The following is a 1,047,239-nucleotide window of genomic DNA, read 5'->3' as shown; positions in this document are numbered from 1 at the left end:
CGAGCTCAAATTGCTCCTCTCGGAAAATCCCCTAGAACTATACCTGGCGACTTCTGAGAATTCCCATTTTTGTCCGTGGGGCAAACAGATATTGATAAAGGACACGATAATTCTGTCGACCACGCTAACTACAATATAATACACTAAAAGGATATCGGCTTTTCTAATTTACAATCAAAAGACATCAAATAGACAATTACAATCCAAACTGGCACAATCACTGAAATAGGCATTTATATGCACAATGAAACCAATTATATAAAAATACAACGCCCCTAAAACGGATTTATATCTCAAAAACCTACGTTATTGAATACAGAAATAAAATAAGCAAATTCCCATCTCTAGCAATGACAGTACTGAGTAACTGTACCATCACAATCCACTGTCATGACAGTAGTGTGACATGTACCTACACAATACACTGTAATGACAGTACTGTGACACGTACCTACACAATACACCGTAATTACAATAATGTGACATGTACTTACACAATACACTGTAATGACTGTACTGTGACACGTACCTACACAATACACCGTAATTACAATAATGTGACATGTACCTACACAATACACTGTAATGACTGTACTGTGACACGTACCTACACAATACACTGCCATGACAGTAGTGTGACATGTACCTACACAATACACTGTAATGACTGTACGGTGACACGTACCTACACAATACACCGTAATTACAATAATGTGACATGTACCTACACAATACACTGTAATGACTGTACTGTGACATGTACCTACACAATACACTGTAATGACTGTACTGTGACACGTACCTACACAATACACTGTAATGACAGTACTGTGACACGTACCTACACAATACACTGTAATGACTGTACTGTGACATGTACCTACACAATACACTGTAATGACAGTACTGTGACACGTACCTACACAATACACCGTAATTACAATAATGTGACATGTACCTACACAATACACTGTAATGACAGTACTGTGACATGTACCTACACAATACACTGTAATGACTGTACTGTGACACGTACCTACACAATACACCGTAATTACAATAATGTGACATGTACCTACACAATACACTGTAATGACTGTACTGTGACACGTACCTACACAATACACCGTAATTACAATAATGTGACATGTACCTACACAATACACTGTAATGACTGTACTGTGACACGTACCTACACAATCCACTGTCATGACAGTACTGTGACACGTACCTACACAATACACTGTAATGACAGTACTGTGACATGTACCTATACAATACACTGTAATTATAGTACTGTGATATGTACCTACACAATACACTGTCATGACAGTACTGTGACATGTAATTACACAATAAACTATAATAACAGTACTGTGATATGCAACTACACAATATACTATAATAACAGTACTGTGATATGTACCTACACAATATATTATAATAACAGTACTGTGATATGTACCTACACAATATATTATAATAACAGTACTGTGATATGTAATTACACAATACACTATAATAACAGTACTGTGATATGTAACTACACAATATATTATAATAGCAGTACTGTGATATGTACCTACACAATATACTATAATAACAGTACTGTGATATGTAATTACACAATACACTATAATAACAGTACTGTGATATGTAATTACACAATACACTATAATAACAGTACTGTGATATGTACCTACACAATATACTATAATAACAGTACTGTGATATGTACCTACACAATATACTATAATAACAGTACTGTGATATGTACCTACACAATACACTATAATAACAGTACTGTGATATGTAATTACACAATACACTATAATAACAGTACTGTGATATGTACCTACACAATATACTATAATAACAGTACTGTGATATGTACCTACACAATACACTATAATAACAGTACTGTGATATGTAATTACACAATACACTATAATAACAGTACTGTGATATGTACCTACACAATATACTATAATAACAGTACTGTGATATGTACCTACACAATATACTATAATAACAGTACTGTGATATGTACCTACACAATATATTATAATAGCAGTACTGTGATATGTACCTACACCATATACCATAATAACAGTACTGTGATATGTAACTACACAATACACTATAATAACAGTACTGTGATATGTACCTACACAATATATTATAATAGCAGTACTGTGACATGTACCTACACCATATACCATAATAACAGTACTGTGATATGCAACTACACAATATACTATAATAACAGTACTGTGATATGTACCTACACAATATATTATAATAGCAGTACTGTGATATGTACCTACACCATATACCATAATAACAGTACTGTGATATGCAACTACACAATACACTATAATAACAGTACTGTGATATGTAACTACACAATATACTATAATAGCAGTACTGTGACATGTACCTACAACATATACCAAAATAACAGTACTGTGATATGTAACTACACAATATATTATAATAACAGTACTGTGATATGTAACTACACAATATATTATAATAACAGTACTGTGATATGTAATTACACAATACACTATAATAACAGTACTGTGATATGCAACTACACAATATACTATAATAACAGTACTGTGATATGTACCTACACAATATATTATAATAACAGTACTGTGATATGTACCTACACAATATATTATAATAACAGTACTGTGATATGTAATTACACAATACACTATAATAACAGTACTGTGATATGCAACTACACAATATACTATAATAACAGTACTGTGATATGTAATTACACAATACACTATAATAACAGTACTGTGATATGCAACTACACAATATATTATAATAACAGTACTGTGATATGTACCTACACAATATATTATAATAACAGTACTGTAATATGTACCTACACAATATATTATAATAACAGTACTGTGATATGTAATTACACAATACACTATAATAACAGTACTGTGATTTGCAACTACACAATATACTATAATAACAGTACTGTGATATGTAATTACACAATACACTATAATAACAGTACTGTGATATGCAACTACACATTATTCTATAATAACAGTACTGTGATATGTAATTACACAATACACTATAATAACAGTACTGTGATATGTACCTACACAATATATTATAATAACAGTACTGTGATATGTACCTACACAATATATTATAATAACAGTACTGTGATATGTAATTACACAATACACTATAATAACAGTACTGTGATATGAAACTACACAATATACTATAATAACAGTACTGTGATATGCAATTACACAATACACTATAATAACAGTACTGTGATATGTAACTACACAATATATTATAATAACAGTACTGTGATATGTAATTACACAATACACTATAATAACAGTACTGTGATATGCAACTACACAATATACTATAATAACAGTACTGTGATATGTACCTACACAATATATTATAACAACAGTACTGTGATATGTACCTACACAATATGTTATAATAACAGTACTGTGATATGTAACTACACAATATATTATAATAACAGTACTGTGATATGTGACTACACAATATACTATAATAAGAGTACTGTGATATGTACCTACACAATATACTATAATAACAGTACTGTGATATGTACCTACACAATATATTATAATAACAGTACTGTGATATGTACCTACACAATACACTATAATAACAGTACTGTGATATGTACCTACACAATATATTATAATAACAGTACTGTGATATGTACCTACACAGTATATTATAATAACAGTACTGGGATATGTGACTACACAATATACTATAATAACAGTACTGTGATATGCAACTACACATTATTCTATAATAACAGTACTGTGATATGTAATTACACAATACACTATAATAACAGTACTGTGATATGTACCTACACAATATATTATAATAACAGTACTGTGATATGTACCTACACAATATATTATAATAACAGTACTGTGATATGTAATTACACAATACACTATAATAAGAGTACTGTGATATGAAACTACACAATATACTATAATAACAGTACTGTGATATGCAATTACACAATACACTATAATAACAGTACTGTGATATGTAACTACACAATATATTATAATAACAGTACTGTGATATGTAATTACACAATACACTATAATAACAGTACTGTGATATGCAACTACACAATATACTATAATAACAGTACTGTGATATGTACCTACACAATATATTATAACAACAGTACTGTGATATGTACCTACACAATATGTTATAATAACAGTACTGTGATATGTAACTACACAATATATTATAATAACAGTACTGTGATATGTGACTACACAATATACTATAATAAGAGTACTGTGATATGTACCTACACAATATACTATAATAACAGTACTGTGATATGTACCTACACAATATATTATAATAACAGTACTGTGATATGTACCTACACAATACACTATAATAACAGTACTGTGATATGTACCTACACAATATATTATAATAACAGTACTGTGATATGTACCTACACAGTATATTATAATAACAGTACTGGGATATGTGACTACACAATATATTATAATAACAGTACTGTGATATGTACCTACACAACATACCATAATAATAGTACTGTGATATGTACCTACACAACATACCATAATAATAGTACTGTGATATGTACCTACACAACATACCATAATAATAGTACTGTGATATGTACCTACACAATACACTATAATAACAGTACTGTGATATGTACCTACACAATACACTATAATAACAGTACTGTGATATGTACCTACACAACATACCATAATAACAGTACTGTGATATGTACCTACACAACATACCATAATAATAGTACTGTGACATGTACCTACACAACATACCATAATAATAGTACTGTGATATGTACCTACACAACATACCATAATAATAGTACTGTGATATGTACTTACACAATATACTACAATAAGAGTACTGTGATATGTACCTACACAATATACTATAATAACAGTACTGTGATATGTAACTACACAATATATTATAATAACAGTACTGTGATATGTGACTACACAATATACTATAATAAGAGTACTGTGATATGTACCTACACAATATACTATAATAACAGTACTGTGATATGTACCTACACAATATATTATAATAACAGTACTGTGATATGTACCTACACAATACACTATAATAACAGTACTGTGATATGTACCTACACAATATATTATAATAACAGTACTGGGATATGTGACTACACAATATATTATAATAACAGTACTGTGATATGTACCTACACAACATACCATAATAATAGTACTGTGATATGTACCTACACAACATACCATAATAATAGTACTGTGATATGTAGCTACACAACATACCATAATAATAGTACTGTGATATGTACCTACACAATATATTATAATAAGAGTACTGTGACATGTACCTACACAATACACTATAATAACAGTACTGTGATATGTACCTACACAACATACCATAATAACAGTACTGTGATATGTACCTACACAACATACCATAATAATAGTACTGTGACATGTACCTACACAACATACCATAATAATAGTACTGTGATATGTACCTACACAACATACCATAATAATAGTACTGTGATATGTACTTACACAATATACTATAATAAGAGTACTGTGATATGTACCTACACAATATACTATAATAACAGTACTGTGATATGTACCTACACAACATACCATAATAATAGTACTGTGATATGTACCTACACAATACACTATAATAATAGTACTGTGATATGTACCTACACAATACACTATAATAAGAGTACTGTGATATGTACCTACACAATACACTATAATAACAGTACTGCGATATGTACCTACACAATATACTATAATAACAGTACTGTGATATGTACCTACACAATATACTATAATAACAGTACTGTGATATGTACCTATTCAACATACCATAATAATAGTACTGTGATATGTACCTACACAATATACTATAATAACAGTACTGTGATATGTACCTACACAATACACTATAATAAGAGTACTGTGATATGTACCTACACAATACACTATAATAAGAGTACTGTGATATGTACCTACACAACATACCATAATAATAGTACTGTGATATGTACCTACACAATACACTATAATAAGAGTACTGTGATATGTACCTACACAATACACTATAATAACAGTACTGTGATATGTACCTACACAACATACCATAATAATAGTACTGTGATATGTACCTACACAATATACTATAATAACAGTACTGTGATATGCACCTACACAATATACCATAATAACAGTACTGTGATATGTACCTACACAATTCACTATAATAAGAGTACTGTGATATGTACCTACACAATATACCATAATAACAGTACTGTGAGATGTACCTACACAATACACTATAATAAGAGTACTGTGATATGTACCGACACAATATACTATAATAAGAGTACAGTGATATGTACCTACACAATATACTATAATAAGAGTACTGTGATATGTACCTACACAATACACTATAATAACAGTACTGTGATATGTACCTACACAATACAATATAATAGCAGTACTGTGATATGTACCTACACAATATACTATAATAAGAGTTCTGTGATATGTACCGACACACAATATACTATAATAAGAGTACTGTGATATGTACCTACACAATACACTATAATAACAGTACTGTGATATGTACCTACACAATACACTATAATAACAGTACTGTGATATGTACCTACACAATATACTATAATAAGAGTACAGTGATATGTACCTACACAATACACTATAATAACAGTACTGTGATATGTACCTACACAATACACTATAATAACAGTACTGTGATATGTACCTACACAATACACTATAATAAGAGTACTGTGATATGTACCTACACAATATACTATAATAAGAGTACTGTGATATGTACCTACACAATACACTATAAGAACAGTACTGTGATATGTACCTACACAATATACCATAATAACAGTACTGTGATATGTACCTACACAAGATACTATAATAACAGTACTGTGATATGTACCTACACAATATTCCATAATAACAGTACTGTGATATGTACCTACACAATATACTATAATAACAGTACTGTGATATGTACCTACACAATATACTATAATAACAGTACTGTGATATGTACCTACACAATATACCATAATAACAGTACTGTGATATGTACCTACACAATATACTATAATAACAGTACTGTGATATGTACCTACACAATATACCATAATAACAGTACTGTGATATGTACCTACACAATATACTATAATAACAGTACTGTGATATGTACCTACACAATATACTATAATAACAGTACTGTGATATGTACCTACACAATACACTATAATAACAGTACTGTGATATGTACCTACACAATATACCATAATAACAGTACTGTGATATGTACCTACACAACATACTATAATAACAGTACTGTGATATGTACCTACACAACATACCATAATAATAGTACTGTGATATGTACCTACACAATACACTATAAGAAGAGTACTGTGATATGTACCTAAACAATATATTATAATAGGAGTATTGTGATATGTACCTACACAATATACTATAATAAGAGTACTGTGATATGTACCTACACAATACACTATAATAACAGTACTGTGATACGTACCTACACAATACACTATAATAAGAGTACTGTGATATGTACCTACAAAACATACCATAATAATAGTACTGTGATATGTCTCACGACGTAAGTAAAGGTGAAGAGTGTTAGCACGACCAGGGATAAATAAATAAATAAAGGAAATACTTACAATTATCCCAATTAAAAGGCCGTCGCTGATTGAGGAAGCTCTGGACACAAGAGGCCTAGCGAATCAACTAAAAATTAGCTTACTAATTGACTGAAATAATAATTCCTTGATTCATTTAAGAAATCTTTAATAATACCAAAACATTAATAATTTACCGACCTCAAAATTAATTTTTTTTAACTGTTTTAAAGATACGATAAATACTGAATTCTATTTAGATCAATTAAAAGAATAACGCAGTAGAAGGTAAAATCCTTATATCAATAATTGCTGAATGAAAACAGAAGACCTCTTTAGAATAATAAATGAACGAGGTTCAATTGAAAATTAAATAATTAAATCCACCATTATAGAATGGATAATGAAAACCTATCTAATAGACTATCTCGGTTTTCGGAGGTTGCGTGAAAACAGTAAGGATCAACCAAACACACTATATCACCAAACGAAGAAATAATTCAGGAACATGCAAAAAAATCACAGAAGTAGGATAAAATAATTCAATATTCCCCAGAGACGATAACTAAAATCGAAGGAGTAAGTCAAATACAGCAGAAAAGATCCAATGCACGCAACTATTTCCAATACAGATGAACGTCAATACTACAATAATCCGCAGATTCTCAAATGTCAGTTTCAACACAGCAACGCCCCCCATTGCGTTTGCATTCTATTACACAGGACAACCGCCATGATTAAAATGAGAACACGATGTACCGAGTAAGTCAATAGATCAGCTTTCATTTAAAGCACAAGTTTACTTTTAACAGCCCGAAATGGTTTGAAAAATATTTTAAATAATAAATATTTAATTATGTTTGAAAACAGGAAAGGAATAAAACCAGGCTTTTAAGGTTATAAAATAAATTCGTACATCATCTTGTCGGAGCTCCTTGGACATAATCATTCCTTTCGTGCACGAAAGCTAATATAACTGAATGCTGAAGCCCAAAAATTAACATATAATTATCTTCTTAAATTAAATTGAAACCTCAAATATTTTCACATTACAAGTTAACGACAATGACCTGTTTTCGACTCTATTTTTTTTTTTTTTTAACCCACAAATAATCCGAACATCACCTTTAGAAATTCTCACATATCGTAGACTTTAAGTACTTAGCATCTTAGCACAACAAAATAACAGGATAGTTCCTCAGTTAAAACAGTCATGACATCCAATGAAGCTACTTACGAGGTCGGTGTTTTCAAAAATTAAATCGTTTCAAAAAACAAACCACATCTTTGGCGCTTATGCCAGATGGAGAATCCATCAACCGGGATCAAATATCCGCACCATCTTCCCTTCTTGTAGGATAATTTGTATCTTTAAGACACAACCAGCAGAGATTAGCTCAACGCGTCTTCCAGTTTAAAAGGCAAGAAGTAGAACAACTGCACACGCTGATTGTTAGAGCACGGTTCATGGCCAAGCAAGCTTATCTTCTTGGCGCCCAGATAGCAGCACAACTACTCACTTCGAATGGTAAGTACTAAATCCACCACTAGATGGCTCACCATCAGCAATTTAATGAAAAGCTCATACAGTTACGATATTCAACACTCGGAGATGCGGACAAATGATGTGAAGGCATGAATGTAATAGAGACAACATAGTACCATGACGAGTAGTTATTCAAACTCCATTACAGCCTCCCCCCAGAAACCATCAACCTGGGGTGGCGTATCACAAGCAGTCATAGTTGAAAACCATCTGTTGTCTCAAGAATATGTGTAATAAAGGTTCCATCTTCGATAATTTAACATAAACACTTCTCAATATGAACAGAGATATACTAGGGTGATATATAACAGTGATCAGACCACTCACAGTTGTTTAGTGTTCAATTAAGTCCATGTTTTCACGCGCAATATCATCAGCACGCCAATTTTCTTTAACATGTTCAGATAATACTAAGATTACTAAGGTAATCGGAGTTTGCTTAATCACAATAAATTTTCAGACACATAACCTACACAAGAAAACAGGTCTTACAAGGTTTAAAACATAGCATAATTCTCATTCGAACATAATTCAGGGCTTCAATTATAGGGAATGACAAGACTTCAAGAGTGATAACCATATTACCACATAAATACCCCAAAAGGAAAACACAAGAAGAAGAAGAAGAAGAAGAAGAAGAAAAGGACCAAAATAAATAGGAAAACATAAGCCTCTACAAGAAGTAAGTCAGTGCAACGAACATTAGATAATTCTTCAAGTAACTTATCACACTAATCACTTTATCATCAGTTTCCTCCAATCCGATCAGAATACCACAGCAAGAACCGAAACCAGAATATCAGATCATTCACGATAATTATCACATCAAGGTTAAGTGTAGCAAATAATCAATATATCAATAAGGCTAAAATTTTAACAGACATATCTGTGAAATCAAAACTCCCCAATCAATAGATGCTAACCCTTTTTTTTAAATTTTCAAATCATTTCTTGGCTTAAATTAATATTCCTTTCGCACAGCTTCAACTTCCATAGGCCTACTACACATATACTCATTCCAAGCAGAAGGTGAAACAAGAAACAATAATAAATAGAAAGATACTGAAAAACACGTTTAGAACAGAAAGCTAAGCAAGAGTAGAAGATATGAATGTTTAGAGCAATGGTAAAAGGTTAATTACAGTTGGAGACATATGTACAATTCAGATGTAGGGTACGCGTAAGGTGGGTCATCAACAACCGAACTATCAGCAATTACCAGGCAATCAACACACAATATCAACACTTACACCGGGATAGAAAATGACCAGGAGAAACACCGGAGACTAACTAACCTGAAATCACATAGTCCTACTACAAGCTCCCATATGCAGGTAGAGGATCGGTGACTGCAATACCGACTGTACAAGGAGAATAATCCCATACTTATTCTTCTACATCACAGAACGATAAGTTACGATACCAATGACACTAATCCAGGAAGACTCCAATTTTTTTTTTAAATGCGCTAGACAGGCAGGTTAATCGAAATGAAAATTAAGATCGTAGGATTAACAAGATGACTTCAGAAGAACGGTTTATGGCAGAGAATATAAGAAGTTGAACCAAAAACAAGACGACAGTCACCAAGATACCAATTAGCTAATAATCATTTCCAAAAGAGTTGTAGGTGCATAGATTAGTTCAATTTAAATCCCACTCGACACCAAGAAATCACATCAAAGGTCAAGTCCAACCTTCTCTTGATGTCCATCGAAAACTCCCCCAAACTAGATTACCACAACAACAATCCAACACCACTCTAATGATTACCAGTGCCGATGTGTCAGCCACAATGGTAAAGGACATACAAATCCTCGTCAGCATCCCACAAATCACAGAGTGCCCACCCAATATCATTACAACAACCGCAATAACCACCATCATGACTTCAGAGGAACAACGAAACCATAATGCCACCCCAACATAATTCCCAAAATCAAACCCATAATTCCAAACTTCACCGATACACAAGGATCAGAAACCATACCATAAGGTCAAAAGGATGTACACTCCTTAGGTCATGAATCCTATATTACCCAAACCAAAATCTCACAATAACCCATGAAGCCGACGAATGCCAGTTCTCTAACATGACTCTACAACTCTACACCAAATCAGTACAGCAAAATAGGTTTAAATTTCCCTAAAACCCACAGCAGAAAGAAAACAGATGTACAGGCAAGATACTCGACTGCAATTCAAAATAAGGCCACCCGATTACAACTTGCATAGGCTCAGAAATAACGCTACAAGATATAACGGACCACCTACCTTAGTAGTTCACATGCCTAACCAAATTAAAGAACACCAACAAGGGGTTCATTAAATAAACGCGATGTATACAGAGAACCAAATTACTTCAAAGAAAAACGTGAAGTTCATTTACCCAAAAAAAAAAGAAATCCATTTTTCCCCAGAAACCAAGAATTAAGATACAGTAAGAGCACAAGGCTCATGCACACAGCAACCAGTAACTCTTCTCCAGCTCCGGGCGACAGGATTTCACCCAATTAACTTCACTCGGATAAAGGCAGAGTATCCAATACCCTCAACACCTTTCCTCAAGTTTTCATAACAAAACCTTTAAGACCCATAGCTCAGAGAAACACACTTTTCTTATTATCACCGCAAGTAAGAACCCAGACAAGGAAATATCTCGAGATTACAAGATACATCAGAAATTTTACTGTACTACGTTATGGAACGCAAACACTCAACATAGGTAATTAAAATCATAGAATTTTTCTAATAGACACTATATCAATACCAATATCACCAAAAAGAAATTTTTTTTAACACAGAAGGTTCTCTTATAATCATCCATCCTGCACCCTGCTGAATCATACTACCAAGGCCACATTACCAAAACTGGGAACCACCTCAATTCTCAATTTTCAATCTCCCACCACAACAGGTCCCAATTAAATTCACACCGATCATACGTAACGATGATAATAACATTATTTTAAACTTCCATCTATTGATCACTGAGTATTAACTTCACAGATATTCCCTACTTAAACATGATGAAACATCAAATACAGTCTTTCTTACATTTGTCCACTTCAACAAGATTCATACTTACCAAGGATGAAAATTATCAAGATACACACGCCCCAATACATAACTTCCCAACCTCCATATGGACAGCACAATTTCCGCACTTCCATTACCCATTTTAATCAAACAATAACCCGATTCATTATTACCAACCACAAAAAAGATTTTGAACTCAACCAACCCCCCACAATATATCAAGTCGCTTTCACTTGGGATAAATGAACTCTCCGAATCCTTTTTGCCACAGGATCACTGACAAGCATAGATACAGGGCTCAAAAACTGCAATATCGTACAAGGTCCCTGAAATCTAGGAGCTAATTTTGAAGTAAATTTATTTATAGCCTTGCTGACAGGATAACATTTTACGAGGACTTGGTCTCCAACACTTAGCTTGGTGGGTTTTCGGCCTTTGTCATAGTTCTTTCGTACCTTTTCATACGACACAGCCAACCTCGTTTTGGCCTCATCCCACACCTTTCGCACATCGCGAGGAGTAGAGACTTCAGGAAGCAGTTCCTCAATTCGAAGGAGATTAGATAGAGGAGAAAATGGAACAAAACTCAATATTAATTCCATAGGAGTTTTGCCATGAGACTCATGAACAGCAGTATTAAATGCATATGACAACCAATGAAGACAGGTGTCCCACTTGGTATGATTCGAGTGGTGGTAAGCTATGAGAGCAGATTTTAAATTTCTATTCATTCTCTCGGAATATGAGGGATTGGGATAATATGGAGTAGTGGTCACATGGGAGATGCACAAATCAAACAAGTACTTCCTGAATAAATGACTAGTAAAGCCAGCAGCATTGTCAGATACAAGAAACTTAGGAGTTCCAAAGGAGGCAAAAATAGAATTTAAACAAGAAATAGTGGACTGCGAATTGGTTGATCTAGTCGGGAAGATCCAGCAAAACCTGGTAAACCCATCAATGCACACCAATGCATGAGTATTTCCTCGACTGGAACGTGGAAAGGGTCCAACATAATCGATAAACAATCGTTCCATAGCTCTGGAAGCTTGAGTCGATGACAACAACCCCGCACGTTTGTTTAGATTAGGTTTACTAATAGCGCAACTTTTACAAGACTTAACCATGGATGTGATATCCCGATCCATGTTTTTCCAAATAAAGAACTCCCTTATTTTTGACCTAGTTTTGAAGTTTCCCAAGTGTCCACCAACAGGACTATCATGGTAATACTGAAATATGACAGGAATTAAAACCTTGGGGACAACGATCTTTATCCTTTTATCATAACGAGATTGACAACAGAGTACCCCTTTCAGCAAGGAATAGGGTTTGATAATTTTACCAGAATTAATCTTTTCCAGAATTTCCTTTAACTGAGGATCATCGTTTTGATGCAGAGCAATATCTTGATACAACACTGGAAGATTAGTCAAGATAGAATTCACATTTACCGAACCAATTTGAGGTACACTCTTCGCTTCCAAGTTTTCAGAACCATCCTCCTCATCAAACATACGACTAAGCCCATCGGCGATTACATTTTCCGTTCCACGAATGTGCCGAACATTAAATTTAAAAGCAGAAATTCTCAGCGCCCACCTAGTTAGTCTTCCAGTTCTTTTGGGTCTTTTCAGAACCCAGGAAAGAGCTTCATTGTCTGTCTCTAAATCAAAATTAACATGCTCCACATAAACACGGAATTTCTCCAACGAAAATAGTACCGCTAAACACTCTAATTCATAGACAGAATATTTCCTTTCCAGCGGGGAGAGAGCTCTAGATGCGTAAGCGATAGGACGTCTACCCATTTCCGACTCTTGCAATAAGACGCCTGCAATAGCCTTCCCTGAGGCATCAGTCTGGATAATGAATCTTTTATTAAAATCAGGAATAGCAAGTATAGGGGCATTACTGAGAGCTCTCTTCAAGGTTTCAAAGGCTCTTTGTTGAGGGTCTTCCCACACAAATTTGACATTCTTTCTACGTAAGGAATTCAAAGGGGCAGCAATTTCAGCATAATTCGGAACGAATTTTCTAAAGAAATTAGTCATGCCAATGAATCTGGCAATCCCTTTTACATCTTTAGGTGGTTTAAAATCGTGAATAGCTTGAGTACGGGCATGATCAATTGAAATACCCTGTGACGATACTATATGTCCCAAGAAGGAGATTTGAGATTTGGCAAAATTGGTCTTGGAAAGCTTGACAGTTAAACCTGCTTTCTTCAATCTTTCAACTACCTCCTGTACATGCTTGAGATGATCTTCGAAATTTGCAGAATATACAACAAGATCGTCAAGATAATGAATAAAGTACTTAAATTTCACATCCCCAAACACAGAATCCAGTAATCGAGTTAACACAGCCGCTCCCGTCGACAGCCCAAAAGGTATAACGGTGTATTCATACAGATTCCAGTCAGTGGCAAAAGCAGTGAGAGGAATAGATTCCTCATCAAGAGGTATTTGGTTGTATGCCTGATTCAAATCAAAGGTCGAAAAATAATTAGCACCATGGAACCAAGAGAAGCAAGTATGCAAATCCGGTAGGGGCACAGACTGCATGACGATCTTACGGTTTAACTCTCTATAATCCGTCACTGGCCTGAAACCTCCAGATGACTTGGGCACCAGAAACATCGGAGACGAGTACGGAGAGATAGAAGGTCGAATAACACCATCCTGAAGCATCTTATCGATGATTTTCTTTAATTCAACCATCTTAGGTGGTGATAACCTATAGGGCGGAGATCTAACAGGAATCTTGTCCGTAATATCAATGTGGTATTTAAGCACATTAGTCAATCCCAATTTATCAGTGAAAACTTCAGGATACCTAGCACAAAAGATCACGAATTTTACGAGCTTGATCGAGAGGCAGGTGATCAAGATCTAATTTATTACCTTCGCCTTCCTCAACATCCTCATCCAATGCACAAGCAGAATACCTTTGTAACACTACATCTTCATAAAATTTGAAAATTCTATTAGGACAAAATTTGAAACTAAGGTTCCTATCTTGTAAATTAGGGAATCCTTGTTAGTTTCTTTTCCTCCGCTTAATAATATGCTTAAATTCAGCGGGTAGTCTCGCCTGCTCTGAGGTCGTGTTTGGTTTGTGCGTGTCGCACAAAATGTTCGGTCGCTGCACACACACAGCACACACTTTCGAGCTTGGTCGCGGAGCAAGGGCGGCGAACCGGCGCCAGCAGACACAAAGACGCTGCGCGGACCAACCCTCCCGTCTCACACACTCTCAGTGGTGGTGTCGACCGGTCCAGCTCCACCGGGGTGAAGCTCTTTTCAGGAGACGCGGCGGCGGCCGTGGCCGCACGAACCGCGACGCTCCCACCCTCCGAACGCAATGTCGCGTTCAGTTTTAGCAACCGACCCTCAGCCAGGCGTGGTCCGGGAACGGAATCCATGGACCGCAATGTGCGTTCGAAATGTCGATGTTCATGTATCCTGCAGTTCACATGTCGACGCGCAATTTGCTGCGTTCTTCATCGACCCACGAGCCGAGTGATCCACCGTTCAGGGTTGTTTTTTTCATTTTTCGATCGTTCTCTCCACGGTGAGTGGAGGAGAAGCAATCATTTTCATGGGTTTCTCGTCACAGAGCTAAGTAAGTGTTTCGAGCATGGGCGTGGCGTTCATTTAAAACCTTCCCGCCGGGCCGAGGCCGCGACGGGTACCCTCCACTGAGCGAGGAGGTAGGTACCCAATGCCGAACGTCTGCGTGGTGGGAGACGCGGACCGCGACACTCCCCCTGTCGGCGACGGCCGGGGCCGCCGCTTACACAGTACGAACAGGACTCGCCTGAGCTCGCAACAGCGGGCTCGGCAGGAGTCTCCCTCCTCGAGGGAGCCTCGCCGGAGGAGAGGACCGCGCGGGGCCGTCCGACTCCTCCTTCTCGAAATGTTTTTTGTTAAAAACAATTTCGGTAATGATCCTTCCGCAGGTTCACCTACGGAAACCTTGTTACGACTTTTACTTCCTCTAAATAATCAAGTTTGGTCATCTTTCCAGACACATCGGAAACTGCGCGAAGCAGATCCCGCGCACCGGTCCGAAGACCTCACTAAATCATTCAATCGGTAGTAGCGACGGGCGGTGTGTACAAAGGGCAGGGACGTAATCAACGCGAGCTCATTCCAACCTTGCCCATAAAATCCGTCCCTAAAATTACTTGATAAGATAAATCAGAAGCCACGAGACAATCTGTCTTCCAAGTAAACTCGGCAATTCTAATTTTGACAGATATACAACCTAGAATTCTTAATCTGCCTCCATTAGCAGTCACACAATTAAGTTTAGAAGTCCTAATTTCAGGTAATTTGCAACAAACCTTCATCCTCGAATACCAAGTCTCACTCATAAGTGACACAGCACTACCGGAATCTATCAATCCCAATGCAGGTTCGTTATTCACTTCAATACAAATGGTCGAGGTTTTAGAAACAACATTACTAGAAATACCTAACATTCCCGGAAAAGAACACTCATTATTCACATGACCTTCAACCAACCAGCTCTCATCATCTGCATTGGGCATACCACACGGTCATTGAAAATTCCTATTGTTTACCTTAGGGCACTGCCTTTTCATATGTGACTTAGATCCGCAAACATAACAACTACCATTTTGTCTACGACACAATGTATCTTTACTTCTCTCGGAAGGGCAATTATTCCTCAGGTGATCTCTAGATCCACAAGCGTAACATTTTTTGAAGGAAGAAGAAGGCACAGGGTGAGCGGAGACATTGTTAGACCGAAAAGAAACACAGGGAGGGGGATACTTAGTGTGCCGGGACTCATCTCCATGTTTTACATCCTCGGCAAATGTACAAGCTTGCTCGAGTTCTGCAAAACTACTCGGGCACTTAGTCAAGGATAAAAAGGACCGATATTGAGGAGTAATGCCTTTAATTATACGACCTACCATCTCTTCTTCCGGTACCATGATTTTAAAAACCTCACAATAAAATTTCAAATCCAAGACATAGGCCAATAGATTTTCATGCAAGAATTGCGTTCTATAACAATGTTTTGGAACCAGACTTTGTAACGCTAGGGACGGAATAAACCTTGTCAAGATTAACTCGTGAAATTCATTTACACTTAAATTACTGCTAATGGCCTTAGAAATTTCTCTTTTAAGTACACCTTGACAGTTGGGAAATAATACTCTAAAAATTCCCAGAGCATCCATGCAATACACATTAGCCGACTCAGATAATTCTACTAGAAACCGCAGGAATCTGATGGTTTCGTCAATGGAATCTACAGAAAAGGTCATTACATTTTTGAAAAGATCCTTAATAGAATTGGGAGCCGAACATGACCTAATCAACAAATTCTCAACCGCAGGACTAAGTCCGCAGCAATGAGATGAGGATGGATTATTGACGGTCTGAGGAGTAATTAACTCATTAGTGGCACCAAGGTTGTTACCTTCATTAGTTTCAATCTCATCACTTAATGATAACTGACCAACCTTCTTCATGTTAATCATAAAATCGAGTTCAACCGAAACATTAATTACTGAAGTTAACAACGAAGTGCATTGAGACATCAATTCACCTTCAGGTCCAAGAGAAATCAAATCTTGCACCCTGTTAATAAGGTGATTGGTACGAGCTTTTAATCTTTTCAATTGGTAATCTGATGGATTACACCCTTTTAACTGTTTTATAAACACTAATAATTCGTTAATAGAACTGGACATTGCGTGCACTGACTTACCCAAGTCGATGCTCATGTTACCTGGATCTACAGGGGAATCAAGGGAGGCTAGAAGCAAGGTAACATTGCCTTCCATAGAACCAGTGGACACCAAACCCCGAATATCGAGCTCGTACAACAGCTCACCCTTCCTCAGCATTCTTGGCAACAACACAGCACGTGCACTCATATTGATATGAAACAGAAAACACCAAGGTTAGCACTCAATATAATCCTGTCTTTCCCTTCACAAGTTTAATTAACTAGTCTCAATTGACTTATTATTTCAGTCAAGGTGATATCAATGGCCTGACGAAATAGCCAACAGTCACAAGAAACAAGAAAGAAAAATATGCTTTCACAAGATATCAGAACGTAGCAGTACAAAAAACCACGCAATCTGATACCAAACACACTCTCACGACGTAAGTAAAGGTGAAGAGTGTTAGCACGACCAGGGATAAATAAATAAATAAAGGAAATACTTACAATTATCCCAATTAAAAGGCCGTCGCTGATTGAGGAAGCTCTGGACACAAGAGGCCTAGCGAATCAACTAAAAATTAGCTTACTAATTGACTGAAATAATAATTCCTTGATTCATTTAAGAAATCTTTAATAATACCAAAACATTAATAATTTACCGACCTCAAAATTAATTTTTCTTAACTGTTTTAAACATACGATAAATACTGAATTCTATTTAGATCAATTAAAAGAATAACGCAGTAGAAGGTAAAATCCTTATATCAATAATTGCTGAATGAAAACAGAAGACCTCTTTAGAATAATAAATGAACGAGGTTCAATTGAAAATTAAATAATTAAATCCACCATTATAGAATGGATAATGAAAACCTATCTAATAGACTATCTCGGTTTTCGGAGGTTGCGTGAAAACAGTAAGGATCAACCAAACACACTATATCACCAAACGAAGAAATAATTCAGGAACATGCAAAAAAATCACAGAAGTAGGATAAAATAATTCAATATTCCCCAGAGACGATAACTAAAATCGAAGGAGTAAGTCAAATACAGCAGAAAAGATCCAATGCACGCAACTATTTCCAATACAGATGAACGTCAATACTACAATAATCCGCAGATTCTCAAATGTCAGTTTCAACACAGCAACGCCCCCCATTGCGTTTGCATTCTATTACACAGGACAACCGCCATGATTAAAATGAGAACACGATGTACCGAGTAAGTCAATAGATCAGCTTTCATTTAAAGCACAAGTTTACTTTTAACAGCCCGAAATGGTTTGAAAAATATTTTAAATAATAAATATTTAATTATGTTTGAAAACAGGAAAGGAATAAAACCAGGATTTTAAGGTTATACAATAAATTCGTACATCATCTTGTCGGAGCTCCTTGGACATAATCATTCCTTTCGTGCACGAAAGCTAATATAACTGAATGCTGAAGCCCAAAAATTAACATATAATTATCTTCTTAAATTAAATTGAAACCTCAAATATTTTCACATTACAAGTTAACGACAATGACCTGTTTTCGACTCTAATTTTTTTTTTTTTTTTAACCCACAAATAATCCGAACATCACCTTTAGAAATTCTCACATATCGTAGACTTTAAGTACTTAGCATCTTAGCACAACAAAATAACAGGATAGTTCCTCAGTTAAAACAGTCATGACATCCAATGAAGCTACTTACGAGGTCGGTGTTTTCAAAAATTAAATCGTTTCAAAAAACAAACCACATCTTTGGCGCTTATGCCAGATGGAGAATCTATCAACCGGGATCAAATATCCGCACCATCTTCCCTTCTTGTAGGATAATTTGTATCTTTAAGACACAACCAGCAGGGATTAGCTCAACGCGTCTTCCAGTTTAAAAGGCAAGAAGTAGAACAACTGCACACGCTGATTGTTAGAGCACGGTTCATGGCCAAGCAAGCTTATCTTCTTGGCGCCCAGATAGCAGCACAACTACTCACTTCGAATGGTAAGTACTAAATCCACCACTAGATGGCTCACCATCAGCAATTTAATGAAAAGCTCATACAGTTACGATATTCAACACTCGGAGATGCGGACAAATGATGTGAAGGCATGAATGTAATAGAGACAACATAGTACCATGACGAGTAGTTATTCAAACTCCATTACAATATGTACCTACACAATACACTATAATAAGAGTACTGTGATATGTACCTACACAATACACTATAATAAGAGTACTGTGATATGTACCTACACAATATACTATAATAAGAGTTCTTTGATATGTACCTACACAATACACTATAATAACAGTACTGTGATATGTACCTACACAATATACTATAATAACAGTACTGTGATATGTACCTACACAACATACCATAATAATAGTACTGTGATATGTACCTACACAATATACTATAATAAGAAAACTGTGATATGTACCTACACAACATACCATAATAATAGTAATGTGATATGTACCTACACAATACACTATAATAAGAGTACTGTGATATGTACCTACACAACATACCTTAATAATAACACTGTGATATGTACCTACACAATATACTATAATAACAGTACTGTGATATGTACCTACACAATATTCCATAATAACAGTACTGTGATATGTACCTACACAACACACTATAATAAGAGTACTGTGATATGTACCTACACAATATACCATAATAACAGTACTGTGATATGTACCTACACAATACACTATAATAACAGTACTGTGATATGTACCTACACAATATACTATAATAAGAGTACTGTGATATGTACCTACACAATATACTATAATAACACTACTGTGATATGTACCTACACAATATACTATAATAACAGTACTGTGATATGTACCTACACAACATACCATAATAATAGTACTGTGATATGTACCTACACAACATACCATAATAACAGTACTGTGATATGTACCTACACAATATACTATAATAAGAGTACTGTGATATGTACCTACACAATATACTATAATAACAGTACTGTGATATGTACCTACACAACATACCATAATAACAGTACTGTGATATGTACCTACACTATATACCATAATAACAGTACTGTGATATGTACCCACACAATACACTATAATAAGAGTACTGTGATATGTACCTACACAATATACTATAATAACAGTACTGTGATATGTACCTACACAATATACCATAATAACAGTACTGTGATATGTACCTACACAACATACCATAATAACAGTACTGTGATATGTACCTACACAATACACTATAATAAGAGTACTGTGATATGTACCTACACAATATACCATAATAACAGTACTGTGATATGTACCTACACAATATACCATAATAACAGTACTGTGATATGTACCTACACAATACACTATAATAAGAGTACTATGATATGTACCTACACATTACACTATAATAACAGTACTGTGATATGTACCTACACAATATACTATAATAACAGTACTGTGATATGTACCTACACAACATACCATAATAACAGTGTTGTGATATGTACCTACACAATACACTATAATAACAGTACTGTGATATGTACCTACACAATATATTATAATAACAGTACTGTGATATGTACCTACACAATATATTATAATAACAGTACTGTGATATGTAATTACACAATACACTATAATAACAGTACTGTGATATGTAACTACACAATATATTATAATAGCAGTACTGTGATATGTACCTACACAATATACTATAATAACAGTACTGTGATATGTAATTACACAATACACTATAATAACAGTACTGTGATATGTAATTACACAATACACTATAATAACAGTACTGTGATATGTACCTACACAATATACTATAATAACAGTACTGTGATATGTACCTACACAATATACTATAATAACAGTACTGTGATATGTACCTACACAATACACTATAATAACAGTACTGTGATATGTAATTACACAATACACTATAATAACAGTACTGTGATATGTACCTACACAATATACTATAATAACAGTACTGTGATATGTACCTACACAATACACTATAATAACAGTACTGTGATATGTAATTACACAATACACTATAATAACAGTACTGTGATATGTACCTACACAATATACTATAATAACAGTACTGTGATATGTACCTACACAATATACTATAATAACAGTACTGTGATATGTACCTACACAATATAATATAATAGCAGTACTGTGATATGTACCTACACCATATACCATAATAACAGTACTGTGATATGTAACTACACAATACACCATAATAACAGTACTGTGATATGTACCTACACAATATACCATTATAACAGTACTGTGATATGTACCTACACAATATATCATAATAACAGTACTGTGATATGTACCTACACAATATACTATAATAAGAGTACTGTGATATGTACCTACACAATATACCTTAATAACAGTACTGTGATATGTACCTACACAATATACTATAATAAGAGTACTGTGATATGTACCTACACAATATACTATAATAACACTACTGTGATATGTACCTACACAATATACTATAATAACAGTACTGTGATATGTACCTACACAACATACCATAATAATAGTACTGTGATATGTACCTACACAACATACCATAATAACAGTACTGTGATATGTACCTACACAATATACTATAATAAGAGTACTGTGATATGTACCTACACAATATACTATAATAACAGTACTGTGATATGTACCTACACAACATACCATAATAACAGTACTGTGATATGTACCTACACTATATACCATAATAACAGTACTGTGATATGTACCTACACAATACACTATAATAAGAGTACTGTGATATGTACCTACACATTACACTATAATAACAGTACTGTGATATGTACCTACACAATATACTATAATAACAGTACTGTGATATGTACCTACACAACATACCATAATAACAGTGTTGTGATATGTACCTACACAATACACTATAATAACAGTACTGTGATATGTAATTACACAATACACTATAATAACAGTACTGTGATATGTACCTACACAATATACTATAATAACAGTACTGTGATATGTACCTACACAATACACTATAATAACAGTACTGTGATATGTAATTACACAATACACTATAATAACAGTACTGTGATATGTACCTACACAATATACTATAATAACAGTACTGTGATATGTACCTACACAATATACTATAATAACAGTACTGTGATATGTACCTACACAATATATTATAATAGCAGTACTGTGATATGTACCTACACCATATACCATAATAACAGTACTGTGATATGTAACTACACAATACACCATAATAACAGTACTGTGATATGTACCTACACAATATTCCATAATAACAGTACTGTGATATGTACCTACACAACACACTATAATAAGAGTACTGTGATATGTACCTACACAATATACCATAATAACAGTACTGTGATATGTACCTACACAATACACTATAATAACAGTACTGTGATATGTACCTACACAATATACTATAATAAGAGTACTGTGATATGTACCTACACAATATACTATAATAACAGTACTGTGATATGTACCTACACAACATACCATAATAATAGTACTGTGATATGTACCTACACAACATACCATAATAACAGTACTGTGATATGTACCTACACAATATACTATAATAAGAGTACTGTGATATGTACCTACACAATATACTATAATAACAGTACTGTGATATGTACCTACACAACATACCATAATAACAGTACTGTGATATGTACCTACACTATATACCATAATAACAGTACTGTGATATGTACCTACACAATACACTATAATAAGAGTACTGTGATATGTACCTACACATTACACTATAATAACAGTACTGTGATATGTACCTACACAATATACTATAATAACAGTACTGTGATATGTACCTACACAACATACCATAATAACAGTGTTGTGATATGTACCTACACAATACACTATACTAACAGTACTGTGATATGTACCTACACAATATATTATAATAACAGTACTGTGATATGTACCTACACAATATATTATAATAACAGTACTGTGATATGTAATTACACAATACACTATAATAACAGTACTGTGATATGTAACTACACAATATATTATAATAGCAGTACTGTGATATGTACCTACACAATATACTATAATAACAGTACTGTGATATGTAATTACACAATACACTATAATAACAGTACTGTGATATGTAATTACACAATACACTATAATAACAGTACTGTGATATGTACCTACACAATATACTATAATAACAGTACTGTGATATGTACCTACACAATATACTATAATATCAGTACTGTGATATGTACCTACACAATACACTATAATAACAGTACTGTGATATGTAATTACACAATACACTATAATAACAGTACTGTGATATGTACCTACACAATATACTATAATAACAGTACTGTGATATGTACCTACACAATACACTATAATAACAGTACTGTGCTATGTAATTACACAATACACTATAATAACAGTACTGTGATATGTACCTACACAATATACTATAATAACAGTACTGTGATATGTACCTACACAATATACTATAATAACAGTACTGTGATATGTACCTACACAATATATTATAATAGCAGTACTGTGATATGTACCTACACCATATACCATAATAACAGTACTGTGATATGTAACTACACAATACACCATAATAACAGTACTGTGATATGTACCTACACAATATACCATTATAACAGTACTGTGATATGTACCTACACAATATATCATAATAACAGTACTGTGATATGTACCTACACAATATACTGTAATAAGAGTACTGTGATATGTACCTACACAATATACCTTAATAACAGTACTGTGATATGTACCTACACAATACACTATAATAAGAGTACTGTGATATGTACCTACACAATACACTATAATAACAGTACTGTGATATGTACCTACACAATATACTATAATAACAGTACTGTGATATGTACCTACACAACATACCATAATAACAGTGTTGTGATATGTACCTACACAATACACTATAATAACAGTACTGTGATATGTACCTACACAATATATTATAATAACAGTACTGTGATATGTACCTACACAATATATTATAATAACAGTACTGTGATATGTAATTACACAATACACTATAATAACAGTACTGTGATATGTAACTACACAATATATTATAATAGCAGTACTGTGATATGTACCTACACAATATACTATAATAACAGTACTGTGATATGTAATTACACAATACACTATAATAACAGTACTGTGATATGTAATTACACAATACACTATAATAACAGTACTGTGATATGTACCTACACAATATACTATAATAACAGTACTGTGATATGTACCTACACAATATACTATAATAACAGTACTGTGATATGTACCTACACAATACACTATAATAACAGTACTGTGATATGTAATTACACAATACACTATAATAACAGTACTGTGATATGTACCTACACAATATACTATAATAACAGTACTGTGATATGTACCTACACAATACACTATAATAACAGTACTGTGATATGTAATTACACAATACACTATAATAACAGTACTGTGATATGTACCTACACAATATACTATAATAACAGTACTGTGATATGTACCTACACAATATACTATAATAACAGTACTGTGATATGTACCTACACAATATATTATAATAGCAGTACTGTGATATGTACCTACACCATATACCATAATAACAGTACTGTGATATGTAACTACACAATACACCATAATAACAGTACTGTGATATGTACCTACACAATATACCATTATAACAGTACTGTGATATGTACCTACACAATATATCATAATAACAGTACTGTGATATGTACCTACACAATATACTATAATAAGAGTACTGTGATATGTACCTACACAATATACCTTAATAACAGTACTGTGATATGTACCTACACAATATACTATAATAAGAGTACTGTGATATGTACCTACACAATATACTATAATAACACTACTGTGATATGTACCTACACAATATACTATAATAACAGTACTGTGATATGTACCTACACAACATACCATAATAATAGTACTGTGATATGTACCTACACAACATACCATAATAACAGTACTGTGATATGTACCTACACAATATACTATAATAAGAGTACTGTGATATGTACCTACACAATATACTATAATAACAGTACTGTGATATGTACCTACACAACATACCATAATAACAGTACTGTGATATGTACCTACACTATATACCATAATAACAGTACTGTGATATGTACCTACACAATACACTATAATATGAGTACTGTGATATGTACCTACACATTACACTATAATAACAGTACTGTGATATGTACCTACACAATATACTATAATAACAGTACTGTGATATGTACCTACACAACATACCATAATAACAGTGTTGTGATATGTACCTACACAATACACTATAATAACAGTACTGTGATATGTAATTACACAATACACTATAATAACAGTACTGTGATATGTACCTACACAATATACTATAATAACAGTACTGTGATATGTACCTACACAATACACTATAATAACAGTACTGTGATATGTAATTACACAATACACTATAATAACAGTACTGTGATATGTACCTACACAATATACTATAATAACAGTACTGTGATATGTACCTACACAATATACTATAATAACAGTACTGTGATATGTACCTACACAATATATTATAATAGCAGTACTGTGATATGTACCTACACCATATACCATAATAACAGTACTGTGATATGTAACTACACAATACACCATAATAACAGTACTGTGATATGTACCTACACAATATTCCATAATAACAGTACTGTGATATGTACCTACACAACACACTATAATAAGAGTACTGTGATATGTACCTACACAATATACCATAATAACAGTACTGTGATATGTACCTACACAATACACTATAATAACAGTACTGTGATATGTACCTACACAATATACTATAATAAGAGTACTGTGATATGTACCTACAAAATATACTATAATAACAGTACTGTGATATGTACCTACACAATATATTATAATAGCAGTACTGTGATATGTACCTACACCATATACCATAATAACAGTACTGTGATATGTAACTACACAATACACCATAATAACAGTACTGTGATATGTACCTACACAATATTCCATAATAACAGTACTGTGATATGTACCTACACAACACACTATAATAAGAGTACTGTGATATGTACCTACACAATATACCATAATAACAGTACTGTGATATGTACCTACACAATACACTATAATAACAGTACTGTGATATGTACCTACACAATATACTATAATAAGAGTACTGTGATATGTACCTACAAAATATACTATAATAACAGTACTGTGATATGTACCTACACAACATACCATAATAATAGTACTGTGATATGTACCTACACAACATACCATAATAACAGTACTGTGATATGTACCTACACAATACACTATAATAACAGTACTGTGATATGTAATTACACAATACACTATAATAACAGTACTGTGATATGTACCTACACAATATACTATAATAACAGTACTGTGATATGTACCTACACAACATACCATAATAACAGTGTTGTGATATGTACCTACACAATACACTATAATAACAGTACTGTGATATGTACCTACACAATATATTATAATAACAGTACTGTGATATGTACCTACACAATATATTATAATAACAGTACTGTGATATGTAATTACACAATACACTATAATAACAGTACTGTGATATGTAACTACACAATATATTATAATAGCAGTACTGTGATATGTACCTACACAATATACTATAATAACAATACTGTGATATGTAATTACACAATACACTATAATAACAGTACTGTGATATGTAATTACACAATACACTATAATAACAGTACTGTGATATGTACCTACACAATATACTATAATAACAGTACTGTGATATGTACCTACACAATATACTATAATAACAGTACTGTGATATGTACCTACACAATACACTATAATAACAGTACTGTGATATGTAATTACACAATACACTATAATAACAGTACTGTGATATGTACCTACACAATATACTATAATAACAGTACTGTGATATGTACCTACACAATACACTATAATAACAGTACTGTGATATGTAATTACACAATACACTATAATAACAGTACTGTGATATGTACCTACACAATATACTATAATAACAGTACTGTGATATGTACCTACACAATATACTATAATAACAGTACTGTGATATGTACCTACACAATATATTATAATAGCAGTACTGTGATATGTACCTACACCATATACCATAATAACAGTACTGTGATATGTAACTACACAATACACCATAATAACAGTACTGTGATATGTACCTACACAATATACCATTATAACAGTACTGTGATATGTACCTACACAATATATCATAATAACAGTACTGTGATATGTACCTACACAATATACTATAATAAGAGTTCTTTGATATGTACCTACACAATACACTATAATAACAGTACTGTGATATGTACCTACACAATATACTATAATAACAGTACTGTGATATGTACCTACACAACATACCATAATAATAGTACTGTGATATGTACCTACACAATATACTATAATAAGAAAACTGTGATATGTACCTACACAACATACCATAATAATAGTAATGTGATATGTACCTACACAATACACTATAATAAGAGTACTGTGATATGTACCTACACAACATACCTTAATAATAACACTGTGATATGTACCTACACAATATACTATAATAACAGTACTGTGATATGTACCTACACAATATTCCATAATAACAGTACTGTGATATGTACCTACACAACACACTATAATAAGAGTACTGTGATATGTACCTACACAATATACCATAATAACAGTACTGTGATATGTACCTACACAATACACTATAATAACAGTACTGTGATATGTACCTACACAATATACTATAATAAGAGTACTGTGATATGTACCTACACAATATACTATAATAACACTACTGTGATATGTACCTACACAATATACTATAATAACAGTACTGTGATATGTACCTACACAACATACCATAATAATAGTACTGTGATATGTACCTACACAACATACCATAATAACAGTACTGTGATATGTACCTACACAATATACTATAATAAGAGTACTGTGATATGTACCTACACAATATACTATAATAACAGTACTGTGATATGTACCTACACAACATACCATAATAACAGTACTGTGATATGTACCTACACTATATACCATAATAACAGTACTGTGATATGTACCCACACAATACACTATAATAAGAGTACTGTGATATGTACCTACACAATATACTATAATAACAGTACTGTGATATGTACCTACACAATATACCATAATAACAGTACTATGATATGTACCTACACAACATACCATAATAACAGTACTGTGATATGTACCTACACAATACACTATAATAAGAGTACTGTGATATGTACCTACACAATATACCATAATAACAGTACTGTGATATGTACCTACACAATATACCATAATAACAGTACTGTGATATGTACCTACACAATACACTATAATAAGAGTACTATGATATGTACCTACACATTACACTATAATAACAGTACTGTGATATGTACCTACACAATATACTATAATAACAGTACTGTGATATGTACCTACACAACATACCATAATAACAGTGTTGTGATATGTACCTACACAATACACTATAATAACAGTACTGTGATATGTACCTACACAATATATTATAATAACAGTACTGTGATATGTACCTACACAATATATTATAATAACAGTACTGTGATATGTAATTACACAATACACTATAATAACAGTACTGTGATATGTAACTACACAATATATTATAATAGCAGTACTGTGATATGTACCTACACAATATACTATAATAACAGTACTGTGATATGTAATTACACAATACACTATAATAACAGTACTGTGATATGTAATTACACAATACACTATAATAACAGTACTGTGATATGTACCTACACAATATACTATAATAACAGTACTGTGATATGTACCTACACAATATACTATAATAACAGTACTGTGATATGTACCTACACAATACACTATAATAACAGTACTGTGATATGTAATTACACAATACACTATAATAACAGTACTGTGATATGTACCTACACAATATACTATAATAACAGTACTGTGATATGTACCTACACAATACACTATAATAACAGTACTGTGATATGTAATTACACAATACACTATAATAACAGTACTGTGATATGTACCTACACAATATACTATAATAACAGTACTGTGATATGTACCTACACAATATACTATAATAACAGTACTGTGATATGTACCTACACAATATAATATAATAGCAGTACTGTGATATGTACCTACACCATATACCATAATAACAGTACTGTGATATGTAACTACACAATACACCATAATAACAGTACTGTGATATGTACCTACACAATATACCATTATAACAGTACTGTGATATGTACCTACACAATATATCATAATAACAGTACTGTGATATGTACCTACACAATATACTATAATAAGAGTACTGTGATATGTACCTACACAATATACCTTAATAACAGTACTGTGATATGTACCTACACAATATACTATAATAAGAGTACTGTGATATGCACCTACACAATATACTATAATAACACTACTGTGATATGTACCTACACAATATACTATAATAACAGTACTGTGATATGTACCTACACAACATACCATAATAATAGTACTGTGATATGTACCTACACAACATACCATAATAACAGTACTGTGATATGTACCTACACAATATACTATAATAAGAGTACTGTGATATGTACCTACACAATATACTATAATAACAGTACTGTGATATGTACCTACACAACATACCATAATAACAGTACTGTGATATGTACCTACACTATATACCATAATAACAGTACTGTGATATGTACCTACACAATACACTATAATAAGAGTACTGTGATATGTACCTACACATTACACTATAATAACAGTACTGTGATATGTACCTACACAATATACTATAATAACAGTACTGTGATATGTACCTACACAACATACCATAATAACAGTGTTGTGATATGTACCTACACAATACACTATAATAACAGTACTGTGATATGTAATTACACAATACACTATAATAACAGTACTGTGATATGTACCTACACAATACACTATAATAACAGTACTGTGATATGTACCTACACAATACACTATAATAACAGTACTGTGATATGTAATTACACAATACACTATAATAACAGTACTGTGATATGTACCTACACAATATACTATAATAACAGTACTGTGATATGTACCTACACAATATACTATAATAACAGTACTGTGATATGTACCTACACAATATATTATAATAGCAGTACTGTGATATGTACCTACACCATATACCATAATAACAGTACTGTGATATGTAACTACACAATACACCATAATAACAGTACTGTGATATGTACCTACACAATATTCCATAATAACAGTACTGTGATATGTACCTACACAACACACTATAATAAGAGTACTGTGATATGTACCTACACAATATACCATAATAACAGTACTGTGATATGTACCTACACAATACACTATAATAACAGTACTGTGATATGTACCTACACAATATACTATAATAAGAGTACTGTGATATGTACCTACACAATATACTATAATAACAGTACTGTGATATGTACCTACACAACATACCATAATAATAGTACTGTGATATGTACCTACACAACATACCATAATAACAGTACTGTGATATGTACCTACACAATATACTATAATAAGAGTACTGTGATATGTACCTACACAATATACTATAATAACAGTACTGTGATATGTACCTACACAACATACCATAATAACAGTACTGTGATATGTACCTACACTATATACCATAATAACAGTACTGTGATATGTACCTACACAATACACTATAATAAGAGTACTGTGATATGTACCTACACATTACACTATAATAACAGTACTGTGATATGTACCTACACAATATACTATAATAACAGTACTGTGATATGTACCTACACAACATACCATAATAACAGTGTTGTGATATGTACCTACACAATACACTATACTAACAGTACTGTGATATGTACCTACACAATATATTATAATAACAGTACTGTGATATGTACCTACACAATATATTATAATAACAGTACTGTGATATGTAATTACACAATACACTATAATAACAGTACTGTGATATGTAACTACACAATATATTATAATAGCAGTACTGTGATATGTACCTACACAATATACTATAATAACAGTACTGTGATATGTAATTACACAATACACTATAATAACAGTACTGTGATATGTAATTACACAATACACTATAATAACAGTACTGTGATATGTACCTACACAATATACTATAATAACAGTACTGTGATATGTACCTACACAATATACTATAATATCAGTACTGTGATATGTACCTACACAATACACTATAATAACAGTACTGTGATATGTAATTACACAATACACTATAATAACAGTACTGTGATATGTACCTACACAATATACTATAATAACAGTACTGTGATATGTACCTACACAATACACTATAATAACAGTACTGTGCTATGTAATTACACAATACACTATAATAACAGTACTGTGATATGTACCTACACAATATACTATAATAACAGTACTGTGATATGTACCTACACAATATACTATAATAACAGTACTGTGATATGTACCTACACAATATATTATAATAGCAGTACTGTGATATGTACCTACACCATATACCATAATAACAGTACTGTGATATGTAACTACACAATACACCATAATAACAGTACTGTGATATGTACCTACACAATATACCATTATAACAGTACTGTGATATGTACCTACACAATATATCATAATAACAGTACTGTGATATGTACCTACACAATATACTGTAATAAGAGTACTGTGATATGTACCTACACAATATACCTTAATAACAGTACTGTGATATGTACCTACACAATACACTATAATAAGAGTACTGTGATATGTACCTACACAATACACTATAATAACAGTACTGTGATATGTACCTACACAATATACTATAATAACAGTACTGTGATATGTACCTACACAACATACCATAATAACAGTGTTGTGATATGTACCTACACAATACACTATAATAACAGTACTGTGATATGTACCTACACAATATATTATAATAACAGTACTGTGATATGTACCTACACAATATATTATAATAACAGTACTGTGATATGTAATTACACAATACACTATAATAACAGTACTGTGATATGTAACTACACAATATATTATAATAGCAGTACTGTGATATGTACCTACACAATATACTATAATAACAGTACTGTGATATGTAATTACACAATACACTATAATAACAGTACTGTGATATGTAATTACACAATACACTATAATAACAGTACTGTGATATGTACCTACACAATATACTATAATAACAGTACTGTGATATGTACCTACACAATATACTATAATAACAGTACTGTGATATGTACCTACACAATACACTATAATAACAGTACTGTGATATGTAATTACACAATACACTATAATAACAGTACTGTGATATGTACCTACACAATATACTATAATAACAGTACTGTGATATGTACCTACACAATACACTATAATAACAGTACTGTGATATGTAATTACACAATACACTATAATAACAGTACTGTGATATGTACCTACACAATATACTATAATAACAGTACTGTGATATGTACCTACACAATATACTATAATAACAGTACTGTGATATGTACCTACACAATATATTATAATAGCAGTACTGTGATATGTACCTACACCATATACCATAATAACAGTACTGTGATATGTAACTACACAATACACCATAATAACAGTACTGTGATATGTACCTACACAATATACCATTATAACAGTACTGTGATATGTACCTACACAATATATCATAATAACAGTACTGTGATATGTACCTACACAATATACTATAATAAGAGTACTGTGATATGTACCTACACAATATACCTTAATAACAGTACTGTGATATGTACCTACACAATATACTATAATAAGAGTACTGTGATATGTACCTACACAATATACTATAATAACACTACTGTGATATGTACCTACACAATATACTATAATAACAGTACTGTGATATGTACCTACACAACATACCATAATAATAGTACTGTGATATGTACCTACACAACATACCATAATAACAGTACTGTGATATGTACCTACACAATATACTATAATAAGAGTACTGTGATATGTACCTACACAATATACTATAATAACAGTACTGTGATATGTACCTACACAACATACCATAATAACAGTACTGTGATATGTACCTACACTATATACCATAATAACAGTACTGTGATATGTACCTACACAATACACTATAATATGAGTACTGTGATATGTACCTACACATTACACTATAATAACAGTACTGTGATATGTACCTACACAATATACTATAATAACAGTACTGTGATATGTACCTACACAACATACCATAATAACAGTGTTGTGATATGTACCTACACAATACACTATAATAACAGTACTGTGATATGTAATTACACAATACACTATAATAACAGTACTGTGATATGTACCTACACAATATACTATAATAACAGTACTGTGATATGTACCTACACAATACACTATAATAACAGTACTGTGATATGTAATTACACAATACACTATAATAACAGTACTGTGATATGTACCTACACAATATACTATAATAACAGTACTGTGATATGTACCTACACAATACACTATAATAACAGTACTGTGATATGTAATTACACAATACACTATAATAACAGTACTGTGATATGTACCTACACAATATACTATAATAACAGTACTGTGATATGTACCTACACAATATACTATAATAACAGTACTGTGATATGTACCTACACAATATATTATAATAGCAGTACTGTGATATGTACCTACACCATATACCATAATAACAGTACTGTGATATGTAACTACACAATACACCATAATAACAGTACTGTGATATGTACCTACACAATATTCCATAATAACAGTACTGTGATATGTACCTACACAACACACTATAATAAGAGTACTGTGATATGTACCTACACAATATACCATAATAACAGTACTGTGATATGTACCTACACAATACACTATAATAACAGTACTGTGATATGTACCTACACAATATACTATAATAAGAGTACTGTGATATGTACCTACAAAATATACTATAATAACAGTACTGTGATATGTACCTACACAATATATTATAATAGCAGTACTGTGATATGTACCTACACCATATACCATAATAACAGTACTGTGATATGTAACTACACAATACACCATAATAACAGTACTGTGATATGTACCTACACAATATTCCATAATAACAGTACTGTGATATGTACCTACACAACACACTATAATAAGAGTACTGTGATATGTACCTACACAATATACCATAATAACAGTACTGTGATATGTACCTACACAATACACTATAATAACAGTACTGTGATATGTACCTACACAATATACTATAATAAGAGTACTGTGATATGTACCTACAAAATATACTATAATAACAGTACTGTGATATGTACCTACACAACATACCATAATAATAGTACTGTGATATGTACCTACACAACATACCATAATAACAGTACTGTGATATGTACCTACACAATACACTATAATAACAGTACTGTGATATGTAATTACACAATACACTATAATAACAGTACTGTGATATGTACCTACACAATATACTATAATAACAGTACTGTGATATGTACCTACACAACATACCATAATAACAGTGTTGTGATATGTACCTACACAATACACTATAATAACAGTACTGTGATATGTACCTACACAATATATTATAATAACAGTACTGTGATATGTACCTACACAATATATTATAATAACAGTACTGTGATATGTAATTACACAATACACTATAATAACAGTACTGTGATATGTAACTACACAATATATTATAATAGCAGTACTGTGATATGTACCTACACAATATACTATAATAACAATACTGTGATATGTAATTACACAATACACTATAATAACAGTACTGTGATATGTAATTACACAATACACTATAATAACAGTACTGTGATATGTACCTACACAATATACTATAATAACAGTACTGTGATATGTACCTACACAATATACTATAATAACAGTACTGTGATATGTACCTACACAATACACTATAATAACAGTACTGTGATATGTAATTACACAATACACTATAATAACAGTACTGTGATATGTACCTACACAATATACTATAATAACAGTACTGTGATATGTACCTACACAATACACTATAATAACAGTACTGTGATATGTAATTACACAATACACTATAATAACAGTACTGTGATATGTACCTACACAATATACTATAATAACAGTACTGTGATATGTACCTACACAATATACTATAATAACAGTACTGTGATATGTACCTACACAATATATTATAATAGCAGTACTGTGATATGTACCTACACCATATACCATAATAACAGTACTGTGATATGTAACTACACAATACACCATAATAACAGTACTGTGATATGTACCTACACAATATACCATTATAACAGTACTGTGATATGTACCTACACAATATATCATAATAACAGTACTGTGATATGTACCTACACAATATACTATAATAAGAGTTCTTTGATATGTACCTACACAATACACTATAATAACAGTACTGTGATATGTACCTACACAATATACTATAATAACAGTACTGTGATATGTACCTACACAACATACCATAATAATAGTACTGTGATATGTACCTACACAATATACTATAATAAGAAAACTGTGATATGTACCTACACAACATACCATAATAATAGTAATGTGATATGTACCTACACAATACACTATAATAAGAGTACTGTGATATGTACCTACACAACATACCTTAATAATAACACTGTGATATGTACCTACACAATATACTATAATAACAGTACTGTGATATGTACCTACACAATATTCCATAATAACAGTACTGTGATATGTACCTACACAACACACTATAATAAGAGTACTGTGATATGTACCTACACAATATACCATAATAACAGTACTGTGATATGTACCTACACAATACACTATAATAACAGTACTGTGATATGTACCTACACAATATACTATAATAAGAGTACTGTGATATGTACCTACACAATATACTATAATAACACTACTGTGATATGTACCTACACAATATACTATAATAACAGTACTGTGATATGTACCTACACAACATACCATAATAATAGTACTGTGATATGTACCTACACAACATACCATAATAACAGTACTGTGATATGTACCTACACAATATACTATAATAAGAGTACTGTGATATGTACCTACACAATATACTATAATAACAGTACTGTGATATGTACCTACACAACATACCATAATAACAGTACTGTGATATGTACCTACACTATATACCATAATAACAGTACTGTGATATGTACCCACACAATACACTATAATAAGAGTACTGTGATATGTACCTACACAATATACTATAATAACAGTACTGTGATATGTACCTACACAATATACCATAATAACAGTACTGTGATATGTACCTACACAACATACCATAATAACAGTACTGTGATATGTACCTACACAATACACTATAATAAGAGTACTGTGATATGTACCTACACAATATACCATAATAACAGTACTGTGATATGTACCTACACAATATACCATAATAACAGTACTGTGATATGTACCTACACAATACACTATAATAAGAGTACTATGATATGTACCTACACATTACACTATAATAACAGTACTGTGATATGTACCTACACAATATACTATAATAACAGTACTGTGATATGTACCTACACAACATACCATAATAACAGTGTTGTGATATGTACCTACACAATACACTATAATAACAGTACTGTGATATGTACCTACACAATATATTATAATAACAGTACTGTGATATGTACCTACACAATATATTATAATAACAGTACTGTGATATGTAATTACACAATACACTATAATAACAGTACTGTGATATGTAACTACACAATATATTATAATAGCAGTACTGTGATATGTACCTACACAATATACTATAATAACAGTACTGTGATATGTAATTACACAATACACTATAATAACAGTACTGTGATATGTAATTACACAATACACTATAATAACAGTACTGTGATATGTACCTACACAATATACTATAATAACAGTACTGTGATATGTACCTACACAATATACTATAATAACAGTACTGTGATATGTACCTACACAATACACTATAATAACAGTACTGTGATATGTAATTACACAATACACTATAATAACAGTACTGTGATATGTACCTACACAATATACTATAATAACAGTACTGTGATATGTACCTACACAATACACTATAATAACAGTACTGTGATATGTAATTACACAATACACTATAATAACAGTACTGTGATATGTACCTACACAATATACTATAATAACAGTACTGTGATATGTACCTACACAATATACTATAATAACAGTACTGTGATATGTACCTACACAATATAATATAATAGCAGTACTGTGATATGTACCTACACCATATACCATAATAACAGTACTGTGATATGTAACTACACAATACACCATAATAACAGTACTGTGATATGTACCTACACAATATACCATTATAACAGTACTGTGATATGTACCTACACAATATATCATAATAACAGTACTGTGATATGTACCTACACAATATACTATAATAAGAGTACTGTGATATGTACCTACACAATATACCTTAATAACAGTACTGTGATATGTACCTACACAATATACTATAATCAGAGTACTGTGATATGCACCTACACAATATACTATAATAACACTACTGTGATATGTACCTACACAATATACTATAATAACAGTACTGTGATATGTACCTACACAACATACCATAATAATAGTACTGTGATATGTACCTACACAACATACCATAATAACAGTACTGTGATATGTACCTACACAATATACTATAATAAGAGTACTGTGATATGTACCTACACAATATACTATAATAACAGTACTGTGATATGTACCTACACAACATACCATAATAACAGTACTGTGATATGTACCTACACTATATACCATAATAACAGTACTGTGATATGTACCTACACAATACACTATAATAAGAGTACTGTGATATGTACCTACACATTACACTATAATAACAGTACTGTGATATGTACCTACACAATATACTATAATAACAGTACTGTGATATGTACCTACACAACATACCATAATAACAGTGTTGTGATATGTACCTACACAATACACTATAATAACAGTACTGTGATATGTAATTACACAATACACTATAATAACAGTACTGTGATATGTACCTACACAATATACTATAATAACAGTACTGTGATATGTACCTACACAATACACTATAATAACAGTACTGTGATATGTAATTACACAATACACTATAATAACAGTACTGTGATATGTACCTACACAATATACTATAATAACAGTACTGTGATATGTACCTACACAATATACTATAATAACAGTACTGTGATATGTACCTACACAATATATTATAATAGCAGTACTGTGATATGTACCTACACCATATACCATAATAACAGTACTGTGATATGTAACTACACAATACACCATAATAACAGTACTGTGATATGTACCTACACAATATTCCATAATAACAGTACTGTGATATGTACCTACACAACACACTATAATAAGAGTACTGTGATATGTACCTACACAATATACCATAATAACAGTACTGTGATATGTACCTACACAATACACTATAATAACAGTACTGTGATATGTACCTACACAATATACTATAATAAGAGTACTGTGATATGTACCTACACAATATACTATAATAACAGTACTGTGATATGTACCTACACAACATACCATAATAATAGTACTGTGATATGTACCTACACAACATACCATAATAACAGTACTGTGATATGTACCTACACAATATACTATAATAAGAGTACTGTGATATGTACCTACACAATATACTATAATAACAGTACTGTGATATGTACCTACACAACATACCATAATAACAGTACTGTGATATGTACCTACACTATATACCATAATAACAGTACTGTGATATGTACCTACACAATACACTATAATAAGAGTACTGTGATATGTACCTACACATTACACTATAATAACAGTACTGTGATATGTACCTACACAATATACTATAATAACAGTACTGTGATATGTACCTACACAACATACCATAATAACAGTGTTGTGATATGTACCTACACAATACACTATACTAACAGTACTGTGATATGTACCTACACAATATATTATAATAACAGTACTGTGATATGTACCTACACAATATATTATAATAACAGTACTGTGATATGTAATTACACAATACACTATAATAACAGTACTGTGATATGTAACTACACAATATATTATAATAGCAGTACTGTGATATGTACCTACACAATATACTATAATAACAGTACTGTGATATGTAATTACACAATACACTATAATAACAGTACTGTGATATGTAATTACACAATACACTATAATAACAGTACTGTGATATGTACCTACACAATATACTATAATAACAGTACTGTGATATGTACCTACACAATATACTATAATATCAGTACTGTGATATGTACCTACACAATACACTATAATAACAGTACTGTGATATGTAATTACACAATACACTATAATAACAGTACTGTGATATGTACCTACACAATATACTATAATAACAGTACTGTGATATGTACCTACACAATACACTATAATAACAGTACTGTGCTATGTAATTACACAATACACTATAATAACAGTACTGTGATATGTACCTACACAATATACTATAATAACAGTACTGTGATATGTACCTACACAATATACTATAATAACAGTACTGTGATATGTACCTACACAATATATTATAATAGCAGTACTGTGATATGTACCTACACCATATACCATAATAACAGTACTGTGATATGTAACTACACAATACACCATAATAACAGTACTGTGATATGTACCTACACAATATACCATTATAACAGTACTGTGATATGTACCTACACAATATATCATAATAACAGTACTGTGATATGTACCTACACAATATACTGTAATAAGAGTACTGTGATATGTACCTACACAATATACCTTAATAACAGTACTGTGATATGTACCTACACAATACACTATAATAAGAGTACTGTGATATGTACCTACACAATACACTATAATAACAGTACTGTGATATGTACCTACACAATATACTATAATAACAGTACTGTGATATGTACCTACACAACATACCATAATAACAGTGTTGTGATATGTACCTACACAATACACTATAATAACAGTACTGTGATATGTACCTACACAATATATTATAATAACAGTACTGTGATATGTACCTACACAATATATTATAATAACAGTACTGTGATATGTAATTACACAATACACTATAATAACAGTACTGTGATATGTAATTACACAATATATTATAATAGCAGTACTGTGATATGTACCTACACAATATACTATAATAACAGTACTGTGATATGTAATTACACAATACACTATAATAACAGTACTGTGATATGTAATTACACAATACACTATAATAACAGTACTGTGATATGTACCTACACAATATACTATAATAACAGTACTGTGATATGTACCTACACAATATACTATAATAACAGTACTGTGATATGTACCTACACAATACACTATAATAACAGTACTGTGATATGTAATTACACAATACACTATAATAACAGTACTGTGATATGTACCTACACAATATACTATAATAAGAGTACTGTGATATGTACCTACACAATACACTATAATAACAGTACTGTGATATGTAATTACACAATACACTATAATAACAGTACTGTGATATGTACCTACACAATATACTATAATAACAGTACTGTGATATGTACCTACACAATATACTATAATAACAGTACTGTGATATGTACCTACACAATATATTATAATAGCAGTACTGTGATATGTACCTACACCATATACCATAATAACAGTACTGTGATATGTAACTACACAATACACCATAATAACAGTACTGTGATATGTACCTACACAATATACCATTATAACAGTACTGTGATATGTACCTACACAATATATCATAATAACAGTACTGTGATATGTACCTACACAATATACTATAATAAGAGTACTGTGATATGTACCTACACAATATACCTTAATAACAGTACTGTGATATGTACCTACACAATATACTATAATAAGAGTACTGTGATATGTACCTACACAATATACTATAATAACACTACTGTGATATGTACCTACACAATATACTATAATAACAGTACTGTGATATGTACCTACACAACATACCATAATAATAGTACTGTGATATGTACCTACACAACATACCATAATAACAGTACTGTGATATGTACCTACACAATATACTATAATAAGAGTACTGTGATATGTACCTACACAATATACTATAATAACAGTACTGTGATATGTACCTACACAACATACCATAATAACAGTACTGTGATATGTACCTACACTATATACCATAATAACAGTACTGTGATATGTACCTACACAATACACTATAATATGAGTACTGTGATATGTACCTACACATTACACTATAATAACAGTACTGTGATATGTACCTACACAATATACTATAATAACAGTACTGTGATATGTACCTACACAACATACCATAATAACAGTGTTGTGATATGTACCTACACAATACACTATAATAACAGTACTGTGATATGTAATTACACAATACACTATAATAACAGTACTGTGATATGTACCTACACAATATACTATAATAACAGTACTGTGATATGTACCTACACAATACACTATAATAACAGTACTGTGATATGTAATTACACAATACACTATAATAACAGTACTGTGATATGTACCTACACAATATACTATAATAACAGTACTGTGATATGTACCTACACAATATACTATAATAACAGTACTGTGATATGTACCTACACAATATATTATAATAGCAGTACTGTGATATGTACCTACACCATATACCATAATAACAGTACTGTGATATGTAACTACACAATACACCATAATAACAGTACTGTGATATGTACCTACACAATATTCCATAATAACAGTACTGTGATATGTACCTACACAACACACTATAATAAGAGTACTGTGATATGTACCTACACAATATACCATAATAACAGTACTGTGATATGTACCTACACAATACACTATAATAACAGTACTGTGATATGTACCTACACAATATACTATAATAAGAGTACTGTGATATGTACCTACAAAATATACTATAATAACAGTACTGTGATATGTACCTACACAATATATTATAATAGCAGTACTGTGATATGTACCTACACCATATACCATAATAACAGTACTGTGATATGTAACTACACAATACACCATAATAACAGTACTGTGATATGTACCTACACAATATTCCATAATAACAGTACTGTGATATGTACCTACACAACACACTATAATAAGAGTACTGTGATATGTACCTACACAATATACCATAATAACAGTACTGTGATATGTACCTACACAATACACTATAATAACAGTACTGTGATATGTACCTACACAATATACTATAATAAGAGTACTGTGATATGTACCTACAAAATATACTATAATAACAGTACTGTGATATGTACCTACACAACATACCATAATAATAGTACTGTGATATGTACCTACACAACATACCATAATAACAGTACTGTGATATGTACCTACACAATACACTATAATAACAGTACTGTGATATGTAATTACACAATACACTATAATAACAGTACTGTGATATGTACCTACACAATATACTATAATAACAGTACTGTGATATGTACCTACACAACATACCATAATAACAGTGTTGTGATATGTACCTACACAATACACTATAATAACAGTACTGTGATATGTACCTACACAATATATTATAATAACAGTACTGTGATATGTACCTACACAATATATTATAATAACAGTACTGTGATATGTAATTACACAATACACTATAATAACAGTACTGTGATATGTAACTACACAATATATTATAATAGCAGTACTGTGATATGTACCTACACAATATACTATAATAACAATACTGTGATATGTAATTACACAATACACTATAATAACAGTACTGTGATATGTAATTACACAATACACTATAATAACAGTACTGTGATATGTACCTACACAATATACTATAATAACAGTACTGTGATATGTACCTACACAATATACTATAATAACAGTACTGTGATATGTACCTACACAATACACTATAATAACAGTACTGTGATATGTAATTACACAATACACTATAATAACAGTACTGTGATATGTACCTACACAATATACTATAATAACAGTACTGTGATATGTACCTACACAATACACTATAATAACAGTACTGTGATATGTAATTACACAATACACTATAATAACAGTACTGTGATATGTACCTACACAATATACTATAATAACAGTACTGTGATATGTACCTACACAATATACTATAATAACAGTACTGTGATATGTACCTACACAATATATTATAATAGCAGTACTGTGATATGTACCTACACCATATACCATAATAACAGTACTGTGATATGTAACTACACAATACACCATAATAACAGTACTGTGATATGTACCTACACAATATACCATTATAACAGTACTGTGATATGTACCTACACAATATATCATAATAACAGTACTGTGATATGTACCTACACAATATACTATAATAAGAGTACTGTGATATGTACCTACACAATATACCTTAATAACAGTACTGTGATATGTACCTACACAATACACTATAATAAGAGTACTGTGATATGTACCTACACAATACACTATAATAAGAGTACTGTGATATGTACCTACACAATATACCATAATAACAGTACTGTGATATGTACCTACACAATATACCATAATAACAGTACTGTGATATGTACCTACACAATACACTATAATAAGAGTACTGTGATATGTACCTACACAATATACTATAATAACAGTACTGTGATATGTACCTACACAATATATTATAATAACAGTACTGTGATATGTACCTACACAATACACTATAATAACAGTACTGTGATATGTACGTACACAATATATTATAATAACAGTACTGGGATATGTGACTACACAATATATTATAATAACAGTACTGTGATATGTACCTACACAACATACCATAATAATAGTACTGTGATATGTACCTACACAACATACCATAATAATAGTACTGTGATATGTACCTACACAACATACCATAATAATAGTACTGTGATATGTACCTACACAATACACTATAATAACAGTACTGTGATATGTACCTACACAACATACCATAATAATAGTACTGTGATATGTACCTACACAACATACCATAATAATAGTACTGTGATATGTACCTACACAACATACCATAATAATAGTACTGTGATATGTACCTACACAATATATTATAATAAGAGTACTGTGATATGTACCTACACAATACACTATAATAAGAGTACTGTGATATGTACCTACACAATATACCATAATAACAGTACTGTGATATGTACCTACACAATATACCACAATAAGAGTACTGTGATATGTACCTACACAATATACTATAGTAAGAGTACTGTGATATGTACCTACACAATATACTATAATAACAGTACTGTGATATGTACCTACACAATATACTATAATAAGAGTACTGTGATATGTACCTACACAATATACTATAATAACTGTACTATGATATGTACCTACACAATATACTATAATAAGAGTACTGTGATATGTACCTACACAACATACCATAATAACAGTACTGTGATATGTACCTACACAATATACCATAATAATAGTACTGTGATATGTGCCTACACAACATACCATAATAACAGTACTGTGATATGTACCTATACAATACACTATAATAAGAGTACTGTGATATGCACCTACACAATATACCATAATAACAGTACTGTGATATGTACCTACACAATACACTATAATAACAGTACTGTGATATGTACCTACACAATACACTATAATAAGAGTACTGTGATATGTACCTACACAATACACTATAATAAGAGTACTGTGATATGTACCTACACAACATACCATAATAAGAGTACTGTGATATGTACCTACACAACATACCATAATAATAGTACTGTGATATGTACCTACACAATATACCATAATAACAGTATTGTGATATGTACCTACACAATATACCATAATAACAGTACTGTGATATGTACCTACACAATTTACTATAATAAGAGTACTGTGATATGTACCTACACAATATACCATAATAACAGTACTGTGATATGTACCTACACAATATACCATAATAACAGTACTGTGATATGTACCTACACAATATACCATAATAACAGTAATGTGATATGTACCTACACAATATATTATAATAACAGTACTGTGATATGTACCTACACAATATACTATAATAAGAGTACTGTGATATGTACCTGCACAATATACCTTAATAACAGTACTGTGATATGTACCTACACAATACACTATAATAAGAGTACTGTGATATGTACCTACACAATACACTATAATAAGAGTACTGTGATATGTACCTACACAATATACCATAATAACAGTACTGTGATATGTACCTACACAATATACCATAATAACAGTACTGTGATATGTACCTACACAATACACTATAATAAGAGTACTGTGATATGTACCTACACAATATACTATAATAACAGTACTGTGATATGTACCTACACAATATATTATAATAACAGTACTGTGATATGTACCTACACAATACACTATAATAACAGTACTGTGATATGTACCTACACAATATATTATAATAACAGTACTGGGATATGTGACTACACAATATATTATAATAACAGTACTGTGATATGTACCTACACAACATACCATAATAATAGTACTGTGATATGTACCTACACAACATACCATAATAATAGTACTGTGATATGTACCTACACAACATACCATAATAATAGTACTGTGATATGTACCTACACAATACACTATAATAACAGTACTGTGATATGTACCTACACAACATACCATAATAATGGTACTGTGATATGTACCTACACAACATACCATAATAATAGTACTGTGATATGTACCTACACAACATACCATAATAATAGTACTGTGATATGTACCTACACAATATACTATAATAACAGTACTGTGATATGTACCTACACAATACACTATAATAACAGTACTGTGCTATGTAATTACACAATACACTATAATAACAGTACTGTGATATGTACCTACACAATATACTATAATAACAGTACTGTGATATGTACCTACACAATATACTATAATAACAGTACTGTGATATGTACCTACACAATATATTATAATAGCAGTACTGTGATATGTACCTACACCATATACCATAATAACAGTACTGTGATATGTAACTACACAATACACCATAATAACAGTACTGTGATATGTACCTACACAATATACCATTATAACAGTACTGTGATATGTACCTACACAATATATCATAATAACAGTACTGTGATATGTACCTACACAATATACTGTAATAAGAGTACTGTGATATGTACCTACACAATATACCTTAATAACAGTACTGTGATATGTACCTACACAATACACTATAATAAGAGTACTGTGATATGTACCTACACAATACACAATAATAACAGTACTGTGATATGTACCTACACAATATACTATAATAACAGTACTGTGATATGTACCTACACAACATACCATAATAACAGTGTTGTGATATGTACCTACACAATACACTATAATAACAGTACTGTGATATGTACCTACACAATATATTATAATAACAGTACTGTGATATGTACCTACACAATATATTATAATAACAGTACTGTGATATGTAATTACACAATACACTATAATAACAGTACTGTGATATGTAACTACACAATATATTATAATAGCAGTACTGTGATATGTACCTACACAATATACTATAATAACAGTACTGTGATATGTAATTACACAATACACTATAATAACAGTACTGTGATATGTAATTACACAATACACTATAATAACAGTACTGTGATATGTACCTACACAATATACTATAATAACAGTACTGTGATATGTACCTACACAATATACTATAATAACAGTACTGTGATATGTACCTACACAATACACTATAATAACAGTACTGTGATATGTAATTACACAATACACTATAATAACAGTACTGTGATATGTACCTACACAATATACTATAATAACAGTACTGTGATATGTACCTACACAATACACTATAATAACAGTACTGTGATATGTAATTACACAATACACTATAATAACAGTACTGTGATATGTACCTACACAATATACTATAATAACAGTACTGTGATATGTACCTACACAATATACTATAATAACAGTACTGTGATATGTACCTACACAATATATTATAATAGCAGTACTGTGATATGTACCTACACCATATACCATAATAACAGTACTGTGATATGTAACTACACAATACACCATAATAACAGTACTGTGATATGTACCTACACAATATACCATTATAACAGTACTGTGATATGTACCTACACAATATATCATAATAACAGTACTGTGATATGTACCTACACAATATACTATAATAAGAGTACTGTGATATGTACCTACACAATATACCTTAATAACAGTACTGTGATATGTACCTACACAATATACTATAATAAGAGTACTGTGATATGTACCTACACAATATACTATAATAACACTACTGTGATATGTACCTACACAATATACTATAATAACAGTACTGTGATATGTACCTACACAACATACCATAATAATAGTACTGTGATATGTACCTACACAACATACCATAATAACAGTACTGTGATATGTACCTACACAATATACTATAATAAGAGTACTGTGATATGTACCTACACAATATACTATAATAACAGTACTGTGATATGTACCTACACAACATACCATAATAACAGTACTGTGATATGTACCTACACTATATACCATAATAACAGTACTGTGATATGTACCTACACAATACACTATAATATGAGTACTGTGATATGTACCTACACATTACACTATAATAACAGTACTGTGATATGTACCTACACAATATACTATAATAACAGTACTGTGATATGTACCTACACAACATACCATAATAACAGTGTTGTGATATGTACCTACACAATACACTATAATAACAGTACTGTGATATGTAATTACACAATACACTATAATAACAGTACTGTGATATGTACCTACACAATATACTATAATAACAGTACTGTGATATGTACCTACACAATACACTATAATAACAGTACTGTGATATGTAATTACACAATACACTATAATAACAGTACTGTGATATGTACCTACACAATATACTATAATAACAGTACTGTGATATGTACCTACACAATATACTATAATAACAGTACTGTGATATGTACCTACACAATATATTATAATAGCAGTACTGTGATATGTACCTACACCATATACCATAATAACAGTACTGTGATATGTAACTACACAATACACCATAATAACAGTACTGTGATATGTACCTACACAATATTCCATAATAACAGTACTGTGATATGTACCTACACAACACACTATAATAAGAGTACTGTGATATGTACCTACACAATATACCATAATAACAGTACTGTGATATGTACCTACACAATACACTATAATAACAGTACTGTGATATGTACCTACACAATATACTATAATAAGAGTACTGTGATATGTACCTACAAAATATACTATAATAACAGTACTGTGATATGTACCTACACAATATATTATAATAGCAGTACTGTGATATGTACCTACACCATATACCATAATAACAGTACTGTGATATGTAACTACACAATACACCATAATAACAGTACTGTGATATGTACCTACACAATATTCCATAATAACAGTACTGTGATATGTACCTACACAACACACTATAATAAGAGTACTGTGATATGTACCTACACAATATACCATAATAACAGTACTGTGATATGTACCTACACAATACACTATAATAACAGTACTGTGATATGTACCTACACAATATACTATAATAAGAGTACTGTGATATGTACCTACAAAATATACTATAATAACAGTACTGTGATATGTACCTACACAACATACCATAATAATAGTACTGTGATATGTACCTACACAACATACCATAATAACAGTACTGTGATATGTACCTACACAATACACTATAATAACAGTACTGTGATATGTAATTACACAATACACTATAATAACAGTACTGTGATATGTACCTACACAATATACTATAATAACAGTACTGTGATATGTACCTACACAACATACCATAATAACAGTGTTGTGATATGTACCTACACAATACACTATAATAACAGTACTGTGATATGTACCTACACAATATATTATAATAACAGTACTGTGATATGTACCTACACAATATATTATAATAACAGTACTGTGATATGTAATTACACAATACACTATAATAACAGTACTGTGATATGTAACTACACAATATATTATAATAGCAGTACTGTGATATGTACCTACACAATATACTATAATAACAATACTGTGATATGTAATTACACAATACACTATAATAACAGTACTGTGATATGTAATTACACAATACACTATAATAACAGTACTGTGATATGTACCTACACAATATACTATAATAACAGTACTGTGATATGTACCTACACAATATACTATAATAACAGTACTGTGATATGTACCTACACAATACACTATAATAACAGTACTGTGATATGTAATTACACAATACACTATAATAACAGTACTGTGATATGTACCTACACAATATACTATAATAACAGTACTGTGATATGTACCTACACAATACACTATAATAACAGTACTGTGATATGTAATTACACAATACACTATAATAACAGTACTGTGATATGTACCTACACAATATACTATAATAACAGTACTGTGATATGTACCTACACAATATACTATAATAACAGTACTGTGATATGTACCTACACAATATATTATAATAGCAGTACTGTGATATGTACCTACACCATATACCATAATAACAGTACTGTGATATGTAACTACACAATACACCATAATAACAGTACTGTGATATGTACCTACACAATATACCATTATAACAGTACTGTGATATGTACCTACACAATATATCATAATAACAGTACTGTGATATGTACCTACACAATATACTATAATAAGAGTACTGTGATATGTACCTACACAATATACCTTAATAACAGTACTGTGATATGTACCTACACAATACACTATAATAAGAGTACTGTGATATGTACCTACACAATACACTATAATAAGAGTACTGTGATATGTACCTACACAATATACCATAATAACAGTACTGTGATATGTACCTACACAATATACCATAATAACAGTACTGTGATATGTACCTACACAATACACTATAATAAGAGTACTGTGATATGTACCTACACAATATACTATAATAACAGTACTGTGATATGTACCTACACAATATATTATAATAACAGTACTGTGATATGTACCTACACAATACACTATAATAACAGTACTGTGATATGTACGTACACAATATATTATAATAACAGTACTGGGATATGTGACTACACAATATATTATAATAACAGTACTGTGATATGTACCTACACAACATACCATAATAATAGTACTGTGATATGTACCTACACAACATACCATAATAATAGTACTGTGATATGTACCTACACAACATACCATAATAATAGTACTGTGATATGTACCTACACAATACACTATAATAACAGTACTGTGATATGTACCTACACAACATACCATAATAATAGTACTGTGATATGTACCTACACAACATACCATAATAATAGTACTGTGATATGTACCTACACAACATACCATAATAATAGTACTGTGATATGTACCTACACAATATATTATAATAAGAGTACTGTGATATGTACCTACACAATACACTATAATAAGAGTACTGTGATATGTACCTACACAATATACCATAATAACAGTACTGTGATATGTACCTACACAATATACCACAATAAGAGTACTGTGATATGTACCTACACAATATACTATAGTAAGAGTACTGTGATATGTACCTACACAATATACTATAATAACAGTACTGTGATATGTACCTACACAATATACTATAATAAGAGTACTGTGATATGTACCTACACAATATACTATAATAACTGTACTATGATATGTACCTACACAATATACTATAATAAGAGTACTGTGATATGTACCTACACAACATACCATAATAACAGTACTGTGATATGTACCTACACAATATACCATAATAATAGTACTGTGATATGTGCCTACACAACATACCATAATAACAGTACTGTGATATGTACCTATACAATACACTATAATAAGAGTACTGTGATATGCACCTACACAATATACCATAATAACAGTACTGTGATATGTACCTACACAATACACTATAATAACAGTACTGTGATATGTACCTACACAATACACTATAATAAGAGTACTGTGATATGTACCTACACAATACACTATAATAAGAGTACTGTGATATGTACCTACACAACATACCATAATAAGAGTACTGTGATATGTACCTACACAACATACCATAATAATAGTACTGTGATATGTACCTACACAATATACCATAATAACAGTATTGTGATATGTACCTACACAATATACCATAATAACAGTACTGTGATATGTACCTACACAATTTACTATAATAAGAGTACTGTGATATGTACCTACACAATATACCATAATAACAGTACTGTGATATGTACCTACACAATATACCATAATAACAGTACTGTGATATGTACCTACACAATATACCATAATAACAGTAATGTGATATGTACCTACACAATATATTATAATAACAGTACTGTGATATGTACCTACACAATATACTATAATAAGAGTACTGTGATATGTACCTGCACAATATACCTTAATAACAGTACTGTGATATGTACCTACACAATACACTATAATAAGAGTACTGTGATATGTACCTACACAATACACTATAATAAGAGTACTGTGATATGTACCTACACAATATACCATAATAACAGTACTGTGATATGTACCTACACAATATACCATAATAACAGTACTGTGATATGTACCTACACAATACACTATAATAAGAGTACTGTGATATGTACCTACACAATATACTATAATAACAGTACTGTGATATGTACCTACACAATATATTATAATAACAGTACTGTGATATGTACCTACACAATACACTATAATAACAGTACTGTGATATGTACCTACACAATATATTATAATAACAGTACTGGGATATGTGACTACACAATATATTATAATAACAGTACTGTGATATGTACCTACACAACATACCATAATAATAGTACTGTGATATGTACCTACACAACATACCATAATAATAGTACTGTGATATGTACCTACACAACATACCATAATAATAGTACTGTGATATGTACCTACACAATACACTATAATAACAGTACTGTGATATGTACCTACACAACATACCATAATAATGGTACTGTGATATGTACCTACACAACATACCATAATAATAGTACTGTGATATGTACCTACACAACATACCATAATAATAGTACTGTGATATGTACCTACACAATATATTATAATAATAGTACTGTGATATGTACCTACACAATACACTATAATAAGAGTACTGTGATATGTACCTACACAATATACCATAATAACAGTACTGTGATATGTACCTACACAATATACTATAATAAGAGTACTGTGATATGTACCTACACAATATACTATAATAAGAGTACTGTGATATGTACCTACACAATATACTATAATAACAGTACTGTGATATGTACCTACACAATATACTATAATCAGAGTACTGTGATATGTACCTACACAACATACCATAATAACAGTACTGTGATATGTACCTACACAATATACCATAATAATAGTACTGTGATATGTGCCTACAAAACATACAATAATAACAGTACTGTGATATGTACCTATACAATACACTATAATAAGAGTACTGTGATATGTACCTACACAATATACTATAATAAAAGTACTGTGATATGTACCTACACAACATACCATAATAACAGTACTGTGATATGTACCTTCACAACATTCCATAATAACAGTACTGTTATATGTACTTACACAATATACTATAATAACAGTACTGTGATATGTACTACACATTATACCATAATATTAGTCCTGTGCTATGTACCTACACATTATACCATAATAACAGTACATTATATGTACCTACACAATATACTATAATAAAAGTACTGTGATATGTACCTACACAATATACTATAATAACAGTACTGTGATATGTACCTACACAACATACCATAATAACAGTACTGTTATATGTAACTACACGATATTATAATAACAGTACTGTGATATCAACTGCACAATATATTATCATAACAGTACTGTGATATGTAACTACATAATATACTATCATAACAGTACTGTGTAATGCACCTACACAATATACTATAATGACAGTACTGTGATTTGTACCTACACAATACACTGTAATGGCATTATTGTGACATGGACCTACACAATACACTGTAATGATAGAACTGTGACATGTACCTACACAATACACTGTAATGGTAGTACTGTGACATGTACCTACACAATACACTGTATTGATAGTACTGTGACATGTACCTGCACAATACACTGTAATGATAGTACTGTGACATGTACCTATACGATACACTCTAATGATAATACTGTGACATGGACCTACACAATACACTGTAATGACAGTACTGTGACATGTACCTACACAATACACTGTAATGATAGTACTGTGACATGTACCTACACAATACACTGTAATGATAGTATTTTGACATGTACCTGCACAATACACTGTAATGACAGTACTGTGACATGTACCTACACAATACACTGCAATGATAGTACTGTGACATGTACCTACACAATACACTGTAATGATAGTACTGTGACATGTACCTACACAATACACTGTAATGATAGTACTGTGACATGTACCTACACAATACACTGTAATGATAGTACTGTGACATGTACCTACACAATACACTGTAATGACAGTACTGTGACATGTACCTGCACAATACACTGTAATGATAGTACTGTGACATGTACCTACACAATACACTGTAATGATAGTACTGTGACATGTACCTACACAATACACTGTAATGACAGTACTGTTACATGTAGCTACACAATACACTGTAATGACATTATTGTGACATGTACCTACACAATACACTGTAATGACAGTACTGCGACATGTACCTACAAAATACACTGTAATGACAGTACTGTGACATGTACCTGCACAATACACTGTAATGACAGTACTGTGACATGTACCTACACAATACTGTAATGACATTATTGTGACATGTACCTGCACAATACACTGTAATGACAGTACTGTGATATGTACCTACACAATACACTGTAATGGTATTACTGTGACATGTACCTACACAATACACTGTAATGGTATTACTGTGACATGTACCTACAAAATACACTGTAATGACAGTACTGTGACATGTACCTACACAATACACTGTAATGATAGTACTGTGACATGTACCTACACAATACACTGTAATGACAGTACTGTTACATGTAGCTACACAATACACTGTAATGACATTATTGTGACATGTACCTGCACAATACACTGTAATGACAGTACTGTGATATGTACCTACACAATACACTGTATTGGTAGTACTGTGACATGTACCTACACAATACACTGTAATGGTATTACTGTGACATGTACCTACACAATACACTGTAATTGTAGTACTGTGACATGTACCTGCACAATACACTGTAATGATAGTACTGTGACATGTACCTACACAATACACTGTAATGGTACTACTGTGACATGTACCTACACAATACACTGTAATGACAGTACTGTGACATGTACCTGCACAATACACTGTAATGACAGTACTGTGACATGTACCTACACAATACACTGTAATGGTACTACTGTGACATGTACCTACACAATACACTGTAATGGTACTACTGTGACATGTACCTACACAATACACTGTAATGGTACTACTGTGATATGTACCTACACAATACACTGTAATGGTACTACTGTGACATGTACCTACACAATACACTGTAATGGTACTACTGTGACATGTACCTACACAATACACTGTAATGGTACTACTGTGACATGTACCTACACAATACACTGTAATGGTACTACTGTGACATGTACCTACACAATACACTGTAATGGTACTACTGTGACATGTACCTACACAATACACTGTAATGGTACTACTGTGACATGTACCTACACAATACACTGTAATGGTACTACTGTGACATGTACCTACACAATACACTGTAATGACAGTACTGTGACATGTACCTACACAATACACTGTAATTGTAGTACTGTGACATGTACCTACACAATACACTGTAATGACAGTACTGTGACATGTACCTACACAATACACTGTAATGATAGTACTGTGACATGTACCTACACAATACACTGTAATGACAGTACTGTGACATGTACCTACACAATACACTGTAATTGTAGTACTGTGACATGTACCTACACAATACACTGTAATGACAGTACTGTGACATGTACCTACACAATACACTGTAATGATAGTACTGTGACATGTACCTACACAATACACTGTAATGACAGTACTGTGACATGTACCTACACAATACACTGTAATTGTAGTACTGTGACATGTACCTACACAATACACTGTAATGACAGTACTGTGACATGTACCTACACAATACACTGCAATGATAGTACTGTGACATGTACCTACACAATACACTGTAATGACAGTACTGTGACATGTACCTGCACAATACACTGTAATGATAGTACTGTGACATGTACCTACACAATACACTGTAATGGTACTACTGTGACATGTACCTACACAATACACTGTAATGACAGTACTGTGACATGTACCTGCACAATACACTGTAATGGTAGTACTGTGACATGTACCTACACAATACTGTAATGACAGTACTGTGACATGTACCTGCACAATACACTGTAATGACAGTACAGTGACATGTACCTACACAATACACTGTAATGGTACTACTGTGACATGTACCTACACAATACACTGTAATGACAGTACTGTGACATGTACCTGCACAATACACTGTAATGACAGTACTGTGACATGTACCTACACAATACACTGTAATGACAGTACTGTGACATGTACCTGCACAATACACTGTAATGACAGTACTGTGACATGTACCTACACAATACACTGTAATGACAGTACTGTGACATGTACCTGCACAATACACTGTAATGATAGTACTGTGACATGTACCTACACAATACACTGTAATGGTAGTACTGTGACATGTACCTGCACAATACACTGTAATGATAGTACTGTGACATGTACCTACACAATACACTGTAATGGTACTACTGTGACATGTACCTACACAATACACTGTAATGACAGTACTGTGACATGTACCTGCACAATACACTGTAATGACAGTACTGTGACATGTACCTACACAATACACTATAATAACAGTACTGTGATATGTACCTACACAATATACTATAATAACAGTACTGTGATATGTACCTACACAATACACTATAATAACAGTACTGTGATATGTAATTACACAATACACTATAATAACAGTACTGTGATATGTACCTACACAATATACTATAATAACAGTACTGTGATATGTACCTACACAATATACTATAATAACAGTACTGTGATATGTACCTACACAATATATTATAATAGCAGTACTGTGATATGTACCTACACCATATACCATAATAACAGTACTGTGATATGTAACTACACAATACACCATAATAACAGTACTGTGATATGTACCTACACAATATTCCATAATAACAGTACTGTGATATGTACCTACACAACACACTATAATAAGAGTACTGTGATATGTACCTACACAATATACCATAATAACAGTACTGTGATATGTACCTACACAATACACTATAATAACAGTACTGTGATATGTACCTACACAATATACTATAATAAGAGTACTGTGATATGTACCTACACAATATACTATAATAACAGTACTGTGATATGTACCTACACAACATACCATAATAATAGTACTGTGATATGTACCTACACAACATACCATAATAACAGTACTGTGATATGTACCTACACAATATACTATAATAAGAGTACTGTGATATGTACCTACACAATATACTATAATAACAGTACTGTGATATGTACCTACACAACATACCATAATAACAGTACTGTGATATGTACCTACACTATATACCATAATAACAGTACTGTGATATGTACCTACACAATACACTATAATAAGAGTACTGTGATATGTACCTACACATTACACTATAATAACAGTACTGTGATATGTACCTACACAATATACTATAATAACAGTACTGTGATATGTACCTACACAACATACCATAATAACAGTGTTGTGATATGTACCTACACAATACACTATAATAACAGTACTGTGATATGTACCTACACAATATATTATAATAACAGTACTGTGATATGTACCTACACAATATATTATAATAACAGTACTGTGATATGTAATTACACAATACACTATAATAACAGTACTGTGATATGTAACTACACAATATATTATAATAGCAGTACTGTGATATGTACCTACACAATATACTATAATAACAGTACTGTGATATGTAATTACACAATACACTATAATAACAGTACTGTGATATGTAATTACACAATACACTATAATAACAGTACTGTGATATGTACCTACACAATATACTATAATAACAGTACTGTGATATGTACCTACACAATATACTATAATAACAGTACTGTGATATGTACCTACACAATACACTATAATAACAGTACTGTGATATGTAATTACACAATACACTATAATAACAGTACTGTGATATGTACCTACACAATATACTATAATAACAGTACTGTGATATGTACCTACACAATACACTATAATAACAGTACTGTGATATGTAATTACACAATACACTATAATAACAGTACTGTGATATGTACCTACACAATATACTATAATAACAGTACTGTGATATGTACCTACACAATATACTATAATAACAGTACTGTGACATGTACCTACACAATATATTATAATAGCAGTACTGTGATATGTACCTACACCATATACCATAATAACAGTACTGTGATATGTAACTACACAATACACCATAATAACAGTACTGTGATATGTACCTACACAATATACCATTATAACAGTACTGTGATATGTACCTACACAATATATCATAATAACAGTACTGTGATATGTACCTACACAATATACTATAATAAGAGTACTGTGATATGTACCTACACAATATACCTTAATAACAGTACTGTGATATGTACCTACACAATACACTATAATAAGAGTACTGTGATATGTACCTACACAATACACTATAATAAGAGTACTGTGATATGTACCTACACAATATACCATAATAACAGTACTGTGATATGTACCTACACAATATACCATAATAACAGTACTGTGATATGTACCTACACAATACACTATAATAAGAGTACTGTGATATGTACCTACACAATATACTATAATAACAGTACTGTGATATGTACCTACACAATATATTATAATAACAGTACTGTGATATGTACCTACACAATACACTATAATAACAGTACTGTGATATGTACCTACACAATATATTATAATAACAGTACTGGGATATGTGACTACACAATATATTATAATAACAGTACTGTGATATGTACCTACACAACATACCATAATAATAGTACTGTGATATGTACCTACACAACATACCATAATAATAGTACTTTGATATGTACCTACACAACATACCATAATAATAGTACTGTGATATGTACCTACACAATACACTATAATAACAGTACTGTGATATGTACCTACACAACATACCATAATAATAGTACTGTGATATGTACCTACACAACATACCATAATAATAGTACTGTGATATGTACCTACACAACATACCATAATAATAGTACTGTGATATGTACCTACACAATATATTATAATAAGAGTACTGTGATATGTACCTACACAATACACTATAATAAGAGTACTGTGATATGTACCTACACAATATACCATAATAACAGTACTGTGATATGTACCTACACAATATACCACAATAAGAGTACTGTGATATGTACCTACACAATATACTATAATAAGAGTACTGTGATATGTACCTACACAATATACTATAATAACAGTACTGTGATATGTACCTACACAATATACTATAATAAGAGTACTGTGATATGTACCTACACAATATACTATAATAACTGTACTATGATATGTACCTACACAATATACTATAATAAGAGTACTGTGATATGTACCTACACAACATACCATAATAACAGTACTGTGATATGTACCTACACAATATACCATAATAATAGTACTGTGATATGTGCCTACACAACATACCATAATAACAGTACTGTGATATGTACCTATACAATACACTATAATAAGAGTACTGTGATATGCACCTACACAATATACCATAATAACAGTACTGTGATATGTACCTACACAATACACTATAATAACAGTACTGTGATATGTACCTACACAATACACTATAATAAGAGTACTGTGATATGTACCTACACAATACACTATAATAAGAGTACTGTGATATGTACCTACACAACATACCATAATAAGAGTACTGTGATATGTACCTACACAACATACCATAATAATAGTACTGTGATATGTACCTACACAATATACCATAATAACAGTATTGTGATATGTACCTACACAAATTACCATAATAACAGTACTGTGATATGTACCTACACAATATACTATAATAAGAGTACTGTGATATGTACCTACACAATATACCAGAATAACAGTACTGTGATATGTACCTACACAATATACCATAATAACAGTACTGTGATATGTACCTACACAATATACCATAATAACAGTAATGTGATATGTACCTACACAATATATTATAATAACAGTACTGTGATATGTACCTACACAATATACTATAATAAGAGTACTGTGATATGTACCTACACAATATACCTTAATAACAGTACTGTGATATGTACCTACACAATACACTATAATAAGAGTACTGTGATATGTACCTACACAATACACTATAATAAGAGTACTGTGATATGTACCTGCACAATATACCATAATAACAGTACTGTGATATGTACCTACACAATATACCATAATAACAGTACTGTGATATGTACCTACACTATACACTATAATAAGAGTACTGTGATATGTACCTACACAATATACTATAATAACAGTACTGTGATATGTACCTACACAATATATTATAATAACAGTACTGTGATATGTACCTACACAATACACTATAATAACAGTACTGTGATATGTACCTACACAATATATTATAATAACAGTACTGGGATATGTGACTACACAATATATTATAATAACAGTACTGTGATATGTACCTACACAACATACCATAATAATAGTACTGTGATATGTACCTACACAACATACCATAATAATAGTACTGTGATATGTACCTACACAACATACCATAATAATAGTACTGTGATATGTACCTACACAACACACTATAATAACAGTACTGTGATATGTACCTACACAACATACCATAATAATAGTACTGTGATATGTACCTACACAACATACCATAATAATAGTACTGTGATATGTACCTACACAACATACCATAATAATAGTACTGTGATATGTACCTACACAATATATTATAATAAGAGTACTGTGATATGTACCTACACAATACACTATAATAAGAGTACTGTGATATGTACCTACACAATATACCATAATAACAGTACTGTGATATGTACCTACACAATATACTATAATAAGAGTACTGTGATATGTACCTACACAATATACTATAATAAGAGTACTGTGATATGTACCTACACAATATACTATAATAACAGTACTGTGATATGTACCTACACAATATACTATAATCAGAGTACTGTGATATGTACCTACACAACATACCATAATAACAGTACTGTGATATGTACCTACACAATATACCATAATAATAGTACTGTGATATGTGCCTACAAAACATACAATAATAACAGTACTGTGATATGTACCTATACAATACACTATAATAAGAGTACTGTGATATGTACCTACACAATATACTATAATAAAAGTACTGTGATATGTACCTACACAACATACCATAATAACAGTACTGTGATATGTACCTTCACAACATTCCATAATAACAGTACTGTTATATGTACTTACACAATATACTATAATAACAGTACTGTGATATGTACTACACATTATACCATAATATTAGTCCTGTGCTATGTACCTACACATTATACCATAATAACAGTACATTATATGTACCTACACAATATACTATAATAAAAGTACTGTGATATGTACCTACACAATATACTATAATAACAGTACTGTGATATGTACCTACACAACATACCATAATAACAGTACTGTTATATGTAACTACACGATATTATAATAACAGTACTGTGATATCAACTGCACAATATATTATCATAACAGTACTGTGATATGTAACTACATAATATACTATAATAACAGTACTGTGTAATGCACCTACACAATATACTATAATGACAGTACTGTCATTTGTACCTACACAATACACTGTAATGGCATTATTGTGACATGGACCTACACAATACACTGTAATGATAGAACTGTGACATGTACCTACACAATACACTGTAATGGTAGTACTGTGACATGTACCTACACAATACACTGTATTGATAGTACTGCGACATGTACCTGCACAATACACTGTAATGATAGTACTGTGACATGTACCTATACGATACACTCTAATGATAATACTGTGACATGGACCTACACAATACACTGTAATGACAGTACTGTGACATGTACCTACACAATACACTGTAATGATAGTACTGTGACATGTACCTACACAATACACTGTAATGATAGTATTTTGACATGTACCTACACAATACACTGTAATGACAGTACTGTGACATGTACCTACACAATACACTGCAATGATAGTACTGTGACATGTACCTACACAATACACTGTAATGATAGTACTGTGACATGTACCTACACAATACACTGTAATGATAGTACTGTGACATGTACCTACACAATACACTGTAATGATAGTACTGTGATATGTACCTACACAATACACTGTAATGACAGTACTGTGACATGTACCTGCACAATACACTGTAATGATAGTACTGTGACATGTACCTACACAATACACTGTAATGATAGTACTGTGACATGTACCTACACAATACACTGTAATGACAGTACTGTTACATGTAGCTACACAATACACTGTAATGACATTATTGTGACATGTACCTACACAATACACTGTAATGACAGTACTGCGACATGTACCTACACAATACACTGTAATGACAGTACTGTGACATGTACCTGCACAATACACTGTAATGACAGTACTGTGACATGTACCTACACAATACTGTAATGACATTATTGTGACATGTACCTGCACAATACACTGTAATGACAGTACTGTGATATGTACCTACACAATACACTGTATTGGTAGTACTGTGACATGTACCTACACAATACACTGTAATGATAGTACTGTGACATGTACCTACACAATACACTGTAATGGTATTACTGTGACATGTACCTACACAATACACTGTAATTGTAGTACTGTGACATGTACCTGCACAATACACTGTAATGATAGTACTGTGACATGTACCTACACAATACACTGTAATGGTACTACTGTGACATGTACCTACACAATACACTGTAATGACAGTACTGTGACATGTACCTGCACAATACACTGTAATGACAGTACTGTGACATGTACCTACACAATACACTGTAATGGTACTACTGTGACATGTACCTACACAATACACTGTAATGGTACTACTGTGACATGTACCTACACAATACACTGTAATGGTACTACTGTGACATGTACCTACACAATACACTGTAATGGTACTACTGTGACATGTACCTACACAATACACTGTAATGGTACTACTGTGACATGTACCTACACAATACACTGTAATGGTACTACTGTGACATGTACCTACACAATACACTGTAATGACAGTACTGTGACATGTACCTACACAATACACTGTAATTGTAGTACTGTGACATGTACCTGCACAATACACTGTAATGATAGTACTGTGACATGTACCTACACAATACACTGTAATGACAGTACTGTGACATGTACCTACACAATACACTGTAATTGTAGTACTGTGACATGTACCTGCACAATACACTGTAATGGTAGTACTGTGACATGTACCTACACAATACACTGTAATGACAGTACTGTGACATGTACCTGCACAATACACTGTAATGACAGTACTGTGACATGTACCTACACAATACACTGTAATGACAGTACTGTGACATGTACCTGCACAATACACTGTAATGACAGTACTGTGACATGTACCTACACAATACACTGTAATTGTAGTACTGTGACATGTACCTGCACAATACACTGTAATGGTAGTACTGTGACATGTACCTACACAATACACTGTAATGACAGTACTGTGACATGTACCTGCACAATACACTGTAATGACAGTACTGTGACATGTACCTACACAATACACTGTAATGGTACTACTGTGACATGTACCTACACAATACACTGTAATGGTACTACTGTGACATGTACCTACACAATACACTGTAATGACAGTACTGTGACATGTACCTACACAATACACTGTAATTGTAGTACTGTGACATGTACCTGCACAATACACTGTAATGATAGTACTGTGACATGTACCTACACAATACACTGTAATGGTACTACTGTGACATGTACCTACACAATACACTGTAATGGTACTACTGTGACATGTACCTACACAATACACTGTAATGGTACTACTGTGACATGTACCTACACAATACACTGTAATGGTACTACTGTGACATGTACCTACACAATACACTGTAATGACAGTACTGTGACATGTACCTACACAATACACTGTAATTGTAGTACTGTGACATGTACCTGCACAATACACTGTAATGATAGTACTGTGACATGTACCTACACAATACACTGTAATGGTACTACTGTGACATGTACCTACACAATACACTGTAATGACAGTACTGTGACATGTACCTGCACAATACACTGTAATGGTAGTACTGTGACATGTACCTACACAATACTGTAATGACAGTACTGTGACATGTACCTGCACAATACACTGTAATGACAGTACTGTGACATGTACCTACACAATACACTGTAATGGTACTACTGTGACATGTACCTACACAATACACTGTAATGACAGTACTGTGACATGTACCTGCACAATACACTGTAATGACAGTACTGTGACATGTACCTACACAATACACTGTAATGACAGTACTGTGACATGTACCTGCACAATACACTGTAATGACAGTACTGTGACATGTACCTACACAATACACTGTAATGACAGTACTGTGACATGTACCTGCACAATACACTGTAATGGTAGTACTGTGACATGTACCTGCACAATACACTGTAATGATAGTACTGTGACATGTACCTACACAATACACTGTAATGGTACTACTGTGACATGTACCTACACAATACACTGTAATGACAGTACTGTGACATGTACCTACACAATACACTGTAATGACAGTACTGTGACATGTACCTACACAATACACTGTAATGACAGTACTGTGACATGTACCTACACAATACACTGTAATGACAGTACTGTGACATGTACCTACACAATACACTGTAATGACAGTACTGTGACATGTACCTACACAATACACTGTAATGACAGTACTGTGACATGTACTTGCACAATACACTGTAATGACAGTACTGTGACATGTACCTACACAATACACTGTAATGACATTAATGTGACATGTACCTACACAATACACTGTAATGACATTATTGTGACATGTACCTACACAATACACTGTAATGACAGTACTGTGACATGTACCTACACAATACACTGTAATGACAGTACTGTGACATGTACCTACACAATACACTGTAATGACATTAATGTGACATGTACCTACACAATACACTGTAATGACATTATTGTGACATGTACCTACACAATACACTGTAATGACAGTACTGTGACATGTACCTACACAATACACTGTAATGACAGTACTGTGACATGTACCTGCACAATACCCTGTAATGATAGTACTGTGACATGTACCTACACAATACACTGTAATGACAGTACTGTGACATGTACCTTCACAATACACTGTAATGATAGTACTGTGACATGTACCTTCACAACATAGCATAATAACAGTACTGTTATATGTAACTACACAATATATTATACTAACAGTACTGTGATATGTACTTACACAATATACTATAATAACAGTACTGTGATATGTACTACACATTATACCATAATATTAGTCCTGTGCTATGTACCTACACATTATACCATAATAACAGTACATTACATGTACCTACACAATATACTATAATAAGAGTACTGTGATATGTACCTACACAACATAGCATAATAACAGTACTGTGATATGTACCTACACAATATACCATAATAATAGTACTGTGATATGTACCTACACAACATACCATAATAACAGTACTGTGATATGTACCTACAATAACACTATAATAAGAGTACTGTGATATGTACCTACACAATACACTATAATAAGAATACTGTGATATGTACCTACACAATATACCATAATAACAGTACTGTGATATGTACCTTCACAACATACCATAATAACAGTACTGTTATATGTAACTACACAATATATTATACTAACAGTACTGTGATATGTACTTACACAATATACTATAATAACAGTACTGTGATATGTACTACACATTATACCATAATATTAGTCCTGTGCTATGTACCTACACATTATACCATAATAACAGTACATTATATGTACCTACACAATATACTATAATAAAAGTACTGTGATATGTACCTACACAATATACTATAATAAGAGTACTGTGATATGTACCTACACAACATACCATAATAACAGTACTGTTATATGTAACTACACGATATTATAATAACAGTACTGTGATATCAACTGCACAATATATTATCATAACAGTACTGTGATATGTAACTTCATAATATACTATTATAACAGTACTGTGTAATGCACCTACACAATATACTATAATAACACTACTGTGATATGTACATACACAATACACTGTAATGACAGTACTGTGACATGTACATACACAATACACTGTAATGACAGTTCCGTGACACGAGACTACACAATACACTGTAATGACCGTACAGTGACTTGTACGTACACAATACCCTGTAATGACAGTATTGTGAATGAACTTACACAATATACTATAATGACAGTAAGGTGATATGTACCTACACAATATACTATCATAACAGTACTGTGCTATGTACCTACACAACATACCATAATAACAGTACTGTTATATGTAACTACACGATATTATAATAACAGTACTGTGATATCAACTGCACAATATATTATCATAACAGTACTGTGATATGTAACTACATAATATACTATAATAACAGTACTCTGTAATGCACCTACACAATATACTATAATAACACTACTGTGACATGTACATACACAATACACTGTAATGACAGTTCCGTGACACGAGACTACACAATACACTGTAATGACCGTACAGTGACTTGTACATACACAATACCCTGTAATGACAGTATTGTGAATGAACTTACACAATATACTATAATGACAGTACTGTGCTAAGTACCTACACAACATACTATAATGTCAGTACTGTGATTTGTACCTACACAATACACTGTAATGATAGAACTGTGACATGTACCTATACAATACACTGTAATGACAGTACTGTGACATGTACCTGCACAATACACTGTAATGACAGTACTGTGACATGTACCTGCACAATACACTGTAATGATAGTACTGTGACATGTACCTACACAATACACTGTAATGATAGTACTGTGACATGTACCTACACGATACACTGTATTGATAGTACTATGACATGTACCTATACAATACACTGTAATGATAGAACTGTGACATGTACCTATACAATACACTGTAATGACAGTACTGTGACATGTACCTGCACAATACACTGTAATGACAGTACTGTGACATGTACCTGCGCAATACACTGTAATGATAGTACTGTGACATGTACCTACACAATACACTGTAATGATAGAACTGTGACATGAACCTACACAATACACTGTAATGATAGAACTGTGACATGTACCTATACAATACACTGTAATGACAGTACTGTGACATGTACCTGCACAATACACTGTAATGATAGAACTGTGACATGTACCTATACAATACACTGTAATGACAGTACTGTGACATGTACCTACACAATACACTGTATTGATAGTACTGTGACATGTACCTACACAATACACTGTAATGATAGTACTGTGACATGTACCTACACAATACACTGTATTGATAGTACTGTGACATGTACCTATACAATACACTGTAATGATAGAACTGTGACACGTACCTATACAATACACTGTAATGATAGAACTGTGACATGTACCTACACAATACACTGTAATGACAGTACTGTGACATGTACCTGCACAATACACTGTAATGACAGTACTGTGACATGTACCTACACAATACACTGTAATGACATTATTGTGACATGTACCTGCACAATACACTGTAATGACAGTACTGTGACATGTACCTACACAATACACTGTAATGGTAGTACTGTGACATGTACCTACACAATACAGTGTAATGACAGTACTGTGACATGTACCTGCACAATACACTGTAATGACAGTACTGTGACATGTACCTACACAATACTGTAATGACATTATTGTGACATGTACCTGCACAATACACTGTAATGACAGTACTGTGACATGTACCTACACAATACACTGTAATGGTAGTACTTGACATGTACCTGCACAATACACTGTAATGACATTATTGTGACATGTACCTACACAATACACTATAATGACAGTACTGTGACATGTACCTACACAATACACTGTATTGATAGTACTGTGACATGTACCTACACAATACACTGTAATGACAGTACTGTGACATGTACCTACACAATACACTGTAATGACAGTACTGTGACATGTACCTATACAATACACTGTAATGATAGAACTGTGACATGTACCTATACAATACACTGTAATGACAGTACTGTGACATGTACCTACACAATACACTATAATGACAGTACTGTGACATGTACCTGCACAATACACTGTAATGACAGTACTGTGACATGTACCTACACAATACACTGTAATGGTAGTACTGTGACATGTACCTACACAATACACTATAATGACAGTACTGTGACATGTACCTGCACAATACACTGTAATGACAGTACTGTGACATGTACCTACACAATACTGTAATGACATTATTGTGACATGTACCTGCACAATACACTGTAATGACAGTACTGTGACATGTACCTACACAATACACTGTAATGGTAGTACTGTGACATGTACCTACACAATACACTGTAATTGTAGTACTGTGACATGTACCTACACAATACACTGTAATGACATTATTGTGACATGTACCTGCACAATACACTGTAATGACAGTACTGTGACATGTACCTACACAATACACTGTAATGGTAGTACTGTGACATGTACCCACACAATACACTGTAATGACAGTACTGTGACATGTACATACACAATACACTGTAATGACAGTACTGTGACATGTACCTACACAATACACTATAATGACAGTACTGTGACATGTACCTACACAATACACTGTAATGATAGTACTGTGACATGTACCTACACAATACACTGTAATGACATTATTGTGACATGTACCTACACAATACACTATAATGACAGTACTGTGACATGTACCTACACAATACACTGTAATTGTAGTACTGTGACATGAACCTGCACAATACACTGTAATGATAGTACTGTGACATGTACCTACACAATACACTGCAATGGTACTACTGTGACATGTACCTACACAATACACTGTAATGACAGTACTGTGACATGTACCTACACAATACACTGTAATGATAGTACTGTGACATGTACCTGCACAATACACTGTAATGACAGTACTGTGACATGTACCTGCACAATACACTGTAATGATAGTACTGTGACATGTACCTACACAATACACTGTAATGACAGTACTGTGACATGTACCTACACAATACACTGTAATGACAGTACTGTGACATGTACCTGCACAATACACTGTAATGATAGTACTGTGATATGTACCTGCACAATACACTGTAATGACAGTACTGTGACATGTACCTACACAATACACTGTAATGATAGTACTGTGACATGTACCTACACAATACACTGTAATGACATTATTGTGACATGTACCTACACAATACACTGTAATGACAGTACTGTGACATGTACCTGCACAATACACTGTAATGACAGTACTGTGACATGTACCTGCACAATACACTGTAATGGTAGTACTGTGACATGTACCTACACAATACACTGTAATGACAGTACTGTGACATGTAGCTGCACAATACACTGTAATGACAGTACTGTGACATGTACCTACACAATACACTGTAATGACAGTACTGTGACATGTACCTACACAATACACTGTAATGGTAGTACTGTGACATGTACCTACACAATACACTGTAATGACAGTACTGTGACATGTACCTGCACAATACACTGTAATGACAGTACTGTGACATGTACCTACACAATACACTGTAATGACAGTACTGTGACATGTACCTACACAATACACTGTAATGATAGTACTGTGACATGTACCTACACAATACACTGTAATGACAGTACTGTGACATGTACCTACACAATACACTGTAATGACAGTACTGTGACATGTACCTACACAATACACTGTAATGACAGTACTGTGACATGTACCTGCACAATACACTGTAATGACAGTACTGTGACATGTACCTACACAATACACTGTAATGATAGTACTGTGACATGTACCTACACAATACACTGTAATGGTAGTACTGTGACATGTACCTGCACAATACACTGTAATGACAGTACTGTGACATGTACCTACACAATACACTGTAATGATAGTACTGTGACATGTACCTGCACAATACACTGTAATGACAGTACTGTGACATGTACCTACACAATACACTGTAATGACAGTACTGTGACATGTACCTACACAATACACTGTAGTGACAGTACTGTGACATGTACCTACACAATACACTGTAATGACAGTACTGTGACATGTACGTACACAATACACTGTAATGATAGTACTGTGACATGTACCTGCACAATACACTGTAATGACAGTACTGTGACATGTACCTACACAATACACTGTAATGACAGTACTGTGACATGTACCTACACAATACACTGTAATGACAGTACTGTGACATGTACCTGCACAATACACTGTAATGACAGTACTGTGACATGTACCTACACAATACACTGTAATGATAGTACTGTGACATGTACCTACACAATACACTGTAATGACAGTACTGTGACATGTACCTACACAATACACTGTAAAGACAGTACTGTGACATGTACCTACACAATACACTGTAATGACAGTACTGTGACATGTACCTACACAATACACTGTAATGACAGTACTGTGACATGTACCTACACAATACACTGTAATGACAGTACTGTGACATGTACCTACAAAATACACTGTAATGGTAGTACTGTGACATGTACCTACACAATACACTGTAATGACATTATTGTGACATGTACCTACACAATACACTGTAATGACAGTACTGTGACATGTACCTACACAATACACTGTAATGATAGTACTGTGACATGTACCTACACAATACACTGTAATGTCATTATTGTGACATGTACCTACACAATACACTGTAATGACTGTACTTTGACATGTACCTACACAATACACTGTAATGACAGTACTGTGACATGTACCTGCACAATACACTGTAATGACATTATTGTGACATGTACCTACACAATACACTGTAATGACAGTACTGTGACATGTACCTACACAATACACTGTAATGGTAGTACTGTGACATGTACCTGCACAATACACTGTAATGACATTATTGTGACGTGTACCTACACAATACACTGTAATGACAGTACTGTGACATGTACCTACACAATACACTGTAATGACAGTACTGTGACATGTACCTACACAATACACTGTAATGGTAGTACTGGGACATGTACCTACACAATACACTGTAATGGTAGTACTGGGACATGTACCTAAACAATACACTGTAATGACAGTACTGTGACATGTACCTGCACAATACACTGTAATGGTAGTACTGTGACATGTACCTACACAATACACTGTAATGACAGTACTGTGACATGTACCTACACAATACACTGTAATGACATTATTGTGACATGTACCTGCACAATACACTGTAATGACAGTACTGTGACATGTACCTACAGAATACACTGTAATTGTAGTACTGTGACATGTACCTACACAACACACTGTAATGGTAGTACTGTGACATGTACCTACACAATACACTGTAATGACAGTACTGTGACATGTACCTACACAATACACTGTAATGGTAGTACTGTGACATGTACCTACACAATACACTGTAATGACAGTGCTGTGACATGTACCTACACAATACACTGTAATGACAGTACTGTGACATGTACCTACACAATACACTGTAATGACAGTACTGTGACATGTACCTACACAATACACTGTAATGACAGTACTGTGACATGTACCTACACAATACACTGTAATGACAGTACTGTGACATGTACCTGCACAATACACAGTATTGATATTACTGTGACATGTACCTACACAATACACTGTAATGATAGTACTGTGACATGTAACTACACAATACACTGTAATGACAATATTGTGACATGTACCTACACAATACACTGTAATGACATTATTGTGACATGTACCTACACAATACACTGTAATGACAGTACTGTGACATGTACCTACACAATACACTCTAATGTTAGTAGTGTGACATGTACCTACACAATACACTGTAATGACAGTACTGTGACATGTACCTACACAATACACTGTAATTGTAGTACTGTGACATGTACCTACACAATACACTGTAATGACAGTACTGTTACATGTAGCTACACAATACACTGTAATGACATTATTGTGACATGTACCTACACAGTACACTGTAATGACAGTACTGCGACATGTACCTACACAATACACTGTAATGACAGTACTGTGACATGTACCTACACAGTACACTGTAATGACAGTACTGCGACATGTACCTACACAATACACTGTAATTGTAGTACTGTGACATGTACCTACACAATACACTGTAATTGTAGTACTGTGACATGTACCTGCACAATACACTGTAATGATAGTACTGTGACATGTACCTACACAATACACTGTAATGGTACTACTGTGACATGTACCTACACAATACACTGTAATGACAGTACTGTGACATGTACCTGCACAATACACTGTAATGACAGTACTGTGACATGTACCTACACAATACTGTAATGACATTATTGTGACATGTACCTGCACAATACACTGTAATGACAGTACTGTGACATGTACCTACACAATACACTGTATTGGTAGTACTGTGACATGAACCTACACAATACACGATAATGACAGTACTGTGACTTGTACCTACACAGTACACTGTAATGACAGTACTGTGACATGTGCCTACACAATACTGTAATGACATTATTGTGACATGTACCTGCACAATACACTGTAATGGCAGTACTGTGACATGTACCTACACAATACACTGTAATGGTAGTACTGTGACATGTACCTACACAATACACTGTAATGACAGTACTGTGACATGTACCTACACAATACACTGTAATGACAGTACTGTGACATGTACCTACACAATACACTATAATGACAGTACTGTGACATGTACCTACACAATACACTGTAATGATAGTACTGTGACATGTACCTACACAATACACTGTAATGGTATTACTGTGACATGTACCTACACAATACACTATAATGACAGTACTGTGACATGTACCTACACAATACACTGTAATTGTAGTACTGTGACATGTACCTGCACAATACACTGTAATGATAGTACTGTGACATGTACCTACACAATACACTGTAATGGTACTACTGTGACATGTACCTACACAATACACTGTAATGACAGTACTGTGACATGTACCTGCACAATACACTGTAATGACAGTACTGTGACATGTACCTACACAATACACTGTAATGACAGTACTGTGACATGTACCTACACAATACACTGTAATGACAGTACTGTGACATGTACCTACACAATACACTGTAATGACAGTACTGTGACATGTACCTGCACAATACACTGTAATGGTAGTACTGTGACATGTACCTTCACAATACACTGTAATGACAGTACTGTGACATGTACCTGCACAAAACACTGTAATGACAGTACTGTGACATGTACCTACACAATACACTGTAATGACAGTACTGTGACATGTACCTACACAATACACTGTAATGACATTATTGTGACATGTACCTACACAATACACTGTAATGACATTATTGTGACATGTACCTACACAATACACTGTAATGACAGTACTGTGACATGTACCTACACAATACACTGTAATGACAGTACTGTGACATGTACCTGCACAATACACTGTAATGATAGTACTGTGACATGTACCTACACAATACACTGTAATGACAGTACTGTGACATGTACCTTCACAATACACTGTAATGATAGTACTGTGACATGTACCTTCACAACATACCATAATAACAGTACTGTTATATGTAACTACACAATATATTATACTAACAGTACTGTGATATGTACTTACACAATATACTATAATAACAGTACTGTGATATGTACTACACATTATACCATAATATTAGTCCTGTGTTATGTACCTACACATTATACCATAATAACAGTACATTACATGTACCTACACAATATACTATAATAAGAGTACTGTGATATGTACCTACACAACATAGCATAATAACAGTACTGTGATATGTACCTACACAATATACCATAATAATAGTACTGTGATATGTACCTACACAACATACCATAATAACAGTACTGTGATATGTACCTACACAAACACTATAATAAGAGTACTGTGATATGTACCTACACAATACACTATAATAAGAATACTGTGATATGTACCTACACAATATACCATAATAACAGTACTGTGATATGTACCTACACATTATACCTTAATAACAGTACTGTGATATGTACCTACACAATACACTATAATAAGAGTACTGTGATATGTACCTACACAATATACTATAATAAGAGTACTGTGATATGTACCTACACAATATACTATAATAAGAGTACTGTGATATGTACCTACACAAAACTCTATAATAAGAGTACTGTGATATGTACCTACACAATATACCATAATAACAGTACTGTGATATGTACCTTCACAACATACCATAATAACAGTACTGTTATATGTAACTACACAATATATTATAATAACAGTACTGTGATATGTACTTACACAATATACTATAATAACAGTACTGTGATATGTACTACACATTATACCATAATATTAGTCCTGTGCTATGTACCTACACATTATACCATAATAACAGTACATTATATGTACCTACACAATATACTATAATAAAAGTACTGTGATATGTACCTACACAATATACTATAATAAGAGTACTGTGATATGTACCTACACAACATACTATAATAAGAGTACTGTGTAATGCACCTACACAATATACTATAATAACACTACTGTGATATGTACATACACAATACACTGTAATGACAGTACTGTGACATGTACCTACACAATACACTGTAATGACAGTATTGTGAATGAACTTACACAATATACTATAATGACAGTAAGGTGATATGTACCTACACAATATACTATCATAACAGTACTGTGCTATGTACCTACACAACATACCATAATAACAGTACTGTTATATGTAACTACACGATATTATAATAACAGTACTGTGATATCAACTGCACAATATATTATCATAACAGTACTGTGATATGTAACTACATAATATACTATAATAACAGTACTGTGTAATGCACCTACACAATATACTATAATAACACTACTGTGACATGTACATACACAATACACTGTAATGACAGTTCCGTGACACGAGACTACACAATACCCTGTAATGACAGTATTGTGAATGAACTTACACAATATACTATAATGACAGTACTGTGCTATGTACCTACACAACATACTATAATGTCAGTACTGTGATTTGTACCTACACAATACACTGTAATGATAGAACTGTGACATGTACCTATACAATACACTGTAATGACAGTACTGTGACATGTACCTGCACAATACACTGTAATGACAGTACTGTGACATGTACCTGCACAATACACTGTAATGATAGTACTGTGACATGTACCTACACAATACACTGTAATGATAGTACTGTGACATGTACCTACACGATACACTGTATTGATAGTACTATGACATGTACCTATACAATACACTGTAATGATAGAACTGTGACATGTACCTATACAATACACTGTAATGACAGTACTGTGACATGTACCTGCACAATACACTGTAATGACAGTACTGTGACATGTACCTGCGCAATACACTGTAATGATAGTACTGTGACATGTACCTACACAATACACTGTAATGATAGAACTGTGACATGTACCTACACAATACACTGTAATGATAGAACTGTGACATGTACCTATACAATACACTGTAATGACAGTACTGTGACATGTACCTGCACAATACACTGTAATGATAGAACTGTGACATGTACCTATACAATACACTGTAATGACAGTACTGTGACATGTACCTACACAATACACTGTATTGATAGTACTGTGACATGTACCTACACAATACACTGTAATGATAGTACTGTGACATGTACCTACACAATACACTGTATTGATAGTACTGTGACATGTACCTATACAATACACTGTAATGATAGAACTGTGACACGTACCTATACAATACACTGTAATGATAGAACTGTGACATGTACCTACACAATACACTGTAATGACAGTACTGTGACATGTACCTGCACAATACACTGTAATGACAGTACTGTGACATGTACCTACACAATACACTGTAATGACATTATTGTGACATGTACCTGCACAATACACTGTAATGACAGTACTGTGACATGTACCTACACAATACACTGTAATGGTAGTACTGTGACATGTACCTACACAATACAGTGTAATGACAGTACTGTGACATGTACCTGCACAATACACTGTAATGACAGTACTGTGACATGTACCTACACAATACTGTAATGACATTATTGTGACATGTACCTGCACAATACACTGTAATGACAGTACTGTGACATGTACCTACACAATACACTGTAATGGTAGTACTGTGACATGTACCTGCACAATACACTGTAATGACATTATTGTGACATGTACCTACACAATACACTATAATGACAGTACTGTGACATGTACCTACACAATACACTGTATTGATAGTACTGTGACATGTACCTACACAATACACTGTAATGACAGTACTGTGACATGTACCTACACAATACACTGTAATGACAGTACTGTGACATGTACCTATACAATACACTGTAATGATAGAACTGTGACATGTACCTATACAATACACTGTAATGACAGTACTGTGACATGTACCTACACAATACACTATAATGACAGTACTGTGACATGTACCTGCACAATACACTGTAATGACAGTACTGTGACATGTACCTACACAATACACTGTAATGGTAGTACTGTGACATGTACCTACACAATACACTATAATGACAGTACTGTGACATGTACCTGCACAATACACTGTAATGACAGTACTGTGACATGTACCTACACAATACTGTAATGACATTATTGTGACATGTACCTGCACAATACACTGTAATGACAGTACTGTGACATGTACCTACACAATACACTGTAATGGTAGTACTGTGACATGTACCTACACAATACACTGTAATTGTAGTACTGTGACATGTACCTACACAATACACTGTAATGACATTATTGTGACATGTACCTGCACAATACACTGTAATGACAGTACTGTGACATGTACCTACACAATACACTGTAATGGTAGTACTGTGACATGTACCCACACAATACACTGTAATGACAGTACTGTGACATGTACCTACACAATACACTGTAATGACAGTACTGTGACATGTACCTACACAATACACTATAATGACAGTACTGTGACATGTACCTACACAATACACTGTAATGATAGTACTGTGACATGTACCTACACAATACACTGTAATGACATTATTGTGACATGTACCTACACAATACACTATAATGACAGTACTGTGACATGTACCTACACAATACACTGTAATTGTAGTACTGTGACATGAACCTGCACAATACACTGTAATGATAGTACTGTGACATGTACCTACACAATACACTGTAATGGTACTACTGTGACATGTACCTACACAATACACTGTAATGACAGTACTGTGACATGTACCTGCACAATACACTGTAATGACAGTACTGTGACATGTACCTGCACAATACACTGTAATGGTAGTACTGTGACATGTACCTACACAATACACTGTAATGACAGTACTGTGACATGTACCTGCACAATACACTGTAATGACAGTACTGTGACATGTACCTACACAATACACTGTAATGACAGTACTGTGACATGTACCTACACAATACACTGTAATGACAGTACTGTGACATGTACCTACACAATACACTGTAATGACATTATTGTGACATGTACCTACACAATACACTGTAATGACAGTACTGTGACATGTACCTACACAATACACTGTAATGACAGTACTGTGACATGTACCTGCACAATACACTGTAATGATAGTACTGTGACATGTACCTACACAATACACTGTAATGACAGTACTGTGACATGTACCTACACAATACACTGTAATGGTAGTACTGTGACATGTACCTACACAATACACTGTAATGACAGTACTGTGACATGTACCTGCACAATACACTGTAATGACAGTACTGTGACATGTACCTACACAATACACTGTAATGACAGTACTGTGACATGTACCTACACAATACACTGTAATGATAGTACTGTGACATGTACCTACACAATACACTGTAATGACAGTACTGTGACATGTACCTACACAATACACTGTAATGACAGTACTGTGACATGTACCTACACAATACACTGTAATGACAGTACTGTGACATGTACCTGCACAATACACTGTAATGACAGTACTGTGACTTGTACCTACACAATACACTGTAATGATAGTACTGTGACATGTACCTACACAATACACTGTAATGGTAGTACTGTGACATGTACCTGCACAATACACTGTAATGACAGTACTGTGACATGTACCTACACAATACACTGTAATGATAGTACTGTGACATGTACCTGCACAATACACTGTAATGACAGTACTGTGACATGTACCTACACAATACACTGTAATGACAGTACTGTGACATGTACCTACACAATACACTGTAATGACAGTACTGTGGCATGTACCTACACAATACACTGTAATGATAGTACTGTGACATGTACCTGCACAATACACTGTAATGACAGTACTGTGACATGTACCTACACAATACACTGTAATGACAGTACTGTGACATGTACCTACACAATACACTGTAATGACAGTACTGTGACATGTACCTGCACAATACACTGTAATGACAGTACTGTGACATGTACCTACACAATACACTGTAATGATAGTACTGTGACATGTACCTACACAATACACTGTAATGACAGTACTGTGACATGTACCTACACAATACACTGTAATGACAGTACTGTGACATGTACCTACACAATACACTGTAATGACAGTACTGTGACATGTACCTGCACAATACACTGTAATGACAGTACTGTGACATGTACCTACACAATACACTGTAATGACAGTACTGTGACATGTACCTACACAATACACTGTAATGGTAGTACTGTGACATGTACCTGCACAAAACACTGTAATGACATTATTGTGACATGTACCTACACAATACACTGTAATGACAGTACTGTGACATGTACCTAGACAATACGCTGTAATGACAGTACTGTGACATGTACCTACACAATACACTGTAATGACAGTACTGTGACATGTACTTACACAATACACTGTAAAGACAGTACTGTGACATGTACCTACACAATACACTGTAATGACAGTACTGTGACATGTACCTACACAATACACTGTAATGACAGTACTGTGACATGTACCTACACAATACACTGTAATGACAGTACTGTGACATGTACCTACAAAATACACTGTAATGGTAGTACTGTGACATGTACCTACACAATACACTGTAATGACATTATTGTGACATGTACCTACACAATACACTGTAATGACAGTACTGTGACATGTACCTACACAATACACTGTAATGATAGTACTGTGACATGTACCTACACAATACACTGTAATGTCATTATTGTGACATGTACCTACACAATACACTGTAATGACTGTACTTTGACATGTACCTACACAATACACTGTAATGACAGTACTGTGACATGTACCTGCACAATACACTGTAATGACATTATTGTGACATGTACCTACACAATACACTGTAATGACAGTACTGTGACATGTACCTACACAATACACTGTAATGGTAGTACTGTGACATGTACCTGCACAATACACTGTAATGACATTATTGTGACATGTACCTACACAATACACTGTAATGACAGTACTGTGACATGTACCTACACAATACACTGTAATGACAGTACTGTGACATGTACCTACACAATACACTGTAATGGTAGTACTGGGACATGTACCTACACAATACACTGTAATGGTAGTACTGTGACATGTACCTAAACAATACACTGTAATGACAGTACTGTGACATGTACCTGCACAATACACTGTAATGGTAGTACTGTGACATGTACCTACACAATACACTGTAATGACAGTACTGTGACATGTACCTACACAATACACTGTAATGACATTATTGTGACATGTACCTGCACAATACACTGTAATGACAGTACTGTGACATGTACCTACACAATACACTGTAATTGTAGTACTGTGACATGTACCTACACAACACACTGTAATGGTAGTACTGTGACATGTACCTACACAATACACTGTAATGACAGTACTGTGACATGTACCTACACAATACACTGTAATGGTAGTACTGTGACATGTACCTACACAATACACTGTAATGACAGTGCTGTGACATGTACCTACACAATACACTGTAATGACAGTACTGTGACATGTACCTACACAATACACTGTAATGACAGTACTGTGACATGTACCTACACAATACACTGTAATGACAGTACTGTGACATGTACCTACACAATACACTGTAATGACAGTACTGTGACATGTACCTGCACAATACACAGTATTGATATTACTGTGACATGTACCTACACAATACACTGTAATGATAGTACTGTGACATGTAACTACACAATACACTGTAATGACAATATTGTGACATGTACCTACACAATACACTGTAATGACATTATTGTGACATGTACCTACACAATACACTGTAATGACAGTACTGTGACATGTACCTACACAATACACTCTAATGTTAGTAGTGTGACATGTACCTACACAATACACTGTTATGACAGTACTGTGACATGTACCTACACAATACACTGTAATTGTAGTACTGTGACATGTACCTACACAATACACTGTAATGACAGTACTGTTACATGTAGCTACACAATACACTGTAATGACATTATTGTGACATGTACCTACACAGTACACTGTAATGACAGTACTGCGACATGTACCTACACAATACACTGTAATGACAGTACTGTGACATGTACCTACACAGTACACTGTAATGACAGTACTGCGACATGTACCTACACAATACACTGTAATTGTAGTACTGTGACATGTACCTACACAATACACTGTAATTGTAGTACTGTGACATGTACCTGCACAATACACTGTAATGATAGTACTGTGACATGTACCTACACAATACACTGTAATGGTACTACTGTGACATGTACCTACACAATACACTGTAATGACAGTACTGTGACATGTACCTGCACAATACACTGTAATGACAGTACTGTGACATGTACCTACACAATACTGTAATGACATTATTGTGACATGTACCTGCACAATACACTGTAATGACAGTACTGTGACATGTACCTACACAATACACTGTATTGGTAGTACTGTGACATGTACCTACACAATACACGATAATGACAGTACTGTGACTTGTACCTACACAGTACACTGTAATGACAGTACTGTGACATGTGCCTACACAATACTGTAATGACATTATTGTGACATGTACCTGCACAATACACTGTAATGGCAGTACTGTGACATGTACCTACACAATACACTGTAATGGTAGTACTGTGACATGTACCTACACAATACACTGTAATGACAGTACTGTGACATGTACCTACACAATACACTGTAATGACAGTACTGTGACATGTACCTACACAATACACTATAATGACAGTACTGTGACATGTACCTACACAATACACTGTAATGATAGTACTGTGACATGTACCTACACAATACACTGTAATGGTATTACTGTGACATGTACCTACACAATACACTATAATGACAGTACTGTGACATGTACCTACACAATACACTGTAATTGTAGTACTGTGACATGTACCTGCACAATACACTGTAATGATAGTACTGTGACATGTACCTACACAATACACTGTAATGGTACTACTGTGACATGTACCTACACAATACACTGTAATGACAGTACTGTGACATGTACCTGCACAATACACTGTAATGACAGTACTGTGACATGTACCTACACAATACACTGTAATGACAGTACTGTGACATGTACCTACACAATACACTGTAATGACAGTACTGTGACATGTACCTACACAATACACTGTAATGACAGTACTGTGACATGTACCTGCACAATACACTGTAATGGTAGTACTGTGACATGTACCTTCACAATACACTGTAATGACAGTACTGTGACATGTACCTGCACAAAACACTGTAATGACAGTACTGTGACATGTACCTACACAATACACTGTAATGACAGTACTGTGACATGTACCTACACAATACACTGTAATGACATTATTGTGACATGTACCTACACAATACACTGTAATGACATTATTGTGACATGTACCTACACAATACACTGTAATGACAGTACTGTGACATGTACCTACACAATACACTGTAATGACAGTACTGTGACATGTACCTGCACAATACACTGTAATGATAGTACTGTGACATGTACCTACACAATACACTGTAATGACAGTACTGTGACATGTACCTTCACAATACACTGTAATGATAGTACTGTGACATGTACCTTCACAACATACCATAATAACAGTACTGTTATATGTAACTACACAATATATTATACTAACAGTACTGTGATATGTACTTACACAATATACTATAATAACAGTACTGTGATATGTACTACACATTATACCATAATATTAGTCCTGTGTTATGTACCTACACATTATACCATAATAACAGTACATTACATGTACCTACACAATATACTATAATAAGAGTACTGTGATATGTACCTACACAACATAGCATAATAACAGTACTGTGATATGTACCTACACAATATACCATAATAATAGTACTGTGATATGTACCTACACAACATACCATAATAACAGTACTGTGATATGTACCTACACAAACACTATAATAAGAGTACTGTGATATGTACCTACACAATACACTATAATAAGAATACTGTGATATGTACCTACACAATATACCATAATAACAGTACTGTGATATGTACCTACACATTATACCTTAATAACAGTACTGTGATATGTACCTACACAATACACTATAATAAGAGTACTGTGATATGTACCTACACAATATACTATAATAAGAGTACTGTGATATGTACCTACACAATATACTATAATAAGAGTACTGTGATATGTACCTACACAAAACACTATAATAAGAGTACTGTGATATGTACCTACACAATATACCATAATAACAGTACTGTGATATGTACCCTCACAACATACCATAATAACAGTACTGTTATATGTAACTACACAATATATTATACTAACAGTACTGTGATATGTACTTACACAATATACTATAATAACAGTACTGTGATATGTACTACACATTATACCATAATATTAGTCCTGTGCTATGTACCTACACATTATACCATAATAACAGTACATTATATGTACCTACACAATATACTATAATAAAAGTACTGTGATATGTACCTACACAATATACTATAATAAGAGTACTGTGATATGTACCTACACAACATACCATAATAACAGTACTGTTATATGTAACTACACGATATTATAATAACAGTACTGTGATATCAACTGCACAATATATTATCATAACAGTACTGTGATATGTAACTACATAATATACTATAATAACAGTACTGTGTAATGCACCTACACAATATACTATAATAACACTACTGTGATATGTACATACACAATACACTGTAATGACAGTACTGTGACATGTACATACACAATACACTGTAATGACAGTTCCGTGACACGAGACTACACAATACACTGTAATGACCGTACAGTGACTTGTACGTACACAATACCCTGTAATGACAGTATTGTGAATGAACTTACACAATATACTATAATGACAGTAAGGTGATATGTACCTACACAATATACTATCATAACAGTACTGTGCTATGTACCTACACAACATACCATAATAACAGTACTGTTATATGTAACTACACGATATTATAATAACAGTACTGTGATATCAACTGCACAATATATTGTCATAACAGTACTGTGATATGTAACTACATAATATACTATAATAACAGTACTCTGTAATGCACCTACACAATATACTATAATAACACTACTGTGACATGTACATACACAATACACTGTAATGACAGTTCCGTGACACGAGACTACACAATACACTGTAATGACCGTACAGTGACTTGTACATACACAATACCCTGTAATGACAGTATTGTGAATGAACTTACACAATATACTATAATGACAGTACTGTGCTATGTACCTACACAACATACTATAATGTCAGTACTGTGATTTGTACCTACACAATACACTGTAATGGTAGAACTGTGACATGTACCTATACAATACGCTGTAATGACAGTACTGTGACATGTACCTGCACAATACACTGTAATGACAGTACTGTGACATGTACCTGCACAATACACTGTAATGATAGTACTGTGACATGTACCTACACAATACACTGTAATGATAGTACTGTGACATGTACCTACACGATACACTGTATTGATAGTACTGTGACATGTACCTATACAATACACTGTAATGATAGAACTGTGACATGTACCTATACAATACACTGTAATGACAGTACTGTGACATGTACCTGCACAATACACTGTAATGATAGTACTGTGACATGTACCTACACAATACACTGTAATGATAGTACTGTGACATGTACCTACACAATACACTGTATTGATAGTACTGTGACATGTACCTATACAATACACTGTAATGATAGAACTGTGACACGTACCTATACAATACACTGTAATGATAGAACTGTGACATGTACCTACACAATACACTGTAATGACAGTACTGTGACATGTACCTGCACAATACACTGTAATGACAGTACTGTGACATGTACCTACACAATACTGTAATGACATTATTGTGACATGTACCTGCACAATACACTGTAATGACAGTACTGTTACATGTACCTACACAATACACTGTAATGGTAGTACTGTGACATGTACCTACACAATACACTAAAATGACAGTACTGTGACATGTACCTACACAATACACTGTAATGACAGTACTGTGACATGTACCTACACAATACTGTAATGACATTATTGTGACATGTACCTGCACAATACACTGTAATGACAGTACTGTGACATGTACCTACACAATACACTGTAATGGTAGTACTGTGACATGTACCTACACAATACACTGTAATGACAGTACTGTGACATGTACCTACACAATACACTGTAATGACAGTACTGTGACATGTACCTACACAATACACTATAATGACAGTACTGTGACATGTACCTACACAATACACTGTAATGATAGTACTGTGACATGTACCTACACAATACACTGTAATGACATTATTGTGACATGTACCTACACAATACACTATAATGACAGTACTGTGACATGTACCTACACAATACACTGTAATGGTAGTACTGTGACATGTACCTGCACAATACACTGTAATGACAGTACTGTGACATGTACCTACACAATACACTGTAATGGTACTACTGTGACATGTACCTACACAATACACTGTAATTGTAGTACTGTGACATGAACCTGCACAATACACTGTAATGATAGTACTGTGACATGTACCTACACAATACACTGTAATGATAGTACTGTGACATGTACCTACACAATACACTGTAATGACAGTACTGTGACATGTACCTACACAATACACTGTAATGACAGTACTGCGACATGTAACTACACAATACACTGTAATGATAGTACTGTGACATGTACCTACACAATACACTGTAATGACAGTACTGCGACATGTAACTACACAATACACTGTAATGGTAGTACTGTGACATGTACCTACACAATACACTGTAATGATAGTACTGTGACATGTACCTACACAATACACTGTAATGATAGTACTGTGACATGTACCTACACAATACACTGTAATGATAGTACTGTGACATGTACCTACACAATACACTGTAATGACAGTACTGCGACATGTAACTACACAATACACTGTAATGGTAGTACTGTGACATGTACCTGCACAAAACACTGTAATGACATTATTGTGACATGTACCTACACAATACACTGTAATGATAGTACTGTGACATGTACCTACACAATACACTGTAATGGTAGTACTGTGACATGTACCTGCACAATACACTGTAATGACATTATTGTGACATGTACCTGCACAATACACTGTAATGACAGTACTGTGACATGTACCTACACAATACACTGTAATGGTAGTACTGTGACATGTACCTACACAATACACTGTAATGGTAGTACTGTGACATGTACCTACACAATACACTGTAATGACAGTACTGTGACATGTACCTACACAATACACTGTAATGACAGTACTGTGACATGTACCTACACAATACACTGTAATGGTAGTACTGTGACATGTACCTACACAATACACTGTAATGACAGTGCTGTGACATATACCTACACAATACACTGTAATGACAGTACTGTGACATGTACCTACACAATACACTGTAATGACAGTACTGTGACATGTACCTACACAATACACTGTAATGACAGTACTGTGACATGTACCTACACAATACACTGTAATGACAGTACTGTGACATGTACCTGCACAATACACAGTATTGATATTACTGTGACATGTACCTACACAATACACTGTAATGATAGTACTGTGACATGTACCTACACAATACACTGTAATGACAATATTGTGACATGTACCTACACAATACACTGTAATGACATTATTGTGACATGTACCTACACAATACACTGTAATGACAGTACTGCGACGTGTACCTACACAATACACTCTAATGTTAGTAGTGTGACATGTACCTACACAATACACTGTAATGACAGTACTGTGACATGTACCTACACAATACACTGTAATGACAGTACTGCGACATGTACCTACACAATACACTGTAATGACAGTACTGTGACATGTACCTACACAATACACTGTAATGACAGTACTGTGACATGTACCTACACAATACACTGTAATGACAGTACTGTGACATGTACCTACACAATACACTGTAATGATAGTACTGTGACATGTACCTACACAATACACTGTAATGTCATTATTGTGACATGTACCTACACAATACACTGTAATGACTGTACTGTGACATGTACCTGCACAATACACTGTAATGACAGTACTGTTACATGTACCTACACAATACACTGTAATGACAGTACTGTGACATGTACCTACACAATACACTGTAATGACAGTACTGTGACATGTACCTACACAATACACTGTAATGACAGTACTGTGACATGTACCTGCACAATACACTGTAATGGTAGTACTGTGACATGTACCTACACAATACACTCGAATGACAGTACTGTGACATGTACCTGCACAATACACTGTAATGACAGTACTGTGACATGTACCTACACAATACACTGTAATGACAGTACTGTGACATGTACCTACACAATACACTGTAATGACAGTACTGTGACATGTACCTACACAATAAACTGTAATGACAGTACTGTGACATGTACCTACACAATACACTGTAATGGTAGTACTGTGACATGTACCTACACAATACACTGTAATGACAGTACTGTGACATGTACCTACACAATACACTGTAATTGTAGTACTGTGACATGTACCTGCACAATACACTGTAAATGTAGTACTGTGACATGTACCTACACAATACACTGTAATGACAGTACTGTGACATGTACCTACACAATACACTATAATGACAGTACTGTGACATGTACCTACACAATACTGTAATGACATTATTGTGACATGTACCTGCACAATACACTGTAATGACAGTACTGTGACATGTACCTACACAATACACTGTAATGGTAGTACTGTGACATGTACCTACACAATACACTGTAATGACAGTACTGTGACATGTACCTACACAATACACTGTAATGACAGTACTGTGACATGTACCTACACAATACACTATCATGACAGTACTGTGACATGTACCTACACAATACACTGTAATGATAGTACTGTGACATGTACCTACACAATACACTGTAATGGTAGTACTGTGACATGTACCTACACAATACACTATAATGACAGTACTGTGACATGTACCTACACAATACACTGTAATGGTAGTACTGTGACATGTACCTGCACAATACACTGTAATGACAGTACTGTGACATGTACCTGCACAATACACTGTAATGACAGTACTGTGACATGTACCTACACAATACACTATAATGACAGTACTGTGACATGTACCTACACAATACACTGTAATGACAGTACTGTGACATGTACGTACACAATACACTATAATTGTAGTACTGTGACATGTACCTGCACAATACACTGTAATTGTAGTACTGTGACATGTACCTAAACAATACACTGTAATGACAGTACTGTGACATGTACCTACACAATACACTGTAATGACAGTACTGTGACATGTACCTACACAATACTGTAATGACAGTACTGTGACATGTACCTACACAATACACTGTAATGACAGTACTGTGACATGTACCTACACAATACACTGTAATGACATTATTGTGACATGTACCTACACAGTACACTGTATTGACATTATTGTGACATGTACCTACACAATACACTGTAATGGTAGTACTGTGACATGTACCTACACAATACACTGTAATGACAGTACTGTGACATGTACCTTCACAATACACTGTAATTGTAGTACTGTGACATGTACCTGCACAATACACTGTAATTGTAGTACTGTGACATGTACCTACACAATACACTGTAATGACAGTACTGTGACATGTACCTACACAATACACTGTAATGACAGTACTGTGACATGTACCTACACAATACACTGTAATGATAGTACTGTGACATATACCTACACAATACACTGTAATGACAGTACTGTGACATGTACCTACACAATACACTGTAATGATAGTACTGTGACATGTACCTACACAATACACTGTAATGACAGTACTGTGACATGTACCTACACAATACACTGTAATGATAGTACTGTGACATGTACCTACACAATACACTGTAATGGTAGTACTGTGACATGTACCTACACAATACACTGTAATGACAGTACTGTTACATGTACCTACACAATACTGTAATGACATTATTGTGACATGTACCTGCACAATACACTGTAATGACAGTACTGTGACATGTACCTATACAATACACTGTAATGATAGAACTGTGACATGTACCTATACAATACACTGTAATGACAGTACTGTGACATGTACCTACACAATACACTGTAATGACAGTACTGTGACATGTACCTACACAATACACTGTAATGACAGTACTGTGACATGTACCTACACAATACACTATAATGACAGTACTGTGACATGTACCTGCACAATACACTGTAATGGTAGTACTGTGACATGTACCTACACAATACACTGTAATGACAGTACTGTGACATGTACCTACACATTACACTGTAATGACATTATTGTGACATGTACCTGCACAATACACTGTAATGACAGTACTGTGACATGTACCTACACAATACACTATAATGACAGTACTGTGACATGTACCTACACAATACACTGTAATGGTAGTACTGTGACATGTACCTTCACAATACACTGTAATGACAGTACTGTGACATGTACCTACACAATACACTGTAATAACAGTACTGTGGCATGTACCTACACAATACACTGTAATGATAGTACTGTGACATGTACCTGCACAATACACTGTAATGACAGTACTGTGACATGTACCTACACAATACACTATAATGACAGTACTGTGACATGTACCTACACAATACACTGTAATGGTAGTACTGTGACATGTACCTACACAATACACTGTAATGACAGTACTGTGACATTTACCTGCACAATACACTGTAATGGTAGTACTGTGACATGTACCTACACAATACACTGTAATGACAGTACAGTGACATGTACCTACACAATACACTGTAATGACATTATTGTCACATGTACCTGCACAATACACTGTAATGACAGTACTGTGACATGTACCTACACAATACACTGTAATGGTAGTACTGTGACATGTACCTACACAATACACTGTAATGGTAGTACTGTGACATGTACCTACACAATACACTGTCATGTCATTATTGTGACATGTACCTACACAATACACTGTAATGACTGTACTGTGACATGTACCTGCACAATACACTGTAATGACAGTACTGTTACATGTACCTACACAATACACTGTAATGACAGTACTGTGACATGTACCTACACAATACACTGTAATGACAGTACTGTGACATGTACCTACACAATACACTGTAATGACAGTACTGTGACATGTACCTACACAATACACTGTAATGACAGTACTGTGACATGTACCTGCACAATACACTGTAATGGTAGTACTGTGACATGTACCTACACAATACACTCTAATGACCGTACTGTGACATGTACCTGCACAATACACTGTAATGACAGTACTGTGACATGTACCTACACAATACACTGTAATGACAGTACTGTGACATGTACCTACACAATACACTGTAATGACAGTACTGTGACATGTACCTACACAATACACTGTAATGACAGTACTGTGACATGTACCTACACAATACACTGTAATGACATTATTTGGGCATGTAGCTACACAATACACTGTAATGATCGTACTGTGACATGTACCTACACAATACACTGTAATGGTAGTACTGTGACATGTACCTACACAATACCCTGTAATGACATTATTGTGACATGTAGCTACACAATACACTGTAATGATAGTACTGTGACATGTACCTACACAATACACCGTAATGATAGTACTGTGACATGTACCTACACAATACACTGTAATGACAGTACTGTGACGTGTACCTGCACAATATACTGTAATGATAGTACTGTGACATGTACCTACACAATACACTGTAATGGTAGTGTTGGGAATGCACTTCGAAAACGATTAAACACGGGTACAATTCCACAATAATCGAACACATTTATTTTAATACACATATATACATGGAAGCCATCTTGCGAACTACAAAAATGATACCAAACTAAAACTTGAAGTGTCTTTCTTTGCTTATTTCAAAGCTCTCGTAAACAAATCTCAGGAATAACAAGAATCAAAGAGGTTACACTAACTGATCTCACATAACATCCTCCCACCTAAGTCAAATGAATGTTAACATGAATTGACTTACACCCTTAATGCAGAAATTGCCACTTTCATAAAATAGTCCTGAAACAATTACAAAATGATGAAATTCAATAACATAAACACAAATAAATATGTTAATTGACACATATCACAAATTTAACTTTTCTGGCTTGTGAATCAATCGTCCTTGACGAGTTATTTTCACTGCCTGCTTTGAAACTTGAGGACCATCTTCAGCAGGAGTAGAAGGGTCACATTCTCCGGCCTCGTGATTATCCTTTATATTTTCCTCACTTGGAACAAAGTCTTTCCTTAGGTGGTTTCAGATTTCCTGGGTATTCTCAGGTGGTTGAAACTCGAGTTCTAGTGGGTATATTCTTTGAACTGGCCTTATAAGCTCGCCTGAAGCCGTGACGACACGAACTACTCTAACATTGCTATCCTTTCCCTTAACAAGCTCGACAACTCGTCCCAATGGCCAATCCATTCTTCTAGTGTCATCATTGCCAACCAAAACAATTTCACCCAGTTTGAGATCATGTGGCTTATCCTTGCTGGCAAATAACTTCAACTGACCTAAATACTCAGTACGAAATCTTTCTCTAAGATTCTTTTTCAACTGAAGGCAATACTGCAGTCTTTTCCTAAGATCAGTTGCTTCGAACAGGTCATACTCAGGTACTCCTACTTCTTCTATGCCGTGTAGAAACATGTTTGGAGTTAGAGCAGCCAGATCTGATGGGTTGTCAGACAAATAGGTTAATGGCCGAGAATTTATGACGGTTTCGCAGTCACAGAGGATTGTCTGCATCTCTTCATAGTTGACAGATGATCGACCAAGCACTCGACGGAGAAGAGTTTTGAGCATTCCTACTAGTCGTTCCCACCAACCTCCCCACCATGGCGAAGCTGGAGGATTAAAACGCCAATCCATCTTCCGCGCTGAACTGTACTGTGAGACTGCACTCCAGTCTAGTTTGTGACAGGAGTTCTTAAACCAACAAAATTTGTTCCCTGGTCACTGTAGACAATGACAGGTCTTCCTTGTTTGCTGCAGAAACGTCTGAAAGCTTGTAGAAAGCTATCTGTTGATAACGAAGATACCAGTTCCAATCGAACTGCACGGTAAACTCCACAAGTGAATAAGCAAACCCATGCCTTCTTCGAGGTTCCATCATCGGCTTTGATGTAGAAAGAACCAGCAAAATCAACTCCAGTAACTTCAAAAATTCTTGCGTCACGCACTCTACTCTCAGGTAAAGGTGAAGGATGAGCTGCCAACTTCCTTGAACTATGACGTTTACAAATCATGCAGGAGTTAATAACAGCTCTAATTGTTTGTCTACCTCCTAGAATCCAATACTGTTGCCTCAGAATTGACAAAAGCATCTGCGTACCAGCATGACAGTTGCTAAGATGGGCGTCCATAATCAGTCGCTGAACGACTGGGTGATCAGCCTTTGGGAGCACAATGGGATGACAAAAGTCCCTGACATCATCCCGGTTTGATATCTTGGTCATCAAACGAATCAATCCCTGTTCGTCAACAAACGGAAGTAAGCTCTTCAGTTTGGAATTGAAAACATCTATGAACACTTCCTCCTGCACCCACCGTAAAATCTTCCTTTCTGCCGTGACAAATTCCTCACTTGTCAGGTCACAATGTATGCGTTGAGCTTTGCTGATGCGACAGTTGGTCAGAAAGCACAACATCCAGCCTACCATCCTTACAATTTTCTTGTACTGAGAAAAGTGTTGGTAATACCAATCTTTACCGATGTCTTCTGAATTACTTGATATCAATGAAACAACATTCTTCCTTCTCTCCGAGTTTATCTCTTCCTCATTATAAGAAAAGTCAGTTTGTGGCCAGCAGTCTGGATTTTCTCTCAACCAACCAGGGCCCTCCCACCAACGGCATTGTATCAACTTCTTCACAGAACATCCACGTGATGGAAGATCTGATGGGTTTTCTTTTCCAGGAACATGTCTCCATTCACAAACAACTGACAGTTCCCGAATCTCTTTAATCCAGTTCATGACAAAAGCATCCCATGCTTCACTTCGCTGAATCCAAGCGAGAACAGTTGAAGCATCTGTCCAAAAAATTGCCTTAATATCGGGAATACAATAATCCTTTACAATCGATGCATATAATCTCGTTGCTATTGAAGCTGCTAAAAGTTCTAACCTGGGAATGGTCAATCCCTTGCCTGATTTTCCAGTTGGTGCAACTCTTGACTTGGCAGCCACCAAGTGAACACTCACTTCACCATCTTGCTCAACACGCAGGAATACAGCTGCTGCATATGATGTCTGACAGGCATCTGAAAAAATGTGAAGTGTCCAGGAGTCGTCTGGGCTGTTGCAGTTAGACAACCAACGAGGAATCTTGACTTGAGCTAAAAGAGGAACTTCTTCAAGCCAACTCAAGAATTTCATTTTGATCTCTTCATTGACTTCTTCATCCCATGTCAAACCTTCTCTCCAAGTCTGTTGAAGCAACAATTTTGGTATTAATGCTACACTACATGTGACACCCACCGGATCAAAAATTCTATGGGCAGCACTCAAAATAACTTTCTTTGTTATTTTCTCGAAGCTAATCGAAAGAAGGTTATCTATGTTGATTGCTAGGGAATCGTCGGACTTGTTCCATAGGAGTCCTAACACATTGGTAGGTCCGGAAACATCATTACTTCCGGTCAACTCCCACCCTCGAAGACAAAATTGCCGTTCCCTCATGACACCTGAAGCAACATCAATAAACTGTTTAGCTTGTTCTTCATCGTCCAAACTGGCAAGGCAATTATCAACATAGAAGCTATGGGTAAGAAGTTCCACAAATGACTTGGGCCATGGTGACTTCCCTTCCTCAAACAGTACTAATGTATTTTCAAGGTGAAGTTTGATGCATGATTCTAATAGAAAAGGACTGGGAGAGACTCCAAATACAACACGACAATGTCTGTATGTCTTGAGACTTCCATTTCTGTCTAACCACAAGAATCTCAAAAAATTTCTGTCTCTCTCACGAATGCTGATCTGGAGAAAAGCTCTTCTTATGTCTCCAACAACTTCCACCTTCTTCAGTCGGAAACGAGCCAACACGGAAGGTATTTTCTCAATTAAATTAGGGACCTTCTCAAGACATTGATTGAGGCTGGGCTGTTTATCTTCTTTAGACGAGGCATCGAACACGGGGCACACTGGTGTTGTTGATCCAGGTTTCACAACGTGACGATGAGGCAAATAGTGGCAATGAACATCCATTTCCTGAGGAGGCACTTCTTCTATCACCCCTTCCCTCAGCCAATCATCTAGTACTTCCTGATAAGCATCATAGTAACCTTCAGTCTTCAATCTCTTAACAGTAGACATCAGTCTCTTCAGTGATAATTGGTAATTATCAGACAGTGGAGGATGGTTCTCAACCCATGGGAGGTGAACTTCAAAACGCTCTTCTTCATTGACTGATACTGTATCAAGGAAATGTTGCTGTGTAGTAGACTCAATCTCAGATCTGCTGCGTTTCTCAGATGGATCGCTAATCCCTAAAGTATCTAGAGTCCACAAATCTGTGATGGTGGCTTCTCTTGTTAGCATAGCAGTCACCACCATAGCCATACTTTCCCCATTCCTATGTTCTGAAGGTGCTTTGCCCATTAAAATCCATCCCAAACGAGTTTCCATGGCCCCTAGTCCAGTACTTAGTATCTTGTGGCCTCCTGTAAACAATTTGCCTGCAACATCAGCTCCAATTAATATTTCTATTGGTCCATAAGATTCGATGTCACTCAAAACAATGTTCTGACTACTTAGTTCTTCACTCCAAGGACCTTGCTGTACTGAAGGTATGGCACCACAAATTCTTGTTTGGTCTAATGCTTCAAAGTGACAGTTGTAGCTACCATCCAGACTAGAGAGATAAATAGTGTACACACAATGATGGTATACTCCAGTGGTTGTACCTCCAAATAGAGAGTGTTGGATATTTTCCTGTCTGCCAGTTTGATATCCCATTTCTGTGGCTGTACTCTTCAAAATGTAGGAACGTTGTGATGCTGAATCAATTAATGCTCTTACAGTCCGCTCAACTCCTTGGCCCCGAACCTTGACAACTAGTGTTTGCATCAGCACCCCACAATGGTTCGACAAACTAGCTAAAGCTTCATATTTCTGGCCTTGCGCACTAGAAGCCATCTTGTCTCCTGTTGAGTTTGGTCTCTCTACGGCTGAGTCTACCTGGGTTTGTGGCAACTTATCACACATAAGCATAAAGTGTCCTCGACTACAAATGATGCACCTAGGCCTATTTCTACATTTCTTCGCTGGATGTCCGACCTTGAGACAAGAAAAACAGCATCTTTTAGTCTCAAGTGCAAGACGACGTTCTTGCAAAGTCATCTTCTGGGCCTTAATACAGTCTTGAGACTTGTGATTAGACGAACAAAAGACACACCCTGCTGTTTCTCTACCAGATGCAGTAAGGAGACCTGCTGCTGTGGGAATGTTCTCATTCGGATTAGTGGTGTAATTCAAGCTCTTTTCCTTCTTCTTTGGACCTCCCTTGACAGCTACCGAAGACAAAACACCAAACCCTGACATAGCCAAAGTAATCTTCTGTTCCTGTTCTACTTCACATCTAAGAAATTGCATCAAACTGTCTAAACGATTCTTGGAATTCACACTCTGGTCACCGACACTAGCCCCCCCCCCCCCTGGTTCAACAGCTGAATTTGAAGAAGACTGGCCAATGAGCGCGATTGAAGAAGTTCTCTTCCAAGTTCTTAGAATGTCCTCAGGCAAACATGACTCTACTAGTGGTAAAAGCATGGAATTACACTTGTCCGTTGTGACACCTAAGGTTCCTAGGGCTCCTATATGGCCCTGAAGCTTATCATAGAGGGATGATAAACACAGCTTATTAGGGCTCACAGCATTCTGTAAGATTAAACTTAACAACTCCCTAATGTGCACTTCTACCAGCAAATCATCCTTCCCATAGCGTGCTTTGAGACTTGATATTGCTTTACAGTAATTTTCTCCGGTAGCAGGAAAGCTCTCAACTAAATCTCTTGCTCTGGATCCAGAAGTGGTGGCCTGTATGAGGTATTGGAATTTATCACTAGGGTCTAAAAGAGGGTCCTCATCAATTTTCTTAAATTGTGACCAGAAAGGCAGCCAATCTTTTAGTTCACCTCCGAACTTTTTCAATTCCAACAAAGGCAGTTTGTATGAACGCTTAACTTGGAGTGACGAGTTAGAATTAACTGATACTGCAGTAGCTTCTGAGTTCCGGTCTTCATTTAATAATTTCGTAACAACAGTCTTAACCTTATAAAATCGGAACTTATACTCGTCAGCCATACTGATTTCTTTGTCTAACTCGTCATCCCTAACCTCCACGTTCTCAATCATATTAGTGAAGATAAGAGTATCCATACCTGTTAATTCATGAAATTTTGTTTCTAATAGATCCATATGTGCACTAATACTTTCCGTATCTTTCTCCGGCATCTGTAGTAACGCGTCGAGCTCATTGTAGATATTGGTTATTGATCGCCGTAATACCGCTCTTGATTTCTTTGTCACAGCTATATTCACTTCCATGCTTGAAATACTACGTACGAAACTGTTTATATGATTATATAACTGTCTAATATCCTGTCACGGTCGCCAAATGTTGGGAATGCACTTCGAAAACGATAAAACAAGGGTACAATTCCACAATAATCGAACACATTTATTTTAATACACATATATACATGGAAGCCATCTTGCGAACTACAAAAATGATACCAAACTAAAACTTGAAGTGTCTTTCTTTGCTTATTTCAAAGCTCTCGTAGACAAATCTCAGGAGTAACAAGAATCAAAGAGGTTACACTAACTGATCTCACACAACAGGTAGTACTGTGACATGTACCTACATAATACACTGTAATGACAGTGCTGTGACATGTACCTACACAATACACTGTAATGGTAGTACTGTGACATGTACCTACACAATACACTGTAATGACATTATTGTGACATGGACCTACACAATACACTGTAATGATAGAACTGTGACATGAACCTACACAATACACTGTAATGACAGTACTGTGACATGTACCTACACAATACACTGTAATGATAGTGCTGTGACATGTACCTACACAATACACAGTATTGATAGTACTGTGACATGTACCTACACAATATACTGTAATGACAGTACTGTGACATGTACCTACACAATACACTATAATGTCAGTACTGTGACATGTACCTACACAATACACTGTAATGACAGTACTGTGACATGTACGTACACAATACACTGTAATGGTAGTACTGTGACATGTACCTACACAATACACTGTAATGACATTATTGTGACATGTAGCTACACAATACACTGTAATGACATTATTGTGACATGTAGCCACACAAAACACTATAATGGTAATACTGTGACATGTACCTACACAATACACTGTAATAACAGTACTGTGACATGTACCTATACGATACACTGTAATGACAGTACTGTGACATGTACCTACACAATACACTGTAATGATAGTACTGTGACATGTACCTACACAATACACTGTAATGACATTATTGCGACATGTAGCTACACAATACACCATAATGGTAGTACTGTGACATGTACCTACACAATACACTGTAATGACAGTACTGTGACATGTACCTACAGAATACTCTGTAATGATAGTACTGTGACATGTACCTACACAATACACTGTAATGATAGTACTGTGACATGTACCTACACAATACACTATAATGGTAGTACTGTGACATGTACCTACACAATACACTGTAATGATAGTACTGTGACATGTACCTACACAATACACTGTAATGACAGTACTGTGACATGTACCTACAGAATACTCTGTAATGATAGTACTGTGACATGTACCTACACAATACACTGTAATGATAGTACTGTGACATGTACCTACACAATACACTATAATGGTAGTACTGTGACATGTACCTACACAATACACTGTAATGATAGTACTGTGACATGTACCTACACAATACACTGTAATGATAGTACTGTGACATGTACCTACACAATACACTATTATGGTAGTACTGTGACATGTACCTACACAATACACTGTAATGACAGTACTGTGACATGTACCTACACAATACACTATAATTAGAGTACAGTGACATGTACCTACACAATACACTGTAATGATAGTACTGTGACATGTACCTACACAATACACTGTAATGACATTATTGTGACATGTAGCTTCACAATACACTATAATGGTAGTACTGTGACATGTACCTACACAATACACTGTAATGACATTATTGTGACATGTAGCTACACAATACACTATAATGGTAGTACTGTGACATGTACCTACACAATACACTATAATGATAGTACTGTGACATGTACCTACACAATACACTGTAATAACAGTACTGTGACATGTACGCACACAATACACTGTAATGATAGTACTGTGACATGTACCTATACAATACACTGTAATGACAGTACTGTGACATGTACCTACACAATACACTGTAATGGTACTACTGTGACATGTACCTACACAATACACTGTAATGACAGTGCTGTGCTATGTACCTACACAATACACTGTAATGGTAGTACTGTGACATGTACCTACACAATACACTGTAATGACATTATTGTGACATGTAGCTACACAATACACTGTAATGATAGTACTGTGACATGTACCTACACAATACACTGTAATGATAGTACTGTGACATGTACCTACACAATACACTGTAATGACATTATTGTGGCATGTAGCTACACAATACACTGTAATGATAGTACTGTGACATGTACCTACACAATACACTGTAATGGTAGTACTGTGACATGTACCTACACAATACCCTGTAATGACATTATTGTGACATGTAGCTACACAATACACTGTAATGATAGTACTGTGACATGTACCTACACAATACACTGTAATTGTAGTACTGTGACATGTACCTACACAATACACTGTAATGACAGTACTGTGACATGTACCTAAACAATACACTATAATTATAGTACTGTGACATGTACCTACACAATACACTGTAATGATAGTACTGTGACATGTACCTACACAATACACTGTAATGACATTATTGTGACATGTAGCTTCACAATACACTATAATGGTAGTACTGTGACATGTACCTATACAATACACTGTAATGACATTATTGTGACATGTAGCTACACAATACACTATAATGGTAGTACTGTGACATGTACCTACACAATACACTATAATGATAGTACTGTGACATGTACCTACACAATACACTGTAATAACAGTACTGTGACATGTACGCACACAATACACTGTAATGATAGTACTGTGACATGTACCTATACAATACACTGTAAAGGCAGTACTGTGACATGTACCTACACAATACACTGTAATGGTACTACTGTGACATGTACCTACACAATACACTGTAATGACAGTGCTGTGCTATGTACCTACACAATACACTGTAATGACAGTACTGTGACATGTACCTACACAATACACTGTAATGACAGTACTGTGACATGTACCTACACAATACACTGTAATGACAGTACTGTGACATGTACCTACACAATACACTGTAATGGTAGTACTGTGACATGTACCTACACAATACACTGTAATGACATTATTGTGACATGTAGCTACACAATACACTGTAATGATAGTACTGTGACATGTACCTACACAATACACTGTAATGATAGTACTGTGACATGTACCTACACAATACACTGTAATGACATTATTGTGGCATGTAGCTACACAATACACTGTAATGATAGTACTGTGACATGTACCTACACAATACACTGTAATGGTAGTACTGTGACATGTACCTACACAATACCCTGTAATGACATTATTGTGACATGTAGCTACACAATACACTGTAATGATAGTACTCTGACATGTACCTACACAATACACTGTAATGATAGTACTGTGACATGTACCTACACAATACACTGTAATTGTAGTACTGTGACATGTACCTACACAATACACTGTAATGATACTACTGTGACATGTACCTACACAATACACTGTAATGACAGTACTGTGACATGTACCTACAGAATACTCTGTAATGATAGTACTGTGACATGTACCTACACAATACACTGTAATGATAGTACTGTGACATGTACCTACACAATACACTATAATGGTAGTACTGTGACATGTACCTACACAATACACTGTAATGATAGTACTGTGACATGTACCTACACAATACACTGTAATGATAGTACTGTGACATGTACCTACACAATACACTATAATGGTAGTACTGTGACATGTACCTACACAATACACTGTAATGACAGTACTGTGACATGTACCTACACAATACACTATAATTAGAGTACTGTGACATGTACCTACACAATACACTGTAATGATAGTACTGTGACATGTACCTACACAATACACTGTAATGACATTATTGTGACATGTAGCTTCACAATACACTATAATGGTAGTACTGTGACATGTACCTACACAATACACTGTAATGACATTATTGTGACATGTAGCTACACAATACACTATAATGATAGTACTGTGACATGTACCTACACAATACACTGTAATAACAGTACTGTGACATGTACGCACACAATACACTGTAATGATAGTACTGTGACATGTACCTGTACAATACACTGTAATGACAGTACTGTGACATGTACCTACACAATACACTGTAATGGTACTACTGTGACATGTACCTACACAATACACTGTAATGACAGTGCTGTGCTATGTACCTACACAATACACTGTAATGGTAGTACTGTGACATGTACCTACACAATACACTGTAATGACATTATTGTGACATGTAGCTACACAATACACTGTAATGATAGTACTGTGACATGTACCTACACAATACACTGTAATTGTAGTACTGTGACATGTACCTACACAATACACTGTAATGACAGTACTGTGACATGTACCTACACAATACACTATAATTATAGTACTGTGACATGTACCTACACAATACACTGTAATGATAGTACTGTGACATGTACCTACACAATACACTGTAATGACATTATTGTGACATGTAGCTTCACAATACACTATAATGGTAGTACTGTGACATGTACCTACACAATACACTGTAATGACATTATTGTGACATGTAGCTACACAATACACTATAATGGTAGTACTGTGACATGTACCTACACAATACACTGTAATGACATTATTGTGACATGTACCTACACAATACACTATAATGGTAGTACTGTGACATGTACCTACACAATACACTGTAATGACATTATTGTGACATGTAGCTACACAATACACTGTAATGATAGTACTGTGACATGTACCTACACAATACACTGTAATAACAGTACTGTGACATGTACGCACACAATACACTGTAATGATAGTACTGTGACATGTACCTATACAATACACTGTAATGGCAGTACTGTGACATGTACCTACACAATACACTGTAATGGTACTACTGTGACATGTACCTACACAATACACTGTAATGACAGTGCTGTGCTATGTACCTACACAATACACTGTAATGGTAGTACTGTGACATGTACCTACACAATACACTGTAATGACATTATTGTGACATGTAGCTACACAATACACTGTAATGATAGTACTGTGACATGTACCTACACAATACACTGTAATGATAGTACTGTGACATGTACCTACACAATACACTGTAATGACATTATTGTGGCATGTAGCTACACAATACACTGTAATGATAGTACTGTGACATGTACCTACACAATACACTGTAATGGTAGTACTGTGACATGTACCTACACAATACCCTGTAATGACATTATTGTGACATGTAGCTGCACAATACACTGTAATGATAGTACTGTGACATGTACCTACACAATACACTGTAATGATAGTACTGTGACATGTACCTACACAATACACTGTAATTGTAGTACTGTGACATGTACCTACACAATACACTGTAATGGTAGTACTGTGACATGTACCTACACAATACACTGTAATGACATTATTGTGACATGTAGCTACACAATACACTGTAATGATAGTACTGTGACATGTACCTACACAATACACTGTAATTGTAGTACTGTGACATGTACCTACACAATACACTATAATGATAGTACTGTGACATGTATCTCCACAATACACTGTAATAACAGTACTGTGACATGTACCTACACAATACACTGTAATGATAGTACTGTGTCATGTGCCTACACAATACACTGTAATGACAGTGCTGTGTCATGCGCTGGATGTCTCCTTTTTAATGTTGCCTTGGGGAATCTGATGTGAGATGCAAACCTTCTGAATAGGGGAACAATTTTCTATAGATACTTGCTAATGCCGATGATATAGATATAGTGGCAAGACCTCGAGAGGCAAGTGAAGGGACATTGATCGCCCTTGAACAGGTCAGTAGCAAAATGGGACTGAAGATCAACGAGCAGAAAAGTAAATATATGGCTGCTGGGAAAGCACGTAAGGAGAACTTGCCACCCTCAATAACCGTGGGCAATTACACCTTTGAGAGAGTTGAGCAGTCTTCTACTCAAATGATACCTCTCATGAAATTAAACAGAGATTAATAGCAGCCAGCAGAGCCTATTTTGCTCTAACAAGGCTCTTGACCCGTACCACTATATTAAGCATCTATAAAACACTTATTAGACCTGTGCTTTCATATGCCTCGTAAACTTGGCCATTTACAGCAAAAGATTCCGGAATGCTGGATGCCTTCGAAGGAAAGATACTTCGAAGAATCATCGGCCCAGTCTGTGAAAGAGGAACATGGAGGAGGAGGTACAATAATGAATTGTACAACATTAAAAGACCGCACCTATTAGAGGAATAGTGAAATCAGCCATATTGAGGTGGGCCGGGCATGTAGCACGGATGAGTGTTGCGGAAGTACCTAAAAAGATATTAAATGGAATTCCAGGGGGACGGAGAGGACGAGGTCGGCCGAGAACCAAATGGATGGATCTTCGGGAAATGGTCTATCGAGATTAATGGCGGAAGATTGTTGAAGAGGCGAAGGTTCGCAGCCATGGAAGCAGAAGAAGAAGCCTACACAATATATTGGAATGACAGCACGGTACTGTGACCTACTCCTCCATATTACGCTGCGTCCTCTCTGTTTACGAGGTGCAGACATGACTGAAGTTTTAAAATCGCATTTCGTTTTTTATTTCTTAATTTTATTATTTCTTTATTTCCTAAAATCTTTGGAGTTATCCCCTTTCTTTAAATGTGTAATGTTCGAATAAATAAACTCTGTAGAGGGCACAGTATCAAGTGATGCTCGTCCCACAATGTTGGGCGGTTGTAACCAGGTTTTTAAATGCTCGTTTCAAACCGGGACAGGTAATACAGGGCGCACCAATCAAGCCCGTGCGTTCCTCAGTTCATTTTAAAGTTTTAAGTCAGTGGATGGGACGGTTCGAAGTTCCCCCTCAGCGAGAGCGGCCTTGTGATTGGTCGCATGCAGCATCGGGGGGCGGGGAGGAAGCGAGTCGTGCTGAAGGGGGCTCCGGCTTGGCTTGGCTTCTCAGCAGTGTCCGTTCATGACCGGAACAAGTGAACGCGAGTGTTTTGTTAGTGTCACTGCAGTGTTGGATCACTTCTCTCAAGGTAGGATTGGCTCTTTCATTGTAATGTTCCTCTTGTGAATTAACGGAGCTGTGTATAGCATAATTTAGGCCTTTGTCTAAGACCTTAGTGCACCTGCACCGACATGAAAACAAAGTGTATGACTGTTGCTATTTCTGTATTCACAAGCGAGCTGACATTTCTGTGTTAAAAAGACGTGTTTTAATGGAGATTTCCCGTACAGATGTGTGCTGGGGCACCTGCCAAGTGGCAGGACCTGCTGCTTGGCCATTTTGTTGAGCCAATGCGCCAGCCCTTGCTGCCTAATCAATAGGGGCACTCCCTCTGTGGTACTGCCTGCTATTTGCGAGCTACGGGGATAATAAAATGTGCTGGGGTCACTGACCAAGTAGGCAGTCCGATCGCGAGGATATGACGGTCAGTGACCCGTTTAGCTTGTCGTCAACACATCCCTTGAACATGCAGGTGGTGTGTGTTCCAACCCAGCGCTAGCTGACCTCAAACTCAGAACTTCTGCGGCATCTCCAAGTATCCGAAAACCGTAAATGTAATTACTGGCACCATTTATATTATTATTATTATTATTATTATTATTATTATTATTATTATTATTATTATTATTATTATTATTCATACACTTCTCCACAGCAAATATGGGTAGTAATGGGGCACGGGATGTACCAAGACTACAAACGTTGATGTACAGGTATATACAAAACTGTAGATCACGGGAGGAACGATCCCACAATGTTGCATGTTGACAGGAGGACAGAATGTTGCATAATTTTGTAGATGTTCGGTGGAAGACCCAGTTCTCGCAGACTCTTGTGAAGTGTGTGTGGAATGAGGCCGTTGACTGACAGAATCACAGGAACTATTTGTACCAGTTTCATCTTCCAGATCCTCTTTATCTCTTCTGCAAGTTCTTTGTACTTGTAGATTTTTTCAATGTACTTCCTGTCAATGTTGGTGTCATTGGGGATAGCGATGTCAATAATGAAAGTCGTCCCAGTTTTCTTGTTTACCAGTATGATGTGTGGCCTGCTATGGTTGACTGTTTTGTCTGTCACTACAGCAGTGTCCCAATAAAGCTCTCCAGGAATGGTGTTGGATGGTACCTGTAATAAGGGATACGCTCCTGAATTTATTGGTTTTCCTGAACAAGTGCCTGGTGTAGGATTCCCGAGACATGATTGTGTCGTTTCGTGTATTATTATTATTATTATTATTATTATTATTATTGTTATTATTATTATTATTATTACTATTACTATCATTATTATTATTTGTAATCTGCTCTGCTGCTACATGACCTTTTCTTGACGTGGTCAATCACAAAAGTGGGTACCCTAGCCCTTATACATTATTTTAATGGATAACGCGGAAAAACCTTCGTGTGTGGTATTTCGCAAGGTTGTGTTTTGGGGTCTGAATTATTCAGTTCGTACGGAGAACATTAAAATAAAGGGATGATTACATTCTTCGCGGAAGATATTGATTTTGGAGATAAATGAATATTAGTCAAAACACACAGACAATTTGGCTGTAGACAATCAAGGTGCGGGTCCTTAGGTTCAAATCCAATACCGGAATCCTGGTTTGAAATACTACCCTATTTCTGTTTTATGTCCTAACATCGATTTCATAGGTCCTAGGATGACTAATTCGTAGGTTTAGAACTTCATATAACCGAATTGTCCAGTCAGAATCCCAAAAAGTTTAATATTTTACTTTTAAAAAGTGCGTGTAGCAGCAGCAGTAGACATCATACCTTCAGTAGGTCACGTGACGTCAAGTGTCACGTTGGGAGGACTATTTCAATGAGTGTTTGTATGCATTATTATAGTTAAATATTTCCGCAAGACCAGGCTTATGACTAATAACGGACACAATATATAGCTCCAATACTTACTGCAAAATATAGCATAAGGTTTATTTTTTACACTATAGCGTAGGAGAGACAAATTCCAAAACGGATTACATAAAATCGTGAACAATTCTACATCATAGGTGGAAAATCAAATTTTTAATTGTACCGTCTCAATGCGTAAGAAGTTCCCCTCAATAGAGAAATCCGGTGTTTCATGGCATACACAAGCCGTGCACGTGACCGCAGTGCAGATCAGTTTCTCTGTCGTGAGGAAAGCAACGACAAGCAGCTACACTCCTCACCTTACCTACTGCTCGTCACTTTAGTAGCCAGTGGTTGTGGTGGTTTCCATGTGAACAATCAAACACTGGTGGTGCTGCAATAGCACATTCTGGTCCAGGGAGGAAGGCAGCGACAAGCTGCTACACTCCTCACCTTACCTACTGCACGTCACTTTAGTAGCCAGTGGTTGTGGTGGTTTCCATGTGAACAATCAAACACTGGTGGTGCTGCAATAGCACATTCTGGTATAGGGAGGAAGGCAACAACAAGCTGCTACACTCCTCACCTTACCTACTGCACGTCACTTTAGTAGCCAGTGGTTGTGGTGGTTTCCATGTGAACAATCAAACACTGGTGGTGCTGCAATAGCACATTCTGGTAAAGGGAGGAAGGCAGCGACAAGCTGCTACACTCCTCACCTTACCTACTGCACGTCACTTTAGTAGCCAGTGGTTGAGGTGGTTTCCATGTGAACAATCAAACACTGGTGGTGCTGCAATAGCACATTCTGGTCCAGGGAGGAAGGCAACAACAAGCTGCTACACTCCTCACCTTACCTACTGCTCGTCACTTTAGTAGCCAGTGGTTGTGGTGGTTTCCATGTGAACAATCAAACACTGGTGGTGCTGCAATAGCACATTCTGGTCCAGGGAGGAAGGCAGCGACAAGCTGCTACACTCCTCACCTTACCTACTGCACGTCACTTTAGTAGCCAGTGGTTGTGGTGGTTTCCATGTGAACAATCAAACACTGGTGGTGCTGCAATAGCACATTCTGGTATAGGGAGGAAGGCAACAACAAGCTGCTACACTCCTCACCTTACCTACTGCACGTCACTTTAGTAGCCAGTGGTTGTGGTGGTTTCCATGTGAACAATCAAACACTGGTGGTGCTGCAATAGCACATTCTGGTAAAGGGAGGAAGGCAGCGACAAGCTGCTACACTCCTCACCTTACCTACTGCACGTCACTTTAGTAGCCAGTGGTTGAGGTGGTTTCCATGTGAACAATCAAACACTGGTGGTGCTGCAATAGCACATTCTGGTCCAGGGAGGAAGGCAACAACAAGCTGCTACACTCCTCACCTTACCTACTGCTCGTCACTTTAGTAGCCAGTGGTTGTGGTGGTTTCCATGTGAACAATCAAACACTGGTGGTGCTGCAATAGCACATTCTGGTAAAGGGAGGAAGGCAAGAACAAGCACCTACACTCCTCACCTTACCTACTGCACGTCACTTTAGTAGCCAGTGGTTGTGGTGGTTTCCATGTGAACAATCAAACACTGGTGGTGCTGCAATAGCACATTCTGGTCCAGGGAGGAAGGCAAGAACAAGCAGCTACACTCCTCACCTTACCTACTGCACGTCACTTTAGTAGCCAGTGGTTGTGGTGGTTTCCATGTGAACAATCAAACACTGGTGGTGCTGCAATAGCACATTCTGGTAAAGGGAGGAAGGCAAGAACAAGCAGCTACACTCCTCACCTTACCTACTGCACGTCACTTTAGTAGCCAGTGGTTGTGGTGGTTTCCATGTGAACAATCAAACACTGGTGGTGCTGCAATAGCACATTCTGGTCCAGGGAGGAAGGCAAGAACAAGCAGCTACACTCCTCACCTTACCTACTGCACGTCACTTTAGTAGCCAGTGGTTGTGGTGGTTTCCCTGTGAACAATCAAACACTGGTGGTGCTGCAATAGCACATTCTGGTCCAGGGAGGAAGGCAAGAACAAGCAGCTACACTCCTCACCTTACCTACTGCTCGTCACTTTAGTAGCCAGTGGTTGTGGTGGTTTCCATGTGAACAATCAAACACTGGTGGTGCTGCAATAGCACATTCTGGTCCAGGGAAGAAGGCAGCGACAAGCTGCTACACTCCTCACCTTACCTACTGCACGTCACTTCAGTAGCCAGTGGTTGAGGTGGTTTCCATGTGAACAATCAAACACTGGTGGTGCTGCAATAGCACATTCTGGTCCAGGGAGGAAGGCAAGAACAAGCTGCTACACTCCTCACCTTACCTACTGCACGTCACTTTAGTAGCCAGTGGTTGAGGTGGTTTCCCTGTGAACACTGGTGGTGCTGCAATAGCACATTCTGGTCCAGGGAGGAAGGCAGCGACAAGCAGCTACACTCCTCACCTTACCTACTGCACGTCACTTTAGTAGCCAGTGGTTGTGGTGGTTTCCCTGTGAACACTGGTTGTGCTGCAATAGCACATTCTGGTCCAGGGAGGAAGGCAGCGACAAGCAGCTACACTCCTCACCTTACCTACTGCTCGTCACATCAATAGCCAGTGGTTGAGGTGGTTTCCCTGTGAACACTGGTTGTGCTGCAATAGCACATTCTGGTCCAGGGAGGAAGGCAGCGACAAGCAGCTACACTCCTCACCTTACCTACTGCTCGTCACTTTAGTAGCCAGTGGTTGTGGTGGTTTCACTGTGAACACGGGTGGTGCTGCAATAGCACATTCTGGTCCAGGGAGGAAGGCAAGAACAAGCTGCTACACTCCTCACCTTACCTACTGCACGTCACTTTAGTAGCCAGTGGTTGTGGTGGTTTCACTGTGAACACGAGTGGTGCTGCAATAGCACATTCTGGTCCAGGGAGGAAGGCAAGAACAAGCAGCTACACTCCTCACCTTACCTACTGCACGTCACTTTAGTAGCAAGTGGTTGAGGTGGTTCCCCTGTGAACAATCAAACACTGGTGGTGCTGCAATAGCACATTCTGGTCCAGGGAGGAAGGCAAGAACAAGCAGCTACACTCCTCACCTTACCTACTGCACGTCACTTTAGTAGCCAGTGGTTGTGGTGGTTTCCATGTGAACAGTCAAACACTGGTGGTGCAATAGCACATTCTGGTCCAGGGAGGAAGGCAACGACAAGCAGCTACACTCCTCACCTTACCTACTGCTCGTCACTTTAGTAGCCAGTGGTTGAGGTGGTTTCCATGTGAACACTGGTGGTGCTGCAATAGCACATTCTGGTCCAGGGAGGAGGGCAAGAACGAGCAGCTACACTCCTCACCTTACCTACTGCACGTCACTTTAGTAGCCAGTGGTTGAGGTGGTTTCCATGTGAACACTGGTGGTGCTGCAATAGCACATTCTGGTCCAGGGAAGAAGGCAGCGACAAGCAGCTACACTCCTCACCTTACCTACTGCACGTCACTTTAGTAGCCAGTGGTTGAGGTGGTTTCCCTGTGAACAATCAAACACTGGTGGTGCTGCAATAGCACATTCTGGTCCAGGGAGGAAGGCAGCAACAAGCAGCTACACTCCTCACCTTACCTACTGCACGTCACTTTAGTAGCCAGTGGTTGTGGTGGTTTCCCTGTGAACAATCAAACACTGGTGGTGCTGCAATAGCACATTCTGGTCCAGGGAGGAAGGCAACAACAAGCAGCTACACTCCTCACCTTACCTACTGCTCGTCACATCAATAGCCAGTGGTTGTGGTGGTTTCCATGTGAACACTGGTGGTGCTGCAATAGCACATTCTGGTCCAGGGAGGAAGGCAGCGACAAGCAGCTACACTCCTCACCTTACCTACTGCACGTCACTTTAGTAGCCAGTGGTTGAGGTGGTTTCCATGTGAACACTGGTGGTGCTGCAATAACGCATTCTGGTCCAGGGAGGAAGGCAAGAACAAGCAGCTACACTCCTCACCTTACCTACTGCTCGTCACTTTAGTAGCCAGTGGTTGAGGTGGTTTCCATGTGAACACTGGTGGTGCTGCAATAGCACATTCTGGTCCAGGGAAGAAGGCAGCGACAAGCAGCTACACTCCTCACCTTACCTACTGCACGTCACTTTAGTAGCCAGTGGTTGAGGAGGTTTCCATGTGAACACTGGTGGTGCTGCAATAGCACATTCTGGTCCAGGGAAGAAGGCAGCGACAAGCAGCTACACTCCTCACCTTACCTACTGCACGTCACTTTAGTAGCCAGCGGTTGAGATGGTTTCCATGTGAACACTGGTGGTGCTGCAATAGCACATTCTGGTCCAGGGAAGAAGGCAGCGACAAGCAGCTACACTCCTCACCTTACCTACTGCACGTCACTTTAGTAGCCAGTGGTTGAGGTGGTTTCCATGTGAACACTGGTGGTGCTGCAATAGCACATTCTGGTCCAGGGAAGAAGGCAGCGACAAGCAGCTACACTCCTCACCTTACCTACTGCACGTCACTTTAGTAGCCAGTGGTTGTGGTGGTTTCCCTGTGAACACTGGTGGTGCTGCAATAGCACATTCTGGTCCAGGGAGGAGGGCAGCCACCAGCTGCTACACTCCTCACCTTACCTACTGCACGTCACTTCAGTAGCCAGTGGTTGTGGTGGTATCCATGTGAACAATCAAACACTGGTGGTGCTGCAATAGCACATTCTGGTCCAGGGAGGAAGGCAGCAACAAGCTGCTACATTCCTCACCTTACCTACTGCACGTCACTTTAGTAGCCAGTGGTTGTGATGGTTTCCCTGTGAACACTGGTGGTGCTGCAATAGCACATTCTGGTCCAGGGAAGAAGGCAGCGACAAGCAGCTACACTCCTCACCTTACCTACTGCACGTCACTTCAGTAGCCAGTGGTTGAGGTGGTTTCCCTGTGAACAATCAAACACTGGTGGTGCTGCAATAGCACATTCTGGTCCAGGGAGGAAGGCAGCAACAAGCTGCTACACTCCTCACCTTACCTACTGCACGTCACTTTAGTAGCCAGTGCTTATGGTGGTTTCCCTGTGAACAATCAAACACTGGTGGTGCTGCAATAGCACATTCTGGTCCAGGGAAGAAGGCAGCGACAAGCAGCTACACTCCTCACCTTACCTACTGCACGTCACTTCAGTAGCCAGTGGTTGTGGTGGTTTCCATGTGAACAATCAAACACTGGTGGTGCTGCAATAGCACATTGTGGTCCAGGGAAGAAGGCAACAACAACAAGCTGCTAGACTCCTCACCTTACCTACTGCACGTCACTTTAGTAGCCAGTGGTTGAGGTGGTTTCCATGTGAACACTTGTGGTGCTGCAATAGCACATTCTGGTCCAGGGAGGAAGGCAAGAACAAGCAGCTACACTCCTCACCTTACCTACTGCACGTCACTTTAGTAGCCAGTGGTTGTGGTGGTTTCCCTGTGAACACTGGTGGTGCTGCAATAGCACATTCTGGTCCAGGGAGGAGGGCAGCCACCAGCTGCTACACTCCTCACCTTACCTACTGCACGTCACTTTAGTAGCCAGTGCTTATGGTGGTTTCCCTGTGAACAATCAAACACTGGTGGTGCTGCAATAGCACATTCTGGTCCAGGGAGGAAGGCAAGAACAAGCTGCTACACTCCTCACCTTACCTACTGCACGTCACTTCAGTAGCCAGTGGTTGAGGTGGTTTCCATGTGAACACTGGTGGTGCTGCAATAGCACGTTCTGGTCCAGGGAGGAAGGCAAGAACAAGCTGCTACACTCCTCACCTTACCTACTGCACGTCACTTTAGTAGCCAGTGCTTATGGTGGTTTCCACGTGAACAATCAAACACTGGTGGTGCTGCAATAGCACATTTTGGTCCAGGGAAGAAGGCAGCGACAAGCAGCTACACTCCTCACCTTACCTACTGCTCGTCACTTTAGTAGCCAGTGGTTGAGGTGGTTTCCATGTGAACACTGGTGGTGCTGCAATAGCACATTCTGGTCCAGGGAGGAGGGCAGCGACAAGCAGGTACACTCCTCACCTTACCTACTGCTTGTCACCTTAGTAGCCAGTGGTTGAGGTGGTTCCCCTGTGAACAATCAAACACTGGTGGTGCTGCAATAGCACATTCTGGTCCAGGGAGGAGGGCAGCGACAAGCAGCTACACTCCTCACCTTACCTACTGCTCGTCACTTTAGTAGCCAGTGGTTGTGGTGGTTTCCATGTGAACACTGGTGGTGCTGCAATAGCACATTCTGGTCCAGGGAGGAAGGCAAGAACAAGCAGCTACACTCCTCACCTTACCTACTGCTCGTCACTTTAGTAGCCAGTGGTTGTGGTGGTTTCCATGTGAACAATCAAACACTGGTGGTGCTGCAATAGCACATTCTGGTCCAGGGAGGAAGGCAAGAACAAGCAGCTACACTCCTCACCTTACCTACTGCACGTCACTTTAGTAGCCAGTGGTTGAGGTGGTTTCCCTGTGAACACTGGTGGTGCTGCAATAGCACATTCTGGTCCAAGGAGGAGGGCAAGAACAAGCTGCTACACTCCTCACCTTACCTACTGCACGTCACTTTAGTAGCCAGAGGTTGTGGTGGTTTCCCTGTGAACAATCAAACACTGGTTGTGCTGCAATAGCACATTCTGGTCCAGGGAGGAAGGCAGCAACAAGCTGCTACACTCCTCACCTTACCTACTGCACGTCACTTTAGTAGCCAGTGGTTGTGGTCGTTTCCCTGTGAACAATCAAACACTGGTGGTGCTGCAATAGCACATTCTGGTCCACGGATGAAGGCAAGAACGAGCAGCTACACTCCTCACCTTACCTACTGCACGTCACTTTAGTAGCCAGTGGTTGTGGTGGTTTCCCTGTGAACAATCAAACACTGGTGGTGCTGCAATAGCACATTCTGGTCCAGGGAGGAAGGCAGCAACAAGCTATTACACTCCTCACCTTACCTACTGCACGTCACTTTAGTAGCCAGTGGTTGTGGTGGTTTCCCTGTGAACAATCAAACACTGGTGGTGCTGCAATAGCACATTCTGGTATAGGGAGGAAGGCAGCAACAAGCTGCTACACTCCTCACCTTACCTACTGCACGTCACTTTAGTAGCCAGTGGTTGTGGTCGTTTCCCTGTGAACAATCAAACACTGGTGGTGCTGCAATAGCACATTCTGGTCCACGGATGAAGGCAAGAACGAGCAGCTACACTCCTCACCTTACCTACTGCACGTCACTTTAGTAGCCAGTGCTTATGGTGGTTTCCCTGTGAACAATCAAACACTGGTGGTGCTGCAATAGCACATTCTGGTCCAGGGAGAAAGGCAACAACAAGCTGCTACACTCCTCACCTTACCTACTGCACGTCACTTCAGTAGCCAGTGGTTGAGGTGGTTTCCCTGTGAACACTGGTGGTGCTGCAATAGCACATTCTGGTCCAGGGAGGAAGGCAAGAACAAGCTGCTACACTCCTCACCTTACCTACTGCACGTCACTTTAGTAGCCAGTGGTTGAGGTGGTTTCCATGTGAACACTGGTGGTGCTGCAATAGCACATTCTGGTCCAGGGAGGAAGGCAAGAACAAGCAGCTACACTCCTCACCTTACCTACTGCACGTCACTTTAGTAGCCAGTGGTTGTGGTGGTTTCCCTGTGAACAATCGAACACTGGTGGTGCTGCAATAGCACATTCTGGTCCAGGGAGGAGGGCAGCGACAAGCAGCTATACTCCTCACCTTACCTACTGCACGTCACTTTAGTAGCCAGTGGTTGTGGTGGTTTCCCTGTGAACAATCAAACACTGGTGGTGCTGCAATAGCACATTCTGGTCCAGGGAGGAAGGCAAGAACAAGCAGCTACACTCCTCACCTTACCTACTGCTCGTCACTTTAGTAGCCAGTGGTTGTGGTGGTTTCCCTGTGAACACGGGTGGTGCTGCAATAACACATTCTGGTCCAGGGAGGAAGGCAGCGACAAGCAGCTACACTCCTCATCTTACCTACTGCACGTCACTTTAGTAGCCAGTGGTTGAAGTGGTTTCCATGTGAACAATCAAACACTGGTGGTGCTGCAATAGCACATTCTGGTTCAGGGAGGAAGGCAAGAACAAGCAGCTACACTCCTCACCTTACCTACTGCACGTCACTTTAGTAGCCATTGGTTGTGGTGGTTTCCCTGTGAACAATCAAACACTGGTGGTGCTGCAATAGCACATTCTGGTCCAGGGAGGAAGGCAGCAACAAGCTGCTACACTCCTCACCTTACCTACTGCACGTCACTTTAGTAGCCAGTGGTTGTGGTGGTTTCCATGTGAACAATCAAACACTGGTGGTGCTGCAATAGCACATTCTGGTCCAGGGAAGAAGGCAAGAACAAGCTACTACACTCCTCACCTTACCTACTGCACGTCACTTTAGTAGCCAGTGGTTGTGGTGGTTTCCATGTGAACACTGGTGGTGCTGCAATAGCACATTCTGGTCCAGGGAGGAAGGCAAGAACAAGCAGCTACACTCCTCACCTTACCTACTGCACGTCACTTTAGTAGCCAGTGGTTGTGGTGGTTTCCATGTGAACACTGGTGGTGCTGCAATAGCACATTCTGGTCCAGGGAAGAAGGCAAGAACAAGCTACTACACTCCTCACCTTACCTACTGCACGTCACTTCAGTAGCCAGTGGTTGTGGTGGTTTCCCTGTGAACAATCAAATGCAGGTGTTGCTGCAATAACACATTCTGGTCCAGGGAGGAAGGCAAGAACAAGCAGCTACACTCCTCACCTTACCTACTGCACGTCACTTTAGTAGCCAGTGGTTGAGGTAGTTTTCCTGTGAACAATCCAACACTGGTGGTGCTGCAATAGCACATTCTGGTCCAGGGAAGAAGGCAGCGACAAGCAGCTACACTCCTCACCTTACATACTGCACGTCACTTCAGTAGCCAGTGGTTGAGGTGGTTTCCCTGTAAACAATCCAACACTGGTGGTGCTGCAATAGCACATTCTGGTCCAGGGAAGAAGGCAAGAACAAGCTACTACACTCCTCACCTTACCTACTGCACGTCACTTCAGTAGCCAGTGGTTGAGGTGGTTTTCCTTTGAACACTGGTGGTGCTGCAATAGCACATTCTGGTCCAGGGAGGAAGGCAAGAACAAGCAGCTACCCTCCTCACCTTACCTACTGCACGTCGCTTTAGTAGCCAGTGGTTGAGGTGGTTTCCCTGTAAACAATCCAGCACTGGTGGTGCTGCAATAGCACATTCTGGTCCAGGGAAGAAGGCAGCTACAAGCAGCTACACTCCTCACCTTACCTACTGCACGTCACTTTAGTAGCCAGTGGTTGAGGTGGTTTCCCTGTGAACAATCAAACACTGGTGGTGCTGCAATAGCACATTCTGGTCCAGGGGGGAAGGCAACGACAAGCTGCTACACTCCTCACCTTACCTACTGCACGTCACTTTAGTAGCCAGTGGTTGTGGTGGTTTCCCTGTGAACACTGGTTGTGCTGCAATAGCACATTCTGGTCCAGGGAGGAAGGCAAGAACAAGCAGCTACACTCCTCACCTTACCTACTGCACGTCCCTTTAGTAGCCAGTGGTTGTGGTGGTTTCCCTGTGAACAATCAAGCACTGGTGGTGCTGCAATAGCACATTCTGGTCCAGGGAAGAAGGCAGCGACAAGCAGCTACACTCCTCACCTTACCTACTGCACGTCACTTTAGTAGCCAGTGGTTGAGGTGGTTTCCCTGTGAACAATCAAACACTGGTGGTGCTGCAATAGCACATTCTGGTCCAGGGGGGAAGGCACGACAAGCTGCTACACTCCTCACCTTACCTACTGCACGTCACTTTAGTAGCCAGTGGTTGTGGTGGTTTCCCTGTGAACACTGGTTGTGCTGCAATAGCACATTCTGGTCCAGGGAGGAAGGCAAGAACAAGCAGCTACACTCCTCACCTTACCTACTGCACGTCCCTTTAGTAGCCAGTGGTTGTGGTGGTTTCCCTGTGAACAATCAAGCACTGGTGGTGCTGCAATAGCACATTCTGGTCCAGGGAAGAAGGCAAGAACAAGCTACTACACTCCTCACCTTACCTACTGCACGTCACTTTAGTAGCCAGTGGTTGTGGTGGTTTCCATGTGAACAATCAAACACTGGTGGTGCTGCAATAGCACATTCTGGTCCAGGGAAGAAGGCATGAACAAGCTACTACACTCCTCACCTTACCTACTGCACGTCACTTTAGTAGCCAGTGGTTGTGGTGGTTTCCCTGTGAACAATCAAATGCTGGTGGTGCTGCAATAACACATTCTGGTCCAGGGAGGAAGGCAAGAACAAGCAGCTACACTCCTCACCTTACCTACTGCACGTCACTTTAGTAGCCAGTGGTTGTGGTGGTTTCCCTGTGAACAATCAAACACTGGTGGTGCTGCAATAGCACATTCTGGTTCAGGGAGGAAGGCAGCGACAAGCAGCTACACTCCTCACCTTACCTACTGCACGTTACTTTAGTAGCCAGTGGTTGTGGTGGTTTCCCTGTGAACAATCAAACACTGGTGGTGCTGCAATAGCACATTCTGGTCCAGGGAGGAAGGCAGCAACAAGCTGCTACACTCCTCACCTTACCTACTGCACGTCACTTTAGTAGCCAGTGGTTGTGGTCGTTTCCCTGTGAACAATCAAACACTGGTGGTGCTGCAATAGCACATTCTGGTCCACGGATGAAGGCAAGAACGAGCAGCTACACTCCTCACCTTACCTACTGCACGTCACTTTAGTAGCCAGTGCTTATGGTGGTTTCCCTGTGAACAATCAAACACTGGTGGTGCTGCAATAGCACATTCTGGTCCAGGGAGAAAGGCAACACAAGCTGCTACACTCCTCACCTTACCTACTGCACGTCACTTCAGTAGCCAGTGGTTGAGGTGGTTTCCCTGTGAACACTGGTGGTGCTGCAATAGCACATTCTGGTCCAGGGAGGAAGGCAAGAACAAGCTGCTACACTCCTCACCTTACCTACTGCACGTCACTTTAGTAGCCAGTGGTTGAGGTGGTTTCCATGTGAACACTGGTGGTGCTGCAATAGCACATTCTGGTCCAGGGAGGAAGGCAAGAACAAGCAGCTACACTCCTCACCTTACCTACTGCACGTCACTTTAGTAGCCAGTGGTTGTGGTGGTTTCCCTGTGAACAATCGAACACTGGTGGTGCTGCAATAGCACATTCTGGTCCAGGGAGGAGGGCAGCGACAAGCAGCTATACTCCTCACCTTACCTACTGCACGTCACTTTAGTAGCCAGTGGTTGTGGTGGTTTCCCTGTGAACAATCAAACACTGGTGGTGCTGCAATAGCACATTCTGGTCCAGGGAGGAAGGCAAGAACAAGCAGCTACACTCCTCACCTTACCTACTGCTCGTCACTTTAGTAGCCAGTGGTTGTGGTGGTTTCCCTGTGAACACGGGTGGTGCTGCAATAACACATTCTGGTCCAGGGAGGAAGGCAGCGACAAGCAGCTACACTCCTCATCTTACCTACTGCACGTCACTTTAGTAGCCAGTGGTTGAAGTGGTTTCCATGTGAACAATCAAACACTGGTGGTGCTGCAATAGCACATTCTGGTCCAGGGAGGAAGGCAAGAACAAGCAGCTACACTCCTCACCTTACCTACTGCACGTCACTTTAGTAGCCAGTGGTTGAGGTGGTTTCCCTGTGAACAATCAAACACTGGTGGTGCTGCAATAGCACATTCTGGTCCAGGGGGGAAGGCAAGAACAAGCAGCTACACTCCTCACCTTACCTACTGCACGTCACTTTAGTAGCCAGTGGTTGTGGTGGTTTCCCTGTGAACAATCAAACACTGGTGGTGCTGCAATAGCACGTTCTGGTCCAGGGAGGAAGGCAAGAACAAGCAGCTACACTCCTCACCTTACCTACTGCACGTCACTTTAGTAGCCAGTGGTTGTGGTGGTTTCCCTGTGAACAGTCAAACACTGGTGGTGCTGCAATAGCACATTCTGGTCCAGGGAGGAAGGCAGCAACAAGCTGCTACACTCCTCACCTTACCTACTGCACGTCACTTTAGTAGCCAGTGGTTGAGGTGGTTTCCATGTGAACAATCAAACACTGGTGGTGCTGCAATAGCACATTCTGGTCCAGGGAGGAAGGCAAGAACAAGCAGCTACACTCCTCACCTTACCTACTGCACGTCACTTTAGTAGCCAGTGGTTGAGGTGGTTTCCATGTGAACACTGGTGGTGCTGCAATAGCACATTCTGGTCCAGGGAGGAAGGCAAGAACAAGCTGCTACACTCCTCACCTTACCTACTGCACGTCACTTTAGTAGCCAGTGGTTGAGGTGGTTTCCATGTGAACAATCAAACACTGGTGGTGCTGCAATAGCACATTCTGGTCCAGGGGGGAAGGCAAGAACAAGCAGCTACACTCCTCACCTTACCTACTGCACGTCACTTTAGTAGCCAGTGGTTGTGGTGGTTTCCCTGTGAACAATCAAACACTGGTGGTGCTGCAATAGCACGTTCTGGTCCAGGGAGGAAGGCAAGAACAAGCAGCTACACTCCTCACCTTACCTACTGCACGTCACTTTAGTAGCCAGTGGTTGTGGTGGTTTCCCTGTGAACAGTCAAACACTGGTGGTGCTGCAATAGCACATTCTGGTCCAGGGAGGAAGGCAGCAACAAGCTGCTACACTCCTCACCTTACCTACTGCACGTCACTTTAGTAGCCAGTGGTTGAGGTGGTTTCCATGTGAACAATCAAACACTGGTGGTGCTGCAATAGCACATTCTGGTCCAGGGAGGAAGGCAAGAACAAGCAGCTACACTCCTCACCTTACCTACTGCACGTCACTTTAGTAGCCAGTGGTTGTGGTGGTTTCCCTGTGAACAGTCAAACACTGGTGGTGCTGCAATAGCACATTCTGGTCCAGGGAGGAAGGCAGCAACAAGCTGCTACACTCCTCACCTTACCTACTGCACGTCACTTTAGTAGCCAGTGGTTGTGGTGGTTTCCATGTGAACAATCAAACACTGGTGGTGCTGCAATAGCACATTCTGGTCCAGGGAAGAAGGCAAGAACAAGCTACTACACTCCTCACCTTACCTACTGCACGTCACTTTAGTAGCCAGTGGTTGTGGTGGTTTCCCTGTGAACAATCAAATGCAGGTGGTGCTGCAATAACACATTCTGGTCCAGGGAGGAAGGCAAGAACAAGCAGCTACACTCCTCACCTTACCTACTGCACGTCACTTTAGTAGCCAGTGGTTGAGGTAGTTTTCCTGTGAACAATCCAACACTGGTGGTGCTGCAATAGCACATTCTGGTCCAGGGAAGAAGGCAGCGACAAGCAGCTACACTCCTCACCTTACATACTGCCCGTCACTTCAGTAGCCAGTGGTTGAGGTGGTTTCCCTGTGAACACTGGTGGTGCTGCAATAGCACATTCTGGTCCAGGGAGGAAGGCAAGAACAAGCTGCTACACTCCTCACCTTACCTACTGCACGTCACTTTAGTAGCCAGTGGTTGAGGTGGTTTCCATGTGAACACTGGTGGTGCTGCAATAGCACATTCTGGTCCAGGGAGGAAGGCAGCAACAAGCAGCTACACTCCTCACCTTACCTACTGCTCGTCACTTTAGTAGCCAGTGGTTGTGGTGGTTCCCCTGTGAACACGGGTGGTGCTGCAATAACACATTCTGGTCCAGGGAGGAAGGCAGCGACAAGCAGCTACACTCCTCATCTTACCTACTGCACGTCACTTTAGTAGCCAGTGGTTGAAGTGGTTTCCATGTGAACAATCAAACACTGGTGGTGCTGCAATAGCACATTCTGGTCCAGGGAGGAAGGCAAGAACAAGCAGCTACACTCCTCACCTTACCTACTGCACGTCACTTTAGTAGCCAGTGGTTGAGGTGGTTTCCCTGTGAACAATCAAACACTGGTGGTGCTGCAATAGCACATTCTGGTCCAGGGGGGAAGGCAAGAACAAGCAGCTACACTCCTCACCTTACCTACTGCACGTCACTTCAGTAGCCAGTGGTTGAGGTGGTTTCCCTGTGAACAATCAAACACTGGTGGTGCTGCAATAGCACATTCTGGTCCAGGGAGGAAGGCAAGAACAAGCAGCTACACTCCTCACCTTACCTACTGCACGTCACTTTAGTAGCCAGTGGTTGAGGTGGTTTCCATGTGAACACTGGTGGTGCTGCAATAGCACATTCTGGTCCAGGGAGGAAGGCAACAACAAGCTGCTACCCTCCTCACCTTACCTACTGCACGTCACTTTAGTAGCCAGTGGTTGTGGTGGTTTCCCTGTGAACAATCAAACACTGGTGGTGCTGCAATAGCACATTCTGGTCCAGGGAGGAAGGCAGCAACAAGCTGCTACACTCCTCACCTTACCTACTGCTCGTCACTTTAGTAGCCAGTGGTTGTGGTGGTTTCCATGTGAACACTGGTGGTGCTGCAATAGCACATTCTGGTAAAGGGAGGAAGGCAAGAACAAGCACCTACACTCCTCACCTTACCTACTGCACGTCACTTTAGTAGCCAGTGGTTGTGGTGGTTTCCATGTGAACAATCAAACACTGGTGGTGCTGCAATAGCACATTCTGGTCCAGGGAAGAAGGCAAGAACAAGCTACTACACTCCTCACCTTACCTACTGCACGTCACTTTAGTAGCCAGTGGTTGAGGTGGTTTCCATGTGAACACTGGTGGTGCTGCAATAGCACATTCTGGTCCAGGGAGGAAGGCAACAACAAGCAGCTACACTCCTCACCTTACCTACTGCACGTCACTTTAGTAGCCAGTGGTTGTGGTGGTTTCCCTGTGAACACTGGTGGTGCTGCAATAGCACATTCTGGTCCAGGGAAGAAGGCAACAACAAGCTGCTACACTCCTCACCTTACCTACTGCACGTCACTTTAGTAGCCAGTGGTTGAGGTGGTTTCCATGTGAACACTGGTGGTGCTGCAATAGCACATTCTGGTCCAGGGAGGAAGGCAGCCACCAGCTGCTACACTCCTCACCTTACCTACTGCACGTCACTTTAGTAGCCAGTGGTTGTGGTGGTTTCCATGTGAACAATCAAACACTGGTGGTGCTGCAATAGCACATTCTGGTCCAGGGAGGAAGGCAACAACAAGCAGCTACACTCCTCACCTTACCTACTGCACGTCACTTTAGTAGCCAGTGGTTGAGGTGGTTTCCCTGTGAACACTGGTGGTGCTGCAATAGCACATTCTGGTCCAGGGAAGAAGGCAACAACAAGCTGCTACACTCCTCACCTTACCTACTGCACGTCACTTTAGTAGCCAGTGGTTGAGGTGGTTTCCATGTGAACACTGGTGGTGCTGCAATAGCACATTCTGGTCCAGGGAGGAAGGCAGCCACCAGCTGCTACACTCCTCACCTTACCTACTGCACGTCACTTTAGTAGCCAGTGGTTGTGGTGGTTTCCATGTGAACAATCAAACACTGGTGGTGCTGCAATAGCACATTCTGGTCCAGGGAGGAAGGCAGCAACAAGCAGCTACACTCCTCACCTTACCTACTGCACGTCACTTTAGTAGCCAGTGGTTGTGGTGGTTTCCATGTGAACAATCAAACACTGGTGGTGCTGCAATAGCACATTCTGGTCCAGGGAGGAAGGCAGCAACAAGCAGCTACACTCCTCACCTTACCTACTGCACGTCACTTCAGTAGCCAGTGGTTGAGGTGGTTTCCCTGTGAACAATCAAACACTGGTGGTGCTGCAATAGCACATTCTGGTCCAGGGAAGAAGGCAGCTACAAGCAGCTACACTCCTCACCTTACCTACTGCACGTCACTTCAGTAGCCAGTGGTTGAGGTGGTTTCCCTGTGAACAATCATACACTGGTGGTGCTGCAATAGCACATTCTGGTTCAGGGAGGAAGGCAACAACAAGCTGCTACACTCCTCACCTTACCTACTGCACGTCACTTCAGTAGCCAGTGGTTGAGGTGGTTTCCCTGTGAACAATCCAGCACTGGTGGTGCTGCAATAGCACATTCTGGTCCAGGGAGGAAGGCAAGAACAAGCTGCTACACTCCTCACCTTACGTACCGCACGTCAGTCGTGAGTGGGACAGTGGAGTGAGCGAATGTGCTGCGTAGAGTGCTGAACATGGGTGAGTCACTATTCTCCAGACCTCCTTTTGTCAGACTAAAGCGGAAGTGAGTGTATAGACCAGGGGATGGCGCCGGCGACAGGTGTGGCGAGGGGAAAGGGGGGTGCGCTACTCAGAGCGAGTTTTGGCAATGGTGCAGTCAGTGCGGAGCTGCCATACTTACTCACTCAGTGGGTGTAGTTCCAATCATAAGTCTGTTTAAGACAGCTGTGAGAGAATTTTATCAGTATGCTTCGCTTTATCTAAAACATTGTATGTGCGTATTGTGTGCTAATTCATAATTATTGTAGTCTCTTGTACGTTTGTACGTTTCTTCTTACTCGATTTTGGATATTTTTGTGCAATGGATCCGAACAAACATTCACCAGACTGTTATCAGTTGAAGAAGAAACGCAAGATTTTTACGTCCGGCGAAAGAAATATGATTATGTCTGTTTATAAGCATTTCCGATCGAATAGTATTGACGACGGGATTAGTTTACCTCGTGTGCTGACGCCGGCTCTGATTCCGACTTGGGTGTGCAGCCACTCGATAGTGACACAGATTAGTTACTGCGGCACAAGGTAACCTGACGCTGAAACCTCCTGCATGATGATGATGATGATGATGATGATGATGATGATGATATAAGCCCTAATATTTTTTATAAAAATATTTGTAATAATTAATTTATTGAAAGTGTGCTGGACAAAGCGAAGGTGGGACAAGTTTTCGCCTGGATCCCCACCTTCATCTGTCAGTTTCAAGTTAATTCCAGTACGAGTACACAATCCTCACTTTTCTCGCTCTCGCCCGTGAGTAGCAGCTCATTTCAATCAGGACTCAGGCCATATATTTAGATAATAATAGTGAATAATAAGGAGCCTCCGTGACTCAGGCGGCAGCGCGTCGGCCTCTCACCGCTGGATACCGTGGTTCAAATCCCGGTCATTCCATGTGAGATTTGTGCTTGCCAAAGCGGAGGCGGGACAGGTTTTTCTCCGGGTACTCCGGTTTTTCCTGTCATCTTTCATTCCAGCAACACTCTTCATTCTAATTTCATACCATCTATCAGTCATTAATATAAACTGACTGACAGAGCAAATGCAACACCAAGAAGGAGTGGTCAGAATTGTATGCCAATTGCAGGGTAGACTGACGTCACTGAGGTATGCTCATGATGTGAAATGCGCCGCTGTGCTGCGCACGTAGCGAACGATAAATGGGACACGGCGTTGGCGAATGGCCCACTTCGTACCGTGATTTCTCAGCCGACAGTCATTGTAGAACGTGTTGTCGTGTGCCACAGGACACGTGTATAGCTAAGAATGCCAGGCCACCGTCAACGGAGGCATTTCCAGCAGACAGACGACTTTACGAGGGGTATGGTGATCGGGCTGAGAAGGGCAGGTTGGTCGCTTCGTCAAATCGCAGCCGATACCCGTAGGGATGTGTCCACGGTGCAGCGCCTGTGGCGAAGATGGTTGGCGCAGGGACATGTGGCACGTGCGAGGGGTCCAGGCGCAGCCCGAGTGACGTCAGCACGCGAGGATCGGCGCATCCGCCGCCAAGCGGTGGCAGCCCCGCACGACACGTCAACCGCCATTCTTCAGCATGTGCAATATCGACCAGAACAATTTCCCGTCGATTGGTTGAAGGAGGCCTGCACTCCCGGCGTCCGCTCAGAAGACTACCATTGACTCCACAGCATAGACGTGCACGCCTGGCATGGTGCCGGGCTAGAGCGACTTGGATGAGGGAATGGCGGAACGTCGTGTTCTCCGATGAGTCACGCTTCTGTTCTGTCAGTGATAGTCACCGCAGACGAGTGTGGCGTCGGCGTGGAGAAAGGTCAAATCCGGCAGTAACTGTGGAGCGCCCTACCGCTAGACAACGCGGCATCATGGTTTGGGGCGCTATTGCGTATGATTCCACGTCACCTTTAGTGCGTATTCAAGGCACGTTAAATGCCCACCGCTACGTGCAGCATGTGCTGCGGCCGGTGACACTCCCGTACCTTCAGGGGCTGCCCAATGCTCTGTTTCAGCAGGATAACGCCCGCCCACACACTGCTCGCATCTCCCAACAGGCTCTACGAGGTGTACAGATGCTTCCGTGGCCAGCGTACTCTCCGGATCTCTCACCAATCGAACACGTGTGGGATCTCATTGGACGCCGTTTGCAAACTCTGCCCCAGCCTCGCACGGACGACCAACTGTGGCAAATGGTTGACAGAGAATGGAGAACCATCCCTCAGGACACCATCCGCACTCTTATTGACTCTGTACCTCGACGTGTTTCTGCGTGCATCGCCGCTCGCGGTGGTCCTACATCCTAGTGAGTCGATGCCGTGCGCATTGTGTAACCTGCATATCGGTTTGAAATAAACATCAATTATTCGTCCGTGCCGTCTCTATTTTTTCCCCAACTTTCATCCCTTTCGAACCACTCCTTCTTGGTGTTGCATTTGCTCTGTCAGTCAGTGTACATCACTTCGGGAGTGGCGCCCCCGTCATAATAATAGCCTGTATATGATTCATTCATTATATCCCTAACCCGGTCAATGACTGGAAAACAGGTTGTAGGTTTTCATTTTCAATAGTGAATAATAAATAATAATATATTTTTTTTAATTCGTTAGGGCCATCTATGGACCACGGTGCTTGTGTTTTAGCTGTTTCTTGAAGTCATCGTCGTTGTTTGCCACAATTGGTGTTCTTAGCGGCTGGTTTGGCAGCTGTTTTCTTGTTGGTACCTCGAGCTTTCCTGATGGCCCAGTAGTCCTTCATTTTCCATGTGACTCCGGACAAAAGGGAGTGAAATGCGTCGTTGCCGGCCATCTGCAACATAACATATTGGATTCAGCAAGAGAATCCAACTAGCCTCTTTCACTCCAACTCCAGCACGTAACCTGCACGAGGTGTCCCTGCTAAACTGAGCAACCCAGTGGAGGTTGGGTAACCAATCCCAGCGGAAACTGGGTCAGTGAACCGATCAGTGCTGGGGGCTTCAGGGCTTACAACCCTGATAGTTAAAAACTTGTTACCTTCGGGTGACCTAACCTAATCACTTGTGTGATAGACTGTATCAAACATGAAGTACAAACTTAATAATATATTATATATATTGATAATAATAATAATAGTAATAATTTAATGAATGTAATGCTTACTGTTTATGTCAAAATAATTCGTTCGCAATGCTTTAAGCGTGAAATTGTAGTTAGTACATTAAAATTGTGAAAGCCTCCGTGGCTCAGGTGGCAGTGCGTCGGCCTCTCAACGCTGGGTTCCGTCGTTCAAATCCCGGTCACTCCATGTGAGATTTGTGCTGGACAAAACGGAGGCGGGACAGGTTTTTCCTCGGGTACTCCGGTTTTCCCTATCATCTTTCATTCCAACAACACTCTCCAGTATCATTTAATTTCATCTGTCAGTCATTAATCATTGCCCCGGAAGAGTGAGACAGGCTTCGGCAGCCGGCTCAATTCCTGTCCTCGCCGCAAGATGGGGCTTCATTTATTCCATCCCTGACCCGGTCATTGACTGGAAAACAGATTGTAGGTTTTCACATTTTAAATGTAATTCAGTAAATTAAATGTTTAAATATGTAAGCCGTTAAAAACTCTTTATGTGATTCTAACACGCATACGTTAATGTATTAATTATTTTAAATTCATTCGAGGTTCAACCCGTGAGCTGTGCTGTGTTATAGAGGTGGAGTACAACTTTGAATCGCGCGCCGGCAACCACGGCGAGTGTGACTTCCGCTTTAATAGTGCAGTACAGGGCAGCTATAGGCACCGTGCAGATAGATCGAAATGCTACTACTAGCGCTACATAGTGGCCCGTTCTGAAACAAGAGGTGAGGCGCAGTGCGAGAGTCTCCGTACAACGTGTGTAACATTCGAACAAGTTGCGGGTTTAAAGCGATTCAATTCGGGGATCTAAGTGAATCATCATGCAATAAAGGAAGAAAGTTGTCAGTGGCCACGCGAACGGCGTTGAAGAGTTAATTTCGAATGGTTTCGGATACATCACAGGAAAAGTCACCCGACAAACGTCTGGCAATTTGCCGCCTTATATCGTGAAACTTGAGGTAGGCAAGGTGTAGTTAGGCAAAAATGTATATAGTTTATTTAGTAAGGATTAATTGATGCATGTTTGCTAAGTTGTACGCATTTTTATTTTGTGTTCAGGTTGACCAGAATCGTAATGTCTCCAACAGCGAATGTTCCTGTCCTGCACGCGCCAGAAGAACTTGCAAACGCGTAGCTGCGGTAGTGTATTATATAAATAATAAGTGTTGCCTCGAAAACAGACCGTCCGCAACAGTGGGGAAAACCGAGCCCGAAAACAATGTCAACAGAAAAATATAGAAAAGGCAAACGCGTAGAAGAACTGTTCGGTAAAAAGACTTTGATGACATTTCTTCCCCCCTTCGAATTAACTGAGGATATTTTAAAAAACATCCCTTGCAGTCTTCGTACAAAGCATCGAGCAGAAGCAAGTACTGAAATCGAACAATCGTGCAGGGCCGTAGTCACCTTATTGATAGACAGGGTAGTGAATGATGTGGAGAGAGAAGAATGTGAGGAAATTGTGACACAGCTATTACAAGTCTCTAACGACGTGCGCTTGCCAGACAAATACAACTTTCGCACTGTGAGTGACGAAATGTTTCTTACCAGCAAAGTGCAGGTTGATACAGATCATTTAATTAAAATCTCCCTGGACACTCTATCTCAATCAGGAAGCCCTCGATGGTTTCAAGAATAAAAGATAAGAATATCTGCTAGCACGAAAGCAAATCTGATCAAAACTAGGCGACATAACTTTGATTGATACTTTACCTCTCGCATTTGTAAATGAATATCCAATTTGGGGAGCTGCTTTGAACGTTCTTACGGAAGTGAAATGGAAAGTGAAGCAATAGAATGCTATGGAAGTTCATTTGTTGTTCGTGTTATTCGATAAGGTTGCAAATTCGTTAACACCCAAAACATAGACGATGTCATCCACGTGTGGAAAAAGTTCTCTTGGCAATTTCTGTAATATATTGTATATTTTGATTCTTTTAATACACCTTTCTACGTGAATTCTAACACTCGCAATATTGTAAGTACTTTTAACTTCCTCAGCTGTTAATCTCCCGTCATGTAAGAACGGCGGTGTCACCGCGGCCAGATAAGTTAGTTCTGATGCCTCCGCCATGACCTCATCGCCAGGTTGAAGGAAAGTAAACCACTGACGGTTGTTATGAATGAGTCGCTAGCTCTTCCACCGTAACATTTAGATTTAAAGCGATCATACCATTAGGCGTGATTGCAATTAAAACTTTTGCAGTGTAGCAACTCTTGTATTGAGAATAGAAATACAATCTCTTGATCTACTTGGGGAGGCTGTTCAACCCTAAATTCCGTGCAGTCAATAATGACTCGACAATTACCGTAATTTCTTTTAAATGCTGGAGACATTATTTCTTGAACACTTTCCTTACTAGGCCAGAATACGTACGCAGTGCCAGTTGCATAAGCACGGTCGTAAAAATACGTGAAATTGTTGTCCTGTGAACACACTCAAAGCAGAATAGGACAGTCCGATTTTCATTTTCATTAGGAAAATGAATAATCTGGTTTCTTTACATAATTTCAAAATGTTACAGTTTGGTAATAACGCAAGGCAAAGACGTTGAAGTGCACACCTGTTAAATCACGCATTTGTGTATTGTTCCTTATGGAACTGTAGCCCTGGAAACCTGGACCCCTGCATGATCGTCTTCCGTTCCACACATTTTATCATGTTTCGTAATGTCCCCTCCCAGACCAAAATTAAGTGGAATACTTGCTTGTGTATTTACGTCGTTTTCATTTATTGAACAAGGAAACATGAAGTCTGAACAACGAAAATCAGATGCATCTGTTCCCACGGATGCATCCTTGGTTATGTTACTTGGGCAAACTGTACTTGAAAATTTTCCGTCTGATTCTTCCTTTTTAATCGCTTGAGTTGTCAGTGAAAGCGCTGTAAGCTGGATCCCGGCGACACATTTCTCTTCCTGGATTCATCTGCAAATATTGTCGGAACATAGGCTGGACTTAATGGGTGTCGAGATCATTTGTTTCCGATGAAATGTGCACGACATATTCTTGAGTAAGTCGTAGGTTGCCAAAGTGATCCATCAGTGCTAAAAATTAAATCGGATCAACTGAACTTATTGCAAACATGTGCAGTACGTATGTGTAGGCCTCCTACTTACTTCGTTCGGTTAACTGCTTGTATTATCCATCGCCTCCTTCGGTCCACATCTATCGCTCGTTTTGGAAAAAATAAATTTGTACTTCACTTCCCGTATTTGCGTAAGTATTGGAACATCTGACAACACAACAATTGCGTTTACTTGATCTCCTTTTCTATGCCATTATCATCTGAGTAACTACACGCTCAGTCATAACAGAACAGCTACTGCCTCACGTGTTGTTCTGCGCCCGGCCGCTAGAGCGACGCGCACGGTGCCTATAGGAGGAGTGAAATGTGATAAACTGAGAGGAGAGATAAAAAATGGGCAGCAAATGGGTGTATTGGTAACCGCAGTAATAGCAACCTTATTGGAAATAGGTGGAGTTTAGCTAAACCCGGGGCCTGGACCAGTTGCTGCAATCGGATGGGAAGAATTCGAAATGGTTAAGGAACTGATCAAAGAAGCATGTCAGGACGAACAAGAAGAGAGGTAATTAGAGAACAAGCCAAAGAAATAAATAAGGAATACAAGAGTTAAAACAGTGTGTTAAAGAGGAGATGAATGTGAGAGTGGCTCATAACACGGAAGAAGTAGAACGACTGAAGACCAAAGTCAGGGATTTAGAGGAGGAACTGAGGCAAGTAAAGTGGTCTGAAAACAGGACAAACCAAGAGCTCAGGAGGAAAAACCTTTTTATTTATGGTGTGCCGGAAGGAGACAACAAAAGTAAGGTGGAAATTGTATTTAAAGTGGTGGAAGTGATACAAAGTAAAATGAAGATAAACTTTAGTGAGGTAGACATAGACGATGAATGTAGAGTGGGGAAAGTGAAGGGTAGGAGACCGATCGAGGTGAAGTTAATATCAACCCTGACGGCGGAAATAGGGCTGAGGAATACCAGCAACTTAACCCTAGAAGTGCCGAGTGTTTTTCCCTAAATGCCAGGACATTTTCGCATGGATTACACATTTATGTTTTTAACTAATTTATGCACGCTTAGATAGAGAAAAATTAGACATGTAGCATACTATATTACTCGGAAAGCTTTATTTAACGTGCTTATATAAGTAATAGATAATTTACTTACTTATCTGGTGCGTATCAGGCGATCAAAAGTTTGGAAAACTATTTTTTTTTTCAAATCTTCAAGTTCGCTGTTAGTAATAAAAAGCACTCATTTTAAAAAGTCACTATATACAAAATACGGGGAATTTATTCTAGTTTTTAAAAATATTTCGTTCTCAAAAGTAAACACGGAAATAAAATCACAAAAGAATTAAGAAGTTCCGAGGTGCACACAGTTCCGTCAGCCACGTAGCACTCCTGGGAGTCATTCTCGGAGAGTTCTCTTTTCCTGCCAGGCTTCATAGGCGTCCAGAAATGCTGCAATTTATGAAAACATTCACGGAGCATCCCATATTTATTAGAATGGCAGTGCAATTTTTCATTTCGGAGACAGTTGCACCAAACCCTGATTGATTGATTGATTGATTGATTGATTGATTGATTGATTGATTGATTGATTGATTGATTGATTGATTGATTGATTGATTGATTGATTGATTGATTGATTGATTGATTGATTGATTTAAAACAGGATCGCATACGAGAAAATGCCTTCATTTCTTTAGAATCTCTTTTAGTTTTCATTTTTTCGCTACTCTTTCACCAAGAACTTCCAAATAAAATCCGTAAAGAACAAGTAGAAGTACATAATGGATGTACTGTTTCGGGGCGTACAGTTCCTAATGCCAGGATTTCTTACGCGGAATTTCACAGAAATATCGAACTCCTGTTCGGGTGGATAAAACCTGCACCACGTTCGTGTTACAGAAACAGTATTAGCTAATTAAACGTCGGCAGGCCTGCTCTCTTCATTGGAATCACTTTCAACTTTAGATTATGGTATATCATCTTCTTTGCTGTCAGAAGAATCATCAGCTAAAGGAAATATGTCACTGGAAGAGGAATCATCCCAATCATCTCAAAGAAATTCGCGAATATCACTGTAATCATGTAGCTCATCTACCATGATGACAGCTTACACTTCAAAAGAAAGAGTTTAAAAATAAACTCAATAACGTGTTGAAAGACAACGAAAGATATTCACAGAAACTAACAGGAACAGCGAGCGAGCGCGAAGTTACATAGCAAATGAGACGACAGGAGGATGAGGCAAGAGTAGCTGATTTTATACCTACCCTGACCTTGACTGAGTAATTTCCGGCTGGTGAGGAATGTGTGATGAAAGACTTGAAGCTTCCTCTTTAATGTCTTACTTGTTAAAATAGCGTAAGTGAACGATAAGTGATGTTATAAGTGATTAAGCGAATGCATGTACAATGCGTCGCGCGTGCGACGTTGGCATTCTAGTGATACTCTATTGAGTCGCAAGCGCGACGTTTGGCAGTTCTAGGGTTAAAAGGTGAGAAAATTTGGGTGAGAAGGGACATGGACAATGGCGTCAGCAAGGAACAAAGGCACCTGGCGAAGCGTTTGATCGCTGGTGGCGCACGTGGACTAGTGATGGGTCGTTCATGAACAAACTGACTCTTTTGAACGACTCATTGGAGCTCCTTGAGAGCTAGTACGAGCCGACTCTTTTATCAACTGCAACTCCACGAAAGAGCTAGCTCGTCACATCGACTCTCGCTCATTTCTAGCCAATACCATGCTTCAGATAATCACGTGACATACAGACTACCCAGACTAGCCTCCAGTGGTTGTGGCAGCCTGCTACCTAACGAAACAAGAACATGAAGTAAACATATCTTTGAGCAATACTTACCAGTCACTCATAATCTATGAAGGAGTAGGTTAAGAGCAAATAAACGACACCAAGTACGAGTTAACGAACAACAGTCACTATCTAGAATACTGAATATATCATCCGGCAAGTAGAAAGGGCGTAGTTTTATTCTGTCTAAATAGTTAAGAAATACTCTGGCAAATCCTCACCTATTTCTTAAATGCGGTCATAGCTATGAATCAACATATTGCCAACATCATTTGGTTTCACGGTGCAGTGGATAAAATGATATATCGTAGTTTTAAATCGAATTAAGGAAAATACAAAATAACGCTAGTTATGACTTTAAAATATAGGCTAAATAACTCATACCAAAGTATATACCGCAGTATATTTTATTGACGTGTAGTCCTGTAAGGAGTCCGACCCCTTAGCTGGATGGTCAGCGTTGAGGCCTTCAGTGCAGAGGGTCCCGGATTCGATTCCCGGCAAAGTCGGAGATTTTAATCTCTTCTGATTATCCTTCTGGCTCGGGAACTGGGTGTTTGTGCTTTTCCCAACACTCTCCTCTCCATATTCAGACAACACACCACACTGCCAATCACCACAGAAACACGCAATAGTGATTACATCCCTCCACATAGGGTTAGCGTCAGGAAGGACATCCGGCCGTAAAATAGGGCCAACTCCACATGTGCGAAGCAGTTCACACCCACGACCCCACAGGTGTGGGAAAAACGGTAGAAGAAGTAGTTTAATCGTGTAAGGACTGTCAATACTGTACGTCAAACATATACGTCTCCTACGCTGTACTCGTTCTTGAAAAAATATTGGAAGAGTGTGTAACGTACTGTACGCGAAAAAAGAAAAAAAAATACAGAAAGTAATAGATGCTTTACGTGGTTATATGTACGCTGTTTTGTGCTGATAGTATTTTCCATTATTTTCCTTAAAGATCGCATTTAATCAGTATGTTTCCTACACTGCACTATTGAATGAAAGAATATGTTGTTCCAACGTGCAGAGTGGAACGAAAAACTTTCTGTATCGCTAGTTGAAATCAAGAATATTCTGATGACATCTGTTGAGTGAAATGTGAACTACGTGAACAGGAAATTCCAGAAGATTAATGCGACCGAACGGCAGTAGTGCCACTACTCGAACATACGGTGCATGTAATCTTGAAAGACATTTTAAGAAGAATGGAACTTACGTAAAGTAATATTATACATCAACCATTAATACTGTATATTTGTGATACGTTTCTTCGTTATTGTATATAAAGCTTTATCATTGGATTTTTGCCAATGTTGCCAATAATGTTTATATTAATTGTTGCGGCTTTTGTGTTGGTACTCGTCTGCCGCATTTCATTTTGTAACAGTTGGCAATGTGCTGCTGTGTTTTTGTTTTATACACAGACACTGAACATGGCGACCGGCAGCAGTACACGTGTTTTGGTGTACCTCCGAATTTGTTGTACATAATGTGTAAATATGCAGTGTTTTATTCATGTGTAATAAATGTTTGAATCACCTTGTGAGTGATGTGTTTGTGTCTGCTCGTTTGGGGCAGTCTGGTCCTCCATTTGATTTGTTTCAAAATTGTATTTGTGCGTCTATGGAACTGAACTTTGTTATGTGCGGCCGATATGTTGTTTCGTCGTTCGCAACATAAAATTTTGGTCCTTCCGGGCCGCGATGAGAATCATTGTGAACTTTGAACATTGTGCTAGTCACCTAAAAATTGTTATCGTCATGAATTGCTGCCTGCAATCGCCGTTTGAACATAGCAACGAGCTTGGCGCGAAAAGCATCGTGAACAGTTATTGTATAAAAGCACCAGGATGTCGTGCTTAATGCTAATTACTACGAATGTTTGAATTCGTCATATTGAGATTTCAACGAAGTCTACATTGTTTTGGAACTGCTTTGATATCGCACGTTAACAATCTGTGGAAGTTACCACGTGCTATTTATTGCATTTGTTCTTGTGAGCTGTTTACGCCAGCCTTTATCTGATACCCTGATGTTCGAGATGTTAAATGCTAATTGGAATTTGGACTCCAGTGAACATTACATCGCAGACGTCATCCTTTGGACTTTCCAGTCACTTTGGGCATGTGATTCCAGCCAAGGAGTGTTTCCAGTGGTAGTGATGATTGATGATACAGCACCGCCATGTACTGTAAGTCTGTTCCATTTGTCTTTATTGTTCCTATCTTGACTAGGGTAGACATCCTGCCTGATATCCTAACCCTACTGCTAGCACTTTCCGTGTATAGAATAACAGATTTGTCTTGACTTCTCATGGGCATTATACGATTTTGTGCTAATAATTTGTTGGGCCGCTTTGTGTATTTTGCATATTTTAGAACGTACGTGGTTTATTATACGTTATTTTATGCTTTTGTTCATCTACCTACATTGTTGGTTCCATTCAAAGACTGTCACTCATTTCAACAATGCAAAATGAATGCAGTGCACTGAATATAGAGCTTATTGTTTGTATAGTCACCATAGTTGTAAGATTGATTTCTATTATTATCTTGTCAATAACTGATTACCTGAACTATTCATCATGGTGTTTGAATCCGAAGCAAAGGCTGTTCAAAAACGTGGTCTACTTAAAAGGTCATTAACTCACCTTGAAAATTACTTAAAGCAAGATAACATCAACCATCACGAACTAATTTCTAAGCAAAATAGGCTGCCAGAAATTTGGAAGGAATTCAGCATTGTTAGGGAGTATCTAGAATGTGAATTAGACTCAAAGTCTAGCGAAACTCACTTTGGAGAGCATGATGAATTTGAAAACAGATATCATGCAATAGTTGCTAGGATTCAAGAATTGCTTTGCTCATTTGAGAGACCCACAAGTCCAAGCAATGCATCCATTATTTCTGATAACTCTACTCGGTCCAACTGTAGCTTGAAGCTCCCGCCCATTGAATTGCCTGTTTTTAAAGGAGATTTGACAAAATATTTGAGTTTCAGGAACACCTTTCAAAGCTTGGTTATTAACAATACCCGCATTGACAATGTGCAAAGACTACACTACCTATTGTCGTCTCTTCAAGGCGAACCCAGGGATTTGTTAGATAACCTATCCATATGTGCTGATAATTTCACTGTTGCTTGGAATTTAGTTGATGAAAGGTACAATAACAAACGCTTGATTGTTTCACAGCACGTAAAACATTTGCTCAATCTCCATAATTGTACTAGTGGATCTTCCATTGAATATCGCAAATTGATAAACCAAGTTAAATCTAATCTTAGTGCTGTTGACAATTTGGAGGGTCGTAAACACAATCACAAGTCCACTCCCTGCGCAGGAAATTGATTGTTCCAATTGGGTTATTCCTGATGATATTATGAAATTTTGCTACAGGAATTGATTCTAAGTAAGATCAAGTCCAACCATAGGAGTGAATGGGAAAACAAATTTGCCTCCACTGATATTCCCACACTAAATAATTTGATTGATTTCTTGGAAAGAAAATGTCAAACATTAGAGCTAACAGAATGCAAGAAACCTGTTATTGAGCAAAAACGAGACTTAAAATCCAACTTAAAAGCCCTTCACATTGCCAACAATAGCACTTCCTTGAATTGTAGGTTTTGCAAACTTGATAATCACAGCATTTCTGATTGTAGAAAGTTCAAACAAGCAAACATTGATCACCGTCGCAAGTTTGTGAGGGAAAATAAACTTTGTTATCTCTGTTTTTCCGCTTCTCATGTTTCTAAACATTGTAAGCAAAACAAATGCTCCCAGTGTAATGGGCCTGACAACTTATTGGTTCACAAGGAACAAACAAGTCCCAATAATAACAATAATAATATGAATGCTACAAGTTCTGCAATTGTTTCACCCACTGCCATGAAGGTTGTTTCAGGACTAGGTTCTAATGTTTTGCTGAACACAGCGTGTGTAGGAATAAAAAAATAGCTCAGGAGAGATTATACTAGTTAAAGCTTTGTTAGACTCTGCGAGTCAATTATCCTTTGTGACTTCTGATCTTGTCAAGAAGCTTGGTATCCGTACTAGGTCTTGTCGTCTACCTATTGTTGGTATAGGCAATTCGAATGTGTCTCCTGTAAGTTCCACATGTAACCTTGTTTTGTTCTCAAATGTATCAGATTATACATTGAAGTTGAACTGTGCAGTCGTAAACACAATCACAAGTCCACTCCCTGCGCAGGAAATTGATTGTTCCAATTGGGTTATTCCTGATGATATTATTTTGAGTGATAGGACATTTAATCAGCCCTCTACTATTGATATTTTGCTAGGTGCTGATGTCTACTATGAAATTGTGTCTTCTAATATTTTGCATAAGAAGGGTTATCCCGCCTTATTAGATACCGAATTTGGTTGGGTGCTCTCAGGCACTTTCCCTGAATCGTGCATTAAGAATAATGCCAAGGCTCGTCGTGCCAATCTTGTGAAACTTGATTCTATTGACTCTAAACTCCAAAGGTTCTGGGAGCTTGAAGAACTTCATCAACCAATTCTTACTCCTGAAGAAAGGGCTTGTGAAGAACACTTTGTGAATAGTGTTCAAAGAGATGATTCTGGTAGGTTTGTTGTCAAACTTCCTATTCGTGTGGAAGTGCCACCTGTGGCTGAGTCTAAGCATAATGCAGTTAGAAGGCTCAAACAGATGGAAAATAAATTTGCTAAGCTTCCAGGCTTGAAAAGGAAGTATGTAGATTTCATGCGTGAATACAGTGAAATGGGTCACATGGAAATTGCACCTCCAGAGACCTCTAACTCTTTAAGCTTTTACTTGCCCCATCATTGTGTGCTCAAGGATTCTAGCACTACAACCAAGTTGAGAGTTGTTTTTGATGGAAGTTGTGAATCATCAAATGGGATAGCATTGAATTCTATGTTAATGGTTGGTCCTACTATTCAGCCTGACTTGCTGTCCATTGTTTTAAGGTTCAGAACCTATTTTGTTGCTCTTACGGCTGACATTGCTAAGATGTATAGATGTGTGCTAATTCATCCTGACCACAGAAATCTTCAGAAAATTGTGTGGCGTGAATCTACTGATGAAGAAATCAAGGACTATGTCTTACTACTGTCACATACGGTACAAGTTCCGCCCCTTTTCTTGCCACGAGATGTCTAGTTCAACTTGCTGATGAACACAAGGAATCTCACCCCACTGCATCAGAGATCATTCGCTCTTGTTTTTATGTTGACGACCTGCTGACAGGTACTAGTTCAGTTGAAGAAGCTAAGGAGCTTCAATCAGAAATTTCTTCTGTGCTTGATAGTGCACATTTTCATCTTAGAAAATGGACGTCAAATTGTCCAGAAGCTCTTGCCAATGTCCCTGTAGAGGATAGAGAAATGTTGTCACCTTGTAACCTCACTAAGGATGAAGCTATTAAAACATTAGGTATCGTGTGGCATCCTAAATGTGATGAGTTTCAGTTTCAAATAAACTTGAAGAAAGCAGCTAAGGAAGTCACTAAGAGAAGCATTGTCACTATCATTGCTTCCATATTTGATCCCCTTGGATTGTTAGGATGTGCCGTAGTTAAGTGCAAACTTATCCTGCAGTCTCTTTGGCAGTTGAAAATTGATTGGGATGATGTGTTAGAACCTTCATCTGAAATTATTGAAATCTGGAATGCTATCTACAGTGAGCTCCCCTTGCTTAACGAACTCAGAGTGCAAAGAAATGTAATGCCCTTTGCTAAGAATAAGGTTATTGAAATCCATGGCTTTTCTGACGCTTCAGAAGCTGCCTATGGTGCTTGTGTGTATATTAGGACAGTATCTGATAATGATGAGGTATCAGTGATCCTGTTGACTTCTAAATCGAGAGTTGCTCCATTAAAACAGCAATCTATTTCCCGTTTAGAGCTTTGTGCTGCTCTATTGCTTTCTCGCCTAATGAGTAAGGTAACTGAATCGCTGAAGTTGCACATTCCTTTCTCCACATACTGCTGGACTGACAGCACGATAGTTCTGTGTTGGTTACAGGAACCCGCCAATTGTTGGAAAACCTTTGTCGCTAATAGAGTTGCTAAAATTCAATCCCTCACTTCAGTCTCAGACTGGAGACACGTACCTACCCACAGCAATCCAGCTGACCACTTGTCTCGAGGTGTTTTACCCTCACAAATGTTTTCTCTTGATGTATGGTGGCATGGTCCCTCCTGGTTGCACGAATTGTCCCCCGTGTACCCTGATTTTGTTGCCAGTAATACACCATCTGCTGTGAATGCAGAATCGAAACCCTCTTTGAGAGTCTTGCTCCAACTGTGGGAGATTTAGTGCTTCTAAGGGAGGATAACCTTCCTCCTCTGGTTTGGAAAACTGGTATAATCCAGGAGCTCCATCCTGGTTGTGACAATGTACCCACCTGAGTTAGAGAAGTTTTCGTCCTTTCTCAAACTTAAGCGAGTTTATAGCTATGTTATGAGATTTATTACCAATGTTCGCTCCACTAAGGATGCTCGTGCCATTGGTCCACTCACCCCTGAAGAATTGAGGATTAGTGAAATGAAAATAATAAGTCTAATGCAAGCTAGTGAGTATGGAAAGGAACTTTATGACTTGAGGTCTAATAATGTACTGTCCTCTTCGAGCTCATTGAAAACTTTGAATCCATTCCTCGATGATTACGGGTTGTTGAGAGTCGGTGGTCGACTCGTGAATTCTCAGTTGGAATACAATGAAAAACACCCCATCATTCTTCCTCCGAAACACTTTGTCACCAAATTGATTGTTAAGTATGAACATGAGATGCTACTGCATTCCGGCCCTCAGGCTGTATTGTTTTCCTTGCGTAACAGATTTTGGATTCCACGTGGGAAGACGGTTGTTCGTGGTGTGATCCATTCATGCTACAAGTGCTTCAGGAGCAAACCTCCACTCACCACTCACATAATGGGTCAGTTACCCTCGTATAGAGTTGAACCATAGTTACCCTTTGTTAAGGTTGGTCTTGATTATGGTGGCCCAATCATCATTAAAGGTGATAACCCGAGGAGTAAGATAAAGTTTAAAGCGTACATTGCTCTCTTTGTTTGTCTTGTCACTAAGACAATACATCTTGAAACGGTGAAGAGTCTAACGACTCAGGACTTCCTCGCCGCATTTAGAAGATTCACGGCGCGTAGAGGATTTCCAAATCTCATCTTGAGTGATAATGGCACAAATTTTGTTTGAGCCAATAATGAGTTATTAAGATTTATTAAGGATAGCTCTACTGAAATAGAGGAATATTCATCTAATTTGAATGTGAATTGGAAGTTTATTCCACCCTCCAGTCCTCATTTCGGTGGACTTTGGGAAGCTGGAATAAAGTCCACAAAATCACTTTTAAAGCGGACCCTAGGAAAATGCATTCTTAATTTTGAAGAGCTGAGTACTCTTTTTGTATCAAATTGAGTCTGTGTTGAACTCGAGACCTCTCTGTTCAATGACTGACGACCCCAATGATCAATGCTATTTGACACCTGGACATTTTCTAGTAGGGAGACGATTGACCTCTATCCCCTCTCCAGACATATCCAACAGCTCCCACTCCAGTGTAACTAAATGGAATTTGGTGCAACAGCTGTATCACGATTTTTGGCAGAGGTGGTCAAAAGAATACATACAATCACTTCAACAAAGACGTAAATGGTCTTCTGTAGGGAAGTGGACTCCAACTGTGGGAGATTTAGTGCTTCTAAGGGAGGATAACCTTCCTCCTCTGGTTTGGAAAACTGGTATAATCCAGGAGCTCCATCCTGGTTGTGACAATATTACTCGTGTGGTCAGTGTTAAGACTAAAACTGGTCTTTTGCGCCGTGCCATAGTGAAATTGTGTCCATTGCCCAAGGATGTTGTATAGTTGTATATTTGTATATGTTTATCTGAGTTTTCTTTTGTTATTCATTTGTCTGTGATGAGCATGAACAATTGACTTTGATTTTGAGTGTTGAGATCCCTCAAAGGGGGGAGTATGTTGCGGCTTTTGTGTTGGTACTCGTCTGCCGCATTTCATTTTGTAACAGTTGGCAATGTGCTGCTGTGTTTTTGTTTTATATACAGACACTGAACATGGCGACCGGCAGCAGTACACGTGTTTTGGTGTACCTCCGAATTTGTTGTACATAATGTGTAAATATGCAGTGTTTTATTCATGTGTAATACATGTTTGAATCACCTTGTGAGTGATGTGTTTGTGTCTGCTCGTTTGGGGCAGTCTGGTCCTCCATTTGATTTGTTTCAAAATTGTATTTGTGCGCCTATGGAACTGAACTTTGTTATGTGCGGCCGATTTGTTGTTTCGTCGTTCGCAACATTTATTATTCATTTGTTTTATTCCAAGAGTAGTGTGTCAAACTGGATATTGTGTTGCCATCTGTTGTGAGAAACGTGAACTATCCCGCTCTACTTCGTTCCTTCAAATAAAAACTGGAGTCATGAGTAGTCTATAAAATGTAAAATGACACTATTTTGGTCTCTAATAAATAACTCATGCCTTAATATCTATCACAGTAACTTACATGGCATTACATTTAAATAATAATTTATTAACGTGTAAGTAGTGCCAATATCTCGAATATACGTCTCGCACGGCGCATTCAGCCTTGAAAGATATCATTTAAGAAGAATGGAACTTAGGCAAAGTAGTATTATATGTCATCAAACACGGATGTCATCCATTAATACTGTATACTTGTGATATATTTCTTCGTTACTATATATATAAAGCTTTATCATTGGATTAATTGTCAATGTTGCCAGCAATGCATAATTTAGTTGGTCATTTGTTTTATTCCAAAAGTAGCGTGTTGGATATTGTGTTGCTATCTGTTGTGGGAAATGTAAAGTATTTGCGCTCTCGTTCGTTCCCGGAAGTCATAAAGAGCGGCCGGAAGTCATACAGAGCCGTCTGCCCTAAACCGTAAGAACAAATGAATGAACGAACCTGGAGACGGGGAGCGCCGACCTTCCCGCTCCCAAGAGTCGACTCTTTTGAACGACTCTCAGCTGGGAGCGGGAGCGAATGAGCTAGTTCGACCCATCACTAATGTGGTCACCAAAAGCACCGACACCAGCAGAGTGTAACGTGTGAGGAAGGAGCAGAAGTGAGCAAGGTAACGCTGACGGAGCGATACGGCCAGGGGATTGAAGAAACAATGGTAAAGGGTAAAGAGAAATAAGTTACACACTGATAAGGGGGGAAAAAGAACAGCAAAACGCCTAAAACTCCAGAAGAGGATATGGTAGAAATAGATCAAATGGAAATATCTAGAATGACCAGAAGTAAATCAGGGAATTTAGACTGTAAAAGTAAAAAAATAACTAGAGTTAAAGGTATCATGTGTTAATGAAAACCTACAACCTGTTTTCCAGTCATTGACCGGGTCAGGGATGTAATGAATGAAACATATATACAGTAGGCTATTATTACAATGGGGTCGCCACTCCTAAGGTGATCATGTGTTAATATCGAAGGAATATGAAATGAAAAAAAAGGTAACGAAGACTTCAAACAGCTACTGGAAGAAATGGATATTCTTGGACTTGTAGAAACTTGGGCTGATTACAAGAAAGACTTAAAGATAGAAGGGTGTATTGTATTGAGTCAATATGGATCAAGGAGATCCAATAGAGGAAGGATATCGGGAGGAATTTCGGTGGTAATCAAAAACAACTTAAAAGATACGATACAGCTCTTAGAAACTGAGTTCAAGGAATTAATCTAAATAATAATATTAGATAGGGTCAATAGGAGGAATGAAATATGTATAGCTTTTGTATATAATCCACCTTTGAGCTCCCCATTTGCGCAGAATGAGTTTTTTGAGAATTTAGCGACAGAAATGAGAAGTACGTATGATCAGACACGCATTATTATTATGGGTGATCTTAACGTGATGATAGGGGACAAGAAGCCAGTTTATAGTCAACATGAGGATGAGTTAATAGAAATAGCCAGGATGTAACAGAAATGGAGAATTGTGCGCGGTAGAGGGTGAAGCGTAATTCGCGCACTCGGGCGTCGCAGCGCGACTCCTCACATGCCAGCAATAAAAAAATGTATCTTACAAAATTTCATCTTGCGAGTATATCCGGCAGAAAAACGACGTTGAAGATTAGCAATCTGGCAACACTGTACCTCTGTCAGCAGAAGTTAGCCGTATTGTACAGTTGGTGCAATGGATAGAGTTTTCGGTTAGCATGCAGGAGTTCGAGTGGTCGATCCTGGGTTGAGGCGTATGTTTTTTATTTCGTAAATGTAGTCCAGGTGGTATGGTATCTGGCATCTTAATCGTCAACAGCGATTGCAGCGGGTCCTCTAGAAACCATTTGCACTTACATACTACGATCCTAGAAATGGACGAACAATAGTTTTCATTGGTGAGCTTTGAAAGGCGCCCTTTCCACGTCGTGGGCGTGAATTTATTCGCACCACTTCATCTACTAGATGTGAAACCTGTTTTCTTTGTACCATCCTGCAATGGTCCCATTGATTAGTCATCATCATCATCATCATCTGTTTACCCTCCAGGTTCGGTTTTTCCCTCGGACTCGGCGAGGAATCCCACCTCTACCGCCTCAAGGGCAGTGTCCTGGAGTTCCCGACTCTTGGTCGGGGGGATACAACTGGGGAGAATGACCAGTACCTCACCCAGGCTGCCTCACCTGCTAAGCTGAACAGGGGCCTTGTGGAGGGATGGGAAGATTTGGAAGGGATAGGCAAGAAGGAGGGAAGGAAGCGGCCGTGGCCTTAATTTAGGTACCATCCCGGCATTGGCGTGGAGAAGTGGGAAACCACGGAAAACCACTTCCAGGATGGCTGAGGTGGGAATCGAACCCACCTCTACTCAGTTGACCTCACGAGGCTGAGTGGACCCCGCTCCAGCCCTCGTACCACTTTTCAAATTTCGTGGCAGAGCCGGGAATCGAACCCGGACCTCCGGGGGTGGCAGCTAATCACGCTAACCACTACACCACAGAGGCGGACCCCATAGATTAGTACCAACTATTATTCTTGCCTCGTTCAGGTCCATTACATTTCGTTAGGGCCTTACGTTACCAGTAGGCCTAGCAACGTGCTCTGCGAATAATGTCCAAACTCGGTTACAATTTGTATGTGTTATCACCAATTCTGCCTTTCAACATTGCGTGTTGCGTCTGGTAACCGCATGCTGTTTAGTACGTATCTCAATGTATTATTATTATTATTATTATTATTATTATTATTATTATTATTATTATTATTATGTTGTAAATGTAGGATACATGTGACCTCAGAAACGGTGTCTTACTGTATTACAGTAGGTAATGTCAGATGGAAATTAGCAAATAAAAAATGCGCCTGAACCCAGGATCGAACCATCGACCTCCTGCATGCCAACCAAAAACTCTATCCATTGCACCAACTGTACAATACGAGCAATGTCTGCTGACAGAGGTAGTTACCCTACATATGGTTACAGTGTTGCCAGATTGCTACTCTTTAACGTCCGTTTTCTACCGGATATACTAGCAAGACGAAATTTTGTAAGAGACATTTTTTTTATTGCTGGCATGTGAGGAGTCGCGCTGCGACGCCCGAGTGCGCGAATTACGCTTCACCTGTATATTGAATGGATGGTGGTTCAGAGATGAGAGTGGAAAACTAACTTATATAGTAGAAAATGGGGGCAGTACAATTGACCTAGTTGTAGGCTGTAGGGATAGAGATATGCGTTAGGGATTGGGCGGAGGCAAACCATATGCCATTATCTCTAAAATTAGTGATTCAAGATATAAGAGTGCAGGAGAGAGTTTACGATAGCGTAAAAGAGAGGAAAATACCCAGGTATCGTTGGAGAGAAGAATTAGGGAATGAATTTAGAGAGTACTTCAATGAAGAGAATTTTGAGATCTGGAAAATAGGTATTGTAAAACTGTTAGAAGAGAATAGAGGTGACGAAGCCCTAACCAGGATAGAAAATGTAATTGGAATGACAGGAAAATGTATGAGGCAAAATCCAGGTGCAACGCAGGTAAAATGTGGATGGTATACTACAGAATGTGCTAAGAAAAAGTCACTGATTATGAAGGCACATAGGAGATACAGGAAGGATGGTGGTCAAGTAGCTTGAAACGAATTTTGTGGAAAAAGGAAAGGATACAGAGAACTGTTACGAATGACGAAGTCGGAATGGCAACAAAAGACCGCTGCAGACATAAATAAAAAGTGTAAGGAAAATGACAGTAGGAAAGTATGGGATAAAATCAATCAGATGACCAAGAGAAAATCAGGTTCGCGGGGGACCAATATAAGTCATAGTACACGGGCCCAGTATTTTGAGAAATTATTGAATAAAGAAGACAAATGGAGAGCGCATCATGAGGGGATTATTGTCTCAGGGGCTTGAGTGTGACTCTGCCTGAATTAGATGAGGCTATTTCGACTTACGAAATAATGAACCATTTGCAAGGAACCAAGAAGGTAAAATCAGGAGCTATTTCGGGTATCACATATGAATTCTGAAAAGAGGTGGGAGAGCGAAACGGCATGTGGGGAAATTTTGACAAGGATATTCAATAAAATCTTCGAGAAAGGGGTATCCCCGAAAGCTTGGAAAGAGGGGATAATATGCCCTATATACAAAAATAAAGGGGATAGATAAAATCCTGGAAACTATAGGGGAATTATATTATTGGATATATTGGGGAAAGTATATACTGGTATAACTACTGCACGTCACTTTAGTAGGCAGTGGTTGTGGTGGTTCCGCTGTGAACACTGGTGGTGCTGCAATAGCACATTCTGGGCCAGGGAGGAAGGCAAGAACAAGCAGCTACACTCCTCACCTTACCTAATGCATGTTACATCAGTAGCCAGTGGTTATAGTGGTTTTCCTGTGAACAATCAAACACTGGTGGTGCTGCAATAGCACATTCTGGTCATGGGAGGAAGGCAGCGACAAGCAGCTACACTCCTCACCTTACCTACTGCTCGTCACTTTAGTAGCCAGTGGCTGAGGTGGTTTCCCTGTGAACACTGGTGGTGCTGCAATAACACATTCTGGTCCAGGGAGGAAGGCAAGAACAAGCAGCTACACTCCTCACCTTACCTACTGCACGTCACATCAGTAGCCAGTGGTTGTGGTGGTTTCCCTGTGAACAATCAAACACTGGTGGTGCTGCAATAGCACATTCTGGTCCAGGGAGGAAGGCAGCGACAAGCAGCTACACTCCTCACCTTACCTACTGCACGTCACTTTAGTAGCCAGGGGTTGAGGTGGTTTCCCTGTGAACAACCAAACACTGGTGGTGCTGCAATAGCACATTCTGGTCCAGGGAGGAAGGCAGCGACAAGCAGCTACACTCCTCACCTTACCTACTGCACGTCACTTTAGTAGCCAGTGGTTGTGGTGGTTTCCCTGTGAACACTGGTGGTGCTGCAATAGCACATTCTGGTCCAGGGAGGAAGGCAACAACAAGCTGCTACACTCCTCACCTTACCTACTGCACGTCACTTTAGTAGCCAGTGGTTGTGGTGGTTTCCCTGTGAACACTGGTGGTGCTGCAATAGCACATTCTGGTCCAGGGAGGAAGGCAGCGACAAGCAGCGACACTCCTCACCTTACCTACTGCACGTCACTTTAGTAGCCAGAGGTTGTGGTGGTTTCCCTGTGAACAATCAAACACTGGTGGTGCTGCAATAGCACATTCTGGTCCAGGGAGGAAGGCAGCGACAAGCAGCTACACTCCTCACCTTACCTACTGCACGTCACTTTAGTAGCCAGTGGTTGAGGTGGTTTCCCTGTGAACAACCAAACACTGGTGGTGCTGCAATAGCACATTCTGGTCCAGGGAGGAAGGCAGCGACAAGCAGCTACACTCCTCACCTTACCTACTGCACGTCACTTTAGTAGCCAGTGGTTGAGGTGGTTTCCCTGTGAACAACCAAACACTGGTGGTGCTGCAATAGCACATTCTGGTCCAGGGAGGAAGGCAGCGACAAGCAGCTACACTCCTCACCTTACCTACTGCACGTCACTTTAGTAGCCAGTGGTTGTGGTGGTTTCCCTGTGAACACTGGTGGTGCTGCAATAGCACATTCTGGTCCAGGGAGGAAGGCAACAACAAGCTGCTACACTCCTCACCTTACCTACTGCACGTCACTTTAGTAGCCAGTGGTTGAGGTGGTTTCCCTGTGAACACTGGTGGTGCTGCAATAGCACATTCTGGTCCAGGGAGGAAGGCAGCGACAAGCAGCTACACTCCTCACCTTACCTACTGCACGTCACTTTAGTAGCCAGTGGTTGAGGTGGTTTCCCTGTGAACACTGGTGGTGCTGCAATAGCACATTCTGGTCCAGGGAGGAAGGCAGCGACAAGCAGCTACACTCCTCACCTTACCTACTGCACGTCACTTTAGTAGCCAGTGGTTGAGGTGGTTTCCCTGTGAACACTGGTGGTGCTGCAATAGCACATTCTGGTCCAGGGAGGAAGGCAGCGACAAGCAGCTACACTCCTCACCTTACCTACTGCACGTCACTTTAGTAGCCAGTGGTTGAGGTGGTTTCCCTGTGAACAATCAAACACTGGTGGTGCTGCAATAGCACATTCTGGTCCAGGGAGGAAGGCAGCGATAAGCAGCTACACTCCTCACCTTACCTACTGCACGTCACTTTAGTAGCCAGTGGTTGAGGTGGTTTCCCTGTGAACAATCAAACACTGGTGGTGCTGCAATAGCACATTCTGGTCCAGGGAGGAAGGCAGCGACAAGCAGCTACACTCCTCACCTTACCTACTGCACGTCACTTTAGTAGCCAGTGGTTGAGGTGGTTTCCCTGTGAACACTGGTGGTGCTGCAATAGCACATTCTGGTCCAGGGAGGAAGGCAGCGACAAGCAGCTACACTCCTCACCTTACCTACTGCACGTCACTTTAGTAGCCAGTGGTTGAGGTGGTTTCCTTGTGAACAATCAAACACTGGTGGTGCTGCAATAGCACATTCTGGTCCAGGGAGGAAGGCAACAACAAGCAGCTACACTCCTCACCTTACCTACTGCACGTCACTTTAGTAGCCAGTGGTTGAGGTGGTTTCCCTGTGAACACTGGTGGTGCTGCAATAGCACATTCTGGTCCAGGGAGGAAGGCAAGAACAAGCAGCTACACTCCTCACCTTACCTACTGCACGTCACTTTAGTAGCCAGTGGTTGTAGTGGTTTCCCTGTGAACAATCAAACACTGGTGGTGCTGCAATAGCACATTCAAGTCCAGGGAGGAAGGCAAGAACAAGCAGCTACACTCCTCACCTTACCTACTGCACGTCACTTTAGTAGCCAGTGGTTGTAGTGGTTTCCCTGTGAACAATCAAACACTGGTGGTGCTGCAATAGCACATTCTGGTCCAGGGAGGAAGGCAAGAACAAGCAGCTACACTCCTCACCTTACCTACTGCACGTCACTTTAGTAGCCAGTGGTTGTGGTGGTTTCCCTGTGAACAATCAAACACTGGTGGTGCTGCAATAGCACATTCAAGTCCAGGGAGGAAGGCAGCGACAAGCTGCTACACTCCTCACCTTACCTACTGCACGTCACTTTAGTAGCCAGTGGTTGTGGTGGTTTCCCTGTGAACACTGGTGGTGCAAGTCCTGGTTGGTGCTAGCCACTGTTGCCAACATGCGAATGAGTAGTTTATTCTCTTCCTCATGTTATTCTTGAGCTGTGTGTTCAGAATTAAGTTATGTACGTTTTCACTATTTGAATTTTAATTATGCACTTCGTTATTGCTTTCCTTTTGTATATTTTATGTTTTGAATTTAGTATGTGTTTGGTACTCTGCCCTGTTCATTCTTACGGGATGTATCTGCATAAATTGGGAAATATTCATTGTGACTGTGGCAGCGTGGTTGTCCGGTGTGTACTTTTCCTGCAGTTGACACACTTGTGTCTGAATCTCTGCACAAGCAGTTCACATTACTTCATATTACGATAGAAAATCAGCCCTTGTTCTAAGAGGTGAATATCTTTGAGTCTAGCACGCCCTGGTGCTCGACGATCGGTAGTTGAACATGACATTTCGTGTGGTATGAGGCTCGGAATGACAAATTAATATTCGTTAACATTACTATAAGGTGTATAACGTTTATGTGTTCGGTATCTTCCTTTTCCAAAAATAACCAACTAAAATATAAAATTTTCGAATATGAAATTACTGTTTTTTTCAAAAGTCGTAGATGCGTGAAAATCGCACGTGCGTACAGCCACGTATGAGCTCGCCTCTGCGAATTTCTTTTCCCCATTTGGTTCTAGTTGTCTGAGCGCGCCCTGGGTGGATAAGTGACTGAAGTCTTCAGTCTACAAGTCCTGGGAATGTGTAGCACAGAGAAATAAGCAGGAGGATCAATGTTTCCGTGACAACGGCGTCAGTGTGAGACGGTCGCAAGGCCAAAGGAGATCGATAGTGTCAGTACTTCATCGTTTGAACTCTGCCATAATAGGCAGGAGAAGAACACATTAATGCATTACACTGTATGATATCTAGTGTTAGCAGTTTAGCTTGTGACCACTATTTAATACACTACACTGTATGATATCTGGTGTTAGCAGTTTAGCTTGTGACCACTATTTAATACACTACACTGTATGATATCTAGTGTTAGTAGTTTAGCTTGTGACCACCAGTTAATACACTACACTGTATGCTATCTGGTGTTAGCAGTTTAGCTTGTGACCACTATTTAATACACTACACTGTATGATATCTGGTGTTAGCAATTTAGCTTGTGACCACTATTTAATACACTACACTGTATGATATCTGGTGGTAGCAGTTTAGCTTGTGACCACTATTTAATACACTACACTGTATGATATCTAGTGTTAGCAGTTTAGCTTGTGACCACCAGTTAGTACACTACACTGTATGATATCTAGTGTTAGCAGTTTAGCTTGTGACCACCAGTTAATACACTACACTGTATGATATCTGGTGTTGGCAGTTTAGCTTGTGACCACCAGTTAGTACACTACACTGTATGATATCTGGTGTTAGCAGTTTAGCTTGTGACCACTATTTAATACACTACACTGTATGATATCTGGTGTTAGCAGTTTAACTTGTAACCACTATTTAATACACTACACTGTATGATATCTGGTGTTAGCAGTTTAGCTTGTGACCACCAGTTAATACACTACACTGTATGATATCTGGTGTTAGCAGTTTAGCTTGTGACCACCAGTTAGTACACTACACTGTATGATATCTGGTGTTAGCAGTTTAGCTTGTGACCACTATTTAATACACTACACTGTATGATATCTGGTGTTAGCAGTTTAGCTTGTGACCACCAGTTAGTACACTACAGTGTTTGATATCTAGTGTTAGCAGTTTAGCTTGTGACCACCAGTTAATACACTACACTGTATGATATCTGGTGTTAGCAGTTTAGCTTGTGACCACCAGTTAATACACTACACTGTATGATATCTGGTGTTAGCAGTTTAGCTTGTGACCACCAGTTAATACACTACACTGTATGATATCTGGTGTTAGCAGTTTAGCTTGTGACCACTATTTAATACACTACACTATATGATATCTAGTGTTAGCAGTTTAGCTTGTGACCACTATTTAATACACTACACTGTATGATATCTAGTGTTAGCAGTTTAGCTTGTGACCACTATTTAATACACTACACTGTATGATATCTGGTGTTAGCAGTTTAGCTTGTGACCACCAGTTAGTACACTACAGTGTTTGATATCTAGTGTTAGCAGTTTAGCTTGTGACCACCAGTTAATACACTACACTGTATGATATCTGGTGTTAGCAGTTTAGCTTGTGACCACCAGTTAATACACTACACTGTATGATATCTGGTGTTAGCAGTTTAGCTTGTGACCACCAGTTAATACACTACACTGTATGATATCTGGTGTTAGCAGTTTAGCTTGTGACCACTATTTAATACACTACACTATATGATATCTAGTGTTAGCAGTTTAGCTTGTGACCACTATTTAATACACTACACTGTATGATATCTAGTGTTAGCAGTTTAGCTTGTGACCACTATTTAATACACTACACTGTATGATATCTGGTGTTAGCAGTTTAGCTTGTGACCACCAGTTAATACACTACACTGTATGATATCTGGTGTTAGCAGTTTAGCTTGTGACCACTATTTAATACACTACACTATATGATATCTAGTGTTAGCAGTTTAGCTTGTGACCACTATTTAATACACTACACTGTATGATATCTAGTGTTAGCAGTTTAGCTTGTGACCACTATTTAATACACTACACTGTATGATATCTGGTGTTAGCAGTTTAGCTTGTGACCACTATTTAATACACTACACTGTATGATATCTGGTGTTAGCAGTTTAGCTTGTGACCACCAGTTAATACACTACACTGTATGATATCTGGTGTTAGCAGTTTAGCTTGTGACCACCAGTTAATACACTACACTGTATGATATCTGGTGTTAGCAGTTTAGCTTGTGACCACCAGTTAATACACTACACTGTATGATATCTGGTGTTAGCAGTTTAGCTTGTGACCACCAGTTAATACACTACACTGTATGATATCTGGTGTTAGCAGTTTAGCTTGTGACCACCAGTTAATACACTACACTGTATGATATCTGGTGTTAGCAGTTTAGCTTGTGACCACCAGTTAATACACTACACTGTATGATATCTGGTGTTAGCAGTTTAGCTTGTGACCACTATTTAATACACTACACTGTATGATATCTGGTGTTAGCAGATTAACTTGTGACCACTGGTTAGTACACTACACTGTATGATATCTAGTGTTAGCAGTTTAGCTTGTGACCACTATTTAATACACTACACTATATGATATCTGGTGTTAGCAATTTAGCTTGTGACCACTATTTAATACACTACACTGTATGATATCTGGTGTTAGCAGTTTAGCTTGTGACCACTATTTAATACACTACACTGTATGATATCTGGTGTTAGCAGTTTAGCTTGTGACCACCAGTTAGTACACTACACTGTATGATATCTGGTGTTAGCAGATTAACTTGTGACCACTGGTTAGTACACTACACTGTATGATATCTAGTGTTAGCAGTTTAGCTTGTGACCACCACTTAATACACTACACTGTATGATATCTGGTGTTAGCAATTTAGCTTGTGACCACTATTTAATACACTACACTGTATGATATCTGGTATTACCAGTTTAGCTTGTGACCACTATTTAATACACTACACTGTATGATATCTAGCGTTAGCAGTTTAGCTTGTGACCACCAGTTAATACACTACACTGTATGATATCTAGCGTTAGCAGTTTAGCTTGTGACCACCACTTAATACACTACACTGTATGATATCTGGTGTTAGCAGTTTAGCTTGTGCCCACTATTTAATACACTACACTGTATGATATCTGGTGTTAGCAGTTTAGCTTGTGCCCACTATTTAATACACTACACTGTATGATATCTGGTGTTAGCAGTTTAGCTTGTGACCACTATTTAATACACTACACTGTATGATATCTAGTGTTAGCAGTTTAGCTTGTGACCACCAGTTAGTACACTACACTGTATGATATCTAGTGTTAGCAGTTTAGCTTGTGACCACTATTTAATACACTACACTGTATGATATCTGGTGTTAGCAGTTTAGCTTGTGACCACCAGTTAGTACAATACAGTGTTTGATATCTAGTGTTAGCAGTTTAGCTTGTGACCACTATTTAATACACTACACTGTATGCTATCTGGTGTCAGCAGTTTAGCTTGTGACCACCAGTTAGTACACTACACTGTATGATATCTAGTGTTAGCAGTTTAGCTTGTGACCACTATTTAATACACTACACTGTATGATATCTGGTGTTAGCAGTTTAGCTGATGACCACCAGTTAATACACTACACTGTATGATATCTAGTGTTAGCAGTTTAGCTTGTGACCACTATTTAATACACTACACTGTATGATATCTGGTGTTAGCAGTTTAGCTTGTGACCACTATTTAATACACTACACTGTATGCTATCTGGTGTTAGCAGTTTAGCTTGTGACCACCAGTTAGTACACTAAACTGTATGGTATCTAGCGTTAGCAGTTTAGCTTGTGACCACTATTTAATACACTACACTGTATGATATCTGGTGTTAGCAGTTTAGCTTGTGACCACCAGTTAGTACACTACACTGTATGATATCTGGTGTTAGCAGTTTAGCTTGTGACCACCAGTTAGTACACTACACTGTATGATATCTGGTGTTAGCAGTTTAGCCTGTGACCACCAGTTAGTACACTACACTGTATGATATCTGGTGTTAGCAGTTTAGCTTGTGACCACTATTTAATATACTACACTCTATGATATCTGGTGTTAGCAGTTTAGCTTGTGACCACCAGTTAATACACTACAGTGTTTGATATCTGGTGTTAGCAGTTTAGCTTGTGACCACCAGTTAGTACACTACACTGTATGATATCTGGTGTTAGCAGTTTAGCTTGTGGACACCAGTTAATACACTACACTGTATGATATCTGGTGTTAGCAGTTAAGCTTGTGACCACTATTTAATACACTACACTGTATGATATCTGGTGTTAGCAGTTTAGCTTGTGACCACCAGTTAGTACACTACACTGTATGCTATCTGGTGTTAGCAGTTTAGCTTGTGACCACTATTTAATACACTACACTGTATGATATCTGGTGTTAGCAGTTTAGCTTGTGACCACTGGTTAGTACACTACACTGTATGATATCTGGTGTTAGCAGTTTAGCTTGTGACCACTATTTAATACACTACACTGTATGATATCTAGTGTCAGCAGTTTAGCTTGTGACCACTATTTAATACACTACACTGTATGATATCTGGTGTTAGCAGTTTAGCTTGTGACCACCAGTTAATACACTACACTGTATGATATCTGGTGTTAGCAGTTTAGCTTGTGACCACTATTTAATACACTGCACTGTATGACATCTGGTGTTAGCAGTTTAGCTGTGACCACCAGTTAATACACTACACTGTATGATATCTGGTGTTAGCAGTTTAGCTTGTGACCAGTATTTAATACACTACACTGTATGATATCTATTGTTAGCAGTTTAGCTTGTGACCACCAGTTAATACACTACACTGTATGATATCTGGTGTTAGCAGTTTAGCTTGTGACCACCAGTTAATACACTACACTGTATGATATCTGGTGTTAGCAGTTTAGCTTGTGACCACTATTTAATACACTACACTGTATGATATCTGGTGTTAGCAGATTAGCTTGTGACCACTATTTAATACACTACACTGTATGATATCTGGTGTTAGCAGTTTAGCTTGTGACCACTATTTAATACACTGCACTGTATGACATCTGGTGTTAGCAGTTTAGCTGTGACCACTATTTAATACACTACACTGTATGATATCTGGTGTTAGCAGATTAGCTTGTGACCACTATTTAATACACTACACTGTATGATATATGGTGTTAGCAGTTTAGCTTGTGACCACCAGTTAATACACTACACTGTATGATATATGGTGTTAGCAGTTTAGCTTGTGACCACCAGTTAATACACTACACTGTATGATATATGGTGTTAGCAGTTTAGCTTGTGACCACTATTTAATACACTACACTGTATGATATATGGTGTTAGCAGTTTAGCTTGTGACCACCAGTTAGTACACTACACTGTATGATATCTGGTGTTAGCAGTTTAGCTTGTGACCACCAGTTAATACACTACACTGTATGATATCTGGTGTTAGCAGTTTAGCTTGTGACCACTAGTTAATACACTACACTGTATGATATCTAGTGTTAGCAGTTTAGCTTGTGACCACTATTTAATACACTACACTATATGATATCTGGTGTTAGCAGTTTAGCTTGTGACCACCAGTTAATACACTACACTGTATGATATCTGGTGTTAGCAGTTTAGCTTGTGACCACCAGTTAGTACACTACAGTGTTTGATATCTGGTGTTAGCAGTTTAACTTGTGACCACTATTTAATACACTACACTGTATGATATCTGGTGTTAGCAGTTTAGCTTGTGACCACCAGTTAATACACTACACTGTATGATATCTGGTGTTAGCAGATTAACTTGTGACCACTGGTTAGTACACTACACTGTATGATATCTAGTGTTAGCAGTTTAGCTTGTGACCACTATTTAATACACTACACTGTATGATATCTGGTGTTAGCAGTTTAGCTTGTGACCACCAGTTAATACACTACACTGTATGATATCTGGTGTTAGCAGTTTAGCTTGTGACCACCAGTTAGTACACTACAGTGTTTGATATCTGGTGTTAGCAGTTTAACTTGTGACCACCAGTTAGTACACTACAGTGTTTGATATCTAGTGTTAGCAGTTTAGCTTGTGACCACTATTTAATACACTACACTGTATGATATCTGGTGTTAGCAGTTTAGCTTGTGACCACTATTTAATACACTACACTGTATGATATCTGGTGTTAGCAGTTTAGCTTGTGACCACTATTTAATACACTACACTGTATGATATCTGGTGTTAGCAGTTTAGCTTGTGACCAGCAGTTAGTACACTACACTGTATGATATCTGGTGTTAGCAGTTTAACTTGTGACCGCTGGTTAATACTCTACACTCTGTGTTATTGCACTATCAATGTTCAACTTTTCAGCTATTACTTATCACATACTAGTCATGCCTTTAACACACATGGGTTTTTTTAAAATCGCAATAGGTTTAAATGACATGTTGCATATTAGTGAGGCAGTGACGAGTTGTCGTGTCTTACGGAGTGATGTCACAGTCTAATATATACAATCGCGAAGCTCTAATAAGAGGAAGGCATTCTCCCCCCCCCCCCGCCCCCCCCCCCTACTAGACGCTACAATCAGTAACTGGACAGCATATCGACAGACTATTGCAGACCTCCCCCTCCCCTACTTCCTCCCAGAATCTTCTCTCTCTCATAACGCTCCTCGAACATGCACTAACTACAGCTGATCACTTGCACGTTCCCCGCCGTTCCTATCATCCTAACAAGCCCCCTATTCCTGAAAAAGGACTACATTTACTGCATTTAGCACATGACCTGTATCATCACTACCTTCGAACTCGTGACCCTACCACTTTGACTCAACATCGCCGGACCTTACGACATGCCCGTTCCTATATCAAAGCTATTAAGCGAAAGCACTGAACTACAGCTTGTACTGAACTCTTCGACGAACAGAACTCCCTACGATTTTGGCAGACATTCAAACGTTTGACACAGCATACAAAATCCCACCCCACCTACCCCATTAATCATCTTCCGCACCCCCCTACTACTGATAAGGAAAAAGCGGATTTGTTTGCTGACCACTTTTCCAAAGTCTTCTCTCCCTCCTTCTCCCCTACACTCTACCATCCTGATGAGCCCATAATTAACCATTATAGTCTTCCAGATCGTCCTGAACTTCAACCCTCCTTTCATCATTATCCTAATATTTATTATACTCACCTACTCAATTCCCCTATTATCCCTCATGAAATCCGCACTTTCCTTAAATATCGGAAAAATACTGCCCCCGGATCTGATTCCATAACCTACCGCCACATTCGTGAAGCTGCACCCATTCTCTTCGATCTCCTTAGTTCAGCCTATACTACTATGCTCTATACTGGTATTTATCCTTCTCATTGGGGTCGAGCTAACGTACTTCTCTTCCTCAAGCCTGGCAAACCTCCTTCCGATATTTCATCCTATATGCCTATTAGTCTTTTACCCGTCTTATCTAAGAATTTTTTTTTTTTTTTTTTTTTTTTTGCTAGGGGCTTTACGTCGCACCGACACAGATAGGTCTTATGGCGACGATGGGATAGGAAAGGTCTAGGAGTTGGAAGGAAGCGGCCGTGGCCTTAATTAAGGTACAGCCCCAGCATTTGCCTGGTGTGAAAATGGGAAACCACGGAAAACCATTTTCAGGGCTACCGATAGTGGGATTCGAACCTACTATCTCCCGGATGCAAGCTCACAGCCGCGCGCCTCTACGCGCACGGCCAACTCGCCCGGTATCTAAGATTTTAGAAGCTTTCTTATCACGTCGCATATCTCGTTATCTTACTTCCCTCAACCTCCTCTCTATCTCCCAAGCCGGATTCCGATCAAATTTCTCAACCCAGGATCATTTATTTCATATTACGTCATCCCTAAATTCATTTCTACGCCCTTAAAACACTGCTGCACTGGTGTGTCTTGATGTCCATAGAGCTTTTGATACTGTGTGGCACTCCGGCTTACTGTTTAAATTGCACCATTTACCGCTTCCTCTTACTCTTATTCGTCTTCGCTCCCGTACAGCTCGTATCTTAATTCATGGCACCTCCCTATGACTTCCGGAGTTCAACAAGGTTCTCCACTTTCCCCATCCTGATCCTCCCCTGCAGATGATCTATTCTTGCCCTTTCCACCACGACTAACACATTAACTACTCAACTACCCTCGAAATCTGGCTTCAATCCTGGCATTTGTCCGTTAATCCTGTTAAAACTCAGTTTATAGTTTTCCGTAAAACATCCCGTCTTTGCCGCCCCCGTCATCGAGTTCTACTAACTATGTACAACACACCCCTTGCGGAGATTTAGGCATTACCTTTCACAATAACCATCATCTTGATAATATCAATAAAAAAAGGCATTTTCTCGCTTCCGTGCCCTTCGTTCGCTCACTGGGCATACCTGGGGTCTTCGACCCTCCCATATTATCCATATATACACATCCTTTATCCGTCCTGTCGTCACCTATGCCTCCCCGACTTGGTTGACTGCTCATGTTCGACAGTATATTCAGCTCTTGAAACTTGACAGACATGCTCTACGAATCGCACATCGCCTCCCCCTTGACACTCCCTCTGCTAACTTTCAAACACTTTATTCTTTCTCCACTATCCTTGGTCACCTTCACTCTCTACGCCTCAACTATCTCACCAAAGGTACCTGTAATCACAATCCTATCATCACCGAAGCCCTGTCCTTATCCCCTTTAGCTGATGCCATTCTTAACGAGCGTCGCACACTCCAGACTTCTCATCTCTTTCCTCCCCCCCCCCCCCCACTCTCTCTCCACCACTGTCCTGTTACAAGCTAAAACTGTATTTTTCAATTCTGTGATGCTCCTGCGCACAGTGGCGCAGCCTATATTTCTGCAGCACGACCAGTGTCCGTCTATTGTTTTATTATTTTATTATTGATTATTTTATTTGTTATTATTATCATTATTTTTATCATCACAATCTCTGGCACAAGCAAACGGACTTTCCGTCCCATTAGTTCTTATCTTGTGTTCATTATTATTATTATTATTATTATTATTATTATTATTATTATTATTATTATTATTATTATTATTCTTTATTTATGTTTTTCGTCCGAAGTGAGGATATGTGACAGTGTTTCCGTTTCGTTTTTCTGCAGTGCCACAAGGTAATGCGTGTGTTTCTAATTTCTGTTTGTTTTTCTCAGTGCATTTATTCGTGCCGATTGACATTCTACCTGCGGCACATTCTTTATTTACGTTATGTGGACTTGCTTAACCTAGCAATTGGTGTTCTTGAACGTTATTCAACCGACTTTTCTTCCATATTCTTTTTATTCAGTGTTGTCTTTCCTTTATTTCTGCAATTTCGTCTGTTATTTGTAACAATTGTCAGTGCACGTTATATTCATTTCCTACTCGGTATGTTGTGAACTTGACTAGTGCAGTGCATGGACTCTATGAACTCTTGCTCCACTATGCTACGATGCAAACATGTTCTCTTTGTTGTATATTCATCATTTTGTCATCCTATTCTGTACCTATCTGTATAACTGTGTATCCTAATTCGTTATCCTCCTACTTTTCCCTTACGTATGTCTATACATACCACTAAACATTCTATTTTCCTTTACATATATATATATATATATTGTACACGGCCTAACAGCTACTTTGTATAGTTGACGGCCAGCCTACCCATAGGTTAGGAATGAAATAACCTTCTAATAAATAAATAAATAAATAAATAAATAAATAAATAAATAAATAAATAAATAAATAAGAGGTAGGTTCAACCACTTGAAAGCTGGAGCCACACTACCACCTCTAGCGGAGAGGTAGAGGCAACTTGCTAGCAGACAACAGGGAGCGAATTACCACTACAGTCTAAAATGGCCATAACTTCTGAACCATTCATGCAAATAATGTCCTGAGAAGGATATTGTAATCCTTATGAAATAGTGGAGGAGATCAAACAACTTATCTCGATGAGGAGTTCGAGGATACTATCGAAATATTTATTTAATATTAAGGAGTTATGTTTTTCCACCGCAAACTATAACAAAAAATCTCTTCTAGAGGGCAACCGGTTCGAAATAGGTATATACCATCCTGGACTTTTTTGTAGAGGTTTTTATGCTCTACAATTCTTACACTTACACTTGGGGCCTATCGTTGACGGTTCAGGCAGCGTAAGCCAGGAAATCAAGTGACCCATTATGGTAGAGCGCTGGCCTTCTTAGCCCAACTTGGCAGGTTCGATGTCGGTCGGTCGGTCACTTGCTTTCTTGGCTTACGCTGCCTGAACCGTCAACTGTAGACCCCAAGTGTAAGCATAAGAATTGTAGAGCATAGAAACCTCTACAAGAAAGTCCGGGATGGTATATACTTATTTCGAACCGGTTGCCCTCTAGAAGCGATTTTATGTTATAATCCGCGGTAAAGAAAAATAACTCCTTAAGATTAAATAAATATTTCGATATTATCCTCGAACTCCTCATCGAAAAAAATTGTTTGATCTCCTCCACTATTACTTAAGGATTACAATATCCTTGTCAGGACACTATTTGCATGAATGGTTCAGAAGTTATGACCATTTTAGACTGTAGTGGTAATTCGTTCCGTGTTGCCTCTACCTCGCCGCTTGGACCGCTGTAGTCGCCTCGGATGAAAAATATCATCAGAGCTTCGCGATTGTATACATTAGACTGTGGTGATGTTTAGTATTTTGGGCGGATTATGTCACTGACTTCCCCTGATGATGATATCAGTTTCCTCTCGACGCTATCATTCAGTACTCTTCTTCTCTAGCTTCTTGAGCACCCAAGTTGAGGTGTTTGGTTCGCCTCCTACATACACTGGCTATGATGATATCCTCCGCGTCTTCCTTGGTTCTGCAGTAAATTACACCACAGAAATAATTATCATCTCCTCTCTTTCATAACCACAACTATTCTTATTCTTCCTCTTTCTCAAGGACCACGTGCCAGTTTCAGTTCAGTTCTTCATACTTCGTTGTTTTCTTTTCCGTTGTTTCCAACAATCTTTCATTCTTTCTTATGGTGTTTCTTTCTGTCCTCGGACCACTTCGTACAAAGTTTCTTGTTGAATCTTCCTTGGAATCCTTCGATACTTACTACCATCTTTCTAAAAATCTCTCTCTCCATAGTTTCTTCTCTTATATTGTTTCTTTCTAAATCTTTCTTTACTTCTTGAATCCCACTAGTTGTTGCGTTTTTGTCCCACAGGTAATTAAAAATCCTTTATGTTAATCTGGAATTATTCATTCTGTTAATATGCCCAACAAATAAAATTTCCTTTTTCTTATGGTTTCTGTTATGTTTTCTGTGTTCCCGAACATTTCATCATGAGATATTAATTTCCGAACTTCTGTTGTTTTCACAGAGCCTAAGATTTTTGTCATGATTCTCCTTTCTAGTAGCTCAAGTTTATCTAATCTATAGTTTAGTACCAGGCATTCCGGTTTCACTACTGTAGTGTAGTGGAGCGTTCTTGTGTTTGTAATACATTTTGTTTTTTCTTGTTGGCTATTTGTTCCAAGAGATTGATTTGTATTGGTGCACTTGTTAGGTTTTCCGACAATATAGTAAAATCGTCTGCAAAGGCTAGGCAATTTATTTCAATGCCTTTGTTTTTTCTCCCCAAAGTTACCGGCGAACTGTTATGTTCTTTAAGCTTTACATTCCATGTTCTTACAATTTTCTCTAGAACACAGTTGAATAGAAGAAGTGACAAACCGACACCTTGCCGTACGCCTGTATTTATCTTAATAGGTTTTGATATGTCACCCATAAAATTCACCTTTGAAATTGTGTCAGTAAGGGTTTCACGTGTTAGGTTTTCCAATTTAGTTTCCACTCCAAACTCACGAATTGTTTTATCTATTTTTTCTCTATCAACCGAGTCAAAGGCCTTTCTAAAATCTACAAAATTCACAACAATACCAGTATCCTATGGCGAATTATGGAATTTAAGTTAAATGTTTGTTCTGAACAAGATCTACCGTCTCGAAATCCAGCTTGATATTCACCCAGTTGCTTGTCAAGTGATGTTTCTACTCTGTTCAGCAATATTTTTGAGAATACCTTGTATGCAACCTTTTGTTTGTCCCCTTTTTTTATACATTGGGTGTATTAGAGCCATTTTCCATTCTTCTGGAATCCTCTCTGTTCTCCAAGTATCTTCAAAGTTTGACTGCAACTCTGAGACCATTTCAATAATGAACTGTTTTGGAGTGTTCTCCACTAGCTTTATTATTTTTCAGATTATTAATTACTTCTTTAATTTCTTCAGCAGTGGGTGGTATACTTCCCTCCAACTTTTCGGTTGTTTGAGAGAATTCCAACTTACGGTCGGGTTCAGGGCAGTTTCAAAGTGGACTATTTAGGCCAAGTTTCAGCATATGCTAGGCGCTTGACTCTTGAGTCTGGTAGAAGTTATTTGTAACAAAGCTGCCGTGCAGGTCAATAAGTTGTGATCTCTTAACTCCCCTTATTCTTCTAGCAGTCGGGTCATAGTGCTCCGTCTTTCCAGAGGATTTCCACGTTTTCCATTGTTTTATACTCTCTTGTAACGCATCTTCACATATTTGATTCCACCAATGTTTCTTTTTAGGTTTGACTTGCTCAAATGTTTTCTGGGCTGCATTGGTTATTTCACTTCACGTGATGAGATACTCTTGTTGTTACCTGAAATGTTTCAAGTCTATTTGTTTACTCTTTCCCCTCTTCTGTGATTTCTGTTGGCTAACAATTTTAGTTTGATTTTAGATAAGTAGTGATCGGAATCAAATTCTCTGCTTCTCACTACCTTGACATTCATAAGTCGTTCATGTTTCTTATGGATATAGCTACATGATGCAGTTGAAAACAACCTACTAATGGATTTGGAGAATTCCGTGTCTTAACTTCAGTTATTATTATTATTACTATTATTATTATTATTATTATTATTATTATTATTATTATTATTACGGCGATTCCGTGGTGGACAGTGGTGCAAGAACGTGCGGGCATGAATGGGTCTATCTACTACAATCATCAGATTAATAAAAAGTTTTTAAAATATTTTTTCTACGGTTTTTTTTTTTTTCAAATGCGAACTGTTAACAAAACACGTCGCTCAGCGACAGAACAAGATTTCAGGTACAGTAGTTTAAATACAAGGTATGAGAAATCGGTAAATCAACAAAATATTTTATTTAATAATTTGAGCTTGAAGCTCAAATGTTATTTGAGCACTATTGCTCCATACACCCAAAAGTCAAGGAGACAGGTCTCCCCATTTCATTTACAGAGTATATCTACAAAAATAGAAAGACCATCTAGGAGACTGAGCTGATCAAGGTCACCTTCAACAACCAGAAAATCTTTGCTCACTGACATTTAAATTTTCCTGGCCTCTCGAGTCACAACCTACATTTAATAATTCGAACACAATTCACTGTCTTAAACTCTCCAAGTCTAAGCACTTAACCTAACGAATTCCACAGGAGTATCGAATACTCATTCTACCGCGCCTTGGTGGGAAGAAAGAAAACCACAGGTTAAAGTTACTGGCCCAAAAATCAAAATGATGCCGAGGCGGACATTTTCACTCCTTGAAATTTGCACACAAGATTAAAACCCTGTTCGGGCTTCTGGCCTAAAGTTACAGAGGCTAATCCTATTCTACTGAGGTGACTGGATGGAGAAAATGTAAGTTACAAAGCTACAGACACACTCACCTCAAATACAAGTTGATAGGGTGCCACACTCTCTGTTCCCGAATTACGGCTAAGTTTCTAGGCTAATGTTGACATTTACATGTGAAGATCAAGCTTAAGACAGGAAACCTTCCCCTCGAGTTAGCTTTCAGAGGCTATCACCTAGTTATTACCTTATTGAGCCTCCACTCAGTGAACAAGGTGGCTCGGAAAGGTACCAGCTTTTATACCCGAGAGGAAGGTTCTAGGGAGATCTGGGCTAAGGTCCCATTTTTATTGGATATTTAAGTATGTAGAAGAAAACGCTTATTGGTTGAAAATTAAATACATAAAAATTTATATTGGCCAGTTTTGTAGTTGGCGGAAGGAGATCGAAGTGTTGACAACTGTGATAACCAAAAAAATAAAAAAAATAAAAAGGCCAAATCAACTCAGTTTAGGAAACCTTAAAGTAACAAATTACTTTAGCTATTTAATTGTTCCTCTTCACACTAGAGGGCAAACATACGTTCTTCTGGTAGAGACATCTGTGAAGAAAAGTCCAAACTTCTTGCACAAGTTTACATTGAAGATGGCGTTCTTCAAGGCGCTTCGTTTGAATGAACGGGCCGGGTGTTAAAGCGGACCATTGCTAGTGCTAGAACTATTTCCACCCTCTCGTTCGCTGGCCTCCTCATGGTGCTGTTTGAACGTGTGCATGGTAGAAACTAAGTTTTATTTACAAGCGACAAATTAAATATTTCGTTAATATCTGCATACTTCATCACTGGAGCAATAAGATTTGCACTTCGGCATAACACTCTAATTCACCTTGCGGAATGATAATTCAATGAGTGGTTTTAACTTAACCAACAATTTTCGTCCCTTTTCTCCTGTCTTCAACATGTACGGTTTCATACATACATACATACATACTAGTGATGGGACATTCGATTCATTTTACTGAATCGATTCATTTGATTCCGTTCACGTTACTGAATCGATACAGTGATCCGATTCACGGCTCATTGGTCACCGCTCCTACTGCATCTGTGTAGTATGTGCTGGTAAGATAGCAGCAACAACATTCAGTGCTCGTAACTGCCATCTGGTCTTCATACTATGAACTCCTTTCTTAGGAATAATGCTAGTTACTCTTAATACATCGAAGGTTTCCGGCGACGCAGGGTGGGAAAGGTTAGGAAGGTAGCAGCCCTGGCCTGAATTAAGGTACAATCCCAGCATTTCCAGGTGTGAAAATGGGGAACTACGGAAAAACCATCTTAACGGCTGCCGACGGTGGGATTCGAACCCACCATCCCCCGAATGCAAGCGCATAGCCACGCGATATTAACCGCACGACAACTCGCTCAGTAATTTTAAAAAAAAGTATTTTTCTATCAGCTGAGGATTTTTTAAATCGTCATATTTTGTATAGGCTACCCGAGATGTACAGTAGCCCGCTGGTTTTCTGATTCAACATACTGTTATTGCGTCTGTCCACATATGATTGAAGTCTTGTGCAACGATGTGACATATGAACTGAGAGAATACTGAGCCGTTCTTCCAAAATATAAAACAGGTACTTTTGAGTGGTCATGAGCATGACTCATAGTCATAGGACAGGCTAGAGTCGAGTTTAATTGTCAAATGTCAATTAAGTTATAATACTAAGATTCATTAAACTAATAAATAGTATAACCTAATAGCCTACCTACTTACTAGCTACTTCAGAATTATGTTGTGACTACCTTTTTAACACTGCAAATAAATCCATCTATTACTTAAACCTCCCTGTAAGAAGAGGACAGTGAATGCAAATTGGTATTATTTTCAAATGAGCTGAGCTCGAGAGTCCATTATAGCATACGATTCTTTCAGTGTAGCATGGCTCACTGTATGTCTCGCTGCAGCGGAAGCTCGGCTCTCCGCGTGTCCAGTGAGCCGATAAGGAGCCGTGTGTATCATGTGTCTCACTGAGCCGCGCTCGTTCACGATTCTTTCGATGTGCCATGATTCAGTGTCTCGCTGCAGCGGAAGCTCGGCTCCCCGTCAACGTCCAGTGAGTGCGCCACTCAGCACTGTCCGCTGGGAGTAAGCTGAATCTTGTGCCGTGAGCTCGCCGTTCCTGTGAATCGATTCACTCGGACACTTAAATGAATCGATACACTGCTTCGAATCATTCATTCAGTAGCCAACACTAATACATACACCGGGCGAGTTGGCCGTGCGCGCAGAGGCGCGCGGCTGTGAGCTTGTATTCGGGAGATAGTAGGTTAGAATCCCACTATCGGCAGCCCTGAAAATGGTTTTCCGTGGTTTCCCATTTTCACACCAGGCAAATGCTGGGGCTGTACCTTAATTAAGGCCACGGCCGCTTCCTTCCGACTCTTAGGCCTTTCCCATCCCATCGTCGCCTTAAGACCTATCTGTGTCGGTGCGACGTAAAGCCCCTAGCATACATACATACATACATACATACATACATACATACAAACAAACACGTCATTACAGACCGTTATGCCTTTCAGCGTTCTGTCTACAAGCCTCTGTGAATGTACTAAACGTCGCCACAAACCTCTATTTGCAACTAATCCTGTGACCTCATTTAGTTCTATACTAAATCGTTAGAAACTGTCGTCTTGGTTTCCCTCTACTACTCTTACCCTCAATAACAGAGTCCATCATTCTGCTAGGTAAACTATCCTCCTCCATTCGCCTCACATGACCCAACCACCGAAGCTGGTTCATGGGTACAGTTTCATCCATCGAGTTCATTCCTAACTTAGCCTTTATCTTTTCATTCAGCATACCCTCATGTCATTGTTCCCACCTGTTTGTACCAGCAATTATTCTCGCTACTTTCATGTCTGTTACTTCTAATTTATGAAAAAAATATATCCTGAGTCCACCCTGCTTTCGCTCCTGAAAAGTAAAGTTGCTCTGAAAACAGACCGATAAAAAGAGAGTTTCGTCCAGGAGCTGACATCTTTCTTACAGAATACTTTGATCGCAACTGCAAGCTCACTGCATTAGCTTTACTACACTTTGATTCAATCTCACTTACTATATTACCATCCTGGGAGGACACACAACCTAAATACTTGAAATTATCGACCTGTTCTAGCTTTGTATCACCAATCTGTTCGCGACACCACCAAGAAAATTTCCTTTTACTTCTTCGCGAATGGGTCGCTTAGGACGACGCGAAATCAACACTTTGTAGCCTTCCTACGCAACGATTGGATCTGCTCTGACCATGTACTGTCTTCTCGTCCTTCTCGAAATCCCGTATGTGAGTGATTTTCCTGATTTCATTGCTGTCAAGTCGGTTTGGTGATCCTTATGCCTTCAGGTCTTTTTCTGTAAGCTTGTACCAGTTCGGTCTGGTATTATGAATGTATGTATTTTGTGCGTTAGTCTGTTTGGATCTATTCCTTGTAAATGTCCTATTAATTAAATTTTTCACATTCGCATTGTGTCTGAGATTTTGGGATTTAAAAAATACTTTGGATAATGCACAAGGATTTTTCTCATTATTTCACGTTCTATCACTTCTATTTGGTGTTCTAGTGTTTTGTGTTGGAGATTGAGGGTCTCTGAAGCATAGAGGTTAGATTACACTTGTATAATGTCGTATTTTGCAGCTCCAGGAGAGGCTTTTTTATGTTGTATACATTTTCTGATAACTGAAAAGTAATCTCCATTTTCTCGATGTGGTAAATTTCTTTTCCTTACAGTTCGTAATACATTCACTCATTTACTCTAAAGATCTTGTTATTGCAAATTACAAGTCCATTTGATGCGATTGTGATAACAAACATAACATTTTTTTAAAACTATATTTGTAATCCAATTTTCGCTGTTTGTTCCTGTAGTAGTTCAAGTTGACATCTTGGGCATGTCATCAGCAAATGCTAAGCTGCCTTCCAGTTTTAGCCCCAGTTGTTGCTTGGTGCACCATTCCCATACAATATTCTCAAGCGCACAATAAAATTGAAGAGCGTCCATCGCCTTGTCATACTTCTGTGTCAGTGGTTGTTAATACAGACCAGTGCTCACCAGTAAGCTGAAGCTCTGTCTACACAGTTGTTGTTAATACAGAGCTGTAGAGCAGTGCTCACCAGTAAGCTGAAGCTCTGTCTGCACAGCTGTTAATACAGAGCTGTAGAGCAGTGCTCACCAGTAAGCTGAAGCTCAGTCTACACTGTTGTTGTTAATACAGAGCTGTAGAGCAGTGCTCACCAGTAAGCTGAAGCTCTGTCTACACAGTTGTTGTTAATACAGAGCTGCAGAGCAGTGCTCACCAGTAAGCTGAAGCTCTGTCTGCACAGCTGTTAATACAGAGCTGTAGAGCAGTGCTCACCAGTAAGCTGAAGCTCTGTCTGCACAGCTGTTAATACAGAGCTGTAGAGCAGTGCTCACCAGTAAGCTGAAGCTCAGTCTACACAGTTGTTGTTAATACAGAGCTGTAGAGCAGTGCTCACCAGTAAGCTGAAGCTCTGTCTGCACAGTTGTTGTTAATACAGAGCTGTAGAGCAGTGCTCACCAGTAAGCTGAAGCTCTGTCTGCACAGCTGTTAATACAGAGCTGTAGAGCAGTGCTCACCAGTAAGCTGAAGCTCTGTCTACACAGTTGTTGTTAATACAGAGCTGTGCTCACCAGTAAGCTGAAGCTCTGTCTACACAGTTGTTGTTAATACAGAGCTGTAGAGCAGTGCTCACCAGTAAGCTGAAGCTCTGTCTACACAGTTGTTGTTAATACAGAGCAGTGCTCACCAGTAAGCTGAAGCTCAGTCTACACAGTTGTTGTTAATACAGAGCAGTGCTCACCAGTAAGCTGAAGCTCAGTCTACACAGTTGTTGTTAATACAGAGCAGTGCTCACCAGTAAGCTGAAGCTCAGTCTACACAGTTGTTGTTAATACAGAGCTGTAGAGCAGTGCTCACCAGTAAGCTGAAGCTCAGTCTACACAGTTGTTGTTAATACAGAGCTGTAGAGTAGTGCTCACCAGTAAGGTGAAGCTCTGTCTACACAGTTGTTGTTAATACAGAGCTGCAGAGCAGTGCTCACCAGTAAGCTGAAGCTCTGTCTACACAGTTGTTGTTAATACAGAGCAGTGCTCACCAGTAAGCTGAAGCTCTGTCTGCACAGCTGTTGTTAATACAGAGCTGTAGAGCAGTGCTCACCAGTAAGCTGAAGCTCAGTCTACACAGTTGTTGTTAATACAGAGCTGTAGAGCAGTGCTCACCAGTAAGCTGAAGCTCTGTCTACACAGTTGTTGTTAATACAGAGCTGTAGAGCAGTGCTCACCAGTAAGCTGAAGCTCTGTCTGCACAGTTGTTGTTAATACAGAGCTGTAGAGCAGTGCTCACCAGTAAGCTGAAGCTCAGTCTACACAGCTGTTAATACAGAGCTGTACAGTAGTGCTCACCAGTAAGCTGAAGCTCTGTCTGCACAGCTGTTAATACAGAGCTGTAGAGCAGTGCTCACCAGTAAGCTGAAGCTCAGTCTACACAGTTGTTGTTAATACAGAGCTGTAGAGCAGTGCTCACCAGTAAGCTGAAGCTCTGTCTGCACAGCTGTTGTTAATACAGAGCTGTAGAGCAGTGCTCACCAGTAAGCTGAAGCTCAGTCTACACAGTTGTTGTTAATACAGAGCTGTAGAGCAGTGCTCACCAGTAAGCTGAAGCTCTGTCTGCACAGCTGTTAATACAGAGCTGTAGAGCAGTGCTCACCAGTAAGCTGAAGCTCAGTCTACACAGTTGTTGTTAATACAGAGCTGTAGAGCAGTGCTCACCAGTAAGCTGAAGCTCTGTCTGCACAGCTGTTAATACAGAGCTGTAGAGCAGTGCTCACCAGTAAGCTGAAGCTCAGTCTACACAGTTGTTGTTAATACAGAGCTGTAGAGCAGTGCTCACCAGTAAGCTGAAGCTCTGTCTGCACAGCTGTTAATACAGAGCTGTAGAGCAGTGCTCACCAGTAAGCTGAAGCTCTGTCTGCACAGCTGTTGTTAATACAGAGCAGTGCTCACCAGTAAGCTGAAGCTCTGTCTGCACAGTTGTTGTTAATACAGAGCAGTGCTCAGCAGTAAGCTGAAGCTCAGTCTACACAGTTGTTGTTAATACAGAGCAGTGCTCAGCAGTAAGCTGAAGCTCTGTCTGCACAGCTGTTAATACAGAGCTGTAGAGCAGTGCTCACCAGTAAGCTGAAGCTCTGTCTGCACAGCTGTTAATACAGAGCTGTAGAGCAGTGCTCACCAGTAAGCTGAAGCTCAGTCTACACAGTTGTTGTTAATACAGAGCTGTAGAGCAGTGCTCACCAGTAAGCTGAAGCTCTGTCTGCACAGCTGTTAATACAGAGCTGTAGAGCAGTGCTCACCAGTAAGCTGAAGCTCAGTCTACACAGTTGTTGTTAATACAGAGCTGTAGAGCAGTGCTCACCAGTAAGCTGAAGCTCTGTCTGCACAGCTGTTAATACAGAGCTGTAGAGCAGTGCTCACCAGTAAGCTGAAGCTCTGTCTGCACAGCTGTTAATACAGAGCAGTGCTCAGCAGTAAGCTGAAGCTCAGTCTACACAGTTGTTGTTAATACAGAGCAGTGCTCAGCAGTAAGCTGAAGCTCTGTCTGCACAGCTGTTAATACAGAGCTGTAGAGCAGTGCTCACCAGTAAGCTGAAGCTCAGTCTACACAGTTGTTGTTAATACAGAGCTGTAGAGCAGTGCTCGCCAGTAAGCTGAAGCTCTGTCTACACAGTTGTTGTTAATACAGAGCTGTAGAGCAGTGCTCACCAGTAAGCTGAAGCTCAGTATACACAGTTGTTGTTAATACAGAGCTGTAGAGCAGTGCTCACCAGTAAGCTGAAGCTCTGTCTACACAGTTGTTGTTAATACAGAGCTGTAGAGCAGTGCTCACCAGTAAGCTGAAGCTCTGTCTACACAGTTGTTGTTAATACAGAGCTGTAGAGCAGTGCTCACCAGTAAGCTGAAGCTCTGTCTACACAGTTGTTGTTAATACAGAGCTGTAGAGCAGTGCTCACCAGTAAGCTGAAGCTCAGTCTACACAGTTGTTGTTAATACAGAGCTGTAGAGCAGTGCTCGCCAGTAAGCTGAAGCTCTGTCTACACAGTTGTTGTTAATACAGAGCTGTAGAGCAGTGCTCACCAGTAAGCTGAAGCTCAGTATACACAGTTGTTGTTAATACAGAGCTGCAGAGCAGTGCTCACCAGTAAGCTGAAGCTCAGTATACACAGTTGTTGTTAATACAGAGCTGCAGAGCAGTGCTCACCAGTAAGCTGAAGCTCAGTCTACACAGTTGTTGTTAATACAGAGCTGTAGAGCAGTGCTCACCAGTAAGCTGAAGCTCTGTCTACACAGTTGTTGTTAATACAGAGCTGTAGAGCAGTGCTCACCAGTAAGCTGAAGCTCAGTATACACAGTTGTTGTTAATACAGAGCAGTGCTCACCAGTAAGCTGAAGCTCTGTCTACACAGTTGTTGTTAATACAGAGCAGTGCTCACCAGTAAGCTGAAGCTCAGTCTACACAGTTGTTGTTAATACAGAGCTGTAGAGCAGTGCTCAGCAGTAAGCTGAAGCTCAGTCTACACAGTTGTTGTTAATACAGAGCTGTAGAGCAGTGCTCACCAGTAAGCTGAAGCTCAGTCTACACAGTTGTTGTTAATACAGAGCTGTAGAGCAGTGCTCAGCAGTAAGCTGAAGCTCAGTCTACACAGTTGTTGTTAATACAGAGCTGCAGAGCAGTGCTCACCAGTAAGCTGAAGCTCAGTCTACACAGTTGTTGTTAATACAGAGCTGTAGAGCAGTGCTCGCCAGTAAGCTGAAGCTGAGTCTACACAGTTGTTGTTAATACAGAGCTGTAGAGCAGTGCTCACCAGTAAGCTGAAACTCTGTCTACACAGTTGTTGTTAATACAGAGCTGTAGAGTAGTGCTCACCAGTAAGCTGAAGCTCAGTCTACACAGTTGTTAATACAGAGCAGTGCTCGCCAGTAAGCTGAAGCTCTGTCTACACTGTTGTTGTTAATACAGAGCAGTGCTCACCAGTAAGCTGAAGCTCAGTCTACACAGTTGTTGTTAATACAGAGCTGTAGAGCAGTGCTCACCAGTAAGCTGAAGCTCTGTCTACACAGTTGTTGTTAATACAGAGCTGCAGAGCAGTGCTCGCCAGTAAGCTGAAGCTCAGTCTACACAGTTGTTGTTAATACAGAGCTGCAGAGCAGTGCTCACCAGTAAGCTGAAGCTCTGTCTGCACAGCTGTTAATACAGAGCTGTAGAGCAGTGCTCACCAGTAAGCTGAAGCTCTGTCTACACAGTTGTTGTTAATACAGAGCTGTAGAGCAGTGCTCACCAGTAAGCTGAAGCTCTGTCTACACAGTTGTTGTTAATACAGAGCTGTAGAGCAGTGCTCACCAGTAAGCTGAAGCTCAGTCTACACAGTTGTTGTTAATACAGAGCTGCAGAGCAGTGCTCACCAGTAAGCTGAAGCTCTGTCTACACAGTTGTTGTTAATACAGAGCTGCAGAGCAGTGCTCAGCAGTAAGCTGAAGCTCTGTCTACACAGTTGTTGTTAATACAGAGCAGTGCTCAGCAGTAAGCTGAAGCTCAGTCTACACAGTTGTTGTTAATACAGAGCTGTAGAGCAGTGCTCACCAGTAAGCTGATGATCGGTCTACACAGTTGTCGTTATAAATTGCCACAATTCCAGCAACATTTGATTACATGATGACAGGGATAGTTATTTTTTTGTATGAGTATTTTGGGTTGAAATGGAGATGTTGATCAAATTCATATTTTTTTGAGTTCTATCGTGAGTGTGAAGTTCAGATTCAGAATTGTTTTTTATTAATGTGCAAAGTTGTCGATGGGTGCAGTCTGGTGACAGTACATGTAAATTAATGCAAGCTTATCTTGGACTGGCTAATTAACATTTAACGGGGTATGGAATGCCGTATGCTCCCAATGATAAAATCGGCTGTTTATATTGTACCTTTTCTCTGGAACCACTGGAGATAGACACTTCAAATTTTTGCAGCTTATAGTTGAATATCTTGGTCTTCTACTGAAACAAGCATAATTTTTATAACGACCTACTTAAGGAAGATATTATTTTTTATTTTGAAAGTAGATATTTTTGGTATTTTTAGAATATATTTTTGCTAATACAATTTGTAATATTCAGACAAATTAAAAACTGTTGTTTCAGCAATTGAAAGAGGTATTTGTAAGTATGTCCTACAATTTCAATTTCATATATTCAAAAGTGACTGAGAAAATGCACCTTGAGTATTAAAAAAGTAAACTTACGGGAAACGGGCTTCAAAGTGAACACATCAATGCATGCCAGGTCCATAGCTTGGATTATCTTTCTCTTTTTCAAATTCCTCTTGTAGTCTCTTCTTGGCACCTCTCCTGTCCTTTTTGCCTTGAAAAGCTTTTCTTTTAAAGGGCATTTTCATCAAACCTTAGCCTCAGTGGCGGTGGGCTCTCAGGAGCACAGGAGCACGTGAACACCCAGTTTTAATACATATTTACGCATTCATGGATAATTTAAAACTTTCCTTTCCTTCGACCTGATTTCGTCAATCGATCGAAAACACTCGACTTATATCGAAGCTCCGTTACACCGACAGTGCAACGAGCACACTGGATAATGCGCTATTGTGCTGAAGACTATACGCATGCGCAAAGCAGAGGACGTCATGGTTTTCTGCACTGATATTCCCATTAGCGAAGAGCACGGCAAGGTACGTGCCTTCTCGTCTAGAGCCAACCTCAATCCAGTGGCAGTATGACAGTTGACCACAAGGGTCCGCCACCTCCCCTATTACGGTTAGCCACAGCCTCCCAAGAACTAATATTGCATTACATTACCGGCAGATTTCGCTAGTACCCTAATTCTGAATAGGCATTTTCTAGCTCGTTGTGAACAGGTGTTTGTAATCACGGGAAGGAGTTTGCTTTACCTTGTGACTGGAAAATCTTTTCAAGTGAAATTAATTTAAGTGTTCTGTTCTGCTTCTGTGTTTGTATGGTTTGTGACCATGGTATTCTTTGTGTAAGAGGAAATGAATTCGATTCAGGTAATTTTAACCAGTGAAATATTAACCTATCAGGATAAGTTAGAATTTAAAAGGCTTGGACCGAACAGACCAGATTTGATTATCGAAAAATTTACAAAAACTGACAAACGCGAGTATAGGCGTAAGTTTAAGAGAGAAGTGTACGAAACACGCAAGTGGCTCTGTGGATGTAGATCTAGGAACGCGCTTTTTTGTTTGCCCTGTTTATTGTTCAACAAAGAAAGAAGTGAATGGAATTCAGCTGGGTGCACAGACCTTGCTCATTTGAGTGCAAAAATAAATAAACATGAAAATTCTCATGCACACAAAAACGCCAGTATTGAATTCCCTACGGTAGTATTGTCTATAATTTGCAAGACGAGAATAATTAACATATGACACAGTAGAACTCTGCCGGCCCCGTGGTGTAGGGGTAGCGTGCCTGCCTCTTACCCGGAGGCCCCGGGTTTGATTCCCGACCAGGTCAGGGATTTTAACCTGGATCTGAGGGCTGGTTCGAGGTCCGCTACAATTGAGGAGCTATCTGACGGTGAGATGGCGGTCAAAAAAGCTGGTAGACCATGGGGTTTTGTTTGGTTCTACACTAACAACCAGGTGAAGTTCGTGCTATTTAAAAACCAAGAATAGTGCTCGCATCCTTCAATACGCAGTGTAATAAAGTTATTGTGCATTTTACTTTAGTTCTACACTAACAAATTAGTCTCGTATAAAATTTATCCACGGTTACAGGGGTTCTACCAAATTATTTGTGAAGAAGGAACCGTACAAGGAACTGTTAGTGAAATAATTTTTGTACCTATGTTAATTTTTTGCTGATTTGAGACATGAACAAAAATGTTGTTGTGAACACCCTAAAAATTTTGTCACGAGCCGCCACTGTTTAGCCTTACCTGCATCCACAGTACGACACTCGACATTCGGAACTTTGCAACTTGTGATGTTTCCCTGGTTAAAACTTGATACACCAAAATGAAGAGTGCTGATACCCACAAACACTGTTTTGGGTAGGCGGTCCCAGATGACACTATTGACACATTCCTTTGGCTTTTGTGTCCTGCCGTGCAGGCATTTTGTCAAGAGATTTTTGTCAAAAAGATCCCTGAAAATTGGTTTGATTTCATCCATAATGGCTGGTGGCAAACTATGAGAATGGTTATATTTCTCCCCTGTTACTTTGCTCCTCTTATATTTGCATCCGCTGTCTGTGCCTGAAAGACGCAAGCCATGTACAGGATATTCATTACTGGATAAATGTTGAAATGTGATGCCCTGACAGCTTTCCTCATTGCTTCCACATTATCAGTATTTTTCCTGATGGTCAGACCACAGTAATTATGGAGAGTATCAATGACTGAATCAGTCAAGCTATTCTTACCCTCTAATATTCTACCATCACTAAGTTTCTTTCCCTTTATGCTTGATTTTAGTCTTCTCAATCTTGTCCCCATACGTTTTCAAACGTGACCAACACATTCCAGTTTGGCTATATTTACATCATTTCCATAGTGCTTAGAATCCTGAACAACTTTGAAAGCCTTAAAGTCATCATCCCGTAAGTAATACAAATACCTAGCTTTGTACCACTGAATAGAACGTTGGTGAAGTGACTTGCAAGAGACCGCCATGTCTACTCACAGCAGAAATCTATCGTGCATCATCATGTAAATTATTTTAAAAAGCACACTCGTAGTTATCATATCATCATAATTTATACACCATTTTAAAGAGGGCATTTGACATATTAAGAAATAACAATAATATAAAAATGACAAATTTTTGGCAAAATACCCATTCCGTATCCCCTTACATGGAGGAGTGTGATATCCATAATCTAAGCATATTTGAGCTAATTTTCATAAGATGTCTGTGGAGTAATAAAATACATGGTTTGAAGATCAAACAATAAAGGACATTCAAGTGACTGTGAGTGTTAATAAAGTGAAGAACTCAATAACTGAAAGGAGGAAGTGAACCCACTGCTTATGTTCTGTTATTTAGTTAAAGTATAATTCTTAATTGCCAATGTTAATGCCATAGCACAATTTCGATTTAGCAGTAGTGTAACTTGCCAACAAAGGAGGGAGATGTGGGAGATGTTATAAATCTCTTTGTTTTATTTTCATGAATGCTTGTCAGCACAGGCTGATTTCTGTTATGTTTGGTATTACGCTGGGTTTGTGATATTGTTACTTTCCAAATATTGTCTTTCGTAATACCATATATTTATATTCTTGGATTTTTTTCTCATTTAACTATAACCTTCTCTTTGTGAGTCTAGCCATTCTAAGCACTCATTGTTCCATATCGACCCGAGATTTCATGCTCACCTACATGCCTAATTCCTCTTAGGGCACAACACTGACTCTTCATTACTTAATACACCTAGAGTTTAAAAGATAAGAATGGACACACACAAACGTACGTCGTAAGCATTCAGCATAACCGCTTACATCGCTTGCTCACTATCGCCGTCTAGCGGAGCACAAAGAAGTCGTAACTGCTACTGCTGGCCGTCAGATTGCGCTAGTTGTATGCCTCACCACCTCCTACCCGGTCTCTGGACGTGGCCGCAGGGGGAGGTAGATGTACATACTATAAACAGGTCTAAAAGACAAGTAAATGATATTGAAGGGAACGCGGTGTAGTATGAGAAATGAGAGAGACGTAATATTAGGAGTAAAAGTAATTTGGCATTCTGTACAAAACAACAACAAGAGCGCGCGCCATCTTGTAAAGGAGTAGGAGTGTGACGTCACATATGTAGCAGAAAGCGCTATTTCATTAAAGCAACGTTTGAGATTTTCATATTTTTACAACAGGTGGGCTCTTTTTTATCTGTGTTTTAAGACAGTATCGGCGTTCTACTCGTTGCCTGCGGCGCTTTATCGATCAGGTTAGCTTTCTTGAGCACCTAACCGCTTCGGCTCTTCCGAGGGGAGTGTTAACCTCATCTTGGGGGTCATTGACCTTGGGAGAGTGGTGTTTTACGTGATAGTCTTGTCTCACATGAAATAACCGTGTTTTTTCCCATCTGCGGCATAATCTACTTTTTCCCCCGTTGATTTTCACCCACTTTCTATACGTTTTTATCTAACAGACAAAAACTCCACAAATCAGTGTGCGCTTACACGAAGGAAGGGGAAGTTGATTTAACCAATTAACAATCCTGTCAATCACTGCTTGAGTGACGAACGAATTTAAAATGTAATTTTTCAGTCCAGAGTACAATTTGGCTCGTTCAGAATGTGAGTGATAATGAGGATGAGGTGTAATCGCGACAACACGCAAATTCAACAAACAAAAGTAAATGTATTACTAATAATGTGGGGCGGGCGGTGTTCCACTTTTCAACCCTATTATCAAATCGTAATTTCAGAAATAAACTGAGAAGTCTGGTCCCACTTGGATACTGTGTGCAGGCAAGGGATCGTAATCCGAAAGGGATATTCGTCCATAGTCTGCGCCAACATTAACTCGTTTTTGACAACGAAATCTCTTACCAAAACGACCGTAAACGGACGAAGATCTATTGCACACCTTCGCTCACACGACTACCTTGGTTTGACCGACTTTTACTCCACTTCGAGTACCGTTAGTCCAAATCACGATGTTGGCCCGTAGATTGTGTGCCAGAAAGCAGCCTTGGTGCTATTCGGCAGTAGTAGGCTATGTGCCGACACATGAACTACTCTGGTGAGGTTGACGTCAAGAACGACATCCACGCATCTGATTGGAGCAGTAGATAGCGCACGAAACCTGTCTGAGTGTGGCCTTGGAGGTGGCCAGTGACCGCAGGTTCATTCATTTAGCTGCCAACAGTCAGCTCCTGGGTGGACTCGGGAAACCTTATTCAGGGTAGTGAACTCCGTCATGAAAGTAAAGTGGATGAGCGAGTTGGCTGCGCAGCCGCGAGCTTGCATTCAGGAAATAGTGGGTCCGAACCCTGAATATGATTTTCCGTGGTTTCCCATTTTCACTTTCACTTCTCCGATCCCGTCTTGTCATAAGAGCTATCTCTGAAATGAAATGGAGTATGGCTTTTAGTGCCGGGAGTGTCCGAGGAGAAGTTCGGCTCGCCAGATGCAGGTCTTTCCATTTGACTCCCGTAGGCGACATGAGCGTCGTGATGAGGATGAAATGATGAAGACAGCACGTACACCCAGCCCTCGTGCCAGCTTAATTAACCAATTATGGTTAAAATTCATGACCCTGCCAGGAATCGAACCCGGGACCCCAAAGGCCAGCACGCTAACCATTTAGCCATGCAGCCATGGACCATATAGGTAGTGAAATAGTGTGATGACTGTCCGAGGACACCAGGTATCAGCCCCCGTGCCAGCGAAAGTAACGAATGGTGGTTAAAATTGCTGACCCTGCCGGGAATCGAACCAGACAGCCCTCTGACCATGGAGCTGGACATGGTGTGATGTTATGTATAGACAAGGCTACAAGGTCTGTTAGCGTGAAGAGCACAAGGCCGCGCGTTTCCTCTGGAGTTACTCCGTCGCAGTGGCTCAGTGGGACGGTTCACATCAAGTCGAATAAGTAAAAAGAGGAATATCGACTAAGACGTGGACAGCGAGCCTCTACAGTAACTAGTCCTGTGTAGACTGTACCCTACTTCACTCCCATCTTTGCTGCACTTGTTATTCTACCACACAGTTCAGTCTTGCAATGGCTTATTTTCATACGACACTCATTGAACCCATTTTCAAGCTGCAGGCTTTCGGCACAAGCTGCCATTAAGACCAGGTCGTCAACACCTAACTGCCACTGTAGATGATCCATCTAATGTACGAACAAGAAAAGTAAGTACCCTGAACCAGTTCTTACTGCAACCCAATAATTGACAACATGAATGCCCTTGACCGATTTCAATAATCTACACTTAAGGGCACGTGTCTGTGAAGACCATAGTAAAAATAGTGCAAAATCACTATATTTGCCATCATTATTTGACCAGATACACATTTTTTGGGTGGACAAATATTATTTTGCGCAATGAATGGACATTGTAGATTATTGTTATATCATTAATCATTGGTTAAAGTTCATTGTAAATTTTTTATGAGAGTTTATTTATTGTGATGTTTTTTAAGACTGCAAAATCACTCCAAACTGTCACAAGGGTAAACTCCGAAACTACTTGTGTGATATGAATGACATTTTTACAGATACTACCCACAGCCTGTAGCTACAAAGTAGACTACAATCATGTTATTTGGTAAAATGATTCTTTTGTGGAAAAAGTTCTAAAATTGTTATTCAAATTTTCATAAATTTTGTTGAATATTTTATGGTCTATTTTTCATAAATAAAGAGCTACGTTCATGATTGTAGTCTAGGTTTCAGACAATAGCACACTAAAACTGTGTGCCAAATTTCAGTGGTCTACCATTAACGGTTGCTGAGATAGTAAAATAAATATTCTAAAAAAATATATACAATTTTTCAGGAGAGCCATTCAAAGTAAAAATTGAAGTTTGTGACAAGCCCGTACAGTTTCAATGCATTTCAGCTCCATATTCCTCATGATTTAGGGCACTCATCATCCTGCTGTCTTTTCCTATTCCTCTTGTTCTTGATTCTTCAGAGCTTTCAAATACAGCCCTCTAAGCATGTTAGCCTACGACGATCAATTGCAGCTAATGCTGAGGCCATATTTTCCCCTGGGGACATTCCTAAAGACTCCAATACACCCATTTTTAGGGTAGGAATACGCTTTTTTGGCACACGTTCCCAAATGCAGTGATGGAAACTCTCATTAGGGATCTGTGCTCGTCCATGTAAACCTTTTTCAAGAGATTTTTGGCACTAAGATCTATATAAATATGTTTTATGTTTACCCTCTGCCTTTTCTCTCTGGTACCACACCAGAAGTCTGGACCTGAAGGTCATCAGTTGATGCTATGTGAAGTAAACTATCCCACACAGATTTTCTCATAGTTTCCAAATTACCCCGGTTTCTCCTTATAGCTAAGCCATAGTACAGTTTTAATAAGCCCTGAAGGAGGTTTTCTGTTTTTTCCCATTTTCACACCAGGCAAATGCTGGATGTTTACAAATAAAGAATGTAATGCACGCTACTAGCTTCTGTTTTCAACCTAGCACGTTGTAACTGGCAGGTCTAAGAGCAATCAATTCTTACGCAGGGCAGCCAATCGATAAAATACTACTAACCGCTTTCCGTTATCTTTACTGGTGGAAAAGTTTCAAATATATGATAACTTATTTAAAGGGGCTTGGCTAATTAGCGCAGACATTTTTAAAAACATTTAGGACAAAATATGCTGTAAACTATATATATTCTGAAAGAGGGAACTCCAAAACAGAATAAAAAATTCGATTTTTTGAAAATAATTAACAATCTCCCAAAATGGCGAGCGGTTTTACCCTCGGTACTCTGTCATATGCCTTCTCTAGCTCTACGAAACATCAGTCTAACTGTCTCTTTCTGTCATAGTATTTTCCACTTACCTCGCCCATACTGAAAATCTGATCCTGAGAGCCACTCTGTAGTCTGAAACTACGCTGCCCTTCATTCAACTTACCTTGAACCACCCTTCCAAAATACCAGTGCAACCTTACCACGTAAACAGGATAGTTGTTGCAAATCCTTCCTGTTCCCTTGTTTATAGGTAGGTACAATCATCCAGTCATCAGATACTATACTAACAATCGTATTACTGTATTCTATGAAGCAATTTCACGCCTGCTTTCCCACTATATTTCACTATTTCAGGTTTAATTTCATCTATTTCTGATGCTTTGTGACAATTGAATTTATTTACAATCCCTTCTACTTCCTCTAGTGATTGTCACCGACCTTTTGTAGTGTTAGGTCATACTTTGGGCAAACACAGAATTTAGCCATATTTCAACAAATACTGTTCTAACGCTCGTGCAGCTTGGTGGAAGCGGGATTCGCGAGTTACCTAGCAAACGTGCAGTCTGTGATGTAAGGTGTGGATGGATGGTCAGACAGTGTTACCTAGTAACCGTGCAGGCTGTGATGTAAGGTGTGGATGGATGGCTAGACAGTGTTACTAGCAACCGTGCAGGCTGTGATACACGGTAGGAGTGGATGGTCAAATATTGTTATCTAGCAACCGTGCAGGCTGTGATGTAAAGTGTGGAGGGATGGTCAGACAGTGTTACCTAGCAACCGTGTAGTCTGTGATGTAAGGTGTGGATGGATGACCAGACAGTGTTACCTAGCAACCGTGCAGGCTGTGATGTAAGGTATGGATGGATGGTCAGACAGTGTTACCTAGCAACCGTGTAGTCTGTGATGTAAGGTGTGGATGGATGACCAGACAGTGTTACCTAGCAACCGTGCAGGCTGTGATGTAAGGTATGGATGGATGGCCAGGCAGTGTTACCTAGTAACCGTGCAGTCTGTGATGTAAGGTGTGGAGGGATGGTCAGACAGTGTTACCTAGTAACCGTGCAGTCTGTGATGTAAGGTGTGGATGGATGGCTGGACAGTGTTACTAGCAACCGTGCAGGCTGTGATACACGGTAGGAGTGGATGGTCAAATATTGTTATCTAGCAACCGTGCAGGCTGTGATGTAATGTATGTTTGGATGGTCAGAGAGTGTTACCTAGCACCGTGCAGGCTGTGCTGTAAGGTGTGGATAGATGGCTGGACAATGTTACCCTGCAACTGTGCAGGCTCTGATGTAAGGTGTGGATGGATGGCCAGACAATGTTACTTAACAACGGTGCAGGCGGTGATGTATGGTATGGGTGGGTGGCCAGGCAGTGTTACCTAGCAACCGTGCAGGCTGTGCTGTAAGGTGTGGATGGATGGCCAGACAATGTTACCCTGCAACTGTGCAGGCTCTGATGTAAGGTGTGGATGGATGGCCAGACAATGTTACTTAACAACGGTGCAGGCGGTGATGTATGGTATGGGTGGGTGGCCAGGCAGTGTTACCTAGCAACCGTGCAGGCTGTGCTGTAAGGTGTGGATGGATGGTCAAACAATGTTACCTAGCAACCGTGTAGGCTGTGATGTATGGTATGGATGGGTGGCAAGAAATTGTTACCTAGCCACCTTTCAGGCTTTGATGTAAGATAGGATGGATGGTCAAACAATGTTACCTAGCAACCGTGTAGGCTGTGATGTATGTATGGATGGATGGTCAGATAATGTTATCTAACACTCGTGCAGGCTCTGATGTAAGGTGTGGATGGATGGCCAGAGAGTGTTACCTAGCCACCGTGCAGGCTGTGTTGTAAGGTACGGGTGGATGGTCAGACATTGTTACATAGCAGCCGTGCGGGCTGTGATGTAATGTATGGATGGATGGCCAGACAATGTTACTAGCAACCGTGCAGGGTGTGATGTAATGTATGGATGGATGGTCAGATAATGTTACTAGCAACCGTGCAGGGTGTGATGTATGTATGGATGGATGGCCAGACAATGTTACCTAGCAACCGTGTAGGCTGTGATGTAATGTATGGATGGATGGCCAGACAATGTTACTAGCAACCGTGCGGGCTGTGATGTAATGTATGGATGGATGGCCAGACAATGTTACTAGCAACCGTGCAGGGTGTGATGTAATGTATGGATGGATGGCCAGACAATGTTACTAGCAACCGTGCAGGGTGTGATGTAATGTATGGATGGATGGTCAGATAATGTTACTAGCAACCGTGCAGGGTGTGATGTATGTATGGATGGATGGTCAGATAATGTTACTAGCAACCGTGCAGGGTGTGATGTAATGTATGGATGGATGGCCAGACAATGTTACTAGCAACCGTGCAGGGTGTGATGTAATGTATGGATGGATGGCCAGACAATGTTACCTAGCAACCGTGCAGGGTGTGATGTAATGTATGGATGGATGGCCAGACAATGTTACTAGCAACCGTGCAGGGTGTGATGTATGTATGGATGGATGGTCAGATAATGTTACTAGCAACCGTGCAGGGTGTGATGTAATGTATGGATGGATGGTCAGATAATGTTATCTAACACTCGTGCAGGCTCTGATGTAAGGTGTGGATGGATGGCCAGACAATGTTACTTAACAACGGTGCAGGCGGTGATGTATGGTATGGGTGGGTGGCCAGGCAGTGTTACCTAGCAACCGTGCAGGCTGTGCTGTAAGGTGTGGATGGATGGCCAGACAATGTTACCCTGCAACTGTGCAGGCTCTGATGTAAGGTGTGGATGGATGGCCAGACAATGTTACTTAACAACGGTGCAGGCGGTGATGTATGGTATGGGTGGGTGGCCAGGCAGTGTTACCTAGCAACCGTGCAGGCTGTGCTGTAAGGTGTGGATGGATGGTCAAACAATGTTACCTAGCAACCGTGTAGGCTGTGATGTATGGTATGGATGGGTGGCAAGAAATTGTTACCTAGCCACCTTTCAGGCTTTGATGTAAGATAGGATGGATGGTCAAACAATGTTACCTAGCAACCGTGCGGGCTGTGATGTAATGTATGGATGGATGGCCAGACAATGTTACTAGCAACCGTGCGGGCTGTGATGTAATGTATGGATGGATGGCCAGACAATGTTACTAGCAACCGTGCGGGCTGTGATGTAATGTATGGATGGATGGCCAGACAATGTTACTAGCAACCGTGCAGGGTGTGATGTATGGATGGATGGTCAGATAATGTTATCTAACACTCGTGCAGGCTCTGATGTAAGGTGTGGATGGATGGCCAGAGAGTGTTACCTAGCCACCGTGCAGGCTGTGCTGTAAGGTGTGGATGGATGGTCAAACAATGTTACCTAGCAACCGTGTAGGCTGTGATGTAATGTATGGATGGATGGCCAGACAATGTTACTAGCAACCGTGCGGGCTGTGATGTAATGTATGGATGGATGGCCAGACAATGTTACTAGCAACCGTGCAGGGTGTGATGTAATGTATGGATGGATGGCCAGACAATGTTACTAGCAACCGTGCAGGGTGTGATGTATGGATGGATGGTCAGATAATGTTATCTAACACTCGTGCAGGCTTTGATGTAAGGTGTGGATGGATGGCCAGACAATGTTACTTAACAACGGTGCAGGCGGTGATGTATGGTATGGGTGGGTGGCCAGGCAGTGTTACCTAGCAACCGTGCAGGCTGTGCTGTAAGGTGTGGATGGATGGTCAAACAATGTTACCTAGCAACCGTGTAGGCTGTGATGTAATGTATGGATGGATGGCCAGACAATGTTACTTAACAACGGTGCAGGCGGTGATGTATGGTATGGGTGGATGGCCAGACAATGTTACATAGCAGCCGTGCGGGCTGTGATGTAAGATAGGATGGATGGTCAAACAATGTTACCTAGCAACCGTGTAGGCTGTGATGTATGTATGGATGGATGGCCAGACAATGTTACATAGCAGCCGTGCGGGCTGTGATGTAAGATAGGATGGATGGTCAAACAATGTTACCTAGCAACCGTGTAGGCTGTGATGTATGTATGGATGGATGGCCAGACAATGTTACATAGCAGCCGTGCGGGCTGTGATGTAAGATAGGATGGATGGTCAAACAATGTTACCTAGCAACCGTGTAGGCTGTGATGTATGTATGGATGGATGGTCAGATAATGTTATCTAACACTCGTGCAGGCTCTGATGTAAGGTGTGGATGGATGGCCAGAGAGTGTTACCTAGCCACCGTGCAGGCTGTGTTGTAAGGTACGGGTGGATGGTCAGACATTGTTACATAGCAGCCGTGCGGGCTGTGATGTAATGTATGGATGGATGGCCAGACAATGTTACTAGCAACCGTGCAGGGTGTGATGTAATGTATGGATGGATGGTCAGATAATGTTATCTAACACTCGTGCAGGCTTTGATGTAAGGTATTGGTGGATGGTCAGGCTATGTTACTTAGGAACCATGCAGGCAGTGATGTAAAATAAGATGCATTGGTCAAACAATGCTACCTAGCAACCGTGTAGGCTGTGATGTAATGTATGGATGGATGGCCGGACAGTGTTACCTAGCGAAGTGCTGGCTGTGATGTAAGGTATGGTTGGATGGTCAGACAGTGTTACCTAGCAACCATGCAGGCTGTGATGGATGGGTGGATGGGCGGGTGGATGGATGGATGGATGGATTGATTGTGTGTGTCCTCCGCGCCTACAATCTCCGCAGCCCGCCCGACACATGGATGTTTCTAGAGACCACGAGGCAGACTGCAGTGCGCTGACGTGATCGTCTGTGACGTCAGCCAGCGCTATAAAAAGGAGCAACGTTTCTCGCCTCCCCAGGTCTCCTACAGTGTCCAACGACCAGACTACACCGCAAGTCATACACGGAGGTACCCTTTTAAAAATGTGTTCTGATTCCTGGCCGTGAGGTTTCACCTCGGGACATTGCCTCATTCATCCTGCATCCCGTAGCCACGTCGAGCACCCATCCAAGCATTCTGCTACTCACTCAAGTCCCTTACAGTGCTCCGACTCCAATCATAGCATTCTGCTATATATGAATACTAGACGCAAGTTCCTTGCAAGTTATACGTCTCCTGTTAGCATTCTGCTAATACGAACTCTCTCTACAAGTTCCACTTGTTATTATACATGACCAATAGTTTTCGACTATCAAGAACATTCTCACATTTGAAGAGACTGTCTCATCAAGACAAGATTGAATGTATATAGGAATCGCCATTTGTACCTGTGTAAATAATACTCAGGCCCTTATATTAACATTAAACGTGTGCAACTCAACAAGCTTCAAGAAAAGTTTCATTCTATTTCATGTACATATTGTACACTGACTGACAGAGCAAATGCAACACCAAGAAGGAGTGGTTCGAAAGGGATGAAAGTTGGGGAAAAAACAGAGACGGCGCGGACGAATAATTGATGTTTATTTCAAACCGATATGCAGGTTACACAATGCGCACGGCATCGACTCAGTAGGATGTAGGACCACCGCGAGCGGCGATGCACGCAGAAACACGTCGAGGTACAGAGTCAATAAGAGTGCGGATGGTGTCCTGAGGGATGGTTCTCCATTCTCGGTCAACCATTTGCCACAGTTGGTCGTCCGTACGAGGCTGGGGCAGAGTTTGCAAACGGCGTCCAATGAGATCCCACACGTGTTCGATTGGTGAGAGATCCGGAGAGTAGGCTGGCCACGGAAGCATCTGTAGAGCCTGTTGGGAGATGCGAGCAGTGTGTGGGCGGTCATTATCCTGCTGAAACAGAGCATTGGGCAGCCCCTGAAGGTACGAGAGTGCCACCGGCCGCAGCACATGCTGCACGTAGCGGTGGGCATTTAACGTGCCTTGAATACGCACTAGAGGTGACGTGGAATCATACGCAATAGCGCCCCAAACCATGATGCCGCGTTGTCTAGCGGTAGGGCGCTCCACAGTTACTGCCGGATTTGACCTTTCTCCACGCCGACGCCACACTCGTCTGCGGTGACTATCACTGACAGAACAGAAGCGTGGCTCATCGGAGAACACGACGTTCCGCCATTCCCTCATCCAAGTCGCTCTAGCCCGGCACCATGCCAGGCGTGCACGTCTATGCTGTGGAGTCAATGGTAGTCTTCTGAGCGGACGCCGGGAGTGCAGGCCTCCTTCAACCAATCGACGGGAAATTGTTCTGGTCGATATTGGAACAGCCAGGGTGTCTTGCACATGCTGAAGAATGGCGGTTGACGTGTCGTGCGGGGCTGCCACCGCTTGGCGGCGGATGCGCCGATCCTCGCGTGCTGACGTCACTCGGGCTGCGCCTGGACCCCTCGCACGTGCCACATGTCCCTGCGCCAACCATCTTCGCCACAGGCGCTGCACCGTGGACACATCCCTATGGGTATCGGCTGCGATTTGACGAAGCGACCAACCTGCCCTTCTCAGCCCGATCACCATACCCCTCGTAAAGTCGTCTGTCTGCTGGAACTGCCTCCGTTGACGGCGGCCTGGCATTCTTAGCTATACACGTGTCCTGTGGCACACGACAACACGTTCTACAATGACTGTCGGCTGAGAAATCACGGTACGAAGTGGGCCATTCGCCAACGCCGTGTCCCATTTATCGTTCGCTACGTGCGCAGCACAGCGGCGCATTTCACATCATGAGCATACCTCAGTGACGTCAGTCTACCCTGCAATTGGCATAAAGTTCTGACCACTCCTTCTTGGTGTTGCATTTGCTCTGTCAGTCAGTGTATAAATGTGTTGAAGCAATAAACTTTTATGTTGTGTCTTGTATACCACATGGATGACCAGACTGTGCAGGCTATGTCTTATGGTTGAAGGTTATCTGAAATTAGCAGCTTCTGATGGGCGGGAGACATATTCATGATCACTTCATTTTCCCAAAGGGGAGACTGGCTTTTTGAAAGTATGTTTTCATCAAACAGTAGAGCTACGGGTTATGCCGTGCCTTCTGAGTCTGCGTTACAGTGTCGGAACAACGAATATGTGTGTGCATGGATGAAACCCCGTACAGCTCATCTTTGTACATGGTAAAAGCAGCAAAATGTGACCTGAACATAGGTTCAGGCGGCATCGGGGAACTACGCAGTTCTAAAGAATTATTGGAACATGTTTTGTAACGTCTGGTATGTGAACGTTAATTTGGTAGATGGGGTTCCAATGGTCGTTCAGCATACCTTGAGACCTTAGCTACTCAGGGTATGTCAGATCGAAGTTATACTCTATCTGTAGGCGTAGCCATGAAGTAAAGTGTCAGGTGACGCCTCAAAACAAAATGAATAGCTGTGCGCCCGTGTGTCGTTGTGAGATACACACACAACTGCGGTCATTTGAGCACATTGTACATCAACCAGCACAACGTGGTTCAAGTCGCAAGGGCCGTCACTTTCTTGCTGTGGATCTCAATGTCTCTCCGTCAGTTTTTCAACGCTTGTGGAGACAGGCCAGTTCACAAGGAGGGTTGGACAAGTTCGTGGACGCATGACAACCCCACAGGACGACCGATGTGCATTGCGGCATCGTTCAGCAACTGCCAGACCTCAGGAGGGTCACCAGACAGTAAGCAGTGTGCTTACGACCCAGACGTCTTGTTCGAGTGTCCCGTTTAACGTCGCGCAGTTCGCCTTCTGTTTGCCCGTACCCACGTCAACTGGCAACTTCGCCAATGGAGACCTGTGCTGTTCATATTTTCCCTAACACAGCGTGATGCCGTGGTGAACTGCTGAGTGGCCTAGTAAGTGGTTCTGAGAGTCAGGACATGCTGTATTCTGAGTCATGGCCCTCTCACAATCGACCGGTGGTCCGTAACCCGGACTATGTGCAAGTAGGGTATCATCCTGCTTCACGAATTTACCGAGCTCAGAACATTTTAAGCAAGCCTCGGACCTATTGGAGTAATGGGGTTCCACTCCCATTTGACAGGCGAGGGACTCCTTGGAAACAACTTGGCGAACGAAATCGAATGCGATATGGAGCTACCAATATTAAGGGGAGTACGTACTGCCTATGCTGACAATGATAATTTCTCCACGCTCAGATAAAAGGTCCTTCGTCCTACAGATTTGAAACTTTATATTGTTACTTCAAGAACTTTGTTTTTTTACAGTGCTGTCTTTAGTTTTAGCACTATATGCTTGGTTATTTTTTGGGAAAATTTTTCCAACTTTAAAAAATGTTCATGAAAAATTTGAGTAATAATATTATTTTCTGGTCTCATATATTAACATATCTATAAAATAAGAGTTTTGTCTGCACATTGCTCAGAATTTGAAAAGAATGGTATTTCTGTATCGGTCATGACAGTAGTAACAAGGAAATGTACTTTTTACTTCGTATGTATGTATGTATGTATGTATGTATGTATGTATGTATGTATGTACACGCATCACGAGAAAACGGCTGAAGAGAATTTAATGAAAATCGGTATGTAAAGTCTGGGGATGAGCCGCTACAATCTAGACTATAAATAATTTTATTACGCTGAGTGACATGGTAGTTTAGGGGAAGGCCTTAAGTTTAATTATCGAATATTTATATTATTAGCGGTCCTATCGATAAATACTATATAACTAAAGTTATATTGAATTACATTTTTAATAAATTATGTCATACATGTTTACCGTACCGGCTCTGATAACACAGATAATGAATTTGTATTTTTGTTGTTAAGTCCATATCAACGCCGAGCCACGAGAACACGGCTGAAGAGAATTTAATGAAAACCGCTATATAGAGTCGGGGAATAAGAAACTACAGTCTAGGCTGTAAATAATTGTATTCGCCCGAGATAAAATGGTAGTTTAGGGGAAGGCGCCTAAAATTTAATTTTTAAATACCGGTACCTATGTTATTGGTGCTATCGAAAAGTACTACATTACAAAAGTTATAGACAATACAATTTCCGATCATTTTTGTTTCATTCAGTTTTACTGTACCGACTATGATAAGAGTGGTATTTCAGAAGGCCTACAATATCGAAAGCGCATAACACTGATCAACAATAGCATTACGTTGACCATTGTTTGTTGTGATGTTCTTCGTTTCTTATGGTGCCGCTCAACTCCGATAGATGGGATTACTACTGCGTACCGAGTTTAACAGCCTGACTGAACATTGGCGGGATATAGCTGGGGAGTTGGAAAACTTTCTTCTTTAGCATGCCATTCCTCAGGTTCATACATTTTCTGATACTCCAGGTACGTAACACACTGGTTCATCATAGTATTCCAGCTATTCGATCCTTACTCTGACGCGCTGTTTTGAATTAGCTGTATGCACACTTACGGCAGAGGCTCAGTTAGTAGTAGTAGTAGTAGTAGTAGTAGTAGTAGTAGTAGTAGTAGTAGTATGACCTGGTCTAGAATTACAATTTAAGCCTATTTCAAATTATAGCACCACAATTCACTAAATAACTCAAAAGTCAACCCTGAAAAGAGCCGTTTCTTAAGAAAAGCTTCTTCCTCTTCACTTAATTCTACATTAATTTAATCCTCTGGCTTGGAGGAAAAAAATTGCTTCCAAGTCAGATAGATTTTTCCGTTGCTAGTGTAGTGAATTGATATTTTCCGACTCATCGGGTACTCCTAGGAAACAGATTAGTGAAAGGGCATAGTTTTTGCCTTGGGACTCTCCACTATTCGCCTTCCCCCACCCCCACCCCTCGCACCGCCGAAAAAAGACAAAGAGTGTTCACGGATCACAGCTGTCTGCGGCTTGGTCATTCCAGCTCTGGAATTCCAGCATAGTTAAAAGTGAGAAAGTGTGTGGTCTTTCATTTGATTGAGTATTTCATATGAAAGCATTGCTTTTAATCACGCCATTCCTACTGACGTCATTGCAATGACCTATGTTCATTTCAGTTGGGAAAACCACTAAGACAGTCTGTCTGAGGATGTGAAATGGCTTGTGAAGAGTGAGTGTCTGCCATTATAATGGAAACTCCGCAACCTGGTAGTGACTGATGGTAGGCAAGCGGGCCTATCATTACAATGAAAATTCCCTAACACAGTCTTCATATGAGAAAAGACGTGTCACAAGTGAACTATGTAGTGCAAGTGTTTTGTTTTATTTGTAAAGTACGATATGATGTTTCATTTATTATGACCTAACCTGTACTGTTATTTGTAAAGTATGATATAATGTAATGACTTAACCTGTACTGTGTAAGATTTGTGACATATGCATTTGTAAATAGTAGAATTCTGTTCTATATTTCGTGGAAGGATCCAGAAAGTTACATGAATTGTTGAACAGGGTGTGTTGTTTTGTGGGTAATGTATTCTAGAAAATATTTCTGACTGTTCTGGAAATACAACATTCGCGATCAGGCGTATTCTAGAATGTTTGTCAAAGTTCGCGATCGAAAGTAAGGTTGTGATTGGTGAGTCTAGGTGGCAATAGGGAACTCATGCACGCTGATTGGTTGCTGCGAGACCAGAGTTTACCTATATATAGAGAGTGAGGCAGTGTTCATAATAATTCGGTATTCTGAATTCTGTCGGTCTTGGTCTATCTGTCTGTGAGCAGCCTATCTGGTTGACGTCGCCTGGTTTCCGGGATGGCACACCTTTGTGTAAGCACTCTTACTTTCCGTTCCGGTTAAAATTTCCGTAATGTTCGTTTGCAATTTCGTATAGGAGTCTGCCCTAGCCTAACCTAGATTCGCCAAATTAATTATTTAGGATTCCCTAGCTTTTCAGCTGGGCTTGCCTGTTGGTTTTCGAGGCATTCCCTTTTCTAATTTCACAAAATATGTAGATTGTAATATAATATTATTTCCCTTGGGCTTTGCCTCTGGTAGTTCTGTATCACTTGAGGTACGCTAGATTTTGGAGAACCTGTTCACTTCACTGTAAATTGCATTGTACTACTGCATTGGTAACTACATGTATAGTTGATTTGAAATTTGAATTTACACTGCTACGAAGGTATTATCAAAGAAGCTCTAAGTTATGTATATCACAGAACTTATAGTTCGTAACTTGGAATTGTATTTGGAATGTATTTTTAAATTCTTTTGTAAATAATATTTTTCTAATCTAAGGATCACGGCGATTTATTTCGGAATCCGCAATCTAAGCCATGTCCATGCTTTTGGTAGGTTCCCAGCCTTTTCCACCTTCCCGGTTTGTTGTCCACTAGTTGGCCGTTCTGATATTTACGTATATGTTGTTGTTGGAGACCCGCGTAATGCCAGCTAATGTTTTTTGAGTGTGTAGTGTTTTCTGATATTGTGTGGTTGCTCTTACCTTCCCCCTTTACTATGTTTGTGCCTTGTTTTGTGTAACCACTGTAGTTAAGGTTACAGACGTATGGTGACTTCCCCGTTGCGTTTCTAGGGTAACGTTAAGAGCTATGCTCACAACATGTACACTACCTAACCTAGAATTCTGTATACAATGTAGAATTTCGTAGCGAAGCACGGGTACATCAGCTCGTCTAAAATAAAGTGGCAGCTTTACAGAGAGACGTTATGGAAGTATCACTGATAATTATTTCAGATTTCTACCTTTCATAATTTTTTGACTGAGCGTACCTATATAAAGAAAAAACCAAAAGCAGAGAAAATTGACTTTAAAATTTAGCTTATATAAATCCTACTACAGATATAGTATAGAATCCTTCTGCTGCTTATTCCACATTCTCCTTGTCCTCCAGACTCCTTTTTATTGCTCTCCTTGACTCCCTTATCTTGGCTTCCGCTATAAACAGCTTTTTATCCTCCATTTTGATCTGAGGAACATCAAAAGCTCGATACGCACTAAGCGAATTCCTCCCTGGTTGGATGCCCAGCTGTTCTAGTACCTTAATTCTTCCTGCATTTCCCATATTAAATGATAAAACAGCATCATGTACTCCTAATTTTAAGGTTATATATCCAACAAAAATGTTTTTAGGTACACGGCTCCAAATAACACTGTTGAATGACTTACATTTTGAGTTTTCCCATGCAAACATTTCTTCAATAAATCTGTGGCTTGGTTCTAAAAGGGCCAATGTCAAAAAAACCTGTTTTAAGCTATGAGCATTTGAAGTTTTGCTTATAATTTTCCAATTATTTTTTTCAACAACTAACTTTAAATAACTTTATACTTTCTTTGTGGAAGTCACCTTATTAAATGCTAATTTTTTCTATCGTATTCTTCAAAAATTGCCAGGTTTCTAATCGTTATTGGTAATTTTACATTATTGGCAAGGCCTTATTTAATTAAACGTGAGTCTAGCTTAAGCCACTAAGGAGGACGGACGTGTCGTGTGGCGTGCGCCTGTGGAGTGGAGTGGAGTGGAGTAGGAGTGAGGAAGCGGTAGGGTCAACAGGTCGGCAAGGAGATAGATAGGATGAGTTGGGTAGACGTAGAGGCTATGAGGAAAGTAGTAAGAGAAGTAATACAGGAGGTATGTCCGTTTGAGCAATTAAAGAAGATGCTTTAAGAACAAGTCCAGGAGCAAGAAAAGACGAGACAGTGGATCCAGGATTATATGAAGAATACGAAGGCGATGATAGAAGGCAGCGAGAAAGAACTGGTGTCACTAAGAGAGAAAATAAAAAATATGGATGAAGAGATGGTAAACCTAAAGAAAGAAATTGAAGTCTGCAGACAGGAGCGTAAGAAGAAATCCATATTTATTTATGGGGTGGAGGAAGAAAAGGCAGAATATAAGGTAGACATTATTTACAAAGTGGTAGATGTCATACAAAATAAAATGAAAATAAATTTCAGTGAGGTAGATATAGACAATGTGGAGAGAGTTGGCAAGGTGGGAGGGCACAGGCCCATAAAAGTGTCGCTGCTATCTTCATTGATGGCAGATATAGTGATAAGGAACGCTGGTAATCTACAGTGTGAGAAAATTAGAGTTAAGAGAGATTTCGGAAGAGAAGAGAGTAGGAATTTTAAAATTCTCAAGAAACATTTTGTGAAAGCAAAAATTCAGGGATTGAAAGCGTATATTAGTGGTCAGATACTTGTGAGCGACAGGAATTGGACCCGAAACTGGACAATATCGAAACTGAAATTAATGGATGAGAGTTTGAGGCAAGAAGAAACTAGCAGGGCTGAGAGTTCGAGGCAAAAGAGTTTGGAGCAAGAAGAAAAAAGCAGGGCTGAGAACTCGAGGAAAGAAGAAACTATCAGGGATGATGTGAGGCAAGAAGAAAAAAGCAGGGCTGAGAGTTCGAGGCAAGAAGAAACTACCAGGGCTGATGTACATACTGTAAAGGGAGGAACACTGAGTAGATGGGGTTCCTGGGAAGAGATCGTAAAAAGAGCTGAAGAAAAAGGAAATGCAAGGAGGATGGAAGTAGCCAGGAAATTAGTGGACGAACTAGTGTCGGAGGTCTGCGCGAGGGAAGAAAACAGGATGCAAGAAGAGATGATGGAAGAAAAATCACAGGGGTAGACAAGTGGACAGAATCGGAGCGAGAATAATGGTTTGAGGGAGGAAGCAGAAGTAAGAAGTGCCGTGATTAAAGGGAGAAGCTTGAGTTTGAAGGAGCTATGGGACAAAAAGGGAAAAATGGAAGAAGGAGTAATTACGAGAAGTAAAAGTCAAGTAACAGTAGTAAGTAACATGGTTTGCCTATGGATGGATGATAAGAGAGGTAGCGTAGTTTGAGCTCGATGGATGGAAATGAGGAGAGGTAACGAAGTTTGAATGGTATTTATTTAAATGGTGGTGTCTGTATGTGTATTGTAATTGTTGAAGTAAATGTGGCCTAGAAGGAGAGAAGTAGCGAAGTTCAGATGGTATTTACTCAAGTAATGGTGCCTGTATGTGTAGTATAATTGTTATTGAAGTGATGGTGTCTTTAGGTATAAGATGGATGGATTATGTATGGATGATAAGAGAGGTAGCGAAATTTGAGTTCGATGGATGGAAATGAGGAGAGGTAACGAAGTTTAAATGGTATTTATTCAAGTGGTAGTGTATGTATGTGTATTGTAATTGTTGAAGTAAGTGTGGCCTGGAATAAGATGGATGGATTGTGGAGTTCGAGGGATGGATGATAAGAGAAGTAGCGAAGTTTAGATGATTGTAATGGTAAAATAAACGAGGACTGGAATTGAAGTGTTAAGTATGAATAGGTGATGATGATGGATCGATGTTATGAAAGGTAGCGAAGTTAAAACGATATTGGTGATGGGAGGGGTAGCGAGGTTTGGATGGTATTTATTCAAGTGATGGCGTCTGTATGTGTGGTGTAATGGTTGAGGAATGGTGTCTGTATGCGTATTGTATATGGTATTTATTCAAGTGGTGGTGTTTGTATGTGTATTCTAATTGCTAAAGTAAATGTGGCCTAGAATAGGATGGATGGTTTGTGGAGTTCGATAGATGGATAGTGAAGTTCAGATGGCATTTATTGAAGTGAAAGTATCTTAATGTATATTATAAATGTAAAGTAATTGAAGACTGGAATTGAGTGTTAAGTATGAAAGGTGATGATGGATGGATGATAAGACAGGCAGCGAAGTTTAAATGGTATTGGTAAGTGATTTATTAGTTAGAGGAGAGGTAACGAAGTTTAAATGGTATTTATTCAAATGGTGGTGTATGCATGTGTATTGTAATTGTTGAAGTAAATGTGGCCTAGAATGAGAGAGGTAGCGAAGTTTAGATGGTATTTACTCAAGTAATGGTGTCTGCATGTGTAGTATAATTGTTATTGAAGTGGTATTTATTCAAATAGTGGTGTATGTATGTGTATTGTAATTGTTGAAGTAAACGTGGCCTAGAATGAGAGAGGTAGCGAAGTTTAAATGGTATTTACTCAAATAATGGTGTCTGCATGTGTAGTATAATTGTTATTGAAGTGGTATTTATTCAAATGGTGGTGTATGTATGTGTATTGTAATTGTTGAAGTAAACGTGGCCTAGAATGAGAGAGGTAGCGAAGTTTAGATGGTATTTACTCAAGTAATGGTGTCTGCATGTGTAGTATAATTGTTATTGAAGTGGTATTTATTCAAATGGTGGTGTATGTATGTGTATTGTAATTGTTGAAGTAAACGTGGCCTAGAATGAGAGAGGTAGCGAAGTTTAAATGGTATTTACTCAAATAATGGTGTCTGCATGTGTAGTATAATTGTTATTGAAGTGGTATTTATTCAAATGGTGGTGTATGTATGTGTATTGTAATTGTTGAAGTAAACGTGGCCTAGAATGAGAGAGGTAGCGAAGTTTAGATGGTATTTACTCAAGTAATGGTGTCTGCATGTGTAGTATAATTGTTATTGAAGTGGTATTTATTCAAATGGTGGTGTATGTATGTGTATTGTAATTGTTGAAGTAAATGTGGCCTAGAATGAGAGAGGTAGCGAAGTTCAGATGGTATTTACTCAAGTAATGGTGCCTGTATGTGTAGTATAAGAAAGGTAGCGAAGATTAGATGATATTGGTGATAAGAGAGGTAGCGAAGTTTAGATGGTATATATTCAAATGATGGCGTCTGTATGTGTATTGTAATGGTTAAGGAATAGTGTCTGTGTCCGTATTGTATATGGTATTTATTCAAGTGGTGATGTCTGTATGTGTATTCTAATTGCTAAAGTAAATGTGGCCTAGAATAAGATGGATGGTTTGTGGAGTTTCGATAGATGGATGATAAGAGAGGTAGTGAAGTTTAGATGGCATTTATTGAAGTGAAAGTATCTTAATGGGTATTATAAATGTAAAGTAATTGAAGACTGGAATTGAGTGTTAAGTATGAAAGGTGATGATGGATGGATGATAAGAGAGGCAGCGAAGTTTAAATGGTATTGGTAAGTGATTTATTAGTTAATGGTAGATCGGTAAGCAAAGTTGGTTGTAGATGATTATTTGTGTTTTTAGATATAAGATGGCTGGATTGTGGAGTTCGGTGGATGGATGATAAGAGAGGTAGCGAAGTTTAGATGACAAGAGAGGTAGTGAAGCTCAAAAGAATGAAAGGTGATGATGAGGGATGGATGATAAGAGAAGTAGCGAAGTTTAAATGGTACTGATGATGGATGAAGGATAAGAGAAGTAACGAGGTGATAAGGTGTTTCTAAGTGTATCGTAATTGTATGGTATTTATTCAAGTGATGGTGTCTATGATTATTTAAATTAGATTAAGCATGGTTGAATAAGACGAGCAGGATCAGACAAGTAGTGCAGTGATAAAGTTGCAACGTGAGCAGACTACGTAGTAGCAGAATGTGAGTGCAACGGAAGTATGGAATCAGCAACCCAGAGGGAGTCAAATAGAGGAAATGTAGGAGGGATGGAATGTGCAAATGTTTGCGTGTTTACTCAGCAGGGGCACGAAGGTCTGTGACATACTTAATACAGCTTAAATTGCATATTCTGGGAAAACAATAGTAATATTCAGGAGAGAAGTTGGACGTGGCATGAAGAGGCCGAGGATGACTACCGTGGTGACCCTCATTTGGGGTGTCACGTTTCCGGGGCATCCGAGGAGATTCATGCCATGTCCAAGAAGTATCATTATTCTACTAAATTGTTCTATTCATTTTCTGTTCATTTCGTGTATTATTTTCTTTTTTTTCTGTACAGTACATAGAGTGTGAATTTTGGCTTAGGCTGGACATTGTTATTATTCTCTTTTAACAGATCAAATACGTATTCTTACTGTAGATCTGGAGAAAAATAATAAATAAATCAATAAATCAAAAAATTAATTAAACGTTAACTGTTCGTTTAGTACTTAACAGAGACATTGGCCGTGTTAACAGGTTGAAAGCCAGGATAAAACCCGTTTGTATCAGTTAATATCTCAATTTCGAAAAAAAAAAAAAAAAAAAAAGACATTGGCCCTTTTAGAACCAAGCCACAGAAATCGGGATGGACAAGATGGGCTTAATAAGAAGCATAACTTCTTCAGGAAGTCCATGGTATTACCAAGAACCACGCGAAGCAACTCACTAACCCGAAATAATAAGTTAAATATAAAAACCTTGAAGAAAAATCTAATATTGCTATAACATGAAGTTGAATTAAAGTTTTTATCAGTACATCGTACGGTATAACTATGTCTTGGAAAATTTCACGTTAGTTTTTCTCTTTTTCTGTCCAATCTTGCGCAATTTTCGGTACTGATGCCGTTCGTGCTATTTTGGATATTTCTGTTGCTGCGGGCAACTTTCTTTCATAAGATTTCGACCGATAAGAAGCACAACATACTCTATGCGGTTCACTAATGTACAGAGGAGGGCGTGGTATTAGTAAATGGAGGAGCCATGGAATATCCACTTTTAACGCGGTTTCGCTGAAATAAAAAACGGTGCTCTGTACACACCAAAGAATACTAAAATACATTAAAATGAAATTCACAAATTTTTGCAAAATTTAAGGTACGTACTCCCCTTAATGGGGCTTATGGAAGAAGGAAAGTAGAACTGGCTGAGTCAGCTAAGAGGATGGATCTGGATGTGCTAGGAGTAAGTGATATTTGGATAAGGGGAGATAACGACGAAGAGATTATAAAGTGTACTTGACGGGTGTTAAAAAGGGAGGCCAAAGTGCGAGGTTGGGCTGTTCATCAGGAATACCATTGCACGCAACATACAGTGGGCACAGAAGGTATTCGTACACCAACATTTTAATATACACCATGAACTAATGTAAACGCATCCAGTGAGAAAAGACAGCGCCTCGCTGTACAATTTCTATGAGATTTACAGCATTCAACTCGTCTATTAGCACAACTTCGTACATTAGTATACGGTTCAAATACTTGCCGAAGTCTTTGTTCAAACACAGTTTAAATTCATGCCTGTTCCAGACGTCTTGGCATTGATGTACTCTTCAGAAACAGTATGTTTCCGAGAGTGTCTCTTTAAGATGTATTTGAACTTCTTTCCCTAGATGATCTGTCTCCTTGGGGCAACAACAACTCAGGGGTTATCATGTCACAACACATGCCATGCAGACCTGAACCATCACACTCGCTCCTCCGTGTTTTACCAGTTCCAAACTCTCTAAACTTCGCTTCGTGGTGATCCAACAATCCTCACAATACTCTTTCGCGAACCATAGGCGCTTCTGCCTATCTCCTTTCACTTACAAGTGACCTACTACACACATTCTTTAACCCTCAAGTGAGTTCTGCCGAATGCACCGCCCCCGTAAGGTTAGCTCCTTTGGACGACCAGACATGGGTTTGTTTTCAGTTTGTCCGCTGTGCATGAATTTATTAACTATTGAACTCGCTGTAGAAAGGTAATGCCGAGCTGTTTTTCAATTTGAAAATAACTTTTTCCTTGTTTATAGAGGAACACTATATTCTCTCGTTGACTCAATGAAAGTTCCGTCCAATTTCGTCCCACACAAAATAACCTAGCGGCAACGACAGCACGGTGGCGACTGAAGAGATAACAACCCCTCCTGTCCAACAACTGATAGACAGCACATCGGTACTGTTCAAATACTTACTCGACGATACGATCAGCAGTCTGTGTACAGTATCATTTCTAAACTATCAGCGTATATATCTGTCGTTATGCCGTTTATAAATCTGACTTCAGCACGTAAGCCGTAATGATGTTCCGCCATATTCAGTAGGTGTACGAATACATTCTGTTGCAACTGTACACTGATCTTCAGCTTACTGGTGAGCACTGCTCTGTATTAACAACAACTGTGTAGACAGAGCTTCAGCTTACAGGTGAGCACTGCTCTGTATTAACAACAACAGTGTAGACAGAGCTTCAGCTTACTGGTGAGCACTGCTCTGTATTAACAACAACTGTGTAGACAGAGCTTCAGCTTACAGGTGAGCACTGCTCTGTATTAACAACAACAGTGTAGACAGAGCTTCAGCTTACTGGTGAGCACTGCTCTACAGCTCTGTATTAACAACAACTGTGTAGACTGAGCTTCAGCTTACTGGCGAGCACTGCTCTACAGCTCTGTATTAACAACAACTGTGTAGACTGAGCTTCAGCTTACTGGTGAGCACTGCTCTGCAGCTCTGTATTAACAACTGTGTAGACTGAGCTTCAGCTTACTGGTGAGCACTGCTCTGTATTAACAACAACTGTGTAGACTGAGCTTCAGCTTACTGGTGAGCACTGCTCTGTATTAACAACAACTGTGTAGACTGAGCTTCAGCTTACTGCTGAGCACTGCTCTGTATTAACAACAACTGTGTAGACTGAGCTTCAGCTTACTGGTGAGCACTGCTCTGTATTAACAACAACTGTGTAGACTGAGCTTCAGCTTACTGCTGAGCACTGCTCTGTATTAACAACAACTGTGCAGACAGAGCTTCAGCTTACTGGTGAGCACTGCTCTGCAGCTCTGTATTAACAACTGTGTAGACTGAGCTTCAGCTTACTGGTGAGCACTGCTCTACAGTTCTGTATTAACAACTGTGTAGACTGAGCTTCAGCTTACTGCTGAGCACTGCTCTGTATTAACAACAACTGTGTAGACTGAGCTTCAGCTTACTGCTGAGCACTGCTCTGTATTAACAACAACTGTGTAGACTGAGCTTCAGCTTACTGGTGAGCACTGGTCTGTATTAACAACAACTGTGTAGACTGAGCTTCAGCTTACTGGCGAGCACTGCTCTGCAGCTCTGTATTAACAACAACTGTGTAGACTGAGCTTCAGCTTACTGGTGAGCACTGCTCTACAGCTCTGTATTAACAACAGCTGTGTAGACTGAGCTTCAGCTTACTGGTGAGCACTGCTCTGTATTAACAACAGCTGTGTAGACTGAGCTTCAGCTTACTGGTGAGCACTGCTCTGTATTAACAACAACTGTGTAGACTGAGCTTCAGCTTACTGGTGAGCACTGCTCTACAGCTCTGTATTAACAACAACTGTGTAGACTGAGCTTCAGCTTACTGGTGAGCACTGCTCTGTATTAACAACAACTGTGTAGACTGAGCTTCAGCTTACTGGTGAGCACTGCTCTACAGCTCTGTATTAACAACTGTGTAGACAGAGCTTCAGCTTACTGGTGAGCACTGCTCTGTATTAACAACAACTGTGTAGACTGAGCTTCAGCTTACTGGTGAGCACTGCTCTGTATTAACAACAGCTGTGTAGACTGAGCTTCAGCTTACTGGTGAGCACTGCTCTGTATTAACAACAACTGTGTAGACAGAGCTTCAGCTTACTGGTGAGCACTGCTCTACAGCTCTGTATTAACAACAACTGTGCAGACAGAGCTTCAGCTTACTGGTGAGCACTGCTCTACAGCTCTGTATTAACAACAACTGTGTAGACTGAGCTTCAGCTTACTGGTGAGCACTGCTCTGCAGCTCTGTATTAACAACAACTGTGCAGACAGAGCTTCAGCTTACTGGTGAGCACTGCTCTACAGCTCTGTATTAACAACAACTGTGTAGACTGAGCTTCAGCTTACTGGTGAGCACTGCTCTACAGCTCTGTATTAACAACAACTGTGCAGACAGAGCTTCAGCTTACTGGTGAGCACTGCTCTACAGCTCTGTATTAACAACAACTGTGTAGACTGAGCTTCAGCTTACTGGTGAGCACTGCTCTACAGCTCTGTATTAACAACAACTGTGTAGACTGAGCTTCAGCTTACTGGTGAGCACTGCTCTACAGCTCTGTATTAACAACAACTGTGTAGACTGAGCTTCAGCTTACTGGTGAGCACTGCTCTGCAGCTCTGTATTAACAACAACTGTGTAGACTGAGCTTCAGCTTACTGGTGAGCACTGCTCTACAGCTCTGTATTAACAACTGTGTAGACTGAGCTGCAGCTTACTGCTGAGCACTGCTCTACAGCTCTGTATTAACAACAACTGTGTAGACTGAGCTTCAGCTTACTGGTGAGCACTGCTCTACAGCTCTGTATTAACAACAACTGTGTAGACTGAGCTTCAGCTTACTGGCGAGCACTGCTCTGCAGCTCTGTATTAACAACAGCTGTGCAGACAGAGCTTCAGCTTACTGGTGAGCACTGCTCTGCAGCTCTGTATTAACAACAGCTGTGCAGACAGAGCTTCAGCTTACTGGTGAGCACTGCTCTGCAGCTCTGTATTAACAACAACTGTGTAGACAGAGCTTCACCTTACTGGTGAGCACTACTCTACAGCTCTGTATTAACAACAGCTGTGCAGACAGAGCTTCAGCTTACTGGTGAGCACTGCTCTACAGCTCTGTATTAACAACAACTGTGTAGACTGAGCTTCAGCTTACTGCTGAGCACTGCTCTGTATTAACAACAGCTGTGCAGACAGAGCTTCAGCTTACTGGTGAGCACTGCTCTGCAGCTCTGTATTAACAACAGCTGTGCAGACAGAGCTTCAGCTTACTGGTGAGCACTGCTCTGTATTAACAACAGCTGTGTAGACTGAGCTTCAGCTTACTGGTGAGCACTGCTCTGCAGCTCTGTATTAACAACAACTGTGTAGACTGAGCTTCAGCTTACTGGTGAGCACTGCTCTACAGCTCTGTATTAACAACAACTGTGTAGACTGAGCTTCAGCTTACTGGTGAGCACTGCTCTGTATTAACAACAACTGTGTAGACTGAGCTTCAGCTTACTGGTGAGCACTGCTCTGTATTAACAACAACTGTGTAGACTGAGCTTCAGCTTACTGGTGAGCACTGCTCTGTATTAACAACAACTGTGTAGACAGAGCTTCAGCTTACTGGTGAGCACTGCTCTACAGCTCTGTATTAACAACAACTGTGTAGACAGAGCTTCAGCTTACTGGTGAGCACTGGTCTGTATTAACAACAACTGTGTAGACTGAGCTTCAGCTTACTGCTGAGCACTGCTCTGTATTAACAACAACTGTGTAGACTGAGCTTCAGCTTACTGGTGAGCACTGCTCTACAGCTCTGTATTAACAGCTGTGCAGACAGAGCTTCAGCTTACTGGTGAGCACTGCTCTACAGCTCTGTATTAACAACAACTGTGCAGACAGAGCTTCAGCTTACTGGTGAGCACTACTCTACAGCTCTGTATTAACAGCTGTGCAGACAGAGCTTCAGCTTACTGGTGAGCACTGCTCTACAGCTCTGTATTAACAACTGTGTAGACAGAGCTTCAGCTTACTGCTGAGCACTACTCTACAGCTCTGTATTAACAACAACTGTGCAGACAGAGCTTCACCTTACTGGCGAGCACTGCTCTACAGCTCTGTATTAACAACAACTGTGTAGACTGAGCTTCAGCTTACTGGTGAGCACTGCTCTACAGCTCTGTATTAACAACAGCTGTGCAGACAGAGCTTCAGCTTACTGGTGAGCACTGCTCTACAGCTCTGTATTAACAACAACTGTGTAGACTGAGCTTCAGCTTACTGGTGAGCACTGCTCTACAGCTCTGTATTAACAACAGCTGTGCAGACAGAGCTTCAGCTTACTGGTGAGCACTGCTCTGTATTAACAACAACTGTGTAGACAGAGTTTCAGCTTACTGGTGAGCACTGGTCTGTATTAACAACTGTGCAGACAGAGCTTCAGCTTACTGGTGAGCACTGCTCTACAGCTCTGTATTAACAACTGTGTAGACAGAGCTTCAGCTTACTGGTGAGCACTGCTCTACAGTTCTGTATTAACAACAACAGTGTAGACTGAGCTTCACCTTACTGGCGAGCACTGCTCTACAGCTCTGTATTAACAACAACTGTGTAGACTGAGCTTCACCTAACTGGTGAGCACTGCTCTACAGCTCTGTATTAACAACAACTGTGTAGACTGAGCTTCACCTTACTGGCGAGCACTGCTCTACAGCTCTGTATTAACAGCTGTGCAGACAGAGCTTCAGCTTACTGGTGAGCACTGCTCTGTATTAACAACAACTGTGTAGACAGAGTTTCAGCTTACTGGTGAGCACTGGTCTGTATTAACAACTGTGCCGACAGAGCTTCAGCTTACTGGTGAGCACTGCTCTACAGCTCTGTATTAACAACTGTGTAGACAGAGCTTCAGCTTACTGGTGAGCACTGCTCTACAGTTCTGTATTAACAACAACAGTGTAGACTGAGCTTCACCTTACTGGCGAGCACTGCTCTACAGCTCTGTATTAACAACAACTGTGTAGACTGAGCTTCACCTAACTGGTGAGCACTGCTCTACAGCTCTGTATTAACAGCTGTGCAGACAGAGCTTCACCTAACTGGCGAGCACTGCTCTACAGCTCTGTATTAACAACAACTGTGTAGACTGAGCTTCACCTTACTGGCGAGCACTGCTCTACAGCTCTGTATTAACAGCTGTGCAGACAGAGCTTCAGCTTACTGGTGAGCACTACTCTACAGCTCTGTATTAACAACAACTGTGTAGACAGAGCTTCAGCTTACTGGTGAGCACTGCTCTACAGCTCTGTATTAACAACAACTGTGTAGACTGAGCTTCACCTTACTGGTGAGCACTGCTCTACAGCTCTGTATTAACAGCTGTGCAGACAGAGCTTCACCTAACTGGCGAGCACTGCTCTACAGCTCTGTATTAACAACAACTGTGTAGACTGAGCTTCACCTTACTGGCGAGCACTGCTCTACAGCTCTGTATTAACAACAGCTGTGCAGACAGAGCTTCAGCTTACTGGTGAGCACTGCTCTGTATTAACAACAACTGTGTAGACAGAGCTTCAGCTTACTGCTGAGCACTGCTCTGTATTAACAACAACTGTGCAGACAGAGCTTCAGCTTACTGGTGAGCACTGCTCTGTATTAACAACAACTGTGTAGACAGAGCTTCAGCTTACTGGTGAGCACTGCTCTGTATTAACAACAACTGTGTAGACTGAGCTTCACCTTACTGGCGAGCACTGCTCTACAGCTCTGTATTAACAACAACTGTGTAGACTGAGCTTCACCTTACTGGCGAGCACTGCTCTACAGCTCTGTATTAACAACAACTGTGTAGACTGAGCTTCAGCTTACTGGTGAGCACTGCTCTACAGCTCTGTATTAACAGCTGTGCAGACAGAGCTTCAGCTTACTGGTGAGCACTGCTCTACAGCTCTGTATTAACAACAACTGTGTAGACTGAGCTTCAGCTTACTGGCGAGCACTGCTCTACAGCTCTGTATTAACAACAGCTGTGCAGACAGAGCTTCAGCTTACTGGTGAGCACTGCTCTGTATTAACAACAACTGTGCAGACAGAGCTTCAGCTTACTGGTGAGCACTGCTCTACAGCTCTGTATTAACAACAACTGTGTAGACAGAGCTTCAGCTTACTGGTGAGCACTGCTCTACAGCTCTGTATTAACAACAACTGTGTAGACTGAGTCTCAGCTTACTGGTGAGCACTGCTCTACAGCTCTGTATTAACAACAACTGTGTAGACTGAGCTTCACCTTACTGGCGAGCACTGCTCTACAGCTCTGTATTAACAACAACTGTGTAGACTGAGCTTCAGCTTACTGGTGAGCACTGCTCTACAGCTCTGTATTAACAGCTGTGCAGACAGAGCTTCAGCTTACTGGTGAGCACTGCTCTACAGCTCTGTATTAACAACAACTGTGTAGACTGAGCTTCAGCTTACTGGCGAGCACTGCTCTACAGCTCTGTATTAACAACAGCTGTGCAGACAGAGCTTCAGCTTACTGGTGAGCACTGCTCTGTATTAACAACAACTGTGCAGACAGAGCTTCAGCTTACTGGTGAGCACTGCTCTACAGCTCTGTATTAACAACAACTGTGCAGACAGAGCTTCAGCTTACTGGTGAGCACTACTCTACAGCTCTGTATTAACAGCTGTGCAGACAGAGCTTCAGCTTACTGGTGAGCACTGCTCTACAGCTCTGTATTAACAACAACTGTGTAGACTGAGTCTCAGCTTACTGGTGAGCACTGCTCTACAGCTCTGTATTAACAACAACTGTGTAGACTGAGCTTCAGCTTACTGGTGAGCACTGCTCTGTATTAACAACTGTGCAGACAGAGCTTCAGCTTACTGGTGAGCACTGCTCTACAGTTCTGTATTAACAACAACTGTGTAGACAGAGCTTCACCTTACTGGTGAGCACTGCTCTGTATTAACAACTGTGCAGACAGAGCTTCAGCTTACTGGTGAGCACTGCTCTACAGCTCTGTATTAACAGCTGTGCAGACAGAGCTTCAGCTTACTGGTGAGCACTGCTCTACAGCTCTGTATTAACAACAACTGTGTAGACAGAGCTTCACCTTACTGGTGAGCACTGCTCTGTATTAACAACTGTGCAGACAGAGCTTCAGCTTACTGGTGAGCACTGCTCTACAGCTCTGTATTAACAACAACTGTGTAGACAGAGCTTCAGCTTACTGGTGAGCACTGCTCTGTATTAACAACAACTGTGTAGACAGAGCTTCAGCTTACTGGTGAGCACTGCTCTGTATTAACAACAACTGTGCAGACTGAGCTTCAGCTTACTGGTGAGCACTGCTCTGTATTAACAACAACTGTGTAGACAGAGCTTCAGCTTACTGGTGAGCACTGCTCTGTATTAACAACAACTGTGTAGACAGAGCTTCAGCTTACTGGTGAGCACTGCTCTGTATTAACAACAACTGTGTAGACAGAGCTTCAGCTTACTGGTGAGCACTGCTCTACAGCTCTGTATTAACAACAACTGTGTAGACTGAGCTTCAGCTTACTGGTGAGCACTGCTCTGTATTAACAACAACTGTGTAGACTGAGCTTCAGCTTACTGGTGAGCACTGCTCTGTATTAACAACAACTGTGTAGACTGAGCTTCAGCTTACTGGTGAGCACTGCTCTGTATTAACAACAACTGTGTAGACAGAGCTTCAGCTTACTGGTGAGCACTGCTCTACAGCTCTGTATTAACAACAACTGTGTAGACTGAGCTTCAGCTTACTGGTGAGCACTGCTCTGTATTAACAACAACTGTGTAGACTGAGCTTCAGCTTACTGGTGAGCACTGCTCTGTATTAACAACAACTGTGTAGACTGAGCTTCAGCTTACTGGTGAGCACTGCTCTACAGCTCTGTATTAACAACAACTGTGTAGACTGAGCTTCAGCTTACTGGTGAGCACTGCTCTGTATTAACAACAACTGTGTAGACTGAGCTTCAGCTTACTGGTGAGCACTGCTCTACAGCTCTGTATTAACAACAACTGTGTAGACTGAGCTTCAGCTTACTGGTGAGCACTGCTCTGCAGCTCTGTATTAACAACAACTGTGCAGACAGAGCTTCAGCTTACTGGTGAGCACTGCTCTGTATTAACAACAACTGTGCAGACAGAGCTTCAGCTTACTGGTGAGCACTGCTCTACAGCTCTGTATTAACAACAGCTGTGTAGACTGAGCTTCACCTTACTGGTGAGCACTGCTCTGTATTAACAACAACTGTGTAGACTGAGCTTCAGCTTACTGCTGAGCACTGCTCTGTATTAACAACAACTGTGCAGACAGAGCTTCAGCTTACTGCTGAGCACTGCTCTGTATTAACAACAACTGTGTAGACTGAGCTTCAGCTTACTGCTGAGCACTGCTCTGTATTAACAACAACTGTGCAGACAGAGCTTCAGCTTACTGGTGAGCACTGCTCTACAGCTCTGTATTAACAACAACTGTGCAGACAGAGCTTCAGCTTACTGGTGAGCACTGCTCTGTATTAACAACAACTGTGTAGACTGAGCTTCAGCTTACTGCTGAGCACTGCTCTGTATTAACAACAACTGTGCAGACAGAGCTTCAGCTTACTGCTGAGCACTGCTCTGTATTAACAACAACTGTGCAGACAGAGCTTCAGCTTACTGGTGAGCACTGCTCTGTATTAACAACAACTGTGCAGACAGAGCTTCAGCTTACTGTTGAGCACTGCTCGTGGGAGTCCGGGAGTGGCTTGTCACGTCTGTCATCTGTCCTGAAAATATCTTTCCGTTGTTTTTCATTGACCTACACTATAGGTATTTACCGCACGCGCGTCTTCTTCAGGGAAAACTGCCCTCACCTTAACAAATACCCCTGGGCGTAGGGGGCAGATCTCTCCCCTTGCGAGAATGTAGCACTAATAACTCGGATTCACTTGTGTGCTCGGTTGCGCTACACAACTGTGTGTTTGGGGCTGTGAAGGAAACTGCACAGAATTACTTAATTCGGGCAGAATATGTCAATGTTTATAATAAACGAGTAGTGATTATTCGCTAAAATTACCAAAACTCGTCAAGGACGTCGAGGACAACGGAGGATACATGGGTAGTGAGTAGCACTATCTTGACGAATAACTTCCCTGGAAGGAGAACTCCATTAATACGTTGATATTACTTGAGAATCTTTTGTACGAATTGCAAGACACATTAACGGTTATCAAGGAGTATAAACGTACGTGAATGTAAGTGACTTTTGCTTGTCCCAATTAGGCCGTATACCAAATAAATGTCCTGTCTGCGGATTGTATAACGAAAACCATATGATATTGAACACAAGTAACTTGTTGATGTTCTCTGTTCCAGGTTGCTGGTGTGCTTGAAGCTGTGCGGCTCCGGTCATTAGCGTAAGTACTAGTACTGCATGCTATACTCTCACTTGGGGAATTAGATGTGTGATATTTGCCTGCTAGAAACTAGAACTCACACGTCTTCCGAACAGCTCTCAGCGGTACTAAAGTATCTGGCAATCTTCCTGCCTTGTCTAGTTTCCCTGGAAGTGATTGGAGTCTTAATAGGATTGAGTATCTGATCTCGATCTGCACTCCTCTCTTTGAAGTCCCCATCTGCATAATATCTTCATATTCCTTAATCTGCTGCCATCTTTCCTAGCACGTAACCATTGCTGCCACCACAAGCAAGCGTATCGGCGTGTGGATCATAACACAAGTAGTTGAGTTTCAAGTATGTGAAGATTTTGTTCAATGAGTTGAACATCAATACAATATGTTAAATAATTATTCATCACGAATATTGTAACCTGTTTTTTTTTTCTTTTACCAAACTCTTGTTCATGAGAGATTGGCAGTAGCTGTTTGCTTGCTAATTGAAGTGCGTTAGACTAAAACGGGTCGCCCCTTCGAGCACGCATCACACCAAGGGGTCTTCTCGGCTTAACGGCACGGGATGATTACCCGGGAATGAAACTATAACAAACCGAAATTAAAGAAAATGCCCCCAAAGAAAAAATTCGCGACTTCAAGAGGTTTATTGAAATAAAATAAAATTCCATGTGATGGTGACGCAACGAAGCACATTCTGTGTGTGACCACAAAGATCCTGCTAGTAGACGTGATGTTACAACTTGGAAAAATACAGCTTGGACTTTACGGAATGCACGCCTAGTGGTCATTATGTTCTTTCTCATTATACAGAATTACATATTCGGACACTGTAAAGGTTTTGGCGGGAAATCCATAGACATTTTATAACAAGTACGTTCGTGAGTATTATTATAATTATTATTATAATTATTATTATTATTATTATTATTATTATTATTATTATTATTATTATTATTATTATTATTATTATTATTATTATTATTATTATTATTGATGGCATACAGGGATGCTGTAGTAGAAACAGCAAGGGAATGCCTATGAACAACTCTGTGTAAAGATGGGAAAAGGCGAATATCTTGGTGGAATGATGAAGTGAGAGCAGCCTGTAAACGTCAAAAGAAGCCCTATCAGAAGTGGCTCCAAACAAGGGCCGAGGCAGACAGGAAATTGTACGTAGGTGAAAGAAACAGAGTGAAACAAATAGTTTTTGAATCCAAAAAGAAGTCGTGGGAAGACTTTGGTAATAACCTGGAAAGGCTTGGTCAAGCAGCAGGGAAACCTTTCTGGACAGTAATAAAGAATCTTAGGAAGGGAGGGAAAACGGAAATGGACAGTGTTTTGAGTAATTCAGGTGGACTCATAATAGATCCCAGGGAATCACTGGAGAGGTGGAGGGAGTATTTTGAACATCTTCTCAATGTAAAAGGAGATCATCCAGGTGGTGTTTCAAACAGCCAAGCTCATGGGGAGGAGGAAAATGATGTTGGTGAAATTATGCTTGAGGAAGTGGGAAGGATGGTAAATAAACTCCATTGTCATAAGGCAGCAGGAATAGATGAAATTAGACCTGAAATGGTGAAGTATAGTGGGAAGGCAGGGATGAAATGGCTTCATAGAGTAGTAACATTAGCATGGAGTGTTGGTAAGGTACCTTCAGATTGGACAAAAGCAAGGGAATAGGAAGGATTGCAACAACTATCGAGGTATATCATTGATTAGTATACCAGCAAAGTATTCACTGGCATCTTGGAAGGGAGTGTGCGATCAGTCGTTGAGAGGAAGTTGGATGAAAACCAGTGTGGTTTCAGACCACAGAGGGGCTGTCAGGATCAGATTTTCAGTATGCGCTAGGTAATTGAAAAATGCTACGAGAGGAATAGGCAGTTGTGTTTGTTTCGTAGATCTAGAGAAAGCATATGACAGGGTACCGAGGGAAAAGATGTTCACTATACTGGAGGACTATGGCATTAAAGGTAGATTATTAAAATCAATCATAATCATTTATGTTGACAATTGGGCTTCAGTGAGAATTGATCGTAGAATGAGTTCTTGGTTCAGGTACTTAAAGGGGTTAGACAAGGCTGTAATCTTTCATCTTTGCTGTTCGTAGTTTAGTGTACATGGATCATCTGCTGAAAGGTATAAAATGGCAGGGAGGGATTCAGTTAGGTGGAAATGTAGTAAGCAGTCTGGCCTATACTGACGACTTGGTCTTAATGGGCAGACTGTGCCGAAAGCCTGCAGTCTAATATCTTGGAACATGAAAATAGGTCGAATGAGTATGGTATGAAAATTAGCTTCTCGAAGACTAAATTGATGTCAGTAGGTAAGAAATCCAACAGAATTGAATGTCAGATTGGTGATACAAATATAGAACAGGTAGATAATTTCAAGTATTTAGGTTGTGTGTTTTCCCAGGATGGTAATATAGTAGTGAGATTGAATCAAGGTGTCGTAAAGCTAATGCAGTGAGCTCGCAGTTGCGATCAGCAGTATTCTGTAAGAAGGAAGTCAGCTCCCAGACGAAACTATCTTTACATCGGTCTGTTTTCAGACCAATTTTGCTTTACGGGAGCGAAAGCTGGGTGGACTCAGGATATCTTATTCATAAGTTAGAAGTAACAGACATGAAAGTAGCGAGAATGATTGCTGGTACAAACAGATGGGAACAATGGCAGGAAGGTACTCGGAATGTGGAGGTAAAGGCTAATTTAGGAGTGAACTCGATGAAGCTGTACGCATAAACCGGCTTCGGTGGTGGGGTCACGTGAGGCGAATGGAGGAGGATAGGTTACCTAGGAGAATAATGGACTCTTATGGAGGGTAAGAGAAGTAGAGGGAGACCAAGACGACGATGGTTAGACTCGGTTTCTAACGATTTGTAGATACGAGGTATAGAACTAAATGAGGCCACAACACTAGTTGCAAATCGAGGATTGTGGCGACGTTTAGTAAATTCACACAGGCTTGCAGACTGAACGCTGAAAGGCATGACAGTCTATAATGATAATGTATGTATGTATGTTATTATTATTAGAACAATGTTGGTTGTTGATGCTCTGCATCTCTATCAAAAGGTTTTTTACAGAAGGATTGGAATTCCAACGTTTCCGTTCATCACAAGATGTTTCAATCACGGCGAGTGGCAAGCACCGGCACACTTATTGTACGTCGAATTCGTTTGAGGTAGAATAAATTGGGTAACCCTTTCAAGGTTTCACACATACCCCCCCCCCCCCCCAAACGATGTTTTACACACGTGCACAATATCTTCAGTGTAGAATTTGAAGGATATTTAAAACCTGTAAAATAATAGTCCAAATGTTACAGTGGTACGGCAAACGGAACAGCGTGAGCAATTTAGTTGGTGCTAGGCGCTTGGCAGGCGAGAGCAAATACTGGCACTTTAATGAAAAAAATTACATCATCTAGAGAAAAAGTTTGCTAAACAAGTCTTTATGTAGCATCAGAGAGATCTCTTTGCGCAATCAACAGTTAACCCTTAAAATCATTTTAATGTATGTTTTTGTATCTGTATCTGATTCCTCATTCCTAAGGCTGACACTTTTTGCACCTATACCGTACGAAATAACAAAATAAATTACCTTTTAATCAAATAATCATTGTGTATAAGTTACAACCTAAACCTCACGGATAACGCATACATTATAAGGATTGCATGTACCAAAAATATCCCCTCCCCAGTTTGAGTGCCAACCACTCCCACTAATCATTGAAATGTTTGGATTGGAACGAAAACAATCTCTTTGGGAAATGAAATGATCATAAATATGACGGGCTTCCTCAACGGTTGTAGAAACAGTGCTTGTTGGGTGCCCGTCAACCAGCTCAATCAATCAATCAATCAATCAATCAATCAATCAATCAATCAATCAATCAACCAATCAATACTGATCTGCATTTAGGACAGTCGCCCAGGTGGCAGATTCCCTATCTGTTGTTTTCCTAGCCTTTTCCTAAATGATTTCAAAGAAATTGGAAATTTATTGAACATCTCCCTTGTAAGTTATTCCAATCCCTAACTCCCCTTCCTATAAACAAATATTTGCCCCAATTTGTCCTCTTGAATTCCAACTTTATCTTCATATTGTGATCTTTCCTACTTTTATAAACGCCACTCAAACTTATTCGTCTACTAATGTCATTCCACGCCATCTCTCCGCCGACAGCTCGGAACATACCACTTAGTCGAGCAGCTCTTCTTCTTTCTCTCAATTCTTCCCAGCCCAAACTTTGCAACATTTTTGTAACGCTACTCTTTTGTTGGAAATCACCGAGAACAAATCGAGCTGCTTTTCTTTGGATTTTTTCCAGTTCTTGAATCAGGTAATCTTGGTGAGGGTCCCATACACTGGAACCATACTCTAGTTGGGGTCTTACCAGAGACTTATATGCCCTCTCCTTTACATCCTTACTACATCCCCTAAACACCCTCATAACCATGTACAGAGATTATTTACAATCCCATTTATGTGATTACCCCAATGAAGATCTTTCCTTATATTAACACCTAGATATTTACAATGATCCCCAAAAGGAACATTCACCCCATCAACGCAGTAATTAAAACTGAGAGGTCTTTTCGTATTGTGAAACTCACAACCTGACTTTTAACCCCGTTTATTAACATACCATTGCCTACTGCCCATCTCACAACATTATCGAGGTCATGTTGCAGTTGCTCACAATCTTGTAACTTACTTGTTACTCTATAGAAAATAATATCATCCGCAAAAAGCCTTACCGGTACCTTTGATTCCACTTCTTTACACATATCATTTATATATCTAAGAAAACATAGAGGTCCGATAATACTGCCTTGAGAAATCCCCCTCTTAATTATTACAGGGTCAGATAATGCTTCACCTACTCTAATTCTAATCAAGTAGTCTCAACAGAAACAGGCATTGTAATGTTCAATTCATATCCTGGGATCACCAGAAGAACATGCCTGCTATGTGCTCAGCGTTGCCAAACTGCGAAAATTGAAAACCCGTACAGAAATTATAAGTACACCGTATTCCTTAACTAAAACCGTACAGTGTTGACAAATACACTAAAATTCATAGAATGCGTGCAATAATAGCAAGCAGCAATTATATCAAATAGCAATAGGACGCCTTATGGTTCTATTGTGCTCCACGAAGAACCCCGATCTGCAGTTTGTGCTAATTTCTCAACACTCGCCACGTTGAAAACAGCCTGGAAATTGCTTTGATGGGTGACGGATACAGCGTTCATGCTTTTCGCGTTTCTTGTTTGTTTTAATATTACCTAATTCCGAGGCAAATGTCACATTACTCGTCCTGTCCTCAGATGTTGGATCAGGACGCAACCATTTGTTATATATACTCTTCTATCTCTATGCTTGTGTTTTTAGCAGAAAGTCGGTGTCGAAGAACCTGTTTCAGTTTGAGAATCACAAGTGAACAACAAGCACTGTGCTGTGTGCAGGAGCGACAGAGATTACAAACCACCTCATGGATGTCCAGCACGACAAAAAACACCATCTTAAAAAGGTCCAATCTTTAGCAGGAGTGTATATTAGCGCGTACAACGCTGCATGTACAGCTCATTTTAACTATGTCAATTAATACTGTGAGTAATGAAGTATCATTATTGCACCAGGAATGCCTAAGGACGTATTTTTCCTGGAACATGTCGCCAAGTATTTGCAACAGGACGGCAAGGAACAGCTGATTACAGCATGGAAGCTCAGAGCGAGTGAGAGGGTACGTCATCGCCACGTGTAGCTGACTCGCTATCGTCTGGAACATTCCAGAAACCTTTTTACATCTCACAAAACCGTAAATGAAGCATATCACCGTAAAGCCCAATACTTGGATGTCACCGTGTTACAATTTCAAGGCAATAGACCCACAGGTTACGGAGATATTATAGTGGAAAGAAAAGACACTTTTCTGTGAGCGAACAGCAGTGACCTCGACTGCGCATATAAAAGAGAGCGTTCAGGGACGGTGTGTCGTGCTGACACTGTGCGGGTCGCGAACCGGGAACTTTATCGTTCGTAATGTTGTACTATTCGACGGACTTATAAAATTTTTGAACAGTGCGTCGATACTTCGAAAATATCCAGCGTGTGTCGATATTAAAATATCTCCGAGATTAATTTGTAACTTATAAAATTTTCAGTCTGTATTGATGTGAACTTTAACTTTCGAGAGTGATAACCGCATGTGATGTGACCAGTGCTATTCGAGACTATCAATGATACTCAGGACTTGGAAAAATTCTTGAGATTAACTTTTTCAGAAAAGTATCGGATGTTGTCTTATTTGAGAATGTGTATGTTCAGTCTTCAGCCCTAATACAAAACGATACAGTGAATATGAAGGAAATATCAACTCAGTTGGAATCTAGGCAGAACCAAAGGTCAAAAATAACCTCAACAGAGGGTGGATCCAGGGAATAGGATAGAGCAATTCATGTGAAATACCATGGAACACTAAATAGTCTTAACCACATACAAATTTAATAAATATGAATATTTTAAACAAGGAGAGAAACACACATAAATAATTCATAACATTTAAAAAACAGTGAAATTAAATTAAATAAAGAATAAGAAGAAATTAGTTCATTCACTGGAACCATTTTAAATCACAAACAACTTAATATGTAAAAAAATATTTTGCACACGAACTGCAGTTCCTTTTTTGTAAAAAGAAAACCTTTAAATCGATGGTCATATCACTATACTTAGTTTGAGAGCTTTTTTAAAGAACAAGGTACCCCTATTAGTAGACAATTTGTTTACTAAAATATTGAAGTGCATTAGATAAACTCCATTTTGAGGTCACGCAAGAAATAAAATAAAGAAAATAAACCAGAAGGGAAGGTGAAACGTCACAAGCACAAAATGTCAAAGAACTACGTATTCACACAAAAAATAATTAATTTCATCAAATCACATCACAATTTAAACCGAACAAATATCGTACAGATCAATGAATATTGAATTTTCACGACCGCATTGTAATCGAGCAACCAACGTGAAATCGGGAGGTTGTGGGTTCGGATTCCACTGGTGTCTGGTTGGCCATTTTTGTTCTGTACTTAACATCTCTTCAAAGCGTAGTAAATGTACGTAACACGACCTAACAGGTTGAAAGTCGGTTTCGATCGTACGGATCACATTCCTAAAATCACGTCGACAGTGTTACTTAATATGAGGTACAATAAACCACAGTCATTGTCAGTTAGGTTATCGATCAAAACACAGACACAGGACTGGGAAACGATGGAATCTGGGCAGAACCAAAAGTCAAAAAGAACACCACACAAGCGTCTGATCCACAACCAACGCTTCCCGAAAGACAATGCACTCGTAACGGTGACGCAATGCATATCAGTCATATCATAATCTTTACACAACAACAACAATAGCAAGAATAAAAGTTACAAGTAACAGAATAAATCTATAACGTTAAAGAAAGTGAATTTCCAAAAGGATAAGAGCACCTTCAATATTCTGTAGAAAATAAATGAGTTAGCTACCAAGAAAACCTAATGATGATGATAATACAAAAGAATTAAGATAAGGAGAACACATCTTCGAACGACAAATTTAAATATTTTCAATAATAATAGTATGCTGTTAGGCCTTAGCTGTGACAGAACAGTCTTTAAATATAATACTAAAAAAACAATTACGGAGACCACATGTTTGTTTAGGTTTTAAGGCCTTCAGACCTGTTTGTACGTGTGGAATTTAAAATGTGTCGTTTAACAATGCCCCATGAACGGCTAGACAGCATTTGGCTGTAATTTGTTAATTATGGTACATCTAAAAGGAGGAACAGATGCGTTTCATACCTGGATGTTTGAGTACCACCCGGAAACCAAGCTCTCAAAAGTAATAATAAGCAAACCAGCTTGAAATTTAGAGGGAAACACTTTTAAACTACTTCAAATATTATTTCGACCGATGAATACGAAATTTGAGACATTTTCACTCAACACCACAGGAACTATCAACACATCGCCTTAGCGCAGTATAGCAAAGATTTCAGTCAGACATGTTTTAATTCGAGGAACTCCTTGTGCTAACAGTCACAGTAGACGAGCTACCTTCACCAAAGTATGAAGTTTACAAAACTTACCGACAAAGTACATAATTCTTTTTGGCACATTTTATAAAATACCGGTAGTCTTACCACACACTGCACTAATCAGCCACCTATAAAGTAAATTAAAACAAGCGCACGATAAGTTCAAATCACTAAGAGGCTCCGCAGCCACTTCTGTCACTTAACCCTTTTGTTCTTTAGAACAGTTGTTTTAGAACACAGTGGTCATGTTTCTTAACAATTTTCAAAATTTCCCACATACAATTAGAAAATCCAGCATGTTGCTCCCGGTTAGCATTGGTGAGCCTGTGGTAACATTCAAATATGACATACATATTTCACAGAGCAATTTACATGGTATTCTTCTGTACACAAAATTATATTTAGCAAACAAAATATGCTATATATAACAGTGTCACATTATGCATCATGCATCAAAATGTAATGTTTCCCCAATTACTTGTTATGAAATTGGAAGAAGCAGTTCTTAGCTCCTGTCAAGCACAAATTAACTTTGCATTTAGAGCAGGTCAGCTGGGTGATTCCGGTAGGATAAAAGTTACATCGGCCTTTCTTTGCTTCATACTGAGGCCAGTGTCCATATGCATCATACCTGACATCATTGACTGGTCTTGGAGAAACATTTTTTCAACTGGGTTCTGGAATTGGACTGTCACTTGGTCGGTTCAGAACCTTCCCTGCGTTAGCGTGTGCACACGGGGATACCTCACTGCTGCAACACTAATACACCAAAACACAATTCCTATTTACCACTTGATGAATCTAATGTCTATCCTGTACAGCTCAAGCAACATATCTGGTAGATCTACTCCTCCCCATGAACTTGGAGACAGTCTGTTTCCGCAGTTTTCTTTTCCAACTGGCTCCATCGTTGGCATTTGTATTCTGGATCTACACCTACATAATTACGTAGAAATACAGTTGATTGCCTTCCTATTGAGCCACCGAATCACTATCTTCGAAGTCAAACAATCAGCAATCCTCTGATTCTCTGTACTCCACCAAAATGCTTCATCTTGCTCATTATTGTTTTGCGGTTAGGAAATGTTTACCCCGTGAGTCCCAATGCTGCTTTAGATTAACACCATCAAATCTATTTTTAAGAAAATAATATTTCTAAATTTAAGTTAATCGGGTACACACGGTATTTTTAAAGCTTGTTACACAAAACAAAATAAGTACACTCAAAATGCAACACACTCTCACTTATGAAATGCAGAATGTGAGCTCCAAGATTTAATCCTCCATGACCATGCAGTACACCACTGTCAACATTTTTAGGTAAGAGAAGTTAAATGCGACTTTTCTGCCATCTCTTGACTAATTATGGAAGCGTATATCTGTAGTTAATTCACAGCTACATTGGGATTCAGGGGAAATAATTTTAGTGCATGCATGTACTGAATATCATGTTAATCTAAAGCAACATTGGGACTAGGGTGGACGGTAATCATTTCCCTTAGCCAGACAGACCATCAGTTCAAATACAGCCATCTTGATGATCAGCTGCCGACTAGCAGATCATGGGGGCATTGTTAAATGATACATTTTAATTCCACAAGTAGAAATTATACCGCCACACTACGAGAGCATGCATCGACGCACACCTCGCTTCACGATTCGGTATTCCGTTTATTATTTGGACAAATGTCCCTCACTCCAAAAAATTTCCATTTTGATATACAATACAGCCATGCACGCTGGCCTATCGAGCAACGGTGTGCGATGATGTGGGCACAGTACCCAGTGCAGAAGCCTTCAGTTTCAAGAACAATGCTAATGTAGACAGAGTGTGAGTCGAAATGATCTAAAATTGAGTCATATTTTGACCAATGAATTGAGGATGAGGAGGATCTGGCTCCGTGAAACCTGACGCAGCAAGAGGATGGACAGGTGCGCTTCATACCTGGATGTTTGAGTACAACCCGGAAACAAAGTTCTCAAAAGTAATAATAAGCAAATCAAAGATCAAAGCATGCTGATAGCCGAGGGAACAATGAACAATTTTTACCGATGAATTCTTGCCATGTGAGGCCAAACATCAATTTCAGTAGGAATATTCCCGTGGCTCCTCAGCCCCCTTATTCACCCGACTTGAGTCCTTGTGACATTTTCCTCTTCCCGAGATTGACGCAGCACCTCAAGGGATGTCTGTTGGGTTACTGAACATCATAATGACTTGTGCACGAACACTCGTTTCTTTTTGACCCCTTACAGTTAGGTTTAAGAAGGGGTGTAGTGCTCTCCTGAAAGTGACGGAAGAAGGCAGGCTGAGTGGCGCTGGCCTTCAGAACCCAACTAGCTCAGTCCGGTGGTATTTGAAGGTGCTGAAATACGCCAGTCTCGTGTCAGTAGATTTACTGGCACGTAAAAGAACTCCTGCGAGACTAGATTCCGGCACCTCTGCGTCTACGAAAACCGAAAAAGTAGTTATATTATTTATTATTACTAAGGTGACAGAAGACATCAGATTCGCAATGGAACACGTCAAGTGACTCTTCTAACGCTGTTGGATTTCAGTGGTGCTTTGGACGCTATAGACTTACAACAGAGTAACAGACTTACAACGCTCAACTTCATTACATCTTACTTGAATGATCGTTGGGAAGGGGTAACAACTCATGACAGGAGTCCTAGCAAAGCAAGCAGTGTTTTGGAACCTCCACTTTTTTCCCTGTAGTTCAGTGACATCTCGTCATGCAGATGACCTTCAAATATATAGCTACTGTAGAATTAGCAGTGCTGCATTGAAACAACTAGGCTTGTCGGTTGATACCTCTTCTAATAAACGATCTTTGCAGTACAACAGTGAGAAACCTTGGCGTGATTATGACTGAATTGGACAAAACATCCATAAAGTTTTTGCTTCGCTTCATGCATTGACGACGTTTTCCTGCTATCCTCGACTAGTGTCATGTTGACGCAACTGTAGCCTCCGATTCAGCTGTGATGTGCATATAACTCCTTTCTCTCAAGAAAACCTGACGTAAACATCACGTACTTGTATTAACGCATAAACTCTTACATAGCATTCGCTTCTCCGCATGCAATACTCGCTGTAATTCCTCTTCACCATTCATCTGCGTATAACAATTCCTTTACTATGACCAGTTCGAGACTTAGCAGATTACCTGACGTGTACGCTGTATGTTTCTCTGGTATCTAGTTATGTATTATGTGCATTTATTGCGCGCGCGCGTGTGTGTGTTATTAACACATTGGTTCCTTTATAAATGTGAGTGACAGTGTGTGTCAGCATAATGAAAATCCACTAAAATATAAGGGGGGTGGGGGCAGGGCAAAATGATTGCACATCACAGTACGTTAAAGATGTTTAGCTGCACATATTAGCTATTATTGAGAATTTGTTTGGAATTATATAACGTAAATACAACACAAAATACACCCATATGCGAATTTATTTGAGAGGATCATTTTGCCCAGTACGCGACTCCACGTTCGCCGTAATCATCATACACTCTCTCTCCTCCACCGAGTCCTTACTACATCTTCCCCATCGTACCTTTCTTCGCGTTTTCATTATTTCTCAAATGTGCATAATAGAGATACAAGAACTCAAACGTCAAACCTGCTCGTCATTCCTCACAATCGAACTGCCACATATAAAAACTCATTTTCTGTGTTTGCCGCCCGAGAATGGAATCGCTTACTGGATGACGTCAGAGGAATACCAACCAGAGGGTCATTTAAAAGAGCGTTCAGAGGTACAGCAGGATACGAATGAACTGTGCATTTCTAGTCTTTTACTGATGGTGTTAGTACATTATCACCACTAGCTATTATTATTATTATTATTATTATTATTATTATTATTATTATTATTATTATTATTACTACTAACTATTATTATTATTAACTATTATTATTATTAGCTATTATTATTATTATTACCTCTATTACAGTGGTAACACCAAACAAGGCACAAACACAGTTAAAAGGGGAAGGTAAAAGCACAATATCAGAAATCACCACGCACTCGGAAAAACATTAGCTGGCATTACGCGGATCTCCAACCAAAACATGTACGTAAATATCAGTAGGGCCAACTAGTGAACAACAAACCGGGAAGATGAAAAGGGCTGGGAACCTACCAAAGGCATGGAAATGGTTTAGATAGCGGATTACGAAATAAATCGCCGTGATCCTTAGATTTTAAAAATGTTATTTACAAAATAATTTTACAAATACATTCCAAATACAATTCAAAGTTACGAGCTATGAGTTCAGTGATATACATAGCTTATTTCGTAGCAGTGTAAATTCAAATTTCAAATCAACTATACATCTAGTTACCAATGTAGTTGTACAATGCAATTTACGGTGATGTGAAACAGGTTATCCAAAATCTAGCGTACCTCAAGTGATACAGAACTACCAGAGGCAAACCCCAAGGGAAATAATATTTAACTACAATCTACATATTTTAGTGAAACAAGAAATGGGAATGCCTCGGAAACGAACAGGTAAGCTCAGCTGAAAAACTAAGGCGTCATAAGTAACTAATTTGGTGAATCTAGGCGAGGTTAGGGCAGACTCCTGTATGGAAAGCAAATCGTAACATTACGGAAATTTTAGCAGGAACGGAATTCAAGAGTGCTTACCCGAGGAGTGTGCCATCCCGGAAACCGGGCGACGTCAACCAGATAGGCTGCTCGCAGACAGAACGACCAAGAACGACAGAATTCAGGATACAGAATTAATTCCAACACTGCCTCGCTCACCATATATAGGAAATTCCGGCCTTGGAGGCAGCCAATCAGCGTGCACGAGTTCCCTATCGCCACCTAGACTCACCAATCACAACCTTAATTTCGATCGCGAACTTTGACTAACATTCTGGAAAACGCTTGATCGCGAATGTCGTATTTCCAGAAATATTTTCTAGAATACATTACCCACAAAACAACACACCCTGTTCCATAATTCATATAACTTTCTGGATGCTTCCAGGAAATATAGAACAGAATTATACTATTTACAAATGCGCAAGCCACCAATCGTACACAGTACAGGTTAGGTCATAATAAATAAAACATCATATTGTACTTCACAAATAAAATCTTAAAAAACACTTTCTATTTGCTCTACATAGTTCACTTATGACATCTTCCTCCCCCCGAAAGACGAGCCACGCTCGACCAAACCTCACTGGGGAGCAAGCGATAAAACGTTCTCACACAGTACAGATAGTAAAGGTACCTCACTATAACACACACGATTTCTTGAAGTAGACTTTCTGATAACAAACAACACAAACTGTCACATAATTTTCAAAATAATACAGACCCACCTCTTGAATAAATATAACAAAATCCACATGGATCGTCACATTGCACTTCAAAATGCCTCCTGTCACAGATGATCAGACAATTTGTACTCTGTCCACCAAATCATGTACACCATACTTTCTGCCAAATGTTAGAAATACCAAAACTTCTCACTTGTTGCTAACACTTTAGCACCACTTTCCCACAGCAGTCACAGCACAGCTAGGCCACAGGTTCTTGCTGATGATGCGGCTGCCGACACGGCCGTTTGCCGCCAGCCTCCATTCAATGTCAGTCCAAACCCGACACCTAGGAGAGATGCAGTTCAGAGGTCTCTTGCACCAAATAAGCAGGATCTGCAGTATGCCTGCCACCAATAGGATGTTCCCCGCAGGATAGTGGTGCCGGATGGTGACGCTCAAGATACACAGTGTGCCTCCCAATTTGGCACTTCAGGTTGCTGTCCGAAGAAGGTGGTCACTGCAGCCGCTGTAACACACACAAACCGCAGCAGGCAGGGAAATACTTTGAGGTAAAAGTATGCTGCTGGGTTCAAGATCTCGCGTAGAGTCACCCGATGGGTGGCTTAATAAGTATGCAGTAGGGACTCTCCCTCGCACACCAGGAATATTAGGACAATAGCCCAGGGGTAAGCACTGCTATCTACAATTCACGTGACAAGATTATGGTGGGGTGAAAAGAAACTACAGGAGGGTGCCCTAAACCTGAAAGTGAGGGGAAGAAAATTCCAAGTAGTGACCCTAAACTAAAACTTATCTAACTTATAATAATAAATCTATTACACTAGAGGATACCTAAAGTATTCACTTACACAATTACTTACAACTAACTTACAATAAACCGTATTGTTATCTTATAACTAAAACCTTATAAATAACCTTACAATAAAATTATTTTATAACTAAATTCTTACAACTAACTTACAACTAAATCTACAAGGTCACCAACAATGGTATTTACCCTCCCCTACCAGACTTAAGGTACCTTGATCTGGGAGAGATGTACTCTGCTGATCTTTTTCCTTTCGGGATCGCTCACCAATAATGTCACCGGGGTGAGGAACTTTTAAGATGGTGCAGGGACCTCGAAATCTGGGGGCCAACTTACTGTTAACATGGTCCGCAGCACTGCTGACGGGATGTGTTTTAATAAACACCTGGTCACCCACAGAGAGCTCGTGAGGCCTTCGCCCGTGGTTGTAATTTCGCTGGACCTTAGCGTAATAAACCTTCAAGTACTTTCGTGCACGGTGCCAATTAGCTCGGATCTTTTCTGGGCTGGCATCGTCAGGCAGAAGATCATTAATTGACCATAGGTTAGATAAAAGAGAATTTGTGGTAAAAGGCAACATCAACGAAGCAGGGGTTTGTTTGTGGCTTTCATGGACAGCAGTGTTAAATGGAAATGACAACCAATTCCGTGAGGAATCCCACTTGGAGTGGTCTGAGGAGTGATAAGCGATGATGGCAGATCGCAGGTTACGATTCACTCTCTCAGCATAATTGGGCTTCGGGTAATAAGGGGTAGTTGTTACAGGAGCATTGGATAGATCAAAGCAGAAATTCCGGAACTGGGCAGAAGTAAAGGCTCTTGCGTTATCACTTACCAAGAATTGACAGGGTCCAAACGAGGCGAATATCTGTTTCAAGAACGAGATGGTGGTGTTGGCGTTAGCCATCCGAGTGGGGAACAGCCACGTACAACGCGAAAAGGCGTCAACACGCACGAGTATGAAACGATGACCATTTCGAGATCTCGGGAAAGGCACAATATAGTCTACGAACAGTCTTTCCATGGGGCGAGAAGCTTGCTCAGAAGACAAGAGACCTAGACGAGTATTCGGGGCAGGTTTACTGATGTTGCAAACCTTACAGGATTTGTCAAGGGTACGGATCTCACTATCGATGGATTTCCAAATGAAGTGGTTACGGATTTTTTCTCTTGTTTTGAAAATACCCAGATGACCGCCCACTAGGGATTCATGAAAGTATTTGAAGAGAGCCGGGACCAGGTTAGTTGGGACTACTATTTTGGGGTCTCTGCGACCACGAGCAGGACAACACAAGACACCATTCTTTAGAATATAGGGCTTAACATGCTCACCGTATTTAATCCTGTCGACAATGGCTTTTAACTCAGGATCATCCTCTTGATGTTTGGCAATATCCTTGAAAACGAAGGGAGAGTCGGTGAGAACTACATTGACAAAAGCCGATACTTGTTCGGGAGATGAGTCTACTGGCTCGGATTGAGGGTCAGAGCTGTCTGGATGGAACATTCTACTGAGGCCATCATCCACAACGTTTTCCGTGCCACGAATGTGGCGGGCTTCAAATTGGAAGGCTGAGATGCGCACTGCTCATCTTGCTAGACCACCGGTCTTTTGCGGCTTGGCCAGTACCCAACTCAACGCCTGATTGTCAGTTTCCAGATCGAAAGGGAGATTTCCAGGTACATGCTGAAGCGTTCTAAGGAGAAGACAACAGCCAGGGCTTCCAACTCATAAATGCAATAATTGCGCTCAGCAGGATTCAGGGCACGGGAAGCATAAGAAATAGGACGACGCCCTTCTTGAAATTCCTGTAGAAGAACTCCGGATATGCCCGAGGAAGAGGCGTCAGTCTGAAGAATGAAGCGTTTAGAAAAGTCTGGCATAGCCAGTACAGGGGCGTTATATAAGGCAGATTTCAAGTTCCTGAAGGCTTCACGTTGGGCATCACCCCACACAAATTTGGCATCCTTTCTTCTCACATCATTTAATGGAGCTGCACGTTCAGCAAAATTAGGAATGAATTTGCGAAAGAAATTCACCATGCCAATGAATCTGGCTACAGCCTTGACGTCCTTTGGAGGGGAAAATTCTGGATGGCGGCAGTACGAGACTGATCGATTGAGACACCCCTCCCCGACACGATATGTCCTAAGAAGGACATCTGGGGTTGTGCGAAGGAAACCTTGGATGCCTTGAGGGTTAGACCCGCTTTACGCAGTCTTTCCAACACTTCGTTGAGATGGAGTAGGTGTTCCTCCAAGGTTTCGCTAAAATTTACCAGATCATTGAGGTAATTATAAACAAACTTGAACTTAATGTCCGATAAGACATAATCTAGTAACCGTGTAAGGACGGCCGCTCCAGTTGCTAGGCCAAAAGGGACGCGTTCGAATTCATATAGGTTCCAGTCGGTTGCAAATGCAGTGAGATGCTTGGATTCTTCGGCAAGGGGTATCTGGTAATAAGCCTGATTTAAATCGAAAGTGGTGAAAATTTTTGCATTAGCGAACCAAGAAAAACAAGAGTGAAAATCAGGAAGTGGGGCAGATTGGAGGACTACCTTACGGTTCAACATCCGATAGTCGACTACAGGCCGATAACCACCTTGTGGTTTGGGGACCAGAAACATTGGAGAAGAATAGGCTGACTTGGAAGGCCGTATCACTCCGTCAGCGAGCATTTGATCAATGATAGCCTTCAGGGCTTTCATTTTGGGAGGTGACAACCGGTACGGAGGAGAGCGAACCGGTGACCTCAATTTTGTATTCTAATCGTTGGTGACGCCTAACCTCTCGGTGAAGACATCAGGGAACTTATCGCAGAGTTTTCTAAGTTGATTGGCCTGCTGTTCGGGTAAGTGATTAAAATCAAAAGCCTTGGGTTCATCAGAATCTTCAAGAACAGCGTTAACGTGGCAAGGCAGAATAGGGGAGCGATCACACAGCTCAAAGATTCTTGCACAAAATTTAAAATGGAATGTGTTGAACTGGAGGTCCAAAATCATGCCTGTTTTAGCAATAAAATTTGCACCCAATATGAATTGGCAGGATAAGTCTTTTGCCACTAGTACTGGCATTTTCCAGGTGAAATCACGGACTCTAATCTTGACCTCTAGAGATCCTACAATATTCAATGAATTGGAATTAGCAGTATGGCTGGTTAAGGTCACGGGTTGTAATGTAGGTAGCTTACAAACAGTTTTCATAGAATCATACCAGATCTCACTCTTCAAGGTGACACTACTCCCAGAGTCTAGCAATGCACAGACAGGTTCATTATTTACCTCTATGCATAAATATGGTAGTTTACAAGAAGGTATGGCAGAAATCCTACTAGATTGTAAGAAATGAAGACCAGAGTCAGACTGGGAGCAATTATTAGCCTCAGAATAAAGTAAATTAACCAAGGTACAGTCATGATCGACAAGACAAGAAGCCATGTTTTGGGATTTGTCAGCCGAACCGGCGGTTAGTCATCTAACACTACTATGGCCTGGGGGTCCAGAGCCAGAAGTGTTACGTGGGCACTGCCTAGAGAAATGCCTAGTTGATCCACAGTTACGGCAAGAAGTATTGGTGGAAGAGCTTCCACCCATCGCAGGTTTCCTATTGCCTAATGTCCTGGCCTTGGGACAATCCTAATTGAGATGAGCCGTGGAGCCACAATTGAAACATGAACGGGGATTTCGCGAGTTGGAAGCAGGTGACGGGGTGGTTTTAGAATCCTGAGTAGGGGGGCATGGTTATAGGAGGTGGGGCTAAAGCAAGGCGTAACTGGTCAGCATATCGAATGCCTTCAGCAGACACAGTGACGGCTTCCATCCGGGCGAACGTTGCTGGTCGGGGTGAAAGAGCCAGATATGATCTATAGTTCGGAGCGAGACCTTCAACTATGTTGGCAACAATCTGAGCCTCTGAATAGTGGAGCTAGAATATCTTACCTTGGAGCTTAATGACTTGAACATATCGATACCTTAAAGCACACTAGTTCTATGTCCACTTTTAACAAGTTGTGTAAATTCGCAAACAAAACTTGAAATTGATATTTCGTTATAATCCATTGTTCCTATATGCTATTACACTGATTCTTTTTGAAGAATAATGCATCTGAGCCGGAATTCTAAAGAATTTAAGTGAAAATTCTCAATATTTTCTTATTCTAATGTGTTTTTTGCACTTAAGTCGGGACATAGCACAACTGAGCACTAACAAGTATACCATTTTTGGACATAGTACAAACAGTTTTATTATGAATCACAAAGGTGCAAACAGGATATTTTCAATAAAACAATATTTTAACCGTAAGGAAAACATTTATGACATTTTAGCACTTTGAATACAATAAAATGTACACTGGAATATCAAATGTAAAAAAGACACAGAACAGAAAGGTCACCACTGGAATATTCTTGGAACATTCTAATCATCCTTGCCCGCTGTCAGTGCCCATACAGCTTCATCACAGACATCTTTGTCTGGCTCCATGGCTAAATGGTTAGCATGCTGGCCTTTGGTCACAGGGGTCCCGGGTTCGATTCCCAGGAGGGTCGGGAATTTTAACCTTAATTGGTTAATTTTGCTGGCTTGAGGGCTGGGTGTATGTGTCGTCTTCATCATCATTTCATCCTCATCACAACGTGCAGGTTGCTTACTGGCGTCAAATCAAAAGACCTGCCTCTGGCGAGCCGAACATGTCCTCGGACACTCCCGGCACTAAAAGCCGTACGCCATTTTTTTTTACAGACATCCTTTGCAGAAGGCAAATTGTTGACGAAGCCCTTGTAATCAGATGGGATTACACCATTCTTCACCAGATTCAACAAATCTTTCTTTTTCGGAATTGATATGGGCAGCTGAGCACTATATTTTACTTTCAGAGAAATGTTTACCCAATCAGTTGTACATGGATTCACCACAAGCTCATGGAAATCGTCCTTCACACCATACTTGAAGTGAATTGTCGAACAATTTTCTTGGAAACTAAACCACTTTACGTGAAGCCAATTATCTTTCTCATTCATAGAAACTCTTGTTCGATTCTTCATGACTTGTTTTGTCAGCTGTTCTAAGTCGTACACGCTGTTGTAGCTCCGTTGACTGACAGTGTAAGGCCGAGCCTTCTTTTTGGCCATTTCGATTACAAGTTTATACTCGTGAGGAGTTTAAATAGTTTTGTGTTTTCGACATTTCTCTATTGCGGCATGAATTGAGTCAGCCTCAAGGTAGCTATGGCCATAATCCATAAATTTCAAGTATATGGTTTTCAACGTAGGGTGCATTGTGGTATTCCATTGCGTAGAGCAAAGCAGAAACTGCATTTTGGTTCCTGTTCTTCCCACCACATGCATCAGCATGCATGACTAAATGCTCAACTTCCAGATACAAGTGATTAATGTAACTCAGCAGGCAGCTGCCAATTTCTGCACTCCTTTGCCTATCATGGGTCTCATCCCACAAGTAACATGTTCCATTCTTGAATGAATCATAAACTGTAAAGTTAAAAACTGAGTTTTCTCAGTGAATTTGGCAGTCCCCTGCAAAGGGTATTTGGAGTATCGCTTGCAGGTCAAAACGTCCACACACAAACTTTCGATTGTCAGCCGCAGTTTTGGTATGTTCTTCCGTCATTTCTTTTATTTGAAGCTTACGAGTGATGTGGTCCAAATAGTCCGAGTTGGTGGTAGTTGTCTTGGTGCGTTCTGCCTCGGTGCACTTCGAGCATTGATCCTTCTTCGGGTTGAAAATGGCTAAGGGTGGTTCGAACTTATTAAAAATTGCCCCGAATACAGATTCTGACACCTGAGGGCGATTCGCATCCTTGCTGTACAGGTAAGGTAAGGTTCATATGTTTATGTCCGGTGCCAAGTAGAGACGATTGCGCTTCTTTCTACAGTAGTGAGCAGGAACTTTCGGAAACGAGTTAATGAAGGCACGAACAACTCGTTCTGGAGTTGCATTTGGAGCAGGTCTTATATCTCGTCCTAAGTAGGATGCAAAGCTGCGTTCCCCTTGTCCTAGTACATCTATAGCAGTGGACCTTATCAGAGGTTTTATTTTCACGTTCCTCTTCCAACTCATCCAAACACCTGCACAATTGATCTACCTCTGCACTCATTTCTGATCATATGCAAAATAAATACATTTGTACAGCCTTCACTACAAATACGAGGTTTTGATTGTTTTGGTAGATAAAGAATGAGTTTAATAAGATGACTACTTACCGCTGTAGTATAACAGCTATGAAAGCATTCTTCACAGTCAATATTGACACCATGTCACTCATTCACGATTAACACCTACAGTTGTTATGCGAGCCAGAACAATCTGCTGTACAGGACCGCCAAAGCAACACGTACCAAGGCCAATAATGAATCAAGATGGTGATCTACGTCCATTCTTGTTTCGTGATGTAAATGCACACGGATACTATGTCCGGACATAGCACAACTGAGCACGTGAGACCTGACGACAAGGAAGATATCAGGACATAGTACTTGTGTGCGCTTGTAAAGAAGACAGGGTAGGACATAGTAATTTTAGGTTTCTCGATTTTTCTCGCATTTCCCACTTGGTATAGACAAAGAACAACTGTGCATTCAATGCCGTTTCTCATGACTGATCTGGTGGTACCAATATGTCGATATCCGAAAAAAGTGGACATAGCACTTTTGTGCTATAAGGTATCGATATTCAGATAGTGACTCGTTAAGTTGTTGTACTCTGAATTAGTGCTTCTGCATTAATGCAGACAAGGCACGAGCAGGAATGAAATATTCAAGAACATGGGCATGAAATTGATCTACTGACCATCTTTCAGCAATGGCCCTGACAATGTGCTCAGAAAGAGCTCCAGATACATGCGGGTAAAGTATTTGAAATACGTTGTCGTTACTGAGATTATACACTATTGCCTGATCCTTGAACTCGGTTAGAAAGCGAAGGAAGGAAATTACTTCATCAACGGAGTTAGCTGAAAATTTAGGGATACCCTTAAACACAGTGGTCAACGGGTGAGGCAGACTGGAGAAAATCTGGGGAAAGACAGGTGTAGGGGTGTTTGGGAAGGCTTAGAATAGTCCAGAGGGTTTAGTGAGGCCTCGTGCCTTTGATTTGGGTGCCCTTGTGAAAAGGACGGAGTACAGGATAGGTTAGGACTAACGTTATCCTGCAATGTTACGGGCGCATACAACCTAATTTGAGAAAGGTTCTCACTAATCTAAGAGACCATTTGGGCATTAACCGGTTGTGCAGAGGTTATGCAACTCGATACGGGTGGCGCTATGACAGGGGGTTGGTTTTGCACGATTGAATCAGAACCGGATTGATTAGGAATAGAAGGTAAACACTGAGCTTCAACGGAATTAGCAGGAATCATAGGAAAACTTGTACGGTTACCAACATGCAGAAGAGATGTATCATTAGAATGACTTACAGGTGTCCTAGTTCCAGACAATGAAACAGAAGATCCCAGGGCAGCATTGGTCACCTCAGACTCCTGAATAGGCCTAACACCAGCAATAGGTGTCAGATCGCACACTTGAGCAGCAACAGATGCCCCGCCACAATTAACACTGTCACTCATTCCAGATGGGATCGACACTTGAATTTGAGAAACGGTGTTATTTAACTTATTGCCTTCGAGCAAACCACTGATTCTGTTGAAAACAGTGGAAAACTGTTCTAGTAAGGCTTGACATTTCTGCCGCTCAACTTCCGGCAATTAGAGAGACAACAAATCCTTAATTCTGTCCAAATAATATAATAACTGCCCCTTAACCCGGGCTAATTTGCCATGCGAGGGTTTAGAAGCACCAAATGACACAAGAATGGCGTTAAATTCAGGTAACTTATCTTAAATCACGGCCAAAGGCTCACGCAACTTGTCTGTAGTTAAGTCAGTTATGGTTATAGGTAGGTCAGGGGACTGCTTCAACAGGCTAGTGTCATCTCTGACGTTGCCTGTTGAACTAATTTTGCGAATTTTAAACTCGTAAATCAGTTCTTCCTTTCTGAAATGGGAAGGATTAGGAACAGCACGAGCCATCCTGACAGGTAGAAACGAGATTTCAAACGGTATACGAACCACAACTCTTACGAGGTTTTAGGTTAGGTGTGATCACGGTTCACTATTCTTCCTCCGCAATCTAGCGCTTGCCTCTGCTACCAAAATGTTACCTCTACTACAGTGGTAACACCAAAACAAGGCACAAACACAGTTAAAAGGGGAAGGTAAGAGCACAATATCAGAAATCACCACACACTCGGAAAAACATTAGCTGGCATTACGCGGATCTCCAACCAAAACATGTACGTAAATATCAGTAGGGCCAACTAGTGAACAACAAACCGGGAAGATGAAAAGTGCTGGGAACCTACCAAAGGCATGGACATGGCTTAGATAGCGGATTCCGAAATAAATCGCCGTGATCCTTAGATTTTAAAAATATTATTTACAAAATAATTTTACAAATACATTCCAAATACAATTCCAAGTTACGAGCTATGAGTTCAGTGATATACATAGCTTATTTCGTAGCAGTGTAAATCCAAATTTCAAATCAACTATACATCTAGTTACCAATGTAGTTGTACAATGCAATTTACGGTGATGTGAAACAGGTTAGCCAAAATCTAGCGTACCTCAAGTGATACAGAACTACCAGAGGCAAACCCCAAGGGAAATAATATTTAACTACAATCTATATATTTTAGTGAAACAAGAAATGGGAATGCCTCGGAAACGAACAGGTAAGCCCAGCTGAAAAACTAAGGCGTCATAAGTAACTAATTTGGTGAACCTAGGCGAGGTTAGGGCAGACTCCTGTATGGAAAGCAAATCGTAACATTACGGAAATTTTAGCAGGAACGGAATTCAAGAGTGCTTACCCGAGGAGAGTGCCATCCCGGAACCCGGGAGACGTCAACCAGATAGGCTGCTTGCAGACAGATAGACCAAGAACGACAGAATCCAGGATACAGAATTAATTCGAACACTGCCTCGCACACTATATATAGGAAATTCCGGCCTTGGAGGCAGCCAATCAGCGTGCACGAGTTCCCTATCGCCACCTAGACTCACCAATCACAACCTTACTTTCCATCGCGAACTTTGACTAACATTCTAGAAGACGCCTGATCGCGAATGTCGTATTTCCAGAACAGTCAGAAATATTTTCTAGAATACATTAACCACAAAACAACACACCCTGTTCCATAATTCATATAACTTTCTGGATCCTTCCAGGAAATATAGAACAGAATTCTACTATTTACAAATGCGCAAGCCACCAATCGTACACAGTACAGGTTAGGTCATAATAAATAAAACATCATATTGTACTTCACAAATAAAATCTTAAAAAAACACTTTCCACTTACACTACATAGTTCACTTGTGACAATTATTATTATTATTATTATTATTATTATTATTATTATTATTATTATTATCATTATTATTATTATTATTATTATTATTATTATTATTATTATTATTATTATTGTATGTTTATCTCACTGAGGTGGAATTTTATTCTGTTATAAAGTATTTAGGTTGTCTTAAACTGTGCTATACTTAGTATTAATTACGGTAGTGTTAACTTTGATTCTATGTACAAATTGTTTTAGTGTAAGAGAAGACCTAATAGCGTTAACTACGCCAATAAAGATATTAATCTATCTATTTATCTAGTGTGGGGCAATATGATCTCTCTTTTTCTTAGATAGTTCAATAGCATTGTACGTATACTTCCCTTAAGGTTTACTAAAATGATTTACACTTTTTGACGTATGTTTGTAACAATTTATTGCACCGTCCAACAATTCTAATTGCTCCATGATGGCGACCAATGTAATGCACCTTCCCTTTGGGGAAATATCTTTCTCACCTCCCGTTGGGCGACCTATTTATTGCACCGGCTAGTTCTGCTCTTCAGACTACTCCACGTATTGGAGTCAATTTTATGGATCGTGCATTAAATATGATGCTAAGTATCGGCAGCTACACTTATCTTCCGTCAATACTAAATTCCTTGCGCCTTCATAATTTTCCATTAAGGTAATTATCTCCTTTCCACGTTTCACTGTAGGCGTCAAATTAGTCTCTGATTTGCCACACGCTACCTCTCATGGGTAACTAATGTGCATCAATAAGATATATATTTCTTTACGTAAGATCAACTGGGGACCCGCATACCTTCTCTTTTAGTTAACTAGCAAATCCATTTTTTCTCAAATATAAATAAAAATCGTCATTTAAACTCATCCAACCAAAAATAATCCTGCAGAATCTGCTATAATAATCTGCTATAATAATGAAATAAATTGCAATAATAATAATTTAAATGTTTAAATTCTTGTTTTATTCATGATCATGAATTTCCTTGGGATGAATTATTCAATTATGAAAATATCTAATTACATTCGTCGTATCTTCATTCAAAGGATAAATCATCAAAGTCTTTGGCTGAGATGAAATCATTATTTCGTTAAAGAAATATGGTTCTCAATAAATAAAAGCAAAGAAAAATTTACGAAGTATCATATGTCGTAATTATCAATCTCATTAAGTAACAGTCTTGCTGAATATTAATGAAATCAAAGTGTCAAGAAAATTAAAAGTGTGAATAAAATCACAAGTGAATAAAATCAAAAATGAATAAAGTCAAAAGTGTGGTTAAGAATCAAAAGTGTGAATTAAGTCAAAAGTATGAATTAAGTCAAAAGTACTTATTTATCTTCTCATCAAGTCATTAATCTTCTCGTATATCCTTGCTTGATTTTCTATTGTAACGCTAGCAGGAAAAGCAAAGTTCCGAATGTCATAGCTTCAAATGGCTATTCTTAATATATTCCGATACATAAAAAATATCAGTCAGTTTCACCTGTTACTGGATAAATATATCCATATTATTTCCTAAAAGGAAAATGTAGGTATCGTCTAATAAATTCTAATCATTATCCTATCAGATCTTAAATCTATCAAGATTCACAATCGCATCTAAATTCAATCACTAGATCATGGAATTCTAGGGAAATGTTGTTGGTGATAATTGTCCACTTGTCAGTGGCAGAGACTTAAATTACGAAGATGCTTTCTCCCATCAAATCGTGGCTTCGACATAAATCAAACAGGATTTAGTACAACATGTGAAATTTTTCTAGAAGATATCAGGTTTACACCTTAATATTTATTATTTGGAAATTTTATTTTGATGACGGTATATGGTTATCGGCCTACGGATTCTGTAAAGTATTTCACCATATGAATAACCTATCAACCCAAAACATCCTATGCCACTATTAAAATCATGCCGCAGTCACGTCAACTATAACTTATGGTTAGTACCATGTCGCGTAATCACTACCAATAAATCACAAATACCTATCTTTCTTCATATTCCAATCGTAAACATTAAAACTCCACATTAGTCATATCAACAAACATATCCCTCAGAATATTCATACTTATAATCTCATCATTACGTCGTATGTACTCGTAATTACACATAAATATTAATCATTTCTCCTTTAGCGGCATATCATTCCGATATTCCATTATCATATGACAGTGATGCATAAATGGGTTTAAATTCTATTCAAATATACATAATCACTATTTTCCTGTAAAAGAAATACATGTATGAATGTATCAGGCTCGTGTTTACTTACATGCGATGACGATCTGGCGATAACCAAGTCTTAATATCCCACGAAACCACCTATTTCCATTCCGCATTACAGCTGAATTAAATCACATTCTGAATAGCACTTTTCTTTGGCAATGGTCGAAGTATGGTTTTCAAATCTCTCCACAATTGACTAGAAGCATCCCTACATTTGAATAGTGATTTACGTAATCGAGGACTACCTACATCCATGTTTTTAAGACAGTTATAATAATTTCTTTGCGAAGACACTGCACATTGAATTCATTTCTTGATGATATAAATGTCGACCTTATAAAATCACATTACTAACATCAACGCACTACTTCTTAAAATTAAATATGTATGGTTACTTTGAATATATAAAACTACATGGAACTTAGCTTTTATCTGCTGGCATTACTTGATTCGTTAGATCTGAATTCTTTTCGACACATTCACGGCTTCTTTAATTCTATATGTCTGTACTTTTATTATAACATAATCACGGCTTATTTAATTTTGTATGTCTGTACCTTCTTCTAATGTATTTCTCTACTATATAACCTTTGTCATTTTATTACGATGCATGGCAAACATTTGTATCTTAACGTCTCATTTCAATATAATCAGGGCAATGAAATGGTACATTAATAAATACCTGGAATTGCAGAGGAACATAAAATTTTATAAGAAATGAAATAATTCAGAAATTGTTTCATCCCTTTGTTAAAATATTAAAATATTATTTTCAGGAACATGCAAAATAATAAAAATGGAAGGATTTCAGTAGACATTTAACTTGCTACGGCTTAATGGTTGTTCTTTCCTGTTAGGCCTAACAAAAATCATCATCACAATCATCCACTCCCGCACGTTGTTCATGAGCCCATTGTTTGCACATTTGACACAAAATACAAACTTCGGCACGCATTAGCCGATAAAAAATGACTTGTATGGAGAACTTTCTTCCTGTCCCGAAGGAAACGTTTTGAAAGTAGCGCAGTTAGCGTCAATTGCGCTTCATGCGCTGTTTATCTGTCCATTCCTCCCAGTACCAAAAGCTGCACGAATAATGTGATAATGGAAATGAAATCTGACCAGTTTCATACGTCCAGTATCCGGCAGGAAGAAATCTACCTATTACTTGCGTGCAGACGTGCCATTCTCCTCGAAAATATCAAATGGATTAGTCAGGAATCGAACATCTGAGAGGCAAAGAAGCTTGAGCGCTGATCCGGGAACCTACTGCAATAATAATAATCAGCTACCCCTCCACGGATCGCTTTGCCCGACTTGCTCCTATCTTAGAAAATACAACGCGACGAATAAATGCAATCTAATGTGAACGAAATGAAGCGTCACCAAGCAACTGCATTTACATATTCGTCAATAAATTCAGTTAAACACTGTGCGACACACCCTAAGATCAACATGACTAAAACAACGTTTTCATGTCTAATATTAACAAAAATAAAGCTGAACGAATCTAAATCAAAACACAGACATGACCTCAACTGAGGACTTAGTCTTCGATTTCTGCGCGCGATGGTACGAGCAGAGCTCTCCCCTAATATATCACCAAAAAAGTGTGGTTAAGTGTAAGGGAGCGCCATACAGCAGTATCTTTATTACTAACGGGGAGAATAGGCTCCACGAAGTGTGTAATGCTCTGATAGAGGAATTATTGTTAGTGAAGTTAAGTGTAAGGGAGCGCCATACAGCAATATCATTTCTAACAGGGAGGATAGTCTCCACGAAGTGTGTAATACTCTGATAAAGAAATTATTGTAAATGAGTTGCCATTAATGCTTTCACGGCCCGTACTTAAAGACATGATACTGTATAGGCTTTTGGGCTTATGCCGTGTTAAGGAAATAAGGTGAAGTTCTTAACGTTTCACAGGGAACTGTGCCCTGCGTCCTCAGAAGAAATCTCGACTGTCCACGAGAAAGGCTTCTTAAACAATAACACTTTAAATTTGGAACGTTTATAATAGAAGTGGAAAAGGGTACGTTCATTCGTCACGAGGTTGTCCCAGGACGTGGCAACGCTAGCGTTCGAAGCGGAAGCTGACCGAACCATCACAATCAGTCAAAGCAGTTCACATAACGTGTTTGCGTAACATACGATATTGACAGGTATATGACATAGACACAAGCCTGGAGTGAAACATCTGGCGACGGGGAACGTACGAATTTGGAAAACACCGAGACGAGATGACAATAGTGAAGGGACCGGAAGGGAACTGCCTACGTAAATCCTTAATGCCTGGCAACCAGGTATTACTTAATTTCTCGACAAATGATCGCAGAACTAGATTGTTTAATTTATTCGATGGAATGTTGCTGCATACGAAAAACCTACAAAAATCATTTGAAAATGTATTAAGAATACGGACTTGGGCTTTACTTGCGTAAGAAGTAGTTGTTGTGGGGTGCTGTTCTCCTTTGCTTTAATGTGTGCAGTTGTTTTTGAAGGCTGTTCAAGCTGAAATTTCTTTCCACATTTCACTTCCTTTGAGCAAACTTGACAGTGTATGATGACACCATCTGTTGAATAGTCCTTATTACCCGACACCCACTGATATAGTAAAACGCTTCTGCTGCTCTTTTCCTAAAGCATTTTTAGAAACTAACACTTTTAAAAATGGGATGCAGGACATTAAAATGGAACGTAACTAGTGAACTGAAGATACCTCTGTCCTGACCAAGTGCTATATATGGCGCTCTCTTCCAGTTAACCACACTGAGTATTACTCACTTGGTGGAGCCTATTGATAATGCTGCATGGCTCTCCCTCACACTTAACCTCAGTTACAATAACATCTATACCAGAGTATTACACACTTCGTGGAGACTATCCTTCCTGTTAGTATTGAAACTGCTCTATAGCTCTCTCTTACAATAAGTTCTTTACCAGAGTGTTACACACTCCGTGGAGTCTGTCCCCCTGTTAGTATTGATACTGCTGTATGGTTCTCTCTTACACTTAACCACACTTACAATAACTTCTTTACCAGAGTATTACACACTTCGTGGAGTCTGTCCTCCCTGTTAGTAAAGATACTGCTCTATGGCTCTCTCTTACACTTAACCACACTTACAATAACTTCCTTACCGGAGTATTACACACTCCGTGGAGCCTATCCTCCCTGTTGGTAAAGATACTGTATGACTCTCTCTTATACTTAACCACACTTACAATAACTTCTTTACCAAAATATTACACACTCCGTGGAGTCTGTCCTCCCTGTTAGTAAAGATACTGTATGACTCTCTCTTACACTTAACCACACTTACAATAACTTCTTTACCAGAGTATTACACACTTCGTGGAGTCTGTCCTCCCTGTTAGCAACGATTAGGGCCCGGATTTATATGCACTAAAAATCTGAAAATATGGACGCAAATATGCACTACAAAGTTAGAATACATGCACGTAAAATAAGGAAATATGCTCTTAACCTCTTCAGAGGCATCGGCACATTTGATGCCATTAACTTCAGTGTATTTTAAATCTGTTTATAATTGGTACTCCAACGCTCAGAGTACACGGATGTGGCCTTTAAGATCTGTTGTGTTGGCAGCAAGCACGTTTCTTACCCATAAAGCAGCAGTTTGTTCACAGCTGTTATGGAAGGTGCATGCTTCATCCTGGTGTGAGAGTACGATATATTGGTAAGTGATTTCGTTATGTTGTAATAAATTTCGAACACTGACGATTTTTAATATGACAAACGACAACCTGAATATAATATTGTGATAATAGTCTTACGTGCATTTATGAAATCATCTGTGAAAATAAATAATATACAATTGGCCTCGTATGTGCCCCATGCGCAAATGTGGCACTCATTACGTTATAACATAACCTCACACATTTTACTTGTAGAAATAGCCTTTTATTGAACTGGCTGGGCATTGTTCTACCTTATAGGTCAATATGAGTCAAATATTAAGTGGAGAGGATATTCTTCATATTCTGGACACTCTTCGGGACGACTCTAATGGTTCATATCTTGAAATAATAGCCACTGATGATGAGAGTGAGTCAGGTGATGAAGATGAAAGTGTTGAGGAAGAAGAGCTCCAGTTACCTGCTCCATCGGTTTCCGAGAGCCGTGATATTTCGCAGACATCAGAAACACAAAACGGGGATCCATCCAACATGACTAGTCCTATCCTTGATCCTATACAATTGCAAACAAATGCTAATCCTACAATAAATCAAAATTCCATATGGCATGCAGGAAAAGATAACAACTTTGTATTGTTTCTGGACAACCAGAAACACCATACCTATACTAGAATAGCGTATTCACAGAGGAAATAATTGATGTTATTGCAAGGGAAACTACTAGGTATGCTATACAAAATAATGAACATAATTTTAGCACTTCGGGAGATGAAGTCGGGGTATTTTTAGCAATAAATATCATTGTGACATACATTAGATATCATAACTACAGGTTATACTGGTTTGTTAATCCAGCACTATGCATGAATTTGATAGCTGATGCCATGTCGATAAAGAGGCTTGACAAAATAAAAAAAATATTTTCACTTTATAGATAATGACAGTATTTCTAATGACAACAGAGATGTTTTTATCAAAGTAAGACCTATACTGAATATTCTCAATGAGACACTTGCTAGTGTTGTATGACCTACTGAATATCAAGCTATTGATGAGAAGATTATCCCATTGAAGGGAAGAAATAGGGCCTAGGAATATATCAAGTCAAAGCCAAAGATGTGGGGATTCAAGGCATGGGTTAGTCAGGTTCGGATGGGTATGTGTCAAAATTTGAAATGTGTCAGGGAGCCAATACGTTTCAAGGACAGACACCCCGTAGAAGTAAATTTGGTCCATTTGGAGACACAGTTCTCAGGCTAGTTGAAGATATCAAAGGAAAGAATCACAAACTTTTCCAGATAACCTCTTTACCTCCATTCCACTGAGTATTCATCTTCAGGAACATGGCATTTTTGTGCTTGGCACAATTAGATCTAATAGACTAGAGGGAGCTAAAAGTAAGTTGAAAGGTGAGAAGGAATTACTGAAAAATGGAAGGGGGAGTGTATCTGTTACAACTTCTAATGAAGATGTGTCTGTCCTTAGATGGTTAGATAACAATTTGGTCGACATGGTATCAACATTTGCTGGGAGGGATCCTGTAGATAAGATAAAGAGATGGGACAAAAAAAGAAGGAACGTACTGATGCTGGGAGACCATATGCAGTTGTATTCTATAATGACCACCTGGGGTGTTACGACCGTTCTACGACATCTTACCTTCTGCCATCTGTTGCATTCTACTGCTCGCTCGCCCAGCTGTTTACTGACTGGCTTGTTCTCCGGCACTGCTCTTACTGCCTGGCTGTGACGTCACACCTACGTAATCTTCGTCGAGTAACTTCTCGAATCTCTTCACTTCGTACATAAGCAAGCCATTCCTTCGTTTCGACGGTCAGACATTTAGTGCATATTAACTCAAGTGGAGAGAGCGAGCTGTTCGCTGGCGGCTGGCCCGTAGCGATGTTTTATTTCCTTTTAATTTGTGAATAGCTGCATCGTGCTTCAACAGACTGGGTGAGCACATCATTGTTAATAAACCTGATGGATCCTTTCGATTTATTGTTGATTATAGTAAATTGAACTCCCGTATACTGTATGATGCCTATCCGATGCCCAAATTACAATCTGCTTTTCAACATTTTTACAGTTCCCATTATTTCACTATTTTTGATTTCAACTCCGCTTACAATCAGATTCCTCTTGATGATATTAGTTCTCGCTACACTGCGTTTATTACGCCTAATGGTTTATATCAGTTCAAAAAGTTACTTTTGGTTTAAATCTTGGATCCCAGATCATGCAGCGTTTTGTTGATTCGTTATTTTCCGATCTTAAGTACAAATATTTATTTCCTTTTATTGACGATATCCTTGTTTATTCTCCTGATTTTGAATCTCGCCTACTGCATGTACGTGAAGTTCTTACACGTCTTCGTTCCGTTGGCGTGACTGTGAACCCTTCCAAGGTTCTTGTCGCTCAAACATCTATCAAATTTCTTGGTCATATCCTCAGCTCACAGGGTGTCGCTGTTGATCCTGACCGTGTTTCCGCCATTCATAAAATTCCCCCTCCTCAGAATTTGAAACAGTTGCGCTCTTTCTTAGGGATGGTTGGATTTTATACCAAATACATTCCTAATTTCTCTCAAATCTCGGAATCTTTAAATCTCCTTAAAAGAAAAGGTGTTAAATTTCATTGGACTAATTCTCAACAAATTGCTTTTGATACCTTAAAATCCAAACTTTCTCATGCCCCCCTCTTCTGCAAATTCCCGATTTTTCCCTCCCCTTTGAACTCTCAACTTATGCCTCTGACGTCGCTCTTGGTGCTGTTTTACAACAAACTTCTAATGGCCAGACCTTACCCATTGCCTATTTCAGTCGTCTTTTATCTCCTGGCGAACGAAAGTATTCTGTCTACGAAAGAGAAGCTCTCGGGCTTCTTCTAGCCATTGAACATTTTGCCGAATACTTGGACCATCGGGAATTTGTAGTAAATACCGATAATCAAGCTTTATCCTGGTTGCTTCATAATGCTCCTAAGATAGGTCGTACTGGTCGTTGGCTCCTTCGGTTATCTCGTTTTAAATTTTCGCTTAAGTTTGTATCGGGTTTTCATAATTCAGTTGCTGATACTTTATCCCGCCTTTTTGAAGATAATCAATCCCATGAACCTGAAATTGATTCTTTGCCGGTTAATGGTATTACTTCTCTTTCTTCCCTTACCAATTTTCCTCTTTCTTTTCAGTCGTGTGTAGACCATCAGAAACAAGATCCGTATTGCCAACAGTTGATTCATAACCTTTCTCTTCCAAATTACTCTGGTCCTTTCTGTTTGCAAAATCATCTTCTCGTCTTTAAACCTACTCCACGTGCTATTTCTCGCCTCGTTCTCCCTTCAAATTTACGTCCTATGATTTTTTAGTATTTCCATGGTTCTCCTGTTGGGGGCCACTTTGGAATGGCCAAAACGTATGCTCGTCTTGCCTCTTTTTTTTTGGCCACAGATGAGAAGAGACATATATTCTTGGGTTCGTTTATGTGATTCTTGTCAAAAACATAAGCCACTCAACCACAAACCCTATGCCGCTTCTCCTGCCAATCATTCCGCTGAGAAATTCTATATTGATATTGTTGGCCCATTAGTTAAATCTTCTCCTTTTTCCTTATACCCTTTTTTTTCTTTTTTCCCCTCTATCCCACCCTATCCTATACTTTTTTCTTTCTCCCTTTTCTTTTTTCTTGCTGCTGATGCCTGTTTGGTTTTTGCTTTCCGTTTCTGCTTCATCGTTCTACGAGTTCCTGCGGTGCTACCTTCTTGGGTCACCATGGGACCTTCTTATCTTCTGGACCGTCGTCGTCATCTCCCCCATCCTTCGGATTCGCCGCGTGGAGGGAATATGTTACGACCGTTCTGCGACATCTTACCTTCTGTCATCTGTTGCATTCTACTGCTCGCTCGCCCAGCTGTTTACTGACTGGCTTGTTCTCCGGCACTGCTCTTGCTGCCTGGCTGTGACGTCACACCTACGTGTTCTTCGTCGAGTAACTTCTCGAATCTCTTCACTTCGTATATAAGCAAGCCATTCCTTCGTTTCGACGGTCAGACATTTAGTGCACATTAACTCAAGTGGAGAGAGCGAACTGTTCGCTGGCGGCTGGCCCGTAGCGATGTTTTATTTCCTTTTAATTTGTGAATAGCTGCATCGTGCTTCAACGGACTGGGTGAGCAAACATTTATAAGTTGTTGTGGTACTTCGTTCTTTTAATCAAGAATTGAACTTTTGTGGCTTCTCGGTCTCCATTGTAAAAGAGTCCTTCTGACCGAAAATCTTAATCAATTTCATAACTTTAAAAGACTAATTGTGCATGGACGAATGATCGAAGTGTTGCCACCTTTTGGACATTTTCTACAGGCCGAGTGGTCGCTTACATCACCGAAGTAGTAGTCTTTAAGCAGTCTGGAAGGATTCCCCCCCCTCTCTCTCTTCCTTTCTTTCCTTTCATACTCACTCTGTCCCCTTTTTCTTTCCTTTTTTCCGATATTGAGTAATGTAATTCTCTTTCCTCCCGATGTGTTTTGTCTCTCTTTCCCTCTTTGAGGTTTCAAATAAAGATTGTAAGATTGGCCTTTAATTGGTATGGTGAAGCGTACTAATCCCCCTTTTTTTGGAAGTCGTGTAATCTATTGGGTACTAATTGTGTTTTCTCTTTTGAATACGGGTCTTCAGCTTTAGCTGAATATTATAACTGGTATCCCCAATAATTCTTAATCATTATTTGTCTCGATTGTATTCTGGTCGTCAAGTGGGCTGAGCCCTTATCATATGTTTGTATTTCCTATCCTTCAACTGATTTATATATTACCTGTTCTAGTCATTTACGCTTAAAATATAGCTTGTTTTAAATTGATTCTTCACTCTTGTGTTTGGTTCGATGTATGTATCCTCTGTCCTCTCACTCCTTGCTTATTCTCTTTTTTTGAACTCGGTACCTACCACGGAGAGCCCTCTCGGTTAGCCCGCTAAGCTTCCGCTGCCTCTGTCGATTGGATAAAGCTGAGCCCGATATACTAATTTCTGCTGGTGTCGTCACAGTTTATTGAGGTGTCGGGCATATGCCTTTCAGTGGTTTAACAAGTTTCCACCAGTGAAACAATATTTGCTCGCCTCAAGCGTTCTGCGGCCCTCATACTGACCCATTACGCCACAGGGGGGACTAGACCACACAACTGGCATGGTAGCACATTACCCTCATGCTTTCAAAAACAAGAAGTTCTATATGAGGATCTTCTTTCATTTCTTCAATGTCAGTATTTTAATACATGGATCTTATTCAGAAGAAGCTGTAGTAACATTTCCTTAGTAGAATACAAAGCGTCTGTGCCTACTACAGTTGTGGAAATGTGCTTGTCAAGAAAGAAGCGGGGAAGGTTTACTTGATCTGACATCTAGTGGGCCTAGAGTAAAACGGAACGTCCAAATTGACGAACAGACAGCCAGATGGCGTCAAATTGAAATGTCTGCACACGGTAGCTGAGGACATACGATTATTATTATTATTATTATTATTATTATTATTATTATTATTATTATTATTATTATTATTATTATTATTATTATTATTATTATTATTATTATTATTGAATGTCAGATTGGTGATACAAAGCTAGGACAGGTCGATAATTTCAAGTATTTAGGTTGTGTGTTCTCCCAGGATGGTAATATAGTAAGTGAGATTGCATCAAGGTGTAGTAAAGCTAATGCAGTGAGCTCGCAGTTGCGATCAGCAGTATTCTGTAAGAAGGAAGTCAGCTCCCAGACGAAACTATCTTTACATCGGTCTGTTTTCAGATCAACATTGCTTTACGGGAGTGAAAGCTGGGTGGACTCAGGATATCTTATTCATAAGTTAGAAGTAACAGACATGAAAGTAGCAAGAATGTTTGCTGGTACAAACAGGTGGGAACAATGGTAGGAGGATACTCGGAATGAGGAGATAAAGGCTAATTTAGGAATGAACTCGATGGATGAAGCTGTACGCATAAACCGGTTTCGGTGGTGGGGTCATGTGAGGCGAATGGAGGAGGGTAGGTTACCTAGGAGAATAATGGACTCTGTTATGGAGGGTAAGAGAAGTAGAGGGATACCAAGACGACGATGGTTAGACTCTTGTTTCTAACGATTTAAAGATAAGAGGTATAGAACTAAATGAGGCCACAACACTAGTTGCAAATCGAGGATTGTGGCGACGTTTAGTAAATTCTCAGAGGCTTGCAGACTGAACGCTGAAAGGCATAACAGTCTATAATGATAATATATGTATGTATGTATTATTATTATTATTATTATTATTATTATTATTATTATTATTATTATTATTATTATTTTTATTACAAAAATCTCCCGCTGTAATGAAGAAAAGAGCTCGCATGGGTCGTGTTCAAGAAGTAATGGAGCATTATCCGGTGAAAAAGGACCACAGAAGTGCACCTCGATGTAGAGATAAAAACTGTAAGAGGAAAACACGATATGAATGCAAAACGTGTTGTGTGCCAGTTTGCCCAGAATGCATGGAGTCATTCCACAGGTGTAAACTTATTAATTTGCTCCATTTTACAATAATTTAACTAGTTGTGAAATGAAATAGATACAAAAGAAATGCAATATTATTTATAAAAGCTTCCTTGATTGGTCCACCTATGCACTGTGTACACAAATGTTGCCATTAACAAAAATATTAGTTTTAGGGTGGTATTGAGTGATTTCTAAAAAAACAAGTAGCCTCAATGTACCATATAAAAATTCAGGAGAAAAAAATTAAATTTAATAAGTTTGCCCCTGAAGAGGTTAAGTGTAGGAGAGAGCCGTACAGCAGTATCGTTACTAATAGGGAGGACAGACTCTTCGAATACTCTGGTAAAGAAGTTATTGTAAGTGTGGTTAAGTGTAAGAGAGAGCCATACAGCAGTATCTTTACTAACAGGGAGGACAGACTCCACGGAGTGTGTAATACTCTGGTAAAGAAGTTATTATAAGTGTGGTTAAGTGTAAGAGAGAGCCATACAGCAGTATCGTTACTAACAGGGAGGACAGACTCCACGGAGTGTGTAATACTCTGGTAAAGAAGTTATTATAAGTGTGGTTAAGTGTAAGAGAGAGCCATACAGCAGTATCTTTACTAACAGGGAGGACAGACTCCACGGAGTGTGTAATACTCTGGTAAAGAAGTTATTATAAGTGTGGTTAAGTGTAAGAGAGAGCCATACAGCAGTATCGTTACTAACAGGGAGGACAGACTCTTCGAATACTCTGGTAAAGAAGTTATTGTAAGTGTGGTTAAGTGTAAGAGAGAGCCATACAGCAGTATCTTTACTAACAGGGAGGACAGACTCCACGGAGTGTGTAACACTCTGGTAAAGAAGTTATTGTAAGTGTGGTTAAGTGTAAGAGAGAGCCATACGGCAGTATCTTTACTAACAGCGAGGACGGACTCCACACGCAGGGTGTAATAATCTGGTAAAGAAGTTATTGTAAGTGTGGTTAAGTGTAAGAGAGAGCCATACAGCAGTATCTTTACTAACAGGGAGGACAGACTCCACGAAGTGTGTAATACTCTGGTAAAGAAGTTATTGTAAGTGTGGTTAATGTCACAGGTGAACAATATAGTGGAAGTGGAAAGTGTTTTTGAAAGACTTTATTTGTAAAGTATGATATAATGATTTATTTGTAATGACCTAACCTGTACTGTGTAATATTTGTAACATATGTATTTGTAAATAGTAGATTTCAATTCTGGACTTACTGGAAGTATCTAGAAAATTGTTGTACAGGGTGTGGGTTATGTTTTCTAGAAGGAATTTTTTAACTATTCTGTAAATGGAAGATTCGCGAACGCGTGTATTCGAGAATGTTAGTTAAAGTTCGCGACGGGAGTAGGAATTATGATTGGTGAACCTAGGAGGGGATGGGCGGACTCATGCATTCTGATTGGCTACTCCAAGGCCAGGGTTTTCTCTATATAGTGAGCGGGGCAGCGGTCTTGTCTTGGCCTGACCTGCCTTTAGTCTGTGTTGGTCTGCGTCGTGTGCGACGCCTCGCTTCCGGGATGACGCACTTTCGGGTAAGCACTCTTACTTTCCGTTCCGGTTAAAATTTCCGTGATGTTCGGTTGCTATTTCGTATAGGAGTCTGCCCTAGCCTAACCTAGATTCGCCAAATGAATTATTTACGACGCCTTAACTTTTCTGCTGGGGTTCCCTGTTTGTTTTGGAGGCATTCCCATTTCTTATTTCAATAAATATGTAGATTGTAATTTAATACATTTACCTTGGGGTTTGCCTCTGGTAGTTCAGTGTCTCTAGATGTACGCTAGAGTTTAGGAGAGTACATTCACTTCACTGTAAATTGTAATTGCTTTTACGTTGCTTTTGACCTACTAAATTGCATTGTACAACTGCTTTGGTAACTAGATGTATAGTGATTTGGAATTTTGAATTTACAGAAAGGCATATCTTTACTAACAGCGAGGACAGTCTCCACGGAGTGTGTAATACTCTCGTAAAGAAGTTATTGTAAGTGTGGTTAAGTGTAAGAGGGAGCCATACAGCAGTATCTTTACTAACAGGAAGGACAGATTCCACGGAGTGTGTAATACTCTGGTAAAGAAGTTATTGTAAGTGTAGTTAAGTGTAAGAGAGAGCCATACAGCAGTATCATTACTAACAGGGAGGATAGTCTGCACGAAGTGTGTAGTACTCTGGTATAGATATTATTGTAAGTGAGGTTAAGTGTAAAGCCGCGTGCACACCGAGCGTGCTTCGCATAGTGTACCGCGTGTAGCGTGAAATGCTATGCATAGCGCAAGGCGTGCTTGCTGTTAACACCGAAAACTCTACGCCGTGCTCTCAGTTTAGTTTAGCGCGAGGCGTTTTAGGGTCGTCACAAACTAATGCCGTTATCCAAGTACACTAGAAACAGTTTACTGATGGATAACAGTTACCTAAAATTTAAAATTAGAAAGACGAATCGAAAGTGGATTCATGAATTTAATGAAGAACGAATTACTTTCGGAGAATTTCATCGTTTGTACAGAGATACAAGACTTTATCGCGTTAAATTTTATGATTACATAAGAATGACAAAAAATAGCTTTTGACCCTCCAAACCCTACAACTGAAATATGGCGACAAGTAGCAGAGAAGTATTGGGAGAAATTCAATTTTCCGAATTGTCCAGGAGCACCGTGCAGCAAACACGTGGAAATTAAATTTCCGGCTAAATCACGCTCTTCATATAATAATTGGGAACATGCATCATTTTCAAAAATATATTTTTTGAAAAGTACACCAATGAAATAGTACGTAAACGTATTACATTGTGGTATGTTGCCTTGTTTTCTACCATTAAAAAAATATTTAATAGTGCCTTTCCGCAAAGCGAGTGAAACGGCCTCTGACGTAAGCGGCGCGCTGTGACGTCACGATCCAGTACCGCATGGAGCTCTACCAGCCGTTGTGCATCAGCCGTTGCTAAAAGCCTATTGTTTATTATTCATGATCGCGAATAACTTCAAAATGACAGAAGAAAGGTTCAAAACAGCACAATCAGACAATCTATCATGTGTAGATGTCATCATTCTTGAAAAATAGTGACTTTTGTGGCCGCAGAATTTCGCGGATAAAAAACAAGTTTGTAAGTGGCATCTTTTATATACGTGCAATGTACTGTAACCCATAGTATTAGGATAACAACGAACCTGGATAGATATCACATCACTTTCAACATTTCCTTCTAGACTGATTCCCCTATTAAAGAATAACATTACATTTTCGGGCTTTCAGCATTAGTAAAGTAAGAAATCGGATTTCAGCACTAACATAAACATATAGGTAGCATTATAGTACTAGTCCGCTTCTGTGGTGTAGTGGTTAATGTGTGCCACTCCCGGAGGCCCGGTTTCGATTCCCGGCTCTGCCATGAAAGTTGAAAACAAATAGTACGAGGGCTGGAACGGGGTCTACTCAGCCTCGGGAGGTCAACTGAGTAGAAGGGTTTCGAATCCCACCTCAGCCATCCTCGAAGTGGTTTTTCGTATTTTCCTACTTCTCCTCCAGGCACCTAATGCCACGGCCGTTTCCTTCCCTCTTCCTTGTCTATCCCTTCCGATCCTCCCATCCTCCAACAAGGCCCCTGTTGAGCATAACAGGTGAGGCCTCCTGGGCGAGGTAATGGCCCTCCTCACCAGTTTCATCACCATACTCAAAGTCTCACGTTCCAGGACACTGCCCTTGAAGTGGTAGAGGTGAAATCCCTCGCTGAGTCCGAGAGAAAACCAACCCTGAAAGATAAACTGATTAAGAAAGAAGGAAAGAAAGAAAGATCATAGTACTATAGGGCTATAATCTATCATTCCCCCAAAAATATATATTTATGGTTGGGACAACTGGCCTACCCACTTCCGGGGCCCATGAAAGAAAATTAAATATCTTTGTGGAGGGAAAAGGTTAAACATGATAAAGGTAAATATGACTTCATCTAGTTTTCACAAGTCGGGCTGAGTGGTTCAGACTGTTGAGGTGCTGGCCTTCTGACCCCAACTTGGCAGGTTCGATCCTGGTTCTGTCCGGTGGTAGTTGAAGGTGCTCAAATACGTCAGCCTCGTGTCGGCAGATTTACTGGCACGTAAAATAACTCCTGCAGGACTAAATTCCTGCACATCGGGGTCTCCGAAAATCGTAGTAGTTAGCGGGGCGTGAAGCCAGTAACATTAATTACATTTGGCTTTTAACAAGCTGAGCATATCAGGAAAGAAAAGTGTCCTGGTGACATTTTAGTCGCTCAATACAGGAATGTCTTTGGGTGCTGTGACTTTATTTTTTTTTTTTTGCTGTTTGCTTTACGTCACACCGTCACATAATGGCGACGATGGGACAGGAAAGGCCTCGGAATGGGAACAAAGCGGCCGTGGCCTTAGGTACAGCCTCAGCATTTGCCTGGTGTGAAAATGGGAAACCACGGAAAACCATCTTCAGGGCTGCCGGCAGTGGGGTTCAAAACCCACTATCTCCCGGATGCGAGCTCACAGCTGCGCGCTCCTAACCGCACGGCCAACTCGCGCGGTATTTTTACCCTTCGGTTTATTGACTTGGCTTGTATAACCTAAAACTTAGGCTAAGTTGGATTATATTTTAAACACCTACATCACTATTTTCACCTGTGTGCAATTATGTTATTTATTTCATTAGTATTATGATAATTATTATAATTGAGCATTGTTAACTTATAAGACTCCAACAGACAAGCATTGGTTTTGTGTAGAGTTATACATTTGTTAAATTCACGTCGTTTCCTTTCATGATGTACACGCCTATTCTTTGTTACATTATAGGGTATTTAGATATAGCCTACATTTCTTTACCAATTAAGCTCTTCAATAAAGACATACATAACTGTCCCATGCCAAGATATATTGGTAGAATTAGAGCTGTCAAAATGGTTCATAACCCCTTTGATTTATTATCTTGACATGGATCACCCAAAACATAGGTTAGGTTTGGAGAATACTTTAATAATCAGCATTATTTAATGCACCGTTTATTACTTTCATATTCCAAGATGTAATTGAAGCATTTAAATAAAGCATCATACATTAAATTTTAAAGTTTTACCACTAGAACAGCTGACATGGAAAAGTGATTTGAAAATTCAAACAAATTCATCTTACGTTAAAATCTTCAAAAAAATAAACTGTACACTTTTCCGATATATCACCAGCATTTCTCCAGTTCGCCAAAATCCATTTCTCCCTAGTTTTAGCGTCTTTGGAACGTTTATAAACAATTTGTTTGGGATGGTATGCGATGTGCTATTGCACATCGGAACTCTACACCATTTATAAGTTTTCTGCCTCACTGTCTGCGCAGGATTCATTTTAAGTCTAAAATATACCACTCAGATTATTATCCAATGTATAGACCTCGAATTTAACCATACTAGACACTAACGTAAAGTAGAAATACGCGAAGTGTATCCTGCTTCTCACAGCACACTACGTGTTATTTCGTCTGCTAATTCAGTCAACCTGTACGATGACGTCAGGCCAATGAGATCGCGTACTTGCGTGACGTGACATTTTCGTAGATTTTTATCAGGTTTGGAGTTATTATTTGTACATTCTGATCACATTTTTGAATTCTGCATGCAATTTTGTATCAGATTAGCGTATTTTTAATTTAAACCCCGGATCATGCATGTTCCCTATTATAAATAGTATTTTACAATACTGTTACAATTAGGATACACAATTTATCATCGTAACAAAAGTGAAGTAAATGTGTGACAAATATTATATTTACTTCCAAACCCACTCCTAGACTCCACAGTGATATTCTTCATGTTATCACCCTCCATTTGCAAAATTATAAATTCTATGCACTTTGTCACAAAGTGTCCGGCTACATGGCTAAATGATTACCGTACTGGCCTTTGGTCACAGGAGTCCCGGGTTTGATTCCCGGCAGAGTCGGGAATTGTAATCATAATTAGTAAATTCCATTGGCACGGGGGCTGGATGTATGTGTGTATTCATAATCATTTCATCCTCATCACGACGCAGGTCACCTACGGGAGTCAAATCAAAAGACCTGCACCTAGCAAGCCGAACTTCTCCTCGGACACTTCCGACACTAAAATCCATACCCAATCTCATCCTGTCACAATGTTAAGCCCAGTAAAGTGTGTCAGTAGAAGTAATATTACTGTAGGAATGCGATAAAACTGTTGTAGATACGTAAGTCCACTTATTTTGCAAAACAGTTACATTTTTATAGTTTTCGTGTCTTGGGTTCCATATTTCTTCTAAAACACTGCATGAATAATTTCTTCTTCCATAGCTTCAGAACAAGCTAGGTAACGGTAAGCAATTAACCAACACTGCGCGTTGTCTGGCGCTTCGCTTAGCTGTAAGGTAGGCGTTCAGCGCAGCAGAGCGCGGGCTGTGTGAACACCTGGATTAGCGTTGAGCAACACGCGACGCACTATGCGAAGCGAGCTCGGTGTGTACGCGGCCTAAGAGAGAGCCATACAGTAGTAACTTTACTAACAGCGAGGACAGACTCCACACGCAGGGTGTAATAATCTGGTAAAGAAGTTATTGTAAGTGTGGTTAAGTGTAAGAGAGAGTCATACAGCAGTATCATTACTAACAGGGAGGACAGACTCCACGAAGTGTGTAATACTCTGGTAAAGAAGTTATTGTAAGTGTGGTTAAGTGTAAGAGAGAGTCATACAGCAGTATCATTACTAACAGGGAGGACAGACTCCACGAAGTGTGTAATACTCTGGTAAAGAAGTTATTGTAAGTGTGGTTAAGTGTAAGAGAGAGTCATACAGCAGTATCTTTACTAGCAGGGAGGACAGACTCCACGAAGTGTGTAATACTCTGGTAAAGAAGTTATTGTAAGTGTGGTTAAGTGTAAGAGAGCGCCATACAGCAGTATCTTTACTAGCAGGGAGGACAGACTCCACGAAGTGTGTAATACTCTGGTAAAGAAGTTATTGTAAGTGTGGTTAAGTGTAAGAGAGAGCCATACAGCTAACTAACAGGGAGGACAGACTCCACGGAGTGTGTAATACTCTGGTAAAGAAATTATTCACAAGGTACTCACTGTGGCATCTTTCATCAAGCTTGTTATCGTGACCGCGACCAAGCGAACGTGTGAAGCACTATTTTATGAAGACAACGTTTCAGGTTTTGGTAGCGTCCTCCTTTATGCCGTACGTTAATAGCCTCGGCGATATCTGCATTCAACTCTAACACAACACACTTCATACAGTTGTTCTTACCGTGTTCAGATTGCTCCGTACGAAATAGTGGCCCCGCAAGTAATAGCAGATACTGCTGCCGAAGGTGGCAGAGTAGCTGTTGTGGGAGTGGTACATGCTATATCACAGTATGAAGATTAAGTTGCAAACTGCCCTCTAGAAAGAGGAATTGGGGATTGGCATAATTCATCAATTAAATGTACGATCATTTCCATTCAGGAAAAGCAACCTGCCACAGTAGAGCGAGTTCTCTAGGTCGTGTGCTGTCTGCTGTGATACGAGCTCATATTGGAGCAGGCCACAGACCCTAGTACTTCAGTCCGGTATGAATGTTTTCAATTCTGAGATCAAAGTGCACATGTCGACTTTGTTCCCACGTTTCACCTCACGGCCGCGCTGTACGTTGTCGGCTAGAGCAGGCGTTCTTCTCATAGGCTACAAGAAGTACAGTATTATTATAACTGATCGGTGCAGTCGGGAGAAACAAATACAACAACAACAATAATAATAATAATAATAATAATAATAATAATAATAATAATAATAATAATAAAAATAATAATAATTGTACCGGCAATTTACCTGGTAGCTATTTGGAAAGAAGCAGTGGGCCTTAGAAGCTGGAATGGAAGGCACAATAAGTTTAAAATGCCCAAAATTCTTTTGATGAAAGGGACCTCTTGCTTTACTCGTAACAATAGTCATTAATAAGAACAAGATAGATACGAAAAGCGTTTGCATGGTAATACAATTTGACAAGTTCTCTTAGATAACCAATCGACTAACATAGTAAAACATAACAGTGGGGTCCAGCCCTCTTAAAATAAGCCTTCATTATTCACAATATTCAACTCGAAGGGTTTCCTAACTGTTCGATAACAAGATCGAACCCAATAATTCTAGAAAAATCTGGCATTAACTATCCAGTCTAAACCACTTCATATCACAAGAAAGTAAGAATAAGCCCCGGGCTAAACACAGCAAATGTAATTACATCGAACCCGGGCCTCAGCCCTTAAAATCGTTATCCTAAGAGGGGCTTCACTAGTACGAGGAATATTTACACATAGTGAACTACCTCAAGCCCTTTTCAACATGTACATTGTACGGGTCTCGCTTTCCGAGATCGAGCCGCGAGCGCAATAGCCGTCCAAGACCGGACCGGGTGACCCCGCCACAAGGGGCAAGGCGAACACTCCCAATCACTCTGGAGCCATGCGGGACAAGAGAAAATAATTTCTTTATTATGGTAAGGGAAGATTAGAAGGCAGTTAAAACATACATTGAAACACATACAATTAAGATAGATAGTAGACAAACACAGCTCGCAACCATAAAAGGAAATCGGCCGGGCCACATAAACAGAAAACGGGGGAGGAGAAGTTTTCCGCCGGCACAATAATAATAATAATAATAATAATAATAATAATAATAATAATAATGCACGTGTTAGTGCAAGGTGTAGACTCACTTATTGCAAGCTCAGCCACTTGCTTTCTGCCTCGTGTCTGCCACGTAAAAGAACTCCTGAGGGACTACATTCCGGCACTTCGGCTTCCCCGAAACCCATAAAATTAGTTAGTGGGACGTAAGGCAATTATTATTATATATATATAATTCGCTGGGGCCATCAAGGACCACGTTAAGTCTTGTTGCATTTGACACTGAACTTGGCCTTCCTTAGAGCCCAAATTTCCCTCATTCTTTGTGAGTGGGCCTGCTTACGCTCCTCTGTCCAAGGGGCACCATGTCTTCTCTTCGGTTGCTCGTCTCGGTTTATCCCGTTCGTCAATATTTTCTTGCAGAAGAGATCTCTGTTAAGGGCGTCTTCAGCTGAGATATGTAGCATTTGCAGGTCTTCTTTGGTATTTCTAAACCAGGGAATTGTGGTTTTGCGGTTTGAATCAAAAAAGTGAAAGATTTCTTTAGTTAACTTTCTTCCGTCCATTCTTTTCAGATGACCGTAAAATCGTGCCCGTCTTTTTCTGATCGTGTCGGTAATTTTCTCTATTTTGCTGTAGACTTCCTTGTTGGATCTCTTTTGATGGATTCCATTTCTGTACTTTGATCCCAAGATTCCTCTCACAATTTTGCGTTCTCTTTTCTCCAGTTCTACAAGGAGTCCTTTGTTGGCATTTAGAGACAGGGTTTCGGCTGCATATAGAACTACTGGCTTCAGAACTGTTTCATAGTGACGTATCTTGGTGTTTTGGGAAAGGCATTTTTTGTTGTAGATTGTGCGGGATGTTTGGTAGGCTATTTCCAGTTTGCGTACTCGCTCCTGAAGTGCTTCTTTGTCCAGTCCATTTTTCATAATGATCTCACCCAGGTATTTGAATTTGTCTACTCGGGTGATGTCCCCGTATTTTGTATGGAGTTTTAGTGGAGCCTCTTTCATGTTAGTCATTACTTCTGTTTTCTCAAACGATATCTGCAAACCAGTTTGTTCGGCAATTTCCTTTAAAATTTCAACTTGAGCTCTAGCGGTTTCTATGTCGTTTGAGAGAACAGCAATATCATCGGCAAATGCTAAGCAGTCTGTTGCGATCCCCTTGGATTTGGTTCCTAATCTCAATGGACTGTACTTGGTTTCCTGTAATCTCACCCGCCAGGTTCTGATGATCGTTTCAAGAACACAGTTGAAGAGTATCGGGGATAGCCCATCACCTTGTCGCACTCCAGTTTTGACGTCAAAGGAATGCGAGAGACATCTGTGGAACTTCGCCTTGGATTTTGTATCGGTCAGGGTAGCTCTAATTAATGCCAGCAGTTTCAAATCAACTCCAAATTCATTTAAGATGTTTAGCAGGACTTCCCGGTCAATGGAGTCGTAGGCTTTCTTAAAGTCCACAAAGACAGACACATACTGCTTGGACCTTAGTGTACAATATCTGATGATCGTTTTGAGATTTTGGATCTGTTCAGCTGTTGAGCGACCTTTTCTGAACCCTGCTTGGTATTCACCTATTTGATGTTCGACTTGTGCTTCCAAACGCTCCAGGATGGCAAGTGATAGAATTTTGTAAGTCACGGGTAGCAAATATATTCCTCTGTAGTTGTTGATGTTCTTCATGCTGCCTTTTTTGTGTAATGGATGGATCAAAGCTATTTTCCAATCTTCGGGTAGGGTCTCCTTGTTCCAAATTTCTTCTATTTGCTTTTGCAAGATATCAAGTGATTCCTCTGGGGCATATTTCCATAGTTCTGCTACTACTGAGTCTTTCCCCGGCGCTTTGTTATTTTTGAGACGGGCAATGTGGCGCTTGATTTCATCTCTGTCGGGTGGCCTGGAATCTGGGTACATGAGTAAGGGTTCCTTGGTCTCAATGGCGCTTTGCGGTTTAGAGCAATTAAGTAAATTCTTGAAGTAATCTGCCAGAATGCTGCAATTTTCTTCATTTGACGTCGCCAGTGTGCCGTCCTTTCGCTCAAATCATAGAGATGGTCGTTTATAGCCATTGAGTTTGCGTTTGAAGACTCTGTAGTACTCTCTGCTTTCATTCTTCCTAAAGTTTTGTTCTATCTTTTCAATGAGAAATTTTTCGTATTTACGTTTCTCAGTTCTGAACACCCTAGCTGCTTGGGCACGTTGGGTTTTGTAGGTTTCCCAATCATTTTCTGATTTCGTAGAGTAGTACTGTTTCCACGAATTGAGTCTTTCTTGGAGGACTGATTCGCAGGTACCATTCCACCAGGCATGCTTTTTGCCTCTCTTGATTTCTGCAACGTCTTTGGCGGCGTCAACAAGGAGACTTTTGGCGTTGTTAAAGTCAGTATCATTTGGTCTAGCCTTCTCCTGGAACTCCTCGACCCTTTGCCGAAGTTTATCATTGTCGAAGCGTGTGATCTGTTTGGTTGTCTTCCTTGTGTTTGCGGGAATTGGTTTGAATTTGATAAGAGACATATAATGATCTGAGGCCACATTGATGCCTTTATTTACCTTGACATTCATAATCTCAGGGCTGTTTCTCCTGGAGATTGCAACATGCTCAATTTGGAACTCCCTGAGAGCTTGGACGGGAGAACGCCAAGTCATTTGCTTTCTGGGTAGATGGCGAAAGTGGGTCGACATGACCTGCAGGTTGTGATTTTCGCAAATGGACACCAGTCTTTTGCCGTTGGGATTGGTTCTTTTGTGAGCAGGGTAATTTCCTATAACTCTCTTGTACTTCTGTTCACGACCTAGTTGGGCATTGAAGTCACCCAAAAGAAGCTTGACATGGTGTTTGGGGATTTTGTTTAATTTTTCATCCAGTAGGTCCAAGAAATTATCAACTTCGTCTGGATAAGACTGTAGGAGCATGTGCGTTAACTAGGGCGTAGGTTTTGTTCGCGCATTTAATTGTGAGTATAGACAATCTGTCATTCACAGGTTCGAAATTTGCAACCGATTTAAGGATCTTGGTTCTAACCTCCCGTTACAGACCTCCCCCCACCCAAAAGTCCTCCTTTGGTGTGATACAAAAGAATTTTGAGAGAACATTTCGAGTTGAGAAAAAAATTTCTAAGTCTCTTTTTGAAGTTGATAGGTAGAAACTTGTATAACTGCAGCTTTAGAGTGTCCTTGTTGTTGTAGAATGTTAAAAACATTTTGGTAGATTTGATAGCAAGACCTTGCCGATACTCAGGTGAAGGTCGCCCGGACCTACGGAGTACCCTCAGATGCACTACAAGAGGGGTAGTCGTGACGGTCGCCGCAGAGTTCCCAGATGAGTTGGCGCTAGTGTCACCGCGCTGCAGATGGACTCGGGCGCGCCCTTCACAGGAGTGGAGTGGGCCCTTACCCTACTTGTGTTGCAGTACGGTGGCGACTGAAAGAGTAAGATCTAGGCCACAGAGATCTGAGAGTACGATCTTTATTGGTGATGTAGACGGGCGGGCGGCGTGCCAATAGTGCGGAGAAGCAGGAGGTGGGGGCTTGTTAATGGCCACCAAGGAATTGACAGCAGGAAAACCAGAGGGGAAGATCGTACATAGGTCATATACAGAAATTAATAAAACAGTTGGGGCAGAAGGCCTCTTCCTAAAGAAATATAACCTTCAAACGCCTGCTAAATGTTGATGGCTGAAGTTAACAATGAAATTACACAGGTTTCACCTGGTAGAGGTGCACTCTAAAGATCCTCTCTGTGGCTGGATTGCTCACTAATAAGGTAACTGGTGTCAGAAAATCTAAAATTACGCTCGGCCCATGGAATCTGGGGGCAAGCTTGCCCGCAGGAACAAAATTCCTAACCATGACTTGATCAACTTTTAAATTGGTGGGCTTACGTCCACGATCATATCTTTCCCTAACCTTTTCATGAGAAACCTTCAGGGTGTGCATAGCCTTCTTTCATAAATCCCTAATATTATCGGGATCTATTGTCTCTGGTAAAATATCATTAAGTGACCAAAGGTTAGAGAGCGACGTATTAGGAACAAATTTAAAAATAATAGAAGCTGGAGTAAACTTATGGGATTCATGAACCGCCGAATTTAAAGCAAATGCCAGCCAATGCAGAGACGTATCCCACCTGGAATGATCTTCATGATTAAATGCGATTGTAGCAAGTCGAAGATTACGATTGACCCGCTCAGCCAGAGCTGGTTGAGGATAATAAGCCGAAGTAGTTACATGAGAGATGGACAGATCAAAACAGAATTTGCGGAATAAGTTGGATGTGAATGCCTTAGCATTATACGAAACTACATATTGACAGCGGCCAAAAAGCAAATATGGTATTTAAACAAGAAATGGTGGACTGAGCGGTTGCCAGCTTAGTTGGAAATAACGAGGAAAAAATCTCGTGAAACCATCTACACACACTAGAATGAATTTGTTGGCGTTCCCCTTTGAACGACGTAGTCTACACTGACTGACAGAGCAAATGCAACACCAAAAAGGAGTGGTCAGAACTTTATGCCAATTGCAGGGTAGACTGACGTCACTGAGGTATGCTCATGATGTGAAATGCGCCGCTGTGCTGCGCACGTAGCGAATGATGAATGGGACACGGCGTTGGCGAATGGCCCACTTCGTACCGTGATTTCTCAGCCGACAGTCATTGTAGAACGTGTTGTCGTGTGCCACAGGACACGTGTATAGCTAAGAATGCCAGGCCGCCGTCAACGGAGGCATTTCCAGCAGACAGACGACTTTACGAGGGGTATGGTGATCGGGCTGAGAAGGGCAGGTTGGTCGCTTCGTCAAATCGCAGCCGATATCCATAGGGATGTGTCCACGGTGCAGCGCCTGTGGCGAAGATGGTTGGCGCAGGGACATGTGGCACGTGCAAGGGGTCCAGGCGCAGCCCGAGTGACGTCAGCACGCGAAGATCGGCGCATCCGCCGCCAAGCGGTGGCAGCCCCGCACGCCACGTCAACCGCCATTCTTCAGCATGTGCAAGACACCCTGGCTGTTCCAATATCGACCAGAACAATTTCCCGTCGATTGGTTGAAGGAGGCCTGCACTCCCGGCGTCTGCTCAGAAGACTACCATTGACTCCACAGCATAGACATGCACGCCTGGCATGGTGCCGGGCTAGAGCGACTTGGATGAGGGAATGGCGGAACGTCGTGTTCTCCGATGAGTCACGCTTCTGTTCTGTCAGTGATAGTCACCGCAGACGAGTGTGGCGTCGGCGTGGAGGAAGGTCAAATCCGGCAGTAACTGTGGAGCGCCCTACCGCTAGACAACGCGGCATCATGGTTTGGGGCGCTATTGCGTATGATTCCACGTCACCTCTAGTGCGTATTCAAGGCACGTTAAATGCCCACCGCTACGTGCAGCATGTGCTGCGGCCGGTGGCACTCTCGTACCTTCAGGGGCTGCCCAATGCTCTGTTTCAGCAGGATAACGCCCGCCCACACACTGCTCGCATCTCCCAACAGGCTCTACGAGGTGTACAGATGCTTCCGTAGCCAGCGTACTCTCCGGATCTCTCACCAATCGAACACGTGTGGGATCTCATTGGACGCCGTTTGCAAACTCTGCCCCAGCCTCGCACGGACGACCAACTGTGGCAAATGGTTGACAGAGAATGGAGAACCATCCCTCAGGACACCATCCGCACTCTTATTGACTCTGTACCTCGACGTGTTTCTGCGTGCATCGCCGCTCGCGGTGGTCCTACATCCTAGTGAGTCGATGCCGTGCGCATTGTGTAACCTGCATATCGGTTTGAAATAAACATCAATTATTCGTCCGTGCCGTCTCTGTTTTTTCCCCAACTTTCATCCCTTTCGAACCACTCCTTCTTGGTGTTGCATTTGCTCTGTCAGTCAGTGTATATAGAGACGTTCCATGGGGCGCGACGCTTGATGAGATGATAAAGACCAAGCTTAGCGGACAAGGTGGGTTTACTAAGCAAACAAGATTTACAAGCTTTTTCCAATTATCGAATTTCGCCGTCCATACCTTTCCAAATGAACATATCTCGGATCTTTTCCAGAGTTTTGGAGATGCCTAAATGCCCACCTAATGGGGTCTCATGATACTACTTGAAGATCACAGGTACAAGCACGGCTGGAACCACTACTTTCATATTTTGGTCATGCCTCGACGGGGAACACAAAACCCCGTTCCTCAACACATAAGGGACGACATGTTCCCCAGAAGAAAGGGTCTCAATAATAGGGGCCAGCACAGAAATTCACGTTGATATTTTTCAATGTCCCGAAATAACATGGGGGCATCAGTTAGAATGGCATTAACACCCGAAGGTATGGGCGTGGGAAGAGAAGAACTATCTTCCTGTTCGGTGGTCTCCACATCGTGAGAAAACATGCTGCTTAGTCCATCCGCAACATCATTTTCAGATACTCTGATATGTCTCGCATCAAACTGGAAGGCAGAAATCCTAATGGCCAAACGGGCTATACGACCAGTACGACGCGGCCTAGCCAATACCCCACTTAAGGCTTAGTTATCTGTTTCTAGGTCGAACTTGACATGTTCCAGATAGAGTCGGAACTTCTCTAGAGCAAATAAAACAGCCAAACCTTCAAGTTCATAGATGGAATGCTTGGCCTCTTGGTACGATAATGTCCTAGACGCGTAGGTGATGGGTCGCCTTCCGAGTTCAGTTTCCTGCAGAAGCATGTCAGCCACCGCCGATGACGAGGCGTCGGTTTGAACGATGAATTTCTTCGAAAAATCAGGCATAGCAAGGACAGAGGCGTTGCAAAGAGCTAATTTCAGATCTTCAAAAGCGGCTTGTTGAGACGGTCCCCACTCAAATTTAACGCCTTTACTACGAAGTAAGTTCAAGGGCGCCGCTCTGTTAGCGAAGTTAGGAATAAATTTCCTGAAGATATTCACCATGCCTATGAACCTGGCAATACTTTGATGTCCTTAGGAGGTTGAAATCACGGATGGCCTGTGTTCTGGAGTGATCGATTGAAACACCATCGGGCGACATAATATGCGCTAGGAATGACATAGAAGGCTTAGCAAAGGCTACCATGGATAATTTGACAGTTAACTCAGCTTTATGAAGGCGATTGAGTACTTCCTTCAGATGACCTAGGTGTTCTTCGAATGTCTCAGAAAATACGACGACATCATCAAGATAATGATACAGGTATTCAAATTTGATGTCGGAGAAGACCCTATCTAGCAGTCCAGTAAGAACAGCTGCCCCCGTGGGGACCCAGAAAGGCGCGCAGTTGTACTCACGCAAGTTCTTTTTTTTCTTTGCTTTACGTCGCACCGACACAGATATGTCTTATGGCGACGATGGCATAGGAAAGAAGTAGGGATTGGAAGGAAGCGGCCGTGGCCTTAATTAAGGTACAGCCCTGGCATTTGCCTGGTGTGAAAATGGGAAACAATGGAAAACCATGGAAAACCATCTTCAGGGCTGCCGACAGTGCGGCTCGAACCCACTATCTCCCGATTACTGGATACTGGCCGCACTTAAGCGAGTGCAGCTATCGAGTTCGGTCATGCAAGTTACAATCTGTGGCAAAAGCTGTCAGATATTTCGATTCTTCAGCTAGAGGTATTTGGTTGTACGCCTGATTGAGATCAAGGATGGTAAACGATGAAAGAGAAGAGTGAAGGTCGGGAAGAGGCACAGGTTTACCACCACCTTCCGATTTAAAGCCCTATAGTCAATCACAGGCCTGAAGCCACCTTGGGGTTTCGGCACTAGAAAAATGGCGATGAATACGCCGACGTAGAGGGTCGAATAATACCATCTCTTAGCATTTGATGGATGATCTCTTTAAGAGCCTTCGTTTCAGGTGGAGACAGCCTATAAGACGGAAATCGAGTCCGTAACCTCAATCTTGTATTCAGTAAGGTCAGTAACACAAAGAGTGTCGGAAAATACGTCCAGAAACCATTGATACGACTTACGAATACTTTCAGTCTGCTCCTCAGGTAGATGTCTAAGGTCTAACAACATCTCATCCTGGATAGGCGAAACAGATGAACATGATGCAGAATTACATTTTAGCAAAAGAATTTTACAATTAGTAGCAAATTTGAAGGTGCACGACTTGCTCTGAATGTCGAGCACCAGACCAGTAAAAGACATGAAATCCGCTCCCAATATTACGGGGCAAGACAAGTGCTTAGCCACAAACAATTTTATTTTCCAAGTGAATTTAGAAATGCGGATTTTGGCAAATATGAAACCTACAATGTCCAATGGAGAGGAATTAGCCGAATCGCATTTGACGGAAGACGAACAGTAATCAGGAATCTTACAGACAGACTTTAATTTGGAATACCATTCGGCCGAAACACTCCCAGAGTCTAATAGAGCGGTAACATGTTCACCATCGCGGAGGCCTCCGCCGCAGTTCTGAGGCATTCGAATGCTGGATTTGAAGAACTTTTTCCCTTACCCGAGCTTTCGGTGGGCTTGACGGCGGCTGAGCCTTGGGAAGATGAACTAGCCAAGTCAGCCGATGACACTAGTCACTTTCGATTATTAGAGTTCGCGGAGGTTGCACCAGGAGTTGAGCAGGAGGGGGTGCTATTGGCATTAGTGCAATTTTTGGCTAGATGAGAAAAAGAGCCGCATTTGAAACATCCTTGTGATGACCCTGCTCCATTCTTTGTCCCACTCGATTTTATCACTGGGAACTTATTACCCAGATGATCCGTAGACCCACAAGCATAGCATTTGCGGGTGGTGAAAGTTCTTCGAGGTTGAGGCCGAAAATTACTAGAAGCTCACTCCTTCGCCTGAGACCGCCATAGCCTCTAATTCTGAAAAGCTTGAGGGCGCGACGCGAAACTCAAATACGACCTGTAGGACGGCGAAATCCCTGCAACAATCGTGTGCACGATTTGATCTTCAGGGAATGAAGAGCGAATACCCTGGTGTAAAATTTAATATCTTCAATGAAGTCTGCAAGATTTTCGTCCAGTCGCTGCACTCTGAAATAGTGAAGACATGGCTCGAGACGGTGGGCGTGCAATTCTTCTATGGCTTTAACTATCTTGTCCGAGAGGACACCTGTAGAGTAAGGGTAAATAATTTGAAGAATTTGAGAGTGAGAGAGGGAAAACACTAGTGCGTGATCCTGAAATTCAACTAAGAATCTTAGAAACGAAATGACATCATTAGTGGAGTTTCCGGAAATTTTGAAATTCCCCTAAGTAACATAGCCAGAGGATGGGGCAAACTACTAAACCCAGGTGACATAATAGTTAACGGCCTAGAAGGTTGAGAAGACTCTAAAACCGCATTATTTAAAAAGAAAGCTGGAAGTTGTGTATGCTGATCAGACTCATTTCCTAATGAGACAGAAGTTTGTTGAGTTTCCACAGATTTCCTACTTTCTACATCTTTGGACGAATCCTTCTCAGCAGGTAAGTTGATTGAAGGGGCTTGATCGGTATTGGGAGTTGACAACATTACTAGATTACTTTTAATTTGAGAGACAATAGGTCCCTAACTGTGTGGTAAAAACTGTACTATTTAAATTCATTAGGAGAAGGATCACTTACTTCAAACAAAACTAATTACAGATGCCAGCTCGGTGATAGTGCAGAGAGCCTCATCAATTTCCTTGGTGCCGCAACCGTGCCTCCAGATTAAACATTGAGCAAGTACCCGGGATGGAAGACTTCACGAGGCCCAGACATATTAGAAAAATTATAAATTTAGAAAAAAAATTCTAGCGACTGAGAAAATTCTTAGAGTTCGATGCTGATTCTATGTTTAGCCGTCAAAGGGCTCTGCCATCACTTGTTACGGGGATACCCGTCGAGCAGAAAGAGGTTAAAGAACGTGCCGGGGTAATGGGTCTAACTACAATATCAAAATTAATTTAAAACTTGAACAGAAGGTTATGTTTCTTAAAAAAGACAACAACTGAACAAATAACAATATATCAGGTACAAAAGCAATCTTGAAACAAGATCAGGAAACTTCAAGATTAGTGAGCTTTAGAAATTATGGGCTTCAAGCCCGTAGTTTTACAATTCCACAGATACCGGATCCAGTTTACACCATTTAAGTTAAAAATTAGGAACCATTAAGTAAGGGGCAGAAATCCCGTAAATCATAGCACTTGCTCCCTAAATACAATATCTGTCCTTCCAGAGGCACTCTTTACAATAATCAAAACTTGGAAAAAGAGCTAACAGGCTCTCCAACATTCATCCAATTTTAACTACCCGCTTAAGGCAACATTACACACAATTCTAACACTCTCTGGCCTTCCATGGCCCAACTTACAAATTGAAACAGGGGTATTGCGTACCCAACCTACGGGGCCTTTGCGAAAAAGAACAGGTTACTTAAACGGCCCGAAACACAAACTGAAAGGAGGCGTACACTGCACTCCCAGATAATGAAAATTAAAACCTACAGGGCCCTAGGCCGATGAAACAGGGGCTAATACCAAGCTACTTGAGGTGGCGCGCATGGAAAACACTTTAACACATTACAGGAAGAAAACCGTTACAAAACGAAGTCGCCTCAAGCCAAGATGAAGGGGAGCTCGAGAGGGTACTTCACTCTCACACTCAGTTAAAGATTTTATGAACTTATTACATTAGTAGGAAGAAAGTTACATTTTAGAAACTAAAGATTCAGACATTTCCCTTCGGATTAAGCTGCGGACGTAGCCACAACAAGAAAGATGTACTTTTGGTGGCCATTACCTTATGTATGTTCTGCTGCCGTCGAAAGAGGCCGCCCGCCTCCTGCTTAAGCACACACACTCGGATAGACGGCGATGAATTGGCCAAGAAACGTGAAAAGCCGCAGTTTATAAACCCTCTAGGAAGGTTCGAGATCATTGAAGACAAAACCAGCCACATCCTCTCAATTTAATTGGTTAATCTCAAAGTTACACTCAGAATTGAACAAGAAGCCTGTGATAGGTTGATTATTAATTACAGAAATTTTTGATTGGACAGATTCAAAACTGGCGGAAAGAAAAAAGGAGGGTTGCCAACACAAAAATAAATGAACATAGATCAGTTATGGAAAACCTAGGAATACAGAACTTCTTTAATTCATAAATTCTTACACGTTGCATCAGTGTGCATGATCATGGTTTTTTGGTAGTGTCATCTGTGGAAAAATGTCCAAACTTCTTGATGAATATCAAAACAAAGAGAAATTCAGTCAGTTTAGGAAACTGCACAATAACAAAATTACTTAATATTTCATTGGTGACATCTTCTGATTAAAGTTCCAAGTTGGTGTAGTTTCAGCTTCACCTTTTGATCGATAGGGGAGTTCTTAAAGGCGGTCGTTTTGAATGAACGGAGTAGAAGTGTACCTCCCAGTACATGCTCCATGACAGTCGAGGGGCATGCAGGATTACGCTCCCTGGCGGTCTGCGTGTTGCTGTGTGAGTCCTTCTCGGATGACCCGTGCAGGTGGTGGACGTTCGTCTGCGTCCACTCGCGAAAGCAGGGTGTGCTCCCTGACAGCCGAGTGGCACGCACGAGTACGCTCCCTGGCGGTCTGCGTGTTGCTGTGTGAGTCCTTCTCGGATGACCCGTGCAGGTGGTGGACGTTCGTCTGCGTCCACTCGCAGAAGCAGGGTGTGCTCCCTGACAGCCGACTGGCATGCACGAGTACGCTCCCTGGCGGTCTGCGTGTTGCTGTGTGAGTCCTTCTCGGATGACCCGTGCAGGTGGTGGACGTTCGTCTGCGTCCACTCGCAGAAGCAAGGTGTGCTCCCTGACAGCCGACTGGCACGCACGAGTACGCTCCCTGGCGGTCTGCGTGTTGCTGTGTGAGTCCTTATTGGGTGTCCCATGTATGTGGTGGACGTTCGTCTGCGTCCACTCGCAAAAGCAGGGTGTGCTCCCTGACAGCCGACTGGCACGCACGAGTACGCTCCCTGGCGGTCTGCGTGTTGCTGTGTGAGTCCTTATTGGGTGTCCCATGTATGTGGTGGACGTTCGTCTGCGTCCACTCGCAAAAGCAGGGTGTGCTCCCTGACAGCCGAGTGGCACGCACGAGTACGCTCCCTGGCGGTCTGCGTGTTGCTGTGTGAGTCCTTCTCGGATGACCCGTGCAGGTGGTGGACGTTCGTCTGCGTCCACTCGCAGAAGCAGGGTGTGCTCCCTGACAGCCGACTGGCACGCACGAGTACGCTCCCTGGCGGTCTGCGTGTTGCTGTGTGAGTCCTTCTCGGATGACCCGTGCAGGTGGTGGACGTTCGTCTGCGTCCACTCGCAAAAGCAGGGTGTGCTCCCTGACAGCCGAGTGGCACGCACGAGTACGCTCCCTGGCGGTCTGCGTGTTGCTGTGTGAGTCCTTATTGGGTGTCCCATGTATGTGGTGGACGTTCGTCTGCGTCCACTCGCAAAAGCAGGGTGTGCTCCCTGACAGCCGAGTGGCACGCACGAGTACGCTCCCTGGCGGTCTGCGTGTTGCTGTGTGAGTCCTTCTCGGATGACCCGTGCAGGTGGTGGACGTTCGTCTGCGTCCACTCGCAGAAGCAGGGTGTGCTCCCTGACAGCCGACTGGCACGCACGAGTACGCTCCCTGGCGGTCTGCGTGTTGCTGTGTGAGTCCTTCTCGGATGACCCGTGCAGGTGGTGGACGTTCGTCTGCGTCCACTCGCAAAAGCAGGGTGTGCTCCCTGACAGCCGAGTGGCACGCACGAGTACGCTCCCTGGCGGTCTGCGTGTTGCTGTGTGAGTCCTTCTCGGATGACCCGTGCAGGTGGTGGACGTTCGTCTGCGTCCACTCGCAAAAGCAGGGTGTGCTCCCTGACAGCCGAGTGGCACGCACGAGTACGCTCCCTGGCGGTCTGCGTGTTGCTGTGTGAGTCCTTATTGGGTGTCCCATGTATGTGGTGGACGTTCGTCTGCGTCCACTCGCAAAAGCAGGGTGTGCTCCATCACAGTCGAGGGGCATCCAGGATTACGCTCCCTGGCGCTCTGCATGGTCCTGTCTGGGTCTCTTATTGAGTGGCCCGTGCAGGTGGTGGACGTTCGTCTGCGTCCACTCGCAGAAGCAGGGTGTGCTCCCTGACAGCCGAGTGGCACGCACGAGTACGCTCCCTGGCGGTCTGCGTGTTGCTGTGTGAGTCTTTATTGGGTGTCCCATGTATGTGGTGGACGTTCGTCTGCGTCCACTCGCAAAAGCAGGGTGTGCTCCCTGACAGCCGAGTGGCACGCACGAGTACGCTCCCTGGCGGTCTGCGTGTTGCTGTGTGAGTCCTTATTGGGTGTCCCATGTATGTGGTGGACGTTCGTCTGCGTCCACTCGCAAAAGCAGGGTGTGCTCCATCACAGTCGAGGGGCATCCAGGATTACGCTCCCTGGCGCTCTGCATGGTCCTGTCTGGGTCTCTTCTTGAGTGGCCCGTGCAGGTGGTGGACGTTCCTCTGCGTGCACTCGTAGAATCAGGGTGTGCAGCTAGATATCTCGTTCACTCCGACGTTCTTGTAGACTCCTTATGTAAATGAGGGGAAGTTATTTCATGTGAATGCGTTAGTTTATATTACAAACCACAGATTAAATATATGGTTGGGTCTGCTCACTGACACAAGCAGCCCAGCCTAATGACGGTTATGTCTCTGAAGCCCGACATTATTCCCTTCTAATTTACCTATCCTTCTTATTGACAGCTACTCTAGGCCCTGAAGCTCCACTGGTTCACTTAGAAACGTCACTGGATACGCTACTAATGTGTCAGCGCTCTCGTATTACACAACAATAATTCAGGCATACTCTACTGCACTTAGTCATACGTAAGTCAAGCTCTCTACTGCGTTAGGAATTGATCTAACGTGGCACTGCCCATAATTATGCCGACAATGAGCCGTTCATTTACTTTCCTAATATTTCACGTTCATATCGAGTACACTCCCCCCACGCACTTAAATACGTGCCTATTTATGTTAATTGAGGCTCGATGAACGACCTCTTCGTCACACGGACAGCGATCATCACGGTTTCGTACCGTTCCTACTATATTTGTTAGCGGCGCACTGTACGTACTCAGATTGTGGTTATTTCCACATACATTCACAGACTTCAATCAATCACTGTATTACACTACTCGCATTACAGAATGATTTCTTCATAAAAGATTCACACACAAATCACGACGAACTGGTAACGAACGGACTTCGAACTTAAAATGAACTGGTGGTGTCTGTTCCCCAGCTCCGTACTATATAGGCAAGATGCCCTGAAGCTGGCCCCCTTCTCAAAATGTACTCTGGTAATACGCAACATAGAGTAACGAACGGGATATCATTTTCACTGAGTGAATATTATTAATATAGCTTCGTGGATTCTCAAGCAATCTTAAAAGCGTCCCTTTGTCTCTGTCGGTGGATGAACTGGCTGCCACGATTGAGACCCAACATCTGGTAACCATTAAGGCGCACCCTTCTTACGGCGTAGCTACCATTCTTTCAATTATGTATAGCACTTCTCGGCGTCATAATTATGTATAAAATTCCCTGATTCGAATGAATGTTTTCACCCGACTCGCCGTTGAGTATTTTGCGATTTATATTAATTATCTGGTGGAAAACAATTGAATTGGGTGAGTTGGCAGTGGTGTAGGCTATAATGTTAGTTCCTACGTTGGACGTACTCCAGGAGCTCCACTAGTGACCTACATTCTCAGTCACGTGATAACGCGTCTCGCAGTCTAAGTGAGAAAACTTCAAGTACAAGCGCTCCTGCGCCGCCTCGCTGCTAATTATCGACAACTAGATTTGGGTCGCTCGAGTTAGAGTACTGCCATTCGTTTCCCGGATCGGGTGGGAAAATCCTAACTTCGACAGTTTTTTACCGTAGAATGACGCGGAAAATGGCATATTTAAACTCCTGGGTGACGTTGTGAACGGCTACATCATACACCGCTGTAGATTGGGCTACGCCAACTTTTGTTGCTATTGTCCTACTAGAATATCCGTCGTGATGCAGAGCTACAATTACAGCAAGTTTTTCAGTTCCAATCTCCTGCTTCCGTCCCATTTGGATCAGATACACGAACACACTGCTAGCTGCACACAGTGTACTGAAAACTAATGTGAGCAGCTTGCTACACAGACAGGTGAGGGAATGAGGCCTATTCGAGTGGACATGTCAGTGTTGTTGTGGTTACTCATCAGCGACCCTCCATGCGGAGAACCGGTCAAATACACAACAGAGTCGTTCCGTCTTTACATGCTTATGCTTGTTTTATTATCAGAAGAGGGCTATGATAAACGACATCTCTGTTTTAACCACAAATCTATAGTTGTGATAGGTGATCGAAAACTTTTGACCGGTAGTGTAGTTAGAAATTTGAACCTTGCCCTCGTGTAAGTCGGCGGAGGTAGCTAGCGAGAGATAAAACTGATGGCCACTACCTGGGCTGATGAACTGCCCGCCTCCTGTCTTAACACACACTCTTAGAAATTCGGCGATCAAATGACAAGGTAGCCAGAAAAGCCGCAGCTTATATACCCGAAGGGAAGGTTCGAGAGGATTCTGGACTAATCCGGACTCACCCCCTCAATTTTTATTGGACAATTGAAAAAGCGACAAGAAGCCTATGATAGGCTGAAAAATAATTACAGAAATTTCTAATTGGTCAGATTCAAAACTGGCGGAATGAAAAAGAAGTGTTGCCAACCCAAAAATAAATGAACATAGATACAGTTGTGAAGACCTAGAAACACAAAATTCTTTAAATTACAAGTTCTTCCACCTTGCACCAGAGTGCATGAGCAGAGTTTTTTGTAATGGAATCTATGGAGGAAATTTTAAACTTCTTGAAGTACACCAAAACAAAACAAAATATCCAATCAGTTTAGGAAACTTAGAAATGATAAACTTTTCAATTATTCAATTGTGACATCTTCTTCGTGCAGAAGCAGGATAGAGTTCATTAAGGCGCTTACCTCCCGGCACAATCCAAATTCCGTTTTCATGTCTTCGCCCTAGGATATTTCTGAGAATTTTCGTCTGGTTTTCTTCGATGTTCATTATTCGTAACATGCTTTCATAACTGTGTAATTTTCCCTCGATTATTAAACCACCGTGTCGCAGCCATGTTGCTTCTGATTGGTCGTCTTCACCGGCATCATATCTCGAAGGCTCTTTTGTTCATTTCTCGACAATATATCGCAACTGGCGTCACGACTGAGGAACTTGTGGCTATGTGACTTCTAAACTGCTGTCAGAATCTGCCCAAGGTTCTACTAACATACGGTACCTGTGGGTGTTTGAGTTTGATTTCTATACTATAATCCGTAACTATGTCATGTTAGTCTTTGGGTTTCCCTCTATCAATGCCACATCATCAGCACCTGAATACCTTTTCCACCAAAATTTACTCCCATTTTGGAATCCTCAAGGACCGAGTCAATATAGCTCAGTAAGAGTCCCGCAAACAAACCTTACACAATCTGCAACTTTGATTTACATCGCACCAACACTGATTACAGGGAAGTCAGAGAAATATACCACTAGTTCGATAATGCTGTTGATGTTCTACCGCTTTTCGCACACCTGTGGGCTTGTGTAGCACAGTTTTATGGGCAAATGCTCTTCTTGACGGCAACCCTATGCGGAGGGATGTAATCACTATTGCGTGTTATCCGAATATGAACAGCACCCTGTTTTCGAGCCAGATGAATTAATCATACGCAATTGAAATCTCCAACCCGGCCCGGAATTGAACCCGGGACCTTCTGAACTCAAGGCCTCAATGGACTGATACAGATCCATGCGTCAGAGGCAACCAATTACATCGAGAAGAGATACTGCTCTCAGGATCACTGGAATTATACTGAGTGGCGAAAGGTTATGGTGTTAATAACGAGAGCAGCAGTACGGCGAGGCATCGTTCTGCAGGGATTTGGACCCACACAACGTGCATCGACAGCATCCCTTAATGAGATCGGGGGAACTAGAGTCACATCGTGCATTGTGTACCCTAGGGCCAGAAAGGGATGCAGATAGTCTGAAGTGTACCTGTCACCTCTCGTCCGGATACATCCCTGTTGACATGCAGGGGCGTACGCCACATTCTCACGTGCACTGCGGAACTGGGATGCACACGCCGCCATTGCTCTGTGTTGGCCGTGGGCTGCTGAAGTATTCAATTGGGCGGTAGCCCGTCGAGCGCCCAGTATGGTACTGCGGAAGCGACGTAATGTCCGGTGGGGGATTTACGCGAGTGGTGATGAACATCGACCTCGGTAACCCGAATAATCCCCGCACTGCTCAGCTATAGGACACCCCTTCTGTAGAACAGCGTCAAACTCTGTCTTCTCTTCAATTGGTCTTTCTTCTTCGGCGCATTCTGACCGAACGAATTGAGCTGATTTTGCGTGTAGATCCTTAGTCCAAAGTTACCTTTCGTAATTCCCACCTAAAATTGGTTTATCTTCAGTTTATCGAGTTAACCCTGTACGGAAACTGTATTCTTCTCTGACTTTCCTGTAGGCTAAATGAGTTCTTCCTTTGCTTTCTAGCAGTTCAGGCGGGCTTTTCTCCTTCTTTCGCTCCGTCATTTCTTTTGCTTAGTTCTATAGGGTTGTTTCGTCTATCTCCTGCCTTCAAATGTTTAACTATACCCTCGGAAGAAAATCCTACTTCTTAACGAGTGATAGCCAAATAATAATTATAAAAACTACTCTGTACATGCTAGATTGAAAATTATCTTCATCAGTGTTGAGTTCATTACCAGTGTAGACTCTGTTTAAACCGTGCACAGCGAGTCTTTCCTGAACCCCAAATATCTGAGATGTGAGTTTTGCAGGCGAGGTCTGCGTGTTGCCGTCAGCTTGCGGCGTCGCCGTCCGTCAAGCGAGGTCGAACACAAACTGAGGGCTTCAGATCCCTCAATGTGATATCCGGTAACACCCCTCCAAACAACAGATCTTATCATCCCCGACACCAACTTCCATAAAACGAACATAAATGGAACTAGGGACTGGGAGTGGGATCAACGTCCCCATCCGACTAGAGTCACTAGGACTACACAATGTTGATATTTTATCAGCAGAAGTAATAACTAAACGTCACATCACATTGTTAATTATAACAAGAGAATTAATAACTATAAGTCACATCCCATTGTTAATTATAACAAGAGAAGTAATAACTATAAGTCACATCCCATTGTTAATTATAACAAGAGAAGTAATAACTACAGGTCACATCTCATTGTTAATTATACCTGAAGTAATAACTACAGGTCACATCCCATTGTTAATTATAACAAGAGAATTAATAACTATAAGTCACATCCCATTGTTAATTATAAAAAGAGAAGTAATAACTACACGTCACATCCCATTGTCAAGTATAACAAGAGAAGTAATAACTGCAGGTCACATCCCATTGTTAATTATAACAGGAGAATTAATAACTATAAGTCACATCCCATTGTTAATTATAACAAGAGAAGTAATAACTATAGGTCACATCCCATTGTTAATTATAACAAGAGAATTAATAACTATAAGTCACATCCCATTGTTAATTATAAGAAGAGAAGTAATAACTGCAGGTCACATCCCATTGTTAATTATAAAAAGAGAAGTAATAACTACACGTCACATCCCATTGTCAAGTATAACAAGAGAAGTAATAACTGCAGGTCACAACCCATTGTTAATTATAGCTGAAGTAATAAATACAGGTCACATCCTATTGTTAACTATACCTGAAGTAATAACTACAGGTCGCATCACATTGTCAATTATAACAAGAGAAGTAATAACTACAGGTCTCATCACATTGTTAATTATAACAACAGAAGTAATAACTGCAGGTCACATCCCATTGTTAATTGTCACAAGAGAAGTAGTAACTGCAGGTCACAGCACATTATTAATTATAACAAGAGAAGTAATAACTATAAGTCACATCCCATTGTTAATTATACCTGAAGTAATAACTACAGGTCACATCACATTGTTAATTATAACAAGAGAAGTAATAACTACAGGTCACATCACATTGTTAATTATAACAAGAGAAGTGATAACTGCAGGTCATATCCCATTGTTAATTATAAGAAGAGAAGTAATAACTGCAGGTCACATCACATTGTTAATTATAACAAGGGAAGTAATAACTGCAGGTCACATCACATTGTTAATTATAACAAGAGAAGTAATAACTACAGGTCACATCCCATTGTTAATTATAACAAGAGAAGTAATAACTACAGGTTACATCCCATTGTTAATTATAACAAGGGAAGTAATAACTACAGGTCACATCACATTGTTGATTATAACAAGAGAAGTAATTTCTGCAGGTCTCATCCCATTGTTAATTATACCTGAAGTAATAACTACACGTCACATCCCATTGTTAATTATAACTGGAGAAGTAATAACTACAGGTCACATCACATTGTTGATTATACCTGATGTAATAACTACAGGTCACATCCCATTGTTAGTTATAACAAGAGAAGTATAGCTAAAGGGCAGATCACGTCGTCAACTGCAGCATAAGATGTAATGACTACAGGTTATATCACATTCTTAATTATAAGAGGAGAAATAATAACCACAGGTTAGTAGTATAAGTTGACAGTTCTGGAACCTCCTCCTCCTCCTCCTCCTCCTCCTCCTCCTCCTCGGGCCCTCCTCAGAGGCGTCCTCTACACTGACTGCGCTGGCTAAGGACGCGACCCTAACCTCACATCCGCCATCTTGGGGGGTTAACCTATCTTCTTTTGCGTAAGAGAGCTAGCGTAACCGTATGGGGTTTCACTTCAGTTTCACAGCCGGATGCCTTTCCTGACGCGAGTCTAACCTCACATCCGCTATCTTAGAGGGGCTTAACCTAACTTTTAACGCACAAGACAGCAAGCCTAACCTTATGGAATGATCTAACCTCAGTTTTACGGCCGGATGTCCATCCCGACGCCATTTGCACATGATGACGGCTATACACGGCTCCTTAAGATACTACCTAGGGATGCTTGCGCAGGATGGCCGCCGCAGGATGGCGGCTATACACAGCTCCTTAAGATACGCCGTAAGGGTGCTTGCGCAAGATAGTGGCTGCAAGATGGCTGCTATACGGAGGCTCTTATGAGACGACCTAGAGATGCTTGCGCCAGATGGCGACGACAACATGACGGCTATACATGGCTCCTTATGAGACGCCTTAAGGGTGCTTGCGCAAGATGGCGGTCGCAAGATGGCTGCTGCTCTTATAAAGAAAGCTAGCCTAGAGGCTAACTTGCCGTTCAAGAAACAACATTTCGATTCATTAAATTTGGGGCTTAAATGCAAAATGTTAAATATCTCGAAAACGGTGCGTCGTAGAGCAAAACGGACAAAACTTTTCTGCCTAATACTTGGGTTCGCTGTATCAGGAACATGATAGCATAATAACAGTGGTCTAATGATGAGATCAACAGTTCGGTTCCTACTTAGGCCCTTTGGCATTTTGTCTGTTTTAGCCTGTTATGTCATGTCTTGAAGCAGGTTTTCGTAACTTGATCAGGTCTTGCTATGATATAGAGTATAACGTGCCATGCTAGAAACAACGGGATGCTTGCGCAAGATGACAGCTATCAAATTGCACAAGATGGTGGCTATACACTGCTCCTTATGAGACGGCCTCGGGGTGCTCGCACAAGATGGCGGCTATACACAGGCTCTTATGAAGAAAGCTAGCTTAGAGGCTACTGCGCAAGATGGCGGCTGCTGTTATGCATGCGGTGGACCGCAATTTGAAATTCCACGTGCTCTTGTTTGTAAACAAAGCTACGTTCCTTTTGACAGCGGCAATCTTTAATCAACAAAGCATCGTGCTCTCATCTTTAGCTACTACCTTTGAAATGTGGGGGTGGCAGTGTCCACGTGTTTTTGACAGCTGCCATCTTTAATTAACAGAGCACTGTGCTACCATTTTTGTTACTACCTTAGGTACGTGGTAGCGGGAAATTAAAAAAATTCCACGTCCTTTTTTGACAGCGGTCATCTTTAATCAACACAGCATCATGCTGCCATCTTTAGCTACTACCTTTGAAATGTGGTGGCGGCGGCAATGTCCTCATGTTTTTGACAGCTGCCATCTTTAGCTATTACCTTAGCGGGTAATTTGAAAAATTCCACGTCCTTTTTTGACAGCGGCCATCTTTAATCAACACAGCATCATGCTTCCATCTTTAGCTACTACCTTTGAAATGTGCTGGCAGGCAATTTGGAAAAATCTACGTGGTTTTGGCAGCTGTCAGCCGCCATCCTTAAACAAAAACTCATCGTGCTGCTATCTTTCCGGCACTATAGCTCATCCTTATACATGTGGTGGAGGGCATCTTGAAAAGTTCCACGTGCATTTTTGACACCTCCCATCTTTAATCAACAGAGCATCGTGCTGCTATCTTTACAGCACTAAACCTTATACCTTTGAAATGTGGTGGCGGGTAATTTGAAAAATTCTATGTGCTTTTTTGACAGCTGTCAGTGGACATCTTTGAACAATAGCGGCTGTACATAGGCTGTTAAGGGCTCCTCCTATGTCAAGGCATAGCTTTAGAGCGCTATAGAACAAGTTTAAACCTGCATCGCGAAGGCCAGGGTTTGCACGTGTTGCAGCGATAACATCATTATGCATGTTTAGACTTGCAGATCACAAAAGAAGTGATTGAAACATAGCAAGACCAGAATCAAACGCTGTACTCGATGTCGCTAACTCCAACATGCGTTCAGAACATTGTTTGATGTGTTCAGATCACTAAATAAGTGATCAAGACTAGAATCGAACACTGTACTCGATATCGTTAACTTCAACACGTAATCAGAACATTGATTGATGTGTTCAGAACTCTAAATAAGTGATAAAAACATAACAAGACTAGAATAGAACACGATACACGATACAACATGTCTTCAGAACATGTAATGGCATACCTTTTTTCTAAGAAGATTAGATTACAAAAGAAGTGACGTCACGTTCGCGTGGAATGCTACGTCAGCACGCGAGTTCAAAATCCACGGCCACGTATTTAGAACTCGTCAAAAGCATGAGATTTTAAATTCCATGCTCTATGTCGTCAAGAGCAGCATTAAGAATAGCCATGTTTAAAAATCTTGTGAACCGAGCAGCAGTAAGAATAGCGATGTTCAAAAGCGTGTAACCATCACTTATCGATTTTGCATTCATCAACTATTATAATAAACTTCTTCCACTAGAATGTACAGCGTTCGCATGTGTGTGCGTGCTGCTTAGCATGACCTATGTGCATGAACTTAAAGCACAAAAAGCACGACCACGTGCCCTTGTTTGTAAACAAAGCCACGTGCTTTTTTGACAGCTGTCATCTTGACGGACCCTAACCTCACTTTTAAGGACAATAGAGCATCGCTAACCTCACTGCTGCCATCTTCACGGCGCTAAACCTCAAGGCTGCCACTTTATGCGTTTCGTAGCGCGGAATTTAAAATCCAACAACAGAACATCGCTAACCTCACTGCCGTCATCTTGAAAAGTTCAGTGTTCCTAACAGTAACAACTATCAAGCAGATACTGATTTCTGTTAGAAAAACTCAATTCATTGCACCACTAATAGGTCGGGGATTTTATTCTTTATTAGGGAATTCCGATAAGATGTGATCCCTGGGTTCCATTCCGTTATGTGTGGCATGAATTTCTTCCGTTCTGAACACAAAACCGTTTACCAATAAAGATTAATTTGCTACACTTAAGAAAGTAAATGTGTTCTTGCTGATAACAATCGATGAGGGCGTTGCTGCTGTTAAAATGTACTAACTTCAGCCAACTCCTTCTAGGAGGAGGAGGAGGAGGAGGAGGGCGTGGTGAGGCGGTGGAGGAGCCCTTCTGCCTATTAGCCCTTTAGCCCATTAGCCCGAGGAGGAGGAGGAGAACGCGGTCAGGAGGAGGAGGAGGTAGAGAAAGAGTCCTTTCATCCTCTTGCCCTTCTGATAACACGCAACCCCTGGGTTCCATTCCCTATCATGCGTGTAGCACGATTATTTTTTCGGTTCAGCATTTTACAATCATCTTGCATAGTAGCCCTCGCCTGCAAAAGTTACATGCTTGTAACCCATACCAACAGATGAAAAAATATGTTTCCGAACCGATATTTCATGTTACATCTCCATTGTGATAACTTGTTCTACTGGTTTTCGCACAAGACAAATAATAGAAGGCAAATCATTTGAAGTTGTACTTTTGTTGTATTCACATTATCATTTACCAAGTAAGTTGGCTACGCAGTATGTGCACTTCCTTATGAATAAGATTGCGTTGTATGTTCGATAGAGATATGCCTTAACCGAGCGAGAAAAGGAGGAGGACGTCATAACAGCCGCTATCTTGCACAAGCTGTTAACAATTCTAGTCTTTTTCTTCTCTGTTCGAATCCATCTTCTTAGAACAAAGGTATCCCCTGACATGTTGTGAACACATGTTGTAAGTAACGTCATCGTGTATCGTGTTCTATTCTAGTCTTGTTATGTTTTAAACACTTCTTTTTTGATCTGATCTTCAAACAAAGATATCCCCTAACATGTTCTGAACACATCTTGTATCGAGTACAGTGTTCGATTCTAGTCTTGATCACTTATTTAGTGATCTGAACACATCAAACAATGTTCTGAACGCATGTTGGAGTTAACGACATCGAGTACAGCGTTTGACTCTGGTCTTGCTATGTTTCAATCACTTCTTTTGTGATCTGCAAGTCTAAACATGCATAATGATGTTATCGCTGCAACACGTGCAAACCCTGGCCTTCGCGATGCAGGTTTAAACTTGTTCGATAGCGCTCTAAAGCTATGCCTTGACATAGGAGGAGGCCTTAACAGCCTATGTATAGCCGCTATTGTTTAAAGATGTCCGCTGACAGCTGTCAAAAAAGCACATAGAATTTTTCAAATTACCCGCCACCACATTTCAAAGGTATAAGGTTTAGTGCTGTAAAGATAGCAGCACGATGCTCTGTTGATTAAAGATGGGAGGTGTCAAAAATGCACGTGGAACTTTTCAAGATGCCCTCCACCACATGTATAAGGATGAACTATAGTGCCGTAAAGATAGCAGCACGATGCGTTGTTGTTTAAAGATGGCGGATGACAGCTGTCAAAACCACGTAGATTTTTCAAATTGCCTGCCAGCACATTTCAAAGGTAATAGTTAAAGATGACAGCTGTCAAAAACACGTGGACATTGCCGCCACCACATTTCAAAGGTAGTAGTTAAAGATGGCAGCACGATGCTTTGTTGATTAAAGATGGCCGCTGTCAACAAGAACGTAGCTTTGTTTACAAACATGAGCACGTGGAAATTCAAATTGCGGTCCACCGCATGCATAACAGCAGCCGCCATCTTGCGCAGTAGCCTCTAAGCTAGCTTTCTTCATAAGAGCCTGTGTAAAGCCGCCATCTTGTGCGAGCACCCCTAGGCCGTCTCGTAAGGAGCTGTGTATAGCCGCCGTGTTGTGGCCGCCATCTTGCACAAGCATCCCTAGGTTGTCTCATAAGAGCAGCAGCCATCTTGTAGCCACCATCTTGCGTTGGCACCCTTAAGGCGTCTCATAAGGAGCTGTGTATAGCCGCCATCTTGTGCAGTTGGCTTCGGGAAGGGCATCCGGCCGGAAAACTGAGGTTAGACTCTGCCATAAGGTTAGACTTGATGTCTTGTGCGTTAAAAGTTAGGTTAAACCCCTCTAAGATAGCGGAGTGACGTTAGGCTCGCGTCAGAAAGGGCATCCGGCTGTAAAACTGATGTTAAACCCCCATGAGGTTAGGCTAGCTGTCTTCCGCATAATACGTTAGGTTAAGCCCCTCTAAGATGTCGGATGTGATGTTAGGGTCGCGCTCTTAGCCAGCACAGTCTGTGAGGAGGAGGCCTGTGCGGAGGGCCTGTGGAGGAGGAGGAGAAAGGGGCCTCTGAGGAGGGACCGAGGAGTAGGAGGTTCCAGAACTATCCATTTATACTACTCCGGTTATATCACTTTGTTGATTATAGCAGAAGAGCGACAGGTCATGTCACATTGTTGATTATAACAGGAGATGTAATAAATACAGGTCATATAACATTGTTGATGATAACAAGTGAAGTAACAACCACAGGTCATATCACTCCAAGACCATGAGCGCAAATGACGTAGCGATGACTTGGCAGAAACACCAGCAGTATTACACAATGTAGCAATGTCACATCCACATGTGACATACAGCAACTCTTTACTGTACACGTATTTGTGTTAATCGGCACACACGTATCCTACATACATATAACTACGATCACGCAAGCGACAACCATTGCAGAATTGAATTGAATAAGAATGATAATATAATAATAGTAATCTCAAGATAAAATCATAATAATACGGACATAATAATAATAATAATAATATTAATGATACAATAATAATAATAATAATATCACAGATAAAATAATAAAAATAATAAAAATGTGCGAGAAAAATTCTCATATCTTTGATATTTGATAAAATGTACGGATGTTGAAAAACATAATTATTGTTGTTTACTCTTTTAAAGTGTTTATATGTGTCAAGGATTAAGGTCAATCTTATATATATATATATATAATGTTGTTCATAAATCAATCGATTCTATGTTCTTCGATTTATTTATGAGGGAGGCGAAAAGTAACGGTTCAAATCCCGTATTTTTATTTATTATTTTATTTATTGTCATCGTAGATAACTGTCCAGTATCCCATTCTCTCTCTTTCATACAATTCACAAGATTATAACACTTAATTGAACACACACAAATAATTTTAAATCATTATACAACATTCTTCTTTTTTTAACATATCAAAACTTTTTGTGAAATATCACTTATGTGAGAACTTTCCTCGCATATTGTTATCGTAGATAACTGTCCAATGTCTCGTTCTTCGCTTTGCCATACAATACATGACAATGTAGCACTTATTCTTCCAATACACCCATACGACTCTTGGTTCACACGTGAATTTACATATGTTAGTTTTATTTTGCCAGTTTCTCGCAAGGATTAATCATGTTATTATTATATCAACAAATCTCACGTGAAGTACTTCTGTACATTCCTAATGTTATAAGTACCGACAATCTTCCCTTCCTGATCTTTTAAGGAATATGCACACTTCCCAATACGGTTCACAATAGTGAAATGCCCCTGATACAAAAGAAAGAATTTGGACATATTTCCCGCCTCTGCAGATGATGGGAATAGAACTCCGAGTAGCACCTTGTCAGCCAAACTGAATTCGTCCAATGTTGCCCTTATTATTTTACATATCTCAAAAATCACACCCTCCTTGGCAACAATAATTAAAGAATTAACACTATGGCTACAAGATGGTTCAATTATTCCGTAATCCAGCATAATGTTTATTTGTTTTTCGGCGTCACTAGCATATTCAAGTTGAATGCGGTACTTACCTCCCACAAATGATGAATGGACATGTACTACAAATTTATGTTCATATACGTGTTCTACCTCACTTAAGCACTAAATACATCTCGAAGCTTACTTAACATCGAACACAATTACTCCTGTAATTCACTCAAATTACCTCGCGTCACTACCTTATACCGACTATCCCTCGGATCCTGGTCGTATAGGCTTGTGACACATATCACAACATTTTGTAAATATGCTGTATATATTGTATAGCGCTACTATACATTGTAGTAAACGCTTTATCTCAGTTGTGATAATACATATCATAAACTAAAAATATTGATTTATTTCAATAAGCCTATCCTTTAATCACCAGTCCTATTACCACAATTCAATTTCTACTCTCATCAACGAACATATGTGGAGCTATCTACTGTGCTACAGGTGAGTATTATTCCACGCAGACGTTTTAAAGAACTTGTCCATGATCGCGTTAGCAGATAGGTTAATCTAGCACTCTTTAGCATCAAACTTGGGCCAGTAACGCCCTTGTAAGGTTAAGCCTGGAATCGATTCTATGGTCTATAAGGTGAAAGTTGGAGTCGAGTCCGTGCCTGTTAGGTTAAGCGTGCACTTACGAGAAGGAAGAGGAGATATTAATACGCTACCAAGTCCACGAGGAGGAGGAATGACTCGCAGTCGCTTAGCTTCGAGTTTCAAAGATGTTTCACAATATTACACCCCTATGAATAAAGCAAATGTATTTCGCCTTACATCATCCCCGTAGTCCCGTGCCGCCATCTTGTTTCAAGTTCAGCTCCAAAAGCCGTGCACAATATCACATTTTAGTTAGCTTAAGCCTGAGAGCGAATCTCAAACTTGAGACTGTAAGGTTAAGTCTGGCATCAAATGCTAGTACTCTCGTTCATAATCACGCTGGCAGTTGGGTTAAGATGGCATTCTTGGGTCTGTAAAGCTAACGCCCTTAAACATAGGGTTCAATCCAAGGCCTGTGAGGTTAAGCTTGGAGTCGAATCCGTTCCTGTTAAGTTAAGCTTACACTCTTGACTATAATCACGTTAGCAGTTGGGTGCAGCTTGCAGTTTTTGGTATCAAAGTTGGGTCTGTAAGGTTAACGCCCTTAATCCTACGGTCGAACGCGTGGTCTGTAAGGTTAAGCCTGAACACGTAGCCAGTGTAACATCATGTGAGGTTAAGGGTGAACTCTTAGCCAAACGCCATACTTTTCAAATCGCCTGCCAAGTAAGGTCATTTGAGGTTACTCATGCAGTCTTAATCAGCACATTCCATGAGGTGGAGGCCTCTCTCGGGGGCCGGGTGGTAGTGGTGGTGGCCGCAAAACCACCGAAAATATCTACTAATGAAATCAATGAAATGTACTATAAAGTAAAAAAATGAAAAATTTACAAAAATTACAAAATGAAAGTCTCCCACCTGTCGTACACAGGACAGTACAGTGTTAACTCTTATATTCTCACAATCTGACAAAAAGGACTCTGTATACTAACGTAAAATATTGTTGAGAGATGAGTTAATGACTGCTCAGGCAAAATAAAAACACGCATTTCTATACTAACGTTCTAATTGATAACAGTGAAGACACTCCTTGCTATTATTTCAAACATTTTTAAAAATACATTCACTGGTGTAGTTCAGATGTCGTAGAACAGCAGTAGTAATCGGAAGCTGAAGTAAAATGCATTTGAATAACCTGTATTAAAAATGAACCTATTCCATTCCTAAGTGTTTTCTCTTTTTGCAGACAGCTGAGGCGCGGCGGATTAGGGCATGGTGAGTACCTACTCTACTACTACTTCTTTAGGACCCTTCCATACTTCTTTACAAAATGCGTACTATTCCGCTGTGATGTCCCTTGTTCGCCCAGCCACATAGTCGTGTAGGTGGCTGCCACTGCATTCAAGCCTCAGTGCCCATTTAATGTAAACAAAGACTAAATTGAGAAGGCAAGTACAAAGCGTGTGTGTTCTCGTCGGCGTTTAGTAGGAACATTGATCACTCAGCTATCAGTGGGGGTGCTAGAATAACACTTACAGTAGCCCCTGCTTGTAGTAAAAGGCGACTAAAAGGGGCCCCACTGGATCTCATTCTTGCGAGCGTGTGTTGGCGGCCCTTTATATGAGCTTTGGTATTGCTTCAACATACTTCTGCCAGACTCCACACCTTCATCTACCTTGCACGACCTCTCTTGTTCAACGCTTGTTCTTTTCCGACCCCAAGAACTAGCGAGTCATTCATTTTCACGCCCATCGCGCCCCTTCTCTTTCTTTGGCCGATAACTTCATTTCCGAAGTGTCGGATGCTTTTCATTTCTTCACTTCGGTTAGTGGTATTAGAGGATGGTAGCCTTGTTGTACAACATCTTAAAAATTAATCACGACAATAAAATGAGTTACCCAAGATTCTTCTCAAGTGATATTTAATCGGTTTAATACTTGCTCCGAAGTGCGCTGAACTGGGAAGTATGGAATTCCTTAGTAGCGATTCGGCGCAATGCAATTCCACATGCGCCCGGGAGACTCGATCCTCTAAGAATAACCTGCTACAGGCCCCATCTACTAGGAGGGCTCCGCTAAGTGTCCCACCTTCAGTTCACACCCTGGATGAAAGTAGGGCCTTAACACCACGCCCTGGCTAAGAGTAGGGCCGTACCCTCACACCCTGGCTAAGAATGGTGCCTTAACCTCACACCCTGGCTAAGAGTGTAGCCTTAACCTCACATCCTGGCTGAGAGTGGGCCTTAACCTCACACCATGGATATTATTGGGGCCTTAACCTCATACCATGGCTATTATTGGGGCCTTAACCTCATACCGTAGCTAAGAGGGGCCTTAAGCTCACATCATGATTAAGAGTGGGCCCTTAACCTCACACCCTGGCTAAGAGTGGGCCCATAACCTCACACCCAGGCTAAGAGTGGTGCCTTAACCTCACACCCTGCAAAGAGTGGAGCCTTAACCACACACCCTGGCTAAGAGGGGTCTTAACCTCACACCCTGGCTAAGATTGGTGCCCTAACATCACACCCTGCAAAGAACGGAGCCTTACCCACACACCCCGGCTAAGAGTGGTGCCTTAACCTCAAACCCTGCAAAGAGTGGAGCCTTACACTCACACCCCGCCTAAGAGTGGTGCCTTACCCTCAAACCCTGGCTAAGACGGGCCTTACCCTCACACCCTGGCTAAGAGTGGTGCCTTAACCTTACACAGTGCCAAAGATTGGTGCCCTAACCTCACACCCCGGCTAAGAGGGGCCTTACCCTCACACCCCGGCTAAGAGGGGCCTTACCCTCACACCCCGGCTAAGAGGGGCCTTACCCTCACACCCTGGCTAAGCGGGGTCTTACCCTCACACCCCGGTGAAGAGGGGCCTTACCCTCACACCCTGGCTAAGAGGGGCCTTACCCTCACATCCTGGCTAAGAGTGGTGCCTTAACATCACACCCTGCAAAGAGTGGAGCCTTAACCACACACCCTGGCTAAGAGGGGCCTTAACCTCAAGCCCTGGCTAAGATTGGTGCCCTAACCCTCACACCCAGGCTAAGAGTGGTGCCTTACCCTCACACCCTGGCTATAACCTTACACCCTGGCAAAGAGTAGAGCCTTAACCGCACACCCTGGCTAAGAGTGGAGCCTTAACCTCACACCCTGGCTAAGAGTGGAGCCTTAACCTCACACCCTGGCTAAGAGTGGAGCCATAACCTCACACCCTAGCTGAGGGTAGTGCCTTAACCTCACACCATGGCTAAGAGTGGGGCCTTAACCTCACAGTATGGCTAATAGTCGGGCCTTAACCTCACACCCTGGCTGAGAGTGGGGCTTAACCTCACACACTGGCTGAGAGTGGGGCCTTAACCTCACACACTGGCTGAGAGTGGGGCCTTAACCTCACACCCTGGCTAAGGGTGGTGCTTTAACCTCACATCCTGACTAAGAGTTGGGCCTTAACCCCACACCCTGGCTAAGATTGATGCCTTATCCCCACACCCTGGCTAAGATTGGTGCCTTAACCCCACACCCTGGCTAAGATTGGTGCCTTAACCTCACACCCTGGCTAAGGGTGGTGCCTTAACCACACACCCTGGCTAAGATTGGTGCCTGAGCTTTCATCCGGGAGATAGCAGGTTCGAATCCCACTATCGGCAGCCCTGAAGATGGTTTTCCGTGGATTCGCATTTTCACACCAGGCAAAGGCTGGAGCTGTACCTTAATTAATGCCACGGCCGCTTCCTTCAAATTCCTAGGCCCTTCCTCTCCCATCGTCGCCATAAGACCTATCTGTGTCGGTGCGACAAAAAGACCCTAGCAAAAAAAAAGATAGGTGCCTTAACCTCACATCCTGGCTAAGAGTTGGGCCATAACCTCACATCCTGGCTAAGATTGGTGCTTTAACCTCACACCCTGGCTAAGATTGCTGCCTCAACCTCACACTACGGCTAAGTGTGGTACCGTAACCTCACCATGGCTACGGGTGGTGCCTTAACCTCACACTCTGGCTAAGAGTGAGGCATTAAACTCTTACCCCAGTTAAGAGTAGGGCATTTTCCTCACACCGTGGCTAAGAGTGGGACCTCATCCTGACACCCTGGCCAAGAGGGGCCTTATCCTCACACCATGGCCAAGAGGGGCCTTAACCTCACACGATGGGTAAGTGTGGTGCCGTAACCTCACCATGGCTAAGAGTGGGCCTTTACCTCACACCCTAGCTAAGAGGGGTCTTAACGTCACACAATGGCTAAAAGTGGTGCCTTAACATCACACCCTGGCTAAGGGTGGTGACTTAACCTCACAACCTGGCTAAGAGTGGGGCCTTAACCTCACAGTATGGCCAATAGTAGTGCCTTAACCTAACACCCTGGGTGAGAGCGGGGCTTAACCTCACACCCTGGGTGAGAGTGGGGCCTTAACCTCACACCCTGGCTAAGATTGGTGCCTTAACCTCACACCCTGGTTAAGGGTGGAGCCTTAACCTCACATCCTGCCTAAGAGTTGGGCCTTAACCTCACACCCTGGATAAGATTGGTGCCTTAACCTCACACCCTGGCTAAGATTGGTGCCTTAACCTCACACTATGGGTAAGTGTGGTACCGTAACCTCACCATGGCTAAGGGTGGTGCCTTAAGCTCACACTCTGGCTAAGAGTGAGGCCTTAAACTCTTACCCCGGTTAAGAGTGGGGCATTTTCCTCACACCGTATCTAAGAGTTGGGTCTTAACCTCACACCCTGACCAAGAGGTGCCCTAACCTCAAACTATGGCTAAGTGTGGTGCCGTAACCTCACCATGGCTGAGGGTGGGCCTTAACCTCACACCCTGGCTAAGAGGGGTCTTAACGTCACACAATGGCTAAAAGTGGTGCCTTATCCACACACCCTGGCTAAGGTTGGTGCCTTGCCCTCACACCCTGGCAAATAGTGGGGCCTTAACCTCACAGTATGGCAAAGAGTAGCGCCTTAACCTCACACCCTCACCAAGAGGAGCCCTAACCTCACCCTGGCTAGGATTGCTGCCTTAACCTCACACCTTGGTTAAGGGTGGTGCCTTATCCTCACATCCAGGCTAAGAGTTGGGCCTTAACCTCACACCCTGGCTAGGATTGGTGCCTTAACCTCTCACCCTGGCTAAGATTGGTGCCTTAAACTCACACCCAGGCTAAGGGTGGTGCATTAACCTCACACCCTGGCTAAGATTGGTGCCTTAACCTCACACCCTGGATAAGTGTGGTGCCGTAACCTCACCATGGCTGAGAGTGGGCCTTAACCACACACCCTGGCTAAGAGGGGTCTCAACGTCACACAATGGCTAAAAGTGGTGCCTTATCCTCACACCCTGGCGAAGGGTGGTGTCTTAACCTCACACCCTGGCTAAGGGTGGTGCCTTGCCCACACACCCTGGCAAATAGTGAGGCCTTAACCTCACAGTATGGCTAATAGTAGGGCCTTAACCTCTCACCCTGACCAAGAGGGGCCCTAACCTCACACCCTGGCTAGGATTGGTGCCTTAACCTCACACCTTGGTTAAGGGTGGTGCCTTAACCTCACATCCTGGCTAAGAGTTGGGCCTTAAACTCATATCCTGGCTAAGATTGGTGCCTTAACTTCTCACCCTGGCTAAGATTGGTGCCTTAACCTCACACCCAGGCTAAGGGTGGTGCATTAACATAACACCCTGGCTAAGATTGGTGCCTTAACCTCACACCCTGGTTAAGGGTGGTGCCTTAACCTCACATCCTGGCTGAGAGTTTGGCCTTAACCTCACACTATGGTTAAGTGTGGTACCGTAACCTCACCATTGCTAAAGGTGGTGCCTTAACCTCACACTCTGGCTAAGAGTGAGGCCTTAACCTCTTACCCCGGTTAAGAGCGGGGCATTTTCCTCACACAGTAGCAACGAGTGGGGCCTTAACCTCACACCCTGGCCAAGAGAGTCCTCAACTTCACACTATGGCTAAGAGGGGTCTTAACGTCACACAATGGCTAAAAGTGGTGCCTTAACTTTACACCCTGTCTAAGAGTCGCGCCTTAACCTCACAGTATGGCTAATAGTAGGGCCTTAACCTCACACCCTGGCTAAGATTGGTGCCTTAACCTCACACCCTGGCTAAGGGTGGTGCCTTAACCTCACACCCTGGCTAAGATTGGTGCCTTAACCTCACACCGTTTTTAAGGGTGGTGCCTTAACCTCACATCCCGGCTAAGAGTTGGGCCTTAACCTCACTATGGCTAAGTGTGGAGCCGTAACCTCACCATGGCTAAGAGTGGGCCTTAACCTCACACCCTGGCTAAGAGGGGTCTTAACGTCACAAATTGCCTAAAAGTGGTGCCTTATCCTCACACCCTGGCGAAGGGTGGGGCCTTAACCTCACACCGTGGTTAAGGGTGGTGCCTTAACCTCACATCCTGGCTAAGAGTTTGGCCTTAACCTCACACTGTGGCTATGTGTGGAGCCGTAACCTCACCATGGCTAAGAGTGGGCCTTAACCTCACACCCTGGCTAAGAGGGGTCTTAACGTCACACAATGGCTAAACGTGGTGCCTTAACCTCACACCCTGGCTAAGGTTAGTGCCTTAACCTCACACCCTGGCTAAGAGTGGGGCCTTAACCTCACAGTATGGCGAATAGTCGGGCCTTAACCTCACACCCTGGCTGAGAGTGGGGCTTAACCTCACACCCTGGCTGAGAGTCAGGCCTTAACCTCACACCCTGGCTAAGGGTGGTGCTTCAACCTCACATCCTTTCTAAGAGTTGGGCCTTAACCTCACATCCTGGCTAAGACTTGGGCCTTACCCCACACCCTGGCTAAGATTGGTGCCTGAGCTTGCATCCGGTAGATAGCAGGTTCGAATCCCACTATCGGCAGCCCTGAAGATGGTTTTCCGTGGATTCGCACTTTTCACACCAGGCAAAGGCTGGGGCTGTACCTTAATTAAGGCTACGGCCGCTTCCTTCCAATTTCTAGGCCTTTCCTGTCCCATCGTCGCCATAGGAACTATCTGTGTCGGTGCGACGTAAAGACCCTAGCAAAAAAAGATTGGTACTGTAACCTCACCATGGCTAAGGGTGGTGCCTTAACCTCACACTCTGGCTAAGAGTGAGGCCTTAAACTCTTACCCCAGTTAAGAGTGGGGCATTTTCCTCACACCGTGGCTAAGAGTGGGACCTTATTCTCACACCGTGGCCAAGAGGGGCCTTATCCTCACACCCTGGCCAAGAGGGGCCTTAACCTCGCACGATGGGTAAGTGTGGTGCCGTAACCTCACACCCTGGCTAAGGGTGGTGACAACCTCACACCCTGGCTAAGAGTGGGGCCTTAACCTCGCATTATGGCTAATAGTAGTGCCTTACCCTCACACCCTGGGTGAGAGCGGGGCTTAACCTCACACCCTGGGTGAGAGTGGGGCCTTAACCTCACACCGTGGCTAAGGGCGGTGCCTTAACCTCACATCCTGGCTAAGAGTTGGGCCTTAACCTCACATCCTTGCTAAGAGTTGGGCCTTAACCTCACACCCTGGCTAAGATTGGTGCCTTAACCTCACGAACTGGCTAAGGTTGGTGCCTTAACCTCACACCCTGGCTAAGATTGGTGCCTTAACCTCCACCCTGGTTAAGGGTGGTGCCTTAATCTCACATCCTGGCTAAGAGTTGGGCATTAACCTCACACCCTGGCTAGGATTGGTGCCTTAACCTCTCACCCTGGCTAAGATTGGTGTCTTAACCTCACACCCTGCCTAAGATTGGTGCCTTAACCTCACACTATGGGTAAGTGTGGTACCGTAACCTCACTATGGCTAAGGGTGGTTCCTTACCCTCACACTCTGGCTAAGAGAGAGGCCTTAAACTGTTACCCCGGTTAAGAGTGGGGCATTTTCCTCACACCGTATCTAAGAGTGGGGCCTTAACCTCACACCCTGGCCAAGAGGGGCCTTATCCTCACACCATGGCCAAGAGGGGCCTTAACCTCACACGATGGGTAAGTGTGGTGCCGTAACCTCACCATGGCTAAGAGTGGGCCTTTACCTCACACCCTAGCTAAGAGGGGTCTTAACGTCACACAATGGCTAAAAGTGGTGCCTTAACATCACACCCTGGCGAAGGGTGGTGACTTAAGCTCACACCCTGGCTAAGAGTGGGGCCTTAACCTCACAGTATGGCTAATAGTAGTGCCTTAACCTCACACCCTGGGTGAGAGCGGGGCTTAACCTCACACCCTGGGTGAGAGCGGGGCCTTAACCTCACACCCTGGCTAAGATTGGTGCCTTAACCTCACACCCTGGTTAAGGGTGGAGTCTTAACCTCACATCCTGCCTAAGAGTTGGGCCTTAACCTCACACCCTGGATAAGATTGGTGCCTTAACCTCACACCCTGGCTAAGATTGGTGCCTTAACCTCACACTATGGGTAAGTGTGGTACCGTAACCTCACCATGGCTAAGGGTGGTGCCTTAAGCTCACACTCTGGCTAAGAGTGAGGCCTTAAACTCTTACCCCGGTTAAGAGTGGGGCATTTTCCTCACACCGTATCTAAGAGTTGGGTCTTAACCTCACACCCTGACCAAGAGGTGCCCTAACCTCAAACTATGGCTAAGTGTGAGGCAGTAACCTCACCATGGCTGAGGGTGGGCCTTAACCTCACACCCTGGCTAAGAGGGGTCTTAGCGTCACACAATGGCTAAAAGTGGTGCCTTATCCTCGCACCCTGGCTAAGGGTGGTGCCTTGCCCTCACACCCTGGCAAATAGTGGGGCCTTAACCTCACAGTATGGCTAAGAGTAGGGCCTTAACCTCACACCCTCACCAAGAGGGGCCCTAACCTCACACCCTGGCTAGGATTGCTGCCTTAACCTCACACCTTGGTTAAGGGTGGTGCCTTAACCTCACATCCAGGCTAAGAGTTGGGCCTTAACCACACACCCTGGCTAAGATTGGTGCCTTAACCTCTCACCCTGGCTAAGAGTTGGGCCTTAAACTCACATCCTGGCTAAGATTGGTGCCTTAACTTCTCACCCTGGCTAAGATTGGTGCCTTAACCTCACACCCAGGCTAAGGGTGGTGCATTAACATCACACCCTGACTAAGATTGGTGCCTTAACCTCACACCCTGGTTAAGGGTGGTGCCTTAACCTCACATCCTGGCTGAGAGTTTGGCCTTAATCGCACACTATGGTTAAGTGTGGTACCGTAACCTCACCATTGCTAAGGGTGGTGCCTTAACCTCACACTCTGGCTAAGAGTGAGGCCTTAACCTCTTACCCCGGTTAAGAGCGGGGCATTTTCCTCACACAGTAGCAACCAGTGGGGCCTTAACCTCACACCCTGGCCATGAGGGGCCTTAACCTCACACTATGGCTAAGGGGGGTCTTAACGTCACACAATGGCTAAAAGTGGTGCCTTAACCTTACACCCTGTCTAAGAGTCGCGCCTTAACCTCACAGTATGGCTAATAGTAGGGCCTTAACCTCACACCCTGGCTAAGATTGGTGCCTTAACCTCACACCCTGGCTAAGGGTGGTGCCTTAACCTCACACCCTGGCTATGATTGGTGCCTTAACCTCACACCGTTTTTAAGGGTGGCGCCTTAACCTCACATCCTGGCTAAGAGTTGGGCCTTAACCTCACACTATGGCTAAGTGTGGAGCCGTAACCTCACCATGGCTAAGAGTGGGCCTTAACCTCACACCCTGGCTAAGAGGGGTCTTAACGTCACAAACTGGCTAAAAGTGGTGCCTTATCCTCACACCCTGGCGAAGGGTGGGGCCTTAACCTCACACCGTGGTTAAGGGTGGTGCCTTAACCTCACATCCTGGCTAAGAGTTGGGCCTTAACCTCACACTGTGGCTATGTGTGGAGCCGTAACCTCACCATGGCTAAGAGTGGGCCTTAACCTCACACCCTGGCTAAGAGGGGTCTTAACCTCACACCCTGGCTAAGGTTAGTGCCTTAACCTCACACCCTGGCTAAGGTTAGTGCCTTAACCTCACACCCTGGCTAAGATTGGTGCCCTAACATCACACCCTGCAAAGAACGGAGCCTTACCCACACACCCCGGCTAAGAGTGGTGCCTTAACCTCAAACCCTGCAAAGAGTGGAGCCTTACACTCACACCCCGCCTAAGAGTGGTGCCTTACCCTCAAACCCTGGCTAAGACGGGCCTTACCCTCACACCCTGGCTAAGAGTGGTGCCTTAACCTTACACAGTGCCAAAGATTGGTGCCCTAACCTCACACCCCGGCTAAGAGGGGCCTTACCCTCACACCCCGGCTAAGAGGGGCCTTACCCTCACACCCCGGCTAAGAGGGGCCTTACCCTCACACCCTGGCTAAGCGGGGTCTTACCCTCACACCCCGGTGAAGAGGGGCCTTACCCTCACACCCTGGCTAAGAGGGGCCTTACCCTCACATCCTGGCTAAGAGTGGTGCCTTAACATCACACCCTGCAAAGAGTGGAGCCTTAACCACACACCCTGGCTAAGAGGGGCCTTAACCTCAAGCCCTGGCTAAGATTGGTGCCCTAACCCTCACACCCAGGCTAAGAGTGGTGCCTTACCCTCACACCCTGGCTATAACCTTACACCCTGGCAAAGAGTAGAGCCTTAACCGCACACCCTGGCTAAGAGTGGAGCCTTAACCTCACACCCTGGCTAAGAGTGGAGCCTTAACCTCACACCCTGGCTAAGAGTGGAGCCATAACCTCACACCCTGGCTAAGAGGGGCCATACACTCACACCGAGGCTAAGAGTGGTGCCTTAACCTTACACCCTGGCTAATAGCGGGGCCTTAACCACACACCCCGGATAAGAGTGGAGATTTAACCACACATTCTGGCTAAAAGTGGGGCATTAACCTCACACCCTGGCTGAGAGGGGGCCTTAACCTCACACCATGACTGAGAGTGGACCTTAACCTCACACCATGACTAAGAGGGGCCTTAACCTCACACCATGGCTATGATTGGGGCCGTAACCTCATACCATGGCAAGGATGGGGCCTTAACCTCACATCATGACTAAGAGGGGCCTTAACCTCACACCCTGACTTAGAGAGGCCTTAACATCACAACACGGCAAAGGGTGGAGACTTAACCTCATATTATGGCTTAGAGAGGAGCCTTAACCCCACACCATGGGTAAGAGAGGTGCTTTAAACTCACACCCTGGCTAAGAAAGGTGCCTTAAACTCACACCCCGATAAGATTTGGCCTTAGCCTCACACCCTGGCTAAGAGTGGTGTCTTAACCTCACACCCTGGCTAAGAGTGGGGCCTTAACTTCTCACCCTGTCTAACAGTGGAGACTTGACCGCACACTCTAGCTAAGAGAGGTGCCATAACCTCACACCCTACTTAGAGTAGGCCTTAACCTCACACGATGACTAAGAGGGGCCTTAACCTCACACCATGGCTAAGAGTGGAGCCTTAACCTCACACCACGGCTAAGAGCGGACCTTAACCTCACACCCTAGCGAAGAGGGGCCTTAACCTCACACTATGGCCAAGAGGGGCCTTAACCTCACACAAGGGCTGAAAATGGTGTCTTAACCTCACAACCTGGTTAAGAGAGTTGCCTTAACCTCACACTCTGGCTAAGATAGTTGCCTTAACCTCACACTCTGGCTAAGATAGTTGCCATAACCTCACACTCTGGCTAAGAGTGAGGCCTTAACCTCTTACCCCGGTTAAGAGTGGAGCATTTTCCTCACACCGTGGCTACGAATGGTGCCTTAACCTCACACCCTGGCTAAGAGGGGTCTTAACCTCACACTATGGCTAAGAGGGGCCTTAACCTCACACTATGGCTAAGGGTGGTGCCTTAACCTCACACTCTGGCTATGAGTGAGGCCTTAACCTCTTACCCCGGTTAAGAGTGGGGCATTTTCCTCACACCGTGGCTAAGAGTGGGGCCTTAACCTCACACCCTGGCCAAGAGGGGCCTTAACCTCACACTATGGCTAAGTGTGGAGCCGTAACCTTACCATGGCTAAGAGTGGGCCTTAACCTTACACCCTGGCTAAGAGGGGTCTTAACGTCACACAGTGGCTAAAAGTGGTGCCTTAACCTCACACCCTAGCTGAGGGTAGTGCCTTAACCTCACACCATGGCTAAGAGTGGGGCCTTAACCTCACAGTATGGCTAATAGTCGGGCCTTAACCTCACACCCTGGCTGAGAGTGGGGCTTAACCTCACACACTGGCTGAGAGTGGGGCCTTAACCTCACACACTGGCTGAGAGTGGGGCCTTAACCTCACACCCTGGCTAAGGGTGGTGCTTTAACCTCACATCCTGACTAAGAGTTGGGCCTTAACCCCACACCCTGGCTAAGATTGATGCCTTATCCCCACACCCTGGCTAAGATTGGTGCCTTAACCCCACACCCTGGCTAAGATTGGTGCCTTAACCTCACACCCTGGCTAAGGGTGGTGCCTTAACAACACACCCTGGCTAAGATTGGTGCCTGAGCTTTCATCCGGGAGATAGCAGGTTCGAATCCCACTATCGGCAGCCCTGAAGATGGTTTTCCGTGGATTCGCATTTTCACACCAGGCAAAGGCTGGGGCTGTACCTTAATTAATGCCACGGCCGCTTCCTTCAAATTCCTAGGCCCTTCCTCTCCCATCGTCGCCATAAGACCTATCTGTGTCGGTGCGACAAAAAGACCCTAGCAAAAAAAAAGATTGGTGCCTTAACCTCACATCCTGGCTAAGAGTTGGGCCATAACCTCACATCCTGGCTAAGATTGGTGCTTTAACCTCACACCCTGGCTAAGATTGCTGCCTCAACCTCACACTACGGCTAAGTGTGGTACCGTAACCTCACCATGGCTACGGGTGGTGCCTTAACCTCACACTCTGGCTAAGAGTGAGGCATTAAACTCTTACCCCAGTTAAGAGTAGGGCATTTTCCTCACACCGTGGCTAAGAGTGGGACCTCATCCTGACACCCTGGCCAAGAGGGGCCTTATCCTCACACCATGGCCAAGAGGGGCCTTAACCTCACACGATGGGTAAGTGTGGTGCCGTAACCTCACCATGGCTAAGAGTGGGCCTTTACCTCACACCCTAGCTAAGAGGGGTCTTAACGTCACACAATGGCTAAAAGTGGTGCCTTAACATCACACCCTGGCTAAGGGTGGTGACTTAACCTCACAACCTGGCTAAGAGTGGGGCCTTAACCTCACAGTATGGCCAATAGTAGTGCCTTAACCTAACACCCTGGGTGAGAGCGGGGCTTAAACTCACACCCTGGGTGAGAGTGGGGCCTTAACCTCACACCCTGGCTAAGATTGGTGCCTTAACCTCACACCCTGGTTAAGGGTGGAGCCTTAACCTCACATCCTGCCTAAGAGTTGGGCCTTAACCTCACACCCTGGATAAGATTGGTGCCTTAACCTCACACCCTGGCTAAGATTGGTGCCTTAACCTCACACTATGGGTAAGTGTGGTACCGTAACCTCACCATGGCTAAGGGTGGTGCCTTAAGCTCACACTCTGGCTAAGAGTGAGGCCTTAAACTCTTACCCCGTTTAAGAGTGGGGCATTTTCCTCACACCGTATCTAAGAGTTGGGTCTTAACCTCACACCCTGACCAAGAGGTGCCCTAACCTCAAACTATGGCTAAGTGTGGTGCCGTAACCTCACCATGGCTGAGGGTGGGCCTTAACCTCACACCCTGGCTAAGAGGGGTCTTAACGTCACACAATGGCTAAAAGTGGTGCCTTATCCACACACCCTGGCTAAGGTTGGTGCCTTGTCCTCACACCCTGGCAAAAAGTGGGGCCTTAACCTCACAGTATGGCAAAGAGTAGCGCCTTAACCTCACACCCTCACCAAGAGGAGCCCTAACCTCACCCTGGCTAGGATTGCTGCCTTAACCTCACACCTTGGTTAAGGGTGGTGCCTTATCCTCACATCCAGGCTAAGAGTTGGGCCTTAACCTCACACCCTGGCTAGGATTGGTGCCTTAACCTCTCACCCTGGCTAAGATTGGTGCCTTAAACTCACACCCAGGCTAAGGGTGGTGCATTAACCTCACACCCTGGCTAAGATTGGTGCCTTAACCTCACACCCTGGATAAGTGTGGTGCCGTAACCTCACCATGGCTGAGAGTGGGCCTTAACCACACACCCTGGCTAAGAGGGGTCTCAACGTCACACAATGGCTAAAAGTGGTGCCTTATCCTCACACCCTGGCGAAGGGTGGTGTCTTAACCTCACACCCTGGCTAAGGGTGGTGCCTTGCCCACACACCCTGGCAAATAGTGAGGCCTTAACCTCACAGTATGGCTAATAGTAGGGCCTTAACCTCTCACCCTGACCAAGAGGGGCCCTAACCTCACACCCTGGCTAGGATTGGTGCCTTAACCTCACACCTTGGTTAAGGGTGGTGCCTTAACCTCACATCCTGGCTAAGAGTTGGGCCTTAAACTCATATCCTGGCTAAGATTGGTGCCTTAACTTCTCACCCTGGCTAAGATTGGTGCCTTAACCTCACACCCAGGCTAAGGGTGGTGCATTAACATAACACCCTGGCTAAGATTGTTGCCTTAACCTCACACCCTGGTTAAGGGTGGTGCCTTAACCTCACATCCTGGCTGAGAGTTTGGCCTTAACCTCACACTATGGTTAAGTGTGGTACCGTAACCTCACCATTGCTAAAGGTGGTGCCTTAACCTCACACTCTGGCTAAGAGTGAGGCCTTAACCTCTTACCCCGGTTAAGAGCGGGGCATTTTCCTCACACAGTAGCAACGAGTGGGGCCTTAACCTCACACCCTGGCCAAGAGAGTCCTCAACTTCACACTATGGCTAAGAGGGGTCTTAACGTCACACAATGGCTAAAAGTGGTGCCTTAACCTTACACCCTGTCTAAGAGTCGCGCCTTAACCTCACAGTATGGCTAATAGTAGGGCCTTAACCTCACACCCTGGCTAAGATTGGTGCCTTAACCTCACACCCTGGCTAAGGGTGGTGCCTTAACCTCACACCCTGGCTAAGATTGGTGCCTTAACCTCACACCGTTTTTAAGGGTGGTGCCTTAACCTCACATCCCGGCTAAGAGTTGGGCCTTAACCTCACTATGGCTAAGTGTGGAGCCGTAACCTCACCATGGCTAAGAGTGGGCCTTAACCTCACACCCTGGCTAAGAGGGGTCTTAACGTCACAAATTGCCTAAAAGTGGTGCCTTATCCTCACACCCTGGCGAAGGGTGGGGCCTTAACCTCACACCGTGGTTAAGGGTGGTGCCTTAACCTCACATCCTGGCTAAGGTTAGTGCCTTAACCTCACACCCTGGCTAAGGTTAGTGCCTTAACCTCACACCCTGGCTAAGAGTGGGGCCTTAACCTCACAGTATGGCGAATAGTCGGGCCTTAACCTCACACCCTGGCTGAGAGTGGGGCTTAACCTCACACCCTGGCTGAGAGTCAGGCCTTAACCTCACACCCTGGCTAAGGGTGGTGCTTTAACCTCACATCCTTTCTAAGAGTTGGGCCTTAACCTCACATCCTGGCTAAGACTTGGGCCTTACCCCACACCCTGGCTAAGATTGGTGCCTGAGCTTGCATCCGGTAGATAGCAGGTTCGAATCCCACTATCGGCAGCCCTGAAGATGGTTTTCCGTGGATTCGCACTTTTCACACCAGGCAAAGGCTGGGGCTGTACCTTAATTAAGGCTACGGCCGCTTCCTTCCAATTTCTAGGCCTTTCCTGTCCCATCGTCGCCATAGGAACTATCTGTGTCGGTGCGACGTAAAGACCCTAGCAAAAAAAGATTGGTACTGTAACCTCACCATGGCTAAGGGTGGTGCCTTAACCTCACACTCTGGCTAAGAGTGAGGCCTTAAACTCTTACCCCAGTTAAGAGTGGGGCATTTTCCTCACACCGTGGCTAAGAGTGGGACCTTATTCTCACACCGTGGCCAAGAGGGGCCTTATCCTCACACCCTGGCCAAGAGGGGCCTTAACCTCGCACGATGGGTAAGTGTGGTGCCGTAACCTCACACCCTGGCTAAGGGTGGTGACAACCTCACACCCTGGCTAAGAGTGGGGCCTTAACCTCGCATTATGGCTAATAGTAGTGCCTTACCCTCACACCCTGGGTGAGAGCGGGGCTTAACCTCACACCCTGGGTGAGAGTGGGGCCTTAACCTCACACCGTGGCTAAGGGCGGTGCCTTAACCTCACATCCTGGCTAAGAGTTGGGCCTTAACCTCACATCCTTGCTAAGAGTTGGGCCTTAACCTCACACCCTGGCTAAGATTGGTGCCTTAACCTCACGAACTGGCTAAGGTTGGTGCCTTAACCTCACACCCTGGCTAAGATTGGTGCCTTAACCTCCACCCTGGTTAAGGGTGGTGCCTTAATCTCACATCCTGGCTAAGAGTTGGGCATTAACCTCACACCCTGGCTAGGATTGGTGCCTTAACCTCTCACCCTGGCTAAGATTGGTGTCTTAACCTCACACCCTGCCTAAGATTGGTGCCTTAACCTCACACTATGGGTAAGTGTGGTACCGTAACCTCACTATGGCTAAGGGTGGTTCCTTAACCTCACACTCTGGCTAAGAGAGAGGCCTTAAACTGTTACCCCGGTTAAGAGTGGGGCATTTTCCTCACACCGTATCTAAGAGTGGGGCCTTAACCTCACACCCTGGCCAAGAGGGGCCTTATCCTCACACCATGGCCAAGAGGGGCCTTAACCTCACACGATGGGTAAGTGTGGTGCCGTAACCTCACCATGGCTAAGAGTGGGCCTTTACCTCACACCCTACCTAAGAGGGGTCTTAACGTCACACAATGGCTAAAAGTGGTGCCTTAACATCAGACCCTGGCGAAGGGTGGTGACTTAAGCTCACACCCTGGCTAAGAGTGGGGCCTTAACCTCACAGTATGGCTAATAGTAGTGCCTTAACCTCACACCCTGGGTGAGAGCGGGGCTTAACCTCACACCCTGGGTGAGAGCGGGGCCTTAACCTCACACCCTGGCTAAGATTGGTGCCTTAACCTCACACCCTGGTTAAGGGTGGAGCCTTAACCTCACATCCTGCCTAAGAGTTGGGCCTTAACCTCACACCCTGGATAAGATTGGTGCCTTAACCTCACACCCTGGCTAAGATTGGTGCCTTAACCTCACACTATGGGTAAGTGTGGTACCGTAACCTCACCATGGCTAAGGGTGGTGCCTTAAGCTCACACTCTGGCTAAGAGTGAGGCCTTAAACTCTTACCCCGGTTAAGAGTGGGGCATTTTCCTCACACCGTATCTAAGAGTTGGGTCTTAACCTCACACCCTGACCAAGAGGTGCCCTAACCTCAAACTATGGCTAAGTGTGAGGCAGTAACCTCACCATGGCTGAGGGTGGGCCTTAACCTCACACCCAGGCTAAGAGGGGTCTTAGCGTCACACAATGGCTAAAAGTGGTGCCTTATCCTCGCACCCTGGCTAAGGGTGGTGCCTTGCCCTCACACCCTGGCAAATAGTGGGGCCTTAACCTCACAGTATGGCTAAGAGTAGGGCCTTAACCTCACACCCTCACCAAGAGGGGCCCTAACCTCACACCCTGGCTAGGATTGCTGCCTTAACCTCACACCTTGGTTAAGGGTGGTGCCTTAACCTCACATCCAGGCTAAGAGTTGGGCCTTAACCACACACCCTGGCTAAGATTGGTGCCTTAACCTCTCACCCTGGCTAAGATTGGTGCCTTAAACTCACACCCTGGCTAAGATTGGTGCCTTAACCTCACACCCTGGCTAAGATTGGTGCCTTAACCTCACACACTGGATAAGTGTGGTGCCGTAACCTCACCATGGCTGAGAGTGGGCCTTAACCACACACCCTGGCTAAGAGGGGTCTCAACGTCACACAATGGCTAAAAGTGGTGCCTTATCCTCACACCCTGGCGAAGGGTGGTGTCTTAACCTCACACCCTGGCTAAGGGTGGTGCCTTGCCCTCACACCCTGGCAAATAGTGAGGCCTTAACCTCACAGTATGGCTAATAGTAGGGCCTTAACCTCTCACCCTGACCAAGAGGGGCCCTAACCTCACACCCTGGCTAGGATTGGTGCCTTAACCTCACACCTTGGTTAAGGGTGGTGCCTTAACCTCACATCCTGGCTAAGAGTTGGGCCTTAAACTCACATCCTGGCTAAGATTGGTGCCTTAACTTCTCACCCTGGCTAAGATTGGTGCCTTAACCTCACACCCAGGCTAAGGGTGGTGCATTAACATCACACCCTGGCTAAGATTGGTGCCTTAACCTCACACCCTGGTTAAGGGTGGTGCCTTAACCTCACATCCTGGCTGAGAGTTTGGCCTTAATCGCACACTATGGTCAAGTGTGGTACCGTAACCTCACCATTGCTAAGGGTGGTGCCTTAACCTCACACTCTGGCTAAGAGTGAGGCCTTAACCTCTTACCCCGGTTAAGAGCGGGGCATTTTCCTCACACAGTAGCAACGAGTGGGGCCTTAACCTCACACCCTGGCCATGAGGGGCCTTAACCTCACACTATGGCTAAGGGGGGTCTTAACGTCACACAATGGCTAAAAGTGGTGCCTTAACCTTACACCCTGTCTAAGAGTCGCGCCTTAACCTCACAGTATGGCTAATAGTAGGGCCTTAACCTCACACCCTGGCTAAGATTGGTGCCTTAACCTCACACCCTGGCTAAGGGTGGTGCCTTAACCTCACACCCTGGCTATGATTGGTGCCTTAACCTCACACCGTTTTTAAGGGTGGTGCCTTAACCTCACATCCTGGCTAAGAGTTGGGCCTTAACCTCACACTATGGCTAAGTGTGGAGCCGTAACCTCACCATGGCTAAGAGTGGGCCTTAACCTCACACCCTGGCTAAGAGGGGTCTTAACGTCACAAACTGGCTAAAAGTGGTGCCTTATCCTCACACCCTGGCGAAGGGTGGGGCCTTAACCTCACACCGTGGTTAAGGGTGGTGCCTTAACCTCACATCCTGGCTAAGAGTTGGGCCTTAACCTCACACTGTGGCTATGTGTGGAGCCGTAACCTCACCATGGCTAAGAGTGGGCCTTAACCTCACACCCTGGCTAAGAGGGGTCTTAACCTCACACCCTGGCTAAGGTTAGTGCCTTAACCTCACACCCTGGCTAAGGTTAGTGCCTTAACCTCACACCCTGGCTAAGATTGGTGCCCTAACATCACACCCTGCAAAGAACGGAGCCTTACCCACACACCCCGGCTAAGAGTGGTGCCTTAACCTCAAACCCTGCAAAGAGTGGAGCCTTACACTCACACCCCGCCTAAGAGTGGTGCCTTACCCTCAAACCCTGGCTAAGACGGGCCTTACCCTCACACCCTGGCTAAGAGTGGTGCCTTAACCTTACACAGTGCCAAGGATTGGTGCCCTAACCTCACACCCCGGCTAAGAGGGGCCTTACCCTCACACCCCGGCTAAGAGGGGCCTTACCCTCACACCCCGGCTAAGAGGGGCCTTACCCTCACACCCTGGCTAAGCGGGGTCTTACCCTCACACCCCGGTGAAGAGGGGCCTTACCCTCACACCCTGGCTAAGAGGGGCCTTACCCTCACATCCTGGCTAAGAGTGGTGCCTTAACATCACACCCTGCAAAGAGTGGAGCCTTAACCACACACCCTGGCTAAGAGGGGCCTTAACCTCAAGCCCTGGCTAAGATTGGTGCCCTAACCCTCACACCCAGGCTAAGAGTTGTGCCTTACCCTCACACCCTGGCTATAACCTTACACCCTGGCAAAGAGTAGAGCCTTAACCGCACACCCTGGCTAAGAGTGGAGCCTTAACCTCACACCCTGGCTAAGAGTGGAGCCTTAACCTCACACCCTGGCTAAGAGTGGAGCCATAACCTCACACCCTGGCTAAGAGGGGCCATACACTCACACCGAGGCTAAGAGTGGTGCCTTAACCTTACACCCTGGCTAATAGCGGGGCCTTAACCACACACCCCGGATAAGAGTGGAGATTTAACCACACATTCTGGCTAAAAGTGGGGCATTAACCTCACACCCTGGCTGAGAGGGGGCCTTAACCTCACACCATGACTGAGAGTGGACCTTAACCTCACACCATGACTAAGAGGGGCCTTAACCTCACACCATGGCTATGATTGGGGCCGTAACCTCATACCATGGCAAGGATGGGGCCTTAACCTCACATCATGACTAAGAGGGGCCTTAACCTCACACCCTGACTTAGAGAGGCCTTAACATCACAACACGGCAAAGGGTGGAGACTTAACCTCATATTATGGCTTAGAGAGGAGCCTTAACCCCACACCATGGGTAAGAGAGGTGCTTTAAACTCACACCCTGGCTAAGAAAGGTGCCTTAAACTCACACCCCGATAAGATTTGGCCTTAGCCTCACACCCTGGCTAAGAGTGGTGTCTTAACCTCACACCCTGGCTAAGAGTGGGGCCTTAACTTCTCACCCTGTCTAACAGTGGAGACTTGACCGCACACTCTAGCTAAGAGAGGTGCCATAACCTCACACCCTACTTAGAGTAGGCCTTAACCTCACACGATGACTAAGAGGGGCCTTAACCTCACACCATGGCTAAGAGTGGAGCCTTAACCTCACACCACGGCTAAGAGCGGACCTTAACCTCACACCCTAGCGAAGAGGGGCCTTAACCTCACACTATGGCCAAGAGGGGCCTTAACCTCACACAAGGGCTGAAAATGGTGTCTTAACCTCACAACCTGGTTAAGAGAGTTGCCTTAACCTCACACTCTGGCTAAGATAGTTGCCTTAACCTCACACTCTGGCTAAGATAGTTGCCATAACCTCACACTCTGGCTAAGAGTGAGGCCTTAACCTCTTACCCCGGTTAAGAGTGGAGCATTTTCCTCACACCGTGGCTACGAATGGTGCCTTAACCTCACACCCTGGCTAAGAGGGGTCTTAACCTCACACTATGGCTAAGAGGGGCCTTAACCTCACACTATGGCTAAGGGTGGTGCCTTAACCTCACACTCTGGCTATGAGTGAGGCCTTAACCTCTTACCCCGGTTAAGAGTGGGGCATTTTCCTCACACCGTGGCTAAGAGTGGGGCCTTAACCTCACACCCTGGCCAAGAGGGGCCTTAACCTCACACTATGGCTAAGTGTGGAGCCGTAACCTTACCATGGCTAAGAGTGGGCCTTAACCTTACACCCTGGCTAAGAGGGGTCTTAACGTCACACAGTGGCTAAAAGTGGTGCCTTAACCTCACACCCTAGCTGAGGGTAGTGCCTTAACCTCACACCATGGCTAAGAGTGGGGCCTTAACCTCACAGTATGGCTAATAGTCGGGCCTTAACCTCACACCCTGGCTGAGAGTGGGGCTTAACCTCACACACTGGCTGAGAGTGGGGCTTAACCTCACACACTGGCTGAGAGTGGGGCCTTAACCTCACACCCTGGCTAAGGGTGGTGCTTTAACCTCACATCCTGACTAAGAGTTGGGCCTTAACCCCACACCCTGGCTAAGATTGATGCCTTATCCCCACACCCTGGCTAAGATTGGTGCCTTAACCCCACACCCTGGCTAAGATTGGTGCCTTAACCTCACACCCTGGCTAAGGGTGGTGCCTTAACCACACACCCTGGCTAAGATTGGTGCCTGAGCTTTCATCCGGGAGATAGCAGGTTCGAATCCCACTATCGGCAGCCCTGAAGATGGTTTTCCGTGGATTCGCATTTTCACACCAGGCAAAGGCTGGGGCTGTACCTTAATTAATGCCACGGCCGCTTCCTTCAAATTCCTAGGCCCTTCCTCTCCCATCGTCGCCATAAGACCTATCTGTGTCGGTGCGACAAAAAGACCCTAGCAAAAAAAAAAGATTGGTGCCTTAACCTCACATCCTGGCTAAGAGTTGGGCCATAACCTCACATCCTGGCTAAGATTGGTGCTTTAACCTCACACCCTGGCTAAGATTGCTGCCTCAACCTCACACTACGGCTAAGTGTGGTACCGTAACCTCACCATGGCTACGGGTGGTGCCTTAACCTCACACTCTGGCTAAGAGTGAGGCATTAAACTCTTACCCCAGTTAAGAGTAGGGCATTTTCCTCACACCGTGGCTAAGAGTGGGACCTCATCCTGACACCCTGGCCAAGAGGGGCCTTATCCTCACACCATGGCCAAGAGGGGCCTTAACCTCACACGATGGGTAAGTGTGGTGCCGTAACCTCACCATGGCTAAGAGTGGGCCTTTACCTCACACCCTAGCTAAGAGGGGTCTTAACGTCACACAATGGCTAAAAGTGGTGCCTTAACATCACACCCTGGCTAAGGGTGGTGACTTAACCTCACAACCTGGCTAAGAGTGGGGCCTTAACCTCACAGTATGGCCAATAGTAGTGCCTTAACCTAACACCCTGGGTGAGAGCGGGGCTTAACCTCACACCCTGGGTGAGAGTGGGGCCTTAACCTCACACCCTGGCTAAGATTGGTGCCTTAACCTCACACCCTGGTTAAGGGTGGAGCCTTAACCTCACATCCTGCCTAAGAGTTGGGCCTTAACCTCACACCCTGGATAAGATTGGTGCCTTAACCTCACACCCTGGCTAAGATTGGTGCCTTAACCTCACACTATGGGTAAGTGTGGTACCGTAACCTCACCATGGCTAAGGGTGGTGCCTTAAGCTCACACTCTGGCTAAGAGTGAGGCCTTAAACTCTTACCCCGGTTAAGAGTGGGGCATTTTCCTCACACCGTATCTAAGAGTTGGGTCTTAACCTCACAGCCTGACCAAGAGGTGCCCTAACCTCAAACTATGGCTAAGTGTGGTGCCGTAACCTCACCATGGCTGAGGGTGGGCCTTAACCTCACACCCTGGCTAAGAGGGGTCTTAACGTCACACAATGGCTAAAAGTGGTGCCTTATCCACACACCCTGGCTAAGGTTGGTGCCTTGCCCTCACACCCTGGCAAATAGTGGGGCCTTAACCTCACAGTATCGCAAAGAGTAGCGCCTTAACCTCACACCCTCACCAAGAGGAGCCCTAACCTCACCCTGGCTAGGATTGCTGCCTTAACCTCACACCTTGGTTAACGGTGGTGCCTTATCCTCACATCCAGGCTAAGAGTTGGGCCTTAACCTCACACCCTGGCTAGGATTGGTGCCTTAACCTCTCACCCTGGCTAAGATTGGTGCCTTAAACTCACACCCAGGCTAAGGGTGGTGCATTAACCTCACACCCTGGCTAAGATTGGTGCCTTAACCTCACACCCTGGATAAGTGTGGTGCCGTAACCTCACCATGGCTGAGAGTGGGCCTTAACCACACACCCTGGCTAAGAGGGGTCTCAACGTCACACAATGGCTAAAAGTGGTGCCTTATCCTCACACCCTGGCGAAGGGTGGTGTCTTAACCTCACACCCTGGCTAAGGGTGGTGCCTTGCCCACACACCCTGGCAAATAGTGAGGCCTTAACCTCACAGTATGGCTAATAGTAGGGCCTTAACCTCTCACCCTGACCAAGAGGGGCCCTAACCTCACACCCTGGCTAGGATTGGTGCCTTAACCTCACACCTTGGTTAAGGGTGGTGCCTTAACCTCACATCCTGGCTAAGAGTTGGGCCTTAAACTCACATCCTGGCTAAGATTGGTGCCTTAACTTCTCACCCTGGCTAAGATTGGTGCCTTAACCTCACACCCAGGCTAAGGGTGGTGCATTAACATCACACCCTGGCTAAGATTGGTGCCTTAACCTCACACCCTGGTTAAGGGTGGTGCCTTAACCTCACATCCTGGCTGAGAGTTTGGCCTTAACCTCACACTATGGTTAAGTGTGGTACCGTAACCTCACCATTGCTAAAGGTGGTGCCTTAACCTCACACTCTGGCTAAGAGTGAGGCCTTAACCTCTTACCCCGGTTAAGAGCGGGGCATTTTCCTCACACAGTAGCAACGAGTGGGGCCTTAACCTCACACCCTGGCCAAGAGAGTCCTCAACCTCACACTATGGCTAAGAGGGGTCTTAACGTCACACAATGGCTAAAAGTGGTGCCTTAACCTTACACCCTGTCTAAGAGTCGCGCCTTAACCTCACAGTATGGCTAATAGTAGGGCCTTAACCTCACACCCTGGCTAAGATTGGTGCCTTAACCTCACACCCTGGCTAAGGGTGGTGCCTTAACCTCACACCCTGGCTAAGATTGGTGCCTTAACCTCACACCGTTTTTAAGGGTGGTGCCTTAACCTCACATCCCGGCTAAGAGTTGGGCCTTAACCTCACTATGGCTAAGTGTGGAGCCGTAACCTCACCATGGCTAAGAGTGGGCCTTAACCTCACACCCTGGCTAAGAGGGGTCTTAACGTCACAAATTGCCTAAAAGTGGTGCCTTATCCTCACACCCTGGCGAAGGGTGGGGCCTTAACCTCACACCGTGGTTAAGGGTGGTGCCTTAACCTCACATCCTGGCTAAGAGTTTGGCCTTAACCTCACACTGTGGCTATGTGTGGAGCCGTAACCTCACCATGGCTAAGAGTGGGCCTTAACCTCACACCCTGGCTAAGAGGGGTCTTAACGTCACACAATGGCTAAACGTGGTGCCTTAACCTCACACCCTGGCTAAGGTTAGTGCCTTAACCTCACACCCTGGCTAAGAGTGGGGCCTTAACCTCACAGTATGGCGAATAGTCGGGCCTTAACCTCACACCCTGGCTGAGAGTGGGGCTTAACCTCACACCCTGGCTGAGAGTCAGGCCTTAACCTCACACCCTGGCTAAGGGTGGTGCTTTAACCTCACATCCTTTCTAAGAGTTGGGCCTTAACCTCACATCCTGGCTAAGACTTGGGCCTTACCCCACACCCTGGCTAAGATTGGTGCCTGAGCTTGCATCCGGTAGATAGCAGGTTCGAATCCCACTATCGGCAGCCCTGAAGATGGTTTTCCGTGGATTCGCACTTTTCACACCAGGCAAAGGCTGGGGCTGTACCTTAATTAAGGCTACGGCCGCTTCCTTCCAATTTCTAGGCCTTTCCTGTCCCATCGTCGCCATAGGAACTATCTGTGTCGGTGCGACGTAAAGACCCTAGCAAAAAAAGATTGGTACTGTAACCTCACCATGGCTAAGGGTGGTGCCTTAACCTCACACTCTGGCTAAGAGTGAGGCCTTAAATTCTTACCCCAGTTAAGAGTGGGGCATTTTCCTCACACCGTGGCTAAGAGTGGGACCTTATTCTCACACCGTGGCCAAGAGGGGCCTTATCCTCACACCCTGGCCAAGAGGGGCCTTAACCTCGCACGATGGGTAAGTGTGGTGCCGTAACCTCACACCCTGGCTAAGGGTGGTGACAACCTCACACCCTGGCTAAGAGTGGGGCCTTAACCTCGCATTATGGCTAATAGTAGTGCCTTACCCTCACACCCTGGGTGAGAGCGGGGCTTAACCTCACACCCTGGGTGAGAGTGGGGCCTTAACCTCACACCGTGGCTAAGGGCGGTGCCTTAACCTCACATCCTGGCTAAGAGTTGGGCCTTAACCTCACATCCTTGCTAAGAGTTGGGCCTTAACCTCACACCCTGGCTAAGATTGGTGCCTTAACCTCACGAACTGGCTAAGGTTGGTGCCTTAACCTCACACCCTGGCTAAGATTGGTGCCTTAACCTCCACCCTGGTTAAGGGTGGTGCCTTAATCTCACATCCTGGCTAAGAGTTGGGCATTAAGCTCACACCCTGGCTAGGATTGGTGCCTTAACCTCTCACCCTGGCTAAGATTGGTGTCTTAACCTCACACCCTGCCTAAGATTGGTGCCTTAACCTCACACTATGGGTAAGTGTGGTACCGTAACCTCACTATGGCTAAGGGTGGTTCCTTAACCTCACACTCTGGCTAAGAGTGAGGCCTTAAACTGTTACCCCGGTTAAGAGTGGGGCATTTTCCTCACACCGTATCTAAGAGTGGGGCCTTAACCTCACACCCTGGCCAAGAGGGGCCTTATCCTCACACCATGGCCAAGAGGGGCCTTAACCTCACACGATGGGTAAGTGTGGTGCCGTAACCTCACCATGGCTAAGAGTGGGCCTTTACCTCACACCCTAGCTAAGAGGGGTCTTAACGTCACACAATGGCTAAAAGTGGTGCCTTAACATCACACCCTGGCGAAGGGTGGTGACTTAAGCTCACACCCTGGCTAAGAGTGGGGCCTTAACCTCACAGTATGGCTAATAGTAGTGCCTTAACCTCACACCCTGGGTGAGAGCGGGGCTTAACCTCACACCCTGGGTGAGAGCGGGGCCTTAACCTCACACCCTGGCTAAGATTGGTGCCTTAACCTCACACCCTGGTTAAGGGTGGAGCCTTAACCTCACATCCTGCCTAAGAGTTGGGCCTTAACCTCACACCCTGGATAAGATTGGTGCCTTAACCTCACACCCTGGCTAAGATTGGTGCCTTAACCTCACACTATGGGTAAGTGTGGTACCGTAACCTCACCATGGCTAAGGGTGGTGCCTTAAGATCACACTCTGGCTAAGAGTGAGGCCTTAAACTCTTACCCCGGTTAAGAGTGGGGCATTTTCCTCACACCGTATCTAAGAGTTGGGTCTTAACCTCACACCCTGACCAAGAGGTGCCCTAACCTCAAACTATGGCTAAGTGTGAGGCAGTAACCTCACCATGGCTGAGGGTGGGCCTTAACCTCACACCCTGGCTAAGAGGGGTCTTAGCGTCACACAATGGCTAAAAGTGGTGCCTTATCCTCGCACCCTGGCTAAGGGTGGTGCCTTGCCCTCACACCCTGGCAAATAGTGGGGCCTTAACCTCACAGTATGGCTAAGAGTAGGGCCTTAACCTCACACCCTCACCAAGAGGGGCCCTAACCTCACACCCTGGCTAGGATTGCTGCCTTAACCTCACACCTTGGTTAAGGGTGGTGCCTTAACCTCACATCCAGGCTTAAGAGTTGGGCCTTAACCACACACCCTGGCTAAGATTGGTGCCTTAACCTCTCACCCTGGCTAAGATTGGTGCCTTAAACTCACACCCTGGCTAAGATTGGTGCATTAACCTCACACCCTGGCTAAGATTGGTGCCTTAACCTCACACACTGGATAAGTGTGGTGCCGTAACCTCACCATGGCTGAGAGTGGGCCTTAACCACACACCCTGGCTAAGAGGGGTCTCAACGTCACACAATGGCTAAAAGTGGTGCCTTATCCTCACACCCTGGCGAAGGGTGGTGTCTTAACCTCACACCCTGGCTAAGGGTGGTGCCTTGCCCTCACACCCTGGCAAATAGTGAGGCCTTAACCTCACAGTATGGCTAATAGTAGGGCCTTAACCTCTCACCCTGACCAAGAGGGGCCCTAACCTCACACCCTGGCTAGGATTGGTGCCTTAACCTCACACCTTGGTTAAGGGTGGTGCCTTAACCTCACATCCTGGCTAAGAGTTGGGCCTTAAACTCACATCCTGGCTAAGATTGGTGCCTTAACTTCTCACCCTGGCTAAGATTGGTGCCTTAACCTCACACCCAGGCTAAGGGTGGTGCATTAACATCACACCCTGGCTAAGATTGGTGCCTTAACCTCACACCCTGGTTAAGGGTGGTGCCTTAACCTCACATCCTGGCTGAGAGTTTGGCCTTAATCGCACACTATGGTTAAGTGTGGTACCGTAACCTCACCATTGCTAAGGGTGGTGCCTTAACCTCACACTCTGGCTAAGAGTGAGGCCTTAACCTCTTACCCCGGTTAAGAGCGGGGCATTTTCCTCACACAGTAGCAACGAGTGGGGCCTTAACCTCACACCCTTGCCAAGAGGGGCCTTAACCTCACACTATGGCTAAGGGGGGTCTTAACGTCACACAATGGCTAAAAGTGGTGCCTTAACCTTACACCCTGTCTAAGAGTCGCGCCTTAACCTCACAGTATGGCTAATAGTAGGGCCTTAACCTCACACCCTGGCTAAGATTGGTGCCTTAACCTCACACCCTGGCTAAGGGTGGTGCCTTAACCTCACACCCTGGCTATGATTGGTGCCTTAACCTCACACCGTTTTTAAGGGTGGTGCCTTAACCTCACATCCTGGCTAAGAGTTGGGCCTTAACCTCACACTATGGCTAAGTGTGGAGCCGTAACCTCACCATGGCTAAGAGTGGGCCTTAACCTCACACCCTGGCTAAGAGGGGTCTTAACGTCACAAACTGGCTAAAAGTGGTGCCTTATCCTCACACCCTGGCGAAGGGTGGGGCCTTAACCTCACACCGTGGTTAAGGGTGGTGCCTTAACCTCACATCCTGGCTAAGGGTTGGGCCTTAACCTCACACTGTGGCTATGTGTGGAGCCGTAACCTCACCATGGCTAAGAGTGGGCCTTAACCTCACACCCTGGCTAAGAGGGGTCTTAACGTCACACAATGGCTAAACGTGGTGCCTTAACCTCACACCCTGGCTAAGGTTAGTGCCTTAACCTCACACCCTGGCTAAGAGTGGGGCCTTAACCTCACAGTATGGCGAATAGTCGGGCCTTAACCTCACACCCTGGCTGAGAGTGGGGCTTAACCTCACACCCTGGCTGAGAGTCAGGCCTTAACCTCACACCCTGGCTAAGGGTGGTGCTTTAACCTCACATCCTTTCTAAGAGTTGGGCCTTAACCTCACATCCTGGCTAAGACTTGGGCCTTACCCCACACCCTGGCTAAGATTGGTGCCTGAGCTTGCATCCGGTAGATAGCAGGTTCGAATCCCACTATCGGCAGCCCTGAAGATGGTTTTCCGTGGATTCGCACTTTTCACACCAGGCAAAGGCTGGGGCTGTACCTTAATTAAGGCTACGGCCGCTTCCTTCCAATTTCTAGGCCTTTCCTGTCCCATCGTCGCCATAGGAACTATCTGTGTCGGTGCGACGTAAAGACCCTAGCAAAAAAAAGATTGGTACTGTAACCTCACCATGGCTAAGGGTGGTGCCTTTACCTCACACTCTGGCTAAGAGTGAGGCCTTAAACTCTTACCCCAGTTAAGAGTGGGGCATTTTCCTCACACCGTGGCTAAGAGTGGGACCTTATTCTCACACCGTGGCCGAGAGGGGCCTTATCCTCACACCCTGGCCAAGAGGGGCCTTAACCTCGCACGATGGGTACGTGTGGTGCCGTAACCTCACACCCTGGCTAAGGGTGGTGACAACCTCACACCCTGGCTAAGAGTGGGGCCTTAACCTCGCATTATGGCTAATAGTAGTGCCTTACCCTCACACCCTGGGTGAGAGCGGGGCTTAACCTCACACCCTGGGTGAGAGTGGGGCCTTAACCTCACACCGTGGCTAAGGGCGGTGCCTTAACCTCACATCCTGGCTAAGAGTTGGGCCTTAACCTCACATCCTTGCTAAGAGTTGGGCCTTAACCTCACACCCTGGCTAAGATTGGTGCCTTAACCTCACGCCCTGGCTAAGGTTGGTGCCTTAACCTCACACCCTGGCTAAGATTGGTGCCTTAACCTCCACCCTGGTTAAGGGTGGTGCCTTAATCTCACATCCTGGCTAAGAGTTGGGCATTAACCTCACACCCTGGCTAGGATTGGTGCCTTAACCTCTCACCCTGGCTAAAATTGGTGTCTTAACCTCACACCCTGCCTAAGATTGGTGCCTTTACCTCACACTATGTGTAAGTGTAGTACCGTAACCTCACTATGGCTAAGGGTGGTTCCTTAACCTCACACTCTGGCTAAGAGTGAGGCCTTAGACTGTTACCCCGGTTAAGAGTGGGGCATTTTCCTCACACCGTATCTAAGAGTGGGGCCTTAACCTAACACCCTGGCCAAGAGGGGCCCTAACCTCACATTGTGGCTAAGTGTGGTGCCGTAACCTCACCATGGCTAAGAGTGGGCCTTAACCTCACACCCTGGCTAAGATTGGTGCCTTCACCTCACACCCTGGTTAAGGGTGGTGCCTTAACCTCACACGCTGGCTAAGAGTGGTGCCTTAACCTCACAGTATGGCTAATAGTAAGGCCTTAACCTCACACACTGGCTAAGATTGGTGCCTTAACCTCACACCCTGGTTAAGGGTGGTGCCTTAACCTCACATCCTGGCTAAGAGTTGGGCCTTAACCTCACACCCTGGCTAAGATTGGTGCCGTAACCTCACACCCTGGCTAAGAGTGGAGCCTTAACCTCATATCCTGGCTAGGAGGGGCCATACGCTCACACCGAGGCTAAGAGTGGTGGCTTAACCTTACACCCTGGCTAATAGTGGGGCTTTAACCACACATCCCGAATATGAGTGGAGATTTAACCACACATTCTGTCTAAAGGTGGGGCATTAACCTCACACCCTTTCTATGATTGGTGCCTTAACCTCACACTGTGGCTAAGTGTGGTACCGTAACCTCACACTCTGGCTAAGATTGAGGTCTTACACTCTTACCCCGGTTAAGAGTGGGGCATTTTCCTCACACCGTGGCTAAGAGTGGGGCCTTAACCTCACACTGTGGCTAAGTGTGGAGCCGTAACCTCACCATGGCTAGGAGTGGGCCTTAACCTCACACCCTGGATAAGAGGGGTCTTAACGTCACACAATGGCTAAAAGTGGTGCCTTAACCTCACTCCCTGGCTAAGAGTGGTGCCTTAACCTCACACCCTGTCTAAGGGTGGTGCCTTAACCTCACACGGTGGCTAAGAGTGGGGCCTTAACCTCACACCCTGGCTAAGGGTGGTGCCTTAACCTCACACCCTGGCTAAGATTGGTGCCTTAACCTCACCCTGGTTAGGGGGGTGCCTTAACCTCACAACCTTGCTAAGAATTGCGCCTTAACCTCACACCCTGGCTAAGATTGGTGCCTCAACCTCACACTATGGCTAAGTATGGTACCGTAACCGCACAATGGCTAAGGGTGGTGCCTTAACCTCAGACTCTGGCCAAGAGGGGCCTTAACCTCATACAATGGCTAAGTGTGGTGCCGTAACCTCACCATGGCTAAGATTGGGCCTTAACCTCACACCCTGGCTAAGAGGGGTCTTAACGTCACACAATGGCTAAAAGTGGTGCCTTAACCTCACACCCTGGCTAAGGGTGGTGCCTTAACCTCACACCCTGGCTAAGAGTGGTGCCTTAACCTCAAACCCTGGCTAAGGGTGGTGCCTTAACCTCACATCCTGGCTAAGATTGGTGCCTTAACCTCACACCCTGGTTAAGGGTGGTGCCTTAACCTCACATCCTGGCTAAGAGTTGGGCCTTAACCTCACACCCTGGCTAAATTGGTGCCTTAACCTCACACCCTGGCTAAGGGTGGTGCCTTAACCACACACCCTGGCTGAGAGAGGGGCCTTAACCTCACACCCTGTCTAAGCGTGGGGCTTAATCTCACAATATGGCTAAGAGTCGGGACTGAACCTCACACACTGGGTAAGTTTGGGGGATTAACCTCACGCATTGGCTAAGAGTTTGGGCCTAACCTCACACCCGCGCTGAGATTGGGGACTTAACCTCGCACTCTGCCTAATAGTGGGGCCTTAACCTCACACCATGGATAAGAGGGGTGCCTTAACCTCCCACCTTGGCTATGAGTGGGGCTTAAGATCACACACTGGCTGTGAGTGGGGCCTTAACCTCACACCCTTGCATCAGTTGAACACACACGGTGTTAATGTACAGTAATTTAGTTACAATGGTTGTTTGTCGCCCTATTAAAGGAGCCACCGGTTCGATTCCTAGTCGGGTCGGTGAATTTTTTAATTTCTTCTAGGTCGAGACTGAGTATTTTGAATTTAACCCACAATCATTTAGTTACTATGTTAGTCAGCAGTGAAGGGGTGATTTCCCAGTTCGATTCTCATTCGTGCTGGGGATTTTAATTTCTCGCAGCTCAAACGTTAGGTGTTTGAATTAAAGGCACGCTTACAATGCGCAGACCTTTACTTAGCATGTTACTCAGCCCTGGGTTCCATTCCCAATCATGTGTATTGCTAACTTGTTTCGTCGTGAGTGATGTAAGCTACTATAAGTCTCTGTTGTTCAAATCTATTAGTTCGAAATGTTAGCACATTGACTCCCGTATGCGCCACAAGGCGGATAACATTTCGCCAGTGCATTATCCCGTTGGAATATGTGCGAAAAAGTCAAGTTAAAATCCGCACTACGGATCGTAGTTCCTTCATTCCTTCATAGATGGTAGTTATATGAACGTTCTGACCTTCGTTAACTTATGTCAAAACAGTAATTCCCGCCTAGAATCTTTCCCGGCACATTCCAAGCCCGCCATCGAGTGCTGTGTTAGTGCAAGACACAGTATGGCGAGCAGTTAGTTTATATCTGTTGAAGAGCCTGTTGAAATGATGATGATTCTGGTAAAGAACTCGTCCCAGATTTTGATAGTGAAAGTGAAAATGATGAGGACAAGTTAACAGTGGGCGATAATGTTGAAATACCAGACAGTGTTGGTGTATCTGATACTTCTCTGAGCTATTCTCCCCAGTTACCCGAGTTTTTAGGAAATGTAAGCCTAAATTTAGGGGGTCCAAACATTGAAGTTTTAACGTCTTTTGTAAATATATTTATCAGTGACAGTTTTTTGCGTATGTTCGTGAGCAAACTAATTGATATGCACAGCAGCTTATGAGTAGCGCGCCGCCTCCATGCACTAAATATTCATTCAAACTTGGAAACCTGTATCAATGTGCTGGACTGAAGATTCCGAACCGGGTGAGTTGGCCGTGCAATTAGGAGCGCGCTGCTGTGAGTTTGCACCCGGGAGATAGTGGGTTCGAATCCCACCGTCGGCAGCCCTGAAGATGGTTTTCCGTGGTTCCCTATTTCACACCAGGCAAATGCTGGGTCTGTACTTTAATTAAGGCCACGGCCGCTTCCTTCCCGTTCTTAGGCCTTTTCTATCCCATCGTCGCCATAAAACCTATCTGTGTCGGTGCGACGTAAAGCAAAAGCGAAGATCCCGTGTTTGCAACGCCTATATTTTCCAGGACAATGTCCAGGAACAGATTCGAAAGTATCATGATGGTTTTACATTTTAGCGACTTTCGGATCAGTTCTCAATCCCGACCGAAAGGTTTACAGTCCATGACGCAAGTGTGCTGCACTCGAAATTCTCGGTCCATTCTGTTTACAACAGCGTTGCACTTGCAAAACCTCTACGTGAACAGAATACTGCCGTTTCAATCACTACTGATCTGCATTTACGGCAGTCGCCCGAGTGGAGATTCCCTCTATGTTGTTTTCCCAGCCTTTTCTTATATGATTGCAAAGAAATTGGAAAGTTATTGAACATCTCCCTTGGTAAGATATTCCAGTACCTAACTCCCCTTCGTATAACTTTGCCTTCGTGATGTGATCCTTCCTGCTTGAAAAGACACCACTCAAACTTATTCGTCTATAATGTCATTCCACGCCATCTCTCCGCTGGCAGCTCGGAACATACCACTCAGTCGATCAGCTCGTCTCCTTTCTCCCAAGCCTTCCCAGCCCAAACTTTGCAACATTTTTGTAACACTACCCTTTTGTCGGAAATCACGCCAAACAAATCGAGCTGCTTTTCGTTCGATTTGTTCCAGTTCTTGAATCAAGTATTCCTGGTGAGGGTCCCATACACTGGAACTATACTCTAGTTGGGGTCTTACGAGAGATGTATATGCCCCCTCCTTTATATTCCTACTACAACCCCTAAATACCCTCACAACCATGTGCAGAGATCTGTACCCTTTCTTTACAATCCCAATTATGTGATTCCTTATATTGATACCTAAGTACTTACAATGATCCCCAAAGGGAACTTTCATCCCATCAACGCAGTAATTAAAACTGAGAGGACTTTTGCTATTTGTGAATCTCACAACCTGACGTTTATCTTCACACCACTGCCTGCTGTCCATCTCACAATATTATCGACGTCAATTTGCAGTTGCTCACTATGTCGTAACTTATTTATTACTCTGTACAAAATAACTTCATCTGCAAAAAGCCTTATCTCTGATTCCATTTCTTTAATATATCATCTATATATAAGAAACCATAAAGGTCCAATAATACCGCCTTGAGGAGTTCCCCTCTTAATTATTACAGGGACAGATAAAGCTCCGCCTACTCTAATTCTCTCAGTCCTATTCCCTAGAAATATAGCCACTCAGTCAGTCACTCTTTCGTCAAGTCCAATTGCACTCATTTTGTCGGTAGTCTTCCATGATCTACCCTATCAAATGTCTTAGATACGTAAATCGCGATACAGTCCATTTGACCTCCTGAATCCAGGATATCTGCTATATCTTGCTGAAATCCTACAAGCTGAGCTTCAGTGGAATAACCTTTCCTAAACCCAAACTGCCTTCTATCAAACTAGTTATTAATTTTGCAAACATGTCTAATATAATCACAAAGGATGCTTTTATAAAGCTTACATGCAATTCATGTCAAACTGACTCGTCTATAATGTTCAGCATTGTGTCTATCACCCTTTCCTTTATACACAGGGGCTACTATAGCAACTCTTCATTCATTTGGTATAGCTCCTTCATGCAAACAATAATCAAATAAGTACTTCAGATAAGGTACTATATCCCAACCCATTGTCTGTTTTCTGGTTATCAACTTTTGTATCGTACTGCAAATGTCATTGTTGTCATAGGAAAATGTTAATACTTCCTTAGTATTAGTCACCTCCTCTATAGGGACATTATCCTTGTAACCAACAATCTTTACATACTGCTGACTGAATACTTCTGCCTTTTGAAGATCTTCGCATACACACTCCCCTTGTTCTCAATGATTCCTGGAATATCCTTCTGGGAACCTGTTTCTGGCTTAAAGTACCTATACATACTCTTCCATTTTTCACTACAGTTTGCACAACCGTCAATTATGCTTGTCTTAACTGACTTGTTTGCTAGATTCAATGCCCTAGTAAGTTCCTTCAATTTCTCCTTACTTTCACAGCCATTTCTAACTCTATTTCTTCTAACCTGCACCTCCATCTTAGTCTCTTTACTTCTTTGTTATAATATAGTGGATCTTTACCATTCCTTACCACCTTTAAAGGTACAAACCAGTTTTTACATTCCTCAACAATTGCTTTAAATCCATCCCAGAATCTGTTTACATTTTTATTTTCCGTTTTCCACCGATCATAGTTACTTTTTTAGACTCCCTCATGCATGTTTTATCAGCCATATGGTACTGCCTAATAGTCCTCATTTTAATATCTTTCTTTCTTTCACATTTATTTTTAACTGCCACAAAAACAGCTTCGTGATCACTAATACCATCTGTTACCTCAGTTTCCTTATAGAGCTCATCTGGTTTTACCAGCACCACATCCAGAATATTCTTCCCTCTAGTTGGTTCCATCACTTTCTGAATCAGGTGACCTTCCCATATTAACTTATTTGCCATTTGTTGGCCATGCTTCCTGTCGTTCACGTTACCTTCCCAAATGGCATTTGGTAAATTGAGATCACCCGCTACAATCACATTTGTTTCCATGTCGTTTCCTACATAGCAGATTATCTTATGTAATAATTCTGAATCAGCGTCTCCGCTACCCTTTCCCGGTCTGTACACTCCAAATACATCAAGTGGCCTATTATCTTTAGAAATGAGCCTTACACCTAGAATTTCGTGTTTGTCATTTTTAACTTTTTCATAGCTTACAATTCCTTCTTTCACCGGAATGAACACTCCCCCTCCCACCATTCCTATCCTATCTCTACGATACACACTCCAGTGCCGTGAGAAAATTTCTGCATCTTTTATATCATTTCTCAGCCATGATTCAACTCCTATTACAATATCAGGTAAGTATATATCTATTAAATTACTTAATTCTATTCCTTGCTTTACAATACTTCTACAGTTCAACACTAACATTTTTATGTCATCTCTACTTGACTTCGAGTTCGCTGTTCCCTTATCACCGCTCCCTAGGCCACCCTGTTTTCCTGAATGTAGCTCCCTATTACCCTTCCAGACAAATTTCCTAACTTATACGTACCACTGCGGTTTAAGTGAGGACGATCTGAGCTCAGATCCCTATCTCTTACTCACCCATTACGATCTGGAAATCTCACTCCCAGTTTCCCACATAACCAGTCTATAGTCTCATTTCAATCCCCAATTACCTTCCAGTCAGTATCCCTCAACAATCTCCACTTCCGTAAATTTCACCCGTGCTGCATTTATCAGATCCCACACATCTTCAACTATGTTGGTACTTATACCTGCTTGTCTTACATTGTTAGTACCAACGTGAAACACTACCACCTTCTACTTTCCCTCCTCCTTCTCTTGCGTTTTCCTTAACATCTGCCTCGACCTAATTTCTGGATAACACTCTACCCTGGTACTCTTTCCTCCACACACTTCCCCTACATGTCTGCTATGGAATCCCCCATAACCAGAGCTTCAACCTTACACAACTCATTTGATCCCCTCCCCTCCTGATCAGTCCTTTCTTTCCTGACAGCTGCAGAAGCTACTTCCTCCTCTCTTTTCTTCATCCCCTGACCCTGTTCCACCTGCATTTCCTTATCCACTACTCCACATTTCCCTTTCCTACCTTTTCCCTTCTTCCTATTTCCACACTTCTCAGCAACAGTTCGCTGTTCCTCATATTCCCTCGGCTGTTCTGCCTCCAGTGACTCGTACCGATTTGTCACAGACACCTGTCCTGAATTCTGATCCTGAATGGAGCCCTTAGCCAGCAGTCTCCTTTCCCTTAAAACATTAGACCACCTGTCTTCTACGATTCCCCCTTTCCTTCCCATCCTTTACACCTACTGTATCGTGTACATTGTTTGCGGGAGGCCTAATTTCCTTCCTGTCCTCTGAGAGAATCGTAATTATCTCCCTCAAACTCTCCAACTCCTCCCTCATACTACTTAATGGTTAGCCAAACCCACAGATCCTACACTCGCATTCCTTAGCCATTCTTTACTGAATAATGAAAAGAAAAGGAAAAAGAAGATAACTTTTCTGTGCAAAAGAAAAACGAAAGGAAAGAAATATTGTGTAGTATAATTCACAATGATCACATTACAGTAAGGTAGTTAATATAGGCTGCTACTACTACACTACAATACTACTTACTGTAGTTACGCGATTTTTTCCTGCAACCGAGCTCGATAGCTGTAGTCGCTTCAGTGCGGCTAGTATCCAGTATTCGGGAGATAGTGGGTTCGAACACCACTGTTGTCAGCCCTGAAGATGGTTTTCCGTGGTTTCCCATTTTCACACCAGACAAATGCTGGGGATGCACCTTAATGAACGCCACGCACTGCTTCCTTCCCACTCCTAGCCCTTTCCTGTCCCATCGTCGCCATAAGACCTATCTATGGCGGTGCGACGAAAAGTAACTTGCAAAAAGTCCTGCAACACCTTAAGAGGATGAAAATTGCCGTTAGTTACTGAAAACAGAAAATAATACACAAGAATTACACAATTTTAAACTTCAGTTAAGTCTACCCTAATTACAACAGAATTCTAGTAAGAGAGTTAGCACAGATATTACATTGCACAAATATTTCACAGTTTTAGAATACACACACTAATTTCTAATAAGATACTACAATACACTACAATAATTTTAAGCTACATTCAGATACTACAATATACTACAATAATGTGAAACTACGTTCGGACGTATTCTAATTACAACGGGTTGTTACTAACCACAAACACAAAAGGAAATTACAATTAAAGTTTGAATTTCGCAAGACTACATAAAATAATAGAATAAGCACTCTAATTTCTAATAAGTAACTATTTTATTTATTTATTTATTTCAAAAGAGGCACCTGGGCCAAGGCCCATAATGGTGCAGTACAATTAATTACATTTGGCAAGAAAGATGAGATTTTTGTACATCAGCTTCTAGGATAAAAATATAATATACTCTACAATGAATAATAATGATAATAATATCATGGTATCATGGTGATAGAAACCAAAATAATATGAACAGCAGTGATATAGTATAGTAAATCAGTGCCATTTTTACTTTTCGAAAATTAACAAGCTTGGTTTTAAAGATGGGTAATTTAGCGGCTTCTAGAATATGCTCAGGAAGGCTATTGAAAAAACTTACAGAGTAATGCCATAAAGAATTAGTTCCATACTTAGTAGACTTTGATGATTCATAGTGAATTTTAGTAGATCCTCTTATACTGTATGAACGTATATCAGAAAGCAAGTTGCAAAGTGTGTTCGAATGAGCTTGTCCATTTTTCAATTTATACAACATAATAGCTGAAGCTTTTTAGGAAGACCATCTAGTGACAGCACATTACAATATTGATAGACCTGTATGGTTGGTGTTAAGGTGGGTAAGTTGAAGAGTATTTTCAGTGCTCTTTTCTGTAAGATACTGACAAATTGTTCTTTACTGCAACATGCCCAGATATGAATCATGTAATTCAGGTGGCTTTCAATTAGTGCATGATAAATACTCTTCAACACACGAAAAACTTTGTATTTTAATCGGCTGAGTACCCTAATAGCAGGAGTTATTCTATCACACAGCATTGTGATGTGATTCTCCCAAGTTAGCGACTCATCTATGATAAGTCCTAGAAATTTGGTTGATTGAACTCGAGGTATCACTTGGTCACAGAAACTTAAGTTGATGTCCAGAAGAAATGTACATAATGGTTTCTGAAATATGGTATAGTTACTTTGATTATGATTAATTCTTAGTCGGTTGATAGTAAGCCAGATCTGAATTAAAGATATGTCATATTGCATCTTTTCTTCAAGATTATATATACAATTCCCTGTGTAAAAATATTTTTGTGTCATCAGCAAATAATGACATCTTGCCTAAGAGCGACAAGTTACCGATATCGTTGACAGATACAATAATAATAATAATAATAATAATAATAATAATAATAATAATAATAATAATAATAATAATAATAATAATAATAATAATAATAAACAAAAATAAATTGGTCCTAGAACAGAACCTTGAGGCACACCAGTTGTTATAGACTGCAGCGTGCTTTCTGCTCCCATACAACTACAAAACTGTACCCTGTCTCTGAGATAACCTGTAAACCACATAAGTGCTAAATCTCTAACCCCTGCTGCTTCCAACTTCAGTTGCAAAATATTGTGATCAACTGTGTCATATGTTTTCTGAAGATCTATAAAGAGGACTAATGCTACCACTCACGAGTCTAACGACTCCTGTAGCTTAATAATAATGTCTTCCACAGCGTTGTAGGTACTAGAGTTAGGCAAAAATCCATACTGTTATGGATAAAAGTAGTCATTACATTGTAGGTATTTTAATAACCTATCTTTGACCACTATCTCTAGGATTTTTGATACAATGGGAAGGGCTGATATAGGTCTGTAGTTATTAAGATCAAATTTATCAGACCCTTTATATACAGGTATGACCGTAGCAATTTTTAACTCACGTGGAACAATGCCTTCACTTAACGATTTGTTGACGAACTTCGTAATGCACGGAATGAAATGCACAGCTAGGTTATTACTAATACCGTACTACTGCTGCTATTTTTTTAATTTTCTTATTATTTCCGCAACTTCAAGGTCATTAGTATGTTTCAAGAACAATTAATTACTCGGCCCATTTCCAGTATTAGGTGATTTGTGGGTAGGAGTATTGGTAGCTAACTTTTTTCCTATATTAATAAAATGGTCATTGAATAATTTTGATATTTCTACTGGACAAGTCACAACATTATCTTGAACTTTGAGTTGGAAATTCCTGTTTTTGTTAAATTTTGATGTTAAGATTTCATTGACGACTTTCCAAGGATTGTTTTTCGTATTACTTAATATATTTATGAAATATGCATTTTCCAACTCTCTTTGAAGTTTAGTTACCTGATTACATAATAGCTTACAGTCATTTATTAATTGCTGTGATGCATAATCACAGCCCATTTTTGCTCTAAGTTGTTGTCTTTTCTTTTACCGTAAAGTTTATTCTTTTGGTCAGTGAGGCTGGAAAGTGTCCCATTCATCCATGGGCGATATTGCCTACCTTTGAATGCGTTATTATTTGCTTTATAATTCTGATTTATAGGCCTACTGCTACTATTGGCTTCCTGCGGATAATTGTTAAGTTTATTTACTATCACATCACAACTATCACCTTCACTGATGATCAGAGGATTGGTAGACATATAAGCATTCATGTTCTTCACATTACATGTTTTTGGTTTCATGTATGAATTTTCTGTTCTCACTTTCGGTAACACATTTATATCGCAGACTAGTAAATTATAATCACTAGAATCGCTAATTTGTTATACAGTTTGCACCTACACAGCTTATTGACGTAAACATGATCTAACAGACTAGCTGTACTGTAATCCTGGTGGGAAATCTGCTATTCATGGATTTTGGTTGTAGCATTCACATAACCTCTTTTAAGTACAGACGTTAGTACACTCTGCTGAAGTTTGTCAATATTCAAATCTCCTACAGTAAAACACATATATTTACTGTATTTATTCCACATGTCCTCAAGTGCATTAAGAAACTCTTTAGAAAATTTCAAATGGGTATTATAACATCCCAAAGTAAGAACATCCCTCCCCAGACCGCCCCTTAAATCAATAAAAAATTGTACGAAGTACCAGGAGTGTTAATCGAAACTAATATTTTAGCTTTATAGGGTTCTTTAATGTATATCGCAATCCCTCCCCCTCTATCTTTTGTTCTGGAACAAAAATAACCTTCATAACTTTTCAGATTATAATATTTCTTATCTTGTGGAAATAACCATATTTCTACTATAATAATGATTTTTGGCATCTGTACATCTACAATTAAACTGATTAAGTTTAGTCATTTATTACGGATAGGGTACTTTGCGAGTTAACATAAAAAATTCTCAGATAGCAATCTCTGGTTTTAAGTTGTCTTTGTTAACTGAACCTCTAAAATTTTCATACCGGGTGAGTTGGCCGTGCGCATAGAGGCGCGCGGCTGTGAGCTTGCATCCGGGAGATAGTAGGTTCGAATCCCACTATCGGCAGCCCTGAAGATGGTTTTCCGTGGTTTCCCATTTTCACACCAGGCAAATGCTGGGGCTGTACCTTAATTAAGGCCACGGCCGCTTCCTTCCAACTCCTAGGCCTTTCCTATCCCATCGTCGCCATAAGACCTATCTGTGTCGGTGCGACGTAAAGCCCCTAACAAAAACAATCATATCATAATTCAATCTGATACAAGATTAAGAACTTCTTCAATATTTCGTATGCTTATCTCATTAGAGTTGTCCTCCTTACTAACAAAAATCTTACCTTCCCGTGTCCACACATACTTATAACCTTTCATTCTTAAATCCTTAGCCCTCTTTAGAAGACCTTTGGCTCTGGGTGTAACATGATCATTGATGTAAATCATATGATCTGAAACATTGAAGCCCACTGCTACAGATGATATCTGCCGGACATTCTTCCTTGCTGCCATAAATTCCTGTTTTTTTTATCTGTTCACAAATTTGACAATGATGGGTCTGGGTAGTGTCTTGTTTGCCGAGGGAATTCTGTGGGCAATGTCTACATCACACTTATTTAATTCAAATCCAATAGCCTTACGAATATTTGTCACGACACTATAAACGTCTTCATTCAGAAGTTCTGGTCCGCCATGTTTCTCCCTTAAGTATTGGTTAACATTCTCCACTTCGTCATGGGAATCGGCCTTCATCTTATGAAGTTCCTTGATCCTTTCATCCCGTTTATTGATAGGGAGGTACATTCAGGGGAACGGGGTGGCCTAGGGAGCGGTGAAATCAAGTAGTGTTAGTGTTGAACTGTAGAAGAATAGTAAATAAAGGAATAGAATTAAGTAATTTAATAGATATATATTTACCAGATATTGTAATAGGAGTTGAATCATGGTTGAGAAATGATATAATGGACGCAGAAATTTTCTCACGGCACTGCAGTGTGTATCGTAGAGATAGGATAGGAATGGTGGGAGGGGGAGTATTCATTCTTGTGAAAGAAGAATTTGTAAGGTACGAAAAAGTTAAAGATGAAACACATGAAATTTTAGGTGTAAGGATCATTTCTAAAGATAATAGGCAACTTGATATATTTGGAGTGTACAGACCGGGAAAGGGTAGCACTGACGTGGATTCGGAATTATTTGATAGGATAGTCAGCTATGTGGGAAACGACATGGAAAGAAATGTGATTGTAGCGGAGATCTGAATTTGCCAGATGTCAATTGGGAAGGAAATGCGAACGACAGGAAGCATGACTAACAAATGGCAAATAAGTTAATATGGGAAGGACAGCTTATTCAGAAAGTGATGGAACCAACCAGAGGGGAAAAATATCCTGCATGTGGTGCTGATAAAACCAGATGAGCTCTATAGGGAAACTGAAGTAATAGGTGGTATTAGTGATCATGAAGCTGCTTTTGTCATAGTTAAAAATAAATGTGATAGAAAGGAAGGTGTTAAAAGTAGGACTATTAGGCAGTACAATATGGCTGATAAAGTAGGCATGAGGCAGTTTCTAAAAAGTAACTATGATCGGTGGAAAACGGTAAATAAAAATGTAAACAGACTCTAGGATGGATTTAAAGAAATTGTTGAGGAATGCGAAAACAGGTTTGTAAAGAGAGTAAGAAGGAGGTGCAGACTGGAAAGAAACACAGTTAGAAATGGCTGTGGAAGTAAGGAGAAATTGAAGGAACTTACTAGAAAATCGAATCTAGCAAAGAAGGCAGCTAAGGATAACATGATGGCAAGCATAATTGGCAGTCATACAAATTTTAGTGAAAAATGGAAGAGTATATATAGGTATTTTAAAGCAGAAACAGGTTCCAAGAAGGACATTCCAGGAATCATTAATGAACAAGGGGAGTGTGTATGTGAGGATCTTCAAAACCCAGAAGTATTCAGTCAGCAGTATGTCATGATTGTTGGTTACAAGGATAATGTCGAGATAGAGGAGGAGACTAAGGCCAAAGAAGTAATAAAATTTACATATGATAACAATGACATTTACAATAAGATACAAAGGTTGAAAACTAGAAAAGCGGCTGGAATTGATCAGATTTCTGGGGATATACTAAAGAGAATGGGTTGGGATTTAGTACCATATCTGAAGTACTTATTTGATTATTGCTTGGTCGGAGGAGCTATACCAGATGAATGGAGAGTTGCTATAATAAGCCCTGTGTATAAAGGTAAAGGTGATAGACATAAAGCTGAAAATTACCGGCCAGTAAGTTCGAAGTGCATTGTATGTAAGCTTTGGGAAGGCATTCTTTCTGATTATATTAGACATGTTTGTGAAATTAATAACTGGTTCGATAGAAGGCAGTTCGGTTTTAGGAAAGGTTATTCCACTGAAGCTCAACTTGTAGAATTCCAGCAAGATATAGCAGATATCTTGGATTCAGGAGGTCAAATGGACTGTATCGCGACTGACCTGTCTAAAGCATTTGATAGGGTGGATCATGGGAGACTACTGGCAAAAATGAGTGCAATTGGACTAGATAAAAGAGTGACTGAATAGGTTGCTATATTTCTAGAAAATAGATCTTAGAGAATAAGAGTAGGTGAAGCTTTATCTGACCCTGTAATAATTAAGAGGGAAATTCCTCAAGGCAGTATTATCGGACCTTTATGTTTTCTTGGTATATATAAATAATATGAGGAAAGGAGTGGAATTGGAGGTAAGGCTTTTTGCGGATGACGTTATTCTCTATAGAGTGATCAGTAAGATACAAGATTGTGAGCAACTGCAGCTTGACCTCGAAAATGTTGTGAGAAGGCAATGGTATGTCGATAAACGGGGTTAAAAGTCAGGTTGTGAGTTTCACAAATAAGAAAAGTCCTCTCAGTTTTAATTACTGCGTTGATGGGATGAAAGTTCCTTTTGGGGGTCATTGTAAGTATCTAGGTGTTAATATAAGGAAAGATCTTCATAGGGGTAATCACATAAATGGGATTGTAAATAAAGGGTACAAATCTCTGCACATGGTTATGAGGGTGTTTAGGGGTTGTAGTAAGGATGTAAAGGAGAGGGCATATAAGTCTCTAGTAAGACCCCAACTAGTGTATGGTTCCAGTGTATGGGACCCTCACCAGGATTACCAATTCAAGAACTAGAAAAATCCAAAGAAAAGCAGCTCGATTTGTTCTGGGTGATTTCCGACAAAAGAGTAGCGTTACAAAAATGTTGCAATGTTTGGGTTGGGAAGAATTGAGAGAAAGAAGACGAGCTGCTCGACTAAGTGGTATGTTCCGAGCTGTCAGCGGAGAGATGGCGTGGAATGACATTAGTAGACGAATAAGTTTGAGTGGCGTTTATAAAAGTAGGAAAGATCACAATATGAAGATAAAGTTGGAATTCAAGAGGACAAACTGGGGCAAATATTCATTTATAGGAAGGGGAGTTAGGGATTGGAATGACTTACCAAGGGAGACGTTCAATAAATTTCCAATTTCTTTGAAATCATTTAGGAAAAGGCTAGGAAAACAACAGATAGGGAATCTGCCACCTGGGCGACTGCTCTAAATGCAGATCAGTATTGATTGATTGATTGATTGATTGATTGATTGATTGATTGATTTGCAGTTTTGAGTCTTCAGTTACTTTAAATCAATACTTTCCTTCAGCCTGACAATAACTCTGTCAACTAATCGATCCATAATTTAATCTAAAAATGTTGAGTCACGAAGTATTTTATTCACCGCAGCCGACAGATCCTCTGAGCGACTGTTTATGTTAGGTGGAGTCCTCACATTCCCATCCCCTGCACTGCGCTGCTGTGGCTGTTGCTGTTCCAAGCTTGCCATATCCTTGCTACCGCGACTCTTTTGTTTGTTCATAGACATAACCTCAAACGAAAATTTCGATCTCTAACTGTTTCACACTTAGTTCATGTAAAATAAATGATATTTCTTATTCAACCGTGACAATTTTCACACACACAGGTCGTTGTTACACATAACTAAGTCACCAAGAATCACTAATTATTATTATTATTATTATTATTATTATTATTATTATTATTATTATTATTATTAAATATCCAAAGCAGTTCGGAACCCTATTTTACATAGTATACTAGGGTTATAGTTAAAATACCTATTCAGTTTTTCAAGTAAAATGAACTCTTGTATCTAATCGACGGAAAATGACGCGGATGAAGTTAATAAAACATTTATAACAGCATGGCTTCTTACAGGGATTTTGATAACGCAGTGTTGCAATAACTCAAATGATAGTTCAAGGCATGCCTTCTTCATTCAAATGCAGCCCATCCACTGTTTGTGAGGATCCGCAAACACACACGTAGCCATCAGGATGATTGATTCCAAATCGATTAAAATAACCAAATTTGCCATGGCCGGTCAAAAATTGAGTAATTTCAAAGCTTGGCCCCAACACGTTACTTTGCAGGCGGTTGAAAACCTCAGGGAAGAATATTTCTCTGGTGACTTGGCCCCTAGTGGAAGAAGTCCAAATGTTGTTCCATTGATGGATTACGTGCTTCTTGATAATTTTTCTAGCATACCTAGGTGACGTTTTGTCATAAGAAATTTCCAAATTAGATGTAGCCGCTGCTTTTGCCAGGAGATCAGCTTTCTCGTTTCCAGATATTCCACAATGTCCGTGAATCCAGTCAAAACAGATGTGCGGACTTTGTTGAGCTGTGGATCTAATAGCTACAGCTATTGGATTCAGATTATATTTATTTTTATCTCATTCAACGCAGATTGCGAATCACTTCATAACGGAGATTTCTTATTGTTAGATTTGCACCATTCGATCGCAGATTTGATCGCCCACAGTTCAGCCTGGAAAATAGAGCATGTGGAAGAGAGTTTGTACTGGGATAAGAACACCTCAGAATCGTTTTCATGAACAACGAAGGCGCGTCCAACTTTGTCCTGTTCATCTGTGCTTGGTATGCGAGATCCATCTGTGTAAATAAAGCAGTCATGGGTAATTGAACAATTTTCATAAATGAAGTTTTTGATGAGACTTGGGTGATCAGACTGTAGAAAATGACAAGGTTGCTCTAGAATGGTATTCAGAATGGCCATTGGTGATACTCTGTTTTTCTTCAAAAAAGTGAGTTCAGCTTTTGCTATCGCCGTCAGAAATAGTGACTCAATGCCTGCAATAAGAAGAGCTGCGTCAGTAGAGGTGTTGCGGTAAGCACGGGAAATACGAAGAGCAAATCCTCTCTGAATTTGCATAAATTTATGCTGAGCCTATTTCTTCTCAAGTGTCATTCGACAAGAGGAAACACAATACAATATCAGAGGTACAAACGCTGCATCATAAATAATTCTTAGTACCTCTGAATTTAGTCCTCAAGAAGGCCTGCAGACAATATCTAAACCTTGCCTTTCCAAATACTAAAAACCAACAGGGCGTTAAACATCAGCTCACGCGCTAGCGTCTTTACCTCTGCAGTCGCGCAACTTCAAGACCTTGAAGTAGCTTTTTAAAGTGATGTCCCTGTATTTAATGCACATGCAGTAAGCCCTAGACCATAGCTTATTTTCTTTAGCCCTTTTTGCCCTTTTCCCTTTAAACTTTTTGCCCATTAGCCCCTTTAGCCCGTTATCCCTTTTGCCCTTTAGTCCTTTATCCCTTTTGCCTTTTAGTTATTTTCCCTTTTGCCCTTTATCCCTTTTGCAATTTAGCTCTGTGGTCTTTCGCTCTTTTGACCTTTAGCCATTTAGCCCTTTTGCCCTTTCGCAGTTTCTCATCTCTAAGATCTAACGTCGCCTTTCAACGTTATGTCCCTATGAATAGAGCACATGTATTAAGTCTTACACCATCTCCCTAGTCTTTTCTTTTTTGCTATTTGCTTAACGTCGCACCGACACAGAGAGGTCTTAAGGCGATGATGGGAGAGGAAAGGCTTAGGAATGGGAAGGAAGCGGCCGTGGCCTTAACTAAGGTATAGCCCCAGCATTTTCCTGGTGTGAAAATGGGAAACCACGGAAAACCATCTTAAGGGCTGCCGACAGTGGGGTTCGAACCAACTATCTCCCGGATGCAAGCTCACAGCTGCGCGTCCCTATCCGCACGGCCAACTCGCCCGGTCCTGGTCTTATTAATACAATGTGTAGCCGCTAAGCTAATGTCGGGAAGGGCAGCCGGTTAGGTTAACGCATCGTCAGTATGAGGTTAAGCCTGCAAAATTAGCTAGGGTGTAAAGCTAGGCCCGAGCTGGTGTAGGGAACGGCAGTCGGATTGGTTAACGCCTGGTCAGCATAAGGTTAAGCCTGAAATTTTAGCCAGGATGTAGGGATGGTCAACCGTTTAGGTGAACGTCCTTCCAGCGTATGGTAAAGCCTGTACTTGTAACCAGGTTTAGGACAGGGCAACCGGTTAGGTTTACGCCTGGTCAGCGTAATGTTAATCCTACACTTTAGCCAGAGTGTAGGGAAAGGCAATCGGTTAGGTTAATGTCTGGACAGCGTGAGCTTAAGCCTACACTCATAGCCATTAACATCGTGTAAAGTTAAGACTGCACTCTTACTCGGTTAGCCTCGGCATCGAACTTAGTTCTCTATGGTTAACGCCCTTAGGCCTGGAGACGAACGCGAGGTCTGTAAAGTTAAGCCTAGACACGCAGTGAGCGTTACGTCATGTGAGGTTAAGGTTGCGCTCGTAGCCAACCGCCCTACTTTTCAAATCGCCCGCCAAGTGAGGTGATGTGAGGTTAAGCATACACTCTTATTCAGCACATCCCGTGAGGCGATGACCTCTCCCCCACTCACCCACAGACTTGTGGAACATTCTAGTCTAGTTTAAGTGTTAGTGTCGGCCTCCGGATACCAAGATAGCGGGTTCAAACCCGGCAGAGGTAGTCGGATTTTTGAAGGGCGGAAAAAAGTCCATTCGACACTCCATGTCGTACGATGTCGGCATGTAAAAGATTTCTGGTGACACATTTGGTGTTTACCCGACTAAATTCATTAAATCTCAGCCACAGACGCCCAAGAGAGATCCGGTTTACTCGGTCTGCCATCTAGTGGGCCTACAGTAAAACGGAACGTCGAAATTGACGAGCAGACAGCCAGATGGCGTCAAATTGAAATGTCTGCACACGGTAGCTGAGGCCATACGATTATTATTATTATTATTCGGTGGTTAGGCCCATGAGGGAATGAGAGCGGTGCACACAAACACAGCGTGACTCCTCGCGAAAGAATTAGGACCAATCTCTCACCAGACAGTTCAATGGTCATTATTGCGTAGCAAGTCTGAAATATAATTGTCACTAAAGGCAGGTGAATTACGACGTAATAGTAATAATATGCTATTGTTGGCGAGACCGAGTGCACATGTCTTCTGGTGTGGGCTAGAGCAATGTTGTTACTTTCATTAATCTGTCTGAGGTACGAGCAGCCAGTACCTGCTCATAGGCTTGGTTGGTGCATGCATATCAGTGGGATTTGTAATATCAACTTCTGGCTCAATGAGGAAAGCAACGGGGAAAGTACCTCATTCCTAATTTCCCTAGCACAACTCTTCAGTGATCCCTAGGCCATCTATGACAGATAATGGTAGAGTTGTTGAGAATCCAACCAGCCTTCGGGCTAAGGACTGAACATACATACAATAATAATACTAATAATAATAATAATAATAATAATAATAATAATAATAATAATAATAATAATGTGGGAATGGATGTGTTGTTATGAGATATGTAAACCATGGACGGAGAAGTTTGGCGCTTGTCGGTTTGTGTTTTATGTTATCTTGTTATAAATTAAACTCCAAGTACACTGACTGACAGAGCAAATGCAACACCAAGAAGGAGTGGTTCGAAAGGGATGAAAGTTGGGGAAAAAACAGAGACGGCACGGACGAATAATTGATGTTTATTTCAAACCGATATGCAGGTTACACAATGCGCACGGCATCGACTCAGTAGGATGTAGGACCACCGCGAGCGGCGATGCACGCAGAAACACGTCGAGGTACAGAGTCAATAAGAGTGCGGATGGTGTCCCGAGGGATGGTTCTCCATTCTCTGTCAACCATTTGCCACAGTTGGTCGTCCGTACGAGGCTGGGGCAGAGTTTGCAAACGGCGTCCAATGAGATCCCACACGTGTTCGATTGGTGAGAGATCCGGAGAGTACGCTGGCCACGGAAGCATCTGTACACCTCGTAGAGCCTGTTGGGAGATGCGAGCAGTGTGTGGGCGGGCATTATCCTGCTGAAACAGAGCATTGGGCAGCCCCTGAAGGTACGGGAGTGCCACCGGCCGCAGCACATGCTGCACGTAGCGGTGGGCATTTAACGTGCCTTGAATACGCACTAAAGGTGACGTGGAATATACGCAGTAGCGCCCCAAACCATGATGCCGCGTTGTCTAGCGGTAGGGCGCTCCACAGTTACTGCCGGATTTGACCTTTCTCCACGCCGACGGCACACTCGTCTGCGGTGACTATCACTGACAGAATAGAAGCGTGACTCATCGGAGAACACGACGTTCCGCCATTCCCTCATCCAAGTCGCTCTAGCCCGGCACCATGCCAGGCGTGCACGTCTATGCTGTGGAGTCAATGGTAGTCTTCTGAGCGGACGCCGGGAGTGCAGGCCTCCTTCAACCAATCGACGGGAAATTGTTCTGGTCGATATTGGAACAGCCAGGGTGTCTTGCACATGCTGAAGAATGGCGGTTGACGTGGCGTGCGGGGCTGCCACCGCTTGGCGGCGGATGCGCCGATCCTCGCGTGCTGATGTCACTCGGGCTGCGCCTGGACCCCTCGCACGTGCCACATGTCCCTGCGCCAACCATCTTCGCCACAGGCGCTGCACCGTGGACACATCCCTATGGGTATCGGCTGCGATTTGACGAAGCGACCAACCTGCCCTTCTCAGCCCGATCACCATACCCCTCGTAAAGTCGTCTGTCTGCTGGAAATGCCTCCGTTGACGGCGGCCTGGCATTCTTAGCTATACACGTGTCCTGTGGCACACGACAACACGTTCTACAATGACTGTCGGCTGAGAAATCACGGTACGAAGTGGGCCATTGGCCATTCGCCAACGCCGTGTCCCATTTATCGTTCGCTACGTGCGCAGCACAGCGGCGCATTTCACATCATGAGCATACCTCAGTGACGTCAGTCTACCCTGCAATTGGCATAAAGTTCTGACCACTCCTTCTTGGTGTTGCATTTGCTCTGTCAGTCAGTGTATTTTGGAGGCTCTTCCCTAGAGCAGTGATGTGCAGATGCTGGGAAACTGGCAGCGGGCAGTGGAGGTTCAAAGCGGAGACTCCCGACGGCATTCTAGGGGTGGCAAAATGTATAATTTGTCAGAAAACCTTGAACCAATTGAAGAAATTCAATCCAAAACGGCATTTTATCGTTTATCATTACGATGATGATTGTCTCGCAGTAAATAAGCGAGGAAATGAGCAAGCAAAGGTAGGAATTATATTCGCATATTTCAGAATATATGATTAATTAATTATGGTTCAAAACTGAATACGCACTAACTTCGAAGATGTTACGCATTATTAGCACATTGTTAAAGAATCCAAAACCTGAAATTTCCATATACACGGCAATTTATAAATTTTATAAATTTCTTCTGTGAAATCTAATAAACATATAATGTGAGACATGTGTTAAGAACGGTAAACTCTCAAAGTTTTTCAGTCATGTCAGAAGTGTTCTATGTGAGCACCTCGCGTAACACAACGTACATCTCCTGCCACACCTTGTGTAGTGTGCCGCGGCCAATCTCTGCGATGTCTGCTGTGATGCGGGCACGAAAGTCTTCCAATGTTAGTGGAAGATGTGGTATGTAAACATGATCCTTTACAAGAAGAAATCACATGGGGTTAAGTCGGGGAACGTGGTGGCCAGCGATTGAGAGTTCGATCCTCCTGAGATGCACGATCTATCCAGCGTTGCGGCAATGTCTCGTTGAGATGGCTCCGAACGTTGCCATGATAATGCGGAGGGGCACCATCCTCTTCGAGCTGTTGCTGTTGCAGCATATCAAGAAAAAGTTTTCCTGTCACAGTAGGTTCAATGAAGAAAAAGGGTCCATAGACCTCATGGCAAATGGCACCGAACACATTCACCTTGGGAGAATCGCGTTGGTGGTCCACAACTTGACGGGGATTGGAAGTTCACTATATCCCTAAGTTGTGTCTATTAACAGTCCCGGAAAGGTGAAAAGTCGATTCATCACTGAAGAGAATCATTAATGCGAGAAAATCAGCACAGAAGGACGCTCGAGCAGCATAATCAGTGCACCAGTTGCAAGCGGTAGAGTTTCATTCGAAAACGTTTCCGCAGAATGCGTCAAACAGTAGTCTGTGGAAGATCAGTAGGTGGACTTCTGCGGACTCCGCACGAAACCGGGGCGAACACGTTCCACTGTCTCTTCCCCCTCTCGACGGACGGCCAGTTGACTTTCGCTTACAGATGCAGCCCGTGTCTCTGAATTTTGCATACCACGCACGAATGGCTTTTCCAGTCTCTTCCATACCTGGTGCGGAAATGCTGTTGAACACTAATCACAGCACACAGAACGACTTCTGCTCTCCAGCCGCAGCCATTTTCTTTACTCGCTTCCTACGCGCTCGTATGTATGTTGGGTATTCAGCCCGAGGGCTGGTTTGATCCTCTACAGCTCCACCAACAGCTGTCATAAATAGCCTAGGTGTCACTAAAGAGGCGTACTAGGGAAATGAGGAGTGAGGTAGTTTCCCGTTGCTTTCCTCACCGAGCGAGCAGTTGCTATTACATATCAGTCTGCCAAGCCCACTGAAATGCATGCACCAACCGACCCTATGAGCGATATTTTCACACCATTCATAACAGGGACTGGCTGCATCACTCATAGCTCAGTCACTTTCATATCGTCAGAGCCAACGGTGAGACTGAGACAGGTCAGAAGACATAGTGCACTGTAAACAGTACATCTCGCCAGCAAACTGAAAATGAAACCACGAGGGATGAAATCTAAATTCAACTAAACTTTGAGAGTTTGCCTTTCTTTGCGCATATCTCACAGTATATGTTGATTAGATTCCATAGAATAAATTTATGAATTCGGGTTCTTCATTTTGAATTGCCCTGTATATTATTTGAAGTTAGGGTAAATTAGGTTTACGTCACTCTGTTTACTTTCGGGACAATTAAATTATAAATATAAAGAATGAGCCAGCCTCCGTCTCTCCTACAGAATTTTTCTTCAATGGGCAAAACGGTTACGAAGTTCATCAGATGGAGATTTGATCGAAGGTAGTTTTAAAATGGGGATGGAAGAAATTAGTCCAAATGTGATAAAACTATATGAATCAGTAAACCTTTCAATCGGCTAATTCATGATATTAGCGAGGAAGTACTAAGAGGTAGAAGACGATGTCGCGTGTATTTAAGACGCATTTGCCAGAAGAAGGTTACGTCAGATGAAAACGACCTGCAAATGCACGAATAAACAGTGTGAAATGCCCTGGGAGTGTTGTTTCTTGGTGCAGGTGAAAAGAAGACGCTAGGATTTCTGCATTACAGTGCATTTATAACATGGACGCGTTATGCCAAATTAAGAGGATTAATGAAGTGATTAGCAAGTCACCAGGCAAGGCGCTGCGTATGTTCGCTTTTGAAAATCACGATGACAGAAATACGAGGAAAAGGTTACGCGATTTTAGTGTGGTGTCTGATGCAAGGTTCAGAGTTCTTCGGGTTACTTGTTAGGTATGTACTGCACAGGACACAAAGAAGAGTTGTTGGATCGGTTTTGTTTAAATTTATCGGACGTAAATATCCTAGCATCTAGAGGAAGGAGAAGATGAGCAGAGTGAACATTCAAGCTGAACCGCCTGTAATTTACAGTAAGATTCCGTGATTCTATTCGTCAGTTCGATACCTATCTAGTGGAAAGATGGATAGCAGGCATCTCTTTATGTGGAACGAAATACAAGACTGTACATTCGGGGTGAAAGTAAAATAACTTCTTTCGACAGCACTGGAGGAAGATTTCTCCACAAAAATCAATAATGAAATGTCCATGCATTGCTGAGTAGAAGAAATATGGGAAAAGTGGAAAACCGCCAAGAATATCTACTTGTTATGAAGGAAATAGCAAAACGGGGGGACCATAGAAGAAGAGGCGTTAGTTCAGTATGTGATTGATGGTATTCAGAACGATATCAGTGAAGAAATGATACTGCATGGATCAAAACAAATGCAAGGTTTCAAGAAAAATACTGAATATTTACCAAGAAATCATGAAGATCAAAGTGAAGCGAGCCAAAGAGAGAAGTGTTCCGATATCGCTACAGGTGTCGTGCCACTGGGAATGTGAAGATGGATCCACCATCTGATTTGTCTCTTAGTATACAGTGTAAGAGATCATTGAAAAAAAAGTACTACAGTTGATGCCTTAGTGGATACGGGAAGTTGAGCTAATTATCAGATCTGGAGAAAACGAACATAATCATTCTTTGTGATCGGGTCGACGTAGGACACATCAAGACAACAATGTTTGTTAGACAATGAACGGTATGAACTCCCATGTACATTATGCTGAAGACAGCAATTTCTATGAAGGCTGTCCTACGAGAAGAATTCCTAAGCCAAGTTGGCCGCGTCCGGATCATCAAGGCAGAGAACAATTCTCCCCTGATGAAGAAGAATTGTATATTGGACACCTCGTAACTGAAGAAATGAAGGAAGAATTATTCCAATTAGAAACCGGAGAAAGCCAAGCTGATGTGACGCCTCGGGGTTTACTGGTCTTGGTCCGGAACAAGAATGGAAAACCGAGAACATAAACAGCATCACAGTAAAGGTTAGGTTGGACCGACAGCAAGAGTACAATGGATACGTTCATGTTCAGCTTCAATTCCTCAAAGTCATTTTGGATTGAGCAGCACGTCAGCAGTTAACAAAATTTTCCAACGTTTAATGAATGATAACTTCAGAGTACCCTACATGGATGACATAATCGTGTCTTCAAACGAGGAAGAAGAGATCGAAGTACTGTTCTACAGTAGCTAGGGATTATGGTTGTAACCGTCCAGGCTTCTCCAGCCAATCACTCGATATCAAGATTATTCGCCATCGGCAATTATTCATAAAGACATATTAATTTAACTTCAATCATTTGTAAATAAAGCTTTTGGAATCATATGGTATATATTAGAACATCATTATTATTATTATATTATGTAGGATAGGAATTCATTATGTACTGCAAGTATGGTATATGTTGAGGCATAGTTGGTGTCATTTCATCTCATACTTGTGTACACGGAAAAGTTATTCTTGAAGCGGGGAAGTTGGATGACTCATGGGTTTAACTCATGAGCAAAGGTAGTATACAGCGACCCGTGCGCGAGGCTAGCAAGCAAGCTGGGAAACTACATCATCGCCACGCCTACTGGTTATTTGTGAAGAATGAAGAGAGGGAAATGATAATGCGATCTACGAATCAGATGCTTCGTTGTATTGAGATTTGGTATTGAGCTGTTACCAAGAGTGGGAAGAGCCCGGGGATATATTATCTAGCGCGGGGCAACCCTCGAGTCATAACACACAACCACAACTACTTTATTATTTTTGAGACAGTGAGTGGTCGCTTCGAGACATAGTTATCTTTCGTACAGTGTGCTGTCGCTTCGACACAGTACTTAGCTGCTGTGATGCGGTCGAATCAGGGTGAGACGAAACAAGCTTACGGCTTGTGATATATTCAGTAATTGTTCTGGACGAAGAACTACGTTTAGTTCAAGTCCACAGAATTTGGTACAAGTCTGTATTCTATCAGCAGAGTAGCTAAGTTGGACTGAGATTTCCAATAACATGGAAAAATTCATAACTCTGAATTTTCTCCTCCTACGATCAATGGTGATCGATTTTCACAAGTATAGGGCCAATGTCTAATTTAAAGAATAGGCAATTAGGGAGTGCTGGTCCAGATAGCCCAAACCATACCACAGAAGGAAGGATGTCCATGGAGCCAATTCTAGAACGAGAAGAGGGGAACGAGTAACCACGGAATACAGATGACCTCAACGGAAGCTGTAATTCGTGAGCTTCAATTAGATAAAGCAAGCAACAGTTAATTTCAATAACGTAATTTTACAATCCCTCCAAGCTTCAAGGAACTTTTCCGATTCATCTCAATTTTTGTATAATAAATTCATTTTATTTTATATTGCGTTAATTTTCTTTCTCAAGCGATACTTAATGGTTAATTATTTAAAATCATACCCCTGTGATTTAAGTATAAGTCTCTATGCTAGTAAATATAAATTTTGCTTTACAGTTTTGTTTAAAACTGTAACGCTGGCGCCCATACATTACATAGAGAAATGGAAACCATGGAATGATAATTGATTCTATTTGCGTGGCAATTTGCGGGCAAGCCACATATAGTTTATATTTATATTCATGTGACCCCAGGTATTAATTTTCGTCTCCTCAAGTGTGAAGTTAGGAGAGCGAACATTTACATAGTCTGGAAATAAATGTCTATAAGTGTAAATTTCTGAAAAGGAGTAGAAACTTCAGGCCATATCATTGAAGATACAACTTTCCCGATCCTACACCTTGATTCAATCTCACTTACTATATTACCATCCTGGGAAAACACACAACCTAAATACTTGAAATTATCGACCTGTTCTAGCTTTGTATCACCAATCTGACATTCACTTCTGTTGGATTTCTTACCTACTGACATCAATTTAGTCTTCGAGAGGCTAATTTTCATACCATACTCATTGCACCTATTTTCAAGTTCCAAGATGTTAGACTGCAGGCTTTCGGCACAGTCTGCCATTAAGACCAAGTCGTCAGTATAGGCCAGACTGTTTACTACATTTCCACCTAACTGAATCCCTCCCTGCCATTTCATACCTTTCAGCATATGATCCATGTAAACTACGAACAGCAAAGGTGAAAGATTACAGCCTTGTCTAACTCCTGTAAGTACCCTGAACCTAGAACTCATTCTACCATCAATTCTCACTGAAGCCCAATTGTCAACATAAATGCCTTTGATTGATTTTAATAATCTACCTTTAATTCCATAGTCCCTCAGTACAGCGAACATCTTTTCCCTCGGTACCCTGTCATATGCTTTCACTAGATCTACGAAACATAAACACAACTGCCTATTCCTCTCGTAGCATTTTTCAATTACCTGGCGCATACTGAAAATCTAGCTTATTTTAATTCATGTTTTATGTGCTCTAGGTGATTTGCACTCGCCTGAACTAAGTATATATACGATTCGAGGTGACAACATTTATTGGGAATTAGCTGAAGAGCACTGAGAGTACTTCTCCGAGACCGAGGCCATAGGTCTTTGGTTGAGAAGTATTTGATTTGCTCTAGCTGGCGAGGTACCGTTATCTCCCGAGGGTATAGATTTCAACCCTCTATCAACTCCACGTACAGTAGACAAAAAAGACGCCCGTATTAATGACCCAAGCTCTAAACTGAGCAGACAAGATCCTGCTGGGCATCAAGCGGGAGTGTATGAGCGAGTGCTGTACGATAGATAGTTTTGAGGCTGAGAGTCCCTACAGGTGTTTTTACATCGCCGCTATGACGTCAGCGAAATGATCCTTAGCTTGTGTTTTTCAGACTAGAAAGACACTGTGGTTTACTTTTATTTTCAAGAAATAACTTTGAATACCGGTCGGGAAGAAGTGACTTACGGTAGGTATCGTTTATTTCCCCTCTTATTCAAATTTCTTTCTTTCTTTCTTTCTTTCTTTCTTTCTTTCTTAATCTGTTTACCGTGCAGTGTAACCACCGGGAAGAATTAATCTGACGTTATGTTTTCCCGCTTGATTAATCAACCAGTTTACTATTCCTTTGCCGTGACTTGGGATTTCACCTGTACCGCCTCAACAGATATAGCCCAACGCAAAACAGTCGACTTGTTGTCCCATTTATTTAGACAAAAAGTGTATATTAAATTCAGATAATAGTGACCCTAAACGAACTCTATGACACAGAAAAGTGATCTCCTGATTGTCTTTTCCCTCTCTCTGTAGATGATATTCAAACTTGTAAGGCAGCGCAGAATACCGGTCGGGCAGGAAACTGTTTCAAGACGAAATGCTGTAAGATTTGTCATTTTTGAGCTCGACTAATTTTGTGAACAGTGTAAAACTATTCCACTCATTCAGCTTATTAAGTTTATCTTTAAGTTGTTCGGTGAAGTCAACTTGTTGTTCCATTTATGTAGATAAAAATATGTATCTTCAGTTTAGACTATAGTGACCCCACGGAAGCGTATCTATTTTATTTTCTAGAATTTTTCTCTTGTTGTCATGCGGACTCGGGGCAATTTTATTTACTTGGACGGTATAAATCTCATGTTTTTCGGTTTTAAATAAATTCATGGTTCGATATTCTTCTTTGTTACCGAATAAACAATTTTAGTAATCTTCTAATGTAATCCTCTTCTGAACTACACATTTTTAACACCTTTAGATTTTTTTCTCCTCTTTTCCAGAGACATTGAAGGCATACATCTTAGATCTCAAACCAAGAAATTCCTCAATGATTTGGCCACTACATTCATCCTTCATTTTGCCTAAAACTTTTATTTACGCGCGTCATTTGATAAATGTTACTTTCAGAATAGTCACTTGTATCAAAATGATTGATTATAGTTTTTATATCTTTGTAAACATCTTCAGTTTTTATGTTGTAAAAGAAACTGTCCGTATCTTCGTATTTTGGTCTCATGACATGGTAATGGAAGTCGTACGATCGGCGACCAGCTCTTTATTGAATATTGATCTATTTTTAAAATTTGGTTTTGCCACCAACTTTTGACATTTTTCTCCATTAGTTTTTTGTCAACTCGGTTACGAATATTTTCCATCGCCTTTCCAAAACACTGTTGTTCATTAACTTGTAGAAATAATTTTCGAAATCATTAGTTGCCTTCATTCTCATCTCTGTATTCATTCACTCATACATACATACATACATACATACATACATACATACATTATCATTATAGACTGTTATGCCTTTCAGCGTTCAGTCTGCAAGCCTCTGAGAATTTACTAAACGTCGCCACAATCCTCGATTTGCAACTAGTGTTGTGGCCTCATTTAGTTCTATACCTCTTATCTTTAAATCGTTAGAAACCGAGTCTAACCATCGTCGTCTTGGTCTCCCTCTATTACTCTTACCCTCCATAGCAGAGTCCATTATTCTCCTAGGTAACCTATCCTCCTCCATTCGCCTCACATGACCCCACCACCGAAGCCGGTTTATGCGAACAGCTTCATCCATCGAGTTCATTCCTAAATTAGCCTTTATCTCCTCATTCCGAGTACCCTCCTACCATTGTTCCCACCTGTTTGTACCAGCAATCATTCTTGCTACTTTCATGTCTGTTACTTCTAAGTTATGAATAAGATATCATGAGTCCACCCAGCTTTCGCTCCCGTAAAGCAAAGTTGGTCTGAAAACATACCGATGTAAAGATAGTTTCGTCTGGGAGCTGACTTCCTTCTTACAGAATACTACTGATCGCAACTGCGAGCTCACTGCATTAGCTTTACTACACCTTGATTCAATCTCACTTACTATATTACCAACCTGGGAGAACACACAACCTAAATACTTGAAATTATCGACCTGTTCGAGCTTTGTATCACCAATCTGACATTCAATTCTGTTGAATTTCTTACCTACTGACATCAATTTAGTCTTCGAGAGGCTAATTTTCATACCATACTCATTGCACCTATTTTCAAGCTCCAATATATTAGACTGCAGGCTTTCGGCACAGTCTGCCATTAAGACTAAGTCGTCAGCATAGGCCAAACTGCTTACTACATTTCTACCTAACTGAATCCTTCCCTGCCATTTTATACCTTTCAGCAGATGATCCATGTAAACTACGAACAGCAAAGGTGAAAGATTACAGCCTTGTCTAACTCCTGTAAGTACCCTGAACCAAGAACTCATTCTACCATCGATTCTCACTGAAGCCCAATTGTCAACATAAATGCCTTTGATTGATTTTAATAATCTACCCTTAATTCCATAGTCCCTCAGTATGGCGAACATCTTTTCCCTCGGTACCCTGTCATATGCTTTCTCTACATCTACGAAACATAAACACAACTGCCTATTCCTCTCGTAGCATTTTTCAATTACCTGGCGCATACTGAAAATCTGATCCTGACAGCCTCTTTGTGGTCTGAAACCACACTGGTTTTCATCCAACTTCCTCTCAACGACTGATCGCACCCTCCCTTCCAAGATGCCAGTGAATACTTTACCTGGTATACTAATCAGTGAGATACCTCGATAGTTGCTGCAATCCTTCCTGTTTCCTTGCTTATAGATAGGTGTAATTACTGCTTTTGTCCAATCTGAAGGTACCTTACCAACACTCCACGCTAATTTTACTACTCTATGAAGCCATTTCATGCCTGCCTTCCCACTATACTTCATCATTTCAGGTCTAATTTCATCTATTCCTGCTGCATTATGACAATGGAGTTTATTTACTATCCTTTCCACTTCTTCAAGCATAATTTCACCAACATCATTTTCCTTCCTCCCCATGAGCTTGGCTGTTTGCTACACCACCATGATGATTTCCTTTTACATTGTTAAGATGTATTCAAATCAGTATATTTCTTTAGCCAGTCCGAACGCTCGCATTTTATTGCTCGGCGAATCCTTTTTAGTTTCGTACCAAGAGCGAGATACTGTTTCAGGTTTCTGTAATGGAGTACATATTTATCCTTGTTATGCAATGTTGCAAGTAACTTTGACTCTTTTGTACCTGCTTCATCTTTATTTTCTGGAGCGGGGGGAAAATCTTTGTGCAGGTCGTGTAGTTCTTTTGGATATTCTAAGTCCGCTTCAAGAAAGAGTCCAAATTTAGAATCGTGGGGTAAACTGATTATGTATTTTTCATAAATAATATTTACATCTACCCACTCAAATTTTCGAGTAGGCAACAACTGAGACATAGCCAATCCGTAGGTCAAATAATTGGATTCATTATCGTGATTGCAGTCTTTTAGACATTTATTGTTTGCTTTTACATATTTTTATAACACTGAGATATTCCACCTCGAATTCCTTTTTAAATCATGAAAATCATGTTGTAGTCATGCAGCAAGTCTAATTTTATTTTGGTTTTTTTAACATGGCATCCCAAGATAATCCTGGTGCGGTAAAATACCACGTGCGCTTTCATACAGGTTTCTCTAAAATTCTCAAATACATCAGCCAAGTGTTCGATAGCTTTGCATGTTCTTAGTCTTCATCGCTTAAGTTAATCGACTGTAGAATTATTTTTGGGTGGTAACGGAGTTTCTCAAATTTACTCCAATTATCCATGTAATCGTTTTGGTAAACGCCCTTCCAAGTTACCAAATCTACTTGGTCTACGGGAAAGAACTTTTTAACGTTGACCATTTGATCTTTCGATAAATTCGATGCTAATTTATCGAAACTTGAGGTCATAAATTTTAATGCAACAATAAATCTCATTTCTAAGTTACTTGTTGTTTTCCAAAGGTGATGTATTTCTCTTCGTTGTTCGCTATGAGATCAATTCTCTTGTCGTCGTAACCGAGTTGCTTCAGGAATAATTGAGCCTCGTATCCAGCTAGATTATGGAAGTAAATGGGTACAAATGTAGGTTTATGAAGTTTGTTGCAGTTATTGCTCAAAGGAGCTATACATTGACCGGTAAAGTGATCGTGGTGGTGTACTTTTTTATTCTTGTCTGTGTACAGAGATTCACATAAGATGCACCTTTTAGATTTCGCATACAAGGGTTGTTCTTGCGACGTTAAAGGCTTCATTGGCTCTATTTGCGTATACAGAAAACAAATTTCTTCTACTTCTTTTTTAATTGTACAAACTTTTTATGGGAATTTGGACCTCGGTGAACTACGGGTGCTTTGTAATCGCCGTAGCTAGACTTAATATAGTAACAAAAGCCGGAAGCCTCATATTTTGGTACTTCATTGTGTATGACATGTTCTTTAATTTTAGTTCGATAATGTTGAGTTCTTTCTTTATCTGTTAGATGATATCTTTCTCGAAGTATTTCTTTGTACATACCTGAATCTGTCTTGTTCCGTTAGTACTCCGTATTTTTCATCAATTCATATTTGTTTATAAATTTTGGATCTGGTTTACAGCCTAGTATTTCATTCAGCAAGGTTTCAAACTCTGAATAGCTGCTAAAGGGAACTTTCATGGCGCGCTGGTAAGTTAGAAATTTTATTTCTTGACCTTTTAACTCTGACTGGCTCATTGGTTGAGCGCTCAGTTTTTCTTGTGAACAGAAATGCTGCAATCTTGCGTTGGTTATTTTTCTGATCGGAAACTAATCGAGATAAATTTTTTATCCAACAGTAGTGCGAGTTGACTTTATTTTTCATGTAGAGCATATTAATGTGAGTCTTTAATTTTTTCTTTGTAATCTTTAAGGGATATATTTTACACTCTTTATCATCATTATCGTGAGCGTACTTCAAGTTCGCGGGGATGTTGTCAACTGTAATCGGATAGTCCATGCCAAGTTATTGGATTTTAACTCTATAGTAGCTAGGTCTGTTTGGGTTTTAGCATTTGTTACGATCTGCAGGTTGTAGTGCTGATGCCAAAGACCACGCGAAACATTTTTGATCATCACTGACTACATTAATTACAACCTTCTTATTTTTAATTACATCTGGCAACTCTATATAGGATGCAGCGTGAAGAGGATTGTATTTGACAGCCAACTGCAGGCAAATCACTCTATCTAGAACCCAGTGAGAGCCATCGCGAGGGTGAGCTGCAAACTCCTCTAACTGAGCAGTTATTTGTCTCTTTCCAACTGGATAAAATTTTCCAAGATCTACATTATTGGTGACGGTATAGTTGTAGGACTAGAACTGAAATTCTCGACGCTGTTCGATAGATACTCGCAACATGTTCGCTCGTACACCACTGTTTGAACTACAGAAGGTCATCAAGAAACGCTCTTTCAATTTCTGTGCGTTCTTCTCCGCCTTTGTTTTCCAAATACTCCAGCAGGATATGGAAAAGCATCTTTCAGAAGTATTGGCTCTGGAGTATAAATCATTTCACTAGCATCTACATCGCGAAACTGTCTCCTTAATGCTAACTTATTTTCATAATCTTTGCAAGTTATTCTGCGCCTTTGTTTTCCAAATAATCTAGTAGAATAAGGAAAAACATCTTTTAAAGGTGTCGGTTCTGGAGTGTATAGATAGTTTCGAACATCTCGGAATGGTAATTCTCCAGTCGCTTGCATGTAATTATTTTCAATACGCTCTAAAATTTCTTTTTTTTCTTTTTTTTTTTTTTTTTTGTCTACTGTAACCCTTGATACCTCTAGATTTGTAAATGTTTATGAGGTTTTTCAGAGTAGTTGCGTTATTTACAACTCTATTCTCAGGTCCCGCTTGATTATTATTGATGAGATTAACTTGAGATTTATAAAGGTTGGAGTAGCCTCGACGCCCCAAATTCTTAGCTTGAGCGTACAACTGTACTACACTGAGTTTGCTCAAGTTCTTCATTTATTGGGAAAGGATTTTTAGTAAAGTTAATTATGCAGTAATTTTTCATGGTAAGGTAGTTCCAGATGGCTTTTCAAACTACATCTTGCATTCAACTTGCTCAGCTAATTTTGCTTTATAGTTTTGGTAGTAGGCTTTCGAGCACCCTTTGCAAATGTAATTGCCAGTGCAATTCAAACATCCCCTTTCTCTTGGAAGTCGATAACCGCATTTATGAATATATCTGTTGCTATTTCTAACTTCTTTTTCGCATTGTGAACAAATACGTGTTTTTCTTCCAGTCGTGTTCGAGTCTCTTTATGTCTTGTTCTCTATATTCCTTTTGCTTTTTTATACACTCAAGACACCCGCTCTTTGAAGGTAAATTCAGCTTAGTGACTTTGATCTCTTGTGAATTTTTTTTTTGTTGCACAAGGGGCAGATAACCATAGAAGAATTTTCCATTTATAACACAAAAAATGTATGAAAAGTTAGATAAACTAACGGATAGCCGGCATCATCATCTGGAGACCGGTTTTTGCTATGGAATATCAAATTCAGAGGGGTATGCCCAAACCTTGCTAACTACATCTAGTGACTGATCGCTATCCGTCACAAAATGTGATCGTTAAGAAATTAAAATAAATAACAATATTTTGACCCAGCAATTTATCGGATCTCACTTATAATGAAAGTAAATTTGTATTTATCAGTGAATCTGGTTTGTATTTGCTATCAGAATTCCGATTAAAATATGAAGATACTTTAAACCCCGACAAATCACCGGGGTTAAGAGGTAACGAAAAATCTGGAAGTGAATCTGCATTATTTTTCCCTTAGTAATGTTTTCCTATATAAATGGGTCAAAAAACCAGCTTATTTACAATGGAAAACAAGTTACCGTGATTATGGATATTCCTTGGTTTATGTGTGATATTTTAGAATATACGGAGAGTAGAAAGGGTGGAGCCCCCAGTCCCATCAGCAACCGGTCTGTACTCACGTATAATGAAATCTAAAATGAAAGCCACTAAGCTGTTCCAAGAATGGGTATTTGAAGAAGTGTTACCAGCAATTCGCAAAACAGGACAGTGTAAATTACAAAAGGCTATAGAGTTAAAACCAAGAAATGCATAAACTAGCTTTATAAAAAGAACAACTCGTTCTAGAATTAAAAGAAGAAAAAGAAATATGATAAAGCTAAGAAAAGTTGTAAAAAACAATGGAAAATTGAACTAATTGAACGTTGTGCCTACAGACATACTTGAAAAAGACCAATTCTTCAAAGTTGCAGGTACAACTAAAAAATTAATTAAGCAAATATTAGCGACGTACAATACTGGTGAACATTCGAGAGTGCATTAACTATTCATCCGTTAAAGGTCGTTGTAGAAGACGATGAAGAACTGTACAACATGACGTTATAAAATACTATTTAGACATTTTTATTGACTCAGAATCCGACTTGATTTTTAATTAGTTAAAATGAAACACTGAAGAAATAACTGAAAATTATATGATAATATTTTAACTCCGAAACTGAAAATTGATCCATTCCACATTTCTCAAGAACTTGTCACTAAAATTAACAATAAAGTTGCAGATAAAATTATGTTAAATGATCTAAACAGAGATGAAATTATTGAAATTATTCAAAATTGTTATGAAACTTATCCACATAAACAGGAAATTATTCGAAAAGATTTTGAACAACATCTTTTCAATTGTGGATAGAACGTAAGTAAGAAAAGACCGATGTTTGATTTTACAAAACTAACTCTAGCAAGTAGAATAAAATACAAATATTAATTTTTCTTTTGCTTTATGTAGTAAATAAAAATGTTATATATTTCATCTACATTAAGATCATAAGTAAATTCTACAGATTTGTCACTTAATTGATTTATAAATTCTTTAACGTTATTTTCATCATGAAATCAAGTTAAATAAAAATTAAGAATAAATCTTTTTCTTTAATGCTATTTTGGTTCTTCAAATTTCTTATGTCCATTAATATAGGATAAAATTATTAAGTAAATTTCACAAAAACGACTTAAATATTATCTAGCGAAATATATTTTGATAACTTGCTCATCTTTTCTACTAGCACTTGCCTTGACCCCTCTCTTTAAACATAGAAAAATCACCATCAGTATAGTTATTGATGCGTATAGTGTAAGTTTACTTTCTTTGCCATAGAACAATTTTGGAAGTTCATCTAATTCGTAGTCGATGTTGAAATTTTCTAGTTCATCCAAGACTTTAAACAGTGCCATTTATATAGATAAGCTTCAAAACATTCAAATTTAATATATTCGTGTTCAGTATTGAAATATAAATCAATAATGTGCTCACTCATGCCGATAGTAGTTTCCCAACCATCATAATCCTCATGTTGAGCTACTGTATCTCCAAATTTTGAAAATTTAATTCTGTCAAACTTTTCGATATTAAAGGTGTACGCCATAAATGCATTACTAAAGAACACTTTTGCTTGTTCACTTATTTAATTTTCTAGTTCTCTCAAGATAATGTACAACACCATTTACATAGCAAAAATTAGGCGACACTATTTTCGAACTGAGCTACAACATTTCTCAAATTACTTAAGATTTCCATAACGGAAGAAGACCGTTTCGGACAATATATACCGGGGTCGCTCAGTCGGCGGAGCGGGACCGACCTTCAGAAATATTTATATTTGCAGGGCCATAGGTGACTGGAAAGGTGACATAACATGAAAAAAATCGGAACAAAATAACAATAACATTTTTTACAATATAAAACAGTCTGGGCAGTGCATAAGAAAAAGAAAAAAACTATTTACATAAGTATAACTCAAATCGATTGATTCTGGTTTGCAACATGAATATAAGTCCACAGCATGCTCATGGGTTTCATTTGATTCGACCTGCCTACAATTAAACACCATCCGAAGTCATACTCTAGGTCAAATCCTCCCTTTATGGAACTATAACATTGGACCAATCATAATGTTAGCGGCAATGTCGTTATGACCAATAGTGCTACATTAGATCATGAGATTACAATATTCCCTTGTGGGATGCATTTTTACAAATTATTTCTACCTCCACATTAAAGTTTGGGTAAATTCCCACCAATTAATTCTCATTAAATTACCATGTCCTTTCTCTGAAAATATTAATTATTTATATTTTCTAGAAATTTCCTTTATCTTATTTTAGAGAATTCAGTAATATTTACTTCTAAAAATATTTTTCAATACTCAGAAAATCCACTTACAAAATACTTGCAAAATCTCAGAACATTATCGTAAGAAAAACCTCTCAATCTTATATGTAAATTTTCTTTACAATACCATTGAAAATTCTTTGGCAAATTTCCCCTCCTTCATAGATTACGTTCGACTGTATTCCTTTTATAAACCACATTAAACGATTTTTCACTGACTAATACACTGTGGATAGATAGTGTCACGTAGCGAAACGCGCAATCAACGTAAACTAAAATGCCATTGGGCAATAAACCACATAAGAGAAATCACTAAAAGAATTGACACTTACTGAAACACATGGATAAGCTGTCACACAATAACACAATCTCCCTCAATTATTTACCAGCAGATTATATCATATTTTCGAGGTTGTTATTATTATTATTATTATTATTATTATTATTATTATTATTATTATTATTATTATTATTATTATTATTATTATTATGTCTCCCTTCAGAATTAGGTTGAAGACCCTCGCATTATTGCAGATAATAGCAATGACTCACCATGACCTGTGACGAATGACAAAAATAGGATGAATAAAAAATATCGAAGAAATAATCATCACCACCATCAGTAAGGGATACTTCGAAGAATGCACTCATAACCTCAGGGAAAGAGAAAAATAATTATCGAGTCATACTTTACATAATATAAGTTGTTGAGCGAAAGTTTATTATTATCCCCTGAATAATTAATTATATCACCATAAATCACAATGTCATCACGACTAACATGTACCCTAGCGGTCCCATGTTGTCTAATATCATCACAATCGTCGCTCACATTTAATTCTCAACAACCATTTTAAATTGTTCGACTCATTATTATTATTATTATTATTATTATTATTATTATTATTATTATTATTATTATTATATCCGTGATTATTACTCCTAAAAGCATCTTCTTGATGAGCTGCCTACTGTCCACCTTCCCTTCTAAGATCAGTCTTACTTCACAAATCATTTCTTTATCAAAGCTTCCATTTAATTATTGTTTTTACATAATCCAACAAATTACATCCTTATCGTCAGGATTTTGAGGATTTTTATGAAGTCACACATTATTATTATTATTATTATTATTATTATTATTATTATTATTATTATTATTATTATTATTATTATTATTATTATTATTATTATTATTATTAGACTTCATTCCCCCGTAATTCATTTCGAAGACCTTAATTACTCGTAACCTCGTGAAATTCACTAACAACTGGGGTTATCAATCTCTGAATCATTACAGCAATATTCCAAGAAAATGCACAAAATGAAACTAATGAATCAATGAGTCCATGACTACTCTACCATCACCACCGCTATCACTATCATACTACATCTCTAACTAATCTACATTTCATTTAAAAAAATACAATCCAACTAGCAATCTACTGAAAGAGAAGAAAATGTAAGAAGAGTACGTATCTCCGGCGTCTTGAATGTAGCTGTAGATGTCGGTTCCTCCTCTGGATTATGGTGGATTGTAGATGAACAAATTCATCGTGCTGGCTTAACACATCAGGATTCGTGTGAAGTCGAACACTCCAGCGGTGTATTAGAGTTCCCCAGGATTTCCTTCTTGGTCGCTGGTCTTCGTAGGTGTTGCTGAAACTAAAATGTACTATTAAAATTTGATCCCCACTCGTTCGTCTTACCGTACTTAACTGGCGCAATGGCGTACACTCAGTTTACAGCACACCTACTGTATTACTGATGATGACCAGGTTTGATAATCTTCCCTGCGGCAACACTTGACTGCCCGTGGTTTGGAAACTGTGCGGCAATAATATATCGCACTAGACTGAATCGTCTACACGCTTAAATATGACAGTCGTCGTGCAGTACTAGATTGTAGTCAGTTAAAACCACACTGTTCGCTTTCTCCACTGAAACACTGTACTGTTCGTCGTATTTCTAGAAAGATTCTCCGACCATCCAACATCTTCACTAATTTTTCATTGGTCGTCAGCTATTCTGCGACGTGATTCCTTCCTCCAAAATTGGGAGCAGATCTTTCTGGAATGTCACTCCCCTTGGTGACGTAAACTCTGTGACGTGGCCCAGTTCTCTCTCGTCCACAGCGGAACGGCACGGTAATCAGCTGTGCTTCTCACGCGTAGACCCATATTGCATTACGAAATTTTTTTTTTTTTTTTTTTTTTTTTTTTTTTTTTTTTTTTTTTTTTTTTTGGCATTCGGGTCGAAGCCCACTCAGCCAGTGAATTATGAATGGAAGGGAGTTTTATAGGAACTTATGTTTTAATTTATTTGTTGCTCGGAGACAGGAGAGATGGATTCATCTTCTCATCATAATGCCTATGAGGACATCCAGTGGTACGCGTGACTAGGCCGTGGATCAGAAGAAGGTAGGAGTGTTGTAGTACTATAGGGTAAGTTCGATGCTAGGCGAAGGACTTAGATTCGCAGTCCAATGTCAGAAAGAAATGCATATAACTCAAAGTAAGCAGATTGATCACTTTTGTGGAGAATTGACGAAAGAATAGGGGGTAATTGGTATCCTAATGCCAATAAATTTTGAAGTAGGCAAGTAGTGCGTACAAAGTGGTGTGGACATCCAAAGAATATATGATTAAGATCGGCAACTGTATCAGCTGAACATGAACAGAAGGGAGATTGTAGTACTTGGATTTTGTGCAGATGCTGAGGGAAACAACCATGATGAAACTTCATTCTTGCGATTGCTCTGATGAATTGACGCGAATAGGGACGCTGATGGTGCCAAAGAACGTTTGGAATATCTGGATGGATAGTGGCATAGTGTTTTCCGCGTTGTTGGGAGGTATCATGCCACTCGTTGTTCCACGCCGTCAATTGCCGTCGACGAAGCAAGGAGGTGTAATCCGATGCTGGAACTGTCGTGTAAGTCTGTTGGCCTTCAGTGGCAGCAGATCGTGCTGCTTTGTCTGCTAGCTCATTGCCTGGGATTCCTACATGGGCTTTTACCCACACAAATGAAACTTTCTTCCCCTGTGTCTCAAGTCGATGTACCTGTGCAATAATCTCGTGTACGAGAATCAAGGATGATGTCCGTGAGTTAATGGTTTGTAGACTCTGCAGTGCTGATCTAGAATCAGACAACACCACAATCAACCGCTCAGGAAGATTTGCAGCGTATTCGAGGGCCCCCAAAATGGCTGTAAGCTCAGCCGTAAATATAGATGCTGTCGGAGGTAGCTTGAACTTACCACAACTGCCGGATTGAACATCGATATAGGCGCTACCCACTGTATTACAGTCCTTTGATCCATCTGTGTAGATGTGTCGGGCGTGTGGCCATTCTGCCAGATAACGTTTCAGGCTGACATCGTTACAGTTCACAGTGATCTCAAATGATGTTTCTAGTCGAATATCCAGTTTCTTAATAGTAGTTTCAAAAGAACAGTTAAAACTGGGATGGGTATCTGTAGTGCTTATAATACGCCTGCAACCACTGAGATTGGTAAATTCATCCACTAGGATCGGTTGACGTTTCTTTCTCCAGTAGCGTGAAGTCAGTACTAGGGTAGTCAGCTTGGATATCTTGTGAAGTATTGGAGACTCCCTGTATTGAAAAAGTTTGAAAATATATTTCCCCGCTAGATATTGCCTTCGTAGATGAAGAGGAGGTTCGAGTGTTTCAAGTAGCAGAGCATTTGTAGGTGTAGTCTGCATTGCTCCTATGCAGAGTCTAAGGGCCTTATACTGACATTTGTCTAGTTTAGTTAACAATGTTTTGGAAGCCGTAGCAAAGCATCCACTTCCATAATCCAGGAGAGGTCGAATCAAACTTCTGTACAGTTGCAGCGCAATTTTCGGGTCACAGCCCCACCAAGAGCCGCTAATGGCTCGTAAGATATTGACTGAAATATCACACTTACGGAGCACATGATGAATATGTGGAGACCATGTCAATTTGTGATCGATGAGAAGTCCTAGATAAGGCACCACCACCTTGTAGGGAAATAAGTAGGAACCCAGATGAATCGTGTCCAGTGGGGGTCTCGAATGTCGAGTGTAGATAGAGACTGCTGATTTTCCTGCAGATATCGTTAATCCATGGTTATGAAGCCAAGGAGTGAAAGTCCTCATGGCAACCGTCATATGTTCTTGACACTTGTCCAAGGATTCAGCTTCTGTATAAATGCAAATATCATCAGCATACTGAAGAACTTGAATCTCAGGAGAAAATATAGATGTGAGGTCTGCTGTGTATATGTTAAAAAGCAACGGAGACAAGATAGAGCCTTGTGGAAGACCTTGGGATGTCATTCGAGGACCAATTGTCGTGCCATTGTGAAACATGATGAGATGTCTATCTTGTAGAAGGCAACTGAGGTTCCCAATAAAGTCCTCTGGGAGATGTAGGAAGCGTAATTTGTCTTCTAAGACGGGAATAAGCACGCTGTCATACGCAGAAGACAGATCAGTGTACAATGCCACAACGTAATTGTTATTGCTCAGACCAAGTTGGATGTCTGTAATTAGATGTACAAGTGTATCTATTGTACCTTTCCCACGTCGAAAACCCATTTGTTGAGGTGGTAGCAGCTTGTGATGTTCTACCCACCATTCTAATCGATGCTTAATCATCCTTTCCATAGTCTTGTACAAGCAGGATATCAAGGACAGTGAGCGATAGGATGAAGACAGTCGTGGATTTTTCCCATTCTTCAATAATGGTACCAGACGAATAAGTTTAAATGACGGAGGATGCACTCTTTGAAACCACATCCTGTTCATCAGCTTAAGTAGTTTCTTATGTCCATCACTAGACATGTTGAGTAACATTGGGTAATGGATGTTATCTGGGCCTGGGGAAGTATTATTACTAGTTTTCAAGGCTTTAATAAGTTCTTTAAATTCAAATGAACGAAGTAGTGGATGGAAATTATCTTCATGGCCATTGCGTGGTAAATAACCTATATGAGCTGAAGGAGGGGCCATTTTTCTCAGGATGTCCTCTTTTATTGGTATCGTACATGTAGATGTAAACTGAGGGCAGTTCTGTGAGTTTCGGAAACGACGAATATTCCGCCACATCGTAGCAGGAGAGATAGATGAGTTGAGAGAAGTACAATATTGGCGCCAACCTTGACGCTTTTTAAGCTTGAATAAGCGTTTTGCTTTCGCTTGAGTTTGTTGTACGGTGAGGAAATTAGCTTCAGAAGCATCCTGTTTATAATGATGGAGTGCCACACGCCTGTCATGCAACGCAGCTTGACATTCGTTATCCCACCAGGGAGTTGGAGGTCGTTTGCTGTATGCATATGGTCTGTTTTGTGGAATTGTAAGGCAGGCTGCTCGATTAATGGAATCGCAGAATGTTTCGTAGTCTCTGACAATGTCATTCGTTTCGTAGTATTCTTCCAGGATGAGATCTATTGCCTCCTTGTAACTTGCCCAGTCAGCTTGTCGAATTTTCCAACGATATGTTGGGTAGATGGTATGAGGAATGGTTGATGTATTAGTCGATGTTAATAATATTGGAAAGTGGTCAGATCCTAGAGTGTCCTGTAGAACCTGCCAGGAGAAGTCGAGTGCTATTGAAGGAGATGCAAAAGTAACATCTACTGCCGAAGGAGCTTGATTAGGTCGGGAAATACGGGTAGGGGACCCATCATTCAGTAGCACTAAGTTTTCTTCTTCAGCTACACCCATGAGTTGTATTCCATGTGAGTCAGTAGAAGAACTTCCCCAATTCAAGTGGTGTGAGTTGAAGTCTCCGAAGATAAGTACAGGCTGTGAAAGTTGGGAAAAGAGTCGACGCAGTTCGTGTACAGATACCAGTTGGTTAGGTGATCGGTATACGGAAACAATAGTTAACGGTGAACCCCTGTAGTTAACCTTGATGGCACATGTTTCCAATTTCGATCCTCGAAGATTAAGAGTTACTTGATCATAAATGATGTTCTTCTGGAGGAGAATTCCAACCCCTCCATAACCATCACCACGATCACTTCTTATAAAATTGTAGCCTGGAAGCTGAAAGGGGGTAGTATCCTTCAGCCAGGTCTCACTAACTACACACATTGAAACGGAGTAATCTCGCAGTAGAGTCTGAAGGCTAAGTTTATGCGCTCGTATTGAGTGACAGTTCCACTGTATTATTTTATTCAGTTGATGTGCGGTATCCATGGTTATTCTGATTTAAAAGTGATGAAATAACGTCACGTATATGAGAGGGATCAATTTCCGAGGAGGCCGTGTTTTTAAGCGTCAAAATAAACTGGACAATGTTTTCAAGCAGTGGAGTTGTAGGTAGAGCCTGTGGTGTTGTTTGAGGCTGTTGACTTGGTTGAACTTGTTGTGTAGGGTATATAGGTCCAGTGGAGTTGGCAGGAGAACGCTGTCCATTGTAGTATGTTTTCCACTGGTTGTGAACTGGAACTCTAGACTTTGGGGTGGAAGAACGTTTGGGTGTAAAACGAGAGGACACCTTAGAGGTACTAGGGAAAGAAGAGTTGGAAAGGTTATTGGTGGGAAGTGGCCCACGTGCAGGGAAAGGAAGGGGTGGAAATTCCTTGTGATAAGATGTACTTGCTGGAGGAGTGTTATTTTGCATCACAGTATTAGCATATGTGCTTGTAGATTCCATTTCGAGTGCTTGCTCAATGGTGATACTTAAATGGGCCATATTATATTTAATCCTACGCTGTCGTTCGTATTCTGGACAGGATCGATCATCTGCACGATGAGGGCCAGAGCAGTAAATACATTTAGGCGGATCTGGAGTAAGGCAATCTGCAGTGATGTGACTGTCGCCGCAGCATGCACAGCGTGCTTTGCTACGACACTGTTTATTTACGTGGCCGTATTTAAGACATTGGTAGCAAAGGGTTACATTCTGGACGTAAGGTTCTACACCACACCGAGTGTTAAATATATACACGTAAGGAGGTAAAGTGCGACCTTCAAATACAACACGCAACAGTTGCCGAGGCACTAGTACAGTCTGTCCGTCTCGTACAAGTTTACGGTGAAAGCGATGTACTTCTAATATTTTCTTATCTGACTGAATTTCTGAAAGTAATTCTTCCTCCGAGAAGGACGTATCTACTGCACGAATAAGACCTGTCTTCACCGTTAGATGCCTTGGTATGTAAAGACTGAGTGAGGGGGATTGTAACTGAGCAAGCCTGTTTGCACAGGTAGCGGAAGAAAGTTCTATTTGAACCCTATTACGTCCCTTTGTAGTAATGTTCATTATAGAAGTACGCATGTCTGGAATTAAGGCCCTAATACACTTTCCCACGGACATTGGATGTAACCGGCCGATATGTTTAGTTACCGCACCTGCCTCATCGGGTTTATGTTCAGCATACACTATGAACGGACCTTCATCATCTAACTTATAGAGGTATGACTCATGCTGAGCGCTGCTTCGTACCTGTTGACTTGGAGCAAGCTGGCTAGCTGTATGCTGGGACGTATTCAACTGCACAGGCTGCACAGATGGGGCTGGCGGAATTGGGCAGCTAGTTCGATGTTCATGAGAATTTTCACTGGCACTTATTGACACTGATAGCTTCTTCACACTTAGGCCCTCTTCATTCCAGTAATCAGGACGCTCGTCCGGGAGACCACGTTTACGTAGTGTAGATATTTGAGAAGGTATTTGGTCTACATCACTTAACGGTCCGTCTGAATAGCACAAGTTTAATGCGGTACCTATAGCTGAGCTAAGTGAATTATGGTTAGATAGAGTACCTAGGCCACCGTCTGATGATTCCTCCATCCTCACTAAGTCCCGGGGACCCTCGTCCCCACTCACAGGTAACACTAATCCCTTATGTGCACGTGTCTATATAATACTATTATTCAGTACAGTCACACAGTTCTGTAAACACGGGCACGAGGTGATAGCGAGCTCTAGAAAGCAAAGCGAGCACAGCACAACCGTGTCTAGATGTTAAGGATGTTGGAAAGTTATTTTCACAAGATTAGTTTGCGTAATTACTTAGTTTTGGTATTTATTTGAGGAGCTTGTTTTTCTTCCGACTATATTCAATATGGCAGCCAACAATGAATGATTACGAAAATTAAAGCAACTTCTCTAAATCCAATAACATACCATTTGGACGGGTACAACACCAAACAAAGAGACTGCTTTCACTAATGAATCTCACGGTATACAGCGTGCATTGATGTACCGAAACGCTGAATGCAAACCGGGAAAACTTCTTGAAATTATTCAGTGACGTTTAGGCCTAACTCATCAATTTCTGTAAAAAAAAATGCGTCATTGTAGAAAATAAATGTATGACCCGGATACTTAAAATGGCGACCAGTGCATAGTAGCGTGTGTTTCAGTCTCCAGGTTTGTCAGTGATTTGAAGGTGTAAGATTGGCTTTTACGTGTGGAACTTTCAACTAAGTGATAAGTAAAACTCCCGTGCTATGAACAGCCAGTTCAAAGTGTATCACAAGTAATTAAGAACATAATCCTTCTTGTAAACAGCCATGCCAGGGAAACGAAAGGTAGTAACAACGGACAGCCCAGTGAAGCGCGCCCTACAGGAAGCTCTGATAGACAAGGAAACACTCGCCACGCTAGCAAACATCATGCAACACCATGTATAGAGCAGCTTAAAGCTACGATAGATTTTAATACCAAAGTAATCGAGGAGATGAGGGAAGCGCTCGAAGCCAGAGACAAGACAGGGAACAGCTCGAAACTAAGACCGATGCTCTCGAACAATATCAGCGTGTGTTCGGGGTGCGGGAATCGAGTGGCGAAGACACGGACAAAATTGTCATCGAGCTAGCTGACAGTATTGGAGTACATACAACGCACGAGGACGTAGACAGAAGTCACAGGGTAGGCAAGATGAGTACAGACAAGCCGCGTCCGATAATAGTGAAGTTCGTGTCGTACCGCAAACGAAACGAACTACTCAAATCTAAAAAGAAACTGAAAGGAACGGGCAAAACAATTAGAGAAGACCTCGCGTCAATCAGAATGAAACTGTTGCAAGAAGCGATCACTAGATTTTCTGTGTCCAGTTGTTGGACAATAGACGGTACAATTATTATGAAACACAATGGTGTGAAATATCGTGTGTCGAGCCGAGTGGAATTGGGCATGATTAAATAAACCGACAGACCGAAACTAACATGGCACTGCACATTTTACAGTTTTAACTGGCTTAGACACTAGACTTTAATTACTAGACTATAATTACTATTCAAACTATTACTTTTATATTATATCTTCATTAGATTTACATATAATAACCAGGCAAGACGCGTACAGGTTGGCAACTCGAAGTGAGAGTGCTGAACATGCTTCTATTTTCGGCAAGGTTACTGGTGGTTAGCTGAGTGGAATCTCCGCTCCCATACCTACCCAGCCCCCTAATACTAATCCCCTTAAAAATGCTTTTAACAACTTTCCAAATTCCTTACAGGTACTACATGCTAACGTTCAAAGTCTAATTCCTCACTTCCACGGACTCCATAACATAATTGCTAATCACATCGTCATGAACGGGGAAACCTGGATGAAACCTTGGTTGTCAGATTCTCTTGTCCACCTCGAAAATTATACCTTGATCCGAAATGATCGCACAGGGAAAGCCGGCGGTGGAGTAGCCATATATATTAGGAACGACCTAAAATATAAAATAATTTACAAAACAACTAGTGAATACTGCGCAAGGCCCGAGTTCATGTTCATAGAAATTGAGGCTTTAGGTGAAAAGTGCTTACTGAGTGTTGTGTATCGCCCACCAAAGATTGGGTACATCACCGACCTCGAGGACATCTTACTTGACTCCCTACCCAGGTATGAGCATGTTTTAATACTAGGAGACCTCAATACTGACATCCTTAACGACAAAATGACTGAGACTAAACAACTAATCAACATATTTAAATCTTGTGACATGACGATTTTGCCACTTAACGCAACACATCACACAGCCACGTCACATACATTACTGGACTTAATTGTGACGAATAACCCTGACAGGGTACTGACCCACGAGCAAATGTCTGCTTGCGGACTGTCCAATCACGACTTAATTTATTTAGCTAATTCACTTAAATGCCCCAAGTACAGACCAAAATTAATTACATTCCGAGACCTAAAAATATAAATAACGAAGCCCTATTAGAAGACGCTGCAAACATACCTTGGCATAATGTCCATATTTTAGATCATATAGATGATAAAGTGGAGTTCTTAAACACACAACTGCTAGTTCTTCTCAATAAACACGCGCCAAAACGCACTTTTCGCGTAACACGCCCTGCGGCTCCATGGATGACTCAGGAAATACGAGACTTAATGACAGAGAGAGACAAAGCTTTCAGAAAATTTAAAGCTAGCCAAATACCAAACAATTTTGACCTATACAAGACCCTTCGTAACAGGACCACACAGGCCGTAAGTAATGCTAAAATAAGACACTCGCAGAACATTTTGCTAACCCGAAACACGACAACAATCTGGAAAACCATTAAGAAAAGGGCATAGGCGGAAATAAAATACATACTGCTTACATTAAACTATCACTGGATGATTTAAACCAATACTTTACTACAAGATCCGTTAACATTGACGAGACAACAACAAAACAGACGATTAACAAAATTCTACAAAATGGCAGTACTAACAATGGAGGAGAACAGTTATATTTTTCCCTCGTAACACCTGAGGAAGTGAGACAAATTGCACGATCAATAAAGACAACTGCGACAGGATGTGACGAGATTGTTCCACAGTTACTCTAGACGTAATCCTACCAACTCTAACCCACATCATTAATACCTCACTGATAACCGGCATATTCCCTTCCCTTTGGAAATATGTAATTGTTCGCCCACTCCCCAAGACCAACAATCCCGTGGAACTCAGACTTTCGATCCATTTGCATTTTACCATTTCTGTCCAAAATTTTGGAGAAAATAGTTCACAGACAAATAACCGCATACTTAAATAACAATATGCTTCTCGACAAATACCAGTCTGGTTTTAGAAGCAATCATAGCACAACTACTGCACTGCTTAAAGTTACAAACGACATAGGAGTAGCTATGGATAAGAGAGAAGTTACTGTTTTGACTCTTCTAGACCGTTCGACTGCGTTGACACGGACATACTAATAGCAAAATTACGTGCTCTTAATTTCTCACAAAGCACACTATCCTGGATGTATTCCTATCTCTCTGATCGCCGGCAGTGTGTATCTACAGGTGAAAATTTCTCTTCATGGCAATCTGTAGAGACTGGAATACAAGAGGGGTCAGTGCTAGCGCCATTCCTATTTTCGATCTTCATTCCAGGACTGACACAAGTAATTAAACATTGTCAATATCATGTGTACGCAGGCGACTTACAAATATTGTAATGGTTATAGCGTCCGCCATGCAAAGTCGCTACGCGCCGAGCTCGTCACCCATCGCCCCACCCCCTTAGGCTTGAGCGCGCCAATCGCGAGCAACATTTAAGTGCTGGGTGGGCCCTTCGCTCTTCTGTCTGTGGTCGCGCCGCATGGGACGACGGAAATTACTCGACGATTAATCTGGAGTCTTCCGTCTCGCGAGGTTCCTGGAGACATCTAGCATCCGGACTGTTCTGGAAGGCCCAGAGCAGGTGTATTCATTCATTCATTCATTCATTCATTCATTCATTCATTCATTCATTCATTCATTCATTCATTCATTCATTTATTTATTTCAATTAATTCCAACGAGCCTGCAGGCTCATACATAGGAATTGTACAGGACATTACATACTGGCGGGCACTTACACATCAAAATATAGTTTGTGTATATAAGATAATTAAATTAAGATAAGTAAATCGTTGAACATATAAACACATACAATATATAAAATATGTACATCATCAATATGAGGATTACAGAGAATTATTTCTGACTGTATTTACATTTACGCAACATGAAAGTTGCAAAGGTACAAGAATGAATTATGGAGTATTTTCATTTACATAAGAGTTGCTGAAGTACAAGAATAGATTTCAGATTATTTATAATTACATAACACAACAGTTGCGGACGTACAGGAATTGATTACAGAGTATTTACAGTATATATACATAACACAGAGTTGCAGAGGTACAAGAACAGATTACAGAGTATTTACATTTACATAACATAAAAGTTGTAGAGGTACAAGAATAGTTTCGGACAGTTTGCAAGATTGTTTGGGAGAATGACTTGAATGACAACTGATATTTTGATTTAAACAGCACTGTACCTTTCCCAAAAATAATGCTTGATCTTTGTTTGAATTTTGCCAAAGTTGGTGCTGTTTTTACCTCCACAGGGATGTTATTAAATAACTGGATCGCAGAGAACTTCAAGCTGTTTATACCATATTTATAAGAGCAAACATTGTATAAGGCAAAGTCATTTGCATGCCTAGTACTATATGAATGGTTGTCAGAGAGAAGTAGAGAAGTAATTTGGAGTGTCAGTCAGTGAGAGTTAGACGGAGTTAGTGAGTGAGAGCGAGATTGAGTTCGCTGGAGCGCAGTCAGTGATGGCCTGGGGGAGTGCAGCCTGTGTGCTGCTGGAGAAGAACCCGGAGCAGCGAAGAAGAGAGCACTGGGTGACGACGTGTGTAGACTGCGAACGGGGTTCGACGGATTGAGTGAACAGCGGATACTATCCCGAGCTGCGAGACTGACGTGTAGGCTGTGGGCCGTGACTGAGTGGCTGAGTGAGTGTGTGTGTGTGTGTGTGTGTCATTGTAGATGGAACATAAGAAACCAAGAGGGACAGCGCGAACCGTGTGAGTGTACTTGCGTCAGTTGTAATCTCGGCTATCATCTGTGTGTGTGTGTGTGTAAATTTGTAATGGTAGTGGTAAGTTAATAAATGTTAGAAATAGGTCGCTACCAGGTTCTGTACTCATTTATTTATTTATTTATTTATTTACTACCCCGCCAACACATTACAATATATACACATGGACATCCTCGTGACTTACCGACTGCAATACATAATATGAATGATAACCTAGGAAGAATATGTAGGTGGACCGATGACCATGCACTGAAACTCAATGCCCAAAAATCGCAGTGTATTCTTTTAGCTACCCAAAAATCCCACGCACGACTTACAGATATCCATACCCACCCAGTAACATTAAGAGGCACTCAGTTACAATTCAAAGACACAGTTAAAAACTTAGGGATGATAATGAATAAAAACCTTAGTTGGAACGATCATGTAACAGGTATGTGTCAGGGAGTGTTTTATTCCTTACATTCCCTTAAAAAACTCAGAGATTTACTCCCCCAAAATGTAAGAAAACTGCTCATCCAAGGAATGGTAATGCCAATATTCGACTACTGTGACGTAGTATACAGTATCCTGAACGCCTCACTTTCCATCAAGCTGCAAAAGGCACATAACGCATGTGTTCGATTTATTTCAGATATACCAAGGTTTAGCCATATTTCTCCCTCATTTGGTAGGCTTTCATGGCTACGCTTAAGAAAGCGACGAAATTTACACACTTTTTCCCTGTTACATCGTATACTGAACCTTGAAACACCTGAATGCCTTGCCGCACAATTCCATTACTTAGCATCACCTTCTAGTATTCTCCATTACCTAGCATCATCTTCTATTATTCCTACCAGATCATCATCCACCTCAGTACTAAGCATTCCCATTCACCGCTCAACTGGCTACAGTAGATCATTTGTAGTCGCCGCCAGCCGAATTTGGAATTCCCTACCTGCTGGAATTAGAAAAATAGAAATAGAAATATATTTATTTAAAGTTAATTAAAACTAGGACCAGAGGTCCCTTTGGTTGTAACTAACCGCCACTTTAACTTAAATGTATCACCTAATATACAAAATCTAATAAAAGAATACAAAATAAGCGTAAGATACATTTTCCTACTGAGGATATAAGAATACGATTAAAAACTAAACATCTAGGAGATTGCAATAATACTTTTAACATTTCAAGGAACGTGTCAAACCACCTCCGCTTTAAGAAACTCTGTCAAACCTGCTTAATAAATAATAATTTCTTATAACATAATAGGATTAGATCACAGCTAAGTGATTAGGTTAATTAAAACATTTAACAGATACCTTAAGATATTAAATTGTTGATAATTTAGTGTATATTTAACTCTTCATGTAGGTGCCTGTATGGTCGGACAGAATAGCAGGCTTCATAACCTGAGTCCCGCCTTATAAATCAAGACAATAAATAAGTAAATAAATAAATAAATAAATAAAATACGTATTCAGAGCTGTGTGGATGTTTGTATCTGGACGAATATTCCACATAGACATAGATTTCGGATAACCATTTGACAACTTTAAACTCGGATTGTTCATCATGTAAGTCTGGTTGTTGATGATCATGACAATCTCACCGGATGGTCTTTGATAAACGGCCGTAACGTTTTTGTCAACCAATCAGAAATTAGCTGAGGAGGCGTATTTTTTATAGTTGTAGAATTATCGAGATCGAAAATACAGAACCATTTTTCGTTAAATATGTACATCAGTTGATCGACAATTAAAAGCGTGTTTACATTCAAATCGAACGGTTTAGGATCAGTCTTTGGTGACTCAGGGGTTGGATTATATGTGCAGGTTCATCACGGTCGTTACCTTTTCCATACAAACTTTCAATACCGAGAATATCATATTGATGTAGTTCTATTTGATTTTTATTGTACGGGTACATGATGGCATCTTGATTATTTGAATGTGTTATTCCTAATGCTTGTCCAATTTCGTGTAGCAAAACAGCATAAAGATTTGTTTTACCATGGGATGTATTGGAATCAATGTTCAAATACCAGTATTCATCTTGATCGATATGAATTTCAATAGGTGAATTAATGCTATTTAGGAAATCTGCGTGAGCCAGTATTCCTCCTTTACCATCGAATCTACCAGAACATTGGCCGCCAATATGATTTCGATGTGGATTTCCTCGCTTGTTAGAAATAACGATATCTGGATTCCGTATATCATTTTTAAACTGTAGATCAGCATGTTGTTGCCACGCTTCGAAAGCAGCTTCGCCTAATCCTAGTACTTGTTGATTAGCTAAAGCATAATGCCATTTTATATTTTTATACTGAAATATATTTCATCATCCGGAACACCACACCTCGGACTGCTGATTAATTCTACTGTTGCTTCGTCTAATGTTCCAGTAACTTCGAGATTGTAGTACTCTTGGAATAATTTTAGAGCTTGTTGATAATTTGTTGTTAACCAACAGCTGATAGATAACCGAATTCATGTAAATAATTTATGGTAGTTAGCGTTTGAGTGGATAGTGTTGTTGGATAGCCATTCAAGACTGTGATAATGGTTGAAACAAGGATTTATGTGCGCGAAAATCTACGGAGCATCTTCCGAGTCATCCATCGCTATATCCAGGTTTATCATCAGTCTTGGAGAACAGTCGAATAGGGTTGCATTTAGATTACGGATCAACACCTGCCATCTTGTCCTAGTAAATTCAAAATAATTTATCACTCGCCCACTATTTTTTTATTTTGCCACGATCTTTATCCATATACGTTGGCCCGCAGCGGTTGTGTCGTAGGGTCCATTTGAGGCAACAACAAATGTCGATACTTCTGGGTCATAAGGATCCATAAATAGTCTTAACTTCTTCATTAACGCCTTGAATAATTTTCAAAAATTCATACCGGTCGGATGGCCCCCAAAAGTTAAAACATTCTCTAGTTTCAGAATCGATCAGATGTACGGAATGTATGTAGCCGTTGACTACAATTTTGATAACCGCTCTTGTCAAATTTACAAACTGTGACGTTGTGTTTCTCTTCCATTTTTTAGGTTTAAAAAAGCCAGTCACAGTAGAACACTGTCTTTTGGTACCCAGCTATGGTGCGAACTATCGAACCCAAACCACTTGACATAAATTTGATCTCCTTTCTTTCGCAAAACCTGTTCAGTTAGGTAGTCGTTGGGTGTTTTGCTTTCTGAAACTCTTGCTCAATAACTTCACCATCAGTACCTTTGAGATGATAGTAGGTAGGATTTCCAGGGTAAACTTTACAACTTTACAGACCATTTGATGGTATGACCTTTCTCAAATATTGTCTTTATTCTGCTGACATGCACATCACCGACTTTAAATTTTGGAGACTTTACGATCAGCCGGGTACATTTTGGTTTGTGTATTGTTTCAAATATAAATTGCTCGTTTTTTGTTGACATAAGTGGGTTTCATTTTAATAATACTATGTACAGTGTGGTTGTAATCTTCATTATTTTTGGAAAAGGATCAATCCAGTTGAAGTTACCTAGGATCAATAATTGCCTCTAATTTTTCTCTTAGAGTTCTAATAAATCTTTCTCACTCTTAGCGGACATTGGAGTGCTACAGGTTGGTGCGGGAGCGATGAGTGATATACAGAGTGTTTACAAATGAATATCGGAGTTTTAACACCTTATAATATTGCATACGTTAAACTTACAGTTATACATTATATGTCAAATGAAAGAGCAACTCAAACAGTTTTGTTTGTTGGCACCAGTGCGCATGTACGAGCAATGGTTTCGCCGCAATCCGCTAGACAGCTGTAGTAGCAAAGATGGCGACTAGTGAACAGAAAGCTTTTGGTGTTTTGCAGTTTGCAAAGACAGAATCTGTAGTTACTGTGCAACGTGCGTTCCGCATTAAGTTCGGTTGTGATCCTCCAAGTGATAATAACATTCGCAGATGGTATCATACGTTTGAAGACACCGGTTGCCTTTGTAAAGGGAAGTGCAAGGGACGACCAAGATTAAGTGAAGAGACTGTTGAGCGAGTGAGAGAGTCATTCACTCGTAGCACAAAGAAATCAGTCCGGAAGGCTAGTCGTGATTTACAACTTCCTGCGTCGACCGTTTGGAAAGTTGTAAGAAAACGCTTACAGCTACGTCCTTACCGTTTACAGTTATTACAGGCTCGAAAGCCGGCAGACCACAGATTACGTGCCAACTTCGCAAACGACATGTTGTTACATGATTATGAGTTTATGAATCTTGTTGTTTTCAGTGATGAATCGGTCTTTCACCTTAGTGGACATGTAAACACTCATAATGTGCGCATCTGGGGCTCAGAAAATCCTCACGAGTTGGTACAAATGCAACGAGATTCCCCTAAAGTGAATGTTTTTTGTGCCGTATCCCGGCGAAAGGTTTATGGGCCTTTCTTTTATGGTGAACGTGCTGTAACTGGTACTTCTTACCTCGATACACTCGAGCAATGGCTCTTCCCTCAGTTGGAAGAAAATGACCCAGAGAACTTCATTTTCCATCAAGATGGTGCGCCACCTCACTGGCATAACGACGTACGCGATTGGTTGAACGTCACTGTACCCGAACGCTGGATAGGCCGCAAGGGCCCCAATGACAGGACTTGCTTGGCATGGCCTCCAGGTTCTCCCGACCTAACGCCATGCGATTTTTTCCTATGGGGCTTCATCAAGGATCGTGTGTACGTGCCTCCGCTACCAGCTGACTTTCCTGAATTAAGAAACCGGATTGAAGCAGCTGTTGCTGAGATTACTGAAGACACACTTAATAACGTTTGGGAAGAACTCGACTATAGACTTGATGTATGCCGTGTAACAAAGGTAGTCACATTGAACATTTGTAAAGTTCGTAATCAAACTGTTTGAGTTGCTCTTTCATTTGACATTTAATTTATAACTGTAAGTTTAATGTATTCAATATTATAAGGCGTTAAAACTCCGATATTCATTGGTAAACACCCTGTATAAGTGAAATATAAGCAACTTCGAGTGAAGGTGGAAGGTTTGGTAGATTAGCGAGATGCAGTCTAGTGTTCTGGATATGAGGAGGTGTTAGTAAGTGGAAAAGAGTGGGTTAAGTGGGGGAGGAAGCATAATTTTGATTGCACGTGAGTCTGGGCAAACAGTGAGGTTAAGTAAGGTGAGTTTGCATACTGACTAGCTGAACAAAGAGCCTGCCAATGACAATCAATTCACTTATGTGATACCAGTAAATGTCTTGCCGCCCATATTGCAACGGTGGATCTTCTCGCCAGGGTGAACGCCTGAGTGCTAATATTGCAGTGGTGTCTTCCCTTACCAAAGAGAGCCAGCGCATGCAAGCTTGGTAACACTTAGTGCAACTGCAGTGAACCAAGTTGTGCGGTGACTCGTGTGGTCCTGTCCAATAGGTAGAAAGGTATTCTACGTGAGTAACTGACCCGTATAGGCGAGAGCAGCATAACATGATCGGCACTGAGCAATGCTGGCTGGCTGGGCAGGCAGAAGATCGGAGAGGTGAACTGTACTATGGTGTGGAGATGAATCCAGGTCCTGACATGAGCTGGGAGGACTGGGAGAGAATCAAGGGGATGATAGCAGAAGCGGTAAAAACAAACACCGGAGACGTATTGGTTAATGAATTCAAAAAGGAACAAGCAAAGGGTTTTGAAGATATGAAGTCCTGGTTCAAGGGGCAGTGGGGTGCCACGGAAAAAAGTATAAAGGAGAATGAGAGAGCAACGAGTGTGCTAAAAGAGCAGGTTAAAAATTTGGAAAAGGATCTGACACTTCTGCAGAATGAGCTCGGCCGCGTCAACCAACAAACGATGAAGAAATGTATATACATCTATGGGTTACAGGAAGAACGAAATGAAGGTAAAGTGAAGCTTATATATAAAGTGGTGGACCACATACAAAATAAGCTAAAACTTAACTTCAGTGAAGTAGATATGGACGATATCGAAAGAGTAGGAAAAGTGAAAAGTAGGAGACCAGTGAAAGTGAAGATGATGCCAACCATAATGGCGGACATAGTATTAAAAACCGCAAAGAACTTACTAGGGGAAAGGATTTGGATAAACAAAGACTTAGGAAAAGAAGGGATCGAGAATAACAAAATCCTACGGAAACATTTAGGAAGAGCCAAACATCAGGGCCTTAAAGCATTTATTAAGGATCAAAGGCTAGTGGTAACAAATGGGGTATGGTGGCGCGTGTGGTCTGTAACAAAACTAAAAAAGATGGTTGAAGAGCTGAAACAGGAAGAGGAACGCGCGAAACGGCTCAGAGAGAGGCAGGTGCACACTCAAGAGGAGAGAGGAAATGTGGTAACCATAGCTGAAACACCGAGGCAAGTAAACAGTGCAGTGGAAGATAGTGTGAGCGATCAAGTGGTGCAGAGTGAAGTGAAAAGTGCAAGTGAAGACATTAGGAAGCAGGGCAAGGACTCATCCTCACTGAACATAAGTAATGCAGAAAATAAAATGGAAAGAAGACAGGTACTAAATAAGGAAAGATCATTGAGTTTGAAGGATTTATGGGGAAAGAAAAAAGGCGTAGGCACGGAGAAAGGGAAGGAGGAAGAGAGGAAGGAAGGAAGAAGGGGTGAGAGAGGGAGAAGACTTGCAAGAAAGAGTGATTAGAAGTAAGGGTGGAAGTGGAGAAGTACAGAAACAGAGAGGGGGAGGAAAAAAATAACTAGAGATGACGATAGGGTTGTGGAATATTGAGGGGTTGATAGGGAAGCTAGGAAATAAAGAAATAGAGAAATTAGGCAAAGAGTTTGAGATAATAGCCTCTGTAGAGACTTGGATAGGGAAAGGGATAGAAATTGATTGAGAAGGGTATAGAGTAATCAATGTCACAAAGAAAAAAATAGGGAGGATGGGAAGGAACCCTGGAGGAATAACAGTCTTAATAAAAATGAGGTAGTAGGGAGAGTGGAGAGAATACAGAATGAGGTAGAAGGGGTGGTGTGGTATAGAGTTAAAATGGGAAGTGAAGAGAATGAGGCAGTTTGTCTAGCTCTTTTGTACAATCATCCTAAAGATTCAGTGTATGCGAATAAAAAAATTTGAAGACCTGATGGAAGAAATAAATAAAATTAAAGGTATATAAATGGCAGATGGAATGATATTAATAGGAGATTGGACTGTAAGAGTGAGCAATAGGGTACCGAATTATGGAAGGGAGGATACTGAAGTGAGGGGTTACAGAAGAAGCAGCAGAGACAAAGAGATAAATAGTAATGGTCTAAAGTTGCTAGAGCTATGTGCTATAGAAAAATTCTATATTTTAAATGGTTGGATGGAGGGAGACAGTACAGGAGAATTGACGTTCATCACATCGAAGGGAGGGAGTGTGGTAGATATAGGAGTAGGCTCGGAAACAGCTTTAAGGAAAATAATAAGTTATGAGGTGGTAGAATGTGGGTCAACAGATCACATGCCCATTAGGATAAAATTAATAGAGGAAAATGGCGAAGAAAAGAGAGGGTTAGGAAATAGGATGAAGCACAAAGAGAGATGGAAGTATATTTGGAATGAAGCTACGATCGAGAAATTGAGAATGGAGTTAAGTGTGAGAGGTGATAGTGTAAGAGTAGAAGCTGAAAGGGTGGTGGAAGAAGAGAACATAGATAAAGCGTTAAAAATAATAGAACGCCCGGTATGGGAGGTGGGAAAGGAAGTGAAGGTAAGAGAGGAGGGAGACAAAAGCAGGGCCACGGGATGGTTTGATGAAGACTGTAGGAGGGAACGTAAGATAATTATGACAGCACTAGCAGAATTTAAGAAAGGAGGGAAACATGAGAAAAGAGAGGAATACTGTAAATTAAGAAGAGAATATAATAATTTACTGATAGAGAAAAAGAAATGCTGGAAAGAGACGGAAGCGGAAAGAGTGAATAGATATTGCAAAGAGAAAATATTTGAGAGAATATGGGAAACCATAAACAATCTTAAGAGAACTAGGTATACGGGGAAGGGAACAAACATAGAGGAAAAGGAGTGGGTAGGCTACTTTACGGGTCTTTTAAGTGGGGGAAGAGACTGGCAGGGGGAAAGAAGTATGACATCTATCCGAAGGGATTTACAAGTAGGAGTACAGTTACTAGAGGAGAAATAACAATTCAAGAAGTGGTTAGTGTGTTAAGTAAAATAAAAACGAAAGCAGCGGGCGGGGCGAATGGTATAAACAACAGAGTTTGGAAGGAAGTCGGAACAAATGAATCGATGCTGAAGATGATGGTAAATTTTTTTAACAAGATATGGGAATCGGCGAAATTTCCTAGAGAATGGAGAAAAGGAGTATTGTGTCCGATATACAAGAATAAAGGGCGTCGAAGTGATCCTAATAACTACAGAGGAATTACACTCCTGGACTCGCTATCGAAGGTGTATATAGGAATTTTAGCCAATAGGATTATAAATTGGGCAGAGAAGTATGGAAGGATTTCGGAGTTTCAAAATGAGTTCAGAAAAGAGAGAAATACGGTGGATAATATATGGATTTTGGATACCCTAATTACGAAATATGTCAAGATAGCAGGAATGAGATTATATGTAGCAGCAATAGATTTGGAGAAAGCCTTCGATGCAGTGAATATGGAGGCGTTGTTTACTAGGTTAAGGGATATTGGGTTATCAAAGAAAATGAGGATGGCAATAGAAGGGATATATGAGGAGGTAATGGTAAGATTAAATTACAAGGGGGTGGGTTGAGTTAGTGCATAGAATCCAAGAGGGGTGTAAGGCAAGGCTGTAAACAGTCACCGATTTAATTTTTATTGTTTATAAACAACATATTAGATAGACATGAGGGGTAGGGCTGGCAATGTCCTTGGATAAGGAAACGGGAAATACCGGGTCTGTTTTTGCGGATGATTTATTGATTTTGTCGCTAACAGCAAGGGGGTTGAGAAAAGGGCTAAAAGAAGTCGTGGGATATACTAAAAGATGGGCACTTAGAATAAATGTGCAGAAGACACAGATAATGGTATGCAGGAAAACGAAAGACAAGAAAGAAAAGAAATTTTGGATAGTAGAACAGGAAGAAATCGGAACAAAAAATAAAATTAAATATTTAGGTGCGATAATTAGCAGCAATGGAACATGGAAGGAACAGACCAAAAGAGCTTTATTAAAAGGGAGAGGAGCACTTGCAGTAGTAGGGGTTTTAGAGAATACATTCCCGGAAATTAAGTATAAAATTCAGAGAATGGTGTTCCAATCAATGATGAAAGGAAAAATGCTATATGGAGTAGAAGTGTGGGGATTGGAAGAGAACAGAAAGGAATTAAACCGGGTGGTGGCAAAATTTAGTAAGATTATGATGGGGGGTACCTAACTGTACAGCTAATGTGGGGTCTAGATTAGTATGTAAATAATCGGTAGATATTACTATAGCAAAGAGGATAATGAAGTATTGGATGAGATTGGAAGAAGGAAAGGGAGGAGATTTAGTTCAAGAGGTGTATAGGTTCCAGAAAAGTATGGAGAACGAGGAATACTGGGTGAATAAGTGCAAAAATTTACTACGAAGGATAGGGTTAGGAGAATGGTCTGAAGGATGGGGAGAGAGGAAAGAGTGGGTATTGAGAAAGGTGGAAAAGAGAGTGGCTGATGTAGAAAGACAGAGTTTAATAATGGAATGCAGGGAAAGAAACTCATTATCAATATTAAACAAATTAGTAGAAATTACGAACCCGAGAACTGAATTTGAGGGTAGGAGGGACAAAAGAGGTTTATACTGGTGGGTTATGGGAATTCCAAAAAATATAGGATGGATAGGTCGAGAAAATAAGAATGGATGTATTCTATGTGGAGAGGGATGGTCGGATATGCATATCTTTTCTAAATGTAGTGAATTAGAAGAGATGAGAAGGAAAGTGTTGAATAAGAAAGAGATAGATGAAGTAGAAAAGGGTTATAAGATGACGGCATGGCTATGCAGAGAATGGGAAAGAGGATCTGATATATCAAAATACTTAAATTTGGTTAGAGCTAGGTTTGTAAAGAAATTAAGTGAACAATAGAAAGATGTCATATGCCAGAAACTGAGTGTCAGAAGGAAAGTTTGTAGAATTAAAATGGAAATAAGTAGTGGTTTTTTTATATCTTTAAGACTAAGAGATGTAAATAGGACGAAAGATCGGTGAGGAACAAGGTAACTGTAGAAATATTGGCAGTTTGTGTTGATAAATGGTGTATAAAATATGAACTCCAAGTTATAATGTTGTCAATATAATGGATAAGTTATGTAAAAGTAGTATAAGATAGTTGAACAGGTGTAGGTATAGAAGGGGGTTGGAAAGGTGTGGAAAAGGAAGGGAGGGGATATAAGAGGGAAGGATGGGGTGAGAAAGACCCATCCCTAGATGAGATAAGAAAACATGTCCGCATATAAATGGAGAGTCATGATGGGAGTAGGCAATGTGTAATAAGACGACGCAGACTAGTAGACGGGGCAATAGATAAGAGCGAGACGAATCGCATGATGGTCTGGGTTCCAGCTCAGCGATTCGCCACGCAAAGAATGGGAGGGAACACATTGCAATAGAGGTTTAAGTGGGGATGACATCTGACCCACGGATGTGGCTGATAGCGGCATCATGGGCGGAAGGGGTTCCCTCACTACCAGGGGATGCCGTGATCAGCCAGTTGTTTTCTTTTTTTGCTTTTGTTTTAGATGTATGTAGTATAACTTTAGATTTAGCGAAGGGTGGTGCAGCTTATGGTCCGGCTTTCCGCCTCTACCGCGACACCAAATTAGAGTAGTGAAGGGTGGTGCAGCTTATGGTCCGGCTTTCCGCCTCTACTGCGACACCAAATTAGAGTAGTGAAGGGTGGTGCAGCTTATGGTCCGGCTTTCCGCCTCTGCTGCGCCACCAAATTAGTTACAGTACTGGGGTATGGTGTGGTTATCCGCCTGGGTGGTGCCACTAAATTAGAAGGGTATGTAGTTAGTAGTTTAAGGGGCGTAGATTAGAGATTGTTTGTCTAAAGTTTTTTCTTTCTGTGTATTTTGTAGTATTTATTACCTGTAAGCCGATGGTGGATAGTAGAGTGGGCAATAAATAAATATTCCTGCAACTACCGCTTTGATTACTATGTAGGTAGAGTAGTGATTAATGTTGAATTTTTCCATTAATACTTGGAATGTCTTGTTATAAAATTTTTTCCCCTATCGCTCTGAAGATTTTTTTGGTACACATCTGGTTGTTTTCAAAATTTCTTCAAACGCATCGGCAACTTCCTTTTCTGACTTACGCTTTAGTAGAGAGCCCATAGAAAATATTTAGAAGACATCTTGACCTACCAAAGCGCGGTTGTATCCTTTGTTGTATTTAGATATTTTTTCATTTTCCAGATCCTGACTTTACAAGTTCATCTTTTTCCATGACATCAAATTGCCATACGTCATCGATATGGTAGACGATAATTGAACTCTTAGGAGAGTTTTTTCTGGCTGATGTTGTTTTCACGAACATCTTCACCAATCAGTTTCTTTGTTCTACAACCTGAGCATACGCCCTTTCTTCTCTCTCGCCCATCAGCTGTGCCCGTTTGTTTTTTGCACTTCATACACCAGATATGATTAATTTATAGTGAGGAAAATTGTGGCTAACAGCATTATTGCATCTCTAAAACAACAGTCGTCGTAGCGCCAACAAAGTCGATCGAGTTACTTTCATCATCTGTGATTTCGAGACGTACATTTTGAATTTTGTCATGTACATGATGGAAACACTGCATCTAGCATGAAAGAAGCAATGACGTTTGTTTCTCGGTGGTAGTGGTGTCCATCTTTTTCAAACATCCCATCAGCTAAATTAAAGTGAACTTTGATCATTTCGAAGGGAATTAGTTTTGGAATGTCACGAGCAAGAGTTTTTGTTTTCGGCTCTACGATTTGATTATTGAACCCCAACGCTGACCCAATGCTCTCTTCTTCATTAAAGTTGCTTTTAATTTCAACTCTATTCAACTGTTTATTTGCTTATGTTTGCGCCATTGAAAGGTGCTTGACTCTGAATCACTTTTTCTAAATCATCTACTGTATATTGACCTAGACGAATAGTTATTGTTTGTACAGGTTCCTTATCTTTTTAATAATGGAGTTTATTGTTTTTGAAGTAACATTTGGCGTCAGAAATCGAGAATGAAATCCCGCAAGTGTAACTTGAGTAAATTTGCTGCTTATATGAACAGTCAGTCTGATGTATCCCAGCTCAGCTTAAATAATCTACTAATTTATAGACAAATAAATAAAACTGACTGGGAACCAAAAATAAGACTTCCCGAGAAAAAAATAAAACATAGACATGGAGAACTTTTGCCGAATTCATTGGGCTAAGTGGATGTGGGAAAACAATGTTTATGATAGATAACTACCTCCTAGCTCCAGGCTGGCACAATTGGAAAAAATTAAACACATGTACATTTATTCAAAGTATTATGATCTCATCAGCAGATTGAAGATAAAAGCGGTCCTTCGATAGCTACATTTATCGACAATAATGAAGATGCTACATCTTTAGATGAGTGCGAAGAATGTTCCGTAGTTTTATTTTACGATTTCATTCTAGAAAATCAGGACATCGTTAGATAATATTTTACTAGGGGAAGACACAAGGGCATTGACTGCTTTTATTTAGCTCAAATTTACTCTAGAATTCCTAAACAGTTGGTGAGAGATAGCCGGTACCAATCACGTATACCATGAACAAGTTGGTGGAGACATGAAATTCGATCGGTTTAAAGAAATGTGCAGTAAGTGTTGCAATCAGGATGATTTTGGATTTGTAGCTATAGACTTGACTCGTAAGGCACACGATGGTAGATTCAAACATGCATGTAAACAACAGCCCGTGTTTAGCACATTATGAGTCTGTGGTTGATAACCACCCGAGAGAAACAAGCAACAGAAGATTCTGAATCAGCAGTTAAGCAAGCAAATAAAAATCTTGGTAAACTTCAACAACCAAAAGAGGCTTTCAGAGCCTGGAATTTAAAGCCGATAACTATGTGACCTTGCTGCGGTGGGGAGGCTTGCGTGTCCCAATGATGCGGATAGCCGAGCCGCAGCTGCAACCATATCGGATGGGTATCTGTTGAGAGACCAGACTAACGAATGGTTCATCGAAAAGGGGGTAGCAGCTTTTCGGTAGTTGCAAGGGCGGCAGTCTAGATGATTGACTGGTACGGCCTTGTAATAATACTCAACATGGCTTAGCTGTGTTGATACTGCTACACGGCTGAAATCAATGGGAAACTACAGCCGTAACTATCCCGAGGACATGCAGCTCTCTCTGTATGAATGATGTACTGATGATGGCTTCCTCCCGGGTAAAATATTCCGGAGGTAAACTAGCCTCCCATTCGGATCTCCGGCTGGAGATTACACGAGAGGGGGCGATCATCAGGAAGATGGATACTGACATTCTGCGAGTCGGAGCGTGGATTGTTAGAAGTTTGAATCGTTGTGGTACGTTAGAGAATCTGAAAAGGGAGATGGATACACTAAAGTTAGATGTAGTTGGTATAAGTGAAGTACATTGGCAGGAAGAACAGGATTTTTGGTCAGGCGACTACCGAATTATCAACACAAAATCAAACAGGGGAAGTGCAGGAGTTGGTTTATTAATGAATAAGAAAATAGGGCAGCGGGTAAGCTACTACGACCAGCATAGTGAAAGAATTATTGTCGTCAAGATAGACACCAAAGCAATGCCCACCACAATAATGCAGGTCTATATGCCTATTAGTTCAGTGGATGATGAAGAAATTGAGAGAATATATGAAGAGATAGAAGATTTAATACAATATGTAAAAGGTGACGAGAATCTAATTGTGATGGGAGACTGGAATTCAGTGGTATGCCAAGGAAGAGAAGGTAGTACAGTAGGAGAATTCGGATTGGGACAAAGGAACGAAATAGGAAGTCGGCTGGTTGAATTCTGCACTGATCATAATTTAGTCCTTCCTAATACTTGGTTCAAACACCTCAAACGACGGCTGTATCCATGGATGAGACCTGGAGACACTGGAAGGTATCAAATAGACTTCATTATGATTAGGCAGAGATTCAGAAACCAGCTGTTGGATTGCAAAACTTTCCCAGGAGCAAACGTGGACTCTGACCACAACTTGTTGGTCATGAAATGCTGTCTGAAGTTGAAGAAATTGAAGAAAGGAAAGAATGCAAAGAGATGGGATCTAGACAAGTTGAAGGAAAAGAGTGTGAGGGATTGTTCCAAGGAACATGTTGCACAAGGACTAAATGAAAAGGCTGAAGGAAACACAATAGAGGAAGAGTAGATGGTCATGAAAAATGAATTCAGTAGGGCTGCTGAAGAAATGTTAGGAAGGAAGAAAAGATCAACAAAGAATCAGTTGATAACTCAGGAGATACTAGACCTGACTGATGAACGACGAAAGTACAAGAATGCTAGAAATGAAGAGGGCAGAAAAGAATACAGGCGATTAAAGAATCAAGTGGATAGAAAGTGCAAGGTAGCTAAGGAAGAATGGCTGAAGGACAAGTGCAAGGATGTCGAAGATTGTATGGTTCTTGGAAATGTAGATGCTACATACAGGAAAATCAAGGAAACCCTTGGAGAAAGGAAATATAGGTGTATAAATTGTGGCGGCCTCTAGTATTAATATATGTGTATATGTTTTATAAACTCCTTGAACTTTGTTTATATTTCGAAGACTTCTATATATTGATGTTCTGTTTTTCTAACGTTATCTATATTCTCTCTGATTATTATTCATGTTTTTACTTTCGTCCCCACGATAGTTGGAGTGTTAATTAAACACATTAATACACCATCCCTGTTCTATTATTCAAGTACATAATCATCATCAAATACCACATTGGTGACTCCCGACGTGATATTAAAATACGGCGCGGAACACATTTTGTGGTTAGTCAAGTGTGAAAATGACTGATGCCAGCAACGAAACAAATCCACCGCCAGCAACAGTATGGAACGAAGCGGGTATTGCTCGCATTTCAGTGAAGATTCCGCCCATCTGGAAGAAAAACATAAAGGTATGGTTTCTTCAAGTTGAAACACAGTTTACTATGTTGGGTATCACTAACGAAACCACGAAATTTAATCATGTTATTGCGTCATTAGAAGCAGATATTGTGGAATTAATTTCCGACTTTTTATCTCGACCATTATCTACCACTCCGTTCACAGAGCTTAAAGCAAGACTAATTCAGGAATTTGAAGAGTCAGAGAATAGAAAAGTGACGAAATTATTAACAGAATTAGAATTAGGTGATAAGAAGCCAACTCAACTCTTGCGTGAGATGCGAACTTTAGCCGGTACGCAAGTCACGGACGATTTCTTGATAACCATATTTATGCAGCGGCTTCCTGTTACCGCACGTTCTATATTAGCTACGAGTAAAGATAATCTGGACACCATAGCCACTATGGCTGACAAAATTGTTGAAATTTCACAACCGGGGTTAAATGTTTGTGCTTAAACCGCGCAGGCACCATCCACCATTGCAGTCGATAAAATAAATGATGTCAGTAACGATCGTATCTCAAGACTAGAAATGCAGATCACTGAATTAACACTGAAAATCAATGAATTGAAAACGTTGTCACGTTCTTCAAGAAGTAGCTCATGATCATCTCGTTCCTCACCAAGAAGGTCACGAGACAGGTCCCGATCAGCCCACTCTTTTAAACCTAATGGAGCACTATGTTGGTATCACTTTAAATATCGCAGCAGGGCAAAGAAATGTCAAAGCCCATGCTCATATCAACCACCTTCCGCTCAGAATTCCAACATGCAGTCAAACTAAAACGCTCCACACTAGCGGCGGCAGGTGATCGGAGTCATTTTTCACGCCGCCTATTTCTCACAGACAGAAGTAGCGGAAGTCGTTTCCTGGTCGATACCGGAGCTGATATTTCTGTGATTCCGCCTTCGGATAGTGATCGCCCAAAAAAGACAGATCGTAAACTTTATGCAGCAAACGGCACTGGTATTAACATTTACGGAGAGCGTCTACTAGTACTCAGTTTGGGTTTACGGCGCAATTTCGCATGGAAATTCGTAATTGCAGATGTGCAATCACCGATTATTGGAGCCAACTTCATTCACCATTACAACCTTATCGTAGATCTAAAGAACAGGCGACTCATTGACCCATTAACATCAGCAGAGACACCTGGCACATTGATTAAAGTCTCGGGCATAGAAACAGTTTATCTAATGCCACCAGATCAAAAACATGCTGACATTCTAAAGAAATTTCCCAACTTGCTCCATGAAAACGTCCATTTCGACATACCAGATACCTCTGTTTATCGTACCATTGTCACAGAAGGACATCCTGTAGCAGCAAAGGCACGACGACTACCACCAGATAAACTCAAAGCAGCTAAAGCAGAGTTCCAACAAACGATCGATATGAAAATCTGCCAGCCATCAAAGAGCGCCTGGGCAAGTCCCCTCCACTTCGTTCCCAAGAAAGACGGATCCTGGAGACCTTGCGGAGACTACCGTGCTCTCAACAACATCACCAAGCCTGACAGGTATCCTATTCCTAACCTTCAAGATTTTAACAGCCAACTACATGGAAAACGAATATTTTCAAAAATAGATCTGATCAGAGCTTATCATCACATCCCTGTACATCCGGACGATGTACCTAAGACAGCAGTGATAACTCCATTTGGTTTGTTCGAATTTTTGCGCACCCCATTTCGACTCCGTAATGCGGCTCAAACTTTTCAAAGATATATCGACAGTATACTCAGAGACCTCGATTTCGTGTACTGTTATATAGATGACATCCTAGTGGCATCACAAGATGAAGAAGAGCACAAGAAGCATCTTCAAATGCTTTTCGAACGACTCAGTACGTTCAACATCAGAATCAATCTGACAAGTGCATTTTCAGTTCAACAGAAGTACCTTTCCTGGGATATGTGATATCTGCAGAAGGAATCAGACCACTACCAGAGCGAGTGGAAACCATTGTTGACTATCCGCTACCCACAACAGTAAAAGTCCTGCGCCGGTTTCTTGGCCTCATTAATTTTTACCGAAGAGCACTGCCAAATTCAGCCAGTAAACAAGCAGAGCTTTTGAACCTTCTCCACGGGACTAAGAAAAATGACAACAGAAAAAATAATTGGACAGAAAACCTTCGACAAGCCTTTAATGACCTAAAAAATAGCTTGGCCGATTCAGCACTTCTAGCTCATCCATCTTCAAATTTACCACTAATTTTAATGGTAGATGCCTCAGATTATGCTATTGGTGCTTCCTTGCAACAAATCAAAGACAATAATCTGCAACCATTAGCATTCCTCTCCAAGAAACTGACAAATGCAGAGAGGAATTACTCAACCTACGACAGAGAACTCCTCACTGCCTACTCAGCTGTGAAGCACTTTCAGTACATGCTTGAAGGACGTGATTTTCCGATTTGCACCGACCACAAGCTACTCACCTTCATGTTCAAGCAACGTTCAGACAAAGCTTCTCCACGTCAGATACGACACATTAGTTTCATCGGACAGTTCACCACAGACATACGTTACACTACTGGAAAGGAGAACATCGCAGCTGATGTTTGTTCACGAATTGCTTCAATCACTATATCTCCAACTGTTACGATGGAAGAAATAGCAGAAAGCCAACAATGTGACGAAGAACTTCCACACATTAAGAATACGTCACTTGCACTTCGAACAATAATGTTGCCCAATGGTAAAGAACTCGTTTACGACATGACTGAAGATATGATTCGCCCATATGTACCTCGACAACTACGACAGGCAATTTTCAACTCGCTACACAATCTAGCTCACCCTGGTGTTCAAGCAACCATTAATTTAGTAAAAAAGCACTTCATTTGGCCATCACTAAGAAAGGACGTAAAGACCCGGACATCATCATGTATTTCTTGCCAATGAAGTAAAGTCTGGAGACACACCAACAGTGCAGTGGGACAGTATCCTCCAACGGCAGCAAGATTCAGTCACATTAACGTGGACATAGTTGGACCCTTACATCCATCACAAGGATATCGCTATTTACTAACAATTATTGATCGTTTCTCCCGATGGCCAGAATCAGTTCCATTAGCTGACATCACAGCAGAAGCAGTTTCATTTATCAAAGTCTCAACATGGATATCTCGTTTTGGCGTGCCTCATATCATAACTACTGACCGCGGAAGGCAGTTTGAATGTCAACTTTTCAAATGCCTCACAAGCACACTGGGCATCGTCCACATTAAAACGACAGCATATCATCCGGCAGCAAATGGAAAAACTGAACGATGGCACCGTCAATTAAAATCTGCTTTGAAGGCACAGATGTCTGATGATTGGGTTTCGAAGCTTCCCTTGGTCTTGTTAGGACTTCGTTCCTACATAATTCCGCAAGTCAACACCTCGCCAGTGGAAATGACTTACGGCTCAACAATTAGGCTACCAGGAGTATTTCTCAACGAACAGAAACTAGTAACTGACATCCCAAACTTCGTTTTTAAATTGAAGGAACAGTTGAGGAACCTAAGACCAGTCCCAACAGAACATCACGACCGCAAAAAGATCTTCATTCACCCACGGCTGATGACGAGCAATTTCGTTTTCGTTCGACAGGATGCTATCAGAACACCTCTTCAATCACCATATGACGGGCCATATCCAGTCCTGTCTCGCAGTGACAAACACTTCGAGGTGGAGATGCCAACAGGGAAACGAACTATTAGCATTGACAGATTGAAACCTGCCTTCCTTCTGGCAGACCAATCATCGGACAACAAGGAAGACACATCTGGAGAAACCACTGTGGACATTCCGTCGAGTTCCATTCCAAAGACTGTCAACCTTCAGAAGAAGACAGGCAGCACTCAATCCAATACACCCGCACCACGGATCACCAGATCAAGTCGAAGGGTCACCTTCCCTCGAAAATACATGGACGCTGTCACTGCGGAGAGAGTGTGTGGCGGCCTCTGGTATTAATATATGTGTATAAACTCATATATGTTTTATAAACTCCTTGAACTTTGTTTATATTTCGAAGACTTCTATATATTGATGTTCTGTTCTTCTAACGTTATCTATATTCTCTCTGATTATTATTCATGTTTTTACTTTCGTCCCCACGATAGTTGGAGTGTTAATTAAACACATTAATACACCATCCCCGTTCTATTATTCAAGTACATAATCATCATCAATTACCACAAAATATTAAGAGTTCAGGAGGAAAGCTACGTCTAGGGAAAGAAGACAAAGCAGAAAGATGGCAGGAGCATATTCAACAGTTGTATCAAGGTAAAGGTGTAGATAATTTGGTTCTGGAACATGAAGAGGCTGTTGATTCTGATGAAATGGGAGATCCAATTTTGAGGTCAGAATTTGACGGAGCCGTAAGTGACCTAAATAGGAACAAGGCACCTGGAATTGATGACATTCCCTCTGAATTACTGACTGCCTTAGGAGAAACCAGCATGGCAAGGTTATTTCATTTAGTGTGTAAGATGGATGAGACAGGAGAAGTCCCATCCGATTTTCGGCAAAATATTGTTATACCTATTCCCAAGAAAGCCGGTGCTAACAAGTGTGAAAACTACCGCACCATTAGTTTCGTATCTCATGCCTGCACAATTTTAACACGTATTATTTACAGAAGAATTGAAAAACAAATTGAAGCTGAGTTGGGAGAAGATCAATTTGGCTTCAGAAGAAATGTAGGAACACGTGAAGCAATCCTGACTTTACGTCTGATCTTAGAGGATCGAATCAAGAAGGACATGCCCACGTACATGGAATTCGTAGATCTGGAAAAGGCATTCGATAATGTTGATTGGACCAAGCTATTTATGATTCTGAAGATGATAGGGATCAGATACCGAGAACGAAGAATTATTTACAATCTGTATAAAAATCAGTCTGCAGTGATAAGAATCGAGGGCTTTGGAAAAGAAGCAGCAATCCAGAAAGGAGTGAGGCAGGGCTGCAGTTTGTCCCCTCTCCTTTTACTTGTTTACATAGAACAGGCAGTAAAAGAAATCAAAGAGAAATTTGGAAAGGGAATCACAGTCCAAGGAGAGGAAATCAAAACCTTGAGATTTGCCGATGATATTGATATTTTATCTGAGACTGCAGAAGATCTCGAGAAGTTGCTGAATGGTATGGATGAAGTCTTGGGTAAGGAGTACGAGATTAAAATAAATAAGTCCAAAACAAAAGTAATGGAGTGCAGTCGAACGAAGGCAGGAGATGTAGGAACTATTAGATTAGGAAATGAAGTCTTAAAGGAAGTAGATGAATATTGTTACTTGGGTAGTAAAATACCTAACGATTGCAGAAGTAAGGACATAAAATGCAGACTAGCACAAGCAAAGAAGAGCTTTCTTAAGAAAATAAATTTGCACACTTCAAACATTGATATCGGAATTAGATGTTTTCGGAGACATTCGTGTGGAGCGTGGCATTGTATGGAAGTGAAACATGGACGATAACTAGCTCAGAAAGAAAGAGAATAGAAGCTTTTGAAATGTGGTGTTACAGAAGAATGCTGAAGGTGAGATGGATAGATCGGATCTCGAATGAAGATATACTGAATCGAATTGGCGAGAGGAGATCGATTTAGCTAAATTTGACGGGAAGAAGAGATAGAATGATAGGACACATCTTAAGACACCCAGGACTTGTTCAGTTGGTTTTTGAAGGAAGTGTAGGTGGTAAGAACGGTAGGGGTAGACCAAGGTATGGATATGACAAGCAGATTAGAGCAGATGTAGGATGCAATAGTAACGTAGAAATGAAAAGTTTAGCACTGGATAGGGTAGCATGGAGAGCTGCATCAAACCAGTCTATGGACTGATGACTCAAACAACATTATTATTATTATTATTATTATTATTATTATTATTATTATTATTATTATTATTATTTAAGGAATGAAAATGAACAGTAATAAACTCAGGAAATTCTTTGAACTTCTTCTTCATTTCTTCTTCTATCGATTTTGGCCAGCTGTGGACCACGTAAATAACTCCTCATGATTTAAACTTTCTTTGGCGCCAGTACTCCTTCATCCTCCTGCTTGCTGCTTCTTTTATTTCAGCCGTCCATTGTTGTTTCTTCTTGGTCGCTGTTTCTGGCTCTAGGAAACCCTTAAATGTGTGTAACTTGTTTCTGAAGGTGGTTCTATTGTGGATGTCTTGATGTGTGATGTTCATTTCTTGCAAATCCTTCTTCGTGTTAACAAACCATTTTTCATAAGAGCTGCCTTTCCTATTGGGATTATTGAAGTGGTTAAAGATTTTCTTGGCAAGTCTGTTATCAGGCATTCTTGAAATATGTCCAAAAAATTTAACTCTTCGCTTTCGAATGACATCTGAAATCCTACTGCATGTTTTATATATTTCTTTGTTACTGCGTAATCGATATGTGTCCGTACATTTCTTTGGATCGAGGATTTTTCTTAGAATCTGTCTTTCCTTCTTCTCGATTTCTTCAATGTCTTTCCTGGTTGTTAATCCCAGGCATTCTGAAGCATATAAGCACTCTGGTTGAATTACTGCCTGATAGTGGCGTAGTTTTGTCCTAATAGAGATCGCTTTCTTGTTATATGTGTTTTTTGTAAGGTGGAATGCAAGCTCCATTTTTCTGGCTCTCTCGCGGTTTGCTTCTTTATCAAGCCCATTAGGTTGTATAATCTCACCAAGGTATTTGAATTTAACTACTTTATCTATCTTATCATTGTTTGTTGTTACTATGTATCTTGGGGCTTCTTTAATGTTGGTCATGAAATGTGTCTTTTCAAATGATATCTGCAGGCCAGTTTTCATTGCTACCTCTTTTAAAGTGGTAACTTGTATTATCGCCGATTCAGTATTTTCTGATAGCAGTACAAGATCGTCAGCAAATGCTAAGCAGTTGATAGTGATGTTCTCTTTCTTGTATCCTATCCTTATTTGGTCTTTAATGCCTTTTTTCTGCGAGTTCTTTTTCCCATTCTTTGATGACTTTATCTAGGACACAATTGAACAGCAGTGGGGATAGGCAATCTCCTTGCCTTACGCCTTTGTTGATTTCGAAGTGTTCAGATATCTCTCCCATAAACTTAACCTTTGAGTATGTGTTTGTTAAGGTCTCCTTTATTAGTTGTAATGTCTTGTTATCTGTACCCATTTCTCTAAGGATGTTAAACAATGTGCTCCTATCAACTGAATCATATGCTTTTCGAAAGTCAACAAAAAATGCTACATACTTCTTGCCCCTGGCAACTCTGTCCTTCAGTATTGTCTTAAGGTTCCAAATTTGTTACACACATGATCATCCCTTCCGAAAGCCTCTCTGGTATTCGCCGATTTTGTGTTCAACTTGTTGTTCTAATCTTGATAGCAATGCCATAGATAGTATCTTGTATGTCTCTTGAAGGAGTGAGATGCCTCTGTAATTGCTGACATCTGTTCTGTCCCCTTTCTTGTGTAGTGGGTGTATTAAGGCTAATTTCCAATCATCAGGAATCTTACAAGTGTTCCAGATTTCTTGCATTAACTGGCATAGGTTCTTGATCATTTGGGGGCTCACATGCTTCCATAGTTCACTCGTTATTGAGTCTTCACCAGCTGCTTTGTTGTTCTTAAGCTTCTTGATTAGATTTGTGATTTCTGTTTCATCTGGCGGTGTGGAGTCTGGGTTCTGTTGAGTATGTTCTGTGGCGAGCTTCGCCTCTGGAACTGGGCAGTTAAGTAGCTGTTTAAAGTATTCTGCTAACAGTTGGCAATTTTCTTCATTGTTTGTTGCGATGGTGCCATCCTCTTTCTTGAAACAAAAGCTTTGTGGTTGGTATTTAGAAAGACTCCTCTTAAATGTCTTGTAAAAGTCCCTCGTGTTATTCTTTTGGAAGTTTTGTTCTATTGCAGCCAGTTGTTCTTTCTCAAATTTTCTTTTTTTCTCCTCTTATGATTTTTGCTGTTGATTTTCTTTGTTCTTTGAAGCTGTTGTAATCTTCCTCTTTCTTTGATGAGTACCACTTCTTCCATCTTTGTAGTCTGAGTGATATTGCCTGTTCACATCTTTCATTCCACCATGGATGTTTTCGTGTTTTCTTGAGTAATGCTGTTTCTTTGGCTGCTCCTATCATGGTCTGCTGCATTTGCTTCCATTCAGTTGTTTCAATGTTCGTCAGTTCTTGGTACTTGTTGCTGTTCTGTTTCAGCTTTTGAGTGTCGAATCTTAGTACTCTGTTGTTTGTGCGTTTCTTCTTGCTGCTGGGAATAAACTTTATCTTGATGATTGTTAAATAGTGATCTGTTTCTATGTTGGCTCCTTTCTTAACTTTAACATTCATGATTTATTTTTGACTTCTATGGGAGATTGCAACGTGATCGATTTGATATTCTCCTAATAGTTTGTTTGCTGATGCCCACGTCGTTTGTTTCCTAGGAAGCTTCTTGAAATGAGTGGACATCAGTTTTAAATTAAAGTTCCTACAGAACTCTATAAGTCTTTGCCCATTTCTGTTGGTTCTTCTATGAGCTGGGAAATCCCCCACTATTCTCTTGTAGACTTTTTCTCGTCCTACCTGTGCGTTGAAATCCCCAAGTAGTATTTTCACATGATTATCAGGAAGTTCTAATGTCACCAATTCTAATTCTTCCCAAAAATCATCTACCTTTTGTGGGTTAGTTCGATTGTCGTCATTAATTGGCGCATGAGCATTAATGAGGGTGTATATTTTCTTTGCACACTTAATGGTTAGTAGTGAGAGCCTTCCATTTGGAGACTGGAAGTCTATAACCGAATTTAGAATCTTTTTATTGATTACAAATGCTGTTCCTAAGTGTGGCATATTCTGCATGATCCTTATGCCAACCTTGCCTTTCAGGATTCTATAGTTGCTTGATTCCATCGCGATGTCATCCATGAATCTTGTTTCTTGAAGTGCCATGATCAGAATATATTGCTGGTCCATTACGTCTGTAAGTTGTTTAAGTTTTCCTGTTTTTAGGAGTGAATTTATGTTCAGCGTGCCAAAAAAGTGTTTCCGTTTAGGTTTTAATTTTGTTGTATTCAGTCTGGATGTGTCTGATGGCAATGGGTTTCCTAGATGCTCGGACTCATCTATGCATGGTGGTTTGGGCTCTGCAGAATCCGATGGCCCAAATGGACTGCTTGTAGCAGTGGTGGATTTCCTCTTGAGGCTGCCACCTGGAGTAGTTTCCGTAAGAAATGTTTCCATCATGCGAGTTAATGGGAGTTGTTGGGGTCAGCTCATGATACCACTAAAGCTATAATCCTTAGGGTTGCTCCTTTCCAGCAGATGTGTCTGGATTGTAGCTCAACTGTCGGGGATAGGTTATTCTTCACCTTCACCACCGCAGAGGTTCTGTATTCTATTTCTGTGAAAGCTGTTGATCGCTTTCTTCGTCTGTAACCCAGACAGGGTGCTATCATCCGGAGCCAGATGAACCCAGGTTATTTACGAGGTGTTACTCCTCCTTCCTCATCACTTGCGAGATGAAGCCCCGGGCTTGGGACCGGCACTGGCGGAGTTTTCTTCTTCATTTAATATTAAAAATTTTCAGTTCCTATTCCGTGTTTAACATCATAGGTAAAATTCTTTTCACCCCACATAATAAAGCAAGTGTGTTATCAGGAATATTAGTATTAAATGTCGCACACAGCTTCATTGTAGTTTTCTAAGCCGTTATCATATTTCTTCGCCTAATCATATTGATAACACAAATTGGGTAATAATTAATGAACTCCCGAGCATTAACATAAGGAAACGACTTTAAAGCATTTACGCGCTTAAATTCTAAACATTCATTATAGGCATTGATATAAGTATTAGGAGGACTTATATTCCACATTTATTCTGGAAATATCTCGTTTCTTACTTTTTCTTACGTAAATATTTTGAAGTTGAACATGGTTAGACTTAGAACAATCTAGATCTTGATTACCTTTTCTGTTAGTTTGAAACACAACAAAAATAAAATACGGCACATCACACAGTAGTTCCTTAAGGCCAGAAATTTGTTGAGTTTGTAGCTCACTTCCTTCTTTTCTTGGTCATAGGCTGGTTTGTATTTAACAATTGGCATTCTTATTTCCATCGAATTTACAGTAACTTTTTGTTCTCCAGGTCGAGTTCTAGCGACATCAGCTCCATCTTTTGTATTTTGACTCCAAGTTAAATCGTCTTCCCACATTGCTAGTTTATAATCTTTAAAAAATCCACTTAAGAGTCTTAAGGAAAATTATCTTCATACATTATATTATCATTTTGATTGGAAGTTAGGCGATGTTGAAGAAATATTTGGATGACAAATTCGAGAGATCCACGCTTTTTTATAGTTACTGTTTGCCATAATTAGCGGGAAAATTTACAGTTACTTTCATATTTGATTTTCCTTCATATTTAGTGTTCCGAGGTATCTGTGGAACGCCGAGAAAGGTGAAAGAAGGTGATTGGGTCTATCTACAGTACCAAATTTAATTTAAAATTTGAACTGAAGGTCGTTTCTTCAAAAACAACAAACTTAACAATTTTTCACTTGGTGACAATATCATTGATATCTCAGGTATAATGCCAAACAAGGGTGGAACACCACAGAATAGGAAATTTAATAATTTTGGGCTTCAAGCCCTCGATTTACAAGTTCTGAGCTACAAGCTCAAGTTTAAAAAATTTACAATGCAAAATGAGGAATAATTTAGTCAAGGTCAGAAATCCCCCAATACAAGAGCACTTGCTCCAAAAATAACAATCTCTAGCCTTCCAGAGGCTTACATGCTCTCAGTTTCTTACAGCCCACTCAAGGCAACACTACCACTCTCTGGCCTCACACAGGGGTATCCAGTACCCAACCTACTGGGCCTTTGCGAAAAACAGGTTAACTAAATGGCCCGAACACAAGCTGAATGGGGGCGTACACTGCGCTCCTAGATAATCATCATCATCGTCATCATCATCATCATCATCATCATCATCTGTTTACCCTCCAGGTTCGGCTTTTCCCTCGGACTCAGCGAGGGATCCCACCTCTACCGCCTCAAGGGCAGTGTCCTGGAGCTTCAGACTCTTGGTCGGGGATACAACTGGGGAGAATGACCAGTACCTCGCCCAGGCGGCCTCACCTGCTATGCTGAAAGGGGCCTTGTGGAGGGACGGGAAGATTGGAAGGGATAGGCAAGGAAGAGGGAAGGAAGCGGCCGTGGCCTTAAGTTAGGTACCATCCCGGCATTCGCCTGGAGGAGAAGTGGGAAACCACGGAAAACCACTTCCAGGACGGCTGAGGTGCGAATCGAACCCACCTCTACTCAGTTGACCTCCCGAGGCTGAGTGGACCCCGTTCCAGCCCTCGTACCACTTTTCAAATTTCGTGGCAGAGCCGGGAATCGAACCCGGACCTCCCGGGGTGGCAGCTAATCGCACTAACCACCACACCACAGAGGCGGTCCTAGATAATGAAATATTAAAACCCTAACCGGGCTCTGGGCCCGATGAAACAGAGGCTAGTCCCAAGCTACTGAGGTGACTCGCATGGAAATAAATCGAATACATTACAGGAAGAAAACAGTTATGAAGTCAGTCACCTCAAACCAAGATGAAGGGGAGCTCGAGAGGGTAACTCACTCTCTATCGCCGACTTTATGAAATTTTGCATGAAAAAGAAGACGTTTACATTAAAACGGTTACATAGTTAAAAATTCGGACCTTCCCCTCGGATAAGTATGCGGGAACAGCAAGGAAGATTGAATTTATGTGGCCATTACCTGGCTGATGTACTGCATGGCGACGAATGAGGCGACCCGCCTCCTGCCTTAACACACACAATCAGAAAGACTATGATCAATAGACAAGGAAACTCGAAAAGCCGCAACTTATATACTCTCAGGGAAGGTTCGAGAGGATTCTGGGCTAATCCGGACACAGCCTCTCATTTTTATTGGCTGAAACCAAAAGTTACACTCAAAACCGAACAAGAAGCCTGTGATAGGCTGAAAATTAATTACAGACAATTTTCATTGGCCAGATTCAAAACTGGCGGAATGAGACAGAAGTGTTGCAAACCTAGAATTACATAAAGAAAACAAATGAAAGTTGAGAAAACCTATAAACACAAAATTTCTTTCAATAACAACTTCCATTACCTTGCACCAGAGTGCATTACTGTAGTTTTTTGGTAGTGACATCTGTGGAAAAATGTCCAAACTTCTTGATGTACGGCAAAAACAAAACCACGAGAAATCCAGTCGGTTTAGGAAACTTGACAATAACGCAATTACTTAATGTTTCATTAGTGACATCTTCTGATTAAAGTCTCAACGTTATGTAGTAACAATTTCACATTTTGGTCGATAGAGGTTTTCATTAAGGCGCGGAGTTGAGGTGTACCTCCCAGTACAATTAGTATAATCAGTTCCATTAGTATGAGTTGCATCAAAAGTAAGATACAGATAGGCATTGTTATAAATCCAACCATTTCCAACTTTAATATCTATTTCTACGTCCTTGTTAGTCAAAATTAAATTATTTTTAATTTTTTCGTGGATAGGAAATGATTGCCACTGGCAACTTTCTACTTTATCATTTACTACAAAGAAAATAATAAGCAAAGTGAAGAATTAATTGTTGATGTTTGAGTCATCAGTCCATAGACTATCATGAGCTAACCTTTTCATATCTACGTAACTATTGCGTCCTACATCTGCTCTAATCTGCTTGTCATATTCATACCTTGGTCTACCCCTACCGTTCTTACCACCTACACTTCCTTCCAAAACCAACTGAACAAGTCCTGGGTGTCTTAAGATAGGTCCTATCATTCTATCTCTTCTTCACGTCAAATTTAGCCAAATCGATCTCCTCTCACCAATTCGATTCAGTATATCTTCATTCGAGATCCGATCTATCCATCTCACCTTCAGCATTCTTCTGTAACACCACATTTCAAAAGCTTCTATTCTCTTTCTTTCTGAGCTAGTTATCGTCCATGTTTCACTTCCATACAATGCCACGCTCCACACGAATGTCTCCGAAAACATCTTTCTAATTCCGATATCAATGTTTGAAGTGTGCAAATTTATTTTCTTAAGAAAGCTCTTCTTTGCTTGTGCTAGTCTGCATTTTATGTCCTTACTTCTGCAATCGTTAGGTATTTTACTACCCAAGTAACAATATTCATCTACTTCCTTTAAGACTTCATTTCCTAATCTAATAGTTCCTACATCTCCTGCCTTCGTTCGACTGCACTCCATTACTTTTGTTTTGGACTTATTTATTTTAATCTCGTACTCCTTACCCAAGACTTCATCCATACCATTCAGCAACTTCTCGAGATCTTCTGCAGTCTCAGATAAAATATCAATATCATCGGCAAATCTCAAGGTTTTGATTTCCTCTCCTTGGACTGTGATTCCCTTTCCAAATTTCTCTTTGATTTCTTTTACTGCCTGTTCTATGTAAACAAGTAAAAGGAGAGGGGACAAACTGCAGCCCTGCCTCACTCCTTTCTGGATTGCTGCTTCTTTTCCAAAGCCCTCGATTCTTATCACTGCAGACTGATTTTTATACAGATTGTAAATAATTCTTCGTTCTCGGTATCTGATCCCTATCATCTTCAAAATCATAAATAGCTTGGTCCAATCAACATTATCGAATGCCTTTTCCAGATCTACGAATTCCATGTACGTGGGCATGTCCTTCTTGATTCGATCCTCTAAGATCAGACGTAAAGTCAGGATTGCTTCACGTGTTCCTACATTTCTTCTGAAGCCAAATTGATCTTCTCCCAACTCAGCTTCAATTTGTTTTTCAATTCTTCTGTAAATAATACGTGTTAAAATTGTGCAGGCATGAGATACGAAACTAATGGTGCGGTAGTTTTCACACTTGTTAGCACCGGCTTTCTTGGGAATAGGTATAACAATATTTTGCCGAAAATCGGATGGGACTTCTCCTGTCTCATCCATCTTACACACTAAATGAAATAACCTTGCCATGCTGGTTTCTCCTAAGGCAGTCAGTAATTCAGAGGGAATGTCATAAATTCCAGGTGCCTTGTTCCTATTTAGGTCACTCACAGCTCTGTCAAACTCTGACCTCAAAATTGGGTCTCCCATTTCATCACCATCAACAGCCTCTTCATGTTCCAGAACCAAATTATCTACATCTTTACCTTGATACAACTGTTGTATATGCTCCTGCCATCTTTCTTCCCATCTGAGCTCTTAATATTCATACACTTAGATTTCCTTTCTCCAAAGGTTCCCTTGATTTTCCTGTATGCAGCATCTACCTTTCCCAGGACCATACAGCCTTCGACATCCTTGCACTTCTCCTTCAGCCATTCTTCCTTAGCTACCTTGCACTTTCTATCCACTTGATTCTTTAATCGCCTGTATTCTTTTCTGCCCTCTTCATTTCTTGCATTCTTGTATTTTCGTCGTTCATCAATCAGGTCTAGTATCTCCTGAGTTATCCACGGATTCTTAGTTGATCTTTTCTTCCTTCCTAACATTTCTTCAGCAGCCTTACTGACTTCATTTTTCATGACTCTCCACTCTTCCTCTATAGTGTTTCCTTCAGCCTTTTCATTTAGTCCTTGTGCAACATGTTCCTTGAAACAATCCCTCACACTCTTTTCTTTCAACTTGTCTAGATCCCATCATTTTGCTTTCTTTCCTGTCTTCAATTTCTTCAACTTCATGTGGCATTTTATGACCAACAAGTTGTGGTCAGAGTCCACGTCTGCTCCTGGGAAAGTTCTGCAATCCAACACCTTGTTTCTGAATCTCTGCCTAATCATAATGAATTCTATTTGATACCTTCCAGTGTCTCCAGGTCTCGTCCACGTATACAGCCGTCGTTTGTGGTGTTTGAACCAAGTATTGGCAAGGACTAAATTATGATCAGTGCAGAATTCAACCAGCCGACTTCCTCTTTTGTTCCTTTGTCCCAATCCGAATTCTCCTACTGCATTACCTTCTCTTCCTTGGCCTACCACTGAATTCCAGTCTCCCATCACAATCAGATTCTCGTCACCTTTTGTATATTGTATTAAATCTTCTATCTCCTCGTATATTCTTTCGATTTCTTCATCATCCGCTGAACTAGTAGGCATATAGACCTGCACTATTGTGGTGGGTATTGGTTTGGTGTCTACCTTGACGACAATAATTCTTTCACTATGCTGGTCGTAGTAGCTTACCCGCTGCCCTATTTTCTTATTCATTATTAAACCAACTCCTGCATTTCCCCTGTTTGATTTTGTGTTGATAATTTGGTAGTCGCCTGACCAAAAATCTTGTTCTTCCTGCCAACGTACTTCACTTATACCAACTACATCTAACTTTAGTGTATCCGTCTCCCTTTTCAGATTCTCTAACGTACCACAACAGTAGTATAATACAGGGATTCGGCGGCCTCCTCTCGCGGGAAATTTGAATTCTGGCGGGAAATTCGAATTTTGGCGGGAAATTTGAATTTTGGCGCGAGATTTGAATTTGTAAACAAAGCCACGTGCTTTTTGACAGCTGTCATCGACAACAACGCATCGCTAACCTCACTGCTGCCATCTTGACGGGCCTAAACCTCAGTAGTGCCAACTTAACCTAACTAGCGTGAGGTAAACAAAGCCACGTGTTTTTGACAGCCACGTGCTTCTTGACAGACAACAACGCATCGCTAACCTCAGTACTGCCATCTTGACGGACCTAAACCTCAGTAGTGCCAACTTAACCTCACAAGCGCGAGATTTGAATTTGTAAACAAATCCACGTGTTTTTTGAGAGCCACGTGCTTTTTGACAGACAACAACGCATCGCCAACCTCAGTACTGCCATCTTGACGGGCCTAAACCTCAGTAGTACCAACTTAACCTCACTAGCGCGTGGTAAACAAATCCACGTGCTTTTTTGACACCTGTCATCCGCCATCTTTAAACCACAGAGCACTGTGCTGCCCTCTTTATCGAAGTAGCTGTAAATTCGTCACCTGTCATCCGCAGTGCTGCCATCTTAACGGGCCTAAACCTTAGTGCTACCAACTTAACCTCACTAGCGCGAGATAAACAAATCCACGTGCTATTTTGACAGCTGTCATCCGCCATCTTTAATCTATAGAGCACAGTGGTGCCCTCTTTAGCTACTTACCTTTGAAATGTGGTGGCGTATAATTTGAAAAATGCTTTTTGACAGCAGCCATCTTTAATCTAGGGAGCACCGTGCTGCCCTCTTTAGCTAGATACCTTTGAAATGTGGTGGCAGGCAATTCCACATGACAGCAGCCATCTTTAATCAAGAGAGCACCGTGCTGCCCTCTATGTGATGGCGGCAAATTCTACATGCTCTTGTTTGGAAACAAACTCACGCGCTTTTTTGACAGCCGTCATCCGCCATCTTTACTCAACAGAGCACAGTGCTGCCATCTTTAGCTAGATACCTTTGAAATGTGGTGGCGGCAAATTCCACGTGCTCTTGTTTGGAAACAAAGCCATGTGCTTTTTGACAGCTGTCATCCGCCATCTTTAGTCAACAGAGCACCGTGCTGCTATCATGCGGGCAATTTCGTCAGCTGTCATCCGCCATCTTTAATCCACAGAACATCGTGCTGCCCTCTTTATGGCTACTACCTTAAGCACGTAGTAGCGGGCAATTTGAAAAGTTCTGTTAGCTATCATCCGCCATCTTTAATCAAGAGAGCACCGTGCTGCCATCTTTAGCTAGATACCTTTGAAATCTGGTGGCGGAAAATTCTACATTCTCTTGTTTGGAAACAAACTCACGTGCTTTTTTGACAGCTACTATCCGCCATCTTTAATCAACAGAGCATAGTGCTGCCCTCTGCAGTTGAAATGTGGTGGCGGCAAATTCCACGTGCTCTTGTTTGGAAATAAAGCCATGTGCTTTTTTTGACACGTGTCATCTGCCATCTTTAATCAACAGAGCACCGTGCTGCTATCATGCGGGTAATTTCGTCAGCTGTTATACGCCATCTTTAATCTACAGAGAACAGTGTTGCACTCTATGTGGTGGTGGTAAATTCCACGTACTCTTGTTTGGAAACAAATTCTATGTGCTCTTCAGCTGTCATCCACCATCTTTAATCAAGAGAGCACCATGCTGCCCTCTTTGTGGTGGCGGATAATTTGAAAACATCTTTTTTGACAAGCAGCCATATTTAATCCAGAGAGATTAGTGCTGCCCTCTTTAGCTACTTACCTTTGAGGCGGTTAATTTGAAAAATTCTATTTGACAGACTGTCATCTTTAATGAAAAGAGCATCGTGCTGCTATCTTGCGGGTAATTTTTTACGTCACAGCTGTCATCCACCATCTTGCATTGCTAACCTTAGTGCTGCCCTCTTTAGCTACTTACCTTTGAAAAAAAATCTATTTGACAAGCTGTCACCCGCCATCTTGCATCGCAAACCTCAGTGCTGCACTCTTTAGTTGAAATGTGGTGGCGGATAATTTGAAAAAAATCTTTATGACAAGCAGCCATCTTTAATCCAGAGAGAACAGTGCTGCCATCTTTAGCTACTGCCATCTTACATCGCTTACCTCGATGCTGCACTCTTTAGTTGAAATGTGGTGGCGGTAAATTCGAACAAGTTTAATCGCGCATCGGGAAAGCTAGAGTAAGCACGTGCTGCAGTGATGACGTCATTGTGCAGGTTTAAACCCGTTCGTTGACTAAAAGCATTAGTCTTCGAGAAACAGTGATAGAGTGTGGAGTGCAAACATGACGAAAACATTAATAGTTGATGTGCAAGGCTTTAAAGTAAACGGAAACAAATTTGTGTTTAAAGAGGTGGCTGTGTTAGATTGCAGTGTGTTGTGGGCTCCAAAACTTGTTAGTTTAGTATTTAGTCCACCGTTCCCTTACTGTTTGCAAACAGATGAAGATAAAAAGCAGACTCAGTGGATTGAAAACAATTTAGGTTTGAAGTGGGAAGAAAAAGGAATACCTTATCGTTTTCTACCTTTAATGATGAATGCACATTTGTCAAGAGCAGATCTTGTTCTTTTAAAGGGTTGTGAAAAGAAAGAATGGTTGCGTGATTTTCTACCATCATCATGTGAAATTATCGACATGCATGAATTACGGTGCCCATCATTTAAAAACTCTTCCGAAAGAGCATAGCAGAGAAACAAGTAAACAATCTTTACAACATGTATGCATGCTCTTTGATTGGTTGTGTCGCAGTGCATGCCGGGAAGTGAACATATGTAAACTGCAGTGTCGAAATAACCTAAGTGTAAAAGAAACATTTGTACAGTAAAGACATGTCATTTCTAACAGATACTAAGTGTAACGCAGTTGAAAAGGCGATCGTAAAGTTTTATGCATGCAAAAAGAAACTAAACACTTTTACTGAAGAAGAGTTAAATGCATTACCAAAGGCATTTTTGGTTAATGTAGCTGCGAATGCTGTAAAGAAGATTTGGGATAAGGTGCCTCGTGAATGGACTCAAGATCCTGTTTTGTCAGAGCTTCAAACGTGTAGTTTACATCATGAACACGTGAGTTTAGGTAGACGACCTTTTGTGAGACAGTGCCGTACATGTCAACTAATTAAACTGTATCACGGACCTAAAACTAACGAGTTGTCTTCGCTTATAAACACTTATCATGGCTGTGGAGAGAGTAAACAAGAAAAAGGTGAAGAAACGTGCTGGGAGAAAGATGAGGAAGCATCTTGGGCGTGGACTCATCAATAGAGTGATTGATCTTCTTTTCTTCGTGCTTCATCTCCCCTGCGCCCCAAGAACACGTTCGCCTGACACGTAGTTACATGCTGCCTGCATAGAGTATGTCGTGTAGCTGTTAAAATCTGCTTCGTACAGTTATGCTGTGGGTGTGTTATTACCTAGTGCTTTAGCTGCTCAGAAGAATATAGCAGCACTTGTCGTTGTTGGTGTAATAAAACGAAAACTGAGTGTCAAAGACCGTAAAATAAACAAAGGATAAAAATGTATGTATAAATATATTCTAAAATAAATATGAATTGTCAAAACATATTACAGGTGTTGTTTAATCCTACAGCATGTCCTAGTGACTTAGAAGAAAGGAAACGTATAGGATTAAAAGAAAACACACATAAGATTTAAAGTACATCCTCTTTATTAATCCATGAATTAAAGCTGTTATTAAAACCAAGCCATTTAACATACAGTTTATTGCCACGACGTCGAATAACACGTTCAACTAAATAGTGATCAGGATATTTTGTTGTCTGCAATTCTTCGATGTAGAATCCTCCTTCAATAGGCTGTCCTCTGAGATCGCGAAGTAAATACGTAACTGGATTAGTAAGCTTAACACTTCTGATTTGAAAAATTTCAGTGCTCCAGTTAGGTGTGTATCCTTTTGCAAAGATAGACTTGTGTTTGCTGATGCGAACAAAATCACCTTCTTTAAAGCGATGGCGACGTGGATCAGCTGTTTTAATTACAAGATGAATAGCATTTATACGAGGTGTATTCTTAGTAACAAGACGTGGCTTTGTTCCGATAGTGCGATGAGGTGTATCGTTGTAGGTAGATAAAAGTCTAGGTAGCAGATCAATCCAACGATATGAACCTTGCGCTGTAAATTCTCGCCACATCATTGTTTTGAGTGTACGATTAAAGCGTTCTACAACACTTGCCTTGAGATTGCTGAACGTAGAGTAGTGTTGAATGCCGAGTAACTTGAGGTAAGAAGAAAAATCCTTGTTGTAAAACTCTTTACCTTGATCAGTTTGAAGAAGCCTTGGGCAGCGTTTCGATTCTTCAACAATATGTTTAAATGCTTCTTTAACTTGAGCTGCTGTTTTCGAACGCACGGGTTGTGCAAAAGCAAACTTCGAGTACACATCGATAACAGTAAGTAGATACTTATACCCCTTATTACTAGAAGCATATGGAAACATTTCTACTAAGTCTGCTTGCCAGAGATCATCTTTTCCTCGTGTAATAACGCGTCTGCGACAGTAGGTGCGACGTGCTGGTTTATGTAACTCATGTGCGATGTTTACCTTTACAGGTGAGATCTTCTCTTGACGAGCCATTACAAAATAATACCGGCATAACGTAGTTCTCTTTCTATTTCTAGAATTTCTGATCCGTGACCAGTGTGACCAGCCTCTTGCGATGCTCTTAAAAGTTGTAATCGTTCGACGAGTAAGTTTGGGTCATTCCAGTATCTTACATCCACATACGGCAACAAAGGCTTGTAGATAACATCTAGACTACGTGCAGTTGGAAACAGCTCAGAAATAAACTCACGATACTTGTAACTCTTATTAGCATTTACAGCTTCTGTTCTCTTGTAATTACGTCGTGTTGCATCAGTAGCAAAAAGTATTGCTTTACATTTTTTAAGATCATCTTGTAAAATTATATCCTTGTCAGGTATTCATGAGAAAAGAAGTTCTAAGAGTCCTTTCGTAGGTTTATAGGTAACACCTTTTACAATGATTTTGTTGCTATTAATCTGAACGTTTGAATTTCCTATCCGGAAACAGTCATCTTCGTAGCGAATACCGTAGGTAGTGTCAGTTTGTCCTGTAAAAAGTTTTTCTATATAAGGTGCAAAGAGAGATCCATGGGTATCTTGAATAAAAGTTCTAAACTGATTGCGATACTCTGGTGTAATCATAACCTCAGACAAAGATGGTAGATTTTGCGTCGATGTAGTAGGTGTTTCAACAATAACATCTGTAGTTAAAAAGTCAACACGCTTAGATGGTGATGTATCATTAAGTTCTTCTTCTTCTCCTTCTTCCTTATCTTCCTCTTCCTCTTCTTGATCTACATCCTGCTTCTTCTCTTCCTTATCTCGTTCATGCTTTTCTTCTTCTTCTTCATGCTTCTCTTTATGATATGATGTTTGCATAGAAGCAAAACCTGAAGTAGACTGCGGTAATGAAGTAGAATTAAAAATTTCTTTGAGTGGTGTACTTAGTTGTGTTTTTAAAAATAAATCCGTGTCTGCCTGAATACGTTTAAGCTCCTTAAATTTCCGTCGAATATTGTTTCGAGCTTGGATGATATGTTTTGTGATCTCCTTGCTAGATGTTAACATGATGATGGTTTTTAATCAAGTAGTTATTGTAATTCTGTGTTAATGCATATAAAATGATCGAAACCCTTGCGATATCGTCCATGCTGTACATCACTTTCTTTATCAATAACTAAAAAGCTGTAACGGTGTAATGACCAACATTTAGCACACATACGTTTAAAGTCATCGAATGTCATATCAGTGTTAACATGATCGTTATACACATGTCGCATGTTGCGCTCATCTTGCCGAAAAAGCACAATAACATTTGCGTTGTCGCGTATCAACTGCTTAGGCACACGAGAATAGGTTTGGCACAAATAGATGCAATCAACATATTTATGCCGACCCATACTAAAGAATGCACGAATAACGTTTTGCTGTTCTGTTGCGACATCATCAAAGATCATAAGAGAATTAGGAAGCACATCGTCTGGTGATGGTACTTGCTCATGCGAATTAAATTTAAAATATCTTATTCCATCTTTAACTAGATCGTGCATTACAGTTTGTAGAATAGTATATAGCGGCTGATAGAGTGACTTTGCGAAAACGTAAATATTCTCGAAGCGTACACCATTTACAGAAGTAATAAGTGTGAGGAAAAGATTTGTTTTACCGCATCCCGACGGACCTGATATAATACATCGAACAGTAAAAGGAAACAACGTTCCATGACGTTTTCTTGTAGTTGTACTAGATCTAGGTAAGAGATGTGGTACAATGTCGGTAACAGGTAGCGTGTCTTGCTGCTTTATAATCTTCATGATAACTGAATCATAAAGTACGTAATAGTAATATAATATATATTAAACGAAACAAGAGGTAACGGTTAGTTTATGATTTGCTCTTGACTAGTAAAGTCGTGTCCAGCATGGTGAAACAACGATATCCAAACGACATGAAGAAGAAGAAGAAAGTAAAAACTGTTGGGTGGAAAGATGTTATAAAGGCTGCGCAAAAAGCTATTCGAGGGGAATACAATCCTCGTGTAGGTATTACTAAAGCGTTACGCGCAGCAAGAGCGAGAATTTCTCCAAAGTGCAGAGCAATATTTAGTAAACGTGCACGAATTATTCCTGTACCAAAACGAGGAGGATTTCTTCCTGCGCTGTTTGCTGGCTTAGCAGCTTTAGGGTCATTGCTAGGTGGTGCTAGTGCTGTAGCGAGAACTGTCAAAGCTGTAGAAGAAGCGAAACAACAGTTGAAAGAGAGTGAACGTCATAACAAGACGATGGAGGCAATTGCGTTACGAGGCAAAGGTGTGAACGTGAAGCTAGCGCCATACAAGAAAGGGCTTGGTATCTACATTTCACCAAAAAACGTCTACTGAATGCACTGCCATATCGAGCTCTAACGCATGATGAAGTTTTTACGTTTGCTAAACAACTAGGAATTCATTATTTTCGAGGAGTGTATATGCGCGATCAACTACCAGCGCGCCCACGTGAACGTGAAAGTGCCGTAATTAACTTGGACGACAGTCGTGGACCTGGAACTCATTACGTTGCTTATGTAAAACGTAAATCTAAAGTATGGTATTTTGATAGCTATGGAGATTTACCTCCTCCTTTTGAGCTCATACGTTATTTCGGAAGCAGTGCAGACATTGTTTACAATAAAAACCGTGTGCAAAACTTTAATACACGCATGTGCGGACGATTATGTCTTATGTTCTTATATCAAACCCAGACAGTAGAGAAAGTGCATTAGTGCCTACGTGATGACGAACAGTGAAAGAACGTTTGCTGTACGTGGAGAAGGACCTGAAACAACCGTCTATTTTAATCCACCAATCGAACTTGGTTATCAGCCGCATAGTCTTGGACTAGTATCGTTTGAAAGCTACAATAAAATCTATAATGTGCGTGATGGTGTAAACAAGTTCTATTACGATGAGTATGTGCTAACACTACCCTCAGGTAGTTTTACAGTAGACGATATTCATGACTGTATTGAAAGTACGTTAATTGATCAGTTTGGGGAAGATAGTTTTAGTAATCATAATTACAAGTTCTCTATCACTATAAGCAACATTACACATAAATGTGTTATTGAATCATCATTTAAGATTGACTTCAAATCACAACCTGATTCGATTGGACCACTGCTTGGATTTTCATCGAGGGAGCTCCTACCGAACGTACGTTACGAGTCTAATCAACCAATAAAACTCTTCGATGATTATAATGTGAACATTACTTGTAATATTATTACAGACTTGAATAGTAATCTACAACCTTCGCACGTCCTGCACAACTTTATTGTTACGGAGGAACGTGGATATACTATTTGTGAGAAACCAGCAGTAGTTCTTTATCATCCTGTGTCTGTAAAACACATTAGCAACATTACTCTTAGACTTGTAAATAAACATAATCAGCTTATTCATTTAGATCATCACGCGTACGTAGCTTACAAACTACATCTTAAACCAGTATGAAAATCATCTATAAAACACGGTGTACATTCCGAAGACATACTACATGTGCGCAGAGACTCATCGAGTTAACAGATACCCATAAGAAGATACTCCAAGATTTAGGATATACACTACTACAACAGAATGGAAGAAATGCTAGACATTACGAATACAGTAGAAAGTCGTGAAGGTGTAGTACGAAGTGAGCTTCATTCCTATCAACCTTTTACGTTTGGATTAAATAACAGTGATGAAATTCATTTTATTATTAATCAACAAGATGTTTACACCTTACCACACGAAAGCTACCTCTATATTGAAGGACGACTAGAAAAGTCTGATGGAAGTGGACCAAGCACTTCACAACTAAACAACCATGCTCTAGCTTTTCTCTTTTCTGAAGCGCGATATGAAGTAAATAATGTTGAAATAGATCGAACGAAGAATGTTGGTATTACAAGTGCAATGAAACTCTACCCTTCTTTCTGTGATGAAGAAAGTAATCTTTTGCGGATGGCTGGATGGTGTCCAAAAGCTACTAACAACTGGATGATTAATGAGGATGGAATTTTTACGGGTATGTTATCACTGAAACATATTTTTGGATTCGCAGAAGACTTTACACGTATTATAATCAACGCAAAACAAGAGCTTATTCTAATCCGTGATCGAAGTGATTACAATTCTCTTAAAGCAGTAGAAACACCAGTAGAATCGAAAATAACACTGCATCGTATACTGTGGCGGATTCCACATGTAACCTTATCTGATCCTGAAAAACTTCGATTGCTCAAGATTGTAGAAAATGATACACCATTACCTATACGTTTTAGAAGTTGGGAGCTGCATGAATATCCTGTGTTACCACCTACAAACAAGCATAGCTGGGCTGTTAAAACATCACGTTTTACTGAGAAGCCCTTGTATATTATTTTTGGATTTCAAACTAATCGTAAATTCAATCACGAAAAAGATAGCTCACTGTTTGATCACTGTAAATTAAGACACGTTAGACTATACCTCAACGGAATTACGTATCCCTACGAAAACATAGACATTAACTTTGAGAAAAATAAGTTTGGGATGCTCTATGACATGTTTTGTAAATTTCAATCATCGTATTATCAGAAAGAAGATCGTCCGCTATTTACACCTCAAGAATTTAAAAATAAGGCACCGATTGTAGTTATAGACTGCTCTTATCATGAAGAATCTATAAAAGAATCTCCAGTTGATATTCGTTTAGAATTTGAAACATCTGAAAACATTCCTGCTAACACAGCAGCCTATTGTCTTATTATTCATATGAGTGATGTTACTTACCATCCGCTAACGAATATTGTTACGAGACTATAAATAAGAATAGATCTTTATCATTCTCATTAGTGTGTGCTTCGACATCGTACGCTATGGAACAAAACTGTAAATGTGCATGCTGTTTGCATGCTCATACGCAACATCTTATTTATCTTACACGAGTGAGTGAGGCTATTAAGATGTTCTATAAACATAGATCGTCGATGCCGAAACATCTTATTCAATACTTACCACCAGGATTTTGATATACGTACGCTGCCTCTTACGTACATAATTTTTGGGACATCCTTCCTCTACACAGTAAGATGTCGATCGAAGTAGCTTTATGCAGAACTTGTGAACGACATTACAAGCATCGAGGAGAAAATGGTTATGATGATTGGGATGGACCAAATCCGAGGATTGAACACTATACACACTGTATGAATGAACTTTCTCTAGTACCTCATGATGATGATGATGATGATGATGATTCCGAAAAGGAATAACAACAAGGTAAGAAGTATATGATCTTCTCTGTAAAGCATAACATACATAGTATAATATATTTCTAAATGTTTTGTTTAATTTGAATGTTGCAGGAGGCATTTCAGAAGCATACGTTGTTAAGAAGCACACCAACCTTGTCAGCAGCAAAAACGAACACTGTTGTAGTACATTTGTAAATAAATATTTGATCGCATTCAAAAATGTTGTACTTACTGCATTGCTTTACTCCGACTTACTCTTAAGAAAAACGATCAGGTCTAAACATGCACAATGACGTCATCACTGCAGCACGTGCTTACTCTAGCTTTCCCGATGCATGTTTAAACTTGTTCGAATTTACCGCCACCACATTCCTTTACACCGACTTACTTTTAAGAAAACGGACAAGTCTAAACATGCACAATGACGTCATCACTGCAGCACGTGCTTACTCTAGCTTTCCCGATGCGTGATTAAACTTGTTCGAATTTACCGCCACCACATTTCAACTAAAGAGTGCAGCATCGAGGTAAGCGATGTAAGATGGCAGTAGCTAAAGATGGCAGCACTGTTCTCTGGATTAAAGATGGCTGCTTGTCATAAAGATTTTTCAAATTATCCGCCACCACATTTCAACTAAAGAGTGCAGCACTGAGGTTTGCGATGCAAGATGGCGGGTGACAGCTTGTCAAATAGATTTTTTTCCAAAGGTAAGTAGCTAAAGAGGGCAGCACTAAGGTTAGCAATGCAAGATGGTGGATGACAGCTGTGACGTAAAAAATTACCCGCAAGATAGCAGCACGATGCTCTTTTCATTAAAGATGGCAGCCTGTCAAATAGAATTTTTCAGATTAACCGCCTCAATGGTAAGTAGCTAAAGAGGGCAGCACTGGTCTCTCTGGATTAAAGATGGCTGCTTATCAAAAAAGATTTTTCAAATTATCCGCCACCACAAAGAGTGCAGCATGGTGCTCTCTTGATTAAAGATGGTGGATGACAGCTGAAGAGCACATAGAATTTGTTTCCAAACAAGAGTACGTGGAATTTACCACCACCTCATAGAGTGCATCACTGTTCTCTGTAGATTAAAGATGGGGTATGACAGCTGACGAAATTACCCGCATGATAGCAGCACGGTGCTCTGTTGATTAAAGATGGCAGATGACACCTGTCCAAAAAAAAGCACATGGCTTTGTTTCCAAACAAGAGCACGTGGAATTTGCCGCCACCACATTTCAACTGCAGAGGGCAGCACTATGCTCTGTTGATTAAAGATGGCGGATGGTAGCTGTCAAAAAAGCACGTGAGTTTGTTTCCAAACAAGAGAATGTAGAATTTTCCGCCACCAGATTTCAAAGGTATCTAGCTAAAGATGGCAGCACGGTGCTCTCTTGATTAAAGATGGCGGATGATAGCTAAGAGAACTTTTCAAATTGCCCGCTAATACGTGCTTAAGGTAGTAGCCATAAAGAGGGCAGCACGGTGTTCTGTGGATTAAAGATGGCGGATGACAGCTGACGAAATTGCCCGCATGATAGCAGCACGGTGCTCTGTTGATTAAAGATGGCGGATGACAGCTGTCAAAAAAGCACATGGTTTTGTTTCCAAACAAGAGCACGTGGAATTTGCCGCCACCACATTTCAAAGGTATCTAGCTAAAGATGGCAGCACTGTGCTCTGTTGATTAAAGATGGCAGATGACGGCTGTCAAAAAAGCGCGTGAGTTTGTTTCCAAACAAGAGCATGTAGAATTTGCCGCCATCACATAGAGGGCAGCACGGTGCTCTCTTGATTAAAGATGGCTGCTGTCATGTGGAATTGCCTGCCACCACATTTCAAAGGTATCTAGCTAAAGAGGGCAGCACGGTGCTCTCTAGATTAAAGATGGCTGCTGTCAAAAACATTTTTCAAATTATACGCCACCACATTTCAAAGGTAAGTAGCTAAAGAGGGCACCACTGTGCTCTATAGATTAAAGATGGCGGATGACAGCTGTCAAAAAAGCACGTGGATTTGTTTATCTCGCGCTAGTGAGGTTAAGTTGGTAGCACTAAGGTTTAGGCCCGTTAAGCTGGCAGCACTGCGGATGTCAGGTGACGAATTTACAGCTACTTCGATAAAGAGGGCAGCACAGTGCTCTGTGGTTTAAAGATGGCGGATGACAGGTGTCAAAAAAGCACGTGGATTTGTTTACCACGCGCTAGTGAGGTTAAGTTGGTACTACTGAGGTTTAGGCCCGTCAAGATGGCAGTACTGAGGTTGGCGATGCGTTGTTGTCTGTCAAAAAACACGTGGCTCTCAAAAAACACGTGGATTTGTTTACAAATTCAAATCTCGCGCTTGTGAGGTTAAGTTGGCACTACTGAGGTTTAGGCCCGTCAAGATGGCAGTACTGAGGTTAGCGATGCGTTGTTGTCTGTCAGAAAGCACCTGGCTTTGTTTACCTCACGCTAGTTAGGTTAAGTTGGCACTACTGAGGTTTAGGCCCGTCAAGATGGCAGCAGTGAGGTTAGCGATGCGTTGTTGTCGATGACAGCTGTCAAAAAGCACGTGGCTTTGTTTACAAATTCAAATCTCGCGCCAGAATTCAAATTTCCCGCTAAAATTCAAATTTCCCGCCAGAATTCAGATTTCCCGCAGGAGGAGGCCGCCGAATCCCTGTATTATACTACTCACAACGATTCAAACTTCTAACATTCCACGCTCCGACTCGCGGAATGTCAGTATCCATCTTCGTGATGATCGCCCCCTCTCGTGTAGTCCCCACCCGGAGATCGAATGGGGGACTAGTTTTTTATCTCCGGAATATTTTACCCGGGAGGAAGCCATCATCAGTACATCATTCATACAGAGAGAGCTGCATGTCCTCGCGAGTTAGTTACGGCTGCAGTTTCCCGTTGCTTTCAGCCATGTAGCAGTATCAACACAGCTAAGCCATGTCGAGTATTAATACAAGGCCGTATCAGTCAATCATCTAGACTGCCGCCCTTGCAACTACCGAAAAGCTGCTAATCCCCTTTCGATGATCCATTCGTTAGTCTGGTCTCTCAACAGATACCCATCCGATATGGTTGCACCTGCAGCTCGGCTATCTGCGTCATTGGGACACGCAAGCCTCCGCACCGTGTCAAGGTCACATGGTTCGCAGAGAAGGAGAATTAATTATTTGGGAAAAGAAGAGAAATTATGAATTTTAATACTGCTAGAGAAAAGCGGTCTGACTTACAACGAGACATTTCGTTGTTTTCGGTAGCAGCTCCGCATCGCTACCAAAATTTTCAATTTTTTTACAATATTTTTATTTCATTTCACTGTTATATTTGGACCATTAATTCATCATGTTCATTGGTGATAGTTACTTTTAATTTTTTAATTATATCGTGAACTGAACAAAATGTCGGATATTTTGGTTCATAAATTATTGATGTACCAAATATTAAATTAGGCTTAAAAGAAGCAATAATACTTGTTTCATGGTGAAAATCTTAAGAATATTTTAGAAACATACCATCAGCATAGTTAAATTGGATTTTAATCACTTTGAAAGGAATTATTTTTGGTAAGTTGAGAGCAAGCGTTTTGGATTTTGGTTCTACAATTTGGTCACTAAAACACAAAACTGAACCCATACCTTTGCTTTATCAAAATATATTTTATAATCACTAGTTAATTCCAAACTGCTTAGAATTTTATTTTATTCAATACTTGTCTTAGTTTCTTCACTTTGAATAGTTTTTGTAAAGTTTCTACATTATATTGACCTGGTGGAATAAGCATTTCTGTTATCGTACCTGATACTTTTATAATGAAGTTCATTATTTTTGTTGTAATATTTGGAGTTGAATAAAGTCCTATTACTCCAACTTTTAAAAAATTCTTCTCGCAATGGAACATTTAATCTTTTTTCTAAAATTGATGATGTACCACTTAATTCAAAAATTCTATTCACTTATAAATAATTAAATGGATAAAAAGAGTAAACATCAAAAAGTAGCAATACTTCCTGAGAAAAAACAAAACATACAGATGGAGAAGTTTTCGTTGCGGAATCATTAGTGCTAGTGGCTGCGAAAAACAACCCTGGGTGGCTAAATTATTCTAAAAGTTTAGAACAACCAAAGTATTAACAGTTGATGAAAGAATGTAAAAATTAGGAAAATCAGTTGTTCAGTTGAGGAAAGCTAATTCTCTTAGATGAAAGTGAAAATGTTCGTGAATATTTTACTCGGGAAATTAGCTCAAACATATTCGAAAATACTCACGTGATCTAGTACTGTACTCTATACCACTGTCTGATACACTCACGTGATCTAGTACTGTACTCTATACCACTGTCTGATACACTCACGTGATCTAGTACTGTACTCTATACCACTGTGTGATACACTCACGTGATCTAGTACTGTACTCTATACCACTGTGTGATACACTCACGTGATCTAGTACTGCACTCTATACCACTGTGTGATACACTCACGTGATCTAGTACTGTACTCTATACCACTGTGTGATACACTCACGTGATTTAGTACTGTACTCTATACCACTGTGTGATACACTCACGTGATCTAGTACTGTACTCTATGCCACTGTCTGATACACTCACGTGATCTAGTACTGTACTCTATACCACTGTGTGATACACTCACGTGATCTAGTACTGTACTCTATACCACTGTGTGATACACTCACGTGATCTAGTACTGTACTGTATACCACTGTCTGATACACTCACGTGATCTAGTACTGTACTCTATACCACTGTCTGATACACTCACGTGATCTAGTACTGTACTCTATACCACTGTGTGATACACTCACGTGATCTAGTACTGTACTCTATACCACTGTGTGATACACTCACGTGATCTAGTACTGTACTCTATACCACTGTGTGATACACTCACGTGATTTAGTACTGTACTCTATACCACTGTCTGATACACTCACGTGATCTAGTACTGTACTCTATACCACTGTGTGATACATTCACGTGATGTAGTACTGTACTCTATACCACTGTGTGATACACTCACGTGATCTAGTACTATACTCTATACCACTGTCTGATACACTCACGTGATCTAGTACTGTACTCTATACCACTGTCTGATACACTCACGTGATCTAGTACTGTACTCTATACCACTGTCTGATACACTCACGTGATCTAGTACTATACCCTATACCACTGTGTGATACACTCACGTGATCTAGTACTGTACTCTATACCACTGTGTGATACACTCACGTGATCTAGTACTGTACTCTATACCACTGTCTGATACACTCACGTGATCTAGTACTGTACTCTATGCCACTGTGTGATACACTCACGTGATCTAGTACTGTACTCTATACCACTGTCTGATACACTCACATGATCTAGTACTGTACTCTATACCACTGTCTGATACACTCACGTGATCTAGTACTGCACTCTATACCACTGTGTGATACACTCACGTGATCTAGTACTGTACGCTATACCACTGTGTGATACACTCACGTGATCTAGTACTGTACTCTATACTACTGTCTGATACACTCACGTGATCTAGTACTGTACTCTATACCACTGTCTGATACACTCACGTGATCTAGTACTGTACTCTATACCACTGTCTGATACACTCACGTGATCTAGTACTGTACTCTATACCACTGTCTGATACACTCACGTGATCTAGTACTATACTCTATACCACTGTGTGATACACTCACGTGATCTAGTACTGTACTCTATACCACTGTCTGATACACTCACGTGATCTAGTACTGTACTCTATATCACTGTCTGATACACTCACGTGATCTAGTACTGTACTCTATACCACTGTCTGATACACTCATGTGATCTAGTACTGTACTCTATACCACTGTCTGATACACTCACGTGATCTAGTACTGTACTCTATACCACTGTGTGATACACTCACGTGATCTAGTACTGTAGTCTATACCACTGTGTGATACACTCACGTGATCTAGTACTGTACTCTATACCACTGTCTGATACACTCACGTGATCTAGTACTGTACTCTATGCCACTGTGTGATACACTCACGTGATCTAGTACTGTACTCTATACCACTGTCTGATACACTCACGTGATCTAGTACTGTACTCTATACCACTGTCTGATACACTCACGTGATCTAGTACTGTACACAATATCACTGTCTGATACACTCACGTGATCTAGTACTATACTCTATACTACTGTCTGATACACTCCCATGATCTAGTACTGTACTCTATACCACTGTCTGATACACTCACTTGTTTTTCATAGATACGTCGAACCTCTGCTGATAGGTGGTAGGGAGGTAAATTGTAGTAAGCAGTCTGGCCTATGCTGCCGACTTGGTCTTGGCAGATTGTGCAGTTGCAGCTGGTGCAATGTCTGTCATATGAGAATGGGCCTTTCCAAGGCTAAATTGATCTAAGTAGGTAAGAAATCTAAGAGAACTGAACGTTAGAACAAGTAGATAATTTCAAGTAATTGTGACGTGTGTTCTCCCAGGATGGTAATATAGCAAGTGAGATTGAATCAAGGTGCAGTAAGGCTAATGCAGTGGCGATCAAGAATATTGTGTAAGAAGGAAGTCAGCTTCCGGACAAAGTATTGTACCAGCAAAAGTCAAAGGCAAAGTGGCAGGCGACTTAACTAAAGCGTTTTCAGTTCTTAGGACAAGGTACAGAGAATGATATTCGCAGTGCGAAATAATAGATGGCACTTTCAAAATTTCAAGTATATTCAACTTGAAAATAGAATGAATAATTCCACTATTATTTCGAATTTGTTATTAGAAAATCAAATTTAAATATCTTGTGCTAAATTTAATGTTGCCCGACTCCAGCAATATCATACATTTTCATGAATATTTATAATAAAAGAAATTCAAAATTAATAATTCCTTCCATCAAGTTCATAGAGTTCGTCTTGATAAATAATGCAAAATATTATGTGGAAATATCACTTCACATTGATAATGAATAGTCCCTCTAAAATGTTATCATTTCATGCCTCTTTATAAAGTTAACACTTGTTTAATGTTGTGTTGTATTGTACTGTCCTTGTGTGTTGTTTATCTGACTTCCAATCAGCAATGATAGTTAGTCAAATATGAAGATCTCACTGTCTTAAAGTTCAGTCTTGGGCAAAAAGTGGATTCTGTGGTAAAGGCACTTACATCACCTGATTAGTGTTAGAAACAGCATTTGGAACCGATGTCGCGATGTCCACCATAGTCCCACGTCAGGGTTTCTGGTGTCACGAACACGAGAAAGTTCAAAAGTCAAATTGGGACGAGTTTTACTAAATGCAAAAATGTTAAGTCACTAGCAGAAAGTAATTATTGCTTGACTAATTGGAAGCTCAGTTCGAAACACAGTTTGTACTATTCAAAGCTTTTGAATACGAGTTCAAATGACTATCATGCCACGAAGTTCACTCGCGACACAAATCTCGTTTAGTTCAAACTTTCCTAAATATTCGTCGCACACGAATTTAAGAGATATTATGGATTATTTCCACTGAATAAACTTAGTATTCAGCTAAATTGTCGTAAAATATTCTTAATGTTCACTCAGTCATTCACTATAACATTTCAAAGTAAATCACGTTTGAGTGTTAGCACAAGACTAAGTTAAGTGAAATCGTTCACTTTCTAGCACAAAAATGTACGAAGTTTGTGAATCGCAGAAATATTATAAGTTCTGAAATAGCATAGTAAAATGTTTTAAGTTCGTCTCGAAGCACTGGAATTTTTCTAAGTTCCAAAATACTGTATAATTTTCACACAAGTACCGCGAAGACTGTATCGAAGTTATTATGCGACAAGATTACCGGGTTCGACTCTTGCAGGCCCGTACGCGGAGACCAGCTGTGAGTTGCCTTGCCGGACCCTGTCCTTTTATACGGACTGTCGAGGTCAGTCGTTTCTCCTCGTTTGTTTGTTGCTGAATAACTTGAAAATCTCTGGACCGGTTTTCATGAAATTGTGGCATGTTAACATTCAGTTAACGAGCTACACGATGATATGCCATTTTTCAATATCTCAAATGGTTTAGAAGTTAGTAAAGTCCTTGTGGCATATTCTAGGTGAAGTTCACGTGATACTTGCAGTCCGTGCCGTACAGTTACCTCGTACGTCTGAGTCGTCCCGTTGCAAATATTCATGTAACCAAAACCATAGGCATTTCCTGGTGCAGTACCTTTACATCGGTCTGTTTCCGCCAGGAGTGAGAGCAGGGTGGACGCAGGATATATTATCCATACCTTAGAAGTAACACACTTAAATGTAGCGGGAAATACTGCTGGTCAAACAGGTGGGAACAATGGCAGTAGGGTACTCTGAATTAGGAGATAACGCCTAAGTTAGGAAAGACCTCGCTTGATGGAGCCGTACGCATAAACTATCTTCGGTGGTGTGGTCATGTGGGGCGGATGGAGGAGGATAAGTTACCTTGGAGAATAATGGACTGTATTAGGGAGGGTAAGGCAAGTAGATGTAGACCAAGACGACGATGGTTAAGAGGTACAGCACTAAACGAAGCCACAAAACGAGGATTGTCGCGGCGGCTCGTAAATCGACGGAGGCTTTCAGTTTGAACGCTGAACGGTCTATAATGATGTTAGATAAGAGCGTGTTGCGTAGTGGTGACGATACGTGTCTTTGGTAAACATACATACATACATACATACATACATACATACATACATACATACATTGTCATTATAGACTGTTATGCCTCTCAGCGTTCAGTCTGCAAGCCTCTGAGAATTTACTAAACATTGCCACAATCCTCGATTTGCAACTAGTGTTGTTGCCTCATTTAGTTCTATACCTCTTATCTTTAAATCGTTAGAAACCGAGTCTAACGATCGTCGTCCCTTTCTCCCTCTACTTCTCTTACCCTCCATAGCAGAGTCCATTATTTTCCTAGGTAAACTATCCTCCTCCATCCGCCTCACATGACCCCACCACCGAAGCCGGTTTATGCGTACATTTTCATCCATCGAGTTCATTCCTGACTTAGCCTTTATCTCCTCATTCCGAGTACCCTCCTGCCAATGTTCCCAGCTGTTTGTACCAGCAATCATTCTCACTACTTTCATGTCCGTTACTTGTAACTTGTGACGAAGTTATCTGAGTCCACCCAGCTTTCGCTCCCGTAAAGCAAAGTTGCTCCGAAAACAGACCGATGTAAAGATAGTTTCATCTGGGAACTGACTTCTTTCTTACAGAATACTGTTTATCGCAACTGCGAGCTCACTACATTAGCTTTACTACACCTTGATTCAATCTCACTTACTACATTACCATCCAGGGAGAACACACAACCTAAATGCTTGGAAATTATCGACCTGTTCTAGCTTTGTATCACCAATCTGACATTAAATTCTGTTGAACTTCTTACATGCTAACATCAATTTAGTCTTCGAGAGGCTAATTTTCAAACCATACTCATCGCACCTATTTTCAAGTTTCAAGATATTAGACTGCAGGCTTTCGGCACAATCTGCCATTAAATCCAAGTCGTCAGCATAGGCTTACTACATTTCCACCTAACTGAATCCCTCCCTGCCATTTTATACCTTTCAGCAGATGATCCATGTAAACTACGAACAGCAAAGGTGAAAGATTACAGCCTTGTCTACCCCTGTAAATACCCTGAACCAAGAACTCATTCTACCATCAATTCTCACTGAAGCCCAATTGTCAACATAAATGCCTTTGATTGATTTTAATATTCTACCTTTAATTCCATAGTATCCCAGTATAATGAACATCTAGATCTACGAAACATAAACACAACTGCCTATTCCTCTCGTAGCATTTTTCAATTACCTGGCGCATGCTGAAAATCTGATCCTGACAGCCTCTCTGTGGTCTGAAACCACATTGGTTTTCATCCAACTTCCTCTGAACGACTGATCGCACCCTCACTTCCAAGATGCCAGTGAATACTTTGCCTGGTATACTAATCAATAAGATACCTCGATAGTTGTTGCAATCCTTCCTGTTCCCTTGCTTATAGATAGGTGCAATTACTGCTTTTGTCCAATCTGAAGGTACCTTACCCACACTCCACGCTAATTTGACTACTCTATGAAGCCATTTCATCCATGCCTTCCCACTATACTTCACCATTTCAGGTCTAATTTCATCTATTCCTGCTGCTTTATGACAGTGGAGTTTATTTACCATCCTTTCCACTTCTTCAAGCATAATTCATTTTCCTCCTCCCCATGAGCTTGGCTGTTTGCAACACCACCAGGATGATTTCCTTTTACATTGAGAAGATGTTCAAAATATTCCCTCCACCTCTCCAGTGATTCCCTGGGATCTATTATGAGTTCACCTGAATTACTCAAAACACTGTTCATTTCCTTTTTCCATCCCTTCCTAAGATTCTTTATTACTGTCCAGAAAGGTTTCTCTGCTGCTTGACTTAGCCTTTCCATGTTATTACCAAAATCTTCCCATGACTTCTTTTTGGATTCAACAACTATTTGTTTCGCTATGTTTCTTTCATCTACGTACAAATCCCCGTCTGCCTCGGCCCTTGTTTGGAGCCATTTCTGATAAGCCTTCTTTTTACATTTACAGGCTGCTCTCACTTCATCATTGCACCAAGATGTTCGCCTTTTCCCATCTTTACACAGAGTTGTTCCTAGGCATTCCCTTGCTGTTTCTACTGCAGCATTCCTGTATGCCACCCATTCACTTTATATACCCTGAACCTGCTTACTGTCTACTGTTCCAAACTTATCAGTAATCATATCCATGTACTTCTGTGTAATTTCCTCGTCCTGGAGATTTTCTACCCTTATTCGTTTACAGACAGATTTCACTTTCTCTACCCTAGGCCTAGAGATACTTAGTTCACTACAGATCAGATAGTGGTCTGTATCATTGAAAATCCGCGAAAAACTCGTATATTCTCAACAGATTTCCTGAATTCAAAGTCTGTTAAGATATAGTCTATTATGGATCTGGTACCCCTAGCCTCCCATGTGTAGCGGTGGATAGCCTTATGCTTGAAGAATGTATTCGTAACTGCTAAACCCATACTAGCACAGAAGTCCAGCAAACCCTTTCCATTCCCATTAGCTTCCATATCTTCACCACATTTACCAATCACCCTTTCGTATCCTTCAGTTCTATTCCCAACTCTCGCATTGAAATCGCCCATTGGCACTATTCTATCCTTGCTGTTGACCCTGACCACGATGTCACTCAATGCTTCATAAAACTTGTCAACTTCATCCTCATCTGCACCCTGACATGGTGAATACACGGACACAATTCTCGTCCTAATTTCTCCAACTGACAAATCTACCCACATCATTCGCTCATTTACGTGCCTCACAGAAACTATGTTGCGTGCAATGGTATTCCTGATAAACAGCCCTACTCTTCCCTTTCTAACACCCGTCAAGTACACTTTATAATCTCCTATCTCTTCCTCCTTATCTCCTCTTACCCGAATATCACTTACTCGCCTGTCAAATGGGAGTGGGACTCCATTACTCCCATAGGTCCGAGGCTTGCTTAAAGTGTTCTGAGCTCGGTAAATTCATGAAGCAGGATGTTACCCTGTCTCTCCTCTAACGGGTTATGGACCACCTAGCCGCCTGAGCACAACTGGTATAGGCCACTCTGCCGTTGCCCATGAACGTGTCGTGACTAGAGTAACCCACACCATGAACCAATCTTGCTTTAATATTGTTTTTCCAAATCTGCACGCTGTTGTTGCAACTGCAAATTCTGATAGTGGTCTCGGTTTCTGATCTGTGCCAAATGAAATGTATCATTTTAACAAAACAATATTCCATGACCAAACTTATAACATCATTTTTTTTTTTCAAATTTGAGCGCTACAGTTCAGAAATGAATATGGGCGTAGAAGCGACAACTCGTGAGATTCTTGAAATGGATAATGTTGTTGTTGCTACTCTACATGAACACGGTAGCTTGTCGTCAACCTTGTTTAAACTAGAGTTTATTATCTTTTCTTTTTTCATCTTTGAAATATCTTTATGACAACGCGGCTCCTGTGTCAGTATGAAGTGCGGAAACCACGGACAAGCAGGTGTGAGTACACCGCCCTGCTGCACCCCAGTCGCTCGCCGCGCCCGATCAATACCGACTGGCGGCCAGTTGAGAAACTAACAGCTGCGACCCAGTGAAGCACGGGCCTTCTCTGTGAAGTGTGGTGGCAAGGCGACCAGATAGAGATTGTAAGTGTCCTGCATGATTTTTACTCGCTTGTTAACAACCCGCCCGTAATGCATGTGTTATTTCTAAAAGAAGGCGGAGCCAGCGCGGAAAACTCCCTGTATCGCAGGTGAGATGGAAGGGTGTGGTTGGACGCAGTTTTACGGCGGCATGCCCAGCTCTCTTTGTACAATAACTAACGAGCCCCTTGCTCTCCTAGCAGTTTGTGGATTGTTGTGCAAGCAGGTGAGCTCGTCTTCCTGTTATAGGGAATTTATGCGCTTCAAACATTGACTTTCTTATTGTTTTTCCTTTGAGGACAATGCACAGACAGTTCACGGCGCGCGCGCAGCACTGGACGCCCACCCTGGTAAAACGAGATGCTTTGATCGCCACTTCCGAAGGCTGAGAGCTCCGTATTTTCCTGAATATTTAAATTTGTATTTTTATGTTTGATAAGGAATGCTAATTTGTTTAGTCTTAGGTTGCACCAGAAATAAAACTGATGACTGTCGTTAATGTGCTTCATATTTTTAAAAGACGGCATTTACTCTACAAAGTTTACAGTTTCAGTATCTTTGAATTGACTATTTGTTTTATTGGTTTCACTTTCCTTCAATATTAAGTCTATGTTTTCCCTTCACGGCAAATCGCTGATTGGAAATGCAGTACCGAGTTGACCGCAAACCGTGTGATCCCCCCTACGTTCGAGCGCCACCTTAATGAAAGTGATATCGTGGTCATAGCCACGGAACCTACAGTTTTGTGTGAGTGTCCATATCGTGGTCATAGCCACACAACCTACAGTTTTGTGTGAGTGTCCATATCGTGGTCATAGCCACACAACCTACAGTTTTGTGTGAGTGTCCATATCGTGGTCATAGCCACACAACCTACAGTTTTGTGTGAGTGTCCATATCGTGGTCATAGCCACACAACCTACAGTTTTGTGTGAGTGTTGATATCGTGATACCTACAATTTTGTGTGAGTGTCCATATCGTGGTCATAGCCACACAACCTACAGTTTTGTGTGAGTGTCCATATCGTGGTCATAGCCACACAACCTACAGTCTTGTGTGAGTGTTGATATCGTGATACCTACAGTTTTGTGTGAGTGTTGATATCGTGAGCATACCTACAGAACCTACAGTTTTGTGTGAGTGTTGATATCGTGATACCTACAGTTTTGTGTGAGTGTTGATATCGTGAGCATACCTACAGAACCTACAGTCTTGTGTGAGTGTTGATATCGTGAGCATACCTACAGAACCTACAGTCTTGTGTGAGTGTTGATATCGTGAGCATACCTACAGAACCTACAGTCTTGTGTGAGTGTTGATATCGTGGTCATAGCCACACAACCTACAGTCTTGTGTGAGTGTTGATATCGTGGTCATAGCCACACAACCTACAGTCTTGTGTGAGTGTTGATATCGTGAGCATACCTACAGAACCTACAGTCTTGTGTGAGTGTTGATATCGTGAGCATACCTACAGAACCTACAGTCTTGTGTGAGTGTTGATATCGTGAGCATACCTACAGAACCTACAGTTTTGTGTGAGTGTTGATATCGTGATACCTACAGTTTTGTGTGAGTGTTGATATCGTGAGCATACCTACACAACCTACAGTCTTGTGTGAGTGTCCATATCGTGGTCATACCTACACAACCTACAGTCTTGTGTGAGTGTTCATATCGTGGTCATAGCCACACAACCTACAGTTTTGTGTGAGTGTTGATATCGTGATACCTACAGTTTTGTGTGAGTGTTGATATCGTGATACCTACAGTTTTGTGTGAGTGTTGATATCGTGAGCATACCTACAGAACCTACAGTCTTGTGTGAGTGTCCATATCGTGGTCATAGCCACACAACCTACAGTTTTGTGTGAGTGTTGATATCGTGATACCTACAGTTTTGTGTGAGTGTTGATATCGTGGTCATAGCCACAGAACCTACAGTTTTGTGTGAGTGTTCATATCGTGGTCATAGCCACAGAACCTACAGTTTTGTGTGAGTGTTGATATCGTGATACCTACAATTTTGTGTGAGTGTTCATATCGTGGTCATAGCCACAGAACCTACAGTTTTGTGTGAGTGTTCATATCGTGGTCATAGCCACAGAACCTACAGTTTTGTGTGAGTGTTCATATCGTGGTCATAGCCACAGAACCTACAGTTTTGTGTGAGTGTTGATATCGTGATACCTACAATTTTGTGTGAGTGTTCATATCGTGGTCATAGCCACAGAACCTACAGTTTTGTGTGAGTGTCCATATCGTGGTCATAGCCACAGAACCTACAGTCTTGTGTGAGTGTTCATATCGTGGTCATAGCCACAGAACCTACAGTTTTGTGTGAGTGTTCATATCGTGGTCATAGCCACAGAACCTACAGTTTTGTGTGAGTGTTGATATCGTTGTTCAGAACCAAAGAATTGTGACATATTAAGGGGCTTCAAGTCTACTGACCCTGGTGGGTGGTAGTTTCCTCGCGCAGCACGGACTAGCTCGAGGACTAAAATAACAGCCGCTCACGTCGACCTGAAGAGCAAGTGTGATAGTCCCCTCTGCAGGGAGCCTCACTCACTATCTCCCATAACCTCGGAGGGGGTGTTGTTTCCTTTCTTTTAAATCATATGCCACAGTCGACAGACCTTTCAGTAGAAAGACAAGCGTTAGGATAAAAAACACTTGTGTGATTACAAATTGAAGAAAGAAGTAATGGTATGTATTCTTGAACATCCTATAGGGTCCATGGGATACCTCGCAAAGATGACCGCCAAAGTGAAGATCACCATAACGTTCGTTACCGCAGTCCCATGTTATAGGGACAATTGTGTACTTATTCCATGGCCCTCTTCGACACGCTTCTCATAGGTCTACTGCTGATCGATCTTGCTGATTTCTCACATGTTCGTACTTTTAGGGGATGCCTATCGGACTCTTCAGTAGGACATATACCACTGTCGGTTTTCCATTTTCACACTAGGCAAATGCTGGGGCTGTACCATGGTCGCTCCCTTCGCCATGAGAGCGATCTGTGTCGTTTGAGGAAGGAAGTGAGCTACTTGTGACTTGCCTCGCCGATGTCTCCTTTACAAAGTTCATAAATACATGACATGGAAATGATGATAGTCACAGGATAATTTGATCAGCAACAACTCTTTCTTTAATAATTGCAGTCGACGCTGGAGAGCGGTCCGACGACTCTGCACTCGGGAGACGGAGAGGGACTGGCCGTCAAGTCCCCTCCCCGGCGTGAGAGACGGCACCGGGCTAATGCTTGCATAGTATTGAATATGCTATTCGACAGCCAGTGACTAGTAGGTCAACAGTCAGAGGTTATGTACCACGTACTCCTATGATATCATGGGAACGGATGTTCAATGATACTTCATCATTCAAAGTGAACGAAATGAACACAAGTGTGAGTGAACAAGCAGCTCCGGTGTAACGAACAAAGAGGAAATTCACTCCACTAGATAACAACAGGAGCTCTGGACATCAGAGAAATAATATGTTGGACAGAATTGTCTCAAAGCTTGACCTAGTTTTTCAAATTTTCTGAGCCTTTTGAGAATTGACACAGTAGTCTAACTACAGTAGAATGTTGAACTTCAACTTCTGTTATCCATGACTGTAATCCTTTGAAGGAGCCGCTGTCATAATGTTGTGCGAGAGACTGAAACCAGGGGCATCTTCGAGGAACAGCTCTGTCTCGTATGTTCCTGGCCTGTGACGAGAATTCACGTAGGATAAAACCATGTCAGTGGTAGGGTTCGAAGCAGTGCCGTACGTTTAGTAAACCTCACGTGCTTCTTGTTTGAATGCACCTCTCCATGCCATGTGCTACGTAACTACAACCTACAATTCCTTCCACAAGCAACTGAACAAGTCCTGGGTGTCTTAATATGTGTCGTATCATTCTCTCTCTTTTTCTCATCAAAATTAGCCGATTCGATCTCCTGTCACCGATTTGAATTGGTATATCTTCATTCGTCATTTGATCAACCCATCCCACCTCCAGCATTCTTCTGTAACACCACCTTTCTAAAGCTTCTCCCTTCTCAGCTAGTTATCGTCCATGTTCCATTTCCATACAAACGTACTTACTTACTTACTTACTTACTTACTTACTTACTTACTTACTTACTTACTGGTCGGCGCTATAGTCCATGTAGGTCCTTGGCCTCCTTAATCACATGCCTCCATTGGTCCCAGTCCTCGGCTTTCCTTCTCCAGCATTTAACTCCAATCTTTCTAAGGTCATCCTCAACATCATCAGTCCATCTCTTCCTGGGCCTTCCTCTCCTCCTTCATCCTTCCGGTTTTCCTATAAAGACATTTTTGACAGTACTGGTTTCTGCCATTCTCTGAACATGGCCAGCGCAACGAATTCTTCCCTACTTAATTTTAACAATAATATCTGGCTGGCCAAACAATCCTTGCAGCTCTACATTTGTCCTCATTCTCCATCCATCCTGATCTCTAACTGCTCCAAATACCTTTCTCAGTATCTTCCTTTCCCACCGTAACAGCCACTATTCTTCTCTAGTGGCCATACATCGGTATAGGTCTTAGTACTGTTGTGTATATTTTTATTTTAGTATTCCAACCGACATTCTTGGATTTAAACATATTTCGCAAGGCGTAAAAGCATCGGTTCCCACTTGTTATCCTTTCTTGTATTTCGACAGAGGTTTTATTGAGCCTAGATATTCCTTTCTCGTGCTCCCGCTGTATCTCGCATCTTCATATGCTTTGTTTTATTTATATTCACTTTTAGTCCCGATCTTTCCCTTCAAGAGCTCTTTCGTTTCGTGCAATAATTGCCACATCATCACTTGTACTAATCTGTTCAGGATGGTTCCCCCTGGGTTGATGGGCGGTTGGCGCAATACTTTTTCCAGTGCTAAATTGAATAAGAGTGTGGAGAGAACATCCCCATGTCTCAGCCCCTTTTCAACTAAAAATGCCTCTAACAGATCCTGTTCCATTCTCACCTTGCATACTGTTGTTTCGAAGGTCATTTCTGTCAACCTAACCAATTTCTTTGGGATTCCAAACTCTCATCATTTTATAAATTTTGCCTCTATCTAGACTGTCGTATGTCTGTTTAAAATCAACATACAGCTGGTGCAGCTGCTTGTCATACTCATAAAACTTCTCCATTAATTGTCGCAATATAAAAATCTGATCCAGTGTACAGTGATTTTTTCTAAAAGCTGCTTGGTAATTCCCTAGTATCCTTTCCATCCATGGTTCCAGTCTTGAGGCTAATATCTTACTGAAAACCTTGCAAGTTCCATCCAGAAAAGTAATCCCTCGGTAATTTCCGCATACTGCCTTATCTCCTTTCTTGGACATTTCCTCCTTCATCCAAACGCTCTTTTATCAACTCCTTCTCCCCCACATCTCAACAGTCCTGTCTTCACCTGGGCTTTGTTATTCTTTAAAGCTTTAATTTCTATCCTGACTTCTTATAAATCTGGCTGCTCTATTAACTCTTCATTCGATTCTCCTTCTTCCCCATCATCACTCTTCTCTATCATCCTCATTATTTCCATTGAGTACCTTGTGAAAATACTCCTGCGATCTTTCGAGCACTTTGCTTTTGTCACCGATGAGGTTTTCATCCTCGTCCTTAAAGAAAGAAAACAGCTCTTGGTTGAAATCCTCTCTTAAGGTCTTTTGTTCTCTCATAAAACTTTCGTACCTCATTTCATCCAGTTCTTCGATTCTCTCATTTTGGATCTACATATCATATGAGCTGTTCTCCGCTTCTCTCTGTACTCTTCCACTGCTTGCCTTGTCCTCCTTTGATTCTTTTCCTAGCTTCATTCCTCTCTTGAATTAGTGTTAAGTATTCTTCATCAAACCATTCTGCTCTCTTTACACGTATCATCTGCTACTTCACTGATAGTTGTTCTCAGTATCTCCCACTTACTTTCCACTTCTCCTTTCTCCCATAACTCCTTTCTTATTTCCGAAGATTCTGCTATTTTGTTCTTGTATTTTTCTTGCAATTCCTCGTTTTTCAGACCCTCTACATTATGCTTTGTCTTTCTTCTTACTTTTTTCGTCCTTGCCAAGTCTTTTGTGTGTGTGTGTGTGTGTGTGTGTGTGTGTGTGTGTGTGTGTGTGTGTGTGTGTGTGTGTGTGTGTGTGTGTGTGTGTGTGTGTGTGTGTGTGTGTGTGTGTGTGTGTGTGTGTGTGTGTGTGTGTGTGTGTGTGTATGTGTGTGTTATTCTTACAAGATAATGGTCTGAATCAGCATCAGCACCTCTACAACTTCTAACATCCATAATGTCTGATACATGCCGCCTGTCTATGATAACATGGTCTATTTGATTTCTTGTTACACCATCTGGTGATATGCATGTCTCCTTTATATTTTTGCGCGGGTGCCAAGTACTTTTGATTATCATCTGCTTCCCACTCGCAAAGTCAATAAGTCTCAAACTACTGACTTCGTGCTAGCTTTCTTTCCCTACTATGTGTTTATACACCTCTTCTCTTCCAATCTTTGCATTTAGATCTCCAAGGATGATTTTCACGTCATGTCTTTGAATTTTGTTAATTTCATCCTCCAATTTGGTGTAAAATGCATCTTTTTTCCTCCTCTTCTGCCTCTTCTGTAGGGGCATACACACAAAACATAGTAGGTAGCATTGAAGAACTTTGCTCGAAGTCTCAAAGAGCACATCCTATCATTGATTGCATTAAAGTTAAGCACGCTTTTCTTTACAGACTTTTATATGAGGAATCCTGTGCCTTTACTGCCTTATTCTTCTTCTCCAATATACATCAGGATTTGTTGATCAGACATTATCATCCCTTGTCCCTTTCATATTGGCTCCTGCAAAGCTGTTATTTTCACTCCATACTTATCCAGTTCATTCCTTAATTCCTTCAACTTGCCAGGTCTCTTTAATGTCCATATATTCCACGTTACTACTAAGGTATCATTTTTCCTTCTCTTAAGCCGTTTTTCTCGCCGGGTCGTCACCAAGTTATCCGCTTTTCCTGTAGTATGTTTTAAGGTATCCGTAACATTTGACTTTTTACAAGGTAGGGGAACTCTACGCCCAAGCCCCATCACCTTAGACCTGACCGGCTTGGGTGGCCCTACCAGGAGTATGTGCTCCCGCCGGCATCATTTGAACACGCAAGACTCCAAACACCCGGCAACGCCACTCTCCAATTCGTGTATCGGTGTTGGAGCCTTCCTAATCTCTGCTGCCGTATTGAACCATCTACAAAGTAATGTCATCGCCCCGTATTGAGCTCACCAAAGGCGTGACATGAAGACCGTAGTTCGTCATTTCACACTAAATGCCACGTGGTATCACCCGAACAGATTTCCAATCCTACGAACTAGGGAGTACACCTCCTTTCTCGCTACATCTCCTGCATATTGTACTCCTACCACTCAGCTACCGCCTCTTCCCTCACTCCTTTCTGGATGGCTGCTTCTTTTTCAAAGCCCTCGATTCTTATCACTGCGGACTGATTTTTATGCAGATTTCTCGTTATCTGGTCCCGATCACCGTCACAATCTTAAATAGCTTAGTCCTATCAACATTATCGAATGCTATGTACGTGGGCTTGTACTTCTTATTCGATGCTCTAAGTCAGTATTGTTTCACGTGTTCCTACATTTCTTATGAAGCCAAATTGATCTTCTCCCAACTCAGTTTCAATTTGTCTTTACATTCTTCTGGAAATAATACGTGTTAAAATTTTGCTGGCTTGGGATACTAAACTAATGGTGCGGTAGTTTGCACACTTGTCAGCACCGGCTTTTTTTGGAATAGGTATAGCAGCATTCTGTCTAAAATTCGGTGCCACTTATCCTACCTGTATCATACATCTTATACAATAAATGAAATAACCTCTCCATGCTGCTTTCTCCTAACGCAGCCAGGCATTCAGAGGGTATGTCATCAGTTGGAAGTGCCTTGTTCCTAGATAGGTCTGTCAAAGCTCTGTCAAATCCTGGCCTCAAAATTGGCTCTCCCATTTCATCGGCATGAACAAGCTCTTCTTATTCCGCAACCATACCATCTACGTCTATACAACAGTTGCCTCCTCTCTATAGAAGTGGTTTTCCATCTGAGCTCTTAATATTCCTTTCTCCAAATGTGTCTTGATTTTCCTGTATTCGGACCGTACACTTGCACTTCTCCTTCCTGCCCTCCTCATTCCCGGGTTCCAGTGGCTCGGAGGCTGGGTGTTTCTGCTGTCCCCAACCAATACCGGACAGCTCTATCTCAACAGCATTGAGCGGAGTGCGAACAGCGACGGTGGTGACATCTAGCGTCTTGGTGTGAACTACACGCTGTCATTGCTAGAGTTCAGTGGAATGCAACCACACTCATTGGAAATATTCTTGTTAAAATAATTGAACAATCATAGTGATGCGCAATGGCATTTTAAAATGTGGAATACCTCCTTCATAAACCTCCAAACGAGCTTTATACTTAGCCGTGCCTTTCGGTACGTCTTAGAAATTAAAAGCCGGATCCACCCAGCCTCTTATTATTTGCTTTACGCCCTCCCAGTGAATACGGGGAGGATAACTTAGTAACATTAAGGTTTCGGAAATGAGAAGCTGTAATTAAGGAATAGGATTGACGAAGAACAAGACAATGTAAGTATTTATAGGAACTTGTGGCCATTGATGTTTTGTATGTACATGCAACCCCTACGGGTAGAAGCGGTATAATTAATCCGTTATTCGTGGTGGTGGTACGGATTACTCTTTTAAGAGGAAATATAACTGGGCAACCATTCTCTGTTACCTCTAAAGAGGAGAAAATGGAAGAGGTCCAACACTTCCAAAAATGAAGGTATCGGCTATAAAAGGGGAAGGGCTACGGACTCCCTAGACCTCGTAAACCGAATATCGTCGGGATCAGAAAAGAATAAGAGTTGACCAAGGAAGGTCGGACGGTGAGGAGCCGGCCACAAGTGGAAACAATGCGAGACTCAGCTAAGGGAACGCTCCTAAAAGTTGAGAGTTCCTGGTTCCTCTTTTAGTCCCTATTTATGACAGGCAGGCGATACGGTGGATGATTTCCCTGTGGATGTGGGCGGTAGAATAATATCCACGGCATCACCTGCCTGTCGTAAGAGGTGACTAAAAGGGGACAAGGAACTCTCAAGTTGGGAGCGTGGGTTGGCGACCACGGTTCCCCAAGCTGAGTCTCACATTGTTTCCACTTAATAGTGTCAGGCCCTTAATTTTCATCTTTCTCATATGACCTCTCTTCGTCATGTTTTGTTTCCTTCCAACCACGACGGTGTTACGTTTGCGAGGCCTAGGGATTATTTCATTTTCGCGACCTTCATGGCCCTTGTCTTTCATTTGCCGATACCTTCATTCTCCGTAGTGTCAGACATTTTCCATTTTCTTTCCGAATAGTGTTAATGGAGGATGGTTGTCCAGTTCTATTTCCTTTAACAATAATCACAATGTGTTTTGTACAAAGTCACTTAGTGCAAGGTACAAATGCATTACTTTCTTTGCTTTTCTACTCGTTTTTGTCCATCCTGTCTTCCACATACATCATTCGTTTCTTTAACAAAACAATTAATCATTACATTCAAATACTTATTAACATAAGCATTAAAACAATCCTTACAAATATTTAGCTCCTTTGGCTTGTCAACCAAGGCACTCATTCTGCATTTAACTTTATAACAGGAAGTATTTAAAAATTCAAAATAATAATTGTTAAATATGTCAGATATTCTTCTTGATAACATCTGTGCGTCCCTGTTAGGGAAGAGCAGTTGAGCATCTTCACACATTTTCATAGGAATATGAACATCTTCTAAACGATATGATTACTCGTATGATGCCAATTCTTGCCTGCAATCATCATGAGGTAGTCTGCTGCAAACCCATCCTGCTACGTACTGAGCTGGGTCAAGGTGGTCTTCATCCAAGGAATTGCTACCTCCATTTCCAGTTGAGGAGTTAATTAGATCAGGATTAACGGTGTCCACCAAATGAATACTGGATGCCGATTTCCCGAAGTCGTCCTTTTTTAACAAGTATGCTGTCAGATCAATCTCACAGTTGGTATTACCTGAGGGCGAGAGAAGTTGGTTACAAATTGTGGCCCTGATGGTGGACCTTAATTTGGAGCAATCTGAAGTAACGTTATTTCCACCTTTCATCCGCAGGATTGAGAAAAGATTCTCGACACAATCTTGCGTAAGGCGTCGTGTATAGAGAAACGAAAAGTTGTACCCTTCCTTCAGTTCATTCCATAATTTTTTTTGCGCGCTTATGTTCAGAAGCCAGCCTTTAATACACGGTGGTACACTTGGATTCTTGTTGAGGAATGTCAAATTATTTAAATATTCTGACATTTCTTGTAGAAAATTCCAGTGGGGAGAAGACTCTTTAAGAGCTCTTCGAAACACCTTAGTGTTATTCAACTGATTTGAATTGAATACATCAGAAAGGACGTCAAATTTTTCAAGGAAAATTGCTGTTGGTACAGCCAGAGAGGCCATAGTATTCAAGGCCACATTTGTTAATATACCTCGACTTACAGAATGCTGCAAGGCAAACCCGCATTTGTGAGAAAGGCGGTAAGATAATATGCTTCTTCTTTAAATTTGGTGCAAATCTAGGGTTCATATTTGCATCAATATTATAAAACTGTGTAATATAGTTGCAAGAAATTATATTCCACATCATACTTTTTAAGGTTATTGCGCACTGAGTTAAGCAGATGTGGTGCATCAAAAAATGTGTACACTCTGTCACCATCCAATTCGATGAATGGTTTCTGATCAGATATGTTTAGCAGTCTGTGCAGTTTCAAATTATTAGACCCCTGATCTCCAACTAATGCCTTGGGTATGAAACCACTTTCCCTAATTTTCCGCAGCACATCAAATACAACGCACTTAAGGGTCTCACCATCCATAGTATCTTTAGTGAGAAAACATCCCATAACTTGTTTAAAGATTTTTCTCATTCCTCTTATCATAACTACCAACACTTGGTTGGCATCTATCAGTCTGTAACTAGTGCACGGATGTACATTACCTGAATCTTACATCTTTCTGAGCATCATCAGTGACATCTCATCCCCGCACGCTCTTCTAACAGCAACAGCTGCGACTTGAGAATGCTATCACTTATTCCAGGTGATACTGACACTACACTCGGCAGAGATAAATGTTTCTGTAGAAATTCATAATAGTTAAGGCCACCACACACAGAAAGCTAAGCTAAGCTACACTACGCTATGCTACGCTAAGCAATGCCAAGCTGTGGTGTGCTATGACACGAATATAAGAAGCTAAGCTAAACTACACTAGGCAGCACTTTTATTGTCGCGCTGTTGTAAATAATCAATTACTCTCTCTGCTCGGTGGCATGTTTCTTTTTTTTTTTTTTCATTTTTTTTTCAACTGGCTGAGATTTTGTTGGTGTGGGGGCGGACGGAACAGATGATGAATCAGACATATGTGATAAGGAGTGTAGGTCTTGACATTTCGAACTCTCAGTCATCTGAGTGGCTACTTCAGTTATCTCTGACCCTGCCTGTCAATGTTTGAATGTGTGCTGTAAGCTACTAATACACATCCAAAGGTATATTAAGAAATGACACATGGACAATGAGCGTAGTGCTTGTCCTTCAAACACAATTATTCATGTTGTTTATTTAATTAGTAAAATGTTTATGCTGCCTTAGCTGAAAAACATAACAAATCGAGACGTTCTTATAACCTCGAATGAATTACATGCGTTTTAAATTATAATGTAGTCAACATATGAATTCACTTATAACTTCATCAATTTTTAATATTTAAAAATCGTTTTAAAATATTTTAAATATTAGCCATACTACGTTAAAGTGACAGCTCACCTTCTTGTAGAAATATAAGGCAGAAGGAATTCCATTTGTTTGTGGAATTTCCAATCCTTCAGTTTTTCCCTTCCTGCCCACTTTTACTCTCTTTTTGTCTCGTTAGTGCCCCCTTAAAACGTCTCTCAGTCTTTTCCTCTTTACCTAAAACAATAAATGTTATTATTTTACCCTTCACGTTCTTAGTAACTGTTGATATATTTAAGAATATGGCATACAGTTGCAGAACAGGTGCTTCAACTGTATCTGCTAAATTGTAAATAATGTGCCTAAAGCCATGTGAAAAATGTATTCGTCTAAAACAATTGGAACTGTCAAAATTGTGATTATATAGCTAATTTATAAATGGTAGCCTACTTACAATCAATTTGAAGTACTGAACTTATTTCCTGCCGATAGTTTTCGTTTCTTATCAAGTCTGTAGTAATTTGATGACGTATCTTTTCACCTCATCAGTTAGTCGTTCTTCTTTTGGCTTGCTATCCATTGTATTAAAATAACGAAGTACTACCAGAAGAGACTCACACGACAGCCCGCCAGACCAACTACTCAGAAATGAAAAGCGCATGCGCCAGGCCAGCTACAGCCAAGAAAATCACCTGCCTGGCGATCTGTCTAGCTTAGCTTAGTTTAGCTTGGCTTAGTATAGCTTAGCACAGCGGCCTGTCTGTGTCATCGTACTTAAATGCATTGTGAGCGATATTTTTCATAACACCGCGTAGCTTAGCTTAGCTTAGCCTAGCTTTCTGTGTGTGGTGGCCTTTAGTGGAGCAAATGTTTTGTCCGATTCAGTGTATCGTCTACCTTTCAGTCTCTAACCACACTAACCACTACATCACAGAGGCGGACATGTACATCATGTGAACTTACGATGTTCCTGAAAAGGAAGAAGTGTTAAAGATTTGGTTAGGTCTCTTTCACAGCTTTATGCATGAAGAATTCTGATATTTACGTATTAAATTTGTTGCATTGGTGCTCAGTGCTGTGCAAGTAATGCATCGAAATACTTTTCTCACAGTAAAAAAAAAAAAAAATAAGTTGAACCCAACATAATTCGAACCTCCTACACCTCAACTTCAGAGCGAACGCGATGACCATTACACCACGTGCCTACATACTGTCCCTGCCTGAAATCTACGGTACTTAACTATGCAGCTCCCCAAGTCTCATTGCGTTTAGGGGTTGATATTTGCTATTATTATTGCTTTTAGGTCTCACTAACACTATTTGATTGACTTGGCTAATTTCAATACAGATGTGCGGTCATTTTTAAAACTTACAGTTCTTATCAGTTCCCGCGTCGGCATCTTGCTGGGTGATTTCTTCAGCGCATAACTTTTTCCTTGGGATATAACTCTCTTCCTGAGGAAGATCCCGTGACTGGCACGTTTAGGAGTCTGTTGCTTCTGATACAGATTTTGAGTCGGTATTTGTCCTTTGATCAACCTATACATACAATAGAAGTTATGAGCTGCGTACACTTGTGATTATTACCATCATAAGTTAAAAGACGTCCGCTTCTGTGGTGTACTGGTTAGCGTGATTAGCTGCCACCCCCGGAGGTCCGGGTTCGATTCCCGGCTCTGCCACGAAATTTGAAAAGTGGTACGAGGGCTGGAACGGGGTCCACTCAGTCTCGGGAGGTCAACTGACTATAGGTGGGTTCGATTCCCACCTCAGCCATCCTCGAAGTGGTTTTCCGTGGTTTCCCACTTCTCCTCCAGGCGAATGCCGGGATGGTACCTAACTTAAGGCCACGGCCGCTTCCTTCCCTCTTCCTTGCCTATCCCATCCAATCTTCCCATCCCTCCACAAGGCCCCTGTTCAGCAGAGCAGGTGAGGCCGCCTGGGCGAGGTACTGGTCATTCGCCCCAGTTGTATCCCACGACCAAGAATCTGAAGCTCCAGGACACTGCCGTTGAGGCGGTAGAGGTGGGATCCCTCGCTGAGTCCGAGGGAAAAACCGAACCTGGAGGGTAAACAGATGATGATGAAGTTAAAAGACGTCTTAATCTATAGTAACATAACTAGTTTTATTATACGTACCCTTGACTTGGTAAATTACGCTTTCTGAAGCTTGTTGTTGTTTTTGTACAGATGTTCGGAACCAAATTTCTTAAATACATACGTGCACCCATTGCTGACAGCTAGAAATTAAGAGAAACGTCATCAATATCAGTTAAGCCTCCATCTCGTCGTAAAAGTTATGTTTAGGTACTAAGACTCAATCAGAGTGCATACTTACATCTTATGGTCTTTTGGAAATCGAAAATAAGACTTTGAACAGTTTACAACGCCGTAATTGCTGCACAAATAACGCCAGCCATAATGAATTGCAATTTAAAACTATTTACTGAAACACGCCAGTGCTCCAAGTATCATACAAGTGGCAATTCTTATTCACACCAAGCCATGCAGGTAGCAGCACTATCGACTTTCTCGCTGAAAACCGCAAGCTGTCCGGTGATCACACACCACACATAACACTATCATCCACGACAATAACACGCAGTTACCTACACGTGCCAGATGTCGCCCACCCTCATCGGAGAGTCTGCCATACCTGGGATGCACCCGGATAGATAGCCACACGAAATTATTATTATTATTATTATTATTATTATTATTATTATTATTATTATTATTATTATTATTATTATTATTGTCAATCACGTCTAGTATCTCCTGAGTTATCCACTGATCTTTTCTTTCTTCTTAACCTTTCTCCAGCAGCCTTACTGATTTCATTCTTCACGACTGTCTATTCCTCTTGAAACAATCCCGTCTCCTTGCATTCCTTCGCTTCTTCAATTTCTTCAGCTTCAGATGATATTTGCGGTCAGAGTCCACGTCTGCTCCTGGGAAAGTTTTGCAATCCAACACCTCGTTCCTTAATCTCTGTCTGATGATAATGAAGTCTGTTTGATACCTTCGAGTGTCTCCCAAGTCCCGTCCATGTATACAGCCGTCGTTTGATGTGTTTGAACCAAGTACTAGCAAGGACTAAATTATGATCGGTGCAGAATTCAACCAGCCGACTTCCTCTTTCATTCCTTTGTCCCAGTCCGAATTCTCCTACTGTATTACCTTCTCTCCCTTGGCCTACCACTGCATTCCAGTCTCCCATCATAATTACATTTCCGTCACGTTTTACATATTGTATTTAATCTTCTATCTCTTCATGTCCTCATCATCCGCTGAACTAGTGCGCATATAGACCTGCACTATTGTGGTGGACACTGGTTTGGTGTATATCTTAACAACATAATTCGTTCACTATGCAGGTCGTAGTAGCTTACCCCCTGCCCTGTTATATTATTCATTATTAAGCCAACTCCTGCATTTCCTCTGTTTGATTTTGTGTTGATAATTCTGTAGTCTCCTGACCAAAATCCTGCTCTTCCTGCCAACATACGTCACATCTATCTTTAATCTATCCATCTCCCTTATCAGATTCTCTAACCTACCACAACGATTCACATTTCTAACATTCCACGCTCCGACTCGCAGAATGTCAGTATCCATCTTCCTGATGATCACCCCCTCCCGGGTAGGTCCGTATGGGGGACTACTTTACCACCAGAATATTTTACTCGAGAGGAAACCATCATCAGTAAGTACATCATTCATGCATACAGAGAGAGCTGCATGTCCTACAACTGTAGTTTCCCGTTGCTTTCGGCCGTGTGGCAGTAACAATGCAAGTAAACCATGCAAACTATTATTACAAAGCCATATCCAGTCTGCCGCCCTTGGTCCCCGCCCCGCACACACACACCTTACGGTGGACAACTTGTCCATCCGATATGATTGCACCTGCGGCTCGGCTATCTGCGCGCCTCACACATGGTTCGCAGTAGAACAGGAACCCATGGAGAAACTCCTTGAAGAATGATTCGAGTGTTCATTTATCAAAGATTCTAGTTCTTCGACAAGTGTTTTTTGGGCAGACATCGTAGCTGAGTAGCAGCGGAGTTGCCATATTGGAGTTTTCGAAAATGCAATTCGTTAATTCGGAAGTATTATTCAGTTGAGCATTTGCAAAATAAAGGAGTTGAGTCGTTCAAGTTTCTTTTTGAATTTATTTAAGAAACTAATTGAAAGAAATGAAAATGTTTAATTTCGCTGAGAAACATGGACTCTTCATAATACCAAATACAGTAGAGACAATACGCGACACTGAGCGAGATATCGAGGGACAGCTATTGGAGCTCACTCTAGCGGATAGACCTGAACGGTACTGATTCTGTCATAAGAGCACGTGTATTTTTGTGGGAAGTTTTTGGTGTTATTTATGCGTTTTCAGTGAGTTGACATAATTAAATAGTAGCGTGTGTCATTCCTTGATATCTCCTCTCAACATGAGGGGAAATGTATGTGCTGTGTTTGGCTGCAGTAATTACGAAGTAGAGAAAAATGCGCGCTCGTTCTTCAGGTTCCCTCGTGACAAGAACATGTAAGTAATATTGTGTTTGCATATCTATTCTTCCAGTTACAGAGATTTTTATAGTACTTCATAATCTTCTGACCTGCTCGACCCATATTTTAACGGACTTAAAATATAATACGCATATTTTATTGTATAGTGCAGCAGTTAACCTTCAATACCGATGTGTTGTTGTAGGTGTGATCTGTGGGTTTTGAAATGTCACAGAAGCGATTTGGATAAAGTGTACAAGAAAGAAGGGACGTAAGGCTTGTATAAGAATTATAAGATATGTTCAGATCATTTCCAGGCCAGCGACTTTAAAAAATCCTCGACAATACAGTCAAGAGAATGTTACATTTTTACTCTAATTGTACGTAAATATTCCTCAAAGCATCACTATCGACAAATTTTCAAACTTTTCTTTCTTTTATCTTTCTTCTCAGATTAAAGCCGGGATTTTATAGATTTTCTTTCTGTTAGTAGGCTTCATGTTAAGAGGAAAATTGCCCAGCTATTAAATGTTATTTCATTGCGTCATATGTGTAAGAAATGTGCCGATATTTTTATTGACAAATGTCTTAATGTGATGATACAATGTTTTTAAATGAGGAAAAAAGACAAATCCAACCGTAAGATTTCAGGCAGGAATGCTAAAGCTAAAAAAGTAATGCATAAATGAAAAATCAAGCCATTTCACAGCAGTCCATTTCACACCTTGTTTATATGTCTAATTTCAGCCTTTGAATAATAACCTTTTAAATAATTCTTCATTCATTTATCCAGAATTGCTTTAGCAACTTCGAAGTTAATATCTCAATGCCACTTGTTTTCTAGACGTAATTTATTTATCCATTTCCGTATATACATTTCCATTGATATTTGAATTTAGCGCGATTTGTTCAGGTCAAGTCACTAGGAGCGCCACCGTCGAATTGTCTCCCATTTTAGCAAGACGAAATCCGTAAGTGTCGTGTATTGTCTCTACTGTATTTGATAATACAGATATAAAATAAACATGATTCGTTCTGTTGACAAATTACGCGGTTTTTTATCTCCATTTTTTTTTCTTTACGTCTCACCGACACAGTTTGAGGGGGATTCGCGGTAGATAATGCTACTCTCACTCGATTCTTCACCTTCCATTTTGTTTTACCATTCATTGTTGCTATAATAGTTATAATTCACCTCTTATTCCTTCACCAAACAGGATCAAATAACCCTTTAGGTTTAAATAGAAACTCGGATAAAATTCCATTTCACCCTTATTTCACCTTTAAGGACATTTTTGGTTTTATCATCATAGTGGCCATTCTGCTATTATTAACTCTCCAGCTGCTAATATAATTGCAGGTCATCTCCTTTTAACTCTTTTAGGAAATACTGGGCCTTCCTTAATCCTTTCTATGGCGACTATGGGACAGGAAAGGGGTAGGACTTGGAAGGAAGCGGCCATGGCCTAAATTAAGGTACAGCCCCAGCATTTGCCTGGTGTGAAAATGGAAAACCATCTTCAGCGCTGCCAACAGTGGAGTTCGAACCTACTGTCTCCCGAATACTGGATACTGGTCGCACTTAAGCGACTGCAGTTATCGAGCTCGGTTCCAATTTTCGAGTGTCCTGCTAAACTTCGTCGCGAACAGATGTCGCGTTCATATTTGTAAATGTATGTGTATTATTTTTTATCAATAAAACGAATGATTTCACACTTTGAATTTTCCGATTAGCCTGTAATAGCAGCCTACTCCCACAATAAGAATGAACAGGGATGCAGAGTATTTATGAACCCACCGTAAATTTCTTTCAAGATCACTGTTTCATGGTCTCGAGGATTCTTACCATCCTGACTTGCTTCATTGTAACTGTTTCATAAAATAAGGTAACACAATACTAATGTAAGCAGACGTTAAATTTCGTTACCAATAATATTTTTTTGTGCACACAGTAACGTTAAACCTTTCTCATTGCATTTTTCCACATACGAACAAAAAAAATGATACTTAGCGAATATATTGTAAAAGTGAACGTTAGATAAGCAAACCTTTATAAAAATTTAACTCAAAAAGAAAATCCTCATGTACCCATTCTATGAAAACTTACGTCGTGACAGACGCATTGAAAAGAATAGTTGAGTAGTAAATTATGAACAACTCTGACGAGCTGGCTTGCACATGTTATTCTATGAAACTTTAAAAAAGTACTCTGGTGAGCTCCATTTTTAAATAAACGACTTAACATTTTGTCTCACGCTGCACGTAAGTCCTACACCTCTATGAGCTGTAAAGACTCTACTATTCGATAAAGAATACTTTATAACTTAAAATAACACGTTTTTATTGGTTCCTATAGCTTGCTTCTATGTTAATCGAGCATTTGGACAGACTGCTTGGCTCCCCACTCCCCATGGCTTGGAGGAAGATCGAATGCCATGAAAAGTAGTTAAATCCCGAATGGATAAAAGACGGCGACAATACACTGACTTAGCAAATGTCATGGGATAGTCACCTGATAGCGTGTGGGGCCTCCTCTGGCCCTGCGAACTGCAGTGAGACGCCGTGGAAGTGCGTCGATAAGTCCCTGGTAGTCCTCTGGACGCAGCTGATACCAAATCGTTTTCAGAGTGGCCGCCAATGCTGGTCTGTTCGTGGGTGCAGGATCCATGGCACGGAGTCTGCGTTCCAGGACATCCCAGATATGCTCGATAGGGTTCATATTGGGACTCCTGGGTGGCCTTGGCAGCCGTTGGACCTCCGCTGCATGTTCCTGGAACCATTCCCGGGCGACGTGGGAGCGATGTGGCGGCGCGTTATCATCTTGAAACACCGCAGAACCGTCTGGGCGCTGGAAGGCCAAAAATGGATGGAGATGGTCTCCGAGCAGTTCAACATACCGCGTACCATTCAAAGTCTCTTCCAGAACTACTAGGGGGCCCATTCCATACCAGGAAAATGCACCCGAGACCATAACAGAGACACTAGCGCCCTGGACCACACCTTCGAGGCAGGCGGGATCCATCGCTTCATGTGGTCTGCGCCATACACGGTGCCTCCCATCGGCATGGTGCAGTTGAAATCGTGATTCGTCCGACCATATCACGTTACGCCATCTTTAATCTACAGAGCACCGTGACGCACTCTTTGTGGTGGCGGACAATTCCACATCCGTCATCTGTAATCTACAGAGCACCGTCCTGCTCTGTCAAGGCATGCCTTTATCGAACATACAACGCGATCTTATGCATAAGACAGCGCACGTATCGCGTAACTGCAGTGATGCATGTTTAGACTTGAACACACATACTGCTGTTAGAAAACCTATAGTTCGATGTTGTTGAACACTGCATTGCGAGACTAGAATCAAACGCTGTTCAGAAAAAAGAATTCTCTCCTCAACATGAGCTAGACGATAACATACTTACGAATCTGCTCAACACCTTCTTTCTTGACGTACTTACTCTTCTTCCTTGAGTGATATAGTTTTGAACAAAACTCTATCTTGCAAATAAGGAGCGGGAGGAAGGTAATATCTAATCTAAAATAAAAGAATATGCCAATTCTACATTATTTATTTACATCTTGTATGTACAAGTTCTTCTCGAATCATTTTACCGTAGTGATGTTTGCGTACTACTCCTATTCTCGATGCAATTCTTGTATGTACAAGTTTAAACTTGAATCATTTACCGTACTACGCTCTCAGCGTATCTCTCCCTATCTTTATAGAATATGTACAGTGAATTGTGATGTAAGACAGCTTAACGTATATATTACAAAGTACACACCTCTAGCATAATGTTTTTCACACACACACATCTGCCTTATGTAAAGTAGTACCTATCAATACTACTATGCCCCCAGGCTGGAGCGTTGATAGAATTTGGAATGACAAACCGTATGAATGTACAACTGGTGCTTCTTGCTTCTAATGACAGACATTTGCTTATGTAAAATAGGTGGATTACTTTTAATACATTTGTTATAGTTTTCAAAACTTAGCTGATTCTGAACTACATTCTTTTTAACCCCCTTCAATCTCCTTATTTGTATTCATTTAAGAGTTTTATGCAATATGACTTGGATTTAGTACCTACAAATGAATCGATAATATTCCCAGCACATTCATCCTTCATTTTACCTAGAACGTTTTTGTTCACTAGCGGTAGGTGATATTGATTATTTGCAGGATAGTTACTTGTATCAAACCTACGCAAGTCTGGCTTTATATCATTGTATTAGTCATCAGTTTTGATTTGATAAATAAACGAATCGGTATCTGTGTAGAGCAATTGCGCATTACGAGCGTACTTCTTCATCATATAATCGTAATGGAATTCATACATGAGTGTTTTAGCCAATTCAAGTACTGCAAAGCCGACGTAGGTAGGTTTGTCGTACTTAAACTTAACACGATTCATCTGTATAATAACTAAATTCTCATGTATGATAGTACAGCTGTGGAAATTTGCTTTACTTATTAAATAGATAGCACCATACCTTTTCTTAATATTTTCCCAGTTTGCAATCAATTTTACATCAACGCGTTTGTCAACATTTTCCATAGTCTTACCAAACACACTGTTATTCATGAGCTTGTAGAAATCTTTCTCAAACTCGTTAACTGCATTTGTTCTTAAATTATTGTTCAGATCGATATATGGCTTTAGCCACGGTGACTGATTAAATTCTAGTACGCGATGAATTTTGGATAACTTCAAACCATGCTGCAAGCACTGTTTTAAATTTTGGTAATGAATGATATACTTAGATTTATCACACAAATTAGCAGTTAGCATTTTCGTCGTTGATGCGATGTACGGGGACTTCATATTTTCAGGGCAGAACGGTAAGTCATTATGAGAAGTGTGTAACTCTTTAGGATACTGTAAGTCAACTTCGATGAAATAGCCTTTATTAGCTTCATCGCCTAGGGCGTGCAGATGTAAATTATTAATTTCGCACTGCGTTAGCCAGCGGAAACCACTCACCGGTAGATGCTGACTCATCGCCCACCCTTAGAGATTATTAGCGTCGAGATAAACAATATACTGAGATTCCTGACTAGAATCGGAACTCGGCATGTACCTATTATTTGCCTTAGAATACCGCCCACTGCACTGACTTAGACCGCCTCGAATAGACAATTTTATAGTGCACATTATCAATATCGGTTAGCAGTTCAAAATTCACCTCCGTGTATTTTAACATGGCATCCCAACTTAACCCAGGCGCTGTAAAATACTGACAGGGGTCAAGGCTGTAGGTTTTCTTGCAAACAAAGCGAAAATTTTCGAAAACATCAGGTAACAAAAGTACATCCGTCTTAGATATAAGTCTGAGTATTCACCTAGCGTTTGAATGTTGAACTGCTCCCAGATATGTTGTGCACGTAAATAGTCATCATCGCTAATATCCGCTGAATTCAGCGAGCTGTAAAATTATTGTTTTGATGGTAAGGCGCGTTCTTCGAGGCGTTTTTAGCAGTCAAGATATTCATAACAAAAGACACACTTACGCCGAAGTAAATTTAACTGCGCTTCTTCAGGAAAACGCGTCGAATTTCCGTAAATTGTTCTGGCTGTTAATTACTAGAAAGTTTATCGAGGCTACTCGCCATAAAGCGAAACGAGTCAAGGTATCTCAGTTTTATAGAATGCTCCTCATCTACTTTTACACACTTTGTAAATGCAATGTACCGCTCTTTGTTCTGAGGGATTATATCTAATTTTCATCTGAAGCTCCAAATTGTGAAACGATGAAATGTGAGTCGTAACCAGATAAGTTATGAAAAATTACAGGGATAAATTTTGGAATTCTATACTTAAGATTACAGCCATTATGAGCGGGACATCTGTACAAACCAGTTAAATGATCATGATCAAAAACTTTACTGTTATTTTCGGTAAATTCCCCATCACAAATGCCACATTTTATAGCATGTTCATGATCATTTAACTGAATTTCGGTAAGAGGTTTCATAGGAATATTAGTATTTAGAATACTGCTAAGACGTACTGCATCACTTTCAAGTCTTTCTAAAAATACTTTAGCAGCATCAGGTCCTCGATACAGCTCTAACTTGTTAAGCGTACTATCATAACTACACTTGATGTAATACGCGAAGCTATACGGGACATGCATGTGCGTAGTATTAGTGAAAGAGTTGTCAGGATTAGGCATGCATGTGCTGCATGGCTTAAGGATGGCTTCAAAGTCTGCGTAAATCACGAAAAGTACCCACATCTGCTTGTCATAATTTGTAAATTTTAAAACATTATTGCCTGTAGTAGGTATCTCTGTACGTACATGATTGCATTAATTCTTGGAATGGTTCGTTAACTGATTTTCAGTTCTAAAATACTGTAAGCATCCATCACATAGCCACTTTTTACCATGTTTTGACAACTGACTACCAACAAGCCTACTCAGATTTTTAATCCAGCAAAAGTGGCCATTCTCACTGTTTTCGATATAGAGTAAGTTAACATGAGTACTCTTCTTATGGTATGTATAATACAGAGGACCTACTACCGACTTTTTGTCTACACCATACACATTAATGCTTAATATTATTTAGTTCTTCAAAGCGCTTAATGTCCTTTAACTGTATAGGAAATCCTATGCTATCTAAATTTAGTTGCGTTGAATAGTGTGGATACGATGATCTATTCGCTAAATTCGATTTCGCAGGATTTAAAGTCGATACTACCGCCCATGCAAAACATGCCTCGTCATTGTTCTGGAAGTTTACAACAGCTTTCCTTTGCTGAATCCATGTCGACAGCTCGATGTGCGAAGATCCTCGCATGGGATTGTACTTATTGATGTTAACTTCTAGATACAAAATTTGAACTAAAGCCCACCCTTATTCCTTTTCCTGAAATTCCTCGCTCTTAGTTGAAATAATGTTCGAGACATCCCTCAGTAAATCACCAAAATTAGTCGACTCACTTACTACAAAATTCTTCGTATTAAATTATTTAATGTCCGTTATTTCGGATTCATCTGTGCTCTTAATATACAACGCAAGAAGTTCGAAATTAACTTGAAATAAATTATGATTGGTCAAAGTTTTGTTAAGAAGCTGTTGTACATCCGGTTGAATGCAATTTAAAAAGTGTTCAGTACTTTGAAACTTCTGACTAGCACGAATTCTGCAACTACTTTTAAATGCAGTATTAATTTCCTCGATGTTTGTATTACTACTACTTCTACAAGCATTATTTTTATGCGCATTACTCCGTAAGTGACCCTGAAAATGTGAAGGAGGTACATCACTGTTACAGTGCTCGCAGTAAATAGTTTGAAATTCGTGATTTTCTCTAGGTTTTTACTACTACTACTTTCTACAGCTACATCTGTATTTACACGCTTTTTTCCTATTACCTGAGGGTTATAGTTGCAAGTAGATACCTGATGCGCTTCTACTAAGTGAGCTTCGTATCGCTCTACATTAGCGAAATACACACCACAAACTTTACATAAAGCAAATATTATGCTAGGGTGTTTTGATTTCATATGGCGCATGAAATTATCTCGCCTTGTAAACGTTACATTGCATTCCTCACAGCAGGAGAACATCTGAAAAGAGAACAACCAATAGAGATTAGGCGAAAGTTGCTATGTTCGAATAAAACCAAGTTTCAACCTATAGAGGTCAGACATTGTCGTAAATTTAAAAAGCTAACAGAGAGTTGAATGTTCTATACCTAACAAAGTAGAAGCACTCTTGTTGTTAAAACTATAGTAACTCAATATCCTTCCCTCGAGTCGCAAAGAACAACGAAAATTTAATTAATAACGGTCAACCGGTATGAGGATTGAAGAAAACAACTATTTATCAATATAGATTAGCCTAAAGTTGCGATGTTCAGAAGAAACCAAGTTTCAACCTATAGAGGTCAGACATTGTTGTGAATTTGAAATTATAAGATTAACCTCTTTTATATCATGCGGATTAAAGAGAACAACTATTTATCAAGAGTCTAAAGTTGCTATGTTCGGAAATAACCAAGTTTCAACCTATAGAGGTCAGACATTGTTGTGAATTTGAAATTATAAGATTAACCTCTTTTATATCATGCGGATTAAAGAGAACAACTATTTATCAAGAGTCTAAAGTTGCTATGTTCGGAAATAACCAAGTTTCAACCTATAGAGGTCAGACATTGCTGTGAGTTTGAAATTATAAGTTTAACCTCTTTTATAGCATGCGGATTAAAGAGCACAACTATTTATCAATAGACTAAAGTTGCGATGTTCGGAAGAAACCAAGTTTCAACCTATAGAGGTCAGACATTGCTGTAAGTTTGAAATTAGAAGATTAACCTTTTCTATAGCATGCGGATTAAAGAGCACCACTATTTATCAATAGAGATTAGACTAAAGTTACGATGTTTGGATGAAACCAAGTTTCAACCTATAGAGGTCAGACATTGCTGTGAATTTGAAATTATAAGATTATCCTCTTCTATAGCATGCGGATTAAAGAGGACAACTATTTATCAATAGAGATTAGACTAAAGTTGCGATAGAAAAGTTCGAAACATACCTTAAAATGTACGCGCTGCAGACTGTTACTCGGATGAATAAAATGCGTGCGTTCAAGCCTGTAACTCGAACGATAATATTCTAGTTGTACCTAAAAAGAACAAACATATATGAATGGAGCGTAGGGATATGAAAGGGTACGTCAGCTAGCCTAGCTACCTTTACAAACATGCAACTCAAAGATCGAAACATACCTTAAAATGTTCGCGCTGCAAACTGTTACTCGAGTGAATAAAATGCGTACTTTCAAGCCTGTAACTCGAACGATAATATACTAGTTGTACCTAAGAAGAACAAAATTACGACTGTAGATGTTTATTACCTAGCCTAGAAGTTGCTTTTCAAACATTAACCAACAGTTCAGGCTTACCTTAAGTTACAGGCCGCAGACTGAAGAATAATATTCACAGCAGACAGTACTTAGACGGTAAGTGAGGATGTGCACGTAATAAACACACACAAGGAACTGTAAGCGCTTCACGCAGACTGCAGCGAGTAAATATGCTGCTTGTTACCAAGCGGATATCAGAGATGCTGACATCTGCAGTACAGTTGGAACTAAATGTTTATGCAGCAAGAGCTCTCCTGAGTGCCTTACGCTGAGTTCTGCAGGCTGACGTATTTAAGCACTAAGCCGGGATCGAACCTGCTGCTGATGCCGAGGTGCTAGAATTTAGGAGTTTCGCAGCGAATCGAACCTGGGAAGGTCAGCGCGCGATTGCAAAGTTTGGGAAAAACCAAGTTTCAACCTATAGAGGTCAGACATGGTTGTAAGTTTGAAGTTACAAGATTAACCTCTTCCATGTCTACGCCTTCTAATCCTAGAGTGCTAAAAACCAAAGCGCGTGTCGGCTAGCCTAGAGTTGCGATGTTCAGAAGAAACCAAGTTTTAACCTATAGAGATCAGACATGGTTGTGAGTTTGAAATCATCCATGTCTTCCATGTCTACACCTTCTAATTCTCCTATCGTATAATGATAAATACAATGAAGGTTGTAAAAGTTACTTGGTTCGTTAACAGCTAACCTAACTATTTTTAAATCAAAGACCTTTATTACCTGGCGTAAAATCAGATGTAATAACACGATACGAAAGGACAAGTCAGCTAGCCTAGAATTGCGATGTTCAAAAGAAACCAAGTTTCAACCTATAGAGGTCAGACATTGTTGTGAGTTTGAAATTATTAGATTAAACTCTTCTATAGCATGAAGATTGAAGAGAACAACTATTTATCAATAGAGAGATTAGCCTAATGTTGCGATGTCCGGAAGAAACCAAGTTTCAACCTATAGAGGTCAGACATTGTCGTGAGTTTTGAAAAGCAGACAGAGGGAGATGAGTGTTCTATACCTAACAAAGTAGAAGCACTCTTATTGGTAAAACTATAGTAACTCAATGTCATTCCCTCGAGTCGCAATGAAAAAACGAAATTTCAATTAAAAACGATCAACCAGCATGAAGGATTGAAGAGAACAACTATTTATCAATAGAGATTAGCATAAAGTTGCAGTGTTCGGAAGAAGCCAAGTTTGAACCTATAGAGGTCAGACATTGTCGTGAGTTTTACTAAGCTAAGCCTACATCTACGGTACCCCCTACCTGTTAGCAAGAACACGAAACGCTGAGGTACTGAAGTATACAAGTTCTACAAGCAGACGTATTTGTACTACGATTAAACGAGAAGGTTTGAGCTCAGCTCTACAAGCTGCTAATAATTTTAATGCGAACTGTACGCGTGCAGTGGACTTCGTACTCCGCTGAGGCAAACACATTCCGGTAGGAGCTCGCTAGCTGGATGCAGCTTGCGTGTGTGTGTAGGCATGCTTCAAAAACACATCCCAGATATTTTTTCTCGTTCTAGAGTCTGCTTATTCTAAACCCGATGCTAGTACATAGCTACTCGTAAGGCATAACACCTGAAATTCACTAGGAAGCAGCTAGCTGCTGCTCTCCTACTCCTAGTCCTGTTTTACGACCGGTTTCCCATTTCTAACATGAGATTTTAAGTTGTAAGAACCTATTTTACTGCCGGATGCCCTTCCTAACGCAGGAATCTGTTTTTACAGGTGGATTTTAAATCACAGTTTCTTGAACTATTGTTTTAGCGCTAGATGCCCTTCCTAACGCCGAAAGACCAGGATTTAGCCAGTTACCTTTCCTGATGTAACAACAAGCATGTTAGGTGTAAGTTATGCTGAGCAAACAATCGCTATCTTACGCAAGCTATTCAAAACTGTAGTCTTGTTTTCTCTTAGAACAAAGGTATACCCCCAATCGATGTTCTGATCATATGTTGTATCGAGTACAGTGTTCGATTATATTCTTAATCGCTTCTTTTGTAATTTCTTTTAAATTGTCCGCTACTACGATCAACAGCGCAGCACGGTGCTCTCTTGATTAAAGATGGCGGATGTGGAATTTGCCGCCACCACATGTCAGAGAATAAAGATGCCAACACGATGCTCTCTTGATTGAAGATGGCAGCTTTTAAAATTGTCCACCACCACAGAGTGCAGCGCGGCGCTCTGTAGATTAAATATGGCTGCTGTCAAAAAAGCACGTGAGTTTGTAAAACACTTCGAATTTGCCGCCACCACATTTCAACTAAAGAGTGTAGCACGGCGCTCTCTTGATTAAAGATGGGGGATGACAGCAGTCCAAAAAGCACGTGGCTTTTTATACAAATTCAAATCTCGCGCCAAAATTCAAATCTCCCGCCAAAATTAAAATTTCCCGCGGGAGGAGGAGGCCTCTCCCGAGAGCCGGAGGAGGAGGAGGCGCCAGAACTGTCCAATTATACTACTTTCCCAAGCCAAGAATCCTCTCACTTCTTCAGCAAAATCCCCAAACGCTGCCTTCAAAACCATCCTCAAACCTTCAAGTAGCAAAAGGAGGCGAGGTGCAACAATTGTAACAACCACAAACACCAGTGCCGCTGTGCCGGGCTGGTTTACACACCTCATACGCCACTCACTGAAGCCTGCTGAGTCCCTTGAACCCTTCATCGTCAACAGTCACACCGGAAAGTCTTTCTGGTCGCTCTTTCTGTTGTGATCTAAATCCTACCTTTCGCTTGAAAGTTCCATGATTCCTTGAAAAGCAAAGAGGAGACAGGTATCGCGCGGGATTTGCCAATAGTATAAAGACCTGATATCAAAGGAAATACGCTGGGAAAAATCCTGAAGCCAATCGAAAAATTGTTGGGAGATGCAATGAAAATAAACGCTTGATCCCATTGAAATCGATTGTGGCTTCATCAAGAAACCTGGACAATATAATGTGAACGCGGGGGGCGATATCTGCAGTTGATAGTGACTGGTTGTAGGCAAGGGACCCAGCATTATAATGAGAGCTTCCAACGGGACCTACCATTAAAATGAAGACTCCTGAACTCCGACTTTACATGGCGACCTCGCCGCCAGGTAACGCTAATAAGATTTTACAACGTGTGTTGCACGGTTCAAGGTGATGTGATTCCACTTGTGTTGCCTTTCGTGACTTCTTGGCTACATCGTGGTAGCAGATATCTATCATACGTCAGGGTCCCGCTCATTAAATTCATACGTAATTATGATAGGTATCTTACGGTAGGTCTGTGGTGCTTCTGCCAGACGACCTCTTCTCTAAGTGCTTTTTAAATCACTTTCAGATTTGCATATACAGGAAAATAAACATTTTCTTGTAATTGGTGTAATCACATTGAATTTATTTATTGAAATTAAACACAATGTGTACATATGTGATTTCTTTTGGTACATCAGTTCGTTGGGTTTTTCTACCAGTCCTTGGCAAGTGTGCTGATGCGTTGTGTTTGTTCATCAGGTGGTACCTAGGACAGGTCATTCTGCAGAGACGGCAGATACATTCTTCGTTTGGGGCGTGAAATCTGGTGGTTAGGCATATTTTCCTGTGGAATCCGTGTGTTGTTTCGGCCCTTCCATTCACCGTTCTTCATTACTTCCGTTTCGTAGAAACCTTCAGGTGTCTGCTGAGCTTTCTGTCTCCTGGTAGCCCGAATATTTGTTTGATTTCTTCCAGAAAGAACGTTTCGTCTGCCATTATGTATGCCATTCGATTCTCTGTAAATTTTGAGATCTGTAGGATCCGTTTCAGGTACCTGCCCTTTGTACTTTCAATTCTTTTCATGGTTGCAACAGTTAGTTTGTTCCATATTAATTCTATCCCATACGTAACTACCGGGGCCACTTTAAGCTTGAATAGTGCCATTGCAGTGTTCACTGAGAGGTTCTGCGGCTCGGGGATCTCGTACATTGCTTTGGTTGCTGCCGCTGCATGCAGTGTGAAGGTTGAGCCTATGGTCTGCAGTGTGATTCCCAGGTATTTAAATGATGACACGATCTCGAGTTGCGCTAAGACAAAATTTATGAAATTTAGAAGGGGAGGAAAACTGACAATATGTCACGTTTTCCGTAACGGAAATGAAGAACTCGAGATGGCTTGAAGGAAATAAGTTTTGTCTGATAAATAGATTAAATTACCTTCTCTTTCAGTATTCTTTCCTGACCCTTTCTTTACATCATAAAATAACAGAGAATACCGTTATGGTAATAGGATCACGAGTTACAACAGTTAGTGAACATTCTTCCTCCTCGGAAAGTAAACTATTTCCTTAAAGCACAGAAGTCCTCCAGTGAGGCGGAATACATAACTTGCAGTATATAATTATAATAATAACATAATATTGTTTTCGTAAGATTACGATTTCAGATAAAAATGCCTATAATTTGCAGAGAATCTCTTATGATCTCTAATAAGATTTTCTCTATGTCGCTAAAAAAAGGAATTTTTGAAGGATAGTGACTGTATTCTTCGGAAGCGTACTTCTGTATCAAAACAGGAGGTCTCTGACAATCCATTGACCAAGAGAGATATGGCAGGCATGGTATATGCACAGTAACATCCTGAGCTTGTTGCAGTGTAGCGAATGGTATTCTTCGGCAGGGTACTTATGGATCCAAACAGGAGTTCTCTGACAATCCATTGACCAAGAGAGATATGGCAGACATGGCATATGCACAATAAAATCCTGAGCTTGTTGCAACAAAGTGAGTGCTAGGATCTAACACCATCGCTGTATTATCTTTCTTTTTGATGGCTGTGATGTCCACTCTTCTTGTTGACACGCAGTGAACTTCTTTGTGCACCTCCCTTCCACGCTACCTCAGACCTTGAGCAATACTCGATTGTGACGATTGTTAGCAGTCTTTCGGTGCTCCTGCAGAACCCCAGCACATGTCCAAGCGTTTCGGTCTCGTTGCATCGGTTTTCGCGGCAACGGATTGAACTGAAAGTTTTACCGGGAACCGATCTTAGTGCAGTCAGGTCACGCGCATTTTTGTATTAGGATGAAGATAAAGGTGACTTGACAAGAGTTTGCTTTCGGGTGATGAGCGTACAAAAGCACTTCTCTAACTTCGAGTCAATTGACACCATAAGTGAAAAGGTGCACACTGTAGTGGGTTTTCTGTTCCGGTTTTAAATGTGAGTACATGAGGTGTGTATGTTCTAAAACAATGGGCGCTGAGCCAGCATTTTCCCACGAGGTCATTGACCCCTAGTTGCGTAGGAAGGCAGATTCTGACGTGAGGTCATAGTAAGGCTATGTAGGTTCCACACCACTGAACGCGGAATAACGTCATAACCTTGCGTACGAGAGCAAGCCTATCCTCACAGACTCCATTGGAGGGGCCTAATTGGTCAGAGAATGATCTGGGGTGCTTTTGAACCCCTAGCTGAGGTTATGACGTCATACGCATACGTACGAGGGCAATGCTAACCTCACTGACCAACCTGGAGTGTTTTTAAACGCTAGGTGAGGTTATGACGTCATATGCTTACGTACAAGGGCAATGCTACCCTCACGGACCACTTTGGAGAAGCCGAATCGGACGGGCCCGCTTGGAGGAGCCGAGTTGGAAAGGTCACCGCCCCTTTGGAGGAGCCGAATCGATCGGGCGTCCATGGAGGAGCCACAAGTCGGTTAGGTGACCTGCAGATGAGGTTACGGCGTCATGATGTGTTGACGTAACCTTGCGCACGAACGATAACGTAACTCCCCTTGGAGGAGTCAAATCGGTTATGACGTGTTAACCTAACCACACACAGGCTCTTTGTCATCTTCCCTTTGGAGTAGTGACGGATCTGTGACGTAATAAGCGCGGGAGATTAAAAAGGCATGCTTATCTTTACACAACCGAACGCGCATGCCTTCTCCTGCCAGAGCTGTGACGTCACAGCGTGGGTGGACTGTTGGTTAAGGGTGCATGACGTGTGTCCATTCCTTGTCCCATGTCGGGTTTGTGGTGAGATGAATCTTAAGTTGGACTTTTCATAACCGGATGCCCTTCCTGACGTCAACCTCACCAGGGATGATAATAAGATGAAATGAATGACATGATATATGATAGCAGGAAGGGAGAGGGTAAAACCCGGTAGTTGCACATAACCATCTCCTGTCGAATAGCACCGAGCTATCTGCTCACGGCTTAACGTCGCCATCCGACAGCGTCATATACCCTCACTCCATATGAGCACTGCAGAGAGGATTGGAATTTAATCCAGACATTTGTGGCCACACAATCTAGTAATTAGAAACTATATACCACGACCTACCGCTCGCCTTCCGTTGCAGACCCTGGCTCGGCTGTATGGGAGGAGGGAGGGGAGAGGTCTTCCTCTCTCCTTATAGAACTAAGTCGTACGCTACTAGGTTTGTTAGGAGGATGAGGAGAATAAAATAGTGTTGTTTGAATGATGTTACTTACCTATCATAGATTTCTGTCTTACACAGTATATCTGAAACATAATATTTCGAAACATATTTGTATGATATAAAAATTAACTTTTAGCTTGTTAAGTAGAGACATTTTTGTCTTCAAATGTGTGTGTGTATGTTCTCTTATGTTATGTTACCCTGTTCATAGGAGAAGAGAGGTATGCGTGGAGGGGGACGGACAGCAAGCAAGATGGCGCACACCTGACAATTTTGAATGCATACAACCTATATTTGTGTTCAGAACATACATTGTCTGTTGTTATCTTATCTTGTTCATAAATTTCAAATATACATGTGTTCTATAATGAAGAGAAAATATTTGAACAGTCAGCATACAGTCTCCTGTGTTGTGAACAGAAGAATAACATCTACATGTTTATTTTTGGTGAATGAACCCCACCATTTTAAGACTTCTAAGAAGAGTCGGTAATTGAGGCACTTTGAAAGGGAGAGTTAACCTTATCTACAAGAAACAACGTATTCAACTCGTTCAAGGGAACTCAATAAAGATCGTGTGTGAGGTTAGGTTAGCGTTTCTAGTAATAAAGTTAGGTTATAATGGATCATAACATTCTAACCTCAAGTACATATCATTAAACTTATTACCGTACGCTTTTTCTAAGAGCAAACGGTAATGAGCCAGTCTAAACCCACGTGTTACACATACTTGCAGGTCAGCTGCTTCAGTGGGGTCACATATTCGACTCTTCTAAAGGAGCTTGGGAGTATTTGCTCCTTTACTTGAAGTGGGCGTAAACGCGGAGCGATAACGTGCGCTACCACTTATTCTTACAACTACTGATGGACATTTAATTTTGTTTGTGTGTTGAGCAGATAACAATTATTGCACTTTTTTTTTTGAAAAGTAATTGAATATGATTTAACTCTATCGCAAAAATGCATAGTTATGGAAGAGGATCCTATTCTGTTTTTGCTTTATGTCGCACCGACACAGATAGGTCTTTTGCCGACGATGGGATAGGAAAGGCCTAGGAGTGAAAAGGAAGCGTCCGTGGCCTTAATTGAGGTTCATCCCCAGCATTTGCTTGGCGCGCCCCTAACCGCACGGCCAACTCGCTCTAGCCTATATCACTCGATGTACACTCTAAAGAATATAACGAGATAACGACGAAGAAGAAGAGGTAAACACTGTTGATATATTACAAGACAATGAACACAATTCTGGAAGTTCGGAATCAGTTGACGAAAATTCGACTGCGTACTAAAAGTATCCTTTCGCACCGCGAGGTAAAATATTATCACATATTTCACTTCATTGTTATGCTTACTTGTAATTCTTATTTATCTACATGAATAAAATCGTAACGACCGTGTGTCTATACATTGAACATTGACCATTTTGGCGAAATTTCTGTACAGTTATCCGTTTCAGGTGTAATAATGACTATCCGCATAATTCTTAGCCTTGGTGTCTGTTCGCTGTTTGTCTATAACTTGAAAACTACTGGAAATCTTTCTACCAAATTTCATTTTTAGAATCCACATGTCCTTGGGTAGGTTTTAGCGCCAATATTGTTTCTTAATCCCTGAATTGACTTATCAGAAACGGCTCCAAACAAGGGCCGAGGCAGACAGGGATTTGTACGTAGATGAAAGGAACAGGGTGAAACAAATAGTTGTTGAATCCAAAAAGAAGTCGTGGAAAAATTTTGGTAATAACCTGGAAAGGCTAGGTCAAGCATCAGGGAAACCTTTCTGGACAGTAATAAAGAATCTTAGGAAGGGAGGGAAACAGGAAATGAACAGTGTTTTGAGTAATTCAGGTGCACTCATAATAGATCCCAGGGAATCACTGGAGAGGTGGAGGGTATATTTTGAACATCTTCTCAATGTAAAAGGAAATCATCCTGGTGGTGTTGCAAACAGCCAAGCTCATGGGAAGGAGGAAAATGATGATGGTGAAATTATGCTTGAGGAAGTGGAGAGGATAGTAAATAAACTCCATTGTCATAAGGCAGCAGGAATACATGAAATTATACCTGAAATGCGAAGTATAGTGGGAAGGCAGGGATGAAATGGCTTCATAAAGTAGTAAGATTAGCGTGGAGTGTTGGTAAGGTACCTTCAGATTGGACAAAAGCAGTAATTGCACCTATCTATAAGCAAGGGAACAGGAAGGATTCCAACAACTATCGAGGTATCTCACTGATTAGTATACCAGGCAAAGTATTCCCTGGCATCTTGGAAGGGAGGGTGCGATCAGTCGTTGAGAGGGAGTTGGATGAAACCCAGTGTGGTTTCAGACCACAGAGAGGCTGTCAGGATCAGATTTTCAGTATGCGCCAGGTAATTGAAAAATTCTGCGAGAGGAATAGGCAGTTGTGTTTATGTTTCGTAGATCTAGAGAAAGCATACGACAGGGTACCTAGGGAAAAGATGTTCATTATACTGGGGTACTATGGAATTAAAAGTAGATTATTAAAATCAATCAAAGGCATTTATGTTGACAATTGGGCTTCAGTGAGAATTGATGGTAGAATGAGTTCTTGGTTCAGGGTACTTACAGGGGTTAGACAAGGCTGTAATCTTTCACCTTTGCTGTTTGTAGTTTATATGGATCATCTGCTGGAAGGTATAAAATGGCAGGGAGGGATTCAGTTAGGTGGAAATGTAGTAAGCAGTTTGGCCTATGCTGACGACTTGGTCTTAATGGTAGATTGTGCCGAAAGCCTGCAGTCTGGTATCTTGGAACTTGAAAATAGGTGCAATGAGTATGGTTTGAAAATTAGCCTCCCGAAGACTAAATTGATGTCAGTAGGTAAGAAATTCAACAGAATTGATTGTCTGATTGGTGATACAAAGCTAGAACAGGTCGATAATTTCAAGTATTTAGGTTGTGTGTTCTCCCAGGATGGTAATATAGTGAGATTGAATCAAGGTGTAGTAAAGCTAATGCAGTGAGCTGGCAGTTGAGATCAACAGTATTCTTCAAGAAGGATGTCAGCTCCCAGACGAAACTATCTTTACATCGGTCTGTTTACAGACCAACTTTGCTTTACGGGAGCGAAAGCTGGGTGGACTCAGGATATCGTATTCATAAGTTAGAAGTAACAGACATGAAAGTAGCAAGAATGATTGCTGGTACAAACAGGTGGGAACAATGACAGGAGGGTACTCGGAATGAGGAGATAAAGGCTAATTTAGGAATGAACTCGATGGATGAAGCTGTACGCATAAACCGGCTTCGTTGGTGGGGTCATGTGAGGCGAATGGAGGAGGATAGGTTACCTAGGAGAATAATGGACTCTGCTATGGAGGGTAAGAGTAATAGAGGTAGACCAAGACGACGATGGTTAGACTCGGTTTCTAACGATTTAAAGATAAGAGGTATAGAACTAAATGAAGCCGCAACACTAGTTGCAAATCGAGGATTGTGGTACGTTTAGTAAATTCTCAGAGGCTTGCAGACTGAACGCTGAAAGGCATAACAATCTCTTATGATAATGTATGTATGTTTGTATGTATGTATGTATGTATGTATGTATGTATGTATGTATGTATGTATGTATGCAGTTTCCTGAAAGTCCTAAATTTTACCCCCCTCGCCCAAACTCAAGATTGCGGCACAATCTACCAGACGAGCCAGAAAATTGAAATTAGAAAGAATTATACGATTTAGCCTGTAACCGACCGAAATCTTCCAAGATCTTTAAATTTTTCACTTTTTATTCCCGAAGAATATAGAAATATGGAGGCAATTTTAATGAATGTGCAGACCATCGCTTCGAGGTATTTTGCGGCTAAACGGTCCGTCGTATCAGAAAACGGATGGCTCAATCTCAGTTCAATTTGGAGTGATCTACAACTTTGGTCCTGTGACATTTCGTCGTATCTCTGTTCTTTATATGTTAAATTTTATCTCAATTTCTCGTTTATACCGACATTTTGCTCTGTGTACACGTATAATTCGTAGTTCTAATCACTTATATGAATAATAGAATCATCTAATTCTACACGAATATTGGCCCACCCAGTATCCATACGTGAGCTAAATTCTATGCATGTAACTGGCACATTCGTACCCAAAAGACAACCTTACGAAAATGTCACCCTATTCAACGTTCCTAACTCAAGTGTACCCATAAATGCTTGAGACAGGAGAAAATATCTTAAGATCAGCCATGTAGACCGCTAAATGAGGCGTCTTACAGTACAATCCGTTTGTCGATATCAGTTAATCTGTAAATGAAGGTTTGCAATATTGTAAACGTGCATATACTTCGCATGTCGATCTATATATATTCATTGAAGTCGATTTGTACGACATAGAATGGGTGCGTTTGTCATTATAATTTATATTTTACATCGATAGTGACTCTCAGCAGGATGGCGTCTGCTATTGTAATCATTACTCTCCACATCGACTTTGACATGCAGTAGGAATAGGATCCTTTTCCAACTCCTTTGTAAGTAGCATTAGTAAGGAAGGACTACCAAGGTAATTAATAATTCCCTTCTCGATTTAGCTGGCAGAACTCAAGGGAGCATGCAGTTATGTTGAAAACTCCCCTAACCGATTGTGTATGGGAGTAGGCAAGTGTGCCTACCATTATGAACAAATTTGCCCATCTAAAATGTGACTGATATTAGGCATAGCTACCCTGCTATTGTAATAGAAGCTTACTAAGTCGGTGTGAGTGCCATTAAGAAAAGGGGCCTGCCATTATAATGATAACAGCACAACTCAATTTCGATTGGCAGTAGGGAAGGTGCCTGCTATTATAATAAAAACTCCTCATATGTAATCTGTCAGGAAGTAGGAAAAGGCGCCTGCCGTTGTAAAAACCTCCCAAAATCGATTCTGATGGCGCAGTAGGTAATGGGGCCTCCCATTATAATGAAGACTTTCCTACTCGATTTGAATGGCGGTAGGAAAGTGAGCCAGCCGTTATCATTTCAACTCCGCAATCACGCCAAATCAAGGGATCGCTCTCTTAGTCCTTGATAACATGTTTTGTATGCGCTACCCACTTTTTGTCTTGATCTCCAAGCTTAACTTTGAAATATGCATGGTGCACTTTTTAATATTATGTCTCTCCCTCCATAACAAGTATGAACCACATTCACACCAGAAATTTTTTGGGTTGCTGACACACTGCCTTCTTGGTGCTTGTGATGATAAAACTTGTATGAAAGTTATATGGAATGTAGCACTTAATTCACTTTGACTTATTGTCAACCTAGTTCACGTATTGCACAACATACAGTAAAGTTCAACAGTCATTTCTAATCCTTTTTAACAACTTATTAAACAAATCTAATGCGTCACCACCTTCGATCTAGTCACAACTCGCTGGAATCATTGGTCCCAAGCGTTCCAAAACTTCCTAAGAGAATTTCCGGAAGCTACAGAAGAGTAAAAGCTCCGTCTGCTAGTAAACTATATATCTCCTGCAGTCTACAAACACGTAAGTCGTTGCCGTTCTTATAATGATACAATATTCGCTAGACATCAACTCTTTACTCGGCGGCAATCGACCGCTATCTAGAATTCTCAATAGAGATTGCCAATTTAAAGCCGTGACTGCTGAAACTACCTGTGATGACTGCTTACGAGATGCGTTTATTAGAGGATTAGTCAGTCCTGTTATTCGCCAACGCTTATTAGAGAACACGACGCTTACCCTTTCGGATGCTTACACTCAGGTACGATCTTTAGAACAGACCCAATTGCATTCTCACTTATACGACAATGCTTCATCCTGTACACATGTGGTACAGATCACATGTGTCGAAAAGTAATTAATCACTCTTCAGTTGAGGAAAATGTCCTTCCACCCGATTACACAGCGGAAATGCAACTTTTGTGGTTTACATAGGTATCACAAGAGCAAATGCCCTGCCAAAGATTCGGTTTGCAATTCCTGTGGAAAACGTGGATATTGGGCTACAGTTTGTTGATCTATCTCGGTTAAACAAAATACAGTAGAGACGATACGCGATACTTCCGGATTTAGCCTTGTTAAAATGGGAGACAAGTCGCAAATGGCGCTCGTAGTGGCTTGACCTGAAAATTCGCGCTAAATTCAAATATCAATGGAAATGTATTTACGGAAATGGATAAATAAATTACGTGTAGAAAGAAAGTGTTACTAAGATATTAACTTCAAAGTTGCTAAAGCAATTCTGGATAAATGAATGAAGAATTATTTAACAGGTTATTATTTAAAGACTGATATTAGACATATAATCAAGATGTGAAATGGACTGCTGTCAAAGTGCTTGATCTTTCATTTATGCATTACTTTTTAGCTTTAGAATTCCTGCCTGAACGTTCACGGCTAGATTTTTTCTCATTTAAAAGCATTGTATCATCATATTAAAACACTTGTCAAGAAACATATTGGTACATTCCTTACACACATGATTCAATGAATTTACATTTAAGAGCTGGACAATTTTCCTTTTAACTTGAAGCCTACTAACAGAAACAAAATCTATAAATTTAGCCTCAAAAACATTCAAACTTTCCCCATAAGCAATACTTGCCATGATGCCATTACATTAGGGTAAAGCAAATTTGCATCTTCATATTGTTTCAACAAAACATGTACATTTCTTAAATCACCCATATTTTCTTCAGTGCTTGACAACGCATTACGGCATTCCAAATGGGGTAACTTGGAACACAACCAGCCACACACACATGCATATGTATTTTCCTGAATTAAATCAAACCCACAGATCACACCTACAACAACATATCGGTATTGAAGGTTAACTGCTGCACCTTACAATAAAATATGCGTATTATATTTCAAGCCAGTTAAAGTATGGGTCGAGCAGGTGAGAAGATTATGAAGTACTATAAAAATATCTTTGTCACTGGAAGAATATATATGCAAACACAATATAACTTACATTTTGTTGTCACCAGGGAAACGCATTCTTCTCTACTTCATAGTTATTGCAGCCAAACACAGCACATACTCCTCATGTTGAGAGAAGATATCAAGGAATGACACACGCTCCTATTTAATTATGTCAACTCACTGAAAACGCATAACACCAAAAAAACTTCACACACAAATACACGTGCTCTTATGACAGAATCAGTAGTTCTCAGGTCAATCCGCTAGAGAGATCTCTAATAGCTGTCCTTCAATATCTCGCTGAGTGTCGCGTATTGTCTCTACTGTATTTGGTTAAACCTAGCAAATTAAGACAAATTGCCCCATTGTCAGTGATCACTTTGTGATCCATATCTCCTCAAATATCTAAGTTTAAGACAGGCGTGGCAATTAACGGACATTCTATTTCGGGCATGCTCGACTCTGGTAGTGATCAACCGTATCACTCGAGAACTCCTACCTGTGTAGAAGTGGGTCTTGCTTTTACCACGAATAATGCAAAAATAATTGGTCAGTGTACCGTAGTTATTAAAATGTGTGGACATCATTGTTGAAAAATAGTATTGCCAGTCCTGCCTAACCTCTGTTGTGATCTGATTAATTGGTCGTGAATTAATGACTTAATTCATTCATTCATTCATTAATGTCCAGTTCGACTTCGGAGGTTCTAAGGCCCCTCTCCGTATGTGTGGACTAGCGGTAGCCAAAGTTAAGCCTGCTGTACTATTTTCTAACTTATCGCCTGATTGTAAACCTATAGTTGTTAAATATCGTCGCTATTCTGATAGTGATTCGCAGTTCATTGCAGCTGAAATTGAAAAAGTAGCGAAGAAAGGTGTAATTGAGGGTTGGAGAGCTCTAATCACAAACGTCGCATGGTAGTCGATTATTCTCACCCTTTTTCATGCCTACCTCCTGCCACAAATCATCGATAAAATTACACAGGTAGAATTTCAGTACCGTTGATTTACCATCCGTGAGCACGATCGCCCCTTCACGGCTTAATCGTTCCAGTTCACCAGAATACCATTCGGTGTGACGAATGGAGTAGCAGCATTGATGAGATCATTCAAGCTGAAGGTCTTACTGATACATGCGCTTACCTAGATGATGTCACAGTAAAAAACCAAGATGAACACGATGTGAACCTCGATAAATTCCTTACAGCGGCCCTCAAGTATAATCTAACAATCAACTCTGAGAAAAGCCACTTCTCACAAAAATGCGTCACAGACTCTTGGGATATACAATCAGTAACAAGACTATTAGGCCTGATCCTGATCGATTGAAACCGCTGAGAGACCATGTGACCCATCAGTTGCTTGTTATTCGCCCTTCGTGTCAACCTCTGTGCCAAGCCTCTATCTGCCACTGTTGTTAACAAGGCCGCGCTTGCTAGCATAGACAACACAGTCGAGACTGATGCTGCTACCCTCTCCCAAAATAAACGCCCTGCTGCATTCTTCACTCGAACACACTCAGGTCCTGAGCGTCACCATTCAGCGATCGAAAAGGATCGCCTATGCTATTGTGGAAGCCATTCGTAAATGGAGACACTTCCTCATGGGCCCTCATTTCCACCTTATCACAAACCAGCGCTCCGTAACTTTCATGTTTGATTCAAAACAAAACTGGAGAATGAGAAGATAATGCGCTGGCGTACCAAGCTGCTATCTCTTCATCAAGCTCTTTGTCACCCAGGCATCACATTAGAAGACACCCGACGTGTCACATCTGCATGCAAGATATGCGCTGTTTGTGAGACATCAAGGCTCTCTTATCAAGCCCACGGCCCCTTTTGATCGTTTACATCTGGACTTAAAGGGACCGTTGCCTGCTAAGACTCGAAATCGCTACATTCTCACGGTATTTGACGAATTTTCTCGTTTCCCCCTTTGCCTTGGCTTGTCGTGACACGAGTTCCTCGACAGTCATCTCCTGCCTAACTCAACTTTTCCGCATATTTGGAGCCCCATCCTACATACATACGGATCGAGGCTCATCATTCATGTCTCAGGATCTCAAGAACTTTCTGGCTTCGTTTGAAGGGGCCGCCAGCCGAACTACGCCCTACAACCCACAGGGTAACGGCGAGGTGTTCTGTAGAACACTTCAACTTGCCCTTAAAGATAAAAGTTTGTCAATCACCGAGTGGGAATCCGTATTTCAAGAAGCGCTTCACGCCATTCGGTCTCTATTCTGCACCGCCACAAATGCTACTGCTCACGATCGCCTACATGGAACTGTACTGCTCTGTCATTTCAATCGCCAACCACTCCTGAATGGTAATCCGGTATCCTGATGGCCGAGATCTACGGTATCAGCTGGCACTGAGAGGAGGAGTCACCGCATATCCCGATTTCCAATAAGGGAGCCCTGCAACTCAGGTCAGTATCTCCGCGACTCCCGATAGTCCACTTCGAACCCCGGTCCGTATTCAAGACGAAACACCACTCATCCTCCAGCTTATTTGAAAGGCTTTGGTCACTTCTGAGGAGGCGGTGAATGTGATAATAAAACTTCTATGGAAATTAGTTATATGGAATGCAGCTGATTATAACTCTTCGGATATGTCCAATGCTCTTTAACTTATCGTTAACCTAGTTCACGTATTACATAACATAGAGTCTCATAGGCTACCTATATGCTGAGATTTGTTTAATAAACCTACGTAAAGGTCAACAGTCATTCCTAATCCTTTTTAACAGTGCTGCAGACACTGGAGCCGTATGATACCAATATATCACTATACAGAACACTAAGGAACACTTAAAAACCAGCGAATATTATATTCCGACGACAACTGAATACCCAAGGGCTGTCCTCAGATATTTGTATCGCACTGTTCTCTTCAGTGCTCACAGATTTATTACACCGTGTTGTCAAATCACACAATCCTCCCAGAATTTTAAATAAATGTCTGCCCGAGATAAAGAACTGAGGGTTAATTGGGCGTTTCGTTTGACGAAAATATTCTCTGCATGGGTTCGCTTTTTCTTACTTGTTATTATGTGATGCGCTATGGAGTCCGAGGGTGGCACTATCAGTTTTCAAAAGATGGGATTGGGTATGGCAACGGTAAAGGCTTACCAATAGTTTGGTATGTGGATTAGGAAACATAGACGTAGAATGAGTGAATAATAAGTTTGATTTGACTAGATAACATTTAAATTCAACGTCATAAGATTTCATGCAGAAAAAAAGAGGCAAAAACTCATTAGTCCAAGATTTTAATTTGTAGTGTCTGACGTGAAAAGTCTTGCAGAACAAGATTGTTGATGGAGTAATATCTTAAGAAATGAAACGCTTTAACACTAGTTGCATGCCACTGGATTGGCTGAGGTTGAAAGTACCAGTTTATATTGAAGTTGTGACATGGGATTACTTAACTTTTGGCCTTTAACATTCTTCAAAGGAACAGCATACTGAAAAAGTTAAACTATACAAGTTGAAGAATGATGGCCAAGTTTGACAGTAGAAGTCCATGCTCAGCAGTGAAGGTCTTGCAGGTGAGGCGGAGATTGAAGGGGCAAAGAAGTCGGTTGTAGAGAAGAACCACTTGCTAGAGACGAAGGTGAGGCTTGCGACGTGTGTGAAGGCTGTACAGTAAGATTATTCGGATTAGACATGAAAGTAGCACATACGTACAATTATATATACTAAAGACAGAGTATTCATTGAAAGAAAGGTAGAATTTACTGGAAAACAGCTAAAGAAGTTAAACGACGAGAGAGCGTAAGAAACGTCTCAGTGCCCGAATCAGCTAACCAATAGAATTCAAATAACTGAAATTTCAAGACCCGAACGCTCCCAAGACAGGTAAAACCGATGCAATGGATGTATACAAACTCTTAAGTGAAACTACTTCAACAAATAGAAAGGTACTGTGACATTCATAAGTAGGGAGTAGAAAACAGACATTTAATAATAACCTCAAAGCATTCAATAAATCCAATACAATATAACATTGAGGTTTCACCTAGAGGTGCTAGGGTGTCTCCCCACCCCCTCTTTTTCGAGATAGTAAGCCCATTCCAATATCGTTTGCTGCAGCCCAACTAATGTTCAGTGTGTACATTCTGCAACCTAGCGAAATGTTGTAGGCCTATCGCAAGACATGATGCCTTTAATCGTGTAGCAACGTCCTTTTACCATGTTAATGTGTCGTGCCTCGTGACCGGACTAACAGTGCAGTAATTAATGCCTTAAACACTGAACGGAATGGCGCATGTACTCTCTTCTCGTCGTACTACCAGCATGTTTCCAGCAGTGTAGCGTAGTGGGTCTAGTTAGGCGTTCACCTAGCAATCAACGGAATGTGCCAGCGGCGGTTCGAATCCTGCATTGTTCAAATATTTTTGCATCGGTATGATGTTCGAATACGTAAACACAGGGCCACGTCTGCCACATTCAGACAGTAGAATGACACTGTTGTTCATCTTGTGCCCTGCGCATACTCCGCTGGTTAGGGCCTGAATGTACTGTAATCTCTGGTTGGCAAAATGTGCACTAGGCACTACTTGTGTACCAGGAACGGTATCCCGACAGGCGACTCCCGGCAGCTAGGCAACCAACCAGTCCGCGATAGACCTGTTACATTGGGTGAAACAGAAGAGGCAGCTTGTAATAATCCACACATCAGTACAAAGGCGATTGCATGACAGGTGAACACCAGCCAGCCGTCCGTCTGGCGAATACTGGATGACCATAAATTTCACCCATACCATCTGGAGCTACACCAAGAGCTCCATGGGCAGGATTTCGAAGCTCGAATGGAGTTCTGTTGGTGGCTATTAGGCAGGCTGGATAATGATGCAGCATTCGTATCGCATATCTTGTTCTTGGACGAATCACGCTTCCACAATAATGGCAACATCAATCGCCACAACATTCACTATTGGAGTCCGGACAATCCTCACTGGTTGCGACAGGCGGCCCATCAAGTACGATGGGGAATGAATGTTTGGTGTGGAATCGTGGGGGACCACCTGATTGGACCTTATTTCCCTGAGGGCCATTGGACGGCCCACGCTACCTGCACTTTCTGTGTCAGGAATTCTCACTGCTGCTGGATGATGTGCCCTTACACGATTGTTTGACGATGTGGTTACAATAGGATTGATATCCACCACATTCGACTTTGGCCGTTCGTAACCATCTGAACGAGAAACTGCCAGAGAAATGGATAAGACGACGAGACCATGTTTCTTGGCCGCCAGATCACCGGATTTAGCACCGTTAGACTTCTTGTGGGGACATTTGAAGAATGTTCTTTACACTCAAGCGCCGGAAAACCCCGACCAGCTCCGGCAACTCATCACGGACGCCTGTTGAACAATTACACCTGGAATGCTTCAGCGCGCAAGACGATCTATTGAACACCGGGCCCGAATGTGTATAAACCAAAACATTCATCATATCGAGCATTTGCTGCAATGGAACATTGTAAGGGCATTTGTGTTTCTATTATTTCCGGTCTGTGTGTGTCCGGCTTGTTAACTAATACATTCATTCACACACAGTTTGCACGAGAGTGCGTCTAGTACGTATTAAACAAATATTTCAAAACTCTGTAATCTTCGTCCCGGACTCGAAGCTCCCACCTGATATGCACGCCTTTACCAACTACTCTAGGGTTCTGTGCGGCACACTGGGCAGTTTATGGCAAGTACTGCGATCACAATATCAATTTAGTGTCTCGCCGGCGTATCAGGTTCATATGATCTTCTTCTAATGTTTAATTCGAGTATAACATTATGGCGTGCTATCCTGGTTAGGCGGTAAATACCAAAATATCCGGATGTGTTGTCTGAGCATACCCGCAAGGCAGATATTTTCAGGACGGAATTAATATTGTGGGTTGCATAAAACTACATTAGAAGGGCCGGCTGAATCACGCTGTATATTCCACCAATTGATATGACTGACAATTTTTTTGTATGTGATAAAATTATTTTCATATTAACGTAAATTAGCATAGCAAGAATTTTAGGTTATATTTTTATTGATATCTTGTAAACGATAAAGAATTTCTGTTTATTTTCACTAATTTCTGCACTAATATTAGCATTTATCACTATGGTGGTGCCTGGTAAAAAATGTCAAAACATTAAATGAATTCAAATTTCCTTAAATTTACATTAAATCTCGAATATCGATATCTAATTATGTGCATGTTTTGGAAAAATGGTTCGTGTTTTCAAATCAGCACATCGAACCACCTATTTTCACGAAAACCTGGAACTCATTGCAGGCTACTGATGGATGGAACAACGTGCGTGTAGCAGTTCACCATTCTAAAGATTGCAGCGATAACCGCCTTCGGAGTATTTGAGTATCCTCGTCTCCCATTTGGTTTGTGTAATGCAGCACGAAGCTGTTGTCATTGTTCAATATGAGCAGGACCTCTTCCGCCATCCCAAGGTTACACACATGGTGCGCGTGGATCGTGGACGACAGCGTCTGAATCACTTGGCATCACGCTCTGCTACCAATTGACGCACTATGGTGATATTTGATATGCCATCTACAGAAAAGTATACAATAGAATAAACGGATGATTCTAGGATTATTCATAAAGAGGGGTTGAAGCACATAGGCTTCGCCAGAGGGGGATCCGTGGATGTACAGAAGAATCAGAAGACTTTTTTTTTTTTTTTGCAAGTTGCTTTACGTTGCACCGACACAGACAGGTCTTATGGCGACGATGGGACAGGAAAGAGCTAGGAGTGGAAGAAAGCAGCCGTTGCATTAATTAAGGTACAGCCCCAGCACGTGCCTGGTGTGAAAATGGGAAACCACGGAAAACCATCTTCTTGGCTGCCGACGGTGAGGTTCGAACTAACTATCTCCCGGATGCGAGCTCACAGCTGCGCACTCTTAACCGCACGGCTACAGAAGAATAAAAGAAATGTTTCGACGAGTATTAAATTTAATTGATGACTGATTAGAATGTGTTTGACATGGAACAAGAATTTTAAAAAAGAGAGATAATGGTTAAAACTGTGATACATAAATGATTGAGAAATTAACATCTTTAGAGAAAATTACAATTTAGAACTTTAACAAGATCAGATTAACAAGGCTAGATACCTGCAAATTTGAAAGATCGATAAGTAGAGCAGTAACCTTTCTTTCTTCAAATATTAGAAAATAACTGAGAATTTAAATACAGTATATAGAGAATGGACAAATAGGAAAAATACAGTAAGATCTGAACATATTCAAAAGAGAAATGTCGCATTGTTTATAAGAGTAGGCATGGTACAACAGTCCAGCCAACTTGACCACACGAAATACAGATCTTCGAACAGTTCAAAAAAAGAAGAACGGACCTCACTAGGTTCGCCACGAGAGGTCAAGTCCAGAGTTTGGTGAAGGCACAAATCGAGGCGATGGAGGCATAAAGACAAATAAAGTAAAGCAGAAAATTTTAGTACGTCATGGATTAGGTCCCCAGGATCATCTAGCACTTCGGGAGAGGCCACAATATAGATAAAAGCTTAATAAGAAAAAAGTGAACTGGGAAGAACCAGCTTACCCAGAAAGTTGAAAGGTCATAGATGAATCTTCAGGTGGAATGAAGTAAAGAACCGTCATACAGATGGAGTGAGCATACTGACGAAGAATGAGCAGAGTGTGACGTAAGAAAGTAAGGTTAGGAACGTTTGCCATGGTATACTGGTGGCGGAAGGTAAGAGAACATTACAAACGTTGACATCGGCACTTTTCTCCTAGGACTGAGATCCAATATTATAGCCAACCACATCAGAAATGAGCAACATTAAATTACCTTCACACTTCTTCAATGGTCCTTCAAACACACAGTCTGCTCCAACAAGCAAGGGCACCACTTTGCTGCCAGAACTACTGAACCGTGAATGTGTTTTCATTCAACGGGATGCACACAGACGACCACTGCAACCGGCGTTCAATGAGTTCATTCAAGGATAAACAAACACTTGAACGTCTAGACTCCATCAGGCTTACAAACGGTATCCAGATATCGATTTAAGTCTGCATTCCTTCTTAAGGATTACCAACAAACATCTCCAGCTACTGCTAGGAAGCATCCTGAGCCTGAGATAACGATCAGCGTGGTCCCACAAGATCTGGCAGACGGGTGACATTCCCTTAACCTTGTCATCATCATCATCATCATCATCATCATCTGTTTACCCTCCAGGTTCGGTTTTCCCCTTGGACTTAGCGAGGCATCCCACCTCTACCGCCTCAAGGGCAGTGTCCTGGAGCTTCAAACTCTTGGTCGGGGGATACAACTGGGGAGTATGACCAGTACCTCGCCCAGGCGGCCTCACCTGCTATGCGGAACAGGGGCCTTGTGGAGGGATGGGAAGATGGGAAGGGATAGGCAAGGAAGAGGGAAGGAAGCGGCCGTGGCCTTAAGTTAGGTACCATCCCGGCATTCGCCTGGAGGAGAAGTGGGAAACCACGGAAAACCACTTCCAGGATGGCTGAGGTGGGAATCGAACCCACCTCTACTCAGTTGACCTCCCGAGGCTGAGTGGACCCCGTTCCAGCCCTCGTACCACTTTTCAAATTTCGTGGCAGAGCCGGGAATCGAATCCGGGCCTCCGGGGGTGGCAGCTAATCACGCTAACCACTACACCACAGAGGCGGACCCTTAACCTTGTCACTGGGGAGAAAGTGTAATGTGTATTGTTTATATAGGTATTCTTTGAATTAGTGAGAACTAAGTTTCCTCCTATATTCTAGAATTCTTCAACTTGTCATAAAACAGATGCAAGACCTTACCTCTGTAATCATACCTACATAGCATTATTATCAGGCCATACATTTTCTCATGGAATGGTTCACCCAATATAAATATTACATTCTTAAGATCCCATGTTCAGTAGAAAATTATACATGTTGTGTTCAATAAAAATGCGTACCGTAATTATTACACATTTTGAATTTCAGATTAATGGGATAATAATTATGCTTAATATTTCATTTTTAATTTTCTGTGGGGAAAGTCTAGCTCGGTAATGGTGGTTGGTCCATTGCAATATGATTATAAAAATGTGCAGCATTTTAATTTACATACACAATATTAATGGCGTTATCAACAAATAACTTTTGCTGGTTCTATTACTTTAGATCTTGTTAGTTACTAAAGGTTTTGTGCAACGAAATCAGTATCATCAAATTTAAATTAACTGCAATATACTTCTACTACGGCTTATGGCTCAGAAAGCGCTCATCACGTCCAGAGACAATCAGATGGACGTGAGCGGATAAAAATAGTTCTTACATTTAATTTAATGTTTCGGTGGAATTAAAAAATAATTTTCTGCGTTAGTTCAATTAATTAACGAACAAAAATGTCACTTATATTTAGAAAGATGAACGAAATGGTTGCCACTCTGTATGGGTACACGCAACTGTACTTCTTGATTGAGAGAGAGATACTAAAACTCATAAAGTTCATCCCTTCCGTTTATGTTCAGCACAAACCAGCTTTAGTATTTAGTTTCCGACGCATCCAAGTTTTAAGTCTAACTTTTTCTGGTGTTCCTGAGAGATGAAGAGAGTTAAGATGGAGTCACCTTGTTACTTTGTTGGTTTCGAACATTTTGAAAACCCGCTTTGATGCTAAGGACCAAATAAATGTTGAAATCTACTGTAAAATGTCACTTTGATCTAATGCTCCTTCACTGTAGTTACGATGTCAGAAATATTGCGCTGGCTCTGACATCTGAAGAGGTTCAAAACTTACTGTTGCCATAATAAACAAACTGTAATCATAATACAGAATTCTCGTATTTCAGTTATTATATAAACGGCGCTTCCTATGGGTGATGTTGTCCGTTTCTTGTTCCAGGTGATGGTATCGGCCGCGCCCTAACAGAGACTATGGAAACAGAGGGATGGGCGTGCGCGGGGACCAAGTGGTCAAGTGGTGTCGCCCGGCCGTGACCGTCCTGCTCCCGCTCGCTGTATCCCAAGTGCTCCTACTGCTCTTTGTGTATCCAGGTTAGTATCCAACTCCGTCGAGACCGACATCATCCTCCAGGCCACCGAGCCAGCCTTTTAGATAATGGGTAGAAAAACTTTACACTCCTAAGAGGAAAGGGGTATGATGCGCAAAGGTATCACCCAAATATCACTATAAAATTTGTCACAAATGGAACATAATAATTGCTTTTACACATATCAAGTGAAAAATCCCTGGCAAATTAAGAAATACCGTCGTTATTTGAGAAATATGAAAACATACTTAAGGCTTGTAGACAGGACTGGTTTATGTCCTACTAAGCTGCTGGTGCCGTCTTTTGTTACTTTCTTCAGCTCCCGTGGAATGGGAGTGCTATGTCTGTAGATTCCCATTATCTTTGGCCAGTACAAACAGCAAAATGGAGGTCAAAAGAAAAATAGCATGATCCCTGGACCAATAAATCACTAGTCCACTGAATTTTTCTTATGTACATTGGCCATACCATTTTGTTGCCTATTAAATATTGCATATCGCGATACAATTCATGAAATGATGTCATTGACAGGTGAAGAATGAAACGAAAGCAAAGAATTTCAGTGAACACAGATATCACACACGAAATTGTTCAAAGTGTAAGACAAAAGACATACGTGTGTCACTGTGAGCGCAACACCAAATGTATTTGTAAAGTGGTAAAGTACGTATTAATATTCTCCAAAAAACATATATTTCTTAATTTGCCAGGGATTTTTCACTTGATATGTGTAAAAGTAATTATTATGTTCCATTTGTGACAAATTTTATAGTGATATTTAGGTGATACCAATGCGCACTATACCCGAGGAAAGCTCTCAGGAGAGCGTGTTTGCCCGGAAAGAGGGAGTTCAAGCGAACACCAAACGAGGCTCCAAAAGAACAAGCAAACAACAACGCACAAAACAAGAGAAGGTACACTTACCTGGGAAGGCGGAGGGAACCGCGGTCGAAGTAGAATAAGAAACAGTGACAGTGCTCTATTGTTTCAGTGAAATGAAAATCCACAATTTGCAAAACAAATAAATGACTTTAATTCACCTTTCAAAGATATATGTAGTAATCAATTAATGGAGAATTCAGCTGAAACATTATTAAAATACTCTGTGGATCTCTAATCAACTCTGAGAAAACATTTCGATGTGGAATGAGTAAAACCAACGAGTGGAAAACCAATTAACTGAATTAATTAAAAATTAGCAGTTATTTAAATTGACATCATTTTAAGGGAACAACAAATATGAATCCAATTAAATAAGTTGTTAAAATAAAAATAAAAGATGACCTCGATTTAAAAAAAAAATTAGAGTAACACAAGTACCTACTTGACTGGTCACCTTCCTAAAAGTGATTAAACTTAAATCTAGTAAATAGTTAGCCCTGGGTTGCAGTAACATTCACCACGAGCAAGCCTTCGCAAGGGATAGTACATTATACCACAATGAACCGAGAAAAATAAATCAGAGATAACGTTACACTTAGAACACACGAAAATCAAACACATCCACATTTAAAAAAGGTTCAATTAAGATACCACGCCCCGATGAAAAATCCAAGTTAGCCCAACAATGCCAAACAAAAACCAGTTGCTAAGGCAACAACAACAAGGCATGTCCAAAACGACGAACCCAACACCGAAATAGCCCGCAAAAGAGAAACACAAATAATAATAGCCAGAGTAAGCAGAAAGGGAAACAATAATTATCTCGAAGCCCAACGCCAAAGAATAAATTTAGGAAGGTTAACCAAATTTCTAACAGAATCTTGCGGTGGCTTTCCATTTACATAAGTTTCTGGGAAAATTTACCAGTTAAAATCATAGTTAAACTTAAAATAAATTTTGATTTTAGTCCGCACTGTACTTTCCTACTAAAAACACAAAGATGAAGCTTCTTGCTGAAATGCATTGCAATGTAACGAACATGCAGCCATTCCATAATTTGGAGATGATTGTTATTATATAATTAGGGCTAGAGATCACTTTTCCGACATCAGACGACGAATCAGGTTCCTTGAAGACAGTATTCCGCATTATTAATAAAGGAACTTACAGTTTGCGATCCATGTGAAACGAAGTGACGCCGAAGTTAAATGCAGTATAACTCCTTGTGCACTAATATTACATATAACGAGGCCAACTATCCATTTATAGGGCACCAAAAAGCCCACCGGGGACTGGTTTTAGCCATTATCGAAGGTACTGCCTCCAAGCATGTTGGCAAACCCACACGCACGGCTGCTTCCCATGGCGTCCTCACTCCAAACTGCACGCTTCACAACTGCAAGCAAGCGTGGCTTTCTGTAGCTGTTAGCACGCGCGCAGAATCCTTCAGGCTGCTTCCAAAGTTCCAAACCTAGCCACCAACACGTAGCACATCATACCACGACACGGCAAGAAATGTGGTGCGGCAATGTTCATTCACGAGTTTCTAGCGGTGTAGAACCTAGTCCAAAAGGTTTGCTGAGAGGTTCTGGTGCACTAAATACCGTCACAACACTCTTATCTACATTCACAGCGGCGCGGTGGCTCTTCAAATTTAAAGGGAGGGGACCGAAATATTGTCAACTGCATAGAAACCTTGTAAATCTAAGGGGTTGATGCTTTCATATCCAAGTAGAAACTACTGTTACATCTTTCAGCATTCATCCCCCGAGTTCCACTAGATCTCCTCTAGATCTCTTAGCCTCCACTCGCCTCGCAGGAGAGGCTATAAAGTGTGACCGAGTTTGGCGCATGTATGAGGTCGTCTTTAATTCCAGCACAGTGGCTGACTGTAGTGGGTACGTGCAGCTGCTGGTGTCCGACCCGCGCATTAGTCGCACTATATGTCTGTGTTTTGTAGTTGACAATGTCCGCCAGGGTAATAGCTCTCGTCCTCAGGGGCCTGAGTTCGATTCCTGGTACCGTACTGCCAGAAATTTAAGAATGTCAGGAAGGTTGATATGCGGTAAAAATGGTACATGCAGCTCTCTTCCATTGGGGGCGTGTGTAAAAGGAGGTGCACCAACTCGGGATGAGGAGGAAATATTTACGGTTCATTACCACGTTAGTCACATGGTGCTGTACAGCACTAAAATGTGGTGCTACGGTGGTAGTACGACAGTTAGCAATTACCACGAGGCATGAGTGCCTCGCCGCTCAACTGCGTGCAGTAGTAGGTTGTGGCACCGTGTGAAGTAAGTACAGCATTTACAATTGGTCATCTTTTCTATGCAGCATACAGATTTCATCATTTTATTCTCAACCATAAGCATATAAAGCTAAGGAATCTGTGTGAATTGTTTCAGATGAAACGTAGATTAGCAAAAATGAAATGGCGTATGGCTTTTAGTGCCGGGAGTGTTCGAGGACATGTTCGACTCGCCAGTTGCACTCTTTTGATTTGACTCCCGTAGGCGACCTGCGCGTCGTGATGAGGATGAAATGATGATGAAGACGACACATACACCCAGCCCCAGTGCCAGGGAAATTAACCAATGATGGTTATAATTTCCGACCCTGCCGGGAATCGAACCCGGAACGCCTATAACCAAAGGCCAGCACGCTAACCATTTAGCCATGGAGCCGGACGTAGATTAGCAGACTTCCAGCTACCCAAAGAGTTTTCCAGTTCAGAATCTTCACAACACACCAGAAGATCTTGTTTAGAGGAACCATTAGAGGAGTCGGATATTGAGGATCTTTTAGGAGATGAAGATATCGAATGCAGTGATACTGAGGATCTTTTAGTGATATTGAGGATCTTTTAGGAGATGAAGATATCGAATGTAGTGATATTGAGGATCTTTATCTTCTTCCTCTGGAACCAACAGAAAAGTAACAGTGCTGCAGTTGGGGTGATATAACCACTGTTTTTCATGGGGAAGCAAAAGTTCAGTTGCACTTGGACGACAGTCTATCACAAATGATAGTTCAGACAACTAACAGTTATGCCATTGAATTTAAACAAAGTCATAATGAGAAAAGCAAGTCCAGAAGTTTGAAATGGAAGGAAACTAATGTTGAGGAAATGAAACAGTATGGGTCTAGTTCCTCGCCCAACTATTAACTCATACTGATCCAAGAATTACTTACATGATGTGCGACTCATTAGACGGATAATGCCACGGGATTATTTCCTTCTTATCTTGAGGTAAGTGCCAGCACTTCACACACAACGAAGCTAACCATCAACCAGACGGTCGTCTTTATCGAATCCAACTCCTCCTTGATAAATAAAACCAACATTTTGAGAATGCCTTGACAATAGGGAAATAAGTGGTTATGGATGAAACTCAGGTTCCTTAGAGAGGCAGTTTAGTTTTCAATGTACATTCCTAACAAAACTCACAAATATGAGTTAAGGTGTATAAACTGTGTACGAAGATCTATGCAGGAAAATCCAATGTGAGTGAAAGCGGAGTAGGTTCTGTTGTAATGGAGCTTCTGTGTTGATAATTTCTACACCAGAAGAACTTCTGATGATTTATGTGTGGGACCCATAATAGCAATCGACGTGGACTATTAGTGATAGTGAAGAACGGTACTCGAGTAGCGACCTGTTCTACTGGTGAGCCATAGTGACTGTCTGGTAGACTCTGGGCAGGAAGCCTCTCTGTGGGTTTGATTACAATGGAGCTAAAAAGGAGGTCAATTTCAGCGATCAAATGTCTTCCTATTATACAGGTCTACAGAAATGATTAAAATGATAGGGCCTACAGGAAAGTAGCCCAAAACTTTTCACTGGAATGGCCTTGGTTAATGCTTGGATACTTCACACCGTGATGTCTAGGAAAAAATGCCACTACTGCAATTTCAAGAGAAGGTCACAAGAAGCCTGGTTACAGCACAGACAGAACCTGTCATCAGTCCTGGGACGAGACGTGCACACACTCTGTTAAAAGCACCAGCCAGAAAAGTTCAAAGACGATGCGTGTTTGCTATAAAGCTCAGCGAGAATGTGGCACATCGAAAGACACTGACAAGAAAAGGAAGCAGGTAACAACGTACTGTGAGGAGTCATATGCATTGGATGTTCATGAGCCGATTAAGAGGGTTTCGGCACATAAAGCAAATGAGTGATGAAGGAATGCCAATGGAAATGCAAATGCAAGGAAAGAGAGGCCACGGAAGACCACGATTGACATGGAAGGACACCATCCAACGCAGTATTAGAGAAAGAAACCTTTTGGAGGAGGGGTGGTGGAAAGACCGAAGAAAGTGGAGAGGAACCATATTTTCCCCTACCCGGCTACAGCTGGATAAAGGGAAATGATGATGATGATGATAATGATCATGAAATGCTGAAACTGAACTTCCTGTGTTCAAAATACAAATGGCCATTGTATAATAATAAAATTAGTGAAGATCAGTGAACAGTATTCATTTTATATGCAGTGCCTTTTTTATAAAGCAAAGAAATATGTTCATCTATTGTTTGTCTAAATATGCTCATGTAAATCAACCTTTCCCGACGTGTAGAACTGTTCTGTGTTATGCCGGGCACAGGTGACTTGCGGACTTATCGCCGCCAAACCAAGCACTTGACATGACAAATCTCGTTATTGCCGAGTAATATACACTGACTGAACAAATGTTGTGGGATAGCTGAGCACTGATGCGCACCACACGCGCTCTGTGCCAGCGGCAGTTGTATAGGAGACCTTGTGAGCAGTGGCTGTGCATGCGAAAGGTGTAACACGGAACGTCGTCGTGAGCTGCTACCGTTGGAAGGGGTATGGTGGTCGGTGCCCGACGGATGGGAAGTGCGAACACACGATCAACCGTGTCCAGGGTGTATCGTGAATGGTTGAATGCGGGTGTCACCGTCCACAACAGAAAAACAACCGGCCGTCCAGCCACCCTCGATGACCGTGACCAGCGACATCTGAGACGGATTGTCAATACCGACAGACGAGCAACCGTGCAACAAATCACGGCTCAACTCAACACAGGCCGTGCTAGACACGTCTCCCAGTGGACAATTCGTAGGAACATGGGTTCTATAGGGTATGGGAGCCGGCGCCGTACACGGTTGCCACTGTTAACCCAACGTCATCGGGCACAACGACGCGCATTTGTCGCCAGTCACACGGGATGGACACTGGGACAATGGCGTAACGTGATATGGTCGGACGAATCACGATTTCAACTGCACCATGCCAATGGGAGGCACATGAAGCGATGGATCCCGCCTGTCTCGAAGGTGTGGTCCAGGGCGCTGGTGTCTCTGTTATGGTGTGGAATGCATTTTCCTGGTGTGGAATGGGCACCCTAGTTGTTCTGGAAGAGACTTTGAATGGTTTGCGGTATGTTAAGCTGCTCAGAGACCACCTCCACCCATTTTTGGCCTTCCAGCGCCAGGACGGTTATGCGGTGTTTCAAGATGATAACGCACCGCCACATCGCTCCCACGTCGCCCGGGAATGGCTCCAGGAACATGCAGCAGAGGTCCAACGGCTGCCATGGCCACCCAGGAGCCCCGATATGAACCCTATCCGGCTTATCTGGGATGTCCTGGAACGCAGGCTCCGTGCCATGGATCCTGCACCTACGAACAGACCAGCTTTGGCAGCCGCTCTGCAAACGATTTGGTGTCAGCTGCGTCCAGAGGACTACCAGGGACTTGCCGGCTCACTTCAACGGCGCCTCACTGCAGTTCGCAGGGCCAGAGGAGGCCCCACACGCTATTAGGTGACTATCCCACGACATTTGCTAAGTCAGTGTACTTTTCCCATCCATTGCAGCCCGAGCCACACGTGCCTCATGAGGCACAACAGTGAAGTGACGCACTCTCAACATGTTTACAAACCTCGTAACTCAGCCATTAGGGGTAATTTTTGGAGAGAAGTAGGTTTAACATTTGATAAAAACAATCCAATCATATCGCCAACGTACTATTATTGGTTTCACGTCTCACCAACTACTTTTAGGATTTTCCGAGGCGTCAAACAAAAGACAACGAACATACGAAATAAACATGATAATAAAATGCATTAGCGCCAAGCTTTCCTTTTATTTATGTTTATCTGTTTGTCATATATCTCATTCAGTCTGAGATCGAGGGCACTGTGAACAGCCTTACACATCCTTCTCCACTATGAACGCTCCAGACACTCCAGTTCTCGTTTCTCAGCCATCTACTTACTTCAGTTCCTTTCTTTACGGTGCTTCTACTGGTCCACCCTGTTTCCCCTCTCCTGGATCTACTTGCGAACCACCACATCCCGTTTACAAATTCAACAGTGTCTGTTTAATTTAACAATAAATTAATCGGACTTGCCCTTACACGTCGTGAGGTACGTTCAACCACAAGACTGGACATTACAGTTTATATCTGCCAACCACATGCACCGCTGTGAACAGCTGCCACGTGTTACTGTACAGTGCAGACTGAATATAAAGTCATGCCAACACAATTCGTGGAGTTTCGAGTGAAGCTGTCCAGTAGTTACATCCTCCTGAGCTGTAAGTACAGTACTCTGGCAGGATAGCTGCTGTGTACAAGTACCCAGTCAGAAAAGTACCATACCAAGGATTATGGAACGGCTAGTTCTTCAAATTCTGGTAGCATGCATTAAATAAGACTCCCTACAATTTCACTGCCACAATGTATTTCAATTATTTCTGAATTTGTTCACTTTTGGATACCTTACAGAGCTTGGTAATTTTGCCTTAGTGGACATACAGTACAGAGGTACCATTACTTATCGCGAGAACAGCACAAATTGCGCGTCATTGAATGCAATTTCAAGGTAACCTGGGAATTAATCTTTCAAATATATAAGGAACTCAAGTCATTTACTCACGCCCTATTGTGTATGCATGTCAACAACCAATCCATCAATGCTCACCTCGACGAACTGAAGACAGTCCAATTCATATTGCTGCTGCAAATGAGAGTAGTTCGATCCACTCAAGCACGGTTGATATCACGGGCAGACGAGGTGCTCAAGAGTAGAGTTGCTGTCAAAACTGCCCCTGATTATATGTTCATAGAGGTGTTTCTCAATACTGTAAAAATAGGCCTCTTGATGCACTGCGAGACTTCCGTGACTTGAAAGAAAAGCAGATGATTCTTTCTGGAAAGTTTATCACAAATGTATTAACCCAGAACCACGCCTTACAATTAAAAAATATTTTTAAATCGTGTGACATGACCCTATTGCCCACCACGTAGATACTGATACACTCATAGACCTAATAATAGCAACAACCCCCCAAAACTCCTTCACCACCTGACATATCTAAGCGTGACCTCATATACCAAGTACCAACCATTTAGAAACTTTAAAAGCACGAATTTAATACAACTGAGACAAGATGCACAAGACATAATGACATTGATAAGAAAGTGGCAATATTGAATTGTACAGCGAACATGCACCCAAGCGTAACTGCTCATGTCTGTATATAAAAGCAAGTCGGTCTGGAGCGAACTATACAAAGGTATAAAAATGGAAATAGACGTGAATTAATGAGGCACTTGCAGAAATCTCAGAAATTTGAAACTTGGTACCGGAGAAGCTGATCTCTACAAAAATAGAAAATTCTCCAAATTCCCTGAAGGGGCACGCTGGGGGGGGGTCACTTCAAATTTTGGGATCAGCATAAGAATGCAGTCGTATAGTTTATCCAAAGCGACAACCTATACGTTTCGTTGGCTTGTACAATGTTCAGGAATTTCCTACTTTCTATCCCCCGTCCCCCCCAAATCAACCTGCCCGACGAGCTAGAAAATTGAAATTTGAAGAAATTATAGCTTTTAATCTCTAACCGACGGAAAAATTCCAAAATGTTCAAATTTTTCACTTTTACCCCCAAATATATCCAAATATGGAGGCATTTTAAGGGCTGTGCAGACATTCCTTTTGACGCATTTGTTGGCTAAACGGTAAGTCATATCATGAAACGGATGGCACAATCCCCGTTCAATTAGGAGTGATCTACAACTTTGGTCCAATGTATCTCTCTCCCATATACGTTACATTTGCCCGTATTTCTGGATTGTTCGTAAACCCGGTCATTTTTACAAATATATTTAATTGTTTGTGCGCGCATTGGCACGATGAAAGGCCATATGTGAACCAAATTTCATGATTCTAGCTTATGCATACGTATGGAAAAATATAATTTAAAATTAAACATGAACTCAAATTGCACCCTATTCAAAGTTTCTAACTCAATATAAGCCATAAATATGGAAGAGACGAGAAACCAAACATGTAGCGCAAAGCAGTGGAGGTCTGCACTTTAATAAATTTAATGAAATCTCAATTACGGCGTGTAAAGTAATTTATTTAGAAATTCGTATACGATGTAAAAACACTGTAGCGAAGCTAGTTGCTAGTTAACTCATCTAGCTGACATTCATGAGCAGTACCGCGTTCTTCAAAACCAAATTAAGCTTGTAATTCGCAATAAGAAATTTAATTATTTCCAGCATTTAAAGAAAAATATTCACACTGGTTCAACATGGCAACAACTTAAGTCACTGGATATTGGCAAACCACTTGCAAAGAATACTGATCCTGAGGTGTCCCTTGATGCATTGAATACAGAACATCTCACTCCTGACACACTATGACAATATATTAAAGCAACAATCTCCAGTCCGTTCTTTATTTGATTTGGATACCATTACAGAGCATTAAGGAAGAACGGAAGTTATGTCAATTAAATCTCACAGAAGAGGAGCTGATAAAATTCTCATTTCATTCATGACCTACATAATCGACATAATATTGTCCATTATTTATTTAAACCTGCCTTACTTCGAGCGATTGTGCCAGTGCCAAAAACTCTCCTGTAAGCAATATATGACTACCGACCTGTCTGCATTCTCGCAGCACTTTCTAAGAGTCTGGAGAAGATAATGCATAAACAAACATTTAAATACTTGGAAAAATATTTTGTACTTGATCCCTTACAGGAGTACTACAACGAACAAAAACTGACTATATTTATCCTTCTAGACTTGAGCAGTACATATTGTTAGCTTCTCATGGCTTCGCTTGTGCTCATACCTCTAGAGTTGTATCAAACACGACGAGTACAGAATGGAGTCTATCTTGGACCTCTTTTATTCTTAATCTATATTAATGACATTTCTTCTCATTTGAATGACTATCAACTTTATGCTGACGATCTTTAGATATACTCACACTTAAGTCTTCGACATTGATAATGCAATCCACCAAATGAACTCAACTTTGAATTCAGTTAGCTCATATGCAAAAGAGAATTGCCCATTAATCAACCTGAAGGAAACACAAGCTATCATAATATGACAGTCTAGACTTGTAAGTATGCTAAGACAACATTCAAACTCAGATTTCAAATGCCCATTTATATTTTATCTGCCTTCATAATGGAAGGTGACCGTTGAAGTCAGGCTACAGGGAGAGTACCCCAAACACTTGGAAAACACAAGCTATCTTAATAGGACAGTCTAGGCGTTTAAGTATGCTAAGAATCATACGACAGCCTACTCTAATGCTCTGTCTGTAGAAGTCTGTAGAAAACCTAGGCATTGTCATGAATGACCATATAACAAGTGTCTGCAGTGTCTGCAGAAAGGTGAATGAAACAATCCATTCTTCCACATAGCATGAAAATAATACACATTCAATCTCTCATTTTTCAATAATTTATTACTGTGATGTCGTATTAACCGATGCAACTGTAAAACTATGAAATTCAATGGGAAATGAACTCTTGAATACGATTTATATTTTCTTTGAACTTTAGGACATATATTTCCCCTTATCACGAGAAGCCATCCTGGCGGAAAATCGATGAACTAAGAAATCTACATAGTGCGACACTAATTTTTCGACTTATGAACGAATACTTACTGTCACATTTTAACTTCCTCTCATCTATCCATGGACATAGTACCAGCCACTCATTCCAGGTGTTTGGGGGTACTCTCCTTGTAGCCTCACTTAAATGGTCCCCTTCCATTATGAAGGCAGATCAAATATACATGGGAATTTGAATGTGCCGCTGCTTTTAGTAATAATTCTGAGGCGGGGCTTTGCCAGGATGTTGGTGGGTGTGTGCGAACGACGGTGCTTCAGTACGCCATGAGTGAGCAAGAGGTGCACACGTCTGTTGCGGAACTCATCATTATCACCAAACCTTCCAAAATTCTGAGACGGCTCCGCGCACAATTTGGGGAAGAAACTCTTTCGCAGACTGGGCTAAAAAAATTATGGCAGGAGAGAAGCTTTGGAAAATGAACCTTATGAAAGGAGACAAGCATCACTTCAGAGAACATTGTCGATATTGGTGAAGATCGGCGACTAAACATTTTGCTACTTGTTTTAGCGTAGGTATAAGTTATGGAAGTGTCCGAGAAGAACTCCATTTCAGAAAATTGTCTGCCAGATGGATTTCTTGTCTTCTCAACCAGGAACAAAAATCATGACGCGAGGAAGTTTGTCAGAGACTCCTGCGTCGCTACAACCAGGAAGGAGAGCATTTCATGCGTCGTATTGTGATTTGCGATGAAACTTGGGTGCATCATTACACCCCCGAGTCAAAGCAGGCAAGCATGGAGTGGTGGCGAAGAGACGAAGCAGATCCGACCAAGGCCAAAACACGCCCATCTGCTGGAAAGGTGCTTGCAACCGTTTTCTGGGACTCCGCGGGAGTTTTGCTGGTGGATTTTCTTCATGAACACAGGACAGTTAATGCAGCCCATTACTGTCACCTTTTGGAAGGAGTAAAAGCTGCATATCGCAATAAGCGACGCCGGCAGCTGATCTGAAACGTCATTCTTCAACTTGATCGTGCAGTGCGCAGCTGGCTCTGCTCTTTTTTCGATCAGGGCGGCATCAAAAACATACCAATCCAATGGAGAAAAGTGGTCTCTGTGTATGTAATATTTTTGGTTGATACAACAAGGTAGAACAGTGGGAAATTCCCCCGTTTGAACGCATTCTTAGAGAATAGTTGTCAACCCTGTAAGCAACACAAACATGCTGTTGCCACCACACCACCTCATTGTGAGTTTTGTAAAGCTTCTCACACCTTAACAAAACTTTTATAGTTTCTGTTGCTGTCCTGGGTGGAGAGGCACTCAGTCTACAAAAGGAGGTGTGCCAACCAACCTACTCTCCCACCTTCGAGTACCGGAAGGAGGGTACCCTCAAGACGTATCGTCCGAAGGTTACCAGTTATTCCCACGAGAAACAGAGTGCATTGCGTCCATTCTCAGTCCCTTGGGACTCTTAGGTCTCGTAACCATAAACACTTGTGAAAAGTTAAAGGGGCTTGGCATCACATTCATAACTCCAGAAGAGTGATTAGAGACGCTTCGGAAAGGGCCTTTGTCAAGATGTTAAGTTCCACGTCCAGAGTAGCACCCCACTCTACAGTAGTACTACCTCGGCTTGCAGGAGAACTGGCCGTCTGAGATACAACAGCTGTAACAAGTGTCACTCTCCTGAAGAGTGACTGCAGTAGCACCCCACTCTACTGTAGTACTACCTCGGCTTGCAGGAGAACTGGCCGTCTGAGATACAACAGCTGTAACAAGTGTCGCTCTCCTGAAGAGTGACTGCAGTAGCACCCCACTCTACTGTAGTACTACCTCGGCTTGCAGGAGAACTGGCCGTCTGAGATACAACAGCTGTGACAAGTGTCACTCTCCTGAAGAGTGACTGCAGTAGCACCGCACTCTACAGTAGTACTACCTCGGCTTGCAGGAGAACTGGCCGTCTGAGATACAACAGCTGTGACAAGTGTCACTCTCCTGAAGAGTGACTGCAGTAGCACCCCACTCTACTGTAGTACTACCTCGGCTTGCAGGAGAACTGGCCGTCTGAGATACAACAGCTGTGACAAGTGTCACTCTCCTGAAGAGTGACTGCAGTAGCACCCCACTCTACAGTAGTACTACCTCGGCTTGCAGGAGAACTGGCCGTCTGAGATACAACAGCTGTGACAAGTGTCACTCTCCTGAAGAGTGACTGCAGTAGCACCGCACTCCACAGTAATACTACCTCGGCTTGCAGGAGAACTGGCCGTCTGAGATACAACAGCTGTAACAAGTGTCACTCTCCTGAAGAGTGACTGCAGTAGCACCCCACTCTACTGTAGTACTACCTCGGCTTGCAGGAGAACTGGCCGTCTGAGATACAACAGCTGTGAAAAGTGTCACTCTCCTGAAGAGTGAGTGAAGTAACACCGCACTCTACTGTAGTACTACCTCGGCTTGCAGGAGAACTGGCCGTCTGAGGTACAACAGCTGTAACAAGTGTCACTCTCCTGAAGAGTGAGTGAAGTAACACCGCACTCCACAGTAATACTACCTAGGCTTGCAGAAGAACTGGCCGTCTGAGGTACAACAGCTGTGACAAGTGTCACTCTCCTGAAGAGTGAGTGAAGTAACACCGCACTCTACTGTAGTACTACCTCGGCTTGCAGGAGAACTGGCCGTCTGAGGTACAACAGCTGTGACAAGTGTCACTCTCCTGAAGAGTGACTGCAGTAGCACCCCACTCTACTGTAGTACTATCTCGGCTTGCAGGAGAACTGGCCGTCTGAGATACAACAGCTGTGACAAGTGTCGCTCTCCTGAAGAGTGACTGCAGTAGCACCCCACTCTACTGTAGTACTACCTCGGCTTGCAGGAGAACTGGCCGTCTGAGGTACAACAGCTGTGACAAGTGTCACTCTCCTGAAGAGTGAGTGAAGTAACACCGCACTCTACTGTAGTACTACCTCGGCTTGCAGAAGAACTGGCCGTCTGAGATACAACAGCTGTGATAGGTGTCACTCTCCTGAAGAGTGACTGCAGTAGCACCGCACTCCACAGTAATACTACCTCGGCTTGCAGAAAAACTGGCCGTCTGAGGTACAACAGCTGTGATAGGTGTCACTCAACTGAAGAGTGACTGCAGTAGCACCCCACTCTACTGTAATACTACCTCGGCTTGCAGGAGAACTCGCCGTCTGAGGTACAACAGCTGTAACAAGTGTCACTCTCCTGAAGAGTGACTGCAGTAGCACCCCACTCTACTGTAGTACTATCTCGGCTTGCAGGAGAACTGGCCGTCTGAGGTACAACAGCTGTGACAAGTGTCACTCTCCTGAAGAGTGACTGCAGTAGCACCCCACTCTACTGTAGTACTACCTCGGCTTGCAGAAGAACTGGCCGTCTGAGGTACAACAGCTGTGATAGGTGTCACTCTCCTGAAGAGTGACTGCAGTAGCACCCCACTCTACTGTAGTACTACCTAGGCTTGCAGGAGAACTGGCCGTCTGAGATACAACAGCTGTGATAGGTGTCACTCTCCTGAAGAGTGACTGCAGTAGCACCCCACTCTACTGTAGTACTACCTCGGCTTGCAGGAGAACTGGCCGTCTGAGGTACAACAGCTGTAACAAGTGTCGCTCTCCTGAAGAGTGACTGCAGTAGCACCCCACACTACTGTAGTACTACCTAGGCTTGCAGAAGAACTGGCTGTCTGAGATACAACAGCTGTGATAGGTGTCACTCTCCTGAAGAGTGACTGCAGTAGCACCCCACTCTACTGTAGTACTAGCTAGGCTTGCAGAAGAACTGGCCGTCTGAGATACAACAGCTGTGATAGGTGTCACTCTCCTGAAGAGTGAGTGAAGTAACACCGCACTCCACAGTAATACTACCTCGGCTTGCAGAAAAACTGGCCTTCTGAGATACAACAGCTGTGATAGGTGTCACTCTCCTGAAGAGTGACTGCAGTAGCACCCCACTCTACTGTAGTACTACCTAGGCTTGCAGAAGAACTGGCCGTCTGAGATACAACAGCTGTGACAAGTGTCACTCTCCTGAAGAGTGACTGCAGTAGCACCCCACTCTACTGTAATACTACCTCGGCTTGCAGAAGAACTGGCCGTCTGAGATACAACAGCTGTGATAGGTGTCACTCTCCTGAAGAGTGACTGCAGTAGCACCGCACTCTACAGTAGTACTACCTCGGCTTGCAGGAGAACTGGCCGTCTGAGGTACAACAGCTGTAACAAGTGTCACTCTCCTGAAGAGTGAGTGAAGTAACACCGCACTCCACAGTAATACTACCTAGGCTTGCAGGAGAACTGGCCGTCTGAGGTACAACAGCTGTGACAAGTGTCACTCTCCTGAAGAGTGACTGCAGTAGCACCCCACTCTACTGTAGTACTACCTAGGCTTGCAGGAGAACTGGCCGTCTGAGGTACAACAGCTGTGATAGGTGTCACTCTCCTGAAGAGTGACTGCAGTAGCACCCCACTCTACTGAAATACTACCTCGGCTTGCAGGAGAACTGGCCGTCTGAGGTACAACAGCTGTAACAAGTGTCACTCTCCTGAAGAGTGACTGCAGTAGCACCCCACTCTACTGTAATACTACTTCGGCTTGCAGGAGAACTGGCCGTCTGAGATACAACAGCTGTAACAAGTGTCACTCTCCTGAAGAGTGACTGCAGTAGCACCCCACTCTACTGTAATACTACCTAGGCTTGCAGGAGAACTGGCCGTCTGAGGTACAACAGCTGTGATAGGTGTCACTCTCCTGAAGAGTGACTGCAGTAGCACCCCACTCTACTGTAATACTACCTCGGCTTGCAGGAGAACTGGCCGTCTGAGGTACAACAGCTGTGACAAGTGTCACTCTCCTGAAGAGTGAGTGCAGTAGCACCCCACTCTACAGTAGTACTACCTCGGCTTGCAGGAGAACTGGCCGTCTGAGATACAACAGCTGTAACAAGTGTCACTCTCCTGAAGAGTGACTGCAGTAGCACCCCACTCTACTGTAATACTACCTCGGCTTGCAGGAGAACTGGCCGTCTGAGGTACAACAGCTGTGATAGGTGTCACTCTCCTGAAGAGTGACTGCAGTAGCACCCCACTCTACTGTAGTACTACCTCGGCTTGCAGGAGAACTGGCCGTCTGAGATACAACAGCTGTGATAGGTGTCACTCTCCTGAAGAGTGACTGCAGTAGCACCGCACTCCACAGTAATACTACCTCGGCTTGCAGGAGAACTGGCCGTCTGAGGTACAACAGCTGTGACAAGTGTTACTCTCCTGAAGAGTGACTGCAGTAGCACCCCACACTACTGTAGTACTACCTAGGCTTGCAGGAGAACTGGCCGTCTGAGGTACAACAGCTGTGACAAGTGTCACTCTCCTGAAGAGTGACTGCAGTAGCACCCCACACTACTGTAGTACTACCTAGGCTTGCAGGAGAACTGGCCGTCTGAGGTACAACAGCTGTAACAAGTGTCACTCTCCTGAAGAGTGAGTGCAGTAGCACCGCACTCCACAGTAATACTACCTCGGCTTGCAGGAGAACTGGCCTTCTGAGATACAACAGCTGTAACAAGTGTCACTCTCCTGAAGAGTGACTGCAGTAGCACCCCACTCTACTGTAATACTACCTCGGCTTGCAGGAGAACTGGCCGTCTGAGGTACAACAGCTGTAACAAGTGTCACTCTCCTGAAGAGTGAGTGAAGTAACACCGCACTCCACAGTAATACTACCTCGGCTTGCAGAAAAACTGGCCTTCTGAGATACAACAGCTGTGACAAGTGTCACTCTGCTGAAGAGTGACTGCAGTAGCTCCCCACTCTACTGTAATACTACCTCGGCTTGCAGGAGAACTGGCCGTCTGAGGTACAACAGCTGTAACAAGTGTCACTCTCCTGAAGAGTGAGTGAAGTAACACCCCACTCTACTGTAATACTACCTCGGCTTGCAGGAGAACTGGCCGTCTGAGATACAACAGCTGTAACAAGTGTCACTCTCCTGAAGAGTGACTGCAGTAGCACCCCACTCTACTGTAGTACTACCTCGGCTTGCAGGAGAACTGGCCGTCTGAGATACAACAGCTGTGACAAGTGTCACTCTCCTGAAGAGTGACTGCAGTAGCACCCCACTCTACTGTAATACTACCTAGGCTTGCAGGAGAACTGGCCGTCTGAGATACAACAGCTGTGACAAGTGTCACTCTCCTGAAGAGTGAGTGAAGTAACACCGCACTCCACAGTAATACTACCTCGGCTTGCAGAAAAACTGGCCTTCTGAGATACAACAGCTGTGATAGGTGTCACTCTCCTGAAGAGTGACTGCAGTAGCACCCCACACTACAGTAGTACTACCTCGGCTTGCAGGAGAACTGGCCGTCTGAGATACAACAGCTGTAACAAGTGTCACTTTCCCGAAGGGAAATAAGAAATGTAATGATACTGTATAGGCTTTTGGGCTTATGCCGTGTCAAGAAAGTAAGGTGAAATTCTCAGTGTTTCGCAGAGCGTCTTCAGAAGAAATCCATAAAAGTTATGTTCCCCTCAGACCTATTGTTAGTGCGATGGGTTCTCCTGCGTATGCTCTGGCAAAATATCTAAGCCAGTTGCTTCGGCCACACATAGGACGTACTGAATCATACGTCAGAGACGCTCGGTATTTCGTCAACAAGCTGTCAACCATAATCCTTCAATCTAATGCACTTTTGGTGAATTTCGATGTGGAGTCCTTGTTCACTAAAGTACTGATTGACGCGATCATGTCTCTCATTGAACACCTGTTCCCTGAGGACATTGCCAAGCTATTTTACCACTGCATGACTTCCTGCTATTCATTGTGGGGTGGGAATTTTTACGAACCGACAGACGGAGTGGCTATCGTAAGTCCACTTTCGCCCGTAGTGGCTAATTTCTTTATAGATCATTTTGAGGAGGAGGCTGTTGCTTCGGCGCCCGTGAAGCCTATGATAAGGTGAAGGTATGTTGATGATTCATTTGTGGTCTGGGCAGAAGGTCCTGAGAAACTTCATCTTTTTCTAAACCACCTAAATCAGCAACATCCGTCAAAAAATTTCACTATGGAGATGGAGTCGGACGGATGCCTTTCTTTCTTGGATGTTCTAGTAAGAAAGAAACCGGACGGCTCCTTAGGACATACCGTCTATCGTAAGCCTACACACACAAATCGCTATCTTCATGCGGATTACCACCACCATCCAGCACGAAAACAAGGCCAAGAGAGCGAGACCAATTTGTGAGCCATCACCTAGCCAGGTGGAGGGACACGCTCAAAGTCGCGTTCAAAGGTAATGGTTACAGCGGTTTACAGGTTCATAGGGCCCTACATCCCAGAGAAACGACCAAAAAAAGCTTACAGAAGGAAGAAGTGAAGGGAACTCCCTACTTGCTTTACATTCACAACATCACGGATCGATTTGCCAAGGTCCTCCGCAAAAAAAAAAAAAAAAAGTTTGGCACCGCCACTAAAATTGCTCACAGTCTGAGTAAAACCAAGGAAAAATTGTCCCCACTTTTACATTGTGGGGTATACGAAATTCCCTGTACTTGCGGTAAGGTATACATCGACCAAACATGCTGGTCCATTGGTACCCGTATCAAAGAACATGAACGTAATATTCGTCTCAACCAGCCAGACAAATCGGCTATAGCTGAGCACGCTCTGTCGGCGAGTCATGATGTCATGTACCAAGATGATCGAGATCTTACCCAGAATACAGGTCCAGGATTTTACGGGAAGCTGTGGAAATATGTAGAAATCCTAACAATTTCAACAGGGACACCGGCTATCAATTAAGTAATACCTGGTTGCCAGCCATGAACGATTTACGTAGATAGTTCCCTTCCCTGTTCGTTCGCTATTGTTATTTCGTCTCGGTGTTTTCCAAGTCCCTACGTTCCTCGTCTCCAGATGTTTCATTCCAGGCTTATGGCTATGTCATACACTTGTCAATGTCATATGTTACGTGCACACGTTATGTGAACTGTTTAGACTGATTCTGTTGGTTTGGTCAGCTTCTGCTTCGAACGCTAGCGTTGTGCCACGTCCTGAGGGCCACCTGGTGGCGAAATGAACGTACCATTTCCACTTGTATAATAACTTCCAAATTTATAAGTGTCATTGTTGAAGAAGCCTTTCTCGTGGACAGTCGAGATTTCTTCTGAAGACGCAGAGCATAGTTCTCTGCGAAGCATTAAGAATTTCACCTTATTTTCTTGACACGGCGTAAGCCCAAAAGCCTATACGGCATAATGTCTGCAAGTACGGGCCGTGAAAGCATTAATGACAACAAGAAATGTAATGATACATTCTTATTTGATTAAAAGCGGTACTCGTTTCGACCACTGTTCTGGGTTATCATCAGGCGATTAAATAAAAATATAAAACAATGCATAGGAAAACAATAAGTAAAGGATAAGTCTTTCACTAAAAGCAGTTCAAGAAGCACTATAACACTACAAGGATTTGCATCGCGTGATGTAGGATCCAAAAATCCAGAAGAAGTCGAAGATCCGTCATATAAATGAAGCAAGGTGCACGTTCTTGAAGAGCAATGGCCGGCACTGTTCTTCAAAATGCTAATGAAATTTGCTCAAGCCTGGAAATGCTTCTAGGCACGAAAATATATATAATACTATTTTATATAATTGAAGTATATATTATTTTTAAAGGATATTCTATGATAGATTCTTTAGAGATGCAAAACTGGCCGTCTGAGATCAACTGCTGTGACAAGTGTCACTCTTACATGTAATAAATCCCATTTTAGACCGTATTGGATATCAGATTATAGACATTAAAATAAGAACACCACCTTACCAATACTTATCAGGCCTTATATTTAGGATAAAAACATTGCACTGGTATTACATGTTGGGACATGTTTCGCTTAACTGTCGTAAATTTAGCCTAAAGTTTGGTCAGGGCCCCGAATCTAGTGACCTTAAAGTATATGGTTCCCTAAGATCCCAGGTTTACATTAGAGACAATTAATGCTTTAAAATTATTGTGAAAATTTCTAACAATGTTCGATATGTGTAAGAGTTAAACAGCACTTGTATTGACGGAGGTTAAAACATAAAACACAATTAAAATCATACAGGATATCATATTGCTATCAGTTAATCAATAAATGTTTATACATAAAATGATCAGTTTATGTTCGTTGGAATGGAGAACGTAATTAGAATAGTCACTAGTTAAAATCTCATTCCATTGCATAGACATGAGTCAGATGAAAACATCACATTAGTACTTGTCTAATGGAGCAGTAACACATTACGCCTGGAACTGCAGAGAGTTCCTTTAATCATAGGTTAAAGCCGAAAACAGGTGTCCTCGAATTTCTACTGGGAGTTGAACAAAGTCATAGATGGAGAAAATAAGACGCAATGAGCATGAATTGAAATCTGAAAGTGAAAGAAGAAAAGATGTACCCAGTGACTTGAAAATTAGTGTGTCCAAAAAATGAGAGTCTAAGACCGCCTACCCCTTATGTTGGAAGTCATTCATTCATTCATTCATTCATTCATTCATTCATTCACTCATGTATTTCAATTAATTCCAACGAGCCTAAAGGCTCATACATAGGAATTGTACAGGACATTACATACTGGCGGGCACTTACACATCAAAATTAGTTTGTGTATATAAGATTATTAGTAAATGGTTGAGCATATAAACACATACAATATATAACATATGTACATCATCAATATGAGGATTACAGAGAATTATTTCTGACTGTATTTACATTTACATAACATAAGAGTTGCAGAAGTACAAGAACAGATTACAGAGTATTTACATTTACATAACATAAGAGTTGCAGAAGTACAAGAACAGATTACAGAGTCTTTACATTTACATAACATAAGAGTTGCAGAAGTACAAGAACAGATTACAGAGTCTTTACATTTACATAACATAAGAGTTGCAGAAGTACAAGAACAGATTACAGAGTCTTTACATTTACATAACATAAGAGTTGCAGAAGTACAAGAACAGATTACAGAGTCTTTACATTTACATAACATAAGAGTTGCAGAAGTACAAGAACAGATTACAGAGTCTTTACATTTACATAACATAAGAGTTGCAGAAGTACAAGAAGAGATTACAGAGTCTTTACATTTACATAACATAAGAGTTGCAGAAGTACAAGAACAGATTACAGAGTCTTTACATTTACATAACATAAGAGTTGCAGAAGTACAAGAACAGATTACAGAGTCTTTACATTTACATAACATAAGAGTTGCAGAAGTACAAGAACAGATTACAGAGTATTTACATTTACATAACATAAGAGTTGCAGAAGTACAAGAACAGATTACAGAGTATTTACATTTACATAACAAGAAAGTTGCAGAGGTACAAGAACAGATTACAGAGTCTTTACATTTACATAACATAAGAGTTGCAGAAGTACAAGAACAGATTACAGAGTATTTACATTTACATAACATAAGAGTTGCAGAAGTACAAGAACAGATTACAGAGTCTTTACATTTACATAACATAAGAGTTGCAGAAGTACAAGAACAGATTACAGAGTATTTACATTTACATAACATAAGAGTTGCAGAAGTACAAGAACAGATTACAGAGTATTTACATTTACATAACATAAGAGTTGCAGAAGTACAAGAACAGATTACAGAGTATTTACATTTACATAACAAGAAAGTTGCAGAGGTACAAGAACAGATTACAGAGTCTTTACATTTACATAACATAAGAGTTGCAGAAGTACAAGAACAGATTACAGAGTATTTACATTTACATAACATAAGAGTTGCAGAAGTACAAGAACAGATTACAGAGTATTTACATTTACATAACAAGAAAGTTGCAGAGGTACAAGAACAGATTACAGAGTCTTTACATTTACATAACATAAGAGTTGCAGAAGTACAAGAACAGATTACAGAGTATTTACATTTACATAACATAAGAGTTGCAGAAGTACAAGAACAGATTACAGAGTCTTTACATTTACATAACATAAGAGTTGCAGAAGTACAAGAACAGATTACAGAGTATTTACATTTACATAACATAAGAGTTGCAGAAGTACAAGAACAGATTACAGAGTATTTACATTTACATAACATAAGAGTTGCAGAAGTACAAGAACAGATTACAGAGTATTTACATTTACATAACAAGAAAGTTGCAGAGGTACAAGAACAGATTACAGAGTCTTTACATTTACATAACATAAGAGTTGCAGAAGTACAAGAACAGATTACAGAGTATTTACATTTACATAACATAAGAGTTGCAGAAGTACAAGAACAGATTACAGAGTATTTACATTTACATAACAAGAAAGTTGCAGAGGTACAAGAACAGATTACAGAGTCTTTACATTTACATAACATAAGAGTTGCAGAAGTACAAGAACAGATTACAGAGTATTTACATTTACATAACATAAGAGTTGCAGAAGTACAAGAACAGATTACAGAGTCTTTACATTTACATAACATAAGAGTTGCAGAAGTACAAGAACAGATTACAGAGTATTTACATTTACATAACATAAGAGTTGCAGAAGTACAAGAACAGATTACAGAGTCTTTACATTTACATAACATAAGAGTTGCAGAAGTACAAGAACAGATTACAGAGTCTTTACATTTACATAACATAAGAGTTGCAGAAGTACAAGAACAGATTACAGAGTCTTTACATTTACATAACATAAGAGTTGCAGAAGTACAAGAACAGATTACAGAGTCTTTACATTTACATAACATAAGAGTTGCAGAAGTACAAGAACAGATTACAGAGTATTTACATTTACATAACAAGAAAGTTGCAGAGGTACAAGAACAGATTACAGAGTCTTTACATTTACATAACATAAGAGTTGCAGAAGTACAAGAACAGATTACAGAGTATTTACATTTACATAACATAAGAGTTGCAGAAGTACAAGAACAGATTACAGAGTATTTACATTTACATAACAAGAAAGTTGCAGAGGTACAAGAACAGATTACAGAGTCTTTACATTTACATAACATAAGAGTTGCAGAAGTACAAGAACAGATTACAGAGTATTTACATTTACATAACATAAGAGTTGCAGAAGTACAAGAACAGATTACAGAGTCTTTACATTTACATAACATAAGAGTTGCAGAAGTACAAGAACAGATTACAGAGTATTTACATTTACATAACATAAGAGTTGCAGAAGTACAAGAACAGATTACAGAGTATTTACATTTACATAACATAAGAGTTGCAGAAGTACAAGAACAGATTACAGAGTATTTACATTTACATAACATAAGAGTTGCAGAAGTACAAGAATAGATTTCAGAGTATTTACATTTACATAACATAAGAGTTGCAGAGGTACAAGAATAGTTCCGGTCAGTTTGCAAGATTGTTTGGGAGAATGACTTGAATGACAACTGATATTTTTGATTTAAACAGCACTGTACCTTACCCAAAAATAATGCTTGACTCTTTGTTTGAATTTTGCCAAAGTTGGTGCTGTTTTTATCTCCACAGGGATGTTATTAAATAACTGGATCGCAGAGAACTTCAAGCTGTTTATACCATATTTATAAGAGCAAACATTGTATAATTTATTTATTTTATTTATTGATGTCTTTATTTGTGGCGAAGTTAGGGCTCTTGGCCCTCTCTTACACTTAACCACATTATGCGGCTTAATACTGAATCCAAACTTAATATTCAAACTTAACACAGTGTATATAATATAATAGCAATATAACTTAATAAACTCTAAAACTAAAAGATTACATCCTAAGTCTAAATTTAGAAAAATAAATTCAATATTAACTATTCTATAAGGCAAAGTCATTTGCGTGCCTAGTACTATATGGATGGTTGTCAGAATTCAGAGTATATGTAGTGTTGTGTTGTATAAATTAATGTCTTTTATACATGAGTACAGCTGTATTGAATTATGTTCTCATGCTTAGGGGTGGTATTTTAGCACTTAGGTATAGATATTTTATTGGCGTTATGTAGGGAAGATTAAGTATATTTCTAACAGCTCTATTTTGTACTACCATTAGCTCATTCAAGTCAGACTTCTTGCAGCGCATCCAGATTACATTCAAATATTGTAGGTGACTATGAATTAAAGAGTAGTAGATCAGAGTAGTAGATGTTGTGGGATAAGATAACTAAGTTTCTTTAAAATTCCTGCAACAGGTGTGATCGTTTTAGTAATGTATTCAACATGGTCTGTCCAGATCAAATTCCAATCAATAACCAATCCAAGATATTTGACAGTACTACATACATACATACATACATACATACATGCATACATTATCATTATAGACTGTTATGCCTTTCAGCGTTCAGTCTGCAAGCCTCTGAGAATTTACTAAACGTCGCCACAATCCTCGATTTGCAACTAGTGTTGTGGCCTCATTTAGTTCTATACCTCTTATCTTTAAATCGTTAGAAACCGAGTCTAACCATCGTCGTCTTGGTCTCCCTCTACTTCTCTTACCCTCCATAACAGAGTCCATTATTCTCCTAGGTAACCTATCCTCCTCCATTTGCCTCACATGACCCCACCACTGAAGCCGGTTTATGCGTACAGCTTCATCCATCGAGTTCAATCCTAAATTAGCCTTTATCTCCTCATTCCGAGTACCCTCCTGCCATTGTTCCCACCTGTTTGTACCAGCAATCATTCTTGCTACTTTCATGTCTGTTACTTCTAACTTATGAATAAGATATCCTGAGTCCACCCAGCTTTCGCTCCCGTAAAGCAAAGTTGGTCTGAAAACAGACCGATGTAAAGATAGTTTCGTCTGGGAGCTGACATCCTTCTTACAGAATACTGCTGATCGCAACTGCGAGCTCACTGCATTAGCTTTACTACACCTTGATTCAATCTCACTTTATATATTACCATCCTGGGAGAACACACAACCTAAATACTTGAAATTATCGACCTGTTCTAGCTTTGTATCACCAATCTGACATTCAATTCTGTTGAATTTCTTACCTACTGACATCAATTTAGTCTTCGAGAAGCTAATTTTCATACCATACTCATTGCACCTATTTTCAAGTTCCAAGATATTAGACTGCAGGCTTTCGGCACAATCTGCCATTAAGACCAAGTCGTCAGCATAGGCCAAACTGCTTACTACATTTCCACCTAACTGAATCCCTCCCTGCCATTTTATACCTTTCAGCATATGATCCATGTAAACTACAAACAGCAAAGGTGAAAGATTACAGCCTTGTCTAACTCCTGTAAGTACCCTGAACCAAGAACTCATTCTACCATCAATTCTCACTGAAGCCCAATTGTCAATATAAATGCCTTTGATTGATTTTAATAATCTACCTTTAATGCCATAGTCCTCCAGTATAGTGAACATCTTTCCCCTCGGTACCCTGTCATATGCTTTCTCTAGATCTACGAAACAAACACAACTGCCTATTCCTCTCGTAGCATTTTTCAATTACCTGGCGCATACTGAAAATCTGATCCTGACAGCCTCTCTGTGGTCTGAAACCACACTGGTTTTCATCCAACTTCCTCTCAACGACTGATCGCACCCTCCCTTCCAAGATGCCAGTGAATACTTTGCCTGGTATACTAATCAATGAGATACTCGATAGTTGTTGCAATCCTTCCTGTTTCCTTGCTTATAGATAGGTGCAATTACTGCTTTTGTCCAATCTGAAGGTACCTTACCAACACTCCACGCTAATTTTACTACTCTATGAAGCCATTTCATCCCTGCCTTCCCACTATACTTCACCATTTCAGGTCTAATTTCATCTATTCCTGCTGCCTTATGACAATGGAGTTTAATTACCATCCTCTCCACTTCCTCAAGCATAATTTCACCATCATCATTTTCCTCCTTCCCATGAGCTTGGCTGTTTGCAACACCACCATGTTGATTTCCTTTTACATTGAGAAGATGTTCAAAATATTCCCTCCACCTCTCCAGTGATTCCCTGGGATCTATTATGAGTTCACCTGAATTACTCAAAACACTGTTCATTTCCTTTTTCCCTCCCTTCCTAAGATTCTTTATTACTGTCCAGAAAGGTTTCCCTGCTGCTTGACCTAGCCTTTCCAGGTTATTACCAAAATCTTCCCATGACTTCTTTTTGGACTCAAGAACTATTTGTTTCGCTCTGTTTCTTTCATCTACATACCAATCCCTGTCTGCCTTGGTCCTTGTTTGGAGCCATTTCTGGTAAGCCTTCTTTTTACGTTTACAGTCTGCTCTCACTTCATCATTTCCCATCTTTACACACAGTTGTTCCTAAGCATTCCCTTGCTGTTTCTACTACAGTATCCCTGTATGCCACCCATTCACTTTCTATATCCTGAACCTACTTACTGTCTACTGTTCGAAACTTCTCACTAATCATATCCATGTACTTCTGTCTAATTTCCTCGTCCTGGAGATTTTCTTCCCTTATTCGTTTGCAGACAGATTTCACTTTCTCTACCCTAGGCCTAGAGATACTTAGTTCACTACAGATCAGATAGTGGTCTGTATCATCGAAATATCCGCGAAAAACTCTTACATTCCTAACAGATTTCCTGAATTCAAAGTCTGTTAAGATATAGTCTATTATGGATCTGGTACCCCTAGCCTCCCATGTGTAGCGGTGAATAGCCTTATGCTTGAAGAATAGAAGCTGTTATTATGACTGGAGGGATTTTATTTATTTATTTATTTATTTATTTATTTATTTATTTATTTATTTAGCGTATGGCCCATACAATCAAGTTGAGTTCAGATATAAATTATACACATATTTACATAACAAGAAAACAATGAACAAGAAAAGGCTCCCTACAACAGAATGTCAAGATCACTGATCCACTGTATTGCTTCTGGAGTTGCCATCAGGAAATCCACTTTGCTGCCTGTGTATGCCCGCGTTTCACACTCTCTGACAATATGATGTATGGTTTGTCGTGCAGCTCCACAGTCACACGCGGGTGTCGGCAACTTGTTCCATTTAAACAGCATGTCTCTGCAACTGCCATGGCCTGTTTTTATTCTGTTCAGAACAGACCATGTTTTACGTGGTAGTTGGAATCCACTTGGAAGTTTGGTATTCGAGAACATACTGTGCAGGTGCGTCTCCGTTGCTGCTTCCCACCGTCTTTTCCACACTGTAGTTGGGTTGTAACTTCTAGCAACCATGTCTAAGGCGTTACATAAAGTTGGATGGCGTGAACGTAATCTGTTTTGGTTGATAATTCGTAGATCTTCATGTACAGGTAGATCGGGTTCCTTAAGATTTTATTGAATTCCTTGATAAGAGCGGTGGATCTGCGTAAATCAGATGGCATTATTCCAGATAGAAGCGGGAGCCAATGAGTTGGTGTAGATCGAATTGTGCCAGTTATTATGCGCATAGTGGAATTCAATTCAGTATCAATGAGTTTTGTGTGATGACTGTTCATCCATACTGGAGCACAGTACTCAGCACTTGAATATACAAGCCTAAAGCTGAAGACCGTAAAACGCTTGCCGAAGAACCCCAGGTAGTTCCACTAAGCTTATGAATGATGTTGTTACGTGTTTTCAGTTTCTGTGCAGAGCCCAGCAGATGTTGCTTGTAGGATAGTCTATCACTGCGATCTCCTGGCAATTACATACAATGACATATCAAACACTGGAGGGATATTTAAAGGTCACTAGATTCGGGGCCCTAATCAAACTTTAGGCTGAGGTTATTTTGGCTGATGATGCTTGTGACAGTTAAGCGAAACATGTCCTAACTTGTAACTCCAGTGTAATGTTTGTGTCATAAATATAAGGTCTGATAACTATTGGAAAGGTGGTGAATATTATTGTTCTTATAATCTGATATCCAATACGAGATTTGTTACATGTAATGAAAGTGACGGTCATCCCTCAATCTTAGAAGAATAACATAGTAGATGAAAACAACAAATATGTCGGTGGATGGTCCGCCTAGTCAATACTAAATATTAATTATTCATATTTATTTACATAAGTCTAGTACATGTTTCGGGAATCTATATGCATTTCCTTCATCAGCTAGTCAAATTAAAATTAAAATTCCTGTACAGAAAACGACCTAATAATCAGTCGCCGAACAACCTCAGACGCTTTGATATATCCTTAATAGTTATATGACAGCCTCACGTACTTCTTGTATCATTATATTGGTAAGTTTTAATAACTTTACGCGTTGTATTCTCATTTTGTTTGTTATAGTCTTCCGATTACAGTTTCTATTTTACTTCTCCCTCTTACAGATCATTTTAAGCTCACATCACCTGGCTGCATTACACGCACATTATCAAGTACACAGTGATCTAACGCCACAACAAGAACATAGTGCATACAGCCTCTATTCTATTGTGTTTTATTGTATTCCACTAGATGGAATTTAATTCCATGCATCCACACCTTGATTTTTAAAATGTTAAATTGTATAGGCAATACTTTTGGATTCCTTAACGGGGGCCCCCTTTTTATTAGATCTTTTTGTGTACAGGAATTTTAACTTTAATTTGACTAGCTGATGAAGGGAATGCATATAGATTCCCGAAAGATGTACTAGACTTATGTAAATAAATATAAATAATTGATATTTAACTTAGTATTGACTAGGCGGACTATCCACCGACATATTTGTTGTGATCAAGTCAATACGGATCAAATACCGGCCACTATGGTCAAGATTATTAATAGTAGGTGAAAATCGAGAATATGGAAAAACTAATAAACACGAGCTACCTACCTAATATTAATACTCAAATCAAATTTAAAAAGGGACACTAACTGAAAAATCAAACTCTTAAGGACAGAAGGAAATTAAACTTCACCCAGAGGCTGACGCATAGCTATGGGACGCAAACTCAGAGGAAAACAATATTTTACAATCGACTGATAATATCGTAAGTCCAGAAAAAGAAAGTTAAATTTACATTAATTGCAATTCCCTGAACCAGAAAAGAGAATTGCTTCCGAAAACAAATTTGATGTTTAAATTGGCAAATGTATAATATTAAAGGTAAACACGGACGCACGAATAATAGTTTACATTTTAGCGGAAACACAACAATGAATAGCGCTTATCCCCATAGGGGACGAACGCGGAGCACGTCCGCTCAATAGGTCACCAGCGGGACAGCCGACATCCAGTCCTTATTATGACCGATAAGGTAAGTCCTTTATAAATTCGAGGACATTTCTTTCTGATGAAATAACAAGGAACATCTTACTAACAATGGCACGTGTAGCTACACCCTGCCACAAAAGTTAAAGTCTACAAATGCTAGTTGGTACAACCACAACTAGGTACATGAAATTTTAAATACCAACATTTCTTTGAACATAATTCTTGCAGTGTTCATTTGTACTTCCAAATAATAAACAAAAAATGTTCTTCACCAGTCCCGAAAGATAAAATAGTAAAAACAATATATTAAGATTTCACATTTCCAAAATTAAATAAAACGGTACATGACATCTTCAAAATACAATGAAACAATGAAAAGTAGCTGTCTGAACACCGGTCACATATTCTGTGAATAGACGTTTGTATAGCTTGTATGTCTGCGGGAAGAAAATATATACCACACTGAAGAATTTCACGACAATAGTGATAGAATTAGTACGCTACAGTTACCCTATTTAAACATATCTTGAGTTATAAAATACTTGGAATAAGATACTAACTAGAGAAATGTATAGCTACACTAAATACATCCGATTATAGACATAGGAAGCAAGACATTGTCTATATTACAAGAGAGTTGTAGTAAGAGCTAAGATATTTCCCCTATAGTACTACACAATTTATTCACAGTAATAAAATATGCACGCTAATTTCAAATAAAAATAACTTCACTACAATAATTGTAAACTGTATTCAGACATATCCTAATTACAAAGCCTTATTAGTATGCCTAAACAGAAATGAAAATTGCCCTTAAAAGTTGAAGTTTGGGGCCCTCTGAATGCCTTACATGTTCGGTTGGTAGTTTCAAATGCAGCTTTGTGTTTACGCCAGTAGCGAACATTAAACTGGGTCACACTGAATTCTCGACCGGCAGCTCTGTTACCACGTTCTTCAGCACTTTGAGTTTAAACCCACGTTTCTCCGACCCACACAAGAAAACAACAGTGAAACGCGAAGACAATACAACAGATGGACGATAACGTGACTGCTTTGCCGGATGGGTAGCGATAAGCATATTGAGTGTGACTGACTGGCTTGTGGCAATGGTTCTTCTTGTACTGTCACGTAACAGCAAATTGGTACAGTCATGATATTTAATGTAGGCACATTCACGGAATACTGAGTTATGTGTGAGTATTTTTTCCTGCAATTTCATATGTTAAAAATGGGGTGCGAGGTATACAATTACGGTAGTAACTATATGTAACCTTCCGCTAGGCTGATTAGTCCATGCCATAACCATATTGTTAAAAGTAGCCGTATTGATGCACTTTGTATTCAAATTATTGCATTGTTTGTCATCTTTTGACCAGTCAAGAAAAACAAAAATAATAATCAGCTGATTCCTGTATTCCGATAACTTATTTGTAGTTCTGAGTAAGTAGTTCAAGTCTGCACCCTCAATCTTTCAGCATTTAAGAGCAGTTTTAATTTCTGTACGAATAAAACAAAAATACTTTCTAATAAGGATTTACAGTAGATATAACGGAGAGTTCGGCGCCCTCCTCCAGTGCTCCCGGGGGCCTGCACCTCCTCCTCCGCCTCCTACCAGGGGCCAGCTCCACCTCCTCCTCCTCCTCCTCCTCCTCCTCCTCCTACGACTCCTCCCGGGGGCCTTTTCAGGGGCCTCTTCCTCCTCCCGCGGAAAATTCGAATTTTGGCGCGAGATTTGAATTTGTAAACAAAGCCACGTGCTTTCTTGACAGCTGTCATCGACAACAACGCATCGCTAACCTCACTCCTGCCATCTTGACGGGCCTAAACCTCAGTGCTGCCAACTAAATCCTACTAGCGCAAGATTTGAATGGGTAAACAAAGCCACGTGCTTTTTTGACAGCCACATGCTTTCTGACAGCTGTCATCGACAACAACGCATCGCTAACCTCAGTGCTGCCATCTTGACGGGCCTAAACCTCGGTGCTACCAACTAAACCTTACTAGCGCGAGATTTGAAGGGTAAACAAAGCCACATGTTCTTTGATAGCTGTCATCCGCCATCTTTAATCAACAGAGCACCGTGCTGCCCTCTTTAGCTACATATATTTGAAATGTGGTGGCGGCAATTTCAAAAAATTCCACATGCTTTAAGACAGCAGCCATCTTTAATCAACAGAGCACCGTGCTGCACTCTTTAGCTACTTACCTTTGAAATGTGGTGGCGGGAATTTTATAAAATTCTATTTGACAAGCTGCCATCTTTAATCAACGGAGCACCGTGCTGCTATCTTTATCGTAGTAGTGGGCAATTCCGTCAGCTGTCATCCGCCATCTTTAATCAACAGAACGCCGGGCTGCTATCTTTATGGCTACTACCTTAAGCACGTAGTAGCGGGCAATTTGAAAAGTTCCGTTAGCTGTCATCCGCCATCTTTAATCAACAGAGCATCGTGCTGCCCTCTTTAGCTACTATCTTTGACATGTGGTGGTGGGTAATGTGCTTTTTTGACAGCAGCCATCTTTTATCAAGAGAGCACCGTGCTGCTATCTTTATCGTAGTGGAGGACAATTCCGTCAGCTGTCACCCGCCATCTTAAATCAACAGAGCACCGTGCTGCCCTCTTTAGCTACTCACCTTTAACATGTGGTAGAGGGCAATGTGCTTTATTGACAAGCTGCCATCTTTAATCGACAGAGCACCGTGCTGCCCTCTTCAGGAAATTTGGTGGCGGATAATTTGAAAAATGCTTTTTGACAGCAGCCATCTTTAATCATCAGAGCACCGTGCTGCTATCTTTACGTTTACTACCTTACGCACGTAGTAGCGGGTAATTTGAAAAAATTCTATTTGACAAGCAGCCATCTTTAATTAACAGAGCATCGTGCTGCCCTCTTTAGCTACTTACCTTTGACATGTGGTGGCGGATAATTTGAAAAATGCTTTTCGACCGCAGTTATCCGCCATCTTTAATGTACAGAGCACCGTGCTGCTATACTTTTGAAATGTGGTGGTGGTAGTGATTGTTATCCGCCATCTTGCATCGCTTACCTTAGTGCTGCACTCTTTACGATACTGCCTTTGAAATGTGGTAGCGGTAATTTCCACGTGCTTCTTTTGACAAGCAGCCATCTTTAATTAACAGACCATCGTGCTGCCATCTTTATGACACTAAACTTTATTCTTTGACATGTGGTGGTGGGTAATTTTACAGCGACCATCAACAAAGTGCTAGCTAAATCCACATGTTTGCAACTTTACGCAGGCAATTTGTTAGGTGCTACTTTTTTGGTTGATGGTCCCTATCCAACGGATCTGTTTTAGGATTCGCGTTAAAGCATGCAGAAGCAACTACAGCCTTAGGCGAATGCTGCTCAGCATGACTTGCATCTGACATGGTCTTGTGCAAGCAAAACTGAAGTGACTTAGCAAAAAAAGATTCTAGTCCTGTCACGTCAGGAAGGGCAACCGGTCGAATCCCGGTCCTTCGGCGTCAGGAAGAACATCCAGCCGTAAAACAATGGTTCATGACGTAGGAAACTAGATACTGTGATTTATAATCCCAGTTCTAGCGTCATCTGTAATACAGATTCTTGAGATTTAAAACCTCTGCATCAAGAAGGGCAACCGGCTGTAAAACAGATTCTTGTAACTTAAAATCTTGCGTCAGGAAAGGCATCCGGCTTTAAAACAGACTTTGCAACTTAAAATCCCCAGTTCTGGTGTCAGGAAGGGCATCCGGCTGTAAAACAGGACTAGGAGCGTGGAAGCAGCTAGCCACGCTGGCGTTATGCCTTGCGAGTAGGTATGTACCAGTACCGGGTTTCGAATAAGCAGACTCCAGAGTTCCCGAACAAGAAAAAAATATCAGGGATGTTTTTTTACTGAAACGTTGTATTAGAGTGAGCTTGAAAGCAAACCCAAGTCAGCCAGCACATAGGCACTGCTGGAATGTGATGCTTCAGCGAGTTTCGCTGAGTACAAATTTCACTGCTCACGTACAGTCGGCATCTAAAGTAACAGCGGCAGCTTGTCGGGTTGGGTTGAGTAGCTCAGAGGCGCTGGCCTTCTGGTTCAATCGCGGCACAAATACGTCCGCCTGCAGAACTTCTATATTTCGGCACCTCGGCGTCTCGTGTTGTTCTTACCCTAGCTCAAAGGTCGCTAACATGCAGGGGATACCGTAGATGTGGTCTTAGCTCAATGCCCGAGGATCGCTTCTCAGCTCTGCGCACCTGTCTATCTACAGGCATGGGATACCGTAGATGATGACTCCCTCTCTTTTTGCTCAGCTCAGCACCCTGCTAAGTACAGGCAGGGGATACCGTAGATGTGGTCTTAGCTCAGTGCCCGAGGATCGCTTCTCAGCTCTGCGCACCTGTCTATCTACAGGCAGGGGATACCGTAGATGTTGGCTTTTTGCTTAGCTTAGTGTCCCCATCTACGTTTCCTAAGTTCAGAGTTCGAGGATCGCGCGCTGGCCCCAGGTTCGATCCGCTAGTATTTAAAGGTGCTTAAATACATCAGCCTGCAGAACTCGTAAATTCCAGCATCTCGGCGTCTCTAAGTTCGATCCTGGCTTAGTCCGATAGTGCTTATATACGCCAGCCTCGTTTACTAGCAGAACTCCTAAATTCCGACACCTCAGCGTCTCCAAGTTCGAACCTTGCTCAGTCTAAAGGTACTCGGAAGAACTCTTGTTGCATAAAAATTTCGTTACAACTGTAGTGCAGATGTTTGCATATTGCATATCCGCCTAGTAACAAGCTGCATATTTACCGGGTGTAGCTCGCAGTTCTCCGTGTGTGTTATCGCCTACCGTCTAGTGTAAAACAAAAGGTAAGATTAATTCCTTGAATATTATTATTATTATTATTATTATTATTATTATTATTATTATTTACGATTTCTTTTTTCTTTGTTTTTAGATAATCACCGTCTGCTGTAAATATTATTCTAGTAACCATTCTTCAGTTTGCAGCCTTCAACTTAAGGTAAGCCTAAACTGTTGGTTAGTGTTTGCATTTTTGTTCGAAATCAACTTCTACGCTAGCTAATAAACAAACTTACCCTTTCATATCCTAACTATGTGCGATGCAAGTGCTTCTACGCTAGGTAATAAAGGTCTTTGATTTAACTTTGTAAAGATAGCTAGGCTAGCTGACTTGTCCTTTCATATCCTATCATCACTATGTCTAATACAAGTGCTCTGTGTGTAAACATGAAAATGTGCTAACGCTACAGTACTTTCAGACAGAAGAGATTTATAACAGGTCAGCTGTTAACAAACCGACTTGCCCTTTCATATCCTATCATCATTATGTGCGATGCAAGTGCTTCTACACTAGGCAATAAAGATATTCGATTTAACTCAGTAAAGAAGGCTAGGTTAGCTGTTAACAAACGAACTTACCCTTTCATATCCTGTCATCACTATGCGTGATGCAAGTGCTGTGTATGTAAACATGAGAATGTCCTAACGCTACTTTCAGACAGTTAGAAGATATTCATAACAGGCTAGTTGTTGACGAACCAAGTAACTTTAGTAGCCCTTCCCTATCCCATCATCACAAATGCTTCTACGCTAGGCAATAAAAATCTTCGAGTTGCATGTTTGTAAAGATAGGTAGGCTAGTCGACTTACCCTTTCATATCCCATCATCACTATGTGCGATACAAGTGCTTCTACGCTAGGGAATAAAGATGTTCGAGTTGCATGTTTGTAAAGAAGGCTAGGCTAGCTGACTTGCCCTTTCATATCCCATCATCACTATGTGCGATGCAAGTGCTTCTACGCAAGGCAATAAAGATGTTTGAGCTGCATGTTTGTAAAGAAGGCTAGGCTACCTGACTTGCCCTTTCATATCCCATCATCACTAAGTGCAATGCAAGTGCTTCTACGCTACATTTATATATTTTTGTTCTTTTCTAGGTACATCAAGAATTATCATCGACATTTATTCGAGTTACAGGCTTGAGCGTGCACATTTTATTCATCCGAGTAACAGTTTGCAGTCTGCAGCGTGTACATTTTAAGGTATGTTTCGAACTTTTTTCATCGATCTTATAGGTTTACATTGCTTTTTAATAGCATTCTAGGATAGGAGGATTAGAAGGCGTAGATAAGGAAGAGGTTGGTCTTATAACTTCAAACTCACAACTTAGTTTCTTCCAAACATAGCTACTTTTGTCTAATCTCTTTTGATAATTAGTTGTTATCTTCAAACCTCATGCTGGTTGACCGTTATTAATTGAATTTTCGTTTTTTCTAGTTTAACCTTGCGATTCGAGAGAAGAACATTGAGTTACCATATTTTTAACAACAAGAGTGCTTCTACTTTGTTAGGTAAGGAACATTCATCTCTCTGTTTGCTTTTTAAATTTACGATAATATCTAACCTCTATAAGTAAAAACTTGGTTTCTTCCGAACTCGCGATCATGTCTGCCCTCTGTAGGTTAAAACTTGGTTTCTTCCGAACATCGCAACTTTTGTCTAATCTCTATTGATAAATGGTTGTTCTCTTTTCAGAACTTGAAGACACCATGTTCCCCTGCTCGAAGTGTAACGTAACGTTCACAAGACGTGATAACCTCACACGTCATTCAAAAATGAGACATCATCAGGCATCTACTATGTTCCCCTGCGAGCAGTGTGACGTAATATTCGCAAGATTAGATAACCTCACGCGCCATATAAAATCAAAACACCCTAGCATAACATCTACTTTATGTGAAGTGTGTGGAGTGTATTTCGGTAATGTGGAGCAATACCAGGGTCACTTAGTAGAGGTACATCAGGTACCTACTTGCAACTATAACCCTCAGGTAGTAGGAAAAAAGCGTGTAAATACTGATGTAGCTGTAGAAAGTTGTAGTAGCAAAAAACCAAGGAAAAATCAAGAACTTCAAACTACACACTGAGAACACTGTAACATTGATGTACCATCTTCACATTTCCAGGATCACTTACGAAGTAATGCGCATAAAAACAATGCGTGTAGAAGTGCTAGTAATACAAACATCGAGGAAATTAATACTGCATTTAAAATTAGGATTTTTAGTTTCAGAATTCGTACTAGTCAGAAGTTTCAAAGTACTGAAAACTTTTTAAATTGCGTTCAACCGGATGTGCAACAGCTTCTTGACAAAACTTTGTCTGATCATAATTTATTTAAAGTTAATTTCGAACTTTTTGCGTTGTATATTAAGAGCACAGATGAATCCGAAATTACTGAAATTAAATCATTTAATACGAAGAATTTTGTAGTAAGTGAGTCGACTAATTTTGGTGATGTATTTAGGGATATCTCGAACATTATTTCAACTACGAGCGAGGAATTTCAGGAAAAGGAATCAGGCTGGGCTTCAGTTGAAATTTTGTATCTAGAAGTTAACATCAATAAGTACAATCCCTTGCGAGGATCTTCGTACATTGAGCTGCCGACATGGATTAAGCGAAAAGAAGCTGTTGTAAACATCCAAAACAATGACGAGGCGTGTTTTGCATGGGCTGTGGTATCGGCCTTAAATCCTGCGAAATCAGACGTAGCTAAAAGAACATCATCGTATACTCACTATTCAATACAACTAAATTTAGATGATATAGAATTCCCTATGCAGTTAAAGGACATTAAGCGCTTTGAACAACTAATTAATATTAGCATTAATGTGTATGGTGTAGACAAAAAGTCTGTAGTAGGTTCTCTGTATTATATATGTAATAAGAAGAGTACTCATGTTAACTTACTCTATATCGAAAACAGAGAGAATAGTCAATTTTGTTGGATTAAAAATTTGAGTAGACTTGTTGGGAGTCAGTTGTCAAAACGTAATGGTAAAATGTGGCTGTGATGGATGCTTGCAGTATTTTAGAAATGAAGATCAGTTAACAAACCATTCCAAGAATGACTGCAATCATGTATGTACAGAGATACCTACTACATGCAATAATGTTTTAAAATTTACGAATTATGACAAGCAGATGTGGGTGCCTGTCGTCATTTACGCAGACTCAAACCATGCTGCACATGCATGCCTAACCCAGACAACTCTTTCACTAATACTACACACATGCATGCCCCGTATAGCTTTGCGTATTATATCAAGTGTAGTTATGATAGTACGCTTAACAAGTTAGAGCTGTATCGAGGACCTGATGCTGCTAAAGTATTTTTAGAAAGACTTGAAAGTGATGCAGTACGTCTTAGCAGTATTCTAAATACTAATATTCCAAACACCAAAATTCAGTTACAAGAACATGAACGTGCTACAAAATGTAGTATTTGTGATGGTGAATTTTCCGAAAATGACCCTAAAGTTTTCGATCATGATCATTTAATTGGCTTGTACAGATGTCCTGCTCATAATAGCTGTAATCTTAAGTATAGAGTTCCAAATTTATTCCTGTAATTTTTCATAACGTATCTGGTTACGAATCACATTTTATCGTTTCACAATTTGGAGCTTCAGATGAAAAAGTAGATATAATCCCTCAGAACAAAGAGCGGTACATTGCATTTACAAAGTGTGTAAAAGGAAGTGAGGAGCATACTATAAAACTGAGATTCCTTGACTCGTTTCGCTTTATGGCGAGTAGCCTTGATAAACTTTCTAGTAATTTGCAGCCAGCACAATTTACAGAAATTCGACGTGTTTTCCTGAAGAAGAGCAGTTTAATTTACTTCGGCGTAAGGGTGTCTTCTGTTATGAATATCTTGACTGCTAAAAACGCCTCGAAGAACGCGCCTTACCATCAAAACAATAATTTTACAGCTCGCTGAATTCAGCAGATATTAGTGATGATGACTATTTACATGCGCAACATATCTGGGAGCAGTTCCACATTCAAACGCTAGGTGAATACTCTGACTTATACTTAAAGACGGATGTACTTTTGTTAGCTGATGTTTTCGAAAATTTTCGCTGTGTTTGCAAGAAAACCTACAGCCTTGATCCATGTCACTGTTTTACAGCACCTGGGTTAAGTTGGGATGCCATGTTAAAATACACGCAGGTGAATTTAGAACTGCTAACCGATATTGATATGGTGCACTTTATAAAATCGTCTATTCGAGGTGATCTAAGTCAGTGTAGCGGGCGGTATTCTAAGGCAAATAATAAGTACATGCCGAGTTTCGATTCTAGTCAGGAATCTCAGTGTATTGTTTATCTCGATGCTAACAATCAGTATGGGTGGGCGATGAGTTAGCATCTACCGGTGAGTGGTTTCCGCTGGCTAACGCAGTGCGAAATTAATCATTTACATCTGCACGCCCTAGGCGATGAAGCTAATAAAGGCTATTTCCTTGAAGTTGACTTACAGTATCCTAAAGAGTTACACACTTCTCATAATGACTTACCGTTCTGCCCTGAAAATATCACATCAACAACAAAAATGCTAACTGCTAATCTGTGTGATAAAACTAAGTGTCATTCATTATCTAAATATAAAACAGTGTTTGCAGCATGGTTTGAAGTTAACCAATATTCATCGCGTACTAGAATTTAATCAGTCACCGTGGCTAAAGCCATATATCGATCTCAACAGTAATTTAAGAACAAATGCAGTTAACGAGTTTGAGAAAGATTTTTACAAGCTCATGAATAACAGTGTGTCTGGTAAGACTATGGAAAATGTTGACAAACGCGTTAATGTAAAATTGATTACAAACTGGGAAAATATTAAGAAAAGGTGTGGTGTTAACCATTTAATAAGTAAACCGAATTTCCACAGCTGTACTATCATACATGAAAATTTAGTTATTATACAGATGAATCATGTTAAGGTTAAATACGACAAACCTACCTACGTCGGCTTTGCAGTACGGTACTTGAATTAGCTAAAACACTAATGTATGAATTCCATTACGATTATATGATGAAGTACGCTCATAATGCGCAATTGCTCTACACAGATACCGATTCGTTTATTTACCAAATCAAAGCTGATGACTATTACAATGATATAAAGCCAGACTTAGGTAGGTTTTATAGTGTATTTAAAAATAATACAGTGAGTGCGCTAGTAACAACAGCGTAACAACACAGAGATGTATACTCTCTGGAGAGAACAGCTGTTCTTCTCATTGGAACATTCTTTGTAGTGAATAGTTACGCAATGCTGTGACAAATGCATTTTCCTAATAAAGTAATGTTAAGTACTGGATAAGTATATTTAGTAGCGTGTTCAGAACATAACAGAATTGGACGTGTTCCAAAATTTGAAGTAAAGTTACAGTTACGTGAAGGAGCTAAACCAGTATTTACACGAGAACGGGATGTTCCCTATGCACTTCGTGAACGAGTTGAAAGGGAGCTGGACTCACTAGAAGCAGCTGGTGTCATATCTCCTGTATCATCAAGTGATTGGGGGTCACCGTTGGTCGTCATTCCCAAGCCAGATGGAGGAGTTAGATTATGTGTTGATTACAAATGTGGTGTAAATGAGAAACTTGTTGCTGCAAATTACCCCATAAGGCGAATTGATAATGTGTTGAACAGCCTACGTGATTCCAAATATTTTTGTAAACTGGACTTGTTCAAAGCATTTCTACACTTGGTAGTTGATGATGAAAGTGCTACAATCCAGACTATATCTACACATCGTGGAACATATAGAATGAATCGTCTAAGTTTCGGAATTAAAACAGCGCCATCCGAATTTAACCGAATCATTTCACAAATCCTCAGGGGACTTCCAAAAACAGAAGCCTATTTTGACGACTTAATCGTACATGGATCAACTCTGGAGGAGTGCACACACAATTTGCGGTTATGTCTGAAGAGATTATCTGATTTTGATCTGCATATCAACCGAGCTAAGTGTTCTTTCTTTGAAGAGAGAATTGAATATTTGGGCCATGTTATCCAGCATAATACCATTAGTAAGTCCCCAGAAAAAGTTAGAGCTGTTAATGACATGCCTCATCCTACAAGCGTTGATGAACTACGCTGATTTTTGGGACTAATCACCTACTACTCCAGGTCTATACCAGATTTCTCCACCATGTCATATCCATTACGGCTCCTGCTCCGCAAAGGCCAACGTTACATATGGACTTCGGAATGTGAAACCGCATTCCTCAAGTTAAAAGCAGAGTTGTGTAGCGATAGGGTCTTAACGCCCTATGATCCAAAATTACCAATAGTTCTGACGTCAGATGCAAGTCCAACAGGTGTTGCCGCTGTCCTTAGCCATCTAATTGATGGAGAAGAAAGACCGATTGCGTATGCATCACGATCACTGACTGTATCAGAACAGAACTATAGCCAACTAGACAGGGAGGCTTTGGCAATAATGTTTGCTGTCAACCACTTTTACGCCTATGTTTTTGGCAGGCACTTTACACTAGTGACAGACAATGAACCGCTAACTCGTATTTTTCAGCAAAACAAAGCTCTACCACAGATGACATCTGCTCGTCTACTACGATATGCTTCGTTCTTGTCGGGATTCGATTACACAGTTCAATTTAAGAAGGGTGCAGAGAACCAAAATGTTGACTGTTTATCGCGGGCTTCCCTACAGCAAGTCCATTCTTCAACAGATATCTCCATTGGGGATGAAGTTAACCAGTTACTTACGCACCTAATTTTTCAAATTTCAAGCGAACGAATCACATTTCGCACCATCCAGGACGAAACACGTAAAGATCATGAACTGAGTAAACTTGTTTTTGATTTACAGAATGAACGGATGGTTTCAGAATATACTCTGAATGATGGTGTGCTGTTTAGACAAGATAGAGTTGTTATCCCTTCCAGACTAAGAGATCAGGTTTTAAATGAACTTCACGAAACTCATTTGGGCATCATGAAGATGAAACAGCTGGCCCGTCGCTACGTCTATTGGCCTGGAATTGATCGAGACATTGAACGCCTAGTAAAAGGATGTCAAACATGTGCATTGACAAGAGCAAATCCACCAAAATCACCAGTGCATCCATGGGACGAACCAAAAGAGAACTGGGAAAGAGTGCATATTGATTATGCAGGACCTTTTGAGAACTGCAACTTTCTGATTTGTGTGGACGCCAAATCGAAATGGGCAGAAGTGCAAATTTTACGAGATTCGCCAACAAGTACCTCCACAATCATGTTGCTAAACCGTATATTTGCTTCTCATGGATTTCCTGCAAGCATTGTCTCAGATAATGCAGCCATTTTTCAAAGCAATGAATTTCGCACCTATTGTTCAACAAATGGAATTTTTCAAAAATTCATTGCACCTGGTCACCCAGCCACTAACGGCTTAGCAGAACGACATGTTCAAATATTGAAGAATCGTCTCCGTGCTGCCTCTGATGATAATGTCCCAATATACGAGAAAATACAAAAGATTCTGTTTCGATACCGTGCTACACCCCTTGCATGTGGAAAGTCACCAGCAGAGCTATACCTGAACCGAAAAATGAGGATTCGCCTTGATGCTTTCTTCCCTACCCGACCTCAACCTTCATTATCGGTAGCCAAACCAGGACGATCGTTTCATGTGGGGGAGAGAGTCCAGGTGCGCTTCTTTTGCAATAACAAGTACACTTGGAAATTTGGAAAGGTTGTAAAGAAGTATGGTCAGCGACACTACCTAGTTATTTTGGACGAATCAGGAAGGACACTGAAACGCCATATTGACCAAATGCGTGGGACACTCATTCAACCTAAATCAGTTACATTTGAACCAGCCCAGTCATACGACGTACCTAGAGCTCCAGAATGCCATGTCTCGGTTAATTCTGATTTAACAGTATCATCACGCCAAGATCCAGCTGTTCCAGTGGAAAATCCATCAACCCCAGATACGACACAGACACTACGACAGAATACCGATGTTCCAACAAATGTGCGTGTCCGTAGATCATCAAGACATACTCGACTGCCTGTGCGGTTCCGTGATTTTGTTTTGTGAACCAACTCAGCTCAACTGTTCTGTGAGAAGTGAAGTACCTTTTTCAAAATTCAATAGATTATCTGGTTTTTTCCTTTTTTTTATTCGTCTATATTCCTTATCTGATAAGTTCACAGCTTCAAAGTGTTTATTTAAAATTCAGTGTATAACACATTTCTAAGTGGGGGAGACTATAGTGTATTTAAAAATAATACAGTGAGTGCGCTTGTAACAACAGCGTAACAACACAGAGATGTATACTCTCTGGAGAGAACAGCTGTTCTTCTCATTGGAACATTCTTTGTAGTGAATAGTTACGCAATGCTGTGACAAATGCATTTTCCTAATAAAGTAATGTTAAGTACTGGATAAGTATATTTAGTAGCGTGTTCAGAACATAACAGGTTTGATACTAGTAACTATCCTGCAAATAATCAATATCATCTACCGCTAGTGAACAAAAAGGTTCTAGGTAAAATGAAAGACGAATGTGCTGAAAATATGATCGATTCGTAGGTACTAAATCCAAGTCATATTGCATAATGCTCTTAAATCAACTACAAATAAAGAGATTGAAAGGGATTAAAAAGAATGTAGTTCAGAATCAGCTAAGTTTAGAAAATTATAAAAATTGTATTAAAAGTAATCCACCTATTTTACATAAACAAATGAATGTTATTAGAAGCAAGAAGCATCAGTTGTACACTAATTTAATTAGTAAGGTAGCCCTTAATAATGATGATTGCAAACGGTTTATCATTCCAAATTCTACCAACACTCTAGCCTGGGGGCATAGTAGTATTGATAGGTACTACTTCACATCAAGTAGGTGTGTGTGTGTGTGTGTGTGTGTGTGTGTGTGTGTGTGTGTGTGTGTGTGTGTGTGTGTGTGTGTGTGTGTGTGTGTGTGTGAACATTATGCTAGAGGTGTGTACTTTGTAATATATCCGCTAAGCTGTCTTACATCACAATTTACTGTACATATTGTATAAATGATTCAAGTTTAAACTTGTACATACAAGAATTGCGTAGAGAAGGGAGAAGTACGCAAACATCACTACGGTAAAATGATTCGAGATGAAACTTGTATATACAAGATGTAAATAAATCATGTAGAATTGGCATATTCTTTTATTTTAGATTAGGTATTACCTTCTCCTCCTCCTACTCCGTCTCGAAGAAGAACAAGAGTAAGAAAGAAGGTGTTCAGCAGATTCGTAAGTATGTTGAGCAGAGAATTTTTTTCTGAACAGTGTTTGATTCTAGTCTTGCAATGCAGTGTTCAACAACATCGAACTATAGTATGCGATTCTAGTTGTAATATGTTTTAAACAGCAGTGTGTGTTCAAATCTAAACATGCATCACTGCAGTTACGCGATATGTGCGCTGCCTTATGCATAAAATCGCGTTGTGTGTTCGATAAAGCTATGCCTTGACACAGTAAGTAAAGGTAAAGGAAGTGATTAGAGTTGCTATCTTGCGCAAGCACCCCTAGGGCGTCTGATAAGAGCCTATGTATAGCAGCCATCTTGTACAAGCTCTCTTAAGCCGTATCATAAGGAGCTATGTATAGCCACCATTTTGTGTCCGCCACCTTGCGCAAGCATCCCTAGGAAGTCTCATAAGAGAAGCAGACATCTTGTGTAAGCACCCTTAAGCTGTCTCATAAGAACAGCCACCATCTTGTAGAATTAGATAGCCGTCAATGCCAAAGGGCCTAAGTAGGAACCAAACAGTTGATCTCATCATTAAACTACTTTTTCTTATGCTATCATGTTCCTGATACTGCGAAGCTACGTATTAGGCAGAAAAATGTTGTCAGTTTTGCTCTACGACGTACCGTTTTCGAGATATTTAACATTTGACATTTAAGCCCCTAATTTAATGAATCGAACCGGCACGACACGTTATACTCTCTACCATAGCTAGACCTGATCATGTTACAAAAACTTGCTTCAATACAAGCTAAAACAGAGCAAATGTCAAAGGGCCTAATTAGGAACCGAACCGTTGATCTCATCATTAGACTATACTTTTCTTATGCTATCATGTTCATGATACTGAGAACCTACGTATCAGGCGAGAAAATGTTGTCCGCTTTGCTCTACGATGCACCGTTTTCGAGATATTTAACATTTTGCATTTAAGCCCCAAATTTAATGAATCGAACTAGCACGGCACGTTAGCCTCTAAGCTAGGTGTCTTGATAAGAGCAGCAGCCATCTTGCACAAGCGCCCTTAAGGCGTCTCATTAGGAGCCGTGTATAGCCGCCATCTTGTGTCCGCCATCTTGCGCAAACATCCTTAGGGCGTCTCAAGCCATCTTGTGCAAGCACCCTTAAGCCGTCTCATAAGAGCAGCCGCCATCCTGCGCAAGCACTCTTAAGGCGTCTTATAAGGAGCCATGTATATCTGCCATCTGGCCCAAGCATCCCAAGGGCGTCTCATAAGTACCTATGTATAGCAGCCATCTTGCAGCCACTATCTTGCGTAAGCACCCTTAAGGTGCCCCATAAGGAGTCATGTATAGCCGCAATCTTGTGCAATTAGCGTCGAGAGATAACTGCTGTCAAAAAGCATTTTTCAAATTATCCGCCACCACATGTCAAATTTAAGTATCTAAAGAAGGCAGCACGATGCTCTGTTAATTAAAGATGGCTGCTTGTCAAATATAATTTTTTCAAATTATCCGCGACTACGTGCGTAAGGTAGTAACCGTAAATATAGTAGCATGGTGCTCTGTGGATTAAAGATGGTTGCTGTGAAAAAGCATTTTTCAAATTATCCGCCACCAAATTTCAAAGGTATGTACCTAAAGAGGGCAGCACGGTGCTCTGTCGATTAAAGATGGCGGGTGACAGCTGACGGAATTGTCCGCCACTACGATAAAGATAGCAGCACGGTGCTCTGTTGATTTAAGATGGCGGGTGACAGCTGACGGAATTGTCCGCCACTACGATAAAGATAGCAGCACGGTGATGTCTTGATAAAAGATGGCTGCTGTCAACAAGCACATTACCCACCACCACATATCAAAGGTAGTAGCTAAAGAGGGCAGCACGATGCTCTGTTGATTAAAGATGGCGGATGACAGCTAACGGAACTTTTCAAATTGCCCGCTACTACGTGCTTAAGGTAGTAGCCATAAAGATAGCAGCACGGCGTTCTGTTGATTAAAGATGGCGGATGACAGCTGACGGAATTGCCCACTACAACGATAAAGATAGATAGCACGGTGCTCTGTTGATTAAAGATGGCAGCTTGTCAAATAGAATTTTTTTAAATTGCCGGCACCACATTTCAAAGGTAAGTAGCTAAAGAGTGCAGCACGGTGCTCTGTTGATTAAAGATGGCTGCTGTCTTAAAGCATGTGGAATTTTTTTAAATTGCCGCCACCACATTTCAAAGATATGTAGCTAAAGAGGGCAGCACGGTGCTCTCTTGATAACGATGGCGGATGACAGCTGTCAAAAAAGCATGTGGCTTTGTTTACCCATTCAAATCTCGCGCTAGTAAGGTTTAGTTGGTAGCACTGAGGTTTAGGCCCATCAAGATGGCAGCACTGAGGTTAGCGATGCGTTGTTGTGTCAAAAAGCACGTGGCTGTCAGAAAGGCACATGGCTTTGTTTACCCATTCAGATCTCGCGCTAGTAAGGTTTAGTTGGCAGCACTGAGGTTTAGGCCCATCAAGATGGCAGCAGTGAGGTTAGCGATGCGTTGTTGTCGATGATAGCTGTCAAAAAAGCACGTGGCTTTGTTTACAAATTCAAATCTCGCGCCAAAATTCAAATTTCCTGCGGGAGGAGGAAGAGGCTCCTGGGAAGGGCCCCGGGAGGAGGCGGAAGAGGTGCGGGCCCCTGGGAGCCGTAGGAGGAGGAGGGCGCCGAACTCTCCATTATATCTACTATTTATATTTCTGTTGTTTCAGTTAACCAGTTTTAATTTGGATGTGATTTACTGTACTATTGCGTATATTTGTCTAGAGGTCTTTTGTTAGTGTGTAACCAGAAATCTAAGTATTAGGTTTTAACTGCAATTCTATTGTTTCAGTAAACCTTTTGGAATTAGGATGCACCTAAGGGCAGTTGTGAATTGTAGTGTAGTTATTTTAATATATAATATCTTGCCTGGGTGCGTTATCCTTGTGTACGGTAACCCTTTCGATATTTCAGCATTCAACTAAATAGCAGTTTTCATTTCTGTTAGAGCATAGTATGGTAAAATTGTAATAATAATAATTGTAATATATGTATGTGTTTAATTTTATTGTGTAATCTGTAACCTAATAAGTACGGTAACAAGTAATAGTTTATAATAATAATAATAGAAATAATAATCATCATGGTAATAATAATAATAATAATATTTGCTACCACTGTGCAAACACATCGCTACACAGGCACAGGAGAAATGATAATAAATAGCACGAAATTAAAATCATAACAAACAGGTGAACAAACATGACGGCTAAGAAAGGATAGTGTGGAAGGTGGCTGGGAACCATATCCAGGCGGTGGAAGGTATTGGCATTGGTGAAAAAGCGAAGTCAGTGATGATTCAAAATTAATATTCAGTTTACTTAAAATTAAATTGAAATGAAAGCTCAAATGATCCACAAATTACACCTTTTAAAATCGGAAATAAATCAAACAATAATTACAATGATTACCCCGAAGTTTCAAATTCAGTGATTCTACTTCATACAACTTTAGGTCAGAACATTTCCCACATGGCGTAACATTTAAATTACACAGAACTGTCAGAAGGAATAAAATATAGGTAACATAATACCGTTAGAAGGCTATTCATAGAAAATAAGGAAAGAGATAATTACCCTAGTGCAGCGCACCTTTAGTAGGCAGTCTCCTCAAAAACACTTCCGAGGAAGGTGCCTGTACTAAAAGTGAATAAATCTATCATGACGCAGAACTGAGAGACAGCCCCAAGGGGAAATTAATAGTTTATAATTACATCGAAAGGCGTTGAGCACACAATTTATGAAAGCAACAAAATGGGAACTGTCTCTTTACAAATGTGATGCGACTTACCGAAAAGGCTAAGTCATTTTAATAAAATTTGGAAGCTGAAGGAAAACACGGGTAAGCTCCGGCGAGATAAATTAAAAGAAACACTACATTTGAAAATAAATACCTGAAAGACATAAAACAATGAAGTGCTTACCTGGTGGAGGAGCCAAGGAGACCCGTTACCTTGTAGAAGGCAACCATTCCCCTCACTGGTCAAACAGAAAAGACGCCTTGGAAGAGCAAGGCTCTATCGAAACGCTTCTCTCCGGAAATTGGGAAAACTTACAACAACCAATGTGCGTCCGATCTTTTTCCGTCACCTACCAATCACATTTGCATTTATTTTCTCCAATTAGGGCCCAGAAATTAGTGCTGACAACATTGAGAAGCGTAGAGAAGTTACGAAATTGATGCAATATGGTGAAACCGGAAATATCCCATGCCGGTCTGGCGCGTGTGTTACAGTATGTTTCCTAATACATCTTACATTAATCTTACCCACAACAAAGAAGCAATCTTAAAGCCATAATAAATACATTACATACCAAATTAACACATAAACATATACAATTCCTCACCGTCTTCCAAGTCATCACTACATAATCCTTAGATAGTTCTTCTGATTTTCAACTTTTAACGGCAATTTTAATTTCTGTTGCCATTGATGCTTTCACGGCCCGTACTTATAGACATGATATAGGCTTATGCCGTGTGGAGGTGAAATTCTTTACGTTTCGCAGGCTTGTGTCAATGTCATACCTTCATATGTGCATACGCCTGTTATGTTATGCAACCCTCTCAGACTGATTCTGATGGTTCCGTCAGCTTCCATTTCAAACGCTAGTGCTGTACCGCGTCCAGGGAGCTATCTGGTGATGAATGAACGTACCATTTCCATTTCTATTGGGTAACGTCTAAATTCAAACCTCACTGTTTTAGAGGCCTTTCCCGTGGACAGTCGAGATTTTCTTCTGATGACGCAGAGCTAAGTTCTCTGCGAAACGTAAAGAATTTCACCTTATTTTTTGACAGGGCATAATCCCAAAAGCATATATCACGTCTATAATTTTCATTTCTATTTGGGCGTAGTAATAACCTTTTGTAATAGGATACGTCTGAATGCAGTTTTGTATTGTTGTAGTATAGTTTGTAGTGTAGTTATTTTATTACTGCAAAATGTTTGTCTAGCAGGGGAAAAATCTCTCTAGACAGTTAGCTCTTACTGGAACTCTGTTGTTGAAATTAGGATAGGCTAAACTGCAGTTTACATTTGTAACATAACTGTTCTTATTAGACAGTATCTTCCTTGTTTTTCCTGTCAGCAAACAGTTGTAATAATAATCTGTCTATTACTGTACATATTTAGTGTAGCTGTACATTTGTCTACTTAGCCTCTTACTCCAATTATTTCATAAACATGATACATTTAACTAGAATAATTGTAGTGTAGTTATTCTATCAGTTGCTTTCCTGATTGTGCTATCTTTGTGTTATACATTATTTCCTCCCGCTGACAAATATGCATAATTCTATTCATGGAATACGGTACACTATTTATTTCTGTTAACATTTTCAAATTATTTCACGTTTCCTTGAAGAGATAAAAGAATGGCTGAGAGAGGCAGGTGAAAGCACTGGGTGAGGGAATAGAGAGTGAGTTTGAGGGAGGACGGGAATGGTGATAGGTAGCTAGGCAAGAGGGAGGAGAAGACAGGTGTGCTAAGGTCAAGGAAAACGAGGGCTCAGACAGTGGGCCTAGGAGAGGTACGAGTCACGGCAGCCAGATCAGCAGAGGAGGAGCAAGACAACAGGAAAATTAAATTTAAATTGTAAAAAACAAGAGATAGTGTTATATTGAACTGACATCACTGATGAAGGGAATGGATGATTTTCCAGAAACAAGTAGTTTTCTCTCATTATAAGGTGTATTCACAAGGTGGACTCAAGTAAAACTAGTTGAAATAGTTCTGTAATAGATTAAGTGGTATGTTCCATCTGTCAGTGGAGAGATGGCATGGAATGACATCAGTGGACGAATATGTTTGAGCGATGCCTTTAAAAGTAGAAAAGATCACAATATGAAGATAAAGCTGGAATTCAAGAGGACAAAATTGGGGCATATATTCATTTATAGGTAGGGTAGTCAGGGATTGGAATAACTTACCAAGGAAAATGATCAGTAAATTTCCAATTTCTTTGCGATCATTTAAGAAAAGGCTAAGAAAACAACAGATAGGGAATCTCCACCTGGGCGACTGTCCTAAATGCAGATGAGTAGTGATGATTTTTTAAAATCCTCTGTTAAGAGATTTATTGCCCTGTGCTGGTAAATACATAGTAGCTATTGCAGTCGAGATTGAGCTGCAGTGCGTAAGGTTGAACGACACACTATATTCAAATGGAGGTTTTGTTCATAACCAAGGCGTATCAAGCATTCAAACAACATGTTGCCTCCCCTGAAAAGGTTGATATGGACCCCATTGGCCTTTCTTCTCTCCTCTTCAGAAATGATAGTGGACATGCATGATTTTACACTTGAGTAGGGGCGAATGTTGTGAATGAGTGTTGTTTGTTGCAGGGCTGTGCTACCAAGATGCAGTCCACATCACAGCCATTCTGGGCGAGTCGGTGGTGTTCAACTGCCACGTCGAGTTCCCGGGGGACCATCCTGTGCCCTACGTGTTGCAGTGGGAGAAGAAGGTAGGGGACACGGTAGGCCAAACACTCTGTTCTTTATCTCTCGTCAAGCATATCACACTCTCGCTCCCAGCAGGCAGTGGTCCACCTCCTGTTTCCTCCAACTTGTCAATATGCTGATCTGTTCATTTCTTGAACATTCTTCCCAAAGACACCTGTTATTTCTTGCCATGAAGGCCTCATACATCACTCAATATGAGTCTGCTCTAACTTCTGGCCTTCTTGCCTAATAATGTGGTGTACTGTTGACTGATTCGTTCTCATATAGCACCTTCACCACTTACTTCTGAAGCTCTCAGAAGATCTTGCCACCTCAGATTGAAAGATCCCTGTCAGACAATGAGCAGCATTTGAAGAAAGATTCATCTGATTGAAATTCTATGGGGAGACGACCATGTTAACTGATTTTGTGCACCTAGCTGCATCTTCTTTCACTTTTACCATACGACTCGGTGCTTCATCATCTGAACTGGACATCATTAGTAACCAATAGCAAAAGCTGAAGTACATACAACAAGGTGCATTGTGTTCTTGTTCCGTGGATGTTACTGCGACAGATAATTGAGGTTCACAATTAAGTATTTATTTTCCACCTAGTCGATACAATGATTGCTTAAGGCAATTTTTAATGGTCAAAAGTGGTACATGTTTCGTATGTTATCAACATCTTCAGCCACATAATTGAGGTACGTGACTGACCTCTACAGCAAATGTACCTCAGTTATCAATTTTGCAACCTATAATTATAAATATTTTGGTTCCTTACACCCGGTACAGCAACCCAACCCTGGACCACTGCCAGAGCCTAGTTAAATTTTTTTGTTTGATTCTCCCCATTGGCCTCAGAGTAACCTTCAGGACGGTACTGAGAGAGAGAACAGAGCGCCGGGCAATTTACTCATCTGTAAATATACACTAACCATGTGGCTGAAGAGTATCATATTTGAGGATCAAACCACTTGTCTTATTCCAGCTTTCTGGTCATCACATCACTGTAGGTGAAGGGCATGAGTCAAGAATAACTTAAAATATTCAAATATTTCATCCTTATATATAGTCTGTGGTGTGATGTCAATATCGGCCATGGGAGTGCTTTGCTATCACACTCCACTTTAATATCAAATAAATAGCTTGTCAAAAGTTATTGTTCCAGATGCTATATAAGTTTGACTCAACTTCTTCTGCTGCTGGTGTCTCACTCCTTCATTTATTGATGTTCATTTCCACATTATTGAGTACTGACTTTCAATAGGGAAAGTAATCACATGTTAGTCATTTGCCTCCTCTGGTGGTAAAAATGAAGAGAAGCAGGTAGGATTGGGTATGTCCGTGCACATATATCTCGGTAGTGTGCAAGCCAGTCCTATTGCTTAAAGACACCAACGTGTAGCAATATATGTTGAGGTCTTCTATTGCCATTTAATGGAACGAAGTGGTCACTAATACTAAATCAATATGGCATCTAGAATCATTTGAAAATAACATGGGGCCTTATAACAATCCAAAACAAAATAATTCCAGCACTTTCAGGTTGAAGTTAAATGATGGTTACATAGATATTACCAATGCATTCTAAATGCGTCTGTACTAAACACTTTGTACAAACTGTCTGGACATTACCACTATGTTCTCAACGTGGGTTTACTAAATGCTTCATCCAAGCTGTCACAACACTATGACCATATTCTGAAATAAGTTGTACTAAACGCTATGTTCTGAAATTATTTGTACAAAACACTTTGTCGAAGCTCTCACAACACTACCACCATGTTCTGAATGTGGCTGGACTAAACACTTCATCCAAGCTGTCACAACACTACCACCATGTTCTGAATGTGGCTGGACTAAACTCTTTGTCCAAGCTGTCACAACACTACCACCATGTTCTGAATGTGGCTGGACTAAACTCTTTGTCCAAGCTGTCACAACACTACCACCATGTTCTGAATGTGGCTGTACTAAACTCTTTGTCCAAGCTGTCACAACACTACCACCATGTTCTGAATGTGGCTGTACTAAACACTTCCTCCAAGCTGTCACAACACTACCACCATGTTCTGAATGTGGCTGTACTAAACACTTCGTCCAAGCTGTCACAACACTACCACCATGTTCTGAATGTGGCTGGACTAAACTCTTTGTCCAAGCTGTCACAACACTACCACCATGTTCTGAATGTGGCTGGACTAAACACTTCCTCCAAGCTGTCACAACACTACCACCATGTTCTGAATGTGGCTGTACTAAACACTTCATCCAAGCTGTCACAACACTACCACCATGTTCTGAATGTGGCTGTACTAAACACTTCGTCCAAGCTGTCACAACACTACCACCATGTTCTGAATGTGGCTGGACTAAACTCTTTGTCCAAGCTGTCACAACACTACCACCATGTTCTGAATGTGGCTGTACTAAACTCTTTGTCCAAGCTGTCACAACACTACCACCATGTTCTGAATGTGGCTGGACTAAACTCTTTGTCCAAGCTGTCACAACACTACCACCATGTTCTGAATGTGGCTGTACTAAACACTTCCTCCAAGCTGTCACAACACTACCACCATGTTCTGAATGTGGCTGGACTAAACTCTTTGTCCAAGCTGTCACAACACTACCACCATGTTCTGAATGTGGCTATACTAAACACTTCCTCCAAGCTGTCACAACACTACCACCATGTTCTGAATGTGGCTGGACTAAACTCTTTGTCCAAGCTGTCACAGCACTACCACCATGTTCTGAATGTGGCTGTACTAAACACTTTGTCCAAGCTGTCACAACACTACCACCATGTTCTGAATGTGGCTATACTAAACACTTCGTCCTGTGACGTACCGACAATCGAACACAAGAACGACGAAACAACAGATGGCACAACACTGCAAACACTCAGTTTCGATTGCCAGTACAGCCACAAGAGAGACAAGAGGCCATCCCTACACGAAATCATGCCAGCTACTTAGGGTAGGGCTCGATAAAAACAGACACAGGACTAGGAAGCGATGGAATCTGGGCAGAACCTCAACCATTTCAGTTTCCGGAACAGACAACTTGAACACTTCACAATAAAATCACAAATCAAGAAAATAGTTTGACAATGTCTCATTCATCACTTGGACTCTGAAGCAGTACTTAGGAATCAAGGTTCTTAATGCCTTAACTGGAATGTAATTTCGCAGAATCACATCGTGAAAGTTATCGGTTGACAAGATTGTGAGCAACTGCAAAATGACCTCGATAATGTTGTGAGATGGCAATGGTATGATCATAAATGGGGATAAAAGTCAGGTTGTGAGTTTCACAAATAGGAAAAGTCCTCTCAGTTTTAATTACTGCAATGATGGGGTGAAAGTTCCGTTTGGGAATCATTGTAAATACCTAGGTATAAGTACAAGGAAAGATCTTCATTGGGGTAATCACAGAAATATGATTGTAAATAAAGGGTACAGATCTCTGCACATGGTTATGAGGGTGTTTAGGGGATGTAGTAAGGATGTAAAGGAGAGAGGATATTTGTCTCTGGTGAGACCTCAACTTGAGTATGGTTCCAGTGTATGGGACCCTCACCAGGATTAATTGATTCAGGAACTGGAAACAATCCAAAGAAAAGCAGCTCGATTTGTTCTGGGCGATTTCCAACAAAAGAGTAGCGTTACAAAAATGTTGCAAAGTTTGGGCTGGGAAGACTTGGTAGAAAGGAGACGAGCTGCTCGACTAAGTGGTATGTTCCGAGCTGTCAGTTGAGAGATGGCGTGGGAGGACATCAGTAGACGAATAAGTTTGGATGGTGTCTTTAAAAGTAGGAAAGATCACAATATAAAGATAAAGTTGGAATTCAAGAGGACAAACTGGGGCAAATATTCATTTATAGGAACGGGAGTTAGGGATTGGAACAACTTACCAAGGTAGATGTTCAATAAATTTCCAATTTCTTTGCAATCATTTAAGAACAGGCTAGGAAAACAACAGATAGGGAATCTGCCACCTGGGCGACTGCCCTAAATGCAGATCAGTAGTGATTGATTGATTGATTGATTGATTGATTGATTGATTGATTGATTGATTGATTGATTGATTGATTGATTGATTGATTGATTGATTGATTGATTGATTGATTGATTGATTGATTGATTGATTGATTGATTGATTGATTGATTGATTGATTGATTGATCAAGTGCCCAGGGAATTTCATGTTTGAGTACACCAAGACAATTTGGATACAAGATGCAGAAAATACACATGAGCCGTGCGAGTTAATTCAACAAAGAATCTTAGGAATGTAATAACCTCCTCAGTGGTGTCGATATTAAAAATGCAATCCTGACCCTTGAATAAGTCAGTAATGGAAGAGGGAATACCATTACTAGATGAACAATGTTGGTGTCGCACTCTTATGGTAGGATGCGCACCGTTGTGTAGGCGATATTGAAGGACATGCGAGCAGACAATGTTGCACCGAGTGAAAGTAGGTGTTGATTCCCAGAGGCAACCTGCCCTGACATATTTGTCCCGAATGAGTAAATTTGTAATACCAAATAAATGATTCTATATTGAATATTATAAATTTTCCAGCTAACTCATTCCTGGTTGCCAGCGTTTCGCCCCAATGTGCTAAGGCTCACCAGTTGGTAAATAGCACACCCACCAAGACGCATGGCTAGTGCATAACAAAGTTTACACAAGGAGTAATTTTAATGCCATCTATTCAATAGAATTTATTCCACTATTGTGTGGTCAAATACACATAGAAATTACCAGAATTTTAAAGGTACATGTTTTGCCCACTATTTATGGGGCATCATCAGCCTCGTTCAATCTTAAAACACACACTGGTCTGAGTTATCTTACCCAATTACATAAAACGTATTAATGGTCTTGATACTGTGGTTGCATAATAATTACAGCACAAAAAATTTTGAATAAAATAAGTACATATACTAAAATCGCTTTGAAAAATTAAAACGTTCATCTAAAAGTAATTGTGTCACATTGTATTTTAAAAAATAATCCATGTTTGACACTGAAATGGATCTTTTTGATAAAAAGCTTGAACAATATATTTCACGCCTGGGACATACGTTACATCTTGAGAATGATATGACAACATTGTTAACTACGGACATCTACGTCTACATGAGGCATTTTCTGGTTACACAAAATTGTAATTTGACCTACCCTCTTTTATTGGATAATTTTAGCAGTGTTTTCGACATATTCTTCAATACCTTTTAGCACTTCTCGACATACTACGATTTTTATCCAACATTCCAAGATGTCTTAATCTGTACCACCTCCAATTTGACTATGTATTTTCATCCTAATTTTAAATATTAGTCTTCACCGTCATGAAACACTGTCTTTTAATTGTACTATTCTTATCCTGTGAAGCCTTGGTTTTGATAATCTGTCTTTCGACTGGAAACCCGTTCAGATTCTTACTTACGGTTGAAGCTGTTGGTGTGCTTCAGGACTTAAAGTGGCTTTAGCCGGGCGTGATAAGACACAGTACTTCCGTGTTGCTGTAGTGTATGTTATGGCCTGCTAGCAGCGAGTGATGATCTATCTGTCTCTCCCAGCCGCCTATGTCTGTTAAGCTCCTTCAGTCATGTGGTGATGCTGCGTTTGGTAGTGCCTATGTATACCTGGCCGCAGGTGCACGGGATCTTGTAGACACCTGCTGTGGAGAGAGGATGGCGCTTGTCTTTGGCAGACCTAAGCAGTTCCTGGATTTTCTTCGTCGGCCTGTATATGGTTTTAACCCCGTAGGACTCCAGTAGCCTCCCTATTCTGTCAGTTACTTTCTCAATATATGGCAGGAAGGCTTTAGCTGCCGGCCTTAAAACATCTACGAATGGACAAGCACCCAGGACGTGGGCAAGTGTTTCGTGCTCTCTGTTGCATGCCGACAGAGGGTGTTGTGCTGGGACCTACAAGGTAGGGAGGGAACTGGAACAACGTTAGCTGTCATCTTGATTGCTTTGCACCATTCTGAACATGACAGATCCTGTTTTTAGTTGATGCGTATTCCTTAAATAATGTGACACCGTTACTCTTATGTGTTCTCACAATTTGGTACGAACCTTGCTGGTATCAGGAAATTGAGTGCAGCTGTTGATGATTAGGTCAGACACTTCATTGCTAAGTTGATTCAAGCAGTCATAACTCTCTTCTTTAGGGTCCTTTGTGCCATGGAGAAAATCCAAATAAACCATTCAAATCAAATGAAATACATTACAGTAACAGAAGAGTCCTGTATAGAAAACACAAATAAACATTATAGCACTCAACACAGTAATATTTAGAGAACAATAAGAAATAACATTGCATCATCTCTTGTGAGAATTACCAGCAACAATAGGAGGAGAAACCTAATATTCTGTGCGACATAATACTTCTCATATATGATAAGTATATATGAGGCGTATAGTTTCAAACACGATCACATTCTGATGTTTTGACTTCCATGGATTCCTCTTTTCAAGATGAATACAATGGGAATGAAAGCCCGGCCAGATCACATTTAAAATAGCAGCAAAGAATGAGGTTTCATATCAAAGTCCGTGTTAACCCGCACGGGCCAATAATCCTGCGCTATCCAGTCACGTGTTTTCTTCTGGTAATATGGCAGCCTGACGTTAGTTCGAGTCACATGTGGTGTTTTTTTTTGGGTGTATTTTAATAAATATTTTATAAATAAGAAATATATACTTAAGTAATTGGTCGTTTTTAATAGTATTCATATTTGCTGTGCAATAAAATGGAGGAAATTAATAAAAGCCATACCAGAAAGCGGCAACGTGATCTTTACACCTTGAAGCGCACGAGAGAAAAACAGCTGAGATGAGTACAATCAACAACGTGTTGTTAGTGGTGATTTAATCAAGGCTCGGTGATATGTTTCGAAGGCGCGATGGTATTGAATAGGTATAATATGAAGAATATACATTGAAATAGCTACATGAATCCATATATTTGCAAAATATACACTATTTAAATGTTAATTAGCCTCTACAATGTTGGGTAATTTTACACAAACATAATGTTTAAAATAATAATTTTTAAAGATTTTTCACTAAATCGTATATCATTTTTAATCATATTTGTTCTAAATAAAGTCAAGATGAACACAGTTGGAAAATAGGCCTAATCTAGATTTCTTTTTTCTTTAGGTATTAGGCCAAATTTTCTAATCTAAGTTTCAAAGATGCCCAAGTCCTCTTACGTAAGTTTCAAAATCGGCCAGGTCCCACAGTTAGTTTCAAACATGGTCAAGTCCAAATTTTAAGTACATTTTTCTATTCATGTAGTATATTTAGACTGTAAAAATGGTATGGTAATGAATCAGAAGCTTCTGCTAAGCAAAATAAAGATTAAAGTGTCTGAATAGATATGAATTAATAACCTAAACGAGTTTTTTGCTTCTGAAAAAAAAGCTCAACGGACTTGGCCATGTTTAAAACTATTCGCCTCATATGTAAGAAGGACACAACGTCAAATCCACTAATCCACTCGTTCCTACAAACCCCCGCATTCCCCTACCCCTTCTTAGACATCCCTCCTCCAGTCCCCCCATCAAAAGTTATTCCTCCGCTTCCTCCTAGCAACCATTTGGCGTCGGTGTCCGTGCCGAGCGCACATAAACTATGAGGAACATGCAGGTTGTATGAGCTTCCCTTCTTTTCTCAAATTTCTCTTCAAAAGTTTTTTTTTTCTTCAGACATTCACTTCACACTGAATTCTAACAAAGATCATTTCATTGGATGGAAAGGCCGCAAGTTGTGAATGTCCCGTGTCACTCATACATTAAGGCATAATTTGTGAATCAAATGGGTCCACAACATGTCAGCTCCAATGTGTCATTTTAATTCCATTTTTAAAATGTCTAGTCTAAGACTCTAGTTACCAATGAAGACACTCAACATTATGCAATACAAACCAATTTTAATATTTTATTGGTGTTCTATTGGTCATGGCTGAAGATGACCTAGTACCACAATAAAAGAGCAGAATGAGACATAAACACCAAGGTACTGAATGTACCACGTAATATTCACTAGGCAATTTTACATGACTGATATATTAATTACATAATAATTTCATGATGTTTGGGTTTGTGACATAAAATATGCTACTAATTAATTCATTTATAGACGAATCAGTCAAAATTGTAGAGTAGATTTCACTACAATCATCTGCTCCTTCACTATTTATAACATTCAGTCCTGCTCCCTTTCCAAATCCAATATTTTACATTGATAGTAATTGGCATCCTCCTGATCTAACATACTAAAGAATATTATTTTATGTGTAAGTGTACAGCTGTGTACCCAACATACATACACTATTTCACCACTCCTGGTAGGTTGAGATCATCTGAAATTTATTTACTGAACATCTGGGTTAAATCTGTCTCTTCATGAGCAAGACTTGTTTCGACTTGGAAAAATTCAAAATGTCAGAACCTGCCGCCCATCCCGTGTGCTATACCGTTGAGTGTTATGTGCGTAAAAACTTCAAAGTTATGTGGATGTAGAGTCTTGGGGTGTATCTCTTCACGAGGTATTTACGTAACAGAAAGGTTAGTGTGTACCTTGTTTAATAATGTGTTTTTTTACAGGTATGTTATAGTGTAACATTTATGTTTGACAGACTGGAAATAATACAAAGGGAAAATCCACCCACCCAACTATTAAAACATTTCCAATCTTAACCATGTTCACATCACCCTACAGTAGTTTGAAGTCAAACCGGGCAATACAACAAGCCTGCTAAGTATTGTTACAGTATCATTTTTTGGGGGCTGAAGTAACAGGACATTGTTCCAAACAACTTCTAGATAACCTTATCCAGTACTTAGAATTGTATCATTTTAGAAAATCGGACCTTTAGAACTCGGCTAATTTTTCCTAGGTCACTTCGCAAACTGCACATTTTCAAGAGACTGCACAAAATGTATGATCTAGGAACACGGTTAAACAGTGGAAATGGTTTGCATGAATCTGTTTTACATTTTATAGCTCTTTACTTGTACTCAAGATGGCAATGTATTGTTGAATACCTGTGTATAGACGGGCAGGTATCCCAGGTACACCCCTCGTGCACCTTCTTCGTTAGTGCATCAAAGGAGCAAGGAAGAACAAATTATTTGGAAAGTTTCTGCAAGGCTGATGAATCCAAACTCAAGTTAACAACTTGCACAAGTCCAAATCTGCTATTAATGCCAGAGACATACTATTGGATCAAAGAAACTTGAAATTTGTTTTAAGAAGTTGAACAGAAGAAACTAAAGGAGAAACTAGCACCATGAACTGTATTTACCATTTGCAGAATATATTGGAACTCTCCATAGAGGGAGCTAGCAGATGCAATTGCAGCCATTCACTCCACTACGGTTTGATTCTTGAGTGCTCTTCTGTGATTGGTCATGTTATCGGCTGCAACTGGACACTGCTACTGACCCTTGTAGCTTGAAACCTTCAGCTCCTAATCTGAGTGTTTCCAAAGATTCAACTAACTTTGGTAGAGGTTGAATTATCTTTCAAGCGATAGGGATAGGTAGTCTTCTCTCGACATCAATGATGATTACATAAAATCAGCTTCATGGTCCGTATCGCACTTCAATTGATTCACAATTAAGTATTTATTTATTTTCCACCTAGTCGATACAATGATTGCTGATGATGACATTCCATTATCTCATTGATTCAATCAGAAAGATGAAATAACTTGCCATTTTGCCAAAATCAGCTCTCTAAAACACATTCACATATTTTCCAATTCATTCTGCAATCCAGATGCTGTGCAATACCCCTATGGTCCTAATAATCCCACAAACTTTGGGACATTGTGGGTTACTGTAGTCACGTCCTAGTTCGTGAACCATGGGCAACGGCTGAGTGGCCTAGTAAGTGGTCCTGAGAGTCGGGATACCAGTTGCTATGGAATGGGAGTGGGCATCTCGGACATATTCTGAGTCGTGGCCCTCCTTGTGCTCAGGTGGCTAGGACTATACAATTCACCGGTGGTCCATAACCCATTAGAGGAGAGATCCTCACTTGGACTATGTGCAAGTAGGGCAGCATCCTGCTTCATGAATTGACCGAGCTCAGAACACTTTAAGCAAGCCTCGGACCTATGGGAGTAATGGAGTCCCACTCCCATTTGACAGGCGAGGGACTCCCTGGAAACAACTTGGCGAACGAAATGGAATTCGATGGGGAGCTATCAATATTAATGGGGCTTATGGAAGAAAGAAGGTAGAACTGGCTGAGTCAGCAAAGAGGATGCATCTGGATGTGCTAGGAGTAAGTGATATTCGGGTAAGGGGAGATAACGAGGAAGAGATAGGAGATTATAAAGTGTATTTGACAGGTGTTAGAAAGGAAAGGGCAGAGTCTGGGGTAGAGCTCTTTATCAGGAATACCATTGCACGCAACATAGTTTCGGTTAGGCACGTAAATGAGCGAATGATGTGGGTAGATTTGTCAGTGGGAGGAATTAGGACAAGAATTGTGTCCGTGTATTCACCATGTGAGGGTGCAGATGAGGATGAAGTTGACAAGTTTTATGAAGCATTGAGTGACATCGTGGTCAGGGTCAACAGCAAGGATAGAATAGTGCTAATGGGCGATTTCAATGCGAGAGTTGGGAATAGAACTGAAGGATACGAAAGGGTGATTGGTAAATGTGGGGAAAATATGGAAGCTAATGGGAATGGGAAGCGTTTGCTGGACTTCTGTGCTAGTATGGGTTTAGCTGTTACGAATACATTCTTCAAGCATAAGGCTATTCACCGCTACACATGGGAGGCTAGGGGTACCAGATCCATAATAGACTATATCTTAACAGACTTTGAATTCAGGAAATCTGTTAGAAATGTACGAGTTTTTCGGGGATTTTTCGATGATACAGACCACTATCTGATCTTTAGTGAACTAAGTATCTCTAGGCCTAAGGTAGAGAAAGTGAAATCTGTCTGCAAACGAATAAGGGTAGAAAATCTCCAGGACGAGGAAATTAGACAGAAGTACATGGATATGGTTAGTGAGAAGTTTCGAACAGTAGACAGTAAGCAGGCTCAGGATATAGAAAGTGAATGGGTGGCATACAGGGATGCTGTAGTAGAAACAGCAAGGGAATGCCTAGGAACAACAGTGTGTAAAGATGGGAAAAGGCGAACATCTTGGTGGAATGATGAAGTGAGAGCAGCCTGTAAACGTGAAAAGAAGGCTTATCAGAAATGGCTCCAAACAAGGGCCGAGGCAGACAGGGATTTGTATGTAGATGAAAGAAACAGAGCGAAACAAATAGTTCTTGAATCCAAAAAGAAGTCATGGGAAGATTTTGGTAATAACCTGGAAAGGCTAGGTCAAGCAGCAGGGAAACCTTTCTGGACAGTAATAAAAAATCTTAGGAAGGGAGGGAAAAAGGAAATGAACAGTGTTTTGAGTAATTCAGATGAACTCGTAATAGATCCCAGGGAATCACTGGAGAGGTGGAGGGAATATTTTGAACATCTTCCCAATGTAAAAGGAAATCATCGTGGTGGTGTTGCAAACAGCCAAGCTCATGGAGAGGAGGAAAATGATGTTGGTGAAATTACGCTTGAGGAAGTGGAAAGGATAGTAAATAAACTCCATTGTCATAAGGCAGCAGGAATAGATGAAAGTAGACCTGAAATGGTGAAGTATAGTGGGAAGGCAGGGATGAAATGGCTTCATAGAGTAGTAAAATTAGCGTGGAGTGTTGGTAAGGTACCTTCAGATTGGACAAAAGCAGTAATTGCACCTATCTATAAGCAGGGAACAGGAAGGATTGCAATAATTATCGAGGTATCTCATTGATTAGTATACCAGGCAAAGTATTCACTGGCATCTTGGAAGAGAGGGTGCGATCAGTCGTTGAGAGGAAGTTGGATGAAAACCAGTGTGGTTTCAGACCACAGAGAGGCTGTCAGGATCAGATTTTCAGTATGCGCCAGGTAATTGAAAAATGCTACGAGAGGAATAGGCAGTTGTGTTTATGTTTCGTAGATCTAGTGAAAGCATATGACAGGGTACCGAGGGAAAAGATGTTCGCTATACTGGGGGACTATGGAATTGAATCGGTCATTGTTAGAAGGCACTAAGTCATTTTTGTAAGAATTGAGATAATTGACAAAAACTGTTTCTCTCACTTATTTGTAAAGCATAGTTGCTGTCACGTGTAAGTATCATTGCCTGCAATAATGCTGTTTTAGAGAGGTCTATTTGAACAGATTTATCCTTTTAAAAAGTGAGAAAATAGAAAAAGAAATTTATGACTTAGTTCCCTTTAACAATGAATCAGACCTTTAAACAGTAGTTAGTTCACTTTTATGACAAATATACAGATTTATTTTTGCCATTATAGCATATTACTATATTTTCAATGCTAGTAATACAGTAGTGGGCAAATAGAACCAAAACGTTCAGAAAGGAAGTTACAGTTTGTAATGCTTAGGTGGGTAATTGCCTAATAACCTTCTGATGATGACGCTGTGATATGTGTTAAACACTTTATTCATCATTATCGTGTTCCGTTGTTGGCCACACCAATATGTCCTTATAAAACGAAACGGCTTCCTCATCAACTTCAACATACTTGTACACTTTTTGGATATCCACAATCTTTTTTCTTGTTAATGGGGACTTTCTCCAAAACATAAGCCTGAGGAATATTCATGCTGAAGGTATCATATACGTGAGGTTTCACAACAGGAAATGTGTATTTAACAAGTCCGTCAATGAATGGATATGCTTCGATAACACCTGGTTTCTCAACTGAATACCTGAATTCCTTGAATGACATGGGGGCCAAGGTGACCTTTTCACAACGAGGAGCAGTTTGAGTTTCATTAGCGATGCAGGTTTTCTTGTATAAGGAAGGCCACCAGGCACTGAAATTTAGGATTTCAGACGATTCCACCATGTGCACAAGTACATTTGATTTACTGTTTGCCAGCAGACAACAGTATTCTTGTGGGGTATATATCCCATCAGTCTTCTTGATTTTTCTCCCGAAGATTCCAAAATCCCTATCACAAGGGAGGAAGGAATGGCCTCTCACAGGATACCGGTGAATTATATCCTTAAATCTTCCAGACTGTGTTAAACTCAGGCACATGCGAATGACAGCGTGGTTCTTATTTTGAGCTACGCAACCGTCTGAGTAAAGATGAAGCTCCGTGATTTCTAGAGTCATGTAAGCATTAATGTAGTGCATTAGAAAAGAATAAACCTCATTCGCACCTTTGTTTGCAATGCCTTCGTGGTATAAGAAGAGGAAACTGGTTTTGGATTTCAAGTCATGCACACAGAAGCAATAAACCCATAGCTGACGCAGATAGAAAATCTCCTGCACTGGAAGATGCGGGAGCGGTAAGTTCTGCATGAAATCAAAAACAAGCCCACCAATATGAGCGTTCATTTTACAAGCTTCCTGTGTTTTCTTTAAAGCTCTATAAAACTTGGCACTTCGACGTTTATGAACGGCTAACTCGGAGGCGGCTGCGCGCTTCACATTCTCAGCCACGTGTGGAGATTTCATTTTTACCTGTAGCTCTTCACATGTACTACATACGTCTATCTGTGGCCTTCCAAAGTGGAGAGCGAAGTTTTCATTATAATATTTCAGGTAGAATTTATATTTCACGTTCAAGTTAGGATGTTTCTCTCTGAAAAGATGGTACATCTGCTTCACATCTAACCTAGCATCCAAATATTTTATCTCAGAACCAGAATAGTGAGTTGATTTTACCGGAAATGTTTCAATGTGATTGTGTATGAGTTGCTCCACTTCCAACGGTGTTTTACGGGTACTTGGATGGAACCCACGCCTATCCCTTGGTGTTTCCCCTCTAAGCAGCAGACTGTTAATTCAGTATATTCTCTTTTGTGACACCGCATGAAGACTCAAGAATGTTCGCCTACATACCTCAGTTTTCTCACTTCCAACAAGCACATGATATTTGAATGCAGCTTGCCTTTCATTTGCTTTCCCATTGACATCTACTTTGCGTGGTCTGCGATGTTTCACCTGTTTTGCTTCTATTAGACGCTGCAAATGAAGATCTTGTTCGTTTTTAGTCTCAAGGTCATGAAATGCTGTAAGAATATTGATTTGGTTACACTCACTGATACGGAGGAAACATCTCTTTCAGCACCTGTAACAATACGAGAACGAGGAAAATTATATTGGAGACTAAAATTTCCACCACACCTAGTATCTTGATATTATAATATGATGCTTTCCCTGCTCATAACCTATCAGTAAAATTAAGCTTCACCTTACTACTTACCGGCAGTCTTCTCCAGTTTTCTTGGCTGGCATTATTTTTCCTGTAGCTGTAACATATTCCGAACCTTTCACTCTTGCCTTCTTAACCGTATTTCTATGGTAATTACCAGTATTTATGCAACGTTTCTTGCCTTCCTTTATTCCCTCCATTATTACGTTGGGCAAACAAGCTTGTACAACACACTTCTGTGTTCTTCTGTGACAGAACTTAGCCTACAAGGAATACAAAGCCTGTTCACTCGCAGTGCTCTCTTCAGAAACAGTGTCCACCTGGCAGTGCGCGTCTTGACCACTGCAGCGCTAGTATACCACCTCACGTCAGCACTCGGTAGCATTGCTAACGGGAGTTAAAACCTGCACAAATGTACCTCTACACTATACTTCCTGTATATTATATACGTTACTGAGCAGAATGAAGTAGAAAATAATAAATGTTCACCTTTTCCCCTAGGAGTTCAATTCAGTTGGGGATTTTCATTTCAGATAACACACATAAAATAATGTCTGGCATTTAAAAGGATATACGCTCTGCACTAGATATTTTTACTAGCGCATCGTATATTTTCAGTGAAAAGGAACGACTTTAACCATTTTTCTTGATATTTTCTTCTCTAGAATAATTCTCGGCAATACTCATCTGTCATGCCATTAGCGTAGATGGTGACAGAGGGGCGCAGAAACCTCTGCAGTATTATTCTGCTTAGTTCCTCAGGATGATCACTTTTCCCACACTGTAGAACAGGACTTTTAGCAATACGTGGCAACAGTATTTTGGTTAATGTTTGTGCTATTTTTGGACTGCACAGCGTTACCGATAACGTTTCGTCCCTTACTTGCCCCAGTTTCATCAGCAGTGAAACAAAACTTGGCTTTCGATACCTGAGACGTGTGACCACCTCTGTCTTTGATTTTTATTAATGACGTTAGTGGAGATGGACTCTGAGTCCGACTCGTTGGCTGAACAGTCAGCGTACTGGCCTTCGGTTCAGAGGGTCCCGGGTTCTATTCCCGGCCGGGTCGTGGATTTTAATTGTCTCTGATTAATTCTTCTAGCCCGGGGACTGGGTGTTTGTGTTTGTCCCAACACTTTCCTCTTCATATTCACACAACACACTGCACTACCAACCACCACAGAAACACGCAATAGTGATTACATCCCTTCATATAGGGTTGGCGTCAGGAAGGGCATCCGGCCGTAAAACAGGGCCAAATCCACATGTGCGACATAGTTCGCACCCGCGACCCCACAGGTGTGGGATAAGTGGTAGAAAAAGAAAAAGAAAGTGGAGATGGACTCTGGCTACTACTAATTTTATCAACACACTCTTGACATGGCATGTGGTCTTCGACAACTCTTACCAAATACCCTCCAATATATGCCATTTCAGCACTCGACGGAGCAATCACCAAGGTTCCATAACTTATTCTTGGTGCCACCTACACAACAGAATAAGGAAATTATCATCAGAATAGGAGCAATAATAATAAGTAACCTAATTTTTGCCGTCTCATGGTCTGCGTATTTACTGTACCATGCCTGGTCTGTTTATTGCTTTAATCCATAATTCCCTAGTTGGCTCTTAGCAAGGGAATTCATGGAAACTATTTCCAGGAACTTTATTTCTAGAGCCTTGTTTACAAAACGGAACGCAGCAGTACACCATTGTAATATGATTGACGTATTTTAACCATATCCTTTTCCCATTTGGCCAGTGTGTGAATTAAGCAGAAGGTGTCAGGTTCCAATTCATCCTCAATTTACAAGAGTTTACCCATTTCACATCGGATGGTAAAATTATATTCTGCGACGTTTGCAGCAAGAGGTGAGTGAAACTTTTTTTATATTTCCCCATAACGAATCATTATCACTTTAACAAAATCAACACGGTGTTTTAAATAATGCATATTAAGATACGTAAAACTGCAGCTGCCTAAAAATCTGTAGAGCCTATTTGAGAGTCTGTTTTAGGCAGTTAAAATAACATTTTAGCACCTAAAAATCCGAGGTCTAGTAATCACTATATCAACAAACACAAACGCCAGTCCCCGAGCCAGAAGAATTAATTAGACGTGATTATAATCATCCATCCGGCCGGCAATCGAACCTGGGACCTTCTGAACCGAAGGCCTCAACGCTGACCATTCAGCCAAGGATTTGGACAAAACAAAATCATTATTGAGTTTCATTATTTCTATCGGTATTAACATTCAACTTTCGTCACCAGTAAGCATACAGTGTGTAGAAATACCGCCAACCGACGTGTTCATGTGAGGTTGAATTGCAGCGCCTCTAGCGGCAAATATAGCATCCACAGGGCGGACAGCTATGAGTGGCTATTGGGCAGGCTTTGTATTCCTTGTAGGCTAGGGACAGAAGAACAACACTGCTTGCTGCCAACATAATCTGCTTCACTGTTAAATGGAACTAAGTCAATGACTTAGTTCTCTTTAACACTGAACGTTTAATTCAGCTAGTAGTTTTACAGCATACTGGACGGGCAGACTTAGTTCCTTTTAACATAGCTAGATGCGTCTACATTCATACTATACGTATCCATGGAAATCTCAATTTTGACAAGAATTGACTTAGTGCCTTCTAACAAGGTAGATTATTAAAATCAATCAAAAGCATTTATATTGACAATTGGGCTTCAGTGAGAATTGATGGTAGAATGAGTTCTTGGTTCAGGGTACTTACAGGAGTTAGACAAGGCTGTAATCTTTCACCTTTGCTGTTTGTAGTTTACATGGATCATATGCTGAAAGGTATAAAAGGCAGTTAGGTAGAAATGTAGTAAGCAGTTTGGCCTATGATGACGACTTGGTCTTAATGGCAGACTGTGCTGAAAGCCTGCAGTCTAACATCCTGGAACTTGAAAATAGGTGCAATGAGTATGGTATGAAAACTAGCCTCTCGAAGACTAAATTGATGTCAGTAGGTAAGAAATCCAACAGAATTGAATGTCAGATTGGTGATACAAAGCTAGAACAGGTCGATAATTTCAAGTATTTAGGTTGTGTGTTTTCCCAGGATGGTAATATAGTACGTGAGATTGAATCAAGGTGTAGTAAAGCTAATGCAGTGAGCTCGCAGTTGCGATCAGCAGTATTCTGTAAAAAGGAAGTCAGCTCCCAGACAAAACTATCTTTACATCGGTCTGTTTTCAGACCAACTTTGCTTTACGGGAGCGAAAGCTGGGTGGACTCAGGATATCTTATTCATAAGTTAGAAGTAACAAACATGAAAGTAGCAAGAATGATTGCTGGTACAAACAGGTGGGAACAATGGCAGGAGGGTACTCAGAATGAGGAGATAAAGGCTAATTTAGGAATGAACTCGATGGATGAAGCTGTACGCATAAACCGGCTTCAGTGGTGGGGTCATGTGAGGCGAATGGAGGAGGATAGGTTACCTAGGAGAATAATGGACTCTGTTATGGAGGGTAAGAGAAGTAGAGGGAGACCAAGACGACGATGGTTAGACTCTGTTTCTAACGATTTAAAGGTAAGAGGTATAGAACTAAATGAGGCCATAACACTAGTTGCAAATCGAGGATTGTGGCGGCGTTTAGTAAATTCTCAGAGGCTTGCAGACTGAACGCTGAAAGGCATAACAGTCTATAATGATAATGTATGTAATGTATGTATATGTAAGAAGAAAGATATGCTTATTTTACAAAAAATTGTTGGTTTTATGTCGTAAATATTTTATTTGGTTGACAAGTCATGTATTTTAGTTATTACTTATTTGATGTAATATTTCTAAGCTCACCGGACAGATTGCGCAGCCAACGAGTCTTGTGCAGTTCCTCTACGTGAGCATAAGGCAGTCCAAGCAGACGGTTTACGTAAGCATGGGATGTGACAGAGTGACTGACGAGTCTAGAAACAGTGGTATACTGCACGTGTCAACGAAACACGTCATCAGAATCGTGGTCGGGAAAGATCCTGACTGAGAGGGACCGGAGACGTTTCCAAACCCGATAGAAATTGCTGCAGTCAGTGAATGAAGGTCCATCCCAAGCTGCTAGCGAGAGGTCATTGCTCATACAGTCTGTGCGGGACTGGCGGAATGTAATGAGGTCTGGATCATGGATTGAGGTGACCAGGTGTCGCGGATGAATCGCTCCAATGTGGTGCACAACCTTGTCGACTCAAGAGGTGGACTTACACCGTATTAAACGATGATCTCCAGGGGTCACTCATTTTTTGTGCGCTGAGCTTATTTTAAGGATAAATTATTTAAAGTATGCTAATTTTAAATATTTTATGTAGATGTATTGCAATCATAACTCAATTAAAGCACATTATTGAGAGGTTAGATATCAAATCCGAAAATTATTTGGTGGAATGTTTGGCCACTGACGAAGAGAACAAGGCAGGTTCTCAAAACATGTACAGTATTTTATTGATATAGCTTTCTATATTATTAACAAGTCAAACTTAGTGGAGCTGCACAGTTCATGTAATGAGCTTGAAAAGGCTGAAAAAGAAAGGCTTTTGTGATGAAAAACAAGAATTAGGTGTTAGTTGGCAAAACGCTAAGTAGTAACAATCGTCGTTCTTCTTCCTTGTATTTCTTGGTCAAAAATCTTCCAACATTGCTTACTGCATCCCCTGTCTTCAGGATCTCGAAAGTGCTTCCTGAGTGTCAATGGGAACAAGTAAGTAATTCTTGGTAGGGAACGAGATGCTTTAAAACTACTGCCTAACACATATTCTGGATGAGACAAGTTCCAGCAAAAGAAGGCTTGATATTCTGACTTCTTCCATACACAGTAGGTGACAGAATTAGTGTTGAGACACATGTCTTTCCCTGGCCAGCTCTGATCTCTTTCTGATGACTTCATCATTCTTAATCTTGCTATTATTCTTCAAATGCTCCCTAATCTGTTATCAGTTTGGATTGTTTGTCATTTCTGTACAGATTCTGTAATGGAAGTGTAGTAAGTTGGGTTTTTTTAAAAGATGGCACAAGCTATAGAGTAATGCGGTAATGCATTAGAGCGAGGCAGACTGCATAAAGATCTGTCAAAACTAATTCAGAATAAAATAAAATTTAATGAACCCATCTATCTCCTTAATCAAATGCAACCGTCTTTAGTATGTCATTTGAAATGATGCTTCTGAGCTATCAAGTTGGTTTGCCTTTAAATTGAGTTATTCCTTTCGTAAGTATTTGAGATGCGGGTGGGACAGAACCTGCTCCTGGAAGGGGACATAACTCGGTATCTCTAGCAGGGCACGTGAATATTGGATATTGCTGAAATTGTTGCTTTTTCAGAGTCGGAGGCAGAATTTCATATGAGGATGAGTAAGCCTCTCTCTGTTACAAGAGCTCACAGCAACCTAAGACGAGAAATGTTGCAAAAGAAGTCAATACAGAACCCAAAATGAAATTCATTTGTTGCAATCTGCAGCAATAATACAGTTCCTAAATAAAAATCATAAGAGCATTTCCTGTTTCACCTGAGAAGCGCACCGCTGAGTACCTTGAATATGTTCAACCTTTGCTGCTTTCGGGCTACTGTCTGTTTCATATTCCTTTTAATTGTTTTACCAATAATGTTGTAAGAAAAAAGAGAACTTTGTTTGGCAAAACACAAGCAAGTTTTTTCAAGGAGTAGAATACTTTTTTCTTGAATGAAAATAAACACAGTGACATGCCTCTGTGTGCTACTTGACTCTACTGTGTGCCACTCAAGCTGCTGCCATAGTGCAACCTCTTTTTTAGAGTTTATACTTGTCTGACAGTAGGATCTTCTTTATCAATATTAATATAAATGCTTATTTGAAAAAACATATGAAATGCTAGAAAAGCCAGTTATGTTTTGAAAATATAACTTTTTTTTTATTATTTTGAATTAAATGAAAATTGAGTGTTATTCCTTTGGATAATGATTTTCTCTGCATTTAACAGTAAAAGTGTTACTACAAAGCCTATAAACTAGAAGAGCCTTTGCACCTGGAACACTACACTGAGGGAAGTAGAGACATTCTAACCAGAAGGCTGGATTACTTCCTATTACAAGTTTATCCAAGTGTAACAGTGAATCCTCAAATATGATTTGTACATTCTCTTTACGTTTTGCCATATTGTTTCCATACTTTGCTATGATTATATATGATCCTGCCCCAGCCCTCTCCTCTTGTAAATAATCCGAGCACCGCCTGTACATAACCCGGCTCACTTAGTGCGTGCAACTGCGGGCGGCCAATGTGCGTGCGAGCATTCCAACACAACTTCCGTCTACCATATATATCTCCCAGACATTTAGTTGGTTTACACAAACTAGATCAGCAACGTTTTGAGAAGAGACCAGGTTTTACTATGATGACAATAACAAAATGCATAGACATTCAGGAATTGAACCAAATTGATAGTCACGACCTGGAGAATGGACAGTGAGTGCGAATTACTCAGCGGAAAGTAAGAACTGTAGTTAGCTTCACTGCAATTGAATGAGGTTGAGAATCTCAACTATTATGTATTACTAACCCATCATCTCATCATGCTTCATTGTTGAGAGAAACAAATAGTTGCTAGGCCAAATATATGTGCTCGGAGATAATGGAGTTCGGACATTGTGTGGATTGCACTTGTTTCTTCTGCGTAGGAACTGTATTTTCAGGATTTTGCTCGACCGCTTACCATTGGCCGCTCTCTCTTAACTACCCCTCTGTCTCTCTCTATCTCTGTGGCTGTTTAGAGGTGCTTCTATAATCATTGAGGTATTTGCTGTTTGGTTTCTCTTTGAACATGAGGCATGCGTGAGGATGTGTAGTGCTAGAGGTGGGCAAACGTCTTGCAGGTCCATGGCCTGCCACTGTCTTAATGCAACCTCGTTTTCAGGGTCTTTAACTCACATTGTCCACTTCATATGTAAGGATGAATAGTGACTAAATTCCACCATGAATGGAAAATAAAGAGTGTTGGAAAGTCAAGGCTTGCGACTAGCCAGTACAGGAGTACCTCTTGTTGCTTGTGCTGTTTTGTTCATTGTTTTGATTGGAAAGTGCTTGCAGATGTGTCAGGTGATAGCTTAGACATTGTTCGATACGAAGTGAAGTAAGCTGAGAAGGCCGACAGCTCACCAACGCTGACATCTCCAGTTCAAGATAACGTAATAAGCTGTCTTGTTTGTTTGTTTAGAGTAGCGTAGCACATGGCTGGGCTGTTTGCCCGCTTCTTCATGCATGCCGTCTTCATAGCTTGATCCACGCTCATTTTAATAGATTTAAATTTAACTGTGATGGCAATGATGTATCAAGTTAAATCCAGATGCTAAGTGAGAGTCACAGCATGCGACTCATGAATTTGCTATCTTGAAGAACAAACGTGGAACCCAACCAAAATTCTTCTCTGTATTTACTCATGACTTTTGTGTGAATACTTTGTATGTGTGCTTGTTAGCCTGCTCCTTCCTGTTGTAAATGTTAGATTATGGCATGGCTTACGAGCTTTCCCTGTAGTATGTAGCATCGAGGAGTGGTGAAGTGACACACCACTCCACACTGCAAGTGCTAGTTGTGATATGGACGTCTTGTTATCTGATTGTGGGGCTGCGGCGGACCAGGGCTTGGAGATCCCTATCTACATTTGGTATGACAGTTACCCCACGCACAGCGGCGAGGGCTACGAGGGACGAGTGTCGCGCGTGTCTCCGGACTCGCCATACGGGTTGGCGTCCCTCAACCTGACCAACATCCGAGAGTCGGACCAGGGTTGGTACGAGTGCAAAGTGGTGTTCCTGAACCGCTCACCCAACCAGCACAAGAATGGCACCTGGTTCCATCTCGATGTTCACGGTGAGTACTCTCAATATTTTATGGTGTCTAAGTGTGTAAATGTTGCAGAGCCATGCTGTCATTACAAACAGTGGAAAAACCTAGGATTTATGTTTTGGATAAGCTGAATGAAACACGACAAATCTCATTGCATACACCAGTTTGATGCAGCCCTCCATGCCACCCTATACTGTGCAAATCCTTTCATCTGTACATAACTACTGCATCCTACCTGCTTATCATATTCACACCTACTACCACTACACTTCTCTCAAAAACCAACAGAAACCTTCTCGTCAAAGTTTGCTAAATCATTCTCCTCTCGCCAATTCGATTCAGTATCTCTTCTTTCATGATTTGGTCTCACCATCTCACCTTCAGCATTTTTCTGTAACACCTCATTTCACTTCCATACAATCAATAGTATCTGCCATCGTTAGTTAACCTGTCAATATTCCTCTACTTCTTTTAAGACTACACTCCAGTTTCATCTTGTACTCGTTCCCCAGTCTCAGATAAAATAACAATATCATCAGCAAATCTCAGGGTTTTGATCTCCTCTCCTTCGATTGTAATTTCCCTTTCCAAGCTCGTCGTTTTCCTTCACCGCCTATTCTGTGTAAACATTGAAAAACTGCAGCCTTGACTCACTCCTTTCTGAATTGCTGCTATTGCCTTCTATTCTGATTTCTGTACAGATTGTAGATAATTCTTATTTCTCACTATCTGGTTCTGATCACTTTCACAAACTCCAATAGGTTGCTCTAATCAACATTATCGAATGCTATGTATGTGGGCTTGTCCTACTTAATTAAATCCTCACAAGTCAGTACTGCTTCACGTGTTCCTACATTTCTTCTGAATACAAACTGATCTTCTCCCAAGTCAGATTCAACTTGTCCTTTCGTTCTGTAAATAATGTGTTGAACATTAAATGGCGTATGGCTTTTAATGCTGGGAGTGTCCAAAGACAAGTTTGGCTCACCAATGCAGGTTGTTTGATTTCACTCCCGTAAGTGACCTGCGCATTGTGATGAAGATGAAATGATGAAAACGACGCATAAACCCAGCCCCCGTGCCAGCGGAATTAACCAATTATGGATAAATTTCCCGACCATGCTGGGAATCGAACCCAGGCCCCCTCTGACCAAAGGCCAGCATGCTAACCATTTAGCCATGGAGCCAGACAATAAAATGTGTTAACATTTTGCAAGTAAGAGATACTAAACTAATAGTGCTATAGATTTCACACTTGTCAACACTTGATTTCTTGCGAATAGATATAACAACATTCTGTTTAAAATCAAATGGCACTTCTCTTATCTCATACATCTTACACAAAAAATGGAATAACCCTGCCATGCTGGTTTCCTCTATGGCAGTAAGTAATTCAGAAGAAATACCATCAGTTCCAGGTGACTTCTTATTATTAGGTCTCTCAAAGCTCTGTAAAATCCTGACCTCCCATTTCATCACCATCATCTATTTCTTTCCTTTGATAGAACTGTTTAATATGTTCCTGCCATCTCTCTGCCATGTCTTCTTTCCCTACAAGTGGTTTTCTACCTGAGCTCTTAATATTCACATACCTAGTTGTCCTTTCTCTAAAGGATTTCTTTATTTTCCTGTATGCAGCATCTACCTTCAACATCCTTGCACTTCTCTTTTTAGCTAAGCTGCACTTCCTGTCTACTTCATTCTTTTCAGCTTTTCTCATTTTTTGTATTCTTGTATTTTAACAATTCATCAATTAGGTCTCATACCTCCTGAATTATGCAGTGATTTTTAGTTGATCTAACCTTTCTTCCTAATCTTTCTTCAGCAGTCCAACTGACCTCGTTCTCCATGACTGTCCACTCTTTATCTACTGTGTTTCCTTCAGCCTTTCATTTGGTACTTGTGCAACACGTTCCTTGAAACAATCCGTTGCACTATTTTCTTTCAACTTGTCTAGATTCCATATTCATGCATTCCTTCCTTGCTTCAATTTGTTCAACATTAGATGACATTTCATGACCACCACGTCTTCTCCTGGAAAAGTTGTCTCAGTTGAAATTCTCCTACAGCACTGTTTTCCCATCCTTGGCCTGTCACTGCATGCCAATCTCCCGTCACAACTATGTTCTCATCTCATTCTACATATTGTATTAAGTCTTCTATCTCTTCATATATTATTTTGATCTTGTGCTGAACTATTTTGGTATCTATCATTCTGTATCTACATCTTACCTTTAATGCAAATTACTATGTCCCCCAAATTATCCTTCCCTCATTCGGTGGTTCGAACTCTTTCGGTCCATTATCTGGAATTAGTACGTGTAGCACTACCACAGGATGTTTCACTACCTCTCCCTAATCTTCTATACCGATGGGTCCAAATATAATAACCCTCCAGGTGTAGGGACAGCTGTTTTCTCACAAGAATTAAATATTTCTAAACAATATACTCCCCCATCAGAGACATCCATGTTTACGGTGGAGGCTTTTGCGATCCGTCAAGCCTTATTACTTATAAAGTATTCTCAACGCACTAGTGCTCACATTGCATCTGATTCTCTGAGTGTCTTACAGGTTTTAAACAGTCCCAGTTTCAGGTACACACAAAATATTCGAAAAATTTGTTTTACTATTCATCAATTAGAAATTATGGTTACTTTACTTTGGATTCCAGGGAATGAAAAGGCTGATGTTGCGGCTAAAGGACAAGGAGTTACGATTAAACAATTGTGTTAAACCGCTCAAGCATGTGTTCCATTACGATAGACATTATCAACAGTTAAATATAATGATGATGTTTTATGTAAAACAAAATAATGTCAGATCTTGGGGGATGTTGATGTTGATGTAGAATCGCTGAGGGAGGGAGTTGGGGCTCCCGAAACATGTACGTGTAATAACATTGTATAAAATAGACATTGACAGGGCGGACCAAACAATCACATTATATGAAACTAGTTAATACGGACCAACTAAGACACCGAAAATAGTCAAATTTGTTGAATCTAAAAATTTGTGGCAAGATAACTGGAGTAATCCATCTTGTAAAACGGATCAGAGTTTGTTTACACTTCTAAATCGCCCTGATTTAAATAGCATTTTATTCTTGACATAATATTATGAATATTATTTGAATGCATCTCAATCATATGTGCCCTCCTGATCAATTATATCGCATGAAGTAAGTCGAGTTTAATCTATATTGGTACAATAACAATATATTGTTTAAATGTCCGCTGGTCGAAGCTAGCAGATTAAAATGGTTGAAGCAGCTTTTTTGGATGCATTTCTACTTACCTACTCAAATCTCATGTTGGCTAATAGATTCTATGCCTACATTCTGAAACCAACACATTTATTTAATCATTTCCCTTTGTGTGTTGATGTGGTCATGTTCGTGTGGTAGTAAGTCACCGAGAAGGATCGCTCCAGCATGAAGCTTTGCACCTTGTGTCCCTGTGAAATTCCTGTGTATAGTATATTTGTGAAAAATGTATATACCTCTGTGCCTAATTTTGCCACCTATGTTTTAAGGTCTCCTCCATAGTTGATGTTTAGTTACGGTATAGGGCCAGAGACTGGGTAAACCGCTCTCAGCAAACCCCATTAAATTGTAAGGAAGGAGATGAAGAAGATAAATGAAAGACAGCAGTCAACACGGCGTTCATAAATACGCACGATCTCCGTCTTACAATTAGTACGAGAACAGTTCTCAATTTTAAAGTTTGGATGTTTCCATCTAATCAGTACTATGTGTAATGATAAATATAGAGTTTCGGATGTTGTATAGAATATCATCTAGAAATGGTATGTTGGACGTATATCATACGAAACTCACTGAGTATAACCTAGAGATACAGAAAGCAAAAAGGAAAAACCTTGGAGACTGTTCTGTGAGAAAGTGGAATCACACACTGAAACAGCAATGCTCCAGAAGGTTCCGAAAGCAACCCATATAAATCAAGTGGGGACACTGGAGAATCCAGACGGGTCATTTACTCAGGCGGGGAGGGACACGCTGGAGATACTAATGGCATGTCACTTTCCTGAGGCTGAGGAGATTGGAACAGAGACCAGAGCTCGAAGAGCAGACTGGAACTGTGCCAACTGTGCCAGATTGTCCTACAGGAAGGACGGGAGATACTCACGGTCCTTTCCAGAGTTACTCTAACTTTAGCGTACGTGCCGAAATCATGGTCTAAAGCTAAACAAGTATTCATACCTAAGCCTGGAAGGACAAATTATACCCAAGCCAAAGCATGCAGACCATCTTCTATATATTAAAAAAATTGATGAAAACTAAAGTCAGTCAGTCCGGCCATTCTATCCGGTCCATTTCCTTCATTTTTTAAACTGAAAGTTATTCATGCACAGATTTATCAACAGGCTTAACTTAACTTTCGCCTTCCTCAAATTATTTGATTTTTTTCAATTTTTTGTCTCTTTGAAGCGATCATATCTTCGGCTCTAATTGAGGTACGGAGGAGTTCGTTTTGATCTAAGAACATTCAGTGGATCAAGGTCTTTCATTTCAGCTATTATCTATTCAAATTCGTTGATTCTGGGGAAAGTTATGAGTGCACATTCAAATTGACATCCCATTTCTTCAACATTTCTTTTCTCATTGAAGAAATTAAATCTTTCGTTCTAATTGGGGTACCGTACGCAGTTCGTTTTGGTCTAAAAACACTCAGTGGATCAAGCGCTTTCTTTTGAGGCAATAACTACTTAAATTGCTAGATTCTGAGAAAAGTTATGAGTATATTTGTCTCCATGACGAAGTTCTTTCAAGGACTTTTCAACAATTCAGCGCGTAGTGCTGTTCCAAGGAACGTTTAATTCAATTTCTTTGTGTGATGTATTTTCAAGTGTTTTGTTGACATAATATTACATTCTATCACCGCAGCAGATCATGTGCTTCATTTCATTAAGTCTGAACTTTGCAAATACATCCGTGAGGAGGGTAGGGTAACGAACAACACCATACATTGCACATTGCGGGTGGAGCCAGCGGGAAACTGCTAATCTACCGATATGTAGCCTATTTTAAAAAATTATGAAAACTAAAGTCAGTCAGTCCGGCCGTTCTATCCGGTCGATTTCCTTAATTTTTTTAACTGAAATGTATTCATGCACAGATTTATCAACAGGCACTATAAATCACTTAACTTTCAACTTCCTCAAATTATTTGATTTTTCAATTTTTTGTCTCTTTGAAGCTATCATATCTTTGGCTCTAATTGAGGTACGGAGTTCGTTTTGACCTAAGAACACTCAGTGGATCAAGATCTTTCATTTCAGCTCTTAACTATTCAAATTGGTTGATTCTGAGGAAAGTTATGAGTGCACATTCAATTTGACGTCCCATTTCTTCAACATTTTTTTCTCATTGAAGCAATTAAATCTTTCGTTCTAATTGAGGTACGGAGTTCGTTTTGATCTAAGAACACTCAGTGGATCAGGTTCTTTCATTTCAGCTCTTTATTTGATTTTTTCAATTTTTTGTCTCTTTAAGCTATTATATCTTTGGCTCTAATTGAGGTACGGAGTTCGTTTTGACCTAAGAACATTCAGTGGATCAAGATCTTTCATTTCAGCTCTTAACTATTCAAATTGGTTCATTCTGAGCAAAGTTATATGAGTGCACATTCAATTTGACGTCTCATTTCTTCAACATTTTTCTCATTGAACCAATCATATATTTCGTTCTAATTGAGGTACGCAGTTCGTTTTGGTCTAAAAACGCTCAGTGGATCAAGCGCTTTCTTTTGAGGTTATAACTACTTACATTGGTAGATTCTGAGAAAAGTTATGAGTTCATTTGTCTCCATCACGAAGATCTTTGAAGGACTTTCTAACGGTTCGAGGCATAGTGTTGTTCCAAGGAACGTTTAATTCAATTTCTTTGTGTGATGTATTTTCAGATGTTTTGTTGACATAATGTTACATTCTATTACCACAGCAGATCATGTGCTTTATTTCAATAACTCGAAATTTTGCAAATACATCCGTGAGGATAGTAACGAACAAGACTATATTTTGTACATTGCGGGCGGAGCCAGCGGGAAACTGCTAGAGTAGAACGCAGCCCGGAAGGCGGTTTCGTTGCGCAGAGAGAGACAGATGTATGAGGTGCGATGATGCCAATGTGGCTACTCATAACAGCATGTATGTGTAAACATTTTTTCATCCAGTTATATCTTGAATTCCAAAGCGATGACCTATATGTTTTGTGGGCTTAAAAGTTTCGTGAAAGTCCAAATTAATTTTTAACATCAAACCCCGAGAAAGTGTTGAGCGAAATTTTTGAGATATTAAAGAAGTTAAATGGAAATTGAGAGAAATGAAGGCGAAGTGCAGAGAGCATAACAGTATGAATGTGTAAACATTTTTTCTTCCAGTTATATCTTGAATTCCAAAGCGATGACCTATATTTTTGTGGTTTTAAAAGTTTTGTGAAAGTCGAAATTAATTTATAACATCAAACCCCGCGAAAGTGTCGAGGAAACTTTTCGAGATATTAAGGAAGGTAAATGGATGGTCCAGTTTCAATGCCGTAGGATATTCGCCATTTTTATTCATATCAAATATTGTTGTACGCAGAACATTTTTATGGAAATCATCGAGGACTGTCACTGGCTTCTTCCTCTAAGGGTTCTTCTCTGGCGACCTGAACACCGCATTATTTTTATTTCCGAAGCTTGTTTTATCCTCTGTACTGTTTGCAGGCCGATACCACACGCGAGTGCTGTCTTCTTTTGAAGCGTGGCAACATGGCGTTCCTCACCTTCTCCGCCTAGGAACGCCTGCTGCTGCATGCTTACCAAATACACTTTAAATACTATTTCCCTCGCCTGTCGACGGAACATGCTTACCAAATACAAATACACTTTAAATACTATTTCCCTCGCCTGTCGACGGAATACTTGTCTTTTTGCTCTTCCTGGATCTATCCTATATATGCAAATAGTTCCCTAAATTCGTTGATTGTGATATTTACAACAAAAAAAAAACTCTAAACATTCACTCGCGACCCGCACAAACAGGCACCTCTTACTGAAATGATTCTATTGGCTCAGCGGAAAACACGTCATACTACAAAGCGCGCGAATGTTACTGCGCAACCCTCTTCAAACCGCCTTCCGGGCTGCGTTCTACTCTAGTTATGTTTAACCTCCTTCATGCTGAAAGCAATGGAGAAAATTCTGGATAAATATATCAGGAGAACGATGCAACTGAACTCAACGTTACATGAAAATCAGTTTGCTTATAGACCTGGCAGATCCACTAGTTGGTTTGTAAACTAGAGGAAAGCCTAGAATATACAGAAATTGTACTGGCGCCATTTCTAGATATAGAAGGAGCGTTCAGCAATACAACCTACTACTCCGTGCTTAAAACATTGGAAAAGAGCAAGGTGAGTAAAACCGTCGTCAAATGGATTAAATCCATGTTAGACGGAAGGAAGATAAAAGCACCCCTGTTTGAAGAAACGCTGACGGTTAGGGCCACCCGACGCTGTGCTCAGGGAGGAGTTCTTTCTCCTCTGCTGTGGAACCTCGTAGTGAACAAAATCATAGCTATACTCAACGAGCAGGGTTTCTATACGCAAGGATACGCAGATGACCTAGGTAAGGTGATGAGTGTTATCCAGGACCTCATGCGAAGATACTTAACCAGTGGAGAACTGGTGTTGAGAAGAGCAACTATCAGTCAACCCGCCCCTTTTAACAAGAAGGAGAAAATTAGAGGAAAAGAGATCACTGAAGCTCTTTGGGTAAGATATATACACTGACTGACAGAGCAAATGCAACACCAAGAAGGAGTGGTTCGAAAGGGATGAAAGTTGGGGAAAAAACAGAGACGGCACGGACGAATAATTGATGTTTATTTCAAACCGATATGCAGGTTACACAATGCGCACGGCATCGACTCAGTAGGATGTAGGACCACCGCGAGCGGCGATGCACGCAGAAACACGTCGAGGTACAGAGTCAATAAGAGTGCGGATGGTGTCCTGAGGGATGGTTCTCCATTCTCTGTCAACCATTTGCCACAGTTGGTCGTCCGTACGAGGCTGGGGCAGAGTTTGCAAACGGCGTCCAATGAGATCCCACACGTGTTCGATTGGTGAGAGATCCAGAGAGTACGCTGGCCACGGAAGCATCTGTACACCTCGTAGAGCCTGTTGGGAGATGCGAGCAGTGTGTGGGCGGGCATTATCCTGCTGAAACAGAGCATTGGGCAGCCCCTGAAGGTACGGGAGTGCCACCGGCCGCAGCACATGCTGCACGTAGCGGTGGGCATTTAACGTGCCTTGAATACGCACTAGAGGTGACGTGGAATCATACGCAATAGCGCCCCAAACCATGATGCCGCGTTGTCTAGCGGTAGGGCGCTCCACAGTTACTGCCGTATTTGACCTTTTTCCACACCGACGCCACACTCGTCTGCGGTGACTATCACTGAAAAAAATACAAGTCCAAACACTTAGAAAAGTTTCAGTCTCGAAGGCACGTAAATAATACAAGTCCATTTAATTAACACTTAGAAGAATTCTGGTCTGGAACCCACGTAAATAATGCGAGTCCATTTCACAAACACTTAGAAAAATGCCAGCTTCGTAGACACGTAAATAATACAAGTCCAAACACTTAGAAAAGTTTCAGTCTCGAAGGCACGTAAATAATACAAGTCCATTTAATTAACACTTAGAAGAATTCTAGTCTCGAACCCATGTAAATGATACAAGTCCATTTCACAAACACTTAGAAAAATTCCAGCTTCGAAGACACGTAAATAATACAAGACCAAACACTTAGAAAAATTTCTACAACACTCGAAGTCTTATGAGTCGACTTTATAGTACTTGGAAGAATCGTCTTCCCACACTTGTATAATGACAGAGTTCCACTATGATAGTAGCAGCAAGAGTGTCCCCGCTGACTACTCAGCTGAGACTGTGTTAATAGGCTACAGTAGGTCCTCCTTTTATTCAATCCGGGATGTCTACGTCATAATACGGTTTGATTGAATATCTCCCGAATCCCTCGATGGATTTGCTTGAAACTCGAGCATTGGGACGTTTAGGTGATCCCAAACAAGATGACATATCGCTCGATTAGCTAGCATCATTATTATAGAAATTTCAAAATTTTCTCCATCGATCTCTCTAGAACAAGTGACGTGGAATCCAGAAAATACCAGTCAAGGCTGGTAACACATGTTGAGACGAGCGGGCGGTCTAGCTAGCCCCTGTGGCTACGTCACAGCTCACAGTCGTCATACACACTCTGGTCCTCGCTGCTGGTAAACAAACCAGGCGCGCTCGGAACATTACGCGTGGTAAATAAACGTAACTTATGCTCAAAAAATACTTGTGTACAGGTCGTAACCGGTACAATATACAATGATCATTTGACCGTTGATAGCCTATGCTGCAATCATCTGGTGGCAGAAAATAAGTCAAGGAAGAGTCAGAAGTAGATTGGATAGCCTACAGAGAATGGCATGCATAGCCATAATTGGGGCTATGAGAACTACGCCAACAGAAGCCTTGAATACTTTACTAGACCTCCCATCATTATGCAGTTTCATAAAAGGACAGGCTAGAATGAGTTCATATAGATTGGCACAATGAGAGAGCTGGAATGCACAAAGACCCAATCTAGGACACTGTTTAATTAACAGAGTAATAACAGAGAAAGTTCTACACATGCCTTCTGATCATATGATACCAAAGTACAACTTTGAAAAACCGTTTGAGACCCAGATAATAAAAAAAGATGACTGGGATATCAACAAATGGAATGCCGTACTGAAAAAGAAGATATAGTGTGGTGGACTGATGACTCAATGAGTGGGGATGGCACAGGAGGAGGGATCAACGGGGGGAAGACCTGAAAGATAAGTCTAGGCGAGCCAGGGCAGACACACTACAGTCTGTCAAGCGGAAGTGATAACTATCACAACATGACTTAAAGAAAATCTGAAAATGAACTATAGGAATAAGAACATTTTCATTTTACAGAGAGCCAAGCAGCCATTAAGGCACTAGAAGCAGTCTGGATAATATCCAGAATTGTCTAGTATTGCCATTCACTTCTCCTGAAGCTCTCAAAGTACAACATTGTCAAAATAATATGAGTACCAGAGCATGCAGGTATAGAAGGAAATGAAAAGGCAGATAAACTGGCCAGGAAAGGGGCAGAAACACATTTTGTAGGCCCAGAACCTGTAAGCAGGATTTCCTATGGAAAAGCCCGACACTACATAGAAAAATAGTTACAAAAGAGACAAACGGAGAACTGGAAAAATACTCCAAGATGCAGGGCAGCAAAGGAACCAATAAAAAGGATCAAACAAGTAGCATACTAAAAAACTTGCCATTGATGCTTTCACGGCCCGTACTTATAGACATGATACTGTAGAGGCTTTTGGGCTTCTGCTGTGTCAAGAAAATAAAGTGAAATTCTTTGTTTAGCAGAGAACTGCTCTGCGTCCTCAGAAGAAATCACGACTGTCCTAAAGTAAGGCTTCATAAACAATGACTCTTTGAATTTAGACGTTATAATAGAAGTGGAAATGGTACGTTCATTCGCCACCAGGTGGCTCCCAGGACGTGGCACAATTCTAGCGTTCGAAACGGAAGTTGACCGAACCATCACAATCAGTCTAAGCAGTTCACATAACGTGTTTGCGTAACATACGATACTGACAGGCATATGGCATAGACACAAGCCTGGAGTGAAACATCTGGCGACGGGGAACGTACGAATTTAGAAAACACCGAGGTGAAATAACGATAGTGAAGGGACAGGGAAGGGAACTACCTACTTAAATTCTTAATGGCTGGCAACCAGGTATTACTTAATTGATAACCGGTGTCCCTGTTGAAATTGTTAGCATTTCTACGTATTTCCACAGCTTCCCGTATAATCCTGGACATGTATTGTCTAGTGTGGGTAAGAGCTCGAGCATCTTGGAACATGACATCTTGACCCGATGATAGAGCATGCTCAGCTATTGCCCATTTGTCCGGTTGGTTGAGACGAATATTACGTTCATGTTCTTTGATACGGCATGTTTGAGCGATGTATACCTTACCGCAAGTACAGGGAATTTCCTATACCTCAGGATGTAAAAGTCCTTGGTTTTACTCAGACTTTGAGCAATTTTGGTGGCGGTGCCAAATACGGTTTTTATATTGTGTTTGCGAAGGATCTTGGCAATTCGTTCTGTGGTGTTGTGAATGTAAGGCAAGTAGGCAGTTCCCTTCACTTCTTCCTTCTGTGAGCTTTGCTTGGTCATTTCTTTGGGATGCAGGGCTCTATGAACCTGCAAATTGCTGTAACCATTACCCTTGAACGCGACTTTGAGCGTGTCCATCTCCACCTGGATATGTGATGGCACAAAAATTCGTCTTACCCTCTTGGCAAGTATCGTGAGAATGCCTTGTTTGTGTGCTGGATGGTGGCGAGAATCTGCATGAAGATAGCTATTTGTGTGGGTAGGCTTACGATAGACGGTATGTCCTAAGGAGCCGTCCAGTTTCTTTCTTACTAGAACATCCAAGAAAGGAAGGCATCCGTCCGACTCCATCTCCATAGTGAATTTTATTGAAAGATAAGCAAATGTAGCCGTGCTTCGCTACGGTATTCTACATTGTATACGGATATCTAAGTAAATTATTGCACATGCAGTGAATAACATGTTTTGATTAATTCGATGTCTCTGAGCGTTATCCGAGAAACAGCATAGGGAGGTCCACATACGTTGCTTCTAATGTAAAGAGCTAGTTGCGGAGTTGTGACGATAACGGCAGATCCACTAACCTACTGCCGTTCGCAATCGATTTAGGAATATTCATTATAATGACGGGACCCATTGCCTGCTGCGCGGTCACAAGATATTTGGGGAGTTTTCGTTGCAATGAGAGGCCCCATTTCCTACTTCCAGACAAATAACAATCGAGGAATTTTTGTTATAATGGTAGGAACATTCCCTACAGCTAGTCAAAATTGAGTTGTGCTGCTATCAATATGACAGGCCCCTTTTCCTAATGCCAGTCAGCTTACTGCCAGTCACAGCGAGTTGGTGAGTTTCCATTATGATAGCAGGCCACTATGCCTAACGTCAAGCATATTTTAGATGGGCTAATTTGTTTATAATGGCGAGCAACCCAGCCTAATACCAAACACAATCGGTTATGGGAGTTTAAAAAATGCATGTTCCCTAACCTTCTGCCAGTCAAATCGAGAAGGAAAATATTTATTATAATGGTACACAGGAGTTGAAGATAGACCCATTCATACTGCCAGTTTAAGTCCATGTGAGGAGTACTGATTACAATAGCAGATGCCCTCCTGCTGAGAGTCATTATCGATTTGTTAAGTATTAATTACAAAGGCACGCAAACACCTTCTGGATCGCTACAAATCGATTTGAATGAATAAATGGAGATCGACATACGAAAGTAAGTGCATTTTTACCTTCATTTGAAGATTAACTGCTCTAAAAGGTGCACCATATCGACAAAAGGATTGTAAGCCTACGATGAGACGCCATATATAACGGTCTAAATGGCTGGTCATATGATATGTCCTCGTATCTCATCCATTCTTGGGTAAGAATGAGTTAGAATATTGAATACGGTGAAATGTAGGTTAAAGTTTTCTCACATTGAATTAATCTTCGGACACATATGTGATAACTACAAACATAGAATTTGGTACACATATAGCTACTGCATGGGCCAAGGTTCACGTAGAAGTTGATGATTCTATCTTTCGGATAAGTGAATCAAACTACCAATCATACGTGTAAAAAGTGCAAAAAAATACGTACAATCCAGAAATACAGTCAAATTTAACGTATAAGGGATAGAGATACGACAAAAAGTCATAAGACCAAAGTTGTAGATCACTCCAAATTGAACTGAGAATGTGCCATCCGTTTTGTGACACGACCTACCGTTTAGTCACCAAATACCTCAAAAGGAAGGTCTGCACCGTCTTTAAAATTGCCTCCATATTTCGATATTTTTGGGGGGTAAAAAATAAACATTTTTTAACATCTCGTAATTTTTCCATCGATTACAGGCTAAAAGCTATAATTTTGCTCAATTTCAATTTTCTAGCTCGTCTGGCAGATTTTGCCGCCGTCTTGATATGGGGGAGAGGATTAAAAATTAGGACCTTCAGGAGACTTTTAAGCCCATGAAACCTATAGGTTATCGTTTAGGAGGACTATATCCGACTGCGTTCTTATGCTGAGCCCCAAATTTGAGACTCCCAGCGAGGCCCCTCAGGGCAATTTGAAAATATTCTAGTTTTCTTGGGTTCCTGAAGTCACCAGCTTCTCTGGTACCAAGTGTTAAGTTTCTAGGATGCCTGGAAGTGCCTCATTAATTCACGTCTATTTGAATTTTTATACCTTAACTTTTATATACAGTACAGTATACTACGTATATAGATCGTTCCAAACCGACTTCCATTTATTAATATGGGTTTTATTTAACCCCATTCCCTATGGGTTCTAGGGGCGTCCTGCCACCACAGTATATTTCCCAGATAGTAGGTAATATTTGTACGCCTCCCACCACAAAGCGGGCCGAACTTGCACTTTTAAAATATCCTGAGTGATACTATTCTCAGCAAGCCCAAAAAGTATGGATTCGACACTATTTTCGATTATTTTCATATATCAATAACAAATCGCCCCCCACACCAAAAGGGGATGAAGTTGGACTTTAAAACATTCCGGAATGTCACTATTCACCTCAGCGACCACTAAATCTATAGATTCGTTGCTATTTTGGATTATTTTTATATATCACTCCCCCTCGGACCCCCCACTCCAAAGGGGGCTGAAGTTGGACTTTAAAAATTTTCGGAGTGTCACTATTCATCTCAGCGATCCCGAAATCAATGGATTCGACGCTATTATCGATTATTTTTATATATCACTGCCCCGTCGCCCCCCTTCACGAAGGAGGCTGACTTGGACTTTTAAAAAATCCGGCGTGTCACTTTTCATGTCACCGAACCCGAAAACTATGTATTTGACAACTATTTTCTATTAATTTTATATGTAAACCCCTGACCCCCACCCCTAAGGGGACTAGGGATGGCTTACCCCCAAAGTGCTCGTCTCCAGATGAGTTATGAGTGTACCAAATTTCTTTGATTTTTCTCCAGTGGTTTAGGAGAATATGTGTCATTTACATACAAATATTCATTTATATATATAGATGTTGCTGATTTAGGTGCTTTAGAAATAGAAGCTTCTCAGGACCTTCTGTCCAGACCACAAATGCATCGTCAACATACCTCCACCATATCATAGGCTTCACAGGCGCCGAAGCAATAGCCTCCTCGTCAAAATGCTCCATAATGAAATTAGCCACTACGGGCGAAAGTGGTCTTCCCATAGCCCCTCCGTCCTTCTGTTTGTAAAAATTTCCACCCCACAAGAAATAGCTGGACGTCATGCAGTGGTAAAATAGTTTAGTAATGTTCTCAGGGAACAGGTGTTCAATGAGACACATGACGGAGTAAATCGGCACATTAGTGAACAAGGACTTCACATCAAAACTCACCAAAAGTGCATTAGGTTGAAGGGTTATGGCTGACAGCTTGTTGGCGAAATACCGAGAGTCCCTAACGTATGATTCAGTACGTCTTATTTGTGGCTGAAGCAATTTTGCTTTGGTATTTAGCCAGAGCATACATAGGAGAACCCATCGCACTAACAATAGGTCTGAGGGGAACATGTTTTTTATGGATTTTAGGCGGTCCTTATAATCCAGGTGGCACTGTATCCTCCGGGGAGAGATGTTTAACCTCCTTTTTTGGAATTGAAGATTGCCTTAAGACATTCACGGTGGCGTTGGACACACGAGTGGTGGGGTCACGTGAGCTCAGTCTGTAGACAGACTCTGACAATATAGCCAAGATCTTATTCTTATACTGGTCAGTGTCCATAACCACTGTCGCATTACCTTTATCAGCTGAGAGAATGGTCAGTTCAGAATCATCTCTAGGTTCTTTCAGAGCTCTCCTCTCGCCTCTTGTTAAATTGGGCACGAGTACAACCGCGGACCTTACGAGTCTCACACATTTCTGTCAGCTCCTCAGCCTCATCCGTAGGTGGCTGCCTCAACGGAAGTAATTAACTCCTCAGTGGGAATTTTAGAGGGAGCGACAGCGAAATTAAGACCCCTAGCTAGAACTGCCGTTTGGTTCTCGTCCAAAGATTTATTATAAAGATTGACGACCGTTTTACGATCATTCGGGTTCGTGCGAGAGACCGCTTGTCTCTGAACAGACGAACGGAGTGGCTATGGGAAGTCCCCTTTCGCCCGTAGTGGCTAATTTCTTTATGGAGCATTTTGAGGAGGAGGCTAATGCTTCGGCGCCCGTCAAACCCATAATATGGTGGAGGTATGTTGATGATGCATTTGTGGTAGGGACAGAATGTCCTGTGAAATTTCATCTATTTCTAAACCACCTAAATCAGCAACATCCTTCAATAAATTTCACTATGGAGATGAAGTCGGACGGATGCCTTCCTTTCTTGGATGTTCTAGTAAGAAAGAAACCGGACTGCTCCTTAGGACATACCGTCTATTGTAAGCCTACCCACACAAATCGCTATCTTCATACAGATTCTCACCACCTTCTTCTTATCCTTTTCTAGCCTATTTCAATCCACTGCTGGATATAGGCCTCTTCTATATGCTTCCAACGTCTTCGGGCTTGAGCCACTTGGAACCAGCGTGTTCTAGCCAACAGCTTTATGTCATCGAGCCATCTATTCTGCGGTCTTCCAACGCCTCTCTTGTGTTCCCATGGCCTCCAATGAACAATCCTAGAGGTTCACTTGTTGTAGTCTTGTCGAGCTACGTTTCCTACCCATTGCCATTTTAGTCTTACTACTCTCTCTAGGATGTCTGTTACATTCGTTCTTTTCCTGGTGTCCTCTGAACGGATCTTATCCCTAAGGCTGATCCCTAGTGTCTGTTCCCCATGTTGGGGCGGCTGAATCACAACTCACCAACACGTCTGGCAAGCGTGATGTTTTATTGCCGAACACTTTGCATAAACCCCTATGACTTCTCACCACCATCCAGCACAAAAATAAGGCATTCTCACGACACTCGCCAAGAGGGCGAGACGAATTTGTGAGCCATCACATATCCAGGTGGAGATGGACACGCTCAAAGTCGCGTTCAAGGGTAATGGTTACAGCGATTTGCAGATTCATAGAGCCCTGCATCACAGAGAAACGACCAAGCAAAGCTCACAGAAGGAAGAAGTGAAGGGAACTGCCTACCTGCCTCACATTCACAACACCACAGAACGTATTGCCAAGGTTCTCCGCAAACAAAATATAAAAACCGTGTTTGGCACCGCCACTAAAATTGCTCAGTCTGAGTAAAGCCAAGAACAAATTGTCCCTACTTTTACATCCTGGGGTATACGAAATTCCCTGTACTTGGGGTAAGGTATACATCGATCAAACATGCGGGCCATTGGTACCCGTATCAAAGAACATGAACGTAATATTCGTCTCAACCAACTAGACAAATCGGCGATAGCCGAGCACGCTCTATCGTCGGGTCATGATGTCATGTTCCAAGATGCTCGAGCTCTTACCCACACTAGACACTGCAGGTCCAGGATTATACGGGAAGCTGTGGAAATACGTAGTAATCCTAACAATTTCAACAGGGACACCGGCTATCAATTAAGTGATACCTGGTTGCCAGGCATTAAGGATTGATGTAGGTAGCTCCCTTCCCTGTCCCTTCACTATTGTTATTTCGTCTCGGTGTTTTTCAAATTCGTACGTTCCTCGTCACCAGATGTTTCATTCCATGCTTGTGTCTATGTCATACACCTGTGAGCCACACCCCCTCCCATCGCGGAAACAATCCCAGTACAAATAAAAACCATGTGAGATTTGAGGCTAGATCGCGACTAGGAAAGGCCAAAAACCACCCTTGAACTGGAACTGGAAAGGAGCCTCTTTACGAATTAAAAAATAGTGAGAGACTAATTCTATAAGTAATGAAATTCAAGTACATGTAATAAGGGTTTATTAAAATAATAAAATAAAGGCAGGAGGAAAGGAAAATAATCAGTCAAGAGGATGAGAACGGGTACATACATAAGCCGTCCTGGTCCAGTCGATGGCACAACATTGTTATGTGAGCAGGAAGTTAAAAAAAAAACAAAAAATATTAAAACATTCGGCGAGTTCACTCAGTAAAGTACAATACCATTATTGAATATGCCAGTATTAATATTGGTGCCACAGACAAAGAGATCGTTCATTCTACGAGTATATTTCAATTCATTTGTCACACAACATAGTTACCCTCGCAGTAACAATTACCACAGATCGTCTAACTCTCACGCATCAAGGAGAAAACCCAGAGTAGAAAAGGAAAATAAAATAGGTAAGATATCAGTGAAATAACTCCGGCCCAAGGAGATAATAATAAACAAAGTAGAAAATCCCAGGTATGCCCATAGCCTAAATGGACACGCACAGGATATGACCTACGGCAAACAGTAACGAGGTTTGCCATACGTGGGTTTCATCATAAAGTATGCCAGACCTTGAATTATCATGAACCAGGCCCGGATTGCGTGTGTAGACTCTGTGACCAACACTGTGAGAAGTATCATGCTTTACAGTGCAAGCGTAGGCAACAAACTATCACCCAGCTTGCTAATGAATAGTGGACATGACAATTAAAAGTGCAAACACACTTGGTGACAATAAATGGAAAGATTTTATTTTATTTATTTCTTATATGGCCATCGGCTGCAATAAAATTCTTATTATTATAAAACATGGCGGCCCTATAGGTAAGCGAGCGACCAAGACAGGTGCGAAGGCAAAAGAAATAGTACCATACGAAAATGCATGAATAAGATACAGAAACAAGATCAAAATGTAAATTCAGCTGGTTGATACGTCATTCTTTCACTCCCCTCTCATACTAACATTCGTGCACACATTCAGGCACAGCCGGGATTGGCAAGCAGTATGAGCATCGCGTCAGTTAAACGACGAACTCAATTTCATATAGCATGACTCCAAGATCACAAACGAGGTCTCATTTATATCAGAAGTTGCGTGCACAGAACAAACGAATTCAGCTGTGGGATCAGAGAAATCCCGCAGTCATGCACAAACCCATAAGGGTTCGCACTTCGTACGACACGAGTGGAAGCTCGCGCCGACACAAAGGGCAAACTGTTATCAGATGACAAATTACATAAAAATGCAGCGCACATGAACAGAATTAATGAGACCCAAACATCAACATATCAAAACCACAATAACCACAAGAACAACATGCAGTCCATTCATACGGCGGAGCGAACGACACACATCAATCAGCTATAAATAATAGAACAAAGTTGAAGTATACTTGAAGTATATTAACCAGCAGGGAAAAGAGAAGGATGCTGGTATAGGTTAAGTTTGAATCGTTTAAAGACTTCATTCAAAACCAAAGCAAAGATTCGAGTCAAAGAGATAAAATTCACACCTCGTCGGAAAGATACGACCATCCATGTCCAACATCGAGGCAGCTGCCCTCTCTAGTACAATCATGGATTTGTTAAGTCATTCAAGATGAAGGCAGAATAGGCCATTAGCAATAACAGAACAGTAATACTTATGAACTAGCCATGCAGATATGGCTCATCATCACACTGCCCCTTTTTAAAAATGTGTCTTTTCTTGTTGGTCAGACAAGGAGACACATTTTAAAATGAGGTTCAAAACCTTAAAACTAAAGTGCGTGCACTATTTAATACTACGGATCTAAATCTAACTAAAACTATACAGGTTTACACACGATTACAACAGTGAGTTACGACAATGCACAATAAAATGCAGTCCACCTCGACCTGAGGTTCGTACACGCTTCAATAATATCCCGCTGAATCAATCAGTCAATTTTATAAAATTCGTTCAATACGTTCACGAATTAGGAGTCAGATAGTCAAGGGAAGCATCGAATCAAGGATAACATCGTCACGTACTCAAAGAACTCGGAATTAGTTTAGTTCCATCTTCAGGGAGCTATAGCGACATTCCCTTCCATCCTTTTTTATTTCCCTGAAAAGGAAAAGAACTTTAGGACACTGGTAATTACACAACAAGCAAGATAACATATGTTAGCATCAAAATATAATGGAATAGACATGAGGTTTCCCGTGCATCTTTGATGGTAAGGCTTCAGTAAAGACACATTAGCCTTTGATATCCTCTTACTCATAAGATCCTCCAGTTCAACAGTATCAGGTCTTAGGAATTTCACAATTCACTTGGGATTGGACCGTTTTTGCAACGTTTGGCCGCGATTTGGTTCGCTGCCGAGCTGATGGGAAATATATTTACTACGACCAGATCACCAACTTCTAGGGTGACCTTTTTCTTCCCTTGGTTGAATCTCTTTGCCACGCGGTCGCGGGCTCTGATCAGGTGTGCGACGGCTTCCTTCCATTTTGCCTCGACATTCATGTTCCTTGACGACTCGGACAGATATCCAATGTCCCACTTCAACTGGAGCGGATCAGAAAGACTTCTCCCTAGAAACAAATCAGCTGGTGTGCGGTGGTGAGATTCATGCACAACGTTGTTGAAGACTAAAACAAAAAATGCCAGATTATCATTCCAGCTGCGCTGATCAGCGCTGTGGAATGCACTCAGACAGGATTTTAGATTACGGTGGAATCTTTCCACATGAGACGGCTTGGGGTAGTACGGGTTCAGAAAAACATGTTTCACTCCCCAGCCGAAATGCAGGTGACGAAATTTATTGCAGCTGAAGGTAGACGCATTGTCCGTGACTAGGATTTTTAGAGGCCCATAAACTCCAAAAGTGTGCCGGGATAGAATGTAGACGGCGCTACTCGAGTTTATGTTGCGGACTGGGTACAACCAAACGAATTTGGAAAAAGCATCAACAATGGACAGGATCCCAACGTTATTGTTTTTGTATTTCATGAGAGGACCAAAGTAATCAACAAATAACTTTTCCCCAGGGTACGACGCAACGTCAGCGGAATTGAGTCCCATTTGAGAGGTTTGCGCAGGTTTACACCGTTGGCAAACGTCGCAGCTCTTCACATACTCCAATACATCCTTTTTGAGATTTGGTCAAAAAACATCACGAGAGACTCGATGTAAAGTTTCGTACTTATCTAGATGGGCGCCCAGGTAAGAATAATGAAAATAGTGCAACATCATGGATCCTAATTATACAGGAACAAATATTTTGTCTTTACCATTTTTACGGTTACGACGAACCAACAACCCTCGTTTGATTCCAAATGGCTTGTCTTGAAAAGACCCATCAGCGACTCCTTTCATCAGTTCCAAACACTTATGTTCTTCCTTTTGGTGTACGGAAATGTCCGTGAAAGACCAAGGATAATTTTGAAGGATATTAACACTTTCAGTCAGATGGTAGTTTTCCTCGGACTCGACCTCACAGTCTTTGACCCCGTAGAACATTCGTGACAAACAGTCGGGCCACGACATTCTCTTTTCCACGAACGTGCGCAATCGTGAATTTATAGGCTGATAGCCGGAGGATCCACCTAGCTGTCCTGCCAAGTCGCTTTACGTTGGCGCTCATCCACGATAGGGCTTGATTATCCATGTGGACGAAGAAATGACGGTGCTCCATATACGAGCGGAATTTCTCAACACCTAAAACCACGGCTAGGCATTCCTTTTCATAAATAGAAAAGCGCAATTCAGCCCCATGCAACAACTTGCTGAAATACGCAATTGGGACCAGTTTTCCGTCGTCAGCGGATTGGTTTAGTACAGCCGAAACAGCGAGCTCGCTAGAATCACACTGCAGAACAAAGTCACGGGGAACATCAGGACTGTGGAGGACAGGGGCTTGGTAAAGGGTATTCTTCAGTTGATCGAAGGCACGGGTTTCGGCTTCCCCCAGACGAAACGGCAGTTTTTCCTTTTCAGAAGATTTAAGGGGACCGAAATTTGGGAAAAGGTTTTGATGAAACCGCTGTAGAAACCGACGATACCTAAGAACCTTCTCACACCGCGGACATTCTTGGGCCCGAGGACACTCTTTAATGCATTTAACCCTGTCGGGGTTTACAGCGATTCCGGAATCAGATATGTTGTGACCAAGGACATTCAAACGCTTGCAGCAAAGAGACACCTTTTTGGGATTTATAGTGAAACCGTGCTTGCGCAAACGACTAAGAACCTCTCGAAGATGAGCAAGGTGCTAGTCAAATCTTGGAGAAAATATGAGAACATCGTCAAGGAAGTTGAAACATAAGAAAATTTCAGATGTCAAAGGATCAAATCCATTATGCGGCTGAGCGCTTGTCCACCAATAGAGATGCCCATCTGTACTTTATTGAATTCGAATAGGCCAAAAGGGGTGCCGAAGGCAGTGCAAGGGGGACTTTTGGGATCCAAAAGGATTTAGTAGTACGCTGAATTAAAATCAGAAACGGTGAAGAATTTATTACCATGAAAATGTTTAAAGGCACTTTCAGTGGTGGGCAAGGGGAAACTGTCGAAGACTATATTCTTGTTCACCTTCCTATAGTCAACGATGAACCTAAATCTACCGCCCTTTTTGGGAACAAGGAAGGCGGGATAACTGAAAGGGGAATTGGAGGGACTAATTACCTTCTTTTCCAAAAGGTCGTTGACACACACTCCCATTGCGGATAGTTTGAGGGGAGCAACCGAATGGCGGGGACCTAACAGGGGTATCATCTTTCAATTCGATGGAATAGGAAAAATTATTTGCACAACCTAAATCAGCAGTTAAGACATCCGAAAATTCTTCCAATAAACTGTTTAACATTAAGTTCTGGTTATCAGTCAAATCACAACAAGCGTTGGGAAGTTGGGATTTCCGAAGAGCGCATATAGTAGCACGTTGGAAAGGGGCTTCAATAGGGTAATTAAGACCAGATTTGTAACGAAAGGCAAAGGTACGGGTGATAAAATCAATGGATAGAACAGTAGCCAGCATAAAATCGGTTCCTAAAATGATAGGGACAGATAGATCGGGAACAACATTGAATGTCCAATCCCATGAAGGCTTATGTATTTTAATATGATATTTGATTCGACCCACGGGACATACCTGACGGCCGTCAGCAGACATGAACTGTCCAGAGTTCTCACAGGCTTGGAGATATTTTAAATTCATGCAAGACACAAAGGATTGGTTGATGAAGGAACCGCAGGAACCGGTATCTAATAAGACATATAGTACGCGCGATCCACAATAAATCTTGGCCCAGGATGAGGGAAGGCCCCAAATTATTTTATTAACACCAAAAATCAGGCGCCAACGACGGGCCATTACGCCGGCGCGTATTTAGTTTCCCTGCCGAGAGTTGCACCGAGGACACACGTGCTGGGTGACACCATCAAGACCACACTTCGAGCATTTCAGAGGAGACTTAAACCAACAGTTCTTTGAAATATGCCCTAGTTTCCCGCAATTCCACCACTTCTTCTCTGCAGTGTCGCTTATTATGGCTGAGTTAGAAGATTGGACCGCATTAATACAGCGTCGAGGCGGAGATACAACGCTGGACCTTCGATCGGGACTACCAAAGGGACGAGATGGAGAAGGGGTTGCACCGAAAGAGATTGATTTCATGGGTGCATGATAGGCAACGTCGAGAAATGAACAATGAGATGGAGTAGGAGGCGGACGGTACAATTTATTCTGACAGACCGTTGACTCTAATTCGCGACCTAAATAATTGTCTTCAACGCATTCAACCTGACATCTTTTTATATACAGTTTATAATCAGGGGCTAGATTTCTGTAAAACTGGTCGAAAATTTCAGATTCCGGGAGCTTGGCACACAAACGGTTGTCAAAATACCAGTGGCGTAGTCATCAATCCCTTCCCCTGTTCCCTGGGTTCTTCTGAAAATTTCTTGTTTTAGATAATAGTCCATGTCGGACAACCCACAACGCTATTTAATATGAATAGCAAAATCGTCCCAGGATTGGATGTTCGCTTTGATTAGCCTGAACCATTTCAACGCTGGCCCTTCTAACATCCCAGGAATGACAGGAATGAATAGGTCAAAGGACAAGGAGCTGCATTCGGCGATATCTTCCAACTCTTTCAAGAAATTCAGTAACACTGGAGCTATTTCCTTCCCCAGAAAAGTTTAATTTCCATTTCCTGACGATATCGAAAACAGGGTTAATACTTGTGGTACCGCCACTAACGGGTCTAGAATAGGGGGAAAGGGGGTCCACACGGTTCTCAGCAAGGGCACAATTCATACAGGCAGTAGCATGCCTACCGTCAGGGCATCTACCACTATCGTTACCAGATACGAGCGACGCATTAATATCATCAAGACCTTGCCTCTTTTCTTTCCAATCAATCAATCAATAGTAATCTGCAATTAAGGCAGTCGCCTAGGTGGCATTTTCCCTATCTGTTGTTTTCCTAGCCTTTTCCTAAATGATTTCAAAGAAATCGGCAATTTATTGAACATCTCCCTTGGTAAGTTATTCCAATCACTAACTCCCCTTCCTATAAATGAATATTTGCCCCAATTCATCCTCTTGAATTCCAACTTTATCTTCATATTGTGATCTTTCCTACTTTTATAAACGCCACTCAAAACTTATTCGTCTACTAATGTCATTCCGCGCCATCTCTCAGCTGACAGCTCGGAACATACCACTTAATTGGAATAATAACAATAAGGTAATTCATTGATTTCACCACCTAATCAATACAATAAGTCTTGCCTTAGTTGAATTTACTTTGGCATGTTAACTAAAATGGTACATGTTTCGCCTTGAATTTAGGAATCATCAGCCATTATCTTAACCTTAAAATAGAATCAGGCACCTGATTTACATATACATGGAATAAAACAGATTTTTTTAAAAACCTTGGAGAGACTTGAACTAAAATTAAGATATGGTAAAAGACTTGTAATGATGAGTGAGGAAATATACAATTGCTGAAAGTAATAGTGATATTGAAATTAGAAGGCTTCTATTAAATTAAAATGACCAAAGCAACAGTCTGTTATGAACGAGTGATAGGATTGCTAAAAATTATGTTGGCCGACCAGCGGCTACAACGAAAATGACGATAAAAAAACAGCATTTAATAAATAATGTAGAATAAAATAAAAATGAAAGATGGTCAAGTGACCTGCAATTATTTGTTTACAAGAGAAAGAGTCGAAAATCAATGGCATATGGTGATGTGGTTCAGTTTGATCAAAAAACGAAGTTGAAGAACGATGTTTAAATAGGACCTTTTTGGACCATCTCAATTTGATGCAAAACTACAATGTTGTTAAGAATGTGGGTTGATTGACATTCTAGTCGAAACGGAAATGTGGCAGTTGAATCTGTAAAAGGAAAACAGAAACGTGGTGTTACCTGAGTGAAAAAATCATAATGAAATGTTTAAGTGGAAATAGTGTACACTTACCATTAGACGATGGTGAGGGTACTTTGTTACGTTATTAACTGAACGTTTTGGTCGACTGTCGGCTTCTTACTAGAGAATCTTCATTGTTGCTGTTCTCCAGCTTTCGGTAATTCCATGCATTTGTTCATTAGATCTACCCAGAGATCTTGCATAATATCCATATATTCTTTCAGGTGCTCGATGTAGATATTGTCTGGTTCCGCTGCCTTTTTATTTTTTCCCTCATTTATCACCCGCTTTACTTCCTTCTTCGTTACTGGATCATATGCGTGACCTTTCTGTTGCTGGTTTAGGATTTTGCTGAAGTAGTCTTCCCATGGCTCTATTGGTACTTCTCCTGTAGTGGGTGGGTTCCTCTTCCTTAAGGCTATGAAAGGGTCAGCCCTCGCGTCTTCTGCCTGTTTCCTTGCTTCTCTCTTCATATGGTCAGCTCTTTTCTTTTTCAGTAGACGTTTGTATTCTCTTCTTCTCTCTCAGAGTAGAATGTTAGGTCCGCTTGCTGTTTAGATGTTTTGGCTCTGGATAGTGCTCTTAGTGTTTCCTTTCTTTTTCTGTAACACTTCTGGTCGAACCATCTTTGTGCTCGCCTTGTTCTCCTTTCCATGGTGGCTGTTTGCATTGTTTTTGTGGATATTTCTAAAGCCTCATCTAATTTAAGGTCCCTTGCCTTCTCTATTTCTCCCGTAGTATTCTTCAGGATTTCGAGATCCAGTTGATTCCCTCCAATGCACTTGTCTTTGTTTGTTTAGTTTCCATTTGAAACAGCTTTATGATTGGGATATGCTTCCTTATGGGTGCTTCTGAGAAGGTCCACAGTCCTTCCTGCTTCTTTAATTGTAGCCTGTTCCCTCTGTAGAAGACAAGGTCTATTGTGCTAGTTCCATTTGGGGCTATGTATGTAGGTACATGTTTCTTGTTTGCCATTTTAAAACCTTGCTCTTCTAAAGCTTCCATAAGCAGGTCTGTCTTAGTGCAGGGGTTGTCAGTTCGGCAGTTGGTATCCCCAGCGATAATTACATTTTCCTCTTTCCTTGTTTGTTCCGTTACTTTGGATACCGTTTGTATGATGTTTTCCGTTGGTTCGCCCGGTGGGATGTATATTCCTAGGAGAGTGACCATTGTAGTCCTAATTATTACCATATTCTCTTCTTTAGAAGTACCCTCGAGGTTTCCCAAATTGCCTTATTAGTAGCAAGTGACTCCTCCTGCTGGCCTCCCAGCTGTTGGTGTTGCCAATGCGTGTATTGCGTAGAATGACTGCAGATTCCGTGGTTCTGTAAGGAATGTCTCGGTAAGTATCACACCGTCAATGTCCTTTAATGTACTTTCCTGTACATTCCTTAATCCTTCGATGTTCCATAGAAGTATTTTTATGGGTTTATTTAAGTGATGCTCCCACTTCATCTCTTCGTGGGTGTCCCCTCCGAAACCGAAATCTCCTCACAAATACTCCCTTCGGCCAGAAACCGGATTCTCCACGTCAGCATGATTCTTCAATGGCATTCCCACCTTAAACGCTTTGTAGTTCCCCTTGGTATTGAGATCCTCACACGATATACTCCCCGTGATTGCATTTTTATCAAGGAAGCGCATTAGAGATTCACTGGTGGTGCTCTTCTTCAGTCGTCCCACATATAACCAAGCAGTCCTTTCTCCTGCTTGTAGGTCTTCGTCTTCCTTCGTCCCTACTATTATTGATGGTCGCGCAGAGATATGTTATTTTCCCTTCCTTTTTACCATTTGTGTCAATTGGCTGGTATTTCTTTCTCTCTCTGCATCTTCTGCCTTCATCCGTTTGTCTGCTACTCGTTCTTTTGTGCTATTCTCGTATGCATTCGGTTTAGTCATCCTATTACCTTCTGTTCCTCCTCCGTTGCTGTCCTTTGTTTCTACTGGTTTAGCTTTTGGGATTCCTTGCGTCACTTGCGGTCTCTGCTTATTCAATGATTTTCCTATTTCTTCTATCGATGCTCCTAGCTGGTTTTGCAGGAAATCCATAATCGAGTCCACTTTCTGAGACAGCTCCTCCATCTTCTTTTCTTCTTTGTCCCTTTTCTTGATTAGCTGGTGTTTGCATGTCTCACACATCCACAACAGTTTGCTGTTTTTTCGTCTCAATATGTCGAACTCCTCTATAGTCATGCCTATGCACTCCTTGTGGTGCAATTTCTCACATATAGCGTCACATTGTACCGATATATCGTCATCACTGACCTTCTTATCGCATGTTCCACATAGAGCCCGGTTTTTTTGCACCTGTCATTTTGTTTCTTGCAGTCCTGATCAGTCAATCGAAGTTCTAACCACATCATATAATGAATCTGAGTATAAATGTTGAGAATTTTTTTCAAGTCATGGGCGCACCATCTTGACAATTGTGTACAGTATATAGGTTGTTTTCATGGTTACAATGATCGTAAAAGTGGACCAAAATATCGGCACTAATAACAGCAGTGATCCTACTACTCCATCATTTTATAGAAAATACTTTAAACTATAGGTAACAGACTCCGCAAAATGCTGAAACCTAAGCCAGTACGTAAAAACGGAGGCCCGACGGCAATCGCTGGTTGCTGTATTGCGGAGACCTTCGGGGCTATTATTTTTATACTTCACTCCCTTTCCATCCCCGCTATAAGCGTCTTACAGAACAGTTTATTTTTTCCAGATAGTAAGTCATATGTGTATCAATTTTGGTTGGCAGCTATGCCCAAACGTAAATGCATAATCTAGCTGCTGTAGGCTCCTGGAGCTCGAGTATCTCGTAGGCAACGGATGTACTCGACCAGTTCGTGTTCGTTCGCCGTGCGGTACGACAGATCGTGTGTGTGTAGAGAGTGGACGGTAGGCCATCGCTGCCTCCGCCGGTGTCACTTGATAATATAGTAGTGGAGAGTTCAAATCACTGATAAATCTTCAGATTCCGAGCAAGCATCGTTACCCAATTTAACCAATAGTGATCAACAGGAACTACTGATAACCAGCACAATCAACAGTACGGTCCATAGAATCCACTGTAGATAAGAACGTCGGTCGGCTGCACCCTATGGCCCTTGGACGACGTTTTTACGAACAGGACTTACACGTTGAATCAATTCAATGAAAGGGCAGAAACAGAATCCAAGTGACTTTTCATACTGCCACACAAGCTAATGCGTTTTTGCGAAACGCTATACTGGAATCATTAAAAATCAAGGCGTATATTCCCTCATCACAAGTATTCCGAGTGGGTATAATACGTGGTGTGGATAAGAACCTTTCCCATGAGGAAGTCCTCAATCATTTGGATACTCCAGTACCTGTTAAGTCAGTTCAACGGCTTAATCGTAAAGTCGTACAGGATGGTGTAACAGATATCTCCCTACCGGAGCGGTTAAGGTTATCTCTCGTTCACAATCTCTCCCTCAACAAGTAGCATTGTATAAAGTATACACGGATGTAGAACCTTTTATTTTTTTCCCAATTCGTTGCAGAAAGTGTCAGCGATATGGTCACACCAAAAAGCAATGTCAAGCAAAAAATTACAGATGTGGTAAATGCTCACAGTTACATGAAACTAACCAGTGTACTGAACAATTCATTCAATGTGCCTATTGCAAAAAAGACCATCTCACGGGATCATTTGAATGCCCCGAACAAAAATACCAAGTTCGAATTAAAAAAACTCATGAGTACGGAATACATTTCATTTCCTGAGGCAAAAGCTAGGGTAGCTCTTCCGGTGTATTATCCGGATCAACAACCTAATCAGTTTCCCCTATTATCGCACGAAAGTAGGTCACCTCCAGCTGAAAATCCACGGAAACGGAAGTTCACTCAAGTAGTTACGCAATCTCAGCCCCCAGCGCCTGAACCAGGTTATGACAAACAGGGTTATTTAGCCATTCTCTGTAACGAAAACGTTCCTTCAGAACGACTAATTCCGCATCCAAGTACATCATTAATAACTGAACCAGTGTTGCCTACTCAGCCTTCTCCCCAACAGAGTACAGAGAAATATTTCCGCCTCTCAGGCCCAAAATTCTTCTACAACGAAGGAATACCTTCACCAAGGAATACAACGCATCATTGTAATGTTAATACAACTCTTGGGTCATGAACCCCAACTCAGTACTGTCCTTTATAAATTAAGAGATCATATCATTAATATAATCTCATGATCAGAATTCTTCAATGGAACAGTAGGAGTGTCATTTCCACACGACACGAACTACAATTGCTAATACAAGAGTCTCAGGCTAATCTCATATTTTTACAAGAAACTTCTCGTTTTCGAATATCTGGTTATCATATAATAAGACAGGATGGTGATGGTTAAGATGGGGTAGCCACATGTATTCAGAACTTTTAAGTTATACTACGTTATCGTTTCAATATCTTATACCGAACACTTATGCAGTAGGACTCATTTATAATAGTATTTGTTTTCTAAATGTATACTGACGTCCACACACACACACACACACACACACATATATATATATATATATATAACGCAAGGTCAATGGTCGCAATTTTTTGCTCAGTTTGACCAGTTTCAACACATCTTCGTTTGCGGTGACTTCAATTGTCATCATTCTGAATGGGGAAGTGCAAAAGATACAGAAAACGATCAAATTTATTATTAATGTCCAATAGACACGATTTTTCAATTCTAAATGACGGCTCGCCAACTCGTCTTTTACCTCCAGGTTCCCCACCTAGCGCGGTCGATTTAACACTTTGTCGTACGAGCATGGTTCCAGTCACCTCATGGCATACTTTGGCAGATACTCATACTAGCGATCATTTTCCCATCCTCATCACATATGGTCTTACTAAATGCGTCACGACATCATTATCACGGAAAAAAGTAAGTAACACACGCTCATATAAAAATGTTAATCCCCAAGCTTATTGCGAATATGTCAATCAAGTTTTACAACGTGAGTGTAGTAATAATATAAGTTTTCCGTCCTTATTTACCTTTTTGACTCACTATTTAAACACCTCTCACCCTTGCAGACCCATCAGGACATCTAGCCCTCCCCCAGTTCCCTCAATTAAATGGTCATGACCTCATTTCTCGGCGCAAACTGCTATTCAAATTATATCGTCAGTCTATGACTCAATACAACTATTTGCAATTACGGAAACATATTGCTAAAACGAAACTCATTTTAATTCCAAGAAACGTCAGGCATGGAAATCATTTCTCTCCTCATTAACCTCGCACCTACCTTCTACATAATTATGGAATGCCATTAGACTACTCCCTTCTCGGGCTCAGTTTCTATTATTGCAGTATTATAATGATATCTTCAATACAGTTCAAGTAAGAGTGCAATGGAACAATTTTTTTGTAACTCCAATACTCAAACCTCATAAACGCCCAAACGTTCCAGAGCACTTCCGAAGAATAGTTTTAGGTACGTGCATCCGCAAAACATTTTGCAAAATTTTACTTAAAAGACTTGCGTGGACGTTAGAGTACTATAACATTTTTCCTAAGTATCAATTTGCTTTTATGCGAGGACGCAGTACACAAGATCCAATCATAATATTTATCCTCGATCTTTTATTAGCGCGATGGGGGAAGCAAACTACTACCTGGACATGAAGGGTGCCTACAATTCGCTCTTATTACATATTTTATGGGAAAAATTGTCTAGTCATGGTTTTCCCTGCAATTTTATATCTATCTTGCATCAATTATTTACTAACCGTACAATAACACTAAAATCTTCTCAGTACCACATTCCCAGTCGTCAAACATCACATGGCTTACCACATGGACCCATACTGAGTGGAGTATTATTCGCCTTATATATGAAAGAATTGGAACCTATCGTAACTACTTATGCCCGTATATTAGCTTTTGCCGATGACTACGTAATTTATTTTTCCCATACCAACATTGACGAATGCAGGAAGACGATATCGCAAGTTATGCACCTTGTTTTTCAGTGGTTAACTTCACATGGCCTTCACCTTTCGCTTCCTAAGTGTGCAGCCATGATTTTTACTTCCAAGCGAATGTTTGATAAAAGTCCAATCAGTTTTGACGGCTATAGCATCCCCTTTTCCCCTTAACATTCGTATTTAGGTATCTGTTTGGATCAAAATCTTAATTGGAATTTCCAGCTTCAGCTGTTATATCGAAAGTCGGAAGGGTATCTTAACATTCTAAAAACAGTAACTAGGCGTCATTGGGGAGCAGACCCTTCCTCCGCTTTACAGCTGTACCGAGCCACAATTCGTTCTGCATTGGATTACAGTGCGCATATAATCGGCCTGGCACCTAAACAAACTCTATTAAGGGAACATGTATGCGAATTTTTTAAAAAAATCAAAAATAATTCTCTTATATTATCCCCCAGGCTTTCCTGAATCCAACCATATACAATAAGTACGTATTATTAATGTTTTAGGACCTTTTACAGCCCTAGTCTTAAATATCCGCCGAACTCTGCCACGCCCCTTTACATGCCAAATATATTTAAACTTCATAATATTTCCTGAACAAGTCACTTTGGGGCAGCAAAGGTAATTTCTATGCACAAATAGTAAATTTAACTTTCAAAAGTTGGCTAACCTGTACGATGTTCATCTTCCTCCACATCAGTAATAAATAAACAAGTGTTGATCACAATAGTTTTTCTTAAAAGATAAGTAGTAAATATTTCCATAGATATGCTGAGGACTAGGAAGTTTGGTGCTGGCAGGCGCAAGTTCTACGGAAATAGATTTACATCTAAGGAGCAAGAAACACAAATCAATACCAGTAATGGTTCTGGTGAGAGTGAGGTTAAGGTGCAATCAAGTGCTTCAAAAAAGAAACTGAAATACTTGAACGATTCATGCAGCAGTAATTTTAGTGAAGAAAAGAGGCAAGACAGGAGGCAAGAACCAGAAAAAGGAATATAAATAGGAAGAAAGAGGATGAAGAACTTCTGAACCAAGATGATTATGGTGCTAGAATGCATTAAACACATCAGGTTAGGTCACAACTTTCATTAAAAGCAAAGTTAAACTTTAAGTCCAATTTACCGAAAGTTTAGTTTTCTGACATATTTAATTTAATAGACCAAAAACTACTCAAGCTAGAAGGCTGAAACTTTGTACATAGAATCAGTATGATAATTGAAGAAACGTAGACGACCATCATGGAACTATCTTAAAAAATAAGGACTTGACTTCAGCTACACCCAACAAAAAATTGCTGTATTTTTATGTACCAAGTTTTAATTAATGCTGTTAATTCATTTCTTTCTGTATGTTTCCATAGTAGTCTACTTTGTGTACATACACATTCTCTGTAAACAGTTAAAAAATTGGTGGATTTTATTGATAAGTTTCAGAGATATAGGTACCAAAAAACTGTCTACACTCCCAAAAAGTAAATTACTTACGAAGAGTAAGTAGGCTAATTATTAAAATACTTGACTAACTAATTTTTCTTTGTTGTTTTGATGGTTCTAAAAGGTTAATTTCACTTGTACAGTGAATTGCAGGTGTATATGAAGCTTACTACTGGTGATATCTTTTGTTTGATTTGTAGTTAAAATGATGGTCCTTCAGACATGTACCCTTAAAATTAGACAGAATACAATATTCCACTTTACGCATAAGTATTGGTGCTCTTAAAACTACACCCACCAATGCTCCGTTAGTTGAGGCCAATGAATCACCTCTCCATATTCGTAAGTTAATGATAGCAAAACAAATTATTCTCAAACATATCGCTCGATCGAACTCCATTATTGTCCCTAAAATGAAATTATTGTATGAATATTACAAACAGCGTCCACCAAAAAGTGGAAGATACCCAGCGATATATATGGCGTTCGTTGAATTGCAGCATATTCAAGACTTGGTCCTATGAACACCTCGCTTAATCATGCATTCATACAATTATGATACTCTCACTTTCAAACCGCAAATAATAATACCTTCATCCTCCTTATCATCCCAACCTTCCCAAAGGACAGAATCTATTAGGCCAATTCACAAAAAATTTAAAGTATTATTAAACCCACACGACTTAAATATTTTTACCGATGGCGCAAAATCGCCAAATGGAGTAGGAGCAGCATTCTTTGACTCTCATACACATACAAGTTTTAAGTATCCTCTAGCGAATACTATAACATACTATCTTCACAGCAGAACTCTGTGCGATCTATCAAGCACTATTATATGTCCAACGTTCCTGTTTCCGGAAAGTAAATATCTTTACAGATTCCCAAAGTGTTCTGCACGCTTTACAGGCACTTCCGCAATCCTATAATATGTATTTATACGAGGTTAAACACTTGATCTGTCAACTTGAGAAGTCAGGCGTATATATTACGTTGATCTGGATAAAGGGCATACTAATCACTTCGGTAATGATCATGCGGATTCTGCAGCCAAGGAGGCAAGTCACACTACCTCAAACCCACTACAAATCAAAATTCCGATTTCTGACCTCTTTTCTCTCATTAAACAAGACGCTAATCATGCTTGGCAAACAGTATGACGACTTTCTGCTGGTAACAAGGGAAAATACTATTATCAAGTACAGCCCACTATCCCTATACAACCATGGTATTTCGAAAGTACGTATACGCGCCGGCACATTATCAATATAATACGTTTACGTTTCAATCATGCCTTAACACCGGAGTATAAATATCGTTTGCAAATTTCTAATCTTCCATATTGTACATGTGGACACAGAAATGGAGATAGTGATCATCTATTTTTCCAATGTTGTCAATACGCCTCCCAACAACGATTTTTAATTCAGAAATTAGTAAGTCTACACGTAGCTCTGCCTACAAGTATTTCCGTTTTGTTATTTGAACCATCACCACACATAATGACTCTCGTCAACCAATTTCTTGATTCAACTCAAATACGGTTGTGAACATACCACGTTCATTTGTTTTTTCGCTACATACATGGAAACGACACACCTGCATGGTTTTTCCAAAGTGTTCAGATTAGCATATTTTCTGGTGTTAATAGCAGTGAAGTGAATCCTAGTACACTGACTGACAGAGAAAATGCAACACCAAGAAGGAGTGGTTCGAAAGGGATGAAAGTTGGGGAAAAAACAGAGACGGCACGGACGAATAATTGATGCGTATTTCAAACCGATATGCAGGTTACACAATGCGCACGGCATCGACTCAGTAGGATGTAGGACCACCGCGAGCGGCGATGCACGCAGAAACACGTCGAGGTACAGAGTCAATAAGAGTGCGGATGGTGTCCTGAGGGATGGTTCTCCATTCTCTGTCAACCATTTGCCACAGTTGGTCGTCCGTACGAGGCTGGGGCAGAGTTTGCAAACGGCGTCCAATGAGATCCCACACGTGTTCGATTGGTGAGAGATCCGGAGAGTACGCTGGCCACGGAAGCATCTGTACACCTCGTAGAGCCTGTTGGGAGATGCGAGCAGTGTGTGGGCGGGCATTATCCTGCTGAAACAGAGCATTGGGCAGCCCCTGAAGGTACGGGAGTGCCACCGGCCGCAGCACATGCTGCACGTAGCGGTGGGCATTTAACGGGGCTTGAATACGCACTAGAGGTGACGTGGAATCATACGCAATAGCGCCCCAAACCATGATGCCGCGTTGTCTAGCGGTAGGGCGCTCCACAGTTACTGCCGGATTTGACCTTTTTCCACGCCGACGCCACACTCGTCTGCGGTGACTATCACTGACAGAACAGAAGCGTGACTCATCGGAGAACACGACGTTCCGCCATTCCCTCATCCAAGTCGCTCTAGCCCGGCACCATGCCAGGCGTGCACGTCTATGCTGTGGAGTCAATGGCAGTCTTCTGAGCAGACGCCGGGAGTTGCAGGCCTCCTTCAACCAATCGACGGGAAATTGTTCTGGTCGATATTGAAACAGCCAGGGTGTCTTGCACATGCTGAAGAATGGCGGTTGACGTGGCGTGCGGGGCTGCCACCGCTTGGCGGCGGATGCGCCGATCCTCGCGTGCTGACGTCACTCGGGCTGCGCCTGGACCCCTCGCACGTGCCACATGTTCCTGCGCCAACCATCTTCGCCACAGGCGCTGCACCGTGGACACATCCCTATGGGTATCGGCTGCGATTTGACGAAGCGACCAACCTGCCCTTCTCAGCCCGATCACCATACCCCTCGTAAAGTCGTCTGTCTGCTGGAAATGCCTCCGTTGACGGCGGCCTGGCATTCTTAGCTATACACGTGTCCTGTGGCACACGACAACACGTTCTACAATGACTGTCGGCTGAGAAATCACGGTACGAAGTGGGCCATTCGTCAACGCCGTGTCCCACTTATCGTTCGCTACGTGCGCAGCACAGTGGCGCATTTCACATCATGAGCATACCTCAGTGACGTCAGTCTACCCTGCAATTGGCATAAAGTTCTGACCACTCCTTCTTGGTGTTGCATTTGCTCTGTCAGTCAGTGTATTTAAACATTACCCACAGGGTTATTCGTGTGCAAATAGTTTTTTAATAGTGATGCGTGTGCATAGCAAATTGTGAAATACTACGTATGACTTGAGACTGGGAAAAAGGACGCCTCAATCCCAAACAAACTCCTCAAGAAAGAAAGAATCCTGGACCTGACGTTGCCATGGTTACGGCTTTTCGTTTCTTTATTCGATTCCTAGAGCAGGAGTAGTGTGGTTCCAATATCTCCGTAACGGTTGGCTTTTGGGCCTTAAAACATGGTTTTCGGGCCCGAAGGGTTTACCGAGTTTTATTCTTTGCGTCAAGGGGCAAAAGGAGCTTTGTTTCGTCTGTGTACGACAAATTCGATTTCGCCTATATTAGTCCATTATTTTAATATTTTTATATCTCCCCCGTCGCCCCCCTCAAATTGTTTTGAAAATAGAATATAGCCCATGTTTCTCACTGGCAATGTACCATAGCTTTCTCTAGGTGAAGTATTTTTTTAAAATTGGTTCAGTAGTTTTTCAGTCTATCCGTTACAAATATACACATTTTCCTCTTTGTAATATTTGTATAGAAGTATAGATTACATCCCTACTTATACGGTTGCCGTCAGGAGGGGCATCCAGCCGTAAAACAGGGTCAAATCCACATGTGCGACACAGTTCGCACCCGCAACCCCACAAGTGTAGGTAAAGCGATAGAAGAAGAAGATATTCATTTTTTTATTCTTTTCACCTCCTTAAGTGGATTTTCCTAAAAGAGCGTGTTCATTTTAAAGGAGATTCCAAGTACCAATTTTAAAGTCTGTAACATCTTCATTATTTGAGATATATGTATCCTCATATAAATAATTCAACTCCTTCATCACTTCTTTTCACCCTCCCCCCCTTAAGTGGATTTTCTGAAAACGAATATTTGTGTTCTTTTATTTTTAAAAGGGAATTCCAAATATCAGTCTTCATGTCTGTAACACGTTAGGTTTTGTAGATAATTTCGCTGCTGTAGAATCCTGGAGCTGACGTTGCCATGGTTACGGCAGTTCATTACTTTATCCGATTCCTAGAGCAGGGGTAGTGCGGTGCCAATATCTCCGTAACGGTTGGTATTAGGGCCTTAAAACATGGTTTTCGGGCCCGTAGGGCTTACCGAGTTTTGTTCTTTATGTCAACAGGATTAAATTGAGCTTCGTCTCGTCCTTATACGACAAATTCGATATTTTGCCTATATTAGCCCATTATTTTATATCTACCCCCCGTGCCCCCCACCTCGAATTGTTTCGAAAATAAAATGCAGTCCATGTTACTCACCGGCAATGTAGCTTTATATAGGTGAAGAATTTTTAAAATCGGTTCAGTAGTTTTGGAGCCTATTCGTTACAAACAAACAAATTTTTCCTCTTTATAATATGAAGTAAAGTATAGATATAGAAAACTGTGGAGTTATCAGTAGTGTATATGAAACAGATATCCAGTTCATGCAAACATCCCAACCGTCAGTAAAGGAACGCTTCCCTCTCGTCACCACCCCTGGTGACACGGACCAGATACCCAGAGGCCTTCACAAAACAAACAAAATGAATACACAACATGCTGTTGATCGTAACCAGGGCGGACGTTCAACAGTCCGAACTTGAACCCACTGGAGCTACGACTATACCCGTCTACTAACTAAGGTTAAGTTGTAAGAAGATTCCCACCTTCCAATACTTGTCAGTTTCTTATAGCTAGTTTATTGTTTACATCACATAATCCAGGTTAATCTCTAGGTGTATACTAAATAGAACATGTTTCGTTCCGATTATGGAACATCTTCAGCTAAAAGATTTAACAAAAAATGGCAGGACAATTAAAACACATGTAATGATTATGGTGGTGAAATAAAATGTTCATTCATGTTGGGTTAAAATTTCCAAGTCAATGTCCAAGTAACGAATAAAATCGGCGAAAAGGGTCGTCTTTTATGATGGAGACGTATTTGCTTGTTGATCTTGAAGATAAAATTAAGAATGTAAAAGATTTTCTAATATTGTTGTCGGGAGAACTCTTGAAAACAACCGTAGTTGATGTTGAGTTTTGAAGTTAGACTGTAAAAATGAGTCTGAAACAAGAAGAAATTAAGTAAGGAGGGAGATATTTTAAAGGAGAAAACCTTGTAAGAATGTGTGTTGGTGAGGTGTATAGCGATATATGAAATTGTTTACCTCGTAGTCGGTCCTCCCTTACGTCGTGTCGTCAACTGTGCGTATGTGAGGAGCTTGCAATAGGCGAGGAGAGGTGGGGGAAGCAGGGGGAAAGCTGCGTAGGGTGGAGCTAACTGAGAAGTGGTGTTGTGGTAGAGAAACGGTACGAGAAGTAGGGAGAATGTTGTTAGGGTGGAGCTAACTGAAAGGAGGTATGTTGAATGTTTTTCCGGATCATTTTAATGGCTTTTCTAGATAAATCTAATTTGGTTGCCTCTTCTAAGAGTATATTGATATTCTCTGGCTTGGGTTTTGTTTTTGATCAATCTCAATATAGATATTTTACAAAATATTCATTAATTTACCTTTGTTTAATGTTTGCAGAATGGTCAAGTCCTTTTCTATTGGCGTAAAATTATGTTTTATATTCAGTCATATGAAGACTCGTGGCCGAGTATTTCCTATGTTTCTCAGCATTAATATATTCCCGGTATCTTACTAGGAAATTACGTCCTGTCTGCCCAATGTATGAATTGGCACAATTTCAACATTTATGTTTAAAGATCCCGAATTTGAATATCTGTTATTACTTGCAATGCTTTGATAATTGAAAATTAAACGTTGATTGTTATTATTAGTGCGAAAAGCAATTTTGAAATTAAGTTTCTTAAAACTATTAGTAATGTGGTAAATGCTCCCAGTGTTATAAGTGAAAGTGGCAAAGTTTTTCTTTTTATGCTCTTTTATCAGCTGCATTTGAGGTTTATTCTTCATTTTATTTAATAACCTATCTATGTAGTGTTTTGTGTATCTGTTGCTTATCGCTATCTTGTACATGAGAATAATTTATTTTTGGAAATCGATCTTGGACAAGGGAATGTGAAAGGCTCCAGTTAACATGCTTAAAAAGGAACTCCTTCTATGTGCCTCAGGATGGTACGAATCTTTTCGTATGGTATTTATAGTTTGGGTCGGTTTTCTAAAGATTGAAAAATATAAATTTTCTTATTTTCTTTCGACTTTTACATCCAGTTCACCTTTTAAAGTAAAATCCGTCAATACGGAACGATTCTCATATTTTGTAATGTTAAATCCAGGAAATTTAGTTTTTTATTGTTCTCCGTTTCAGATGGGAATTTTATGAAAGTGTCTAAATTGTTAATTTGGTCTATTAAATTAGCGCTACTATTGATTTGTTCATCAAATGTCATCAACAAAACTTAGCCTTTTTGTTTATTTAAAATGTTATGTTTTTCTAAATGATCCATGCATATTTGAGCAAGGATACCTGACGCTGGGGATCCCATTGGGAAACCTCTCTCTTGATATACCGGTACTGTGTTATTCAAGGAAAAGTAATTATTGTTAAGGGTAAATTCTAGGAGTAGCACAAATTCTTCTATTTTATGGTTACATAAGTTTCTTATGTGTACTTAAGTTGTTCTTAATTATATCTAGAGTTTCTTTTGTGGGGAAGGTAGAATACATATTAGTAACGTCGAATGAGTTAAAGGTGAACAATGGTTTTAATTTAGTGTTCTCAATAATTTTACAAAATTCTATTGAATTACTGATTGTGGTTCCACTTTAGAGAGTATAGTACTTTTTTAGAAAACTAATGATAAATTTAGAAGTTTTGTAGGAAGGGCTGTTTTAAAAGTTAATAATTGGTCTTATGGGTGTGTCAGGTTTGTGTATCTTAGGCAAATCTCTTGCTGTCGGTAGTCTTGGATTCATGTTAATTAAGCTTGATATTTCATTCTCATTAAGGATGAAATTAACGTTTTTAAGTATATAGTTTTCTTTGGACAGAGTTAGTAGGGTCTTTTTTAATTTTTATGAAAGTATTATCTGAGAAAAATGCTTCAGTTTTGTCTATGTTCCCTTTCTTGTGCATGGTAACTGACACATTACCTTTATCCGCCTTTGTGATTTAAGCCTTTAATTTCTTTAGAAGGTAAATCTTTAAATAATTCTTGAAGTTTCTTTTTGACCTCCAATTTAGTTTCAGGTTGTTGATCAATTGGGAGCTGAGCTATGACTTGTTGCACTTCGGCAATGGTTGTTATGTATTGCGTTTGGTTATATGGACTAGACCAATTATGTTTGGGTCCTTTGTTGATGATGTGTAACTCTTTGTCCTCGAAAACAACATCTGTTAGATTCTTAGTTGGAGAGTGAAAGGTTGAATTGGGTTCGATGTTAATGGAGGATCCTTTTGACTGATTTATGCTTTTTTGATTTAGAGTAAGATTGTAAAGTGTTTTATTCAAGGTTTCTTGTTTTTTATCTAAGATGTTTTGAATCTTAGTATTACTAAATTTCGAAAAGGAATCGCATTCAGGAGGGACCATAGCTTCTAGATGAACATAATATAAACATATTTTAAGAAAATCTTTTATATTCTTAATTTTATCTTCAAGAACAACAAGCATATACATCTCCAGCATAAAAGAAGACCCCTTATGCCAATTTCATTCATTACTTGGACATTGACTTGTTGGAAATTTTAACCCAACATGAATGAAACTTTTATTTCATCACCATGATCATTACATGTGTTTTAATTGTCCTACCATTTTTTTAAACCTTTTAGCTGAAGATGTTCCATAATTGGAACAAAACATGTTCTATTTAATATACAGCTAGAGATTAAGCTGGATTATGTCATGCAAACAATAAACTAGCTATAAGAAATTGACAAGTATTGGAAGGTGGGAATCTCCTTATAACTTAACCTTAGTTGTGTTGAGCCAATACGGAACAAAATATGAAATTTATAAGCTATACCTGTCCAACAAGGTACCGAACAAAACAGTGCACACAAGAAGAAGGATAATGTCTAGTAGCTGAAGTTAGAGTGAGACGAATAAAAGGAACCAATATAGCTGTAGGCTACTCATGGTTTGTTGTCTCTGTGGAGGATTTGGCGCACCCAAACAATCTCCTCCCAGTATCAATGAAGGCACTAACGCTCAAGCTCGTATGCACCATTCCAACATATGAAAAGTTGTCCTCTTTTACCCCCAAAAACTGGGAAATCTACATCTCCCCAGAGTAACCAAAACTGCGATCGAGTTTGACCAACCGGGAATACCTAACGAAAAAAGAAAGACAAGAACACCTTGTTTATATTTGCTTTTCTCTTATCCCTTTTTACTTCCTCTGGGTGCTCTTTACCTTCTCGCTGCGCGTTTGGTTACTATCACTTATTTCGCTCGTACGCTGCTTTTCTACTTTATCACTGTTGGGCTAATATTTACATACCCTAATATTGTTCATTCCTAGTCTAGTAGCAAAGCTTCTACTGCTGTCCATAGTTCATTACACCTTCCAAAGCATCAAACCTCTCTAAAAGTTCCTCTAATTCCTAAATCGTAATGACATTTTGCATACATCCAGCTAATCCAACCTTCTCAGGAAAATGACCCAAAATCTGGTGGACTGTATCTCTCTCAGATGCTAGACCTTCAATATTCTGGCTCATCAGAACATGCGCCAAGAAATACTCCATCATAGACACACCTTCCTGAGGTCTATACTTGCCAAATAGCATGCGATTTCGTTCCTTCCCTGAATAGATTCACTCCTAAATTTAAAACGAAATTTCTCCCTAAATTCCTCCAAACTCGAAATACCTTGTCTAAAAACTTGAAACCAAGATCTCGCTTCTCCAACAAATGCAACATCCAACATCTCATCAACCATACTCCACTCAATCACACCATCGTCAAGATTCTTGGAAAACCATTTCTCCACCGTTTTCAACAATTCCATCGGATTAAATTGCCGACCATTAAAGTTGTGTAATTCAGAGTCCTTTGTACAAGACCCGTACCTACTATATATACTGCTACCTGCTTGGATTTGACTGATCTCATGCCTTATCTTCACATGATATGGTTCAATTTCTTCTTCCACTACCATTCTGGCATTTCCTTCTGCTGACTTGAGGTTTTCATTTACTGACTTAAGGTCTTTCTCCAATTTCTCATTCTTCTCGTCTATTCGTTTCGCTAGAACATTCTATCTATTTCTTCCACTATTTTTATTCTCTGATCACATTTCTTACTGTTTTCCACAAATTCATTCCTAACTACATTAAATCGGCATTCGATTTTCTCAGTTAGCTCCAGGCATTGAGCTTCTACCTTATTACTGACTTCCTGAATTTCCCTGCATTGAAGGTCAAACTTCTGGTTTAATTCATCTATTCTACCATTCACAGCACTGCTTAAACTATCAATTTTGCAAGACAGCTCCACACTCACGGAATTAAACTCCTTACTCTGACTGTCAAACTTACTGGAATGTTCTGTACTAACTGAATTGAATTCACTATTAATACTGCATATTTCGTTACTTAAAAATTCACTTCACTCTTATACCAACCGTACCGGCGATCACTGGTAGAAGTAAAGAAAGAACAAATATGACCAGAAAGATAAAAAATTAACTATCCAAATTGTCAGTAAATACTCACCAACTAGTTAGCCGAATGTCCATAACACAGAGAATAGTTGGATCCAAAATCAAGCATAGGCACGATATGAAATGAATAAAGTTTTGAAAGAAAAACACCAACATTTCTTTCTCTGAACAATTAAAATTTAATTAATAATTCATTTGCAAGAACTTTACAATTATTTGAAAGTATACCTTGTTTCTTCTTCTTTAAAACTTATGGTCCACCGTCTAAGACAAGTTAAAATTAAAAGGTAGAAATTAATTCAATAAAATAAGAATGGATTAAGTCAAAACATTTTCCACTGAGAAGAGAGACGCCCTGCCCTCTAAGTTAAAAACTACAATTAACATTAAATAAAAAATAAATAATGAGAAAAATTATATCCTGGCAGAAAGCCTCTAAAATAAACAGTTTTCCAGCACATTAATTTCAAAATATTACAGGATTTCTTGCCCTTAAATTTATTATCGTACTTAAAAATGAGAGGCCACGGATTCTCTGGAAGAAACCAGAACTCAAAGGGACTCCAGAAAAGTAAAAGAAAGTGGATCGAGTACTAGTTCAACCCCAAACGAAACACCAAGGATAGGTTAAATAGGTCACCAACCCGACCCAAAATTGACCGCGCTTCACAAAGATACCAGGTACCTCCGATATTGGGGGACAACCCGCACAAATTAATCATCAAGCCCCAAAATATAGAGTTAAACACATCAACACAAGAACAGAGCAACAGCTCAAACTTCAGGCCACAATCATCAACATCGTCCAACAAGTCATCACCAAAGGCAACGGTTGCCATAGAAACAAACAACAGGAGCAAGAATCATAATTATTTTAAATATATATAGCATACTGAAAAGGAGAACTAGAGAAAGGAAATAAAAGAATAAGAAGATTCGGGTTTCCTGAGAAAATCGCGTGGTCTCAATTTTTACAGCAGACGACTAAACGTTAATAAAATTATGTCATTTCTTATTAGCAACGTAGCTTTTACATGATCCGAAAAACAGTTAAGATTTACAATGAAGTTATTTCTTGCAGAAACATGCAGAGAGATAAACAGGTATTGATAGAGTTCTTCCTGCGGTACGGAGTTTGAAAAGGTGCAGTCAATAAGCCGAGTACTTTTCACTTTATAAAATGTCCAAGTTCATTCAGAAGAAGATCAATCAGAAATGTTATTCGTAGGACGGAATAATATCCACAAATGTAATCAAGTTTTGAGGCGAGGCAATCCACGAACAGGAGAAAAGAACATAAAATAATCTTGAAAACATAACTTACTTCTGGGTCCTTGCACATAAGCTAGCGCATGGCGTCAGCCGGGATCTTATACTCACAATTTTCCCAATAAAAAAGAAATAGTACGTAAGTTGCGGACGTCCACTCCCAGAAGAATCATATACAACTTTTGAGGGCATAAGCCCTCATACCTTATGAATTACCCAGGCATGTTGTGGTATTTCAATGCTCTAGCAATGAGCCAACGCAAAACACATCCAACATCCACGATGGACGACAATGAACTGCCGCACACCAATAAGCAACGCGAAGCCGAACTCAGCCGTACAGCAGACGAGCCGCGGGAGACAGACTCGCTCCAGAGCCTGTCCAACACCGGACCAGGAAATAACAAGGATAAGAGCAGAATACATCGTATATGGACGATGGAGCACAACCCCGCGGGCGGAGAAGGTGCAATTAAACTTAGCGACATAAGTCGCACAGGAAATAAAATTAAACAGAAATGGGATAAAATTCTCAGGTGATACAAATTTCAAAGGTGAGTCACCTAGGTCATAAAATGTTCGGGGAGAATGGCAAAAATCGTGTCCCACCTGGGACACTCTTCAACTCTTTACTCTGACTGATCAGTCTTACTGGAAAATTCATCACTCTTACTGTTAAAACATTTAATTCACCCTTCAATTCTTTACTCTGACTAGGAAGCAACTGAAGCATGCTATGAACGGAAGCCTCCTTTAGATCCTCTACATTCTGTGTTTGAGTCGGATTACTCGATTCCGCACCTATCTTTGCCGATTGATTGTCACTGCTGTTAGCCATTTTGCTACTCTCACTTAAATGATATAGACTTGATGCGGTGGAATTATTTTGACCTTTCTTATCCCGATTCATAGTACCAACAACATCTACTTCTCAATTTTATAGTACTTGACTCGCTAAAACATTTCTTCATACTCCCAATACATATCACGTACATATAAAAGACTTCACTGACATGGTTTTTAGAATTCCACCCACACCGGACAAGTTCAGTTACGCTTATAAACCTAACAGATGTACCAATCATTCAGCTCCATGTTGGGCAGCTATTTGTAACTTATTTGTTAATAATAATAAAATATCATAAATATAATTACTCAAAAACTTAATAAAATAATTAAAATAAATTAAATTAATAAAAATAATGAATCGAAATGTCCATATTATGGGCGCCAGAGTTCACCAGAATGGATCCCTTGAATTTAGATACAGCATGATCATTCTTTATCTCCCAGGGCGTGTCATAATGCTGCCTACTGGTACATCTGCTCCAGGCTGCTTCAGGCCTTACCTAACCTTCTGAACACGACTAGGTAGGTAGGAACTGCACCTAGGCTCATCAATAACTCCACTGATTCTAAAATAACTAACTATATTCTCAATAAAATCCATGCATGTGCATCTCATCAACAAACTAAAAATATACATATAATACACACGCGAAATATTACTGGAAGACTCGATATTTACAACAACAATGAAACAGTGGGAAAACGAAAGCGAGGACTAAGCCACCATTTGCAGTTAGTCCGTTGAACAATGCACGTACATGTAGATAAGTACCCTTCACTCTCTCTGTATCAGCACGACTTGCAGATTCTAATAATTGGCACTTATTATATCACACAGATACTGTACCTCATAATACTGTGTTCACTTGTTTTAAAGATCTATTCACTTGAGAAACTCGCGCTTGTCGTTCCTGAACATAAATTATGGAAAGTCTGAGATAGCTTTCACCAACATATAATACCACGTCGCCACAAGTGATACAATACCCAGTGCCTAAGCACTACACTCCACAGTTTGTAGGTCAGCGAAGTTCCATAAACATAAAAAGACTACGTTCCACGTACGTTTGAAGTCCAGTCCAGTATAGTGCAGCAGTACCGTATCAGAAGTTGTCAGTGTACCAGTCTCTCCTCGTCATATCATCACATGACTAAATAGACATCAACTTTCCCCTTTCTCTCATGTGATCTGCCTAGATTCATCCTGGCGAGCCAATCATGAGTAGATCCTCTAGTCAAGAGCTTATTCCTGGCCCCAAGACGGACACTAGAGTGTTTCACCTCAGTCATCGGAAATTTTCGACTACAATAACAAGTCCACCTCATCAGACTTTGGGTTCAAAATATATATACCAGAAGACATAGTGCACTGTAAACACTAGGTCCTGCCAGCAAAGGCATACCTGAAGTATACAAATGCTAATTAAACTGTTACTTAAATTACAAAACTTTTCACAGTAACATTCATTTTGTAGAGTTCCAGAAGTATCTTCAATTTAAATAGTCTATTACTGTTCGTGTGTTCCTAATATATAATTAAATATCACCAAATATCTTATACAAATAATTTCTTCAAGTTACATAAATGATTTTCTTCCTCTCTAGTCCAAATAATAAAAGAAGAAAAACAGTATATCGAGAGTTGCCATTTCCAAAATTAAATAACACTGTAATGACTTTATATAACACAAAACATAATTCTGAAAGAGTGATTCTTCTTTTAATCCTCATCAGTTACCGCAAAAACAGGTCACAGTTTCCTTAACAGATTTAGACAAGTCAGTACAGGATCAAATAAAATTCCTATTATGGTTAAGTTTATCAATGACGACCATGAATCATAATAAAAGGAATATACGAGTATGAAGATTTTTCTTAATTTAGTGCATTAATACTGCGCCTGTCCCGGGCATCGACAGAGTACTGCTCCACAAATATGTCGCAGATGGAGATCATATTGATGAAGAACTTTGGGGTATCAAACCCGGGCATCTAAGTCCCATCCTCCCTACTTTCATTCAGAGCAACGGCTATGCTCGAGAGCATATGGGTCATGGTTCTGTCCGGTGAAGATAAAGTAGGCAGATATCATAAATATATTGAAAGTAGGGGACTACAGTAAGAGGAATGCTTTCATCCAAGAAATTATAAGAATTAATTTTACCAAATTCAAAACACAATTTTACTCACTGAGAGATCATTAGTGAAAAAATCAATACACACACGAGATGCCAAATAATGGCTTGCGTGGCAATTTTTTAAGATCTACGGCACTTAATTTATCGCAAGGTTATGCCATTTAATGTCTTAACGAGTTTGTTATTCACCCTTGAATTGCACTCTGACATTCCCAAGATGAAACGACTTAACACTGGGTATATTACAAATTCACTGCCAAATATTAGGGACTTTTCCCTTTCACTTTGATATTGATATCATTTGGATATCCTCTATATTGTGAAGGAACAACATAAATTACATCTCATGTGTTTTATTTTATGTCGTGAATTAAAAAATCTGATGAATGCAAAGGGCACTAGGAAACTTTTGCAATACGCATAAACGTTTGGCTGGACACTCCTGTTATGGTGAGGGATGAAAAGAGGGGTGAAAACCGGTCTAGAAGACAGCAAGGCGCGACCTTCACACCAGTTGTTACCAAGCAGTGGGATTTAAAGCAAGGTAAGATGTCAGTGTGGTCTAAAGGTGAATATCGCGCAATTATTCGATACAATTTTGCTCGTGGATTAACTGTTGACCAGTGCCTGGAGGAAATGACTCCTGTGCCGGGGAAAGACTGTCCACATCGGGTTAAATACTGCAAATTATGCAGAGTTCATTTATCCCTTTTATGTAGTTTTCCTGGGTTTGTGACGAATTTTATTATTATTATTATTATTATTATTATTATTATTATTATTATTATTATTATTATTATTATTATTATTATTATTATCGTTATTAGTGAGCCTGCGAAATCTGTGGGTTGGTATCCAGGGAATTGATGGCTCCTGCCCCCGAACTTGTTCGTATCCCCGACAGGGTATAAAATGCTATTTGCAACCAAATACTTCATAAACTGATGCGGAAAACGACACATATCTTACTGGGTTTCCCCACATGTCTAGTGACGTCTCAGTACTATTGCATATTTCACTGATATTGCATGAAAATCCGGGCCCATGTCCGCGGTGACATTTCCTGATTTGCCAGACAGTCAATCTACCCAATCTCGAGATCGAAGTGGACATGCGTCGAGAAGTACAGGCAATATTTCGACGACCAAGATCGGAGTCTTCCAATAGGACAGCGGCAATGGCATTAGATGAGGCATCAGGTTGTATGATGACTGTTTTCAAGATGTCGGGGATAGCCAGAAATGGAGCGTTCCTCAAGATAATTACACTTTACTGACTTCATGCAAAGCATTCTTAATAACTTTCACGTCCTCACTAATATCTGCAGGACAGAAATATCTACTGGGATGTCATAAGCACCAGACAATAGTGCAGCATAACCAGCGATGGTGTCGGTACTAGTTAATTCTTAGTTTATTTCGGCTCTCCTCAGCATACGAGGATCTGACAGGATGAATATGAAACACAAGTCACTGGAATAAAGAATGCATCAGGCTAATGTATGATGCAATATGTGTTCATTTGCAAATTGCTCCATATGAGTATCGGCAGAGGAAACACATGCAGAATGAAAGAGATGGGATGAGAATGCGAAGCGTACCGCCATTTACTGAGATTCAGTGATATCTGTTTCCAAACGTAAATTGCCATGGCAACGAGCGTAGCAGAGAACCTCGGTCACCAGCACCCAACAAGTAACACACTGTCGAGCATTATTACCACAGACCGCACAGTGAGGAAATACGGGAGAGTAGGAAACATGGGAATCTGGCCAGAACCAGGGTCATAAGGACCAGTATAGCGTGTATCATGAAACAATTCAATACATTTCAGAGTTTTAAAATCAAACCGCATTTAATGAAAATAAAGAAAACTATAAATGGTGGGTGGACAAGAATAGAATATAATAAATTAAAGTCAAACTTCATAAAATTAAGTAAATAGTATCTTGAAAGATTTTAAGAAACTTATAGGTTAACATAATTTTTAGATAATATTAGAAGTTCCTTGTTTGCAAACCATTTTCTTAAATGAATATTTCTATGAGGTATACTTAGTTGTATCTCTGAAACTGGGAAATAGTGCACCGAATATTAAAATAATTAGGACTCTTAGCTTTTACCCACACACTGACTGCAGTTATTCGGTTATGCTGATATACTGTATTTTCAATTAATATAAATGATCCTATATTCTGACAGGTAAGGTACAGACTGACAGTCTAGAGAGCAGATTCGTGGCGCTCAGAAGGTTAAGTGGCTGCACATATAATTTCTCAGTAGAACAAGTGCTAAAATAGGAATGAAGACTCGAGGTGTTAAATCTTCATTCTGCGAAATAGAAGAAATACTAATACAGATACTGAGAGACTCTCTGCAAATCATTCATTTCCATCTCTACCTGAGAACGTGATTAACATTCCTCCCCCACTAACCCCGGAAGAAAAAAGATAACAGTGTGACAGGTTTTTGTAGAGAAAGAAAAGAGAAAAGTGTGTTGCATTTGGACATGTAACTACGGCTAAATTGTAAAGAGTTATCATTATTGTTAAGTGAAATTCTAAAATGTACAGGGTTATCATTATTGTTTGGTGATATTCTGGAACATTGTGAAAACTTCGTAACTTGGACTTTCGGAACAGGGGATTTGCCTTTGTCCATTCTAGAAGCATGTTCATAGTTTCGTAAGATGGAAAGTTCTCGATAAATATTTCGGTTGGAGAAAATAACAGGCGTTTTGATTGGTGGATCTGGATGGCGAGAGGTAAGGTTCTGTGGCCTGATTGGTTACCTGGTGATCGGACCCGAACCAGGAAACTCATAGTGCCCTTTCCACATGCATAGCAGGTTCTCCTTTGGATGGACCTGATTAACGCAGTCACTGGAACAGAGATCATTCCGCAGCAGAGGAAAGAAGACATAACGAAAAGCCATCGTCCGGCCATCCAGAAGACCTTTTCAAAATAAACGAAGGGCTGAAGGGTGGGTTTTCTATTTTCCTTCACTTAAGCTGAGAACTTAATTAGAGACACCAAACCGGTCGCTCAGTAAGTCAATGTGGGGAGATACCCTTGCACACTATGATTCTCTGATCTCCAACCGCCCCCCCCCCAGCCCAGGGCAGCGCTATTTCAAAACAAAAGAGGAAAGGTAGAAAAATGAAAATTTACCAGAGTTTACCCTAGAACCCCAAATTTACAGGAAGAAACCAAGACTTACACAACCCAAACTCAATAAAAGAGATTTACTAGGAAAAATAAATTTTTAAAAACATGTGTTGCTGAGGATACAGCACTAAGACACAATGAAGCACATCAGGTCAGCCAAAAGAATGAAACATCCTCCAAACTAGACCTTCATTGACTGAAGTACCACCTTACCATTAAGGCACATACATGTACTATCAATATGCGCTTTAAAATTTTACTTTAAATCAATTACCATGTGCATTCTTAATTACCCAACATTAAAGAAAACAAAATAAATGGGAAGCGAAATTTAGAATGTTGCAAGGGACTTGAAAACAGGAAGATATTAGCTTCCAACGTTCCTCACAATATCCAATGAAATGAGGCTATTTCTTTTCCATCCCATGTACACATTACCTTAAAATGTTAACATTGATAAAATTCACATTGCGTATGACGTGTCACACCAATCAAATTAAAATGCAATGAAGGCCAAGAATGCAGAATTAGAAATTACATAAGATTTACCGATAAACAGAATATCCAAATGAAAAATGACAACAGTTCAAGAGTGCGCATACAACTCACTGATATAAGATATAAAACAACACAAGTAACACCTTCATACCAGGGACCAGCAGATCACCAAGCCTACCTATCCTACCACGACACTACAAGTACACACACGAAACCCCAGTGCGATCACCAGTACCAACCAAGGACCTCAATACTACTGATGCCATCACACAACAGTACAAGAACACAAACACACCAGTTCGATGACCCTTAAATCAACAAGTACCAGCAAACGAAAAGGGCTACTGTTGAATCCATCACACGACAATGGGATTGTCCTCGCAGGAGAGGAATGGCCTGTCAGCACACACACATACGACGAGGCTCATTACAGAATTTTGAAAATTTTACTCAGTCTACAGGACTCCATAATCGAGCAAAACTCGCAAATGAATTTAGAAGACACGAAACGAGAAACTAACGAAAATACACACCGAGAAAAATAAATGTAGAAAGATCAATTAAAGGTAATAAACGTTTACCAAATCATAACACCTGCAAAATTTCACTACAAATTTCAATGACAAATTTTGAATAACTGACATCTTGACAACCTGCTAAACAACAATGATATGAATGGCTCAGAATAGTGATATCGAAACAAACATTTGAATAAAATCCTCCTAGTACATAAAGTACAATAAGCAATGGACACTATTCTCCATCTAGCCACCTGATACTGGGCCACAAGGATCACAACAGCGTGAGCACAAGTGCAGATCCATAACTCATCAAAATTTGCCCTTACGGCCACAGCGTTAGCTGGTCTATTGACGTCAGAAAAGTCGGATGGCGCAGCCACACGGTAGAATGTTGAAGCTGCAACATACTGACTGGTGAGGTTTATTTACATGGCGAAGCATTGACGTCGTGATGGAAACAGAAAGAAAATTGTCAAATTTGAGGAGGTACTGCTCTGTATAAGGTTGAAAATCGTATAAAACGGATGTGAAATCTGTTCACTACTTTCCTGTACAAAAAGTTCAGAGAGAAAGATGGGTTTCCGCGCTGTCAATTGGAAAACGCGTTACGCGATACATGACAGTGTGCAGTCTGAATTCTCGTGAAGACTTCTTCTTTCCACAGCGTAGGTACCGGTACTGTTTATTGTACTCATTGATAATTATTGTCTCTAATTTGTATTCACAAAGATTTAGCTACATCAAAAATACTGATAAACTTGTAGCCTAATACTTCTGTGCCGCACATAGAATGTAATCCGCTCTTTGTAAACTTCTTCATATGTGTAACAGCAGACAGTAAATTAACTATCTACATGTGAGTAATATCTTTAACTGGTAGTAATTAAGCACTGCATTTAAATTGCCTATATAATACGTCTATCAATGAAAGAAAATATGTAGTATTTTGCCATCATAAATTTGCTATTTGTTTTACGTCACACTGACACAGATAGGTCTTATGGTGACGATGGGACGGGAAAGGTCTAGGAATGGGAAGGAAGCGGCCGTAGTCTTAATTAAGGTACAGCCCCAGCATTTGCCTGTTGAGAAAATGGGATAGCACGGAAAACCATCTTCAGGGCTGCCGACAGTGGGGTTCGAACCCACTATCTCCCGGATGCGAGCTCACAGCTGCACGCTCCTAACCGCACGGCCAACTCGCCCGGTCATCATAAATTAAAGCCATAACCTAATTATTTGGTAGAATTGGACAAACCAAGTATTCTTCATCCCCAAACAGCTGTGACTGTAGAGGTTATAGTACTCTTAAATTATAATTTTCCAACTTTGCTCTGCATATTTTGTAGGTAGTTATAATTTTTTATACTTATTATTGTCGGTTCTAAGTTCTAACTTTTGTGCTGATGGTAAAAATGGAAGAACATTTAAGTTTATGTGGGCTGTTCCAACACAAGCCTGTATAAATCCTAGGATTTATTTGCTTTACAACATTTACGTAGTAGAAACAAAACAGGTAACTCCCCCGTCACCTGGCTAAGGCTTTGGCATGGACCAAATCAACAAGAAATTACTCCATAACCTCTAATAGTGGAAAATTACAGTAGCTTAACTATTACGGTGAATTAGCGTGTCAACGGTAACATTTCTCTGACAAACCCGCTTTACATATACAGTTGCACTTCACATTTTCACCCCCTTGTTCAAGACAACATTAACTTTGTGCGGTTTTGAATCGATGTGGGATGATTGTAAACACAACGCTACAACACCAGTTTCATCTTCTGTTTCAAACTTTTTACCTACACATATCAAGTAATTACGCTTGAATATTTCTTCCCCTTCCACTAATGGACGCGTGAAATCTCCGACAACTCTCAACAGTTGCGCACACGACACCAAAGACATTTTGAACACTTAATAAATCCTACAGACGCACGCCCGATCATTGTCGTGTTGACATCCCGTCACTATCTCGCCGCCATATTGGAAACAGCTGACCGTAAGCTCCTCCCCCGTTTCGGGCGTCAATAGATATGGTGAACGCGTGTCACCTTGAGAGACTATGCCAGTCCTCATAGAACCCTCCCTAGCAAATATAGGAATACACGGTTAAATAAAAATACGTGACAAGGAAATAGAAGGTAACACGATAGAAACGCTCAACAGAAGAACTAGGAACATTTTCACGCACATTCAGAGACCCCACAATATCTTATCTGATTGAAGAATTTAGCAACTGTGTGGTAACCGCCCCAAGTAGTCCCGTACCTACTCTGGTACAGTAGAAGACCGAAACACCCCCAGCACATGACCAGAAATTGAGAAACACTGAGATAAACACAGATCGCACACTAAGAATGATGCCAAACAAAACACAAGAGACAAGAAATGCAATTTGAAAATAATTAGCCGAAACACGAGATAGGCAAAACAGAAAAATACTCGAAAGATCAACGAAAAATTTCGAACATAACCTAAAAATTTTACTGCTCTTACTTTGCCACAACAGATGATTAACCCTCCCCTCCCTCCCCCCCAAAGGAACTCCAGTGAGACTCCATGCTAAAACTTATCCACACGTATACGATGATCAACACTGGAGAAGACAAGACGAATACGACACGAGGATGGAATATGCCGTCACTACTCCAAGTAATCAGCACACTCCCAACGCCCGCTGTTTTAAAGATAAGCGAAGTCACACAAGAAGTACAGCACTTAGCATAATTTCATGACATACTGGTAGTTCCAATCAACACGGATCTAGAAAACTTGAGTGGATCAAACACATTTTGAACTTATAAAAAGACTTTCAGAACCCGAACACGACACACGCAATGTGATCATATAACTTAAAAGAAACACGTGGTTAACAGAAGGCCTGCCACAAAGAAAACTTAATGAACATTGACAATAAAACAGAAAAGGTTACGGACACTGACTTGCCATTTCCTCCAATCGTTCAGGCAATTACGGGTTACGAACAGCAAAACAGATTCCGCATGACGGACAAAATGCCTAAAACATTCAAATGCCTTCTCAGAGGTAATAGGCAATTCTCTCGGGATTCAAATATTGAACTCGAGCAAACATCATGGATAAACACAAATAAACAGAAATTACGAATGCACACGTAACAATTACAGCGTATAAAAAAACATGTCATCAATTAAATAATACTCTTTTCGAGTAGTATACGTGGACAGTTCAGCGGCATCCCCCTCCACCGACCCTCTTCTCCTCAGGCCCTCCTCAGAGGAATCCCCCTCCTCCTCAGCGTCTCGGGAAAGGCCTTCACCGCCACCTCCACCGCAGGCTCTCGGTAGAGGCCGCCTCCTCACGCTGGCTAAGAGCGCGACCCTAACCTCACATTCGCTATCTTGCAGGGGCTTAACCTAACATTTGACGCACAAGGCAACAAGCCTAATCTCATGGAAGGATCCTAACCTCAGTTCTACGACCGAATGCCCTTCCCAACGCCAATTACACAAGATGGCGGCTATACATGGCTCCTTACGAGACGCCTTAAGGGTCCTTGCGCAAGATGGTGGCTGCAAGATGGCTGCTATACATTGGCTCTTATGAGACTTCCTTGGGATGCTTGCGCAAGATGGCGGACACACTACGGCGACTATACACGGCTCATTATGAGACGCCTTAAGGGTGCTTGCGCAAGATGGCTGCTGCTCTTATCAAGAAAGCTAGCTTAGAGGCTAACGTGCCATGCTGGTTCGATTTATTAAATTTGGACCTTAAATGCAAAATGTTAAATATCTCGAAAACGGTGCGTCGTAGAGCAAAACGGAAAACACTTTTTCCGCGTAATAGCTAGGTTCGCAGTATCAGGAACATGATAGCATAAGAAAATAGTAGTCTAATGATGAGATCAACGGTTCGGTTCCTACTTAGGCCCTTTGGCATTGACAGCTATCTAATTCTACAAGATGGCGGCTATACATAGCTCATTATGAGACGGTTTAAGGGTGTTTATGGCTGCTGCTTTTATGAGACGCCCTAGGAGTGCTTGCGCAAGATGGCGGCTACAAGATGGTGGCTATACATAGCTTCTTACGATACTGCTTAAGGGTGCTTGCACAAGATGGCTGCTGCTGTTATGAGACCCCCTAGGGATGCTTGCGCAAGATGGCAGCCACAAGATGGCGGCTATACACAGCTCCTTATGAGACGGCCTGCGGTTGCTCGCACAAGATGGTGGCGGCTCTTATGAAGAAAGCTAGCTTAGAGTCTACGGCGCAAGATGGCGGCTGCAGTTATGCATGCGGTGGAGAGTAATTTGAAATTCCACGTGCTCTTCAAAGCTACGTTCTTTATAACAGCGGCCATCTTTATTCAACAAAGCATTATGCTGCCATATTTAGCTGCTACTTTTGAAATGAGGTGGCGGCAATGTCCACGTGACAGCTGTCATCCGCCATCTTTAATTAACAGAGCATCGTGCTGCTGTCTTTAGCTACTACCTTTGAAATGTGGTGCCGGCAATGTGAGAAAAATCTACGTGGTTTAGATAGCTGTCGGCCGCCATCTTTAAACAACAACGCATCGTGCTACTATCCTTAAGGCACTAAACATCATCGTGGTAGAGGGTGATTTAAAACATTCTGCGTGCTTTTTTGACAGCTGTCATACGCCATCTTTAATCAACAGAGCACCGTGCTGCTATCTTTAGCTACATACCTTTGAAATGTGGTGGGTAATTTGAAAAATTCCGTTAGCTATCATCATTAAACAGTAAAACTTTAGTGCATTCGCGAACCTAACCTCTCATCTACCATCTTGAATAAGAGTATCTTTAGTTTACGACAAGATGCCCCTCCCGACGCTAATTAGCACTTAGAGGTTACTATACAAGATGGTGGCTGCTTTTATGACCTTATCTGATAACATGCACCGCGAAGGCTAGAGTGAGCACGTGCTTCAGCGATGACGTTATTGTGCATGTTTAGACTTGATCGTTTTCTCAAGAGTAAGGAGGCAAAGGAATGCAATAAGTATGCATTATGAAAGCAAGAGTGTGCATATGCTGCAGCGATGATGTCATCATAGTTGTGCATGTTTAGATTTGCAGATTACAAAAGAAACATAACAAAACTAGAATCTTTTTTTTTGCTACTTGCTTTACGTCGCACCGACACAGATATGTCTTATGGCGACGACGGGACAGAGAGGGGCTAGGAGTGGGAAAGAAGCGGCCGTGGCCTTAATTAAGGTACAGCCCCAGCATTTGCCTGGTGTGAAAATGGGAAACCACGGAAAACCATCTTCAGGGCTGCCGACAGTGGGGTTCGAACCCACTGTTTCCCGAATACTGGATACTGGCCGCACTTAAGTGACTGCAGCTATCGAGCTCGGTAAAACTAGAATCGAACACTGTATTCGATGTGTTCAGATCACTAAATAAGTAATAACAAGTCTAGAATCGAACACTGTACTCGACATAACATGTGTTTAGAACATGTCAGGGATACCTTTGTTCTAAGAAGATCAGATTACCGCACATTCCTTGTAGGGCTAAAGGGCTAATAGGCCAAAGGGCTAATGGCCTAGGGTACCTCTCCTCTCTTTATCTGGGCTTGAGACCGGCTCTCCATCTAGAGGCGGAGTTAATAATTAAAATAATCTATACGAATCTATACGAATATAGCCACTCGATCGACTATATACTACAGAAGGATGACTTATGTGAGGCTAAGCGTTGGATTGTAGGAAGGTGTTTAAGCTGTTGTATTGTCGAGAGAGAGAGAGATTACTTAATACCTACACGACATAATTCTTGCTTTATTTCAAAAATATATGTTTTGTACTCTGTGTAACCAGCATCATGATAGGCTCTTAGCAGTTGCAAACGTTTTACGAGTATGTTGGCGTCTTTACAGTATCTTATGTCTACATAGGGTAACAGAGGCTTGTTGTGAACTTTTAGCCTATATGCAGACAGTTGATGTGTAGGGACTTGTATTTATGTAATACGTGCTTCAGCAGTAGCGTTTCTAGGTACAAACTTAACTTGTTTCGATAGCAATGAAGCGTTGCAATTTTCTTCTTCTTCTTCTTCATCTTGCATCTCTTCTTGAGATGTTTGCTCTGCGACAGAACGTGTAGTAGGCTTAGAACATGAAGTAAAATCATCAAGCTCTAATGGCAATGAAACATTGAGATCTTTCCCTTTACTACTGTTTTGATCAACATCATTATCCTTACTATCATAATCATGAGCTTGCCCCTCTCTATCTTGAAGTTTGTGCTCAGTAACAGAACTTGTAGCAGGCCTAGACAACAAGGGAGAATTAAAAATCTCTCGCAGAGGTGTACTTTTTAAAAATAAATCAGTGTTCGCTTGACTACGGTTCAGGCTCTTCGTAATTTCTTCGCGATGTAGCTACATTACACGCGGCTTCATGACGTTGAGCGTTGTATGCGTTCTTGAACTCTCTTCTACAATGTTTGCATTGAAAAATTGTCTGACATCATATCTCATGACGTCTCTTGTGATAGCTTCGGGAAAATGCTTTCCATACTCTTCGCAAATATACCTAGAAATAGGTTTTTCCATGACGGACTTTTATCTCCTGCTAACGGATTCTTCTTTAAATCTGCTAGGCACTTGTTACTCGCTACTTCGATGATGCGAACAGCTTAGCGATTAACAGTAAACTAACACAAAGCGTATAACCAAGGTAACAACAGTGAGGTTTAACCCTGTCAAGATGGCAGCAGTTAGGTTAGCGATGTTCTGTTGTTGGATTTTAAATTCCGCGCTACGACATGCATAAGGTGGAAGTCTAGAGGTTTAGCTCCGTAAAGATGGCAACAGTGAGGTTAGCGATGCTCTATTGTCCTTAAAATTGAGGTTAGAGTCGTCAAGGTGACAGCTGTCAAAAACGCACGTGGCTTTGTTACGGTCACGTGCTATGCTACGTCAGCATGCGAAGTTCAAGATCCACGCCCACGTATTTAGAACTCGTTAAAAGCGCAAAGATGATTGATTCTAAGCTCTACGTCGTTAAGAGCAGCATTAAGTATGGCTATGTTTAAAAATCTTGTGAACAGATCAGCAGTAAGAGTAGCGATATTTAAAAGCGTATACCCATCACCTACCGATTTTGCATGCATCGACTCTCATACTAAAGTTCTTCCGCTAGAGTGTACAACGAACGCAAATTATGTGCACGAACTTGAAGCACAAAGAATAGCTATGTTTAAAAGCGTGTACACATCGCCTATCATTGATGCATGCATCGACCTTCGTACTAAAATTCTTCCTCTAGAGTATGTAGATATCGCACATGTGTATTGCTATCTTAGCATAATCTATGTGCATGAACTTAAAGCACGAAGAATAGCCAAGCTTAAAAGCGTGTACACATTACCTATCGATGATGCATGCATCGACTATCGTACTAAACTTCCTCTGCTAGAGCGTGTAGCAATCGCATATGTGTATTGCTAACCTATGTGCACGAACTTAAAGAGCAAAGGATAGCCATGTTTAAAACGTATATACATCACCTATCGATTTTGTATGCATCGACTTTCGTACTAAACTTATTCTGTTAGATTGTGCAGACATCGTTTAAGTGTGCTGCTATCTTAGAATAACCTATGTGCAAGAACTTAAAGCATAAAGAATAGCCATGTTTTAAAGCGTGTACACATCACCTATCGATTTTGCATGCATCGACTATCGTACTAAACTTCTCCTGCTAGATTGTGCAGAAATCGTATAAGTGTGCTGATATCTTAGCATAACCTATACGCACGAACTTAACGCACAAAGAATAGCGATGTTTAAAAATCTTGTGAACATAGCAGTAGTAAGAATAGCAATGTTCAAAAGCGTGGCCGCATCACCTATCGATTATGAATGCATCGAATATGATACTTAACTTCTTCCGCTAGAGTGTACAACGATCGCATGTGTGTACCAAGGTCTGTCTAGGGAGGTCTGGTCACGCTACCACAATCGTTTGCGGTGGCGGCCATATTGGGTCTTAAATGTCGTTGTTATGTGGGCGTGCCCGGTGTAATGATGTGAGTTAATACTTGTATTTTGAAGGAAAATGGGATACTGTGCCGCACCAAATTGTCAAAATAAGACAACTGGCGGAATTAGAGTGTTTCGCTTCCCGAGAGATAAGCAAAGGAGAGCTCAGTGGGTACAAAACTGTAGGCGTGACAAATGGCAACCTACAGATAATTCCGTCTTGTGCGCGGTTAGTGAAGTTATACATTCGTATTATTCCTGACTAACAATATGTTTATATGAACGATATTTTATATTTCTAGGTCTTATTATGTATTTTCTTCTGGCATAATTTTGAAGAATCGCAATTTGAACTAAAGAGGGCAGATAAACGTAAGCAACTCAAGTGGAATTCCATCCCAACAATTTTCAACTTCCCTAATCCACCGAAGTCTTTAACATATGATAGGGAACCTCCCAAAGAAAGAGAATTATTTTACAAAACAAGCAAGAAAAGTAACAGGAAATGTGTAATAGTAGTGTTGATGTATATGAAAATTTCCTTTTCATGTATTCGGCTCCATGGCTAAATGGTTAGCGTGCTGGTAATTGGTTAATTTCGCTGGCCTGTCACTTCAAACCATCAATTTGTGTCCAGCCTGCCATCATTACAACAATTGTTAATAGCAGTCTTATACGGTACTGTCGTTATTATATTTCATTCATCTTAAATACTCTATGGCTGGACAAATACTTAAAGATCACAACACTCGCACTAACCAGCTAGCCTAACATTATATCCTAATGTAATCCCTAAAATAGCCTAACGTAGGTTAACTCAACTTAATGGTGACTGAATTTCTATTTCTTATGGAATCTTGTCTACCAATGGCTTTAATTTTCTTAACCATTCTTCTTCTTCTTCTTCTTCTTCTTCTTCTTATTATTATTATTACCGGGCGAGTTGGCCGTGCGCGTAGAGGCGCGCGGCTGTGAGCTTGCATCTGGGAGATAGTAGGTTCGAATCCCACTATCGGCAGCCCTGAAGATGGTTTTCTGTGGTTTCCCATTTTCACACCAGGCAAATGCTGGGGCTGTACCTTAATTAAGGCCACGGCCGCTTCCTTCCAACTCCTAGGCCTCACCCATCTCATCGTCGCCATAAGACCTATCTGTGTCCCTAGCAAAACAAATATTATTATTATTATTATTATTATTATTATTATTATTATTATTATTATTATTATTATTATATGCATGTTAGTATTCAGTTAAGAGCCCCGTGGTCGCCAACCTAGTTGGGAGCCTCCGACGCCCCTTTCAGTCACATCTTATGACAGGCAGGGGATACCGTGGGTGTTATTCAATTGTCCCTGTCCACAGGGGAAATCAATCTGGGTTGTGACTACGAGGCCCTTACCTGAGTTTTTACATTGATTTCACTTACTTGTGTTAGGCTCTCACCTATTCTAGCCCATCCGACCTCCCCTAGTCAACACTTGTTCTTTTCCGACCGCGACGGCATTAGCGCATTCGAGGCCTAGAAAGTTTTTCATTTCCACGCATTTTGTGGCCCTCATCTTTCTTTTGGCGATACCTTCATTTTTCGAAGCGTTGGACCCCTTCCATTTGTTTTCTTCAGATTAGTGTTTATAGAGAATGGTTGCCCAGTTGCACTTCCTCTTAAAACAATAATCACCACCACCACTTTGGTGCATGGGTTATCAATATACTAGTTAAGAGTAGCTAAGAACATCAAACTTGTTGCACATGTGCAGAGTATTTTTGCCTTAGAACCCAAAGAAATACCACAAGAATGGTTAACAACAGTTACCATACATAATTTAATGCACTCAACTCAAGAAGCATTCAGTGCTTGTCAACATACTAGAGTAACCTTTTAGAAACGCAATATCAGTAATTAATTTCTTAATAAAGAAAACGCTGAAGGTAATTTATTAAAACTGTCTTTTAGTACTTTAAGTACAGTACTTCAAGTTCAGTATTTCATGGACCGGTAATCATAATATGAGACAGGTACTGTACAGACTTACATGTTTCTGTTAATAAGTTTACGCATTTGACAGATGATGTTAATAAGAAACACAGTAAGATCAAGTTGTAAGGAAGTAAAAGAGTAGGACATTAGCTTTTCTGTTGATTCTTGTTTCTGGAAAAAAATCAGGCTCTGTTAATTATCTTCGTATTCAAGTAGCTGTGAATGTATTCATATCATTTGAGTGTTATACAGTTATAGTTATATCTACATGAACAGTGGATGCCCAATTAAATTATTTATCAAAAATAGTTGGTATTTTGTTTTTATTTCAATGTACGGCACCGAAATCCTCTAAATACGAATACACTTATCTTTGGTTACGCTCGCTTAAAGACCCAATATGGCGGCTCCATAAGTAGCATTCGTGACTTGAGCTCCCTAGACAGACCTTGGTGTGTACTGCTACCTTAGCATAACCTATGTGCACGAACATAAAGCACAAAGAATAGTTATGTTTAAAAGCGTGTACACATCACCTATCGATGATGCATGTATCGACTATCGTACTAAACTTATTCCGCTAGAATGTACAACGTTCACGTGTGTTTGTGCTGCTATTTTAGCATGACCTATGTGCACGAACTTAAAGCGTAAAGAATAGCGATGTTTAAAAATCTTGCGAACTTAGTAGCAGTAAGAATAGCAAGGTTTAAAAGCATGTACACATCCCCTATCAATGATGCATGCATTAACTATCGTACTAAACTTCTTCCACTAGAGCGTGTAACAATCGCTTGTGTGTGCTGCTATTTTAACATGACCTATGAGCACGAACTTAAACCATAAACAATAGCTATATGTAAAAATCTTGTGAACATAGTAGAGTTTTAGGCGTGGATGTTTGAACTTCGCGTGCTGACGTAGCTTACCACGTGACCCTAACGTCACGACCACGTGCTCTTGTTTGTAAACAAAGCCACGAGCGTTTTTGACAGCTGTCATCATGACGGACCCTAACCTCACTTTTAAGGACAATAGAGCATCGCTAACCTCACTGTTGCCATCTTCACGGCGCTAAACCTCAAGGCTGCCACCTTATGCATGTCGTAGAGCGGAATTTAAAATCCAACAACAGAACACCGCTAACCTCACTGCTGCCATCTTGACGGGGTTAAACCTCACTATCGCTACCTTGGTTATACGCTTTTGTGCTAGTTTACTGTTAATCGCAAAGTTGTTCGCACCATCCAAGTAGCGAGTAACAAGTGTCTAGCAGATTTAAAGAAGAATCTGTTAGCAGAAGATAAAAGTCCGTCATGGAAAAACCTATTTCTAGGTATATTTGCAAAGAGTATGGAAAAGCATTTTCCCGAAGCTATCACAAGAGACGTCATGAGATATCATGTAGGACAATTTTTCAATGCAAACATTGTAGAAGAGAGTTCAAGAACGCATACAACGCTCAACGTCATGAAGCCGCGTGTAATGTAGCTACATCGCGAAGAAAATACGAAGAGCTGAACCGTAGTCAAGCGAACACTGATTTATTTTTAAAAAGTACACCTCTGCGAGAGATTTTTAATTCTCCCTTGTTGTCTAGGCGGCTACAAGTTCTGTTACAAAGCACAAACTTCAAGATAAAGAGAGGCAAGTTCATGATTATGATAGTAAGGATAATGATGTTGATCAAAACAGTAGTAAAGGGAAAGATCTCAATGTTTCATTGCCATTAGAGCTTGATGATTTTACTTCATTTTCTAAGCCTACTACACGTTCTGTCGCAGTGCAAACATCTCAAGAAGAGATGCAAGAAGAAGAAGAAGAAGAAGAAGAAAATTTCAACGCTTCATTGCTATCGAATCAAGTTAAGTTTGTACCTAGAAACGCTACTGCTGAAGCACGTATTACATCAAAACAAGTCCCTACACATCAACTGTCTGCATATAGGCTCAAAGTTCACAACAAGCCTCTGTTACCCTATGTAGACATAAGATACTGTAAAGACCCCAACATACTCGTGAAACGTTTGCAACTGCTAAAAGCCTATCATGATGCTGGTTACACAGAGTACAAAACAGATATTTTTGAAATAAAGCAAGAATTACGTCGTGTAGGTATTAGTAAGTAAACTCTCTCTCTCTCTCTCTCTCTCTCTCTCTCTCTCTCTCTCTCTCTCTCTCTCTCGACAATACAACAGCTTAAACACCTTCCTACAATCCCAGCGCTTACCCCAACCTAAGCCATCCTTCTATAGTATATAGTCGATCGAGTAGCTATATTCGTATAGATTATTTTCTAAGATTCTCCCTCCGTTAGGGTGTTAACTCCGCCTCTAGCTGTAGAGCTGGTCTCAAGCCCTGATAAAGAGAGGAGAGGTACCCTAGCCCAATAGGTCTCTAGGCCATTAGCCCTTTGGCCTATTAGCCCTTTAGCCCTACAAGGAATGTGCGGTAATCTGATCTTCTTAGAACAAAGGTATCCCTGACATGTTCTAAACACATGTTATGTCGAGTACAGTGTTCGATTCTAGACTTGTTATTACTTATTTAGTGATCTGAACACATCGAATACAGTGTTCGATTCTAGTTTTACCGAGCTCGATAGCTGCAGTCACTTAAGTGCGGCCAGTATCCAGTATTCGGGAAACAGTGGGTTCGAACCCCACTGTCGGCAGCCCTGAAGATGGTTTTCCGTGGTTTCCCATTTTCACACCAGGCAAATGCTGGGGCTGTACCTTAATTAAGGCCACGGCCGCTTCTTTCCCACTCCTAGCCCCTCTCTGTCCCGTCGTCGCCATAAGACATATCTGTGTCGGTGCGACGTAAAGCAAGTAGCAAAAAAAAAGATTCTAGTTTTGTTATGTTTCTTTTGTAATCTGCAAATCTAAACATGCACAACTATGATGACATCATCGCTGCAGCATATGCACACTCTTGCTTTCATAATGCATACTTATTGCATTCCTTTGCCTCCTTACTCTTGAGAAAACGATCAAGTCTAAACATGCACAATAACGTCATCGCTGAAGCACGTGCTCACTCTAGCCTTCGCGGTGCATGTTATCAGATAAGGTCATAAAAGCAGCCACCATCTTGTATAGTAACCTCTAAGTGCTAATTAGCGTCGGGAGGGGCATCTTGTCGTAAACTAAAGATACTCTTATTCAAGATGGTAGATGAGAGGTTAGGTTCGCGAATGCACTAAAGTTTTACTGTTTAATGTTGATAGCTAATGGAATTTTTCAAATTAACCGCCACCACATTTCAAAGGTATGTAGCTAAAGATAGCAGCACGGTGCTCTGTTGATTAAAGATGGCGGATGACAGCTGCCAAAAAAACACGCAAAGTTTTTTTAAATCACCCTCTACCGCGATGAGGTTTAGTGCCTTAAGGATAGTAGCACGATGCGTTGTTGTTTAAAGATGGCGGCTGACAGCTATCTAAACCACGTAGATTTTTTCAAATTGCCGGCACCACTTTTCAAGGCTAGTAGCTAAAGACAGCAGCACGATGCTCTGTTAATTAAAGATGGCGGATGGCAGCTGTCACGTGGACATTGCTGCCACCTCATTTCAAAGGTAGTAGCTAAAGATGGCAGCACGATGCTCTGTTGATTAAAGATGGCCGCTGTCAAAAAGAACGTAGCTTTGAAGAGCACGTGGAATTTCAAATTACCCTCCACCGCATGCATAACTGCAGCCGCCATCTTGCGCAGTAGACTCTAAGTTAGCTTTCATAAGAGCCGCCGCCATCTTGTGCGAGCAACCCTAGGCCATCTCATAAGGAGCTCTGTATAGCCGCCATCTTGCGCAAGCATCCCTAGGGTGTCTCATATGAGCAGCCGCCATCTTGTGCAAGACCCCTTAACCCAATCACTGCCAAACCCGTATATATACGTTTTTGAATGCCGTGCCACGTCCGCCAAACCCGTATGTATACGTTTTGGTGCAGTGTGTACTTCACCGAACTCACAAATGAACGCGATATAGTGTCATGCTTTGAGATTCCGTGGAAATGCTCAAAGAACTTCTGTACTGCAGATATACCGCTCTATTTCGTGCATTATGAATGTGATCTAGTGTTATTTTCGTTGCCTACGTTATAATACAAGGCCTGGAAATAGAGCCCGTAAAACGCTATGGAAGTGGTTACACTGAAGTTCAATGCCGGGCCGCTTGGATCGCTATCTTGCCCCCTGTCTACCAGGCTCGCGCCTTTAAACGTGTTCATTAACTGAGTTGGTTGTGAATGTATTATGTATTTGATGTTAAACATTCGCAGTTCCAGTCATGGTTTATTCACGAGAAATTAAAGGTAGTGGAATTTCGTTTCACAAGTTTCCAGTGAATGTTCAATGTTCGAAACATTATACCGAGGAAGTATTACGCATGAGATACGACTTCAAGCTGATCGAAGTAGGCCTCTGTTCCTAAGTTTTGATCCTAGTTACGTCATAAGAATCGGGCGATCCCAAAATTTGTCACTGGACTTTTTTTTTAAACTATGCTACCGTGACCGGCAATCATTTGAGAGGCATCTTCAAACTCAAGAAATCTTAAATTAGGAAACCAACGAGGAAAATAATTTGCCCAACAAATTTCACGAAAATGAATGTAGCAAGAGCTAAACATATTGTATTTTCCCCTGAAACAAGCTCCGGTTTGTAAAGTATGGAGGTGGTTTTGTCCCGAGAGCATAAAATACAGTTTAAAATAAGTCATTTGTTTTATGGAGCATTTTATTAAATTGTTCAATGCGATAACGTCTGCAACACCTCACATGGGACATATTCAGGAACGAGAACAAACGAGCATCTTTTAACCGGGCGAGTTGGTCGTACGGTTAGGGGCGCGCGGCTGTGAGCTTGCATCCGGGAGATAGTGGGTTCGAATCCTACTGTCGGCAGCCCTGAAGATGGTTTTCCGTGGTTTCCCATTTTGACACCAGGCAAATGCTGGGGCTGTACCTTAATTAAGGCCACGGCCGCTTCCTTCCAACTCCTAGGCCTTTCCTATCCCATCGTCGCCATAATACCTACTTGTGTCGGTGCGATGTAAAGTCACTAGCAAAAAAAAAGCATCTTTTAGTACTGAAGATGAACTCCTCAGTTGGTTAATTAATGATTTCCTGTCATATATTAAGAAACTTAAAATGCATTCAGAGAAAGTAAATAAGAATCATGAGAGAAATGTATCAGGCATAGATCTTGACTACCCAGTCCACTGTGGCCTGCGTAAAATACCTCATAAGTATACATCTGTATTATGCATTGATGAGGAACCTAACGAGCTATGACATCGAGCTCTTCTTCAGCTACCTAAGACGCCAAGCGGAATACAATGACATTATGGTTCGTGTGGCAAAAAAAAAAAAAACTGTAAAGGCTGTTTAGAACATATCTGTTCTCCAGCTACTCAAAGTCCAACATTGTGTCTTATTCGTTTTCAAGATCGAGGAGCCCTCAGATACCGAAAATCGTTTGTGGCACTTCTGCAGTGAACGACGGAATTCGTCACTTCCGCTACGGAGTACTTGTCCCGAAGAGAGTTACTAAAAGGTGTACGTTTATTTTATTCGAAAGACATGTTCAACAGTGAAATTAAGTGTGGAAAGTGTAAAGGCGACAAACCACCTCTTTTTCTATTATGAAAATTTCTCAGACCTCTGTTAGACACCATTACTTTGAGCCACTCAAGTAGAAGAGAGAAAGTTTTGAAACTTGATAAGAAGCCCCTCAGAAGGAAAGTTTTGAAACTTCAATGACATATCCAAGCCAATGCAGCACCGCTCTATAAATAAAGTACTGTCAATACTCGCAAAAGCATTGAGTTCTTTTTATTTAGGATATACTTTACTTATTGACATATACGGCCATGCGAATACAAGGGAGCAAGACCGCGATCCTAGTGGCTGAATGGTGAACTAGGAAGCAACCCGTTTCCACGAGTGCATTTCAAGGCCTTGTAGTATAGCGTAGGCAACGGTTATTTCATCTTCGTTGGAGTGAAACATCTTTTACTGCTTACGTGCAGCCATCATGGGGTCTTGAAGTATACGTTCATCTCTTGTTGACTGAGAAATTGAATGTTTCCTCATAAATCGTGTTTCTGGAGAGCTATATTTTGATAATGAAGGTGGAGAATATCTATGTGGCGACAATGAACTACAAGAAAGTGCGAGACAAAGTAGTAATGAGTCTCATGCGGAATCGTCACCCCTTCTTCAGATAAATTATTTTTTCCCCAAATGTAAATGATTTTGATATTACCAGTTCTTGGATCAAGAATTTTGTATTGTATTTCAGTAATAGTATCACTGAGAGGAGTGGCCGCGCGTATTAACCTGCTACGGCCATGGAGTCAAGCTCTCCACTCGGCAGACGAGTGGGTTCGAACCTCGCCGTCAGCTGTCCTGAGAATTTCTTTCCTTTTCTTTGTGGTTTCCTATTCGTACCCCCAAGCACCTATTCATAGGCCACAGCCGATTTCTTCCACTTCTGTACGGTACCCAGTTTCATTCACCATCATTCATTTCATATTCATTACCTCCTCAACTGAGGTTTGCGTCGGGAAGGGCATCCGGTCATAAAATATGGTGTAAAATATAATCTCACTTCATCCCCGACATTGTATTGGGCTGCAGGACTAAGGGGACGATATGCATTTGATTAATAGTAACAGTAAATATGTATCTGTCAAAGTGCTTCTTCCTTTAAAAAAACCCGGCCCACAGGGCTCGGCAGGTCATTAAAACTCGGCAGTGAAAAAGTTAAGCAGTCTCATAAGATGCTATGTATATCCGCCATCTTGTAGAATTAGATAGCTGTCAATGCCAAAGGGCCTAAGTAGGAATCGAACCGTTGACCTCATCATTAGACTACTATTTTCTTATGCTATCATGTTCCTGATACTGCGAACCTAGCTATTACGCGTAAAAATTTTGTCCGTTCTGCTCTACGACGCACCGTTTTCAAGATATTTAACATTTTGCATTTAAGCCCCAAATTTAATAAATCGAACCAGCACGGTACGTTTTACTCTCTACCATACCAAGACCTGATCAAGTTACGAAAACTTGCTTCAATACAAGCTAAGACAGACCAAATGTCAATTGGCCTAAGTAGGATCCGAACCGTTGATCTCATCATTAGACTACTTTTTTCTTATGCTATCATATTTCTGATACTGTGAACCTGCGTTACAGGCAGAGAAATTTTGTCCGTTTTCCTCTGCGATGCACCGTTTTCGAGATATTTAACATTTTGCATTTAAGCCCCCAATTTTAATGAATTGAACCAGCACGGCACATTAGCCTCTAAGCTAGCTTTCTTGATAAGAGCAGCAGCCATCTTGCGCAAGCACCCTTAAGGCGTCTCATAAGGAGCCGTGTATAGTCGCCATCTTGTGTCCGCCATCTTGCGCAAGCATCGTCAGGGCGTCTCATAAGAGCAGCAGCCATCTTGTGCGAGCACCCTTAAGCCATCTCATAAGAGCTGCCGCCATCTTGGGCAAGCACCCTTAAGCCGTCTCATAAGAGCCAGTGTATAGCAGCCATCTTGCAGCCACCATCTTGCGCAAGCACTCTTAAGGCATCTCACAAGGAGGCATGTATAACCGCCATCTTGTGTAATTGGCGTTGGGAAGGGCATCCGGTCATAAAACTGAGGTTAGGACCCTTCCATGAGGTTAGGCTTGCTGTCCTGTGCATCAAAATTTAGGTTCCCCTCCGCTATAATGAACATATAAATGCAGTAAAACATAACCATTTCTCATCAATAGGCCAACATGTAGAAGAATCTCAGTATAGCTTCACAGACATCATTAACGATATGACGATACTAACATAAACTCTAAGGGCCCCCTGCTCAACATAACCAAAGATTTCTATATTTCTTTGGACCAATACGCCAATCTTAATCATAACATTAACGATATTACGGAGAAAACCAGCATCATTTTTTATAAAGCCATTCCGGCATTAAAGAATGATTACCTCAAAATAGTAAAAACACGCTCTAACAAACCAACGAATCACAAGCCTGACCCCGCCCCAACTTCCCCAGTAGTCACTCCTTCCCCTCTACCTACAAACCCCTCCACAGCTAACTTGAGCCCCAGACGCACTCGTAGTAGAACACAGCAAGCCTTCAGACATATTGGTACGAGACCTCCACAACAACAATAGTAAGTACTCTTTCCATGTACACACCAGGCATTCCTTCATACATACACTTTACTTATATTAGCTTATCTTTACAGACTACACCACAAACGAACATAGACGAGAGAGGTGTTTCCACCAACAGCTTCTAAATTCAAACTCAAGACGTGCAGTTTATTATATTAAAATTTACTGGAGTACATCACAGTTGGATTATATAACACAACATTTTTTCATGAAGAAGATCCATACCAACATGACACATATCAGCCTCAGAACATTCTCGGAGATTACCCCACACAGCTAAACCAACATGACATAGAAACAAAGGAACCACACAGAAGATAGAAGAATGGAATCTAAGCAACATGAACTTGTAATAAGCATTTTAATGTGTTAAAACTTTTTAAGTGTTTTATTTTGTGGCCCATATGTTTTAATGTGTTCTGTATACTCATGTTCTAACTTATTGTAACTTTTTACCTTTAACCACAGATATTTTAACTTTATGCTACTGTATATTGCATTTCCATCCCCCATTAGACATCCGGATGTCTAACACAATAACAATTTGTGAATTTGTCTAATGGCTGGAAACTAATCATGTACTAGCTGATGATGGCCGTTAAGGGCCGAAACCGGTACTAGTGTAATCTATTTACAATAAATTGTGTATTGATTGGTGGAAAAACCTTCTTGTCTATACATTGAATCTATCAATATGGAAAATGAAATTTATAAACAATAATCTTATGCAGTTGGCGTCAGGAAAGGCATCCGGCCGTAAAACTGAGGTTAGGCCCTTCCATGAGGTTAAGCTAGCTCTCTTATGCATAAAAAGTTAGGTTAAGCCCCTCCAAGATAGCGAATGTGAGGTTAGGGTCGCGCTCTTAGCCAGCGTGAGGAGGAGGACTCTCCCGAGAACCTGAGGAGGAGGAGGCTTCTGAGGAGGGCCTGGGGAGGAGGAGGAGGAGGAGGAGGAGGAGGCCTCTGCGGAGGGTCGGTGGAGGTGGAGGCCGCAGAACTGTCCACTTACACTTCTTTTTCGTAGTTATAGCAACTTAACAAACAGCATAAAATGTAATAAAAATGTGATATTTAGCCAAGGATAATTGCCGTGGACCTCCCCATGCTCTGCTCTGCACATTTACACAAATTGTAAAGAAAGGAAATAATGAAATGGTGAAAATATATGAATAACCTACCAATGTAGCAGCTGAAAATATGAAATTAAAACCAGATTAACACCAATGTATACTGAATTTTCACGACCGCATTGTAATCGAAAGTGACTTTCAACCTATTAGGTCGTGTTACAAACATTTAGTACGTGTTGAAGAGATGTTAAGTACAGTACAAAAATGGCCAACCGGACGCCAGTGGGATTTTGCGAAATTGGGAGGTTGTGGGTTCGGATCCCACTTTTGTCTGGTTGGCCATTTTCGTTCTGTACATCTCTTCAACACGTACTAAATGTACGTAACACAACCTAATAGGTTGAAAGTTGGTTTCAAGTTAACACCATGTTCGAGATGCGAAAACTTTAACTTACAGGTCTAACAAACGACAGCTACGGAAGGATGTGGAAACGTGAAAGGAACTCTAACGGGGCCATGGGAAAGTAAGGTGTTGTGGGAAAGAGAAGCACACGGCAAACACCCTTGAAATCATCTATTAACAAAAGCGAGGGAATACAAAATCAGTCGATCAAAATAAAATAATAATGAAATCAAGGAGATAAAATGAAGGTCACTGAAGTTAAACAACACACAGAGTTTTAAAAAAATTTACATTTAATTACAAATACTGAAAAATTGGTGAATGTGCAAGTCCAGGGAGGAAGTCCGACATCGAAAATGAAAAGTTACATTTCCGCGAAGTTACTTATATCAAACAAAGGCCGAAACAGAAGAAAGAATTTAAATCAAATAACCATAAAATGATAGCACTTACCTGGGCGGCTAGAGTCTCTAGGCGGTACGGAGCAGAGCGCGTCTGCCCGCTAAGGCGATCAGTATTCAAAAGTTGCGGACAGTTGCCTCGCTCTCACGAGGAGCCCTAGACCGGGAATCGAGCGATAACGAAGACTAATTACCAAGCGGAAATTTCTCATTTGACGCCCACATTCACCAATAAGAAATACTTATTCCGACCAATGGCCATTGTTCATATTTCCTCCAGTAAGGAAGCACTTCAAATTCAGTCCAGTAAATTCCAGGAGATTGGTGATGGTCGCCTAAAATGTTTTATATTCTCGAAATAACAGAATTTTCTATAATCATTTTATACAATACAAAATTCTAAAATAATTGTTCTTCCTTTAGACCTCATGCAAACACAATATGTTCAAACATCGAACAAACACAAGTCTACATTCTTTCTAGACCAAAACTTCTTCATAACAATGTCTCTCTTGATGTCCCTGAATTAAATAAAAAATATATATTATAATAAATTTTGGAACACAAATAAATTTCTCCGTCCTTTCTTGATGACTGTTCTAACACAGGTCACATCTTCCCCCCCTCCCTTTTCAATTCGAGCTACGCTCTAAACAAATACACTTTAATTTTACTGGAGGGGTTTTGACCACACACCCTACCCAATACGCACTCGGTCTCCCTGGGAACGTCTATCTGGATTAGAGTGTCCCAAGTTTGACCACTGGTTTTGCTGTTTATAGGATCGCTGGCACCGGCCGGCTGCCAACAACTGTATACACTTTCAATCCCACCATGGCTTCCAGCGAAGCTTCATTTCAGCTCACCCGTGTCGTGAACTTACAATAAGCAAGTAGTGAAGCGTGACACAGTACAGAGCAACTGCCACCACGAGGAACGTTTGGTCACTCGACTTGTGTCGGATGCTAATCGGCCAGGAAATTCATAGTGCCCTTCACACAGGCATAGCAGGTTCTCCTTTGGATGGACAGCAGAGAAAAGAAGACACCAGAAGACCTTTTCAAAATAAATGAAGGGCTAAAGGGTGGGTTTTCTATTTTTCTTCACTTAAGCTGAGAACTTAATTAGAGGCACCAAACCGGTCGCTTAGTAAGTCAATGTTGGGAGATGAAAAGAGGAAAGATAGAAAAATAAAGCCAAAAGAATGAAACATCCTCCAGGTAAACTAGACCTTCATTGACTGAATTACCACCTTACCATTAGGGCACATACATGTACTATCAATATGCGCTTTAAATTAATTACCATGTGCATTCTTAATTACCCAACATTAAAGAAAACAAAATAAATGGGAAGTAAAATTTAGAATGTTGCAAGGGACTTGAAAACAGGGAGACATCAGCTTCCAACGTTCCTCACAATTTCCAATGTTCTTTTCCATCCCATGTACATATTACCTTAAAATGTTAATTTGCTGGAGGCCGTGGTGGGACTGAATGTGGATACAGCCGGTGGTCAGACTTGGGACACTCTGAGAACGAGTGTGAGAGAAGTGTTATTGTGTGTTCAGAACCCCTCCTCATCGCCATAAGACCTATCTGTGTCGGTGCGACGTAAAGCCCCTAGCAAAAAACAAAAAGAAAACAAAAAAAAACCTCCAGTAAAATTAAAGTGTATTAAAATGTATTTGTTTTGAGCATAGCTTGAATTTAAAAGGAAGGTGGTGTTAGAACAGTCATCAAGAAAGGTCAAAAAATTCTTAGAGGGAAGAACGGGATAATTTAGCTGAATTTATTATTGTAACAAGATGGAATACGTGTTTTAAATCTGTTTTGTATGTCAATGAATATTTTTATGATATCTTGGATTTCTTTGAAGGATTGGGAAAACAAAACTCATGACATAAGTTTCTGTCTGAGGAGGAAGTAAATATTGTTGGTCTAAAAAAATTTTGGAGATGACACATTTTGTAGAACCAGGGAACCAGAGCCATTTTATATCTGCAAATTGAAGAAACTTCTCACCAAACTTTGATCAAAATCTTTACTGTAAGTATGTAGTTTCCTTTTTAACCCTTGGAACACAGTACGGAGAGGAGATAATTCTTCATTCGCAAGTAGAAACAAAGGAAACAAGTGAGAGAGAGGAAGGCTATTTTAGATCAGCACAGTTGGTGAATCTCACAAAGTTTCTGTGCTCAAGTAGATATGAACATGGACTGTTTCCTGTGGCAATATAAGAACCACTTTACCTAATGTATCAAACACTAACAATGTACTGCAGACAGATGTGATGATTTTTATTAATTTTTCTCTCTGTTATTCAATTACTAATAGAGTTAACTTGAAAAATCCACCTAATACATAAATTGCATATGCAGATTGCACTTAAGATATTATATACTCCATTATTTAACAACACTGAAAACACCAAATTTGATAAACTTAACCATAATAGGCATTTTATTTGATCCTGTATTGTCTATTAAAGAAACTGACATGTCACTGATGAAGGGAATGGATGATTTTCCTGAAACATGTATGTTAAATTAAGGTGGACTCAAAATAAAACTATAATAGTTTCTTTAATAGAACACCAAATTTCTCACTTTTAGAAAGCAATAACAGTGGAAAATCCTGGCTCTAATGATATGAGGTCTGTGCTGTGACTGTGACTGTACAAAATACATCTTGGATTTCCTGATGGGTGTAAAATCAGAAATATAATTTAATATATCACGTCATCTTCGGTCACCGCAGATGGCGTGGGAAAACCGCAGCACGAAGTGTGCTTTAGGAGTTGTAAATCGGGGCAATAAATCTTCGATCCACTCAGATGTTGAAAGGCAAAGATTTTCAGAAAAGCATATTTTACCTCTTGGATACTGAGAGGAGAGAAGAGTTGACAACGACAGACATTTTACTTAAAGTAACCACAAGTCATATTCCGAAGAGAAGTGCATTGATACCTCTCCTCAGATTCTTATGTCAACTCTCTGATATGGGCTGTTTACTTTAGTATTACAAAAATGGAAAAATTATTTTTTGAGGACTATACGGGTCCAGTCACCTGGAAGAAAGTGTCACAGGTGTAAATGTAAAGGGAACTTGGTAATTCTACATCATATTTTAGGCCAAGTATATTATTACGTGATATTTCCCTTCCTGTTAACCATTTATAATTCAAAGTTATACGTATGAAAATTTTCAAAGTGTTTTTATGAAAATAACATATAGAAACATTTAATAATATTTCGATTATAATTCTGTAAATATAAAATTATATCCATGCAAAATTTTTAGTACTCAACACAATATCTCAGCTTATACACAGTATGTTCTCTTGTGGTAAAGTTAAGTGTGCTTAAGTGTACAAAATTTCATAGTTCTAGCCCACAGGTTTCCAAATGGCATGCGGCCTGCAATCCATATTTTGTGGCACACAAGAGTTTTAAGAATATATTTATAAAAATGTGAAAAGTTTTACAAAAAGTATTTCATAGTGTATTCAAAAATGTATTAATTTTTATACCCCCTATAGACCCAAGTTAGAACTAATTAATTATTTAATATTATTTCCATTTTTCAAATACTCACTTGATCTGAATAGATTATTTTTGATTTAAAAAATTTAAAATCCAAATTTGAGGGAAAATGAGCCCAGTGCTGGATCTTAACCATTATACAAATGGCTGTGTGATCCATATAAAATCTTGAACTCAATGCCAACTTCACTGTAGACATTTTATGCAATGTAGGAAGCAACGAATTCCAAGAAATATTTCAGTTTCCATTGGTGTAAGAAGCGGATCTTCTAACAAGGAAGATCTTTCGATTGGAAAGGGATTTTATTGGCCCAGCAACAGCCCAGTTATAATCATCAATATCGCTCAGTCCAAGGTTTGCAATACGCAGTCAGGTTCATTTGCATCTCAGAAGTGTTTATTGGTCAGTAAATCACTCTTGTGAGTCGTGTGTATATTTTGCCACAATTAATAGAATATAACTCACCTTACATATCCTAACTATGACATGAAAACCTTTGAATTGTCATATATGATGTGCAACATTCAACTCTTTCACCAACTTCTGTACAAAATGTTTTTATAGAAATGCACTGCCTACTTGATGTGAAATCGGTCCCAACTCCAGAGAATCGCTAATGTTAATAAAATGCATGAAGTGGCTGGTCTATAAGGGATACAGAAAATGAAGTAGCCCCCCCTTCACTCGCGCAGCAAGGCTTGCTCCCGTCTCCACAAACGCTTGCTTCACATGTTTCACGATTTACTGTCCATTCTGGCGGCTTTGTTTTGTGTAAAATGTACCGTTGCTTGCATAACATGAGCAGAAGCTCAGTGAAATGAAAACTGAATTTACAAGGAAACTGGGAGGTCAGTGGGAAGCTTCAGTGTTTGGTGAGCAAGTAAATAGTGTCTGTCCAAATTATTAAACGATATTACTCAACAATGCAATAAGGAAGAACCTCAACACACACTGATTGCAGACTTCGGAAAGAAATGAAAACAGTAAAGAGGTCTTCACTGTACGCCTCCTATGCAGTGTCGCTTCAGCTTGCACTTAACTGACTGCTTTGAATCAGTGCCACTTTCCAACCAAACTGTACAGAGAAGGGTCATTGATATGGGAGACCTTCAGTAGCAAAGAGGAGTTCTCTTTAAGGAGGAACACTTATGAAGCTCTCTTCACTAAATATTCAACCATTGTGGCAGGATTGACGAGATAACTGGTGAAATATGTTCTATGATCCACTGGGAGTATTATGTGGAGAATCAATGAAAAAACCCAGAACTTTTGAACTTGTGGTTACAATTATTAATATGTTAAGAGGTGGAAATTGACTCCTCTTGCAAAGACAGCTCAAGGAGTTTTTGCTGGAAAATGAGGCAGAATATGGAGACTTGCTGTTGTGCAACCAGGTAAGGTGGCAGAGTGCAGGGAGGAAGTGTCTCAAGGAAATCCCTGATTTCCTTAGTATGTTTGTCCCGGCCAATTTCTCAAAACTAGAAGAAGAAATTCAAAGCCCAGAGTTTTTAAAGCAGTAAGGTTTTCTAACAGACAGAAACTTGAATCTTCAAGGAAGAAACCAGGAGATGTTAGATATAGTGGGAACTGTGAATGGATTTTGAAACAAATTACAGATTTTCAAGAGTTCTTTAAGAAACAATCAATTGACACATTTCCCTTCCTTAGCGGTGGAGAAAGACCATGAAGCTGTAGATTTTTGAGCTTATACATTCAAGGGATCATTGAAGAGTTCAACACTTAATGTGAGTCCTCTTGGTGTTGCAACCAAGCAAGAAGAACCACATCTATAACTCGAACTGATACATTTGTACAGACCAGACAAGAAAAGGGATCACACTTTGTTAAACTGCTATCCTGCAAAAAATACCCAAAGTTAAGAGAATTTGAACTAAATGGGAGCACGTACATGTGTGAAAGTGTTTTTTTCTTCTGTCAAATTAATTAAAAATCAGTCAACTTTCAGATTCTTCCCTGCTGCATTTTAACAGAGCTGGTGATAGACATTTGAGCAATCACACTACTATTGTGCTTCTTTAAGTTTTATTTTGACTCCATTATTAATTTGAGTTTGTCTTTAGGTATTTTCTTTTCCCTTTTATAATTTTTCAAATATTAATTCTAATGAACTGACAGTGGTGGGGGCTCTTCTTCAAAATTCAATTTTCTCATGGTACCTCTTCAGAAGGCCCCAGAACTGTGCTCAAGGCTATGCTCCTCTCTTGAAGCCCATTCACCCTCCCTACATTCTCAATTATGGCAACTGTAGCAGATGAAAATGCGCTTTTAGGTCATGGTTACCGTACGAGTGAATTCAGATGCTCATTTGGATTCTCTGTTTTACAATGAAGATGGCAGCTTCCACGTGGGCTTGTGGAGCTAATGGATCACAGATGTCTAGTATTACTGTCAAGTTAAGGTTCACAACTTTCAGTACACTGAAATCTCTAGCAAGTTGCCAACACCTCAACCTCATATTAGCTTCACACTTCTTTGCTGCTGTAGTAGCACGCCTGGTGGCCACGTATGACACTGTGGTTAACCGGTTCGAGTCCCGTTGGTCAGCAGAGATGGTGAGGTGGTGGTATTCAATTTGTAATCACTAGATTCCATGCCAAAAGCTGGATTCAATTCCAAAGCTCTCCGCAGTGCTCGTATGGAGTCGGGGCATATGACGCTGTTGATGGGCGTTTTGTCCCTTGGATGGGGACATTAAGCCTTGAGCAGACCCCTCGGTGCTATTCGACAGGAGTAGGCTATGTGCCGACACCGGCTTTCGACCTCTCCCTACTATCATATATCACCTAATTTACTTCATCTCGGGAAGGCCATCCGTTCATAAAAACCCACCACGAAAGATTCATCTCACCTCGTACCCGAGTCGTAGAGAAACGGGACAAAGAAGTTAACAGTTCGATGTGAAAAAAAAATGAAATGTCGTATGGCTTTTAGTGCCGGGATATCCCAGGACGGGTTTGGCTCGCCAGGTGCAGGTCTTTCTATTTGACGCCCGTACGCAACCTGCGCGTTGTGATGAGGATGAAATGATGATGAAGACAACACATACACCCAGACCCCGTGCCACTGAAATGAACCAATTAAGGTTAAAATCCCCGACCCGGCCAGGAATTGAACCCGGGACCCTCTGAACCGAAGGCCAGTACGCTGACCGCTCAGCCAACGAGTCTGCCAGTTTGATGTCAATTAACGTAAATCGTCGTTGCTATTATAATCCTATTCATTTGAACTGAGCAAGTTCACATTTTCTGAAGATATTCGTGCTTCAGGTCACGCAGCTTATTTAGTTTTCTACACACTCTTTGTGAGCATGGATACCAAAAGAAACACCCGCCACTGGTGCTTTATGAACAGACCCATTGGTTCATTATTGTTTCTAAAGGAGACTTAGAGACAAGTCTGCCCACACATGCTCAAACAATGATTTTGCCAATAAGCTTTTATGTTTACGATTAGTCTATGGTCGGTAAACTTGAATTTTAAAGATTGTTGAGCTCCTTTGTGGGTAGAACAAAATATCATGAAGGAAAACAGTAATGACAAACCCAATGACCAAATTCGTACTACTTGAAGGTTTCATAATTTATAAGTTTCATATTCCGTATTGATTGGATTCAATGTAATAGACAAGAACATATTTTACTTCCATTTTTCATTAGACATCCGGATGCTCTAACGTAACATCTTTGTAATTTTGTCTAATGACTGTAAATATTGTGTGCTAGCTGATGATGGCCAAGAGAGGCCGAAACCGGTACTAGTGCAATAATTCATTCACAATAAATAAGTATTGATCGGTGGAACACTTTTCTTGTCTATTACTTGAAGGTTTATCGCTACAGGCTGAAATTCTCCATCAACAATCTGCAGTCCTTACTGTGCTTTAATTCCTCAAGGACAAGCAGACAACGTGAACATGCAATATGTACATAATGCCTCATTGTGGCTGTCTGCTGCAGTGTTGATAAACTTAAGCATAAAAGCTACTTTATTTGATCCTGTATTGATTTGTCTATAACTATTAAAGAAATTATTTTTTTAATGTTTATCTTATAAACTGGTACCGAAACATTTCATTATGGCTCAGGAATGAAATTAAGTTTCTTTTTCTTAAAACATCCAGACTTAATGAGTTATGTGATTTGCATCTAATGATAGCCAAAACAGCATCGAAAATAGAGTGAGACTGGTTACAGAAGAACAGAAAAACTGTAATGTATAATATTTTGAGCAAGAAACAAGTGATATTGGATAAGAAGTTCCAGAATTTACTTGGTAATAAAGTAAAACACTTTAGTAATAAGAAGAAGATAAATATTCTGGATCATGAACGCAAGTTCTTTGAACATACGGTATTAGAAATTTAACACAAGTTAAATTTGATATTAATGAAATGAACGTTTTAAATAAAGAGCCTAAATTTAATTGGGAAAAGCTGAATTATAATAATGGAAAATATTTGGTCATCTTAACAGCTGAAACTGAAGTGGTCATATCCAACCTACCAGTTGATTAACAAGTTTCTCTTAGACACGAAGTTAGTAGAACATGATTTAGAGAACCACAAGGAGTTGAATAAGAATATTAAATATTGAAGAAGAAGATAGATAATAACAATATTGTTGTTCTTACAAAATTGTACAAAAACTGTGTTAATCCTACTAGTCAATACTATATTATGTATATTTTTTTATGTCCAATTAAGACAAATGTTCACACATAAATAAACATGTTTTGACCTGGCATTGGGTCATCCTCAGTATGACATTTATGTAAGAAGTTCAACCATCAATACAGATTCAACAATGAGATTCATAGTCTGTAATAATAATGTTGTTGTGACAAACGCTGATAAAGGTAATACTATTGTGCTGATAGAAAAATAAGATTATACTGAAAAGACTAAGAATTTTCTAATGAGCAAAATTTTTGAATTGGTAAAAAAGATCCAACATCATCTATGCAGAAAAAACTTAAACGAATTCTCAACAACATAACTTTTTTATTAGACTCCAAAGATGCTAACTGTCTAGTTAACATGAACCCAGAGATACCTACTTTAAGGACACTACCAGTACCAAAAATTCATATACAAGAAATTTCTATTAGACCAATAGTTAATTTTAGAAATAGTCTAGTATATAAGACAGCCAAATTTATACAAAGATTTAAGAAAACACTATAAGTTTAATAGCTAACAGGCTACTACACGATACATAGTTTGGATATCAAAGATATGTACTCCAACATTCATATCATAGATACTATAAACATAGTAAGAAAAAATTTAATGCAACACAGCAAATTAAGTAAGGTGGAAATTGAAGAATTTTTAACATTACTAGAATTTACTTTGGAAAATAACTATTTTGTTTTTGACAACAAAATTTACAAATAGTCTGATGGCCTAACAATGAGTTTGTCAGCTTTGGATATTTTAGCAAACACAGTCATGGATTACATGGAATATAAAAAAAATAGTGGATAAAATAGATGGATTGATTACATGGTTAAGATACAAGTATGAAGAATTAAGAATGTAAGTATGAAGAATGAGATTTCCACCTAATCAATACTTTATTACAAAATGTTTGAAGTTATCTACATTGAAACAGTACCGGTTTCGACCTGTAAAAAGGTCATCATCAGCTGTTGGTGAACCTGCTTAATAGCGATAGTACGTAAAACATTACTAAAACTAATTTAACAAGAATGCCTTATTCTAATATAATATTACTTAAGATATATACATATGGTACAATATGGGGCTTAGACTCATTGATAGCTGATAGATTATAGTATGGTTAAGATACGTCGATGATATATTTGTTATTACCGATGAACAAAAAGTTGAACCTGATGGTATATTAGAGTATTTAAATACTTTGCATAAACAGGTATACTTTATGATGTAATCTGAGAATGACAGAACTTTGATTTATTTAGATTTAACAATTACTAGAAATTCTGGTCACTTCGATTTTCAAATTTTCAGAAAATCTACTCAGACAAATACTATTATCAGAAACTACTCCAATCATCCAGGTCAATATAAAAGGCAACATTTTACAGCTTAATTAATAGAGCTGCGAACATAGCTATGTCTAAGAAGAATTACAATAGAGAGATAAATATAATTCACCAAACTGCTTGTAACAATGGATCCTCCAAAAAATTTGTTAATAGAATGATAAATAAAATGAAAAATGAACCAAAAACAACTTTATTTGAAGATCGAAAGGAGAAAAAGGAACATCAGTGTCACATACAAAACTGATAATATAAATTCAGATAAAATAGAGAATGTATATTTAATGAGTCAGGAATTTACAAATTGCCATGCCAAACATGTAGGCAACGATGCATAGGACAGTCTGGAAGAAGTTTGGCACAAAGAACATGTTGCAGTCAAACATAAGACATATTTGGCAAGGGGAGAGAACGTATGATTGAAAAGAATCATAAATTTACAGATATTTCCAATGACATGGAGTTAATATATTCGGCCAAAATAGTAAAATTCATGAATGTTTTAGAATGTTTAGAAATTTATCTTGTTCAAAAAAATTGAATTTGAATCAAGTTTAAATCAAAGAAGTACTGAAGAGAATCCATTGTATAAAATAGCATTTGATCATTTAAGGAAGAAAAAACTTGAAGATCTTAAATTTATTTAGGTATTCTCATTCAAGTAATCAAAATGTTAAATTTGATATCATGATATAATCTTCATAATATTTCACTAGTTTTGATATGGTGAATTAGGATACAATACTTCTTTAAATTGTGAGCTAAACAAAAGATTAATCATGATAGTGTATAGGCTTTTGGGCTTATGCCATGTCAAGAAAATAAGGTGAGATTCTTAACGTTTCGCAGAAAACTGTGCTCTGCGTCCTCAGAAGAAATCTCGACTGTCCACAAGAAAGGTTTCTAAAGAAGTGGACAGTCGAGATTTCTTCTGAGGACGCAGAGCACACTTTTTTAAAATGCAAAACGTTAAGAATCTCGCCTTATTTTCTTGACACGGCATAAGCCCAAAAGCCTATACACTATCATGTCTATAAGTATGGGCCGTGAAAGCATTAATGGCAAAAGATTATTCCTTGATTTGACTTCACTCATGAAGAGAATGAAACATGTATGGTAGAATAAATATATTAAAAGTGTATTGACAAGGTGGACCCAACATAAACTATTTTAAATAGTTTCTTAGACTGAGCATGTCCAAGCGAGTGGCCGCGTGGCTTGTATTTGAGAGATAGTGCTGGCAGCCCATTTTTACACCAGGCAAATGCTGGGGCTGTACTTCCCCCTCCTAGCTCTTCCCTTTCCCATTGTTGCCATAAGACCTATTTGTGTCAACAATGCAATGTGTATCAGGCCCTTAATTTACAAAAGTAAGTTATAGATGATTTTGACCAACTTTGTTCCATAACCAAGGAGCATTCTAGATGTATTCTGTGTAAGTTTGCTTGCTGTTCACTATCCTAGTATTGAAGAGTTACTTCAAAAGTAGACATAGCAGGATGATTGTGCTGGACACTTTTTATTTTATTTTTTATGGCACTTTGGATGTGATTTCATGAGCAAAACTTTGGGAATTTTTCAGTCAATGAGTTCTACAAAATTGGAAATTGACCTCTTTGGTCCACCCACTACTTATTACATGTGGATAGTTCTTTTGTGTGTATGGTGATGGAATCACAAGATACTGATTCAAAGTAGATTGGGAAATATTGAAGGGAGGGAACTGTGTAATTTCCACACACTTTCCACGAGACGTTGTTCCATCTTTGTTACAGCTCCTCCCCGCTTCAGTGTCACGCCTGAAGATGTCATTTACGTCAACTTAGGTGATGCGATAATCCTCAATTGTCAGGCCGAGGGCACACCCACTCCGGAGATCTTATGGTATAAGGACGCCAACCCAGTGGATCCCTCGGCCACCATTGGGATCTTCAACGACGGCACAGAACTTCGAATCTCCAACATAAGACACGAAGATATTGGCGACTACACGTGTATTGCCCGCAACGGTGAAGGGCAGATCAGCCACACGGCTCGGGTCATCATTGCAGGTAAGATGTAACTCTTCTTTCAATTTTACTCAGTTGTGATTATATTTTTAAAAATCTTCTCAACATAAAAGGAAATCTTCCTAGTGATGTCACAAACAACCAAGTTCATGGGGAGGAGGACAATGATATTGTGAAATTATGCTGGAGGAAGTGGAAAGGATGGTAAATAAACTCCATTGTCATAAAGCAGCAGGAATACATGAAATTAGACATGAAATGGTGAAGTACAGTGGGAAGGCAGGGATGAAATGGTAAGATTAGCTTGGAGTGTTAGTAAGGTATCTTCTGATTGGACAAAAGCAGTAATTACACCTATCTATAAGCAAGGGAACAGGAAGAATTGCAGCAACTATCAAGGTATCTCATTGATCAGTGTACCAGACTGGCATCTTGGAAGGGAGGGTGCGATCAGCGGTTGAGAAGAAGTTGGATGATAACCAGTGTGATTTCAGACCACAGAGGGGCTGTCAGAATCAGATTTTCAGTAAGCGCCGGGTAATTGAAAAATGCTATGAGAGGAATAGGCAGTTATTTATGTTTTGTAGATCTAAAGAAAGCATATGACAGAGTGTGAAGGGAAAAGATGTTTGCTATATTGAGGGACTATGGGATTATGGGTAGATTATTAAAATCAATCAAAGGCATTTATGTTGACAATTGGGCTGTAGTGTGAATTGATGGTAGAATGAGTTCTTGGTTCAGGGTCCTTACAGGAGTCAGACAAGGCTGTAACCTTTCACCTTTGGTGTTCATAGTTTACATGGATCAACTGCTGAAAGATATAAGTGGCCTATGCTGACGACTTGGTCTTAATGGCAGATTGTGCTGAAAGCCTGCATTCTAATAACTTGGAACTTGACGATGGGTGCAATTAGCACGGTATGAAAATTAGCCTCTCGAAGATTATATTGATGTCAGTAGGTAAGAATTTCAAGAGAACTGAATGTCAGATTGGTGATACAAAGCTGGAACAGGTAGATAATTTCAAGTATTTTCGATGTGTGTTCTCCCAGGATGGTAATATAGTAAGTGAGATTGAATCAAGGTGTAGTAAAGCTAATGCAGTGAGCTCGCAGTTGCGATCAGCAGTATTCTGTAAGAAGGAAGTCGGCTCCCAGACGAAACTGTCTTTACATCAGTCTGTTTTCAGACTAACTGTGCTTTACGGGAGCGAAAGCTGGATGGTCTCAGGATATTTTATTTACAAGTCAGAAGTAACTGACATGAAGGTAGCAAGAACGATTGCTGGTACGAGGAGGTGGGAACAGTGGCAGGAGGGTGCTCGAAATAAGGAGATAAAGGCTCTGTTAGGAATGAACTCAATGGGTGAAGCTGTGTGCATGAATTGGCTTTGGTGCTGGAACCATATGAGGCGAATCGAGGAGGATAGGTAATCTAGGAGAATAATGGAGTCTGGTATGGAGGGTAAGAGAAGTAGAGGGAGACCAAGATGATGATGGTTAGGCTCAGTTTCTAACAATTTAAAGATAAGAGGTATAGAATTAAATGAGGCCAGAGTACTAGTTGGAAATAGAGGATTGTGGTAACATTTAGTAAATTCACAGAGGCTTGCAGACTGAATGCTGTAAGGCAGACCATTCTATAATGAAGATGTTTGTCTCCTCTATGATGAGATAGGAAATTGGTCGAACAGCTGAAAAAGGGAACGATGTTGAGAAAAGTGTTACTTAGTTGGCTAAATGTTGAATTTTTTAAAATCATTATTTTTATTTATTTATTTATTTATTTATTTATTTATTTATTTATTTATTTATTTATTTATTTATTTATTTATTTACGCCCATATTGGAGCACTTATACACTACAGTCTTCACAATATTAGTCGTAATGTTTTCTCTTCTCTTCCTGGCCGCCCTCTCTTCATCTGTAATGGTATACTGTTTTCGTTTGACTGTTTTTAATTTTAGTCTTGTATCTCTACTTCTCAGAATCCTCTTCTCTCTGCAATTTGTTTCATTGTTATATTCAGCTCTTCTAAATCATTTTGGACCTCAACAAACCAGTTGTTCTTCGTTTTACTTTTCCAAAAGAAATTGAACAATTGTTTCAGTAGTCTGGTCTCTCGTAGTCTTACTATGTGGCTGGTATTCACAACTGATTCATTTTTCCGATAGGCAGCAGTCTCCATTGTCCATTTACTTGATGTTTTTTATTGATGATTGTCCTGATGATCCTTCTGTCTATTTTTTGGATTTTATCCGTTGTTGCTTTGGTACTCAATTTAAACAGAGTTTCGCTTGCATAAGTTGCTTCAGGTTCAACTACTGAAGTTGGTGTTTATCGAGAGAGATTGTTGACCATGTGCTTGTCTCAGTTTTGTTGTTCTGTATTCTATTGAGGCTTTCTCATTTAGGTTTAAAGTTATAATTTCCACAAGATACTTGAACTTATTTACAACCTTAATTTGTTTCTTATTGTTTAGTTGAAAGACAGGGGTGTCCATAATTTCTGTCGTTTCAAATAAAATTTGTAATCCCACTTTTGCTGCTACGTTGTTCAATTTCGACTTTAGCCTCTTTCACATTATTTGCCAGTAGTGCAAGATCGTCTGCAAATGCTAAGCTGTTTAGTTTTATATTTCTACCGATCTTGATATTTGGTTGGCGTTTCTTTCTCCATTCTCGCATGATCTTCTCCAGTACACAAGTAAACAAAATAGGTGAGAGACCATCCCACAATCAAAGTCCAGGTTTGATTGTAAATGGCTCTGACAATTCTCCTCTAAATTTAACTTTTGCTTTAGTATTCTTCAGAGTGATTCCAATAAGGTTGATCAGTTTTCTGTGAACACCAAATTCTTGAAGGGTATTCAGTAATGACTCCCGATGAATAATGTCATAAGCTTTTTTGAAGTCAACAAAAGTGACGACTAGGTTCTTACTTCGAGCTCTTTGATGCTTCAAAATCCACTTAAGACTGATAATTTGATCTGGACAACTTCTGCCTGGCCAAAATCCTCCTTCGTACTGTCCAAGTTCTTGGTCCAGTTGTTCCTGTATTCTTGAGTGAATAATTTTGGAAAAGATCTTATATGTGACATCAACAAGGGATATCCCTCTATAATTATTGGGATCTGACCTATCACCTTTCTTGTGTAGGGGGTGGATTATTGCTGAGTTCCATATGTCAGTAATACATTCATGCAAGTTTCAGAGAGTTTGACGTTGGCATTCTTCCATAATTCTGCAACCAACTGATTTTCTCCTGCTGCTTTATAGTTCTTGAGCAAGTTAATGGCTTTGATCACTTCCTCGTATGTTGGTGGTATAACGTTTTCTATTGGTGTTTTGTTTTTTTGGTTTGGGGTCAAACTCTATTCTCTTGGGTCTTCGCAGTTGAGTAATTTTTTGAAGTAGGCTGCCAAGATATTTGCATTGTCTTGGTTGTTATGTGCCATTTTTATTTCAAAACATAAGTCTTGCCTGATACTGTTTAAATGTCTTGTTTAATGTTGCTTGAATGATTCATCTATTGTTCTGAGCATTTCATTCTGGTTATTCCTTTTAATTCTTCGAATTTCTTTAGCCGCTTGTTTTCTAGCATTAGTTAGTTCTGCTCTGGATTCGTCAGGTTTTTTTTGCGTTGCACTGACACAGATAGGTATTATGGCGACGATGGGACAGGGAAGGTCTGGGAATTGGTAGGAAGCAGCCGTGGCCTTAATTAAGGTACAGCCCCAGCATTTGCCTGGTGTGAAAATGGGAAACCATGGAAAACCATCTTCAGGGCTATTTGTTGATCATTTAATCATGCTTTGTGCCTTGTTTGAATTGCTTTATCACACTCCCCATTCCACCAGACATATTTCTTCCTCCTATTAATGGGAGCAAGTTCTTCAGCTACTGATTTCAATTTATCACCTCTAAGTCATCACTTAGTTGTGTTTTAGATCTCTGCAAGTATACTTCATTATTCATTAAATAACTAGGATCATAATTTCTCTTCATATTCGATTGGGCAAGCTTACGTTTTCTCTTTGGTGTCAACTTGATTTTTGTTTTGGATATGTAATGATGTGAATCATTGTCTACTCCATGGAGAACTCTGACATTATAAATTTCCTTATGATAATTTTTATCCATTGCAACGTGATCAATTTGGAATTCCCCCAGTTTTATGTTAGGATATTTTCAGGTCATTAATTTGTGTGGTCACCTCTTAAATTTGGTAGTTTCCAAAATAAATCCATGGTCTGTACAAAGTTCAGTTAACCTTTGACCATTCCTGAGGTGGCCATTTTCCTGGCCAGTATCACCTTTCTTGTCCTATTTTTGCATTAAAATCTCCCAGCAAGATTTTAACATGTGTATCAGGGATGTTTGATATCTTCCACTTCTTCTCTATCCTTTCTGTTTTTATCATTCGTTGATGCGTGTACATTTATCAAGGTGTAGGTTTTGTTTCCTACTTTAATTGTTAATTGTTAAGGTTGCTGTCCTCGCAGTGCTCGAGGAGAAGTCTTCCATTGAGTCTATTATATTATTACGAACCAGAAATCCCACTCCGAATTGAGGGACATTCTTCATTACCCTTTTCCCTGGGGGGTCCTTTATAGAGATGATATCCTCCTGATTCAATTGGATCCTGACCTGTATTTCAAAGTTCTTGAAGTGCTGTTATTAACATTTTATGTCGATCCATTACATCTGTTAAGTGCTTCAACTTACCAAGTTTCATTAGCGAGTTATTATTTAATAAGTAAACTCTTTCAAAATTAAAATTATTGTATCCACCTTTTCAATAAAAAAATATATATTTTTAGTGGTTAAATTCTACATGAATGAAACACACCAGATAGGGACATATTTCGCCCTAGTTATGGGCATCTTCATCCTATGTTAATCCTAAGGTCAAGAATTAAGACTATAAACATAGGAACTTATAGAAAACTAACTTAATACTAAATAAAATTGTCTTATGCTATTTACACAGTTTACAATATGTACAGTATGTACAATAAGCGCACTAACCTTGTCAGAATTCTTGTATTGAAAATGTGGACACAATAATTTTAATCTTGAAAGAGTTTACTTATTGTATCTTCAATACGGAACAAAATGAGATTAGTTACTTGTAACTTAATATTTAATGTCGCAAAGTATGAAAACTTTCCTTTCTTGTTGAAGTTAAGTTTCTTCTTAAATTGCTGTGCCTGCATGTCTCTTGGGCTCACCAGGTGCTCTTATTCACCTTGATCTTCTAAGTGACATCCCACCGTATCTGAATGATGTCTTTGCTTGGGTTTTTGGTCCAAGCCAGTGAATTTATTAGTTTGTAGAAAACTCTTCATGTTTGGTTGACTGTCTGATCTTCCGGCTTTACAATTCTAGATGTGATCTAGAAAGGTGAAGGATCTCCTTGAAAACAAAGTATTAACTAAAAATACATGGATCATAGATAATAAAATTACAGTTTAAGTATTTGTTCATGAATGAAAAATGTACCATGAATGATACTTTCAGGCATTGAGAAAAACTCACACCACAGGACAAAATTACAATGCTAATGTAAATATACAAACCTTATTAATGTTGTAAACAGTAAGGATTGCAACAATGTGAAACAACTTCACATACAGTGCTTTGCAGGTGTAAATAATTGCAAAGATAATGCATAATATCCTACTCCATATTTGCAAATGTATTTTAGATAAGTTATAAATAAATAAATAAATAAATAAATAAATAAATAAATAAATAAATAAAATTATTATTATTATTATTATTATTATTATTATTATTATTATTATTATTATTATTATTATTATTATTATTATTATTCGCTGGGGCCATCAAGGACCACGTTAAGTCTTGTTGCATTTGACACGGAACTTGGTCTTCTTTAGAGCCCAAATTTCCCTCATTCTTTGAGAGTGGGCCTGCTTACGCTCCTCTGTCCAAGGAGCACCATGTCTTCTCTTCGGTTGCTCGTCTCGGTTTAGCCTGTTCGTCAATATTTTCTTGCGGAAGAGATCTCTGTTAAGGGCGTCTTCAGCTGAGATATGTAGCATTTGCAGGTCTTCTTTGGTATTTCTAAACCAGGGAATTGTGGTCTTGGGGTTTGAATCAAAAAAGTGAAAGATTTCTTTAGTTAACTTCCTTCCGTCCATTCTTTTCAGATGACCATAAAATCGTGCCCGTCTTTTTCTGATTGTGTCGGTAATTTTCTCTATTTTGCTGTAGACTTCCTTGTTGGATCTCTTTTGATGGATTCCATTTCTGTACTTTGATCCCAAGATTCCTCTCACAATTTTGCGTTCTTTCTCCAGTTCTTCAAGGAGTCCTTTGTTGGCATTTAGAGACAGGGTTTTGGCTGCATATAGAACTACTGGCTTCAGAACTGTTTCATAGTGACGTATCTTGGTGTTTTGGGAAAGGCATTTTTTGTTGTAGATTGTGCGGGATGTTTGGTAGGCTATTTCCAGTTTGCGTACTCGCTCCTGAAGTGCTTCTTTGTCCAGTCCATTTTTCATGATGATCTCACCCAGGTATTTGAATTTGTCTACTCGGGTGATGTCCCCGTATTTTGTATGGAGTTTTGGTGGAGCCTCTTTGATGTTAGTCATTACTTCTGTTTTCTCAAACGATATCTGCAAACTAGTTTGTTCGGCAATTTCCTTTAAAATTTCAACTTGAGCTCTAGCGGTTTCTATGTCGTTTGAGAGAACAGCAATATCATCGGCAAATGCTAAGCAGTCTGTTGCAATCCCCTTGGATTTGGTTCCTATTCTCAATGGACTGTAGTTGGTTTCCTGTAATCTCACCCGCCAGGTTCTGATGATCTTTTCAAGAACACAGTTGAAGAGTATCGGGGATAGCCCATCACCTTGTCAGACTCCTGTTTTGATGTCAAAGGAATGCAAGAGACATCCGTGGAACTTCACCTTGGATTTTGTATCGGTCAGGGTGACTCTAATTATGCCAGCAGTTTCAAATCAACTCTAAATTCATTTAAGATGTTTAGCAGGACTTTTCGGTCAGTGGAGTCGTACGCTTTCTTAAAGTCCACAAAGACAGACACATACTGCTTGGACCTTAGTGTACAATATCTGATGATCGTTTTGAGATTTTGGATCTGTTCAGCTGTTGAGCGACCTTTTCTGAACCCTCCTTGGTATTCACCTATTTGATGTTCGGCTTGTGCTTCCAAATGCTCCAGGATGGCAAGTGATAGAATTTTGTAAGTCACGGGTAGCAAAGATATTCCTCTGTAGTTGTTGATGTTCTTCATGCTGCCTTTTTTGTGTAATGGATGGATCAAAGCTATTTTCCAATCTTCGGGTAGGGTCTCCTTGTTCCAAATTTTTTCTATTTGCTTTTGCAAGATATCAAGTGATTCCTCTGGGGAATATTTCCATAGTTCTGCTACTACCGAGTCTTCCCCCGGCGCTTTGTTATTTTTGAGACGGGCAATGTGGCGCTTGATTTCATCTCTGTCGGGTGGTCTGGAATCTGGGTACCTGAGTAAGGGTTCCTTGGTCTCAATGGCGCTTTGCGGTTTAGTGCAATTAAGTAAATTCTTGAAGTAATCTGCCAGAATGCTGCAATTTTCTTCATTTGACGTCGCCTGTGTGCCGTCCTTTTGCTCAAAGCATAGAGATGGTGGTTTATAGCCAGTGAGTTTGCGTTTGAAGGCTCTGTAGTACTCTCTGCTTTCATTCTTCCTAAAGTTTTGTTCTATCTTTTCAATGAGAGATTTTTTGTATTTACGTTTCTCAGTTCTGAACACCCTAGCTGCTTGGGCACGTTGGGTTTTGTAGGTTTCCCAATCATTTTCTGATTTCGTAGAGTAGTACTGTTTCCACGCATTGAGTCTTTCTTGGAGGACTGATTCGCAGGTACCATTCCACCAGGCATGCTTTTTGCTTCTCTTGATTTCTGCAACGTCTTTGGCGGCCTCAACAAGGAGACTTTTGGCGTTGTTAAAGTCACAGTCATTTGGTCTAGCCTTCTCCTGGAACTCCTCGACCCTTTGCCGAAGTTTATCATTGTCGAAGCATGTGATCTGTTTGGTTGTCTTCCTTGTGTTTGCGGGAATTGGTTTGAATTTGATAAGAGACATATAATGATCTGAGGCCACATTGATGCCTTTCTTTACCTTGACATTCATAATCTCAGGGCTGTTTCTCCTGGAGATTGCAACATGATCAATTTGGAACTCTCCGAGAGCTTGGATGGGAGAACGCCAAGTCATTTGCTTTCTGGGTAGATGGCGAAAGTGGGTTGACATGACCTGCAGGTTGTGATTTTCGCAAATGGTCACCAGTGTTTTGCCGTTGGGATTGGTTCTTTTGTGAGCAGGGTAATTTCCTATAACTTTCTTGTACTTCTGCTCACGACCTAGTTGGGCATTGAAGTCACCCAAAAGAAGCTTGACATGGTGTTTGGGGATTTTGTTTAATTTTTCATGCAGTAGGTCCCAGAAATTATCAACTTCGTCTGGATCAGACTTGTTCTTATCGTTTGTAGGAGCATGTGCGTTAACTAGGGCGTAGGTTTTGTTCGCGCATTTAATTGTGAGTATAGACAATCTTAGGAAAAACTTAAAACGGTCCACCTTTTCAATACAAAAATGTTATATTTATTTGTAACATGTATTTGCACTTGGAACTAGTTTCGACGCTGTGTTTGCGTCATCATCAGCCAAAATGTGGGAAATACGCAAGATGTAGGCATTTATATTACACAAGGCGTTACATTAAACAATACACATCTTATAAGGAGATAAAAACAGGGACGAATATAGAAACAAATGGATCGTTGAGAAAACAAAAGTTATACATATTAAAAATAACCTTAACCACATATCTTGCAGTGCGAAAGTGTTCTTCTTGAATGATTCCTGAATATAAAAAAAGAAACACACGCGCACACATTTCTGGAGAGCCAGCAGACAGGACAAAGTAAAGTGAAACCTTAAGAGTTCTTCTGAGAAGAGATCATGATTCTTTCTATGATCTGACTAACTAATGAAGTCTCCCTTGAGTTCCTGATAAACATACACAACAGGAAATTAAACAATACATATCTTACAAGGAGATGAAAACAGGGAAAGTTATACATATTAAAAATAACCTTAACCACACATCTTGTAGTGCGAAGATATTCGTCTTGAATGATTCATGAATACAAAACACATGCGCATACATTTTTGAAGAGCCAGCAGGCAGGAAAAAGTAATGTGAAACCTTAAGAGTTCTTCTGAGAAGAGTTCATCATTTTTTATGTTCCGACTAACTAATGAAGTCTCCCTTGAGTTCTTGATAAACATGCACAACAGGAAATCCTCCTTCACTTTCAACAATAGCTATAAAGACCACAGTAAATTTCATTTTTAAATATTGTGCAGAGACGTGAAAGCATGATCTTGAATATATTATAACTCCTTCATTTAACCCAATTTTTTACACAAGGTGTTACATTAAACAATACACATCTTACGAGGAGATAAAAGCGGGGACGAATGTAGAAACAAATGCATCGTTGAGAAAGCCAAAATTATACATATTAAAAATAAGTTTAACCACACAACTTGCAGTGCGAAAATATTTGCCTTGAATGATTCCTGAATACAAGACGCACGCGCACATATTTCTAAAGAGCCAGCAGGTAGGAAAAAGTAAGGTGAAACCTTAAGAGTTCTTCTGAGAAGAGTTCATCATTCTTTCTATGTTCCGACTAATTAATGAAGTCTCCCTTGAGTTTCTGATAAACATACACAACAGGAAATTCTCCTTAACTCTCAACAATAGCTATAAAAGACCAACGGTAAATTGTATTTTAAATACTGTGCAGAGATGTGGAAGCATGATCTTGAACATGATATAACTTCTTCATTTAACCACCTTTGAAAGTTTCTCTCTATATTACATAGCTTCATTAACACACCATTCTGTAGATGCACAATATAATCTTGTAATCTTCACAGGTCCGGTATTCAGCTCGACAAGAATATAAAATAGGTATTAAGGAATCTTTGTTGAGAGTGTGGAGGTTGACTGTGCCAGTATTTGTGGTCTATTGTTGCAGCGTTACGTGTAGGGTGGGGGCAGGTTTCTATGATGTTTATTGCGGGACATGAGGTGGTAAAGCTATGGCGCGAGATGAACAGGAACAGAGCGTGTTGGATAGTTTAGGTCTGGGCAGCGGCCGTTGTTGGATTAGGAGGGGAGAGGGGCGGAGCGGTAGGGGAGGAGGAGTGGAAGGGGGGGAAGTATGGAGTGTGATGAGGTGAAAGTGTGTGGCGTGACAAAGTATTATGCATAATCTGAAAGACAGATCTGTTTTTCGGGATATTCATGTTTTTGAAAAATTCAATGAGAAAGTCGAATAGGATCTTTGGTTTCTCTGAGGTATCATTTAAGTTTAGGTTGGGATTGAAATATTGGTCTAAATGAATATAGAGGTTTTCAGTGACGTCTAGGAAAGAACCTTTGATTAGAATATCTAATACCTCAAGATCTTGATTTATTTCAGTAAAGTTGTGCTTAAATTCTTTTTTTTTTTATATATATATATATGTAGGCCGAACGCGGAAAAACGGTTGTGTTTTATGACATTGACATGTTCTGCGTATCTGATTTTAAAGCTACGTCCTGTTTGCCCTAGGTAAGAACTTTTGCAGTCTTGGCAAGAAAACCTATATACACCTGATTTAGAAAAAGGACTACTTTTATTTATTGATGAAGAGTTGTGTAGGATCTCTGTGCTTCTGTTGTTAGTATGAAAGGCTATTTTAACGTTGTGTTTTTTAAAAACGTTAGTGACGTTGTAAATTTCTTTATTGAAGGTAAATGTGGAAAACGTGGCAGTGCTAGTATTGTCTTTTATTAGGGTGGTTTTTGGGCGGTGTCTGAATTTATTGATTATTCTTTCAATAAAGGATTCATTATATCCATTGAATTTTGCTATAGAGCGAATAGTGTTCAATTCTTTATTTAAGTTTTTTTCTTGATATCGGAATTTTGAATGCTCGGTCTACTAAGCTATTATATGTAGCCGCTTTGTGTGTTTGGGGTTGTAGTGAGTCATTTCTTATAGTAGTGGCCGTTTGAGTGGGCTTTCTATAGATGCTATATGTGAACGAAGAGGGGTGCCTGTTGATTGTTAGGACTAGGAAGTTGATGGAGTTGTTTGTCTCTGATTCTAAGGTAAATTTAATGTCATGATCAATATTATTAAGGTTTTTGAGGGTTCATCTAGGATTATAAATGTGTCATCTACGTACCTAGCCCAGAATTGGATATTAGCAAATTTGATGTTATTGTCAATGGCGGTGTGTTCTAGGAAATCAAGGTAGATCTCTGCTAAAATTCCTGAGGCTGGTGAACCCATAGCCAAACCATCTTGTTTGTAAATGATCTTATCGAATGTGAAGTAGTTATTGTTAATTAGTAATCTTAATATGGTCATAAAGTCTTGAACTTCTAGTTTACTTAGTTGATTGTTAGCAAGTAAGTTCTTTTCGATGATCGGGAATAATGAGTTGGTGTTTATACTGGGATACATGTTGACTATATCAAAGGAGTGCATTGAATGATATGGTTGAAGCTTGAAACTGTTTAGTTTGTTCACTAATTCTACAGTGTTCCTGATGGATTTATTTGATGAGAATTTATAATGTTTATTAAGAAATTGTTGGATAAATTGAGATAATTTATATAAGGGGCTTGGTCTGTAGTTTATTATGGGTCGAATAGGGACACCGGTTTTGTGGATTTTGGGTAGTGCTTTAGCTGTTGGTAGGCCTGGGTTCATAGTAATTAACTTTTGTTTTTCTTGTTCAGTGAGGAGAAAAGATGTGCTCTTTAGAATTTGTTTCAATTGCCTTTGAATTGATTGTGTTGGGTCCTTCTTGACTATTGAAAAGGAGTCATTATCTAAGAAAGTTTTGGTTTTTTGAATGTAATCTGTTTTATCCATAATGACTGTTGTGTTGCCTTTGTCGGCCTTTGTAATGATGAGGTGGTTGTCTATGACTTTCTTTTTAAGATTGAGAATTTGTTTTCTTTCAGTAAGGGAGTCTTTGTTGATTTTGGTGATAGGGGTCGCAGTGTGATTTTTTGAGAAAAAACTTTGTTTAATTGTTTTTTTACATCCATTCTGAGTTCGTCTTGTAGTTCATATGGCATTTTGCTGATAGCAACTTCTGATTCAACTACGAGTTTGGAGGCTGTAAGGGCCGAGTTGAAACACGGCCAGTTGTGCTTTGGACCTTTCGAAAGAATTCTTATATCGTCCTCATCTAAGTTGGTGGTGGAAAGATTAATTACTGGTGGGTGGAAATGTTGTAGAGTGTCATTAGCGAGGTTAGGTTTGCTGTTAGGTTTTGGAGGGGAGTTGCTGTGTTTTTCCTTATTTTTAAGTGCTACAAGTTTTTTCTCTAGTGTTATCTGTTTTTTGGACAAAATCAAACAGGCACCCCTCTTCGTTCACATATAGCATCTATAGAAAGCCCACTCAAATGGCCACTACTATAAGAAATGACTCACTACAACCCCAAACACACAAAGCGGCTACATATAATAGCTTAGTAGACCGAGCATTCAAAATTCCGATGTCAAGAAAAAGCTTAAATAAAGAATTGAACACCATTCGCTCTATAGCAAAATTCAATGGATATAATGAATCCTTTATTGAAAGAATAATCAATAAATTCAGACACCGCCCAAAAACCACCCTAATAAAAGACCACTGCCACGTTTTCCACATTTACCTTCAATAAAGAAATTTACAACGTCACTAACGTTTTTAAAAAACACAACGTTAAAATAGCCTTTCGTACTAACAACAGAAGCACAGAGATCCTACACAACTCTTCATCAATAAATAAAAGTAGTCCTTTTTCTAAATCAGGTGTATATAGGTTTTCTTGCCAAGACTGCAAAAGTTCTTACCTAGGGCAAACAGGACGCAGCTTTAAAATCAGATATGCAGAACATGTCAATGCCATAAAACACAACCGTTTTTCCGCGGTCGGCCTACATATAAAAAAAAAAAAGAAGAATTTAAGCACAACTTTACTGAAATAAATCAAGATCTTGAGGTATTAGATATTCTAAACAAAGGTTCTTTCCTAGACGTCACTGAAAACCTCTATATTCATTTAGACCAATATTTCAATCCCAACCTAAACTTAAATGATATCTCAGAGAAACCAAAGATCCTATTCGACTTTCTCATTGAATTTTTCAAAAACATGAATATCCCGAAAAACAGATCTGTCTTTCAGATTATGCATAATACTTTGTCACGCCACACACTTTCACCTCATCACACTCCATACTTCCCCCCCTTCCACTCCTCCTCCCCTACCGCTCCGCCCCTCTCCCCTCCTAATCCAACAACGGCCGCTGCCCAGACCTAAACTATCCAACACGCTCTGTTCCTGTTCATCTCGCGCCATAGCTTTACCACCTCATGTCCCGCAATAAACATCATAGAAACCTGCCCCCACCCTACACGTAACGCTGCAACAATAGACCACAAATACTGGCACAGTCAACCTCCACACTCTCAACAAAGATTCCTTAATACCTATTTTATATTCTTGTCGAGCTGAATACCGGACCTGTGAAGATTACAAGATTATATTGTGCATCTACAGAATGGTGTGTTAATGAAGCTATGTAATATAGAGAGAAACTTTCAAAGGTGGTTAAATGAAGAAGTTATATCATGTTCAAGATCATGCTTCCACATCTCTGCACAGTATTTAAAATACAATTTACCGTTGGTCTTTTATAGCTATTGTTGAGAGTTAAGGAGAATTTCCTGTTGTGTATGTTTATCAGGAACTCAAGGGAGACTTCATTAATTAGTCGGAACATAGAAAGAATGATGAACTCTTCTCAGAAGAACTCTTAAGGTTTCACCTTACTTTTTCCTACCTGCTGGCTCTTTAGAAATATGTGCGCGTGCGTCTTGTATTCAGGAATCATTCAAGGCAAATATTTTCGCACTGCAAGTTGTGTGGTTAAACTTATTTTTAATATGTATAATTTTGGCTTTCTCAACGATGCATTTGTTTCTACATTCGTCCCTGCTTTTATCTCCTCGTAAGATGTGTATTGTTTAATGTAACACCTTGCGTAAAAATTGGGTTAAATGAAGGAGTTATATTATATTCAAGATCATGCTTTCACGTCTCTGCACAATATTTAAAAATGAAATTTACCGTGGTCTTTATAGCTATTGTTGAAAGTGAAGGAGGATCTCCTGTTGTGCATGTTTATCAAGAACTCAAGGGAGACTTCATTAGTTAGTCGGAACATAAAAAATGATGAACTCTTCTCAGAAGAACTCTTAAGGTTTCACATTACTTTTTCCTGCCTGCTGGCTCTTCAAAAATGTATGCGCATGTGTTTTGTATTCATGAATCATTCAAGACGAATATTTTCGCACTACAAGATGTGTGGTTAAGGTTATTTTTAATATGTATAACTTTCCCTGTTTTCATCTCCTTGTAAGATATGTATTGTTTAATTTCCTGTTGTGTATGTTTATCAGGAACTCCGGGAGACTTCATTAGTTAGTCAGATCATAGAAAGAATCATGATCTCTTCTCAGAAGAACTCTTAAGGTTTCACCTTACTTTTTCCCCGCCTGCTGGCTCTTTAGAAGTGTATGCGCGCGCGTTTTGTATTCAGGAATCATTCAAGGCAAATATTTTCGCACTGCAAGTTATGGTTAAGCTTATTTTTAATATGTATAACTTGCCTTCTCAACGATGCATGTGTTTCTACATTCGTCCCTGTTTTCATCTCCTCGTAAGATGTGTATTATTTAATGCAACACCTTGTATTAAAAAACTGGGTTATATGAAGGAGTTATATCATGTTCAAAATCATGCTTTCACGTCTCTGCACAATATTTAAAATAAAAATTTTACCGTTGGTCTTTAGAGCTATTGTTGAGAGTGAAGGAGAATTTCCTGTTATGTATGTTTATCAGGAACTCAAGGGAGACTTCATTAGTTAGTCGGAACATAGAAAAAATGAGGAACTCTTCTCAGAAGAACTCTTAAGGTTTCACTTTACTTTGTCCTGCCTGCTGGCTCTACAGAAATGTGTGCGCGTGTGTTTCTTTTTTTATATTCAGGAATCATTCAAGAAGAACACTTTCGCACTGCAAGATATGTGGTTAAGGTTATTTTTTAATATGTATAACTTTTGTTTTCTCAACGATCCATTTGTTTCTATACTCGTCCCTGTTTTTATCTCCTTATAAGATGTGTATTGTTTAATGTAATGCCTTGTGTAATATAAATGCCTACATCTTGCCTATTTCCCACATTTTGGCTGATGATGACGCAAACACAGCGTCGAAACTAGTTCCAAGTGCAAATACATGTTATAAATAAATATAACATTTTTGTATTGAAAAGGTGGACCGTTTTAAGTTTTTCCTAACATCCTTTCTCAGTTCAATACGGACAAAATGAAATTCCTATGTTTAAATATAGACAATCTGTCATTCACAGGTTCAAAATTTGCAACCGATTTAAGGATCTCGGTTCTAACAGCAAACGCGGTTCCAAGCATCACAGCTCCATTGAGGATTCCTCTTTGCGCTTTGCTCGTGAAAAATCGATAGCCTTCGGATTCAAAAATCTCTTCATCTGGGTACCTTGTTTCCTGTAGGGCCATTATGGATATCTGATTTTCATGAAGAGCCTTGGTGAGGGTTTTCAGCTTGCCAGTTTGTATAAGTGAATTTATGTTGAAAGTTGCTAGAAAGGTTTTAGATTTTGGCCTGAGTTTTTGACTCTTCGGGGTACACCGAGACGCTCCGACTCGTCTCTTGCATGACGTCGAGTCTCCCCCAGAATCGAAACGAGACTCGTGCGCCGTGGCGTTCACGACGAGGGATTTATCCGAAGATTTACCCCCTGGGGTATGTTTCTTGAAATGTTGTGCCATCATGCTGCCTCTGTGGATCAGCGGTAGAGTGTATGCCTCCGGATCCCAAGATAGCGGGTTCAAACCCGGCAGAGGTAGTCGGATTTTTGAAGGGCGGAAAAAAGTCCATTCGACACTCCATGTCGTACGATGTCGGCATGTAAAAGATCTCTGGTGACACATTTGGTGTTTACCCGACAAAATTCATTAAATCTCAGCCATAGACGCCCAAGAGAGTTTCGGTTTACTCTGCCTGCCATCTAGTGGGAGCCTAGAGTAAAACGGAACGTCAAAATTGACGAGCAGACAGCCAGATGGCGTCAAATTGAAATGTCTGCACATGGTAGCTGAGGCCATATGATTATTATTATTATTATTATTATTATTATTATTATTATTATTATTATTATTATTATTATTATTATTATTATTATTATGCTTTTTGACTTGACTTTGCTTTGGACGGGTACCCATCCTTTTACAACTAGGGTTGTTACCCCTAGAGGTTGCCTCAAGATGTTTTCTGTCTTCTGGTCATTTACCAGTCTTCGCCGTAACCCTGGCAAGGGACCAGTTTTTTTTTCATGGTTGTATTTTATTTCCCTACTACCCTCTGACTCTGCTGGTGGCAGAGCCAGCGAGCTTCCCCTATTCCAATGGGACGCGCCCGATGGAGGTAACCGGTAAATGCCCACACGGGATTATTATTATTATTATTATTATTATTATTATTATTATTATTATTATTATTATTATTATTATTGTCCGTTCCACCCTCTTTGGGGTACGATAGATCTAGTCGTGTTTTCCTGTCCTCCCCTTTCATATCTTGCCTTCCTCTCCTTCAGAAATTCTGTATAGTCGTTTCGGCTTCACCCTGTCCTGAAACATTTTAATTTTAATTTTATCTTTGGTTATTTTCTTCGCAGATCCATCTACAAGCATCTCTTTTGTAATTTGGAACTATCGTAGGTCCTTCTCAGTTTCCTTAAACCAGTTTGGCTTGGTTTTCTTATTACGGAAATAGTCGAAGATTCTTTTAGTTATCCTTTTCGGGTCTATTCTTAGGATGTGGCCATAGAAGTTAATTCTCCTTTTCCTTCCTGTGTCAGAAATTCTTAGAATTTTTCATAGCATTTTCCTTTCCTTTATCTCCAACTTTTCCATTGGACCATATGTAGTTATAGACAGCGTTCCTGCAGCATAAAGGGCTTCAGGCTTGACTACTGTATTATAATGTCTGATCTTGGAATTCCAGGAGAGAGATTATTTTTTATAGGTGTTTTTCGTAAGCTGGAAGGCTGTATCTATTTTGGTTTGTTGAGATTCCATTGCTTTCTTCTCTAGACCATTCCAACTGTGATGATCTCTATTTTTTGTTCTCCCACTTTCAAATATTTTGGAGGATTCTTAATGTTGGTTATTATTTTGGTCTTTCCAAAGGCGATTTTGAGACCTATCTTCTCTGCTTGCTTCAGCAGTTCGAAGGACTGCTCCTTGGCTTCCTTCCATGTCTCGGCTAGTAAGGCCATGTCGACTGCGAAAGCTAAACATTTGATCTTGATACCCTTGTTTACCGATCCCAATCGAATTCCACCACTCGTTGTCTTATCCCATTCTCTGACTACCTTCTCCAAGGCACAATTGAACAGTATGGGGGACAGTCCATCACCTTGTCGGACACCAGTTTTGATCTCAAAACCAGCCGACAATTCTCCCATGAATTTGACTTTGGAAAATACATTAGTGAGAGTTTCCCTAATGAGGTTTGTTGTCTAGACCGAATTCTTTGAGTACAGAGAGGAGACCTTCCCAGTCTAGTGAGTCATACGCATTTTGGAAGTCAGTAAGGGTACATTTTTGCCCTAGATTTCTGGTATGCTATGAGATTTTTAAGGTTCAGGATTTGTTCCGAATAGGATCTCCCCTTTGTGAATCCCGCTTGATATTCTCCCAATTGATGATCCAACTGTAGTTCTGTCCTATTAAGTAAGGCCTTTGAGAAAATCTTATATGTAATATCTAAAAGTGATATGCCTCAATAGTTGTTGGGGTTCATTTCATCCCCCTTCTTGTGGATTGGGTGGATAAGGGCCATTTTCCATTCTTCTGGAATTCTTTCTTTGACCCAGATTTCTTCAAAAACTTTTTGTAGGGATTCTATTGCTTCCTTGTTGGCATTCTTCCAAAGTTCGGCTGTGATCTGTTTTTCTCCCGATGCTTTGTTGTTTTTAAGGCTCGAAATGATCTTTTCTAGTTCCTCGAAGGTTGGCGGCTGTGAGTCGAGATTGATATTTGTTGGGACGTTAAATGTCATTTTTTCTACTGGCGTTTCACAGTTGAGGAGATTTCAAAGTAGTTGGTTAGTATCCTGTAGTTATCAGTGTTGTTATGTGCTATATTGCCATTCTTGTCCCATGACTGTATAGTCGGTGGCTTGTACTTCGTTGCTCTCTGTTTAAAGATTTTGTAGAAACTCCTTGTCTTGTTTTTAGTAAATTCGTCATCTATTTGAATAAGCATCTGGTTTTCGTAAGCCTTTTTAATTGTTTTAAATTTTTTATTGACCGTCTTTCTGATATTCAAGAAATTTTGTCTATTGCTTTCCGTTCATTGCAACTGCCATTTGTGCCATGCTTCCTTCCTTTGTTTCAATAGATCGTCACATTCTTCCGACCACCAAGCATGTATTTTAACTTTTGTTATTGGGGCAAATGTTTTGGCTTTTGATAATAAGTTCTGTTTTATTTGATCCCAATTTTGTTTGTGTATATCCTTTGTCGCAAGATGGTATTCTTTTGGATTTAACATTTTCTCCAGGTCATATCATTTGCTTGTGTGTTTAAGGACCTTGTCTCTCCTTTTGGGAATGATTTTGATCTTCGTCTTCGACATGTAATGGTCCGAGTTTAAATTAGCTCCCATGAGGACTTTGACATTTTGTATCCCCCTATTGAACTTCCGTCTAATAGCCACATGGTCCAGTTGAAATTCACCCAAGTTAGGATTTGGTGAGATCCACGTTTTTTGTTTTGTAGGAAGCTTTTATAAAACCTGTGGATTTCAGTATCTTACCATGGGTTTGGCACAACCTCATAAGTCTGACACAATTTTGATTGGTATTTCCCGACTACATGTCGATACATTCTCTCCTTCCCTATCTGGGTGTTGAAGTCTCCCATTAGTATGATGTGTTTTTCAGGTACCCTTTGGATGACATCGTCCAACTGATCCCAAAAGAGTTCCACTTTCTCCTTGTTCTTTCTGTTGTCCTCATTTATGGGGGCATGGGCATTCATAGTAGTGTATATTCTATTGGTAGATTTGGAAACCAAAGTTGATAGTCTTTCAGATTGGGACACAAACTGGACTATGGAATCGAGGACGTTCTTGTTTATTATGAAGCCAGTTCCTAGGTGTGGCATGTTTTTCATGACTCTTTGACTAACTTTTCCCTTGTATATCCTGAACCCTTCAGAGTCGAAGTTGTTTTCAACTATATATCTGGTCTCCTATAGTGTCGTTATGATAATTTGATGATTTCTGAGAGTATTTAACGTTAAGAATTTAATTCTTTGGGTTCCGTATTGAATCAAGATTCACAATAAACAAAGCAAATAATAAGATCCACCTTTTCAATACTATATATTACGTGAAAATTTCTACTTTTCTGTTAAATCATCACGTTTATGAACTTTTGGTACCGGTTTACGTAATTCTAACTCCTTCTTATAGGTTCCGTCTTGGTTCAAGACCTTTCTAGATCAACCACTGTATTTACGACTTGCTTCATAAGATCCTTTCAAGCACCATTTCAATTAGAACCTTGGCTATTTTACAGTGTTCAACCCATATCACTTAATATGATATAAATAAACATACAAGGGGACAAGCCGATATAAAAGGAACTTTCCAATAAAACACTTTGCTTGTCAATATCAACCTGCAGTGATATATACACTTAATTTATTTATCTTGGTTAAATTGGACATTGTACTAAAATTCTTCATCTGTTAAGTCCAAGTTGAAGCCCTAAGAATATTCTACATTCTATTGTGTATATACTCGTGAGGAACAACTTATGACTAAGTATTTGTTTACTTCTATTAACATGTCAAACATAGCTACAACGCGTCTTTAAAAATTAATCAGACTGCTCAACAGATTATAATACGACAGATCAAAAGCTGATCATTATATTTTACTGCAAAAACCAAAATTTCTTTTAACATGTCATTCTTCTTTTTAAATACAATTACTAAGATGTACACCCCTAACCTGGGGTACAGAAGCTGACCTAAGGCTGCCCAATCTGGGAACAGACACTTGGGGAATTTTATGTTCTTCAACCAAGATTCAATTCTTGGAGGTAGCTTATCCGCCCTCTCTGCCGTTGGGAGATTCTTCTCTTCATCCGCCATTGAGACCGTTGGCCAGTTTTCACCTAGTAAACCTAGGCAAGGTTTGCCCCTTCCGCCATCTCTACCGTACCGAAGGTCATCTTCTCTGCCGTAGATGCCGTTGAGAACTTTACCCATAACCCAGGCTAAGGGCTGTACATATTTATGACCCCTGGAGAGAGGGGTGTCCCAGTATTTTAAAGCCCCCAAGAATCGAGTTGTATTGGGTATTTCAACCAGCCCTCCAAACTGTAAGGGCCCCCTATCCCCCACCTGGGGACTCGCTCTGTAGGGGTTGGGTTCTCCTGGTTACATTCGGAAGTTTACCTCAACCACAAAGGCTGAGGTTATTTGCAGAGATTATTATTATTATTATTATTATTATTATTATTATTATTATTATTATTATTATTATTATTATTATTATTTAGCATGTACCTGTAGAACTAATGAACTGAATGAAGAAGATATCGAAAACAAGGTGGCATTGAGCTATAACAGAATGAACTTGACAATCAACTGCATAGCATTTGCAGATGATCTTGCAAAACAAATCAACCATCAACCTCCAGACAGAGCTCGTTGTGGAGAATAAAGATGTCCACAGGCCACGTCTGGAGTCGAATGCCCAGTTCAGACATTTATTTTGACTAAGGGCCGGTTCTACCATCAGCTGGTACTTTGTCTTGCATGCAACCACCTCCGTACAAGCGCTGGGTAGCTACCCCCGGAGCTACTAGACACTGATATACAGAGTAGGCTACACTGATTTTCAGCGACTTCTCGCTTTCGAGTGTGGTGCTATCTATTGTTAGATGTATGAAGCTCATTTTGATTGTCCTATTTTCCTATGCTTGCATCTGCTGATTATCACCCAATAGCCTTTTAAGGGGAGTCTTAAGAGTTATGGACAACAATTAATGTCAAGCTTTCGTGATTTTAATCTATGATCTTCAGTTTCAATACCTAATTGGGATTAAAATCTCGAGATTACATTTTCTTACACCAGTTATAACCTGTCATGCAAGCGTTTTTGAAAAGTATTCTCGTAGTAGATTGGTTAAGTCGCTCGTTCCGTAATAGAAGGTACACAGGTTTTCATCGTCTTTCTAATTTACACTTAATAATTTATTTTCGTTCCCTGTCATTGTTCTTAACTCTTTTTTTACGTGCTTCCATATATGTATCAATCAATCAATACTGATCTGCATTTAGGGCAGTCGCCCAGGTGGCAGATTCCCTATCTGTTGCTTTCCTAGCCTTTTCCGAAATGATTTCAAAGAAATTGGAAATTTATTGAACATCTCCCTTGGTAAGTTATTCCAATCCCTAACTCCCCTTCCTATAAATGAATATTTGCCCATATTTGTACATACACCCACATCTTCCTTACGGAGTTATTGCCTTTGAGCAACCTATCTGCAGGCATCTGTGAATTGATTAAGTATCTCCACGATGCTCTATTTGCAACTAGTTCTGTGCCCTCTTTTATTTCCATATGCTTCCATTTATTGATAATGCATTTCATTCTAATGTTTAACTTTATGAAGATAAAGTTTGAAGGTACTGTTAAAGAACTAATCGGGGTAAATACCCATTCATAGGAAGAGGAATTCTGGAATGTAATAGTTTCTAACTTCTTCAAAATCATTTACAAGAAAACTATGTAAACAACTTATAGGGAATTGCTACCTGGGCAACAATCGTATATAACATCACTTTTTATAAGTAGCACACATATAAAGCATTTTCCTAGTAGACATAATATTGTGATTAAATATTTCAATGAAATATATTATTAACAAAATAACGTATGAAAAGAGGCATACAGATTAATATAACGCTAAGAATGAAAATAAAAAGGATCTGTCATAATGAAGACTCGAACCTGTATACATCGTATTATGAAGTGAGCGCGTTAGCCATTATGCTACGAGAGAGCTTGGGGCAACTGGAATACATACACGAAGTTATACTTGGTGTCTGAAAACTGAAAAAGTAGAAAATTAAAGCCCATTTGAAATTATTTCCAAATAGGTTTTGATTTTATATCGTTTTAGAGTTTCTTTGCGAAAGCTTGACGTATAAAATGTGGTCTCTACGCTATCAATGCCAGGGGCTGTTGTGACCGTTGCAACTCAAGGGAAGCATTAATGTTCAAAATCCTGCAATACAATATTGGCCACTGTTATGGTATCATGCTGTTTTTAGTATACTAAGCTAATTTAAGTTGTATGTCACCAGAAATACAGCTAATAATGTTCAGCTCTCAAAACTTACGCGCTACTTTACCAGCAGGTGGTAGAACCGGCCCTAAGACAGGCAGGTAAATAAGCACTTAAAAATTAGGAAACAGGCAGTGAAAATAGGCATTTAAAATGACAAGTAAGCTTCTGTGTTACTTATCAGATACGGGACTTGGCAACCCTCTCGGCCAGTTGGCTTGAGGAGTGAGATTTTTGTTTCTGCAAATGTTATTTTTTATGAATATTTTCTTTTTATTATTAATTGTCCGACTCCTTGGTTGAATTGTCGACATCGAGGCCTTCGGTTCAGAGGGGTCCGAGGTTTGATTCCCTTGGCAGAATGGTGAACACAATTACAAATAATGGGTACCTTCCACCTAATCAATACTTTATTATGTCTTGTTGCTATACAGTACCAGTTTCGACCTTCACAGAGTTCATCCTCAGCTGGTCAAAAGATCTTAACATATAATTTTAAAACATTACTAAATCTAATGAAGAATGTTCTATGATATGAGTGATGATATTAAGCGTCCTCTGGTTTAAAGAAACGAGCGTCGATGTTTATGTGACATGTCTGGTGTACTGTTCGTGACTAACACATAATTTGTTAAACTACAATTTATATAACTTAAAATGTTCACAGTATTCTTGAGGTACACTTTGGAGTTTGATTAATGTTAGTAAAGCGTTGCATATGTTCACAGGTATGTTTGTACCAAGCATTCTAGAATATTCAATGATGTGAATTGTCTGTCTCGTGCATTCATACAGTTGTGATGTTCAATGATATACATCGAAATATTGTAGTGTGTTATTAGTTTCTTTAATGCTAATCTCATTATATGATATTGAATAGGTGCAGATGCTCCCTCTTTCTAGTTGTGTTGTTGGACATGCCAGTAATCTGCGAGAGCAGAAAAGAAACTAAGTATAAGAATGTTGCCAATAGAATGTCTACTGAGCGTGTGGATAGATGAGTGCTTACTTACACATTGCTGTTGACTAGTCGATGTGTACCGTTAGGGAGCACGTCGTGCACTGCTCCGTGTACGTCTAGGGCGGGTACTTGCGGTAATGGAGAGGAAAAGTGGAGGGGCAAGAGGGGTAATGATTGGAGAAGGTGAGGTAGAGCGGGGCGTGTCTTCTGGAGGTTCCTTGATATGTATCGGATTCTGTTTCTTAACTATTTTTAAGTAGGTGTTTTTCAAAAACTGGATAACTGTATTAAAGAGAATATTAACTCTATCTGTAATTTCATTTATGTTAAAATTTGAGTTAGCATATTGATCCACACTAATGTAAAATTCTTCCGTTATATTGAGTAGAGGGCTCTTGGGGATCATATTTAGAATCTGCATGTCGTTTTCAATATTTGTAAAATTGTGCTTATAATCCTCATTATGTTGAGCTATAGACGAAAAGTTATTATGTTTTAAGGTGTTAATGTGTTCATTGTAACAGAAAGGAAATTTCTTCCAGTACGTCCAATATAGCTAGCCTCACAATTGTCGCATTTCATTCGATACACTCCTGAACAACTGTATCTATTATTATCATTAAGAAATTTGGTGTTGTGTAAAATGTTGGCACTGCTATGTGTGGTTTTAGATGCTATTTTTAGATTACATTTTTTTAAATGTTGGAGTCGTTAGCCTGGTTAGTTTTGATTTGGGTTGATATTTTATCTTTTGATGATTTTATTGACCATTTCTCTATTAAATTCGTTTTGATTGGCTATTTCATAAATCGAGTTTAATTCCTTTTTCAGTTCTTCCTGAGATAGAGGTATATTGAATGCTCTGTGGATCATACTCTTTTTTGTGCGTTAGGGTGGTAGAATCTATTCTTGATGTATTGGAGGTTTGTGTGGGTTTCCTATATACTTGATATGTCAGGTGATCCTGGTGTCTAGTGACAGATATATCCAGGGCTAGAAAAAAATAGAAATAATTCAGTAGCCAGCACTGTTTTATCAGGAGCCAGCACATTTCTTGCAAATAAAGATTATGAAAAGCACAGTTTAGACTGGGATAAATCTACATGTTGTTTTTGAAATGTGTTCTTAAGTACTCTAGTCTATCAATTCATATAAAAATGGAATAGAAACAATTTATGTTTTAAGGGATACTATCCCAAACAGTCACCAGTCAGCGTCTTTTGAAATTACATTACATATGTCTGTTTGATTTCCCACCAAAATACCAATGATCAATACATTTTGTTGTATCAAATTCATTTATAAATGGTCCATTCAAAGATATCATCATGGGATCACTTAAGTTCTTCTCGGCAAGCTTGGTTCAGAGTTTTTAACAATATTCACTGTAATAATAATAATAACTTAAATGTTTCCACCTTTTCAATACAATATATTCACAAGATTACAAAATTATACGGTACTAGTTTCGACCCATCTAGGGGTCATCATCAGCCGTATTGGAGCAAAGATCATTTGTGGCGAAATCCTAAGACAATATTATTAATGAAATTAATGAAACATGAAATTCATAACCATCAATATTCACTGTGCTGAACCCTCGCTCACATGAGGTCAATACAGGGATTGTTGCCACTATACTGAGGAGCTTTCCTAAAATCGGAAATTGTCCTTTCACAGTCTGCGATTTTTCAAGTAGATCATTCAGTGGAAGACTTTTCCCAACTACCTTGAACTCGTACCACTCGCTCAGTATGTCTTCTACGTTGTTTTTCTCAATTTGAAGGTGTTTTGAAAAATGAGTGGCAAGAAGCTGTATTTCTCTGTTGCCATAATTTTCAAATTGTTTTCCTGATGGCCAGGAATATGTGTCAAAAACACCAGTGGTACTTAGAATATCCTCATTTTGAAGAAATGTGTCTTTCAGAAAGTTAATTTCACTTGTCAAAATATGTTCCTTGTCACTCGTGAAATTCTTATCCGATACTTATTCCACTGAAAATACCAGAAAGTGTTGTAGCAGAAACAAATTTTTCTTCCATTGGGCTCTTGTTCTGAAGTTGCTGCAATGAGAATGAATTGTATTATTTACATGTACCTGATTTTAAATCAGAATCATGTCTCTGAAATACAAGTGAAAGTCGTTTGAATATACTCAGGTGGTCATACAAGAAGTGAATTGTGATGACAAATTTGAAGTCCTTCATCTTCTTTAGAACACCTTAAGCTGTGATTCCTTCTTCACCTTTCCTTTCAGAAATATTCTCTAAATGCACCAATAGGCATACAACTGCATACAAAGCATTTAATTCGCTTGTAACCCATCTAACTTGGTGTAAGTACTGCAATTTAGATATATCACATTCCTGCAACTCCGAAACTTTCTTCAGTTGGCGAAGTCATTTTGGCAAATGCTGATAAAACTTTCTTGAGTGTAGAATTAACGTTATCACTGATTTTAAGTTTTACATTTTTCAGTGAGTGAAGAATGATGAGTTTGATTTGATGCACAACACAATGAACGTTTACCAAGTTATTAATTTTTTCAGATATTTTTGTTACCAAACCATTACGAACACCAATCATACATGGTGTTCCATCAGTCCCTATAGCTGTTAGTTTTGCAAGCTCTAACTGAAGCAAGTTGAGCTTCCATATGGCCATCACTTGTTGCATCCTCCAATGACACAACAGATTGAAATGTTATATAACCTATTAGCACATAAGTATGAGAAAGAAATGTCTCATTCACCCTATTTTCTTTTAAAAAGCGAATGTTAAGTATCATCTCATCAACAGATGTATCTGTTGGTCCTTCGAGTAAGATACTGACATATGAACCTTGCTTTATTTCACATATCAAATCTTCATAAAGATCTGAGGCAATGTATGAAATAATTCTCTGCACTGTTTATCATTCACACACTTCCTGAATAAGCTTAACACTATAACTGGCACTTCCATCAAGTGTTTTCTCACATTCACTCGCTTCTGTATCACTTTGTGTTACATTTTCGCACCTACTTTTGAGGAAATCTAAAAGAGTACACTGTTTTTTACTCACATCAGTCAATTTGTGCGGCATTTTTAGTTTCATTTTGCCGATTTTCGCAAGTATAACATAGAAATATAAAACACATAATAGACTATAATAAATCACCACCGTTAAATGGCTTCCAAGCTCGCGGGATTCGATGCCCGATGCAACGTTGTCAATTTTCCGTTACCGCACAGGAATGAAAACAACAGTATTTCTAAAGTGCAAACCATTCAATACCAAGATGCTGCAATTAAATTAAAAGTATAAATAACGTTGAGTGAAAATACAAGAATTGATGAACGCGTCATTCCTTATGTTTTAAATGCAAAGAATGAAGTCCATGGGAATTTATCAGCACTGCTTGGGTGGCAATAGTTTAGGAACGGCTAGTCACGGGAAGGAAGGCAGTAATAAAATGTTTGTGGTATTATTTAACGTAGTAGTTCTCTTAATTTCTCTACAACTCTGATCTGATCTTTGAACTCGGCTACTGTACCAATAGCTGATCATCTGTAATGGAACTCGATGTGTTATGATAAGTCCACATGAAAGGCTACTTGTTTGACCAGTTACAATGATGTCTCTCATCACCGCTAGGCAGCTCTCGTGCAGAACTGAAACGTTAAGTTCCAAGGTATGAAGAGTCGATTACATAATTCAAGACTCTGCCAAAAGCAGTGAATTTTATTGCTCATATTAGAATATGAGCTACATAAAACATGCAAAACACCATACAACTTGTCACTTTATAAAATGGTGGGAACGTGAACGTACATGTAAGGGAACTTCGGATTTCAAAAAAATAAATTTTCATAACCGAATTTGAAAATTTAGGCACCGGGTAAAAATGTTCAGGTGCCATGGCGACTGGGCAGCCGGTATTTTTTGACCCCTGGATATACAGTATATAAATAATTCAAAGTGTGATCATTTTCCATTTTTTAATTTGAATTTTATGTGTGGGTCTATTTTATTTAGTTGTTCTAATATATTTATCTCATTGGTGAATCTATTGTCTATAATAACAAAAATGTCATCTACATATCTGCGCCAGAAAAAAAATGTTCTAAATTTTGCTAATTTCTTGGTATTCTAAATGATCAGTGTAGATTTCTGCTAGTACACCTGATGCTGGGGATCCTGTGGGAAGGCCTTGTTGTTGGTAAATGGTGTTATGGAATTTGAAATAATTATTGTTGATGGCGACAATTGATAAAATGAAGCATAATAATTTAATAGTCACGAAAGCATATAAAGGTAACACTACTGTCATAATAGACAAAAATGAATACATAACCAAGACCAAACAGTATTTTCTAGTTAGTACCTTTCAAATTAAACATATTAAGACCCTACCACCAATATCCAAAAAAATCTGAAAATGTTATTAAAGATTATTCACTTTCTTTTAAATCAACAAGAAATCGCAAAGTTAACTATAATGTAGAGCTCTGCATTTGGAAGAAAACAACTGCTCGGGCATTGCCCACTTTGTGCCGCTGCTCGACGGCTGGGAAAAGCCCACGCTGCGAAAAGGCTGTGGCCGTCTAATGGACCATGTCGTCGGCCTTCCTTCACCTCTCAGTGATCAGTGGAACTGTCGAGCACTGCCAGGTGCTCGAGCGTAATCATAATCCCAGCCAGTGACAGTAAACCCGCCGCGTGCTCAACAGTACGGATTTGCATTAGAAATCGTGTGTAAAATCAGTTGGTGACTTTGCTTTGAGCAGTGCAGACAGCGTTATGGATCAACCAAGTATAGGTCGTAAACGCTGCATTCAAGAAACAAAGAGAAGTATTCTGGAGAGAATTAGGAGCGGCTCGTTAGTCCTGAAGAAGAAAGATACGTCGGAAGAGGAGGCGAAGAGTGAAGCTTGGAAATCGTTTGCACTTGTAGTGGATCCTGTCACGCAGGCTTCTTCTGGGTTCGTGCAGTGTACCACATGTGATACTATACTTTCTTACCAGTCAAGCACAACAGGTATGATTCGGCGCTGCAAAAGTAACTGCGGATCAGAATTCTACTGAACACGTGCAGTACCAAGCAGCGTAAAGAAAGTTGTTGTTGATAAGTTGGTTGATATGAGTGGGATAGATATGCTACCGTTAAATACTTGTAGTAAGATTGGCTTCAAGAACTATTCGCAGGAGCTCATCAATGTTGGCGCAACTTATGGCAAAGTCAATATAGATGATGTTCTTCCGCACCCTACCACTGTATCATGGCATGTTAAAGAAAAGGCCGGCAAAATACGGGCGACAGTGGTGCCCAAGCTAATATGTGCCTTAAAGAACAAATTGTGCGCTTTAGATGCTGATCTGTGGTCTGATAACTACAAGAAGAGAAATTTTTTACTGTGACATTGCATTATGAGTGGCAACTAGAAACGCTTGTTTTGCTAACAACTGAGTTTCCGGACATACCTAAGACAGGAGAGAACGTTTGGCATGAAATCGCAGAGCGGTTGCTTGAGTTAGCAATTAACAAGACTGATCTTACAAAATGTTACTTTGTCACCGACCAAGGAGCTAATATGAAGAAGGCACTTGAATCTTACGACCGTTTGCCTTGCTTTGATCACTGCCTGATGACTGCGCTTGGTCACACATTTCAAGAGACATTTTTAGAAGACGAAGCTCCTGAAATCCTGTCGTGTTTGGTATCAGCAAGTGCTATAGTAGGCTATTTGAAGAGATCGGGTCACTCGGGGCGTCTGCAGCACTCTGTGAAGCAAGAAGCTGTAACGTGGTGGAACAGTATACTGTTAATGCTCAATTCCATCATAAATCAGATTGACAATATTTGAGATCTACTAGAATCAAAACTCTTAGAAACTTTCCATAAAGAGTGCGTACGAGAAGTTATCGCTTTTCTAACCCCTTTTAAAGAAGCGAGTTTGGATTGGAAGGTGAAAAAGTAACAACGCTGGAACGTGTGCTTTCTTGGTACATGCGTCTGTTACATCATTGTGAACCAGAAGAGAGTGACAACAAGGAAAGACATACTTTTATAAGTTACGATCGTTTATAAACCTGTTGAATTATCGGAATTTAATTATGTATATATTGTTTATCCTTTTCAGTGCATGATGAAAATAAAAATGAGAGCAGCATACTTCATCAGAGAGAAGTGCAAATTGGAGGCTATCCATTACGTTGCCACTGTTCTGTGGCCATCACAACGTCATTTGAAGAAAGTCACAGCAGAAGAAAAGCAAGTCGCGTATGCTGAAATTCGATGATTGTACTCGGAACTGCCTGTAAATGGTAAGGTCGAATCACTGAAACAAATTAGTAAACGAATGTTTGTTTGTCTTATCTTCCACCTTTTGTTAGATCAACAATTATGCCGTCTAAAATGTACAATTATTGTTATTATTGAATTTCCCATTACAAACCCTATTTTACAAGTAGTATATTAGGGTTATAGATAGTGAGACTAAGTTAATACATGACAATTCAATTAAAATAGGGATGACTTATAAATTAGATAGAGAAATTTAACAAACACTTTATAACAACATCATCTCTGAAATACCATAGTGAGAGGTGTTTGGTATTCTATATTGCACATGTTTAAATGCATTCATATCTACTCCTGTTAAAAATCGGACACTCAAATAAGAGATGAGGAACAGTTTGTTGCAATTCACAGGTACAAGTGTAGGGCTTCTGAACACTGATTTCAAACCTCTCGAGGTATGATCCAAACTTTCCATGTCCTGTCAAAAACTGAGTTGTAATATGTTCATGTTGCAAAAACCTACTTTGTAATCTGTCTTGGATATTTGTTAAGAACAACTCTCTTGTTAGCCGGCCATTATTGCTGGTGATCCATTGGTTGTTCCACATATCTTGTGTATACTCCCTCAGTTCCTTTTTACATGAGACAAAGGAGACTTTTCATATATCAACAAGGCGTCAGAAGAAGTAGTAGCTGCTTTGGCAAGTTCATCAGCTCTCTCATTTCCGTCTAGCCCATCATGACCTCGGACCCATTTCATGCAGATATGGTTACTGTATCCTAATATGTGTGATCTTATATTAACAGCTACCGGATGAAAGTTATATTTTTCTTGGATTGCTCTCAAAGCTGCCTGAGAGTTACTCAATATTTATGCAGCACAGTTGTGTTTTTTAATCCACATAACTGCCTGTTGTATAGCGCACAATTCGGCTTGAAAGACTGAACATGAGGGAGATAGCCTAAATTTTTCAGCATGCACCTCACTGTTATTCTGTAGCACTACAAAAGCACCTCCTACAAGCCAGCCATCTTTTTCTTTGCTAATCCGGGATCCATCCGTATAAATATTGTAATGATGTTGTGTGTTGCACACTTCTTGCAAAAGAATATTGGCAAATTGACTTGGGTGACCTGCTGTCAATGCATTAGCTTGTAGTTCAGGAGTGACCGTTAATATCCTGTCAGGATACAAAACACCTTTTTTTGTTAATGTGAGCTCAGCTTTGGCAATGGCTGTTAAATACAGAGGTGGGATTCCCGCCACAACAAGGGCTGCTTCCGTGGGTATTGTGCGGTATGCACGAATAATTCTGAGTACAAAACCTCTTTGAATTTGGGCTAGTTTGGCTTGATCCCACTTCCTTTTCAATACATTACGATAAGCAGATGAACCATACAATAATAATGGTTCCACTGCTCCATGATATATTGTCTTTAATAGTTCTGGATTAAGACCCCATGTCAGTCCGGTAGCAATAGTAAAGCCAGACAGTAATTTGCTAGCTTTGTTAGACAGAGCATTGAAATGACCTCTAAATGTTAGTTTTCTATCTAAAACAACACCTAAGTATGACATTTGGTCCACCAATTTTATAACTTGTCCATTCATGTGTACTACAGGTGTTTCAGCTTTCCTCTTCCTTGTAATGAACATGCCGCTTGTTTTTTGAGGGTTGAACTCCAATTTATTTTCAAATCCCCAGTTGTAAATTATATTCAGCACTGTATTAGCTCGAAAAGTCAAATTTGAAACATCATCACTTTTAAGTAAGAGAATCATAAGCAATTATGTGACAGTCAGTAGGTAATTCCAAAGTCAGTAAATCATCATATAGAATTGTCCAAAATCTTGGACTACATGCAGAACCTTGAGGACAGCCTTTTGTGATATTTTTGGTAAATGTAGTACTGCCCATTGTGAGCTTTGCCATTCGATTATTAAAGTAGTTTCTGATTATTATATACAAGTTTCTAGGACAGGATATTTTCTTCAATTGATGTAATATTTTTGGCCACCAGGCATTGTCAAACGCTCCTGAAATATCTAGCGAGATCAGCAGAGCGGTCTTCTTTTCTGAAAAGACCTCTTCTATCCATTCGACTACCAGTCGTATTGCATCCTCTGTTGACTTCTGTGCTGTGAACCCAAACTGGTTGTCCTTTAAAATATTGTTACTGCGGAGGTGAAACATAACTCGATCAATTAATAGCTTTTCTAATATTTTTCCTAACACTGGCAAAAGACATATAGGCCTATAAGATTTTGCACTAGCCTTATTTGAAGAATTTGGTTTTGGAATAATTTTCACTGCAGCCACCTTCCAACAGTCAGGGAACACACCAAGTTTCAGGCACATGTTAAATATATTCAGAAATAATTTTGGGCAACACATTTGGATATTTTTTACTATATTGGCTGATATCCTGTCTATTCCTGGGGATTTATTATCACATTGTTTGTTGATTACACGTTGAACTTCTTCAAGTGTAAAGGGAGAATCATTTACCGTGTCTGGTGCAATTTTTGTGGAATTTCTGACATATTTCTGAAAATTATTATCTTGTGATTCTTCGGGGAAGAATTTTCTCAAAAGTACCTCTGCTGTTTCTTGAATGGTTGTTGTGAACCCACTCGCTGTTTGTAAGGTTGTGATAGTATTATTGAAATTTTCAGGTCTTCGTATCATTGTATATACAATGTTCCAAGGGTTACTGGTCTGTTGTGCAGAGCAGAAAGCTTTCCATGCCTCATTTTTGGTTTGAATTATTTTTATTTTATAATCCGATTTAATTCTATTATGAGCCTCTTCATAATGTCGACGAAGTATTTCACAAGTAGATCGCTTATATCTCCTGTATGATGCTAAGACCTTCTTTCTCATCCGATCTAGTTCCGAGTTCCACCAATAATTTTTTGCAGGTTTCTGCGACAATTTCGGAAGATGCGCTTCACAGATATTATAAATAGTTTGCATAAGGTCATTTATCATTATATTAAGTTGTTTGCTCGTAGTCACTTGTAGCACCTGTCTGCTATTCTTTCAAGTTTCTGAGCAGCCATCTGAAAATGAGTCCACTGAACATTTTTTGTTTTAAAAATACGTGTGATGGACTGATTAGTACTAACTGTATTTATGTCTGTTTTAATTTTTACAGTAATGAGTCTATGATCAGAAAGACTAGGAGTTTCACTAACTTCCCATTCCACAATGTGTTTTAAAAGTGCAGGTGAACAGACGCTAACATCTATAAAGCTATTACTATCATTTTGACTGAAAGTTGGAATTCGTCCATCGTTAAGTATTATTAGATTATTGGAGGAGCAAAAATCGAAAAACTGATTTCCACGACTGTCGGTCACAGGACTTCCCCATGCACTATGTTTAGCATTAATATCTCCAATTATTAAGAGGGCCTTGCCTTTCAAATCAATACAGAGTTCATTGAGGTCATTTAAAACTTCACTTAAATCATCCTTGGATTCACAGTAAATATTACATATATAAAAAGTCCTACCATTTAAGTCAACACCTACTACCACTCTGTCAGGGGAACAGTTTTGTATCAACTGAAAAACGGACGTTGAAGTTGTTACGATAGCGGCACGCGGTCTATCACAGTTTTGCACATTATTATTGGTAATAACTGTACAGTTCAGACCAAATCCTACAATATTTGGGAAAGGTTTCGCAGCCTAAAAATTTCACAATGCACTTTGATGTAATTTTTGCAATATATATATCGGAATTCACTGGAAATATAGCTTTTTAGTAACCAGTAATCCTAACAAAGTTTTATACATATTTAAAGGTGACAGGAATGCATTACGGATTAACAAAATCTTTAGAGCTCATTCAAGCAAACAGTGAAACTGTTCTTCCCATGAAAAAGTCCAAGGTGGACTGGAGTTCGGATGAGGACGACGAAGATGGACTCACAAATTCTACTAATGATCTCGACAGGTACCTTTCGTTCTCCAAATCCGACTGTAGCTGTGCCGAAGGACACATTTTGAAGTGGTGGAAAACGCATGCGGAGTTATTTCTAAGGCTGTCGGTAGTAGCCAGAAGAGTTCTCTGCATTCCTGCCACTAGTGCTGCCAGCGAGAGAAATTTTAGCCAGGCCGGTCACCTGCTGTCCAGCAAAATACCGTGCTTGGAATCAGACAAGGTGGATGATTTCTTATTGACCCATCACAATTTCATAAGTATTCTGAACATACCACGTAATCACAAGAAAGGAAACATTCCTCAAACTCTATAAATGTATGATTCCGCTTTTATTTACTTCACAGGAAGAAGTGTAAACCGCCAGCTGTAGTAGTACCTCCAGGAACACAAATGACTCCTGTGCATCAGGCAGCACCAATGACGAAAAACGAATTGTATAGTTATAATTCACATGTAATTTTATTTACAGGTCATAATTTGTTTATAAATTAATGCTTGTAAAAAGAAAATTGATGAGTATTTGTTTAAAAACAATCTTAGATTCCTTCTTGATCCTGCATTTGATATTAGTACAGTGTATATGTGGCCGAGTTTGGAGATAGGCTACACATAGCCCACTATCACTGTGTCCCCGTTTATCTAGCGAACGGAACAAAATACTATATGAAGACATAACAGTTCATAACGTTGCAATTATTGGAATACATGATCACTTCAAAGACGAAAATTCAATAGTCTGCAACATATTAACACACTTCAAATGTAACATATACAATTGTAATATTTAGGTTATAGAACTGATAGTAAAAAATGAAAGACATTTGTAAAAGAAATAGGTGAGGGTTAATGTAAAGTAGTGGCCTATGATCTCAAGTCCGGCGAATCGCAGGTCGCTGGCTGGCTAGCACTGAGTCCGCCGGTTACTGGCGACCGACCGAGCGCTTGGCGCACTCGGCCAGTCGCTGAGGATCGGTAGCCCGCAATCGGCTGCACAGGACGCTCGACCGCATACGCCAGAGAGGCGAGGGGTACTCGCCGGTAAAAATCAGAGATAATGCAGACCTCTACTATAATGAACCCTAAACTACCGACCGCAAAAGCTCTCCCGAAAATTCATAAAGAAAATGTACCAAAGAGACCAAACATAAATTATAGATCTAGTCACAGTTAATTCAAGCATTCCTTAAAAAACATTAGACATAATCAAAAATATTGAAAACCAACGCACGTTTTGCACAAGAAAACAACAAATAGTAATGACCACGTTGAGCAACATGACAACTAAGGAAAGGAGGTGGAAAGCGGCTAGGACCATACTCAGGTGGTGAAAGGTATTGGCAAAATCAATGGTGATTCAAGTTAAATACAATTTACTTAATTAATAATTTTGATGGGAATTACATAATTTACATAAGTGACCAAAATAACATTACACAATTGACTCGCGAAATAATAATAATAATAATAATAATAATAATAATAATAATAATAATAATAATAATAATAATAATAATAATAACAGATTACACTGAATGTACAAACTTCTATGATGCTAATTTACATTATTTCGAGAAGGAACATCACATTGAACGTATAAATTTCCCGGTGCAAATATTAAGTAACTTACATTGCAAGAAAGAATATACACACACAAGGAAGGAAGGAAGTGATAAATCATCTTAGTACAGAGCCCTTTTAGGAGGCAGCTTTATCAAAAACACTTCTGAAAAAGGTGCTCGTCCTAAATGAGAATATCCTAAGATGACACCGATTTACGAGAGGCAGCCCCAGGGGAAAATTTACGATTTACATTTACAATCAAAGGAAAAGGGAATTTAACATTTTACATTTTAACACAATTTAAGAAAACAAAAGGAAAAGGGAACTGCCTCTTAACAAACATGATATGACTCACCGCAAGTGCTAAGTCATATGAAATTACATCTGGCGACCGAGAGAAAAGCGGGTAAGCTCCAGCGTTGAGGAGAAGTTAAACTGAACACTACATTTGAAGATCACTAGCAGAAAAATGAAAAAGCCAAGTGCTTACCTTATAGGCTCTTGCCAAAAGCTCATCTCTAAGTTTTACAATATTTAAAATTCTTCCACCGTTTTGATACTTTTTTTGCCTTTTGGCAAATTTATTTGTCAACAGTACATGTTTCGTTCCTTATTTAGGAACATCCTCAGCTGTTATTGTACCTTAGGTGAATTGCTAAGATTTTTAAACACGTTAATTTGCAGGTACATTGATTCACTTAAAAACTACTAAAAATACCAATTAAATTAAATGATATTAAAAACAATGTAGGGGTTAGTGTGTTAATGATATGAGAACGAATGATTACATAGTTGGTCAGCTTAAAAACTATGTCTATTCATTTGAATAGTTGTTAAAAATTTCATTTTGTTACATTAAAGTGTCTGTTTGCGGTTAAAAGTTTTAAAAATGTTTGACTTCGTAACACTGTTCAAATTATTGAATATTTTATCTTCTGTTCCTTCCAGGTAAGTTGTTATATATTATGAGTTTGCTTATAGTGCCTTTGATTGAGTCTAATGTGGAACTTTGAAGCTGATTGCTCATCAATTTTTGTGAAGGGAGCTTCGTTTCAATTTCTGAAATGAAATAAAATAAGGAAATGGGAATTTGTTTAAAAAACATGTGTCTTTACGTAATAACTAAATGTATTAAAAAAAGTTCTTTACTTTGCTATTGTTAGACTCCAATTCGACTGTGACCCTGGAGGGACGTTTGTTGCTGCTTTGCGTCTTGTATAGTAATGGTGTGTGCGTTCCGTTGTACGCTCCTCCTTACGGGGAGGAAGAATTTTAAATATTGCAAAACTTAGCGATTAAATTTTGATACGGAAAATGAAGTTGATTACTTGCAAGAGCTCATCTGCCGGAAATGGTGAAATCGTGAAACAACCAATGAGCATTTCTTGCGTTCGCCAATTGCAAATAGTCTTATTATGGCCAATGAGGGCCCAGAAGAAATCTGCTGACAAAATAAAGCGTATATCTTTGAGAAATTTCCCAAACTGATGCAACCGGAAGCTCTTCAAAGCATCCTACCCGTTCTGGCACGTGCGCCACCCACAGTAACTTAAGCATCCTAGAAATAGAAGAGTTTATGATTTTACTTGAATTCACCATCAATAATAATTATTTCAAATACTATAACACCATTTACCAACAACAAGGCTTTCCTATGGGATCCCCAGCATCAGGTATACTATAAGAAATCTACATTTATCATTTAGAGTACCAAGAAATTAGCAAAATTGAGAACATCTTTTTCTGGTGCAGATTTGTAGATGACATATTTGTTATTATAAATAATAGATTCACAAATGAGATAAATATATTAGAACAACTAAATAAAATAGACCCACACACAAAATTAACAACAGAAAAAGAAAATGACCACACTTTGAATTATTTAGATTTACCAGGATCACCTGACATACCAAGTATATAGGAAACCCACACAAACCCCCAATACAATACAATACAATACTATACAATAAGAATAGATTCTACCACCCTAACGCACAAAAAAGCAGCTTATCACAGTATGATCCACAGAGCATTCAATATACCTCTATCTCAGGAAGAACTGAAAAAGGAATTAAACTCGATTTATGAAATAGCCAATCAAAATGAATTTAATAGAGAAATGGTCAATAAAATCATTCAAAAGATAAAATAACAACCCAAATCAAAACTAACCAGGCTAACGACTCCAACATTTTAAAAAATGTAATCTAAAAATAGCATCTAAAACCACACATAGCAGTGCCAACATTTTACACAACACCAAATTTCTTAATGATAATAATAGATACAGTTGTTCAGGAGTGTATCGAATGAAATGCGACAATTGTGAGGCTAGCTATATTGGACGTACTGGAAGAAATTTCCTTTCTGTTACAATGAACACATTAACACCTTAAAACATAATAACTTTTCGTCTATAGCTCAACATAATGAGGATTATAAGCACAATTTTACAAATATTGAAAACGACATGCAGATTCTAAGTATGATCCCCAAGAGCCCTCTACTCAATATAACGGAAGAATTTTACATTAGTGTGGATCAATATGCTAACTCAAATTTTAACTTAAATGAAATTACAGATAGAGTTAATATTCTCTTTAATACAGTTATCCAGTTTTTGAAAAACACCTACTTAAAAATAGTTAAGAAACAGAATCCGATACATATCAAGGAACCTCCAGAAGACACGCCCCGCTCTACCTCACCTTCTCCAATCATTACCCCTCTTGCCCCTCCACTTTTCCTCTCCATTACCGCAAGTACCCGCCCTAGACGTACACGGAGCAGTGCACGACGTGCTCCCTAACGGTACACATCGACTAGTCAACAGCAATGTGTAAGTAAGCACTCATCTATCCACACGCTCAGTAGACATTCTATTGGCAACATTCTTATACTTAGTTTCTTTTCTGCTCTCGCAGATTACTGGCATGTCCAACAACACAACTAGAAAGAGGGAGCATCTGCACCTATTCAATATCATATAATGAGATTAGCATTAAAGAAACTAATAACACACTACAATATTTCGATGTATATCATTGAACATCACAACTGTATGAATGCACGAGACAGACAATTCACATCATTGAATATTCTAGAATGCTTGGTACAAACATACCTGTGAACATATGCAACGCTTTACTAATATTAATCAAACTCCAAAGTGTACCTCAAGAATACTGTGAACATTTTAAGTTATATAAATTGTAGTTTAACAAATTATGTGTTAGTCACGAACAGTACACCAGACATGTCACATAAACATCGACGCTCGTTTCTTTAAACCAGAGGACGCTTAATATCATCACTCATATCATAGAACATTCTTCATTAGATTTAGTAATGTCTTAAAATTATATGTTAAGATCTTTTGACCAGCTGAGGATGAACTCTGTGAAGGTCGAAACTGGTACTGTATAGCAACAAGACATAATAAAGTATTGATTAGTGGAAGGTACCCATTATTTGTAATTGTGAATACCAAGTATCAATACGGACATGAAACTGATAGATTATATAAGAATGGTCGACGTCAAGGCCTTCCGTTCAGAGGGGTCCTGGGCTCAATTCGCTTGGCTGAATGGTCGACGTTGAGGCCTTCGGTTCAGAGGGGTCCTGGGCTCGATTCATTTGGCTGAATGGACAACGTCGAGGCCTTCGGTTCAGATAGGTCCCAGGTTCAGTTCCCTTGGCTGAATGGTCAGTGTTGAGGTCTTCGGTTCAGAGGGTTGCAGGTTCGGTTCGCAACCGAGTCGGAGATTTTAATCGTGTCTGAATAATTTTTCTGGCTCGGGGACTGGGTATTTGTGTCTCCTCTTCATATTCAGACAAGCACAAGCACATGTGTGACCCTACAGGTGTGGGAAATACAGTAGAAGAAGAGTATTGTTAATTATATTTTATTTTACACTGCTATGTTCGTAACAGCAGAGAATGTTCATAACAACGTAGAAAAGGCAAAACAGGCACTCAACTTTCAAATTGCAACGCAAGCTAAAAGAGGTGAAAACTTGTTTATCTCTATTTGACAGTTCGATATATCCATCAAGATGACTGTTTGCCGAAACAGCATCACACTCAAATACACTTATGTTTATTTATATTTAAATCCTTAAAATATAGATTTTTGGAACTTATTTTTACAAAACCCTCACTGCTCTCCAGTCTAGTATAGAAATGAGCGTGGTGTACTACCGTTACTTTGTTGTTGGTGTGCTTCCAGCGGGTCAGTCAGTCCATTGACCTTTGCCATGCCACACCCCCAACCACGCTATAGTATAGTTTTAGGTGTTTTAGTTTTAGCACCCCCTTATTATTATTATTATTATTGTTGTTATTATTATTATTATTATTATTATTATTATTATTATTATTATTATTATTATTATTATTATTATTATTATTATTATTATTAAAGTTCTTGTTGTTGCCATCATCATATCAAAATTGTTTTGTAATGAGTAAGCTGTTGAAATTGAGGGACGTGTGTTCCCAATGTCCTGAAGTAAGTTGTTTTCCATGGGCTGCGTGTTGGAAATTTACCAGGCGAGGATCGGAATGTGGTCTGTGCGAGTGAGGCCCTCCTTCCCATGGCAGTGCGTTCTTTCCAGGCCTTGTAACTTGTGATTCCTGGGAGTTGTTATAGCGACCTTATTGCTTATTGGTGGTCCTCAGTTGAACCTAGCACCCTACAGAATTCAAAGAAACAGTAAAAGCACAGATAGAGAGTATCACAAGAAAAGAAACAAAGAAGCAGAACTTCCTAGAGTTAACTCAGGGGAGGCAAGTGACTCGACACGTTGGAGTGGTGATATTTAAAGAGGACTGGTACAGTGGTATCCGGAAGAACAGCTGTCTCAGCAGGATGTGCAAGGGACCCATTGTCTTAGAAGAAAAGTGTCAGTAGACTATTTGTTGGGAGAGGTGTATGAACTGGCGAGTGCAGCTAAGAAAAAGTTTAAGAATACGAAGATCATACTTGGTGGCACAGTGTGAAGGAAAAACGTACCTCTATGGTGGGTGAAGGTTTTGAACGACCGGACAGATTGGGTGTGTCAGCAGCTGGACTTGGTGTATGTAGAGACAGATTGCTGGATAGGAGACCAGGATTTCACACGGGACGGACTACATGAAGAGGCGAGGCTCCTACGACTTTAGAAATTTTCACGAGGAAGACTGGAATCAGAGGAGAGCTACCAAATGGAACAGACGTTGGGCAGTGAGCAGCCACGGATTATAGACTATGGAGGTAAGACAGCTGCAGGTGTCCGTGCAAAATAAAATGATTGAATTTTGGAATCATACTGAATCATACAAGTAGGTACAGAGTCGTGGCTGAATAGGAATGTAAATCAGGGTGATTTCATTGTATATAGAGAGTCTAGAGGTGGGTACTTGTTTAAAATGGCTTGATGAGAATGACGAAAAGTAGGCGCCTGGTAAGAACTTCTCGATACGGTACAGTACAGACAACAATATGCAGAAAACTTTCATAATTGCAGGTGACCTAAACTGGTCTGGCGAGGCTCCAGTCAGGTCGCAGTAAACAAGCTAATTAGAGATGGTGGATTTATGCAAGTAGAGAAAATAACTCTTTAGATGTTTATCTTGTAAGACCCAATGACTTACACATTAGCTGTATGGCAGTACCTGGAATTAGCAATCTTTCTGCTGCAGAATTAAATATTACATGTACTTTAAACACTAAAGTAGATAATAAGGAGAAAATAAATGTATAGTAAAGATGACCCCTTTAAATTCCAAGAGTTTCTCTAGCAACTATTTCCCAGCTAGGCTTCAGAAGGCAGGCACATAAATGTAATGTGGGATAATTTTGTTACCGTAAACTGGGGTGAATGGGGACAACTTTTTCAGTTTTTCCTATATATCTTAGCAATAAATAACTTAGTATTGAAAGTTATATTTTTATATTTTGTAATGTCCCGTAGATAACATAAATCTGCTTCTCCCTTCCCCTGAACACAGAGAGGTGAATAGGGACATCATTTACCTCTTTAAAAATAAATTAACATTTATTACAAAATTAAAAACACAAATATTAATTTTAAACCTTTTGCTATCATTTTAATGGCACAAAGACAAATTACAAATTCTAAAAGGACGGCTGACCTAAAATTTGAAAGAAAAAAAAAAAAATTTCCAAATAAAGCAGTCACTTTGAAAGTAGGTTTGGCTTGAAGTGTAATGTTCCCTTCACACAGTTGGTGGCTTTAAAAAAGCAAGTTCATCATCTTTTGAGAATTCGTATTCATCACGCACATCAGGGAACACGAAGACGTCTGAACATTTGGTTGAGTGGCGAAGAAAAGTTGCAATGCATTTGTCCTTTTCCTTTTCAAGTTCTTGTAGAAGCATTCCAATGAATATCTTCACACCCTTATCATAAGAAAATTGGACCTTGACCCAGTCTCCTTCCTTCAGATCATTTATTCCTTCACTTGCCTTCTCACCTTCACTTGCTTTCTCCACTTCACAATCTTGTCCTCCTTCATCACTCGAGTCTACTTCATTTTGAACAGATTCTTGGTTTTCTGGATCATCTTCATTAGCTTCCTCAAAATCACCTGGTCACACTCAAATTTTCAGATAAACGTATTTATTTTGTGCATTTTTTATCTTGTCCCTATTCACCCCAATTTAATGGGAAAAATATGCCTTCAACAAAAAAAGTAAACAGCTGATAACATCTATTATGTGAAAGTCACCAAAACACACCCAAATGAGAATAGTATCACATCAGTCTAGCCACAAGCTGATATCAGATAACATTTTACACAGTATGGAAATTCTAAGGAAATTAACATCCATTAGCAGGTCTGCCGACACAAGAAATGAAATATTACAATTTTGGTGCCAAAACATATTGTAAAGAACAATCTCAAGTGTACTGGTACCATCACTATCGCAAGCGAGCTGGTTAATTCAATTTAATTTTCCGAGTTTTTGTCCCTATTCACCCCAGTTTATGGTAATATTATTAATAGTGCTATTGAGCAGTATGTGCCCCTTAAATTACAAAAACGGAACCCAGATCCAGAATACTACGGTACTACAATAGGAAAATTAGGAGCCTTAAAAGGAAAGTGCCAACGGCCGTAGCCGTGTTGAAACACCGGATCCCGTGAGATCTCCAAAGTTAAGCACCATTGGGCGTGGTCAGGAGTTGGATGGGTTGCCACGCGCTGTTGGTGGGGGTAAGGGAATGGAGGAGCGGAAAGGAACTGGCCACCCTACCGCACGTAAACTCCGGCTCAGGAACACCTCTGCGGGGGTTCGGACCTGCCTACGGGCAGAACAACCCTTACCTACCTAAAAGGAAAGTAAGGAAAGTGTACAACAAAAGACAATTTAATTCGGATCAAATTAATAGATTTCACAAGCTGTCCAAAGAAAGCTGTTCACGACAAATATAATGAAAGGTACACACTCTTCGAGGGAAAATGGATGGAAAAATCTCTGTAAGTATGTTAGGAAAACGAAAGGAGCCAGGCATGATGAGAAGGTGAAGTAAGAGCTAATAGCAGGAACAGCCTGCTGATAGACATTATCAATGACACTGATTGTTCTCTTTTCCAAATGAGCTGTAGAAAAATTCAGGAAAAATTAAGAACTTAAAGAAAAATAAGTCAACAGGGCCTGATAATATTGCTTGGGAGGTTCTGAAAATGGCAGGTACAGCTATTCTGTGCTATTTGGAAACAATATTCACTGTGTCTCTCAACCATTGCCCTCTAATATGACTGTGCTAATACGCCTTCTCATTTGCCCAGTCACACATGTACAGGAGCGAACACGGTGTACTTACCAGTTCAGGCGCTTGGAGCGCTGAGAAGCTGGCATTAGTCTGCTTGACGAGACGCGCTCGGTGATCACTGCTAAGAGTGCTGGTGTAATTTGAGCCTGTATTTACCTTATTTGGATTGTTTCTTTGGTCGTGAACCGTCTTAATGTGTATGTACATAATATTGTTTACTGCTGTGTGGCTTAATGTAAGATGAAAAGTAGATCGGGAAGTGGGCTTTCGTTTCATGAATTTCTTCTCAACAAGCAACAATGTCATAAATGGCTAAATGTTATTTCAAGAAAGGAATTCTCACCGAAATTCAATTCGAGATCATCGAAACGATATGTTTGCCACACGGAATAAATCCACACTTTCACGCTACTTAGGAGATATAAACTGCGAGACTGGAATAACACACTTATTAAAGGAGAGCCTCTTAGCAGAAAGTCAATGCCTAAATGAAGCAGAGAGATTCTGATTGTTGGTAGTCAATCGAACAGCAGATGTTATATGACAAGAAACTTGACACCTTTTTGCAACAGAGAGATACTTCATTCCATGTTGAGCAAATCAAAACTACTCAAGATGATTGTTATGCAAGCGAAAGTAGAAATCGAATGACACTAGTCGGTAACATTTTCTGTTTTATAATTTCTGCTGCGACTACAGAATAAAGCTTACGGCAGCCTTTTTTCTTCTTTAACAGGCTTTTAAGTACAGAGCTACGTACTTTAACACTCAAAACAATAAAGGAAGTCGAAGCTTGCGGTTTTTCGTGTTGCGCATTGTGAGTTATAATCATAAGACTAATGTTAGCAGGATAAGATGAATGTCTTCTTTAAAACACATTAAACCGAAGATCTGTCATCCAGTTGATAGTGAAATGCCTCTTCTTGCTTCCAACAAATGGCACATTCTGAAAAGTAAGGACTTCTTTACTCAAAAAATCTATGTTTGATGGTTCCCAGGATATAAATGGTGGTTTTATCAAGAAACTGTATCAGATGCAATCAAATGAAACTGTGAAACCTGTTCATTTTTCTTACATGCAAAAACATCGAGCCGTCTAAGTTTAAGAAAATGAATGTGCGGCGCGAGAAAGATCTTTTCACTACTGAAGTAATAACAGCCCTAGAATATTCGATATCAGCATATTATAGTTACGTTAACAGAGCGTTTAATATTCCTTTAACCAAATCTGAAAGGAATAAAGAGCTGTTGTTTATCTGACAACAAGCTCTCCTGAATGGTTTCAACAGTAACATGATTAATAAAGTAATTAATAAATTTTCGGAGAAGCAGCAATCCAAATTAGCAATCGAACCTAGTAAAACTGAAAAATACATCAAGTTCACATATAATAATCTAAACATACACATAATAACAAATTTATTTAAGAGAAAAATTTCAAAATTGCATTTTCCACCAATAACAACATGAAACATAGTATTTTCAACCATGATACAATAAATCTCTCGGAAAAAGATAAATTTTTTGATTCGGGAATATATAAACTCACATGCTTTAAATGCAAGAATACATACATAGGACAATCTGGCCGCAATTTTAAAGTTAGATATTTGGAACATGTGAATGCTGAAAAACATAGAAGATTCTCAGCTATGGGATCACATGACTGCCACAGGTCATAAATTTACCAACATAGAACAAGACCTGACCATCATAAAAAAAATTTAAAAAAGGGCAGCTTAATGAACACATATGAAGATCTATACATTCATCTAGACCAACTTGTAAAGAAAAAATGATAACCTTAATGAGGCTGTAGAATATAAGAATCCATTATATTATCAAATTTTAGTATATTTGAAAATGCTTGAGAAAGATCATGAGAAAAGAATTGGAATTTCTCCACCTACAGATAGCCCTACAACTTATTCCTCCTCAATTGAAGCTATAGGTGACAGCAAGGAGGTTCTTGACACACCTATATCCGTTAAAAATTAAATAATTGAAAAAGAGGTTCAACCTATTCAATACATAAGAGAAAGAAATGTAGTGATTACATTCTTATTTAATAGTAACTATAAATGGGACCGGTTTCGACCCTAGTCCAGGTCATCGTCAGCCGTAAAAACATGTAAAACAATGCATATGAAAAAGAAAAAGATTAAGTGAACTCTGGATCGGTATAAGATGAAACATAAATTAACAATGGGGGTAGAAATTGTGAGTCACTTAAAAGAAAACAGTACGTAATATTAAGAATGGTAGTATGGCACATGCAAAGATAGGTGAAGTCTCACAATGTTTATGAATATTGGAGAACGGTCAAATGGGTCAGTTTCCACACTCTGTCAGGCACAAAGTCACAACACTATCAAACAACATATGAAGATCATAAATAACTCACAATTTCTACCCTCATCGTTAATTTATGTTTCATCTTATACCGATCCAGAGCTCACTTAATCTTTTTCTTTTTCATATGCATTGTTTTACATATTTTTACGGCTGACGATGACCTGGACTAGGGTCGAAACTGGTCCCATTTATAGTTACTATTAAATAAGAATGTAATCACTACATTTCTTTCTCTTATGTATTGAATAGGTTGAACCTCTTTTTCAATTATTTAATTTTTAACATTAATACTTTCAATACGGAACAATGAAATTTTTATCTTTAAACACCTATATCCCCCGCTCCTCCACCTCCTCAGGTGCAAGAGCAAGAAAGAACACATCATCAGTATTACACCCGACGCAAAACTGTGAAAGAATGACAGGAGTTACTGTTCCAAAGGAAAGCAGGCTTAATAAGAATTGACAACTAGGAATTAGTTATATTTTCTTCTGCATTAATAATAAGAGCCACACTGTGATATCTGGATTTCTTCATTTCGACAATTACTTATAAATTGTATAATTTTTAATTTATAAATTGACCTTTTTTCATTAATTATTAAGAAAAGAATATTCATTTAGGACATACTCTCTATGGAATATTGTACAAGTGTTTCCTTGATGACTGCTTTCTATTGTAGAAATAATTTATATATTTTCTCTTGAGTTATGTGTTTGTTTTAATGTTGTCAATCTTATGTTAATTTTAAGGACACTTCGTCTAAAGCATTACTTTGTCAATTTATATATTTTTCATCTAAACAGTGTTATGTGGCTGAAGATATTGATAATATACGAAACATGTACCACTTTTAACCATTAAAAATTGCCTTAAGCAATCATTGTATCGACTAGGTGGAAAATAAATAAATACTTAATTGTGAATCTATCGAAGTGCGATACGGACCATGAAGCTGATTATACGTGCCAGTAGCACAAATGTAGCAACATTGCAGCCGGACAAGATGCTTAATTCTTTTGACAAGACCAAGGTGTTCAACAGTGCTAATAGACTTGATTTATAAAAGAGATTAAAACACCCATCTGATTCGCCACTGTGGATTTTGAAAGTTATTCACGATTTTGTATTAAAAGTGTAACCCTCCCCTTTAAACAGAAGGAAGCACATAATACAAGATACATATAAAACACGTAATTATTTGATAATGCAAAATAACAAACCTTACAGAACGACATCAGCCGATGATCAAACAGGAAACCATTTTACCTTTTACAAACATGTGGCTTCGCAGGATAACCAACATGACAACTAGAGAAAGGAAGTATGGGAAGCAGGCCGGGAAACCCTAGAGGACGAGACCTTACGCGACGTTGTAGGGAAAGAAACGTGAGAACATTAACCCTTTGTCTAATTTATTTAACATATAGAATTGAATCAAGGTATGAAGTGCACTAGGTTAGATAACATTATTAATTTTAAAAAATCAAATCGAACCACGAGGTTCCTATCAATGTTTCTCTCAGGAAAGTGAATATTTACACAAAGTTACAATGACATTTAAATAAGTGAGCATAATTTCGATGTAGAAATTTACAATGAAAATTTAAAGGGAACAATGACCTAATTACAAACATCATATAAGGCAAGTTGAAAAATGTTACAAGAGAAGGGAACAACAGAAACTAAATTTAGCGCAGAGCCCTATAGAGGAGCAGTCCTCTCCTAATACACATCAGTGAGGGACGCAAAGCTCAACAGGTGTGCACTAAATTGATACGGAATTACTGGAGGCAACTCAAAAAAATTAAAGTTTACATATTCACAAAAGATTAATAAAATGAATTGCCTCCAAAATAAAGGGTATGCCTAGTTGACGAACTACGGCATTACAAATCAAAAGCGGTGAAAACCAGGGTCTAAGGCAAACTCCGAACGAATGAATTTACATTTTAAATTAACACTTGAGAACAGAAAACATGCTTACCCCGGGATGGCTGGAGCCGGTGAGCGGACCACCTTACAAGGTGCGTCCAATCGTTACGACGTACGAAAACCAAAGACGCTGAACAGAGCCTTGCTCTTGCTAAGGAGCCAAAAAGCCGGAAATTGGGAAATACTCAAACAGCCAATCAGGGAAGCTACCTATGTTTCGATCCGAAGTTTGACCAATACAAATTAGTGTTATTTTCACCAATAGAATTATAGCACCAAATATGGTAATGTGAGAAATTCATTCTAGAGATTTCGATTGCGAAACTCAGCGATTTCGTGACCGAAGCCTCCACGTGGCACTACAGGGTGATACAAAAATGGGTTACAAAAAACATATTACTGGAGATCTCCAATATCAATGTCAATGATTAAGTAAATAAGTGTCTCTTCAGTGAGTCCTGAAAATACTTTAAAATACAACTTCATCAAAAATAAAAAACACAAATTTTTACATAATTTTTACTACAACAAAAATTTAGTCGAATTCTTCAAAAAATGTTAGTTCCTTAGTTTCTTGTGTCAAGTCAAAAATGATTTCGCCGACTATCAACTCACCACCGGTGACAAAAAGCACAACCATCCTGTTACGTCTACGAGTGGCTATTGAGTCCCCGTGTTGCGTGATTGTCCTGAAATCGGACATTCATAGTTATTGAGTGAAGTTAGTTGCGAGTGTGCTATTCCTGTACACTTAAATAACATAGCCACTTAAATAACAAGGATCTTTGAAAGATTTGAACGCGAAACACTTCAAAATAGAAAAGTGTGTGAAATTATTTATTTTCTACAGTATTTGCTACCTACCGTTAACATTATTTTGTACGGTTTTTCCGCTGCAGAGGGGTACGTTCTTCACTGAATTTCTTTACTAAGATGTAAGGTGTGTTTCAAACATGTTTATTGAGTGATTGGCTATATATTTGAACAGAAATATACAAAGCACTTAACGTGTGCTGTAATGAACAATCGTGTTTCAATGCCAGGGAAGCAGCGCTCGGTGGTAGAAATGGGAACTAGGCCCATATCGCTCATATTGCTGTATTGGGAGGGCATATTAGAGCAGTCATATTAGAGGGCAATGCTCTCAACAATACGCAAATTCCAGATGACTGGAAGAAAGCAACTGTAGTGCCAAATTTTAAAGAGGGCAATAGGCTGCTAATGGACCCATTAACCTTATGTTCATAGTATGGAAACAAATGAAACACTTCATTTCAGAATATCTAAGGGAACAATGGGAGGAAAGTTTGTGGTAAATGGCCATCAACATGGTTTTAGAGCCAGATGTTGTCACTCTTCAAGATACTAGTGAGTCACTAGATAAAGGTGTGCAGGTTGATGGTATTGTAATTGATTTTGCTAAAGCATTTGATGTAGTTACACATGACATTCTGATCTGAAAATTGGCAGAAATAAACATTGATAATAGGTGGTTCTGTGGATCTGGGAATTTTTGACAGACCAGATGCAGAGGATAAAGGCGGGAAGTAAATACTTCAATGAAGCTAAAAGTTTAGCCAGTTATTAAAATTCAGGACATAAAAATGACACAATAGGAATTGTTGTGAAGAGTAGGAAATGCACAAGTTGAGCATCAGGAAGACTGCACAGTCTATCACTTCTTATGAACAGTGATTGGACCACAGCAACAATATTTGAATGGATTTTGTAAGATTTATTCTGCATCCAATGATTCAAAAAACTGTTTATTACTTTTTAAAATGACATAGTTGATGTGATGCAGGCACAGTTTTAGTTCAGATCTGTTGTGTATGCCACAGGTGCTGCTGTTATCATGGTTCCTCCCACCAACCAGACCAAGATGGAAGGCGAGAAAGTGCAGTTCTCGTGCGAGGCGAAAGCTCAACCTGGCAACGTCACCGTGAAGTGGTACCGCGAGGGAACGCCCGTCAAGGAGGTGTCGTCCTTAGAGACAAGGGTGACCATCAGACGTGATGGCTCCCTTATAATCAACCCAGTCAGCGCAGACGACTCTGGCCAGTTTCTGTGCGAGGTGACCAACGGCATCGGCGAGCCGCAGTCTGCCTCTGCCTTTCTCAACGTAGAGTGTGAGTGGTATCTATATTCATGAACAGAGATGAACTGCATTGATTGTAAAATCACTTTATTGTCACTGAGTCTATTCCGTACAACACACACTTTCCATTCAGTTGGTTTAATGATTACACACAGCACTGCAACACTGACAAGTACAGATAGCAACAAGTCCTTAACATCATCACAGGACAAGACTAACTAACTACTCGACTCATTCACAGTCGATTCTAACAAGTACAGATATCAATAAGTCCTTGCACTGATTATTCACTACATCATCACAAGCCAAGACTAACTACTCGACTCATTCACAGTCGATTCTAACAAGTACAGATATCAATAAGTCCTTACCCTGATTATTCACTACATCGTAGTTTATTATCTTCATGTGCCGTATTGATGATTTCAATGAATCATCACAATTATAACACTGGATTTGTCACCTAATCAATTCTTTTTTTTTTTACTACTGGTTTTGGCCATTATAATAGGCCATCTTCAGCTGCTGAAGAACCTTGATTCTTGTTAAAATAACGTACAATGTTAAACACTACTTATTCTCAGTTTAGGATGACTTATTTCTAAGTTTAAATGACATTCTTGTCATTAAGCATGTGTAAATGGGACTTGTTTAAGTCTAAAATTATCTAATATTTCGTTGTGAAGTATCACTGGTCTTGATGTACCTTTAACACTCTTATGACTTCCATTTTACAATGTTAGACACGACTTATTCTAAGTTTAAGATGGCTTATTTCTAAATTTAATTAATATCATTTTGTGATAAAACTTGCGTCAATAAGAAGTCTAAAGTTATCTAAAAGTTTGTATCTCTGATCTTGATGTTTTATGATTTCTATATCAAAGTACATATTGTACGTTTAAAGTGCCAATTTTGGTGGAACGAATAAGCTGAGTTGAAATCTTATAGTTCGAGCTCTGCTCGAGGTCAGTTTAAAGCCCTATGTTTTGGAGTAATATAGTGACAACGCCCCAGGACATACAACCAATGGACACAACAATGAAAACACATAAAATGGCAATATGAGTACAAGACACAAAATGAATTACCTTGGGGGCAGTAGCATTAAATTTTCAACGTGGAGGGCCCAGAATATTTAAGGATTAAAGAGGACAGATCTACTTGAGGGGTTGCCAGGTCAGTATCACTAACTACCAAATAAGAGATAAAATTTAAAAATTCAATAAATCAAACTTTACTTAAAAATTAGAAAGAAAAAAAAAATCATGAATGATACTTAAATGACATTTGAAATTTCTTGCAATATGTTGAAAAATAAACAAAATTGAGAACAAATAATTTAATGTTAAAATCAATTCTTGAAATAGGCATTAATTATCTATCATTAAAATTATTAAAATTATGAATGTACACTCAGATAGCAACCTAATGTAATTCTTACAGTGTAACAAAAATAAGCAAGTAGAAGAACTGACACCCAGAAATATATATATCTTGTTAAATTAATTCATTTAAATGAGAGACAAATGTCTATTTTTAAAATAATTAAAATTATGAACACACACTCAGATACTGTAATTCTTACAACGTATTGAAAAATAAGCAAAGTCTGCAGCTCACATCAGAACCAATAAATGTCAAGTGTTAAACGGATCCATATGTTCACACCACTGGCCAGTAAGTGTAACTTGCTAGACTACAATTAATCTGAATAAACTGAAATTTGTTTCCAGTCCCTCTCCACAAACATTTCAATCATCCCAGAAACACAGTCACACACCAAATTTAAAATGCAACGACAGCAAATAAAATTTTTCATGCATAAATAGTTTGATGAACAGACAAGAGAATTGCAGGAAACCAAAAAAATATATATTCTCCAAATAAGTTAAAATTTACAAAGGGAAAACAGTATTAATATTTCACAATTAACAGAACAACGATACACACACTGAAGCCTACAGCTTCAAACCCAAGCTAACATAATTCATTAACAACTGGCAAAGCCCACTGAAATATAGCGTGAGATAAGATCAAATAAAAGTGATGTAATAAAGAAAGAAAAAAAGAAAAGAAAACACGGACATGAATAGACTGAGGTGCATAAACGGAAGTATCTTTAAGGAATGGGAGAAAAAATTTCAGTTCCCTATAACCACGATATTACAGTAATAATGTATGGTTTTTGAATTTGTCATTTTGTCTAACAAAATATTAATAGAGGATCAAAATGCCGGTTATTGATTTAAATTTTAGGAGGCCCTGGAAATACGGTAATGTACGAATGAGACAGAAAATAAACCATCCCTGAAAGGAGTAAAAGAATAATTCCATCACAAAAATTAAACTAGCACACAGCATCATTCAATACATTAATAACAGTGCAATAGAGACCACAAACATGAACCAGGAAAAATAGAAAGAAATCCACAAACTTATTGAGCAAATGAGAATAATCGAAGCTATTGACATAACAATAGCAGATAACAGTCTTAGATATGCAGACGTCCTTGGGCACACTAATTATTGGCAGTTCAAACAATGGACGATAGTTGGAGATAAATTCCGCATACACAAATATGTTTGTCCAATAAATGAGGATAAATTTAATTCATGTTACAGATTCTCCCCTCTGGAAGCTAGAACATGGGGAGGTGAAAGTTTGAGACGGTGGATACAAGATTATATGGTACAATTTCAATGTCCAAACCAAATCTTCATATGTTGATTACAGAAGGTGACAGTCTAACATTTTAAGTACAGTAAACATGGATTGGTCTTGCTTGGTTGAAGGGTAGCAGATCTTCGCCATATACCAGTGGATAAACACGTTAAGTGTGACCAGAAGGAGATGCTACGTGGCCAGCGTTCCACCACGCACCACACAAGTTGACACCATATACGTTGTAACCTTATCATACCAGTACAAGGTGCAGTAAACAACCATAATTATCACATATATTCTTGCTCGTCTGATATAATAATAATAATAATAATTTTGATGCACAAGGTTCGATGTCTCTTGATATTTTCTGACACAATAATTTATATGAGCCAACCACCAATAGTAAGGAATGATAACATATCTTGTGTATGGGTAAGTTACCAATTTTTGAACAGAATGTAAATTTAGAAGAAAATACAATTAAATATGTTTACCAAATGTTGGTTATTAAGTGGGCTTAATTTCACTCGAGTGTACACGTCTAATCCGTTTGGCAACAGGGTTGTTAACTAACAACGATACTGGAGTTAAGAACTCTAACACCATACATGGACCGTGATAACGAGCTGCTAATTTTGCAGAAAATTTGTTTATGGCCTCACTACTAGGATAAGATTTGACAAAAACAGTGTCACCCACAGATAGATTGGTAGGTCTGCGTCCTGTATCATACTTCTTTTTCACATTAGCATAGGAAACAACAAGTTTAGCTTTCGCTCTGTCCCACATTTTGTGAATCTCCTCCAGATCTAGATTGTCAGGGAGAAGAGAATCAATGGGGGAAAATGGGGTAAACCTGAGCATTAAAGACATGGGTGTTTGGCCATGTGATTTGTGAACAGAAGAATTAAAAGCATAAGTAAGCCAATGAATGCAAGAATCCCATTTAGATTGTTGGTTATGATGGTATGCAATGAGAGCAGCACGTTAAGTTGCGGTTAACTCTTTCAGCAAAACTGGGGTTGGGATAGTAAGGTGTGGTGGTGACATGAGATATAGATAGATCGAAATGGAATTTCCTAAACAGGTTACAGGCAAAAGATCTAGCATTGTCAGACACAATAAACTTACGAGGACCAAATATAGAAAAGATCGAATTGAGACAAGATATAGTGGTCTGAGCATCCATCTTTCTCGTCGGGAAAATCCAAGTAAAACGGGTAAAACCGTCAACACATGCTAGTGCAAATCAATTTTCTTTAGAGGTTAAGGGGAACGCTCCGACATAATCAATAAACAATCTCTCCTTAGGTTAAGTAGGGTGAGATGAGGACAACAACCTAGTCTACAAGCTTTGACCATTTCCCTAATGTGAAAATCCATATTCTTTCATATGAAATGAGTGTAAATCTTTTGACGAGTTTTAAAAATGCCTAAATGTCCTCCCAAGAGTCATGATAATACTTAAAAATTTCAGGAATTAGGATTTGAGGACACACAGTTTTTTACCTATTGTCATGGCTAGCCTTGCAACATAGGACATTGTTAACAAGCCTATAAGGTTTAAAACATTACCATCTTCAAGTTGTTTAACAATAGAACTATTTTCAGGATCACTAGCTTGCAATTTTGACATATCATGGAAGAGCAACGGGGAGTCAGTCAAGATATTGGCACGCAGAATGGTTAGGAAGGGTATTAACATCAAAATCAGAATGATCGGATGGCTTTTTACCAAACATCCTACTCAAACCATCAGCTATGATATTTTCAGTACCACAAATGTGGCGAACTTCAAAATTAAAGGCGGAGATACGGATTGCCCAACAGGTTAACCTACCCATCTGCTTAGGTCTATTTAATACCCAACTGAGTGCCATGTTATCAGTTTCAAGAAGAAATTTAGAGTGCTCGACATACATGCAAAACTTTTCAAGGGAAAAAAATAACAGCTAAACATTCAAGCTCGTATATCTCATCAGAATTCAGGGTATGCGAGGCATAAGCAATGGGTCTTCTACCTAACTCATCTTCTTGGAGAAGGACACCAGCAATGGCAGAACCAGAAGCATCAGTTTGAATGATGAAAGGTTTAGAGAAGTCAGGAATTGCCAAAACAGGAGCATTAGCCAGAGCAGATTTAAGTTTATCAAGTGCAATTTTTTGAGGTTCCTACCAAACAAATTTAATATCCTTATGCTGAAGGGCATTAAGGGGAGCAGTAATTTGGGCAAAATTCGGGATAAACTTACGAAAAAAGTTAGCCATACCAATGAAGTGGGCTATTCCCTTCTGATCCTTGGATACGGGAAAATCATAGATGACTTGGGTTCTACTCTGGTCCACAGCTACACTATTAGGTGATACGATGTGGGCAAGGAAAGACATACAAGGCTGCGAAAGGAAACCTAAGATCATTTGACAGTGATACCAGCTTGCTTAAAGCAATGAACCACTTCCCTAATATGAGAAAGATGTTCCTCGAAGGTTTTGGAATACACAACCACACCGTCAAGATAATTATGCACAAACCAGAATTTAATGTCAGATAGTATGGAATCCAATAGCCTGGCGAGTACAGCTGCACCTGTGCTAAGGCCAAAATGATCCTCTCGTATTCATATAAGTTCCAGTCCGTGATAAAGGCAGTTAAATGCTTACTTTCTTCAGGTGGTGGTGGTGGTGATTATTGTTTTAAGAGGAAGTACAACTAGGCAACCATCCTCTACATAACACTAATCAGAGGGAAAATACGGAAGGGGTCCGACACTTCAAAAAATGAAGATATCGGCCAAGAGAAGACAAGGGCCACGAAGGGCGTGAAAATGAAAGACTCCCTAGCCCTTGCAAACCTAACAGCTTTGGGGTCGGAAAAGAACAAGAGTTGACCAAGAGAGGTCGGATAGGACAGATAAAAGTGAAGAGTCTGGCACAAGTAAGTGGAAGCAATGCCAGGACTCGGACCCGTGGTCGCCAACCCATGCTCCAAAGTTCAGTGCCCCTGGGGCCCCTTTTAGTTGCCTCTTACGACAGGCAGGGGATACCGTTGGTGTTATTCTACCGCCCCCACCCACAGGGGGATATCAGCCAGAGGAATTTGGTGATAAGCTTGATTGAGGTCAAATACGGAATAGAATGAGAAACAAGTATGCAAGTCAGGCAGTGGGATTGATTGCAAAATAATCTTCTTATTCAGAGATCGGTGATCGACAACAGGCCTGAAGCCACCTTGAGGCTTAGGGACTAGGAAGATGGGGGGAGCATAAGCAGAAGTTGAAGGCCTGATAACTCCTTCTTCAAGCATCTTATCTATAATTTCTTTTCAAACCTTTATACGTGGGGGAGACAGTCGGTAGGGAGGTGAACAGACAGGAATGGTGCCACATCGATTTTATATTCAAGCACATTAGTTACACCTAGCTTATCAGTGAATACCTCAGGGAATACATCACATATTTCACATTTCTGTTGAGCTTGCTCACTAGTCGAATGACTCAGTGAGTCTTGTTGCGATAAAACAGATGAGAATATGAAATTATGACATTGCAACTGAAAGAAACTAGGCATGAATTTGAATTCTTCTTGACCAGACATTTAACAATATATACGAAATATTTCCCTCACTGATTCACTTGACTGTACCTTCAACACTTTGAGTGTAATTACGACGTATTCCTTTGATCTGGTGTTTACTGTAGATGTGTCACGCCTAACTTGGTGATACATCCTTGTGACTGCTTCTTCTCCATATCATCTGACTTCTTTGTAAGTCAATATGGTATTACCTCATAGCTGGTGGTGTCCCTCTCCGACTCCATGGTAAGCCCTTGCGTCCGTGTCTTCAACTAAGTGGCCGACCAACCTTTGGCCTCACTCTCTCAATGACCAATGATTAATGGCTCACTGAGTCTTCTCCATCTCTCGTTCACACTCGTTGACTGACCGACTGAGGCCTCTTCATCTAGTAGACTTCTTCACTGTTCAGCTTCCGTTTAAGTAATGACTGTTCACTTATCCATTTTGGCTTCTTCACTGTACTGCTTCCGTTTAAATAATGACTGACGCTACAATATGCATCCACCTTTTATAGATGTTGGTTGAAACAGTTACGTAATCTCCAGAAATAACAATGACATACTCCCACAACGCCTCAAACCGTTGCATGTAATGGTGAAATCCCCTGGGGCGGCTGAGTCTCTGAGCGAATTTCTAAAAGCTCATGATGACGTAGCCATGACGTAGCAATGACTTGGCAGAATCGCCAGTAGTGCAAAATATAACAACGTCATATCCAATATCTGATATATAACAATTCTCACTGTACATGTATTGAGTGTTATTTTACACACACGTATATATGCATACATCTAAGTACAATCCTGCAAGCGACAAGCATTGTAAAATTGAATTGAATAAGAATTATAACAAAATAATAGTAATCTCACAGATGAAATATTAATAATACGGACATAATAATAATAATAATAATAATAATAATAATAATAATAATAATAATAATAACACAGATGTAATAATAATAAAATACAGATATTACCTTGTAACAGGATTTGAACCGTTACACGACGCAGACATTAAATTTACACTAGAATCCGAAGTCAATAATGCCATCAATTTCCTAGATCTCACTATCACCAGGCTTCCTTCTTCTTTTAAATATAAAATTTATAGAAAACCCACACATACTGCAACAACAATAAAACAGGACTCTATTCATCCCCTTAATCATAAACGGGCCACCTACAACAGCCTAGTACACCGAGCATTTAATATTCCTATGTCGAAATCAGACCTTAATAAAGAATTAAACACTATACGCAGTATTGCATTTCATAATGGCTACAATAAGAATTTTATAGAAAGTATAATTAGTAAGTTCAGACATCGCTCAAAATCTAACCTACTTAAAGAAACAACTAAATCAAAAACTTTTTCAACTTTTACATTCAACTGTAACATCCATAAAATTACAAACATATTGAAGAAACAGAATATCAACATTTCTTTCAGAACTAATAATAGAAACCTAGACATTTTACATAACTCTAACTTAATCAACACCTCCAACCCTTTTGATAAGTCAGGTGTCTATAGATTTCATTGTAACGACTGTCACAGTACTTCTTTCGGACAGACCGGTAGATCATTCAAAATCAGATACACAGAACACGTAAATGCAATCAAATACAGAAAATTTTCTGCAGTAGGTCAACATATAAACGACTATAACACAAATGTTATGGCTTAGACCATGATATAGACATCATTGAAATAATAAATAAAGGCCCCGTACTTGATTTAACTGAACAATTTTATATTTCACTTGATCAGTACCATAATCCAAACTTTAATCTCAATGACCTTTCTGAAAAACCCACAATTTTATTTGATACGTTTATTAAAATATTGAATAATCTTAAAATACCCAAAATTAATCTTCAAAACTATACATAACACACTTACATATTACCCCTACCGCCGTCCGCGCCCACCCGATTATAGCCCCGCCTTTACCGCGCTTCCTCTTCCTCCCACTTAAAAACTCCACCCCTCCCCATCCCCTCCGAAGGTCCGTCCCTTGACATTTAGTCTGTCAGTTCCTCCCCGTTACATCTGCTATCAACTTGGCACCTGAGGTGAGTCTTCTATTCCTTTTCCTTTAATAATATATTTTTTCCGGGTTTACATAATTCTAAATCGTGTCTCATTTCTTATAGGTTCCGTCTTGGTTCAGGACCTTTCTAGATCAACTTATGTATTTACAACTCTCATCATAAGAGCCTTTCTTCAAGTACCAATTCAACAAGAACCTTGGCTACTTTACTATGTTCAACCTACTCCTTAATACGATATAAACAAACATATCAGAGTAAAAACTGATATATAGAACTTTCCAATGGACACTTTGCTTGTCAATATCAACTCGCAGTGACAACTAATCCATTGGTTACATTGGACAATACATTAAAATTCTTCATTTGTTAAGTCCAAGTTGCAGCCCCATTAGAATAATTTTACTTTTTAATGTGCATTTATTCATATGGAACACTCTGACTTCTTTTAATATGTCAAACATCGCCATAAAGCCTTATAAAATGAATCCGACTGTTCAACAGATAGAAGCAACATAGATCAAAAGCTGACAATTGTTTTTTTGCTACAAGTAGAATTAATTTCTTTTAACTAGTCACTTTTAATTAGTAATACCCTATAGAAAAACAACCATTTTTATCTCACTGACAATCAGCTTATATATATAAATATCATTTTAGCATTATCATGTATATTTCTTGAACTGTTATTGTGATATTATTATGGGAGTCATGATCAATGTATTTTGTCTTTGTGTAATTTGTTCTTGGCTGATGATGACATGGAATCTCGTCGAAACCGGTACCAGATGTACAAAACACGTGATGATTTAACAAAAATGTAAAATTTTCACGTAATATATAGTATTGAAAAGGTGGATATTATCTTTTTCTTTCTTTATTGTGATAGTTCATAAGCCAGAAAACAGTATGTACTTCTCAAAATGGTAAAGTATCGCAACCCCTTACTTTTCGAAAATTATCTCTGAGACAAATCACTGCAGTTCTAGCGAGGTAATTGACATAACTGACCGTGAAGTTAATGTAAAATCTTTCACAATGTGACTAGTATGATGTGTAATTCATAAATGTTCCTTTCTTTTATTTATTTTAAATTTAGGTGCTAACACATGAAAAAAACACTCAAATTTCAACCAGGTAAATGACCTTGCAGTTAATGAAAAAAAAGTTCAGAAAGTCATATGCACGTTATGATATTTATAATTACCCCTTGCTTTTATTTATTTCAACTTTCAGCTGTAAAATACGGACCAAACTCTCAAATTCCAACCAGGTAAATGAACTTGCACTTAATGTAAAAATGGCTGAACATTTCTCTAACATTAAAATTAATTAATTTTATTTTACTTTTTGTACCACATATGAATGATATTAATGATATTACTAACTTTTCTGCCTATCCTGCCATTTAACAACAATCTGCTGCAAAAATACACAGGGCAGGTTACACCAAGCACATCAATAATACCCAGTTAAGAGGTTAAGCTGTGACAAGTGAATGTGTGTGTAGTATCTTGTATCATTAGCCTCATAAAGGCAACTGGATATTTAAAATTATTTTAAACCCTAGTGAATACTGAAGCGTGCTTTGGATCAAAGTGAAATTAATTTAATTTTCCCTTTCAAATTATTTTTATTATTATTATTATTATTATTATTATTATTATTATTATTATTATTATTATTATTATTATTATTTTGAAATCTTCATTTCCCTGAATTTTGATTAATGTTACTGATCTGGAGCTTCACTCCATTTCTGCTCCATTGTTGTTCGTATGCTTTCACTTGTTTTTCGGATAATGGTGTCATAAGTTTGCATTGTAGCGGTGTGTGTGTTTCAACAATAACTGTGACGTGCAGACGTTCGTTGTTGCATGGCGTACCTGTGTTGGTGATGTGATGTACTGGTCACAATTGTTTCTACATTATTGTGCTACCTTATTATTATTATTATTATTATTATTATTATTATTATTATTATTATTATTATTATTATTATTATTATTGATTTCCTTCCGTAATTCTTTCTTTTTCTTTTGATGTCGGCTCCTTATTAATTTTAACCTTGCCTTCCTTAATGTTTCTTGAGGACATTGTCTGTGTGTTAGGGGACGCGGTTGTAGGTTTAAATTTGAAACGCTTCTGTGTTCACTGAGGGATTTCAAAAATGTAATAAGTTATCATTTTGGGGAATTTTATTGGGACGCACGTACCCACTACTGGTGTACCTGAGTTATTTATGACTTCCCTTAAGGAAGGATGGGTTTGAGCTCGAACAAACAAATTGTAATTAACAAGTAAATTGTCACAAACTAGCTAATTGTAATGAAGCTTTTAAATCTACTGAAGTTAATTGTGTCTGGGAAATACTGTTAAATTTCTTCTAAAAGAAAAATTTAGTTGTAACTATTGGTACGGTGACAACGATTGGTGTTTTTTTCCCCTGTATACGAGCCTTGTCATCAGTTTTTTCTTTTCTTAAAGGATAATGTTTGTTTTAATTTTCTTATATTTCAACTTGCACCACCCACCCTTATTATTTTAAATCAAATTATATTTTGGTCTTTTTAAGTGTGACTGAGTGTGTCATTATTGAGAGTTGCTCTACCTCATATTCCTTCCACCCTCTGTTATGGTTGTTAACCTATTGGCTTCGCCCAGATTCCCATCGCTTCCCATTTCCTGTGTTTGTGTTCTATTGAGGCCCTTCTCTAAGTAGCTGGTGTGATCACGCTAGGAAGAGCCTCTTATATCTTTGGTGGTTGCGCTAGCAATTGCGGACTTAGGCTGCGGTGTTGTGCCGTCTGTTGTTTGATTGCCCACTTCTGCGGCTGTTGGTGTGCCACAGAGAGTGAGTGGGATCAACCATAATAGAGGGTGGAAGGAATATGAGGTAGAGCAACTCTCAATAATGACACACTCAGTCACACTTAAAAGGACCAAAATATAATTTGATTTAAAATAATAAGGGTGGGTGGTGCAAGTTGAAATATAAGAAAATTAAAACAAACATTATCCTTTAAGAAAAGAGAAAACTGATGACAAGGCTCGTATACAGGGGGAAAAAACACCAATCGTAGTCACCGTACCAATAGTTACAACTAAATTTTTCTTTTAGAAGAAATTTAACAATATTTCCCAGACACAATTAACTTCAGTAGATTTAAAAGCTTCATTACAATTAGCTAGTTTGTGACAATTTACTTGTTAATTACAATTTGTTTGTTTGAGCTCAAACCCATCCTTCCTTAAGGGAAGTCATAAATAACTCAGGTACACCAGTAGTGGGTACGTGCGTCCCAATAAAATTCCCCAAAATGATAACTTATTACATTTTTGAAATCCCTCAGTGAACACAGAAGCGTTTCAAATTTAAACCTACAACCGCGTCCCCTAACACACAGACAATGTCCTCAAGAAACATTAAGGAAGGTAAGGTTAAAATTAATAAGGAGCCAACATCAAAAGAAAAAAAAAGAATTACGGAAGGAAATCAATAATAATAATAATAATAATAATAATAATAATAATAATAATAATAATAATAATAATAATAATAATAATAATAATAATAATAATAAGGTAGCACAATAATGTAGAAACAATTGTGACCAGTACATCACATCACCAACACAGGTACGCTATGCAACAACGAACGTCTGCATGTCACGAGTATTGTTGAAACACACACACTGCTACAATGCAAACTTATGACACTGTTATCCGAAAAACAAGTGAAAGCATACCAACAACAATGGAACAGAAATGGAGTGAAAGTCCAGATCAGTAACATTAATCGAAATTCAGGGAAAAGAAGATTTCAAAATAATAATAATAATAATAATAATAATTTGAAAGGGAAAATTAAATTAAATTCACTTCGATCCAAAGCACTCTTCAGTATTCACTAGGGTTTAAAATAATTTTAAATATCCAGTTGCCTTTATGAGTCTAATGATACAAGATACTACATACACGTTCACTTGTCACAGCTCCAGTTCAAAGAGCAGATCATTTTAAACCACACTGTTCCCGTGCATCAATAAATATTATTCACTTGTTTAAGTATAACCTAATTGGTAGGGCATATTTAGATTAACGGAATTCAATAATGGAAGATGCGACCGAGAATCACAAATAAGATCAAGATAACTCAATCGAACGGTCGCAAGATCGATATTACAATAATAGTATGAGCATTAGCAATTTCCATATTCTTCAGAAGGAAGAAAATATAATGAATTTACCTAAAATCTCAAATTAACAAATATAAATTGTGAGAGTGTCCAGCAGCTGATATTTTTACCAAGTAGTTTCGAAAACATTGCATTTATTACGGCTTGGAACCCATCTTTATCACATCACATAGATGTGGTACAATATAATATTAACCCAAGCAGATTTGGGAGAAGAAAGCTACAAGACTGCTTACGGAACAAGCACACTGCTCACGACTAGATTATATAAGCTCTCAACGTAAGGCAGTTATTATTACTGCCACACATAAAAATCAGCCTATCAAAGGGGTTTCACACGGGAATCTTCTCAGAACATAATTTGGCGAATACACATTACTCTCCTGCAAGTAGTATGTCGAGGTTGTGACTCACAAGACGTCTCCCGAAGGAATTATTATTAATTCAAAACATCGATGAAGGTAGCCATGTTGGCGTTTTACACACTGCAGAATGATCCGGTGAAGGTTATATGGAAAGTCTGTAGGAGTTAATACGATGCCAGACGATCACTTACCAGAGTGTTGACGAGGATTCTTAAATACTCACTTATACAGTTTGGTGCAAAACATTCCCAAGAAAAATATTACACTCAGCTGCAGGCACTCGTCGCAAAAAAGGTTACACTCCACACTTACAAGTTACAATTGCACCACCACCACATAAATGTCATTACACAGGCCTACGCCTTCCTTCACAATCACATTACAGTGGTTTCAAAACATTCTTGCCTGCCATAGCGACTGCCAGCAAGCCAAGCGACATGACACCTGCACTAGCCGACCGCTGGAACAGAAGTGTTCGTTTGGAATGATGGCCGCTAGGGCACGCCATGCAGAACAGTTGACTATCGAGCAGCGGGACTACCCAATAACAAACTCGTAGACAACAACGTTCAAATAAAGGTCCAATGGCGAAGCAATTGCCCAGAGTTATATTACAATTTGCACCAATAAGAATCCCAACAGTACAACAATTAGCTACCGCAGAGTTCCCTTCTTTTGGGGCAAGATTAAACGATAGTTTCCATTCCCCCTTTTTTATGAATTCCACATAATCAAATTTCTGGTGTATAGTATATCTGTTCAGTGGCAATGTTAGGGCTCGAGGGCCTCTCTTACACTTTACTGGATGTTCACTTGCCAAGTACATTAATCTGGGAGGAGATTCTCTAGTATATCTGTTCAGTGGCAATGTTAGGGCTCGAGGCCCTCTCTTACACTTTACTGGATGTTCACTTGCCAAGTACATGAATCTGGGAGGAGATTCTCTAGTATATCTCAGTGGCAATGTTAGGGCTCGAGGCCCTCTCTTAGACTTTACTGCATGTTCACTTCGTAAGTACTTCTTACACTTTATTACATTTCGATGACGATCTAAAAATTTCACCCTACTTAGGGCATGAATTATTAATTTCTAACTCATACAGCAGCTTCTCCTTCCTCAAATGAGGAGTAGGCATAGCTTGAGGCATCATGAAAGGAATGAAGAGAAATACAAAATTAAAATTTCATAGAATTATTTGCAATTTACCTAACTTTAAGGTTAAATTAACTCAGTTACCTTTCCAATTCTTAAGTTCACATAAAGCAGTGTGACCATACTTGAGCAGACAGGTGATTAAAGGAAGAACTTTTAAATATGAAAATAACTTTAGAATCTTGAACAGTTTCCCTAAGATACAAGATTTGTTTTAAATTAATAAGTTATTTGAAGAATCCCGGCAAGTAGAAAACTCAAGTAACATAACCAAAGAAATAAAAGTTTGACTTTGACACGTAACATGCCAGGAAGGAGATTTAAACTTACGTGTGCCTTGGTACTCCGTGACGACACTTTTCAAGTTTAATCCCATCTTCACATATCATAGAGAACTTACACCAACCGAGAGGTAATCACAAGATTCACAATCAAGTATTTAATTTATTTTCCACCTAGTCGATTGCTTAAGGCAATTTTTAATGGTCAAAAGTGGTACATGTTTCGTATATTATCAACATCTTCAGCCACATATTTTTCATCCAAACAGTGTTATGTGGCTGAAGATGTTGATAATATACGAAACACGTACCACTTTTGACCATTAAAAATTGCCTTAAGCAATCATTGTATCGACTAGGTGGAAAATAAATAAATACTTAATTGTGAATCTATTGAAGTGCGATACGGACCATGAAGCTGATTTTATGTAAGGTAATCACAAAGTGCATCATCATTGAAACACTATGGGCAGTAGTAGACTGGCAATAAGCAAATATTAGGGTATGCAAATAGTGATAAAGTAGAAAAACAGTGTATGAGTGAAATAAGTAGTAGCCAAACGCGCAGCGACAAGGTAAAGAACCCCCAGGGGACGTGAAACAGGAAATAGTAAAGCAAATATAAACAAGGTAAATAAATATATGTAACTATCAACAAGTAGAATAAATAAACATCTGCCATAAGACAGGAAACACCAGATAAGAATTTTGCCTAACAATACCAAAAATGAAAGTTCGGAAAGTGAGCAAAATATGCCACATTTACAATATCCATAAGTTTAAGAAACATCAAGAAAAGAATTACGAATAGTGAAAACCAGATGCTATAAGATTATAGTTAATAATGAAAGAATTCCAATCAAAGAATGCAGGGTAAGGATGAAGAAAAATACAAAAAAGGAAAGAAAAGGAAATAAGGATCGAAACTATAGGAAAAATTCACTTCTCTGGGTAGTATTTACAAAGAAGTTTCACAAGTGCTGAATTAGTAAGGCACGTCGCAAACAGGCCAGATAGCAGTTCTCATTGTCCAAAGAAAAGTGTGTATAGAAAAAAAAAAATGAAGAATGGAGTCTGCAAGCATAACTTTAAACGCCGGTATGCTGGCAAGAGCAAAAGTGGGTAGAGGCGACATAGCCTAATCAAAAATTTAAAGTCCAATAACAAGTTCATAGTTCTTGCTCACCAAGCAGTCGGCGGGTATTAGCACAGATGTTCGGTACTCCACCACTCCGATACGAAGACATTCATTTGTCAGAGGTGGAGCCCAAGAATATAAAGCACAATGGAAAAGTCTAGATGTATACGGAAAAAGAAAGCCAGCATGTTCCGGAAACACGACGTCACAATCACGTGTTCATAAGTTTTGGACAGGCACGTGTGGCAGAGGAGGCGAAGATCGCTGCACCTTGAAGGAGATGATGTCATAGTCACATGTTCAGCAGACTAGATGACAGCGAGCGAGCACAGCAGAAGAGAGTGAAAGGCTGCAGCAGAGTGGTTGAAGAAAATGAGGCAGCTGAAGGTAGGAACAATACAGAATATGTAGTGAGAGATTGTAACAACTTCATGTGTATAAATGCATGAAAACAATTACATGTTTAACTTAGGTTATACAGAGTAAACGAAGGCAAACCAAATGGATAAGTTAAGATTAATATAAACAAAAAGACTTCTAAAAGGTTTGCCTCCAACAAAAATGTATATTATCTTAGCTAACAAGCTGTGATGTTAAAAATTCCAAGAGCAAACTCCTGCGTAGGAAAGACAAATTTTACTTTTAAATTTTAAGTCAATGAAAGAATAGTGCACGTTTGCTCACTAAGACACTTTGTCACTCTCACTGAAGTTCGAGAAACAGTCGCAAATGGAAAACATTCAGAACACAGATCGAACATTCACCAATTAAAAACACTTTTATTGCAACCAATTAAAATACTCTTCATTCTTGCTGATGTGAGAATTAAATGTTCAAGAAAAGTTCAGTCTTGTGAAACAGGAAATGTGCTGACAAAGAAAATTAAAATTTTGAAATCCATAGGTTAAATGATAATATTGATACATTCAAATAAATAAAAGATTTTAAAACAGTCAGTTTAAAATATAAGTCCAGTTTATGAAATATAATAATTTCGTGTAGCTATTTCTAGCCGGGTGCAGCCCTTGTAAGGCAGAGGGTGGGCGGCGTGTTATTGTGGTGGAGGATAGTGTTATGTGTGGTGTGTGAGTTGCAGGAATGTTGGGGACAGCACAAACACCCAGCCCCCGAGCCATTGGAATTAACCAATGAAGGTTAAAATCCCCGACCCGGCCAGGAATCTAACCCGGGACCCTCTGAACCGAAGGCCAGTACGCTGACCATTCAGCCAACGAGTCGGACAGTTTATGAAATAGAAACAACTCTTCAAAGTCCAAAAGTTCAATTCAACAGATAAAATTTTGTACAAGATCTAAATAAATTTTTATACTATCAAATGAGAAATTTCCAATAAATTCCCACTGGTGTATTTCCACTGTCATAAAAATAAAATACTAAAATAATTAAAATAGTTAAAATTAACTAAATGAATAGAATTTAAATAAATAACAAACTAAATTAATTTAAAACTGACATAATTTAAGACGTAAAGTAAACATCACATAATTTAAGATCATCAGAGTTGAGTATGAGAAATATTGAAGCCTTAAATTAAAGAAAACTACAGAGTAAAACATTCTTTCACCACAATGGACACTGGTGTCTAGTTTTGGACTTCCTGCTAGGCCACGGTGGAGATGGGTGTCCACTGCCTCAAAAAAATTGGTAAATACACACTTTTCCAACTTTATATGGAATTTGAACATATAGAATATCTGTCAGATCCCATTCAGTTATAATTCACACATCAGGCTTCAAAATTATACATTCAGGTACAATACATTTTATTTTATTTTCAAGGACACGGGTGTCTGCTGGCTCAAAATTGATAACGTAAAGCTGTAGGCCAAAATTGTACAAGTTAGTAGCGCCAGACACATTCGGCTAGCGCGACCCCCTTGATCCCAGCCAACATAAGTTTCCTAACAGGCCATAGTGAACACCGGTGTCCACCTTAATTTATTCTAGTTTTTGCCATTAATTTTTAATTTTGCGTTAAAAGCATGATAGAATGTTGCTACTGTAACACCAGAGAGCAAAAATACAGTTTTGGCCCACAGGGCAAAATTTCAAAATTTTGCTTGGCACTCGACATGTTAAGAGCAATTCATTAAAAAGTGCAGGTCCTCTTCCTGTAAAATTCTAAGAATGAAATAGTTTTTTCTTACAGCTATAAGGAGATCCTATTACTGAAATGCTCCATCTAACAAATCCTCGAGCTCACACTCCTTCAGCAGCAGCATGCAAGTTAGTTTCTCTGACCTGAGATGGCGCCGGTCAACACAAATGATCTGTGCAGTGCACGGGAATAAAAAGATAGGAGCGCAAATGGGTATCTAAATCACGAAAAGATTATAGGAAGGTGAATTAAGAAGAAATATACAGCAGCTGGTTTTCAGCTTACAATCTGAACACCATTAGTTAAAATGTGTAACTGCCGACATTTATCAGGCGTCAGCCATATGACAGCTGGATGGTATCACATGATATGAACAGCATACTGGACACTGTAAATAAATCACAAGCAGGAGTTCAGTGTTCGTTGAAGTTTTAAGTGTTTCCTCCCTTGTCATGTCAACTAAAACAACATCACAGTAATCCACAATAGGGAGAACCAGTGTCTGTAATGGTCTTTTAACAGGGCATAGCCCGTTATAACGCCCTTTAAGCCTCGGCAATTTGCCAGACCTTACAGGTGCCTGCGAATGAGAGTTGTTCTGTGTCTTGTCGCTAGGAGCTCTGATATTAGATGAGGTTTAGTGTGGAGGACGTGCGTTCCGAGAAACAAAATTGTCGATACTTGAGAGTTTAAAACTAAGAAACAATGTTAGGTTTTGGTCCACCAAATCAATACACATCACTTTACAAGTGAAAAACTATTCAATTAAAAAACACATTTAATATTATGGACATGTTTTGTCGCTATCTGAGACTTCATCAGCCATAAAATCATGTGGTAGATTACAAAAAAGTTTATAATCTTTGTTGAAAAATTCGACGTTCATCCTCAATGAAGACAAAATTCAAAAGATGATAAATATGAACTGCAGGTTACCTACAGCTAGAGCATTCACAAAGTGGGAGTACCTGTTAGACCTATCATTAACTGCAAGAACAGTGCAACATATAAAATCTCTAAATTCATACACAGATTTCTTTCTAACAACTATAAGTTTCACATTAAGTCAATAATAAAAAATCTGTAGATTTTTGTAAAAGTCTAGAAGGTTTCAAGCTCATGCCCCATCATTGCTTATGTTCATTTAACATAACTAATATGTATGCAAATATCCCGGTCAATAAAACAATAGATATTATTAGAACGAATTAACCCGGTGAGTGCTACGCCCGCCTATAGACGGGCTGACGCGCCCAGTCCACCAGTGCTACGCCCGTCTATAGACGGTGCGCGAGAATTTTAATTTTTTTGAGTTTCCCGGTTCATTTTCAAGTGCGAATTTGAACTCTGACATGTTCTGCCATCTGTTGAGCATTATGTAGAACTAACTGATCTGAGATTATTGCTTCGGGAAGTAACTTACAGAGCTTTTTGTAGACGTCTGTGTTCATCTGTGATGTAAACAAACATGGCGGAACAACAATTTATTTGCTCTTGCAGGGATGTTATTTCGGATCACAGAATCTTTCAGTTATTAACCACAGTGGAAAGGGATGATGGAGATAATTATTTTAAGGAATTGTTAAACAATTTTATCGCTAATTTCATGGCGGATGGATTACTTTTCTTCACCAGAGTTTCAGGTAACTGTGACAGGCTCTGAGGGCCAAGTAGTGTTTGATGAAAACCTGAAAATCATTGATTTTTAGAAACTTTTGTGCTAGTGGAGTCATGAAGATTCTAGAGTTTGTCACAAAAAACAACTATTTTACGTTCAGCAACACCATTCATAGTCAATAGGGATTACTGATGGGAGCTCCTGCCTAGGCTATATTAGCCAATATTTATTTAGACCATCTAGAACACCACAAAATAATAGGACATATTCCAGATTCGAATTTTTGGACACGTTTCATGGATGATACCTTTGTAATAATAAATAAGCATTGTAACAATAGTAACAATATCTTAAAGTTTTTAAATTCATTAGATGAAAGAATAAAATTCACACTTGAAAACGAGAAGGACAATGCTTTGAATTTCTTGGATATAACCATTATTAAACGAGGGAACCATGCAAGTTCTCTTATAAAGTATACAGAAAGGATACGTTTACTCCAGTGACCATTAAAAATGATTCTTTACATCCTGGGAGTCATAAGAGGGCTTCCTACAGAAGATATCCATTATGTTAATACCATCAAGAAAGAACAACACCAGAGAATCAAAGGAGTTCAAAATATGCAAATTTTACTTTCAGAAACCCAGGGATTTTTCAAATTACAAAATTATTTAAGAAACACAACTGTCAAGTCTTCATTTTGGACTAAGAACAATAATGGTCACATATTTTATAATCATAATAGTGTAAATTACAATAAAGAGGATTTCTTAGATTCAGGAATCTTAAAACTTAAGTGCGATCAGTGCTTTGTCACGTACATGGGGCAAACAGGTAGGAGTTTTCAAACTAGATATTTCGAACACATAAATGCTGACAGACACAAGAAGTATTCTGCAATGAGTGTCCATATGAGAGATTCTGGTCACCAATATACTGACATAAATAAGGACTTGACAATTTTAAAAAAAGTGAGCAAAGGGAACCTGATGAGCAATTACAAAAATATTCATATAGGTTTGAACCAGAGCATTAGCACAAACAGAAATTTAAATGACGTATAAGAGAACAAAAATACATTATATGAACAGATACCATTGCTTCTATCATCATGAAAAATTAATAATTTGAAGTCACCTCCTCTAATTCAAAGTTCCCGTCCTCCCGCTCCCACTATAAGCTGAACTATTTCCCCTTCCCCCACTAATAGCACTACCGCTACTAGCCAAGTTCCGCCAGGCGAAAGAAAACACAACTGTAACACGCGCAGTAGCGTGCCAAGAAGACTCGCTCATAAACCAGCTGTAGGGTGTTTCACCCAATTTGAGGGTAAGCTTTTATGTCACACATTCTTAGATATCCAAGGGCTTTAAACCCGTTAATTTTTATATAGCTTTATTTCCAGACCTTGTCTTTTTAAAAAAGGAATACGTCTTAAGATTTAAGCCATGAATATGGTGGTCATGGAGCGCTGATCTTTGCCATACGACAGGCGTGCCTCGAACCTGTTCATAGCCGCTTCAAATTTATCCAGTGTTTGGAGTGCACCTTTGACTGAAGGCATCTTCCAGCATACACTAGTTACTACTTAACACAGCTTTTCATACAACTTACGGACTATATATGCTGTTTTAAATGCAGTTCGGGAGCACACTCACAGCGCCACCTCAAAGTCCGCCATTGTTATTATTATTATGAAGAGAAGTGGTGAAAGACAACTTCCTTTCTGGGCTCCACTCTTCATTTCGAACGAACCTGACCGTCGATCATGGACCTGGACACACCACTTGGTTTCATCATATAATCGTTGTACTCGTGCTATGATGTGATCAGGCACTTTGTTATGTCTCAAACATTCCCATATATGCCTGCATGGTACATGGTCATATGCTTTTGAAGGTAAGCTAAATAATTACGGTGATATTTTGAGTATGCTACTCAAAGAACTGTCAGTCAAATCATGAACTCATAGTGGCTGCCATATATTATAAATGTCACACCGGTATAAGTCAACACAAATTTCCTGTGAATCTGGAACTGACGAGGTAAATTTTGAGCCAAATACGGAGACTAACTCATCTACAGTTTTTAGCAAACATTTTACAGAATCTTAAAATTGATGTTTTAAAAACAGGCAGTCTCCACCCCACAAAGCAACACCGAGACGGGAGTGCAGTCCTGCCCAGGAATAAGGCTACTTCTTCTTTACTAAATGATGCTGCAATCCTACAAGGGAATGGCCAACCTAACTTCAATTCCACAGAAAGATAATAATGGATACAGAAAGTAGGAAAGGATAATAGTGCCCTAAGATGTACATTGTAGTGGGCCAATAACAAGCTCTGAGATGTATTAAGAAAGCATTAGGAATTAGCTAAGAAGCTAAAGTACCATATTTACTGGCATATAGGCCCCCCCTTTTTTGTACACCTTTACAGCCAAGAAAGTAAGGGGAGTCCAATATGCGGTAACCTCAAATTTTGTGCAGTGAACACATGGTCTAGGCTACAAAGAGGTACAAATTATACATGTAAACATTCTATACTATTCTTTAACAAACTTATGAATGAATTTGAGTTATACTGGCTATATTTCATTGGAAGAGAGTATTTCTAAATGTAAAAAGACAATAAATGGTGAACGTCATTAATTTCATTTCATTAATTCCTCTGATGAGATCAATGTCAGGAAGAGCATACAGTCGTATAAACTCTCTACAAAGATTCGTCTCACTTCATACTCAACCCTGTAGAGAAAAGGGATAAGATTATCATATTATGCATTACTGGTACAAAAGAACTTAATGGCCAAGTCATTTGTCTCTCTCTGTCTGTTGAGCAGTAGGCCTACCACACAGTAAACCAGAGTAAACCTAATCACTGCTTTCATTTGAATTATCGTTTTGTGCTGCCAACTTCCCTCTACCGGCATGTCACCATTCCAAATGACGTCATTTTCACTGCCATCTCATCAGCCATGCATCAAGATCAATCGAGGTCCCGCCTTTTTTTTTTAAATTATTAAAAATAGTTTGTTCTTGACTATAGAGCCCAAACAGTGAGAATCTACTCCCGAATGGTTTCTGGAGATGGTCTCTCTCTGATATTCCCAGTTGGTGTACGTGTAGCAGAAGCTACTCCTTCCGAATAAAGCCGTGCTGCAGAAACTAGAAAGCATGCCAAACAACCATCTGATAAGTAGCGTATGTTACAAGTTGTACTTCTGAATGTAATACATAGTGACTGGAAGTGTTCTTTGGATAACTGCGGCTGCTGAAAGCGAAACCCTTATTTTTAAGTATATTTCACACTTGTCCTCTACATTTATCACATCAGGATTTAGCCAAACAGCTGTAAATGAGATAAACAGTATTCTCTCACCCATGGGTATTGAGTTCGAATTATTATTATTATTATTATTATTATTATTATTATGAATTGTGATGTACATCCATTTAGTATTAGAATTATTATTATTTACATAGTCGAATGATCATATTGTGTGTGAGGTTATGTCATAAAACATGAGCTGTACATAAATATTTATATGAGTTCAGTTCTTCTTCTTGCTTCATTTCGGCCAACAAGGGACCACGTCAGTTCAACTGTCTCCTTTTTTGAGCTTTAACTGCCGCCCAGTGCTCCTGCATTCGTCTCCGGTGTTCTTTTCTCTCTAGGGTCCACGCCTTCCCTGTCTTCAGCTTCCGCTTTTCCTGGAAACCTTTGTGTGTACTTAGTTTTTCCTTAAGCAGAACACGCTCTTGGATATCTTTAGGATCGTAGATCTTTCTCAACTTCTGTGAACCATGCCCCTTTGGTTTTCTTATCTTGAAAGTACGTTAATATCCATTTAGATATCCTGCCTGGGATCATTCTTGTCACGTGGCTATAAAAGGCAATCCTTCTTTTTTCGAATTGTGTCACTTATCATCTCCACTTGCTTGTATAATTCATGGTTGTGACGCCTTATGTGAGTTCACTTAATATAAATACCTGTAAATTAATATTATATAATTTATTCTTACCTGTATATATGATATGTAATCCACTATGGTATTTTGAAACACACTGTAACTTCCAGAAAGGCACTAGATGATGGTAGAATATTCTGTTCATTATAATCTATGTATTAGGCACTCTCGAATTTTCAAGAAGGTATTTTTTGTAATGTAGCTTTCTAGAAGCCTGGCCAGGCACATATATAAGGAGGTGGTCTTGATGGTAACGACGAGTTGTTGTTCAGTAGAGTTATGGTATAGCAGGAATATACTTGTGACCTCGTGTTGACATGCAGTGGTTGCAGTCTCCATCTTGAAGTGATCAGCAGTTGTTGATTGTCTCAGAGCGAAGTGTTTTGTTTGTGATACTGTGATTAAGGTTATGTGTGTGTTAATTTGTAATTAGATGTGAATAAATAACTGTACCAACTGACAGCATTTCATGTGCGTCTTTGTAGATACGTTAACTGTTTAGGTTAGGTATGCTATCAAGTACCCACATAGTGCCAGAAATTCCATGACAGGAAAATTGAAAATAAATAACAGGGAAGTTTACCATGTTTATGGATATCTACAGGAGTGGTGGTAATTCGTTTTATCGTTGATCCATGGTTTCTGTGGAACGCAGAGAGGTGAAAGAAGGTGCGAGCTTGAATGGGTCTGACTACAATATCAAGAATTGAATTAAAACTTTAAAAGGTCATATTTCTTTTAGAATATCAAACTTAATAAATTTCCACTGTGTGCACACGACGGGAACAATTAGCAATCTTGAAACAAGACTTGGAAAAATCCCAGATTAGTGAAATTTTACAGCTTTGGGGCTTCCAACCCTTTGTTTACAAATTCTTAGATACTGGATCCAGTTTACAAAATTTTACAAAATCTCTGTGGTTAGACAGGGACAGAAATATCCCGATTTAAATGCACTTGCTCCAAAAATAACAATCTCTAGCCTTCCAGAGGCTTACATGCTCTCAGTTTCTTACAGCCCACTCAAGGCAACACTACCACTCTCTGGCCTCACACAGGGGTATCCAGTACCCAACCTACTGGGCCTTTGCGAAAAACAGGTTAACTAAATGGCCCGAACACAAACTGAATGGAGGCGTACACTTGCGCTCCTAGATAATGAAATATTAAAAACCTAACAGGGCTCTGGGCCCAATGAAACAGGGGCTAATCCCATGCTACTGAGGTGACATTACAGGAATAAAACAGTTACAAAGTCGTAGTCACCTCACACCAAGATGAAGGAGAGCTCGAGAGGGTAACTCATTCTCTATTCCCGATTTACAGTTAAAGACTTTATGTAGTTTTACATTAGCCGAAAGAAAATTTACATTTTAGAAAAGTTTTGTTACATAGTTAAAAATTTGGACCTTCCCATCGGATAAGTCTGCAGAGGTAGCTACAGAAAAGAGAATTTAAGTGGCCATTACCTGGCTGATGTACTGCCTGCCAAAGAATGAGGCGTTCCGCCTCCTGCCTTAACACACACACTCAGAAAGACGACGATCAAGAGACAACGAAACTCGAAAAGCCGCAATTTATATACCCTCAGGGAAAGTTTGAGAGAATTCATGACTAATCTGGACACACCCTCTCATTTTTATTGGCTGAACCCAAAAGTTACACTCAAAACTGAACAAGAAGCCTGTGATAGGCTGAAAATTAATTACAGACAATTTTCATTGGCCAGATTAAAAACTGGCAGAATGAGACAGAAGTGTTGCAAACCTAGAATTACATGAAGAAAAGAAATGAAAGTTAAGAAAACCTATAAAAACAAAATTTCTTTCAATAACAACTTCTTTTACCTTGCACCAGAGTGCATTACTATAGTTTTTTGGTAGTGACATCTGTGAAAAAATGTCCAAACTTCTTGATGTACAGCAAAAACAAAACCAAGAGAAATCCAATCAGTTTAGGAAACTTCACAATAACACAACTACTTAATGTTTCATTAGTGACATCTTCTGATTAAAGTCTCAACTTTATGTAGTAACAATTTCACATTTGGTCAATAGAGGTTTTTGTTAAGGCGCTAATTTTGAAAGTGCCGAGTTGAGTTGTACCTCCCGGTACAATCATAATATTTAATTTTATATGACCGTTGTCTCCATTTTTCTATTAATGCATAGTATGTTTTGTTTGGTGTCTCCATAAATCATTAAGTGGAGCCGTAAAATTATTATTATTATTATGATTATGATTATTCATGAGGTACGTTGGCGAGTAAGACAATCGTTATGATTGGATTGTTTTTATCACGTTTTAAACCTAATTCTCTCCCAAGAAACCGTATATTGGCCTGAGTTACAAGGTATTAAACAATCACCTTGTTTATGATCTCACCTGCTGTATTAATAGCAACAGCGATGAATATTTCTTAACTAGAGTAAACTCATCCCGAGGTGGTGCAGGCCCCCGGTGGAAGAGAGTTGCATGTATTGTAAATCTCTGGTAATCGAACTCAGGCTCCAAGAATGGCAGCTATATGTGCTAACCATTATGCTGGGAGACATTCTTAACTACAAAACACAGACATTTATACACAACGGGCGTGTGCTTGCAGTGCGCGGGTCGGACGTGCGACGTCGTCAGAGCTACAGTAGGCCTACGCTACGCAGGCCGGACATTTCTTAACTACGAAACAGGGATGTACCGCATGACTTCGACACACGTTTTCATTGCGTGGGTCGTTCGGACGAAATTATTCGCAAACTTGTGCGATGTCATCAGAGCTGCAGTAAGGCTTGTACCCGCTTCCAAGTGGAATTGTTGTTCTTCTCTGATGAATTACGTTGGGGCGTCTTGTATGCAAGATTTATTTTTTTCATTTTCTTCGTCTCCAAAAGCCAAGGGAGTCTAATACGCAAGTAAATGTGGTACTTTAAAGAGAATGAGTATCGCAAAATTGTCGAGTTCTCACTTTTGGAAGACTGTGAAGAAAATTCGAAATGTTTTTTTATTTTATTGGATGATATTCTGAATGTGACATGATGTTCAGAAACTTGCATGCTATGGCATCATTAGTTGCTGAAAGGATATAAACTGCCGACTTAATGAACTCTTGTCTCATTTTGTAGGAGATACCTGCCTTGAAAGTGAAGATTCACCTCTAATTAAAGCCAGACTCACATGAAATGTTGATCAAACAGCAGCTTCCTTATGTTGATGTCGTTTTTGAATAAGAAGCAGGGGTGATTTCTAAAGCAGGCGAGTTAAAAAAAATACAATATGTACCGTATCTATAATAGATCTGCATTATACGAATCGCATGTTGCATATATCTTGGCAAGTCCTGCAAGGCTTGCTCGTGTCTTAGGAGCTTCAGCGGAGCTGTCGACACGGCGAGAAATGTATGCGCGCGCAGGTTTCTTCTCTCCAAGGTTGGTTGCAAGCTGTCACGTTTATAATGTGTAGTTAGAAGCTCTGGTCTGAGAGCTACAGATCTATTGTGTTGTGTCAGTGAGTAGTGTACTGTAAGTTCCTGACCATCTATTCTGAATGATTTGACGTGCTGCAATGGGTTCCGAACCGTGCATTATTCACAGCTTGTTATCCAATCCATTTTCTCGGAGGACTATCCAAGAGAAAACGGACATTATTAAGAATGGCAGGCGCTGCCAGATTTAAAGACATAGCACAGGGAGAAAAATAGAGAATATGTATGTTCGTTCTCTGTATCTCAATATAATAATACGCACTGGTTGACAGGGTCCAAGAAACTGAATAGACTCTTTTGCTGGCCGTGTTTACTATTTTCTGCTGATAACGGTGTATGGTGTAAAAGTGGCTTTGACGATTTGAACACCTTGACACTGTCCATTACAAGACATGAGAAATCTGCAAACCATATAAAGTGTTTCTTTGGGCTTTGGGTGTACAAGGATCGACCGCCAGCTGGATGAACAGAAACGCATCAGTGACCAACATCATAATGAAAAGGTAAAGAAAAATCGTGACATACTTAAACGAGTGATCGATGCAGTGTTTTTTTTTTTTTTTTTTAGCAAAACAGGAACTACCATTTCGCGAACATGACAAGTCTGCAACTTCCGTAAACATAGGGAATTACATCGAACTTCTATCTGGCAGCTCATCTGAAAGACTCCACCATTTTTCGAGGGACGTCGTCTGCAATCCAAAATGATTTAATAGCAGAAATAAGTTCAGTAATTGTGAGAAGAATAAAGGAGGAGCTCAAACAAGCAACTTTTGTGGCAATAATGTTGGATGAAACGTCCGATATTATTAATAAGTCACAACTCTCTACTTTACTCCGTTTTGTAGATGAAATTGGTGAAATTCAAGAGAGGATTCTTGGTTTTGCTGACGTTAGTAAATATCGCACTGCTGGAGCCCTCTTATTTTTTTTGCTAGGGGCTTTATGTCGCACCGACACAGATAGCTTTATGGCGACGATGGGATAGGAAAGGCCTAGGAGTTGGAAGGAAGCGGCTGTGGCCTTAATTAAGGTGGTGTGAAAATGGGAAACCACGGAAAACCATATTCAGGGCTGCCGATAGTGGGATTCGAACCTACTATCTCCCGGATGAAAGCTCACAGCCGCGCGCCTCTACGCGCACGGCCAACTCGCCCGGAGGAGCCCTCTTAAATCATGTTCGTGCTATTTTAAAAGAGTTCAGTTGTGAGGAAAAGATTGTGGCTCAAACATATGATGGTGCTGCTGTCTTAGCCTGACATGTGAATGGGCTTAATAAACTACTTCAAGACCAGCATCCATATGCGATATTTGTGCATTGTTATAGCCACCTATTGAATTTTTCACACTACAGCAGTCTGCTTCAAAAATCAAAGAATGTACAATTTTCTTCCAAACAATGTCAGGACTTGCTGCTTTTTCTTTCAAAGTCTACAAAGAGAACAGCTGCCAGAAGAAGTTGCCAACAGTAGCACCAACGGCATGGAATTTTGCTTCACATCTTATTAATACTGTGAAGGAATATTATGATACGCTGGTGAAATTCTTTCAACATGTACAGGATACTTCAGACGACTGGGATGAAGACACTACATTGAAAGCACAAGGATTTTTGTTCTTCTTACTTAAGTTCAACACTTTATTTCTGCTGGCAGTGTTCTCCAAGATCTTTTCATTCTCCGATACTGTGTTCAATATTTTACAAACAAAAAGTCTGGATATTCAGTATTGTGGCAAGAAGGTTGAGGAGCTCTTTTTAAATATCTAGTCTATGAGAGATGATTCTGATAGTTTGTATGGACATGTTGATACTGAAATTGATGTTTATGGAGGACAGCCGTGCTCTAAAAATCGAAGAATTAGTGATGTACCAGAAAAATCAAAATACAAACGTCTATTCAATGAAATTATTGACAATGTACTTGTCCAAATAGGAGAGCATTTTAAATGCATAAAGATATTTGTGTTCTTCTCGCTGTTGGATTGTGATTTGTTTGAGAAGCACAGAAATAGTTTTCCATACAGTGATGTTACTGCCCTAGAAAAGACCTATGGGTCATTTTTCGACATTGTTCGCTTAAAAACCGAATTAAGTGTGATGTATTCATCTTCCGATTTTAAAGAGAGAAGTGTTTCAGACTTAATGCAGTTTATGCATACTAATAAATTGTACATGGGTATGCCAGAAATGTTCAAGCTCATCAAACTTGTAGCAACAATTCCTGCTACTACATCCTCTGCAGAACGTTCTTTTTCAACACTGAGATGCATTAATACATATTGCAGATCGACTCAATGCCAGGACAGGATATCATCATTAGCTATGTTGTCGATTGAAAAAGGATTGCTTGCAAAAATTAGATTACAGTCCTCTTTCTATGATGAAGTTATTGATGGTTTTGTAAAGAGAAGCCGCAGAGTAGAGTTTGTTTTCAAGTAGGAAGATCTAATAAATAGTAGCAATTTTTCTGTGTACATAGTTTGACGTTCACTGGCTTGTCATGATTTGTTAATAATTATAAAATGTGTCTGATTGTTATTCTTTTGGCCATTCTTGTAAGTGTGACATAACCAGTTTGAATGCATGTTCATGTAACCGATGATTAAAATGTTCATCTGATTTAGCGATTATCAGGTTTATAAATTGTATTCATTCAGAACTATGCATGTCCCACCCCACCAACTTTCACGAATGGAAGAGCAAGCCTGACTTTCATGACCAGCATTCGCCCCTGATAAGAAGACTCCTCAGACTCTTTAAGGATTCTGTTATTTCCAGTGGAGACATTAAAAGAAATGCATAATTGACTGAGGACCAAAAGTGTTTGTGCTTCCAAATTTGTGGTCTGGCTACTAAGTACATGACACATCATCAAAGAAGTTGAAGGCCATGGCAAAACTGCTAACCATACAGGCTCTGACTCTATCGTATTAATTTGGCTATTTGTTTTACGTCACTCCAACACGATGGGAGCGACCGTGGCCTTCATTAAGTTACAGCCCCACCTTTTGCCAAGAGTGAAAATGGGAAACAAGAGGTGACCCAAACCACACGGCCAACTCGTACAGTTCAAGAATCTAAATCTAAGGTCAAGGTTGCTCTAAAGAACTATTTCTGATGGAGAAGTATATATGACCTTCAGGCAACAGTAAACTGGACTTATTTCCTTTAGTTCCGGGTGGAACATAGGCCTCGACAAAATTTCTCCGGCTTGCTGTATCTGCCGCCAATGCTTTCACCTCCCTCTATGTCTTGTTTACTCCAGCAATCTCCTTGTCTATGGTTCTCTTCAATGTAATCCTCGGTCTGCCTTGCCTGTGACTGCCTTGTGGGTTCCTGCTCAATGCTTGCCTTGTGATACTTTTTTGTCGTCTTCTCAGGGTGTGCCCAGTCCATCTCCATTTTCTTCTCATTATCTGTTCCTGTATGGGACTTTGACTTATGGCCTCCCAAAGGGCTTTGTTTGAGATGGGTTTTGGCCACCATATTCTCATAATGTATCTCAAACACGGATTTATAAAAGTCTGTAACCTTGTGGTAATGTCGTTGGTCACTTTCCAGGTCTCACTTCCATACAGTAACACAGATTTAACATTTGAGTTGAATATCCTTAGCTTCGTTTGTATACGAATGTGAGGAAATCTCCATATTGGTCGTAACTATGCAAAAGCTCCTTTGGCTTTATTTATATGACTCACCACATCTCTAAAAGCACCTCCATACTGGCTTACCATGCTTCCTAAGTAGCAAAATTCCTCTACCATTTCTATATCCATTCCATCTAGAGTCAAGCTACAATTATTACGATGGTTTATGCACATTTTCTTAGTCTTTTTGTTATTAATTTTTAAGCCTACTTCTTTAGCTTCTATTTTTAAGTCATTCAGTTTGATTTCCATGTCCCGAAAATGTTCTGCAAGAGGATAGAGATCATCCGCATAATCCAGTTCTTCCAATCAGTTATTCAATCCCCTCTGTTTGTTGCCTCTCTCCAGTATCATGATAAACACAGTAGACATCCTTGTCTTACTCCAGATGTTCAGACAGCTTGTCGCCTACATGAGAACAGTCAGAGAGTTCACCCTTCTTCCATGCATCAGGAAGGTGTTCTTCCTTCCTACAAGCGGCTCTATGAATTACACTGTTCAATCTGGATCTACCTTTAGGGCTTCTGGGATAATGTTATATACACCTGGGGCTTTGCCACTCTTCATTTGTTCCACTGCTTGTGCAATCTCTTGTCGTGTTGGTGGTTCTACTGAGATGTCTGGATTCTCCAAAATGGTTTCAACTTCTTCAGTTCTCGATTCCTCACCAAGATTATTGAGTACTTCCATGAAGTGATGTCTCCATCTTTCCAACTGTTGTGTCTCAGATGTCAAGGCTACTCCGTTTGCATCTCTGACTGGTTTCTGCCCTGAAAGTTCCTCCTAGAAAGCTTTCTCGTAATGCCATATACATTTTTGCTGTTGCCGACTCTTGCTGCTTCTTCTGCTTGTGTTGCCAGTTGGTCTGTAAACACTTGTTATCTCTCCTCACTTTCTTCTTAACCTTCTTTTTGGCCTCCCTCTATTTTTCCATTGCTATTGCTTTCTGGTTTCTTGTTCTACTGGAGTTGACAAGTGCCTTACACTCTCTTCGCTTTTGGATTGATTCCCAAGTATCATCCGATATCCATTCTTTCCTCCCTGGCTCTCTATAGCCCACTATCATGTGTCATGAAAGAGTTCCTTGACCGTGTTCCATTTAGTATTTACCTCTTCATCTGGTTGTTCGGCGAGGGCTTCAAACCTGTTCTTCAAATGTATCTTAAATTCATATTACACCTCAAGTTTCCCAAATTTCCTGGAGTTGAAAAGTTTCATTCGTACTGCTGCCATAAGGTGATGGTCGCTCCCTACATCTGCCCTCACATCCAAGAGTGAATGTCTCCACTTATTGCCAAGTGATCAATTTGGTTTTCTGTCCGGACATCAGGCGGCACCCATGAGATCTTGTGGCAGTTCTTATGTGGAAACAATGATCCACCTATAACCAATCTAAAATTACTGCATGGGTCTATGAATCTCTGGCCATTATTATTTTCTTCTCCTATTCCTTGTCTACCCATGATTATTTCTCTTCCTTCATTACCGATTTTTGCATTTAGATCTCCCATCAACACCACAATGTCCCTGCCAGTGTTGATGTCAGCCTATCATAAAACTCTTCCTCTTCTGCTACCTCTGTTGGCGCATAGCACTGTACTATGGTCACAGGTCTAACTTTGGTTCTTATTCGTACAGTAATTATCCTATGTGATACAGGGGTCCATTCCATTATGCTATTTTTTGCTTTCTTTGTGAGTAAGACACCCAGTCCACTTGAATGCTGATCATTTTCTTCTCTTCCAGAGTAAATGAAGACACAACCCTGCTCTGTCCTCACTTCTCTGTAGCCTGTCCATCTTCTTTCACTCTACCTAAGTATCTCCAGTTTATACATTTTCATTTCTGCCATTACTTCTCTCAGTCTGCCAGTCTCATACATAGTTTTCACATTCCAGAATCCGATTTGTGTCCTGTAATTCATTGCAAAAGTCATCTGGTTTCTGTAATGAGTTTGATTCAGGTGTGCGAGTTTTTAGCCGTTGCTGCCATTGAGGTCTTCACCAGAGCCCTGTAAGCAGTCACTTTTCAGGGTTCCTGTAGGGCCTTCACAGCTACCGTAGCGGTCATGGGGCACACACAGTCCATCCCCTACTTCATGCCGTTGCCCACCTCCCGCGGCGTGGACGAGGGGTTGGCCTTGCGGGAGGCATATACAGAAAAGCTCATCGATTTTGAGTAGGAAACTTACAGTACTCTTTCTAAAAATTTTGAGATGTATAACTTCACCAATAACAGAAGTGTTCAAAAAACCAAAATACTTAAATAACAAACCACTAAGCCACAAAGTTCTGTGTGTGAAGTTGCTGCGTCAATTCAAGATGTCCTATAGCTAGTCATTAGGGGTCAGCTATCAGCGCCAAACAGAGATATCTGCAACTACTACATATAACAAGCAAGCAGGCGCATTGCCGAGGCTTAAAGGAAATTGTAGTGGGCCATAAACAGGTTGAAGCTCTCCAGAAATCTTTTTTACAGGTTTGTTTTATGTGATTAGTTCATTGAAGTGTTTCATTCATAATTACGCCAAGATTTCTAACATTTTAAGTGTAGGGATTAATGTCAACATTGCGGCATTGACTATAACAGAATGTCAGTATATCTCTGGCATGCTGTCAGCGCACCCATTGTCAAAGGCGCTACTCAAGTGAGTCTCATGTTTGTTTTCCAGACCCTGCCAAGGTGACCTTCACACCAACAGTGCAGTACTTGCCTTTTCGGCTCGCAGGTGTTGTACAGTGCTACATCAAGGCCAACCCACCGCTCCAGTACGTGACATGGACCAAAGACAAGAGGTTGCTGGAGCCATACCAGACCAAAGATATCGTCATCATGAACAATGGCTCTCTTCTCTTTACCAGGGTCAGTACATCTTGTTAAGTCTAACTTGTCCTAGTCGAGTGGGAAGATTTAAATAAAAAGCTTTGTGCTGCGTATACCGTATTTCTCCGAATCCAAGACTACCCTAAATGCAAGACGACCCCTACTTTTGCATTGAAGAAAATTAAATCAGGCTTAAAATGTGCTTTGTGAAATCGTAATTGTTTTTTATAACAAAGTTCTTATTTCATTTGAGAAAAAATAAACACACACAAGTATCATGTAAATCCTACCTACCGGTACTTCCCTACTAATTTTCATTGGAGGTATCTGATACTGCTTTTGAAACTTGAGGGAATTACTCTTCATGAGTCCGCATTCGTAATCGCATCTCATGTTATGACCATTTCGACCTGTACGTATCTCACAATTTCCTGTTTGACTTCTTTAAAGTGTCCTTGTACAGTTTTAGACTATATTTAGTTATGCCGTATTTTCTTGAAGCTGAAGGTGTCAATACAAAACATAATTGAAACTTAAAATTGTGTTAACCTAAGATGAAAACAAATGATACAGATGGAAGGTGGCAGGGAGCAGTCTGGCCTATGTGTGCCGAAAGCCTGCAGTCTAATATCTTGCAACTTGAAAATAGGTGCAATGAGTATGGTATGAAAATTAGCCTCTCGAAGACTAAATTGATGTCGGTAGGTAAGAAATTCAACAGAACTGAATGTCAGATTGGTGATACAAAGCTAGAACAGGTCGACAATTTCAGGTATTTAGGTTGTGTGTTCTCCCAGGATGGTAATATAGTAAGTGAGATTGAATCAAGGTGTCGTAAAGCTAATGCAGTGAGCTCGCAGTTGCGATCAACAGTATTCTGTAAGAAGAAAGTCAGCTCCCAGACGAAACTATCTTTACATCGGTCTGTTTTCAGACCAACTTCGCTTTACGGGAGCGAAAGCTGGGTGGACTCAGGATATTTTATTCATAAGTTAGAAGTAACAGACATGAAAGTAGTGAGAATGATTGCTGGTACAAACAGGTGGAACAATGGCAGGAGGGTACTCGGAATGAGGAGATAAAGGCTAATTTAGGAATGAACTCGATGGATGAAGCTGTACGCATAAACCGGCTTCGGTGGTGGGGTCATGTGAGGCGAATGGAGGAGGATAGGATACCTAGGAGAATAATGGACTCTGCTATGGAGGGTAAGAGTAATAGAGGGAGACCAAAACGAGGATGAGCACTAGTTGCAAATAGAGGATTGTGGCAACGTTTAGTAAATGCACAGAGGCTTGCAGACTGAACAGTGAAAGGCATAACAGTCTTTAATGATAATGTATGTATCTATGTATGTATGTATGTGCGTACATATGTATGTATGTATGTATGTATGTATGTATGTTTAAGAGAACTAAAAAGCAATTGTGCTCCAGGATTTTAAGAACTTTCTTCAAATTTTATCGTGCATTTTAACTTGATGTATTCGGTAAGCGGAATCATATTTTAATGTGTATTTATCTTTGTTTCTTTTACTTCTCTTACAAGTATTTTGACTGATGATGTCCACCAAGAAGGACGAAATATGTCCCGACATTTGTTAATTGCTAATTAAACAAAAAAAATAGTATTGTAAAGAATACAAACCTCTGATTTACCCTTACATGAAACAAATCCAGAACATGCACATTTTCAAACGAGGAAAAGGCACCAGGGTTGGAGCATCTGAGGAAGTACAGAGAGGACCGCAAAGCCCAAACAATCCCTTCAAAAAGAGCGAACGATGGACTGACTAAAGTGATCCAGTGTGGTCATAAAACAACAACAACAAGAAGATGTAGAAAGGTGGAACCTTTGACCGTACCTGTAAAAAAGTAAACTAATAATTTCCCACCTATGAGTGATTTTTCAGAAGGAATTTTAAATGAATGAAATGCTGTGATATTGTTATATACAATCATCTCTAATTTACCATTCTGTATGCTGGATGGAGCAATTGTCGTTGAAGAAGAGAACAATTTCAGTTTCTTGAAACATGTACAGCTTTTAAAAGCAACAAAAACTCTTTATACTACAAGGTGTTTAGATAAATCAGTATATGATTTTTAAGTCAATACGGACCTACAATAGTTGAGCAGTTAAAATAATTAAGAGCTAAGAAGTTGTGAAACGACAATTTTGTTTTCTTTGCCATAGAAACGGTTCAGTGTAGGGCTGTATAAAGAGTATGCTCCATTACGCATCACCAGAGACTTTCTTGCAGTGAATGGCGGCAGGTTTCCAAACATTACATTTCATATTGTAGTTAAAATATTTCATTTTGTTTTTTTGTCAATTGATATAGGTTCTCGGTCAATGAATGGAAAATATTTTTTTGTTTAGAAAAGTTATTATCTGAGAAAAACTGTTCTTTTTTTGTTAATATGCTCGTCTGTCATTATAAATAGTATAAATATAAATTTCATGTTTCTGTACTGACAGCTAAAGTAATATTCTTTAAATCTCTATAACAATGATTTATTGTTGAACAGTATCCTCCTTATTCAATATCTTGTGGTAATGTTGTCCCCTTTTCCTAGCATCAAAGTAATCTGCCCCAGACCAGGCGAACAACTCAAACTATGAAGATTACTAAAATAAAATTTATACCCTGGATTTGACAAAGAACATATCCCTAATATGGATGAGACAAGATCAACTAATAGCTATAAATGATGCTCGATGTCAGTTTTAAGGAAAACATGTTTCATCATTATCATCATCATTTTCCCATTTCCAGCTGACACCGGGTAGGAGCATTCCACCATTCTTCTTCCCACACAGTGTTCCAATCCATGTTTCGTTTTCTAATGCTACTCTTCACCAAGTCTTGGTCTTCCTCGCCCAGTGCAGTCCTACTTCCATTTCAGTCTGTTTTGTCCTTTAATTTCTGTACTCCCAGTTCTTTCTGTATATCTTTGTTTCTTACTCTGTCTCTCCTCATTTTTGTACCATACTTCATTGTCCAAGTTTCTGCTGCATATGCCATTATAGGAACATACTAGTCCTCTCAACACTACCCACTTGTATCCTTCTGTTAATTTCCAAATCTGTTCTTTCATCTTCAGACAGTACACTTCCCAAGTAGGCTATATGAAGTGTTTTACTACTTTCAATTTCTTATCTCCCACTTTAATCATTCCTTTTCCTTCTTTATCACTTCTACTCATCACCACTGTTTTTCTCTTCTCCCATTTATCTTCATTCCCCATTTTTCAATATTTTTATTTATTGTGTCTAACTGTTCCTCACCCCAAATCACCACATCATCTGCAAACTACATCACCTTCATCTTCTTCCTACTGTAATCTTTCATTGCTGCCTTCATGATGTCATCCATTACCGTTAAGAACAGTAAGAGATACAACACACTTCCTTGTTTTAGTCCGTTCTCAGTTCTAAACCAACTGTAGTCTTCACACTACTGTAGCAATATTTGTACATTGCAATTATCATGTTTCTCAATTCCTTGTCAATCCCTCTGTTTATTACGCATTCCAAAAGTTTTGTTCTAGGGATGCTATCATAAGCCTTCTCCAAATTGATAAAGGTCATTATCATATACTTCCCATATTCCCAACTTTTTTCCATATTTTCTACATACATACACGTACATATACATATCCCACATCATTCCATCTTAAGCAATTGGTCGGCAAACGAGGTTTCTCCACCAGTTCGGTCTCTGAACTTCTCTCCTTCTTCAATGCTTTCCAAAGTATGTCCTCGCTGTTCAACGTCGGTCCTCACCATGTCCTTGTACCTGAGTCTTGGCCTTTTGTCTTCAAGTTTTAGTTAAATATGAATCATCATTGTGTGTTGATGATCCATATTAAGTCTCAGGATGAAAATGGGTTCCACTGTTGACCTGCCTCCTCTAAATCCAAATTGTTCTTCTTGTGTTCGGCTTTTTATCTTTACTCTAATTCTTTTTTCTAGTATTCTTTCCATTACTTTGGCAATATGTGAGATGATTGTGATTCCTTGGTAGTTACCACATATCTTCCTATCTCATTTCTTGAATACTGGTAATATTATTCGCTTTTTCCAGTCTTCAAGAACTTTCTCCACACACATCTGAGAAGTCTGTATGTCCATTGCAATCCCACTGGTCCTGCTGCTTTGATCATTTCTATTGATACTTCATCTATTCCCACAGCTGTTCCCATCTTCATTCTACTAACTTCCCTTCTCAATTTTGCTTGCTTGTGTAATTTCTCCACTTATCTGATGTCTCGCCTTTAGTAGCTTCCTGAATAATCTTCCCATCTGTCCGTTACTTCTTCTGGTTTAGTCAGTATTTCTCCTTCTTTGTTCTTTATGAATCCAGTGTTCACCTTCTCATTCCTTCTATTTTTTACAACTCCAAATAATAATTTTTTCCCACAATTTAAATCCTCCCTGATTTCCTGGGTGAATTCTTCCAAGCTTTTCTTCTTTTCCTCTGCAATTACTTTCTCTAAAGAGCCAGAGAAACAAGGAAATGCCATTTGGTCCTTGTTTCGATGACGGTGAAATCCTGACATTCACCTCCCCGCAGTAGAGAGGGGGCAACGACTGCATATAAAAATAATATTTTATATGCAAGGAGCTAACGAATGAAGGGACCGATTATCTCCTGGTATAAGGAGATCCCGTATACCAAGTGCCAACAGTCTCTTTGAGAGTGGATGAGGGCACTCTACTGTCCTGTGGACAAGAAATTGTTCCCAAAGGCGGAGGAACCAGTTTGGTCAACGGCATTAGGATGCAGAAGGCAACGGGAAACCACTGCATTAAAGATCCTGGGAGATATTCCAATAAATCCACATGGCATGGCTGCTCCCCACCCCCACCTCACCCCAAGCCACCCCCACTCTTCCTAACCCCCTCCTAACCCGCACGCGCCTGCCCTCCTCTCTGCCCACACTTCTCTCCCCGCCACCAATCGCACACCATCAGCTATACTACACACACCGCAGCGCGAGGTAAGCGTCCTTTCACTTTATGTTAACCTTTTCCTATCTCCATTTTTTGTTTTTACTGACTTTCTCCATTTAAACAGGTCCAATTTGGTCTCCGCTAAGAACTGAGAATCAATATATCCACGCGCAGTTTCCACCTTCTTCTCAACCAGAAATTCAAAAACAACTTCACGTCCAACAATCAACAACGCAACTGACCAACACAGCTTTAATACACCAAATACCTAATTTCTCCGCTTAAGTGATCAGTGTCAAGCCAACTCGACATTAAAAGAGTACCACTCTTTACTCTCCAGACTTTGTACATACTTGTATATATGTTTATATGTGTTATTTTACATTGTTTCTTTAGTACGAGGACTACTGACATCCACGAGGTTATATTTTACAACTCTAAGCACCCCACTTGTACTTTGTTCCAAACTTGTTTGTATATATATTATTATTTACTACTCACCTGTACCATACTAACATTTCTCATCTCATTACCAAACTTCACTTTATAAATTATAAAATCCATACGATTATTACAGTTAAAAATAACATGTTTTTAGGATTCGACAAAATACTTATGTATGCTTTAATATGGCTGATGATGACCCCTAGGCGGGTCGAAACTAGTTCCATGTAATTTATAACATTGTAAATACATATTAGTACTGAATAGGTGGAAACCTTACTGTGTTACTATTCATATGAACTCTAATCTTTGTTCTCAAACTCAACGACTCTCACTAACAAAAGAACTGGAATAAAAATCCTTACTAGAATCCATGACCCTAATAACGCACAATACTTTAATAATGAACAACTTCGCATAAAATGATCTCGTATTTTAAAACTGGATTTTCACGAAATAACTGACCTGTTATTATTGTCACTCAAACACGATTTGAACGGACATAGAATACATTACACTTCATGACAAAATTCACCGATCTGCATTACTCAACACTACGTACAGCGCTTCCATCCGATTGAAAATGGGTAACCACAGATCCCTTTGCACCAATTCCATCAAAATTCCAACTGAAAATTTTACGTCGAATAAACATCTTAATTTGACATCACAAAATATAGGCAATAAATTCACGGAACTGACGATCTACTTTGGATGTGATATCACTTCGAAACCCTCATTAATAACTTTTTCGAACATTACATGGCACTCGCAATACTTTAAAAATTTATCCAAGCAGAAAATAAAACAGATGACCCTTTTCGTCATATTCTGACATTCACAAAGAAACACATGGGTGACCAACTGCGTCATAAATACTCATTTCAAATACATATAAGTTTGACATCATGAAATAAGATATAGTAGGCGGTAAGATGGTATGCCACCTACCTCAAGTCACGCAAGCATTCATCTTTGGGCTCACCGGCGACCCTCTGTCATTTATTTAGCCATTTTTACATTTTTGGCTGTTAATTGCATTTTTCTTCCTTTTTCCTGGAAATAAAGCATTTAAAAAAAAAGAAATGCCCTTCACTTGTCGTTTTTGTTGATCACACTCGACGGATTGTATTTATTACCCGCACACGAATTACTTTCTTTACCACACACAAATTTATAAATACTTCTTCGGTGTCTTGACCGTCCTTTTTATGCAATTACTTCTGCTCAAAGAAAAACTATCTCCACATGGAGTCAAGACCCCAGCCACATCGGCTAAAATCTGTTGGTTGGACTTAGTTTACTTGTTGATCGATTTACAGAACAGTTCGACCCTCTGTCTTCAGCCTCTGGATACAAAATGCAGGGGTTTCAACATGGCATCCCTTCTAGATTTATAGACAGTACCCCCTCTCTCCATGCATTTTCTCTTTGCCACCAAGAAAATTGCTTAACTTTTTTGACGTGAATGAACTGTATTTAAAAGCGTTTTTGATGTAACCACATACTTGCTACATTGCTAACAGTAATGTTCCTGGACATTTAAAATTTATTCTTATTAACTGGTTAAATGACCTCATTTGATAGGCACTACTTTTTGTCGACTTAGCGTGGGTAACCTAGACACGCGTGTCAATCTGAAATAATCCCCAGAAATTGCTTAGCAGTCTCAAATCCATCTTACTAAAGACCAATTGTCTTATAGATATATACAGGACCCTCATTATATTGCGTTCACCACTAATTCTTTCATTTAATTATGTTTATTCAACATAAACTTTCTTCTGTATCCTTCCACTGCCGACACATGCGGATGACGTCACATCTCAGAGCGTGGGACGGAAAGTAGCTACCTCCTTGCCACGTGTCACTCCCGTGATATCAAGAAATGTTCAAGCTCCTCATCACAATTGACATGGGGCCTCATGTAGTAACTTTTCATACTTAAAATTCTTAGGGCACAAAAGTCATGTACCCCTACCATGAAGAAGGATGTTTTGGGAGAACTCAGATGATGTTAGAAACGAACTTGTTCAGAACACCATACGTAGGAATAGATTTGAGGAAATATTCCGATTTCTTGGTGTTTGTGACAATTTGGATCTTCCGGCAGGTGAGAAAATGGGTAAATTGAGAAACAAGTCATTTCTTATAAATGCTCCCAATCAAGACAAAGTATCTATTGATGAGTCTATGATCCCGTATTTCGGGAGCCACGGGTGTAAGCAATTCATCTGAATTTCAATACGTGGCAAAAAATGCTACGTTCCTATGTTGTTTTGGTTGCTTGATTTATGCATGAACAATGTCTGGATTCTTAGCAGAAGCTATGGTATGTCTCTTGATGCCCTAACTCCCATCAGGAAGCAACCAAGACAATTCTCTACAAATATGAGACAGCTCCTAAGGGAAGAGGTCGACTTACATCACTTGACATTATGAAGGAAAACCATTGAGGGCACTTGCTGATAAGTCAACAGTCTAGGCGCTGATGCAAGATTTGTCGCAATAAGACAATGAAGATCTGTGCGAGGTGTAATGTTCCCCTTCATTACAGATGTTTTGTAAATTACCATGAGTAAGTCTCAGTTCCACTGTCTGTTATGGAATCTGAAGTTACGTGTTTTGAGTACTAAATATTATTATAATTAAACAGAACAATGACAATTATTGCTTTTTGTGTCATTATAATACTCATTTCTAAAGGTACATGAACTGTAAGTCTGTAGAAATAAATTCTTGCTAAGGATGATGTTCAGAATATCTTCTCTCCCTGTTTCCCGAGCAAGTGCTTAGCGGGTCGTTAACAACCCATGTGTTTATATGGGTTCTAAACAAGTAATGGTTTTGTTCATTTCTACATGAATAATGGGTCATACTAAGTGTTTATATATACAAGATATCAATATCGCAAGAAAGAAATAATTTGGGCATAAATGGGTTAATTTTGCCACCACTGCCCTATGATCATCCCCAAAGGCTTCTTCTGGCATGGCTGTAACATCCATTAGCTCTTTCCGATGTCCTTTTACCACTAGTAAATAGTCTATCAGAGTTTTTGTTTGTATTCCCTATAATTAATTGATTCCGCTGACAGAAGTTCATTAAAACATGCCCTTGTGGGTTCTTACTTCCATAACCGTATGATCTCCTCTCTTCCCACTTGAGTATTTAGGTCTCCCATTATTATTATTTCCTTATCCTGTATATATTTTTCTATTGTCTTCAAGGAATTCTTCTGACGATTGTTCTTTATTCCCCGTTTGCGGAGCATATACTTGAAACAGATCTTTTGTCGAGCTCCCCATCCCTACTCCATTTCTTGCCTCCTGTCCTCCACTGTAAAACAGTCTGTAAGCTTCTTTCCTTTCCATTTCATTTCACTGAGCACTAGGATAGCTCAACTAGCTCCTCAGTTTCGGATACAATGTGATGCTGGTCGTTCATTTCTCCCAGCTCCCCCAGCACCTGAAGAACTGCACTTCTCCTAGCATTTTCTGAGTTTGAACCATATTTGACAACATTTTAGGATATTATTAAGATGGAGTCGCCAGTCCCAAATGCATTTTATGACCTGCTGCCAAGTATTAACACAGTGACCACTTCCTTTCTATAAACATCGTAAGAACTCATGAATTTTCTTCTTCTTTCTTATTTTTTGGCAAACTACCTCACTCCTCATCTTGCCTAGTATGCCTCATTTGGGCTCTGCCATTTTTTTTTTTGCAATTTCCCTGTAAGTGCATAGCCTTTGGTGGTGCTATTTGAGGATCCAACCAGCCTCTGGGCTGATGACCTAACAGACAGACAGATGTATTCACTAAGCATGATAATAATTTTGAAAACTGTCACGTTATAAATCCTTGAGATGTAAATAATTATGCATTTTCATCTTGATCTATAGTTCCTACGCACAATGATCCAGAAGACCAGGAGAGATAAAATCAGGAATGAAAACGTCAGGGAAGACGTAGGACTAGAAGACTCCAGAAGATCCAAAGAGCAAGACTGAAGTGGTTGAGTGCCAACAGGTCTGCAAGAAAGGAGTATGAAAGAGAAATCAGGGGAAAGAGACCAATGGGCAGACCTAGAGAGAGTTAGTGAAGAAGGATGTAGAGGAGAGAGGTCAGGATTGGGAGCAGATTGTGAACAAAAAATGGTTCATGGACAGAACAAAATGGAAGGGGCTCGTATACCACACCTGGGAAACTGGAATTGGTCAACGATGATGATCTTCATCTATGTCAAAACCCCCTCAATCACTACATATTCCTGCCATTTTTGCTGATTAAAACTGTAGACTTCCTTCTTGATCAGTAACAGCAGTATTGCTTTTAAAAATGAAAGTGTTTTTGATATCTTCCAATATTTCAAGAGCTCATGTTTCACCATTTCTAAATTTAGTTTTTTAAAAACAAACTCTATATCAAAAGATATTTCATAATACAATTATTACAAATTTATGATATTATATATTAATTCCACTCAATTTTCAGTAGAGTGATACAGTTTACCCATGTTCACCGCCATCTTGAATTCCCTCTTGTTAATTCTACTGACTTATAACCTGTTTGCTGTTTCAGATCTAAGAAGTGAGCTAACTTAGTCCCATAGTAGCTTTGGAGCTATGAAAAAGAAAAATGGTTGCCTTGTATGAATAATTTTGCAGTGCGTTATTTTAGTAAAAGTTTTAACATATACACTGACTGACAGAGCAAATGCAACACCAAGAAGGAGTGGTTCAGAACTTTATGCCAATTGCAGGGTAGACTGACGTCACTGAGGTATGCTCATGATGTGAAATGCGCCGCTGTGCTGCGCACGTAGCGAACGATAAATGGGACACGGCGTTGGCGAATGGCCCACTTCGTACCGTGATTTCTCAGCCGACAGTCATTGTAGAACGTGTTGTCGTGTGCCACAGGACACGTGTATAGCTAAGAATGCCAGGCCGCCGTCAACGGAGGCATTTCCAGCAGACAGACGACTTTACGAGGGGTATGGTGATCGGGCTGAGAAGGGCAGGTTGGTCGCTTCGTCAAATCGCAGCCGATACCCATAGGGATGTGTCCACGGTGCAGCGCCTGTGGCGAAGATGGTTGGCGCAGGGACATGTGGCACGTGCGAGGGGTCCAGGCGCAGCCCGAGTGACGTCAGCACGCGAGGATCGGCGCATCCGCCGCCAAGCGGTGGCAGCCCCGCACGCCACGTCAACCACCATTCTTCAGCATGTGCAAGACACCCTGGCTGTTCCAATATCGACCAGAACAATTTCCCGTCGATTGGTTGAAGGAGGCCTGCACTCCCGGCGTCCGCTCAGAAGACTACCATTGACTCCACAGCATAGACGTGCACGCCTGGCATGGTGCCAGGGTAGAGCGACTTGGATGAGGGAATGGCGGAACGTCGTGTTCTCCGATGAGTCACGCTTCTGTTCTGTCAGTGATAGTCACCGCAGACGAGTGTGGCGTCGGCGTGGAGAAAGGTCAAATCCGGCAGTAACTGTGGAGCGCCCTACCACTAGACAACGCGGCATCATGGTTTGGGGCGCTATTGCGTATTATTCCACGTCACCTCTAGTGTGTATTCAAGGCACGTTAAATGCCCACCGCTACGTGCAGCATGTGCTGCGGCCGGTGGCACTCCCGTACCTTCAGGGGCTGCCCAATGCTCTGTTTCAGCAGGATAATGCCCGCCCACACACTGCTCGCATCTCCCAACAGGCTCTACGAGGTGTACAGATGCTTCCGTGGCCAGCGTACTCTCCGGATCTCTCACCAATCGAACACGTGTGGGATCTCATTGGACGCCGTTTGCAAACTCTGCCCCAGCCTCGTACGGACGACCAACTGTGGCAAATGGTTGACAGAGAATGGAGAACCATCCCTCAGGACACCATCCACACTCTTATTGACTCTGTACCTTGACGTGTTTCTGCGTGCATCGCCGCTCGCGGTGGTCCTACATCCTACTGAGTCGATGCCGTGCGCATTGTGTAACCTGCATATCAGTTTGAAATAAACATCAATTATTCGTCCGTGCCGTCTCTGTTTTTTCCCCAACTTTCATCCCTTTCGAACCACTCCTTCTTGGTGTTGCATGTGCTCTGTCAGTCAGTGTATAAGTGGGAATTACTATTCGCGCACCTTTTTGTCTGGGGGTGAGGAGTACAGAGCGAGCTCTCCCGGTTCCAGTAATACTGCCAACTGAATGGAAATGAAATCTGAATTGAATCGATAATATGATCGATCGATATGACTTTTCTAAACCTTTATTATCTTAAGCCAACAACTGTGTCACACACACACACACACACACACACATTATATAACATTTCTTGATGCGAATCTTGTTCCTAGCTTGAATTCTATACTTTGGCTTTGCTGTGTAAACAACAACAGTACTGGTACGTAAAGTCGCACTGCGATGCATAAGGGATTCACAGTTTGTGTTTTAAAAGTTGCCAATACGAATCTCAAAGATAACAGAGATTGTCCGTCTATCACTAAAAGGTGCGCGAACACTCCTCCTTGAGTACGGGTACGTAATAACTGCTGCCGTTTATGAAGTTCAATTAAAAACTCTTGTAATTCTTCTCTTCTTTACCAAAATCACACATAATCTATTATTGTGTCTTCAATTGTTTTAAACAAGAAATACGAAAGGTATAGCAAAAAACATCGTCAGCTGTGACAAGAAAAATACATGACTGAGATCTTTTAGAGTTCATCTTGAGGATGTTATAATTAATCAAGTGTATGCCGACACACATGCCGTGCCCTGTGTGCACGCACCATACTTTCACTTCAGATGAGTATTTCTTCTTTGCTGCACACTTTACATTGCAGTGGGGGTCTCTAACCTTAAAAGAAAAACATGTTTTAATGTGCCTTGGGGTGAAAATAACTAATCTAAATCATCATCTTCATTTCCCGTTTCCAGGCTTGTGAATCAAGGACTTCCATCGCTGCGTGTCTCTCCACCACTCTTCTCCTTTTTAAGTACATATCCTGGTTTTCCTCCCCTTTCTCTATTCACTCCCACACTGAATCTGTCCATCTCTTTCAGGGTATTCCTCGTGGTCTCTTTCCTGTTAAAACTTCTCTGAGAAAGCTGTTTCTGGCACTCTCTCTTCTCCCATTCTCATCGTATGCCCATATCCTGCCTTGAAGTTTCAAGATTCCTGTCCTTTTCTTTATCTCTTCATTTCTAATTCTATCCTTTCTGGTCTTACCTCTGCTGTCCTCTTGTTTTGTTGTAGTCCAGCTGCATAGGTTAGTATGGGTTCATAATAGGTTGAATATAATACTTTCCTCATTTCTTCGGGACATCTTGGTTCCACGCAGGGCCATCCAGCCATTGCGCTCGGGGAGCACTGGGCACTCCTTCCCCTACCACCACTACAGTGTGGCAGCAAGAAGACCTGAGACAGACGATGTTTGGACCACACTGACTAGATGCCTAGATACGTTTGTACAGTAGTGTGCCCGACGGCACATCATATTGATAGTGCTGTTTTGCCATAACAAATATACCGCATATACAAATCGAAAGGTACTCTGATGTATGGAATATGCAGGAAACGAAATCAAGTGTTAAAGAATACAGTAAGGTGCTTTATTCAAAACTGAAATTTGAACATATCTGAGAGGAAAATTCAACAAAATTTTACCAATATGAATAGATAGTACAGACCTTGAGTGACTTTTGCTCAGTCATTTTTACGAGCTTTTATTTTTGGAGCAAACAATCTTCTCCAAATTGTATAGGCCTACAATATTTCTGGACACAGCCATTCTTAAACAATTGCGCAAGTTTCTATCGTTTACTTTTGGTAAGCTTAAGAACAGAAAAGAAACGCTCACGAATGTACGTTGAGCTGAACATTGACAGAACTTTACACAAGAGGGGGTATTCTTCTGTGGAAAGCCGCTGTCAAATTCTTCAAAACTTAATGACATTAGAAAGCGGTCTTTAAGACAAACATTGCACTGGTCGAACAAATACATCTAACACCGCTTGGAGTTCTGATAATTCTGAAAATCTCTTTTCAAATTCTTCTTGTAATTGGCGAATTACCTGTAAGTACTCATCAATGTTGACACCTGATTTCACTGTTTCAAGAAATGGAAAATGTCCTGTGTTCCTTGCACAAAACTGGTTTTCCCCACAAAATCAACTTTCTTTTCAACGCTTGAATTTTTTCTACCAAATCGAAGATATTGTGCTTTTCGCCCTGAAGCGAAGTGTTCAAAGTATTCAGATGGACAGAAAGTCACTTAAAAATGCCAAATCCACCACCCACTTAGGATCACACAAAAGAATTTCGGGCGACCCTATCATGTCATAAAAGGTATCTATTGCATTCTGCAAGCCAAAAACTGGATGAAGCACCTTCGCCTTGCTCAACCATCTTACTTCTGCATGGTGCGGGATATCCGGATACTCCGCTGAGCCTCATTGAACTCCGAAATCCAACCACCTTTAATTACTATTATGTATTTAGACCTCCATGCGCAACAATCATCATCCTTCAAGATTCTTAAAACAGAAGAGCCTTTCTAACATCTTTCATCGCATTCAAGTATAATAAACGTTTTAATATCTTGAGAGAACAGAGTAACTTTGGCTCAATTGAACTTTGAATAGAAAGCAGCATATTTAAGGAGCCAGCCTTTATTGAACTTCTACGCATCATCCTTGACCAGCAATTTAAGGATCTCTATCGTAAACAACTTTTCAATGAGCTGTCGTGCACGCGGATTTTTATGAATCTCTATCAAAGAGCAACTTTTTAACTTAGTGCAGCATATCTCTTCAACCTTACCTTAGTTTCTTACACAGTAAGTATATTTCATTTTGATGTCATTGACACTGCACTGTGTCTTAAATTGCTTGAAATTTCAATGGAATTTTATTCTATGTAACCAAACTTAACTTCAATTCTATGAGTTGCGCACCTTTGTGTCTATACATTGTTTGTTTTCTTAGATATACTTGTGTTGATTTGCTTTAAGGCTGATGATGACCTACAGTTAGGTCGAAACTAGTCGCTGAACATAAATGTAATATAACGTTAAAAATTAAATAATTGAAAAAGAGGTTCAACCTGGGAGCTACGTGACTGCTCCCTGTCTCTATGGGTTGCACTCTCCCGCTCGTTGAACGACTGCTTATTAGCATTATTACCATGGTGTGGAGAGCTACGCGACTGCTCCTGCTCATTCAGTGACTGCTTATTAGCAGTATTACCATGGTGTGGAGAGCTACGCGACTGCTCCTGCTCATTCAGTGACTGCTTATTAGCAGTATTACCATGGTGTGGAGAGCTACGCGACTGCTCCCACTCGCTGACTCACTGCTTATTAGCAGTATTACCATGGTGTGGAGAGCTACGCGACTGCTCCTGCTCGTTGACCGACTGCTTATTAGCATTATTACCATGGTGTGGAGAGCTACGCGACTGCTCCTGCTCATTCAGTGACTGCTTATTAGCAGTATTACCATGGTGTGGAGAGCTACGCGACTGCTCCTGCTCGTTGACCGACTGCTTATTAGCATTATTACCATGGTGTGGAGAGCTACGCGACTGCTCCTGCTCGTTGACCGACTGCTTATTAGCATTATTACCATGGTGTGGAGAGCTACACGACTGCTCCCACTCGTTGACATACTGCTTATTAGCAGTATTACCATGGTGTGGAGAGCTACGCGACTGCTCCTGCTCATTCAGTGACTGCTTATTAGCATTATTACCATGGTGTGGAGAGCTACGGGACTGCTCCTGCTCATTCAGTGACTGCTTATTAGCAGTATTACCATGGTGTGGAGAGCTACGGGACTGCTCCTGCTCATTCAGTGACTGCTTATTAGCATTATTACCATGGTGTGGAGAGCTACGCGACTGCTCCTGCTCATTCAGTGACTGCTTATTAGCAGTATTACCATGGTGTGGAGAGCTACGCGACTGCTCCTGCTCATTCAGTGACTGCTTATTAGCATTATTACCATGGTGTGGAGAGCTACGCGACTGCTCCTGCTCATTCAGTGACTGCTTATTACCAGTATTACCATGGTGTGGAGAGCTACGCGACTGCTCCTGCTCGTTGACCGACTGCTTATTAGCATTATTACCATGGTGTGGAGAGCTACGCGACTGCTCCTGCTCGTTGACCGACTGCTTATTAGCATTATTACCATGGTGTGGAGAGCTACACGACTGCTCCCACTCGTTGACATACTGCTTATTAGCAGTATTACCATGGTGTGGAGAGCTACGCGACTGCTCCTGCTCATTCAGTGACTGCTTATTAGCAGTATTACCATGGTATGGAGAGCTACGCGACTGCTCCTGCTCATTCAGTGACTGCTTATTAGCATTATTACCATGGTGTGGAGAGCTACACGACTGCTCCCACTCGTTGACATACTGCTTATTAGCATTATTACCATGGTGTGGAGAGCTACGCGACTGCTCCTGCTCATTCAGTGACTGCTTATTAGCAGTATTACCATGGTGTGGAGAGCTACGCGACTGCTCCTGCTCATTCAGTGACTGCTTATTAGCATTATTACTATGGTGTGGAGAGCTGCGCGACTGCTCCCACTCGTTGACATACTGCTTATTAGCATTATTACCATGGTGTGGAGAGCTACGCGACTGCTCCTGCTCATTCAGTGACTGCTTATTAGCATTATTACCATGGTGTGGAGAGCTACGCGACTGCTCCCACTCGTTGACTCACTGCTTATTAGCAGTATTACCATGGTGTGGAGAGCTACGCGACTGCTCCTGCTCATTCAGTGACTGCTTATTAGCAGTATTACCATGGTGTGGAGAGCTACGCGACTGCTCCTGCTCATTCAGTGACTGCTTATTAGCAGTTTTACCATGGTGTGGAGAGCTACGCGACTGCTCCTGCTCGTTGACCGACTGCTTATTAGCATTATTACCATGGTGTGGAGAGCTACGCGACTGCTCCTGCTCGTTGACCGACTGCTTATTAGCAGTATTACCATGGTGTGGAGAGCTACGCGACTGCTCCTGCTCATTCAGTGACTGCTTATTAGCAGTATTACCATGGTGTGGAGAGCTACGCGACTGCTCCTGCTCGTTGACCGACTGCTTATTAGCATTATTACCATGGTGTGGAGAGCAACGCGACTGCTCCTGCTCGTTGACCGACTGCTTATTAGCATTATTACCATGGTGTGGAGAGCTACACGACTGCTCCCACTCGTTGACATACTGCTTATTAGCATTATTACCATGGTGTGGAGAGCTACGCGACTGCTCCTGCTCATTCACTGACTGCTTATTAGCAGTATTACCATGGTGTGGAGAGCTACACGACTGCTCCCACTCGTTGACATACTGCTTATTAGCATTATTACCATGGTGTGGAGAGCTACGCGACTGCTCCTGCTCATTCAGTGACTGCTTATTAGCATTATTACCATGGTGTGGAGAGCTACGGGACTGCTCCTGCTCATTCAGTGACTGCTTATTAGCAGTATTACCATGGTGTGGAGAGCTACGGGACTGCTCCTGCTCATTCAGTGACTGCTTATTAGCATTATTACCATGGTGTGGAGAGCTACGCGACTGCTCCTGCTCGTTGACTGACTGCTTATTAGCATTATCACCATGGTGTGGAGAGCTACGCGACTGCTCCCACTCGTTGAACGACTGCTTATTAGCAGTATTACCATGGTGTGGAGAGCTACGCGACTGCTCCTGCTCGTTGACCGACTGCTTATTAGCATTATTACCATGCTGTGGAGAGCTACGCGACTGCTCCTGCTCGTTGACCGACTGCTTATTAGCATTATTACCATGGTGTGGAGAGCTACGGGACTGCTCCCACTCGTTGACATACTGCTTATTAGCAGTATTACCATGGTGTGGAGAGCTAAGGGACTGCTCCTGCTCATTCAGTGACTGCTTATTAGCAGTATTACCATGGTGTGGAGAGCTACGGGACTGCTCCCACTCGTTGACATACTGCTTATTAGCAGTATTACCATGGTGTGGAGAGCTACGCGACTGCTCCTGCTCATTCAGTGACTGCTTATTAGCAGTATTACCATGGTGTGGAGAGCTACGGGACTGCTCCTGCTCATTCATTGACTGCTTATTAGCATTATTACCATGGTGTGGAGAGCTACGGGACTGCTCCTGCTCATTCAGTGACTGCTTATTAGCAGTATTACCATGGTGTGGAGAGCTACGCGACTGCTCCTGCTCATTCAGTGACTGCTTATTAGCAGTATTACCATGGTGTGGAGAGCTACGCGACTGCTCCCACTCGCTGACTCACTGCTTATTAGCAGTATTACCATGGTGTGGAGAGCTACGCGACTGCTCCTGCTCGTTGACCGACTGCTTATTAGCATTATTACCATGGTGTGGAGAGCTACGCGACTGCTCCTGCTCATTCAGTGACTGCTTATTAGCAGTATTACCATGGTGTGGAGAGCTACGCGACTGCTCCTGCTCGTTGACCGACTGCTTATTAGCATTATTACCATGGTGTGGAGAGCTACGCGACTGCTCCTGCTCGTTGACCGACTGCTTATTAGCATTATTACCATGGTGTGGAGAGCTACACGACTGCTCCCACTCGTTGACATACTGCTTATTAGCAGTATTACCATGGTGTGGAGAGCTACGCGACTGCTCCTGCTCATTCAGTGACTGCTTATTAGCAGTATTACCATGGTGTGGAGAGCTGCGCGACTGCTCCCACTCGTTGACTCACTGCTTATTAGCAGTATTACCATGGTGTGGAGAGCTACGCGACTGCTCCTACTCATTCAGTGACTGCTTATTAGCAGTATTACCATGGTGTGGAGAGCTACGCGACTGCTCCTGCTCATTCAGTGACTGCTTATTAGCAGTATTACCATGGTGTGGAGAGCTACGCGACTGCTCCTGCTCATTCAGTGACTGCTTATTAGCAGTATTACCATGGTGTGGAGAGCTACGCGACTGCTCCTGCTCGTTGACCGACTGCTTATTAGCATTATTACCATGGTGTGGAGAGCTACGCGACTGCTCCTGCTCGTTGACCGACTGCTTATTAGCATTATTACCATGGTGTGGAGAGCTACGCGACTGCTCCTGCTCATTCAGTGACTGCTTATTAGCAGTATTACCATGGTGTGGAGAGCTACGCGACTGCTCCTGCTCATTCAGTGACTGCTTATTAGCAGTATTACCATGGTGTGGAGAGCTGCGCGACTGCTCCCACTCGTTGACTCACTGCTTATTAGCAGTATTACCATGGTGTGGAGAGCTACGCGACTGCTCCTGCTCGTTGACCAACTGCTTATTAGCATTATTACCATGGTGTGGAGAGCTACACGACTGCTCCCACTCGTTGACATACTGCTTATTAGCATTATTACCATGGTGTGGAGAGCTACGCGACTGCTCCTGCTCATTCACTGACTGCTTATTAGCAGTATTACCATGGTGTGGAGAGCTACACGACTGCTCCCACTCGTTGACATACTGCTTATTAGCATTATTACCATGGTGTGGAGAGCTACGCGACTGCTCCTGCTCATTCAGTGACTGCTTATTAGCAGTATTACCATGGTATGGAGAGCTACGGGACTGCTCCTGCTCATTCAGTGACTGCTTATTAGCATTATTACCATGGTGTGGAGAGCTACGCAACTGCTCCTGCTCGTTGACTGAGTGCTTATTAGCATTATCACCATGGTGTGGAGAGCTACGCGACTGCTCCCACTCGTTGAACGACTGCTTATTAGCAGTATTACCATGGTGTGGAGAGCTACGCGACTGCTCCTGCTCATTCAGTGACTGCTTATTAGCATTATTACCAAGGTGTGGAGAGCTACGGGACTGCTCCTGCTCATTCAGTGACTGCTTATTAGCATTATTACCATGGTGTGGAGAGCTACGGGACTGCTCCCACTCGTTGACATACTGCTTATTAGCAGTATTACCATGGTGTGGAGAGCTACGGGACTGCTCCTGCTCATTCAGTGACTGCTTATTAGCATTATTACCATGGTGTGGAGAGCTACGCGACTGCTCCTGCTCATTCAGTGACTGCTTATTAGCAGTATTACCATGGTGTGGAGAGCTACGGGACTGCTCCTGCTCATTCAGTGACTGCTTATTAGCATTATTACCATGGTGTGGAGAGCTACGCGACTGCTCCCACTCGTTGACTCACTGCTTATTAGCATTATTACCATGGTGTGGAGAGCTACGGGACTGCTCCCACTCGTTGACTCACTGCTTATTAGCATTATTACCATGGTGTGGAGAGCTACGCGACTGCTCCTGCTCATTCAGTGACTGCTTATTAGCAGTATTACCATGGTGTGGAGAGCTACGGGACTGCTCCTGCTCATTCAGTGACTGCTTATTAGCAGTATTACCATGGTGTGGAGAGCTACACGACTGCTCCTGCTCATTCAGTGACTGCTTATTAGCAGTATTACCATGGTGTGGAGAGCTACGCGACTGCTCCTGCTCATTCAGTGACTGCTTATTAGCAGTATTACCATGGTGTGGAGAGCTACGCGACTGCTCCTGCTCATTCAGTGACTGCTTATTAGCATTATTACCATGGTGTGGAGAGCTACGCGACTGCTCCCACTCGTTGACTCACTGCTTATTAGCAGTATTACCATGGTGTGGAGAGCTACGGGACTGCTCCCACTCGTTGACTCACTGCTTATTAGCAGTATTACCATGGTGTGGAGAGCTACGGGACTGCTCCCACTCGTTGACTCACTGCTTATTAGCATTATTACCATGGTGTGGAGAGCTACGGGACTGCTCCCACTCGTTGACTCACTGCTTATTAGCATTATTACCATGGTGTGGAGAGCTACGCGACTGCTCCTGCTCATTCAGTGACTGCTTATTAGCAGTATTACCATGGTGTGGAGAGCTACGCGACTGCTGCCACTCGTTGACTCACTGCTTATTAGCATTATTACCATGGTGTGGAGAGCTACGCGACTGCTCCTGCTCATTCAGTGACTGCTTATTAGCAGTATTACCATGGTGTGGAGAGCTATGCGACTGCTCCTGCTCATTCAGTTACTGCTTATTAGCAGTATTACCATGGTGTGGAGAGCTACGCGACTGCTCCTGCTCATTCAGTGACTGCTTATTAGCAGTATTACCATGGTGTGGAGAGCTACGCGACTGCTGCCACTCGTTGACTCACTGCTTATTAGCAGTATTACCATGGTGTGGAGAGCTGCGCGACTGCTCCTGCTCATTCAGTGACTGCTTATTAGCAGTATTACCATGGTGTGGAGAGCTATGCGACTGCTCCTGCTCATTCAGTTACTGCTTATTAGCAGTATTACCATGGTGTGGAGAGCTACGCGACTGCTCCTGCTCATTCAGTGACTGCTTATTAGCAGTATTACCATGGTGTGGAGAGCTACGCGACTGCTCCCACTCGTTGACTCACTGCTTATTAGCATTATTACCATGGTGTGGAGAGCTACGGGACTGCTCCCACTCGTTGACTCACTGCTTATTAGCAGTATTACCATGGTGTGGAGAGCTGCGCGACTGCTCCTGCTCATTCAGTGACTGCTTATTAGCAGTATTACCATGGTGTGGAGAGCTACGCGACTGCTCCTGCTCATTCAGTGACTGCTTATTAGCAGTATTACCATGGTGTGGAGAGCTACGGGACTGCTCCCACTCGTTGACTCACTGCTTATTAGCAGTATTACCATGGTGTGGAGAGCTACGGGACTGCTCCTGCTCATTCAGTGACTGCTTATTAGCATTATTACCATGGTGTGGAGAGCTACGCGACTGCTCCTGCTCATTCAGTGACTGCTTATTAGCAGTATTACCATGGTGTGGAGAGCTACGCGACTGCTCCTGCTCATTCAGTGACTGCTTATTAGCATTATTACCATGGTGTGGAGAGCTACGCGACTGCTCCTGCTCATTCAGTGACTGCTTATTAGCATTATTACCATGGTGTGGAGAGCTACGCGACTGCTCCTGCTCATTCAGTGACTGCTTATTAGCATTATTACCATGGTGTGGAGAGCTACGCGACTGCTCCTGCTCATTCAGTGACTGCTTATTAGCATTATTACCATGGTGTGGAGAGCTACGCGACTGCTCCTGCTCGTTGACTTATTATTATTATGCTGCGTAGAGCTTCGCGACAGCTCTCTCTCTCTCTCTCTCTCTCTCTCTGGGTTCCATTCTTTATTTTATTTCCTGGAACTCGCTGGCGGTCCTCATATCATTTAAAACTTGGCCCCTCAGGCCGGCGAGTGGGCTGCTCCTTTCCTTCATGTTTGTATGTGTAACCGGTTTCCAGTGGTTACACGACACACAGTTAAGAAAAGGGGAAAAAATCAAATTACACGGCACTTTAAAACCTTAGCACTAAATGAAACATCAGATGACCTGCGCCAATACAAACAAATACACATCAGGTTGGGCAACGTGACGACTATAAGAAAGGAATGTTGAGCGGGTCCGGGAAACCTACCAGGGCCATTGGGATACGAAGGTTGCGGGTTTTCAGGAAAATTAACGGTGATCCCTTGATTCAAGATATTATTTTCCAAAATAAACATTACAAAGAAATTTGGAACAAAATTCATCTTTCCAAACAATCCAGTCTCAGTATTTCCAGAATACAAATTAGTTGTAGTTTGCCAAGAGCTTTGCTTTTAGGTCAAGAGGTTAACTAAGGATAACTTCTACAATACAGTTTTGAGGCTGAGAGGAACCACAGGTTACAAATACAGTATTAAATGAAAGTTAACGCGCTTTCTAAGGCATCTGAGTAATTGAGTGGTGATTCTGGGCGAGTAGGGTGAACTCCTATGTGAAAATACAAGCAAACATTAAATGTAAATTAAGGTGGAAATGAAACCAACAGTGCTCGCCCCAAGATAGCCCATCCCGGGAGCGAGGATCTGCCGACGTGCGTTTGATTGCTGGACTGACGAGAGAACGAAACACCACGAAATCTTGCCTCACTCTCTTAAGAAGGCAAGGCTGGCCTCGATGTGATCATGAAGTGACCAATCAGAGCACAGGAGCTTTCCTGTCACCACCCAGATTCACCAATCAAAACTCTTTATAAAGTCGTGATGTTTTCACAATATTCCAGAACGTTGGCAAACCCTAATTGTGAACTTTCCATCTTCTAGAATTAGTAAAGAGATGCGTCTACAATCAACAGGGGCCAACACATCCTGTTCCAAAAGTCCTCGTCACAAAATTTCCGGAACAGTACCAAATATCACTGAACAATAATAATAATAATAATAATAATTTGTAATCTCTTAGTTAATTAGGTAGATAAAGGGAATGCAAATAAAATATTCTACAATAATATTTTACACCATACAGTAAACATTTCTTTGAAAGAGGCATATGCCACAGGTTTCAGTATGAAAGTCTGAGACTGACTTCCTCTGGGCATTACGCCTGGAACACTTCCTCTCCCTTAATTGTTTTTTCTCTGCCCTACACTCACACTGACAATGACCTGTTTTATTATAGTTGTAACATCTGACAATTGCACACACTTTAATCTCTCGGGGATTCTATTTGGTTTTTTCCCTTTTCTTTTGGCAATCCTTCTCTGTATGCTGACAATGTTGGCAGGTAGGAGGACTTTTTGCACTCTACACTCCCTGGCAATTACAGTTATAGCAGACCACTCTGATGTTCAGCCTATTATCCGATACTTATCCGGTCGTTCGCGGTGATTGCCTGTTCGGGTATGCTTTCAGTCTTGTTTCGACAGGCCTCCTAGCTTGTGCAGAGAGGATTACAGTCTCCTCCTCTCTGGGTTTGTCAACTGCCTGCTCTAGTGTCCAGGCCTCGCCTGCTCTTGCGACAACGTAATATTCCTCCTTCCATTTTGCTTCCTGCAACTTTATATGAGGAGCTCTGTATTATGTTTGTTCTGAATTTTATAGTAGTTTCTCGGAAAATATGAATATTATGGGGCTGTGAAGGATTAGTGACAGTTACTATGGTTATTATAAAGAAGTCATGCATATTCTTTGAAGATTAAAATTTTTTTATACAGTGAATATTTTAAAATTATGAAATTCTATATATTTTATATGTATTTTATCTCTAGCATGAAGAACCTTTTCATTATTGTACTGCATAACCTCTCCTTCCGGAATGCCAACCTCACCTTCCCGGGATGAACAAACCCATTTCCATAGACGAGATTCTGTTGACTGAGTTACGGCAGTATAACCATTTCATCAGTTACGGAGTAAATGCTGTAATTTCAGCTAGTCCATTAGCTGAAAGGTGGCAGCTCCACCAATGGTCTTACTTCCTTCAGGCTAGCAACCCATTGGAAGGACATTTGATTGCTTCCAAGCATTACAAAAGGAAAAGAATCCGGACGCATATGACGAACATGGCAAAGAAAAGGTTATTATTATTATTATTATTATTATTATTATTATTATTATTATTATTATTATTATTATTTATTTTCCACTAATTGTAGTTACAATTTAGGGATGGTGAATGGAGAAAGGGCATAGCCCCATATACACAAAAGTGCCTCCATCACCACTTAAAATTATAATATACAAATATACAATTACATTCTACATGATGTTCTTATATACAGTTAAAATATTTACATAGGCATATTTACATACAGTAATACTCACAAGACCTGTTCAACATTCAAGTCATGACGACACACACACACACACACACACACACACACACACACACACACACACACACACACACACACACACACACACACACACACACACACACACACACACACACACACACACACACACACACACACACACACACACACACACACACACACACACACACACACACACACACACACACACACACACACACACACACACACACACACACACACACACACACACACACACACACACACACACACACACACACACACACACACACACACACACACACACACACACACACACACACACACACACACACACACACACACACACACACACACACACACACACACACACACACACACACACACACACACACACACACACACACACACACACACACACACACACACACACACACACACAGAGTCTCTCTCTCTCTCTCTCTCTCTCTAGAAACCCCACATATATTTTAGCTAGGCCGGCTCACTCATACACATTTACCGTCTCAATCACTCGGGACCCCATAACTTTCATCCAACCTCCCACTCATACTGAACATTCTCACAGTAGATAAATTATGTTTTGTACAGAGGGTTTCGTTATATATACATCCGTTTTACGTCTTTACAGAAATTTTCTGCAGGTAGTTCTTTTATCTGCGGTGGGAGTTCATTCCACAACCGAGCAGAACGACTAAAGAAGCCACTTTGATATGATGCTGTTCTTGCAATGATAAGGATAATGAAAGAATATATTTAAGTGTGCTACAGGGAGTAGCACACAAAGACAATCAACGAGACGACGTTCTCTCAAAAAAGTACATCTCGATTGCTTCAATCTCTGAACCAAATGTAAACTACAAGGCTCAAAAGAAACGGTAAATTACCTACAATTCTATAGTGGGGTCAAACAAGAGCGGGGATACATAAAAGACTAAGATCAACATTTTCTTGAATGAAAGAATTATTTCAATAACCTCCCAAGAGGTTTTGCAAAAATCACAAATTATGCTTAAAATATGTCCATAACTGACACTCTGATGTAATTTTCATTTTGCGACTTCTCACAGTCTAGGAAAACTGTGTCCATTATACTGGACATTCGGTTTATAAGCCTAGATTCTGCCAGTGAACTTAAACAGTTTTCTTATCCTACTCTATTCATAAAAAAAATGCATGACACATCATTAAGTGAAATAGTATTACATTTTCAACATCTTTGAAATTTAAACATATGAATTCAAGCAGTTTTCATCTGGAACTCAGCAAAGCAGTTGTTTTTCACACGCTGCGCACCTGTCTGTTCTCCCTTCCTCCACATGATCTTTGCTATCGCTATCTTGAACTACATGTTGTTTTTCTTTTTTCCCTTCTTCACCTAGACTCATTCGATCAAGACGGTATTGCGCCCAGCTATTTGCGATGGCTAAGTCAACGAAGTGAAAAGTTGTCCTAACTGTCCATTTTCTGCTCCTTGTGCTCATTCTGTAGTAACTGATAATCCTGTTAATTAAGTCAGTTCCACCCATGCTGAAATTATACTTGCTGACAATTTTAGGACTAGAAACCTGAGGTTACTACTTTTCCTTCTTTGACAAACTTCTGCAACTGTCCTGTGGAAGTACACTCAGTTTGCTTGAGGCCATCAGCATATGTTTCTGAACATACCACTTTACAACGCATAACTTGTTGTCCTGGCGAACAAATTGATCAGATGTTCCACATCCTAATCTGCTGAGCACCTCATCATCTGTCAAGCGAACGGATGCTGGAATTCTGGATTTCATTATGGTTCCAGTTTCGCACAATAGTAGAACAGCCGAACCACCAATACGTAGTCCAGATGATTCAGGAAAAGTACTTCTGACCTGGTAAACTTCAAAATTCAACACTAAGCCTCAAGGAGACACCAATACAAAAATTTTCAACCCTTCAGGGTTTGGTTTACCCCTTATGAATTGTTTAACTGGACAAACTGCAGTGAATGAGATAATCTGTTCATCAATTGCGACATCAGGTTCTCGTGGAAGATTCAAACAGGCTTTCAGAACTCTATCGATAATGGGCCTAACTTTCCAGAATTGATCAGCCTTTCTTTGCTCTTCAGAGATACTATTATCATTCAGGTTATTTCTAATGACGGAATACCTGTATCTAGAGATTCTATCAGCGATAGCAGAAACATCCTAGGTTAATGAAGGCACGACATCAGGCTGAAGCTAATATGTAAACATTAATTTCTTGCAGTGTCAGTCTTAGACGCTCCCTGTGATTTCAAGATACCTCACATACTTTTTCTTAGTCATTAATTTTCCAGTTTTCTCTCAGCGCTGAAGTGTCCTGCAAAATGGGCTCACGTATGTCAAACCGTTCAAATCTGTAACAAAGGAATGCTGAGATACTACATGTGGTATGGGAGAGACCAAGGTCAAGAAAAATAAAAATAAGTTGCAAACACACCAAACATTCTTAATGAAATGGAATAAAGAATACAATTATACACACTTTTCACTTTTTCTCCAGAATTGCCATCTGGTGTGTGGCCAGTTATTATCTTTGCCTCACCTCACGTGAATTTATATCAGAACCCTCAACTTGGCTGTCATCATCACTATCATTCTCATTATCTTTGGACAAAGCAGGAGTAATATCATCTTCGTTGATTTGAGAACCAAGATCCAAATTCTGATTTTCATCATCATCAGTTTCGTCATCATGATTACTGTCTATTCACTAAAGCTTCCAGTATTTCATTTTCACCAACGTGGTCTTTTTTCCCTGTATGAATGAGATGATTGGGAAACATACTATGTAAATACATCATTTGTTGTAAGATTACAAACGGGGAGAAGCATTAGACATTTGCAGGTTATGTCAGGGCCTAAAATAGCACGAGCTAGACATGTATTATCAGAAGCTAGAGTCGCATTTTATAATCTTTACAGAGGATAATCCACACATTTATTTAAAATAATGAAATGATGTCCTGACACACTAAGAAATAAATTGAGGCACGGTCAACGTAATCCGAAGGACAGCTATACTGAGGGAATTTAAACAGCATGCAGAGCGCACCACGTGACTATCCACTACAACGGACATTGGTAATTGACGCCATAAAACCAGCATCCAGGCCACTGCGATGATAGTTTCTACAACAATTTACAGAAAGTAATTAACAAAATTAATAAGCAAGATATGATACTTTTACTGGGAGATTTTAATGCCAGAGTAAGAAATCGCAAAATTCTAAACAATATAGGAACAAATGGGGAGGAAACTTGCAATAGTAACGGAAGGAAACTTACTGACTTTGTTCTCTTCAGTCAGTTAGAAATAATGAACACCATTTTTCCACATAAAGGTCTGCACACACCAACGTGGGACGCAGGAGCAATCTCGTTGTGAACTATTATGAGTACAGCGGGATACAAATCCACTCACACCGGAGCATCACTCTCCCGCCTACATGGCAGGATTGCAGTGAACCATTTTCACTTTGCTGTATGCAGCGTTGTCCCGTGTTCAGTTGCGACTGAACTGTTCATAGAGTGCATTAAGAAACATCCGATGCTTTCTGACATGAGTAATGAAGATGTAAGTGTTGTGCGATGAAATAGGAAAGGAAATGCATATACCTGGTAAGTATCACTGTCTCTTGTGTCTTTTTTGCACACATTTCTCCATTTGTAAACATCCAGATACATCAACTTCATTGTCCGTATTGATAATTTAAGCACACAAGTATGAAGGATGAGTTTTCCACCTAATCAATACTTTAATTTACAAAATGTTTAGAATTATTTACATTAAAACAGTACCAGTTTTGACACACAAATAGGTCATCATCAGCTGTTGGTGAACTTGCTTAATAGCAATTTTACATGATAAAACATTACTAAAAACTACTTAAACATGAATGCCTTATTCTGATATAACACTAATGTCAAGATATATACATATGGCACAATTATAAGGCTTTGATTTGTTGGAGTCCCATCCAAATATCTATGCTGTTGCCAACATTATGTCAAACAAGATATATACATATGGTACAATGAAGGGCTGTGGCATGTTGGAGTCCCATGAATGCCACTATTCCAAAAATTGTATTGCTTAGGTTAAAAATAGGGTATAGCTCTTAGAGAATAAAGGGTCACTGGGGTTTTGGTATCAAGTTCAAATATCTATGCAGTATGCCATCATTGTGTCCAACCGTTGTATAGACAGAAACAAGGTGCATTGTTGTTTTTGAATTTTGCGGGGAGTGTTGCATTCAGTAGATTGAGGTTCTGTAGCTTGTTTAACAGGTACTATGATCATTCTTAGTCTATGTTGTTGCTGATACATGCTCGTTTTCACGATCCTTGTTGAGGCATATTATGCTATGTATGACGTATTGAAATTAAAGAAATTATGTTGATTGAGCTCCCCTCTTCATACTTGTATTTACGCTCAGGTAAATTCAAAAATCTGAGAAAGAAAAAGGCAGTAGGAATTAGAATAACTGATAGAGAGTGCCTGCTAAATGGTTTGTGTGCTATAGAGTGTGGGCTGGAGTATAGTCGGGAGTGTGCTACGTCGTGTGGCTGTCGTAGTGTTCAGATTGAGAGGTGGTGAGGAGGGGTGGACTGGAGTAAGTCTTTTAGAGTGGGAATGGCTGTGTTCAAGAGAATGTTTGTTTTAAGTTGAGGTGGGGATAAGCGTATCAGTCCATGTTGATATAAAAATCTTCCATTATATTTCCACGTCATTCTCGATATTAGTGAACTTATGTTTGTGTTCCTCAATATGTTGCCCCATGGATGAAAAGCGATTATATTTAGTGGCATTGATATGTTTGTTGTAGCGAATAGAAAAACATCTGCGGGTGCATCCGATGTAGCTCCTGAGTGTCAGTATTTGTTGTTTTCATTGACAGATTTAGTGGTATGTAAAATGGAAGCATTATTACGTGTGGTTCTGTAAGCTATTCCTAGATTGTGTCTTTTGAAAATATTAGTTGTGGGGTGGATGTGGAAGCAGTATGTAGTCTTTCTTAGGTTTGTTGTTTCTACTTAATTTGGATTTCGGTTGATGTTTTATTTTGTGAATGATATTGTTTCTATTGTATCCCTTGTGTTCCGCTATTTCGTGAATTACGTTTAGTTCTTTATTTAATTCTTCTTGAGACAGGGGAATATCATACTGTATTATACATCCTTTTTGTGTGTATTAGGGTAAGTGGAATCTACTTTTATAGTATTGGAGGGTTGTGTACGTTTTCAATAGATTTTGTACGTCAAGTAGTCTTCACTTTTAGTGATGGATAAATCAAGATAATTCACAGTGTGATCTAAGCTAAATGCACTCGGTCACAAATCCAAAACAAACAAGACAAATAAAACACAACAAAGAAAACGAACATACCTTCCACCTACCCATAATGAATTTAACAGACAAAAACTTTGATGAAAGAGAGACCAATATATTGAGCAAAGGACCCAAACACAATTGGGAAAACACATCAACCTTTCATAACCTCACAACCATCATTGCTGAAACCGAAAATGCTCTAAATAAAGTTCTTCATGATTTACACGACGAGATCAGAATTGAGGTTAAGAAGAAATTACCGCAATACATGAACAAGATTAAAAACGCCCCCTCTACCCTTCATGATCTTAACAGCATCGATCCCCACATTAAATTTACACTTGAGTCTGAAAGAAACAGGTTATTCAATTTTCTAGATTTGACCCTTCATAGACACCCCTCTTTATCTTACAAAATCTACAGGAAACCCACACAAACTGCAACTACCATTCGTCAAGACTCCAACATCCCCAAGCACACAAACGTGCTACCTATCATAGTCTAGTCCACCGTGCCTTCACAATACTCATGTCAAAGAAAGACTTGAACAATGAACTCAATACTATTCGTGCAATCGACAGTTTTAACTGTTACAATAAACCCTTTATAGAACAGATTATCAACAAGTTCAGACACCAACCTAAGACCACACTTACTAAACAAAAATCTAAAGATGCCACTTCTTCCACCTTTACTTTCAACAAAGATGTCTACAAAATCAGCAATCTCTTCAGAAAACATAACGTAAAAATTTCCTTCAGAACAAATAACAGGAACTCTGATATTCTGCACAATTCCCCATCAGTTAACATGTCCAATAATTTGTTAAAGTCCGGAATCTACAGATTCAAATGCAATGACTGCAATTCCTCATACGTCAGACAAACAGGATGCAGTTTCACCACTAGATATTCAGAGCACATCAACGCTATAGGATATCATGGAAAGAAAGAAAGGTTCCACCTAATCAATACTTATTTATTATCACATGTATGATGGAATATCACATGTATAATTGGACCGGTTTCGACCTCTTACAAGGTCATCCTCAGCTACATTAGAATCCTATGTTTGCATTTTGTATTATGCCTCATTCCTAAAAGCTTTATGACATATTCTGAAATTTAACAACATTATGCTGATTACACTTTAGTTAAGAGTTCCAATGTTACAATATAGCTAAAATTATGACAAGTTAAGTACTCTTATTACATAATATAAAGACCCAATATACAAATGTAATTATAATAAAATGGATTCGTCTTTTCTTTCTAATGCATAATGTAAGAATAATTTACCATAGGCTTTTGCCTATTCAGTTAAAACAAGTTCCATTCGTATAAATGTTTAGTCATATATGAGGCGATCTTTGTTGATATTTGTGAATATTACAGCAGTAAATTAGCAGTAAAATACACCAGTCTGCTGATGGCTCAATAAAATATATTGCTTACCTACATTAAAATATTAGCTAACATGGTTGAACGTGCTTAAATGCTCTTTTGAAAGTCTAAAACAGTTGATAACAATAAATCTTGCATTGTTTTGCGTTACATATTACATTGAAATAATGTGAAATTCGCCCATTATACAAACATATAAACACATTAAAGTGTTTAAAACATTGCAAGGTATGCTTAGACGCAAATGTCTGTTTGTAGTTTAAATTAACAAGTGACAACACATTCTTATGTTGTTTTAAAAAAGACTGAACATGCGAGTTAAAAGTCTGAATTTGCATAAGCCTTAGCCGCTACACTTTGTGTAAAACTCAACCACTTTATCTTCTAATTTTGTTTTCGTGACTTGTTTGACTTGGCTGATGTTCTGGAAATTGTTCAATTTGAATGACAAGGTCGTAATTGTTGGTGGCTCTTTCCTTTCTTATGATGTTGGTGTTGATAAATGTTGTTGTGGAGTGGTTGACATGTATGCTGCCTGGCTGTCTGTCGCGTATTGATTAGGTGGAACCTTTCTTTCTTTCTATGATATTTGGTGGCTATCAGTACGGAACAAAAATGAAATTTATAAATCAAGAACAACGCTATAAGATACAATAGGTTTTCAGCAATAGGTCAACACATCTCTGACTCCAACAACAAGTTTACCGACATTGAACACGATTTAGAGATCCTTCAAATGGCCAATAAAGGGCCTCTCATGAACATAATTGAAAATTGTTTTATCCATTTTGATGAATACTTTAATCCTAACTTCAACTTAAATGAGATCTCTGATAAGCCTAATATCCTTTTCGATTTCTTAACTCTCTTGGTGCCAGGCGGTAGTGCGAGCACCCTCCCTTTAAATTGCCAGAGCCGATCTGGTCGGCCTTTAACGATCCAGTCGGAAGTTGCTAGAGCCGATTACATCGGCCGGCTTAAAGTTCTGTGATATACATAATTTTGAGGCAACCTATAGTGACGTGCATACTTTTGTTACAACCTCTAGTAAAGGGGCTACACGTTATTGTGTGCCTGGCCTTGCTTTGGCAGTTTTAAGAGGGTGTTATACCTTTCACAAGAGTCGTTTCCTGTGTTTACAAATACAATACCGCTAACCGGTCAGTAAGAGATTGCTCCTTGCAGTGAGTGGATTTGTGACAGGAAAATGACATGTTGTTCACGTGATATTTTTCAGCAGGTATTGATGACAATAAATTAATGTAGTGTTTGGAACAGTGCGAAGTTAACGTGGATGATTTATCGGATAGCGATAGGGAATTTACTTCAGAGAGTAGCGACGAAATTATACAGGACACGTCCGCGGAATCACCGCAGCAAAAGAAGAGACGTTTAATTGTGTCTAACAGCACTGAAGCTACTCTGAATATGGTGGTAGATAAAACTAGTGATAACGAATATGATGATGATGTCTCTGGAGAACATTTTATGGGAATTTGTCCCAATGAAACCGACAACATTCCTCAACCTCCTGTCTCCTTCAAGGAACTTCTTGGACCTAAACATGCCCCACCGTCTGATTCTCCGCCCATATCATACATTAGTTTACTTTTCACTTACTCTCTGCTAAACCTTATAGTCACATATAGTCCTTTATCCTTACCTAAATGCCGGTCTCCACGGGCCAAGTGTAGCGTGCCTGCCTCTCACCCAGAGGTCATGGGTTCGATTCCCGCCCAGGTCAAGAATTTTCGCCTGGTCCTGAGGGTTGGTTCGAGGTTCACTCAATCTAAGTGACCCTAAGTGATTGCAATTGAGGATGAGGGTGAGAGGGCGACCCCGGTCTGGAAAACCTAGAATAATTACTGAGAGGATCCGTCTCACTGACCATGATTCACCTCGTAAACTGCAGGTACTGAACTGAGCAGCGGTCGCTTAGTAGGTCAAAGCAAATCATGGCTTTAGTGCCATATATTTCTTAATTTTGTAAATTCTGTTGTATTGTAAAATTATTTTTCTAATATGTACTACAACCGAAAACAAGAAACTATTTTTTCTGAAAACAAAAACTATAATATCAACAACTATTTTCGACTTATTTAATAATTCAGAATTATTTTAATACTGTGTTGTCCGCATGTAGAAAATTTGTTGCCAGTATTTGCCAAACTCGATACATACACGCGAATTTTGTCGGTAAGAAAATTGTCTTGTTTTTATTAGTGACATATGATTGAATTTTTATTTTTTACGTTTTTATTTTTCTCGTTCAAATTAGTTATTCTATAGAATTGTATTTAGAAATACATTATACATAATTATGTATATTCTTTTGTATCGTGAATTATTTTTTCAAAGTAGATATTGAGAGAGAAAATGTGAAAATATTTTTCTCTTCCTAAAATTAAACGTTATCGACAACTATAAATCAACAATAAAACGTCTTTGACTCTTTATATCACTCCAAACCAGTTTCTTATTCTGCGTAGTCGATATGTAGAAAATTTCAAGCCGGTATTTGCTATACACCGGTAGATATACGCAAATTTTAAAATACATGTATTTCCACTGAAAACGGCCTGGCACTTTGCAGTAGTAGAGTGGAGGTGGAGCTCTGGCCTCTTCCAGCTGATGGGGAGCGGCCGACCAGATCGGCTCTTGGCTCCAAGAGGGTTAATTAACTTGTTTAAAAATATCAGATTTCCAAACACTAGCGCTATCTTTCAAGCCATGTGCAATCCACATCCCCGTCACTTACCCCCACTACCTCATCCCTCTGCCCCACCATAGCCCTACTCCTCAGCTTTAGCTCCTCCTTTTTCCCCTTCCCCTCCCCTCACTCTCCCTTCCCTTCCACTTCTCGGCCTCCATTATTGCTCTCTTCATTAGCCCAGCTCCTCCCCTTTCAACATCTATGCCATCACGCTGCTCAAGGTGAGTTCGCCTCCTCTCCCTTATATTTCTTTTGGCTATGTACATTTATATCACGCCTAATTTGGCGTACATTCTTTTCATCAGGTCTCCATGTTTCCATACTGAACTGGGAATCGTGACGTTAATTCAAATTATGATCTTCACACGACCACATTTTTGGCTTCGAAACCACCCGAATTAAGCCTGTTAATTACGGCAACTTAAAAGAACAAGATTATTCTTCCCACTGATAACATATGTCACCTTATGATTTATGCACCTCAAGCTGGAATATTCTCTTGTTTATCAAGACTCAAGAACTGGGATACGTTCTCAAAAATGTTATGTTTTACAGTCAGACACACCACATCATTTCAACTGATTATAATCTAACAGTGACGTTATATGTGCTGTCATATGTTTTAGATGGTTATAAGCACCATGCCCTCATATTAATGTTACATTTAAAATTTGCCTTAGTAGGTGCATTTAAATGTTGTATATAGATACACCTCATGTTCTACAAACCTCAAGCTGGACTACTTTCTCGTGTATCATACCCTAACTATTGTTACCTTCTCTGTTTTGCTTTCATTGTTTTAACTTTTGACAATTTAGCTTTCAACATTAATCCTTGTATTTACTGTCATGTGTTTTATATTTCAACTAGTCATAGTTTAACATTTGTCTTGTAGGTGCTATCATGTGTTATACACTGACTGACAGAGCAAATGCAACACCAAGAAGGAGTGGTCAGAACGTTATGCCAATTGCAGGGTAGACTGATGTCACTGAGGTATGCTCATGATGTGAAATGCGCCGCTGTGCTGCGCACGTAGCGAACGATAAATGGGACACGGCGTTGGCGAATGGCCCACTTCGTACCATGATTTCTCAGCCGACAGTCATTGTAGAACATGTTGTCGTGTGCCACAGGACACGTGTATAGCTAAGAATGCCAGGCCGCCGTCAACGGAGGCATTTCCAGCAGACAGACGACTTTACGAGGGGTATGGTGATCGGGCTGAGAAGGGCAGGTTGGTCGCTTCGTCAAATCGCAGCCGATATCCATAGGGATGTGTCCACGGTGCAGCGCCTGTGGCGAAGATGGTTGGCGCAGGGACATGTGGCACGTGCGAGGGGTCCAGGCACAGCCCGAGTGACGTCAGCACGCGAGGATCGGCGCATCCGCCGCCAAGCGGTGGCAGCCCCGCACGCCACGTCAACCACCATTCTTCAGCATGTGCAAGACACCCTGGCTGTTTCAATATCGACCAGAACAATTTCCCGTCGATTGGTTGAAGATGGCCTGCACTCCCGGCGTCCGCTCAGAAGACTACCATTGACTCCACAGCATAGACGTGCACGCCTGGCATGGTGCCAGGCTAGAGCGACTTGGATGAGGGAATGGCGGAACGTCGTGTTCTCCGATGAGTCACGCTTCTGTTCTGTCAGTGATAGTCACCGCAGACGAGTGTGGCGTCGGCGTGGAGAAAGGTCAAATCCGGCAGTAACTGTGGAGCGCCCTACCACTAGACAACGCGGCATCATGGTTTGGGGCGCTATTGCGTATGATTCCACGTCACCTCTAGTGCGTATTCAAGGCATGTTAAATGCCCACCGCTACGTGCAGCATGTGCTGCGGCCGGTGGCACTCCCGTACCTTCAGAGGCTGCCCAATGCTCTGTTTCAGCAGGATAATGCCCGCCCACACACTGCTCGCATCTCCCAACAGGCTCTACGAGGTGTACAGATGCTTCCGTGGCCAGCGTACTCTCCGGATCTCTCACCAATCGAACACGTGTGGGATCTCATTGGACGCCGTTTGCAAACTCTGCCTCAGCCTCGTACGGACGACCAACTGTGGCAAATGGTTGACAGAGAATGGAGAACCATCCGTCAGGACACCATCCGCACTCTTATTGACTCTGTACCTCGACGTGTTTCTGCGTGCATCGTCGCTCGCGGTGGTCCTACATCCTACTGAGTCGATGCCGTGCGCATTGTGTAACCTGCATATCGGTTTGAAATAAACATAAATTATTCGTCCGTGCCGTCTCTGTTTTTTCCCCAACTTTCATCCCTTTCGAACCACTCCTTCTTGGTGTTGCATTTGCTCTGTCAGTCAGTGTATATTGCTATTCGATAAGTTTCATTTTGCTCAGTTGATTTGTTGGCTGATGATGACGTGCAATGAGCGTGGAAACTAGTACCAACCTTCTCTAAATGTTATGTGATATATATTCACTTCAATAAACATTCATGGTATTGAAAAGTGGACCTTTAACATTTTCATTTGACTGTAATCCCAGTTCAATACGGAACCAAATGAAGTTTCTAACTTTCAAAGATTAACAACTGATAATATCAGGAGTGTACTGCATAAAATGCAACGATTGTGAATCCAGCTACATCGGACGCACCCACAGATGTTTTTCTATTCGCTACAACAAACATATCAATGCCACTAAATATAATCGCTTTTCATCCATAGGGCAACATATTGAGCAACACAAGCATAAGTTCACTAATATCGAGAATGACGTGGAAAACACCCATGCGCCAGTCTTCGCGGGTTACTAACATTTGTTTTGAGATTGAAGACCATGTAAATCATAATCACAGTAAGGATCTTTTTAACAAAATTAGAATAATCACTCGAGATTGCAAGCCATATTCCAGGAATATACAGAACTCAAAGGGGAATGATGTTGTGGATATAGAGAATGTTCTGGAAACATGGAGATTGTACTGCCAGGATCTGTACAGTGAACAATGCAATGCACAAGACCAAGTGAAGATAGACAAGCAATCAGATCCTGAACCTGACATCCTCCGAGATGAAGTAGGAATGGCTTTGAAAATGCTGAGAACTGGAAAAGCGTGTGGACCTGATGGAATAAGTGCAGAAGTCTTGAAAGCTACAAACGATGCTGGAATTGAAATGCTGTTGAAAATCTGCCAAGCAATATGTAATTCTAGAAGATGGCCCGAGGAATGGACACACACAATCTTTGTCCCAATCCACAAGAAAGCATCGAGGAAAAAATGTGGAAAGTATCGCTTAATTGCTTTGATTTCACATGCCAGTAAAGTTGTGCTTCATATCCTGCACAAGAGACTCCGGGCATTTCTGGAGTATCAAATTCCTGAAGTCCAGGCTGGATTCATGAAAGGAAAAGGCACTCGAGAACAGATCTTAAGCCTAAAACAAATCATAGAAAAGGCTAGAGAATTCAATGTTCCGGTATATCTGTGCTTTATTGACTACCAAAAGGCCTTCGACACTGTCAAATGGAACCATCTTTGGAAAATTTGGGATGACATGGGTTTGCCACTCCATTTGATTGATCTCCTCAAGTCCTTGTATAAGGAAAATACAGCCACTGTGAAGATTCAAAACAAACAGTCTCAGCAGTTTCGTACAAGGGCTGGAGTTCGCCAGGGATGTATCCTGTCACCGTTACTTTTCAATATCTATGGTGGATATGCAATGAGAACTGCATTAGATGGCTGGGACAAAGGGTTTTCCATTGGGGGATGCAAGATCAACAACTTGAGATTTGCTGATGACACCACCTTGATAGCATCATCTGAAGAGGAGTTGACAGAACTGATCAAGAGAGTAGAGGAAGCAAGCCTAGAAATTGGATTACGCCCAAATCGACAGAAAACCAAAGTCATGATTGTTGATCGTAAGAACAACAACAGTCCACATATCAAACAGATTGGACGGTGTGAAGCTGTACATCAGTATGTATATCTAGGCTCCTTACTATCCAATTCTGGTTGTTCCAAAGATGAAATAAAGTGAAGAATTGAAATAGCAAAGGTAGCAATGATCCGTCTGCGGAAGATCTGGAAAGATAATAACATCACCATCAATACCAAAAAGAAGCTCGTTGAATCTCTAGTCTTCTCAGTGTTCTTGTATGGCGCAGAGACGTGGACCATCCTGAAACATGATCGTGAACGGATAGAAAGATTTGAAATGTGGTGCTGGAGGAAAATGTTAAGGATTCCTTGAACAGCTCATCGCATGAACACATCAATCCTGAACCAATTTCAGATAAAAGTTTGTCTATCGTGTAAGGTCCCACAGCGGACTATACGCTACTTTGGACATATAATGCGCCAAGATGGTAGTCTTCAAAAGCTGACTGTTGAGGACAAAGTCCAGGGAACCAGACAACGAGGACGAGTACCAACACGATGGATTGACATGGTGAATGGCCCCCTACAAAGTTCTCTTAGAGCAACCACACTGAAAGCTTTAGATTGGGAAGAATGGCGGAGTATGGGTCATCGGCTAGAGGGCTGAATATTATGATAGTCATGATGCCTCAGTCATGAGGCAAACAAAGAAGATGAATAATAATAATAAGAAGAAGTCTTCAAAGTCTCTTCAATATTAGATACTTAGCTCGGATGAAGAATGTGAAAAGGACAAATAAACAGTGTCTATGATCAATCAGTGTCATCGAAAGGAATTAATCTAGGGTTTCAGTTGTTGTTCATTCCTGTCTTATGCGGAAGGGCACGTTGCGAGTTATGGTCTCGCAACACTCTGTTTGTTTATTTTTCGGGAAGAACATCAACATCCTTGAAGTTTGTGAAAATTATGCATTTTAAAATTCATTTGATGTATTATTTCTTCTTGTTTGTCTGTTGAAACAACCTGTTCTGTTTCTGCTGTGGTTGTAATGAATTTTTTATTAGGAAAATTAAACAATTATATTTAGACCCTTTCCTTAATAATTCCCTTTTTTGTCAATTGATATAGGTTCTTAATCAGTGGATGGAAAAGATTATTTATTTATTTTATTTATTTATTCATGAAAGGCCCCAACGAGCATTGCTCACTCTACCTTTCCACACTGAGATTTTTTCTTTGAATTTTGAATTTGTTTCTTATTTCACTGTATATAATTTTGAGCCTAGATTTCAGGAAAAGTAGTAAAAAAATATTTTCTTCACGATTCTTGTGAAAACCCACCTGCACGATCGTGCTAGTTAGGGTTTATTTGCTGAATGACATAGACTAAGCCTATGGAATTCTCCAATTGCATGATTTTATTTAAAGTGAATCAAATATAAGTCACAAAACGTCATTAAGAGACTTATATTGTAGTCTGGTGTGACGCACAGAAACAATCTTGTGGCCCAGGGGGGGAAAGGGTGTATACGTTGGACATATGCATTACAATCAAAAAGTAAAAAATTCCAACATATTCAAAATGTATGGTATCAGTTAGTTACAATGGAAGTACTACAATAAACTACAATAAGACAATAAATTATAGCCTAACTAATAACAATGTTTATACGTTTTAATGCAGTAATTTACAGATATGTTTTTTATTTTAGACCACGTAGGACTGAAAGAATAATTTCCTTAAATTAAGTTTAAACTTATTAATTGTTGAAATATATTTTATTTCATGAGATAGTTTGTTGTATATTTTAAAGAAATAATTCTTCAGGCTTTTCCAATTACTTTATATGCCATGTTGATGTATATCTCTATTATATTGTATGGTAAGATTGTTATGTATTTTATCGTTCACATTTTGAAAATATAAACAGTAGCACTGTACTTAATCTCTAATTCCAAACACAGTATGCTAGTCTGATCATAGAGAACTTTAGTTGGTGTTAAATATGGTGCTCCTAACAAATTTCTAATGGCCTTATTCTGTAGAACTTTAAATGGTAACCCCAAATGAAGTCCAGAAAGTGATAGGAGTGACATAAACTAGGACCGGATGCTGCTGTCAGAACCGAATTATGTGTCAAGTGTTTTATTTTTTTGTAGAATTCCTTATTGAGATGATGAATGATATTTTACCATCTGTTATGGAGTTTTAGAGTTATTTATATGTGTTTGATTTCGAGTTTTACGTTATTTCATTTTCGAGTAAGGCTTTGTTCTTGTGGAAGCACAAAGTCGCCTACAGTGTACATGATTGCAACACTAATCGAGGTCATTTTCGACTATTTACTTTCCATCCCATCTAGAGCATCACAATACATCTCAGCAACAAATAAACAATGGATTCGACATTAATATAATTTATTTTCCATTATCCTTACACGTCATCCCGTCCCATAGTAAGTCACACATCCATAATCTCATTTTTTGTATTGTTTTCTTACCCCAAGGCGATGGGAACAAAAAACTTGGACTTAAATGACAACAAGTTTTCCAGCATTCATCTCAGTAATGCAGGATTCTTCTTCCTCTGCTTTCGTCCTCCATCCTCTGACTCTATCTCCCCTTAGATCCTTAGCCATTTATCCTTGCAGGGTCATCTATATTCAATCCGTCTGGCTTCTGTTTGTTGAAGATTCGTAAAAATTTCTTTTTTTCCGGGGTGGGGCTGTTAACCCCACACCCAACGCTGATCCTGGAGGACCAAGAAACCTTCTGTTAGGGTTACCATACCTTAGCCAAGAAGGCCGCATTTTAAGGCGCCGGGCATTCACCTTCACCCATCCCCATACGGGGTAGGATTTGCTGGTTGCATATAGAGTGTTTCCCAGTATTTTTCAGAGGCACCTCCACTGGGACTCACCATTTTGCCGGGCTTGGGACCGGCACAGAGTTGAGCTGGGAAATAAGGATTCTAACATTAATATTGGTTGTTTGCTATTCCTTTACACCTCTACCCATAGGGGTGTCGTACTCTGCAACGTTTATTCATAATCTCGGTCATTTTCGACACTCCTTCTAGCACCTATTCCAAATGGGACTGAGAGGGTCACAGCCACTAACGCTAAGATTGATTGTTTTTACATTCAATCCCATTCCTTTACGTGTGCTTGGGGTTTATTGCCCCTACAGTATGTGTATCAAGTTTGGTTGAGAGCTATGCTAGGACATTCACCGGACTTCTTTGCCATTTTCGACATATATATGGTGTGGTTTACTGTAGTCACGTCCTACTTCGTGAACCTAGGGTAACGGCTGAGTGGCCCAGTGTGTGGTCCTGAGAGTCGGGATACCAATTGCTATGGAACGGGAGTGGGCATCTCGGACATATTCCGAGTCGTGGCCCTCCTTGTGCTCGGGTGCCTAGGTCTATACAATCCACCATGGTCCCTAACCTGTTAGGGGAAAGATCCTCACTTGGATTATGTGTAAGTAGGCTGGCATCTTGCTTCATGAATTCACCGAGCTCAAAACATTTTAAGCAAGCCTCATACCTATGGGAGTAACAGAGTCCCACTCCCATTTGACAGGCGAGGGATTCCTTGTATGGGATCCTCACCAGTATTACTTGATTCAGGAACTGGAAAAAAATTCAAACAAAAGCAGCTCGATTTGTTCTGGGTGATTTCAGAAAAAAGAGTAGCATTACAAAAATGTTGCAAAGTTTGGACTGGGAAGACTTGGGACAAAGGAGACGAGCTGCTACACTGAGTGGTATGTTCTGAGCTGTCAGTGGAGGGATGGCGTGGGAGGACATCAGTAGACGAATCAGTTTGAGTGGTGTCTTTAAAAGTAGGAAAGATCACAATATGAAGATAAAGTTGGAATTCAAGAGGACAAATTGGGGCAAATATTGGTTTGTAGGAAGGGGAGTTAGGGATTGGAACAACTTACCAAGGGAGATGTTCAATGAATTTCCAATTTCTTTGCGATCATTTGAGAAAAGGCTAGGAAAACAACAGATAGGGAATCTGCCACCTGGGTGACTGCCCTAAATGCAGATCAGGATTGATTGATTGATTGATTGATTGATTGATTGATTGATTGATTGATTGATTGATTGGAAACAACTTGGTAAATGAAATGGAATTCAATGGGGAAGTATCGATATTAATGGGGCTTACGGAAGAAAGAAGGTAGAACTGGCTGAGTCAGCAAAGAGGATGCATCTGGACGTGCTAGGAGCAAGTGATATTCGGGTAAGGGGAGATAATGAGGAAGAGATAGGAGATTATAAAGTGTACTTGACGGGTGTTAGAAAGGGAAGGGCAGAGTGCAGGGATAGGCTATTCATCAGGAATACCATCGCACGCAACATAGTTTCTGTTAGGCACGTAAATGAGCGAATGATGTTGATAGATTTGGCAGTTGGAGGAATTAGGATGAGAATTGTCTCAGTGTATTCACCATGTGAGGGTGCAGATGAGGATGAAGTTGACAAGTTTTATGAAGCATTGAGTGACATCGTGGTCAGGGTCAACAGCAAGGATAGGATAGTGCTAATGGGCGATTTCAATGCGAGAGTTGGAAATAGAACTGAAGGATACAAGAGGGTGATTGGTATATATGGGAAGATATGGAATCTAATGGGAATGGTAAGCGTTTGCTGGACTTCTGTGCTAGTATGGGTTTAGCTGTTACGAATACATTCTTCCAGCATAAGGCTATTCACCGCTACACATGGGAGGCTAGGGGTACCAGATCCATAATAGACTATATCTTAACCAACTTTGACTTCAGGGAGTCTATTAGGAATGTACGGATTTTCCAGGGAATTTTTGATGATACAGACCTCTGTCTGATCTGTAATGAACTCAGTATCTCTAGGCCTAGAACAGAGAAAGTGAAATCAGTCTGCAAAGAAATAAGGGTAGAAAATATCCAGGACGAGGGAATTAGACAGTAGATGAATATGATTAGTGAGAAGTTTCGAACAGTGGACAGTAAGCAGGTTCAGGGTATAGAAAGTGAATGGGTGGCATACAGGGATGCTGTAGTGGAAACAGCAAGGGAATGCCTAGGAACAACTGTGTGTAAAGATGGGAGAAAGTGAACATCTTTATGGAATGATGAAGTGAGAGCAGCTTGTAAAGATAAAAAAGAAGGCTTATCAGAAATGGCTACAAACAAGGGCCATTGCAGACAGGGATTTGTACGTAGATGAAAGAAACAGACCGAAACAAATAGTTGTTGAATCCAAAAAGAAGTCGTGGGAAGATTTTGGTAATAACCTGGAAAGGCTAGGTCAAGCAGCAGGGAAACCTTTCTGGACAAGTAATAAAGAATCTTAGGAAGGGAGGGGAAAAGGAAATGAACAGTGTTTTGAGTAATTCAGGTGAACTCATAATAGATCCCAGGGAATCACTGGAGAGGTGGAGGGAATATTTTGAAAATCTTCTCAACGTAAAAGGAAATCTTCTTGGTGGTGTCGCGAACAACCAACCTCATGGGGAGGAGGAAAATGATGATGGTGAAATTACGCTTGAGGAAGTGGAAAGGATAGTAAATAAACTCCATTGTCATAAGGTAGCAGGAATAGATGAAATTAGACCTGAAATGGTGAAGTATAGTGGGAAGGCTGGGATGAAATGGCTTCATAGAGTAGTAAGATTAGCATGGAGTGTTGGTAAGGTACCTTCAGATTGGACAAAAGCAGTAATTGCACCTATCTATAAGCGAGGGAACAGGAAGGATTGCAACAACTATCGAGATATCTCATTGATTAGTATACCAGGCAAAGTATTTACCGACATCTTGGAAGGAAGGGTGCGATCATTGATTGAGAGAAAGTTGGATGAAAACCAGTGTGGCAGCTTTGGTGGTGGGGTCATGTGAGACGAATGGAGGAGGATAGGTTGCCTTGGAGTATAATGTACTCTGTTATGGAGGGTAAGAGAAGTAGAGGGAGACCAAGACGATGATGGTTAGACTCAGTTTGTAATGATTTAAAGATAAGAGGTATAGAACTAAATGAGGCCACAGGCATAAATCGCCATAAGGCCTATCTGTGTCTGTGTGACCTAAGGCCAATTGTAAAAAAAAAAAAAAAAAAAAAAGAAATCACACTTAGTACACAGCTACATCCTTCAAACTGGGCAGACCTATCAAAGTTAGTCTTGTGACACGAGAGTACATCTCGATCACAGCATGTTGGATTGCTATTTCCAAATAACAGGCACGGTCATGAACCTCTTAGCAAGGAAGGTACTTTATAAAACATGGCCTCCTATATACAGCATTTCTTACCGGAATCTCATCTCCGAGTGACAATCTGTCCATCAAGTCAATCCAATCCTGGTGTGGCTTATGCAATTAAATGAATCTTCAAAACTACCCATCAGATTTTGATCCAACCACATCTTAAACCCTCCCAGGAGTAATAAGAAAAAAACGTAAAGTTGTCAGCGAAATTGGTATAGTAACTTTTGAGTCCATTTGAGACAAACAAACAAACAAACATTCACGTTTATATATATTGTATATACTATGGCAAAGCTTCATGATCACACAGCTCATCTGGTTTTATCAGCAGAGTGTCTAGAATGTTTTTCCCTCTACACTTTTCCAACATATGTCTGTACGTTAACGCAGTCGTCCTCTGTCTCAGGTGAACCAGAACCATCAGGGTCGTTACACATGTACCCCTTACAATGCTCAAGGAACGCAAGGCTCTTCCGGTCCTATGGAGGTGCTCGTTCGTAAGCCTCCCGTCTTCACTATCGAACCGGACAGTCTGTACCAGCGCAAGGTTGGCGAGACAGTCGAGATGCACTGCGATGCTCAGGAAGCTGAGGGAACACAGAAACCAACTATACAGTGGCAGCGGGTGAGTATTGACACCTTACTTGACAACTTCCACCAATATGGACAGTTGAAATGTGTTGTGTTCGACAACAAAATTTGAAAAATGTAATAATCAGAAAATTTGTTAAAACCATATTAATACACAGGTTGTCTTTCTTTCCTTTCCTAGGTTACACCCACCCAAACATTCAGTACAGTATGTTATATGAAGGAGGCTGTTATCTGCTGTTTGCTAGGTTACACCCACCCAACATTCACTACAGTATGTTATATGAAGGAGGCTCTTATCTGCTGTTTGCTAGGTTACACCCACCCAAACATTCAGTACAGTATGTTATATGAAGGAGGCTCTTATCTGCTGTTTGCTAGGTTACACCCACCCCAACATTCAGTACAGTATGTTATATGAAGGAGGCTGTTATCTGCTGTTTGCTAGGTTACACCCACCCAACATTCAGTACAGTATGTTATATGAAGGAGGCTGTTATCTGCTGTTTGCTAGGTTATACCCACCCAACATTCAGTACAGTATGGTGTATGAAGGACGCTGTTATCTGCTGTTTGCTAGGTTACACCCACCCAACATTCACTACAGGATGTTATATGAAGGAGGCTCTTATCTGCTGTCTATATATGGCTGGGAAACTTGCAAACGTTGAATCAGAAATGCAATGCTTGGAAATCAAGATTTAAGTCCTTAGTGAAGTTCTATGGCCTGGGTCAGGAACACAACAAACTAATCATGGACTTCTGTATTACTCTGGTGGTAACGATCCTCAACATCAATATGGAGTAGCTATGCTCCTCTCGTCTGATCTGGTGAAGTCTGTCATCAATTTCATTCCCTTTGGAGAGCGTGTCATGTTTCTTAAACTGCAAACTTCTCATTGTCCCATGAATATTATCCAGAGTTATGCTCCAACCGGCGATAAAGAAGACAAATTAGTCAAAGAGTTCTATTCCATTCTAGAGGAGGCAATGTCCCTGACAAAGAAAGGGGATGTAACTCTTGTTCTTGGTGATTTCAATGCTAAGATAGGTCTCGGTGCAGAGGATGAAATTGTTGGACAATATGGCCTTGGTGAGAGAAATACCAGAGGTGATCGTCTGGTTCAGTTTTGTTCAGAACAACAGCTCTCCGTTATTAATACCTTTTTCAAGGTACATCCCCGGCGCTTGTATTCATGGATGTCCCCTGCAGATTGTGAAGGTCATATTTTCAGGAATCAGATAGACTTCATTCTCATCCATACGTAAAACCTACCCTGGGGCAGATGTTAACACTTCATCTTTTCGTCAAGAACATACGCTCTGACAGACCCAAGCGCATCGATACAAAGAGTCTTGACAACCCTGTATTTCGAGCTCAAACAACCTTGAAGCACGTATGAGAACAATAAACAACTTGGAAACAGAGGATATTGAATCACAATGGACTACATACACTAAAGAACATAATCACTTATACTCAAGAGAATGACATAGGACATTCGAACAGTTCACAAAAAAAAAGCCATGGATGACAAGATATTCTACAGCTTATGGACCAAAGACGTAAAGTGAAAAATGTAAGTAAAGTCCAATACCAAGAACTAAACAGGACAGTGAGGAGGAAGTGTAGGGAAGAAAAAGAACTATGGCTTGTAGAGAGATGCAGAGAAATAGAACTTTTTCCAAGAGAAACATGACTTGTTTAATCTCCACAAGAAGATCAAGGAACTTATAGGGAAATATCACAGGCCATGTAAAGCTATACTGAAGGATGCCAATGACACCATTTTGGTAGGAGTCGAAGACAAGTTGAAGTGTTGGAAAGAATATGTAGAAAACCTATTTAGTGATGCAAGGCCAGACAAACCACCTTTTATTGGCAAATGCAGCAAAACAATTCCAAATATAACCCATGAGGAAATACTGTATGCAATCAAACTCCAGAAAAATGGAAAAGCTGTAGGTCCGGACAAGATTCATGCAGAAACTCTCAAACTCATTGCTGAAGGCCATGGCAGAGGACTAGAGCTGCTAACTACATTATTCAACGCAATATATAAATCTGGTCGAATTCCATCTGACTGGCTAAGATCTACTTTTGTCACCATACCTAAAAGGGCTAGTGCATATCATTGTGATGACTATCGTATGATCAGCCTAATGTCCCATGTGCTGCGTATCATCCACACTCAAATCTATCTCAAATGCGAACACCAAGTTGGACATACTCAGTTTGGCTTTAGGAATGGACTGGATACTCGCAAGGCTCTTTTTTCCTTGAATGTTTTGACCCAGAGATGCCTAGATACGAATGTAGATGTGCACACTTGTTCCATCAACTACTGAAAAGCTTTTGATTGCATATCTCATGCAAAACTTGTTGAGATTTTAAAATCTACTGGTGTAGATGTTGGTGATCTTTGTATCATTTCCCATCTGTACTGGAATCAAATGGCAGAGGTCAAAATAGAAGGAACTACTATTGAGGACATAGCTTATGAAGAGGCGTCTGCCAGGGATGTGTCTTGTCCCCAGTCCTTTATATCATCTACTCTGAAGCTGTGTTCAGAGAGGCAATGGAAGATGTTAATCTAGGTATCAAGATAAATGGCCATGTCATTAATACCATCTGATTTGCTGATGACACAATTGTGTTAGCCAGCAAACCTAGTGATCTTCAAATCATTATAAACAACCTCATGAGGACCAGGGAAACCTACGGTTTATCCTTAAAAATTAACAAGACCAAGCTGATTGTATTCTCGAAAACACCAAAACAGGCCTCCCATTACATCAACAACAACATCGTCCAACAAGTATCTTCCATCAATTATCTTGCAACTCTAGTGAACCAGCATTGTGATTCAAAATGTGAAATCTTATCCAGAATTGGACAAGCAAAACATATGTTCAATACAATGAGGACCTTATTCACCAGCCGAGAACTCAACTTCCAGCTCAGAGTTCGAATGCTATGTTGTTATGTCTTTCCTGTCCTTCTGTATGGTTTCAAAGGGTGGACGCTCAGCCCTTTATTGGAGAAGCGGATTGAGTCTTTTGAAATGTACTTATACAGAAGAATACTCTGAATAGCTTGCGTAGAACACACATGAGAGGTGAACGATATGAACTTCTCCAACTGATCATTCAGGGGAACATTGCTGGGAAAAGATCTGTGGGAAGATGGAGAAATTCCTGGCTGAAAGACTTGCAGTGGTTGTATGGAAATACATCGATAGAAATCTCCCGTGCTGCCATTTCATGTGTAATCATAATCAATTGGATCACCAACCTTTAGAGGGAGGCGGCGTCATAAGAAGAAGAACGTTCAGTACAGTATGTTATATGAAGTAGGCTCTTATCTGCTGTAAGTTAGTTGAAGTCACTCATTTGTACTTGACTGCGCAGTACCTAGCACGTGGGTGGTTGTTACGTTTGGCGGTAAAGCGAACACATTCGTACTTTACACAAATGTAAAATCTTGTAAATAAACTGTAATCACTAATAGGCCTAAATGCGCAGATTATGAGATGTAATATCGTCACTGAATCACATCGGGCACTGGAGGACCAAAATGTTTGGTCTCGTTTTCGAGTTGCTTACTCGTGTTGAACGAGGCCTAGCTCTTCCCACAGTCCACAAAATGTACTTCATTAAGTGCAAAGGGAAGGCCAACATAATGTAGATTACATACTTCATTTATTCACAAAACTATTTACACTGTACAGAATATACATTAGGACGCCGTGGTCCATGTTGTGGCGCACAAACACAATACCGTTACCCCCGCTCGTCACTGACGCCACATTAGGACGCCGTGGTCCATGTTGTGGCGCACAAACACAATACCGTTACCCGCGGTCGTCACTGACGCCACATTAGGACGCCGTGGTCCATGTTGTGGCGCACAAACACAATACCGTTACCCGCGGTCGTCACTGACGCCACATTAGGACGCCGTGGTCCATGTTGTGGCGCACAAACACAATACCGTTACCCGCGGTCGTCACTGACGCCACATTAGGACGCCGTGGTCCATGTTGTGGCGCACAAACACAATACCGTTACCCACGCTCGTCACTGACGCCACATTAGGACGCCGTGGTCCATGTTGTGGCGCACAAACACAATACCGTTACACCCGCTCGTCACTGACGCCACATTAGGATGCCGTGGTCCATGTTGTGGCGCACAAACACAATACCGTTACCCCCGCTCGTCACTGACGCCACATTAGGACGCCGTGGTCCATGTTGTGGCGCACAAACACAATACCGTTACCCGCGCTTGTCCAAGTCTCGGTACTTACTGACGCCACATTAGGACGCCGTGGTCCATGTTGTGGCGCACAAACACAATACCGTTACCCACGCTCGTCACTGGCGCCACATTAGGACGCCGTGGTTCATGTTGTAGTGCACAAACACAATACCGTTACCCGCGGTCGTCACTGACGCCACATTAGGACGCCGTGGTTCATGTTGTAGTGCACAAACACAATACCGTTACCCCCGCTCGTCACTGACGCCACATTAGGACGCCGTGGTCCATGTTGTGGCGCACAAACACAATACCGTTACCCACGCTCGTCACTGGCGCCACATTAGGACGCCGTGGTCCATGTTGTGGCGCACAAACACAATACCGTTACCCGCGGTCATCACTGGCGCCACATTAGGACGCCGTGGTCCATGTTGTGGCGCACAAACACAATACCGTTACCCGCGCTCGTCACTGGCGCCACATTAGGACGCCGTGGTCCATGTTGTAGTGCACAAACACAATACCGTTACCCGCGGTCGTCACTGGCGCCACATTAGGACGCCGTGGTCCATGTTGTGGCGCACAAACACAATACCGTTACCCGCGCTCGTCACTGGCGCCACATTAGGACGCCGTGGTTCATGTTGTAGTGCACAAACACAATACCGTTACCCCCGCTTGTCACTGGCGCCACATTAGGACGCCGTGGTCCATGTTGTAGCGCACAAACACAATACCGTTACCCCCGCTCGTCACTGACGCCACATTAGGACGCCGTGGTCCATGTTGTGGCGCACAAACACAATACCGTTACCCGCGGTCGTCACTGGCGCCACATTAGGACGCCGTGGTCCATGTTGTAGTGCACAAACACAATACCGTTACCCCCGCTCGTCACTGGCGCCACATTAGGACGCCGTGGTCCATGTTGTGGCGCACAAACACAATACCGTTACCCGCGGTCATCACTGACGCCACATTAGGACGCCGTGGTCCATGTTGTGGCGCACAAACACAATACCGTTACCCACGCTCGTCACTGACGCCACATTAGGACGCCGTGGTCCATGTTGTGGCGCACAAACACAATACCGTTACCCGCGGTCGTCACTGATGCCACATTAGGACGCCGTGGTCCATGTTGTGGCGCACAAACACAATACCGTTACCCACGCTCGTCACTGACGCCACATTAGGACGCCGTGGTCCATGTTGTAGTGCACAAACACAATACCGTTACCCGCGGTCGTCACTGACGCCACATTAGTACGCCGTGGTCCATGTTGTAGTGCACAAACACAATACCGTTACCCGCGCTCGTCACTGGCGCCACATTAGGACGCCGTGGTCCATGTTGTAGTGCACAAACACAATACCGTTACCCACGCTCGTCCAAGTCTCAGAACTCACTGAATCTGTCCCCCTTCCACTGGGGCTGTAGCAATCTGATTGTGCTGACCTCTGATGAAAAAAACACATGGCGTTCAACACCGTAGTGCCTCAGGTTCACAGGGTCGCCCGCGAAGCTCTTCATTGTGGACGACCTTCTGGAACGCACTGTCACCTTCGGCCCCTAGACCTGACATGGTTGACCATCAGTTTTGATCTGCACTTTATCACAGAACGAATCTCGCAGGCGGTGGGACAAAGAATACTAACCACTGCTGCTGTGCTACTGACACCAGGTCGTAGATCTGTCGCGCATGCTTATACTTCCCAGCTAAATACGTTTACTTTACAAGAAGCGAAATAGGGAAACTTAATTTCTAGATGACCTATTGACAGCTTGAAACATACTACAGTCACGAAGCTCTAATAAGAGGAAGGTTCATCCACTTGACAGCTGGAGCGACACGGAACAAATTATTATTTATAAGCTTCATGTCCGTATTGATTGGTATCACTATATAGAAATAATATGAATCACCACCTTATCAATACACTATTTTATTTACTACCAAACTGGTAAATAGGATCAATACCGGTTTCGACCCCTAAGGGGTCATCCTCAGTTGACACATATAAATATCTATAAAAACATCACATATAATAGTTAAAGTTTAAAATTGATGTGTCGTTAGTATACTGGTAAGTACATATGCATGTATTATGGAATTTATAAGTTTGTTCTATTAGAGCTATTATGTAGATTTTCTGTTTCTTTGTAAACAGTATCAAAAGTATTGTATTGGATGTGGTTCATCCATTTGACAAAATGCTAGTGGATTGAATATGTACATTTGCTGATAGGTACATGCTATTCTATTTTACAATTTTTGTTTTACATAATATGGGGTAAAATTATTACATTTGCACATATATGGTGATATTAGGTACAATGTAGGGTGTTAAAGATGTACTATTTGAATTTTCAGTATCCTGATTACATTTCATGTAGTGGTTGTAAGGTTTACTGATTCACTTGTTTAGTTCAGTTAAATACATAATGACCTTGTTGGTTTGAATTCTTATGATTAAAATATTGGTATGTAATACCTAGTTAACATGAATCCTTAATATTAATATATAAGTTTGTAGCACCTCTTATTCCCGTTTTCAGTCTTAAAATAGAATTGTGTCTTGACACTTTATTTTGTTAGACATATAAAAGTCTTGTTAAAATAAAACTTTGGGGCTAAAACCGGTATGAAATACCTATCTAAAATACATTAGATAATGGTATTGATATGTGGTGCTATGTGCATATTCAAAAAATCTAAATGAAATATAAATATAAATTGGTGACAGTACTGTAGGTTGTTGTGTTGTAGTTAACGGCTGGTCCATTAAAAATATATATGTTTACTTGAATAGGATCGATCACATGCTGTACGCGTTACGAGTGAAATTGCATAATATATTATAGTAATAATTGGTAATTTTGTAGGATACTGCTGTTGTAGTTGGAAATCTTGAATATCATTGAGAAAATGTTCTCATCTTGTCGCATGTCGAATACAGGTTGAGTAGGTCACCATTAAGAGATGAAGTGCATATTGGATGTCGTATATCTAAATTAGGTTGTATGTTGGTTGTCTCGTGGAGACGTGTTGTGAATTAATATATCTGTAAGTAGAAATAATAAGTGTGTGAGATAATGTATCGAAAGAATGTAGTGGCAAGTATATATCGTATTACTTACGTTAGCTGTTGGGATCGTGTGCTCTGTATGGCTGTCTGTTGAGATCTGTAGCCTCTGAGGCTCAGAGCAACACGCTACAGATCTCAACAGACAGCCATACAGAGCACACGATTCCAACAGCTAACGTAAGTAATACGATATATACTTGCCACTACATTCTTTCGATACATTATCTCACACACTTATTATTTCTACTTACAGATATATTAATTCACAACACGTCTCCACGAGACAACCAACATACAACCTAATTTAGATATACGACATCCAATATGCACTTCATCTCTTAATGGTGACCTACTCAACCTGTATTCGACATGCGACAAGATGAGAACATTTTCTCAATGATATTCAAGATTTCCAACTACAACAGCAGTATCCTACAAAATTACCAATTATTACTATAATATATTATGCAATTTCACTCGTAACACGTACAGCATGTGATCGATCCTATTCAAGTAAACATATATATTTTTAATGGACCAGCCGTTAACTACAACACAACAACCTACAGTACTGTCACCAATTTATATTTATATTTCATTTAGATTTTTTGAATATGCACATAGCACCACATATCAATACCATTATCTAATGTATTTTAGATAGGTATTTCATACCGGTTTTAGCCCCAAAGTTTTATTTTAACAAGACTTTTATATGTCTAACAAAATAAAGTGTCAAGACACAATTCTATTTTAAGACTGAAAACGGGAATAAGAGGTGCTACAAACTTATATATTAATATTAAGGATTCATGTTAACTAGGTATTACATACCAATATTTTAATCATAAGAATTCAAACCAACAAGGTCATTATGTATTTAACTGAACTAAACAAGTGAATCAGTAAACCTTACAACCACTACATGAAATGTAATCAGGATACTGAAAATTCAAATAGTACATCTTTAACACCCTACATTGTACCTAATATCACCATATATGTGCAAATGTAATAATTTTACCCCATATTATGTAAAACAAAAATTGTAAAATAGAATAGCATGTACCTATCAGCAAATGTACATATTCAATCCACTAGCATTTTGTCAAATGGATGAACCACATCCAATACAATACTTTTGATACTGTTTACAAAGAAACAGAAAATCTACATAATAGCTCTAATAGAACAAACTTATAAATTCCATAATACATGCATATGTACTTACCAGTATACTAACGACACATCAATTTTAAACTTTAACTATTATATGTGATGTTTTTATAGATATTTATATGTGTCAACTGAGGATGACCCCTTAGGGGTCGAAACCAGTATTGATCCTATTTACCAGTTTGGTAGTAAATAAAATAGTGTATTGATAAGGTGGTGATTCATATTATTTCTATATATATATACGGAACAAATTACCACTACAGTCTAAAACAGTCATAACTTCTGAACCATTCATGCAAATAATGTCCTGACAAGGATATTGTAATCCTTGTGAAATAGTGGACGAGGTCAAACGATTTATTTCGATGAGGAGTTCGAGGATAATATTTAAAAAAATTTAATCCTAAGGACTTATGTTTTTTCACCGCGGTCTATAACATAAAATCACTTCTAGAGGCCAACCGGTTCGAAATAGGTATATACCATCCCGGACTTTTTGTAGAGGGTTTATGCTCTACAATTTGTATGCTTACAGTTGGGGTCTATCGTTGACGGTTTAAGCAGCATAAGCTAAGAAAGCAAGTGACCCACCATGGTAGAGCACTGGCCTTCTTGGACCAACTTGGCAGGTTCGATGTCGGTCGGTCACTTTTACGCTGCCTGAACCATCAATGATAGACCCCAAGTGTAAGATTACAAATTGTAGAGCATAGAAACCTCTACAAAGAAGTCTGTGATGGTATGTACTTATTTCAAAATGGTTGCCCTCTAAAAGCGATTTATGTTATAGTCCGCGGTAAAGAAAAATAACTCCTTAAGATTAAATAAATATTTTGATATTATCCTCGAACTCCTCATCGAAATAAATTGTTTGACCTCCTCCACTATTTCATAAGAATTACAATATCCTTGTCAGGACATTATTTGCATGAATGGTTCAGAAGTTATGACTATTTTAGACTGTGGTGGTAATTCGTTCCCTGTTGTCTGCTAGCAAGTTGCCTCTACCTCGTCGCTTGGAGAGCTGTAGTCGTCTCGGATGAAAAATATCATCAGAGCTTCGCAACTGTTATATTAGACATTGGTTGAACATCTCGTCTCCTTGTTCCTTATTCACAGACCAAAGTTGGCAACATTTTTGTAACACTTCTGCTTTGTCAGAAATCATCCAGAACAAATTGTGCTGCTTTCTTTCTTGTTTCGAGTGCAGGAACTAGAACACTATCATAACCATGTGAAGAGATCCGTAACCTTTCTTAACAACCTCGTTCCTTCTATTAACACCTAGAAACTTACACAGCATCAACACAATTAAAACTTAGAAGACCTTTCCGCTCACAATCCTCCAACTTGCCCTGTGATTCCAGCTCTTTGCTCATATCCTTTATATATAAGAAAACATAAAGGGACCCCCCCCCCCACCCCCACCCGACAACACTTCACCCAATCTAATTCTCTGAGTTATGTATACTAGAAATATAGCAACCCTTTCAACCACTCTTTGTCTAGTCCCTCATTTTCGTCACTATCAAAAGCCTCACATAGGTCAATAGCGATACAGTCCACTAAAATATCTGCTATATCTTGTTGCCTTCTATCAAAACATGTCTAATATAATGCGAGCTTACAAACAACACCTGTCAAGCTGACTGCAACTCTTCCATTCCATTGCTCCCATAATATTATCGTTGGCTGCCTTTTTCACTGATGAGCTCCTTTAGTCTCTCCTTACTCCCGCTCTATTTCTTTCTACTCTGCACTTCCTTCTTAATCTATTTATTTCTCTCTTATAATATACTAGGTCCTTACCACTTTCAAATGCCTTTGCTGGCAAGACCTAGTGTTCTCAGTGCACTGTCTCTTCTGGTATGGGCTGTCATCCTTGGCTTTGACAATATGAAAGTGACTGAGGTATGAGCGATTCTAGTGATACCATTCCTTATGCAGCCAGTTCCTCCTATGAATGGTGTGAAAATATCGCTCATAGGGTCAGTTGGTGCATGCATTTCAGTGGGCTTGGCAGACTGATATGTAGTAGCAACTTCTGGCTCAGCGAGGAAAGCAACAGGAAACTACCTCACTCCTCATTTCTCTAGTATGCCTCTTCAGTGATGCCTAGGCTGTTTATGACAGCTGTTGGCGGAGCTGTGGTGGATCAAACCTGCCTTCGGTCTGAAAACCCAACATACATACACCACTTTCAAAGGTACATATCAATCAATCAATACTGATCTGCATTTAGGGCAGTCGCCTAAAGGTACGTAGGTCGTTTGAAAAGTTCTCGGAATGTACTAGAATTAAGTATCTTACCTCGGTGGAACTGCTTTTATTTTTCAACATAGTCTCCCTGTAGACTAATGCATTTAGTCCAGCGATGTTCCAATGCCTTGATCCCATCTCGAAAATGAGATTCCTCCAGGCCTGAAAAATACCTCTCCCATTCGGCTGTCAGTTCTTCCCTTGTAGAAAATCTCAATCCACCGAGGAAAATTTTCAGCTTGGGGAATAGATGAAAGTCTGATGATGTGAAATCAGGTGAATAAGGTGGATGTGGCAACAATTCGTACCCCAGTTCATGAAGTTCTCCCATGGCAATAACACTTGTGTGCGGTGGAGCATTGTCCTGGTGAAAGATGACCTTTTTCATTGCCAAACCATGCCTTGTTTCGCGTATCTTTTCCTGTAGTTGGTCTAGGAGGTTTGCATACTATTGCCCCATAATTGTTTTGCCAGTGGGAAGATAATATATCAGCAGAATGCCTTTTGCATCCCAGAAAACTGAGGCCATCACCTTTCCGGCCGAACGCACTGCCTTTGCTTTCTTTGGTGGTGGTGAATCAGCATGTTTCCACTGCTTTGACTGCTGTTTTGTCTCTGGAGTATAGTAGTGGACCCAAGTTTCATCTGTAGTCACAAACCGGCGCAAAAAATCTTGTTGATTGCACTGAAAACGGGCCGGACTTTGTTCGGACATTTCCAATCTGGTGCCTTTATTGTCCAATGTCAAGAGCCCCGGCACCCATCTTGCGGATAATTTTTTCATACCCAATTCTTCGGTTAAAATATAATATACCCGTTCAGAAGACATCCCTACAGCTTCAGCAATCTCCCGCACTTTCAGTCGACGATCCTCCATGACCATTTTATGCACTTTTGTGATAAATTCTGGTGTCGTAACACTTTTTGGCCGTCCACTACCCGGATCATCATCCGAGCTCTCCCGACCAAATTTAAACTCGCTGGTCCACTTGGCAACAGTTGAAAATGAAGGAGCAGAGTCCCCCAGTGTGTTCTGAAAGTTGGCATGAATTTCCTTTGCTTTCATACCTTTCTTTACAAAGTATTTAATCACTGCTCGAATCTCATTCTTTTCCATTGTCACACATCACTACGCGGAAACAACAACAAAGAGTCGTCACTACCACACTCCTGCAGCTAGAGTACTGACGTGCCACGTGTTCACTCACAAAGGCTGTGTGATTATTGCGCGGGAACCTCGTTGCTCTAGCACTGACATCTAGTGGTGATTCCGATAACTTTTCAAACCGCCCTCGTAGTTGGATATAAAGATAATGTCTAGATAGAGGAGGCAACTAATAGTGATCAAAAACCAAAACCAAACCCCATAGCACTACAGGCCTTGAAGGGCCTTGGTCTACGAAGCGACCGCTGTTCAGCCCGAAGACCTGCAGATTACGAGGTGTCATGTGGTCGGCACAACGAATCCTCTCGGTCGTTATTCTTGGTTTTCTAGACTGCGGCTGCTATTTCACCGTCAGACAGCTCCTCAATTCTAATCACGTAGGCTGAGTGGACCACGAACGAGCCCTCAGGTCCAAGTAAAAATCCCTGACCTGGCCGGGAATCGAACCCGGGGCCTCCGGGTAAGAGGCAGGCACGCTACCCCTACAACACGGGGCCGGCCAACTAATAGTGATGAATTACTGAAATTTACCTGTGATAACAAAGACAAAGTGGCAGATTCCCTATCTGTGTTTTCCTAGCCTTTTTTTAAACAATTTCAAAGAAATTGGAAATGAATATTTGCCCCAATTTGTCCTCTTGAATTCCAACTTTACATTCATATTGTGATCATTCCTACTTTTAAAGACGCCACTCAAACTTATTTGTTTACTAATGTCATTCCACGCCATCTCTCCGCTGACGGCTCAGAACATACCACTTACAATACCAATATAACGGTGCGTTATTGGACATTATAAATTTTCCAGCTAACTCATTCCTAGTTGCCAGCGTTTCGCCCCCATGTGCTAAGTTGGGCTCATCAGTTGGTACCTAGCACACCTACCAAGGCGCATGGCTATTGCATACCGTGTAGGCCACTGCATAGGTTACTTGAAGCCACCAGCAGTGCCAATGCACTATGAGAGACTTTGTTTCATTTCCAAAAATTGATGCTTGCCTGGCCATCAGATGATATAGATGTTGATTCCCATAGGGAACATGAAATATTTGTCCTGAATGAGTAAATTTATAATACCAATATATGCAATGGCCTCCACGGTATGTACTAGCGAATGGAAAATTCTAAATTCCCATGTAGGGAATTAGATATTTTTCACCAATAGAGCATGTCAAAAACATATCAGATGTAAAGCTTTTCAGGCGTTTGCTATATTAACCAGCGTTTCGTCTTAGGTCTGACACATCCCACTCTGACGAGTCTAGTGTCAGACCTAAGATGAAACGCTGGTTAATATAGCAAACGCCTGAAAAGCTTTACATCTGATATGTACTAGCGATGCTTCTTGGTGGGTGTGCTAAGTACCAACTGCTGAGCCCAACTTCGTACACGAGGCCGAAACTCAGGCAACCAAGAATGAGTTAGCTGGAAAATTTATAATGTCCAATAACGGACTATTATATTGGTATTATAAATTTACTCATTCAGGAGAAATATTTGATGTTCCCTATGGAAATCAACATCTATATCATCATACCACTTAGTCAAGCAGCTCATCTTCTTACTCCCATTTCTTCCCATCCCAAACTTTGCAACATTTTTGAACCGCTACTCTTTTGTCAGAAATCACCCAGAACAAATTGAGCTGCTTTTCTTTGGATTTTTTCCAGTTCTTGAATCAGGTAATCCTGGTGAGGGTCCCATACAAAGGAACCATACTCTAGTTGGGGTCTTACCAGAGACTAATATGCCCTCTCCTTTATATCCTTACTGCAACCCCTAAACACCCTCATAACCATGTACAGAGATCTGTACCCTTTATTTACAATCCCATTTGTGTGATTACCCCAATGAAGAACTTTCCTTATATTAACATCTAGATACTTACAATGATCCCCAAAAGGAACTTTCACCCCATCAACGCAGTAATTAAAACTGAGAGGACTTTTCCTATTTGTGAAACTCACAACCTGACTTTTAACCCTGCTTATCAACATACCATTGCCTGCTGTCCATCTCACAACATTATCGAGGTCACATTGCAGTTGCTCACAATCTTGTAACTTATTTATTACTCTCTAGAGAATAACATCATCAGCAAAAAGCCTTATCTCTGATTCCATTTGTTTACTCATATCATTTATATATATATAAGAAAACATAAAGGTTCAATAAAACTGTCTTGAGGAATTTGTGTCTTAATTATTACAGGGTCAGATAAAGCTTCGCCTACTCTAATTCTCTGAGATCTATTTTCTAGAAATATAGCAACCCATTCAGTCACTCTTTTGTTTCATCCAATTGCACTCATTTTTGCCAGTAGTCTCCCATGATCCACTCTATCAAATGCTTTAATTACTTACTTACTTACTTATCCGGCGCTACAGCCCTGTGCGAGTCTTGGCCTCTTTTACGATAGTCCGCCATCTACTTCGATCGTGAGCGGCTTGTCTCCATGGGCGGATGTTCATTGTCCTCAGATCGGCTTCAACTTCATCGCTCCATCTATTACGGGGCCTTCCTTGTCGCCGTCTTTTATCTTCTCAGGATTTAACTACTTTTCTTGGCATTCGATCTTCCTCCATTCTTTCCACATGGCCAAGCCATCGCAGTCTCTGTGCCTTAATAAATTTAACTATATCCTCCTGGTCTACTATGCTCTGTATTTCAGCATTTGTCCTTATCCTTATTCTGGTCTTGAATTGGGCCATACATTCGTCTAATAATCTTTCTTTCAAATATTTTTAATTTATTTGGATCATCAACTAAAAGGTTCCAGGCTACTGAGTCATATCTCACTACAGGTCTAATAAGGGTCTTATATATTTTGAATTTTGTAGACTTAGACAATAGACAAGATTTGAATAATGTAACATTTGCATAATACGCCCTGTTTTCATCTATTATACTACGTTGTATCACCTCACATATTCTATTATTGTTTGCAACATGGTTCGCAGATACTCAAAACTTTGTGCATTCTCAAAATTATGCCCATTTATTGTCAGTTTATCTTGACTTCTTCTGCCCTCTATAACAGTCACATGCATATACTTGGATTTACTGTCATTCCCCTCCAGTCCTATCCGTTTTGCTGCTTCCTCCATTTCAAGAAACATTTCCTTCAAATATCTATCATTCCTGGCCATTAACATTACATCATATGCATACGCACAAATTTGTTTAGATTTATATACAATATTTCTGGTATCCATTATTTTTTCAAGGACTTGGTTAATTGCCAGATTAAACAAAGTAGCTGAGAGTGCATCACCTTGTCTGACTCCTGTATTAAGAGCAAACTCATTTCCAATTCTTCCATCCACCATCACCTTTGCCGTTACTTCTCCTAAAGTGATTCTGAACATCCTAATCAGTTTCAGTGGTATTTCTATTGTCTCCATATATTCATATAGCTTATCCTTGTATATACTGTCAAATTCTTGTCTAAAATCTACAAACAACATATGTAGATCTATATTATGCTCATAGCATTTTTCCATCATTTGACGTACCACGAATATTTGATCTACTGTATCAAATGCTTTAGACAGGTCAATATTGTGATACAGTCCATTTGACCTCCTGAATTCAAGATATCTGCTATATCTTGCTGGAATCCTACAAGTTGAGCTTCAGTGGAATAACCTTTCCTAACACCGAACTGCCTTCTATTGAACCAGTTATTAATTTCGCAAACATGTCTAATATTATTATTGATTTCGCAAACATGTCTAATATAATCAGAAAGAATACCTTCCCAAAGCTTACATGCAATTCATGTCAAACTGACTGGCCTGTAATTTTCAACTTTATGTCTATCACCCTTTCCTTTATACACAGGGGCTACTATAGCAACTCTCCATTCATCTGGTATAGCTCCTTTAACCAAAAAATAATCAAATAAGTACTTCAGATATGGTACTATATCGTAACCCATTATCTTTAGTGTATCCCCAGAAATCTTATCAATTCCAGCTGCTTTTCTAGTTTTCAACTTTTGTATCTTATTGTAAATGTCATTGTTATCATATGTAAATTTTAATACTTCTTCAGCATTAGTCTCTTCCTTTATTTGGACATTATCCTTGTAACCAACAATCTTTACATACTGCTGACTGAATGCTCCTGCCTTTTGAAGATCTTCACAAACACACTCCCCTTGTTCATTAATTATTCCTGGAATGTCCTTCTTGGAACCTGTTTCTGTCTTAAAATACCTATACATACCCTTCCATTTTTCACTAAAATTTGTATGACTGCCAGTTATGCTTGCCATCATATTATCCTTAGCTGACTTCTTTGTTAGATTCAATTTCCTAATAAGTTCCTTCAATTTCTCCTTACTTCCACAGCAATTTCTAACTCTATTTCTTTCCAATCTGCACCTCCTTTTTGGAGGTTTCTTCTGTTTCTTCTGTTTTCACACTCCTCAACAATTGCTTTAAACCTAACCCATAGGCTATTTACATTTTTATTTACCATTTTCCTTAGATCATAATTTCTTTTCAAAACCTTCCCCATGCCTCTCTTATCAGCCATGTGGTATTGCCTAATAGTCCTTCTTTCTCTGACAAAGATCACTTCGCTCTCTCTACAGAGCTCATCTGCTTTTATCAGCACAGCGTCTAGTATTTTCTTCCCTCTAGTTGGTTCCATCACTTTTTGATTCAGCTCTCCTGTCTTATTCACCATTTGTTGGTCATGCTTCCTGTTGTTCACATTCCCTTCCCAGTTAACAACTTCAGATCATGCTACACTAACGTTCCTTTCTGTGTCACTCCCCACATAGCCATTGCCAGCCTTGCCAGGTCTGTACACTCCAAAAAACATCAAGTTGCCTATTGTCTTTAGAGATAATAGAGACCTAGAATTTCATGTTTCTCATCTTTAACATTTTTGTAGCTTACAAATACTCCCCTCCTATCATTCTCTATGATAAACACTCCAGTTCTATGAGAAAATGTTCGCATTCATAATTTCACTTCTCAGTCATGATTCAATTCCTACTACAATATCTGGTAAATATATGTCTACCAAATTACTTAATTCTATTTGTTTCTTTATCGTCGCCATAAGACTTATCTGTGTCGGTGCGACGTAAAGCAACTTAAAAAAATATATATATATTGGTTTCTTTACAATACTTCTACAGTTTAACACTAACAATTTTATGTCATCCATACTTGGTTTCATGCTTCCTGTGGCCGTTGGTGAGCAGAAATCAGTGAAGCAACAGAAGTCCGTATTATGTATGTAATGTTATGTAAATTTTATCTTGTCATCATTTTGGGTAAACAAAAACATTTAAAGAACTGAAGAATTTATGCAAAGTAAACTATTGTATGAAGCTTTCTTATTTAAAAGAATTATTATTCCATATTTAGGCCCATGAAGAAATGGACTATGAAGAAGATTTATGTTCTGTTACATTTCCTGATTTAAATTGTATTATTTCGTTAACTATGGAAAGGGATGTGGAAATTTTATACATGACTTGTGAGGCAGGGTGTAGCACGTGTAAGTGGCCCTTCCTGTCGTTTTGTAATATCCGCGAAGATGAAAATTCTGCAGAAAGCATAATTCTAGAATATCATTGTCACTGGTCAAAAGTACAAGTGTTTTTATTGGCCAGTATATTAGGATTTTTAATAGGTGAATGTGGCAAACTGGAGTGTTGCTATTGGTCAGTTGTAATCACTCTATTTCCTGTTTGTGGCTCCTCGCGTGTGCGAGTCACTTTGTCCGCGTCTTTGAATTTGGATCACTACAGCAGGCGGGCGTGTTTAACGCCCGTCCCGCAATGGGTCGTCAGCCGCCAAAGGTAAGCGCATTTTTTGCCTTATGCTATTTAAATGCATTCTTATTCTCACTTAATGTAAATTCAGTAATTATGTGGAAGTTAATCTCGTGTGCCGCAGTTTTCCACATTTTCCAAAATAGAGCATTTATATGACTTAGCGATTGTGCTGGTCTGCAACGTGTTGTTTTTAGAGGCAAACCTTCTTTTCTAAATCTAGTTGTAATTGTAAGTAAAGGATAACACTTTCTTGAATTGTGTAATTAATTTTGTTTCGTTCGAGGTTGCCTCCCTTCATTCAGTAAATTCTGAATCTCTATGTCAAGGTTTGTTCGTGATCAAAGACCTTAATTGTTTCACTTACACATCTTTTGTTTTGTATCTCAAGTATCAGTTAATCTGCAGTTCATTTATTTATTCATTTATAATTGTATGTTCATTTCCTTAATAATTATTTGTCTGTTGGGTGTATTATTGTAAGTCTTTTCTCCGCCATAACGTCATACGTTCCATGGACCTCGTAGGGCTTCCCGCACGTTCCACCATCCTTTCTTAGTTGACATTTTTAGGCCTATAAGTGTTCCCTTGTATTTGATTTAATATTGCGTATCGAAAGATACTTGTCACGTTTCCATGTTTTGCTTTGGCGGCTGACGACCCATTGCGGGACGGGCGTTAAACACGCCCGCCTGCTGTAGTGATCCAAATTCAAAGACGCGGACAAAGTGACTCGCACACGCGAGGAGCCACAAACAGGAAATAGAGTGATTACAACTGACCAATAGCAACACTCCAGTTTGCCACATTCACCTATTAAAAATCCTAATATACTGGCCAATAAAAACACTTGTACTTTTGACCAATGACAATGATATTCTAGAATTATGCTTTCTGCAGAATTTTCATCTTCGCGGATATTACAAAACGACAGGAAGGGCCACTTACACGTGATACACCCTGCCTCACAAGTCATGTATAAAATTTCCACATCCCTTTCCATAGTTAACAAAATAATACAATTTAAATCAGGAAATGTAACAGAACATAAATCTTCTTCATAGTCCATTTCTTCATAGGCCTAAATATGGAATAATAATTCTTTTAAATAAGAAAGCTTCATACAATAGTTTACTTTGCATAAATTCTTCAGTTCTTTAAATGTTTTTGTTTACCCAAAATGATGACAAGATAAAATTTACATAACATTACATACATAATAAGGACTTGTGTTGCCTACTGTCATCACTGCTCCCTTCTCCACCCCATTTCTAAGAATGTACCTCCTAACTTACACATACCAGATCACTATCTTCCACCCAGCTATTAAGATCTACAAATCCCACTCCCAAGTTTCCACATTCCCATTCCATAGTCTCATTTAAATTCCCAATTACCCACCAGTCAACATCCCACTGCTTAGGAAACCTCTTCTGTGCTGTTGTAACTAGATCTCACACACGTTAGTACCTATTCCTGCTTGTGTTATGTTATTGTGGGAGAATACCACCTCCTCCTTACCCTCACCCCAATATCTGCCTTAACCTAATTCCTGGATAACACTGTACCGTGGTTCCCTTTCCTCCTTATGTCTGCACCCACTCTCGTCATTTGATCCTCTCCTCTCCTGATGCCTGCAGAACCTACTTCCTACTCCCTTCTTTCCGCTCCCTCTCACCGACCTACGGTATCCTTCCTTACATCTGCCTCTCTCAGCCATTCTTTTATCTCTTCAAACTTGTTTCCTCCAAGCTAACAGAAATTAAAACTGCTCTTAAATGCTGAAAGATGGAGGTTGCAGAGACTTGAACTAACTACTCAGAACTAGAAATAAGTTATTGGAATACAAGAATCACTTGATTATTATTTTTGTTTTCCTTACTATACCTACCCTTTGTTCTTGAACATACCGGTATCTAACAATGCAATATTTGAATATAAAGAGCAATAATAAGTGATAACAATGCAACTATTTTGCCAGTGAAATACTGTATAATCAGTGGAATTTCCTTCTTTAAACAAAATTTACAAATGTATCATGCTTTTTAAAGTGCTGGTGGGATTAAACTCCTTTTATATTTTCTGTATATTTTGTACAGCTTTTACTGCAGACACATAATCAAGGAACATTTTTTTCTTCCTGTTAGTAATGTGCAGCATGCTGGTAACCTTAAAGGAGCCCAATTTTTATTATGAACTATGATTGCCTGTGGGACAAAATTCTGGCACCTTGATTTTTTTAGACAATCTTCTCCAGAAAAAACTGAATTATTTTTCTTTCACATGAAGATACATCATCTGAATTATTATTAGGCAAGAACTACTCTTTAACTAGGTCCTTGAGAAGGTCGTCCAGAAGTGATAAGAGCCTCTGTGCTTCAAATCCCGGTCACTCCACGTGAGATTTGTGCTAGGCAAAGTGGAGGTTGGACAGGTTCTTCTCTGGGTACTGTCATCATTTATTCCAGCAACATTCTTCATTACCACTTCATTTCATCTGTCAGTCATTAATCTTTGCCCCAGAGGTGTGCGACAGGCTTCGGCACCCAACACAATTCCTATCGTCGCCGCTAGATGGGGGCTTCATTCATTCGATCCCTGACCCGGTGGAATGAGTGGAAACAGGCCATAGATTTTCATGTTCATTTCCTTCATGACAGGTGGAACCAGCAAATTGCTCTTGGAAATACCATGCTTGTACGAATGTCTTCTATCAACAAAATCACAGGTATTTAAATTGAAAAAGTTATTATTATTATTATTATTATTATTATTATTATTATTATTATTATTATTATTATTATTATTATTATTATTATTATTTCTTGTTTCTTCCAAGCCAAATTCAAAAAGGAGTAAAATCTAACCTCAACATATAATCTACTGGATGCCTGTGAAACTACTTCATGTACAATAACTATCACTAATATCAATTATACTTGAGGACAAAACATGACGACCTCCAGTGTTGCCAACCCAAAAATCTTTTCTCCACTAAATTTTGGATGAAAATCCGCTAAATTCCGCTGATTTCCGAATTGAAAAAAATACCATATTTCTATAGGGAAAGTTAATTCAACACCATCTTCTTCAATAGTATATCCTCTGAAGTGGATATGCGGGGTATACAGCGCTCCTAGCTGAGGAAAGTTGCAGCACGTCCGCCATGTTTCCTGGGAGGCACTTTTGAGATGTTAGTTGTCAACAAGGAAACGTGCTCTGCAATTAACTGCACGAATAGACGGAAAGAAATATATCGTTTTATACGTGAACATTTATTCCTTTCTGCCACCAGAGAACATGGCGGAGCAGCTTTCAACTTTCCACCAGTCTATATAGTAGCCTATAATATAGGTCTTTGACAGTGATGAGCAAAGAAGACTGATGGGACATATGCAGTATGCAGCATAAATTCATTTCACTAACGGGTTAGTAATTTTCTCCTTATGATAAAGATGATTTTGTTACAGAACCAATCCACTGAAATCCGTTAATAGAAGTTTGGAAATCCGCCAAAAATCCGCTGTCCGCTAAACGGAAAATGTTTCCGCTGTTCCATTTAAAATTCTGTCAAATTTAGCGGAAAATCCGCTGAATTGGCAACACTGATGACCTCCCACTACTCCCCAACAGGCAGCCCGGTGTCTATTAGCGGCTTATAGGATTTACTACGTCTACTGTTGCTAAGTCGTCTACTGCACTCAACACGAAGAAAGGGTAAAAGCTGAAGAAAGATGTTTTTGCAACATCTCCACACCAAAGGAGGATCACTTAGAACTCGTTAACTCAGCAGGGTGCACAGCTCCCTTTTAGGAACTGAGGCCATCATACTACAAATAAACACTAAACACCAATATGAATGACATGCACACACTTTATCACTCACTAGCACTATCACTGAGCGTGTAGCCTCACACTCACTTGCAGTGCGGTCACTCTGAAAGAAACGTGTTCTCCTCATTAATCCCAGTTGTTGTTGAGCTTTGCAGTTTCTTCAGGAGAAATGGATAAACAGCGAAAAGGTGCCCTTGCCCTGATTTGACACTAGCCCTAGTGTGTGTACCCTTCTCTCTGTTGCCGGGGCAGCGGGACGGATCCCCTCTGCAGAGGAGCCGTGTTCGAGTGTCGGGTGGCAACATCACCATAGAAGGACTGCGACGGACGGACTTTGGTTTTTACCAGTGCGTGGCGTCCAATGAAGTTGCGACCATCGTGACCGCCACTCAGCTGGTAGTGGAAGGAACGCAGCCGCACGCTCCCTACAACGTCACCGGCAACGCGAGCGAGATTGCCGTCACGCTGTCGTGGCTTCCTGGCTACAGTGGTGGGCCCGACTACAAGCAGGATTATACGATATGGTGAGTTGAGGCTTTATTGGCCACATTGGACCACTTTTTCTTTGAAGGTTGTACTGTACTGCCTACTACTTCTTCATTCGGTCTGATCGCAGGTTCTCTACAGGCCTTCTCTGCATCATTTCAGTTGAAAATTCGAGATTCTTTAAGAAGGGTGGTAATTTTATTCTTTTTCTCTGCATCTGTCCAGCTGTTTGGAGATTTTCTTGAATTTCTTTGATCCAATGTTGTCAAAAAATCCTGTTTTCTGGTAATCGTAAGATGTGAAAGAAATAAGAGATTCTTTTCTTCTTCATCGTGCTGGTAACTGGATCAATCTCTCGATAGACAGTTTCATTGGGAAGGAATCTCCAGACTCCTTTATCCTGGTACTTTTTATTTATGCAAGTTCTAATAATTCTTCTTTTAGTTTTGGGGAGCTGATCAGTTCTTCTTTCATTTTTAATTTGGAACAAGGTTTTACAAGCATAAGTGGTTTCAGGCAAAGTTACAGTTTTGTAGTGTTAGATCTTAGTGTCTATTGACAAGCATTTTTGTTATAAGTTGACCAGTATATAAAATATTATATAGAAGAAAGAATCCACCTTTTCAATACTCTGTTATTAAGTTGAACCAAATAGAAGTTGCAACCTGTTTATGTGGGACCGGTTCCAACACATTTGAAGTGTCATCATCAGCCAATTAGCAAAGCAGAGCAAAAATTAAATCATAAATTTCTAAAAATACATAATACAATGATCACATAGAATAATTACCACTATTTTTTGCCGAAGCAATTCCAGTTGTTCATAACACAATGATCACAGTCAAAAGAGTAAATAGATCAACAGTATTTTGTGCCAAAACAATTCCAGTTGAAGTTCATGATCAGGTCTTGTACAATCTTGTTGTGCTGCATTCACATATGAAGACGTACGAAAATGTTGTATTAAAGGTCAATAACGAGTTAAAGGACTTGTTCCAAGATGAAAACTTGAAGGATAACTTGTTATGAAATAGAACTTGTGATATGCAGTTATGTATATTTGTTGCTAGGCAATGTCTTGTAGGCATTTGTTTTTTCGGGCGAAGAGTGGAATACAGTGCAGGACTTAATTTCAACAATTCAAAGTGAATATATAAATCTTAAAAAGAATTTGAATCATTGAAAAAGAATAAAACCAAATAAAAATATTTAAAAATAGGAAGAAAATTTAAAAGAATTATAATACGAGGTTCAACTCGAACAGCTTGCCGTGGTGATTGATAAATGTATGGGAGGCGATAAGTAGAGAAAAGGGTGGGGAATAACCTCAAGTCTACAAGTAAGCGATCACCCTCTCCTGCTACTTGCCCCTTCCACAACAGCCCCATCATCCTCCTTAGATATTTCCCCACCCCCATTTTTTTTCCTTTCCCTCCCACCTCTAATAAGCGCTCATTATTCTCCACCCTTTTCTCTGTTTATCGTCTCCCATACATTTATCAATCACCACGGCAAGCTGTTCGAGTTGAACCTCGTATTATAATTCTTTTAAATTGTTTTCCTATTTTTAATTTTTTTTTAAGTTTTATTATTTTTTAAAGATTTAAATTCTTTTTAAGGTTTATATATCCACTTTGAATTGTTGAAATTAAGTCCTACACTATATTCCACTCTTCACTCGAAAAAACAAATGCCTACAAGACCTTGGGTGGTATGAATACTGTAAAACCTGAGTTCTGAGTATGAGCACTGTAGGAGTATATTCTCAGCCCAAGTAGTATGTACTCCATTTGGTAAGATGTAGTAGGTATTCAAGTGCACCACCTTGTGGATCATTTGAAATTGAGTACGTACATCATACATAACCTCAACTACTGGGATTCGATTTCCGAACCGTCTGCATGCACATCAAGTTGTATTTTACTCATATCAGTGGCAAATATTCCGCCAATAACATTTTGCGGGAATATTCTCTTCTGTTCTTAAGGTCCGACGCTCCAGGGTACGTTTAAAACAAATTGTAAGCAATGTACTGGTACTGTAGAAGGTAGAAACATGTGCAATAACTTCAAAGATAAGTAATACGAAAATGAGAATGTGATAAATATGTAATTTTGAAGTATGTAACCTATGGTACGTTAACAGTTTCATAGTATTTCCTCATTAGCATAATATCCTAAGCTTTGAAATAATTTAAACCAAAATACAAGCCATATCTGTGCAGAATGTAGAAACGTGCACGATGACTCAAATGAAAGCACGAAATTAGGGAGTGAAACAAATGTGTGGCTTTAACCACACATTCATGTTAATACTTTAATTACCTTCCTTCTTTGTAGGCTATACTCATCATAATTTTAATAAATCTCGGAAGGAAATGTTTGAGGCTTTGGGATTAGGCCTAACTCAAACCAAACTACAAGTAATGTGCAGGAGGAATGAAAGAATGAATTAATTATATTTATTGTTATTTGTTTTACGTCGCACCGACAAAACAGGTCTTACGGCGAACTTGGGATAGGAAAGTGGCCTTAATCAAGGTACAGCCCCAGGATTTGCCAAGTGAGAAAATAAGCCACGGAGATGCTTTAGATGCCAACAGTTGGGATCGAACCCCTATATCCTGAATCCAGGATTTCACTAATATGTGACCCAAATCGCGTAGCAAACTCGCTTGGTAGATAAAAGTGAGAGTAAAAAAGAAATCTGTATCTTATGTACTGAATGTTCCAAATGAAACATCTGCCTGCGATTCTGGGGGATCAATAAGCTCCAGAAGGATTATTACCTTTCTTGTTTACGGACTGACCATCCTAATATGTAGACCTAACATGACTGCAGTCAAGAGCAGTCGTTGCTGCTGGATCTGCCGATCTGGTTTGGTAACAGCAAGTTGTGTATTATTTTGAGGAAATGCATTTCACACTGCAGCTTTAGTTGCAAAGTACCGTATATAACCTCAACAATAAGTTTACTCAGTTTTTGTTAGATACAAAGTCCTATATGCCACATTGAAATCCAGGGTGACCTAATAGTCTTAAAAATGCGCTTATTTAACTATATTCTAAACAGCACCTCTTATTTTCCTTGCCCAAATAAATTCAGTTTGGAAGAATGATATAGACGTAAAATTCTTAGAATTCACATGCCCATGTCCCTCCTGGAAACAGTTCTCACATTATTAATAAACTCAGCCGTTTACATAATACTTTCAAGAGCTATAAATCAGTAAATGCCCATACTTGAGACACACAGCAGCCCTACTCAAAACAGACGGAGATTATACTCATCAATCTGAGAATGTACTCTCTTTTATTCATACCACATATGAGAATCTACTCTCAGACTGTTACAATTGTGAATTTATACTACACCACCTTCATGACATGAGTATATACTCAGTTAGTGAGTACATTCTCATGAACTTTATTCTTATGAAGTGGAGTATATACTCAGAAATGTTGAGTACACTAGAGTCCCATTAATCCGAACCCCGTTAATCCAAAAGTCTGGTTAATCCGAACTGAAGTATTCAATTTTTTTTAAAAAAATCTCTTTATTGAAATGAAAGAACGTATTATAGAATGAAGATTTCCTTGCATTTTACTAGAATAACTTAATGTAAACATAATTACACATCATAAACCATCAATCACTGGTTGTTTATCTTTACAAAGTCTGTTAGTTTCTTTTGCCGTAGTGATTGGAACCTACTCGAAGATGCAGTGTTAAACCAGCGTCTCATAAACACCACATCAGTGGGCGTAGCAGCGGTGTGTTGCTCGACGTAGCGTACGGCAAGTTCTAAGGCGGCTGCAGCATCTGAATGTGACACTAGTTGTTTATTGTGGTCTTCTTCATCGTCACTCTGCTCCTCATCAGCTCCAGATTCTTTCTCCAGCATAGCTACAATTCCTTGGTTTGTTTGTAATTGATGACAGTCCACTCGCTAATGTCATTCTCACTGTCGTTTCCTCGTCTACGGGTTCTTAAATACCCTACTGTAATCTTGTTAATGTAACTGCTGAAGAATGGACATTTCAAATTACGGTATGTATTGTACTGTATTGTAGAAACTACGGTTGAGGCGCTGGCAGGTTTGATCCTGGCTCAGTCCAGTGGTATCTGTAGGTGCTCAAATACGTCAGCCTCGTGTAAGTAGATTTACTGGCACATAAAAGAACTCCTGCCGGAGAAAATACCAGCACCTAGGCATCTCCGGAAACCGTAAAAGTAGTTAGCGGGACGTAAAAGCAATAACATTATTATTAGAACATATTTTCCAGTTAATCCGAAAATTTTGTAATCCGAACAGGCTCCGGTCCCAATTAGTTCGGATTAATGAGACTCTACTGTATATACTAAATACTCATGTTTATTCATACCACCCCTTGCCTAGCAACAACTGCATATCACAAGTTCAATTTCATAACAAGTTTTCATCTTAGAACAAGTCCTTTAACTCATTAATACAACGTCTTCAAACGTCTTCATATGTCTTCATATGTGAATGCAGCACAACAAGACTGCAAAAGACCTGCTCATGAACTTCAACTAGAATTGTTTTGGCACAAAATAGTGTTGATCTTTTTATTCTTTTGACTGTGATCATTGTGTTATGAACAACTGGAATTGCTTTGGTGCAAAATAGTGGTAATTATTCTATGTGATCATTGTATTATGTGTTTTTAGAACTTTATGATTTAATTTTTGCTCTGCTTTGCTAATTGGCTGATGATGACACTTCAAATGTGTTGAAACCGGTTGTAACTTCTGTTTGGTTCAGCTTAATAACAGAGTATTGAAAAGGTGGTTGTGGCATCATACACACCCATTAACCCAGCTCAAGGAAGACAGGGTTATCTTCCCTAGCTTTCACTTAAGTAATTCTTGTCTGGTGCATCCACGCTGTGGGGGTGGGTATCCTCCACATCAGTAGGCCGGTATGAAGGAGAGCTAAGTTCAGGCAGGGAGTCACTCTCACGGGGTATAACGTGGAACCCATGCCCGGGGTTACGGGTGAAGACCTTAACAGCATCTTAGGCAGGAAAGGAGACCTTCAGAATGGCAAAGATGGTGGATGAGGCAACCCATCCTCTCTGGAGAAAATTAGAAGAGGAAACCACTGCGTTGTGGAGAAGAAGGATCTTCAAAGGCTAAGAGAGTAAACCCCGAAAGGAAATCCTCAGATACGTTAGGCTTAGCAGGTCAGCAGATGAGTAAATTTGTACTTGCTTTCAGTTACAATACGGTAGAACCTCGATAATTCAAAATCATTGATGGTTATAATTTCATGTTTTTGGTCCGTATTGAACTGAGAATAATATATAAGTAATAATAATAATAATAACGTAAACGTTTCCACCTTTTCAATACTACAATATATTTACAAAATTACAAATTATACGGTACTAGTTTCGACCCATCTAGGGGTCATCATCAGCCGTATTGGAGCAAAGATCATTTGTGGCGAAATCCTAAGACAATATTATTTTAAAGAATAACAAGTGAAATGAGATGTTATGGTAATAGTTAATAATACAAGGAATATACATACTAAGAGGTTTTTAACAAAGAATAAAGTATAAATGGGGTGTTGTAAAAATTATAATCATGGAAATCAGTAAATTCTTGTATTGAAATGAAATATGGCTTAGGAAGAGGGCTTAAGGTGGGGCTGAAGGGTGCGGGAGAAAGTGTAATTGTCTTGGAAAAGTACCTTTGATTAAATTTAGGATTGAGTTTAGGTTGGCTGCATTATTGTTTCTGAGGAAAGTGATAAATAGATCGAAGAGTATGTTGGGTTTCTCTGAGATTTCATTGAGATTGTGACTGGCATTAAAGTATTGGTCTAGGTGTATGTAGTAATTTTCCATTATGTTCAGTAAAGGGCCCTTGTTTGCTAATACGAGGATGTCCATGTCTTGTTCAATATTGGTGAAATTATGGTTATAATCTTGCATGTGTTGGCCGATGGCTGAAAACTTGTTGTATTTTATTGCGTTAGTGTGCTCGTGGTATCTGATAATGAAGTTTCTCCCGGTTTGCCCGATGTAGGTTTTTTTACAGGTGGTACATTTGATCCTATAAACTCCTGATTTTAAAAAACTGCTGGTCTTGTTGATGTGTGAAGTATTGTATAAAACATTCATGTTCTTATTGTTGGTTTTGAAGGCTATTTTAACGCCTTGTTTCTTAAAGATGTTGGTTAACTTGTAGATATCATTGTTGAACGTGAAGGTGGAAAATGTTAGAGGTTTGGTTATTTCTTTTTTGAGGGTAGTTTTTGGGCGATGTTTGTGTTTATTGATTATCCTTTCTATAAAATGATTGCTGAAGCCGTTGAATTTTGCGATTCCGCGGATTGTGTTGAGTTCGTTTTTTAAATCTTTATTGGACATAGGTATGCTGAAGGCTCGGTGAACTAGGCTGTTGTATGTGGCTCGTTTGTGGGACTGGGGGTGCACTGAATCTTGGCGAATGGTGGAGGCTGTTTGAGTGGGTTTTCTGAAAATTTTATAACTGAAAGAATCTGAGTTTCTAGTGATGGTTAAATCTAGAAAGTTGATTTTTTGATTTGATTCGGATTCTAGTGTGAATTTGATATGAGGATCAATATTGTTGAGTCTTAAGAGGGTGGTGGGTGCGTTAATTGATTTCTCATTCATGATTACAAAGACATCGTCGACATATCTGGCCCAAAAGAGAATGTTTTCGAATTCGTTGTCAATTTTGGTGTATTCGAGGAAGTCCAGGTATATTTCTGCTAAGATACCTGAGGCCGGTGACCCCATTGCCAAACCATTTTGTTGATATGACATTGTCAAAAGTGAAGAAGTTATTGTCGATGATAAGTTTTAATATTGTGATAAAGTCTTGTATCTCTAGTTTGCTTAAGTGGCTGTTTTTGTTTAAATTGTTTATAATTATCGGAATTAATTTTGATACTTGTATGCTTGGGTACATGTTTACAATATCGAAAGAGTGGATGGAGTGATCCGGTTGCAAATTGAACTTGTTTAGTTTTTCTACTAGCTCAGATGTGTTTTTAATAGACTTTTTGGATAAGAATTGATAATTTTTTCTTAAGAAACATTGGATGAATTGTGATATTCTGTATAAGGGGCTCGGTCTATAGTTGATAATTGGCCGGATGGGAATTCCGGTTTTGTGAATTTTGGGAAGAGCTTTAGCAGTGGGGAGTCCTGGGTTCATATGTATGAGTTTGGATTTTTCCTGTTCGGTAAATAAAAATGAAGTGTTTTTAAGAGTTTGTTTAAGTAGTTTTTGAATTTTTTGGGTGGGGTCTTTTTTGATTATGGAAAATGAGCTGTCTGTGAAAAAGTTTTTTGTTTTTTCAATATATACTTTTTTATCCATGATAACTGTTGCATTGCCTTTGTCAGCTTTGGTTACGATGAGTTCGTTGTCTTTAATTTTCTTCTTGAGGGCGTATATGCGCTTTTGTTCAGCAATTTTTTCTTTATTATTGAGGTTATTTGCGGGGTTGGTTAAATTGTGGAGGATATCAGTCAGTTTCCTTTTAACATCGGTTCTAACCTCATTTTGCGTGTCTTCCGGCATTTTGCTGATGGCTAGCTATGGCTAGCTCTGATTCTGTGATGTCGACGATGTCTTTGTAATCATGAATGAGAAATCAATTAACGCACCCACCACCCTCTTAAGACTCAACAATATTGATCCTCATATCAAATTCACACTAGAATCCGAATCAAATCAAAAAATCAACTTTCTAGATTTAACCATCACTAGAAACTCAGATTCTTTCAGTTATAAAATTTTCAGAAAACCCACTCAAACAGCCTCCACCATTCGCCAAGATTCAGTGCACCCCCAGTCCCACAAACGAGCCACATACAACAGCCTAGTTCACCGAGCCTTCAGCATACCTATGTCCAATAAAGATTTAAAAAACGAACTCAACACAATCCGCGGAATCGCAAAATTCAACGGCTTCAGCAATCATTTTATAGAAAGGATAATCAATAAACACAAACATCGCCCAAAAACTACCCTCAAAAAAGAAATAACCAAACCTCTAACATTTTCCACCTTCACGTTCAACAATGATATCTACAAGTTAACCAACATCTTTAAGAAACAAGGCGTTAAAATAGCCTTCAAAACCAACAATAAGAACATGAATGTTTTATACAATACTTCACACATCAACAAGACCAGCAGTTTTTTAAAATCAGGAGTTTATAGGATCAAATGTACCACCTGTAAAAAAACCTACATCGGGCAAACCGGGAGAAACTTCATTATCAGATACCACGAGCACACTAACGCAATAAAATACAACAAGTTTTCAGCCATCGGCCAACACATGCAAGATTATAACCATAATTTCACCAATATTGAACAAGACATGGACATCCTCGTATTAGCAAACAAGGGCCCTTTACTGAACATAATGGAAAATTACTACATACACCTAGACCAATACTTTAATGCCAGTCACAATCTCAATGAAATCTCAGAGAAACCCAACATACTCTTCGATCTATTTATCACTTTCCTCAGAAACAATAATGCAGCCAACCTAAACTCAATCCTAAATTTAATCAAAGGTACTTTTCCAAGACAATTACACTTTCTCCCGCACCCTTCAGCCCCACCTTAAGCCCTCTTCCTAAGCCATATTTCATTTCAATACAAGAATTTACTGATTTCCATGATTATAATTTTTACAACACCCCATTTATACTTTATTCTTTGTTAAAAACCTCTTAGTATGTATATTCCTTGTATTATTAACTATTACCATAACATCTCATTTCACTTGTTATTCTTTAAAATAACATTGTCTTAGGATTTCGCCACAAATGATCTTTGCTCCAATACGGCTGATGATGACCCCTAGATGGGTCGAAACTAGTACCGTATAATTTGTAATTTTGTAAATATATTGTAGTATTGAAAAGGTGGAAACGTTTACGTTATTATTATTATTACTTATATATTAATTCAAAATCAGTTAATTCAAAAAGTCCCGCCTAATTCTAAGAAGCTCTCGTTCCCGGAAACATGAGGTACGGTTTTGCATGTTATTTAAATTTTTTAATCTGAAATATGGATAATTCGTCATTCGAAGAATAATGTCGGTCCCATTACCGAAATTGACTTTTAATTCAAACTGCCTTTATATTTTAAAAAATAAGTTCTTTTTCAGAGTAATTTAAATTCATATTTTATCCACATCATGATAGAACACGTCTTCCAGAACATGCTGGGGTAGATTTCAGTATTTTCACTCACTTCGGTGTGTCTACAGTGTGCTTCATATATGCTAAGTTCGAGTAAAATTGTAATTCTTTTATATTCGGCGTTTTAAGGAGCACCAGGACGTGTGCGTGAACACCGTCAATGCCGACAGCGTGGCTCAATTCAAACGACTGAATATTGTCAATGCCGACAGCGTGGCTCAATTCAAACGACTGAATATTGTCAATGCCGACAGCGTGGCTCAATTCAAACGGCTGAATATTGTCAATGCCGACAGTGTGGCTCAATTCAAACGACTGAATATTGTCAATGCCGACAGCGAGGCTCAATTCAAACGACTGAATATTGTCAATGCCGACAGCGAGGCTCAATTCAAACGACTGAATATTGTCAATGCCGACAGCGTGGCTCAATTCAAACGGCTGAATATTGTCAATGCCGACAGCGTGGCTCAATTCAAACGACTGAATATTGTCAATGCCGATAGCGTGACTCAATTCAAACGACTGAATATTGTCAATGCCGACAGCGTGGCTCAATTCAAACGGCTGAATATTGTCAATGCTGACAGCGTGGCTCAATTCAAACGGCTGAATATTGTCAATGCCGATGAAACTGCGGTGTTACGGACTTACGGTTTTATAGGAGGGAATTGCGAGCCAAGAGGGTCGTTGCGCTGTGTTGCCATGCACGCGGAAGCGAGACACTTCTTCCCCTCATCATAGGGAAGTTTGATAAGCCACGATGTTTTAAGGGCGTCAGGCACTTTCTATGCAAGTACAGTAATCCAACGAATAAAGGACTTGCACAATGGAGCCAGCATAATTTGTCCTCGTCTTTGAATCATGCTTTTGTTTTCTTTCGTTGCATGAGGTTATGTTTGTCACCAAGTTATCTAAGTGGGTTATGTGATCGAATCTGATCCACAAAATTTCACTATAATATTTGTCCCAAATGGAAGATAATAATTGCTTTTACTCAAATAAAGTCTAAAATCTCAGGTAAATTAACAAATACCATCGTTACTAGAGATATCTCTAGAGAAATATGTATACGAACATGTACACGTACTTACAGGCTGAAGACAAGACTCTATTGTGTTGCATTCCGCTGCTCGCGCTGTCTTTTGTTTCTTTCTTGAGGTTCAGGGCTAGCATCAATGAATGGGAGTGCTATGTCTATGAATTCTCATTATCTTTGTCCATATGACTAGAGCGGGCAGTTAGCATGATCCCTGGACCAATAATAATGAATGAGTTAGGGCACAAAACGAATGAGCAACATCAAGGAAACAACACCTAATTAATTCAAACAACTTCGGTGAGCAAAGACATGACACACGACAGTGTTAGAGGTGCTGCGATGTAGCAGTTCTAAGGCAGTATTCTACAGATAAAAGATTTCATATTATTTCTTAATTTACCTTAGATTTGAGACTTTATTATCATCCATTTGGGACAAATAATTCCGTAACATTTTGTGGATCACATTCGCTCACATAACCTTTCCATGGCATTTCAAAGGTTTAAACTTTGAATCAAGGTTAATTGTGTAGCTGCGATTGAGAAAATTACGCCTACACATACTACTAATAATAATAATACGAAAATAATAATAATAATAATAATATAAACACGGAAAATAATAATACTGGCACAATAATATGAATAAGAAAACAGTAAAATGACACCGTAGTGGTGATTTCACATCAAAACTTGGAAGCGTGACTTATAACTTATCAGTTACTCCAGGGAATAACTTCTTCTTCATTATAATCATCATCATCATCATCATCATCATCATCATCATTTCCCTTTATCCAGCTGTAACTGAGTAGGGGCAAATATGGTTCCTCTCCATTTTCTTCGGTCTTTCCACTGCTCCTCCTCCAACACTGTGTCCCAGTCCAGGAAATAACTTATAGGCCTAAACATGACAACTAAGAAAGGATTGTGGAACGTGAAGGGGCCCTGGAAGGTATGACGTTATGGGGAGAAAAGATTTACGATAATACAAGTAATTGCTGAGAAAATGAAACATACATTTATAAATGAACTGCGGAGGCACTAAAATAAAAGATGTGTAAGGGGATCACGAACAAACTTTGACATAGAGGTTCACTAAGTTTACAGAATGAAAAGAGGCAACCTCGAAAGAATCAAGAAAGAGTCTTACAGTTACAACTACTGAGTTAGAAAAGAAAGTTTGCCTTCGGAAACAATGCGTTGCCGACTAGCATAACAGCTGAGTCATACAAATGCTCTATTTTGGTAAATGTGGAAAACTAGAGGAAACTCCAGCACACAAGATGAAATTCTACATAATTACAGAAGTTACATTAAGTGGGAAAGGTCCAAAACACAAGAGTGCATATAAATCAATATAAGGCAATAACATAGCGCTTGCCTTGGCAAGATGCGTCCGCCCGCTGTAGTGATCCAAATTCAAAGACGCGGACAATTTAACTCGCACACGCGAGGAGCCACAAACAGGAAATCGTGCGATTACAAATAACCATTAGCAACACTCCAGATTGCCACATTCACCAATTAAAAATCCTAATATACTGGCTAATAAAAAACACTTTTATTTTGGCCAATGACAAGGATCTTCTAGAATAATTATTTCTGCTGAATTCGCATATTAGCGGATATTACAAAATGATAGGAAAGGGCCACTTACACCCTGCCTCACAAATCATGTATAAAAATCCAAATCCCTTTATATAATTTGCAGAATAATATACAATTTAAAACAAGAAATTTCAATACCCAGATCTCTTTGCACATAAATCTTCTTCATTTCTTTATAGGCCTAAATATTGATTTTTCAAGTCTTTTCTTGAGGTTTTCTGAAAGCTACACACAATAATTTGCTTTGCATAAACTCTTCAGTTCTTTAACTGTTTTTGTTTACCCAAAATGGTAACAAGACAAAATTTAAATAACATTACATAACAAAAAATGATGACAAGACAATATTTAAATAACATTACATAACAAGGACTTCTGTTGCTTCACTGCTGTTCAACAATGGTCACAAACTGCATACAGTACAGGTTTTAGAATATTTTTTGTTGCGCAAGGGTTGGCATTTCTGAATTAAAGAGTTGGCGCTTAATTCGAAATCACGTAATTCGAAGTCCAATTTTTGTGTCCCAACGACTTCGAATTAACGAGGTTTTACTGTACAAGCCTCACATGGAAGTTTAAAAATGGAAATGGAATTGACAAGTGTCTGGCTACATTTGCACAGTACGATGGTAATCCTGATGTTAGACAAGAGAACAAAACCCGATTTGGAACAATAAATATTTTAACAATGAATGGAAAGGAAAATGAATTGATTGACCTAATGGAGATGAAAACTGGACATCATGGGATTAAATGAACTAAAATGGAAAGGAATGAAGAAACTAAGAAAGGGGTACACCTTGTACTGGATGGGTAACAGTAAAGAAAAAAGAAATGGAGTGGGATTTGTAGTGAATCAGAGTGTCGAACCAGTAGCTGAAGTTGAGTATGAAAATGAAAGAATTATAATAATGCACATACATGTAAACAAGGAACTACTGAAGATAGTACAGGTGTATGCTCCACAGATAGGATGTAGCGTGGAAGATAAAGAAGAGTTCCTCAATGAACTGGAAACGCAAATTGTTGGAGATGGGATCATGATAATGGGAGATCTGAATGCTTATTTGGAAACTGATAGAATCGGATATGAGAATGTTCTGGGCCCACGTGGGTATAGCAATAGAAATGAAGATGGAGAGAGACTGTTGGACTTTTGTATCAGAAAAAACCTCATAATAAAGAACACATGATTTATGAAGAGGAATAGCCATAAGATCAGCTGATATAGTTGGGATGGACAGTATGGAACACTCATCAATTTTATAATAACAGACCGAGAATGGGGAAGATACGTCATTAATACTGTACCGGGATATAGTTATTGGATAAGAGCATGGGAAGGATCTCAGATAGTGTGCAGTTGCGATTGGAGTCGGTTCAGAGAAGGATGTTTTCACAGGGCGAATAATAGATGGTAATTCAAATTTTTGACAATATTTATTGATAATCTCAAGCAAATCACCCTGCTTCTCCTTCATCGAAACTAAATTTTCAATTGATCTCTTCAGAACGTAATTACATAAATGAAATATATGCGCTGTCACAATCCAATACATCCACTCGATGTTAATAATGTTCAGAATAAATAACAGTTTCTAAGATCTCAATACACCCTACAGTTCATCTAGGATCTCTCATATAAACTCAAATTCAAAATAACACCCTGATCATAGAACTTCATTCAACCACTTGTTGATTTACCAATATTTTTAAATTGTAAATTAAGTCCATCACTTGTCGTCAAAACCTAAAGTATTTCTAAAATTATTAAACATAATAATTAACTGACACTTGCTTTAGCAATCCTATAGTACAAATTGAATATTTTCAATCACTTGCTGAAGAAATCCTACAGTTCATCTAAGCAAATTATACAAGATTGTTAAATAGTGCACTTGTTATATGACAAGCCCTACAGTTCATCTAGTTATTGTGAAATGATTTCAGTTTACACAACTTCAAAGAGAAACCTAAATTTCATTGAAATATGATTTTGAAGTCTCCTACAATTTCTACAAGCAGAATTCACACGATTAAAAATTACAAAGCACTTTTCATTTGGTAAACATAGCACTGTTGAATGAGTGAGTACATTATTGAAAGGTCAGTTATTGTCTATGTGTAATTAGTCACTTAAGAAAATGTAAAATACACTTATATCACCTGTGTTCTGCTCATGAAGTACGGCTCTGCAGCTTGATGACAGGAACCTCTGCAGCGAACAGCCTGAACTCGAACTCAGCACCAGTAGCGGACCACGTTCTATCCCACGACGACACCACGTTTAATCCCTCGTAGATACCACGATTAATCCCTCGCTGGATACCACGAATGTCCCTCGAATACACCATGAATAATCCCACGCTGGATATGACGTCCTACATAGAGTGATATTACGACACTTCGCCAAGATTTCCGGTGTTTTTTAAAAAGAAATGTTGAAACACGGGAAAGTTCAACTGGCACTATACAGCGAGTTGTAGGACTATTAATTATCATTAATGAGTTGCATTTCACACTGAAATCAGTCCAAATGCACAGTTTGTACTCGCACTCTTGTACTATGGCATTAAATACTTGACTTGGAATAGCACAGTCTATGTCGCATTTTGAGCTATAAGTCAAGTTACTGTAGTAATAAAATGATATCACTTCTGCAGTCGAAAGCACAGTCTTTCACCACACAGTTTATAAGACATGAAATGAGACACTAGCCCAGTTCATAATAATCACAGATAATATCAAAATTCAGTATAAGAATAACTATCACAGTCCGTTAAATACTTGAATAAATACAGTTAAGGTCACTTCTAGAATAGTCTCTTGAATCCTAATATTCAGTGCTTAAGTGGTTTTTATGAATGAGTTCTCATAATAAGAGTTCATATGACCTAATATCACCATAAAATATCCTTAATATTCAGTTATTTTCTTAAGACATTGATCGAATGTTCAAGGAAAAGCGTGAAATTTAGCTGCACTCAGTCCTATTAATTACTGAATATTTGAGTGGAATAGTACTTCAAATAGTTCACAATCGTAATTGTATACGAGAAATGCATCTCAAAACTAATCTAATTGTCTCTAATTGAAAGTTTAATTCATCACGCACAATTTCATAATATGCTTGTCACTGTAAATGATCACGACAGAGTTTGTCGAATGGTATTCTCATTTCTATCTAAATGCACAGTCTATATTCCAAGATCACTTGTTCAGTAAATCCGTAAATCTTATACGATGAAACTCGGACATCCACGACGCTGTAGAAACTTCACTTACTACGATCTCGCACAAATTCAAAGTTTTAGAATATGACTTACACATCTCTCGCGAAGCGCGACGGAGCAGTATGACTTCTAGCCATGATCGAGTTGTAGATTTCAACTGACTATACCCTTGAGTCGTTGACACTGGGAGCAAGCTCACAGGGTCAGGCGACAGAGGGGTGGTTATACATTCCAAACTTCTACTCATCATATCTTCTAAATTACTATGTGGAATGATCTCAAATTTTCAACATTGCACATTTGAAATGTGGGATACATGTTGGTGTTTGTCTCATTTTTATCTGTCAAGTTGGTGGCGCTGACGTCACTTGACATTGTTCCCCTCTCTTGCTGTCTCCCGCACACTTACACAGAGCAGTCGAGACAAGAACGTTCCCTTGGACAGCTGTTCCTTGTGTCACAACTCAGCCATTCTTTCATAATTAAAGATTTTATAACCTGATGTGCAAGGGCCTATACCTTCCTGGTACAATACGAACATAATTCCTAGTGAAAGTATGGAAGGTGATCACAGATTATTGATTGTGGAATTAAAACAAGTAAAATTTGCTAAAATTGTATTGAAGAAGAAACCAAAGATCAGGATTTGGGAACTGGATAAGGAGGATAAAAGAATGGCATTCCAAGATGGCATAAAAAGGAAGTTGCCTAACACGGAAATAGGAAGTGGAGAAGAAGAGTGGGACAATTTAAGACAGACATTTGTAGAAGCAGCAACTGAGGTATGCGGGAAAACAAATGCAAAGGTTAAAGGAAAGGAGACACAGTGGTGGACAGACAAATTAAAAACAGAAATAAAAGAAAGGAACAAGGTGAAGAAAAAATGGATAAGGAAAAGCAAAAAAATGTATCAGAGGGATGAGAATAAGATAGGAAGGTTACATGTGCAGTACAAAAGATTGAAACTACAAGTAAAGAGGAGTATCAAGGAAGAAAAGGAGAAATGTTGGGGAGAGTTTACCAACAAAATTGAGCAAGATAGTTGAGGAAATCAGAAACTATTATACTGAGAAGAAAAAATCAAGGCATTAGAGAGGGAAGATGGATCCATAGTACATGATGAAAAGGGTCTTCAGAAGGTGATGGCAAAGTATTTTTAAAAACTTTATAATGATGAGTGCTCAGAGGAAGAAGGAGATAAGAAAATGGAAATAATAGATGGAGAAAAAGAAGAGAACCCGATAACATGGTTGGAACTTGAAAAGGCAGTGAAAGCAATGACCAAAGTTAAAGCAAGTGGAAAAGACAAATTCAATGCTGATATGATTAAGGCAGCAGGAAGCAGTGGCTATACAGAGCCCTCAATGCCATATGGAAGGAGGAAAGGATACTTGAACATTAGCAACAAGGAAGCAGTGGCTACAGTGGACTACAGTGGCTATACAGAGCCCTCAATGCCATATGGAAGGAGGAGAGGATACTTGAACATTAGCAACAAGGAAGCAGTGGTTACAGTGGACTACAGTGGCTACACAGAGCCCTCAATGCCATATGGAAGGAGGAAAGGATACTTGAACATTAGCAACAAGGAAGCAGTGGACTACAGTGGCTACACAAAGCCCTCAATGCCATATGGAAGGAGGAAAGGATACTTGAACATTAGCAACAAGGAAGCAGTGGACTACAGTGGCTATACGGAGCCCTCAATGCCATATGGAAGGAGGAAAGGATACTTGAACATTAGCAACAAGGAAGCAGTGGCTACAGTGGCTATACGGAGCCCTCAATGCCATATGGAACGAGGAAAGGATAACTGAACATTAACAACAAGGAAGCACTGTACCACTGTTCAAAAAAGGAAATAGGAAGAAATATTATTATTACATGGGCAAAAAAAAATGCAGAAAGTCATAGACAAAAGACTGAGGGATATAATAGAAACACACAGGAAGAACAATATGGCTTTAGATCGAATAGATCCAACAATAAACTTGATATTTACAGTGCAAACGATAATGGAAAAACATCTGGAAAGGAACAAGGAAATCATCTTCATATTTTTTGATTTGGAAAAAGCTTATGAAACAGTTAAGAGAAAACATGTAGGGGAATGCCTACTGAAAAGGAATGTACCAAAAATCATTAATTAGCAAGATAAAAATGTTGTATCATGAGAGTAAAAGCAGTGTACAAGTGGGGAGTGGTGACTCTGAAACATTTTATACAAATAAGGTCTCGAGCGAAGAAGTGCAGTGTCGCCATTATTGTTTATTATATTGATGGATGAAATCATAAAATGTGTAAAACAGAGTATCAGTAGTGATGAAGTGATTTGGGGAAAGGGAGAAAAGGAAGTACAAAGGAGGACATTTGGATGAAAATTTGAAGGAGTTTGGAATGGTAATTAGTAAATAGAAAACTGTAGTCATGCACGGTGGAAAAGAGAAGCCAAGTGAACATAGACTGAGAACGGTTAGAGAATGTAGAACAGTTTACATATTTGGGTAGCATTATTAATGGAGGTAATGAAATCAACACTGAAATTAATAACAGACTAAGCAAAGGCACAACATTTTATCATCAAGTCTGAGAGCTTTCATGGGATGACAAAGTACCCAAGAGAACGAAATTAACATTATATAAACAGTATTTCATACCAATTGTAACATACAGACTAGAAACGCTGGTAACTAATAAGAGACAACATAGTAAGATCCAAGCAGCAGAAATGAAATTTTTTAACAACATCGGTTAAAAAGACAAGAAGAGATAGAATTCAAAATATTAAAATCAGAGAAGTGCCAAATATAGAACTGTTAGTACAGAAGATACAGAAAGCAAAACTGAGATGGTTCGGAGATGTAAAAAGAATGGAAAAGGAACGGGTAGCAAGAAGGGAATTGGAAAGAGAAGTTAAGGGAAAGTGACCAGTTGGAGGACTGAGAAGAAGGTGGATGGATCAGATCTGGAAGGACATTAGGGAAGCAGGATTGGATGTGGCAGAAGTAACTGAGCAGGAAAAGTGGAGGGACAGAAAGGAGTGGAGGAGGCTTGTTAACCACACCTGGGCGACTGGAGTGGGACATTGATGATGATGATGATGATGATGATGATGATGATGATGATGAAAAGGTGGATCCTTTCTTCTATTTAATATTGTATATTTCTCTATTCAGTACGGAACAGTCGTGAAATTTTTAACTTTAAGTAAGTTGACCAGGTTAGAAATTGTGTTTTTTTTTCATTTTATTGGTTCTGTTTATCCATGTTGCTTTGTTGCTTAAGTTGTGCATAAAGATTTCTCCAAGGAATTTAAATTGTAGGACTGTGGTAATTTTTTGACTTTGTTTATGTGAGTTTTCTCAAAGGATGTTTGTACTCGTGTTTTCTCGAGTTCCCATACTTGGCCACTGTCAAGACTCCATTCTGCTCCTTTCTTCATCTGAGTTGTGTTATCTTATGGCTCTGTCTACTCTTGAACCACCACCATTATCCATTAACATAGCCATTTCAACATAGAAACATTTTTCAAATACGCAACACTGCGAGAACATCAAGATAAAACAAACTTGTGAACTTTGCAGTCTTTTAAAAACCATTTTTCAATCATATTTTATTACCACAATACTTCATGAGTCATTCATAATTAGGACAAGCTGTGTTGTTATTATTAAGAACATGACTGGTACTGACATATTAGCATGTTTTGAGTACTTTATAATAAAATAAATGTATTGATTAGGTGGAAAGTTCCATATTTGTGAATACTTTAACCATCAATACGCATAATGAAGTTAATATTCCAGCCAACCAGGCAAAGACTAGTGCATACAAATATCAGAACCTATAATGAATATAGTCAGAAACAACACTTTTCTAAGACAATGCCTACTGAATGATCTAACACCAAATAACAGACACAGAAACACTACTCAAACATGTAACACACAGATAAAGACCAGCAAAATATGGTTAAGAGATGAGATGAAATTCCTTCAGAGGAAAAAACAATTTCTTAACTCAAAACTACATGAAACCCATCTTAGAGCATCCCACCATTTACCCCGATACTATCGGAACAATTTTCAGAACACATTAGACGAAAAGTTAAATACTCTGAGACATTCACAAGATAGAGTCCGCAGTAGAAACACCCCCTTTAAATCAAATGAAGATGGCAAGTGCACATTCCACCTGCCCATTAAAAACCTAACAGACATAAATGTCAATGAAATAGAGACCAATATATTGAGCAAGGGACCAAAACACATTTGGGAGAACATCTCAATCTTCCAGAATGTTACCACCATTATTACAGAAACCAAAAATGCTCTAAACAGAGTTCCTCACAATTGCCACAACACATCAACAAGCTTAACAATAACAGCAACAACAAAAATGCCGTTGGTGGCGTGCAACTTAAGAGACTTAAAGATAAAATTAAGGATAACAACTTATTAGTAACAAAGGCAGATAAAGGTAATACCACCATTATTATGAGTACATAACTAAAACCAAACAATGCTTTCTTGACAAGACTTTTCAAATTAAACAAAAAGACCCAACCACCAACATCCAGAAAAATCTTAAAACACTACTAGAAAACACCCAGTTCCTTTTAAACGGATAATAAACCTCAAAACTGACCATAATGAATCCTAGACTGCCTACAGCCAAGGAAAACATATCTATGAGGCCCATCATAAATTATCACAGTTTATTCAAACATTCCTTAAGAAGCATTACGTATTTTTAGCTGAGAAAGCAATACAAAACTCAATAGAATTTTGTAAAATCACAAAAGAATAGAAAATTGTGTAACACGACAGTCTAGTATCATACGACATCATTAATATGTACCCTAACATACAAAAAACAATAAAACTAATAGAAGCCAATCTTAAAAATCATAGCAGCCTAAGCATTCTAGAAATAGAAGAATTCATAAATCTGCTTGAATTTGCCCTTAATAACAATTATTTCAGATTCCATGACACATCTATAAACAACAGGGCCTCCCTATGGGATCACTAGCATCAGGAATATTGGCTGAGATATATATAGACCATCTAGAATATTCCGAGATCAGTAAAATACAGAATATTTTCTTTTGGTGTAGGTTTGATGATGACATTTTTGTTGTTGTAGACCATAGATTTACAGATGAAAAAAGCTTACTAGAACAGATAAACAGATTGGACCCATACATAAAATTTACAATGGAAACTGAAAGAGATCACACTTTAAATTACTTAGACGTATCTATCACCAAGCAAGAAGATCACCTAACATATAGAATATACAGGAAACCTACTCAAACATCTAACACAATAAAGCAAGATTCCATTCATCCCAATGCTCCTAAAAAAGCAGCCTACTACAGTATGATGTATAGAGCATTTAACATATCATCATGTCACGAAGATCTAAAAAAACGAATTAAACCTAATCCACCAAATAGCTAAGCAAAATGGATAAACATAATCAACAAAATCATCCAAAAAATAAAACACCAGCCGAAATCAAAACTAATCAAACAAATCAAAGAAAGACTATGTAATTTTTACCTTTAACAATGCCAATATTCACCCCATAACTAACATCTTTAAAAAGAATAGCTATAAAAACCCCATGCAATAATGCCACAACACTAAATCTGTTACATATAAATTATAAACATAAAACTTTTCCACCTGTTCAATACATAGTTATATTTACATTACATGGGACTAGTCGGGGTCATCATCAGCCATATGTCCAACTCGTTGGCTGAATGGCCTTCGGTTCAGAGGGTCCCGGGTTCGATTCCCGGCTGGGTCGGGGATTTTAACCTTAATTGGTTAATTCCAGTGGCCCGGGGGCTGGGTGTTTGTGGTGTCCCCAACATCCCTGCAACTCGCACACCACACATAACACTATCCTCCATTACAATAACACGCAGTTACCTACACAGGGCAGATGCCGCCCACCCTCGTCGGGGTCTGGCTTACAAGGGCTGCACTCGGCTAGTATAGCCACACGAAATTATATTATATTATATCAGCCATTCTAAACTATACACAATATTTGACATGTTTCAAAGCAGTAAAAAAATTATGAATATATAATTAACATTATGATGTGTGGTTGCATTAGGCAAAGTGCTATGGTGCTCAAAATGTTGCAAATGAAAGTGAAATATTAGGAGTGACATAGGTGAGCAGACACGTTAAATATCTGTGTATGAAAGTACACATGAGATGCTCCATGGAGAATTCAGTAGGTCCCACAATACAATATGACAGACACGTCAGGAATGAAAGAATAAGGGAGCAAGCTGGTGTGTACCCATCCCTGAATGAAAAAGTGACAAGGGCCCGTTTGAAATGGTTTGGCCATGTCAAACGAATGGACGATGGAAGGACAGCAAAACAATGGCTACACACAGTCGTGGCCGGAAAACGACCGGTAGGAAGACCTAGGAAGAGATGGCTGGACCAAGTGAAAGAGGACATAGGAACAAGAGGAATCAGCTGGGATGTCGTCTTGAGAGAAGAGTGGTACATGGACAGACAGAAGTGGAGAGTGCTCGTAAACCACACCCGGGCAACTGGAGTGGAAAACTGATGATGATGATGATGATGACGTCTTACAAGTATGTACAAATGTGTAGAAGAATCTGTGAGGAACAGTTTGGTTTTAGAAAGGGAAGGTCCATGACTCTGGCAGTAGAAAACCTGTTGGAACAAATAAAACAGACTGAAAGGAAAACTGTATGTGGTTTCTGTTCACTACTCAGAAGCCTTCAATATGGTCAACAAGTTATTAACAGATAAACTGGAGGAACTAATTGGAAGAATGAGCACAACGACCCTGATATTGAATATACTGGCAGAAAATCACATACGGATAGATGATGGAATAGGCATATCTGACTGGCTGTCACAGACAAACGGTGTCCTTCAAGGCAATCCACTCAGCTCTATTCTGTTTAATGTTCTCACGAATGATGTCGACAAAGGAATGGCAGGAACAAGCCCATACGTATACGCTGATGACATGGCCATCGCAGCGACAGATATAGATAAACTGCAAGTATCGCTAAACACACTATGCGAATGGGTGGAGAGAGAAACGACATCCAGATAAACGAAGAGAAGACGGAATTGGTATATATATATATATATCGTATGGCTTTACAAGTACACAAAAAGCTATTATTATTATTATTATTATTATTATTATTATTATTATTATTATTATTATTATTATTATTATTATTATTATTATTATTATTATTATTATTATTATTATTATTATTATTATTATTATTATTATTATTATTATTATTATTATTATTATTATTATTATTATTATTATTATTATTATTATTATTATTATTATTATTATTATTATTATTATTATTATTATTATTATTATTTTCCACTAATTGTAGGTACAATTTATGGATGGTGAATGGAGAAAGGGCATAGCCCCACATACACGAAAGTGCCCCCATCACCACTTAAAATTACAGTATTCAAATACACAATGACATTCTACATAGTGTGCTTATATACAGTTACCATATTTACATACTAGTCACAAGACACACACACACACTCTCTCTTTCGCTCGCTCTCGAATCCCCTCATATCAAATGTAAATGTTCAAATTTGACAACCAGTCCACTTGGTGTAGAAGGCTCAGATCACCGTTAAATGCTCGAAGTGGGCACTCCTTAACGACGTGCTCCTCCGCTCCGCAGTCGCAGTCAGCAGACGAACGGAAACCCCATTTCTTCAACATGTAGCCACACCTCCCTTGACCCGTCCTAATTCGGTTCAGCTTCGACCAGGTTTGACGCGGCAGTTGGAATCCTTCAACCTTCTTTGTTGGATCTTGAACCAAATGAGCGTTGTTGGGTGGATGTTCATGCCAACGCTGTCGCCACTCAGAGGTCATGTCAAAAGAACTGATACTTTTAAAATCAGTCCAGGGTGGTTTGCGTGAACGGAATTGGTAGTGTTTAGGAAAGGATGAAGACTCACTGAAGCAGAGAACGTCAAATGGAATGGCAAAATATCCAAGAGGGCTAACAATTTTAAATATCTAGGTATCACAATCCAAGAATACAGCAATGGCAGACACGAGAGCTATGAATGAAATCAGAAACATCACACAACTATCGATCAGCACAGCTATAGACCTGTTTAGGTTAAAGATACTACCTGTTCTGATGTATGGCCTAGAATTAGTGGGAGAATACCTTACATACAAACAGCTGGAAGAATTGGAGAGATTAAAGGCTAGATACCTGAAGAGAATTTTAGCAGTCCTGCAGAATGCAAGATCGAGGCTAGTATATGAGCTTACCAGGGAGACCTTCTTAATAGAGGATCTGAGATGCGAGCTCATACTTCCAGCTAGTACCAGCTTCAAACAGCTTATACAAGATCTACATAAGAAGAAAAACAACATACCAGAGAATTTCTATGCAACATCTGCTATGCAAGACAGGATCTGGGTGGAAGCTAATCATGATATGCAATACGTGATGACGAGACTGGCAATCCATGGTTTTCACCACAAGGTGTGCTGCAACAAATTATTTCATGAACCAAATGACAAATGTGTGTGTGAGTTGTGCTTAGAATTCTGTAATAAATACCATATTATAAAATGCAGGAATAGACAAGAAATCCATCATAGCTTATAGCAGAGAAAACGAATGTAAATATAATGTAATGGTATTCTGCAAAGCATGTGCGCATTCTCAATAATAATTAGACCACTGATGACCTATGCAGAAATCAATTGGTGGATGAAAGTAAGTCAAGGAAAAGTCAGTAGCAAACTAAATAGTCTTCAGAGAATTGCAAGTATAGCCATAACTAGGGCAATGAAAACTACGCCGACAGAAGCCTTGAATACTCCACTACATCTTCCTCCATTAAGTAACTTTATAGAGGGACAGGCTAGAATGAGTGCATATGGATGCTGGAAGGCTCAGAGGCCCAATCTTGGACACTGTAAAATTAACAGAGTAATAACAGGGAAGTTTTACACATGCCAGCTGATCATATGATTCCAAAGTATATCTTTGAGAAACCATTTGAGACCCAGGTAACAAGAAACTAAGACTGGGACATTAGCAGATGGAAAACTGGTAGGGAAGATATTGTGTGGTGGACTGAGATGGGAACAGGAGGAGGGAGTCTAGGCAGACACACCACAGTTTTCCAAGCTGAAGTGACAGCCATCGTTACATGCCTTGAGGAAAACCTGAAAATGAACTACAGAGATCAGAACATTTTCATATTTACAGACAGCCAAGCAGCCATTAAGCTGTCCAACCTACATCCAGAATTGTTTGGTGTTGTCATACACTTCTCCTTAAGCTCTCGGAGTACAATGGGTACCTGGGCATGCAGGCATAGAAGGTAATGAGAAAGCAGACAAACTGGCAAGAAAAGGGTCTGAAACACCTTTTATGGGCCCGGGACCAATATGTGGGATCTCTTATAGACAAGCTCGACTTTACATATGTAAATGGGTGCAAAAGAAACAAATGGAAAACTGGAAAAATGCTCCAGGATACAGGGAAGGAACTAATAAAGAACCCAAACAAGGAGCATACTAAGGAACTGCTGGAACTCAAGAGAGAAAATCTAAGATGGGTAGTAAGACTGCCATCTTAAAGAGCACCTACATGGAATTGGAGTAATAAGAGACAAAGTATGTAGGAAATGCCTGAACACATACTCTTTGAATGTGAGGCACTGGGATTACCTGGTGAAGAGAGAAAAAATATCTGAGAAGACTGCAACTTGATCAAGGGAGCAGGGATAACTAGATGGGAATGAAGGCAAACACATGGTAGCAAAAGATCTTCGAGCTCGACGCTAAAAAGGAACTTTTAAAGAGACACCATGAATAAAGGAAGAAGAAGGTTAAGGGAAGCAAATCCCTGCAAATTGCTCCTTCTCTCATGGCATTTGTGACCATATTTCACCGCATAATTGTCGCACATTTTAGAAAATGTCATGCAATCAGCCGCCATGGGCCACATTTTTGTGGTGTGCTATAATCGAAGATTCTGGTATTGGAAAATTTACGAGTAGGCACACCCCTCCTTGCAATTCGCCACAAGTGGGCCTCTCCATGTCCTTGGGGTGTATTGCGGAAGTATCAACTTCTCTGGAAGAATTTTTTTAATACCAATATTTGTATTACTCAAAAAAATTAATTTATGGTAACTAAATTGGGTTTGGTACAAGTTAAAGGTTCACGTGGTACTCGCGTATGTACATCAAAATAATTAAAATAGTCCAAATCAAATGTATAACTAATTAAATAAACAAATAAACTGATATTAATATCAATTTGAGTATATGGGACCTTCACCTTCATTTGAGAATTGGAAAAAAAAAAAAAAAAAAAAAAAAAAAAAGACAGCACAATTTGTAGTTTGACAATGTGTCTTCTCGTTTGAGACAGAATTACTGGAACGGTTTCGAACTAGCTATTCAGCTGTGGAAATTCGTATCTTTTAATTCAGTAACTGAAGTGTTTTCTCACTACTATCTGTAATTGTGGAATTGCTCATTCCTCATTATGTGTTCTTCCGGCCTGTGGACAGGAAGGAACTAGTTTAAAACTCCATACATTTATTCGCTAACGAAAGTGAATTTATTTTTACAATTCCTGATGTGTACTGCACTCTTTTGGCCATGCGCTAATTTGCACACTCCTCCCACTGTTGTCTCATCCAATCAGTGTACGGCTAGCTTGATGCAACAAAGCTGGAAGCCATTATGAGATGAGTTCGTTGCAGGAGCTAATGGCGAGAGGACGCGCTTGGAAATCTACAACATGTTTGGGCTTGGGAGGAATTTTGACCCAGGCTAAAGCTTACTGTAGTGGGTTTTACACCCTTCTACCTTTATCCTTCAAATTGGTGACATCGTCCTCGTAATATTCTTTATTTATTTAGTTATGTGACCTGTGAGTATCAAGCTCTACTAAGCTTTTGGATGTACACAAGTGAGTACTGGAAGCACCGTAAACTTCATCTTCTGTGATATTGAAAATATTCTGCATTTCAAAGGTTCTTTGTGCAACTGTAATCTGCTTATTGTGCTTGGAAATTTACAACCTTGCGGCGCCTACTGTATGTTTAATCCGTTTGAAAGAAATGATAATGTGGACGAAAAAGTATTTCAGGAAATTCTAAAAATTGAACTTTTGTGTTTGTAAAAGCTGTGTGTAAATTTATGGAATTGTTTTTCACTTGTGAATAGGCTTAGCCTATGTATCTGAAATACCTCTAATCAGGCTAGGGTAACTTTAATCTATATGGGATGAACATGAGCATGAAATTCTAATTCGCTTTGAACTTGTTGGGCCTTAAATTTTTCTCTTGATATTTCCTTTTTCCTGGTATTTCTATTCTGTTTGGGTGAGTTGATTTTCTTTTCTTTTATTTTTGCCTGAACCTTTGTTCCTGCCATATGCCGAGATTGGCCGATTCCTGTTTACTTGCATTGTTGTTTTTGCCATGGTAATGTGAAGCATGATTATTATTATTATTATTATTATTATTATGTCATCTTCTTTGGGTGTGGGCATGATTCGGTTGATATAATGTTGGTCGTGTAACGTATATTCTCAACTAAGGTTAAGTTATGAGTAGGTTCCCACCTTCCAATACAATGATAAGTATTGGAAGGTGGGAACCTACTCATAACTTAACCTTAGTTGTGCTGAGCCAATACGGAATAAACATGAGATTTATAAGCTGTAACGTATATTCTCTCCTAGTCTTGCTTTTGGGAAGTTTTCGCCATGCACTTTCTCGCATATTAACTTATTTTCTGCTCATTTTGGGTTTCCTGTTCTGAGGAAATTAATTTACCGAAATTAATTTTATTGAATTGGATTTTCATGCTGATGTGAGATCCTACTGGCACAAGACACAAACCTTATAGATGATCTCAAGGCTATGATTTTATTTAATTTTTGGAGTCCTTGGTTTAATTTAATTTAGGAAAGCGGATCCGCGATTTAAGTTTTAATTCAATAATTCTGGTAACTTCTAACTTAATTTTCTTGTTGATTAACTTTTTTTTAAGGACGATCTTGTTGGTTTAACATTTAATATTATGAATTAAAATTTCCCCATTTTTCTTAAAGAAAAGGTGTTCTTTCTTTCACTCATTTTATGTGGTTTGATGTCCAGTACAGTGGTTTATTTAATTATCTACGGTTTGTTGTGACACTTCTCCACTTGTTAAGGTAAGTTTTTCTTGTTTGTTGTTGTTTTGTGTGGAGTGAATTGTGTCAGTTTGTGCTTCCACTTGTTACTGATGAACTGGGGCAGTAGTGTAACTGCTAGTTTTCATATTTTGGGCTGCCGTTATGGTAGTAGTTGTGGTGTTTGGCTATGTAATGGGTCAGGCTTTATTTTATTGCTTGTCAGCAATGTCACTGGGAAATACCAGCACCGCACACACTTGTTTCCAAGCACAGCTTTCAAAGACTTGCAACCAGGTAGCAGAACGTGGAGGCAAACTGTAGCAAAATGAGTCCCTGAGAATCTAATTCATGAAAAAAGTTCATATTTGTTCTTATCACTGGTAAATATCAAAATGAATCTGTCATGCTGTCAGTTGTCATGGGCCACATTCTTGTGGTGTGCTATAATCGAACATTCCGGTATTGGGAAATATACGAGTAGGCACACCCCTGCTTGCAACCCTCGTAATTCACGACAAGTCCTGGGGGTGTATAGTGGAAGTATCAACTTCTCTGGACTGTTTGTTTGTGTATGAGAATTTAAGTTTTATTTTGATTTTGGTATGTTTTTTAATACTGACAGTAAGTTACATAGCAACACTTAATGAGTGAAGTTTTTCTTTGTGATCATAGGTAATAACAGAAACTATTCTGCAGGCTTCAGGCTAACCATAAGTTTCTTTTCTGGACAGTACGGAAACAGAGCTGAGGTAAGAAAATTTGCCGCGAGTGAAGAGTTGGTGCGTGACTGGCGGAAATTAAAATATATTACAAAACACAAACTATTTATTCTAGATGCACTGGAGCAACATCATCGTCTGCAGCCGATCAGGAAGTTGTCTCTGTGTTGTTCATTCGATGCAATGTATTTGACAAAAGTTGTACCAATATCTCACTAATGTGACTGCGGTGCTTAACTCCCCACGAGTCATGTAGGTATTTCATATGCAGTTTACGTTGCAGTTCTGTTTACCTTCTAACCGGCTTGAGGAACAAAATTTGAACATGCGATGATTATGCGGTGAAATATGGTACAGAATAAATTTTACAATGAAGCAGAGTTCTTATTTGTCAAGCTGCAGTGATGTTGGATATTGCATCCCTCATACTGTTATCATCAAATGTAATGCAAGATCGTATTTCTATCCCATCGTGACCTTTTTGTAATTTTATTTTATTTGTTGGGGGCGTTGACCCAAGTGGATCTTTTGCCCCTACTGACACCATATTGTATGAACCTGCGTGTAGTGTGGAATGTTGTGTGTAAGAAAAGGAAGATTAAGGACATCACAAACACCCAGTCCCCAGAGGCCAGGGATATTAATCATTACAATTAAAAAACCCTGACCCGGCCGGGAAACGAACCCGGGGCCGCTGGTTGACAGGCGGACGCGTTGCCCCCTACACTGCGGGGCCGTACTTCACCGAAAGAGGACAGGAAGGCAGATGGCCTTTTCTTGGGCTACGAGGAAATGCAGCATACAAATAGAGAGAGTGACTGTATAGGTGGCAGTCATTTCAAACAACTTCAAATTTGTTTTCCTATAAATGAATATTTGCCCCAATTTTTTCTCTTAAATCTGAAGTTTATCTTCATGTTATGATCCACTCGAGCTTACTGTTGTTTATAAGTTTCATTTCCGTATTGATAGATATTACTTTACAAAAAACAATATATATATGAGTCTCCACCTTATCAATACAAATTTATTTTACATTAAGCTGGTAAATATAGTCAAGACTAGTTTCGACCCCTAGGGGGTCATCCTCAGTTGACATGCATTAAAAATGTATTATTTACAAAAACATCACATGTAGTGGTAGAAGCTTAAATTAATTTGAACCGATCATTAATGTTGGTATGTCTGGTACATTTGGGCTATTGTATGTGTCAATTTTGAGTTTTTAGCACACAGTGTGAAGGTAGTTGATTGACTAGTGTGCATCATCCATGAAGACACATATTATTTTTTATGCTACTACCATCCAATTTTTTTGGGTTATACAATGTGGAATATACATACATTTGTGCAAATCAACAGTGGCAAGTTTAACAATATACATTTAAAGTTGGTTCATAAATTACACAAATTGGCTATTGATTAGTCATATGAAAATGTAGGACATTGGTTTGAACACTTTTGACTGAAATATCAATGTAACACCTTACTGGCATATATCTTAGATGCTAAAATCAGTTTATAAAGTCTGTTACTCTTGATTGAGTCTTGGAATAGGGTTAAAATTTTTTTAAATAAAAACTATTTGCTTAGTATAGGCATTAAATAATGCTGTTAAAATGGACATATAGCTAAAACAGTGGTATATGTATGCCATATATGCCTGGTTAAAAACACATTACATTAATGTTATTGATATGTGGTGCTACATGTACTGTACATTGTTTTGGAATAAATGGGGTTGACGAATTTTTCACAACAGTCTTAGATATAGTGTTCCGATAAAATGGGTCCGTAAAAATATTTATATGTAAAAAACAGACATACCAACATTAATGATCGGTTCAAATTAATTTAAGCTTCTACCACTACATGTGATGTTTTTGTAAATAATACATTTTTAATGCATGTCAACTGAGGATGACCCCCTAGGGGTCGAAACTAGTCTTGACTATATTTACCAGCTTAATGTAAAATAAATTTGTATTGATAAGGTGGAGACTCATATATATATTGTTTTTTGTAAACCACTCGAGCTTAGTCGAGCAACTCATCTCCTTACTCCCAAGTCTGTAGCACACGTCTAGTGTTGTATACTTTATCCGCCCATGTGTGAGTGTCCAGACCTCAGCAACATAGAGCAATACTCAGAAAGGAAATTCGCTGCCACATTTTCTTAAATGCAGCTCTTGCCTGTTCAATCCAAGATGATATTTCTATTGAATTCTCCCACAGCCAAGATATGAACCTATGATCGTCAGGTTACTAGACTGATGTCACTGAGGATGCACATGCTCGAATACTGTCTCAGTAACAGGTTCTGTATTCCAGTCAATACAAATACAATTATGAAATCTGAATTGGGTATTGCCCATACATGCTTCACTTTTACTGTGTATCCTTTCAGAAAGGATTTGAGAACACGACTTATTAAGCTGTTGTGGGAACTACAACAAATCACACAAAACTCATGGCCAATTAGTAGAAGTGGTCCAAGAAAGACAAACCACAGGGAGTGTCAAAACAACTACTAGAGATATTGTATAGGCTTTTGAGCTTGTGCCGTGTCAAGAAAATAAGGTGAAATTCTTGACGTATCACAGAAAACTGTGCTCTGCATCCTCAGAAGAATTCTCAACTGTCCACAAGAAAGGCTTCTTAAACAATGACACGTTTGAATTTGGAACGTTATAATAGAAGTAGAAATGGAAATGGTACGTTCATTCACCACCAGATGGTCCCCAGGACGTGGCACAACGCTAGTGTTCAAAGCGGAAGCTGACCGAACTATCACAAACAGACTAAGCGGTTCACATAACGTGTTTGCGTAACATATGACAGGTGTAAGACATACAGTAGACATAAGCCTAAAATGAAACATCTGGTGACGAGGAACGTACAAATTTGTAAAAAGCACCAAGACGAAATAACAGTAGTGAAGGGGCAGGGAAGGGAACTACCTACGTAAATTCTTAATGGCTGGCAACCAGGTATTACTTAATCGATAGCCGTGTCCCTGTTGAAATTGTTAGGATTTCTACGTATTTCCCCAGCTTCCTGTATAATCCTGGACCTGCAGAGTCTAGTGTGAGTAAGAGCTCGAACATCTTGGAACATGACATCATGACCCGACAATAGAGCGTGCTCAGCTGTGGACGATTTGTCTGGTTGGTTGAGACGAATATTACGTTCATGTTCTTTGATACGGGTACCAATGGACCGGCATGTTTGGCCGATGTATACTTAGCCGCACGTACAGGGAATTTTGTATACCCCAGGATGTAAAAGTGGGGACAATTTGTCCTTGACTTTACTCAGACTGTGAGCAATTTTAGTGGCGGTGCCAAACACGGTTTTTATATTTTGTTTGCGGAGAACCTTGGCAATTCGTTCTGTGGTATTGTGAATGTGAGGCAAGTTCCCTTCACTTCTTCCTTCTGTGAGCTTTGCTTGGTCGTTTCTCTGGGATGTAGGGCTCTATGAATCTGCAAATCGCTGTAACCATTACCCTTGAACGCGACTTTGAGCGTGTCCATCTCCACCTGGATATGTGATGGCTCACAAATTCGTCTCGCCCTCTTGATGAGTGTCGTGAGGATGCCTTGTTTTTGTGCTGGATGGTGGTGAGAATCTGCATGAAGATAGCGATTTGTGTGGGTAGGCTTACAATAGACGGTATGTCCTAAGGAGCCGTCCTGTTTCTTTCCACGAAAGGAAGGCATCCGTCCGACTCCATCTCCATAGTGAATTTTATTGACGGATGTTGCTGATTTAGGTGGTCTAGAAATAGATGAAGTTTCTCAGGACCTTCTGTCCAGATCACAAATATATCGTCAACATACCTTCACCTTATCATAGGCTTGACGGGTGCCCAAGCAATAGCCTCCTCCTCAATGAACGTACAATTTCCATTTCTATATCTGTTATAACGTTCCAAATTCAAACGTGTCATTGTTTAAGAAGCCTTTCTCGTGAACAGTCGAGAATTCTTCTGAGGACGCAGAGCACAGTTTTCTGCGAAACTTCAAGAATATCACCTTATTTTCTTGACACAGCACAAGCCCAAAAGCCTATACAATATCATGTCTGTAAGTACAGGCCGTGAAAGCGTTAATGGCAACTACTAGAGATCTTAAAATAAAAGAAATATAGAAAGATAATCAAGATGGGTTTGATTTAACATTAAATAAAACTCAAATAAGGACATTGATTCCCACTAAAATCAATTTTCAGATAAATAAACCACACAAATTTAAAATTAACAATAAAAGTTACCAAAGAAAAATAAGATGATGCAGCAATTAATTAAAAACTCAAAGCTCAGAACACAAGTGCACCAAAAGATGATGTTGAGTCTCCTCTGTTCCATCAAATCATCCAGGTGCTTCTCAAAACTAGTTTGTCTACTCTTTTAATATCGCTACATGTCTCATTTTGCAATATTAGCTACTTATTCAAAGCTTTCAATACTTTGCACCTAACATCACAAATTAGAGCATATACTTGGCTGCATTCCCTGCAGTGTCCTGATCCAGCTCAGCACATTCCATTTACTCCCAGCATTTCTTCAATTGTATCATACATCCTTGTCATGTCCTCACCCCATGATAGGATATAAACTTCATGGTTTTGATCCATATTAAATTGTGATCACATTAATAACTAAAATTATGTCATAATGGTCCACCTTTTCAATACTAAATTATGCAATATTTACATTACATTTTAAATCTAGGAACTAGTTTCAGCCTTGGCTGGCCGTCATCAGCCTTAATACAAAACTGTACAAACTGTACAAACATATCTAATGACTAAAACAAATATATAAACACACACAAATGACATTTAAAGGTGTTAAAAGCATCTGGGATGAACAATGCGCACAACACATTAAATATAAGATTAAAGTAAATAAGGCTCTAAAATCCTCAGATGCGTTGCACAGTTTTGTATTAAGGCTGATGACGGCCAGCCAAGGCTGAAACTAGACCCTAGATTAAAAATGTAATGATCAGGCGAGTTGGTCGTGCACTTGGGATCGTGCAGCTGTGAGCTTGCATCCGGGAGATAGTGGATTCGAATCCCACTGTCGGCAGTCCTGAACATTTTCATATCAGGCAAATGTTGAGACTGTAACCCTCCCATCATAAGAGCTGTGTCGGTAGGACGTATCGTGAAACAGCCCTGCTTCTCCCATCATAAGAGCTGTGTCGGTAGGACGTATCGTGAAACAGCCCTGCCTCTCCCATCATAAGAGCTGTCTGTGTCGGTAGGACGTATCGTGAAACAGCCCTTCCTCTCCATCATAAGAGCTCTCTGTGTCGGTAGGACGTATCGTGAAACAGCCCTGCTTCTCCCATCATAAGAGCTGTGTCGGTAGGACGTATCGTGAAACAGCCCTGCCTCTCCATCATAAGAGCTGTCTGTGTCGGTAGGACGTATCGTGAAACAGCCCTTCCTCTCCATCATAAGAGCTGTCTGTGTCGGTAGGACGTATCGTGAAACAGCCCTGCCTCTCCATCATAAGAGCTGTCTGTGTCGGTAGGACGTATCGTGAAACAGCCCTGCTTCTCCCATCATAAGAGCTGTGTCGGTAGGACGTATCGTGAAACAGCCCTTCCTCTCCATCATAAGAGCTGTCTGTGTCAGTAGGATGTATCGTGAAACAGCCCTTCCTCTCCATCATAAGAGCTGTCTGTGTCGGTAGGACGTATCGTGAAACAGGGCTTCCTCTCCATCATAAGAGCTGTCTGTGTCAGTGCGACGTATCGTGAAACAGCCCTTCCTCTCCATCATAAGACCTGTCTGTGTCGGTAGGACATATCGTGAAACAGCCCTTCCTCTCCCATCATAAGAGCTGTCTGTGCCGGTAGGACGTATCGTGAAACAGCCCTTCCTCTCCCATCATAAGAGCTGTCTGTGTCGGTAGGACGTATCGTGAAACAGCCCTTCCTCTCCCATCATAAGAGCTGTCTGTGTCGGTAGGACGTATCGTGAAACAGCCCTTCCGCTCCCATCATAAGAGCTGTCTGTGTCGGTAGGACGTATCGTGAAACAGCCCTGCCTCTCCCAGCATAAGAGCTGTCTGTGTCGGTAGGACGTATCGTGAAACAGCCCTGCCTCTCCCATCATAAGAGCTGTCTGTGTCGGTAGGACGTATCGTGAAACAGCCCTTCCTCTCCATCATAAGAGCTGTCTGTGTCGGTAGGACGTATCGTGAAACAGCCCTTCCTCTCCATCATAAGAGCTGTCTGTGTTGGTAGGACGTATCGTGAAACAGCCCTGCCTCTCCCATCATAAGAGCTGTCTGTGTCGGTAGGACGTATCGTGAAACAGCCCTTCCTCTCCATCATAAGAGCTGTCTGTGTCGGTAGGACGTATCGTGAAACAGCCCTGCCTCTCCATCATAAGAGCTGTGTCGGTAGGACGTATCGTGAAACAGCCCTTCCTCTCCATCATAAGAGCTGCCTGTGTCAGTGCGACGTATCGTGAAACAGCCCTGCTTCTCCCATCATAAGAGCTGTCTGTGTCAGTGCGACGTATCGTGAAACAGGCCTTCCTCTCCCATCATAAGAGCTGTCTGTGTCAGTGCGACGTATCATGAAACAGCCCTTCCTCTCCATCATAAGAGCTGTCTGTGTCGGTAGGACGTATCGTGAAACAGCCCTGCCTCTCCATCATAAGAGCTGTGTCGGTAGGACGTATCGTGAAACAGCCCTTCCTCTCCATCATAAGAGCTGCCTGTGTCAGGGCGACGTATCGTGAAACAGCCCTGCTTCTCCCATCATAAGAGCTGTCTGTGTCAGTGCGACGTATCGTGAAACAGGCCTTCCTCTCCCATCATAAGAGCTGTCTGTGTCAGTGCGACGTATCGTGAAACAGCCCTTCCTCTCCATCATAAGAGCTGTCTGTGTCGGTAGGACGTATCGTGAAACAGCCCTTCCTCTCCATCATAAGAGCTGTCTGTGTCAGTGCGACGTATCGTGAAACAGCCCTTCCTCTCCATCATAAGAGCTGTCTGTGTCGGTAGGACGTATCGTGAAACAGCCCTGCTTCTCCCATCATAAGAGCTGTCTGTGTCAGTGCGACGTATCGTGAAACAGGCCTTCCTCTCCCATCATAAGAGCTGTCTGTGTCAGTGCGACGTATCGTGAAACAGCCCTGCTTCTCCCATCATAAGAGCTGTCTGTGTCGGTAGGACGTATCGTGAAACAGCCCTGCCTCTCCCATCATAAGAGCTGTCTGTGTCAGTGCGACGTTTCGTGAAACAGCCCTTCCTCTCCATCATAAGAGCTGTCTGTGTCGGTAGGACGTATCGTGAAACTGCCCTGCCTCTCCCATCATAAGAGCTGTCTGTGTCGGTAGGACGTATCGTGAAACAGCCCTGCCTCTCCCATCATAAGAGCTGTCTGTGTCGGTAGGACGTATCGTGAAACAGCCCTGCCTCTCCCATCATAAGAGCTGTCTGTGTCGGTAGGACGTATCGTGAAACAGCCCTGCCTCTCCCATCATAAGAGCTGTCTGTGTCGGTAGGACGTATCGTGAAACAGCCCTTCCTCTCCCATCATAAGAGCTGTGTCGGTAGGACGTATCGTGAAACAGCCCTGCCTCTCCCATCATAAGAGCTGTGTCGGTGCGACGTATCGTGAAACAGCCCTGCCTCTCCCATCATAAGAGCTGTGTCGGTAGGACGTATCGTGAAACAGCCCTGCCTCTCCCATCATAAGAGCTGTCTGTGTCGGTAGGACGTATCGTGAAACAGGCCTTCCTCTCCCATCATAAGAGCTGTCTGTGTCGGTAGGACGTATCGTGAAACAGCCTTGCCTCTCCCATCATAAGAGCTGTCTGTGTCGGTAGGACGTATCGTGAAACAGCCCTGCCTCTCCCATCATAAGAGCTGTCTGTGTCGGTAGGACGTATCGTGAAACAGCCCTGCTCCTCCCATCATAAGAGCTGTCTGTGTCGGTAGGACGTATCGTGAAACAGCCCTGCCTCTCCCATCATAAGAGCTGTCTGTATCGGTAGGACGTATCGTGAAACAACCCTTCCTCTCCCATCATAAGAGCTGTCTGTGTCGGTAGGACGTATCGTGAAACAGCCCTTCCTCTCCCATCATAAGAGCTGTCTGTGTCAGTGCGACGTATCGTGAAACAGGCCTTCCTCTCCCATCATAAGAGCTGTCTGTGTCGGTAGGACGTATTGTGAAACAGCCCTGCTTCTCCCATCATAAGAGCTGTCTGTGTCAGTGCGACGTATCGTGAAACAGGTCTTCCTCTCCATCATAAGAGCTGTCTGTGTCAGTGCGACGTATCGTGAAACAGGCCTTCCTCTCCCATCATAAGAGCTGTCTGTGTCGGTAGGACGTATCGTGAAACAGCCCTGCCTCTCCCATCATAAGAGCTGTCTGTGTCGGTAGGACATATCGTGAAACAGCCCTGCCTCTCCCATCATAAGAGCTGTCTGTGTCGGTAGGACGTATCGTGAAACAGGCCTTCCTCTCCCATCATAAGAGCTGTCTGTGTCGGTAGGACGTATCGTGAAACAGCCCTGCCTCTCCCATCATAAGAGCTGTCTGTGTCGGTAGGACGTATCGTGAAACAACCCTTCCTCTCCCATCATAAGAGCTGTCTGTGTCAGTGCGACGTATCGTGAAACAGCCCTTCCTCTCCATCATAAGAGCTGTCTGTGTCAGTGCGACGTATCGTGAAACAGCCCTTCCTCTCCATCATAAGACCTGTCTGTGTCAGTAGGACGTATCGTGAAACAGCCCTGCTTCTCCCATCATAAGAGCTGTCTGTGTCAGTGCGACGTATCGTGAAACAGCCCTGCCTCTCCCATCATAAGAGCTGTCTGTGTCAGTGCGACGTATCGTGAAACAGCCCTTCCTCTCCATCATAAGAGCTGTCTGTGTCGGTAGGACGTATCATGAAACAGCCCTGCTTCTCCCATCATAAGAGCTGTCTGTGTCGGTAGGACGTATCGTGAAACAGCCCTGCCTCTCCCATCATAAGAGCTGTGTCGGTAGGACGTATCGTGAAACAGCCCTTCCTCTCCCATCATAAGAGCTGTCTGTGTCGGTAGGACGTATCGTGAAACAGCCCTGCCTCTCCCATCATAAGAGCTGTGTCGGTATGATGTATCGTGAAACAGCCCTTCCTCTCCCATCATAAGAGCTGTCTGTGTCGGTAGGACGTATCGTGAAACAGCCCTGCCTCTCCCATCATAAGAGCTGTCTGTGTCGGTAGGACGTATCGTGAAACAGCCCTGCCTCTCCCATCATAAGAGCTGTGTTGGTAGGACGTATCGTGAAACAGCCCTTCCTCTCCATCATAAGAGCTGTGTCGGTAGGACGTATCGTGAAACAGCCCTGTCTCTCCCATCATAAGAGCTGTCTGTGTCGGTAGGACGTATCGTGAAACAGCCCTTCCTCTCCCATCATAAGAGCTGTCTGTGTCGGTAGGACGTATCGTGAAACAGCCCTGTCTCTCCCATCATAAGAGCTGTCTGTGTCGGTAGGACGTATAGTGAAACAGCCCTTCCTCTCCCATCATAAGAGCTGTCTGTGTCGGTAGGACGTATCGTGAAACAGCCCTGCTTCTCCCATCATAAGAGCTGTCTGTGTCAGTAGGACGTATCGTGAAACAGCCCTGCTTCTCCCATCATAAGTGCTGTCTGTGTCGGTAGGACGTATCGTGAAACAGCCCTTCCTCTGCCATCATATGAGCTGTGTCTGTAGGACGTATCGTGAAACAGCCCTTCCTCTGCCATCATATGAGCTGTCTGTGTCGGTAGGACGTATCGTGAAACAGCCCTTCCTCTGCCATCATATGAGCTGTCTGTGTCTGTAGGACGTATCGTGAAACAGCCCTTCCTCTCCCATCATATGAGCTGTGTCTGTAGGACGTATCGTGAAACAGCCCTTCCTCTGCCATCATATGAGCTGTGTCGGTAGGACGTATCGTGAAACGGCCCTGCCTTCCCCAAAATATTGCTCTGACGAAAAAGAACCTCGGCAGAAACAACACGTACGTACTGTTGCTCGCGGACTGCAGATGAACGAGGAAACCATTGGCTGACTCTGTGCGAAAAGAAAACTGTGCAAAATTTTTGGCGTCTTAATTGTGCGGTCCGTGAAATAAAATCAGATGCTGCTGATGTGGGTCCAAAAGTTTGTATTCTAATTAGCAAACTAGTTATTAAAAAGGAAACTATGTTGTTTCCTTCACACTTTCCTGGAGCAACCCCATAACTTGGATATTCTTGTCAAACTTATTGAACATGCTTCCATCTGTAAATAGCAATCTACTGACGAGCAATCCCTGAAATTAAGTACGTTACGAGCACCAGCACGAAGGAACTGCGTGAGTACAACGATGGTTGCCACACAATATCGTGTGTCCCATTTGTATTTAATGATGACTACCTCATCTCATTCAGATCTCGGTATCGGTGTGAGCTACTGAGCTGCATCATCAAAGTATGAGAGGCCTGCGCTGCGATGGCTTGATCGTGGGGCACAATTTCTTTTGCAAATGAGTGGGATGGTAGTCCAAAAAATAAGGTGTCCTATTTTTGAATAAATACAGAACTCTGTTCCTGTGGCTGTTGGTGACAATATTGTAAAGAATGTTTCCCGCGCTCGCATAAAAACATGCGCACGCCACGCTAAGACGCTCGGTCTTGGCTTGGCAGCCGTCGAGAACGGGGCTCCCATTGGATGTTACCGCCAAGTTATTTGGTTTTTTAATGCAAAAGGTGCTGAACCAATTGAAATCCATCGCCAATTAACAGAAGTGTAGAGGGAGTCGTGCATGGATGTCGAAAGTGTTCGTAAGTGGTGTAAAGAGTTTGCAACCGCTCATGACGAACAAAGGAGCGTTGAGACAGTCGTGAAGATCTGCACTTTGTTTCCTGAGCTTTCTGGAAGCGCCGTTCACAGAATTTTAACAGAAAAGTTGAAATACCGGAAGATGTGCACAAGATGGGTGCCATGCATGCTGACTGAAGACCACATGTGGCAACAAGTTGATTCTTCCCGCGCATTTCTTCAATGCTTTGCAGCTGAACAGGACAACTTTTTGGGCTCAATTTTCATGGGTGACGAATCCTGGGTGTTCCACTTTACACCTGAGACCAAGCAGTAATCACGCCAGTGGCGGCGTCCCTCTTCGCTGAAGCCGCGGAAGTTCAAGCAAACACAGTGTGCCAGTAAAGTCATGACAACTGTGTTTTTGAATTGAAAAGGGGTATTGTTGGTTGATTTTATGCCCGCTGGGACCACAGTTAATGCTGACAGTACCGTGAGGCCCTGAAAAAGTCAGACGGGCAATTCAGAACCTGAGAAGAGGAATGTTGAGGAAGGGCATAAACATTCTGCATGACAATGCTCGCCCGCACGTCGCCTGGCAAACCATTTCTCTCCTGCAACAGTTTCAGTTTAATATTATCACCCACCCACCCACCCTATAGTCCCTATAGGTGCCCAGTGGCTATCACTTGTTCTCTAAGTTGAAGGAAAGCGATTCAGCACTGACAACGAGGTTCACAACTTGCATGGCGGTGAGCTGGTTTGACATGGGCTGTCACATTGACTGATATGGTGATTATGTAGAGAAATAGCTAAATGTTCAAGCTGTAAACCACTGTAGAAATAAACAGGTCTAAGTATTTATAAAAAATAGGAGACTTTATTTTTGGGATTACCTTCGTGTATTGTAATGAATGCATTGCTGTCTGATTGGCCCAGTTTCAAAAGTTTTGTTGGTTGCAGGTACCGTGAGGAAGGTGCTTCGGACTGGTCTACAATCCCCGTCACACCATCTGGCAGTACACAGGTTACTATTAACTCCCTAACCCCCGGCACCAAATACGAATTCCAGGTGGTGGGCAAAAATGCTCTGGGCGACGGTATGCTCAGCAAGGTGATTACAGTGCGAACACTCGGTGAGTTATCCTCCTTTCTGCATTATTATCAGACATTCCAGTTGTATTGAGACTAATGTTGTTCTCTTCCAGTACAACATAGTTTATAATAAGTAGCTCTCATGTTTGTGTATTCTCTCACAATACTTGCACATCTCTCTTACACACTAAAAAGGCAAATAGAAGTGTAAACAGCCTGAAGCACCCAGAAGAAGACCACATGCCTTTATTGAACTGATTACAATATGGGATGAAAGAGACAAGGCCGTGGAATGGTGTCAAGCTGTTACAGCTGTCTCTCAAACTCCTGCAAGTTAGTACTGGGACAAAGTCATTCCACATGTGTTCAATGATGGAGAGGTCCGCAGATCTTGCTGGCTATGGAAAGGTGGCCCATAGACACACGTGCTGTGCCACAAAGGGTAGGACGGGATGTATCACAGTGCCTTCAAAGTCTGCCAAAGCACTATTAGAGGTGACCTGAATGCACACCTTGATGTCAGTTGTCCTCTGTTCATGCTTCCCAGGCAAGGCACTACTCCAAACGCCGGTGATGGTGTTCTGGTATGAATGGCAACCGACGCACGAGGATGCGAGTCATCGAAACACTGTGCAGGAATTCACAGGATGTTGTAGAGTCTGCAGTACATGTTCGCGGATGGCGGGTGCCAAAGTTATGGGCCCCCAAAATGCTTGGCGCACCGTACGACGGTCCTCCCCCGGGGTGGGTTTGTTGGTCGACCGAACCTGCACGACGTGATTGGGTGCCCTCGTGTACCCATTGAGTTGAACATCGGGCCACTGTGACATCTGAATGGCCCACATGCCTGGCAATTGCACGATACAACATGCAGTTCCACAATGCTGCCAACTGGTGCTAACACGACTGCTTCATACTGTACTGCAGTACTTGCTTAACTGTCTGACTCACAGCAATTGACTGGTAACAACAGGACTAATGCACTCTGGTGACTGTTCTACACATAGCAGATCCTTGGAAATCTAATAATTTACTCACACATCAATGGTATGCATGTGTACCAAAATGGGATAATATTGACCACTCCTTCTGGGTGCTTAACTTTTTTTTGTCAGGTGAGTATATAAAAACATTTCCAAAATCACAAGACACAATGCGCATCTGAAGAAAGAATGGCCTTGAACAGCCTAACTCACAATTTGCACTACAATCAGACAGAAAAGATCTAAAAGAAAGGCTAGAAAATGATTCTGTGTGATTGTAAGTGACCCATTCAAGAACAAGAGGAAATGAAAACAAGGTATTTGGCCATGATGTGTGTAGGGCAACCTGTATAGGCTGTCGCAAACCACGAGAAATATCACTCAGAATTGAGCAAACTGAGCTTTATAAACTTCATCTTTATGTAAGTTAGACATCTGGACCTTGTGGCTTCCTTATCGCATTCATCTTCTTCAAGGGCTAAACATGTATCCAATACGCGGCCGGTTAACTTTCATTTACCCCACACGGAGGCTAGCGTCCATTACGAGGAATTCACACTTGATGAAATATCAGATACCATCTATAACCTGAAAGACAAGAAAGCATGTGGCCCTGATCTCCTGAAAGCTACTTTCCCAGTGTTACACAACTCGATATCACTACTACTAAACGAATGTTTGCATCAAGGTAGAGTACCAGAAAGTTGGAAACGATTGACCTTTAAGATGTTATATAAAGGGAAAGGTCATACATCAGATCCCAATTCTTATAGAGGTATTGCACTAGAGTGTATTCTCTTAAAGACCCTGACTGCTTTAGTTCATAAACGCATTACAGAGTTCATTGCGGACAAACTCCCAGATTCTCAATTTGGTTTCAGGAGTGGTAGGTCAACACTTCAATCAGTTCAATGCCTTCAACGGGACATAGAGGAAGCCTTGGATCAACCTAGAGGAAAACTTCATGCCATCTTCATTGATTATTCAAAGGCTTTTGGCACGATTGACAGAACTATTCTATTAGAGAAGTTACAAAATATCACCGACCATAGTTTCTATCTTCTTCCACTAATCAAAGATCTGCTCACCAGCAATTGGATAGAAATCAGTGATGGCATTACCAGATCAGGTCCCATTTTACAAACTATTGGTGTACTCCAAGGCGACCCATTGAGTCCTTTGCTCTTCATTATTGCAACGGCAGACATTACAAAATCGATAACATGTAGTAATGTCAAATTACTCATGTATGCAGATGACATGGCCTTAACGTCCATCTCAGAGTCTGACCTGCAAAGTAATTTTAACAAAGTGAGTAAATGGGCAGAAGATACTAAGCTGAGACTGAATGAGGATAAGACCGTCTCGATGACTTTTAGGAGAGGAGGCAAGAAGGGAACATTTTACTTTGGAGACCGGCATTTAAGATCAGTATCAAGTTTCTGGTACTTGGGAATAACATTTCAATCGGCTGGAAAACAATTTTCCCTTCATGTCAAAGAAAGACTAAACGCGGCCATTAAAGCAATGGGTGACATCAAACTTCTCAGCAGCTTGTCACTGACGACGGCCATAGAGTTGTTTCATCTCAAAGTCAGTCCAGTTGCGTCCTACGGAATAGAAAACATATGGGTGCATCTTACCAAGGCACAATTGCAAAGTTTAGAGAATGTAAAATCAGCATTTCTTAAAAGAGTACTTTGTCTATCCAAGTACACTCCTTCGCGCCTCGTTTACGTACTGACAAGAGAACTGTTCTATGTAGAAGAGCTGCATCTGAAGTTCCTGCTTCCCACCACCGCGGCGTATAAGGCACTACTGCAGGAACTTCTTCAAAAGAGGAACAACATATCGGACGATTTTTACCTCAGTGACGCAATGATTAATTTGGAGTGGATGCAAGGAGGTTATAAATTAAGACATATATCAACAAGGCTCGCCGCGCATGGATTTCACCATAAACTGTGTGAATCCAAGCAATTTCATGACCCCTGCCATGACTGTAAGTGCAGAAGATGTGGTGAACTCTGTGAGAGATACCATTTACTAAGATGCAAATTGAGAACAGAATCTCTGAGAAACTTTTGTGAGTCAGTGTAATACTTGTATTCATGCACATTGTGCGCAATTAAATATTTATTATTTAAACATGTATCCAAATTTTCCTGTTTATCGATGTGCCAGAGGAAGAATTCTGTCCCACACTTGAATTCTTCTGAAGTAGTGGTTAATCTATCCACCACTAATTTGGATACTCCTTCTATGTCTGTGATCGAGAAGGTATTAAATTTTGCAATTTCACCACTTAAGCTTCCGACGGAGGAGATCATCTGTGGTGTTGAGGCTTCTTTAAAGCCTTTACTGGATCATGTCGCTGAGGAGATTCATCTTGAAACCGCCACCATTATCAGACATTTCAAACCCCCTCATCCCAACCTTACTTCCAAGGAGTGGTATGCTCTTAAACAACTAAAAAGGAGCAAGGACTTGGTGGTGTTGAAGGCTGATAAAGGCAATGCTACTGTCGACTACAAGATTGAGGAACGTCTCAGTGAGCCCACCAACGCCATTGATAGGAAAACAGCGTCTCTTCTTAAAGCTAGCTCGATTCCGAATGATGTTTCTCGTGGTTTGCGACTGCAGGCTTCTACAGTTCTCTGACTTTATGGCCTTCCCCTACATACAACCTGGCCAAATACCTTGGAGAACTTCTCAAGCCATACATAGATAATGGGGCATCCATCAGGAATTCATCGCAGTTTATCTGGATGTTTCTCCTGGTGATATTCTAGTCAGTTTTGATATTGTGTATCTGTTCACTAGGGTTCCAATCATAGACACCTTGTCTCTGTTGGATAAAATCTTTCCTGGTGACATCGTTAATCTGTTTCACCTTGTCCTCACAACCACATATTTCAGTTTTCATAGTACAATATATGAACAAATGGATGAGGTTGCCATGGGATCGCCATTGGCACCAGTCATCGCTAATTTCTATATGCAAGATTTTGAAGACCGTCATCTTCAATCTTGCACGCTCAAGCCTTCCATTTGGTTGAGATATGTCAATGACACATTTGTTATCTGGCCCCATGGTGAACACGAATTATCATATTTTTGGATCACTTGAACAGCATATATCCAAACATTAAATTTACCATGGAGACTGAACGTGGAGGATGTTTGCCGTTCTTGGATGTTTTGGTTTCTAAGAAATCAGATGGAACTTTAGGTCATTCGGTTTACCGCAAAACCCACCCATACTAGTAGATACCTTCATGGGTCCTCACATCACCATCCTTGCCAAAAGCGTGCTGTGCTTAACACCCTAATCAGCCAAGCAAGGGAGGTTTGTGAGGAGGATAAATTAAATGTTGAACTTGAGTTCCTGACCAGAACATTTCTGAGCAATGACTACTCAAGGAAACAGATTGACGAAGTGCTACATCCTAAGCCAAAAGATGGATTGTCACGCGATTCTCATCCTTTGAGTCTGGCCTTCTTGCTATATGTGCAATCAGTCATGGATATGATTGGCAATATTCTCAGAAAGCACAATATCAAGACCATTTTTAAGCCTATCATCATCATAGGCAATTGTTTGCAGTCTGTCAAAGATGCTATTGGTTTAAACTGCGCCAGAATTTCTATGATCCCTTGCTCCTGTGGATCGGTTTATGTTGGCCAATCATGTTGGAAGGTAGCAACAAGGGTTAAAGAACATCGCAGGCACTTAAGTCTTTGCCAGCCAGAGAAGTCTGCTGTGGCAGAACATGCCATACATAATGACCATCAAATCATTTTTGATGCAACTTCTGTCATTTATAAAGGGAAACATTTTATTCCTAGAATCATTTGTGAGGCGATAGAAATTGCTAAATGCCTGAATAATTTTAACAAATGTGACGGCTAGACTCCGTGACTCTGAAATGAACTATATTTCTAACAGGGTCTCTTTATCTTGAGTCAGGTTACTATGGAGTGACCATTGCCATTGTGCTTTGTTACTGCTCTGAAGACGATCCTGGTCACAGGATCAAAACACGTCAGCTGATAATATTACATGACCTAATATCCCCAAATAATTATTATGATGTTCTGATGTCACTACAGCCTATGCTCCACAAAGTGGCTGTGGTGATAACCTCACGAAGAAGCTGACGATCTCCTGATATAGCAGATGCCAGTGGCGACCATAGGAGCAACGTCACAGCTTGCCCTGCAACATGATCTGCTCATCTCTAATATGAAGATAATGGTCATTGAACAAATGAAGCGGTGGAAGCAGAGGGCCACTCTTATGGGTCCGTTCAGGATGTCTTGGCTGTTCCATATTCCCTCTGATGACCTGTGTCTGTTGATGCCACATGGACACATAGGTTGCCAAGTCAAGCCTCGGTGCAACGCAGAATAGACAAGATATTGACATTAAAAGTTCCACACGTACAATGTTTTAATGTTAATATCTTTAAACTGTTCATAGTTGACATAAATTACTTGTAATGAGTAGACAAGCGGGCATGGCTATGGATTTAACAAGTCCAGGAGAAGAGAAATGTCTACAAAAAGTGACACTGTAACGAAACTGGGACGAATATGCTGTAGCGTAGAAAGCTGTTGTTGAGCGCTACAGTGATCTGTAGGGACGTGAGAAGTGTATCTATTGGCTGGAAAAAGCAACGTGAGACATTGGATAAAGACAAGGATGGATGCCGATTGAAGGACAGAAATGTGGTGGCAGTAATTTGAAGAAATTTCAGATGTGAAATTTCCACATTCAGCCATTCCAAAGGGCTTGCCTTGCTCCATAGCAACCTCCGTGCTGTAAGGTTTATAAAGAACACAAATGCACCAGGCACAGATGACGTACCAGCAGATATTTGGAAACCAAAAGAACTCCTTAATGAAGCTGCTAAATGGCTGATGCTTTTCTTATCACTCAGACAATGAACCAAGGGTGCGTACTTGCCTTGATTCTCTTTGCTCTGTACATGGCTGCTGTGCTTTGTGATTCATTATCTACCAACATCCCTGGCATTGATTTAACTTCAACTTGACAAAACTTGGTTGACATCACTTAACTCCTGTGATGAGGATAACTGAGCTGCCTCAGCTGCTTATACCCCTGAGGACCTGCAGCAGTCAATTGCATATTCACCACATGCCCCAGGGACTGGCCTTGCAGAGTTCAGTATATCTGTCTCAGATGTTATTCTGGAACAGGCAGATCACTTCTCATAGTTTGGCAGCATCTTGTCTGAATGATGAACCTCAGAAGAGGGTGTGGAAAAACAGACTCGATGCTGCTCATTTGGTCAGCTATCCAGCCAACGGAACAGTTCATATCAAACATAAAGCGGCAATCTTGAAACTTGAACGTTTTATTCAGCACAAACTTCGTTCAGTCTAAAATATCAAATGGGAGAACCTTGCCTCCAGTCTTACGGTTCTTGAGAAAGCATGCACGAGTAGTGCGGAAGCTTATACCGTTGGCCATCGGCTACGGTGAACTGGGCAGATGTGCTGTATAAGCGACACCAGGCTTCATCACCAGTTCCTGTCTGGTGATTTTCCCTCAGGCACAAGACCACATGGTGCGTTATAAAGATGAACTTAAACAAACCTGAGGCACACTTCCAGACCACCTCTACTGCTGTCGAACTGCTTGAGCAAGAGTGTCACAGATGTAGCCTCGTCCTCCCCCATCCATAAAGTGGAATCTGTGTGGATGCATGTTTCACGCTAGAATTGGCTTCGTCAGTCATTACAGCAATGAGTGCTGCTAGTGGATTGTAAGCAGAAGAAACGAGTAGCAGCTGACAATGAGATATTAGAATACATCTAAGTGCAGATTATAATTATAGCACAGTTATTTTATCTTGCCTGCTTGCTTTATTATTCTGTAACTTCACCATACCTGACCAATGTATCCCCATTGATATGATCCAGTTTTGGTACACATGTACGCCTGCTAAGAATAATGATAGGTTCAAAATGCCTCGCACCCATTTCCAAGAAAATGGAATTTGAATATTTGGAGAGTGCCAGCAAGCAGGTGTCTAACAGTCTAATCCAAGTGTGCTTTGCAATGAGCAGTGTACTAGATGTCAGTACCACCCTGGTTCTTGTATAAATGATATACAGTAAATATATCAGCAAAGATGTCTGCGTATTCCATCATGATACGAAACTCATAATCATCGGTTATAATTCTTGAAACAATAATCATGTGATTCCCGAGGGAGAAGCAGAAGACAAACTAACTCCTGCGAGATTTGATCCATGAATCACGAGCTTATGAAATGGAGAGCTCGTTCTTGTGTGCTTGGTTGTACTTAGAACTGATGGAAGTCCTGCAAGTAAATCAAAAATGGATCAAATCAGTGGGGACATGGTCGAGACCAATGCGGGTAGTTTTTCTTCACGTTAGAGAGAAATACCCTCGGTTGGCTGCATGTCGTATTTCTCATTTTCACAGTTGTTGAGTTGGTGTGATATACCACTAGCAGTGTTTCTTGATGATTTTGGAGTATTGATCCAAATTTCTTCCAAGAAAATTTGTTGCTAACAGAGAAAGAGTAGAACTAGGTTCTGTTGTCATGAAATATGTGATTTATTTACTAATATCTTGTCTGTTTTCAGCCAGAAGAACTGCTCAGAACTGTGATCATGTACCTGTTCACTTCTTTCTTTTCGGATGGATACAAGGTACCAGCTGGTCGAGCAAGTTTTCCCATTATTTCAGTTAGACATGTAGGCCAGTGGTCCATTTTCAACTGCCTAGATAATCTTTCCACCCACGAGTAGACCACGCTGGGTCAGACAGATACCGCCCATGATCACCAACATCTCTTATATCAGATCCTGTTAACTGTTATGGTACATTTAGGAAAATACAATATTTACACATGAATCTTGAAATAAAAACTATAGTCTAGTCAAAAAACATACAACACACATTTCACACATTATGGTAATATATTGAGATGGATTATAGTTGTTGGTGTAACACATAAAACATAGGTTACTATTTGTTAAACTCTAAGATGTTTTTTACAATTGTCTGAAAACAACTCTTAATAAATAAATAAATAAATAAATAAATAAATAAATAAGAAAATAAATAAATCACAAATAAATAAGTTCTTGAAAGTTTTGCAAGCTGAATGCCGGGCTTGGTTTTGTAACTCATTTCAATTCAAGGCAGCACACAGGCTGACCAGGCTGATATGAGACTGCCGAGGATGCTTCTTTTTTTTAACATCTTTACAAAATGGTGTTTTTAACGAGACTCTATAGTTTTCAGTTCAAGATTCATACATAATAATGGGATAAATTTTTATCAGAGCACATAGACACGACCAAATACCAAGAATGTCCATTGTCTTTCAAAGTCTAAATACGACGGTGAATCAAAAAGTAAGTTACACCAGCTCGCCGCGAGAGCACTCCGTGTGTCATGACCGTGGCCAATGAGGAGCAAGCTACAGTAACTGCTGACACGTCCGATAGGAAGGTTGGTGTGGTGTGTGCAAAGCGGGCTAGGCTCAAACTGGATGTTCACTCCAAATTGGAGGTGCGTGCAACGATCAGATTTCTATGGGCTAAACGGCTGAATTGCACAGACATTCATCGTGAAATCACTGCTGTATACAGTGAGCGTGCAGTTTCTCACCCAGGTTTTGCAAAGTGGCGTAAGCTATGGGACGCCAGACACACGGATCTCACAAAGGCGGACCCGCAATGTCCAGTACCGTTGCAAATGTCTACTGTGTGAACGGGATCATTCGAGACAATTGGCAGATAACACCGCTGGACAGTGTCTTCTCCATTGTTCACCAGCACCTTGTCTGCTCACAAGGGCATATTCTGTGGTGAGTCGTCACATGTCACCCCCAAAACAAAGAGAACATAGATTGAATGGGTGCAGGAAAGGTGTTTTTTGACATGGAGGGTTCGGTGAACATGAAGGCACAACAATCAACTAGGCTTCGTATTGTAAGGCAGTGGCTGGGAAAATTGAGCGCCAGTGTGATTTTGTTACAGGATAATGCAACACCCCACACGGCCCACCAACTGCTGCAAGTGGGAAGTATGGCAACATCCTCTTAGCACCATGCAATTATCATGTGTTCGGTAAGATCTCGGTGGACGACGGTTCCGAGGTGAAAGCAGCAGTTACATAACAGTGGAGGTTGACCATTCCAAGAAATATTTACAGTCCCTTGGGGACTATGGGGACTATGTGGACTATGGGGACTATGTGGACTATGTGGACTATGTGTTTCATAAGCAAAACTCGGAAGTTTGATTCATCCTAGTTCTCTTTTTGATAGCTGAGGATGTCCTCCAATGAAATGTGAAAAATGAAAATGAAAATCCACACTGGGTCGGGAATGTCCCTATCTAGCGCTGAAGATAGGAATTGTGCCGACTGCCGAAGCCTGTCGCACTCCTCTGGGGCAATTATTAATGAAAAACTTCTGGTGGAATGAGAAGCTCGATCTAATGAGGAAACGGGTACTAGCTTGTCGCCGACGATACGTACAAAGTCTTTGTCCATTTTTACGTGAGAGTTATGCTGAAATATATTTGGCAGTCAAACAAAAATACAAGAACTTAATGTTAAAATCGAAGCTAGAAGTCTGGAAGGAATTTTGCTCTGTTCTGACAAATAGTAGCTCTTGGGGTCTGATTTACAAACTCTCAAAGAAACTAGAAAATTTTAATAATAATCTTAGCACAATCAAGACTGAAAATGGATTTACTAAATCATTCAATGATACTGCTGATGACTTGCCCTTCTCATATGAAGAGGTTCAGTACATTATTCTACAACCTGTGTCTCAACGTAAGTTACACACAAAACTGTAAAGCTGCTGAAAGCTGGCAGTAAATGCTTCATTTGGAATCTCCCGGAGAACCTTTGTCACGCCTTGTTGGATACCTGCTACACTGTTGAACCGGTGGCCTTTCTGGGCTAATTTAAGGCAGGGGAAGAAAAAAAAATCTGCCGGCGCCAAATCCGCAGAATACGGAGGGCGTGGAAGAACAGTCGCCTGGTGTTCCGTGAGAATGGGTCACGCGGATCGTGGTGTGCGGATGGGTATTGTTGTGGAGGAGCTTCCTCTGTCCACTCCGGTGCAGTTCGGGCCGAACCCGTCCGATGCGTTGCAGTAGTCATTTCAAAACTCCCTTGTAGAATTCCGCGTTGACACTTGTACCCTGGGGTACAAATTCATTCTGAATTGCTGTTGAAAAAGGTGATCAGCATTGTCTTAATCTTGAACTTGTGCAGCGACTTTTCTTGGGAGGTGGAGAAGACGCTGAACACCACGCCATTGACTGACTCTTGGTCTCCGGATCATACTGGTAGCACCACGACTCGTCTTCTGTGATGATGGTTTTCAATACCTCCAGATTTTGGTCACAAACGTCAATGAAATCTCCCGACGTTTCCATCCGAGTTTGCTTCTGCTCGTCTGTCAGGTTGTGCAGTACAAACCGGGCACAAATCTTCCGCTTTTTCAAATGTTCATGAACAGTGGTCGTTACACTGTCCTTGCCTACACCCACTTCATTTGCTATCATTCCTAAGGACAGTCGCCGATCATTCGCAAGCATCTGTCGCACTCATTCGATGTTGTCTGGAGATGTGCTTGTGGTTGGTGGAACCAAACGCGCCTTGTCCTCAACACCTTCCTTTCCATCTCAAAAGAGTTTAAACCAGTCAAAAACGCACTTTTTACTCACTGCTTGAGCGTGGTAAACTCGCAATAACATTGCATGTGTTTCGATTGCCGTTTTGCCTAGGTGCAAGCAAAACTTCATGTTAACACGTTGCTCCACTTTGCACTCCATTGTGCAATGGCACAAGTCCTCACACTGACTCCGTGCGATGTGCTGCAGCGTTCAACTCTGTTTAACTGTGTTGAGTTGACCAATAGGGGGCACTTGGTGTCATGTCTCGCAGTGCGTATGTGCGAGCGCATCGTCTGAACTAGTTCAAAGATATGAACTTCATTAATGTTTCCGTATTAAACTGAGATCAGTATCTATTAGGTTCAACCTTTTATGTGTTGATGTTACAAATACATTTTATTCAACTTGGGGACTGGTTTCGACATATATAATGTCATCATCAGCCATAAAATGAATCACAAATATATAAGCAAAGACATAATAATCAAAACTATTGTGGACACATATTGAAATATGTTGATTAAAAATCTATAACTGTCCATTCACCCAATCAACATATTTCAATATGTATCCACAATAGTTTTGATTATTATGTCTTTGCTTATATATTTGTGATTCATTTTATGGCTGATGATGACATTATATATGTGGAAACCGGTTCCCAAGTTGTAACATCAACACATAATTAGTAGATATCTTATCGTTCGTCTGAACTAGCACGGTGTACAACCTAGGCGACCATTCACTGAACATTTCAGACACAAGATGGTTGGGATGGACTATCTGCTAACATTATTCTGCTTGCCACTCTTATTTGTGACCCTATTTAACAAATGTCTAACGTTGAATTTTTCCCTACCTTATGCAAACTAGCTATTGTCAAAGACAGTATCCTTACAGAATTACAGTAAAACCTCATTAATCTGAAGTCGTAGGGACGCAAAAATTGGACTTCGAATTATGTGATTTCAAATTAACCGCTGCTAACTCGAAATTCAGAAATGCCAACCCCTGCTGCATCACAAAATATTCTAAGATCCTTTATAGCATGCAATCCCCTTGATTCACAGTTAAACCTTTCAAATCGTTGCCGTAAGACCTATATGTGTCGGTGCAACATAAAACAAAAACAAAAAAAAACAAAAAGAAAAGAAAAAGAAAACTTTCAAATGTCGTGGGAAAAAAATTCCTAAATGTATCTAACAAGGAGCATTTATTGAAATAATGTCATACACTGTCACACCCGGGAAAAATAAAACACGATTCAAAGAAAAAGGGTACGGTAATCTACAGTATATGCACGATGCAATTTAAGCACTTGCACAGGTGAGCCAACAAGGCTGTCCAAATTGGAAACATGACACCAACAAAACAAACTTTAAAAACCCAGACATACATTTAACACAAATATAAAGAATAATAAATAACTTTGTACAGTACCTGAATAGTTCACAAATGTTTAATGATCCAGTAGGGCTTTTTTGTCACACATTAGGCTTATTGCCTTTTAAAGAAAGAGTGTATGAGAGGTTGCTTCAAAACACTAGCTACGAACTGCTCCATATGGGCCGTAGCGTCGTCAGCATCACTAACACTTATCACTGAATCCAACACGGCGAGAGCGGCAAGTACATCGTTCTTTGACGGAATAGTTGGCGCTTGCTCCATATCTTCGTCGTGTTCAATATCAGCTGTAGCTGAATCTCCCTCTGGCGTCACGTGATCATAGCTGATCATCATGGTGGGATCCCACTCTTCTGAAGTAGTCTCCGCATGGTCTATGGCGATGTATTCGGAGAAAGTCATACCAATATCTGACTTTTGCCCTAACTCCTCCCATTCATCTTCATTGTCGTCTTCTTTTTCTCCTGCTTCTACTTCATTTAACGAACCAAAACCACACTTGATGAAACAGTTTTTGATTATCGATGAAGATATAGCATCCTAGGCAACTGTCACACTCCGCATTGTATCGATCACGTTCCACTTGCGTATTTCTTCCGCTGGAATATTTCTATGTTAAAAATTAAATAACTGGAAAGGAGGTTCAACCTATTCAATACTCAAAAGAAAGAAACGTAGCAATCACATTTCTATTTAAATGGGACCGGTTTCGACCTTAGTCTAGGTCATCATCAGCCATAAAAAACATGTAAAATTTTTATGAATGTTGGAGGTCAGTTTCACACTCTGTAGACACGCTTCACAGATAAAATTATGCCTTGGTCTAGGGGCTGCAAGTAGCTCATAGTGTTGGCCGGCAGAAAATAAGACGCACATGTTTTAAAATTAAATTATGTTTGTGTGCAGCACACTGATCCAACAACAGAAGTATTTTTCTGAACTGGGAAGCCATTTTGCACTCAAGGCATACCAGCTACTCTTTAAAAATTTTGCCTGTCATCCAGGAATTTTTAGACGACTTATATTTCCACAGAAAGTGCCTCATGCCCTTAAAACATCATGCCTTCTCGAACTTGCCTATGATGAGGAGAGGAAGTCTCACTTCTATCCACATTGCAACACAGAAGGACTGTGACCCTATCCTTGTAAGATTTCCCGCCATGGCACTTCTTTCCCTTAAAACCATAAGTCTGTTTGGGCTCGGCGTTAAAAAGTAATGCTGTCTAGATGTTGTTCAGTGCATAGTGTGAGCCACGCTTTCTCGACAACTGTCTGCATCTCTAGTGTTCACTCCGCACACTGCCTGTCACATGATATTGTGCCGTTCCTTAAAATGCTGAAGCCACTGAAACTCAAGACCCATCTTTAGCGCCAGTTCATTCGTCTTCCCCTTAATAATCTTGCCATCAACAGGGATACTGTTTGCCCGAACATGCCGAAACCTCTCGATCAATTGTACTTCCAAATCAGAGTGGTTAGCTCCTCGAATGCGCTTTGCTCTATTTACATCCTGCATTTCCTGAGCTTCTATGCTCTCACGATTTTTCAAAAATATTGAAAGCATGGGCACAGGAATTCCAAAGTCTTTAGCTATTTCACTTTTCGTTGTTTGTCCTTTGTTGACCTCCCTTATAATTTTCACTTTCTCGCTGAATGTTTTTGAAGAATACTGACGCTTAGCCATCTCGCAACACAAAAAAGGAACACATGTGCCCTAAACTAAAAATACCATAACAATAAACTAAAACACAGTATTAATAACATATAACTACTTTGAAGTTTATAACTGCACACTAAAACTTAAAGTAAAATGAGTAACTACAAGAATACAAAAGAACTATGATTTCACTAGAACTTGGCAACTCTGAAGCACACAGTTAAATTGAAATAACAAATATGGTAGTTCAACCTATTCAATACAAGTAAATAAGAGATGTAGAGATTACATTCTTATTTAATTAAAAGTGGAAATGGTACCGATTTCGACCCCAGTCTGGGTCATCATCAGCCGATTATAACTCGAAAAACAATGCATAAGTAAGAAAGAAGTTAACGGTCAAGTCCACACAATATCAGTTGAAGAGGCGGTATAAAAATGACAGGGGTAGGCACTGTAAAATTCAGACAAAGTGGAAAGTAAGTCACTTAAAAGAAGTAATGCGTAATCTTGCAAGCATCAGCACGGCACACACAATGTTTGGCACTGTCTCACAATGTTCACGAAAAGCAGAGAACAGTTAAATCAGCCAGACTGCATACACCGTCAGGTACAAAGTCACAACACAATCCAAATATGAAGATCTAAAGCCATGAAGAAGCCGAAGACGAGCAGCTCAACCGAAGTAACTTGCAAGCTCCAGAAGATCAGCGCGGTGTTTACAACGTCAAGTGCTGTAGTTTCATACGCTGACGGAGATTGAAGGATAGATTAATGATCAAGTATTTGCTTAGTTCACGAAAATGTACCTATATATATATATATATACATACTTATAATACGATTCAATATAATTGAATACGTATGAAACTACAGCACTTGACGTTGTAAACACCGCGCCGATCTTCTGGAGCTTGCAAGTTACTTCGGTTGAGCTGCTCGTCTTCGGCTTCTTCATGGCTTTAGATCTTCATATTTGGATTGTGTTGTGACTTTGTGCCTGACGGTATATGCAGTCTGGCTCATTTAACTGTTCTCTGCTTTTCGTGAACATTGTGAGACAGTGCCAAACATTGTGTGTGCAGTGCTGATGCTCGGAAGATTACGCATTACTTCTTTTAACTGACTTACTTTCCACTTCGTCTGAATTTTACAGTGCCTACCCCCGTCATTTTTATACCGCCTCTTCAACTGATATTGTGTGGACTTGACCGTTAACTTCTTTCTTACTTATGCATTGTTTTTCAAGTTATAATCGGCTGATGATGACCCAGACTGGGTTCGAAACTGGTACCATTTCCACTTTTAATTAAATAAGAATGTAATCTCTACATCTCTTATTTACTTGTATTGAATAGGTTGAACTACCATATTTGTTATTTCAATTTAACTGTGATACTTTTCAATATGGAACAATGACATTTTTATCTGAAGCACACATGCTGTAAACACACCAAAGTCAAAGTGAAAGTGCGGAAAGATACACATTCCAGAAGATGCGTTCTATCGTGACGCGGAGAATTTTGAAATCAAATTACGCCGTAAAATATTATTTTTAACAAAATTAAGAACAAAGTCTGAATTTCAATACTGGGACCGACGTTGTTCTGCAAATTATCAGTATTTTGAATTAAACAATTTAAATAACATGCAAAACTGTACCTTGTGTTTCCGGGAACGAGAGATTCTTCGAATTAGGCAGCATTTTGAATTATTGAGGTTGTACTGTAACTGTTAAATCTTTTTGACCGATTTGCCTCCTTCCAGTGCTAGGGAAGATTTTGGAGAAGTTGATGCTTGATTGTGTTACGTACCACATGTATTACCATCATCATCTAAGCCAAAGCAATATGGCTTCATGCCACTGAGGATGCTGTTCTTGCAGTGGTTGAATGGATTCAGGATGTATTCTCTGAAAAGAAAATAGATTTACTGATTTCACTTGATAACGCCTGGTGGCAAAAACTTCTTTCTCAGTTGAAAAAAAAAACCAGTGCCCTAAAAACTTATTTCAGTTAATAGAAGCTTATTTCAGCAATCAGAAAGTAAAACCTCAGATTGGAACTGCAGTCACTTCAAAAGGATCTGCATGCAGTCCTGGTTTCTGGAATATCCTCTACAATGAGCTTCTGCAGTTGCTAATAGTGCGCAGGATTTGGGCGAACTCGGCGCTGCAGTTTAATCCCTTAATGCTCACCATGAGAAACACCAAACATTATGATGAATGGTCAGCTATCATACTAAACAAACACTTAACTTGTAGAGCACACCTGAACAAACTATTGATTGCTTGCAGACCATCCTGGGATCTTAACTCGGAGGTTCTACGAGTAATTTATTTCACGGCCTACGTTCCACTAATTTTGTACTGTGTTTTGGCTTTTCGAAGTATTTTGGAAAGGAAATTGGCTCAGGTAAACTGCTACAGATTAAAAAGGGGTTTTGCTTTTCGAATCTCACGGGCCTACCATACAACATCTACCAAAGCTACTGCGGTAATTGCGGGAATTGAGCCATTATTTCTAACTGGAATTGGTATAGCTGAATCGACTCTGTGTAAGAAAAGCAAAGTATCAGTTCTACCAGTTTTAAACACTGTTGTTGTTCTGCAGTCTGGCCATCCTAGCTATTTCAAGAAACTTGTTTGCAACAATTGTTCACATTTTCATGATTGTATCATCTATACAGCGCATGCAATTCGCAAAGTTGCTTTCAGCCCAGTATAGGCTTTCAAATAGCTGCTCGGTTTTTCAGGCTGAACTCTGGGCCATAAAGAATGCAGTGCCGTGGTGTAAAACTAACAACAGGATACTCGGTGATTCGAAAGCAGCTTTGAGCTCCATTGACAATATGAATCCGTTTGCTGCTAGTACAAGAGCAGAAGCTCTATGTCTTGGATTTGTGGTCATACAGGTTTTGATGGAAATGTATAGGCTTAGCCGCCACATCAAACATCAGAATTACATATGATGAACCTCCAGTGTGCTATGTTAAGCAACAAATCAAGAAATATATTATACATCACTGGAACAATAGCTGGACTTCTAGCTTGAAAGGATCAGTTCCAAGAGAACCATTCTTCCCCAAAGTTACAGATTGACTTCAGAGTAAAGTATTCGTGCCTCATGCGATTTCTAGCGGGACATGGAACTTGAGCAATTTCAAATCCAAATTACAGATGGATATTTATGCTTTTCTGGTTCAGCCCTAGAGTGGATCATCTGCTTTTTGCCTGCCCTGTGTTTGGAATGAAAAGGCTTATATTTGAGTACCACCTGAACAGTTGTGATCTTGTTTTTTCTAAACCATTGCATGATATTTTCAAGAAGCCTTGTTGTTATAAGCAATTTTTAACATTCATTTTGCACATCTTTAACAAATTGAACTCTTAATCTTTCATTTTAAAATAAAGATTATAAACTACAGCCCTTGTGAAATAGGGCTCCATGCTGTACTGTATTTTCAAGAATAATAATAATAATAATAATAATAATAATAATAATAATAATAATAATAATAATAATAATAATAATAATAATAATAATAACAATAATAATCAATGACAGATGGAGACTGTTGCTGCAATGAAAGATGACAGAGAAAAACCTGTCTTGCTTCCGCTTTGTGCAGCACAAATATCACATGGAGTGACCGGGATTTGAACCATGGATCCCAGCAGTGAGAGGCCGGCATGCTGCCAACTGAGCCACGGAGGGTATTCCTGGCATGCTGCCAACTGAGCCACAGAGGGTATTCCTCCAATGAAATGTACCAAGATGTAATGTTGTTCTGAAAGAAAGAAATTCATTTTGTATTGTAAATGTGGAATTCTCCTAAAACTACCATAACACTCGTTAAAGTCGCCAATACAGGCTGAAAATGAACTTCATATTCAGTTTGTGTACGTTTTGGCGCCCTGCAAGATTGTAGTACATGAAATATGGAGGTCAGCCTTTAAACCCTATAAAATCATGTATTTAATTCAGATTAAAAGCTAAAAAACATTAAAATACAAAAATAGATTAAAAACATGGCGTAGTTAACATTAAATAAAAATTAAAACAAACAGAAACTTCAATTTAAAACCGGCCAATATTCCTTGTCGACTGACTGCTTGTCATTTTTTTCTTTTTTTTTTTTTTTTTTTTTTTTTTCAAGAATCAAGAATCTTTATTTGCCATTGACCATGTACAGTGAAATAGGCTTCGTCAACTGATAATAATTTAGTACTTAATATTACTAAGGCTAAATGAAAACACTAACAATATGCATTTCTAAGGCCCGGTTTCATCAACACTTGTTAAATATATACTAACAAGTAGTTAGTTAATACGGAGTTAAAAATTTAACATCTTGTTAGGTTTCTTGCGTTTCATCAAACTTTTCTTGTGAAATGTTAACTAATCGACTGTTAACCCTCCCAGTATTGCGAACTGGTGAGAATCAAGGAGGCAGTGGTATGAACATGCTGTTTTACAGCGCGCTCTGATGCGCTTTTGTTTGAGCACAGCTGTAAAATATGGCGCGTGAAGTGAAACGGAATCGAAGTTCTAATTTTTCCTCCTTCGAAAAAGCGTTGTTAATTGAATTAGTTAGTAAATATATATAAGTTATTGAGTGCAAGCACACAGATGGCTTGACGATAAAAGTAAAGGGCAAGGCGCGGCAAAAGTCCCCGAGGGTTTCTATGGGGTTAACAGATACTTGTTTAGCGGGTATCCGCTGACACCTAACAAAATCACTTCGTTAATTGTCCCACTTCAAACTGTGTCCGATATGGGAGTTATTAAATATTGTATTGTCGTGTGCAGAACCAGACCACCTAGCAAGTATATCTCTGATTTGGAGGTTAGGCTCACTAATCACCTGAACATTAACATTAACAGAGAAATATCCCTCCCGATTACGATATATTTCGGCCCAATTGCCTCCAGGTGATTGGATTCTTACATGTGTGCAATCTATTGCACCTAGAACAAACACTAGGAAAACGGCTTATTTCATAGAAGTCGCGGATAATTTGCTGACGCTCTTCTACTGAAGGGAATGTAATGTTATATGCCTCCTCCTCATGGATGCTATTGCTGCAGGCACTCGACAAACAACTCTACTAACAGTGGCTTTAGAAATTCCAGCATTATCTCCGGCCATTATGTGAAAATAACCAGTAGCAAAAACTCGTAATATTATCAGTACCTGCAGTTTCTCTTCGTAGGATATTCTAACCTCATTGAATTTCGTCAACAACCTTAGCAACGACTATTTTCGATAACCTGTATCTATGAAGAAATTCCGCATCCTTCAAATTTTCAAAGTCATTATGTCGCTGAACTCTTCTTCGATCAGGATTGTTTTGTAAAAGATCTAAATAGAGCAATTCCGCCTCAAAAGCGAGATTCACAGCAACCATTTTGTAACAGGTTGCTACATGCTAATGTTAGCCATTTAACATTGGAAATGGCTGATGTTAACTTTAATATGCAGTTTAACATTGGTTAATGTTAACAGTTGTTGATGAAACGCAAATATTCTTAAATCGTATGTTAAAATGATTTAACACCATGTTAAGTACTAACATGTGTTGATGAAACCGGGCCTAAGAATTTAGAAGTATTAAAAAATGGATTTTCTATTAACCAATCATACATTTTTCTTTTATAATTACATAAAGGAGTGGACCATGCAGAATGTGGTAATTTATTAAATAATCTTAAACAACTGATTTTATGTGAGTGAGCACTTTTTGACAGCCTGTGAATTGCTTTGCCCCGAGTATCATGAAGGTGAATGTTTTCTCTAGTACTGAATTCATTCTTGTTGTTTTTAACATATGTCAAAGATATATAAATATACAAATTTATAATTGTCAGCATTTTAAACTTAATGAAGAGAGGTCGACAATGGTCAATTGCACCAGCCCTACACATTGTACGGACAACCTTTTTTCTGTATTAGAAGAATATTATATACGTAAGAAGAATGCCCCCATAACAACAGTCCATAAGTAATGTGTGACTGGTAGGTAGTCACTGCTAACTAAATCCCTCAATTTCCATATCAAATGGGCGAATCGTGATATGTTTTTACAAACACAATCAGTGTGTCTCCCAGTTCAATTTGGTATCAATATGAAAACCTGAAAGTTTGACTGACTGACTTTCAATATCTTTGGATAATCCTAGTGTGTGAGAAATAGAGTTTTATCGTGATTGCACAACGGCCTATTGGATGAAAACCAATGCATTTCAGTTGCAAGAGCTTCCTGCAACATCTGATGCAAACCTGAGATGCTCAGGTATCGTCCGCATAGGATATAAGAGCATGAGCTGCAACATTTTGCAGTAAATCATTGACTGCCAGAAGGAATAAAAATTGACCAAGGACAGAGCCCTGTGGCACACCAGTTGTAACTTTCTTCAAAGTGGAATACCTATTTTTAATTGAGACATTCCATAGCTTATCCAGTATGATGATCGACATTTCATTCGAAGACAGTCACCCATAAGAGAAACGAAAGCGCATGACACAAGACGAGATCAGCTAGTGAGAGGAGCAGCAAGGCCTGGCGATGTGGCAGCAGAGAAGCTGAGCGAGCTCATGTTCCGTGTTGACCTTGAATATTTAGAATATACTAGATCGTTGTCAGTGTTTGTATGAAGCAGTCCTTGGAGATGAAAAATATACTGCATGTTTTTTTAATATCATTAATCGCTAAGAGTGATTAAAAATTCTGTTCAGTGGGTGGAATTTCTCAAATCTCTATGTATTCTGAAAATCCACATTCCATTGCAACTGAGGTTTCACTGCTGCTGCTACCATCACAAGTGTGATCCTTGTATTTTCTCTGCAATTTGAGCAACCTTCAATTTCTTCCACGCATCCTCGTTCCCGACCTGATCTTGTCCGGTCAAGCTGATGGTTTCCATTTCATGAACTCCCTGTTCAGGCCCAGCAGCTTGACACTTTAGATGCAATGGAATTTTCCTATCACACAGGTCTCCAGTATCCTGGCATGTAGTAATGGCAGTGCAGTCAGAAGTGTCTTCTTCAGATTGTTGCTGTTAGCTAGCACATCATCGTACTCTTCGCACACATTGCCAGCCAGTACCATTCTTCACCATTTGCTATGCATTTTTCTATTTTTGTTTTGTGAATTTGGACAAATTTTGCAATGAAAAACCATGATTTATTGTAGGACTTCATCTATATATTAATCCAGTAGAAACAAATTATTGTATCAAATATATTCATTGATTTCTCAGTTTCAAAATATTGAAACTGATTTCTATGCTGTCTAGCAATTTTATTTGCATGTCATTTAAACTGTTGTTCAGTCAAAGTTTCACCGATTGTGGCTCTATACTAATTGATAGTGTAGCAAAGTAAATTTTGTACAATTCTTAAGCATACCCATTTCCATTATTACTATCAGCATATGATATTTATTTTATGATGCACTAAAAATTATCTCACCTTATTTGTCTTGTTCCTTACGACCTGTTTTTACTATCTTTTAAGTATTTTTTCCCACTGATAATGAAGCATTTAATTCACCACTTTATGTTCCTACTGATCAGACATCGTGGAGATTTGTATGCTGCGGTAGGCAGTGACCATGTTTCCAGTGCTGTCGTCACATGGAAAACTGGCATCGTCCCGTTTAATGAGGCAGTGCACCAGTAACGTCTCCAGTGAGAGGCAGACACAAAGAGCAACAGCACGACACCATAAACTGTCAGCAACACGTTCTGAGATCAAGAAAGCGGAACTCAAACAGGGATGATAGGACACCATTTCAAATTAGAGTAAACTTAGTAAGATCTGAAAAACAGACCCAGTGCTAGCAGGGAAAAAGAAGAAGAAGATGAAGATGATTGCAATTAACAAACTCATATTATTTATGGGGTGTACCTAATGAATGTGTAGGGTAGCACATTCATCATGCCAGCTGAGAGTGCAATTGATGTGCACAAATTCTACCAGTTGTAAGCCTAGTTTACAGGACATTTTGCTCAGAAAGTAATGAGCAACGGCTGTGAGCCTTCTTCTTCTTCTTCTTCTTCTTCTTCTCTTTCAAGAGTTCCCATCATTGGCAGTCACTGTGGTGTCTTGCAGCAGATGTCGTCACCCCCTATCAACATCAAAGTGTGGCATAGAATACGACTGAGATCTCGTGACTTTCCTTCCACATTGTATGCAAACATTTGGACCATGACCAAGGAAAAATCAAAAGTATCAGGGAATAAATAATGGGAAAGCAACCTAGATATTGAAACCTAAATTAGGTAATTATGATCACAGTTCGGAGTTTTCCACGTCACATGTCTAAAATTCTTGTAATGATGTTCAGCTCTTTGATTTATTGATATTTTGTTGTGATATGGTATTTCAGACTGATGTGAGTTGGTGGGTTCAAGGCAGACATGATGTACTAAGGTTGTCGACTTCATTTCCCTTGTGTCCTACAATAATAATAACAATGGCCATCTGACCACGGAGCCAGACAGTATCCTGGTCAGTGATTGTCTTCAAGTACAGGCAGTAGGTCTGTCTGAAATAGAGTAAGCACTTGCTCTACTTTTCCTAAATTCTTCCCTTTGTGGCAACACCCCTTTTCGCTACCATCGTTCATTCAGTTTTGTTTCTCTTCCATAGCTTATCCCATCTTCTTCTGCTTGAGTCTCGGCTACGGTGTAAGGAACGAAGCCGGGGTCGGTTGTAGCTAAGGACTTTTGGATATATAAAGCACATCCTGTTGAGAAGCGAATGTGCACAGATTGTAAAGTCATACCAGACTTGGTATCGACTTGTCATGAGTGATCTGGTGATGGCAGGAAAGTGTCGGAGAGAAAAGAAAGAGGATTCAAATGGTATCATCTACAAGACGGGAGGAGGAATGTACTGAGCGAGTAGTGAGTTTTATTCTAGAGCTGGAATGATGTTGCAACCAAATTCAACTCAACGAAGTGTGGGAAACTTTCCGAGGAGTAATTTTCTCTACTGCAGAATGCATCTGCGGAAAGGCAAAAGGAGGGAAGTGAATGAACTGAGTGACACGACAGCTATAACACAGAAGAAAGAGAAATACAAGGAGTGGCAAAAGCAGCACACCAGCAAGCAAAGAAACCAGAAGACAGGATGATAGACCAGCTAAAAGTCAAGATAACAGGATGCAAGACATTGCTTCTCACTCTAGACTCTGAAAGACTAAAGAGGAGGAAATATTATTTTGAGAAACTCATGAATGAAGGAATCCATCAAGAAAGCAAAGAGGAGGAGTTCTCCTAGGATGAGAGTGAGTTAAGGAATGGAAACTTGGCTCACCTGATGAAGTTTGAGTGTAACTGTGCCAGTATATCACCGTCCAATCATTAAGGCCAAGAAGCAATAAGTAAGATCTGTTATGAGGGCAGTACAAGTTGCACTATGTATTTATTGAGAAGTCTCATCCGGGTAAGCCTCAAGAAACAGACAGGGACACATCATTATGTTGCAGTCGAGTGACATCAGGGTTCAGCCTTGTCGCCATTCGTTTTTAACACGGTGATGCAACAAATTCAGCAGATAACTCAAAGAGCAGAGCTAAAGAAGTGGGTGGAAGAATTGGAACGTGAAGGTCTGAAAGTTAATGAAAGGAAAATGCTGACCTGGGGAGTGTGAATGTGAGCCAGATGTGAGGAAACTAAACAGCAAGCATGACGATGGGAAGGAGGAGAAGATACTTGACTAAGCAGAAGTGACGATAGTAGGTGTCACTCTTGCTGATCATACTTACGGCGGCACGAAGGCCCCTTGCAGAGGAAGACTCAAACTGATCAGTACTCAAGCTTCCTGCTATAATAACATCACTGTTGTGTTGAGACAAGGCATGGAGGAAGAAGCTCATTGAGTCCCAGTTCAGTTTATTTGACATGCCTCATGTGTATTCTGTTCTCTACTGATTCTTTTATGTGTAGTCTTACTAAGTTGCTGATGGACTAAGAGTACTCAGAGAGGTTCCTCACACACCTCTGTCAGCCATACAACTCCTTGTTGGACCTCAGCTCTAGACTGCTCTATGATACAACTTTTATTATAATTTGGGTCCACCTTATTCAATACATAAAAATTGTTGCATAGATGTAATTACAACATATATTTCAATCAGTACTAGTTTTGACGCCCCACTGCGTCGTCATCAGCTGATAGAAGTTTGTAGAAAAATTGACAATCATATAAGTTTTATCAGTGCCAAATTGATCACAATTTAGACCCATATTAACAACATGAAACTGTGTTAAAAGTATACTGTCTCTAAGTTAATATTTTCTACAAGTCCAAGACTTGCGAGTCTTATGCCATGAACTGATAAAAACATATGCAAACCGGTTTGCTCACTTATGATATAAAGTGGATTTAAAAGAACAACAAATTAAAAATTGAATATTCTTGAAGCTCTACGTGCTTAACTTATTGCACTTCTTAAAACTTGACGTAGTATCGAAGTAGAAATAATTCAATAAAAACTACATTATCCCTTTAATGGAGCAATCTTAATGAGGTGGAAACGAGCAATAAGTCCTTTGAGATGTTATCAAGAACAACGTTCGCAGTTCAATGCGGACCTGTAATAAGAAGAATGTAATAAACTATCACTTCACCGAAGAGACAACATAAAAATTGTGTCTTATAATGTAATTGTTTTTACTTGACTCACCTCAAAAGGTCACTGTCCATGCGAAGCGCAATGAAACACAGCAAGCAGTGTTGTGATAAAAATCAAGTATCCGAGGTTGGACGAGACTGAAGACGGGAAGTAGGGGAAAGTGATAGGAGTAATTGAGGAACGGCAACTTGTTGGAGCTCTGGAGGGTGTGGTCATAAGAAGCAACTAGCAAAGCTATTACGCATAATACAAAACACCGACCTATTGACCGGGACATGTATGTTTTTTAAAAATGCAATAAGGAAATCAAATAGAATATTTGATTTTTCATAAATCTCATTTAAATTAAGGTTTTGATTGAAATACTGTTCTAGGTGTATATAGCAACCCTCCGTAACATCCAGCAAACTTCCTTTTCCTAAGTTCTCCAAGACCTCAATGTCCTGTTCTATAGATGTCATATCGTGCATATGCTGGCCTACTGCGGAAAACCTGTTATATTTTATGGCATTCTGTATATCTAATGTTAAAGTTTCATCCTGTTTGACCTAGATATGTGCACCCACTGTCGTTACATTTAAATCTATACACACCCGATTTGGAATATGGGTTTTGTTCTATTGACTGTGGCTGAATTATGCAATACATCTGTACTATTATTATCGGTACGAAACGAAACCCTGACATTATGCTTCTTGAAAATATTAGTAAACTTATATAGGCCCTATATTCTTATAAGTAACTATTGCGAACACCTTTTGATCAGGTTTGTCTTTGAGCAAAGTGGTTTGTAAACGGTACCTACACTTGTTGATGATACGTTCAATACATCATCATCATTTCTTCACTCCAGCAAGCCGGGTGCGGTTGTGTACGAGCCTCCTCCAGTTTGTCCTATCCATCCACAGATGCTGCTCACATATCGTCCCCACAACGGCAAAATAGCCAAAGTGACAAACTAGGGAAAGTGTAGTTGTGAAGTTTTGGTCTAGATTTTATTATTTATATAATGTCTAACTCTCTAAAAATGTATCACATTTGCAGCTCGTTCTGTATGTCTAACACACAAAACCAATCATTAAATATCAAAATTGATTTGACATGAGTAATCACAACTTCTTTCAACTCTCCTAATTTTTTGCCAATTTGCAGATTCGTTAGTTTGCCAGAGCAGGGACGATATGTGCCACTAGTTTACATCTCTAATTTCAAGGTCCTTCATTATCTGTTTTTCCCAAACATCACGAGGTCTTCCTCTTGGTCTCTTTCCAAGAACATTCTGGTCAAAGTATGTTTGAGGAATCCTGTGAGGGTCCATTCTTTTCATATGACCATACCATTGCAATCTCTTCGCTTCTAGAGTCTCAAGCAAGCTTCTTTCCAATCCAAGCTGTTGTTCGATATCCACATTCCTTATTTTATACATTTTTGTTTTTTGTAGACAAGAACAGAGAAACTTCATTTCTGTTGCCTGAAGACGACTCTTTGTTGGTCCAGTAAATGTTGCTGCTTCCAGGCCATACGTCAATATAGGTACTAGATATATTTAGTACAAGCTGATCTTGGAAACTAACGGAAATGTTTCATCCCAAAGTACTTGACGTACAGCATGGTAGAATTTGGAAGCTTTCTGTATTCTGTCACTAATCTCTTGATGTATGGTATTGTCTGATGACAGAACACTACCTAAATACTGGACGTTGTCTACAATATCCACCTCCTCATCTCCAATTCTTAGATGAACAGTTGGAGAGTTTCTACTCATCACCACGCCAACTGTCTTTGTTTTACTGATTTTGAGACCTAAGGTTGTAAAAGCTTCATGCCAGAGATGTAGTCTAGTTTGTACTTCTGCTTCTGTCTCACCTCATACCATTACATCATCAGCAATAGTTGTTGGATGCTTTCTCTTTACCGCTTTTAAAACTTCATCCATTATGATTATGAAGAGAAGTGGTGAAAGACAACTTCCTTGCTGGACTCCACTCTTCATTTCAAACCAACCTGACCTTCCATCCTGGACCTGGACACAATACTTGGTGTCATCATATAATCGTTGTACTCGTGCTATGATGTCACCGGGCACTTTCTTATGTCTCAAACATTCCCATATATGCCTGCATGGTACATGGTCATATGCTTTCTCGATGTCCAGAAAAACAGTTATAAGTGTTTTAATTTTCTCCCAATACTTCTCATAGAGCATTCTGGTGGAAAAAATGAGGTCTATAGTTATCTATGAGGTCTAAATCCATGTTGTTACTCCTTAAGTGTAGGTTCAACATATTTTCTAATCCTGCTTTCAAGAATGGATTCGTAGGTTTTGAGGCCATGTGACAGCAGAGTTATACCTCTGTAGTTGGTACATTTCTTTCGATCACCTTTTTTCAACAATGGGATGATGACTCCTTGCTTCTAGTCATTGGGTATTACATTCTCTTTCCAGATTCTATTTAGTACCCTGTACATCCACTGTTGTCCTACCTCCCCTAGTGCTTTGATCATCTCAACACTTAATTCATCTGATCCTGTTGATGTGTTGTTTTTCATCTTAGATATTGCTGTCTCTACTTCCAACCATGTCAGACTAGTGGTATTTGTGCTGCCAAAATCATAAGGTCCGTCATCTAATGGAATGACATTTTCATAACAGTTCAGCAAAGTTTCAAAGTGGTCTTATCCCTAGTCACCTCACCATTAGGAAGTTCTACAGACAGGATAGATTCATTTTGAGTTGTTCTACTCTTCACAATACTGTATAACAGTTTTTTATTTCCATCCTGTGTTATTTTGGTAACCAGGTCTTCCTTGCATTTCTGCTTTTCAGCTACAACCAACTGTTTGACCTGTATTTTTTTCTTTCTGTAAAGTGACAGCTTCTCCTCTATTTCATGTTGATCTCCCCTGTTCTTGCTTGATATAAGGATCTTCTTGCACGGTTTCTGTCAGTGATAGCCTTTTTAATATCATCATTCCACCAGGCAGTTTCTTTAGGTTTTGTTTTTTGGCTCTGTCGTTCACATACTTTTTCTGCTGTACCAACTACAACCTTCTTTAGAGTATCCCATTCTTCATCTACCAATTTCAGACCCTTTTGTTACAGACTTTGGGAGGTCTTTCCTCTCCAATAGCTGCAACCAACAGTCTATGGTCTCCACCAAGGTCTTCACTTGGAATGACCTTAACATCATTGACATTTTTCCATATATTTCTATCTATCAGAATATAATCTATTACTGTACCTATTTTATCATCCCAGCTATATCTTGTGATTTTATGGAAGTCCCTTTTCTTGAACCAAGTGTTACTCACTATCAGGTTGTTTCTCATGCATAGATCTAGCATATATTCTCCCTCTTCATTTCTGTTTCCCATTCCATGAGGGCCCAGTATGGATTCATATCCTGTTCATTGTGAGCCAACTTGTGAATTAAAATCACCCATTACAATTAGATTGTCATACTCATTGTGTTCTTCCAAGTTATTAAGGAAGTTGACCTTTTCCTCTTTTGACCATCCTACCTGTGGAACATAGACTTGGATCACATTGTACTTTTTCCCTCCAAAGTTCACAGATAACTTAATTATCCTTTCACTAACAAACTCAACTTCACTACAAGCATCTATATCTTTATGTATTAAAAATCCTACTCCATTCTTAGACTCTACTTCATGTCCAGACCAGTAGAGACTATAGTCCAATCTGATATTCATTTTCCCAGTTTTCTTCCACTTTGTTTCACTCAGGCCCATGATCAGAAGTTTCCTCCTTTCCAAGAGGTCGACCAGCTCTTCAGTTTTGTTTGTCAATGTCAGGATGTTTAATGTTCCCGCTCTGATACTTTGTCTTCGTTTGGTTTGGGTAGCTGGTGTAACATCGGGCTGTAAACCGTCATTCGCACCAAACTGATGTCGTCGTCGTGAATTCCTACATCCGAGGCTCGTATTATTCTGGAAAGCAACTTCTTCAGTAATCCCTCTGGTGACCTGCTGAGCCTAACGCAGGCAGAAATTTTCTTTCAGGGTTTTCTCCCTTAGCCTTTGGTGTCCAGTCACCTCAACCTACAAGGCAGCAGGTGTTGTACTCATATTAATCCCAGAATACAGGGCTGCCTCTTCCACCATCTCCACCGTACCGAAGTCCACCTTCTCCGCTGTAGAAGTCATTGAGGTCTCCACTTGTAACCCTGAGTTGGGATCCTTACCGGATGTTACACACCGGGTCAGTGTGCTCTGGGACTCACATAGGCAGGGGCGCCACTCCCTGGGTAGGACTGCCTCCGAAAAGGGTCCCTACCAACAGCATTCACTAAAACCATTAGCCTTAGCCATTGAATTGTTTAAGTTAAGTTCTTTATTCAAATTAGCCTTTGTCACGGGGATCCTAAAAGCCCGTTCTACTAAACTATTGTATGTAGAGTTTTTTTTTATTCTGTGGGTGTTCTGAGTCTTGTCTAATAGTGACTGCCATTTGTGTAGGCTTTCTAAAAATACTGTAAGCAAAAGAGGAATCTGATCTGTTGAATTTAAGTCTAGAAAATTAATTGATTTATTACTTTCTGATTCCAAAGTAAATTTTATCTGTGGGTCAATGTTATTAGGTACATCTAGAGTAGCCATTGCATCCCTAAACATTCATCTAAAATTACTAATGTATCATCCACATATCTAGACCAAAACAGAATGTTGTCAAATTCCCTGTCGTTCTCCATCATGTAGGTTTCCAAAGAATCCAAATAGATCTCCGCCAAGATTCCCGATTTTGAGCTGAGTCACGTTAAAACAATTGCATTATAAGACACAATTTTTATGTTGTCTCTTCGGTGAAGTGATAGTTTATTACATTCTTCTTATTACAGGTCCGCATTGAACTGGGAACGTTGTTCTTGATAACATCTCAAAGGACTTATTGCTCGTTTCCAACTCATTAGGATTGCTCCATTAAAGGGATACTGTAGTTTTTATTGAATTATTTCTACTTCGATACTACATCAAGTTTTAAGAAGTGCAATAAGTTAAGCACGTAGAGCTTCAAGAATATTCAATTTTTTATTTGTTGTTCTTTTAAATCCACTTTATATCATAAGTGAGCAAACCGATTTGCATATGTTTTTATCAGTTCATGGCATAAGACTCGCAAGTCTTGGACTTGTAGAAAATATTAACTTAGAGACAGTATACTTTTAACACAGTTTCATGTTGTTAATATGGGTCTAAATTGTGATCAATTTGGCATTGATAAAACTTATATGATTGTCAATTTTTCTACAAACTTCTATCAGCTGATGACGACGCAGTGGGACGTCAAAACTAGTACTGATTGAAATATATGTTGTAATTACATCTATGCAACAATTTTTATGTATTGAATAAGGTGGACCCAAATTATAATAAAAGTTGTAATCTTGGTTCAATACGGACAAACAATGTTTATTCATAGGCTCTAAAGCACTCCTGAGATTTTCTCAGTCAGGGGAGGCACTCTGGTCTGACTGCTGTATGATACTCAGGTTCTTTCTGGGGCTCTGAAGCACTCCTGAGATTTTTTCAGTCAGGGGAGGCACTCTGGTCTGACTGCTGTATGATACTCAGGTTCTTTCTTGGGCCCTAAAGCACTCCTGAGATTTTCTCAGTCAGGGTAGACACTCTGGTCTGACTGCTATATAATATTTGGTTCTTTCTTTGTTTGTGAAAGATTTTTGTCGAGGACTAAGGGAAATGAAGCGTTACCATGCTACACCTGTGAAGTAACATGTTATTGAAGTGTGCTCCTTTCCTGTGCTCACAGATGTGATGCGTTCAGTTCCGAATATCCCCAACTCAGAGAAAACATTCCCACCTTCTCCACCCGATGGTAAGAAAATGTCTGTCTGTGCATGTAGTCTGCATGGATGTGATCAGTCATGAGCTTTTGCTGTGGGATATACACATTTTATCACTAGTCCACAGTAACGTAAGTAAGTGTTTGTGTGTTGCTTCTAACTTGTATGTTTAGACAGACTGCATTTTGTGTAATTTAGGAATTAAAATTGCTGTGGACTGCAGCCACGATGATTTCAAGTTGCTTATCGAAGCTCTCGGTGTCAACATTGCTTGCAGGACAGGTGAGATGGATGTTTGACGTTTTTCTCTGTCCTAGACTTTCTACTATTGTGCTCGAACAAGTTTCATCGGCAGTGAAGAGCTGTATCCATAAAGTGCTTTAGAATTTGCATGAAGCAAGACTTGACAAGACAAACAATAGTCAACGCCTTCCACAGCACTCTGTCCTCTATACTCACTCCCTAGGCTCTATTGTTTCTGTAGGATGTAGATACCGTGCGCTCATACATACATATTGCAGAGAGCTTGCTTCCTTCGTCTGTGTTCTCACGTAGGCCATCTTTGGTTTGTTTCCTGCTTCCTTTCTTGCTTTCCAATAGTTCTTCATTATTTCACTGTGTTTTTCCTTCTTCTCTTCTGTTCAGATGTTATTCCATTCGTTCTTTCTCCTGGAAACCATTGAATTTTTGTATAAATGTCCTAAAAATTGTTCTTTCCTGCATTATACCAGCTGCATCCACTGGAGATGAGGACAAACAAATTGTGAGTACGTATGTGGTCTTGAGGATTTGTCAAGAATGGTTACTCCTGCATCAGCTCCTTGTTGATAGAACGAGATGGTTGGTTCGTATTGTATGACCAGTGTCACTACAGATCTGCATTCAGGGCAATCGCCCAGATGGCAGATTCCCTATCTGTTGTTTTTCTAGCACTTTCTTAAATTATTTCAAGAAATTGGAAATTTATTGAACATCTCCCTTGGTAAGTTATTCCAATCCCTAACTCCCCTTCTTATTTGTCCTCCTGAATTCCAACTTTATCTTCATTTTGTGATCTTTCCTACTTTTAAAGACACCACTCAAATTTATTTGTCTACTGATATAATTCCACGCCATCTCTCTACTGACAGCTCGGAACATACCACTTAAAATGTATATAGGAAAATATATAATATTTATTTCCACCTATTCAATACAATACAAGATGTTGGCATTTAAGTTAAAACATTTTTTTTTTTTTAATGTGAGACATGTTTCGCCTCTTACTGTGAGGCATCTTCAGTCACTATCAAAACCTTTTATTTTTGTCAGACAACAGGTTGAAATTATCCTAAAATATGTTTGATAATTATTGTAGGTTACAGTTATTGTAAAAATGTTCCTGAATAACTAAAAATCTAATATAATGATGAAATCATTCACTTGATGAATAGGATGTCATTTGATGGTACAGTAGCAAGAAATGGCTTGAAGCCTTAGTCAATACCAGATATCCAACACATAGTGGAAAGAGTATAAAAACATTACAGTGAAGATATACAATGCATTCAAATGATATTTTAAAACTAGTAGATTCTTAGGTAGTACACATAAAGATGGAGGTGTCATATAATTATGAGTGACAGTTGATGGCTTAAAGCCGTAGTCAGTGTTCGAAGTATAAGTAAAATAACATGCTAATATATAATGAATAAATATGAAATAAATTACATTGTTGAATATAAAATGTAAAGGAAAAACATTCCAATTTTGCTGGGCAAATATTATTTAACGTTAGCATATGTTTGCATGTGAGGTTTAATGGTCGACAGTTCATAGGTTGTATGTAGATTTGATCGGCGAGATTGTGTTGACACGAAGTTTGTAGTTAGCTTAAATTTATTTTAAGACATCCAAGTAAGTTTGTAGAGATGATGATGAGCTGTTATTCTTTATGTTGGTATGATTATGACACGAAGGTTGAATGGCGGTTGTTTTCTTCATCTGGTGACAATATATATTTTCAAAACATTGATAGTAGAAATTTATATTATTGAAGATATTGTGGAAGTTTGATGGGGCTGTTGAATTATTGTTGTGATTGGTTGGTTCTGAAATGAAGAAAAACTGTAGTTAATTTTGATGAGAATGAAAAGAAAAACTTGGGAATGTTTTGTCAAAGTGTTGTTGGAGAGAAGATGTTGGTACTTACCTATGACGTTGTTGGCCCGTTTGACTTGTTGTGTGAACCGCAGGTTCCAGACCATGCGTATTATACACAGATAAATAATAAATATAATAATAATAATAATAGACATAAAATGTGAATACAGAAATAGTAAATAATAGAAACACTTAATATGAATAAGGAAATAGTAAATAACGCAGTGGCGGTGTATTCACATCAAAACATGGAAACATGACGAGTATCTTTTGATATGCAAACTTACATCAAATACAAGGGAACACTTACAGGCCTAAAAATGACAACTAAGACAGGAGAGTGGAAGGTGCAAGGGGCCTTATGAGGTCCACGGGAACGTATGACATTATGGGGGAGAAAAGACAAGAAACACCCTCTAGCTCAACTATATTAAAAATATCACACGAAAAATTACAAAAACAAAGTTAAATCACAAAGCAGGCGATACTTAACGCTTTTGACAAACTGATACAATTACGAATCCAAAAACACAACTGAATGGATTGTTGATTAAAAAAAAGCAGGTGAAAGACATGAAATTACCAACATTGGGAATCTAAGTGAAACTCGGACACGTTAAAATTAAATCTTTAAAAATGACATTAAGAAAAGAAATACCAAAGTAATTAAATTAAATGAAACCAGAAAACATTGAGAATAACATTGAAATAACACTTACAACAGAAAGGCAGGAGTTCCCTCTCGCTAGGGCGGTCGGATGTAAATGACACCAAACACACACGTGATTATTCTGAAGCCAGCAGAAAGTACGGAAAAGGCCCGATCCCAACCGACCAATAGGAAACAATTTCCACTAGATTCGCTAAATTTTTGCCAAAAGAAAATCTTGTTATTCTAACGAATGAAATTGCATGACCATATATGCTCATATTAAGATAGTTAGCAACTTCTCAAGATTTCCTATTGCGACACCTATTTCACCACCCGTAACCGCGCGTGCGGTACACGCTGTTTCGAATTAAATGTTACCAAATTACATCATGATATACAGATCACTTAATCACTCTTGCAATGTTAACAATCCAATCTTGAGGTTTTCTTAAATTACATTTTTACTAGTTACATAATTTTTTAATCAAAATACTTCTTGCATCCTGCAATGTTCATACAGTTCAATATTTCTTGCCTATTGACTAAAAGAAAAATTATTACACGCATATTTCAATACATAGAATAATTCCAGTAGAGTCCAGAGTTCCAACCAAAAATGAAATCCTACAGACACTTTAAATAAAAACTTTAAAATTATATTTCCACTATTGCAGTTCTCTGTCTCACCATATACTACATTCTACATTTAAATGAAATTAAGGGGAGGCGTAAATGGACATTTGAAGAATCTTGCAACGCCACAATTGCACCACACCACAAATTTTTTTTATCTTTGTTCTCTTCAGGAACGTCCATACAGGCAAAAACAAGTAGAGCGTTGGTATCGCTGTTAAGCGAAGGCGCTGTCAGCGGCCGATGGGCAACGTCTCCATCCATATTACAGTCCCACCATTGCTCTCCTACAGCCTCAGCACGGCCCACCAGCTTAGTGAACTGGCTCCCAAACAGGCGAAGGTTGTTGGCGCAACATTGCAGACTGCCGCCATCGTATACACCTTCCCATTCCACCATCAGACATTAGTGGCCAGTAGGTGCGTTGCAGGCTCCAAACAGACACCCCAGGTTGAACAGGGTCAGTAGTATTGCAGTCACTGGAACATAAACAGACGCAGCAGAAACTTGGAACTGAAGAAATAAGGCCACTGGCCTAAACTATCGATGACTTAAGGTTTGAGTTTCGAAGGGTTTTTTTTGTAACAATAACAAGACTCCTTAGGGAGGTTCCTCTTATAGATCTGGGATACTCCAGCCCCCTTGGCAAGTGTTATTTCAGAATTTAGGGCAAGTTAAAAAATTAAAAGAAAATCTGCCCGAGTTTACCCTAGTACCAGGAACATTACAAAACCCCTAACTATTCATATGAATAAACTTCTGATCTTACCCCAAAAGACATTACATTAAATTATACCTAACATGGTGACAGCAACCATGCCCATTACAATTAATATTCTTAATTAAACTATAAGATCCAGGAAATTGCCAGCCATTTTTCAAAAGAAAATTTGCTTATAACTAAATAAATTCCTTATAACTACTAAATTAAGTTATGGTTGTGCATTCTTAATCACCCAACGTTAAGAAAGAACCAAACAAATAAAAATAAAAAATTTAGAAAGTTGCAAGGAACTCATAACAGGGAAATAAAGTACTAAATTACGGTAGCTTGCATTCACCTTCAATGAATTGAGGTTACTAAGTCACTATTCATTTACCATGTCATGTACTCATAAAACTTTTGCACAGATAAACTCACATTACGTATTACGTATCACACAAGTCTAATTAAGGCGCAATTAGGCCAGAAATACCTAATCAAAATCACATTACTTTACCAACAAGAACTCAAAAATGAAAAATGAAAGTGATTCAAGGGTGCACATACAGAAATCCAACTCACTGATATAAGAAATAAAAAGGTACAAGTTCAACCTTCATACCAGAGATTACCAGAAAACCGCACGACACACAAGAGTACCAAGCTTATCTGTCCTCCGACATATACACAGGCAACATCACATCAAACCACCAAAACAAGTGCGACGATCCCTGAATCAGCATAACCAACGAACGGTAAAAGGCACAAACGACCTCAATACTGACTCTCCATCACATGACCCAGTACATGACCTCAAGTACACTTGAACTTATCTCACGACAATGAGACTCTTAGGGCCAATATCGTACTCCAGAAGAGGAACGTCCTCTCAGCACCTTAAGCCGTAAGTCTCAGTACACACACATGTGCCTACCCAAGGCACCCAATACAAACACACAATAATATACGAAAATGGTGGGACAGATACAGCATGGCTACCAAAATCTCGAACCTTACTCAGTTTACAGTATCCCATACTACTGCAAATTGAGTAAATGAATTCAGAAGACACGAAACCCGTAATGCAAGAAATTTTTAATATCGATAAAAATCGAACAAGACAAAACAAACAGGAAAATTAACTGAGTGGCTTAGCTAAATCACGATACCTCCAGAATTTCACCAGTGACAAATTTAAAATAACAGAAAGGAAAATCTTGATAACCTGCAGACCTACTATGAATTTAACAACAATTTATAGCTTAGCATGTGTCTGTGTCTGTCTGTCAGGTCATCAGCCCAGAGGCTGGTTGGATCCTCAAATAGCACCACTAAATGTTATGCGGTTATAAGGAAACCCCAAAAACCAATGACAGCACCAAAATGAGGCGTACTAGCCAAGATGAGGAGTGAGGTAGCTTAGCATAAGGACACCAAAATGAACATTTGCAGAAAATCTTCCTAGTATTTATTCTTACAATCAAAGAGACATAATTTTCCATCTAGGCACCTAATACCAAGAAAAAGATTATGAGGAATATCATACCAGATACACTAGATTTCAAACCTGTCACGAGCACAAGTGCAGATCCGTAACGCATCAAATTTTGCCCAAAATGAGCCTCAGCCTAGCTGGTCTATTAATATGGTGAGCACGTTCCACCCTACGAGACTCAGAGTCAACGTAGACCCTCCTGGTAAGTATAGGAACACACGGGTTAATAAATATACGTGACACAAAACACAAGACAAACTAGGAGGAAACTGTCCCCAAAATAGTCCCATTCCTATTCAGAAACGAACCCAGTTCCAGAAAAAAACAAAAAAAACACAACATGACCGGAAATTTAAGTACATACTGAGCGAAAACATGACGTAAAATTACTTTTGAAAGATCTCACACATGGAATACTGCCAAATATAACACACCAGGTGACAAGAAACAAAATTTAGAAAATAATTTGCCAAAACACTAGGTTTACAAACAGAAAAACTCTCGAAGAAATAGACGCAACTTAAACCTCAAAATTATTGCCGACAATTTACGGAGAAAAACATCTCAAAAAAACAAAAGAGACTCCATGCTAAAACTTTACCAAAACACTCACTACTATCTGGAAGAACGAGAAAATCACGACATGAGTAACTTTTATAAGATGGAAATTTGTGCGCACATAAACTCGGAGTAAGTCAAGCAATCCTCTGTCTTCAACACTTACGCAATTCAGCTGTTCGGGAGATAACATTACTAGGTCATGCAGAAAGTACAGCACTTAGCATAAATTAATGACATAGCCTAAAGCGACAAGTAATCCCACAAATTTTAAGATCAAAACACACATATAGAAGAAAATTTAAAATAATCAATCACGTAGAAATTCATTAAAGAAGACTTTCGGAAAGCAAACACAGCACACGAAATGTGAAGATATCACCTTACTACAAAACACGTGGTCAAACGAAATCTTGCCACACAGGAACATTTATTAAAATTAACGGAAGCAAAAACTTGTTACAAATAGTGACGCACCATTTCCTCCAACCATTAATTACAAATAAAACACAGCAACACAAGACTGCACATCACGGAACGAAAAACACATGATGCGTAAAACTCGCGCAAGAATCATGAAAAACAAGAACCGGGAATTAAGAATAGACACGTAACCTATATACAACCTAAGATTTAAAATTAATTTTAGAAAAGTTAGCCGAGAATTATCATTGTAAGCCTTTTATCTTTCCATAACACATGGTCTTGCTATAAAATGTAACCGTAATCGGGACAATTACGCTTGCACATAATAATAATAATAATAATGCGGTAATAAAATATGAATATAGGAATAGTTGTAAATAAGACAGTGGCGGTGTATTCACATCAGAACATGGAAACGTGACGAGTATCTTACGATACGCAGTATTAAATCTTGACTTGTCTTGATGGGATAGCTTCGCTTGGGAGCGGTATACCCAGCCACGCATCCTATAATCAAACACAAAATATGGAGGAGGCGGAAGCACAAAAAAACAAATGTAAAACAGGGGGTTACGAATTCAACTACAAATCTACCACACAGGAAAATCACAAGGACACGAGGTACTAGACTTCACGCCATAGTGACCGATACTTGGCGACTTTCTGCCAATCACACACATGACCGGGTCGACACATAAGGGAAAGAAAAAGGGACATAACCTACAGTAAACAGTTGGTGTCATAAAGGAAATTCGAGGGGGCAACTACCGTGGTAGGCGTGGGATCTAGTATCCAACACGTCAATTGAGTAGGTAACGCGAATTGTGTTCAAAAAAAAGGTTGTAACCATTTACGCCTGCTAACTTCAAGTAACGGACACTGAAAAAGTATATGATTAATGGTAGCAATCGACGTACTACACTTACAGAGTTTGGACGCGACCAACTTCATCCGAAATAATTGATCCGGCGTGCACACATGGTTAAGCCGCATACGGATAAGATTAGTAATATGACGTCGAGTATAAGGATGTTTTGTAAACCACGGCGAACAAGGGACATTCGGTAGGAGTGTGAATAAATGCCGTCCTGTACGACACGCGGGGTTACTCCACTCAGTCTGCCAAATCTGTCGTATTGTCTCGCGACAACTGCTCCAAAACTCCATGAATGGCAACATCAAAGAAAACGTCACACCCTGACCATGTGCAGTTGCTTGAGCTAAGAGATCAGCCTATTCGTTACCAGTGATATGTGAATGACCCGGAACCCAGATTAATGTAATCTTTTACCTCGTTGGTGAAGATCGAAATAAACTTTTCGAAGATTTTGAATGTACCAATGGGATCGGGAACTGGGATTTTTTAAAGCCTGAAGGACACTCAAGGAATCGGAAGCAATGTATACATTATCGAGGTGTGAGTACTTAACATATAGTAGGGCTTGACGGATTGCGAAAGCTTCAGCCGTAAAAATAGATGACTCTGATGGGAGGGAGAATTGTTTGGATAGAACAAGATCTGGGGAGAACCACACCTGGGGGAGTGCTAGTATAGAATACTGGTGCTAATGCGTGAACATCCTGTGACAAAATGCGACGGACATATTTCCTAGCACTTTGTGTCCGGGCCGGGCCAAATGGTTGAACACCTCCTGATGTTGGCAGTATCATGTCAGGGGCATAATAGTTTGCCTGAAAGAGAAAAATTTAGTTAGCTGTGGACGGGTTACGCAAAATAGAGTTACGAAGATAACTAAATTTCCAATAAGCCCATGCCAGCGCGGGGAATCTGTTTAAAGGTGTACCCATATCTTGATAATAACGAACTAGCAAGGATAATTTAGGGATGAGAGGGTGTGAATTGAGAGATAGAGTCCATAGAAGAAACTTGGTGACTAGCAATTTTAGTCGCAGTTTTAGGGGAAATTCCGCAGCTTCAACCAGTGTGGCATTGTTGGGGGATGACTGTAGAGCCCCAATGCAAAGTTTAACAAACTGTACTTGAAGTGAATCCAATTGAGTAAGTTTTTGAATGTCAGCCGTGTCGATAAACCCCGAGCCATAATCCAAGGATGATCGAATAGTATAACGATATAACTGAAGCATCGTACTGGGATCGGATCCCCAAGATCTCTGGCGTAGAGCAAGAAAGATTGTTTTTTCGGGAAGGGACTTATCCACCAGGTATTTGACTTGGGTGTGCCATAATAATTTCCGGTCAAGGTAAATACCTAGATATTTAGTAGACTGGACAATCGGGATCGAAAATCCTTGGAATCGAATAGGAGGGTGTTCCGTACGCTGAGCCCAAGAGAAAACAATCGCACGACATTTGTCGAAGGATACTTCGAAGTTATGATCAGTGAGCCATTTACCAAAATCCAGAAGCGTCATATGTAAGGACTTGTAAACCTCTTCAAGTGATGGAAGACTGAGATATATCATGAGGTCGTCAGCAAATTGGATCATACGTGCTCTGCGTGTAATAATGTTCTCGAGGGACATCGAATAGATTGAGTATAAAATCGGACTTAGGATATCTCCCTGAGGGAGCCCCGTAGAAGTCATACGTGCTGAGATCTGTGAGAAGTGTTTGAGTTGAAGTGATCTGTGTCTTAGCATGTTCAATAGAAGATTAATAAAGAGAGGCAGAAAATTGTAATTGAGCAATTTTTGGAGTAAAATTTTAAGGTGAACATGATCATAGGCACCCTATAAGTCAAAGAAAATTGCCAACAAGGGTTCCTTCCAACATCGTGCTAAACTGATATCTGTAACCAAAATGTTAATGGCATCAGAGGCAGAACGACCCGGTAGGAAGGCAAATTGATATTTTGGTAGCAAGTTATAGAAATCGAGAGACCATTTTAGGTGTTCCAGAAGAATTTTTTGGAAAAGTTTTCTAAGGCATTGTCCCAGGTAAATACCCCTATAACTATCAGGAAGGACAGGATTTTTGCCTGGTTTCAACAGGGGGACTAGATAGAATGCGTTCCAAGTGGAAGGGGTTCAAACCGTCTCAAGGCAAAGATTGAAAATCTGTAGTAAAAGCTGCCTAGCTAAAAGAGGGAGCTGCTTTAATACATAATATGAGATCGCATCCCGTCCAGGTGTCAAATTTTGTGATGTGTTGATGACCAGATTTAATTCTTGGATGTCAATTGGGCTCATGAGCGACGAAAATTTATTAGAGCTAGGAGGGATAACGAAACTATACTGAGGTTCGACCAAATCTGGCGTTAGTTGATAAAAAAGGGTTATCAACGCATCCATACTGAAATGTATTGTAGACGGGGAATTAATTCGGCGGTTGGATAGACCGGCTATTGCTCGCCATATATGTTTTGACGGTGTCTGTCTATTTAAAGAGGCAATGGAGTTTTTCCAAGCTTGTCGGCATTTATCATTAAAAACCTTTTTCGATTGTGCTACTGTGACTTTATAGTGTAAATAAGGTTGGAACGTACCCAAACTTCGAAAGGAGCGCAGAGCCGCTTTCCGGCGTGCTATTAAGGCTGCGCATTCCGCGTCCCACCAGCGTGCATAATGGATAGATTGGGGTCGGAAATGTGGTTCTATGGGATGGTAGAGATCTAAATATGCAGTGATAATAGCTGTGAAGGAAATGTAGGACACCGGTTGACCTGCTAAGGCAGTAAACTTGTGGACTAAAAACTGTTGAAACTGTGAGGTATTGAAGGGGCGCATTGCTTTAACCGAGGTCAGAGCGGCTGGACGACTGTCAGCCAACCCAATGAAGATAGGGAAATGGTCGCTGGAATGAGTATCCTTAACGACCTCCCATTCCACGCGGTGCGTCAGATTGCTCGAACATATGGTTAAATCAACTGCACTTTTATTTGCAAATAGGTGAACCATCATTCAAAATTCAAAAATGATTATTTTAGCTATTTTATTGCCTTTAGGGCACGAAATGTCACATCCCCAACACTGATGCTGCCCGTTTAAATCGCCCCCGAGGAGAAAGGGGTGCGGCAGTTGTGCGAAAAAGTTCGCCCAGTCAGCATATGTGCCTTGGATTCGTGGTAGGCACTAGATGGAAATAAAATGGATGTTGTCGACCACTATAGTGACCGCCTGTGTACCAGGTATTCTATAAGTCAAAGATACCGACAAGTATTGTCAAAACCATAATTGTCATGATGAATAACGGTATAATGGGGTATATGAAAACGTTTGGCCGGAGCCAACCAAGTTTCACTGATTAAAATTATATGAGGTTTGTAAGAATCAATGAGTAAAAATAATTCATGTCTCTTGTGAACTACACTACGTGAAGAATTATCATTTAAGGAAATAAATGATGTTAATGAGTGTAGTAGAGTCTGAACTTCCTCCTGCATAGTGAGGAGCATTTTTTACCATTTAGCATAATTTTCAGAAGCCCTGGCATAAGCAGAGAGTTTGTCTGCAATAGCTGCAATGTTAGCCAATGCCGTGTTCGAGGCCCGGGAACTGTCTTGCTTCGAGTATACAGTCGAATCTATCTGTCTGGAAGTGGCGGTATGTTCTTCCCAGATACAGAGGGAATAGGATGTATAGCAGGTTTGACAGAGGGAGGCTGTTTTAGAAGTGCACGATATCCCTGGACATCGTAACCTGGCGACCGATTCGGACTCGGTGGAGGCGATGAAACAACTGCCGTAAATTTTTGATTTCTCGGTGGCGCGGGCTGAGTAAACAGAGAACTACTCGGAAGAGGAGGAAATTGTTGTAGGGTCAAAAGGGGGTTGAATCTATTGGCTACTGGAGTAAAAAAGGATTCGGAGGAAAAAGGAGAAACTTCCAAAGCCTGCTTTTTTTTTCATTTCCTGTTGTCGTTTATGTTCTGGGCATTGAAGAGATCCTACTGAATGTTCCCCTGAACAATTGAGACAAAGTTTGGTAGAATTCTTACATTCTGTAGTTTCATGATCGTGTGCACAATTGGCGCATCAAGGGATTTGAGCCCTACAGTTTTTTCTAGTATGGCCATATCATTGACATTGCCGGCAGATCGTCCGTTGAAAGACAAATGGTTCAACCTGGGTACGAACCTGATAAATTGAAATGAAGGCAGGTAGAGACTGGCTGCGAAACGTGAGTTAAATGGTGCCAGTTGGAATATAACTGACCCGTCCATCCTGAACGGAGCGTCGTTTCATTCTCTGAGCTCCGACGAGAGGGGCGGTCGATTCAGCAACCTTACAAGTTTCATCTACCGACAAATCTTTATCAACCCCTTGAATAACGCCTATCTTATATAGTGACACGGAAGGAATAAACGCTTTAAGATGTTTTTCCTTTAAGATAGGGTTGGTGAGAAAGTGATTAGCTTTTGTTCTTGTCTGAAACTCAATTTGAATCCTATGGCGACCTCGCCTAGCAATTTGAGTAACACCCTCAAATTTATGGTCATAAAAATTTTTTCCCACAGCCATGGGATGTATGCCGCCCAATTTCTTATTTTCATCAATGGCCTCCACAAATACTAGATAGGGGCCCGTGTGTGTATCATCGTATGTCTGCGTTTCAGGTTTTAGAGAATACACATCAACATTAGTAGAGGGAGCATGGTTACTATCAGATGGGGTTGGGTCATTTAACACAAGTACTCACGACTATCAACTTCAACAGACTCCTCCTCCATACTCTGTCCCCCACTTGACTCCGCCATGAGGTTAAGAGTGAGTTGGGAAATTAATACATATAATACTCACAACTCTCGTACCACTCCCAAGGAAGCTAAGAAAGATGAAACACGTTACCAAATCCGAACCTGCTAACACACTACACTGAGTAATACACTAGCACCGATAGTCACACGTCCACTCGCTACCGGGAACCAGCGCGAACTCCAAGGCCAGTATTAAATCAAATACAAGGGAACACTTACAGGCCTAAAAATGACAACTAAGAAAGGAGAGTGGAAGGTGCTGGAAACCCTGTGAGGTCTATGGGAACGTATGACGTTATGGGGACAAAAGACTTACAAGAAACACCCTCTAGCTCAACTATATTAAAAATAACGACAAAAAATTACAAAACAAAGTTAAATCACAAACAGATACAATTACGAATCCAAAAACACAAATGAATGAATTGTTGAATAAAAAACAGGTGAAAGACTTGAAATTACCAACATCAGGACTCTAGGGTGAACTCAGACACGTTAAATTTAATAACGACATAAAGAAAGGAAATACTGAAATACCAAAGTAATTAAATTAAATTAAATGAAACCAGAAAACATTGAAATAACACTTACCGCGGAAAGGCAGGAGTTCCCGAGGGAAGCCCTCGAGGTTGCGCTCGCTAGGGCGGTCGCATGTAAATGACACCGAGCACACACGTGAAAATTCTGAAGCTGGCAGAAAGTCCGGAAATGGCCTGAGTTTTTATACTCTTTCCACTATGTGTTGGATATCTGGTATTGACTAAGGCTTCAAACCATTTCTTGCCACTGTACCGTCAAATGACATCCTATTCATCAAGTGAATGATTTCATCATTATATAAGATTTTTAGTTATTCAGGAACATTTTTACAATAACTGTAACACAATAATTATCAAAGACATTTTAGGATAATTTCAACCTGTTGTCTGACAAAAATAAAAGGTTTTGATAGTGACTGAAGATGCCTCACAGTAAGAGGCGAAACATGTCTCACATTAAAAAAAAAAAAATGTTTTAACGTAAATGCCAACATCTTGTATTGTATTGAATAGGTGGAAATAAATATTATATATTTTCCTATATACATTTTATGACACTTCCTATATGGACGAAAAATGAATTTCATTACTTGTAACATACCACTTAATCGAGCAGCTCATCTCCTTTCTCCCAAGTCTTCCCAGCCCAAACTTTGTAACATTTTTGTAACGCTACTCTTTTGTTGGAAATCACCCAGAACAAATTGAGCTGCTTTTCTTTGGATTTTTTCCAGTTCTTGAATCAAGTAATTTTGGTGAGGGTCCCATACACTGGAACCATACTCTAGTTGGGGCCTTACCAGAGACTTATATGCCCTCTCCTTTACATCCTTACTACAACCGCTAACCACCTTCATAACCCTGTGCAGAGATCTGTACCCTTTGTTTACAATCCCATTTACGTAATTACCCCAATGAAGATCTTTCCTTATATTAACACCTAGGTACTTACAATGATCCCCAAAAGGAATTTTCACTCCATCAACACAGTAATTAAAACTGAGAGGACTTTCCCTATTTGTGAAACTCACAACCTGACTTTTGACCCTGTTTATCATCGTACCATTGCCTACTGTCCATCTCACAACCTTATCGAGGTCACGTTGCAGTTGCTCACAATCTTGTAACTTATTTATTACTCTATATAGAATAACATCATCTCTTATTCCACTTCTTTACACATATCATTTGTATCATACCCTGACTTGTTTGCAGAGAGTCAAGAGAGATCGCAAGTAGTAATCAGTCCTTAATAATGCTGGTGCACATATTATTGTCGTAGCACATGGAACATAGACCACTAACTACTGTTGTAATATAAAGAAAATATAAAATTTTCTTGATAAATTATTAATTTCTGTATCATAATTAAATGTAACATCCAGTGATATAGAACTTGAAATACATGAATAAATAAATAAATTAATGATGGTACTGGTAATAATCATAACAATTTGTAATATGCTGAAAATGCAGCTAAATGGGTGCCAGAGGTCACCATAGATCCCTCAAGGTAGAATAAATGGTACAGCATAAAATATTGTGGTCATAAAGCTGGAAACTGCACCTAGCTTCTCCGGTAATTGAAAATAAACCATCTATATTGAGATCAAACCACAGAATAACAACACAACTACTGAAAGACTTCCTATTTACATTCAACAATCTTAGAATAAAAAGAAAACAGTGGGAAAATGACAGCGACGACTCTACTACCATTTGTAGTGAGCCCGGTAACCATGTCACTATCTCTGTGTATCACCATCAACATGCAGTACTGATGCTGTACAGCACTTGGTTTAGTACCGGGCCATAGATAAACAAAAGTTGGCACAAGATATGAACACAGTACCAAGATCAGTTGTATAACAACACTGCTTCGTTCGTCTATAATCAAATGTACACTCGTTAACGTTCACAAGAATTGTCTTCTGTAAATTGTCCCCTGGACCATGTCCTTCTGAAGTTTTAATAGACATCTCGATATCCAAGTTCCTGCCGGCCGATCTGTCCAATCATGAGCGAGAGATATCCAGTGCCATGGTAATATTGGTACACGTGTCTATGACTTGACCACGCCCAAAGTCTGATATGTGGGTATCCATGTGTCCTGCATGACTCATAAAGTTTCCCTTGTTATTCCAAACCAGGAAATAACTATGTGTTTCCCAACTGCCTGTACAAAACAAATTACTAATAACTAACATTGAGGTATTTTTGTGGAATTCCTTAATCTTTTCCTATATCTTCCTGTGATGGTACATTATGTATTTGGATTTTACTCACTTTCAGAAGTGTAAATTCCTGATTGTCCACATTGCAGATTAATCAAGAAAATGAAATAATCCAACTAAAATAAATTGTCTGCATTCTTCACCAATTATTTACCACAATTTAGATTTCCAAGAGAACATAAAAATAATTCACAACAATGGAACACTTATAATCTCGGCTAACTACAAGCACGCCACCTAACTACAAGAATGCATTAATTTACAAAGCATTAGTGTTTTATCATTCGGGATTTTAAGGTCATTCTTGCAAAATATCATTCAAATGTTACCTGACGACACTTGTGATGACTAATTACAACACCATGTTAAATCCTACTCAGTCATACTGACAAAGTGCCCTAACATCACACACAAACATCGTACACAATTCCAGTAGTAGGGCTTCCAAATGCCACAATATTTTGAATGGGGAACATTCTGAAACAACGTTGAATGTCATATGCAATTAAACACATATCCAAGTCTCCCACAAATATATGGGAGAAAAGTCATCTATTTAATCACATTATTTTGATGCTTGCCCTATGCATGCATCATTATTATTATTATTATTATTATTATTATTATTATTATTATTATTATTATTATTATTATTATTATTATTATTCGCTGGGGCCATCAAGGACCACGTTAAGTCTTGTTGCATTTGACACTGAACTTGGCCTTCTTTAGAGCCCAAATTTCCCTCATTCTTTGTGAGTGGGCCTGCTTGCGCTCTTTTGTCCAAGGAGCACCGTGTCTTCTCTTCGCTTGCTCGTCTCGGTTTAGCCCGTTCGTCAATATTTTCTTGCGGAAGAGATCTCTGTTAAGGGCATCTTCAGCTGAGATATGTAGCATTTGCAGGTCTTCTTTGGTATTTCTAAACCAGGGAATTGTGGTTTTGAGGTTTGAAACAAAAGAGTAAAAGATTTCTTTAGTTAACTTTCTTCCGTCCATTTTTTTTCAGATGACCGTAAAATCGTGCCCGTCTTTTTCTGATTGTGTCGGTAATATTCTCTATTTTGCTGTAGACTTCCTCATTGGATCTCTTTTGATGGATTCCATTTCTGTACTTTGATCCCAAGATTCCTCTCACAATTCTGCGTTCTTTTTTCTCCAGTTCTTCAAGGAGTCCTTTGTTGGCATTTAGAGACAGGGTTTCGGCTGCATATAGAACTACTGGCTTCAGAACTGTTTCATAGTGACGTATCTTGGTGTTTTGCGAAAGGCATTTTTTGTTGTAGATTGTGCAGGATGTTTGGTAGGCTATTTCCAGTTTGCATACTCGCTCCTGAAGTGCTTCTTTGTCCAGTCCATTTTTCATGATTATCTTACCCAGGTATTTGAATTTGTCTACTCAGGTGATGTCCCCATATTTTGTATGGAGTTTTGGTGGAGCCTCTTTGATGTTAGTCATTACTTCTGTTTTCTCAAACGATATCTGCAAACCAGTTTGTTCGGCAATTTCCTTTAAAATTTCAACTTGAGCTCTAGCAGTTTCTATGTCGTTTGAGAGAACAGCAATATCATTGGCAAATGCTAAGCAATCTGTTGCGATCCCCTTGGATTTGGTTCCTATTTTCAGTCGGGTTCTGATGATCCTTTCAAGAACACAGTTGAAGAGTATCGGAGATAGCCCATAACCTTGTCGGACTCCTGTTTTGATGTCAAAGGAATGGGAGAGACATCTGTGGAACTTCACCTTGGATTTTATGTCGGTCAGGGTGGCTCTAATTAAAGCCAGCAGTTTCAAATCAACTCCAAATTCATTTAAGATGTTTAGCAGGACTTCCCAGTCAATGGAGTCGTACGCTTTCTTAAAGTCCACAAAGACAGACACATACTGCTTGGACCTTAGTGTACAATATCTGATGATCGTTTTGAGATTTTGGATCTGTTCAGCTGTTGAGCGACCTTTTCTGAACCCTCCTTGGTATTCACCTATTTGATGTTCGACTTGTGCTTCCAAACGCTCCAGGATGGCAAGTGATAGAATTTTGTAAGTCACGGGTAGCAAAGATATTCCTCTGTAGTTGTTGATGTTCTTCATGCTGCCTTTTTTGTGTAACGGATGGATCAAAGCTATTTTCCAATCTTCGGGTAGGGTCTCCTTGTTCCAAATTTCTTCTATTTGCTTTTGCAAGATATCAAGTGATTCCTCTGGGGCATATTTCCATAGTTCTGCTACTACTTAGTTTTCCCCCGGCGCTTTGTTATTTTTGAGACGGGCAATGTGGCGCTTGATTTCATCTCTGTCGGGTGGTCTGGAATCTGGGTACCTGAGTGAGGGTTTCTTGGTCTTAATGGGGCTTTGCGGTTTAGAGCAATTAAGTAAATTCTTGAAGTAGTCTGCTAGAATGCTGCAATTTTCTTCATTTGACGTCGCCATTGTGCCGTCCTTTCGCTCAAAGCATAGAGATGGTGGTTTATAGCCAGTGAGTTTGTGTTTGAAGGCTCTGTAGTACTCTCTGCTTTCATTCTTCCTAAAGTTTTGTTCTATCTTTTCAATGAGAGATTTTTTGTATTTACGTCTCTCAGTTCTGAACACCCTAGCTGCTTGGGCACGTTGGGTTTTGTAGGTAACCCAATCATATTCTGATTTCGTAGAGTAGTACTGTTTCCATGCATTGAGTCTTTCTTGGAGGACTGATTCGCAGGTACCATTCCACCAGGCATGTTTTTTGCTTCTCTTGATTTCTGCAACGTCTTTGGCGCCCTCAACAAGGAGACTTTTGGCGTTGTTAAAGTCACAGTCATTTGGTCTAGCCTTCTCCTGGAACTCCTCGACCCTATGCCAAAGTTTATCATTGTCAAAGTGTGTGATCTGTTTGGTTGTCTTCCTTGTGTTTGCGGGAATTGGTTTGAATTTGATAAGAGACATATAATGATCTGAGGGCACATTGATGCCTTTCTTTACCTTGACATTCATAATCTCAGGGCTGTTTCTCCTGGAGATTGCAACATGATCAATTTGGAACTCTCCGAGAGTTTGGACGAGAGGACGCCAAGTCATTTGCTTTCTGGGCTGATGGCGAAAGTGGGTCGACATGACCTGCAGGTTGTGATTTTCGCAAATGGACACCAGTCTTTTGCCGTTGGGATTGGTTCTTTTGTGAGCAGGGTAATTTCCTATAACTTTCTTGTACTTCTGTTCACGACCTAGTTGGGCATTGAAGTCACCCAAAAGAAGCTTGACATGGTGTTTGGGGATTTCGTTTAATTTTTCATGCAGTAGGTCCCAGAAATTATCAACTTCGTCTGGATCAGACTTGTTCTTATCGTTTGTAGGAGCATGTGCGTTAACTAGGGCGTAGGTTTTGTTCGCGCATTTAATTGTGAGTATAGACAATCTGTCATTCACAGGTTCAAAATTTGCAACCGATTTAAGGATCTTGGTTCTAACAGCAAACGCGGTTCCAAGCATCACAGCTCCATTGAGGATTCCTCTTTGCGCTTTGCTCTTGAAAAATCGGTAGCCTTCAGATTCAAAAATCTCTTCATCTGGGTACCTTGTTTCCTGTAGGGCCATTATGGATATCTGATTTTCGTGAAGAGCCTTGGTGAGGGTTTTCAGCTTGCCAGTTTGTGTAAGTGAATTTAAGTTGAAAGTTGCTAGAAAGGTTTTAGATTTTGGCCTGAGTTTTTGACTCTCGGGGTACACCGAGACGCTCCGACTCGTCTCTTGCATGATGTCGAGTCTCCCCCAGAATCCGAACGAGACTCGTGCGCCGTGGCGTTCACGACGAGGGATTTATCCGAAGATTTACCCCCTGGGGTGTGTTTCTTGAAATGTTGTGCCATCATGCTTTTTGACTTGACTTTGCTTTGGACGGGTACCCATCCTTTTACAACCAGGGTTGTTAGCCCTAGAAGTTGCCTCAAGATGTTTTCTGGCTTCTGCTCATTTACCAATCTTCGCCGTAACCCTAGCAAGGGACCAGTTCTTTTTTCACGGTGGTATTTTATTTCCCTACTACCCTCTGACTCTGCTGGCGGCAGACCCAGCGAACTTCCCCAATTCCAATGGGACGCGCCCGATGGAGGTAACTGGTAAATCCCCACATGGGTATTATTATTATTATTATTATTATTATTATTATTATTATTATTATTATTATTATTATTATTATTATTATTATTATTATTATTATTATTACTACCTGGAAGAGTCTAATCTATGTTCATGAGCAATTAATATCCCAAATAAATCACTCATACACTCGCATTTAAATGATTTTGCCACGTTAACTTTAATTATGATTATTAGGGTTGCAAACAACATCTTCTCAACTTCCTACGGAAGATTTCCTTAACTATACTGGTGACTGACCATGTCCCTATGTCAAAATTCATTTAGAAGAAAATACAAAACTATCCTGATCCAGGAAGAAAAATCTAGAAGAAAAAGAACAAGGTAAAGTTTATGGTAATAATTCTTAGCCATGAGTGTATATTATATAATGTTAAAATAACTTGAATGAATGCTGAAATCTATTATCACATGAACATGGCTGCTGTCCTTGTAAGCTGCCTTGATTCCAGGCTTGAAATCCATGTACAATCAGGCGAATCCCACGCTGAACATTATGAGATATTATAGTCCTTTGTGGTGGCAGTATCTGAAACTTGAATAAACAGATTTAGAATTCGTTGTCCTATCATAAGCTAAGACAACAGAATGAGAAGTAATATGAAGCAATTAGTTATTGCTCGTGGATGCCAATATATTAATTTAGATCACATAATTCAGTCACGTGCACAATCCGTGCTCTTCCAGTCTTGCGTTAAGGTATTTCATTGCAACGTGAACTTTATTTGTTATATGCTGTCCACACTCAGCTAAATCAAGCCGATCAATTCTTGCAAGGTCGCTGGTGACACGTGTCTCGGGTTCCTTGCTGCCTGACTTAGTTCAAACATCTCCCGCTTGTATGAGGTACAAAGATGAAACCGACACAGTATGTTGTTTTCTTTTCCTCATAAACTTCATTGGGGTGTATTTTGGACATTTTGAATCTGATCATCGAATCTACAGTATTATAAAGCCGTTTCTTTGAAGGGTATTGTGTCAATTCGATGGGTGCTCACTTTACTGAACATTCTCGAAGATTGTAAAGTGTTTGTGCGATGGCAGAATCTTCCCCATGCAACCAGTAACCAAGGATGTTTTTCTTGTTGTTGTCATGCCAGGTTGAAGAATCCTATCTCCAGCACAATGAAGAAGAAAAGAATGTGTCTTGCAAGTACCAGGAAACAGGTGATGATAAATCTTGGAATGAAGACAGGAAAACAATGGATCCGTCAAATTCAACGAGATCTCAAAGCAGTTGGACTTGAGATAGCAGATGCAGAAAGCAGAATTAAATTAAGACCATTCTTAAGACTCATAAATTTTCAGCAGAAATGACACAATGACAGAAGTGAATGTGATCCAATAAAGTTAATAATAATATGATTTATATTTTTCAAAGACAAACCATGATTGACCACAAGGATCTTGAATTTTTACAATTTAGGCATTGAAAACCAAAAATATTAAAATTATTATAAGGAAGGAAACAGAAGTAGTAAAAGTGGCACTATAAAGTCGTGTGCCATTACGAACCAGGTACCTCTACTATTGGACCCCTTGAAAGCAGACTTGATCTTACTGCCTCAGCTCTATCCCGAGTACACATGTAGCACTCCCGTCTAATTCCATTTTGTTAGCCGCACTGCTTGGACTGTTGAATGGCCCAATGCTGCATTGTGAGTGCGAAAGGTAAATGTTTGTAAAGAACACAGTCCTAGTGCTGTCCGTGGTTCATTGCTACAAACCATTCATCAACAGCTTCCTTCCATTTCCTCGTCTCTTCTCCTCAATTTCCTAGTTTATGAAGCAGTATTTACTCCACGTTGTTTTCAGGAAACTTTCTGCAAGTCTCCCACATTCACTCCAATTCTAGTTGCTTTACGTCGCACCGACACAGATAGGTCTTATGGCGACAATGGAACAAGGAAGGGCTAGGAGTGGGAAGGAAGCGGCCGTGGCCTTAATTAAGGTACAGCCCCAGCATTTGCCTGGTGTGAAAATGGGAAACCACGGAAAACCATTTTCAGGGCTGCCGATAGTGGGGTTCGAACCTACTATCTCCCGAATACTGGATACTGGCCGCACTTAAGCGACTGCAGCTATCGAGCTCGGTTCACTCCAATTCTGCGTGGTTGTAAGCACCATTCCTCATAGTATTTTACCCCTCCCCCTGCTTCCTCTCTATTTCCCCACACCATCGAATCATCTTTAGTTGCTTTCCCAGAGTTCCCATTCTATTTCCTCCAGCAATGAAGTACATCACACTTACATTAGCATTAGTTATTTCATCAAGAATTCTGGATCCATAAATTTGAAGCAAGAAAAAACATACGTTATGGATATGGCAACACTGTAGCAGTTACTTAAATGGATGATTAAAAGCGATGAAATAAAGTGCAACTATGACACATCAGGGTGCTCAACTCCCAACATCTTACAGGACTTGTGTTGTGTTTCAATGTGTGTACCCACAGTGCAAAGCCAGTGACTGACTTAGTGTGATGACAATTTTGTTCTTGTTTGATTTTGGCCTTTATTTCATTGCTTTATTTTATTCCAGACATTTCTGATTATAGTCTTATTATCTTTCCAACTGATTCCACAGGAGACACAATTTACCCACCGGTCCTGCGTCCAAAAGGTACTGGCTAATGGAGAACTTGTTAGAGTACAATACAGAAAGACTTGGACAGACCTTACTGAGAACTGAACATTTTAATAGGGAGGGAATTTCACCACAAACATGAGGGTTGGTAAGTTGATACACTGCCTAGCCCAAAAAAAAAAAAAAAAAAAAAAAAAATTTGGGGGAAAATGTATATTTATTGAAACAAATTTACATTCTAAGAGCAACATATAGTCAAAATCTTTTAAAAACTCCTTCAGCATCCATATAACACAATTTTAAGAACAAAAGCCAATTCAAGAATGAACTAAATGGAAGTCGTGCACCATTCTGCAAGCCACTCCAAACCCAGGACAGTCAATAACGGGTGTTACAACCTTTTGCGTCAGTAACAGCTTGCTGGCACTTAAGGTGTTGATGTGGTTCCATTTGGCACAAAGAGCTGCAGGGTTTCAAACTTGTCAGCTTGTCTCATACATGCTTTATAGGGGTATGAGCTGACCAGCCGAGTCCTGTAGAAAGACGAGGGCATGCGTTATCCTGCATCCTCAATGTACCGATGTATGTTTAGTGCTCCATTTTTAATAAACAACAGCTCAGTCTGTCCATGAGATCCAATGCCTCTCCTCCTCCATAGGCTGTACTCGCGGCATAACGCTCATCCAGAGATGTGAGGACTTTGCTCCTGCATCCAGTTCTGATGTTCTTGAGAAATCACACACATCAAATCGAGTCCATTGAAAGATCTGCTTCCTCTCACTAATTCTGGCGACTCTTCATCATCTCTGGTGATGTGCACCCATCCGGTCCGTTTTACACACGAGGAAGTGGTGATTTTCATTCCTTGCTACTTAGTGATAGCGTTCCTCTCTACAAACATTCTTGCTTGGCAGTGTATTTGTTCAATACATAGCTTTTCTGTGAAGTTAGTGCCTGTTTTTACGCTCATTTTCTAAAGATATTTCTTTTTGTATTCTGTATCATTTGACAAATCTACATGTTACGTCAGATTATTCATGTCGAACAGTCTGCCCTTCATCAGAGAGATGTATCACCCTGTTGGCCGTATGCTTATCATTTAGTTCACCGTGTGGGAAATCTTTGTGCACAACATTTCAATGCTCACATGCCTACCTCCAATCCCTCACTCCTCTTCCTATAAAAGAATATTGAAATAAATGTACAAATTCTATCATTTTGATAATTTGGTACAAGATGCAAAAAGACATCTTTATCCCATTAACAAAACTACATGCGATCTTACAGTATTGACTAAGCTGAATTTTGCCAGCTCCAGTTAAATTACTGTGACACTTAGATTACGGCCTGTAATTTTGGGCTTTAGCCGTGTCAGAAAACAAGGTGCAAGACTTCTCTGCATTTGACCTTGTTTTCTGATGCAGCAAAAGCTTATTATCATTGTGTGTTTTGACATTATTTACAACTGCAAATTTTAAAAAAATTCTTTGACAGTTTTTCAGGCCTTTCTTCTCCAAATTTTGTAAAGCAGTTATCATATCCATTTTTCCAATTCCTTGTAACCCATCTTTCATTTCACCATATTTTTTTTTCCAGCAGTCTGTTGGCAATTTACAAATTTTGCACATTATTCCAATCTCTCGCCCATATGCAATCCAGGACATGGGACCATTTGCCATTAATTACATGAAGGATTCTTCTATACCAGTTCTAAAATAATAAGACATTATAATTATAATAGTGCCAAAAATCTTCAAACTTCATCCACAGTTTTTAATTTCATATACCAAGACATTCTCAACAATGATTAATTGCACCATGTAGAATTTAGTTAGGGTGAATTGTTTAATGATTTCCACTGTGTAGAATTCAATTGGAAAAAATTTGATAGTATTTTCAGTAAAATGTTCGTATTTTGTCAGATTTACAATACTTTGTTTTAAAAAAATAGAAATATTATTTTCCATGTTGGCATTGATGCTTTCACGGCCCGTACATGATACTGTATAGGCTTTTGGGCTTGTGGCGTGTCAAGGAAATAAGGTGAAGTTCTATTATTTTTCATATTTTGCATATTTTCCTCCCTCCATTAATGTTTCCATCAAGCTTTCCAGATTTATATTGAGATGGTGAGATGTTCTTCCAAGAAGCATTTCTATAAAACCTATGTCAACAGCTCTCTCCCAAAGCAGCCCACAACACAGTTGTGGTGAAGGAGAAACCAGTGAGAAGGGTTTCATTAAGCTGTATGTCATGTGGTATCATTTTATAAAATGTAAAGGCATATTCTGTAAATAATGATGTGAATGGTTTAAGGATAAAGATTTTTCAAATTCCTATTCTGAACTTCCTGTTTTGTCAACATTTTCTTCATATTGTGCCTCTCTCTGTACATATTTACTACACGTGATATCTCGTACCACTCACCGCCTCACCTTTCTAACAATAAAAACCATATTTCACTGATATTGACAAATTGCAGGTGATGTTTCTCCCACCAGTACAAATTTTCTCACCTTATAATATTCGTAGAGATACATATTACTAAAACTATGAGGCGTGTTTTTTTAAGTAAGGGCCAGTTTTTTTAGACACTAGTAGTTCATGTGCGCGTCGCAACAAGCACGTGCGTCGTGTGCCGACATGCCTTAGGAACAACGGTGCTCAGTTGCAGCTCTGTTGCTAACCTGTACTGTTCTGCACCTGTTCTGTGCTTGCTCAAATGTTCAAGATTATTGACTCGGCCACCATGTTGTTTCTGAAAACCTAAACTTTAGGAAACTGTGCTCTCAGTGGTTCCCTAAACTCCTAACAGAGGACCACAAAAACAAGAGATTTGAGTGTTCAATGACGTTTTTGACTTGTTATGCCGAAGAAGGTGACGGCATGTTGAGTCAGATTCACAATTAAGTATTTTTTATTTTCCACCTTGTCAATACATTAGTTGCTTAAGGCAACATCTTCAGCCACATAACACTCTTCAGATGAAAAATTTGTATATTGACAAATACTCATGACAATACTCGTGAGTACTTTGTTTTCAATGTTTCTCTCATAGCACTGATACTTTGTCAATATATGAATTTTTCATCTGAAGAGTGTTATGTGGCTGAAGATGTTAATAATATACTAAACATGTACCACTTTTAACCAGTAAGTTGCCTTAAGCAACTAATATATCGATAAGGTGGAAAATAAAAAATACTTAGTTGTGAATCTGTTCAAGTGTGATACGGACCATGATGTTGATTTTATATAATGTTGAGTCAGATCATAACGGGAGATGAAACATGGGTTTCGCATATCATGCCCGAATCAAAGCAACAGAGTATGGAATGGAGATACTGTACACACATTCACCTGTAAAGGTGAAGGCCAAACAGACTCTGTCCCAGTGCAAGATCATGGTTATCAGAGCAGGCGGCAAGTTTCCATGAAGAGAGTGTTCAAAACTTAGTTGTAAGGTATGATGAGTGTTTAAACAAACTTGGCAGCTGTGTTGAACCTGCAAATAAATGTAGTGTTTGAAAATCATCTTTCATTGTGTAGTTATGTTTAAATGGCACTTACTTAAAAAACATGCCTCGTATATTAACACACTTTCTGTGTTTGACAACATATTCCCAAAGCTATAATAACATACTCTGTTTGTTTGACAACATATTCCCAAAGTTATAATAACATACTCTGTTTGACAACATATTCCCAAAGTTATAGTAAGATATTGTGTTTGTTTGACAACATATTCCCAAAGCTATAATAACATACTCTGTTTGTTTGACAACATATTCCCAAAGCTATAATAACATACTCTGTTTGTTTGACAACATATTCCCAAAGCTATAATAACATACTCTGTTTGTTTGACAACATATTCCCAAAGTTATAATAACATACTCTGTTTGACAACATATTCCCAAAGTTATAGTAAGATATTGTGTTTGTTTGACAACATATTCCCAAAGCTATAATAACATACTCTGTTTGTTTGACAACATATTCCCAAAGTTATAATAACATACTCTGTTTGAAAACATATTCCCAAAGTTATAATAACATACTCTGTTTGTTTGACAACATATTCCCAAAGTTATAGTAAGATATTCTGTTTGTTTGACAACATATTCCCAAAGTTATAGTAAGATATTGTGTTTGTTTGACAACATATTCCCAAAGCTATAATAACATACTCTGTTTGTTTGACAACATATTCCCAAAGTTATGTAAGATATTCTGTTTGTTTGACAACATATTCCCAAAGCTATAATAACATACTCTGTTTGTTTGACAACATATTCCCAAAGCTATAATAACATACTCTGTTTGTTTGACAACATATTCCCAAAGTTATGTAAGATATTCTGTTTGTTTGACAACATATTCCCAAAGCTATAATAACATACTCTGTTTGTTTGACAGCATATTCCCAAAGTTATGTAAGATATTCTGTTTGTTTGACAACATACCGTATATCTGAAGACTATTCACTCCTAGTCTTTATTATACTTACCAGATATTGTAGCAGTTTAATCATGGCTGAGAAATGATATAATGGATGCAAACACTTTCTCACGGAACTGGAGTGTTTATTGTAGAGAAAAGATAGGAATGGTAGGAGTATTCATTCCGATGAAAGAAGAATTTGTAACCTATGAAAAAGTTAAAGATGACAAACATGAAATTCTAGGTGTAAGGCTCATCTCTAAAGATAATAGGTAACTTGATATTATTAGAGTGTGCAGTTCTGGAAAGGGTGGCACAGATGTGGGTGACAATACAAAAAGGAACAGGATTTTAGCAGGTGATCTCACTTTACCGAATATCAAATATTTATTGGTAAGGAAATGCAAAAACAGTAAGTATGACGAACAAATGGCACATAAGTTAATCTGGGTAGAACAGCTGAATCAAAAAGTGAAAAAACCAACTAGAGGGAAGAATATTCTGGATGTGGTGTTGGTAAAACTAAATGAGCTCTATAGAGAAACTGAAGTAATAGACAGTATTAGTGATCATAAAGTTGTTTTTGTCATAGTTAAAAGGAAGGTCATAAAAGTAGGACTGTTAGGCAGTACCATATGGCTGATGAGACAGGCATGAGGGAGTTTTTAAGAAATCATTACAATTGGTGGAAAATGGTAAATAAAAATACCGTATTTACTCGCGTATTAGATCCCTTTTTTACCCCACTTTTACAGCCAAAAATAATAAAGGGGGGTCCAATATGCGATAACCTCAAAATTTTGTGCAGCAAACAAGACTTCTAGGCTATAAAGAGCTATAAATTATACGTGTATACATTCTACGCTATTATTTAACAAACTTAGAATGTATTTACTGGCTATTTTCGTCGGAAGGCAGTATTTCTAAACGTAAAAAGACAAAAAATGGTGAACACGAGTTTTAGGCCTACGGTACATATAAAAGTCCGTTTTAGTTACTCATATCACGTCATTGGCTACATCTCATTAATTCCTCTGGTGAGGTTGACGTCAGGAAGGGCATACGGCCATAAAAGCTCGCTACGAAGATTCGTCTCACTTCATACTCGATCCCGTAAAAGAAAGGGATAAGGGTATCGTGTTATCATATAATTAAATATTGATACAAAAGAACCTAATGGCCAGTCATTTGTCTCTGTCAGTTCAGCAGTAGGCCTACCACACAGTAAACCTGATCACTGCTTTCATTTGAATTATAAGCCTTGCGCCGCCAATTTCCCTGCCTTGCTACCGGCGTGTTGCCATTCTATTTCTAAATGACGTCATCTTGACTGCTATCTCTCGTCAGTCGCGTCAGCCATGCTTCATTGTTCATTCTCTTCGAGCCATGCTTTGCAATCAAGGGCATGCAAGGTCCCGTCTTTTTGAACCTTTTAAAAATAATTTCGTTCCTGACTATAGAGTCTAAACAGTGTAAATCTATTCCCAGATGGTCTCTGATATTCCCAGTTGGTGTATATGTAGCAGATGCCACTCCTTCCGAATAAAGCAGTACTGTAGAAGGCATGCCAAACCATCAGCTGATAACTAACTAGCATACGGTATTCCCAAAGCTATAGTAAGATATTCTGTTTGTTTGACAACATATTCCCAAAGCGATAATAACATACTCTGTTTGTTTGACAACATATTCCCAAAGCTATAGTAAGATATTCTGTTTGTTTGACAACATGTTCCCAAAGCGATAATAACATACTCTGTTTGTTTGACAACATATTCCCAAAGCTATAGTAAGATATTCTGTTTGTTTGACAACATCTTCCCAAAGCTATAATAACATACTCTGTTTGTTTGACAACATATTCCCAAAGCTATAATAATATACTCTGTTTGTTTGACAACATATTCCCAAAGCTATAATAACATACTCTGTTTGACAACATATTCCCAAAGCTATACTAAGATATTCTATTTGTTTGACAACATATTCCCAAAGCTATAGTAAGATATTCTGTTTGACAACATATTCCCAAAGCTATAATAACATACACCATACTCTGTTTGTTTGACAACGTATTCCCAAAGCTATAATAACATACTCTGTTTGACAACATATTCCCGAAGCTATAATAACATACTCTGTTTGACAACATATTCCCAAAGCTATAATAACATATTCTGTTTGACAACATATTCCCAAATCTATAACAACATACTCTGTTTGACAACATATTCCCAAAGCTATAATAACATATTCTGTTTGACAACATATTCCCAAAGCTATAATAACATACTCTGTTTGACAACATATTCCCAAAGCTATAATAACATACTCTGTTTGACAACATATTCCCAAAGCTATAATAACATACTCTGTTTGACAACATATTCCCGAAGCTATAATAACATACTCTGTTTGACAACATATTCCCAAAGCTATAATAACATATTCTGTTTGACAACATATTCCCAAAGCTATAATAACATACTCTGTTTGACAACATATTTCCAAAGCTATAATAACATACTCTGTTTGTTTGACAACATATTCCCAAAGCTATAATAGCATACTCTGTTTGTTTGACAACATATTCCCGAAGCTATAGTAAGATATTCTGTTTGTTTGACAACATCTTCCCAAAACTATAATAACATACTCTGTTTGTTTGACAACATATTCCCAAAGCTATAATAACATACTCTGTTTGTTTGACAACATATTCCCAAAGCTATAGTAAGATATTCTGTTTGTTTGACAACATCTTCCCAAAGCTATAATAACCTACTCTGTTTGTTTGACAACATATTCCCAAAGCTATAATAATATACTCTGTTTGTTTGACAACATATTCCCAAAGCTATAATAACATACTCTGTTTGACAACATATTCCCAAAGCTATAATAATATACTCTGTTTGTTTGACAACATCTTCCCAAAGCTATAATAACATACTCTGTTTGTTTGACAACATATTCCCAAAGCTATAATAATATACTCTGTTGGTTTGACAACATCTTCCCAAAGCTATAATAATATACTCTGTTTGTTTGACAACATATTCCCAAAGCTATAATAATATACTCTGTTTGTTTGACAACATATTCCCAAAGCTATAATAACATACTCTGTTTGACAACATATTCCCAAAGCTATACTAAGATATTCTGTTTGTTTGACAACATATTCCCAAAGCTATAGTAAGATATTCTGTTTGTTTGACAACATATTCCCAAAGCTATAATAACATACACCATACTCTGTTTGTTTGACAACATATTCCCAAAGCTATAATAACATATTCTGTTTGACAACATATTCCCAAAGCTATAATAGCATACTCTGTTTGTTTGACAACATATTCCCAAAGCTATAATAACATACTCTGTTTGTTTGACAACATATTCCCAAAGCTATAGCAAGGTGACAACGTATTCCCAAAGCTGTGGCATGTTTTATATATGTTTTTCCCCCCTCTCCTAAACACTTAGAATGTGCTGAAATACATTTAGGTAAGTTTTGGTGCCAACCCTGTAGTTTAGTGGAAGGAATTGTCATGCAGTTAAAATGTTCAGTCCTCGGTAAATTATAAAGGTATGTTAGAGATTGGGGAGAGAATGCTCCAGGCACCTCTTTCCCTACAGGTGAGTTTATGCGCATGTTTGTGATTATAATTTTATTTAAGATTTATAATTGGCTTTCTGAAATCATAAACACCAGCTCTTTCAGAATGCCAATGACATTTGTTTTGTATTTGAGGCAGTTATTGTTCTACTATATATTAACTTTTAAACAAATGTATCCAGATCTACACATTGGATCTAGCACAATTAAGTTCTGACAGAGCTGGTACGTTTGAAATCCCTTTTAGTTGAGCCTTTTTAATATTTGTGATTGTGATGCACAGGCCCGAAGCCAGGACAACCACGCAATCTGACAGTGACGGAAATCAGCAACGGCTTCCTCATCTCGTGGCAGGTCCCGCTCGAACGTGCTCATCTGGTGCAATACTATACCATCAAGTACCGCACGGACAGTGCGTGGAAGACCCTCAACAAGGGCCAGATACGGCCTGAGGAGACGTCCTACCTCGGTATTATAAACAACAACTAGTTACTTTTAGTGTCAGCAGGGGCATCTGGGTTGGGGAGTTGGGAGAACTAGTGGTGCTTTTCCATGCTTTCCCATTTTCACATAATGCAAAAGCTGTAACTGTTAGGGCATGTCACTTCCTTTAGTCCTAGGCCTCTCCTCTCCCATCTTCACGTTAAAGCGAAGAGGCTCTGAACACAGATGAGATGAAAATAATCCATTACTTGAGATTGTTGAGAAACTGATTGCCTTGGGAGAAGTACCATCTGCTTTGTAACATGTAGTTATAAAGAAAAAAGTCATTTTTAATATAGTTGAGCTAGAGGGTGTTTCTTGTAAGTCTTTCTCCCCCATAACGTCATACGTTCCATGTACCTCGATATGGGCTTCCCGCAGCTTCCACATCCTGTCTTTGTTGTCATTTTTAGGCCTGTAAGTGTTCCCTGTTTTGGTTTATATGAATTCTCCCCCACTGCGTCATATTTCTACCTCTTTATTCATATTGTTAAGTATTATCTTATTTACTACAAGTATTATTATATTATTTATTACTGGTTATTTCTATATTAATGTTATTTCTATTATTATTATTTATGTGTAACTGTAGTTGTCCCGAATGTACAGACAAGAAAGTTTTACAAAATACAGTTCCACGACACGGAAACAAGACATACTTAAGTAACTTAACATAAAACTTGATTTAACAATGAAGGTGATGCTACATTAAAGGTATAGTTTAAAGTGAAAGTATTTAATGGATGAAAGAATTGAAAGTACGGCAATTGGAACCTAGGGTAAACTCGGACTCATCAAATTAAATTTTTAAGATGACATTAAGCGAAGAAATAATGAAACACAAAAGGAATTAAGCTAAATGAAACAAAACCGGAAAACATTGAGAATAACATTGCAAAAACACTGAAATAACACTTACTTCGGAAAGGCAGGAGTTCCCGAGGGCAGTCCTCGAGCGCGAGCGCTCGCGAGGGCGCTCGGATGGAAAATGACGCCGAGCTCACGCATCATTTTTCGAAGCCGGCCACAAGGCCGGAAATGGCCCGATTACAATCAACCAATGAGATCAAACTTACCCTAGATTCCTGTACCTTTTTGCCAATAGGAAATCTCGTTACCATATATGGTCATTTTAACATCGTTAGCAATTGCACAAGTTCTGGAACATTACGATTACAACACCAAAATTTCATCATAGGAAACCACACGTGTGGTACAGGTACAGGATGCTCCAAAATAAATCACCTTACAAATTTTACATCAGATTACATAAAAACTACATTTAAAAAAATCACTTCAAAACACTTTTGCATGTTGAAATGTTCATACAGTTCAATATTTCTTGTGGTTACATAAAATTCCAGTAGAGTCCAGAGTTGCAAAAAAAATTAAATCCTTCAGACAAATAAAAAAAATTAAAATTTACATTTCCAAACACACTGTAGTTTCAGTTCTCCGTCCCACCAATCGGTGACAGTATGTTTAAGTTTCCCGGTCTTGATCAGGGTGTTAATATTGATTGTAGCCAGGTATGCGATGTTCTTTTTTTTTCTTTTAGTTCTGACTGGGTCACATGAAGGCATAGGTCCCCCAGAATCCGACGACCTATATGCCCCGTCATGAACGGGGGTGGATTGATTACCACCTGGGGATTTATCATTATTGTTTTCATACTTCATGTTTGATACAGTCTATCACACAAGTTTGTATATAGTTGGTCACCCGAAAGTGACGAGTTGTTGACTATCAAGGTTGTAAGCCTTGAAGCCCCCAGCACTGATCGGTTCACTGACCCAGTTTCCCGCTGGGATTGGTTACCCAACCTTCCACTGGATTGCTCAGCTTAACAGGGACACCTCTTGTAGGTTACGTGCTGGAGTTGGAGTGAAAGAGGCTAGTTGGATTCTCTTGCTGAATCCAATATTTTTTGTTGCAGATACCCGGCAACGACGCATTTCACTCCCATTTGCCCGGAGCCACAAGGACTCCTCCCAGGTTAATTCCTGGGACCACTTTTTGCTTTATTTATTATTGATTTAAGCCCACTACGGAGCGCTGATGACTAGTTCTTCCTCGATGCTCTTCTTCATTCCCAATATCTCTTGAGCCTTGCTGGTAAATTCTCCTTTCTCTTCTGTGAAAGCGGCTTCCAACTTCTAGGGACTCTGGGAGGTGGGGTCCACGACTGTACCATAGCACAAAATTTGGAACGATCTTTTATATCAATGTCTGAGATCCCAGCCGAATCCAAGTCCTTCTGTACTTCATTAAGCCACAAGTTTCCAGTCTCATAGCTTTTAACCAAAGAAAAGATCTTGCTAAGCCTGTTGCTGTCCATTCGTTGTAGGTGTCCGTAGAACTTAAGCCTCCTACGTCGCATGCTGGTATTGGCTGTCGATACAGCTCAGAGTTCAATTTAAGTCTGTAGGTTCCATCTGGGAGCAATCTCGGTCCATGAATTTTCCTGAGGATACGTCTTTTGGCTTTCTCTAGATCATACATTGTGCCTTTTTTGTTCATCAGGAGGGTCTCTGAGGCGTACAAAAACTGTGGTCTGACAACAGTTTTGTAATGACAGATCTTAGCATTTTTTGAAATGCACCTCTTATTATAATGGTTGTGGAATAGTTGGTATGCTGCATTGAGTTTGTTACAGCTTTCTAGGATGGATGTACCGTCTCTACCATTGGGGTGGACCCATTCACCAAGATAGCGGAAGCGATTGACTGTCCCAATCGTTCCATGTATGGTTGTCAAAGGGGGGTTTCCGGGATGCCGAGTCTCAAAGTACTTAGTTTTGTCATACGATATGTGTAATCCAGCCTTCACCGCTATCTCGTGCAGGGCTTCGATAGCAGTTCGATAGAGTTGTTGGTTAGGATTGCAATGTCATCTGCAAATGCTACGCACCTGATCTCAATCTTTTGGGTCCCAGCTCCAATGGCAACTGGTTTAATTGCTATATTCCTCAGTGTACATTCCCAGTTCTGGATGACTTTATCAAGCACTAGATTAAACAGAATGGGTGAGAGGCCATCACCCTGCCGTACTCCAGTTTTTATCTTGAAACTCCGAGATAGTTTTCCCCTGAACTTCACCTTAGATGTTGTATCCGTAAGAGTCTGTTGGAAGAGGGTGCGTGTGTTGCAATCGACATCTCATTCTTGCAGTACGGAGAAGAGTGTCTGGCGGTCGATGGAATCATAAGCTTTTTTTAAAGTCAATGAAAACCACAGTGATGTTCATACTCCTTACTTGTTTTAGTTGGAGAATGGTTTTTAGGTTGAAGATCTGCTCGGTACAGGACGGTCCACGCCGAAATCCTCCTTGATATTCACCAATCGTTTGATCACATTGGCTTTCCACATTGTCCAGTAAAATCCTTGATAGCACTTTGTATGCTACTGACAGCAGAGATATCCCTCGGTAGTTGTTGACATTACTGTGGTCACCTTTTTTGTGTAAAGGGTGTATGATAGCTGATTTCCAGTGATCAGGGATCCTGCCAGTCTCCCAGCAGTCGACCAAGATCCTGTGTATGGCCTCTGTGATCTTATTTCCACCTGCTTTTAGAGCTTCCGCAATGATGCCATCTTCCCCTGGTGCCTTGAAGTTCTTAAGATGTCCGATGGCATTAGCAACTTGCTACATTGTTGGTGGGTTAGATGGGAGGTGTATCTCTGGAGGATCTTCAACAGGTAATCTTTGCGTGGGCTCTTCGCAATTGAGCAACTGCTCAAAATAGTTTGCCAAAAGTTCCACGTTCTGGCGGTTGCAGGTGACCAACTCTCTGTATTCTTAAAGTGAAGGCATTGTGGTTTATAACCCGAGAGTTCCTCTTTGAAAGCCCGATAAAAGTTTCTGGAGTTGTACATTTTGAATTCTTCATCTAATTTCTCCAGTCTTGACCGATCATAAGATCTTTTCACACGTCTGATGGTCTTACTCGACAGTTTCCGCATCATTCTGAAATTTTCCTAGTCTTCCGTTCATTTAGTCGAGTACCACTTCGTCCAGACTGCAGCGCGCTCATCAAATGCAAGATCGCATTCAGTATTTCACCATCTATGTCGTCTCTTCCTTCGAGCTTGTCCAAGATTATTGGTCATTTCAGTTGGTTCCAGTCTTTCATAACTTTTTGCAAGATGTCAGTTGCAAAACGGTCTTTATTCTCTGACAGGAATTGGGGATCAATCCTTGGTGGAATTGTGGTAGAAGGAATCTTTCGTTTGGGCAGTAATCTAGTCTTTATTTGTGTGAAGAAATGGTCAGAATCAACATTTCAATCTTTACAAACTCTGACATTCATGATCCCTTTCCTGCATTTTACACTGATAGCAACATGATCAATTTGAAATGTACTATAGCTGCCCTTGGTGACTGCCAGGTGGTCTGGTATTTTGCCTTTCTGGGGAAAACTGTGGACATGATCTTCAACTGATGTAATCTACACAGTTCAATTAAGCGCTTGCCGTTGGTGTTTGTTCGTCTATGTGCTGTGTAAGGCCCCAGTATATCTTGGTACTGTCGTTCTTTTCCCAGTTGAGCGTTGAAGTCACCCACGAGGATTTTGACATGGTGACCGGGGATCTTACCGATCTCGTCGTCTAGCATCTGCCAGAAACTTTGGACCTTTTCAGGGTTCTTCTTATTGTCATCATTAACTGGAACGTGTGCATTTACAATAGATTATCCCCTGTTGCCACATCTTAGAGATAACATGGAGATGTGTTCGCTAGCTGATGTAAATCCAATGACAGAATCCATTATATCACGTCGTACTAAAAAGGCTGTACCAAAAACGCTGGAGCCATGTGTGTTCTTGGACGCTGGTTTCCCCTTAATTACTCTATAACCTTCTGACTCAAAAGCCACATCATCAGTAAATCTGGTTTCTTGGACTGCTGTTATTGCAATTTTGCACTTATGCAGGATGTCGGTCAATTGCTTGAGTTTTTCGGTCTTACAGAGGGTTTGAATATTGATGGTTCCAAAGTGTGTGACAGTTTTGGGTCTCAATAGGTTGGTGATATTGGGGAACTCCGACTTTCCCCGCACGATGAGGTCAGGCTCCCCAGAATCCGAAGGCCTGAATGCGCCACCATTAGTGACAGGAGATTGGATACTCCCTGGGGTAGCGACATCTGCGTCATTGTTTATCATCGTATGCGAACTAGTAAAGAAATTTACTAGGGGTGAAGACTAAATGCCTTCTGGGTTGGCCACTCCGAATCTTATTCAGGAGCGTCGATTACAATGGGGTCGGCAATCCCAAAGGCATTTTAGAGCTACTGCCAACTATTATTTAGGCCGCCCCTGACATGGGGAACAGACACTGCTAATGCCAAGCCTACTCATATTATTCCCTGAGTACTGGGCTGCCTCTTCCGCAATCTCCACCGTTCAGAAGTACATCTTCTCTGCTTAGGGCTTCACTCATAACCCTGAGCAGGGACCCTTACCAGATGCTACACACCAAGTCAGTGTGCTCTGGGACTCACGTAGGCAGGGACGTGTTTCTTCTCTTTCTTGTGAGACTTCTTCAGCTAACTTATACGCCTGGTTGGCATGGCTACCACAATCAGCCAGTTCTATCAATAACTGATGTGGCCTCTTTAAGTCTGAAACTTAGGTAAGTATTTAGGAGTTGCCTCCAGTTCCAGCGATCTTGAGCGATGTTTTGCCAATTAACTCCGGCGATTTTATGGATGTCCTTGTCCCAGCGATCCGGTGGCCTTCCTCACAGTCTCAGTTTATCTCTTGGGCTCCATTCGAGAACAACGTTGGTCCATCTGTCATCTCTTCATCGGGTCACATGTCCTGCCCATTGCCACTTCAAGGTTGAAATTCTCGTTATAATGTCAACGACATTTTTGACTGCTCTTATGTCATGGGCCCTCTTTCTATCTCTTCTGGTAAACCAAAGAATAGAGCTCTCCATTCCTCTCTGGGCAGTTCTTAGTTTTTGTTTAGTGAACTCATTCATTGTCCAGGTCTCACAGCCATAGGTCATGACAGGGAGAATGCATTGGTATGAACTTGCTTCTTTAGGTTTACTGACATGTTGGATTTGAAGATGGTTGAATATCGTCCAAATGCCTGCCATCCTAATTTGATTCTTTGGAAAATTTCTTGACTTATATCTCCTTTCATATTGATTTGTTGGCCAAGGTAGATGTATTCACCAACATTTTCAATAGTTATTACCTCTATCACTACATTTTCTGTAGTTACCCACTTGTCATGCATGACCTTTGTCTTCGACAGATTAATCTTGAGGCCTACTTGCTGACAAACTAGTACAAGATCGCATACTTGTGATTGCAGTTCTTCCATATCGTTAGCTAACAATAATATATCGTCCGCAAGTTTCAAGTGATTCAGCCTCCTCCCATTGATTCTGACACCTCGATCTTTCCATTGAATTTTGGACATTGCCATTTCTAAAACTGGAGAGAAGAGCTTTGGTGAGATGGGGTCACCGTGTTTTACACCACGCTGAATGGGAAAATCTTCAGTTGTTTCACTGACACTAACAAAGGCGGAAGATGATTCGTGTATCTCGTTAAGTATCTTGATGTAGGCTGCTTCTACTCCCTGTTCAGCTAATGTTAAAAGGACAGATGAGTGGTTAACAGAATCAAATGCCTTTTTGAAATCAACAAAAACTAAGCAGAGGGGCAGTTCATATTCATTCATTCGGCTGATTACTTCCCGTGGAGCAAGTATGTAGTCAATGGTGCTAAAACCACTGCGGAAACCCGCCTAAGAATTGAGCTAAGAGTTGAGCTGATTCTATTAGTCAGGACGGCCAATAGGATGATAGTTCATGATGTTGTGGATGCTACCTTTTTTGTGAATATTTGCCTTGTTCCAAGATTTGGGAATCGATCCTCGTTGGAGAAAAGAAGTAAAAATTTTAGCCAAATAATTTGCGATTGCCTCCCAGCCAGTTTCAGAAGTCCGTCATCTCCTGCAGCTGTATCCTATAGCGCTTTTGACTTCGGCAGGTAGGACATGTGAGGCTGAACCAAGGACGGGCATTGCTGTGTAATGAACTATACAAGTTTCTTATGAATTTTAGCAATTTATCAGTTATTCTGCCATGTTCACTATCCATTGCTATTATTTGTGTCTTGCCTATGGTTAGCTGACTCCCTTTATTCTCAAGGCTGGATCTTAGTATCTCTTTACATCTGCTTTTCCTCTATCCTATCAGTGTCCATCTCTCTCCTCGTCTTTAATAAGGCTCTTGTTTCATCACTGAATTTCTTGAGCTGTTGCAGTTAGCACTTCAGTAGATCATTTTCTTTGAAGAGCTTCATCTTTGTTTGCCTCCAGCTTCTTAAGATCAATTATTGTTCTCCTATCTTTCACTAGTTTTTGCCTTAGGTGCATAAAGTTGAATAATCTGGATCTTGTACCTTTCATATAGTCTCAGAACTAAACAAGCTATTCTCCTCCTTCAAGTGATGACACACTATCAATAATGCTTTTGTTAATCAAAAACCCAACTCCGTTAAGTTTTCCATCCGGCTCTCCAAAATAATAGAATAAATGTCCAGAATTTAGATGCAGACAGTTTTCTCCTTTGCGACGCACCTCACTTAAGCCAACAATACTCAAATTAATGTTGTTTAACTCTTCCTCTAATTCTTCTAGTCTTTCATTGCCCAATAATGTCCGACAGTTGTAAGTGCATACTAGAAGAGAGTGGTTCTTGGCAGTGCTGAATATGGGCTTGTGGGACAACAAGGAAAAAGATTGTGGGGCTACTTTATCACCAGAGAATTCGGTTTTAATGGTACACATCATTCTTTTGACTTCAAGGTTTGAAGCTTAATCAATGACGGATTGGCGATCCCGCCGCACCTGGAGGCTGACTGCAGTGGTTTCCCACTGGGTGATGGGATCCTGATACGACTACCACAAGAAATTGTCAGCCTCAACAAGGAGTCACTCAATTATTAAGACCTTCTATCTTGTTGAGGCTGACAATACGGATTAATTATGAAATGTATTTCTTGTGGTGCTTCAAGAAGTACCAAGAAACACAAATTATTTCAGCTTTGTAAATATAATTATTTTTTTTCCTGTGGAATGGTATACAAAATAATTTTTGCCTAAATAAGTGAAAGAACTAGCAGTTTAAATAGACTTTCCAGAAGTAGTGCTCTCGTACGTGTCCTTGGTTTGCCGTATATTCAGTTCAAACCTTGTGAATATTTTTGGACACCAGGAGTCATTTTTCACACACGTTACGTAAAGACAAGAGCTAGATCTCACTTTTGAGCTGGAAACAGTGAAGGCCCCCCCATTCTTTACAGCTTCTTGAAACTTGTTCCAGTAACAAAATGCCTCATTTTTGAAGTACAGTAATATCTAGAATTTTAAAATACATTCTGAACAAAGCCTCAATTTGCATCAACAATAGCAAAATATTGGTTATTTACCTACTAAACTTGTTAAAAATGATAAGTGTTCCCATACTCTTCAAGCTGGTAAAAAACAACCATTGTAATCAAGTTCAAGTTTACTAACTTTTACACATCATTGTTTGCAGTCAAGAATCTGGTGGGTGGTCGAACGTACTACTTCCGCGTGCTCGCCAACTCTCTCAAGAGCTACGAGAGTAGCGAGGAAATAAAATTTCCTGTACCAGCTCGTGTCAAACACAAGGCCATCACTGCCGGTGTCGTGGGAGGCATTCTCTTCTTCTTTGTTGCCATCATTCTCTCGGTGTGCGCTGTCAAGATCTGTAACAAGAGGAAACGTCGGAAACAAGAGAAAGGTATGTTTCCACCAACACACATTTGCTATTTCATTTTCCACCTGCTCAACCTTTTTAGCATCATCTTATTGGCATAGCAGGTCCTTGTCTAACTGAATCCCGTCACCTCTCCTACCGGTTGTTATTGTGAGTCCACCAATGTCAATGCCCGGCAGAGAATGTCCACAAGGACTCGTCTAGCTGCGGTCATACAATGATCAGTTTGGATTATTGTCAGTCTGCTTTGCATTCGAGATAAAAACTTGTTTTTGCGACTGTAACGTTTCCACTGTAACGAAGAGCCTTGGCATTCTGTAATTCAGCTTATTTCTCAGCTCGGGGCCTTGCAGCATTTCATAACGTATCTAGCAAGTGGAGATGTTGCTGTTCCTCCTTGACAAGGCGCTGCCATCTGCTGAGCTTATAACACCTTGCCCTTTGCCTCCATTTCCATGCTAAACAGCGAAGTAGGATGTCCCTCCTTAGTTCCTGTAGGTGAGCATTTTTCTTGTTAATACACGTGTTTTGGTGATTAATGAAGTGTTTGCAATTGCGATTGAGTTTCTTATAGATTAGTTGCGATTGAATAAGTATCACGCTTTAAGAACTTAAGGTATGTATTTCTGTTGTGCGGTTCAGTTGTGTTAACTGTGTTTCATTTTTTGACTACTGTAATTATTCTGTATGTTCATAGGCCTCTCCAAGAAAACGAGTAACGTTTAATTGTCGGGGCTGGTGAACGCGAAGGTAAAAGGGCTCAGTGCTATTTCTAGACATGTATTTGTACCCAACTGTCAGGCAAGAATGGCATTGCCTTGGGCTGAAAATAAAGAATTTCTTTGAAGATTATCTTGCACATAGAACTCTTACAATAATTGCAGAAAGGAGAGAAATTAGAAACTAATGTGAAAGCAGAGCAAGTTGGATTACGAATACATAGTTACTGGTACGCCAGAAACAGGAAGAGGTGATGAAAACACACAATGTACCAATCTGACGGAACATTGAATTTCAGACAGGAAACACTGTAAAACATGAATTCAAGTGCTGCAAAGCATTTGCCGTCACTAAGAATAAAACTGTGGCATGCAAAAAAAGTTAAAATCTAGATGTGGAGGTAGAATACCAGAGGTGACAGTTGCACCAATATGACATGTTTAAAAACCATGCTAGAATAAAACCCTTCCAACATAAAATGTTTGTATATTTTGGATCAAATTGTGAACTTTAATAAAAAATCACCCAGATGGCCACAAAATTGTTTACAACAATGTGTAATTTGGGAAGTTATTTCACCTGAAGTGTACAAGTTCGCTAGAAGCAACAAGGAGCACATGAAACAGGTGTAACAGACCTAGTGAAAGCCTGAAGCTACAGCATGGTAAGAAACTAGGTACATTTTTTGGTCGTAAGGGCACTTCAACACATACAAAAGCTCTTAGATATAATAATAGATCCGATGACATACCTATCTTGTAAGATGCCAGTACTTACGAACCACTTATTGTGTGTACTGATAAATGGCTTATCAACCAACTACCGAATTCCTGTGGTATTCTTCTTATCAGAGAAACTTTCTGCCCTCGAACTTGTAATGCTGTCAGTAATTAAGCAAGTGAAGGCTTGCGGTTTTGTAATATTTTGGTAGTTAATGACAGTCATGAAATTAATGCTAACATTGTCCAAAGAAAGCCACAAGTATCAGACTGTTATTTCTAGCTTTCGTCCAGTGCTACGTATTGAAGAACAGTAAAAACATTCTTCTAGAAAAGACAGTGACAGACGGACATGAAGGCATCTAGAAAACTTTTATGAACTGCAATCATAGGAAATAATGAAGACTGTTTCTTTCTTAACATGGAAACACATTACACGTACGAACTTGAGAAGGGCAGTGATATTCAGCTTGAACAGGATATTGAAAATAGGCTTATTTTCATTATCATCGCACACACAGAGAAATAGAGGGAAAAATGGAAACAAAGGTCACATCAGAGGAAAGAATGTTTACTATTTCAAGCTTAATGAACCTCCACATAAGTTCACTTATCCACAATACTTTTCTAGAGAAGAGCTGCCCAGAAGCGTAACAAATGAAGGCACATCGTTGTTAAACATTCTACGCTGGCATGCACAAGCATCAACAATGTACATTGGAAGTTTTATAGTGAATCAACTGGAGAAGAAAACTCAATGTAAACTGTACTATTAGTTCCCCCCATCAGAGACGCTGTGTTTCCAACTGAACAATTATAATGATCATGTGTTTCCAATTCATGTGCACAGTTTGTGTCTACCAGAGTGTGAAACTTTGACTGTTTATTAATGTGCACCTCATCAGCTGATTTGTAAAATAACAATTTCTATCTTTCTTGAAAAACTGCTTAAAAACAACATGAGGGGGGCAATCACTTGGGAACAAGCGCAGAATGAAGGCATGGCTTCCAGCTTCCCGAGGTTCCCTGTTGCTACTAGAACCAGTTTTAAGCTGGTGAAGTCTATCTTATTCAGAAGACACGGCAAACTGGAAGACTTAAAGAAACTTGTTATTAAAGACGCACACCTCTTTTCAGGCTGAACAATTACTCAAGTGCGACCACTTCAACGAAATCCCCATCAAAGTGGACAAAAACATTAAATCTGGTTCCACTGTGGTCTCATTCTGAACACTGACGATGAGTTGAAGGAAGACACGAAGCACCGTGGCGTGACTTACACCCAGCGAACTACGTGCATACAGATGCGTTCATTGTCCCCTTCATATTGTCAGTGTTGCCAGGAAGAGTTGCGATGTGAGGCCGTACATCCACCTCCCGTGTGGTGCTATCAATGCCAAAGATTTGGACACATGGTATCTCTTTGTTCAAATCCGTCTGTTTGTGGAAGAGAAACTCATGACGCAGAAGAGTGCACTAAATTGCTGTTGTCTTCATTCTGCTCGAGATAGAAACTGTCCAGTCTATCTCACTGAGAAGAAGACCGTGGATGGTCTCTCCTACAGGAAGTGCACCATAACTTTAATTCCATTAACGCTCTTTCAAAAACACTAGACTTTAGCATGGTAACACAGAGTCTACCAAGTTCTTAGTTTGCTTTGTTAACACCAGCGAATATCGCTGTGCCCACAATGGCAGTTGTTCCCGTGAGCAACACCGGAAAGAGGAAAAGGTCGACCAACGGAAGCCTGTGTCGGCTAAGCCAGCGCAGCAGGTGGGGAAAGGCCAAATCTCTCTTACCCAAGAGGTCGGTGAAAGCTGCACCCAAGCGGGCAGAGGTTGGGAACATGTCTTCCAGCCTGTCTAAACAAGAAGAGAAAGACGACACCCTAACCAGGTGCTCTCCTACCCCTTCTGCGAATGGTCTCTTCCAGTGGCAGGAAGAAACCCCGCTCCAAAAAAGCTTGAGGTGTGTATCACCTCGTCCAGTCTCGATCTTCGGATATAGATGTTAGTGTATCTTGTCACCTAATATGTTTTTAGTAGTCCACACAATGGCACTGTCATTGTAACGGTTATGACAGGCAGCACCAGCTGATCGGTCAGTTCGCGGCGACTGTAGTCAGTATTCAAGAAACTAATCTCACACCAGTCATTATACGATTCTGAGACATAATCGACAGATTGGGGTTATGCCAACTAGGCTTCTGGTGACATTGGTATTTTTACTCGTTCTGACATCTTTGCGAAGCAGTCCATTAAGAATCTATCTGTGTATGTGTTTCATTGCCTGTCATAACTACAGTTTTCAATGTTTATTTCCCACCAGGTCAGCCGCTTAATATCAATGATCTTATAACTCAGCTCCTCTTATTGCATTACCATAAAACGGGGTTCGAATGTGACAGTGACTTCATTTCAGGTGTCACCGAGGATGAGGCCCACACTAATGCTTTGTGTGTGTTTATAATTACTCGTCATTCCCGTATTGTCTGTTATGTGCCGCTTCCGCTGTGAATTGTAGGCACATGTTTTCTAGGCCATATCTCAGTTTCAAACATGGTCTTGTCATAGTTTCTTTCATGAAATGCAAATGATTTGGACTAAGATGAGAAGATTGCGGAGTGAAAATGTGACATTGCTTTTCTTTTAAATTTATGACAGATGGTGTTTCTCTATAATGTGACGGATTTATAAAAGGAATATTGGTGGGCGAAATTACTGAAATTGGACAGATGATCAGTTAGAAGCAACACTGAATAAAATCGAAGGCCAAAAAAGTTTCAATTCGTTAAGTGGTGCAGAAATATGAAATCCATGGGAACATGTTGTGGGAAAAATGCACGGAGAACTTGCTGGTAAGACAGGTGGTCAAACAGTGTTGGCCTGTGAAGACGAAACATCGTCAGAAGGACAAGAAGAAGAAACAGTGGTTTATGCGGAAAATGAAGACAGTTTGGGTTCGTGGGTAAATCATTCAGACGATGAAAATACGAATGGACAAGAGGATATGAATGTTGATGATCATGAGGATGAACACGTACAAAGAACTAATGAGGAGCAAAGAACTGATTTATCTGCAGAGACTTTGTAGTCGTCAGGTATGATGGGCAACTATATCCAGGAAAATTATTGACAAACTTCGACGATGTGGGGGAAGCCAAAGTAATCACTATGACAAAGAACTGGAAATACTGAAAGTGGCCTGAACGTTGTGGTACTGCAAGGAGCAGTTTGTCAGGAAGATGCAGACACCACATAAAATTGGAAGACATGGCATTATTTAATTGACTTGAAGTCTTAAATAATTCACTCTTGTTGCCATATAATTTGTTTTAATGTTTGTTACTTTACTTTTAAGAAATCCTATAGTGAAAGAATTGAATAGAAATAGTTTTTCCTATTACAGTGGTGCCAACTATTACGGATTGTCCGTAATTATTACGGATTTCACCTCACGATTACGGAATTACGGTCAAAGGGGAAATTATTACGGAAAAGCTGACATAATCAGGAAAAATAATTTTCAACGAAAAAAAGAAGGAAAAAGGCTCGAAAGTATTGAGCCTTTCTCCTAAATCGTCCTCATTTCAATGCTTGTGAGTTGACAATTATACTTATTCGATCGTGACTTCCTTTTGCTACCCATAAGCGTTGTAAAATTCATTGTGAATGAAGGAGCTCAAGCGCTGCTCTTCTCCACTGTAAATCCTTCAATAATGTTGTATTTGCTATGGTAAGTGCACTGACAGTTGACAGAAAGATTGAGAAAGAAGTGAGGCCTACATTAAGAGCATCTGCACTGGAATCTCTTATGGTTCAGAAGTCGAAAATTTCATCGGAGTGGAAAGGATGCTTCCAGAAAACCTACACTGAAAACCTGCTTCTGCGTGAGAAACAAGCTACAAGGAATATTTTATTACAGCACTAACAGGTTGTGTGCAAATGTTATTGTGTAATATGATATATTTTCGAATAGATTGCTAGAGGGAAGGGCAAAAAGGGTGTCATTATCAAGAAGGGAGGAGCATGCTTTTGATTTGACTCGAAATTTTTCTCGGGGTGGCGGAGGGCGATTACTGATATTCCACTCTGCTATTATTAAACTCTAAACTAACTTTCGAAAGAAGGAAACAATTAAAAGTGATTTCTGTGCTGAGAGAGTTGAAGACAGTTTGGGTTCGTGGGTAAATCATTCAGACGATGAAAATACGAATGGACAAGAGGATGTGAATGTTGATGAAATGGTTTCAATATTAAAACCACTTTTTAGTTGCGGTGTGAGAATGTGCCGCAGGGAATTCAAGCAAAGGAAAGCCCCCCCATCACTCCCTTGTGAAGAAAATACAAAATCGAACCCAGTACGTCAAATGACGACAATACAGCTTCCATCGCTTACATTTTCAGTCCATTTTCTTTAATTTTGGAAATTATGTCATTTAAAAAAAAAAGTTGTCATATTCTCACCCCACACCTCCTGAATCGACTATGGTAGTGCGGCTTATAGTACAGCATCGAGCCTTTTTTACAGTGTTCACCGTAGTGGAGTTAGGCTGGCAATGTGAGCTTTCTGTAGCCTACTTGTAGTCACAATGACGCACACAAAATGCTGTCAACTTGTCTACATGAATTTATTTACAGTTATTTACAAATTAAACACATATAACCTTTATCACTGTATCGCAAACAAAACACTTCACTCGGAGACCATCAACAAACCACCATTTTTTTTACAACTGCCTATCACAAACACATGGAGACTGCAACCACTGCATGTCAACTACCAGCTTTACCAAACACTCGTTAGCATGACGTACGTCTGATCAGAACAATTCCTGTTAAACCTTGACTCTCTACCATCAAGACCACCTCCTTATATAGGTGCCTGGCCAGGCTTCTAGAAAGACATATTACAAAATACCTTCTCGTAAATTCTACAATGCTTAAAGCCCAGATACGTAGGTCGAGTCATAAGTCACGGCAACTATATTTTTTTTCTAGCAAACAGAAGACAACACGGAAAATCTAACATATGCATTTGGAAACATACAGTATGTACTTGCGTATGATGCCACTAGATGGTGTATGTAAACAACAGTGTGGGTCAAAGCATGCCTGCAAGTTCAGTGTGTGAGTGAGAGCATCACAAAATGGAAATCTACAATCAGGAGCAACAATCGTATATAAAAATAGCAGTTCTGTATGACCTAATCCCCAAAGTATGAAAGCCATTACGTGGACAACGGTTTGCTAACAAAGAGGATATAGTAACAGCATTTCAGTGAGAGGTGTCACACGTCAATGATACACATGCATGAATGGTATTCAGCGCCTGCCCCACCGCTGGCAACGCACAGTGGATACTTTGGGTCTGTAACCAGTGGAGACCTGTCCTTTGATGTAGTCTTGTATATTTGCTGTCTATACCATAATAAAACAATGTGTACCAATGGCCTGTGTTCTGTCACTTTCCTACAAGAATTTCCTGAAGTCAGAATTTGTCTTCAGGCACTATGCGTAAGTACATGCCCTGTATTTCCAAATGCATATCTTAGATTTTCCATGTTGTCTCCTGTTCGCGAGAAAAAAAAATAGTTGCCATGACTTATGACTCGACCCTCGTACATTGTAAAGAGTATTCTCCATAATTCTCCTCTGACCTAGTGCCATTCTGGATATTTCTGGATGTTACAACGTGTTACACAATACTGTAGCAGATTGCACATCATATATACAGGTAATAATAAATGATATACTATTCATTACAGGTTCTAACATGAACTAAACTTACATATATGTACAGCACATGTTTCATGACATAAACTCACAAATAATCCGATCGTCCAACTACGTAAATAATAACAGTACTAAGTGGATGGACACACTTCATAACCATATATTACAAGTCATAATAATAATAATAATAATAATAATAATAATAATAATAATAATAATAATTCAAGCTTGATACTTGCATTATTTACCCACGGGTGAAATAATATTGTTTTCAAGTTATATTAGTCTTACACTTGCATCAAGCGGGAATTCCATTTTTATGAATAAGGAGGGAGCAGTTACTCCTATAGTATTCTGCCAAAATTCGTGAAATGCCGCTATATCCAAGCTATCAATGCATATTTAGTACCCAATACCACCAGAGGTACTAAATCTAAGTTCTCAAGATATTCCGTTTACGTTCTTACTACTTCCTAGAAATAGACTACATAGGAACATAAATTTTAGTATACTCAGATTGTAACATACTAATATTCAGTTAATTAATTTTAGCCTTATATTTGAATAAGTTTTCCTTTAAGCTAGTTGTAGATATATTCTTTAGGTTATAAGTTGATACAATTTTTCATTAGTAGTAATCTTAATTAATTGTATTATTGTAATTCCTTATCTGACTCACATATCTCAATAACAGTAATTGATTACAATGATATTTTAGATTAATACTGTAAAAATAAAAAAAATGTATGTGGTTAAGTGTAAGAGAGGGCCAAGAGCCCTTACTTTGCCACTTAATAAAAATACAAATAAATAAATAAATAAATAAATAAATAAATAAATAAATAAGCAGCTTATAAATCTCATATTTATTCCGTATTGGCTCAGCACAACTAAGGTTAAGTTATGAGTAGGTTCCCACCTTCCAATACTTATCAATTTCTATATAATAGGCTTATTAATTACATAATATAAACCATATAATCTCTAGTACATGTTTCGTTCCGATTATGGAACATCTTCAGCTAAAATTTGATAAAATGGCAAGACAATTAAAATACATTGATGTTGTGATGATACAAAAGCTAAAAGATATGATAAAATGGCTCGAAGGTTAAAAACATATGATAATGATGATGAGATAAAGTTCATTCATGTTGGTTAAAAATTCAACAAGTCAGTGTTCAAATGACTAAAAACGGCGATAAGGTTTTTCTTCATGTTGGAGACGTGTACATTTTGTTGATCTTGAAGATAAATTGAAGAAATACAAGATTTTCTTATATGTATTTATCGGGGGAACTCTTGATAAAATAACCGTAGTTGAAGTTGAGTTTTGGTAGGATTATTGAAATGAGTCTGAAACGAGAAAAGAATGAGTAAAATAGAAAATATTTTAAGAAGAAAACCTTGTTAAAAATGTATGTTCGCGAGAATGAAGGATAATGGAGTTGATTACCTTATAGTCACTCTTGTCGTATTTAACGTCCTCCCTTATGCCGTATTGTTAACTGACTGAGTCCTGTGTACGTGTGTAAGGTATTTGCGGTGGGCGGGGAGTATTGGAAGGAGAGGTAAGTGACGTGAGGAGAGCGGGTGGAATGTTGTGTAGGGTGGAGCTAACTGAGGAGTGGCGTTGTGATAGGTTAGGGAAACGGAAGGAAAGGTAGGGGGACAATTATGTAGGGTGGAGCTAATCGGAAGGAGGTGTGTTGGTTGTTTGTTGGGATTCTTTTTGATGGTTTTTCTAGATGAATCTAAATTGGTAGCCTCTTCTAATAATATATTTATATTTTCCGTAATTTCGTTAACATTCTGGTTGGGATTTCGCTTCTGATCAATTTCAATATAGATATTTTCAAGGATATTCATTAATTTACCTTTGTTTAGCGTTCGTAGAATGGTTAAGTCCCTTTCTATCGATGTAAAATTGTGTTTATATTCGGTCATGTGAAGACTCATGGCCGAGTACTTCCTGTGTTTTTCGGCATTAATATGTTCTTGATATCTTACTGAGAAATTACGGCCTGTTTGTCCGATATAAGAATTGGCACAATTTGAGCATTTAAGCCTATATATCCCGGAATTTAAATATTTGTTATTACTTGCAATGCTTTGATGATTGAAAATTAAACGTTGATTGTTGTTATTGGTGCGAAAAGCAATTTTGAAATTGAATTTCTTAAAAATGTTAGTAATCTGGTAAATATTCCCGTTATTATAAGTAAAGGTGGCGAAGTTCTTCTTTTTATGTTCTTTTACTAGCTGCGTTTGAGGTTTATTCTTCATTTTATTCATTAATCTATCTATGTAGTGTTTTGTGTATCCGTTGCTTATCGCTATTTTGTAAATGAGATTAATTTCTTTTTGGAGGTCGTTTTTGGACTAGGGAATGTTAAAGGCTCTATTTAACATACTTAAAAAGGAACTCCTTTTATGTGCCTCAGGATGGTACGAATCTTTTCGTATGGTGTTTATAGTTTGAGTCGGTTTTCTAAAGATTGTAAAGGCCAACTTTTCTTCTTTCCTTTCGATTGTTAAATCAAGGAAGTTTAGTTTTTTATTGTTCTCGGTTTCTAACGTAAATTTTATGAAAGGGTCTAAACTGTTGATCTGGTCTAATAAATTAGTGCTACTATTGATTTGTTCATCTATAATTGCGAAGATGTCATCGACAAACCTTAGCCAGATAATGATACCTTTTTCATCATTTAAAATTTTATGTTTTTCTAAGTGATCCATGTATATTTCAGCAAGGATACCTGACGCTGGAGATCCCATAGGAAGACCACTTTGTTGATATACTGTGTTATTGAAGGAAAAGTAATTATTGTTAAGTGTAAATTCTAGGAGTAACATAAATTCTTCTATTTCATGGTTACTAAGTTTTCTGTGTGTCTTTAAGTTGTTCTTAATTATATTTAGTTTCTTTCGTGGGGATCGTGGAATACATATTAGTGACGTCGAATGAGTTCAAGGTGAAAGATGGTTTTAATTTTGTGTTCTTGATAATTTTACAAAATTCTATTGAATTATTGATTGTGGTTCTGCTTTGGAAAGTATAGTACTTTTTTAGGAAGCTATTGATAAATTTAGAGGTTTTGTAGGTGGGGCTATTTCTAAAGTTAATAATTGGTCTAATGGGTGTGTCAGGTTTATGTATCTTAGGCAAAGCTCTTGCTGTTGGTAGTCTTGGATTCATATTAATTAGGTTTGATATTTCGTTCTCATTAAAGATGAAATTAATGTTTATAAGTATTTGTTTTAGTTTTCTTTGGACAGAGTTAGTCGGATCTTTTTTAATTTTTGTGAAAGTATTATCTGAAAAAAATGCTTCGGTTTTTCTATATATTCTTTTTTATGCATAATAACTGACACATTGCCTTTATCCGCCTTTGTGATTATAAGGTCATTATCTTTTATTTTTTGTTTTAGGCCTTTTATATCTGTAGAAGGTAAATGGAGTGTGTTAACTTTCTGATCTTTAAATAATTCTACAAGTTTCTTTTTGACTTCGAATTTAGTTTCAAGTTGTCGATCTATTGGAAGCTGAGCTATGACTTGTTCTACTTCAGCAATGGTTGTTATGTATTGCTTTTGGTTGTATGGATTAGACCAATTATGTTTGGGTCCTTTGTTGATAATCTGCAACTCTTTGTCTTCGAAAACAACGTCAGTTAGATTCTTAGTCGGGGGGTGAAAGGTTGAATTGGGTTCGATGTTAATGGAGGATTCTTTTGACTGATTTATGTTTTTTTGATTTAGAGTAAGACCGTGAAGTTTTTTGTTCAAGATTTCTTGTTTCTTATCTAAGATATTTTGAATTTTTGTATCACCATATTTCAAAAAGGAATCCCATTCAATAGGGGCCATATGGGAGGAAGCTTCTAGATGAGCGTTATATAACTTAGAGTTTAAAAAAGACTTTTTTCTGTATAGAAATTTAATTTCATTTTTGAGCCATAAGTCGTTAGTTTTTTCCTGAGTAGCTTTGTGCCATTTTGTTGTACAAGGTTTTCTCTGTACTGAATTTAGAAATTTAGGAACGAGTTTTTGATGTAAACATTGTTTTAGGAAATTTATGTCTTTGCCAATTTTTGACAATTTAATCTTTAAGTTCAAATAGGTATTTGATTGTTTTTTTTGCCTGGTTGGCTAAATTACAGCTTATAAATCTCATATTTATTCCGTATTGGCTCAGCACAACTAAGGTTAAGTTATGAGTAGGTTCCCACCTTCCAATACTTATCAATTTCTATATAATAGGCTTATTAATTACATAATATAAACCATATAATCTCTAGTACATGTTTCGTTCCGATTATGAAACATCTTCAGCTAAAATTTGATAAAATGGCAAGACAATTAAAATACATTGATGTTGTGATGATACAAAAGCTAAAAGATATGATAAAATGGCTCGAAGGTTAAAAACATATGATAATGATGAGATAAAGTTCATTCATGTTGGTTAAAAATTCAATAAGTCAGTGTTCAAATGACTAAAAACGGCGATAAGGTTTTTCTTCATGTTGGAGACGTGTACATTTTGTTGATCTTGAAGATAAATTGAAGAAATACAAGATTTTCTTATATGTATTTATCGGGGGAACTCTTGATAAAATAACCGTAGTTGAAGTTGAGTTTTGGTAGGATTATTGAAATGAGTCTGAAACGAGAAAAGAATGAGTAAAATAGAAAATATTTTAAGGAGAAAACCTTGTTAAAAATGTATGTTCGCGAGAATGAAGGATAATGGAGTTGATTACCTTATAGTCACTCTTGTCGTATTTAACGTCCTCCCTTATGCCGTATTGTTAACTGACTGAGTCCTGTGTACGTGTGTAAGGTATTTGCGGTGGGCGGGGAGTATTGGAAGGAGAGGTAAGTGACGTGAGGAGAGCGGGTGGAATGTTGTGTAGGGTGGAGCTAACTGAGGAGTGGCGTTGTGATAGGTTAGGGGAAACGGAAGGAAAGGTAGGGGGACAATTATGTAGGGTGGAGCTAATCGGAAGGAGGGGTGTTGGTTGTTTGTTGGGATTCTTTTTGATGGTTTTTCTAGATGAATCTAAATTGGTAGCCTCTTCTAATAATATATTTATATTTTCCGTAATTTCGTTAACATTCTGGTTGGGATTTCGCTTCTGATCAATTTCAATATAGATATTTTCAAGGATATTCATTATATTGTATATATTATATATATATATTATATATATATATATATTATATATTCATTATAAGGTAATCAACTCCATTATCCTTCATTCTCGCGAACATACATTTTTAACAAGGTTTTCTCCTTAAAATATTTTCTATTTTACTCATTCTTTTCTCGTTTCAGACTCATTTCAATAATCCTACCATAACTCAACTTCAACTACGGTTATTTTATCAAGAGTTCCCCCGATAAATACATATAAGAAAATCTTGTATTTCTTCAATTTATCTTCAAGATCAACAAAATGTACACGTCTCCAACATGAAGAAAAACCTTATCGCCGTTTTTAGTCATTTGAACACTGACTTGTTGAATTTTTAACCAACATGAATGAACTTTATCTCATCATCATTATCATATGTTTTTAACCTTCGAGCCATTTTATCATATCTTTTAGCTTTTGTATCATCACAACATCAATGTATTTTAATTGTCTTGCCATTTTATCAAATTTTAGCTGAAGATGTTCCATAATCGGAACGAAACATGTACTAGAGATTATATGGTTTATATTATGTAATTAATAAGCCTATTATGTAGAAATTGATAAGTATTGGAAGGTGGGAACCTACTCATAACTTAACCTTAGTTGTGCTGAGCCAATACGGAATAAATATGAGATTTATAAGCTGTAATTTAGCCAACCAGGCAAAAAAACAATCAAATACCTATTTGAACTTAAAGATTAAATTGTCAAAAATTGGCAAAGACATAAATTTCCTAAAACAATGTTTACATCAAAAACTCGTTCCTAAATTTCTAAATTCAGTACAGAGAAAACCTTGTACAACAAAATGGCACAAAGCTACTCAGGAAAAAACTAACGACTTATGGCTCAAAAATGAAATTAAATTTCTATACAGAAAAAAGTCTTTTTTAAACTCTAAGTTATATAACGCTCATCTAGAAGCTTCCTCCCTTATGGCCCCTATTGAATGGGATTCCTTTTTGAAATATGGTGATACAAAAATTCAAAATATCTTAGATAAGAAACAAGAAATCTTGAACAAAAAACTTCACGGTCTTACTCTAAATCAAAAAAACATAAATCAGTCAAAAGAATCCTCCATTAACATCGAACCCAATTCAACCTTTCACCCCCCGACTAAGAATCTAACTGACGTTGTTTTCGAGAACAAAGAGTTGCAGATTATCAACAAAGGACCCAAACATAATTGGTTACCTTCTACAGATATAAAAGGCCTAAAACAAAAAATAAAAGATAATGACCTTATAATCACAAAGGCGGATAAAGGCAATGTGTCAGTTATTATGCATAAAAAAGAATATATAGAAAATACCGAAGCATTTTTTTCAGATAATACTTTCACAAAAATTAAAAAAGATCCGACTAACTCTGTCCAAAGAAAACTAAAACAAATACTTAAAAACATTAATTTCATCCTTAATGAGAACGAAATATCAAACCTAATTAATATGAATCCAAGACTACCAACAGCAAGAGCTTTGCCTAAGATACATAAACCTGACACACCCATTAGACCAATTATTAACTTTAGAAATAGCCCCACCTACAAAACCTCTAAATTTATCAATAGCTTCCTAAAAAAGTACTATACTTTCCAAAGCAGAACCACAATCAATAATTCAATAGAATTTTGTAAAATTATCAAGAACACAAAATTAAAACCATCTTTCACCTTGAACTCATTCGACGTCACTAATATGTATTCCACGATCCCCACGAAAGAAACTCTAAATATAATTAAGAACAACTTAAAGACACACAGAAAACTTAGTAACCATGAAATAGAAGAATTTATGTTACTCCTAGAATTTACACTTAACAATAATTACTTTTCCTTCAATAACACAGTATATCAACAAAGTGGTCTTCCTATGGGATCTCCAGCGTCAGGTATCCTTGCTGAAATATACATGGATCACTTAGAAAAACATAAAATTTTAAATGATGAAAAAGGTATCATTATCTGGCTAAGGTTTGTCGATGACATCTTCGCAATTATAGATGAACAAATCAATAGTAGCACTAATTTATTAGACCAGATCAACAGTTTAGACCCTTTCATAAAATTTACGTTAGAAACCGAGAACAATAAAAAACTAAACTTCCTTGATTTAACAATCGAAAGGAAAGAAGAAAAGTTGGCCTTTACAATCTTTAGAAAACCGACTCAAACTATAAACACCATACGAAAAGATTCGTACCATCCTGAGGCACATAAAAGGAGTTCCTTTTTAAGTATGTTAAATAGAGCCTTTAACATTCCCTTGTCCAAAAACGACCTCCAAAAAGAAATTAATCTCATTTACAAAATAGCGATAAGCAACGGATACACAAAACACTACATAGATAGATTAATGAATAAAATGAAGAATAAACCTCAAACGCAGCTAGTAAAAGAACATAAAAAGAAGAACTTCGCCACCTTTACTTATAATAACGGGAATATTTACCAGATTACTAACATTTTTAAGAAATTCAATTTCAAAATTGCTTTTCGCACCAATAACAACAATCAACGTTTAATTTTCAATCATCAAAGCATTGCAAGTAATAACAAATATTTAAATTCCGGGATATATAGGCTTAAATGCTCAAATTGTGCCAATTCTTATATCGGACAAACAGGCCGTAATTTCTCAGTAAGATATCAAGAACATATTAATGCCGAAAAACACAGGAAGTACTCGGCCATGAGTCTTCACATGACCGAATATAAACACAATTTTACATCGATAGAAAGGGACTTAACCATTCTACGAACGCTAAACAAAGGTAAATTAATGAATATCCTTGAAAATATCTATATTGAAATTGATCAGAAGCGAAATCCCAACCAGAATGTTAACGAAATTACGGAAAATATAAATATATTATTAGAAGAGGCTACCAATTTAGATTCATCTAGAAAAACCATCAAAAAGAATCCTAACAAACAACCAACACACCTCCTTCCGATTAGCTCCACCCTACATAATTGTCCCCCTACCTTTCCTTCCGTTTCCCTAACCTATCACAACGCCACTCCTCAGTTAGCTCCACCCTACACAACATTCCACCCGCTCTCCTCACGTCACTTACCTCTCCTTCCAATACTCCCCGCCCACCGCAAATACCTTACACACATACACAGGACTCAGTCAGTTAACAATACGGCATAAGGGAGGACGTTAAATACGACAAGAGTGACTATAAGGTAATCAACTCCATTATCCTTCATTCTCGCGAACATACATTTTTAACAAGGTTTTCTCCTTAAAATATTTTCTATTTTACTCATTCTTTTCTCGTTTCAGACTCATTTCAATAATCCTACCAAAACTCAACTTCAACTACGGTTATTTTATCAAGAGTTCCCCCGATAAATACATATAAGAAAATCTTGTATTTCTTCAATTTATCTTCAAGATCAACAAAATGTACACGTCTCCAACATGAAGAAAAACCTTATCGCCGTTTTTAGTCATTTGAACACTGACTTGTTGAATTTTTAACCAACATGAATGAACTTTATCTCATCATCATTATCATATGTTTTTAACCTTCGAGCCATTTTATCATATCTTTTAGCTTTTGTATCATCACAACATCAATGTATTTTAATTGTCTTGCCATTTTATCAAATTTTAGCTGAAGATGTTCCATAATCGGAACGAAACATGTACTAGAGATTATATGGTTTATATTATGTAATTAATAAGCCTATTATATAGAAATTGATAAGTATTGGAAGGTGGGAACCTACTCATAACTTAACCTTAGTTAAATAAATGAGACCGACTGAATGCCACTTGGCGGGTTGGGATTCAAATTGATAGCTTATGTTGTGATTTAAATATAGATATTGGTGGTTAAAAGAAATAAGTTTCATAATGATAGATCCATATTGAACTGAGATTACAATAGAGTAAATTAATATATTATTTTGGGTCCACCTTTTCAATACAAAATGTAAATAGTTTAAATTACATAGGGACTAGTTTCGACCTAGTAATAGGTCATCATCAGCCTGAAGTAAATTAAAGCGTAAATATCGAAGAAAAAATAAACAATGTAAACACAAGTACAGTCTTTTTAAAAGTACATACCATGTGGGATATTGAGTAGCAATATATTAAAAATAATAACTCAATATCCCACATGGTATGTACTTTTAAAAAGACTGTACTTGTGTTTACATTGTTTATTTTTTCTTCGATATTTACGCTTTAATTTACTTCAGGCCGATGATGACCTATTACTAGGTCGAAACTAGTCCCTATGTAATTTAAACTATTTACATTTTGTATTGCAAAGGTGGACCCAAAATAATATATTAATTTACTCTATATTGGTGGTTGTTTTGAGAGGACTTCCAGCGGGTACTTTTGTGGTTAGATCGCGACTGCATATATGGCTAGATCTACTCCATGGACCCAAGGTGAACACGGATGCCTCTGTTTATCAGAGGTATATGAAGATAAAGTTGGAATTCAAGAGGACAAATTGGGGCAAATATTTGTTTATAGGAAGGGGAGTTAGGGATTGGAAGAACTTACCAAGGGAGATGTTCAATAAATTTCCAATTTCTTTGCAATCATTTAAGAAAAGGCTAGGAAAACAACAGATAGGGAATCTGCCACCTGGGCGACTGCCCTAAATGCAGATCAGTAGCGATTGATTGAGGACTTCATTCACCAGTATCTGGCTGTGAGACATGTCTTCATGGATGGTTTTAAGATTGGAGAAAATCTAGGTTGCACTTTTGTCACTGATAATATAGAAATGAAGATCTTGCTTCCTAGTGTATGCAGCGTGTATATTGTGGAGCTTTATGCCTTCTTAGAAGCTCTTTATGCCTTCTTATGTGTACCGACTCGTTAAGTTCTCTGCAGTCAATTAAAACCTGTTTCTTGCAACGCCCACTGGTTTAACAGGTTCATAACCTCCTAGCCAGGTTAAGTGACACTGACATCAAAAAGGCTTTTGCATGGCTTCCAAGCCATGTTGGGATTGTGGAAGATGAACTTGCAGATGAAGCTGCAAAGGAAGTGGTACTTTTACCTCCAAGACCTATCAGTGTACCTGCTAAAGATATTTGTTCTCAGCTATATCAAACCATCTTGGCGTCCTGGGAATCAGAGTGACTAGCCATCCAAACTCCCAACAAGCTGAGAGCAATTAAGAAGACGACCGTGTGGCGGTCCTCTTTCCAGCCTTCAGGGAGAGTAGGTCGTGGACAATGTTATCTCCTAAATGGAGAAGGGCCCCCTTGTGGTGCCCACATTCGCCGATATCTCTGGCCTAAGATGGAGCCGAGGACACGCAACGGTGTTCTGTTACTCACGCTCCCTTTTGATTTCTGCTCGATACAACATTTTTATTTTATTTTGTAATTCATTTCAAAATTCCTTTGTTGAATGAATCATTTTGTTTTAAATTTCTTTTCTTCTTTATTTGTTCAGAGAGGATGATTACCTAGTTGTAGCCACCACCCTAGACAAATGGAGCCGTGCGCTTGTTCGGTGGGATGTGACAGTCACCATTATTCTTACTTTGTTGAAACAGAAATCCATCTTGATTCTTGAACGTGCTGATTGGCCACTAGCTGTGTTTAGCCAGAGTGTACCATGCTGCTGAGTCCATTCCATCTTTTTCTGGGAGAAAACTCACTGCTTGGTGAAACGAAGAATTGTAAAGAACACTATCTTCATGGGACAGATGTGTGTACAGTACTGGGAATATCATTAGTGATCCATCTAGCAAGTCATTTTGCAGATGTGTCTGGTTCCAGGAATTACCATCCTGATTTCCCGGAGTCAGATTGTCTTCATCTTAAATTTACCACTCAATCTTCAAGGGACTATATAATGTGCTCTTTACGGAGTGGACACTCCACAGCGCCTTGGTGCCTTGCAAGGACCAGATGCTGAAACACCTCAGCAAGGATAGCCTCTTCTATCTTCTTGCGGTGTTCAACCAAATCTGGACAGAGGGTGAGTTTCTGTCTCAGTGGCAAGAGGGAATAGTAATTCCTGTCCTCAAGCTTAACATCCCAAATGTACAGGAAGTTACAGACCTATTTGCCTCACTAACTGTCTGTAAACTATTTGAGAGTATTGTGAATCGCCGACTTGTGTGGTGTTTGGAAAAAAAGAGGACTCTTGTCTGAGTGCCAGTATGGTTTTTGAGCTGCACGCTTCATCACTGACTACTCGGCACGCCTGGAGAGTTCTATCCACGACACAGCACTTAGTGGGTATTTCCCTTGACTCAGAAAAGGCCTATGACACCACATGGTTGACATCCCATCCGGAGTATTCCTGTGACTTCAGTACTGAAGAACTGGACAAGGCTTTATCCAAGATGAAGATAAATAAAGCTGCTGGTCTGGATGAAATCTAGAAGACCATAGGCCCTGGTACAAAACAAAGGCTGGTCAACTTCTTCAATGAAATATTACGAACTGGTAAATTACCTAAGTTGTTCAAACAAGCCAAAGTAATTGCAGTCTTGAAACCAGCAAACGAAGGAACTGATGCTTCACATTATCGACCAATTTCACTCCTTAGCGTAATCTACAAGATGCTCGAAAGAATGATACTAAACCGTATCCAGGAAGCAATAGAAAGAGTCATCCCAGTTGAGCAAGAGGGTTTCAGAAAGAATCGTAGTTGTTGTGATCAGGTGTTAACACTGACAACAGAGATTGAATCAGGATTCCAGAAAAGACTGAAGACTGCTGCAGCTTTTGTCTACCTTACATCAGCCTATGACACGGTCTGGAGAGAGGGACTGTTGCTCAGGTTTGTTTATCCCTTGTCAGAAGCTAGCATGCTTACTAAACAACATGTTATCCAACCATCGACTTGCTGTATTTCTGAACGGTGAAAGAAGCAGGTGGAGATCTCTAAATAACTGTTTACCCCAAGGGTCAGTATTATCTCCCATTCTATTCAATCTTTATATCCATGACCTGCCAAGAACAACTTCAAAGAAGATACAGTTTGCAGATGATCCAGCTTTAATTACTCGGAGTACAGATTTGGCACACTGTGAGGATGTACTTACAGAGGACCTAGCTACCATGTGTGACTATTTTCACAAATGGAGACTCCAACCAAATCCTAGTAAAACGGAAGTAACAGCATTCCACTTGCATAACGTGGAAGCTAATCGGAAGCTACATGTGCTTTTTAACGGAACAGAAGTCTCCCACAACTTCTTCCCAAAATATCTGGGTGTCACACTGGATCGATCCTTGTCGTTCAAACAGCATGACTGTAGGGGTTCTGGTGCCAGGTGTCATGCCTATTGTATTATGTTTAACAGATCTATCAGTTTCAATACCTTGGGTGTAATATACAATAGCTGCGGATAACAAATTGCAGATGAAGGATGCGCGGATGCGGAGCGCATGTGTATCTGCACAGGCCTTTATCTATGGACTGATGGCTCAAACAACAACAGCAATCCAGAAAAATAGAAAAAATTATAACCAGTTAGGCCTAACAATCCGATCTTAACCTGGAATTTCGGTTTCCACCTTGTACAACAATTTCAATTGCAGAATGGAAAGACCGCTTCAAGATAACACTACCCCAGGTGGCAGCTCGAATGAAAAATCCATCATTGTGCTATGCAATGCATCAGGACCTAGGGTTCTGGGGAGTCCCAACATCTGCAATGACGATGAGTCAGAGCATCCTTGGAATCCTTCCAGACTTAAATTTCAGAGGAAGTTCTTTTCAGTAACCCTGAATGTAAATTCTTTGCTAAAAACTGGCAAACAGAAAAACTGGAAAAATTGTTAAATAAAAATGAAATCCAAATTCTAGCAGTTCAAGAGACAAGATTTGTGGTAGAGAATGTGATTGAAACGGAAAGCTATAGAATCTTTAAGGGTAAACCAGCAATCAAAATTATGAAAGGAATGCCACTGACAGGCATCGCCTTTTATGTTCATAAAACAATAGTTGAAAATGTATTAGATTTTGAATCAAGTTCAGAAAGGTTATCTCTTCTCACAATTAAGTATAAGAACAAAAAGTACACATTTGTACTAGTAAAACTGAAGAATTCTGGGATCTACTTGACAATGAAATATCTAAAATCCTAAAATCAAATGTTATCATACTACTGGATGGTTTTAATGCTCAAGTAGACAGAGAAAAGATCTTCAAAAACTGTAGGAGAACATCCATCACACAAAAGAACCAACACGAATAGTACAAGGCTTATTAATCTGTGTAAATCCTTCCAACTGAAGTTAATGTCGACCTTCTTCAAGAAACTCCCAAGAAAAGCTAAATCCTGGAGATCTCCAAATTCGAAATTAGACGAATTCCAATTAGACCCTGTAGCAATTTCTCAAAAGAATATTGAAGAAGTCATGAATGTTAAAGTAATAAGACGTGGGGATTATGACTGTGACACTATCCTTCAAAAATTGAGCTGAAACTGTAACCAGTCAAGACACAAAAGAAACCAAAAAGACTAATGAAATATAATACAGATAAATTCAACATTTCCCAAGAAGCAATTAAGAAAGAAATTAAAATAACTCAACGTGGTAATTGGCAAGAAGTGTCAAAACAAATGAACAATGCAGCAAGAAAGATATTTGGGTCAGCTAAAACAAAAAACAAAAAGGAGATCTGGTGGAATGACATTTGCAAAGAAGCGCTAATGGAAAGAATGAAAACATGGAGAACATGGAAATGTTCTTCAAAGAATGAACAGTATGAGTTATTTAAACTACAAAGGAAGGAAACAGCAAGAATTATAAGGAGTGTCAAAAGATCCTACGAAAAATCACAGCTACTGGAAATACAGGATAATTTCATACAAAATAATTCACGAAACTTTTATCAAACTTTCAAGAATAACTTCTTTTTTTTTTTTTTTTTTGCTAGGGGCTTTACGTCGCACCGACACAGATAGGTCTTATGGCGACGATGGGATAGGAAAGGCCTAGGAGTTGGAAGGAAGCGGCCGTGGCCTTAATTAAGGTACAGCCCCAGCATTTGCCTGGTGTGAAAATGGGAAACCACGGAAAACCATCTTCAGGGCTGCCGATAGTGGGATTCGAACCTACTATCTCCCGGATGCAAGCTCACAGCCGCGCGCCTCTACGCGCACGGCCAACTCGCCCGGTAAGAATAACTTTAAGGGCTGTCAAGCTCCGAGTATTTGTTTCAGAGATGAAAATGGTAAAACTGGCCTTAGCAATGCAGAAAACTGTGAAATACTGCCAAAACACTTTGAAAATATTCTGAACTGTCCGGAACCAAACCACAAATTAAAATTTCCAGAGATTCATGAAAACCTAAAATCTGATTTGCCGCCAACTGTCGAACAATTTACATATGCAATTAAATCTCTAAAATATAATAATGCTAGTGGAGAAGATTCCATAATAGCTGAACTTTTGAAATGGTCAGAACCAAAAATCATTGAAGATTTACAAATAATTTTTAAAGAAATTTTGAAAACAGAAAAGATACCAGAAGAATGGAAAGTGGCTCTAATACACGCATTACATAAGAAGGGTAACAAGCAAGATGTCGACAACTATAGAGGTATTTCTCTTCTTTGATGGTTAAGAATTTCATGTTTTTGGTCCGTATTGAACTGAGAATAATATATAAGTAATAATAATAATAACGTAAACGTTTCCACCTTTTCAATACTACAATATATTCACAAAATTACAAATTATACGGTACTAGTTTCGACCCATCTAAGGGTCATCATCAGCCGTATTGGAGCAAAGATTGTCTTAGGATTTCGCCACAAATGATCTTTGCTCCAATACGGCTGATGATGACCCTTAGATGGGTCGAAACTAGTACCGTATAATTTGTAATTTTGTGAATATATTGTAGTATTGAAAAGGTGGAAACGTTTACGTTATTATTATTATTACTTATATATTATTTCTCTTCTACCAATTGCTTATAAAGTATTCACAACAATATTATTCAACAGAGTACAATCTACACTTGACAGTCAACTGGGTGAATATTAAGCTGGATTTAGAAAGGGCAGGTCCTGCTCTGAACAGATATTCAACTTGAAGTCAGTAAGAGATATTGCGACCTTTTAAAATAAAAACCGGTGATGGCTTATCTCCACTCCTTTCCAACTGTATCTTGGAAATAGTTGTGAGAATTTGGAACAAAAAACTGAAGCACCATAATACGTTACCACTTATGCTGGGGAGAAAGAACAAAGGTATTGTAATAAATTGCTTAGCATTTGCGGATGATTTTGCCATATTCTCTGAAAGCCTGACTAATGCAGCAATACAAGTAAATCTTCTGGAAGAGACAGCCAACATGGCAGGCTTAAGAATTTCAGCAGAGAAAACAAAATTCATGATGAACATAAAAAATGCTCCAAAATTGCTAGGAACAGATGTTGGTTCCATTGAAAGGGTAAAGCAATTCAAATATTTGGGGGAAACAGTCCAAGAAGATGGTTTGGAAAAATCTGGTATAGAGGCAAGGATACACAAAATGGAAAGACCATATGGTATAACAAAAAAAAAAACACAACAAAAAATGTTTATCTAAAAATCTTAAAATTAAGCACTACAACAGAGTTGTGAAACCAGAATGCTTATATGTCAGTGAATGCTTAGTACTCAATTATAAACTTGAAAGGTTGCAAGAACTAGAATGAAGAATTATAAGAAAAATATTAGGCCCTCTAAAAACTACATAATTTTGGAAATTATGAAGTAATAACAAAATTTATCAGAACATAGAAAACATAGAGAAGACTGCTATTTACAGAATGGACGACAGATGTTCACGTATCTTTGGAAGAAAAAGTCAACGACCAGCTGGATTCAAGAGATCATCAGAGAAGAAGAAGAGCAGGAGGCACAAAGTGCTCTGAAAAAAGAAACATAACAAAGGATGGAACGAGATCCCTAGCAGGCCTTAACGCAACAACAACTTAGGCCTGTATTAACCAATGGCTCCATAATGTGTTGTACCATTGTACTCATGGTACTAATGTAACTAAAAACAAAACCCTGATAATCTTAACGGTGAAAACAAACAACTATCGTGGTCATAGTGCTCTGTTGATGACCGCTACGGTTTGATCACTATACAGTATAGTTTGAGAAAATACCACTTGTTGCTGGTGAAAACAAGCAGGTGTCCTGGTACCGGGGCGCTCGGTTACCGACCACCCGTGGCTTGATCCCCGTGATGTACCCCGCTTCGATCGGTATTGGTAGATATCTGATGAATTTTAAACATTCTACAGTGAAACCGTGATTCTCTGTTTTTGGGACCATGAATAAAAAACGTACAACACAAGCAAACAGAAAATCCGGGAACGAATGAACCACCAACAATTTGGCTAAATATCAAAAAAATTAAATATGTATACTTATAATCTTACAAACATCCCTAAACCAAACCAAACTACAGTCTTCCATCTACCAAGCGACCGCCCTCGGTCCGAAGGCCTGCAGATTACGAGGTGACGCATGGTCAGTGTGACGAATCCTCTCGGCCGCTATTCCTGGCTCTCTAGACTGGGATCGCCATATCGCCATTAAATACCTCCTCAATTAAAGGTAATTTATTGTAGAATGAGTGAACCTGAAACCAGCCCTCATATCCAGATAAATATGCCTGACCTGGCCGGGAATCGAACTCGGGCCCTCTGGGTGAGAGGCAAGCAAGTTAGACCGCGCGGCCAGCAAAACATTAATTACCGGCAAGCGACATAACAATCTCGAAACTTCGTCAGTTTCCTCTGAAAACTTCTTTAAAGTTGAGCAGCTTTGATCAGCCAAACTCTTCAAAAAATGTAAGACCCGTGACGCCAAGTCAAACAACAATCAACCACAATTTGTTTTTAATTCTCTAATCTAATAAAATAAAGCACATTAGATACAAAAGCGCCCAACATGATGGCGAAATCCCCTTTTTCTAGAAATCTTCCATTGTAATTTGGTCACCAGTATACTGTTCGTTGTCAGTTTATGGATAACTTGTACCGTGTAAATTACGCATACATCGACTTTTAAAGGTTATGTCAAATACAGTAGAAACAATACTTGACACTTGCAGATTTAGCCTTGTTAAAATGGGAGACAATTCGACGGTGGCGCTCCTAGTTACTTGACCTGAAAAGTCACGCTAAATTCAAATATCAATGGAAATGCATATACGAAAATGGATAAATAAATTACGTCTAGAAAGAAAGTATTAATGAGATATTAACTTCGAAGTTGCTAAAGCAATTCTGGATAAATGAATGAAGAATTATTTAAAAGGTTATTATTTAAAGACTGAAATTAAACATATAAACAAGATGTGAAATGGGTCGATCTTTCATCTATGCATTTTTTTTTTTTTTTGCTTTAGCATTCCTGTCTGAACTTTTACGGTTAAACTTGTCTTTTTTCTCATTTAAAAACATATCATCACATTAAGACACTTGTCAATAAAAATATCGGCACATTCCTTACACACATGATGCAATGAACTAACATTTAAAAGCTGGACAATTTTCCTCTTAACATGAAGCCTACTAACAGAAAGAAAATCTATAAAATCCCAGCTTTAATCTGAGAAGAGGGATAAAAGAAAGAAAAGTATGAAAATATTGCCGATAGTGATGCTTTGAGGAATATTTACGTACAATTAGAGTAAAAATGTAACATACCCTTGGCTGTATAGTCAAGGATTTTTAAAGTCGCTGGCTTGGAAATGATCTGAACATATCTTATAATTCTTATACAAGCGTAACGTCCCTTCTTTCTTGTGCACTTTATCCAAATCACTTCTGTGACATTTCAAAACCCACAGATCACACCTACAACAACACATCGGTATTGAAGGTTAACTGCTGCACTATACAATAAAATGTGCGTATTATATTTTAAGCCAGTTAAAATATGTGTCGAGCAGGTCAGAATATTGTGAAATACTATAAAAATCTCTTTGTCACTGGAAGTATATATATGCAAACACAATATTACTTACATTTTCTTGTCACGAGGGAAGCAAAAGAAAGACCGCGCATTCTTCTCTACTTCATAGTTACTGAAACCAAACACAGCACATACCTTTCCCCTCATGTTGAGAAGAGATATCAAGGAATGACACACACTACTATTTAATTATGTCAACTCACTGAAAACGCATAAATAACACCAAAACCTTCACACACAAATACACGTGCTCTTATGACAGAATCAGTAGTTCTCAACCCGCTAGAGAGAGCTCTAATAGCTGTCCCTCGATATCTCGCTGAGTGTTGCGTATTGTCTCTACTGTATTTAGTTATGTTGAACTCGAGAATATGCTTTCGAATGTAAGTATCGATCCTCAAGTTCTCGAATGCATTATACTCAGTTCTTCCCGTCACTAATCACAATCAAATTGGAAAGAGAAAAAATATCATTAACACGTCCTTGAGCTCACCTGGAAAGCGCGCTCACTGTACAAGTCAGTATGAGTGCGAAATGATACAAAGTTTTTAAATGTAATGTGTGCAAATAAAATGACTGCGTTTTTTTAATAACAGTTTAACACAAAAACGTGAAATTTCCAGTCTTATATTAGGACCACAACAGTAATACGCAATCCCATGGCTTTATGTATGTAAGGTACAACATCTTATGCGATAATATTAAAATACTAAATTTGTGTTACTTAAGAAGAAGCAGTTTTAATTCCTGTCTGAAAGCCCAGTGACTATACAGTGCCCTGAGGGAAGTGCCAAAAACCTGTTCAGCGATACACTTGAAAAAAGTAACAAAGTACCTAAACATGTAATCTTGGACAATTATGTAGAAGTTTTGCAAGTACGAACATTTGACGAAACTCGTTCCGTCTTCAAGTAGAGCTGTCAAAATGCGCTCTGTTGTTGTGGACACTCGCTGCTTTATGATTTCCAAGGTTTAGAGAAATGCGATGCTAAGATGGTCCCCTATGCAAGTTCACCGCCGATCGCTTTTCTGGTACGGTACAGTACTTCCTCAAATTACCGCAATGACGGGATGTTAACACCAAGATCCATAAGTATGCCATAGCCATCCTTTCGTGAGATACAGTTTCTTGAAAAAATGCGCGGTCGAGGATTGAGGATTGATGGGACTTAAATTTATGGATGGTTGATCCGGGAAATCGTTTGTTCGAAGATAATGCAGGATTTTTACAATGTGATTTAATTAGGATGCTCGCGGGACCACATCATTTAAATGAATAATACGGGAAAACGTAGTGTCCGGGAACGTATAATTGAGGTTCTACTGTATTTCTTACTATTGGTTTTGTTATTACGTTGTTGTTATTGATACTAGGTGCCACTTGTAACTTGGTCTTTTAAGAGATAAAAGCTTGAATTCGAGAATACGGTATATCCATCATGATATCTCATACGGTGAAAATGAACAAGATATAAATTATTGGAGCAGGCCATTCCAGTAACTTTAGGTTTTAGATAAAACAGATATTTTCATGGATATTTGGAAATTTGTATAAAATGAAATAATTGTGAAAATCACCGTTATTGCATGAAACGTAAAAGATCGGAAATTATATTCCAAACAATTTTTGTTATGTTCAGGTTTTCGATGTGGCTTATGTCAGAGAAATCTTGAAATTTACTGCCTTGCCCTCCTTAAAATTGCTAACCCATTTTGTTATTACTGTTACAGTTATATTGTATGTGAAAACTCAACTCGTTGCCAGGTGCGTCTGATAACGTGCTACTTTCAGAGCTAAAGAGAAGCAATTGTCCAATTTCATTTTAAAACCCTTTCCAGATCTGCTTTTGCATCCATAAGCACGACAGCCTGGTGTGCTTTTCCTTCAAAACTCAGACCTCAGAAATACGGAAAACTAATAGTCCCCATACTTAATTTTTAAAAAATCAGTATTAAAGTTAAATAGTGATGTTAAGCTGTGCAAAATACGTACGTTTAAATCAGCTGATGGAACGTTTGGCTAAAGGATAGTGGAGGATGGTCAGGAGAGCTGTCAATCTGTGCTGTTTTTCCAGATTTTCTGTATTTGAAAACTTGCAACATCCATTCTCTTGTTGATGCTCCATTCAGATGTCACCTTCCCAGTTTTGCTCTCCTTGACAGCCTTGTTTTGCGATAGTAAGTTCACTCCTCTTGTCCTGGAACTCATCATAAATTTTTGGTACTTTGACTTTGTGACTAACTGGAGCAACTGCAGTGATGTTGAGATGCATCAGTAGTCTCCACGCTTTGTGGCTGTTTCTAGTTAGATCAAGTTCTTCTATAGTTTGAATCCAACAATCCCTTTTTGATGCTGTCAGTAATGTGACAAATCATCATGTTGTGGAACTGAGCAGCAAGCTCTGAAGTAAGATGAAACTTGTATCATCACAGCCAGAGACTCCAAGCTGCAGAAATGAAATTCCTCCAGACAACACTACTAAAACCAGGAGAGATAAGATCCGCAATGAGAGCATTCGCCAAGAGATTCAAATAAGAGAATCGTTATGTGATACCATAATCAGATCAAGATTGAAATGGTATGGCCATGTAATGAGAATGGATTCTTGATCAGTAACTAAGGAATGGTTGGAGAAAACCTTAGATGGCAAAAGACCTAGAGGCAGACCTCGAAGGAGATGGATCGAACTCTACAACATAGAGGAGTGGATTGGAACCGAGTACAGGAAGAGGAATGAAGTGGCGAGCGAGACGGTTAACTGATGATGATAGCCACTTCACAGCCTCAACAAAAGCAGGTGTGGAAACTACAGCATCCAGCATGTCTGTAAACTACTACCTCCTTCGAAATGGAAGTCACTGTGGCCTAACTGCTGTGCACATGATAGGTCTGTGTTGAATATGCTGGGTTGTAGCCACATTTCCATATGCTGCTGTTAAATGATGCAGGTTGTGTAGGTTCATGGATAAGGCTCAGATGATTGCCTGCCCTTTCTTGCAATGCTGTACCATTCTCATTATCATGCCCATATCCCCACGTGTTTCTTTGGCAGTTAAAGTCGCCAATTACTATTTGTGTGTGTTGATTGTAAAAGTTAGTAGGTAACCTTGACTTTGAATTCAGTATCACATGGCTTGTATATGAACGTGATTGTACAGCGTTTGATTTCCAGCTACTACAGAAACCTTTGAAGCTGCAAAATACACGCACTCTGGCGGAAGACTTCGCACACGAGACAAGTAAGCTTATTCGCTCCATTACACCCCCCTCCCTCAGTTCCACACAGATACAACACACGACATTCAAATCTTACTCGTTCCAAGACCATACAGACAACCAGTTCATACTGCAAAAATCGAGAATGTAAGTAATTGAATATACATCATTTCGCCTAATTAACCGTTTTTTCCTCTAAACTTCATATCTTTCATTCTCTTTTCATTACAGATTCTTCACCATATATTCTTCAATAGTTAGTCTATATTCAAAACTACAGCCAACAACAAGTAAGAATGTTCCCATTTAACTATCAGTATACAAGTTAACAAAGATCTATACGGCAACATTCAATTATGAACTCTTTATAACTCCTTCAACAAGATTACGGAGACCGCGAACCCACTACGTAAATAACGAGACTAATGGATTACTTGGATCCAACTTTATAATCTACATAGCGCCATACTACAGTTAAATATCACGACTTTTCAACAAGAAAGTTTCAATGTCATCTCAAGCGGCTACTAAGTTCCATTAACCTCCTCTCCAACATGTAAATCAAGTTGCTTCCAGCCGAATTTCACTCGAACTTTGATACGACAACTTTAGCCATAGACCTTCTTGTTATTATGTGGTTAAGGCCTAGTTTGTCTAATTTATACAATCATTTTTAAATTACTAGTGTAATATCATACCAACTTCAAATTTTTTCTTCACAAACATTTTAAATGAAGTTTTAATTGTAAATTATTATTTAAGAACTCATAACAATTTCTCACATTGTATAATTTCACTCTAATCTTATAATCTCATTTTATATTTTTACCATGACAATCAGGATCCTGATTCTTATCTTTAAGTATGAGTGTGAAAAGGCTGATGATGCCCTTTTAAAGGGCGAAACATGTCCCTTCAAATTTTAATTTAATAGGATGTAAGTCCTAATTTTGTAAATTCTATTGTATTGAATAGGTTGATCCTAATAAATTTTAGTAATACCTTAAATTGACGTACATTTCAATACGGACCAAATATGAAATTTGTAACATGTAATACCGGTCGTGTATCGAACCACGCCTTCCTGACTCGAGGTGCTAGCTGAAATTCCTTAACTATGACTTTATTGTAATTGTAATTGGATGAATACATCAACTACTGGCTAATTACACACAGAGCCTTCTGATGGTAAAGAGGAATTACTATGCAAGCGAATATTTTAAGTACTGTGTGTTTAAATGGGTGAAACTATCTCTGCAGTCAAGAAACACCACATGCTTGGGACAAAGCCATCAAAAGAAGCAAAAATGAAGGAAAGGTCTGGAGTCTAGCCTCCTTTTCACCACTCCACTCTGGGGCCGTATTTCACTCACCTAGGGAACACGCCCTGGCCAAAACAGCTCATAATTCCATACGGAATAAACAATTCATCTATCGCATGTATTCTGGGCATATTACCCTCCATGGGCATTATCCACATACCATTCACTTTCTTCCAATGCCTCCACAAATTACATAACTGGCTTACAGTATATTAATATTATTTCTCATGTCCTGCAGTTTCAAACACATTACTTAATATCCACACTATTCAAATACCATCTAGATGACCCTTACGGAAATACTTCACGTACCTTGCTTGGTCAGTAGTTCGCACCTCGTTTTTTTTTTCTTCACTTATCAGTATCCTTAACCTAAAGGAGGATGTATATAGCCATGCAAAATTTAATTAGTGAAGCACCTGGACAATTATTAATCGGAACTTAGGAATGTACCGCCTTACCGACTCTCAGCAGTAGAAGTCAAATATAGACAAGGAAATATAAAGACCAAGAACAGTAATAACAAATTAAACCCCTTAACACTTACATTAAGTAGGACAATTAATTACCCAGAGACCATGAACCGAAATAACCTTGGTACAGCAATAAATTGCTAGTCTACTATTAACCCTTCGAGAGTCAGATTTCTTAGTCCACTGAACACCCCAAAATTTAGGTTATTGCACATGTTTGCAAAACAACCCTCAAGAGGCATTATATTTTAATGAAGCAAATGAATTTAACACAGTATGTTAACAAGACATCAAACAACTAGTTTGAGCACAAAACTTGTGAAACATCATTTTTAGTAATGTTTTTTGGTATGGTAATCCTCAAAACAAGATACAAGGAACTTGCTTACTTAATCTGCTTACCCTCCAGGGTTGGTTTTTCCCTGAGACTCAGCAAGGAACCCCACCTCTACCGCCTCAAGGGCAATGTCCTGGAGCGTGAGACATTGGGTTGGGGGATACAACTGGGGAGAATGACCAGTACCTCGCCCAGGAGGCCTCACCTGCTATGCTGAACAGAGGCCTTGGTGGGGGATGGGAAGATTGGAAAGGACAGGCAAGGAAGAGGGAAGGAAGCGGCCGTGAGTTAGGTACCATCCCGGCATTTCCCTGGAGGAGAAGTGGGAAACCACGGAAAACAAATTCCAGGATGGCTGAGGTTGGAATCGAACCCACCTCCCGAGGCAGAGTGGACACCGTTACAGCCCTCGTGGCAGGGCCGGGCCTCTATGCGTGGCAGCTAATCACACTAACCACTACACCACAGAGGACGACAACAATTTTTGGAAAATGTCAATTTCTGAAGAACTTTTCGTCAGTGAAACATTCTGAATTCCTGACTTACTGCCACTGAAGTTAAAAGCGGTTGGCGTGAATTGGTTAGTTATAGTCTCGTCTTCCCAAACTCTGTGATTACTAGGCGCTAGGCTGTAAGACCTCATCCTCACTTTCATTTAAGTCTTCGCCACTTGAATTATTTCCAGATATACCTCCTACATCGTCTTCAAATACTGAACAATCACTTTCAGTATTCATAAGAATTTCACGAACTGTATCGTCGCTTGTATCGACTTCGCGCAGCCATGTTCAACTGTTTGCAACTGACTCGCTAAAGCTGAAGACATCTGCTTAAAAACATTTCATTTCCAGCGCTCCCTGTGGTGATAACAATAACCTAACTACTTCAAAACGTTGCCTGCGCTATAATACAAGGCCTTGAAATGCACTCATGGAAACGGGTAGCATCCTAGTTCACCATTCAGCCACAAGGATCGCGTTCTTGCCCCCTTGTATTTACATGGCCGTATATGTCAATAAGTAAATTATATCCTAAATAAAAAGAGCTGAATGTTTTTGCAAGTATTGACAGTACTTTATTTATAGAGCGGTGCTGCATTGACTTGGGTATGTCATTGAAGTTTCAAAACTTTCCCTCTTCTACTTGAGTGGCTCGAAGCGATGTTGTCTAATGTCTCAGAAATTTTCATTGTAGAAAAACAGCTGGTTTGTCGTGTTTACATTTCAACACTTAATTTCACTGTTGAAAATGTCTTTCGAAAAAAACTGTACACTTTTTAGTAACTCTCTTCGGGGCAAGTACTGGGTAGTGGAGGTGACAGATTCCGTCATTCACTGCAGAAGTGCCACAGACGGTGATTTTCGGTATCTGAGGGCTCCTCGATCTTGAAAACGAATAAGACCCAATGATGGACTTTGAATAGCTGGAGAAGAGATATGTTCTAAACAGCCTTTACAGTCTGTTTGTTCTTTCGCCACACGAACCATAATGTCATTGTATTCCGCTTGGCGTATTAGGTAGCTGAAGAAGAACTCGACGTCATCGCTTGTTAGGTTCCTCGTCAATGCATAATGCAAATGTATACTTATGAGGTATTTTACGCAGGCCACAGTGGGTAGTCAAGATCTATGCCTGATACATTTCCCTCATGAATTTTTTTACTTTCTCTGAATGCATTTGAATTTTCTTAATATAATGACAAACCAAAAACCAAACCCCATGGCACTACAGCCCTTGAAGGGGCTTGGCCTACCAAGCGATCGCTGCTCAGCCCGAAGGCCTGCAGATTACGAGGTGTCGCATGGTCAATGCAACGAATCCTCTCTGCCATTATTCTGGTCTTTCCAGACGGGGGCCGCCATCTCACCGTCAGATAGCTCCTCAATTCATATCACGTAGGATGAGTGGACCTCGAACCAGCCCTCAGGTTCAAGTAAAAATTCCTGACCTGGCCGAGAATCGAACCTGGGTCCTCCGGGTAAGAGGCAGGCACACTACCCCTACACCACGGGGCCGGCTCCTTAATATATGACAGGAAATCATTAATTAAGCAACTGAGGCGTTCATCTTCAGTACTAAAAGATGCTCGTTTGTTCTCATTCCTGAAATATGTCCCATGTGAGGTGTTGCAGACACATCATGCGCATCGAACAATTTCATAAAATGCTCCATAAAACAAATGATTTATTTTAAACTGTATTTAATGCTCTCGGGACAAACCACCTCCATACTTTTCAAACCAGAGATTGCTCCGGGGTGAAATACAATACGGTATTTTTAGCTCTTGCTACATTCATTTTCTCCAAATTTGTTGGTCAAATTATTTTTCTGGTTGGTTTCCTAATTTAAAATTTCTGAGTTTGAAGAGGCCTCTCAAATGATCGCCGGTCACGGTAGCAATGTTTACAAAGAAGTCCAGTGACAAATTTTGGGGTCGCCCGATTATTATGATGTAACTCGGATCAAAACTTAGGAACCTAATTTCATCAGGTGGAAGTCGTATATCATGCGTAATACTTCCTCTGTATAATGTTTCGAACATTGAACATTCACTGGAAACTTGTGAAACGAAATTCCACTACCTTTAATTTCTCGTGAATAAACCATGACTGGAACTGCGAATGCTTAATACATTCACAACCAACTCAGTTAATAAACAGTAGACAGGGGGCAAGAAAGCGACTCTAGCGGCCCGGCACTGAACTTCAGTGTGACCACTTCGATAGCGTTTTACGGGCTCTATTTCCAGGCCTTGTATTCTAACATAGGCAAAGCTAAAATATAGCCAACAAATGTAGGGAGCTATCCATTTTTCAATCATTGTCCAAAGACATACAGTTACGAAGATATATCACTTCAAATAACCACAGCGGCACTTACCGCTACACGCAATATATTGTGCCGTGACCTTCAAGGGGTTAAAGAAAACAAGTTTCTCATAGTGAACATAATTTCTGTATTTAATTCATTAAATTAGAATACAGCCATTACTAGGAAGGAAAACGTCCAAGAAAAGAAAAACCCCAATAGCTGAATTACAATCAGTTAAATCTAGGGATTAAAATGGTGTGGGTTACTGTAGTCACGTCCTAGTTCGTGAACCATTGGCAATGGCTGAGTGGTGTAGTAAGTGGTCCTGAGAGTCGGGATACCAGCTGCTATGGAATGGGAGTGGGCATCTCGGACATATTCTGAGTCATGGCCCTCCTTGTGCTCATGCGGCTAGGACTATACAATTCACCGGTGATCCATAACCCGTTAGAGGAGAGATCCTCACTTGGACTATGTGCAAGTAGGGTAGCATCCTGCTTCATGAATTTACCGAGCTCAGAACATTTTAAGCAAGCCTCGGACTTATGGGAGTAACGGAGTCTCACTCCCATTTGACAGGCGAGTGACTCCTTGGAAACAACTTGGCGAACGAAATGGAATTCGATGGGGAGCTATCAATATTAATGAGGCTTATGGAAGAAAGAAAGTAGAACTGGCTGAGTCAGCAAAGAGGATGTATCTCGATGTGCTAGGAGTAAGTGATATTCAAGTAAGGGTAGATAATGAGGAAGAGATAGGAGATTATAAAGTGTACTTGACGGTTGTTAGAAAGGGAAGGGCAGAGTCTGGGGTAGGGCTCTTTATCAGGAATACCATTGCACGCAACATAGTTTCTGTGAGGCACGCAAATGAGCGAAAGATGTGGGTAGATTTGTCAGTTGGAGGAATTAGGACAAGAATTGTCTGCGTGTATTCACCATGTGAGGGTGTAGATAACGATGACGTTGACAAGTTTTATGAAGCATTGAGTGACATCGTAGTAAGTCACAGCAAGGATAAGATAGTGCTAATGGGCAATTACAATGCGAAAGTTGGGAATAGAACTGAAGGATATGAAAAGGTGATTAGTAGATGTGGGGAAGATATGGAAGCTAATGGGAATGGGAAGCGTTTGCTGGACTTCAGTGTTAGTATGGGTTTAGCAGTTATGAACACATTCTTCAAGCATAAGGCTATTCACCGCTACACATGGGAGGCTAGGGGTACGAGATCCGTAATAGACTGTTACTTAACCGACTTCGAATTCAGGAAGTCTGTTAGGAATGTACGAGTTTTTTGGGGATTTTTTGATGATACAGAACACTATCTGATCTGTAGTGAACTAAATATCTCTAGGCCTAGAACAGAGAAAGTGAAATCAGTCTGCAGACGAATAAGTGTAGAAAATCTCCAGGATGAGGATATTAGACAGGAGTACATGGATATGATTAGTGAGAAGTTTCGAACAGTAGACATTAAGCAGGTTCAGGATATAGAAAGAGAATGGGTGGCATACAGGGATGCTGTAATAGAAACAGTAAGGAAATGCCTACGAACAACCGTGCGTAAAGACGGGGAAAAGTGAACATCTTGGTGGAACGATGAAGTGAGAGCAGCTTGTAAACATAAAAAGAAGGCTTATCAGTAATGGCTCCAAACAAGGGCCGTTGCAGGCAGGGAATTGTACATAGATGAAAGAAACAGAGCGAAACAAATAGTTGATGAATCCAGAAAGAAGTCTTGGGAAGATTTTGGTAATAACGTGGAAAAAGGAAATGAACAGTGTTTTGGGTAATTGAGGCGAACTCATACTAGATCCCAGGGAATCACTGGACAGGTGGAGGGTATAATTTGAAAATCTTCTCAACATAAAAGGAAATCTTCCTGGGGGTGTTGCAAACAGCCAAGCTCATGGGGAGGAGGAAAATGATGTTGGTGAAATTACGCTTGAGGAAGTGGAAAGGATGGTAAATAAACTCCATTCTCATAAAGCAGCAGGAATAGATGAAATTAGACCTGAAATGTGAAGTATAGTGGGAAGGCAGGGATGAAATGGCTTCATAGAGTAGTAAAATTAGCGTGGAGTGTTGGTAAGATACCTTCAGATTGGACAAAAGCAGTAATTGCAACTATCTATAAGCAAGGGAACAGGAAGGATTGCAACAACTATCCAGGTATCTCATTGATTAGTATATCAGGCAAAGTATTCACTGGCATCTTGGAAGGGAGGGTGTGATCAGTGGTTGAGAGGAAGTTGGATGAAAACCAGTGTGGTTTCAGACCACAGAGAGGCTGTCAGGAACAGATTTTCTGTATGCGCCAGGTAATTGAAAAATGCTACGAGAGGAATAGGCAGTTGTGTTTATGTTTCGTAGATCTAGAGAAAGCATATGACATGGTACCGAAGGAAAAGATATTCGCTATACTGGGGGACTATGGAATTAAAGGTAGATTATTAAAATCAATCAAAGGCATTTATGTTGACAATTGGGCTTCAGTGAGAATTGATGGTAGAATGAGTTCTTGGTTCAGGGTACTTACAGGGGTTAGACAAGGCTGTAATCGTTCACCTTTGCTGTTCGTAGTTTACATGGATCATCTGCTGAATGGTATAAAATGGCAGCGAGGGATTCAGTTAGATGGAAATGTAGTAAGCATTTTGGCCTATGCTGACGACTTGGTCTTAATGGCAGATTGTGCCGAAAGCCTGCAGTCTAATATCTTGGAACTTGAAAATAGGTGCAGTGAGTATGGTATGAAAATTAGCCTCTCGAACATTAAATTGATATTAGTATGTAAGAAGTTCAACAGAATTGAATATCAGATTTGCGATACAAAGCTAGAACAGGTCGATAATTTCAAGTATTTGTTTGTGTGTTCTCCCAGGATGGTAATATAGTAAGTGAGATTGAATCAAGGTGTCGTAAAGCTAATGCAGTGAGCTCGCAGTTGCGATCAGCAGTATTCTGTAAGAAGGAAGTGAGCTCCCAGACAAAACTATCTTTACATTGGTCTGTTTTCAGACCAATTTTGCTTTACGGGAGCGAAAGCTTGGTGGACTCAGGATATCTTATTCATAAGTTAGAAGTAACAGACATGAAAGTAGCAAGAATGATTGCTGGTACAAACAGGTGGGAACAATGGCAGGAGGGTACTCGGAATGAGGAGATAAAGGCTAATTTAGTATTGAACTCGATGGATGAAGCTGTACGCATAAACCGGCTTCAGTGGTGGGGTCATGTGAGGCAAATGGAGGAGGATAGGTTACCTAGGAGAATAATGGACTCTGTTATGGAGGGTAAGAGAAGTAGAGGGAGACCAAGACGACGATGGTTAGACTCAGTTTCTAACGATTTAAAGATAAGAGGTATAGAACTAAATGAGGCCACAACACTAGTTGCAAATCGAGGATTGTGGCGACGTTTAGTAAATTCACAGAGGCTTGCAGACTGAACTCTAAAAGGCATAACGGTGTATAATGATAATGTATGTATGTATTAAAAGCTTAACGTGGCATCAGGATGGAGAAATAAAATAAAATTTGCATAACTTCCAAACAACCAAAAAAACTCTTGTGAAATTATTGACATGTTTCATGTATCTTGTCTTCCAGTAATACATTCTTTAACTTATCCAAACAGTTTCATTAGTCTGAGAGCACGGCACCAGCTATCAGGAGAATAAAGAGTAAAGATACAATTAAATGTGAAACATGTAATAAAAACGAACCAAGAGACTGGAACGCAATAGTACTAATCTGTGAATTATTTCAGTTTTCCAGACAGAACCTTAATATTGCTTACTTCTCAGTAGGGAAGTTCATAACTTGAACAATGTAACTCACACAGATAGGTTACACACATTTTTTAAAGAAATGGTTTGGAGGTATTAACTAAGTACAATTTGGAAACCAAAATTAGAGAAAACTAAGGTAACTTAAAAAAAGAATCGTAGGACGACTTAACAAATTCAAAACCCACGACGGGTCCAAAGACGAATGAATTTCAACTCGTCCTTCTTCACACAGCCAGAAGCAGATGTAAGATAGAAATGAAGAAAAGACTTATGAAACATGCTAGTATCCACTACTCACATAAATGTAGTTACTGAATTCATAATAAAATTTAAGACGTTCTCACGAGTTAAATAAAGCAGCGCTAAGGGCTAAATCCTTTATGCAGAACTCTGTTATCCAGTATCCATGTGGTAGATCAGAACCTGATCCAAAAGTCAGAACGAAACACGCCTTGTCTTCGTCTTGCTCCAGGAATTACTCATGGCGTCGCACGGCTACAATCAGCGTGGACCTCCAACGAGGAAGGCCCAAGCACCGTGACTGACTGAAGAGGAAGAGGGAGAGACTCGCTCTCAATGTAACACCACAACTCTGGGCAAGAGATCGTACTAGAGGGAAGTTTAAGAATTACAGAAGAAAACATTAAAGCAATATACGAGCATAGCCACAAGGATGAAAATAACGTGAGTAAAGCCAGGCAATTTCCGAATGATACCGATTTCTACAGCACGAATGCCATTTCAAAAATATGGTTGGGAAGAGCTATAAAGATTCTACCAGCTGATTGAAATGGAAATATTATTGAAGTCAGTCGAATTATTTAAATCCATCCCATCTACGAGTGCTTCACTAAACACACATAACAACATACAGAGCACTAAACACTAATTCATGCAGATTCCCAGAGATAAATTTTGTGATAAATCCATAATCACCCAGAAGACAAGAAAAATAAAGCTAATAAAGAGACTATACCCCTTTGAGACTCGCATATCTACACACTAAACATGAAATCAAAATGCATGCTGTTGAACTTATCTAGAAAGTTCAATTATCATATTAATAAGTTCATTGACAGATTTTCATGCTAAGATATCATTGTAATGTACTTATCGTCTCGGTGTGTGGCGACACCCATGTGGATTTAGTTATCCATGATCTCCATCTTGCTAGTAGAAAATCTTGGGTTCATCTGGCTCTGCGCCGACTCAATAATGTACTGAAAACAGCTACCTCCAAGCCGTTGAAAATCCCATGCTGTTCTTCCATTCAGGAATACCGCTGGGACATAGGCATGATCTCGTAGTTGTAGGTACTGGCTTCAAGGGGCACTCATGTACATATGAACTCAGATGTAAATTGACTTATTCGAAGTACTGTTTATCTGAGTTCAGGATAAATGTGATAATGGCAGTAACCACTCATAGGGTCGAGGTGGACTATCTCAAGTAGCGATTAATGTCCCTGAAGATCACCATTGATATCCCGCTCAATACAGATAGCGATACTTGATCATTTGTCTATCCCAATTGAGCGTCACTAAAAATGATGGAAATGGAATGACCTTTGCGAGAGGAGAGAAAATAGAAATGAAGTAATCTCCGCAGAGTGGCACAAGCTAACGGGGATATTTCGAACTGTTTCTCGAGAGGGGACTTGCTAGACTCGTGCAACTCCCTGAAGCCGATACTGACAAGCATGTTACCTGATGCCGCCTGATGCTATGCAGGGTTAGGCTAGTCCTTGCTGAGGTACATTGCGCTGCACTGTCCGCTAGGGAGTTGCCGTAGGAAAGCAAACCCCCTGAGTTTGATTCAAAACCAGCAGCGTTTATTGGTCCGTTATGAAGCATTAGTACAGTGAACGACCAAAGATGGTTGGCTTTAACATGTTTTTGAATATGTGGTAGATTTATTAAACTAAATCATTAGAAGAAAGGACGACAAATGAGTGCAACAATACCACGCACCGCCCCTGCACTTACTCATCCCTGGCTAATATGATTACATTTATTTGACAGCATTGATGGGCTAACTGTAGCACACCGAACTTTAGCTCTCCGTACGCACTGTCTTACTAAGTATTTATGATTACAGATTGCTTGACCTGGTCTCTAAATGAAAATAATTTATTTAGCCTTTATAGAATATCACAATAATATCTTGTATTCACTCTATCACAAGAAGAGTACTGATCACACGTACCTGATGTAGGTATCACACACACCTATCACACAATGAATGTAGAAAAAAACACTTAGTCTGCACTGTGACGTGAACCACACATAGAATAAGCTCAAATGTGCAGGGTGACATGCTTTATATGGTCGACTAGTGGAGTTCGCTATGGAAAGGGAACGCCCCTCCCATTTTTACATATTTGCTCCATAAGTAGTAATCTTCCAGGGTCAAATGGATGCTCAATTTGTAGCTCTTTAAACACTCTGTCTACTGAACTATTTTCCTTCAAATCGGATTGCGTGTTTCATAGTAATTACAAATGCATTCTTTGGATTTTAGGCGCGCTCGATGGGGATGATGGGGACTCCCAGCTCTGAGTTAAGAAAAGCCTCCAGGGGCCATCTGGCATTTATCATTGCGATGCTGTCTTAAGTGACATCATTAAGAATATCATTAGACATCATTAGATACTGAAAATTATGCAGAGTTTATTGGTCCTCCTTATGTAGTTATCCTGGGCTTAATATTATTATTATTATTATTGTTACAGAGTTTCCATGGTTCAGAGATGAAACTTCAAAATTCAAACTTTAAAATAAAGGTTATATTTCTTTTTAAATCACAAACTTAACAAACTTTTCACTTAGTGAAATAACAAAGTTACAGGTACAAATAGCAGTTAGGAAATTACAAGTGCTGAGCTCCAGCTCCAAATTTACAAGTTTTACAACATCGCAAATATTGAGTTTAGACGAGGAGAGAAATCTCCTAATTCAAGAGCACTTTGCTCCAACCGATACAAATTTTACAGTCTTCCAAAGGCACCCCTCAATGTTACGGCAAACTTAGAAAAGAGCGTACATGCTCTCCAACATTAACCAAGGAGACTACGCTCCCAATTTCTTACAGCCTACACAAGGCGACATTACACCAAATATCATACAAAATTCTGGCCTCTCTAGGCCCAACTTATACTTTTACAATTTTTACACAGGGGTATCAATTACCCATTAAATTACTGGCCCGAACACCAAATGAATGGAGGTGTACACTTGGCCCTCCTAGAAAATTAGATATAGGACCCTAATTGGGCTCTCGGGCCGATGATGCAGAGGCTAATCCCAAGCTACTGAGGTGACTAGAATGAAGGTTAATTAAATGCTTGACAGAAAAGAGAAACAGTTACAAAATCATAGTCACCTCAAGCTAAGTTGAAGGGGAACTCGAGAGGGTAACGCACTCTCTATCCCCGATTTACAGTTTAAGATTTTATGAAATTTTACATTAGCCAGAAGAAAGTTTACATTTTATAAAAAGGTGGTTACATAGTTAGAAATTTGAACCTTCCCCTCGTGTAAGTCTGCGGAGGTAGCTACAGAGAGATATGACTGATGGCCATTACCTTGGCTGAGGAGTGAACTGCCCCGCCTCCTGTCTTAATGCACACACTCTCAGAAATTGGGCGATCAAAAGACAAGGTAGCCTGAAAAGCCACAGCTTATATACCCAAGGGGATGGTTTGAGAAGGTTCTGGACTAAATCCGGACACACCCTCTCAATTTTATTGGGTTAACCAAAAACCTACAAGAAACCAGTGATTGGCTGAATATAGAATATTACAGAATATAGTGACTGGCCAGATTGAAAAACTGGTGGAATGAGAAAGAAGTGTTGCAAATCTTGAAATAAAATAAATGAAAGTTAATTTAGTTGAGAAAACATAATAACACAAAGCTCCTTTAAATCATTAATTCTTTTACCTTGCACCAGAATGCATTACCTCAGTTTTTTTTTTGTAATGACGTCTATAGAGAAAAGTTTAAACTTCTTGACGAAAACCAAAACAAAACAAATAAATCCAGTCGGTTTAGACAACTTCATAATGACACGTTACTCAAAACTTCACTGGTGACATCTTCCGGTCAATGTCCCAACTTCATGCCGTAGCTGTTTCGCGTTTTTCAAGGCGCTTCTTTTGAACGAACAGAGTTGAGGTGTACCTCCCGGTACAATTATTATTATTATTATTATTATTATTATTATTATTATTATTATTATTATTATTATTATTATTATTATCATTGAGCCTATGAAAGGGAAGTGATGGTAATATACAGTTGTTAGGTTGAAACACTCTAAATTAGCCACACCTTCTGACACAGGCAGTATCTTAAGCCTAGTGTGATATCGTCAGCTTTCTTGCACTATAGTGAGGAAATGCCAAGGTCATGTTCATCCTCCAAACTCATGCAGAATTATTCATATCCCAGACAGGGCATAAAATACAATTTGCAACCAATTATTTCATAAATTGAACGGGACATATATCTTACTGGGCTTCCCGACATGTGGTATTGGCTCAGGTTCAGCAGCTTGGCCGATTCTGCTGTGCAGTTGTCGAACAGATACTTCAGTCATGACTTTTACTTCCAACTGGCTCGCACATCTTCACAGTTACAGCTCGACCGTCCAATTTTTGCTGACATGTAATGAGCCCGGACATATTCTTTTTCACAGAAAAATGACTGAAAGATATGATGTTACCAGTCATAGCCACTTTCTTTTCCGATGATAAGAGCTTTGTTAAGTTTTGACTCAGAAATGCTATCTTCAGTGACCAAGACAATGTGTGTCATGAAGCACTTCCTTTTTATGAGACTAAAAGTCTAGTCACAAAGACAATCGTATGACCCACTGGCAGAAAAGAAATTGTTATTTCATCATGCAAATCTGACATAACTCTCCACATGATAAAGTTACTTTTATTTTGTGTGATGCACTTATCAGTATGAAGAAACAAATCACAGTACCATGACCTTGTTAAAATTACCAATTATAAAATATGCAGCCCAGTATATGTGTATAATATATCTTGCTGCAGAAGCTGGTTAATTGGTACAAGAGGACAATGCAGGAACTTCATTTAAGAAACCATACCTTAAGTTGCCGATGTTAAATTCCCATTGCGACTTAAGGTATGGCACTGTCACTCCATTCATCACGTAGTTCAAGGATATTTCTCACCCTTCCTGCCTTTTTGCTTCATAGCGTAAAATTTTGTCATGCGACTTGGGGAAGGTGTGGTTTCCTGGAGAGCTACTCCATTCCAGCTTGCTTGTCTACTAATGCCGTCCACGGACAGCTTGAGCAAGTCTTCTCGAGTCTTCCGAGCAACATTCTATGGTCAGAAATCACCCAGAACAAATCATGCTGCTTTCCTTTGGATCATGAGTGCATATGCCCAGCCCCTATAGCTGCTATGGTCAGTCACCTTTTTCTTCTGCATGCTCTTCCTGTTTACAACCTAGAGAAAGCTTAGGGCTTGTAAACCAAAAGCGCTCCAGCTCATGTTGAAGTGTGTACAAACTACATGTGCTGAATAAATATGTTTTCATTAGGTAATGCATAGGAAACACGTGATATAAGCTGAACTCGTAGAAATGCTGTACGCTGACATTAAAGCCTAAACAATGAACAAGAAACAAACTGTACGACTGTATTGCCCCTTGACTCCGCACATCACAGCACAATCATTGTGTTCACTGCCAAGGTCCTCCACAGGAAATATATTCATTTTTTGAACCTAATATCATAAATTGTGCAACAATGTTTCAACAGCTACGGTGTCACTTCAGAATTCATCTCAAATAGATGCAGTCACAAACAAGGTGCAGGAGTTGGCTATCTGGTGTTCCTAACATGTGCCTCCTACTTCCCTTTTCTAAATACTAATTCACACAATCTAAAATACTGGTCAGATTCAATGTCAGTATAAACTAGTGAGAATTTAAAACAAACAGCCCTATCTATTTCTTTTCCCAGGCAAAACATTGGTATTTGTTAATGAAGTACTGGCGCATTCTAATACTGAATATATATGACTTTAAAAATAACTGAATACTTTTAACCGAGCTGCTATATTGGACTTAAATTCTTCTTCTTTTTTCTGAATTTGGCTGCCTATGGACCACATTCTCTTATTGGACCTAACATGTAGATAATAATTGTACCCAGAGTAATCAACCACAAGTTTAAGTTTTGGTAAGGTTGCTATGGGGAGGGAACGTTGAGCTTGCCATACACAGGACACGTTAGATGTTTTTATTGTTCTATGAAGGTCTCTTTTAAGAGTTCTGTTTTCTCTACAGCCGTGGACTTTCACTCGCCATGATCAGAAGTGTTAACTCGAAGTTTTATCGAACAGGCAGCGTACAACATGCCAAAGGAGCGTCTCGTTAACGAGGACGTCAAACAGCAGTTGCGCAACGAACCAACGACAAATCACAAAGTTGGGTGTTTCTTGAACGTGCATGCAAAGAACATCGCACGAAACAAGGACGATCCTAATAGCCGAGGCAGGCTCCCGGTGCTTGGCATTCCGCAAACCCGCATGTGGATGGCGAGGTGAACAATCAGAACCCTGGTGTCGGATCAAAACGATCGTAGGGGGCACGCTTGGACCTGGGGAGTGATTTGAGCCCAGCACATTTCTTTTTGTGAAAGTTAAAATGTACCATGGTATTGCAGTAATGTGAAGTTGGTGGATACACACCCTGGCTGGAAGGTGTGCTCACGTCACGTGACCAGAATGCAGTGTTTCTTCAGTTGTAGGCAAATGGGAGGCACTTTCAAAGAGAATTGATATCACCCCTGTAGACCAAGGAATAAGTTGCATTTGAAAATCTTCCAAGAAACAAATGTGTCTGTACTATTCGACATGATTCAGCTGTTTTATTAGTGTGGACATTACTTGCTGCTGTTCGTGAATAACTACCTTAAATAATATTTTATGATCCTGTTTCCGTACATCTCAAAAATCTTTGATATTCAATAACAGTTCAATAGTCGTTATCGAATACATCCGCTAGTGTCGCCTATCGAGTCTTCTGTTTGTTTGAATTGTCACGTAGAAAGTACATTACTCCTGTTAATGCTGTTTACAAGATCACATTGCCAGGGAGGGTCGTGCCTGTTGTTTAACTGCTCCTTTTAGTGCAGAGAAGTTGGCAGCTATGTTCAATCACTCTTGAAAGTGAGACATATTTTAAACAATGTTAAAGAAGATTTTTGCATTGAAATCCTCCAGAAATTTCAAAATAACATCTGACGGGTTCTTCTTGAAATTGTGCCTTGTTCTCCCACTGACTGTTCTTGTGCTACCCATGCATTTCTGTACAGCTTTCCTCGCTTGTTACTGCCATCGCTACGTCCACAAGAACATCCTCACTTTTAACAACGCGTATATATGTGCAATATTGTTTAAATTGTGTGAATTGCTAATATTATGGGCCACTAAAACAAATTTGAATGTTAAGTCGATTAATGCTATTTTATAAAGTTTACTCTGCTAATCTTAGTCAGTTTCACGTGCGTTACTTCCAGCGACACAAGTTGGACTGAATTCAGGTCAAATGCTGAGCTCTTGGCTCACCTGTCTGTAGGGGAGTTGACAGAGAGATAAGGGGATCAAACGTGTTCTGCTAAGAGAGGGGGAATTACTACATCATGAAAGCTGGTTACTTCCAGTAACACGTTGGATTGAATCCAGGTCACATGCCAAGCTTGATGTGTGTTAGGAAATGGATGTATGCAAAAGAGTACTTTGTTAACACATTTGTTCCCGTATCTGATCACGGCACTAAATAAACTAGGAGAAAAAGAAATAACTGGCTGGAACACCAATGAGCTAGTAAAAATAACACAAACAGGAAGCATAATCATACACCCACAAAACATCATTAACAAGAAGAGGACTTACCTGTAATGATGAAGGGTGTCTTAGAAAACACCTGGTATCAAGATACTACCTTTTAAAAGAAAAACAACCTGTATTTTTATTAAAGGAAAATACATGTGATTTATTTAAAAAGAAATTAAATTGAAAATTAAAAACAGAGAAAACATCAACGCAGGAAAGTGAAATCATAGACCAAAAATAAATTAAGATAAAATTATTAAATAGTAGTTAACATTATCAAACATGGTCGACCAATCATAAGTCTAGGAGGCCTCAGTATACTAGAGCAAGTAGGTTATTTGTTTATAATAATACTTTAAAATATGCAACTTTAACCACGGAGTTCGACTCTTCATACAGGTAGCAAATAAATGGAAAATTAAATTAAATACCTCAAATACAGTTTTAACATTACATTAAAGCAAGGGGAAATAGAAATGCCACACGAGCAGATCATCCCTTCTTCTGTTTTCTTCTTAAACCATCCAATTATTACCGGTCGTCATAGAACGTAACCAAACGAAAACAAGGTAACCAAGTCCGAACAACAAGGAGAAAAGCATAATTCAACGTGAAAGAAACAAGGAGGATCCCAGAAAATCAAAATAAGAACAGAGGAAACTCTCCTTCCTCCTGGTTTGATAGCGTTTCAAAACAAAGCATTACATAATTTTACAAATGTTTAATGTAATTAGAAAATAATTTAATAATTTAGCTTCACCCCAAGAATGAGTGCACTACGGTACACGCTCCAAGACACGAACACCTCAATTACAACGAACCCGAATTATGTACTTGTTTAATAATAATTATAAAGATTTTTAGCCGAGGCGAGAACGTATAATGCTATTTAGAGTCCCAGTTAATTTTTAAAATAATTCCATACTAAAAGAAGCTCCAGTACACGAAGAAGCGGAAGGAAATCCATAATTGGAGATGACGCGATAGCGCCATTTTACTGCTTACAACTCATGATGAAGAAATATAAGTAAAATTCCAAAATATACACCCTGCTGACGCTCCCAAGACGGAGATCTCTTCAAAAACATATTGAGGGCGTGAGAGAGGGAGCCCTCTCACAGTTTACTTCAGCCGTAGTCCATCGCACCGGGCGAAATCTTCTCGTACATGAGATACATGGAACGCGCTTCCATCTTCAACCACTCACAACACCAAGAATGCCACACTCGCGCTGAACAAGAATCAACAAGGAAGCGTTCTCTCCGAGGACAGCTCTAATTGGTTAATAGGCGGAGCATCGTAGTTCGAACACTCCACGTAGATGTCGGTACATACAGGGTGCTTTCTTTTAATAAGATCATCGCCCAGACTTGAGTGCTAACACAGAGTACTAGTGAAAAATTAAAACTTGAAGAAGCAAGGAAGAGGAATCTAAATAGTTTGAGGCATATTAAGTTTGTAAAACACAAATTTCAATGGGAATTAGCCCAGATCTGAAACGTTAAGCGGGGGGGGGGGGGGGAGGGGGAATCAAACAAATATGATGCCTGGGTGTCAGGCCGGATTACGTTTCACAGGTAAACCTTAGCTGGATTTGGATTAATGGCAACTTTTTACATTCAAATGTACATTAGATGTCACAGTAGACAGCTTGGGGTAATTTCCTGCATTGTGATCCAAATAAACTTGATAGGAATAAAATGTAAAATTGTACTAGATATCTTGTGAGATTTAGGGGAGTGATACATATTACCCAGCAAGTAAGCATGGAGGGAGATGGCAGTGAATGACAGGTATAATTTGTATTTGGAGACAGTGGAAAACTTTAAAGTTGTATTAACTGAAAAAATGAATGCTTTCCTTCTTAACAGTTGTCACAGATTTCTACATCCAGACATGTTTTTAAATTTCTTTAGAAACCAATCTCATCTTGTAATTTAACTTCTATAAATAAATCGAGTGAGACACTTGACTAATTCTGCAAGTTACAAGTTAGATGTGGTGATGAAATACACATCTTCACATTCAGAGGGTAAAACAACAATTCCAGGTATTTTGTTTCTTTCTTTTTCCTCCTTTATCTGTGTCATTATTTTCCTATGTGTTCCTGCATCTGACATCCTCTACTGTCTTTTCTCGTACATATACACGATCTACTCTTTACACATTGGCATGTGATGTTTTAAAGCTAACTTTACTCTACCCTTGTAAAGGTGCAACAGATTCTTGTGCAGAACGTCTGATGCAGAGTGAAAGGACATTTCATTTGTGATTGTTAGCTCCAATTTGTCTACATTTTTGGCTCATTCAAAAGTAAATTGAAATTTTTGTTCTACACAAGAAATTTCAGCACTAAAGATAAATCCACAAAGATATGCTTATTAAAGCTGCAAAGAAACGAAATATATGAGCAACCTTCTGGAATCCTAGCCTCAGTTATCAAAATAATAAGGTAGAATAATCATGATGTATAGTAGTTGAGGCCAATTGCACAGTTTATTAGTTGTGTAAGAAACTAATCTGTTGTTCCGTATACTGTAGACTCTACAGAATGCAGCACTATGTTTGTGGATTTGTCCTTGTTCATTTATTATAATGTTGATCTTGTGCTGAAACTCATTTTCCCTCCATTAAAGCAATAAGGAGGATAACAGAATGCAAGACAACTGCCGGTAAGCATAAGACACTCAGCTTCTTCATGCATGTCCTTCTAGTTGCTTGAGCAGTGGTTCTCAAAGAAACAACTTTTACAATAATAATAATATTGAAGTAAATATGTTATATAAAAGTGATTTACATTTCATTCTATGTAATTTATGCAAATTATATACTTCTTTATGCTACTCAGAAATGCTGCATGAAGTGAGCTTAGAGTTTGGAGATGTGGATATCTCCTAGCAGTCATAGTCATTTCAGTCTATTTTTTATAAGCACACATTTATATTGTAGTTTCGAGACGATGTTCCGCAACGTGTGTTGGCTTTGCACGTTCATGACACAAAGCACAAGAAATGTTCTTTGTTTTCAGCTTAGCACTGGCTCTGTCAGTGACCTGTCATCCTCTTGACAAAGTTCAGCAATATGTGCTTTCAGTGTTATTCACTCTCAAGTTTTCTTAATTCTGGAAGACATTTTTATGAAAATATGATTGACAATGGGGTGAAGATGTTTGTTGTTGATGATAAGTGAGAGCAACTTGCTTAGTCTGATGTGACCTCCTCTTGTGCTCACAGCTTACAACATGGTCGCATGTCGAGTGACAGACGCACGCAATGGTGGACAGCCGCCTGGGGCCAGCCAAGTGCCTTTGAAAAAGTAAGTTTTAGTTTGTAGATTCTGTGTTTACTTCCAGACAGAAGGAAAGTGTAAAATGAGGAAACATTTAGTAGGTAGTGTTCACTGAATAGAATTTCTCTTCCGTATAGGAATGTTGATTCGGAAACATTTCGAGACAGCAAGCACGATCCTGCTTAATTAAAGTGAACAAACGAAACTGGACAAAAGTAAGAGTAATCTCATCCTTTGTCCTTTGTATAGCATGGGAGTAGCGAGTGGCATGGCTTAGCATGATCTTGTAGTCACTTCGAGCATCTCCCTCAATCATTAATAGATACTCGTTTTTAAGAAAAAAAGTGCCTAAAATATATTTCTTGAAAGGTGATGGTAATTCTTGGCCTAGGTGGCAAAAATAAATGAAAAATAAAAAATGCATGCAAATTTTTCAAAAATTTATTAAATCAATGAAAATATACTTAATTTAACCAAATACCTCGTTTAAGAGTGGAAACCCAACTTTGAAGTGGTCTGAAGACAAAACAAATATTGTCTCATAACTTTTTCACTGGATGAATGGCACAAGGGACACACTTTAAGTGCATATTAGTCGGTCCGGGTTCGGGGATGGGGCAAGACGAATTTATCTGTCGCGTTTGTACGGCAGGGTGAACTATCGGAGACGATGGTGTGGCCTGGACGGGCTCGCGCCACCTACAGAAAGGTACTTTCGGTGATGTTTCGGCTTCATTTTGTTTACAAGTAACTATTCTCATTTTGGTTCCATATTGAAGTTGACGTATGTCTCAAATATTATTACAATATTTTAAGTCCACCTGTTCAATACAATACAATATGATCCACTATTTCATATGGTCACAATTTTATACATAATACATAAAAGTCAATGGTACATGTTTCACCCTCCTTTACGGGCATCATCAGCCTATATCAATCTTAAAAATAATACATATGGAGTCATTCTAATCTTATAAATTATAGGTTAAAATGTTGAAAAATGATTTCGTAAAACATTATACAATAACATCTAAAACAACGATAATGCACGATAATGTTAAAAAAGAGTAAATTAACTGTTTTTGAAGATTAAAACGTGGTTAAACATGAATTTTGAGAGTTTAAAACTAAAATGGATCCCTTTTTTTATAATATCATTAAGACTGTGATGGCCTTGAGGAAGGAGATGTTTCTTCAATTCCCAAAGTTTGAATCCAAGATGGTAAAATCACTGTCAGTTATTTAAAACGGAAGTGTGAACGTAATTAAACACGTTAAAATGTATACGGTTGATATATCTGAAAGTAGAAAATAAAATAAAATGGAACTTCTTGTAGAGGCGTTGCTAATGATAAAACGTATGTCAAAGCTAGCGGATGTCAGTAATTATGTTGGTGGTCGATTGGATCTAAAAGACAGTCAAATTGATGTTTTAACTCCGTTGAAACATTTGTTGGAAGAAATGATCAAGTTTTTCGGAAACAAAATGTAGAAGAAAGTTGGTTAAATAATACCGTACTGTACAAGAGACTTCCCTTACGTCATAAATGCCTAAGGTGGTACTTACTCGTACGGTGCGTATTAAGTACGTCGGGTTGTTCCAGCAACTTGGGAATTGAAGAAACATCTCCCTCCTCAAGGCCATCACAGTCTTAATGATATTATAAAAAAAAAGAATCCATTTTAGTTTTAAACTCTCAAAAGTCATGTTTAACCACGTTTTAATCTTCAAAAACAGTTAAATTTACTCTCTTTTAACATACTTTGGTGCATTATCGTTGTTTTAGATTTATTGTATAATGTTTTACGAAATCATTTTTCAACATTTTAACCTATAATTTATAAGATTAGAATGACTCCATATGTATTATTTTTAAGATTGATATAGGCTGATGATGCCCGTAAAGGAGGGTGAAACATGTACCATTGACTTTTTTGTATTATGTATAAAATTGTGACCATGTGAAATAGTGGATCATATTGTATTGTATTGTATTGAACAGGTGGACTTAAAATATTGTAATAATATTTGAGACATTCATTTTGTTTGTCAAAGAGTGGAAAAATTAGTCAGAGAATAGTTAGAACACAAATAAGGTAGGGTGTGTTGTAGTTCTATGCCCCATCCACTCTGTCTAGAGAAATTAGTGAGAGAATAGTTAGAACACAAATAAGGTAGGGTGTGTTGTAGTTCTAGGATACTTACACTATGTCCCATCCACTCTGTCTAGAGAAATTAGTGAGAGAATAGTTAGAACACAAATAAGGTAGGGTGTGTTGTAGTTCTATGTCCCATCCACTCTGTCTAGAGAACGTGTCACATACACGAAAATCTGACCTTCTTTTATATCATCCAATATTGACACTATATCGGTATTGCTAATCTGTTTTTGCGATGGCATTTCACCGGAAAGCGTAAAAATACGTAATAAGTAACGTGCACTAAAAATACATAACGCAGCGTGTGTATTACACGTCTCTCACTAACAGGAGAAAAATTATTGCAATATACTGAGGAGATTTCCTTCCTCACTAGAGTTGTGTGTATCTTCGTGGCTAGTAAAGCCTCAAAATTTGAATGGAGCATATATGTAGGTTTCCATGCACAAAGCCTTAATAATGTTCAAAGGTTGTTGCAATAACTTTAAAAATCAATAATTATAGTCACTTGACTATCTGACTTAGTATATTCAGTTTTCCTGGAATATTGCAAACCACTCGTCTATTTACAAGTAAGAACTGTTCCGTATTGAAGATGACGTTAGGCATAGAATTTCAAGGATAATTTAATAAAAACCACCTATTCAGTACTTTCCACGTTTAATGTGGTTTGAATGTACATGAATTTATGTAGACTTATTAGCTCAGGTACATGTTTCACCCATTATTTTGGGCATCTTCAGCCTGTAGACAACCTTTAGGTCAAGGTTTGGGACCTTTTTAACCTATATATACAAACAAATATATACAAACATGAATAATCTCTTAAGACTAACATGCCAGGATAATATAAAAATGTGAACTGAACATAACTGTGCGTAACATAAGTTAATGGTGTTTTAACACATAAAAACTTGTCGGTCCTATTCTATCTAATTTGAAAGTATGTCCAAAACTAAAATGGATCTTCTTTCTCTATCATAAGTTTTGGGTAAAGTGGATATTACATACCGGGGTTCATTTGACCCCTATATCATATCATGTTCTTGACGTACCTTAACTGATGTCAGGATGTGTTGTCAAGAACAAGTGGAGATGTTTGAACTGATTGTTAATTGTAGGCTGGTCAAGATTGAAAATATAAATTTAAATTAACTGTGTTCTAACTTGGCAGTTCTACCTTATTCAACTTAAAAATATGTTCAAAACTAAACTGCATCTTCTTCTCTATCATAAGTCTTGAGTAAGGAGGATATTGATACTGGGGCTTATTTGACGCACATGTTTCATTTTCATGTTCTTGATGTAACTAGTATTGAAATGTGTTGTCAAATACTAGTGGAGATTTAAAACCGATTGTTGTGAATGAAAATGTAAGCGTCTTGACTTTTCATTAAATTATCCTTGAAATTCTATGCCACTCGTCTATTGTCACATGGCTTCAGCAGCTTCCATTCCACTCACGGTCTAACCAGGTTACAAGTAATACTTCATAATAATAATAATAATAATAATAATAATAATAATAATAATAATAATAATAATAATAATAATTGCTACCACTGTGCACACACATCGTTACACAGACGCAGGGAAGAACGATGATAAATAGCATGAAATTAAAATCATAACAAACAGGTTACCAAACATGACGGCTAAGAAAGGATAGTGTGGAAGGTGGCTGGGAACCATATCCAGGCGGTGGAAGGTATTGGCATTGGTGAAGAAGCGAAGTCAGTGATGATTCAAAATTAATATTCAGTTTACTTAAAATTAAATTGAAATGAAAGCTCAAATGATCCACAAGATTACACCTTTTAAAATCAGAACGTTTAAATTACATAGAAATGTCAGAAGGAATAAAATATAGGTAACATAATTCCGTTAGAAGGCTATTCATAGAAAATAATTATCCTAGTGCAGCGCAGCTTTAGTAGGCAGTCTCCTCAAAAACACTTCCGAGGAAGGTGCCTGTTCTAAAAGTGAATACATCTAGCATGACGCAGAGCTGAGAGACAGTCCCAAGGGGAAATTAATAATTTATCATTACATCGAAAGGCATTGAACACACAATTTACGAAAGCAACAAAATGGGAACTCTCTCTTTACAAATGTGACGCAACTTACCGAAAAGGCTAAGTCATTTTTAATAAAATTTGGAAGCTGAAGGCAAACACGGGTAAGGTCCGGCGAGATAAATTAAATGAAACACTACATTTGAAAATTAATACCTGAAAGATGAAGAAAACAATTAAGTGCTTACCTTGTAGAAGGCAACCTTTCCCTTCACTGGTCAAACAGAAAAGGCGCCTTGGAAGAGCAAGGCTCTAGCGAAACGCTTCTCTCCGGAAATTAGGAAATCTTACAACAACCTATGAGCGTCCGATCTTTTTCCTTCACCTACCAATCACATTTATGTTTATTTTCTTCAATTAGGGCCCAGAAATTAGTGCTGACAAAGAACATTGAGAAGCATCGAGAAGTTACGAAATTGATGCAATATGCTGAAACCGGAAATATCCCATGCCGGTCTGGCGCGTGTGCTACAGTGTGTTTCCTAATACATCTTACCTTAATCTTACCCACAACATAATTAAAATAGGCCATGAAAATGTAATCTGTGCAGCCCAGTCTAATGTGACTGCTCGGAACACAAGGGGGCAGATGTTGATCACTGAAAATGATCAAGAAAATGCTCTTAAATGGTACAAAATAAATAAAAGAAAGACTTTAAAATATTGGACCAAACTGAGCGAGTTGGCTGCGCTGTTAGGGTCACCGTTGGCAGGCCTGAAATGGTTTTCCATGGTTTCCCATTTTCACAGCAGGCAAATGCTGGGACTGTACCTTAATAAAAAACTCGGTCACTTCCTCCCCATGAGACCTATCTGCGTGGGTGTGACGAAAAGCAAATTCTGAAAGAAAAAACTAGCAAAAAACAAATTAAACTGAATTCTTGTGCCTGCTTACAATTGTAATACAAGAAATATATCCCTTTGCCATTCACTGCACAGAAATTGCTTTCACTGAAATAATAATCTAATTTACTTGGAAGTGTGTGTAAATCCCTCCTGACACAGTAATTGCTGGCCATGAAAGATATTTAACAAACTTTAACCATATTTATCATTATGTTATATTGTCACTTCCATCTGGCAATACATGCCTAAAATGTTGTTAAAAGGAGAAATAATGACTGATCAGCCAAAATCAGCAAAAATAACAATGCATTATCTTTCATTATATCATAGAACACATTTCTATACTGCTGAGCCGTGTTCTAATTCAAAGGGAGAGCAGATACACCTTAAAACACTTACAAATGTCTGGCAGATGACATTTGAGATTTTGTTGCTATATTCCAGAGGTACGGAGCTAGAAATCTGTTCAGTGTACTGCTTGACATCGGATGGTTCATCATTGTCTTCTTTTTGAGGTATTGTCTGCACTTTGGATAACAGCTATAATCATCTGATTTTCTAGTTCTTCTTTCATTAAGCAGAGACCCATGCATCAACATTGTTGGTTTGATCATTAGCTTGTAGTAGTTGAACAAGGGCAGTAATGACTCAGCATTTTGCCAGGGTCAGTGACCTCACACATCACCATGTCATGACGTAGCTTAACCTAGAGTCCTAATCTAACATCGTAGGCTCCATGGAGGAGCTCAACGGTCAGGTCAGTGGAACTAGAGCGGTCCTCCTCATACTGGCGGTGTTGTGACAGCTCTCGAGGACGAGTTGGGAAGCTGGTGAGTACCTCCTGAGTCAGAGCAGGGCAGGTTACCTACAGTTCCCAGAGCATACAGATGTGCATCCTACTCTCGCTTAGGTTATCAAGAAACAGACTTGGTCAGAACACAATGCATGTGACAGCACAATATTCTTGGTCAGTTGATGACAAAATCGCAAGATAGAAGTTTGAGCAATGTTTTGACAATTTTTTATTGTCTGTAACCTATCCTGACCTAGCTACTAGTCCTGGTCTGTACATAGCTCAGAATTTCATGGCAAATTTTATTATGATTTCTGCAAGTGATAACAGGAAACATTGGTTATCATTTGAATAGAAGATAATGTGCAGGTTTCGCAATCGTATACTGATTGTCCAGAAGTATAATGCAGCGTACTCTCATTGAAGTCTCTCTACGATACCGTCTTAGCTTATCATATTCAACGTGCTCTGCAATATGGGACAGAGGAAGGACGTATACAGGACCTTTGCTACAATGAAGTTCGTTTATAATAATAATAATAATAATAATAATAATAATAATAATAATAATACATACATACATACATTATCATTATAGACCGTTATGCCTTTCAGCGTTCAGTCTGCAAGCCTCTGAGAATTTACTAAACGTTGTCACAATCCTCGATTTGCAACTAGTGTTGTGGCCTCGTTTAGTTCTAAACCTCTTATCTTTAAATCATTAGAAACCGAGTCTAACCATCGTCGTCTTGGTCTCCCTCTACTTCTCTTACCCTCCATAACAGAGTCCATTATTCTCCTAGGTAACCTATCCTCCTCCATTTGCCTCACATGACCCCACCACCGAAGCCGGTTTATGCGTACAGCTTCATCCATCGAGTTCATTCCTAAATTAGCCTTTATCTCCTCATTCCGAGTACCTTCCTGCCATTGTTCCCACCTGTTTGTACAAGCAATCATTCTTGCTACTTTCATGTCTGTTACTTCTAACTTATGAATAAGATATCCTGAGTCCACCCAACTTTCACTCCCGTAAAGCAATGTTGGTCTGAAAACAGACCGATGTAAAGATAGTTAATAATAATAATAATAATAATGATAATAATAATAATAATAATAATAATAATAATAATAATAATAATAATAATAATAATAATAATAATCACTAGAAGCACTTTTTAAATATGTAGATCAGGCGTGGTTCTGCCTTTAGGTCACATGGTCACGTGCCCCTCCACCGATTAAAACTATTAGAAAAATCAGAACAACACTATGCACGATTGTTGTCACGACCACCTTCAGCATGGTTGTTCTTGTTTTAGCACCCTGGACTAAACTAAGCAACATAGTAAAGGTCTAATCCTGGATGGGACCGACTCGTTCTTATATCTGAACATTATCCCCTCATTCTGCGAGCTGTGAAGGGTAAGGGGGGTTATGACAAATTCCACTGACCTGGTCACAGTATTTCTACGACGTGACACTTCAGCACTACTTCGTATTTTTAACTTACTTCTCCTCCAGCCTACTAGATAGCACCCAGCTACACTTTTCTTGTTGGCATTTGTATTATTAACAAGTGCAAAAGTTGTGTTTGTAGCAAACCTGTGCTTACCTTGTACATCTGTTAGGTTAATCATGTGATCAGTTTTGATGTTCATTGTAAGTCTGAAAAGTGTGTAAAGATCAGTGTGATGCATCTGAGTGTATTCCTGTGCGAGCATAAGTGTTTTTAAAATGAATCAGGTGAGATACTTACAAACAAAATCTCTTAATTATGAATACAAATTATTAGCCAAGAACTGGACCAACCAAGACCAGAGCTATGCATAAATCAAGTGTTCAAAGATAAAAATAGAACCTACAATCGCAGTTTTAATAAGAACGTGTATGAAAAGTGGGAATGGTTATGTGGTTGTCCAATAAGTGATTCGCTATTTTGCTTCCCGTGTATATTATTTGGCGGAGAAGAAACATGGACAAAAACAGGAGTGAAAGACTTAAAACATCTACCAGAAAAAAGCAAGAAACATTGTTTGTTGAAAACTATTTAGATAATGAAATGAGTTTTGCAGTATTGGGGAAGGCTGACATCAGATTGCAACTCGATGATGGATATAGGGTGTCTATCCGAAAGCACGATCTTGTTGACAAAAATAAATATATTTTGTCGCGTATCATTGATGCTATTAAATTTTGTGGGGAATTTGAGTTCTGAGTTGGCCTTGCGTGGTCTTGACGAGAAAGAGGATTCAGATAACCCTGATGTTTTTAAAGGACTGATTAATTACACCGCTGCTCTTGACAATGTTTTGAAGGACCACTTAGAAAATTCAAGTGTGTTTAACCTCTTAACTGGGCATGGCGTATATATTCGTACGTTGAATGCTACAGGATAATGGGCATGACGAATATATATGTACTCGCCTTTTACTGCAAATATCTCCTCTGTATGACGAGCTACTTTGCCGCTTCACAATTAAGTATTTATTTTCCACCTAGTCGTGTGTTGTCGTCTTAATCGATGTTTCTCCTGCTCGATGACAGCAAATATCACATGTCACGCTTCTTGAAGCTTATTTGTTTTTATTTTACAACTGTGCGGTGCTACTTGTCCGCAGTGGGCCAAATATGGTAGCATCTAGTTCAAAGAGTAAGTTGGAAACACTCAAAGAAGACAAGATTATTCAACACTTAGAGAATGATTGTGACGATTTATCTTGTCAGAAATCCAAAGATGAGTTTGATGCAGATGAAGGTGAAAGTGGTTCAGAGAATGAGAATGAACAACATGAAGGTGAAGTGTTTCAACCTTTCCCGCCGCATGGTGTTTTACGTCAGAAATTTGTATTTCCTGGTGCTAGTGGTGTAAATGTGGATTTCGACGATGAATCTAATGTGTTGGAATATTTTGAACAGATCATAGGAGATGATATGTTTCAACTTATTGCCGAACAGACCAACGTGTATGCTAAACAGATTTTAGAAGCCCATCCGAACTTGAAACCACGGTCACGAGCGAGAGATTGGGTGGATACAAATCCAACTGAGAAAAAACTCTAATTGGACTTCTAATGCTGCAGGGGATAGTTCATAAGCCAGAAAACAGTATGTACTTCTCAAAACGGTAAAGTATCGCAACCCCTTACTTTTCGAAAATTATCTCTGCAGTTCTAGTGAGGTAAATGACATAACTGACCGTGAAGTTAATGTAAAATCTTTCACAATGTCACTAGCATGATGTGTAATTCATAAATGTTCCTTTCTTTTATTTATTTTAATTTTAGGTGCTAACATATGAAAAAAACACTCAAATTTCAACCAGGTAAATGAACTTGCACTTAATGTAAAAATGGCTGAACATTTCTCTAACATTAAAATTAATTAATTAAAACTCCTTATTTTACTTTTTGTACCACATATGAATGATATTAATGATATTACTAACTTTTCTGCCTATCCTGCCATGTAACAACAATCTGCTGCAAAAATAAACACAGGGCAGGTTACACCAAGCACATCAATAATACCCAGTTATGAGGTTAAGGGAACATCCAAGGCCATTAAAAATCAACTTTTGGAAGCAAAGTTGGCTGCTGGTAGGAAATATATGGTATCAGAAATAGGAGATGTAGACTTTTTATCCATCCAGGCTGATGAAACTACAGACAATTCATGCAGAACACTTTTATCAATAATTTTGAGGTACCAGATCAAAGGGAAATTATATGAAAGGTTCTGGGGTTACTTTCAGATCAGTGATAGAAATGCCGGTGGTTTAGCAGCGACAATTCTCAAACAGTTGCGTGAAATTGGAGTAGAAAAATATGATGGAGCATGAGTTATGAGTGGTCAGAACGGCACGGTTCAGTGTTTCGTCAAAGAAAAATATCCAAACGCAAATTATATTCACTGCTACACTCATCTTCATCCTCGCACAGCAAAATATTTTTTCAGGACTTGAAAGGTATAGGGACTTTTTTTAAGATCTCCGAAAAGAATGGATTATTTGATCGAGTCAGTTCATAAGAAGTTAGGCAGTGTTCCACCTACACGATGGCACTGTGAACACTGTTTATGAACATTGTGATACCGGGCGAGTAGAGGCGCGCGGCTGTGAGCTTGCATCCGGGAGATAGTAGGTTCGAATCCCACTATCGGCAGCCCTGAAAATGGTTTTCCGTGGTTTCCCATTTTCACACCAGGCAAATGCTGGGGCTGTACCTTAATTAAGGCCGCGGCCGCTTCCTTCCAACTCCTAGGCTTTTCCTATCCTATCGTCGCCATAAGACCTATCTGTCCGTGCGACGTAAAGCCCATAGCAAAAAAAAACACATTGTGATAATTTGCTAAAATGTTTTGAAGATATCAGAGACCACGAAACAAGTGACAGTAAATCTTCCACTGAAGCTATTGGATTTGTTCGAACTCTGAATGATCCTCAGTTCACCTACTGGCTTAATTTCTATCACAAGATTATGCCACATGTTGCAATATTCTTTGATTGCATTCAGAAAAGAGACACTGATGCTGTGAAGATGAGAGAGTTTATCACAAATTTTGTTAATGCAATAGCCAATGTTCGTCAACTGTACGAAATGGAAAAATGTCTTTCAACAGAACCACTGAGAAAACGACAATATGTTGATCATGCAAACTAGGCTGGCAGCCGTGGAAGTTTGTGATGTTATTATAAGTTCAGTTCAGTGATCATCTGTGTGCATTTAAGCTTTTCTTCATAGCTAACTTTCCTCAGTACTTCAGTTCATTCGATGAGTATGACTTTTAGACGACCCTGAAACTGTATCCTGCGATAAACGGTCCAAAACTGCAAACCGAATTGGAAGTATCATGAAGATCGTCGCTGTGCATCTGGTGCTTTGCCTCTTCTGCAATTTTTCTGTGAAAATAGAATGACATGAACATTTTCCAAGTGTACGATTGTTTGAAATATAATTGTCACCATAACAATGACGACTGTTGTATATGAATGGTCCTTCTCCACTCTGAAAAGAATAAAGATATTTTTGCAAAGTTCCATGGGGAATGAAAGGTTGAATGCACTGGCGATGTTATTGATGGTACATTCCGTATCAGACTTCAATAATGTAGAATTTGCTACTGTCAAAGACAGGAGAATCGAGCTGATATACAAGAAATAGAAAGGTAAGATCAGTTTAATTGATTTAATTGATTTCTAGTGTTCTTAATCTGTTGAATGTGCCCCATCATAATGAGCTGCCACTGATGTAGATTTCAAGAGAAAACAAGGACAACCTTCTATCCCCATGGTCTGTTTTCATCATAAAGAGTACTGTTGATGTGAAGAATGCTTCGAAATGCACAACATGTACATTGTCATATCAAGTAATGAGAATATTCCCTTCCTCGTAGCTTGTATGCAGAACATGTTCAGAACACTGCAGCTGCACAGGAGAGTTTTCCACCTGTTCAATACGTAGTTGTATTCACAATGTTATTTACATTACATGGGACCAGTTTCAACCCTACTCGAGGTCATCATCAGCCATATTTGGCAAAATCCTAAAACATGTTTCTAAGCAGTAAGAATCCTATGAATACCTAATTTACCATATAATTTACAATATGAAGTGTGGTTGAATTAGGCAAGGGCTGTGGCACTCAAAATATTGCAAATGAAAATGAAATATTATATGTGACATAGGTGAGTAATAGAAGTAGACTAAACTTCCTAAAAAGTCTGGAATAAAAGTACAAATAAGGTGCTCTGTGTTGTAGGTTAAACATTTTAGTATGATTATAGACTCATGGAATTCAGTAGGTCCTGGTAATATTTAACGGTTGTGGACCGAGTGCTATGGTACTAATAATGAACACGATGTAAAATGACACATATATACACTGCAACACCAAGAAGGAGTGGTCAGAACTTTATGCCAATTGCAGGGTAGACTGACGTCACTGAGGTATGCTCATGATGTGAAATGCGCCGCTGTGCTGCGCACGTAGCGAACGATAAATGGGACACGGCGTTGGCGAATGGCCCACTTCGTACCGTGATTTCTCAGCCAACAGTCATTGTAGAACGTGTTGTCGTGTGTCACAGGACACGTGTATAGCTAAGAATGCCAGGCCGCCGTCAACGGAGGCATTTCCAGCAGACAGACGACTTTATGAGGGGTATGGTGATCGGGCTGAGAAGGGCAGGTTGGTCGCTTCGTCAAATCGCAGCCGATACCCATAGGGATGTGTCCACGGTGCAGCGCCTGTGGCGAAGATGGTTGGCGCAGGGACATGTGGCACGTGCGAGGGGTCCAGGCGCAGCCCGAGTGACGTCAGCACGCGAGGATCGGCGCATCCGCCGCCAAGCGGTGGCAGCTCCGCACGCCACGTCAACCGCCATTCTTCAGCATGTGCAAGACACCCTGGCTGTTTCAATATCGACCAGAACAATTTCCCATCGATTGGTTGAAGGAGGCCTGCACTCCCGGCGTCCGCTCAGAAGACTACCATTGACTCCACAGCATAGACGTGCACGCCTGGCATGGTGCCGGGCTAGAGCGACTTGGATGAGGGAATGGCAGAACGTCGTGTTCTCCGATGAGTCACGCTTCTGTTCTGTCAGTGATAGTCACCGCAGACGAGTGTGGCGTCGGCGTGGAGAAAGGTCAAATCCGGCAGTAACTGTGGAGCGCCCTACCGCTAGACAACGCGGCATCATGGTTTGGGGCGCTATTGCGTATGATTCCACGTCACCTCTAGTGCGTATTCAAGGCACGTTAAATGCCCACCGCTACGTGCAGCATGTGCTGCGACCGGTGGCACTCCCGTACCTTCAGGGGCTGCCCAATGCTCTGTTTCAGCAGGATAATGCCCGCCCACACACTGCTCGCATCTCCCAACAGGCTCTACGAGGTGTACAGATGCTTCCGTGGCCAGCGTACTCTCCGGATCTCTCACCAATCGAACACGTGTGGGATCTCATTGGACGCTGTTTGCAAACTCTGCCCCAGCCTCGTACGGATGACCAACTGTGGCAAATGGTTGACAGAGAATGGAGAACCATCCCTCAGGACACCATCCGCACTCTTATTGACTCTGTACCTCGACGTGTTTCTGCGTGCATCGCCACTCGCGGTGGTCCTACATCCTACTGAGTCGATGCCGTGCGCATTGTGTAACCTGCATATCAGTTTGAAATAAACATCAATTATTCAACCGTGCCGTCTCTGTTTTTTCCCCAACTTTCATCCCTTTCGAACCACTCCTTCTTGGTGTTGCATGTGCTCTGTCAGTCAGTGTAAAAATATACAAGTAACAAGTAACAAAATGTGTAGTTGATACTCTCTAGGAGAAGAGTCGACTAAACACTGTATCAGCTTAAGTGGAGAATTTGGCAGTTGGTGTATTAAGTAACCAAGCCGTGTTGATTGGGCTACATGGTTGATTGTTGGAGTTGTGCAGAATGTGAAGTTTTTGAATCCTTGTTGAGAAGAAAGTAGACACTGCGTTTGGTGATATTAATTGGTGGAATTCTCAGTTCATAGCGGAAAACAAAATGGACCTATTAAAATTGAGAAAAGCAATAAAATGCAAAGTACACAGAAAGAGGAAAAGATTACCACAAAGCGAATGGACACTTACCTCGCGCTGTGGTGTGTGTAGCTTAGCTGAGTGGCGGAAGGAGAAATATGGGCAGGCGCATGCGGGTTGGGTAGAGTGGAGGTGGCTTGGGAGGGGAAGGTGGATTTAAGGCGGATCTGAAGGGTGCGGGAGAAAGGGTAATTGTTTTGGAAAAGTACCTTTAATTAAAATTAGGATTGAGTTCTGGTTGGCTGCATTATTGTTTCTGAGAAAAGTGGTAAATAAATCGTAAAGTATGTTGGGTTTCTCTGAGATTTCATTGAGATTGTAATTGGCGATAAAATATTGGTCTAGGTGTTTGTAGTAATTTTCCATTATGTTGAGTAAAGGACCCTTACTTGCTAACTCAAGGATATCCATGTCCTGTTCGATATGGGTAAAATTATCGTTATAATCTTGCATGTGTTGGCAGATAGCTGAAAGCTTATTGCATTTTATTGCGTTAGTGTGCTCATGGTATCTTATATTGAAGTTTTTCCGGTTTGTCCGATGTAGGATTTTTCACAGGTATTGCATTTGATCCCATAAACTCCAGATTTTAAAAACCTGCTGGTCTTGTTGATGTGTGAAGTATTGTGTAAAACATTCGTGTTCTTGTTGTTGGTTTTGAAGGCTATTTTAACACCTTGTTTCTTAAAGATACTGGTAATCTTGTAAATATCATTGTTGAACGTGAAAGTGGAAAATGTTAGAGGTTTAGTTATTTCTTTTTTGAGGGTAGTTTTAGGGCGATGTTTGTGTTTATTGATTACCCATTCTATAAAATGATTGCTGAAGCCATTGAATTTTGCGATTCCGCGGATAGTTTTAAGTTCATTCTTTAGATCTTTCTTGGATGCTAAAGGCTCAATGAACTAGGTTATTGTATGTGGCTCGTTTGTGGGACTGGGGGTGTACTGAATCTTGGCGAATGGTGGAGGCTGTTTGAGTAAGTTTTCTGAATATTTTTTAAGTGAAAGAATCTGAGTTTTTAGTGATAGTTACATCTAGAAAGTTAATTTTTGATTTGATTCAGATTCTAGTGTAAATTTGATATGAGGATCAATATTGTTGAGTCGGAGGAGGGTGGTAGAAGCGTTAATTGATTTTTCATCCATGATTACGAAAACATTGTCAACATATCTGGCACAGAAGTGAATGTTGTCAAATTCATTGTCAAGTTTGGTGTATTCGATGAAATCTAGGTATATTTCTGCCAAGATGCCTGAGGCCGGTGATCCCATTGCCAAACCATCCTGTTGGTATACGAGATTGTCGAAAGTGAAAAAGTTATTGTTGACAATTAGTTTTAATAGTGTGATGAAATCTTGTATCTCTAGTTTGCTTAAGTGGCTGTTCTTTTAAAAAAAGTTTTCAATTATCGGAATTAATTTTGATACTTGTATGCTGGGTACATATTTACAATATCGAAAGAGTGAATGGAGTAATTGGGTTGCATATTGAACTTGTTTAGTTTTTCTACTAGCTCTGATGTGTTTGTAATAGAATTTTTGGATAAAAATTGATAGTTTTTTTTTAAGAAACTTTGGATGAATTGTGATATTATGTATAAGGTACTTGGTCTATAGTTGATAATTGGGCGAATGAGAACGCCGGCCTTGTGTGTTTCGGAGAGAGCTTTAGCAGTGGGGAGACCTGGATTCATATGTATGAGTTTGGATTTTTCCTGTTCAGTAAATAAAAATGAAGTGACTGTCATTTTGGGTTCGAAAACATCCACTCATGTGCACACGGACATCGACCTGCTGTCTCTTGAGAACATGCACATGGTTGTGACAGCTACATACTACATGTTCAAATCCAGGATCTGCTCTGATTACTGGTGAATCAATCAATCAATCAATCAATCAATCAATCAATCACTCACTACTGATCTGCATTTAGGGCAGTCGCCCAGGTGGCAGGTTCCCTATCTGTTGTTTTCCTAGCCTTTTCTTAAATCATTGCAAAGAAATTGGAAATTTATTGAACATCTCCCTTGGTAAGTTCTTCCAATCCCTAACTCCCCTTCCTATAAATGAATATTTGCCCCAATTTGTCCTCTTGAGTTCCAATTTTATCTTCATATTGCGATCTTTCCTACTTTTAAAGACGCCACTTAAACTTATTCGTCTCCTAATGTCATAAGTAAAATACTTTCAAGATTAAAATTATTGTGTCCACCTTTTCAGTACAAATATATATTTTTAGTGATTAAATTCTACATGAATTAAAAACACCAGTTAGGGAGATGTTTCGCCCTAGTTATGGGCATCTTCAGCCTAATACTAAATCTTAAGGTCAAGAATTAAAACTATAAACATCGGAACTTAATAGTAAACTTAACTTAATACTAAATATAATGGTCTTATGCTTTTTACATAGTTTTCAATATGTACAGTATGTACAATATGTACATTAACTTTGCCAGAATTTACGAACAATGAATTAATTTATTTTATAATCACTAGACATCCAAACTGTAGATTGGATTGATCACAGCGTGAATTGGGGTTTCTCAAATTGTATTGACTAGAGATTTACCACAGCGTGAGTTGGGGTTTCTTCAATTGTTATGGTCGCCTGAGTTGTAAGTATTGTTACACAACCTGTACAGTCCAAAGATATCAAGTTGCCTATTATCTTTAGAGATGAGCCTTACACGCAGAATTTCATGTTTTTCATCCTTAACTTTTTCGTAGCTTACAAATTCTTCTTTCACCAGAATGAATACTCCCTCTCCTTCCATTCCTATCCTATCTCTACGATACACACTCCAGTTCGGTGAGAATATTTCTGCATCCATTATATCATTTCTCAGCCATGATTCAACTCCTATTACAATATGTGGTAAGTATACAGTATATCGATTCCTTTGTCTGCAATTGAGCAGGAACATTTTTATGTCATCCCTACTTGATTTCCAGTTCCCTGTTCCCTTATCACCGCTCCCTAGGCCATCCCGTTTCCCTGAATGTACCTCCCTATTACCCTTCCAAACAAATTTCCTAACTTATACGTACCACTGCGGTTTAAATGAAGGCCATCCGAGCGCAGATCCCTATCTCCTACCCACCCATTAGGATCTAGAAATTTCACTCCCAGTTTCCCACATACCCACTCCATAGTCTCATTTAAATCCCCAATCACCCTCCAGTCAGTATCCCTCCTACACAGTATTTCACTGATAACAGTCTCCGCTTCCTTAAACTTCATCCGTGCTGCATTTACCGGATCCCACACATCCCCAACTATGTTGGTACTTATACCTGCTTGCCTTATGTTGTTAGTACCAACGTGAAACACTACCACCTTTTCCTTTCCCTCTTCCTTCTCTTCTACTTTCCTCAACATCTGCCTCAACCTGATTCCTGTATAACACTCTACCCTGGTTCCCTTTCCTCCACACACTTTCCTCACATGTCTAACGATGGAATCTCCCATGACCAGAGCCTCAACCCTACCCATCTCATTTGATCCCCTCCCCTCCTGGTCAGCCCTATCTTCTCTCACTGCTGCAGAAGCTGCTTCCTCGTCCCTTTTCTCTCTCCCATGACCCTGTTCCACCTGTCTTTCCCTTTCCACTACACTACATTTCTCTTTCCTACCTTTTCCCTTCCTCCTACTTCCACACATATCAGCAACAGTTCCCTGTTCCTCATCTTCCCTCGGTTGTTCTACCTGCAGTGACTCATACCGATTTCTCACGGACACCTGTCCTGAATTCTGATCCTGAACAGAGCCCTTAGCCTGCAATCTCCTTCCCCTTAAAACATTAGACCACCTGTCTTCTACAATTCCTCCCTTTCCTTCCCATCCCTCCTTTACACCTACTGTATCCTGTACATTATTTGAGAGAGGCCTACTTTCCTTCCTGTCTTCTGAGAGAATCCTAATTATCTCCCTCAAACTCTCCAACTCCTCCCTCATACTCCTTAAAGTCTGGCCACACCCACAGTTCCTACACTTGCAATCCTTAGCCATTATATATGGAATAATGGGAAGAAAAGGAAAAATAAAATAACTTATTCTGTGCAAATAAAAATGAAAGGAAAGAAATATTGCCTATGAAAAAGAAAGGAAAGAAATATTGTCTAGGATAGTTCACAAAGATCACACAACAACAAGATAATTAATATAAGCTACTACTACACTACAATATTACTTAGTTGTACAAAAAAAAAAATTCTACAACACCCTAACAGAATGAAAATTGCTGTTAATTACTGAAAACCAAAAGTGATACACAAGAATTAGGTCAACACAATTCTAAAATGCTGTTAAGTCTACCCTAATTACTGCAACAGAATTCTAGTAAGAGAGTTGAGCTTCAGTGGAATAACCTTTCCTAAAACCGAACTGTCTTCTATCGAACCAGTTATTAATTTCACAAACATGTCTAATATAATCAGAAAGAATGCCTTCCCAAAGCTTACATGCAATGCATGTCGAACTGACTGGCCTGTAATTTTTAGCTTTCTCTATCACCCTTACCTTTATACACAGGGGCTACTATAACAACTCTCCATTCATCTCGTATAGCTACTTCAACCAAACAATAATCAAATAAGTACTTCAGATATGGTACTATATCCCAACCCATTGTCTTTAAATATCCTCAGAAATCTTATCAATTCCAGCCGCTTTTATATTCTTCAACTTTTGTATCCTTTTGTAAATGTCATTGTTATCATATGTAAATTTGAATACTTCTTTAGCATTAGTCTCCTCCTCTATCTGGACGTTATCCTTGTAACCAACAATCTTTACATACTGCTGACTGAATGCTTCTGCCTTATGAAGATCATCATATACGCACTCTTCTTGTTCATTAATTATTCCTGGAATGTCCTTATTGGAACCTGTTTCTGCCTTAAAGTACCTCTGCATACTCTTCCATTTTTCACTCATATTTGTATGACTGCCAATTATGCTTGCCATCATGTTATCCTTAGCTGCCTTCTTTGCTAGATTAAATTTCCTAGTAAGTTCATTCAATTTCTCCTTACTTCCACAGCCATTTCTAACTCTATTTCTTTCCAGTCTGCACCTCGTTCTTAGTCTCTTTATTTCTCTATTATAATAATGTGGTTCATTGGTTCATGGTGTGGGTTACTGTAGTCACGTCGTTGTTCGTGAACCATGGGCAACGGCTGAGTGGCCTAGTAAGTGGTCCTGAGAGTCGGGATACCAGTTGCTATGGAATGGGAGTGGGCATCTCGGACATATTCTGAGTCATGCTGTAAAATTAGAAATTCTTAGCAAAGCATAAGCATAACCACCATAATGTTGTCAAATTCAGAATCTGTTATAAAGTTCTTAAATAGTGAGGCATAATACAAAGATGCAAATAATATAAGATTCTAATACAATTAGCTGAAGATGACTTTGTAAGAGGTCGAAACCGGTCCTGTTATACGTGTTATAATAAATAAGTATTGATCAGGTGGAACTTTTCTTTCTTTTATGAAAGGCATAACAGTCTATAATGATAATGTATGTATATATGTATGTATGTATGTATGTATGTAATGTGGGGTCTTTATCATTCCTTACCACCTTTAAAGGTATAACCTATTTTCACATTCCTCAACAATTGCTTTAAACCCATCCCAGAGTCTGTTTACATTTTTATTTACCGTTTTCCACCGATAATAGTTACTTTTTAGAAACTGCCTCATGCCTGCTTTAGCAGCCATATGGTACTGCCTAATAGTCCTACTTTTAAGACCTTCCTTTCTGTCACATTTATTTTTAACTACGACAAAGACAGCTTCATGATCACTAATGCCATCTATTAATTCGGTTTCTCTATAGAGTTCATCTGGTTTTTACCAGCACCACATCCAGGATATTTTTCCCTCTAGTTGGTTCCATCACTTTCTGAATCAGATGTCCTTCCTATATTAGCTTATTTGCCATTTGTAGGTCATGCTTCCTGTCGTTTGCATTATCTTCCCAATTGACATTTGGTAAATTCAGATATTACAAGTAATAAATCTCATTGTAGACCGTATTGGACATCAGATCATGAAACCAAAAATAAGAACAATGCCTGTTGTAATGTTTATATCCTAAATATAAGGAAAGATAAGTATTGGAAAGGTGGTGTTAACTATGATTCTTATTTTAGGTTTCATGATCTGATGTCCAATACGGTCTACAATGAGATCTTCAGTGCAAATTTAATAGTATTGAAACAGTGGAATAGTATATATACATTAACTAAAAGCAAAATTTTGTAAAAGAATAATGAGTGTTTAGGACGTGTCACTTTCTGGCAACTAAAGATGTTATGTTGACGAGAGTTAAAAGTGAGCCAAAGTTGGTGCGGCATTTGAAGATTGGAGGAAGAATAGGAAAGAACTATAAACGCACACAATGATGGTTTTTAAGGAAGAAGGATTTAGAAACAGTAAAGCGTTGAATGCAGGAAAGAAAAAAACTAACTCCAGTGTCTGACCCCATTATCAAAGAAAAGGCACTTCTTTGGAATAGAAATTGGAAGGCAAAAATTATAATTTTACTGTGAGGGAAGGCTGCTTGCATTGTTGAAAATAACTTCATAGGATTTGAAACATGGTGATTTCAGGCAAGAAGCTGTCCACTGATGATGTAGTTTCAAGCCCATTTATTACAAAACATGAAAGAAATTGTTACCGAATATGAGATAACATTGAAACTACACTGTATAAGGAGAGAGAGAAAGCAATGTGAACACCGAGGCCATCCCTTCCAGCAGGCGGTTTGTACCTGCAGTTGTCTCTTCCAACTGATGGATGAAGGGGAAATGTGTTGTATTCATAACAAAAGAAGGCAGCAACCTGTTTGAGGCTTGAGAAAAAATGAAAAAATCAACACTTAAAAATTCTGCTGTAAACATTTGCTGACAATCAAACTGAATGTGCAGCAACGGTGGAGGCTGCCATGGGTACCATAGGCTCCATGGAGCTCCACCTATCTGACCTCCCTTTGTCGGCTCTTGTTCTTTTCTGACCCCGACAGTATTAGAACATTCGAGGCCAAGGGAGTCTGTGATTTTCACACTCTTTGTGGCCTTTGTCTTTCTTTGGCAGGTATTTTTGAAGTGTTGGACCCCTTCCATTTTCTTCGCTCTGTTTAGTGTTATATATCGGATGGTTACCTAGTTGTACTTCCTCTTGAAAACAATAATCACCACTATCACTCCTCTAGTGTGGTTCCCAACTGCTGGACCTCCTCCCATGAGGCTCACGAGTCCAGCACTGCAGGGTGGAGAAGCTGTTGAGAGCCTTTATCAGTCAGTGGGAAGAAAGTAATTTAATAGATATTGTAATAGGAGTTGAATCATGACTGAGAAATGGATGGAGTATCCATTCTGGTGAAAGAAGAATTTGTAAGCTACAAAAGTTAAAGATGAGGAACATGAAATTCTAGTGTAAGGCTCATTCCTGAAGATAATAGGCAACAGTGTACAGATCGGGAGAGGGTAGCGCTGACACGGATTCAGAATTATTTGATGAGATAATCAGCTCTGTGGGAAATGACATGGAAAGAAATGTGATTGTAGCGGGATATCCGAATTTTGAAACCTAAAATAAGAATAATAGTTAAGACCACCTTTCCAATACTTATCTTTCCTTATATTTAGGATATAAACATTACAACAGGCATTGTGAGATGGGACATGTTTCGCTTAACTGTCGTAAGCATCATCAGCTGAAATAAATCTTAGCCTAAAGTTAGGTCAGGTCCCCGAACCTAGTGTCCTTAAAATATATGGCACCCTAAGAATCAACGTTTACATTTAGAAAATCAAAAAGGCTTAAAACTAGTGTGAAAAAACACAGAATGTTATAACAAGGCTAAGAGAAAAACATACAATTGTGTTGAAATAGAGGTTAAAAACAGAAAGTACAATACGGAGCTGGTAGTGAAATAATTAAAATCATTAGGATATCATTGCAACCAGTCAGTCAATCAAAATGTTCAAACATAAAACAAGAGTGAAAATATATGAGTGTGTTCATCATGGCTAAATGAAAAAACAGAAAAAAACCCACGTAATCGTATTGCCAGAGGTTAAAAACATAAGGTACAACACAGAGCTGGCAGTGAAACATCCTATGTTTTTTCACACTAGTTTTAAGCCTTTTTGATTTTCTAAATGTAAATGTTAATTAAAACAATTAAAACAGTATATGTATCGGAAAGATGGAAATCTGTGTTGTTGCTACTGAGGTTGTGAGCTGCTATCCTGGGCTGTGGAGACCAGCCTTCCTTACCGCTGAGATTATACCAACAACCCTAGTCTGCCTCAGAAGCTGTTGACGAGTTTCCACGTGTACACAGGGTGCCCGCTCTTCCTTCCCAGTGACCAACACTTTTCAAGATGTGAAGGAGTATGTGACAGTACTTCCATGCCCGTAACTGTCAGTTTATAAATTTTGTTAATATTAGTATTAGTATTTATTAATGAACATAACAGGCGTTCAGCCCAAATACATGTTCACAATGCAATTATATAATAAAATAATGATACTAATAGTAATAAAAATAAAAATCCTATTAGGGTAATAATAATAATAATAATAATAATAATAATAATAATAATAATAATAATAATAATAATAATAATCTACATACAAAAAAATCTAATCTAGCCCCACCCTGACCTTGTATTCACCACATGACCTTCATAACAGATAGTTCTACAAAATCTACTGACTTCACGTTACAACAGATTCAGCTCAAGTCCTTGCATACACAGTTGCTTGCTTCGCATTCTTTGTTCCTTGACCCACTTACTGTGGATTTAATTACACCAAATGACAACAATTGCATACTATCCTGCAATCTCCCAATCAGTAAGGCCTCTACATCAAAAATCAAAATCTCTTTGTTTGCAAATGAGGTGTCTACCTCGGTGGCAAATGGTACACTAAGATACATTATTGTCAAGCACTAAATATTAAATTAATAAGAGAAGAAAATTTTCCTATAATACAATATTATACAATTTACGCTAACAATGTTTTCTATTAAACACACAGCTCATCCTTAATAAATTTATATTGTTTACAAAATTCTACTTATAATATCTCCTGTACTACTTACAAATATAGTCAACTGATATACAGTATGTGGAATTACTTCAAATGATACTATACAACTGGTATAAGATTAATATTTACATTGCATTTATTTATTCACTTTTTTTTTTTTTTTTTTTTACCCGTTCTGGATCCTAAGTAGCATAACGACCTGCTGCGTCTTAACCAGAGCCCCTTTTGCCACCACTTTTCAGAGTTCCTGAAGGGCCTTCACAGCTACCGTAGCAGTCCCAGGGCCCTCGAAGTCCCCACTGTACTTCACCCCTACAGGCAGTCCCCTACTTTGGCTGTCCAAACTCCTTAGACCAGGGGATGGAATTAATTTATTCACACACATTTTTTTATTTACAATAACCTGCCCTGGTTGAATGCCCTCTAACACTTCATTTATTTTCTCTGTTGCTGTTCATTCTCTTCTTGAATATCTGTACAGATTTTGGAAAAGGATCAAACACTACCCCTGGTAAACTGTTCCACTCCTTCACACCCTTCCCAATGAATGAAAATTTACCCCAATCGCTTATGCTAAAATTCCTTCTAATTTTATATTTGTGGTCAGTCCTGCCGATACCTTATAATCATTTTCCAACTGAAGCCTCTCACAGATATCTCCCCATGCTTCTTCTCCTGTATAGACTCTATATAATCCTATAAGTCTAGTTTTCTCCCTTCTCTTACTTAAAGTTTCCCACCCAAGTTCCTTTAACATTTCTGATACACTACTCTTTCTCCTGAAATCCCCTGTTACAAATCTTGCTGCTTTCCTCTGCACACTATCTATTTCTTTTATTATGTATTCTTGGTGAGGATCCCAAACACCGTTTGCATATTCCAATAATGGACGAACCATACTCAAGTAACTTCTTTCTTTTAATTCTTTGTTGCATCCTTTAAGTAGCCTCATTATGACATGTAATGATCTGTATGCTTTCCCAACAGTGTCATCAATATGACCCTTCCAGTGCAAATTACTTTCAAATCTCACACCTAAGTATTTGCACTTGCCGTCGTTTGGGATAACTACCTCATCCAAAGTATATTCAAATTCAGTTTTAAAGCTCCTGTTTGTAAAAGTTGTAACAGTTGATTTGCCTCCATTAACCTTCATATTATTTTCTTCAACCCATTGTTGGATACTTTCAAGGTCCCTTTGTAATTCTGAACAATCCTCAGTGTTGTTTATTTCCCTATAAACAATTATGTCATCTGCATACAATCTTATTTTTGATGTTATATTGTTCCCTAAATCATTTGCGTATATTAAGAAAAGTAACGGACCGATTATACTACCCTGTGCAATTCCCTTCCAAACTTTCTCTTCCTGAGATACATTATTTCCTACTTTGACTTTCTGAACCCTTGAATTTAGAAATGTTTTTATCCAACGTGTAACCCTTACGTCCAGTCCTATTCCCTCCAATTTCTTTAATAATATTCCATGTTCCACTCTATCAAAGGCTTTGGAAAGATCTATGGCTATGCAATCTAACTGACCTCCTGAATCCAACTGATCTGATATGTCCTGCTGAAATCCCACCAGTTGTGCCTCACAAGAAAATTTCTTTCTAGATCCATACTGGCTCCTCATGAACCAATTTTTATCATCACATATCCCTCTGATGTACTTCGATATTAAACTCTCCAGTATTTTACAAACTATACTGGTCAGGCTGATTGGTCTGTAGTTCTCTGATTTCCTTTTATCACCCTTTCCTTTATAAATTGGTATTATTATAGATTCCTTCCATTCCTTTGGTATTACACTATTATTTATGACATAGTCAAAGAGAAATTTTAAATAAGGCATTTTGAACATACCATATCACTTGGTCTTACTCAACCTCCAGTACACATCACCAGCACTTCACTTACTGTTAAAATTACCAAACAAACTCAATCCACTGAATACTGTTAAACAAGACCCCCATAAACATATATAAACACACATTCCCATTCCAAACACATACCCCCTTATTCCCTCCAAGCTATACTCACCACCATCGCCCTATGACTCTCCTTCTTCCATTTTTCTCACACAGGAGTTTTTAACCGCACATAAATACCTGTTCAGTTCTCCTCTGTCTTCCCATTCCTTAATAATCCACCTTATAATACTCTGCTCATCCCCTATTCCTTATATTTTCCAATGTTTGGCACTCAATAAACTGTTTCTAGTCTTACTTGTTTCTTCACAATTACCTAATAAGTGAAAATCATCATTCTCTGTCCCACAAAGTATACATACTGATGTATCTCTATGTTTTAACCACCCCTTATTTTGATGTAACCCCATCAGCCACCATACCAACTCTCCCCTGTTTAACCTATCAATGTATCTAATATTTATCCCCGTTACTTCCTCTGCTTTATTAAAAACACTAAGAGAACTTCTTAATCTACTTTCTGCCAATAATTTTTGCCTATAGATATCTTTAATCCTCCTTGACAGCACCTTTATCCCTCTAGCTTCTGTCTTCATCCACACCTCTTCCCATATGTACCCCAAGCCTATCACCTCCAAGTATCCCTTAATTTTTTCTAGCCAGCATCCCTCATACATGCTCTTCCGTTGTTGTTCGTACACGGCCTGTAATACCCTCCCCCTTCCTGTCTTTTTATATTCATCCAATATCTAACTATTCTTTTCACACAGTCAAATTCCAAATCCTCCCCACACATTAATTCCGCCCCTGCATGTGCACAGCACACATCTTACTGAAATTACTAATAATTTGTCTTAATTCAACTCTTTTCTCATCCATCCCCCATACTTCCACGCTATACAATACCCTACCGAAAATCACCAATCTTAAAACTAACCTCAAGGTTTTATAACTGATACCTGGATATTCGGTTTTAGGAAAGATTATTCCACTGAAGCTCAACTTGTAGGATTCCAGCAAGATATAGCAGATATCTTGGATTCTGGAGGTCAAATGTACTGTATCGCGATTGACCTGTCTAAAGCATTTGATAGGGTGGATCATGGGAGACTACTGGCAAAAATAAGTGCAATTGGACTAGACAAAAGAGTGACTGATTGGGTTGCTATATTTCGAGAAAATAGATCTCAGAGAGTTAGAGTAGGTGAAGCTTTGTCTGACCCTGTAATAGTTGAGAGGGGAGTTCCTCAGGGCAGTGTTATCGGACCTTTCTTATATATATATAAATGATATGAGTAGAGGAGTGGAATCGGTGGTAAGGCTTTTTGCGGATGATGTTATTCTCTATAGAGTGATAAATAAGTTACAAGATTGTGAGCAACTGCAACGTGACCTCGAAAATATTGTGAGATGGACAGCAGGCAATGGTATGTTGATAAATGGGGTTAAAAGTCAGGTTGTGAGTTTCACAAATAGGAAAAGTCCTCTCAGTTTTAATTACTGCGTTGATGGGGTGAAAGTTCCTTTTGGGGATCATTGTAAGTATCTAGGTGTTAATATAAGGAAAGATCTTCATTGGGGTAATCACATAAATGGGATTGTAAATAAAGGGTACCGATCTCTGCATATGGTTATGAGGGTGTTTAGGGGTTGTAGTAAGGATGTAAAGGAGAGGGCATATAAGTCTCTGGTAAGACCCCAACTAGAGTATGGTTCCAGTGTATGGGACCCTCACCAGGATTACCTGATTCAAGAACTGGAAAAAATCCAAAAAAAAGCACCTCGATTTGTTCTGAGTGATTTCCGACAAAAGAGTAGCGTTACAAAAATGTTGCAATGTTTGGGTTGGGAAGAACTGAGAGAAAGAAGAAGAGCTGCTCGACTAAGTGGTATGTTAATACCAATATAATGGTCCGTTATTGGACATTATAAATTTTCCAGCTAACTCATTCTTGGTTGCCTGCGTTTCGCCCTCGTGTGCTAAGTTAGGCTCGTCAGTTGGGACTTAGCGCACCACCCAAGACGCAAGGCTAGTGCATACCGTGGAGGCCACTGCATGGGCTACTTGAAGCCACCAGCAGTGCCAATGCACTATGAGAGCTATGTCTCATTTTCAAAAATTGATGCCTGCCTGGCCATCGAATGATGTAGATGTTGGTATTATAAATTTACTCATTCGGGACAAATATTTTAGGTTCCCTATGGGAATCAACATCTACATCATTCGATGGCCAGGCAGGCATCAATTTTTGAAAATGAGACATAGCTCTCATAGTGCATTGGCACTGCTGGTGACTTCAAGTAGCCCATGCAGTGGCCTCCACGGTATGCACTAGCCTTGCGTCTTGGGTGGTGTGCTAAGTCCCAACTGACGAGCCTAACTTACCACACGAGGGCGAAACGCAGGCAACCAAGAATGAGTTAGCTGGAAAATTTATAATGTCCAATAACGGGCCATTATATTGGTATTATAAATTTACTCATTCGGGACAAATATTTTAGGTTCCCTATGGGAATCAACATCTACATCATAAGTGGTATGTTCCGAGCTGTCAGCGGAGAGATGGCGTGGAATGACATTAGTAGACGAATAAGTTTGAATGGCGTTTATAAGAGTAAGAAAGATCACAATATGAAGATAAAGTTGGAATTCAAGAGGACAAACTGGGGCAAATATTCATTTATAGGAAGGGGAGTTAGGGATTGGAATAACTTACCAAGGGAGATGTTCAATAAATTTCCAATTTCTTTGAAATCATTTCGGAAAAGGCTAGGAAAGCAACAGATAGGGAATCTGCCACCTGGGCGACTGCCCTAAATGCAGATCAGTATTCAGTATTGATTGATTTAACTAGCAAGTTTTTGACCGAGGCTAGGGCGGCCAAACCTCTGCTTCTCACCCTACTAATCTGACCATTCCAAGTCCCTTTACTGTTAATAATGACTCCTAAATATTCCAACTTACTTACTTGTTCCAGCCTTTCTCCCTGCAGGACCCATTTCCTGTCCTCCCCTCTTCCTTTGTGTACCTGAGCGACTAGCATTTTAGATTTATTCTCATTAATTCTCAAGGCCCATTTCTTTGGGAAATCCGACACTGCATTTAAAGCTTTCTGCATCCCCCCTGAAGTTTGAGTCATCAATATCACATCATCAGCAAAAATCAATCCCGGTACCTCCAACCCATTAATTACCGGCACGGCCCAGTTGCTTGCCCCATGCCCATCCAAGATATCGTTAATAAATAAAATAAACAATATTGGTGATAATTTGCACCCTTGCTTTAAACCCACCTTAGACTCTAATGGTCTGCTCAATCTATTGTCTCCCAATTTTACACAGAACCTGACCACCCTATATATTCCCTCCACTGCCCTCATCATCTTTTCTGAAACCCTTAACCTACCCAATTTCACCTATAGAGCCCCTCTATTCACCTTATCAAATGCTTTTTCAAAATCAATTGCTTCCGCATACACCTTATTTCTTGACAGGCTCCTATACTTCTCCAATACTCTCTTCACTATCATTATAGTATCCACTGTTCTTTTTGTTTTTCTAAACCCCCCTTGGTAATCTGTCAATACTTCATTTCTTTCAGCCCATTCACTTAACCTGTTCGCCAACACCCCCATGTAAATTTTACTTAAGGAGTCTAGCAGAGATATTCCTCTATAATTGTTCAAACTGTTCTTACTACCCTTTCCCTTATATATTGGACAGACAATTCCTATTTCCCATTCCTTCGGGTATTTCCCCTCATTAAAGATCTTATTGAATAGTTTAACTATGCCCTCTATCATTGTCACATTTTTGCTAATTTCTTTCCAAAACTTATTATTGATCCCATTACATCCCCTCCCCCCCCCCCCTCCACCCCACGGACCTGCCCCTGATTCTTCTTATCACTGTCAAGGTTTCTTCCCTTGTAATTTCATTGTCCAGTTCATAATTTGCCACTCTTCTATTCCTCCAAATTACTTCTTCCCCATCTTTCTCCATCATTCTTCCCCCTTTCCCCCGAGTAATTCACCAAAGTATCTCGCCCACTGAACATCCTGAATGCTCGTTATCTCTAGGCTCCTTCCACCCTTAATTATTATATTAATCCTTTCCCAAACTTTTTCAATGCTGTTAGTCTTACAATCTTTATTTATGGCTTCAGTTTGTTCCTCTAACCATGCCTTTTTTACCTCACAAATTTTCTTTTTATACTCCTTCCTCAACTTACTTCTGTGCTCCCACCTTTCTTTCTATACTCTTCTAATGCACCCAGCAACCTCTTCCACATTCCATCACACTCTCTATTAAACCATTCTTCATACTCGTTCTTTTTCCTCCTTCTACATTCTACCTTCTGTGCTATCATCGTTATTGGATGTAGCAGCAATTCCAAGGCTTTATCAATATTATTCTCCTCTAACGCTCCTTCCCAACCATATTTCAGAAATTGTAATTCCTCTTTTGCTACCCTATCCCAGTCCTGTCCCACTTTCTCTGACCATTTGTACTTGTAATATCCACTCCCTAGTTTATCCTTCATCTTAACTTCCTTGTATGCTTCTCTTCCAACCCCCCCCCCTTTTTTTTAACATAACCCACACTGGGAAATGGTGCGAATCAATCCAGTCTCCTACTTCCATCCTTACAATATCCTCCAACATTCTTTCCGAGCTTAAAACCATATCTATTACACTACCTCCCTTCTTTGTAACATAGATCAATTTCCCCATACTGTCACCCTCCTTCCATCCATTCAGAATATACAAATTTCCTGCCGCGCAAATCTCTAGGAGCTTCTTCCCATAACTGTTCATAATTTTATCCTCACTACTTCTACTTTTCAACATACACCTTCCATCTTCCCTACTATATACAGGGCTCTGTTCCCCTATTCTAGCGTTCCAATCTCCAAATAACAACATATCCTCTTCTTCTGCAAACTTCTTTCTTATCATACTAATATCCACCAATAGCTCTTCATAAAGATGCTTATTTGCATATGCTGAACTACTAGGATGGTAATATATGAATGCTAGATTTATTTTCTTCATCCTTCCCTCTACCCATCCCAAATTAAATCTCAACCATATAGTTTCATTCATATCTGTCTCGATATCCTTCACTAGTTCACTAATTTCTTCTCTAATTAATACTATCATCCCTCCTGGGGTGCGTTCCTTAGTCCTCTCCTTTCTCATATATTTATATTTAATCACAAACCCCTTCCATGAAATCTCTTTCCCTGTTTCCAGCCACATTTCCAAGAGTGCCACAACATCGAAACTTTCTACTACTTTCCGAACTTTCTTATTTCCTAGTTTGCTTATTAGTCCCTCAATATTCACACATCCTATTTTCCAATACAGTTATAACTTTCCCTCCCTCCCTTCTAAATTTCCTCCCCTATTCTTACTCCTTGTAGTTGTCGCCCCCTCATCCCCTATCTCCATTTCTCCTTTGTTTGCCAACCTATACCGTTCCATGCCCTCCGTATCCTCCATCCCTTTACATACTTCACTCCACAAGTCTTTTAGACTACTCCTTTTTCTTCTGCTCATAACTGCTTTACCTTCCTGTCGATCAGTTTTCTCATGTCCTTTCTTGCTCACTAAACCACTGCACTCTGTTCTCGCCATTTCTTGCTGCTCACCCTCACTCACACCTTCGCTGTTCTGATCTTCTGTATTCACACGTCACTGTCCATTCTCACCTGAGTTGATCTCCTCTCCTTCCTCGGCTCCATCCCTCGTTGTTTGTTCTTCCTTCCATCTTGCCCTGCCATCTCTCCCCCCTCGGAACTAACGTGTTCGTCCATCTCTTTCAGCCTCGCCACTGAGAGCTCTCTAACCCATCTTCCATTCATCACACTAGCCTATGACCTCTTATTTGGGCCTTTAGGCCCTGTTGTCTCACTCTCCACAGGTGTCTGTTCAGAATCATAATTTCACTGCCTTCTTTTCCCAAGTCTCTTTTCACCCCTACTTTCTGGCCCTGTAAATTATTACCATTTCTTATCACAATTTATGGCATTAGGGTAGAGAAAATTTTTACCCTAATTGGCCTTCGTCCTTTAGTTTTTCCCACTCTCTCCACATCGTCTGTGTCCACTTCACTGAAGTTTACCTTCATCCTATCCCGTATGACCTCTACCACCTTGTGAATTATTTCAGTCTTGCCTTCCCTCTCACCTTCTTCCACACCATATGACTACCCATCTGCTCCTCTTCTAGATGTATCTCTTTCCCTCTTTGCCCACTCTCCTGTTCGATTCCTCAGTCTTCATTACTAACCATTTCTTCATGTTCCCTATCTCCTTTCTCCGCTCTTCCATCATGTCCTTTATTTCTTGTACCTTATCCCATTGACAATTTCCCTGTATTACTTCGCTCACTACCACCTTAAGTGCTGCCAAGTCCTCCATGCTGAATTTTCTGCTGTTATTTGGGTCTGGGTTTTAATTCCACCCCCACCCCCTCAATAACCAGAAGCACAGCTATCACTGTCGCTACCAGCACCGCTTCACCCATTTTTACTTCTTCTTTTCTTCTTTTCTGATCACCAGTCCATTCTTGGCCTCCTTCCTCTGCATTTCGCAATTGCGGCACGGCACGCACTGCACCACGCGACTTTGAATTTTGTTAATATATATGTGTGATCTCCTAACGCCACTGCCTTGTCGACTTGAGGCAACACAGTACTAAAATATTTAACAATTGTCAACAAAACTCATATATAAAAGTTATCCCATTGAAAGTTTTAATGATTGAAACCCTACAGCACATGGAAAAAGAAAAAAAGAGAGATGCACTCTTGTAGTTGTTTGGGATGAAGGATGTTCTTCACAAGCAAAATCTGTAAACATATGTAAATTGAACGTAACAAGTGTATATGTTTCAAAGAGCGCGTTGTCCTGCCAGAGCTAGAAGGCACTCCTTTTCCTTCGCCTGAGATGAAGTCATGTGAATGGGAGACGACTTTCTTGCTGTTGTACCATTAGGAGTGTTTACTGGGTACAGTTTTAAAATATAGAACTTGCTTTACGTCGCACTGACACAGATAGGAGTGGGAAGGAAGTGGCTGTTAAGGTGTGCCTGGTGTGAAAATGGGAAACCATGGAAAACCATCTTCAGGGCTGTCGACAGTGGGGTTCGAACCCACTGTTTCCAGGATGCAAGCTCAGAGCTGCACACCCCTAATCGCATGGCCAACTGGCTAGAGTAGAGTTGACCTAAATGTCAGTCTCTGGAGGTCCCAGATGGAAGATGCAGCAATCTGAACAGACATGAAGGCACCTGTGCAGAGAAAAGAGAGACACATAGTTGAAGTACAAGTAAGCTGGGATCCGTATACGATATGTAGAACTAGAAGCAAACGTGGATGTGAAGAAGCTTCTGTGAGAGAACCTGTGCTATCTGTGGAACTGTTGTTTATTTCTCTCATTTGGTCTCGTTTAACAAAGAGTGACAGACATTTCAGAATATCAATTTTTGATTGTTCTGAAAGGATTCTAGGTCAGTTAGATCTGATGGGAGTGATAGAGTGCTTCTCAGAGTACTAGATTGAAGAGTCGCTGGTGCCCGTTGTCAGGCACACGAGATGAGAATCAACAACACCCACAAGTAACTAATGCTTCTTTAATGCTGAATGGTAAGAGCTACAGAGTTCATTCAGTTGTTCTCAGACTAAATAGCCATCATAAAAGATGAGGATATTTCCAGCCCATCTTATGCTAATATTGTGTTAGTTTGTTAATACAAATGAATGTATGCATATGACTCGAGTTGTAAAATAACGTGAAGAGTTTGAGAACAAGTATCAAGGACTTTATGTTAATACAAAAGTTTTAACTGCTGTGTTTGGTATTTCCATTATTTTGCTTTATTATTACCGTATTTTTATTATTATTTTGTTTATCCCTTTTCTCCTTCTTTTATGACCACATAGGATCACTTTAGTCAGTCCATTGTTCAGGTCCCTTTGAAGTGATTGTTCGGGCTTTGCAGTCCTCCCAGTACTTCTTCAGACGCTCCGATCTTTGTGCCCTTTCCTCCATTGAAAATATGTGTGTTGTTGGTTTGTTTCGTGTAAGGGTAAAGCAGAGGTTTGTATTCTTGAGTTTTGTATTCAATTTTATCTTATTTGTGGTGTCTTCTGTTGTAAGGCCTATTTCCTTCAGATCCTCTCTTACTTCTCTGATCCATTTACATCCTGTTGTGGTATTTTTTGAGACGAGATTGTGTTGTACTAGTTGTTTCAGAAGTCTCGAGTCCTGCATCCTCATGATAGGTCCAAAGAATCCCAGTCTCCTCTTACGCATAGTATCTGTAATGTGTTCTAGCTCTTTGTACACGACTTTGTTAGGTATTAACCGCCACTGTCCATCTTTCTGGTATTTTTTGTTGATGCAGGTTCTTCCAATCCTCCTTTCAATTTTCTGAAGTCTGTCAGTCTTTGATTGTTTATTCAGGTAAAAGAGTGTTTCTGCTGCATATGTACCTTCCGGTTTTATAACTGTGCTGTAGTGTTTTATTTTTGTATTTATTGATAGACATTTCTTTTTGTAGATATCCCATGTTAATTTTTGTGCTTTAGCTAATCTGTTTGTTCTTACTTGGATTGAGATTTTTTCATTTAAGTTATGTGTTATTACTTCTCCAAGATATTTAAATTGAGTTACTATTTTGATTTTATTACCATTTATGGTAACTTCTTTTAGTTGTGTTGGTTTTTGGGGCATAATTTCTGTTTTTTCAAATGATATTTTGAGGCCAATTTTATTTGCAATGTTTTGAAGTTCTGATATTTGGGTTTTTGCTTCTTTCATGTCCACTGCTAGTAATGCTAAATTGTCAGCAAAACCCAGGCAATTTGTTTTGGTTTTTCGGCCAATCTTTATTTTGGGGGGACATTTCCTAAACCATTCCCTCATTACCATTTCTAGAACACAGTTAAATAATGGTGGTGAGAGCCCATCTCCCTGCCGTAGTCCAGTTTTAATTTCAAATATCTCTGATGTCTCACCCCTAAATATCACTTTTGATTTGGTGTTGATGAGAGTCAATTTCATCATGTTTATTAATTTGAGGTGTAGTGCAGAGATTCTCTTTGGATGCAATTGTAAGCTTTCTTGAAATCTACAAATGTTATCAGTAGGGCTCGGATATTTAGGAAAAGTCATTTCTTTGCCTCAATTTTCTTACCTGATTGGATGTTGGTGCAAATGAGATGGTTATCATCACAATTAAGTGATTTTATTTGTCATATAAATGCATATTTTGGCTGTTTTTTTATCATAAGGTCATATTTTGAGCCATTTTCGTAGAAGCGTCATATTTCGGTCATATTTTGGTGGCTTGATGACAGCTGTTGCTGTGCAAAATCATCTTCAACTTACCGAATGCGAACTAGTGTTCACAAAACTGCTTCTCGGTATCACATCTACAGTTAATATAAGTGGGATACTCTGCCTCTTCTATCAAGATTGGACAGGAATTGTTTTCGAATAGTTTGTCAGAACGTCTGGCATATACACGGTATACACTTTGGAAGTATATCGAGCGCAATTACTCGTTTAGAAATTGCTAGCTTAGAAATTCATGCAAGTATTGAAATCCAGTACAACAATCAATCATATGGAATAGTTGGCGAGAGTGTAAAACGGAATCTTCAAAACACTCTCGCCATATACTTTCGAGCCATATTTTGTAATTTTTACATCATATTTTGTCTCTTTTGAGGTCATATTTGCTTGCTTATTTTCGCTATTTTTAGGTCTTAAACATCGGAACCCTAGTTATCACCATATCCCTTTTATTTATAAACATATTGAATTTTTTCCTGGTTGCATATTTTATTGTTTCATGCAGGTCATCTTACCCAGAGAAAATTCTCACACTTTGATACCTGCATCTAGGAAGTAAATTGAGAAAAGTGATCAGTATGTGAAGTTAGTGAGACTGTGGAGCTGCTAATGCTGTCTGTGTGTTGCGCAGCAGTGCTCATAACTTGCTGGCATAGTTCAGGAGTTTGTTCTTATTACGATATTGTGTAGATTTCACTCCCATTTCTTTACAGGATGGAACTTATTTCTGTTTGTCAGTTATTTTTATTTTATTTTAACAGTAAATTACGGTATTGATGATGTTTTATACATTTAAATGTACTAATAAATATCATAGTTGTTTTATATGCACAGACTTATTTTTGTGAAGGTCTATTTGTATCATTTCCCAACTGTAGTGCCTTTTGTAGCAGACCAATATGTGACCATTGCTACTTGCTGGGGGATTATGCCACTTGAGTTAAATAAGGAAGAGCAATCTAATGCAGGTATTGTGGACTACACACTGCTCCTCCGCAAAGCCTATTTAGTCATCTAACAGTGCTATACAATAAAACTGAGGAAAACCTACAATATTTTATATTAATATAAATCTTTTGTTCTTTAGGACTTAGTCCTAGGAATACTTATAATTAGGGCCATACAGTAATGACTTGTTATGAGGAAAACAAACAGCATATTACCAAAGTTTAGTGAAAGTTTTGTATAAAATGCAGGAGGTGTTATGCATTTTGTGATAATTCCAGTGAAGCCAGTGTGTTGTTGTTGTTGTTGTTTATTCTCCATTTCTGCTTGTAAATAGTGCTTAGTTTTAATTTTAAAGTTCAAATCAAACACAAGATACTTTGTGCACATTTTACTTCTTTGTTTACAATCTCTGTCCTGTCTTTTATTTGTTTCCTTTATGCTGGTCCACCAGGAGGAAAAAAGGTGATGGGTTTGTGTCTGCATGCTGGCCATGCTCTTCTCAGTAGATTTCTTGTTCGTACAACACAAGTGATACTGTAATGCATGGTGTTCTTCCACTCTGCCATATACTATATATGAATTGCCTTTCTATCTTGAAGCATGAGCCCAGACATATTGCAACCTCTAGCATTGACCGTAGCCTATTATTTCTACTTGTGAATTATATCAGTAATTTAATAATGAAATATCTTCGTCATATTTTAAATTTCATGTTGTTGTAACACAGCACTCATATTCTCTCTCTACAGACTTCGACAGAGCCGAGTACCAAGTGTGATACTGATAGGCGCAGCCTTAAAACGCATCCGCTCATGTCTGGCAGCCTGGTTTGGTGTGCACGGTCCAGAATCTGCTGCGGGGCCAGACAGGGCGGGACACTGGCGGCCCGAGTATCTCGGAACAGGTAAAAGTCTGGGTCACATATCGCGTGCAGCAGATGGGCGTTTTGTGCTGGTCGACTCGTCCATATCCAGCAGCAGTTCCAGCGACGACGGTGGCTTCCTGGCCCGTCGAGGAAGACGTCGCGCTTCTTGGAGACGACCGCTCGTTGGATACCCCAGTCAGCTCAGTTTACGTTCCGACGGCTCTGGAGAAAGTGCTCTGGCTGCTATCTACTCTCCAGCTCCAAGAATTCGGGCTAGCTCTCCAGCCACCCCTGGAACCTTGCTCACCACAGCTTGGTCTCCGAGTTATAACTTTAGCGATCTCAGCTCCGTGCGACAGCCCAGCTCCGTGGAAAGGTCGTTGCCTACTGCCAGTACACTGTCACCTCCCAGTTACTTACAACTGCGTTCCATTCATGAGAGGTACTCTCAGGAACTACCTTCTCTCCGTGCCATCCATGAAGAATCTGTCGGTGGAGGATGGCGAAGACCAATGGAAGCTCCTCCCCCGCCTCCTCCTCCTACGCTCTTCCTGCCAGTGCACCCACTAGCCACCAGTTCTCCCCCACGTGTTCGTATTCCTCCCCCTCATCTATATCAAGGTACGACCCGTCCACGGGCTCGCTTGCTTCCAAGACATGCTCGGCACGCCCGGAGCGCTCCTGAGTTGGCGGACACGAGCGTGACTGATCCACTCGTGGAAACTTCGCCTTCCAGTTCGAGTGGATTTGGCAGTAAGAACACATCGCAGCAAAATCACAGCTCCCAGTCAGGCAGTACCAGTGTTGAGTGGCGTCTTCCTCCATATCGACCGCCGCCACCTCCCCCTCCCCCCAGACCACCTCCTCCTCTGGTGGGTCGTTGGCTGGCCTTCACCACAGGTTTGCACGACACCTCTCCTCCTCATTCAGAGCCCAGTCACTCCCGGCAGCTGGACCTTAGCGTTGACGGTCCCTACGAGTTCGATGCAGTGTTTACTGCAACGCCTTCACCATCAGGAATCCACCGAGAGGATCGTGGGATCAGTGACTCTGAAATCTATGCCACCTCCCTGTTCCCTGCACGACCCAAGAGACTCGCCAAATATGATAACATTGAGGCGAGAGTGCAAGCCATGAAGGAAGAATTTCATGAGTTCCGCAAGCGCCAGGCAAAACGCAGACGTAGTCAGGAGTTGGAAAGTGCCTGTTGATGTCCAGTTTCAGAAGAACATGAGCAATCTTTTTCTGTCACATTGTTTCTTCTCTCCCACTAGGCCTATTCTAGCTGAAGCACTGATAGTTGAGTATAATCTTAAATTTGTTAGAATATTCTCAATTCTAAAAGCAGACATCAACTTGTGTCGCTAGAGGTGATGCATTGGGTAGGAATGTGTTCTTTTGTGTGGGCCATTGCTGAGTAGACAAGTTTCTAAAATGTAATTAAGTAAATTAATTTGAAAATAAAAAGGAACAAAAATACAAATAATATTATATTGAAAGAGTTTACTAATTACGTATCTTCTAAATTAAGTATAAACTCCAAAGAGGACAAAGTAATATTAACATAATTAATATATACATTTATTCACACACTCCATTGTCCCGTTTCTGCTCTTAAAATACAAGTGATTGCACAGAGCTCAAAATGTAGAGAAGACAGTTTTATTATTGAACATGAAGATGTGCGTGCGTGTGTGTGTGTCTCGAGTAATAATTCTAACGCTTTATCGTTTTTATCATTCTTGAGAGAAATGACTGGCTGATCACAGTTTGTTGATTTGAGTTCTTTCAAAGTACAAAAAGGGAGTTGTTATATTTAATTTAGTGTGAGCAGAGCCGCTCTTAGCAGATCAATCACCAAGAGGACCAAGAGCTGATGTTAATAAAATATTCTAAATAATGTATTGCTGCCTCTTTTCCAACCCCCATTGCCTATGTTCAAACACCGTCCTTAGCATTGTCTGCTAAGTCCTGCTCTGTTTGTTTTCTGTTATATTCTATCTGCGTGCTGTATATTCTCCTTCAGCCAGATACCAGGTGATGGGAGTAAGTTGGCCCACGTCTTTCCCCCGCAAGCTTCCCTCGGAGTCTTGGAGCGTTAAATTACTTTGTGTGACTCCTCTTGACTGTTCAAAAACAAAGTCGTATTTTGGATTCTTCAAACTTATAGGAATTTATGGAAACACAATTATCCACCATAGAAAAAGCTTTTACAGGCTGCTCCAGGCTCCCATCCTCGAGACTAGACGGTTGATATGGTAGTTTCCGAGGCTACCATCTTACTACAGCAGAAAAGCCAAAGATACAAATGCAATGCTGAGACTGACAAGTTTGTTTTCTTTTTATAGTTTGAAGTGTTTTATTTATTATATTCTCAAAACTAATTTGGAGCAAAGCTGTAGAGGGAAAGATCTCATGTGCCAACCTTTCTCTCTCTCCCCCACCTGAATATTGTTGATGTAAATATAAAATTAAAGATCTAGTGATATTTAAAATGTCTTAATTTGTCTTCACCATCCTGATCCTCATTATCAATCTTCAATTTTCAAGATTTCCTCACCATAAAAAAAATGTTTCAAAACTGTAAATAGGTTATGTTTGTCCAGGAGCCTGCCGTGTGATGCACGGACAACTTTATTAACGCTAATCTGAGAGAACAATGGAAGAGGTCTGACGCTTCCAAAATGAAGGTATCGGCAAAAGGAAGAGGAGGTACATTGTTTGAAGGTCAAAGTGTTTCATTCATAAACAAACAGAAATAGAACTTGCTGTGTTTTGTAAAAAGTGGTAATGGTATTGGTTATTATTAATTTGAGAAATAACAAGACTTCCTGGTCCACACGATCACCTGCAGTGCGTTGTTATGTCTTTCATTTAAGTGATGTCAATCTCTATAGTCTGCTGAATGTTGGGTCGATATCCATTTGTGTATTGCTCCCATCTCCAGCATCTCAGCCTCTTCACACCCTGAGAAACTACGACGATTGGCAGTCGATGTTCTGGAATAGATTGTACCACAGCAGTATTGCGTGACATCTTGATGGCAGTTGCCTATTATATACAGCCACAAAGATCTCCACGAATCAAACACTTGTTTTCTTAGCTGCTGTCTAGACTGCGACATTCTAACCTCATTACTAGGTTGGTTAGAGATGTTTCAGTTTCATTATGCAAATGATCCTCTTCTATTTGCACCAATCTCTTGGCAGTATTATAACTTCCTACATAGCCCTATCATTAGAGGACTTATTTTTTGGTGAAATAAAACTGTTGATTTCGGTGTTAAAACTGACACTATTTCGGTAGGTATTTCGTGAAATAAATTGTTATACTGATCGATGTTTCTTGTGAAATCTTCCTTGTAGTAGCGTATGGTGTAAATGTAACTATTTTGTGATAAGCGGTTTTAAAGTCAACTCTTGTAATGTATCATTGTTATTAAATCTTAGAAAAACCAAATATGCAAATTGTTATAGAAATAAATATATAAATCACTGACACTTCGAAATGATGTTAGGTGATTTGCCCTGTTATATACATAGCCTACATTTTTAGACGTTGAATTACTTGTCTCCAAAGTACAAACTAAGCATGGGTTCAACATTATTTGACTGCAGAGTTGTGCGACAGTCAGAAAGTGTCTTTGTGTAAGTAGAGAAGCTCCTCTCGCTGACCACATTAGACGTCGGAAACCATAATGCTCGCGAACACTTGGATGCAAATTCACTGTGGTCTTTTGTAAAAACTCCTAAAACTTTGCTAACACTGTCTTCTTTCACTTCCTCAACCAGATGTGCTTTCATTGCATTTTGCAAAGTCATGTAGCTCTGGAAGATGTTCACGAATATGCTCTTTTTCCTCGGTCAGGGACGAGTAGCTCAGATGGTTAAGGCGCTGGCTTTCTGACCCCAATTTGGCAGGTTCGATCCCGGCTCAGTCAGGTGGTATTTGAAGGAGTTCAAATACGTCAGCCTTGTGTTACTACTTTATTGGCACGTAAAAGAACTCTTGCGGGACAACATTCCGGTATCTCTGGAAAACATAAAAGTAGTTAGTAGGACGTAAAAACAATAACATTATTACTACTCGAACAGGCGATTTATGTACAATAGGCCTACCAATACCGTCATATTTTACAGTAAAGACAGTATTATTTACCTTTCCTTTAATATTCATTCTCTTCCTCATGCCAGGATTATCCTATTTTTCTAGAGGCATGTTGGCTTGCATGAATGCTTTTTTTGTGTCTATTACACATTGCTCTCAACACCTTTACGATCTGTAAAGTATCACCGATTGTTATTTGCTTCATTCTGATTCTCTGCCATGTATATCACATGTTTCCACTTTACGAATATTACCGGTACACTATTGGTACATTAGAATCTTTCTTGCAGCATCAAATACATCGGCCCTCGAAAAACCTGCTGTGACTTCAGCTTTCGGCATTTTAATACTTAAATGTTGGACATTTGCCAATAAATGTTCGTAAGTAACGAACTGTCATTGCACACTGCTGTATCAACAAGCGGTCTCGTTACGACCACAACGCTATTTGCTGTAATCGATAACAGATACTGATTTTTATCGACTGCCTTAGAGATTACATGTGATAAATATCATTCTTGATCCATATTGATGATACTTGAATGGTATAATATCAATAAGTTAATTTATTGAATTTACCACCTAATCAATATTGTATTTGTATTGTATTTGTATTGATTAGGTGGTAAATTCAATAAATTAACTTGATTAGGTGGTAAATTCAATAAATTAACTTATTGATATTATTCCATGCCTTAGAGATCGCGGAACTGAATACACATACTTTCGATACACAGTGCGTACCGCTTTGTATGCATTTCTATTGAGAATATACAGCGCTATCAATCAAATGAGAAGGAAACTATGATAGTCAAGTTCTCAGAAGCATTTAAACATTTATTAGAGAGCTCTTCCGGTGCCATTTCACATTTTTCGCACCAAGTGGGGTATATTTCATGATTATTTGTGCAATTCGTGCAATAAATCAGATTTTGTGATATTTCGTGAGTTCATTTTGCTAAAATATGGTGTTTTTAGTACCTGGGAAGTCATATATAGACAAGAAAGAAGATATAAAAAAAACTTGTGCATATCGTTATTATCAAAAAATACGGCCCCTACCTATCATCATCTTATGTCGTGCTTTGACTTCACACAATATTCTTGACCAAGTAGCAGCTTGACGTCCTTCCTCGGGGTCTTCTGCTAGGAACCTTGCTACACGCCCAAAGAACTGGAAGAGAGACGCTCAGATTTATTCGCTTATTGTATAATAATTGCATTGGTTCTTTTTTCTGTCCGAGGTATATGGAGCATCCTTATCCAATACCTCATGCCTCTTGAGGGTCAAGGTTTTTGAACAAGTCTGATCTCCATGCTGCCCTGTTTGCTCACGTCTCTTTGTCGGAACTCCCTGTATTGCAGACAGTTGTCCCAAGGTATAAAGGCTGGGGTTTTTTTCAACCTCCAATGGGTCATGAATAAAAGACAAGTATACATAGACAAATTAATTTATTACCAAATATTAGGTACAAATGTTGTTACTTTTCAACAGAATCGCCATGAAGGCTGAGGCATTTGTCATACCTGTGGACAAGATTTTCGATCGCCTCTGCACAATATGTTGCCGTCGGTGAGCGAAGATAGGCACGAACGTTGGTTTGAAGAGCTTCATCCTCCTCGAACCTCCGCCCTCTCGGCCACTTTTTCAGTCGCGGGAAGAGGCGGAGCTAAATTGGAGTTGTACAGCGGGTGGTCAAAAACGCCCAATCTAAATTCCTCAAGAAGATTCATGAACACTGTGAGGGCAAGCGTTGTCATGAGTCAAGACGACCCCAGATGTTATGTATGACTCTCCGCATCGTTGTAAAGTCTGGCAATAAACAGCTGCATTGATCGTAGACCCCCATTAGCAACGCACCATTTTGTTCCCATAAGACTGTAGCCATCATATTTTTGTTGTTGAAGGTTTCCTGAGTGTGTGTGCGTCCATTGACGTGGGCTGACATAACGAACCCACGTCCCATCGCCAGTCACACGTTCGGCCTCATAATGGGTGAAGAACATCAACACTGCTGCCATCCAGCGATTTTTATGGTCATCAGACATCATCTTTGGAACCCATCAACTGCTCAGTTTCCTCTAGTGCAGTGTTCTGTTAGGATCTTTTAAACAGATGACCTTGAAACTGCAGGAAATTTCTCACACAACATCGCGGTCAATTTGTTGAACCATTTCATTTGTGAACCCCTTCATCGTGAACATCGGTCCGGCCTTCTTTAAACTTCTTGCACCATTCACGCACACCATCACTCGTACCTGACTCATTTCGGGGTGAAGGAAACGAATCACACTATGCAACTCGCATTCGATATAGCGTCCATGTTTCCTCGCCAATAACTCGGCTCACAATGGTGGGATGAAGTTTGCTGTGGGGGACATGCGCAAACAGTTCCCACCGCTTGTGTGGGTCTGGTTGGACTTGTTCAGGTGGATCTCCAGTCCATATTCTAAACTTGGCTGGCAAGGAGGGCTTTCTCCTTGCACAGATGTTATAAAGCCATCTACCTTAACAGAGGCTGTGGAATGCCACATTCACCAAGAACCTGCCGTAGTCAAAGCGAGGAAGCAAATTACGAGAGGGACGCGGAACTCACCAGTTTTTTCAATGATTTGCCCCACATTAAAGATCTATCCCATGTTCCATTTCCTGCAGCTTGTTCAGTGGATATGTGAGGCGGGAGCTGGTATAGCAGAGCAACTCCAGTCCACAAGATTTGGTGTTTCTCAGATGATTTTGCTTCCTTCTTCTAGAGTACAGCGTTTCACAGTAGCCGACCATTCTCCTCTTGTATTAGCCATTTGAATTGTCGAGTGAATTGTTGAAGACAAGCTTTGATTTCAGTTCTGGTTTTATTTTATTTCCTTGCAAATGCTGAGACAATGCTGTACCCGTGCTGGCTCTGGGAGCTTGGTGCATTGTGGTCGCTGCTGGTGTTGCTCCTCTCGTGTATCTCGAGTAGTCGTGAACCATCACTTCCTGAAAAGTATACAGTGTTCCTTCCATGAGTCACAAAATATCCACATTCTTTCCAATGGGGGTGGATATCCAAATCATGTGTACTCGTTTCTCTTTCTATGACTGGTAGTTTGCCACGTTCCTCACCGTGGGTAGGGAACAGACTGTCTGTCCATACATCACTTCCCAGGGCATAATCTCCTTAAATTTCTGGGCGCATTCAGCATGTGATTAGGACATAAGATAGGAAACTTGAAAGGGTCCTCCTTTTCAATACAAATAAATGTTATAAGTTTATTTACAACATATATTTACATTTGGAACTAGTTTCGACGCTGTTTGGCGTCATCTTCAGCCAAAATGTGGGAAATAGGCATGGGCGTAAGCGTGCAGACATTTACATTATACAAGAGTTAAATCAGTGTGATGAAGGGTGAGGCAAAATTGTATAAACACGAGTTAGGGCTCAAAAACATAATCACTTAAAAAACATATAAACCACAACAAAGCCACGTGGAGTGATTATGTTTTTGAGCCCTAACTCATGTTTATACAATTTTGCCTCACCCTTCATGATCATTTTGTAAACTGACATTGTAATTCACTATTTCATGTCTCTTATTTAATCATACTGATTTAACTCTTGTATAATGTAAATGTCTGCACGCTTACGCCCATGCCTATTTCCCACATTTTGGCTGAAGATGACGCCAAACAGCATTGAAGCTAGTTCCAAGTGTAAATATATGTTGTAAATAAACTTATAACATTTATTTGTATTGAAAAGGAGGACCCTTTTAAGTTTCCTATCTTACGTTCTCAGTTCAATACGGACAAAAAATGAAATTTTTCAATTTAAATGTGATTGGGACAGTCGTGTGGTAAGCTTAAAATTTATTTAATTAATTAATTTATTTAATTAATTAATTCATTTTTCCACATCATCTAAAAACTCAATACATTTAGTCTGTATTTTGCAATGGTCAGTTTATGGTTCAAATATGGTTTACATTTTGACTGAGACGAGCTTACCTTCTTCCAACGATCTCAGCGCGATAAGGTGAGAAAACCATTTCTAATGTTAATAATATTAAATTTTGAAGGATTGAAGCCAAGCCTTTTGACCCCTCATCCACCAGGCGAATTGGCAGCTGGAGATGTAGGTTCGAACCGCACTGTCGGCAGCCCTGAAGATGGTTTTCCGTGGCTTCCCATTTTCACACCAGGCAACTGCTGGGGCTGCTTCCTTCCCACTCGTAGCCCTTCCCTGTCTCTTCGTCACCTTAAGACAGATCGCTGTGTCGGAGTGAAGAGAAGGTCTCCTGCTGTTCCGGTCACTTGGTGATACGAGAGTAGCTCTCAAACAATGAGTATCAATAATTAGTGAAAAAAAATATAAATTATTGCTCGTTTGAGAACATGGACAATGAGCCTGTCATCAGGAGTAGTTTATCTACGCAGCCTCACTCAGACATACTAACACAACACACACAGGTATTCCTCGTTGACTCAGACTACTGGACAGAAAGGAAAAGGAATGAAGAAGTGCTCCTTGATGCCAGCCGATCAAACTATCACGCTATTGAAGGCTTCCGACTGGGATGACCTTATCAAGAAATGAAACTCTTTCTTCTAGTATTATTCCCACAGAATCGCACGGTCCATGCTCACCAACCTCTGGGTTGATCATAACGCACATGCCTCCTAAAATAGCTACTATTTCCAACAAACGACGAGACTACTGGCAAAATAGGGGGATGGTACCTCCTTGCTGCAGGACTCTTGTGGTTGAAATTGGCACGGTGGTGGATGTATAGCAATATTCAGCACTATCCGTTCAAACCCTCGCCCTCCTTTTCAGTACTGGAGTGGGATAGTGTTGGACATCAGCTCAGCTGGGGAGTAGTAGGAAGAGAGACAGAACTTTGTGATTGTGGAGAAAACAAACTACCTCACACATGTACGCTTCAAGACCCCTGATGTGCGATGTATAGTTTATGTGTATCAATGCTCTAACATGCAATAATAAAATAATTTTATTCTTTGAGAAAAATATGTTCAAAGCTTGAAGAATGAAACTGTCAATGGTCAACTCACAAGCAGCTGAAATGTGTTTTCTTCAAACAAATTATAGCAACCACTCCTAAGTGCCTGGCTAGCATAACACAAGCCTCTCTCAGAGCAAACAGTTTAGACAAGTGCCCAATAACTTCTTCTGGATTTGCAACCATCAGGCCCAGATTAGGACCAATTTACACCCTAGGCAAAACTTTGAAACTATGCCCCTACAGGGGTCTTGAAGATTATATGCATTTTCAACTATCGTCCAATAAGCGATTCAACAGCATATTGTTGATGTAACTTACAGTTCTGTAACCTGTCTTTCTTAACCGTAGAGAAATTACAGTATGTTAACAAAACAGACCACTTGTCTATCTATTTTTAAACAGCATAATCAGTATGTTCAAACACAAATACAGTTCCGACCTTGGCCCAGACAAATTACTGAGCCGTACTATCGGAATCCAAAGTTTTCGTAATCTCATTTTTGATGCTCAGAAAAGGAGAGCATTGAGCTTTGATCTGTTGTACTGTTTGATCCTTTTCAAATGCAAAAAGTGTCAAAAAAGTATACAAACCATTTATGCAAAGAAACACAATAAATAAATCATTATAGAAAATGTTATATTAAGTTTAGATTAGTTGTTAGTTACCTCTCAGCTGATGCGATCATAACAAACAAACATCCTCACCAATAATTTTCATTTATTCTCTTTGAGCCATTTGTACAGAGGCAATGGCTTTTTATTGATTTGAGATGGACCAGTTCATCAAAAATCGATGTGTCCGAATCCTCTGTAAAAAGTGCACCCAAGCTTCAAGTAGTTTTAATATGGCATCATTCCTCATAGGCAGTCATTCTCATTGCAAGTTCTTGTTCATGGGCAGGAAAATATTCACTCTGAAACGTCTCAGCAGCTTAGGACTGGGACTCGTCTGCTTGAAGTTTTCTTATTTTACGTACATTTTGTTTTCACAAACATCAAACTGGCCTCTGAGCTCTTCAAAGAACTTTATGAGTGACTTGAAAACTTGTGAACATATGTAGGCCGATTTACGATCAGTGTCGCTTTCCAATCTTTCTAGAGATGGCCAAATAGTGTGTGAAAAACAGAAAATTTGTCCTTTTCCTGGATTTCCATATTTTCTAATGTGTTCGGTCAAAAAAAGGGTGAAATTAAGCAAGGACCTCGAGCATCATGATGTAGTTTCCATTTGTCCGGTTTCGTGTTGAACTCATGTTGAACGAAGCCTAGCTCTTCCCGCAGTTCATTATCATTAAGTGCAAAGTGTACATTACATAACTACTTTATTCACTAAACTAATTACACTGTACGCAGTGGTCCATGATGTAGCGCACCAAACTACCCCGGTAACTCCCTGACACCGGTGATGTAGCAGTCTGATTAGTGCAGCCCTCTGATGGACAAACATACACATACCGCCCACCTAATCTATATATATAAAAAGGGATGTATGTGTGTGTAAATGACACATCTCCTCCTAAACCACTGGAGCAATTTCAATTAAACTTGGTACACTTATGACTTACTATCTGGAGACGAGCACTGTGGCGATAAGCCATCCGTAGCACCCTTAGGGGTGGGGGATCAGAAGGTCAATGTATAAAAATAATCAAAAAATGTGTGGAATCCACAGTTTTCGGGATTGCTAAGATGAATAGTAACACTCCGGATTTTTTAAAGAGCAAGTTAAGCCCCCTTTGGGGTGGGGGGCGAGGGGGGAGTGATATATAAAATTAAACAAAAATAGTGTCAAATACATAGTTTTTGGGGTCGCCGAGATGAATCGTACACTCTGGATTTTTAGGATCAGGAGACAAACAATGCGGGGGTAAGACAGCCCAGGAATCCTTAAGGGGGGGGTGAGGGGTGTCAGATATACAAATTAATGAAAATAGTCCCGAATCCATAGTTTTCAGGGTCACTGAGATGAATAGTGACACTCTGGATTTTTTAAAGTGCAAGTTAAGCCCCCTTTGGGGTGGGGGCGAGGGGGGAGTGATATATAAAATTAAATGAAAATAGTGTTGAATACATAGTTTTCGGGGTTGCCAAGGTGAATTGTACACTCCGGATTTTTAGTATCAGGAGACAATCCATGTGGGGGTAAGACAGCCCAGTAACGCTTAGGAGCGGGGGGGTAAGGGGGTGAGATATTAAAATCATCAAAAGTATTGTTGAATCTATACTTTTTGGGCTCGCTGAAACGAATAGTGAAACTCTGGAATTTTTTTATGTCCAAGTTCAGCCGCCTTTGGGGTGGGGGTGGATCGGGGGAGTAATATATAAAAAATAATAGAAAATGGAGTCGAATCCATAGTTTTCGGTGTCGCTGAGATGAATAGTGACACTCCGGATTTTTAGTAGCAGGAGACAAACCACGTGGGGGTAATACATCCCAGAACCCTTAGGGGTGAGGGGGCTGAGATATAAAAATCATCTAAAGTAGTGTTGAATCCATACTTTGCGTGGTCGCTGAGATGAATAGTGACACTCCGGAATTTTTTCAAGTCAAACTTCAGCCCCCTTCGTGGTAGGGGGGATGGGAGAGTGATGTATAAAAATAATCGAAAATAGTGTCGAATCCACAGTTGTCAGGGTTGCTGAGATGAATAGTGAGACTCAAGTTCACCCTACTTTGGGGTGGGGGGGGCGAGGGGGGAGTGATATATAAAATTAAACGAAAATAGTGTCGAATACACAGTTTTTGGGGTCGCCGAGGTGAATTGTACACTCCGGATTTATTGTATCAGGAGACAATCACGTGGGGGTAAGACAGCCTAGGAACCCTTAAGGGCTGGGGGCGAGGGGGGTCAGATATACAAATTAACGAAAATAATGTCTAATCCATATTTTTCCAAGTCACTGAGATGAATAGTGATACTCCGGATTTTTTTAAAATTCCAAGTTCAGCCCCCTTTGGGGTGGGGGCGAAGGGGAGTGATATATAAAATTAAACGAAAATAGTGTCGAATACATAGTTTTCGGGTTCGCCAAGGTGAATTGTACACTTCGAATTTTTAGTATCAGGAGACAAACCACGTGGGGGTAGGACACCCCAAGAACCCTTAGGGGCGGGGGGTGGCGAGGGGGCTGAGATATAAAAATCATCGAAAGTAGTGTCGAATCCATTCTTTTCGGGGTCGCTGAGATGAATAGTGAGACTCCGGATATTTTATAAGTCCAAGTTCATCCCCTTTTGTGGTGGGGGGCGAGGGGAGATATAAAAATAATCGAAAATAGTGTCGAATCCATAGTTTTCCGGGTCGCTGAGATGAATAGTAACATTCCGGATTTTTAAAGTCCAACTTCAGCCCCCTTTGGCATAGGGGGTAAGAAAGAATGAAAAAATAAATTGTCTAAAATGACCGAGATAATGGACGTGTGTATGTTCCAGTATGACTTTCAACTTTCAAGTATGACTTACTACCTGGGAAGCATACTGCGGGAGTAAGACGCCGCTAGAACCACTAGGGAAGCGGGTGAAATATAATCCATATTAATAAATTGTAGTCAGTTTGGCGCGATCTACATATACTGTACTATATATTATCTGCGCACTTTTTAGTGATAGATTTACACCCTAGTGCTGAAGTGGTCGACTTCGGTTATCTTGGAGATTCGTATTGGCAACCTTTGAAACACAAACTAAGAATCGCTTATCATCGCTGTGCGACATCTGGCGTACACTTTAAGTACTCGTACTGTTGTTGTTTACACAGCAAAGCCAAACTATAGAATTCATGCTAGGAACACGTTTCGCAATGGGAAATGTTATATAGTATTATATATTGTGTGTGTGACACAGTTGTTTGCTTAAAATAATAAAGGTTTATAAAATTCATATCGAACGATCATACTATCGATTCAATTCAGATTTCATTTCCATTCAGTTGGCAGTATTAACGGAACCCTTCGTACTTCTCCAACGAATACAAAAATCTATCACTAAAAAGTGCGCAGATAATATATTAAGGCATAAAAATGAAAACAGACGTGAGTTGACGAGACCATTCTAGGCATCTTAGAATCTTAAAACTTGGTACCAGACAAGCTGATGACTTCAGGATATCTAGAAAAATCTAAAATTCTCAAAATTCACTGAGGGGAACACGCTGGAAGTTTCAAATCTGCATAAGAACACAGTCGGTGATATTTATCCAAAACGATAACCTCTAGGTTTCATGGGCTTAAAAGTATCCTGAAAGTCCTAATTTTTGACCCCCTTCCCCATATCAAGATGGCAGCACAATCTCCCAGACGAGTTAGAAAATAGAAATTTGACAAACTTCTAGCTTTTTGTCTGTAACCGACAGAAAATTTACGAGATGTTTAAAAATTTTATTTTTTACCCCCGAAAAATATCGAAATATGGAGACAGCTTTAATGACTGTGCAGACCTCCCTTTCGAGGTATTTCGTGGCTAAACGGTAAGTCGTATCACAAAAAGGATGGCACAATCTCCGTTCAATTTGAAGTGATCTACAACTTTCGTCCTATGACTTTTTTTTGTCGTATCTCTATCCCTTATGCGTTAAATTTGGCTCTATTTCTGGATTTACGTAAATTTTGCACTTTGTACACGTATAATTGATGGTTTGATTCACTTAAAGGAAAGATGGGATCATCAAATTCTACACGAATATTGGCCCACTCAGTAGCCATATATGAGTCAAATTCTATGTTTAAAGCTGTCGCATAAATATCTGAAAAGTAATTCACTTTGTGAAAACCTTACACAAATTTCACCCTGTTCAACGTTTCTAAAACAATTTTACCTTTAAATAGATGAGATACCAGGAAATATCATACGGCCAGCCATTTAGATCGGTAAATGAGGCCAGTGGCGTCTTTTAGTACAATCCGTTTTTCGATATGATGCACCGTTTAGCAGCAGTTATTCTGTAAATGAAGGTGAACATGCATATATGGTACTTCCTTATGTCGATCTACGTAGGTGGATCAAAAGGTTTAGTTGCATTAACGCGCCGCAGCAGCGCGCTGTGTGTCACAAACGTGGGCACAGCGGAGAAAGGGACAGACACTGCCCACACGTCTGTTAGGCAGATCACTGTGGTGTCTCTTCTAGTATTGTGTGAATAGCGGCCAAATGCAATGGCGCGTCAACTGGACGTTCACTCCAAATATGAAGTGTGTGCGACAATCCGATTCCTATGGGCCAAAAGGAAGAAATGCACGGACATTCATCGTGAAATTGGTGCTGTGTATGGGGAACTGGCCATTTCCCGGCAAGGTATCGTAAAGTGGTGTTAGCAATTCGAAGCCGGACGCACGGATATCACGGACAAACATCGCGAATGCAGGCCCGCAACGTCCAGGACCCGTGCAAAGGTCAACAGTGTGAATGCGATCATTAGACAGAACCGGCGCATTAAACTGAGAGAAATCGCGACGCAGCTGAATATGTCGTATGGCAGTGTGTTGGCCATTGTTCACTAGGACCTTGGATATCGTAAGCTGTGTCAAAGATGGTTCCCACGTCTTCTCACCGATGAGCACAAGGAACAACGTTTCCAATCCTCCCTGGCATTTTTGCAACGCTATGCCGCAGACGGCAACGGGTTTCTGAGGCGAATCGTTACAGGCGACGAAACGTGGGTCCACACTTCACCTCCAAACGAAGCAAACATCAATGGAATGGGTGCACCCCTCATCACCACAACGAAAGAAGGCCAAGGTTCAACCTTCAGGCGGTAAGGTTATGGCGACAGTGTTCTTTGACATTGAGGGTTTGCTGCACGTGGAATTCATGCCGAAAGGAACGACGATCAACGCGGCGTCGTATTGTCAAACGTTGCACCGGTTGCGTAAAGCGATTAAAGAGAAGCCCCGGGGGAAATTGAGAGTCGGTGTGATTTTGTTGCACGATAACGCAAGACCTCACAAGGCCCGCCAAACGAGAGAACTGCTGCAGCGTTTCAACTGGGAGGTCTGGCAACCTCCACCCTATAGTCCCTTGTTCGGTAAGCTCAAGACGGAGCTCGGTGGTCGACGTTTCCAGACCGATGAGGAGGTGAAGGCCGCTGTCTCCGAGTGGTTGCAGAACGCTGGAGGAAATTTCTATGCATCCGGCATCGACAAGTTGGTTGTGCGTTCGCAGAAATGTTTGGAGTCTCTTGGAAACTATGTGGAAAAGTGACATTAGAGTGTATGTCGTTATAGTCGTGTTGCTGTTGTGTAGTTGGTGTAATAAATGGCCATAACTGCGAAGTGCAACTTATGTTCTGATCTGCCCTCGTACATTCATTCATTTAAGTCGATGTGTAGCGATCTAGAAGGGGTGTGTCTGACATTGTAACTAATACTTCACAAATCGATAGGGACTGTCAGCAGGACGGCGTCTGCTGTTGTAATAAGTACTCCCCACATCGACTTTAACTGGCAGTGTGAATGGGGTCCTCCTCCAACGCCTGTGTACCATTGTAATGAATAATTCCCTTCTCGATTTGACTAGCAGAAGGCAAGGGAGCGTGCTTTGTTTTCAAAACTCTCTTACCTGATTCTCTTTATCATTAGGTACTGGTGCCCCTTGCAAGGGTGCCCCCGATTATAAACAAATTTACCCATCAAAATGTGACACGTTACGCACAGTGAATTGCGGTAGACAAATGGACCTGTCGTTATCATCACAACTCTGCTACTCGCACTTGACATTAGAAACAACGTCTGCGGTCCTCCCTATGCTTTTTCTCGGATTAACTCCAAGAGCCATGCAATTTAAAAATTCTTATTCTCTTCATGTACAGTAATTTACTTCGATATCCGTACAATGTAGAATACCGTAGCGAAGCACGGGTACATTTGCTAGTTTATATATAAATTACAAACATAAATATTATTAAGCAATAAAAATTAGCACTCACACTGAAAACGTCAAATGTAAATACGAAAGGCTTATCACATGAAAGATTATACTTTTTCACTATGTACAGGTTCAACCTCTTCTGGGAAGAGACAAAGTTTTGCAACTGGGCGTTTGAAGGTCCCCTTGGGAGTGCGAATAGTGGCAACTCACACCAAGCCGTCGGCCCCTGCTTGCGTATCTACCACAATCCCTGTCTGCCACACGAGAGGTGGCAAGTTGTCTTCCTTGAGAAGAACCAGAGTTCCAGGTCGAAGGTTTACGCTTCCTGCTGACCACCTAGTCCGCTGCTGGAGTTGACATAGATAGTCCCTTGAGCACCGCTTCCAGATGTACTGCCTGCAGCGCTGAAGGAGTTTCCACCTGGACAGACGAGAACCTGAAACTGCAAGTAAATCTGGTTCTCGGATGGTTGTGAGAGGTTCTGCAATCAGGAAGTGGCCGGGAGTCAGGAATGAATAGTTATCAGGACTATCAAACAATTTGGTTATTGGTCTCGAATTCAGGACTAACAACACGGACATTTCTTCAACGTTTCCTGCAACCTTCTTCAAATGGGATTTAGTAGACTGTATCCCAGTCTCCCACAACCCACCAAAATGAGGGGATTGCGATGGAATAAAATCCCACTGTATTCCACACTGAGATGCGAAGCCCTCCACTTTCCTCTGATGTACTTGGGATCTGAACAGGGTGTGAAGCTCCCGTAGCTCGTTTCTTGCTCCTACTAATGTACGTCGATTGTCGCTGTAGATATTCTGGCAGACACCCTGACGCGAAGTAAATCTACGCAGAGCAGCTAGGAACGCATCAGTAGGCAGGTCAGAGACAAGTTCAAGATGGACTGCCTTGGTTGCCATACAGACAAATAGAGCAATATGGGCCTAACATTTTACCCCTGTTTTGCTCTTACTGGTCCCTTGCTATGTAGAGTGGACCTCCATAGTCAACTCCACAGTTCAAAAATGGTCTGTCGGGTTCTACCCTGTGGTGTGGGAGCTGGTCCATGAGTTGAGTTGATGTACTTGCCTTCAACCTGTAGCGTTATGTGCCTAATGACAGACTTTTCATTTCTTTTCTTCTTAAGTTAACACAGTCTTTAGTTGTAACGTTCCAGACGTCACAGAGTATGTCTAATTAATCCAGGAGGGGTACATTTTACGTCATGATGTTTAACTTCGCACGTAATAACTCATGTTTGATCACTATCATTCCATTACTTTGTAACTAGGACTTTTAAACGAGGGCTGAATATCCTTATATTAACTGAGGTTCTTGCGACATTCGTTTACATTTAACTTGCAGTAGATTTTCCTCTCTCTTCCCACATCATCGAGGAAGAAGACCTCACTTCTTGGGAAAATCCGGCACGTATCCAAGCTTTGTAACCGCCGCTACTGTGTTCCGAGCTGGGTAATTCAAACTGGTCACCGCCTACATTTTCAAAGGAGCGTCCCGTTGTCATGGATACTGAGTGAAATGACTAAAGGAAGAACAGTTGATAGCATCGTTGGGACCCATCATCTTCGATACCTGGAGTAGGGAGAGACGTGTCACCTGATTGGACCACGTGTTTCGACCTGTAATTAGAGCCAGTCAAGTTTATTGAAGGGCATGTTGGAGCTCTTGGCAGGATGGATCTCGTATTTCGCTTTAGGTCTGATGACTTGTCTTATGGTCGATGTACCATAGTGGACTAGTCTGATAGTTTATCACTTCTTCATTCTTCACTTCGTTACCTACCACGACCGAGCTCGATAGCTGCAGTCGCTTAAGTGCGGCCAGTATCCAGTAATTGAGAGATAGTGGGTTCGAGCCCCACTCTCGGCAGCCCTGAAGATGGTTTTCCGTGGTTTCCCATTTTCACACCAGGCAAATGCCGGGGCTGTGCCTTAATTAAGGCCACGGCCGCTTCCTTCCACTTCCTAAGCCTTTCCTATCCCATCGTCGCAATAAGACCTATCTGTGTCGGTGCGACGTAAAGCAAAAAAAATGTCGTTACGGTACCACGACGTGGTACTTAGGAATTTCTGAATGATGGGTGTATAACCACTTTCATTAGGAAGTACGAACAGCTCTACTACTAGACCAGTGTGTACCAGTCTAAAACAATAGGTAGCATTAAACTACCTAGAAATGAAACTACGGTACACATTTTCAGTAAAGTTGGAAGGATTGTTAATTCAGTATCCTCTCCGCATAACCCAAGGGGGTTTTTCTAACAGTGATTCAGGGCTCATCTCCAATATATGGGATAGAGCATAACAGGGAGTTGTAGTTTCGAAACCATCATCCAATTAGTGGTTGGTGCACTTGGCAAGGCAGGAATGGTACTTAGCGGCAGATGGAGATATCTCAACGAAGACCGGTAGTGTTCCAGCTACAAGGACGGAGGCGTTCCAAGCACCAGCAGAACAAGACCACATGGTGAGCAAGCCAGTTAAAAATATTGCAAGTTTGCGTGAGGTAGAGTCATTCGATTTTTTGTTAAATTCACTTCCGTCTTTAAATTCAGTTCTCGTAAAACCGTCGTCATTTTATTCAGTATAATAAATGTTATTTTCTTGGTTCATTTTAATCAGTATGCCTTAATTAGCCTTTCGTTTTCTAATTCTCCTGCTTAATGATTAGTGCACTGTTTGTATTTTTTTCGCTAGGCGCTTTACGTCGCACCGACACAGATAGGTCTTATGGCGACGATGGGATGGGAAAGGCCTAGGAGTTGGAAGGAAGCGGCCGTGGCCTTAATTAAGGTACAGCCCCAGCATTTGCCTGGTGTGAAAATGGGAAACCACGGAAAACCATCTTCAGGGCTGCCGATAGTGGGATTCGAACCTACTATCTCCCGGATGCAAGCTCACAGCCGCGCGCCTCTACGCGCACGGCCAACTCGCCCGGTGCACTGTTTGTAAGAAACTTTGTTTTATAAGCCATTGTACTACACTCGGTAAGAACGACACGCACTGCATTGGAATCTCAGGTACCGACTTGACGCGGGAGGAAGTGCTGCGATATACATGAGCCCACTCAACGCGAGGGTTATCTCAACAACTTCCTGTTACAGCCAGGACCGCTGCACTGCTTCGCGCGGAACATTAAACGTCTTAGGGTGCGTCCAGACATGATCCGTTCCGTTGCGTGCAACACGTCATGATGCGTTATCAGTCTTATACGGCGTGGCCACACAGGATCAGTCTTCACCATGCCACTAGGACGGAGGTTATTGCTCTGTGAAAATAAGTTTGTGTGAAGAAGGAAGTTGGTGTCATGAAATAAATAATGATAGACGAAGTTATGGCGAATACCATGCGTTATTTCCGAAACTTTTGAAGCACGATGAAAAATTTGCTGAGTACTTCAGGATATCGAAATACTGCTTTCACATTATTCATGAGAGTATTCGAGACAGACTGTCAAAAGTGAAATTAAATGACCGTGATCCAATTTCTACGGAGGAAAGGCTAGAAGTTACATTAAGGTAAGACTTTTCTTTAGAGTTTCACTATCATTGACTTTTTATTTTAAAAAATTAAGTACAGATAGATACAAAATAATGGCAAATCACTGTGAGTTATAGTGAGTGGTAGTCGCTCCATGTTGATACTGTTGTACTGGGCGACGTGGAGTATTGCTGTTGTCAGCTACCGAGCCACCGGTAATTTCCTTGTACAGCATCTCTTGAAATTTAAGCTTTAGTAACATTCTTTTCTCTCTCGGAAGGGATTTGAAATCCTTTAACATGCTTTTAAAGAATAATAAATCTTCATCTTCACCCTCAGTTAAGTCCCTCTCAAGAAACTTAACTTTTTAAGTCTCAAACTCCAACATGGACTGCCGGTACAGATCGGTCCCTCTTTTCTTTAGGTCTTGCCTTTGAGTGTTTCTTTCTATAGATAATGACTTAAGGTTTTGTGTGATGTCTTGACTGGGTCCTGCTTTTTTGACTGATTTCCGTAAGGGAGTCGTTACTAGCATTTTCAATTGTTTCTTGCGCTGGCTCCAGTGCATCTTCACTCCTTGTTGACTCAAGATTTGTTGTCCTGGGCCGAGTAGACATTGAATCTTTTAAAAATGATAACGGAGGGAAAAGGGGCCAGTTGGAGGTTGAATGGCTATCAGCTCCGTCACCCGATCGGGGTTTCTCCAGTTTCTTCAGTTCCTTTCTGTAATAGTCCCGTATTCCACCCCATTTCATCTTGAGGTTCTCTGAAAAAAATGTTTCAGGTATCTGGCTACAGGCAGTTCGTTTTGGGCACTGGCATTCTCATTTCGCATGGGGAAAAGTACTGTCGCAGAAATAGTAAAGGAAACGTGTGATGTACTATGGGACCTGTTAAGTAGTATGTATATTGCAACACCGAGAGCTGATATGTGGCTTGCCATAGAAAAACAATATTGGGAAATGTGGAATTTTCCTAACTGCCTAGGCAGCCTGGATGGCAAGCATGTAGCTATCAAGTGCCCCCCTCGATCTGGATCGAAATATTATAACGACAAGCAGTTCTATTCCATCAACATATTAGCCGTCAGTGATGCGGACTATACATTTACTGTGTTGGATATTGGTGCCTACGGTAGTGAAAGTGACGGTGGAGTGTTCAGAAGATCTGATTTTACGATCAGCTACAAAGTAATTGCCTGAATATTCCTGAAGATGGGTATTTACCGGGGACAACATGTAAAACACCGTACATTTTTGCAGCCGAAGAAGCTTATCCATTGATGGAACACGTCATGAGGCCATATCCGAGAAAATCACTGGGGGATTCAGAAACAATTTTCAATTACAGACTGGCATGAGCCCGTCGAATGGTCGAATGCAGTTTCGGAATTCTTACAGCCAAATGGCGAGTGCTTAATTCAGCTATAGAAACAAGTGTAGAAACATCTGTGTCAATAGTTAAAGCAGCCTGTTTACTTCATAACACTGTGATGACTTGTGACGGTGTAACATCAGCAGATAATTTGCCCGATTGTGAGACAACATCTGTGGACCATATTCCAGTAACAAGAGCTCACAACCGTTATACCACTTCACCGAAATTGATAAGGCAGAGATTCACACAGTACTTTTGTAGTCCCGAGGGAAAGTTCCATGGCAGTACCGTTTGTTATAGAAATAGAACAACAAACACCTTCCATGTGCTTGCTTTTTGTAAGAATACATTCTGCTTCTGTTATACTGAATTAATACAATTTAAAATATTACTTAACATTAATTAAATACAGTATCAATATTAAATTAAATGCATTTTAATAACATTATTTGCATACCTTCGTCTGCTCCTAATTCTGTCGCTAAATCCCGCCAGATACGTTGGATTACATGGCGGTCCTTGTGATCTTTGTTGTATGAATCCCACAGCGGCGGATACTTGAACACCCGTGAAATAATGTCTTCTTTGGATGGCTCACTACTCATTTTAGTCACTGCGTCTTGTCCATTCTGCGTCTAGAAACAAACTGTTTTGAAATAAGACGGATGACGGACTCGGCGGAGAAGACTCATAAGGCGCGCACGCATTCTGTACGGCCACCTCCATTTAACACAGGTAGGTTTGTTCAAGCCGCACATAGCGCAGTTGCCTGAAAAGACGGATTGCCGGACAAGACGGATCCTGCCTGGACGCACCCTTACGCTGTCCACGGCCCGCAGGATAGGAGCAAGCTTAAACGTCTTACGCCGTTCACAGCCCGCAGCATAGGAGCAAGCTTAAACGTCTTACGCCGTTCACAGCCCGCAGCATAGGAGCAAGCTTAAACGTCTTATGCCGTCCACGGCCCGCAGCGTAGGAGCAAGCTTAAACGTCTTACGCTGTCCACAGCCCGCAGCGTAGGAGCAAGCTTAAACGTCTTACGTTGTCCACGGCCCGCAGCATAGGAGCAAGCTTAAACGTCTTATGCCGTCCAAGGCCCGCAGCATAGGAGCAAGCTTAAACGTCTTACGTTGTCCACGGCCCGCAATGAGTTAATGGTGCCCTCTTCCTTGTCAACCAGACTCCAGGGCAGCTGTGATTCTTCGTGTTCAGGAGGTAACTGCTATAAAAGAGTGGGATGGTTAGCACACAATTTACGAAGAGGAAAGCCTGCACTACCGAGTAATTCGATCAGCTGTTGTTGCAGACTGACTGCGTCTCCAATGGTATCTGCTCCACTCAGAACATCATCAACATAGAAGTCTCTTCGTAATTTCTCCGACGCTCTTGGATATTGCAGTGTACCATCGCTAGCAAGTTGCACCAGGAATCTTGTGGCTAAGAAAGGCACTGCTGAGGTACCATACGTTACTGTGGAAAGTCGATAAATCTGGATAGGTTCATTCGGAGATAAACGCCATACAATGCGTTGCAGATCTTGGTCATCGGGATGAACATTGCCCGTACATTTTTGTAACACCTGCAGTGAAGGCATACTTGTGTGTTCTAAATAGCAGGATGTAAGTCCAACCAACAAGATATCGGTCAGTGAGTAGTTACTAGTAGTTTTAGCAGAGGTGTTGAAGACGACTCTGACATTAGTAGTAGTGCTGGGCTGCTTAATTACAGCATGATGCGGCAGGTAATATGTTGGCTTATTGGTTTGCGTTGTCACCAGTCCCATGTGATGAAGATCAACATATTCTGTCATGAACTTAACATAGCCCTTCTTCAAGACCGGTTGGCGATGTAACCGCTGTTCAATCTGACTGATACAACGAGTGGCGTATTTAAATTAATCCCCAAGTTCCCCATGATGTGGTTTAATAGACAGTCTTACAACATATCTTCCGGTGCTATTCCTAGTAGTATTGTTTACAAAGTGTTCTTCGCACCGACTTTCTTCCTTAGAACGCGGGGGAAGACATCTTTACTTCCGCTTGTTGCTAGAACCGTTCGACCTGTACGTGCAGTTCGTTGCTGCGCACAAGACAAGACATTACTTTCTTGCTGGTAGACTTTAGAAAGTGTGGTGGTATCTTGCCTGATAAGATCCAGCCAAATTCAGTGTCCTGTAGTACGGGATGATTTTCTCTCTTGAGTTGACCACAATGCAGTATGTCAAAAACAGAGAAACCCCCAGTAGTAAATTAACTTCACCTGGTGTACTAAACTGAGGATGCGCCAAGGGAATGCCCTGTGGGAGCTGCCAGTGAGACGTTTCAAGCCGTGCTGTGGGGAGCTGACCAGTTAGACGAGAAGGTACAGCTCAAACAATAACGGTAGTGTAGTCTGTGACCCTGGATGTAACTTGAGTATGACAAATATGGGATGATTTAGTTGCCCTAACATAACTAATTCCCGTTATAGGCATTGAGTGCCGACTCAATTCAATCCCCAAACAATCTGCCAAATGCTTGGACATGAAATGCATTTGAGACGCACTATCAAGTAGAGCTCGACATTGATGCGCATTCCCACGTTTGTCTGTAACCACTACGAGAGCTGTTCTACACGAGTATAGTTGCTCTTCACAGCACAGTAGGTTTGCTGCTGAGTCTGGTTGGTTTCTGATTTAGTAGAAGCATGGTAGGAAGTACTTTTCTTCTTGTGCAACAGAGTATGATGTCTGTTATTGCATATTCAACAATTTCTTGAACTAAGCTCCTTCAAAGTATGATTAGCACCCAGACAGTTAAGGCAAAGTTTACACTTCTTGGTGAAATCTATTCTATTTCCAACGCTGGCTTCGCGAAACCTAGGGCATTTTGTTAGGGTATGAGGAGCTTTACAAAATCCACGACGACTTGCTGTTGCGGCAAAGAATTTCTTATTGCCCTTATCACCACCATGTTTGGGAACGACCTATTGCTTGTCGCTTTGGTGTTTTTCGGGGTTGATTAGGTCCAGAGTTTGACAACTATTCTGCAAGAATGCTACTAAATCACTCAAGCGAGGGAACTTCTTATATGTGGATTTTACTTCCCGCCGTTTTCTTAGATTGAGGCTGATTCGATCTAGCACTAAGTGAGATAACAAAACCTCATACAGAGGCACATCTATCTCCATTACCTCGTTAGCGCTCAGGTTGCTCAGCAGTTGATTTAGCAACACTCTTAAATCCTTAGCTGATTCTGTTTTAACTGATGAAAGATCTAGCAGTTGCTTAATATGTAGGTCTACAATCAAATTGGGGTTATTATATCTCTGTGAAAGATTAATTCCCAAGCTACTTTGAATTTGCTTTCAGTGACAGGCAAGCTTTCAATTAATTTGTGAGGCTCTCTCGATAAGCATGATAGGAAGTAATAGTACCTCTGCATGTCTGTTAAGGCATGATTATTAATTACCAAGCTCTGGAAGGTATCTCGAAAGTGAATAAATTCAGAAATAATTCCCGTAAATTTTGGCAGTGATATTGTAGGGAGTCTTATTTCATGCATGCTACTAGACGTTGCAGAGGAAGTTGCACTCGAATTTGCATTCAACAGTTTTCATCTTAGATTCTATTTCTAGGATGAGTTCTTCAATGGATTCTCTATCCGTATCATGAACTTCTTCAGTATCGTTAATTTCTAACTGGGCTTGAACATCGTTGTATTCCTCCTTAGTTGAACATGGCCGCCTTTGCCTAACTTGAATATCATTCAGATTAGAGCCTTCATTAAATGCACTGACAAATCTAGCTATACGCTTTATACAAGACTTAATAACTGCTCTCTTCTTTAGGAGACCTTTTTGCTGGACAGGATCCATGCTGAAGGATAACAAGAAATAATGGATATAATATAAGGACTGGGAATGCCAAACTACTTACAGTTCAGGAGTCTTCTTCTTCTGCTTCTACTTCTTGAAATGTTGTGTTGGGCTTCTTGTAAGTTTCGCCCAGTCAATATTCTTATGCGAGTTATAAAACACCGTATAGATATGTGTATAAATATAAATAAATAAACAAATGGGAGCACTGCATTATACATACGACAAAAACACTGGGCGTTTGTAAAAAGAGGTGCGCATTGTAGACTCGATTAACACATAGAGCGGTAACGGTATCTTGTCTTGTCTTGATAATTAATGGGCTTCGCGTGATAACGGTGTTGTGTGAGATCAGTTAGTGTAACCTCTTTGATTCTTGTTACTCCTTAGATTTGTTTTCGAGTGCTTTGTTATAAGCAAAGAAACGCACTTCAAGAGAGTAGATAGGGACCTTTCGTTGTTTTAAAAAGAAAAACTACGAATCGTTGTACGCTGCTAAATCAAAATAAATACATATTGTTATTGTAAGTATTAAAGGGTGTTTAGTAGCGAGAATAAAGGTAGTTTTTCCCCACATTTTGGCGACGGCGACAGGACTAGGCTTAAAATTGCAAGGGATAAGGTAACGAAAGTTCATGCGGTTCATCGACGTGCATATACGCGGGTTTACAATAAGATAGTCAACAACTTAGGGAGTGAAGAAACATATCCTGTTGTCATTGAAGCGGACTTTAACTTACTGCAGGAGAAACATCAAGAATTACGGACACTGGACCAGCAGATATTCGATTTGATGTTGGGGCAAGATATGAACGACGATGACCTAGAGAAAAGAGGTTAGTGACACTGATGACATAATTTGTAAATTTAATAACCTGCAGATTAAGATAGCTGCTATGTTGAAAGAGAGAGAACAGCAGAATACTATCAGTGAAAGTGCCCCAAGTGTTGACTCACTTACTCAAAGAAGGTATAGGCTTCCACTTCTAGAACTTAAAAAATTCAGTGGTGAACCGAAGATCTGGTTACAGTTTTGGGCCCACTTTGGAAAAATTGAAGAAGATATCAGTTTAGATCCTTCGGATAAGTTCCAGTATCTTATTCAAGCCACTACTGAAGGCGCTCGTGCCAGAGAAGTGGTTAGTAGTTATCTCGCTACTTCTGAGAACTACCCTAAGGCTGTGAAAGCATTTAAGTCCCGTTTTGGGAGAAAGGATGTACTAGTTGAAGTATATGTTAGAGAGTTACTTAGGCTAGTATTGCAAGCTAGTAACCCATCCTCTGGCATGGCCTTATGCTCGTTATGTGACCGGCTTGAAAGTTACTTAAGGGCTCTGGAATCTTTAAAGGTTACCACGGATAGGTGTGAAGCAATGCATTTTCCTCTCATGGAGTCTTGTTTGCCTGAAGAACTTCTACGAGCATGGCAACAATCTCTAGCTTCACATCAACAGGTTCGTCTGAAACAACTCATGGAGGTGGAAAGTGAACAGTGAATTTCTATGGCAATGGCTGGTTTCGGTCTCGGGGATGAGGATAAATCTAGAGCGAAAGTCACAAAGCGTACTTCAAAAGGTGCAGTGAGGCAATGCACATTTGTATCAAATTATATTCCCACTGCTGCAGGGCTGCTCACCGCCTTTAAATAGGAGAGGAAATGCCTATTATGTTCTTCTGGTCACAGTTCTCAATATTGTATTAAATCTCAGGACTTGTCTTTATTAGAAAGACGACAAGTAGTGGATAAAAATAGGGCATGTTTCTGCAGTCTGCGAGTTGGGCACCAGGCTAAGAGATGTAAAAATCGTCCCAAATGTGTTATTTATGGAAAGGAGAATTTTGCATTAATGTGTGAACAGATTCAGAAAGAGCGATGTGGCAAAGGAAATGAAGTTGCTCGGCCAGTGATCCATCATAATAATAATAATAATAATAATAATAATAATAATAATAATAATAATAATAATAATAATAATAATAATAATAATAATAAAGAAGAGAGAGGACTAGATCCCAAAACCCTAGAACTCATAAGACAAACACTAACGGGCACAAAATCTAAAGTGAAATTTATGGGAGAAATTTCAGAACCCTTCGACATTCAAACAGGTGTGAGACAAGGTGATGGACTCTCTCCTATTCTGTTCAACTTCGTCCTAGACAAGGTTATGGAAGAATGGGAGAAGGAACTCAAGAAACGTGAATCTTGGAAACCGATCCGATTGGGCTTTCCCAAAAACCACCTCTACGTACCATACCTTGCATTTGCGGACGATCTGGCGATTTTAACAGAGGATGAGGAGACTGTCATCAAGCAGCTTGAGATACTTAAGGAATCTGCAGAAAAAGTGGGACTACAGATTTCATTTGAGAAAACTAAATCCTTCTGTTCAAAGACAGATATCACGAGCCTGAGAACAAAATACGGTAAAATCGACCGGGTCTCGTACTTTAAATACCTCGGAGAATTCATCGAACCGACAGGCCTTGAGAAGATCTCACAGCAAAACCGTCTCCAAAAAGTCAAGAAGGCATTAGGGTTAGTTCAAGACATCTACAACAAAAAATGCATGTCAAGACAGACAAAAATTCGGCATTACAACACAGTCATAAAACCAACAGTCCTTTACGCAAGTGAAACATTGTCACTTAACAGTAAACAAGAATTAGAAGAAATAAAAAAGCAAGAGAGGAAGATCATCAGGAAAATCCTAGGAGCAAGATATACCCAAGATGGTTACAGGCTACAATCAATCAAAACAACAGAAAAAGTTTCAAACATTGAAATTGACATTAAGAAAAGACGAATGAAATTCTTTGGACACCTCACAAGATTACCAGAAAATCGACTGTCAAAAAGAATATTAAATTATGTTAGCTCACTTAAGAATTCAACACCTTGGCTGGACGAACTTCGAAAGGACCTCAAAAACGCAAACATATGTGCAACAGACATTTTAGAAAGAGACACCTTCAGACACAAAGTCAACAAGTGGGAAGTTACATCAGAGCAACTAAAGCAAAAACAGTGCAGACCGAAATGGTCGGAAGAACGTAAACAAGCCTTCTCAGAGAGAATGAAAGCCTATTGGAAGAATAAGAAGAACCCAAAGAAAGCTTGATTGAGTTGTTTGCTTAACGTCTTCCATTATTGGGAGAATACGCTAATAATAATAATAATAATAATAATAATAATAATAATAATAATAATAATAATAATAAAGACGAGGCCCTCGCAGCTGTAGCAAATCATTGAAATGTTCTAAGCAAACACTTGTAGAGTATGTCAGAAGTACCGGTAATGATCGAATGCGTAAGGCGAGACTTTTGATCGACTCAGCATTTCATCGCTCATATGTTTTCGGACACTCCCGGCACTAAAAGCCATACGTCATTTCATTTTTTCATCGCTCATATATATTGGCCAGCACTGCTGCTGAAATGGGGTATGTTCCACGCTCTCAGGAATTAATTCAGCATTCACTGTTTGGAGGAGCTACCACGGAAGTGGTGCAACACAATGTTTTCACACTTTACCTTTCTAAATTGGAAAAATCATACGATTGCCATTTTAACGTGCTTGTACAACGGAAGATCTGCGGACGAATTGCTCCTGTTTTAGATGGCCCTTGGATACAGGAACTTGCTTCGCAAAATATAGAGTTAAGTGATGTTGGCTCTTCGGCAGATATTGAGATTTTAGTTGGAGCTGATTTTGCTGGCAAACTGTGGACTGGTAGACGGGTACAATTGAGTTCAGGACTAGTAGCAATGGAGACAATTCTTGGCTGAACATTGACAGTGAAAATTTCTGACATATCACACCCAGTAATGAGAATCTAGACATGGTGGTATCTAGCATGTTAACCAAAGAAGCCACCATGACAGATTTGTGGACTCTAGATACTTTAGGGATTAGTGATCCATTTGATAAACTCAGCAGATCTGAGATTGAGTCTACTACACAGCAAGATTTCCTTGATACAGTATCAGTCAATAAAGAAGAGTGTTTTGAAGTTCACCTCCCATGGGTAGAGAATCATCCTCCACTCCCTGATAATTATCAATTATCACTGAAGAGACTGCTGTCTACTGTTAAGAGATTGAAGACTGAAGGTTACTATGATGCTTATCAGGAAGTACTAGATGATTGGCTGAGGGAAGGGGTGATAGAAGAAGTGCCTCCTCAGGAAATGGATGTTCATTGCCACTATTTGCCTCATCGTCACGTTGTGAAACCTGGATCAACAACACCAGTGCGCCCCGTGTTCGATGCCTCGTCTAAAGAAAATTAGAAGCTCAGCCGCAATCAATGTCTTGAGAAGGTCCCTAATTTAAGTGAGAAAATACCTTCTGTGTTGGCACGTTTACGACTGAAGAAGGTGGAAGTTGTTGGAGACATAAGAAGAGCTTTTCTTCAGATCAGCATTCGCGAGAGAGACAGAAATTTTTTGAGATTATATGGGTTTGACAGAAATGTAAGTCTCAAGACATACAAACATTGTTGTGTTGTTTTTGGAGTCTCTCCAAGTCCTTCAAACTTCACCTAGAAAATACATTAATACTGTGTTTCTCTTTGTGTTTGAATATTGTTTCTTTGGTCCAGAGATGTTTCTCTCTGTGCTATGTTGTGATCTTTCACATTTTATTTTACCTTCTCTGGGTTTTTTCCTTGCTGCGTGGGAACCTTGATCTGTGGTAATTGTTGAGACGATGTGGAAGTTAAATAGACGCGTATGTAAAGCATTTTATTAATCTCGCGGAAAGAATGACCGAGTTGATCCGTGTGGATTGTATTCACATTACCACATTATGTAGCGAGATTGCAATTGAGACGGTGAGCCCATCGTATGAATAATTTAAGCTTGGTGTTTGAAAAGCTGTGCTCAGGCATTAATGTTAGGACTCCAATTGGATGAACTCTGCACATGTACGTATCCTTTCTTTTAATTGCTGGCTTCATTTCATGTTTCTTTTTTGAATTTCATTATATCAATAAACCCTCATTTAAATTTAGTTTGAATTTTATTGCTAGTAGCCTAGTCTCGTTCCTGTTCTGCATTGAAATGAGGGTCGTTTCAAGTTCAAGGCTGTGTCTTTGGCCTTTCCTAATCGCGGTCCACGCCTCGAATCTCTCGACGTGTGTGTTTTATGGTGACGTAGATTGTCGGTAAGGGAGGGGGTGCGGCTCAAATGGTAGCAGATGCGTGGTCGACTAGGATATCTCCACTGAAAAAGGATCGGACGAGGTAGAACTGGAAATGGTGATTTATGTTGGATATATTGAGTCCTAATTCTTCCTAGATTTAGTCTTGTGAAGCAATATGTTCTGACCTTAATCCTGAGTGATATTTATTATTTACTAGCGCTTTGCCCGCGCCTTCGCTCGCTTCATAGATGAGTTATGCCACATAATATTTTTTATTTCCCAATTTCTTTTGAAGGCCACCGAACCTACCTTATGCGTTCATCGACTTTCGTAAGAAATGTAGGACGTGAACGTAAATGATGTGTTTTCCCGTCCCGGTTTCGGCCGGAACTGAAAAGTTTCACGTGTATTCCAAGTTCGCTGTTAAATGAAATTTAAAATTCCCTGTGATCTCGAAATGTAAATATATTATTATTTTACATTACTTCTTTTGTAACAATTTCTTTGCATGCCTTATAAATGGAATGAAATAATAATGAAATATTAAAAATATGAATGAGCTTATTTAAATCGTCTTAATCTTAAAAATTAACTTTTAATTATGAAATCAAAATTCAGAGTTAAAATACCAATATTTGCTATATAAAATCTAAGCATCAAATAACTTAAATGTCTGTAGAAAACATGAACTTTAATAACCTTAATCAATGAATAAGTAACGTAAAATCTTACGTATCACATAAAAAGAAATAAAAGACGAATTTTAAATATAATTATTCAGTTTAGAACTTCTTTATGTACAATATTGGAAGTTCTTCGTTCTGGTGCCAAAAGGATTAAGCTACTTGCAGAACTTACTCCGGAACATGCAACATAAAATTGTCCGTGGGAAAAACAGTCTTCGCGTAGGTCGATTCCTGCAAATGTTAAACTCTGGCCTTGGGATTTATTAATTGTCATAGCAAAGCATACTCTAATTGGAAATTGCAGTCTTTAAAACTCAAACGGAGAATCTGATAGTATAAGTGGTATTCATGGAATGAACACTGATTCTCCTCGAGCACACCCTGTAATAATAGTAGCTTCTATTAAATTTCTTTTTAAACCCGTCACACGTAATCTAGTGCCATTGCACAACTTAGGTGGTTTGAGGTTACGTAACAACATGACAGGTGCACCTACTTTCAAACGAAGTTTGTGAGATGGGAATCCTGGAGGTTGACAGTATTTAGGAATTCTACTGGATAATAAACAGCATCGTCCGTTTGTAATACCGTGCCGACTGATTTATATTCTATTTCTTCTGCATCAAAATATGTAAGCAATTCTTCGTTTATTTCATTAGCTGTCTCATTTTTTGGTGTAAGATTTGCTCGCTCGCATAGCCAGTCCATAGATTTGTCTTTCAGATTAGCGACATCGGGATATATCTTTGAAATAAGACTTCCTAAAGAATTTACTATTTACTACTGAACCTAAACCTTCAGGAATCAAAAGTTTTTCAGCAACTTCTGTTAATTCTCCATTTCCGATTTTCAGAAGAAGTTCCGAAAATTCGCCAGCCAAAAGGTCACCATTCAAATGGACCCTCATATTTTTTCTCAAAGTAAGTTTGTGTACTTTAGACCATAAGTATGACGTTTTTACACATGCCTTTTCCTCGACAGCACGTATCCCTCTTGGTATCACTGGTAAAGTTTGACGAAAATCTCCAGCGAGTAGCACAGTAACTCCACCCATTATATCTTTGTTATTTCTTAAGTCTTGGAGAGTATTATCGAGAGCCTCAAACCCGCATTTATATCCCATTGTACTTTCGTCCCAAACAATGAGTTTACACTCTCGCAAAACCTCGGCCGTGTTAGATCGCTTAGAAATATGATAGATGGGGGCCTCAGTGCGAGTAAGATTAAGAGGCAGCTTGAAGGCTGTGTGCGCTGTTTGACCTCCCTCCAGACGACGCGGCTGCTATAGCAATGTTTCTAGTACTTCTGACTTTTGCCAATAGCAAATTTATCAGGAATGTTTTACACTGCAAGTTGTTCTGTAGTTAAAGATTTTTCGCTGGTAGTTATCAGTTGTTCCAAATATTGAACATCGTAATTGGTTTCCTTTTTGTATTCTTTATTCTTTTCATTTTCTGACCTTAGGGGTTGATGTAAGAATTCTGATTTCAATTCTGTCCTTCTACAGATAACGCTGCATCTTCGATTAATAATATGCATTGGTTGTAAACTTCACTGTGATTTACAGTAGAATCTTCCACCTGCTTTCCTGTTTGCCATAAGATGTCCTCTGACAAAAGATCTTTGAACTTTTCCCGTAGATTGGCGGGATCATAAATTTGACAAAACACTAGCAAAACAACGAAACGTTCACTACTTTATACGGAGATTTACTCAATGCCGCTTTTTCAAGAGTTAACTCCCAATGTCTGTCATTTTCTAATAATCCCAGAGCTTTGCATGCACCTTGGAATGTACGATGTAGGACACCATCCACAATCTTTATTGAAGAAAACGGTGTTGGTCCTCGAACTTCGTGAAGAAGGAGTCGGAGGTGGTAGCATTCTGTATTATTTGGATGAATAGTATATACCCTTGCTAATTCAGAATCTTTTTTAACTCCTGGCCAACCTTCAACGTCATCGCCTCGTTTTCTTCTTACGAATTTATTTGTTCTGCCATACATAGTATAATGGAATCTCATGCTACAGGAGAGTTATTGCAAAAGAATCCGTATCACATAAATCGAAGAAAGCCAAAGAGTAGTTTTTTGAGGATTCGTGACTTTTTCTGTCAAATTATCCGAAGTGAAATAGTCACGTTGCCCATTCTCAAGATGTACATCTAGATGGACAACTGTAGGATGTCTTTCATGAGTAGGAATTCCCAGAATTCGCCACACTGCCTCTGAGCTACTACTAATATGCCTTTCTGTTTCATATAATTTTACCTCATCAAGTGTTTCATTTTGTAGTGAAAAAGCTGCTTGGTCGCAGCCTTTGGTGATGTACTTGCATGCATATTTAACCGACTTAACAGATCTGCTGTGTTCCACATTAACGTGAGCTTTTAATAAGCGAGATAAAACAGGATTGAAAGGCACTACCCATCTACACCGTTGATCTGCACTGTGAATCCTCCATCTTGTGGAGCCAATCTTTTATACAGCGGATAACCATCATGGCCAGTTTGTGTTTGACGAAGAAGTGGTCGTGGGTATCTCTTACTGCAACGTCGTCTTTCATGCAAGGTGCATTGGGATTCAAACTACCGCAAGGTCCATGAATCATTGTAGACTTGATAATATCGTGTAAAATATGATCTTTATTTGGATCAGGAATTTTGGCACAAATGATATTATCGATCTTGTTAGACCGTATGCTTTCCACCAACCACAATAATATATGAATGTGAGGCAATCCACGTTTCTGCTATTCTACTGAGTACATGTAACAACGCACATCGCCGAAAATTCCTGCTTTATTGAAAAGGTCCATTAGTTTTTTCACCTTCAATCGGAATACCCTAGAAATTATATCGTGCGATTGTAGTGCTTTTGTCCTTTCCAGATTGCTTCTGAAATTTCAATCCATTTTGGATTGCACGTAAATGTAATAAAAAGATCAGGACTTCCGTAATGTCGTACGTATGTAATTTCATCTTGCGTGCGTTCGTGCATGTATCGAGTTCCTCCGGTAAATGATGAAGGCAGAATTACTCTTTGTCCAAGTTGATCGGCACTTATATCTTGACTGCTTACTGCATCTCTTAAATGAATATAATTTTCTGCTCTTAGCTGCTTTTGATTTTTGCGAATGAAATTTAGCCTCTCAGTTTCTATTTTTCCATACATATCAACGAAATATTGATTTAACAAAGCACCAAAACGTAAGAGTAAATTATCTTCGTCCTCTCGCCCCATTATTCAGCTCGCCGCTGATACCGTTTTGTTCAAGAAATATTTTTATGAGGATCACGTTGAGGAATATTTACTGAATAGCCATCGTCACCATAACATAACATCATAGGATATTGAAGTGCATCATAAGACGGATGAATTTCACTGATACGTTTGAGTTTATCATTGTGGCTCTGAATATCTATATCTCGTTTTTCAAATTGTTCGCCAACAATTACTAAAGCAACCTCATTAGATGTTGGAGCATTATATCGTCCACTGTGAGCGTCAGCCGGCTGTCTGTTCGCATGAATAACTACCTTAAAATCTTGACATCCTGAAGGCACCTTCTCAAGAGCTGTTTTCAAGTTCTTCACATAACAGTGTTATTCTACCTCCCCCACCCAAAACAAGGAGAATTATTACCACCTTATATTTTGTTAGTGTGTTATGCAGCCGCTTACAGTTTAATAAAACAGGCTAGGCGAAAGCAATGCCAGTTCTTCCTTCATTATGATCGGCGCGCGCATGCGTCATTAGCAAAGCTGTTTAAGGTTCGAGGATATGTCACTCATATTGACGAAGGAGAGACCGGAGGCAACTTGCATATTGTCGACCAATAATGAATTGAGTGTGATAGAACTGTTGAGCAAGAAGGCTTTGAACCTTGGCAGCCCTTGGTAATAACTATTCCTGCTCAGAAGAGTACCGACTTTTCATATCAGAAGATTCAACGTTCTGGAGTGTGATATTTCAAGGAGACAGCTAAATAACAGACTTCAGCGCGAAAACATCTTTTTTCACGCGCACAGCATAATGGCAGTAACTTATCTAAACATTAATGGTGAAGTGTTGCCACATAACATTGTTTCTATTGTAGGTGACGGTGCGTATCTATTTAGATCTCTTTCTTACATTTTATATTCTACTCAGTTACGGCTTAATGAAGTTCGTGAAGCTATTGTTTCGTATATTGTGAACAATTGGGCAGATTTCTCCATTTTGACCGAAAATCATCTTGGTAATAACTATTCTTCCTCGGAAGAGTACCGACTTTTCATGTCAGAAGATTCAACTTATGGTGGAACATGTGAGTTGACGGCAGCAGGCCAAATATTTCCGTTGCGCTTTGAAGTTTATCGTGATCAAAAGTTATATTGAGCATTTGGTGATGAAGCTAATACCGTAGAAATATTGCGATTTACTGGTAATCTTTCTAACGGACATTTTGAAGTATATGAATGTCTGCGAGAAGAAACAAGTGCTTCATTCGTTGTTACAAAAGTAGACCAAAAAAGTCGTACTCGATACTCAAATGCTACTAGAAAAGTACAATTAAAAAAGCAGCAGCCACATTTTTACAGAATAATCCTTCCGCACATACCATTGCTGCAAGTAAATACCAAAAGAAAAATCCCGAAGTCCATAGAGCAGCGGTAGCTACATACCAGCAAAATAATCGCGAAAAACACAGGACAACTCAAACGCGATATGAGCAATATCACCCTGGGATCCGAAAAGAAAGACGATTGCGTCCATAGAAAACTTAAGTTTTGTTCCGGGATGTCTTACGATCCTGAAATTAATTACGAAGGTAACAGCTTGATAACCATTGGTACAATGACCCATAAATGCCAATTCTGCAATGCTCTCAGGTGGAAATATGAAACACTAGGCATGTGTTGCGATTCTAGCAAGGTTCAGCTGCCACTACTCCAATCTCCACCTGAACCATTGTACAGTTTACTAATGGTCATAGAAACTCGAAGGACATTCCACATCAGTCTAGGCTCTGTATCGCGGCGAGGCATGCTGTGACGTCACCCGCTCTCTACGTCACACGCACACAGCTGCTGCTCGCGGTCCATTCAGTCTTTCGTAGCCGGCCCGGAGCGTAACGCGTAAGTTTTTAAAATTTCTATTACGGGAACTTAGTTTTGTACCGCCGTTACGGGTACATCTCCCCCTCCTCCTGGGGAAAAGAAAATTCGATAGGATTTTCTTTTAATGATGTTCTCTCCTGAAATATTTCTTTAGGTTGGCTGCATTGTAAATGCCCTCGATGCTTCCATCCAGCTTATTAATTTTGTTTGCCCCGTTTTCGAGAACCTCTGCAATTCTATATGGTCCTACTGGGCAAAACTTTGCATAAATGCGAAGTTCGGGGTGCGAAACAGCTGTTTTTCTTATCAATGACCAGGGAGTTTAGATACGGAGTGACACATTTAGAAATGATACCGTTGTTGTCCATCTCTTTTATCACAGTCCTGGCTTCCTCTCGGTACTTCTCAGGAACTGGATAGGGCCGTTTTTTTATAAGGAGAGGTGTCCTTAACATTCAGTTGGTATTCAAAATCTCTAATAACGCCGGGTTTGTCATCAAAAACCTCAGGAAATTTCTCAAATATTTTTCGAGTTGCCTCTGCCACGCAGGAATCGAACTCTGGGCTTTCAGCCGCACTGGTGAGAAATATGAAGTGATCACGACCTTCGTCGAACACATCCTCAATAATGGGCACTTCCTGGCCCTCGACGGGTCCCTCTTGACCGGGTCTACCCTCTTGGCAATCTATTTCATCGGCAGGCAGAGCATCGCTCATCTTGCCTCCGGTTTCTATGAATGGGGTACCCAGACCTTGGCACTTCAAATTATTACAGTCTACCAGCTGCAACTCTACAGAGTCGATGTTAAAAAATCGTATGACGTTGGCAGGATAATCAATGATTCCCCCATACTTGGCTAGGAAATCTGACCCTAGGATGACGTTGAATTTCATCGGCGAAATGACTAGGAATATATGCTCGAACTGGACACCTTCAATGTCAAATGTAACAAAAGCTTGAAATTTACATTTGATATGCCTGTCCGGTACTATCTCTTTAATTTTGATCTGTGCGACTGGTATCAATAACATGTCTTCTCCCCCCTTCAACATTTCAATTAACCTCTCAGAAATTAATGAAGCCTGAGCTCCAGAATCGATTAAGGCAGTTACGTAAAGGGTATCCAAAGTAATATTAATAACTGGAAGACTTCCTTGGACCCTTGGTGTTGTAGGAGTGGGATCTTCATACAAGAGATCTGAGTCATCCAAGTACCAGTAATTAATATTAGTGACACAAATTATTTCCCCCTCTACTCCGGTTTTCAGGCAATCTTATTGTTGTGTTGTCGAAGTTTTCTTTAAATTGCGCCTGTCGATTCGGGGTTTGTCGCAGGCGTCGTGTTCTGTCTTCTGGCATGCTCTTGGTATTCTAAAGAGGTAGCGCCAGGTAATCCTTCATCCCGGTTTCGATTCTGGATATATTCGCGAGTTTCTCTCCATCTTCTTTCGATCTCGGCTCTCGGCGAATCTCCATCTCGAGTAAGCGACTCGATAGGTTTCTTCCATGTTTGATTACGCCTGTAAGGCGTAGTTTGCCCGTATGGACGTCTCCTAAACCGCCGGAAATGAGATAACGAATCTCTCCGTGGTTCTATTTCCTCACGGGGTTCGGGATTCGATCTCGGTGGGTTGTTAACTTCGACATGGTTAGTTGCAACCTCTTTCGTCTTAGTAACCCTGGGCGGATTTTGTGTATGGGCAGTGTCAAGTTTCCTTAATAAATCATCAAGTTGTTCTAGGTCTTGAACATTGGCTGCCACAAGAATTTCTTGTACATGCGCCGGAAATTGTAAAGTTACTACCTGTATTAACTCCTGTTCTGGCAAAGGAGGATCAAAGAATTGCATCTTCTTTAATTGAGAAATGAGAAAGTCAGAATATCGTGAAGAATTAATAGCTGTGTTTTATCTCCTGGAGTACAACTGTAGCTTAAACAAATGTTGAATTTCTGAATTCCAAAACCCCTTCAACAAGGTTTCCTTGAACTCATCATAGGTTTTAATGTTAAATTTAAATGCTGTGTACCAATTTAGTGCTTTCCCTTCCAATAATCTAGAAGCTATCCTCAATTGATGATCGGATCATACTTTATCCTCTTGAAAGTACTCTTCAATGTTGAGAAGGAATTATTTCGCTGTGTACTCTTCCTTTCCGGAAATTTTTGCAGGCTTATCGTCTGATAATTTTAAAACTGTGTAAATGCTAGAAGTATCTCCGCTAGACCCTTTACACTGGTGTGTAAACACCTCCTTCTCCACCTGAGAGATTCTATTATCAATCGTCTCTATTTTTCCTTGCAATTCGACCTTGATAGTCTTAACTTGTCCACGGATGGAGTTTTCCACGCTCTGGACTTCCTTTTCGAGGTCCTGCTTCACTTCATTTACGTCGCGGCCTATGCGAATGATTTGAGTATGTGCGCTATCTAATTGGGTTTTTACATGCTTATCTGTTTCCTCCTGCATTGTTTTAAGTAAATTAACCTCATTACTTATTTTCTGAAAGTTAGTCTTAAAAGATTCGTGGATGTCATCCTGAATAGAGGCTATTTTTGCTTGTGCCTGTGATAACTGACCATGAGATTCTTTAAATTCTGCCTTTAAACTTTCAACTTCCTTAATCAATTGATGTGAGGTAGGAAACGAAGCTTTTAAGTCTTCAACTATTTGTAGTTTAAGGTCCTGTTTTACTGTTTCTAAGTCACGGGTGAGGCGTTCGTTTATTTCCGTAAACTTAGAATTAATCTTCGCATTAGTTTCTGAGAAACGTTTTTCAATCTCAGAACTAGCTGTAGTAAGCCTATTTTCCAAATTAGCATTAACTTCGGTAAACTTGGTATTAATTGTTTTAGTTACTTGTGTGATACGACTTTCTAAGTTGGCTGCAGTTGCGGCATTGACCTCGTTAATACGAGCTTGTAAATCAGCACCTACTTGAGCATGCGATTCGGCAATACGTTCATTTAAGCTAATCTTAAGAGCTTCAATAGCAGCTAAAATATTTTCCATTTCGATGGTAATGTATTTAAACCAAGCAACAAGAAAATCATAAACCACTTGAAAAGAATTCAGATATCACCATTATTGTCCAATGGTTAAAAGTTCATGTTCAAAGTCATTCAAACATTCTCAAAAAGAAAAATCTCCAAGACATTTAACACACAAAAAAAATTATCCCACATCATTGATAGCACTTCTTATAATAGAGAAGTTAAATCTTGTTAGAAAGTTCACTGGAATGTTAATAGCTATTCCACACAAAGCACTGGAAATGTATCTGGATTAAATTGCTAAGTCAAATGATTTTAGCGCGATTTTGTCTATCACTGCACTTCTTAATTTATTACTAGTACTTCAAAATTGAGCCTAGAATGGTCAAGTGTCAATTTTAATTCTACTGCACTCATAATTAAGTTCTGATATTGCTGAAGCACTAATTTCTAGTTCTACTGCACTCCAAATCGGCCCCAACACGACTGGGGCGTCAATTTCTCCCCCTCTCCTCTGTAAGAGTAAATGTGGTACTTCGGTAGACATGAGACGCAGGGCGTGTACCATTCGTTGAAGTGCGTACAGAGGGAGAGGGTTTGTTTAGAAATAAATCTTAGAATTTTTCCTCTGAGTTTATTAATAAATTCAAAGTCATGTCACCTCTGTACAGCAGATACAGTAGAAAATGTTCCTCGTCCTAGGGCTGGCGATGTCCTTGGATTCCGGCAGCTCCTCCTTTCCTCATACCAGTGAACCACCATTCCTCCCCCGATGGAAGTTCTAGAAGATCCATTCGACGTCTTGAAGATCCATACGGTGCTGATGAAGGGCGTTGAGGTAGTCCTCGTGAATGATGAACGTGAATGAACATCGTTAAGCCTTGGGGCGAGTTAATGCAAAGACTGCTTCTGCACAGATGAGAGGAAAGTTTATCAATGGCTTTAACAAGGTTCAAACAAAAAAATGTATCTTTGAAAGTTTATCACACGGTGAAATGTCACTAAATTTTGTCCCGTGTTAAATGAAAAGAAGACCACTAAACTCGAATGAGCATGTAAGTTTAATACTCATAAAAATAAAAGTCCACACGAAACTTATTGTCGAAATTTAACAGAGTCACTTGAAGTTTGTGGCACTTGGCATAATGTAAAGTAATTCCGCACGACTTAGTTCTTTGAAGCACTGTTCAACGTAATTTAATTGGATTCGAAAATAAAGATGTTTCACTCGTGAATTCGAACTCATTCACGTATTGATAATAACATGAAATTACAAGACGAAATTAATCGTGTATTGACCGTCCTCGGTTCGAGTGTTCGTAAAACTGAATGTTCGTAGAATTGAAATATGCTGTTTAGTAGAATTGAAATGCACAGTTCACACATGCACAGTTCACAGTTCATGACCTACAGATATTTACACAGTTCATGAAATGGTAAATTAGTGACGTAGTCATGCTTGCAATCGAGTAAATCTGGATTAAAACAGTCTCATAAACTTGAAGTATTTAGTACTCTGTAAGGAGCAAACTGTTCTAAGTCCTGTCCAGAAGATTAAACTTCAAATTACGAGCACTCGAAAACATTCGCAAGTCTTAGACACTCGTGTAGAATAACAGTCACTTGATAATGTTCAGACGAAGCACAATAATTTATATCACGTCCCGTCGGAGTAAAAAGTTGTCACTCACAGTATAAAGAAATCCGTACAAGTCCATATTCGACGCGATTGGGTTAAAGTCCACGGACTCGAAGATTGATAGCCGCTTCACGCTAGATCACGGTCCTCGCGAACCGACTGTATGAACTTCACTGCCTAATGTGCACATACACACTCTGGCCACACACTGCTCTGCTGAGTGAAGCAGTACTGTATTTATATCTGATCCGGGCCTTCACATCTCGTTCCATAACTTCATCGCCTCATGTCAGATTTACGCGAAACTCTGCAGGAACGTAGGTAAGGGATCGGGTTACACGATGATATTGTTAAATTTGTATAATTATTATTGTGGGGAAAGTTATTACCCATAGAAACTCGAAGAACATTCCACATCACTCTAGGCTCTGTATCGCGGCGAGGCATGCTGTGACGTCACCCGCTCTCTACGTCACACGCACACAACTGTTGCTCGCCGTCCAGTCAGTCTTTCGTAGCCGGCCCGGAGCGTAACGCGTAAGTTTTTAAAATTTCTATTACGCGGACATAGTTTTGTACCGCCGTTACCGGTACAATAACATTCTCTTACGAGCTCCAATAATTCATTGTAGGGTGATTTCAAGACGGCGCATCTCTTTATTTATAGTTTTACATCCTCTCTCTTAGGCATTTTTCTTGCCACGAAGAAATTTGGCGTACATTTGGAGACCTTGTGGAAATGTGTTTAAAGCACTTTTTACTCTAACTAAATACTTGCTAAATTGCCAGTGAAATTGTTCATGAATATTTTAAATGGCCTCGTTTGATAGGCACTATATGCTGACGACGTGGTGTGGGTTGAGTAGACACTTGCGTCTTTCATGAGATATTCTCGGAAACGGCTTAGCAATCTCAAATCTGTATTACTAGAGATCAATTGTCTCGCAGATAATTACAGGACACTCATTACATTACGTTCACTGTTAATTCATTTTAATAAATGTACCGGGAGGTAAACCTCAACCCCGTACATTTAAAAGAAGCGCCTTAAGGAACTCTATCTATCAAACAAAACGTGAAACAGCTACTGCATGAAGATGTCACACATAAATAACAGAGTATTGTGTTATTTTAAAGTTTCCTAAACTGACTGGGTTTATTGGTTTTGTTTTGGTGTACAGCAAGAAGTCTGAACTTTCGTCCATAGATGTCGTTACAAAAAACTTAGGGCATGCACTCTGGTGCAAGATGGAAGAATTTGTGATTTAAAGTTGTTTTGTATTTCTAGGTTTTCATAACTAAATCAACGTTCATTTATTTCGTTATTTCAAGGTTTGCAACTCTTCCTTCTCATCCCGCCAGCTTTGGAATCTGGCCAACTAGAAATTTTTGTATTTATTCTTCAGTCTATAACAAGCTTGTTGTAGAGTTTTATTCGGCCAATAAAAATGAGAGGGTGATTTAGTCCAGAACCTTCTCGAACCTTCACCTCGGGTATATAAGCTGCTTCTTTTTCAAGTTACCTGGTCTTATTGATCGTTGAATTACTGAGTGTGTGTATGTTAAGTCAGGAGGCGTGGTGTCTCATCCTTCAGCAGGCAGTACATCAGCCCAGGTAATAGCCACAGGTTTCTATCTTTGTAGCTGTCTCCGCAAACTTATCCGAGGGGAAGGTACTAATCTTTAATTATGTAACCACCGGTTTCCTAAAAATATAAATTTATTCTCACTAATGAAAAACTTCATAAAGTCTTTAACTGTAAATCGGGGATAGAGAGTGCGTTATCCTCTTGATTTCACCTTCTATTTATCAAGAGGTGACTACGATTTTGTAACTGTTTCTCTTTCTGTAAAGCATTAATTAACCTTCCTTCTAGTAACCTCAGTATCTTGGGATTAGCCTCTGCATCATCGGGTCACAGACCCCAGTAGGGTTTTAATCTGATTTTTCTAGGAGCGCTAGTGTACGCCTCCATACATTTTGTGTTTGGGCCAGTAATTTAACCTGTTCGTCTTTCCCCGAACGCCCAGTAGTTTGGGTTATAGATACCTCTGTGTACCAAAATTGTTTACTTGTAGGTTGGGCCTAGAGAGGCCGAGTAATGTAAATCTATCCTTTATGTAAACTTAAAGGTGGAGCTTGTAAGCTCTTTCGTTGTTTTGTAAGAGACTGCTGTAACATTGAGGGGTGCCTCTGGAAGGCTGTAAATTTGTATCGGTTGGAGCAAGGTGCTCTGTCTCTCCTTGTCTATGTAAACGCTGCGTTTGCGACATTGTAAATTTGTAATTTAGGGTCTTGAAGCCCAAACGTGTTAAATTCCCTATTCTGGGGTTTTCTATTCTTATGTCGAAATTGTCATTGTACCGGATACTTTGTTGTTTTCACGAAGTGAAGAATGTTGTTAAGTTTGATTTTCTGAAAGGAAATATAACCTTTATTTTAAAGCTTGATATTGTAGTTAGACCCATTCTTTCACATCTCTGTGATCCACGAAACCCCGGTTTAACCAACACTTTATTCTGTATCCGTCCACCCTCGACGCGTGCGGGTGACGTCACATCTCATAGCGTGAGAAAGAAAGTGACTCTAATAACCATCCACAACACCCTATCACATAAATTTCCCTTATTATCTGGAGTACCAAAAGGCAGCCCTCTGAGTCCTATACTGTATAGACATCCCCCAGATGACACGGCAATCCTCGCCCTTGGAACTAACAACCGCTCCCTCCAATCATGTATACAACCCTACCTCCACCAACTCGAACAATGGCTAAATCTTTGGCAAATCAAAATGAACTTAAACAAAACCCAATTTATAGTTATTAGAAACGGCAACCGTAGATACCGCCCCAATAACAAAATCACCGGGCGAGTTGGCCGTGCGCGTAGAGGAGCGCGGCTGTGAGCTTGCATCCGGGAGATAGTAGGTTCGAATCCCACTATCGGCAGCCCGGAAAATGGTCCGTGGTTTCCCATTTTCACACCAGGCAAACGCTGGGGCTGTACCTTAATTAAGGCCACGGCCGCTTCCTTCCAACTCCTAAGCCTTTCCTATCCCATCGTCGCCATGAGACCTATCTGTTTCGGTGCGACGTAAAGTCTCTAGCAAAAAAGTAACAAAATCTACCTCACACTCAATAATGAACCGCTTACAGAAACCTCAACCGTTAAATACCTAGGAATCACGTTTCAGAACAACCTAAAATGGAATGTACACTTCAACAATATTTACAAAAAGGCATACAGCAGGTTTAACCTCTTACGCTGGTTAAAATGTCAAACCTGGGGATTAAAAGCCACCCAAATAATAAACACATACAAACACTTTGTTCGACCTATTATTACCTATGCCTCCCTAAACTGGATCTCAGCCCATCCCATCCACTACTTAGACATTCTAAAATTAGACCGACACTCTATTAGACTCGCATACAGACTCGATCCTATAACTAGAATAGATAAATGAATGATTTATACACATTCCCTACCATCCGCTCCTACCTCCACTCTCTTAGACTGCAATACCTCAAAACTGCTAATTCCCGCAACCTACCACAACCTTTAGAAGCCATCAACCTATCCCCGCTAGCTCAGTCCATCCTAAACCAACACCCACTACCACCTACCTATTCCCAACCTCAGCCACTGCCCGAAAATAACCAGTGATTAAATATTACAATAAACCACTGCAGATGGCGCAAAAATAGGGCAAAGGCCTCACAAATAATTCTAACATTGGCAAACACAGTACTGACTTGAAGGCGATACCACCGCCATCAACCAAATACAAATACACAAATTAATCTGAACACTCAATCAATCACTACTGATCTTCATTTAGGGCAGTCGCCCAGGTGGCAGATTCCCTATCTGTTCTTTTCCTAGCCTTTTCTTAAATGATTGCAAAGAAATTGGAAATTTATTGAACATCTCCCTTGGTAAGTTATTCCAATCCCTAACTCCCCTTCCTATAAACGAATATTTGCCCCAATTCGTCCTCTTGAATTCCAACTTTATCTTCATATTGTGATCTCTCCTACTTTTAAATACACCATCCAAACTTATTCGTCTACTGATGTTCTCCCACGCCATCTCTCCACTGACAGCTCGGAACATACCGCTTAGTCGAGCAGCTCGTCACCTTTCTCCCAAGTCTTCCCAGCCCAAACTTTGTAACATTTTTGTAACGCTACTCTTTTGTCGGAAATAGCCCAGAACAAATCGAGCTGCTTTTCTTTGGATTTTTTTCCAGTTACTGAATCAAGTAATCCTGGTAAGGGTCCCATACACGGGAACCATACTCTAGTTGGGGTCTCACCAGAGACAAATATGCTCTCTCCTTTACATCCTTACTACAACCCCTAAATACTCTCATAACCATGTACAGAGATCTGTACCCTTTATTTATAATCATATTTATGTGATTACCCCAATGAAGATCTTTCCTTATATTAATACCTAGGTATTTACAATGATTCCCAAAGGGAACTTTCACCCCATCAACGCAGTAATTAAAACTGAGAGGACTTTTCCAATTTGTGAAACTCACAACCTGACTTTTATCCCCGTTTATCATCATACCATTGCCTGCTGTCCATCTCACAACATCTTCGAGGTCATTTTGTAGTTGCTCACAATCTTGTAACTTATTTATTACTCTGTACAGAATAACATCATCTGCGAAAAGCCTTATCTCTGATTCCACTTCTTTACACATATCATTGATATATATATAAGAAAACATAAAGGTCCAATAATACTGCCTTGAGGAATTCCCGTCTTAATTTTTACACGGACAGATAAAGCCTCACCTACTCTAATTCTCTGAGTTCTATTTTCTAGAAACAGAGCCACCCATTCAGTCACTCTTTTGTCAAATCCAATTGCACTCATTTTTGCCAGCAGTCTTCCAAGATCTACCCTATCAAATGACTTAGATAAGTCAATCGCAATATAGTCCAATTGACCTCCTGAATCCAGGATATCTGCTCTACCTTGCTGGAATCCTACAAGTTGGGCTTCAGTGGAATAACCTTTCCTAAATCCAAACTGCCTTCTATCAAACCATTTATTAATTTTGCAAACATGTTTTATATAATCAGAAAGAATGCTTTCCCAAAGCTTACATACAACGCATGTCAAACTGACTGGCCTGTAATTTTCAGCTTTATGTCTATCACCCTTTCCTTTATATACAGGGGCTACTATTGCAACTCTCCATTCATTTGGTAAAGTTCCTTCATGCAAACAAAAATCAAACAAGTACTTCAGATATGGTACTATATCCCAACCCGTTGTCTTTAGTATATCCCCCGAAACCTTATCAATTCCAGCTGCTTTTCTAGTTTTCAAATTTTGTATCTTACTGTAAATGTCATTGCTGTCATAGGTAAATTTAAATACTTCTTTAGTATTAGTCACCTGCTCTATCTGGACATTATCCTTGTAACCAACAATCTTTACATACTGCTGGCTAAATACTTCTGCCTTTTGAAGATCCTCGCATACACACTCCCCATGTTCATTAATTATTCCTGGAATGTCCTACTTGGAACCTGTTTCTGCCTTAAAGTTCTATACATACTCTTCCATTTCTCACTAAAATTAGTGTGGCCACCAATTATGCTTGCCATCATGTTACCTTTAGCTGACTTCTTTGCTAGATTCATTTTCCTAGTAAGTTCCTTCAATTTCTCCTTACATCCACAGCTATTTCTAACGCTATTTCTTTCCAATCTGCACCTCCTTCTTGGTCGCTATTTCTTTCCAACCTGCACCTCCTTCTTAGTCCCTTTAATTCCCTGTTATAATATAGTGGATCTTTACCATTCCTTACTACCTTCAAAGGTACAAACCTATTTTCACATTACTCAATAATTGCTTTAAACCCATCCCAGAGTCTGTTTACATTTTTATTTACCGTTTTCCACCGATCATAATTACTTATTAAAAACTCCCTCATGCCTGTTTTATCAGCCATATGGTACTGCCTAACAGTCCTAATTTTTATCTCTTCCTTTCTTTCACATTTATTTTTAATTACCACAAAAACAGCTTCGTGATCACTAATACCATATATTACTTCGGATTCTTTATAGAGCTCATCGGGTTTTACCAGCACCACATCCAGAATATTCTTCCCTCTGGTTGGTTCCATCACTTTGTGAACCAGGTGCCCTTCCCATATTAACTTATTTGCCATTTGTTGGTCATGCTTCCTGTCGTTCGCATTACCTTCCCAATTGACATTTGGTAAATTGAGATCCCCGCTACGATCACGTTCTTTCCTTATCGTTTCCCACATAGCTGATTATCTTATCAAATAATTCTGGTTAAGCATCTGCGCTACCCTTTCCCGGTCTGTACACTCCAAAGACATCTAGTTGCCTATTATCTTTAGAAATGGGCCTTACCCCTAGCATTTCGTGCTTGTCGTCCTTAACTTTTTTCGTAGCTTACAAATTCTTCTTTCACCAGAATGAATACTCCCTCTCCTTCCATTCCTATCCTATCTCTACGATACACACTCCAGTTCTGTGAGAATATTTCTGCATCCATTATATCATTTCTCAGCCATGATTCAACTCCTATTACAATATGTGGTAAGTATATATCTATTAAATTACTTAATTCGATTCCTTTGTTTGCAGTGCTTCTACAGTTGAGCACTAACAGTTTTATGTCATCCCTACTTGATTTCCAGTTCCTTGTTCCCTTAACACCGCTTCCTAGCGTACCCTGTTTAACTGAAAATACCTCCCTATAACCCTCCTAAACAAATTTCCTAACTTATATGTACCACTGCGGTTTAAGTGAAGGCCATCTGAGTGCAGATCTCTATCTCCTACCCACCCATTATGATCTAGAAATTTCACTCCCAGTTTCCCACATACCCACTCCATAGTCTCGTTTAAATCCCCAATCACCTTCCAGTCAGTATCCCTCCTACACAGTATTCCACTGATAACAATCTCCGCTTCATTAAATTTCATTCGTGCTGCATTTACCATATCCCACACATCCCCAACTATGTTGGTACTTATACCTGCTTGTCTTACGTTGTTAGTACCAACATGAAACACTACCACCTTCTCCTTTCCCTCCTCCTTCTCTTCTACTTTCCTCAACATCTGCCTTAACCTAATACCTGGGTAACACTCTACCCCGGTACCCTTTCCTCCACACACTTTCCCGACATGTTTAACCATAGAATCCCCATGACCAGAGCCTCAACCCTACCCACCTCATTTGATCCCCTCCCCTCCTGGTCAGCCCTATCTTTCTTGATAGCTGCAGAAGCTACTTCCTCCTCCCTTTCCTCCATCCCATGACCCTGTTCCACCTGTCTTTTCCTATCCACTACTCCACATTTCCCTTTCCTACCTCTTCCCTTTCTCCTACTTCCAAACTTCTCGGCAACAGTTCCCTGTTCCTCATCTTCCCTCGGTTGTTCTACCTGCAGTGACTCGTACCGATTTCTCACCGACACCTGTCCTGAATTTTGATCCTGAATGGAGCCCTTAGCCTGCAATCTACTTCCCCTTAAAACATTAGACCACCTGTCTTCCACAATTCCCCCATTTCCTTCCAATCCCTCTATTGCAGCTACTGTATCCTGTACATTGTTTGGAGGCCTACTGTACTTCCTGTCCTCTGAGATCATCGTAATTATCTCCCTCAAGCTCTCCAACTCCTCCCTCATACTCCTTAATGCCTGGCCACACCCACAGTTCCTACACTCGCACTGCTTAGCCATAAGATAATATATTCTGTGCAAAATAAAAATGAAAGGAAAGAAATATTGTCTAGGTTAGTTCACACAGAACAAACGACAGTATGTTATTTAATATAGGCTACTACTACACTACAATACTACTTAATTGTACTATTTTTTTCCTACGACACGCTAACACGACGAAAATTGCTGTTAATTACTGGAAACAGAGAATAATACACAAGAATTGCACAATTATTAATTGCAGTTAAGTCTACCCTAATTACAGCAAAAGAATTTTTTCTAAGAGAGTTACTACAGATACCACAGAAACGGTACAGTACTATACAAATATTTCACAGTAATAGAATAAACACACTACTTTCTAATAAGATGCTATAATACACTACAATAATGTTAAACTACCGTACGTTCAGGCTAAGTACAGATACTACAATACACTATAATAATTTTAAACTAAGTTCAGATGTATTCTAATCACAACAGGTTACCACCAAAGAATATTAGCATTAAAGTTCGAAATTCGCAAAACTACTCAAAATTATAGAATAGGCACTCTAATTTCTAATAAGTTACTATACTACACTACAATAATGTTAAAACTACGTTCAGACGAATCCTAGCTTCTTAGTAAGCACAAATAGAAATGAAAATTCCAATTAGACCTAAATTTAGATATTCGCAAGAATTACCGGTAGGTACTGAAAGATTGCCAACAAAGTTAAACTCGTATACAGATTAATATTAGTACCTCTTTGTCCTACTATGCTGTAATAGAAATGAAACCTGCCGTTTGCACAAAAATACACACGAATATAACAGGCAAGATACTATCTAATATACTGTATCTAAACTACAATTCTCAACTGAAATGCGGTTATGTGATCTTTACAGATGGTGGATTACCATTATTTTCCCTACTCCGCGGGACGGAGAATAAAAGTGTCCTTAAATGTTGAAAAATATGAGGTTGTTTACAATGATTTCTCAAAAGTATTTGTGTCTAAACTACGCCAGGGACTTGAATTGTAATTATTGGAATGTAGGAACTTGATTATTATCTAACCGCTCATAAATACTGAAATGTCGAGGGTGTGAAATATAAATTACGGATACTTGAACTGCCTACTCAGAACTACAAATGATCGGAATACAAGAATCAGCTGATTTTTATTTATATTTTCTTGGTACACTACATCCTATGTTCACAGACTGTAGCCAACAATGCCAATATTTGAATAAGAAGAGCGCCAATAATCAATAACTATTACGATTTTTAACTATTTCGCCAGTGAAATACTGTCTATTCTGTTGAAATCCTTTCTTTAAACAAAATTTACAACAGTAACGCGTTATTAAAAGAAGTTATTACCTTCGTGATAGGTGGGACCGTCGAACTGCTATTTGAAATACCCTGTCAAATGCCTGCACTAATAGATTTAACCGCTGCCGAAGTTACGACTCTTTTTAATATCCTGTCTTTGTAAGTACCGTATTTTATCAACAAACCTATTGATATTTTAATAATACTATTAAAAAGAAAGATATATTTCTTCTTTCACGCAGACCTAAATTACAGGTTGTAATCTAGCGAATGCCTACGGAACTACTCAGTGTGAAAACTGTAAATAAATGCCACTAATCGCAGATTACTACAAATGAAAACAAAACACAATTATTTGTGGAGCTAAATGTATCACACACACAAAAATTTGGCAAATTTCTACAATTATTAACTACTTTATCACTGAGATAACACAGAGCTCTTGGAACAGTCAACCACTCGCTAGCGCATCCAACAATGGATCAAACATGCAATACACGTAAAAGTCCAAACAATATATCCCTATACACAGACAACACACTGCACGAATAAAAATGTAACAACACAAAACACAACTATAAAATTGTACTATACCAAACCAACAAGCAAAAGAACTCAAAAACTGAAAATGAATGATAATATTACAGTGATACTCATTGGTATATATGTGACACATACAATACAACACAACACATTAAACCCTTTCAAAATGTAACAACTACGCAGAACAAATATTAAAAATGTATTAATAACATCAAGAGAGACTCACAGTGACAAGTGCTTTGAATTATGGCGATTATATTAAATTAAGAGATGTCTTGCCTCTACATACTTGAAAAGACTCGAGGAATATTATTCTGCAAGTTCCGGTTTCCTTGAAATGTCATCGTGTTGTAATTAATGCTACTCTGTGTTTTCGCATTTTTCTATTGCGCGCGGCTACTATCGATCTCCTCCGAGTGCCTGACTGTATAGTGGGGCCACCTAGTTGTCAACGTATGGGCGTGCTGTAATAAAGAGTGTGGCATTTGTTTTGGTTGTTGTTGATCGTTAAAAGGAAGCGTCCTCCCTTGCTGTACTGGTGAAATCTAATATATATTTTGTTTGAAGAAGAAGAAGAAGAAATGCTGCTGCTGATCGACCCCGGTTGAAACTATTCGTCGCTCGGCGTTATGCCGAACTATGAATCAGTTTTTTTGGGGGGTTTCAAAGGTTTCCTGAAAGAAATTGTAAGTACTCTACCAGTTCTACCTAAACTCAAGGAGAAGTCCATCTGTGGACGATCTTTTCTGGATACGGGCTACTAAATTATGTTTGTTGTGTTGGATTACTTCAGAAAATGAAATTGTGTTTGGAAAGTTATGATGTTGCGTTCGGACATCGTTATATAGTGGATTTCAGTTGTAATCGAGCTAGCGAAGCGAGAGGTTGTATAGTGCAGTGAGTGCTGAGGGAGAAGTATGAATATTGCTATAGAGCAATATCGCGCGTCCATAGGTCGATGGCACGGGCGAGTGAAGTGTGTGTGTACGCCAAGTGATAAGGTGCATTTACGAAAATCTGGGCTTGAGGGATCTATGATGGTAGCAGCAGTGGTGGCAATTCTTCTGATAATAGGAGGCATAGAAATGAACCCTGGACCAACGGGATCATTGAGCTGGGAGGACATAGATAAGATTAGATAAATAGTCAGAGATGCTTGCCAGTGTGAGCAAACGAGGGAGTTAATTCGCGAGCTGAGAAATGATATGACAGAAATGAAAGACTGTATAAAAGAAGAGAGAAGAATTATGACAGAAAAAGTGGTGGAAAACTCTAGGGAAATAGAATTATTGAAGTCGAATATGAAGGAGATGGAAGGAGAAACTGATAAATTAAAGTGGCAACAGAAAATGACAATCCAAGACGCTAAGAGGAAAAATATTTTCATATACGGCATCCCAGAGAAGGAAAAGGAGGATTTGAATGATCTAACGAATAAAGTGTTGGATATCATAAATAACCACATAAAGATAAATTGTAAAGAAGAAGATATTGATGAAATCTATAAGCTGGGGATAGTCAAAGGGAAAAGTCCTATTAAGGTGAAGTTGATTTCTGCTTTGAAGGCGAACAAAATTATCCTCAATGGGAAGAACTTGAAAGGAGAAAGGATTTGGGTAAGAAGAGATATGGATAAAGAGACAATCATGGAACAGAGAGTATTGCGATTTCACCTAGTAAAAGCTAGGAACTTGGAATAAAAGCATACATAAGAGGCAAACGTCTTATAGTAGGAGATAGTAACTGGTCGCGTATCTGGTCAATTGCGCAGCTACGAGAAATGGATAGACAGTTGAGTTCATCACACCAGGAAGTGCAACGGACTGTAGAGCAAGGAAGGTGCCAGTCAGCTGCCTGCACAGTGGCTGATAACGTACAATCTGATGACAACAGCGATCTGCATACTCTACAGAGGAACAGAAGACGACAGAGTGACGAACACCTAGTGGAGGAGGATGGACAACCAGCTGACTGCCTAGTCGACATGAATCCAGGAAATAGCGGCACACCCGATGACAGAACCAAGACTCTGGCTGGGAAAGGTAAATCCTTGAGTGTAATAGACTTATGGATTATAAAGGGCAAAGGACAGAAAGACAATTTAGACAAAGAAATAGTTACTTCACCAGAGGGTAGTATTATAGAACTGGAGAAAAAGAGAATAACTAGAAGTAAGACAAGCAACTCGTCTGAGAGTAAAAGTAAAAAATAACTAGAATGGAATATTGGTATGGTCAACATTGAAGGTTTCTTGAGCAAGTTAGGAAATGAACAGGTGAAATTGTTAATGTCAGAAATGCACATCATTACCTTTGTTGAGAGTTGGATAGCACCGGGATATGAAGTACATATTGAAGGTTTTAAAACGTATAGTAAGGCAAGGGGCAGGAATGCTCGTAAAGGTAGATATCCCGGTGGTATTCTAACCTTGATAAGGGAAGAAATAAGGGAGAAAATTGAAATAATTGAAACAGATATTGAAGAAATACTTTGGGTGAAAACAAGGGTAAAACAGAACAGGGAGGTTAATCTATGTTTCGGTTTTGTATACAATCCTCCCGAGGACTCGACATTGGCAAACAAGGAATTCTTCACAGAATTAGCATTAGAAGTAAACAGATTAAGGAATATATATGAAGACATAGGTATTGTAATAATGGGGGACTTTAATGCGAGGATTGCAGACTTAAAACCAATTTATAGTAAGAAGGCTGAGGAAATAATAATTAGAAAAAGAATTAGTCAAGATAAAGTTTGCAATAACTATGGTGGAAAACTGTTAGAATTATGTGGTACAGAAGAACTATATTTTAAATGGGTGGTGGCCAGGAGATGAATTGGGTAATTTAACGTTTATAACAGAAATGGGTGGTACTGCAATTGACCTAGTATTATGTTCTAGAGAGATATGTAAGCCGTACTGTATACCTTCTAATGAGATTGTTGGTTGTTTGTCTGCCCGTTTTATTTTATTTTGGTTTTATTTTAATTTGGTTTTGTTAGTTTGTTTTTGGCTGCTGACATACAGTAGAGTTGGAAGAGGGCGGGATAGGCCTGACCTATCTCAAGCTAAAGTGTTGATTCGGTACGTCTGCACATGTAAAGTAGAGTAAAGTAGTGAATAGTGTTAGGTTAGAGGAAGTAAGTTGTCAATGAGACAGTGAAAGATGAGCCGAATTATGGAATCCGTCTCGGCAGTGAAATACAGGTGTGACAGCCTACATGTAGAGCTAGGCAATCCGCACACATGTGGGTTGTTACAGAAAGGAGTGGTGAGGAAATAACATTGACAGCTTAAAGGGTCTATGAGGTATCGGTTTCCGAGCCTCATGAGACATGTCTGGTCGTGACATCTCAGGGAAGGGTGGTAGCAGTTCCTCACCAGGGGCGATGTCGCGGCCAGACAGATTTAGGATAGATTTAGTATATATTCATGTAGTAAAGTAGTTAGTTTAGTTAGGTGGTGTGTTGCATGTGGAGCTGGCGATCCGCCCATGTGCAAGATGCTACAAAGTAGATTTAGAAGTAGTTACGTAGTAAGTAGTTAGTGCCTAGCTATAAGTAGTTTGTGAGTGTTTATTTTATTGGAACATTGTAACTGGGCGAAAGCCTGTTATGTTCAGTTCAATAAATTATTACGGTGTTGATATAGTGGATTTGCTCTTATGTTCATTTTGGGGTTTTGTTGATATAATGAATACTTTGAAGATTAGGTTTGGTTGAACGAACATTTCTAAAATTGTAAAATTATGTTTTGGTTGAAATTTACGTATTGTATTGGAGTGTAAGAAGTTGTGTAACTCCTTACCTGTAATGTCATGAAAATCTATTCTGTTATTAAGTGAAGAGGGATTTAACCCAGTATTTTCTAAACTATGTTTTAATTTATCAAAATACGAGCTCGGGCGTCAATTAATGAGCCGTAAAATTGTTTCTTTGACTACCTCAGTCCTTGAGCAGCCATGTTGCTTGGTCAGCACCTTGTACACGTGCCGATCTTTACCAACGCGTGGTTACGCTAAGCTATTCTCACGGTCTCGAGGAAATGTTGAACAATATCCAGCGAATTGATGTCTCCATAGACATCCGGTCTCAACTATCTTGGGATTCAATACTCTACCATTTATGACTGTAATTTATATGAATAAAATTTATATATTATGTCAAATAATACTCTGAATAGGGCCGGCAGGATACGGTTCAATACCTCACTTTTAAGTTCGCGACACCAATGTGTAGTTTAGTCGCTGTGAGGTGAGCGTCATATAATTTTTGATTCAGAAAGATTTCTTCCTATACAAGAATTTCATTTCGTCTCTTAACCATATTTTGTTGCTTTCGTTTTGAGTTTCGATGGTTTGGGGTGAAATCCGATGTTTCTTTTTATTGCTTTTTAGAAAATGAGGTGTAAAGTTAAGTGATATACATTGTTCTAGGAAATCGACCTCCTTGCGTAATTTGGCTATCTTCAATTTTAGGCCTAGATATTGAAAGGCTTTCTGTTTTGCCTGGTAAGCTACATCATCAAGAGTAGTATAATTGGACAGTTCTGCCGCCACCACCTCCTACGGGCTCCCTCCACCACCCGAGGGAAATTTGAATTTTGGCGCGAGATTTGAATTTGTAAACAAAGCCACGTGCTTTTTGACAGCTGTCATCGACAACAACGCATCGCTAACCTCACTGCTGCCATCTTGACGGGCCTAAACCTCAGTGGTACCAACTTAACCTAACTAGCGCGAGGTAAACAAAGCCACGTGTTTTTTGACAGCCACATGCTTTTTGACAGACAACAACGCATCGCTAACCTCAGTACTGCCATCTTGACGGGCCTAAACCTCAGTAGTACCAACTTAACCTAACTAGCGTGTGGTAAACAAAGCCACGTGCTTTTTGACAGCTGTCATCCGCCATCTTTAAACCACAGAGCACTGTGCTGCTCTCTTTATCGTAGTAGATGTAAATTCGTCACCTGTCATCGGCAGTGCTGCCATCTTGGCGGGCCTAAACCTTAGTGCTACCAACTTAACCTCACTAGCGTGAGATAAACAAATCCACGTGCTTTTCTGACAGCTGTCATCCGCCATCTTTAATCCAGAGAGCACCGTGCTGCCATCTTTAGCTACTTACCTTTGAAATGTGGTACGTCACAGCTGTCATCCGCCGTCTTGCATCCGAAACCTCAGTGCTGCACTCTTTAGCTAGGTACCTTTGAAATGTAGTGGTGGCAAATTCTTTATGCTCTTGTTTGGAAACAAAGCCACGTGCAGCTGTCATCCGCCATCTTTAATCCAGAGAGCACCGTGCTGCCCTCTTTAGCTACTTACCTTTGAAATGTGGTACGTCACAGCTGTCATCCGCCGTCTTGCATCCGAAACCTCAGTGCTGCACTCTTTAGCTAGATACCTTTGAAATGTAGTGGCGGCAAATTCTTTATGCTCTTGTTTGGAAACAAAGCCACGTGCTTTTTGACAGCTGTCATCCGCCATCTTTAATCCATAGAGCACCGTGCTGCCCCATTTAGCTACTTACCTTTGAAATGTGGTACGTCACAGCTGTCATCCGCCATCTTGCATCGCAAACCTCAGTGCTGCACTCTTTAGCTAGATACCTTTGAAATGTAGTGGCGGCAATTTGACAAGGCCACGTGCTTTTTGACAGCTGTCATCGACAACAACGCATCGCTAACCTCACTGCTGCCATCTTGACGGGCCAAATCTCAGAGGTACCAAATTAACCTAACTAGCGCGAGGTAAACAAAGCCACGTGTTTTTTGACAGCCATGTGCTTTTTGGCAGACAACAACGCATCGCTAACCTCAGTACTGCCATCTTGACGGGCCTAAACCTCAGTAGTACCAACTTAACCTAACTAGCGTGTGGTAAACAAAGCCACGTGCTTTTTGACAGCCACGTGCTTTTTGACAGCTGTCATCCGCCATCTTTAAACCACAGAGCACTGTGCTGCCCTCTTTATCGGAGTAGATGTAAATTCGTCACCTGTCATCGGCAGTGCTGCCATCTAGCCGGGCCTAAACCTTAGTGCTACCAACTTAACCTCACTAGCGTGAGATAAACAAATCCACGTCCTTTTCTGACAGCTGTCATCCGCCATCTTTAATCCAGAGAGCACCGTGCTGCCCTCTTTAGCTACTTACCTTTGAAATGTGGTACGTCACAGCAGTCAACCGCCATCTTGCATCCGAAACCTCAGTGCTGCACTCTTTAGCTAGATACCTTTGAAATGTAGTGGCGGCAAATTCTTTATGCTCTTGTTTGGAAACAAAGCCACGTGCTTTTTTGACAGCTGTCATCCGCCATCTTTAATCCATAGAGCACCGTGCTGCCCTATTTAGCTACATACCTTTGAAATGTGGTACGTCACAGCTGTCATCCGCCATCTTGCATCCGAAACCTCAGTGCTGCACTCTTTAGCTAGATACCTTTGAAATGTAGTGGCGGCAAATTCTTTATGCTCTTGTTTGGAAACAAAGCCACGTGCAGCTGTCATCCGCCATCTTTAATCCAGAGAGCACCGTGCTGCCCTATTTAGCTACATACCTTTGAAATGTGGTACGTCACAGCTGTCATCCGCCATCTTGCATCGCAAACCTCAGTGCTGCACTTTTTAGCTAGATACCTTTGAAATGTAGTGGTGGCAAAATCCACGTGGTCTTGTTTGGAAACAAAGCCACGTGCAGCTGTCAACCGCCATCTTTAACCCAGAGAGCACCGTGCTGCCCTCTTTAGCTACTTACCTTTGAAATGTGGTACGTCACAGCTGTCATCCGCCATCTTGCATCGCAAACCTCAGTGCTGCACTCTTTAGCTAGATACCTTTGAAATGTAGTGGCGGCAATTTGAAAAATTCTTTATGCTCCTGTTTGGAAACAAACCTATGCGCTTTTTTGTCAGCTATCATCCGCTATCTTTAATCTAGAGAGCACCGTGCTGCCCTCTATGTGGTGGTGGTAAATTCTACACGCTCTTGTTTGGAAACAAACCCATGTTTTTTTCTGACAGCTGTCAACCGCCAGAGAGCACCGTGCTGCCCTCTTTATGCCGGTGGCAAATTCTACGTGCTTTTTGACAGCTGTCATCCGCCATCTTTAATCAAGAGAGCACCGTGCTGCCATCTTTAGCTAGATACCTTTGAAATGTGGTGGCGGCAAATTCCACGTGCTCTTGTTTAGTAAACAAAGCCACGTGCTTTTTTGACAGCTATCATCCGCCATCTTGAATCAATAGAACACTGTGCTGCTATCATGCGGGTAATTTCGTCAGCTGTCATCCACCATCTTTAATCTACAGAGCGCCGTGCTGCTCTCTGTAGTAGCGGGCAATTTGAAAAGTTCTGTTACTTGTCATCCGTCATCTTTAATCAACAAAGCTTCGTACTGCTATCTTTAGCTACATACATTTAACATGTGGTGGCGGATAATTTGAAAATAAAAAACCTTCCGTTAGCTATCATCCGCCATCTTTATTCAACAGAGCATCGTGCTGCTATCTCTAGCTACATACATTTAACATGTGGTGACGGCAATTTGAAATTCTATCTGGATGCCATCTTTAATCAACAGAGCACCGTGCTGCCATCTTTAGCTAGATACCTTTGAAATGTGGTGGCGGCAAATTCCACGTGCTCTTGTTTAGTAAACAAAGCCACGTGCTTTTTTGACAGCTATCATCCGCCATCTTGAATCAATAGAACACTGTGCTGCTATCATGCGGGTAATTTCGTCAGCTGTCATCCACCATCTTTAATCTACAGAGCGCCGTGCTGCTCTCTGTAGTAGCGGGCAATTTGAAAAGTTCTGTTACTTGTCATCCGTCATCTTTAATCAACAAAGCTTCGTACTGCTATCTTTAGCTACATACATATAACATGTGGTGGCGGATAATTTGAAAATAAAAAACCTTCCGTTAGCTATCATCCGCCATCTTTATTCAACAGAGCATCGTGCTGCTATCTCTAGCTACATACATTTAACATGTGGTGACGGCAATTTGAAATTCTATCTAGATGCCATCTTTAATCAACAGAGCACCGTGCTGCTATCCCTTTGAATTGTGGTGACGGATAATTTGAAATTCCGTTAGCTATCATCATTAAACATTAGTGCATTAGCTAACCTAACCTCTCATGTACTATCTTGAAGGAGATTATACGACACCTCATCTACCTCCTGCTCTTCCTCCTCCTCCTCCTCCCCTACCACCTCCGCCTCCTCCTCCTCTGTCAAGGCATAACTTTATCGAACACGCATCGCGAGGGCAAGAGTGTGCAGCGATATGCATGTTTAGACTTGCGGATTACGAAAGAAACATAACAAGACTTGAATCGAACACTGCACTCGATATCGTTAACTTCAACATGTGATTAAAACATTGTCTGGTGTGTTCAGAACACTACATAAGTAGAATCGAACGCTGTACAACATGTTAGGGGATACCTTTGTTCTAAGAAGATCAGATTGAAACATAACAAGACTAGAATTGAACACTGCACTCGATGTCGTTAACCTTAACATGTGATCAGAACATTGATCGATGTGTTCAGATCACTAAACAAGTAGAACCGAACACTGTACAACATGTCAGGGGATACCTTTGTTCTAAGAAAGTTAGATTGAAACATAACAAGACTAGAACCGAACACTGTACAACATGTCAGGTGATACCTTTGTTCAAAGAAAATTAGATTGAAACATAAGAAGACTAGAACCGAACACTGTACAACATGTTAGGGGATACCTTTGTTCTAAAAAGAGCAGATTGAAACGTAACAAGACTAAAATTGAACACTGCACTCGATACAACATGTGATCAGAACATTGATTGATGTGTTCAGATCACTAAACAAGTAGAACCGAACACTGTACAACATGTTAGGGGATACCTTTGTTCTAAGAAAATTAGATTGAAACATAACAAGACTAGAATCGAACACTGCACTCGATGTCGTTAACCTTAACATGTGATCCGATACAACATGTTAGGGGATACCTTTGTTCTAAGAAAATTAGATTGAAACATAGCAAGACTAGAATCGAACACTGTAAGAACATTGTTTGATGTGTTCAGAGCAAAAGTACAGCTTCAATGATTTACCTAGTATGAAAATCAAAAACACACAATTTGCACATATCGCATAACTATCTCGCCTATCACTTGCCTAGTATGAAAATCAAGAACACACTGTGCACATATCGCATAGCTAACTCGGCAAGACTTCGAATGATTTGCTTAGTACGAAAATACAAAATCTATACCGCGTAGCTAACTCGTTCATCGCACTGCTAAGACGCTTAGTAATTGCAAATACACTGATATATGTCATACGAAAATCAAGAAAGCACACTGCGTAGCCAAATCGCTCGGGCCACTCGCTTAGTAATTGCAACACGACTAGAACACTGATACACGTTACTCTTTATTTTTCTCGAAACACACACACACACGCGGATAAGAATGTTCCGAGATACTACATACCTACATATTTTTTTTAAAAAATAGGGGATGAAAGATCATAAATTATATGTACACATATTGTCTCCTCCAAGTTGTAAGACGAAATAGACGCAGTACTGCGAGTTTCCGCTCTAGCTGGCGAACGGAAGTAGCATGATATCTCAGCAAAAAAAATACGCGTGAGCTTGCATACACGCAAGTCAGACACAATGATGGATACCGCGATTCCATTCCATAGACATCCGGTCTCAACTATGTTGGGATTCAATACTCTACCATTTATGACTGTAATTTATATGAATAAAATTTATATTATTTGTCAAATAATACTCTGAATAGGGCCGGCAGGATACGGTTCAATACCTAACTTTTAAGTTCGCGACACCAATGTGTAGTTTAGTCGCTGTGAGGTGAGCGTCATATAATTTTTGATTGAGAAAGATTTCTTCCTATACAAGAATTTCATTTCGTCTCTTAACCATATTTTGTTGCTTTTGTTTTGAGTTTTGATGGTTTGGGGTGAAATCCGATGTTTCTTTTTATTGCTTTTTAGAAAATGAGGTGTAGAGATAAGTGATATACATTGTTCTAGGAAATCGACCTCTTTGCGTAATTTGGCTATCTTCAATTTTAGGCCTAGATATTGAAAGGCTTTCTGTTTTGCCTGGTAAGCTACATCATCAAGAGTAGTATAATTGGACAGTTCTGCCGCCACCACCTCCTACGGGCTCCCTCCACCACCCGCGGGAAATTTGAATTTTTGCGCGAGATTTGAATTTGTAAAAAAGCCACGTGCTTTTTGACAGCTGTCATCGACAACAACGCATCGCTAACCTCACTGCTGCCATCTTGACGGGCCTAAACCTCAGTGGTACCAACTTAACCTAATTAGCGCCAGGTAAACAAAGCCACGTGTTTTTGACAGCCACGTGCTTTTTGACATACAACAACGCATCGCTAACCTCAGTACTGCCATCTTGACGGGCCTAAACCTCAGTAGTACCAACTTAACCTAACTAGCGTGTGGTAAACAAAGCCACGTGCTTTTTGACAGCTGTCATCCGCCATCTTTAAACCACAGAGCACTGTGCTGCCCTCTTTATCGGAGTAGATGTAAATTCGTCACCTGTCATCGGCAGTGCTGCCATCTTGGCGGGCCTAAACCTTAGTGCTACCAACTTAACCTCACTAGCGTGAGATAAACAAATCCACATCCTTTTCTGACAGCTGTCATCCGCCATCTTTAATCCAGAGAGCACCGTGCTGCCCTCTTTAGCTACTTACCTTTGAAATGTGGTACGTCACAGCTGTCATACGCCATCTTGCATCCGAAACCTCAGTGCTGCACTCTTTAGCTAGGTACCTTTGAAATGTAGTGGCGGCAAATTCTTTATGCTCTTGTTTGGAAACAAAGCCACGTGCAGCTGTCATCCGCCATCTTTAATCCAGAGAGCACCGTGCTGCCCTCTTTAGCTACTTACCTTTGAAATGTGGTACGTCACAGCAGTCATCCGCCATCTTGCATCCGAAACCTCAGTGCTGCACTCTTTAGCTAGGTACCTTTGAAATGTAGTGGTGGCAAATTCTTTATGCTCTTGTTTGGAAACAAAGCCACGTGCAGCTGTCATCCGCCATCTTTAATCCAGAGAGCACCGTGCTGCCCTCTTTAGCTACTTACCTTTGAAATGTGGTACGTCACAGCTGTCATCCGCCGTCTTGCATCCGAAACCTCAGTGCTGCACTCTTTAGCTAGATACCTTTGAAATGTAGTGGCGGCAAATTCTTTATGCTCTTGTTTGGAAACAAAGCCACGTGCTTTTTTGACAGCTGTCATCCGCCATCTTTAATCCATAGAGCACCGTGCTGCCCTATTTAGCTACATACCTTTGAAATGTGGTACGTCACAGCTGTCATCCGCCATCTTGCATCGCAAACCTCAGTGCTGCACATTTTAGCTACATACCTTTGAAATGTAGTGGCGGCAAAATCCACGTGCTCTTGTTTGGAAACAAAGCCACGTGCAGCTGTCAACCGCCATCTTTAACCCAGAGAGCACCGTGCTGCCCTCTTTAGCTACTTACCTTTGAAATGTGGTACGTCACAGCTGTCATCCGCCATCTTGCATCGCAAACCTCAGTGCTGCACTCTTTAGCTAGATATCTTTGAAATGTAGTGGCGGCAATTTGAAAAATTCTTTATGCTCCTGTTTGGAAACAAACCTATGCGCTTTTTTGTCAGCTATCATCCGCTATCTTTAATCTAGTGAGCACCGTGCTGCCCTCTATGTGGTGGTGGTGGTAAATTCTACACGCTCTTGTTTGGAAACAAACCCATGTGCTTTTCTGACAGCTGTCAACCGCCAGAGAGCACCATGCTGCCCTCTTTATGCCGGTGGCAAATTCTACGTGCTTTTTGACAGCTGTCATCAGCCATCTTTAATCAAGAGAGCACCGTGCTGCCATCTTTAGCTAGATACCTTTGAAATGTGGTGGCGGCAAATGCCACGTGCTCTAGTTTAGTAAACAAAGCCACGTGCTTTTTTGACAGCTATCATCCGCCATCTTGAATCAATAGAACACTGTGCTGCTATCATGCGGGTAATTTCGTCAGCTGTCATCCACCATCTTTAATCTACAGAGCGCCGTGCTGCTCTCTGTAGTAGCGGGCAATTTGAAAAGTTCTGTTACTTGTCATCCGTCATCTTTAATCAACAAAGCTTCGTACTGCTATCTTTAGCTACAAACATTTAACATGTGGTGGCGGATAATTTGAAAATAAGAAACCTTCCGTTAGCTATCATCCGCCACCTTTATTCAACAGAGCATCGTGCTGCTATCTCTAGCTACATACATTTAACATGTGGTGACGGCAATTTGAAATTCTATCTGGATGCCATCTTTAATCAACAGAGCACCGTGCTGCTATCCCTTTGAATTGTGGTGACGGATAAATTGAAATTCCGTTAGCTATCATCATTAAACATTAGTGCATTCGCTAACCTAACCTCTCATGTACTATCTTGAAGGAGATTATACGACACCTCATCTACCTCCTGCTCTTCCTCCTCCACCTCCTCCCCTACCACCTCCGCCTCTCCTCCTCCTCCTCTGTCAAGGCATAACTTTATCGAACACGCATCGCGAAGGCAAGAGTGTGCACCGATATGCATGTTTAGACTTGCGGATTACGAAAGAAACATAACAAGACTTGAATCGACACTGCACTCGATGTCGTTAACTTCAACATGTGATTAAAACATTGTCTGGTGTGTTCAGAACACTACATAAGTAGAATCGAACGCTGTACAACATGTTAGGGGATACCTTTGTTCTACGAAATCAGATTGAAACATAACAAGACTAGAATTGAACACTGCACTCCATGTCGTTAACCTTAACATGTGATCAGAACATTGATCGATGTGTTCAGATCACTAAACAAGTAGAACCGAACACTGTACAACATGTCAGGGGATACCTTTGTTCAAAGAAAATTAGATTGGAACATAACAAGACTAGAACCGAACACTGTACAACATGTTAGGGGATACCTTTGTTCTAAGAAGATCAGATTGAAACATAACAAGACTAGAATTGAACACTGCACTCGATGTCGTTAACCTTAACATGTGATCCGATACAACATGTTAGGGGATACCTTTGTTCTAAGAAAATTAGATTGAAACATAGCAAGACTAGAATCGAACACTGTAAGAACATTGTTTGATGTGTTCAGAGCAAAAGTACAACTTCAATGATTTACCTAGTGTAAAAATCAAAAACACACACTGTGCACATATCGCATAGCTATCTCGCCTATCACTTGCCTAGTATGAAAATCAAAAACACACTGTGCACATATCGCATAGCTAACTCGGCAACACTTCAAATGATTTGCTTAGTACGAAAATACAAAATCTATACCGCGTAGCTAACTCGTTCATCGCACTGCTAAGACGCTTTGTAATTGCAAATACACTGATATATGTCATACGAAAATCAAGAAAGCACACTGCGTAGCCAACTCGCTCGGGTCACTCGCTTAGTAATTGCAACACGACTAGAACACTGATACACGTTACTCTTTTTTTCTCGAAACACACACACACACATGGATAAGAATGTTCCGAGATACTACATACTTACATGTTTTTTAAAAAAATAGGGGAATGAAAGATCATAAATTATATGTACACATGTTGTCTCCTCCAAGTTGTAAGACGAAATAGACGCAGTACTGCGAGTTTCCGCTCTAGCTGGCGAACGGAAGTAGCATGATATCTCAGCAAAAAATACGCGTGAGCTTGCATACACGCAAGTCAGTCACAATGATGGATACCGCGATTCAAATCCTGGCAACTTATGCCGTCAGGAAGGGCACCCGGCTAGATCATGTTATGAAGATCGCGCAGGTCCCTCGCCTAGCATTTGCTATTTTTTACGGCTTCCGACGGTAGGAGTTCGAACTTGCTATCTCCCGAAGTAGCGGGAATGATTGTGGGTACAAGAGTGTTGAGGGTGATTCATTTGTCGGATGGAGGCGTTAAGCTGTATGCAGGCTTCTTCGGTAGGAGTAGGCTATGTGCCGGCACTGGGATATCTAGTTATAAAACCCGCTACATCAAATTTATCGCATATACTGCGCTTTAAAATCCTGGTCAGGAAGGGTAACCGGTCGTAATACTATGGTGTATGATCTAAGAGGCGGGGTGTGCAAAAAAGCCAGCATTAAGTAACGGCTGTTGATAGGGGGCGTTAAACCTTGTGCAGACTCCTTCGAAAATGATTTTGAGTACAAGACGTTGATGGTGATTTATCTGTCAGATGGAGGCGTTAAGCTGTGTGCAGGCTTCTTCGGTAGGAGTAGGCTATGTGCCGGTACCGGGATATCTAGTTATAAAACCCGCTATAACAAATTTATCACGTAACCTGCGATTTCAAATCCTAGTCAGGAAGGGTAACCGGTCGTAAAACTATGGTGTATGATCTAAGAGGCGGGGTGTGCAAAAAAAGCTAGCATTAAGTAAGGGCTGTTGATAGTGGGGGGGCGTTAAACCTTGTGCAGACTCCTTCGAAAATGATTTTGAGTACAAGACGTTGATGGTGATTCATCTGTCGGATGGAGGCAATAAGCCTTGTGCAGGCTTCTTCGGTAGGAGTAGGCTATGTGCCGGCACCGGGTTTTACCCTCTGCCTACTATTGTATATTACATTCTTAGGTAGTTTCGAGGGCGTGCAAAAAAGCCAGCATTAAGTAAGGGCTGTTGATGGAGGGGTGTTAAACCTTGTACAGGCTCCTTCAACAGGAGTAGCCTACATGCCGGCGCCGTGCAGGCTCTTTCGATAGGAGTGGGCTATATGCTGGCACTGTGTTTTAACCTCTCCGTACAATCATGATATTTTATGTTAGGAGCTTACACGGGCTGAATGCTACTCAGCTAAGAAGACGTTCCATGAGTTACAAGTAGCTTATCACCACGCAGTGTCTTCGTTCAAGGTTACTACAGCCGGAAGATGCGTGTACAATTTCAGCCAACACATGCATTCCGCACATCGCTCTGAATGACTGCGCCGATACAACTTCAAAGACTGTGGAACAAAAAAAAATGTAACCTATAGCCTACAGTTTGGTTTAGTGTGCATGCCTCTCACCCGGTAGTCTCGGGTTCGATTCTCTTGGGATTAAAAATATGTTTTACAGATTTTAAATCGCAAGAATTTGTTTTAAGACTAGTTACCCTTCCTGACGCAAAACTGGCAGTATCTAGCCTCTTACATCATACACTATTGTTTTCGACCGGTTACCCTTCCTGATGTCAAAGAACTCGGATTAAGAATCTGTTTTACAACTACTTGCACTTTCTAACACGAGAATCGGGGATTTACAGCTAGATGCACTTCTTAGATTTTAAATCGCTGTATCACGAACTATTGTTTTACAGCCGGATGCCCTTCCTGACGCAAAACTAAGATTTTAAATAGCAAGAATTTGTTTTAAGACTAGTTGCCCTTCCTGACGCAAAAATGGCAGTATCTAGCCTCTTACATCATACACTACTGTTTTCGACCGGTTGCCCTTCCTGACGTCAAAGAACTCGGATTAAGAATCTGTTTCACAACTAGATGCTCTTTTTAACACGAGAATCGGGGTTTTACAGCTAGATGCTCTTCTTAGATTTTAAATCGCTGTATCACGAACTATTGTTTTATAGCCGGATGCCCTTCCTGACGCAAAACTAAGATTTTAAATCGCAAGAATTTGTTTTAAGACTAGTTGCCCTTCCTGACGCAAAAATGGCAGTATCTAGCCTCTTACATCATACACTACTGTTTTCGACCGGTTGCCCTTCCTGACGTCAAAGAACTCGGATTAAGAATCTGTTTCAACTAGATGCTCTTTTTAACACGAGAATCGGGGTCTTACAGCTAGATGCTCTTCTTAGATTTTAAATCGCTGTATCACGAACTATTGTTTTATAGCCGGATGCCCTTCCTGACGCAAAACTAAGATTTTAAATCGCAAGAATTTGTTTCAAGACTAGTTATCCTTCCTGACACAAAACTAGCAGTATCTAGCCTCTTGCATCATATACTATTGTTTTCGACCGGTTGCCCTTCCTGACGTCAAAGAACTAGGATTAAGAATCTGTTTTTCTTTAAGACTAGTTGCCCTTCCTGACGCAAAACTGGCAGTATCTAGCCTCTTACATCATACACTATTGTTTTCGACCGGTTGCCCTTCCTAACGTAAAAGAACTCGGATTAAGAATCTGTTTTACAACTACGTGCACTTTCTAACACGAGAATCGGGGATTTACAGCTAGATGCACTTCTTAGATTTTAAATCGCTGTATCACGAACTAGTGTTTTACAGCCGGATGCCCTTCCTGACGCAAAACTAAGATTTTAGATCGCAAGAATTTGTTTTAAGACTAGTTACCCTTCCTGCCGCAAAACTGGCAGTATCTAGCCTCTTACATCATACACTATTGTTTTCGACCGGTTGCCCTTCCTGACGTCAAAGAACTCGGATTAAGAATATGTTTTACAACTAGATGCTCTTTTTAACACGATAATCGGGGTTTTACAGCTATATGCTCTTCTTAGATTTTAAATCGCTGTATCACGAACTATTGTTTTACAGCCGGATGCCCTTACTGACGCAAAACTAAGATTTTAAATCGCAAGAATTTGTTTTAAGACTAGTTACCCTTCCTGACACAAAACTAGCAGTATCTAGCCTCTTACATCATATACTATTGTTTTCGACCGGTTGCCCTTCCTGACGTCAAAGAACAAGGATTAAGAATCTGTTTTACAACTAGATGCTCTTTTTAACACGAGAATCGGGGTTTTACAGCTGGATGCACTTCTTAGATTTTAAATCGCCGTATCACGAACTATTGTTTTATAGCCGGATGCCCTTCCTGACGCAAAACTAAGATTTTAAATCGCAAGAATTTGTTTTAAGACTAGTTGCCCTTCCTGACGCAAAACTGTCAGTATCTAGCCTGTTACATCATACACTATTGTTTTCGACCGGTTACACTTCCTGACGTCAAAGAACTCGGATTAAGAATCTGTTTTACAACTAGATGCTCTTTTTAACACGAGAATCGGGGATCTACAGCTAGATGCTCGCCGGAAGCCCTTCCTGACGGCATAAGTTGCCAGGATTTGACTCGCGGTATCCATCATTGTGTGTGACTTGCGTGTATGCAAGCTCACGCGTATTTTTTTTTTTTGCTGAGATATCATGCTACTTCCGTTCGCCAGCTAGAGCGGAATATCGCAGTACTGCGTCTATTTCGCCTTACAACTTGGAGGAGACAACATGTGTACATATAATTTATGATCTTTCATCCCCCTATTTTTTTAAAAAAGACATGTAAGTATGTAATATCTCGGAACATTCTTATCTGTGTGTGTGTGTTTCGAGAAAAAAAAGAGTAACGTGTATCAGTGTTCTAGTCGTGTTGCAATTACTAAGCGAGTGACCCGAGCGAGTTGGCTACGCAGTGTGCTTTCTTGATTATCGTATGACATATATCAGTGTATTTGCAATTACTAAGCGTCTTAGCAGTGCGATGAACGAGTTAGCTACGCGGTATAGATTTTGTATTTTCGTACTAAGCAAATCATTTGAAGTGTTGCCGAGTTAGCTTGCGGTATGTGCACAGTGTGCTTTTGATTTTCATACTAGGCAAATGATAGGCGAGATAGCTATGCGATATGTGCACAGTGTGTGTTTTTGATTTTTACACTAGGTAAATCATTGAAGTTGTACTTTTGCTCTGAACACATCAAACAATATTCTTACAGTGTTCGATTCTAGTCTTGCTATGTTTCAATCTAATTTCTTTGAACAAAGGTATCCCCTAACATGTTGTATCGGATCACATGTTAAGGTTAACGACATCGAGTGCAGTGTTCGATTCTAGTCTTGTTATGTTACAATCTAATTTTCTTAGAACAAAGGTATCCCCTAACACGTTGTACAGTGTTCGGTTCTACTTGTTTAGTGATCTGAACACATCAATCAATGTTCTGATCACATGTTGTATCGAGTGCAGTGTTCAATTCTAGTCTTGTTATGTTTCAATCTGATCTTCTTAGAACAAAGGTATCCCCTAACATGTTGTACAATGTTCGGTTCTAGTCTTGTTATGTTTCAATCTAATTTTTTTTGAACAAAGGTATCCCCTGACATGTTGTACAGTGTTCGGTTCTACTTGTTTAGTGATCTGAACACATCGATCAATGTTCTGATCAAATGTTAAGGTTAACGACATGGAGTGTAGTGTTCGATTCTAGTCTTGTTATTTTGCAATCTAATTTTCTTAGAACAAAGGTATCCCCTAACATGTTGTACAGTGTTCGGTTCTACTTGTTTAGTGATCTGAACACATCAATCAATGTTCTGATCACATGTTGTATCGAGTGCAGTGTTCAATTCTAGTCTTGTTATGTTTCAAACTGATCTTCTTAGAACAAAGGTATCCCCTAACATGTTGTACAGTGTTCGGTTCTAGTCTTGTTATTTTTCAATCTTATTTTCTTAGAACAAATGTATCCCCTGACATGTTGTACAGTGTTCGGTTCTACTTGTTTTGTGATCTGAACACATCGATCAATGTTCTGATCAAATGTTAAGGTTAACGACATGGAGTGTAGTGTTCGATTCTAGTCTTGTTATTTTGCAATCTAATTTTCTTAGAACAAAGGTATCCCCTAACATGTTGTACAGTGTTCGGTTCTACTTGTTTAGTGATCTGAACACATCAATCAATGTTCTGATCACATGTTAAGGTTAACGACATCGAGTGCAGTGTTCAATTCTAGTCTTGTTATGTTTCAATCTGATCTTCTTAGAACAAAGGTATCCCCTAACATGTTGTACAGCGTTCGATTCTACTTATGTAGTGTTCTGAACACACCAGACAATGTTTTAATCACATGTTGAAGTTAACGACATCGAGTGTAGTGTTCGATTCAAGTCTTGTTATGTTTCTTTAGTAATCCGCAAGTCTAAACATGCATATCGGTGCACACTCTTGCCTTCGCGATGCGTGTTCGATAAAGTTATGCCTTGACAGAGGAGGAGGAGGCGGAGGTGGTAGGGGAGGAGGAGGAGGAGGAAGAGCAGGAGGTAGAGGAGGTGTCGTATAATCTCCTTCAAGTCTCCTTCAAGATAGTAGATGAGAGGTTAGGTTAGCGAATGCACTAATGTTTAATGATGATAGCTAACGGAATTTCAAATTATCCGTCACCACAATTCAAAGGGATAGCAGCACGGTGCTCTGTTGATTAAAGATGGCATTTAGATAGAATTTCAAATTGCCGTCACCACATGTTAAATGTATGTAGCTAGAGATAGCAGCACGATGCTCTGTTGAATAAAGATGGCGGATGAATGCTAACGGAAGGTTTCTTATTTTCAAATTATCCGCCACCACATGTTAAATGTATGTAGCTAAAGATAGCAGTACGAAGCTTTGTTGATTAAAGATGACGGATGACAAGTAACAGAACTTTTCAAATTGCCCGCTACTACAGAGAGCAGCACGGCGCTCTGTAGATTAAAGATGGTGGATGACAGCTGACGAAATTACCCGCATGATAGCAGCACAGTGCTCTATTGATTCAAGATGGCGGATGATAGCTGTCAAAAAAGCACGTGGCTTTGTTTACTAAACAAGAGCAAGTGGAATTTGCCACCACCACATTTCAAAGGTATCTAGCTAAAGATGGCAGCACGGTGCTCTCTTGATTAAAGATGGCGGATGACAGCTGTCAAAAAACACGTGGAATTTGCCACCGGCATAAAGAGGGCAGCACGGTGCTCTCTGGCGGTTGACAGCTGTCAGAAAAGCACATGGGTTTGTTTCCAAACAAGAGCGTGTAGTTTTTACCACCACCACATAGAGGGCAGCACGGTGCTCTCTAGATTAAAGATGGCGGATGATAGCTGACAAAAAAGCGCATAGGTTTGTTTCCAAACAGGAGCATAGAGAATTTTTCAAATTGCCGCCACTACATTTCAAAGGTATCTAGCTAAAGAGTGCAGCACTGAGGTTTGCGATGCAAGATGGCGGATGACAGCTGTGACGTACCACGTTTCAAAGGTAAGTAGCTAAAGAGGGCAGCACGGTGCTCTCTGGATTAAAGATGGCGGATGACAGCTGTCAGAAAAGCACGTGGATTTGTTTATCTCACGCTAGTGAGGTTAAGTTGGTAGCACTAAGGTTTAGGCCCGCCAAGATGGCAGCACTGCCGATGACAGGTGACGAATTTACATCTACTACGATAAAGAGGGCTGCACAGTGCTCTGTGGTTTAAAGATGGCGGATGACAGCTGTCAAAAAGGACGTGGCTGTCAAAAAGCACATGGCTTTGTTTACCACACGCTAGTTAGGTTAAGTTGGTACTACTGAGGTTTAGGCCCGTCAAGATGGCAGTACTGAGGTTAGCGATGCGTTGTTGTCTGTCAAAAAGCACGTGGCTGTCAAAAAGCACGTGGCTTTGTTTACCTCGCGCTAGTTAGGTTAAGTTGGTACCACTGAGGTTTAGGCCCGTCAAGATGGCAGCAGTGAGGTTAGCGATGCGTTGTTGTCGATGACAGCTGTCAAAAAGCACGTGGCTTTGTTTACAAATTCAAATCTCGCGCCAAAATTCAAATTTCCCGCCAAAATTCAAATTTCCTGCGGGTGGTGGAGGGAGCCCTGGGAGCCCGTAGGAGGTGGTGGCGGCAGAACTGTCCAATTATACTAATATCAAGGGTTATGAATTTCATGATGTTGGTCCGTATTGAACTGAGAACAATATATGAATTATAACACAGAAGTTATTTCCATCTATTCAATACTAAAATGAATTAACAATATTTTCAATACATGGGAGTAGTTTCAACCCCCACGGGGTTATCAGTAGCCATATTAAAACATACACAATGTATGGCGAAATCCTAAAATATGTTTTTAACAGTAAGAATCTTATTGATATATAATTTACAATATGAAGTGTGGTTGAAATGTTGCAAATGAAAATGAGACATATTACGTGTGATGCAGGTGAGTAATAATTAATACAAGTAAATAATACATACTAAGAACTCTGGAATAAAAATACAAATAAGGTGCTCTGTGTTGTACTCAATTACTGAGTACTCGATCCACTCTTTCGATAATATAAATATGTACCCAAGCATACAAGCATCAAATTAATTCCGATAATTAAGAACAATTTAAACAAAAACAGTCACTTAAGCAAACTAGAGGTACAAGATTTTATCGCAGTATTAAAACTAATCATCAACAATAAATTTTTCACTTTCGACAATGTCATATATCAACAGGATTGTTTGGCAATGGGATCACCGGCCTCAGGCATATTGCCAGAAATATACCTAGACTTCCTCGAATACACCAAAATTGACAATGAATTTGAAAACATTCACTTCTGGGCCAGATATGTTGTCGATGTTTTTGTAATCATGGACGAAAAATCAATTAAGACTCAACAATATTGGTCCTCATATCAAATTCACACTGGATTCCGAATCAAATCAAAAATCAACGTTCTGGATTTAACTATCACTAGAAACTCTGATTCTTTCAGTTATAAAATATTCAGGAAACCTATTCAAACAGCCTCCACCATTCGCCAAGATTCAATGCACCCCCCAGTCCCACAAACGAGCTACATACAATAACCTACTTCATCGAGCCTGTAGCATACCTATGTCCAAGAAAGATCTAAAGAATGAACTTAACACAATCCGCGAAATTGGAAATTTCAACGGCTTCAGCAATCACGTTATAGAAAGGGTAATCAATAAACACAAACATCGCCCTAAAACTACCCTCAAAAAGAAATAACTAAACCTCTAACATATTCCACCTTCACGTTCAACAATGATATTTACAAATTAACCAATATCTGCAAGAAACAGGGCGTTAAATAGCCTGCAAAACCATCAATTAAAATATGAACGTTTTACACAATACTTCACATATAAACAGGACCAGCAGCTTTTTAAAATCAGGAGTTTATAGGATCAAATGCAATACCTGTGAAAAATCCTACATTGGGCAAACCGGAAGAAACTCCAATATAAGATACCATGAGCACACTAACGCAATAAGCTTTCAGCTATCAGCCAACACATGCAAGATTATAACCATAATTTTACCCATATCGAACAGGACATGGACATCCTCGAATTAGCAAACAAGGACCCTTTACTCAACATAATGGAAAATTACTACAAACACCTAGACCAATATTTTAACGCCAATTACAATCTCAATGAAATCTCAGAGAAACCCAACATACTTTTCGATTTATTTATCACATTTATCAGAAACAATAATGCAGCCAACCAGAACTCAGTCCTAAGTTTAATTAAAGGTACTTTTCCGAAATAATTACCCTTTGTTCCGCACCCTTCAGCTTCGCTTTAAAGCCCATCCCAAGCCACCTCCACTCCTCCTCCCGCCACCAGTCGCACACACACCGCAGCGCGAGGTAAGTGTCCTTTCACTTTATGGTAATATTTTTCTCTTTCCGCGTACTTTTCTTTTTACTGGCTTTTCTCAATTTTAATAAGTCCAATTTGGTTTCCGCAATGAGCTGAGAAGTCTACCAATTCATATCTTCATGCACAGTGTCTACGTTCTTCTTAACAAGAATGCAAAATAGCTTCACATTCTGCACAACTCCAACAATCAACAATGCAGCCCATCAACATGGCTTGGTTACTTAGTACACCAACTGCCAAATTCTCTGCTTAAGCTGATACAGTGTAAAGTCGACTCTGCATCTAGAGAGTGTCACATTTTACTACCCAGACGTTGTACATACTTGTATATTTTTACGTGTGACATTTTACATTGTGTTCATTATTACCAGGACATACTGAATTCCATGAGTGTATAAATTTGTCCAACAAAGAGCACCTCATTTGTACTTTTATTCCAGGCTTCTTAGTATGTATTATATACTTGTATTAATTTGCAAATTTACGTCACACGTATTATCTCTCATTTTCATCTGCAACATTTCAACCACACTTCATATTGTAAATTAGATATCCATAAGATTCTTACCGCTAAGAAACATGTTTTAGGATTTCGCCATACATTGTGTATGTTTTAATATGGCTGATGATGACCCCGAGGAGGGTGGAAACTAGTCCCATGTAATGTAAATAAATTTTAGTATTGAATAGGTGGAAATATCTACTGTGTTATAATTCATATGTTATTCTCAGTTCAGTACGGACCAACAATATGAAATTCATAACCCTCGAACTGAAAGGTTGATAAGAATGAAGCCCACTTCGTACTACACCTTCACGAGTTTCTACTGTGTTCATAATATAATGTAATGACTTCTTCCATTTCGCTGTAGCAGCGTATAACCTAAATCTTGGAGAATCTGCTAATGGTCATTTGTTAACTCGTTGAGTCTACCCAACATGTTGTACTGGTTTAGGATGAAGTTTAAGTTGCGTACGTGTGCTGATCTAAATTAATGAGCTGATTATTTTTATTCGCAAGCCTAAGAGTGATGTTCCTATTGTGTTTTACAGATATAAAGAACATCTGACGGTTTCTCACGAATTGTTGAGAAAAGTGCTTATAATGTAACGTTAACACAATTTAACACAAATGCTCCAATTTATTTACATAAAACAAGTTTACAATTCACTGCACTGACCAAGAGATACATTGTACGCCATGATCTACACCACAACCAAAGATTACACAAACAAGATAAACAGTGTTGTGTCACTTGTAATGTTCATAGATATGCCAGTAAGATATGACACGGCAGTCCATGGAATAAATGTGGTTCCGTAACATCCTCCCGCCTTGCAATTGTTATTTTCAATTGCAAAATACTCCGTACCACAACTGAGACACAAACACATGACACAATAAATAAATGAACACAACAGCAAGGTCACATCAAGAGTATTCACAAATCAAGTCTTGATGGCACTTTAATTCTCCGCCCCCCTTTTGACAATTTGAATTCTTCATGTGGAGGCTTTGTCTCAGGCGAAGTGATAGTCACAGTTTCAGGCTGCTTCCACTCCTCTGGAGTTGTGTGCACCTCCAATGGATAGAGACGCTGGAGTGGTCTCATCAGCTCTCCCTCAGATGTCTTCAGTTTGGCTACTCTTGCTACTTCATCCTTCCCTGGATACACTTCCACGACGACCGCGAGGGGCCAGTTGATGCGTTTTGTGGAATCTGCTCCTATCAATACCACATCTCCCACCTTGATGCTGTTGGTCTTCCTCTGGCCGTGGTGAACTAGGAGCGCCAAATATTCATTCCTGAATCTTTGTCGTAGGTCCTCACGTAGTTTCTGGAGGTACCTACATCCTTTAACATAGTCAACCTTGTCAACTGCATCCAAATCTGGAGTCTCATTTGTAGCAATACCCTGCAGAAATGTTGCTGGCGTCAAAGGCTTTAGTTCAGACGAATGGTCCGCAATGTATGTAAGTGGTCTAGAGTTGATCGTCGCCTCGCAATCACACAACACAGTATATAACTCTTCATATTACACAGAGGCTCGTCCCAAGATTCGACGCAGTAGTTCTTTCACTGTTCTGATTAGTCTCTCCCACCATCCTCCCCACCAGGCTGCTGTAGGTGGGATAAATTTCCAAGTAATCTTTCTCACAGCCGAGTGGGTGACAATCTCATCCCAATCCAACGCTTTCAGGGCATTATTAAGTCCTATGAAATTGGTCCCGTTATCTGAGTACAGCACAGAAATTCTTCCATGCCGGGCAATGAATCTTCTTAACGCCAGAATGAAAGCATCAGTTGTCAAAGACTGCACCAGCTCCAGATGTATCGCACGATGCACCGCACAAGTAAATAGTACAACCCACGCCTTTTCTCCAGACTTTAGGTACAGCGGTCCAGCATAATCCACTCCCGAGACCTCGAAAGCTGCTGTTGAGCCCACTCTATCCTTGGGCAAAGGAGCAAAAGCTGGTGCTGTAGGACTAGCCTTGTACCTTTTACATTTGACACATCTTGCAATAACTCTTTTTGCCACTTTCCTAACTCCAAGAATCCAGAATCTTTCCCTGAGTCTAGCTAACAGCGTCAGTAGCCCTGCATGCTGTGACCGATGATGTTCGTCCCAAACCAATCTGGTCACGATGGCATGGTTTGACGGCAACAAGATGGATTTCGTGAATGCTTCACTTTCTTCCCCAAAGGTAAGTTTTGTTTCAACCCTCAGAACTCCCATTTCGTCCTTGAATACCCTGACTTTCTTCTCAAGTTCCTGCTCGTGATCTCGAAAGCATTCTTGCTGCACAACTCTCAACAAGGTGTTCTCGGCTTGTTGCATTTCTCCACCAGTGAGTTCACCTCTTCTTGCTTGTTTTGCCTTAGTAAGGTTGCGGAAAAATCTGATGATCCAACCAATCATTCTGACTATCTTGATATAACTTGAGAAATACAAGAGGCGCGAGCAAAAGTCAGGTGAACTACACGCCACACTCGATAAAACTGTCTTCCGTTTCTCAATACTGACTTCGTCTTCAGGTGCGGCAATTTCATAAAAAGGCCACTGCTCTGGATTATCCTTTAGCCACCGTGGTCCTTCCCACCATTTGCTCTCAAAGAGTGCCTTTGGACTGCATCCCCTTGATGGAAGATCTGCTGCGTTCAGAGTCCCCGGTAGGTGGCGCCAATCCTCAGTATTGGTGTACTGTCGTATTTCATGACAATGGTTACCCACGAATGTACTCCAGTTGTCCGCCCGCTTTATCCTAGTCAAGGCTACTGACGAGTCGCTCCAAAAGAATGTTCTGCACCGTTGTAGTCCCAACGCCTCTTTCACTTGGGTAGAAATTCTGGTACCAATGACTGCTGCCAACAGTTCCAAACGTGGTATAGTGACATGTTTGACAGAGCAATCCTCGCCTTAGCCTGGACCAACTGGACCGATACCTCTGCGCCTCTCCTTGCCCTTAAGAATACACAAGCTGCATAAGCAAGTTTGCTCGCATCACAAAATACATGAAGACTGATATCTTCCGCTCCCCAGTCCACTTGTACCATTCTCCTTGGAAGGCGACATCTAGCTAACCATTGCATCTGCTCCACCCAGTTCTTGAATTTACTTGTAATGCTATCCGGAAGCTCTTCATCCCATCGAAATTTGTGTTTCCATGTTTCTTGCAGCATCAGCTTTGGTAGTAAGGTAGACGGACATGTGAAGCCAATTGGGTCGAAAACACGCTGAGCCACAGACAACAGATTCCTCTTGGTAACTCGACAAGTGGTCATCGCAATGGTTTTGACATCACAGAGAAGCTCATCTGTAGTGACATCCCATAAGACACCCAGGACTGGAACAACTCCATCTTGCATCGCAGCTCTGTCTTCTTGATGAAGGGGGCTGCTGATCCATCCGCGAAGATCAAATTGTGCTGTAGACATCAGTGCAGTAGCTTCCCTCACAAATTTCTGCAACTGTTCTTCATTGGCTACACTGGTAACACAGTTGTCCACGTAGAAAGAGTCTCTGAGTCGCTCTGCAGTACTATTCAGTTCCTCAGGTGCATGTCTCAAGTGATGTGATATAGTCGCACCCAGTAGAAATGGACTAGACGACACTCCAAAGACAACTCTGCAGTGCCTGAGGATTGCCACCTCTTTGTTACGACAGTCCTTCCACCAAAGAAGTCTTAAAAAATCCTTGTCACCTTGGGCTAGCTTGATTTGTAAAAATGCCTTTCTGATATCAGCTGTCACTCCAATAGCATGTTTTCTGAATTGTATCAACAGCTTGGGTATTAATTCCACCAAATTGGGCCCTTTTTCCAGACAGCTGTTAAGTGAGTTGCCTCTTTTATCTTGGGCTAAGGCATCGAACACAGGCCTAATTTTGGTGGTCATACTAGATTCCTTTATTACTAGCTGGTGAGGGAGGTAGTGACCATCATTCTTGCTGGCAGAGGGTATCATTTCCACTATGCCCTCCCGCAGCCATTCACGAAAGACTTCATCATACTCTTCCAACTTGCCAATGGTTTCTAGTCTTTTGCTTACACTCAACAATCTCTTCTCCGCTAGATCGTAGTTGTCCCTCAGCTGCGGGTGCCCCTCTTTCCAGGGAAGGCAAACCTCGTATCTTCCTTCTTGGTCAACTTTCACTGTCTTCTCGAAGAATTCAAGTGTCTCTGCTTCTAGAACTTCTTTGGTTTTGAGATCTGCCGGGTCGCTAATGCCTATGGCTTCCAGACCCCACAAATCAGCTACATTAAAAACTGCCATACAAAACAGGTCAGTTACTGTATTGCAGTTGCTGAATATTCTACGCTGCCCCATCACCGTCCAGCCCAGCTTAGTTTCGAGAGCAACCATCGTGTCATCTAAAACTAATCTGACCGAGCTCGATAGCTGCAGTCGCTTAAGTGCGGCCAGTATCCAGTATTCGGGAGATAGTAGGTTCGAACCCCACTGTCGGCAGCCCTGAAAATGGTTTTCCGTGGTTTCCCATTTTCACACCAGGCAAATGCTGGGGCTGTACCTTAATTAAGGCCACGGCCGCTTCCTTCCCACTCCTAGCCCTTTCCTGTCCCATCGTCGCCGTAAGACCTATCTGTGTCGGTGCGACGTAAAACAACTAGCAAAAAAAAACCAACTAATCTGCAGCCTGTTAGCAGTTGCCCCATTACGTCTGCCCCAAGTTTATATCTTTACCTCAGTCTACATCTGATAAGATTATGTTGTGGTTTCGAAGCAATGGGTAATACCGCTGTGTCTCAAGCCGGGGTACAAAATCACAAATTTTCTGTTGGTCCAACATAGGAATGGTGCACTCACACTTTCCATCTAAACTTCTAAGAGTAACTTCATACATACCATGCACTTCTCGCCCTGTCTCTACTCCACCAAACAAATTATGTATTAACGTCTCTTCCCCTATCTTCTTCAGCCCAAGCTTGTGAACACTGTCCTTTGTGATGTATGATCTTTGAGATCCCGAGTCTAGTAACACTCTTCCCAACTTAACAACCTTGTCCACCGACACTTTAACTACCAAAGTTTGCAACAATGTCTGACCCTTTTGATGAGACAGTTTCTCTGTTCTACCTGGTTCGTTTCCTTTCTCAACTGTACTTTTCTTGCTGCTATCGACTGGAATTATATCCTTTAAACCCTTGCACATAATAGTGTGATGCCCCTTGCAACAAATCAAGCACTTGAGTACAACTTTGCACTTTTTTGCACTATGGCCCACCTTGAGGCAATGAAAACATGCTACTTTCTTTTTCAAAACTTCTTGTTTTTTCTCTGTAGTGAGACCTCTAGATTTAAAAAGTCCTGAGACATGTGGTTCCCTTTATCGCAGCAAATACATGCCCTATCACCCCTTTTCTCTTCACTCGAGAAAATTACTGCTGCTGTCGGTAGCTTTTCTTTGTTGTTTTGCGATGCACTACCAGAGCCACCTAGGAAATTAGAACGAGCCAGAAGGAGACGTTCTTCACTTTCTACCTCTTGACTCAAAAATCTCAAAAGTGTCTCGAGATAATTAGATTGGTCACCCTTCTTACATGCCTGCGACATACGAGACCGCTCCCATGCTTTCAAAATGCCATCTGGTAGTGCTGATTCTACAAGCGGGTAGAGCATTGCCGCATATTTATCGCTAGTAACCCCTAGTGACTCTAGTGCCCTTAACTGGGTCTCCAGTTTATCAAAAAGACTCCGTAGACTTATATCATTTAGCATGCTACTCTTTTGAAGTACTAATTGCAAGAGTTCACGAACGTAAATCTCAATCAGAAGTTCATCTCTTGCAAACCTCGATTTTAATTGCTCTATATTTTTCTGATAATTTGAAGCTGAGGGTGGGAAACTTTCTACGAGTTCTCTAGCTGACGTCCCGGGTACAGTAGCCTGGCAAAGGTATTGGAATTTATCCTCTTCCTCGATTTCGTCATCCTCATGTATCTTTCTGAACTGCCCCCAGAAGGCTATCCAGTTACGCACATCTCCATCGAACTGTTTTAAGTTCTAATTTAGGCAATCTTAAATTTCTTTTACTCCTGGATTTACTAGAACTAGTACTAGCAATACTATTTGCCCCATTGTCACTGAGCGTGTCATCATGCAAAAAATTCTCATACCTGGTCTTTAAGGTTAACCACCTTTCGCGGTATCCCTCCATGATTTCGTATTTCGCAGCGATCTCTTCTTCTTTTTCGTGCTCTCCGGCGTACTAAACATCACGAATTTTTTCATCGAGCACGAATAATCGTTCAACTTTGTCCTCGAAGATCTTGAATCCTGCGGAGACCTCTTCTCTTGTGGGTTGTTCTGTTCAAAGTCATTGCCAGCACGTGTAAACAATCGGCGCAATTGTGTTCGTTCACTTTTCAATTTCGTAATTTCTGCCATATTTACGCGGAAACTAGTCCTGTCACGGTCGCCAGATTGAGAGAAAAGTGCTTATAATGTAACGTTAACACAATTTCACACAAATGCTCCAATTTATTTACATAAAACAAGTTTACAATTCACTGCAGTGACCAAGAGATACATTGTACGCCATGATCCACACCACAACCAAAGATTACACAAACAAGATAAACAGTGTTGTGTCACTTGTAATGTTCATAGATATGCCAGTAAGATATGACACGGCAGTCCATGGAATAAATGTGGTTCCGTAACACGAATAGTATAGCCACTTTTCTTTGTTCTAATGAAGTCGTGCAGGACGTGTGAAATTTGTTGATTACTATACAAGTCTGTAGTAATATTACAAGAGTGTTATAGGTTGATGAGCCTCATAACGTACATGGTTCAATCGAATCAGCTGGTGATTTGAAGTCAATCTTGAATGAAGACTCACAGTAATTGAGTACTTGTAATTATAATTAATAAAACTGTCAACACTAAACTGTTCAATTAACGCCCTTTTAATTTAGTCATGAATATCGTCTACTGAAGGTAGCGTTAGCACATACTCATCGTAATAGAACTTGTTTACGCCATCACGCACATTATAGATTTTATTGTAGATTTCAAACGACACAAGTGGCATATGACCAAGTACGATCGGTGGATTAGAGTAGACGGTTGTTTCAGGTCCCTCTCCGCGTACAACTGTCTGGGTTTGATATAAGAACGGAAGACATAATCGTCCGCACATGCGTGTATTTTGAATTTTTACACACGGTTTTTAATATAAACAGTGTCTGCACTGCTTCCGAAATAACGTATGAGCTCAAATGGAGGAGGTAGGTCTCCATAGCTATCGAAATACCATACTAGTGATGGGAAGTGATTTGCAAACCTGCTACTAAATCACTGCTAGTGTGAAATCACAGTTTAACCTGCTAGCGGGTTGGCCAGACTAGCAGGTCTTAACTGCGATAGTGATGATTCGCAGGCGGCAGCGCTGCGCTGCGAGAAATCCTTAAAATAACGTGATCAACCAGCGTGAAACGCACAGTAAGGCCAATAGCAGCAGCCAGTAGCAGTTAGCAGACTAGCAGTTAAGAAAGCAGTAGCAACTAATCTAATCAGTAATCACAGCATTACACTCACAAGTCCATCTGTGACCCACACCACAGTCGCAGTTGCGGCTGCGCTGTGATTGTAAACACCTATTGTCGACATTGTCATACGATCACAGGAAGGGAAAGTGAATAGAATCTGCGGCCGTGAAAGCCATCTTGCCAATTTTTGAAAGGAGCTATTGTCATGTTGTGGGATTTATAACCTCCCAACCAGTGATTTATTTCAGTCTTCTCATTATCTCATTCTGTTTATTGGGCTGTGGCTAGTGGTTGTAGGTTTAAAAGTGAAGAATTGTGATGGTAGCAGTTGAGTTGACTAAGTATTTTAATCAGTGACGTGTGACGTTGTAGGCATGATATTTTGCCTACCGTTTGTTTACACTATTGTACAGTAGTATAAGTATTCGGTACTAAAATTAGTGGTATTGCCACCAAGAGAATTGGCAGCAGGCGAACTCTAAGTGAGTTTTGGGCATTTTATCAGAATAGTCTTTTCCTCCCCCCTGTCCAACTCCTTGGCTGAGTGGTCAGCGTTGAGGCCTTTGGTTCAGAGGGGTCCCGGGTTCGATTCCCGGCCGGTCGAGGATTTTAATCGCGTCATATTAATTCTTTTTGTACCCAGGAGATAGTGGGTTCGAACCCCACTGTCGGCAGCCCTGAAGACGGTTTTCCGCGGTTTCCCATTTTCACACCAGACAAATGCTGGGGTTGTACCTCAATTCCCACTCCTAGGCCTTACCTGTCGCATTGCCGCCATAAGACCTATCTGTGTCGGTGCGACGTAAGGCAAATAGCAAAAAAATTCTTCCGGTTCGGGGACTGGGTGTTTATGTTTGTCCCAACACTTTCCTCTTGATATTTACACAACACGCTACACTACCAACCACCACAGAAACACGCAATTTACATCCCTCCATATACGGTTGGCGTCATGAAGGGCATCCGGCCGTAAAACAGGGTCAAATCCACATGTGCGACGCAGTTCGCACCCACGACCCCACAGGTGTGGGAAAAGTGTCAGAAGAAGAAGTCATTTCCTCCTCACTCCCTGATATTCTTCCTTAATGAGCAGCTCTGTAATTCCAATATAATTATACCAATGATTTTAATAAAAGACAGCTGGTTAACTCTCAAATCTATAAGAGTTTTTTCTGTACATTGCTCAGAATTTAAAAAGGATGGTATTTCTGTATCAGTCATGTCCACAGTAACAAGGAAATGCACTTTTTAATTTTCCGTAATGTCTGTCTGTACCACAGCATCACACTCAAAGGTCTAACTGTGACCTACACCAAAAACGCAGTTGCATGTATATACACGCATCACGAGAAAACCGCTGAAGAGAATTTAATGAAAATTGGTATGCAAAGTCAGGGAATAAGTAGCTACAATCTAGGCTATAAATAATTTTATTTACGCTGAGTGAAATGGTAGTTTAGAGGAAGGCCTACAATTTAATTCTCAATGATTTATGTTAATAGTGGTCGTATCGATAAATACTGCATATAACTAAAGTTATATTGTAACAGTAAATGTGGTACTTCGGTAGACATGAGACGCAGGACGTGTACCATTCGTTGAAGTGCATACAGAGGGAGAGGGTTTGTTTAAATAAATCTTTAAAAAATATTTCCAGAGTTTATTAAGAAATTGAATGTATGTCACCTCTGTACAGCGGATACAGTAGAAAATGTTCCTCGTCCTATGGCTGGCGATGTACTTGGATTCCGGTATCTCCATTTTCCATATCAGCGAACCACCATTCGTCCCCCGATGGAAGTTCTAGAAAATCCATTCGATGTCTTGAAGATCCATGCGACGTTAATGAATGGCGTCGAGGTAGTCCTTGTGAATGGTGAACATGAATGAACATCGTTAAGCCCTGGGGCGAGTTAATGTAAAGGCTGCTTCTGCACAGATGAGAGGAACGTTTATAAATGGTTTTAACAAAGTTCAAACACAAAATGTATCTTTATCACACGGTGAAATTTCACTCAATTTTGTCCCGTGTTAAGTGAAAGAATGCCACTAGACTCGAATAAGCATGTAAGTTAATACTCATAAAATGAAAGTCCACTCGAAACTTATCGTCGAGTTTAACAGAGTCACTTAAAGTTTGTGGGACTTGGTACAACGTAAGGTAATGCCGCATGACTTAGTTCTTTGAAGCACTGTTCAACATAATTCATTGAAAATAAAGATGTTCCACTCGTGAACTAGAACTCATTCACGTATTGAAAATAACATGAAATCAAAAGACGAAATTAATCGAGTATTGACAGTCCTTGGTTCGACTGTTCGTAAACTGAATGTTCGCAGGATTGAAATGTGCTGTTTATTAGAATTGAAATGCACTGTTCACACATGCACAGTTCACAGTTCATGACCTAAAATATTGACACAGTTCATGGAATGGTAAATTAAATTTGGATTCAAACACATTCTTATAACTCGAAGTATTTAGTACTCGGTAAGGAGCAATCAGTTCTAAGTCCTGTCCATAACATAAAACTTCAATTTCGAGCACTCGAAAACGTTTGCGAGTCTTAGACACTCGTATAGAGTAACAGTCAATAGATAATGTCCAGACGATACACAATTCATCTCACGTCCTATCGGAGTAAAAAGTTGTCACAGTATAAAGAAATCTGCATAAGTCCATATTCAACACGATTAGGTTAAAGTCCACGGACTTGAAACTTAATAGCGGCTTCACGCTCGATCACGGTGCCCGCGAACCGACTGTGCGAACACTACAGTCTAGCGTGCACATAGATACTCCGGCCACACACTGGCATCACACTCTGGCAACATGCTGTAACACATTGCAGCGTACTGCAGCACACTCTAACATGCTGGAACACACACTGGTCTGCTGAGCGAAGCAGTACGTATTTATATCTGATCCGGGCCTCCACCCCTTGTTCCATAACTTTATCGTCCCAAGTCAGATTCACGTGAAATTCGGCAGGAACATAGCTAAGGGATCAAGTTATATGGTGATGTTGTTCAATTTGTTCAATTATTATCGTGGGAAAAGTTATTATCCGTCGAAACTCGAAGAACATTCTACATCAGTCTAGGCTCTGTAGTGCGGCGAGGCATGCTGTGACGTCACCCGCTCACTACGTCACACGCGCACAGCTGTTGCTCGCCGTCCAGTCAGTCCTTCGTAAGCGGCCCGGAGCGTAACACGTAAGTTTTAAAATTTCTATGACGGGGACTTAGTTTGTACCGCCGTTACCGGTACAATATAGTGTTAAATTTCCGATCATTTATGTCATATATAGTGATGGACAGTCTGAGACGAGGTCTGGAGATTAGCGCCGGCATTATTTCTCGCGAGAAATTTCGAGAAATCTCGAGAGCGTTGTCCCCACAATGTGCGGCGAGCAGCGTGTCGTAGGCCTGCAGATAGTCGGAGCTGAATGTTGTTTGTTCCGAATATGCGAATAGCCAACCACGGGCCTTCTCATTTTCGTAAATACGTGTCAACAAGCGACGAGGGCGTTCATTTCTGCCGAGGTCTATTTTGACGAAGTATAACGTAATTATAAAGGATACGCATTCGAGCATTTTATGCACTGGTAGGTACACGAATGAGTGGTTTAAGTACAGAACCTGACGGCTACTGTAGGCACACGTACCTGGATACTAGAGGCGTGCATTATTCATTCGAACTCGAGACGAGGCAAGATGCGCTTTTCTGCATATGCAACCACCATTACGCATGAGTGGAATGTGCAATCTAAATTGCTATAGCGTATTCGCGTCATAATTAGGTAGGTACTTCGATATATGACGGTGCAATGTGAACTGTGTCGAACTGTACGCGACAACTTGAAGGCGATGTCCGAAACGCGACGTAAGTCGTGGATGTCGGTTATTTTTAAGAGATGTCACATAGCCCAGCCCACTGTGTTGCTTATTCAAAAGAAGTAAAATACATCGGCAGAAATACTTCTAGGATGATCCGGCACTTACAAACGCATAATATCAATGAAGAGGAATCGTCACAGAACACCTCCGGCCCGGTCTGAATCACAAGAAACTACCCTGCCGAGATTGAGAGGCATCCAGGTAGGATTACATCCTAATAACAATTAACAAATTATACGGGTTATTCAGCTAAGAAGTCCACCTGACATAACCCGTGAACAGTTTAAGTTACTGGCATTCTGTATTCACTTTCGTTAATGGTAAGGAGCTCATAGTTCAACATGAAGTGCTTTCATAGGATTTTGACAAAATTTATCGTCACACACGTTTCCATGTGAGAACTGTTGATGATAACCATCAATCTTACACTCGTAGTTACTGGAACGTCGCACAGCTCGCAGCACACGAGAATCGGTCTCGAGAGCGTTGCCCATCACCCCTGTTACACGTTCCACTCATGTGTAATGGGGGTTGCGTATGTAGCAGAACACATCTTCCCCGTCTTAGGTTCGAATAATGCACAACTCTAGTATCCAAGTAGGTGTACATCCTATCTACAGTTATTCACAAAGTATGTATTGTTAATCATCTAAGATGTCCACCCCAAATAAGTCGTGAACAGTTTAAGATACTGACATTCTGTTTCCACTTTAGTTAATGGTATTAAGGGGTTCATAGTTGAACAAGCAGTACTTTTCCAGGCGTTTGACAAAATGTATTGGCTCACACGTTTTCATAAGAGAACGTTATTTCACGCAATAGCTGCCAATGATATACTATCAAGTTTACAGTCGTAGTTACCGGTACGTCGCACAGCTTGCGCTACAGGAGGATCGGTCTCAGGATTCTCGCGAGTCTCGAGAGTCTCAAGCGAGAGCGTTGCCCATCACCACTTATATATTGTTACTGTACCGGCTATGTTCACAGATATATATTCATGAATTTGGATTTTTGTTACCAAGTCCATATCAGCGCCGAGTCACGAAAAAAATAGGTAAACAGAATTTAAATCGGTATGTAAATTCGGAGAATAAGGAACTACAGTCTACGCTATAATTTTATAAGAGGCCCAATATAGCAAATTCGGAAAAAACTAAATGTGAAAAGCTACAATATAGAAAGCTCATAATATTGAACAACAATAACATTACATTGACCATTGTTTGTTGTGACGTGCTTTGTCTCTTCTGTAGTCACCCATCTGCGACAGATAGGATTGTTGCTGCGTACAGAGTATTTTTTAAAATTTGTTTTACGTCGCAACGAAACAGATAGATCTTATGGCGACGATGGGATATGGAAGAGCTAGGAGTGTAAAGGAAGCGTTCTTGGCCTTAATTAAGGTACCGCGGAATATCTTACCAGCAAACTCAACATAATCTATATCATAGAGTCATTGGCGTCTGTTTTCTGTACAGCCCAGCTATCTCTTTTACTTTTTTGTATAACTTTAAACTATCATGGTGTTTATTTAGTTCTTCTATTTCTTCACAGTTCATTGTCATCCATCTTTCCTTGGCTAATCTGAATTTTTCTTCTTAATCTCCCTTTGTGTCTGTCGGTAGCTGTCTTCTCAGCCCATTTCTTGTCTTCACCGTTCCATTAGATCAAATATTTCATTAGTCATCCATCTCTGCTTCTTTTGCCTTGTTGATATGAGATGATCCTTACAGACTTTTAACAGTGTACCATGTAATATTTTCCATTGATATTCTGTACTGTTGTCATTGTTGCTATTGTTGGTTTGCATTTTGTTGTTCAGGTCTTGTATTACTGCTTTTTTAATTGTACCATCTCGCAATTTGCGAACATCAAACTTGCTTTGATGTGGGGTTTTCAATTTCAATCTGATATCTGCTTCAGGATACGTTGTTGCTCGTTTGACAATATTTCTAAATCTTTTGTTAACCAGAATATAATCAATCTGATTCCTGATTGGTCTTCGTGTTTCCTTTTCTAGTGGTGAAATCCATGTGTAAAGGCACCGTTTATGAAGTTTGAACCAATTGTTACAAACAACTAGATCTTGCTCTTGGCAGAATTGGAATAGACTGTCTCCTCTTTGGTTAGCTGAACCCAATCCATATTCTCCCATTAAGTCAGACCTTCTACCTTGCCCTATTTTGGCATTGATATCTCCTGATATTATTATGTCAGTGCTGTTGAGTTCTTTACACACCTTATTAATTTCATTAATTTTGCACTACCATAAACTTCCAATGTTCTCTTTAACTCTGATCCAGCAGCCTTAAGGTTATATTCTCCCCTTACTCAAAAAGGGAATTTCATGTGTGTGCATAACTCAACATTTTCTTCTTATTAATGACATCAATATTGTTATAAAATCTCACTGGATTTCCAAATAACTCGCGATCAATCATCTGCATAGATATGATTTTTCGCATATTCATTTAAAAGATGCAATCTATCATTTTTTTGTTCTTCCGACCTTCATTGAACTATTCATGTTATTCATCCGTTGACGCATATTCTTCATCTTCCTCGTCGTACCATGTGACGATTTCATCATTGACAATGGGAACGTGATATCGTTTCAGGTGGGATGCATTAAAGATGGAAACATTACTTGAATCTAAACTCTATTTTATACGCGTTGTTATCCAATACTTCGATGATCTTGAATGGTCCAATGTAAACATGAGCCAACTTAAGAGTAGAATCTCGCAGTGGGATTTAATATCGCCAGTTTCCTTACAAGAACTAAAGCTCCAATTCCAAAGGTTTTTTTGAGTTTTTTATGCCTTAACTTAATAAGTCGTCTCTCTGCTTGCTTCTTCATGCATGTTTGGACTTGCTGTACTTTTTCTTCAGCGTCAGGTCTCCTTTAAACTGGTCTACCGATATCATTCCATGAGCGCTTTGGATATTCGTTCATGTGAACGACACTAGGAATATTACAGATGGATTCGTGCCATGTAAAGTTCATGCATTCAGCGATAGTCGGTAAGAATGGTGTCCAAGTCCAACGACGCTCATGGCAGATCATTTGGCAGTATTTCAATATTTCTTTCAAGACCCTCTCGGCTGCATTGGATTTTGGCTGTCATAGAATCGAATCGATGCTGGATGTTCATTCTCCTCAATGCCCCCGAAAATTCAACTGACGTAAACTGCGTCCCATGATCTGTCAATATTAAAATCATACGGCACGTAAGTTTATAATAGTGTTTCCAAGGTTATATGCAGTTTCAAATCTCTGCAGGTTGGCAATACTCTTCTCTACACTATTTCTTCTTTACATCACAATCTGTCAGGGCCGGACTGCCAGCGGCTGGACTATAATGGACATATCATTCCTTTATCCTATTAAAACTTAAATAAGTATTCCTAGCTTCCTTTATAAATCAAAATATGTCAGTGCCTCAACGTCAGATTTCAAAAATCTTGGTTCCTACTCCCACGGTGGATGCGTTATCTTGGATTCCTTCCTGTATAGTAGTGATGGGCAGTCTGAGACGAGGTCTCGAGATTTCTCGAAACCAGCGCAGGCACTATTTCTCGCGAGAAATTTCGAGATATCTCGACAGCGTTGCCCCGCATTGTGCGGCGAGCAGTGTGTCGTAGGCCTGCAGGTAGTCGGAGCTGAATGTTGTTTGTGCCGAGTATGCGAATAGCCAACCACGGGCCTTCTCAATTTCGTAAATACGTGTCAACAAGCGACTAGGGCGTTCACTTCTACCGAGGTCCATTTTGACGCAGTATAACAATTATAAAGTATACGCATTCTGACATTGTTTGCACTGGGAGGTACACGAATGAGTGGTTTAATTACAGAACCTGACGGTTACTGTAGGTGCATGTACCTGGATACTAGAGGCATGCGTTATTCGAACTCGAGACGAGGCAAGATGCGCTGTGCTGCATATTAAACGACCATTACGCATGAGTGGAATGTGTAATCTAAAATGCTTCAATTTGCTCCAATTGTTTCGACAGGTAGGTGTACATCGTTATCAGACCCCGCATTCAATAACATAAGACCACTGCCCGTGCTTACAGATATCTTGGTGACAAAAGAAATAATTCCTTATAATGTTATAGAATATTCGCGTAATAATTAGGTACTTCGATATATGACGGTGCCATGGGAAATTTTGTCTAGTTGTACGCGGCAACTTGAAGACGATGTCCGAAACGCAACGTAAGTCGTGGATGTCGGTTATTTTTAACAGATGTCACATAGCACAGCCCACTGTGTTGCTCATTCAAACGAACTAAAATACATCGGCGGAAATACTTCTGCGATGATCCGTCACTCACAAACGCACAGGCCTATCAATGAAGAGGAATCGTCACAGAACACCTCCGGCCCGGTCTGAATCACAAGAAGCTACCCTGCCGACAACGACTGTAAGGCATCCAGGTAGGTTTACATCCTAATAACAATTAACAAATTATACAGGTTATTCAGCTAAGAAGTCCACCTGACAACCCGTGAACAGTTTAAGATAATGGCATTCTGTATTCACTTTCGTTAATGGTACTAAGGAGCTCATAGTTCAACATGCAGTGCTTTCCTAGGCTTTTGACAAAATTTATCGTCACACACATTTCCATATGAAAACTGCTGATAACTATCAAGCTTACACTCTTAGTTACTGGGACGTCGCACAGCTCGCAGCACACGACAATCGGTCTCGGGAGCGTTGCCCCATCACCCCTGCTGAAAGAATTGGAGCAAAGTCGGGCATTTTAGATTATACGTTCCACTCATGTGTAATGGGGGTTGCATATGTAGCAAAGCACATCTTCCCCGTCTCAGATTCGAATAATGCACGTCTCTAGTATCTAAGTAGGTGTACATTCTATCTACAGTTATTCACAAATTATGCATGGTTATTCAGCTAAGATGTCCACTCCAAATAAGTCATGAACAGTTTAAGATACTGACATTCTGCTTTCACCTTCGTTAATGGCATTAAAGGGGTTCATAGTTGAACATGCAGTACTTTTCTTGGCTTTTGACAAAATTTATTGGCTCACACGTTTTCATATGAGAACGTTATTTCACGCAAAAACTGCCAGTGATATACTATCAAGTTTACAGTCTTAGTTACTGGTACGTCGCAAAGCTTGCATTACAGGACGATCGGTCTCGAAATTCTCGCGAGAGTCTCGAGCGAGAGCGTTGCCCATCACTGCTTCATAGTAATTTATAAATAATGCTTGTCCTTTGGGCTTTGGCTATCAAGTTTGGCGCCATTTAATACAACTGTGATCTTACACGTATTTCTGATTCAGATTTCAAGTTGTTAATGTTATGCCTCGGCTGGTGTCATGCGCAGATGCAAGGAACTCCATTCAAAGGACGTGCAAGTTCGACGAGCCTGGTCACAGTGTTTTACCGTTTAGACTTTCGAGATCTAAGTGACGTACGAGGACGCATATTTAACAATTACTTAAAACTATACCATACTATGATACTAAACTTAGCCTATGAATGAGAATTCAGGGAATGATTCGTTTCCTTGGAAGGATCAGCCGTTATTTTCCGTACGGTACTATCAGCTTAAAAACTGACGCTGAAATGTTAAATTAACGTAGCGACAAAGAATCTACTAGCAAAGCTCAATAGGGCCATACATAGTTTTCCATATTTGCACTGCTTGAATGAAAGGAAAACACTTAGGATTTAATGCACAGGGATATTTCCCTGCAGAGGCCTCAGTATTGGAAATGTAACTGTGTTGACAAATGTCAAGACATGAGGAAATGGGAAATTAGCAAGGGATGGCCAGAATTTGACCACTGAGATAACGGTGGCCACGGCCAGAAACAGTTGCAAGCTTACAACATCGTGTCAACTTTTGCACATCGGTTCCAGGAAAAAACAATTTCCTAGGGAACCTCTGGTTGTACTGTGGTTGAGAGATGTGCTGTGTTTAAGGTGCAGCGTTGGGAAGACTAACAGGATTTTGAGCTGCACGTTAGTTCCCCCACTTTGTGCAATATAAGTAACTTTCTTCACGCTATAATAGGCTGCCCTTTTGTGTGTTGGGATGAATGGAGTCATTTTTTATGGTATTTAAAGTGTGTGTGGGTTTCCTGTAGATCTTGTAAGATAAGTGGTTGTCGTGTCTGGTTATTGTCAAGCACTGGCGTAGCCAAGGGGGGGGCCCAGTGGGGCCGCCCCCCCCCCCCAAAATATTTCCTGAAACTAGAGCGATGATCACCCGTTGTTTTACGTACGGTACGAACAACTTAAAAACGTACGCCGAAATGTTAAGTTAACGTAGCGACAAGAATCTACTAGTAGGGCTCAATAGGGCCATACATAAGTCTCCACATTTGTACTGCTTGGATGAAAGGAAGACACTTAGGATTGTGATGCGCGGGGATATTTCCCTGTAGAGGCCTCAGTATTGAGAATGTAACCGTGTGTTGACAAATGTCAAGACATGGAGAAAGGGGCAATTAGGAAGGGATTACTCAGTAGGGGGCCGGAACGTGACCACCGAGATAACAACATCGTGTCAGCTTTTGCATATCGGTTCCAGGAAACAACAATGTCCTAGGGATCCTCGGGTTGTACCGTGGTTGAGAGATGTGCTGTGTTTAAGTTGCAGCGCTGGGAAGACTGTGACAGGATTGTGAGCTGCACGTTAGTTCCTCATTTTGTGCCATATAATAACTTTTTTTTGAAGAGGGGCCGTTCTGTCACTGAGAAGCCAACACTATGTGCAACCTCGGTAAGTTGTGAAAATGTTTCTTTACTTTTACAATAGCAAGACAATCGCGGAGTCGTGATTGAGTTCGATAGGTAGGCCTATATATTTTATCAAATGTCCGGGGACTGATTGGAACCTCAAATGGCACCATCAAAAGTGCGGGTAACTATTTTGTAATTGGCGGGCGTGATAACTCAGTTCCAATGGTTCTATCTTCTCATCAGGACGGCCCAGGCTTGAATCGCAGTCGATACATGAAACATTTTTAAAATGGGAAGTCACGTTCTATTGATACGGTTTCTACTTAAAACACAGATCCCGTCTCTTACGTTTCCTTACACTTTTGAGCCAGAACCGCATCATTTATGGTGGCGTATTTTGAGTATCCAACCATTCTTCGGACTTACCTTGTACCTTAAATGGTGAGTGGATGCAGTGGCGTACCCACAAAATAATTTCAGTGGGTGGGGTGTAAGTCCAGGCTAGTAGTGTGGATACAACTTTTCCTTGGAAGGGGGTGTGAATTTTTTTTTTTTTTTTTGAAATTAGAATTTACTTTAGGTCGCACCGTAGGTCTTATGGCGACGATGGGAAAGGAAAGGGCTGAGAGTGGGAAGAAGCGACCGTGGCCTTAATTAAGGTACAGCTCCAGCATTTGCCTGGTGTGAAAATGGGAAACCACAGAAAACCATCTTTAGGGCTGCCGATAGTGGTGTTTGAACCCACTATCTTCCGGATGCAAGCACACAGCTGTGCGCTCCTAACCGCACGGCCAACTCGCCCGGTGGATATAAAAAGAAAGCTTGTCCTACCGAGTGCGGTGACGGATCTTCAGTAGACATTGTTGGTTTTGATTGTTACCATGTAAAATCATAGCTTCTGTACTCTTAACATACACCAGCTACATTATTGAAACTGTTCGTAAAATTGATATCATTCTTCATTTGTGAGGAAGTAGAATCTTTATTTAATTTCTCTTCTTAAAAAAGGAACCACTTTGGTACTACACTCCGTGAAGGTGACTACCGTCCAGGCCGTAGATATTTCGATTACGGGAGACTCAAGGAAAACTCTACTGCACCCCAAAACAAGGTTGTATCCTCCCGATCCCATGCCTTTCTTAACTCTGGCACTGCCGGGAATCGAATGCAGAATGCTTTAAGTCAAATTCGTTAATAAGGAGACCTAAAAGTAACCAGCCGGCCCCACGGTGTAGGGGTAGCGTGCCTGCCTCTTACCGGAGGCCCCGGGTTAGATTCCCGGCCAGGTCAAGGACTTTTACCTGGATCTGAGGGCTGGTTCGAGGTACACTCAGCCCACGTGTTTATAATTGAGAAGCTATCTGACGGTGAGATGGCGGCCCCGGTCTAGATCCCCCTGTGGGTTGGGGCGGTAGAATAACACCCACGGTATTCCCTGCCTGTCGTAAGAGGCGACTAAAAGGGGCCCCAGGGGCTCTGAACTTTGGAGCGTGGGTTGGCGACCACGGGGCCCTCAGCTGAGTCCTTACATTGCTTCCACTTACTTGTGCCAGGCTCCTCACTTTCATTTATCCTATCCGACCTCCCTTGGTCAACTCTTGTTTTTTCCGACCCAGACGCTATTAGGTTTGCGAGGGCTAGGGAGTCTTTCATTTTCACGCCCTTCGTGGCCCTTGTCTTTCTTTGGCCGATACCTTCATTTTCGAAGTGTCGGACCCCTTCCATATTTTCCCTCTGATTAGTGTTATATAGAGGATGGTTGCCTAGTTGTACTTCCCCTTAAAACAATAATCACCACCACCACCATCCCGGTCTAGAAAGCCAAGAATAACGGTGGAGAGGATTCGTCGTGCTGACCACACGACACCACGTAATCTGCAGGCCTCCG

General features: G+C 40.0%; 1 protein-coding gene and 1 non-coding gene across 10 annotated transcripts; one reads left to right on the top strand and one right to left on the bottom strand.

The window, feature by feature from the left end:
• Positions 1-15,826: 15,826 nt before the first annotated feature.
• LOC137502216 (5.8S ribosomal RNA) lies at positions 15,827-15,981 on the bottom strand. Its single transcript, XR_011018732.1, has one exon. It is a non-coding gene; the product is annotated as a 5.8S ribosomal RNA (ribosomal RNA).
• Positions 15,982-106,569: 90,588 nt separating this feature from the next.
• On the top strand, positions 106,570-956,915 carry LOC136881194 (protein turtle). 9 transcript variants are annotated; one of them, XM_067153897.2, is made up of 19 exons: positions 106,570-106,693; positions 207,573-207,613; positions 280,439-280,467; positions 458,583-458,734; positions 508,140-508,273; positions 530,156-530,387; positions 611,768-612,043; positions 661,260-661,547; positions 694,458-694,648; positions 738,704-738,922; positions 760,731-761,002; positions 800,806-800,978; positions 808,563-808,628; positions 831,349-831,432; positions 861,274-861,459; positions 870,037-870,264; positions 918,630-918,711; positions 918,822-918,899; positions 954,203-954,335. In XM_067153897.2, the coding sequence occupies exons 4-18, from the start codon at positions 458,629-458,631 to the stop codon at positions 918,868-918,870; spliced, it is 2,586 nt and encodes an 861-aa protein (XP_067009998.2). In that variant the 5' UTR covers positions 106,570-106,693; positions 207,573-207,613; positions 280,439-280,467; positions 458,583-458,628; the 3' UTR covers positions 918,871-918,899; positions 954,203-954,335. The 9 variants fall into 9 exon arrangements, with proteins under 9 accessions (XP_067009998.2, XP_067009997.2, XP_067009993.2 ...); XM_067153889.2 differs by lacking the exons at positions 106,570-106,693; positions 918,822-918,899 and adding exons at positions 173,629-173,752; positions 918,033-918,068 and having other exon boundaries at positions 954,203-956,915; XM_067153896.2 differs by lacking the exons at positions 808,563-808,628; positions 831,349-831,432; positions 918,822-918,899 and adding exons at positions 852,926-852,961; positions 918,033-918,068 and having other exon boundaries at positions 106,580-106,693; positions 954,203-956,915.
• Positions 956,916-1,047,239: the final 90,324 nt, after the last annotated feature.

Source organism: Anabrus simplex, chromosome 9, assembly GCF_040414725.1.
Source record: "Anabrus simplex isolate iqAnaSimp1 chromosome 9, ASM4041472v1, whole genome shotgun sequence".
Classification (NCBI taxonomy): Eukaryota; Metazoa; Arthropoda; class Insecta; order Orthoptera; family Tettigoniidae; genus Anabrus; species Anabrus simplex.
The sequence above is the reverse complement of the archived record's forward strand: the minus strand, read 5'-3'. Positions and strand labels throughout refer to the sequence as shown.

Excerpts from the sequence above, each read along its gene's own strand:
- LOC136881194 (XM_067153889.2), top strand. The coding sequence starts at position 458,629 with ATGGGCGTGCGCGGGGACCAAGTGGTCAAGTGGTGTCGCCCGGCCGTG. Across the intron at positions 738,923-760,730 it reads CAACTATACAGTGGCAGCGG|CGGGACGGATCCCCTCTGCA; the intron begins GTGAGTATTGAC and ends TTGCCGGGGCAG. Across the intron at positions 761,003-800,805 it reads AAGCAGGATTATACGATATG|GTACCGTGAGGAAGGTGCTT; the intron begins GTGAGTTGAGGC and ends TGTTGGTTGCAG.